The sequence below is a fragment of the Dendrobates tinctorius genome, unplaced genomic scaffold, assembly GCF_039654945.1.
Source record: "Dendrobates tinctorius isolate UK_male_01 unplaced genomic scaffold, ASM3965494v1 ptg000079l, whole genome shotgun sequence".
Classification (NCBI taxonomy): domain Eukaryota; kingdom Metazoa; phylum Chordata; class Amphibia; order Anura; family Dendrobatidae; genus Dendrobates; species Dendrobates tinctorius.
Window position 1 is genome coordinate 12,675,942 of NW_027361747.1, and position 1,153,433 is coordinate 13,829,374.

A 1,153,433-nucleotide genomic window follows, 5' to 3' on the forward strand; every position below is an offset into this window, starting at 1 on the left:
TAAGTCTGGATGTCATATGAGCCCTTTTGTTGCTTCTGAGTGGCCTATGGATCTCGGCAAGAAACAAGCTTGCCGAAAAGTTTTTCTACAGAAGGGAAAAATCGGTGTTTCTAGTGCAAGAACGTTTAGGGCAGGAATCAGAAAATGAAATTTAGCTGCAGAACCAACAATATATCGCAGGCTCACACAAGGCTTAGCCCCATTTAAAGTAACCACAGAGGTGATCAAAACTACTCAACCTCCATTTTAAATGAATTATTAGCAAAAGGTACAAACTATCTGCTGCTTGCAATAAAGCAATAAGAACAATTTAAATAGATCAACACAACTAGCAAATAACAAGTTGGTGTGCCACTTTTTCTATCTTTGGAAGCATCTATTACAATTGTCTTCCATCAAGTTGAGCACCACAAGATCCATGTAGCCACATGGTATATGTTCTAAAAGTCGTATTTGAGGGCATCCGATTGCGCCTAATCACCTGATGGATGTTTTATATTTTGGAGTAGAAGTCAATGGGAAGATTCAAAAGAAGCCCGGACACGCTCATGCATTATTTTTTTTTTTTTGAGTCTTTTGCCAGCGTTTTTGCATGCAGAACTGGTAGAGGTTCCTTTATTGTTGAACATTTGGAAAACGGTAGTAAAATCATTAAAAAAAAAAACTCAAGTGACAAAAAATGTAATTAAAAAAAAGTGCTCAGCAAATGATCAAAAAGTAATTAAAAAAAAACAACCCAGGAAAAAAAAAACACCAGCATTTCCTGAGGTGTCTGAAAGAGACATTGTGTGCACATACCCTTGGTGCCAGGCATACTTTTGTCTGTCTTGGTTTGATGACTATTGCTTGTCTACTACATCTTGGTAAAAAAAAAATACATAGAATGATGCTCTTGTCCCTGTATTTTCAGCAGAGCATGGAATACATTAGATAACGCACGCCACGCGTCATTCCTTCATGTTGTCATATATTGTTGCTATTGACTTGCACACCAGCCTGTAAATAAAACAAGAAGAATCCCAAGAATTCCAAAGAAATAAATAGAAATGTTTCCGTCTTCTCTTTATCTGCTTAGGAAAATATAACAGAATTCATCACGGTGAGACATATCGAATGCAAATAGTGAAATATGCAGATTGAGGATGACCGCTCAAAAATGAGGTCAACGCCATCATCCAGGAATTAAGACTGGGCGGTGTGTAAAGAATGACTCTTACTCTAGGACAGCAGTACCAGATAAAACTAGGTACACCCATCATAACTAAATGGATCAACAATTATTAAATCATCTCTAAGCAGCTATGAGGGTACAGCAGTGGAGGTCTAGTTTAGGCTAGGTTCAGACGCCGTATTTCATGGTCTGTATATGGACACCAATGCATGGATCGATTGCAGGTCTTCTACCCTAAATTATCAGCCTCATAGACATGCATGAAAGTGGGGTCAGGAGACCCGCGGTCAGTCCGGGCACTTGCTGCGTCCAATCTATTTTGAAGAGAATGCAGATAGCGGACATATTACTTATGTCAGGAGTGGAGTCTGGCTCTTTCTAATATCAGGATGACATTATGGTCCAGTGGTGGTCCAGGTGTCATTTAAGGTAACGTTTAGCAATATGTGGAAATTCCTTAGCCATAATTACCGTTATTGATTTTTGCTGCTGTTCTTTTCGCATAAAAATAACTAATAGTCATAGGGGGCATAGAGAGTAGAATTTCAATATTTGCAGATGACACTAAACTCTGCAGGGTAATCAATACAGAGGAGGACAATTTTATATTACAGGAGGATTTATGTAAAGTAGAAGCTTGGGCTGATAAATGGCAAATGAGCTTTAATGGGGATTAATGTAAGGTCATGCACTTGGGTAGAACAAATAAGATGTATAATTATGTGCTTAATTGTAAAACACCGGGCAAAACTGTCACTGAAAAAGACCTGGGTGTATGGGTGGACGACAAACTCACATTTAGTGGCCAGTGTCAGGCAGCTGCTGCAAACGCAAATAAAATAATGGGATGCATTAAAAGAGGCATAGATGCTCATGAGGAGAACATAATTTTACCTCTATATAAGTCACTAGTGCAACCACACTTAGAATACTGTGTACAGTTCTGGTCTCCGGTGTATAAGAAAGACATAGCTGAACTGGAGCGGGTGCAGAGAAGAGCGACCAAGGTTATTAGGGAACTAGGGGGTCTGCAATACCAAGTCAGGTTATTACACTTGGGGTTATTTAGTTTGGAGAATCGAAGGCTTAGGGGTGATCTTATTGCAATGTATAAATATATGCGGGGACAGTACAAAGACCTTTCTAATGATCTTTTTACTCTTAGGCCTCTTTCACACATCAGGTTTTCGCCGTCAGGCGCGATCCGGCGCTTTTGACAAAACCCGGATCCGGCGAAATGCAATGCCGGATCCGGTTTCCCCCCCATTGACTTGCATTTGCGCCGGATCGCCCCGGATGGCCATGTGTTTCATCCGGTTTTCGCCAGATCCAGCAATGTGTCGCGATCCGGCGTCTGGAAAAAACGGCTACTGTAACGTTTTTTGTCTCCGGCGAAAAAGCCGGACACGGTGTGTCCGGCTTTTTCAAACAATGAAAGCCTATGAGCGCCGCAATGCGCCGGATCCGGTGGCCGGATCCGTTTTTTTTCGTCTGAGCATGCTCAGTAGCTCTGCCCACAAGACACATATATAAAAGCATGACAGTGGGACCCTCAGCCACACCCAACATGCCACCCAAGACAGCAACCAGGCGCAGGAGAAGGCAGGAGACCACTGCAGCAGCACCATCAGCACCACCACCACCCCAAATAGAGCAGCATGCTGAACAACGGGAGGGGAGTCCAGCAGCAGATGAGAGACCGTAATTATCAAATCCCCCATTCCTCCAAACTAGGGCCATGGAATATCAAGATATTCATTGCCCCTTTGTTTCTCTTTATTCAACAGCCGCCCAAGAGATGCAGCAGCAGCAACAGTGGCAGCACTGGAAGCACTGGCAGCAGCAACAGCACCACCCACAGCCATGGAGTCTGGCCAGCAGGAAGACAGCACATCTTCTTCTGGGAGCCCTCCCTCGCATCGTCAGCGTTTGACGGTAAGTTTTTATTTCCAAAATCCATCATCTCTGTAATATATGTCTATTCATTGCCTTTTATTTCAAAACAGGAATCACAAGATGAAGAGGAGCTCCCAGAAGAAGAAGGAAGGGGTGGACAGACACCTGGAGTGGGCTCACAATTGGTAAGTTTTTTGCATCAAACGCAGAAACACAACATCACACTACACACAACACATAGAAAACAATGTTCTGCAGACCACACACAGCAAACAAATGCCTACATCCAAAGACATAACATTTTTTGTTTTCTTCTCTAGTCTTCCCAATCTGGTGCTCGGCCAAGAGGTCCTCGCAGTGCCTCCCAGGGTCGTCGGCGACAGCAACGCGGCGGTCACCAGCGTGTAAGTATAAATATTTTTGCTTTGTTTTTTTGCACTTTTTATTTCATTTCTTTTGTGGAGGCAAATTATGTTATTTTTGTCTTTTTCTTTAACAGCCTTCACAGCGTGCTCCCGACTCTGACGGTGAGGATGGAGGGATTGATGTGGACCACCTCATCGATCTCGTCAGAGAAAGGGAGCCGCTATGGAATATGGCTGACCGCCGCCATGCTGACCTGATTGGTACCCGACGACTCTGGGAGGAAATCTGTTCGCTCCTTGTGGACCGCTGGGAGGACCTCGATGCTCGGGCCCAGATTAAAGAGCGTAAGTATATACAGTACCGGTTGCTTGATGTAAACCAGTGTTTCCCGAACTCCAGTCCTCGTGCTCCCAACGGATCAAGTGTTCAGGATTTCCATTTACTATGGAAATCCTGAAAACATGACCCCTGGGGACCATGAGGACTGGAGTTTGGGAAACACTGATGTTGTATACTAACCACTCCTTTCTCGTTTCAGGGGACAGAATTGTGAAGCGGTGGCGGTCTGTGAGGGATCGTTTCAAGAAGGAGTTCAATAAAGAGATGCGGGCCCCGAGTGGATCTGGAGGACGCAGGAGCAAGTACAAGTACGCACAAGCCCTGTCGTTCCTCCGGGAAACAATGGTCACCAGAAGGTAAATATTACACACCACATGTGAAAAAAAATGTTTAGATGTAACTTTTTTTTTTTCAGCCAGGGCCATACCATGTCACTATTTTAATTGTTTTTTTTTCTCTTTATTCCACAGCACGGTGAGCAGCACTCGAGAGCCTGCACGATTGGACCCTTCTGAGGCGATCCCTGAGGAGACCGGCACCGAGGGACACTTCGACCGCCCCGGTACATCTGCACCTTCCCAGCCTTCCCACACATTCGACCCATCTGTCCCATCCACCAGCACAGGAGCATCGTGGCCGCCTACATTACATGAAGCTGCTGGTGAGGAGATCGATTTCCCTTTACCCCACCCTTCTGCCCCTGCCACCTCTAGTACACCTGCGGGTACTGGGCGGCAGCGGCAGAGGGGTCAGGAAAAGACTTATGCGCCAGAGTTCTTGCATCTGAATGCATCATTCCAGAACTGTCTAAAAGTCTTGTCAGAGCAAATCTCCGCAGGCTTTCAGCAGATCAACTCCAGCATTCTGGAGGTGAAGACACTTCTGCAAACCATGCATTCAGAAGCAAGATCTTCGCCAAACCACACCTTTTTCAGGTCTGTTGTGGAGCGCATGGAAACGCTCTCTCCTACCCAGCAGATGCATGTAATGCATTCATGCCACGGTGCACTCCAGCACGTTACCTCCCAACCTCCTCCTCCCACCACAGTAGTTCCTCCACCTGCACCCCCTCCAGCCACTTTCCATCCTCCCCCTCCTATTACATGCCATCCACCTCCCCAGCACCAGCCACCTCCCCAGTACCAGCAACCTCCCCAGTACCAGCAACCTCCCCAGTACCAGCAGCCTCCTCAGTACCAGACATCTCCCCACTTCCAGCAACCTGCCCCGTACCAAACTCCTTCCCCGTTCCAAACTCCTTCCCCATACAACTTGCCATCAACATCATCTGCTCCTACAGTCCCTGCCCAACCCTCCACTCCACCGCTCACCACCTCTTCTGCCTCCCACATGTCCACCCATTCTGTAGCTTTTTCCACACCTTCACCTCTAACTGTTCCTTCCCCACCACGATCCCAGTCCTCTCTCCACACTCCCAGTGTCGAAGTGTCCCGCAGCCCCTCCAGCACTATTTCCACCCCACACTACACCGAGTTATAATGTTTTTTGTTGTAATAAAAATGCCCATTTGGTTGGTTTCAAACATTTATTAACAAAGTTTTTTAAACTTTAAAAACATTTTACAAAAAAAAAATATTTTAAATAAAAGTTAAATTATCGTTTTACAATGGTTGTCTGTCATTTCTTTCTGCGGCGAACTATATTTAAAAAAAAGGTTAAATACAGGGTATTTCAAAGGTAAAAAGGTATTCAAAACCAGGTATATAACTGTGGGTAAATTTTACCTTTTTGCCACAGTTGTGTTCCTGGTTGTGTTTGAAGCAAAGTATTTCACCTAAAAAGTTGTGTTTATTGTTGGTGATTTCCTAACAATGTACACAACTTTTGTTACAAGGTGAACTACTTTGCATAAAACACAACCAGGTACACACCTGTGGCCTAAAGGTAAAAATAGTAAGACCATGACAAGATGGCCAACTTTGGTTGGCAAAGGTATATACTGTTGGTACAGAAGGTACACAAGTTTGGTTAAGGGCACAAATCTTTCACACTCTGTCATCCTGCCAGTGTACTCTTCCTTGAGGTGACATAAAGTATAGTGCAAAATTGTCCCTCATTACTGAAACCGTCACAGAACTTCTAGTGGTAATGTCATGGTAATCTTGCAAGGTGGTTTCTTCAGAGGTGTCCTCAATGGAAATGGGTTCCTTGCAGCTAACAAAATTGTGGAGTACCACGCAAGCTTTGATCACCTCGTCCACAGTTTCTGTCTTGAGGTTGATCGCAGTCAATAGGACCCGCCATTTGGCTGTCAGAATACCAAAGGTACATTCAACCATTCTTCTTGCTCTTGTGAGGCGGTAATTAAAAATGCGTTTTGTTCTTGTCAATCCTCTGCTAGAGTACGGTTTCAAAAGGTGTTCTGACAGCTGGAAGGCTTCATCCCCTACACAGACAAATGGCATAGGTGGACCAGATGTTTGCGGCAGCGGTCTAGGGGGTGGGAACTGGAAGGTGTTTCCATACAGTTTACGCCCCATGGCAGACAGTTTGAAAACTTGAGAGTCATTGGAGTGGCCATAGGCCCCAATATCAACAGCAATAAATTTGTATTCCGCGTCAGCGATGGCCATGAGGACAATTGAAAAATATTTCTTGTAATTTAAATATTCCGATCCGGCTGGCTTTACAATGCGGATATGTTTCCCGTCCACAGCGCCCAAGCAGTTCGGAAACTGACATATCTGTAGAAACTTTTCTGAAATTTCAATCCACCTCTCTGTTGTGGGCTCTGGTAAAAACTCTTCAGCTAAGGAGTCCCACAGTGCACGGCATGTGTACTTCACTATTCCAGATATGGTGGAAATCCCGAGTCTGTACTGGAAATGCAGTGACGAAAGGGATTCTCCAGTTGCAAGAAATCTGTGGGGAATTAAAAAACAATCAATTAGTTTTAAATCACAGCATTACATACCAAAACTCAGCTATAACACTTGGAGATACAAACTACCACCAACAAGATTGCAGTGAAAGTGTGCTCTGATGCGAGCACATCCAATAAATGTGGCTTACCTTAAAGTCACCATCAGACGCTCTGCGGGTGAAACAGAGAAGCGGCAATAGGTGTCCGCTTTTCTTATGAGGTGTGCAATGCGCTCCACCAAGTAATCAAAATTCTCCATTTTCATCAGAACATATCCAAAAAATGTATCCGGGTTTCGTCTAAGGTCCATGCAGAGTGTAGAATAGACTCCACGCGTCATTCTCTTGGCTGTGATGGGGTGGATTCACAAACGTCGTCTACGATGCCTGATGCGCTGCTGCCTCGCTCTCTCCTTCTCCAGAACAATCACCCTCAAACGATTCGCTTCCGCTGTAAAATCCGCCAAATTCTTCAAAATATTTCCAATCACAACATCCATCTTCGCCAGTAACTTGCTCTTCTCTCCAACCTGCACTTTCTCCTCTACAACCTGTCAAAGAAGGGCTGTAGGAACACGCTATATATAGTTTTTCAGTAGCCAATCCCGTTCGGAAGGCCACAAGGGTCAATTTTAAAAACCGGATCCGGCGTAATCCGTCAAAAAACGGAACAAAAACCGGATTAACCGGATGAGACGGATCCGGTTTTGTCTGTCAAGAACAAGACGGTTCCGGCAGAAAAACGGATCCATCACATCCGGTTTTACGAAATATTTGCCGGATCCAGCACTCCGGCACGACGCCGGATCGCGCCTGACGCCGAAAACCTGATGTGTGAAAGTAGCCTAAGACCTGTGACGGGGACAAGGGGGCATCCTCTACGTCTGGAGGAAAGAAGGTTTAAGCATACTCACAGACGCGGATTCTTTACTGTAAGAGCAGTGAGACTATGGAACTCTCTGCCATATGATGTTGTAATGAGTGATTCCCTACTAAAATTTAAGAAGGGACTGGATGCCTTTCTTGAAAAGTATAATATTAAAGGGGATATACACTAGTTTCCTTAATATTGCGTTGATCCAGGGAGCTAGTCTGATTGCCGTATGTGGAGTCGGGAAGGAATTTTTTTCCCCAATGTGAAGCTTACTGTTTGCCACATGGGTTTTTTTTGCCTTCCTCTGGATCAACAAGTTAGGGCAGGTTAGGACAGGATATGGGTTGAACTAGATGGACTTAAAGTCTCCCTTCAACCTTAATAACTATGTTACTCACCGGTTAACGGTATTTTTTGGAGTCCATGACAGCACCACCTGAGAGAGGGGATATGCCCTCCAGGAACAGGAAATCCTACAGATACATAAGGGCGGCACCTCTCCCACGCATCAGTTGGTTTACAGAGCACAAGAGGACCACAAAGGTTAATAGCATAATTTATATACAATACTCTTACACGACTATTAATTACCCGTGTACATATAAGAGGAAGAAGTGCACACCCAAATTAAACTAAAGGGAGGGAATATACGGGTGCTGTCATGAACTCCGAAAAATACCGTTAACCGGTGAGCAACTACGACTTTATTCGGTCGTCCATGACAGCACCACCTGAGGGAATTACAGAGAGTAATAATTACTTTAGGTAGGGACTACAGCCTGCAGAACCCTGACACCAAAGGAGAGGTCTGAGGAAGCACCCAGGTCTAGTCTATAATGGTTGTAGAAGGTGCTCGGAGAGGACCAAGTAGCTGCCTTACATATCTGGTCGATCGAGACCTCCGATCTCTCTGTCCAAGAGGTTGCCATGGCCCTGGTGGAATGCGCCCTCAGCTTGCCAGGGGCTGATTTGCCTTTTGAGGTGTATGCTAATGAAATGGCTTCCCTAATCCATCTTGCTAGCGAGCTTTTTGAAGCCCTAAGGCCCTTTCTAGAGCCCTGATAGGAGATAAACAAGGCATTATCTTTTCTCCAGGGGTCGGTATCTGCCCGGTACTCTAGGAGACATCTCCTAACGTCTAGCGTGTGTAATTTCCTTTCCTTATCGTTCGTGGGATTAGGGAGGAAGGATGGAAGAACTATCTCCTGAGTTCTATGGAAACTGGAGGCTACTTTAGGCAGGTATGCTGGATCAGGTGTAAGAATTACCCTGTCGTCCCTGAATTGTATGTAAGGAGGAAGTCTAGACAGCGCCTGGATGTCACTAACTCTCCGGGCTGATGTCAACGCTACCAGGAGAGCCACTTTAAGGAACAGGTTTTCTTTGGAAGCTGATGAGATAGGCTCAAACGGGGCCTCTGTCATGGCCGTAAGGACTAGGTTTAGATCCCATAGCATAAATTTATTTCTCACTACCGGTCTGGACCTGCCTGTTGCTTTAATAAACCTATTGATCCAATAGTTACTGGCGATGTTGCAGTTGAAAAGCACCCCTAGAGCCAACACCTGTACCTTAAGGGTGCTGGTGGAGAGTCCCATGTCCAGACCTCTTTGTAAGAACTCTAAGATCTGTGCTATGGGAGTGGACTGCCCAGCTACTACCCCTGAGCCTTGAAGTAATCTTTTCCAGATCCTAACGTAGATTTTGGTTGTAATCGGTTTTCTGCTTTTAAGCAGGGTGTTAATTAGGGCCGGGGAGAAACCTTTCTCCTTTAGTAGTGCCCGTTCAAAATCCACGCCGTCAGATGTAGGCCAGCTATCTGAGGATGGTAAACTGGGCCCTGGGATAGGAGGTCTGGGATGTTTGGTAGGACCCACGGGTCGGACACCGACATGGTCCTGAGGCATGAGAACCATGCCCTCCTGGGCCAAAACGGGGTGATCACTATAATCTGTTACAATGCTGGATACGAGAGCAAGAGTGGACCCACTGGACCGTGACGCCGAACTCTCCCCGAGCGAGTGCACCAGGTGGACCGACCCCTATACAGGGACCGTTTGGGAGCAGGCTCAAGAAGTTCAAACGTCACGGCGGCCAGGACCAGGGGTCGGCTCGAGAGGATGATCAGCAGAGGAGAGGTGGAGAACCCAACGAGAGATCCGGGGTAACCAGGGTCCACGGAATGGAGATTGTTGCTGGCGGGTGAAGGAGGGAAGTGGGAACCAGACGGAAGCAGGGTACAGGGAACTGCAAAAGGAAGACACAGGAGGGATAGCAGGGAGACATAGGCGAGAGCAGACACGGGAGCCGGGAGAGCGAGCTGGAGCTAGGGACTAGCAGGAGCAAGCAGGGCCTGGACGCAGCGAGGAGAACTCGATAGTCAGGCGCCTCCCCTAAGGGAGGGTGGCCTGAAATACCTGATGGTAGCCCGATTGGCCAGGCGGTGGGTCCGGGTCAGGTCAGCTAGCGGGCGTCCATACAGCAGGGAAGCGCGGTCTGGCACCCCGGCGCGTGCGCAGAGGCACAGTGCGTGCGGCCGAGGGTAGAGGAGGAGTGGCGCCGGGAAGCCGCCCGCCGGAACGGAGGAAGACTGGAGGTGCGCGCTGGGACCGAGAGGCAGGAGGAACCCAGGCCGGAGGCAGAAGCAGCAGCGGAGCCAGCGGTGAGTATGGAGACGGCAGGGACAGCGGAACCAGTCGCGGCGGTGCTGACAGTACCCCCTCCCTTACACCCCCCTCTACTGTGTCTGGATAGGAACCTCTTAAGGATGCGTGGAGCATTGATGTTCTCGGGTGGTTCCCAAGATCTCTCCTCGGGACCGAAACCCTTCCAATCGATGAGAAAAAATGTTTTACCCATTACCCTCTTTGAGGCCAAAATATCTCTCACCTCAAAAACATCATCAGAGCTGACTGGTGGAGGAGAAGAGTTCGGAGCCAGGTGGAACCGATTCAGGACAACTGGTTTAAGGAGAGAGACATGTAAGGCGTTGCCAAGCTTCTAAGACGGGAGCTTTAGCCTAATATACTTGGCCGAAAGCCAAAATTGTTGTCTCTTCATGCGCTCCCCGGACTTCTTGAGAGCTTCTTTAGTCTCAGACCAGACTTTGGAGAACTCTATGGCCAGGGAATCCGCTGCAGGCACACCGGAGGCAGTGGATATCGGCAGCGGAATACCGGGATGCATCCCAAACACCACAAAAAATGGAGACTTGGCTGAGGACTCGCTGGAATGATTTTTGTAGGAGAATTCTGCCCAGGGGAGGAGATGGACCCAGTTATCCTGGTGCGCATTCGAGAACAGGCGTAAATATGATGCTAGCACCTGATTGCAACTTTCCACTTGCCCGTTGGACTGAGGGTGGTAGGCGGAAGAAAAGTCCAATCTGACCTCCAGAAGTTTGCATAAGGCTCTCCAAAATCAAGAGGTGAATTGTTCACCACGATCCGAGACAATATGCTGCGGGAAGCCGTGAAGGCGGAAGACATGCTGGATAAAAATCTTCGCCAACTCTGGAGCAGAGGGCAGTGCTGGAAGAGGAACAAAATGGGCCATCTTAGAGAAGCGATGGACTGCCACCAGGATAGTCGTACATCCGGATGAGTTAGGCAAATCGGTGACGAAATCCAACGCTATATGTTGCCATGGAACCGAGGGGATCGGCAGAGGAAGCAGAAGACCGGAGGGTGGCCGTCTAGGAACTTTGACCTTGGCACACGAGGAACAAGACGCCGTGAAGTCAATCACATCCTGACGAAGTGAAGGCCACCAATAAAAACGAGCAATGAGATCCAGTGTCTTCTTGACTCCGACATGCCTGGAAAGTTTAGAGGAATGTCCCCAATGCAGCACCTCTTTCCTGTCTGCCTCAGAAACATAGGTCTTGCCTGGAGGAGTGATCAGACTCACAGGGGCCACTGTGATGATCTTGGCCGGATCGATGATGTGAGTCGGTTCCTCCATCAAATCAGGAGACTGCAGAGAGCGGGACAATGCATCAGCCTTGACGTTTTTAGGTCCGGGACAAAAACGCAGCTCAAATTCGAACCGGCCAAAATAGAGAGACCATCGGGCTTGTCGGGGATTCAGTCTGTGGGCTGACTGGAGGTATGCCAAATTCTTGTGATCGGTAAAGATGGTAATCGGATGGACTGCTCCCTCAAGAAGATAGCGCCACTCCTCCAATGCCAATTTTATGGCTAACAATTCGCGGTCCCCGATGGAGTAATTACACTCGGCAGGGGAGAAGGCCTTCGAGAAGAACCCACAGGAAACCAGTCGTCCAGATGAGGATTTCTGAGAGAGAACTGCACCCGCTCTTGTGGATGAGGCATCTACCTCCAAAACGAATGGCTTGTTGGCCTCGGGTCGGTGGAGCACAGGGGCTGTCGAAAAGGCTTGTTTTAACCTGGAAAAGGCCTCTTCAGCCTCGGAAGGCGAGAACGAGGAGTTGGTGCCCTTGCGAGTAAGACTGGAAATAGGTTTGATGAGAGATGAAAAGTGTGGCACAAATTGACGATAGTAATTGGCGAAGCCGAGGAACCGTTGAATCGCCTTGACCCCTACCGGACGGGGCCATTGAAGAATTGCTGACAATTTTTCAGGATCCATCTCCAGCCCAGAATCCGAAACAATGTAGCCTAAGAAGGGCAACGACGATTGCTCAAAGAGACACTTCTCAAGCTTCGTGTAGAGGTGATTCTCCCGCAGGCGCTGCAGTACCTGACGAACACTCCTCCTGTGGGATGCCAGATCCGGGGAAAAAATAAGGATGTCATCTAGATACACGACCACGCAGGAGTACAGCAGATCTCGGAAGATGTCATTAACGAACTCCTGAAACACCGCGGGAGCATTGCAGAGGCCGAAGGGCATAACAAGATATTCATAATGCCCGTCTAGGGTGTTAAAGGCCGTTTTCCATTCGTCGCCGGAGCGGATGCGGACGAGATTGTAGGCTCCGCGTAGATCCAACTTCGAGAAGACACGGGCTCCACATAAGCGGTCGAAGAGTTCAGGAATGAGAGGCAAGGGGTATTTATTCTTTATCGTAATGTTTAATCCTCAGAAATCGATGCACGGACGGAGCGAACCGTCCTTCTTTTTCACAAAGAAGAATCCGGCACCAGCAGGAGAAGACGACTTCCGTATGAACCCTCTGGCAAGGTTATCACGAATGTACTCGGACATGGCAGTAGTCTCAGCTGGAGACAGAGGATAAATTCGACCCCTGGGCGGAGTGGTCCCGGGTCGTAGATCAATAGGACAATCATACGGGCGATGCGGGGGAAGTGTCTCTGCCTCTTTCTTATCGAAGACGTCCGAAAACGACCAGTATGCGGCAGGCAAGCCTGCAGGACCCGAGGGAACTGGACGAGGAGTGACAGGAAGAACGGAAGCTAGGCACCTCTCTTGGCAAGGATGCCCCCAGCGGAGGACTTCACCGGAACGCCAATCCAATACAGGTTCATGTGTCCTAAGCCAGGGAAGGCCAAGTAGCAGAGCGTGGGACAGGTTGGGTAGGACATAGAACGAGATCAGCTCCTGGTGCAATGCCCCGACGTGCATATGCACCTCTTTCATAACCAGGGATACCAACACTTGTAAAGGTCTCCCATCAACAGAGGCGATAACCCGTGGAGTCCTCAGAGTAATAACGGGAATCTGGTACTTCTTCACCTCCTTCAACCGGATGAAGTTCCCCGCCACGTCCGAGTCCACATAGGCCACCTCCGAACCACGTCTCTGACCAAAAAACAGCTGCACAGAAAGAGTAACAGGATGAGAGGAGTGAGACACACCTAGGACAGCCTCTCTTACCTGGCCTAGGTGGAGTAGTTTCCCGGCCTCTCAGGACAAGAACGCAGGAAGTGAGACGCGCTGCCACAATACAGACACAAGCCCTCCGTCAATCTCTCTCTCCGGCGCTGTTCTGCCAACTTGACCCGATCTACTTGCATCAGCTCTGGCGCCGGACTGGAGGACAACCCAAGGGAACGTGGACTGGATGGCCTGTGGAGGGAAGCAGAAGATCTAAGCGGTCTCCTCTCCCTAGCGGCCTCACGGGCGCGAGGGAGAGGAACCGGAGGTCAATCTGTGTAGCCAAGGAAATGAGATCCTCTAAGGTAGCCGGGGTATCTCGTCCCGCCAGTTCGTCCTTAATTTTGCCCGACAGACCACGCCAGAAGGCCCCAACCAAAGCCTCATTATTCCACCCCAACTCAGAGGCCAAGGTGCGGAACCGGATGGCGTATTGTTTGACCGTAAGAGAACCCTGAGTGAGGCAGAAAAGGGACTCGGTTGCGGAAGACAACCGGCCGGGCTCATCAAAAACTTTACGAAAAGTGTCCGTGAAGGTCTGGAGACTAGAGACTATGGGATCGTCCCGCTCCCACAAGGGATTCACCCAGGAGAGGGCCTCTCCCTCCAAATGGGACACAATGAAGGCCACCTTAGCCCGGTCAGTGGGATACTGCTGAGGCAGGAGTTCAAAGTGCAACCTGCACTGATTCAAAAAACCCCTGCACAACTTTGGGTCACCGCCATACCGCGGCGGTTTTCCAAGCCTAGGGGACGGGGCAGGTACAGGATCTAGACTGCGAGACGGGTCTCGTGTGGCTGCAGACTGAAGGGAGAGCAGCCGATCGTCGACCGAAGCCATATAGGACAGAATATGGGCCTGGGTATCTCGCTGTTGACCCAGCTCCTGCTGGAGACTGGCCAATTGGGAGGCGTTGCTGGGATCTGCGGCCTGCAAGGCCGAGAGGCAAGAGTCCATAGTCTTCATAAAAGACATTATATGGGTTTGGTTCTCGCGTAGGAACACTAGCTCCTTTTGGGCGGCGGCCCCGGCGGGGTCCATGGCCTGACTATTCTGTTACAATGCTGGATACGAGAGCAAGAGTGGACCCACTGGACCGTGACGCCGAACTCTCCCCGAGCGAGCGCACCAGGTGGACCGACCACTATACAGGGACCGTTTGGGAGCAGGCTCAAGAAGTTCAAACGTCACGGCGGCCAGGACCAGGGGTCGGCTCGAGAGGATGATCAGCAGAGGAGAGGTGGAGAACCCAACGAGAGATCTGGGGTAACCAGGGTCCAGGGAATGGAGATTGTTGCTGGCGGGTGAAGGAGGGCAGCGGGAACCAGACGGAAGCAGGGTACAGGGAACTGCAAAAGGAAGACACAGGAGGGTTAGCAGGGAGACATACACGGGACACAGGAGCCCGGAGAGTGAGCTGGAGCTAGGGACTAGCAGGAGCAAGCAGGGCCTGGACGCAGCGAGGAGAACTCGATAGGCGCCTCCCCTAAGGGAGGGCGGCCTGAAATACCTGACGGTAGCCCCTGATTGGCCAGGCGGTGCGTCAGGGTCAGGTCAGGCTAGCGGGCATCCATACAGCAGGAAGCCGCCCGCCAGAATGGAGGAAGACTGGAGGTGTGCGCTGGGACCGAGAGGCAGGAGGAACCCAGGCCGGAGGCAGAAGCAGCGGCGGAGCCAGTGGTGAGTATGGGGACAGCGGGACCAGTCGCGGCGGTGCTGACATAATCCTTGTTTTGTCCTTCCTGACCTTCCTCATCACCAGGGGTAGTAGAGACAGGGGAGGGAAGGTGTATGCTAGCCCGAAGTCCCAATTGATTAGAAGAGCAGCTACTGCCAGAGGGTTCTCCCTGGGATTTAGAGAGCAGAACCGAGGCACCTTCCTGTTCTCTCTGGTGGCAAAGAGGTCCACTTCTGGCTGCCCCCATTTTTGTACAATTCGGTCGAAGATGGACGTTTTTAAGGACCATTCCCCCTGCTTTAGAAGGTTGCGCCTTAGGAAGTCTGCTGTGTTTTCTTTTCCTTTTATGTGCAGAGCTGTTAAAGACAGGAGATGTTGCTCTGCCCATTGGAACAGCCGATCTGCTACCTCCATCAGGGGCCTGAAACAAGTCCCACCTTGGTGGTTGATGTAAGCCACGGTGACCTGATTGTCGGAGAATATTCGAACATGGTGACCCTGTAGATACACAAAAAGGTTTTTGACTGCCTGCTCTACGGCTGTTAGCTCTTTCAGGTTGGAGGACATTTCCAACTGATGGCATTCCCACAGGTCCTGGATCAAGATTTCCCCCATGTGGGCCCCCCAACCCGTAGGGCTTGCATCTGTGATGACTACCCAGGTTACGTTATATTCCCAGGGCACCCCTCTGGCTAGATTGTTCTCGTCTAGCCACCACTCAAGGGATCTCAAGGTATGTTGGGACAGAGTCAACTGGCCTTCTAGAAAACCGCCCAGGATCTTTTGATGGCGTAAAACCTCGCCCTGTAGCACCCTTGTATGGAACTGGGCCCATCGGACCGCAGGGATGCAGGATGAGGGAGAACCCAGGAGGGACATTGCTTTCCTGAGAAATATGGTAGGGCTATTGGAGGCGTTCAAGACCTGCTGATGTAGGCAAACTAATTTTTCGGGTGGAAGATGACACTCCTGATTCTGCGAGTCTAGGGTTAAGACCAAGAACTGCTGGACTTTCATGGGCTGTAGGCGGGACTTCTTAATGTTTAATAGCCACCCTAACTGCACCAGAGCTGATTTTGCTTTTTGCAATTGATCCAGACAATGGACTGCTGTTTTGCCTACAATAAGGAAGTCATCCAGGTAAGGGATTACTAGGATGTTTGCTTCCCGCAGATGGGCCATAACCTCCGCTATAACTTTAGTGAACACCCGGGGGGCGACTGCTATACCAAAGGGAAGTGCGACATATTGGAAATGCTGTAACGACCCCTGTAAATGAACTGCCACTAAGGAAACGCTGATGAGACGCATAGATGGGTATATGGTAATAAGCGTCTTTTAAATCCAACCCCACCATAAAACAATTTTCAAAAAGTAATTTTATTGTGGAACTGATCGTTTCCATTTTGAAAGGTCGAATGACCAGGTATCTGTTGAGTGCCTTCAGATTGATTATGGTCCTGTAAGAATTATCTGGTTTACGGACCAAAAATAGGGGGGAGTAGAAGCCTTCGCCCTTCTCCGCCTCTGGTACCTTTATCAGTACTCCTTTCTGACATAGGTCAACAACTTCGGTTTCTAGGGCAGTCTGTTCCGCCAGGGAAGACCTGAGCGGGGTGACCCTAAAACTGTTCTGGGGGACACAGGCAAATTCTAGCTTTAGGCCTGAGGCTACCAACCCCAGGATCCAGTTACTGTTTGAGATCCGCGACCAGGCTTGGCAGAAGGCCGATAGTCTACCTCCCACCGGGGCCTCTAGTCATTGGGGAGGTTTCTTGGTCTCACGGGATGCTTCCTGGCGTCCCCCTCCAAACATAAACCCGGTACCTTTTTTCTTTTTATCTTCCCATCTGCCCCGGTCCCTGGATGACCTCCTCCGAAAAAATCTCTTCCTAGCAAAGGGACGTCTATAGGAAGGGGTGGGAAGGGAAGGGTATTTCTTTTTATTGTCGCCAGCCTTCTCCAGGAGTTCATCTAGGACTGGTCCGAATAGATATTCCCCCTCACACGGGAAGGAGCAAAGCCAGGATCTGGCCTGGATATCCCCGGGCCAGCATTTCAGCCATATAGCCCGTCGGGCTGCATTTGATAGCCCTGCGGCCTTGGCCGCCATTCTTGCGGAATCTGCCGAAGCGTCGGCTAAAAAGGCTGCCGCATCCTGGATGGTAGGTAGGGTTTTCAAGATAGATTCCCTCGAGGCTCTGTCCTCTAACTGCGTTTCCAGCTGGTCCAGCCAGAACATCAAAGATCTGGCTGTGCAAGTAGCTGCTACTGCCGGTCTCAGGACACCAGCTGACATTTCCCATGTGCCTTTCAAGTAGGAGTCCGCCTTTTTATCCAGCGGATCCTTTAAAGAGACCATGTCAAAGGGGATAGCGGGTTTTTTGGACGCCTTAGCCACTGCTGCATATAATTTCGGGGCTTTGTCCCATTTATTTACCACGGGGTCCTCAAAGGGATATCGCCGTTTAAAAGCTGTTGGTAGGGAGCTTCCTAGATGACTCCCCCTGGGGTACGGATTTTAGGGCTTTAACCTCCATCCTGATAATTTCCCTTAGACTTGTAGCGAAGTCAGGGGTTTCTTCCGCCACCTACAGGAGGGGGGACAGAGTAAGGAAGTATCCCTGGTAATTTTTTGGGACCACGCTCCCCCCCTTTTTTTTTTTTTTTTTTTTACAGTATGCATGACTGGCACAGCCTTTTAGGGTAGGCATCTGGCAAGGGGCATTTGCAAAGGGCGCATTCCCTGTTTTTTGCCTTGTCAGCGCATTTCTTCCCCTATAGGAGAAAAACATAAGGGGAACACTGTATCAGGGCACATTCATGAAGATCTCTTACCCTGAGCAGAAGGCGTAGGTACCGGATCACGGGGGGGCGAGCTGGATCCTTCGGTCTGGAGGAACTTCTATGGCCGGATTGTCCAGTTTGTTTTTTCTTTTGCTGGGAGCTGGTTTGGGACCTCTCTGAGGTACGTTCCTGCTCTCGGTCCAGCTGGGCCACGGGAGCTTCCGGCTCATCCATTCCTGCACCTGAGCTGAAGCCGCTCTGCAGTGTTTCTGTGCCCTTTTCTTCCCCCAGGCAATCCGGGTTCACAGGTGTCATGGCCAGGGGCTAATTCTCACCCCCCCTTTCCCTCCAACGTCCATGGGTACTTCCTCCGTGCACCGCCCCCCACCCCTGCCGCTCTATCGGCGCCCGCGCCACTGTGCCCGGCGACGCACGGGGAGGAAAAGCCGGCCGGCATCCGACTTCCGGTCTGGGGCCACTGGCCCCGCCCCCTGCCGACCGCGTCACTTCCGATCTGAGCGAACGCGCGGGGACGCGCTGGCCACCAGCGCCATGGTGGTGCCCGACCCCGCACAGCACTCCCCGCATGCCTCCGAGGCACAGCCGCATGCCACCGACCGCGGCCTGGACGAAGGGTGACCGCACTAGCAGGGCCGAGGACCGGGGTCCGGGGAGAGGATCCATACTTACCCGACAGCGCCGGCCCAGGAGACGGGCATCCACCGGACCCCGCTCCCACCTGCCCCGCACACTGACGTGGAACCCTACCCGGGCCACCGTGGTGCTTCCAGGGGACTCCGCACTGCCCGAGGTAGTAGACCCCCCTCGCTACCTGAGTCGGACAGCTGGCCTGGGAATTCCTTCGTCCATGATGGCATGATCTGTAGGGAATCCTGTCCTCCAGGAACAGGAAACCAACTGCTGCGTGGGAGAGGTGCCGCCCTTATGTATCTGTAGGATTTCCTGTTCCTGGAGGGCGTATACCCTCTCTCAGGTGGTGCTGTCATGGACGACCGAATAAAGTAAAGCTAATACTATAAAATGTTCTTGGTGCCTTAGGCATCATTCAGACGTCAGTTTTTCACGTATGGTGTTTGCACCTACAGGTGCTTCTCACAAAATTAGAATATCATCAGAAAGTTAATTTATTTCAGTTCTTCAATATAAAAAGTGAAACTCATATATTATATAGAGTCATTACAAACAGAGTGATCTATTTCACATGTTTATTTTTGTTAATGTTGAGTATGGCTTACAGCCAATGAAAACCCAAAAGTCATTATCTCAGTAAATTAGAATACTTTATAATACCAGCTTGACAAATTATTGTAAAATCCGAAATGTTAGCCTACTGAAATGTATGTTCAGTAAATGCACTCAATACATGGTCGAGGCTCCTTTTGCATCAATTACTGCATCAATGCGGCGTGGCATGGAGGCGATCAGCCTGTGGCACTGCTGAGGTGTTATGGAAGCCTAGGTTGCTTTGATAGCAGCCTTCAGCTCATCTACATTGTTGGATCTGGTGTCTCTCATCTTCCTCTTGACAATACCTCATAGATTCTCTATAGGGTTAAGGTCAGGCGAGTTTGCTGGACTATCAAGCCCAGTGATAGTGTTGTTTTTAAACCAGGTATTGATACTTTTGGAAGTGGACAGGTGCAAAGTCCTGCTGGAGAACGAAATTTCCAGCTCCAAAAAGCTTGTCGGCAGAGGCAAGCATGAAGTGCTCTAAAATTTCCTGGTAGACGGCTGCGCTGACTTTGGTTTCGATAAAACACAGTGGACCTACACCATCAGATGACATGGCTCCCCAAACCATCACTGATTGTGGAAACTTCACACTAGACCTCAAGCAGCTTGGATTGTCTGTCTCTCCACTCTTCCTCCAGACTCTGGGACCTTGATTTCCAAATGAAATGTAAAATGTATTTTCATCTGAAAACAACACCTTGGACCACTGAGCAACAGTCCAGTACATTTTCTCCTTGGCCCAGGTAAGACGTTTCTGGTGTTGTCTATTGGTCACGAGTGGCTTGACACAAGGAATGCGACACTTGTAGCCCATGTCCTGGATACGTCTGTGTGTGGTGGCTCTTGAAGCAATGAAGCAGTCCACTCCTTGTGAATCTCCAACAAACTTTTCAATGGTCTTTTCTTAACAATCCTTTCAAGGCTGCGGTTATCCCATTTGCTTGTGCACCTTTTTCTACCACTTTTTCCCTCCACTCAACTTTCCATTAATATGTTTGACTACAGCACTCCGTGAACAGCCAACTACTGTACTTTAGCAATGACCTTTTGTGGCTTACCCTCCTTGTGGAGTGTGTCAATGACTGCATTTTGGACATCTATTAGGTCAGCAGTCTTCCCCATGATTGTGGAGCCTACTGAAACTGACTAAGGGACCTTTTTAAACACTTAGGAAGACTTTGCAAGTGATTTTTGTTAATTATTCTAATTTACTGAGATAATAACTTTTGGGTTTTCATTGGCTGTAAGCCATAATCATCAACATTAACAGTAGAGTTGAGCGGCTTTAGTCGGATCGGGTTTCATGAAACAAAAATTGTTTCAGATGAAATTGGTCCGACTAGGGCAAAAAAAAGTCGGAGTTTCGTCCGAAACCCGACCCCAATGCAAGTCAATGGGGAATAAAAGTCGGCATTGAGTGGATGAATGTTTCATGAAACCCGATCCAACTAAAGTCGCTCAACTCTAATTAACAGAAATAAACACTTGAAATACGTCACTGTTTGTAATGACTCTATATAATATATGTTTCGCTTTTTGTATTGAAGAGCTGAAAGAAATTAACTTTTTGATGATATTCTAATTTTAAGAGACACACCTGTATGTATGACAGTCTATGCGCCTGTTCACATGGCCGATTTTTTTCCTCAAACTAAGTGGTCCTTGCAATATGTCGGGACATGACAGATATTGATCTGAGTGTTGGCTCAAAATCACCCATGCAAATCTATGGGTCTGTGAAAAAATTGCAAAGTACTCACATCCCATCCGTGTGCTGAACACTTTTCACTGACTGATAGAAGGTGGAGAAACGTTTTATTTTTTCCCATCACTCAAAAAATTTGATGAAATGCTGTCTAAAATCACTGATGCTATCGGTCTGTTTTTCCCATATGTTAAAAAAACTGATGTAGCCGTATTGTTAGGCTATGTGCACACGCTGCAGATTCACCTGCGTTTTTTTCCGCGCGGATCCGCAGGTAAAACCGCAGGTCAAGTGACCTGCGGTTTATCTGCGGATTATCCTGCGGTTTTGCACTGCGGTTTCACACCTCTACTATGGTAAAGGTGTGAAACCGCTGCGGAAACCGCCCAAATAATTGACATGCTGCGGTTTGTAAACCGCAGCAAAACCGTGCGGAAAAAACCGCAGCGTGAGCACAGCGTTTTTGAAAACCCATAGGCTTTCATTGTACTGTACCTTGTCAGCGGAACTGCTGCGTTTCCGCAGGGCCAAAACCGCTGCAGAAACGCAGCAGAATCCGCACCGTGTGAACACAGCCTTAGGCTATGTGCAGATGGAGTTTTTGAGGATGTCAATAATGACCCGTTTTCTTGTGGAAACTGCTTTTTTGTGGAGTTTTTATTTTCCTGAATTAGTTTTGAAGAATTTTCGAAATGTTTTGAATGGGTTTTTTTCCTGAAGACATTTTTTTACAGCCTTTTGACTGGATTATGCCCAGTTTTGAGTATTTTCCATCAAGAGCCGCATCAGGTAAGTGACAAGAACATTTTATTCCCCAACCATGCGCAAATTAATTTCAGGTGCTTTATTGTAGTGGACTCACTTCAAATACCTGCCAAAAAATGTCTGTATGCACACTGCCTTACATAACCTTCTGATTAATCATGAAGAGGTGTACGCCCGCTATACAGAACAGGTCTAATGCCAGCGCCGATACCCACTTATATAAAGAAATTAATGAAGTACACCCAGAAGATGTTCCTCTCCTGTGGCCAGCTGTGCATTGTTGCATTTACGTTCCAGATTAAGCCAATCCCATGAATGTCCTTGCCCGGGAGCGAAGACTAGAACATTGCTCACTATTATGTAACATGATTAATCTCCCTACAGACAGGTGTTTATCGCCCCATTAAGGCAGTCAAGGTATATTAGCCAAGTTTTATTATTGTCAGAACTTGAACAATGATAATGAGCAATGTGTTAAAGCAGATGAGGGAGGGAAAGCCCGACGAGAGCTGCAGAATCCCTACAAGACATGAGGATAAAGCTTTTCCCGACAATTATCTTCTCAGAGACATATTTTAATGAATAGAAAAACAAACAAACTGGATAGAAATCTTCAGGCTCTTCAGCCTTGTATACACGTTAGACGAGCGGAGCCCATCTTGTTGTGATTGTAACCCTGGATCGTCACTCATCTGGTGGAGAACACAGTCAGATGCCGGTGTCTGGGTGCAGACGGTCTGTTGCAAACAGCAAATCAGGAATGTCGAGCGGTTTCAGAAGTCTTGTGGACAGAACAACCACCTAAAATTAGAACAAAAACAAACTATAAAACACAAATTCTATGTTGCAGGCTGTGGAAGCCACAATTCTAGGAAGCAAAGGCAATGTATAATATAGTAAATGGCCTTGGACACAATGTTGTATTTTTATTTGTTTTTATACGTTTAGGCCCGTTCACAATATCAGTATTTGGTCAGTATTTTACATCAGTATTTGTAAGCCAAAATCAGGAGAGGAACAATCAGAGGAAAAGTATAATAGAAACAGGTCACTATTTCTGTATTATGACCCACTGCTGGTTTTGAGAATATGGAAAACGGTCTTAGGAGCGCAGGAAAGAGACTCAGACAAGAGATGGGGTTAAACCACAACGGGTTTCAACGGAGGAACCGTTTTCATCAGGTTCCTCCGTCGAAACGCATTGTGGTTTAACCCCATCTTTTGTCTGAGTCTCTTTCCTGCGCTCCTAAGACCGTTTTCCATATTCTCATTGCTCCTATCCTCCATTGGAGGTTTTCGGCTGGAGTTGTGGTGGAGACTTGACATCCTGTCTGCCCCTGGGTTGCTTCCTAAGCGCTCCTCTATGACCGCTCATTACAGACTCTGATCCACTGCTGGTTTTGACTTACTTAGTGTTGTAAAATACTGAATGTGGCGGTGAGCCCTGGAGGAGTTTTTGCGTCAAAAACGGGGCTTCTTACAATTCCAACAAAATTGATGGGATTTATAGAAATCTATTGCCCACTGTGAAAAACTGACCTGTGGTTCATGCTTCAAATCAGCAACATGACCATTTCTCTTCTGTGTATGTGCAGATTTTCACCGTAAACTTGCATCAGATGTGGAAAATCCGCAGGCAAAAAGCGCACGTTTCCACGTTGGAAATGCATAAGGCTGTGTGATTCCGCAATGCTGTGCTAATGATGTTGATTTTTCCACAGCGGAATTGCATCGCGGAAAAATACGCAGCATGCTCATTAATTTTGCGGAATCGTGGCGATTCCGCCCACATAGGAATGCATTGTTCTGCTTACTTTCCGCATGTGGCTGTGCACACCATGCAAAAAGTAAGCAGAATATTTGCGGATGGTACCCAGGGGGTGGAGGAGAGGAGACTGTCCTCCAGGCTGTGGGTACCATATCCCTGTAAAAAAAAGAATAACAAATAAAAAATCGGGTTATATTCACCTTCTGGCATCCTGCGCAGCCTTACCGAGGCTCCCACCAACTCCTGTTCCCAGTAATGCCTTGCGGCAAGGACCTGTGATGACGTAGCGGTCTCGCGAGACCGCTACACTTTCGCGAGACCGCTATGTCATCAAAGGTCTCACAAGGCATCGCTGAGAACGGGAGCTTCGCGATGATCTGGAACACTGCGTGGGATGCCGGAAGGTGATAAAGACACCATTCTTTAATTTTTTTTAGTATTTTTAACATTCTGTCTTTTACTACTGATGCTGCATAGGCGGCCTCAATAGTAAAAAATTGGTCACACTTGTCAAACATTGTGTTTGACGAGTGTGACCAACCTGTCAATCAGTTTGCCAAGCGATGCTCCAGATCGCTTGGAAAACGCTAGCATTCTGCAAGCTAATTACGCTTGCAAATCGCTAGTTTTTCCGCGGGAAATAGGCGGAAATAAAAATGCGATTTGCTCGCATCTTTCCCGTGGAATGGAATTCAGGAATTCCCACGGAAATTTCCGCGGGAATTCTGCAACGTGTGCACATAGCCTAAAAGATACATGTAATCCACACATGATTATCATTAAATTTTTGTCAAACCAAACACCAGGAAGTATAAACAACAAAACAGCTTCATTTACAGCATGACACACGAAAAAGATACAAAAAAATAGAGCGTCAAAACTGCAATGAAACAACTCAACCCAATTTAAGTAATAGGTGCAAAACTCGTGCCAAAAATCAGCAACATCAAAAACAACAGAAGTTCTTCGTGGGAATTTAGTCTAAGGGTATGTGTACATGACATCTTTTAAATGCCGGCGTACACGCATTGCTTTTGAAACAGAAGATGGTTAGGGTAAAAAATGCCAGCGTTGTTCTCTCCAAAGCTTCATTTCTGGCATCTCTTTGGATGGTCTTTGCAATGGCGTATTTTTCTATTTACATATATATATAATAATGGAAGAAGGACTCTAAAGATGGTTGATCAATATCAAATTGAGGCAGCACTTTCACTGACCAGCTGATAGCAGCAGGACGTAAACAATGAACGGAATCGGAACGGTGCATGAGAGATAAGGTGCAGTGCCCAAGAGTGGCCACTAAACAATGGACAGAACCCAAACTGTGCATGAGATAGAAGGTGCAGTACCCAAGAGTGGTCACTAAACAATGGATGGAATCGGAACTGTGCATGAGAGATAAGGTGCATTACCCAAGAGTGGTCACTAAACAATGGATGGAATCGGAACTGTGCATGAGAGATAAGGTGCATTACCCAAGAGTGGTCACTAAACAATGGACAGAACCAGAACTGTGCATGAGAGTTATGGAGCAGTACCCAAGAGTGGCTACTAAACAATGGATGGAACCGGAACTGTGCATGAGAGATACGATGCATTACCCAAGAGTGGTCACTAAACAATGGACAGAACCAGAACTGTGCATGAGAGTTATGGAGCAGTACCCAAGAGTGGCTACTAAACAATGGATGGAACCGGAACTGTGCGTGAGAGATGAGGCAGTAGCCAAGAGTGGTCACTAAACAATGGACAGAACCAGAACTGTGCATGAGAGTTACGGAGCAGTACCCAAGAGTGGCTACTAAACAATGGATGGAACCGGAACGGTGCATGAGAGATAAGGTGCAGTACCCAAGAGTTGCTAATAAACAATGGATGGAACCAAAACTGTGCATGAGAGATAAGGTGCAATACCTAAGAGTGGCCACTAAACAATGGACAGAACCAGAACTGAGCATGAGAGATAAGGTGCAGTACCCGAGAGTGGTCACTAAACAATGGACAGAACCAGAACTGTGCATGAGAAATAAGGTGCAGTACCTAAGAGTGGCCACTAAAGAATCTACGCAACTGTGCTGTTCTTGCTCTGTACACTGATTACACCAACTGAGCAGATATCAGCTGCTTGGTGAGGTTCGGGGTCAATGTAGGACCCCAACAATCTGATATTTATGACTTATCTTATCTCTTTGAAAGAACATCCATATCTTAGCCCTGGAAACCCCATAAAGCCCAGTGTTGGCAATGTGCTACAAACAGTAACACTGTCACCATGAATAAGTATTATGCCAATTAAACTTGCAGGGCAACCTGACAGTGAATATTGGTGAAGTGTGTCACGACATCTGATATGTAGCCGATAATACAGAGTAAGGAGCACTTATGGCACCATTACTGAGATCAAGCCGCCGGTTGCTGCTGACCTGCAACAGGCTCGACTCAGGAAGCAGGAAACAGAAATAAATTGCTATAATTTACACTATTATAGACAGACGTGAGATTGGAAGTGTGATGCAAAACTAACAACCTGGTAGAAGCATAAAGCATTCCACGTGTTATTACATGAGGACCAACCATTAACTATGACCTTGTATTACCCTACATTACAATGCATCACTATATACTGTACATTCATGTATTGTAGCTCTAGATCGTGTCTCACGGTATATTCTTTCATATGGAGATATATATATATATATATATATATATATATATATACACACACACAGACACACACACACACAAACACACACAGCTCTGGCAAAAATTAAGAAACCACTACAAAATGTTCAGTTTGTCTGATTTTTCTCTTTATAGGTATATTTTTGAGTAAAATATAAATTGCTCTTTTATTCTATAAACTACTGACAACATGTCTCCGAATTTCCAAGCACTAAATTTTGTTTTTATCTGTAGAAAATGAGAAATGGTCAAAAATCTCAGAAAGAGTTCAGAAATCAATATTTTGTGGAATAACCATGATTTTTTTATCACAGCTTTTATGCGTCTTGGCATGCTTTCCACCAGTCTTTCACACTGCTTTGGGTCACCTTATACCACTCCTGATACAAAAATTTAAGCAGTTCTTCTTTGTTTGATGGCTTGTGACTATCCAACTTCCTCTTGATTACATTCCAGAGGTTTTCAATGGGGTTCAGGTCTGGAGATTGGGCTGGCCATGACAGGGATTTGATGTGGTAGTCCTTCATCCACACATTGATTGACCTAGCTGTATGGCATGGCGCATTGTCCTGCTGGAAAAAACAGTCTTCAGAGTTTGGGAACATTGCCTGAGCAGAAGGAATCAACTGTTTTTCCAGGATAACCTTGTATGCGGCTTGATTCATACGTTCTTCGCAAAGATTAACTTGCCCAATTACAGCCTTATTGAAGCATCCCCAGATCATCACCAATCCTCCACCAAATTTCACAGTGGGTACAAGACACTGTGGCTTGTACGCCTCTCGAGGTCTCAGTCTAACCATCAGATGACTAGGTGTTGGTCAAAGCTGAAATTTAGATTCATCAGAGAAGATTATCTTACTCTAATCCTCTATGGTCCAATCCTTATGGTCTTTGGCAAACTTCAGCCTGGCTCTCCCATTTGCTTATCATTGATGAAAGGCTATTTCTAGCTTTACATGACTTTAGCCCTGCCTCTAGAAGCCTGTTACAAACTGTTCTTGCCGTGCACTTCACTCCAGCTGCCATTTGCCATTCTTTTTGTAGATCACTTGATGTCATCCTGCGGTTGCTGAGTAACATTCGAATAAGATGACAGTCATCCCGGTCAGTGGAGAGTCATTTTCGCCCTCTGCCGGTCTGTAGCTTTGTTGTCCCCAGTGTCTGCTGCTTGACCTTGTTTTAATGGACAGCCGTCTTAGAAATTTTAAGGATGGAGGCAACATGATGCTCACTGTATCCCTATGCTAGTAAGTGAGAATTGAGCCCTTCTTTTCAACTCCTTTGGCATAGTTAAAAGTTATTTTTTCATTCCTATTACTTTTGGGATATTACTAGCACTTGTTTTGCCATCCAGCTTGTCCTATTGCAAGAGGATTTGTAACACCCGGGCCCCGTTCTGGCTCTGCGCCCCAGTCTGCCGCTGCCTCCCATTCAGGCCACTCACCTCGTGCCTTGCACGTTGTCCCTGTGCAGCAGCAGGCTCCCTGTGTGTCCCATGCTGCTTCTCAGCGTTTTGCTCTCTACCCCTCCTCCAGCTCCTGGCGTCCGGCCAGCAGCTCTCCAAGCAAAGCTATTAGAGCATGCGCGCGTGTTCCCCTGGCTTCTTAAAGAAACAGTGTGCATTTTTCAAAATCTGATAATTATCCAATGGCAGCACACTGGCTGCTGTTTCTGGCCTCTCCTCCATAGGGAGAGTGCCAGAGCAAGGAGTATCAACCATTGCTACATCCGGTTCTGTTGCTAACCTGTCTGCGCTCCGTTTGCAGTCTCTGTGCATTCTCTCATGCTATCTGTCTCCACAGATTATCTGTATCCTGATAACCCTGGCTATCTCTGCAATCATCTGTGCAAAAGCCATCCCATTCCGCCAACAGCCATCAGAGTCCGAGGACTGTGACAAGGTTACTGGAGCCTGCTATCTACCAACTACCCGGATCCAGGACCCTCCTCATTACGGACTTTGGTATTGTTTCTGTTATCCCTTTTGGTCCCGCTGGGACAACTGCCACGTGTCCGGGGTCTAACTGGAGGTAGTACCTGTGTCCTCCGGGTATTCCATTCTGTTCCTGTCTGAGGGACTTTGCTACAGGTACCCGGGACTCACTAGTTACGCCCCCTTCGGAGCCCCCCGGACCATGGTCCCGAGGTTCCACTTTAAAAATAAAAAACGAATGTGAACTTCACCATCTCTGCCTCCGCTTCCATTCGTTACAGGATTGTGAACATCACAGCAGGGGTTTTTTTTATACTTTCCTTTGTTAAATAAGAATTTGGTTTAGCTGATCACCTAATCAGAAGCACATTAAGTAGAATGAGGTGTACTCTGGTTGGAATTCAACTGACACTGGAATGGAATGGCTGTCAGACATGTAGAGAAGCTGATTGTTATAAAACTGTGCAGTGGTCTCTTATTTTTTGCAAGAGCTGTGTATATATATATATATGTGGGGTACTCAGTACCGGGCCGGTATCAGTGGGATGTGTCACAGCAGCGGTGACCCGGACCGTGGCCCTGGGCGCCCAAGTAATAGGTAGATGTGAATGGTGGAATGTAGTTAGATGAATAGTTCATGACGCCACCTGTGGTGCTCGGCAAGGGAGGTGTTAAGCCGACGCTGCGTGCAGATCCGCTGGGACTGATGGTATGGTGCAGCAAATATGTAAAAGCTCCCCACAGGTGAAGCTATAGTCCCAGGGCAGTGTAGATGTGGTTAGCACGGGGATGTAGCAGTGCCGGAAGGGTAGGAAACAGACAAGACACAGCGGGGTGCAATTTCTGTACCTTTACTTGATAAATGCAGTCCATGGTCCTGATTACAGATGTTATTGGAGCAGGCTAGCCTGGAAGCAATTCAGGGATTATCTCTCAGTAGATGGGCTGTGCAGTCTCCTTACTAGCGCCTTTTAATGTGAAGATCTCCTAGTACCGAGTTACACTGGAGTTCCTCCTGTCAGATGTTCTCAAGAACCTCACTTGCACGGCAGACAGCTGTAGCCTATCTCGGGGACTCCTCTCTCCTGAATCCTGGCTCTCTATCCAAGCTGCTGTTGTGCCCTCAAGTCTTATATGGGAGTAGGGCATTTACAGCCTCCTACTCCTCTGGTATCTGTTACAGGACCGTTAGTATCTGTACAACCGTGGAGACCAGGCTCCAGTTCATGCGCTCTCTCCAGAGATGAGCTCGTCCTCTCCGCTCTATCTCAGCGCTTCTTCCACACGTCTGCCACTTCACCCTCCGCAGACTAACTGACCACCCCTTCCTCTTGGCCCTCAGAGAGCACTCCTCCCCTTAATACCGATTCAGAGATCCCCCTGCTGGCCTGGAGTGGAACTGTGTTGCATGCATACAGTTGTGGCCAAAAGTATTGACACCCCTGCAATTCTGTCAGATAATACTCAGTTTCTTCCTGAAAATGATTGCAAACACAAATTCTTTGGTATTATTATCTTTATTTAATTTGTCTTAAATGAAAAAACACAAAAGAGAATGAAGCAAAAAGCAAAACATTGATCATTTCACACAAAACTCCAAAAATGGGTCAGACAAAAGTATTGGCACCCTCAGCCTAATACTTGGTTGCACAATCTTTAGCCAAAATAACTGCGACCAACCGCTTCCGGTAACCATCAATGAGTTTCTTACTCATTGATTCATACACTTCTGGAATTTTAGACCATTCTTCTTTGGCAAACTGCTCCAGGTCCCTGATATTTGAAGGGTGCCTTCTCCAAACTGCCATTTTTAGATCTCTCCACAGGTGTTCTATGGGATTCAGGTCTGGACTCATTGCTGGCCACCTTAGCAGTCTCCAGTGCTTTCTCTCAAACCATTTTCTAGTGCTTTTTGAAGTGTGTTTTGGGTCATTGTCCTGCTGGAAGACCCATGACCTCTGAGGGAGACCCAGCTTTCTCACACTGGGCCCTACATTATGCTGCAAAATTTGTTGGTAGTCTTCTGACTTCATAATGCCATGCACACGGTCAAGCAGTCCAGTGCCAGAGGCAGCAAAGCAACCCCAAAACATTAGGGAACCTCCGCCATGTTTGACTGTAGGGACCGTGTTCTTTTCTTTGAATGCCTCTTTTTTTCTCCTGTAAACTCTATGTTGATGCCTTTGCCCAAAAAGCTCTACTTTTGTCTCATCTGACCAGAGAACATTCTTCTAAAACGTTTTAGGCTTTTTCAGGTAAGTTTTGGCAAACTCCAGCCTGGCTTTTTTTTATGTCTCGAGGTAAGAAGTGGGGACTTCCTGGGTCTCCTACCATACAGTCCCTTTTCATTCAGACGCCGACGGATAGTACAGGTTGACGCTGTTGTACCCTCGGACTGCAGGGCAGCTTGAACTTGTTTGGATGTTAGTCTAGGTTCTTCATCCAACATCCGCACAATCTTGCATTGAAATCTCTTGTCAATTTTTCTTTTCCGTCCACATCTAGGGAGGTTAGCCACAGTGCCATGGGCTTTAAACTTCTTGATGACACTGCGCACGGTAGACACAGGAACATTCAGGTCTTTGGAGATGGACTTGTAGGCTTGAGATTGCTCATGCTTCCTCACAATTTGGTTTCTCAAGTCCTCAGACAGTTCTTTGGTCTTCTTTCTTTTCTCCATGCTCAATGTGGTACACACAAGGACACAGGACAGAGGTTGAGTCAACTTTAATCCATGTCAACTGGCTGCAAGTGTGATTTAGTTATTGCCAACACCTGTTAGGTGCCGCAGGTAAGTTACAGGTGCTGTTAATTACACAAATTAGAGAAGCATCACATGATTTTTCGAACAGTGCCAATACTTTTGTCCACCCTCTTTTTTATGTTTGGTGTGGAATTATATCCAATTTGGCTTTAGGACAATTCTTTTTGTGTTTTTTCATTTAAGACAAATTAAATGAAGATAATACCAAAGAATTTGTGTTTACAATCATTTTCAGGAAGAAACTGAGTATTATCTGACAGAATTGTAGGGGTGTCAATACTTCTGGCCACAACTGTAGATTGACTGCGAGAGAGACCCATCATTGCCTCCAAGCCTGGCATTACCCTCCCCTGGAGGAAGGCAAAGCCACTGTGGTGACCATACTCCTGGGGGCGCCACATATACATATATAAATACATACTAGATGTTGGCCCGATTCTAACGCATCGGGTATTCTAGAATATGGCCAGCGGGAGACTGACGTTCAAAAGATGGTCCAGTACGATCCACCATGATCGGCGATCTCACAGCGGGGGCCTGATCGGTGCTGCGTGTCACACTGAGGCTAAGTACCCACGTTGCTTGACATGTGATTGACAGGTTGGTCACACTTGTCAAGCATAGTATTTGACAATTGTGATCAACTTTTTACTATTGATGATGCCTATGCAGCATCAATAGTAAAAGATAGAATGTAAAAAATAATTAAAAAATTAAAAAAAAAAGGTTATTCTCACCTTCCGACGGCCCCCGATCTCCTCTCCAAGCTCCCGGCATCTTCGGGTCCCAGTAATACTTAACGCGAAGGACCGGAGATGACGTCACTCTCGCGAGAGTGCGACGTCATCAGTGTTCTTTCACGCAAAGCATTACTGGGACCGGAAGATGCCGGGTGCGTGGAGAGAGGAGGAAAAGAGTCCGGGGGCCGTTGGAAGGTGAGTATATCACAATTTTTTATTTTAATTCTATTTTTTACAGGTTTATGGTACCCAGGGCCTGGAGGAAAGTCTCCTCCGGACCCTGGGTACCATCCGCACATTGAGCGCTGCGCCGGTCATCTTCCGGCTGCGTCGCCGCTGACCTCAGTGCGGCAGGAGATGACCCGCGGCAACCGTCGGGAGATCAGCGGCTAGCGCCACAGATCTCCCAAGGGTAGCGGTGGTGTGCATCGTTCGAATGCAGCGCAAATTCGCGGCCGGACTGTGCCTGTCGCTGATTGGTCGCGGCCGGCCCGGGAGCGACCAATCAGCGACGCGGGATTTCTTTTACAGACAGACAGAATTAGACGATTATATAGTAGATATATGTGTGTATATATATATATATATATATATATATATATATATATATATATTTTTTTTTTTTTAACTATGAAAAAACGGGAACAAGGGAATGTTTTTGGTGCAGGATGCCCTTGTACTAGTAAAATGGATAATATAATGGAGGTAATATTCCTGCAACCAAGAGACTAGACATGGGTGTAACACATGGACAGTCGAAGATACACTGAAGGGAGAAGAGGGGGAGAGGCCCAGGGCCGGCGTAAGCACCCAGACAAGTGCTGGAGCCCTCAGCAGGTGGGGGGGCAACTCGTCATCAGGTCGCCAGGGACACCGGCGTACTATCGGGGCCCTGATATCTGTGCCAGTGCTGGTACCCGTGAGTGGGCCCCTCCGCCGGCTCCGAGCCTCTACACTTGTGATACTAACCTCTCCCTACTCCACGGTTACGGTGTCTTCCACATCCTCTGAAGTGGCGTTTCAGGTCAGAGGGTGCAATGACATCAGGTCTCTGAGATCTCTGCCTGAAGATGCCGACTCTGAGGAGTCCGGAGCAGAGCCATGGGGACCATCATCACTGGTGCTTCTTATATGGTCCTTCATTCACTGGAGCATCATACACTGGAGAATCATATAGGGGGCCCATCATACACTGGAGAATCATTATGGGGTCCATCATACACTGGAGAAATATATATGGGACCTTCTCTTTGCTGTGGAATCCTAGCTGCTTTTGTATTTGAGCATTGCCTTGTTATTATCTCCACCATGTTGCTTTGGAGTTTGGACTAATTAGTGTTTCTGTTAATCCTCAATAAGCAATATGTGCATTTATATTAAATACATTCAAAGGGTTAACCCATTCAGACAAGTGTGACCTGTAACCCAAGTCAAGCTGATGCCCAGCATACGCCAGCTGCGGTGTCACTGCCGTCAATGCGCCCAAGACTGCCCGCCAACATTCCCGCAGCATACTTCTGAAACATCTTTCTTATTAATGATGTGCTGATCGTTGGGCTCTTAATTATGGCCTCGTTGAGGCGTCCGCACGAGCCTGTCTATCAGTACGGAACAATTGAATCACCGCTGAAGCTGGAGAAAGGATTTCTACTGCTCTATTGGAAAGCGATGAATGAGACGTGCAATGGGGAGAAGAATTTGTTTGGAATCGGGAGCACCAAAAAGACGTCTTTCACTTAACAGAACCATTGATGGAGCACAGTGCTTAACTGAGCGCTAAATTGAGCAGAAAAAGTCGGCCTTAACACTTTCATTCCTACACGTAAAAGCCTCTTATCGAGACCAGAAAAACACCCAGGAATTGCTGTCAATACTCATGTGCTGGACAGAAAGACATTTTTTTAACTAATTTATGGTCAATAAATATTTTTCATCTTTCGCTGTTTTTTTTGGCGCAGAGAGGATCATTGTCCACCTGCACACCAACCTTTACTACCTTCGTACTGTATGTGCAATATCACTAACTCCATACACAGGGGAAATATCGGCAATTTTGACCAAATTTTACCACTGAATGTTACTTGTACGCTCTGAAAATTTCACCCTCCATTAATCTCCAACCGTTCAGCTGCTACTGAACATGCAGATGGAAATTGCATCTACACTCAGCAGCTTCCCGCATGGCCGCTAGCAATTTTGAAGCTTCGTATGGGATCATTTCGATCTTGAAGACGCTTCGCTGCTCATCCAGGTATCTTCCTCAATTTAACAAAGTGCTGAGGAAATTTGACAGCGTACTCCCTATGTGGTAAATTCATTCACCATCTGTGACTCTCACTGCCATAATAGCTTGTCAGGGGTCTTAGACAAAGCCACAGGTGGAAGTGTCTGCTATAGAACTACTGAGGGAGAAAATGAGAAAACCATGTTAGCACAGGACATTACTCCGCGGCTAATCCAGAAAAATATTCATCACTTTGGGATTTTGCACTAAACCCATAATAAGGAAAAATAAATCCTTAATCACAGCAAAATAGTAATAGTAAAAACATACTCTTACGGTGCTCTCACAGACCAACATAGAAAACAAAAAAGTACCCCAAAGCATTGCGAGAGAAGATCTGTGCACCCTCAGGATAGTAAGTTCATATTTAGGAAAATAGAGATCTTTATATGTTACCATACCAGTGTGTGACTTGTAGGGGCAGCCCGGTAGTTCTGTGGACAACACTGTTATAGAGGACCTTTACCTGGATTTTTTCTGATTCTGGAACAGTTTTCCTTTTTCTTCTATGCCTCTCTGTTCCAAAGTTTTGCCCCACCCACCCAAAATAAAGGGGGGAATTTTCTCAACAACTAACTGGACTTATTCACCCAAACTTCCATGTGGGTGTCTGCTTTTTCCTGTTTATGCTGGCCAACCAAAATACTGGCCAAATGTAGATGTTCGGAGGCATATGCCCAGTTTTTTTTTTAAAGAAAATTTGCCCTGTGTACCATGAGTGTAGTCAATGTTTTTCCGGTATGGATAAAGAAAGAAAGAAAATACAAAGCTTCTCCTATACATTGCAATGTTGAACGCGGACAGCACACAGACTGTACACTGATGCCATCCGTGTGCCGTACTTATTTTTTTAGTGACCCATAATAGACTTGTATTGGCCCTTGTCATCCGTGCAGCCGGTAAAAAGTGGACATGTCTCCTTGCAGTTTGCATGGAATCATGGTCCATGTAAAAACATGGTCACTTCAGCCACCCTACTGGTTATAATGGGTACGTGTGGGATCCACGAAAATAAAAGATGCTACAAGTGTTGGAAACACAGACGTGTGTACGAGGCCTCACAGGGATTCAAGGCAGAAATTGTTCCCTGCAGACCTGTCCATCTACAACAATTGAGGGCAGTAGAAGACTATAGACTACAGTCCAACAGTCATAGAAGGCTGCAGTGTGTGTACATAAATGCATATATATATATATATATATATAGTGTAAGGTAGCGCTTGTCGTTAAGGTAGGGGATACTCGCTAGGCAGCTGATAAATCAGATCCAGCACAGGTTTCTCAACATAACTCAGTCCATTTGGTTTATTATGCAGCATAAACCATCAACAGCAAAAGAAAGTTCATATCAAACAGCATAACGTCCATGACAGAGCTCCACTCTGTTAACCCTGTGGTCACACAGGCTTTGTTATCTCCGGTACACTCTCTAGCCTCACAGTTATTTCCCCTGTCCGGGTTACCTCACAGCTGCTTCTCAGTCCTGACGTTCATTCCCTCTCCTGGGAACTCTCAGACATGTGCATCCATGATACACAGTGTCCCCACGTGCACTCAGGAAGGCAGACACATCTTCCTGCAGTCGGTCTGACGAGACCTTCCATACGGACCAACGTGGTCCAAGCATTCACTCATGTGACCTACCCTGGCCACCTTATATGGTCCATAGCCACGCCCAACGGATCACATGGCTATCACCTCATCGTAGGTCCTACAACCATTCACACACCTACACTTTACTATGGCGTTCTAGACACATGCCCCTGGGTGGGTTTGTAGGTGATTGATTCCACCCGTCTCACCAATCACCTGAAGGCTTCTCCCTAACACATTGTACCAGAAACATCAGCAGTACCTCTGCTGATCAGCACATAGTCAAGCCTTCATTCCAAGGCCAGCCACCTTGGGATACATAATGGTCATTTAGGACCCTACTCCTGTTACCACCCTGGATGTGCCTGTACACCCGTCCTGGGACACCCACACAGCGCCCCATAGTGGACACAGTGGTCACTACACCACTATATATATATATTGTGACAAGGCAACTGACACTGTATGTGAGGGAAGATATGTATCACAAAAATTGTTTTCTTCTGTGATCTAGAAACCCGAGGATTCCTACAAGGAATCTGACCCTCTTAGACTAGCATTTCTTCTGCAGTGTTGCTATCAGTGTGCCAAGAGTGGGAGAAGAGGGTGGCATTGACAATCCAACACAATGGGCAGCACTTTGAACACATTTTATAAGTGGTCCATAAACTTGTAAATAACTCATGAAAGAATAAAGCTAGTCAAACCCAAGCACACCATTGTTTTTCTTGAAAAATTCTCAGTAAGTCTGATGTGTCACATGACCCATTGAAAAAAATAAAGTTTGATCCAAAATGGCCACCATGGTCACCACCCATCTTGAAAAGTTTCTCCCCCCCATATACTAATGTGACACAAACATGAACTTGATATCACCAACCATTCCCATCTTATTTAGGTGTATCCACATAAATAACTCACCCTGTGTATATATACATATATATATATATATATATATATATATATATATATATATATATATATATATATATATATATATATATATACACACACACACATACAGTTCTGGTACAGTTCTGGCAAATCTTAAGAGACCACTGCACAGTTTTAGAAAAATCAGCTTCTCTACATGTCTGACAGCCATTCCATTCCAGTGTCAGTTCAATTCCAACCAGAGTACACCTCATTCTACTTAATGTCCTTCTGATTAGATGATCACCTGAACCAAACCTTATTTAACAAAGGAAAGTATAAAAAAATCCCTGCTGTGGAGTTCACAATCCTCTTGCAATAGGACAAGCTGGTTGGCAAAACAAGTGCTAGTAACATCCCAAAAGTAATAGAAATGAAAAAATAACTTTTAACCAGGCCAAAAAAGTTGAAAAGAATAGTCTTGAGTGAGGAAAAGAAGGGCCCAATTCTGGCTTTACTAGCAGAGGGATCCAATGAGCGTCATGTTGCTTACATCATTAAAATTTCTAAGAGGGTAGTCCATTACAATAAGGTCAAGCAGCAGACATTGGGGACAACAAAGCTACAGACTGGGCGAAAATGACTCTTCACTGACCAGGATGACCGTCATCTTATTCGAATGTCACTCAGCAACCGCAGAATGACATCAAGTGCCCTACAAAAGGAATGGCAAATGGCAGCTCGGGTGAAGTGCACTGCAAGTTTGCCAAAGAACATAAGAATTGGACCATATAGGACTGGAGTAAGGTAATCTTCTCTGATAAGTCTAATTTTCAGCTTTGCCCAACACCTGGTCGACTAATGGTTAGACGGAGACATAGAGAGGCGTACAAGAAAATTTTTGGAGAATCAGTGATGATCTCGGGATGCTTCAGCAAGGCTGAAATTGGGAAGCTTAATCTTTGTGAAGGACATATGAATGAAGCTGCATACAAGGTTATCCAGGAAAAACAGTTGATTCCTTCTGCTCAGGCAATGTTCCCCAACTCTGAGGACTGTTTTTTCCAGCAGGACAATGCTAGGTCAATCAATGTGTGGATGAAGGACCACTACAACAAATCCCTGTCATGGCCAGGCCAATCATGGAACCAGGGATTGAAGCTTGAGGAAGAAAATTTGCATATTCCAGGTGCCTTCTGGGAAAAGTGAAGAGTCTCCCTAAGCAAGAGGATCGTTGGATACAGCCGGGACCAGCTGTTTGGAAAGCATCGCCCAACCAGGGATTGAAGCTTGAGGAAGATAATTTGCATATTCCAGGTGCCTTCTGAGAAAAGCGAAGAGTCTCCCTAAGCAAGAGGATCGTTGGATACAGCCGGGACCAGCTGCTTGGAAAGCATCACCGAACCGTGCGTCGGAATTTTTGCCTCTAGGACATTATTGCAAGAAAGCTTGCCTGATTGAGTAGATTACACAAGAAGGAAGACACGCAGCAAGTCAGCAGGATCTAGGAGCAACATGGCAGATGTGACAACCTACATGGTGAGCTGCAATATGTGCTACACGTTCACAGATCGACCAGAAGAAGAATCCAACTTCACCTGCCAGAAGTGTAGATTAGTGGCCCTTTTAGAAGAAAAGGTGCGTGGTCTGGAGAAAAGAATTGCAACTTTGAAACTCATCAAAGAAAATGAAGACTTCCTAGACAGAACAGAAGCATCTCTACTGGTCACAGAAGGTGAAGAAAGTGTCAGAGAACCTCCAAAAGCAGATGAGTGGAAGCATGTGACCAAAAGATGCAAGAAGACCATAGAGACATCACCAACCACACAACTGACAAACCGATACCAAGGCCTTGCGGAGGATGATGATGGTACACCTAAGGATGAGGCACAACCAGCAAGCAAAGAAGAAAAGGGCACACAGCAGCACCCAGAAGTGACAACAAAAAGTACAGCCAAGAAGCGAAGAAGAGTGGTAGTGGTGGGAGACTCATTACTGAGAGGCACAGAAGCAGCCATCTGCAGACCGGACATAATCGCAAGAGAAGTATGCTGCCTCCCAGGTGCGAAGATCAAGGATGTGACTGATAGTATACCAAAGCTCATCAGTTCCAAGGACGTCCACGCATTTCTTCTGATACATGACACGGCAAGGAAGGACCTACCGACAATCTGCAAGGGCTTTGAAGAGTTGGGGAAGAAAGTAAAGGAATTGGATGCACAGGTAGTTTTTTCTTCTATCCTTCCAGTAGACTGGCATGGCACCAGGAGATGGAACAGGATCCTTGATACGAACAACTGGCTAAGACGATGGTGCAGACAACAAGGATTCAGATTCCTGGACCACGGTGTGAATTACCTGTACGATGGACTCCTCGTCAGAGACAGACTACACCTCAACAAACCTGGGAAACACACATTCGCCAGAAGACTCGCTACACTCATCAGGAGAGCATTAAACTAGAAGAAGAGGGGGTGGGAAGAAAAATGTTAGACACGAACATGAAACCAGATATTATACTGATGAATGATATAAGGTGTGGCAAAGAAGATCCAAGACAACATACTCAGAAGGGAGGTAAGAAAATTTCTAAAACAATCAACAGGGAGGAGATTGGAACAAAGCAAAATTCTCTAAAATGCATGCTCGCAAACGCCAGAAGCCTGACAAACAAGATGGAAGAACTAGAAGCAGAAATATCTACAGGTAACTATGACATAGAGGGAATAACTGAGACATAGTTAGATGAAAGCTATGACTGGGCAGTTAACTTACAGGGTTACAGTCTGTTTAGAAAGGATCGTAAAAATCGGAGTGGAGGAGGGGTTTGTCTTTATGTAAAGTCTTGTGTAAAGTCCACTTTAAGGGAAGATATTAGTGAAGGGAATGAGGATGTCGAGTCCATATGGGTCGAAATACATGGAGGAAAAAATAGTAACAAAATTCTCTTTGGGGTCTGTTACAAACCCCCAAATATAACAGAAATCATGGAAAGTTTACTACTAAGGCAGATAGATGAAGCTGCAACCCATAACGAGGTCATTGCTATGGGGGACTTTAACTACCCGGATATTAACTGGGAAACAGAGACCTGCGAAACCCATAAAGGCAACAGGTTTCTGCTAATAGCCAAAAATAATTATCTTTCACAATTGGTGCCGAATAAAAACCAGAGGAGCAGCAGTTTTAGACCTAATGCTATCTAACAGACCTGACAGAATAACAAATCTGCAGGTTGTTGGGCATCTAGGAAATAGCGACCACAATATTGTACAGTTTACCTTGTCTTTCGCTAGGGGGACATGTCAGGGAGTCACAAAAACACTGAACTTTAGGAAGGCAAAGTTTGACCATCTTAGAGATGCCCTTAATATGGTTGACTGGGACAATGTCCTCAGAAATAAGAATACCGAAAATAAATGGGAAATGTTTAACCCCTTCATTACCAAGGGTGGTTTGCACGTTAACTCCCGGGCCAATTTTTACAATTCTGACCACTGTCCCTTTATGAGGTAATAACTCTGAAACGCTTCCATGGATCCAGGTGATTCTGACATTGTTTTCTCGTGACATATTGTACTTCATGGTAGTGGTAAAATTTCATTCAAATAACTTGCGTTTATTTGTGAAAAAAATGGAAATTTGATGAAAATTTTTAAAATTTCGCAATTTTCCAACTTTGAATTTTTATGCCCTTAAATCACAGAGATACAGCACACAAAAAACTTGATAAGTAACATTTCCCACATGTTTACTTTACATCAGCACTATTTTGGAGCCAAAATTTTTTTTGTTAGGATGTTATAAGGGTTAAAAATTGACCAGCGATTTCTCATTTTTTCAACACCATTTTCTTTTTACAGACCACATCACATTTGAAGCCACTTTGTGGGGTCTCTATGATAGAAAATACCGAAAAGTGACACCATTCGAAAACTGCACCCCTTAAGGTGCTCAAAACCACATTCAAGAAGTTTATTAACCCTTTAGGTGCGTCACAGGAATTTTTAGAATATTAAAAAAAAAATGAACATTTAACTTTTTTTCACAAAAAAAATATTTCAGGTTCAATTTTTTTTATTTTACCAAGGGTAACAGGAGAAATTGGACTGCAAAAGTTATTGTGCAATTTGTCCTGAGTAGCCTGATACCTGATATGTGGGGGGAACCTCTGTTTCAGCGCATGGCAGAGCTCAGAAGGGAAGGAGCGCCGTTTGACTTATTCAATGCAAAATTGGCTGGAATTCAGATCGGACGCCATGTCGCGTTTGGAGAGCTCCTGATGTACCTAAACAGTGGAAACCCCCCACAAGTGACCCCATTTTGGAAACTAGACCCCCCAAGGAACTTCTTTAGATATGTGGTGAGAACTTTGAACCCACAAGGGCTTTACAGAGGTTTATAACGTACAGCGGTACAATTAAAAAATCATATTTTTTCCACAAAAATGATCTTTTCACCCCCAATTCTTATTTTTCCAAGGGTAACAGGACCCTAAAAGTTATTGTGCAATTTGTCCTGAGTACGCTGATACTCCACATGTGGGGGTAAACCACTATTTGGGTGCATGGCAGAGCTCGAAAGGCAAGCAGCGCCATTTGACGTTTTTGGCTGGAATTGAGATCGGACACCATATCGCGTTTGGAAAGCCCCTGATGTACCAAAACAGTGGAAACCCCCACAAATGACACCATTTTGGAAACTAGACCCCCCAAGGAACTTATCTAGATGTGTGGTGAGAATTTTGAACCCCCCCAGTGCTTCACAGAAGTTTATAATGCCTGGGCGTGAAAATAAAAAAAAATCACATTTTTTCCACAAACATGATCTTTTAGTCACCAATTTTTTTATTTTCCCAATGGTAACAGGAGAAATTGGACCCCAAAAGTTGTTGTCCAATTTGTCCTGAGTACGCTGATACACCTCATATGTGGGAGAAAACTACTGTATGGGCACACGTCGGGGCTCGGAAGGGAAGTAGTGACGTTTTGGAATGCACACTTTGATGGAATGGTCTGCGGGTGTCATGTGCGTTTGGAGAGCCCCTGATGTACCTAAACTATTGAAACTCCCCACAAGTGACCCCATTTTGGAAACTAGACCCCCCACGGAACTTATCTAGATGTGTGGTGAGCACTTTGAACCCCCAAGGGCTTCACAGAATTTTATAATGCCCAGGAATGAAAATAAAAAAATCGTATTTTTTCCACAAACATGATCAATTAGTCTCCAATTTTTTTATTTTCCCAAGTGTAACAGGAGAAATTGGACCCCAAAAGTTGTTGTCCAATTTGTCCTGAGTACGCTGATACCTCATATGTGGGAGAAAACTACTGTATGGGCACACGTCGGGGCTCGGAAGGGAAGTAGTGACGTTTTAGAATGCACACTTTGATGGAATGGTCTGCGGGTGTCATGTGCGTTTGGAGAGCCCCTGATGTACCTAAACTATTGAAACTCCCCACAAGTGACCCCATTTTGGAAACTAGACCCCCCACGGAACTTATCTAGATGTGTGGTGAGCACTTTGAACCACCAAGTGATTCACAGAAGTTTATAATGCCCGGGCGTGAAAATAAAAATATCATTTTTTTCCACAAAAATGATATTTTTGCCCCCAATTTTTTATTTTCCTAAGGGTAACAGGAAAAATTGGACCACAAAAGTTGTTTTGCAATTTGTCCTGAGTAGGCTGATACCCTATATGTGGGGGTAAAACACTGTTTGGGCACATGGCAGAGCTTGGAAGGAGCACCATTTGACTTTTTCAACGCAGAATTGGCCGGAATTGAGATCCGACGCCATGTTGCATTTGGAGAGCACCTGATATGCCCAAACAGTGGAAACCCCCAAATCTAACTCCAACCCTAACCCCAACACACCCCTAACCCTAATCTCAGCCCTAACCCTAGCCCTAACCCTAATGGGAAAATGGAAATAAATACATTTTCTTTTAATTTTATTATTTTTCCCTAACTAAGGGGGTGATAATGGGGGGTTTGATTTACTATTTATCGCGGTTTTTATATTTGGCAGCTGTCACACGCTAAAAGACGCTTTTTATTGTAAAAATAGTTTTTGCATCACCACATATTGAGAGCTATAACTTTTCCGTATTTTGACCCACTGAGTCATGTGAGGTCTTATTTAATGCGGGACGAGTTGATGTTTTTATTGGTATCATTTTCTGGCACGTGACATTTTTTGATCGCTTTTTATTCTGATTTTTGGGACGCAGAATGAACAAAAACCAGCGTTTCATGAATTTCTTTTGGGGGGTGCGTTTACACCGTTCCGCGTGCGGTAAAATTGATAAAGAGTTTTTATTCCTCGGGTCGGTACGGTTACAGCGATACCTCATTTATGTTTTTTTATGTTTTGGCGGTTTTATGCAATGAAAACTATTTTACATAAAAAATAATTATTTTTGCATCGCTTTATTCTTCGAGCTATAACTTTTTTATTTTTTGCTGATGATGCTGTATGGCGGCTCGTTTTTTGCGGGACAAGATGACGTTTTCAGCGGTTCCATTGATATTTATATGTGTCTTTTTGATCGCGCATTATTGCACTTTTTGTTTGGCGGTATGATAATAAATCATTACTTTTTGCTTCGTTTTTTATTTTTAATTTTTAAGGGGTTCGCTAAAGGGGTTAACTAATGGGACAGTTTTATAGGGCAGGTCGTTACGGACGCGGAGATACCAAATATGTGTACTTTTATTGTTTTTTTTTATTTCCAAAAAATGAATTTATTTGGTAATATTTTTTTTTTCTAATTTATTTAGCGAATTTTTTTAAATTATTTTTACACTTTTTTTTATTTTTTTAACTTTATTAGGTTGTCCCGGGGGGACATCACTGTCCTGTGACAGATCGCTGATCTGTCACATCACAGATCACTGTGACAGATCAGCAATCTGTCACAGGCATGGACACAGATTCCTCATGCCTGCGCTTTGCAGGCACTGAGGAAGTCAGCTCCCTACAGGCCCCCGAAGGTCCCCATCGCCATCTTGGATCCGGGGACCTGCAGGGAAAGAGACACCCGCAGCAGTGCTGCACATTGCGCTGCTGTGGGGGGTTCAGGGAAGCACGGAGGGAGCCCCCTCCCTGCCGATGCTTCCCTTTAACCCCCGGTACACCGCGATCGTGTTTGATCGCGGTGTGCAAGGGGTTAACGTGTCGGGGGCGGTCCGTGACCGCCCCTGACACATTGTGCCGGGTGTCAGCTGTGATAATCAGCTGACACTCGGCCGTGATCAGCGGCGCTCACCACGTGGGCGCTTCTGACCGCATTAGACGTAATATTCCATCCATTAGACTTAGGGCCCAGGTCACATGGACGGAATATTATGTCCAATGTAGGAAAGGGGTTAAGAACATCCTTAATAGGCACTGTAAGCGGTTTATACCTTGTGGGAATAAAAGGACAGGAAATAGGAAAAACCCAATGTGGCTAAACAAAGAAGTAAGAGGGGCAATTAACAGTAAAAAGAAAGCATTTAAACTACTAAAGCAGGATGGCACCGTTGAAGCTCTAAAAAACTATAAGGAGAAAAATTCTTTATCTAAAAAAATAGTTAAAGCTGCCAAAAAGGAAACAGAGAAGCACATTGCTAAAGGAGAGTAAAACTAATTCCAAGCTGTTCTTCAACTATATCAATAGTAAAAGAATCAAAAGTGAAAGTGTAGGCCCATTAAAAAATTGTGAGGAAAGTATGGTTGTAGATGAAGAGGAAAAAGCTAATATATTAAACACCTTCTTCTCCACGGTATTCACGGTGGAAAATGAAATGCTAGGTGAAATGCCGAGAGACAAAGAAAACCCTATATTAAGGGTCACCAATAGAGTTGAGCGATACCGTCCGATACTTCAAAGTATCGGATCGGAATGGATCGGCCGATCTTTAAAAAAAGTATCGGTATCGCCGATTCCGATACCGGAAGTCCCATTCAAGTCTATGGGACTTCCGGTATCGGAATAAGAAAAACCCTGTTTTTGCCTTGTACAGCCTCTCTGGGGTCTGTACGGGCCTTTCGGGGGGCTGTGCCGGCCTGCCAGGGGGTCTGTGCAGGCTCCGGTGGTCTGTGCCGGCCTGCCGGGGGGCTGTGCCGGCCTGCCGGTGGTCTGTGCAGGCTCCGGTGGGCTGTGCCGGCCTGCCGGGGGGCTGTGCCGGCCTGCCGGGGGGCTGTGCCGGCCTGCCGGTGGTCTGTGCAGGCTCCGGGGGGCTGTGCCGGCCTGCCGGGGGGCTGTGCCGGCCTGCCGGTGGTCTGTGCAGGCATCGTCCGATGGGACTACAAGTCCCATTGGGCGATGCCTGCTACCATGACAGTGATTGACACATTAGCCAATGATGGGACAGTAGTAGTCCCATCATCCGGCTAATGTGTTAAATGTTAAAAAAAAAAAAAAAAAAAAATACTACATACATACTACATGCATGCTACATACATACTACATGCTACATACATACTACATGCTACATACATACTACATGCTACATACATACTACATGCATGCTACATGCATGCTACATACATACTGCATGCTACATACATACTACATACATACTACATGCATGCTACATGCATGCTACATACATGCTACATACATACTACATGCTACATACATACCACATACATACTACATACATACTACATGCATGCTACATACATACTACATACATACTACATACATACTACATACATACTACATGCATGCTACATGCATGCTACATACATACTACATGCTACATACATACCACATACATACTACATACATACTACATACATACTACATGCTACATACATACTACATATATACTACATGCATGCTACATACATACTACATGCTACATACATACCACATACATACTACATACATGCTACATGCTACATACATACTACATATATACTACATGCATGCTACATACATACTGCATGCTACATGCATACTACATACATACTACATGCTACATACATACCACATATATACTACATACATACAATACATTCATACAATACATACATAGACATACAGTACATATAACATAGAGTAACATACTTACCAAATACTTGTCACATTGTTCCCCGAAGCCATTGTCTTTTCCGGAATAAATATTAACATAACAAACCACAAAAATACTCACCCACGATCCGAAGCAGTCCACGAGTGTGTCCCACGACGATCTTGGGTAGAGAACTGCAGCATCAGCTGTTGCTGCCGTTCTCTACGGGCTGCAGGAATCCAATGACGGAAGGTAGGTATCCTTCCGCACTGTATTCCTCCGCCACTTAAAAAAAAAAAGTCCCTAGTCTCACTTTATGCCATTGCTGTGTGGGAAATTCCATACAGTTTTGGGCACCGGTGCTCAGGAAGGAAATAATGGAACTAGAGCGGGTACAAAGGAGGGCAACAAAATTAATAAAGGGGATGGGGGAACTACAATACCCAGAGAGATTAGCAAAATTAGGATTATTTAGTCTAGAAAAAAGACGACTGAGGGGCGATCTAATAACCATGTATAAGTATATAAGGGGACAATACAAATATCTCTCCGAGGATCTGTTTATACCAAGGAAGGTGATGGTCACAAGGGGGCATTCTCTGCGTCTGGAGGAGAAAAGGTTTTTCCACCAACATAGAAGAGGATTCTTTACTGTTAGGGCAGTGAGAATCTGGAATTCCCTGCCTGAGAAGATGGTGATGGCAAACTCAGTCGAAGGGTTCAAGAGAGGCCTGGATGTCTTCCTGGAGCGTAACTGTGGCGCCCCCAGGGGTATGGTCGCCACACTGGCTTTGCCTTCCTCCAGGGGAGGGTAATGCCAGGCTTGGAAGCAGTGATGGGTCTCTCCAGCAGTTAACCTAATGCATGCAACACAGTTCCACTCCGGGCCAGCAGGGGGAACTCTGAATCAGGATTCTGGAGAGGAGTGTCCTCTGAGGGTCAGGAGGAAGAAGGATCAGATAGTCTGCGGAGGGTGAAGTGTGCAGATGGGAGGAACGAAGCTGAGAGGTTGAGCTGCAGAAGGCGAGCTCCCTCAGCTTGATAGCGCACAGAACTGGAGTCTGGTCTCCACAGTGGTACGGATACTGACTGTCCTGCCACAGATACCAGAGGAGTAGGAGGCTGTAAATGCTGCTCCCAGCAAAGACTTGGGACACCACAGCAATTGAATAGAGAGCCAGGACTCAGGAGAGGAGTCCCCGAGAGAGGCTACAGCTGTCTGTCATACAAGTATAGTTCTAGGAACATCTGAAGAGAGGCATTTCAGAGTAATTAAGTACTGGAGTGCTTCACACTACAAGCGCTAGGAAGGAGACTGCACAGCCCTTCTGCTGAGAGAGAATCCTGATCTGCTTCCAGGCTAACCTGCTCCAATACCATCTGTAATCACTCTGGACTGCATATACTCAGTAAAGGTACAGAAACTACAACCGCTGTGTCTTGTCTGTTCCCTACGCTTTCGGCACTGATACATCCCCGTGCCAGCTACATCTACACTGCCCTGGGACTACAGCTCCACCTGTGGGGAGCTTTACCATCTAAGCTGCACATACCATCAGTCCCAACGGATATGTATGCAGTGTTGGCCTAACACCATATTTGCCAAACACCACGGGTGGCGTCATGAACTATTCTACCATTAACTACATCTCCCCATTGCTTGGGCGCCCAGGGCCACGGACTGGGTCACCGCTGCTGTGACAGATCCCCCTGACACCGGCCCAGTACCGAGTACCCCACAGCCCTGGGAGGGCGACCCATAACAATATTGTATCTTACAGTTATTGTTAGGTTCTTTAGAAGGACGTAGATCTGGGGATTTATTCTGACAGAATTTTATAGGCTGAACTGGCTGGACTAATGTCTTTTTTCGGCCTTACTATGTTACTATCTCCAGACCTGAACCCCATTGAAAACCTCTGGAATGTAATCAAGAGGAAGATGGACAGTCACAAGCCATCAAATAAAGAACTACTTAAATTTTTGTATCAAGAGTGGCATAAGGTCACCCAAAAGCAGCGTGAAAGACTGGTGGAAAGCATGCCAAGATGCACGAAAGCTGTGAGTAAAAATCATGGTTATTCCACAAAATATTGATTTCTGAACTCTTCCTGAGTTAAAACATTAGTATTGTTGTTTCTAAATGATTATGAACTTGTTTTCTTAGCATTATTTGAGGTCTACAAGCACTGCATTTTTTGGTTATTTTGACCATTTCTCATTTTCTGCAAATAAATATAAAATTTAGTGCTTGGAAACGCGAAGACATGTTGTCAGTAGTTTATAGAATAAAAGAGCAATTTACATTTTACTCAAAAATATACCTATAAAGAGAAAAATCAAACAAACTGAAAAATTTGTAGTGGTCTCTTAATTTTTGCCGGAGCTGTATATGTGTGTGTGTGTGTTATCTACCCCAATTTGCAGAAATCTGTTTTTTTTTATCTTAATTCTTAGGTTGAATATGAAGTCAAGATAACACTGGTCTTCTAATCATAAGTACCTTGTGTACATATAGATGCATACTATTATGTTTGTGTGGCCATATACAGTATCTTAGATAGTTAGATGCCGAATTAACGCTTTTTTTTTTTCCATATATACACACTGTTCTGCCTGGGATACATGTGTTCTCATTGGGGTGAGGCGGTGACCTGCTGTCAGACACCTCTGGCAGTGACTTATTTTTGTTGACAACACAAGAATTGGGCATGTTGACATCCCATATGACTGATCCTGTCTTTCCCTAATATCTACTTTTAACCCCTTACCTACAATTGACGTAATATTCCGTCCATATGACCCTGGACCTAATTACCATGGACGGAATATTACGTCACCGTGGTGAGCACCGCTGATCGCGGCCGAGTGTCAGCTAATTATCATAGCTGACACCTGGCACAATGTGTCAGGGGCGGTCACGGACCGCCCCCGACACGTTAACCCCTTGCACACCGCGATCAAACACGATCGCGGTGTACCGGGGGTTAAAGGGAAGCATCGGCAGGGAGGGGGCTCCCTCCTTGCTTCCCTGAGCCCCCCACGGCAGCGCAATGTGCAGCGCTGCTGCGGGGGACTCCTTTCCTGCAGGTCCCCGGATCCAATATGGCGACGGGGACCTCCGGGGGCCTGCAAGAAGCTGGCTTCCTCAGTGCCTGCAAAGCGCAGGCATGAGGAAGCCTGTGCAGTGCCTGTGACAGATCGCTGATCTGTCACAGTGATCTGTGATGTGACACATCAGCGATCTGTCACAGGACAGTTATGTCCCCCCTGGGACATTGTAATAAAGTAAAAAAAAAAAAAAGTGTAAAAATAATTTTAAAAAAATCGCTAAATAAATTAAAAAAAAAAAAAAAATATTCCCCAGTAAATTCATTTTTTGGAAATAAAAAAAAAACACAATAAAAGTACACATATTTGGTATCGTCACGTCCGTAACGACCCGCCCTATAAAACTGTCCCAATAGTTAACCCCTTAAGGGAACCCCTTAAAAAATAAAAATAAAAAACGAAGCAAAAAATAATGATTTATTATCATACCGCCGAACAAAAAGTGCAATAACGCGCGATCAAAAAGACGCATATAAATATCCATGGTACCGCTGAAAACGTCATCTTGTCCCGCAAAAAACGAGCCACCATACAGCATCATCAGCGAAAAATAAAAGTTATAGCTCGCAGAATAAAGTGATGCAAAAATAATTATTTTTTATATAAAATTATTTTCATTGCATAAAAGCGCCAAAACATAAAAAAAGACCTAAATGAGGTATCGCTGTAACCGTACTGACCCAAAGAATAAAACCGCCTTATAAATTTTACCGCACCCGGAACGGCGTAAACGCACCACCCAAAAGAAATTCATGAAACGCTGCTTGTTGTAAATTCTGCGTCCCAAAAAACGAAATAAAAATCGATCAAAAAACATGCCCGAACATGATACCAATAAAAGCGTCAACTCGTCCCGCAAAAAATAAGACCTCACATGACTCGGTGGGTCAAAATATGGAAAAATTATAGCTCTCAATATGTGGTGATGCAAAAACTATTTTTACAATAAAAAGCGTCTTTTAGCGTGCGACAGCCGCCAAACATAAAAACCGCCATAAACAGTAAATCAAACCCCCCGTTATCACCCCCTTAGTTAGGGAAAAATAATAAAATTAAAAGAAAATGTATTTATTTCCATTTTCCCATTAGGGTTAGGGCTAGGGTTAGGGTTAGGGCTAGGGTTAGGGTTAGGGCTAGGGTTAGGGTTAGAATTGGGGGGTTTCCACTATTTGCGCACATCAGGTGCTCTCCAAACGCAACATGGCGTCTGATCTCAATTCCTGCCAATTCTGCGTTGAAAAAGTCAAATGGTGCTCCTTCCCTTCCAAGCTCTGCCATGCACCCAAACAGTGTTTTACCCCCTCATGTGGGGTATCAGCCTACTCAGGAAAATTTGCAAAACAACTTTTGGGGTCCTATTTCTCCTGTTGCCCTTAGGAAAATAAAAATTTGGGGGCAAAAATATCATTTTTGTGGAAAAAAAATATTTTTTTATTTTCACGCCTGGGTGTTATAAACTTCTGTGAAGCACTTGGGGGTTCAAAGTTCTCACCACACATCTAGATAAGTTCCTTGGGGGGTCTAGTTTCCAAAATGGTGTCATTTGTGGGGGTTTCCACTGTTTTGGTACATCAGGGGCTTTCCAAACGCGATATGGTGTCCGATCTCAATTCCAGCCAAAAACGTCAAATGGCGCTGCTTGCCTTCCGAGCTCTGCCATGCGCCCAAATAGTGGTTTACCCCCACATGTGGGGTATCAGCGTACTCAGGACAAATTGCACAATAACTTTTAGGGTCCTGTTACCCTTGGGAAAATAAAAATTGGGGTGAAGAGATCATTTTTGTGGAAAAAATATGATTTTTTAATTGTACCGCTGTACGTTATAAACTTCTGTAAAGCCCTTGTGGGTTCAAAGTTCTCACCACATATCTAGATAAGTTCCTTGGGGGGTCTAGTTTCCAAAATGGGGTCACTTGTAGGGGGTTTCCACTGTTTAGGTACATCAGGGACTCTCCAAACGTGACATGGCGTCCGATCTGAATTCCAGCCAATTTTACATTGAAAAAGTCAAACGGCGCTCCTTCCATTCTGAGCTCTGCCATGCGCCGAAACAGTCGTTCCCCCCCACATATCAGGTATCAGGCTACTCAGGACAAATTGCACAATAACTTTTGCAGTCCAATTTCTCCTGTTACCCTTGGTAAAATAAAAAAAATTGAACCTGAAGTATTTTTTTTGTGAAAAAAAGTTAGATGTTCATTTTTTTTAAATATTCAAAAAAATTCCTGTGATGCACCTAAAGGGTTAACAAACTTCTTGAATGTGGTTTTGAGCACCTTAAGGGGTGCAGTTTTTAGAATGGTGTCACTTTTGGGTATTTTCTATCATATAGACCCCTCAAAGTGGCTTCAAATGTGATGTGGTCCTAAAAATAAAATGGTGTTGTAAAAATGAGAAATCGCTGGTCAACTTTTAACCCTTATAACTTCCTAACAAAAAAAAATTTTGGTTCCAAAATTGTGCTGATGTAAAGTAAACATGTGGGAAATGTTAGTTATCAAGTTTTTTGTGTGCCGTATCTCTGTGATTTAAGAACATAAAAATTCAAAGTTGGAAAATTGCGAAATTTTCGCCAAATTTCCGTTTTTCTCACAAATAAACGCAAGTTATTTGAATGAAATTTTACAACTAACATGAAGTACAATATGTCACGAGAAAACAATGTCAGAATCACCGGGATCCATGGAAGCGTTTCAGAGTTATTACCTCATAAAGGGACAGTGGTCAGAATTGTAAAAATTGGCCCGGGAGTTAACGTGCAAACCACCCTTGGTAGTGAAGGGGTTAAGGAGAAAATTTGGATACCGCCATACACATTATTATTCTGCAGTGTAATGAGTATGGCCATCTTAAGCTCGGGGAATAACCATGAAATCCAACCACAGAACTTTTAAAACAACTGAAAAAATTCAAATAGATGTGGTTAAATACCAGATTTAATATGGCATAGCTTTAACATTCAATTGTTGGGTAAAGCCGTGAAATCCGCCCAGAGGGCACATGAATTACCAGATTAGATCAGGAGTACAGTACATGCATTCTTACTATGGAAATACAACCTGGCCTGACCCGGTGATGCACAGACTTTCCTCTTCATATTCAGAATGTAGATCAGTAATAATAGGGTAAAACCACACTGTACTTCTGGTCAGTGTTCAGTATATGGGGGGTGGGATCTGCATATGTTCACATCTAACTCCTCCATATAAACGCCAAACTTCGGCCAGAATACTGCTCCATCAGTAGTCAACAGCCTTTGAAAAGTCCTCAGCAATCAGTGCTGTGTTATAAACGGACACAATGACACTAGTGTGAACAGGACATAGCGCGAATCCAAAATCAATGAATGTCAAGAAGCTCAACTGCACAAGAAGTCACAACTGACATAAGAGTCTGTAGTGCGAGAAGTTTCTCAGTAAGGGTTACACACTTGGGTGTTTTCATTTTTCGGATCATGGTGGATTCCTTATTTCTGCTTAGGTAAATCAGCAATGATCTTTTTTTCATTCTTAATAAATGGAAATGGGTTGTATGACGTCCATATGTCATTAGATTTCCTATCAGTAACAAAGCATAAAAAAGGCAATTCAAAAATGAAAATAAGACTCAGCCTTTACCCAGCTATATACATAGAATGTATCCAAATTCACATATTTCAGTGATTTAAAATAATGAACTTATGTAATTGTGGAGCTCCTGACTGTACCCCAATAGGCAGATATTGGGGGCAGGAGGGATCAGGTACAGTATGCTGCATTTTCACTATGGCTGGCGTGTGTGTTGGATAGTGCCCAGCACAGCACCTTCTGTTCCCTCAGTTCCCTTCCCATGTTATAAAGAATTAACCATACTATACATTGCCTAATAATGTAGTGGTCAAGTAATATTTCAATCCATTGCCTAAAGCTGACCATTAACTTCTAATAGCTGTTAACCAATGCGTAACTCAGTTTGATCGAGTGGCTGAGTGTTGTCAATGGGGAGAGGGGAGTAAGCCCATGTATAACAACTCTTAAAACAAATACCGTAATAAAGGAAGAATTGGGTATATTCCAATTCAACATGCCCAACTATTTTTTTCCCTCAGATGTAGGCCATGAACATCAGTCATCTTGTCCTGCCTAAATCAGGGGGCTTCTCTGATCTAAAATCTATCGAGTATGGCAAAGTTAGGTGCCAGACAGGTAACATCCTTCAAGGGAATCTGTGAGCAGATTTTTGCTTTGTAATTTGAGAGCACCATAATATAGAAGTAGAGACCCTGACTACAGTGATGTGCTACTTACTGAGCTGTGTTTTGCTTTTTCAATACAATCAGTATTTTATCAGCAGGTGATTATCACAATAGGCCAAGTGTCCTTATACATCCTGGTCCAACCACACTCCCAGCACTGATCAGCTATTTGTCACTATACAATGTACATTTAAAGATTTGGGGTGGACGGGGTTATACACAGCTCAACAACTGAGCTCTGCTACTGTACATCTGCAATGATAAAACTGTGACTATCACAACTGCTGCACCCAAAGTGATACATGATTGGAATCAGGATCGCTGTTCTTATCTCATGGTGCTATGTAATATAAGAGCAGCATGATTTAGGGGTTGAGACCCTGATTTCAGGGATGTGTCGCTCACTGGTCTGCATGCTGTCATCTATACAATCACTGTTTTATCTGCTGCAGATCTAGCAGAGCTCGGGAATACTGAGCCCTGTATAACCCCATCCACACTCCTGATTGGCAGGTTACAGTGTACATTGTATATTTACAGATAGCTGCTGATCAGTGCTGGGGGCGTGGCTGGACCAGGAGGCACGTGACACCTAGTCCTGTAGTGATCATCTCCTGCTTATAAAACACTGATTTTATTGAAACAACAAAACACAGCCCAGTAAGTGACACATCTCTGGAAACAGGTTCTCAGCCCCTACATCTTGCTGCTCTCAGATTACATAACAAAAACCTGCTGACATATTCCCTTTAAGGCTAGATTTAATTTCAAAGGGCCTATCGTATGATCCCACAGTGATCAATCATTATATATTATAGCATGAGCACTTTATAGTAGAGCTGCGAGATACTTGTGTATGGCCAACCTTCATGATTCTAAACTTTTACATGGAAGTGTATGTCTCGTTAATTCCTTGGTGGCCTGAAACCTTACAAGGGGTAGAATTAGGCTATAATAAAAGGGATCATTTCTGCAAGAACAGGCAAGTATTACATGTATTAGGCAGATCTGAGATAAGAGGAGCAAAGTGAATGCAAGAAAACCTGCACAAAGCGTTAAGCATTAGGTTGCCGCGCCATCTTGTCTGAGCCGCACTTAGCACAATCTGCAGCAGCGACAGGTCTCAGCCCCACGTAATTTGCAGACATAATATGGACCTGTAAGATAATCAGTAAACCACCTTCTATGTAAAGACAGACTTATCGAGATGTCCTCCTGCATCTTACATGGGGAGAAGCGGCGGAATTCATGATAATACTAATGGGTTTTCATATCTTGACACGGAATAAGAGCATTAATGCATATCTAGATAATTCCATTAAACCATCAGGGGAATTACGGACTAAGCCCATAGGCAGGAATAATGACTAACATAAGCCGCACTCTTCAGTCACAGACCGAGACGACCATTTCTTGACACCACGGGCAGAGGTGCGAGAGTCACAGGCAGAGACGTCAGATAAAGCAACATCTTAGTATTTCCAGGCTTTCTATTTTTGGTCCATTATGGCAATCCTTAAATTAGTAGCTTCCATACAGACATACATTTGTCACAAATGTCTTCTATGGAATTCATAAAACAGAAATAAATGTTTCCAGCGTCTAATCCCATCAGAGATGTGAGGAGGAAACCTCCCCCCGGAGCACAGGTCCATCTTAGCGATTAACATAGTCAAGGGGATTACGCACTACTTCTCCAGGGAACGTGACTGGTGAACTTATACAGAACAGACACCAAGTCAAAAGGTCCAATCTTCACCCATGAGCTGATCAGATCCCTTACAAATGTGTGATGGACTGTAACCATCCCTTCCCTGGAGAACCAGCAGCTCCGGGGAGCATCCATTGTTTTTATTCTAAGCAGGGACCTGCATAGATTAAGCTGGGGTTGTCCACCAGAAGACAACCAAACTACAATAAACATTGTAGACAGCATATCTCTCCATTAATATACATTAGCTAAACTTTTTTTAAAAATAGTTTTGTCCAGCACAGAAAGTTATGAAACCTTGCAAATCACGTTTGAGGGGATTTGTCTTCATTCCTGTAAAAAAAATTTATGTAAGTGGCTTCCATACCCCAACTTTTCCCCAATCAATCTGACTGCCATCAGCTGCATTGACATCACAGCGCACTCATTTAGAGTACAGATGATGCCAATGAAAGCGTTAGCTCTGTACCGTCGTCTCACAAAGGCTAGCGGCAAACAACCCAACGCGTGTTTCACCCTAGCTTCATCCGGGGGAATTTCCTGAGCAAGCTATGGAGAAACACGCAATGGGGCACCAGGTCCATACTGCAATTATCCTTTATCTTCATCACAAGATGTAAGTGTTGCCTTCAGCATAAACTGTATGTTGTTTTTGTATTATCCACAGGGACTTATTTTATAGGCACTGGAACATACACTATATAATTTACAACTTTCATTACTTTTACTACATATGGCGTTGTGTGGTCCTCCATTAGGTTACTCTGCCCTTTATTGGCTTTTATTCTATTTAATTTAATAAAATATTTAATATTTTGAGACTGGTATTATTTATCCTGTAGATTTGATCAGCATTTTCAATAAATGTATGTTCTGGTTTGGCGTTACACACATTAGTTCTGAATTATTGACAACAGAGATTTGGATGTGATCTTATGTTAGTACCTGAACGCCAGGCTTGAGAGTTGATACAAGGTCTTTAACCATTCGCACTTCTGAAACAGTGACTCCACCGATCACAAACAGGATCAAGAGGGAAGAGTCTCCAGGATGCGGCCGGCTCACCTGGATATGGAACAGAAACGAGAAGGTTATCTGCACAGACACTCCCCAGCACAACAGCTCTTAACAGCACTCATGTTACCAAAAAAATGGCTGTCAGTATATGAACCCATTGCCAAGCCAACCACCTCTAATTTTATTCAGACTCTCCTAATGTACATTTATCACCTTTCCATAGAATAGGTTATATGTGCCATATTTCAGAGGATCTCACTGCTAGGACACCCACAATCTTTGGGTGGAAGAGATTAACCACATACACTACTGCTGTACTCAATGTCTATATAGCTGAAGAAAACAGCAAAGTGCCGTGTGTCTATAAAGTGCTGCAGAGCGGTAGTCGCGACCAACTTGCTGTCTGGTTGCACTTTACAGACAAGTGGTGTCCCAGTCCTAATGTGCTGTAGGGTGCATCTTGCTCACTTGCAAGTTGCACGTCTGACTCCGGGCTTCCGTTCTCAGGAGCCGCCGCACACAGTGCATGGGACACCAGGCTCTTTGGAACGGTCAAACTTTCTAAACAGTCCAAATTCATCAGGCGGGTACAAGTGACATAGGGCACAGCAATGTAGACCTCCTTCCTCCTTACCACAACTCCTCTTCTGTTCTGCCACACGTTCATTCTTGAATTTCCAAAGCGAGCTGGCTCTATCAGCCATAGGGATACGTTGTCCACTCTGGCAGTGCACCCGGGTCCGGCCATCTGCTCCTCACGTAACTCCATGTCCACCGACCTCGTGATGTCGGAAGACCAGGCCCGATCCATGGTACCTGGCAAGAGCCCTAGGCTCCAGACTCTCTTGGAGTGTCCATCAGGGATCTCCATTTGGCCGCCCACTGCCCTGAACGTTTGGCTTACACTGACCCTAGCTACCCACCATACCTGAACTTGAACTCTCCTCCACACTTCATTGACTGATACTGAACACTGTGGGAAAACCTCTTTATAAAAACCATTTCAAGACATTTAGAGATTATTAGATGCTAGAAACAGAACCAAATGGAAAACTTTAACCGTGTGTTCCCACACTGAGTATTTGCAGAACAAATTTCTGCAGCAAAAACTTATCTCGTGGCAGGAAAAATGCTGAGTAAAATATGCATGATGCATTTTTCTCCTCATTCATTTATATGGGTGAAAAACGCTGTAAAAATGCTAAAAAAAAAAAGTGACACGCTGCAGACGTGAAATTGCTTCAAATCTGGAAGGAAAAAAATAAGCCGAGTGTGCAGGAGGCGTCAGAAATCTCATTCATTTTGCTGGTACTATAAAATGATGTATTTTTTTGGAGCAGAAATTTCCACTGCAAATACACAATGTTTGCACATACCCTAATTCTGCTAACGTAATTCTCATCCCCTTTCACATCAGCAGCTTGTCACTTTATGCTGAGGACAATTCAGGATTAACATTTTGCAGAGCAAAGGGTGAAGTCTGTGGTAAATTCCCAAATTTGCGCAGCGGAAAGTTTTATCACAATTAAGTGTGGGAAATTTCAGCTAGCACAACAACCACGTCCCATCAATTATTGGCCAATTTTATACGATCGGTGGTGTCCCCTACCGACCAGCTAAAAGAACGATGCTCGGGTGTCGCGGCACCTTCATTCCATGTTTAGGTACACAAGTGGTCAAAATTGTTGGTACCCCTAGTTTGACAGATAACCCACAATGGTCACAGAAATAACTTGAATCTAACAAAATAATCAAAAATCTATGAAAATGAACAAATGAAAGTCAGACATTGCTTTTCAACCATGCTTCCACAGAATTTAAAAAAAAAAAATAAACCTCATGAAATAGGCCTGGACAGAAATGATGGTATCCCTGAAAATAATGTGACAAAGGGACATGTTAAATCAAGGTTTGCCCACTAGTGATGAGCGAGTATACTCGTTGCTCGGGTTTTCCCAAGCATGCCCGGGTGTCCTCCGAGTATTTAGTTTTCCTCCTCATCTAATCTGCATGATTTGCGACTTGTAGACAGGCTGAATACATGTGGGAATTCCCTAACAAACAGGCATTCCACACATGTATTCAAGCTGTCTAGCAGTCGCAAACCATGCAGATGAGACGACGAAAACTAAATCTCCGAGCACGCCAAAATACTCAGAGGACACCCGAGCATGCTTGGGAAAACCCGAGCAATGAGTATACTTGCTCATCACTAGTGTCCACTAATTAGCATCACAGGTGTCTACAGTCTTGGAATCAGTGAGTGGACCTGTATAGAGGGCTACAGATACTCACTGTGCTGTTTGGTGACATGGTGTATATCACACTCAACATGGACCAGAGGAAGCGAAGGAAAGAGTTTCTCAGGAGATTAGAAAAAAATTATAGACAAACTTGTTAAAGGTAAAACATATAAGACCACCTCCAAGCAGCTTGACGTTCTTGTGACTACAGTTGCACAAGTTATTCAGAAATTTAAGCTCCATACTGTAGCAAACCTCCCTGGACATGGCCGCAGGAGGAAAATTGATGACAAATCAAAGAAACGGATAATACGAATGGTAACAAAAGAGCCCAGAAAAACTTCTAAACAGATTAAAGGTGAACTTCAAGCTCAAGGAACATCAGTGTCAGATAGCACCATCCGTCATTGTATGAGTCAAAGTGGACTTCATGGGAGACAAGCAAGGAAGATGCCATTGCTGAAAAAAAAACCATAAAAAAGCCAGACTGGAATTTGCCAAACTACATGCTGACAAGCCACAAAGCTTCTGGGAGAATGTGCTTTGGATAGATGAGACAAAAATGGAACTTTTTTGGCAAGGCACATCAGCTCTATGTTCACAGATGGAAAAATATAGCATATCAAGAAAAGAACACTGTCCCTACTGTGAAACATGGAGGAGGCTCTGTTATGTTCTGGAGCTGTTTTGCTACATCTGTCACAGGGTGTCTAGAATTAGTGCAGGGTACAATGAAATCTCAATACTATCAAGGGATTTTAGAGAGAAATGTGCTGCCCAGTGTCAGAAAGTTTGGTCTCAGTTCCAGGCCATGGGTCTTGCAACAGGATAATGACCCAAAACACACAGCTAAAAAACACCCAAGAATGGCTGAGAGGAAAACATTGGACTATTCTGAAGTGGCCTTCTATGAGTGAGCCCTGACCTAAATCCTATTGAGCATCTTTGGAAAGAGCTAAAACATGCCATCTGGAAAAGGCAACCTTCAAACATGAGAAAATTGGAGCGGTTTGCTCTTGAGGAGTGGGCCAAAATACCTGTCGAGAGGTGCAGAAGTCTCATTGACAGTTGCAGGAATCATTTGATTGCAGTGATTGCCTCAAAAGGTTGTGCAACAAAATATTAAGTTACGGGTACCATCATTCTGAGTTTTATTTTTTTTTAAATTCTGTGGAAGCATGGTTGAAAACCAATGTCTGACTTTCATTTGTTCATTTTCATAGATTTTTTATTTACTATTACTTTTGTCAGATTCAAGTTATTTCTGTGACCATTGTGGGTTCTTGTTTTCTGTCATTAAATGAGGGGTACCAACAATTTTGACGTGTGTACATCGTCAATTTTCACAGGTATGCCTTTAGTCGGTTGATCCCTTAAGTCAATGGTCACAACAAGAAAATCACTACCAATATCAATGTCATCCCCTATAATTTGTTGCCATCACTATAGGCACCGAGCAGAGCTGAGCACCAGTGGTGGAAGCCACACATTATCACATTAGGAGTATTTCCATATAATGATCAGCCAATTATTCTGATCCGATCTCCACATAGGAAATCACACAAGAAACGCTCGGGTATCCTAATCCTCAGCATGGCCATGCAGGCGCTCAGTAATGGGAGCAGGTGATATCTTTATTCTTCTGCTTCCAGCTCGGTATTTGTTGTGACTGGCCGGGAGCGTGCCTATTATGTCCTCGCACGTTGTGGATACTTAGAGACACTTTCCACTCAATTTATACAGAAGAAGGTCCATTGATTTCTTACAGGCAGCTGCTCCTGGAAGAGTTTCGATTATTTCATAGGTAACCAGGACATAAAACCTGATGCGGATTGCATTTAGAGTCTATCAGCAGATTTAACCTGTGGATGGAAAAAAAAAACGTGACTGCTCTTCTGGTAGACTAAAGATAGATGCAGTTTCATTGGTTTTGTCATGTTGATTGGTGACGTAGTCCAGTTGGGCAAACTTTTGTCACTGTTTTCATACTGCACCAGGATTAATCATACCATCCTGCGCATTGATGTAAACATGAAGGACAATGCTCTCATCTCAGGCGAAGAGTGGGGGATGCCGAACAATGGATAAATTCATGTGCCATTATGAGACATATCAAGAGGGTTGCCCAAAGCAGAAATATAAAAAGCTTCCAAAGGTATAAAACATGAGATAAAATGTGTAAATGCATGGAGTGCTCATACATTGCAATCAAAAGGTTGTGTGGTGCTAACATATTGATGACCCATCCATAGCAGCCCCACCGATCAGCTGATGGCTGCTCTGATGGTTGCGGGTTGTAAGCAATGTACAGATTGGGACGATACAGCGCCATACGTTGTTCAGTGGCCGCACCTGAGTACTGCATCTCATCTCCTAATCAATGGAAGACATTGGGCAGCACATGGAAGTGTGGCGTCCCTGAGGGTCCATTCGCCACAGAGGTACTGCACCTCAACCAGAGGTGTGGTATCCCACCTTTCAGGTAAGATGGAGACACCTGACCTGGCTCTGACGCAACACTGCATCCACCACACACTATAGCAACAGGTGCATCACTATCCCTGCTGGCTAGGAAAGGGTGTAGTGGGTGGAGCTAGAGAGTGAGAGCGGGAGAATAGAAGGAAAGTTAGGAGTCTTCCCATAGGGGAAGAAGGGGAAAGACGTGCATAGGCAACCTTCCCGTAGGGGAAGGAGGGAAGAGATAGAATTGTACAGTAGACCCCTGGTCTGAGGGGCTGCTGGTACGGACTGAAGGAAGCTCCCTGAAGTGGGAAAGGGATTCCCAGAGGCACGGATGAGTGAGTGCTACCTGTGGGACTCGTTCCACGCTGACGGACATCAGGTGGAGGAAATCCAGGTCGCAGAAGGGTCTCGGCCCCTTAGCATAGTGGAGTGGACAACAGGACTCAGCTAGCAAGCCGACAGCTGTGGCAACTTTAGGGGCCACAGCCAACTACCACAGTTATTTTCTCTGGAAAGGCAGCCAGAAAGGAGCAAGGAAACGCAATGGGCACTTTATCCAACAGGGTCCGCGGCTGCTGGCCTGGGACACTGATTGTGAGGTGCTGGACAGGAAGAGGAGAGGAAACCAGCACTGTGAGACGGCCAAGGAAGGCACATGCTGACATACTGACAGGGAGTTCTGGAAAGGTGTTCTCTATCTGCCTAGAGGTTGGCTGGATCCCTTACCTGAATGACGTGGCACCAAGCGGGCATCTGTTCGCACCAGAGCTGTGAGTAAAGCCTTGGAACTGCATTCAGATGTGTCTCCTGCATTCTTCCTGCGTCACCTACTCAGCACTGCTACAACCCTGGCTTCATACTACATCACAATCTCCCTCAACTTCTACTATAACTGCCCTGGGACTAAGCTTTGCCTGTGGAGAGCTATTCCAACTCTGCTGCATCCCACCATTTGTCCCAGAGGATCCGCACTGGAGTGCTGGTCAGCTCTGAACAGATACCACAGGTGGCGTCACAAACTCTTATCACAAAAACTCTTTATTTTTCATCCCTTGTAAATATCCCCCTTTTTATTGGACGCCCAGGGTGCTCCAGAAGCAGCTACTAAGGAATGTACGGAGCCACAAGGTACCTTACATTATTTATATGTGTCCACCTCCAGAGCTGATCATTGGGGGTGCCAAGTGTCAGACGGACCCCCACTCATCGGACACTGATGACATATTCTACGGATTTTTCCACATGAATTTGTAAGAAAAACACTGTGGTATATTTTATTGTGAAGGCGTTTCCATAAGGGAACATTGCTTCTAAGCACCCTATAAATAGGGTGCTTACAGATCGGTAATATAGAATTGTAAGCGTGCTGCTGCTTGGGCTCCATGCTCACACGTTGCAAACTGATACCTAGAGTGAGATCTTGAAGACTACAGCTATTTGGAGGCGATACTAGATTGCATCAACATGTCCACAGGATAGTACTGATATATACTAATCATCCCGACATGCTTAGCAGGTCATTCTCCGCAAGGAGAAATGATACTTTTTGGATATCGGTCAGACGCCTCTCTCACAGCTAAACCAGATCTAACACTTTGCACTGACGAGGGGCAGTACCCTGAAACACAGTGTCTGCAAATTGAGATTCTGGCTTGGCTTTTATCCAAAGTCATGTAACAAGGCTCGTTAAAGGGTCGACAATGACTTTTAGGATTCTACCTCCAATAGGTGGCACTAGAGTTCTAGTCCTCTTCCTCTCTGAAGATACAATTTGCATAAGTAGGATATATACTAATACACGTAGAAACTGCAACACCAAGAAGGAAAAGTCATGGGATTTTGGATAGTCATGGAACAGATACATAGGTTACTAATGTGAAAATAGTGAAAAAGATGGAAACAAAATTTTTAAAACATCTTGATTTATTCAGTATCAAGTACAGAAAAAAACGCACTTAGTCACCTTGGCTGCTATCAATGAGATTATTAATGGTTGTCTGAGGAATATCTTGCCACATTATTATTTATTACTAGCTGAAGAGCCCGGTGCTGCCCGGGCATAGTAACTAACTGTGGTTAGTTATAGCAAATTATAATTATCCTACATCCCATAGTCCCGTGCCCATATACCCATCATACATATCCACAATCCCATAGGCCCGCGCCCATATACCCATCATACATATCCTACATCCCATAGTCGAGTGCCCATATACCCATCACACATCCTCCATCCCATAGTCCCATGCCCATATACCCATCATACATCCTCCATCCCATAGTCCCATGCCCTTATACCCATCATACATATTCACCATCCCATAGTCAAGTGCCCATATACCCATCACACATCCTTCATCTCATAGTCCCATGCCCTATACCCATCATACATATCCGCCATCCCATAGTCCCGTGCCCATATACCCGTCATACATATCCTCCATCCCATAGTCTAGCGCCCATATACCCATCACACATCCTCCATCCCATAGTCCCGTGCCCATATACCTGTCATACATATCCTCCATCCCATAGTCCAGTGCCCATATACCCATCACACATCCTCCATCCCATAGGCAACCATTATGACATGATAATGAGCAGCAGGGCTTGCAACCTATGATGACATCAGCGTCGCCACAGCAACCATTATGACATCATAATGAGGGGCGGGGCTTGATACACACACTTTTTCCCCATTATGTAGATAGGGGCAAAATTGTTTGGTGAATTGGAACGCGTGGGGTTAAAATTTCGCCTCACAACATAGCCGAGGACACTCTCGGGGTCCAGACGTGTGACTGTGTCAAATTTTGTGGCTGTAGCTGCGACGGTGCCGATGCCAATCCCGGACATACACACACATACATACGCACACTTGAGCTTTATATATTAGATTATTGCACCATTTATTCCATGGCGCTTTACATGTGAGGAGGGGTATACATAATACATACAAGTACAGTAATCTTAAACAATACAAGTCACGACTGGTACAGGATGAGAGAGGACCCTGCCCGCAAGGGCTCACAATCTACAGGGGATGGGTGAGGATACAGTAGGCGAGGGTAGAGCTGGTCGTGCAGCAGTTTGGTGGATCGGTGGTTACTGCTGGTTGTAGGCTTGTCGGAAGAGGTGAGTCTTCAGGTTCTTTTTGAAGGTTTCCATGGTAGTCGAGAGTCTGATATGTTGTGGTAGAGAGTTCCAGAGTAGGGGGGATGCGTGGGAGAAATCTTGTATGCGATTGTGGGAAGAGGACATAAGAGGGGAGTACAGGAGGAGATCTTGTGAGGATCGGAGGTTTCGTGCAGGTAAGTACCGGGAGACGAGGTCACAGATGTAAGGAGGACTCAGGTTGTGCATGGCTTTGTATGTCATGGTTAGGGTTTGGAACTGGAATCTTTGGGTAATGGGGAGCCAGTGCAGGGACTGACAGAGGGGAGAGGCTGGGGAATTGCGGGGGGGACAGGTGGATTAGTCGGGCAGCAGTTTAGAATAGCTTGGAGGGGTGCGAGAGTGTTAGAGGGGAGGCCACATAGCAGGAGGTTGCAGTAGTCAAGGCGGGAGATGATGAGGGCATGGACTAGGGGTTTTGCAGATTCTTGGTTGAGGAATGTACGGATCCGTGAAATATTTTTGAGTTGAAGTCGGCAGGAAGTGGAAAGGGCTTGGATATGTGGTTTGAAAGAGAGATCAGTGTCAAGGATAACCCCGATGAGAAAATGGAAAACGGTCTTAGGAGCACAGGATAGATACACAGACGAGAAATGGGTTTAAACAACAACGCGTTTAGACAGAGGATCCGTCTTCATCAGATGGAACTCCACCTGATGAAGACGGATCCTCCGTCAAAACGCGTTGTGGTTTAAACCCATCTCTTGTCTGAGTCTCTATCCTGCGCTCCTAAGACCGTTTTCCATTTTCTCATTGCTACTATCCTCCATTGCAGGTTTTCGGTAGGAGCTGCGGTGGAGAACTGACATCCTTGTTTGCCCCTGGGTTGCTTCCTAAGCGCTCCTTTATGACCGCTTATCACTGACTCTTAAGGATAACCCGAGGCAGCGATCTTGTGGGACTGGAGAGAGTGGGCATCCATTTACTTTAATGGATAGGTCCGTTGGGGGGTCACGTTAGATGGGGGAAAGATGATTAATTGTTTTGTCCATATTAAATTTTAGAAATCTAGCGGAGAAGAAGGATGAAATAGCAGACAGACATTGAGGGATTCTGTTTAGTAGGGAGGTGTTATCTGGTCCAGAGATGTAGATCTGTGTGTCATCAGCATAGAGGTGATACTGAAAGCCATGAGATTCTATGAGCTGTCCGAGGCCAAAGGTGTAAATGGAGAAGAGCAGGGGCCCTAGAACTGAACCTTGTGGGACTCCGACGGATAGGGGGCGCAGTGAAGAGGTGGTGTGCGAGTGGGAGACACTGAATGTCTGGTCTGTTAGGTATGATGCAATCCAAGATAGGGCCAAGTCTGTGATACCAAGAGATGAGAGGGTCTGTAGTAAAAGGGAATGGTCCACTGTGTCAAAGGCAGAGGACAGGTCCAGGAGGAGGAGGACAGAGTAGTGTCGCTTGGCCTTGGCGGCTAGTAGGTCATTGGTGACCTTAGTTAGGGCAGTTTCAGTGGAGTGATGTGGCTGGAAGCCTGATTGTAATCGGTCAAGGAGGGAGCAAGAAGAGAGGTGAGAGGACAGTTCAAGATGGACGTGTTGTCCCAGTAGTTTTGAGGCATAGAGGAGAAGTGATATAGGGCGATAGCTAGATACAGAGGATGGGTCAAGAGAGGGCTTTTTGAGGATAGGTGTGATTGAGGCACATTTAAAGCTTGAGAGGAAAACACCAGTTGTTAGTGATAGTGAGGTGGATTAGGGTTGGGATGAAGACTGTGGTGAGGTTTGGGATGAAGTGGGATGAGATCGGGTCAAGTGCACAGGTAGTGAGATGTGATCTTGAGAGTAGAGTGGAGAGTCGATCTTCTGTAATGGTGGAGAAGTTGGCTTTGGAGGAGGAGGGCAGGGCAGTTAGGAGGAAGGGCACTGGGGGTTGTTGACCAAAACTGTCTCTGATGTTATCAATCTTCTCCTTGAAAAATGAGGCAAAGTCTTCAGTTGAGATGAGTGGGGAGGGAGGAGGTGCTGGGGGGCGGAGGAGAGAATTGAAGGTGTTGAATAACTGTTTAGGCTTGTGTTTTGCTGCAGCGAGTGTGTCCTTGAAAGTAGAGAGGGACTGTTTGAATGCGATGAAGTCCTCATTGGAGTGGGATCTTTTCCATCTCCGCTCAGCAGCCCTGGAAGCCCATCTCAGTTCTTTGGTCAGACTGGTGTGCCAGGGTTGTCTGTTGATTTTGCGAGCTTTGGTATGTTTGAGAGGGGCAACTGATTCCAAAGATACAGCTATTGTGGTGTTATATAGAGCGGCGGCGGCATCCGCATTGTGTAGGGAATTTATTTCTGTAAGAGGGAGGAGGGATTCAGACAATGAGTGTAGATCGAGTTGTTGAAGATTTCTGCGAGGGTGTGCAAGTTTTTGAGGTGGGATTGTGGACCTGAGGAGGAGAGGGAAGAGAATGTAAGTAGGTTGTGGTCAGAGAGAGGAAGAGGTGAGTTAGAGAAGCTGGATAGGGAGCAGAGGAGGGTGAAGATGAGGTCTAGTGTGTGGCCATCTTTGTGAGTGGCTGCAGAAGACCATTGAGTGAGGCCGAAGGAGGAAGTGAGAGATAGAAGTTTAGTGGCAGCTGAGAGGGAAGTGTCAATGGGGATGTTGAAGTCGCCCAAGATGATAGTGGGGATATCAACGGAAAGGAAATGAAGTAGCCAGGTGGTGAAGTGGTCAAAGAAGGTGGTGGCTGGCCCTGGAGGGCGGTATATGACAGCAAGTTGGAGGTTGGAGGGGGAGTAGATGCGCACAGACTGCACCTCAAAGGAAGGGAGGGTAACAGAGGGTGGCAGTGGGATTGGGGTGAAGGAGCAGTTATCTGACAGGAGAAAACCAACTCCTCCACCATGCTTGCTGCTGGGGCGGGGAGTGTGGGAAAGGTGGAATCCACCATACGAGAGTGCAGCAGGAGAGGCTGTGTCAGAGGGGGTGAGCCAGGTTTCGGTGATGCGAGGAAGGAAAGTTTGTTAGTAATAAAAAGATCATGGATCATTGTTGCAGATAGAACGAGCGTTCCACAGAGCTCCTGTTAGTGGAACTGGGGACGCTGGGGCTGGGCGAATGTGTATAAGGTTGGAGTGGTTACGGAAAGTTGTGATTGGGCATGGATGGGAGGCCGAAATGACTGTGGGAATGTGGTGAGGAGGACCAGAATTTGGAGAGATATCGCCGGCAGTGAGGAGGAGCAGAGAGAGTGTTAGCAGGTGGGAGCAGGAGAGGGCATGAGGGGGCTGTCTGTGTTTGGAGACAGAGGATTGTATGTTGAGGAACAGATCTGAGCAAGAGGAGAGATGGACTGGAAGGATTGAAGAAGAGATGAACAGTTCTTTACTTGGTGTAGGGATTAGTGGGGTTATCAGAAAGTGAAGGATTATAGGAGTCAGAGTGAAAACAAACAGAATCATTGTTTGCAGTGACTCTTTCCAGTTACCTTCTGTTCCCTTCTGGTTCAATTCTGGATTAATTCATATCCACATTGAGTGCATTTGGGCACACAAATCATCAAGATCTGATGTCCCAGATGGGAGACAAGTCCGGAGAAGCTGCAGACCATTTTAGCATATTTAGGACATGCAGACTGCTCACTGTATCACAAGCAACATGTGGTCTGGCGTTATAGAGTTGAAAAACAGCTCTGGAGAAACCACTGAGCTGTTATTGTACCAGGAATAAAAACTAATGGGTCCGGTTACCATACGTTATGCCACCCGTTACCATAATCCTGGGAATAGGAACAATGTGACGTTATTTTATGAAGGCCTCTTCATGGTGTTGCCTACATACTTCAGCATTCAATGCATACAAGGCAAAGTGGGACTCATTTCTGAAGAGGACAGACCTCCATTTCAGTCTTCATTGCTCCATTTGATGCTCTGGTCTCTTTCTGGAAACCACATAGGCAATGCCTTGAAGAGGTTTTCACAAAAAGCCTTTACTAGAAAATGTCACATTGGTCCTTTTCCCAAGATTATGGTGTGAGGTGCATAATGAACAGTAGCTTTACCCCTCTAGACTTCATTCCATGTACACTAACAGCTCGGCGTTACATTGATTTGGTTGTGGAACCAGTGGTATGACCATTCCTCCAAAGTGTCCCAGGAACCGTGTGTCAACCAGATTTCATGTTGCTTATGCTACGATGAGCCAGCCTGTGAGACCTAAACGTGCCATCATGGCCTGCAGCTTCTCCAGACTTGTCCAGACAAGCACATCTGGGATGTCACTGATCAGCATGGAAGAGTGCATGTATGTGTAGTTCCACTTAAATTAATACCCTGGAAATTTTAAGAAACAGACAAGGAAGCATTTGTACAGCTGGCAAGGTGCTCTCTCTTCTAAATTCCAGCACTTCCTTCAAACTGGGATTAGAGGAATATCAGCCAGGACTGTACAATAATAAAATCTGGGTGTCAATGTTCCGTCTGTGACTGTTCTTTGCTGATTTTTGGCTTTTTAGCAGATGTAAGTACATGACTCACCCACACATAACTCACATTGCTAAATCAATGTTTGTTACATAATGAACACAGACTGTTCCTTGTCCAACCTCAGCTTGTGGGCAATGGTATACATAGCTAGTGAAACACATGTACGGGTAATGAACGTGTCTGTTATGCTCCAGGAAAGAAATGATGGCTTTTACTCTTAATACAGTTGCTTTCATTTCTGGGGACAAACATAGTGAAAGATGCATACTTCATATAAAACGTGCCACCACCTCTATTAGAATGCCAGGTTTTTGTCATGCAAAAAAAATCATACCAAGAAGAATCATTTCAGAACTTTTTCCACCTTTAGGCTAAGTGCACACATAGCTTTTCCTCCTGCGGATCTTTCCGCGCAGATTTAAAGAAATCCGCAGGTTAAATGACCTGCATTTTTCCTGCGGATTTCTTCCTGTTTTTTGCGGTTTTCCACTGCGGTTTTCCCCCTGCGGATTTGGAGAATGGAGCAGGTGGAAAACCGCACAAAACAAGTGACATGCTGCTTTTTTTGGTACCGCACAAAAACCGCACGGAAAAAACCGCAGCGTCTGCACAGCGGTTTTTTTTCCATTGATTTACATGCTACTGTAAATCACACTGCGGATCTGCAGCATTTCTGCGCGGTAAAATCCGCTACGGATCCGCTGGAAAAATGCATCGTGTGCACATGGCCTTAATGTCATCCATTCAGTTCAAAAATAAACTCAATTTTGTTCTGTACCCTATTCCCCTTCCCTCAAAAAAATTCTAAAATTAATAAAAAATATTGAAACACAAAAATAAACTCAAATCTTTTCTGGTGGAAAAATAGAAATAAAAAACTAAAATAATGTGGAATTTGCAATCTCTGCCCATTATTCCTTGCAGTAAGTGCTCCAAACCTTTCAGATTGCGAGGGCATCTCCAATGTGCAGGTCAACCCACATATTTTCAATTGGATTCAGGTTTGGGATCTGGCTGGGCTACTCCAGAACTTTGATTCTCTTCTGGATTACCATTCTTTTGTTGATTTGGTGGTGGCCGCACGGATGAAACGTGCGGCCATCCGTCACAATCCGTCGCTAATAGAAGTCTATGAGAAAAAAAACGGATCCGTCGCTGGATCCTTTTTTTAAAAAAACGACGGATTGTGAGACTGGTGGCAAAAAACTGATGTGTGAAAGAGGCCTTACCTACACTACAGACCAGACATTTGCAAAAGTACGGGAGATTGTTATCACGTGCAGTACACCACCAGTACTTACTAGAAATCCCTGCAGCTCTTTCATTGTTGCTGTAGACCTCTTGGCAACCTCCTGGACCAATTTTCTTCTTATATTTTCATCAATTTTTAAGGAAATCCAATTCTAGGTAATATTACTGTTGTAGCAAATTTAACCCACTTCTTGATGACCGCCTTTACAATATTCTATGGTTTATCTTATGCTTTGGATTTCTTTTTATACCCTCCTCCAGACTGATAGCTTTAAATACTGAGATCCCTTTGCTGTGTTGTAAACTGTTTACGTACCATTGCTTTTGCTGTAAAATGCAGGAAAATCTCAGGAAAATCCTACTAGAATAGCTAAACTTTATATGGGGTTAATCAGAATCACTGTAAATGATGGCAGCTGTGTACTGATTACTATTTAATATGAGTTTAAATGTGATCAGCTAATTCATAACACAACCATATCCCCAGTTCACACTTATGCAACCACATTATTTTAGCTTTGTTATTTTTATTATCCCCCTCCAAAATTATTTCACTTTGTTTTTTCAATGGATTTGTACAGATTATGGATGACCTCAAAAGTGGAATTACTCTGAAATGATTCTTCTAGGTATGATTACTTCTTTTTTACATTACATAAACCTGGCATTCTGTAGACTTCTTATGTCACTGAAATTCTCATCTACACTATTGTATAACGTGGATATGTTATATAATTGTATTTATTAAATATTTAATGTTTGTATCATGCGTGTGCCTCGCCGAGGTCCTTGTTTCATCACCGATGAAGGACATCTACATGTATCTTGTCAATGTACTGCTGCTTCCTATGACATTGACCCTGTTCTGAGTGTGAATTTCTATCTAAGATGTTTGTAACAATGTGCCTAAATAAGTAATGGTGATTTTCATAACCTGCCAATAATTTTCAATATGACAGTGACAAACAGCGAGTTGGTCTGGGATCAGTATTCCCGGTACGTTCTGTGCTGACACAATGTGTGAGCGCTGACACTGATGCTTCCAGTTCTTTATATCCAAGTTACAAATCTCGGAGCAGAACAGAACACGTAAACAAAACTGGAAAAGACTGAATGAATGAATAAGTTTTGTTTTTATTTCTTGAAGTACAGTAAAAGAAGATGTAAACAGCCATAAAAAAGAAAAGCATGCAACGCGATTCATACTCCCCTAGAGAACACAGTGTACAGTATGCGACATAAGGCTAGAGTCACACTAATACAGCGCTCTTCACTGAGCACGACGTCGGGGTTTCTGTCACAATTCCTGAAAAAGTGGATTCCAAAAAGAACCCCGATGAAGTTATTCATAGACTACGTTTTTGTACGTGTGTTAAAAAAGACAAACACTGTCGGAACGGGGTCAGATAGTTTCCACAGCAATTTTGTCGGCTTCTTTGAAATGAATGGCTCAGTTGGGGTTCCCATCAAAAACTAGTTTTTCATGGATTTCAACAGAGATCCCTACTACTTAGTGCTCAGCAGAGAGCACAGTATTAGTGTGACCCTAACTTGAGATGGAGAAACATGGCAGCCCAAAACGTAACATTTACAATCACTGTACTTCAGGAAACAGTATTGGTACCATGTTGGGACCTATGCTTATAACACAGCGTACACAAAAAAGTTGACATTTTACAAGTAGTGACGTAGCATGGGTTTTCAGCACCCGGGGCAAGGTTAGTATTTTACGCTCCTAATCAATGGGCTGTTAGCACTCCATGAGTCCCTTCTGACAGTCCAGTGTTGATACTTTTATTCCCCAATTCAAGAAATATTTGGGTAGTCAAATATGCATCAGAAGGTGGAGATTGGTCTAATTCAGGGTTCCCCAACTCCAGTCCTCAATGCCCACCAACAGGTCATGTTTTCAGGATTTTCTTTGTATTGCACAGGTGAAGCAAATATCACCTGAGCAATACTAAGGAAATCCTGAAAACATGATCTGTTGGTGGGCCTTGAGGACTGGAGTTGGGGAACCCTGGTCTAATTAACCAGCAGAATGAAGGACAATGTTACTAATACATAATGCTGTGGCTATGGATGGTACCAAGCTGAGGTATCAGACACAGTCACCTGTATGTACAGTATATGCCAGTGTAAAATGGCAAAAATATTTGACTCCCAAAAAAATAAAATCTATACAGTGGTGTGAAAGTGTTTGCCCCCTTCCTGATTTCCTATTCTTTTCCATGTTTGTCACACTTAAATCTTTCAGATCACCAAACACATGTAAATATTAGACAATGATAACACAAGTAATCACAAAATGCAGGTTTTAAAATGAAGGTCTTTATTAAGGGAAAAAGAAATCCAAACCTACATGGCTGTGTGTGAAAAAGTGATTGTCCCTTAAACCTAATACAGTGAAGGAAATAATTATTTGATCCCTTGCTGGTTTTGTAAGTTTGCCCACTGACAAAGACATGAACAGTCTATAATTTTAAGGGTTGGTTAATTTTAACATTGAGTGATAGAATATCAAAACTAAAATCCAGAAAATCACATAGTATAAATTATATACATTTATTTGCATTTTGCAGTGAGAAATAAGTATTTGATTCCTCTGGCAAACAAGACTTAATACTTGGTGGCAAAACCCTTGTTGGCAAAGAAGACGGCACAGCAACAAAACGTGCGTAGGGGACCTGGCAGCACATTTCCCGTAAAATAATGCTCTGCTGATATTCCTTGATACTCTTTAGAGATGCACCTTATCCTTAGTATTAGCACATGAGCTATTAACATAGTCACATCAACCTTTTGCACTGTTTGCACTTTACATTTAACTTCATTTGTTCACACAGCCTTTGCTGCATTATATGTGTACTTGGAATTGTTTTTTTTGCAGGGCTCTGGAGTCGGAGCTTATTTTGGTGGAGTCGGTATAAAATGGACCGACTCCGACTCCTAAAATATATAATAAATTGGGTACAGTAGTTCAATGCAGAATGTGCTGAATATTTTTTCATAGGAATTTGGGAAAGTTATGAAATGTCCTATAAATGGCTGTTATATTCCTGATCTAAGGCTACATTCACACACAGCGTTTTTGCTGTGTTTTTTGAGGATACGTTTTTCAGCTGCAAAAGCAGATCAGCTTTTTAAAAAACCGCATCACCTGAAAGGTTTTTGCGCTCATAGATAATGTTTTCAATAGCAAAAGCAGATTAGAAAAACACCACACAAACTGACATGCTCATGCAGCCCAAAAAGGGATCCTCACAAAACAATGTGTCTGAATGTCATACTTTGAAACCCATTGACTTTGCTGGGATGCCCAGAGTCAATGCAAAAAACGGATCCGCAAAAGCGCTGCGTGTGAATCATGGCCGTAGCCAGCAAGAGGCAGGGAGGGCAGCTGCCCCCCCCTATTAGCAGGGGCACGCACCGATCAAAACTCACTTGTATGCTGCAGTGCTCCTGTCCTGCACCGGCTCCAGACTGCAGGGGGCAATCTCCCCTCCTCTGTCCTGTCTTCTGCCGTCTTCACCAGAGAGAGGAGGGGGAGGGGTGACTGCCCTGCACAAGATCTGATTCCTGGGCCCCGAGCTGCAGCTGGCAATAAGAGATAGTCTGCAAGAGGGACATGCTGGAAATCTGATTGGAAAAGTGAGGAAATTGGTTATTGCCGCCAGAACCCCTAAAATTGATTCGATCTTGAATAGATGTGCTGGGAAAGGGGCAATTGTCAATCAAGCCACTCGGTAGGGCAGCACTTATTTAATGATTGAGCGATTGCTTGAACTAAAACAGTTTCTTAGATATGGCGAACCCTCAGGTAACCCTAAATGAAGGTCAATGGACACAGGTGGCTGAATTGAAGGAATTGCTTAATCACCCATTTACCGTGACTAAAAATTTACAAGCTGAGGATTTAATTCCTGGCATTTTCATAAGGGAGTGGAAGAACTTGCTATTTTGCCTGTCCCAAAGAGGAGGTTTAATAGCAGATGGCATTTCTGCTTCAATGAAACGGAGAGAGACACAGTTATTGGAAAATAAAAATTTTCTGGCAGCTGCTTATGTGGACCCAAGTCATCGTATACTGCTTGATGATCAACAGCTTACTAAAGGAAAAGAAGCTTTGACTGAGGTAGCAGTTAGGATGAGTGGCCTACAGGAGGACTGCCAGGCGCAAGGGGACTTGGGTCCTGACAGTGCTGCTGCTGCCATATCTTCATCCTCATCAGATGAGGAGTTTGATTTTGACAAGTATTTGGATGACATGGAGCAGGCAAAGCGTTGCCGCAAGGAAAAAGATTTCACTCTGTCTCCTATAGCAAGCAGATTGACCATATTTCAGCAAAATGTTTCACTTGCTCTCAAAGAAATAGAAAAATTCAACCGTTCATCAAAACTGACTGTGCATGAGGCAATTCCTTTATACCCGGAAATTGTTAGAGATGTTGCCCATGTGGTTACAGCTTTACCACCAACCCAAGTTAGTGTAGAGAGGTTGTTCTCTGGCCATAAAATTATTAGGTCAGATTTGAGGTCATTTATGAAGGAGGATCTGATGGAGGCAATTCTATTTCTTAGAACAAATTTATAGACTGCACAAATGTTATTTAGTATGTTTTTGTTGAAAACTGTTTTTTTGCCACTTAAATAGTTTATAACATAGTGTTATATATATATATATATATATATATATATATATATACATACAATATATATATGTAATCGATATTACATAGTGTATTACATATTTACAATTTATTACAGTTTTTTGTGTTCTAAAATTGTATTCCAATAAATATCTTGATTATTGGATCATAATGATTAAATGTCTGAAGTTCACATTGTACTACAATAAATGTTTCACTTAAATATAAGCAATATGTGTGGGAGTTGGAGTCGTGGAGTCAGACTCGGAGTTGGAGTCTGAGTCGGTGTAAGGGAAATTGAGGAGTCGGAGTCGCAGGTTTGGCTTACCGACTCCACAGCCCTGTTTTTTTGCACACATTTTTTACACATATTTTTTCAGTTATCTTATACATATTATTTAAATTAATTTTCACTGCTATTTGATTATCATTTTTTTTACATACCTTTTATACTCATGTATAAGCAGAGATTTTCAGCACATTTTTTTGTGCTGAAAACGCTCCTTTCAGCTAACACATGAGTCATTGCCGACGGGGGAGGGGGGATGGGGGAGCCGAAGACATCATACTCACTCTCCTGGCGTCATATCTGCATATCAGTCCATGCATCTCAGTCCTGGCGCCGGCATCTCTCTTCCTGTCTTCTTCCTTCCAGTGTTGAGCGGTCATGTGGTACCGCTCATTAAAGTGATGAACATGCACGCGTCTCCACTCCCATAGGCGTGGAGCGCATATTCATTACTTTAATGAGCGGTACCACGTGACCGCTCAGCACTGGAAGGAAGACAGGAAGAGAGATGCCGGTGCCAGTCCCGGACTGAGATGTAGCAGCGATAGGAGGGTGAGTAGGACTGGGGGAGGGAGAGCCATGCAATATTCACCTGTCCCCATTCCACTGCCACGCTGTGCTGTCTTCCTCGTCCTCTGGCTGTGACATTCAGGTTAGAGGCCACAATGACGTGTTTAGTGCGCGCCCTCTGCCTGAACAATCACTGCAGAGAGACGGAAGACACAGCGGCACGCAACGGTGGAACGGCGACAGGTGAATATCGCAAGTGCCAGGGGTCTGAGCCAGCAGCAATAATGGCACCTGGCCCCCCATAGCGCGCCAGTGTCCCCACCTGCACAGGACACTGGCACCTGGCCCCCAGCAACGAGAGGTGAGTATGTCATTTTTTTTTATCGCCGCAGCATACCTCACATGTTATGAGCACCAACCTCCGGGCGGTGCTCACAGCAATCCTGCAGTGACAACCATACAGGTCTCCAGGTGACTTCTGGTTGTCATGCCAATCCATCGATGACTCGTGATCACGTGACGGGGGTCACCGATGGCCAGATTTCCGGCGCGATTGCCGGAAATGCATGTTAAATGTTGCTGTCAGCATTTGACAGTGGCACTTAACAGGTTAACAGCTGCGGGAGGATAGCGATTCCTCCCGCAGCTGTTACCAGCACATGTCAGCTGATCAGATCAGTTTGTTTCCTTGAGTAATTCGACTATTGTTCTTTTTTAATCCACCGTACGGTACCAGAGATATGGACTTATGTAATGAGTCCCATATGCAAATTGTATGGTCTTTACCAATGTGGCATTGCTCACAGGGTAATTATGCAGAGAAGCATAAAGACACACCCCCTGATGATCCCAAAACACCCCTTTGGAAAAGACTATAAAAATTAGCCAAACAAGATAAAAAAAAATATTTTTGAAATCATATAATGGATTAAAAAAATTGTTTACTTACATCAGAAGCGAAAAAAATCTAAGAGCAGAATATGGCCTCTTTTCACCTTGTGACAGGTCCTAGTTAAACTCCTGTACTACTGTAGGGTGTCTTGGTGGAGAGGACCCTACTTGTTTTGCAATGAAGCCTCATTATTATCCGTGTTTATAGTTATGATATTTCTAAATAACTTTAAAAAAAGCTTGAGCTTAAAGGGAACCTGTCACCTGAATAAATGCCATTAACTTTCAGATATGGGGTTAATCTTCAGGTTAATAGCATTTTGTACCTCTCCTGTGCTGGCACTTACAGTAGATCCCCCTTTCAGAAGGAAATTAGCTTTACTGCCCCGAGCAGCATGCAGGTTTCAATCACAGGGGTGGCATCGGTGCGAGTTCAGTCACCGCTCTGTGTATAAAGAATGGCAGCTCTAACCGCGCCCCTGGCCCTGACTGACAGTTGACCTTAATGCTGATCCACTGTCAATCAGTGTCAGGGCGTGGTTGCAGAGACCGGGCTCTATACACAGAGCAGTGACTGAACCAGGATAAGTTCAAAACATTACTAACCTGCAGATTAACCCCATACCTGAAGGTTAGTAGCATTTTTTCAAGTGACAGGTTCCCTTTAAGTACAGGACATCTTATGTGTTTTTATAGATTAGCATAAAAAATGACAATGGTGTCACATTTCTGCCTTATATGCTTTTTGCTTTTAAGCGTAAATTCAAACTACCATCAAAAGAAAAGTGTCGGTGGCATGGCATTAAATACCTACAATCTGTGCATGCAGAAACTCAGAATGAATTGCTCATCTTGATATTACCTGTTCCTGTAGAAAAATGCTTAGATGTCAAGAAAATGTCACTTGCGCAATTTTCAATTATGATAAAACAAGTGGGTGAGCGACTGTCTGAAATATATCCACAGTGAAGGAAAAACAATCCAAGTAATAAAATATTAAATCAATAATGTTTTTTTTTTCCTTCCCAACTAAATGTATTTTCTTGTATTATTAAAGGGGTTCCTAAATCCCATTGTCAAGGATTTTCCGCAACAGAGAGGAGTCATAAGACTGCGCTGTCTGATTTCTCCTACTCCTGCACGTCCTAGAAGCACTTATTCATATTAAATGGTAAACTTCTAGCAATGCAGGGGTTAATCTGCTCAATTGAGACCTCCTGGAAGCTTACTTGCATTAAGGCTCTCAGCTGTTCACTGTTGGCCACTCCCCTCTCCTATATAAACTGGACTCTGTCAAGAAGGCATTGCCAGAGCTAGCTTCATTGCTGCATGGCTCAGAAGTTGGTGGAGAGTTGTTGTATGCAAAGGAGTTTTGCAAATTTATCTAAGACTGCTGTTTGGTTTTGTTGTGTGCAAATCCTCCACTTCTCCTACTTTGAATTACCCCCCATCTTCCACTACCCAGTGTTTTACTTTGTTGCTTGTGTGTGCATAGTTGCATGAATGGTATTTTCCTTTATACCTTGTTTGTATTACATTGTTAGTCTGGTTGCTGCATTGCCATATAAGACTACTCCTCTCTTCCCTGGGTGGAGGGAGGGAACAGACTGAGGGTGGATTCAGGAGCTCAGCAAGACACGTGGCTCCGGCGACATCACCATTATAAATAATCCTGGAAACAGGGATAGCAAGGGCACCCCATAGCATTAGGGACAGGGAAGGAGCCCCATGTCCTGCGATACCCGACAACAGTTGTGATAATGATAACCATATTCCCCAGTGAAAAATATAAATAACAGTTTTTCACCTCCCGCACTGGCACCGCTCCAGCAATGGTAGCGAGAGGTCTCTTGGGACATTGTTAGGCCAAGTGAGTAATGCAGCCAATCAACGGTTGCCGATGGGCTGCTTTGCTCACAGTTCCTTTTGGCATCTAAGGTTCATGTAAAGAAAGTGAGAGTGAAGCAGCCCATTGGCAACTGCCAATTGGCCGCAATGCTGAGGTGGCATAACAATGCCCCTGGAGACTTAAAGTGACCTGTCAGTAGGATTGTGCTCAGTAACCTACAGACAGTGTCAGGTTGCCGCCGTTATATTGATAATACTTGGGGTAAAGAAATCCAGTCTGTGGTTTTTGTTTAATCTTTATTTGCAGTTTTTAATTAAAGAGATTCTCATGCTTTGGGGCGGCCTGTGTGGGGGGTCTTTATGTGGTGCTCGGCTTAGGTATTCATGCTTATGGCTTATGACAGGTCATTGATCCTGATCCCTCAGTAACCTGCCTCCTATTTTACATACTGCATAGAATTAAAAAAAAAAAAAATTCACATTCATCAGGCAGGCTGCGCCTGCACTGTAGCATATGGTGGATGATATGGCTGTTTTCATGTTATTTAGAAATATAGTTTTGTTGTAAAAAAAAAATATATATATAAAAATTCTAATCAAAATGGTGCCGACAGTCGCAGCTGCACAGTAGCATCTATTGTGTTAGGATAGATGCGCCAGCACCATTGTGCTAGAGAAAAAAATTAGGCTCCATCAAGATGGCACCGCTGGCACCTGTGCAGTAGCATTATCGGAACACCATAGATGCTACTGCGCAGGCGCCGCCGGAGCCATTTTGGTAGAGAAAAAAAATTAGCCTCCATTAAGACCAGCAGTGCCTGCGCAGTAACATCTATCTGAAAGATGCTACTGTGTAGGCACCGCTGGCAAACATCTTGATGGAGCCTAATTTTTTTTTTTCTCTAGCAAAATGGTGCCAGCGTAGTAGCATTTATCAGAATGCGAGAGATGTTACTGCGCCAATGCCATTTTAATTAAGATTTTTTTTCTTTTACAACAAAACTATATATTTAAATAACATGAAAACAACCATATCATCCACCTTATCATGCTACACTGCCAGCGCCTGCCTGATGAATGTGAATTTAAAAAAAAACAAAAACATAACTCTATGCAGTATGTAACATAGGGAGGAAGTCACTGAGGGATCATCTATCTATATATCTAATCAGAGCACCACATAAAGACCTCCCACAGACAGCCCCGGAGCACAAGAATCTCACTAACTGAAAACTACAAATAAAGATTAAACAACAACCACAAAATGGATTTCATTAACCCAGGTATTATCTTAATCAGTATAACAGCGCCAACCTGACAGTGTCTGTAGTTCACTGAGCAAAATCCTGCTGACAGGTTCACTTTAATGGATGAAGTATTTGTACAAGAAATGTGAATGTTGTTACTTCTAACTGCCTCCTGGCACAGATCAAACACATCACTCTCTATGAGGAGAAGGCTATCACCCATTGCATTATAAAGGCGAATGCACGTTACATATATGCAGCGGATCTTCCATTTTCGATTTACATGCAGAAAATCTACAATGTAACACAATAACAGTTAAAGGTGTAGTTTTAAGATCTTCTGCAGGAGTATTTCCGCTGCACTGCCTCTAGCTTCCTGCAGGGTGGCGCACATCTGCTTGATTGACAGCTTGGATCTTGTTGCACTCCTGACCCGAACTGTATACTTCTATTATACTGCAAAGGACAAGCAGTATCAGAGGAGCACTGCAACAGTGAAGCTGGTCGGGATCTAAAACTAACAGTGCACTCCAGCGATCCCAGTCAACTTCAGAGCAGCACTTACAAGCTCTATTGGAAAACGCTTGTGAACACTGCGCGTGTTCAGACACCACTGATAGACTGCAGTGGAGGCTGGTGATATTGGAAATTAATCATAAGCAATACACTTAAAAAATCTATCTGTTCTATAATAACAAGTACATTGGAAAAGATGCTTGTATTTATATGCGCTTTGCCATGTCTCCTTTGTTAAACTTGAGGTTAATCCTTCAATTATTGAAATTTTTAAAGATGTGGAAAAGTAGTGTCATGGGGATACTGCGATAGAGAGGAGCCAGAAGACCAAGGCGCCTGATTTCATGTACCCCTGAACTGGTTAGAAGTACTTCATCATCTCATTAAACAATGTAGAGTTTTTTCTTGCTGGCAGTGCAAGGGCTAATCTGTCCAGTTGAAGCTCCTGGAGATTTCCTACCTGGTTTGTCTTAGCGGTTCAATGTTGGCAACTCCCCTCTGCTACATATGCTCGCATCTGACACTCTGGAATTGCTAGTGTTAGTTCTTACTGCCTGGTTTGGAGTTGGCGGTGTAGTTCCTGGTTGGAGTTGGCATTTGGAGATTTGTTCAGGATGTTGCTTAGAGTTTGTGTGCACATCTTCATCCTCTCCTATTTGGTTTCTCCTTCCTTAACTCCCCTATGTATATATGCATGCCTCTGGTACTTTGGAATTGCTAGTGTTAGGTCTTACTGCCTGGTTTGGAGTTGGAGGTGTAGTTCCTGGTTGGAGTTGGCATTTGGAGATTTGTTCACGTCGTTGCTTAGAGTTTGTTTTTGTGCACATCCTCATCCTCTCCTATTTGGTTTCTCCCTCCTTAACTCCCCTGTGTTCCACTCTGTTGTTTAGTGAGTGTATTTTGTTTGATTGCAAATTTAATTTATCCCTGTCCATCTTCCCTGGTTTGTCTGAATAGTGTTAACCTATACACTTAGGCTTCCCACCTCCCGGGAAGGGGGGGCAAATAAAAGTTGATATAGGAGCATAGCAAGGCACGGCAACCCGGCGTATCCAACCTTCAGGAGTAATCCGGGGGACAGGGATAGACTAGGGCACCCCTAGTTCTAGGGTCCTGGTTAGTTTCAAGGCATTGTATGATAGCTAAGAATTATAATTCATGCAATAACCAATGCTTCTGAATGTATGTCACCTTAATATATGCAAATGAATGATAATCATGCAAATGATCCTACAAGTGTATATACAAGGTGTGCAGCAGACCAAGCAAATGGAGATATCCAGCTGTTTGGAAATAAAACTTCCTCAATTTATTAGTACAGCTTTAAAGCTTCCAGGTACATTCAAAATATTGTATCAAGGCAAAATGGACGCATTTCAGATATGAACCTGTCGTTAGTCATGGTACAGCAGACTAGTCTGAAAATAGAGTACAGTCACAAAGTGAAGTGGGCAATCAGCAATATACTAGGAGTCCAGTAACAATGAACGCTATTGTATGTGTCCTATACAAAACCATCACTACAGATAGATGCACACCAGAGTAACAATGTATACAAGGAGATTGCATCTCACCTGGACCCACATAAACAATGGGTTTGCCAGCGGCTTAAAATACAGGGGACAACCATCCACATCTGACACGTTTCACCATGCCATCTTCACTGAAGGTGTATTAGTATGGTGGAACAATAATGATGCCATGGATCACCCATCATTTGGTTCTGGTTCTATTTGCTAAACAAATGGAATGATTTCCTTTACAAAAAAAAAGGAAAAGACTGTAAAAAAAATGAAAAGAAAAGGTAGAGACCAAAGAGCTTTCAGGTTTAATTATATGAGCATAGTCATGTGTATACTACATTATATGTCAACCATTTTTGGACATTGCTTTAGAAGAAAAGTTGTGTTCACATTTATGTAGGTTACATCCAGAAAATATAGTTCAACGATCCTGCAGTGTTTTTTTTTTCACGAGTACAAGAAGTAGAAGCCCTAATTACCCCTTCAGTCAAAACAAGTCCGCGTGAAAAAAGGGAATCTGCAAGACATGCCTTCATCGCATACAGGTCAAATTCCAAACCACAAATTACAATACCACTCCTTCACAACGTCTCTTCTTATGTCGATGTATTTTATATGAAATTACTGGTTCAATGGAAATGTTCTGGAGACATGCGATCTGCTACTAGATGGAGAGTTTGGAAAAACCTCTTGTTCTAAGGATCTGTCCATGTAAGAGACTATGGAGCCCGCCAGGAACCTTATTATATTTGGTATTTCCATTAATGTTTTTGCTGCCTAAAACTTTCCTTGAAATAAACTTAATGAGAAAAATACAGTGTATGTTGGCTAAGACTGTAGGGACACACCCTACATATGCTGTTCTAAGGTGTGCCTTTAAGTGGAGTACAGTGGGACACATTTTCTATGTAAGGAAACAGATATAACAAAAAAAGTAAATACAATACCAACATGATGAGGCACCTACACTATATGGACAGAAATATTGAGCTCCCACCACATTACAACTACATGACCTTTTGTGTCCTCCCCATTCTACATCCTTAGGCATTATTACGGAGTTGGTTACTTTGCCATAACAGCTCACACTCTACTGGGAATTTCTTTCTACGAGATTTTGGTGTGTGTAAGTGTGAACTTTTATCCATTCATCTAAGAGAGGATTTGTGAGGTCAGACACCGATATTGGGCTAGGGCGCCAGGCTCACAATCTCCATTCTAGTTCACTCTAAAGGTGTTCGATAGAGTTGAGGTCCGGTCTCTGTGCAGGCCAGTAGCCAACACCATACTAAATAAACTATGCATTTTGCTTCACACACTAGGGTACAGTTATGCTAAAATCAGAAAAAGGACTTCCCAAAACTCTTCCCACAAGGTTAGAAGTATACAGTATCAAAAATGTGTTGGTGTGCCGAAGGAATAGTTCACTGGAAGTAAAGGGCCTAGGCCAATTCCTAAAAAATATGAAAAATAACCCTCTAGTGTTATCACCACTCCTCCATCAAACTTTACAGTTGACACAGTATAGTCAGGCAGGTAAGATTCTTCTGGCATCGCCAAACCCAGACTTGTCCATCAGATGACAGATAGAGAAGCATCATTCCTCACTTGCATACGGCTGCTCAGCTATGAAAGCCCATGCCATGAAGGTCCCTGGCACAGTTTGGGGCTGATGTTGATGCCAGAGAAGGTTTGGACTCTGCAGTTATCGAGTCAGTAGAGCTTTGTAACCTTTTATGCAATATTTGCCTCAGTCTTTGGGGACCCCATAACTTTACATGGTCTCCACTTTGTGGCTAAGTTACTGTGGTTCCTAAACGCTTCCACCTTTAAATAATACCACTCAAAGTTGATCGTGGAATAATTAGGAGGGAAGAAATGTGGCTCCTTATTAGGATCTCGGATGCATCCCATGCCATATCTTATTTCAAGCAGCAATCTTGAAAACTTAGAAATACAAAGTAATTCTACAGAACTTCAATTTTTAATTACTTGTCTAATATGGAATCCTATCAGAGTCTGTTACATCATCCCGAAGACACAAAGCAAGCGTTGGCTTGGACCACCCTACAACTATTACCTAGAGCGAAGCTGGATCTGCTCCAAAGCGTAGTCCACAAGGCTCATCCAGCGTTCCCAGTTATTTGCCATCCAGGCTTTAATGTAAGAAGATTGTCGTCATACAACAGCTCCCTTAAATTCTAGCAATTTCTATGGATAATTATTATACAGATGGTTCACCATGCTCTATAGACCATAGAGGTCACTTTGCCCCATAAAAACAGCAGACATGCCAATGATGTGGATAAATACATTTTTGCAAACTATCTTCATTGTCTATCCTTCCTTATCGTAAGGACAGAATGGATGATGCTAATGGCGATATCAACAATGGATTACAATTTTCTAGTCTAATTCAAATAAAAACTATTAAATTCTATCAAGCTCTTCACCAATTCCAGTTTAAGAGAATGAGGCGTACACTGAAGAAGTACTCATTTTTGTGTTAATAGGAGCCTTGCTTTGTGCCCTGCGGACTCACGTGGACGGGCTTCAGACAGACACGAAAAAACCTTCACGTGTACAAAAGCAAGACTATTATTATTTAGATGGAGTCAGAATGAACAAATACTCTCCTCCTACGTCGATAAGTCATGATAACGGTCGAGTCCACTAAACACATCCCCTGCACTTCCTCAGCTGCGGCGCCTGTCACAACACTGTGCCTTCTCCAACTCGGAGAATGAGATTTAAGAATGGCTAATCAGAGCGGCTTCTGTGGTGTGGCACATGCAGAGACATGTGCTGGAGAGCCAGAGACTCACACGGCTGACTCAACGGCTGGCTAGAGAACCGGATAACACCACAATTACAAGAAAAAATATATTGGATGACTATAAATATATTACTGAACACTAAAATCTCATCCTGAATAACCTGCATTAACCCTTTAATGCCTAGTCACTTTTTTTGTTTTAGTTTTTGCCTCTCCACATTCCACCTGTATCGCTGGATGAGATCCTGCTTTACCTGCATTATTTTTTAACACCGTTTAGGGGAACATGATACAAAGATAATATTGTTAGATTGAATAGATTGAATTGCCCAAACATCACAGAAGTTGAAATTATGGCTAATCAGTCTATAAATTAATCTTTGCACAAACCTGCATGAAAAACAATTCACCCATAATTGGACAGATAAATAATATCCATATTCCCAATACTGAGTGGGTTTGTAGAAATGCACTTGCAAAACAACTAAACGAGTGCCCCCACGATCTGATAGGAGAATACTACACATCAAATGACATGCATTTCCCATAAAACAGTATTAGCCTAGGACACAAAGTAATCACTCGCGGGGACTAAAGCTGCAATAACAACCTCAAGCATAGTCATCCATACGATCCATCAGAAAATCAACGAAGGCTCGGCTGAGCAGTATAGAGGGATATTGGGTCTGTCTTATGGCTTCTGTTATACCATCACCAGGTAGGGGTTTAGTGTGCATCAATGGGGGACTTGTGATAAAGGGATCAGCTCCTATCTCTATTATAGTCCTAATCAAATGCCCATTCTTATCCCTTATTGTATAATATCCTGTCCCAACATGAAGTCATGCCCACCTGGACTAGTCCTACCTAATTAGCATAAAATGATGGCATTGTGAGCGGTCAGTGATTTTTCATGGACCTATAGACTTGTATAAGAAAAACAGAAAAGCCAACTTATGTGGCAAAAATCCATAGATGCTTATTGAAGATATTATTATACAAACATAGTTAGGTCCATATACATTTGGACAGAGACAACATTTTTCTAATTTTGGTTCTAGACATTACCACAATGAATTTTAAACAAAACAATTCAGATGCAGTTGAAGTTCAGACTTTCAGCTTTCATTTGAGGGTATCCACATTAAAATTGGATGAAGGGTTTAGGAGTTTCAGCTCCTTAACATGTGCCACCCTGTTTTTAAAGGGACCAAAAGTAATTGGACAGATTAAATAATTGTAAATAAACTGTTCATTTCTACTAGTACTTGGTTGAAAACCCTTTGTTGGCAATGACTGCCTGAAGTCTAGAACTCATGGACATCACCAGACGCTGTGTTTCCTCCTTTTTGATGCTCTGCCAGGCCTTCACTGCGGTGGTTTTCAGTTGCTGTTTGTTTGTGGGCCTTTCTGTCAGAAGTTTAGTCTTTAACAAGTGAAATGCATGCTCAATTGGGTTGAGATCAGGTGACTGACTTGGCCATTCAAGAATATTCCACTTCTTTGCTTTAATAAACTCCTGGGTTGCTTTGACTTTATGTTTTGGGTCATTGTCCATCTGTAGTATGAAACGACGACCAATCAGTTTGGCTACATTTGGCTGGATCTGAGCACACAGTATGGCTCTGAATACCTCAGAATTCATTCAGCTGCTTCTGTCCTGTGTCACATCATCAATAAACACTAGTGACCCAGTGCCACTGGCAGCCATGCATGCCCAAGCCATCACACTGCCTCCGCCGTGTTTCACAGATGATGTGGTATGCTTTGGATCATGAGCTGTACCACGCCTTTGCTATACTTTTCTCTTTCCATAATTCTGGTAGAGGTTGATCTTGGTTTCATCTGTCCAAAGAACGTTCTTCCAGAACTGTGCTGGCTTTTTTAGATGTTTTCTAGCAAAGTCCAGTCTAGCCTTTTGATTCTTGATGCCTATGAATGGCTTGCACTGTGCAATGAACCCTCTGTATTTACTTTCATGCAGTCTTCTCTTTATGGTAGATTTGGATATTGATACGCCTACCTCCTGGAGAGTGTTGTTCACTTGGTTGGCTGTTGTGAAGGGGTTTCTCTTCACCAAGGTGATTATTCTGCGATCATCCACCACTGTTGTCTTCCGTGGGCGCCCAGGTCTTTTTGCAATGATGAGTTCACCAGTGCTTTCTTTCTTTCTTTCTTTCTCAGGATGTACCAAACTGTAGATTTTGCCACTTCTAATGTTGTAACAATTTCTCGGATGGGTTTTTTTCTGTTTTTGCAGCTTAAGGATGGTTTGTTTCACCTGCATGGAGAGCTCCTTTGACCGCATGTTTCCTTCACAGCAAAACCTTCCAAATGCAAGTACCACACCTCAAATCAACTCCAGGCCTTTTATCTGCTTAATTGAGAATGACATAACGAATGGATTGCCCACACCTGTCCATGAAATAGCCTTGGAGTCAATTGTCCAATTACTTTTGGTCCCTTTAAAAACAGGGTGGCACATGTTAAGAAGCTGAAACTCCTAAACCCTTCATCCAATTTTAATGTGGATACCCTCAAATGAAAGCTGAAAGTCTGAACTTCAACTGCATCTGAATTGTTTTGTTTAAAATGCATTGTTGTAATGTCTAGAACCGAAATTAGAAAAATGTTCTCTGTCCAAATATATATGGACCTAACTGTACATTATTCAAGACAGGAGTGAACTTTGCTGTGCATTCTGGAAATACAGGGTGAGCACACAATTTTTTTTTTCTCCATAGACTTGTATAGCATATTCTGATCCATGATTCAGATCAAAAATGGACGTTTCCATGTCTATTTGTGAACGACTTTTTGTGGATCAGAGATATGTGTACAGCACCAAAGACTATAATGGGTACGTGTTCTATCCATGAAAAACACTGACAGATTACACACAAGTGCTTCTCACTAAACTAGAATATCATCAAAAAGTTAATTTCTTTCAATTCTTCATTGCAAAAAGTGAAACTCATATTATATAGAGTTATTACAAACAGAGCGATCTATTTCAAGTGTTTATTTCTGTTAATGTTGATGATTATGGCTTACAGCCAATGAAAACCCAAAAGTCATTATCTCAGTAAATTAGAATACTTTATAACACCAGCTTAAAAAATTATTTAAAATCCGAAATGTTGGCCTACTGAAATGTATGCTCAGTAAATGCACCCAATACTTGGTCGAGGCTCCTTTTGCATCAATTACTGCATCAATGCAGCGTGGCATGGAGGCGATCAGCCTGTGGCACTGCTGAGGTGTTATGGAAGCCCAGGTTGCTTTGACAGCAGCCTTCAGCTCGTCTGCATTGTTGGGTCTGGTGTCTCTCATCTTCTTCTTGACAATACCCCATAGATTCTCTATGGGGTTAAGGTCAGGTGAGTTTGCTGGCCAGTGTGAACAGGTGCCAAGTCCAGCTGGAGAATGAAATTTCCATCTCCAAAAAGCTTGTCGGCAGAGGGAAGCATGAAGTGCTCTGAAATTTCCTGGTAGACGGCTGCACTGACTTTGGTCTTGATAAAACACAAAGGACCTACACCAGCAGATGACATGGCTCCCGAAACTATCACTGATTGTGGAAACTTCACACTAGACTTCCAGCATCTTGGATAGTGGCCTCTCCACTCTTCCTCCAGGCTCTGGGACCTTGACTTCCAAATGAAATGCAAAATTTACTTTAATTTGAAAACAACACCTTGAACCACTGAGCAACAGTCCAGTTATTTTTCTCCTTGGCCCAGGTAAGACGCTTCTGGTGTTGTCTATTGGTCATGAGTGGCTTAACACAAGGAACGTGACACTTGTAGCCCATGTCCTGGATACATCTGTGGGGTGGCTCTTGAAGCAATGACTCCAGCAGCAGTCCACTCCTTGTGAATCTCCCCCAAATTTTGAATTGCCTTTTCTGAACAATCCTTTCAAGGCTGCGGTTATCCAGGCTGCTTGTGCACCTTTCTCTACCACACTTTTTCCATTAATATGCTTGGATATAGCACTCTGTGAACAGCCAGCTTCTTTAGCAATGACCTTTTGTGGCTTATCCTCCTTGTGGAGTGTGTCAATGACTGCCTTCTGGACATTGGTCATGTAAGCAGTCTTCCCCATGATTGTGGAGCCTACTGAAACAGACTAAGGGACGTTTTTTAAACGCTTAGGAAGCCTTTGCAGGTGTTTTTTGTTAATTATTCTAATTTACTGAGATAATGACTTTTGGGTTTTCATTGGCTGTAAGCCATACTCAACATTAACAGAAATAAACACTTGAAATACAGTTGTGGCCGAAAGTATTGACACCCCTGCAATTCTGTCAGATAATACTCAGTTTCTTCCTGAAAATGATTGCAAACACAAATTCTTTGGTATTATTATCTTCATTTAATTTGTCTTAAATGAAAAACCACAAAAGAGAATGAAGCAAAAAGCAAAACATTGATCATTTCACCCAAAACTCCAAAAATGGGCCAGACAAAAGTATTGGCACCCTCAACCTAATACTTGGTTGCACAACCTTTAGCCAAAATAACTGCAACCAACCGCTTTCGGTAACCATCAATGAGTTTCTTACAATGCTCTGCTGGAATTTTAGACCATTCTTCTTTGGCAAACTGCTCCAGGTCGGTCCCTGATATTAGAAGGGTGCCTTCTCCAAACTGCCATTTTTAGATCTCTCCACACGTGTTCTATGGGATTCAGGTCTGGACTCATTGCTGGCCACCTTAGAAGTCTCCAGTGCTTTCTCTCAAACCATTTTCTAGTGCTTTTTGAAGTGTGTTTTGGGTCATTGTCCTGCTGGAAGACCCAGCTTTCTCACACTGGGCCCTACATTATGCTGCAAAATTTGTTGGTAGTCTTCAGACTTCATAATGCCATGCACACAGTCAAGCAGTCCAGTGCCAGAGGCAGCAAAGCAACCCCAAAACATCAGGGAACCTCCGCCATGTTTGACTGTAGGGACCGTGTTTTTTTTCTTTGAATGCCTCTTTTTTTCTCCTGTAAACTCTATGTTGATGCCTTTGCCCAAAAAGCTCTACTTTTTTCTCATCTGACCAGAGAACATTCTTCCAAAAAGTTTTAGGCTTTTTCAGGTAAGTTTTGGCAAACTCCAGCCTGGCTTTTTTATGTCTCAGGGTAAGAAGTGGGGTCTTCCTTGGTCTCCTACCATACAGTCCTTTTTTATTCAGACGCCGACGGATAGTACGGGTTGACACTGTTGTACCCTCGGACTGAAGGGCAGCTTGAACTTGTTTGGATGTTAGTCGAGGTTCTTTATCCAACATCCGCACAATCTTGCGCTGAAATCTCTTGTCAATTTTTCTTTTCCGTCCACATCTAGGGAGGTTAGCCACAGTGCCATGGGCTTTAAACTTCTTGATGACACTGCACATGGTAGACACAGGAACATTCAGGTCTTTGGAGATGGACTTGTAACCTTGAGATTGCTCATGCTTCCTCACAATTTGGTTTCTCAAGTCCTCAGACAGTTCTTTGGTCTTCGTTCTTTTCTCCATGTTCAATGTGGCACACACAAGGACACAGGACAGAGGTTGAGTCAACTTTAATCCATGTCAACTGGCTGCAAGTGTGATTTAGTTATTGCCAACAACTGTTAGGTGCCACAGGTAAGTTACAGGTGCTGTTAATTACACAAATTAGAGAAGCATCACATGATTTTTCGAACAGTGCCAATACTTTTGTTCACCCTCTTTTTTATGTTTGGTGTGGAATTATATCCAATTTGGCTTTAGGACAATTCTTTTTGTGTTTTTTCATTTAAGACAAATTAAATGAAGATAATAATACCAAAGAATTTGTGTTTGCAATCATTTTCAGGAAGAAACTGAGTATTATCTGACAAAATTGCAGGGGTGTCAATACTTTTGGCCACAACTGTAGATCACTCTGTTTGTAATGACTCTATATAATATATGAGTTTCACTTTTTGTATTGAAGCACTGAAACAAATTAACATTTTGATGATATTCTAATTTTTTGAGAAACACTTGTATGTGACTCAAGGATGTCTGAATGAGGCAGAAAAATACAAGAAAAAACAAAAGTCAGAAAGTCCTCCAGTAAAAAAAAAAAAAAGACAAGACGCAAAAATGATTTAACGCCATAGATCAGTGGTCCTCAACATTACTGACCTTGAGAGCCACATTCAGCTCTCAGAGATGGTCGCGAGCCGCATCCAGCTCCCACCATCTTCACAGTAGAGACAACCAGAGCCCCCATTTCCAGTATAATGACAACCAAAGCTTTTCCACTGAAGCACCAAGCCAACATACCAAGATCCAGGGGTTTCCATAATACTTCCAATCAGTATTCTAGAATGAAGCACTCCCACTACACTGTGGCATCCAGCTTCAACAACCTCCTTTGACAGGTAGTATCATCAGGTCTTCATCTTACCAAACCTAAATTATCTCTAAGCCCCCAAGTCCAGTATATTTGCATCCATATATGCTCTTCTGTGTGGGGCTACTCATAAAAGTTATTATCTGGAGATGTGTTCTTCACTCTTTGCTAGACGTGGTGCTAATGCACCAAACAGGCAGACAGCAGTGAGCCACACATCTTGGACTCCTGAGCCACAGGTTGGGGATCTCTGCCATAGGTGAATTGGGGTTATTGTGATTTACAGCAAATAAAACATTTAAGCTGTTACACCAACCTTCATAAACATGCTGAATCCTGTCTTAAGGAGATCAGTGAGACCAGAAGACATATGCTCGATATCTGCGGGTTCCGTATGATCAGGATGAAAAATTTCTTCCACAACCTGCTTCAGTAAAGGTTTGTACGAGGCCTGTGAAGAATAGGTTAAAATTTTTAAGAAAAAAATAATGCTAGATAATGATTAATATCGAATCATCTTCTACTTTAGCAAAGTGCAGACTTTAGTGGAGTCAATGTGACTATTAATGATCAATTGATTGCATAGCTGGAACCCAGTAAACAAAAAACAGGAGGAGCGATGGAGAAGTGGTGCTGGAATTTTAAAGGCTAACCGACTGTTGACCAATTTATCCTCAAAGGCAATAACCCCTTTACCAGAGAATAGTGGACAAAATGACAAGGTGCATCAAGGTGTACCCAGTTGGGGTTATATACTGTATTCACAACTCAATGTTTAGAAAAATCAAAAACAGTGTTTGCTAAGTAACCTACATTATGTACAGTATATGCACTATTGCTTTTCACCTACTTACAGTAGGGTAGATGTTCACTCTGTTTCTGTCTTAGGTTTTGTCAATATAATTAGATAATTATATGAGACTAGACCTTCAACAACACATGACAACACTATGCTGCACAACGTGATAGCACACTCTACAGACATCATGCGATTTTGTGGTTGGACCATATCAAATAATCATTGAATCACAGTATTTTTGTTACTCCATTAGTCTTGTTACGTGAGAATGTACATTATGTGTTGACATGAACCACTACTTTGACAATGCGTGACAGACATAAGATTTCTATACACCTACACCCCTAGAAGTACAATTTAAGAAAATATGTTCTTCCTACTTAATATAAATCACATCACCTGTACAGATGTACAAGGAAAGTCACATTCCACTCATCCCATCAGTCTAGGACATGACACCTACGTTGGGAGGAAGTCTAAATATGGTTAGAATTGCTCCTGGGTGTTTGCTTTAGAGCCAATTTTACTAAGAAAAATACAATTTACAGGTCTGATACATGATAATACATGCTACAACAACTGCTAGATTTACGGTTTATTTCTTATCACTGTCTGTCACCTAGGAGTGTGCATGTACTGAGGCCTATTACTCCTCAGACAAGATACATAGCAAAGATGCCTACTCCTGTCCGATCAGCATATGGATAATTTACCATGACCACTATTATATGTGATAAGTATCTGCATGTGTTCTCATAGCGCTCCACACATTTTCTTCTAATTCTTCAGCTTTTGGATTTTTCATTGACTCCTGAACACTATACTGCACCTCTGTCCATATCTCTAAGGCCTCATTCACACGTCAATGAGTAAACAAGTACATGAAAAATAGCTCTGGTATCATCAGGATTTTAGATCAGTGTGCCATCAGTGTGTCCGTTTTTACCATCAGTGTTTTCCACAGATGGATAAATAAATTATACAGCTTCTCCTATTCATTGTAATGCTAAATGTTCAGAGCAAGCAGATGGCAAACATCTGCCATCTGTGGGACTTTCACAGACCCGTAGACCCCTTTTCATTTGCAGTATCCCAAAAAAACGGACATATCTCCACAGACACACTTTCCGTGATAAAACATTCATCTCTGTATAGGGCTGTGGAATTAATGGCGCTATATAAATGAGTAAAATATATAAATAAAATGTGAACAGCTCCATAAACTGTACATGTTGTATCCGTGAAAAATGCGTATAGAACACATATGGGCAACACAGACGTCTGAGGCCTTAACTTGTCTCTGGATATAAAACATTGCACCTAGACCTTTGGTTTATAGAATATCTTCACCCAACAAAAGGTCTATTCATATAATATTCCGCAGAGCTGAGCCTGACCACAAATAGAGCAATTGACCATAGTCCGATTTCCAACAGTACCCATAAAATAAACTTGGCATCTAATGCGCATGCTATGACAAATGACATAGGAAGGCAGTGAATCTAAATTGTGGTTTTGGGGTGAAAGAGGGATCTGAAATACCCAAAGGAAAACAAACACAAGGGGAACATACGATCTCATGGTCTGATAGGAGCCTAGGACTCCAGACTGGTAAAGCAACAACACTAACCATTACGCCACTAGGTACGAAAATACTACAACATTTTTACATAGAGAAGATAGCAAATGAAGACAAAGACCTTAATCTCGACAAACATTAGATGGCTATTTTCCAAACAGCTTTGTGGTCCATGACAGATGCTGTTGCGGATGACAACTCTATATTTTAAAAGTGTTGCCCGGTGAAAACAAGCTGTCACCTATCAATAGGGAAGGTGATAACTCATTGATCAGTGGGGTCCAACCGCTGTGACTCACATTGATTGACAGAATGGAGAACTTGTATCCTTGTTAGAGTGGAGAGGCAGTGCGTAAACTCGACGGCTGCTCCATTTATTTCTCGAGAGTTGCCCTTGACTTTTTCTGGCAGCCCTGTGGAGAATGAATGAAGTGTAGATGAGGCATCCAAGCCGCCACTCTACTTTGTAAAGGGTATATAAGCTCTCCATTTTGCCAATCAATGTGGGGGGTGGGGGTGAAGCAGTTGGACACTAACCGAATAGCAAGTTCACGTATCAGATCAATGGGAATCTGATCCTACTAATAGCTGATCGTCAGATGTACCCAGAATCAGATCCTCAATGATCTAATAACTATATCTTACGCAATGGGATGGGCCATCAATATTGATCTAATAACTATATCCTACGCTAAGGATGGGCCATCAATATTCTAAACCCCAAAAAAACTTTAGCATTCCCAACATTTGTAATCAAAACAAATATGATACTTCATAGTAAGTGTAGAAAAGCTTAGCTTAGTTCATCAACATGCAGAAAGTGACGAGACCGTGGTGCTACGGTAGAGAATCAAGAACAATACTAACATCATAAGCCTAAAAATTATCCGCTATGTAGGGTAATTAAATTTCTTTGTCTTAATGACAAACAAGGTTGAAAGCGGCATCCCACATCCTGACAAATGTTTACAGCAATCTTTTCTGCTTGTGACGTAAAAAAATAATAGACTATTCAAATCTTATGTGCAAGTAAAGAGGCTACATAGGAAAAGCAAATATAATTGTCCTCTTGAATATTGTATGTGAATGTCTCATGAATAAAATAATATGCTGAGAAATAGGTGGGAAATGAGGCTCATCAATGTAAGAAGGGCCAGACTTGTATTCAGTACTGCAGAGACTTCATCCAGGTGACTAAGGGATAACATCATGTTAACAAAAGGATCCAAGAATTTTCATTCACGCATTTTAAATGAATCACTGTAGTTTTTGCACCCACTTTCTCCTACCAGTAAGGATCTAGCTACATGTGAACACTGTCTATATACTCACTCTGTGCTACTGACAAAGACAATGCTGCGTTGCAAGTAGTAGCAAACATAAAATATGTACCTCGGAGGAATTATTATTTCTAGGAATACACTATCTGTTGCCAAGAATAGCAAAGCCCAGAAAGGAGACAGAAGTGGTTTCTGGGGAGCTGAAAGTGAAAATCAACTAATTCACACCAGAGCACCTCAAGAGAGAAAGGGTCTGAATTATTAGAATGTTTACACCAGTAAAATACTTTGAAAAGTTGTAAACTTTTTGTGCAACGTGAAATTGTGCAGAAATTTTTTACAAGTACAACCTATACCGTTTTCACACCAGTTCCTGACAGCTCTGCCAACAAGACGGATCATGGGCATTGTAGAGTGTCACGGTGACGGTCAAATTCATCAAAACTTACACCACTCTGCTGGCATAACTTACTGGAATACCATTTCTAGCAAGGGGCATGCCACTGAGAAAATGCCTTTATATCATTAAGTAACATGTGACTCTTAATGAATTTGGTGCATCTTATCCCACGCCACCATGCCACTTCATTAAGACACATAGGGTTACATGAGCAGGGCCCTCTTTCCTCTTGGTATTTGTTATAATCTACTGTATGTGATTATTGTTATGCTGTAATGTCTATTGTCTGTACAAATCCCCTCTGAAATGTAAAGTGCTGCGGAATATGTCGGCGCTACAAAAATAAAATTTTATTATTATTATTACATGATAACATTTTGGCTGTACACAGTCAACGCAAGATACTGTTTTAGTATTGACTTCCGTTTATAAACAGTCTTACCAAACTTGCATAGTTTGGGTGGTTGTTTTTTTTCTTGTTTTATTTTAGATGTCACCACTTTCTGAGACCCATAACTTTTTACTTTTCTTTCCAAGTAGCTGAGTGAGGATTTGTTATTTAGCATGGCAAGCTGTAGTTTTTATTGTTGAAACGAGACATACGGTTTGTTGTTTTGAACACTTTTTACTTTTTTTTTGGGGGGGGATAGGTGTGGTAGATAGATGAAAAATGGCAATTCTGGTGTTTTTATTTTGATTTTCTTTACAGCCTTTACCACACTGGTTAACACATTTTATATTTATACCAAATATCTTTTCTTTCTTTTTATATTATATTTATTTTTAAATGAGGGAACGGGGCAGGATTTGAATTCTTTTATGTGTTGGGGCTTTTTATTTGTCACTTTTCACTCTATTTTTTTTTTCGTTCTTATAGGAGAATTAAACCCAAGATTGTTTGAGCACTTGTTCCATGTACTGCAGTACATAGTGGAACGATGATCTCCTATGAAGATGGTAACTCATCGTGACCAACAGAGGTTCACGTTACTTAAAGGGGTTTCCTCATGAACAAAAGTTCATTTTAATCAATAGAGCTTTGAATAATAATAATTTCCACAATTAGATGTGTTGAAATAAAATGTTCTTGTGTTGAGATAATCTTATAAATTTGCCCCTGATGTGTACTGTGTAATGGCTATGTCAAAACAGTACATCTTATGTTGTGAATGGGTTAAAATCCTTAATATGCTCCTTACCAGTTAACAGTTATTGTATACTCCACCTCCTGGTTTGTTTCTTACCTGGCTAGTTTCTGACAACTCCTTGGATTGACCCCTGCACAGCTCGATCGCTTACTCTGCCTATTGTTTCTGCTTGACCTTTTGGACTTCCCTGAACTACGCATTGGGTTCCAAATTTGATCTTGGCTCTGTCTCTTTGGTATTGACCTGGTGTTATGCTCCTGGATTCGAACCCCTGAGCTTGTGTTTTGTGGTCAGCTTCTTTTTCCGCCGAGGCACAACAGACACACCTTTTCTCTGGGTGTTTGGGTTCTGCTATTCTGGCTACAGTCCATTTAGCATAATACAGGTGTTTTCATTTGTCTGCCCTATCACCTCTCGGGTGCAACTTTCTGCTGGCATTTCCTGCTGGTGATTGTCTGATCATCCAATTAAACTTTCTGTTGTGGTTTAAAACCAGTCACTGAAATTCCAGCTAAGGTTTTTCCTTTTGCAGTTTCTGTACTTTATTCTGCACAAGTCTTCTGTTTCTTTTTAGGAAGCAGGCAGCGTCTTATATAACAGTATGTACTTTATATTTTATTCTGTATTTTGTGGTTTATTTCGCTCACTCTCGGATGTTTCCTTTGTTCAGCACACTTTCCTTTTGTAGATAGTTCACACTCGGCTCTGCCCTCCGTTTTTTAAGAGGAATGTGTAGCACTCAATGGCGTTTCAGGCAGTATAGCTCTGAGCTGCCATTTTCTAGCCTGTGTTTAGAGCTATCTCTGCTCAGGCAAGAACCACTAGGGACTGTGGGGTCAGGATATCTAGTCTGTACAGGAATCAAACGGGTCAGTTGCAGCACTTTGCCTATTTTCCTGAGTGAGTTTATATACTAGCAGACCTAGACTGTGCTACACCTGGCACATTTGCTTTTCTCTAAATTTGACCAGCAGCTACTCTGTGGATGCAATCTGGCCTCCCGTGCAATGTATACCATATCATAACCAGGGTGCTGCTCTGCTAGGAAGACCAATTAGTGCAAAGTATGTCTGTTAGAACTCTTGAGCGATGAGCTTTATCAGAAATGCTGTATAGTATACAGTGGTGTGAAAAAATATTTGCCCCCTTTCTGATTTCCTATTCTTTTTTAATGTTTGTCAAACTTAAATATTTCGGAAAAACAAATTTAAATATTAGACAAAGCTAACACAAAATGCAGTTTTTAAACGAAGGTCTTTATTATTAAGGTAAACAGAAATCCAATCCTACAGAGCCCTGTGTGAAAAAGTGATTGCCCCCTAAACCTAATAACTGGTTGGGCCACCCTTCGCAGCAACAACTGCAATCAAGCATTTGTCATAACTGGCAATGAGTCTTTTACAATGCTCTATAGGAATTTTGTCCCACTCATCTTTGCAGAACATTTTGTAATTCAGCCATATTGGAGGGTTTCTGAGCATGAACCGCCTTCTCAAGGTCATGTGCCACAGCATCTCCATCGGATTAAGGTCAGGCCTTGGCACGGCCACAACAAAGTCTTAATTTTGTTTTTCTTAAGCCATTCAGAGGTGAATTTGCTGGTGTGTTTTAGATCATTGTCCTGCTGCATAACCCAAGTGTGCTTCAGCTTGAGGTCACGAACAAATGGCCAGATGTTGTCCTTCAGGATTTTTTGGTAGACAGCAGAATTTATGGTTCCATTTACCACAGCAAGTCTTCCAGGTCCTGAAGCAGCAAAACAGCCCCAGACCACCACACTACCACCATCATATTTAACTGTTGGTATAATGTTCCTTTTCTGAAATGCTGTTACTTCTATGCCAGATGTAATGGGACATATACCTTCCAAAAAGTTCATTTTTTGTCTCGTCAGTCACAGAATTTTCTCTCAAACGTCTTGGGGATCATCAAGATGTTTTCTCGCAAATCTGAGATGTATGTTCTTATTGCTCAGAAGTGGTTTCCTTCTTGGAACGGTGCCCTGCAGGTCATTTTTGCCCAGTCTGTTTCCTATAGTTGAGTCATGAACACTGACCTTAACTGAGGCAACTTAAGCCTGCAGTTCTTTGGATGTTGTTGTGGGATCTTTTGTGACCTATTTGATGAGTCGTCGTTGAGCTTTTGGGATAATTTTGGTCAGCTGGCCACTCCTGGGAAGGGTTACCACTCATCCATGTTTTCCATTTGTGGTTAATGGCTTTCAAGGTGGTTTTTTGGAGTCCCAAAGCTTTGAAAATGGCTTTATAACCTTTTCCAGACTGATATGTATCAATTACTTTGTTTATAAATTCTTCCAGACTTTCCTCAGATCGTGGCATGATATCTAGATTTTGAGAATCTTTTGGACTATTTCATGTTGTCAGGAAGGTCCTATTTAAGTGATTTCCTAATTGATAACAGGTGTGGCAATAATCAGGCCTGGGTGTTGTTAGGGAATTTGTATAATATTTAAATTTGTTTGGTGATCTGAAACATTTAAGTGTGACAAACATGCAAAAGAATAGGAAATCAGGAAGGAGCAAACACTTTTTCACACCACTGTATGTCACCAAGATATAGCTGAATGGGTTATATTAAAACACGATAGAAGAGGACGAATGAGTTTGATAATATCCTTATAGACCAGGTAACACGTCAGACAGCTATCTCTCCCGAATACCCCATGCATTTGATGCGTGGCTTGACCATTGTACAGATGCTTCTCACAAAATTAGAATATCATAAAAAAGTTAATTTATTTCAGTTCTTCAATACAAAAGTGAAACACATATTATATAGAGTAATTACAGAGTGATCTGTTTCAAGTGTATATTTGTATTAATGTTTACAGCCAATGAAAACCCAAAAGTCGTTATCTCAGTAAATTAGAATAATTAACAAAAACATCTGCAAAGGCTTCCTAAGCATTTAAAAAGGTCCCTTAGTGTTAGGGTTGTCAGAACGCACCAAATGAAATATGATAAGGTGCGTTTGCAACCCGGGGTCCACCGTGCAGAGATGGAACCTGCTGCTAAGTAATGGCAGAACAAGATGGCGGTTGAACACCGAAAGCACGTGGGTTAAATGTCACCCGGTGTGAACAGCGGCAAACTCTGTTGCTCCACAGAGCTGCAGCAACAACGTAATAGAACGCTGTTCCCTATTAAACGTTACAGGGCTCAGCAGATATGGCACGAGTGAGGGCTCTAGGCTCAGCACCTAGAACGCGGGGACTCGAGTCTGACCAGACCCACAATGCGCACGGCGTTGCACAAGCGACACCACTACTTGGTGCTGACGCTAGGCACTGACTCTGCCTACTACCTCCACTATCAGCCAAGGCACTAGCTGGCAGGGCTGAGAAACTTATGCCTACCAACGGTAGGGGATCATAATGAGTCAGTCACCAGAGACAAGCATACGTGCATACAGCACACACCACATGGTCTACACTAGAGCATGGCCGTGCGGCTGTGAGATCCCTTTATAGATCCCAGTCTGCCAGGACCTTGCAAGTGGACCAATCCGGGCTCGCTTGAGGACCTGAGCAGCTGACCGCCGACCACCAATGAGAGGTTGTCACCTCACGAGCATGCTCAGTAGGGCGAAACCCAGACTTAGTCTCAGGAACGACTGCTCGCTGCTGTTTGCTGTTGGTTGCTATAGCTGAACCTGGGGAGGCAGCAGCAATCAATCGCACAGCACGGGTCTGAGCAATACGCTGAGACCGACGTCTCTGCTGAGCAGGATCCGCTGTGGCCGAGCCTGGATGGGAGACTGCAGGAGAAGACATGGCTTGGGATTCCTCCTGTGCAGAGGAAGAATCCTGGCGCCTAACACTTAGTCTGTTTCAGTAGGCTCCACAATCATGGGGAAGACTGCTGACTTGACAGATGACCAGAAGGCAGTCACTGACACACTCCACAAGGAGGGTAAGCCACAAAAGGTCATTACTAAAGAAGCTGGCTGTTCACAGAGTGCTGTATCCAAGCATGTGAATAGAAAGTTGAGTGGAAGGAAAAAGTGTGGTAGAAAAAGGTGCACAAGCAGCCGGGATAACAGCAGCTTTGAAAGGATTGTTAAGAAAAGGCCATTAAAAATGTGAGGGAGATTCACAAGGAGTGGACTGCTGCTGGAGTCATTGCTTCAAGAGCCACCACACACAGACGTATCCAGGACATGGGCTACAAGTGTCGCATTCCTTGTGTCAAGCCACTCATGACCAATAGACATCGCCAGAAGCGTCTTACCTGGGCCAAGTAGAAAAAGAACTGGACTGTTGCTCAGTGGTCCTAGGTGTTGCTTTCAGATAAAAGTTAATTTTACATTTAATTTGGAAATCAAGGTCCAAGAGTCTGGAGGAAGAGTGGAGAGGAACACAATCCAAGCTGTTTGAGGTCTAGTGTGAAGTTTGCACAATCAGTGATGGTTTGGGGAGCCATGTCTTCTGTTGAAGGAGACTTAATAGCTGTCTACAAATATCTAAAGGGCTGTCACATTGTAGAAGGATCAACTTTATTCTCATTTGCACAAGGAAAGACTAGAAGCAATGGGATGAAACTGAATGGGAGGAGACAGATTAGATATTAGAAAAAACTTTTTGACAGTTAGAGTGATCAATGAGTGGAACAAGCTGCCACGAGAAGTGGTGAGTTCTCCTTCAATGGAAGTCTTCAAACACAGGCTGGACAGACATCTGACTGGGATGATTTAGCGAATCCTGCTTTGAGCAGGGGGTTGGACCAGATGGCCCAGGAGGTCCCTTCCAACTCTACGATTCTATGATTCTATGATTAAGTTCTATGGTGTAGGTCCACTATGTTTTATCAAGACCAAAGTCAGTGCAGCGGTCTACAAGGAAATTTTAGAGCACTTCATGCTTCCCTCTGCCGACAAGCTTTTTTGGAGATGGAAATTTAATTCTCCAGCAGGACTTGGCACCTGTCCACATGGCCATAAGTACCAATGCTTAGTTTAAAAACAACAGTATTACTGTGCTTGATTGGCCAGAAAACTCATCTGACTTTAACCAGATAGAGAATCTATGTGATATTGTCAAGAGGAAGATGAGAAACACCAGACCCAACAATGCAGGTGAGCTGAAGGCTGCTCTCAAAGCATCCTGGGCTTCCATAACACCTCAGCAGTGCCACAGGCAGATCGCCTACATGCCACACCGCATTGATGCAGTAATTGATGCCAAAGAAGCCTCGACCAAGTATTGAGTGCATTTACTGAACATATATTTCAGTAGGCCAACATTTTGGATTTTAAAATCATTTTTCAAGCTGGTGTTATAAAATATTCTAATTTACTAAGATAATGACTTTTGGGTTTTCATTGGCTGTAAACCAGAATCATCAACATTAACAAAAATAAACACATGAAATAGATCACTCTATTTGTAATGACTCTATATAATATATGAGTTTCACTTTTTCTATTGAAGAACTGAAATAAAATAATTTTTTGATGATATTCTAATTTTGTGAGAAGCACCCGTATATGGGTTTTTTTCTATGTGGAGATTGCAGTAAGAATCATCTGGCTACAGTTTGTTTATCTACCTGCAGAACTAAACGATAGGGCGAAATTACTTCAAATTGCTCGATTGCCATTTTCCCCTGACATGACCTGTTGGGAGACCTGTTGGGAGACAGTCGGAAGAACCTATATAAACGAGATGAACAGCCAATCCCAACAAAATTGGCAGATTTTTAGCTATTGTGTATGGAAGCCTTGGGTTGTCCAATCACAAAATACTGATGATCTATCCACTGGATAGGTCTTTTACATCATATTGGTGGGTGTCTGACATCCTTTAAACATGCTGATTAGCTCCAATCAAAATAATAGCTATTCTGCAGCACCTAGCAGAGATCGCTACACATTGCAGCTCCAATCAATCTGTTTATATCTGGATCTCACTTGGGTTTGGAACAGATGAAGATACTCAGAACCCTTCTATCTGATATTAGTAACCTAGCCCATAGATAGGACATCAATATGTTGTGACCAGACAACCCATTTAAACCAATAGATCTTCCATTGAAACTTGATGTTTTGTTCTTCTAGCCACCGCCGCCATCTTCATGTACACAGTATGTTATGTTCTATTCTTAGACAGAAAAAAATAATCTATTTCTTAGTGCGTGACAGATATGTAGCTGTTTGCTTAACAGGCTTAGGATAAAAGCCACCCATTCACATAACAATACAATCTTTAATGCCGCTCCCTGTATATATTCTGTTCTCCCTAGATTTCCATGTGAATAACAAGCCCCCCCCCCCCGACTAAATGATATAATTGGTGCACGTATACCGGTACAGTATGGGACAGCTGACAGCATATCATCATGTATAAAATCAATGCCTCCAGCCGTAGAGACCATTGTGTATAAACATATGTTGTCCACAGTGGTGAGACGAGGAGCTTTTGTGAATAGTGTTTATTAGCACAATGCAAAAAGGCTGCATGGAAGATGAATGGCTTCCTAGGGTTATTTAGTCTAAAGAAGATATGGATTATTGCAAAGTCAGGTTCTTGCAAGCTCAACAGCTGCTTCAGCATCTTAAACCAAGCAGAACCCAGGAATTTATATTAATTTATATAGATTATATATAAAATCTGTTCAGAGACAGTGGTCATAAATATAGAACACTAGCTGAAGAGCCCGGCGCTGCCCGAACCCAGGAATTTATATTAATTTATATATATTATATATAAAATCTGTTCAGAGACAGTGGCCATAAATATAGAATACTAGCTGAAGAGCCCGGCGCTGCCCGAACCCAGGAATTTATATTAATTTATATAGATTATATATATATACGGTAACATCTGTTCAGAGACAGTGGCCATAAATATAGAATACTAGCTGAAGAGCCCGGCAGTGCCCGAACCCAGGAATTTATATTAATTTATATAGATTATATATAAAATCTGTTCAGAGACAGTGCCATCAATATAGAATACTAGCTGAAGAGCCCGGCGCTGCCCGGGCATAATAACTAACTACGGTTAGTTATAACAAATTATAATGATTATATCTATTGTGGTGCAGTGTCCGCTGTGACAGCTAGGAGGCGCTGTATGGGTCATGCACACAGGCATATCCTTTGTGGTAATGGAGGTAGGATGAGCGCCAGGATGGTAAATGACCGTTATGTATCCCAGGGTGGGTGGCCCTGGGATGGAAGCTTGAACATGTGCTAATCAGTAGAGGTACGGCTGAGGTTTTGTTACAGTGTAAAAAGGAGAGCTTCCAGGTGGCTGGTGAGACGGATGGGACCAGTCACCTACAAACCCACCCAGGGGCATGTGTCTAAACGCCCATAGTAAGCCTGTATATATCTGTACATGGCTGGGTGTCTGAGATAAGACCTGCAAGGAGGTCATAGCCATGCGTTCCGGTGGGCATGGCTACGGACCATATAAGGTGACCAGGGTAGGTCACATGGAGAGAGTACCTGGATCTGATTGGTCCGTGTGGAAGGTCCCAGAAGGTCGACGTGCTGGAAAGTGTGCTGCCTTCCTGCAGAGCACGTGCAGAGGCCGCTGACCGGGTGAGGCCTGTGTATAATGGCCTGAGTGTAGTGGACAGTCCCTGGGAAGAGGGAATGGACGTCCGGAATGAGAAGCAACTAAGAGTTAACCCCGGACAGGGGGAACTAACTGAGAGACTGTAGAGCCTGATTGGTGGACAAAGCCCACCCTGTGTGAACACAGGGCTAAGGGAGCGGAGCTCCATTACGAACATTCGTTTTGGTCTGCTGTAAGACTGTTACCGTTTTCTGCATGCTGCTATGGTTTATGCCGTGTACAATAAATCGTATGGACTATGTTATGCGAAAAGCCTATGCCGGACCTGGTTTATCTGCAGCCAAGTGAATGTCCCCCAATACACTCAGTGAGCGCTACCTTACACTATATATATATATATATATATATATATATATATAGCATAGCCACATTTAGTATAATATCCCACATCATCCCGTCAGCCAGAGCTACCGGACTACTATCCCTAATATCCCACATCGTCCCGTCAGCCAGAGCCCAACGTCCACAGATGGGGGTTGTGCTCGCAGCCCAGCACCGTGCAGGACGCTTGGCATTTGCCACAGAACACCAGGATTGGCAAATTCGCCACAGGCGCCCTGTGCTCTTCACAGATGAAAGCAGGTTCACAATGAGCACATGTGACAGATGTGACAGAGTCTGGAGACGCCGTGGAGAGCGATCTGCTGCCTGCAACATCCTTTAGCATGACCGGCTTGGCAGTGGGTCAGTAATGGTGTGGGGTGGCATTTCTTTCGAAGGCCGCATGGTGTTGGGCTGTGAGCACAACCCCCATCTGTGGACAACGGGCCCTCAGACCATCCTCATGGAGTCGGTTTCTAACCATTTGTGCAGACACATGCACATTTGTGGCCTGCTGGAGGTCATTCTGCAGGGCTCTGGCAGTGCTCCACCTGTTCCTCCTTGCACAAAGGGACATTTGGACATTTTGCATATCTCACTCTGTTACTATTGAAGCCATTTGCACAACAGGCTTACTTATTGGTGCTACTTCTTATTAGACATTGGACATTTATGTATATTCCATTCTGCTACTATGTCTGTTATCCATAAGGGATCTGGTTTTAATGGAGCCATTTCAATTATTTACATAGGGAACTGTGTTTGGAAATTAGTATTTAGAAATTTTTTGCTACATAAAAACAGATTCTATACGGATGTCAAAAATAGACAATGTGAAAAATTATGTTTGTTTTCTGTATGAAGAATGGACAGTTTTTCAAACGCTCATGTGAATGTTGTCCAAGACAGTGAAAAGTGATTAGCACTAGTAAGCAGTCCGGGAGTCGTCCATCCATTCGATGGGCAAGTTACATCAGTAAATTGGATCAAAAACAGAAAAGTCTCTACTTTTTGTTTTGTTGTGGCCTGTTGGTCCAAGAAAACAAAAAACTGATGTGAACAGCCACATAAGCTATAATTGGGTGCATTACCTATTCAAGGAAAACACATAGAGAACACATGTGATAAGGAAAGTCTAATCAATGAGGCCCAACACGGCCTGTAACATTGTTAAAGGGAACCTGTACGGAGGTTTTTGCTATAATATATATATATATATATATATAATACTATATATAATAATATAGAGCACGAGACCTTGATTATATGGATGTATCACTTACTAGGCTGGGTGATGTAGTTTCAATACAATCAGTATTTTATCAGCAGGAGATTATCACTGGAGGACCAGATCTAAATGCAGACCTGTCAGGCTAATCTGTGTAACCCCGCCCCACCACTGATTGGTAGTTTATTGTGTATACTGTGAATTGTTAGTAAGCTACCAATCAGTGGTGTGTGGGGGGATTATAAACAGCTCAGAATTAAAAGAACTGCTACATCTACAGCAGAGAAAACAGGGATTCTATCAAAATTACACCAAGTAGTACAAAAAGTGATACATTGCCGGAATCAGGGTCTCTGCCCCTTCATCATGCTGCTCTCAGATTGCATAGCAATAGCATTTGCATAGCTGAATGCCTTTGGAGAAAAACCCGCACACCAGAAGACTCCATCCACTTCAAATTTATGTTAAGAACCTATAATGCTGCCCTTCATCTCGCCAAACAGACCTACTTCACCACCCTGATCTCCTCACAAGCCAACAACCCCAAGAAACGTTTCAACACTTTTCACTCCCTCCTCAGGCCAAAAGCACAAGCCCCTATCACAGACATTTGACATCTGATTGACAGAGACTTGCCACCTGATAATGAGGAAGACGATTAGAGATCTGGGGTTTCTGATTGGGATTTAAGACAGCTGACTGTTGTGAAATCAATTTCTGGTTTACCTCTGGCTTCTGGTGAGGGTGGTGGAGCTGGCTGTGTTGACAGAGGAGTCGTGAGTTCTCCATCCGGGCTCCCTCTAGTGGTGACAGTAGGTAATGAAGCTGATCTAAATGGCAGAGACCTGCCACCTGAGGAGGAGGACTGTGAGTGGACATCAGGAGTCTCTGACTGGATTTAAGACAGCCGACTCCCTAATTTTGTGCTGGTGATTTTCCTGCCCTGAGGTTCTGGTTTCCAGTTCTGTTCCTGCCTTCTCAAGCTAAGTGTGCTCTGCTATTTTTTCACATGAGATTTGGTCTGGTTTACTCAGTTTTTGTGGTCAGCCAGCCCCTGCTGGGGCTGTGCTGAATTTCCATTCTTATGTCTCTGTTTATGCCAGTTTGCTTTTTGTCCCTGATCAGATTGGTCTCTTTTTGCTCTGTCTTCAGAATATACCAGAGTGCTGATATAGGGAATTGAAGTCTAGCGACTTCAGGGTTTTTGCTATCAGAAAGTGTTGGACATTTTTTGGCAGGGTTTTGTGCGTGATTGCAGACAGCATCTTTCCTTTCCTGTCCTTTCTAGTTAGTTTGGGCCCCATCGTTTGCTCAGCCCATTTTTCTATCTGTGTTTGTGTTTTCATCTTGTCTCACCGACAATACATGTTGGGGGCTGTCTATTGCTTTGGGGTCTGCTCTGGGGCAGTTTAGATTTCCCCTTTTCTTGCTTTAGGCTTAGTTAGCGCTCCGGCTGTGCCGAGGCGTCTAAGATCATCGTAGGTACGCTCCACGGCTACTGCTAGTTGTGTGGATGCATCAGGGGTCTGCATCTGCTTAGTCACCAACCTCTTTGGTTTTCTGTGGCTTAGCCTGGCCTGCTATCCTCCTCGGTGACTCATTCATAACAGACCCCATTCCCTCACATCTCCTCCAGTCTCTCTCTCCAGTCGTCACAACTCACCTAGCTGCAATCTTTAATCTCTCCCTCTCCTCGGGCATTTTCCCATCCTCCTTCAAACACGCCATCGTTACTCCATTACTAAAGAAACCCACTCTCGACCCATCCCACACAAACAACTACAGATCAGTCTCCAATCTCCCCTTTATCTCTAAACTTTTGGATCGCCTAGTTTACTCCCGCCTTACCCGTTACCTCTCCACTCACTCCCTTCTAGAAACTTCACAGTCCGGCTTCCGCCCCCTATATTTGACTGAAATTGCACTCATCAAAGTGACCAATGACCTTCTGACAGCAAAACGTAATGGTGACCACTCTCTGCTCATTCTTCTTGACCTATCTGCAGCTTTTAACACTGTTAACCATCATCTCCTACTCTCTAGGCTTCAGTCACTAGGCATTAAGGACACTGCTCTCTCCTGGTTCTATTCCTATCTTTCTGACCGCTCCTTCAGTGTTTTGTTCTCTGGCTCCACGTCATCTCCTCTTCCTCTCGCTGTCGGGGTACCTCAGGGATCAGTCCCTAGCCCCCTTCTCTTCTCTCGCTACACGGCCCCAATTGGACAGACCATCAGCAGATTTGGCTTTCAGTACCATCTTTATGCTAATGACAACACTCAACTATACACGTCATTCCCTCACCTTACCCCCGCTGTACTACAGAATGCCAGTGACTGTCTGTCCACAGTCTCCAACATCATGTGCGCTCTCTATCTGAAACTCAACCTCTCCAAAACTGAACTTCTTCTGCTCCCGCCGTCTCCTAACCTCCCTAAATCAGACATTTCCCTCTCCGTAGGTGGCAGCACAATAACACCCCAGCAGCAGGCGCGCTGTCTTGGTATTATGTTTGACACCAATCTCTCCTTCACATCCCATATACAATCTCTTGCCGCTTACACCTAAAGAACATCTCTAGAATCTGCCCTTTTCTCACCATGGAATCAACAAAAACCCTCACTGTAGCATTGATCCACTCCCGCCTGGATTACTGCAACACTCTATTAACTGGCCTCCCTGTTACTCGACTATCTCCTCTCCAGTCCATACTTAATGCAGCAGCCAGGGTCATCTATCTGGCTAATCGGTACTCGGACGCGTCCGCTCTTTGCCAGTCCTTACACTGGCTGCCCATTCATTATAGGATCCAATTCAAAGTACTTGTTCTCACCCCCAAAGCTCTCCACAGTGCAGCACCCCCCTACATCTCCTCACCCATTTCTGTCTATCAGCCAAACAGACCGCTGCGCTCTGCAAACGACTTTCGACTAACCTCTGCACTAATCCATACCTCCCACTCCCAACTCCAGGACTTCTCCCGTGCTGCGCCAATCCTCTGGAATGCTCTACCCCAAGAAATTAGGATTATCCACAATTTGCATAGTTTTAGGCGCTCCCTCAAAACACATTTGTTCAGAGCGGCCTTTCACGTTCACTAATCAAAATCATTCTATGTATAAGTGTGCATGTGTAGCCCATTCACTATCTCCATCCATCCCTTACTCCCTAAAGATGGCTGGACCATCATTGTAAATACATCACTGTAAATACACACCTGTACTTTGTATCTCCCCCACCTCATTGTAGATTGTAAGCTCTCACGAGCAGGGTCGTCTTATCTTGCTTTCATTATTGTATTGTTAAAGTTGTTACTTATGACTTGTGTTTTGAAACTGTTAAACTGTAAAGCACTGCAGAATATGTTGGCGCCATATAAATAAAGATTATTATTATTATAGCTAAAACTTGCTGGCAAAAACTTGCTGACAGATTCCCTTTCATGTAGAGTAAGACATGAAAAAAAACCTCCACTATGGATCTCACTGTTATGTAAGGGAAAAAAAATTCCCCCAACTCCAAATATAACAGAACGAATGTACGCAAGATGTGAAGTGTATTTATTGCGTGACTGATCCCACGAGATACGCTGTTATCATTGGCGCTACAGTAGGAACACAATGCCTGCAGCTTCACACACTGGAGCTTATGGAAACCCAGTGACCTTCTCGCTTGGACAGTGCTGCGTTTTCCTAGAAGGGATCGGTGCAGGAATCACTTTGTACTTGATTTCTGAAGGGAAACATTTGCCGCTTCAGGACTTGCTTTTGATTTGAGCGGACAGGCTGATTTTCCTCCAGATTGCTGTTTTGATTGTTAGTTATTTACAGATGCGCCCGGGTCGGGGGATAAGAGCCGGGCAGAGGAGTTCTGAGTTATGGGTGGTTTCTCCTGAAACCGCAGGAATACGGATTATACAGTGTGGGTTACAGATCAGTAATGTCACAGTCATTTATGTGTTGGTCACAGTAAATGTGCCTGTACTAATATGTTTTCTTCTCTTAACGGGCGCATTATTAAGCCACTGTGCTGTCATTGTAAATCTGAGACCGATTGTCATATAAAATGCATGCATGTCATTACACGGCATAAATGAGATGAGTGAAGGGGGCAAAGATCACTTGGGTATGTATTTGGTTTTGTATTTTAATATTTTACAATAAACAGCTTAATAAGGAGGTCCTGCCTCCTCTCCTGACATGTCTATATCACTAGATGTTTGACAACTGGGTGTTACCAGATGGGGGTGTGTCCACAGTCTGACATTGTCACATCAGGGCTAATAGTACCAGGTTGTAAGGACAACGCCCACTTGTCCATTTGTTCACATATTTTTTAGGAGTAATAACAGAGGCATGGAACAGTGAGGAGTTATAAGAAAAGATGCTCCAAAAATGTGATTTCATAAACACCATGAAAATAGAGAGCATGGCACTCACCATCCCACATAAGTGGCCTTTTATTTTGTATCCATGTATAAAACAGAGGCAGGGAGGCTTACAAGTGGATAGTGCACCAGACGACGGCCGGGTCCCATAGAAGAGCAATTTAGGGTGAAACAGCCGTCGTCTGGTGCCCTATCCACTTGTAAGCCTCCCTACCTCTGTTTTATACATGGATACAAAATAAAAGGACACTTATGTTGGACGGTGAGTGCCATGCTCTCTTTTTTCATGGTGAATTTGGACATATGCTTTGCTTCTGCTGATTGGCACCCGTGTCCCTGGAGTTCTGATTAGCCTCGTGTTCCAGGATTTGTACAGCTTTGCCGCTTATTTCTTTTCTCTTGTTCCTTGCATTTATTAAAGGGAACCTGTCAGCAGGATTGTGCACAGCAACCTACAGACAGTGTCAGGTCGGCGCCGTTATACTGATTACAATGACACCTGCTGATGAAATCCATCTTGTGGTTGTTGTGTAATTTTTATTTTCAGTTTTGAGTTAATGATATGATCGTGCCCCGGGGCGGCCTTCATGTGGTGCTCTGATTAGGTATTCACCAGTATGGCTTCTGACAGGTCACTGATCCCTCACTGACCTACCCCCTAGTTTACATAATGAGGATTTATATATATATTGCAATCATGCTTCAGCAGGCAGGCGCTGTAGCATGATCGCATCTATAATGTGCATTTAATTCTTTTCTTTGATGCTATAAATAAAGAAATTAAAAAAAAGTGTCACAAAATGGCGCCGGCTGTGCCTGCACAGTAGCAGCTATCAGCGATCCGATAGATGCTACTGTGCAGGCGGAGCCATCTTGCTAGAGAAAAAAAAATTGCCACCTCCAAGATGGCGCTGGTGGCGCCTGCACATTAGCAGCTATCGGCAATCCCCGATACATGCTACTGCACCAAGATGGCGCTGGCCGCTTCTGCGCAGCAGCATCTATAGGCAATTGCTGATAGCCGCTACTGCGCAGGCGCGGCTGGCACCATTTTGAGACATTTCAATTTTTTTTTAATTAATTTATAGCATCAAACAAAATAATTAAATGCACATTATAAAAGCGATCAAGTTGCAGCGCAGGTGCCGCAGGTGAGTTTTTTTTCAATATATTTAAATACTCATTATGTGAAATAGGGGTCAGGTCAGTGACAGATCAGTTACCTGTCAGAAGACATACTGGAGAAAACTAATCAGAGAACCACAAGGCGGCCGCCCCGGAGCACAAGCATATCAATAACTCAAAACTGCAAATACAGATTACACAACAACCACAAGATGGATTTCATCACTAGGTGTCATTGTAATCAGTATAACAGCGCCAGCCTGACACTGTGTGTAGGTTACTATGCACAATCCTGCTGACAGGTTCCCTTTAAGACATATCAGGAGCGGAGATAAAACCTCTCATCAAGGTTCTACCACATTTTTTTTTGTTAAGTGCAATAACTTGTACTGTAACTTAATACAATACTAATCTTTCATTACATATTTAGATTACTTTGCTTATGAAAACATATGTAAACCCAAATTAAAAGGAACGTTTGTACTAGAAGACACTTGCAGCTGACAAAGGCCAACACAGGATAGAGGGCCCCCACCTACTAAATATTATACTGGTACCATCTTAAGTGGTAGAGAAGCGTTTAGCGCTAGGGACTGGATACAACGGCTACCTCTTCTTTATCAATAGCTGCAACCCTACATACAGGACAAATTGCGCAAGAAATTGGATCATGCGATTTCTCCTGTTACCCTGATGAAATTTGCAAAATTTGGGGCTAAAAAACATTTTTGTGGGAAAAATTTGACCTTTTTTTTATTTTCACGGCACGGGAATACCACAGGTCTTCCCAATGCCATCTGGGGGAGATAGATAAAATTTATTATTACGAAAGGAAGCAGAACTAATTCTAAGATTGGAAGCTTTGGCATCATTAGCCTTAAATTCTAGAAATGATCTCAGTCACTTTCTAAAAAAGACATGAAAACATTTGAATTCTGATACATTTGTGATTTGTGATGGAATAGTGGCGTGTTTCCTCCTAGCATGTGGTAGAATGGGGTTCGATCCCCTGACAGGGAGCTTATTTAATTATGCAAATTGTGTTACTATGTAATTGTTTTTCTATGTCTCCACCCATCTGGCAAAACAGGATACAATGGGGGTTGGGTGACACGGAAAACAGAGCCTGGTGAAGCGCTTGGCAGCGTGAAACGGCCGTCGTTCTCTCCTTCCTATTCACTTACATAAAACAACGCTCTTGGCAAGAAAAGCAGACAAAGTACTGTATATTAGAAGACAGATTAATTTTTCATTACATAAAAAATACGCCTTATTTATGTTAAATAATACATTAATTCAGCAGTAAAGACAGAATAGAAATGTTCTGGCCTGCTAGATCTGTGTATTTATAGAGATATCAAGTAAATTGACACAGAATAAAGTGAACCCCAATAAAAAACTAAAAATAAAAAAAAAGTTAGTAAAAAAATCATGGCCAAATGGTCTGATAGGGGTTAATAAATATAACAAAACAAAGAGGCCTTTGAAAAAAGATGCAAACTACCAGAAATATAAACTGACAGAGGAAAGCGTATTTTGTGTACATTTTGCCATTCTTTGAAGTTGACTGAAGGTCGTCCTCGCACATGTGCTTAGCATCCAGCGAACACAAGGCGACGGCATGGGAGTTTGTGTAATGGAGCATTCCACGGCCGCTCTCATATCCAGTCACGCAATATTTAAGAGCCTGAACCTTGCTTTCCTAGCCTCAAATTTAGAATTCAAGCACCATCTGTTTAATATCCCCACCCTGCCAGGGATCAATATAACTAGAGCCGAGAGGTAGCGAGTATATAGTGACAGTGACTTGTAGTCCCCCAGCATCCAGCTGCATACTTCTATGCTTCAGCTCACCCACACAATACCTGTGTACTCTTCAGGAAGGGAAGAGCCATACATGGAATGGGAGCATTTCTTTGGATACAGGAAATATCAGGATGTGTTTGCCTTTCATTGGGCTGCAGGTGTTTCATACAGTACTCACCTACTGATCGCGGTGAGCAATGACACATTTCACAATCAAGAAGCCCAAATCTTTCAGCGCGACATCCATCCCCACCTTACCGTAGAGAAGACCGGGGCTCTTGTACAAAAGGACAGAGGTGGGGGCTAGAAATGCTTCTGTCTGTACCATACTGTGCTCAATTAAGTGTTTAATGGTCAACTCGGCAGAGATGAAACGTTTGGAACCACCTTGGAATGTCTTTGTTTTTGAAGAATGAAGCATTATTAATCAACGTTTATTCCCCATCTTACTACTTATTATCTTTTTATATCTGTTTGATTAAAATCTGCTACCTGCACTTTGTTTCTGAAGGTATTCCGGGAAATTTGAGAGATAAGACACCTTTATTTGGAGGGTCCGCCAACTATTATCTCCTGAGAAAAGAAATGGACCTTTATCATAAGTGTGCAGGATCCATTCTTCACCTATTTTTGGTCCCTGTGTCCGATTTTACCATTAGTGTAGAATCTGTTTTGCTTGTATGCAAGAAAACAAAAATCAAAGCTTCTCCTACCCATTAAACAGTAAAAATTGGACAGCACTTGGGTGACACAAGAATGGCATCCAAGTAAATGAAAAAGTCTTTTACAGCTCACCTGTCCACTTTGTGCATGGCTGTCATCCCAGGAAAATCTAAGAAGGAGTAAAAAATCCAGCACCAAGAGGCTGCACTCCAACAAACTTTATTCCAAAATCTTCATATAAAAGCATAGACAACCGACAATAGAAAAATGGCAGCGACAGCAGAGGTCCCAGACACCGGTTTACGCGTTTCAGGGCCAAATATACCTCTTAGTCATAACTGATTAGTGGGACAGCCCATTTTGAGATTAATTTTCTCACATTTGAAACTCAAAAACCCCTAAAAGGGATTATTCAGCATCATACCAGTCCATAAAGATATGAAAAACAAGAAAATATGCAGACCTCAGAAACAAAGTAAAAGTAAAGCATCATAAAAACTGGGTAAGTTCAAGTATGACTGCCTTCTCATTATAGAGGGGAGAATATACACATTGACTTCCCCCTTACACGCCAGTCAATAGGTTGTATCAGGTGTTGCAGCTCTGGAACACCACGGACAACCCATGGACAAGAGTTGTGCTGATTTTGGGAGAATACAGCAATACTTTCAAAATCCTGGACAACCTCTTTAAAAAAAGGATTCATTCAGCTTTTATTTAATCAATCAATGCAGTATGAATGCATAATAATTAATCTATATTTAATAAATGATTACTGCAGTTTTATAAAAAAAAAAAACCAGTCCTTTTGGAAGTGCATTGAGCAGCAGGGTGGTTTGCTCGTAAAAAGGGAAAAAAATCTCTTAAATCTTCTGCCTGAGTGAGCGTGAACGAGCTGAGTGTGACTTGGGTGTAAGTGCGAACTGTGGTAAGTGTGTGACTTGTGATTCAGTGACTTTGGATTCAGGGAGTTTCCAAGGGAGTAATAACTGAATTGCTGTTATATTTTATTAATACTTTTTATTTATTTTTACTTATCTTTTTGTCTGGTGCAATCCCCATTAGGATTTGCTACACTATTGCCAATGCCATCCAGTGCACGTCTTGCCGCATGTATGAAATCCATGAACTGCCGGTCGAGGGTGCATACTGCTGTGCAAGATGTGAGTATGTTGTGCTTTTGGAAGCCCAGATACTGGATCTAAATGTGCAGCTGGCAACACTGAGATCCATAGACAATATGGAAAGGAGTTCACTTTTTCTATTGAAGAACTGAAATAAATTAACTTTTGTAACTGCTGCCGTCTGCAGGTTCCATCTTTGATAATAGCTGTATAGCAAAGCTTACAGAACACTAATACATTTGGAAGACATGGCGATAAGTGAGTAATAAACATAATAAAACAGGACAGAACAAGAACATTATGAGCACCATGATAGAACAACGTCTTTAGGCAGATGTTAATAATAATAACTTCTCTGGGAGTTCCTGTACAATCTTCACAATCCTATCTCTGTCCTGTATCTAAATATTATTACTCTTCTGCACCTGTGTCCCTTTCTAATTCTACATTTTCTTTGATTCTTTTCTGTCTCTCATCTTCTATTAGATAAACGCATGGTGGTTCCTGGGAAGGCAGAGGAGATTATAGTAACATCATCCATGGGAAACGGGATATTCTTTATTTTGCAAGCCTTGGAATAAAAGGTGATGATCATCATCTTACTCTGCCCATGATCTTGTTTTCATATAAAGAGGCCACACAGAATTAACGCACCAATCCAGCTCTTTTTTTATTACAGCGCTGGAGTGGTGCAATTAATCTACGGTCCCTACACATAGTCTTATACTGATCCGCTGCCATCTCCATCTTTCATCCACGTCGCACCGGTCAGTCTCCAGCAGTTTGTGACCTGCCGGATCTTTCCAGTGTTTGCAGGAAGTCAATTTTCAATGCAAGTCTATGAGTAACTGGTTATGGTTCATAGACATACATTGAGCACTTGTGATCATTACCTCTGACCACTACAGAGCTGGTAAAAAAAAAAAAAAAGGGAAAAAGCTGGAATTGTGCTAAAACACCTCCCCGACTGAGCATTTTCCCATTGTTACTTTTCTTGTGTTTTCCTACCCTTTTGCCAAGAGCTATAACTTTTCTTTATTTCCCCATGAACATAGGCGTTTGATTTTTTGCAGGACGAGCTGTAGTTGTCAATAACACAATCCATTTAACCATTCAATGTACCTAAAAACTGACAAATTCCAAGTGTGGCAAAATTGCAAAAAAACAAAAAAAAAAACTTGCCATTCATTAAACATTAAAAAGAATGAACATATGCACAGCAAAATCAAAATCATTGTACATATTTTCACTCTTTTGTAACTATTTTTAACCGCTTCAGGATATGAAAGCCATGAAGAAACTAAAAGAAGTGACTGGTCCATTCTTCCGGCGGCTTGAATTTGGAAGCCTCTCACTACTTTATATATATAACTAACATTAAAAAAAAAATCGCTGGCGGTAAAAATGACACAAACACAAAAATAAGATGACAAAGAAGACGCTGAACGAAGTTTAGAAAACGTTGCTCTTCCTTGGTGACCATTTTCACAATATTGATTGTCTTATATGAAGGCGGATATGCTCTGGGAGTCCGGCTGTGTGGCTGTATGCCCCCGACTGCTGTGGTGTTTGCAGGTACGCAGGATGCAGTGATGAGTCGCGAGACAATTTGGTGCATTTCTATAATAACGTTTATAAGACTAGAGGGAACTTTCCTCAGTCACAGCCTGATCACCAAAAGGGGTAACACGGATTGCCCTCGCAGGGGCTCTATACAAGCAAACACAAACGGGTAGAACATGACTACTTCCGGAAATAGCCGGTCACTATAGGGCCGCGGTATGGCCGACTACGGGTCCTTAAATATATAGTCAACTTAGCCGTCCGGACGTCCCTCGCCATTCGGGATGGTGGTCTTTCGGCGTAGTAGTTGCTGGGCCCAGTTGCTGAGGCGTTGACGAAATCTTCGCGCGCTCCGGCGCGCTGATGACACTGGAGCCCCACAGGCCCCGGCGGAGTCCATGGATGGATGGGCCGCAGCCCCCAGACTGGGGCAAGTGGCAGCGATGTGTGGTGGCGAATGACAGGCCACCTGCACAGCTAACGGCTGCGACGGGGAGTCCGCGGTCAGCAGAGGCCCGGCCCCTGCTGCGGACCGGAGCGGGACAGTGGTGGCCGCCGACGGCACTGTGCTTGCCGCGACCATGGGTGAGGGCAGAGTGGCTGCGGGAGACAGGCTGCAGCTGTGGGTTGGAGGAGGCGGCAGCGGCCGCTAGTGTCCGCGGGCAGGCCGCAGTCGCGGGCAGGAGCGAGGCAGCCGGCCGCTGGTGTCCGCGGGCAGGAGTGAGGCGGCAACAGCCACTGGTGGCCGCGGGCAGGCCGCAGCCGCGGGCAGGAGCGAGGCGGCAACGGCAGCTGGTCGACGTGGGGCAGCGGTTCTCGGACGGTCGTCTCGGCGCCGTCCCACTGATGTCCAGGGGAAGTATCTCTCCCGTCTCTGGCCTCCTTCCTGGCTCTGGTGAGTCGCTCTGGCTCTCAGTCACTCCCACGATCTCCTGCTCCTTCTGCTGACTCATCGTCCCGGGAATTCCCTGCCTCCTTTATACTGGTCCCTCCTCCAGCCCATCTGTCTGACACAACGGTCCGTCCCCGAACTCTGTCCCCCGGAAACAGTTTCCCCCGGAACCCAGGTGACGGTCCCCTTGGTTCCGACCTGGACACTCGACGGGGACCCTCTCTCCCACACTGCCATGCCCTGTTATGAAGGGCGAAGATTTTCCGTCCCATGTAAGATCCGCCACTTCCTGTGCTGTTTAGCCAATGATGCCTGGATAATCAGAAGCTGACTGCACACATACAAGCTCCTCCTATGTCTTACACCAATGGATTATTAGTGAACTAGGAGCGTATTTCAGGAACATACAATGATACTGGAACCCAACTGTCCAGTGTTAGCAGGCGTACCATATGGCCATCAGTATCATGAAAACATTTTGCCGTTTGTAAAAAATATGGTCGATAATATGAAACCAATAGAAAAACAAAAGGATCAGACACTGTCAAAATAATCGAAAATCCCAGATTAGTCTGTGATATGAAACATAATCAATAGAAAGTTGGTCATCCTCACTGCTTACATTGTAACATGCTACTTACTGTAAAATATGTGCCCCCAGCGAGACCCCAACACTTGTATCATTATATGACAGAAATGTTTATACTGAAAATACAAATATTAAAATTATGTGTATATTTAATCACATGTGAAGAAGGCTCCAATCCCACATAAAGATCCATTTATTTGCAGAGGATATTATGGCTGCAAAGTTAGCGGGAAATTTCTGGCTGAATATGTGGGTGAAAATAATAATAATAAAAAGAAAGGCTTTGCTATTTGCATGTATTGGGCAGAAAAATAACCTAGTCACTACCCAACTTACTAAATGCTCCAATAGCATGGGGGTGACCAAACATTAAGATCTGCCCTCTTATGTGTACGATCAGTAAGAAGTTTAACGAAAACCTCTAATACATGTTCTATAGTAATTGATAATCCTAGAAAACGCTGTAATGCTTTAAAAGTCACGAGGCTGAACCTAATGAATTATAGCCTGCACCTTCCCAGGATCCATCTTAAACCCTTCAGCAGGTACAATGAACCCAAGGAATGAAATTTCTTGAACAGAAAAAAAAACTTTTCTGCAGTTTAGCAAAATTTTTTCCCTTAGCTTTTGTAAGACCAAGTCAACATGTTCATAGGTATATCACAATAAACCTTCCAATAATATCAGAAAATACGTCATTCATAAAGTTTTAAAAGACTGATGGTGTTTTGGTGCATAGGGACTCCACAAAAACAATATCCTTCTGACACCAATCGATAACATGATTGTGAATCCGCAGCCATGGGAACCCCAACACCAACCCACACATTAACATTTCCCAGATCATACATATAGCCGGCAGCTTTTGTTCTGGCCAAAAGAATTTTAAGCCGCCACCACCACAAGGTAGACTCTTCTGGATGAGCTCTACTCTACTGTAACTTATTAATCATTTGTTAAAATACCCAATACTCTGTTAGGTATATTTTTCTTTTTCTTTAAGGAAATGCGTCACAGACTTTTTTTTTAAAATAATTGAAACCAGATTGTGACTTTTTTTATAATCTGTATTTCTGATTGCAGATTATTGTATTGTTTTCTGTACATGTATGAAGCTGTCGGTGGATATCGATCTGCGCTCGGACCGCAGTGCATGGACGGGCCGCGGGTCTCCTGACTAGAGCTCAGCAGCCTCACAGCATGTATGAGGATGCAGGCCAGGAGATCAGCGCCCAGTCCATGCACCACAATTCCCCAAATAAAGATGTTTCCCAGTCATATATACCCACTTTGTATTTTTCCATTAATATGGCCGTGTGAGGGCTTGTTTTTTGCAGGACGAGTTGTGCTTTTGAATGACATGACTAGCTTTATCAAATAGCGTACTGGAAAATGGGAAAAAAATTCAAAGTGTGGTGAAATTGAAAAGGAATTCTAGAATTTTTTTGGTCGTTTCAGCAGCCTCCCATCTCCTCACCTCAGCAGCCTCCCATCTCCTCACCTCAGCAGCCTCCCATCTCCACACATCAGCAGCCTCCCATCTCCACACCTCAGTAGCCTCCCATCTCCACACCTCAGCAGCCTCCCATCTCCACACCTCAGCAGCCTCCCATCTCCTCACCTCAGGAGCCTCCCATCTCCACACCTCAGCAGCCTCCCATCTCCTCACCTCAGCAGCCTCCCATCTCCTCACCTCAGCAGCCTCCCATCTCCACACCTCAGCAGCCTCCCATCTCCACACCTCAGCAGCCTCCCATCTCCTCTCCTCAGCAGCCTCCCATCTCCACACCTCAGCAGCCTCCCATCTCCTCACCAGCCTCCCATCTCCACTCCTCAGCAGCCTCCCATCTCCTCTCCTCAGCAGCCTCCCATCTCCTCTCCTCAGCAGCCTCCCATCTCCCCACCTCAGCAGCCTCCCATCTCCTCACCAGCCTCCCATCTCCACTCCTCAGCAGCCTCCCATCTCCTCTCCTCAGCAACCTCCCATCTCCTCTCCTCAGCAGCCTCCCATCTCCTCTCCTCAGCGGCCTCCCATCTCCCCACCTCAGCAGCCTCCCATCTCCTCAGCAGCCTCTCATCTCCTCAGCAGCCTCCCATCTCCACACCTCAGCAGCCTCCCATCTCCTCAGCAGCCTCCCATCTCCTCACCTCAGCAGCCTCCCATCTCCTCAGCAGCCTCCCATCTCCTCTCCTCAGCAGCCTCCCATCTCCTCAGCAGCCTCCCATCTCCACACCTCAGCAGCCTCCCATCTCCTCTCCTCAGCAGCCTCCCATCTCCTCTCCTCAGCAGCCTCCCATCTCCTCAGAAGCCTCCCATCTCCTCAGCAGCCTCCCATCTCCCCACCTCAGCAGCCTCCCATCACCTCAGCAGCCTCCCATCTCCTCAGCAACCTCTCATCACCTCAACAGCCTCTCATCTCCTCACCTCAGCAGCCTCCCATCTCCACACCTCAGCAGCCTCCCATCTCCACACCTCAGCAGCCTCCCATCTCCACACCTCAGCAGCCTCCCATCTCCACACCTCAGCAGCCTCCCATCTCCACACCTCAGCAGCCTCCCATCTCCTCATCTCAGCAGCCTCCCATCTCCTCACCTCAGCAGCCTCCCATCTCCACACCTCAGCAGCCTCCCATCTCCACACCTCAGCAGCCTCCCATCTCCTCTCCTCAGCAGCCTCCCATCTCCTCTCCTCAGCAGCCTCCCATCTCCACACCTCAGCAGCCTCCCATCTCCTTAGCAGCCTCCCATCTCCTCAGCAGCCTCCCATCTCCTCAGCAGCCTCCCATCTCCACACCTCAGCAGCCTCCCATCTCCTCTCCTCAGCAGCCTCCCATCTCCACACCTCAGCAGCCTCCCATCTCCTTAGCAGCCTCCCATCTCCTCAGCAGCCTCCCATCTCCTCAGCAGCCTCCCATCTCCACACCTCAGCAGCCTCCCATCTCCTCTCCTCAGCAGCCTCCCATCTCCACACCTCAGCAGCCTCCCATCTCCTCATCTCAGCAGCCTCCCATCTCCTCACCTCAGCAGCCTCCCATCTCCACACCTCAGCAGCCTCCCATCTCCACACCTCAGCAGCTTCCCATCTCCTCTCCTCAGCAGCCTCCCATCTCCTCTCCTCAGCAGCCTCCCATCTCCACACCTCAGCAGCCTCCCATCTCCTTAGCAGCCTCCCATCTCCTCAGCAGCCTCCCATCTCCTCAGCAGCCTCCCATCTCCTCAGCAGCCTCCCATCTCCTCACCTCAGCAGCCTCCCATCTCCTCACCTCAGCAGCCTCCCATCTCATCAGCAGCCTCCCATCTCCTCACCTCAGCAGCCTCCCATCTCCACACCTCAGCAGCCTCCCATCTCCACACCTCAGCAGCCTCCCATCTCCACACCTCAGCAGCCTCCCATCTCCTCAGCAGCCTCCCATCTCCTCAGCAGCCTCCCATCTCCTCAGCAGCCTCCCAGCTCCTCAGCAGCCTCCCAGCTCCTCACCTCACTCCCCTCTGCAACTTCCTCCAAGTCCTCACACACTGCCCGCCTCCTCGGCCTCATCGCCGATTTCAGCATCTTCTGTCTCCCAGAAACGTTACATGTTGCTGCTCTGCTGGAGAATGAAGAAGAGTGCGCAGTGTGTCACCTGACCAGGATCCGGACCATGATGCACTTGGTCCTGCTGCTGCTGCAAAGGTACAGCACCGATTTCTGGCCACTGCATTCACTAACAACACTGTAGGTGTATCTGTAAATCACCGCAGTGTTGTTATGTATCTGGCTTGCAGCGGCCATGAACTATTGCACCTGTAGCCCAAACAGCAGTATGAAGAGAGGAGGGCCCGGGCTGCCAGCGCATCCGGGCCCCTCTTTTTGCTACTCTTCATGGGGCCCCATACAGTAGTAAGGGCAGTAATGCCCTGATGGCGGCCCTGCCTAGGATTATAAAACCCCTTCCTTTGTCCAACACTGACAGGAAACGGTGCTCAGCAGGAAGACCACATTCTGAAAGCCTTGAGGAGAAAGCTGGCACTTAGCCCAGAAGGGGGGACCAAGCCTCAAAGGCTGTGACAGGTCTCACACCTTGACCAGCTCAGATCAGGACAAATGCTTGCTTGCAATATAAAGTCCTGCTGAAGCTGTAGCCACTTTCTAGAACATTCCATAAACATAATGCCATAAGGAGTTATGGATATATTATACGTCCTCGTCGTGCATCGTTCCGAGATACCCAGAACATGACAAATGAGTCTCGACCCGTTTTAGCAGTCAAGGGTATGGAATCACAAACAACAGCTATCAGAAACCAGATCGCAAAGCTGTGTTTGGTGTTATCGAGTAGCAGGGGCCCAGCCGGCTTCCATGGCACCAAAACCGCCTCCTTAGGACTGTCAATTAAGGAGTTATGATACATTTCAGATTGTGGAATTTTTAGTTGCTAGAGGCAAGGGCAGGGGATTTAGGTTTAGCCCAGATGGCAGGACGGAGTGACACAAAGGGGGTAAATGCTCCTGTAAAGCATGGCCTTATGTTTCCCAAGAGGGTTTGAAACGTCACATTGGTGAAAGTGGGGAGGCTCCAGTATGTGATCCATCTGACATAATAGTGATGTCAGGCGGGGTGGCGAGGGGAGGGTTCATCACAATGCAGAAGTCTGAGGGCCTTCTTTCAGTAGTGACATGTTTATTCTCACCCACTGGGAGTCATCCCCTGAAGAACGGTGTCACAAGGTAAAAAAAACAGCCTACAGCTCTCAGTGAACACCCAGTATTGATCTTTCTCCCCTGAAAATTTATCAGGGAGAGCAACTACTGGATTGGGAGAGATCAACTGAACATCAGAAGGTACAGCCGTCATAGCTACTGTCTGCAACAAAGGGATCTGAGTAACACCCAACGCTTCTAATTTCTGGTGCCTCCTGGCCAGATCCTGTAGCACCTGAGATAAGCCCCCGTTACACACTGCGATATTGCTAGCAATATCGCTGTAAAGTCACCGATTTTGTGACGTAGCAGCGATATTTCTAGCGATATCGCTACATGTGATACTTACCTCAGACCGTCTCCCACGCTGGTTATCGCTGGTTGCGCGAGAAAGTCCTGGACCATTTCTCGTCGTCAGCTTCCTGCTGGGCTTCCTGCTGTGACGACGAGCGACGCGTGGACGCGGGCGGGAGGACGTCAGGATCGCAGCGTCTGACAGGTAAGTAGCGACCCCCGACCCCTGCGATGTCGCTGGTGAGATCTGCCTGTGTGGCAGCTCACTAGCGACCACTTAGCAATGCACCAGCGATCCATATCGTTGTCGGGATCGCTGGTGCATCGCTATGTGTAACGGTACCCTTAGATTTGTCACCTGAATGCAAAGTGTGCAAATTAGTTCCATACTAGTGCGAGAAAAAAACAAGTATTTGGGCCGATTGTAATGTGAAACTAGTCACTACTCATGTGACCCTAGTCACAACTCAAGGACTTTCCGTGAGGCAGCATAGTCAAGAGGTCCGGGGTCAATACCAAGAGGGCTCATAATAGACAAAAAGTCAGGTCACAGTCTGAGGTCAGAGTATCAGGACGATAGCGGATCAAGACAAAGGGGTAAGTCAAACAGATGGTCAGAGGTGAATCCAAGGTTGGCAATGGAGATCAGAATACAACTCAGAGCACAGAGCAAACACATGCACCACTTGAGCAAAGCTACAATTGGCAATGGTCTAACCATTGACACAGTGCTAAATAGCCCTGCAATCACTCAGAACAAATGGCACCTGGAGGAGATGCCAGAGACCCAGCCAGATAGGATGGCTGAGCTGTCATTCACTATACTTACACCTCTGCTTCAGATTGGCAGTTGAGCTGTCACTCACAATTCTGACAGCTCAGCAAGCCCTCGATCACATACAGTTGCAGAGCTGTCATTCACTGCATCCTTTGTGCACTGTGAGTGGTGGAATCGAGACAATGAGCGAAGAGCTTGTCACAGCTAAGATAAGTAATCTTCCCTCTAATTTATGTATGAAGGCAAATATTCACTGCCCAGTTAGGATGCTTGTAGAAAAATACACTTCTAGGATTTGTCCAGATATAGACATATCCAATTTTGTACATAGTGTAGTTCTATGTAGGTTTGATAAAATGTGGACAACCAATAAAGACATCTACACTCCTCAACAATGAAATTATAAACACCAAGCAGGAAAAGTTGTGGAATTATGAAAATCACAGAATGGATAGAAATGTTAATGATATGCATAGCATTAAGCCACATTCACACTTTTAGTATTTAGTCAGTATTTGTAAGCCAAAACCAGGAGTGGGTGATAAAAACAGAAGTGGTGACAGGTTTCTATTATACTTTCCCTCTGATTGTTCCTCTCCTGATTTTGGCTTATAAATACTGATGTAAAATACTGATCAAATACTGATAGTATGGGGTCAGGACTGACTGTTGGGGCTCGTGCTCGCTTGCGGGGGACTCGCACGGTTCTTGTGCGGGTCTCTCGCGTGGGGGCCGGGTGCGGCCACTGGCGCTTGGACCGGAGCATGCGGCTGCATGTATTTCTGTGCGGCCGCACACTCCGGTCCCGGCAGCGGTGCCGGGTCTCTTGCGGGTGGGTGTGGGCCCTTATACTGAATAACCCTGCCTTCTTTAGAATCTTTCAAGCTACTCTTTTTGGATATTGTTATGTCCTTCTTTGTCTTTATATGCTATGTATGATACTGATTTTTATCTTGTTTGCAGATGGTTATAAATATTTAAAGAAAAAAAACCTGATAGTATGAACGAGGCCTAAATGATATTGATAACAGCTAAGACATATAATACAGAGATTTCTACATGTGAACCTTTGACTATATTCTGAATAAATCGGGATGTTTGTTTACATTTTTCACCATTTGCATATCAGTAATATGTCTAACTATCCTGTGAGTTACCTTTATGGTGTTGCAATTTCCTCGTTGAGCAGTATATGTCAGCAGGTATGGGGGTCTCTACCAAGGAGCCACTCTACACCAAGTGAGGAGTGCAACTATCCCAGGGGCACAGCATCATTTAGATTCTGAATAGATGCTTACAGGAGTCTGTGCTCCATGACACTAGTTTCTTGAACATCAATAAGCAGCACGGCTGACTCGTTGGGTCCGATCCAGGACTGAAAGCTCTGATGTTCTGTGAAGAGTCTACTGCATTACAACATCCTAATGCTGAATGATTTCTGGACCTTGAGTGAGACTACTCTAAGAAATAAAGAGGTTTGAATAAGGTGATTGGGATCTGGCCTGAGGTCACAATATTTTTTTATGGTCTGACCTGGAGTATGATTTGATTAACCCCTTCACCCCCAAGGGTGGTTTGCACGTTCATGACCAGGCCAATTTTTACAATTCTGACCACTGTACCTTTATGAGGTCATAACTCTGGAACGCTTCCATGGATCCCGGTGATTCTGACATTGTTTTCTCGTGACATATTGTACTTCATGTTAGTGGTAAAATTTCATTCAAATAACTTGCGTTTATTTGTGAGAAAAACGAAAATTTGGCGAAAATTTTGAAAATTTTGCAACTTTGAATTTTTATGCCCTTAAATCACAGAGATACGACACACAAAAAACTTGATAACTAACATTTCCCACATGTTTACTTTACATCAGCACAATTTTGGAACCAAAATTTTATTTTGTTAGGAAGTTATAAGGGTTAAAAGTTGACCAGCGATTTCTCATTTTTACAACACCATTTTATTTTTAGGACCACATCACATTTGAAGCCACTTTGAGGGGTCTATATGATAGAAAATACCCAAAAGTGACACCAATCTAAAAACTGCACCCCTTAAGGTGCTCAAAACCACATTCAAGAAGTTTATTAACCCTTTAGGTGCGTCACAGGAATTTTTGTGAATATTTAAAAAAAAAAATGAACATCTAACTTTTTCACAAAAAAAATACTTCAGGTTCAATTTTTTTTATTTTACCAAGGGTAACAGGAGAAATTGGACTGCAAAAGTTATTGTGCAATTTGTCCTGAGTACGCTGATAATTGATATGTGGGGGGGAACGACTGTTCCGGCGCATGGCAGAGCTCAGAATGGAAGGAGCGCCGTTTGACTTTTTCAATGCAAAATTGGCTGGAATTCAGATCGGACGCCATGTCACGTTTGGAGAGTCCCTGATGTACCTAAACAGTGGAAACCCCCTACAAGTGACCCCATTTTGGAAACTAGACCCCCCAATGAACTAATCTAGATATGTGGTGAGAACTTTGAACCCACAAGGGCTTTACAGAAGTTTATAACGTACAGCGGTACAATTAAAAAATCATATTTTTTCCACAAAAATGATCTTTTCACCCCAATTGTTATTTTCCCAAGGGTAACAGGACCCTAAAAGTTATTGTGCAATTTGTCCTGAGTACGTTGATACCCCACATGTGGGGGTAAACCACTATTTGGGCGCATGGCAGAGCTCGGAAGGGAAGCAGCGCCATTTGACGTTTTTGGCTAGAATTGAGATCGGACATCATGTGGCGATTGGAAAACCCCTGATGTACCAAAACAGTGGAAACCCCCCACAAATGACACCATTTTGGAAACTAGACCCACTAGGGAACTTATCTAGATGTGTGGTGAGAACTTTGAACCCCCAAGGGCTTCACAGAAGTTTATAACATACAGCCGTACAATTAAAAAATCATATTTTTTCCACAAAAATGATCTTTTCACACTCAATTCTTATTTTTCCAAGGGTAACAGGACCCTAAAAGTTATTGTGCAATTTGTCCTGAGTACGCTGATACCCCACATGTGGGGGTAAACCACTATTTGGGAGCATGGCAGAGCTCGGAAGGGAAGCAGCGCCATTTGACGTTTTTGGCTGGAATTGAGATAGGACACCATGTCGCGATTGGAAAACCCCTGATGTACCTAAACAGTGGAAACCCCCGACAAATGACACTATTTTGTAAACTAGACCCCCCAAGGAACTTATCTAGATGTGTGGTGAGCACTTAGAACCCCCCAGTGCTTCACAGAAGTTTATAACGCCCGGGCGTGAAAATAAAAAATTCGTATTTTTTTCCACAAACATGATCTTTTAGTTACCATTTTTTTATTTTCCCAAGGGTACCAGGAGAAATTGGACCCCAAAAGTTGTTGTCCAATTTGTCCTGAGTATGTTGATACCCCATATGTGGGAGAAAACTACTGTATGGGCACACGTCGGGGCTCGGAAGGGAAGTAGTGACGTTTTGGAATGCAGACTTTGATGGAATGGTCTGCGGGTGTCATGTTGCCTTTGGAGAGCCCCTAATGTACCTAAACAGTGGAAACCCCCCACAAATGACCCCATTTTGAAAACTAGACCCCCTATGGAACTTATCTAGATGTGAGGTGAGCACTTTGAACCCCCAAAGGCTTCACAGAAGTTTATAATGCCAGGGCATGAAAATAAAAAAATCGTATTTTTTCCACAAACATGATCAATTAGTCCCCAATTTTTTTATTTTCCCAAGGGTAACAGGAGAAATTGAACCCCAAAAGTTGTTGTCCAATTTGTCCTGAGTACGCTGACGCCCCATATGTGGGAGAAAACTACTGTATGGACACACGTCGGGGCTCGGAAGGGAAGTAGTGACGTTTTGGAATGCAGACTTTGAGGGAATGTTCTGCGGGTGTCATGTTGCCTTTGGAGAGCCCCTAATGTACCTAAACAGTGGAAACCCCCCACAAATGACCCCATTTTGGAAACGAGACCCCCTAAGGAACTTATCTAGATGTGTGGTGAGCACTTTGAACCCCCAAGTGCTTCACAGAAGTTTATAACGCTCGGACGTGAAAATAAAAAAATCATTTTTTTCCACAAAAATGATATTTTTGCCCCCAATTTTTTATTTTCCTAAGGGTAACAGGAGAAATTGGACCCCAAAAATTGTTTTGCAATTTGACCTGAGTAGGCTGATACCCTATATGTGGGGGTAAAACACTGTTTGGGCGCATGGCAGAGCTTGGAAGGGAAGGAGCACCATTTGACTTTTTCAACTCAGAATTGGCTGGAATTGAGATCAGACGCCATGTTGCATTTGGAGAGCCCCTGATGTGCCCAAACAATGGGAACCCCCAATTCTAACTCCAACCCGAACCCCAACACACCTCTAACCCTAATCTCAGCCCTAACCCTAGCCCTAACCCTAATGGAAAAGTGGAAATAAATACATTTTTTTTATTTTATTATTTTTCCCTAACTATGGGGGTGATAATGGGGGTTTGATTTACTATTTATGGCGGTTTTTATATTTGGCAGCTGTCGCACGCTAAAAGACGCTTTTTATTGTAAAAATAGTTTTTGCATCACCACATATTGAGAGCTATAATTTTTCCGTATTTTGACCCACCGAGTCATGTGAGGTCTTATTTTTTGCGGGACGAGTTGACGTTTTTATTGGTACCATTTTTGGGCACGTGACATTTTTTGATCGCTTTTTATTCCGATTTTTGTGACGCAGAATGAACAAAAACCAGCGTTTCATGAATTTCTTTTGGGGGGGTGCGTTTACACCGTTCCGCGTGCGATAAAATTGATAAAGCGGTTTTATTCTTCGGGTCAGTACGGTTACAGCGATACCTCATTTAGGTCTTTTTTTATGTTTTGTCGGTTTTATGCAATGAAAACTATTTTATATAAAAAATAATTATTTTTGCATCGCTTTATTCTGCGAGCTATAATTTTTTTATTTTTTCGCTGATGATGCTGTGTTGCGGCTTGTTTTTTGCGGGACAAGATGACATTTTCAGCGGTACCATGGATATTTATATGCATCTTTTTGATCGCGCGTTATTACACTTTTTGTTTGGCGGTATGATAATAAATCATTATTTTTTGCTTCGTTTTTTTATTTTTATTTTTTAAGGGGTTTGCTAAAGGGGTTAACTAATGGGACAGTTTTATAGGGCGGGTCGTTACGGACGCGGCGATACCTAATATGTGTACTTTTATTGTTTTTTTTTTATTTCCAAAAAATGGATTTATTTGGGGGAATATTTTTTTTTTTAATTTATTTTAACACTTTTTTTTATTTTTTTTTTAACTTTATTAAATAGTCCCAGGTGGGATATCACTGGCCTGTGACAGATCGCTGATCTGTCACATCACAGATCACTGTGACAGATCAGCGATCTGTCACAGGCACTGCAGAAGGCTTCCTCATGCCTGTGCTTTGCAGGCACTGAGGAAGCCAGCTTCCTGCAGGCCCCCGAAGGCCCCCGTCGCCATCTTGGATTCGGGGGCCTGCAGGAAAGGAGCCCCCTGCAGCAGCGCAGCACATTGCGCTGCCGTGGGGGCTCAGGGAAGCACAGAGGGAGCCCCCTCCCTGCCGATGCTTCCCTTTAACCCCCGGTACACCGCGATCATGTTTGATGGGTGGACCTTTACTCCTGCAGCTTTTTTGGTATAGTGGTGTAGATTTTAAGCAAGAGTGATGTTGCTTTCAGAGTAAGAAGCACAGTATGTATGTGCCTGGGGGGTTACTGTGAGGAGGGTGGGGCTTATATAGAACAGGAAATCTGTGTCTCTCCCTCTTTCTTACACAGGATGAACAGGAGGAAGCATGTCTGCAGTGTCAGGGAGTATAATACTGGGGTTATCACCTCACATGACAGATGATAGGAGCACATTCACCTCAGACATCATGTACCAGTGTAGTATCAGCTCCTACATTATGTATCGGATCAATATTACCTCAGAAATTCATGGAGCTGCCATGTCCCTCATGTGCATGCTATATTTTCCTCACAGACTGTGAGACAACTTCTGTGTGACCTCCCTGCAGACATGTTTGATATACTCCTCTGCGTTCACCTCAGACATTGTGTAGTGTGTACTAGGGTGGTATCAGCTCCTACATCATATCTGGGATCAAGATTACCTCAGAAATTCATGTAGCTGCCATGTTCCCTCACTTATTGCAGAGGCATCTTTTGTGTGACCTCCCAGCAGACATTTCTGATATACCACATTACTGCTGTATTATACAGAGTCTTCATGAGTTCTGGGTTTATGTATGATAGGACAGAGCAGGGACACATGTATTAGAGACACTGGTGAGAGGAGCAGTCGGGGGATGGTATATGTATGATGATAAGAGGCTGCACTTCATGTCAGTGCACTGTAGACTGACCCTGCTGTGTGCTGATTATCGCCCCTTCCCAGTTATGGAGTCTGATGATCTGTATGTGACCTCATCTCTGTTATATACTTTGATGCTGGGTGTACAGATCCTGTGTAACCAGGTTACTCACTATATGTGGTATATGTGTAAAGGCTCTATTCCTGTGCTGTATACTTAACCTGTACCACAGGTCTGTATACATGATATCACTCCTCACTCTGCTATATGCGGATCATGCTGGGTATAGACATCCTGTGTCTCCAGGTCATTTTCCTGGCTGTACATATAATCTGGACATGGCTTCCAGCTTAGGGCTTAATTTCTGTAGCTATTGCTGCCTTTAGTCCTCTTATGTTACATGCTGTCCTGCCGGATATATCCATCCTGTTTCTGTATATTGTCTCCCTCATATGTTGCATGATCAGAGTATACCCACCAAGAGCTTATTTTATATTAACTAAGATGGTGGATAGCACAGGCCTGAATGGATTATGTTTTATCATGTGTAAAATAAATAATCGGGGAGTAACTCGGCACATTTGAGTGGGCACTAATAACTCAGCACAAGGCGGGCAGTGAGTGGGCACTCCTAGTGTGAGGCTGCACATTGCTCTGGAGGACACATCATGGGCCCAGTTTTAGCCCTGTCTCTCGGCTATTGTAATTGTAAGTAGTAGAGTGACTGGCTGGGATACAGAACTTGCAGTTTTCTGCTCACACACCTATGGCTGCAGGCAGCTTATATTAGACCTACATATTTCTTACCATTTATGCGCAGCTGGTGATTAGAGTCTGTCTGTAACTGCTGTAGAGGAGCAGGCGGCTTCTCATTTATTGTTACAGCATATAACACAGCATTGCCCATCTCTGTCTATTTCTGGACCTTACGATGGGATATTTTCCACTATTAATCTGATGTATACCTTAGTTGTAAACCTGCATGGTTTTCACCCTCACTTATCCCACATCTTGTGCGGATGGAGGGGTCCTTGAAGTTGGTTAACCCCTTAAGCCCCAAGGGTGGTTTGCACGTTAACTACCGGGCCAATTTTTACAATTGTGACCACTGTCCCTTTATGAGGTAATAACTCTGAAACGCTTCCATGGATCCCAGTGATTCTGACATTGTTTTCTCGTGACATATTGTACTTCATGTTAGTGGTAAAATTTCATTCAAATAACTTGCGTTTATTTGTGAAAAAAACGGAAAATTGGCGAAAATTTTGAAAATTTCGCAATTTTCCAACTTTGAATTTTTATGCCCTTAAATCACAGAGATACGGCACACAAAAAACTTGATAAGTAACATTTCCCACATGTTTACTTTACATCAGCACAATTTTGGAACCAAAATTTTTTTTTGTTAGGAAGTTATAAGGGTTAAAAATTGACCAGCAATTTCTCATTTTTGCAACACCATTTTATTTTTATGGACCACATCACATTTGAAGCCACTTTGAGGGGTCTATATGATAGAAAATACCCAAAAGTGACACCATTCTAAAAACTGCACCCCTCAAAGTGCTCAAAACCACATTCAAGAAGTTTATTAACCCTTTAGGTGCGTCACAGGAATTTTTTGAATATTTAAAAAAAAAAATGAACATTTAACTTTTTTTCACTAAAAAAATACTTCAGGTTCAATTTTTTTTATTTTACCAAGGGTAACAGGAGAAATTGGACTGCAAAAGTTATTGTGCAATTTGTCCTGAGTACGCTGATACCTGATCTGTGGGGGGCAACCACTGTTTCAGCGCATGGCAGAGCTCAGAATGGAAGGAGCGCCGTTTGACTTTTTCAATGCAAAATTGGCTGGAATTCAGATCGGACACCATGTCGCGTTTGGAGAGCCCCTGATGTACCAAAACAGTGGAAACCCCCACAAATGACACCATTTTGGAAACAAGACCCACCAAGGAACTTATCTAGATGTGTGGTGAGAACTTTGAACCCCCAAGGGCTTCACAGAAGTTTATAACATACAGCTGTACAATTAAAAAATCATATTTTTTCCACAAAAATGATCTTTTCACCCTCAATTCTTATTTTTCCAAGGGTAACAGGACCCTAAAAGATATTGTGCAATTTGTCCTGAGTGCGCTGATACCCCACTTGTGGGGGTAAACCACTATTTGGGCGCATGGCAGAGCTCGGAAGGGAAGCAGCGCCATTTGATGTTTTTGGCTGGAATTGAGATTGGACACCATGTCGCGTTTGGAAAGCCCCTGATGTACCAAAACAGTAGAAACCCCCACAAATCACACCATTTTGGAAACTAGACCCCCCAAGGAACTTATCTAGATGTGTGGTGAGCACTTTGAAACCCCCAGTGCTTCACAGAAGTTTATAACGCCCGGGCGTGAAAATAAAAAAATCGTATTTTTTCCACAAACATGATCTTTTAGTCACCAATTTTTTCATTTTCCCAAGGGTACAAGGAGAAATTGGACCCCAAAAGTTGTTGTACAATTTGTCCTGAGTACGCTGATACCTCATATGTGGGAGAAAACTACTGTATGGGCACACGTCGGGGCTCGGAAGGGAAGTAGTGACGTTTTGGAATGCAGACTTTGATGGAATGGTCTGCGGGTGTCATGTGCGTTTGGAGAGCCCCTGATGTACGTAAACTATTGAAACTCCCCACAAGTGACCCCATTTTGGAAACTAGACCCCCCATGGAACCTATCTAGATGTGTGGTGAGCACTTTGAACCCCCAAGTGCTTCACAGACGTTTATAACGCCTGGGCGTGAAAATAAAAAAAATCATATTTTTGCCCCAATTTTTTATTTTCCTAAGGGTAACAGGAGAAGTTGGACCGCAAAAGTTGTTTTGCAATTTGTCCTGAGTATGCTGATACCCTATATGTGGGGGTAAAACACTGTTTGGGCGCATGGCAGAGCTTGGAAGGGAAGGAGCACCATTTGACTTTTTCAACGCAGAATTGGCTGGAATTGAGATCAGACGCCATGTTGCATTTGGAGAGCACCTGATGTGCCCAAACAGTGGAAACCCCCCAATTCTAACTCCAACCCTAACCCCAACACACCCCTAACCCTAATCTGAGCCCTAACCCTAACGGGAAAATGGAAATAAATACATTTTTTTAATTTTATTATTTCTCCCTAACTAAGGGGGTGATAACGGGGGGTTTGATTTACTATTTATGGCGGTTTTTATGTTTGGCGGCTGTCGCACGCTAAAAGACGCTTTTTATTGTAAAAATAGTTTTTGCATCACCACATATTGAGAGCTATAATTTTTCCGTATTTTGACCCACCGAGTCATGTGAGGTCTTATTCTTTGCGGGACGAGTTGACGTTTTTATTGGTACCATTTTCGGGCACGTGACATTTTTGATCACTTTTTATTCCGATTTTTGGGACGCAGAAAGAACAAAAACCAGTGTTTCATGAATTTCTTTTGGGGGGGTGCGTTTACACCGTTCCGCCTGCGGTAAAATTGATAAAGTGGTTTTATTCTTCGGGTCAGTACGGATACAGCGATACCTCATTTATGTAATTTTTTTAATGTTTTGTCGGTTTTTTGCAGTGAAAACAATTTTATATAAAAAATAATTATTTTTGCATCGCTTTATTCTGCGAGCTATAACTTTTTATTTTTTTTGCGGATGACGCTGTATGGCAGCTCGTTTTCTGCGAGACAAGATGACGTTTTCAGCGGTACCATGGATATTTATATGCGTCTTTTTGATCGCACGTTATTGCACTTTTTGTTCGGTTGTATGATAATAAATCATTATTTTTTGCTTCGTTTTTTATTTTTTAAGGGGTTCACTAAAGGGGTTAACTAATGGGACAGTTTTATAGGGCGGGTCGCTACGGACGCGGCGATACCAAATATGTGTACTTTTATTGTTTGGTTTTTTTTATTTTCAAAAAATGAATTTATTGGGGAATATTTTTTTTTTTTTACTAATTAGCGATTTTTTTAAAATTATTTTTACACTTTTTTTTTCTTTTTTTTTACTTTATCACATAGTCCCAGGTGGGACATCACTGACCTGTGACAGATCGCGATCTGTCACATCACAGATCACTGTGACAGATCAGCAATCTGTTACAGGCAGTTCTGCAGACTTCCTCATGCCTGCGCTTTGCAGGCAGTGAGGAAGTCAGCTCCCTACAGGCCCCCGAAGGCCCCCGTCGCCATCTTGGATCCGGGGGCCTGTAGGGAAGGAGTCCCCCCGCAGCAGCGCTGCACATTGCGCTGTCGTGGGGGGCTCAGGGAAGCATGGAGGGAGCCCCCTCCCTTCGGATGCTTCCCTTTAACCCCCGGTACACCGCGATCATGTTTGATCGCGGTGTACAAGGGGTTAACGTGTCAGGGGCGGTCCGTGACCGCCCCTGACACATTGTGCCGGGTGTCAGCTGTGATAATCGCATTAGACGTACTATCCCGTCCTTGGGAATTAAGTCCCAGGGCACATGGACGGGATAGTATGTCTCATGGCAGAAAGGGGTTAAATATGGTCTGGGGGATCCATTGGGATATGGTTTCCTCCTATTGGAGTTTAATATGGTTCTGGATCTGGTGAAAGGTGGAGGGGAGTTTCGGCAAGGGTTTGTCGGATCCCCAGGAAATTCAAGTGAACATTGGAACCCTTGTGGCTATGGTGCTCCCGAGCTAGTGGGGGTAACGGCTGGGAGTAATTGTTGGTACATTTTATGTTCACTTTATGTTTGGTGATCACCAGATTTTGGGAGCTTCAAGGACTCCTTACCAGCGTGTTACTATTATTTATGCTTAGATGTTTTATTGTATGCTTGTTTTAATAAAGGCGTGAATAATAATAATAACTAAAAAAAAAAAAGGGATCGGTGTATACCCACCAGGTGCTTATTTTATATTACTTAAGATGGCGGATAGCACAGGCCTGAGTACATTACCTGGAGCCTGGTGGTTGGGGGGGTCCTTGAAGTTGGTTAGAAATTGGTCTGGGGGATCCATTGGGATATGGTTTCCTCCTTTTGGAAGTTAATATGGTTCTGGACCTGGTGAAATGTGGAGGGGAGTTTCGGCAAGGGTTTGTCGAATCCCCAGGAAATTCAAGTGAACATTGGAACCCTTGTGGCTATGGTGCTCCGGAGCTAGTGGGGTAACGGCTGGGAGTAATTGTTGGTACATTTTATATTTGGTAATCACCAGATTTGGGAGCTTCAAGGACTCCCCCCAGCGTGTTAATGTTATTTATGCTTTGATGTTTATTTTAATAAGAACATGAATTAAAAATTCAAAAAACAAACAAAAAAAAATCAGTTATTTGTTTTCCTTTTAGTGGGTCCTTGAAGTTATTTATAAATTGGTCAGTAGGGGTAACCATATCAAGTATGGACCTCTGGTTTGGGGGGGTATTCATCATAGTATGACCCCCCCCGGGTTTGGAAGGGTAACCATTTCAGGTATGGCACCCTGGATTTGAGGGCTAATCATCTCAGGTATGGCCCCCTGGTGTGGAGGGGGTAACCATCTCGGGTATGGCCCCCCTGGTATGGAGGGGTAATCATTACGGTACGGCCCCCTGGTCTCCAGAAGCATTTATATTTTACTAGATGGTGGCCTGATTCTAACGCATCGGGTATTCTAGAATATGTATGCAGTTTATTTTTGAAGATTTAATAATAATGCAATAATGCACCCCCCAATCCTGATATGTATGGTTCTCTCACCCCCAATCCTGATATGTATGGTTCTCTCACCCCCAATCCTGATATGCATGCTACCCTGACCCCCCAATCCTGGAATGCATGGTCCTCTCACCTCTCTTTCGGGGTATGCATGGTCCCCTCACCCCCCAATCCTGGAATGCATGGTCCTCTCACCCCCCAATCCTGGTATGCATGATCCTCTCACCCCTCTCTCCTGGTATGCATGGCCCTCTTACCCCCCTTTCAGGGTATGCATGGTCCCATCACCCCCCAATCCTGGTATGCATGGTCTTCTCACCCCCCAATCCTGGTATGCATGGTCCCCTCACCCCCCTATCCTGGTATGCATGGTCTCCTCACCCCCCTTTCTTGGTATGCATGGTCCCCTCACCCCCTTTGCTGGTATGCATGGACCTCTCACACCCCAATCCTGGTATGTTTGCTCACTGTCACCCCCCTTTCCTGGTATGCATGGTCCCCTCACCCCTCAATCCTGGTATGCATGGTATCCTCAACCCCCTTTCCTGGTATGCATGGTCTCCTCAACCCCTATCCTGGTATGCATGGCCCCCTCACCCCCCTTTCCTGATATGCATGGTCCCCTCACCCCCCAATCCTGGTATGTATGGTCCTCTTACCCCCCTTTCAGGGTATGCATGGTCCCCTCACCCCCCAGTCCTGGTATGCATGGTCCTCTCACCCCCCAATCCTGGTATGCATGGTCCCCTAACCCCCCTTTCTTGGTATGCATGGTCTCCTCACCCCCCTTTGCTGGTATGCATGGTCCTCTTACACCCCAATCCTGGTATGTATGCTCGCCATCACCCCCCTTTCCTAGTATGCATGGTCCTCTCACCCCCCAATCCTGATATGCATGATCCCGTCACCACCCTTTCCTGGTATGCATGGTCCCCTCACCCCCCCCCTTTCCTGGTATGCATGGTCCCCTCACCCCCCAATCCTGGCATGCATGGTCCCCTCACCCCCCAATCCTGGTACGAATGGTCCCCTCACCCCCCTTTCCTGGTATGCATGGTCCCCTCACCCCCCAATCCTGGTATGCATGATCCTCTCAACCCTCTTTCCTGGTATACATGGTCCTCTTACCCCCCCTTTTGGGGTATGCATGGTCCCCTCACCCCCCAATCCTGGTATGCATGGTCCCCTCACCCCCCTATCCTGGTATGCATGGTCTCCTCACCCCCCTTTCTTGGTATGCATGGTTCCCTCACCCCCTTTGCTGGTTTGCATGGTCCACTCACACCCCAATCCTGGTATGTATGCTCACCGTCACCCCCCTTTCCTGGTATGCATGGTCCCCTCACCCCCCAATCCTGGTATGCATGGTCTCCTCACCCCCCTATCCTGGTATGCATGGTCCCCTCACCCCCCTTTCCTGATATGCATGGTCCTCTCACCCCCCCAATCCTGGTATGCATGGTCCCCTAACCCCCCTTTCTTGGTATGCATGGTCTCCTCACCCCCCTTTGCTGGTATGCATGGTCCTCTTACACCCCAATCCTGGTATGTATGCTCGCCATCACGCCCCTTTCCTAGTATGCATGGTCCTCTCACCCCCCTATCCTGGTATGCATGGTCCCGTCACCACACTTTCCTGGTATGCATGGTCCCCTCACCCCCTTTCCTGGTATGCATGGTCCCCTCACCCCCGAATCCTGGTATGCATGGTCCCCTCACCCCCCAATCCTGGTATGCATGATCCTCTCACCCCTCTTTCCTGGTATGCATGGTCCTCTTACCCCCCTTTTGGGGTATGCATGGTCCCCTCACCCCCCAATCCTGGTATGCATGGTCTTCTCACCCCCCAATCCTGGTATGCATGGTCCCCTCACCCCCCTATCCTGGTATGCATGGTCTCCTCACCCCCCTTTCTTGGCATGCATGGTTCCCTCACCCCCCTTTGCTGGTATGCATGGACCTCTCACACCCCAATCCTGGTATGTTTGCTCACTGTCACGCCCCTTTCCTGGTATGCATGGTCCCCTCACCCCCCAATCCTGGTATGCACGGTATCCTCACCCCCCTTTCCTGGTATGCATGGTCTCCTCACCCCCTATCCTGGTATGCATGGCCCCCTCACCCCCCTTTCCTGATATGCATGGTCCCCTCACCCCCCCAATCCTGGTATGCATGGTCCTCTTACCCCCCTTTCGGGGTATGCATGGTCCCCTCACCCCCCAGTCCTGGTATGCATGGTCCTCTCACCCCCCCAATCCTGGTATGCATGGTCCCCTCACCCCCCTTTCCTGGTATGCATGGTCCCCTCACCCCCCAATCCTGGTATGCATGGTCCCCTCACCCCCCAATCCTGGTATGAATGGTCCCCACACCCCCCTTTCCTGGTATGCATGGTCCCCTCACCCCCCAATCCTGGTATGCATGATCCTCTCAACCCTCTTTCCTGGTATGCATGGTCCTCTTACCCCCCTTTTGGGGTATGCATGGTCCCCTCACCCCCCAATCCTGGTATGCATGGTCTTCTCACCCCCCAATCCTGGTATGCATGGTCCCCTCACCCCCCTATCCTGGTATGCATGGTCTCCTCACCCCCCTTTCTTGATATGCATGGTTCCCTCACCCCCCTTTGCTGGTATGCATGGTCCACTCACACCCCAATCCTGGTATGTATGCTCACCGTCACCCCCCTTTCCTGGTATGCATGGTCCCCTCACCCCCCAATCCTGGTATGCATGGTATCCTCACCCCCCTTTCCTGGTATGTATGGTCTCCTCACCCCCCTATCCTGGTATGCATGGTCCCCTCACCCCCCTTTCCTGATATGCATGGTCCTCTCACCCCCCAATCCTGGTATGCATGGTCCCCTAACCCCCCTTTCTTGGTATGCATGGTCTCCTCACCCCCCTTTGCTGGTATGCATGGTCCTCTTACACCCCAATACTGGTATGTATGCTCGCCATCACCCCCCTTTCCTAGTATGCATGGTCCCCTCACCCCCCAATCCTGGTATGCATGGTCTTCTCACCCCCCAATCCTGGTATGCATGGTCCCCTCACCCCCCTATCCTGGTATGCATGGTCTCCTCACCCCCCTTTCTTGGTATGCATGGTTCCCTCACCCCCCTTTGCTGGTATGCATGGTCCACTCACACCCCAATCCTGGTATGTATGCTCACCGTCACCCCCCTTTCCTGGTATGCATGGTCCCCTCACCCTCCAATCCTGGTATGCATGGTATCCTCACCCCCCTTTCCTGGTATGCATGGTCCCCTCACCCCCCCTCTTTCCTGGTATGCATGGTCCCCTCACCCCCCAATCCTGGTATGCATGGTCCCCTCACCCCCCAATCCTGGTATGAATGGTCCCCTCACCCCCCTTTCCTGGTATGCATGGTCCCCTCACCCCCCAATCCTGGTATGCATGATCCTCTCAACCCTCTTTCCTGGTATGCATGGTCCTCTTACCCCCCTTTTGGGGTATGCATGGTCCCCTCACCCCCCAATCCTGGTATGCATGGTCCCCTCACCCCCCTATCCTGGTATGCATGGTCTCCTCACCCCCCTTTCTTGGCATGCATGGTTCCCTCACCCCCCTTTGCTGGTATGCATGGTCCACTCACACCCCAATCCTGGTATGTATGCTCGCCATCACCCCCCTTTCCTAGTATGCATGGTCCTCTCACCCCCCAATCCTGGTATGCATGGTCCCGTCACCACCCTTTCCTGGTATGCATGGTCCCCTCACCCCCTTTCCTGGTATGCATGGTCCCCTCACCCCCCAATCCTGGTATGCATGGTCCCCTCACCCCCCAATCCTGGTATGCATGATCCTCTCACCCCTCTTTCCTGGTATGCATGGTCCTCTTACCCCCCTTTTGGGGTATGCATGGTCCCCTCACCCCCCAATCCTGGTATGCATGGTCTTCTCACCCCCCAATCCTGGTATGCATGGTCCCCTCACCCCCCTATCCTGGTATGCATGGTCTCCTCACCCCCCTTTCTTGGTATGCATGGTTCCCTCACCCCCCTTTGCTGGTATGCATGGACCTCTCACACCCCAATCCTGGTATGTTTGCTCACTGTCACGCCCCTTTCCTGGTATGCATGGTCCCCTCACCCCCCAATCCTGGTATGCATGGTATCCTCACCCCCCTTTCCTGGTATGCATGGTCTCCTCACCCCCTATCCTGGTATGCATGGCCCCCTCACCCCCCTTTCCTGATATGCATGGTCCCCTCACCCCCCTTTCCTGATATGCATGGTCCCCTCACTCCCCAATCCTGGTATGCATGGTCTTCTTACCCCCTTTCGGGGTATGCATGGTCCCCTCACCCCCCAGTCCTGGTATGCATGGTCCTCTCATCCCCCAATCCTGGTATGCACGGTCCCCTAACCCCCCTTTCTTGGTATGCATGGTCCCCTCACCCCCCTTTGCTGGTATGCATGGTCCTCTTACACCCCAATCCTGGTATGTATACTCGCCATCACCCCCTTTCCTGGTATGCATGGTCCTCTCACACCCCAATCCTGGCATGCATGGTCCTCTCACCCCCCAATCCTGGTATGCATGGTCCCCTCACCCCCCCTTTCCTGGTATTCATGGTCCCCTCACCCCCCTTTCCTGGTATGCATGGTCCCCTCACCCCCCAATCCTGGTATGCAAGGTCCCCTCACCCCCCAATCCTGTTATGCATGGTCCCTTCACCCCCCAATTCTGGTATGCATGGTCCCCTCACCCCCCTTTCCTGGTATGCATCGTCCCCTCACCCCCCTTTCCTGGTATGCATGGTCCCCTCACCCCCCAATCCTGGTGTGCATGGTCCCCTCACCCCCAATACTGGTATGCATGGTCCGCTCACCCCCCTTTCCAGGTATGCATGGTATCCTCACCCCCCTTTCCTGGTATGCATGGTCCCCTCACCCCCCTTTCCTGGTATGCATGGTCCCCTCACCCCCCAATCCTGGGATGCATGGTCCCCTCACCCCCCAATCCTGGTAGGCATGGTCCCCTCACCCCCCTTTCCTGGTATGCATGGTCCCCTCACCCCCCTTTCCTGGTATGCATGGTCCCCTCACCCCCCTTTCCTGGTATGCATGATCCCCTCACCCCCCAATCCTGGTATACATGGCCCCCTCACCCCCCAATCCTGGGATGCATGGTCCCCTCACCCCCCAATCCTGGTAGGCATGGTCCCCTCACCCCCCTTTCCTGGTATGCATGGTCCCCTCACCCCCCTTTCCTGGTATGCATGGTCCCCTCACCCCCCTTTCCTGGTATGCATGGTCCCCTCACCCCCCAATCCTGGTATACATGGCCCCCTCACCTCCCTTTCCTGGTATGCATGGTCCCCTCACCCCCCTTTCAGCGTAGCCGCGACCAATTAGCGTTGCGGCCCTCTGTCCGCGACCAATCAGCAATGCGGCCCTGTAGCCGTGAGCAATCACTGCCGCGGCCCTCTAGCATGTAAAAAAATAATATTAAAAAATAAAAAAAAGTTATTCTCACCTTCCGACGGCCTCCTGTCTTCTTTCCACGTGCCCGGCCTCACGTTCCCAGTAATGCTTTGCGGCTTAGACCGCTGATGACGTCGGTCTTCTTTCTCGCTCTCGCGAGAGTGACGTCATCAGCGGTCTAAGCCGCAAAGCATTACTGGGAACGCGAGGCCGGGAGAATGGAAAGAAGACAGGAGGCTGTCAGAAGGTGAGAATAACCTTTTTTTATTTTAATTCTCTTTTTTTACAGATTAAGGCCTGCGCCCGATTGAGCTCTGCGCCCGACTGCGCCTGCCGCTGACCAATCAGCGACTCGCGATTACAGACGGACATGATAAGGCGTTTATATAGATAGGACCCTGTTAGGGTAAAGTCCCTGGGGTCATGGCAATCATATTTTGCATGCCTACAGAATAAATTGTCTCCTCTGAGCCAGGAACAGCGGCTGGAGGGGAGAAGAGAACAAGGTAGGCATGCTTTTCAATACAATCTATAGCTTCAAGGACCCTCTCTTTTTTTCATGTGACTTGGGAATGCCGAGGCATGGTTTTTGACTGTTTATATTGACCAAACCATGTTTCTTTCAAGGTTGTCGTCTGGACAATGCAGTTATCTAGTGCATGAAACTGAAGAGCAATGTACCTAATCTGTGTGCCCTTGAGTCAGTGGGAGTGACTAAGGGTAAAGTAATCAAGTGCATTAACATGAAGGGCAATATGCCTATTCCTGATGCCCTTGAGCTGGTGGGAGCGGCTAAGGGTATAATCTAGTGCATTAACACAAAGGGCAGTATGCCTATTCCTGATGCCCTTGAGCCAATGGGAGCAGCTAAGGGTATAATCAAGTGCATTAACACAAAGGGCAGTATGCCTACTCCCGATGCCCTTGAGCCAGTGGGAGCGGCTAAGGGTAAAGTAATCAAGTGCATTAACACGAAGGGCAATATGCCTATTCCCAATGCCTTTGACCCAGTTGGAGAGGTCAACAGTAAATGTTATCAAGCGCATGAAAAACAATTAACACCGGCGTGGCAGGGTTATTAATAATGCCTTTGTAGACTTTTTCTGCTTTAGGTTTATTTAAATTACTACTTCCAGATATTCTGAACGTTATTTTATGGTCGGTTATAATGTTGATGTTATATTGTGTATAGTTTTTAATTGCTCCCTATTTATAATATTGATATGTTCATCACTTTTCGGGTAGTGATAGTAAGTGGGTTTAAGAAATTTTACTGCACAGCTACTGTAAATAATGGTGGTTTCTAGAACTAAAATCTGTGAATTGGTGAATTATTAGAGCTGGCTACAATACATGCGGTATAATAGTTTTTTGAGGCATGACAGATTTGATTATACAGGTATTCAGATTGTGGCTACAACCTTAATTATGGTTTACTTTCCACATTCCCCATTATGGGATCCTCATTGCAGGATGTTTAGCAACTCTTATTTTGCTGTAGTTACCGTATTATCGATCATAACTTGGTAGCATGGCATTGATAAAATTAATCTGTCGGAGCTCTGGAATTTTAATTTTTATTACTTGTGTGCACAGTCTTTCCATAGCATGTAGAAATGGTTGATGGCTTTGTTAGGCATGGTTGATGGGGGTCGAGTCCATTTAAGGTGTCAAATAGCCTCTCTGGTGGCGGTTTAGGAGTCAGGTGGAAGTTGCAGGCAAGTTAAGGTGGACTCATTTTAACTAATAGAGGATGTAAAACCTCATGGTGGTGAACAGGCTCGGCTTTGGTGGCCAGCCTCAAGGACGTTGTAATGGTAACGTCAGTCTGGGGCGGGCACAGTGGTTAAGCACAGGAGTGAGGATAATAGGGTCATGGTGCCCTGAAAGTTTACTGGCTCTGCTTGAATGGCAAGCAAGTGTGTGCCGCCCCTTTATGGCTGTCTGGCCTGGTTCTGTATGTCAGACAGCTGGGGATATCACAGTTCTTGTGAATCCCAATGTACTAGCACTTCACCTGACTCCTACTGTGATTGTTTTAATCCTGTGATTTAAATAAAGCTGTGGCCATTTTGACAACCAAAATAATGTGTTGTGTATTTATTCTAGTGCCTAGGTTTACTGTAGTTATGGTGGCTTTAAGATGGAGTGGGGGTCCGTCCCATATCCATAAGTCATGAGTTATATTGGAGTCAGGTCCGAGTACAGCTGTTTTACAATCGTACGTGGTGAGTGCCAATTTACTTTCTGACACGTAACACCTTTATTTTGCTTTTCTTTACTGGGGAAGACGGGCTACTATTGAGTTAAAGACTAAACATCTAATGGTAATCTCTGCAATTTACTAACTGGATGATGCACGAATAACTACAAATAAGTAAATAATTTCTGAACTAACTTTTTAGGCTACGTTCCCACAATGAAAGTCTGTGATTTATTAATATTACATGTTTTCTGTAGCATTTCTGCACTTATGAAGATTAGGTTATTTGTGTTTTTTCCAATGCATTTTTTAGTGTGCTTTTTCACTTATGTTTCATTGCGTTTTTGACGTTGCTTTTTTCCTCGCTTGTTAGTATGTTATGTCTTAAATAAAGCTGCATTGTTCTGATACTTCCTGGTATTTGGCTTTGACAAAACTTTCTTGATATAGTCATGTGCTGATTACATGCATTTCCATCCTAGAAAGGCAATAAAGACGCATGTGTGTTTTTTACCTGCAGATTTTCTGCACCTAATGCAAGTGTAAGGCCTCATACTCACTGGTGCAAAAATCGGATGAGTGCAATCTGATTAAAAATCGATTGCACTCTGACCAATGTTAGGCAATGTGTGACATCTCATTTGCGATTTTTTTTTCTCAGCCGAAATCAGACTGAGAAAAAAATCACAGCATGCTGCAATATGCAAGTCAATGGGTGCGATAAAATATCTGACAGCACTCGCACCATGAGAGTGCTGTCCAAATTATAGGCACCGGGGTCCTTTGAAAAAAGCCGACAATTCATATGCGACTACTGTACAATCACACTGATAATGTTAGAATAGAATAGATAGTATAGATATATACACACAGAATACACAGATATATATGTGTCTGTCACTGACATGTATATATCTGTGTATTCTATGTGTATATATCTATTCTTTTTTGAGCTGTCAGTGTGATTATAGCCGCATATGAATTGCAGGCTTATCTATCTATCTAATACAAATTCATATATATGTGTGTGTGTGTGTGTGTGTGTGTGTGTGTGTCACTGACATGTATATATGTATTTATATTAGATAGATAGATATAGATATATATATAGATAGATAGATAGATAGATAGATAGGAGAAAAGCCAACAATTCTTATGCGATGTACAGTAACATCATAATAATAATAATAAATTTTATTTTTTAATAATAATAATAAATTTTATTTTTATAGCGCCGACATATTCCGCAGCACTTTACATTTCAGAGGGGATTTGTACAGACAATAGACATTACAGCATAACAATAATCACCTACAGTAGATTATAACAATTAACAAGAGGAGTGAGGGCCCTGCTCGCAAGCTTACAGTCTATGAGGAAAGAGGTAGACACGAAAGGTGGGTGGTAACAGTTGCTCTGATTGTATGGACCAGCCAAAATGTTAAGTGTGTAACAGTACAGACACAGAGGGCTAATGGATGCATAAAGCATGTGGGAACATGATGCTGGGAACCTGGTTATGGTAAAACTTTTGGCTCTGCCACACAGGGATAGGTTAGGTTAATGTGTTGAGGCGATAGGCCAGTCTGAATAAATGCGTTTTCAGGACACGCTTAAAATTGTGGGGATTGGGGACTAATCGTATTGACCTGGGAAGTGCATTCCAAAGAATTGGCGCGGCACGTGTAAAGTCTTGGAGACGGGAGTGGGAGGTTCTGACTATTGAGGATACTAACCTCAGGTCATCAGCAGAACGGAGGGCGCGGGTAGGGTGGTATACATCACACTGACAGCTCAGAAAAGAATAGATATATACACATAGAATACACAGATACATACATGTCAGTGACACCAACACATATATCTGTATTTATAAATTTAAAATAACCAATAAATTTCATTCAACTTCACAATTGTGTCCCACTTGTTGATTCTTCACCAAAAATTTACATTTAGTATCTTTATGTTTGAAGCATGATATGTGGGAAAAGGTTGAAAAGTTCCAGGGAGCCGAATACTTTCGCAACGCACTGTATATATATATTTGGAAAATCACAATGACAGCTCACAAAACACTAGATATAAACACATAGAATACATATATATATATATATATATATATACACACACACGTCAGTGACACACACATGTGTATATATATAAATATATATATATATACACTCACTGGCCACTTTATTAGGTACACCTGTCCAACTGTGTGTTAAGACTTAATTTCTAATCAGCCAATCACATGGCGGCAACTCAGTGCATTTAGGCATGTAGACATGGTCAAGACAATCTCCTGCAGTTCAAACCGAGCATCAGTATGGGGAAGAAAGGTGATTTGAGTGCCTTTGAACGTGGCATGATTGTTGGTGCCAGAAGGGCTGGTCTGAGAATTTCAGAAACTGCTGATCTACTGGGATTTTCACGCACAACCATCTCTAGGGTTTACAGAGAATGGTCCGAAAAAGAAAAAAAATCCAGTGAGCGGCAGTTCTGTGGCCGGAAATGCCATGTTGATGCCAGAGGTCAGAGGAGAATGGGCAGACTGGTTCGAGCTGATAGAAAGGCAACAGTGACTCAAATTGCCACCCGTTACAACCAAGGTAGGCAGAAGAGCATCTCTGAACGCACAGTGCGTCGAACTTTGAGGCAGATGGGCTACAACAGCAGAAGACCACACTGGGTACCACTCCTCTCAGCTAAGAACAGGAAACTGAGGCTACAATTTGCACAAGCTCATCGAAATTGGACAGTAGAAGATTGGAAAAACGTTGCCTGGTCTGATGAGTCTCGATTTCTGCTGCGACATTCGGATGGTAGGGTCAGAATTTGGCGTAAACAACATGAAAGCATGGATCCATCCTGCCTTGTATCAACGGTTCAGGCTGGTGGTGGTGGTGTCATGGTGTGGGGAATTTTTTCTTGGCACTCTTTGGGCCCCTTGGTACCAATTGAGCATCGTTGCAACGCCACAGCCTACCTGAGTATTGTTGCTGACCATGTCCATCCCTTTATGACCACAATGTACCCAACATCTGATGGCTACTTTCAGCAGGATAATGCGCCATGTCATAAAGCTCGAATCATCTCAGATTGGTTTCTTGAACATGACAATGAGTTTACTGTACTCAAATGGCCTCCTCAGTCACCAGATCTCAATCCAATAGAGCATCTTTGGGATGTGGTGGAACGGGAGATTCGCATCAGGGATGTGCAGCCGACAAATCTGCGCCAACTGTGTGATTCCATCATGTCAATATGGTCCAAAATCTCTGAGGAATGCTTCCAGCACCTTGTTGAATCTCTGCCACGAAGAATTGAGGCAGTTCTGAAGGCAAAAGGGGGTCCAACCCCTTACTAGCATGGTGTACCTAATAAAGTGGCCAGTGAGTGTATATATATATATATATATATATATATATATACTAGCTGAAGAGCCCGGCGCTGCACGGGCATAGTAACTAACTGTGGTTAGTTATAACAAATTATAATTATCCTCCATCCCATAGTCCCGTGCCCATATACCCATCATACATATCCACGATCCCATAAGCCCGTGCCCATATACCCATCATACATATCCTCCATCCCATAGTCGAGTGCCCATATACCCATCACACATCCTCCATCCCATAGTCGAGTGCCCATATACCCATCACACATCCTCCATCCCATAGTCCCGTGCCCATATACCCATCATATATATCGTCCATCCCATAGTCCCGTGCCCATATACCCATCATACATATCCGCCATCCCATAGTCGAGTGCCCATATACCCATCACACATCCTCCATCCCATAGTCCCGTGCCCATATACCCATCATATATATCGTCCATCCCATAGTCCCGTGCCCATATACCCATCATACATATCCGCCATCCCATAGTCGAGTGCCCATATACCCATCACACATCCTCCATCCCATAGTCCCGTGCCCATATACCGATCATATATATCGTCCATCCCATAGTCCCGTGCCCATATACCCATCATACATATCCGCCATCCCATAGTCCCATGCCCATATACCTGTCATACATATCCTCCATCCCATAGTCCAGTGCCCATATACCCATTACACATCCTCCATCAACCATTATGACATCATAATGAGCAGCGGGGCTTGCAACCTATGATGATAGGGGCATTATGACATCATAATGAGGGGCGGGGCTTGACGCGTACACACTTTTCCCCCAGTATGTAGATAGGGGCAAAATTGTTTGGTGAATTGGAACGCGCGGAGTTAAAATTTCGCCCTATCTACATAATGGGGAAAAAGTGTGTATCAAGCCCCGCCCCTCATTATGATGTCATAATGGTTGCCATGGCGATGCTGATGTCATCATAGGTTGCAAGCCCCGCCGCTCATTATGATGTCATAATGGTTGACTATGGGATGGAGGATGTGTGATGGGTATATGGGCACGGGACTATGGGATGGCGGATATGTATGATGGGTATATGGGCATGGGACTATGGGATGGCGGAAATGTATGATGGGTATATGGGCACGGGACTATGGGATGGGGGATGTGTGATGGGTATATGGGTACTGGACTATGGGATGGAGGATATGTATGAGGGGTATATGGGCACGGGACTATGGGATGGCGGATATGTATGATGGGTATATGGGCACGGGACTATGGGATGGAGGATATGTATGATGGGTATATGGGCATGGGACTATGAGATGAAGGATGTGTGATGGGTATATGGGCATGGGACTATGGGATGGAGGATGTGTGATGGGTATATGGGCACCGGACTATGGGATGAAGGATGTGTGATGGGTTTATGGGCACGGGACTATGGGATGAAGGATGTGTGATGGGTATATGGGCACGGGCGTATGGGATCGTGGATATGTATGATGGGTATATGGGCACGGGCGTATGGGATCGTGGATATGTATGATGGGTATATGGGCACGGGACTATGGGATGGAGGATATGTATGATGGGCAAATGCTTTGCTTTGATTATATATATATATGTGTGTGTGTGTGTGTGTGTGTATGTACTCTGTGTATATATGTACATATAAAAAAACTAAATGAAATAAAATGGCTTACTGTATGTAAACCATGTCTCATATCCTGTCGGCTTTTGCAATTATTTTATAAAAGCCAACAAATGAATTGACAGCTATTCTGCTATCTTTCTCTTATATATACAGTGGGGCAAAAAAGTATTTAGTCAGTCAGCAATAGTGCAAGTTCCACCACTTAAAAAGATGAGAGGCGTCTGTAATTTACATCATAGGTAGACCTCAACTATGGGAGACAAACTGAGAAAAAAAAATCCAGAAAATCACATTGTCTGTTTTTTTTTTCATTTTATTTGCATATTATGGTGGAAAATAAGTATTTGGTCAGAAACAAAATTTCATCTCAATACTTTGTGATATATCCTTTGTTGGCAATGACAGAGGTCAACCGTTTTCTGTAAGTCTTCACAAGGTTGCCACACACTGTTGTTGGTATGTTGGCCCATTCCTCCATGCAGATCTCCTCTAGAGCAGTGATGTTTTTGGCTTTTCGCTTGGCAACACGGACTTTCAACTCCCTCCAAAGGTTTTCTATAGGGTTGAGATCTGGAGACTGGCTAGGCCACTCCAGGACCTTGAAATGCTTCTTACGAAGCCACTCCTTCGTTGCCCTGGCGGTGTGCTTTGGATCATTGTCATGTTGAAAGACCCAGCCACGTTTCATCTTCAATGCCCTTGCTGATGGAAGGAGGTTTGCACTCAAAATCTCACGATACATGGCCCCATTCATTCTTTCATGTACCCGGATCAGTCGTCCTGGCCCATTTGCAGAGAAACAGCCCCAAAGCATGATGTTTCCACCACCATGCTTTACAGTAGGTATGGTGTTTGATGGATGCAACTCAGTATTCTTTTTCCTCCAAACACGACAAGTTGTGTTTCTACCAAACAGTTCCAGTTTGGTTTCATCAGACCATAGGACATTCTCCCAAAACTCCTCTGGATTATCCAAATGCTCTCTAGCAAACTTCAGACGGGCCCGGACATGTACAGGCTTAAGCAGTGGGACACGTCTGGCACTGCAGGATCTGAGTCCATGGTGGTGTAGTGTGTTACTTATGGTAGGCCTTGTTACATTGGTCCCAGCTCTCTGCAGTTCATTCACTAGGTCCCCCTGCGTGGTTCTGGGATTTTTGCTCACCGTTCTTGTGATCATTCTGACCCCACGGGGTGGGATTTTGCGTGGAGCACCAGATCGAGGGAGATTATCAGTGGTCTTGTATGTCTTCCATTTTCTAATTATTGCTCCCACAGTTGATTTCTTCACTCCAAGCTGGTTGGCTATTGCAGATTCAGTCTTCCCAGCCTGGTGCAGGGCTACAATTTTGTTTCTGGTGTCCTTTGACAGCTCTTTGGTCTTCACCATAGTGGAGTTTGGAGTCAGACTGTTTGAGGGTGTGCACAGGTGTCTTTTTATACTGATAACAAGTTTAAACAGGTGCCATTACTACAGGTAATGAGTGGAGGAAAGAGGAGACTCTTAAAGAAGAAGTTACAGGTCTGTGAGAGCCAGAAATCTTGATTGCTTGTTTCTGACCAAATACTTATTTTCCACCATAATATGCAAATAAAATGAAAAAAAAACAGACAATGTGATTTTCTGGATTTTTTTTTCTCAGTTTGTCTCCCATAGTTGAGGTCTACCTATGATGTAAATTACTGACGCCTCTCATCTTTTTAAGTGGTGGAACTTGCACTATTGCTGACTGACTAAATACTTTTTTTCCCCACTGTGTATATATATATATATATATATATATATATATATATATATATATATATATATATGTGTGTGTGTCTTCAAGGTTTTTTTTTTTAAACGATGTGTACAGTGTTAGTTTACAATGCTGTTTTAACATGAGTTTTTGCATGGAGAGAGCTGCTCTATGTAAAAGCTCATGTTAAAATCGCATTGCATACGGATGTCATACTCATGTCATATTGAAAAATCACACTGACACTCGCATGAGAATTGCATAGAATCGGTCCGCTTTTTTCATCCAGAAAACGGACCGTTTTTTTCTCGCAAATGGGGATGAGCCCTAAAGGAACAATCTGCACATAAAACTCAGCGTACCTGCAAGAAAAATTTACATGCTGCAGATCTGAAACACGCACTACAGGCCAGTTTACTCCGAGTAAAAAAACAGCACAAAAGGAACAGTATGAGGTCTCTATAAATCCCATCCACTTTGCTGAAACTGTAAGACGCTGCATTTTTGATGCAGCAAAAATATCAAAACTTGCAAAAAACTTATTATGGGCGCACAGTCTTAGGCTCTGATTCTTCAAAGCAATTACACCTGAATTCTGGCGTAAATCGCTCTGAAAAGTCACAAAAATGTTTGTACAAGAACTTTGTAACTTTTAGCAATTTCACACAGTTCCGGGAAAACAGGCAAACCTGTGGCTTGATGTGGGCGTCTAATTGATGACAAGCTGTGGCATTCCTTACGCCAGAAATCTTACTCTGACTGGTGAAGGGAGGTGCACGCCACTTGTTCCTCATTCATCAAGAAGCGTAATGCCAACACCCCCCCTCATGAATACTGGTGTGACCATTGCTGGTCTTGATGGATAAGGGGCATTGAGTATATGCACACAGGTCATGTCATAGCCACCGTAAAATCCTTATCGACAAGAATCACCTGGATTATGTTGCAGAAATGAGGCGGATTAGATGCACATTTTATCCTTTGCGTTGCAAATGGAGGAATCCGTAGAGGCCTTCACAGTATACCTAAACAGACTGATCATTTCTTTCTTAAAATCCCATTCACAACACTGCCATTGTAACGGGTAGTGCATTTTGCTGCATATACACCCACAAACCCATAGTGCCGCAATCACCTGCTGAATATTGCTGCCAGGTACATGAACAGAACTGAACAGCTTCAAGTGTGAACGAATCCAGGTAAGATCCCTCAAAGATGCAAACACTTTATCCACCGCTGCTGTAGATTCCTCCAAGGTCAGCTCAGATGAAGATTCACATCCTGTAAGAAAACAAAATTATGTTATTCCCACTTCCGTCCAATCACTGGTTGGCACTTTTTAGAAAATATAGCAGTTGGGTCAGATTGATTACATTGAGTTGGCTAAACATAGGAAAAGATTAGTTTGTCCCCGATCTCCTTGAGATTCTGCCTCCAGAGCTTAATTTAAATGAAAGAGGTCATTGTCTGTGTGAGACATGTAATCACTGACAGGCTTCTCTCCTGTTCTACATGTCTCACACTGGTAACACCTCCTTTCAAGCAAAATTAGCTCACGGATTCTCAGGGAGATCTATGTCCTGCCCATAGATCTTAACAGCACATTTACATATAAGAAAAACATGCATTTCTCTGGAATAAGACATAGGATCACAGATATCCAGGTATCATTTTATACAACTTTCTATGACTTATAGTCACGGCTGAGAGTGTTGGCACCCTTGAAATTGTTCCATAAAATTAAGTATTTCACACAGAAAATTATTGCAATTACACATGTTTTGAAATACACATGTTTATTTCCTTTGTGTGTATTGGTGCAACACAGAGAAAACAGACAAAAAAGGCCAATTGGACATAATTTCACAAAACAAAAACAAAAATGGTCCGGACAAAATTGTTGGCACCTTTCCAAAATTGTGGGTATACAACTTTGCTTCAAGCATGTGATGCTCGTTCAATCTCACCAGTGGCAAGGAATAGGAGTGGGCAATATGGGACTGTCTGGGAGAACCTGAGTGAGAGTAGTGGAGCGACAGTGGATTCATTAAGTCATTAATAATTGTATTGGTATTTCAGAACATTTACTGTCGCAGGGCTGTCCAAAGCACCACATTTTTTTGGGAGCCCATCCTTTCTGTACTGTTGTTGTGGCCAGTCATAGCTGTCACTTTATGACAGTTCAATGGCTGACACGGCTATAGCAGCAGCGTGGAGGTCAATGAATTAGTGCTCCTGTAGATGCCAACTAAAGTAACACTCCGATCAATTTTCTATGTCATGTGGTATATGGAGCAATAGTCCCTCATACCTTCCATTGTGGTTTTCTGCTGCCAATCATGTGGCCCTCACCACTAGCGGGTGCTGTGCCGGTAGACATAAAGAGGCCTGTGGCTGTCACTATCTTCTTATCCTTCTGGCAAGGATCTATGTAACAAGCTCTAGAAACTGTAGACAGAACTTTCTTCATTCACATGTTGGTGATAATTATAAATGATCGCTAAGCAGAGAATTTCTATGAGTGCTGCCTCTAGTGCTGCAGCTGTCATCACAGCAGGCTCCCGTAAACTGACTCTCAGACTGTCTTGTAAATCACCAGGGACGGCAGTGCTTAGGATTTTTGTAGTTTTGCTCCAGCGAGATGTTGTGCTACAATATCAACAAGACTGGACTTCCACACCTTGTCCTATGCCAGAATTGTGCCCGTCTTTCTCTCTCGCATGCCACTTACAACTTACTGAGGCCACTTACATACATTAAAACAAGCGGCATACACTAAAGGGTAATCTCCTACTGACAGCAAGGTCATTTCAGCATAATTACACCATCTCTAATTCACCTCAAATTTATTCACCACAATCTGACGTTTTGGGAAAAATTCACTGATCCTGACACATTGGAATTTCAAAGGGTTCAATCGTCTCTAATGAAAAGTTATTAGTTGTTACATTTTTAATTTTTATGCTTATAATACATTTGTGAGTGTTTTTTTTGTCCTAACTTTAGTCCTAACCCTAGTAAGAACTTTAGTCCTAACCCTTACCTTAGTCCTAACTTTATTCCTAATCCTAACTTTAGTCCTAACCCTTACCCTAGGCCTAACTTTATTCCTAATCCTAACTTTAGGCCTAACTTTATTCCTAAACCTAGTTCTAACTTTTGTCCTTTTACCCAAGGCCTAACTTTATTCCTAACCCTAGTCCTAACTTTAGTCCTAACCCAAACCCTAGGCCTAACTTTATTCCTTACCCGAGTCCTAACAATAGCATTAAAAACTTAGAGTTTAATATTATATTAGTGCTTTTTCCATTTTTTTATTTTTTTTACAGGGAATGTTTTTTTTTCAATTTGGAATGGCCCAGCAAGTCCACGCTCTATCTCTCCTCTCCCAAAATTACAAGTGAAAGGTGAGATGGGGAGCTATGAGAAAGCTCAGTGCTTCCTTTGTCATCTCAGTCACTGCCTACGCAGAGCACAGGAGTCGAGATGAGCTGGTCATCGGCTGCTGCACTCGGCAGAGGAAGCAACAGAGATGACAAAGCTGAGGTTTTGTAATCTTCTGGCTGCCTAAGGAGAGTGCAGCAGACGTGATGAGTTTGTCATCGGTTGCAGTCCTCTGCATAGGCAGCGACCAAGATGACAAAATGAAACATACTGACATACCTGAAACATACTGCAAGCTTTGCCGTCTGAGTTATTGCCTATGCAGAGTGAAACCGCTTGTGACTAACTCTTCTTGACAGTTGCGCTCTGGAGAGGAGCCTGCGGCGCAGCATCGCTGACTGAGATTTCAGTCTTATCTAGCTCGCTGGCCCAACGCTCACTGCCACCTGCACTGCTCCAAAAGAAGCGGCGCAGGGACACAGCGAGTGCGCCCCCAGAGAATGTGCCAGCTATTTCACCTGTGGCCCACTCTCCCACCATCTGAGTTCTCATGTCTGTCAGTCCATCTACAGTAAATGTGCGTAGAGCATATTCTGCTTAATCACGGTGAATGTGGCTGTTACTGATGAAGGATTGGAAATAAAGAACAATTACAACCACAACGGAACATTTCACGTGGCCACCTGGGCCTTATAAATCCTGTCCAGTGTGAGAATGGTCTGGACGGTACATCAGCCGCCGGCACGTGGACACATGAAAGCTAAGTACAGAATGTACAGTCTGGATGTCACACTGGTGAAGAATCCAAATTAAACCCATACTGTGGCTGTAACGAGGCAGGAAGACGTGTCTGCAGGAATCTCGTGTAGTGCCCCGAGATGTAATAAAGCACGAGAGGGAAAACCAATACTGGAATCATTATTTTGAAGTCTGAGTTGTTGCAATATCGGCTCCTGGCCCAGACCTGGCTTTATGAAATCCCACTACAAATCCTCAGCTGAATTTCAGCTTCTAAAGAAATCAAAAGCCTCAAGTTAAAAGCCACAAGGTGATGAAAGACTGCCACACCCTGTTAGACATGTCTCTTTCCAGACTATCTGGCACTGGAAGCAAGAAAAACTGAAAATGTGTTACCGCAAGCCAGTAATGGGTCTTATAGGATTCCTACTGAAACACTGAATTCCCAAGACTGGAGGAGGGTCGCGTGAGACAGACTTGGCTTGATTGAATCCTTGCCAAAACACACACCGTGGTAGCCGGGCCGGGTAGCGTGACCTGCAGAGGCATACAGGCATTGGATTACGCTGCAGCCTATGCATGTGGAGCCAGGTGTGGGCTTTACACAATGAAACGACTGCTCAAGAATGCTGCGAGCCCCCATTAAGACACGCTGCCTTAATGCACAATGTCAATACGCTTTGATAACGCACTACTAGAGCACTCGATGAAGACTTTCCTCCGCACCCAATGTAAAAACCTTCATCTGCATCAGAATGACACATTTATGTTGTGCTGAGTGGTTGCCTTCCACCAAATATCAGCTACATGAGGTTTCTAGGAGGACACGGGCAGCGCAATAATCTCCAGCAGTTCTAATGGAAATCAGGACACGTCGCTGTTTACACAGATGCAGAGTTGTTTGGGTGCATTATATTTTCGTATATATCTTACGAGCTGCAGAAATAAACTGACTGTGTTAGTAGCGGAAATTTCAGGACATATTTTAATGGGAAAGCATGTGTTGGATGACAGTGTAAAATAATCTGCGGGTGACTTATTTACAGAAATCGGTCACTTACTGTAAGCTGTTCAAGTGTGCATGGAAGTAATAAATCGCAATCACCATCTATCATGGGCCACAGGGAAGCCTGGTTTAACTTAAACCTTCCCATCTGCACCCCATCCAATCCACTGCAGGGCCATAGGCTGGCACCACCCCCCAGACTGCAATCATAGGTTAATGTTGCCGTTGTAGGACAGAGAGGCATCTCTTCTTACACGTTGCAGTGTGGTTTATTCTTGCTCCCTATAAGGGCCCCCCCTTGAACATATGCGTTGTGATATAATGCATTGCGCTGTTTAAATTTTATTTTATCTGTTTGACACTAAAATAAGTGGGGAATAGACAGAATTAATAGTTGGAACCAGCCCAGATTGATAGGGGCTATGTTGGAAGACAGAAGATGACTTCCTGATAGTGAGTCAGATAGAGCCCAGTGTCTAGCAGAGACAGACCTAAGGTCTGGAATTTGACATGTTTCAGTGTGCTGTGTTCGAAGAGGGAGGACGACAGGACATCAGGAGATAATACATCTTAACGACCAAAGGAATGTAACAAAACATTGGAAGCCACCTAACCAGTACGGAACTTAACCTAAGGGAAAGTAGAAGGCCCACTTTAAAGGGGAATGAAATCAGAGAAGGAATTGTATCGGAATGATGTTAGTGAATAGCTACATATGGTGAAAGGAATCTCAATTGTGTATATTGGAAGGAAGCAATGGACACCATATTGGGACTTAAATTCTCTTACGGAGAACGGTGGACTTTCGAGATTTTAGAGAGGAGTCACACTGACGTACCTCAAGCAGTGGAGTCCTCATTATTCAGTTGGGAACTGAGAGTAGCTGCGAGCGGCCATAGTGTTGCACCTTGTCCTGTGCGGCCCTCACAAGGGAAGATGAAGTCTCCCATAATTGTTTGCTGGTTTGTCATGAGGTGCAAGAGTATGAAGTGCAAGGAAAACGAAGTGTCATTAAATGTATCCGAGAAGTATCCATGTCTTCTTAATGCAAGGGAAAGAATTGTGTTTACTGCCTGATGTACAGTACGTACTTCTTATCGAGTACATGTTTAGTAAAAAGCAGTTTATTGTTGGACTTTGGTCTCCCTCACTCATCCTTGTAATATCTGGTCCTGGCGTGCCCAGTACATCAGCACCATGCAGTCTGCAGAGGCATATCGCACAGCTAAGATGAGCACACACCTAACCAGGACTCACATTTTCATGATATGTGCGGGGGCGTGAAATACAAGTACCTCGCCCATGGCTATCAGCCAGTGCCACACTACAACAAACAGTGTCAGGTCCAGGACCGTGTTGCGCTGCCTTCATCTATTTTGAGGCCTGCTGGGACAAAGCACGTTGAGTTACTAGCAAAAGGGACCATCCTGATTGGATACACCTTGTCACGGTGGGATGGCTGTAACTCTCTTTTGATCAAAATAATGTTATCTAAGTACCCTATGATTTTTACATTTTTACAAGAGGAAACCCAAACAGTGTCTTCTAGACCGGTTGTCAGAGACACCGCACTACACTTGCTCATAGAGCCAGTGCACGTGTCCTGAGTACAGAAGCAGTGCTAAGAGTTACCTGGGGAGCAGGGCAGCAGAGGTGACAAAGCGTGCTTCAACTAATAGTGTCAGAGAAGCCAGAGAACTCAGATTATGGCAAAGCAGAAGTCATGCACGGTACAGACCAGCGAGGTACAGGAGGGATAAACAGACGGGAGGTCAGACAAAGCCAAAGGTCATACACAAGATATCAGTACAGTACCAGGGAGGAGACAGAGTGGATAATCAGGGCCAAGCAGAGATCAAAACCAAACAGACATAGGAGGTACCAGGCAGAATCCAAAGCGATATCCAGGGAACAGACCGAGTCATACACAGAGAATCAAGCAACCAGAACACAGCACTAACACACTCAGGGGTCACCACACAATGCCAAGGGCAAGAGTATAACTGATAGGGATGGGAGCGTCCTGAGGCTATAAGAAGCCTCCCCCAGAACCAGGGAGAGGCCACAATCATAACCCCAGGTATGCAGGTAAGCCTGCATCGGGATCACAACCTTTAACCCCAGAAATGCCAGTCATCAGCACTGGTTCCAAACATTAACCCCACGTGTGCGAGTCAAACCCGCACTGAGATCATGACAGTACCCCCCTCTCAACGGGGGGGCCTCTGGACCCCCAGGCTTGCCCGGGTACTTAGCATGGAAAGCCCGTACCAGGCGATCAGCATGCATCAACCGGGCCGGTACCAAGGACCTGTCCTCCGGTCCATACCCCTTCCAATGAACCAGGTACTCTACCGACCGCCGTACCAACCTGGAATCTACGATATGACCGACCTCGTACTCCACCTGCCCCTCGACCAAAACAGGAGGAGCAGCAGACTCGGAGTCTCCCCGGACTGCTTCAAAAGGTTTCAGTAGAGATTTGTGGAAGACGTTAGGGATCTTGAAAGAGGGTGGAAGGCACAGCCTATACGCCACTGGATTGATTTTTTCCACAATCTTGTACGGGTCAATGAATTTGGGTCCTAACTTGGCTGATGGAATCTTTAACTTAATGTTTCGCGTGGAGAGCCAAACTTTCTCTCCCACCCGAAACATGGGACCAGGTGTTCGTTTCCTGTCCGCGAAAAACGTATACCTGCCTTGAGACCTGGATATACGCCGCTGGACTTCTGCCCATGTATCTTTTAACCGCTGAACAGAGTCCTCAGCCCCGGGGCACCCCGAATCCAGACGAGAAAACTCACCAAAATGAGGACTGAATCCATAGTTAATCAAGAAAGGGGACCTACCAGTGGATTGACTCATCCGACTATTGAAGGCAAATTCAGCCAACGGCAGTGCATCGCACCAGTCACTCTGTCTAGCAGAGGTTAGACACCTGAGGATCTGTTCCAGGGACTGGTTAGTGCGCTCCGTCTGCCCATTGCTCTCAGGATGGTATGCAGACAAAAAGGACAAAGACATACCTAATTTTTTGCAGAAAGCACGCCAAAACTTAGCCACAAACTGCACACCACGATCAGACACCACATTCAGGGGTACCCCATGCAACCGGATCACATGCTGCACAAACAACCTGGACAACGTCTCAGCTGACGGTAGTGCGGACAGGGGTACGAAATGAGCCTGCTTAGAAAACCTGTCCACCACTACCCATACCACTGTATTACCCTTAGATGGAGGGAGATTGGTAACAAAATCCATGGATAAGTGAGTCCATGGCCTTTCGGGCACTGCCAAGGGTATCAGCTCCCCTGCCGGCCGGCTATGAGAGCTTTTAGAACGAGCGCAGACCCCACAACCAGCAATGAATTTTTTTATGTCCGAACCAAGGGTAGGCCACCAAAAGATCCTAGCCACCACCAGACGTGTGGCTGAAATACCAGGGTGAGCACTCAACTTGGAATCATGGAACTCCTGCAAGAGTTTCAGGCGAAGTTGCTCTGCTACAAACAACTTCCCCTCCGGCTTGGCCGCCGAGGCCTGCGACTGTGCCCCCTGAATCTCCCGTTCCAATTAAGATGAGACCTCTGCTATCACAACCCCAGGGTGAAGAATGGAGGACGGTGGCTCAGGGGGCGACACCGGCTGAAAACTGCATGATAAGGCGTCAGCCTTGACATTCTTAGACCCTGGACGAAATGTAATTGCAAACTGAAAACGGGAAAAAAAAAGTGACCAGAAATGGCAGCGGCAGTGGCTTTTATAGTGTATCATGACATCATTTCAGCAGCCAATCACAGCCATGCCAATAGTTAACATGCCTACATGCCTAACAGGATGTGCCCACACTTCTGAGGATTCCCATTGGCTGAATCAAAGCGAGCGGGCTCATAGCATTATGGGAACTTCCGATTCCTGTTGTCAGAGACGCCGCACTACACTTGCTCATAGAGCCAGTGCACGTGTCCTGAGTACAGAAGCAGTGCTAAGAGTTACCTGGGGAGCAGGGCAGCAGAGGTGACAAAGCGTGCTTCAACTAATAGTGTCAGAGAATCCAGAGAACTCAGATTATGGCAAAGCAGAAGTCATGCACGGTACAGACCAGCGAGGTACAGGAGGGATAAACAGACGGGAGGTCAGACAAAGCCAAAGGTCATACACAAGATATCAGTACAGTACCAGGGAGGAGACAGAGCGGATAATCAGGGCCAAGCAGAGATCAAAACCAAACAGACATAGGAGGTACCAGGCAGAATCCAAAGCGATATCCAGGGAACAGACCGAGTCATACACAGAGAATCAAGCAACCAGAACACAGCACTAACACACTCAGGGGTCACCACACAATGCCAAGGGCAAGAGTATAACTGACAGGGATGGGAGCGTCCTGAGGCTATAAGAAGCCTCCCCCAGAACCAGGGAGAGGCCACAATCATAGCCCCAGGTGTGCAGGTAAGCCTGCATCGGGATCACAACCTTTAACCCCAGAAATGCCAGTCATCAGCACTGGTTCCAAACATTAATCCCACGTGTGCAAGTCAAACCCGCACTGAGATCATGACACCGGTAATATCGGAGGTGTATTGCAAGTGAGTTGCAGTAAAACGGCCAGGATTGCCTCTTGCAACGGTTGTAAAGTGGCCAATGACTTTCTTTGCCATTATGGAAACACTGTGGCTGCATCACGGTAATGGGGCTATTTCACAATGATTCGCATACAAATGTTGCCATATAGCCTCATTATCATTCTTCAGATAACCCATTGACTAAAGGGGGCTTTACACATAGCGATATCGCTAGCAATATCGCTAAAGCGTCACCGATTTTGTGACGCAGCAGCGATATTGCTAGTGATATCGCTACATGTGACACTTAGCTCCGACCGGCTCCCCCGCTGGCTATCGCTGATCGCGCGAGATCGGCCTGGTCCATTTCTCATCAGCGGCTTCCTGCTGGCACCGACGAACGACGAGTGGATGCGGGCGGAGGACGTCATCATCGCTGCGTCTGAAAGGTAAGTAACGACCGCTGCTGCATCGCTGTGAGGTCTGCCTGTTTGGCAGCTCACTAGGGACCATTTAGCGATGCACCAGCGATCCTGACCGGGTCATATCGTGGTCGGGATCGCTGGTGCATCGCTAATTATAACGGAGCCCTTATGCAATGGTAAGTTATCTTAATTAAAATTAATCTTTTGTGACACGTTATTAACGTTAAAGTGTTATGAGTCATAATAACTTTTTGCTACATCTGTACAATCGTGCCCAAAAGTTTTTGAGACCGCCACAAAAATTTCAGTTTTCACAAAGTTTGCTGCTTCAGTGTTTTTAGATCTTTCAGTTACCATTAGGCTGTGTGCCCACGTAGCGATTTTTAAGCGTTTTTGCCGCGATCCTATGGCATTCCGCACATGCTGTGCTAATGCTGCGCTTTTTTCCGCGGCGGAATCGCATCGCGGAAAAAATCGCAGCATGCTCATTCTTTTGTGCGGAATCGCAAAGAATTGCCGCGATTCCGCACCCATAGGAATGCATGAGAATCGCTTACTTCCCGCATGTGGCTATGCCCACCATGCGGGAAGTTAAGCGTCTCATGTGCGGTTGGTACCCACGGTGTGGAGGAGAGGAGACTGTCCTCCAGGCCCTGGGTACCATACCCCTGTAAAAAAAGAATAAAAAATAAAAAAATCGGGGTATATTTACCTTCCGATGTCCCGCGCTGCATTCCCGGCCTAAGCGTTCCCAGTAATTGAAATATGCACCGCAGGTCAGTTAACCCTTTAATAACCCCAGCGATGATTAGATCGCCTATATGTAGCAGAATTACAGCATTGCTATGAGCACCGACCACAGGTTGGTGCTCATAGCAATCCGGCATCAAGAACCATAGAGGTCTCAAGGAGACCTCTGTTTGTTATGCCAATGCATCACTGACCCCCCCGATCATGTGACGGGGGTCAGCGATGCACGTATTTCCGGCCTGGCGGCCGGATGCGCTTGTTAAATGCTGCTGTCAGAGTTTGACAGCGGCATTTAGTAGTTAATAGGCGCGGGTAGATTGCGATTCCATTCGCACCTATTGCGGGCACATGTCAGCTGTTCAAAACAGCTGACATGTCTCGGCTTTGAAGCGGGCTCACCGCCGCAGCCCTCATCAAAGCGGGGGATCTGATCTTGGATGTACTATCACGTTCAAGGTCAGAAAGGAGTTAATGCTGAGCAAAAAAAGAAGCACAGTGGGCATGAGATTTCTATAAACCCCATCCACTTAGCTGGAACTGAAAGACGCTGCGCTTTTGATGCAGTGAAAATAAGCAGTATCAAAAACTCACCAAAAGCTTATTGTGTCCACACAGGATTACAGACAAATATATCAACGTTTATAGAAACACTTAACGTTTACTCCCAAGAGAGGGGGCACATTCACAATTTTGCCTAATAACATTGCCATGTATAAAGACTGATCTAAACATCCTCCAAGAACTTGTAACAATCCAGGGGAATTTTGGTGATGAACAATGCTTGTTCCAGCATGGTGGAGACCATGTCACAAGGAAAAAAAAAGTTTAAAAAAGTTATGACATACTCACAATTGTACTGTAGTAACCATAAACACATTCGCCTAAGGGTATGTACACACGTAGTAGTTTTGTCACAAAACCTGGGAATTTCCTAGTGCCAGCAAAATGAATAAGATTCCTGAAGTCTCATGCACACAATGCTTATTTTTTCCTTGCAAATTTACAGCAGATTTAATTCTGGAGCATGTCAATTCCTTCAGCGTTTTTGCTGTTTTCACCCATGCTAATGAATGTATGCATTTTATGCTACGGTTTCCTGCCAACACATCAGTATTTGCAGCAAATTTGTGGTGTTCATTAGTGATGAGCGAGTATTCTCGTTGCTCGGGTTTTCCTGAGCACACTCGTGCGTCCGAGTATTTTGGCGTGCTCGGAGATTTAGTAGTTTTCGTCTCTCAGCTGCATGATTTACAACTTGTAGACAGGCTGAAAACATGTGGCGATTCCCTAACAAACAGGCATTCCTCACATGTATTCATCCTGTCTACAAGTCGCAAATCATGCAGATGAGACGACGAAAACTAAATCTCCGAGCACACCAAAATACTCAGAGATCACTCGAGCAACAAGTATACTCGCTCATCACTAGTGTTCGTGAATTTTGCACAGAGTCAAAAATGCTGTAATGGTCTTTTTTGTGCCTTAAACCACTTTTGTAACTTTTTAGAGCAAAGTCTCATGTTTTGCAAAATGGTGCAAAGCACCAAAGTAGATGGAGAACATATAATCACATTTGAGACAAATTTTGCAACTTTTCGATTGAAAATTTTTAAATAATGAATCAAGTAAAAACATCCAGAAACCGTAAACCTCACCCACATTAGTGAACATTTAGAAAACTGGCAAAAAAAAAAAAAAATACAGGCAAACATATAAAATAGACAAAAAAAAGGAGTATATTAAAAGAAGGGACAAATGATAATAGGCGAAAAACACAAAAAAATATTAAAAAATAGCAAGTGCAATAATGAACTTGGCCATATAAATTTAATGGAGAAGGGCAAAGCTTGTCTAACATTCCAGAAAGTCATTACCATTTCAGAATATACAATCAGGGAACATTACATATTAAATAACAGATAATAGCTGCTCAATTCTGTCCAGAAATTTCATGCTGGAGATTGTCCCTGGAAATGAACATTAAATGACATAATTAAGCTGTGTACTCACATGCAACATCGCCCCTAATCATAATTTACTGTACTTTACAAAAGTGTTTCCTATAACTCTACAAGATATGGAATAACAACCAGAAACTGCGGCATCCACTTACGACACATGCTGACATTGTACAGCAGCGCTCAATCGGCTCTGCTTTAAAGGAGCCTTTGTCTGGATTTTGTCCGCCTCATTTTGCGACTGATTTTTCCCTATTTCTTTTAAACTATTAAGAACTGGCTCGGAAAACAAGACCGCTCATTAGAGACCGAGGTTGCATAGGTCATAAATTAAAATCTCTATATATAAGGCTGAGTTCACACGTGGCGTTTTTTTCGCGTTTCCGCAGCGGTTTTAACCACGCGATTTTGCCGCGAAAACGCGAACAATAAGCATCCAATGCATTCCTATGGGATTCCGCAATGCTGTGCTAATGCTGCGGTTTTTACCGCGGCGGAATCGCTTCGCGGTAAAAAACGCAGCATGCTCATTAATTTCGCGGAATCGCGGCGATCCCGCACCGATAGGAATGCATTGTTCTGCTTACTTTCCGCATGTGGCTGTGCACACCATGCGAAAAGTAAGCAGAACATTTGCGGATGGTACTCACGGTCCGGAGGAGAGGAGACTGTCCTCCGGGCTTTGAGTACCATATCCCTGTAAAAACTAGAATTTAAAATAAAAAATATTGTTATTCTCACCTTCCAACGTCCCGGGCTGCCTTCCCGCCTCTCTCCACGCTCCCGGGCCCAGTAAGCCTTTGCGAGCGATGACGTCCGTTCTCGCGGGATCGCGAAGTCTCGTGGTCATTCGCGTGACGTCATCGCGAATGACCGCGAGACGTCGCGATCCCGCGAGAACGGACGTCATCGCGGTAATTGTCGCAAAGGATTACTGGGACCGGGAGCGTGGAGAGAGGCGGGAAGGCTGCGCGGGACGTCGGAAGGTGAGAATAACAATATTTTTTTATTATTATTATTTTTTACATTCTATCTTTTACTATTGAGGCTGCATAGGTAGCCTCAATAGTAAAAAGTTGGTCACACTCGTCAAATACTATGCTTGACGAGTGTGACCAACCTGTCAATCAGTTCTCCAAGCGATGCTACAGATCGCTTGGAAAACGCTAGCAATTCTGCAAGCTAATTACGCTTGCAAAATGCTAGTTTTTCCGCGGGAAAATCGCTGGAATTTAAAATGCGATTTTCCCGCGGAATGGAATTCCGGAATTCTCGCGGTAATTTCCGCAAGAGTTCCGCTATGTGAACCCAGCCTAAATCTGAATGTGTGTGTGTGTATCACCAACCAATCACGAAGCAGCAGAGTGGGACACCAACCAATCCCGAAGCAGCAGAGTGGGACGCGGTTGGAGAGCAGGGCAGAGGAAGGATACAGCAGGACAGTGCATGGAGAACGGGGTAGTGAGGAAGAAAGTCTTCAGGACAGGGGCCGAATAGTGCCGACACCCTACCAGCCCTGTCCCGGCTCAGTCGTCGCTCCCCCTCTCCCCTGCAGCTTCCCGGTCTAAATTTAGTCCCCGGCTTCTACTGCGGCCTACTACAGCGCTAGGCCATGCCCCCTACAGGCCGCCCAATCACACGCACTGCAGCTCTGCTCTAGCTCCACCCACTCCGGCCGAACGAACAATTTGCGCACCTCTCCTGCGTCACCGCGTGTGGTGCATGGAGAGCGGGGCTGTGGAGGAAGCCAGACAGCGGGGCTGTAGAGCAGGGGTCTCAAACACGTGGCCCCTGAGGCAGGCATCTGCGGCCCGCGGTGCACTATATGTCTCACTCCCTGAAGCCGGGGGAAGGCATGCATTCAGGAGCGGCAATGGCACTGGCTGTTCTGTGTGCACACACTGCACAGGACCTGTGATGAGGTCACAGGAGGGGGAGGAGTCAGTGGTCACATGATCAGGGACCTCAGTGTGTGCAGGACGGATGCTGCTGTCTGTGTGCTGGTTGTCATGGTACTGGATGAAGGTAAGTTTATGCATGGGGTCAGGAGGGGTTTACAGGGTGGATGGAGCAGAGCCCTGTGTGTACGAGGTGTATGCAGCGGAGCCGTGTGTATACGAGGTGTACGGAGCCCTGTGTGTATGAGGTGTACGGAGCGGATCCCTGTGTGTACGAGGTGTATGGAGCAGAGCCGTGTGTGTACGAGGTGTATGGAGCAGAGCCGTGTGTGTACGAGGTGTACGGAGCCCTGTGTGTATGAGGTGTACGGAGCAGAGCCCTGTGTGTACGAGGTGTACGGAGCGGATCCCTGTGTGTACAAGGTGTAAGGAGCCCTGTGTGTACGAGGTGTATGGAGCGGAGCCCTGTGTGTACGAGGTGTACAGAGCTTTGTGTGTATGAGGTGTATGGAGCGGAGCCCTGTGTGTATGAGGTGTATGGAGTGGAGCCGTGTGTGTACGAGGTGTACGGAGCCCTGTGTGTATGGGGTGTACGGAGCGGAGCCCTGTGTGTTCGAGCTGTACGGAGCTGAGCCCTGTGTGTACGAGGTGTATGGAGCGGAGCCCTGTGTGTACGAGGTGTACGGAGCGGAGCCCTGTGTGTACGAGGTGTACGGAGCAGAGCCGCGCGTGTACGAGGTGTATTAAGTTTGAAAGGAATGCGGCCCCCAGCTCAAATTTTTTTTTTATGTGCGGCCCATTTACTCTGCCGAGTTTGAGACCCCTGCTGTAGAGGGAGAGAGCGGGAGAGCAGGGCTGTGAAGGAAGAGAACGGGGCTGTGGATGGAGAGAGCGGGAGAGCAGGGCTGTGAAGGAAGAGAACGGGGCTGTGGACTGGGAGAGCAGGGCTGTGAAGGAAGAGAACGGGGCTGTGAAGGAACAGAACGGGGCTGTGAACAGAGAGAGCAGGAGAGCAGGGCTGTGAAGGAAGAGAACGGGGCTGTGGAAGGGGAAAGCAGGGCTGTGATGAAAGAGAACAGGGCTGTGGACGAAGAGACCGGGGCTGTGGAGTGACACCGGGACATGGATGTAGAGCGCGGCTGTGGAGGGATAGAACGGGACGGCAGGTGGAGAGCGGGGATGTTAAGGAATACAGCGGGACCCACAGTTAGGTACTATGCCCGGGCAACGCCGGGCTCTTCAGCTAGTAAAACATAAATGTCAAATTATCATGCACACAATAAAATCATCACAACTATCAGATAAAAAGAAAAAAATAATTATTTAGTGCACACAAGTTCTTGATTGATAGAAAGAAAAGGACCGTTGAAATATATTGCGGCAGTGAACAGTGCAAGGAGTAAGAAATAAAAGGTTGAGAAATGATGAATACATTTTTTTAGTTTGTTATTGCCATATGTATTTGTAGGTGTAGGGACTTCATGTTTGCTGTTGCAGAGAGTTTGTATATACTGTGCAAAAGTTTTAGGCAGGTGTGGGAAAAAATAATAAGAATGTTTTCAAAAATAGAAGTGTCAATAGTTTATTTTTATAAATTAACAAAATGCAAAGTGATTGACCAAAAGAGAAATATAAAACAAATCAATATCTAGATAACGTCACCACCCTTTGCCTTCAACACAGCATTAAGATATCAGTTCTCCTAGGTTCACTTGCATATAGCTTTTGAAATAACTCTGCAGGGAAGTTGTTCCAAAGAACTTGGAGAACTGAACATAGATCTTCTGTGGTTGAAGGCTTGTGCTAGTTCTTCTGTCTCCTCGTGTGATCCCAAAAGGACTCAATGATGTTGAGATCAGGGCTCTGTGGGGGCCATATCATCAATTCAGGACTCCTTGTTCTTTATGCTGAAGATAATTGTTAATGACATAAGTGTATGCTTGTGGTCATGGTACTATGCATAATAAATTTGCATCAGATGACTCCTTGATGTATGATGGCTAAGTATCTGCCTGTATTTCTCAACCTTGAGGACACCATTTATCTTGACCTAAGTCCTAACTCAATTTACTGAAATGTTTCCCCAAACATGGAATGATCCTCCACCATGCTTCATTATTGCCTGCAGACAATTGTACTGCTTATTGTACTGCTCTCCTGCCCTTTGCTGAACATAAAGCCTTAGACAGAAGTTTCACATTTTTCTCTTCAATCCAGAGGACCTGCTACCATTTCCTACACCGAGTTACTATTTTTCTGTGTATAGTTGAGATACTTGGCCTTGTTTCCATGTTGAAGGTATGGCTGTTTGGTAGCAGTTCTTCCATGAAGCCCACTTCTGGCCAGGTTTCGCCGAACAGTAGATGAGTGTAGCTGGGTCCCACTAGTTGATGTGAGTTCTGAGTTGATGGCAATGCTGGACATCTTCAGATTTCAAATTAAGTAAGCATGATGTGTCATTCAACTGCTGCACTAAATTTCCACTGCATCTACAGTCATTGACACTGCCCATTGCTTTGTGTCCTCAAGTCTCAGAAATACAGGCAAATACTTATCCATCATACATTACTATCAGTGTGGTGTCTGATTGGCAACAAATTTATTCTGCAGCAGGACAACATCCCCAAACAGCCACTGTCATAAAGGATTATCTTCAGTGTAAACAAGAGCAAGAAATCCTGGAAGTAATGATATGGCCCCACAGAGCCCTGATCTCAACGCCATTGAGTGTACGTGGGATTACATGAAGAGATAGGGTTTGAGCAAGCCTACATCCACAGTTCTGCTGATAATTATCCAAGATGTTTGGAACAACCTCCCTGCCAAGTGTCTTTAAAAACCTTGAGAAAGTCTACCTTGAAGAACTGATGCCATTTTGAAGGCAATTTGTGGTCAGACCAAATATTGATTTAGATTTCTCTTTTGATCACTCACTTTGCATTTTATTAATTTGACAAAATAAACTATTAAAGGGAATCTTTCACCTCATTTTTCCGACATGAGATGCGGCCACAGCCATCAGGGGCTTATCTACAGCATTCTGTAATGCTGTAGATAAGCCCCTGATGTAACCTGAAAGATAAGAAAAACGAGTTAATTATACTCACCCGGGGGTCGCGGTCCGGCACCTCCCATCTTCTAGCGATGACGTCCTCCTCTTTACTTCTGCCGCGGTTCCTGCACAGGTGTACTATATCTGCACTGTTGAGGGCAGAGCCGAGTACTGCAGTGCGCAGGCGCCGGGAAAGGTCAGAGAGGTCCAGTGCCTGCGCACTGCAGTACTTTACTCTGCCCTCAACAGAAGTAAGGAGGAGGACTTCTTTCCCGGCGCCTGCGCACTGCAGTACTTTACTCTGCCCTCAACAGGGCAGATAAAGTACACCTGCGCAGGAGCCGCGGCAGAAATTAGAAGGAGGACGTCAGCGCTAGAAGATGGGTGGCGCCGGACCGCGAAACCCATCGGACCGGACCCCCGGGTGAGTATAATATAACTCGTTTTTCTTATCTTTCAGAATGCTGTAGATAAGCCCCTGATGGCGGTGGCCGCAACTCATAGGGCAAAAACGAGGTGACAGATTCCCTTTAAAGGGGTTCTCCACTATTTGGGCAACCTATTCTCAGTCTTTATGTTTCCGCCCAGTAAAATAACAACATCTATATTCACTTCTGGTACAATTGATTATGTGACATTGTTACATTCCCTGTTACCAATCAGTGCTGGCTTCATTCTTCTCACCGGGATCACGTAACATTATGAGCTAGTGCTGACACTGTGGAACGGTGTCGGCACCGGAGGTGAGCATAGGTATTAATATTTTATTCGGTGGAAACATATGGATTCAAGAGGGGTTGTTCGAGTAGTGGACAACCATTTTAACACGCCTATTTTTTAAAGCAGTCTTACCCGGCAGCATTCTTCCATACCTGCCAAAAAATGTTCACAGTGCTGTACTTTTGTACTGAAACAAAAGCATACATTCACCTGAGTATTAACTTTATACTATAAGTAGAGCTGGCGGATTTCTACATTGTTTGCATTGTGCAATCGGGGGTTGAGGCCTTGCACCCTATCAATCCATTTTTCCAGGCTGTTTTTCAATAGAGCAACATACTGTATTGCTGCATCCTATTATTCCATGGTCATTTGAGTCTAACTATAGACATGGAGAGGTAAGTTTGTAGAGGAAGGCTGAGAAGAGCGTACTTTATCGGTCAAAGATGGGCTAATGCAATGTTGATTAAAACTGTAAACTAAATACCTTAAGTTTTTATGTGTGTAGCTGTAGTTGAATTCATTTTTTCTTTATTCCTTGGATGTTTTTCTTAGTATTTTTGTATATATATATATATATATATATATATATATATATATATATATATATATATATTTGTATATCAGCCACAGTGTACGTGCGCCTGCATGTTATTAAAGGATCAATATTAATACTGCACGATACATCTCACCTTGTACTGATGGAGTGCATGGTTATATACAATATGCCAACTCTGCCACTGCCCCTGAGGAGCTGAACTGCTGCCTTCTTGACATGCAGACCAATGTATATAAAACACTTGTGTAAGTGCCTCCATTATTGTTATTAGTGTACGCCTGGAGCCATTTGTTTCTGAATCAGTAGCGCCATTTTTCCTTTCCTATAAGGGTATGTTCACATTGCATTTTTTTCAGGAGTTTTTTTTTTTGGTACAAACTCTCGAGAAACCATGAGAAGTTCCAAACCCACAAGTTTTGATTGGGGATTTGGAAAGTTTATGCTCCAAAAACTCCTGAAAAAAAAACAACTTAGTTTGACCCAAATCAAACAAACCAGTAAAACAGTGTGATCCAAGTCTTAGAGCCGAAAATGTATTAGAGAAAGTAAAACAGGCAATTCTCACTTAGTCAGTCCCCGTTGCCCAACTGTTTCCACCAATCTTACAGTGATGATATCCAGTCAATCATGCACATGACCACTGCAGCCAATCAATGGCTTCAGAAGTGAGGTTAGATACTGCCATGTTAGTGAAGTGATGTCAATGTCTCGCGATTGGTGGCAAATTAGTATGCCCGTATTGCTTATTTTTGTATTTTAACACATTTACTGGTTATATCTTATATGGGGGTTTTTTTAATCCTTCAAGACAGATAACAAAAACCTAAAAAAAAAATAAAGGCAGCGCTCAGAGGATATTCAAGTGAAAAATGCTGACATGATGAACTCACCATTTTTCACTGGAATATCCCGGAGTGATGCCTTTAAGTTTTTTAAATTTTTGATGGACTGAAGGAATTTCACTGGGAATTTTTCTTGAAGGAGTTTTACACCATAAGTGATGTAACTTTTCATGAATTAGGCAGGTGAGTGTTGCCCATCCTGGCCCACCTTAATCAATTAGGCCCTTGGAGTTTCTACTCCAAAAAGACTCAGTGTGAACTTGCCTTAAATTTTTATTTATTACACCCCCCAGGGTTCACTTTTGTAAATTATCTACATTCTTGTCGAGCACCATATGCAAATGATCATGAATAGTTGCAGTGGGATTGCCTTTGACCATTGTCGGTGCCTCAATCAAGTGTCAGAATCCAACCCCCTTGCTTCTGGGTGATGTCAGTGATGTAATTTTAGGAGACATGTTTACATCTACTTTCCTTTGTACTGTGCAATAATTGCTTCCCTATCTTTGTAGTGGAGTTTCCCAGGGGACAGGTTATCAGTGGGAAAGTTTCAATGTGTCACTGCACTTATCTCATTATTAGCTCCGACTTGCTTATAATTAGAGGTACTGTTTGAGGCCATGTTATCATGGGGTAGAAAGTAAAATAAAAAAAATACACAACGGCATACTGCATACGGAACTCCCAAACCCTATTTTTTTCCCACTGTATTGTATCATTAGCTACGTTTTCCATTCTACTTACTGGAAATAATTTTTTATTTTTTCTGATGTGTTTTCCTAGTTTTCTGCTTGGCTAAACATAAAAGGCTTGAAACTATTGTTGTGTATGAAGGAAATCTAGACATAGGAAACTATGGAGAGATCATAGACAAACCCTGTCTGTAGGACCTATTCTGTGACATTCGTGGTGTTACAGGTTGGGAATGGCTGTAATCAACTGGAGGCCACTGATGAAGGAAGGGGATGTCAAATGTCTCTGAAAGTGGAAATAAGAGAAAGATGGTAAACATGACAAAGTAAATCAGTCACCAAGATTTTGATACCTAATCTGAGAGCAGCATAATGTAGAGACAGACCCTGATTCCAGGGATGTGGCAGCTATTGGACTGCCAATAAGTGTAGTTTTCATAAAATCACTTTTATCAGCAAGAGATTATCACTAGGACTAGTAAACTTGCTGCATGGTAGTCCTCCATATTCATGAGCTCTTTATAACCCTGCCCCCACCACTGATTGGTAGTTTTCTGTGTACACTATACATGGACAGATAGCTGCTGTCACCAATTCCGATGCGGCGGCCGCTCCGGGGGTCCCGTCAGGTGCGCACGCGCACCTTTCGTACCTAGTCCATTGGCTGAGCAGTGTTCTTGGTGCGCACGTGTTCTCTTCTCAGCTCTGTCTCCAGTCTTGTCCTCTCTATGGTCCTGGAGGACCTGACCCGGAAGTCCAAGTGCTCATGTGCTATATCAGGCTACCTCTTCCTATGGAGGTGCCTGATTATTGTTTTGCTTCCTGGCTTGGTCTGTTTGGTTCTTGCTTGGCTGCGCGCTGTACTCGGGTCCTCTGCCTTGTGCTCCGTGCCTGTACTCTGTTTTGCCGTGCTTCCTAGCACATGCTCCGTTCCTGTACTCTGCTTTGTGCTCTGTGCCTATACTCTGCCTTGTGCTCCGCTCCTGTACTTTGCCTTATCGTGCCTCCTAGGACATGCTCTGTTCCTACACTCTGCTCTGTGCCATGTCGTGCTTCTTGGCACACCTCCTGCATTGCCTAACACTCTCGCGTGCATTCCAGCACGCGCTCTGCCTAACCCTGTGCTTTAGCGTGCTCCCTTGCACACGCCCTGCTTTGCCTGCTCCCGTGCATGCTCGCCATACGTGCTCCCGTGTATTCGCCTTGCACTATCCAGTATCTAGCGCACTCCCGTGTACACGCCTTGTATTGTCCTGAACTCTCCATACTTCCGCACACTTGCCCTGTATTGTTCTGTACCCTGCGTACTCCTATGTCCACCCTTTGCATACTCCTGTTTCCGGCAACACTCCTAGTTGCATCCTGCAGACACACTTATTTGCATCTCCTGTGAGCTGGCCACCTGGTTCCTTACCCCCTTGGGCTTGCCCCTGACACTCTGTATAGGGGGTGGTCCTCTCTAGGTCAGCTCGCCCTAGGTGGGTTGGTGCCACGACCCAGGGGGTCCACTCCAGGAACAGTCACAGCTGCCAATCAGTGGTGGGGGCAGGTGTAACAGAGAGTCACCCCCCAGCCTGTACACATAGACCATACTGTAATCAGGCTTACATTAGCAGTCTTTGCCCTGTATCTGGTGGGGGGCATGCTTGTCTTTTTCCACTCTGCAGGGGGCATCTCCAATACACAAACCTGTACAGAGACTGCAGACAGGGTTTCTGGAATGTTCTTAGTCCTTGGAGCTATGTTTCAGGGGCTGGGTGTTGGGATCAGCTCCTTTGTTGGGCAAAGATACTAAGAGTGGTAGGACAATAAGCCACATGGTCAGTTAGTTGATGCTGTGTGCTTTGAAGGACAGGGATCTGCAGCTGTGGCTGGATCCTGGTATCACGTATGGAGATTGGAGATTATTTTGCCACATGGAATTGTGATGTCTCACTACCCTATTGGGTTTGAGGACTGAATCTAAAGACTGTTGTTGTGTGGTTACGTGTGAAGGGCTGGGATCTTATGCTGAGGCAAGAGCCCAGTGACATTAAATTCACCCAAGGACTATTTCTATATTCTAGCGTCGGATTGCCGGGTGGCGCCCCCGGGTCTGCTCTCTTTATGTGCACTCATTGTGGACTAATTATGGACACTGCAGAATTACTTTCATTTGTGTTGTCCCAGTTCCCTGTTCCAATAAATCTTGTTGGATTGTTTATTGGTCTGGTGTCTCTTCCTGCTCTGTCACATACCCGTCACAACAGGGTTATTCACAGCTTAGCATTCTGAGAACTGCTAGATCTACAGCAGAGAAAACAGGGATTGTATCGAAATGACAGCAAGCAGCCAAGTAAGTGACAAATTGCTTAGATAAGGTAGCAAAAACCTGATTAAAGTTGCCCTTTTAAGAGTTATTCCTAATATCTTTGGTTAAGGGATTAATTTACTGCTTGCTGGGGGCCCGACCACTGGGTCTTCCAGTGATTTTGTGAACAGAGCTATGAAACTAGTCTCTGTAGAGCCCATCCTGAATAGAGTGGAGGTGTGTAGCTCAGCCTCCACTTCATTCATTGTCTATGGGACTGCTGGACAAAGAAAAGTACATCTCTCAGTTATTTCCAGCAGTCTCAATGACAATGAATAGAACGGAGGTCAAACATGCAAACCTCCTCTTTTCTCTGCAGAGTCCAGTTCCTGGCTTAAATTCTAAGTGGACCTTAGCAATGGGGTCAGATGGAGGCTTGTAGAAGGCTATATAGGAGCCTAGCACATAAGTGGCATGCTTAAGATACCATCAGAGTCATTAAGGGGTAACACAGTTTGCTGACCCATAGTGATTGGTGGATCAGTTGGCCCAAGCTCAACAAAAAAAAGTAGCCAGCCTGCTATAAACATTCAATCCTAAAGTATAAAAGCCATGAAACTATCGGGCCATGTTGAAAATAACGACACCAGATAATAAAGGTAAAGTCAACATCATCAGATTATACAGTATCAGCAATGTGCCCTCCCAGCAGAAATCTTTCCTTCAGACTTCCAATTCTACGAGTAATGTGCATGCATTTACAGAGACAATGCAGACATTGAATATTTAATATCCCACCCCTGGGTTAAGTGTCGGGGCTAGCTTATATAAAGAATGACTTTATATCACTTCAGCATTCCTACTTAACTAAATGGGTTTGGACCTAACAAGTAAAATAAATAGGAATCCAGCAGTGTCTGTGTTCTGAGCCAAGAAAGGAAGTCGGGTGTTTCATTTCTTGGTGTGTTTGTGTTAAGGCGAGTTACTGTAGATCGGCTGCTGTATATGTATTATAATATGGGCCCTCCATGCTGTGTGCCTGCTGCGTGGATTATAAAACACACATATATTCCAAGCATATTTCGGAAGTATATACCACAGCGGAAGAAACATGGTTTGGGAGAGTTTCTCTTAATTCATCGCCAACTCCGCTGCTTGGTTTCCTTACAGACGTAGTAAAAGCAAAAAAAAAAAAAAAAAAAAGAAAATAATGGATAGCTAAACAAACAGTTTATCCATTAATAAAACTTGCTTGCAGAATATCAGTTAAAAATGCTTTTTAATTATTGTACACTAGATTAAGGCCCGATGCTATCGCATCGAGAGGATAGTGACACACCTCTTGCCATGTTAACCCTCAATACACACACACCTCCTCAACACACACTCCTCTCACCTTTCACCATCTCCACTCACATCCACTCACTCTTTCACTCCACATACGACCCTTTCTCTCACTCCGTCTCTCATACTCACACTGTCATCGTCGCTGCTCCATGATCCCCGACATCTTCTTCCGCCGGCGCCATCCTGGATCCCGACGTTGTCCACGCCTGGCGACATGTTTTTGCGGCCATGCCATCTTGAGTATTCTGAAATCCTGCGAGTGGACATTAGTGGAGATAGTGAAAGGTGAGAGGAGTGTGTGTTGAGGGTTAACATGGCAAGAGGTGTGCTGTGACGTCACCAGTTACAACTGGACGGAAGTTGTTACAACCCGGAAGCTGCTTAGCGCATTTATTATAGTAGATTAAGGCCCGATGCTATCGCATCGAGAGGATAGTGACACACCTCTTGCCATGTTAACCCTCAATACACACACACCTCCTCAACACACCACACCGCCTCAACACACACTCCTCTCACCTTTCACCATCTCCACTCACGTCCATTCACTCTTTCACTCCACATACGACCCTTTCTCTCACTCCGTCTCTCATACTCACACCGTCATCGTCGCTGCTCCACGATCCCCGACATCTTCCGCCGGCGCCATCCTGGATCCCGACATTGTCCACGCCGGCGACATGTTCTTGCGGCCATGCCATCTTGAGTATTCTGAAATCCTGCGAGTGGACATTAGTGGCTCACCATTGTCATTTTGAAACACGACTGCTACTTCACTGACAGTGGGATTATTGTAGCGTCGAGGGTCTTGAGTACGATCTTGTTTAATAGCCATAGTGATGTCGTTTTGTAGAGATTTAATTTTTTCTTGTTCTTCCACATCACGTAACATTTGATAAGCTTCCACAAAAGGATTAATAGTTTGGATTTGAAGGGCAATAATGTTCATCAATGTAGGATGACATTTTTGATTTTCTTTACATCGTAAGCGTTGTTCGTTTGCGGTAGTGGTATCGAGAATGTAAAGCTGGGCAAATGCGCGTTGCTGGTCATCTGAGGGATGTAGTGTTTCAGTTCTATGATAGATCTGGCCTTGTATGCGGAAACAGTATGGGCCATATCCAGGAGGTGGTGAAATATTTGCACCCATGGAGGCAAAAGCAAAGGAACTGTTAATACTTCGAATATTATCCATGAAATTTCACTTTGCCCTTTCAGCAAACGTGTAAAGACTTCAGGATATTGTAGTATGGGTACATGGACTTTACCCTTCTGACAGCAGAGCGTAAAGTTGTTATCAGAAGGTATCTCTGCTACAAAATGCAAAGCTTCGCAATGCTCACATACATGGGTCATGTCACCACAGCTGTGTTCGGTAATACTATTTTCATCATTAGTGAAAATGTGAGGTTGTAGTAGAAGTGCATGTCCAACCGATGGGGTGCGCCTAGTTTTGAGACCAACGTATATTTGTCTTGGTTGCACTTTCTGCGGGCTAACTGCAGCTTGTATGTGAAGAAACTGTGCGTTGGTATTGACTAATGGTGATATTGATAGGGCAGAAACAGATTGCTGATTAGTTATGTCAGTGAACGGCATATAGGATGAAGTGTGGTAGTAACTTGTTCCACATGCTGATGTGGAAGCATCCTGTTGTGAGTCTACTAATAATGATGAGGAAGAAGCCGTCTGTTGTTGGCGGTGATGGCGTGTAGAGGCTTCTTCAGCCAATGTAATAGATTTAGAGTTAGGGGATTCGTGTGTGAGACGACGGCGTTTATAAGCCTTAATCTTGTCAAGTCGATGCTGTTTTTCCTCAGGAGTCTCATTAGCACGGCGTTGTTTTTGTCGTAGTGCTAAAGCTGCTTTCCTTTCACTGGCATTGGCATACTTTTTGTTATGACTCATGTTGGCACAGGTAAAGGAGTCTATTTGGCAGTTATCTGGCAGTGAAGAAGGCGTCCTGGAGTATTGTAGAGTAAACAGATACTAATTGACCCTGTAATTGCCCAGCAGTAGTTATGAAGTGGTAGTGGCAAATTGGCCCTGTAATTAGACACCGGCAGAGGAGCAAGGCAGCAGTAGTTATGGAGGTAGAGGCAAATTGGCCCTGTAATTAGACACCGGCAGTGAACAGTCAGAGAAGCAAGGCAGCAGTACTTATGGCGGTAGAGGCAAATTGGCCCTGTAATTAGACACCGGCAGAGGAGCAAGGCAGCAGTAGTTATGGCGGTATTGGCAAATTGGCCCTGTAATTAGACACCAGCAGAGGAGCAATGCAGCAGTAGTTATGGCGGTAGAGGCAAATTGATCCTGTAATTAGACACCGGCAGAGGAGCAAGGCAGCAGTAGTTATGGCGGTAGAGGCAAATTGGCCCTGTAATTAGACACCAGCAGAGAAGCAATGCAGCAGTAGTTATGGCGGTAGAGGCAAATTGATCCTGTAATTAGACACCGGCAGAGGAGCAAGGCAGCAGTAGTTATGGCGGTAGAGGCAAATTGGCCCTGTAATTAGACACCGGCAGAGGAGCAAGGCAGCAGTAGTTATGGCGGTAGAGGCAAATTAGCCCTGTAATTAGACACCGGCAGAGGAGCAAGGCAGCAGTAGTTATGGCGGTAGAGGCAAATTGGCCTTGTAATTAGACACCGGCAGTAAACAGGCAGATGACCAAAGCAGCAGTAGTTATGGCGATAGAGGCAAATTGGCCCTGTAATTAGACACTGGCAGAGGACAAAGGCAGCAGTAGTTATGGCAGTATAGGCAAATTGGCCCTGTAATTAGACACCGGCAGAGGACAAAGGCAGTAGTTATGGCGGTATAGGCAAATTGGCCCTGTAATTAGACACCGGCAGAGGAGCAAGGCAGCAGTAGTTATGGCGGTAAAGGCAAATTGGTCCTGTAATTAGACACCGGCAGAGGAGCAAGGCAGCAGTAGTTATGGCGGTAGAGGCAAATTAGCCCTGTAATTAGACACCGGCAGAGTAGCAAGGTAGCAATAGTTATGGCAGTACAGGCAAATTGGTCCAGTAATTAGACACCGGCAGTAAACAGGCATAGGACCAAGGCAGCAGTAGTTATGGTGGTACAGGCAATGCCAAGCGTCCGCACAGCAAGTCGGCGTGAGGTAAATGACGCAATTTCACGAATGCAAGATGGCGTCGGCGAAATCTCGCGAGATTTCACCGACGTCGTTAACACCTCTTACCATGTTAACCCTCAACACACCACACCGCCTCAACACACACTCCTCTCACCTTTCACCTCCACTCATGTCCACTCACTCTTTCACTCCACATACGTTCCTTTCTCTCACTCCGTTTCTCATACTCACACCGTCATCGTCGCTGCCCCGACATCTTCCTCCGCCGCGATCCAGGATCCAGACGTTCTCCAGGCCGCCGACATGTTCTTGCGGGACGCCATCTTGGATTTCGTGAAATCCCGCGATATTCAAGATGGCGTCGCCGCAACAACATGTCGCTGGCGTGGACGACATCGGGATCCAAAAAGATGGCGTCGGCGAAATCTCGCGAGATTACGCCGACGCCATTTTGGATCCCGATGTCGCCCACGCCAGCGACATGTTCTTGCGGGACGCCATCTTGGATTTCGTGAAGTCCCGCGATATTTAAGATGGCGTCGCCGCAACAACATGTCGCTGGCATGGGCGACATCGGAATCCAAAATGGCGTCGGTGTAATCTCGCGAGATTTCGCTGACGCCATCTTTTTGGATCCCGATGTCGTCCACGCCAGCGACATGTTGTTGCGGCGACGCAATCTATCTATAATAATAAATGCCCTAACCAGCTTCCGGTTGTAACAACTTCCGTCCAGTTGTAACCGGTGACGTCACCACACACACGCACATGTTAACCCTCAACACACCACACCGCCTCAACACACACTCCTCTCACCTTTCACCTCCACTCATGTCCACTCACTCTTTCACTCCACATACGTTCCTTTCTCTCACTCCATTTCTCATACTCACACCGTCATCGTAGCTGCCCCGACATCTTCCTCCGCCGCCGCGATCCAGGATCCAGACGTTCTCCAGGCCGCCGACATGTTCTTGCGGGACGCCATCTTGGATTTCGTGAAATCACGCGATATTCAAGATTGCGTCGCCGCAACAACATGTCGCTGGCGTGGACGACATCGGGATCCAAAAAGATGGCGTCGGCGAAATCTCGCGAGATTACGCCGATGCCATTTTGGATCCCGATGTCGTCCACGCCAGCGACATGTTGTTGCGGCGACGCAATCTTGAATATCGCGGGATTTCACGAAATCCAAGATGGCGTCCCGCAAGAACATGTCGGCGGCCTGGAGAACGTCTGGATCCTGGATCGCGGCGGCGGAGGAAGATGTCGGGGCAGCGACGATGACGGTGTGAGTATGAGAAACGGAGTGAGAGAAAGGAATGTATGTGGAGTGAAAGAGTGAGTGGACATGAGTAGAGGTGAAAGGTGAGAGGAGTGTGTGTTGAGGCGGTGTGGTGTGTTGAGGGTTAACATGTGCGTGTGTGTGGTGACGTCACCGGTTACAACTGGACGGAAGTTGTTACAACCGGAAGCTGGTTAGGGCATTTATTATTATAGATGGCGTCATCCCATAAACAGTCACCCGAACAAGCTACTAGCCTACTGTACAGTTTATTGAAGGTTAAAAGGAAACTTCTAACTTACCCCAAAACCACCTGACCTTCTTATAAACTTGACCTTTTCTGGGACCACAAAAAACTGCTGAAGTTTCTAGTTACCTTGTCCAAGAAAAAGTACCAAAACACATTTTACTACCACAGTATATACTATGCAGCAGTCACCGCAACGCCCTACTCGGGTCACATCAGACAATAGGTCAGGAGACTGATCACCACTGTATGCCTCTGCAGCATCGGAGGAGCACGGATGACTGAAGATGACCGGGATCATGTACTACAAGTGTGCGCCAGCGTTCCCGGCCAGGTGCAGATCAGCGTTTACAAGCGGTATTGCAAAGAGTGTGTAAGCATAGCTCATGTTTGGCTATCGTTAAACTGCTACGGTGGTCGATAACCTAGACAATTGTTTATAAACAAGAAATTCAAAAAGCATACACAGCTCGAGAACAGGGTAACATTTTAAAAATGAGTAAATTTCAAAGATACTTGTTTTTACAAGTACTGTACTTTGCAATTTTACCAATTTAAGAAGATCGTAATAACCCTTTTTGAAGATAACTGATCATGTATGTGTTGTAATTTGCAAGGTAGGGTCTCCATAGATGTTTTGTTTTATTTCCAGAACATCTCATAAATACTCAAGAATATTCTGGAGAATTTGGAGGCATTGTCAATAACTTGAACTCTCTTTCAATAAATAATTTCTGAATAATTTAACAGTGGTGCAGGGGTACATACAGTATTCTGCAAAAAAAGGACACCTCTACCAATAGATAAAGCTGCTGCAATAAAGTGATGGTCTTAGACTACAAAAACATGTATGTTGTTATTACGCCTAACAGTGGAGCACCTGGAATTGTGGATCCACTGTGCCACAGGCTCAGGCCTGCCCAGGAAGGGGTGACGCTAAGTGGCTATCAGGTGTTCACTGATGCTCCTAATGGGGAGACGGACTAGGCTGCAGGTAGACACCAGGTGCCAATCCAGGGCAGATCCCAGTACTGCAGCTGCTGACCTCAGGAGACAGGTTTATTGACACCCATTAAGGCTATGTTCAGACACACAGGTCTAGGATGCTGGATCAAGGAATTGCCACACACGGACTGGGGGACAATGCTCAGGAACTGGATGCACTGGGACCAGGGAACTTTGGGAACAGGACGGCCACTCCAGGACCAGGGGACAACATTCAGCCACTGGCCCCCCAGGATCAGGGAACTTAGGAACAGGACTGTCCGCATCAGCACCAGGGGACTTCGGATTCAGTACGGAACACTCCAGGACCAGGGACAACGTCCAGGCACTGGACCCCCCCAGGATCAAGGAACTTCAGGAACAGGACTGTCTGCATCAGGACCAGGAGACTTCGAATTCAGGACTGGACACTCCAGGACTAGGGGGCTACGTTCAGGCACTGGTCTCATTGGGACCAGGGCTTTGGGTTCAAGACAATGGCCGCATCGGAACCAGGGATTTTGGTTCAGGAAACTGGCCGCACTGGAACCAGGGGACCTCAACTGCACTGGTAGAACACCAACTACCTAATGACTCAACTTGTTGCTTGGAGACACCCTAAGGGAGAGGGAGTCTTATATACAGGATAACTCTCAGCTGTTCATAGCGCTACAGTCGTATTATGCAAGTCGTATATCTAATATATAAAGCTCAAAGTATGTATGTATGTAAGTGTGTGTGTGTGTGTGTGTGTGTGTGTGTGTATGTCCGGGATAGGCATCCGCACCGTCGCAGCTACAGCCACAAAATTTGGCACAGTCGCACGTCTGGACCCCGAGAGCGTCCTAAGCTATGTTGTGAGGCGAAACTTTAACCCCGCGCGTTCCAATTCACCAAACAATTTTGCCCCTATCTACATACTGGGGAAAAAGTGTGTGTGCGACAAGCCCCGCCCCACATTATGATGTCATAATGCCCCTATCTACATACTGGGGAAACAGTGTGTGCGTATCAAGCCCCGCCCCTCATTATGATGTCACAATGGTTGCCATGGCGACGCTGATGTCATCATAGGTTGCAAGCCCCGCCACTCATTATGATGTCATGATGGTTGACTATGGGATGGAGGATGTGTGATGGGTATATGGGCACTGGACTATGGGATGGAGGATATGCATGACGGGTATATGGGCATGGGCCTATGGGATGGTGGATATGTATGATGGGTATATGGGCACGGGACTATGGGATGGAGGATGTGTGATGGGTATATGGGCACGGGACTATGGGATGGAGGATAATTATAATTTGTTATAACTAACCACAGTTAGTTACTATGCCCGGGCAGCGCTGGGCTCTTCAGCTAGGGTATATGGGCACTCGACTATGGGATGGAGGATATGTATGACGGGTATATGGGCACGGGCCTATGGGATGGCGAATATGTATGATGGGTATATGGGCACGGGACTATGGGATGGAGGATATGTATGATGGGTATATGGGCATGGGACTATGAGATGAAGGACGTGTGATGGGTATATGGGCATGTGACTATGGGACGGAGAATATGTATGATGGGTATATGGGCATGGGACTATGGGATGGAGGATATGTATGATGGGTATATGGGCACGGGCCTATGGGATGGTGGATATGTATGATGGGTATATGGGCACGGGACTATGGGATGTAGGATATTTATAATTTGTTATAACTAACCACAGTTAGTTACTATGCCCGGGCAGCGCCGGGCTCTTCAGCTAGTTTCAAATACAAGTCAATGTACCATCCACATGAATGAACGGTTTTCAGGTAGAACATTGTCCAAAACATTACACTGCCTCTGGTCTGCTTTACTTTCTTCCCACAGTGCATCCTGGTGCCATATGTTCCTAAGCCAGGCAAGGTATTTGCACTCATCCATCCACATGATGCTGAAGAAAACGTGATTCATCAGACCAGAAAACTCTTTTTTCATTGCTCCATGGTCTAATTCTCATGCTCACATGCCTATTGAAGTCACTTTTGGTGGTGGATCGGGGTCACAGCAAGGGCAGAATGACCGGATGGCATTTTTCGAAGGCAAGCTGTAATGTACAACATCATAGTCCACATTAACGGTTTCAACAATTTGTGCAATAGTATTTTTGGATAGGCTGGACTTCCCTTCCTAAGTGCATCAACGAGCCTTGGGCACCTATGAACCTGTCTCCGTTTCACCAGTTGTCCTACATCGGAGCATTCCTTATCAATAATAACCAGTGCCAAGAAGGAAAACCAACAAGACCTGCTGTACTGGAGATACTCTGACCCAGAGATCTGACTATCAAAATTTGGTACTAGTCACTGATGACTCCAGTTTCTATAAATAATTGTTCACTTTTCGGTCTAATAAATTCCACCACTCGAAAGGTCCCCTTATCCTCGGATGATCAATGTAATTCACTTCACCTGTTCTTGATTTTATTATTATCATGGCTGATCAGTTTATACACAGTCTTTTGTGTAGTTTTTTGTTTTTAAGACTAATTACTTTTAAGCACAGGGGTTAGAAAACGTCATCACCATCTAATTGTAAGTCCATGATTACAATGATCATGAGTTTCTAGCTGTAATTTCAAGGTTTATTTTTCATCACGTTTCAGTCTAGCTGTGAATTGGGTTAATCCTCGTTAACAGAGCTTGTAAATCCAAAATAAGAGAATCTCATGGCATGCTGAACGGCTGGCTTCATGCCATGCGGCTCTTAAACTAATAGCAAAGTATGCTGTCAGGGGTAGCTCAACTGGTTGAACATTTCAAACTTCCCAGCATACCACCAAACCATTTTTAGATCTGTTCTGCAGTTCTTGGTACTTGTCAGGATACTTATGTCTCTACTACCCAGCTAAAACAGAAGAGAATTTTGACAGGGGCCAATTGATATAGGACTTTGTAGATGGGAACAGTCAAGTTTGGTATTATAAGTGTGAATGACAGTTGAGGCCATTCTCTAACAGGCCTTCTTTCTGTCTGGACGACTTTGACTTGTTTATATGAACGTGACTCATATAGTAGGAATACATAAGGGTTATACTCATCTCTGGCCCCATCCGTTGTGTATACTTTTGCTGTGCACCAGACAGCTTGCCAAGAAATGGACAGACACATCCATAGGTGCAAAATGTTTTTACTGAAACCCTGTAGAAATAAATACAGAAAACAGCCTAAACGACGATGGAATCTGGTCAGCAGGAGGAAGGATCAATTATAAGTTTTGCTTCTGTAAACATCCTACTTCAAAAGAAAAGAAAGCCTACTAGTGTCCTATCCATACTAAGACCTTTGTAAAGTTTGTGAACCCTACAGAACTTTCCATATATCTGCATAAATTTGGCCTAAAACTATATCAGATTTTCACACGAATTCCTAAAGGGGTTGTCCGGCATTTAGCTACAAGTCTGCAGTCACTCTATGGGATTGCTGACGTTTGAACCCTCACAGCATACTGTGAGACAGTGACCGGTGTCACATATACGGGTCGCTCTGGGTTCCCCCAGATGGCGCACAAAGGTGTATTGAGGCCATGGGAGTGCATTGCAGTCACAGGCATAGCTGTGATTGCAATGCAAAATAAAAGTAAAAAGTGAATGTTGATCTTGAGCAAGCTATGTGCTCAAGGCCAATTTAAGTAAAACCTGCTCTGGGCCTTTTGTTTTTTAAACGGACTACAGGGGTAGTAATGCAGTCCATTTCATTCCCAGCCCGGGTTTTACATTTGGCCCACGGCCACAGATTCCAGTTAAAAACTTGCGGTAAAGGGTTTGGGTGTGTCAGGGTCAGTGTCAGTTTTGTTTTTGCAAGAGTGCAGAGCAGAAGGCTCTGCAGAGCTCCACATGTGTGAGGCAACACAGGCAAGCGGAGCCAAACAGCCAAGGTAGCTGAAAGGCCTTGCACCCTCAAGAGTAAAAAGTGGTGCAGTCACCCACATTAACGGGTCTCAAAGGTGGACTGGCAAGTTTATTTGGCTGCAATCTGACGGACTATCTGGTTTCCCGGCTGCGATCTGGAGGATATCCTTTTGTTTGTCTACTTTGTGGGTACTCTGAACATTAAAGAGACTTTTGTTTTGGAACTTTACTGTAGTCACTGCCTGTCTATCATACTGCACCAACCCCGCTGCACTACAGTATTCAATGGGCGCAGCGGGAGCGTGACCGCAATTATGTGATTTGCATACAAGTGTAATGAGCGAGGCGGCACACGTTTAGTTGGAATGCGGCTGGAAGTATCCAGGAGTAGAGAATCCTGAAAGTGCACGGTGTGTGTGACCCGCTATGTAGACCAATTTGTATGCTTTGGTCGTTTTCTTGTTGGAAGACCTAAATTCTCTTGAGATTCATTTCAGAGACAGATGTCCTGACGTTTTCCTTTAGAATTTGGTAAAAAAAATAATCAGAATTCATTGTTTCATCCATGATGACAAGCCATTCTGGCCCATATGCAGCAAAGAAGCCTAAACAATGATATCACCTCCATGGTGTCACACTTAAAGGTATGAGGTCTTTATGCTGTAATGCAGTGTTTTTCTTTCTCCAAACATATGCTTCTCATTTAAACCTAAAAGCACTCTTTTGGTCTCTCTGTTCACAAACCACTGTTCCAGTAGCCTTGTGGCTTGTCCAGGAGATCTTTAGCAAAATGTAGACAGGCAACAATGTTCTTTTTGGAGATCAGTGACCATGCTCTCCATTTCTGTTCAGTGTTCTCCTGATGGTGGACTCATGAACAATGTGAAAGAGGTCCTTAGTTGCATAGAGGTTACCTTGGGTTCTTTTGTGACGTCATGGACTATTATTCTCCTTACTCTTGAAGTGCTCTTTGTTAGTCTGCTACTCTTGAGGAGGGTAATAATTGTCTTGAATTTCCTCCATTTGTAAACAATCTACCTGAATGTGAATTGGTGGAGTCCAAACTCTTTAGAGATGGTTTAGTAACCTTTTCCAACCTGAAGTGTATCAAAAACATTTCTTCTGAGGGTCTCAGAAATCTCCTTTGTTCCTGACATTATACACTTCCATGGACATATGATGTGAAGATCAGACTTTGATAAATCCCTGTTCTTTAAATAAAAAAGGTCACCCACTCACACCAGTCATCCCACTGGCTGAAAACATCAGTAGCAATCCCAGTCCAGGGCTTGCGTTCCTACTATCAGCCAAAAAGGCATATCCCCCCCCCACCCATTCTTCTAAGTGTTATCCAGCTACCTACTTCTGGGTCCTGATGTTCCCCCACCTCCACTCTTCTCCATATCACTGGCCCCAGCCACTGCATGCTCAGTGAGCTCTAAACTCCTCTCCAAAGTGTTGAAAGCTGCATATTTAGATCAATTAGCTGGGCTCCCAAGCATGTAACATCGAGTGCAGATATATTCACCCTTGAACAGCTGCTCAAGGCATGCATACATCCCATAAAATACACACCAGGTAGGTTTGTCCATAGAGCACATATTAAATGGAGATAACCAGTAGAGATAAAAACTGAAAAACAATGGAAAACACCATACTATGTTCTTGTGTTAAACTGTGACTTATCTGCAGACCCCGTACTTTAAATGCAGCCCTAGCTCAGCTCAACACCCTCATTATAGTCTTTGGAACTTCTAGTCCAGCAAAGCACATAGAGTTTTGCATTTAGCCCAAAAAGTTCTACTTTGGACTCATCTGACTACAGCCCCTTCTTCCACATGCTAGTTATGCCCCTGTAAGGAGGTTACAGTAGCCGTCCTAAACCCCTGAGCATGTCCCCCGGTCTAGAGTGTAAATACTGTATATGTATAGTTATATTTCATTCCTCTGTATGTGTAAATGTGTTGTAATACATGTATCATACAGGAAAAGTGTACTAAGTGTTAGACCACTAGATGTAGATAGGGAGCATAATGTAGGCTTGATTAGAGTGTAAATTGTTAACTGTAGGAGGGGTTACTGTGGTCAGAGGAATGGAGCTTCCAGAATAGAGGGAGAATGGAGAGGATGCCCATAGAGCTTGGGTGGGCTAATAGCAAGGGCAACTTAGATACCCCGTAACGTTGTGTTCAAGCAAGAGCCCAGACATCCAGAGGGAGTGGGACAGTAAAGTCACAGCTGCAGGAGCCTCAAGTGTGTAAGTTACAGGAGGAGACAAGGCAGGAAAGGCGGCCGGGTCGCTCACCATGTGGCAGGTCATAGTCTGGGCTGATGCCCTCAGATCTGGGGCGAAATGGCTGAGGGAACACCCGGTGACAGTGAGTCTGGACAGGGAGGAAGCAGAGAAAACGTATAATAGGGTACGGCCCGATCTCGAGCCGTGTGACAAGAAGAGAAATAAAGGGAAAGCTGGAGTGATGCGTAATGTGGAACCTGCTGTGGATGCTGTATTGAACCTGGATGTGCTGCGAAGACTTGAGAGTAAAACTTTGCGTTTTGAGTTATAACTGGACTGTGTCTCTGTTATTTTACAAACGGCCAAAGGTGACTTTAGAAAGCAAAGGAAGAACCCTGACGGCGCAGGGAACGGAGAGGCAAATAAGCTGAAAGTGAAATGTGATTTTTATGAAAAGGGAGGTCAGGGCCAGCAAAGCCCAATAAGCTCAGCCATGACTACTGCCCTGGCCGACCTTTACACCCCCTATATACCTTTTTGCCAACTGCAATTGGGACTTCTTATGGCTTGCTTAGAAAAATGGCTTTTTTTTCTTGCCATTCTTCCATAAAGGACAAATTTGTGCAGTATATGACCAATAGATGTCCTGTGGACAGATTTTCCCACCTGAGCTGTGGATCTCTGCAGCTCCCCCAGAGAGACCATAGGCATATCGGCTGCTTTTCTAAATAGTGCTCTCCTTGCTAGGGATATCAATTTAGGTGGACAGCCATGTCTTGATTAGTTTGCAGTTGTGCCATATGCTTTCCATTTTTGGATGATGGATTGAACAATGTGTAAAATGCTCAGAACTAAAGCTGGAGTCACACATAGCGACTTACCAGCGATCCCGACAACGATATCAACGTGTCAGGATCGCTGGTAAGTCGCTATGTGATCGCTGGTGAGCTGTCAAACAGACAGCTTCACCAGCGATTAGCACAGCGACGCCGTGCGCGCGGCATCGCTGTGTTCGTTACCGCTGATGCCATATTCATGTCAAAAATAGAATTAAAATAAAAAATATTGTTATTCTCACCTTCCGACGTCCCGCGCACTCTTCCCGCCTCTCTCCACGCTCCGGTCCCAGTAATACTTTGCGAGAATTACCGCGATGATGTCTGTTCTCGCGGGATCGCGAAGTCTTGCGGTCATTCTTGCAAAGGATTACTGGGACCAGGAGCGTGGAGAGAGGCGGGAAGACTGCGCGGGACGCCGGAAGGTGAGAATAACAATATTTTTTTTTATAATTATTTTATAGCTGATCGCGACGAAAAAAATGTCCAGAGGTTTCTTGCAGCGATCAGCGATACCGGCAGGGGGGGCGGTCGCTGATCGCTGTCACACACAGCGATCTCACTGGTGAGATCGCTGTTGTGTCACAAAAGTTGTGACTCAGCAGTGATCTCGCTAGCGAGATTGCTATGTGTGACGGGGCCCTTAGACTAGTTTCTTTATAACGTAACCCTGCTTTACTCTTCACCACAGCTTTATCCCTGACCTGTCTGGTGTGTTCCTTGGATTTCACAATGCTGTTTGATCCCTAATGTTCACAAACAAACCTCTGAGGACTTCACAGAACAGCTGTAGTTATACTGAGATTAAATTATATACAGTTGGACTCATTTGCTAATCATGTGACTTCTGGAGGCAATTAGTCACTTAAGATTTTATTTAGGGGTATCAGACTACAGGAGGCTGAATACAAATGTAGATCACAATTTTCAGATGTATATTTTAAAAATATTTAGAAAACCATGTATCATTTACTTTGCAATTATGTGCTTCTATGTGTTAGCATATCACAAAAAATCCAATTAAAATACATTTAAGTTTGTCGGTGTAACATGAAAAAATGTGGAAAAGTTCACTGGGCCTGAATACTTTTTCTAGTCACTTTAATTGAGTACTACAAGATGATGTGTTAAATTGCTGAACCCACCACTCTTCTTCCACCCGTCTTAGGTTTGACTTTTGCGGTTTAATCATATTTTATTGTAACAATCAAAATTTTATTTTCCTTTAGGCCATTACATTTTTCAGTTGCAAAAGTTTTTCCTATTTTTTTTCTATTGTTTTGAAAAAAAAAAAAACAGATGTAAAGCCTAAATGGACCTTGATAATTGAAAGGTGATTGAGCCCTCTTTTTTTGGATCCATTTGTTACTTTGACTACAGGAAGTACTTTGAATTGTTATTAAACATCTCTAAAAATAGTGATTTTAATGTGTGTAGTAAGTTACCTGCGCTCATTTCAACAACCATCTAACATACAGTACTACGCAAAGTAAGAATGCTTTAAGAAATGGTAGTTCATTGATAAGAATAAACTATTAACCTTTTCAACACTTTGCGATTTTCAATTTTTGCGCTTTTGTTTTTTTCTCCCCAGAGCCATAGCTTTTTATATTTGTGTCAGTATGACCGTATGAGGGCTTGTTTTTTGAGGGACGAATTGTACTTTGGAATGATACCATTTATTTGTACTGGAAAATGGGGAAAAAAATCCCAAGTGCCGTGAAATTACAAAAAATATTGCAATTCCACAATGATTTTTGGGTTTTTTTAATTTAGCATGTTAACTAAATACAAAACCTGTTCTGCCAATATGATTCTCCAGGTCATTAAGAGCACATAGACACCAAACATGTATAGGTTCTTTTTTACTTAAGTGGTGAAAAAAATAAAAAACTTGTAACAAAAAAATGTAATTTTCCATGACCTGTAGAGTCTCCATTTTTCAGGATCTGGGGCTGGGTGAGGGCTTATTTTTTGCGCCCTGAGCTGAAATTTTTATTCATACCATTTTGAAGTAGACATGATGTTTTGATCACTTGTTATTGTAATGTTGCGGTGGCCAAAAGAAACGTATTTCTGGCATTTCGATTTTTTTTGTTATGCCATTTACCGATCAGATTAATTTACTTTATATTTTGATAGATGGGACATTTCTCAATGCAGTGACATCAAATATGTGTATTTTTTTTCAATTGCTTTATCTTGAATGGTGCAAAAGGGGGTTGATTTGAACTTATGTTATTTTAATTTTTAAAATATTTTCAAAAACTTTATTTACCTTTTTACATGCTTCAGTAGTTGCCTTTGAAGATTTGAAACTGCGATCATCCGATTGCCTGTGCTATACATTGCAGGGCTTCATTAGGCGTCTGTTGAGGCCATATAATCACTTCCAGGACTCCTAATTCTTCTTCCAGGTCACAGGTCATACAGCTTGGCAAGGCTGAGCACAGCAACAAGACACCAGGTAGTTTTACTGCAGTAGCAAGGTTTTTTCCATGGCAAAGATTTCACAGCAGACTGCTGTGCAATCTTTTGAAAAAGGACCAAGAAATGGATGGAAACTTAGTGCAGCAGATAATAGACACATCATGCTAACATCCATCTGAAATTGGAAAATGTCAAGCAGTGCCAATAGCTCAGAACTGACAGAAACCAGTGGGACCTAATTACACCCATCTACTGTTAGCAGAAGTCTGGCAAGAAGTGGTCTTCAGAATTGCAGCCAAAAAGCCACACCTTCAGATTGGAAACAAGGCCAAATGACTCAACTATGCATGAAAACATAGTAATTGTGGTCCTGAAAATTGGCAACACAGCAGGTGCTCTGGACTAATGAATAAAAATTTTAAATGCTTGGTGTGAGGGATGAGGGAGACTACATTTTGATTTATTAATTTCAGGCCCAATATATTATCCAGAGATCTCCCTCTGCTCCCGAAGCTGTGAACCCCACCCATGGAATATACACATAAATTCGCCAAAAGAACAGGAACGTGCTATATGGCCAGAGAATTAGAGGCCCCTTGTCAATTAATGCAAGGAGGAACAGAGCTGGGACCCCTGCTATCTTTTGTGCTGGGCTGTAAGCAAACACTGGAAGCCCTAGACGGAGCGGCACTGAGACATAGAGATGAATTATGAGAGTACAGTGAATCTCAGGGTTAAGTCCAATATACCACCAGAATCCTGGGAGCCCTCCGAACGCACACCTGTGTCTCGTCATTCTCTAGCTGTCCCAAATACTGAGCTATTAAGACTGGCTCTCCAGAACCACTTAGCCGACCCAAGTTTGGATTCTCCACATCGGTCAAGCTCCAATGAACCCGTTGAGATGTCAGTCGTGCAGTTTGGACCTCAAACTAGGAAGTTATGACCTATCCTAGATATTGGGAATTATTTTATCTAGGAGGTCAGGGGAGGAGATTTCAATTTGGCCCAGAGGGGAGGTGGCAAATATGGGAGGGGGAGAGCTAAGGGTTAAAAACTAGCCACACACCTTTAAGGTACTGTCATACTTAGCGATGTACCAGCGATCCCGACTAGTGATATGACGCTGTCAGGATCGCTGGTACATCGCTAAGTGGTCGCTAGTGAGCTGCCACACAGGCAGATCTCACCAGCGACATCGCTGGGGCCAGGGGTCGCTACTTACCTGTCACACTAGGCAATCCTGCGTCCTCCCGCCCGGCTCCACATGTCGCTCGTCATCACAGCAGGAAGCGCCACAGGAAGCTGACGACGAGAAACAGTCCAGCCTGTTCTCGCGCGATCAGCGATAACCAGGGGGGGAGCGGTCGGAGGTAAGTATCACACACAGCGATATCGCTAGCAATATCGCTATAACGTCACAAGTTATAGCGATATTGCTAGCGATATCTCTTAGTGTGACATGCCCTTTAGCCAGTGTCATTGTTCTACTATGGAAGCCACATCTTGTCACATGTGGCGATAGACCAGAAACTAAGAAAGTACCTGTGGATTTGAGTGCTTCCCTGGGCCCACATGCTATAAGGAACGGTAAGGTGACACATACAGCTAACCGCAATCCCATACCTGTACCCTATATTTATCTGTACTTCTGGCTGTAATATCTGTATATTACTCTGTGTATATTTATATTATCTAGTGTGCCTATCAGCAATTAAAATATCAAAGCACAGTTGTTAACAATTCCGAAAAGAGGGAAGAATAGGAAGCATTTAAGGAAACCAGGATGGATGAACACAGAACTTAAGCATATGCTAAAAAGGAAGAAAAAAATGTTTATAAAATGGAAAGAGGGAGGCATATCTAAAGAAGAATATAATGCTGTCTGCAGAACCTGCAGGGCACAAATCAGATTATCTAAAGCTGAAAATGAATTGAGGCTTGCAAGAGATGTCAAAAGCAATAATAAAGGATTTTGGGGATATGTCAAAAGTAAAAGAAAAGTCAAAGATGCTAAAGGATTTTTACAGGATGAAAATGATGAAATGGTAAGACAGGATGTTGAGAAGGCTGAACTTTTAAATTCCTATTTTGCATCTGTTTTCTCTCAGAAAGGAAATGTAACATCAACTGTTCTTCACTGTTCTATTAAGGGAATAGAAGAATCCAGGATATCTATAAACAGAAAGATAGTGAGGAAACACTTAGCTAACCTAAATGAATTCAAGTCTCCAGGTCCAGATGAATTACACCCCAGAGTACTGAAGGAGATAGCAGAAGAAAAAACCCCTCTCCATAATCTTTGAAAATTCTTGGAGAATAGGAGAAGTGCCAGAAGACTGGAGAAGAGCAAATGTTGTTCCTATCTTCAAAAAGGGGAAGAAGGTGGACCCAGGCAACTATAGGCCGGTGAGTCTGACTTCTATACCAGGAAAGATCTTTGAACAAATTATTAAACAACATGTATGTCAGTACATGGATAAGAATGAAGTGATTAAACAGAGTCAGCATGGGTTTGTAACTAATAAGTCATGTCAGACTAACTTAATTTCCTTCTATGACGGAATCACTGATTGGGTGGATCAAGGAAATGCTGTAGATATAGTATATCTTGACTTCAGCAAAGCATTTGACAAAGTCTCTCATACAATCCTTATTGAAAAAATGACTAAGTATGGAATCGACAAGGCAACGGTTAGGTGGATTCATAACTGGCTTAGTGATCGAACCCAAAGAGTGGTCGTAAATGGCTGCACATCCAGTTGGAAGAATGTCTCAAGTGGGGTACCACAGGGCTCTGTCCTGGGCCCTGTATTGTTCAACATCTTTATCAACGATTTAGATGAAGGAATTGAGGGTAAACTGATTAAATTTGCTGATGACACAAAGCTAGGAGGGATAGCTAATACTAGAGAAGAGAGAGAGAGGATTCAAAAAGATATAAATAAACTGGAGAAGTGGGCAGCAACTAACAGAATGGTTTTTAACAGAAAGAAATGCAAAGTACTACATCTGGGCAATAAAAATGAAAAAAGCATATATAGAATGGGAGGAATAGGGCTAAGCAACAGCACATGTGAAAAAGACTTGGGTATACTAAGAGATCACAGGCTGAATATGAGTCAACAGTGTGATGCAGCAGCAAAAAAGGCAAATGCAATTCTAGGATGTATTAACAGAAGCATACAGTCTAGATCACGCGAAGTCATTATTTCCCTCTACTCCTCTTTGGTCAGACCTCATCTGGAATATTGTGTCCAGTTTTGGGCACCACATTTTAAAAAAGACATCAACAAACTGGAGCAAGTTCAGAAAAGAGCGACCAGAATGGTGACCGGTCTGCAAACCCTGTCTTATGAGGAAAGGTTGCAGGATTTGGGAATGTTTAGTTTGCAAAAGAGAAGACTGAGAGGAGACTTAATAGCTGTCTACAAATATCTAAAGGGCTGTCACATTGTAGAAGGATCAACTTTATTCTCATTTGCACAAGGAAAGACTAGAAGCAATTGGATGAAACTGAATGGGAGGAGATACATTAGATATTAGAAAACATTTTTTGACAGTTAGAGTGATCAATGAGTGGAACAGGCTGCCACGAGAAGTGGTGAGTTCTCCTTCAATGGAAGTCTTCAAACAGAGGCTGGACAGACATCTGACTGGGATGATTTAGCGAATCCTGCTTTGAGCAGGGGGTTGGACCAGATGGCCCAGGAGGTCCCTTCCAACTCTACGATTCTATGATTCAATTAATTTTGGGCTGCTCTTTTACCTCGAATCCCGATTTTCCATGTCTGTGAGTTGGGCTAGTACTTATACGTTACCTGGGGTTGGTTAACGGACCAGGCTTATATCTAATGAGGAACTGGTGGCAGCATACCGTTCTGGTGTTATTGGGGGATCCTGGCAGTGACAGACTGGAGGTTTATGTGTATATATATATATATATATATATATATATATATATATATATTCCTGGCCTGGGACTGGGGATATATATATATCGCCCGCACAGCAGAGTGCCTCGATAACCAGTAAGGAACTGGGCAGCCTCTCCGGCGACTACTTAACATAGTTGCAGTTCCCTCATTGACCTGAGGATAAGGGAGCACCAGAGAGCTGTGACTGTGTAAGCACTGTCACAGATTGGTGACGGCGGGGGGATATCTGTATTCCCCCGGCTCTCGTTTCGTCAAACTTGATTGTAACTGAAGGCAGCTTGTTTGCCGAAGGGTTGGAGAGCGGTACAATAATGAGTGTCTGTAGGCCACATGATACATGGAGGGTCTTTTCAAGTTTGGGGCTTCATTTAAGAAAAAAGATGTGGGGATTTGGTCAGGATTAATGAAGTCCTCAATGTTGAGAAATACAGGCAGAGACTTATCCATAATGCAACACCATCAGTGAGGCATCTGATTGGCTCCAAATTCATTGAGCAACAGGACAATAATCCAAAACATATAACCAATGTCATTATGAACTATCTCTGGTGAAAAGGACACTGATATTGGACGTGTGTGGACTTGTTTTGCTTTTACTGCTTTTATCCACCAGGTGTTTGATAGGGTTGAGGTCAGCGCTCTATAATGACCACTCAGTTCTTCCAAACTCATCCAAATATGACTTCAAAGGCCTTGCTTTGTGCACAGGGGCTCTGTCATGTTGGAATACAAAAAGCCCTCCTTAAAGGGGGTTTCCAGCACTAGGACAACCCCTTTTTAAACTAAATGTTCAGCCCCAAAAAGTAATAAAGCCTATACTCACCTCCCGTGTCGGCTCCATTCCAGCGGCGCCAGCACTCGTGGTCCCAGGGCTGTGATACGGTGGAATGACATGATGCCCGGCACCCAATCAGCGCTGACGTCACTGTTTCTGCTTTTGGACAAACTGAACATGAAGAGGAAGTCAGGGATCAGCTTTATCCCTGGCTTCCTATTCATGTTCAGTTCGTACGAAGGTGGAGACAGTGACGCCAGCCCTGATTAGATGCCGGGCTTATGTGTCACACAACACCGCATCACAGCCCTGGGGAGAGCGAGAGCCGACACTGTGGGAATGGAGCCAGCACGGGAGGTAAGTGTAGGCTTTATTATTTTATTGGGGTATAACATTTAGTTTAAGAAGGCGTTATCCTAGTGGTGGACAAACCCTTTAAATGTACTCACAAAATGTCTTGGTACAAGTATGTTTAAGCATTAAAATTTCCCTTTATTTTTATTTTATTGGTGTCCTAGGCCAACCCCTGATAAATACAGTTGCACAAATGCAGATTTGTTCACCAGACTGCCAGATAAAGCAATGTCATTCACCACTTTACAGAATACATTTCCACTGTTCAAGAGTCCAGTGCAACATGATTTGCACTACTTCATCCAATGCTTGGCATTGTGCTTGGTAATGTAAGAATTGCATGCAACTGCTTGGCCATGTAAACCCATCAATGACCTTAAGCTCAGTTTTCCTGCTTACGTTAAAGGAGGTTTGGACTCTGCAGAGTGTTGGCGAGGTTTACGGACTATAGGCTATATAACATGATTTGTACTTACAGCAGGCTTACATGAGCAGATTTCTGTGCATGTAGAGTGTTAATCAACGATATAACAAGTATTTTTTATACATGTTTTAATGTACTTTTAGATGACCCAATGAAAACTGTTTGGGAACGAATCAAATATTCTTATCAACACTGGGTCCAGACAATTACTGGTCTGTGTAAGCGGTTTTCACATTTGTGTCTGTGCGCGCAGCGTTTGATCCGCATGCGTCATGCGTACATATATTTAACATGGTGTACGCAGGGACATGCGTTCGCATGCTTTTGAACGCGTTCGAACGTGTTCAAATGCATGCGCATAAACAACGCAAACACATGCAAAAACGCATACAAACGCAGCACAAGCAGTGTTTTTTTCCCGTCATGCGTAAGATGATGTGCATAAAAAACGCTGTGTAAACATGTGTTTTGCATGCGTATGTGATGATACGCTGAGGACTCAAACGCTAATGTGAACCTAGCCTAAAAGGACTTTAGAAATTACTTTTATAAGTGGTGGATTCTGCTATGGATTTTTTTTGCTAGAATAACAACTAAATGAAAGTTACCTCTAGAATGACCACATCTTAACTTTTGCCAAGTGAAAGCGAGTCCTGGTTGGAGAAAGCAATGAATGCCAACCTGAGCACAAAGCAGAAGATCGCATTCACTCTCGCAGGCCTGGCAGATGGATCAGAAAGCTGCTTTTCATCACTGTGCAACCTGAAGTCATTCGTTCCGCTGCTCCATGCAACTATTTCAATTTCATTGTGTTAACAGCCGCATTGTGTGGAAGGGATCCCAAACTGTCATAAAGAATATGGTGGTGAAAAGCATTTATCTCCGGGTTGTGGCTGGGTTTTTTTAATCAAGCAAAAAGCCCATTTTTTCTTTCATTTGGCATTACTTTCCAGGATGCCTAAGCATTTATGCCTGGAATATAGTAAATGCCACCTGCTAGACCTCACGATGCAGAATAACTAAAGGAAATCCAAGAGGGTTCTGGCATGGACACAATAGGGCATTAAAATCTTATATCAGATGGTAAGAAAATATTAAGTTTGTCAACAGCAAATGCAAAGGTATGGGATTTTATTGTCATTAAAGGGCTAAAATACTTCATGTATACTCTTGCCGAGGGCACAAAATTGAAACAAACGGATTGGAACCAATGTAATCCAATTTTTTTTTTTTATATGAGTTTAAAATAAGCTCTTCGATGAGCTGAACAAGAATCTTTATGGGTAAATTGAGGCAAATACCTGTTAACTATTGGTTCATTCAGTCAAAACAGTCGTACTAGGAATCCATTTCACATGGAGCCATAAGAAAATCCACCTATAGTATACATCGAGTGGAAAATACTGGGGTATTCTCTGGTCACAAAGACTGGGCCAACCCAAATCCATAAGTGTAGCATAAAAAAGACAATATTGCATTTCTCTGCCAGGTTCACAAGACGTTTACAAGCCTGAAGTTCCTCTACTAGACCCTCATAACATTTCTTGCCCTTTCTATGCTCTAGCTTTATTCAGTCCGCATCAATGTACACATCCTAAATGGAACCTGTCACCAGGTTTGGCTGACATAAGACGCGGCCGCTGCCTTTCAGGGCTTATATACAGCATTCTATAATACTGTAGATAAGCCCCCGATCCGACCTGAAAGATAAGAAAAATAAGTTTTATTATACTCACCTGGGGAGCGGTCCAGTCCGATGGGTGTCGCAGGTCCGGGTCCGGTGCCGCCCATCTTCTTGCGATGCTGCCTTCCTTGTTGCTTCATGGCTCCCCAGCATCGCTCTCCTGCACAGGCGTACTTATCTGCCCTGTTGATGGAAGAGGAAATTCCTGCATTACGCAGGCACTGGGCCACTCTGACCTTTCCCGGCGCCTGCGTACTGAAGTACTTTGCTCTGACCTTGTAGGAGAGAGTGTCTCGGAATAAAGGCACGCTGTGTAGCCGCGTTGGAACTAGGGGGCTGTCACTCAGGTTCCCAGGGGGTATGTTTCCGGGGAAAGTAGTTACAGGCCGGGACCAACAGTCATCCAGAAAAGGTGGGGGCGGGGCGACTATGAAAGGAGCGCAGGAGACCAGCGGAGGGGACTCGGCGAGAGAGATGAGAGACAGGAAGGAGGAGTCTAGGTGGCGCTGGGGAGCAAGAGTGAGTCAGTGCCTTCCAGACAGACAGGACGGGAGCTCGCCTGATCGGAGAGGACGGTGCCGAGCAGCGTGAGGAGGAAATACGCCAAGACACGTGGCCGCCACTGCCCCGCTCCATGCCGCGGCTGCGGCCTGTACACCGAGACCCGCAGCCGCCACTGCCACACTCCATACCGCGGCTGCGGCCTGTGCATCGAGACCCGCGGCCGCCACTGCCCCGCTCTATACTGCAGTTGCGGCCTGTACGCCGAGACCTGCGGCCGCCACTGCCCCGCTCCAGACAACGGCTGCGGCTTGTACACTGAGGCCTGCGGCCGCCACGGCCTCGCCTCCCAAAGGGACAGCTCCAACGACGGGGAACCAGCCTGGGGCCTACGTCGCCCCCTCAGCAACCGGGCGGGAGACCGCCGAAACCTACGACAACTCTTCTTCAGCTGGGCCCAGTGGCTGAGACGTCGAACAGACATCTCCCGGACAGCGCTTCTGCAGGACGTAAGAGATGGATAAGTGACACTTCGTTAATTATAGTCCAAGGACCCGTAGTCGGCCATATCGCGGCCATACATTTACCGGCACATGCCGTACTGGTTGATATCATTTTATTTGTGTATCTGTGTCTAGCTTCCCTGCGTGAAAAACTATTGTCAGGTTTACCGTTTAACCATATAATCTACATATAAAGGTTGAGTTTGCTCTTACTCCATCTCCGACTTCACTGCATCCTTCGTACCTGCGATCCTACTCCTTCAACAGGGCAGATAAGTAAGCCTGCGCAGGAGCGCGATGCCGGGGAGAGATGAAGCAAGTGGGAGGGCGGCACCCGACCCGGGGCACCCATCGGACCGGAAAGCCCCCCAATTCCCCCGGAGAGTATAATAAAACTTATTTTTCTTATCTTTCAGGTCAGATCGGGGGCTTACCTACAGTATTATAGAATGCTGTAGATAAGCCGTGAAAGGCAGAGGCTGTATCTTATAGTGGTCAAAACTACTGACAGGTGCACTTTAACAAATAATTACTACTATATGTAGCAATGGAGCTCAACATCTCTGTACATTCACTACACCAATGCCTCCAACCTGTACTATTCACCGCATTCATACAGAGTACAATGTAAACTTATCACTTTCATCCATCATCTCCTGCCTCATCCCTATATATCACCCTACAACTCCTGCTTCATATCTATAGACCACCATACTCCTCCTGCCTCATCTCTATACACCACCCTATACCACTTTTTTGCCACTTTTTTAAAAAAAAAATCCAAGGCCCTAATTAATTAAAACTTGTGTTTTGTATATACATTATGCTTCCTAATGATTTTAGTGCATCTTACAACTGGTGTGTGCCTCTGCCAGAAATGGTACTCCAGCCAGGGACTACTGTACATATCTGGCATAATTCACACTTTGCAGTTTGAATTATGATAAATTTGCCAGGCAGGTTTTCCCATACCAATAAATATAAAATACCTAACGGCGCTAAGCGCAAGACCTTAGAGTGCACAGCAGCAAGTAATAGGACAAAAACCACTCAATTTGTCCAGAAACATATAAAATAAAAATATATAGGGTTAACTTGCGCTAAAGTGTACACAGGTTATATGCAAAATATCCAGCTAAAACAAGTACAATGATCCCATACCCTCACCAAATTTTGCACACGTTGGCATAAAAATTGCAAAAATTTGGGTAACAATTCATAGACAAATGGGGGCTTAAATTCATAAACTGGGCATAAGCCTATTTGCTTATCTAACCATACGAACTGTTCAACCCATATTGAAAAAGAGGTGAAAACAGTGTAAAAAATGTGAAAATTTTGCAAAATTTTTGCATAACAATGCTGTGTGTCAAAATTTGAACTTTTTAACATCGGAAAACTGGCACAAAAGTCTTCACGAGGTCCCACCAATATGTTTGTTGATACAGTGGTGTTTGCGCTAACAAGTGATCTTACATATACAGTCTACATTGGATCTGTCACCAGATTTCACATTAAAAACTGTATACATCATTATGTAGTTCTTGCAGACCTGATGAGGGAGGTGTACTTACTTTGCTAATCCATGCCAGAATGACTGCATAATCCTGAAATTGGGAGTAAACTTTCAAAAAAAAGCATTACAGAGCGATGTTGATATTGATTTTCAAATTACGTACAACACCCTCATCAGGTCTAAGGCTGGTTTCACACTTGCGTTTTATTGCGCAGCACGTTGTGCGCTATCGGTCGCACGCGCAATTGTCCCCTATCTTTAAATTGGCAGGCGCAGTGTCCAGCGATTGCACGCGGGCCTCAGCGTTTGCGTGCGCTGCACATTTTCCAGGTGTGCGACCAGACGCGCCGGACGCTACATGTTGCATTTTTGTTCCGCCCAACGTCGTTAGAAAATCGCATGCGCGCGTCAGCGCACGCAATGCGCAAAAAAATAGTACTAAAGTCTATGGTGTCGCTGACGTGCGCTGTGAAGTGCGCATGTCAGCGCTTTGTGAGCGTGCGCGATTTCAGAGTAAACAATGTCTAGACACTTGTTTAATACACCCCCTAAACAAGCAACATTGTTTTGGAGGAGGGTAGATAAAAGAAGGGGTCTGTAGTGCCAGATCATTACTCTCCAAACAGACTGCAAGACAAAGAAGACAAGACAACACCCACCCAGCCAGAGACAATCCACTACTTTGGAGAACACAGCAGCTATAATGTGAGTATTCTAAAATCAATTTATGTGAGCCCATCCTTTAAAATATATTATGTACTAATGTGTTTGTTTTTTTCCAGCATGTCTTCTGGATCCCAATACAGTCCTTCCAGGGAATAATTGGCAGACACAGAGTGTGAGGTGAGTATTTTGTTGCCTTTGTGTAAGTATACCTCCCTCTACAAATGGATAGTTATTTCTGTTCTTTTACAGACCTCAGCATCGGACCAGCCAAGTGAGCCGGAACAGCCGGAGCAGCGTACACAAGTCCCGGCGGGGAGGAGACGCAATGTAAGTATCCATTATTTAAAGTTACCTTTTATTTTAAATTCTGTTTTCTATTCCTGTTTTTATGTCCTGTTTTTCATGTACTGTACTATTTTTTTTTTCTCTATACCATTCTCCACAATTTCCACGATTCTAATGTATTTCTTTTCTAGGTTCCACAACGGGATGAAGACCTGTACATTGACAACGAGCAACTGATCATCCTTGTCCACGAGCGTGTCCCATTGTGGGACAGCCGTGACCAGCAGTACAAGGACATTGTGGTGACCCGGCAGCTCTGGAATGAAGTGGCCGCAGCGTTTATGGAGGGCTGGGACAGCGCCTCTGCAACTTTAAAAAAGGCGATTAGTAAGTATTTCCCTGTTGTGTGATGCCGCATTGAATCTTGGTCCTGAGGATACTGTTTTGTTTCCTGATAGATAGATTCTATCAGGGGCCATAACAGTGTCCTCAGGATCAACATTGAATGCATTGTGAATTGTAATGCTGTATTGTTCATGCTTTATCTCTTGCACCTGATGATACTTGTGTGTTTAGTGCAAGATATATTCTTGCAGTGAACACACAAGTGTCCTCAGGTTCAACAGTCAATGCATCGTGAATTGTTATGTTGTATTATTCATGCTTTATCCAGGGGTGAACCTAGCCTCTCTGGCGCCTGAGGCAAGCGGCAAAATGGCGCCCCCCCCCCATAGTAGATTTTTAAAATCGGTAGAAATTAATCTGGTTCATATAGATTTATATCTATCCTGTAAAAATTTGTACCATAGTGGACATTTTAATTTAGAGAAATAGAAAAAAGATGTCTGAACACAAGGATGTCAGCTCCATCACTGCACATACAAGAACCACACAAGAGTCATTAATGGCAATGGCAGGCTTTACACAAGCATATAGGCACACAATGATGGCTGCAGAGCGGTGGCTGACACAGTCCTGCATCCTTATAGCACAGGAGGCAGCACTGATTGATAACCTATTATCTCTGGCACACGCTTACAAAACTCTGGACAGCTCCAATGTGGCGGCTGCCTGGCACTGACTATTCAGACATGTCCACCATGCAGCATCGTCCACACACCACATACAACAACCTACAGTCTGAGCATCAACAAGCAGCCACTGCACTAAGCTGGTAAAAAGGCACATCTTCCTCAACAGACCACGCCTCCTTCTCCTGAAACGCTTAGCCAATCACCGACCAACCGCCAATCAGGAGAAACATGGCTGGATGCCTGTATGTACTGAGGGGCGGCATTGGATGTGATGTGTAACTTATGACCAATCAGTCCTGCAGCAGAGGCGAATGTGAAGGGGACAATGCATCCTGCACCAAGGGCATACATAGAAATCATGGGGCCCCATAGCAGAAGTTCTTATTGGGCTCCCCCCCAAAAAAATATATATTTGGCTGGGTCACATAGGTACATATCTCACAACTCTGCAACTCTTACAAAGTAATTCTCCTCCCACTGAAGCCCCTACATTCCTTCTTCATTGCCCCCATGAAGTATAATGCCAACAAAAGTGCCCCACAAGCACTGTATAATCCCCCACAGTGAATTATTCCACGGATAAGGGGACAATACAAATATCTCTCCGAGGATCTGTTTGTACCAAGGAAGGTGACGGTCACAAGGGGGTATTCTCTGCGTCTGGAGGAGAGAAGGTTTTTCCACCAACATAGAAGAGGATTCTTTACTGTTAGGGCAATGAGAATCTGGAATTCCTTGTCTGAGGAGGTGGTGATGGCAAACTCAGTCGAAGGGTTCAAGAGAGGCCTGGATGTCTTCCTGCAGCGTAACATTATTGTATCTTACAGTTCTTGTTAGGTTCTTTAGAAGGACGTAGATCTGGGGATTTATTCTGACAGAATTTTATAGGCTGAACTGGATGGACTAATGTCTTTTTTCGGCCTTACTAACTATGTTACTATGTTACCCTCCACAAACACTGTATAATGAACCTACTGTACCGCCTCAACTACTCCGGCACAGTATTATCCCCAACTGTGATCCCCCACACAGCCCTCCATGTAGTATAATGGACCTACATACAGTATAATGTCCCCTACACCTGTTCAGACTGTATAATGGCCCCCAACACAGCCATCAAATAGCCTTCTATAAATTATAAAGGCTGCCTCATAGCCGTCCAAGTATTATCATGGCTGCCATATAGTATAATTGGCTACATATATTATAATGCACCATCCATAGTCCTCCACATAGAATAATGCACCCCACAGTCCTCTTTATAGTATATTGCACCCCTCATAGTCCTTCATATAGTATATTGCACCTCACAGTCCTCTGTATAGTATAATGCACCCCCATTGTCCTCCATATATTATAATGCACCCCATAGTCTCCCATATAGTATAAAGCACCCCCATAGTCCAACAAATAGTATAATGCACTCCATAGTCCCCCATATAGTATAATGCACCACATAGTCCCCCCATATAGTATACTGCACCCCCTGTAATCCTCCATATAGTATAATGCACCCGCATAGTCCCCATATAGTATAATGCACCCCCCATAGCCCTCCATATACTATAATGCACCCCCATAGGCCTCCATATATTATAATGCAACCCCATAGTTCTCCATATAGAATGCACCCCCATAGTCTACCATATAGTATAATGCATCCCATAGTTTTTAATATAGTCCTCCATATATTATCATGCCCATCCCAATAGTCTTCCATCAGCATACTCACGGATTTTTCCCAAAAAAGTAAATATGGTACGCACCTCTCTCCTTGCTGCTACGGTCTCCTCAGCGATGGGTCTGCCACTCTGCAATGCTCAGTACAGGGGTGCTCAGTGATGACATCATTACTTCCCATCGTGCTGAGCTGCAGAGGTTAGACAGAGGTGTCCAGCACCTGGAAGAATTCATTCAAACTATAGAAGCGGGAGTGGCATCCATGGGGGCCCGTGCTACCAATAGGCCCCCTGCGGATGCCGCCCTCTGTTTACCAGCAAGGTGAAGCCGCCTGAGGCAACCAATTCAGGTCGCCTCTTGATAGGTGCGCCCCTGTCTCCCAGATGCCTAGAGATTAGCAAATCCCACTGAAACCTGCTGGGGGGTCCATGTCTATGTCCAAAGCAGGAGGAATTGTGCATTAAGATGAGTTATTGGGCTCTAAAGACCCCTTATAATGTTCTTGCATAGGGATCACTTCTGTCTGTGTCCGCTCCTGAAAAGGGGTGTTTCTATGGGTAACATTTTTGGTGGTGAAATTGAAGACACAATCTCTTACCTATTAGGATGGTTTCACACTTGCATATTTTTCTATGCGTTTGAATCCATCACAAACTGGATGCACATGGATCAGTTTTCAGCCCCATTGACTTTCAATGGGGATGGAAACACTTGTGTGTGCATCCAGGTGTCACCGTTTTGCCCTGGTCTGTGTGGATCTGTGGCAAAATGTATTTTTGCAGAGACGAAATCTGCATCGAAATGCATTTTTGGTCTCCGTGAAAAATAACACGATGCCGTGGATCAACATGGATCCGTAGCACCATGTGAAAATTTACAATGGGTGTCTCTGGGCACGGAAACACCTGGACAGTACAAACCCCGGTGGATCTGTACTTCTGGGCTATGACGCATGAACTGTGCATGCAAAGGGATGCAGCTCTAAATGACAGGCCACTGGGGGGGGTATTATGGATCCTACAGATCCATGAAAGATATGCTGCTGCTGCATCCAGTTTGTTTAGTGTGTGGGAATCTGTGAGCATACAGAGTTTTCTTGTATGCCCATGGATTAAAAAATATGCCAGTGTGAAACCAGCCTTAGGCTACTTTCACACATCAGTTTTTTGCCGTCAGGCAGGATCCGGCTTTTTTTTAGAAAAAACGGATCCGGCATAAATTTTGGAGAACTGTAGAAACGGATCCGTTTTTTTGCTGGATCCGTCTCTGTTCCTGGCGGCTGGCCAATTGGATCTGAGCATGCGCAGACTTAAAAAAACCGGATCCGGTTGCTGGATCCGTCTTTTTCTGGATCCGGCGCATTCCGGCGCCCATAGACTTTCATTGTAGCAAAAAGCTGGAAGCGCCGGATCCGGCGCTTCCGGCTTTTTCGCCGGAGACAAAAAACGTTACAGTAGACGTTTTTTCAAGACGCCGGAATGAGACAAGTTGCCGGATCCGGCAAAAAACGGATGAAACGCAATGCCATCCGGCGCGATCCGGCGCTAATGCAAGTCAATGGGGAAAAAACGGATCCGGCATTGCATTTTGCCGGATCCGTTTTTTCCAAAAAAAAGCCGGATCGCGCCTGAAGGCAAAAAACTGATGTGTGAAAGAGGCCTTAGTTGTTTGATCTAAAAAGTTGTTAAGTGTGGGTTGGAAAAGTTACTATAAAAGTACAAATGTCCATACCTCCACAAAACCTGCACTTGCAATATCTGTTTATAAAGATGGTTTGCTGGAAACTTCTCACCATTCTTCTCCGATCCATTCAGAGTGGACATTTGGATAAAATGACCCCTGGGATTCTACTGCAGGGACTTATGGTAATCACACACAAATCAATGGTATACACTGTATACTACCCACACTGCACTGTATCCTACATAAAGCAGCCAGTATGAGCTGAGAAGTTACCTGAAGTTGCACTGAGGGCAGGAGCTGGTGTTGTGCTTGATCACCATGTCCTGTGAGGCTGAGCAGTCTGTCCCTTCACAAAGCTGCCAGTGCAGACAGTTGAGGGCATGGGGTGTAAGGTAATACAATCATGAGGACTCATCACTACAGAGGAGAGCCCTGTGCCGCCCCTGGAGAATAGAAGAGGGAACATTTATCTTCTGAAGGTCAGGTATGTGATGAACACAGTCACTTGCTTCAGAGGGTAGATGGCCGATCACACTTTCAGGGCTGGAGGGGGGTGGGGCAGGCAGAGCCAACTGCAGTTTATATTAAAAGTGAAAGTAGTCCGGCAGATTCCTCCCCCGTCCTCCCTCCGGAGTCCTGCAGCTCTTCTCTGTTATCTTCTCACACAGTGACTCACACTGACAAATAGACTTGCCGGATCCATGTTATCTGACTGCAGGGCGGCTGCCGCTCTCTGTCTCCCTGCCGCCTGAGCCAAATACTCAACTGGCCTCATTATATGTGCGGCCCTGGCTTTATCTCTTGCACCTGATACTTGTGTGTTTAGAGCAAGATATATTCTTGCAGTGAACACACAAGTGTCCTCAGGTTCAACAGTCAATGCATTGTGTGTTGAATTCTTTTTGGATGCCGCATTGACTGTTTGACAAGGTAAATCAGGTGTGCGTGATGATACAAGATGTTGCCAGCTGTGCATTGTATAATGTTTATTTTATTAATTTTTTCAATAGTGAACAAAGTCCGCACACGTTGGCGCTCGATGAAGGACCGCTTCAACAGTGATGTTCGTGCTGAGGGACAGGTTCGCAGTGGCTCATCTGCAAGGAGCAGAACCAAGTACCGATATCATCGCGCTTTGGAATTCCTGCGACCGGTCCTTGCCACCAGAGCGTAAGTATAATTTTCTTTTTTTTGGTTTTCATTGAACATAATCGGTGATTTTATATTCCACAGATGATCCTTCTTGTAAATGCATGATACTAATTTTTTACTTTTGTTTCCACAGCTCCTGGAGCAGCACTCTGCAACTGCAACCTGTCCCTGGAACAGTTCTTCATCGATCGACCTCGGACACGTCCCAACCATCCGACAACCAGGAAGCAAGTTGCAGGTCAGCAACACAGGCAGCTGGTGACCAGGAAGCTGGTCAATCAGGTGTTCCCCTGTCCCAGGTCTCTGCCACTGGTTATGCGCGCAGCACCCGCCAGCAGCAGAGGGCCTTGGACAGGCCTGTCTTGCCCGAGTTCATGCACTTAATAATAATAATAATAATAATAAATTTTATTTTTATAGCGCCGACATATTCCGCAGCACTTTACATTTCAGAGGGGATTTGTACAGACAATAGACATTACAGCATAACAATAATCACATACAGTAGATTATAACAAATACCAAGAGGAGTGAGGGCCCTGCTCGCAAGCTTACAGTCTATGAGGAAAGAGGTAGACATGAAAGGTGGGTGGTAACAGTTGCCCTGATTGTATGGACCAGCCATAATGTTAAGTGTGTAACAGTACAGACACAGAGGGCTAATGGATGCATAAAGCATGTGGGAACATGATGCTGGGAACCTGGTTATGGTAAAACTTTTGGCTCTGCCACACAGGGATAGGTTAGGTTAATGTGTTGAGGCGATAGGCCAGTCTGAATAAATGCGTTTTCAGGACACGCTTAAAATTGTGGGGATTGGGGACTAATCGTATTGACCTGGGAAGTGCATTCCAAAGAATTGGCGCGGCACGTGTAAAGTCTTGGAGACGGGAGTGGGAGGTTCTGACTATTGAGGATACTAACCTCAGGTCATCAACAGAACGGAGGGCGCGGGTAGGGTGGTATACTGAAACAAGGGAGGAGATGTAAGGTGGTGCTGAGCCATGGAGGGCTTTGTGGGTGAGGGTAATAAGTTTATACTGAATTCTGGAGTGGATGGGTAGCCAGTGTAATGACTGGCACAAGGTAGAGGCATCGGTGTAACGATTGGTGAGGAATATGATCCTGGCTGCAGCATTCAAGACAGATTGGAGAGGGGAGAGTTTTGTAAGAGGGAGACCGATTAGAAGAGAGTTACAATAGTCGAGACGAGAATGAATAAGAGAAACAGTAAGAGTTTTTGCAGAGTCAAAAGTAAGAAAAGGTCGAATTCTAGAAATGTTTTTGAGGTGCAGATGACAAGAGCGAGCCAGTGATCGAATGTGGGGGGCAAAGGAAAGCTCGGAATCAAGTATGACCCCAAGACAGCGGGCATGTTGCTGGGGAGTAATAGTGGAACCACAGACGGAAATGGCAATGTCGGGTGTAGGTACATTAGTAGCGGGAGGAAACACAAGGAGTTCAGTCTTTGACAGGTTCAGTTTCAGATATAGTGAGGACATGATATTAGACACAGCGTTTAGACAATCGCCAGTGTTTTCTAGAAAGGCTGGCGTGATGTCAGGAGAAGAAGCGTATAATTGGGTGTCATCAGCATAGAGATGGTACTGGAAACCAAATCTACTGATTGTTTGACCAATAGGGGCAGTGTACAAGGAGAAGAGGAGGGGGCCTAGAACCGATCCTTGAGGAACCCCAACAGTAAGGGGAAGGTGAGAGGAGGAGGAACCAGCAAAAGAAACAGTAAAGGAGCGGTCGGAGAGATAGGAGGAGAACCAGGAGAGAACGGTGTCCTTGAGGCCAATGGAATGGAGCATAGTGAGGAGGAGCTGATGATCCACAGTGTCGAATGCTGCAGAGAGATCCAAGAGAATTAGCATGGAGTAATGACCATTTGATTTAGCTGTTAGCAGATCATTAGAGACTTTAGTGAGGGCAGTTTCAGTGGAGTGTAAAGAGCGGAAACCGGATTGGAGAGGGTCGAGAACAGAGTTTTCTGAGAGATAGCGGATAAGACGGGAGTGGACCAGGCGTTCCAGGAGTTTAGAGATGAAGGGAAGATTAGAGACAGGTCTATAGTTAGCGGCACAGTTTTGGTCGAGGGATGGTTTTTTAAGTAGTGGATGTATGATGGCATGCTTAAATGAGGAGGGAAAAATACCAGAAGAGAGAGAGAGGTTAAATATTTTAGTTAGGTGAGGGGTGACAGCAGGGGAAAGGGACTGGAGGAGATGTGACAGAAATGGGTCACTGGTGCAAGTAGTTGGGCGAGAAGATGCAAGGAGCCTGCTTACTTCTGGTTCAAAATAAGAGAGTGAGTTAGATGCAGTGGGGGAGGGAGGACAGTGCATGGTATGAGGGGATTTGGAGATAATTTCCTGTCGGATCTGGTCAATTTTTTCTTTGAAGTAATTGGCCAGATCGTCAGCTCGGAGCTCCGTGGTTGGGGCCTGTACTCTTGGATTGAGTAGAGAATGAAAAGTGTCAAAGAGACGTTTCGGGTTATTGGACAGTGAGATGATGAGGGTGTTGAAATAGGTTTGTTTGGAGAGGTGAAGGGCAGTGTTGTATGTTCTAAGCATAAACTTAAAATGGATGAAATCTTCGTGTAGATTGGATTTTCTCCACAGACGTTCGGCGCACCTGGAGCACCGCTGCAGGAAACGTGTTTGCACCGTGTGCCAGGGTTGTCGCCGTCTGCGTTGTGGTGTTCTATTTATAGGGGGTGCAAATTCATCCAGGGCAGTTTGAAGTGTTTCATTGTAATGCTTCAATGCAGAATCAGGACATGAGAGGGAGGAGATAGGGGCCAATGAAGACTGCAAGTTCTTCAGAAGTTTCTGGGTGTTAATGGCCTGTGTGTTTCTATAAGTCTGGACAGTGGGGGTGACCTGAGCAGCCTGGCAGTTCTTTATAGAGAATGAAAGAAGATTGTGGTCAGAGAGCGGGAGAGGGGAGTTTGCAAAATCATCCACTGCACAAAGCCGAGAGAAGACCAAGTCGAGGGAGTTTCCGTCTTCATGCGTTGGAGAATTAGTAAGCTGCGAAAGGCCAAATGAGGAGGTTAGAGATAAAAGGTGAGTAGCAGATGGGGAGAGGGGAAGAGCAATGGGGATGTTGAAATCTCCCATGATGAGGGTAGGGATGTCACAGGAGAGAAAATGTGAAAGCCAAGTGGCAAAATGATCCAGGAACTGATGGGAGGGGCCGGGAGGACGATACACCACCGCCACTCGCATGGAGAAGGGGGTGTAGAGTCTGACGGCATGGACCTCAAAAGAAGGGAAGACAAGTGAGGGTACTTGAGGGATAACCTGAAAGGTACATTTTGGTGATAGGAGCAGACCAACGCCTCCACCAGCTCTATTGTCTGATCTTGGGGTATGAGAGAAGTGTAGCCCCCCGTATGAAAGAGCAGCAGCAGCGGTAGTATCTGACTGCTGGATCCAGGTTTCAGTAAGAGCCAGAAGGTTAAGTGAATTAGAAAGGAAGAAGTCATGAATGAAGGAGAGTTTGTTACACACTGAGCGAGAATTCCAAAGTGCACAATTAAGAGAGACAGATGGCATGCAGGGAATATTAATAAGATTAGAGGGGTTTCTGAGTGTTGCAGTGGGGGGGTTTGACTTTCTATAACATGGGGGACCAGGGTTGGGAGCAATGTCTCCTGCAACTAGGAGAAGGAGGATAGAAAGAGTGAGCAGATGGTTAAGTGATTTGTGAGAGCGTCTCTGGTGTTGAATGGTGGGACTGGCTGGATCTGTGCAATTTAACAATGTGAAAAGAGCATGAGTGCTATACATAGGAGAGGAAAGGAGCGAGGGGCCAATATGGATGGAGTGTGGAGAGTTAATGCCAGGGCGGTGGATGTGTGTGAATGCAGCGGCCAGGATAAAAATTACACAAATGCATATGGTATATATTTGTTGTACTCCAAATGTACAGAGAGTAGATGTATATAAATGTCTTACCTGTCTCCTGCCCAACTGCCATGTTATAACTGCCAGAAGTACTTTGATACATGTACTTCGATTACATGTGCATAAATGCCACCCCTGCATAAATGCTCCCCCTAGCTAGGTCTGAATATATAGGAGGTTAAGGCTAAGTTTTTTTTTTTTTTGTTTTGTGGCTCTCTGCTCGTTAATCAATCACACTAAATTGAGACACCAGGACCCAATAAAATGTTGTGGTCAAATAAACACATGTCCAGCACTACATGGATCATAAAGCACTTTGAAAAGTTTCTTGACCTCACAACATAAGGGGACAAACAGAGTAAGTTGAAAAAACTATATACCAGATATAAGCTTGCAGAGTTGAAAACACATAGATAGCATTCAGGATTAACTGCTTGCTGACATTGAATGGAGACACAGGAGTGGATTCAGAGCAGAGATTGGAAAAGCTGGTTACCAGATATAAGCTTGCAGAGTTGAAAACACATAGATAGCATTCAGGATTAACTGCTTGCTGACATTGAATGGAGACACAGGAGTGGATTCAGAGCAGAGATTGGAAAAGCTGGTTACCAGATATAAGCTTGCAGAGTTGAAAACACATAGATAGCATTCAGGATTAACTGCTTGCTGACATTGAATGGAGACACAGGAGTGGATTCAGAGCAGAGATTGGAAAAGCTGGTTACCAGATATAAGCTTGCAGAGTTGAAAACACATAGATAGCATTCAGGATTAACTGCTTGCTGACATTGAATGGAGACACAGGAGTGGATTCAGAGCAGAGATTGGAAAAGCTGGTTACCAGATATAAGCTTGCAGAGTTGAAAACACATAGATAGCATTCAGGATTAACTGCTTGCTGACTTGAGCACTTGAGCGAAGCCTTTCATGCCAGCCTCAAGACGCTGTCCGAAAGAGTGGAAAGTGGTTTTTCACTAATGGAACGTGGTTTTAACCACATGGAACACCTCATCCACTCTTCCGACCAGCACCTTGAATAGCTGGAGGCCGACCTCAATAGACCAGCGCACCATTTCTTTAGTAAAATTGAACGGGGCATGGCGGATCACCTTAGTCCTGAGCAACAGCTGAATGTATTACACGCCTGCAACACTGCTTTCTTGCAGGCTATGCAGCAGAATCAGTACGTGCAGCAGTCAGTGGTGTCATTCCCACCTGTGCCACCACTGACTTGCTTCACCACAGTACCAACTTCTGCTGCATACTACTGCCCGGCCACCTGCATTCCTAGCCAAGCCGGACACCACTACACCACACCAATGCCGAGTGCTGCTGGACACTCCACCCCCACCAACCCCATGTCAAGCACTGCTCCTATCTGGAGCACCAGTACTGCCACCGTTACCACATCTTGGTGCACCTCCAGCGCAAAATCTGCTTGCGACACCACCACCTCTTCTCCTGTTTGGACCACAGAGACTCCATCATCTCCGGATCAGAGCACCGCCACTTCGCAGCATCAGCATGGGAGCACAGCCACAACTCCTCATTATTCCAGGAGCACCTCCACCACTCATCATCAGAGGAGCACCGCCACCTCTTCTCATCGTACCACCGTCACCACCCCTCTTCAGAGGAGCACCGCCACCACATCTCCTCATAGGAGCACCGCCACCACTCCTCTACAGAGGAGCACCGTCACCGCTTCACCTACTCGGAGCACCGCCACCACTCCTCTTCAGAGGAGCACCGCCACCACTCCTCATCACAGGAGCACCGCCACCGCTTCGCCTGATAGGAGCACCGCCACCTATTCTCCCACCAGAAGCACCGCGCACACTTCTCCTTCAATGAGCACCGACACCACATGTTCTCCTGCAAGGAGCACCGCCAGCGCCTCCACCGAACAGCCTAGGGGAGACCCACCTTCCATATTTTATTCTTCACAAACACGGTCCAACATCTCTAGGCGGTCAACAAATGTAAGGCGGTCACAAGGTGGTAGTCGGTACAGGCAGGTGACTCCTGCCCCAAAGAAGAAGAAACAAAAGACTTTGTTAGTCAGTCCCCCCTCTCTTTCCAACATTTCTCAACCTGCCTCCAGTTCCATGCCTGAGCTCCCTTCCCCACTACTTTAGTAGCCTCTTCACCTAGAACCCCTTCCTCAATTTCCAGCTGTTCCTCGTCTCTCCACACACCCCCAAAGTATCCCACTCTTGCCCCAAACGTCCTTCAAAAGAAAAATAATCTTTTAAAAAAAATAAATAAATAAATGTGCAGTTTTTCTTGTTCAAAAAAAGTTTGGTTTAATGTGTCTTTCGCCTCCAACACACACTGCGCCATACATTTTTCTTTTTTGTCAACACATAGCTCCATTAATGACACGTTACGCATGTCAATCTTGGAGATATGTGCAGTCAAAACAGAAATCTATATGACTTGTATTTTCCACATCAGTCTCTTCAGTCAGGTAATAAAACAGACTGAATAGAGGATGGTGTTGAGTGCAAGGCCTATCTATTGTTACCTTGCCTTGTATCAAAAACAGTAACTTGTCTATGGTGTGTTTTAACATCATTTAACTTTTTGTGATACAATCCAAGGTTATTATAGATAGACCTTGTAATTAACCTCATCCTCTATTCAGTGTGTGTTGATAAACTGAGCAGATGATGTGGAAAATACCTACCATATGTACAATACTCTGGCCTTGTATCATAACGATCACACCTGGGCAGGTGAATACACATGAGTTGTAACCAGCAGCATCACTTAAGTCTGCATATATATAACTCAGACTGTAGCGCTGCTGCAGTTAACCTCTTATGTGTATTCTCCTGACAATGTGTGATAAGCGTCTGAAGTGTGGATGTGTTAAGTTTTGCCGTTCTCACTTCAGCATGACACCAGGCCTGGATACTGTAGAAGTTGTATCAACTTTATTATGTATACAGTCTTGAGTTATAAACTGGCCACAGTGATGCTAATACAACTAATATCGATAGTCACAGTGTTAGGTCTCATAGTTAGGGATGCTCCTGCATTCCAAAATCAATAATTGTAACATCATGACAGGTGACACAAATATTAGTTGTATTATCTCCACTGTCGCATCACACTGAATTCAAAGTGTAAAGATAATAAAGATCATACAAGTTGTGTGTATGTATAGTCACCTGGTCTTGAGTACTATTAAATGAAGGATGCACAAAACACAGCATCATGAATTCAATTGTACACCTGGCCAGTTGATTATTATATTTAAGTGTAAAAAGACAGAGTGCACTCGGTACAGGTATCAACACAGGTTTTTTATCAACATACACACAAAAGTAAACTTTGTTACACCATTTGGTCTTGCCAGGCCACCCGTCCTAGATCTGAGTTGAAGTAGGCCGCAAATTGGTCCCTCATTGGGCCAACTTCAACGGATGACCTGAGAGGGTGCTGATTAAATTCAGGCAAGGGGTTAGGAGCGGCATCATCAAGTTCAAAGTTCGGGTGCTCTCTAACCATGACAAAATTGTGTAGAACCACACAGGCCTTCACCACCTCATCCACTGTTTCCAGTTTCAGATTAATGGCTGTGCTGAGAATGGGCCATCTGGAGACAAGTATACCAAGGGCACACTCTACAGTTCTTGTCCTGGTCAGCCTGTAATTAAAAATTCTTTTGGTGTGGTCCAAGTCCCAGCTGGAGTAGGGTTTGAGGAGGTTTTGGCACATCAGGAATGCCTCATCCCCAACCATTACAAAGGGCTGTGGTGGATCTTCGGTGTTGGGAAGAGGACGTAGCATGGGGAAATTGAACTGGTTGCCATACAACCTCCGACCCATGTCAGAGTTCTTAAGAGCCATGGAGTCATTCCCACGCCCAAATGCACCAATGTCCACTGCAACAAACTTACAGTCTGTATCAGAAATGGCCATGAGTACTGTAGAAAAGTACTTTTTGTAATTATAGTACCCTGATCCAGTTCTTTTTGTTTTTTTAATCCGGATGTGTTTCCCATCCACCGCACCCTAACAGTTCGGGAAATTGCAGCCTGTCCAGAATCTTTCTGCATTTTCAATCCACTTTTCCACGGTGGGTAGAGGCAGAAATTCGGGACAGAGAACATCCCACAAAGCCCAGCAGGTGTCCGCAACTATTCCCGACAAGGTGGAGATTCCAAGCCGGTACTGGAAGTGCAGTGAAGAGAGGGTCTCTCCAGTAGCCAGGAATCTGGGAAACAGAGAAACAACAAAAATTAATATTTGTGTATCTGGATTTTTACAACACCAAAAAATAAAATTACAAAGAAAAAAAAGGCATAGAAATAAATATGCAGCCTTTTCTTTACTACATGGCATAAAAATAATGCTGCAGCCTTTGGTTAAGTACATGGCAGAACAATAATTCTGCCAGCTTTTAGGAATAGTATGTCTGCGAACAAATAAAATTATGCAGGCATTGTTTTTGAAATACGTACCGTAATGTGACCAGGAGCCGTTCCTCGGGAGGAATCGCACGACGGAGCTGTGTGTCCTGTCTCCGGATGGCATCTTGGACACCACCAAGCAAATACATGAAGCTTTGTTGGGACATCCGTGTATAGTCCATAAATTTCTTGGGGTTTGCCTGGAGCTCGCTGTAGAGGGTGTGGTACGCTCCACGGCTCTCCCGGAGTTCAACAATCGGATATATCCACAAACGCCGCTGCTGCCATCTTCGCTGTCTCTCTCTCTCCCTTTGTTGATGGCAAGCAACTGCATAAGCCTGAGCCATCCTGATGTCCAGATCCAAGTTGAAGTGAAAACTCTTCCACCGCAGATCCATGTTGTCAAGAGAAAATCCAAGGAAATGTGAAGAATTCAGTTGTAAACTGGGTCTATATAAAGAATTTCCATAACACAAGCCCACTGCTGTCCCATTGGCGATGTCTGTTGCAAGAATTTTTTTAGAATTTTCCTCCTGTGATTGTGACACCATGCGCATAAAAAACACATACGCATGGAAAACGCTTGAAACCGCATACAAACGCTGCATTTTTTTCGCTTAACACACACGATAATGCGACAAAAAAAGCAGCGTTTACAAGCGTTTTTATGCGTTTTTGTCACGCGTTTGATGTGCGCACCAAACGCAGGGCAGAAAACGCTAGTGTGAAACTAGCCTAAGAGGCTTAATTAACGCATGCAGTTTCTATTGTTAAATGTGGTGACAGGTCTGCTTTAATGATAATCATTAGCCTGAAGAAAATAATTAGGTTGGTAAAACAAACTTTAGTAAATTGTGACTATAGCTTTATGTACGGTGTCCTCGGTGTGGTTTCCAATAGGGATCTAGGTGACCATCCCAAAGGGTAAAATAGATCTAACGTAAGTTCTAATCCAAGTTAGTGTAAACGTTCCTTCACAGTGTTGTTGGGTCTTATGGCTATATGATTTGACCTTGGTTCCTTACACAGGTACTATAGGTATGTAAATCATGGTTTCCCTGAGAACAATGACCTTAGACTGAAACTGAATTCCAGGCTCATCATACCTCAGGGAAACACAGTAAAATAACACTGCACATTTGTTCACCTTCCCATTTACAAGCTCTGAAATGTGAGGAATGTAGCTATTATCAGGCAATCTCCATTGGCTGCCGTTTCCTCCAATACTATTCTACTGGATTATTTGCAGCTGATAGCAGTAGCGTGGCTGGATATGTATGGTTTGTTCTGGAGTAACGCCAAGACATGGGGCTTTATAGGTATTTTCCCAACATAAAGTATAAAGAAACAAGGAAACAATAAGGAAAATGTTTAATTCTAGTCGAAACCTCCCCAGTAGTCTAAGGCAGGGTTCCCCAACTCCAGTCCTCAAGGCCCACTAACAGATCATGTTTTCAGGATTTCCTTTGTATTGGACAGGTGAAGCAATTATCACTTGAGCAATACAAAGGAAATCCTGAAAACATGATCTGTTGGTGGGCCTTGAGGACTGGAGTCGGGGAACCCTGGTGTAAGGAAGCGGAAGGAAGGTGGTCACTAGCTTTGGTGGTCTACGGTAGAGAAGAAGGTTCATATTTTATTCCCTCGTGGCCTAGAGTAGACGAAGAATTAATATTAAGTGTTCTACTATAAATGTGAGGGTTCGTACCTGGTAATCTGGGGAATATCAAGGTCTAAACTATTGTTCTCTTGTGGTCAAGTATGAAATGTAGGTTTACAACTGGTGGTTCCCTTAACTCTTCCAGATGTATCCATGCTGTCATTAGTCTCGGATTTGGGAGATATTAATTTTTTTTGCAAAAATGATAGGTCGTGTTTGTTGCCATGTTTGAATTAGGTTCCTGAAAAATTATGGTAAAACTGTCATTTTTGTCCACAGTAATAAACTTGGGTGGAAATTCAGTTTATAAGATACAAAAGTGATCAATGGAAACCTGACAGTTGATACACTCTTCCTGATCCATGGGCTGCATGTATCCAGCACTGGCTGTATGATTTCACCCAGGTATGTGTGACTCTGAAACACTACGGTGTTCCAGATATGAACATACATAAAAAGCCACATGGGAAACTAGTAAGACAGGTGGAACCCCACTTCTGCCTGACATTTTCTCTGGATTGATCGTATCCTACCCATATATATATATAAAAGAGAGTCCTGTCACTCCAGGGGAGCATGTGGGTAGAAGCTGCCCAGGACTTGCCTGTCCGACTAGTTTCACCGACACCTTTAAAATATGTTTTTCTCTAAAGCGCCTGCCGCAGTGCTTCAGACCTGGCTGAGATCATACAGCGAATGCCTGATATCTGCTGCACCATGTCAGGTTCTCTTTGAATGATTCCCTTTAAATGATGTGTTGGGCATTTATGTGGCTAGCACCAGTAGGTAGCACAGTTATATTGGTTTTACTAAAATGTGACTTTTACTAAGTCATTTTCTTCCTAATTCAGTCTCTTTATGAATACAAACTAGCAATAGAACAATCCAACTAGATGTTCATATGCTGAATTCATAGCAGACCATTGACACCTGCGTCACAACTAAAGAGAAGGCTGACCTTTATCTTTACAGCAACTCCCTCACTTGTATCTGTTAGCCCCAAACTTCAACCTTCAGGGCAAAGCCTGACAATGGGGCTATGCCGCAGTTCCATCATTTTGTAGGGAAACAAAAAGCCGAGTAGTTGAGTGGAACAGCTGCAAAATGAAGTGATTGTTCAACAAGCAATTGAAAAAACACAGTGGTGAGCAATGCGGCAGCAACAAGGACCCTGGCAAGTGTGAGCGTACGGCTAATGGGCAGCGTAGGTGACAGCCAGCTAATAGCAGCTAAAGAAGCAACACTCCCCTGCAGATGGGTGAGTCAGTGATAACACAAAGTCATAGTCCAAGGGCTTAAAAGTAGAGATGAACCAACTGATTTGACGCAAATGGAAGTCGAGTCAAATTTTATGAAATTTTCAGGCGACGGTGATTTTGAACAATATGCAAATCATTACAAAAAAATGCCTTCCGCCTTTTCACACATTGCGGAAGATTGTTTCAGCCACAGAAGGCTCACGTGAGCTCAGGCTCCGTCACACGGGCTTCTCCATAATGCTTTGCAGCTAACATATCATGTATAGAGTAGCCACCCAGGTGGGATTATCGTAGCCTGCATAAAAGCCTAGGCAGGGAACACAGCAACCATTTTAGGGTGATTTAGTATGAGAGTATGACAGAGCTTACAGCTGAGAAACATAGGAAGAGAGAGTTCTGAAACAATGAACAAATACTCCAGACAGTAATGTCCAGTACAACTTCCTCAGGGAAGGAAATTAGTGTAGGAGGCGAGAGAGATCAGAGAAGTGCTAATAGTAGCAGCAGACTCAGTGCGATTGATCAGTAATATGGCATAGCTGACATTTGTTCTACTGCATTTGTGTCACATCATCTGCTCCTGCGACTTCTGCTTCTGTCACCAGGCGCTACTGTAGTCACTCTGTGGGTAGCGCTGATGATAGATGAGTAGTCAGAACCAGAAGCTCTGGATGGCAGGCTCTGTCCAGTCACTAAGGTTAGAGTGGCTGGGATCTGCAGTGCTGTCCAGTCTGACACTCTGGATGTGTCTGCTGTCCAGTTGAAGTTATCATCTCTCTGCTCCAGCCAACACTGCACCCCACTAAAACTTCCAGCTTACTACTGGAAGTTGTCAGATAAAGATTTGTGCCTTCCAGCTTAGGTGTGTGCCTTCTGCTACTGTTTTGGTTTTAGTGCTTCCCTATTTTGACCTTGGCTTATGTCTCTATTTTTACAGATCCTGATTTTGACGTAGGGCCGGGGTCACACTAACCGACGCAAAATACGGTCAGTATTTTACATGCGTAATACGGATGAATGGCCCCTAAACAGTGCTCCGTATGTCATCCGTAATCAAGGTGTGGTCGCGTATTTTGCACATGTAAGCATCCGTATGTAATCCGTATGGCGAGATTTTCTCGCAGGCTTGCAAAATGGACATATAATGGAGCCCTATGACAGGGTTTCTAACAGAAACCAAAGAATAGATATAGACACATAGAATGCATATATATATATTGGTCCGTGTCTAATGCGTGCTTTTAGCGCCTCTCACTCGGCCGTATTCCTCGCCAGTGTGACCCCGGCTTAACCTCTCGGCTCTAACCATGCTTGGCAACCATTCCTACCTCTGGACGGCAGCACTTTCATGGTAGCTTTCCACTGGATCCTGTTGTAAAGCCAGATCCCTGAACAGATGTTAATTTGTATTGGGATTTCCCTGGAGTCTGCCAGATGGAATGGCCTGTAGCAAGATTGTCCAAGGTAGCCTTTTGAGCCTGTGGCCTCAGATAGGCATTACAATTTGAACTACAATGACATATTCTTTTCTTCATTCTTAATGCAACAAAAGCAGCAGCAAGGCAACACAATTTTTTAACAGGAAAAACAAATCAGTGTTAGAGATTTTGTGCTTGTTTGTCAAAATTAACTGTACTAAGTTTTTGCATTTCTTGCGCAATCCTTTTTGTGGGGAGAGTGTTTCATTAAAAATACTAAAGAAAATTCTCAAAAATTCAGTTATTTAAAGGGAATCTCTCACCCCCGGGACTTATATGACCTATTAATATGGGAATACAGGTAATAAAAATGTTAAACTAGTCTTACCTGTATGCCTCATATTAATGGTCTTGTTGCTGAGAAATCTTGTTTTATTTCCTTATGCTAAATATTTCTTCCAGGCTCCAGGGTGTGCAGTGTCTCGAAGTAATCCCTGCCTTCTGTCTTCATTGTAATACTACCCCCCTCCTATGCAAGTCAGTCATGGCCCCGTCGGGGGCCAGTGCATGGCGCAGGTGCAGGATTCTGATGCCACTTTAATTCAGAGTTTCGCAAAGAATTGTCTACCTGATCACAAATATTATTATTATTTATTATTATAACGCCATTTATTCCATGGCGCTTTACATGTGAGGAGGGGTATACATACAGTGGCATTTAAAAGTTTGGGCAAAATTACTGTTATTGTGACCAGTTAAGCAAGTTGAAGATGGAATGATCTCTAAAAGGGCTAAAGTTAAAGATGACACATTTTCTCTGTATTTTAGGCCAAAAAAATTATATATTGTCATTTTTTACATTTTAAAAATTACAATAAGGAAAATAGGCCAATGCAAAAGTTTGGGCACCCTGCATAGTTAGTACCTAGTAGCACTCCCTTTTAAAATATCACAGCTTGTAAACGCTTTTAGTAGCCAGCTAAGAGTCTTTCAATTCTTGTTTGATGGATTTTCATCCATTCTTCCTTGGAAAATTCTTCCATTTCTGTGAGATTCCTGGGTCGCCTTGCATGCACTGCTATTTTGAGGACTAGCCACAGATTTTCAATGATGATCGAATCGGGGGACTGTGAGGGCCATTGAAAAACCTCTAGCTATCGCCTTTTGAGGTAGTCTATTGTGGATTTGGATGTGTGTGATCATTATCCATTTGTAGACGCCATCCTGTTTTCAAATTCAGCTTTTTTACACATGGTGTTATGTTTGCATCAAGAATTTGATGAAATTTCATTGACTCCATTCTTCCCTCTACCTGTGAAATGTTCCCTGTGCCATTGTCTGCAACACAACTCCAAAGCATGATTGATCCATCCCCATGCTTAATGGTTGGAGAGATGTTGTTTTCCTGAAATTCTATGCAATTTTTTCTCTGCACATACCTTTGATCATTGCGACCAAAGAGTTTTATTTTAACTTCAACAATTCACAGGACTTGTTTCTAAAATGCATTGGGCTTGTTTAGATGTTCTTTTGCATACCTCTGATGCTAAATTTTATGGTGAGGGTGCAGGAGAGGTTTTCTTCTGATGACTCTTCCATGAAGGCCATATTTGATAAGGTGTCTCTTAACAGTAGGACAATTACCACAACTCCAGAATCTGCTAAATCTTTCTGAAGTTCTTTTGCAGTCAAGTTGGGGTTCTGATATCCCTTTCTAGCAATCCTACAAGCAGCTCTCTCTGAAATTTTGCTTGGCCTTCCAGACCTTATCTTGACCTCCACTGTTCCTGTAAACTGCTATTTCTGAATTACATATTGAACTGAGGAAAGGACAGCTTGAAAACACTTTGCTATCTTCTTATAGCTTTCTCCTGCTTTGTGAGCCTCCACCATTTTCATTTTCAGAGTGCTAGGCAGCTGCTTAAAAGAACCCATGGTGGCTGTTTTTTCGCACAAGGTTAGAGGAGGCTATGTGTTTCTAAACCTGTGGAATCTGCATCAGCTGGCCTTTACTAACATTGAGGGTGAACAAGCCATATCCCTTACAGGCTAATTAAGGTCTGAAACCTTGGTCAAAGTTATCTGAGCACACAAATTTCCAGAGGTGTCCAAACTTTAGCATCTGACCATTTTTCTTTTTGTAATTTTTAAAATGTGAAAAAAATGACAATGTGTATTACTTTTTAGCCTAAAATACAAAACAAATGTGTCATCTTTAACTTTAGGCCTTTTAGAGATCATTTTATCTTCAACTTGCTTAACTGTTCACAATAACAGTAATTTTGACCAGGGGTGCCTAAACTTTTGCATGCCACTGTAATACATACAAGTACAGTAATCTTAAACAATACAAGTCATGACTGGTACAGGATGAGAGAGGACCCTGCCCGCGAGGGCTCACAATCTACAAAGGGATGGGTGAGGATACAGTAGGCGAGGGTAGAGCTGGTCGTGCAGCGGTTTGGTGGATCGGTGGTTACTGCAAGCTGTAGGCTTGTCGGAAGAGGTAGGTCAAATATATAAAAGAGATAATTTTTGGACTTTTTTTTAATTCTAACAAATATGAAAAGTGCACTTCTACTGTCTGTTCCTTTGGTGAGTCAATTTGACATTAAAGAAGGCTGTATTTGTGTTATAGAGCTTGGTGTCTAAGGGGGTAAAGTTTCTCCTTGTGAAGAGTGACATGTCATGCCTGGCATGTCAGAGTGAAGAGACTTAAAAGCCATGCGTGCTCCTCTGGGAAATTAAATATGCAAATTTTCTCTTCAGATGGAAAGAGGCCTTGAACTCTGGCACCACCTATTGGAAGCAATCATCCCAAAAGTCAATATTGACCCTTCAATAAGCCTTGCAATATGCCTGTCATGTTGCAACGCTCATTGAAGGGTCGATATTGACTTAGAATCAATGCTGCCAATAGGTGGCGCTAGCGTTAAAGCGCTTGAAAGGAATTGGATACAGTCCCTGGAGACCTCAGAGTTTTACCCAAGTCTTTTCAAGACAATTGGAGGCTTTACAGTATTGCAATTTGTGGCAAAATCAATTCACTGTGAATCAAATTTTTAGCAAACAGTCGTTGAACCTGGCAAATACATACAGTATCCTTACAGTATACAGTGTTGTTTCTTTCTCTCTCTGTACTTTCTTCCTTTCTTTCCCCTCTTTCTTTCCACTCTTTCTTTCTCTCTTTCTCTTTCATTCTTTCTCTCTCTCTCTGTTCTTTCTTCTTTCTCTGTTCTTTCTTTCTCTCTCCCTGTTTTCTTTCCCCTCTTTCTTGCTCTCTCTCTGTTCTTTCTTTCCCCTCCTTCTTTCTTTCTCTATTCTTTCTTTCCTCTCTCTCTGTTCTTTCTTCCTTTCTTCCCCTCTTTCTCTCTGTTTTCTTTCGCTCTCTCTGTTCTTTCAATCTTTCCCCTCTTTCTTTCTCTCTCTGTTCTTTCTTTCCTTCTCTTTTTCTCTCTCTGTTCTTTCTTTCCCCTCTCTTTCTCTCTCTGTTCTTTCTTTCCCCTCTCTTTCTCGCTCTGTTCTTTCTTTCTCTCTTTCTGTTCTTTCTCTCTCTCTGTTCTTTCTTTTTTCTCTCTCACTCTGTTCTTTCTTTTCCTCAGTACCAGCCACTGTGCATTCAGTACCAGTCAGTGTGATCAGCAGTGCTAAATGGGTGTGGTTGGGGCGTGGATATGGGTGTGACTAGTTGTGAAACGGGTGTGGTCAGGGCGGTGCCTAAAAGTTGCTGCGCGCCCGACCATGGCTTGCCCCCCCTAGTTTTGATCCTGGGTACGCCCATGACAGCATGTGACTTAAATTGTGATATTTCAGCTTTTCTTTTTTAATAAATTTGCAAAAAAATTTCTACATTTCTGTTTTTTCAGTCAAGATGGGGTGCAGAATGTACATTAATGAGAAAAAAAAAATATTTTTTGAATTTACCAAATGGCTGCAATGAAACAAAGAGTGAAAAATTTAAAGGGGTCTGAATTCTTTCCATACCTACTGTATTTCAAAAGATTTAATCACTTCTACTAAGTACGATAGGTCTTCAAAACAAGTTATAAGCAATGGTGATCAACCAGCCTCGTTATTTCTTTTTCAGAATGAAATTAATTTATAGACTTTGTATAGAGAAGGTTAAAGTGAGTTTGTTAGCAGAAAATGGTGCTTAGCGTGGCCAAGAAGTTCAGTTCACCTTCCCACTTACTTGTTTTGTATCTGCCTCTGCCCTCCTAGATTGACAGCGCTGGCTTTACAGGAGCAAAAGGAAGGTGGAGATAGATGAAAAACAAGTAAGTAGGAAGGTGAACTGAACTGTTTGACGATGACAAAAGTGCAAAGAGCGCCTGTGCTCGCTTTGAAGGACAGTAGATGATAAGGGTGAGGCTGAGTTCACACGTCTTGGTTTTTTCGCGTTTTTGTGGCTGTTTTAAACGCGCGATTTTGCCGCGAAAACGCAAAAAATAAGCATTCCATGCAATCCTATGGGATTCCGCAATGCTGTGCTAATGCTGAGGTTTTTTCCGCGGCGGAATCGTTTTGCGGTAAAAAACGCAGCATGCTCATTAATTTAGCGGAATCTCGGTGATTCTGCCCACATAGGATTGCACTGTTCTGCTTACTTTCTGCATGTGGCTGTGCCCACCATGCGAAAAGTAAGCAGAACATTTGCGGATGATACCCACGGTCTGGAGGAGAGGAGACTCTCCTCCGGGCTTTGGGTACCATATCCCTGTAAAAAATAGAATTAAAATAAAAAATATTGTTATTCTCACCTTCTGGCGTCCCGCTCAGCCTTCCCGCCTCTCTCCACGCTCCCAGTAATCCTTTGCGAGAATGACCGCGATGACGTCGCGATCTAGCGGGAGCACGATGTCTCGCGGTTATTTGCGATAACTTCGAGGGAGCGCGACGTCTCATGGTCATTCGCGCAAAGGATTACTGGGAGCGGGAGCGTGGAGAGAGGCGGGAAGGCTGCGCGGGACGCCAGAAGGTGAGAATAACAATATTTTTTGTTTTTTTTTAAATTATTTTTTACATTTTATCTTTTACTACTGATGCTGCATAGGCAACATCAGTAGTAAAAAGTTGGTCACACTTGTCAAACACTATGTTTGACGAGTGTGACCAACCTGTCAATCGGTTCTCCAAGCGATGCTCCAGATCGCTTGGAAAACGCTAGCATTCTGCAAGCTAATTACGCTTGCAAATCGCTAGTTTTTCCGCGGGAAAATCGCGGGAATTTAAAATGCGACTTTCCCGCTGAATGGAATTCCGGAATTCTCGCGGTAACTTTCGCGAGAATTCTGCTACGTGTGCACATAGCCTGAAGGATAGACAGTGATGTGCTGTTAGTGGGAGATGCAGGAGAGCAGTGTTCTAGCTCGAAAGTGTAATTAGAGAAATATCATTGCATTTCAGGGTTGCAACAACCTCTTTGTCAGGTGTAATATCCTGACTAATAAGGGATCGGTAAGACCCTGAAGTGCGATAATATATCATAAATAAAGCTTTCAAGTAAGAACACTGCTCTCCTGCATCTCCTACTAGTAGCCCATCACTGTCTAACCTACTGTTCTTCTTATACAAACCATTTTGACCCTGCAGAAGGTCACCAGCAGCTCCATTATTTATTATGCTTTGCTTATTCTGCAATGCTTTACATACATTATGATGTATGCACCCCTAGCAACCATGCTTGTTTCCCCATGAACTGCTCTTGTTTTTCCCTAGGTCTACATTCTCCATCTGCTTGGCTGACAGTCTCCCTTTAAAAAAAAGCCAAGTTTTGTATGGTTATGGAGACGGATGTGTCCCTATATATGGAATTTTAGGAAGTAGTAGGAGCCGGTGTTACTACAGATAAGATTAATGTGGTTGTAGTAGTCAGTGGAGCAAGAAGTGCAGAAGATATGCAGACTCATTACATGCATTTTATGGGACAAATTATCAAAATGAAAGCAACAATATGAAGCACAAAGACTGCAGCTGTAGATTACAGAGGACACTCACTTCCTAATGAAATGTAAAAACTATGAAAGGGGAAAACTATTGCTATTATTCCTTTCAATGGATAAATATATGTTCTTCTCAAACTAATTTCATATTTTAAATTCCATAGATATTATTAGAGCATTTAGGTGTCAGAGCAACAAAAATACCCTTGCTCTGTTGGACTGCAGCCCGTCGTGTGTCACTTATAATATTCCTGTTAGTGTCATAGCGTGTTCTTAATTGTATAGATATATGGATAACATACAACATGATAATCTTTAGGCTCTGTAAGAACTACCGTAATGCCTACTGCAGTTGCCACAAATCATTAAGGGATTCGTGGCAGCTCTGGGTCTGCTAGAATTTAAATGTAGTTTTTTTTCCTTTGGTCCAGCAAGAGTTAATGTCAGTCTCTTGCTGGCAGCTTCTTTTAGGCTGGTCAGCTGATGTTGGTTGGTAATCACTCCCACCTCCCTTTAAATAGTCACATGACCCATCAGCTTATGGTCGGTTATAGAGTTACTTCTATGCAGACCAGTAGTGGTGCGGAGCTCTCCTGGGACTGTGGTATTGCCGCTGTTGGAGTCCTATTTACCTGGTGCCATTTACTTTGCTGCTGTGGAGCGTAGCAGCAGATTCTAAGTTATATTCTTTCTGTCAGTGCCTTGCTTGTCTCTTTCCCTGTGTAATATTACCTGCAATGGCAAATCTAGCGTCCTTGCCGGCCACTGCACTAGCCAGGGTTAGTAGATGTGACAGCGGCGGGGGGTAAGGTCTCCCATAGGACATTAGAGGAGTTTAGGGACAGACACAGGTTTGTGTCAAGACGTGTCCCATCCCCCTCTCCCTACCGTTAGGGCCCTCCTCTCCCTTTATTCGTAAATGTTGTGTCATCCTCTGGACATACCCGTGTCTGTTCGTGACAGCAGAACATTAGTATTATGACCTGGTGTTTGTAGTTAAGGCTGCCTTTTTTGTGATTTTTTTTTATTTCTTCATTCACGGAGTTGCTATTAATTTTAGTGTAAGGACTCACAAGACAATGAAGACCCTTGACGTGGGTTGTGAGATGGCGTAATTTTACCAAAATATAAACCAATACCTCAAGCAGTTTCTACATCTTTTACCCGTTTCACATTTTTTTGATCTTTTGCAGGGTGCACCCAGGTCCCGTAGTGTTAGCTGGGGAAAGTGACATTAGGGGGTCTGTCCCTATGTAACAATTGTGTCCAAACCATGACAACCACTTGGCAAAGAAGCATATCAATACTAGTGCACCTCCAAGACATCACAATGACTTTTTTTTTGTCTTACAACCTAAAATGCATCTTGTTAGGGTTAATGGTCTCCAGGTCTATGGTAGGGAAAAGAGACAGTGAGCTCCATTGGAGAAAGAGGTCACTAATAATATTGGCAATCCACCTGCCTGGCATCTCTCTCCTAACTCCAGGCTACTTATTGTAGACTGAGAAAATCCATTCATTTTCACTTGTGCTAAGGAGATAAAAACCATGTATGAGATGTCAATGTAACAAGTGCAAACTTTCAGAACCCCGCCATATAATAATGGCTGCTGTAATGATAATTATCATCATTGTTCTTCTTTCCTGCTTTCTTGAGCTGTGAAGACTAATTATATATGTGATGTTCGAGACACGGATTGCAGCTCTTCTTCTCTGTAGCTATAAATCCAATGCCCAGACACATGCATCCGCATGTGACTATGTATTATCTAAGGCTGACAACACTATTTTTTTTTATAGAATAATGCCAACTACTTATACAGAATACATGAAAGTTACAGCCCTTTTGTTGCTTCAGGTAAGACAGAAAGCAGCAGCGATTCTGACATGATTGTTCACGCTGTTCTATTTCTCCTCTGATATTTTTCCATTTCCGTCGCTCCCCAGTTTTCGCTATTTATAATTCCATTTGAAGATCATCATCTGTGCATGTCAGACATGTGCAGAGCAAACCTCCCGCTATAACCCTCACAACACGGCCGCCTTTCACAGCTCAATTCTGATAGAAGCTGGCCCGTGTGGCGTAGAGTTCTGCTGCTGGAAGAGTTTCTTAACAAGTTGGTTCCAGATTCTCATTAACTTGCATTCATGGCCTTGTTTGCTAAAGAATAAACTTACAAAATTAAACTATGTCTGATAGCAGCCTTATACTGCGCTAAAATGGAATATAACGGAATATTACATCTCCGGGAAAGTGCTCATGGGTATACTAGGTGTTATGAATGGGTCACCGACGAGGATGGCAGGAACAGGCTAAGCCACCAGAAGACCAGAGAGGTTGGTAACTAAGCGGACTGCAGACCCCTGATCCTATTCACACAACTAGTAGTTGCCATGGAGCGTTCCTAAGATGCCCTAGACGCTTCGTCACAGCCGGAGGACTAACTAAGCCTAAAGACAGAAAGATGAACTCTGAACTGCCCCAGAGCAGATCCCCAAAGGAATAGACAGCCCCCAAACATATATTGTCGGTGAGACAAGATGAGACAAACAAAGGAAGAGAAAAGACTGAGCAAACGTTGGGGCCCAAGCTGTCTAGACAGGACAGGACAGAAAAGATACTGTCTGCAATCATGCACAAAACCCTGAAAAAGTCCAACAATTCTGATATACAAAAAACCTGAGGTCATATGACCTCACCCCCGCTAGATCAGCACTCTGGTATAAACTGGAAGCAAAGCAAAAAGATACTAAGATAACAGGGGACTGAACAAGCTGTAACATATGAAGCAGGGCCCAGCGCTGCCCCAGCAGAGAGCACGCTGAACCCTAGCAACAAAGTAGAAAGCAAAAAAAAGGCACAACCAGATTAGATGCAAAGGATTAGCAAAAGAATCACTTAGCATGACCATGCAGATCAGGCAGAGGACAAAAGAACTCCAAATGCACAAGGAGGAAATCACCAGCAACCTTCAAGAGCAGTCAGCTCAATTGTAGGCTCCCGGCCAGTAATCCCAGGTTCCCAATTAATGGCGTCAGGTGGAGAGCATCCATCCACCTGGCCAGCTCCACTACTCTCAGTAATCACCAGAGGGAGCTTCGGCTCAGAACTTTGAGCAAGGAAATTCACAACAACTAGGGTATACTTACACAGAAGGATATGAAAGAAGAGTTAAAAGGTTACAGAAAAACAAAGAGAAAAACATTAAAATTTGTGACAAATACAAAGTGTACCTGTGGATTCATGTGATTTTTTCAGAAAGCATGTGTCACGGGTTTACTGAGACAGAGTGGAGCCAGAGGACCGCAGCGTCTGATTTCTCCTACTCCTGCACTGATTAGAAGCACTTCACCTTCATATAAAATTTATTTTAGTAGTGCAGGGGTTAATCTGCTCAGCTGTCCACTATTAGCCACTCCCATCTCCTATATAATCTGGTACCTGGCTAGTACTCATTGTCAGAGGCTAGCTTATGCTGCATGGCTGGAGGTGGTTGGTGGTTAATATTTGAGAAGGCATTAAAGGATATGTAAGAATAAGTTTAACTAAGAACCCATCTGTCTTTTATGGAGCTCATTTGAGCTGATTTAAAGGGAATCTGTCACCCTATTTTTCGCCTATGAGCTGCCGTCACCGCCATCAGGGCTTATCTACAGCATTCTGTAATGCTGTAGATAAGCCCCCAATGTAACCTGAAAGAGAAGAAAAAGGAGTTAGATTATACTCACCCAGGGGCGCTCCGGGTCCGGTTCGGGTCCGGAGGGAGTCGCGGTCCGGTGCCTCCCATGTTGCAGCGATGATGTCCTCTTCATTCCTGCCCGTCGCGCCTGCGCACTGCAGTACTCTGTTGAGCCCTCAACAGGGCAGAGCAGTGCGCCTGCGCCAGAGCCATGACAGGCAGGAATGAAGAGGACGTCATCGCTGCAAGATGGGAGGCGCAGGATCGGACCGCGACTCCCTCTGGACCCGGAACGCCCCTGGGGGAGTATAATCTAACTCCTTTTTCTTCTCTTTCAGGTTACATCGGGGGCTCATCTACAGCATTACAGAATGCTGTAGATAAGCCCCTGATGGAGGTGGCCGCAGCTGATAGGTGAAAAATAGGGTGAAAGATTCCCTTTAAGGCCACAAACCTGATCAGAGTAACCATCAAGTAACCATAAAGCAACTGGGAGAAATTCAGTAAAACAAAAAACCCCACAGATAAAATAGTTATACTCTCTGCCAGAAAGAGCTTACTGACAAATGCTCAGTTAACCAATTCTGCAGTGAGTTATAGACCATGCAACAAAGGCTAAAGAAGGCACAGTGCAACATTTTTGATAAAACCCAACAGCAAATATTCTTTTAATCCCAAAATACACAAATTTAAGTAAAAAAAAATAAAACACTTCCCTGATGGTGTCCAAACTCTTTATGATTAGCTTTCTGTGACATTTCCAGATTACCTCAAAGGCTAATTCACATTTATCCTATGCTCTATGCCAGTGTTCCCCAACTTTAGTCCTCAAAAGCAACCATCAGCTCATGGAATAATCACCTGGGAGACAATAAGGAAATCAAAAGACATGACCTGTTAGTAGCTTTTGAGGACTGGAGTTGGGGAACACTGTTCTATTTTGTGCACTTGAACCTGAATTTCCATCTAAAGCACCCAACAAACAGGATTAAGATGGGACACCCATATAGAGCCAGTCATCATAATGGGGCAAAGTCAAATTGGACTTCTTGACTTCTGCTCTGGCAATGTCCGTCTATTTTCGTAAAAAAGTACTGAATCGATATGCTGGTGGTTCAGTCTGAATCCCATTTTTGGGGATTTTGACTGAAATTCTAACCCAGTGCCACTGTATAAATGGGAACCTAGCCTGCCTGGCACCAGGAAGCACTCCATGGTGAAAGTCACTCATAGCACTTCCCCAGTTCTTTGGCGTTAACATCCAAACCATCTTGATACTCTCTGGATGCTTCTGTGCATTAAAGAGGTGGTCCGAAATTCAAATTAACATTCAGCCTAAATCTCTATCTATTTTATGCCATAATCTAGACTATTTTCTAATATACATCTTCTTCCCTAATTACACTATCTACCTAACCGCTTTTCTTTTTTTATTCCTACTTCCTTTGTGATGATGCCTGGTTTAAGAATCCCTGTGAATGCTGGGCTACTCAAGCGAATAATCATCAGAGGGAAGAAGCTGCGGTCCCTGCTGCAGCCCCTGCTCTCTCTTTGAAACAAAGGGTCATCAGCAACATCATTTGCCGAGGCGGAGCTGGTTTCTGCATTCTGAGTATTCAGACAATGCGCACTGACAGTGCACTCTGTTGCCGGCGTGTCACTGCTGATCTGAGTCATTGAGAGAGAGCCGTCATTGTGCACATGGCACAGTGAGCAGAGACTAGCCCAGCCCCTGAACCAAAGGTGACTGATATCAGTCACCACCACAGACTCTTACCCCTGATGACGCTTTGTTTTACTATACCAGCATGCACTGGGATTCTAAAACAATGCGCCATCAAAAAGGAAGTAGGGAAATGATTAGTTGTTCATAGATTTGCATTAAAAAAAAAAAAAACAAGACAACCGTTTAGGGTTTTGCGCTCTGTGTAGATAGGGGCATGGTCTCACTTTTCTTTAAGCTGGACAACAACTTTAAAAAGCTCCCCACTGCTGGATGTCCATTAGTTACGGCCACAGCCCTTATTCACACTTACATCATTAGAAACATGGTAAGGTTTTAAAACTAGAGTTTGGGACCGTCTGGAATAGGGTCACCGTGACGCGGTGGGATGTCTTTTACGTTTTTTATTTATCAAAATTATGTTAACCAAGTACCCTATATTTCCATGCACTATTGCTATTTACTTACTGCAAGGTATTTACTATTGCTTTTGTCTTGGATTTTGTCTGTTTAGTAGCCAGTGTGAACATGCGCCTACACGCTGCAGGCACTCCAACTTATATTCCAGTTCATTGCTTTTGGTTCCCCCTCTAGGTTTTGCATTAAGCAGATATTATAAATGTTCACGCGTGTTATTTCTTAGTCTTGTCTAGCTCACATAGTGGAAAACTGTCATTAACAATATCTTGACTATGAAAGTTAATCTCACTTCACTTCCTGTCAATTTGCCGGCAGACACATACCACTAAGTGGGAAGTAATACATTACATGAGCAAACAAGAGGAGACGATCTGCTGGCAGGACTCTACTACCTCAGGGCAACCCCATTTCTCAATCCTGGGAACATCACTGACGAACGTCTGTTCTGTTTAGCTACATCTAAAGTTACGGAGATATTAATTATGACATGAATTAAATTAATCTCAGCAAGATGGGGTCCATGTAAGAAATATTTGTAAATGTTCTTGGAAGTAGAGGTGTAAAAAGAGAGGTAGCATAGCGCTTATATCACTTGTCATACTAAAGTAGGTATTGTATTATGCTTTATATAATGTTATGTCTGCCAGTGACAAGACGCCAAACTAAATCATTGGCTATGACAAAAAACAACCACCAAGGATTCTGGAACATCAATCACACACAATCTTTCAAGTTGTATTTGTCCCTCTTTTCCAGAAGATTTAGGGGAACATTACTTATGTATGCTTGCAGTAATCCGGTTAAGAACAGCTTACAGCACGCTCCGGGTTCACAACATTTTCTTTTGACGAATGGCCAAAGTAAGCTTGAGGCAGCACAAGCCTTAGGAAAGTCCGGGAAAAAAATAATAATCCACTATGTTTGTTCATCTTCCTCGTGCAAAGAGAAAGTCATATTTTTTATGCTCGGGTCAAAAAATGCTAAACATCTCTCAAGCGTTCTAAAACGATTAGACAACAGCAGCGGTACCCAATAGTATGACAGAGGCGCCCAAAAAAAGCTGTCAGTCATTTATGGCCACAACTGTTTCTCCTCTTCCCATACAGATAGTTCTGCTTCACGTCACTTGTCTTATCTATTTCATTATTCCTGTGTCCCATTGTGTATAAATATGTGATTCTTCAGATCTTGGATTAGTCGATGCCTGATGAAGAGACCCAAGTAGTCTGGAAAGCTTCATTTTGTTACCATCTTTATTAAAAGGTATCAACCACTGAGGACCCTCAAATTGTAAAAGTCAAGAGAAATCAATAAATAGGTTGTTATCTGCCGATCTGTGACAAATTCTACAAGTTCTGTTTCTGGGAGAGAACCGATATAACCTCTCCGACACCTTTCAAACTCTGAACATGAGGAGTTTTCACTGTAGACATCTAGCAGGTGTACGACGACTTACAGGTAACCATGAGAAAGAAAAGTGAGGAAATGAGACTTTCTAAATAATGAAGAAACCTATTTGAAAGTGATCTTCCTTCTGAAAGGGAGCTAGTTTGTATGACATCTGCTAAGTCTTGCAGCTACATATCCCTCCTCCCCCCACTACTGCATTACTCCTTTATTAGAAAGCCTATCTACCTTTATACAATGTTTAAACACGAAATCTGCTTATCTTGGCGGATCCATTTTTTTCCCTATTGACTTTCATTATCGGCGGATTTTGACTGAGGATCGTCCGTTGTATCCGTATTTCTGCGGATGCGCAAACATTTTGGCGTCCGCTGAGATCACCGAACGGACAATGCAACTTTTTTTGTTGTCCGGATCCGTATTTTCCTCTTTTGCGCTCTCTCTCTCTCCTCCACTCACCGCCTCATCGCCTGTGATCTTGTCTCATAGCCCGAGATCTCGCCTCCACTCACCGCGACATCGCCTCCTCTGACCGCTACATCGCCGGTAGTCATTTTTTTCTTTTCAGCTGCGGTTCCTTTAAAATTCCGAAATAGGCGGATCCTGGCGCACCAACGGTCTGGTGGCTCCTGTTGGTGTTTCATCGCCCACGGATCCGTTATCCACCATTTTAGCGGCTGCCAACGCACAGGAAAAACGTAAGTGTGAAACAGGACTTAGACATAATCAGTAATATGCATCTCCTGCTAGAGCGGCGCTGTTAACAAAATGGGTGACATTTCCCCACCAAAAAAATATACATTTTCGTCTGCTGCGTACCTGCACAGAGACCTTGTTAGATATCTATGGGAGAGGATGTTAACAAAAATAAGCAAATATAAAGCAAATCATGGAGGCAGACATCTATAGAAAGATGCTTTGCTACTTGATTTCATGCTACACGTTTTGGCGCTAAACAGGTTCGTTCATCAGATACAAAACTGCCAGTTTGGGGTTGAAGTGCACAGCATGAAATAAAGCACCTTTGTAAGCATAAAGGGGTACTTTGGCCTTATAACATTGATAACCACTGATCAGATGGGTGGAGGTCGGTCACCAATCAGCTGTATTCAAATCAACGCAGGGTGTCAGACCCCCACTAATCTGATAGAGACTATCTTCAATATGATAAGGCCCAACAACGCCTTAAAGGGAACTTGTCACCAGGTTGTTCCTACTCCGTGTGAGAACAGCATAATGTAGAGACAAAGAATCTGATTCCAAAAATGTATCATTTACTGAGCATTTTTTAAATAGAATAACGGGTTTCTCTGCTCAGATTTAGCAGTTGTCTGAATGTTGATCTCTGTATAACGCTGCTCACACCACTGATTGGCAGCTATCTGACTATGTACAGTGCACACAGAAAGCTGTCAATCAGCGGTGTGCATGTGGGTGGTCTACCTAGTAGCAGGTTTACTAGACCTCTAATAATACTCTCCAGCTGATAAAACAATGATTTTATCAAAACTACACTAAGCAGCCCAGTAAGTGATACATCGCTAGAATCAGGGTCTCTGTCTCTACATTGTAGTACTTTCAGATTAGGTGACAAAAGCCAAGTGACTGATTCCCTTTAAATAATATCCATCAGTGCCTGACAAACCTGCATTATTTTCTTGTTCTACACTTGGTTTGGAGGACAAACACACCGTGGTCCTGGTTAGCATGCTGTGTAGCAGTGCACTCTTTGGCCTGAATTCATCAAGGCCGACGATTTTCATGCCAGTGTTGAAGGGAGTCAGACACTCCTGATTCACTCAGAGATGCCTGCATGCTTTTGAATTAGGAGCAACTGACAAGCGGCATGCTCCTCCTTTTGCCTCAACACAAATCTTACTCCAGTCACTGACTGGAATAACATTTCTGGAGTAAGGAATGCCACAGCTCGTGTGTCAAGCTGTAGAGCCACGTGCCCATCCCGCAGAGCTGGGCAAATCAGGCAACAAAATGTCAAAAGTTGCAAAATAACATTGCAATTTTTCAAAGCTTTTTATCTTAGTTCTCTGATATAAAAGCTTTTATGAATCAGGCCTTTGTTCTTGCACATTTACAGCGGCATTATTCTTGCTAGATGATTATTTTAGAGCCAAAGTGTTCTGTTCATAAGGGTTATATGGGTCCAATTTCCACAGGATTAAATTATTACATTGCTATTCTATACACCACGAGGCTAAGTGGACTGTTTACATGACAGAGGAAGATCGAGGTCAGATATGAATTGTCGATTCATAATTTTACAGAAAAATGCATTTTAATTTGCTTCTAATACAATTTCAAATATTTGTAATCATGCAAAAAAAAAAAAAAAAAAGTTTTGCTGAGATTTTCAAGGCTCAGAGTTAATAGTTTTTTTCCCCTGCAGCTTACAGGCATCATAACAAGGTATTTGCTACCCAGCCACTCTTCCTTTACAAAAGCTAATGAACTGTTTTATGGAAACGACCTTCACATTGGGATCCAGAGTGCGTCATGTGCAGAAATTCTTTGTTACCTTCTCTGTTCAGGGAGAATGACAATATTGCTGGGGAAGAATGTAGAGGAATGAAACGTGTATATTTAGTAACAGCCACGGACTGAATGCCGCTCCGAGTCTCAGGTCGTAGCGATAAAAACTTACCAGCTCCAAATTTATGAAAGTTCCATATTGTAAGTGGAAATAAGGCAACCTTCCCTGTACACAAAAGTGCTTTACATCTGTATGGAGCAGTTAACATTTTTCACTCTTTGTTTCATTGCAGCCATTTGGTAAATTCAAAAAAGTTCATTTTTTCTCATTAATGTACACTCTGCACCCCATCTTGACTGAAAAAAACAAATGTAGAAATTTTTGCAAATTTATTAAAAAAGAAAATATCACATGGCCATAAGTATTCAGACCCTTTTCTCAGATACTCATATTTAACTCACATGCTGTCCATTTCCTTGTGAGCCTCCTTGAGATGGTTCTACTCCTTCATTGGAGTCCAGCTGTGTTTAATTAAACTGAAACAAAGAGTGAAAAATGTAAAGGGGTCTGAATACGTTCCATACTCACTGTATCTATAACCCTATTCCCAATTGGTCTCATAAATATTTGATGCACTAACTGATTACAGAGCGTGCTCACCACCAGCACAACTGGTCGTATGCGACCATACATCATGCTCAAAGAGAAATTAAACTATGTGAACATAGAGGAGGACAAGTGCTGACCAGCACTGCCATCATCTGTACTCCAAATGAGTATGTTCTGATATCAACACAGCTGAAGGCAGGCAAATAGGCTAGGGAAAAACAGAAAACAGAGGTTTGCAAGCTATTTTTTTATTTTTCCTGTTCTGGCACCCAAACTTTTTTTTTTTTTTTTAACTGTTCAGCCGAACCCGCCATACCCAAACATCCAGGGGTCCGCCTATCTGTAATTATAATGGGATACTTCGAGAACTACTTCTACTACAACCACTACTTAGACAACCCCCTCTGAATCTGTATGTTTCCCCCAGTAAAATAATAACACTTATACACACCACTGGTGCCGGAGCAGTTCCAGTGGTGTCGGCACTGTTTTTTTTCTTTTTTCCATTATGTCCTTCAGACATATCAAGACATTCGTAGGAAGTTAGAGTTGCCCTGTCACTACCTCCAGATGTCAATTATATCCGTAGGAGAGGAGATGAAGCCAGCACTGATTGGCCGCAGGCATCGCATGACGTAACTGAATGGCACTGGAGGTGATTATAAGTGTTATTATTTTACTGCGGGCAAACATAAGGATTCAGAAGAGGTTGTCTGGGTAGTGGACGTGGACAACCCCTTTAACCTCTATACTTACTACTATTTCTGCCTGTGATATCTCAATTTTAAAAGATATTCTTGCTTCAACATCCCGAATGCAAACACTTCTGACTACAGTAAAATTGAAATAAGGGTGCTTTCACTTTGAGTTCCGGCACCCATTTGGTGACCCTGTCAAGGCTCATGTCTACATGTCTGACCCCACCGCAAAACGGGATTCAGACTTATGTGTTGATGGGGCCATAGCCTACTATGGTGCTAGCAGAGCGAATGTACGATCTGTCGTGCATCATTTTCAGGTGTGTACACCTACTGGAGCCAGACACTCAGACACAGTCTACTATGTCTGAGTGTCCGCCTCCAGTAGGTGTACACGCCTGAAAATTATGCACGGCAGAGTGCATGCTTACTCTATCGGCGCATAAGTCTGAATCCTGTTTTGAGGAGGTTTCGGACATAAGCCTCGATGGGGCCATGGAACGGGTGCCTAAATGCAATGTGAAAGCACCCTTACGTTTTTACATGGTCCTATGAAGCTCCGAGGAGCATGAATTGCATCAAAAAGTGAAGCACTGCATCGGTAGTGTAGGGTATTTGCATTATTTGTGTTGCCTGGGAATGATAACCCCCATGTTACATTCTTAATGTAGCACAACAGTGATCATGCTCGATGGTTCTCCGATGTGTAAAATATACTTTCTGCGTGAATTTCTTTACACTCTGGGATCCCATTCTTGGCTTATGATTAGCCATTCTAGTTAGACGTCACCGATGCGCCACATGCCACACAGAGGACATCACACCAGCCTGGTGAATCAAATGCCAAGCCAGGCCAGGGAAACCGGAAGCTCAGCAAATTTGTCTAACTCCAGTCAATGGCCAAAGAACACTGACCTGGACTATGGATGGGGTTGCACAAAGGGATGTGCTCATCTCTAGCATATTGATAACTGAGACATTTATAGCTTATGGAAGATATATGACACTGTCTGATACGTGGGAGACTTGGCAGAGCCCCCGGCACCTAACAGGAGACTGGAGGTCCCTTTCTTTTTGTATACCAGAAAGGAAGAGACCATGACTCTTTTACACGTTGTATACTCTACAATGAAAAAATCCATATGCATGTATGGCCACGTCTCCACCTTTGCTCCTGTCTGAAGTGCCATACTGGGGTCAGTAGACCACCATAATATATGGCAGTTCTGCTCTTGCTCTTCCCACACATTGCACCATTAGTACTTATTAGTGCATTCTCCTGCCTATGTAGCACAACACTTCCGACACGGAAAATATCCAGACACAGACTAGCATGTCCATGGCCAGATGGTTGGGGGCCACACAGAATGGCACTGTGGGCCCCATATGGCCCCGGTTGTGTATCTCTGTTCTCCAGCTTTAAGTACTCAGTGAACATTCTTGTCTTTATAATACTAGGATATGATCCATAAAGAAGATGGTTTGAGAGGTTTATACCGATAAATAATAAATTACCTGCAGAACCGATAGTAATTAATGTCACTATGCCGGAACTTTAACAACGTCTTTGGAAAAACAACTGGCTCCCTGACATGATAAATCTACTCTATGTAAACAGCAGATAAAGCGATGCCATTTCTGAGGAGCAGCGAACATTCCCTATTCCGACAGATATGCCCGTTTATATATCTACGGTATGTCTTCCTCATTTTCTAAGTGACCTTTAAATGATCCCTTTAAAAAAGCTCCTATTCAGAGATTTCAAGAAAAAAAGCCCTATTTTTTATACGTACTAAATGCCTCTCTCTTAGGAGCAATGCCAACTATTCGCTAATTAATTTCTTTTTCCAGGTTGTATATTTCCCCTGAGAAGCCTGAGGCTCATTCCAAAGAAACATTACCTAATCAGCGTAAAACCCCCCCACAGAACCAAGCGGTATTTTATATCTACATTTCCATGCAAATGTGAGGACCATTCATTCTTTACAAAGCGTGGAATGGCGAAAGAGAAGGAAGAGTTCAAGTGCGGGAAATGGAGAATTCCAGTAGTGGTTGGAGTAAAAGCCGCAGGAATGGGGATGTATGAAACGTTACGATACGCGCCATCACGTGCTGAGTGATTAGCAGTAATGACCCCAGTCAAACAAAACTGGAAAGAATATAATAATGAGAGGTAATTTTCTGAAACTTGATATGTACAATGTGCTTTGGGGCCTATAATTCCTGCATAATGGTAATAGTGTCTAGCCGGCAGTTATGGCAGTGCTGGATGACGGCGGAGATGACAGTCATGGGCTACGTTCTATGAATATCTATATGTTAATTGCTTTCACATATCTCACGCCGGAGCTAAAGCCACTTGTACAATGTCTTCTGTACAGAATTCATTCCATCTGAATCACACCATCGCACCTACTGCCCTTCTTTTGGCAGAAATCAGTAGCACATACGTGAAAAGTGGTAATAGATCCTTATGTGACAAGTCTCATTTCCCAGCAGTGTGTACTTTCCTTTTTCCTTTATATGTTCAAAAAGCTACAGTAAGGGTATGTTCACACTGCGTCTTCTGGTGTGTTTTTTTTTAACAGATTCGCTCAGAAAAAAATGGTGGAGAAAGCGCTAACCAAAATTGGCCCTATTAACGTGTGAGGGACGATGACTCGCTGTTCATAAGTTCAGGCTTTTTAATGTTTTTTAGACGCTTCATGCTTTCAAAGATGCCAAGTGGTTAATAGAAGTGCCGTAAATTCTCCGCGCGATATCTTACAAAGACGCCAATGGGAAAATTCAAAAGATGCAAGAGAGTTTTGGGTTTTTTAAGCGTTTTTGCAGGAAGTTGTTGGGAAGAAAAAACCTAGTATTTTCTTAATCATTTAATGGATTTAAACAATGACCAGGAAATACGGTACCAAGCCTCAAAAAAGAATGCTAAAAAAAACACCGGTAAAAAAATATTGAAAACATTGAACCTATTGAAAATATTGAAAAATTGTTCCCAAAATGCTTCAGGTTTACAAAACGCTAGAGAAAAGGAGAGGTTTCTGAAGCACCTTCTGATTGAAAAACAGACAATATTGACCACCGGAAAAAGATGCAGTGTGAACGTACCCTAATATTGTGCACATAGGAGGGGTGTGAAGCTGCAGCTTGCTCCTCTCTTCCCCAGTGTGTGTATGTGATCAAAGGAAAGAGACTAAGGTCCCGATTCCTCACAACTGGCGATGTTCTCGCTGATCTTGATGAGGGAGCTTGGTGGAGTCAAACGCTGTAACCTGATGAAGAGGTGCACGCTCTTCGTGAATCAGGTGCGTCTGACCAGAGGTATACAACTTGTGAGCCTCCCCAGAAATCTCACCTCGGTCAAGGACTGGGGTGAGATTTCTGGGAAAGGAACGCCTCAGGTCATTATGATGTAGATGAGCTGTAACATCATCCCGCCCCATCCTAGCTCCACCCATTTCAGTGGAGAGGAGAGAAACTGGCGAGAAAACGCCAAAAGTCATAACATTTTTGGACTTTTCAAAGCTTTTATGCCCGTTTTTGGGTGTAAAAGCTTTGATCAATGGGCGCCTTACACTACATTCCCATAATGAGTATTTGGAGAGTTCTTAATGTTGCAGATTTTCTGCACCTATTAGGGTGTGTGCACACGCTGCGGATTCTACTGCGGATTGATCTGCGCAGATTTTGGAAAATCCGCAGGTAAATCCGCAGGTCAAAAGACCTGTGGTTTATGTGCGGATTAGCCTGCGGTTTACTATCTCTACAATGGAGGAGATGGTAAACCGCTGCGGAATCCGCAGAAAGAATTGACATGTCAATTCTTTCTGCGGTTTAGAAACCGCAGCAAATCCGAGTGGAAAAATCCGCACCGTCTGCACTGCGGTTTTTGATTCCCATAGGTTATAATGGTACTGTACACCAGAATCCACAGCGTGTGCACACACATATAGGTTACTTGGATTTTTTTTTATAGTTTTTGATGCAGCGGTATTTGTTTCTTTTAACTTTGTAGTGTTTTAAATAAAGCTGCTTTATTTTTGATACTTCCCAGTATTTGGCTTCGACCAAACTTTAGTGATAAGTGTCATGTATGGATCAAATGCGATCCAAAAAGAGAAATTGTCGCATTGTGGACTTGAAAAACACGCTATAGATCAGTTTATGCCGTGTAAAAAAAAAGAAGCAAAGTGGGCGTAAGATTTCCATAAGGGGGTATTCAGTAAACTTAAGCTGAGCTCACTGATTGGCTGCTGCGCTGTTGACGTGATGTCAGCTTCGCCGTCAATGCCAGACACTGGGAGCAGCAGTGGAGACTCGATAGTGGACCTGGGGATGGTGAGTACTGCAGGGATTGTTATCTGCTAGGGGCCAAACAACATCTGAAAGGGAATAAATCCTTTAAGGCAATTTTATAACATTTTTTAAGAATGGGACCGTCTATCCAACAGTCTGCAGAAATAAATCCAGCCATAAACTGCTCAGAATTTATCGAAAGCCACAAATGATGAAGTCGATTCTTCTGGCATTATGTAATGTTGATGCTGTCTGCTAACACTCCAACACCTCCTGATTATTGTATAGTGATGGACAATAATGGCTGCCTTCCTGGCTTTAGGGCACCGGCATTCAGAACATCACAGCTGGACAAATCAATGGCTTCTCTGTACTGGGAACAAAAACAATACACAAAAGTCATCACCAAGGAAGAGTCGCTTTTCCTTCCATCTTTATACTATTATATAACCGCAATACAGAAAGGCATTTTTTGATTACAAGGTTGTTTCTATTGTTCAGCTACATTTTATTGTGGTGGAAAATATAATTGTGATAAACAACAAAAAAATATATATACGGTATATATTTTTGACTATAATTCATTATGTTTGAAACACTAGGGGGCAAAATAATCAAGCCCCTTTTGCAGACTTTTGCTGTGGCCCCTTTTGCAGACTTTTGCAGCATTAATGCCAGATCCCCTTGCATAGTGGACAGAGCTTAGAAGAAGGGGCTTGGCTATAAATCACCATAATGTGCACCAGGAAGGGGGCAATAAATAATAAGGAACGCAGTTAATGACATCAGCGGATAAATAGGAAAAAAAACATGAATTATAAGGGCGAAAAAGGCAGTGATGTCCCCCCACACAGAGACAGGACCCACATAATAATAAAGAAGGAAATTATATGTAATAGAATAATGGATCAGTGAAGTCCAAGTAGAGACACAGAAAATATAAAAAAAAATCTATATATATTTTTTTTTTTTATAAAGTCTAAGGCTTCATTCGGACATCTGTGTTGCACATACGTGATAGAGCCATCTTTTTCACGGATACAACACGTACCCATTATATTCTATGCCGCTGCTCACATGTCTGCACAGTCCGTACATCAGAGCAAAACACATGGAGACACGTCCGTGTGCATGAGACTTCAAGAACCTCATTCACTTTGCCTGTTCTAGGAAATCCTTCATGTGCCAAAACTGAGCAGAGAAAAAAGTGACAAAATCGTAATGTGTGCACAGACCTATAAATGGGTAGTCTTATGTTTGTTATGTAAGTTATCCCTTATCTATGGGATAGGGTACAACTTTCCGATCATCGGGGTCCAACTGGTCTCAAGAACCAGTGTTCTTCCCGTGTGAATGGGTGGTGGTAGATTTTGCGCATTGCGACTAAATTCATTCTTATGGGATTGCTGAAGCTCAGCCGAGCAAAGTGCTCACCTAACTCCAGCCATCTCATAAAGAATGATAGTAGCAACAACGCACATAATCGACCAAAGCTCTATTAACACGCAGCTCTCCAAGGTCAGAACCCCACCGATTGGGAAGTCATCCTCTATTCCAAGGAATACTTCCTAATTTTACAATACCCTTTTACACACCGTCCATGTACCCAACATATCTACTAAGCCATGATGGGGCCTCCCTAGGTGGCCAGAGTAATAACCCTCATCCAATAACAGAAGTTTTCACTCTGCATTATTACTAAGAGATAAGTATTTAGACCACGGTCACGAATCAGCTTTTTTGGTCCAGGTGCTACCTGTTATTTTTGCGAATAATTTGCAGACCTATTACAACGAATGTTCCTTTTTCACATGTCCATTCATTTTTTCACCAAAAAAAGGAAAACAAAACCTGAGACATGGTCTACTTTGATTCATGTTGTGGATCAAACTTGCCAATTCAGGTCACTGAGCCTGTGACAAAAAAAAGATGTCCGCTGAGTGCCGTCCTTAGCTTACTTTATAATGGATAAGAGAGTTTCTTCATAACAAGAAAAAAACGAAGATTGTAGGAACAGACACATGGACCAAAAGTGGATTCAGCATAGTGAAAGAATACGGACAGTTGTTCATAAAAAAAAAAATGTGTGAAATTGGCCGTACTTTACATGTTATGTCTAAAGAGAGACATCGACCTGTAACAACATTTCTGTTTTGGGAATTAATATTATTCGTAATCTATCTATATACAGTATATAAAAAGCTGAGTGCATGTATATGCGTGTGTGTATACCAAGCCACGCCTACTCCACATAGCCCCGCCCACTGGTGACTGGAGAGCAGGTTTGCAGAGGGAATGTGTGGAGAGCGGAGCTGAGAGGGAGAGAGCAGGGCTGTGGAGGGATAGAGCGGGACAGTGCATGGAGAGCGGGGCTGTGGATGGAGAGAGCAGGGCTGTGGAGGGATAGAGCGGGACAGTGCATGGAGAGCGGGGCTGTGGATGGAGAGAGCGGGGCTGTGGATGGAGAGAGCGGGGCTGTGGAGGGAGAGAGCGGGGCTGCGGAGGGAAAGCGGGATATGGATGGAGAGCAGGGCTGCAGAGGGATAGAGTGGGACGGCACATGGAGAGCGAGGCTGTGGAGGGAGAGAGCGGGGCTGTGGAGAGAGAGAACGGGATGGCGCATGGAGAGCGGGATGGCGAGTGGAGGGGTTGCGGAAGGAGAGAGCGTGATAGCAGGTGGAGAGCGGGGCTGTTAAGGGAGAGAGCAGGACCCACAGTTAGTTACTATGCCCGGGCAGCGCCGGGCTCTTCAGCTAGTGATATATAAATTCTGAAGCACTTCTTTGGGAACTCCCTGCTTTACTGTTCCTCTCTTAATCCTCCTAAAAAGTTCTGACTACAGTGACCACTGAGTATTACGATTCCATGTGAAAATATATAAATATATAGCACTCATTGCTGATTGGACAGTCAGAGTGATCAGTAACACCCTGTTGTCTATTGTCGGCCGGAACTGCTCAGTTGCAGAATTGCACAGCTCTGTCAACAGAATCGTGGTGGGTGCCGGGGTACTGCTCATCCACTCCCTAATGATTCGAATAGAGGGCAGATGTGCAGTACCCAGCTGTGGCCACTACACTGTTAAGGGAGCTATCCCACTCTGCAACTGAGCAGTTCCGCCTTCCGCCAGCACTGGGAACTGCAGATAGGCGGGGGGTGCCAAGTGTCACACCCTCACCAAACAGACATTGATGACCTATCCTGAGGATAGACCATCAATGGTAAAGTCCCGGACAACTCCTTTAGGATAAATGTACACTTTCCTTTTATGGCAGGATAATGTGTATCTTTGTGAATTGCCGGAAACTACATTTTCCAGCATGTATTGTGACATTTGCAGCTACCGTCTGACTGGAGAACCGCCTCACTGCCAGACTGCTGGATTAACTGTGCCCTGTGAGGTCGGTCACTTACCAGCTGCCTGTAGGACAAGCGGTCTGTTAGCTACGCAGAGCTAGTAACTGGAGGAACCCAACACATGCCTGGAATCTCACACTATAACCACGGATAAACAGCCGTAGAATCACAGTTTTCTTCTGCTGCAGATCTAGCAGTTCTCAGAATGCTGAGCTCTGTATAACCCCGCCCAGACCACTGATTGGCAGATTTCTGTATATAAAGTATATTGATACACAGCTGCTAATCACTGGTGGAGGCAGCTTGTCCTGTAATGATGATCTCCTGCTGATAAAATTATGATTGTATTAAAAAAGCAATACAAAGCCCAGTAGTGGACACATCGCTGCAATCAGGCTCTCTTCTCCTACACCATGCTGCTCTCAGGTTACACAGCAAAAGTCAGCTGACAGATTCCTTTAAAAGCCACCAAGGTGCCATAGATTTGAAAATGGCTGTACCTGGTATTGCAGATTAGTTCCATTCACTTGGAAGGGAGTGAGCTATAGAGCACAAAATATTAAGTACAACGACGGAAAAGTGCATGATGCTGTGCCTGGAAAACAATAAAGAGGCTGTAGTGCATGCTGGTACACCGTGGCACGCTAATTGTTTGTTTAATACGTTCATATTGGTTACTTTTCAGAGGGGCTTTTGATTACACCATTTCCTTGCCAAATTCTATTGTTTTTTATTAGATTATAAAAATGGTTCAATAAGGTCTTCTTTTTAGTGTTTTTTTTTCTGTTTGCTTTTTTTACATAATTGTCCTCCTGAATGAATTTATTCTTAATTAATGCTACCTTGTGGCCCCCTTGAGCAGCTGGTTAGTGGGTGTGTCAGGAGTCAGTCCACGAACGATCTGATATTGAAAACCTATCTTAAGTATAGTTAAAAGGAACATGTTAAGTGAAAAAGCGCTATTCAGCTTCAGATATGGGGTTAGTCTGCAGGCATAGCATTCTGAAGCCATGTGGCCCACATACTGAAGGCTCGGGTGTCAGGCGGAATTGACCTTTATTCCTCTCAGCAGCCTCCGGCTTTCAGTCACTGAGGAATGGCTTACAGTCACTGAGGCACAGCTTTCAGTCACTGCTCAGTACATAGTGAGCGTCGGCTGCAACTACATACCTGACACTGACTGATAGCCAGCTCAGCATGGATGCACCACTAGGTTGACTGTCAGTCAGTGTCGGGGCGTAGTCACAGCCGCCGCTCACTATGTACTCAGCGGTGACAGAAGTCGGATATCTGTGACTGAAAGCCGGAGGCCGCCAGGAGAAATAAAGTTAATTTCATCCCAGTTGCCAGGTTTTGGGTGAAGCAGCAATAAAGCTTCAGAGCACTATTAATCTGCAGAATAACCCCATATCTGCATCTTTTCACATGACAGGTTTGCCTTAAAATCACTCATTTACCAGCGCTCCTTGTTCACAAAGCTGCAAGGAAAATGTGGAACTCTGCAATACAAAGAATAAAAAAAATAGATGTGTATTACTACTGGATTTCTTCTATTCCCCAGGTTTTCACAAGACTATTAAATTGTAGTCCAAGGCATTCTCAGCTAGAAAGCTTAAATTATCCGAGGGAGCGCTCCGGTCAGTAGCTCTTCCAAGTAATTGAACTAAGCACATTCAGTGCTGCACGGTGACGTCACTGATCCGTATGGAAACACCAGAGGATCATACAAAAAATCCTACGCGTTTTGTAAAAATGATGCTTTTCATCGACAAAGACTTTTGATTTATGGTACAATTTTTACCCCACGTGTTTAATTTCTGTAGTGCATGCATTTTTATAGCACTGGTTCTTGGTTGTAATAGGTTCAGATAAGCGCAGAAGTGTAGTAATAGGCATCGCTTGGCTTTATTTTATAAACTGTAATTGAAAGAGAAACATACATATGACATCTTTAGACTTGAACTCTAGCTTCACAAATTAACAAACTGACCAGCAATATTATGACTTCTAAGAAAATATGTCCCAATGCTATTTAGTAATGCTTAAAGGGGCATTCCCATCTCCAAGATCCTATCCCCAATAAGGTATAATAATGATAATATCAAATACCTCCAATTAGAAACGTAGTATAGTTCTTCTGATAAGCTATGTCGCTTATCCCATGTGCAGGCATTGCAGTTGTCAGAAGAACTATACTAAATTTCTAATTAGCGGTAATTGCTAATATTATTATTATTATTACACCTACTACATATTGGGATAGGATCTTGATGATGGCAATGCCCTTTTAATGTTAGTAAAATCAATAATTCTTGCAACATTAATCAATACATCGATAGCATGCCCAAACTATAAAGCTCTCCATGTAGGGTATGAGAGGGTGTTGTAAAGCCGTCCTTGCCAATGTCAGGCTGCACTGCTCTAACAGGTGGTAATGACTGGGGAATACTGAACTGAATACTGATCCTCTGACCACTGCGATCCAACACTGAGACATGTAAAGCATTCCTTGTACCGCTAGTTCTGCCAAGTATCCGCCTTCATGTTTTCTGGTCTGGCACAATAGCTCTGTATTTACTGTGCAGAACCCAAAAAAGCTGTACAAACACTGCCTGGATCATCCAGATAAGAATAAGAAGGGTCATTTTACAAAAAGCACACAAAATCTATTAGTGATTAGTGCAAACAATAGCAGAACAAACACTGGAGGTAATAAAGAGGAAGGCGACACAGAAGAATAATGTACTTGTAAAAACAGATGTGTCCACACTTACCTTTTGTGTAACTTGAGTGAAGGGGTTCTCCATAACTTTTATACTGATGACTTATCCTTAATAAATATCAGAATGGTGGGGGTGCAATACCCGCCACTGCCAATAACCAGCCGCTAGTATCACCTCTGGTTGTAAACAGTGTTTGGACCAGAACAGTACAACTTCATACTCTGTGTAGTGGTCGCCCCAAGGTACTGCAGATCAGATCAATTCACTTCAGTAAGAGCTGAGCTGCAGTACCTGGCAGTGGCCACAAACAGTGTGTGGAGCAGTGCTGTTCTACTCCATGTAGCGTTCATATGCAGCCGCCACTAGAAGTGATAACATTTGATCGGTGGGTTTAGGCCTCTTTCACACATCAGTTTTTCGCCGTCAGGCGCGATCCGGCTATTTTTACTAAAACCGGATCCGGCGAAATGCAATGTCGGATCCGGTTTTCCCACATTGACTTGCATTAGCACCGTATCGCGCCGGATGGCCATGCAGTTCGTCCGGTTTTGACTGGATCCGGCAATATGTCTCAATCCGGCATCTGGAAAAAACGGCAACTGTAACGTTTTTTGTCTCCGGCCAAAAAGCCGGACCTACCAGATCCGGCGCTTCCGGCTTTTTCACACAATGAAAGTATATGAGCGCCGCAATGCGCCGGATCCGGTGGCCGGATCCGTTTTTTTTTGGTCTGAGCATAACCATGACAGTGGGACCCTCAGCCACAGCCAACATGCCAGCCAAAAGAGGAGCCAGCCGCAGGAGAAGGCAGGAGACAGCACCACCCCAAATGGAGCCAAGCGACCATGCCGAACAAGCGGAGGGGAGTCCACCAGCAGATGACAGACGGTAATTGTCACATCCCCCATTCCTCCAAACTAGAGCCATTGAATATCAATATATTCATTGGCCATTTGTTTCTCTTTATTCACCAGCAGTAGCCGCCCTACAGAAGCAGCAGCAGCACCAGCAGCAACAGGAGTGGAGTCTGGCCAGCAGCAGGACACCACATCTTCTTCTGGGAGCCCTCCCTCGCATCGTTAGCGTTTAACGGTAAGTTTTTATTTCCAAAATCCATCATCTCTGGAATATATGTCTATTAATTGGCTTTTATGTCAAAACAGGAATCACAAGCTGAAGAGTATCTCCAAGAAGAACGAAGGGGTGGACAGATACCTGGAGTCGGCTCGCAATTGGTAAGCTTCCTGCATCAAATGCAGAAATACAACATCACAACACACAACACATAGAAATCAATGTAGCGCAGACATCACACAGCAAACAACACATATGCCTACATCCAAGCACATAATTTTATTTTTTCTTTTCTAGTCTTCCCAATCTGGTGCTCGGCCAAGAGGTCCTCGCAGTGCCTCCCAGGGTCGTCAGCGACAGCGACGGTCACCAGCGTGTAAGTATAATATTTTTGCTTAGGGTTTTTTTTCCCTTTTTATTTCATTTCTTAAGTGTGGAGGCTAATTTTTTTTTTTCTCTTTTTCTTTAACAGCCTTCACAGCGTGCTCCCGACTCTGACTGTGAGGAGGGGGGATTGATGTGGACCACCTCATCGATCTGGTCAGAGAAAGGGAGCCGCTATGGAATATGGCCGACCGCCACCATGCTGATCTTATTATTACCCGACGGCTCTGAGAGGAAATCTGTTCGCTCCTCGTGGACCGCTGGGAGGACCTCGATACTCGGGCCCAGATTCAAGAGCGTAAGTATATACAGTTCAGGTTGCTTGATGTAAACCAGGGTTTCCCGAACTCCAGTCCTCGTGGTCCCCATGGGTCATGTTTTCAGGATTTCCTTTTGAGCAACACTATGGAAATCCTGAAAACATGACCCGTGGGGGGCATGAGCACTGGATTTTGGGAAACACTGATGTTGTATACCAACCACTTTGTGCTTATTCGTTTCAGGTGAGAGAATTGTGAAGGGGTGGCAGTCTGTGAGAGATCGTTTCAAGAAGGAGTTCAATAAAGAGATGCGGGCCCCGAGTGGATCTGGAGGACACAGGAGCAAGTACAAGTACGCACGAGCCCTGTCGTTCCTCCGGGCAACAATGGTCACCAGAAGGTAAATATGAAACATCCCATGTAAAAAAAAAAATGTTGACATGTGTAATTTTTCTTTCAGCCAGGGCCAATGCCATGTCACTATATTAATTGTATTTGTTTCTCTTTATTCCACAGCATGGTGACCAGCACTCGGAAGCTTGCACCGTTGGACCCTTCTGAGGCGATCCCTGAGGAGACCGCCACCGAGGGACACTTCGACCACCCCGGCCCATCAGCACCTTCCCAGCCTTCCCTCACATTCGATCCATCTCTCCCATCCACCAGCGCAGGAGCATCGTGGCCACCTACATTACATGAATCGACTGGTGAGGAGATCGCTTTCCCTTTACCCCACCCTTCTGCCGCTGCCACCTCTAGTACACCTGTGGGTACTGGGCGGCAGCGGCAGAGGGGTCAGGAAAAGAGCTATGCGCCAGAGTTCTTGCATCTGAATGCATCTTTCCAGAACTGTCTCAAAGTCTTGTCAGAGCAAATCTCCGCAGGCTTTCAGCAGATCAACTCCACCTATCTGAAGTTGAAGACACTTCTGCAAACCATGCATTCAGAAGCAAGATCTTCGCCCAACCACACCTTTTTCAGGTCTGTTGTGGAGCGCATGGAAACGCTCTCTCCTAGTCAGCAGATGCATGTAATGCATTCGTGCCACGGTGCTCTACTGCAGGTTACCTCCCAACCTCCTCCTCCCACCACAGTAGTTCCTCCACCTGCACCACCTCCAGCTACTGTCCCTCCTCCCCCTCCTATTACATACCAGCCACCTCCCCAGTACCAGCAACCTTCCCCGTACCAAACACCTTCCACGTACCAAACTCCTTCACCGTACCACTACTCCAGTCCCTGCTCAACCCTCCACTCCACCACCCACCACCTGTTCTGCCTCCCACATGTCCACCCATTCTATTGTTTTTTCCACACCTTCACCTCTAACTGTTCCTTCCCCACCACGATCCCAGTCCTCTCTCCACACTCCCAGTGTCGAAGTGTCCCGCAGCCCCTCCAGAAGTATTTCCACCCCACTACACAAATTTATAAATGTGTGTCTTAAAATAAAAAAGACCAATTTTCTGGTTTGAAAGCTTTATTAAAAAAGTTTATTGAAATTTCCAAACAGTTTATGGAAAAAAAACATTTTCAATAAAAGTTAAATTATTGTTTTACACTGGTTGTCTGTCATTTTTTTCTGCGGTGAAATATGGTATAACAAAAGGTAAAATACAGGGTAGAGAAAAGGTAAAAAGGTATACAAAACCAGGTACATAACTGTGGGTAAAAAGTTAAGAAATTTTACCTTTTGGCCACAGTTGTGTACTTGGTTGTGTTTTAGGCAAAGTATTAAAGCTTTTGCAAAAAGTTGTGTATCTTGTTGGTGATTTCCTAACAATGTACACAACTTTTGTGAAAAGGTGAAATACTTTGCCTAAAACACAACCAGGTACACAACTGTGGACAAAAGTAAAAATTGTTAAACCACGACAAGATAGACAACTTTTGGTTGGCAAAGGTATACTGTTGGTACAGAAGGTACACAACTTTGGTTAAGGGCAGAAATTTATCAAACTTTGTCATCCTGCCAGTCTATTCTTCCTTGAGGTGACAAAGTATTGTGCAAAACTGTCCCTCATTCGTGAAACCGTCACAGAACTTCTATTGGTAATGTTCTGGTAATCTTGCAAGGTGGTTTCTTCAGAGGTGTCCTCAATGGAAATGGGTTCCTTGCACATAACAAAATTGTGCAGGACCACGCAAGCTTTGATCACCTCGTCCACAGTTTCATTCTTGAGGTTGATCGCAGTCAATAGGACACACCATTTGGCTGTCAGAATACCAAAGGCGCATTCCACCAATCTTCTTGCTCTTGTGAGGCGGTAATTAAAAATGCGTTTTGTTCTGGTCAATCCTCTGCTACAGTACGGTTTCAAAAGGTGTTCTGACAGCTGGAAGGCTTCATTCCCTACACAAACAAAAGGCATAGGTGGGCCAGATGTTTGCGGCAGCGGTCTAGGGGGTGGAAACTGGAAGGTGTTTCCATAAAGTCTACGCCCCATGGCTGACAGTTTGAAAACTTGAGAGTCATTAGAGCGGCCATAGGCCCCTATATCAACAGCAATAAATTTGTATTCCGCATCAGCGATGGCCATGAGGACAATGGAAAAATATTTCTTGTAATTGAAATATTCCGATCTCGATCCTGCTGGCTTTACAATGCGGATATGTTTCCCGTCCACAGCGCCCAAGCAATTCGGAAACTGACATATCTGTAGAAACTTTTCAGCAATTTCAATCCACCTCACTGTTGTGGGCTCTGGTAAAAACTCATCATCTAAAGAGTCCCACAGTGCACGGCATGTGTACTTCACAATTCCAGATATGGTGGAAATCCCAAGTCTGTACTGAAAATGGAGTGACGAAAGGGATTCTCCAGTTGCAAGAAATCTGGGGGGAATTAAAAAAAAAATTAGTTGAAAATCAGAGCATTACATACCAAAAGTCAGTTCTAACTTGGAGATACATACTACCACCAACAAGATTCCAGTGAAAGTGTGCTCTGATGCGAGCACATCCAATAAATGTGTCTTACCTTAAAGTCACCATCAGACGCTCTGCGGGTGAAACGGAGAAGCGGCAATAGGTGTCCGATCTTCTTAGGAGGTGTGCAATGCGCTCCACCAAGTAATCAAAATTCTCCATTTTCATCCGAACATATCCAAAAAATTTCTCTGGGTTTCGTCTAAGGTCCATGCACAGTGTAGAATAGACCCCACGGGTTATTCTCTTGGCTGTGATGGGGTGGATCCACAAACGGCGTCGACGTCGCTGATGCATGATGTGCTGCTGTCTCCCTCTCTCCTCCAGAACAATCACCCTCAAACTATTCGCCTCCGCTGTAAAATACACCAAATTCTTCAAAATATTTCCAATCACAACATCCATCTTCGCCAGTCACTTGCTCTTCTCTCCAACCTGCACTTTCTCCTCTACAACCTGTCAAAGATGGGCTGTAGGAACACGGTATATATAGGTTTTCAGTAGCCAATCCCGTTTGGAAGCCCACAAGGGGAGTTTTTAAAAACCAGATCCGTCGTAATCTGTCGAAAAACAGATGGAAAAACGGATGAGACGGATCCGGTTTTTGGTCGGATGCGCAAGACGGATCAGTCACAAAACCGGATCCGTCACATCCGGTTTTACATAACATTTGCCGGATCCGGCGCACCGGCGCGACACCGGATCGCGCCTGACGGCGAAAAACTGATGTGTGAAAGTAGCCTTACCGGGAGTCGGATCCCCACCGATCTGACATTGATGACCTGCCCTATGAATAGATAATCAATATAGAAATAGTGCACAGCATCACATAAAATCATGTTTTTTAAAAGCTGGTTATTTCTCAAGGCTTATTTTGCAATAGTAGAGGTGTAGTTAGGGGATTAGCTCGGGTGGAGGGAAAACATCTGAGTGAGCCCCTAACCAGGTAACCCTGAACACAACTATGGCCGCACACTCTAATTGTGGATATAGGAAAACCTAAATAGATGACCGTGCAGTTATGAAAAAAAATCTCTACCCAAAGACCAATATTGTCATTACTGCCATATGGTGACCATGTAGTGGTAGATATCAGTTCTGCAGAACATATAGGAGACTACAGTACAGTTACAGATGGTGACTTACAGCTGACGTTCTTTCTGATGGAATCGTTCACTTTTCCCATCTTTTCCACAGATTACAACAAAGACACATTTTACTTCTCACATTTCCTGCATCGTCACCATCTATCCCCAACCTGCACAGACTAGACTCCTCATCCTACTGTCACCCCTATGCTGAGCCTCCGCTGCTGTATAAGTCTCCATTAAAGCACTTGCTGTGTGGTACAAAAACAGTGCTCCTCTTACCGCCACACATAGTAATGCCACCATTGTGCCCCTTACATAGTAAAATGTCTCCTTTGTGCCCTCTAGATCATAAAACTGCCCCTAGAAAATATTAATCTTCTGTGCAAGTACCCTAGAAAACAGTGTCCACATTTTACCCATGGAAAGTAATATTACCCCATGTGCATTTTTGATACCCTGAGTGCCCCTTTGATAATAATGGTTCTTAAGTGTCCACTTAAAAGTTAATGTCCCCTGAGTCCCCCCATAGACAGTATGATGGTACCACAGCTCCCCTATACATAGTATGATGGGCCCACAGCTTCCCTATAGACAGTATGATGCTCCTACACCTCCCCTATACAAGTATGATGGACCCACAGATCCCCCAAAACACAGCAAAATGGTCCACCCACTGTATCATTTACCCCACATTGTATGATAGCCCCCACAGTAGCACCCACTTGTATAATAGCCCCCACTGTAGTGTCCAGACTGCTTAATGGTCCCCACAGTAGCCTCCAAACTGTATAAAGGCCCTCACTCTATCTCCCACACTGTATAATGGCCCCCGCATTAGCTAGTACGCTGTATAATGATCCCCACAGTAGTCCGCACATAATAATAATAATAATAATAATCTTTATTTATATAGCGCCAACATATTCCGCAGCGCTTTACAGTTGAACAGTTTCAAACACAACAGTCATAAGTAACAACGTTAACAATACAATAATTAAAGCGAAATAAGACGACCCTGCTCGTGGAGCTTACAATCTACAATGAGGTGGGGGGGATACAAAGCACAGGTTTGTATTTACAATGATGTATTTACAATGACGGTCCAGCCATCTTCAGGGGGTGGGGGTTAGATGGAGATAGTGAATGGGCTACACACACACAAACATGACTTTGATTACTGAATGTGATAGGCCGCTCTGAACAAATGTGTTTTGAGCGAGCGCCTAAAACTATGCAAATTGTGGATGGTCCTAATATTTTGGGGTAGAGCATTCCAGAGGATTGGCGCAGCACGGGAGAAGTCTTGGAGTCGGGAGTGGGAGGTACGGATTAGGGCAGAGGTTAGTCGAAAGTCATTTGCAGAGCGCAGCGGTCGGTTAGGCCGATAGACAGAAATGAGGGAGGAGATGTAAGGGGGTGCCGCACTGTGGAGAGCTTTGTGGGTGAGAACAAGTACTTTGAATTGTACCCTGTAATGAATTGGCAGCCAGTGTAACGACTGGCGAAGAGCGGACGCGTCTGAGAAACGATTAGCCAGATGGACAACCCTGGCTGCAGCATTAAGGATAGACTGGAGAGGGGAGAGTCGAGTGAGAGGGAGGCCAATTAATAGAGCATTACAGTAGTCTAGGCGGGAGTGGATCAGGGCGACAGTGAGAGTTTTTGTTGTTTCCATGGTGAGAAAAGGGCGGATTCTAGAGATGTTCTTTAGGTGTAAGCGGCATGAGCGGGCAAGAGATTGTATATGGGAGGTGAAGGAGAGATCGGAGTCGAACATAACACCCAGACAGCGCACCTGCTGTCGGGGTGTTATTATGGTGCCACCCACAGAGAGGGAAATGTCAGATTTAGGGAGGTTAGTAGATGGTGGGAGCAGAAGAAGTTCAGTTTTGGAGAGGTTGAGTTTCAGATAGAGAGCAGACATGATGTTGGAGACTGCAGACAGACAGTCAGTGGCGTTCTGTAGTACAGCGGAGGTAAGGTCAGGGGATGATGTGTACAGTTGTGTGTCATCAGCATAAAGATGGTACTGAAAGCCAAATCTGCTGATGGTCTGTCCAATTGGGGCTGTATAGAGAGAGAAGAGAAGGGGGCCAAGGACTAAGCCCTGAGGTACCCCAACAGTGAGAGGAAGAGGAGATGAAGTGGAGCCAGAAAACAGAACACTGAAGGAGCGGTCGGAAAGATAGGAGGAGAACCAGGAAAGAGCAGTGTCCTTAATGCCTAGTGACTGGAGCCTAGAGAGTAGGAGAGGATGGTCAACAGTGTCGAAAGCTGCAGAAAGGTCGAGAAGAATGAGCAGAGAATGGTCACCATTACGCTTTGCTGTCAGAAGGTCATTGGTCACTTTGATGAGTGCAGTTTCTGTCGAATGTAGGGGGCGGAAACCGGACTGTGAAGGGTCTAGGAGGGAGTGAGTGGAGAGGTAACGGGTAAGGCGTGAGTATATCAGGCGCTCCAAGAGTTTAGAGATGAAGGGGAGATTGGAGACTGGTCTGTAGTTGTTTGTGCAGGATGGGTCAAGGGTGGGTTTCTTTAGTAATGGAGTAATGATAGAGTGTTTGAAGGAGGAGGGGAAAATGCCAGAGGAGAGGGAGAGATTAAAGATTGTAGTTAGGTGAGTTGTGACGACTGGGGAGAGAGACTGGAGGAGATGTGAGGGAATGGGGTCGGTTGTGCATGTAGTTGTGTATGTGACGAACAGCCCACCGCCGTTCGTCCACTTACGGGCGACACTAACGGGAGTCCCGCTGCCACCAAAACGCGACGGACAGCGGACCCTGTGTCACCACTATGTCACAGTCCCACCACTGACACGGGTGTATCAGCGGACGGAGGGGCGTGACACAATGCCGGCACACGGCTATCACAGGCGCAGTGGGGCTTATCTTAGTTATCCCAACACTGGCACCATGTGACCAAAAATATCCAGCAAGCTAATCTCGCTCTACAATTTGCCGCAGGGGGAGTTTAATTTGGATGCCCCACCACTGCTATCAATCTTCCAAGTACTGTGGGGATTTATGTATATCCCACTTTCTCAGTTCCACTTTGGAACTCGCAGCTCTCCGGCGCCCCCCTTACCCTCAGGTCAGTCAGGGAACTGCACCTAGGATAATTAGTCGCCGGACGGGCTGCCTGTTGTGAACCGGCAATTAGGCTTCTGCAGTAAGGGAATTATCAATGCTGTGGCTGAAGCCCCTTACTCAGCAATATAAGACCCTTCTAGACTGCCAGCAAGCCGTAATAGCCGTACACAACGCGCTGCCACCAGTCACGGTTACTTAATTCACAGTGTTAAATTAAGAGGGTCCGTGGCAAACCCCTTGAATTAGTAGTGATTATCTATCAAAGGCGTATAGTTCGAGTCTTAGAGCATAGAGACAGATCTAAATAATTATTTCATTTATTTTCCGAAAGAGGACAGTGATTACAGATAAAAGTTGCTATAAAATTGAGACATAAAATATGTACAGTACAGGTATAAAATAAAAGTGGAGAAAACAAAGAGATTACACTCACAGTTCCATATTGTTCCTTAGGCAGACCATGCGGCTAAGGTGGGTGGAGGCGGAGCTGCACTTCTCCGCTCATCCGCGCACATCATATGATTGCCCTCAAGATAGGCCCCAAACTGTATAATGGCCTCCGCATTACCTCGCACGCTTAAAGTGGCCCCTATAGTAGTCCCCACATAATATAATGATGGCCAACGAGGTAGGCCTCAAACTGTATAATGGACTTCGCATTAGGTCCCATACTGTATAATGGCCCCCGAATTAGCTCCCACACTGTTTAATGGCCCCACATTAGTTCCCAAACTGTATAATGGCCCCCGCATTAGCTCCCCAAACTGAATAACAGCCCCTATATGCTCCCATGCTGTATAACAGCCCCCACATTAGCTCCCATGCGGTATAATGGCCCCGCATTAGCTCCCACGCTATAAAAGGGCCTCCCAGAGTAGCCCCTACAATGTATGAAGGGACCTACCACACTGTACCAAAGTCCCCCTACTATATGATGCCCTCACAGTCCCACCACACATTTTAAATTAAATAAAAAACATACTATACTCTCCTAATCCAGGATCTTGATGAGTCCACCCCGCAAAGGCGGATCAAAGCGCTGTCATCACTTATACAGGATATCAGAGTTCTGTTGCAGTGCAATGACATCACCGACCAAGCTGGGACTCCTGTGTCCCGTGTGGAAGTCCTGTGTGCTTACACTATTGCATCACCTGCTGTTTTGTAGACCACAGGCTTAAAGCAACCTGCGGTCTACAGAAGAGAGAGTGGTAGTGAAGAGAGAACATGTCTCCCTGCACTACAGCACAGCATAACTATATTGGCGTGCTGTGATATACAGTGGGGAAAAAAGTATTTAGTCAGCCACCAATTGTGAAAGTTCTCTCACTTAAAAGATGAGAGTCCTGTAATTGACGTCATAGGTAGACCACAACTATGAGAATCAAAATGAGAAAACAAATCCAGAAAATCACCTTGTCTGTTTTGGCAAGATTTTTCAAATTATGGAGGAAAATAAGTATTTGGCCACCTAAAAACATGCAAGTTTTCTGCTCTCACAGACCTGTAACTTCTTCTTTAAGAGGCTGCTCTGTCCGCCACTCATTACCTGTAGTAATGGCACCTTTTTGAACTTGTAAGGCTAGTTTCACACTAGTGTTTATGAGCGCAGCGACGGCCTGCGCACGGCCGCCGCTAAGCCCCGCCCCCTGCCGCGCCTCCGCCGGTAGCTCCGCCCACCGGCGCATGACGGTGCATGCGCCCTGCGTCCCCTATCTTTATCACTGGGGGCGCAGGCCGTGCGCAGTATGCGTTTGGCGGCGCATGCGTCCTTTTGACGGTGCGCCGACGCAACCAAACTGCAGCAGGTTGCGTTTGGCGCAGGTCGGCGCACCGTCAAAAGGACGCATGCGCCGCCAAACGCATACTGCGCACGGCCTGCGCCCCCAGTGATAGATAGGGGACGCAGGGCGCATGCAGCGTCATGCGCCGGTGGGCGGAGCTACCGGCGGAGGCGCGGCAGGGGCGGGGCTTAGTGGCGGCCGTGCGCAGGCCGTCGCTGCGCTCATAAACGCTAGTGTGAAACTAGCCTTATCTGTATAAAAGACGCCTGTCCACAACCTCAAACAGTCACACTCCAAACTCCACTATGGTGAAGACCAAAGAGCTGTCAAAGGACACCAGAAACAAAATTGTAGCCCTGCACCAGGTTGTGAAGATTGAATCTGCAGTAGGCAAGCAGCTTGGTGTGATAAAATCAACTATGGGAGCAATAATAAGAAGATGGAAGACATACAAGACCACTGATAATCTCCGTCGATCTGGGGCTCCACGCAACATCTTACTTTTTGGGGTCAAAAGGATCCCAAGAACGGTGAGCAAAAATCCCAGAACCACATGGGGGGACCTAGTGAATGACCTGCACAGAGCTGAGACCACTGTAATAAAGGCCACCATCAGTAACACACTGCACCACCAGGGACTCAGATCCTGCAGTGTCAGACTTTGCCCCTGCTTAAGCCAGTACATGTTTCAGCCCATCTGAAGTTTGCTAGAGAGCATTTGGATTATCCAGAAGAGTACTGGGAGAATGTCATATGGTCTGATGAAGCCAGAGTAGAACTGTTTGGTAGAAACAAAACTTGTTGTGTTTGGAGAAGACAGAATGCTGAGTTGCATCAAATCAACACCATACCTACTGTGAAACATGGGGGTTGCAACATCATGCTTCAGGGCTGTTTCTCTGCAAAGGGACCAGGACAACTGATCCATGTACATGAAAGAATGAATGGGGCCATGTATCGTGAGATTTTGAGAGCAAACCTCCTTTCATCAGCAAGGGCACTTAAGATGAAGCATGGATGGCTTTTTCAGCATGATAATGATCTCAAGCACAGGGTAACAAAGGAGTGGCTTCGTAAAAAGCATATGAAGATCCTCGAGTGGCCTAGCCAGTCTCCATATCTCAACCCCATAGAAAACCTTTGGAGGGATTTGAAAATCCATGTTGCCCAGCGAAAGGCCCAAAACATCACTGCTCTAGAGGAGAGCTGCATGGAGGAATGGCACCAACAGTGTGTGCCAACCTTGTGAAGACTTACAGAAAACGTGTGACCTCTGTCATTGCCAACAAAGGCATATACTGTATTTTTTAGACTATAAGACACACCAGACCATAAGACGCACACCAAATTTTCAGAAGGAAAATAGGGAAAAATGTGTTAAAAGGGGGTCCGTCTTACAGTCAGAATTCAGCTTACCCGGGAAGGGATCGGCACAAGTGGAGGAGTGGTCACAGGGGTCATTCGGTGTTCCAGGCAGGTGCGGTGGCCTCCAGGAAATCCCTTCCCAGGCTGGTGCGGTGACGGTGCTTTGTGCAGTGGCGGTGCTCTGTGGGATGGCATTGCTCTGTGGGGTGGCTTGGGCTCTGTGGGGCAGCAGCACTCTGTCCTTGGACAGCAGCGGCTCTCTGTGCTGCGTGGGTGATTCCACCGGCATTTCATCAAAGCCCGGAAGCCCCGCAGCTCTCTTGTTGCCATGCAGAGGCCGCCGGAAAGATGGCCGCCGGGGCCTCCGGAAAGGTGGCTGCTGGGGCAGGGCATGCTCAGATTCAAATCTCAGCTATAAGATCTCATCCCGAGATCTCGGGACAAGATCTCATTGCAGAGATCTGAACCTGAGCATGCGCCGCCCCCGGCGGCCATCTGTCCAAAGGACACCATGTCGCAGCAACGTAGCTGCGGGGGTTTCCGGCTTTGATGAAATACCAGCAGAGCCCTCCACGCAGCACAGAGCCCCGCTGCCACCACACCACAGAGCCCTGGCACCATCGCACTACAAAGCACAGCCACCGCCCCACCATATCCATGCCAGCCTGTGAAGTGAGGCTGCATCGGGACCGCTACCACCGACAGGTGAGTATAAGACTAGGTGCAGGGACCTTGCATTAGAAGCACCACTCCAGTGCTAGAGTGGCACTTTACACAAAATCTCTACTGGCAGTCATTGAATAGATATGTCCATGTCTACGATAGTATGAAAACCATCATCAAATAAAACAGTAAGTCACCAAAGTTGCCATATTTTGAAAGTTAATTCTACTGATTCACCTATTATCATTTTACTGGGGAGAATGGAATAAACTACTGGAACCTCTTCACTGCAGCGAAGGATCAGACATGCATGGTCCTCTGATCCTTCCATAATCGGTGAATGCACCAGAGTTTGCTGTAATGTCTATGATACCTTGCCCCATGATATGAATAATAGAACAAGAGAAACAAAGTGAGATGTACAGTAAAGCTTGGTTGCTCAGTTAGTCCAATGTAGTCAACAGAGATTATCTTCTATGCCATACAGCCTTTCGTAACCTTCTAATTGTAGCCTTTTCTATTATCTTCTGATGCTGAAGATCCCAAGGTTTACAGTTGTTTGTTTGACGCATACATGAAACTTTACACTTTACACAAGAAGTGGTCTTAATGGAAAGATTCAGCCATAATCTATTAAATCTTCCTAATCAAGTCCAGAAATTATACCACGGAAATAGAAGTCCTTGACCTTAAATTCTAACATATATTCCTTAATAGTAATGATTGTAACCTCAGCAGTTAGGAGACAACTGTCATGAAAAGATAGAAACCAGCAGATAAAGAGTCGGAAATTGGTAATGAAAGGAGAACAAGTAAACCTTCTTTTAATTTCCTCAAATAATAACTCATGGCTGAGGTCAGTGGATGGCATATATTATGAGAGAGCAATCAATGTGGTACTCATATTGAGATAGTACTAATATGACATCTGGTCTTCTACCTATAGACAGTGTAACTATGGCCACAAAGCCAGATTTCCATAAGGAAATAACCAGGGATAAATGCAAATTTCATTTACTAAGTGCTTATAAGTATCCAGTATCTGTTAGCTGAACTTTTTGGGAAGATGTCATAAAGGACATTAAAAGGACAAATAACAAAAATTCTAAAATATAGACATAGTGTTTAGTTATGAACATGGAGAAACTGCATGATTCACAGTAAAGCGAGGTGTCATCCAGTCACTATTTATCTACCATTTATATTCAGAAGCTATTTTCAGGGAAGGTGGACTTGCTGAAAAAGTAAAAGGAATCAAAATTGCTGGATGAATCATCAACAATCTTAAATATGCAGCTGATACAACAATGACAGCAAGAAGCGTAGATGGAATGAAGGACTTACTGTATTAAGGAGTGTCAAAATGGAAAACTCGAACATGGGAGTGCTGCTCAACACAAAGAAGACAAAGATATTGACTACTGCCAGATATGACCGGGACACATTTGGGATGGACGTAGACGAACTCAAGGTTATAAAGGACTTCAACCTATATGGATCAATGCTCACACTAGATGCATCGATGACACCAGAAGTCAATAGGAGAATAGCTATGGACAAATCAACAATGAAGTCACTGGACAAGTCTTTAAATCAAAGAACATGTCCACTGGTGACAAAGACACGGCTCGTACATAGTTTGGTCTTTTCTGTGGTAACATACGGTTGCAAACGTGAATGATAATGAAATAAGACAGATGAAGAATTGGCCTATAAGAGTGAATAATCACAGAGCACATCATTTGTCAGTACTTCAAGCGATATTTTGGACGACACAAACCATTGCCAAGAGGAGTTGAACAGATCAGTTGGTTGTACATGCATCCTGCCTCTATGGCAGTGATGAGGATAGCTGGGCATAGCTGCACTAAGATATCTTCAGTGCCAGAGACTCAGAGTGAAGAAGCAAGGCTCTAAGCATTACCAGGTGCACCATTCACCTTCTCTTGGAGGAAGGAGAGAAGATATGACACAATTCCCTCATTCTAAAGTGATCACCAGTTGTCTCCTGACATAACAATTATTTAAAGTTGGATAGGTCATAATTTAGGCAGTCAACATACCAGATTCCGCAAAGCCACCAGACTATTATTAATATCATAAAGAGCTGTATTCCTACGTTCTATTTAAGGACGTCGTGAGGCAAAACTCAGCTGTTACGACCACGAAAAACATTTTTGTTTCACCACTCATGATATGCTAAATAGCCCGGACTAGTCTGTAAGGGCATCTGTTCCCCCAGACTACTCCTGGCCTTTGGTGGTGTAATCACGATCACTAGGTGTGATTGACATCTTCTTCATTCTGTCTGCCCAGTCATGGAACAACGTCCTGTACTGAAGCTATGATTTGACACAGTGAAGCAGTGGGCATGATTATAGCAATGAGGCTATGAAAAGTTTTATGCAAAAGACATGATTAGGGCTCTTTATGATAATGGTGGTTGTTTGGAGGCTATGGGGAATCGGACAGGTTCCCTTTAAATACTCTCCACTGATGGTCTAGACACAAGGAGCTTTCACCGCCATTCTTAGTTTATTGAACAACATTATTTAGGCAATAGTATTGTTCGGGCACCAAACCACCATATTAAAGCATTTGGGCCTGGTATGGATATTTGTAGAACAAATCATTGCATAATTTAGACACTACATGAGTGAGGGTCAATAAAAAGTACTACACAGGGAAACATGTCACCTCAGACCAGCAGCACTGATTTATTTCCTATAGAGTGAGATATGATATTCACCTAACTGAACCATTCATTTTGAAATTCAGCCTTAAACAGTATAGTAAAGGGGCTGCCATGATGTACTGATTGCCTTTATCATAGCCCCTTCCTAATTTTCCATCAATTACAGTCCTGCTAATCATTATTGGTACCCATGAAATTTAAGTACATAATGTGAAATACTGTATATACTCGTGTGTAAGCTGACCCATGTATAAGCCCCCCCCCCCCAATTTTGCCACAAAAAACTGGGAAAACTTATTGACTAGTGTATAAGCCTAGGGTGGAAAATGCAGCAGCTGCTGGTAAATTTCAAAAATAAAAATAGATACCAATAAAAGTAAAATTAATTGAGACATCAGTAGGCTAAATGTTTTGGAATATCCATATTGAATCAGGAGCCCCATATAATGCTCCATACAGTTCATGATGGGCCCCATAAGATGCTCCATACAAAGTACACCCCATATAATGCTGCACAAAGGTTAATAATGCCCCCATAAGATGCTCCATAGAATAATATGCCCCATATGCTGCTCCATAAAGGTTATGGACCCATAAGATGCTCCATAGATTATGCCCCCATAAAATGCTCCAGAGATTATTCCCCTGTTATGAATGAGTCACCGTAGGAGGCAAAAACAGAAATACTAGCTAAGTCCAGAAAACCAGAGAAGTTGGCAGCTATCGGATTGCAGACCCCTGAACCTAACAACAACAACTAGCAGTAGCCGTGGGGGGTTCCTACGGAGCCCTAGACCCCTCGATCACAGCCAGAGAACTACATAGCCTAAAGACAGAAAGGGAAATCTAAACTGCCCCAGAGCAGACCCCAAAGCAATAGGCAGCCCCCAACATATAATGACGGTGAAGCAAGATGAAAAAAACACTCACACAGATAGAAAGATAGGCTGAGCAAATGATGGGGCCCAAGCTAACTAAATAGGACAGAACAGAAAAGCTGCTGTCTGCAATCCGCCAAAACCCTCTCAAAAACAAGAGCCAACAGACTGATAGGGAAAAAAGCCCTGAAGACGCTAGGCTTCAAAAAGACTATATCAGTACTCAGGTATTATCTGAAGACAGAGCTAAAGGAATTCAGCTCACCCAGCAGGGAAAGGCAGAAATCCAGAGAAACAAGGCAAAACAAAACCAAAACACAAATGCAAAAAGTAGAGCAGAAAACTTAGCTTTTGAGGAGCAGGAATCAGACTGGTCTCCAAGAATCCCTCAGAGTAATCACCCGCAAGACAGAAGGGCATCGGTTGCCTTATATCCAGTCCGCAATCCCAGTCACCCAGTCATCATCATTCTGCTCAGGTGCTTTGTAATCAGCCTCACTACCTTCCTTCACCAGAAGAGGGAGTTCATCAGACCTCAATGGTGAAGGGGAAAATGAACTCACAACATTCCCCCATAAAATGCTCCATAGATTATGCCCCCATAAAATGCTCCGTAGATTATGCCCCAATAAGATGCTCCATAGATTTTGCCCCCATAAAATGCTCCATAGAATATGCCCCATATGATGCTCCATAGATTATGCCCTCATATGCTGCTCCATAGAATATGTCCCTATATGCTGCTCCATAGAATATGCCCCTATATGCTGCTCCATAGATTATACCCCATATGCTGCCCCATAGAATATGCCCCCATATGCTGCTCCATAGCATATGCCCCCATATGCTGCCCCATAGACTATGCCCCCATATGCTGCCCCATAGACTATGCCCCCATATGCTGCTCCATAGACTATGCCCCCATATGCTGCCCCATAGACTTTGCCCCCATATATTGCCCCACAGACTATGCCCCCATATGCTGCCCCAGACTATGCCCCCATATGCTGCCCCATACACTATGCTCCCATATACTGCCCCATAGACTATGCCCCCATATGCTGCCCCATAGACTTTGCCCCCATATATTGCCCCACAGACTATGCCCCCATATGCTGCCCCAGACTATGCCCCCATATGCTGCCCCATACACTATGCTCCCATATACTGCCCCATAGACTATGCCCCCATATGCTGCCCCATAGGATATGCCCCCATATGCTGCCCCATAGTCTATGCCCCCATATGATGCTCCACATATTATGCCCCCATATGCTGCTGAAAAAAAAAATGCCATACTCACCTCCCCTGCTCAGGACCTGGCACCTGAGATATTCACCTGTCCGGGGTCCATCGCTGCTCACCGCTGTCTGCCGCTTCCAGTGACTGTTCAGCCAGTAGAGGGCGCAGCGCGCACTAACCACGTCACCGCGCCCTTTGCTGCCTAAACGTCACAGACAGAGGACGCAGCAGACAGCGGTGAGCAGCAATGGACCCCGGGACAGGTGAGTATCGCTATACTTACTCCCTCCTGGTGCGGTCTCTGCAGCCCCGCTTCTCCACGGTCTGCCTTCAGCGGTCATGTGATACCGCTCATTACACTCATGAATAGGTGCACATTCATGAGTTTAATGAGCGGTACCACGTGACCGCTGAAGGGAGACCGCGGAGAAGCGGGGGGGGCTGCCGAGAACGCACCAGGAGGTGATAAGTATGATCTCTGACACCCCGGCTCCCCCTCCCACGCCAACCCCCAGGTATATGACTCGTGTATAAGCCGAGAGGGGGACTTTCAGCCCCAAAAATGGACTGAAAATCTCGGCTTATACACGAGTACATACAGTATCTCCTCAAAAATGAATCACGTGAAAGTTTTTTTGTATAGAGCACTTGTGTTAAATACAAAAGAGCAACTGATAAACAATAATTTAAAACAAAAAAACAATGGGAGGGTAAAATAGAAAAACCAAAAGTTTCATATGACACCCTTTACATTAAAATAGTATGGAAACACATTTTGACTCGCCTGTGGTAAATCATAAATGTGAATCACCTGTGATTAATTGTCAGTGCCCATGTGACATGAATTAGCCAATGAATGATGACTTCATTGTTTTAAAAAGTCACATGGTAGGCCCTGTTCCTTTGTCACAATGGTGACAACAAAGGAGTTGTCGGAGGACATCAGAACTGCTATTATTGGCAAACACAAGACTTCCAAAGGGTATAACGCCATCTCCAAAGACCTTGGTATCCCAGCTTTAAGGACGAAGGAAGAATCCATTGCTGAAGGAAAGACATAAAATGGAACAACTGAGCTTTGCCAAACAGTACTTTTAGAAACCACAATTCTTCAGGGAAAATGTTCTGTGGATGGATGAATCAAAAATAGAGCTTTTTGGCAATGCATAGCAACAGTTTGTTTACAGACGGCCCGATGAAGCTTATAAGGAAAATAACACCCTACCAACAGATAAGCATGGTGGAGGATCCCTATTGCTGTGGGGTTGTTTTGCTGCATCTGGTACTGGAGGCCTTGACCGTATTATGGGAATTATTAAATCAGAGATTTTAGAATGAAATGTCCTACCCAATGTAAGAAAAAAAACTGTCCTCCAGAAAGACAATGACTCAAAGCACACATCCAAAAGTACATAGGAATGGTTGAAAATCAAAAATGGACTGTTTTAAAATGGCCGGCAATGAGTCCTAACATCAATCCCATTGAAAATCTTTGGGGTGACCTGAAATCTGTCATTGGGAAAAAGAACCCTGCAAACATTCAAGAGTGTGAATGAACTGCAAAGGAAGAGTGGGAGAAAATACCAACTGAGAAGTGCAAGTATTATGTTGCACTCCAGCCAGCATGTCCCGTCCCCAGGGTTCTGGGTGATCAGATTCCACATGCCCACAGGTTTTCCTTTGCCCCACGCAGCCTTCCATACCCTGTTCGTACTCTCACGGTGTCTCCCCCAGCTACGGCGTTGTCCTGGCATGTCTCCTTCGCTGCTTCACTTCCTGGTCTAGGGGGAGCACGTATAGGGTGCACGAGCACTGCTGCTAAATGATTTAAAGGGCCAGCACACCTTTTTTCCTGTGACCGTCTCTCAGCCAATCACGGAGAGATCTGCATATATTTAAGGTCCTCACTTCCTCTGGGAGGTGCCTGGGAATTTTGTGCTTTATTCTGAGTTGCCATTCTCAGGTCCCAGACCAGTGCTTTCTTGTTCAGTCTCATTTTTCCTGGTGTTAATACTCGGTGTTTTTCTTCCAGTACCATTGTTCTACCAGCCTACATCCTGCCTGCCGATCCCAGTGGTACTCTCTGGACCATCTGGTTGCCTTTCTCTGGTTTCCTGGACCTCCCGTTCCTTTCCCATATTTGTTTCTGGTTTTTTTCTCCTGGGTCGGTCCATCTGGTCTTGGAACCATTTCACTAGAGCCTCCCGGGCTGTGCTGGGACAATCCCTGTTATAGGGGTCCGCTCACTGGCACTCTCTTGGAGGTATTTGGTGTTTTGGTCCAGGGGGCTCTTCCCAGTAGGTTATCCTGCTTGTATTTCAAATAAACCTCACAATTTATCTCATGACCTTGTCTGGCCAGCAACTTGGGTTCAGCTTCCACAGGGTTCTCTGTGGTCTAGTGGGTTCACTAACCTTCCGCCTGCCATGGCGTGACAGATTAATTAGTGGTGCCTTTATTGCTGCACATGCTGTTTATTCTGTTTCTTCTTTGAAATTGCAACATGTAAGTTGAAAAACAATGTTTTATTGCTGTTTTACTTTGGAACACTAATTAAAAAAACCTGAGGATATAACTTTGGTACATTTCCACTTATTTCTGAAGATATTGTACAGTCTAAGAAAAACATGAGAGGGGGCCAATAATGGTGAGCAGGACTGTATGGTGCTGAGGGCTACTTCAACAACAGAATGAACCATCAATTTGTTAATTGGAATTTATCATGAACATTTTGTATACACTACTTCACTAAAAAGCTGTAAGACCGGCAAATAACCATCAAAGTTTTGCAATCGTTAAATTTAACCTCAAACTTTTTGTCATTGCAAATGAAAATATGATCCAAACTCAAGTTTCCTTGCACAAAACTCTGTCATAAGTTAAACACAGGAGTCCATGAAAAGAATACAAACCATACAACAACCCCACTGTTCTCTGTGGCACTGAAAGGGTGCAATATATTTTTATAGTTCTAGGAAGTCAATTGAGTTGGCAGTGGAATCGATGTTGGCACCTGGATCTTCCGTGAATAGCTTAAAGGCCTGTTGATTAATCACGTTAGCACCTTTTGCAAGAAACCAAGAGACGTGACACAGAGAGATGCGTTTAATACCGCCGTACCGGTGCCTATACAACCTCCTTTGTTAACGAGCTTGTGGCTTGCTTTCTACCATCCTTAGTTAATTGGATAAAGAAAATTGTTACATAACCTAAAGAATAAAAACAAGAATCAAGAAATGGAAATATCTATGTGTAGGTGCACAATTATGCCATATACTGTTATCTGGTGATTTATTACACTGTGTACACAGGTTGAATGATGCTTTTATTTTTCTTTTTACCCATCAATTTCCTCAATTTCTACAAAAATGTAAGACTGTTGTGGTACACAAGGGCAAGACAATATGTTTGAGGGTTAAGGCTCTTTCACATGAACCGACAGGCGGCATCACCCGATCACAGATTGGTAAATATTTTACGATTGGTGGTTATTTAATAGCATGTTTACACAGCCAGACCATGCTAAACAAGGCGCAATCAATGATCTGTAATAGAGAGCGAGTCCTGCTTACACAGGACAATGTGCAGCAGAGAATGATGAACGCTTGAGCAGCACAAAAGATCATGTCACCCATCAAAGGAGAGTTCTGCTCGTTCATCTGGTGATCGGCAGCTTATATACACTGCAAGATTATCATGCAACAAGTGTTCCTACGAAGGCTCGTTCACAATAGTCTTGCGGTGTAAACAGATCTTTTTTTCGCATCTCTGTCTTTCATGCCTGTGATAGAAGATAGTTTTAATTGGACAACCACTTTACGCTTTAGTAGAGTGGGGTGTAGGGGAGACAGAATTTTTGCCCCGTGTATGAAAAGTTTAGCTACGACTCTGTACAGGAATATCATACAACCAAAATGGACAACTAAGAGATGTGAAAACTAAACTGATAAATTACACAGGAAAATAGTGCGCCTCCAATGTTAAAAAAAACAATGGTACGTTTTGTCACAATGATACTAATTCAGAGTCGAAAAGCTTTGAAATATTGTTTTCCAGGGTCATGTCCTATGTAATCTAACCAGTCATTCTCATATTTTCATGGCCATTTTGGTACTGCTGAGCTGAGACTAGAGAATGGGGATAAGGAGACGTTGCAATACTAAAAACCTCAGTCCCAAGACCACATCATATCAGATTGGTGGAGGTGTCCTGTTTTTTAGCTTTGTTTTTTTTTTTAAATATATTTATAATGAAAGTCAACGGTAACAATATGTCTGCAATTTATATGCAAAAAAACAGAACGTTCAACAGGAATGACAGAATGTGATTTAAAAAAGAAAAAGAAGCCATGGTCAGACATGAAAAATGTTCTGATCTCATTCAGAAAGACAGTTGTCATCTGCGTGCTGTGTGTGTGTGTTGGTGGGACATCCATTTTTATTTATGCAAAAAAAATTGAAGCGACTCCTGATGGAATTTGTGCCAAACTAGGCATTATTTAATCAAAAGGCAGCAAAATACCCATAAAAAAAACTTACAAAAGGCTTCAAAAACTCTTAAAAAACTTCATTGAAAAACAAAAAACTTCCAAAAACTGCAAAGAAACAGAGTTTTCTGAACAGTACCAATAGAAAATGTTGCACTTCTGATTGTCTCAACAAACTCCATGTAGAAATGATGTTGGGAATCTTTAGCATAAGGATTTGGAATACAATATATCTCAAGCTCATCCCTCCCCTCTCCCTCCATTATAAACGCAGTAGGGTCTGCTCACTCCAGCAGCACCTAAAGTTTTAGCTCCACCAACCTTCAGCCAAATTCACACAGGGGGATTTCATGGACTGTATTCGGAACACAATGCCCGTATTGAACTGAGGTCTTCTGTAGAGATGAGCGAATTTGTTTGTCTCCCTCTTTATTAGGCAAGCTATAGCGCTTACCGAATAAGCTGCAGCGGGAACCTGGATACCTGGATCGCCCCGGCTGAACAGCTGATCGCCGCCGCAGCTGCATGTGTCGTGGCTGTGTGACGGTCACGGCACATGCATGGAGAGCCCAACACACAGGCTGTCCATATATGTACTGTGACTGTCACACAGCCGCGAAACATGCAGCTGCGGCGCCGATCAGTTGATTATCGGGAGCGCGCCAGGTATCAAAGTTCCCACTTCAGCTTATTTGGTAAGCGCTATAACTTGCCGAATAAGGAGGGACTCAAAGATATTCGCTCATCTCGTCTCCTAGACACAAACATGTAGCCTCAAAGACACAAATGAGATTGCATGGTCACGTCTGTATACCAGCTGTCAGTCCTGGTATTCTGGTCTGAACTGGCTGTAACCGCACCCCCTTCACTGGCTGACAGCAGCTCAGCATTAGGGTTGGCTGTCAGTCAGGGCCGGAGCACAGTTACAGCTGCCATTCTTTATCCACAGAGTGGTGACTAAACCCGCGCCGGTGCCGCCCCGTGACTGAAACCGGAACGCTGTGGGGGGAATAAAGTTCTTTTCCTCCAGGCAGTGGGGGTGTGTCATCACCGGAAAGGTTTACAACGCTATTAACTTGTAGATTAACCCCATATTTGCAGGCTAATGGCGTTTTTTCACGAAACAGGTTCCCTTTAAATTTCTGAACCACCAGTATCCACACTTAAAATCCCAAATATTCTGCCTTAAAAATGTTGAAAAAAAATTATTGCGCATTAGCTAAAGAATTTAAATACATGTTCAAATAAAGATATATAATAAGGTAGAATGAGGTCATGCACATTGTAGTCATTGTTTTTCTCCAATAAAACTGATGTTTCAAGGTCCACATATGGATAATGGCAGGATACTGTACATTCCTAAGACAACTACTGTTTCATGCCCAGGTATTTAGAAGACAAGAAGAATAAGCTACAGCAGATGGCTGACACCCAAACCACACACACTTGGCCTCTGTGACTGTATTGTTAGCGGAAACATTTTTTTTTAGTGGGGGGGTCTTCGACAACAGATTCAGTGAAGACACACTTTAACGTGAATATCTACTGATGAATATTATCTCTGGGGTAATTATTCTTTGGGGTGGCTCACATGTCTAATTTTTGGGGGAAGACGATGTTTCTGAAAAAAAATATAAGGAGACATGTCTAATTTTGATGAAAGTCACAAACGTAGATCACACATTCATATCTATGGTTAAAAATGCATACACCACATGGATATAGATGCCATATACAGTACAGACCAAAAGTTTGGACACACCTTCTCATTCAAAGAGTTTTCTTTAATTTCATGACTATGAAACTTGTAGATTCACTCTGAAGGCATCAAAACTATGAATTAACACATGTGGAATTATATAATTAACAAAAAAGTGTGAAACAACTGAAAATATGTCTTATACTCTAGGTTCTTCAAAGTAGCCACCTTTTGCTTTGATTACTGCTTTGCACACTCTTGATATTCTCTTGATGAGCTTCAAGAGGTAGTCATCGGAAATGGTCTTCATTTCACATCCTCCACCTAGAAATCTCGACATTTAGAAACGCGAAGATATTTTGCAGCAGAAGAAACTGCATATTCACTGACAGACGGCTGCTCCTCGGTAAGGAAGAATATGGAAAACGAATCTTCACAGATGAGCTATACTCCTTGGAACAAAGACGCAGCAGAAGATTCTCCGCCTTTGCCATCTAAGCACATCAGTAGAACTGTCATCTGAGGTCACTGACATCTAGATAACCAAGGAGAACAGTGTAGGAATAGGTAAGAGTATTATTCTCTGACCGGTGAGGAAACATTTGGAAACATGCACCTATAATTTGCTGCTAATGTCCTCTCGATGCAATGACAATGCAACTGTTGGACGTTTCTTGCAGTGCCAAAATGACTCATTCCATATCGGAACCTCGTGTAGACCTTTATAAAGACTCCAACTGCTTTATTATAGTAAAAAATAAAGCTGAAACCTGTCACCAGGATGTGCCATGTCTTCCAGAAACATGGGACAGCATGTGCTATACACATACAGCGCGTGAAATAAGTAAATATATTTCTAAAAGTGCTATTGGCACGACATTTTCACCAGATGTTGGTAACAAACCATCCAGTCCACACAGGTAAAGAAATCAAACCATAGAGGTCCATAAATTATGTGTAATAATGAAAAAATGATGTAGGGAAAAAGTATTGAACACTCTTACTAAAATGGATTTAATACTTCGTACAAAAGCCTTTGGCAATGACAGCTTCAAGATGCCTCCAGTACTGAGAAACTAGTCGCACTCATTGCTCAGCTGTGATTTTGGGCCATTCCTTCACACAAAGACTTCAAATCCTGAAGGTTCTATGGGCTCCTTCTATGAACTCTGAGCTTTAGCTCCATCTATACATTTTTTATAGGATTAAGGTCAAGTGATTGGCTGGGCCATTCTAGCAGCTTTATTTTCTTTTTCTGAAACCAATTGAGTTTCCTTGACTGTGAGGTTTTGTCTTGCTAAAATGTCCACCCTCATTTCATTTTTCATACTCATCACAGCAGATTTTTACCAAGAATGTCTCAGTACATTTGTCTATTCATCCTTACTTCAATTATATGAAGCTTGCCAGTGCTACCTTCACTGTTGGTATGGTGTTTTGGGGGTTATACAGTTTCATGTAAAAGTTTGGGCACCCCTGGTCAAAATTACTGTTATTGCAACTTGAAGCTGAAATGATCTCAAAAAGGCCTAAAGTTTGTATTTTAGGAAACAAAACATATTTATTTTCATCTTTTACATTTTAAAAATTACAAAAAAAGGTTAGAGGAGGATGGGTTTTTATAAAGCTGTGAAATTTACATCACCTGACCATTCCAAACGACAATAGTGTACAAACCATAGCCCTAAAAGGCTAATTAAGGTATGAAACTGTGGTCAGTTATCTGAGCACACAAATCTCCAAGGGAGTCCAAACTTTTGTATCTACCCGGTTTCCTTTTTTGTAACTTTTAAACTGTAAAAGATGGAAATATATAAAATTAAGGTCTTTGTTCCTGTGAGTTGCCTATCTGTTCACAATAACTGTAATTTTGACCAGGTTGGACAAACCTTTACATGCAACTGTGTATATACCAGGATAGGCCCCAGGAAACTACAGACCTCAAGAAACTTATTTAAAGGTGTGGTTAGCACCTTGAACCCGCTGGTGCTTCAGCCCTAAATTTTTAATTTTCAGAAAGGTAACTGAAGAAAAAGGAACATACAATTTGTTGAGCAATTTTTCCTGAGTGTGGCGGTACCCAATATGTGGTAAAAAAATCCTGTTTTGGCACAAAGCTTGGCTTGAATTCTGGAACGCAATTTTAGTTGGAATAGATTATTGACACCATGTTACATTTGATAAGTCCATGACATGCCTAAACAGAAGAACCCCCTCCCCCCCAAGTGACCCAGTTTTGGAAACTACAGCTCTTGAGAAATTCATTTAGATGTGTAGAGAGCATTTTTAACCCTCAGGCGAGTCCACAATGGTAAAACATTGGGCTGAGTCAATGGAAAATTACCATTTTTTTCCGCTAAAATTTTGCTTTGGCCCCAAATTTTCAATTTTCAAATGGGATAATAAGAGAAACTGAACTGTACAATATCTCCTGAGTACGTCAATACCCCATATGTGGTCAAAAACTACTTTTGAGGCACAGCGCAAAGCTCAAAAGGGAAAAAGAACCATATTGGAGGTCAAATTTTGCTAGAATCGTTTGAGGGTGCCATGTCACATTGGCAGAGTCTCTGAGGTGCCAAAACAGCAGAACCTCTCCATAAGTGACAGCATTTTACAGACTATACCGCTCAATGAAGTCATCTAGGGGTGCAGTAATCATATTGACCTCAAATAATTTTATACCACTGGATAATGAAGATAAAAATAAGTAAATTCTTACCGCAAAATTTTTGCTTTAGCCTCAGATTTTATATTTTCAGGTGGGAAAATGGCACCAAAATTTGTCACACATATGTGCCTGTACAGTACTGCGAGACTTGGTTGGAAAAAGCACTATTTGACTCTTGGAGAACAAATTATCATAGAACAGCTTGCAGACTTAATATACAGAGCCCTTATGTTCCAGGAGAGCAGAATTCCTCCTTAAGTGACCCATTTAGGAAATTACACCCCTATGGGAACTTATTTTTAGGTGAAGTCAAAATTTTGACTCCATGGGTATTTTCCTGAAAAAGCATTGGATGTTCCTGAATGAAAATTGCAAATCTGCCAGTGTAGTGCCCATACATTGTAGTGCCCAGTACATTGTGGTGCCCCTACACTGTAGTGCTCAGTACTTTGCAGTGCTCATACTTTGTGCCCAGCTCGTGCTTCTTGAAACATGGACAGTGAAAATTAGGCAGGCACTCATCGCTATAGAAATGCCAAACGTGAATGCGAAATGTGGTTTAGACACATTGTGGGGTTCAAAAGGGAGGGGGTATTTTTATCTGGGAGGGCAGAATACGCTGGATTTCCTTTGGAGGGGGGGGCGAGTAGCCATAGCGCTTTTACAGAGCATTGTTGCTACCAGTAATGTGGAAGCCCTCTATATTTCCATTGACAGATGGCGGACTAGGAACTTTCTTTTTTTGTGGATTAAGTTGAAACTTTTGTTGAGAACACTTTACATAACAATTTGCATCACATTTATCCTGTGCTCTATGCTGAGCACTTACATTGGGGTTGCCATCTAACTCTCCAAATGACGTGATTCAGATGAAACCCCCAAGAGATATATTCACTTATAATGAGGCAGCAGATTTACTCTGGACTCTGTCTGCCCTCTGTTCAGCATTGCCATTCTTTTCAGAGGTTCACAAAACAGTGTCCGACTGCACTTTTTGCATGCTTAAAAAGACGGACACCGCTGGATCATAGGCCAGACAGTGTCCACAGTGCCTCTATCTGCCTCATTATAGGGAATCTTGAGCTGGAGGTTTTGTCTAAATCATGTACTGTATTTTAGAGATTTACACAGAAACTCCGGTGTAAGCGTTCAGTGTAGAGCACAGGATAAATGTGACTCAAGCTTTACAATGATCTGTGGGAGGCAGAATGAACATATCAATAATAGGTCAATAATAGTTTTTATTTACTTTTTCGCAGTTCCTCATGCGGTATAAGTACTTAGATGACTTTTATTCTAAAATTGATAAGACAGCTTTATTCTTTGGGTCAGTACGATTATAGTGATACCACATTTATGTCATTTTTTTTGTTTTACCACTTTTATACAATAAAAACAGTTTTGGATTGCTCTATTCTGAGAGCATTAGCTTTTTTATTTCTCCACTGACTGTTGTCTGGCAGTTTATTTTTTGGGAGACATTTTCAGAGATACCATTTTTATTTACATTTGACTTTCTGGTCATATTTTATTCCACTTTTTTTCAGCGGTAGGATGAAAAAAAACATAGCAAAAACTATGCTTTATTTATTCTTTTTCGGTGTTCACTGAAGGGGTTACTAGTGTGATAGATTTATAGGTTGGATTTTTCCGGATGTAACGATTTTCAATATCTGTTCCTTGTTTATTTTTGCTTTTACATAAATATATGTATTTATTGGTATAATATAATACTTTTTCTTTTCTTCATTTTATGATTTATTTTTAATTACCATATTTTTACAATTTAACACTTTTTTTTTTCTTACCTTTTCCCAGTATGGGACATCAACTTTCTCTGCCCTGATTGATGATCTAATATTCCGCAATGTTTTTGCATTGCAGAATATTAGACCAGTGCATTTCACACACGCAGGAGGCATGTCAACTTTCGGCCTGGGGTCACCATGAAGACCATCGGCACAATGCGAATCACTCTGTGCTGATCATAGCACAGAGGGAGCTCCCTCCCTTGGCTATGTCGATCGAGGTTCCTGTCACTATCAACAGTGGTTTAAGAGAGGTTAAACACAGGGTGTCAGCTATCATATAGTGCTGATACCCGCTGATTATCATGCTGGGAGTGAGTCTGCATGATCATCATGCCGTACATGTACAGTGGATGTTGCGAAGGGGTTAAGTGCACTTGAACATGCTTTTTATTCAGCAATGGGGTCTTGCGTAGTCAGCGTGCATACAGGCCATGGAGGTTGAGTGCAGTACTTATAGTTTTCTTTGAAACAATTTTACCTGCTGATTCCAGATCTTTTTGCAACTCTTCACTGGTGATCCTTGGTTCTTGGACAACTCTTCTGAAAATTCTTTCCACTCTTCTGAAATCTTGTAGTGAACACCTGATCGTGGCTGATTTATAAAGAAATTATGATCTTTCCACTTCTGGATTATGATTCCCAACAGTGCTCACTGCAACCATCAGTAAGTGAAAAATTCTGTAACCAATGCCATCAGTATGTTTTGCAACAAAAAGGTTGCAAAGGTCTTGAGACAGCTCATGGGTTTTACACATTATGAGATGTTTCTTGTGTGACATCTTGGTAATGAGACACCTTTTTAGAGGCCATCAGTTGAACAAGCTGATATTATTTTTCACTAAGTGACAGGATTACTTTATAATTACTGATAGATTTCAGGTGGTGTCATGATTTTCAATTGCTTTTTGCACCTCTCTTTCTTCATGTGTTCAATACTTTTTCCCTGTGTCATTTCTTTTTATCACATATACTGTATTTTTTGGATTATAAGATGCACTTTTTTCCCCCCAAATTTGGGGGGAAGATGGGGATGCGTCTTATAATTCGAATATACCTTACCAGCCACGGTGGAGCAGGGTCCCAGGGTTGCTGCTGGAGGAGGAAAGAGTGGCGCGTTGCTGCAGACCACAGGCTGGGATGAGGTGCGATACTGTGGGTGTTTGGTGGTGCAGAGACTCCTCTGACATTTTCTGTCGCGCGAGAAACCATTTGACTGCGCAGGCGCGATATCTCACAGCGATCGGCATAATCCATGTCAAGGACTGCGTGCAGCAGCAGAGGAGAGGGATGGCCATGGCTTCACTCACTCCATCGGACCAGACGGACCCTACTAGCATACATCATAGGAGAAATATAAAAGGTTTTTAAGGGTAATACATGGGGAGTCAAGGGGTTACATAAGTATTTAGGGAATGTATAGCTAACACTGAATAAATTATTTTAGCTGGTAGGACAGAAACGTGATGACAGGTTCCCTTTAACAGTTTACATTTTTTTGTTGGGATGACACATTCCCTTTAACTCCCTATACCCATGAGGATTGTTTGAATGTAAAAAAAAGTTACAATCCCTCACACTTCTGTTTCAGCTCTAAGAAAAATCATATAGTGAGCAAACTAGATGGACAAAGAGGCTTGGATTTGTCATTGAGGACACGATTAATCCTGATCAAATCCCAACTTTGTTTGAAGAAATGCACCCCCAAACTTGCATGGATCCTTCACCAAGTTTCATGGTTTTCTGCAGACACTCATTACTGTAACGGTTGCCAGCCCTTTAGCAAGCCTTCTGTTTGACTCATCAGTCCAGGGGTCCTGCTCCCATTTTATTTCATCCCAGTTCCTTTTTTCTTGCATAGTTGAGTTGAGTTTACCTTGTTTCCATGTTGAAGCTATGGTTTTTGGTTGCAATTTTTCCATGGAGACCACTTCTGGAAAGATATCTTTGAACAGTCCCAATGGTTGCTGTCACTTGCCAGTTAATGGCACTTCTGGACATTTTTTGATTTCAAAGGGAAATACTTATGATGTCTTTTTATCTGCTGCACCAAGTTTCATTGGCTGACCACAGAGTCTAGAGACCTCAACAATGCCTATTTCTTGATTCCCTCAATGCTGAGAAACACAGGTCATCAGGGACGTGACTGATTAGCTCAAATTTTTTTCTGCGGCAGGCCATCCACCCCTAACATACAGTCAATACCCTTACGAACTATCATTATGGTAAAGAACAAGGAGTCCTGGAAGTGATGATATGGCCTTCACAGAGCTATGATCTCAACATAATTTCGGCGGTCTGCAATTATATTAAGTGATAGAAGAACCTATGAAAGCCTCCATCCACAGAATACCTGTGGTTAATTCTCCAAGATGATTTGAACAACCTCCCAGCCCAGTTTCTTAAAAAACTGCAAGCAAGTATATCTAGAAAAATGTATGCTGTTTTGAAGACAAAGGATGGCCACACCATTCTTTTGACCATTCACTTTGACTTTTAGCAATTGATAAATGTAAAATATTAAGTTTCTAGTTTTTAAAACATTCTTACTATGCAGCATTTTTTCCACATCTGCCTAAAACTTTTGCATTGTACTGTATATTGAGTCAAAACCCCTCACAGGGGGCCAAAAAGTATGTGTTACAGAATCTAATTACAGGGGTTGTCACATCTCCTTTCTTTAGGAGCGCATCACTCCACAGCCTCCCAGCCTCCTCCTTGCTGGATGCAGTGAGCACCAGATGATTATCAGTTCGGACCAGCATGGTCGTGCTGCTGGCTGGTGTTGTCTGCTCTCCGATGCTGTAAGCAGAGGACAATTTGCCTCTGTGGAATCAGAGGAGCGAAGGGGCAACAAAGCTGGCAGGACCCAGTTATCTGGCCAACTTCAGAGCAGCTCTGGCTGGCTCTAAATAAAGCAACTCTATTGCAAGCACTCTCTCCTAGGCAATAACTAGTACACTACAGAATTAAAAATCACTCGATTTGTGAGAATTAATAGGATTTTATTTAAAATTAAATTGCAACGTTGTTTATTTTTACAAGCACTTTACACTTTTACCAATTTTACAAGAAATCAAGAAACAGATTTATCAAATCCAGAAAAAGGTGCATCAAGAAATTAAACTCACTGACCAATATGATTTATCCAGAGCTGCCAGATCCGAGTGAAAACCTCCATATTATCGCTTCTAATCTCCATTAACTTTTGACTCAGCGATATTTGTCTTACTCTGTTCTTAACCAAACTGAAAAAGAAAACATTCGTCTTCCAGTTGGTCGTAATATGGTTTCCTGCTGCCATGTGTATATGCAGAGCTATGTTACGAGCCTGGTTTCCGAGTATAGAAGGTTTATCTGCAATAATAGTGACAACTGCTGTGAATGACCGAATCTCCAAAGGGCACGTCCACCATACATGAAGATGAGTGCCTCAAAACAGATTTTCCTTAAAACCCAAGGGAGGAGACATAGGATATAATAAGTTTATCTATGAAGCTCTGGGCATAATTTTGACATTTCTCCATTAGATTAACAGTCTAATCTCCTTACGACATAGTGATGCAGCGGTGGTGCCATCTATCTATGGGCACATGAACTCCGAAGGTACCAGGTAGACATTTCAGTCTTCGTTTTGCTCTATGACTCTATGCAGCGCTGTGTGGGGTAAAGTCCTGTCCTCCAGATTTGTTCCAGGAGCATGGTTATACATTATGAGAATCAATCGAGGACCAATGGACAGTGCTGCAAAGGTGACACATTTATCACGCGGCTGACATTTTAAAGCCATACATCTCCTGCAAGAATTCGCTTATCTTTCTTGCGCTATCAGCATGATCCCCCGGCTTTCTATGATCCAAGAAAGATGTGCTGGTGTTAAAGATTGAGAAAACACTTTGTGATTAAATATTACATTAGTCCAACGCGATGACCTCTTAGTGAAAGGCCATACGTTTACGCACAGGCGGGCTAACACTCTCCCCATTATCAGGCATCCGGAGCTATGTGGACACTCTTGCTTTAATGCTTTAGCAGTCAGAGACTGTATAAATTGCCTGCTATTTCCTCGGAAATGACTAATGGCGCATTGATTAAATGCATATTTTATTGTAAATGACAAATGGTTTACTTGTGGTCATTTATCGCACTTTGATTATTGATAAATTACGTCTTGAGGAATGACACCTCCTGCTATGGTATTATTTCATCTTGCAGAACCGTGATGATAGATAAGTGCACTAATCGAGCAGCTTGCACTTATCAGCTTGCGGACAGCTTCACTAATGCAAAAGATGAATAACTAAAAAGAACAGGACCAAGTATGGTATGGATACAGAGAGCAAGAAAAACACACGTGTATTTCAACACAGTATTCCAGTGTACCGACCTATTGGTAGTGGAGCGCTCGGCAAACACTGACTCGGCACAAACCACTAGATAACATCTACAAGAGGTAACAAAAACAATAAACTTATTGAAAGAGTAAAACTTGAAAAACCTGATATCCCATCATCCTTGGAGTCCGTGATCAAAAAGTTTATAGACCAAAGGAAGCCATATTATAAGATAGGGCCCTCTCCTTGCTGGTTCATGCACATCACACATTTAGACTACGTGCACACAAGATTTTCTGCAGCAGATTGGCATGAAGAAAATTACACAAGGTAGAATAAAAAAATCTGGATTGTAAACTGTCGGGCAGCGTGGATTTAAAAGTTTCTTTGCAGCAAACATTGAGCGGGTCTGCAGCAAAACTGAAATCTGCATCAATTTCACTTCTAAGAAAACATCCATACTGTTTATCGCCATGGTGGATTTCGTGAAGCAGATCAGTCCCCTGAGGATGAGTACAAGGGCTGAAAAGGAAAAACTCTATACTCTACACACTGGTTGCATTTCGTTTTAGGCCATTAGCCCCATTAAATGTTCTGCATTTTCATTGTGTCGTTGTCATAATGACAATCTATCTGTTGGGAGTATAAACGCTTGAAAGCATTTAAGTCACAACTATTGGGAAGTGTGCATGAACGGCACTTGGCTGCGTGGCTCTGGGAAGTATTCCCGGTGAGTCCGTAGGGGACTCATCCTAAATAGTACCCATGGGGAACCAACTGATTGGTGCCGAGTGTGCAATGTGCTTGAGATGGGCAAAGCTGTGTCATGGGAACAAATTAAAGCACACTCAGTGTGTCAGAGGATACAAAGGCCTCTGATTCCCAACACTCTGGGTCAGTGGCAGTGCCATACAAACCTGTATGATCCACATGGATGGAGTAGTGGATGGTTGGTGGATGGCCACCATGTCCCAACAAGGCTGCAACGTCAGCAAGGATGTGGCAATCATGTTTCAGGTTGTAAAGATGGGGAGAGGGCTGGTCAGCCCCTTTACAGTCCCTGAAGGTGTGACTATGACCTCAGCAAAGTTTCTAACTGACAACTTTCTTTCATTGTACAAAAAGAAGAACCGTACCATCCATCACTTTCATACATGACAAAGCACCATCTCATACTGTAAAGAATACCTCTGAGTTACTGGCTGCTATGGGCATACAAGGAGAGAAACTCATGGTGTGGCCACCATCCTCCCTTGACGTCAACTCTTTTGAGAACCTTTGGAGTATCCTCAACAAAAGATCTATGAGGGTGGATGGCAGTTCACATCAATACAGCAGCTCTGGGAGGCTATTGTGACATCCTGCAAAGAAATTCCATCAGAAACTATCCAAAAACTCAAGTTCAGTGGATGCAAAAATTGTGAAGGTGATATCCAAGAAGTAGCAAATGTGACCTCTTAATGCTGCAAATTCAAAATATGACCATTTTCACTTCTCTACAAACTGTAAAACTTGGCTGTGCATAATAATTTGGAACACAAAAATACTGTTATCATTGGGAGGGTTGTCCAATAAAATGTGATTTATCAGCTAACATTTAACTATTTGAACACTATACGGACTCCTTTGCACAACCATTTAGGAAAAACAGATAAAAATAGTATTTGCATAATAACTTAGAATACGGAGTATATACATAGGAAAGAGGGATAAAACTGGTCCAAGCTGGCTCCACTTACAATCTTTTTCATAGTGGTTGACTCTACAGAATACATGTCCTAGGGTATCACCGAAAACCAGGCAATCCGGAAATTGGGAACAGAAAATGAACCCAAACAGTAGGACCCCAACTGAAATGAGAGTCAATGCAGATTACGTTCCAGTCCCCGGAGAGATGGTTGACATCACCATCCCTGCATGCCAACATCGCTGGTCCTCACCCATGGATTCAAGCTCTGTCCATCCAGTCTTGTGCAGTACTTTTTACAAGTATTCCACAGATAACAGATATGGGACAGCAGGGTGATTAGTCAGGCATTTTAATGGCTAAGATAAAGATATAGAACTTCCTAGTTTATTCAGTAAGACAATACTTTCCATGGCAATATACACTTTCCCTAAAAATAGGCACAAAAATAACATTAGAGTCTATAAATAATCCAATGCATTCCTGGAGACAGAATGTAGGTCATGTATTAAAAAAGACATTTCACACTGAAGATTGCACAGAAAGATAAAAATGGAAAAATGATAACTTGCTAAAACCACACAATACTTTTTATAGGTTCTATTTTTAGAGTTTGTTATTCGCTTGAAAGGAAAGATCTCAAAAAAGCTATATGCACTATAAGAAAATAGTATGCAAAAACAGCCAGGACTGTCCAAAGTGCACCCAATGGGGCTTGGGTAGCAAAGGTGGTACAGTGGTATTCCCAGATCATATCCATAACTGATGAGCACATGGCCGTGATCAGCAACCATCAATGTGGGTAACTGCTGGAGACGATTTAGCCCAGATTTCCATTGGCAACATTACCCATTCCTGTACTACTGAGAAAGTGTGCACTGTATCTATGGAGCAGGCTCAGGAGCAAAGCCTGCACCATACAGCATGGGTGCTGGCAGTGTCTAACAGATACCAGGGGAAGAGTCTTGAGGAGATCATTTGCATATTCCCAGTGCCTTCTGGGATAAGTGAAGAGTCTCCGCGAGCTCAACGATCACTGGGTTTTGGCCGTTGCAGCTGAAAAGAGGAAATCGGAAAAACCGTGCGCCGATATTTTGGCTCATCTTTCATCGTTTTTAAGAAATCTCAAGATGGAAGAGGCCAGGAGCCATTTGGTGAGCTGCATTTCTTGCTACATGTTCACAGATTTACCAGTGGAAAAGCCAAACTTCACATGCCACAAATGCAAGCTTGTGTCCCTGTTGGAGGAAAAGTTGCAAAATCTCGAAGAGAGGTTAGCTACGTTGAAGATCATTATGGAAGGTGAAGAGTTCTTGGACAGAGCAGAATTATCTCTTCATGTTACAGAAAGAGAAGAAATTCGAAGTGCACCTGAAGAAACAGAGGAATGGAGACATGTGACCCAGAGAAGCAGGAGGATCAGGAGGCAGTCAGCACCCATACTTCTCAGGAACCAGTACCAGGCTCTCACGCAGGAAAACGATGAAGAAATACATCAGGATAAGACTTTGCCAACAAACAGCAACCTTGTACGCCTTCAGAGTCCTCCTGGATGGAGAAAGAAAAATGTTGTGAAGAAGAAACGGAGAGTGGTGGTCATGGGGGATTCCCTGTTGAGAGGAACAGAGGCCGCTATCTGCAGACCGGATATAACTTCAAGAGAAATGTGCTGTCTTCCAGGTGCAAAAATTAAACATGTGTCTGACAGGATATCAGGACTCTTCAGACCTACAGATGACTACCCATTCCTGCTACTACATGTGGGGACAAATGACACCGCAAGAAACGACCTGGAAACCATCAGCAGAGACTTTGAAGACTTAGGCAAGAAAGTGAAAGAACTGGGAGCGCAGGTGGTCTTCTCTTCCATCCTCCCAGTGCATGGCCATGGAACAAGGAGGTGGAATAAGATTCTGCAGGTGAACAACTGGCTACGTCGATGGTGCCGTCAGCAACGTTTTGGATTTCTGGATCACGGAGTGAATTACTTATACGATGGACTACTTGCTAGAGATGGGGTGCATCTTACGAAGACTGGAAAGCATGTATTTGGAAGTCGCCTTGCTACACTTGTAAGGAGAGCTTTAAACTAGAACAACATGGGAAGGGAAGCAAAAGACCAGAAAAAGCCATACACCTGACAAATGCTATTGAGAACTCTGCTATTAGAAGTGGAAAGGAAGAACAAAGACGAAAGAATCTAATTAATAAAAATATTGGAGAAAGAGAAACCAATCACAAACTAAAATGTTTCTATACTAATGCACAAAGCATGGGCAACAAACAAGGAGAATTGGAACTACTAACACAGGAAAATAAATATGATGTCATTGGAATCACTGAAACTTGGTGGGACAATACACATGATTGGAGTACAAGACTAGAAGGATACAACTTATTTGCAAGAAACAGACTTGATAAACGAGGAGGGGGTGTCGCATTGTATGTTAGAAACGCGTATATCTGCACAGAGATTGAAGCTTCAGAGACTGGGAGTTCTGTGGAAACTGTTTGGGTAAGAATACAAGGACAGAACAATGTAAAGGACACCATTGTAGGCATTTACTACAGGCCGCCTGTGCAAGCTGAAGATATGGATGAACTCTTTATGCATCAAATGGCCAAGTTCTCCAAAAAATATGACATAGTTGTCATGGGAGATTTCAACTATCCAGACATTTGTTGGGAATCTCTCTCAGGCAAAACTAACAGGTCAAGGAAATTCTTATCCTCTCTTGCTGACAACTTTATCTTCCAAAAGGTAAGGGAGAAAACAAGGGGAACTGCTACCTTGGATCTAATCCTTATAAACAGGGAGGAAATGGTTGAGGAGGTAAAAGTGGCTGGGACCCTAGGAGGTAGCGACCATGCTATTTTAGAATTTTGGATAACTAGAGGCGGAAGACCTGTGAAGACTCAGACGTCAAGGTTAGATTTCAGAAAGGCAGATTTTAAGGGATTCAGAAAGAGAATTGGAGGGATCCAATGGCTGGATATCCTTAAAGACAAAAATGTCCAGGAAGGATGGGAAATCTTGAAAAATGAAATTCTCAAAGCACAGTTGTTAACAATTCCGAAAAGAGGGAAGAATAGGAAGCATTTAAGGAAACCAGGATGGATGAACACAGAACTTAAGCACATGCTAAAAAGGAAGAAAAAAATGTTTATAAAATGGAAAGAGGGAGGCATATCTAAAGAAGAATATAATGCTGTCTGCAGAACCTGCAGGGCACAAATCATATTATCTAAAGCTGAAAATGAATTGAGGCTTGCAAGAGATGTCAAAAGCAATAATAAAGGATTTTGGGGATATGTCAAAAGTAAAAGAAAAGTCAAAGATGCTATAGGATTTTTACAGGATGAAAATGATGAAATGGTAAGACAGGATGTTGAGAAGGCTGAACTTTTAAATTCCTATTTTGCATCTGTTTTCTCTCAGAAAGGAAATGTAACATCAACTGTTATTCACTGTCCTATTAAGGGAATAGAAGAATCCAGGATATCTATAAACAGAAAGATAGTGAGGAAACACTTAGCTAACCTAAATGAATTCAAGTCTCCAGGTCCAGATGAATTACACCCCAGAGTACTGAAGGAGATAGCAGAAGAAATTTTTTAACCCCTCTCCATAATCTTTGAAAATTCTTGGAGAAGAGCAAATGTTGTCCCGATCTTCAAAAAGGGGAAGAAGGTGGACCCAGGTAACTATAGGCCGGTGAGTCTGACTTCTATACCAGGAAAGATCTTTGAACAAATTATTAAACAACATGTATGTCAATACCTGGATAAGAATGAAGTGATTAAACAGAGTCAGCATGGGTTTGTAACTAATAAGTCATGTCAGACTAACTTATTTCCTTCTATGATGGTATCACTGATTGGGTGGATCAAGGAAATGCTGTAGATATAGTATATCTTGACTTCAGCAAAGCATTTGACAAAGTCTCTCATACAATCCTTATTGAAAAAATGACTAAGTATGGAATGGACAAGGCAACTATTAGGTGGATTCATAACTGGCTTAGTGATCGGACCCAAAGAGTGGTCGTAAATGGCTGCACATCCAGTTGTAAGAATGTCTCAAGTGGGGTACCACAGGGCTCTGTCCTGGGCCCTGTATTGTTCAACATCTTTATCAACGATTTAGATGAAGGAATTGAGGGTAAACTGATTAAATTTGCTGATGACACAAAGCTAGGAGGGATAGCTAATAGTAGAGAAGAGAGAGAGAGGATTCAAAAAGATTTAAATAAACTGGAGAAGTGGGCAGCAACTAACAGAATGGTTTTTAACAGGGAGAAATGCAAAGTACTACATCTGGGCAATAAAAATGAAAAAAGCATATATAGAATGGGAGGAATAGGGCTAAGTGACAGCACATGTGAAAAAGACTTGGGTATACTAATAGATCACAGACTGAATATGAGTCAACAGTGTGATGCAGCAGCAAAAAAGGCAAATGCAATTCTAGGATGTATTAACAGAAGCATACAGTCTAGATCACGTGAAGTCATTATTTCCCTCTACTCCTCTTTGGTCAGACCTCATCTGGAATATTGTGTCCAGTTTTGGGCACCACATTTTAAAAAAGACATCAACAAACTGGAGCAAGTTCAGAAAAGAGCGACCAGAATGGTGACCGGTCTGCAAACCCTGTCTTATGAGGAAAGGTTGCAGGATTTGGGAATGTTTAGTTTGCAAAAGAGAAGACTGAGAGGAGACTTAATAGCTGTCTACAAATATCTAAAGGGCTGTCACATTGTAGAAGGATCAACTTTATTCTCATTTGCACAAGGAAAGACTAGAAGTAATGGGATGAAACTGAATGGGAGGAGACACAGATTAGATATTAGAAAAAACTTTTTGACAGTTAGAGTGATCAATGAGTGGAGCAGGCTGCCACGAGAAGTGGTGAGTTCTCCTTCAATGGAAGTCTTCAAACAGAGGCTGGACAGACATCTGACTGGGATGATTTAGCGAATCCTGCTTTGAGCAGGGGGTTGGACCAGATGGCCCAGGAGGTCCCTTCCAACTCTACGATTCTGTGATTCTATGATTCTAATTCAGCTAGCTCAGATTGTAGCAGTTTCACCCTTTAGATGCTTATTTTAAATGAAGGGGGGAGTTACCATTATACTGTAAGACATGTAATGACTGACAGTCTGCTCTCCTGATCTACATGTCTTACACTGGTAACGCCTCCTTTCATTTACAATAGTCTTTGGAGGCAAATTTTCAAGTGGTTCTATGTCCGGCCCACAGATCTTAATAGCTCATTTACATATAAGAAAAACATGGCTTTCTCTGGAATAAGACATCGGATAACAGATATGTGATCTGGAATACTGTGTCCAGTTCTGGGCACCATAATTTGAAAAAGACATCAGAAACCTGGAGCAAGTTTAGAGAAGAGCTAACAGGATGGTGAGCGGACTGCAAACCATGTCCTACGAGGAGGTTAATGGAGCTGGGAATGTTAAGCTCGCAAAAAAGAAGGCTAAGAGGAGACTTAATAATGGTCTACAAATATCTGAAGGGCTGTCACAACGTAGGAAGGATCAGCTTTATTCTCATTTGCACATGGAAACATGAGAAGCAATGTGATGAAGCTGAAAGGGAGAAAATATATATTAGATATTAGAAAAAGCTATTTTGACGGTGAGGGTGATCAATGAGTGGAACAGGCTGCCACGAGAGGTGGTGAGTTCTCCTTCAATGGAAGTCTTCAAACAGAGGCTGGACAGACATCTGTCTGAGATGGTTTCGTGAATCCTGCATTGAACAGGGGGTTGGATAAGATGACCCTAGAGGAACCTTCCAACAGTAGCATTCTATGATATCAAGGCATCGTTTTATTCAGATTTTTATCACCTACATGCCCATATAGACGGCTTTGGTGGGTTGATTCTACTGACAGGCTCCCTTTAAGATGTTCAGACTCCATAGCAGCAGGCTAAATAATTTTGTGGCAGGTAGCCATTTCTCACGCTATGCTATTCCATCCTCATGCATGCTCAGATTGCCAAGTAGACATATGCTTTAAATATGAAGGTTGGCGTGAGCTGCTGACAGTCTCCTCCAGCAATGGTTTATTGCTGTGAAAACAAATGGATTGGGTGTAACAATTCAACATGCCCAATCCTTCTCGCACCAGACATCATCTGTCAGGAAATCAGGAGGTCCCTATATACCCTGAAGAGTTAGCTGATTTTATTCTGTTTTGTAGGGTGGTCTTTTATCTGTAAGGATCAGCGATCAGTCTAATCTTCCGCACTGAATCACTGACTTCAGTGCCCAACTTTGCGAGAACAGTACCATGTATACATAGAGGATACAGGAACGGCAGCTCTTGAACATATATTTATTCTGAAAGCGGTATCCACACCTAAGGAATGGTGATTATTTCCCTGCTGCAGATTCCCGCACTTGACACCAGTGAGCTGAGGATGTGATTTTCAGAAGCTGTAATTTCATGTAAATGAGAAGTCACATTGCAGCTACAAAGTGCGGCTGCCTCGTTACATAACCTTGAGAGACGCTCATGGGAAGTCATTATATAATTTCTACCTTTATCAGAAAAGATCTATATCTATAGAGACCTTCACCTGCGGCCATCTCATCCTTCACCCTGATAAATGCTTTATCATACTCTAATCTATTGTCACATCACACATTTATTTTATTAAGTAAATAAATGTAATTTCTACAAACGTGATTTATATACCGAGATAACCAGAGCGAATGTTCATTAGTACATGGTGATTTTAGGGAAACAAGAGAATATGAACAGAAGGCGGTATTTATACGGTATGTGCTCCAGGGGGACATCACTAGTATACTGTTATGATTGGGTCACTGAGGAGGAAAACAAAACCAAGCTAAGTCACAGAAAACCAGAAAGGTTGGTAACTACGCGGATTGCAGAACCCTGATCCTAACCACATAGCTAAGGGTGGTTTCACATTAGCGTTTAAGGCCGCGTCGGCTTCCGCACGGCCGCCGCTAAGCCCCGCCCACTGCCGCACCTCCGCCGGTAGCTCCGCCTACGGGCGCATGACGCTGCATGCGTCCCCTATCTTTAGCACTGGGGACGCAGGCCATGCACAGGTATGCATTTGGCGGCGCATGCGTCTTTTTGACGAGTGCGCTGACCAGCGCCAATGCAACCTGTTGCAATTTGGTGCTCTCGGCGCACCGTCAAAAGGACGCATGCACCGCCAAACGCATACCTGCGCACGGCCTGCGTCCCCAGTGATAAAGATAGGGGACGCAGGACGCATGCAGCGTCATGCGCCCGTAGGCAGAGCTACCAGCGGAGGCACGGCAGGGGGCGGAGCTTAGTGGCAGCCGTGCGCAGGCCGATGCTGTGGCCTTAAACGCTAATGTGAAACCACCCTAACAGCAGCCGTGGAGCCTACCTACGATGATTCTAGACACCTCGTCACAGCCGGAGGACTAAATAAGCCTAAAGCAAGAAAAGGGGATATCTAAACTGCCCCAGAGCACACCCCAAAGGAATAGACAGCCCCCACACATGGACTGATGGTGAAACAAGATGAAAGCACAAACACAGGTAGGAAAATAGGCTGAGCAAACGATGGGGCCCACACTAACTAGAAAGGACAGGAAAAGAAAAATACTGTCTGCAACCACGCCAAAAAACCCTGCAAAAATGTCCAACACTTCTGATAGCAAAAAAACCCTGAAGTCACTAAACTTCACCCACTATATCAGCACTCAGGCATATTCTGAGAACAGAGCAAAAAGAGGCCAATCTAATAAGGGACAAAAAGCAAACTGGCACATACAGTAACATAAGAGTGGAAATTCAGCACAGACCCAGCCGGCTGACCACACAAAAAACTGAATAGACCAAACAAAATCAAATGTGAACATTAGCAGAGACAACTTAGCTTGAGAAGGCAGGATCTGAGCCGGAAACAAAGACCTCAGGAGGCAGGAAGAAATCACCAGCATGGGAATAGGGAGTCAGCTGTCTTAAATCCAGTCTGAGATTCCAGATGTCCAATCCTCATCCTCATTATCAGGTGGTAGGTCTGTTAATTAGATCAGCTTCATTACCTCCTGCCACCACCAGAGGGAGCCAGGAAAGAGAACTCACAACTCCTCTGTCAGCACAAACAGTTCCCTCGCCAGAAACCAAAGGCAGACCAGAAAATGAGTTCACAACAGTATACACTGCGTACAGAAATATTAACAAGTGACTATTTGACCATATCGTCATTTTTATGCAGATTTTCCATCTCTGAGTGGTATAAACGTGAATGCTGATTGAATGAAGCAGATCAGGTGATGTGCACTGATGTAATGAGGGAGGTGCAGCCTAAGGATACAACACCCTTTATTAGACGTACATTCAGCTGAAGTGTATTGCAGTGCACAGGCTCATCGGCTCTGTGCATGGGAAAACACGCTGCTGGAAAACAAAAGGCCAGCAGCTGACCTCAGCATGCACTAGACTTGGGGCACAGGGCAGTGACGTCACGCATTCCCGTCGCTTGCACGCTGAAGTCAGCTGCCATCTTCAGAAGAAGCTTGTGGAAGGAGATCCCAAACGTGTGACCTAAGTCATTCAGTTTAAGGGCAATGGTACCAAATACTAATGTAATGTGTTGTGGTAGAGCGGCTCACTCGGCTACACACGGCGGTAGACACGGGTACACTGCGGCTTTAAGACCTTCCTTGGGTTTATTGTAGGCAGCATAAACCAAGGTGTAGTAAAGAAAATACAGCCCTATGGGCAAAACAGGAAAACAAAATGGTGGCAGAACAAACAGTCCTTCTGTGAGTGGGGTTCCTCCCGCTTACGGCTGGCAGAACACACACTGTTCAGCTTCACAAGCTCAAGCAACACTTTCCTGGAGCGCTCCTTCTACAGGCCCACACTGAAAGCTCTTTCCTTCAGCCATTTAAGCCCAGACCATGTGACTCCTCCACCACGTGACTGATCACATGACTGTGACTTCCTTTCAGCACACAGTGGTGCTAGCTCTGTAGGTGGAGATATGGGGGACACTCTCCCACCCGCTCTATGAATGTCCCCTTAAAAACCATCCCATAACATAACTTAACCCTGTGCTGGAGGAAATAAAACTCTGGATTTTATATCACTGATGCCATTAGGTGTAGTGAAACATACCTCCCCTCTATTACATTACTAATGACAAGTGAATATTACAACCCCATTTCTATTATAAAACAACCAGCTAGAGTCAATGCAAGGCTACATGTTAGTGGAAACTTTTTTTGTTATAGTAGCCAGACACCTCCGTGATATTATGTTCAGGTAGCGCCTCTTAGTGGCTATATAGAGAATTGCAATGAATAGTTGCATGTTGCAATGCTGCCCTCTGCTGGAAGCTGTCACTAAATGTAATAAGCAGCAGCTTTATTTTATTACACAGGGGTTTTGTTTTTAACATCCACGTATTTTACAAATTGATATGAAAGACACATTAGACGTGTATCATCTATTGTGAAGGTGATGACGCACGTGAGGCTCCTTGAATAAAGTGAGCAATAAGCTTGTATCTTAATTGCTTAAGGAATTTTTGTGATGACTGTTTCCTTTACAGGGGAAGAGCGACCTCTGCTGTATAATTTTAGAAATGCAATAAAGATCAACAATTTTTAGCACAGTGAGCCCCATCAGGGACAGTGATGATGTCTGTAAAGCGCTGCGGAAATTAATGGTGCTTTATAAGTAGGATAATAAGGATCTGCAATTAGATATTTAAGAAGAAATATCAGTCACAATATTAATTTTTTGCTGTACTTGCAAAATTTATTTTTATTTACTTTATTAAATAACATTTATTATTTAATTTATTAATGTACTTAATTTATTTTTTATTTCATTTATTATGTAATTTTGGACTGTACTTGTAATTTAGAAGACTACTATAATATGTGATTAATCTAATTTCATGTCTCGCTCTTTTCCAAATTCAAGGGCTCAGACTGAGCGCAAGGTTTGTGCTTAGTGTGAGACTGCACGGTGTCCTACTACGTGATTTATGGTGGCGTCCGTCATCATAATAGCAGGTTTATGTACACGATACACATGCAATGCAAAGTTAGGAAAGTGTTGAGATCTTTTCTGAAGCCTTTATAGATCGAAGTATTTTATGGTTCTTCTGTACCATTAAACATATTATTAATGTGTGACTGTTAAAAATACTTCGCACAGCCTGACAACTACAAGCCACAACCAGTAATAGACAATGACAGTACAATAGAGGAGGACTGCGACTACCATAGACCCCTAAGCTTGTGGCCATATAACATACACATGACCATATGCCATAGGAGACCCCTGTGCACTTTATACGACATGCAACACACAGGTATGATACCGCATCACTAATAGTAACTAAGAACAAAAAATTGTTGTTGAAGCAGAAGATGCCTCCACAAAAATAATAATTCATTTTAGCCATCTCCCAGCTTTCCAAGCCTGAAGTGGTGAAAAGACGCTACTAACAATGGAACATATGCACCGCAAGTCGATTTGTTGGTGCACTTTCAGCACTTTTTCCGGCGGGGTCCACCTGGATAAGATGTCATGCGCACATACCCTTACACACAATGTATAAAAAAGATTGTGCATTAAAGGGAACCTTTCACCACCCCAGGGTGTTTTTCAGTTAAAGAGCCACCTTCAGCAGCACTAAGGCTGCATTCTGTGAAGGTGGCTCTTCTTTTTCTGACCCTTAGTAAAGCTGAAATATCTACTTTTATAAATAGCTCCTCATACCTGTAATGTGTCCCATAGGTATGGTGTGTCCCCCCTGTATCAGCCACCTACCATCCGTCCATCATGCCTCTGTCCTGTGCGTGGGCGCCGCCCACCATCTGTCCATCATGATGCCCTTGTGCGTCGCTGCCTCCTCCTGTTTTGAATTCCGGCGCCTGCGCTGTGACGAGAGTTCTCGAGAAGGCGCAGTGCGCTCTGCCCGAGAACCGACATCAGGCTATTGCGCCTGCGTGTTGCAGAGGCCCCAGCCCCGCAGTGTGAATACATCATAACCAGTGGCGTAGCAACTGTTTGTGGCGCCCGGGGCGGTCGAAAAATTTGCCGCCCCTTTGGTCAATGATAATGCGGATTCCGGAAGCATCCGAAGAGCCCACACTACACTCAAAGATATAATTTTTAGTCTGCTACTAAAGGTACAGTCACACTTAGCGATCTACCAGTGATATGACGCGGTCAGGATCGCTGGTACATCGCTAAGTGGTCGCTAGTGAGCTGCCACACAGGCAGACGTGGCGATCCTACGTCCTCCCACCCGGCTCCACGCTCGTCGCTCGTCTCGCCGCAGGAAGCTGACGACAAGAAACAGTCCTGGACGTTCTCGCGCGATCAGCGATAATCAGCGGGGGAGCGGGTCGTAGGTAAGTATCACACACAGCGATGTCGCTAGCAATATCGCTATATCGTCACAAGTTATAGCGATATTGCTAGCGATATCACTTAGTGTGACACTACCTTTACTCTGCTGTTATTATTTCTAAATTTCTAGACTTTCATCTTCTTGCAGTTCTCTATATATACACGGGTATAGGATGTGTATGAAATCCAGCAGACCTGTGTATGCGGTCATACATGATGAGAGGAACCCCGGCCCCTGCACTCGGCTGGGGGCCACCGTACGGCTGTGTACTTAAGGAGCATCCCCAGAATGACAACCGATGGCGGCGGTGTGACATCACATCACTACGACCATTAGACAGGACGGCTAGATGAGGTCTCCACCATCATCATCTACGACGCAGGACAGAACACTGCAGATGATTGGTGGCATTGGACTGGCTGCAGCGGTCACGCGACACCCCTTCCAGACATTGATGACCATAGATTGCCCAAGACTCTGCTGTGAGCGTGATGAGCGGCGCTGATCCAGGGGGCAAGAATAGGATTTGGGGGTCTCGGCTTAATTATTCCACCTTGGACCCAACAATAAGTGATGGAAATCCCCTTAAACTGTGGTGTAGAGATGAGGAGACCACCCAGCACCGGCCTCACTATCAGGGGGCGCAGAGAATTGCCCCATTTATATCACATCAGGACTACAACCCCCAGAAGACACCCCCACAGTAATGTGCCTGCCCCACACCCCAGGACGCAAGTAATGAGGGGCAGAGAACTGGTGACAGTACAGACCCCAAGGAGCCCTTGTGGGGTCCCAGACGAGGACTGTGGGCTGCCAGTGTGTGTGCCCACCTCCACCTGCCCTGCTGTACTGGGCACAGGAATGGCGCTGGTGTCGGGCACTCACACACCACCGGAGACCTCTCACCTTGTCAGACGGCGGCTCCGCCATGAATGAATGGGGCCTCGGCCCATCCTCCCGGGAAGGCTGCCAGCGTCCCCACTTCCTCCACAGCCCCCAGCGCCGAAGCCGCCTCAGTACCGAGGAGCAAAGGCTGGAGGGGGCGGGACGCTGCTGAACGACGTCACAGCCCGCCCCTTTTATCGATGGCGAACAGGCCGCTCTGCTCAGCCTCATGTGCCCGCACACAGGCCGGCCCGATGCTGCTGCACTGTGCCTCCGCGCTTCTCCCACAAAGGAGATGAATTGCTGCTGCTGCCGCGCCGCCCCCACACACGTGCCGCCTGGGGCGGACCGCCCCCCCACGCTACGCCACTGATCATAACACACTGTGGGGCGGGATCTGGGGTCTCCACAACGCGCAGGCGCAATAGCCTGATGTCGGTTCTCGGGCAGAGCGCACTGCGCATGTATAATTCCCCTGTGTCTGTGACCCTACTACCCACCCAAATTACAACTCGCTCCTCACCTGGAGCCACTCTGCAGGATTCTCCCCACTGGGCAGTGATGGAAAGAGCACGTCACAATACTGCGCGCACCTCTGAAGAATTAAAGGGCCTGCAGCCAAAAAACGGGCAAAGTGGCTGCGGGCCGCACAAGATCCCCACCCCTGCCATAGAGCAAAGAGCTTGTAAGTGCTGTACTTCTTGCCTGGTAGACAGGCCACCGCTGAAAGACGAAACCTAGGATAGAAACAAAATGGGCATATACCCTGCTGTAAGTAGGAAGCAATAATACTTATAAATTACACTGGGTACTTAGTAAACACTTCTTGATTAAAAAAAAAAAAAGCGTAAACGTCATCCCTCCAGTGCTAAGGTGTACCCAATCGGGACAGTCCTATAATCTAGTATTAAAACCTTACTATGTGTCACAAATAACCTCAATGTGAATAAGGGCTGAGCAGGATTGGGGCCCCACTGTGGTCACCCAGAAATGGGAAGCTAAATAAATGTAATGTCCAGCTCATAGAAAGGGAGGTCACACACTTACAGTTGTGGCCAAAAGTATTGACACCCCTGCAATTCTGTCAGATAATACTCAGTTTCTTCCTGAAAATGATTGCAAACACAAATTCTTTGGTATTATCTTCATTTAATTTGTCTTAAATGAAAAAATACAAAAGAGAATGAAGCAAAAAGCAAAACATTGATCATTTCACACAAAACTCCAAAAATGGGCCAGACAAAAGTATTAGCACCCTCAGCCTAATACTTGGTTGCACAACCTTTAGCCAAAATAACTGCGACCAACCACTTCCGGTAACCATCAATGAGTTTCTTACAATGCTCTGCTGGAATTTTAGACCATTCTTCTTTGGCAAACTGCTCCAGGTCCCTGATATTCGAAGGTTGCCATCTCCAAACTGCCATTTTTAGATTTCTCCACAGGTGTTCTATGGGATTCAGGTCTGGGACTCATTGCTGGCCACCTTAGAAGTCTCCAGTGCTTTCTCTCAAACCATTTTCTAGTGCTTTTTGAAGTGTGTTTTGGGTCCTTGTCCTGCTGGAAGACCCATGACCTCTGAGGGAGACCCAGCTTTCTCACACTGGGCCCTACATTATGCTGCAAAATTTGTTGGTAGTCTTCAGACTTCATAATGCCATGCACACGGTCAAGCAGTCCAGTGCAAGAGGCAGCAAAGCAACCCCAAAACATCAGGGAACCTCCGCCATGTTTGACTGTAGGGACCGTGTTCTTTTCTTTGAATGCCTTCTTTTTTCTCCTGTAAACTCTACGTTGATGCCTTTGCCCAAAAAGCTCTACTTTTGTCTCATCTGACCAGAGAACATTCTTCCAAAACGTTTTAGGCTTTTTCAGGTAAGTTTTGGCAAACTCCAGCCTGGCTTTTTTATGTCTCAGGGTAAGAAGTGGGGTCTTCCTGGGTCTCCTACCATACAGTCCCTTTTCATTCAGACGCCGACGGATAGTACGGGTTGACATTGTTGTACCCTCGGACTGCAGGGCAGCTTGAAATTGTTTGGATGTTAGTCGAGGTTCTTTATCCAACATCCGCACAATCTTGCGTTGAAATTTTCTTGTCAATTTTTCATTTCCATCCACATCTAGGGAGGTTAGCCACAGTGCAATGGGCTTTAAACTTCTTGATGACACTGCGCATGGTAGACACAGGAGCATTCAGGTCTTTGGACATGCACTTGTAGTCTTGAGAATGCTCATGCTTCCTCACAATTTGGTTTCTCAAGTCCTCAGACAGTTCTTTGGTCTTCTTTCTTTTCTCCATGCTCAATGTGGTACACACAAGGACACAGGACAGAGGTTGAGTCAACTTTAATCCATGTCAACTGGCTGCAAGTGTGATTTAGTTATTGCCAACACCTGTTAGGTGCCGCAGGTAAGTTACAGGTGCTGTTAATTACACAAATTAGAGAAGCATCACATGATTTTTCGAACAGTGCCAATACTTTTGTCCACCCTCTTTTTTATGTTTGGTGTGGAATTATATCCAATTTGGCTTTAGGACAATTCTTTTTGTGTTTTTTCATTTAAGACAAATTAAATGAAGATAATAATACCAAAGAATTTGTGTTTGCAATCATTTTCAGGAAGAAACTGAGTATTATCTGACAGAATTGCAGGGGTGTCAATACTTTTGGCCACAACTGTATGTCCATTTTACAATGTTAAAAATTTAAGAAGATGAGACCATCACATTAAATGACAAAACAACTAGAAAATCAGGGAGTGGCTTCAGAAATGGCAGCAAAAATCTGAAAGATAGAATAGATTACAGTTTTCTGCACAATTCGGTTCATATATGGAGGCACTGCAGAACAGAACAAGTGGATGAGATTATACAAAACTCAATCATATGCTACAGACATTCCCTACATGGAAAAAAGATCGCACTACAGATGCCCAAATAGTGCACATTTTCTCTGATGATTTAATTACTATAAGACCGCATTCACACAGTCAGTATTTGGTCAGTATCTTACCTCAGTATTTATAAGCCAAAACCAGGAGAGGAACAATCAGAGGGAAAGTATAATAGAAACACGTCACCACTTCTACTTTATATTTATCACCCACTCCTGGTTTTGGCTTACAAATACTGATCAAATACTGAACGTGTGAACGTGGCTTTGGGGTAACTTTCCACAAAACTATTCCACTACAGAATTTCCATTGTAGGAATTTAAAAAACAACAACAACAAAAAAAACTATTAAATCAGCAGTAAAACTGTAGATTATCTTCTGGAAAAGGAGCAGATTTGTCACACAAATCACCCTTTGTGTTATCCAATGCCCATAACAGTCAAATCCTTAACGTTTATGTTTATTTTTCTGTCGGCTTGTATTTTGCATGGCGAGCTGACATTTTTATCTGCACCATTTTGGGGCTAAAATAGCTTTTTGATTTCTTGAAAAATTATAGATGTGGCATTTTGATTTTTTCTTTCTTTCTGGCACTATAACTTGATAGAATAGAGTTTTACAGTTGTAGCAACACAAGTTTTTTATTATTTCTTTATTATTAAAGTATCGTATATACTCGTGTATAAGCCGAGTTTTTCAGCACATTTTTTTTTTTTTACTGAAAACGTCCCCCTCGCCTTATTGACGAGCTATTTGTCCCAGAAAGGTGGCGGGGGAGGGGGAGCGGCGGAGCAGCAGTTCACAGAGGCAGGAGCTGGCGGCTGTGGCTAAAGCCTGTGCCGCTGCTAAAGAGAAATGAATATTCACTTCTATGTAATAGCGAAAAGTGACAGCCGCCGGCTTCCAGCACACATCCTACTTACCTTCCTGCATCTTGTTCATTCCGGCGCCACCAGCTCTTCCGGCCGAGCGATCACGTGGCCCCGCTCATTAAGGTTATGAATATTCACACTTCTCCACTCCCATAGGCGTGGAGTGAATATTCATTACCTTAATGAGCGGGGACAAGTGATCGCTCCGCAGGAAAAGCTGCTGGCGCCCGAACGAGATGCAGTGAAGGCACACAGGAAGGTAAGTAGGATGTTTTTGATTTTTATTTTAAGAGCCATGCATAAAAGGATAGGGAATAAGGAGCCGTGCATACAAGGATAGGGAATAAGGAGACATGCATACAAGGAGAGGGATGGGGGAGCCATGCATACCAGGATAGAGATGATGCATACCCGGCTTATACTTGAGTCAATAAGTTTACCCAGCTTTTCATGGCAAAATTAGGTGCCTCGGCTTATACTCGAGTGTATTCGGTATACAGGGAAGTATTTTTTTATATTTGGGCATGCGCATCAGTAAAGTAGATAACATCAGTTATGATCAATTTCTCCTAGACTTTAATGTTAAAAAATAGATTCCTCTGCCATCTGTTTAATTTTTGGACAGTCGAAAAAAAAAAATACAGCAGAGCTGATAGAGAAGCAAAAATGTGTTTGCAAGAAGACAAATTTCATGTCTCCTGTTCTGTGTTAGTTACTTGTCTCACACTGGTAACGCTCCTTCATGTAAAATAAGCTCTGGGGGCAGAGTTATCTTCCATGCATCTTCCTCACCAGGGCCTGGAAGAGGTCATTTATATAAAGTGATAAAAGATGATTTCTCAGCAACAACACAGCTGATATGAGACACACAGGGAGGACTGTTTTCAGCAGTCTATAATCTGTATGCCCATATTAACAGTTTCAATAGGTCAAATGTGGTGACAGATTCCCTTTAAGTTCACCAGAATACAGACATGTCTACAGTGATAGACAGTGACACATCCCGTGCTGTGGGGTGACAGTCATGAGACTATACTGGGACTGTTAGGCCGGAGTCACACTACTGAACAACACGGCCGAGTACTATGCGATAAAACATCACGCATCACTCGGCCCAGTGCTACTCTTTGGGGCGATTCAGATCTCCGATTATTTTCTCATGCTGAGTCGGCATGTGAGAACAATTGTAGGATGCTGCAATTGGAAGCGAAACATGGCTCACTCCACCCATACGGCGATATGCGCCGATGCCGGCAGCAGGGGAGATGGAGAAATTATTTTCCCGGTCTCCACTGCAGCTGTGCTCTGATCCTCTCTATGCTAGATGATTGGAGCACAGAGCACTGACTCTTGGCTCTCGCTCACAGCAGAGCAGGAGCTGAGGGTCATTAGCATATCACATCGGATACCCTCGCATGAGAGAATCATCAGATGCCGTACACCGGTGTAACTCCAGCCTCACACTAAATTACGGTAACTATGTAAAAAATACTAAATGCAAAAGTAAATCTCGAAATAACAACAGAAGCAGCATAAAGACAGGTTTAGTAAATTCCACACGGGGAAACATTTGTCCTTCATCTTTATAAAAATCATTACATGAACTTCTTCTTAGGTCACACAATTATCCGACATATAAACAGCGGTGAGATGTATTCTCACTATATAGCTTCTATACGGCAAGGCTTGATGTAATGTAATACTCTCGTCACTTAGTAGTCTTCATCTGCTTTACCATTATTTCATATTATTCCCTTTGACAATTGGTATAATTAGATTTCTTTTCATAGCGCAGTATTGTTGTGGATCATACTGGCAATAAAACTGTCACGGCACATCAATGTACACCTGATGAATTACACTATTGCCTTTCTATAAAAATATGAGCAAATGGTTCCAACTTTCCACAGCTGCGGATCTGCGCTCTGCCGAGGGATTTCTCCCGCGCGATTCTCGCATCCAATCCAAACAGTGATATAAGAGATGCAGATTTATATGGATCAGCCATGAAAAAAGTACCTAAACGTATCCCGCAAAGACTTGTAACAATACCTATATGGATATAGTACAGCAATCCTCAGTGGGTGACGCAGCCAGCCTACACGTGGACAGGTGCCAATGCAATTCACATTAGACATAGGAGAGTTTTTGGGCAACGGTTCACACTAGTCTCTCATAAAATATCCTATAAAGATTTATTGAGTTCTATAAAGTCTTGCTTAGAGACGTGGGAGGGGGGTCTATAGAGATAATTAAGAACCAACTTAATCCTTTAATGGAGAACCATATATAATAAATTAGATAAAAAAAATTAATTGTGTCAGCTCTCTGTTGTTTTTAGTTGAAGTCCTGGCCATACTGTCATAGAGTGACTGACCAGTGTGACATGACCCAACGATTAGTCGGTCACCAAACGGCACAACAACACAATGTCAATGGAATAGAGGAGAGGAAGGGCCTGACAATAGGGAATCAGGGACGGTCACCTCCTGAGCTCCACCCTGAGCCTGTCCCTGTTCTCACCTAACACCCTATGCAGGTCCTTCCCCCTGCTGATGTCAGGATACCTCATCCCTATTTGTCACCTAGATCTTCCCTGGCTAGTGCACTGTCCGGCAAGGAGCTCTAGCTTCACCTCTGCAGATATAACACACAGGGGGAAGTGACAGACACCAAAGGGACAAGGTAACAAAAAATACAACACTTAGCTTGTGCACACCGCTGCTTAACTCCACACCACAGATAGCACAGCAACAGTTCTCCAAACACCAGACTTGGCTGACACCAGCGAGCAGCTTCTGCAAAGGTTGGTCTCCAAAGAGGAACTGTATCACCAACAGTCAGCTGATGCATCAGGTGACCTTTCAAAGGATGTGGGAGTGGTCCCCAGCAACATGAGCAAACCCAGCAGCACTGCAGTAACACCAGCATGCCAGCGGTGGAAAAACTGCATTTAACCCCCGCTGGCCTGAAAAGAAAAAAGTTTCAATGTGAGAAGCAAGATCTGCCATAGATCCAAAAATGCATCGTGACACATACTGTATGTAGGTTCTTAATGGTATAAATGGAAGGGATATGGGGTTATTTAAGAGTAACTCCAGCACACCTCATAAATAAACCCTTACAGTCAGATGGAATTATCGATGCATCAATAACTAAAAATATCAGAAGAACTATTTTCTAGGAACAGCCCCACTTTAATCAATGGGCTGTATCCAACATTGCAGATACTGCCTATTTATATTAATACGGCTCGAGCTGAAATTCCAGACAAGGTCCATGGACCAGTGAGATGGTGTCTCCGGTGAACAAAGAGCAACAAACAGAAAAAAGATTGATCCCCTGGATCATGATTGTAATGCAAAGTCTGAACAATTTGGGTAATCGCACACATAACGGAAATGGCACAATTGTTTTTTTGTAGATTCGTGCAGCACAATCTGCAGTAGGTTACAGTATCAGGCCATGATGGCCAATTTTTCTGCACTGAAACTGTCAAGCGGAGCAGATTTTTTTTAATAATTTTTGTTGCTGATTTTCACTGTGGATTTCATCCCTTACAAAGTAGGGCATCTTCCCTTTCTCATAGATTTTCCTGCAAATCTGCAAGCAAAATAGACTGGTGGCTTTGGATTTTTCAAACACAATAAGGGCTCGCTCACACTTGCGATGAAATCAAACAAGTGCAATCTGATAAATCGGATTGCACTCGGCCCCTTGTTATATTATAGGACAGCTCACGCTTGCGGTTATTTTCTCATGCCGATTCGGCATGCAAAAACCATGGTAGCATGCTGCAATTGCACCCAAGAATCGGAACACACGCACCTATATAAGTCTATGGGTGTGTGGGTGGGTCGCCCTCCCAGGTACCGGGCCGGTGTCAGGGGAATGTGTCACGGCGGCCGTGACCCGGTCCGTGGCCCTGGGCACCCCAGTAATGGAAGCATATGTAGTTAATGAAATGGAATAGTTCGTGACGCCACCTGTGGTGCTCGGCAAGGGAGGTGTTAAGCCGACGATGCAGACAGATCCTCTGGGACAGATGGTATGATGCAGCAGTGATGGTATAGCCCTCCATAGGCAGGGCTGATGTCCCAGGGCAGTGTAGTTGTAATAGTTTTGGAAAGGCGCAGGCAGTGTAAAGGATGGTACCCAGATGTAGTGGTGCTGAGCGGGTTGGCGCAAGAATGAATGGAGGACACCGAGGCTTGCAGTTCCAAAGCTTTACTTACAGTCTGCGGTACACAAGGGTGCCTGCCTCTGGGCCGTGTCCTCCGGGTCAGAGACTCAGCCAACCTCCAGGCCAGATGGAAAGCTCCTCTCCAACACTCCGCCAACATGTACCTTTCCTGAACGACTCATCTATTGCGCCTTAAAGTGTGAAGATCTCCAGTACCATGGTACCCTGGAGTTCCTCCTGTCAGATGTTCCTAACACTTCTACTCATATGGCAGACAGCTGTAGCCTGCTTCGGGGACTCCTCTCTCCTGAGCCCCGGCTCTCTAATCAATTGCTGTTGTGCCCCAAGTCTTAGATGGGAGTAGTGCATTTACAGCCAACTACTCCACCGGTGTCTGCTGCAGAACCATAAGCGTCCATACAACCTCGGGGACCGGGCCCCGGCCTTGCGCTGAGAACCTATAGGCAGGGTTCCTCTTCCAACCCACGTCCTCTCTGTTCTCCTACTCCTTCGTTCCATATTTGTCTCTCTCTCTTATGGAAGCTTAGGTTTCAGTTCTACGCCTTTCTCCTTCTGTTCCTTTCCTGTGCCAGCTGGCTCAGATCACTGAGGCAGCTGCAGCACTCCTTCCTCCATCCCTTCTTCCAGGGATCCTCACTCCTGTCTGAGTGACTTCTTACCCGCCTGACCTTCTGCCAGACTGAACCTCACATCCTATATTTTCCCACTCTTTTATGTATCTTAACTCCACCCACCTCCCAACACATCCAGTGTTCCAAGCAGGGAACCACCAGAGGTGCTCTGCTACTCTCTAAGCACTGAGCCGCAATGTGGTTGTGCAGAACTACCCTGTTGTGTGGGGTGCGAGTGTTGGAGCGTGGAAAGGAGTTCCCACCTTACCTGGATGGTGGGGCACTACACCTTAGGAGAAGGTGCAGTACCTCTGTGGCGACTGAGCCTCAGGGGCGCCACATGTGAAACTGCACTTGGATAACACTCGAATGCAGTGCGATTCCTGTGGAAATCGGCAATTGAGGAGATGGAGAAATTACTTTCTCCGTCTCCTCCACAGCTGTGCTGTGATTCCCTCATACGAGAGGATCGGAGCACTGATCACTGACCCTTGACTCCCGCTCGCAGCAGAGCAAAAGTCGAGGGTCATTAGCATATCACATCCACTGTCATACGCTAGTGTGACTTTGGCCAATGGTTGACTTTTGGAATGAGCCACAATTGGCTTGTATAAACACATCAGCAATGAACTGATGAATGAATGAGCAATTAAAACTATTTTTATCGGCTTTAAACAGGACATGTGCTGCCGAGAGCGATGATATTCCATGCACACAGAATGACGATGTTAATGATCATTCTTTAAGACCGGAATTCTGCCTGACCTTTGTACACAACCCATTAGATGACCACCTGCTGGGCTGTATGTAGCCGATCAGCCGTCAATCAATGGTTGTGGTCAGTCTGTCTAAATAGGCCCTTATTCTTATAAGACTGTTGCCTTTAACGCATTGCCTTTAAAAATGCGGTGCTGTTAAAAGTAGAGTTCCACTTTTGGTCTTAGTCTGTGTTATTACGTCATACATTTAGTCCACGAATTTGCAGCCGCCTCCTTGAAGGCAGTAATGGTGCATATAAACGTGCGCTTGTGTTCTTTGGAAAATAAGAGTGCATGTGAAGCCGTTTGCACCACGCTCACTCCCCGCACTTCTGTGTTTGTCCTCAGCACGTCATCGCTCTCTGGAGACATAGTTGTGGCGAGCCTGCTCTGTCTTCACTTACATCCAGCGTTGGTCGGACACACGTTGGGAGACTTCTTGGGAGACAAAGTTCAAAACTGAAATGTATTCATAGAGTTAATGGTCGGCTTAATAATGTAACTGTGACAGATTCTGGGAGAAAAATGTAATGAAAACCATGTTTATCTGCTCAGAGGCACAGAGGAAACGCATTACTCCAAGGAATCGTCCACTCCACAAGTAAAACGAAGGCAAGCTTATTTATGGCAGGAAGAGGACTGCTCCGCACACAACTGTAACACAATCACACTGATATTTCATGAAACATCGACAAACAACTCTGAGTGAAAACATCCGAAGGTGTAGTAACATTCCCTGCGACAAGTGAGGGAAAAGGAGGCTAAGGTGTCGTTTTTTGAACTAGTCAAGTATAAGCACACATACATTCAACATTATTCAAGAATTCTTACATGTAACATCCTCTATAGCATCCTGGTAACAGTAACCTAAAACTCCATAGATTAATGCCAGAGACAGTCCCTCTACAGTGGTGCCAGGGACAGTCCCTCTACAGTGGTGCCATGGACAGTCCCTCTACAGTGGTGCCAGGGACAGTGCCTCTACAGTGGTGCCAGGGACAGTCCCTCTACAGTGGTGCCAGGGACAGTCCCTCTACAGTGGTGCCAGGGACAGTGCCTCTACAGTGGTGCCAGGGACAGTGCCTCTACAGTGGTGCCAAGGACAGTCCCTCTACAGTGGTGCCAGGGACAGTCCCTCTACAGTGGTGCCAGGGACAGTCCCTCTACAGTGGTGCCAGGGACAGTCCCTCTACAGTGGTGCCAGGGACAGTCCCTCTACTGTAGTGCCAGGGACAGTCCCTCTACAGTGGTGCCAGGGACAGTCCCTCTACAGTGGTGCCAGGGACAGTCCCTCTACAGTGGTGCCAGGGACAGTCCCTCTACAGTGGTGCCAGGGACAGTCCCTCTACAGTGGTGCCAGGGACAGTCCCTCTACAGTGGTGCCAGGGACAGTCCCTCTACTGTAGTGCCAAGGACAGTCCCTCTACAGTGGTGCCAAGGACAGTCCCTCTACAATGGTGCCAGGGACAGTCCCTCTACAGTGGTGCCATGGACAGTCCCTCTACTGTAGTGCCAAGGACAGTCCCTCTACAGTGGTGCCAAAGACAGTCCCTCTACAGTGGTGCCATGGACAGTCCCTCTACAGTGGTGCCAGGGACAGTCCCTCTACAGTGGTGTCAGGGACAGTCCCCCTACAGTGGTGCCAGGGACAGTCCCTCTACAGTGGTGCCAGGGACAGTCCCTCTACAGTGGTGCCAGGGACAGTCCCTCTACAGTGGTGCCAGGGACAGTCCCTCTACAGTGGTGCCAGGGACAGTCCCTCTACAGTGGTGCCAGGGACAGTCCCTCTACAGTGGTGCCAGGGACAGTCCCTCTACTGTAGTGCCAAGGACAGTCCCTCTACAGTGGTGCCAAGGACAGTCCCTCTACAATGGTGCCAGGGACAGTCCCTCTACAGTGGTGCCATGGACAGTCCCTCTACTGTAGTGCCAAGGACAGTCCCTCTACAGTGGTGCCAAAGACAGTCCCTCTACAGTGGTGCCATGGACAGTCCCTCTACAGTGGTGCCATGGACAGTCCCTCTACAGTGGTGCCATGGACAGTCCCTCTACAGTGGTGCCAGGGACAGTCCCTCTACAGTGGTGTCAGGGACAGTCCCTCTACAGTGGTGCCAGGGACAGTCCCTCTACAGTGGTGCCAGGGACAGTCCCTCTACAGTGGTGCCAAGGACAGTCCCTCTACAGTGGTGCCAAGGACAGTCCCTCTACAGTGGTGCCAAGGACAGTCCCTCTACAGTGGTGCCAGGGACAGTCCCTCTACAGTGGTGCCATGGACAGTCCCTCTACTGTAGTGCCAAAGACAGTCCCTCTACAGTGGTGCCAAAGACAGTCCCTCTACAGTGGTGCCAAAGACAGTCCCTCTACAGTGGTGCCAAAGACAGTCCCTCTACAGTGGTGCCAGGGACAGTCCCTCTACAGTGGCGCCAAGGACAGTCCCTCTACAGTGGTGCCAGGGACAGTCCCTCTACAGTGGTGCCAGGGACAGTCCCTCTACAGCGGTGCCAGGGACAGTCCCTCTACAGTGGTGCCAGGGACAGTCTCGCTGCAGGGGTGCCAGGGACAGTCCCTCTACAGTGGTGCCAGGGACAGTTTCTCCACAGTGGTGTCAGGCACGCAGTAGTCTCTAGGGTAGTATCAGGCACAATCCCTCTAGGACGGTGACAGGCACAATACCTCCAAAGTATTGACAGGCACAGTTCTTCCAGAGTAGTGATAGGCATAGTCCTTCTAGAGTGGTGCTAAGCACAGTTCCTCTAGAGTGGTACTAGATACAGTCCCTCGAGTGGTGACAGGCACAGTTTCTCTAGTATGCGAACAAACACTATCCCTCTGGAGTGGTGACAGGCACATTCCCTGTAGAGTGGTGTTGGACACAGTACCTCTAGGTTGATGCCAAGCGCAGTCCCTCTAGAGTGGTGCCAGTCATAGTCATTTTATAGAGGTACAAGGGAGTCCCTCTAGAGTAGTGTGGGACACAGTTTCTCCAGAGTGAGAGTAGACATTCTTTCTAGAGTGGTGCCAAGCATAGTCTTTCTATGGCGCAGCAAGGTATTTGTCATCCAGGATAGTGCCAGATACAGTTCCTCTGCAGCACTGCCATGTACATTTAACATAATATTGAGTGGTACCAACTTCAGTCCCCATACAGTAGTGGCAGTCGAAATCCCACTAGAATAGTGCCAGGCTAATCTACCTAGAGTAATGCCAGTCAAAGTTTACACAGAGTAGTTCAAAATAAAGTCTATCTAGAATAGTGCCAGATAAGGATCACCTTTAGTAGTGTTAGGTAACTTCCCACTAGAGTTGTGGCAGGCACATTCCCTGTGAGCTGCTCCTATACTGTCTTAGGTGACATGGCTACAGTGAGGACTATGGAAGATGACCGCTGCAGCCAATCACGGGGCTCAGTGGAATTGTGCTTATTACCTCTGGATCACTGCGGAGCTCAGTGATTCGCTAAAGTGGTCATGTGCTGTAACCACTGCAGTCATGCCAATAAAAACAGCTAGGTGCAGTGCAGGGGCAGTGCTGGAGCAGCGCAACTAAGTAATGATGATTTTGCTGAATAGCCCTTTAAGCTGAGGATGATACAACTGTAGCATAGAATTAGCATGTGTTGTCAGTTTCTGGATGTAAACTTGAATGTTCTGTTTACTAAAAGCAAGAATATATGTATTGTCAAAATAAATGCAAAAGTATACAAATTGAGATTCATTTGTTTTGATCTATCTATCATGAGTATTTAATATATAGGGGTATGTCTACTGTATATACAACATATTTAGTAGTTCTGTCAGTTTTATCTATGATGACTGCAATATATTACACACATAGAGAAGAGGAAACCCTGCTTCCTATCACTCTGTAGCACACCCTCAAAAGCAGCAGAATGGAGGATATTTTACAACACTACTGGGCAGTGTAGCTGTGAATCCAGCACTGGGGTGAGATAAAACACCCCAGTAAGCCAAATATGTATGTCTTTCTGCCTTTCTCCCTCCTCCTTTAGACTTACACGGGCAGCTACAACTGCTGATTGCTGATGCATCAGCTTTATCTCAGTGAAGGTGGTCACCTGTCTTCATCGTTTTGTCAGTGAATTAAGAGTAAATGCAGGCGGCAGAGGGAAGGAATCTGATAAGTGAAAGAAAAGTAATTTTCCTAAAATAGGAAATATTACCCTTCTTCAGCTGATTTATAGGAAAAAAAAAGAAAAACAGTACAAAAAAACTATGATGAAAATATGGGAATTGAAGCTCTATCAGAAAAAGAGCTCTAGGCTCTCAAATATGTTTTTAAATTAATCAGCACAGAACTTTGGTCCGACTTTAGTCTAGAAAACAAAAATACAACTTAATTTTATTTCAAATTATGGAAAGAAACATGAATACACGGATAATAACTGTACGGCCACGGATAGAACATTCATATGTCAAGTTACCTTGTGAAAGGTAGGAAGCCTTAAGGGTGCTTTACAACAATTATTTTTTAACCCCTGTGTATTGCCAACTGTTCAGCAATAAAGGTTCGGATACAGCTTTAAAGAACGCTACTACTTGGATAACACAAATTTATTATACAATGATTAATTTAATTGATAAAACACCAAATTAATGGAATGGCAGATATATTACCCTGTCTTGTTAATTAATTTCATGTGAATCATACAATTATTATGAATTATAGTACATAGAGAAATAAGCATCCATACTATACATTACCAAGCATTGTAACATCACTTCTCCACTGGAGGGACCACAGTGTCAGCGAGAAGGAAATACTCTGGTCTTGTCATCACAGAAACCGTGCACCCACGATACCTTCTGGAAATGTCCCTCCCTCACTGACACAGGGTCCACCTTTTTATACACAACACTCCCACATTACAACTGTGCAGTATGTTTAGTCTGCATCAGAATCTTGAATCTGCACAGTACGTTGTTGTCTTGATAACAGCACAAGACTTCAAGGTCTGTTTGTTGTAGACTACTACAATCTTAGTTTGTTTCCACCAACCAGAGATTCATTTGCCATTAGGATGTCTCTTAACAATAGCACAATGCATCAGGGTTGTTTTGCTACTGATTATAACCCAGGCTCTGTTTGCCTCTGGTCAACTTGTCAAAGTTGTCTATCACTGTTCAAAGTTCAACATATGTTGCTTGTTACAAAGTTAACTCTTCATGCTCAGCATAACGCTCTAAGATGGTAACATATGGGCAGCATGACTTCCATAATCACCTATTCTGAAAACTGGATACCTATCGTAACCCAGGCACACACGCATACATGTCTCATGGGTATCACAATCGGTCCTCGATTATTGATGTCATGCATGACCATTGCTAAATGAGACCATGACATTTTGGTCTCTCTTGTCTTTGAGAATCATACTATTATTGAGCACAAGACTTCCTTGTTCAAGCAGCATAAATATTAATTATCTATACAGTTGTTATTCCTATTGTCCTAGCACATATGTAAGAATACACCACACAGAATTAGTTGGAAAGCTCCTTCCCATCAACCACCCCCCAAGTGAAAGTATTCAGTATCTATCACTGTTTGTCAACAGGGGTCACTTGCGTGCAAATCAGGATAATGAATCTTTGAAACACAGAGCTTCAAAGACCACAGAACAATTCCTTGTCTTATGGTATTGACACAGAGCAAACGCTTTGTGTCTCAGTATCAAAGTTCAGCATTAATGATATTACACCATAGTATATTGCAATATAGTGTTTGGATTCAAACAACCATATTTCATATTTGCCATACTTTCCACCCTTGGTCGTCTAATGACCACACTATATCAAAGCATATAAACAATCTATTACAATATGTAGGCTATAAGATATCCTTTTTTTTTATTAGCACCACACCCTGTAAGCATCAACTGTTTTAAAATTAAGGGTCAGATTTCAGGCTGATAAAGGGGTGGTCCGGTTAAAATCAATAATTCTGAAGTCACTCTGTGTAACTGCAGACTTATGAATCCCCTCCGGGGCACGCACTGTGAGCTGCGAGGATTCGCCAGTATCAGACCCGGTACGGGAGGGTATGTGTGAGGTGTACATACTCCCAGCCTGTGAGCGCGGCCTCGCTCTCCATACACTTGTATTGAGCTGATACCGCGCCCTGTCTAGTGACACGGATGTCTAGTGGGCGTGTTTGACTAGAGGGCACGGCCTCGCTCCATACAAGTGTATGGAGAGCGACGCTGCGCTCAATGGCCAGGGTATGTATAACTCATACTGTACATACCCTTGTCCCGGGTCTGCAGACTTATCTGTTTTGACCGAACAACCCCTTTAATGAGTATCAGTCAACAACATACAATTTACTTCCCTGTTTACAAAGGCCAATGAAAACTGATGGGAACACTATGGTCGTTAATACGACTGTTCTCCCCCATACGGCATCATATTGTTGGCAGCGCATTCCCTGGTTACACTGAGCGATGTGCTGGTGAGAACGATGACATTTATGCCGGAATAAACGCTCTGATCACCCGACATTGACCTGACATTCTTACAATCATTCCTCATCGACTGGAATCATCACTTACCTCCCCTTGCTCCAGCGCTGGTCCTCTGCTGCCGTGTTTACTGACAGGCCGCAGCTGTGACCAGAGCACACGTCACTGCTGCAGACAATCACCGAGCTCAGCAACCTCCTCCTGACTACCCCAGCATCACCGCTCAGTGATTGATTGTATTGGTCATGTATCATCAGGGACAGCGGCGTGGAGGCAGTGTTGCAGTAGATAAGTGAATTGTTTATTTTTACAACTGAAGTTTATAAGGTTTGCATTGTGATTCCTATAAGTGTGTTCTAGAAGTGTGAAGATTAATTTAAGAATTAAAACCAGAAGGATGTATACAGACTGTGCCCTGCTACCTGCCACCATCGCACTCTAACAAGCATCTCTATTCTTCCGACAGGTATGTCCATCCACCCAGCTCTCCTGCTCTCCTGCTGTCTGTCTATGAAGGGCACACAGTGCATCACCCAGCTTTGCACATAGACTTGCCTCTGCACCTAGCATTCACATGGTATGTCCATCCACCCAGCTCTCCTGCTCTCCTGCTGTCTGTCTATGAAGGGCACACAGTGCATCACCCAGCTTTGCACATAGACTTGCCTCTGCACCTAGCATTCACATGGTATGTCCATCCTCCCAGCTCTCCTGCTGTCTGTCTATGAAGGGCACACAGTGCATCACCCAGCTTTGCACATAGACTTGCCTCTGCACCTAGCATTCACATGGTATGTCCATCCACCCAGCTCTCCTGCTGTCTGTCTATGAAGGGCACACAGTGCATCACCCAGCTTTGCACATAGACTTGCCTCTGCACCTAGCATTCACATGGTATGCCTTTCAGCTAACCCCAGCTTACCCCAGTGTTATTTATGACCTTGTTTACTCTGGCTTGATCATATGCATCTGGTCCACTCTTAATTGTCTGACCAAGAAGAGCAGAGACCACTCCTCTCTGCTTCACACCTGACTGCACTTAGTTGTACATATATTGCAGAGCACAAGTCTGCATAGTGATTCCTATAAGTGTGTTCTAGAAGTGTGAAGATTAATTTAAGAATTAAAACCAGAAGGATGTATACAGACTGTGCCCTGCTACCTGCCACCATCGCACTCTAACAAGCATCTCTATTCTTCCGACAGGTATGTCCATCCACCCAGCTCTCCTGCTGTCTGTCTATGAAGGGCACACAGTGCATCACCCAGCTTTGCACATAGACTTGCCTCTGCACCTAGCATTCACATGGTATGTCCATCCACCCAGCTCTCCTGCTGTCTGTCTATGAAGGGCACACAGTGCATCACCCAGCTTTGCACATGGACTTGCCTCTGCACCTAGCATTCACATGGTATGTCCATCCACCCAGCTCTCCTGCTCTCTGTCTATGAAGGGCACACAGTGCATCACCCAGCTTTGCACATAGACTTGCCTCTGCACCTAGCATTCACATGGTATGCCTTTCAGCTAACCCCAGCTTACCCCAGTGTTATTTATGACCTTGTTTACTCTGGCTTGATCATATGCATCTGGTCCACTCTTAATTGTCTGACCAAGAAGAGCAGAGACCACTCCTCTCTGCTTCACACCTGACTGCACTTAGTTGTACATATATTGCAGAGCACAAGTCTGCATAGACTTCAGTCTGCATTGTGATTCCTATAAGTGTGTTCTAGAAGTGTGAAGATTAATTTAATTAAAACCAGAATTGGAACTGAAGGTAACTGGACACAGTCACTGTAAACAATGTTTCTGTTTGTTTTCACTTTCACACCAATAATCCTTCACTTTCTGCTAATTCCCCTAATCCCTACTCCTAGTAAGGAACTGTTCATCTCTTCTTCAATCCTCCCCATCCACCTCACCTCCGCCTCAAAACTGTTCCTTAACATACAATCCTCTGTCTCCAAACACAGACAGGCCCCTCATGCCCTCTCCTGCTCCCACCTGCTAACACTTTCTCTGCTCCTTCTCACTGCTGGTGATATCTCTCCAAATCCTGGTCCTCCTCACCACATTCCCACAGTCATTCCTACCTCCCATCCACGCTCTATCACAACCTTCCGTAACCTCTCCAACCTTATACCCATTCACCCAGCCCCCGCTTCCCCAGTCCCACTAACAGGAGCTCTGTGGAACGCTCGCTCTGTCTGCAACAAGCTTTCCTACATCCATGATCTTTTTGTTACTACCAAACTTTCCTTCCTCGCCATCACCGAAACCTGGCTCACCCCTTCTGACACAGCCTCTCCTGCTGCACTTTCGTATGGCGGCTTCCACCTTTCTCACACCCCCCGCCCCAGCAGCAAACATGGCGGAGGAGTTGGTTTTCTCCTGTCAGATACCTGCTCCTTCACCCCAATCCCACTGCCACCCTCTGTTACCCTCCCTTCCTTTGAGGTGCACTCTGTGCGCATCTACTCCCCCTCCAACTGGCTGTCATCTACTGCCCCCCAGGGCCAGCCACCACCTTCTTTGACCACTTCACCACCTGGTTACTTCATTTCCTTTCCGCGGACATCCCTACTATCATCATGGGCGACTTCAACATCCCCATTGACACTTCCCTCTCAGCTGCCACTAAACTTCTATCTCTCACTTCCTCCTTCGGCCTCACTCAATGGTCTTGTACAGCCACCCACAAAGATGGCCACACACTTGACCTCATCTTCACCCGCCTCTGCTCCCTATCTAACCTCTCTAACTCACCTCTTCCTCTCTCTGACCACAACCTGCTCACATTCTCTTCCCTCTTCACTCCATGTCTACAATCCCCACCCCACAAATTTTCACACCCTCGCAGGAATCTTAAACACCTTGACCTACACTCATTCTCTGAATCCCTCCTCCCTCTTACAGATATAAGTTCCTTACACAATGCGGATGACGCTGCCGCTCTATATAACACCACAATAGCTGTAGCTTTGGAATCCGCTGCCCCACTTACACATACCAAAACTCGCAAAATCAACAGACAGCCCTGGCACACCAGCCTGACCAAAGAGCTGAGGCGAGCTTCCAGGGCTGCTGAGCGCAGATGGAAAAGATCCCACTCCAACGAGCACTTCATCGCATTCAAACAGTCCCTCACTACTTTCAAGACCACACTCGCCACAGCTAAACAAACCTACTTCTCATCTCTCATATCCTCCCTGTCTCACAACCCTAAACAGTTATTCAACACCTTCAATTCTCTCCTCCGCCCCCCAGCACCTCCTCCCTCCCCACTCATCTCAGCTGAAGACTTTGCCTCATTTTTCAAGCAGAAAATTGATAACATCAGGGACAGTTTTGGTCAACAACCCCCAGAGCCCTTCCTCCCGACTTCCCAGCCCTCCACCTTCAAAACCAACTTCTCCACCATTACAGAAGATCGACTCTCCACTCTACTCTCAAGATCACATCTCACCACCTGTGCACTCGACCCGATCCCATCCCACTTCATCCCAAACCTCACCACAGTCTTCATCCCAACCCTAACCCATCTCTTCAACCTATCACTAACAACTGGTGTTTTCCCCTCAAGCTTTAAACATGCCTCCATCACACCTATCCTCAAAAAGCCCTCTCTTGACCCATCCTCTGTATCTAGCTATCGCCCTATATCACTTCTCCCATACGCCTCCAAGCTACTGGAACAACACGTCTACCTTGAACTGTCCTCCCATCTCTCTTCTTGCTCCCTCTTCGACCGCTTACAATCTGGCTTCCGGTCACACCACTCCACTGAAACTGCCCTTACTAAGGTCACCAATGACCTCTTAACTGCCAAGAGCAAGCGACACTACTCTGTCCTCCTCCTCCTGGAACTGTCGGCTGCCTTTGACACAGTGGACCATTCCCTATTATTACAGACCCTCTCATCCCTCGGCATCACAGACTTGGCCCTCTCCTGGATCTCATCATACCTAACAGACCGGACATTCAGCGTCTCCCACTCACACACCACCTCCTCACCTCGCCCCCTATCTGTCGGAGTCCCACAAGGTTCAGTCCTTGGGCCCCTGCTGTTCTCTATTTACACCTTTGGCCTGGGACAGCTCATAGAATCTCATGACTTTCAGTATCATCTTTATGCTGATGACACACAGATCTACATCTCTGGACCAGATATCACCTCCCTACTAACCAGAATCCCTCAATGTCTGTCCACTATTTCATCCTTCTTCTCCGCTAGATTTCTGAAACTCAACATGGACAAAACAGAATTCATCATCTTTCCCCCATCTCACGTGACCCCCCCTACGAACCTGTCAATTACAGTAAATGACTGCCCACTCTCCCCAGTCCCACAAGCTCGCTGCCTCGGAGTAATCCTTGACGCTGATCTCTCCTTCAAACCACATATCCAAACCCTTTCCACTTCCTGCCGACTTCAACTCAAAAATATTTCACAAATCCGTTCATTCCTCACGCAAGAATCTGCAAAAACCCTAGTCCATGCCCTCATCATCTCTCGCCTTGACTACTGCAACCTCATGCTCTGTGGCCTCCCCTCAAACACTCTCGCACCCCTCCAATCTATTCTAAACTCTGCTGCCCGACTAATCCACCTGTCCCCCCGCTATTCCCCAGCTTCTCCCCTCTGTCAATCCCTTCACTGGCTCCCAATTGCCCAGAGACTCCATTACAAAACCCTAACCATGACATACAAAGCCATCCACAACTTGTCTCCTCCATACATCTGTGACCTCGTCTCCCGGTACTTTCCCGCACGCAACCTCCGATCCTCACAAGATCTCCTTCTCTACTCCCCTCTTATCTCCTCTTCCCACAATCGCATACAAGATTTCTCTCGCGCATCACCCCTACTCTGGAACTCTCTACCACAACATATCAGACTATCACCTACCATCGAAACCTTCAAAAAGAGCCTGAAGACCCACCTCTTCCGACAAGCCTATAACCTGCAGTAACCACCGATCGACCAAACCGCTGCACGACCAGCTCTACCCTCGCCTACTGTATTATCACCCATCCCTTGAAGATTGTGAGCCCTCGCGGGCAGGGTCCTCTCTCCTCCTGTACCAGTTATGACTTGTATTGTTTAAGATTATTGTACTTGTTTTTATGTATACCGCTCCTCACATGTAAAGCGCCATGGAATAAATGGCGCTATAACAATTAATAATAATAATAATAATAAGGTCAAACATTTAATTCTTCGAATTTCCCTTTAAAGCCTCTCTACCTTTTAATTGATAAAATAACAACCATAAAAAAAAAATAACAGATGGGAGTCAGTGGTTGCACTAATAACCAAGTAGCATCTCAAGACTTTTTTTTTTTTTTAATGGTTTGGAGTTGTAGGGTAGTGACCTATAGGTGGCACTAGAGAGACAGTTTTCTGAATTTAAACTAGTGATAACAACAGTAACAAACTTCGACCACTAGGTGGCAGTCCATAACCGTGGAACCACAAGACTGTGCCGCACTGAAAGGCCTCATTATATTCGCATTGTACACAGTGTACTTTTCCAAAACTAAATGGGACAGCTGCTTTGTTATGATGCAGATGTTTGTCTAAGAGGCAGGTTGACCACTGCAGCAATACGACAAGCTCACAGCAGAAGACTCTGCCATATCGGACATCCTGGCTGTATACCTACACTTGTACTCGGGTCAGAATTGGACAAAAAAAATCCTGCATCAGATATAATTAGAAACACTTGGAAGTCTTCATTTACATTCTGAGCGGCCACAAAACTGCTAATTACATCCATTTATTGTTTGTGTGTGCGCAGGACCATACAATATGCCATGACTCCATCCGAAATTTAATATACATCTTAAATCTCACACATATGCTTTCCGCTACGGAGCAAGAATGATGATTTTATCTTCACAAGAAAAAAATAAACACAAGAAATGTAATGTACATTATATATATACACACACATAAATATATAAACCCAGGAAAAATTGAAGGCAGCACACCAAAAATAAGAAAAACGTGCAGTTTATTGGCCCATATGCAACGTTTCGCTTGAGAAAGGTCCACACTTGGGACCGAAACGTTGCATATGGGCCAATAAACTGCACGTTTTTCTTATTTTTGGTGTGCTGCCTTCAATTTTTCCTGGGTTTATTGTCAAGGTTTGGTACATGCCTAGAAGTCTTTTGCACCCTTCTTGTAATTTTGTGATGCTTTTTGTTTTTTATTTTCACATAAATATATATACATATAAATATATATACACACATACATACATACATATATATATAGGACACTACAATGGCAGGCAGGAGGCGCTGGGTCTGCTTTGTCCTTTTTAAAGTGTGGGCAATCATTGGGTAGGAAATGCCGACATCCCGGAGGTCACTGACCTGTATGGAGAGCAGATGAGGGCTGACAGTGAATGACCTCTTGGATGCTAGCAATTCCTGGTTGATGGTTTTCTGTCCCTGCCCCTATAACTAGTAACACAGAATACACTGAATAATGGGAATGTTCTGCCATTCACTCTTATGAAATCTAAGCCTATTCTTGCAGAGTGTATAGGTAAATCGAGCGCTCGCCTCGGCTGCACATTGATCACAATGTTGTCATGATGACAGTGCGCTCGCTTTGTGCTCTTTCCGTTCACATCTGGAATTCTGTTCTTTTTACACTTGGAGTTTTGGCCAACAGAAAGTGACAGGAGCGCTGAAGATGCCGGTCATCTCCATTCACTTCTCAGAATTGTGCCATAAGATTGCGTAAGGCTCTCAGCAGTGATCTCAGTGCTGGCTCTTATATAACAGCAGTTTCCCGATGATCCGGGCTTCTCTACGTCTTTAAAGCTCAGTGCAAAGCGAATATGGATAGTGCAGTTTGAATCTAATTACAGGGAACCTGTCGGAACGTTTCTACACCCTAAGCTAATGTCATCTATGTAATTTTACCTTTGCTTTCAAAATCCTTATTTCTGTTTTTGCCACAAATGCAGTCGGGTCAGTTCTGCACTTAGGGCATGTGCACACGTTAAGTATTTGCAGCAGATTTTTCTGCAGGAGGAACCAGAGTGTTGGCTGGTTAAAAAAAAACCCCGCTGTATAATATAAGCACTTTTCTGATACATTTTTACTTAATTTTTTCCCCATTCATTTGAATTGGTGAAAAACTCTACAAAAACACTAAAACAAGTGACGCACTGCAGATAAGTAAAAAAAAAAACATAAAACGCTTCGACAGTTCAAATCTGCATGGAAGAAGAAGCGGCAGGTGAATGAGATTTCACAAATCTTATTCACTATAAAACTCTGCATATTTTCCACCCAAAAAATAAAACACTACAAAAATGCATGGTGTGAACTTAACATTTGGAAATCAAACCCTTGAAATCTGTGGACGCTAACAGCAGGAAGATGAATCTGAAGAAATAGATGAGCAAAAAGATTTGAATCACCCTGGTCCGACATCTTATTGGATCCTTCATGGCAGCCAGGCCGGGGCAGACATCACTATGGTGCAGGCATCCTCCATGGCAGCCAGGCTGGGGCAGTGATCACTATGGTGCAGGCATCCTCCATGGCAGCCAGGCCGGGGCAGTGATCACTATGGTGCAGGCATCCTCCATGGCAGCCAGGCCGGGGCAGTGATCACTATGGTGCAGGCATCCTCCATGGCAGCCAGGCCGGGGCAGAGATCACTATGGTGCAGGCATCCTCCATGGCAGCCAGGCCGGGGCAGTGATCACTATGGTGCAGGCATCCTCCATGGCAGCCAGGCCGGGGCAGTGATCACTATGGTGCAGGCATCCTCCATGGCAGCCAGGCCGGGGCAGAGATCACTATGGTGCAGGCATCCTCCATGGCAGCCAGGCCGGGGCAGAGATCACTATGGTGCAGGCATCCTCCATGGCAGCCAGGCCGGGGCAGAGATCACTATGGTGCACGCATCCTCCATGGCAGCCAGGCCGGGGCAGAGATCACTATGGTGCAGGTATCCTCCATGGCAGCCAGGCCGGGGCAGAGATCATTATGGTGCAGGAATCCTTCATGGCAGCCAGGCCGGGGCAGTGTTCACTATGGTGCAGGCATCCTCCATGGCAGCCAGGCCGGGGCAGTGATCACTATGGTGCAGGCATCCTCCATGGCAGCCAGGCCGGGGCAGTATTCACTATGGTGCAGGTATCCTCCACGGCAGCCAGGCGGGGGCAGTGATCACTATGGTGCAGGCATCCTCCATGGCAGCCAGGCCGGGGCAGTGATCACTATGGTGCAGGCATCCTCCATGGCAGCCAGGCCGGGGCAGAGATCACTATGGTGCAGGTATCCTCCATGGCAGCCTGGCCAGGGCAGTGTTCACTATGGTGCAGGTATCCTCCACGGCAGCCAGGCCGGGGCAGTGATCACTATGGTGCAGGCATCCTCCATGGCAGCCAGGCCGGGGCAGTGATCACTATGGTGCAGGCATCCTCCATGGCAGCAAGGCGGGGGCAGTGATCACTATGGTGCAGGCATCTTTCATTGCAGCCAGGCTGGGGCAGTGATCACTATGGTGCAGGCATCCTCCATGACAGCCAGGCTGGGGCAGTGATCACTATGATGCAGGCATCCTCCATGGCAGCAAGGCGGGGGCAGTGATCACTATGGTGCAGGCATCTTTCATTGCAGCCAGGCCGGGGCAGTGATCACTAGGGTGCAGGCATCCTCCATGGCAGCCAGGCCGGGGCAGTGATCACTATGGTGCAGGTATCCTCCATGGCAGCCAGGCCGGGGCAGTGATCACTATGGTGCAAGTATCCTTCTTGGCAGGCAGGCCGGGACAGTGATCACTATGGTGCAGGCATCCTCCATGGCAGCCAGGCCGGGGCAGTAATCACTATGGTGCAGGTATCCTTCATGGCAGCCAGGCCAGGGCAGTGATCACTATGGTGCAGGTATCCTCCATTGCAGCCAAGCCGGGGCAGTGATCACTACGGTGCAGGTAATCCCCTGCCTGGCGCCTCTTTACCCTCAGCTGTAACCATCTTCCTTTTAGACTTTATAGCTATAGTCTCAGACTGGCCCATAGGGTAATAGAGGAATTCTCCGGTGGGCCCCTGTGCAGATCTGGGCCCCTAATCCCACTGTATGGGCAATACTTGGCATAATTCACTTGATTCACTCTATTCAGGAAAAAAGCAGCATTTCATCATTCAATAACCAAACTACCCAGTATATTATTACATAGCGATATAGGTAAATTTGTGAACGAGGTTTGTGTAATATTTCAATGCAGGTGAAAAGTGGGCCCCCAAAAGTCAACTGGTGGGCTCATGCACCTCAGTCAGACACTGGGCATAGTAGACCACCCCCCTATAGTTTTATTTTCCCTGCAGGGATGCAGAAGGGGTTAAATAAGCTGCGATGTGGAGCCTTTGGTCATCTTTGCTTCAAGTGCTACAGAGTTTAATTAAGCAAGTGGAACAGGCCCCCGAGCTGGGTTGTGGGTTTTAACTTGTGTTGCTGCCGAAGAAAATGTTTCCGAGCGAATCAGCCATGTCCAACTCCTTGTAAGTGTAATTAGTAAAAGCCTCTCTGAAGTATACAGCACTACTGAGCGGCCTCACATACAGTATATACCAGCGGTCACGCAATTACTAATTAATATGTGAAACAGATTCCACTGCAGGCAATGGGCGCAGGAGGTTTCCAGTGAGCGCTATCAAGCTACTTAGATCCGACAACATCAATGAGACATCTCTAAAGAAGCACTCCTCCTCCTATCACAATTTTTAGCCTCTTAATATATTGCAGTCATCATATTATACAGCACTGTGTGCTTACAATTGCTCATTTTGCTTTTCTACCCAGCTAATTCTTCTCTTTTCCATTAGGTCTATGATATCACATGACTAAAAACAGACTAGCTGAATCATGCTAAGCTAAATTAGAAACAGGAGGTCAATATTCCCTGTATGAGTCAAGAGTCCCTGCAAAAGTCCCTGGCAGGGGGGAGGGAGCAGGGTCAGGAGCTGAAGAGGGGAATGATAAATGCAGGGACAAGAGACTTCCTGTTTCTACATAGGGCAGAGAAAAGAGAAGAATTAGCTGGGTAGAAAGGTAAAATGAGCAATTGGAAGTACAGAGTGATATATCATATAATGATTGCAATATATCAAGAGGATGAGAACTGTGAGGGGAGGAGGAGGAGCGTTTCTTTAAAGAGTTTCCATCATTTTATTTACTTTTATATTTGTTACATAAATCAATTGTACACATGAAAATAAGAAAAGTAATATCATCTGCATCTTTCTTGTTTTGGACTGATCATTCATTCTCAAAAATCTCAATTCACAGGTAAAATTTCTCTGCAGTGAAGACAGATAATCCAACTACTGAGATAGGAGATGGCAGTTTGTGCTCATAAACTTCTATGTAGAACTGTAACTGCCCTTTCAGGAGAACTTGCAGTAGAATGTCTGTGTCTGCCTCTACCTCCTTCCTTCTCCTCTGCATAGAATATTATTAGCACCAACTGTCAACTCCTATGTCAGTTATGGGAATATCTCCACTGAATACAGAGCTTACCTTTTACCTATGAGAGTAAAAAATCAATCCAGAAGGAGAAGGAAGGAGATTTCTCTGATAAGATATATTACAAAGTTGCTCTCTTTCATGTGTACTATTGATTTATGAAACAAAATGTAAAAGACGGTTACTCTTTACAGCTGTAGTAGATCCACTCATACCCAGCAAGTGGGACATTGTCATCCTACATCCATTGTATGACAGACTGAAATTGTGACAGACAGATATTGACTTTTTATGGGGTCTATCTGGCTCAGTCGAGGTTTCCATCAGTGCAGAATGCTGGGCTATTCTTCATGTAAGCCAAGGGCTTTACTGCAACGTCGCATCTAATGAATGTCAGTGTGGTTCAGTTGAGGCAGACGACATAATGTGACCATGATGTTTGCGACTGTCACTGAACCTGCTGGATTTTTGGTTGCAAGTTGCATGTGACTTTCATAGACAAGTTACATGTGATCTGAATAATTTGCTTGTGATCGGTCTTATTTAACTCTTTTACAGCCAATTCACAACTCTAAAATAGTCACACGTCAGCAAGTCGCAGACGGATCACAAGGACGTGTTAGATTGATGTCGTGCGAACAATATTTCCATGTAGCTCTACTCTGAAAAATGATGGAAACATAAGCAGAACCCGAAACAGAGACTCAGGGCTCAAGTACGAACATACTAAAGTCACAATGCTCCTAGGTGTCCGGTCTTGAGCAATGAAAGACTCCATATCATGCTCCTTAGGACCGATCATGCTCATTTGGGGTGAATGCAAGTCATTTCCTATTTATGAAATTCTCAAATACTGGATTACTACTAAAATGTACTTCCCCTTTTAAATATACAGTACTGTGCAAAGCTTTTAGGCAGGTGTGGAAAAAGAAGTGTTAATAATTTATTTTTTATCAATTAACAAAATGAAAAATGAATGAATTAAAGACAAACAGCCTCAATTCTTCTAGGTACCCTTGTTCTCATACATTGCAAATCGGCGGGTATGTTGTTCCAAACATCTTGGAGAACTAACCACGCATCAATGTTGCTGGAAGACAGTCATTGCACTGCTCTACAGAGCCTTGGCCATAAACTGTCTTCTGTTACATCCAAATACTTAAAATTTTAACTCCTCAACCCAGAGTACCTTCTGCCATATTTCTGTACGGCAGTTCCTGTTTTTGTGCATAGTTGAGTCGCTCGGCCTTGTTCAATGTGGAAGATGTCATGATCCGGCGTGGATCTGACAGATTAAATGGATAAGTGAACTTTTTTCCCTTTGGCTAAGTGCCAAAGGGATGTGACTGCCCCCGGTGGCCATTAGAATTATTACATGTGGTGTCGTTCATTCTAAGTTGCCCCGGTGGTGGTGAGTGGTAGTGCACTTTAGTTTCTTTGGCTTAGTGCACGTAATTATAATTCAGGTGTGAATCTCTATAAAAGAGAGCCAGGTGGGTTCAATCACTGTTGGTGATATTGTGTTTGTCATTGGAGAAGCAAGCCTGGGTGAGGAAGGAGCTGAACATGAGTCCTGCGCAGCACAGCCAGAGGGGACGAGTGGCAGCTAGGTGGTCTGCAAGAAGGGCTGGCATGGCGTGGTGGAGTCACAGTTAATGGTGTCGGCAGGAAGTGCTTGCATGGCTTGGTGGAGTGACGACTATGGAGAGAGTTGCACTCAGCATGCGGGACTTGGTTGCTGAGAGCTGGACTCAAGCATGCTTGACTTTTTGGGCAGCAGCTGAACTCATCTTTGGGACTCTGTTACTGGACTTCTGCAATTGGTGGTGGACTCTGCTCCAAGGCTGCACTATGGTGAAGGATCCAGTTATGGTGATGGATCCGGGTGGAGGTGAAGATGCAAACAGGTGGTGGGCTCTGTTGCTAAGAGCATACGCAACAGAGCAAAGCTAAGTGGTGTTACCCCTGTATTGTCATTTTCCCTCATGTGTGTTTAGTGCAGTGGTGGGATTAGTTTCCGCACTGACCAATTCCCTAGTGAGGGTTTAGGGTCAGGGCAAGCTAGGGTTTTTAGGTTCCTGTGCGTCGCCCGGTGCGGAACCGGCATAGGGAACGTTAGGAGTGCAGGGACACTGGCTCAGGCGAGTACAGGTGGTCTCCACTTCCCTATTCCCTATTGCAGGGCCCACCATTGTTAATGTTACCCAGGTTCCCCTTTATTATTTAAATTCGCCTCACTGGAGGTGGGGTTTCCAGACTACTTTATATATACGTGTATTATCTAAATTCGCCAGTTGGAGGCGGCGTATCCAGCTGCACATTTTATTATTTAAATTCGCCCCACTGGAGGTGCTGTATCCAGGGTCATGGGTGTCTTATGGGTACGCCTTGCGGTACTTGCTACGTCCAGACACACGTGACCGTGACAGAAGATATGGCTTTTTGGCTGCAATTCTTCCATGAAGACCACTTCTGGCCAAACAATAGGTCAGTGTAATGGGTCCCACTAGTTGCTGACAGTTCTGACTTGATGGCACTGCTGAACATTCTTCGATTTCAAAAGGAAGCGTGATGTATCTTTCATCTGCTGCACTAAGTATTCTTGGCTGACCACTACATCTACGGTCCTCAATACTGTCATTTTTTATGTCCTCAATGCTGAGAAAAGCTAGCAGACACTTAATCATCATATAGTATTATTGAGTAGCAATCTGATTGGATCCAGATTTATTTTTCAGCAGGAATGCGACCCTAAACATTCAGCATAAAACAAGAACAAGGTCGCCAGAGAGCCCTGATCTCAACATCATTGAGTCTGTCTGGGATTACATGAAGACACAGAAGGATCTGTGGTTAGTTCTCCAAGATGTTTTTAACAACGTTCCTGCCGAGTTGTTTAAAAAACTATGCGTACAAGTGCACCTAGAAGAACTGATTTTTTTTTAATGCGGATTTGAAGGAAAGGGCGGTGACAAAAAACACTGATTTGTTTTAGATTTCTCTTTTTGTTCATTCACTTTGTATTCTATTAATGGATTAAAATAAACTATTAACATTTCTATTTTTAAAAGCACTTTGCAGAATTTTTTTTTTTACAACTGCCTAAAACTTTTGCACAGCACTGGATGTGATGTTGTTGAGTATTGAGGTTTCTGCAGTGATATTTAGGAGCTTTACCTAGAACATTTGGCCAGACTGCAGTACTGGTCACATCTGAACGTATTTAGTTCTGTTTAAAAGAGTGCTCCAGATTATGAAACAGCTTCGCTTTTGGAAATGTTATTTGAGACGGAGCGCCTTGCCGTGCCTGACGTTTTTCACGAAGTTTCTGTAACTCGAGGAGGCCGGAATCATAATTTTAAATCTCCCTGTCTAATTTATGAAGCAGCAGTTCTTAGGCGGGTTTTCAATCTGCGGCCAACTACAGCAGGCGGGGTATCAGTTACCAGTGTGGAGTAGGGCAGCCATTTATCATCTGGTTAACATTTAGCTAAATGGATTCAACCGAAATTTCTCTATAATAAAGAAATCTGATTGATGTCAACTAGCTCAGCCGTTTCAAGTGTCAAAAACATTTGCATGGAGGAGCGACCTACACGTTTAGCTTTGTAGTGATTGCGCCAAGCATGTGGGCAAGTGCCACAGGGCAAACACTTCCAGAGAACGGAATATTTCTGGGAGATCACTACACTGTTTTGCATTGAACCGTCATTAGCCTCAGTGCCGTATTGCCAGGCCTTTATGACTAAAGCTGGGAATTATTAAAATGTCAAAGATCCCAGGGCACATTGTATAAATAACCATCATGTTAGGGGGGAACTGCTGTATAACGCGAGAAACATAACAGAAAATGCCTCAAACTATGTGCTGATTCCCATAATTCTACGGAGGCCGCTCAGAGGCATGCCAACCTATAGGGAGCATCTCCAAAGAAATTTAATTAGAGACTGGTAATATGAGTTACATCTTCTACAGCTCGCTCCTCTCTCCGAACATCGTGTAGCACGAGACAACATGATTACATGATTCCAAATGGATATTACCACTAAATTAAAATAATAATAAAAATAAACTCTCTCTCTCTCTCTCTCTATATATATATATATAAACTGTGTTCCAAATTATTATGCAAAAAGAGTTTAGGAGTGATAAGGTTAGAATTTTTTTGTTTGTCATTTAAACTCATTGATGGTGATGTGTGTCAGGGCTCTTTATATCACTGAAAGCAATTGCAGATACCTGTGCAAATTAGTTTGGAGTTCAAGAAGTATGTAGCGGATTCCCAGCACACACGTGTGCGTGCTGATAAGGAAAAATTGAGGACTCTTTCCAACAGGCAATTGCGTCAGGTTAAAAGAGCAGCTGCAAAAATGCCTTGTCATAGCAGCAGACAAGTTTTTGAAGCTGCTGGTGCCTCCAACGTCCCCCGAACAACAAGATGCAGGGTCCTTCAGAGGTTTGCAGCTGTGCGTAAGCCATCCTGTCGACCACCTCTATCCACTGCACACAAGCAGAAACGGCTCCAGTGGGCCAAACGATACATGAAGACTGACATCCAAACTGTTTTGTTCACCGATGAGTGCCGTGCAACGCTCGATGGTCCAGATGGATGGAGTGGAGGATGGCTGGTTGATGGACACCCCATGAAAACACGGCTAAGGCGCCAACAAGGAGGAGGTGGAGTAATGTTTTGGGCTGGAATCATGGGGAGAGAGATTGTCGGCCCCTTTAGGATCCCTGAAGGGGTAAAGATGAACTCCATAATCTATGTGAGGTTTCTAAAACAGCACTTCCTGCCATGGTTCAAGAGGAAGAACCGTGCTTTCCGCAGCAAGATCATTTTCATGCATGATAATGCACCGTCTCATGCTGCAAATAACACATCTGCATCTCTGGCTGCTATGGGCATAAAAGAGGACAAACTTATGGTGTGGCCACCATCTTCCCCTGACCTCAACCCCATTGAGAACCTCTGGAGCATCATCAAAAGGAATGTCTATGATGGCGGGAGGCAGTTCACATCTAAGCAACAGCTCTGGGAGGGTATTCTGTCCACATGCAAAACAATTGAAGCACAAACCATCCAAAAACTGACAAATTCAATGGACGAGAGAGTTCAGAAGCTTCTTTCCAACAAGGGATCCTATGTGCAAATGTAACATCACCTAGAATAAAGTTTTGACTTGAAAACTGTTTGATTTCATTTTGTAATAAGCTGATAATGCTTATCATTTCACAATTGACCATTTTTTTGTTCAAATTAAAAATAAAAAGGTTGAAAACTCTGCTGTCCATGATAATTTGGAACATGCATTTTGAGTGTTTCTTATTTTTAAAAATATACTGTTTTCATAGACAGTTTGTTCAAAAACATTGCAATTATATTAGAATATTAGATGACTGGAAAATAACAATGACTGCAATTCATATAGGTAATTTAGAGAAAATACGAGGAAATATTTTTTGCATAATAATTTGGAACACAGTGTATATATATATATATATATATATATATATATACTGTACATATGTGTATTTTTTATTTTTTCATTTAAAATGCTTTAAATATTAACAGGTTTGCTCTATTGTCATGCATACACATGCATTACATCTTTTCCAAACATGAATGCCTGCTTTATTCAGTCTTGAAATTAATTTTTCAATGCCTCCATGATTCCATACTAATAGTCCCCTGCGGTGGAAATATTCTGTGTCTGTGCACTTTTGTTAGCTTAAAATATACGCCAGCAGCTTTTTCCTAAATATATTTTAACGTTCCCATAGGCAATCATTCACCAGACGAAGGTCAAACGTGCGTCCGTTCGTCTGGCACGTAAGCGTATGCATACGGCTTACTTTAATGGTTTGTCCGGCCTTAGGCCTGTTTCACACATCAGTTTTTTCCCATCAGTCAAGATCTGCCAATTTTTGGAAAAAACGGATCCGTCAAAAAAGGGGCGGATCCATTTTTTACACCCATAGACTTACATTATTGGCGGATCCTGACTGACGGTCGTCCGTCACACCCGTTATAGTACGGATCCGTCAAGATTTTAACGGCTCCCAGGCGGATGGGACAGACCCTGCAACGTTTTTTGCAGTGACGATCTGCTATTTTCACTCCGGGAGGCATTTTAACCCTTGACTACCATCCCGGGAGCCGCTAAAATATTCTCTCTCGCCGGGATCCCGCGATGTCCTCTACTACATCAGCGATTTTTCACCTTTAACTTTACCAGATCAGCGGATCCCAACGCTTCAACGGACCGCTGGCTCCGTTGGTTTTTCGACGCCTACGGATCCGTTCTCCTTCATTTTGGCAGATTTCAACTGACAACAAAAACGTAAGTGTGAAACAGGCCTTAGGCTACAAGTCTGCAGTCACTCAATGTGAGTACAGACTTGTGAGTCCTCACATCGTATGCGCTGTGAAGATTCTCTGATGTCAACGTCAGGGGCACGTGGTCATGTGACCAAACGTAAGCGATTTGCATACTTTCAGATACATTCCGACAAGTCATGTCCAGCCTCACTCAATACAGTTACACTGTGAGGCCGCAGACATCTATTCGGCACATTACTTAATGTATACAAATCACATACTTACGGTCCTATTGTCCATTCATTCCACAGGCAGACAAATACCTCTTTAGCATATACAGCTGACAGTGACAAAGTGTTCACCACACTGAGCTGATGGATATACAGTTATGCTCAAAAGTTTACATACCCCGGCAGATTTTTTGCTTTCATGGCCTTTTTTCAGAGATTATGAATGATAACACCAAAACTTTTTCTCCACTCATGGTCAGTGGTTGGGTGAAGCCATTTATTGTCAAATTACTGTGTTTTCTCTTTTTAAATCTTTATAACAACCCAAAACATCCAAATGACCCTGATCAAAAGTTCACATACCCCATTTCTTAATACCGTGTATTGCCCCCTCTAACATCAATGACAGCGTGAAGTCTTTTGTGTTAGTTGTGGATGAGGTTCTTTATTTTCTCAGATGGTAAAGCTGCCCACTCTTCTTGGCAAAAAGCCTCCAGTTCCTGTAAATTACTGGGCTATCTCACTTGAACTGCGCGCTTGAGATCTCCCCAGAGCAGCTGGGGTATGTAAACTTTTTAGCACAACTGTACATCAAAATGGTATCAATAAAAATGTCAGCTCGGAGCACAAAAAATAAGCCCTCACCCCACCCAGCCCCAGATCCAGAAAAATGGAAACACTACAGGAATTGGAATTTGGGGAAAAAAAATTTTCCTTGCAAACTTTAGATTTTTTTGCACCACTTACCGTAAATAAAAAAGAACCTACACATTTTATGTATCTGCGAACTCATAATGACCCGGAGAATCATAATGGCAGGTCAGTTTTACCATATAGTGAACATGGAAAATAAAAAACCCAAACTATAATTGTGGAACTGCAGTTTTTTTTGCAATTTAACAACAGTTGGAATTGTTTCCTTGTTTTCCAGTACACTATATGGTAAAATCAATGATGCCGTTCAAAAGTACAACTCATCCCGCAGAAAAAAAGTCCTAGGGTTGAATCTAGTAGTCAGGATCATTTCTCCCCCACTTTTCCACTGCTTTGTCCTTCTCGGGGCAGAGAAAGGCAGGGGAGACATAGTTCAAACAATGCTCCAAGACTTTGCAGCAGTGACTTTGGATATGAAGAGAAAGGGGCACCAATTGCAAATACAGAAGGAGCATTAGAAATCTATAGTCACATGTACTATGCTGAATAAAAGGTTTTTACAAGTGAAAAATAAAAAAAAGTATGGTAATTTATTTTGTCGGCAACTTCAAAGAATAAATCATTCAATTTATAAAATTTTGCTCCAAATCTCAACGGGCCTTACATATCTTGTATCCACTAAGTTAAATGTATCATAAGCTAGGTCTGTATGGATCAGCGGGGGGAACATTACAACTTTACCCCACTACTTCCTACCAATAACAACCAACGACAGCAAGAAGATCTAATCCAGCCTATGTCAATAATATTTCTATTCCCTGAACTGCTCTGCAGCTATTTCCTGTGAATTTGTATCTGCAAAATCTGTTCTCTAGATCGTAAATAAACCTCACAAGGAATGTACAGAAAATCGAGGCATAACATGGTGCGCAAGTCATGACACCACTGCGCAGAAACATGAAATGTTCCAGTAATGGGAACAGACTGATTCACAGTTGTAAGTGAAAGGGATGAAGATTTTCTACTTCATCTTCATTAGAAAGTATAGGCATAACTAAAAAGATAGCAGACAGAGCAGATGGTGTGGACCCCAGCAACTAATGAGCCCACTGCATGCTGGGAAACTCAAAAGAGTCATCATCAGGCTGCCACAGTCTCTGCCCCGACCCTGGCATGAAGCATCATCTGTGACGTTCGTTTCAGGGCCTGGGCTAGTCCCTGCTCTACTGAGCGTGAGTCGGTTGTCAATTCCTATGGATGCTCAGTAGCAGCTGTGAATGTCGCACAGTGACAATGCACTCCTTTAATGGCTCTGATGAGAAGTAACGAGCCAGCAAGAGAAAGAACTGTCAGTGAGCATTGTAAGGACGAGTGAGCAGAGACCAGTGCCGCCCCCCCACAAGGGATATAACTTACGGGGGCGGTGCTGGTCTCTGCTCCCTTGTTCTCTCCTTACAATGTGCCCTGGCCATGCGCTCTCTTGCCCGCTCAGTACAGAATGCTGTAGATAAGCCCCTGATGGCAGTGCCTGCAGTTGATTGTCGAAAAATGGGGTGACAGATTCCCTTTAAAATAAATGTTAGTTTTGGTCCAATATTTTGTGCCCACTTATTCCCCAACTGATTTGCAGCCATTGCTGTAGAGCCAGGACACCAGTGGGGAACATCAGCAGCAGTATGGGTCCAGCAGGTGAACATGTTGTTTGTTTTTTTTGTTAGGGCTACCACAAGCCCATTTTTAAACTAAATATAAGATATTAGATATATACAATATAAGATATTATATATATAGAAAAAGGAATTCGGTATCACAGTGAAGTGTAAGTCATTAATATTAAACATCTTTTCGGTTTGGGGTATGTCACATTCTTGACAGTAAATACTGTACATGTCACATTTCAATTCCTATAAGTTTTCCTTTTGCAGGGGAAATGTAGTATTTCATGGCTGCCTATGTAATACAATATACAGATAAGACATACAGAAAGTACCTTTCTTCAGGAAACAATAAGGCTGAGTGCCCACGTTGCGTTTCTTAAGCGTTTCAGCCGCGTTTTTGCAGCTGCAGAAACGCTTAAAAAATGCATTCTCATGCAATCCTATGGGATTCTGCAGTTGCTGTGCCCATGCTGTGGATTTTACCGCTGCGGAATCTCATAGCGGTAAAATCCGCAGCATGTCCATTATTTCTGCGCAATCGCGGTGAATCCGCAACCAAAGGATAGCATTGAAACGCTCACTTTACGCATGTGGCTATGCCCACCATGCGTGAAGTGAGCGCTTCATGTGCGGATGGTACCCAGGGTGTGGAGGAGAGGAGACTGGGTACCATATGTCCTGCAGACAGTTTCGCAGCATTTCTACAACGTGGGCACATAGCCTAACAAATATCTTTATTCATATAATAGCAAGACTTAAAGGGAGTCTGTCACCCCCAAAAATGAAAGTGAACTTAGCCCATATAAAAATCATACTGGCACTGTAGCTGTATACGGTAATTTTGTTTTTTTTATCAAAATAGGTTTTATTAGATATGTAAATGATGGCGCTCGGGTGCACCCTTGGCATGGCCAAGGGCTATTTGCATTGTTCCATCCCGTCAATTGCCAAACTTCTCTGCTCCCCTAAGGGTATGTTCCCACGCTGCGTACTTGCAGCGCTTTGGACGCAGTGGAAACCCCGCTCCGCCCAACGCTCCACCCCCTGTTATACGCGTGGTGATGCCACATGTGCTCATTGAACACATGCGGAATCACCGCATCCTATCTATAGACTGGGTAGTTTATAGATAGACATGTTGCGGTCTGGAAAGACGCGCCGCATGTCCGTAATTTCAGGTGTGTCACCCGCGTCTTTGTACGTATAGTGGAGATGGGATTTCATAAAAGCCCCTCCACTATGCTGTAACATCTGGACGCTGCGGATTTAATGCTGCGGCTGTATGCAGCGTTCAATCCGCAGCAAATCCTGAAAACATACGCTACGTGAAAATATACCCTTATGGTGACTGACCATGTTCAGTTTGGATCTAAATTTCTAGCCCTTCACACACTGACACTTCAGGTGCCGAGAGCACACAGTGTCAGTGGGTGCAGGTACATTCTCATTTCTCTCCCCTGTATGCAGCAGCTGCTCATGGCACACAGGATAGCAAAGCGGCAGGTGGCCGATGCAGTATATATCAGTGTGTGCACGCTCTCATCTTTCTCATGTATAAGCAGTCGCTCGCTGCACACAGGCTCACACAGTAACACGGGGGCTCAAACATACATAAGGGGGAGGAGAAGGGTCGCAATGTGAGAGTGTGTGCTCTCACATTCCTCTCCTATCAGCATCTGCCTCTCACTGCTTTGTGATCCTGTGTGCAGCAAGCGGCCACTAAACACAGGAGAGGGATGAGAACATGTACACACCGACATTGTGTTTTTCTCATCTCCCTCCTGTCTGCTTCTTTGTGATCTGGTGTGTAATGAGGGGCTGATGCAGACTTAAGTGCAGGGCTGGGGATTTAGACCAGGCAGCACTCCAAAGACAGCACTGTTAATCGCGTATTTTCGCTGCGTCCAAAACACTGCTTCTCCTGATCGTGGGCACGTGCCCTTAACAAGTCCTGTTTTGCACAATGGTCCAGTGATCTTTTAAAAAATATAAATAAAGGTAGTATATATACAATGTCAGCATCTGTGTATCCACAGATATAAAATGCATTTGGATGCAAGGAATATGGGGGGTTACTCTTAAATGAAGGGATCTTGTTCTATGGAATAATGTACAAGGGGGAACAAATAAAGAAGAGTTAGATTAAGAATTGTGCTAAACCACTAAACCAAAATAACAAAATGTGTTTCAGGGCACATCAAAAACTGTGAATGCTGATAAACAATCCAGGGTAGCGCATTCCAAAGAACTGGTCCAGCACAAGAAAAGTTTTAGAGATGAGAATGAGGATTCAGATTATCCATTTAACTAGCTATTATGTTGATAATGTACATATGCATTTTACATGTTTATTAGTCTAGCCATAGCATGTCATCTGATAAGAAAAAAGTGTCTTTTGTAGAAACTAATGTGCAATAATATGGATGCTGCAAAGTGTATTCCCTGGTTCCACTTCTGTTTGCACTCAACAGTTTTGTAATAACAAATATCAGATTTATTAACACAGAAAACACCTCTGTGGGTAAATGGGCCCTAGAACAACAGCTGTTTTGCTGTGGTGTTTATAGAGGACATATTGAAGTGTTGACTGGTGCTCCTTGGAACATGTAATTAGTCTTCAGTGTACACATCGAGGTCTAGCTCCACGCAGCTGCATGCTCATTTAGGGCATATATCTGGCTGTGGTTTATTAACATCTGCCTCGGACATTAGGAGACTAAGAACGTGCTGCCGTGGCCTCAGAACAGACATTTCTGTACTGGCTTGTAAATAATACTCATGCTGATGGGGTTTCAAAACGTTAGGATGTTTTCCATGGTAGTTCTAAAAAATCATTAGGATCACTTTCACCAATCCGTTTCCGTCCTGTAGACCATTTTCTTCAATCTCAAAGCCACAGGTTGCAATAAACCATGTAGAATACAAGTGTAACATATTTATAAACTGTAATAGATACATTCACTGCTGGGAATTATGTCCTAATAAGTGATTTCTTTGTAATAACCTACGATTGTGAAGTGATCATTGGGTATCAGGAACTAACCGCTAGTTTTACCGGATCTAACACCAATTAATGGATCAAGTGTGGATGACAAGAACAGATCGGGTGCCCAACGTGTCAACAGGAACACGACTCCTGTCCTCATCACAATCTTCTAATTGAGATATCAAAAATTGAAAGATTTCCAAATGAGTCCCTTAGAGCCAAACACTATGTAACTGGATTCATGAATGTTTCAAGATGGATGAAGTCTTTAATCGCTAGTTTATCCGTGCACCTACAGTGAGCCCTTGACACTGCACATGCAGTCCATTCTGAAGGCACCATGACATAGACCTGGAGAAGCTGAGCAGAATGTTACATAGTTTTGTATGAAAAGTTTCTATATAACCCGAGTTTTAATCATTCACATCCCTGCTGAATCTGGGTTTTTCAGTCAAGTGGGCAGTCCTTGAACTTTCAATGAATAAAACACTTGTTACACTTTTGCCACAAAACTATATATCTATCTGCTCAGCTTCTTGTGCTCTATGACATGATGACCACAGATTACAATTTATTTTCAGAGTGACAGGTTCCCTTTAACATTTCTTTAACTGTATTTGATGGTGAATAAAGGGGTTTTCCACCTTTAGAAAATCAGACCCCAGAGTTTCTTGCCACATAAAATAGCAAAATCAGATAGTACTCACCTTCCTTACTCACCCAACCCCCAACTCACCCCTCTCCCAGCCGTGTCCGGCACCAGCTCTCCGTCGCTGCTTCAGTCTCGTTGTTTTGACTGCAGCAGTGAGTTCACATGAGCAGCTCACATCACCGCTTCAGCCAATCACTGAGAGGAGTTGATCGGCTGCAGCAGTGATGCAAATGGTCAATGTTTCAACGCTGCTGCAGTCAAAACACTGAGATCGGAGCAGAGGCCGAGAGCCAATGCTGGACCTTGGAGAGGAACTATTCAACTTACTTATTATACATGACAATAAAATGTTCGGCGTCCACTTTTAAATTAACGTGACGTTTAGGACACATCAGCCCTTCATCAATCATTAATTGTATAAAAATGGGGCGTAGGTGGTGCACGGCAAATCGGTCACAGATTGTCCAGCTGCTCCCCGGGGAAAATGTAGAGCTTTGGATTGAGAGTGATCACACAATGTCACCGGAGGAAGGTCTTCCATAGGATTAAAGGAAAAGTAAACTTAGAAAACAATATGAAAAGTAATGGGCAATCCCCTCCTCGACCCTCATGCCCCCATGAAACATGTGTCTGCATATGAAATTTCTTCTTTGACTTTTTATCCTATGTGACAAGATCCTTTCAAGGGACAATATTTTAGGATTGCTACTTCCAATAGGTGGCACTAAAGTTCAAGGCCCCTTCCTCTTAAGAGGCAATTTATATTTCCAAAGGAGCACTGGTGCTCTCCACAAGGCTAAACTTAAGTTCTTAGACTCTTGTCACAAGCCTCTCACCCAGCAAAATCACACCTCCTGCTTTGCACCGACGAGGGGTAAAAACCCCAAAAAGCATTGACTTGTAGGATTGCTACATCCAACACATGGCACTAAAGTTCCAGTCTTCTTTCTCTGTAAAGAGAATATTTGCATAATTGTATATGGAATAATGTATTGAAAAGGTTTTTTTTTTGTATTTTCCATATTTTTCCATATTCGCTGTATCTTTTATTTTTAATATTTGTATCTGGTAAAGTTGAGTAAAACGACTGGTAGCTCTCTGGTCCAGCAGCCAAGATGGTAGTCTGTGGACCTCCTCTTCTTACCTGCCGGCCGGCATCTCGCCACCATGTCGTAATGAAAACACCACGCAAGGCTTCCTTATCATAAGAGGAGATGGTGAAGCAAGCAGGTAGGAAAAGATCTGTAGGGCTCTGGACTACCAAAGTGGCCTTGAACCCAAGTCCTGTAAACCTTTTTGCTGAAGTCTAGTAACTTGTCAATACAGGTCACAATAAAATTGGATTCAAATGTACAAAGCACTTTTAGTACAGTTGAAACCAGATGTTTACATAGACTATATAAAAAGACACATATAAATGTTTTTCTCAAAATCTGACATGAAATCAGAATAAACCTTTCCTGCTTTAGGTCAGTTAGGATTACCATAATTATTAATATTTGCTGAATGCCAGAATAATGAGAGAGAAGGTTTTAAGGCATTTATATTACTTACTTAAAAGTCAAAAGTATACATACACTAAGATCACTATGCCTTTAAACAATTCTGGACTGCCCAAATGATGATGTCAATGATGTCATGTGTTTAGAAGCTTATGTTTCTTTGGTAACATCTGAGTTAATAAGAGACACACCTGTGGATGTATTTCAATGCACACCTGAAACACACACCTTCTTTGTGTAGCATCATGGGAATGTCTATAGAAATCGGCCAAAATATCAGGAAGAGAATTGTGGACTTGCACAAATCTGGCTCATTCTTGGGTACAATTTCAAAATACCTGAAGGTGCCTCGTTCATCTGAACAAACAATTATATGCAAGTACAAACAAGATGGGAATGTCCAGTCGTCATACCGCTCAGGAAGGAGACGGGTTCTGTGTCCCAGAGATGAATGTGCATTGGTCTGACGTGCATATCAAGGACAAAAGCAAAAGACCTTGGTGAAGATGATGGCGGAAGCTGGTGAGGTTGTATCAATATCCACAGTGAAACAAGTACTGTATCAACATGGGCTGAAAGACCACTGTGCCAGGAAAAAAACATTATTCCAAAAGAATGTTTGCAAATGCACACAGGAACAAAGACCTTAATTACTGGAGACATGTCCTGTGCTCTGATGAAACTAAAATTTAACTTTTTAGGCATAATGACCATCTTTACATTTGGAGGAAAAAGGGAGAAGCTTGGAAGCCTAAGAACACCATCCCAACTGTGAAACACAGTGGTGCAGCATCATGTTTTGGGGTTGTTTTGCTTCAGGAGGGATTGTTGCACTTCACAAAATAGATGGCATCAGTTGAAAATAAGATTATGTGGCAATACTGAAGCAACATCTCAAGACATCAGTCAGGAAGTTAAAGCTTGGGCGGAAATGGGTCTTTCAAATGGACAATGACCTGAAGCATACTGCCAAAATGGTAACAAAGTGGCTTAAGGATAACAAAGTCAATGTTTTGGAGTGGACATCACAAAGCCCTGATCTCAATCCTATTGAAAATATATGTGCAAAGCTGAAAAGGCCGGTGCGAGCAAGGCGACCTACAAACCTGGAACAGTTACCCCAGTTTTGTCACGAGGATTGGGCCCAAAATTCCGACCAAATATTGTGAGAAGCTTTTGGAAGGACATCCCAAACGTCTGACCCAAGTCATTCAGATTAATGGCAATAAAATACTAATGAAATGTATGTAAACTTTTGACTTTGCAATAAGTAATAAAATGCCTTAAAACATTCTCTCTCTCATTATTCTGGCATTTGGCAAATATTAATAATTATAGTAATCCTAATTGACCTAAAACGGGAAAGGTTTATTTTGATTTCATGTCAGATATTGAGAAAAACATGCAGATGTGACTTTTTATATAGTGGATGTAAACTTCAGGATTCAACTGTATATGCAGAAAATCACCCATTGTGAAAAAAAACCAAACAGTGTGAGTGGGCTTTACTAGCAAAAAATAAACAGTAACAACATGTGGAAGACATATCCCAGCTTTTCGAAAAAAGTTTTTTCTCCTAGTTATGGCAAAGCAATTGATAAAGAAATCAAGAGCCTCCTGAACCAGCGCAGAACGAAGTCAACATATGGGAAACATTATGAGGACAATTTCGCCTAAACAAATGGACGCCAGGACTGTAAGGAGAGAACATCGGAAGATTAAGGTTAAACCGTGATGGGATAAGCAAGCAATCATCAACCAGTTACACCATACATGAAAGTTTCACCCACAGGTAAAAGATTATATACTTTTGCACGTAGTGTGACGGAACCAGTGGAGAACTGTGGCATCCATTAAAACCATAGAAGAGTGCAGATCATTCCTTTACAGCTGCACAGCCCTCTCCATCCCCTGCCTGCACTTGTCTGCGTGATAAGGCCAAAAGTATCTAAATGGAATGTACCTGACAACACTCGGACCCCAATTCATCATTGCCTTTGTGCATGATTTTTCTCCTAGTTTTGTGCGTTTTGCGCCTTTTCTTTTGCTTGCAGCCAATTCTTTATTTTATTTGAGCTTTTTTCTAAGTCTGTTTTATATGTGTTCGCTCGTTTTCTTTTACTTTCTGGGCATAGATTTACGTTTCCAGATGCTTTTACCTGATTCATGAATAGCAACTTTTCAAAAAGTCACAAAATTTGGCATAACTCCATGCCGGTCCCCACCCCCCCTTGGTGTATTTTGATGCAATTTTTGGACCATTCTGTGCAAAATCCAACATTTTATACTAAAAAGGTGCAACAAAAGTTCAAGACAGGAAAAAAAGACCTTTTTTGAGAAATTCATGAATCACCTGCGTCATTTTGAAGAATTTGGCACAAAAAAAGCCAACTAATGCCACAAGACAAAGATGAAAAGTGACTTAAAAAGCCCCGCAAATGATGAATCAGAGCTTCAGTCTCACAGTTGACCTGCACTAGGGAGGAGAAGAACCTGTCAGACATCAGGATCAAATCATTGGTTGTGCTTTAACATTTTCTAAGTGTCAGTGAACACAACTTTTCTAAAGTTTTCAACCTATTTTCATGATGCAGCATAGGGTTTTATTGACAGATGTTTTCCTAACTCTCTCCACAATTTTTCCCGTGATGCCTTCTTTTTATTGTCCTTGTCTAGTGGTCTATGTTCGTTTTCCTCTTTCTTCGCCCTGAAGAACCACAACAAAAATTAGCTTTAACAAAGTGTGGAGCAGGCAGGAAATGGTGAAAATGTTGGACTAGTTTTGATAAAGGTAGCCCCTTTAAAAATCAAATGTGTTAACTGCTATAATGAAAAAGAACTGTTGTGGCGGTTTCTTTTTTTAAATCCCTGTCCCAAACAACCGTGATCCAGCATTGAACGGTAGTGATATTTTTTAGCATAAATGACAATGAAGGTTTAAGAAAAAGCACACTGGTTATATAAGACTAGAAGGTAAGATATTGGAGAACACTACCAGAAGAGGACCATCCAGTCACATACTTACTTATTGGGAAAGTCTCTTTAACATAAAATATACTTTTTCAGTGAGTTACACTTTCTTGAGGTTGTTTTGTCTTCTGGCTGACACGTTATGAAATCAGGTCTTTTTTCACTTAAAGATAATGATGCATGTGTCATTATGTCCAACCCATGCTGAACATCTGGCCTTCATCTCCAAACTGTGTAGGAAGGTTCGTGTAGAGCGATGTACAAGACCAGAGCCTATAATGAGTCTAATGATGCAAGAAAGCAGCGTCCACATGAAACTAGATGTGCTACATGTCCCACACATGCAGTAATTGTCTCCAGTTGGGAAACACTTCTGCCTCGCAGGGCTGGATGCATGGACTAGATACTGGTCGGGGCAAAATCTGCCAGGTCTCATATGTTCTCAGTAGATTGGAGGGTACAGTGAATGTTCACCCTTAGTACTGTAAAGTGAATATATTTCATTAGAATAGGGAAAGGCATATAAAGCATTGAGGGGCGGCCATAGGGGCTGTGCAACCTGTGCAGGCAACAGCTGCTCCTGCTTAAAGGGAACCTGTCAGCAGGATTGTGCACAGTAACCTACACACAGTGTCAGGTCAGCGCCGTTATACTGATTACAATGATACTTGGGTCGATGAAATCCATCATGTGATTGTTGTTTAATCTGTATTTGCAGTTTTGAGTTACTGATATGCTCATGCTCCGGGGCGGCCTGTGGGGGGCTTCATGTGGTGCTCGGATTAGGTATTCATAATGCAGACTGCTGACAGGTCACTGATCCCTCACTGACCTGCCCCCTAGTTTACATATTGAATAAATGTACATACAGAAAAAAAACCTTCTGCAGGCAGGAGCCAGCTGTTTCACCTGCACAGCAGCATAATCGCATGTTTAATGTCCCAATAATAAATGTGGCTGAGGATATCCTGATAGTATAAAAAAAATATCAATTTTAAAATGGCGCCCGCAGCGCCTGTGCAGTAGCAGTTATCGGTGTATATAGAGGTGATCCAAAATCTGCTATTGTGCATGCGCCAGCGGCGCCATTTTGGAGGAGGAATTTTTTTTCTTTTTTCTTCTTCTGTAGCAAGATTGTGCCGCAGGCACAGTAGCAGCTATCGGATCACCTCTACACACACTGATAGCTTCTACTGTGCAGGCGCCATTTTAAATTTGTTTTTTATACTATCAGGATAACCTCAAGCACATTTATTATTAACACAGTATTCATGCGACTATGGTGCAGTGCAGGTGACACAGCTGGCACCTGCCTGCAGAAGAGCTTTTTGTTTTTTCTGTATGTACATTTCTTCATTAAGTAAACTACGGGGCCGGTCAGTGAGGGATCAGTCTGCATTATGAATATGTAATCCGAGCACCACATGAAGACCCCACACAGGCCGCCCCGGAGCATGAGCATATCAGTAACTGAAAACTGAAAATAAAGATTACACAACAACCACAAGACGGATTTCCTGAACCAAGGTATCATTGTAATCAGTATAACGGCGCCAACCTGACACTGTGTGCAGGTTACTGTGCACAATCCTGCTGACAGGTTCTCTTTAAAAAGCAAGTGTATAAGATATGCAACAAGTAAGTGGGGCTAAGTTCACGTGGAGCGGAGAGACAGCGGGCTTTTCTGATGTGCATTTGCTTGCGGACAATCTTCACTTTGTAAAGTGGATCCGTTAAGCCTCTTGTCCAGGGGGCATACGGGTTCCGAGCATTGGTGCAGCTTCCCAGAGAACCTGTGAAATCAAGGACTTGGTCTATCTTAAATCTCAGGAGCGGTCAGACAGATGGAGAGGAACTCAGAAGGAATTGATGCAAGTTGAAAACACAGCAAGAACAGATGATGGGGCAAACCAGACATGGAACACTAGAGTCTCAATCCCAAGACACAAGTGTGTGTGTCAATGGAGAAGATATTATTAACTCATGCTGGCAAACTCAACATGCACAACAGAGGGCAAAGGACCCAGGACAAGGGAATGGAGCCTGGGATACCAAAAACAAGAGTGTAACAACTACGTTTTACATGTTAGCGTAGTGCAGGAGATTTTAAGAAATCTTATGCACATTCTGCAAACTAATAGCTGGAGCATAAATTGAGAAGAGCTGTGGGTTTGAGATTTCACAGCAGGTCAATTTATGCTGTGGATAGAGGTGCAAGTTTCACCTTTAGCATTGCAAAGGATGAAATGTGCGGTTTCACCATATATTTTTCACAATCACAACCGCTGCAGATATCACTGCGGGACCTCCGCTGCCGGCGGATGCGGGGTCTAAAAACCCAACTCTCTGCAGGAGTCAATGATTAAACAACTGATAATTGCTTTACTAGCGATGAGGACAGCAGTCATTTAATCAGAGTCTCAAGATCTACTGATCATCTGACCAGGAAGTACAAAGACTTTTCTATATTATTAAGGTTTTGAAAAATATTGTTTTTGTTTCTGGAGGAACGGAACCATTTTTCAGATAAATCACAGCAATTTTTGCTGATTGGTTAGCTAAGGTTGGACCTAACTGTGGCAGAACTCAGCTACAAAGTTGGGTACATGTGCCAACATGATTACGGTAGGTGTTTTAGGCATATTTTATGTATATCTCGAATGCTATGAATTGTGTGTACAGAAGGTTTTAAGGTTAACATTAGCCAAAAAAGTATTAATAGACACGATCATCTGTTCGTACAAATTATTATTTGAAAATCTACTCCAGCCACGAGGTATTGTAAGAAAAGGAAAAGTGAGTGCACAGCATATTCTGCCATAACCAGCACATGTGCCTCTCCTAGCACAACGTTTCCCCAATGTTGGACAATGTGCGGGCAGTCGTGACATCATTACACATAACCACAAGTGAGGCCTGTCTGAGGAAACAGATTTTTGGCAATGGGATAATTTCAATTCCAAAGACAGCAATTATGTTAAATAGAAAATGATCTTCTTAGGTAATCTGCGCACTCATTACACATCATCGGCCTGAATTGGTTGTCCTTGGCCATATGATTGTGCAGGCAGTTAGGGGCAGATTCTTGACATTCAAGCTCAATTAAACTTGGTAGCTCAGGAGAAAGAAAAAACACCTAAATTCCTTTTTGGGCAGCAAAGTATAAAATTACCCGGCCTCAACTTTGCTAAAAGAACATTCAGCGTCTTTAGGGGAAATACAATTAGAAAAATATTATTTTATGTAGATGGTGAGGTTGGGCAAAGTACAGCTCTGCTCTTCCAGTCTAGGACCATACATACATGGGAGGGCACTTACAAGCAACATTAGGCCCCGACGGTTCACCTGTCACTTTTAGTGCTTGAAGACGAGGACTGGACCAATCTTTCTGCAGACTATTAGTCTACTGACACTATTCTGACCGCTGACTCTTATTCATTGAGCATACATGTGTAAGTGTGTGCCTCCACCCACAAACAGAAGAATTCTCCTTTTCAGATCTACGATTAAATAATGAACCTGAAATTATACTTGTGATGCATTGCCTTTAATCAGGGAGCATTATTATTATTAATATTAGGCATTTTGATTACTTCTTTAATGATATTAATACAGTAGATAAAAAGACAACCCAAAGTTTAATAGACACCCTGATGTTCAGATGCTGTTTTCTAACTGACAATATCCACTTGATACAAATACCAAATATGCATTATAAAGGGAACCTGTCATCAGTTTTCGTCATATATCAGCTAAAATGATCACCTTACTCAGCACCTGCTCTGCATTCCATAAATGGATATATAACCCCCTGATTCCCCCTGTATACCACCTAAAATCTTTTTAAGTTTGCATGTTAAGCCTGTCGGTCTGGTCCGATGGGCTTCCATCCTATGTCATCCATCCCTCCTCCTGGCTGATGCTCGCCGTCCTCCTGCCTTGAGTGACGTGGATGACGCCCTCCTGCAATATCCACAATGCTGGGTGAAATCTTGCGCCTGTGCAGAGAAATCGTGATTGCGCCTGTGAGCAATGCTTTGTGTTATTGTGGGCAGAGCTGAAAACATAAGTGCGCATGTGCGCAGTCGGGTAAAGCAAAGTGCGCAGGCGCGATTCCTCAGCGCAGTTGCCAGATTTCGCCCGGAAATGTAGATAACGCAGGAGGCATCTTCCACATCAATCAAGGCAGGAGGACGGTGACCAGCAGCCAGGAGGATAGATAGCACAGAATGGACGCCCATCTGACCGGACCGACAGGATTAAAGTACAGCGCATGGGAACTGCAGAAGGTTTTTGGGGGTATACAAGGGGAGTCAGGGGGTTAGATATCACTTTATGGGATGCAGCACTGAATAAGGTGATAGTTTTAGTTGATATATGACAAAACTGGTGACAGGTTCCCTTTAAAGCTTAGCTGTTCCACCTCTTTCTTTTTTCAGAACCTTGATACTGTTGGATAATGTAAAAACAAATAGTTTTGCAATTTGCTACTTATTAAAACTTAAGATTTGCATCTGTTCTCAAGAAGGGAGTCAGTTACCCCCAAACTGTATTTTAAAAGGGTTATAGGGTGTTGTACGGGACTTAGTCCTTATAAAAACCATAACTGTACCTGTCTGATACTGGTACGGTGCTTGAGAAAATAACCTTTAATCTGTCTTCAAATGAGGGGCTACAGTGCACACTTGGCCAAGAGTTTAGTATACCATATACCTCCTCATTTGCATATTTGGGGCCTTTAGCTGCTTCCGATTGTTCGCTTCCCAGAGCACTGTCTGAATGCTGCCGAAATGTGAGTGATTGTGTATTGACATTGCCTGTCTCCAGCCACACACATAATGGCCGGGCACGCTCGCTTCCCTGTTTCTCTCTGCTATTGCCACGCGCTGCAGTGATACACCTGGAAATGTAGGGAGCGGCTTCAGGGAGGAGCTCTCCGGGGAATATATGACAAAATTAATTTATGAAGATAGGAGGAATGGCCCTCTACCCACTCGAGCATGGAATCAATGAATTTTACTATGTGATGGATTGCTGGCCTGCAGGGCAAGAATGAAATCCCTGGAGAGCAAGCTTCTGTGCCCATCATCTCCCTGCATCTCAGAAGTAGGTTAGATTAAGGGATTCATGTCAGGTAACTTACTGGATCATGGATTCTCCTGGAAGCGGTGTAGGATCCTCACTCATCTAACAATTATCATCTATCCTTGAACAGGAAATCATTTCTGTTGACCAGAATACCTGTTTGAATTGTTATTCCCAAAATAACAAATTATTCCTTATCCACAGGTTAGGGAACAACCTGCTTATAACTTGTGGTCTGACTGCTATGACCCCAGCAATCCAGAGATTTGAGATTTACAGGTCAACTTAAATGGACTTGCTTGGCCTTCAGCCACTAGCAATGGGTCTGCTAAAATCAGCTGAGCACAGCGCTTGTTTTTCTCCACCAGTCCCATAGACAATGAATAGAGAGAACGTTGAGCATTTAAGCCGCCGCTCTATTCAATATGGCGCTTTGTAAAGCCCTATTCGTGACTTCCAGAGCCCTGGTCTTGCAATGGGTCCCAGCGGTCAGGCCACCAGTAATCAGCAGGTTGTCCCCTATCTTGTAGATAGGGAATAATTTGTAAGTATCTGCTAAGGGGAATGGCCCAATAACACTGTGTTACCAAGGTTTTGTCCCTCAGACAATTTTGAGTGTTCCTGACAGAGTTTTTCATGCTGATTTCAGAAATTACTTCAGATGTTTCCCATCACGTAAGGTTTTTGAGAAATGATACAAAACATTATAATATTCTGTTATAATTCTAAAAACTCATATATGAACTTTTTCTGAAACAGTATATTCTGAATTTTCCACTGAAATAGCATAAATCACTGATCTACACATATGCAAGCACTTATTATGCGAATTACGAGCAGGCGCAGTGAATCATTCGACTGACCGTATACGGAGCATACCACATCTCCTGGGCAGGGGAGGAATCAAAAGACAATACTGACATACTTAGAGCATGGCTGAATGGATCACGACCTTCAACGTCATTCGCTGTCCCAATGATATGGAGAGACCACAGAGATCATGTAACAGATTGATACTTCTGCCTTACAAATGTAATGTAACAGGATATTCAGCAAAGAACAAGAAATCAATAGAATATCATAATCTTCCTTCAGCCATAAGACCAGTGCCATATGATGAAAGTTTTCGTGTTCCAAAGCCACCCAAAGTATGGACAATGGAGGATGATGAAGATGAACTAACAATGTCAGTGGAAAATGAAACTGCTGCAGACCCAGACTTTGAACCTTCTACATCTAATCCACATCTGTTCAGTCAAGGTGATCTGAGTGACTTGGTCAGAGATTTGAAATTGTCAAAGAGGCAGGCAGAATTATTGGGATCAAGGCTACAAGAACAGAATCTATTACCAGGAACAAGAGTTTCTGTGTTTCGTAGTCGTCAAGAAGACCTTAATCAATTTTTCAACCATGTCGACAGTTTAACCTTTTGCAACAACGTCTAGGGGTTGTTTGGTGCTCTTGGATGCGAACATGACCCAAAGGAATGGTGACTGTTGATTGTCTCGTCAGTTTTAAGTCTGAAGTCTGTTTTACTACACAGCGGAAATATCTATCCGTTTTATTGTCCTACAGATCAGAGATATAGTGAATGACAGTAGCTTTGATGGTCTTTTGCAAGGTGCTGAACAAGTGGCATGGAGAGCCTTTAAAGATGTGACCTTCAACTTCCTTGGCAACAGCAGGGCACCGAACTTTGAACAACTCGTGGACAACATGCTCACAGCACATCATTTGATGAAATGCAATATGTCACTGAAAAAGCCTTTTCTACATTCTCACTTGGACTTTTTTCCAGCCAATCTTGGTGACATCAGTGATGAACACGGTGAAAGATTTCACCAAGACATTGCGCTGATGGAGAAAAGGTATCAGGGAAAGTGGAGTACGTCAATGCTGGCTGACTATTGCTGCAATCTGATTCGAGAAGCATCTGACACGGATTATAAACGAAAGTCATCTACAAAACACTTTTGAACAATTGCTTTTGCTGCTGACATCAATGCACATGTAGGTAGTATTCTCGGACGTCATAATGTAAACTGTTGTTTCTTAACCCCTTACTGCCAGCTGACGGAATAGTACGTCAGCAGTTGGTATCCCACGCTTTGAGGTGGGCTCCGACGGTGAGCCCACCTCAAAGCCGTGACATATCAGCTATTTTTAACAGCTGACATGTGCCTGCAATAGGCACGAGTGGAATTGTGATCCACCCGTGCCTATTAAGTAGTTAAATGCTGCTGTCAAACTCTGACAGCGGGCATTTAAATGCACTTCCGGACACCGGTCCGGAAATACACGCAGCGACAACCCCCCGTCACGTGAGCGGGGATCATCGCTGCGTTGCCATCACAACCAGAGGTCTCCTCGAGACCTCTATAGTTGTTGATGGCAGATTGCTATGAGCACCACCCTGTGGTCAGCGATCATGGCAAGCCTGTAATTCTGCTGCATAGAGGTGATCTGAGCATCACCTCTATGAAGCAGAGGCGATCGCGCTAAGGCAGCATGCCAAAAGTAAAAAAAAAAGTGTTTAAAAATATAAAAAAAATTAAAAAAAAACATAAAAGTTCAACTCACCCCCCTTTCGCCCCAATCAAAATAAAACAATAAAAAAAAAATCAAACCTACACATATTTGGTTTCGACGCGTTCAGAATAGCCCGATCTATCAATAAAAAAAAGAATTAACCTGATGGCTAAATGGCTTAGCGATAAAAAAATCAAAACACCATATAGAAACCGAGTGACACATTTAGGTTAAAAGCCGACATAGATCAAGACAAGCTTCCACGCCTCAGTGGCTATTCAATAGCTACCAGCCTTTTGTAGAAAACTAATTCTACTATCAAAGGAAGACTAACATTTCCACGTAAAAGCTGTGTCAGTGTACCAGAGGCAGATCATTCCTTGGGACAAATTATGTCTACGCACCATCTCCCGTCTGAACTTCGCCAGCTGCACCACAGACTAGGCTAAATTAACTATTTTTAAATGCTAAGATTTTCCCAGAAAGGTACAGATAACTTCCAGATGTCCAGCTACAAAATCTAAATTGGATTTCCTAGAATAAAAGAGGAAAAAAAACCTTCTGAACTGAGTCATGTTCACAGTATGAAAAATAGTCATATCTGAAGCAAATCAGCTCCAAACATTGAGGAGTGTCTGAAACGATTGAGAAACATGAGGCCGTTTTACATGTGGTATTGGACGTAGAGTGTTTACCAGTACCGCGTAGAATGAGCCATTGAGAGCAGGCGTCCAGCGCTGCGAGCAGTGATATGAGCTGTAAATATGCAAAACGCGTTACATAGCAATGAATCAAGCGTTACACAGAGCCCAGATGTGGTTTCACAAGGCTAAGAATACAGATGTGTCTAATAACTGCATACGTTCAGCTTTGGGTCATGAATTACTATTCCTAATAGAAGACAAAATCTAGAATAGTCATTTCTAATTAATAATAATATTTATACAAATTTTCATTTTCAAAGGTTTTAGGACAAATCCACAAGATTCACTATGCTCATAACAAGTATACTTTAAGGGGAGTCTGTAACCCCTAAAATGCCAACATAGCCACTTATACAGGAATGTAGGTTAGTTGGCATAAAAAAAACTACATCTTGTGCAAATGAGGAGGCTTTGGTGCACCGTTGGAGTGGCCAAGAGCTCAGTTCACGACTACACACCTCTTCACTTTGCGTGCGGAGCACTGAGTTCTGCAGTCGTGCCTAGATAGTGTTATTGCCGGCTCTTTGGCTCCTGTCTGCAGTGTAGGACAAAGTGGCGCCCGCAGACAGGAGCCAGCAGTAAGAGCTGGCAATGACACGGTGTAAGCGTGGCTGCAGTGTCTGTGCGCAGATGCAAAGATGCGGTTTGTCATACCTTGATTGACAGCACTGGACTTACAAAAAGCAAGTTTTGCTGTGTTTTTGCTTTGGTTTTATTGATATGTTTTTGTTGCCTCTTGTGCAAGCTGACAAAGTTTGGTGGCCCCCAAAAAAGCATGATTTAACTTCCTTAGGTTTTTGCACCAAAAATGCAGCAAAAACTGATACTTGCGATTTTTTGCTGTGTTTTTGCACTTACCCATCACTTCCTATGGGTGAAAAAAAAGCTGCAAATACGCTGAAAGAAATGACATACTGCGGTTTGGAAAAACGCAGCAGTTTTCCAAATTAGTCGGCAAAATAAACCAATGTGGGTACATGAGGTTTATGAAATCTCATAGGATTTGCTGCTGCTGCTGCTATAAAACGCAGCTTAAAATTTGCATAAAAAATTGCAGCAAATTCACACCATGTGAACATAGCCTAAGCGTGACTTTTCCATTCATAAACCTAAAAGACTGCCCTGCTCCTGATACAGAACCAGAGGCTAAAAACAATGCATGCAATGATGTCACAGAACTGTATAAATGTGATGTCACTGCACCCATAATATTTACATAAGGAAAAGGATTGGGGCTAAGTTACTACTAAACTGAAAAACTATGGCCCATGACTTCAAAATTAAAAAAATAAAAAAAAAAAACATTTCTCACTTGTGATATACTCTGCCGTTCTAGCACCGGTGGTCCCCCACGGTCTGTATTTATTTTTCTAGATCATTGATGTGATAGCTGCAGCCAATCGTTAAGCCCCCTTCACACATAGCGAAATTGCTAAAGCGTCACCGATTTTGTGACGCAACAGTGATATCGCTAGCGATCTCGCTACATGTGACACCTCCGACCCGTTCCCCCACTGGATATCGCTGGTCGCGCGAGAACGTCCTGGGCCATTTCTCATCGTCGGCTTCCTGCTGGCGCCGACGAGCGACTCATAGACGCGGGAGGAAGTCGTCATCAGAGCTGCCGTCTGACAGGTAAGAACGACCGCCGACCGCTGCTGCGTCGCTGGTGAGATCTCCCTGTGTGGCAGCTCACCAGCAACCATATAGCGATGCACCAGTGATCCTGACCGGGTCGTATCGTTGTCGGGATCGCTGGTGCATCGCTAAATGTAGCGTGAACACAGTGTGAACACAGCCTTATACTTTTCCTCTGATTGTTCCTCTCCTGGTTATGGCTTAAAAATAATGATGGAAAATACTGAACAAATACTGAGAACATGGTCAAAGGCACGTTATCAGGCCAGGAAAATAAAGACCGCTGGGCAAATCAGTAGGATATGACACGTTCTGCTGCTAACCCATTTCTGAAACGCAGGGGCTGTACATCGCCACCATGTTTAGCACCTCTCTGACACTCTCATTACTGGGACAGCCCATAGAGTTGATTAGTGCCTAATACTGCTGCAAAGAGAAAACAGGTCAACCAAGCGTCTTCGTCTCTTGTTATTACCGATCCCAGGGACCATATAAAAGCAGGAAAGAAAGCGCAACATGAGAACATCAACCAAAACCACCAATGATAAAGGATAATCAATGGCTCACCCTCGGGTATGTGCACACGTTGCAGATTTGCTCTTGTAAAAATCTGCGCAGATTCTTCCTCTCTTCGCAGAAAATGCAGTTGAAAATCCGCACGTTTTTGATGCGGAATTTCATGCGGTTTTCTCTGCGGATTTGCAAGCTAAATAAAGATATTTACCAAAAAAAAAAAAAATTGTGATGTAATTTCCTTGTCCAACCTCTTCTTTTACATTCTCCATTGAAGACCATAATGTCATTACTTACCATATTCAAATATAATGTTTACACACACAAAAAAATATAAGTGAAGATAATATATATATATATATATATATATATATATATATATATATATATATATATACATACACAGTGCCTACAAGTAGTATTCAACCCCCTGCAGATTTAGCAGGTTTGATAAGATGCAAATAAGTTAGAGCCTTCAAACTTCACACAAGAGCAGGATTTATTAACAGATGCATAAATCTTACAAACCAAAAAGTTATGTTGCTCAGTTAAATTTTAATAAATTTTAAACATACAAGTGTGGGTCAATTATTATTCAACCCCTAGGTTTAATATTTTGTGGAATAACCCTTGTTTGCAATTACAGCTAATAATCGTCTTTTATAAGACCTAATCAGGCCGGCACAGGTCTCTGGAGTTATCTTGGCCCACTCCTCCATGCAGATCTTCTCCAAGTTACCTAGGTTCTTTGGGTGTCTCATGTGGACTTTAATCTTGAGCTCCTTCCACAAGTTTTCAATTGGGTTAAGGTCAGGAGACTGACTAGGCCACTCCAACACCTTGATTTTTTGCCTCTTGAACCAGGCCTTGGTTTTCTTGGCTGTGTGCTTTGGGTCGTTGTCTTGTTGGAAGATGAAATGACGACCCATCTTAAGATCCTTGATGGAGGAGCGGAGGTTCATGGCCAAAATCTCCAGGTAGGCCGTGCTATCCATCTTCCCATGGATGCGGACCAGACGGCCAGGCCCCTTGGCTGAGAAACAGCCCCACAGCATGATGCTGCCACCACCATGCTTGACTGTAGGGATGGTATTCTTGGGGTCGTATGCAGTGCCATCCAGTCTCCAAACGTCACGTGTGTGGTTGGCACCAAAGATCTCGATCTTGGTCTCATCAGACCAGAGAACCTTGAACCAGTCTTTCTCAGAGTCCTCCAAGTGATCATGAGCAAACTGTAGACGAGCCTTGACATGACGCTTTGAAAGTAAAGGTACCTTACGGGCTCGTCTGGAAGGAAGACCATTGTGGTGGAGTACATTACTTATGGTATTGACTGAAACCAATGTCCCCACTGCCATGAGATCTTCCCGGAGCTCCTTCCTTGTTGTCCTTGGGTTAGCCTTGACTCTTCGGACAAGCCTGGCCTCGGCACGGGAGGAAACTTTCAAAGGCTGTCCAGGCCGTGGAAGGCTAACAGTAGTTCCATAAGCCTTCCACTTCCGGATGATGCTCCCAACAGTGGAGACAGGTAGGCCCAACTCCTTGGAAAGGGTTTTGAACCCCTTGCCAGCCTTGTGACCCTCCACGATCTTGTCTCTGATGGCCTTGGAATGCTCCTTTGTCTTTCCCATTTTGACCATGTATGAGTGCTGTTCACAAGTTTGGGGAGGGTCTTAAATAGTCAGAAAAGGCTGGAAAAAGAGATAATTAATCCAAACATGTGAAGCTCATTGTTCTTTGTGCCTGAAATACTTCTTAATACTTTAGGGGAACCAAACAGAATTCTGGTGGTTTGAGGGGTTGAATAATAAATGACCCTCTGAATAAACTTTTCACAATTTAAAAAAAAAATTAAACAAAGAAATAACATTCTTTTTTGCTGCAGTGCATTTCACACTTCCAGGCTGATCTACAGTCCAAATGTCACAATGCCAAGTTAATTCCGAATGTGTAAACCTGCTAAATCTGCAGGGGGTTGAATACTACTTGTAGGCACTGTATATAACCTCTACATTTGCTATACCACCATATCCGCATATACTGCCATATAGTGCTCACATACTGCCACATAGTGCTTATATTCTGTCATATAGAGCGTATATACTGCCATATTGTGCTCATATATTGCCATACAGTGAACACATAAATCCATACAGTGCTCATATACTGCCACATAGTGCTCACATACAGTTAGGTCCATATATATTTGGACAGAGACAACATTTTTCTAATTTTGGTTCTAGACATTACCACAATGAATTTTAAACAAAACAATTCAGATGCAGTTGAAGTTCAGACTTTCAGCTTTCATTTGAGGGTATCCACATTAAAATTGGATGAAGGGTTTAGGAGTTTCAGCTCCTTCACACGTGTGCCACCCTGTTTTTAAAGGGACCAAAAGTAATCGGACAATTGACTCCAAGGCTATTTCATGGACAGGTGTGGGCAATGCCTTCGTTATGTCATTCTCAATTAAGCAGATAAAAGGCCTGGAGTTGATTTGAGGTGTGGTGCTTGCATTTGGAAGGTTTTGCTGTGAAGGAAACATGCGGTCAAAGGAGCTGTCCATGCAGGTGAAACAAGCCATCCTTAAGCTGCAAAAACAGAAAAAACCCATCCGAGAAATTGCTACAACATTAGGAGTGGCAAAATCTACAGTCTGGTACATCCTGAGAAAGAAAGAAAGAAAGAAAGCACTGGTGAACTCATCAATACAAAAAGACCTGGGCGCCCACGGAAGACAACAGTGGTGGACGATCGCAGAATAATCTCCATGGTGAAGAGAAACCCCTTCACAACAGCCAACCAAGTGAACACCACTCTCCAGGAGGTAGGCGTATCAATATCCAAATCTACCATAAAGAGAAGACTGCATGAAAGTAAATACAGAGGGTTCACTGCACGGTGCAAGCCACTCATAAGCATCAAGAATAAAAAGGCTAGACTGGACTTTGCTAAAAAACATCTAAAAAAGCCAGCACAGTTCTGGAAGAACATTCTTTGGACAGATGAAACCAAGATCAACCTCTACCAGAATGATGGAAAGAGAAAAGTATGGCGAAGGCGTGATACAGCTCATGATCCAAAGCATACCACATCATCTGTAAAACACGGCGGAGGCAGTGTGATGGCTTGGGCATGCATGGCTGCCAGTGGCACTGGGTCACTAGTGTTTATTGATGATGTGACACAGGACAGAAGCAGCCGAATGAATTCTGAGGTGTTCAGAGCCATACTGTGTGCTCAGATCCAGCCAAACTGATTGGTCGTCGTTTCATACTACAGATGGACAATGACCCAAAACATAAAGCCAAAGCAACCCAGGAGTTTAATAAAGCAAAGAAGTGGAATATTCTTGAATGGCCGAGTCAGTCACCTGATCTCAACCCAATTGAGCATGCATTTCACTTGTTAAAGACTAAACTTCAGACAGAAAGGCCCACAAACAAACACTAACTGAAAACCACCGCAGTGAAGGCCTGGCAGAGCATCAAAAAGGAGAAAACACAGCGTCTGGTGATGTCCATGAGTTCAAGACTTCAGGCAGTCATTGCCAACAAAGGGTTTTCAACCAAGTACTAGAAATGAACATTTTATTTAGAATTATTTAATCTGTCCAATTACTTTGGGTCCCTTTAAAAACAGGGTGGCACATGTTAAGAAGCTGAAACTCCTAAACCCTTCATCCAATTTTAATGTGGATACCCTCAAATGAAAGCTGAAAGTCTGAACTTCAACTGCATCTGAATTGTTTTGTTTAAAATTCATTGTGGTAATGTCTAGAACCAAAATTATAAAAATGTTGTCTCTGTCCAAATATATATGGACCTAACTGTACCATCTTATAGCGCTCACATACCACATTTTAATGCAATATCTGTTTATTAAAAAAAAAAAATTGCGTGGGCTCCCTCGTAATTTTCATTATCAACAGAGGGAAAGCCGACGGCTAAGGGCTGATGTTAATATTTTGGGAAGGTGCCAATAGCCATAAAGGTTCCCATGCTATTACTATCATCTCACAGATGTTTGCTTAGCCTTTACTGGCTAGTTTACAGGGGAACCCCAGAAAAATAATTGACATGGGGTCCCCCTATAAAATCGAACCAGCAAAGGCTAGGCAGACAGCTGCGGGCTGATATTAGTGGCTTGGGAAGGGGCTATGGATATTGGCACCTTTCCAGGCTAAAAACATCAGCTCTCAGCCGCCCCAGAAATGGAGCATTTTTTCGTTGCACCAATTCTGGTACTTAGCCTCGCTCTTTCCACTTTCCCGGTAGCGGTGGCAAGTGGGGTTCATATTTGTGGGGTTGATGTCACCTTTGTATTGTCCGATGACATCAAGCCCACTAATTAGTAATGGAGAAGCGTCAATAAGACACCTATCCATTACTAATCCTATAGTTATATGGTAAATAAAGACAGCTAGAATAGTCCTTTATTAATCTTAATTAACCATACTTATTGCATCGCCTAATCCCCTATGCCCTCATTCTCCTGCAACAAAAATAAAATAATAAACCAACATAAATACTCCCTGCCCGATGTAATCCATTTAATAACGAGTGTCTCTGATGATCTCCCATGTAGAACAGTCACATCAGGAGATGTGACCGTTCTACAGGACCTCCGGTGATACACTGACAGGAGGTGATCCTACTGCAGTGCATCACTGAGAGTTCAATGGAGTCCGTGCTCTCACTTGACGGCACTGCTGCATGACAGCATGAACTCCGGTGAACTCTCTCATGGCGGCGGAGTGATACACTGCGGGAGGATACCTCCTGTCAGTGTGTCACCGGAGGCCCGATGTGACCGTTCTACAAGTGAGATCATCGTGGGACACTTTTTATTAAATGGACTACAGCGGAAAGGTAAGTACATTATTATTTTATTTTTGTTGCAGGAGAACGAGGGTGTCAGGGACTAGGTGTTTGGTGAGTATGAACATTGTATGTGAATATGTAAATGTTGTATTTTTTTTTTTTTACAATTGAACACAGTCACCGGATGATGGGACTACTGTCCCATCATCGGCTCATGCTGTCCACTGTTATAAGTGACAGCAGACATAGCCGGATGAGAGCAGTAATCCCATCAGATGATGCCTGGCTACACACACACAGACACCTGCAAATAAAACACCCGCAGACACCCACACAGACCCGCACACACCCGCAGACAGACACGCACATATTCTCCATCCACACACTCTTCCATCTTCCTTTCCGTAGCGTTTTTAGCACCCAATTCCGCAGCAAATCCGCAAACCTTTTTACACCTACGGTTTTGCTGCAGATTTGACTGACTCAATGGAAGTTAATGGGTGCAGAAACGCTGCAGATCCGCAGAAAGAATTGACATGCTGTGGAAATAAAACGCTGAGAATCTGTGCAGAATTTTCCACAGCATGTGCACACCAATTCTGGATTCCCATTGATTAACATTGCTTGGGCACTACATTGCGGATTTGGTGCAATTCCGCGCGGAAAAACCGATGCGGATCCACAATAAAATCTGCAACGTGTGCACATTAGTGGTTGTGCATCCCCTGTGATAAACATGTGAATCAATAGTCCACCTCCCTCTTCGATCTCAGGGACAGATTTCCATCAATCACATCAAGTCCATGAACTAAAACTCTTATAATCTATTTTTGAGCTTTTCAAGGACAATATATTTTCGGTGATTTTCTTATATTTATACAAAGAGATGAAAAAAATGATTAAAGATCCTTGGTGAATTACTGAATGAGAGGGCACAGAAATACAGAAACTTAACTGATGAGATTAACAATGGATAAGATTGCTGAATTCCTTAACTGCTTACTGGTAGAGACATCTAGTGATATATGGTATCTCACCGGTACAACAGGCATATGTGACATTAGTAATCTCACTATTTCTGAAAGCACACCAGTTTCCCAGCAGACGGCCCAAGGTCCTGTACCTGGAGCATTTTCGGGAATTTCTGCATTTCATTAAGTTTGTTTACTCCCATAGTTATATAACCCTGACCTTTCTTAGCATAATATATTTACGGTATTTAGTTTAGCATGAAACAACTGCGCACATAAAAGAATGATATTGATGACTCACAATGCGCTCACAAAGCACAACAAAAAAAATTAAGACATAGTCTTTAACCCCTTCACCCCCAAGGGTGGTTTGCAGGTTCATGACCGGGCCAATTTTTACAATTCTGACCACTGTACCTTTATGAGGTCATAACTCTGGAACACTTCCATTGATCCCAGTGATTCTGACATTGTTTTCTCGTGACATATTGTACTTCATGTTAGTGGTAAAATTTCATTCAAATAACTTGCGTTTATTTGTGAAAAAAATGGAGATTTGGCAAAAATTTTGAAAATTTCGCAATTTTCCAACTTTGAATTTTTATGCCCTTAAATCACAGAGATACGGCACACAAAAAACTTGATAAGTAACATTTCCCACATGTTTACTTTACATCAGCACAATTTTGGAACCAAAATTTTTTTTTCTTAGGAAGTTATAAGGGTTAAAAGTTGACCAGCGATTTCTCATTTTTACAACACCATTTTATTTTTAGGACCACATCACATTTGAAGCCACTTTGAGGGGTCTATATGATAGAAAATACCCAAAAGTGACACCATTCTAAAAACTGAACCCCTTAAGGTGCTCAAAACCACATTCAAGAAGTTTATTAACCCTTTAGGTGCGTCACAGGAATTTTTTTGAATATTTAAAAAGAAATGAACATCTAACTTTTTTTCACAAAAAAAATACTTCAGGTTCAATTTTTTTTATTTTACCAAGGGTAACAGGAGAAATTAGACTGCAAAAGTTATTGTGCAATTTGTCCTGAGTACGCTGATACCTGATTTGTGGGGGGGAACGACTGTTTCGGCGCATGGCAGAGCTCAGAATGGAAGGAGCGCCGTTTGACTTTTTCAATGCAAAATTGGCTGGAATTCAGATCGGACGCCATGTCACGTTTGGAGAGTCCCTGATGTACCTAAACAGTGGAAACCCCCTACAAGTGACCCCATTTTGGAAACTAGACCCCCCAAGGAACTTATCTAGATATGTGGTGAGAACTTTGAACCCACAAGGGCTTTACAGAAGTTTATAACGTACAGCGGTACAATTAAAAAATCATATTTTTTCCACAAAAATGATCTTTTCACCCCAATTTTTATTTTCCCAAGGGTAACAGGACCCTAAAAGTTATTGTGCAATTTGTCCTGAGTACGCTGATACCCCACATGTGGGGGTAAACCACTATTTGGGCGCATGGCAGAGCTCGGAAGGGAAGCAATGCCATTTGACGTTTTTGGCTGGAATTGAGATCGGACACCATGTCGCGTTTGGAAAACCCCTGATGTACCAAAACAGTGGAAACCCCCCACAAATGACACCATTTTGGAAACTAGACCCCCTAAGGAACTTATCTAGATGTGTGGTGAGAACTTTGAACCCCCATGGGCTTCACAGAAGTTTATAACATACAGCCATACAATTAAAAAATCATATTTTTTCCACAAAAATGATCTTTTCACCCTCAATTCTTATTTTTCCAAGGGTAACAGGACCCTAAAAGTTATTGTGCAATTTGTCCTGAGTACGCTGATACCCCACATGTGGGGGTAAACCACTATTTGGGCGCATGGCAGAGCTCGGAAGGGAAGCAATGCCATTTGACGTTTTTGGCTGGAATTGAGATCGGACACCATGTCGCGTTTGGAAAACCCCTGATGTACCAAAACAGTGGAAACCCCCCACAAATGACACCATTTTGGAAACTAGACCCCCTAAGGAACTTATCTAGATGTGTGGTGAGAACTTTGAACCCCCACGGGCTTCACAGAAGTTTATAACATACAGCCATACAATTAAAAAATCATATTTTTTCCACAAAAATGATCTTTTCACCCTCAATTCTTATTTTTCCAAGGGTAACAGGACCCTAAAAGTTATTGTGCAATTTGTCCTGAGTACGCTGATACCCCACATGTGGGGGTAAACCACTATTTGGGCGCATGGCAGAGCTCGGAAGGGAAGCAGCGCCATTTGACGTTTTTGGCTGGAATTGAGATCGGACACCATGTCGCATTTGGAAAACCCCTGATGTACCAAAACAGTGGAAATCCCCCACAAATGACACCATTTTGGAAACTAGACCCCCTAAGGAACTTATCTAGATGTGTGGTGAGAACTTTGAACCCCCATGGGCTTCACAGAAGTTTATAACATAAAGCCATACAGTTAAAAAATCATATTTTTTCCACAAAAATGATCTTTTCACCCTCAATTCTTATTTTTCCAAGGGTAACAGGACCATAAAAGTTATTGTGCAATTTGTTCTGAGTACGCTGATACCCCACATGTGGGGGTAAACCACTATTTGGGCGCATGGCAGAGCTCGGAAGGGAAGCAGCGCCATTTGACGTTTTTGGCTGGAATTGAGATCGGACACCATGTCGCGTTTGGAAAACTCCTGATGTACCAAAACAGTGGAAACCCCCCACAAATGACACCATTTTGTAAACTAGACCCCCCAAGGAACTTATCTAGATGTGTGGTGAGAACTTTGAACCCCCCAGTGCTTCACAGAAGTTTATAATGCCCGGGCGTGAAAATAAATAATTCGTATTTTTTCCACAAACATGATCTTTTAGTCACCATTTTTTTATTTTCCCAAGGGTACCAGGAGAAATTGGACCCCAAAAGTTGTTGTCCAATTTGTCCTGAGTATGCTGATACCCCATATGTGGGAGAAAACTACTGTATGGGCACACGTCGGGGCTCGGAAGGGAAGTAGTGACGTTTTGGAATGCAGACTTTGATGGAATGGTCTGCGGGTGTCATGTTGCCTTTGGAGAGCCCCTAATGTACCTAAACAGTGGAAACCCCCCACAAATGACACCATTTTGTAAACTAGACCCCCCAAGGAACTTATCTAGATGTGTGGTGAGCACTTTGACCCCCCCAGTGCTTCACAGAAGTTTATAACGCTCGGGCGTGAAAATAAAAAATTCGTATTTTTTCCACAAACATGATCTTTTAGTCACCATTTTTTTATTTTCCCAAGGGTACCAGGAGAAATTGAACCCCAAAAGTTGTTGTCCAATTTGTCCTGAGTATGCTGATACCCCATATGTGGGTGAAAACTACTGTATGGGCACACGTCGGGGATCAGAAGGGAAGTAGTGACGTTTTGGTATGCAGACTTTGATGGAATGGTCTGCGGGTGTCATGTTGCCTTTGGAGAGCCCCTAATGTACCTAAACAGTGGAAACCCCCCACAAATGACCCCATTTTGAAAACTAGACCCACTAAGGAACTTATCTAGATGTGAGGTGAGCACTTTGAACCCCCAAGGTCTTCACAGAAGTTTATAATGCCAGGGCATGAAAATAAAAAAATCGTATTTTTTCCAGAAACATGATCAATTAGTCCCCAATTTTTTCATTTTCCCAAGGGTAACAGGAGAAATTGGACCCCCAAAAGTTGTTGTCCAATTTGTCCTGAGTACGCTGACACCCCATATGTGGGAGAAAACTACTGTATGGACACACGTCGGGGCTCGGAAGGGAAGCAGTGACGTTTTGGAATGCAGACTTTGATGGAATGGTCTGCGGGTGTCATGTGCGTTTGGAGAGCCCCTGATGTACCTAAACTATTGAAACTCCCCACAAGTGACCCCATTTTGGACACTAGACCCCCCACGGAACTTATCTAGATGTTTGGTGAGCACTTTGAACCCCCAAGTGCTTCACAGAAGTTTATAACACTCGGACGTGAAAATAAAAAAATAATTTTTTTCCACAAAAATGATATTTTTGCCCCCAATTTTTTATTTTCCTAAGGGTAACAGGAGAAATTGGACCCCAAAAATTGTTTTGCAATTTGTCCTGAGTAGGCTGATACCCTACATGTGGGGGTAAAACACTGTTTGGGCGCATGGCAGAGCTTGGAAGGGAAGGAGCACCATTTGACTTTTTCAACTCAGAATTGGCTGGAATTGAGATCAGACGCCATGTTGCATTTGGAGAGCCCCTGATGTGCCCAAACAGTGGAAACCCCCAATTATAACTCCAACCCTAACCCCAACACACCCCTAACCCTAATCTTAGCCCTAACCCTAACCCTAGCCCTAACCCTAGCCCTAACCCTAAGGCTGTGTGCACACGCTGCGGATTTTGCTGCGGTTCCGCAGCGGTTTTGGCTGCTGCGGACCCCAGTACCATGATTCCCTATGGGAATCAAAAACCGCAGTGCAGACGGTGCGGAATTTTCCGCGCGGATTATCTGCGGTTGTCAATTCTTTCTGCGGATTCTCCTGCGGTTTGCCATCTCCTCTATTGAGGAGATGAAAAACCGCAGGACAAAACCGCAGAGCAATCTGCAGGTAAAACCGCAGGTCTTTTGACCTGCGGTTTCACCTGCGGATTTTACAAAATCCGCGCGGATGAATCCGCACCTAATCCGCAGCGTGTGCACACAACCTTACCCTAACGGGAAAATGGAGATAAATACTTTTTTTTAGTTTTATTATTTTTCCCTAACTAAGGGGGTGATAACGGGGGGTTGATTTACTATTTATGGCGGTTTTTATTTTTGGCGGCTGTCACACGCTAAAAGACGCTTTTTATTGTAAAAATAGTTTTTGCATCACCACATTTTGAGAGCTATAATTTTTCCGTATTTTGACCCACTGAGTCATGTGAGGTCTTATTTTTTGAGTTGACGTTTTTATTGGTACCATTTTCGGGCACGTGACATTTTTTGATCGCTTTTTATTCCTATTTTTGGGACGCAGAATGAACAAAAACCAGCGTTTCATGAATTTCTTTTGGGGGGGTGCGTTTACACCGTTCCGCGTGCGGTAAAATTGATAAGGCGGTTTTATTCTTCGGGTCAGTACGGTTACAGCGATACCTCATTTAGGTCTTTTTTTATGTTTTTGTCGGTTTTATGCAATGAAAACTATTTTATATAAAAAATAATTATTTTTGCATCGCTTTATTCTGTGAGCTATAACTTTTTTATTTTTTCGCTGATGATGCTGTGTGGTGGCTCGTTTTTTGCGGGACAAGATGACGTTTTCAGCGGTACCATGGATATTTATATGCGTCTTTTTGATCGCGCGTTATTACACTTTTTGTTTGGCGGTATGATAATAAATCATTATTTTTTGCTTCGTTTTTTATTTTTATTTTTTAAGGGGTTCGCTAAAAGGGTTAACTAATGGGACAGTTTTATAGGGCGGGTCATTACGGACGCGGCGATACCTAATATGTGTACTTTTATTGGGTTTTTTTTTATTATTTTCAAAAAATGAATTTATTGGGGAATATTTTTTTTTTTTTTTACTAATTTATTTGGCGATTTTTTTAAATTTATTTTTACATTTTTTTTTAATTTTTTTTTTTACTTTATTACATAGTCCCAGGTGGGACATCACTGTCCTGTGACAGATCGCTGATCTGTCACATCACAGATCACTGTGACAGATCAGCAATCTGTCACAGGCATTGAAGCAGACTTCCTCTTGCCTGCGCTTTGCAGGCACTGAGGAAGCCAGCTTCCTCAGGTCCCCAAAGGCCCCCGTCGCCATCTTGGATTCGGGGGCCTGGAGGATAGGAGCCCCCCGCAGCAGCGCTGCACATTGCGCTGCCGTGGGGGGCTCAGGGAAGCATGGAGGGAGCCCCCTCCCTGCCGATGCTTCCCTTTAACTCCCGGTACACCGCGATCATGTTTGATCGCGGTGTGCAAGGGGTTAACGTGTCGGGGGCGGTCCGTGACCGCCCCTGACACATAGTGCCGGGTGTCAGCTGTGATAATCAGCTGACACCCGGCCGCGATCAGCGGCGCTCACCACGTGGGCGCCGCTGATCGCGGTAGACGTACTATCCCGTCCACGGTCATACGGGCCCGGGTACCGTGGACGGGATAGTACGTCGGATGTCAGGAAGGGGTTAAAAAAGGGACAAAGTAGATGAAAGGTGATTAAGATAGAGGAAACAACGCAAAGAAGAATGGTAAACAAAAGAGGAAAGGAAAGGAAAGGAAAGAAAGAAAGAAAGAAAGAAAGAAAGAAAGAAAGAAAGAAAGAAAGAAAGAAAGAAAGAAAGAAAGAAAGAGAAAAAAGAAAGAAAGTGATGAAGGAAAGAAGAAATACTTGTGAAAGTTGCTGATAGGGAACAATATTAATACACTTACACTAAATTACTCACAAGTTTACACAGGTTTAGCTACTAAAAAAAAAATCAATGGGAGTGCCTCTAAGTATTGTAGTATAAAGTACAAGAAATCAAAAAATTGCGGGTTCACGTTCCCTATAAAGGCTTAATAATAAGTAACACAATTTTTTATGCATATTAAAAAAAAAATTGACTTGTCCCCCTAACCATTTGTGACTGAGCCAATTTTTACCTTAAAGGCATTTTTCCACAAACAAAAGTTAATTTTAATCAATACTTCTTGGAATAATAATAATTTCCACAATTGGATGTTGTTTAAAAAAAAATGTTCCTGTGCTGAGATAATCTTATAAATGCTTCTGGCCAGCTGAGGTGGGGGGACAAAAAAAAAAAAAAAAAAAAAAGAGTATACAGATAGCATATCATAAAATCACAGATGATTCTTTTTGTGAGGTAAAACATTTCACTGCCTGTTTTTAAACAATATTATACTTCAAAGAAAGAATCATACTAATCCCATGCTGTAATGTCTGTATAGTTTTTTTCTCCCCCCTTGCCACAAGATTTGGTATGATCAGACCATGTTCCCTGTACGGTCAGACACGGCCATTACACAGTACACAGCAGGGGCACATTTATAAGATTATCTCAGCACAGGAACATTTTTAATAAACACATCCAAATGTGGAAATTACAATTATTCCAAGATGGATTGATCAAAATGAACTTTTGTTCGTGAGAAAACTCCTTTAATGGCCAGGCCACATTTTTTAAATCTGACCAGTTTCACTTTATGTGATAATAACTCTGGAAAGCTCCAAGGGATCCCACTGATTCTAAAACTGGTTTTTTTTTCGTGACACATTGCACTTCATGTTAGTGGTACATTTTAGTCGATATGATATGCATTTATTTGCACAAATATCAGAATTTGGCGACAATTGAAAAATGTTTGCAATTTTCAAACTTTTCATTCTTATGCCCTTAAATCAGAAAGTTATGTCACACAAAATAGTTAATAAATAACATTTCCCACATGTCTGCATCATTTTTTAAACATTTTTTTTTTTGTTAGAAAGTTAGAATTTACTATGTGTGGGGGAGATTTAGTGTAACGGGGCTAAGGGAGATTTACGGTGTGGGTGAGATTTAGTGTAACGGACTGGGTGATATTTAGTGTAACAGACTGGGGGAGATTTAGTGTAATTGGGGATTATTTGAGGATACAAGTTTGGGGAGCAAGGAGACACAGTTGGTGCAGACACAGTATGGTGAGTGGGGGAAGGGTGTTGACACAGTAGGAGCGAGGGTTATGGGATGGTACGGGGAGTCGGGGGGATGTGTGAGGAGGCAGTATGGAAAGTGAGAGGGCAAATGTACTAGGAGAGAGGGGGAAACATGTGAGGAGACTATTGAGGGAAATAGTGCAAGGAAACAGTATGGGTGGGAGAAAAGTGTGAGTGAGCACAGAATAAAGACTGAGTAGTGTATGTGTGAGGGGTAGCATGGGTGGACAGTATAAAGACGCAGCCAGGAAGCCAAGGAGGGTGAAAGTGGTGAGGTGGCACAGTATAGAGACTAGGCCCTAAAGGGGGGACACAGTGTGAAGAGGGGGCTCAGTATGGAAAAGAGGGGGCAGTGTGAAGAGCATGGACTTAACATAAGAGGGAAAGTGTGGGGGTAATATTTTGTGCAGGGAATGTAGTGAGGGGCAATTATTCATTCAGGGTCACAGCATAGGGCAGATATTTTTATTCAGGAGCATTATAATAACACTGCTATCTTTAAGGGCATCGTGTGAGGATGTGCTGCCGAAGACTGGAGAAGATAGAAGTCTGCAGAGATGGGCTGTGAGTGAGAAAAGTCATCATGGTGGCTAGACAAGATGAATAAGGAAAGAAAGAGAAGTCTCCAATTAGAGACATCATCTATAAGTTACCTGGATGTAAATGTTTCTTTCTGATATTGACTAATTCTCATATTTTTATGTTAGGAGCATTAAAGTGTTGTCCAAGCTTGTGATGAATCTGCAGTTATCCTATGTGACTGTAGACTTCTCAAGTCTCACAGTGCGCGTTGCACGCTGTCAGGATTTTCTCGTGCCCGCGATTTGCATACATGCGGTCACTGCTGACTGGACATGTGTAGCCTCACTTAATGAAAATGAAATAATCGAATCCAGACAAGTCTAGTCGTAATATGCCCAGAAGTATGCAAATCACATACATGTGCAAGGGGGAATCCTAAAAGTGAGTAGTGCATGTGCTGGAGGAATTCAGAACTCTACAGTCAACTAGAGTGACTGAAGACTATCATCTCAAATCTGGATAATCCCTTTAATTATAAAATTAAACCCTGCAGCATGCTAATCCTAACAGCGTGTAATGTATTCACTGTCAAGATTCAGCTCTGCTTGCTGCTTCCAGAAGTCATCACATGGCCACTTCACAGATGCGATTTTCATACTTACGGTCAAGCTTTTCTTCCTACTTCTCTCAGTTTTTCACTGAACATTGAAAGAATTAGGAAGCATAGCATGTGACTTTACCTATGCAAGTTGAATATGTGCTGGGGGGGTGCCAAACTGAATTCTTGCCCCGGTTGCCAGAAGACCTAGATACATCTATGGATTCTACCATTACGCCCCAGCAACATGACAACTGTCTTGGGGCCACTAATTTCTAGAATTCAACCATTTCTTACTTTTGACTCTGCAAAAACTCTTACTGTTTCTCTTATTCATCCTTGCCTGGACTATTAATAATAATAATAATAATAAATTTTATTTTTATAGCGCCGACATATTCCGCAGCACTTTACATTTCAGAGGGGATTTGTACAGACAATAGACATTACAGCATAACAATAATCACATACAGTAGATTATAACAAATACCAAGAGGAGTGAGGGCCCTGCTCGCAAGCTTACAGTCTATGAGGAAAGAGGTAGACACGAAAGGTGGGTGGTAACAGTTGCCCTGATTGTATGGACCAGCCATAATGTTAAGTGTGTAACAGTACAGACACAGAGGGCTAATGGATGCATAAAGCATGTGGGAACATGATGCTGGGAACCTGGTTATGGTAAAACTTTTGGCTCTGCCACACAGGGATAGGTTAGGTTAATGTGTTGAGGCGATAGGCCAGTCTGAATAAATGCGTTTTCAACTATTGCAACTATTGCAAGACTATTGCAACTCTCTACTAATTGGTCTCCCTTTCACTAAACTCTCCCCTCTCCAATCTGTTCTAAATTGCAGCAGCCAGGATTGTATTCCTTTCCAACTGCTACACCGATGCCTCTAGCCTGTGCCAGTCATTGCACTGGTTGCCCATCCATTAGAAAATTCAATATAAACCTATCACTCTCACCCACAACGCTCTCAACGGTTCACCCTACATCTCAGCCCTCGACTCAGTCTACCACCCTACCCAAAAAAAAGACATTTAAAAAATGATGCTGATGTAAATTAGACGTGTTAAATGTTATATATTAATTATTTTGTGAGGTACGACTATTTATTGGAAGTGCATAAAAATGGAGTTGAAGTTAAAAATGTTGTCCACTACTTTAATATTGATGGCTTACCCTTAGGATAGACAGAAGTATGCAAAGTGGGATCACCTAAACTAATTAATATTTATTGTACATGAAACCTAAGGCAATATTAAAAAAGCCAAATGACTGTATCACCACTAGAAACGTGGCTTCATCAGGGGCAAGGATGAAATGCAAATGACTCATGTAATCCTATATATATACATATATATATTTTAGTTATTCTACTCGCTTAGGTGCGACGGGAGACAACCAGGAAGCACATTCCTTTTAAAAGTTCACAGGGTTTATTGCTTCATAACCCATAAAGCAGCACATAACACAAGGAATAGACTTTAGCTCAGGCGAAAGCAAGCATAAGTGTCCATTATTTCAGGATCAGTCCTGGAGCCTCAGCAAAACACAGGAGGCTTATCCCTCCTCACATACAGCCAATATACATAGGCCTCCCCGGGTCAGCAGCCTCAGCACGTGGTCTTCAGGAAGGTAGCACACCTTCTTCCATCTAGGCCTGCCGGGACCTTCCACATGGCTCAATCAGATCCATGGGCTCTCCCTCATGTGACCGGACCTCAGGTACCTTATATGGTCCATAACCACACCCACAGGTGATCACATGGTTATGACCTCATTAAAGGTCCTATTACACACAGCCACACATATACTTTATTATGACACTCTTAAACACACCCCTGGGTGGGTTTATAGGTAACCAGGCCAGCCCATCTCTCTAGTTACCTGGAGACTTCTCCCTTATACATTGAAGCAACACCTCAGCAACATCATTGCTGAACAACACATAAGTCTCCATCCAAAAGCCACCCACTTTGGGATACATAACGGCCATTCCGTATTCTGCCATTCATCCTTTCTCCTGGGACATCCACACAGCACCACCTAGTGGACTCAGTGGTTACTACACCACAATGTGTATATATATATATATATATATATATATAAGATACCAGCCATGGTGACTTGCGATCACCTACACTAGCCGCACAAGCGCAGATGTGGCTATGATGGGGAAGTGAACAGCAGGGTGTATGATGATGCTGAGATTACTTACAATTTGAGCAATCAGCGATCACATCGCTGCTGACATATAGTCCAATAAGGCTATCACATTTGCATCTATAGCAAGTGGATTAGCTCTTTATAATTAGTTTAGACAAAATATGTTTATATCTCCAGAGTTTATAAAAAGATGAGACACATATAGTTCAATATCAGAGATCAATGCTCTCCGAACTTGAATATCGTCAGTATATATATATATATATATATATATACACCCTTTATTAGCAAACCAAAAATCAGGAACAGCACACCGTTTCTTGTGAAGAAGAGAGCTATTTTATTTAGCCCATAATGGTGACATTTTGTTCCTAACAGCACGGACCTTTCTCAAGCCACCCTTTGTTATATATTGCCATAGTCCATCATGTCCTCATCACGAAGAACATCTATTAAAATCTATAGGCATAGAGATGGTTTACAGTGACAAATTGCTTCTAGGCTCATCAATTCATTCTAACTACAATTTAATAACCTGACATATAATTTATTATGGACAAGAGTCAGGGAACACTGAATTTTCTTTGATCTCAACATATCTTGCACCTCAAATCATCGGGAATTAGTGGATCCCAGTGCATATACTACAATAGAAGAACTATGATCCAATATACATCCCCATTGGATGTATGTAAAGATTCTTTAAAGGGAACCTGTCATCAGTTTTGGCCGATATAAGTTACAGCCATCACCTTTCAGGGCTGATATACAGCATTCTATAATGCTGAACGACAGTCCCTGATCTGAAAGATAAGAAAAATAACTTATTATACTCACCTGCGGGGCGATCCGGTCTGAGGGATGTCGCTCTTCTTGGACCGGCGCCTCTCATCTTCATGTGATGCCATCATCCTACTTGCTTCATGTCACGCTCCTGCGCAGGTGTACTTCTCTGCACTGTTGAGGGAAGAGCAAAGTGCTGCAGTACACAGGCGCCAGGAAAGGTCAGAGAGGCCCAGCGCCTGCGCACTGCAGTACTTTGCTCTAAACTCATCAGTGCAGAGAAGTCCACCTGCGCAGGTGCGTGAGGCCGAGGAGCCTGTGTGGATGATGCAGGGAAGCGTCATCCACAAGAAGCAAGCAAGAAGACGGCATAAAGTTGAAAGGCGTCGGACCAAGACCAGTGACACCTCTCAGACCGGACCACCCCACAGGTGAGTATAATAAAAGTTATTTTTCTTCTCTTTCAGGTTGGGTTGGGGGCTGATAGGCAGAATGCTGTATATCAGCTCTGAAAGACGATGGCCGTAACTTATATCGGCCAAAACTTGTGACAGGTTCCCTTTAAGCTTTTAATTTTAATTATATAAATAATAAAAGTTATATTTTATCACACATTATTTTCCTATTCTTCTACCCCTTTTCCCATGAGCTATGATTACTGGTGGTGTACATCAATGTGCATTCTGTGCAATGAGATCTGACAACAATAATATTAAGGACCATGGGGAGAGCATTATAATTTATGGAGAGCCATGGGGAGAGCATTATATTGTATGGATGACCATGGGGAGCATTATATTGCATGGCAGACCATGGGGAGAGCATTATATTGCATGGAGGACCATGGGGGTGCATTATATTGTATGGAGGACCATGGGGAGCATTATATTGCATGGCAGACCATGGGGAGAGCATTATATTGTATGGAGCCATACCTCATCAGGAAAGGCATTGAAAATGTAGAAAACACGAGGAGCAGCTCATGAAATACAGTTTTTGCCGGACATAACTACAGAATTCTGTCCCATTTAGCTGATAAATCTCTCCCAGTGACGTCTCATTAATAGTTAGATTTGTATTGAACATAAATCCACAATCTTCGGACTATTACATACATTACCAGCCTGCTTTATACACATTTAAGAGTAGCACAAGTTATTTTACCCCAAAAAATATCTCTGCAGCTCCCCCAAATAACTGTATGAAGAAAAGACATATCAGTGTGTGCCCACAAATTATCTGTACAGGTCCATATATTAGCCACTATTATGTGAAATATGTAACAAAATACACCATACTACAATATTAGTGTTTTGTCCCTTTAAATCTGCACATACTTCTGTCACCGTGGTAACGGCATTATTAAACCACCAATAGGATTGCTCAGTTTGAATTTGAAAGGAAAAAAAATCCTGTGTTGCCAGTTTATTACATCTCATCTGAGAGCGAAGACAGACACCAGAGATAAGCGAGAGATTCTATAACACTGATATCATATAACGGACGGAGCCCGCATCCCACCACACGCACTCAGCGATCACAACTGGCAGCAATGATCACATGGATCAGAAAATACTTCATTATTTCCCCAACACATGATACACTGACACACCATTGGGGGGACAACACTCGTTAGTTACATCTCCCAACTGGATGGATCCAGTGACGAGATCCCGATATTTACCCCCAGCTCCGCTCCTCCATGGGGAATGGCCCCGGTGTATTGCTAGAGCTCCCATCCTCCATATACACTACATAATAACGGGGGGTTCCATTGGGACACGTTATCACCTATTTATCATCATAGTCCGACCACTGGGAACCGCACCAATCACCAGGGTAGTATTAGTAGTGACAGGGAAGAAGAAGAATAGTGTAATAAGAGAGGGAGATATTAATAATAAGGACAATATAAAATAGTTATATATATATATATTCTCTATGTGCGCTAAGAACCTCATATTTACTCGTAAATAAAATACAGCAGAAATACCATTTAGAATATATACACACAGTATAGTATACATATTCCTTAGTGAGGAAATGGTAGGGGAGGAGGGAAACGGATGGCGGAGCTTACCACGTTGTAGATCAATAACCAGAGTTTCCAACTGGAGTTCCTCCTGACGGTGCTGCACCCACTGGTGATCGCAGACGAAATGGTAGAGAAAAGGGAAGTTCAACGGCAAAACTGTCCAGGATATAGCAAAAATTATTTATTTATTGAAAAAAACTGACAAAACATTTAAAATAGAAACCTCAGGACCTAATCCTTTTTTTTCAATAAAGAAATAACTTTTCCTATATCCTGGATGGTAGTGCCGAGGAACTTCCCTTTTCTCTACCATACTCCTCAGCGCTCACAGATTTCTATTGTAGTTTTTGTTATATTTTGTTGTGCTGCACCAAAAGCAGCAGCTATGAGAAGCTTCCAGCTAGTAATGGTGTGACAGTGCTGGCCATACTGCCAGTGCAGGGGGGCTAATAATGAGGGCAATCTGGCCTGTTTCTCAGAGCCCAAGGCTCCGGAGGGCCCTCATGTGCGGTGAGCAATCTCTGCAGCGCTGCTGCCTGCAGGAGAATGTGTCAGCGGAGCTGCAGGAATCCGTCCTCAGCTTTCCCTCTGACACATGCATGTGTGGCTGGATGACATCAGGAAGCAGCACGCGCCTTTGCCAGAGAGAAAGTTGATGGTGACGACAATGCCGCTGGGGAACGAACGGAGAGGTGAGTAAAGGACAATGATGGGGTGGGGGAGAGGAAAATGAGGGGGTGGGGAGATAAAGTGGATTGTAGAGGAGATGGCAATGGAAGATGTATGGGAGAAAACAATGAGGGAGGTGGGGAAGAGGACAGTGAGGAATGTGGGGGAAAGGACAGTGAGGGGGATATATTAGGATGGGCATAAGGGGGACTTATAATGGACTTATGAACAGGGAAGAGGGAGGAGGACATTAGCTATGGATGTTGTAGTGTCGTGATGTCGGCGATAAAGAATTCAGAGACGTACACTGATGTGCTAGTGCTTGGCTGCCAGGCCGTGCTTTTCTTTATTCCTTACTTCTTCCCTCCTCTCCACGTCCCTCCCCCGACTCCTCCTCTCCCCTACATCACTGTTACTAGGCAAAGAATGCAAACAAGGGCAACAGCCCACAAACAACAGGAGATGTGACAACATCACACCTCTTCTTTTCTCACAAAAAAAAAACTGAAACATTTGAAGAATATTGTCGTTCAAACATTAAGTCTCACTGCAGAACATAGTCTGTAAGGTGGGCAGGTGGTCTTCGATAGGTCCTAGTCGGATAGCGGTGAGACAGCCCATCACCAGATGAGCCCTGAGTATCCCCGGAGACATCCCCTGTTAGGCTTACGGCATCTCCAGTCTCTGGCAGGGAGTCGTCGCTCTCCGCTTCCTCAATAGGCGTGGTTTTTGGGACGTGGCCCCGGAGCTTTTTAAAGTGGGACACATTCCGTGTGACCTGACGACTTTGATTCCGGGCAGTAACCATGGTGCCCTTAACGTCTATAACTTGAAAGGGTTCCGGATAGTACGGTGACACAAACTTGCTAGTCGCTTTTAACCTTTGTGCCAGGACCCAATCGCCCACCTGTATTGCCGGCTGTCCGCCTCGATGGTTGCGCTTATCTGCATACCTTTTCATCTTTTCCTTTGATATGGAGTCATTAATAGAAATCGGGGTCTGGACGGAGATTGCTGGAATGCTTGGAAGTTTGACCCGTAAGGGCCTGTTGAACAGTGCCGTTGCATGTGGTATTCCCGTTGTAGAGTGGGGTGTAGCCCTGTACTGTCTGAGGAATGCGTTCAACTCTTGCTGTAAGTCCTTGTGCTCCATGGTAGCAATCCTTAGGGTCTTGTTGAGCGATTGCATGAATCGTTCGACTTCACCGTTGGCCTGAGGCCAGCAAGGAGTTATTTTCTGGTGTGTGAAACCCAGGTAGGTTGCGAAGGACTGAAAGTCTGTGCTATTAAAAGGCGGTCCATTGTCAGATTTCACGATCTCAGGTATGCCATATGCCGAGAAGATCTTGTCTAATTTTGGTAAAACAGCCTTGGCCGAGGTTGTAGAAACATGTTCGATGACTGGAAACCTTGAAAAGTCATCCATGATCACCAGCAGATAGGAGCTATCTGGTAGACTGCAGAAATCGATGCTAACAGCTATCCATGGGCCGGCTGGCAGGGGTGTCATGTGTAATGGTGCACGTCTATGGGCAACTGTAGTGGCTTGGCACGGTATGCATGTTTCAACGAGTGCCTCTACCTTTTTGTCAAGTCCGGGAAACCACACTTTCTCCCAAAGTAGCTGCTTCGTTTTCACGACCCCTTGATGAGCTTCATGCGCCAGATCCAGTACCCTGCTCTGAAGTTTCTGAGGTATCACCAGGCGATTATCTCTTAAGAGCATATTTGAGTCTGATACTGATAGTGAATGTCTCGCATTAAAGAAAACCTCCAGGTACCCAGCCTGATCAGGAGGGTGAAGGCGGGCCTCAGCGAGAAAACTGCTCCAGTTCTTGGACCGAACCGTCTCTATCACAAATTGAAGTTGGTGATCGGCATCCAGCGCTTGCTTAATTTCCTGTATGGTCATAGCTTTCGGTACCGAATGGGCGACGACAAAGTTGACATGCTCCTCCGCCAGAATCGTTGCGGGGATGTCGTCTGTGGTGGGCTGTGGTGCTGGGTGTCTCGAGAAATAGTCTGCGGGATTTCCAGCTCCCGCCTCGTATCTCAACTGGAGATGATAGTTCTGTAAGCGGAGCAACCAGCGTTCAAGACGCGGGGGAGGCTTTGACGAGGGCTTATTGAAAATTGGAACGAGTGGCTTGTGGTCAGTTATCACTGTGAATTGATGTCCAAAAAGGTATAAATGGAAATGAAGGCACCCCCACACAACTGCCAGGGCTTCTCTCAGTTTGTGAATATCGCTGCTCTGTATCCGTTAGTGTCTTGCTGGCATATGAGATTGTGGATATGTCGCCTGCGCTAGACACTTGTGTGAGAATTGCCCCTAGGCCTACTGGACTAGCATCCACCAGTAGCTGTGTGGGTTTTGACGGGTCAAAATAGGCCATGACAGTGTCGCTGGTTAGGTTGGTTTTCAATGCGTCAAAAGCTGCTTGCTGCTCAGTACCCCATGTCCACGGAGAGTCTTTCTTTGTGAGCTTTCGCAGAGGTTCAGAAACAGTGGCTAGGTCAGGTATAAATCGCCCACAGTATGTGACCAGTCCTAGGAAGCTGCGAACATCTGACACATTTTGCGGTGGGCTAGCCGATTTTATGGTAGCCACTTTCTGTGGGTCAGCTGAAACTCCTTGTTCAGAAAAGATGTATCCAAAAAAAGTTAATGATTTTTTGTTAAATACACATTTTGACGGATTGACAGTGAGATTGCAGGCTTGGAGTCTTTGAAACACTTGTTCTAGGCGATTGTCATGTTCCTCTTGGGTTGTGCCATAAATGAGAATGTCATCACTGACGTTGAGGACTCCTGCAATGCCAGACAGAACCTGGCTGACGATATTCTGAAAAATTTCTGCGGCCGATGAGATGCCAAAGTTCAATCTCTTAAATCTGCGCAGGCCCAAATGCGTGCTAAAAGTTGTAATGTACCTGGAGTCTGGATGCAATTCAAGTTGATGATAGCCTTGTAGACTGTTCATGGGACTGAAATACCTGTGGCTGATGAATGAACGCTTCCTCGTCGCCAGTTGTAGTGTCGTGATGTCGGCGATAAATAATTCAGAGACGTACACTGATGTGCTAGTGCTTGGCTGCCAGGCCGTGCTTTTCTTTATTCCATACTTCCTCCCTCCTCTCCACGTCCCTCCCCCGACTCCTCCTCTCCCCTACATCACTGTTACTAGGCAAAGAATGCAAACAAGGGCAACAGCCCACAAACAACAGGAGATGTGACAACATCACAGATGTAAATTGAATTGGGATGGTGGAGACATTGTAAAGGTACCGTTACACCTAGAGATGCACCAGCGATCCCGACTAGCGATATGACGCGGTCAGGATCGCTGGTGCATCGCTAGGTGGTCGCTAGTGAGCTGCCACACAGGCAGATCTCACCAGCGACATCGCAGGGGACGGGGGTCGCTACTTACCTGTCAGACGCGGCGATCCTGCGTCCTCCAGCCCGGCTCCACGCGTCGCGAATGGTCCAGGAGCTTCTCGCGCGATCAGCGATAACCAGCGGGGGAGCCGGTCGGAGGTAAGTATCACATGCAGCGATATCGCCAGTAATATCGCTGCAACGTCACAAAATCAGTGACTTTACAGCGATATTGCTAGCAATATCGCAGTAACAGGGGCTTTAGGCTATGTGCACACGTTGCGGATTCCGCTGCGGGTTTTTCTGCGCGGAAACGCAGGTAAAACCGCAGGTAAAGTGACCTGCGGTTTTGTCTGCGGATTTGCCCTGCGGTTTCACACCTCTACTATGGTAAAGGTATGAAACCGCTGCGGAATTCGCACAAACAATTGACATGCTGCGGTTTGTAAACTGCAGCAAAACCGTGCGGAAAAATCCGCACCGTCAGCACAGCGTTTTTGAAACCCCATAGGGTTTCATTGTACTGTACATGGTCAGCGGAATTGCTGCGCTTCCGCAGGGCCAAAACCGCTGCGGAAACTCAGCAGAATCCGCAACGTGTGCACACAGCCTAAGTCCCTGAAGGAATCCACCCCATGTCACAATTCAGTATGACACTATCAGGGACTTAATATGTATTGGGGAGTGGGAGAGGAGGGGCTAAGGTGCATAGGACACTTTATAATGAATTGAAAGGTGGGAGAAGATGCTGTCAGGGACTTGTAATGAATTGGAAGGTGGCGGAGGATGCTCAGTACCTGATGGCGTCTTCTCCCATCATAAATTCATTATGATGCTATCAAGGACTTATAATGAATGGGGGACACAGGACAGGGACTAAGGCTATGTGCACAGTTGAGGATTTGCAGAACATTCTGCTGCATGTGCTGATGTGTTGGTGGAAGAAAGCTGCGTAAAATACTTTTTTTCACACATTTTTTACATACTGTTGTTGCATATTTCCCCCACTCATTAGTATGGGTGAAATACGCTGCAAGAATTGACATAAGGCTATGGCCACAGTATTTGGTCAGGATTTTACTTCATTAGTTGTAATCCAAAATCAGGAGAGAGAGGAAAAGTATAATAGAAACTCGTCACCACGTCTGTATTATCACCCACTCCTGGTTTTGGCTTACAGATACTGATAGTGTGGCCATAGCCTTATGAAGATTTTAATCTGCTGCAAATCAGCAAGGAAAAAGTTAAATAACATGTGGATGAGACTTCAGGGATCTCATTCACTTTGCTTGTACTTTAAAACCTATTTTATTTTTTTTGCAAAAGAAAAACAGACGTCACTAACAACGCGACGTACGCTCCCCTAATGCACTAGCTGAAAATTTACTTGACGCAGACAATTCTTATTTTTTTGTAAAAGAAAGTCGCCGTCACTAACACTGAGACGTCCGCTACTCTAACACGCTGCCTATAAAGCTACCGGGAGTTCCCGAGATGTCCGCCACTCTAACTAGCTAAACAAAGATAAAGTTCCTTGGTGCAGTCTCTGATCATCAGCGATACTGACCAGAGCACTGCGGCCACGGGAAGAGCACGAAAACTCAGCGCAGGACGCCGCGCAGATGAAAAAAGGGCAAAAAAAGTGTGCAACATATACAGTCATGGCCAAAAGTATTGACACCCCTGCAATTCTGTCAGATAATATTCAGTTTCTTCCTGAAAATGATTGCAAACACAAATTCTTTGGTATTATTATCTTCATTTAATTTGTCTTAAATGAAAAAACACAAAAGAGAATGAAGCAAAAAGCAAAACATTGATCATTTCACACAAAACTCCAAAAATGGGCCGGACAAAAGTATTGGCACCCTCAGCCTAATACTTGATTGCACAACCTTTAGCCAAAATAACTGCGACCAACCGCTTCTGGTAACCATCAATGAGTTTCTTACAATGCTCTGCTGGAATTTTAGATCATTCTTCTTTGGTAAACTACTCCAGGTCCCTGATATTTGAAGGGTGCCTTCTCCAAACTGCCATTTTTAGATCTCTTCACAGGTGTTCTATGGGATTCAGGTGTGGACTCATTGCTGGCCACCTTAGAAGTCTCCAGTGCTTTCTCACAAACCATCTTCTAGTGCTTTTTGAAGTGTGTTTTGGGTTATTGTCCTGCTGGAAGACCCATGACCTCTGAGGGAGACCCAGCTTTCTCACACTGGGCTCTAAATTATGCTGCAAAATTTGTTAGTAGTCTTCTGACTTCATAATGCCATGCACACGGTCAAGCAGTCCAGTGCCAGAGGCAGCAAAGCAACCCCAAAACATCAGGGAACCTCCGCCATGTTTGACTGTAGGGACCGTGTACTTTTCTTTGAATGCCTCTTTTTTCTCCTGTAAACTCTATGTTGATGCTTTTGCCCTAAAAGCTCTACTTTTGTCTCATCTGGCCAGAGAACATTCTTCCAAAATGTTTTAGGCTTTTTCAGGAAAGTTTTGGCAAACTCCAGCCTGGCTTTTTTATGTCTCGGGGTAAGAAGTGAAGTCTTCCTGGGTCTCCTACCATACAGTCCCTTTTCATTCAGATGCCGACGGATAGTATGGGATGACACCGTTGTACCCTCGGACTGCAGGGCAGCTTGAACTTGTTTGGATGTTAGTGGAGGTTCTTTATCCAACATCCGCACAATCTTGCGTTGAAATCTCTTGTCAATTTTTCTTTTCCGGCCACATCTAGGGAGGTTAGCCACAGTGCCATGGGCTTTAAACTTCTTGATGACACTGCGCACGGTAGACACAGGAACATTCAGGTCTTTGGAGATGGACTTGTAGCCTTGAGATTGCTCATGCTTCCTCACAATTTGGTTTCTCAAGTCCTCAGACAGTTCTTTGGTCTTCTTTCTTTTCTCCATGCTCAATGTGGTACACACAAGGACACAGGACAGAGGTTGAGTCAACTTTAATCCATGTCAACTGGCTGCAAGTGTGATTTAGTTATTGCCAACACCTGTTAGGTGCCACAGGTAAGTTACAGGTGCTGTTAATTACACAAATTAGAGAAGCATCACATGATTTTTCGAACAGTGCCAATACTTTTGTCCACCCTCTTTGTTATGTTTGGTGTGGAATTATATCCAATTTGGCTTTAGGACAATTCTTTTTGTGTTTTTTCATTTAAGACAAATTAAATGAAAATAATAATACCAAAGAATTTGTGTTTGCAATCATTTTCAGGAAGAAACTGAGTATTATCTGACAGAATTGCAGGGGTGTCAATACTTTTGGACATGACTGTATAATGGGGAGTGGAGGGATTGGGGAACTGCAGCTGCGGTGATCACAGATCAGACACACAGCACAGGAGATCGCAGCAGATACGGATCGCAGCAAGACCGCACTGGCCACCAATGATTTTTCTCTCTCATGTACGATACAACCACTCTGCACCACAACTCTGAGGTAAAGATGGCATGAAGAGTGGGGATGGCTATCTTAGATTAACCCCCTTTGGCGCTGATTGCTCAAGGACAATTGTTCACCTAATCAGTGCCAAAGGGGTCAATCAGGAGAGGTGACGTCGCGATCACCCCACCCACTGGGTCTGCTGTGATCGGTGATGTGTCAGGCAGGACCGATCACAACATTTCACTTGCTTGCTGTTTTTTAAAATAACTTTATTGTCACATGTCAGAACTGATCAGCCAATCACAGCGATCGCCAACATAGGGGGTGGTACAGACCCCCAGGGTGACACGTAGGGATTGCAGCCATCTTAACTTGTAGCACTGCTTTGCATAAAGCAGCTCCTACTGCGCCGTATATATGGTGCATGTCGGGAAGGGGTTAAAGGGTATATGTCAGCAGACTTTTGCTAAGTAATCTGACAGCAGCATGATGCAGGAGAAAAACCCCTAATTCCAGCGATATACCACTTAGTTTACTGAGTGCAGCAGTTTTGGTAGAATCGCAGCTTTCTCTGCAGTAGATCTATCAGAGCTCAGAATGGCGGAGCTGTGAGTTACCCCATCTACACCACAGACTGGCAGCTTTCCATGTATTGAAAGGAAGCTGCTAATCAGTACAGGTTGTGGGGTTGGACTAGAAGTCACGAGACCAGTTGTTCTATAGTGATAATCTCCTGCTGATAAAACACTGATTGTATTGAAACAACAAAACACATCATTGTAATCAGGCTCCCCTACATCAGGGTGCTCTTACATTACATAGCGAAACCTGCTGACAGATTCCCTTTCAGCCTCCGCTTGCATATCCCTTTTCACTAGCAGCATGCCCACCCGAGCACAAAAGAAATAACAGTCAACCGATAACAGACAAGATGTAAAATTCAGCAATAATCAGTAGCAATACTCAGCCTTTAAGACATGGTTGAAAAATGACAGGATTATAAATATTTCAAGTAGAATAATGTTCTTCCTTCATTTTAAGAACAAATTGTAAATCAGACACCCTAAAGTTTGACCTCTGGCCCTTGCACATATTTACATGCCGCGGTCTTGTTCCCAGCTCCAGTATTTGTCAAGTGAATGACAATGAAGAGACATATTCCAGCTGCACGCTTACCAAGAGAGACCCTCCAAGTCCTTGGACTTACTCTGAGCATTACAATGAGCTTACATTGCGCACACTTCACTGCTATTTGTTACTTATTTCTAGCCTAAAACTTAATGGTATTCTGCTTTATGACATAGATTTATTTATACAGAGATCCTCGAGGAAAGCATGCCCCAAATACAACTAATGCGCTTTAGTCTTCTTACAACCTGTGCTATTCCCAAATATCTTCTATAAATCCTAAAATGCAAGAGACTATAGAGGGGAGGAAATGTTGGAGCAGTCAGATGACAACCTTGGCAATACTAAAAATGGCTTCCACCATTTGGCAGGAGGGGTTGTTTCTGTTGCGTGGTTGGCAGTGCCCAACGGCCGCACCAATCCTATCGTTAATAATGCTTCCACTCAGGTCTGAAACATCATTGTGGTTTGGTCCTGATGGAGATGTTTGGAAAGCTCGAAACACGTTGACAACCTTCGCGTGTGATCGTATGTTTGAACCGTTGACAGCGCGGACTCTGAACCACCATATTGCTCATTTATTGCAAGGTATCTCTTTGGTGGTCCTGCTGTGGCCTTTACATGCTTCTATAGGAGCTGTGACTGTCAGGTGAGTGTACCTGGAATATTTGACACCACTTGGTGATCAGATAAAACCCTACTTGCACTTTTTGTTTCTCCTGTTTCACCATTTTATTTGCTGTATTATCCAAACACCATTAGGCTGGTTTCACATTAGCGCATTTTCAGCGCGCGCACGGCCGGGGGTAGCCCCGCCCCCGAGCCGGCTCTCTGCCCGGCGTGCCCGCCCCTTGCTTGTAGCGCCGCCTACTAGCGGACAGCGGCGCCTGCGATCGGCGCACCCTATCTTTAGCATAGGGTGCGCAGATCGTGCGCAGGTCGTGCGCTAGTTGCGCTTTGACCTGCGCTGCGCACTTTTGACGGTGCGCCGTGCGCGCCAAAATCAAACTTTTCGGATTTTGGCGCGCACGGCGCACCGTCAAAAGTGCGCAGCCCAGGTCAAAGCGCAACTAGCGCACGGCCTGCGCACGATCTGCGCACCCTATGCTAAAGATAGGGTGCGCCGATCGCAGGCGCCGCTGTCCGCTAGTAGGCGGCGCTACAAGCAAGGGGCGGGCACGCCGGGCAGAGAGCTGGCTCGGGGGCGGAGCTACCCCCGGCCGTGCGCGCGCTGAAAATGCGCTAATGTGAAACCAGCCTTAGAGGCCTCCATTAAAAAACACCATGCTCCGTGTTTTACAAAGGATTTCTCCAGTCTCCTGCCCCTCAATCATTAACCGCAATTAGGACCAAAGCACTGTGTAGTCTATGAAGAAGACCGTACTGGACAAGGCGGCAGCTATTAATGAAGGAGAATAATGGTGATGTGCCAATAAGTGGCTTATATTGATGATTACAGCACATTTGTGAAATCTAATATATAAAGCTCAATGTGGGTGTGTGTGTGTTTGTATGTGTGTGTGTGTGTGTGTTTATGTATGTACTAGATTATGGCCCGTGGATGCGATAGCATCACACCTCTTGCCATGTTAACCCTCAACACACACACTCCTCAACACACACTCCTCTCACCTTTCACCATCTCCACTCACTCTTTCACTCCACATACGACCCCTTCTCTCACTCCGTCTCTCATACTCACGCCGTCATCGCCGCTGCTCCACGATCCCCGACATCTTCTTCCGCCGGCGCCATCCTGGATCCAGACGTTGTCCACGCCGGCGACATGTTCTTGCGGCGACACCATCTTGAGTATCGTGAAATCCCGCGATAGTCAAGATAGCGTCGCCGGAAGAACATGTCGCCGGCGTGGACGACGTCGGGATCCAAAATGGCGTCGGCTAAATCTCGCGAGTTTTCGCCGACGCCATTTTGGATCCCGACGTCGTCCTCGCCGGCGACATGTTCTTGCGGCGACGCCATCTTGACTATCGTGGGATTTCGCCAATCCAAAATGGCGTCGCCGCAAGAACATGTCGCCGGCGTGGACGACATCGGGATCCAAAATGGCGTCGGCGTAATCTCGCGAGATTTCGCCGACGCCATCTTTTTGGATCCCGAGTCGTCCACGCCAGCGACATGTTCTTGCGGCGACGCCATCTTGAATCTCGCGGTATTTCACGAAATCCAAGATGGCGTCGCCGCAAGAACATGTCGGCGGCCTGGAGAACGTCTGGATCCAGGATCGCGGCGGCGGAGGAAGATGTCGGGGCAGCGACGATGACGGTGTGAGTATGAGAAACGGAGTGAGAGAAAGGAACGTATGTGGAGTGAAAGAGTGAGTGGACGTGAGTGGAGGTGAAAGGTGAGAGGAGTGTGTGTTGAGGCGGTGTGGTGTGTTGAGGGTTAACATGTGCGTGTGTGTGGTGACGTCACCGGTTACAACTGGACGGAAGTTGTTACAACCGGAAGCTGCTTAGGGCATTTATTATGTATGTATGTATGTATGTGTGTATGTATGTGTGTATGTCCGGGATTGGCATCCGCACCATCGCAGCTACAGCCACAAAATTTGGCACAGTCACACGTCTGGACCGCGAGAGTGTCCTAGGCTATGTTGTGAGGCGAAATTTTAACCCTGCGCGTTCCAATTCACCAAACAATTTTGCCCCTATCTACATAATAGGGAAAAAGTGTGTGTATCAAGCCCCGCCCCTCATTATTATGCCTTAATGGTTGCCATGGCGACGCTGATGTCATCATAGGTTGTAAGCCCCGACGCTCATTATGATGTCATAATGGTTGACTATGGGATGGAGGATGTGTGATGGGTATATGGGCACTGGACTATGGGATGGAGGATATGTATGACGGGTATATGGGCACGGGACTATGGGATGGAGGATGTGTGATGGGTATATGGGCACTGGACTATGGGATGGAGGATATGTATGACGGGTACATGGGCACGGGACTATAGGATGGCGGATATGTATGATGGGTATATGGGCACTGGACTATGGGATGGAGGATATGTATGATGGGTATATGGGCACAGGACTATGGGATGGCGGATATGTATGATGGGTATATGGGCACGGGACTATGGGATGGAGGATATGTATGACGGGTACATGGGCACGGGACTATGGGATGGCGGATATGTATGATGGGTATATGGGCACTGGACTATGGGATGGAGGATATGTATGATGGGTATATGGGCATGGGACTATGAGATGGCGGATAAGTATGATGGGTATATGGGAACGGGACTATGGGATGGAGGATATGTATGATGGGTATATGGGCATGGGACTATGAGATGAAGGATGTATGATGGGTATATGGGCACGGGACTATGGGATGGAGGATAATTATAATTTGCTATAACTAACCACAGTTAGTTACTATGCCCGGGCAGCGCCGGGCTCTTCAGCTAGTCTAATATATAAAGCTCAAGTGTGTGTGTGTATGTATGTATGTATGTATGTATGTATGTATGTATGTGTGTATGTGTATGTCCGGGATTGGCATCTGCACCGTCGCAGCTACAGCTACAAAATTTTGCACAGTCACACGTCTGGACCCCGAGAGCGTCATAGGCTATGTTGTGAGGCAAAATTTTAACCCCGCACGTTCCAATTCACCAAACAATTTGGCCTATTATTCTTATCATTTCTATGGTGTTATCGTCCTTCTGTAAAGCTGGAAATAACACAATTTATTACAGTGCCAACACTGGCCACACTCTGACACAGACTGCAGGGGGAGCCCAGTATCACACAAGATAGGATTAGATACTGTCAGAAACACCGCACTGAAATTGCTCACTGAGTAAAGCGAACTGTGCTCAAAGATACCTGTGGAGCGGGCAGCAGCCGAGTACATGCGTACTTCAGAGCCGCAGGACCTGAAACACGTGACTGCTAGGGGCGTGGCCTAAACTCCAGAGAGCTAGGAGCTGCAAGAGAACTCCTAGCAGGGTAACTGTGAGACAAAGTTACCAAGGGGCATAGACAGGGAGAATAGTCAGTACATATACAATGAGTCATACACAGAGATAGCTGCAAGGTACCAAAGGGGGCGAGCAGAGAGTAGTCAGGTCACAGGCAATGAGTCATACACGGAGAGGATAGGACAGTACAGAATCAACAGGTAAACCCACAATGGGGAACAGAACCGGGTCAGAACCATAGAAACAAGCTATAACAACGAACAGGCACAGGTACACAGAGGTCAGCACACTCGGCCAAAGGCAAAAGTATAACTGGCAGGGATTGGAGCTTCCCAGGGGTTTAAGAAGCTCTCCCAGAACCATAGAGAGGCCACAATCATTAACCCCAGGTGTGCAGGTCAAAACCTGCACTGAGCTCCAGACATTAACCCCTGACATGCAGCTCAAAAACCTGCACTGGGATCATGACAGATACACAGCTCAGCAGTCAGTATCACACAGGATAGCATTAGATACACAGCTCAGCAGACAGTATCACACAGAATAGTATTAGATACACGGCTCAGAAGACAGTATCACACAGGATAGTATTAGATACACGGCTCAGAAGACAGTATCACACGGAATAGGAATAGATACACGGCTCAGCAGACAGTATCACACAGGATAGGATTAGATACACGGCTCAGCAGTCAGTATCACACAGGATAGGATTAGATACACGGCTCAGAAGACAGTATCACACAGAATAGGAATAGATACACGGCTCAGCAGACAGTATCACACAGGATAGGATTAGATACATGGCTCAGCACACAGTATTACACAGAATAGTATTAGATACACGGCTCAGAAGACAGTATCACACAGAATAGGAATAGATACACGGCTCAGCAGACAGTATCACACAGGATAGGATTAGATACACGGCTCAGCAGTCAGTATGACACAGGATAGGATTAGATACAAGGCTCAGCAGTCAGCATCACACAGGATAGGATTAGATACACGGCTGAGCAGTCAGTAACACAGGATAGGGTTAGATATACGGCTCAGCAGATGGTATCACACAGGATAGGATTAGATACACGGCTCAGCAGTCAGTATCACACAGGAGAGGATTAGACACATGGCTCTGCAGTCAGTATCACACAGGATAGGGTTAGGTACACGGCTCAGCAGATGGTATCACACAGGATAGGATTAGATACACGGCTCAGCAGTCAGTATCACACAGGAGAGGATTAGATACACAGCTCAGCAGTCAGTATCACACAGGATAGGATTAGATACACGGCTGAGCAGTCAGTAACACACGATAGGATTAGGTACACGGCTCAGCAGGTAGTATCACAAAGGATAGGGTTAGATACACGGCTCAGCAGATGGTATCACACAGGATAGGATTAGATACACTGCTTAGCAGAAAGTATCACACAGGAGAGGATTAGGTACACAGCTCAGCAGACATTATCACACAGGATAAGGTTAGATACACAGCTCAGAAACAGGATGTGCCAAAGGAGAGGACATTTTTATTCCAAGAATTCCACTCATTCCATCTGATTTGTTTTTTGATTTTAAACGCCTCCAGTTTCCAGTTCAACTGCTATTTGCAATGTCCATTAACAATGCTCAGGGACAGTCCTTGAAAGTAGTAGGGATCGATTTGCAATCTCCATGCTTTTCTCATGGTCAACTTTACGTGGTCTGTTCAAGAGTTGGAAGTACCAAAAATCTGTTCATCTTTGCACCGATAGGAAAAAACAAAAATCTTGAATGAGTTGAAAATAAAATACTATCAATACTTGGGTAATCGTTTAGTTAATTTGTGTTGCAAATCTGTAGTGTTGAATATATGATGTGAAATGTTTTTATGTGCAATATAATCATTATAATTTGTTATAACTAACCACAGTTGGTTACTATGCCCAGGCAATGCTGGGCTCTTCAGCTAGTTCATTATAAATTGCAAATCCTTTCAAAGGGAACCTGCCATTGGCAACAGAAGCACAATGCACATGTGTGCACTGCTGCTGACCTGGATTCTTGGAATCCTTTCCAGTAATTTATAGCGAATGTTTTTACCTAGTGCCGAAAAGGCCCATCTCTTGTAGACTAAAGGGGTATTCTCAAGTTTGTAACACCCCATCCTGAAGATAGACAATAACTTCTCGATCGCTGAGCCCCCAATGATTCTGACATGTCAGCCTCTGAAGAGCCCCGTGTGAATGGAGCAGTGGTCGATCATGATCACTGCTGCTCCATTCATTATTCGGTAGAACGCCAAGCACTGTGGCTCATCTTTGGCATTCACAAAACAAAGAATAGAGCATTAAGGCATATGAATGATTGACCTGGGGCTCTTGAGAGCCCAAGTTCTCAGGAACAGCAGGGGTCCCAGCAGTACCTATAAGGCAGGCATAGGGGTTGGGGGAATCTACAGATCTGGGATAACTTGCAAAGTTGAGACTATCCATTTAACATATTAGACAGAATATACCTGGGACGTTGCATAAAATTTATTTAGGAATGTATTGAGTGACAACTCAGCCTAGCCCGATGTATTCACAGAATGTCCTTAAGGCCGTCTCCAGCTTCTTGTAGATGATGTAAGCCCCTTACCAACCAGACATTTTCACAATTCCTATAGCGGGACGGAGTTTACACCCTGCTTATATGCTGCTGCATAGGGCACAGCCTGTAGCCACAGCTCCCTATGTGATTACCTGAGCAAAACATCATCTTACATACACTTACAAAAGTGACCGTGGGCAAACAGATATTTCTACAACTAACATGGTAGAGCGAGAGCTGGACTACTCTTTTATAAAATGTGAGATATTCTATTTAGGTATACAGAAGAATGTTATAAAATGGGCCAGAGAGCGGCTGAAATTATTTCATTTGCCCACTGCTGCGGTCTCCAACCTGTGGCTCTCGGTCCCATGATGTGTGGCTCCCGGCTGTCTGGCAGCTATGAGGAGCAGGTGTCAAGATGGTGACTTTTCTGTGTAACCTTGCACAGAAGAGCAGATCTGGATGCATATAGACCGGCCATGGGAGGTGGAGAGATAAATATGGTAAGATAGAGATAGGATGATACGGCAACATATAGGGGTGCTATAAGCTGGGTACGGTAGAATAGCGGAGGGCGCGATGCAAGAATACCAAATCGGGGTAAGAAATTGGGTGCAGGAGCGTATCAAAAATATATCAACAATCTTTATTAAAATAATTCATAAAAACATAACAAATAAAAAGCAAAACATTGTTATTACAATGGGGGAAAAAAGCAACGCCAAAGTGCCACGTCCATACAGGGGGGACGAAGTCCATGGGATGAAAAATAGAATGCAATGGAGAGAAACCGGGGAAGACAAAGAAGGATGTAAGAATTATACAGTAATATTCCCAAAGTGGATACCTAGTAATGCAAAACAATTGACAAGTATATATGTATAGATCCTGTGGAGCAGTATAAAGTGCTTGTGCATCCGAATAATCAAAATAAAATAATTAGTATATTAAAAGAAGTATAAAGTGCCAAGTATAGATTGAGCCCAGTCCATGAAATATACACTAACCATACAGTCAATAAGTATTGGTAGCTATAACAGCCAACATATATAGGGATCCCAAGTTTCTAGTATGATAGAAGAATAAGAATCCCAGTGACCAACCTGATGGATGAGGTAGATGGAAGCACTTACAATTGCTCATTTTGCATTTTATATCCAGCTAATTCTTCTCTTTTCCGTTAGATCTATGACATCAGGTGGTTAAAAACTGACTAGCTGAATCCTTCTAAGCTCTACATAAAAACAGGAGATCAATTTTCCCTGTATGAGTCATGAGTCACTACAAAAATCAATGGCAGGAGTTGAAGAGAGAAATAATTTCTGCAGGGACAAGAGATTTCCTGCTTCTACACAGAGCAGAGGAAAGAGAAGAATTAGCTGAATAGAAGGGCAAAATGAGTAACTAAGTACACAGTGCTATATACTATGATGATTGCAATATATTAAGAGGATGCAAATGTTGATGGGAGGAGGAGGGCTTCTTTGAGAAAAGTTGGGAACTACTGATCTACTGGAGTTTGTTTTAAAGTGAAGAAGTCTTTAATATTTGATATAATACTGTAGAGAAGCCCCTGATTCTGTATACAGCTCCATAACACAACCTACATTTACAATAAATAGTTATTTCCAAGTAGTGATCTTTTACCTTTTTCTGTAACATTTCAGCAGGAATAGTACACAGATTAACATGACGGAAAAAAAAAGCATTTACGAGAATTAACATAACTTAAATGAAAGAATCCTGTTTCACACAATTAGAAGCCGAAAGTTGTCCTCCTACAGTCTCTCTAACCCTAGCAAGGGGGAAATTAACAGCCCCCACAGCTCAGGCACTAACAACTTTCAGTAAAACAGAACCATGTGGAAGCATGTGATGCCCCAACGTGACCTCTTCCGGCAATGCATCTAACAATGCCTGGGGAATTCTAAATATCAGGTGGCCGGCCATTCACAATGCCAGCCGTGTCACAACAGTCTATCACCAGGACCAGGAAATGGAGAAGACGAAGGCTACACACATAATTCTTAGACCCTATGCCTCAATGGATGCAAAGCTATACACCAGGTGGGTTCTGCAGAGCTGGGCAGACTCATTTTAACGGATCTGTTTAAGAATGAGCGGACATTAATGGGTTCTCAAATAAGTAGATTATTCACAGGGCTACAGCAGACAAAGAGGCACTGATTCGCGGCTCCAGTTCCTGACTAGCTGACCCGACAGACGGCAGCGGGCACATGCAAATGAATATTCTAATTACCGAGAGCGACTCATAAACAGATCTTTTCTGTCATTTGTTGTGGAAAACATGGTCCTTCTCAAAGTGCAAATTCATCCCTAGCAAAAGGATTAGTCTGACAGCAACTGAAAACCGCTTCGATCTCACAAGGATCTTTGTATATAATGAGCAGATATTTGTTTCAACAAGTGAAAATTTGGATTCCACAGAAGCCACAAATGTAACATGATAACATTCAGATATTTTACTGCATGCATAAGCCAATATATGGCAGATCTACTGCTAGTTCTTGCTTTCATGATCATTGTGTTAGATGGTCTTGGCTGGGTGTTAGGTCAACAAAGAAAGCAATATAGACACAACAGACTACAATGTCTTTAGATGGTGAAGAAAGCGTATCATTTTCAGGTATTTCCTTCTTTTGCTTACATCTATTGGTATAAAGGATCATTCACATGTCAGGGATCTTCTTGTACAATAAAATCTTATTTTTTTTTAGCAGAGTGTGATCAGAGTTTGGATATTGTGTCAGTTTTTAGCTGGGTCAGATTCCAGATCTTCTGTCCTGCAGAAAGCCTATTGTAGCCAGTCTCACTCCAATGTGTATTTTCTTGTTTGCGGCTAGGAGACTGATAGTTGCCTTTCTGGTAGTCAGAGTAATCAGATTGGGTTGGCTTGTTGACAAAATACTCTGTCTCCGACTATGGGTCTGGGTCATCGTCCGAATAGGAATGTTGATGAACGTACTCTGAAGTGCGTTACAGTGGATCGTGAGGGACTTGGTGTAGGCCTAGCACACTGCTGCAGGGCTGTAGAGTCGGTAAGACAAACCTCCAACTCCTTAATTTCCATGACACCAACTCCACCTAACTGGACTCCGACTCCACAGCCCTGCACTGCTGCCTCGTCTGTATTCACTATCTGGAGATATGGCTGTCTCTTAGCCTTCTGATTCCGCTATGGCAGCTGCTGCTTCTTTTTCAATAGTAAGGCTGTGTGCCCACGTAGCGATTTTTAAGCATTTTTGCCGCGATTTTCGTCGTGAAAACGTTTAAAAATCGTGTACAGAACGCCCCCCATGCATTCCTATGGCATTCCGCACATGCTGTGCTTTTTTCCGCGGTGGAATCGCATCACGGAAAAAATCGCAGCATGTTCATTCTTTTGTGCGGAATCGCAAAGAATTGCTGCGATTCCGCACCCATAGGAATGCATGAGAATCGCTTACTTCCCGCATGTGGCTATGCCCACCATGCGGGAAGTTAAGTGTCTCATGTGCGGTTGGTACCCACGGTGTGGAGGAGAGGAGACTGTCCTCCAGGCCCTGGGTACCATACCCCTGTAAAAAAAGAATAAAAAGTAAAAAATCGGGGTATATTTACCTTCCGGCGTCCCGCGCTGCATTCCCGGCCACAGCGTTCCCAGTAATACCTTGCGGCACGGTCCAGTGATGACGTGGTCTCGCGAGATCGCTATAGCAACGCGAGACTACGTCATCACAGGTCTCGCAAGGCATTACTGGGAACGCTGTTGTCCGGGAATGCAGCGCGGGACGCCGGAAGGTATATATACACCGATTTTTTTATTTTTTTGTAGCATTTTAACATTCTATCTTTTACTATTGAGGCCTCATAGGTGGCCTCAATAGTAAAAACCTGATCACACTTGTCAAACACTATCTTTGACGAGTGTGACCAACCTGTCAATCACTTTCCAAGCAATGATTCAAATCGCTTGGAAAGTGCTTGAATATCGCACACGAAAATCGAGGCAAAATCGCGATCATAATCGTGGAAAAAAACGTGCGATTTCTGGGAAGGAGTCCGGTTTTTGGTGTGCGTTTTAACACACACCGTGGGCACATAGCCTAATCTTCTCTGATGTCCCTTCTTGATGCACCTTTTCTGCTTCTAGGTGTCCTATATCTGTGTCCAGAGATGCTTTGAGGAGTGACTTTTCTGCTTCTAGGCATCCCTTTTCTGTATGCATGGATGCTTTTAAGCATGTTTTTTCTGCATCCAGGGATGATTACTGTAGTTTCCGTTGTATCTCTTGTTCAGCAAAGGTGACTCGTGCTTTTGATGCTTCAGCTATTGAAGATGGCGGATGATGTCCTTGAGACATGATGCGACTGTTAGAAGCCTGCTGAGCTATCCATATGCATAGATAATGATGGGCTCCTTATAGTACGACAATTCAGTGCAACCATTAGGAGGCTGTGGTGATATCCGCATACGGGATCTATGTGGATAATGGTGAGCTCCGTATAGTCTGAACTTCTGAACTTGTTCTCAGCACTATACTGTCCTCATACACGTTAGCAGGGTGTGTAGTAAGACATGTTGCTAAACCCCATCTTATTGTAATCTTTTTAAGAGGAGATTGTGACAGGAAAGGGTGAAAGTATAGCATGCAATAACAGGAGTATTTCAGAATATACAATTGTGTGAAAAAGTGTTTGCCCACTTCCTGATTTCCTATACTTTTTCACATTTGTCACACTTAAATGTTTAAATATTAAACAAAGATAACACAAGTAAATAGAAAATGTAATTTTTAAATGAAAATCTTTATTATTAAGGAAAAAGAAAGTCAAAGTGTTTAACCCCTCACCCCACTTAAAACATAAATTAACTGTGGTGTATCACATCTTTGGGCAGCTGAGTTCAAATTCCCTAGTCACACCCAGGCCTGACTACTGCTATACCTGTTTTCAATCAAGAAATCACTTAAATAGGACTTGCCTGACAAAGTGAAGTAGACCAAAGGTTCCTCAAAAGCTAAACATCATGCCGCAATCCAAGCAAATTATGGAACAAATGAGAAAAAGTAATTGAAATCTATCAGTCTAGAAAAGGCTATAAAGCCATTTCTAAAGCTTAGGGATTCCAGCAAACCATAGTGAGAGCCATTATCCACAAATGGTGAAAATATGGAACAGTAGTGAACCTTTCCAGAAGTGGCCGGCCAACCAAAGTTACCCCAAGAGCGCAGTGGTAACTCAACAAGGAGGTCACAAAGACCCCACAACAACATCCAAAGACCTGCAGGCCTCATTTGCCTCAGTTAAGGTCAGTGTTTATGACTTCACCATAAGAAAGAGACTGAGCAAAAATGGCCTACAAGGCAGAGTTCCAAGACGAAAACTACTACTGAGCAACAAGAACATAAAGGCTCCTCTCAGTTTTGCCAGAAAACATCTTGATTCCCAAGACTTTTTGGAGAATACCCTGTTGAACTTTTTGGAAGGTGTATGCCCTATTACACAACATTTCAGAAATGGAACATCATACCAACAGTAAAATGTGGTGGTGATAGTGTGATGGTCTGGGACTGTTTTCTTGCTTCAGAACCTGGAAGACTTGCTGTGGTAAATGGAACCATGAATTCTGCTGTCTACCAAAAATGCTGAAGAAGAATGTCCGGCCATCTGTTCATGACCTCAAGCTTAAGCGCACTTGGATTATGCAGCAGGACAATGATCCAAAACACACCAGCAAGTCCACCTCTGAATGGCTTAAGAAAAACAAAATTAAGACTTTGGAGTGGCCTAGTCAAAGTTCTAACCTTAATCTGATTGAGATGCTGTGGCATGACCCTAAAAGGTGGTTCATGCTAGGAAACCCTCCAATGTGTCTGAATTACAATTCTGCAACGATGAGTGGGTTAAAAATTACTCCTGAGAGTTGTAAAAGACTCATTGGCAGTTATTACAAACACTTAATTGCAGCTGTTGCTGCTAAGGGTGGCCCAACCAGTTATTAGATTTAGGGGGCAATCACACAGTTTCACACAGGGCTCTGCAGGTTTGCATTTATTATTCCCTTATTTATAAAGACCTTAATGTCAAAACTGAATTTTCTGTTTCTTTGTGTTATCTTTATCTGATATTTAAATTTGTTTGATGATCAGAAACATTCAAGTTTGACAAACATGCAAAAGAATAGGAAATCAGGAAGAGGCAAACACTTTTTCATACAACTGTATTATGCCCCCCATTACACACTGCGATATCGCTAGCAATATCGCTGTAAAGTCACCGATTTTGTGATGTTGCAGCGATATTGCTAGCGATATCGCTGCATGTGATACTTACCTCCGACCGGCTCCCCCGCTGGTTATCGCTGATTGCGCGAGAAGCTCCTGGACCATTCCTCGTCGGTCACTTCCTGCGGCGCTTCCTGTGGCGCCGATGAGCGACGCATGGAGCCGGACGGGAGGATGCAGGATCGCCGCGTCTGACAGGTAAGTAGCGACCCCCATCCCCAGCGATGTCGCTGGTGAGATCTGCCTGTGTGGCAGCTCACTAGCGACCACCTAGCGATGCACCAGCGATCCTGACCGCGTCATATCGCTGGTCGGGATTGCTGGTGCATCGCTAGGTGTAACGGTACCCTAACTGTACTGCGCATAGATACAGAAAGTATAACATGAGGTAATATATACAAGTCGAGTATTATCTAATACAGTAAACAAACTTATGAAACATAGCACTGTAACACATACATAGTGTGCTTGGCAACTACACTTGGAGCAGGCTGTCTGCAAGGAGCACAAGGTACAAAAACCAAGTGGTAAGGTGGCTTGTCAACCAGATATGTAGAGGAAAAGATGGCTTCTGTCTTTACTGTGACTGGAACAAGACCACGATGCATCAGGACTGTCCCACAATGCTCTAGGAACTTCCCATAATACATAGCAAACCGATAGTGAATACATAAAATCGCCAGCAGATGGTGCTGTTACCAAACAATATAAAAATAGACAGAAAACAGACGGTCGTAACCGTGGTAGACATAACATGACTGAACTCCTTTGGTAGCTGATTTCACTGCCTTGGACAGAACATCATATTCTTACTTATATATTTCTTTTTTTTTTACCATTGGTCTATGTACTGTATACAGCAATTTCATCCTATTATGTCATGGTTTACTTGTTGAATCATGATGTAGTTTACTTATTGCATTTATGCATCCAACTATATGTGTATACTGTATAGAGTTCTCTTTGTCACTTGCATAGTTAATTATGTGGCTGGTAAGAGGATTACATTGTACAAGAACATTTCTAATCCAAGGATTTTACAACAAAATCTAAAAACATTTACAATTTCAGCAAAAATGACAGGTCTCTGCCAGGCCCAATGTGTTCGACAGTCTCTGTCGTAGATTTCATCAGATTTATCTGGGATCTTGTAAAAGAAAAAAAAATAATATAGTAAGTTTTTCTACTTTACCGATTTGTTTTGCAAATACTAATGCCAAGTCAAAAGTGAGACACAAAATGGATGGGAGATTTCTCGAAAATTCAGTTGGGAAAATTACAGCATCAGTTCAAAATAACTTCTATGGTAACGTCCTCGTGCCAACAGGGTGGCTACTAAGTGGAAACATTAGCCTCACTAGTTACTTCACCATCCTAGACTTGACGATGATACATTTCTATAGGAATGTTTGATATAAACTCAAAGTATTCTTCAGTTACAAAGTACAGTATACCACAAGTAACGTTTCCGCTATTTCTACTGACATCATCATAAGTCTCAAAAAACACATTGATAATGACCTTTATTTTCTGGTTTTGACAATATGTGTTATGAGTTAGATAAAGATAGGATTTGGGTTACAGATTATTCTGTGATGACATACATCAGTGTTAACCCCTAGACCCCCAGGCCATTTTCCTGTTATTTTCATTTTTTTCTCCCCTTCTTCCCAGAGCAATAACTTTATTTTTCCGTCACTATGGCCATGTGAGCGCTTGTTTTTTGAGACACAAGTTGTGCTTTTGAACGACATTGATTTTACCATATTGTGTACTGGAAAATGGGGAAAAATTTCCAAGTGCGGTGAAATTGCAAAAACAGTGCGATTCCACAATTGTTTTTTGGGATTTTTTTTTTACCATGTTCACTAAATGCTATAACTGACCTGCCATTATAATTCTCCAGGTCATTACGAGTTCACAGATACCACACATGTATAACTTCTTTTTTTATTTAAGTGAAAAAAATATCCAAAGTTTCTTAAAAAAAAAAAATATAACGCCAATTTCTGATGCCCGTAGCGTCTCCATTTTTCAGGATTTGGGTGAGGGCTAATGTTTTTACAGATACCACTTTGGGGTAGATACAATCTTTTGAACACAGTGATATCAAATATGTGTATTTTTTATTATTCTTTTAATTTGAATGAGGCAAAAGGAGGGTGAATTTGAACTTTTAGATTTTTTTTAATTTTTACAACTTTTTTTTTTTTTTTACACTTTTTCCTTGCTTCAATTAGGGTTGTCCTGTAGACCCTAGGTTGTCATGACAACCTATCGGTGCCCCGTGATCATGTGATAGGTGCGCCAATGGGTGGAGCAAGTGACGCACATCCAGCACGATCATGTTAAATGCCGCTGTCAGAGACTGTCCGCAGCATTTAACATGTTAACAGCAGCGAATGGATCACGATTCCACCCGCGGCTGTTAGGGGCACATGTCTGCTGATGAAATCAGCTGTCATGTGTTGAAAAAGATGTGAGCTCAGCGCTGGATGTATGAAGGTACTGATGGTGGTTTTGGTGATGTATTCAAGTAAATACCCCTGTAAAAAATGTTGTGGCCCTTGGGATTGGTTCACTATGGCAATGTGGCCCTTGGACCAAAAAATGTTGTGCATCCCTATTCTAGAGCAACTTTACAAGTCTTGTAAGGTGACTGAAGCCATCAGACGTGGACTACAAAAGATGTTTTCAAAACTTGACACTAAAGTATATAATGTCCAATATGTATATGTATTACCATATACAGGTATGAATATTAGTACCGTTGTAAACCTCTTGGTAACAGCCATTTATGGTGGCAACTTTTCTTTCATTCCCATCTTCCAAAAGTCATAACATTCTTATTTTTGGGTGGTCACAGCTGCATGAGGGGTAGTTTCTTTCAAGCCAATTTCATTTTAATGGCACAAATTAAACAACTGTCCCATATAATTGATTAAAAAAATAAACTTGGGGGGAATGGAGAAAAAAAACAGCAACTACGCAGCATGATTTCTTGGATTTCGATTTTTGGGCTAAATGTGCAGCAAAAATGATATGTTAACTTTATTCTGTGGATCGGTACAGTTATATTGATAAATGGAATCGTTCCTAAAATAAACTAATACAATATATATAGATATTTTTTTTTTCTTTAGTTGTTTTGTATCATTTAGCCATAAGTTAATTACTTCTCTGAGATAAAGTAGTATGACGATGTGGGTTTAATAGTAGCGTTTTGAGGTAAATATGCAATTTTGATCAATTTATATTCCATTTTTTTTGGAAAAGAGATGATTAAAATACAGTATTTCTGGTGTAGGAAAAATTATGTGCTGTATACAGTAGGGACTACAGAATGTAAGCAGTCACCTCTGTCACTCTATTTGCCCATTAATTGATCATAAAAACAAAGGTAATTAGATATAGCTAAAGTTAGATCAGTCAATATCTTAGACTAACATGGAATTACAAGTCAATGTGTTTTTAGACTAAACTTGTTAGTGTGTAAAGTTTTGTGATTACAGCAGCCTCGGCAATGATTCAGGCAGGTAATCTCTCCCTGCAGTGTGAGATTGGGTAACCACAGGACTACAGGACAGTATGAACATGGCAAGAGTGGCAAATAATGCAAGCTAGAAGTCTTGTAGGGATAGCATGCTTGACCAGGATGCAGATCCATGGTATCCCATGACAAGCAATTTTCTGTTAGTAAATTGAGAAAAACAGGTTTTCAACACAAATGGCTTTAAATGTAAAGGTCATCCGCTACTTGATCTAAGAGCTCTGTGAATTTTTTAATTTTCAGTGAAAAAGTGTATTACATAAAACAAAGTCAGTCTATATTCATATCTTTGTCAGGAGCTCTATTAGGAATCTTCATCACAGATTTTATAGATTTTGATGGGGGAAAACAGCACTGGTTGCAACGTTGTTATACCTGTCAAAATTAAAAACTTTGATGGAACCCAAAAGCCCCTTTTATAAGTCATTTTGTCTGTTATGCACTTCTGAGATCTGTTTTATGACAGACTTGGCAAAGCTTTGTGGCTTTCATTATATACAAAAGACACAACAAAAATAACATTCTAAAATATATAGTAATTTTAATTTTTTTTAATGTCAAAATTTTTGTTCAGAGAATACTGAACAATTATACTATACTAGCAGATAAATTATCTCATGAAGGTGGTTGTAATAGACCACGCATTTTAACGGGATGGATGATGGAACCACTGTATTGGAGACCAAAGAAAGCCTGGAGGCGCATGACTAGGAGCCTCACCCAATCTGACCTAAAATAAGCAGCTGCATACGATACCAAGATCTGAGGAGAGACAAGTGAGGTGGTCCAGGTGCTACTACAGGAATGACATTGGTTAGATGGCAGCTGACCCCTAGGAATGGGTAGCTGGGATGGCCCGAAGGAATGTCCAATAGGTGCAAACAGGACCGGATGGTGTGAAGATGGGCACAGGCAGGTTCAGGCTGGACCGGTTGATAGACAGGCTGCCGGACATGGCTGATATACAGGACGGCTGGCACAGCTGAAAGACAAGCTGGTGGGCACGGCTGATAGACTGGCAAGTATATGAGGATATGCGCACTGGGACCTGAGAACTAACAAGAGTGTTAGGAAACAAACTTACAACATTGCACAAGCACCCCCCATCTGGTAGAGGTGCCTTAATAATAAGTCCTCCCCAGCCATTGCCTGGAGACACTTCAAGATGGTGCGAACTGTCCCTTTAAGAAGCCGGGATGGCGTGCCCTAAACACTGTGCCCGGGTGTTTGTGAGCAATGCACAGACCCTGGGCAGCCGCAGGAGGCCGAGGACAGGGTGTGGGACTGCAGTGGTGAGTGTGTTGGCATCTCTGAAGAGGGATGGAGTCAGCAAGCAGAGGTGCCGGAAATATGGCAGAGGTGGCAGGAGAAACAGAGGGAGATGCGGGGCTGCGCCGGGTAGTGCGTCGGTGTCTCTGACAGGGAATGGGATGCAAAGACATTGGCATTGCAAGCATCCACTTAAAAGCAGTTTTCTTATCCCAGGACAACAATTGCTATCTATCTACTGTATCTATATACAGTTCAGTCCAAAAATATTTGGACACTGACCATATCTTGGTGATTTGGACTCTGCATGTCACTATTTTTTATTTAAAATAAAACAACTGAGATGCAATTGAAGTGTAGACTTCCAGGTTTATTTAAACAGATTGAACAAAAATATCCTGTTAAGTAATTACAACAATTTTTCTACAAAGCCTCCTCGTTTCAGGGGTATAAAAAGTGATTGGACACATTAACGTTAACATAAATAAATTGTTAATTTTTAATACTTTGCAGAAAATCCTTTGCAGGCAATGACTATCTGAAGTCTGGAAGACGTGGATGCTACCAATCACTAGGTTTCTTCCTTTGTGATTCTTTGTTGGCCTTTACAGCAGTTGACTTCAGTCGTTGCTTGTTGGTGGGTCTTTCTGCCTGAAGTTTTCTCTTAAGCATGAGAAATGCTGCTCGATGGGGTTGAGATCTGGTGATTGACTTGGCCATTGCAGAATATTCCACTTCTTTACCTTAAAAAATTCCTGCTTTGCTCTCAGTATTTTTTGGATCACTGTCTATCTGTACTGTGAAGCGTCATCTAATCAACCTTGCTGCATTGGGTTAAATCTGAGCAGAAAGTATCACCCTGTACACTTAAGAGTTCATCTGGCCACTTCTGTCTTCAGTCACATCATGAATAATGACTAGTGACTAAGTGAAAAGTAATATGCAAATTGCCTCTTCAGAGAGAAAGAGGACTTTTACTCTACAGCGCCACCTATTGGTAGTAGCGATCCTACAAGTCACAAACAACCCTTTAACGAGTGTTGTAATATGACTTACGATAACAGCCAAATCAGATTCTCAATTTGCAGACACGGTGTTTCGGGCTATTGGCTCTCGTCAGTGCAAAGTATGAGATCTGATTTGGCTAGGTGCGAGGCTCTGGACTGAGTTCTAAGAGGTAAGGTTTCTCCTTGTGGAGAGTGACATACCAGCTCTGGCTTGTCAAGGTAAGGAGGCTTATTCGCTGTGCAATGCTCCTCTGGGAAATTTAATATGCAAATTACCTCTTCAGAGAGAAAGAGGACATACCAGAGCTGGTATGTTACTCTCCACAAGGAGAAACCTTACCCCTTAGACCTCTGTCCAGAGCCTCTCACCTAGCCAAATCAGATCTCATACTTTGCACTGACGAGGGCCAATAGCCCCAAACACCGTGTCTGCAAACTGAGATTCTGATTTGGCTTTTATCCTAAGTCATATTACAAGACTCGTTAAAGGGTTGATTGAGACTTGTAGGATCGCTACTACCAATAGGTGGCGCTGTAGAGTAAAAGTCCTCTTTCTCTCTGAAGAGGCAATTTGCATATTAAATTTCCCAGAGGAGCATTGCACGGCGAATAAACCTCCTTACCTTGATAAGCCAGAGCTGGTATTTCACTCTCCACAAGGAGAAACCTTACCCCTTAGACCTCAGTCAAGTGAAAAGTGGAAGCCATGCATGCTCGCACCATCATACTGCCTCCACCATGTTTTACAGAGGACATGGTGTGCTTTGGACCATGAGCTGTTCCAAGCCTTCTCCATATTTTCTTCTTCCCATCATTCTGGTACAGGTTGATCTTAGTTTCAATTGTGCAAAAATTGCTTTTACAGAACTGGGCTGACAGCTTCAGATGTTTTTTGGCAAAGTCTAATCTGATCTTTTTGATTTTTAAGGATGATTAAAGTCTTCCCTTTATGGAATATGAAATCATCTAATACTGCTGTCTTTCGTGGATGTCCAGGACTTCTTGAATTCCCAAGCTCACCAGTGTGCTTTTTTTGCAGCATGTACCAAACTGTTGGTTAAACCACTCCTAACATTTCTGCTCTCTCTCTCTAATGGATTTCTTTTTTTTTCAGCCCAATGATAGTCTGTTTCTTTCCATTGAGAGCTCCTTTGAACGCATGTTGTGTGTTCACAGCAACAGTTTCCAAATGCAAATGCCACACCTGGAATCAGCTCCTGACCTTTTGCCTGCTTAATTGATGATGGATAACAAGGGAATAGCCCATGCAGCCCATTAAAGAGCTTTTGCGATAATTGTCCAATTGCTTCTGGTCCCTTTAAAAAGAGGTAGCTAAATATTAAAGAGCAGTAATTCCTAAACCTTTACTCCAATTAGGATGTGAAGACCTTCAAATTAAAGCTCAAAGTCTGTACTTTAAGACCATATTGATTTTATAACTGCATGTTGAATATGTTTTGGTAAACAGCTAAAATGCCAAAACTTGTGTCACTGTTCAAATATTTCTGGACCTAACTGTATATCGATGCTCAAAGAATATTTACTGGAATTGGGAATAATAGCTGAAATGCAAAGGAATCGGCTATTTTGAATATGCAAAATTCGCAGGACAAACCAATGTGGAGGTCTTGCTTGCTCCCACTTCACACTGTACATTCCTGTACAGCGCTCTGATGTGGGAGCTGAAAGTAGCAGGAACTGGTGCACACAGAAGGTGGTGAGCACTTTCCTACATGGATTGGTATTGCCCACATCACTTGTACATCCCTGTACAACATTTTGATGTCAGCAATGAAAGCAGCAGGAGCATCCGGCTGTAGGTTAATGAAACAGGAGCAGCTGAGCAAAACGTTCAGATTGTAGTGGAAGCTGCTCTCCACTACACTGTTGAGTGCAGGGCAAAGTAAGTTTCTAAGTACTTATGGAGTGAAGTAAGTTTGGATAAGATGGCTCACGTCAACCCATGCTTGGTATCGCCGACATCACCCTGTACATTCCTGTAAATCGATTCAATGTGGGCATTCTGCTAAAATGGTGAGGTGGTGTTTTCAGATGAAAGTAAATTTTTCCTTTCATTTGGAAATCAGGGTTCCAGAGACTGGAAAAAGAGTGGAGAGACAGACAATCCAAGCTGCTTGAGGTCTAGTGTGAAGTTTCCACAATCAGTGATGGTTTGGGGAGCCATGTCGTCTGCTGGTGTAGGTCTAGTGTTTTATCAAGACCAAAGTCAGTGCAGCCATTTACCAAGAAATTTTACAGCACTTCATGCTTCCCTCTGCAGACAAGCTTTTTGGAGATGGAAATTTCATTCTCCATCAGGACTTGGCACCTGTCCCCACTGCCAAAAGTACCAATTCCTGGTTTAAAAACAACAGTATCACTGTGCTTGATTGGCCAGCAATCTCTCCTGACCTTAACCCCATTGAGAATCTGTGAGGTATTGTCAAGAGGAAGATGAGAGACACCAGACCCAACAATGCAGACGAGCTGAAGGCTGCTATCAAAGCAACCTGGGCTTCCATAACACCTCAGCAGTGCCACATTGATGCAGTAATTGATGCCAAAGGAGCCCCGACCAAGTATTGAGTGCATTTACTGAACATACATTTCAGTAAGCCAACATTTCGGATTTTAAAATAATTTTTCAAGCTGGTGTTATAAAGTATTCTAATTTACTGAGATAATGACTTTTGGGTTTTCATTGGCTGTAAGCCAGAATCAACATTAACCCCTTAGTGACAGAGCCAATTCTGTCCTTAATGACCATGCCTGTTTTTACAATTCTGACCACAATCACCTTTATGAGGTTATACAGTAGCTCTGGAATGCTTCAACGGATCCCATTGACTGTTTTTTCGTGACATATTGTACTTCATGTTAGTGGTAACATTTCTTCGATATTACTTGCTTTAATTATGAAAAAAAACTAAACATTTTGAAGATTTGCAATTTTCAGACTTTAAAGCTGTGTGCCCACGATGCGATTTTTAAGCGTTTTTGCCGCGATTTTCGGCGCGAAAACGTTTAAAAAAACTCGTACAGAACGCACCCCATGCATTCCTATGGCATTCCGCACAGGCTGTGCTAATGCTGCGCTTTTTTCCGCGGCGGAATCGCATTGCGGAAAAAAACGCAGCATGCTCATTCTTTTTTGCGGAATTGCCGCGATTCGGCACCCATAGGAATGCATGAGAATCGCTTACTTCCCGCATGTGACTATGCCCACCATGCGGGAAGTTAAGCGTCTCATGTGCGGTTGGTACCCACGGTGTGGAGGAGAGGAGACTGTCCTCCAGGCCCTGGGTACCATACCCCTGTAAAGAAAAGAATAAAAAATAAAAAAATCGGGGTATATTTACCTTCCGGTGTCACGCGCAGCATTCCCGGGCCTCAGCATTCCCAGTAATGCCTTGCGGCAAGGACCTGTGATGACGTAGTCTCGCGTTACTCTAGCGGTCTCGTGAGATCGCTATAGCAACGCGAGACCAACGTCATCACAGGTCTCGCAAGGCATCGCTGGGAACGGGAGCGTCGCTGAGACTGCGCGGGACGTCGGAAGGTAAATATACCCCAATTTTTTATTTTTTTATCATTTTTAACATTCTATCTTTTACTAATGAAGCTGCATAGGCGGCCTCAATAGTAAAAAGCTGGTCACACTTGTCAAACACTATGTTTGACGAGTGTGACCAACCTGTCAATCACTTTCCAAGCGATGTTTCAAATCACTTGGAAAGTGCTTGAATATCGCACGTAAAAATCGCGGTAAAATCGTGCGGGAAAAAAAACCGCGCGATTTCTGGGAAGGAGTCCGGTTTTGAGTGTCCGGATTAAAACGCAACGTGGGCACATAGCCTTAATTTCTGTGCTGTTAAATCAGAGTTAAGTCACACAAAATAGTCAATAAATAACATTTCCCACATGTCTTACATAATCACAATTTTGGAAACATAATTTTATTGTTAGGAAGCTATAAAGGTTAAAAGTTGACCAGTGATTTCTCATTTTTCCAACAAAATTTACAAAACCATTTTTTTAGGAACCACCTCACATTTGAAGTAACTTTGAGGGGCCTATAACAGAAAATAACCAAAAGTGACACCATACTAAAAACTGCACCCTTTCAGGTGCTGAAAACCACATTCAAGAAGTTTAATGAGAACTAAAACAATGTGGAAGGAAAAATGAACATTTTACTTTTTTCACAAAAAATATTAATATAGACCCAAACTTTTTTATTTTCATAAGGGTAGCAGGAGAAAATGGACCACAAAAATTTGTTGTGCAATTTCTCCAGAGTTTGCCGATACCCCGTATGTGGAGGAAAGCCACTGTTTGGGTGCATGTCAGGGCTCAGAAGGGAGGGAGCACCATTTGACTTTTTTAACGCAAAATTGGCTGGAATCACCATGTCGCATTTGGAGACCCCCTGATGTACCTAAAAAGTGGAAACCCCACAATTATAACTCCAACCCTTACACAGCCCTACCCCTGACCCTAATCCCAACCCCAAACATAACACCAACACAACCCTAACCCCAACATCACAATCGTAACCTCAACACCATAACTGTAATTCTAACACCACAACCGTAATCCTAACCTCAACATAACCCTAACCCTAGCCCCAACCCTAACACTAGCTCTAACCCTAGCCCCAGCCCTACCCCTAGCTCCATCCCTAACCCTAGCCCCAACCCTAATGGAAAAAATACAGTCCTTTTTTTAATTTTACTATTTTTACCTAACTAAGGGGGTGATAAAGGGGGGTTTGATTTACAATTTTTTTTATATTTTGATCACTGTGATAGGGTCTATCACAGTGATCAAAATGAACCAATAGGTTGTTGCCGGGTGCTGGCAGATTTTGGTGGGCACACTACACATGCGCAAGCCATTTTCTTCCGGGAAGATGACGTGGAGGGCCAGGGAAGGCGAAGGTACCGGGGTGGGCTCGGGGGACCCCATCTCTCTTTCTTCTGGTATGCTAGATCATATGAGAGGAGAGAGAAATGAATGGAAAATTTGACTTTTTTTGCGATCGGTCTTTATTCAGTGGATAACAGAGATTACAAGACTGGGGACGGTAAAAACTGACCCAAATCATGTTCTCCGGGGTCTCAGCTACCCCCGGTAGCCGAAACTCCGGAGATTTTCCAAAAGCTGGGGGGCTCTATAGCCTTACAGTATTTCGCAACGCCGATAAAAAGTGGCGCTGAGGAATAAGTACCCTTAACTGCCGCCGTTAAAAGGCGTATCGGCGGTCATTAAGGGATTAACAGAAACAAACACGTGAAATAGATCACTCTGTGTGTAATGACTCTATATAATATACAAGTTTCACTTTTTGTATTGAAGAACTGAACTAAATTAACTTTTTGATGATATTCTAATTTAGTGAGAAGCACTTGTATATTAGATGGTCTTCATCAGCCATATATGCAAAAGTGATATTGCTTTAATAACTGTCAAGAACTAAAATCATGTTCAAACATTTTTTTAAGATGGAAGGTAAATTAAAAAAAACTATAGAAATGGCATGGGGATGGGAAAGGAAATAAATAATATTTATTTTTGCATGCTCAAATAAAAATTACTGTATAAAAAATATCTTCATTGGAATCATAAGAGCGCTCTCTTTTTAATGATTCTCTAGGACCAAATGAGTTAAATGTCTGAAGGCTGACATGCAGCCATATGATGTGTCAGATGAAAATGTATATTACCGAAATGATTCCGGATGCAGAGGGCCCACGCCTGATCCATAACCATGAAATCACTGTTTGCTTATCCATAGGGGCTCATCAGGGGGATCACGTTTACTGCCGAAGGGTCACTTGGGGGGCATTTACTGATCCAGTTCTTTTGTTAGCAGCACATATTTCTATTCATTTTATGCATCATTTAATAACTGCAGTTTGGAAAATCTCTAGCTTTAAATTTCACAAATATAAAACTAATGAAAAAATGGGTGCAAAGCAAATACGAAGTCTCCTTACACAGACTCGCACAGCAGATTTTCATTTTTATCACATATGCACCAAATTATATTATTTACTACTGTCTGAATACTTTGTAAATTACGGAGGGCTGATAGTATAGTCCATTTGCTATTTTGTGTTTGTGTAGAAGTCACTTTCTGGTTGCATAAAAATGAACATCAGTAGACATGACATTCACTTATCAAATGCCAAGATAGCAGATAAAAACATATAAAAAAATGGTTGATGTACTTATCAGGTCTTCCTAATTCCTGGCATGTGGTCCAGCTCCTGACACAAAGAGTGAGGAATGCAAGTAATCTGATCTATATTGCCTGTGACTGTCACAGGGTACCATATTTTCATTTATTAACCAAAAGTAGCTCAACTTCAGATCATATCTGTATAAACTGGAGTGTAAATTGGTTTTGAAAGCTGGACATACACTTTAATGGTTAAAGTGGAAAATACTGACCAAATACTGAACTTGTCCTAAGAGCAACTACCGGAAGTATGCAGACGGGCCTGCTCTCCAATTAGGCTGAGAATTTGGCTAATATGAACAAAGAATATATATGGAAAAATGGAGACCATTCTATAGTGCAGCGCACCAGGATGAAGAACAGGGAAAGATCATCAATATGTTTTATTTCTTTCAGGCTTTGGTCACCCAATCGTTTTTCTCTCATCTGAGAAAATTGATCCAGTTATGTTAATCCCACTCTGATCAGAGTTTGAGCACAGGATGATCAGATTGTGATTTGATTTTCTTGTATGTGGAGAAAAAAAAAAGTTTCTTCACCTCCATTCAGTCTGTCCATGAAAATCGTATCGCACTCGGATATCCCCCCCAAGTGTGGTCCAATGTTTTGCATGGACCCATAGACTTGAATGGCAGAGTGCGATCAGAATGGGAGGCTAATCCCTTGGTCCAAGGAAAACAATCGGACATGTGCACGGCCTTACTGAATAACATGGGACAAGTGCTATCCATCAAAACGACAGGTGACATTCGACCAATTGACACGCCTGCATTATTGTGCCATTAACCAAATCAATTGAGACATGGTTACAGGGTATACACTCTTTCCTCAGACAATCTGAACTCTATATTCACACTATCACAGTAGGGAATTCACCTGCATCCTTGGGAAGAGCAGAGCGGCTCAGACAGGGAAAGTCCAGCACGGTGTTTAAATGCCGTAGACGGATCGCGCTGAGCAGCAGTTCCAGCACTGCGGCATCGGGTTTGGGAGAGAACAAAATAAAATACGGTAATTAAGTATATGTTGGTGGGATGGCTGTTACGCTTTTTTGATCGAGAACAGTGTTTACTAAATACCCTAGGTTATTTAAATGCACTCCTGCTTTTACTTATTTACTTACTTTCTGTCTTAGGTTTTGTCTGTTTCATGGCCAGTGTGATCATGCTCCTATATTTTGCATGCATACCAAGTTATGCTCCAGTTCATTTTTTCCGTTTAAGTCACCAAATAGAATAGGGCTGACTAAAACAACACATATAATCTCAGATAACTGATTACAACTAGATGTTCAAGGATGGAATTAGATTATTTGGCAAGTGAAAAGATGCAACAGTAAGACAATGAGACATGGTGAGTTATATTTTATTACAGTATGAACAGCACGAAAAGAGCAATTTCTGTAAAATCAAATATCATTAAAATGTGAGTCTTGATTCCCCGAGCCATCTTGATGTAATTACCAAAGCTGAACTGGAAATGCTCTCCTTACTATGTTGGATAACAGCTAGAAGCCCACTTAGAGGGAGCTTACGTATCTGTACTTCAAGGTCACTCACAGGATTCTGCTATTTATAAAAGAGGCGCCTACCATGTCCATCTCATTTAGAAGAGATGTAGTACTGTATACAGTAAAAAAAAAAAAGTGTTTTTTGTAACCATTCTAACATACTAGTTTTGTATCGCCTTTGGTTGAATTTATTTATTTTTTTTAAATTCTTTATTTTCAAATTTAAACCACACCATAAGACACAACACCATTTTACAAGTACAATTGGCGAAGTATTGCTTAGGAGTTGGTCCAAGGTGAAAGGGAGGGAAAGGGGGGAGGGAAAAGTGGGTGGGCAAAAGGAAAAAGAAAGAAGGGAAGGGTAAAGAAGGATACATAGTATTGAACAATAACAATAACATCAACAAAAAGTAGTCGTCGGCATGAACACTAGCAGTTGATGGGTGTATTTATGAAAATAGAGTAGATGGGCTGTTCTTATAAGCAATCGTGGGACCAGATACCCTAGTATAAAGGCCATCAGGTCCAAGTAAGACTTCATGTGGTATTAGATTTCTCACCCAGAGGATCTTCCCCCAGATATCCAGTCCACGGGGCCCAGGTCGACACATAAGATTTATGGTTAAAGATCTCCCAGCTAGACAGCTCCTCCAGGCGAGAAATCTGATTTATCTTAACATGCCACTCCTCCAATGTGGGGGGGGCAGCATCTTTCCAGTGTACAGCTATCAGCTGTTTTGCAGCACTTAGCATCAGTGAGAGTAGACCATGCTTTTTTGGTAAGAAATCCTTTGACGGGCACGAAAGGAGAACTTCCGTAGCCCTGAGATTAGACTTTATTAGTTGCAATTTCTTAAGAACTAGCTCAACACCGTCCCAAAAATGTCTCAGTTTGGGACAATCCCAGAATATGTGTGTGTGATGTCCTCCAGAGTTGAGGTATCTCCAACAAGCATCATTATCAGCAAGACCCATCTGAAAGAGCTTCGCTGGAGTCCAATGCCACATGGTCAATATTTTATAAGAATTTTCCTGCAAAAGTACACACTTAGAGAATCCCCGTGCACTAGACAGCATTCTAGATACTTGTTTCTCTGTGAACGTAGTGTTAAGTTCCATTTCCCAGGAGTAAATAAATGAGGGCTTAAAATGTACTCCCGGAGAGATCAGGTGTGAATAAATACGAGATAAGATTTTTAGCCGTGGAAGCGGAAGTTTGACCATAATATCTAGCCAGGACCAATTGGATTTGGTCGGGAATTTCTTCCTAAACTGCAGAAGCGTACGTCGAATGTGTTGGCTCTGAAGAAAATTAGTTGGTTGAATAATTGCACTTGGTGGCCAAACTCCTCCCTGTAATATTTTATTACCATAAAAGCTATTCAGTGTATCTCTAGGGAGGGTAGACCATGCCTCCGCATGCGTCGTTTTGACAGTGCGGCGACCTGCGCCGAACGCAGCGTGTTGCATTTTGGTGCGGTTGCCGCACCGTCAAAACGACGCATGCGGAGGCATCCACATACATCGGCACGGCCTGCATACCAAATGCTAAAGATAGGATACGCACGCCGCATGCCAAGGTAGGTAGAGCTGACCGGAGGAGGTATATATCATGCCTATCATTTTGTATGCTATGAATATGGTACCGATTCAGATACCCCTGACCTTTTTCGGGTCATTAAAGTCTCTAATAGGAAAATGTATCTGGAAATCTAAACCGGCTAGGTTGCCTTATAGGCTTCTTACTTATCCAGTCTCCTCTGGTGGATTGGGAGTCCCAGACCCCCTTTTATATTATAAAGCAATCCACCTTAGCAGATGGTTAAAGGTGGTGTCTTGCGCTGAGGGTGGGGAGGGAACTTGTGTCGACCTGGCTTTACTGGGCCCGAGGGGTTTGCCTTATCTCTAGACTGGGGCTAAACCACCGGTCGCTCTTAGACTAGACGAGATAACTTCTACTACATTACGTATCAAAAGATTGATGTTGGGGGAACTACCGGAGGACACTTTTCCCTCGACGTTAACGCCGATTGGCTCAATACCTTATTTAATAGATTTTGATTTTCAAGATCCTTATAATCTATGGTCTACCCTCCCTAGAGATACACTGAATAGCTTTTATGGTAATAAAATATTACAGGGAGGAGTTTGGCCACCAAGTGCAATTATTCAACCAACTAATTTTCTTCAGAGCCAACACATTCGACATACGCTTCTGCAGTTTAGGAAGAAATTTCCGACCAAATCCAATTGGTCCTGGCTAGATATTATGGTCAAACTTCCGCTTCCACGGCTAAAAATCTTATCTCGTATTTATTCACACCTGATCTCTCCGGGAGTACATTTTAAGCCCTCATTTATTTACTCCTGGGAAATGGAACTTAACACTACGTTCACAGAGAAACAAGTATCTAGAATGCTGTCTAGTGCACGGGGATTCTCTAAGTGTGTACTTTTGCAGGAAAATTCTTATAAAATATTGACCATGTGGCATTGGACTCCAGCGAAGCTCTTTCAGATGGGTCTTGCTGATAATGATGCTTGTTGGAGATACCTCAACTCTGGAGGACATCACACACACATATTCTGGGATTGTCCCAAACTGAGACATTTTTGGGACGGTGTTGAGCTAGTTCTTAAGAAATTGCAACTATTAAAGTCTAATCTCAGGGCTACGGAAGTTCTCCTTTCGTGCCCGTCAAAGGATTTCTTACCAAAAAAGCATGGTCTACTCTCACTGATGCTAAGTGCTGCAAAACAGCTGATAGCTGTACACTGGAAAGTTGCTGCCCCCCCCCACATTGGAGGAGTGGCATGTTAAGATAAATCAGATTTCTCGCCTGGAGGAGCTGTCTAGCTGGGAGATCTTTAACCATAAATCTTATGTGTCGACCTGGGCTCCGTGGACTGGATATCTGGGGGAAGATCCTCTGGGTGAGAAATCTAATACCACATGAAGTCTTACTTGGACCTGATGGCCTTTATACTAGGGTATCTGGTCCCACGGTTGCTTATAAGAACAGCCCATCTACTCTATTTTCATAAATACACCCATCAACTGCTAGTGTTCATGCCGACGACTACTTTTTGTTGATGTTATTGTTCAATACTATGTATCCTTCTTTACCCTTCCCTTCTTTCTTTTTCCTTTTGCCCACCCACTTTTCCCTCCCCCCTTTCCCTCCCTTTCACCTTGGACCGACTCCTAAGCAATACTTCGCCAATTGTACTTGTAAAATGGTGTTGTGTCTTATGGTGTGGTTTAAATTTGAAAATAAAGAATTTAAAAAAAATAAATAAATTCAACCAAAGGCGATACAAAACTAAAATTCTCCTGCACTTGAGAGAGCTGTCCTCCTCACAAACTGTACCAGCACCCTTTTCTGGAAATTGGCTGCTGATGGAGGAACATAAGACCAGCCCTGTCCATCAGAATCCTTGAATTGAAAAACAATTCACATGGGAAAGTTGATGTTTAATTGAAGGAAGCTGAAAAACAAGCTTTACCCTGTGGTCTATTCCTATGTGTGAACAGAAAACAGAGTAGGCACCTTGACAAGGATATATATTAGTTTCAGACTCTGCTTAAATTCATTGGCCTTTTCTGTTATCCCCTTCCCCAACCTATCCCCCTAGGTCTCTTCTTTCCCCTGTGTCTGACTCTAGTACTTGTCACTATTGACTTTGATGATTATCTATGCAGTACTTTAAGCGGTTGTCCGGGCTTTTCTCATAATCTCAGTGCATATCTGGGCTGCAGAATGCTGACAATAAGTAATTTACCTTCTGTGGCCAGTCTGCACGGTTTCCAAGACATCATCTCTTGCTTGCAAGAAAAACGTCCGGGGGGGTGTGTTCTGGCATTGAAATGAGAACTGGTCGTTTCCTCCTACTGTACTAAAAACATGCCCTCTATAGCAACAACCCCACCCTCCATAGCAACAGGCCCTCCCCGACCGCATGAACAAGCCCTCCTCCACAGTAACAAATCCTCCCCCTCTAGCAGCCTCAGTGCAGAGAGCAGCTGCTCCTCCCCCAGACACACGCTGAACAGTGATCTATGGAAAGTGAAACTATTGAGGAGGAAACGACCAGTTCTCATTTCAATGCCAGAACACACCCCCCCTGGACGTTTTTCTTACAAGCAAGAGATGATATCTAGCAAACCCTGCAAACTGGCCACAGAAGGTAAATTACTTACTGTCAACATTCTGCAGCCCAGATATGCACTGAGATTATGTGAAATGCCCGGACAACCCCTTTAATTTATCACTTGGTGCGTTACTTAAGATATTTGCATGTGATTGTTACATAATGCACTTGGTTCCTGCCATTAACAATAGATTTCTGGCTTTGGCCACCACAGTTTTTGTGTCTATGTATCCTTTATAATTATGTTAATTTTTAAGATCTTTTTTCATTGTGTAAATAAAGGGTACACTTTTATTTTTTGTATTTGTCCTACATGTTGGAGTGTTTTATAGTATTAAGTATAAAGGGATCAACTGCCAAATTATTGTGACTGGGGAGGATTCACTGCTGAGAAAGGTGTCAATCTCTGTACAGTGCTATGTATGGAACAGGCAGTACTATATACACATGTGGTCAAAATTGTTGGTACCCCTCGTTTAATAACAGAAAAACCCACAATGGTCACAGAAATAACTTGAATCTGACAAAAGTAATAAATCAATAATCATTGAAAATGAGCAAATGAAAGTCAGACATTGCTTTTCAACCATGCATCCACAGAATTTGAAAAAAAAAAATAAAACTCCTGAAATAGGCCTGGACAGAAATGATGATACCACTGAAAATAATGTGACAAAAGTGACATGTTAAATCAAGGTGTGTCCACTGAGGCCTCTTTCACACTTCAGTCTTTTGATGTCAGTTCCAAACTCGTCAAAGTGTGAAAAAACTAATCCGTTTCTGCTTTGCAAAAAACGGATGCACCAGACACGTTTTTTTTGGCGGGAGAGGAAAATAGAGTGAGAGAGGGAGAGAGATTTTTTGTCTTCGACTGTGCCAGAGCGGCGTTTAGGGTTAAATTACATGAATAGAAGCTTTTCCGGGTATGCGCACTTTAAAAAAGCGGGTCCGCCACAGAGAAAAAACGATACTATGTCCGTCTACTTCGCATGGTGGACGCTGAAATACCAACAGATCCGTCAAATAACGGATGCAACAGATGACCATCCGTCACAATCCGCCACTAATGCAAGTCTATAAGAAAAAAAACAGATTCCGCCAAAAAAAACAAATGGATCCGTTTATTTCAAAAAAGGGCAAATTTCGACTGCAAAAAACTGAAGTGTGAAAGAGGCCTAATTAGCATCACAATCACAGGTGTCTACAATCTTGGAATCAGTGAGTGGCCTGTAGAGAGGGCTACAGATACTCACTGTGCTGTTTGGTGACATGGTGTGTATTACACTCAACATGGACCAGAGGAAACGAAGGGAAGAGTTGTCTCAGGAGATTAGAAGGTTACTACATACAGCAAGAGATGGGAATCGTGGGTACACTTTGCTTCCGGACTTGGTCTATATATATGCTTTTTGAATCTTGGTCTGACTCTCTTGGCTACATGTCTTTACAATTATATGAAAAATTTTAACCTCTAACCGCACTATAATAATGTGTCATAATACTGTTAAGTTTTTATATATATTTTTGTTATCCTTTGTGTTTTATTGAGATGTAACATTACTGTTACATTTCCCCTACCCTTCTCCCCCTTTTCCTTTGTTTTTCCCTTTGTTTATTTCCCTAATAAAGCAATAACTACTCTTTTTCCCTGATGGTAACCCCCTCCCCCTCCTCCTTTTACCTTTGTAATGTAAAATTTTAATAAAGTTATTTTGAAAAGGAGATTAGAAGGAAAATTATAGACAAACATGTTAAAGGTAAAAGTTATAAGACCATCGCCAAGCAGCTTGATGTTCCTGTGACTACAGCTGCACATATTATTCAGAAATTTAAGCTCCATGGGACTGTAGCCAACCTCCCTGGACGTGGCCGCAGGAGGAAAATTGATGACATATCAAAGAGACGGATAATACAACTGGTAACAAAACAGCCCAGAAAAACTTCTAAACAGACTAAAGCTGAACTTCAAGCTCAAGGAACCTCAGTGTCAGATCGCACCATATGTCATTGTATGAGCCAAAGTGGACTTCATAGGAGACAACCAAGGAGGACACCATTGTTGAAAAAAAAAATCATAAAAAGCCAGACTGGAGTTTACCAAACTAAATGTTGACAAGCCACAAAGCTTCTGGGAGAATGTTCTATGGACAGATGAGACAAAAATTGAACTTTTTGGCAAGGCACATCAGCTCTATGTTCACAGACGGAAAAATGAAGCATATCAAGAAAAGAACACTGTCCCTACTGTGAAACACGGAGGCTCTGTTATGTTGTGGGGCTGCTTTGCTGCATCTGGCACAGGGTGTCTAGAATCTGTGCAGGGTACAATGAAATCTCCAGACTATCAAGGGAATCTAGAGAAAAATGTGCTGCCCAGTGTCAGAAAGCTTGGTCTCAGTCGCAGGTCATTGGTCTTGCAAAAGGATAACGACCCAAAACGCCCAAGAATGGATAAGAGGAAAACTTTGGACTATTCTGAAGTGGCCTTCTATGACCTTCCTGACCTAAATCCTATTGAGCATCTTTGGAAAGAGCTGAAACATGCCATCTGGAAAAGGCAACCTTCAAACACGAGACAACTGGAGCAGTTTGATCTTGAGGAGTTGGCCAAAATACCTGTCGAAAGGTGCAGAAGTCTCATTGACAGTTACAGGCATCGTTTGATTGCAGTGATTGCCGCAAAAGGTTGTGCAACAAAATATTAAGTTAAGGGTACCATCATTTCTGTCCAGGCCTACAGTATTTCATGAGTTTTATTTTTTTTTATTCTGTGGAAGCATGGTTGAAAAGCAATGTCTGACTTTCATTTGTTCATTTTCATAGATTTTTGATTTATTATTACTCTTGTCAGATTCAAGTTATTTCTGTGACGATTGAGGGTTTTTCTGTCATTAAATGAGTGGTACTGCAGTGAAATATGTATATGTATGGATGTATGACCGGCAGTAAATTAACATCTGTCCTTAGACTGCAGCTCTCACAAAGGTCATGACCTATGTTATCCTGAGAAGGCAGTCTCCTGGTCTCCAGTCACCCCAGGGGGGTGATTTCATGAGAACACACAAAGTGGAAACATTTCACACCTTCTGACTCTATTGAACAGAGATGCCAATTGCAGCATGACACTATGTACTATGAGAGAGGTCACACAAATAGTGTTATTCATTGGTGAAATAGCCAGGATCCAGTCACAAACCTAAAATTAGAATATCAACATGAGAGGCTGGTCTAGAAATCTGATCTCCAGTTTAAATCTATAAATTAGGCTTTTACACATAGAAACCTGTTCACAGTGAGGGCAGCCAAGCTGGTGTGTTCATTTTCATATTTCTCCCTCCCTCAGGGAGAGAATACCAGAATGCAAAGTTCGATATTTCTGTAAGTTTTCTCCCTTTTATTTTATCACTGTTTTTGCATATTTGTATGTCACTTTTTATTTCCATTTTTAGATCCTTTTTATTGTAAGCACTGTACCTTTTTATTAACGCTTAAAACTTTAATAAGTTTGAACCTTGTATGCTCTAAAGAATCCATAGCCTTAAAGTGTGTGATCCTAGTGATTGGCAGACAGTAGTAGAAATATTTCCGGGGCTCATTGCCCGTGTGTTCGGTGAGTGGTGGCAGCGTGTATGAAAAGGGGTGTGTGGTCTGTGTCGGATTGTGAGTTAGGCTCCCATTGCAGCATAAGACAGAGGTCGACTGCTGGACTGAGTGAGAGGAGATAGAATAACCCTTGCAGGCGTAACCCCAAGTCACGTGCTAGAAGCAGGTACATGACAGGTACCAACAATTTTGACCATGTGTGTAAGCATCCAGAATAATTAGATTAGCCAATCTCCTCCCTGAACGACTCTAAAGCCTTCACTTGTTAGACTAATTTGCGTGTAGTCAACCTGATTGATCTATGCCTACTAGTGATGGGCGAACATGCTCTGATAATGTCTTATCCGATCATGCTCCGGCGTTATCCAAGTATCTTGGGCGTGTTCATATATCATATATTATGTCCCTGTTGCTGCATAATTTGAGGTTGTTAGACAGCCTCAATACATGTGGGGATTGCCTGCTTGTTAGTGAATCCCCACGTGTTCAGGATGTCTAACAGCCGCAAATCATACAGCCGCGGGGACTCAAATATATGAGCACAAGACGTTATCAGAGCTCATTCGCCCATCACTAATGCCTACACAATTAAAATTTTCAGAAAAAAATTATACTCAACAGGGTTACTTAAAAGTAGATGTTCAACTAACCATGTCCAAAATAATAAATGATACAGTATTATTGATTATAATTAAAGTGGGCCAGACTATTACATTTTCAATGCGTGTGCACAGCCATCCTTGAAGCGATGCAAAGAGTGAAGGCGCTATCTGACCAGCATGGTGGTAAGGGCAGAGGAGTAAGACTGTATAAAGAATCAGACAATTTTCCAAGTGTCTAAGAAATATTTTTGCTTTGGATTGTAACAAGTAGCCATACAGCAGTTTTGTGTGTTTGCTTTCATCGGGGATTAAGAAAATGTGAATTTAGACATTTGTAAAGAGAAGGGAAACATGGCCGAGCACTGGTACTACAAAGAATGCCAGTCATATCCTCAATAATTACATCTCTATGCTAACGCCAGAAAAGAGAACTGGAAGGAAGCTAGTCATACACTGCTCAAAATGTTCCTTGTGGCCTAGAAAACAGATTCCTGTCACTCAAGTAAAAGACTTGTAAGAACATCATGTTTGTGGTAATCTCTTAATCACTGCCGAACAAGGTAACTATTACGGTTTTTGGCAGCTCGGGGACACGATCTCCACTTGAATCAATGAACAGAAAGTGTCAGGAGAGGGGAGAAATAAACAGTAGCTACATCCACAGTAAAAGTGTATCACTTGTATGGGTACACTGGTTTATTTGTCGGCGTTTTGGGGGATTTTATGTGAGATACCAGACACCAAGGCCTTCAGAGTACCATACTGAAATGCATTTAATTGCCCTAGGGACTATTCTTCTATAGGACTCTGTTCCCGAGCAATGTTGGTGGTGAGGATTGGAGCCCAATTAGCAGATGGAATAATAAAAGACTTTTTTGCTTGCATGTTGTACATTTATAACAATTTGTACAGTTGAATGATATGCAGTTGAATGACTTATGAGTAAAAATGAGCAAATAATTCAATATTCAGATTACGATCGCTGTATTTGCACTATTCACTGAATATAGACAAACGCCATTGGAGTCAATGAGAGTACAGATGAGCGAATACATATGGAAACGATAGTCAAACATAAATTCGGCACAAATATGGTACAAATATGGCAAATTCAGTTTCGGCGATCGTTTTCCGAACATATTCGCTCATCTCTACTAATGATGTATCCAGCTATTCAGACTTGTGGTTCTCCAAGTGTTATCGAGCCTGGCATTGAGGAGGAGCACAGAACAGCGATAATGAAGGTATATATCAGCTACAAAATGATGAAGGCATAATGAGCAATTCTGATTGTATTATTGGATATTTGATTTGTGACAACTTTTTAAAATTGTGATAGTTGCTTAAAAATTATAGGGAACCTATTGGAAGATTTGATCGCTATAGTAATAACATTTCTGTCACTTATTAGGACCACCAGACAGATATTAATAAACGCCATGGGTATAAAAGCAGGGAATGGACGCGTATGTCAGGGATCATTCTGTCCTTGGTGCCCCGATTGCCTCATTTAGATAAACATTGAAGGTTAATCCATTAGTGGCTATGAAGGTAAATGCTGGCGCTTGTCTTCTGCAACTCCACACAATAATGTCATTCATTTGCTGACCCTAACGGTCCCATACAAATTGGAAGAAAGTTGTTTTAACCTGCAGATTTTGGTGGACTTAGATGTCCTTCTAACGTATATGGCGGTTTCCCAACTCTCCCCGACAGATACATTTAATATAATCACCTGATCCTTCTGATCTGCATGGTGATAATCCACTGCTGGAGAAGTCAGGTAAAGCTATTCCCTCCCATAGAGAACATATAAACGCTCAACTGAACAGATGTATTGACGTGTCAGGAGAAGCAGCTGTTAGCCAAACCAGCTATGGGGACATTACGGCCCCTAACAGATTCCCTTTAATGAGCGGCTACAAAGAGTCATCCATTCATTTAGATCAGCGGTATCACTACATTTTTTGACCAAATGCAGCATCCCTCAGCAGTTGATCTTCAGGGATCTTGTTTCTAAAAAGGAATTGTCCAACCAGAACAATCCCTCTAACGGCAATGTCCGAATGTGGAAAAAAAGCATCAGGAAATCTTTATGGGCCAATTATCGCACCCCATAAATACCTATGGCTTTCATCTCAGTGAAGAAAGTTACCAACAACCATAAAGTCAAATGCTTTATCTTTATCAATGGAGAACAAACAGATTTTATAGGGAAGCAAACAAAATGATCCAGCCCACCAAACCATTTATATGGTCATGTTGTTCTCTGGAAGATAATATCATCCACATCTTTACTTAGCGTATGCAATCTGCTGCTCCCTGACTGAAAATAGATGTCTTATCCAAATGAGGCTGACGTGCTCTAGGTGTGTAAAAGCACTTCCCATGTCTCTTCTTCTTGAGCTCTTTTTTTTGCCTAGCCCGACTTTCCTCTGCTTGACTGACAGCTTACTGTTTTGTCTACACATCCAGCGAGAAATCAGTCAAGTAGAGGAAGGTGGGTGTTGGCAGTGAACCGAGCCAGTGGCTTGGGATATGTTCTGATCCCGCCCACAGCACTTAAGCCTCATTTACATAATATTTAAAAAAGGGAACTTCAGTCAAGAAGGAACATGATATTATCTTTCAGAGAACAAAATGAAGTGTAAATACTAAAGAGGTTGTCCACTAGGATAGCGCATCAATCTCTGATCGGTCAGGGTCTGACACCCCTGACGATCAGCTGTTCTCAGTGTCAATGGCGGCGCCCGCCAGCGAAGAGTAATGCTCAGTTGCAGAGTTGCTCCGTCTTTAGATAGTGGCCAAGGCCGGGTAATGCACATCCACCTCCTATTGATTTGAATATCAGAAGGCGGCGCAGCTCCACAAGTGAGCATTTCCGGATGGCTGCTGTGCTGGGTGTCGGACCCTGACCTAATAATAAAGTATTGGACAACCTTTTTAATACTTACACTTCATTTTTATTCCACTCCCAGTATATATTGTGCCTACTGTGTGTTTTGGAAGCACGTAGGGATCATTTAGTGCATCCTTTGCATAGGGACAGCTGTGGACTACCCTTGTTAGAGCAGGAGCCTTGGGGTAGCCAGGCCCTTAAAAGACATAACAGGGCCTAATAGGGTCATTTCCAGATTACTGCTCTGCTGGCGACATGACTCAATGAAGCCAGGACTAATATGCAAGGACTCCTCTGGACAGACAGACGGATGAGATTGTTTCTTTTTTATCTCCTTATATCCACCAGTACTCTATGGATAACTGTTGTGGGTGCTTTGTATTTGCAGACCACCCTTGTAAAACTGACCACTGTCCGTTCTGTTTGTTATCCATAGACTGTATACCACTGGTAATGACTTTGATTGCTGTGTCTGAATCCACTATTGTGGACATTGCACTTTTCTGTCTTTTTTCCAGTATCGGTTGGTCGGGTTTATAATGTGGGATTTTTGTATGGCTTGCGGCTGCAGATATATTTTATATAACATTATTTAAAATATTGTGTCTACTCCCATTATCTAATTTCTTGAACACTGCTTAGACGTCTTATAGGACTAACTTCAGGCTTTTTACCCCTTCACAGAATTTTTCTGCACAATGACCACATGCCAGGAACTGCAGCACAACCCCATTCAATGCTTTAAGCCATTGCAGAGGCTGAAGGTGAAACCTCTTCACAAAATCTTGATATAGTGGACAAAGACCTTTAAAAATTACTTGGAAAATTAAGAAAAGAGCAATTTTGTTTCATAGGAAAACTACATACTAAAAGAGGCAACCAAAGAGAGACATCCTCCAGTAAATTGGAGGCTTTCCTAATTTCTCAGTTCATTTACAGATATCAGTTAAAAGCATATTAATAATGATATAAATAACATAACTTGTATATCGAATGACAAAGAATTCCATTAAATGAAAGAATACTGACCAAGTTAATTCCATTTGTATTTTTCTACAATTTATTTGAAGGGAATCTGTCTGCAGGTTTTTACTATGTAATCTGAAGGCAACTGTCAAGCTGCAGCACTGCAGGTAAATGAAGAGTAACGCAAACTCCACTAGATGGCAGCAAAGTGGAGAGAGGGCTGGACTCCTGCTCAGAGCAGACCAACAGCACCGCAGCGAGACTACCACCAGGTGGCAGCAGAATAGTCAGACAAGCCGGGTTGATACCAGAGAGAAGCGTAGTACCAAGGGGAATCCCATACAGTGTCAGAGGAGCGCAAAAAGGTCAATAATGGTCCATAGCAGAAGTACCAGAAGGAAGGGACAGAATCAGGTCAGAGCCAAAGCAGAGTTGAGTACCGGGGAGTCCAAACACACAGGGACACACAGAGTCGGGACAGGTAGGAGAGGGTTACACAAACACAGGCAAAGTCAGCTAAATGCAGCAGGACAAATCAGCGTCTTACCAGAGCCAGCTACACACGCCATAGGCAGGAAATATAACTGGCACTACCTGCAGGATGCAGCGCAGACAAATAGCAGACCTGACACCGGAACGAGCCAGAGAAAGTTAACCCCTAAATGACCAGACCGGGAACGGAGAGACAAGACCCAAAACCCGGTCTAGATCATGACAGCAGCATCATGTAGGGGCTGAGAGACTTATTCTAGTGATGTGTCACTTACTGGGCTGTGTGTTGCTGTTTCAATAAATATGGTAAAGGTTTTATCAGTAGCAGATTATCCCTACATGACTCCATGTTATGTGCCTCCTAGTCCAACCACACTCCTAGCATTGTCACAGAAAGGTGCCAATCAGTACTGTTGGCAAGGATATACAGAGGTCAGCACTTAGAGAGAGCACTGCTAGATCTGCACACAGAAAAGTGTTTTATCTATTTATTTTACTCAGTTACACAGCATCATTAATTCCACAGCAGTACAGACATTATTATCACTGTCCCCATTGGGGCTCACAATCTAAATTCCCTATCAGTACGCCTTTGGAGTGTGGGAGGAAACTGAAGAACCCGTAGGAAACCCACGCAAACATGGGGAGAACATACAAACTCCTTACTGATGTTGCCCTTGCTGGTATTTGAATCCAGAACTGCAAGGCTGCAGTGCTAACCACTGAGCTGCCATTCTCAAAATGCTAGCATTCAGACCAGTAAGAGCCACATCACTGGAATCCATGCCCCTATATTACGCTGCCGCAAAAAAACACGTAATAGATTCCCTGTAACTTTACATATGACCCCCAGTGTAAGAAAAATCTCCTATCCTGTTCGAACATGGTCGGCATGTGGCTGCTGCAGCCAATCAGTGGTCTCAGTGTTTGGCTGCAGCCGTCAAGCGCAGACCTCAGCTGAAAAAAAGGAACACAGATTGATGGGGGGTGCAGCTAGCGGGACGGGTGAAAGGAGGGGAACAGCATTTGCGTATATGCCATTTCTTTTTTATCCACACAGTGACCATATATAAAGAATGGAAAAAAAAAAACCCTTTACAGAAACAATTCTTTAAATTACGGTAAATAATGAGAATTTTTCTTTCTTCTTTCAGAACGGCTCAGTGCTCAGCCAAGAGAACTCTTTAAGCACAAGAGGTAAAAAAAAAAAAAAAAAAAAGTGGCACATGATATCAGCTCTCCACCCCAGGAGTGGAAAAAATGTACCTGTGTATAACATTTTCCAGATTATTTTTCCACAGATCAAACATTATCTGATTAATTCTTAAGGAACAACTGTGGTCCAATTATACGTACGGGTATTTACAGACCCCAAGGACCAGCTTTTCTGCACATTCATTTATCTTACTGCAATATAATACGACTAATTAATTATACGAGTTTTACTGTATTTAATTATACGAGTTTTACTGTATGTCATCAACTATATTCACAGAGCAACACATATTAACTTCTGATGAATGAAATGCATGAGTGGGTCCTTATTTACGTGTTGTTCTCCACTGTATGGTATGTTTCTCTTTTGATATATACAGTTTATTCAGTTGTATATTTATAACACTACTTGTTCTTACAAAGTTACCATACACTTGTCTGCCAGATCTTATATAATTTACATAAAGAACACAACACTGCTATTTTTATGATACCCCTTTTCTGATATGTTTGTTGTGAACTTTCTCTCTTTATCGCTCCCCACTATGTTAATACATACTTTTATTTTTTTTTGTATGAGATAAAATTATATATTTCATGATATACTTATTTTCTTTTGTGGTTATTTACCCCTTTACTTTATGAGTAGTATACTATGTTCATAATGTGAATACCTACCTCAATTCATGACATTAATTATATCATGGAGTCTTTCTAGACATTTGAAAGTCGCAAAAACGGTTAAACACAGATAAAAGCGCATTTTTCACTTTGATTTTTGTGTAAATTTCAAGAAACGTGAGCTATTTTGATGAAACTGGCGCAAAAAAAGTCAATGAATACAAAACTAAAAAGAAAAGTGACAAACAAAGAAAACAAAAATGAGCAACGGGGCCCAAACGATTTAAGAAGAATCTGTCGCCAGATTTCACAATACAAACTGCATATATTAAACAAATCCCGTAGACCAGATTGCACTGGTGTATTTCCTTTGAAAATCTACACCAAAAAAATGAATAAGACTGAAATAAAAATGACAAACTTGTAAGTCCAGTTTGAGAGTATTTTAAAATGCTTTAAAAAAAAAATTATACAGTAAGAGATTGATTTTCATCTGGTCTAAGATATCTACTTAATAATATAATGAATGCAGTAAGTACTGTATTGTGAATTCTGGTGACAGGTCATCTACACTACCGTTCAAAAGTTTGGGGTCACCCAGACAATTTTGTGTTTTCCATGAAAACTCATACTTTTATTAATCAAATGAGTTGCCGAATTAATTTAAAATCTAGTCCAGACATTGACAAGGTTCAAAAAAAAGATTTTAATTTGAAATAATATTTTTCTCCTTCAAACTTTGCTTTTGTCAAAGAATGCTCCCTTTGCAGCAATTACAGCATTGCAGACCTTTGGAATTCTAGCAGCTAATTTGCTGAGGTAATCTGGGGAAAATTCACCCCATGCTTCCAGAAGCCCCTCCCACAAGTTGGTTTGGCTTGATGGGCACTTTTTGTGTACCATACGGTCAAGCTGCTCCCACAACAGCTCAATGGGGTTGAGATCTGGTGACTGCGCTGGCCACTCCATTACAGATAGAATACCAGCTGCCTGCTTCTTCCCTAAATAGTTCTTGCATAATTTGGAGGTGTGCTTTGGGTCATTGTCCTGTTGTAGGATGAAATTGGCTCCAATCAAGCGCTGTACACAGGGTATGGCATGGCGTTACAAAATGGAGTGATAGCCTTCCTTTTTCAAAATCCCTTTTACCTTGTACAAATCTCCCACTTTACTAGCACCAAAGCAACCCCAGACCATCACATTACCTCCACATGCTTGACAGATGGCGTCAGGCACTCTTCCAGCTTCTTTTCAGTTGTTCTGCGTCTCACAAATGTTCTTCTGTGTGATCCAAACACCTCAAACTTGGATTCGTCTGTCCATGACACTTTTTTCCAATCTTCCTCTGTCCAATGTCTGTGTTCTTTTGCCCACATTAATCTTTTCCTTTCATTAGCCAGTCTCAGATATGGCTGTTTCTTTGCCACTCTGCCCTGAAGGCCGGTATCCCGGAGTCGACTCTTCACTGTAGACGTTGGCACTGGCGTTTTGCATGTACTAATTAAAGAAGCTGCCAGTTGAGGACCTGAAAGGGGTCGATTTCTGAAACTACAGACTAATGTACTTGTCTTGTTGCTTAGTTGTGCAGTGGGGCTCCCACTTCTCTTTCTACTCTAGTTAGAGCCTGTTTGTGCTATCCTCTGAAGGGAGTAGAACACACCATTGTAGGAAATCTTTAGTTTCTTGGCAATTTCTCCCATGGAATAGCCTTCATTTCTAAGAACAAGAATAGACTGTCGAGTTTCACATGAAAGTTCTTTTTTTTCTGGCCATTTTGAGAGTTTAATGGAACCAACAAATGTAATGCTCCAGATTCTCAACTAGCTCAAAGGAAGGTCAGGTTTATAGCTTCAAGGGTATTCTAACTATCCATTAGCCTTATTACACAGTTAGAAAACACAAAGTACCATAAGAACACTGGAGTGATGGTTGTTGGAAATGGGCCTCTATACACCTATGAAGCTATTGCATTACAAACCAGACGTTTGCAGCTAGAATAGTCATTTACCACATTAATGTATAGAGTGTATTTCTGAATCATTTAATGTTAGCTTCATTGGAAAAATACTGTGGTTTTCTTTCAAAAATAAGGACATTTCTAAATGACCCTAAACTTTTACATGGTAGTGTACATAAAAGAATATAATAAAATAATAGATGTCAACAGCAGCTCATGGATGGCTTTACACGGCCGGGTTTCATTCTGCTCTAGATCATAACTTAGTTAAAAATAGTAATAATAAAAAAAACTGTCTAAAAAGGTGCAGTTATACATAATAGATAATACAAACTGACTAAAAAGGTGCAGTTATACACCACAGATAATACAAAGATGAAACCTTGCCCACAGAGTGTCGATATTTCAGGGCTAGTATCGGGTTCTAGGAGGCTTCACTTCTGCATATGCTTTGACACTGCAGGGAGGCCCCTGCCCCATCCCTAAGGATGGTTTCACATTAGCATTTCCAGCAGCAGCGTCGGCCTGTGCACGGCCACCACTAAGCCCCGCCCCCTGCTGCGCCTCCTCCAGTAGCTCTGCCTAGGGGCGCATGACGCTGCATACGACCTGCGTCCCCTATCTTTAGCACTGGGGATGCAGGCCGTGCGCAGGTATGCGTTTGGCGGCGCATGTGTCCTTTTGACGGTGCGCCGACCAGCGCCAAACGCAACCTGTTGCAATTTGGTGCGCTCGGCGTACTGTCAAAAGGATGCATGCGCCGCCAAACGCATACCTGCGCACGGCCTGCATCCCCAGTGCTAAAGATAGGGGACGCAGGTCGCATGCAGCATCATGCGCCTCTAGGCGGAGCTACCGGAGGAGGTGCGGCAGGGGCCGACGCTGCTGCTGGAAACCCTAATGTGAAACCACACTAATAGAGCTGCCTGTTGTTAGAGATGTTTTGGGGCTACATGATTGCAGATGACAATAAAATAAAAGAAATCTGCAAGTTACATAAACTCAAACTGATACGGAAAACATTGCCCATATTTTTGGGTCACACATTTTAAGCCCTTAAAGTCATTCTGTGTATAGGACGTCTGCATACTGATCGGCCATTCGTTTACTTTCTAGATACTAAACAGAGATGTTGCACTGATTGCTGCATGTGTCTGGCAGATGTCAGTGGTGGGAATTCTGCTGTGATATTTTCTAGTGCCGGTTTGGACTCTTGTCGACACTTCGCACACTTTAATATCTACAGGGATCATTCATTTTAAAACTACAGATAATCCATTGTCATCTCTACTGAGAATCACACGAACACTATTTATTTGGTGAATAGAAGTAAAGATGATTTATATAATCATCCACTCAACAGAAATATACAACAAAGGCTATCATTCAAAGACGTTCTTGTGGCAATAACGGCAGATGTGCCCGACATATTTAACAGATTAAAATAAATGAATTATTAAAAAACAAGAAAAAAAATAAGTCCTTGGTTTGAATGCATGCAAATAAAAAAGCATATATATCTTTCAATATAAACATCAGCCTAAAGGCTGGGCTGCTTCAGATGTTCATGCAAATCGGTGTGGGCACGGACCACAATGCACGGACTGACCGTGACTTTCCCGACCCCAGCGCCAAAGCCTGAGATATTGATGAAGCGGTCACGCTCAGGTTGGGACACCTGTGGCCCGTCTGTGCATTGAGGTCCGTGCATTGAGGTCCGTGCTGGAACCTCTGAAGCAGCCCTTAGGCTCAAGCTAAACATGAAAATTGGTTGCCTCTTACGATTCTCAATAAAGGCTGCATTGCAACCAACAAACAAAGCAACATGACCATTGCAAATAAATCCAAACCAGTGGATATTTTGGCATAGGTCACAAGTTGCAAATGACCATGATGCATTGTGACGCACAAATGATTTTAGTTACACAAGTTGTAAGAATGGTAAGCACTGAGGCCCCCACACATATTAGGTGTAATGATATAAGGGAATGGTAAGCACTGAGGCCCCCACACATATTAGGTGTAATGATATGAGTGAATGGTAAGCACTGAGGCCCCCACACATATTAGGTTAATGATATGAGCGAATGGTAAGCACTGAGGCCCCCACACATATTAGGTGTAATGATATAATGGAATGGTAAGCACTGAGGCCCCCACACATATTAGGTGTAATGATATAATGGAATGGTAAGCACTGAGGCCCCCACACATATTAGGTGTAATGATATAAGGGAATGGTAAGCACTGAGGCCCCCACACATATTAGATGTAATGATATAAGGGAATGGTAAGCACTGAGGCACCCACACATATTAGGTTAATGATATGAGCGAATGGTAAGCACTGAGGCTCCCACACATATTAGGTGTAATGATATAATGGAATGGTAAGCACTGAGGCCCCCACACATATTAGGTGTAATGATATAATGGAATGGTAAGCACTGGGGCCCCCACACATATTAGGTGTAATGATATAATGGAATGGTAAGCACTGAGGCCCCTACACATATTAGGTGTAATGATATGAGTGAATGGTAAGCACTGAGGCCCCAACACATATTTGGTGTAATGATATAATGGAATGGTAAGCACTGAGGCCCCCACACATATTAGGTGTAATGATATGAGTGAATGGTAAGCACTGAGGCCCCAACACATATTAGGTGTAATGATATAATGGAATGGTAAGCACTGAGGCCCCCACACATATTAGGTGTAATGATATGAGTGAATGGTAAGCACTGAGGCCCCAACACATATTAGGTGTAATGATACGAGCGAATGGTAAGCACTGAGGCCCCCACACATATTAGGTGTAATGATATGAGTGAATGGTAAGCACTGAGACCCCCACACATATTAGGTGTAATGATATAATGGAATGGTAAGCACTGAGGCCCCCACACATATTAGGTGTAATGATAAAATGGAATGGTAAGCACTGAGGCCCCCACACATATTAGGTGTAATGATACGAGCGAATGGTAAGCACTGAGGCCCCCACACATATTAGGTGTAATGATATGAGTGAATGGTAAGCACTGAGGCCCCACACATATTAGGTGTAATGATATAATGTGATATAATGGAATGGTATACACTGAGGCCCCCACACATATTAGGTGTAATGATATAAGGGAATGGTAAGCACTGAGGCTCCCACACATATTAGGTGTAATGATATAATGGAATGCTAAGCACTGAGGCCCCCACACATATTAGGTGTAATGATATGAGAGAATGGTAAGCACTGAGGCCCCAACACATATTAGGTGTAATGATATAATGGAATGGTAAGCACTGAGGCCCCCACACATATTAGGTGTAATGATATGAGTGAATGGTAAGCACTGAGGCCCCAACACATATTAGGTGTAATGATACGAGCGAATGGTAAGCACTGAGGCCCCCACACATATTAGGTGTAATGATATGAGTGAATGGTAAGCACTGAGACCCCCACACATATTAGGTGTAATGATATAATGGAATGGTAAGCACTGAGGCCCCCACACATATTAGGTGTAATGATAAAATGGAATGGTAAGCACTGAGGCCCCCACACATATTAGGTGTAATGATACGAGCGAATGGTAAGCACTGAGGCCCCCACACATATTAGGTGTAATGATATGAGTGAATGGTAAGCACTGAGGCCCCACACATATTAGGTGTAATGATATAATGGAATGGTATACACTGAGGCCCCCACACATATTAGGTGTAATGATATAAGGGAATGGTAAGCACTGAGGCTCCCACACATATTAGGTGTAATGATATAATGGAATGCTAAGCACTGAGGCCCCCACACATATTAGGTGTAATGATATGAGAGAATGGTAAGCACTGAGGCCCCAACACATATTAGGTGTAATGATATAAGGAAATGGTAAGCACTGAGGCCCCCACACATATTAGGTGTAATGATATAAGGGAACGGTAAGCACTGAGGCCCCCACACATATTAGGTTAATGATATGAGCGAATGGTAAGCACTGAGGCTCCCACACATATTAGGTGTAATGATATAATGGAATGGTAAGCACTGAGGCCCCCACACATATTAGGTGTAATAATATGAGTGAATGGTAAGCACTGAGGCCCCAACACATATTAGGTGTAATGATATAATAGAATGGTAAGCACTGAGGCCCCCACACATATTAGGTATAATGATATAAGGGAACGGTAAGCACTGAGGCCCCCACACATATTAGGTGTAATGATATAAGGGAACGGTAAGCACTGAGGCCCCCACACACATTAGGTGTAATGATATAAGGGAATGGTAAGCACTGAGGCCCCCACACATATTAGGTTAATGATATGAGCGAATGGTAAGCACTGAGGCTCCCACACATATTAGGTGTAATGATATAATGTAATGGTGAGCACTGAGGCCCCCACACATATTAGGTGTAATGATATGAGTGAATGGTAAGCACTGAGGCCCCAACACATATTAGATGTAATGATATAATGGAATGGTAAGCACTGAGGCCCCCACACATATTAGGTGTAATGATACGAGCGAATGGTAAGCACTGAGGCCCCCACACATATTAGGTGTAATGATATAAGGAAATGGTAAGCACTGAGGCTCCCACACATATTAGGTTAATGATATGAGCGAATGGTAAGCACTGAGGCCCCCACACATATTAGGTTAATGATACAAGGGAATGGTAAGCACTGAGGCCCCCACACATATTAGGTGTAATGATATAAAGGAATGGTAAGCACTGAGGCCCCCACACTTATTAGGTGTAATGATATAAGGGAATGGTAAGCACTAAGGCCCCAACACATATTAGGTGTAATGATATAATGAAATGGTAAGCACTGAGGCCCCCACACTTATTAGGTGTAATGATATAAGGGAATGGGAATGGTAAGCACTGAGGCCCCCACACTTATTAGGTGTAATGATATAAGGGCATGGTAAGCACTAAGGCCCCCACACATATTAGGTGTAATGTTAAATTATAATATGGGGGGTGAGATGGATCTGTCATGTTGAATGTGAACAGCCGCTGTGTCACAGAGAACGCAGGAGTATATGGCAGGAGAGATAGCTGTCGGCCAGATTTAGACTAGCCATTCTCTGCAGTGGCCACTATTACTATCATTCAGAAAAGTAAATCAATTCAAGAAAGGATGTCAGGGCTGACTAAACCTCTACACGAGTGACAATAAAATCTACTTGTTTTTAGTAGTATATATGTATTTTGCTAACAGTATTGAATTGGAGAGAAAAGAGAAACATGACTTAATTTCTCACAATGGCTTCACACTTTTACCCAAATTATTACATAGTACAGTAACATAGTAACATAGTTTTGAAGGCTGAAGGAAGACCTTATGTCCATCTAGTTCAGCCTATTTTTAGTGCAGCTGTTCTGCATTGTTGATCCTGGGGAAGGCAAAAAACCCACAGAGTAGAAGCCAATTTTCTCCATAGGGAAAAAAGTTCCTTCCCCTAGCTGGGTCAACCATCTACCTATAATATTCTGTTATTCGTAACCTTCTATACTGTTACTCACAAGAAAAGCATCAAGTATATCTTGACTTCAGCAAAGCATTTGACAAAGTATCTCATACAATCCTTATGGAAAAAATGACTAAGTATGGAATGGACAAGGCAACTGTTAGGTGGATTCATAACTGGCTTAGTGATCGGACCCAAAGAGTGGTCGTAAATGGCTGCACATCCAGTTGGAAGAATGTCTCAAGTGGGGTACCACAGGGCTCTGTCCTGGGCCCTGTATTGTTCAACATCTTTATCAACAATTTAGATGAAGGAATTGAGGGTAAACTGATTAAATTTGCTGATGACACAAAGCTAGGAGGGATAGCTAATACTAGAGAAGAGAGAGAGAGGATTCAAAAAGATTTAAATAAACTGGAGAAGTGGGCAGCAACTAACAGAATGGTTTTTAACAGGGAGAAATGCAAAGTACTACATCTGGGCAATAAAAATGAAAAAAGCATATATAGAATGGGAGGAATAGGGCTAAGTGACAGCACATGTGAAAAAGACTTGGGTATACTAATAGATCACAGACTGAATATGAGTCAACAGTGTGATGCAGCAGCAAAAAAGGCAAATGCAATTCTAGGATGTATTAACAGAAGGATACAGTCTCGATCACGTGAAGTCATTATTTCCCTCTACTCCTCTTTGGTCAGACCTCATCTGGAATATTGTGTCCAGTTTTGGGCACCACATTTTAAAAAAGACATCAACAAACTGGAGCAAGTTCAGAAAAGAGCGACCAGAATGGTGACCGGTCTGCAAACCCTGTCTTATGAGGAAAGGTTGCAGGATTTGGGAATGTTTAGTTTGCAAAAGAGAAGACTGAGAGGAGACTTAATAGCTGTCTACAAATATCTAAAGGGCTGTCACATTGTAGAAGGATCAACTTTATTCTCATTTGCACAAGGAAAGACTAGAAGCAATGGGATGAAACTGAATGGGAGGAGACACAGATTAGATATTAGAAAAAACTTTTTGACAGTTAGAGTGATCAATGAGTGGAACAGGCTGCCACGATTAGTGGTGAGTTCTCCTTCAATGGAAGTCTTCAAACAGAGGCTGGACAGACATCTGACTGGGATGATTTAGCGAATCCTGCTTTGAGCAGGGGGTTGGACCAGATGGCCCAGGAGGTCCCTTCCAACTCTACGATTCTATGATTCATTCCTTTCTTAAATTCATTCAGTGAGTTAGCCATCACCACTTCCTCAGGAAGAGAATTCCAGAGCCTCACTGCTCTTACCGTGAAGAACCCTCTTCTATGCTGGTGCAGAAATTGTCTTTCCTCCAAACGAAGAGAATGCCCCCTTGTTCTTGTCACAGTCCTTGGTACAAACAGTTCATTGTAGAGATCTCTGTATTGCCCTCTGATATACTTGTACATATATATTAAGTCTCCCCTAAGTCTTCTCTTTTCTAGCGTAAATAGACCTAATTTTGATAACCTTTCTGGGTATTGTAGTGAACCAACTCCATTTATCATTTTCGTAGCCCGCCTTTGAACCCTTTCAAGTTCAGTAATGTCTTTCTTGAGCACCGGCGTCCAAAATTGCACACAATACTCCAAGTGTGGTCTGACGAATGATTTGTACAGAGGGAGAATTATGTTTTCATCTTGTGTCCCCAGATCTCTTCTAATGCATCCCATGACCCTCATAATTAGATCAATTTGCAATTTGAAATTCTGTTGCTTATTCCATTGTGACTATTTCTCTAGGACAACTTACAGATTGCTGGTGGTCTGACAGCTGGGACCCTCACCAATCCAAAGAACAAAGGCTTATAAAAAGTCTTGTCTAAATGAAGCAAACTTCGAACATGTGCACCTCCACTCCATTCAGTATCTATGGGGCTGCTAGAGATGACATTCACTTACTGATCACTGGGTAGCCAACCACTGGACCCTCCGCGAACTCAAGGGTAGTATTACGAGAACAGGGTTTTGCAGTGTCCTTTCTTGATTGGAGAAGACAAGTGCATGCTCCACCTGCGCTCCATTCTTTGACCATGGGACTGCTGGAAAAACCCAAGTACAGTAATTTGCTATTTCTAGAAGTTCTGTAGACACAGAATGGAGAAAAGGTGCCCAAACTTGACCTCTGCTACATTCAGATGGCTTTGCAGAGCTCTATTTTGTGGTCAGTAAGGCCTCTTTCACACATCAGTTTTTTTCCCCTCAGTCACAATCCGTCAAAGTGTGAAAAAACGGATCCTGAGCAGATTGTCAAAAAACTGATGCACCAAATCCATTTTTTTGATGGATCAGTCAAAGCAGGAGCTGTAGGAATTTAAAGGAATAGGATTCCAGAGAGAGAATGAGAATTTTTTATGTGCCAGAATAGAAAAAGCAGCTGTACGGGTTAAATTAAAGGACTAAACTTTTTCCGGGCATGCTCAATTTCAAAAAACGGAATCAGTCGCCGGAATCCGTCTTTTGACAGACAGTGACGGATCTTGCGCCCATAGGCTTCCATTATAGCCAACGACGGATGGCGCTGGATACGTTGCTGTCCGACTTTTTGATGTCCACAAAAAATGTTCCTTTGTACGTCGTCTCTGCCCGACGGACAAAGATTTTCCGAGGGATCCTTCGGACGACGGATGTAACATACAGCCATCTGTTACAATCCGTCACTAATACAAGTCTATGGGGAAAAACCGGATCCAGCGCTAGATCCGTTTTTTTCAAAAAACGACGGATTGTGACTGATGGCAAAAAACTGATGTGTGAAAGAGGCCTAAGAGATCCAGGTGGTGTACCCAGAGCAATCAGCAAATTATCCCCTGTCCTATAAATAAGGAATAATTTGAAAACTTGGCACAAATTCTTTATAATGTAACTAAACTTGCAGCGTTTTTTCATATTTGGCAAGTACTTTAATTTCCTGCATATTGGTTGAGGTCTAGTTCCTGAGCCCTCCATCAAGCTGCTCCACACAGAGCGGGGTACGGATTTAATAGAGAGTATAAGTTTCATTTCCCTGTGGACCTATATTTAAGACATAGGCGCCGATTAATCAAAGTGCAGAAATCTGGCGTAAAGCACTTTGAAAAATCTCAACATTTTGCAACTTTTGGCGTTCTCATGCCAGCTTCGACCAGCTCTGCCAAAGGATTTACACCAACAGGCAATCCCTTCTCTATGTCTACCTGGTAGTAATACCCTCCATTTTGCACTTTATTTGCAAAAGCACTTTTGGCTTTATTCTTCATCCCTAACCTTCTTGTATTGTCTCATTGTCATCTGCTCCTATCATATTATTTGAATAGTTGTTGATACAAGTTATATTGATCTGCGTTTAATTTTTAGATATGTACTGATCGATCACTGTTTATCCAGGGGGACTTGCCTGTCTTAATCCTGTTGCGTACTATTTGGGGGTTTATTTTGGACTAGTAGAATACCCGCGGCTCTGCTCACGGAAAATATGTTAAATTGTTGGTTATGGTAGCTAAAGCAAAATTTTCAGTGTCACCCTGAAATTGACATTTTCAGAGTACTACAGTAATTTTTTTTCCCACTTTAAAATTTTATTATTTTGGCATCATAGGTAGACCACAACTATGAAAGTCAAAATGAGAAAACAAGTCCAGAAAATCACCTTGTCTGACTTGGCAAGATTTATTTTGCAAATTATGGTGGAAAATAAGTACTTGGTCATTAAAAATTTATCTCAATATTTTGTTATATATCCTGGCAATGACAGAGGTCAAGTGGGACAACTTGCACAATTGGTGGCTGACTAAATACTTTTTTTCCCCACTGTATTTTTTTAACTATTTTTTTTATCAAAAACATTTACACCCAATTAACAACATAGTGCAAACCTTCCCCCTCCCTCCAGTGTAATCTATAAGTAGTTTACGGACAAAGGAGTAAAATTGGTTTACAGTTAAACAACTATCTATTGTAGTGCTTTCTGGTAAACAATGTTTCTGGGTTTACTTTCAGGTGCATATATGAAAGGATTTTTGGGGTTACCCACTCTACAGCAAGCAACGTACAACTGTCCATGTGAAAAACACGGGCTCTCCAAATTAATGCCGGCTACTTTAAGTGATTGACCTTGTGCTTGGTTTATAGTCATACCCATAGGGGGTTGGACCAGATGGCCCAGGAGGTCCCTTCCAAGTCTATGATTCTAGTCATAGCAAATGCAAGTCGGATTGGGAACAGCAGCTGCTTAAAATTGAAGGGCATGTCGCTTGGTAGCAAAGGAATACTCGGAATGAAAACATTTGCTCCCTTAGAGTTTCCCATAAGAATAAAGGCTTCAATAACATTGGGCATGAGACTCTTAAAGCACAATCTTGTGCCGTTAACACATTTTTGGTGGGTCAAGGTTCCGAATCAAAATTACTGTGGCTCCTATTTTTAAAGTGAGCTTTTTCGGTGGCATTCCAGGAGGCTCCAAAGAATTCAGGAACTCCAATGGATACATTACGGCTTGTTTACTCTCCGTGACTGAATCAATCAATAGACATGTATGTGGTCGCTAGACCAAGCAGCCTTCCCTGAATTATTAGATTTATGGAGCTGACACTATCATTTTTAGGCACTAGGATTGCACGTTCACAAAGCCACTGATGGTTGTTAAAAAATTGTTACAAATATCAGGGAAAACTTGGTCAATAAGTTCCATTACCGGAGATTTCATTTTACAAAAATCTTCCGGAAAGGAAATGAGACCAGTAGTGGAATCAGTAGGGAACCTCTTATTTCTACGGCATAGTAGCTGTTGTGTAAATTTGTCCTCAGTTGTATTTCCCATCGAATGAACCCACATATTAGTAGTAAGAGTTTGCTTCTGAACATGTATCCACAGATAAGAAGATTTTAGACAGGCATTCAGCTCATCCACTGGTGTTGCTCCCTTAAGAACAGGTAATGTCTGGCAGAAATCACTTACAAAAATTACAACAATTCTCTCCATTAAACGATCAGTTCCCTGCAGATCTTTCAAGGGCCTCGACCGCTTTCTTATGCGCCATGGTACATTCATCCCAAACAACTACTTTGCAAGTTTCAGCCTGCCTTATCTGATTCTTGTGAAGACGACATTCCCATTGCTCTCATGTCTCAGCTGCCTTACATTTAGCCTGTCTCATCCGTTTCTTTTCAAGCCGCGAGTCACGTTGTTCACTTGTATCAGCTCTTTGCTTTCTTAGCTTTTGGATGAACTTGCCCAATAGATGGTCGCTTTTTGGGCAGCATTTTAAAAACCAGTAATTAGTATTATGACCCTTTAGTATTCACCTGACACTGATAAGAGATGTAATAGGATGAATGGCAAATACAGAGCAGCCCTCACACAGTATTACTATGACCTGAAAGAGCTCACATCTCAGTAATGAAAACCACCTCACAGGCAGACTTGTCTAGTTGCCCATAGCAACCAATCAGAGCTTAGATTTCACTTTACCTCAGCAGCTTCATTGATGAAAGCTCCTTGTATGGTAAGCAATAATGACAATCTTACTATGAGGCATTTTTCGCCTGACCAATATTGCTGCTCAGTAATGTTCGTCCATGTGTGTAGGGTGCATTCATCTGAGAGTGTTTGCAAGGTTTGTGTGGTCCTTGCGCGTGTGTGTGTGTGTGTGTGTGTGGTGTGCATGTGGCATTTATGGCGTGGGGTGGTATTTGTGGGGTGGTGTTTGTGTTGTGTGTGTCTAGAGTGGTCTGGTGCTTGTGTGGTGTGTTGTGACATTTGTGTGGTGTTGTGCTTGTGGGTTGGTGTATGTGTGCTGTCTGTGTGATATTTGTATGGTGTTTGTGAAATGTTTGGGTGTTCTGTGTGGTGGTGCTGCCCCTTTAGCAGCGACTCTTTAGCGCCGTTGCTATAATCTGTCCCTGTCAGTCACAACTGTTGTTTTCCCCTCAGCACTTTTACTTTCACCTTCACAAGGAAAGACTAGAAGCAATGGGATGAAACTGAATGGGAGGAGACACAGATTAGATATTAGAAAAAACTTTTTGACAGTTAGAGTGATCAATGAGTGGAACAAGCTGCCACGAGAAGTGGTGAGTTCTCCTTCAATGGAAGTCTTCAAACAGAGGCTGGACAGACATCTGACTGGGATGATTTAGCGAATCCTGCTTTGAGCAGGGGGTTGGACCAGATGGCCCAGGAGGTCCCTTCCAACTCTACCATTCTATGATTCTATGATTTCTCTATTATATGTATAGGGCCTAACTTCAGCGGCCCCAATCTCATGACGGGGGGACACTAGCGAGATTTATTGTGCACAGTATTCGGCTCCTGTGGGTGGAGAGGGGGGCGTGCCAAATTTCACCCAAATTGGGTGAGAACTGTGGATTTGTATAGAGCGGGCTACTACAGATTTGGGGTTTTATATATATACAGTGGGGCAAAAAAGTATTTAGTCAGTCAGCAATAGTGCAAGTTCCACCACTTAAAAAGATGAGAGGCGTCTGTAATTTACATCATAGGTAGACCTCAACTATGGGAGACAAACTGAGAAAAAAAAATCCAGAAAATCACATTGTCTGTTTTTTTTTCATTTTATTTGCATATTATGGTGGAAAATAAGTATTTGGTCAGAAACAAAATTTCATCTCAATACTTTGTGATATATCCTTTGTTGGCAATGACAGAGGTCAAACGTTTCCTGTAAGTCTTCACAAGGTTGCCACACACTGTTGTTGGTATGTTGGCCCATTCCTCCATGCAGATCTCCTTTAGAGCAGTGATGTTTTTGGCTTTTCGCTTGGCAACACGGACTTTCAACTCCCTCCAAAGGTTTTCTATAGGGTTGAGATCTGGAGACTGGCTAGGCCACTCCAGGACCTTGAAATGCTTCTTACGAAGCCACTCCTTCGTTGCCCTGGCGGTGTGCTTTGGATCATTGTCATGTTGAAAGACCCAGCCACGTCAATGCCCTTGCTGATGGAAGGAGGTTTGCACTCAAAATCTCACGATACATGGCCCCATTCATTCTTTCATGTACCCGGATCAGTCGTCCTGGCCCCTTTGCAGAGAAACAGCCCCAAAGCATGATGTTTCCACCACCATGCTTTACAGTAGGTATGGTGTTTGATGGATGCAACTCAGTATTCTTTTTCCTCCAAACACGACAAGTTGTGTTTCTACCAAACAGTTCCAGTTTGGTTTCATCAGACCATAGGACATTCTCCCAAAACTCCTCTGGATCATCCAAATGCTCTCTAGCAAACTTCAGACGGGCCCGGACATGTACAGGCTTAAGCAGTGGGACACGTCTGGCACTGCAGGATCTGAGTCCATGGTGGCGTAGTGTGTTACTTATGGTAGGCCTTGTTACATTGGTCCCAGCTCTCTGCAGTTCATTCACTAGGTCCCCCCGCGTGGTTCTGGGATTTTTGCTCACCGTTCTTGTGATCATTCTGACCCCACGGGGTGGGATTTTGCGTGGAGCACCAGATCGAGGGATATTATCAGTGGTCTTGTATGTCTTCCATTTTCTAATTATTGCTCCCACAGTTGATTTCTTCACTCCAAGCTGGTTGGCTATTGCAGATTCAGTCTTCCCAGCCTGGTGCAGGGCTACAATTTTGTTTCTGGTGTCCTTTGACAGCTCTTTGGTCTTCACCATAGTGGAGTTTGGAGTCAGACTGTTTGAGGGTGTGCACAGGTGTCTTTTTATACTGATAACAAGTTTAAACAGGTGCCATTACTACAGGTAATGAGTGGAGGAAAGAGGAGACTCTTAAAGAAGAAGTTACAGGTCTGTGAGAGCCAGAAATCTTGATTGCTTGTTTCTGACCAAATACTTATTTTCCACCATAATATGCAAATAAAATGAAAAAAAAACAGACAATGTGATTTTCTGGATTTTTTTTTCTCAGTTTGTCTCCCATAGTTGAGGTCTACCTATGATGTAAATTACAGACGCCTCTCATCTTTTTAAGTGGTGGAACTTGCACTATTGCTGACTGACTAAATACTTTTTTACCCCACTGTATATAATTTTTTTCTACCCTTATTTTTTGTGTTTTTTAAGATTTGTGGGGAGGAACACACCACTCCTAAGATGCTCCTGATTAAGAGGGGTGCTTCTCCTAACGAATCAAGCGCCTCTGACTCCAATACACCCCCTCATCATGGCTGGCGTTTCCAGCGCTGCGCCATAATGCTGACTCTTGGGAGAAGGATCTACCATTTAACTATTTTTGTGCTACCTGCAAGGCATAACATAAATTAAATAGAGCTTACAGGTTAATTTTAAATAATATAACATGGCACCCTAGTCACATTTAGACATGGCGTATATATAAAAAAAGCAAAATAAAACCATACTGGAGAAAAAAAATGTTGCTACAAGATCAAAAAGCGCTAAAAGGAAACTATTAAAAGATAACATTTAAAACCTATAAGTGCAGACGCTATTACTTTTGAGGCCCACATGTCCTCACCGATATGATAAAGAACATGACTCCACTCCTCTGAAGCCCATTAGTGCAGTGCGGGGGTTTTGTCTCTGTCACTGGGCAGCGCCTCCAGATCACGGAGTAGACAGAATAACATTAGTGCAGTGTTATCTCCACTAACAAGAAGGCTGTTGTGGCCCGAGCTGCAGCTGTGCTTGTTCCTTTCACTCGGGCGGATCAATGCTGGACATTGTATGTGTAATTTGTATGTGGGAGATGGGTCTTCCTGAGGAAACAGATGCTTTGTGAACATCCATTATGGAACCTACTAATTAATAAGATTGGAATAAAACTTGTCTTGAGGAGTGAATTAATGGATGAGGTACAGGAGATGCTAATGTGTGGGAAGTGAAAAGGTGATCCAAAAAGATAGACAGACTAGAAAGAGGCGACTGAGTTCCACGTGCAGGGTCCATACAACCAGGCAGACACCACAGCTGTGCGGGGTTTGGCCAGCCCCATAAGCTACAGGCACAATAAGGACAATTCATGTAGGTAGCCCTAAATACACCCTCTGTTGTGCCTGCAAACCCTCATCCTAACACATATATTGCTCTGGGAAAGGTTTTGAATTACGAAGGATCCAACAAGAATTCTTAATAAATGATTTTAAGTTAAGGCTCCCAAAAAATAACATTTGTAGTAAAACTTCATATAATAGGGACTCATAACTAGAGATGAGCAAATATTTCAATATTCAGTTCATATTATAATCGTTGAATTTGCAATATTCACTGATTAATATTTGCCGAACATAACCGACCATTCAGGTCAAAGGGAGGCAAAAACAAACGCATACACAACACCTTATAACGGCCCCAAATGCTGCCAAAACACATCAAATGAGGGACAGACACCAAGAAAGTGGCCTCAAGTCACCCACAGTACAAATTTTAGCATGGAACTGCAGCAATCAGCCAAGCATGAGGTATCCGGGTCTGCGACAGTATTTACAGCTTTCAATTGAACGTCACAGTAAGAGGAGGTGGGTGAGGAATCGGTGTAAGACCCCTTAGCTGGGAGTCCTGATACCACATGCAACACCTCTACCTGCTTTCATGCTGAGCCACAGTCAGGTGGCACAAATATCAGTTTTGTAGACTACCATTCTCAGAAAATTTAAGGATAGCAACACGGGTAGTTGAGTCCAAGGAGATGGAGACCTGAAAGTCTCGGAGGCCTAATGCTACAGGCAACACGCACGAAGGAGACCCAACCAGGAGTGTTCACATTTCAAATAATTATTGGCAGACACCATCAAAGTGGCATCAATTTCACCACAGTAGAAACAAGTATAATAGGGAGAGATAGGTCTTCCAGTAAACCCAATCAAGCAGATGGACACCCAACCAGGAGGGTTCATATTTAAATAAATGAGGGCCTTACATTATAGAAGTGGCATCAATTTCACGAGGGTAGAAATAGTATAATAGGGACTGACAGGTCTTCCACTACACACAATACTCCATATGGACACCCAACCAGGAGTGTTCACATGTTACAAAATGAGGGCCTGACACCACCGAAGTGGAATAACTGTCACGAGAATAGAAATAGTATAATTGGACTGAGATGTCTTCCATACAGCTAACACAGTAGATGTAGACCAACCATGACTGTTGACATTTCCACAAATTTGTGTTAACATCAGCAGAAGCAGCCACAGCAGGCAGGGAAGCCACATTAAAAATATCACAGAGTCCAGTTACGTGACATTAATGCACCACACTAAAAAACGCAATATCACCTAGTCTGTAGAGTCTGCGATTGGGGTGCAAAAGTCCTTGGAGATCCATGACTTGTTCAACTTGATGAAAGTTAGGCGGTCTACACTTTCAGGGGACAGCCGGCTGCGGTTATCTGTCACGACACCACCAGCATCACTGAAGACACGACCTGAAAGAACGCTGGCTGCCGGGCACGATAAAATCTCCATGGGGTGTGAGGCAAGCTCAGGCCACTCATCCATTTTGGAAGACTAATATGTGAAAGGGTCCAAACCCTCCCTGATGGTATTTATATTCAGTTCTAGATATTCCTGCACCATCCTCTCCATTCGTTCACCACATGTAAGACTTAGACTCAATTGTGCTGGTGCATGAGCTGGTCTAAAGAAAAGTGTCAAAGGACTCACACAAATCGCTTCTTCCACTTACACCACTGCTGCTGCTAAAGTTTTGGCATTGACGAATTGACATGCCGGAGGTTGGAAGTCTAGAGCTGCGATGCGAACTGTGTGCTTCACTGCTGTCTTGGGGAAAAGCTGTCTTAAGGTTGTGTAAAAGCATCTTTAGATACTGCAGCATTCACGGGTCCCTTTCTAGGGCGGAAATCATCTGGCAAAATTTGGTTTTATAACGTGGATCTAATAAAGTGGCAACCCAATAGTCAGTAGTCAGCATTATTCCTAATCATTACTATATGGGGATCATGTTGCAGCAAGAATGCACTCATACGTCGGGCTCTACCATGAGGTCCAAGCCCATACTGTGTTGGTGGCTGGGTAACAATGAGGCTCAGATAATATTTTGATGACTAGTTACAAATCATTTTCACCTGGTACATGACAGAGCCAAATTTTTAAAATGTGACCTGTGTCACTTTATGTGGTAATAACTCAAGAACAAACAGTCATACCACGTAAAATAGTCATTAAATAACATTTACCTCACGCCGGCGTTACATCAGCACCATTTTTAAAATATTTTATTTTTATTTTGTTAGGAAGTCAGAGGGTTTAAAATTGTGGCAGTAATTTTTCATCTTTTCAAGGAAATTTACAAAACTACTGGTAACTTTTTAGGGACCTATTCAGTTTTGAAGTGCCTTTGTGGTAACAGATAAGCTGCCTAGAGACTACACCAAAGAACCGCCCGCTGCCACGGTCTGCGAGCGTTCCCATGGCTTGTGTTCGGCTCCATTTCTGGGGAATCCTCACAACGGACTGTTTCCACGTTCCAGCGCACTCAAGTCAAGCAAGACCGGATCCATCAGCACCGTCGGAAGACAGTGCTTCTCGTTCCTCCGTAGCAGAGCCAGAGACTTTGTCCGTGATTTGCGACACCACCAGGAGATTTTCCAGCCATTCCCCTGCAAGAACTGCAAGAGATTAATTACCTTGTTTTTGTATATCTTATTCTCGAGCATTGTGTTTGTATGCCATTCCTGTCGCTGCCGTACTAACCTTGCCTCCCTGCGTGGAGTATTGCTAGTTAATTTCCTGTTCAGTAAATCCTGTTAACCCTTCTCTGGGTCAGGCACCTCACTGCATCCTACGAACCTCTCTCCTTTACACTAGCAGCATGATCTTATATGCAGTATGTCTATATTAATGGAATTGTCTGGGCATAATAAAACTGCCCAGGGGATAAGAATCCAGCGCAAGTCGCTCTCTGGTCTGTGTAGAGACAAAAATACATAATGTCACAGTTCCTCCAGCCACTGGACCCCTGTGGCCTGGATATGGCTGTAGGTACAGTATCAGGTGACATTGAGAAGCGCGTCATCATAGAGCATCCGATAATGTGCTTCCAAAGTCTTCTGACCACTGCAGCCAATCACAGGCACAAACATCCTGCTGCCACTGCTATCACTGTGTAATCACAAAGCCACGGCCCGGCCTGGACTACGCCCAGGTGAGTATGACTTAGTTATATACACAAAACAATGTTATATGTGATAGTTATCCAGGCACAAGTCTCTTTGAAGAGCATGGCGGCTCTCCTAACCTGTGGTTGTATAATGAAGGAAATCCATATTTGATTAGACGCCCATCAGCTCAGTAATAAGGAAACACTGGTGATGAAGTGCTTCCTGTAGTGACTGGGACTCTTGCTTCTGGCATAAAAAAATGATAAAAAAATTTGTATAACATCCTGTAGTAAGCAAAGGAAATACCTAAAGTAGTAATCATATATGAAAGGGGCTGAATGTTTTTTTTTCAATAGCTGAATACACACAGCAGCTATCACTGAACAGTACGGGCAGCATGGCAAAAAAATCATTATGGGTCAATGCAGCATCGCAGCGCAATACCAGTGAATGGGGGTCGGCAGGGTCATTTTGAAAAGTAAATGGAAAAATGTTTAACTTTCACTTAATATATAATCTATGTTCTGATGTGCATAAAATATGACTACAAGAAATTTCTAAATCATTGCATTCTTGTTTTCTTTACATTTCACATCCAACTTTTTGGAATTGAGACTGTATTAAATTCTAGGCACAATGCCCCCACTCCTCACCTATCTGAGGGTACCTACTGAGTCATAACGACTGGAGGTCAAGTAATGGTGTCATGTCACCCACCACATCGGCAACACAGACAAAATCACCACAATTCTTTAGGCAGTCAGACAAGTAAGTGTACCAGCTGTTCATCACTGGCCTAAAGTCATGTGGATGTTATAGTGTTTTTCCATCTTTAAATACCATATGCACTGCACATACAAATGACAATGAACAGTGGTCGATATTCACATGCTTTTTATGGGAGTCTGACAGCAGTTTTGACCCAGCAAAACTTCTATCAGAACTTAGTAGATGAGCAGGAAATCAGCTGAAACACACATGTGGTTGTTCTTAAAGGGATTCCATCATTTGGATCTCTGTTATGAATGGGTCACCGAGGAGAAAAAAGCAAAACAAGCTAAGTCACAGAAAACCAGAGAGGTTGGTAACTATGCAGATTGCAGATCCCTGATCCTACCACACAACTAGCAGCAGCCGTGGAGCGTACCTACGATGTTCCTAGACGCTTCGTCACAGCCGGAGGACTAAATAAGCCTGAAGCATGAAAAGGGGAAAACTAACTGCCCCAGAGCAGACCCCAAAGGAATAGATAGCCCCCACACATGTATTGACGGTGAAACAAGATGAAAGCACAAACACAGGCAGGAAAATAGGATGTGCAAACAATGGGGCCCAAACTAACTAGAAAGGAAAGGAAAGACAATGTCTGCAACCTGCAAAAAACCCTACAAAAATAATGTCCAACACTTCTGATAGCAAAATTAACCCTGAAGTCACTAGACTTCTCCCACTATATCAGCACTCTGAAATATTCTGAGACAGAGCAAAAAGAGACCAAACTAGTAAGGGACAAAAAGCAAATTGGCAAAATACTGATAAATAAGAGTGGAAATTCAGCACAGCCCCCAGCAGGGGGCTGGCTGACCACATAAAAAACTGAATAGACCAACAAAATCAAGTGTGAACATTAGCAGAAAAACTTAGCTTTAGATGACTGGAACAGAGCTGAAAACCAAGAGCTGACAAGCAAGAAGGAATCACCAGCAACTGAATAGGGCGTCGGCTGTCTTAAATCCAATCTGAGACTCCTGAGGTCCAATCGTCATCCTCATTCTCAGGTGGCAGATCTCCACCGATCAAATCAGCCTCACTACCTCCTGTCACCACCAGAAGGAGTATGGAAGAGAACTCACAACTGGTGAACCAGAAAATGAACTCACAACAGATCTCCCCTCCTAAACCGTCTACATGGGGATATAGGTCATGGGAACATGAATAAAATGATACCTCGATATCTGTGATCCGATGTCTTATTCCTGAGAAATCCACACTTTTCTATATATATAAATGAGCTGTCAAGATCTATGGGCCGGACATAGATCTCCCTGAGAATCTGCCCAAAGATTATTATAGTGCTTTGAAGAAAGCACTATCATGTAATCCGAACGCTGCTAACTTCTTCTTATTATTATTATACAGTTGACTTACGCAATTAACGCGTCCTGAACCGCTACACGCACAGACTCCGTTGAGGCGTTGTTTTGAAGCCAGCGTCCACGAGTGGTGTGCTAAATATTTTTCATGTCGATCGGATTTGTAGTTTTTGCGCAATTTGCGTTTGAAAAAACATTTTCCCGTCATTGGAATGCTTTGTCTCAATGCATTTCAATGGGAAAATTTTACCGTAGGGAAAACATGGGGCTGTCGTGAGGTGGCAGTTAAGCTCATTGATATGCGCAGGCACACCCAGTTACTATGCCAACGCCTACGAACTTTACATGACCCCAGCAGGACAGAGTTTCTGACAGATAATATCAGCTCTAAAAGTGAAACCCAAAGCACAAATGCAAATCTGATCGACCCTGGCCTACAAATCAGAGGCTGAGCCACCCAGGCCTCCAAATCAGACCCAGAGTGACCCGCCCACCAAATTAGACCCTGGGGGACCCCGCCCACCAAATTGGACCCTGAGGGGCCCCGCCCACCAAATCGGACCCAGAGTGGCCCCGCCCACCAAATCGGACCCAGAGGGGCCCCGCCCGCCAAATCAGACCCTAAGAGCCCCACCCACAAAATCAGACCCTGAGGGGCTCCGGCCACAAAATCGGACCCTGAGGGGCCCCACCCACCAAATCGGACCCAAAGTGGCCCCGCCCACCAAATTGGACCAAGAGTGGCCCGGCCCACAAAATTGGACCCTGAGTGGCCCCGCCCACCAAATCGGACCCTGAGGGGACCCACCCACAAAATCGGACTAAGAGGCCCTGCCCACCAAATTGTACCCAGAGGGGCTCCACCCACAAAATCAGACCCTAAGGGGCCCCACCCACAAAATTGGACCCTGAGGGGCCCCGGCCATAAAATCAAACCCTGAGGGATCCCATCCACCAATTCAAGCCCTGAGGAGCCCAGGCCACCGAATCAGATCCTGAGGGGCCCCACCCACCAAATCAGACCCTCAGGGGCCCCACAGGCCAAAGTGGCCCCTGAGAGGCACCCACAGTTAAAACGGATCCTGAGTTGAAAGTCTTGCAGGGGAAGCAGGCAAGTCTCTCTTAAAGGGGCAGCCACCATTTCAAAGCACTATCTGTACTTCCTTCAGGAAATACACATCTATTACTATTCAGTTGATTTCCGCAATTAATGCGGCCCGAACCGCTACACGCACAGACTCCGTTGAGGCGTCGTTTCAAAGCCAGCATCCATGAGTGGTGTGCTAAGTGTTTTTCGTGTCGATCGGATTTGTAGTTTTTGCGCAATTTGTGCTTGAAATTTTTTTTCCAGTCATTGGAATGCATTATCTCAATGCATTTCAATGGGAAAATTTTGCCATAGGAATACATGGGGCAGTCGTGAGGCGATTCAAATTTGAGGACCAGTTGCGGCAGTTAAGCTCATTGATATGCGCAGGCAGACCCAGTTACTATGCCAACTCCTACGAACTTTACATGACCCCACCAGGACACAGTTTCTGCCAGATAATATCAGCTCTTAAGGCGAAACCCAAAGCACAAATGCAAATCTAGCTTCATCACATGACGCACGCCCCTGAGAGAGAATGTGCGCCAAAGTGGATTTAGAAGCCCAGTGCGCCAAACTGGCTCTTAAAGGGCCGACGCATCAAAGTTATTCTTAAAGGGCCGGCGCACCAAAATGAATCTTAAAGGGCCGGCGTGCCAAATCGAAAGCTGAGTGACCCCAGGCTCCAAATCAGAGGCTGATTGACCCCGGCCTCCAAATCGGAGGCTGAGCCACCCCGGCCTCCAAATCGGAGGCTGATCGACCCTGGCCTACAAATCGGAGGCTGAGCCACCCCGGCCTCTAAATCGGAGGCTGAGCCACCCCGGCCTCCAAATCGAAGGCTGAGCCACCCCAGCCTCCAAATCGAAGGCTGAGCCACCCCGGCTTCCAAATCGAAGGCTGAGCCACCCCGGCCTCCAAATCGGAGGCTGATCGACCCCGACCTCCAAATCGGAGGCTGATCGACTGCGGCCTCAAATCGGAGGCTGAGCCACCCCAGCCTCCAAAACGGATCCTGAGTTGAAAGTCTTGCAGGGGCAGCAGGCAAGTCTCTCTTAAAGGGGCAGCCCAGGCACCATTTCAAAGCACTATCTGTACTTCCTTCAGGAAATGCACATCTAGTTCTTATTATTATTCAGTTGATTTCTGCAATTTATGCGGCCTAAACCGCTACACGCACAGACTCCGTTGAGGCGTCGTTTCGAAGCCAGCGTCCACGAGTGGTGTGCTAAGTATTTTTCGCATCGATCGGATTTGTAGTTTTTGCGCAATTTGAGTTTGAAAATTTTTTTTCTCGTCATTGGAATGCATTGTCTCAATCCATTTCAATGGGAAAATTTTGCCATAGGAATACATGGGGCAGTCGTGAGGCGATTCAAATTTGAGGACCAGTTGTGGCAGTTAAGTTCATTGATATGTGCAGGCAGACCCAGTTACTATGCCAACGCCTACGAACTTTACATGACCCCACCAGAACACAGTTTCTGCCAGATAATATCAGCTCTTAAAGGGAAACCCAAAGCACAAATGCAAATCTAGCTTCATCACATGACGCATGCCTCTGAGAGAGAATGTGCGCCAAATTGGATTTAGAAGCCCAGTGTGCCAATCTGGCTCTTAAAGGGCCGACGCGCCAAAGTGATTCTTAACCCCTTCACTACCAAGGGTGGTTTGCACGTTAACTCCCGGGCCAATTTTTACAATTCTGACCACTGTCCCTTTATGAGGTAATAACTCTGAAACGCTTCCATGGATCTCGGTGATTCTGACATTTTCTCGTGACATATTGTACTTCATGTTAGTGGTAAAATTTCAATCATATAACTTGTGTTTATTTGTGAAAAAAACAGAAACTTGGCGAAAATTTTGAAAATTTCGCAATTTTCAAACTTTGAATTTTTATGCTCTTAAATCACAGAGATACGGCACACAAAAAACTTACCGTATTTTTCGGACCATAAGACGCACTTTTTTCCCCCAAAATTTTGGGGGAAAGTGGGGGGTGCGTCTTATGGTCGCAATGCACGGTACCTGGTGCGCTGGTGGCAGCGGGCGAGGCTCTGCGGTGCGGTGGTGGCAGCGGGCGGCGCTCTGCGGTGCGGTGGTGGCAGCGGGCTGTGCTCCGGTGCAGGGGCGGCGGCTCCGCCGGCGTTTCTTCGCAGCCCGGAGGCCCCCGCACACCCCTTGCTGGGCGCCGCCATGTTGCGGTGGCCTCTGGGAGCAGGGACGCCGGCAAGATGGCCGCCTGTTGTGAGTTCATTTTCCCCTTCATTACAGAGGCCCGAGGAACTCCCTCTTCTGGTAAAGAAAGGTAGTGAGCCTGATTATCAAACACCTGAGGCTGATGATGATGACTGGCTGAGTTGAGTTACTGACTGGATATAAGGCTGCCGACGCCCTTCTGCCCTGCGGGTGATTTCTCTGTGGGATCCTTGGAGACCAGTCTGAATTCCTGCTCCTCTAAAGCTAAGGTTGCTGCTCGGCCTTTTGCTTTGGTGCTTTGACTTTGTTTTGCTTTGCTTTGTTTTTCTGGATTTCTGCCATTCCCTGCTGGGGTGTGCTGAATTCATTTAGCTCTGTCTTCTGAAAATACCTGAGTGCTGATTTAGTTTTTGAAGCCTAGCTGCTTCAGGGCCTTTTTCATATCAGCTTGTTGGCTTATGTCTTTGATAGGGTTTTGGCAGATTGCAGACAGCAGCCTTCCTGTCCTTTCCTATCTAGGAAGTTTTGGGCCCCGTCTTTGCTCAGTCTATCTTTCTGTCTGTGTTAGTATTTTCATCTTGCTTCACCGTCATTATATGTTGGGGGCTGCCTAATGCTTTGTGGTCTGCTCTGGGGCAGTTTAGATTTCCCCTTTCTTTCTTTAGGCCTATGTATTTCTCCGGCTGTGATCGAGGGGTCTAGGGCATCGTAGGAACCCCCACGGCTACTGCTAGTTGTGTTGATAGGTTCAGGGGTCTGCAATCTGATAGTTGCCAACTTCTCTGGTTTTCTGGACTTAGCTTGTATTTCTGCTTTTGCCTCCTACGGTGACTCATTCATAACAGCCGCCGGTCCGGGGACGGCGCATGCGCAGCTTCAGATCTCGTGCCGAGATCTCGGGGGGCGAGATTCAAATCTCGGCAACGAGATCTCGTCCCCCGAGATCTCGGCACGAGATCTGAAGCTGCGCATGCGCCGTCCCCGGACCGGCGGCCATCTTGCCGGCGTCCATGCTCCCGGAGGCCACCGCAACATGGCAGCGCCTAGCAAGGGGTGTGCGGGGGCCTCCGGGCTGCGAAGAAACGCCGGCGGAGCCGCCGCCCCTGCACCGGAGCACAGCCCGCTGCCAGCACCGCACCGCAGAGCGCCGCCCGCTGCCACCACCGCAGAGCCCACCTGTCCCTGCCACAGCTGTCCCCTGCCCACCTGCCCCTGCCACAGCTGCCCCTGCCACAGCACAGCTGCCCCTGCCACAGTTGCCCCTGCCCCAGCACAGCTGCCCCTGCCACAGCTGCCCCTGCCCACCTGCCCCTGCCACAGCTGCCCCTGCCCACCTGCCCCAGCACAGCTGCCCCTGCCACAGCTGCCCCTGCCCACCTGTCCCAGCACAGCTGCCCCTGCCCCAGCACAGCAGCCCCTGCCACAGCTGCCCCTGCCACAGCACAGCTGCCCCTGCCACAGCACAGCTGCCCCTGCACAGCCCACCCGCCCCAGCCCCAGTGCAGCTGCCCAAGCACAGAGCCGCCGCCACCGCACGAGCCTGGACCACTGAATGACCCCTGTGACTACTTCTCCACCTGTGCCGGATCCCTTCCCAGGTAAGCTGAATTCGGACTGTAAGACGGACCTCCATTTGACACATTTTTTTCCCTATTTTCCTTCTGAAAATAGGGGTGCGTCTTATGGTCCGGTGCGTCTTATAGTCCGAAAAATACGGTAATATGTAACATTTCCCACATATTTACTTTACATCAGCACAATTTTGGAACCAAAATTTTTTTTTTTTGTTAGGAAGTTATAAGGGTTAAAGTTGACCAGCGATTTCTCATTTTTGCAACACCATTTTATTTTTACGGACCACATCACATTTGAAGCCACTTTGAGGGGTCTATATGATAGAAAATACACAAAAGTGACACCATTATAAAAACTGCACCCCTCAAGGTGCTCAAAACCATATTCAAGAAGTTTATTATCCCCTTCAGGTGCGTCACAGGAATTTTTTGAATATTTAAAAAAAATGAACATTTAACTTTTTTTCACAAAAAAAATAATTCAGGTTCAATTTTTTTATTTTACCAAGGGTAACAGGAGAAATTGGACTGCTAAAGTTATTGTGCAATTTTTTCTGAGTACGCTGATACCTGATATGTGGGGGGGAACCACTGTTTCGGTGCATGGCAGAGCACAGAAGGGAAGGAGCGCCGTTTGAGATTTTCAATGCAAAATTGGCTGGAATTCAGATCGGACGCCATGTCACGTTTGGAGAGCCCCTGATGTACCTAAACAGTGGAAACCCCCCACAAGTGACCCCATTTTGGAAACTAGACCCCCCAAGGAACTTATTTAGATGTGTGGTGAGAACTTTGAACCCCCAAGGGTATTGCCCCTCATCAGTGTGGAGTAGGGGCAACATTCATCCTCATCTTCACAGTCTTTTACTAGGCATTGCTCCTACCAACCAGTTTCCTACTCCACACTGATGAGGGGCAATACCCCGAAACAGCTGTCTGTGGATGGATACCATGTTTTGGCATAGGTGGTTTCCTTCATTGGAGACTGCCCTTCCCGTGGTTGTTCCTTCCCGGGGAAAGACCTGGCTGGTCATTGCTTGCGTTGAGAAACATGTGATGGTGTCTCCGCGGCTTCTGTTTTGCATGTTTTGCATATTTCCCATAAGGGATGGGGGCAGTGCTCTAGAATCACTGCGTTGAGAAACACGTGATGGTGTCTCCGCAGTGTTGGATGTTGATCTCCATGAGTTCATTCATCCTCATCTTCAACATCCACCAAGCGGACCCAGAGTGGACCCTGCCCACTAAATCAGACCCAGAGTAGCCCCACCCACCAAATCGGACACTATGGGGCCCTGCCCAACAAATCGGACCTAGTGGCCCCGCCCACCAAATTGGACTCTGTGGGGCCCCGCCCACCAAATCGGACCCAGAGTGGCCCTGCCCATCAAATCGGATTCAGAGTGGCCCCACCCACGAAATCGGACTCTGAGGGGCCCTGCCCACCAAACTGGACCCTGAGGGACCCGCCCACCAAATCTGACCCAGAGGGGCCCCGCCCACCAAAATGGACCCAGAGGGGCTCCGCCCACACAATCAGACCCTAAGGGGCCCCACCCACAAAATCGGACCCTGAGGGGCCCCGGCCACAAAATCAGACCCTGAGGGATTCCGTCCACCAATTCAAGCCCTGAGGAGCCCAGGCCACCGAACCGGATCCTGAGGGGCCCCACCCACCAAATCAGACCCTGAGGGGCCCCACAGGCCAAAGTGGCCCCTGAGAGGCACCCACAGTTAAAACGGATCCTGAGTTGAAAGTCTTGCAGGGGCAGCAGGCAAGGCTCTCTTAAAGGGGCAGCCTGGGCACCATTTCAAAGCACTATTTGTACTTCCTTCAGGAAATACACATCTAGTTGTAAATGATATAGGCGTTACCGATGTGAAACATGTCCCACACTGGTAATGTCCCCTTTCATTTAAAATAACCTTTGGAGGCATATGAAAGATTAAAACTTCTTTTTCTAAGAACATCTACATAGGTTTTATTAAACTACAGTGTAGGCAAAAAAATCTAAGTTTCACAAAACAACAAAATCTTAAAATTCAACCAGCGTGCAGCTTTCATTTTACCAGCACAATGTGAGAAGTGAAACCTGAGCTTTGTTTGGTTGCTATGGGCAACTAAGCTTGTTTTTCTATTAGGCCTGCTTCACACATCCATTTTGAATGTCTGCATGCGGATCGTTTTTTAAGGACCGCAAATACGGACATACGCACACCCACTGTATTCAATGATGGTTCGCACATTTCAGGTTTTTCACACGGACCATCAGGTTTTTCTTACACAGCACGGACAAAATGCGTGTTGCACACTGATGACCTAAGGATGACATCCGTTTGTCATCGGCGTGACACGTACCAGCGCCTGGGAACAAATGGTACAGTTCACGCTGTTCACATTGCAATGAAATCATCACGAACACCGTAAGAAAACTCAGAGTGAAGGGTGGGAACACAGCTACAATGACAGACGGTCGCAACACCTCATTGTATCTGCTCTTCAGCCTGGACGGTTGCATCTTGGCATCGTTCAAGTTGTAAAGCAGTTATCGCTGAGATGGATCATGGAGTGGGAGAGTTTGTCGGACACGTGAGGGATATGGTGGTTTATTTTTATTTTTTTACAGGAGAGAAGGGCTTCAATGGAATGGGCGTATGGCGAGTATATGGTTGTTTATTGTTTTCTGTGTTTTTACAAGGGAGGAGGGCTTTAATTGAATAGGTGAAGGGGAAATATAACTTTGTTTTTTATGTTTAAATAAATGTGTTAAACAGGGTGTTTTGCATTATTTCAAATAAATGACTTTATTCTTGCTGTGTGTTTGTTTACAATATGACTATGGGGTTAGTAATGGATAGGCGTCTTATAGATGTCACCTGACAATACAAAGGTGACAGTGTATTATTGGATAACCTTTTTAATCTTTATGTTGTTAATTTGTGGAATTTGTGGACAATGAAAGCGCAAGCATTCTTTATATTACCTATGATATCATAAAATTTCACCTAAATCATTACACATAACCCAGGCTTAAAAACAATTACAAATGTAAAACTTGCGTATTGCAACAGAACTGCACCCTCTCTGGATGTCTGGGGTGATTGTCAAGAAACAGACAGTCTGACATGAAGCCAATGTCAATAAATATGGTTTACGTGACCTCTTTTTGTCCGACAATACCGTAAGCTGGCGTCTGAGGCAAGATTCTTTAGGGAGTGAAGTGTTAGAGGCTCGTAAGAGAATTTCAAGATCATTACTACAGACAACTATAATTTCTTAAAATCATATAAGCCTTGAGAAGTTTTAAACTCCTGGTAAAAAAATCCTTGAGATATTTACATGTTGGAGAAAAGAAAGAAAATAATAACACTGGGCTAATGAATGTAGCAGTATATTGATTTCCTGCTCTACTTGGCTGACTTGTAAAGTTGGCCAAAGTACAGGGGGCCTGCACAGCTCCAGGCGTATGTCTCATGTTAAGAACGACTGCATGTTATAAACACTTCAATGAAAATTACCATTCAGTATGAGGCCAATTCAGACCAGGTGCTGAATGAAGAATAAATAGGTAACATATGAACTCGGAAAGAAAGGAGGAAAACGAGAGAGGAGATTATATAGATATTATTCCTGATGCTGAATCGAGAACTCATTTGAAAAGCTGCATCATGTCGTCCAAATCCAGCAGACCAAGCCTGGACGGCGTCCAAGGAACGAACACGGAAAGCAGAATGAATCCATCACCCTATTAAACACACGCGAGTCTGCAACTTGTTTCTCCACAGTTTCAAAATGAGTGTAAGAAAAATACTCAAAAACGGATATTAATTACCAAAACCCACTAGAAAACCATTTATTGCAAAGAACTCTGCCCTCTCCTGGCAATGTCACTTCACACTATTCCCTAGGGGCTCGAAAGCTATAGGTTATTCTAAATCATACTAATGACAAATGGGAGAATTGGCTCAGCAAAGGGTAATGATCCCATGAGCTATTAGTACGTTTAATAGAAGAGCAGATGTCGGCACAAGGCCAAGAACGTCAGAGAGGGATTTAAAGAAAAGTCTCCCATCTTTAATTAAAAGGAGATTTACAAGGTCGCAATGTAAGTTATGCTCGTTTTAAAAGAACGCTATGTGGAAAAAAACAAATCTCCCTAAGCCGCAAACTGCAGGAGTCATATATATTAAGCAGGTAAAGATGGAGGAAGAAGAATACTGCAATCTACTAGGAAACGTGCCAAGGGTTTCTCCTCTTCAGGGGCCTCAAAGGCTAAAACTGGAGTGGACAATGGACATACAAGATAGCTGACTGAGACGAAAAGGAGCGAGGTATTACTGCTTCACATAAAAATGCGGTTTCGTGCCGTTAACATTTATTCTGCTTTGTCCTTAAAATCCACTCTACGTATTTACTTTGGAATGAAAATATGGCGAAGAGCAGAACACTGAGAAAGACAAAGCCTTGATTTATGTCTGACTTATAGAAGGAGGAAAAAAATAAGGAAAGGAACTCTTCCAGCGTCAAAAAAAGTTTACCCCTTACGTGCACTCAGAGGTGGCGATTTCCTGGGCCGAACCATATTATGCTCAGTACATAGAAATATTATGGTAAGAGGAAAGTGGGGGCTATACACAGAATGCGCAAAGTCCAGTGCGCAAGGCGCAACCTTGAGAGAAGAAGAAAATGGACAGAAAGCGAACACCCGGCGTTATCCTGGTACAGGCGCTTTTCAATTGTGGTATTTGCTCACCTGATTATGTTGTGAGAAGCACAATTCTCAAAAAGGCTGAAAGGGGTTGTTAACTGCAGACTTGTAAATCCTTACAATTCACACACTGAGCGCTGTGAGGATTCTCTGGAGCCGCCACTGGGAGGTGAACAGTCATGTGACCACAAATATACAAGTTGCATACTTCCAGCTACATTCTGACTAGACATGCCCAGCCTTGCATTCAGTGCACGAATTCTTGCGGTCACAGGTCCGCTGCTCGCTGTGTCGGCACTGGAGAATCTTTACAGTGCGTAGTGACATAGAGTGAACCACAGGTTCTCCTGAGGAAGAAGTCAGCACAACTTTGAAACACATTGAGAATAAACCACCATACTATCTGAACACCAAGGATCTCATATTTCTTTATTTTCACAGGAATCGAAGCATCACCAAGGTGCAATTTTGGCCTGGACAAGCAGATCAGTGCTTGTCCCCACTTGTTTTCCATCCATCTCTGCCCTTTTTTCCTTGACTGCCAGTTCTAGCTTTAAAGGAGAGAGAGAGAGGATGAGGTAAATGGAAAACAAGAAGCTTGACACTGACCCAACCCAATGGAGCACTGAGTGCCGTGGTTGATTGGGGATCCCTGATTTACCCCAAAAATTGGCATAAATGACAGCAGAAATCTACACCACGTCTTACACAGGGCCGCCAACAGGACATGACTGCCCGTCCTGCTGTATGGAGCCCGGTGAAGAGCACTACAGAAGGGGGCCCGCTCCTGTGCTTCTAGTCATCGGGCCCCAAGTGCTGTGCGCTGTGGCCGGGCCTGCAGTGCGCTACGCACACATCAGCAGAGCCACAACAGCGGCCGACATCAGAAGAGAGCTGCAGAAGTGGAATAAGTGAAGGACCTGTGACGTCACCATTATGACAGGTCTTCACCATTGATCAGCTCTGCCCCCTGGTCACATGACGATGATGTCACCACAGGTCCTTCAGCTCACACAGGTTCAGCAGCTGCATCTTCGCCGCAGGAGTGCGGGCAGGTAAAAAGAAAGTGTTTTTTAAATTTTAATTATTGAAAGCGGCCAATATGTTTTCCCGGCAGGATGGAGACACATGGACCATGTGTCTCCATCCTGCCAGGGAAGAATGGAGGCATACGGGCAGATTGGAGAGTGACACGGGGGATAGGATAGAGATGGGCAGGATTGGAGACACTGGGGGCAAGATGGAGACGGGGCATGATTGGAGATACAGGGGGCAGAATGGAGATACAGGGCATGATTGGAGGCACAGGGGGCAGAATGAAGATATGGGGCATGACTGGTGACATTGTGGGCAGAATGGAGATACGGGGCATGATTGGAGACACAGGGGGCAGAATGGAGATATGGGGCATGATTGGAGACATGGGGCAGAATGGAGATATGGGGCATGATTGGAGACATGGGGCAGAATGGAGATACGTGGCATGATTGGAGACACAGGGCAGAATGGAGATACAGGGCATGATTGGAGACACTGGGAGAAGAATGGAGATACGGGGCATGATTGGAGACATGGGGCAGAATGAAGATACGGTGCATGATTGGAGACACAGGGCAGAATGGAGATACATGGCATGATTGGAGACACTGGGGGAAGAATGGAGATACGTGGCATGATTGGAGACACAGGGGGCAGAATGGAGATACGTGGCATGATTGGAGACACAGGGGGCAGAATGGAGATACGTGGCATGATTGGAGACACGGGGGAAGAATGGAGATACGGGGCATGATTGGAGACACAGGGGGCAGAATGGAGATATGGGGCATGATTGGAGACATGGGGCAGGATGAAAGACATGGGGGCATGATTGGAGACACAGGGGGCAGGATGAAAGACATGGGGGCAGGATTGGAGACACTGGGGGCAGAATTGGAGACACTGGGGGCAGGATTGGAGACAGATGGGGCAGGATTAGAGACAGATGGGACAGGGTTGGAGACAGATCGTGCAGGATCATGGGGCAGGATGGATACGATGGAGACAGATGGGGCAGGATGGGGAGATCATATGGGGCAGGATGGGGAGATCATATGGGGCAGAATGGATACTCATGAGGGCAGGATGAGAGAACATATGGCTGAAGCCAGGAATGAGACACACGGGGTTCAGGATGGGGGATATTATTACCATAGGGGCTAATTAAAAGATATTATTACTGCAGTGAAGTATTTATTTTACTTTTTAAGTATATGTTTTAAATGAGGGGGCAGTCCTGTTACTGTGCAGAGTGATACTATGCCCCCTTTTTACTTCAAGTGGTGTAATGTAGAAGATGGGAAAAAAATAAGTAATGTGTTCTGCAAGTGGAGCTCTAGGTAACTGTTATTTCCTGCAGAGATGAGCCCTGGCTGGAAGTGATGGCTGTCTGTGCTGGATGAAAGATGAAAAGCAAAGATGAAAGACTTCACCTAGAGATGTCACTGGTGAGTCAGTGTGTTACCTGTACACTGACACTATGCACTGCATACTATATACAGCGGTCCGGTGTATAATGTCACCAGTGATCACTGTATTACTTATACATTATATACAGAGCTCCTGTGTTTAATGTCATTGAACACTGTATTACCTGTACACAAACACTGCATACTAAGTACAGATCTCCTGTGTATAATGGCACTTATGGTGATGGTATTGTTTTTTTTTTATTACTGACCAGTATTGTAGTATTCATTCACTATGTGGTGGTAATATGTGGTCTGGACATGGTGTGGCGGTATTTGCTCCTTGTATGCGGTATTGTTGGTCACCATGTGGTGGTAATATGGAGTCTGGTCATGGTGCGATGGTATCTGTTCCTTGTATGTGATATTATTGGTTATTTTAAAAATTGAAAAATAAAAATATACCTAAATTATATTGCATATTTTAACAAATATTTAATAGATTACAGTAGAGTAGGGCTCGCCCAAAAGTGTCTACCTTGTTCTGGTGGCAGCTTAAAAATTTTTTTGGCCAAAACAAAAGCTGCAGGTTATATGTGTGATCTGGTGATGGGAACTGTTATGTGTGACTGGTGAGAAGTGGCGTTTTTCCAAGAGAGACTGTGGACAGTTCGAGGGGTGGAGGCGGGGCTGGGGTGGAGCCTGGGCAGAGTCTCAAATTTTGCCACTATGGGGCCCCGAAATTCCTAGTGGCAGCCCTGGTCCCACACTACAAAATGATTGGGTTGTGCATGTTAATAGCCATACCTAATGTTAGCATGGAAGACGTTCTAAAGAGGCTGTGATGGATGAGCTTTTCATATGGCAAGATATGGCAGAGAAAAAAGGTGAAAGATGTAGCATTATGGAGATAGCGGAGTATGGTGCTCTGCTATTCCAGCAGCCCTGCAGAGAAAAAGTGATGGCGTGCATTGTAGAGCCGTGTTCTCACAACTGGAGGTGGTAACGTTTCATGATGGGAATAACCCTTTACTTTTTAACTGTTTGCTAGAAGCAGACTAGCAAAATAAGCTATAAAAAGCAGGGGCAACTTGAGAATAATTTAGTTTGGACTTTATTCACATGGTGCGGAAATACCAACTGCAATATGACTTAGCCAACCGTATCAAGTTCTTATATTTTACATGGTTTTGCCATCTTTTGCCTTATGCAATGAACACACCAGGTGTTATATTTTGCTTTCAAACCAAGGTAATAGCTATTGGCATCAAAATATGAAAGGAATAAAAATATATATTTACAGCCAAATTTGGCTGGCTTTGGGGAGGAGTTCTGCAGTCATTTTGCGCACACTGTGTACTATGAAAATTCTCTGGTGACGCTCAGGGCGGTTGTGACAGCAAGCATGCAATTTGTACACTTCTGGCCACATTCAGACCAGACTTCATCTGGTCTCGCTTAATACACTTGAATTAAATGACTCTGGATACAGTCTAGTTGGCACATGATCGCTTGTATGCAAATCACATACTTAAAGGGGTTGTCCAGTCTAAATTGATAGGTCTGCAGTCACTCTCCCATGCCTCCTCTGGATCATCCAGATAGTCATTGGTGAACTTCAAATTGTCCAGGCCATGTGCTGGCGTGAGCAGGGGGACCTTGAGTGCCCTGCAGGATTTTAATCGGATGGAGTTGTGTGTTACTAACGGTAATGTTTGAGACTGTGGTCCAAGCTCTCTTCAGGTCATTGACCAGGTCCTCCCATGTGGTTCTGGGCTGACTGCTGACCTTTCTCAGAATCATCATTACCCCACAAGCCGAGATCTTGCATGGAGCACCAGACTGAGGAAAATTGACAGTCATCTTGTGCTTTTTTCTCTTTTCTAATAATTGTGTCAATAGTTGTTGCTTTCTCACCAAGCTGCTTCCCTATTATCCTGTAGAACCTCCCAGCCTTGTACAGGTCTACAATTTTGTCCCTGGTGTCCTTAACCAGCTCTTTGGTCTTGGCCATGGTGGAGAGGTTGGAGTGTGATTGATTGAGTGTGCGGACAGGCATCTTTTATACAGGTAACGAGTTCAAACAGGTGCAATTAATATAGGTAATGAGTGCAGAGTAGGAGGGCTTCTGAAAGAAAAACTAATAGGTCTATGAGAGCCAGAATTCTTACTGGTTGGTAGGTGAACAAATACTTATTTCATGCAATAAAATGCAATGTAATTATTTAAAAATCATACAATGTCATTCTGTTTTTTTATTTTTAGATTCTGTCTCTCACAGTTGAAGTGTACCTATGATAAAAAATTACAGCCCTCTCCATTCTTTGTAGGTGGGAAAACTTTCAAAATCGTCAGTGTATCAAATACTTATTTTCCCCACTATATACGAGGGGCTGCTGATAAGTCTTTGTGATTTTTTTTTGTTTCTATGGTAACGAATGTTACATCACATGAAAGCCTTATGTGTCTAATATATGTTTTCAGAATTTTGTGCTTTTAGCTTATGGGAACAGTGTTCTATGCACACGGGAAAACAAAATGGCGGAGTCTAATGCGATATTCATAGCAAATGAGAGCAGATGAGTGATAAAATTCTTGTTTCCGCAAGGAAAGTCCGCAAAGGATATTCATGGTGATATGTCGCAGACATTGGGGGATCAATGCCCTTCATATTCTACAGTTAAGAACTGGGTTGCCAAAATTAAAACAGGCAACAGCACCAACGATGAGGAATGTCGAGAGTGGGTGTTGTTCCGGAGATCGTCGACGCTCTGCAGAACCTCATACTGGAGAATTGGGGATTTTCAGCTAAAGCAATAGCAGACATAATGGGGATTTTCCGTGAACGTGTTTGTGTAAGTTTCCTTGAAAATTTGGACATGAAGAAGCTATCTGGAAAGTGAGTCCCTAAATGTTTGACAACAGCAACAGATGAGAAAAGCATGCGAGTGAAAACTTCCCGGTCCATTTGTCAGCATTTTCAGGCTGATAAGAACTTCCTGGATCGACTGGCCACTATGGACAAGACCTGGATTTATTTGTATGACTCTGAAAGCAAGGAGCAGTCAAAAGAGTGGAGGCACAATGGTTCTCCTCATCCAAAAGAGTTCAGGGTGCAAAAATCAGCCACTATGGTGATGGCGTCTGTGTTCAGGGATAAGGCGGGCGTGCAGCTAGTGGACTACCTTCAAAAGGGTTCCACCATCAATGCAAGGCATTACATTGAACTTTTGGACCAATTGAAGGCAGCTCTGAAGGCCAAAAGGCGCGGCAAGCTGTCCAAAGAAATCTTGTTCGTGCAAGACAACGCCTCCACTCACACTGCACAAGCGACCAAGGCAGTGGCGTAACTACAAATTTATGGGCCCCGGTGCAAACTTTCAAATGGGACCCCCCACCCTGGGCTGCCACTAGGAATTTCAGGGTCCCATACTGGCAAAATTTTTGGGGCCCCCTTGAAACCAGCCCAGGCTCCATCCCTCGAACTGTCCACAGCCCCACCGCTCCCATTACTTCATCCCCCAGGTGTCTGACTTGCTACACCATAGAATATAATGTCGCCCCCCATATTATATAACACAGCCTCCCCCATAGAGTATAATGTAGCCCCCATGGTATATAACACAGCCGCATAGTATATAGCACAGCACCACATGGTATATAGAACAGCACCACATGATATACAGCAGAGCACCGCATGGTATGCAGCACAGCCCCGCATGGTATACAGCACAGCAACCCCCATGGTATACACCCCCCCATGGTATACAGTACAGCACCCCCCATGGTATACAGCACAGCACCTCCCCATGGTATAAAGCACCATGGTATACAGTACAGCACCATGGTATACAGCCCCCCCATGAATGGCCCCACAGTCCTGGCCGTACTCACTGTTGCATAAAAAAAACCTCTCCTCACCTTCTCCTCGTGCCCGCACTGCTCCCGACTCCTGTCTCCTGCTCTGACTGATGACATCATCGCGCACCCGCCTTGTCAGAGGCAGAGCAGGGAATGATGGGAGAGGGAGCGTCAGCTGACGCTCTCTCCTCCATCATTGCTTTGAACTGTGCCGGCGTCATAGATGCCGGTATAGTTCAATGTGGCGACGGGGGAGTTGGCGCTGACATGGTGCGTCTCTGACCCCCCCCAGCCGCTGGGGCCCGATGTGGGCCCCCTCTACTCATAAGGGCTCCATACGCCAGTCACGGCATTAATGCCCTGACTGGCGGCCCTGGGGCCCGGGCCCCTAAGCGCTCAGGGGCCCCGTCGCAGCTGCAACCGCTGCGACCGGGGATTTTACACCCCTGGACCAAGGCAAAACTGGTGACCACCCACCTTATTCACCAGATCTAGCTCCCTCCAACTATCATGTGTTTCCAAAACTGAAGAAACACCTCAAAGGTACCAAATTTCACCCCATTTCTGATGCCATGGCTGTTTCGGATGCCTGGTTTGAGACACAACCAAAACCTTCTTTTTGCAAGGCTCACAGAACCTGGAATAATGATGTAAGAAGTGTGTTCACACCAGTGGAGACTATGTGGAAAAAATGGAAATTTCCATCTTCCAATCTCGTTTCTTTCTGGGTAAAGCCAAAGACTTATCAGCAGCCATATATACAGTGCTGTGCAAATTAATTGGGACAAAGCATTTTTTTTAAGTAAAATCGTAGGTTGGTTACCAGTCAGTGATTCAAACCAGTTTTAACTGCTTTGAACAGGTGTGAGTGCCTGTTCAAAGCAGTTAAAGACTGGTTTGAATCACCGACTGGTAACCAACTTACGATTTTACTTAAAAAAATGCTTTGTCCCAATTAATTTGCACAGCACTGTATATATACATATATATATATATATATATATGTGTGGTAATTGAAGCACTATGGTAAGGTTATTAGGACACAATGACTCAATGATATATTGACCATACTGACAAGTAATCGTGGAAACTGATCCTTATCAACCATACGATCTGGTAATTAAAGTTTGCTATTAAGGAAGTGGTAGCTGCAAAGCGATGTGACAGGTTGTGACATCTACAGCCCGACGTGTGCAGAATTCAGGAAGCGTAATGCTCATATATTGCTGATTTGTGTAGTTAATGACCTCTTAAGGGCATGTGACAGAGGTGATTGCTCAATATAAAAAAACCCTGATCTACCTGCAACATTTTATACAAGGTCATGGAGTTTTATCGATCAACTGAAAAACAACTACAGCCATGGTGGTCATTTAGTATTTAGCATAAATCTTCGTCCAGATGGGGTCACATGGAGAACAGTTCAGCTACTATACTAATAGACATTATACTTTCTAACACCCCAGCATGAAAGTAAAACCAAAGACCATAACTATTCTTTAATTATATTTCTGACTGAAATATTGTACAGAAAATTTCTCACATTGTTCGATTTTCTTTTTAGGCATCAAGAAGGAGATTTTCGGGAATTCTGATGTCTGCAGCACAACTGATCCTGAGTAACTTCAGTAATAGATCCCGATGTTAAAAATAATCTCTGAAGTTTAGAGCCCTTTCAGAATGTGTTTTTTTCCCTACACTCACTGGCTCGGTCTTCGCTTTCATTGAAACACCACCACCTTCCCCGGCAAAATTCTGCAGTATGCGCCAACGGAGCCATTGGCTGTAATGATGCAGAGGGAGTCACCATGTATTCTGACATGTATCACTTTCAGCCATAAACTACTATTTTTGATGCTGTTCACCTCCAATAGGCGTATATGGCTGAAAATGATACAATACAGAGTGCACGGCGACTCCCTCCGCATCATTACAGTGAATGGCCCCATAGGCGCATACTCCAGAATTCTGTTTCAGGAGGTTTCAGGGGTAAATCTGGATAGGGCCACTGAACATTGGAAAAAATTCAATCTGAAATGGTCCTTACAACTTTCTAACCTTTCTAAATTTGCTGACAAGTGTTATAAACCAGCAAGTTATCACATGTTCCTAAAACAAAAATTAACTGATCTATCCATGGAAAGCTTTTAATCTAGGATTAAAAGTGGTAACAAATAAAGTAGAAGAAAAAAATATTATATATATATACAGCTCTGGCAAAACTTAAGAGACCATCGCACAGTTTTAAAAAAATCAGCTTCTCTACATGTCTGACAGCCATTCCATTCCAGTGTCAGTTGAATTCCAACCGGAGTACACTTCATTCTACTTAATGTGCTTCTGATTAGGTGATCACCTGAACCAAATTTTATTTAACGAAGGAAAGTCTAAAAACCCTGTTGTGGTGTTCACAATCCTCTTGCAATAGGACAAGCTGGATGGCAAATCAAGTGCTGGTAATATCGCAAAAGTAATAGGAATGAAAAAATAACTTTTAACCATGCCAAAAGTGTTGAAAAGAAAAGTCTTGAGTGAGGAAAAGAAGGGCTCAATTCTGGTTTTACTAGCGTCATGTTGCCTCCATCCATAAAATTTCTAAGACAGCTGTCCATTACAACAAGGTCAAGCAGCAGACATTGAAGACAACAAAGCTACGGACCGGCAGAGGATGAAAACGACTCTCTCCACTGACCGGAATGACCATCATCTTATTCAAAGGTCACTCAGCAACCGCAGGATGACATCAAGTGACCTAAAAAAGGAATGGCAAATGGCAGCTGGGGTGAAGTGCACGGCAAAAGCAGTTCACAACAGGCTCCTAGAGGCAGGGCTCAAGTCATGTAAAGCTAGAAAAAAGCCTTTCATCAATAAGAAGCAAAGGAGAGCCAAGTTGAAGTTTGCCAAAGACCATAAGGATTGGACCATATAGGACTGGAGTAAGGTAGTCTTCTCTGATGAGTCTAATTTTCAGCTTTGCCCAACACCTGGTCATCTAATGGTTAGACGGAGACCTGGAGAGGCGTACAAACCACACAGTGTCTTGCAACCACTGTAAAATTTTTGGAGGATCAGTGATGTTCTGGGGATACTTCAGCAAGGCTGGAATTGGGCAGGTTATTATTTACAAAGGACGTATGAATCAAGCTGCATACAAGGTTATCCTGGAAAAACAGTTGATTCCTTCTGCTCAGGCAATGTTCCCCAACTATGAGGACTGTTTTTTTACAGCAGGACAATGCGCCATGCCACACAGCTAGGTCAATCAGTGTGTGGATGAAGGACCACCACATCAAATCACTGTCATGGCCAGCCCAATCTCCAGACCTGAACGCCACTGAAAACCTCTGGAATGTAATCAAGAGGAAAATGGATAGTCACAAGCCATCAAACAAAGAAGAACTGTTTAAATTTTTGTATCAGGAGTGGCATAAGGTCACCCAAAAGCAGTGTGAAAAACTGGTGGAAAGCATGCCAAGACGCATGAAAGCTGTGATTAAAAATCATGGTTATTCTACAAAATATTGATTTCTGAACTCTTCCTGAGTTAAAACATTAGTATTATTGATTCTAAATGATTATGAACTTGTTTTCTTAATCAATTGTTTTCTTTGAGGTCTGCAAGCACTGCATTTTTTTGTTATTTTGACCATTTCTCATTTTCTGAAAATAAATACAAAATTTAGTGCTTGAAAATTTGAAGACGTGTTGTCCGAAGTTTATAGAATAAAAGAGCAATTTACATTTTACTCAAAAATATACCTATAAAGAGAAAAATCAGACAAACTGAAAATTTTGCAGTGGTCTCTTAATTTTTGCCAGAGCTCTATATACACACACACACACACACACACACACACACAAGTTACATCTAAAAAAGGAGAACAAATGCTTTTTGGGACAAAACACCAAGCTTTGAGTTAAAGTCTACCCTAGAGATCCATAAGGCAGGAATAATAGTATTAATCATGAGAAAGTTTAAGTACAATTCCAGATGCATCGGAACATATGTATCAACTTATACAAAACTTGTCAGGTATAAAATCCATCACATTGGTCCCAATGGGATTTACATCATGCACCCAACTATTTGTAAGAAATAACATCAGAACACATAAAAACAGATTTGCATACTATAACTTGGAGGCATCATTATAACTTGGATGTGTCATGCAGAAAATAATAATGAGGATGATGTATAATACCATACACTGACTGACAGGTAATAAATGAGATGTCATAAAATGATACTTCCATATTCACATGAGTGAGATAGCAGGGAAGTACAATGGGGTGTTACCGTACAATGGCTGACACAATATTGCCATAGATTTTCTATAATGAAATAAATTTTTACATTTTAAGCAATGTTTGCATTTGTCTTATATTAAGCGATTATTATTCAACATGTGCCCCAATCACTTTATTGAGATCAGAGTTACATTATCTTTATTTTTAGAATTCTAATTAAATAATGACAGCTAAGAAGTTTAATGTAAAATATCTCCCAATCAAGTTATAAAAAGAAACTAAGGTCTCTCTGTGCCAAACCTGTAAAAATATTACAAGGCACTCCCCATACCTTCCCAACTACCTGCAAAGGCCGGACCATTAGCAACAACAAAAATTGGACAGGAGTCTATGGTAATGCACTCTAGCGCATGTGCCACTGTGAAATGGTGCACCTCATTTCTGTTCCTCGTATTAAAGGGTTATTCCCAAGACAATAAGTTATCCTTTATCCAAGGAAAGCTGTGCTCTGTGGCGCTCCACCATTTCCATCAATCCCATAGACTACGAATGGAGAGTAGGTCCAAAACTCACATTAGCTCCATTCCTTATAAGCCATGCAGATCCTAGTTCCCCGATTCCAAATCTAGGAATTACTAAGGGTCTCACTGGTTGGACCCCAAGCAATCGTTAAGTCAGCCCTTATCTTATGGGTAGGTTGGGGGAAAACTTTTATCTTGGGATAAACTCTTTAAAGGGAATCTGTCACCCCTTTTTTGAGATATCATGTAATGATATCATTCAATTGTGTGTCACATAAGGATTCTCTTGGCACTTTTGCTTCCCTCTGACCCCGCACCTTTCATGCATAAATACCTTTTTTATATCGGTTCAGATGTATGTAAACTGCCGCTGTCCGGTCGGCGGGGCTTATTCACCTGCTCCCCCCTCCCTGTCTTGCTCTACGCATTTCTTCTTGTGTAGAGCAAGACAGGGGGAGGGGAGCCGTTGAATAAGCCCCGCCCATCGGACCGGACAGCGGCAGTTTACATACATCTGAACCGATATAAAAAAGGTATTTATAGATGAAAGGTGCGGGGGGTCAGGGGGAAGCAAAAGTACTAAGAGAATCCTTATGTGACACACAATTGAATGATATCATTATATGATATCTCAAAAAAGGGGTGACAGATTCCCTTTAAGTACCTACATCTTGTAGGTGGCAGACCACCGCCTGATATCTCTCGTCAGCAGAAATAGGGACAAGCTGGATCTCATCTCATGAGTTCTTTTTTTTTTTCAGGTTTTTCCTGGCTCCCACCAAAGACAAAACATACATGTTTGGGATACATGAACTGTTATCATCATGGCAAAGTGAGTGGAGACAGGGTCCAGTGAATGGATTGTTCAACCGACGGTTGTCCTACATCAAGTGTGAATTTTAGAAGTAACTTTATAAAACTTCTCCAAACCAAAGTATTCAAAATAACCATTTCCTTGTCTCCTCTGTACTGTTATTTAGGGCTACATTCACATAATGGTTTACAAATTTAAATTCGAGTAGAACTGACAGATTCCCTCTTATGTATCATCTGTATTGTCTCCGTGTTTTCTCATCTGTTTTTAAAACCTGAAGGACACCGACTGTTTGAACTTTATTTTATCCACGGACTTTTAGCAATTGAATAATAAAAAAAGGAAGAAAGACAAATGGAAAACGAAAGAACAAAGTATGTCTTCCATTTTTCACCTGTTCTGAAACACATCTTACAGACTTTAAGGGCCGAATCTGATTCCCAATGTGGATCAAATATTAGGATGTGAACGGAGTCTCATAGATGTGAGTATGGATCGATGAAAAATTATAGGTCCGTGTGCTGCCCGTTTACAAAAGGCATACGGATGTGCACATCATTTGTGTGAATACAACCTAAATTGTGACACTGATTTTATAAAAGCTGATCTGTCACTCTGAGTAAGATACAATATCAAGGTTGACATCTAACAGGGGTTAATGAAGAAGCCTTTGTCAAAGTCAAAATTCTTTTTTTTTCTTCTTCTCATAGGTGATAGGTACTACAGTATATGTCAAATACATTTCTTCCCTTCAGTAAATATATTGGAAATTCTAGCAAAATTGAGCGTAATAAGAGCAAACAATTGCATATCTTTTATGTATCACAGTAAACAAACAAGTATACAGACCTGTTATCTTTTGTAGTAGAGGACTCAGGTCCGGCTCATCACACAGGCATTGTATAAGAACTTTTCTTACTTGGCCTTCAGCGACTTCTAGTTCATTATTGATCATGACTTCTCCAGTCACAGAGTACAAATAAACCAATAACACAAGCACGTCTTCAAAATTGTAGTCATCCTCCCGTCTTTCATTATGTGACTTAATCCTGGGGTACAGCTGATTGAGGACTGCAGGCAGCTCTGATCTCCCAGTGTTCTACAATGAGAAATACAAGAACTTCAGACGTCTTTAGATTTTCACATAATGTTAGAAAAAAGTAGGTATCCTCAAGGGATCTAGGGCAACAGGCTAAAACTCTGGTTCCCAGATATCTGAGGGTCCACTTAGGATTGGGAGCCTTTTGCAAGTGCCTAGTTGCACCCCTCTCCCATATATAACATCAGCACTAATTGTCAACATAAGGTATAATGCTATACCAAACACGCTGCATTTAGTACGCCTCTAAATCCAGTGTTAGTTTCTTGTACCTTGTACATAAAGGGGCATGGCTCCCATTTTTCAGGCTGCCCATCTTGTCTATATAGCTTTCAAGGGGCATGTGCAAAACAATCAAGTCTGAGTCCTGCTCTGCCCCACCTATTTTGAGGCATGCTGACACATAGTGATATGAACTACAAGAGTTAGGGTCCATCCAAAGTGAATACACTTTGTCGTGGTGGGATGACTCTTTTGATCAAAATTATTTACAAGAACTATTACAATTTACTTACTGCAGGGTATTTGCTCAAAGGGGTGTAACAACTGCGGACACAGAGGTTGTGATAGCGACCTGGCCAGTGAGGGTGAGGGGTCCGCCGATGCCCACACAAACATCAACTAGATGTTCATCATCGGACGCACATTCAGCTGAAGTGTATTGTGGCACAGAGACCCATCGGCAATACACGCTGCCGGCCAATACGAGGCCAGTAGCTGACATTGATATGTATGTGACAGGGGGGCACATGTAAGTGACGTCATGCGCTTCCGTTGTTTGCATGCTGAAGTCAGCTGCCAGTGTGAGAAGAGGACACCGCGTGGCGGGGGAGTGGAGGCACGGGGAGTATAATCTTTATATATAAAGCTGATTGTTTGTAGGTGTGTGTATGTATCAAGCCACGCTAACTCCGCATCGCCACAGGGAAAGAGCCCCTGGTCAAGGGACACCCAACAACAGTTGTGACACACAGCTTGGCTTCACATACATTGCACACATTCTGCTGCAGGGACCCTCTGATCCCATGTATACGGGGTTACCATACTTCCCCCAGTGATGTGATATGAGACCCTGCTCTGTGACACGAGCTGATACTTCTACTCCAGCACCAGCACAGCCCTGCGTCTGACTCCTTGTCCCAAACACGTGACTGGTCACATGGTCGTGACATCATCACAGGTCCTTTAGCCACCCAGAATTACGCATATATTAATATTAATACACGGGGTCTCACACTGCAAGGAAAGGGGTGCTCACAATACACAGGGCATTTTACACTGCAAGGGGAGGGGTGCTCACACTGCAAGGGGAGGGGCGATCACAATACAAAGGGAGGTCTCACAATACACAGGGGGTCTCAAAATACACAGGGGGGGTTGCTCACAATACACAGGGTCTCACACAGGGTGTCTATTCCCGGGCAACGCCGGGTTCTTCAGCTTGTTGTTTATATTTTTCTATGCATTAAAGGACAGCAACAGAACGGGGTATACCATGGTAAGGGACAAATAGGGGTCAAGATAAGGGACAAGGGACAAATATACCAGCAAGAGGGATATGAATACCAGGATGGGGAAAATACAGTTAGGTCCATATATATTTGGACAGAGACAACATTTTTCTAATTTTGGTTCCAGACATTGCCACAATGAATTTTAAACAAAACAATTCAGATGCAGTTGAAGTTCAGACTTTCAGCTTTCATTTGAGGGTATCCACATTAAAATTGAATGAAGAGTTTAGGAGTTTCAGCTCCTTAACATGTGCCACCCTGTTTTTAAAAGGAACCAAAAGTAATTGGACAATTGACTCCAAGGCTATTTCATGGACAGGTGTGGGCAATCCCTTCGTTATGTCATTCTTAATTAAGCCGAAAAAAGGCCTGGAGTTGATTTGAGGTGTGGTGCTTGCATTTGGAAGGTTTTGCTGTGAAGGAAACATGCGGTCAAAGGAGCTCTCCATGCAGGTGAAACAAGCCATCCTTAAGCTGCAAAAACAGAAAAAACCCATCCGAGAAATTGCTACAATATTTGGAGTGGCCAATTCTACAGTTTGGTACATCCTGAGAAAGAAAGCACTGGTGAACTCATCAATGCAAAAAGACCTGGGCGCCCACGGAAGACAACAGTGGTGGATGATCGCAGAATAATCTCCATGGTGAAGAGAAACCCCTTCACAACAGCCAACCAAGTGAACAACACTCTCCAGGAGGTAGGCGTATCAATATCCAAATCTATCATAAAGAAAAGACTGCATGAAAGTACTGTAAATACACAGGGTTCACTGCACGGTGCAAGCCACTCACAAGCATCAAGAATAAAAAGGCTAGACTGGACTTTGCTAAAAAACATCTAAAAAAGCCAGCACAGTTCTGGAAGAACATTCTTTGGACAGATGAAACCAAGATCAACCTCTACCAGAATGATGGAAGGAGAAAAGTATGGTGAAGGTGTGGTACAGCTCATGATCCAAAGCATACCAAATCATCTGTAAAACACGGCGGAGGCAGTGTGATGGCTTGGGCATGCATGCCAGTGGCACTGGGTCACTAGTGTTTATTGATGATGTGACACAGGACAGAAGCAGCCGAATGAATTCTGAGGTATTCAGAGACATACTGTGTGCTCAGATCCAGCCAAATGCAGCCAAACTGATTGGTCGACGTTTCATACTACAGATGGACAATGACCCAAAACATAAAGCCAAAGCAACCCAGGAGTGTATTAAAGCAAACAAGTGGAATATTCTTGAATGGCCAAGTCAGTCACCTGATCTCAACCCAATTGAGCATGCATTTCACTTGTTAAAGACTAAACTTCAGACAGAAAGGCCCACAAACAAACAGCAACGGAAAACCAATTTTAATGTGGATACTCTCAAATGAAAGCTGAAAGTCTGAACTTCAACTGCATCTGAATTGTTTTGTTTAAAATTCACTGTGGTAATGTCTAGAACCAAAATTAGAAAAATGTTGTCTCTGTTCAAATATATATGGGCCTAACTGTATAAAAACCCAGGATGGGTCCATGATAGGGGGACATATATAGACCAGGATGGGGGATATATACCACAATGGAGGCCAGGATAAGTGATATATATACGGTACTAGGATGGACGATATATATATATATATATATACCAAGATGGGGCCAGTAAGGGGAACATACAGTGCCTTGCGAAAGTATTCGGCTCCCTTGAACTTTTAAACCTTTTCCCACATATCATGCTTCAAACTTAAAGATACCAAATGTAAATTTTTGGTGAAGAATCAACAACAAGTGGAACACAATTGTGAAGTTGAACGAAATTTATTGGTTATTTTAAATTTTTGTGGAAATTTAAACACTGAAAAGTAGGGCGTGCAATATTATTCGGCCCCTTTAACTTAATACTTTGTTGCACCACCTTTTGCTGTAATTACAGCTGTAAGTCGCTTGAGGTAAGTCTCTATCAGTTTTGTACATCGAGAGACTGAAATTCTTGCCCATTCTTCCTTGGCAAACAGCTTGAGCTCACTGAGGTTTGATGGAGATTGTTTGTGAACAGCAGTTTTCAGCTCTTTCCACAGATTCTCAATTGGATTCAGGTCTGAACTTTGACTTGGCCGTTCTAACACCTGGATACGTTTATTTGTGAACCAATCAATTGTAGATTTTGCTTTATGTTTGGGATCATTGTCTTGTTGGAAGACAAATCTCCATCCAAGTCTCAGGTCTTTTGCAGACTCCAACAGGTTTTCTTCAAGAATGGTCCAGTATTTGGCTCCATCCATCTTCCCATGAATTTTAACCATCTTCCCTGTCCCTGCTGAAGAAAAACAGGTCCAAACCATGATGTTGCCACCACCATGTTTGACAGTGGGGATGGTGTATTCAGGGGGATGAGCTGTGTTGCCTTTACGCCAAACATATCGTTTGGCATTTGTTGTGAGTTCATTTTCCCCTTCATTACTGAGGCCCGAGGAACTCCCTCTTCTGGTAAAGAAAGGTAGTGAGCCTGATTATCAAACACCTGAGGCTGATGATGATGACTGGCCGAGTGGAGTTACGGACTGGATATAAGGCTGCTGACGCCCTTCTGCCCTGCGGGTGATTTCTCTGTGGGATCCTTGGAGACCAGTCTGAATTCCTGCTCCTCTAAAGCTAAGTTTGCTGCTCGGCCTTTTGCTTTTGTGCTTTGACTTTGTTTTGCTTTGTTTTTCTGGATTTCTGCCATTCCCTGCTGGGGTGTGCTGAATTCATTTAGCTCTGTCTTCTGAAAATACCTGAGTGCTGATTTAAAACAATGTAGGATAGATCTTCAGCTCACCTGGTTCAGCCTACCCAGTCCTCCTTTCCATAATCTCGGTGCACGGAGTGGATCCATCCCCATCTGGGAGAAATGCTGAATGAAAAAAAGTTTTTTATAGTTCCAGCACACGATGTGAAAAAATTAAGAAAAGCCTTTATTTAATCCATAATTAAAAAATGCAATTCCAGTGATGATAAAAGCATGTGTAGGCTTACGCGTTTCGGATCATATTTGACCCTTAATCATAGCATAAAATACTGAATAAATGTTGCACTTATCAAGGAAAAGCAACCAGAGAAGGCTGCCTTGGGTAACACCCACCAAAATCAGCTGTGAAACTGACATCACTAATTCAAAGTTAACAATAGTACCTCACTGGTTTAACCCTATGATGCATTCATCTTATACAAACATATTACAATGTGAATTCTCACTTAATAATAATCTGATGATTAAACCAAAAACAAAAACAAACAAACTTCAGCCTCCCTAGTAGCTGGGATTAAAGGCACATACCACCGCACCCGGCAAAAGAGAAAAAAAAAAAAAACTCCAAAAAGAAAAAACTCCAAAAAAAATACAAACTCCAAAATGACATCAATAATATTACTACCCGTAGTCTTTCGGGGGCTTCTAAACATTTTTTGCATGAACATAAGGGAGAATTGAATAGCCTGCGAGTAAGTGCTTTGGAATTTGTCCCTGCTCCTCGGCGTGGTGGCGATAGAATTAAATTACTCCAGATGATTGAAGCTCGATGGATACTAAAACTTAATACTAGATATCCAGCAGGATTAAATTTGAAGCATGAATTGATGTATCTATATTAATATGTTTTTTTTTTTTTTTCTTTTGCAGGGTGCGGTGGTATGTGCCTTTAATCCCAGCTACTAGGGAGGCTGAAGTTTGTTTGTTTTTGGTTTAATCATCAGATTATTATTAAGTGAGAATTCACATTGTAATATGTTTGTATAAGATGAATGCATCATAGGGTTAAACCAGTGAGGTACTATTGTTAACTTTGAATTAGTGATGTCAGTTTCACAGCTGATTTTGGTGGGTGTTACCCAAGGCAGCCTTCTCTGGTTGCTTTTCCTTGATAAGTGCAACATTTATTCAGTATTTTATGCTATGATTAAGGGTCAAATATGATCCGAAACGCGTAAGCCTACACATGCTTTTATCATCACTGGAATTGCATTTTTTAATTATGGATTAAATAAAGGCTTTTCTTAATTTTTTCACATCGTGTGCTGGAACTATAAAAAACTTTTTTTCACTGAGTGCTGATTTAGTTTTTGAAGCCTAGCTGCTTCAGGGCCTTTTTCATATCAGCTTGTTGGCTTATGTCTTTGATAGGGCTTTGGCAGATTGCAGACAGCAGCCTTCCTGTCCTTTCCTATCTAGATAGTTGCGGGCCCCGTCTTTGCTCAGTCTATCTTTCTGTCTGTGTTAGTATTTTCATCTTGCTTCACCGTCATTATATGTTGGGGGCTGCCTATTGCTTTGGGGTCTGCTCTGGGGCAGTTTAGATTTCCCCTTTCTTTCTTTAGGCCTATGTAATTCTCCGGCTGTGATCGAGGGGTCTAGGGCTTCGTAGGAACCCCCCACGGCTACTGCTAGTTGTGTTGATAGGTTCAGGGGTCTGCAATCTGATAGTTGCCAACTTCTCTGGTTTTCTGGACTTAGCTTGTATTTCTGCTTTTGCCTCCTACGGTGACTCATTCATAACAGAATCACCCGCCATACCGCAGATTCTAGGGTACTCAATAGCAGGAAAGAATTGTAAAACAAAAAAAAAAAAAAAGTGTATATTTTTTCCTCTATATCTCTGAGGCCCTAGGGGGAATTTTTTTTTCTCTCAATGGAGATAAAGCAACTGTCTGATCGTGTGGAGCAGCTCGCTGCGGAAGTGCGGGGAATTTCCGCCTACCTTGCTCATTCACATGCTGCTGAACCAAAGATTCCTACACCTGATGTATTTTTTGGGGATCGGTCTAAATTTTTGAATTTCAAAAATAATTGTAAATTATTTTTTGCCTTGAAGCCTAACTCTTCAGGGAGCTCCGCGCAGCAGGTTAAAATTGTCATCTCTTTGCTGCGTGGCGATCCCCAGGATTGGGCGTTTTCTTTGAAACCAGATGATCCTATTCTGACTAATGTGAACGCATTCTTTCAAGCTTTGGGGTTGTTGTATGACGAACCTAATGCCATTGATCAGGCTGAAAAGACCCTGCTGGCATTGAGCCAGGGTCGTGATTCTGCTGAATTGTACTGTCAAAAATTCCGAAAGTGGGCAGTACTTACTACCTGGAATGATAATGCCTTGGCTGCTCTCTTTCGGAAGGGGTTGTCAGAAGCCGTAAAAGATACTATGGTGGGATTTCCTGTTCCCTCTGGTCTTGACAATTCTATGTCACTAGCCATTCAGGTTGATCGGCGTTTGCGCAAACGCAAAGCTGCACGAAAGGTGTTGCCACCTGTTGAACAAATGTCTGAACCTATGCAATGTGAGTTTTTTCCAGAGAGCATCGTCAGGAGTTCAGAAGGCGTAATAAGTTGTGTTTTTTCTGTGGCGATGCCTCGCATATTATTTCTGTATGTCCTAAACGAGAGAAACGCTTTGCACACACGTTTTCTGTTGGGGGTGTTCAACCTAAGTTTCTTCTGGCTATTACTCTGATCTGCTCCCTGTCCACATTTTCCGCCAAGGCTTTTGTGGATTCGGGAGCAGCCCTAAACCTAATGGACTTGGATTTTGCTAAACGTTGTGGATTTCCGATGACACCTCTGCAGACGCCTATCCCTTTGAGGGGGATTGATGCTACTCCTTTGGCTAAAAATAAACCCCAGTTTTGGACCCAGTGGGTAATGCGGGTCGCCCCAGACCATCAAGAAAATTGCAGATTTTTGGTGTTGCATAATCTGCATGATACTATTGTTCTGGGGTTTCCCTGGTTACAGATTCATAATCCAGTTTTGGATTGGAAATCTGTGTCTGTGGTGAGTTGGGGTTGTCGGTGTGCCTTTAGTGAGGCTCCGGTGTTTTCCACCTCTCCTCAGTCGCATGATGTTCCTGATTATTTGGCAGACTTTTATGATGTATTTAGTGAGAATGAGTCTGCGTCTCTGCCTCCTCATAGGAGTTATGACTGTGCAATTGAACTGAGCCCGGGGTGTAAATTTCCCAAGGGTCGGCTCTTCAATTTATCTGTACCCGAGCACGAGGCTATGCGATCCTATATTAAGGAGGCGTTGGAGAAGGGTCATATTAGACCATCCTCGTCACCCTTAGGTGCCGGTTTTTTTTTTGTAGCCAAAAAGGATGGATCATTAAGACCTTGTATTGATTATCGTGCCCTCAACAAAATTACTGTTAAATATCAGTATCCGTTACCCCTGATTTCTGATCTATTCTCCAGAGTTAAAGGTGCTTGCTGGTTTACCAAGCTTGACCTCAGGGGGGCGTATAATCTTATTCGCATTAAGCATGGGGATGAATGGAAGACGGCGTTTAATACTCCGGAGAGACATTTTGAGTGCCTGGTGATGCCTTTTGGGCTCACTAATGCCCCTTCTGTCTTCCAGTGCTTCATGAACGATATTTTCCGAGATTTTGTCGATAAATTTTTGATTATCTATCTGGATGATATTTTGATCTTCTCCAAGGATTGGGATTCTCATGTGGAACATATTCGGACTGTGTTCCGGATCTTGAGGGAGAATTCCCTGTATGTCAAAGGATCTAAATGCCTTTTTGGAGTACAGAGGATTTCTTTTTTGGGATTTATTTTGTCCCCGTCAACTATTGAAATGGACCCGGCCAAGGTACAGGCCATTCACGATTGGGTTCAGCCCACTTCTTTGAAGGCCCTCCAGAAGTTTTTGGGTTTTGCTAATTTTTATCGGAAATTTATAGCAAAATTTTCTAGTATTGCCAAGCCATTGACCGATTTGACTAAAAAGGGTGCTGATGTGTTAAATTGGTCTCCGGAGGCTGTTTCTTCCTTTCAGGAGCTGAAGCGAAGATTCACCTCCGCCCCGGTTTTGCGGCAGCCTGATGTCTCACTTCCTTTCCAGGTAGAGGTGGATGCTTCTGAGATTGGTGCAGGAGCTGTTTTGTCCCAAAAGGATCCTGTAACATCTAAAATGAATCCCTGTGCTTTCTTTTCCCGAAAGTTCTCTCCATCTGAACGTAACTATGATGTGGGGAATAGGGAACTGTTGGCCATGAAATGGGCATTTGAGGAGTGGAGACATTGGTTAGAGGGAGCTAAGCATCAAGTCGTGGTCCTCACTGACCACAAGAATTTGATTTACCTAGAGTCGGCTAAGCGCTTGAACCCTAGACAGGCTAGGTGGGCCTTCTTTTTTACACGTTTTGATTTTGTGGTTTCTTTTCTTCCTGGAACAAAGAATGTCAAGGCAGACGCCCTCTCTAGGAGCTTCTTTGCTGATTCTCCTGTGGTGACCAAGCCTGCTACCATCTTAGGCGAAGGGGTAGTTCTTTCTGCCATCTCGCCCGATTTGAGACGTGCTCTGGAAGAGTTCTAGGAGGACAAACCTGAGCGTTGTCCCAGTGGAAAGTTGCATGTTCCTGACCAGTGGAAGAAGAGAGTGATGTCTGAAGTTCATTGCTCTGCTTTGGCTGGTCATCCAGGTATTTTTGGTACTAGAGATCTGATGAGTCGGTTTTTTTGGTGGCCCTCCTTGTCTCGTGATGTCAGGAATTTTGTGCAGTCCTGTGGGACGTGCTCCCGGTCTAAATCGTGTTCTCGCTCTAGTGGGTTGTTGATGCCTTTGCCTGTCCCCAAGAGGCCATGGACCCATATTTCAATGGATTTCATCTCTGATATGCCTGTCTCTCAGAGGATGACTGTTATTTGGGTGATTTGTGATAGGTTCTCTAAGATGGTTCATCTTGTACCACTCCCTAAGTTGCCGTCTTCCTCTGAGTTGGTGCCCCTGTTTTTACAACAGGTGGTTCGTTTGCACGGGATTCCTGAGAACATTGTATCTGACAGAGGAGTCCAGTTTGTGTCTAGATTTTGGAGAACTTTCTGTTCCAGGCTGGGAATTCAGTTGTCCTTCTCTTCTGCTTTTCACCCACAGACCAATGGGCAGACAGACAGAACAAACCAGACCTTGGAGTCATATTTGAGATGTTTTATTTCTGCTGATCAGGATGATTGGGTTTCATTTTTGCCCTTGGCCGAATTTGCTTTAAATAATAGAGCTAGTTCTGCCACTTTGATGTCACCTTTTTTTTGTAACTTTGGGTTTCATCCTCGATTTTCTTCAGGGCAGGTGGAGCCCTCTGCCTGCCCAGGTGTTGACACTGTGGTGGAGAGAATGCACCAGATCTGGGACCAAGTGGTGGATAAGTTATCTCTCTCCCAGGAAAAGGCCCAGCGGTTTTCCAATCGACATAGGACCATTGGTCCCCAGTTTAAGGTTGGTGATATGGTGTGGTTATCATCAAAAAATATTGCTATGAAGGTGGCTTCTCCTAAGTTTAAGCCTAGATTTATTGGACCTTAAAAGATTGTGGAGATTATTAATCCGGTCTCTTTTCGTTTGGCTCTGCCTGTCACATTTAAAATCCATAATGTGTTCCATAAATCTTTGTTGAAGAGGTTTGTTGAACCTGTTGTTCCGGGGGTGGCACCTCCAGACCCTATATTGGTTGAAGGTAACATGGAATGTGAGGTAGAGAAAGTACTGGATTCCCGTCTGGCTAGACGGAGACTCCAGTATTTGGTTAAGTGGAAGGGTTATGGTCAGGAGGATAATTCCTGGGTCTCTGCCTCTGATATTCATGCCAAAAGATTGGTGCGTGCCTTTCATTGGGCTCACCCTGATCGCCCTGGTGGCGTAGTTGAGGGTTCGGTGACCCCTCCTCAAGGGGGAGGTACTGTTGTGAGTTCATTTTCCCCTTCATTACTGATGCCCGAGGAACTCCCTCTTCTGGTAAAGAAAGGTAGTGAGCCTGATTATCAAACACCTGAGGCTGATGATGATGACTGGCTGAGTGGAGTTACGGACTGGATATAAGGCTGCCGACGCCCTTCTGCCCTGCGGGTGATTTCTCTGTGGGATCCTTGGAGACCAGTCTGAATTCCTGCTCCTCTAAAGCTAAGTTTGCTGCTCGGCCTTTTGCTTTTGTGCTTTGACTTTGTTTTGCTTTGTTTTTCTGGATTTCTGCCATTCCCTGCTGGGGTGTGCTGAATTCATTTAGCTCTGTCTTCTGAAAATACCTGAGTGCTGATTTAGTTTTTGAAGCCTAGCTGCTTCAGGGCCTTTTTCATATCAGCTTGTTGGCTTATGTCTTTGATAGGGTTTTGGCAGATTGCAGACAGCAGCCTTCCTGTCCTTTCCTATCTAGACAGTTGCGGGCCCCGTCTTTGCTCAGTCTATCTTTCTGTCTGTGTTAGTATTTTCATCTTGCTTCACCGTCATTATATGTTGGGGGCTGCCTATTGCTTTGTGGTCTGCTCTGGGGCAGTTTAGATTTCCCCTTTCTTTCTTTAGGCCTATGTAATTCTCCGGCTGTGATCGAGGGGTCTAGGGCTTCGTAGGAACCCCCCACGGCTACTGCTAGTTGTGTTGATAGGTTCAGGGGTCTGCAATCTGATAGTTGCCAACTTCTCTGGTTTTCTGGACTTAGCTTGTATTTCTGCTTTTGCCTCCTACGGTGACTCATTCATAACAGGCATTGTTGCCAAAAAGTTCGATTTTGGCTTTCTCTGACCAGAGCACCTTCTTCCACATGTTTGGTGTGTCTCCCAGGTGGCTTGTTGCAAACTTTAAACAACACTTTTTATGGATATCTTTGAGAAATGGCTTTCTTCTTGCCACTCTTCCATAAAGGCCAGATTTGTGCTGTTTATGTCTGATTGTTGTCCTATGGACAGACTGTCTCACCTAAGTTGTAGATCTCTGCAGTTCATCCAGAGTGATCATGGGCCTCTTACCTGCATCTCTGATCAGTATTCTCCTTGTTTGAGATGAAAGTTTAGAGGGACAGCCGGGTCTTGGTAGTTTTGCAGTTGTATGATACTCCTTCCATTTCAATATGATCACTTGCACAGTGCTCCTTGGGATGTTTAAAGTTTTGGAAATCATTTTGTATCCAAATCAGTCTTTAAACCTCTCCACAACAGTATCACGGACCTGCCTGTTGTGTTCCTTGGCCTTCATGATGCTCTCTGCGCTTCAAACAGAACCCTGAGACTATCACAGAGCAGGTGCATTTATACAGAGACTTGATTACACACAGGTGGATTATATTTATCATCATTAGTCATTTAGGACAACATTGGATCATTCAGATATCCACAATGAACTTCTGGAGTGAGTCTGCTGCACTGAAAGTAAAGGGGCCGATTAATATTGCACGCCCCACTTTTCAGCTTTTGAATTTCCACAAAAACTTAAAATAAGCTATTAATTTCGTTCAACGTCACAATTGTGTCAAACTTGTTGTTGATTCTTCACTATAAATTTATATTTGGTATCTTTATGTTTGAAGCATGATATGTGGGAAAAGGTTGAAAAGTTCCAGGGAGCCAAATACTTTCGCAAGGCACTGTATATAATAGAATGGAGGGCGTAAATATATACCGTGATGGGGCCAGGATGAGGGACATAGATATATATATATATATATATATCATATATATATATATCTATCAGGATGGGGGGCCCTGGTATACATTACATTGAATGCATTCCACATGATTTCGCTTTTATCATCGGTAGTGTATGCAACACACACAGCAAAATATTGAAAATATAATAATCCTCTCAAATCAGTATTAAAAATTTGTTGATGAGAAAAACTGAGAATATTTTGAACATTGTAGGTTGGGATAAAGTTGTAGCTTAAACTAGTCGACCAGAATTATGTGCGCATAGATTATTTACACTTGACGACTTGCTGCCGAGAACAATGCTTTTTAGAATGAGTATTTTACTCTTTCACTGGGTGATTAGTGAACTGTTTATACTGGCAAACATTTGAAAAATAAGCGTTCTTAGGAAAGTACATTCCCAATTATTGGCCTGTCTAAGTGAGCCTTTGGTTTTCAGGATATAAATCTAATTTTGTGTTTGATGTCATAAACCACACCTTTTGTCACAATTCTGCATGCTTTGAACAAGTCTGATCTTGTATCTGACTGCAATGTTCATAAACTGTGTTCATGAGAAAAAAATAAAACAGAAACACAATCACTAAAAAACATCAACCCAATTACTAAACAGAAAACATTTCTGAAACAGGATTGTTACATACGTCAATTTCTGACTTCATCTACCTATTCAAATTTTTCTAAAAATATATTATAGAATGGACTGCCGATTTTAAACTATTTTTTTTAATGGCTTTCCCTATTACCAGCGTTAGCATACGATACAAAAAAAAAAGAAAAAAAAAATCAATAAAACTTTAGTACTTAGAAAACTGCATTTTATTTTTATAATCTACGTCTCCGCATTGTGAAGTTTTAATTTATGAGATTGGGGCCCAGCATATAAACAGCAATCAATGCACCCCTTATGTTGGCATAGCTTACGCTTTGCCTGGTGCACACATGCTGCAATGATTTTCTAATAGCTAAAAGGAAGTTCAGCAAACAGGATGGGAGATGACAGGCAGCTGAAAAGTCCCAAATGCAGCAACACATGTATTATTGATAGCATTGTGTGGAAACCCACATCATAAATAATAAGCCCTTTTGTTAAAGAGGGGAGCTGTTTTTTTATCTCAAACCAGCACTGCTGGGAATAATAATGCCAAAAATTTCATCAGCGAATTCATAAATTGACGTCTTGCCATCTCCAGGGGGTAAGTTTTAGAAAAGAAGCAGCAAAGAGTAATTACCGTACTTTATTTACACTTGTTTGTCTTATATATACTTATCATTTACTACTTTGATTACTGAGCAAAATATTTACAAGATCAGAGACATTCTACATCTACCGGGAAAATAACAGATAGTATGTAAACTTTGAACTAGAAGCCAATAACTTATAACATATACTAAGGATGCTCTTATAGACAGCACATTAGAATCTGGACAAAACTGATCATATAACTCATTGACAGCATAACGCATTGGGAAAGCTAGACATCAGGGTGTGATCATACTAACGCCTAAATATTAACCATCTAAACACTAAGTGAATATGGTTGTACAACTATTGACAGTACCTAATTACCTACTACTTGCCTTTCAATACCAATAACTATTAGATTTTGTGTTGACATAGTCGTATGAGCAATGGCGTAAATAGCGTCCTATGGGCCCCGATGCAAAATTTTTATACATAGGACCCCACCGGCATGTTCGTCATGTTCGCTCCCCTGTAGCAATGTCCTCCACCCTGACCCATATCCTATAATAATGTTTCACATCCTTTTCTTTAATAATTCTCCCCATCCTGGGCTGTATCCTGAAATAATGTTCCCTGTCCTGGCTCTCGTGCTGTAAGAATGTCCTGATCTTGTAATAATGTCACTCGCCTGGCCCCCATGCTGTAATAATGTCCTCCGTCCTAGCCCTCATACTATAATAATGTCTCCCATCCTGTAATAATGCCACTCGTCCTGCCCCATTCCTATAATAATATCCCCCATCCTAACTTCTTTCTTTAATAATATCCCCCATCCTGTAATAATGCCACTCGTCCTGCCCCATTCCTATAATAATATCCCCCATCCTAACTTCTTTCTTTAATAATATCCCCCATCCAGTAATAATGCCCCCTGTCCTGTCCCTTTCCTATAATAATGTCCCACATTCTGACCCTTTCTTAAATAATGTCCCCCATTTTGTAATAATGTCTCCCATTCTGTCCACATTTTGCAATAATGCTCTCCGTCTCTGTGCTATTTTCTAACACATAAAAAACCCTATTTTTACCTTTCCCTGCTCACACGGTGAGCAGCGCCCTCTTCTTCCTTCATAGCAGGCTCGCAGGTGCAAAGGGGCTGGTGGAACATGGCCCATGATGAGCACCCTGACCTCAGCTGCCAGCCACCTATTGGATTGAATTGTTTCTGATCTTTTTCGATTTCATTTTTTAGGAGGCAATGTGATAAAAAAAAACAGCGATTCTGCCATTTAATTTATTTTCCCTTTTCTGCAGTCACTGTATCAGATACATATTATGATATTTTATTAGTTAGGGTTATTAAGCAAGTGGTGATACAAAATAATAATTTTTATATTTTTTACATTTCACTATTTACTCTTGTGAGAAAAATTGTGATTTAAACTTTTGTATTTTATTTTTTTCCATGTTTAATTAGTTCCCTGAGAAGACTTGAACTTGTGATCACTTAAATTGCTTTCACAGTGGTACTGCACTGTATTGTAAGACAAACAATCTTTTAGGAAGCCCAGTTACAGGCAACAGGAATGGCATCATAGGAATACAAACATGGCAGACAGAGGCTTCTGGCTGCTATGGCAAACCATCGGCACCCCACAAATGTGTTGCACGAAAGGTGTTGCCTCTAAAAGTACTTTTCCATGTAAATATATTTAAAGGGAACCTGACAGCTGATACATACTGCCTGATCGACGGATGTGTAATCGTACAGCGTTATGCAGTTTCTCTATGTAATGTAAATAGTGATGTTCACCTTTCATATTGTATGATGGCAATGTACAGTGTATTAGAACGGAAGGTGTTAATGTATAATGTGCATAGTGCATAGTCCAGGGTAAGCACAGCGCTACACCCGAGATAGTATAAGTACTGTTCGTATAGTAACTGGCTTAGCAACAGCATAGGACATAAGATAAGGACAATAGGTTTAGTCTATAGGATATAAAAATATAGCATATAGTTAATGTAGACAGGAGATAAAGAAGTGTAGTAACAAGTCCAAGCTCAAGTCCAGTGGGCTGCTAGGGTCAGCATGTGTCTAGCATTCAAGGCAGTGGGACGCTATACTAGAATACCAAGTGCACTCTCCTGACACACCCTGAGCCCAAGTTTAGGCATAGGGGCTGCCGAGCACATCGTGTCCATCGGAGCATAGGGAATGATGGACAAGGACCTGCCAAGAGAGAAGGTAATGGATCCCGGGTGAACTGCTGAACAGGGAGGGAGATCCCTGAGGCTAACAGAGCCAGTGGGCAAAAGGATGCTCAAGGAGGAACAAATGGTAGGGCTGAAGATATCTTTGTGCTAAGAAAATCTAACTACTACAACCCTGTTGAACTTGAACTGATTAGTAAACGTTTGCTTGTTGCAAAGAACTTTGTGTGCGGCGGCTTCTGAAGATGGAGGCCTGGAAACAGCAGAGGCCAGCGGATTACAAGTGACACTGACTGCAAGATGGCAGTGAGTAGCATGAAATGGGAAGATGGACCGGCCCATGGTGTGCATAAGAGAAGTGAAAGAGCTCAAAAACACATCCAGGCTGACAAGTGGCTTGTCCGGAGAAGCCAGCCTGTAGTGAGTGGTGTCCACCTCCAACGGGAAGGGAGGAAAAAAAAGAAAACCTGCCAGTTGAGGCAAGTAAGTCAATGGAGAATAGGCAGAGACTCCCAAGAAATGGGCAGTGGAGCAGGAAGAAGCACCACCCCGGAAGATGTGGAACCATGATGGGTCTCAGAATCTGGAAAAGACAACACTATTCGTGGGTAACATTTCGGTGAAGGCGCAGCAAGGTGAGACAATGGCAGAGTTGGAAGAGGCCACCGAGGGTGTGATCGAAGGAATGTCGGAGCAGGTTGATGCAGGCACAGTGAAAGCAGGAGCTTGCGGACCATAGCCTGGGCAGGCAAGGCCCGAAGCGAGGACATGGCCTTCATCTCCAGAGTTCCTGAGAACAAAGGACAGAAGAGCCAGGATTCAACAACGGGTGAGTGATAAAAGGGGCCTGAGCTAATTAGAAGAGAGGAGGCGGGCCAAGACCAGGGCTAGGATAGTGGGCCCGCTAGCCACAAGGTACAGAGAGTTGCCATTCCAGGGGTAGATTGTCATCTATGACCCTCAGAGTAAACTGGGGATCGTGGAAGAGTTTGGAACCTGTCAGCACATTCTGTTTAACCGAAGGGCAGTAGTCTAAACAGAACACTTACCCCAAAGGCTGCAGGAACTGAAGAACACAGTATCCAAAATGGTAACCTTGAGTGAAAAGACAGCCCTGCAAGCTCAGTTGTACTTGTTGCACGAAGAGATCCACTAAAGGACTGTTCTATGTTCCAGAGGGTAAAAGGCCCTGAATGTACTGGATGTTAGCCAGAACAGCTGAAGCTTGTGTCTTCCCCCAAAGTTGTTTTACACACATTTGTGTATTTCCCTTCTGGATTGAGTGACTTTGAATCCTTTAAGGGTCTCAAACCCTTTTCTGTCCATGTGGACATGTTACCCAATTGACTCTGTCCCATCTCCCAATAAGTGCTGCCTCCTGCTTTTCCATGAACTTTGCTCTGAGTGACTGCGAGCCTGATACCAGGGCAGCAATGTGCAATTTAAAGGGGCTGTTTTTCACAAAGAGGGGAAGAGAGGAAATGGATGTCCCGGAGATTCAAGCTGGGTCATGACTGTGTGAACTGTACCCTTGTCTTAAAGGACTGATGGGCCTTTATGGACTGTGCTGCTGGAGCTATTAATGTGTTGACGAATGGGCCTTTAGTTTTAAAGAACTTGGACAAGCTGTGTCAGGGTCTCCAAACTAGTGAGACTTGGGTAATGCAGACCCATGGAGACAAATGGACTACCCGATGTCTCTACCGGGTTGAAGAAACTGGACTCTTGACTGTCACGACTCTGTTGTCAGGTGTTCCAGGACCAGAGGCTCCTTCCCTGTCCCAGAAGACTGGAGAAGAGCAAATGTTGTTCCTATCTTCAAAAAGGGGAAGAAGGTGGACCCAGGCAACTATAGGCCGGTGAGTCTGACTTCTATACCAGGAAAGATCTTTGAACAAATTATTAAACAACATGTATGTAAGTACCTGGATAAGAATGAAGTGATTAAACAGAGTCAGCATGGGTTTGTAACTAATATGTCATGTCAGACTAATTTAATTTCCTTCTATGACAGAATCACTGATTGGGTGGATCAGGGTAATGCTGTAGATATAGTATATCTTGACTTCAGCAAAGCATTTGACAAAGTATCTCACACAATCCTTATTGAAAAAATGGCTAAGTATGGAATGGACAAGGCAACTGTTAGGTGGATTCATAACTGGCTTAGTGATCGGACCCAAAGAGTGGTCGTAAATGGCTGCACATCCAGTTGGAAGAATGTCTCAAGTGGGGTACCACAGGGCTCTGTCCTGGGCCCTGTATTTTTCAACATCTTTATCAACAACTTAGATGAAGGAATTGAGGGTAAACTGATTAAATTTGCTGATGACACAAAGTTTGGAGGGATAGCTAATACTAGACAAGAGAGAGAGGATTCAAAAAGATATAAATAAACTGGAGCAGTGGGCAGCAACTAACAGAATGGTTTTTAACAGGGAAAAATGCAAAGTACTACATCTGGGCAATAAAAATGAAAAAAGCATATACAGAATGGGAGGAATAGGGCTAAGCAACAGCACGTGTGAAAAAGACTTGGGTATACTAATAGATCACAGACTGAATTTGAGTCAACAGTGTGATGCAGCAGCAAAAAAGGCAAATGCAATTCTAGGATGTATTAACAGAAGCATACAGTCTAGATCACATGAAGTCATTATTTCCCTCTACTCCTCTTTGGTCAGACCTCATCTGGAATACTGTGTCCAGTTTTGGGCGCCACATTTTAAAAAAGACATCAACAAACTGGAGCAAGTTCAGAAAAGAGCGACCAGAATGGTGACTGGTCTGCAAACCTTGTCTTATGAGGAAAGGATGATTTAGCAAATCCTGCTTTGAGCAGGGGGTTGGACCAGTTGGCCCAGGAGGTTCCTTCCAACTCTACGATTCTATGATTCTATGATTCCTGGAGCAGATCAACCCTGTGGTCTACCGTCTGGCCCTTCCACCACACTTGGCTATCACTGACACCTTCCACAAGGCCCTCTAAGCCTGTCCACATGTCCCAGTTCTCCGAGTCATCTGTCGTCCCCCTCCCGAATGCGAATCAGGTTGTAAGCCAGATCGAGTTTAGTAAACACTCTTGCTCCCCATAGCCTATCAAACAGCTCTGATATCAGGGGCAGAGGGTACTTATTCTTAACGGTGATGGCATTAAGACTCCTGTAATCGATGCAGGGACGCAGTTCTCCGTTCTTCTGGACGAAGAAGAATCCCAGTTGGTGACACAGACTTCCTAATGAATACTCTTGCCAGATTCTCCCTGGTGTATTGAGATATGGCCTCTGTCTCCTCTGTTTCCGGGAGTGAAAAGGGGTAGACTCAACCCCGAGGAGGCTCAGCACCAGGCAAGAGGTCAATAGGACAGTCATAGGGGCGATGGGGCGGAAGGGTCTCTGCCGCCCTCTTGGAGAACACGTCTGCATACTGTTGGGGAGAGAGGAAAGATCTGCGGGGACTTCGGTGGAAGCAACCTGAACGCACTCCCTCTGACATCTACCCTCACAGGCTTTACCCCAACCGAGAATCCTCCCTGAGGACCACTCTATATGGGGAGAGTGGAACTGAAACCAGGGAACCCCTAAAAGGACCTGATTGATACCCTTGGGCAAGATGAGGGATATTGTCTCCTGATGATACGGAGACACCGAGATTATCAACGGGGCGGTCTGGTGGGTAATTTGAGAGGGTAGAGTCGCTCCATTCACCACTCTGATGGTGAATGGCTGGGGTAGTAAAACTAGAGGAATTGCGTGCCGTTGGGCGAAGGTAGATGACATGAAATTACCCTCAGCCCCGGAGTCCACGCAAACCTCCACCGCCAGAGTGGAGTAGCCAAACTCAAGCGACCCCTCAAAGGTCAGCTTGGAGGAAAACGTTGCAGCATCTAGTAGGCCTCTTCCAACAGCCACTAGATACTAGTGTTTTCCTAGCCGCTGTGGGCACCTGTTGGCTGGGTGACCAGACTGCTGGCAACTGTGACAGACCCCGGGTACTCGCGCGGACCGGGACCTGGATCCCGCGCGAGAATCCCCCATGGCCTCTTGGAGCTCGGACGCCCAATCGGGAGGTTACAGAGGTTTAACAAAACTGGGTGCCAACCTAAACCTCTGCCTACAGCTCCTCTAGTGTGGCGGGAATCTCCCTGGTGGCCAGAGCGTCTTTTACATGGCCAGCCAGACCTCTCCAGAACACCGGAATGAGGGTCTTATCTGACCACTCCAGTTCTGAAGCCAGTGTCCGGAACTGGATGGCATAATGGCCGACCAGAGACGAGCCCTGCGATAATGCCAGCAGCTGGAGCGCGGTCCCAAGAAGACCTGCTTCAGAGTGCCCAAGAACTGCGAAGCACTCTGCACCACATGATAACCACGCTCCCACAGCAGTGTGGCCCACTCCAGAGCCCTGCCTGACAGGAGGGAAATAACAAATCCCACTTTAGCCCGCTCGGAGGGTAATCGTGCAGCCAAGAGCTCTAGCTGTATGGTACATTGGCTGATGAATCCCCTACAAGATGCACTCTTGCCCGAGAACTTTTTGGGCAGTGGGAGGTGGCATAAAGTCAAGGCAGGGATGGCAGTGGACACACGGGAGGACAGCTTCCATGGCTGCCTGAACAGCGACTGCGGAAAGATCCACAGCTGAGTATGAGCGCTCGAGAGCCGCCAACCTGCCCTCCAGATGCTGGATGTACCGCTACAGTCGCTTTTCATCAACCATTACTAGTCAGACCCTGGCGATAGTATAATGTTAGTGTTGCGGATCATACTAAATATAAAATATAAGAAAGTGCGATCGCAACCCGGGGTCCACCGTGCAGAGATTGAAAACTGCTGCTCAGTAATGGCGGAGTACCAACAAAACACCGGCGGGTTAACCGCTGACCCGATGTATACGGGAGCGAACTCTGTTACTTCACAGAGCCGCTGTAACCAATGCCGGAGCCTGTTAACGTCACAGGACTCGGCGGAGTGAGCGCTAGTGTTAGAGTCCTTCTAGACCACTAGCACTCAGCACCGCAACTGCGGTGCCAGGTAGAAGCTCAACTAACAGAAACCGCACTGAAGTGCATAAGGTGCCGTACTGGCGGACGCCACACACCAGCTCAGACTCAGGGCTGGAAAGCGCACTCTAATGGCACAGAAGTGCGCACGGCGCCGCTCTGACAGGCGCTGCAGTAGATGCGGTACAGTGGTGCCTGATAGCCTGGCGCACACTGGTGCTAGCGTGTGTGAGGAGCAGGGAGCACTGCGGCGCTAGGCAGTCACAACTCGGCGCTGACTATAAACTCTAACCCTACTAACATGCGTATCAAAGCGAAGGGGTTTCATAATAAGTCAGTCAACATTTCACAAGCATCCATCAACACACACACCTCGACCAAATACAGTGTATACAAGAGCTTGGCCGAGCGGCCATGCGAACCTTTTATAGCAGCGTCCTTCCTAGACCTTCCTGATGGTCCAATCCGAGCTGGAGAACGGCCTGAGCATGTGACCTCCGATCTCCAATGAGAGATTGTCCCACGGGCATGCTCATGATATATTAGTCTTTGCTTCATCAGGCAAAGACTAATACAACATCTGAAGAATCACATATTTATGCACAAACCAGCACAGAAATAAGATAAGACGAGACATTAGTAGTCTCGATAGCTTGCAATCTGTTACCATCTTTTCAGTTAGCTATTACAAGGTATCAACCACTAAGGACTCTCAATTATAAATATTTTTGTATCTAATGGCTAACACGGTACAAAGATATATATCTTTCCTGTATCTATATCTGTCTGGAAATTCCCTTTAACTGTTTCATTTTTGCTCTCATTTGTTATGATATGTATATTGGCAATTTTTTTTTAATCTTTGGATTTCTGAAGCTGTGAGAACAAGTGAACCATAGATTATAGCGTCACTTTATTGCACCTCAACTCATGATGCCTATGGATCTTCAGCATTGACTATATGCAGAATTTTCAGGTATGCATACACCATCCCTTCTGATTTCTGTTGAACGCATTCTGACTGCAATGAAAGGGTTGATTTGGTTCACTGCTTTAAACAAGAGGCTGGAATATTACAAGTGTGAGCGAGTCCTCTGTTTCCAGATGTACCTTAGCACCTTTGAAATACATTAACCATATGGGATGTCTATAGGCAGCCCCATAAATTACACAAGGTTATTGCTATTCCCAGAATAACATACAGAAAACCTTGTATTATTGAAGCTATTTTCAAAGCCTTTTTTCCACCTCGAACAAGTTTTACAAATGTTAACTTAGATCAAAACACACATAGAAAAGGTCACAATGTAGCAAAACTAATAGTTATTTAGTATAAGGATACAACTTTTCATAAAAAAAATATTTAATATGTAGACTGTCCAGTATTTGTATAGCATAGTATTATCTCATACATGAATAATAGGAAGGAATCATATTATTCGGATTCTAGTATTACCAGCTACCGTATTTTTCAGATTATAAGGCTAGTTTCCTCCAGTCAGCTCCGCCTAAGGGCGCATGACGCTGCATGCGACCTGCGTACCCTATCTTTAGCATTGGGTACGCAGGCTGTGCACAGGTATGCTTTTGCCGGCGCATGCGTCCTTTTGAAGGTGCGCTGACCTGCGCCAAACGCACAGTGTTGCATTTTGGTGCTAAAGATAGGGTATGCAGGTCGCATGCAGCGTCATGCGCCCATAGGCGGAGCTGACCAAAGGAGGCGCAGCAGGGGGCGGAGCTTCACGGCGAGCGTCCGCTGCGCCTCAAAACGCTAGTGTGAAACTAGCCTTAATGCACTTTTTTTCCCCAAAATTTGGGGGCGAAATGGGGTTGCGTCTTATAATGCATATATACCTTACAGGTACCGTTGCTGCAGGCCACAGACTGGGATGAGGGGGTGTCCGGCGGTGCTGCGGGGGTGTCCGGCAGTGCTGATAGGAGTGTCCGACGCTGCTGCGGGTGTCTCCGGTGCTGCGGGGGGCTCTGCTGACATTTTGTGAAAGGCTAGAGCCCCCGCAGTTCCATGATTTCATATGTGGTAGACTCTGGGAAAATGGCCACTGGGGGCGGCGCATGCAGAGATGGAGATCTTGGTAAAAAGATCTTGGGAGATGAGATTTCAGCATGTCAGGAGGAATTTTGGTCCAGTACTCTTTGCAGATCATCTCTAAATCATTAAGATTTTGAGGCTGTCGCTTGGCAACTCGGAGCTTCAACTCCCTCCATAAGTTTTCTATGGGATTAAGGTCTGGAGACTGGCTAGGCCACTTGCCATGACCTTAATGTGCTTCTTTTGAGCCACTCTTTTGGTGCCTTGGCTGCATGTTTTGGGCATTGTCTTGCTGGAAGACCCAGTCACGACCTATTTTTAATGTCCTGGATGAGGGAAGTAGGTTGCCACTCTGTATTCTACGGTACATGGCTCCATCCATTCTCCCAGTGATGCGGTGAAGTAGTCCTGTACCCTTAGAAGAGAAACACCCCCAAAACAATGTTTCTACCTCTATGCTTGACAGTGGGGACGGTGTTCTTTGAGTCATAGGCAGCATTTCGCTTCCTCCAAACATGGCGAGTTGCCACCAAGTAAAACTGAGAAAAGCTCAGGGGGGAGCTTTTTTCGGTTTTGCATTTCGTTCCCCTTCTTCCTAGAGCCATAACTTTTTAATTTTCTGTCAATATGGCGATGTGAGGTCTTGTTTTTTGCGGGACGAGTTGTACTTTTGAACGACATCATTGGTTTTACCATGTAGTGTACTAGAAAACGGGAAAAAAATTCCAAGTGCGGTGAAATTGCAAAAAAAAGTGCAATCCCACACTTGTTTTTTGTTTGGCTTTTTTTACGAGGTTCACTAAATGCTAAAACTGACCTGCCATTATGATTCTCCAGGTCATTACGAGTTCATAGACTCTAAACATGTCCAAGTTCTTTTTTATCTAAGTGGTGAAAAAAAATTCCAAATTTTGTTAAAAAAATAGTTGACCATTTTCCGATACCCGTAGCGTCTCCATTTTTCATGATCTCAGGTTGGGTGAGGGCTTATTTTTTTGCATGCTGAGCTGGCGTTTTTATTGATACATTTTGGTGCAGATAGTGTTTTGATCGCCCGTTATTTCATTTTAATACAATATCGCGGCAACCAAAAAAAACCTTAATTCTGGCGTTTTGACTTTCTTTCTAGCTACGCCGTATATTGATCAGGTTAATCCTTTTTTTATTGATAGATCAAGCAATTCTGAAAGCGGCGATACCAAATATATTTTAGTTTGATTTTATTTTTGTTTTATTTTCAATGGGGCGTAACGGGGGTGATTTGAACTTTTTTTTTATACTTTTAAAAACATTTTCCATGGGAGACTAGAAGCTGCAGAGCAGATTTACTCACTTGCTATGAGCGCCGACCACTGGGTGGCGCTCACAGCAAGCCGGCACTGACAATCATAGAAGTCTCCAGGAGACCTCAGGTTGTCATGCCAACACACCGGTGACCCGTGACGGGGGTCAACAGTGTGTGTATTTCCAGCGCGATTGCCGGAAGCGCTTGTTAAATGCCGCTGTAGTCTCCCGGCATCGCACTCCTGAGCAGGCGTACTTCTCTGCCCTTCCGAGAACAGAGCAAAATACTGCAGTGCGCAGGCACCGGTGCTTTCGTATCTTTTTTCGGCGCCTGCGCACTGCAGTACCTTGCTCTGCCCTCAAAAGGGCAGAGAAGTACAACTGTGAAGGAGCGCTGTGCCCAGTCCACATGCAGCAAGTAGGAGGCCGGTATCACAAGAAGGACAAGGGAGGCCCCGGACCAAGAAGAGCAACACCCCTCGGACCAGACCGCTCTGCAGATGAGTATAATAAAAGTTATTTTTCTTCTCTCAGGTTGGGTTGGGGGCTTATATACAACATTATAGAATGCTGTATATCAGCCCTAAAAGGTGGTGGCTGTAAATTATATTGGCCAAACCTGGTGACAGCTTCGCTTTAACATATTTATTACTAGGGGCATAACAATGAAACAGAAGGCCACAGAAAAAATAAGGAAAAACTGTTGCAGAGACATTGGAACAGCGGCAATTGTAGGAGGAACTCGGTTAAATAAAGAAAAAATCCAGTGAAGGGTCCTCAAAGTCCTTTCTTAGCGAACTTAGCTCATTTTTTCTATCCTAGGTAAGCAAAAAATAGACCCAGTAAGACAAATGATTCAAAGTGATGAGCAAAAATGCTCGGATATAGCGTTATCCGATTATGCGCTGGTGTTACCAGAGCACCATTGGGGCTTGAGTAATATGTTCAAGTCCCTGCGGCTTCATGATTCGCGGCTGGGAGACAACTGCAACACATGCGGGAATTACCTGTTTGTTAGACAATCCCCAAATGTGTTGCAGTTGTCTAACAGCCGCAAATCATGCAGCTGCGGAAACTAGAACATTTGAGCCCCTGTGAAACTGGAATAACACTCAAGCATTTTCGAATAACGCTATATCCAAGCACCCTCACTTATCACTACTGAGACAAACTATCATTATCTTTTTAAAGGACGAATAGAAACCACTGCACCTGAACACCGCATTCCAAATTATTATGCAAATTGACTTTAAATGTCATAGATTTAATTTTTTATTTTTCAAATAAACTCATGGATGGTACTGTGTCTCAGGGATCTTTGGATCACAGAAATCAATCTCAAACAGGTAGTTTGCTTGGGGAGCCAAATTAAAGGTAAAATACTTAAGGACTATCCACAATATAAAAAAAAAAAATATTTAACATTTGCGCTTAGAGTAATGTCTGAGTATATAATAGAGTCAAACACGGAGAGAACGCCCAGATGGCGATGTCCTATTGCAATTCAGGAGGTGAGCAGCCAGTTTCAGAAAAAGCAATGATGCTAGGGATATTGGACGCTGTCCCGGCCGGAGACAGACGTCCTGCCTGCAGTGTGCCAACCTTAGCTAGTAAGCTGTGAAGGTGCCACGTGCAGGCTGTAGCCGGCAAAGTGCAGTGAAGCTCCAGGACCTTGTGTGACATCACGGTCACGAGTTACTCACGTGACTGGCTAAGGAAAGCGAGGAAGCTCACAAAACTGTCCAACACAGACATTACTCTAAGCGCAAATATTAAATATTTTTATGTTTAACATTGTATCTGGACACATTGGGTGGTATTGTCCTAATATTTTGCTGCTGAGTAATCTGGTCTATAAGCGCTAGCGCCCTTGGTCATTTTTTCTATTATCCACAATATTAAGCAGGTCACGCGTTTCAAGCAATATCGGAAAGAAAAAGGATCTCCCTGTGGACAAAAAGCGTCAAATAGTGCAGTGACTTAAACAAGGTATGGAAACATTAGATATTTAGACAAAACTTAAGCATGATGGTTGTACTGTGAAGAGATTTGTGGCTGATATAGAGCACAGGTGCGTCCGTGCAGATAATGGTATAATGAGGGAGGTTTCTGCCAGACAATTCATTATATTAAGAGAGCAGCTTCTAAAATACCATTACAAAGCAGCAAACAGGCATTTGAAGCTGCTGGCGCTTCCAGAGTCCTGTGAACCTCAAGGTGTAGGATCCTCCAGAGGTTTGTAGTTATGCATAAACTTACTATATGGTCACCCCTAAACAGTGCTCACAAGTATAAATGGCTGCAGTGGGCCCAGAAAGACATGAAGTCTTCTTTACTGATGAGTGTTATGCAACCCTGGATGGTGCAGATGAATACAGAAGTGGATAGTAGATGGGTGGCCATCATGTTCTAACAAGGCTGCATCAGAAATGAGGCGACGAGTCACGCATTGGGCTGGAAAACTGGAGAGAGAGCTGGTTGGCCCCTTTAGGTTTCTGACTGACCAGTTTCTTCAATAGTACAAAAAGAACGATGCCATACGTAGCAAAATCATCTTCATGCAGGAAATGCACCATCTCATGCTGCAAAGAATACAGTAAATATATATAATGCAGCATTAAAGTATTTTCCTTTTGTAGAAACCCCGCACCCCTGGCACAATTTGTTTTAATAAACAAACTGCTTCAACTTCCCGGGTCTAGACCTGCTTCCGATGTCTGTTATCTTCTGCAGTGCAGATGGCACAATGACAGAGTTGCAACCAATCAGTGAGTTTAGAGGTTTTATCTGGTACATACTGTCTACTCGGGCAGAGCCACTGAGTTTACTTGTTTCCTGCAGCGCTGCGAGGTGAAAAAGGCGCTGCAGACAATAATGGACATTGGTTGAATTGGGAGAGACTGAGGGAGTACAGCAAACTATGTTAGGTCAGGGGTTTTCTGGAAAAGGAAGACGTCTTTAGAGGATTACTCCAGGAAAAAAAAACCCAATACTGATATGATCAATGCAGGGTTTAAAGGGGGAAGGGATTTTAATATTTGGTGTTTGTTGAATAAGTTTCCCTATTCCGACTTTGCAATCTCCAGAAGAAGCTTTTCCCGTCAATTCTCCATCAAAACCTCTCACCAAGTCAACCTGTATTCTACTTTACAATAACGAGGGGAAAAGAACCCTGAAACAGTGGTCTAAGAATAGAATTATCTTCCTTTTGGCGAACATTCAAGGTTGCCTTTACATGCCAAGCCATGTGTCAAGATTCTTTAAAGGTTCAATATTGACATTGAGGACTGCTATATTCACTAGGCACCAGTTATCTTCCTCTCTGGAGAAGCTATGTGCATCAATTTTTCCAAGGAGCATCGCCTCGCTTATAAATCTCTCTACACCAACTTGGCATTTTACTCAAAAAGAAACTTTATCCCCTCCCCCGACCATGACTCACAACTCACACACCACCCCATAGGTCTATACCAGGCGTAACAAAATACATAGCTTTACTTAAAGTATTCTTCTATGGTGCATAGAGGGTCATTACTCTATTTTCTTCTCCAACATATTCTGCGGTTCCTTAGGATATTATTTTGAGGTTCTCAGTATTCTGAAAAAGTCTAATACTTTAATACTTTGAGTCCCATAAAACAGGATTATTTTGTTCCTTGGTTGTAAGGTAAAATAATGTGAGAATCACAAGAAGAGTCAACTCGCTTCACTATGGGTGGCTTGTCATCATTTAATAATCACTAATGGTTTACAAAACTCTCTAGGACGCAATATTATCAAACTGTACGTCTGTTTTGTGTCCTGACTTTACAACTAGTTCAGCTTACCACACGTTTCCTGCTGCGTGTGACATCTGCTGGATAGAATATTGTTTATCTATTGTCAAATACGTCTAATAAACGAAAAATGGACTGGAAGGGACTATAAGGCTTGGAACTAATTTCCACTCTGTGGAAACCTGTGCCAGCAAAAAACTTTGCGACCCAGATGTTCTCCATTTTCAGTGTTGTGTTTAGACATTGTCTTACGTTGAGTTGTGACAGAACAATTAGCTATTTCTTAGGGGAAGAATAAAACGCAGCACCAAGCCCCACTTGTGGAAGTGAACACAATTAGCATTTACAGTGTCATTTACAAGGATTCCTGCACGTTCAATTGGGAGGTTTGGACAGAAAAATAACATGCTAACTTGCAGTCAATGGCAAGACGTACACAACATTATAATCAGTCCAAGAAAGACAACCACTGTCCATCCGGACAATTAGGCCAAATATGCGTTATACAAGGAAGGACCCCACTTCACCAATAAGAACCAGAACAGACATCTCTTTCTGGTGTACCTTTCAATGGCTAACATACTGCAGCAAAGAGGGTTAGGGGTTGTCTCCATAACTAGGGTTCCCTAAAACGTAATCATGGTTTACCCAAAACTTTGCGTTAGCAATACCTCTCTCACAGCAGACATGGCAAACTGATTTCAATGTTGCCCAGCAACAGCCCCAAAACCAGAAAGATCTGGAGAAGATCTGGAGGAGGGAGCCAAAATCCCTGCTGCAGTGTGCGCAAACTTGGTCAAGAGCTACAGGAAACGTCTGACCTCTGTAACTGCAAAGAAAGGTTTCTGTACCAAATACGGTAATAAGTTGTTTTTCTGCTGTATCAAATACTTATTTCATACAATAAAACGCAAATTAATTATGCAAAAATCATACAATGTGATTTTCTGTTATTTCATTTTTAGATTTTGTCTCTCACAGGTGAAGTGTAGCTATGCTAAAAATTACAGACCTCTTCATCTCCATTCTTTGTAGGTGGGAAAACTTGCAAAATTGGAAGTGTAGCAAATACTTATTTTCCAATTGTAAATCAATGACCTGCTGGCTGGCTAACTGCTGGGGCTGGTCAGAGAATCAATGACATTACGGGATGGGCAGCACGGTCCACCAAGGACAACATCTGCAAGGAGTTTGTATGTTCTCCCCGTGTTTGCGTGGGTTTCCTCCGGGCACTCCGATTTCCTCCCACACTCCAAAGACATACTGATAGGGAATTTAGCTTGTGAGCCCCATCGGGGATAGCGACGATAATGTGTGCCAACTGTAAAGCGCTGTGGAATATGTTAGCGTTATATAAAAATAAAGATTATTATTATTATTAGGACTGTCCAGCCATTGGGACGTATAACGCCCTGGTTAAATCTCTAAGATTTTCCCCAGCACGTGTCAGCTACTGTCTTGTATATGTAAGAGTGGTGGACTGTACCAACGCTTTCCTACCCCTGAAGTCGTGTCATGTATATAGTGTAAGGCGTCTTTTGCATATCTTGTGTAATGTATTATGATGTGACAATGTATAGAGCATGTAGTGGTTATACATAAGCGTAACAGGTCAATACACTGTGTGGTCGTGTACAGCATACAGTTGTGGCCAAAAGTATTGACACCCCTGCAATTCTGTCAGATAATACTCAGTTTCTTCCTGAAAATGATTGCAAACACAAATTCTTTGGTATTATTATCTTCATTTAATTTGTCTTAAATGAAAAAACACAAAAGAGAATGAAGCAAAAAGCAAAACATTGATCATTTCACATAAAACTCCAAAAATGGGCCAGACAAAAGTATTGGCACCCTCAGCCTAATACTTGGTTGCACAACCTTTAGCCAAAATAACTGCGACCAACCAATTCTGGTAACCATCAATGAGTTTCTTACAATGCTCTGCTGGAATTTTAGACCATTCTTCTTTGGCAAACTGCTCCAGGTCCCTGATATTTGAAGGGTGCCTTCTCCAAACTGCCATTTTTAGATCTCTCCACAGGTGTTCTATGGGATTCAGGTCTGGACTCATTGCTGGCCACCTTAGAAGTCTTCAGTGCTTTCTCTCAAACCATTTTCTAGTGCTTTTTGAAGTTTGTTTTGGGTCATTGTCCTGCTGGAAGACCCATGACCTATGAAGGAGACCCAGCTTTCTCACACTGGGCCCTACATTATGCTGCAAAATTTGTTGGTAGTCTTCTGACTTCATAAGCCATGCACATGGTCAAGCAGTCCAATGCAAGAGGCAGCAAAGCAACCCCAAAGCATCAGGGAACCTCACCATGTTTGACTGTAGGGACCGTGTTCTTTTCTTTGAATGCCTCTTTTTTTCTCCTGTAAACTCAATGTTGATGCCTTTGCCCAAAAAGCTCTACTTTTGTCTCATCTAACCAGAGAACATTCTTCCAAAACGTTTTAGGCTTTTTCAGGTAAGTTTTGGCAAACTCCAGCCTGGCTTTTTTATGTCTCGGGGTAAGAAGTGGGGTCTTCCTGGGTCTCCTACCATACAGTCCCTTATCATTCAGACGCCGACGGATAGTACGGGTTGACACTGTTGTACCCTCGGACTGCAGGGCAGCTTGAACTTGTTTGGATGTTAGTCGAGGTTCTTTATCCAACATCCGCACAATCTTGCACTGAAATCTCTTGTCAATTTTTCTTTTCCGTCCACATCTAGGGAGGTTAGCCACAGTGCCATGGGCTTTAAACTTCTTGATGACACTGCGCACTAGCGTGACCGGATCTCATATGGGGGGGAAAAATGTCAGAATCTTGTTCGTCTGGACCCCACAAAACGATTCCCCTTTCCAGATATTGAGAGAGCCAAAATTTGAGCTCGATCAAACGACGTTAACCCGTGCCGCTCGTCGCTCAAAGTTTGAAAAAATCCAAATTGAGGTATTTTAAGATTTAGGTATTTTGCATAGTCTGTTAGACTATAAAGAATGTGACAACAACATTGCAGAAATAGCCCTGACCAAATTTTCAAACCATTTGTGGTATTTGAATGCAGAGTTGGTGGGATTATCGTTTTTTAATCCCACCATTACAGACAATGAAAAGTTGTTAATGGCTAATAAATTGCTCAGTAGCACAGATGAACCATCAGAGCACGCTAACCTACATGAGTTGATAATTTTACATAGTTATCTAATCTATTCTAGAGCTTTTGTTAAAGTAGTTTTTGAAACGTCAGAATATAATGCTCGGCATTTGCTTACAACTTGCAGGACATATTGCTTTTGTTCTTCATCTTTTGTCAGAAGGTCGTTAAAGTCGGTTACTTCCTACCTCTTTTAATTTTTCTTTCCTAACTGTTGGATTTACAACCCTAGCGTGCTCTGATGGTTCATCTGTGCTACTGAGCAATTTATTAGCCATTAACAACTTTTCATTGTCTGTAATGGTGGGATCAAAAAACGATAATCCCACCAACTCTGCATTCAAATACCACAAATGGTTCGAAAATTTGGTCAGGGCTATTTCTGCAATGTTGTTATCACATTCTTTATAGTCTAACAGACTATGCAAAATACCTAAATCTTAAAATACCTCAATTTGGATTTTTTCAAACTTTGAGCGACAAGCGGCACAGGTTAACGTCATTTGATCGAGCTCAAATTTTGGCTATCTCAATATCTGGAAAGGGGAATCGTTTTGTGGGGTCCAGACGGACAAAATTCCGACATCGATTTTTTGCGGTCACCCTACTGCGCACGGTAGACACAGGAACATTCAGGTCTTTGGAGATGGACTTGTAGCTTTGAGATTGCTCATGCTTCCTCACAATTTGGTTTCTCAAGTCCTCAGACAGTTCTTTGGTCTTCTTTCTTTTCTCCATGCTCAATGTGGTACACGCAAGGACACAGGACAGAGGTTGAGTCAACTTTAATCCATGTCAACTGGCTGCAAGTGTGATTAAGTTATTGCCAACACCTGTTAGGTGCCACAGGTAAGTTACAGGTGCTGTTAATTACACGAATTAGAGAAGCATCACATGATTTTTCGAACAGTGCCAATACTTTTGTCCACCCTCTTTTTTATGTTTGGTGTGGAATTATATCCAATTTGGCTTTAGGACAATTCTTTTTGGGCTTTTTCATTTAAGACAAATTAAATGAAGATAATACCAAAGAATTTGTGTTTGCAATCATTTTCAGGAAGAAACTGAGTATTTTCTGACAGAATTGCAGGGGTGTTAATACTTTTGGCCACAACTGTAAGGTAAGATATAGATTAGGACATAAGAGAAAGACAATAGGCTTAGCACATACTGGTATAAGTTAGTATAGATAGCTGGCTGGGGACATATGATAAGGCACAGTTAATATTTGGGACTAGCCCACAATGCAATGGGGCTAATGCTAGTGTAAAGCCGACTACTTCAAGATATTTAGTCAGATAGGGAAGTATAGTTACCAAAGTCAAGTTCAAGCGCAGTGGGCTTCTGGTGGCGGCGAGGTGCCATCGTTCATGGCAGTGTTAGGCCTTACCAGAATCCCTTGTGGACCTCCCTGCAACATCCGGAGCTTATGGCTCAGCATAGTGCCTTATCCTCTATAGAACAGGGATGATGGACGTGGAACCGCGAGAAGAGAAAGTAAAGGATCCAGTGTGTACTGCAGGACTGGACAGGAAATCCCTGAGGCAGACAGGAATAGCCAACATAGGGATAGTACAGGAGGAACGGATAGTAATGCTGGAAACGAACTTGGTAATGGAAACCTACTGTGTCCAGGAAACAAGGAACAAGAAGTTGTGCCCGATACTGTGTGCTACAATCTGAGGAACTTGAACTGACCAGTAAAGTTTTGTTGGTGAATACAAACTGCGTGTCCTCTGAGTTATGTGCAGCAGCTCCGGAAGATGGAGGCCTGAAGGCAGCGGAGGTCTGTTGTCTACACGCGAGTGTGATGCACCCCACACTGGACAGAACATTGGGATTGTGACACGATTTTTTATTAAGTGCCAAGATGTAATGAGAAAGCAAACTCTGTCATGGCTACAGCTCTTGATCACTTTACATATATTCCTTGTTTAATCTACTGTTCAATCCTTAGATGTCCCCCTAGATTTCACTTTTGGACTGTCTGATAAACATCTCTGTAGACATGAACTCTGTTATACCCTGCAAACAATTTCTATCCTGATTTTGTCACTGTCTGCACCTTTCTGGTTCAGCGCAATCTAGCTGACATCTCTCTCCTCAATTGCTCCACCAGCCAGAGGCTCCTCTATAGATGTAACCCAGGAGTCTCTACAGGACAGCTCAGATTTGCAAGCAGTAGCACAGTGGTAGCATTTTTATTTATTGAAAAGTAGCTTTTTTAAAAAAATTTACTTCAAAAGTCAAAAATGCACATGAAAATAAGAAACTTTGTAAGATATCTTATCAGAGAAATCTGCTAGTTTCTCCTCCTGGGCTGATTTTTCAGTTTCAAAATTTTCAATTCATGGGAAAAATCTGTATGACGCAAAGACAAAATGTTCATGTGTGATTCTATGTAGACATGAGGGGGGAGAATGATGGAGGAGCTCTGACGGTAGCTCCTCCCTCTCCTATCTACATAGAATCTTATCAGAACTAACTGTCATCTTCTATCTCAAATTCTGTCTTCACCGAATACAGATTATACCCATGAATTGACAATATTCTCAACTATTCTCCCTATACAGTTAAGGCACTTTTACATTTAGCGATGCACCAGCGATCCAACCAGCGATCCGACCCGGTCAGGATCGCTGGTGCATCGCTAAATGATCGCTAGTGAGCTTTCATACAGACACACCTCACAGCGATGCAGCAGCGACGCAGCGCACGATACTTACCATTCACACACAGCGATCCTGCGTCCTCCCGCCCGCCTCCACGCGTCGCTGGACGTCACAGCAGGAAGCCCAGCAGGAAGCAGACGACGAGAAATGGAGCCGGACATTCTCGCGCGATCAGCGATGGACAGCGGGGGAGCCGGTCGCTGGTAAGTATCACACATAGCGATATCACTAGCAATATCGCTATAACGTCACAAAACCAGTGACGTTTTAGCGATATTGCTAGCGATATTGCTTAGTGTAAAACCCCCTTTAATCCCAATATCTGTGATATTTTTCTTTACTTGCTGTGATGATCCATTTGCAGTTTCAAGTCATTATGGGGTCGGCACTATGGTCCCTTACCACAGCTTTTGTACCCACCGTTCCCTGATGATGTCCCATTTCAGGAGTATGGTAAATGATGGAAGAGTAGCCGAAACTACAGTGGCCATTGCCACACTTCTGTCCCCGCCTGGCATATTCAATGGCCACTGCCCTAGTCCTGACTTCACAAAAATGAGATATCGTCGGGGGGGGGGGGGGGGGGGGTGTAGATAGAGGCAGCTTGAGTGACACCAGTAACTGGTATAGACACAGAAAAAAAAAAAAAGTGGGACATGAGCAAAACCCTTAAATATCTTGCAATGGTTTAAATATAGTTTGGGGGTGTTTTTACTAAAAGGAACTAAACACGAAAGTAAGAAGGCAAAATCTGAAATTGGTTGGGGAAAATATCAAAAGAAACTTCAGAAAAAATATCAGAAGCAGATGTTTGGAACAACCTTTCAGCAGATGTGGACAGAAAACCCAAAGTAAGTGAATGTAAACCTCCCTGGAATAAACTGAAAAAAAAGATATTATAAGGACAGACTAGAAAGACCATGCGTTCGTTTTTTGCAGCAAATATTCTATCTGGCCGATTCATCAAAGCTTTTATGCCACAAAAGTGGTATAAAAGCTTTGAAGAGTCACAAAAAAAGTTTGACACAGCATTTAATATTAGATTATTATTTAGCTTTGATGAGCAGGACACTATCATATTGCAATCGTTCACACGGCTAGTTTATACCATATTTTACACCACCACAAAATGCTAAACATTTACAGGTAACACCCTGATAGCAAACAAATAAAGAAAGTGTCATAGCAGAACACAAAAGAGCTAAACACAATGTAAGAGATAAACATTAGGAAGGCGATGGCGTAATTGAAGTCGGATTGGTGGTGGTCTGCCTGAAATAAGTCCATTAGATTTTATAGTTTTAGCGTTGAAAGAAGACACAAGTCCATTGACTTCAGCCTATATTATAGTAACATAGTTAGCAAGGCCAAAAAAAGACATTTGTCCATCCAGTTCAGCCTATAATCCGTCAGAATAAATCCCCAGATCTACATCCTTCTAAAGAATCTAATAACTGTAAGATACAATATTGTTATGCTCCAGGAAGACATCCAGGCCTCTTTTGAACCCCTCGACTGAGTTCGCCATCACCACTTCCCCAGACAAGGAATTCCAGATTCTCATTGCCCTAACAGTAAAGAATCCTCTTCTATGTTGGTGGAAAAACCTTCTCTCCTCCAGACGCAGAGAATACCCCCTTGTGACCGTCACCTTCCTTTGTATAAACAGATCCTCGGAGAGATATTTGTATTGTCCCCTTATATACTTATATATCCTAATCCTAATGTGTTGATCCAGAAAAAGGCAAAAAAAAAAACCTTGAAGCAGATGTTATTTGCACTGTTTTAGGTTAAAAATTCCCTCTTGCAACTCTACATACGGCAATCAGACTAGTTCCCTGGATCAATGCCCCTCCACAACTAGGCCCTTAAACTCGTTTAGTTAATCGATCATTTCAACATAATGTGGCAAAGATTTCCATTATCTCACTGCTCGTACAGTAAAGAATCTTCTTCTGTAATGATTAAATCTTCTTTCCTCTAAACTTAGCGGATGCGCTCTTGCCATCATTGCAGGTATAGGTATAAAAAGATCATTAGAGAGATCTCTGGGCTGTCCTCGCATATACAGGTGCTTTTCACAAAATTACAATATCATCAAAAAGTTAATTTATTTCAGTTCTTCAATACAAAAAGTGAAACTCCTATATAGTCATTACAAACAGAGTGATCTATTTCACGTGTTTATTTATGTTAATGCTGATGATTCTGGCTTACAGCCAATGAAAACCCAAAAGTCATTATCTCAGTAGATTAGAATACTTTATAACACCAGCTTGAAAATTATTTTAAATCCGAAATGTTGGCCTACTGAAATGTAATGTATGTTCAGTAAATGCACCCAATATTTGATCAGGGCTCCTTTTGCTTGTGCACCTTTTTCTACCACACTTTTTCTTTCCTCTCAACTTTCCATTAATATGCTTGGATACAGCACTCTGTGAACAGCCAGCTGCTTTAGCAATTACCTTTTGTGGCTTACCCTACTTGCGGAATGTGTCAATAACTGACTTCTGGACATCTGTCAAGTCAGCAGTCTTCCCCATGATTGTGGCGCCTACTGAAACAGACTAAGGGACCATTAATAAACGCTTATGAAGCCTTTGCAGGTGTTTTTTGTTAATTATTCTCATTTACTGAGAAAATTACTTTTGGGTTTTCATTGACTGTAAGCCATAACTATGAACATTAACAGAAATAAACACTTGAAATAGATCACTCTGTTTGTAATGACTCTATAATGAGTTTCACTTTTTGTATTGAAGAACTGAAATAAATTAACTTTTTGATGATATTCTAATTTTGTGAGAAGCACCTGTATATATACTGTACATTGAAGTAAGCCTTCGTTTTTCCACACTGAATAATCCAACCTGTCTTGGTACTGCAGTCCTCCCATTCCCTTAATAACCTTGGTCGCTCTTCTCTGCACCAGCTCCCGTTGAGCTCTGTCTTTCTTATACATTGCAGCCCAAAAATGTACACAGTATTCTAATTGTGGCCGCACTAGTGACTTGTATAGAGGCAAAATTATGTTCTTGTCATGAGCATCTATGTCTATGTTTTAAAGGGGTGTTTTTAAGTTCTTTAATTGCTTTAATTAGTAAGCTTGAAAATAAGAATGTTAGCAATTGACTTGCTTTTTCTACCTTTTGTTATTCTCCTGCAATGAGAGATTTTATCTTTCATACTGCAAACTATTTTTTAATGGAGCCCTGCCTACACTCTAGAATAGCAGTGAACTCTTAAAGTGAACCGTCACCAGGTTTTTCCTATATGAGGTAAGGCCAGTACCGGTACACCCTCATAACCTGTATTCTAATATGCTGTATATAGGCCCCCAATACGGCCTGCAAGACAAGAAAAAGAGCTTTTATTATACTCGTCTTCAGGGCGGTCTGCTCTGATGGGCATCACTGGTCTGGTTCTGGCGCCGCCTCTCTTCTAGCGATGCTATTCTTCTCTGCTTCGGGTGGATGATGTCTCCTATGTCATCCACACAGTGTCCAGCATTGTGCACCTGCGCAAGCATACTTCTCTGTCCTGTCAAGGGAAGAGTAAAATACAGCAGTGCGCATGTGTGGATGCTCTGCAAACTTTTTTGGAGCATGCACACTGCAGTACTTTGCTCTGCCCTCGACAGGTTAGAGAGAAGTACACCTGCGCAAGAGTGAGATTTTGAATACTGTGTGGATGACATAGGACGCTGTGGAGACACAAAGGGGTCAGCTGGTGCCCAGGTCCGCTAGCCGAAACCGCGTGGACCAGGAATCGTCCCGCGTAACACCCGCTGCTCTTCCTTTAGCCTGGGCATAACGCTACTCAGACAACACAGGATGAGGGTAACAACAATGTGGCACTGCTTTTGAACAAAAAAACAGGCAGATAACACGTAGAACAGTCGCAGCAAATTGCCCCAAGATGGTACACATTACAGAGTCTCACTCTTCCGCTGACTCGCCGGGATGACAGCTGTTACTTCAGAGCTCCCAGGGTCGGCTACCTCACCTGTGGCACACACACACAGAGGAGGTAACGCCAAGCGTAGGAAGATGACAGTCCTTTCAGGTACAAGGCCAGTTGACCCGAGTATCACAACCCTCTGAACATCTGCATGGAGCCAGGTGACCAGCGGGTCCCAATCCTGGTTTTCTCCCAACATATCCATGGTTTAGAGATTGCCAATGGAGCAGATCTGTATTCTTCCAACCTGTCAAATAATGAACCTGTGTCCCTTGTGATGGAGCCATGATGTATTGGTTGCGGTCCTGTCTATTGTCCTTTGGATGTCTGGATATCTTGGCAGAATCACTGGCTGTCTCTCTAGAGGCATATAACCTCTTTTTATACTTAACAAGTGCTCTTCATTCAGTATCGACATAAAGGGTAAGGATGGAGATGAGATTAAGTAGCATTACATGATTATTTAATCTATTTGCATAGGTTTTCCTCCTTTGTTTTCAAAGTCACCAAACTATCTCGCCTACACACTGCATAATTAGTATATCACTAAACATCACTAGTCATCAAGGATAGGAGCACAATATGTTATATGAAATGTCAGTATTACAGGCTTACACAAGCAAAAGTCTGTTTTCTTGACCAACACATAAATTCAAAAGCCAGCAAACAGATAGTCTGTTCTTCTTGGTTTGCTAAAAGTAGACGTTTGGTTAATTAAGATACAATGTCTTCACAGACGCGTCATCTACACAAAGCAAGAAGGAGGACGACATTGCAAGAAGAGAGGGGGGCTCTGGAAAAAGACCAGCGATGCCCACAGCACCATACCGCTGAAAAGGTGAGTATTATAAAAGCTCTTTTTCTTGTCTTGCAGGCCGGATTGGGGGCAAACATACAGCATATTAGAATGCTGTATATGAGGGCTTACAGGTACTTACCTCATATGAGAAAATCCTGGTGACAGGTTTCCTTTAACATACAAGCTACCTCTTTCCAGCCCATTGATTATTGTCTAGAGCTGTGTGCATGTTCAAATACCTTGTTACTTCTATGTGTAAATATAACTGAGCTAATCATTGGTAACTGAATGTGTTAAAACAGACATTGTGCTGAGCTTTCTAGTTTTACTCTTCACCATATCGGTCACTCAAGGAGGAAAGTCCACTTTGCCAGAAACTAAGAAAACTGTAAGAAAATGCTCAAATCTTTGTCACAGCACCCTATCCTTGCACGTTAGTGCACATCTCCAGCACTGCATTCAGTCTCCTTATGAACCCTCTGCTCAGGTGTACCTCATCTCTTCTTGTCCTCAAGAGCTGAAGAGAATTTCTGATGAAGGCCTGGTTCTGGCCGAAACGTCAACATATTTCAAAAAACAGTGGATGTACCCATATTAATAAAAATCATTTCGTTTTTTTCTGCATCTACATTGGGTTGCATAATATTGGAGTAGTATCCTATTCGTGTACCCCTGAACATTGGAGTGCCGCGCAGTCTTATTTTGTAAGAAAACTAGGAAAACACCCAAATCTTGGTCACAGTTCTACCCAGGGTTTTACTATTTAGTACATAACTGTACATTTTGTTTTCTATGCCCAAGTGTATGATCATACATTTATCTACTCTAAATGTCAATACCCCTTACTCAGCCCTAACCTTCAGCTTCTTCAAAGCCCTCTATAGTATCAAATTATCCTTCTCTAAGTTGATTACCTTGCAGAGTTTAGCATAATCTGGAAATATTGAAATTCCACTCTGCATGCCCTCTACAAGGTCATTAATTAAAAAAAAGAGTGCCAAATGCTGACCCCTGTGGCAACCAACATTCTAACTTTTACCTAATCAATATCTTTAATATTGAAGAATTCCATTAGGTTAGCAATATGAACTTATAATAATAATAATAATAATCTTTATTTTTATATAGCGCTAACATATTCCGCAGCGCTTTACACACATCATCATCACTGTCCCCGATGGGGCTCACAATCTAAATTCCCTATTAGTATGAACTTATATTATACAATTCTAGGATGTGTTAACAGAAGCATACAGTCTAGATCACGTGAAGTCATTATCCCCCTCTACTCCTCAGTGGTCAGACCTCATCTGGAATATTGTGTCCAGTTTTGGGAGCCACATTTTAAAAAAGACATCAACAAACTGGAGCAAGTTCAGAGAAGAGCGACCAGAATGGTGACCGGTCTGCAAATCCTGTCTTATGGGGAAAGGTTGCAGGATTTGGGAATGTTTAGCTTGCAGAAGAGAAGACTGAGAGGAGACTTAATAGCTGTCTACAAATATCTCAAGGGCTGTCACATTGTAGAAGGATCATCTTTATTCTCATTTGCACAAGGAAAGACTAGAAGCAATGGGATGAAACTGAAAGGGAGAAGACACAGATTAGATATTAGAAAAAACGTCTTGACAGTTAGGGTGATCAATGAGCGGAACAGGCTGCCACGAGAGGTGGTGAGTTCTCCTTCAATAGAAGTCTTCAAACAGAGGCTGGACAGACATCTGTCTGGGATGATTTAGTGAATCCTGCTTTGAGCAGGGGGTTGGACCAGATGACTCAGTAGGTCCCTTCCAACTCTACCATTCTATGATTCTATTACTTTAATATCAAAATGCTCCATTATTTTGGCAACACAATTTTTTTTCAATCCAGGGCAACCCCTCTCGTGATGCACTTCCTCATGTCCCTGTATATTTTCTTAGGGGCATCCAGTACCTCGTAGATTCCCGATTATTCCGATATTACATAAACAAAACACGTTGAGGCGGTAAAATGGACTAAAAGTAGACATGCATCTCTTTCCTTCTATGAGGATAGATGATGGAAATAGTACGTGGATTTCCAGGGTGCCAGGTCCCATATCGGAGTGTGGCGCCCAGGGAAATCCACCCACTACTCCCATCATCTCTCCTCTGACACGGCTCCTGTGTTACACACCAGAGGAGAGCGGAAGGTGTTGCAGCCCTCCAGGACTCCCGGCTTCCAATGTCTGTTCACAGTGTTGTGCCTCGTCTGCACAACCATCGGAGGAGAGTATTACCTCTCTCCTCTCTTAACTGATCTGGGGTGTCCTTCACATGGAGTGCTCTCTCTCTCTCTTTTGCTTCCTTCTATGAGGCTGTAATATAAAAACTTTTTACTTAAATCCAAATCTAATAACTGAATGGTGTCAAAGTTTCCATAAGCTATGGAAACTTTGTTATGAATGATGAAGTGTACTTTCTTATTGATACTTCTGTTTGTGTTTGACTGTCAGAAATGATGGCTGTAATTGTAAGAAACTTGGAGACAAAGTGAGCGTTCATGATTTATAGGATATAAGTTGATACTTGGTTAACTGTGCTTTTTTCATTTCACATTCCAAGTAGTGTTAACTTACGGTCATATAAGTGAAATAAACATTTATGAAGAATAACAGCATGGAGCATTCTGCAGCAGAATTCTAACAGGATTTTCAAGGGATTGGACGGAGGAAAGAGACCTGATCTGGATAGGATTCATTCCACCCAATGAAATCTGATGCATATGTGGCAGAAAGCCTAAAAAAACCCTATTTATCTTTAATGTTATATGAAGCGAGTGCCTCAGGGTAAATACGGCCAAGCTTGAGCTATATTAATGTTTATTTATGTGAAATGTGTCCTTTTGAAAAAGGATAAACTTGTGTAAGGAATGAATCTGCATATTTAATAAACACATGTATTGTCATGAAGTTACCACAATAGAGAGGAGCCAGAAGGCGGCAGTGTCTGAGTTCTCTTACTCCTGCGCTAAATAGAAGCACTTCACGTTCTTATTAAACGGTGATAATTTCTTCTGGCAGTGCAGGGATTAATGTGCTCTGTTGAGAGCTCCAGGAGCATTAAGGCTCTCATCTGTGCACTGTTAGCCTCTATCTCCTATATTAATCTGGATCTTGACTAACACACATTGTCAGAAATAGCTTATGCTGCATTGTTGGAGGAAAGTTGTTAATGGTTATTTGAGAAGGCATTTGCTGGATTTATGTGTGACTCTAAGCTTGGTTTTTGTGAGTTTGATAATTCCCTTCCTTCTCCTACTTTGGTTGAACCCCACCCTCCACTCCCAGGTGCAAACCTCTGTTATGTGTGATTTTATATTTGTATGTTTGGTATTTTTCATTAGCGCTGTTCTTATTACCTTGTAAGTCTGGTTGGTGTACTAAGGGAGCACTACTACTACCATCTCCTCTGGGTGGGGGAAGGGTACAGAATTAAGGTGATTCAGGAGCTAAGGCAAGGTACATGGCCCCGGCATCTTGACCTTCAGAAGTAACCCGGGAAACAGGGCAAGCTAGGGCATCCCTAGCGTTGGGGGCATCGAAGAAGCCCATGGTCCTGGGACACCTGACAACAGAGTCGTTACATGTATGCTTTCTGTGTCATTTTGAAATTCAGAATTTGATAGACTAGGATTACTTAGAAATAACGGAAAAGATCAAAACATGTAATAGGTGAGCTTACAAGTATATTGCCTCAATATATATAGTACTGTGCAGGTTTAGGTAGATGTGGAGAAAAAACTTTAACAAAAGAATGCTAAAACAAATAGAAGTGTTAATAGTCTATTTTTATTGATCATCAAAATGCAAAGTGAATGAGCAAAAAAGAAATCTAAATCAAGTCAGTATACTGTATGGTTTGACCACTCTTTGCAAAACAGCATCCAATCATCAATTCATCAATTCTCCTAGGTACAGTTGCACACATATTTGTAAAAACTCGACAGAGAAGTTGCTTCAAACATCTTTGAGAACTAACCACAGATCTTCTCTGGATGTAGGCTTGTGCAAATTGTCTGTCTATTCATACAGACAGATTAGAGATCAGGATCCGTGTAGGCTATATCATCACTTCCAGGACTTAGTGTTCTTTTTCCTGTAGTTAATAATGACATTGGTTGCATGTTTGAGGTTGCTATTCTCCTGTAGAACAAATACGGAATCAATAAGACACACCACTGATGGTGTTGCATGATGGAAAAGTATCTTCCTGTATTTCTCAGCATTGATGACACCATTAATGATGACCAAATCAACAACTCCATTTGCTGGAATGGAACACACAAACTGGCAAGGGCCCTTCCACATGCTTCACTGTAGCCAGCAGACACTTATGATTGCAGCTATCCAGCACTTTGCAATCAAACTGCCTTCAGTTACAGTCAAATATTTAATAATAATCTTTATATTTGCGCTAACATATTCCGCAGCGCTTTACAGTTTGCACACATTATCATCGTTGTCCCTCATGAGGCTCACAATCTAAATTCCCTATCAGTATGTCTTTGGAATGTGGGATGAAACCGGAGTACTTGGCGGAAACCTACACAAACACAGGGAGAACATACAAAGTCCTCCAGATGTACTTGGTGGGATTTGAACCCAGGACTCCAGCGCTGCAAGACTGTAGGAAAAACCACTGAGGCACCGTGCTGCCCAAATATTTCAATTTTTGACTCATCATCAATCCAGAGCACCTGCTGCCTTTTTTCTACAACCCATTTCCTGTGTTTCTGTGCATTTCTGAGTTACTCTGCCTTTTTTCGAATTTTAAGGTATTGTGTTTTTTTGCCATAATCCTTTCATTGGAGAAGTCTAGCTAGACTTCTCCAAACAGTAGAGCGTATGGCACTGGTGGACATCTTCCAATTTCGAAGAGAAGCCAACAAGATATGTTTTTCATCTGACACACTACGGTCCTTAATATTGACAATTTTTTGTGGTCATAATGCTGTGAAAAAAGACAGATACAGTACTTATCCATTATGAAATACCATCAGGGAGGCATCTGATTGGCTCCAAATTTATTCTGCTGCAAGACAACAACTTCAAATCCTTATGTCTTTAAGAACTATCTTTGGTGTAAAGAAGAACAAGGAGTCCTGGAAGTGATGATACGGCCCCCACAAAGCTTTGATCTCAACATCAAGTCTGTCTAGAATTACATGAAGAGACAGAAGGATTTATGCATGCCTACATCAGTAGAAATCAAGTAGTTAGTCCTCCAAGATGTTTGGAACAACCTCTTTGCGGAGTTCCTTCAAAAGCTATGTGAAAGTCTACCTAGAAGAATTGATACTTTCATGATGTTTTGAAGGCAAGGGGCAGTCGCACCCAATATTACCGTACTTAATATTTGTCTTTTGCTCATTCACTTTGCATTTTGGGTAAAGCCTCCTCCTACCTAAAACAAGCTCTGGATGCATAATTTCATACAGATAAGTGTTCGACCCATAGCCTGGAACAGCTTATTGACACATACAAAAATGTGGATTTCTCTGGAATAAGACAGCAGATATCAAGGTATAATTTCAATCACCATCAATAGGTACTAAAATACTAAATACCATGACATTATTTACAGTGAAGAAAATACTGTCCATTGATCTGTGAGTAAGATATACTCAGGGGTCTTTCCAGACCTTGATTATGGCTCCTTATCAGCAGTGAGGTGGGATAATTAGCAGAATGAAGTGGGATACTTAGTATAGAGGAAGCCAGTACATGCCTCTCCACTGAGCCTCCATCACACTACTCCTAATGGGCCATGATCAAGGTCTGGGAAGACCAAAACGTTGGCCGTCTTGTAAAGTGTGGTACCCCCGAACATGACATGTCGACAGATCAATAAATAGTAATTTCTGCAGCTAAAATACAGCTATACCCATCTTGCCACTAAGCTCCACCATCTACCCAGACTGCCCGTCATAAACTTTCTACATCATAAAGTGCTGGCTTAAATTTAATTTTGAAATTATGACTGGACACTTACAATGTCATTATTTTAAACTAGCTGAAGAGCACGGCGATGCCCGGGCCTAGTAACTAACTATGGTTAGTTATAGCAAATTATAATGATATCTATATATATATATATACATACATATATATATATATATAAAGCTGAGTGTAGAGCCCCGTCCATTCCGCATAGCCACATCCACTATAATATCCCACATCATCCCGTCAGCCAGAGCTATCGGACTACTACACATACTATCCCACATCATCCCATCAGCCAGAGCCACCGGACTACTACCCCTAATACCCCACATCATCCCGTCAGCCAGAGCCACCGGACTACTACCCCTAATATCCCACATCGTCCCGTCAGCAAGAGCTACCGGACTACTACCCCTAATATCCCACATCGTCCCGTCAAAGCCACTGGACTACTACCAGTAATATCCCACATCATCCCGTCAACCAGAGCCACGGGACTACTACCCCTAATATCCCACATCATCCCGTCAGCCTGGGGTCAGAACCAGAGCGCTGAGTGGAACGGTCCTAACTTCCATACCGGGGATCCCTTTAAGAGAGCCCTGGCGTCAGAACCAGAGCGCTGAGTGGATCTGCCCTGACTTCCATACCAATGATCAATTTAATTGGAGCCTGGTGTGAGAATCAGAGCACTGAGGGATTTACCCTAACTTCCATACCGGAGATCCCTTTAAGAGAGGCCTGGGGTCAGTACCAAAGCGTAAAGTAGATTTTCCCTCACTTCCGTACCGAGGATCCCTTTAAGAGGGGACTTGGGTCATAACCAGAGCGCTGAGTGGATTTGCCCTAACTTCCATACAGGAGATCCCTTTAAGAGAGCCTGGGGTCAGTACCAGAGCGCTGAGTGGATTTGCCCTGACTTGCATACCAATGATCCCTTTAATAGAACCCTGGGGTCAGAATCAGAGTGTTGAGGGATTTGCCCTAACTTCCATACAGGAGATCCCTTTAAGAGAGCCTGGGGTCAGTACCAGAGCATTTGAAAGCAATTGCCCTGACTTCCATACCGGGGATCCCTTTAAGAGAGGCCTGGGGTCAGAATTAAAGCACTGGATGGATTTGCCCTGATTTCCATAAGGCCTGAGGACAGTACCAAAGCGCAGAGTGGATTTGCCCTAACTTCCATACCAATGATCCCTTTAAGAGACCCTGTGCTCAGAACCACAGAGCTGAGTGGAACTGTCCTAACTTCCATACCGGGGTTCCCTTTAAGAGAGGCCTGGGGTCAAAACCAAAGCCCTGGATGGATTTGCTCTGACTTCCATACCAATGATCCCTTTAAGAGGGAAGATGTGCCTATGGGGTGGAGGATGTGTGATGGGGATATGGGCAGGGAGGGGGGATTCATTTCTGTCATGTGTGTTCTGCTCCTTTCAGGGGGGCAGACAATGGCTGGGAGCTTATGTTTCCAGCGATACTAGATTTCTCCCACCATGTCAGTGTCTGCTGAGGTGTTGTCAAGCGGGAAAACTGTTGGCCATAGCAACCAATCACAGCTCACTTTCTTTTGAACAGCACTGGTGAAATGAAAGATGCTTCGTGATTGGTTGGTGATACACACATACACACACATTCAGTTTTATATATAGAGATAGCTGATGGCAAAATACAGAGAATACTACAATATCTACTGTAGATGTTAAAATTTTAATAAAAAATGTTACTAAACCACAGCACTATATTAGTAAACAACAGATAATCACTCGGTGATACTGTGTGTAGCTACAAAATCATCCAATTCTGCGTTGACTAAGCACAACATTGACTAAGCACTATGCATCTACATGAATGACATTGTTGGACTTTTTAACACATTTCCAAGTTTTCCAATCTAAGATCTGGCAACTTTTTGGAACAGGTTTCTGTTTTCAACTGGCAAAATGATAACACTGATTAGTGTCTGAATAGTGTGATCTGACACTTAACAATGAATCAGAGTAAAGGGGGCTTAACACAGTGATATCGCTAGCAATATCGCTAAAGCATCACCGATTTTGTGACGCAGCAGCGATATTGCTAGCGATATCGCTACATGTGACACTTACGTCCGACCGGCTCCCCCGCTGGTTATTGGTGATCGCGCGAGATCGGCCTGGTCCATTTCTCGTCGGCGGCTTCCTGCTGGCGCCGACGAGCGACGCGTGGACACGGGTGGAGGACGTCATCATCGCCGTGTCTGACAGCTAAGTAACGACCGCTGCTGCGTCGCTGCTGAGGTCTGCCTGTTTGGCAGTTCACTAGAGACCATTTAGCGATGCACCAGCGATCCTGACCGCGTCATATCGTGGTCGGGATCGCTGGTGCATCGCCAAATGTAACGGGGCCCTAATAGGACCGCAACATTAGTTTCAAGTCAATGGATGATAATACTGTATATATATGTCATTATATTCTGTGATGGGAAATCTTTAGGATCCCCTTTTGAAGCAGACTATGGATATTTACAATTGCATATACCTAAAGCAGAATAAAATGGAACAAATGGAAAAACAAAACTAATACACTGAAGGCAAAAAGTCCCAACATGTGAGAGAATTATAAAAGGACTCATTTTTGCAATTAAAGGGGTTTTCCAAAATAATCCCCAAAATGTGATCTGAGACAGGGATGTGACCATCAGGGCTGTGGAGGCGTTAAGCCAAACCACAGATTCCAACTCCACAGCCCTGGTGACCATGTACTGTCTCACCTGGGTCACATATAAAAACATCTTTTTTACAGTGGGGGAAATAAGTATTTGATCCCTTGATGATTTAGTAAATTTGCCCATTGACAAAGATATGAACAGTCTATATAATTTTAAGGGTAGGTTAATTTTAACATTGAGAGATAGAATATCAAAAATAAAATTCAGAAAATCACTTTGTATATATTATATAAATTTATTTGCATTTTGCAGTGAGAAATAAGTATTGGATCCCTCTGGCAAACAAGACTTAATATTTGGTGTCAAAACCCTTGTTGGCAAGCACAGCCGTCAGACGTTATTTGTAGTTGATCATGAGGTTTGCACACGTCAGGAGGAATTTTGGTCCACTCCTCTTTGCAGATCATCTCTAAATCATTAAGATTTTAAGGCTGTCACTTGGCAACTCAGAGCTTCAACTCCCTCCATAAGTTTTCTATGGGATTAAGGTCTGAAGACTGGCTAGGCAACTCCATGACCTTAATGTGCTTCTTTTTGAGCCACTCCTTTGTTGCCTTGGCTGTTTGTTTTGGGTTATTGTCTTGCTGGGAGACCTAGCCACGACCCATTTTTAATGTCCTGGAGGAAGGAAGGAAGTTGTCACTCAGGATTTTACGGTAAATGGCTCCATCCATTCTCCCATTGATACGGTGAAGTAGTACTATGCCCTTAGCAGAGAAACACTCCCAAAACATAATGTTTCCACCTCCATGCTTGACAGTGGGGACAGTGTTCTTTGGGTCATAGGCAGCATTTCTCTTCCTTCAAATACGGCGAGTTGAGTTAATGCCAAAGACATCAATTTTTGTCTCATCTGACCACAGCAACTTCTCCCACTCAAAGAATCATAATGATGTTCATTGGCCAACTTCAGATGTGCCTGCACATGTGTCTTCTTGAGCAGGGGGACCTTGCGGGCACTTGCAGGATTTTAAACCTTTACAGCGTAATGTGTTACCAATGGTTTTCTTGGTGACTGTGGTCCCAGCTGCCTTGAGATCATTAACAAGTTTCCCCCATGTAGTTTTAGGCTGATCTCTCACCTTCCTTATGATCAAGGAAACCCCACGAGGTGAAATTTTTCATGGTGCCCCAGATCGATATTGATTGACAGTCATGTAAGTAATTGACAGAAATGCTAATAAATTTCTATATTTTATACACTGTGATGTTCTGGATTTTATTTTTTATATTCTATCTCTCAATGTTAAAATTAACCTACCCTTAAAATTATAGACTATTCACGTCTTTGTCAGTGGGCAAACTTATAAAATCAGCAAGGGCTCAAATACTTATTTCCCCCACTGTACAGTAAATATCTCTCCATTTTGCAATACGAGGGTGGTGATGACATCGGATATACTGGAGGTTTTCTTAAAAGGAGACAATTGGCATAGAATGTTCAAACAAGCACAGGCACTCGATGCACCCTTAGCATGGACAAACAGCTCAGTGCACTTTGTCACCTACTTGTTTTCCAACAAGCCAGATCTGTCCATCAAGGAAAAAGGGGTTATAGATGGATGTTAAACAAATAAGTTAGAAGGTGCACTGAACTGCTTGGCCAGTCTTAAGCCCCCCGTTACACACTGCGATATCGCTAGCAATATCGCTGTAAAGTCACCGATTTTGTGACGTTGCAGCGATATTGCTAGCGATATCGCTGCATGTGATACTTGCCTCCGACCGCTCCCCCGCTGGTTATCGCTGATCGCGCGAGAAGCTGCTGGACCATTCCTCGTCGGCCACTTCCTGCTGGGGCTCCCTGTGGCGCCGACAAGCGACGCGTGGAGCCGGGCGGGAGGACGCAGGATCGCCGCGTCTGACAGGTAAGTAGCGATCCCCGTCCCCAGCGATGTCGCTGGTGAGATCTGCCTGTGTGACAGCTCACTAGCGACCACCTAGCGATGCACCAGCGATCCTGACCGCGTCATAGCGCTGGTCGGGATCGCTGGTGCATCGCTAGGTGTAACGGTACCCTAAGACTGCACAAAGTGAATGAGCTTGGTTTGAACAGTCATTTTACTTTGCTAATCTCCTTTTAATAATTAGTGAATTTTCTCTGTTTAGTGTAAAAACTCTTTCAGATGTCAGTGAAACACAGTCTGAGTACGGATCACAAGGCACGGACTGGCCACGGTTTCCTGACCCGAACTTTACAGCCTCATACAAGAGTTTAATTAAGACTATCAAGTTCTGATGGGGTGAGAAACGCGGCCAGTCATAGCATCACGGTCCGTGCTTGTAAGTTATTTTAGTTACATGCACATTACTAGTTATACAGCACAAAAAGCACACAAGCCGTTCTGGCTGCACAGCTCTCTGCAATTTTGTGGACTTGGTATGACAATTGGACAGAAAGTCTCATTCAATTCTGGGCAAATTACATTTCACATTTATCATAAATTCCCTGAGTGTAGACACAATTTAAAATGTTGCAGAAAACAAAAAAGCACAGCAATTATTATTAACTCTATCTTCTTACTAGTAAATTATTTGGGAATGTGATCAATGTGCAGACAAGAGGATTACACTGTATGTGACCTGATAATTGATTCCAGAGCAAATGTTTTGGTAGAGAGGACACGTTCCTCACATAATACAAGCTGCTGGCATGATGGATACAGAAAATCACGGAATCGTCTACTCTGTACAAGGACGATCTGCTTATAAAAACATTACAGCTAGCATGCTGCATAATCACGCCTGCCGTGAGACTAGCAAGTGTAAGATGAATTATGGTAATGGCTGCGGGATGGTCATTACTGACGTGTAGGAAAACAGCTTTAATTTGAAAGCCAAAACTTGCAAGGAAAATATGATATTTTATAAATGGCTTTAACATTTCCAGCAGAGGCTAGACTACATTTGCCATGATCCTATGCATGCAGAATTATAAGGAATAAGGCAATTAAAGTGAGTGAAATGTTTCTTCCTTTGTGAGCATTAAAGGGGTGTTCTCAAGTTCTTAAATTGCATTAATTAGTTAAACAGCATGAAAATAAGCAAGTTTGCAACAGACTTGCTTCTTCTGTCTGTTGTCATTCTCCTGCAATGAGAGCTTTTATCTTTTATAGTGTAGAGCTGGTTTCTATAGAGCCCGACCTCTAGTGCCCGGCCAAGAGTGAGCAGTTGCTACACGCCAGAAAAGAGGTTAACTCTTAACATCCCAGTCAGCTCTCTTCAGTTCCTACACAGCAGTTAGCTACTCACCTCCCTCTCATCTTCTGAAGAGATACATTTATAAATCAGCAGCCTGGCAGCTTTTTCATGGTGATCTATGTCCAGCCCATAAATCTTAACAGATAGGGCCCCCTTCACACATCCGTATAATGCCGATACTGTAAAAAGCTGTACCGGTGTCATCAGTGTGCCATCCGTTTTTTCCCAGTATGGCTTAAGAAAAATCAATTCCAAAGCTTCTCCTCTACTTTGCAATGCTAAACACGTACAGCACACAGATGGCACATGGATGCCATCCATGTGCTGTAGGTGTTTCACATGGGCCCACAGACTTATATTGGTCCTTATCGGTGCTGCTGGTAAAAAACGGACATATTTCCGTGTGGGTCACACAATCTATGTGAGAATACGGACATGTAAATATCAGCATAGGTTTTAATGGGTAAATTCTCCTACAAGTGTCAAAACGGATGCCACACGTATCGAAAACACGGACATGTGAATGAGTGCCAATAAAAATGTGGATTTCTCTGTAATAAAATATTGGATCACTGATAAGTATCATTTATCCAACTTCCTATGACCTACATGCTCATATAAATAGCTTAGGAGGGTTGATTTCCTTTTAGCGCTAACCACTTTTATAATTTGCATTATTATAAAATTCCCTACTGTTTCCTTAATGTGCTTTTCATCTGAGAGGAGTCCGAAATGGATTATCACAGGAGGAAGGGCCTGTAGTCACTTTCCGACAGCTTCTGTCACCCAGTTGAAAGAGGACATCATCAGGCGGTGGAGCTTGCATCACGTACAACATCTTCTGCTACTGCCATTCCTTTATGATGTCCTGTTTCAGTATTGGTGATTGAGAAGTGACCACTGTATTATGTTGCTGTACTTCTGTTGCTGCCGTCCGGCATCTACGGCCCCTGCCGCCACACTGCTTCTGTCCTTGATGCCTCGTTTACTGAAACCAGATGTGATCAGGGGCGGGGTGAGTGACAGCAGCGCAGCTCCACCGCTTCTGCCCCATTCTCAAACAAAAAGTCATCAGGTGGAAGTATTCACCCCAACAGCACCATCTTATCATGTCTTTGAGCGTGGTGGTGGGGACAAAAGCTATGGGGCAGCTAAGAACAGAATTGAGTGTAAGCAATAATTGAAAGTAAGTGTCCACAGCACCACTCTGATAACATTCCTGATTTAGGGCGAAATGATAAAATCTGCAGGACCATCCTCCAGTGATGTCCCATTTAAGACTCCTCTCAAATGAACCGCGACAGCAAGTAAAAAAAAAAAAAAATGATATAGAGATTAGCTGTATGGGGAGAATGATAGCACAATACGAAGTAGCACATTATAAAATAAAGCAAATCACAGAAGTGGTTAGGGCTTAAAAATAGATATTTATATGGAATAACATTTATCGAACATCCACTTTAAAACATGTCATTGGTCATGGCTAGTCTGTTTTAGTACTACTAGTATTCCTCCAATAAAGACATGTAACAGATTTGGGTCCACTATCAGGGACTGGCTGTCATCTTCAGAATGAGTCCTCTGCTTGCATCATTGTGAATGTAATTACACGCCACTAACATCTATGAGAAGTACATCGTGTTACAAAAGTATTCACTCCCTTGGCTTTTTCACCTATTTTGTTACACTGCAACTTGTGTTTAAATATTTTTGGAATCCGATTTGTGCGTGATGCATCAGCATTAAACAATCTAAGTTGGTGAAGTGAAAAAAATATAAGAATAAATTAAATTTATCGGCTCAAATAACTAAAAATTGACATGTGCATATGTATTCACCCATTTTGCTATGACGCCCCTAAAAATTGCTGGTGCAAACAATCACCTTCATAACTCACATGTTTAGTGAAGGGAATTCCACCTGTGGACAATGTACATGTCACAAGTATGTCAGTATATACACACCTTTTCTGAAAGACCACAGAGGCTGCAACATCATTACATAAGAGGCATCACTAACCAAACATCATGAAGACAAAGGAGATCTCCAAACTCAGGGACAAAGTTGTTGAGTCCAAGTCAGGGTTGGGTTATAAAAAAAAAAAAAATCCTTATCGCTGATGATCCCCCAAAGCACCATGAAATCAATTATAGTTAAATGGAAACAACATGGTACCACAACAAACCTGCCAAGAAAGGGTCGCCTATCAAAACTCTCAGCTCAGGCAAGGATAGCATTAACCAGAGAGGTAGCACAGAGACCAAAGGTAACCCTGAAGGAGTTGCAGATTTCCCAAGAAAAGTCTACAATAAGCCGTATACTCCACAGAGGAGGCCTTTATGTTAAAGAGGGCAGAAAAATGCATTTACTTACATGCAAAAATGCTCGTTTTGAGTATGCCAGAAGACATGTGAGAGACTCCCCAAATGTGTGTAGGAAGGTGCTGCGGTCAGATCAGACCAAAATTGAACTTTTGGTCACCAAGTTAAATGCTATGTCTGGCACCAAACCAGTATAGCTCATCTCCCCAAGAACACCATCCCCACAGTGAAGCGTGGTGATGGCAGCATCATGATGTGGGGATGATTTTCGGCAGCAGGGACAATGGAAAATGGTCTGAGTCAAGGGGAAGATGGACGGGCGAAATACATAGATATTCTTGAGCAAAGCTGCTTCAGTTTGTCAGTGATTTAAGATTAGGAAGAAGGTTCACCTTCCAACAAGACAATAACCCAAAGCATACTGCTATAGCAGTAGCATAGCCACCGGAGGGGCAGAGGGGGGCAGTCGCCATGGGCCCCGCACTCTGAGGGGCCAACCTAGAGCTATGCTATTAACTGTATCAGCATGCACAGGGCACCCATACAGGTAAACCCTGCTGCAGAGCAGGGAGAGTCCCTGCACTGCCACCCGGCCGCTATGGGTATAGTATACATATACTATATAGAGGCCTATGGGCAGTGCATTATATTATATAGAGGCCTATGGGGAGTGTATTATACTATATATAAACCATGGAGAGTGCATTAAACTATATAGAGGTAAATAGGGAATGAATCATACTATATGGCGGCCTATGGGAAGAGCATTATACTATGTGGCGGCCTATGGGGAGTGCATTATAGTATAAGGAGGCTATTTAGGGGACATCATACAGTGTGGGTATTACAGTGAGGGGTCCATGATATGATGTGGGTGCTAATGTGAGGTCTTTGTGCTGGGGGCCATCATACAGTGTTGGAGCTATCCAACAGTTTGGGGCCTATTAAGAGGTCAGTATACTGTGTGGGGGGTACTATACAGTGAGGGGGCATTATACTGTGTGTAGGAGAGCATCATACTGTGTAGAGGAAAGCTGTATAGGGGGAGACATTATTAAATGTTAAGTGGACCCTTATTGTTATAGGGGAACTCAATTTATTGTGACTGTCAAAGAGGCACAAAGAGGGCATTATTACTTTCTGGGGTCAAAATGTGGGCATTGTTTTGTAGGACACTTGCACAAGGCAATAATATAATCTAGAGGTTTGTTTTATTATCTAGAGGTCACACCGTGCCACAAAGCAGATGCAGCATAGGGACACATACGGAAGCAGCGGCTCGGCATTGGGGCATTAGTAGGATGAGGAGTTTGTACAGGTTGGGGATAGATAGCCTGGAAATGTAAGACGTCAAATGGCTGGAAGAAGTTGGAAAAGGCAGGAAAAGTTAACAATTCCATCAGAAAGAACGTCCTCTGTAAGTTTAACTGTTCTGTAATCTCGAACAGTTGTAATAAGTAATAAAAATGCCTTAAAACATTCTCTCTCTCTCAATGTTCTGGCATTCGGCAAATATTAATAATTATGGTAATCTTAATTTACCTAAAATGCGAAAGGTTTATTCTAATTTCATGGCAGATATTGAGAAAAACATGCATATGTATCTTTTTATATAGTTTATGTAAACTTCTGGTTTCAACTGTATATGTTCTGCAGCACTGGTATCTACCACTATATAGTCACCATATGACAGTAATATCAGTATTGGTCTTTGTATAACAGCCCGGTCATCTGCTGAGGTTCTCCTACATCCACTATCAGGTTGTGCCACCATAGATGTAAATCAGGGTTACCTGCTAAGGGTCCCAACAGAGGTTTTGCTGCCCCTGAATCAAAACCCTAGCTACGCCTCTGTGCTAATGCAACACTTGAGTGGTTTAATGGGAAATGTTTAAATGTTTTGGGGTGACCTAGTCAAAGCCCAGACCTTAATCCAACTGAGAATCTGTGGTCAGACTTGAAGATTGCTGTTCACCAGAGGAAACCATAAACCATCTAACTTCAAGGAGCTGGAGCAGTTTTGCCTTGAGGAATGGGCAAAAATCCCAGTAGACCTGAAAAGCTCATAGAGACTTTTCCAAAGCAATTTGCAGCTGTACTTGCTGCAAAAGGAGGCTCTACAAAGTACTAACTTTAGGAAAGTGAATAGTTATGCACACTGAAGTTTTCAGATATTTTGTCTTATTTATTGTTTGCTTCACAATAAAAAGAAAACCAAATGTTCACAGTTGTAGGTATGTTCTTTACATGAACTGATAGAAACTGTGAAAAAAACTGAAGCTACAGATTGCGAGGTAGCAAAACACAAAAAATGCCAAGGGTGGTGAATACTGTCACAAGACATTGTATATAGCTGTGATGCTAACTCATATATTTTGGTTACTCTATTAAAAGTCAACAGAGGACGCATCTGCGGCAACCACTCCATTCACAGAGGCTCAAAGAAGGGGCCCCACAGCTGCAGGTCTCAGAGCAGGGACCGGAGTCTATCAGACAATAATGACATTTCCTGTGAATATGGCAAAACACCTTAAAGCTATATGTGGATAGGTATCTTTATAGTTTCCCTACAAATGTGCAGAGTCACTTTAGGACAATGGTGGCAAAAATAAAAATAGCAGGGAGAGCTGTATACGCCGCAAAATCTGCATCCAATAAAGAAAAGTGAAACCAGACACGGCATGGAAAAAACAAGCATATGGATCGACAGCAGAGAAAAACAAGAGACAATATTAAACAGATTTTCTTTACTAAACAAAAGTCTGAATACATCATAGAAAATGTTTCAATGGGTATAATGGAAAAAGAGAGGAACCCACTACAAAGAGTTGTTAGTTGTAAACTAGAGGAACCTAGAGCTACTATTCTGCGTATTTCTGACTTTCATTATTCTGCACATTTATTTGAAAGTGTTCTTAAATATTTACGAAAAAATCTGAGATTCCTAGCTATAAGGCTGTGTGCCCACGTAGCGTTTTTTAAGCGTTTCTGCAGCGCTTTTTGACAAGTGATTCTGCTGCAGAAACGCTTAAGAAAAGCATCCAATTGATTTTTAATGAAAACCGCAAATGTTGTGCCAATGGTGAGTTTTTAACCGCTGCGGAAACGCTTAGCGATTAAAAACGCAGCATGCTCATTAATTTTGCGGAATCGCATGCGATTCCGCATACCATCAATTATATGGGCAAAAACGCATAGGAAAACGCATGCAAAAACGCTTAACGCTTACAAAAGCGCGTAAAAAAGCATGCGTTTTCCTGGGAGCAGGGTGTGCGATTCTGCTCACGTTTATTCTGCTTCAGAATCGTTACGTGGGCACATAGCCTAATTCAGAATAGTCACCTGAACAGATCTTATGAATTTACAGCATACCAGTGGCTCGGGCACAGATATTTAGTGTATACAATCCAATACTAACTATTATCAGCACTAAAAGGATGAAGAACTGTACAGGGTATTTATAGTGGCAGGAGAGAAAATGCTGGCATACAGTATCGTACAAATATCTATCACTACAGTATTTGGTCATTAGTTTCCCAATGTATATGTTCACTAAAAGAGAAGTTTAAAGGAGATGTGTCCCCAATACTTGTTAGCTGATACATGCTGCCCAAACCAAATATAAAGTCCTATTATATAAATTTAATCAGTAATGCATGATACTAACATACAGTATGTGATGTGTGACAGATGCCCCCATCTTCAGTAAAAAGCTTCTAAACCCTCGGTCTTGGCGGGTTTTCTGAATTTTGGCAGTCATAGGGCATAAATAGAACTATTTCTATGAGTGATTTGGATGCCTTATCGTTGCAATAGCTAAGCCAGTCCCCTTCTATGTCTACAAAATGGCTACAACAAAGAAGGGGGTGGCTTAGCTATTGAAAAAAAACAGTCAATCACCCACACAGCTCTATAAAGAAACAGTTCCAGTCACAAGTTGACACAATACACTTTTTCCAACATTTACTAGAACATGACTTGTCAAACCCGGAATGTAAGAAGTCCAGTGTCCTTGGGATGGTTCAGACACGAGACATCAGACATAGACCTTGCATACTGTGAACAAAAGGTCTTCCAGAATTTGGTATATATCACGGAGGTCACAGGTTTCCAACTTTTCAAGATTGTAGATAAGACTGAGTCAGAAAGATCTCAAGATCAAGGCTGACAGTTGCAGAAACTCCACATCATGATGGTATATCGCCCCCTGAAGCAGAAAATCATATTTTCATGGTAAGAAGACGGAACTCTCCAGAACCAGTTGTCCTAGCAGAGAGAACCAACTTCTTCTTGACCAAAATGGAACTATTAGAATTACTTTCACCTGGTTACTTTCTTCCTGAATCTTCCTTAGTACACCCTGAATAAGGGAAAATGGTGGGAAGGCGTACACCAGGTCCATGTTCCACTTCTGGGATAGGGTATATATTCCAGCAGGGATCTCCCTTTGATTTAAGGAAAAAAACCTCTGTACTTTTGCATTCTTCCTTGAGGTGAATAGATCCACCTGAGGAATAACCCAGTGCTGTGTCAACAGGTGAAAAACTCTCATGCCTGCACCTTTTCTCTGCTGAGAATGTCAACAACTTGATACAGTGATCTCTTCAAATGTACTTCCTTTGTCTTCTCAGCCCAAAGGAAAATTTTCGAGGCTAAAGACTGAAGATGGCGATGTTTCACGCCCCCTTGGTGATAGAGAAAGGACACGGTTGTGACGTTGTCCGATAAAACCCTGACATGTTGGTTCTTTAGATAGACCTGACATCTTTGTAATGTCTCCTACACAGTTTGGAATTCTCTGTAGTTTGAAGATCTAAGATGAACATAAGATGGCCAAGTGTAATGCAGGTACCGACCTTGTATGTGAGCTCCCCATCCACTGAGGCTTGTGTCGGTAGTGCCTGTCATGAATGCGGATAGAATCCATGGATTATCTTTCTGATAATAAACCAAGGAGGTTTCTAGAGACTTCTTTACACTTGTTGATAATATGATCTTCTTGTTCAAACTGCCCAGCAGTTGTAAATCCTTTGTTTGGAACTGACTCCACTGGACACATGGTATAGGAGTTGTCATCAGGTTTAGGATTCTAATTGCCTCTCTGATAGACATTCATGTTTTCCTCTGAAAGGCCAGAACTTTGGCCCTGATCTCTTCTTGCTTCCGTTCTGGAAGGAACGATGACTGGTGTTCTGAGTCCTTTCTGTTTTCCTGGTTTGAGATCTGATTTCCTCCAGTTTAATCCCTCCTAGATTTTTAGCACTGCGATGGTAGAAGCTAGATGGCCACATAGCTCTTGTGGTGACGGTCATTCAGATATTAGATGATGAGTATATATTTTTTCCTTAGAAAGCCATAACCTCTGCATTATGCTTGGTAAAGATGTGGGGAGCTGAACAAAGTACAAAGAGAAGACACCAGAACTGGAAATGTTGAATCACATCCCGTTCTATTACTGTGAACATCAGGTACTTTTAATGGTGAAGAGAAGAACAAGAACAACATCCACAGCAATAAAAAGAATCACATAACACAGGGAGACAGCAACATTTTGACCTCACAAGATCAAGCCATATCAAAACAGAGTACAGATCCACATATTTGTATAATTGTTTGGCAATTAAAAACATTATTTGATCAGCCAACTGAAAATGGCAGTAACGAAAACGCAGATTTTTAAAAAAAATGCAAAATACTCTTATAGAATAATGAACATAAATATACATCATGATATATTTACCGTATATACTCGAGTATAAGCCGAGGCCCCTAATTTTGCCACGGAAAACTGGGTAAGCTTATTGACTCGAGTATAAGCCGGGTATACATTGCCCCCTCATCCCTGTCCTGCTCTGTGTGGCTCTCCCCCCTCCCAGTATGCATGGCTTGGCTCCCCAGTACCATCCTTCTATGTACGGCTCAGCTCCCTGTCCTCCCCCATGCTCCCCCGTCCTCCTCAGTGCTCACCCCCGTCCTGCTCCGTGCTCCTCTGTACTCCCCAATCCTGCTCTGTGCTCTCCCCGTCCTGCTCCGTGCTCCTCTGTGCTCCCCAATCCTGCTCCGTGCTCCTCTGTGCTCCCTCCCGTCCTGCTCCGTGCTCCCCCCGTCCATACTCACGTTCATATTCATGACCTTAATGAGCGGTACCTAGTGACCACTCAATGCAGGAAGAAGCTGTCAGCCCTAGAACAACTGAGGATGCAGAAGACGTTCAGCGATTGCACAGGAGGGTGAGTATGATGTCCCAGCCACCTGCTCCTGCCGCCGCTCCCCCTCCCCCGCTGGTTTTGGCACAATGACTTGTGTATAAGTCGAGGGGGCATTTTCAGCATTAAAAAAAGTGCTGAAAATCTCGGCATATACACGAGTATATACGGTAAGTGCATTTTGCATTTTTTCAGGCTACAAGCAATCACAATACATGTCAATTAATCATATACCAAACAACTGAATACCCGATGGAAAAACTCACACACCCAGCCCAACCTGAATGTTATACAAATGTTATAGCCACTAAATCGGTACACAATATTGCAAATACAAATAGAAGAAATACACCAATACCCTTCATCAATATATACATATACATGAAAAAATACATATGAATAAATATGTGTAAACCACATATCTTTATTACATTTATACATGAAAACATCATTTAATAAAAATACATTAGATCTGTTTTATAATTCATTCCTTTGGGGGAAACAAATGTCTAATTTTAAGATCCATGCTGCCTCTCTGACTCGCAAAGTAGACACTGTATCCCCCCCTCTCACTGCCCTCTTTACTTGTTCAATGGCAGCTAAGTGCCCGTTACACACAGCGATATCGCTAGCAATATCGCTGTAACGTCACCGATTTTGTGACATTATAGCGATATTGCTAGCGATATCGCTATGTATGATACTTACCTCCGACCGGCTCCCCGCTGGTTATCGCTGATCGTGCGAGAACGTCCTGGATCATTTCTCGTCGGGCACTTCCTGCTGGGCTTCCTGTGGCGCTGACGAGCCACGAGTGGACGCAAAGGGAGGACATCAGGATCGCCGCGTCTGACAGGTAAGTAACGACCCCTGACCCCTGCTATGTCGCTGGTGAGATCTGCCTGTGTGGCACTAGCGACCACTTAGCGATGCACCAGCGATCCATATCATTGTCGGGATCGCTGGTGCATCGCTAAGTGTAACGGTACCCTTACTCTCATAGAAGTCATATTACCGGCATGAACCTCCTTAAAGTGTCTGGACACACTTGACAAAGAATGTTTATTGTTGATATTTTCCCATAGTAGCTCCTGATACATGTTCTTTAATTCTCTGCTTTAATTTGCGTGTGGTCGATCCCACATATTGCACATTACATGCCTGGCAAGAAACCAAATGTATTAAAGATCTGGAATTGCAATTAGCAAAAAATTTGTATATTCATGCTGTGCATCTTTTGCTCTAAATTTAGTGGTCTTTTGCATATATTGACAAATCCACATCTAGTCATGCCACCTTTGTAGTTACCCATACTTTCTAACCAGGAATAAGTTCTTTTTTCTAAATTATTTGATCCCACATATAAACTGGGTGACAACACGTTGGCAAAAGTTCTGGATTTTTTTGGCTACAAAACGCAAGGCACTCCATTATCTAAAATACCGAATTTTCCGACGTACAAGACGACTTTTTGATCCCTGAAAATCTTCTTAAAAGTCGGGGGTCGTCTTATACGCCAGGTGTCTCAGGAGACGAGATCTCGGGAGATGAGATCTGAAACTGAGCTCGCGCAGGCTCCAGCGGCCATTTTCCCGGAGGCCACCGCATCGCAGCAATGGAGCTGCCGGGGGCCTCCGGGCTTTGGGCATATGCCGGCGGAGCCCCGACGCAGGACATAGAGCCACCGCCGACCCCCAACATAGAGCCTCCATGCTACACAAGAGGAGCCGCCCCCGCTGCCGACCTCCAGTACAGAGCCGCAGATCGCACCGCTGCCACCAATGAGGTAAAAGGGGATGATAACTCTAGTTACATCTTTCCTGTGAGATGCCCCCTCCCTTGGTCATCGGGACCACTCCCCCATTATATGCAGATGGCTCCGCACCCGGCGTATAAAATGACACACGGCGTATAAGGCCTCTTTCACACTTCAGTTTTTTACAATCAGTCACAATCCGCCAGGTTTTGAAAAAAACGGATCCTCAATTTTCTTTTGAGGATCCGTTTTTTTTCCCCATTGACTTGCATTAATGGCGGATTGTGACGGATTGCTGTCCGTTGCATCCGTTTTTTTTGAGGATCCGCCAAAAGTTGCTGTCCGTCACCATCCTCAAAGATTTCAAAACGGAGCTTGCAACGTTTTTTTCTCTGGCGGATCCTCCAGACATATATATCTCTCTCTCTCTTTCTCTCTCTCTCTCTCTCTCCTTCCCGGCCAGCAGTTCCATTATATTTCCTCATTTTCAGGATCCGTCTGAAAACGGATCCTGTGCCATCCGTTCGCATCAGTTGACAACGGATCCGCTTGTCTGACTTTTTGGCGGATTTGAACTGATGCTAAAAAACTGAAGTGTGAAAGAGGCCTAAGACGACCCCCCGACTTTTAAGAAGATTTTCTATTTTCATTGGAAAAGTTGGGGGGTCATCTTATACGCCGGAAAATACGGTAGTGTTAATTTTTTTATCCTGCCTCAAAACTGCCGGCGTCGGTGCAGCAGCTGATACTCACCCTGCATCCCTGTCGGCGCGGCGGCTTCATCCAGCTCTGAGCGCCATAGGCGTGGCGCCCATATTCATGGACCTCGATAAGATAAGATAATCCTTTAATCGTCCCACCATGGGGAAATTCAGAGCATTACAGCAGCAAGGCAGTAACAAGTACAGATACAGATGCATAAAGGCATTACATTGACAGTAGGTAGGTACATATACGAAAAAAAAAAAAAAAGATATAACCGGACTATCACAACTTTGGATCTATCAGTTCACTGTTTGGGTCGTTCTCCGTTTTGGACAGTGCTGGTTATACAGCCTAACTGCAGCAGGAAGGAAGGACTTTCGATAGCGCTCCCTCTCACATTTAGGATGAAGTAGCCGGTCACTGACAGTACTGCACATCTTTGTCACGGTCTCATGCATGGGATGGTAGGTAATGAGCGGTAGCACGTGACCGCTCCGCACAGGAAGAAGCTGAAGAGCCGTGAGATGCAGGGAGGGAAGATCAGCGACGGGAAGGAAGTTCAGCGACGTGAGGGTAAGTATGATGGGGGAGGATGGGGGAGCCCAGCCATACATACACGGGTGGGAGCGGAGCCATATATACAAGGAAGGGAGAGTGGGAGCGGAGCCATAAATACAAGGGAGGGAGAGTGGGAGCGGAGCCATAAATACAAGGGAGGGAGAGTGGGAGCGGAGCCATAAATACAAGGGAGGGAGAGTGGGAGCGGAGCCATATATACAAGGGAAGGGAGAGAGGGAGCGGAGCCATATATACAAGGGAAGGAGAGTGGGAGCGGAGCCATATATACAAGGGAGGGAGAGTGGAAGCAGAGCCATATATACAAGGGAGGGAGGGTGGGAGCGTAGCCATGCATACAGGATGGGACAGGGGAGCCATGTATACAGGATGGGAGGGTGCGAGCAGAGCTATGTATACAGGATGGGAGGGTGGGAGCAGAGCCATGTATACAGGATGGGAGGGTGGGAGCACAGCCATGTATACAGGTTGGGAGGGTGGGAGCGGAGCCATGTATACAGGATGGGAGGGTGGGAGCAGAGCCATGTATACAGGATGGGAGAGTAGGAGCAGAGCCATGTATACAGGATGGGAGAGTGGGAGCGGAGCCATGTATACAGGATGGGAGAGTTGGAGCGGAGCCATTTATACAGGATGGGAGAGTGGGAGCGGAGCCATGTATACAGGATGGGAGAGTGGGAGCAGAGCCATGTATACAGGATGGGAGAGTGGAAGCAGAGCCATGTATACAGGATGAGAGAGTGGGAGCAGAGCCATGTATACAGGATGGGAGAGTGGAAGCAGAGCCATGTATACAGGATGGAACAGGGGAGCCATGTATACAGGATGGGACAGGGGAGCCATGTATACAGGATGGGACAGGGGAGCCATGTATACAGGATGGAACAGGGGAGCCATGTATACAGGATGGGAGAGTGGGAGCGTAGCCATGTATACAGGATGGGACAGGGGAGCCATTTATACAGGATGGGAGAGTGGGAGCAGAGCCATGCATACAGGATGGGAGAGTGGGAGCAGAGCCATGTATACAGGATGGGAGAGTGGGAGCAGAGCCATGTATACAGGATGGGAGGGTGGGAGCGGAGCCACGTATACAAGGATGGGAGAATGGGAGCAGAGCCAGGTATACAAGGATGGGACAGGGGAGCCATGCATACAACAGGGGAAGCCACACAGAGCTGGACAGGACAGGGGGACCACACATACATTTTCTGATGATTAGAAAATAATCAGCATGTACAGTACTCCAGTACAACTTTTCTTAAGTGCTCAATGCTCCATTTCCTTGTAGGTTCCAATCATCATTAGCAGTGACGGTCATCAGTAGACGTAGCCCAGTGCTCCCACTGAAACAGAGAAACAAGCCAGGTGCTCCCACTCATTCAAAACCTATGGTGAGTTGAGTCACATTCTAAATGTTATAATTAAATGATAAGTATGCACTGCTAAACTACAACCGCGTCCATAGCCCCGCCCCTTATGACCAAAGCCCCGCCCCTGTCACACCTCTATCCCCGTCCTGCCGGGCCATGGAAGAATGGTCTTGCTTGAAGTCGGTCCCTGGTGCAAAAAAGGTTGGGGACCACTGATCTATAGTATGTAGCATCCTATCCACACAATCCTGTCATAATATGGATTAGACGTTGAAAACAAATAATCATATTCCCAACATATCATGTAAATATTTGCCAAAGAAGGGGAGCATTTGCCCCCTATTGGGCAAACTTTGACCTCTTTATAGTATTTTTTATTGAATAAAAAATAGCTATGTGATAGTAAAAAGGACACCACATTGACAATCTTGGCTATAATCCATTCTGGCATCGTGGTGTATATTTTCATGACCCTGAATACAGCCGATAAAGTCTCCCGATGCGCCATGAATGAATAAAGAGAAAGCACATCACTAGTAACCCATCCTTATTCTCTTATCCATTTTATTTCTTTAATAATATTCTAAAAAGCTTTTGTATCTTTAATATATGTGGGGGTATATGATACCAAAGGTTGTATAAAACAATCTACCCAGGCAGATAATCTCTCAGAGAAAGACCCATTGCCAGAAGTTATAGGACTCAACTTAGGAGGAAAGATTTCTTTATGTGTTTCAGGAATGCAATGAAATATTGGTATTTTTGGATTATGTACCCACACATATTCTTTTTCTTTGACCGACATGACATTGGATTCCACCAAATCTGACAACAGACTTTTCAATTCAACCTGATATTTTGCAGTTGGATCACCACTCAATATTTGATATGTATCATCTGAAGTCAACATTGCAGTAACCTCACGTTCATATAAGGCACTATCCAATACCACTATTTTACTATCCCTATCTGACTGACGAATTTTAATATGCTCATTGGCTTCAAGAGATTTTAATGCCAAAAATTCATCATATTTCATATTATGCTTTTGATTTTTCCCATAGGTTTTTTTTGCATCTAACAGCTCTTTAATTTCTTCTATTACCTGTTTTTGGAATATATCCATACCTTTGGACCTAGATTGAACGATGCATTCGGAATATTTTTTGATGTAAACTACCAATATCAAAAATATTGTCATTGTCACTAAACCGTGATGATTCAGAATGCAATTCCTCCAGTGCAACCATTGAAACAATTTCATCCATAGAATTCCCTTTGTTGAACTCAACGTTTTTGTAAACTGAACGTAAATCATAATCATTATGCATATTCAGATCGTTGGAACAATCAATATCATGTGCAAAATGTCTCTTCACGGTATTCCCTCTTACAAATTTGTTTATATCGCACATTGTAGTGAATAGATCTGCATGTGTGGCCGGGGCAAAATTGAGACCCCGGCTTAATAGTTGTCAGGAAGCAGAAAGCCCTCCATAAAGAGAAGAATCTGAAAACAGAAGCTATCTAGCTCAACTGGAAAGGTTGAGGGACCTCTACCCAGAAAGATGTTGGCCCCGGACCATACAGCAAGAGGAAGGAAAGGGACGAACCCTTCTGAACCTCCTGAGTCTGCCAAGATGCAGTAAGTCTTCTGTGCACAGAGCGCACCTCTCAGGCATCTGTCTCTGACAGGAACAGGAAAAACACTGGTGGGTGGTTGGGGAGGGGCTATTTAACCTCTCGTGTGTTCCTACCCCTATCAAGTATATGAAGGACTACCTCATGGTGGTGCTGTCAGAAGGGACATCCTGGAAAAAGTAGTTTCATTACCAAGGTGACACACAAGAAACATCTCATGAAGAATAAAACCAGGGACCTGTCTAGACATCTACGCGATCTTATTTTTGCAAAAGATATTGATGGCATTGGTTACAGAATAATTTCTAAACAACTGAAGGTTCCAGTGAGCACTACTGTGACCTTAATCCGGAAGTGGAAAGAACATCATTTCACCATAAACCGGCCACAACCAGGTCCTTCCTCCAAGATTTCAGACAGAGGAGTGAAAAGAAATATCAGAAGAGTTGTCCAAGAGTCAAGGACCACCTCTGGAGAACTACAGAAAGACCTGGAATCAGCAGGTACAATTATTTCAAAGAAATCTGTAAGTAATGCCCTCAACTTCCATTGCTGTATACATGTTCATCACGCGAGACTCCATTACTGAACAAAAAACATGGTTCAAACACGTTTAAAGTTTGCTCAACAACAACAACATTTGCTCAACAACATTTAGACAAGCCTGTGAAATACTGGGAGAATATAGTCTGGTCAGATGAGCCAAAATTGAACTCTTTGAAGGCCATAATACACACGTCTGAAGGTCAAAAAGCACTGCATATCACCCCATAAACACCATACCAACAGTGAAGTTTGGAGGTGGGAACATCATGATGTGGGGCTGTTTTTCAGCATACGGCACTGGCAAACTTAATGTAATTGAAGGAAGGATGAATGGACAAATGTACAGAGACATTCTTGATAAAAATCTGCTGCGCATTTACCAGGATGATGAAGATGAAATGAGGGTCGACATTTCAGCAAGACAATGATCCCAAACACACAGCCAAGGAAACTGTCAATTGCTTTCAGAGAAACAATATAAATCTGCTAGTGAATATATGGAAGGAACTAAAGCTCAGAGTTCATAGAAAGAGCCCATGGAACTTTCAGGATTTGAAGGGTATTTATGTGGAAGAATGGGACAAAATCACACATGAGCAATGCGTGCGACTAGTTTCTCCATTCAGGAGGCGTTAACAACAAAGGCTTTTGTATTAAATACATTTCATTAAGAGCGTGTTCAAGACTTTTTCCCTGTGCCATTTCTCATCATTACACATAACAATTTATGGACAACTATGGTTTGATTTCTTTGTCTGTGTGGATTGGATGGGTTGTTACAGACATCTGGTGAGAATTTCATGTCAATAGCATCATTAGAAATCCATTTACTTAAAAAAAATGGTGACATGTTCAATACTTATTTAATTTGCTGTATACACAGCTATGGTGGCAGTTTAGGAGGAGTTGGGGAGCTGACAGGTTCCTTTTAAGAAGGGTATAGGTTTAAGTCTTTGGAGATAATGAACATTTTAAATGAGATTACCAACTAAAGACGTGTATATACGAAAGGACTGTCATTTTCAAACTGCATTTATATCTAAAACTTATGTTGTAAACCAAGGGTGTGAAATCTTTTTTCTGCCAAGGGCCATTTGGATATTCATATCATCCTTTGGGGGCCGTATAAATTGCTCCCTTTCGCTGCTCATAAAGTATGTTCTGACGCTGGCACTGGTGTCAGGACGTAATCTTTCATTGCATGGGCCAGCAGATACCAAAATATAGTTATTGGCCCAAGTACTGAGATCCCCAGGAATCTGACCTTAAAAGGTCATCGACGGCTGTAAACAGCCCGCGGGCCTAAGGTTCCCCACCCCAAACGATCTATGCACCAGGCCCACCAAATTGAATATTTACTCCTCAGGGCGTTACAATAAAATAGTGTAATGTTATATATTATATTAGAGACTATTATAAAAGTCTGCTCTTGCTAATACTCCGCACTTCTTCAGATCATGTATTACAGCTCTGTATTATAAGACTGCTGGTTTTGCTATTATCTATGTGGCTGGCTGAGAGTTTTACTCTGAATTACAAAATGGTGAAAAAAAAGGTTGAGGTCGTGTGGTAGAGAAGACGAGGAGACACACTGCTTGTTATTTCATGACTATAACAGACATCACTCATACTTGGAGGGAGAAAAACAATGTTAACATTTCCATCATCTTGCACTAAACACAAGCCAAAACATGCCTAAGCCAAACCTCACGATCCCCAGGGAGAGAAATATCTTCATATCTGTGGCTTCCCGGATTTCTATGCGTTGGTCAATACACAATTTAATATCACACTCCATGTACAATCGGGATTTACTCACGAAATGAATGACAACTAAATAGCTTCCTATGAATTTGGGTCTTTTAATTCTGTCAAAAATAGTAAAACGGGAAAGACAAGTCTCAAATAATGTGTGTTCTCCAATAAACAAGCCGTAAACAGACCTCAAAGTGGAATCAAATTTTAGACTCAGATCAAAGCAAAGTCATTAAAGGGGTTGTGCGGTCTAAAATGAATAGTCTGCAAGAGTATGGAGCGAGGTCGCGGCCGTCCAGTTGGTGCGGCCATCTAGTGGGTGCGTCCTCGCTTTATACACTTGCATGGCGCGTGGCTGCACCAACTATACGGCTTCTGCTCAGGACTATGCATATCACCTCTGTTCCAGGCTCAGAAACCAACGATTTCTCGCAGCTATGTGCACTAGGGGGATTCAGAAGTCTGCAGTCACACGGAGACTTCTTCGTTTTAAATCGGACAACCCGTTTAAGACAATTTCTTCCTCGAAAAGTTCCTTGGTAACAGTCAAATCACAAGCTGTAATGACAGCAAATGCTCAACATCCTAGCAGCACCAGCACAGGTAAAATTAAATAAAAAGGCTGTCTGGGTAATTCAGAATGGTACGAGTCCTCCAGAGCAAGATTATTCATTTGAGGGTATTCTCAAGTGATCTCTTACGCAGCTCACAACTCTGCAGTCTCCTTACTTCTTTGTTTCTAGCAGAGCAAGCTCTCCACTGTAGGGAAGGTTCTGCTGCTCAGCACAAGTTCTGCTATAACACATTCAGCTACCAGTGGTTTGTTCTGGAGTCTACACTGTTATCAGTAAATTTACACATAGAAATAACAAGGTATTTGAACAAGCACGTGGCTCAGTGGGAGTCATGATTAAAAGACCAGTTCTGGGAGAAACTGATGATTTTGCAAGATTTCTAGCTGCAGCTTGTCAGAAGCTGACAAGGAGGTGGAGGGAGGGGAGCAACTACTATTACATAGAAAACAATTGGCTGGAGAGATGTGGTTGGTATGTTAATAACTCCTCTGCTTGAATGTAACAACTGTTCAAACTCGGGTAGGGGCTAGACCGGCGCTAATGACTGAGCTATATGGAAATCAGCTGTACACTATGAAAGATAAAAGCTATTATTGCAGGAGAAGAAAAGTAGAAAGAAAAAGCAAGTCATATTCAAACTTGTTTATTGTTATTCTAACTAAAGCAATTTAATAACTGCCACTTTCCGACTAGATGTGAGCGGACAGTGAATTGAGAAAGACTGCAAACGTTTAGTTGGAATGTGGCAAGAAGTAAGCATATCACATTCTTGCAGTCACATGACTGCCCAGCCTTGCTGCCAGCACCTGAGAATCCTGACAGTGCGGGCTGCGTACACTGCAAGGATTCATAAGTCTGCAGTCACATAGAGTAACTGCAGATTATCGTGCCAAACCTGGACAACCCCTTTACAAATCCCCCTACAAGTTATTAATTGTGTTTAAAGACTTCATTAATTTAAACATAAATAAATATTCTTGGGAGTTCCATTCGAAAGAAAATTTTGTACTGAAAAAAATAATTTTCTTTTAATAAGAAAATCATTACAAAAATAATAATAAAATTCAACAGACCGCACCCTGATGGCCGAGGGAGCTAACAGGAAGCTGGGAACTACTGACCAGACATAAATATCCAAGACTTACAAGGTCCCAGCCAACAGCACTCCACCCTGAAGTCATGAACAGCACAGAGTATAACATAGGGGACTTGTAAGGATTTGCTAGTGATATAGTTGGACTGACAAATTTTGGAGCGGAAATATTTATTTTAAAATTCAGAGAACATAAAAGAAAATATTGAGAGGTGAAAAGGTAAAACTAAAGGGCAATTAACAAAGGATGGTGCAATATGATAGCCTCAGTATTCATAACCAAGGGGACTGAGCACAAACGTATTAACATGAAAAGACAAGGTTTATGTTTACATTACAAATGTTCAAAGTGATTTCCATTGTGACATGACCGATATCTGGTCCAGTTCTGTCCAGATGCTGCAGCGTATCCTCAGATATGGATCCCACTGTTTCAGTGATGCATTGACTCAGGTCGATTCACCAATTTTGTGCTGGCTTATATGATCACCAGATCTAATACCCCGCGACTTCTTCTTGTGGGGCTACATCAAGAACCCGGCGTGTCTGCCCCGTGTCTGAACAACCTGAAACAATGCAATCGTGAGATAGAGGCGTCCATACCTGGCTAGCATCTGGAACAGAGCTGGATACCGCCGAGATATCTGCCTTGTCACCAATGGAAATCATTTTGCAGATTTATAGTATATAGATAAGAAATGAATAGATAGTGTGTCTTCATGTTAATATATTGGTGTTTTGCTCTCTTGGTTATGAATACCAAGGATATCATAGAATCAGAATAGAATAGAAAATATATCACACAAGTAAACTAATGTCATTTTAGGAAAAAGGAAACTACTAAAACAAATAACACTGTTTTAAACTTCTCCAAGTGATGCTGCTGAAAAGAAATGGCTCCTAAAGGGTTTTAGGCACCAAACTGTACAATTACACCATCAAGTCTGTGTGTAATGGATCCCATAGACTTTGATGGCCAAGTTTCATCCACAACACGGATGAGAATAGGACCTGTTCCCAGTCTCATGGAGCGGTCACATGCATCGGTTTTTGTTTTTAAAACGGATGTGTGTTTGGATCAATGAAATACTGTAAATGTAGCCTAAATGAAAGTGCACACAGTCAGGAATAGGCAGCGCATGTCCGCTGCGTCCAAAGCGCTGCTGGCTATTCAACGCAGGGGAATCCATACATTGAATGGGTGAAACATATCTTGCGGAGACTAGCACCTCACCAGAGAAATAGGCATGGTGTGGTCTGGAGAGAAGCGCCGCATTTCCGCCTCCGAGGGTGAGTCACGGGCATCTCTGGACACAAAGTGGGAATGGGATTTCTTGAAATCCCATCCACTATGCTGTAACATCTGGACGCTGCACAAGTACACAGCGTCCAACCCGCAGCGTTTACTGATCGTGGAAACATACCCTTAGGCTTGGACCACAAAAGCTTCATGAGAACTGTTTATCTGTTCAGTTAGTGCTCATGCAGAATTCTGTGTAAATCAGTCAGAGCACAGACCGGCTGCAGCTCTTCTGACCCAAGCGGGATAGCTTTATAAGAATACATGAAGTTGTCACGCTCAGGACAGCAGAGCCGTGGCCAGTCCGTGCATTGTGGTCTGAGATCTGGCCGAAATCCATGGACATCTGCATGAGCTCTTAGGGGGTGCGCACATGCTGCGGATTCTGCTACGGATCCGCAGCGGTTTTGGTCCTGCTTGGTCCAGTTTCTGCTGCGGTGTACAGTACCATTAAAATCAATGGAAAATAAAAACCGCAGTGCAGACGGTGCAGATTTTTCCGCGCGGATTTGCTGCGGTTTCAAAACCGCAGCATGTCAATTTTTTGTGCGGATTCCGCTGCGGTTTGGCACTTGCTCCATGGCAGGTGTCAAACCGCAGGGGAAAACCGCAGGGTAAACCGCAGAAAAACTGCAGATAAACCGCAAGTCTTTTGACCTGCAGATTTACCTGCAGTTTTTAACAAATCCGCACGGAAAAATCCGCAGGACAATCCGCAGCGTGTGCCTTATAAGAGAAGAAAAGCAGAAGCCATGCTGGAAACAAATCTGTCACCTAATGGACACATATAGAGCCCTAGTGAGCTCACTGACCATAATGGAGTCCAATCGATTCTTTGCCACTTTTACGCTTTTTCTTTTAGTTGAAATGAAGGAACCTGTGAAGGTTCACACGGGTCTGAACGCAGCCTTATGTGGACAGAAGATTTACACGGTAAAATATTCACCAGCGAGACGCAGCAATGTCAGCACAGAAACTAAAAAAATACCCTAATTCTTAAAAGCCAAATTTAGCCTGGTACCTAACGGGTTTAAACATGTCAACAAAACACGTAAGTAACTTTAGAGGATACCCAAGAGTTGGGTCCAATATTATATGACTGGAAGTATACAGCTGCAGTTATAGCTATTAAAGATGTAAAGAATAGTAGGTTTTACAGTGAACAGCTCTGTTATCTTATTCTGTCCCAAACTCGTTTAATTAAAAAAAAATTAATTCAGACACATTGGCTTAAATAAGTTAGTCAAAATTTAAAACAGGAAATGTAAAAAACTACCATTAATCACCTGTTAAAATACGGTATCACTATGGCCAGATTCATATAGTGCTCTTGCAAGTGCTAAAGCTAAATATACAGTATTTGAAGCAATTTGCTTTTACAAACTGTACATAATGGCAAGCAACGAGGCCAGGTCCTAATATCTATTCATTTGGTTTTCAATTAGCATAGTAGATGCTGTGAAAAAAACAAAGTTCATCTTCTTAATTACATCTCTTAAAGGAAATCTGTCACCTATTTTTAACCCTATCAGCTGCCGACACCGACATCAGGGGCTTATCTACAGCATTCTGTAATGCTGTAGATAAGCCCCCGATGTAACCTGAAAGATAAGAAAAACGAGTTAGATTATACTTACCGGGGGGCGCGGTCGGGTGCCTCCCATCTTCATACGATGCCGTCCTCCTTCTTACTTCTGCCACGGCTCCGGTGCAGGCGTACTTTATCTACCCTGTTGAGGGCAGAGTAAAGTAATTCAGTGCGCAGGCGCTGGGAAAGGTCAGAGAGCTCCGGCGCCTGCGCACTGCAGTGCTTTACTCTGCTCTCAACAGGGCAAATAAAGTATGCCTGCGCAGGAGCGCAGCAGAAGAAAGGAGGAGGACGGCATCGCTAGAAGATGGGAGGCGCCGGACCGGATCGCGACACCCATCGGACCGGACCCCCAGGTGAGTATAACTTAGCTCGTTTTTCTTATCTTTCAGGTTACATCAGGGGCTTATCTACAGCATTACAGAATGCTGTAGATAAGCCCCTGATGGCAGTGAGGGCAGCTAATAGGGTTAAAAATAGGTGACAGATTCCCTTTAAAATACCGTATGGTATGAACTCGTGGACAGTGTTAGAAATTCAAAACAAAATCAAACTAAAATGTACTTTTCTCTGTTTTGTATTTTTCTTTTCCATTATATCTAGGTAGAGAATTCCTTCAAAGTTCACCTGTTAAGAGGAAATAGCTTCTACAAGTAACTGAACTTTAAGAATAGTTGGGAAGTTGAGCCTGTATGCTACTTCTAGGCCGACTAGCTTAATGCTTAAAGGGACTAATTAAGATCCCTTAAGGCAGGGGTCTCAAACTCGGCAGCGTAAATGGGCTGCACATAAAAAAGAAAATTTGAGCTGGCGGGCCGCATTCCTTTCAGACTTAGTCCACCTCGTACACGCGCGACTCCGCTCCGTACACACACGGCTCTGCTACATCCACCCTGTAAACCCCTCCTGACCCCACACAAAAACTTACCTTCATCCAGCACCATGACAACCAGCACAGACAGCAGCGTCCTGCATAGCCATACATGGAGGCCACTGATCATGTGACCCCTGACTCCTCCCCTCCTGTGACCTCATCACAGGTCCTGTGCACACAGAACAGCCATGGCAAGCTCCTAAATGCGTGCCTTCCCCTTTCCACCTGCCTCAGGGAGTGAGACATGTGGTGCACCGCGGGCCGCAGATGCCTGCCTCAGGGCCGCGGGCCACGTGTTTGAGACCTCTGCCTTAAGGCATTGGTTTTTCAAGTAGGGATTCTGTTCATACCAATAACTGACTGGAATTGCTGTTTATTAATTTAGTTAAAAAAGATTGAGTACCTTTTTAGTCTTAAAAAGACAATTGCTGTTCCTTTCTAATTATATATTGTAAGGGACAGCTCTCAGGTAGACGCTGGTGCAAACATAGGGTCCGATTCATTGGTTTAAAAAAGGGCTGTGGAGTAAGTCCATTTTGGTGGAGTCGGTATAAAATGGACCAACTGACTCTTAAAATATATAATACATTGGGAACAGTAGTACAATGCAGGACGTTATACATATGTTTTAAGAATAATTTGGAAAAGTTATGAAATGTCCTATAAAGGTCTGTTCTGTTCCTGATCTAAGGATCTCGGCTTTTCGCTGAGATGAGTCTGTGCTGCACTTTATGCACATGCTCAGTAGTGAACAGTGCTGTGCTCTTGTAGTTGAGATGAATCTGTGCTGCACTTTATGTACATGTTCAGTAGTGACCAGTGCTGTGGAGTCATAGATTAGATGAATCTGTGCTGCACTTTATGTACATGCTCAGTAGTGACCAGTGCTGTGGAGTCGTAGTTGAGATGAATCTGTGCTGCACTTTATGTACATGCTCAGTAGTGACCAGTGCTGTGGAGTTGTAGATGAGATGAATCTGTGCTGTACTTTATGTACATGCTCAGTAGTGACCAGTGCTGTGGAGTCGTAGATAAGATGAATCTGTGCTGCACTTTATGTACAGTGTTATGAATGAGTCACCGTAGGAGGCAAAAGCAGAAATACAAGCTAAGTCCAGAAAACCAGAGAAGTTGGCAACTATCAGATTGCAGACCCCTGAACCTATCAACACAACTAGCAGTAGCCGTGGGGGGTTCCTACGAAGCCCTAGATCCCTCGATCACAGCCGGAGAATTACATAGGCCTAAAGAAAGAAAGGGGAAATATAAACTGCCCCAGAGCAGACCCCAAAGCAATAGGCAGCCCCCAACATATAATGACGGTGAAGCAAGATGAAAAATACTAACACAGACAGAAAGATAGACTGAGCAAAGACGGGGCCCGCAACTATCTAGATAGGAAAGGACAGGAAGGCTGCTGTCTGCAATCTGCCAAAACCCTATCAAAAACATAAGCCAACAAGCTGATATGAAAAAGGCCCTGAAGCAGCTAGGCTTCAAAAACTAAATCAGCACTCAGGTATTTTCAGAAGACAGAGCTAAATGAATTCAGCACACCCCAGCAGGGAATGGCAGAAATCCAGAAAAACAAAGCAAAACAAAGTCAAAGCACAAAAGCAAAAGGCCGAGCAGCAAACTTAGCTTTAGAGGAGCAGGAATTCAGATTGGTCTCCAAGGATCCCACAGAGAGATCACCCGCAGGGCAGAAGGGCGTCGGCAGCCTTATATCCAGTCCGTAACTCCACTCAGCCAGTCATCATCATCAGCCTCAGGTGTTTGATAATCAGGCTCACTACCTTTCTTTACCAGAAGAGGGAGTTCCTCGGGCCTCAGTAATGAAGGGGAAAATGAACTCAGAACAGTACCTCCCCCTTGAGGAGGGGTCACCGAACCCTCAACTACGCCACCAGGGCGATCAGGGTGAGCCCGATGAAAGGCACGCACCAATCTTTTGGCATGAATATCAGAGGCAGAGACCCAGGAATTATCCTCCTGACCATAGCCCTTCCACTTAACCAAATACTGGAGTCTCCGTCTAGCCAGACGGGAATCCAGTACTTTCTCTACCTCATATTCCATGTTACCTTCAACCAATACAGGGTCTGGAGGTGCCACCCCCGGAACAACAGGTTCAACAAACCTCTTCAACAAAGATATATGGAACACATTATGGATTTTAAATGTGACAGGAAGAGCCAAACGAAAAGAGACCGGATTAATAATCTCCACAATCTTGTAAGGTCCAATAAATCTAGGCTTAAACTTAGGAGAAGCCACCTTCATAGCAATATTTTTTGATGATAACCACACCATATCACCAACCTTAAACTGGGGACCAATGGTCCTATGTCGGTTGGAAAACCGCTGGGCCTTTTCCTGGGAGAGAGATAACTTATCCACCACTTGGTCCCAGATCTGGTGCATTCTCTCCACCACAGTGTCAACACCTGGGCAGGCAGAGGGCTCCACCTGCCCTGAAGAAAATCGAGGATGAAACCCAAAGTTACAAAAAAAAGGTGACATCAAAGTGGCAGAACTAGCTCTATTATTTAAAGCAAATTCGGCCAAGGGCAAAAATGAAACCCAATCATCCTGATCAGCAGAAATAAAACATCTCAAATATGACTCCAAGGTCTGGTTTGTTCTCTCTGTCTGCCCATTGGTCTGAGGGTGAAAAGCAGAGGAGAAGGACAACTGAATTCCCAACCTGGAACAGAAAGTTCTCCAAAATCTAGACACAAACTGGACTCCTCTGTCAGATACAATGTTCTCAGGAATCCCGTGCAAACGAACCACCTGTTGTGAAAACAGGGGCACCAACTCAGAGGAAGACGGCAACTTAGGGAGTGGTACAAGATGAACCATCTTAGAGAACCTATCACAAATCACCCAAATAACAGTCATCCTCTGAGAGACAGGCATATCAGAGATGAAATCCATTGAAATATGGGTCCATAGCCTCTTGGGGACAGGCAAAGGCATCAACAACCCACTAGAGCGAGAACACGATTTAGACCGGGAGCACGTCCCACAGGACTGCACAAAATTCCTGACATCACGAGACAAGGAGGGCCACCAAAAAAACCGACTCACCAGATCTCTAGTACCAAAAATACCTGGATGACCAGCCAAAGCAGAGCAATGAACTTCAGACATCACTCTCTTCTTCCACTGGTCAGGAACATACAACTTTCCACTGGGACAACGCTCAGGTTTGTCCTCCTGGAACTCTTCCAGAGCACGTCTCAAATCGGGCGAGATGGCATAAAGAACTACCCCTTCGCCTAAGATGGTAGCAGGCTTGGTCACCACAGGGGAATCAGCAAAGAAGCTCCTAGAGAGGGCGTCTGCCTTGACATTCTTTGTTCCAGGAAGAAAAGAAACCACAAAATCAAAACGTGTAAAAAACAAGGCCCACCTAGCCTGTCTAGGGTTCAAGCGCTTAGCCGACTCTAGGTAAATCAAATTCTTGTGGTCAGTGAGGACCACGACTTGATGCTTAGCTCCCTCCAACCAATGTCTCCACTCCTCAAATGCCCATTTCATGGCCAACAGTTCCCTATTCCCCACATCATAGTTACGTTCAGATGGAGAGAACTTTCGGGAAAAGAAAGCACAGGGATTCATTTTAGATGTTACAGGATCCTTTTGGGACAAAACAGCTCCTGCACCAATCTCAGAAGCATCCACCTCTACCTGGAATGGAAGTGAGACATCAGGTTGCCGCAAAACCGGGGTGGAGGTGAATCTTCGCTTCAGCTCCTAAAAGGAAGAAAAAGCCTCCAGAGACCAATTTAACACATCAGCACCCTTTTTAGTCAAATCAGTCAATGGCTTGGCAATACTAGAAAATTTTGCTATAAATTTCCGATAAAAATTAGCAAAACCCAAAACTTCTGGAGGGCCTTCAAAGAAGTGGGCTGAACCCAATCGTGAATGGCCTGTACCTTGGCCGGGTCCATTTCAATAGTTGACGGGGACAAAATAAATCCCAAAAAAGAAATCCTCTGTACTCCAAAAAGGCATTTAGATCCTTTGACATACAGGGAATTCTCCCTCAAGATCCGGAACACAGTCCGAATATGTTCCACATGAGAATCCCAATCCTTGGAGAAGATCAAAATATCATCCAGATAGATAATCAAAAATTTATCGACAAAATCTCGGAAAATATCGTTCATGAAGCACTGGAAGACAGAAGGGGCATTAGTGAGCCCAAAAGGCATCACCAGGTACTCAAAATGTCCCTCCGGAGTATTAAACGCCGTCTTCCATTCATCCCCATGCTTAATGCGAATAAGATTATACGCCCCCTGAGGTCAAGCTTGGTAAACCAGCAAGCACCTTTAACTCTGGAGAATAGATCAGAAATCAGGGGTAACGGATACTGATATTTAACAGTAATTTTGTTGAGGGCACGATAATCAATACAAGGTCTTAATGATCCATCCTTTTTGGCTACAAAAAAAACCCGGCACCTAAGGGTGACGAGGATGGTATAATATGACCCTTCTCCAACGCCTCCTTAATATAGGATCGCATAGCCTCGTGCTCGGGTACAGATAAATTGAAGAGCCGACCCTTGGGAAATTTACACCCCGGGCTCAGTTCAATTGCACAGTCTTAACTCCTATGAGGAGGCAGAGACACAGACTCATTCTCACTAAATACATCATAAAAGTCCGCCAAATAATCAGGAACATCATGCGACTGAGGAGAGGTGGAAAACACCAGAGCCTCACTAAAGGCACACCGACAACCCCAACTCACCACAGACACAGATTTCCAATCCAAAACTGGATTATGAATCTGCAATTTTCTTGATGGTCTGGGGCGACCCGCATTACCACCTGGGTCCAAAACTGGGGTTTATTTTTAGCCAAAGGAGTAGCATCAATCCCCCTCAAAGGGATAGGCGTCTGCAGAGGTGTCATCGGAAATCCACAACGTTTAGCAAAATACAAGTCCATTAGGTTTAGGGCTGCTCCCGAATCCACAAAAGCCTTGGCGGAAAATGTGGACAGGGAGCAGATCAGAGTAATAGCCAGAAGAAACTTAGGTTGAACACCCCCAACAGAAAACGTGTGTGCAAAGCGTTTCTCTCGTTTAGGACAGACAGAAACAATATGCGAGGCATCTCCACAGAAAAAACACAACTTATTACGCCTTCTGAACTCCTGACGCTGCTCTCTGGAAAAAACTCTATCACATTGCATAGGTTCAGACATTTGTTCAACAGGTGGCAACACCTTTCGTGCAGCTTTGCGTTCGCGCAAACGCCGATCAACCTGAATGGCTAGTGACAGAGTCGTCAAGACCAGAGGGAACAGGAAATCCCACCATAGTATCTTTTACGGCTTCTGACAACCCCTTCTGAAAGAGAGCAGCTAAGGCATTATCATTCCAGGTAGTAAGTACTGCCCACTTTCGGAATTTTTGACAGTACAATTCTGCAGAATCACGACCCTGGCTCAATGCCAGCAGGGTCTTTTCAGCCTGATCAATGGCATTAGGTTCGTCATACAACAACCCCAAAGCTTGAAAGAATGCGTTCACATTAGTCAGAATAGGATCATCTGGTTTCAAAGAAAACACCCAATCCTGGGGATTGCCACGCAGCAAAGAGATGACAATTTTAACCTGCTGCGCGGAGCTCCCTGACGAGTTAGGCTTCAAGGCAAAAAATAATTTACAATTATTTTTGAAATTCAAAAATTTAGACCGATCCCCAAAAAATACATCAGGTGTAGGAATCTTTGGTTCAGCCGCATGTGAATGAGCAAGGTAGGCGGATATTCCCTGCACTTCCGCAGCGAGCTGCTCCACACGATCAGACAATTGCTTTATCTCCATTGAGAGAAAAAAAAATTCCCCCTAGGGCCTCAGAGATATAGAGGAAAAAATATACACTTTTTTTTTTTTTTTTTTTTTTACAATTCTTTCCTGCTATTGAGTACCCTAGAATCTGCGGTATGGCGGGTGATTCTGTTATGAATGAGTCACCGTATGAGGCAAAAGCAGAAATACAAGCTAAGTCCAGAAAACCAGAGAAGTTGGCAACTATCAGATTGCAGACCCCTGAACCTATCAACACAACTAGCAGTAGCCGTGGGGGGTTCCTACGAAGCCCTAGACCCCTCGATCACAGCCGGAGAATTACATAGGCCTAAAGAAAGAAAGGGGAAATCTAAACTGCCCCAGAGCAGACCCCAAAGCAATAGGCAGCCCCCAACATATAATGACGGTGAAGCAAGATGAAAAATACTAACACAGACAGAAAGATAGACTGAGCAAAGACGGGGCCCGCAACTATCTAGATAGGAAAGGACAGGAAGGCTGCTGTCTGCAATCTGCCAAAACCCTATCAAAAACATAAGCCAACAAGCTGATATGAAAAAGGCCCTGAAGCAGCTAGGCTTCAAAAACTAAATCAGCACTCAGGTATTTTCAGAAGACAGAGCTAAATGAATTCAGCACACCCCAGCAGGGAATGGCAGAAATCCAGAAAAACAAAGCAAAACAAAGTCAAAGCACAAAAGCAAAAGGCCGAGCAGCAAACTTAGCTTTAGAGGAGCAGGAATTCAGACTGGTCTCCAAGGATCCCACAGAGAGATCACCCGCAGGGCAGAAGGGCGTCGGCAGCCTTATATCCAGTCCGTAACTCCACTCAGCCAGTCATCATCATCAGCCTCAGGTGTTTGATAATCAGGCTCACTACCTTTCTTTACCAGAAGAGGGAGTTCCTCGGGCCTCAGTAATGAAGGGGAAAATGAACTTACAACAGTACAGGCTCAGTAGTGACCAGTGCTGTGTGGTCGTAGTTGAGATGAATCTGTGCTGCACTTTATGTACATGCTGAGTAGTGACCGATGCTGTGAAGTCGTAGATGAGATGAATCTGTGCTGCACTTTATGTATATGCTCAGTAGTGACCAGTGCTGTGGAGTCGTAGATGAGATGAATCTGTGCTGCACTTTATGTACATGCTCAGTAGTGACCAGTGGTGTGGAGTATGGGTGGAGATGAATCTGTGCTGCACTTTATGTACATGCTGAGTAGTGACCGGTGCTGTGAAGTCGTAGCTGAGAGGAATCTGTGCTGCACTTTATGTACATGCTCAGTAGTGACCAGTGCTGTGGAGTCATAGAGGAGATGAATCTGTGCTGCACTTTATATACTTGCTCAGTAATGACCAGTGCTGGGGGAGTCGGGAGTCAGGGAAATTGAGGAGTTGGAGGTTTGGCTTACTGACTACACATCTCGGGTTCAAAACAAACATGCAGTATATTAAATGTCCATAAATCATCCAGGCTAACAAACAAAACAGCCTCTTCTGGGTAAAAAATGTATAACAGCAACAAGAAATGAAAAATACACAGTCCGTATATAGCACGGGGTCACCCGTTTAAATGTCAGACCTTCACTCTGCCTGTAGCAGAGACTGAGTCACACAAGTAAGGTCTTCCGCCTTGCACACACATCATCCTCATGATACAGTTGGACTTCCTTACATCTGCCATATCAACCCCCGGGGTGGGGATATATGAGCAGCCAGTCCCATACATCTCTTTGATTGTTTGTAAACCCAGCCCCTATTAACTCTCTCAGCACTATACGTGCTGGAGCATGCTTTTTTGGGTTTACATCACTGAGGCTATCAACCGCGATGATACATATCTCCCCTCAAGCACCTGACCGGTGGCCAACTTAAAGTATATATTAATATATATCTTTGCTTTTTTATTTAAAGTATTAAGTGATAGTGAAGCTATAGAAAGTGGTCAATGTAGATGAACAAGCAAAATCAATGCCCAGCAGTAAGCACCTACTTAACAATCCACAAGCTTACAATACCTAAGCAGTTCAAGTACAGTAGAAGCTGTGCTCACATGCAGAATTTTTTTTTTGCTGCAATTGTTTCTTTCTGAAAAAAATAGAAGCTATGTTTACAGTACCAGCAAAAGCTATGAGATTTTGAAAGTCTCATGCACATTGCAGCATTTTTTCAAACACAGAAAGCAATGAGAAAGTGTAAAAAAGCAGAAAACGGGTTTTGCTACGTTTCTGGTGAATAAAGCTAACGTTATTAAACATGTAGATAAATCACATGTAATGTGGACCAAAAAAAAAAAAACAGGAAAATTGCAGCAAAAAAGGCAGGAAAAATGCAACAGGATTTGACTGCAGAAAAAAAATGCTGCAAAAACGCTGCATGTGAATATAGCCTAAATAATGGATGGAGAAAAAAATTATGTAAACACAAACTATCATAAAAAATAACAGTAAACAGAAAATAATACTCTATCTACAAAATATAATGATGCAAAACCTGACCTCTCTATAGTCACAAGGCACCGACGAAAAACTGAATTGTGATTTTGTTTTAGCGGTTATTGCTCAACATTGCTATGGGGACAGTGTAAATTAACAGCTGTAGTTTATCTCTTCTAATAGGTTGACCCCAATAGCAACAGGATGTTTAAAAATAAGAGAACACAGTCTGGATTCTAATACAAAAAGAAACAAATACGCTCGCCTAAATCTCTGCATAACTGTAGGAAGTGAATCACCTGTTAAAATAGTTGATTCAGGTCTAAAAGCCAATTTGGTCTGTCTCAAACCTTAAAGTTTACAGGTTGTTGGTGGTTAGGAACACACGTACTCAGAAAAGTAATACAATCCTCAGCAGTGTGTGCACACGCTCCACAGTTACTAGATCCAATAAACGAAGTTTTAGGCACATAAAGCCAGTTGTCTTAAGAAACCGTTTTCCTTTTGCTGACATTTTGGTTTTTCAAATGGTTGTCTGATGCCAAGATGTAAAGACCACAGTGTGGGCGCACGGTGGAGTTGAGAGATTGGCTAATTTATAAATTAATGCAAAGGAGAACTCTGTATTTATTTTTTCATCTATGGAGGTAAAATCGAATTGTGCTGTTATACACAATATCAAGTGATGTCAAATTACACCAGTTATCACATTCTATCTTTTCACATACATGTCACTGTCCCAGGCTGCCCCTCGACCGTCCCCGGTCTGCCCCTCGACCGTCCCTAAGAATGAAGTACTCCTAGTACTGAGTTACACTGGAGTTCCTCCTGTCAGATGTTCCTATGAACTCTACTTGTACGGCAGACAGCTGTAGCCTGCTTAGGGGACTCCTTGCTACTCAGTCCCGCCTCACTAATATGTTGCTTTTGTGCCCCCAAGTCTTGTGTGGGAATAAAGTGGTCACTACTTCTATTCCTCCGGTGTCTGCTGCAGGACCATTAGTATCCGTACAACCTCGGGGACCAGACCCCGGCCTTGCGCTTAGAACTTGAAAAGGGTTCTCCTCTAACCCTGGTCCTTGTTCTCTTATTCTCCTCACGTTCCGTGCTAATCCTTCTTCCCAATGGAGAATCAAGCTTCCTTTCTCTGTCTCTTTCCTGTGCCAGCAGACCCAGATCACTGTGGCCTGCTGCAGCACTTCCCTCTTCCATCCCTCTCAAGGGGATCTTCTCTGTCTCACACTCTGTCCGTCTACATCCTCATTCTCTGACTGAGTGAAAGGACTGACTGCCTGAACTCAACTCTTCCCGCTCTTTTAGGTGAACTAAACTCCACCCACCTCCCAGCACGTTTCGTGTTCCAAGCAGGGAGCCACCAAGGGGTGCTATGCTACACTCCAAGCAGGGAGCCGCCGAAGGTGCTTTGCTACACTACTTTGTGGTGTGGGGTGCAGGTGTTGGAGCATGATCAGGTGTCTCCACCTTACCTGGATGGTGGGGTACCACACCTCAGGAGGAGGTGCAGTACCTCTGTGGTGACTGAACCCTCAGGGGTGCCACAAGAAAGTACTGGTATATGATAGCTAGAATCTGCAGATCGGTATATCTGCTTCTCACTCTGCTTTGCTCCTCTCTACAGACTTCTACATGCTGTGTAACCTGATACCTCACTGTACTGGCAATCCATGTTGTCTACCCTAGATGGATTAAGTTGTTCTTTTTTTTCCAAAGTGGATAATAAGTTCAGGAGGCAGGGGAGAGAGAAGCAGTGGCTAGGAAGTGGAGAAAGAAGCAGATTTTTCTGAAAATTTTACAAAGTTTATTTTATTTACTTGTAATATTTATTATGCTAAATTTGTTAAAAGTACAGTTCCTATTAAAAGAGTTTTTTGGTACTATTTTTTATTTTACTATGGACCTAAGACCAGGCAGGTAGTTGCTAACTACCTGCCTGTTCAGCCAGGCACCCGCTCAGAGCGGTCAAGAACCGCTCCAGCCGGCAATCCTGCTGCTCACGTCAACACAGCAGTTCTTCCTCTTCTGGGCTGCTCTATTGACGAGTTGTGATCCCCAGCATTATACTGATTGACAGTCGTCTTCCCGCAATTAGGCAGCGGAAAGCCGGATATCAGTCAGCATGAAATCTACACCCCATTCAACAGGGCAGAAGAGAAGCAGCTGCTCTGGTGCCGCAATATCAGCGGATGCCGTAGAATCGCCAGTAGGAGCCGTCTGTGACCATTCTCAGTTGGCACAGATTGGCGGTGGGCAGGACAGGAAGGTAGTTAGCAACTAAATACCTTTTAGTTCTTAGGCTGTGAGCACACATTGCTTTTTTTTGTGTTTTCGCTGCATTTTTTTACTCGCGGAATCGCCGCGAAAATGCAAAAAACCCGCATCTCATGCAATCCTATGGGATTCCGCACATGCTGTGCTAATGCTGTGGATTTTTCAGCTGCAGAATCACATAGTGGAAAAATCCGCAGCATGCTCATTCTTTTTGTGGAATCGCAGCGACTGCGCACCCATAGGATTGCATTGAAATGCTCATTTTACACATGTGGCTATGCCCACCATGCGTGAAGTGAGCGCTTCATGTGCGGATGGTACCCAGAGTCTGGAGGAGGCGAGACTCTCCTCCAAGCCCTAGGTACCATATACCTTTAAAAAAATAGAATAAAAATAAAAAATATTGTTATTTTCACCTTCCGACGGCCACCGGAGTCCTTCCCGCCTCTCACCACACTCCCGGCAACTTCCGGTCCCAGTAATGCTTTGCGCGAATGACCGCTGATGACGTCGGTGGCGTACTGCAGAAGAGTATTCTGCAACCTTAGGGACAGACCCTGCAAAAAATGACTCCTAAGGGCAGGGTCATTCCACCGCGTGTCAGTGGCCCACCTCCTGAACTCTGAGCAGTACTCCTCAGCCGGCACCCCTGATTCATCTTAAGGAGTCGGGATTCCTCCAGGGAGACGCCATCAGGATCCCCATACACAAGCGCCAATGCCGCGAAAAACTTGTCCATTGACCGTAGAGATGGTGAATCGGCCGGCAGGGAGAAGGCCCATGATTGGGAATCACCGTTAAGAAGGGATATGATGATTCCCACCCATTGTTCCTCACTCCCTACTGAACGAGGGTGGAGGTTAAAGTACAACTTGCAGGCCTCCTGAAAAAAAAAAAAAAAGATCTCTTCCTCCAGAAAACCTGTCAGGGAGAGATATCTTGGGTTTTGGTTGAGCCTGCACCTGAGCCGAGGCCCAGAACCCCACCAACTGCTGCACCACCTCACCACGCAGCACCTTAAGCTCATCGGTGAGGGTCTGAAGCAGTTGGGCAAAGGCCTGCATTTGGGCCATGGGTCATCAGAAAAAAAAAAGTGTTGTTTGGTTATAACGTCATGAAGTGACTGTCCTAGCGTGACACAACCCACCAATTGGTCGGTTACTAAATGGTAGAACAAAAAACACACTACGAAACACTAGGGACACAATAACAGTGGTAGACCCTGTCGATAGGGAACAGGGGAATGGACACCTCCTGCACTCACCTAAGGATTTGCCCTGATCTCCCTATCCTCCCTAAATGGGCTCTTTCACCCCGTCGCCGACCGGGATACCTAAACCCTCACTTGCCCTGCTCCTATCCCTAAGTAGGGAATTGGCAAGTGAGAACACTGGTCCCAACGCTGCACTAAGCCAACACAAGGTAAGATAAGACAGACACCAAAAGGGAATGGGGAACAAAAATACAACACTTAGCTTTCTCTGCTGCAATGCATCGCACAGCAGAGTAAGGCACCAGATCACAACATTCAGCTGAAGCACCACTGCACCAGAAAGTTCCTGTCTTCAGCTCAGTTGATCTCCACAAGGACCTGTATAACCAAAAGTCAGCTGATGCATCAAGTGACCTTTTAAGGATGGTGGGATTGGTCACCACCCACATAAGCAGAACTAGCAGCAATGCAATCACACCAGCAGGCCAGTGGGGGGGAACTGACATTAACCCCCAATGGCCTGAAAGGAAAAAAGTTTTAATCTGCCACAGATCCAAAAATGGATCGTGACATGTCTTGTACGAGCATGCTCAGGTGTTATCTGAGTATTTTGGAAGCGCTCGTACATTATTTTCTAGTCCCCGCGGCTGCATGATTTGCGGCTGTTAGACAGCCTCCACAAATGTGGGGACTGCCTGTTTGTTAGACAGCCTCAACACATGGAGGGATTACCTATTTGTTAGACAGCTTCCACACATGTGGGGATTACCTGTTTGTTACACAGCCTCAACATATGTGGGGATTGCCTGTTTGTTACACAGCCTCAACACATGTGGGGATTGCCTGTTTGTTAGACAATGCATGCAGTTCCAGGGACTAGAACATAATGTACGAGCACCCACAAGATACTTGAATAACATCCGCTATCCAAAAACATTCGTTCATCGCTAAAGTCTACGTGTCTGTGAAAAAATGGTGCAGCAATTAGATGCCATCCGTGTGCTGTCTGTTTTTCGTGGACTCTCTGATAAATGAAGCTGGTAATATTTTCAACAGGTTTTTTTCCATCTGAGAAAACTGATGAAACTCTGATGGCAAAAACGGACATTGAACAAACTCTGATGAAACTTGGTCTATTTTTTGCATACTAGTAAAAGCCTGGCACCTGAATGAGGCTGAAGCGCAGAGCTATATCCACGGACAGTATAAGCAGGGTTCACTGAATGCCTCTACCCAATAGGTCGCATTCAGACGTCCGTACAAATCAGTTCAAGATCGGACTGCAAAGCTCAGACTGTCCGTAGGTCTCCTGACCAGAGCGTGACAACCTCACAGTAATATATGAACATGCTTAAATAGGGAGACTCGCAGCCAGTCCGAGCAATGCGGTCTGACCTCGGACCGATCAGTACAGACTTCTGAATGCGCCCTTAATCTGAGTGATCAATGTGAAATTTAGGACCTGGACATCCACGGATCAAAACTACTTGCTAGGGGCTGCAACATATAAAAAATGTTTACGATTAATGACCCTTTAGAGGGGATCGTCATCAGAAATTGTTATTTTTAAAATTTTACATATCACTATATTAAAAAAAAAAAAAAAAATAATAATAATGAAAAAAATCAGAAACCGTGCAGTGTCCAAAAGGCCACTGAGACAAACACTACATTGGTCCTTCCTCTACTGCAGCAGCCACAATGCTGTAGGCAGCACCACAGACTGGCTCTGACTCTTTGTCCTCCAGAAGAGTTTTCTATACAGTCTCTAATCTGGGCAAAGGTCACAATGAAGGTAGAAGGAGCAGGCGAGTTGTGACCATCACCTACTGTTAGTGGTAGATTCTGTGTTATGTACTATATATAGAGGTGTTATTTTGCTTTGTAATCCCGTCTTTGATAATGACTATTGAAAAGTCATCAGTAGAGAATAGGAAGTATGAATTTTGTGTGAGGACCAGTCAACTGGTTATTATAAAAATTGCAAAAAATTTTTTTAAATAGGATGATTAAAAAAATACTACAAAAAAACACTATTTAAAGAAATCTGACACCGGATGTTTGCTATGTATTCTGAGAGCAATGAACATAGAAAAAACTCAAAAAAACCACACATATGAAATGAAAAGTAGACTCACTAAACCCTGACTAATGCACTAGCAGGATGCAGCAGACCTCCATTGATAAAGGCTAGGGCAGCACAGGTGCATCCCACTGAAGAAGACAGCCAGTCAATCAACTAGGACATCAGTCACACAGATAAGTGTGGTGCAAAGTGTCTGCACAGCCTATTAATAACACTCATAATATTTAGCAGGCGGGCCGTTCAGCACTATATATATATATATGTATCACACAGGAAAAATGGAGGAGTTGGCTGCCTAGTGGGAAAACACACAAAAATAGGGCTTGCAAACCAAGCCAACATAAAGAGGCCTAGCTGCATCCTGCAAAAATGATAAAAAGTGCAAAAATAATGAAAAAATATGGGGTATTAGTTACTATTTTGGTAAAAGCAGATAAGCTGTATAACTCCGCCCACGCCACTGATTGGCAGTATGGCACCCCAGGAGTCCAGTTGCCACAGTGACATTGCCTCCCTCACAGGGGGTGATGTCATGCCTGGAAGCAAGGAGGGTTTCCCTAGCCAGATAACACCAGCATACAACACCTTTCCTCACTCCAGACCAGAAGGGGGAGCTCAAAACCTGGTTTCAGGAAAGCTTCCTTATTAGTTCTGGCCTGGAGGTGGGGTTAGTCTGTGAGAGTACAGGGGACAGGAGCTATGAGGAACTCGTCCCAAGAGCAGAGTGAAGAGAGAGAAAAGTGGAAGTTTAGGAAAGCCTGGAGATTGAAGCTGTGACCAAGCTCACCCCAGGGAAAAGCGCTTGACACTGGACGCCGGAGTCCGTGGCTGCATGTTACAACAGTCCCAGCAGCCAAATCCGGAGGGCGGGAGACTGCAGGACTCCTGGTCCCATCACACACCTGAAGGCACAGCGGCATACCAGAGCCGGAGCCACCATGAAGGAGTGACACCGGTAAAAGACTCAAACTGCCTGCCATACAGGCAAGGACTAAAGAACAGTAAGGAACAGAGGACTGAGCATAGCTTTAGGCAGCAAGGACCTCATAGGACAGCGCAGAAAGGAGGCCTCCAACCCATCTGGCTTAGTGGATCCTAAGTTGCCTCCGGGCTGACTGGATCTCCATTACCATCTGTACTCAGTGCCCAGGTCTGCATCTCAAACTGTGAGTAAAAGTGTGAAGACTGTACCCCGCTGTGTCCTCCTGTTTATTTGTTGCGTCACCTCAGCCCTGCATTACATCCATCATCACCATCTTTTATAATATAATTGCCCTGGGACTAAGTTCTACCTGTGGAGAGCTGTACCAACTCTGCTGCATCACCATCAGCCCCAGCGGTCTCCTCAAGCAGTGTCAGCCACCACCTTATTGCCGAGTACCACAGGTGGCATCACAAATTAACCCCTTATAAACTTTATTTCCCCTTTTATAATCATTTTCATTGGACACCCAGGGACACAGACTGGGTCACTGCTGCCGTGACACATCCCCTTATGAACCGGCCAGGTACCGAGTATCCCCACGGCCCTGGCGGGTGCTCCAGCATCTTTCTGTGTGCACTGCATAGGCAGAAAGCTGCCAATACATTAAGGAATTGCGGTTATACAGAGCTCATACTATGGAGGATGACTACATGGCAGAAGATTTATTAGCTCTCTAGTGATAATCTGCTGATGAAAATGCCGGATACAGAAAGAAAATGAACTTTTTTCCTCCCGGCAGCCTCCTGATTTCAGTCATGGAGGTGCGGCTTTGGTCACTGCTTATTAAATAGCGGTTGTAACCACACTCCGGCACTGACTGACATCTGGCTCAATACAGATGTCAGTGCCAGGGTGTGGTTACAGCCATCGTTCACATGTACTGAGTGCTGACCGCGCCTATGACTAAAAGCCAGAGGCTTCTAAGAGGAATAAAGTTCCTTTCCTCTAGGCATCCAGGCTTTCAGTCTGGCGTCGGGGCTGCTTTGGAACGCTTCAGATTAACCCCATACCTGCAGGTTAATAGTGTTTTTGGATGTGACAGGCTGCCTCTAAGGCGTTATCTCAGATAAGGGAGCTGCTTATTAGGCGTTTTCCCAATAATAGTGCAGTGTAAACAGTTTGCAAGTCAGCCGACAAACAAGCATAACGCTCATTCATTAAGGGAAACGATGATATAAAGAGGCTCACAAGATCAACGTTCTGGGCAGGACTTCATTGTGTGTAAACAGGTGACGAGAAGCGGAGAACAATGATATATCATATTAATGATCAATCTGTGGACAAGAAAGTGAGGTCTATACAGGCTATTAAATGACCACCGATGGGCTGACATGGCTCTGATCAGCGGCTGTTTAATGACCACGATTATGTAGTGTAAAGGCGCCGTAAATCGGCTCATTAGAGAGCCCCATAGAAGGACGGTCTGTCTTGAGTGGGAGTTTTTCTTCCCATCTCTAGCAAAATTCATCCTAAATATCACTTTTTGTTTTTCTAGGTGAATTCGCCATTTCAACCGCTGATTTTCTTTTTCCTGAAGGTCTACAGACTCCAACACGTCAAAATAAGTTTAGAACTTAATTTCGCGCACACATTTTTTTTTTTTTACTATTATCCCCTCCCCCACAACCTTCACATAATAAACTCTTCAGTGTATAAGAAATGAACCGTCTCCTTCTGTTACTAATTCTGAACCTATGAGCACAGTTAATGGTTAGGATTACTGCCGACTAGCCCGCTGATTCATGTGTTAAGTGGGTTTTGATTTGTTTTCTTAGACAGACGTAAAGACCAGTAACCCCCAGTCCACCTTGTTACACAAGCTCGGCATCGCACGCCTACCAGTCCGGCCATGACAGCACATGCGCCGCACAAATCAGGATCACATAGGAATATAATGGAGTCTCCAGCATTTCAGGCACCGCCTTGCGATGGGCCCACAATAATGGCTTTCGTCAGTAATGCTACTTGCAGTAAGAAATTGGATAATATTTTCCTTCTCGTTTCTACGATCCTGCAGTTGTGTTGTGAAAGCCAGGAAATGGCCAATTACAGGACAGTGATTCACGTGCAGAGGTTAATTGTTATTTTACCCCCTGACTATTTAATCTGCTTTTATTCCGGAATTAATGGCAGTATGTATTATTGCTGGATGACAGGGACGCAGGCAGTGAATAGCAGAAGTGGTAGTCACTAAGCTCTAATTAGCTGCATCCTGCAAACCAGAATTAAGAGACATGGCTCAACTGCTCGTCATAAAAGCCAAAATAAGACCCCATAATGCTTCACCGGGGAATGAACAGCTCTCGGAAATGTTTATTTGTGAGCCCTTTTCAAAAACTGCACCGAGACAAAAGTCAGTTCCGGAATAAAATATGAAGAACTCAACAGGAAAACAGAATACAAAGGGCTGAGACGCAATGTGCCGCAAGATCCGAGTGACCAAACGAAGTTATAGTCATGACATTCATGTAGTGGAAGGTATGGATCGAGTCACAACAAATCTTAAGAAAGTGGGCTAATTGTGCCTCATTATTCCACGTTTCAATTGACATTTTAAAAAAAAAACATAAAACATAGATCCAGCGCCTTGTTTCCATTCACCTGCACCGGTCCCTGACATTTTTATAGGAAGCCAACTATCCAATCTGGAGTCAGATGCTCCCGATTCATAAAGATGGCATGTGTCTCTAAGGGAATCAGGAGCGCTTGGACGAGTGGCGTGCACCTCTGTGTGCATCTCGCCACAAATCCTACTCCAGCTCCGGCTGGAGTAAGACGCGTGGCGTGGTGTAACCTCACTGCTCGTCATAAATTTGATACGTGGTGGTCGCTACAACCCAGACCCGCCTCAGCTCTGCCCACTTTGTTAGAACTGGGGAAAAACGGTGCAAATGTGCCAAAAATAGCATGACTTTAGTGCAGCCGCCAGTTGCGCCAAAATTATGCGACTTTTCATTGTTTTGCTCAAAAGAGAAAACTGGTATAAAAGCTTTGATGAATCAGGCAAATTGTACTTTAGTCTAAAAAGAATATTGAATGTAAAAACAAGGATTACATTTCCTTAGCCAAAGTCAGTTGGAAATACAGTCAAATACAAGAGAAGATTAATTTGCAAAAAATTCAGTATAGGTTTTAAATTATGCTGCAGATTTTTAAATCCTAATACCAAGCCCCTATATGTTGCGGATTTCTTGCAGATCTTGTACATGAAATGTGAGATAATAGGGTTCCTTCACTTAAGAAGCAGCTCAGGCTTTAGCAAAAAGAAAACATAGCTTGAGCTGTTTTCCAAGGAAGAATGGGCAAGAATTTCAGTCTCTCGATGTACAAAACTGATAGCGACATGCCCCAAGCAACTTGCAGCTTTAATTGCAGCAAAAGGTGGAGCAACAAAGTGTTAAGTTAAAGGGGCCGAATAATATTGCACGCCCCACTTTTCAGTTTTTGACTTTCCACAAAAATTTAAAATAACCAATAAATTTCGTTCAACTTCACAATTGTGTTCCACTTGTTGTTGATTCTTCACCAAAAATTTACATTTGGTATCTTTATGTTTGAAGCATGATACGTGGGAAAAGGTTGAACCAGGGAGCCGAATACTTTCGCAAGGCACTGTATATTAAATACTTCACCCAAATCACCTATCAGCCAGCCTGACTGTAAAGAGTAATTGTCGTCACAATTTTTATTTCATAATAAATACTATTAGAAATGTGAGACATCTGCTATGTTTTCTCCTTCTCCAATCTCAATTATTGAGTAAAAGCTATAAAATCTGCACTGAGTGAAGACAACAATTTGCATTACAGAGATGATAGATGACAGTTGGTGCTCATAAATCTCTATGGAGTGAGCTGGAGGAGGAGCTGGAGGCAGACACAGATATTTTATATGACAGTTACACCTTAAAATACCAAAATATAATGCTTCACCCCTTCCCGATGCAGTTATTTTTGACAACCCCTTTTATTTATTTAATTTTCACTTCTGTTTCAAAAGATCATAGAATGTTAGAGTTGGAAGGGACTTCCGGGATCATTGTGTCCAACTCCCTGCTCAATGCTGGATTCACTAAACCATCTCAGACAGATGTCTGTCCAGCCTCTGTTTGAAGACTTCCAGTGAAGGAGAACTCACCACCTCTCCTGGCAGCCTGTTGTACTCATTGATCACTTTCCCGCTTGTTTTTTATTCCTGTCTAATAAGAGCCATAACTTTTTAATTTTTCCATCACTATTAGTTGAGGAGGCCCCCGCTGCCATACAGACCAAGGAGGGGGCAATGGGGAAAGAGATGGGTCCCTCTCTATCTCATTTGACCAACGTGAGGCAGTGATCCCTGTTACAGCTAGGGGGAGCTGTATGTTCTCCTCAGGATACGCACAAAGGCGTATTGAGGCCATGGGAGTGCTTGGCAGTCGCAGGAGTATTTTGTGATAGTGAGACAGTGACTGGCATCATTGTGAATGGCCTGTATGTGTTGCAGAGACGGATGATGTCCTCGCGCTGTAAGCCCAAAATGTTGTTGTTCTGGGACCTGTAGTCCCACAAGTGTTTGTTTAGTTTTAAGGGGGGCTTACAGGGCTAGTCGGTGAGCTGGGCGGGACTGGCTAACCATACACACCTCCCCCTATGGGGGTGGTTACAGTGATATAATGTAACTGAGGTCTGGTCACATGGTCGGTCTGTAAGTCCCTGGATGGCCTGTGTGTTGGAAGGTCCTGGGAGTAGGACCAGATTCCTGAATAGCACATGGAGAGGCCATGGACCTGAAGGCCTGTGTGTTGAAAGGTCCTAGGTATGGACGGACATCCTCAAGCACACATGGAGAGGTCGTGTATGTGCAGAGTCTGAGACGGCACTGTGTCGGGGAAGCTACCGTCCTTCTGAGGGTGTGGAACTGTCGGTTTGCCTGGTGAGCAAGGCATTTTCCGTGACGGTGATCCCAGTTAGGCAGCTTCCCTGAGAACCTGAACTGACGAGTAGTCAGCATGTGGAGCAGAACCTCCTGTAAGGTAACTCCAGACAAGGGGGTTATGGGCAGACAAGTAACTGCCAATGGAACAGACTGTTGGTGCTTGTTATGTTCCATAACAATGCTAATGAACTGTCCGGTCACCCAAGGTAACTGGACGAAGTGAGGTCTGGCGTGTTTAGTGACTGCGTATTAAAGTCGTGTACTAAGTAGTGTTATGGACTATGTGTTAAGCCTGGGATATAAAACATGGCCTCAAGTCAGGTATGGACTGGGACTGAAATTCAGCCCTGGCATTTGAAATCATACAGGCCCATGCTGTCCCGGTCCCCAAGCACCAGATGGGAAATTTTATTAATATTACCCCGGATGGAGGAAAGCAAGATTTACTGCAAGACCAATATTTCTAATGATACCCATGGCCTGTTGGGTTAAGTGACGGAGTCAGTACTTTATGCTCCGTCACAACTCTTAACAGTATGGGTGTCTTGAGAACATCGATTCTGTTAACAACACAGCAGACAAGGCAGCCCACGACCAGACAGGCCCTTCTGGCATTTGCCAGAATTGCCAGATGGCAGGTCCGGCCCTGCCTCAAGTGCTTTATGATGTCTAAATAAACCAAACAGACTGTTCTTGTAAGAAAAACGTGCCTGTGTGCCTTCATCCCGCTGCCAAGCGAGTGTCCCCCAACACACACAGTAAGCACTGCCTTACACCAAATAGATGCTGCGGTTACTTTGACTGACATATAAGGGGTTAAACTGCCACGGATGGAGCAACCTCTTAGGCTGTGTGCACACGCTGCGGATTATGTGCGGATTCATCCGCGCGGATTTTGTAAAATCCGCAGGTGAAACCGCAGGTCAAAAGACCTGCGGTTTTACCTGCGGATTGCTCTGCGGTTTTGCCCTGCGGTTTTTCATCTCCTCAATGGAGGAGATGGCAAACCGCAGGAGAATCCACAGAAAGAATTGACATGTCAATTCTTTCTGCGGATTGAAAACCGCAGATAATCCGCGCGGAAAATTCCGCACCGTCTGCACTGCGGTTTTTGATTCCCATAGGGAATCATGGTACTGTACACCGCAGCAAAAACTGCTGCGGGTCCGCAGCGGCCAAAACCGCTGCGGAACCGCAGCAAAATCCGCAGCGTGTGCACACAGCCTTAGCATGGTATTTAGAGTCTGGAGTCATCTGTATAATACAGCTGGCACCCGCCAGTTATGGAGTGTACTCACCTCCTGAACTCGGCCCATAAGTGGACACCTGACGTCTGCCATAAATATACAACAGATCTCAGGAACGAATGAAAAAACAAAACCAGGGAATATACAACATCATAAGGTCATTATTTCTGCTACCATGTTATTCTCAATGTAATTACATTCAAAACTAGGATGAAGGTCAAATTTGACCAAGAAAAAAAAACAGGTAACATTTTAGTGAAAAATAATAAAGATTAAATATGTAAAGAGAGTTTACCAGCACATATCTGTATAGGGTTCACATATCCCACGGTGCTGTACAGGACTGATATCACCTCCATCAGACCCTGCCATTTGCATAGGAAACCAATTATCCAATCAGTTGGTTTCTAGAGCGGGGAAGAAAGCAGGAAAGTGCGCAAGCATCTGGATTACATACAAGCAATAAGCAGATGCTGCCAATGCATGGGTTTGAACTTAGGACCACCGTGCTGAGAGGCCACTGTGAGCCCCACAGCTTCCCTTACTGTACAAACTGCCATGTGTACAAGAGAATGAGTGATAATAATAATAATAACCTTTATATAGCGCCAACATATTCCGCAGCGCTTTACAGTTTGACAGTTTCAAAACACAAGTCATAAGTAACAATGTTAACAATACAGTAATTAAAGCAAAATAAGACGACCCTGCTCGTGAGAGCTTACAATCTACAATGAGGTGGGGAGATACAAAGTACAGGTGTGTATTTACAATGATGGTCCAGCCATCTTGAGAGAGTGAGGGATGGAGATAGCCCGTTCACTACTCATGCACACTTACACATAGAATGACTTTGATTAGTGAACGTGATAGGCCGCTCTGAACAAATGTGTTTTGACGGAGCGCCTGAAACTATGCAAATTATGGATAGTCCTAATTTCTTAGGGCAGAGCATTCCAGAGGATTGGCGCAGCTCGGGAGAAGTCTTGGAGTCGGGAGTGGGAGGTACGGATTAGTGTAGAGGTTAGTCGAAAGTTGTTTGCAGAGCGCAGCGGTCAGTTAGGCCGATAGACAGAAATGAGGGAGGAGATGTAAGGGGGTTCTGCACTGAGTGAAGCCAATATACAACACTTCACCGATACAGCCTCCATGTGATTTATTACTGTAACCGATTCAGAATCTCAGAGGCTACAGTCAGGTTCACACTTAAGTTTCAGCCTAACTACTCAGCCCTCCTCTTTCAAAACCAGCTTCTCCACCATTATAGAAGACCAACTTTCCACCACCTGTGAACTTGACCCGATCCCATCCCACTTCATCCCAAACCTCACCACAGTCTTCATCCCTAACCAATCTCTTCAACCTATCAAACAACTGGTGTTTTCCCCTCATGCTTAAAACATGCCTCAATCACACCCATCCTCAAAAAGCCCTCTCTTGACTCATCCTCTGTATCTAGCTATCGCCCCATATCACTTCTCCCCTTTGCATCAAAACTACCGGAACAACATATCCATTTTGAACTGTCCTCCCACATCTCTTCCTGCTCCCTCTTTGACTGCTTACAATCTGGCTCCCGACCACATCACTCCACTGAAACTGCCCTAACTTAAGTCACCAATGACCGATTAACCGCCAAACTCAAGTGACACTACTCTGTCCTCCTTCTACTGGATCTGTCCTCTGCCTTTAACACAATGGAACACTCACTATTACTACAGACCCTTGCATCTCTTGGCATCACAGACTTAGCCCTATCTTGGATCGCGTGATACCTAACAAACCGGACATTCAGTGTCTCCCACTCGCACACCACCTCCTCACCACGCCCCCTGTCTGTCGGAATCCCGGAAGGTTCAGTCCTAGGGCCCCTGCTCTTCTCCATTTACACCTTCAGCCTGGGACAACTCATAGAATCTCACGGCTTGTAGTATCACCTCTATGCTGATGACACACAGATCTACCTCTCTGGACCCGAAGTCACCTCCCTACTAACCAAAATCCTACAATGTATGTCGGCTATTTCATCCTTCTTTCCCACCAGATTTCTAAAATTTAACATTAACATGGACAAAACAGAATTCATCATCTTTCCCACATCTATAATAATAATAATAATAATAATAATAATAAAAATAAATTGTATTTCTATAGCGCTGACATATTCCACAGCACTTTACATTTCAGAGGGGACTTGTACAGACGATAGACATTACAGCATAACAATAATCACAAAGATTATAACAGATACCAAAAGGAATGAGGGCCCTGCTCGCAAGCTTACAATCTCACTCGATTCCACCAGCAAAGCTATCCATTAAAGTAAATGGCTGCTCACTCTCCCCAGTCCCACAAGCTCGCTGCCTCCTTGACTCTGATTTGTCCTTCAAACCACATATCCAAAGCTCTTTCCACTTCCTGCCAACTTCAACTCAAACATATTTCCCGGATCCGTACATTCCTCAACCTAGAATCTGCAGAAACTCTAGTCCAACAAATGCACCTAACCCCCCCGCTATTCCCCGGCCTCTCCTCTCTGTCAATCCCTTCACTGGCTCCCCATTAACCAGAGACTCCAGTTCAAAACCCTAACCATGGCATATAAATCCATCAACAACCTGTCTCCTCCATACATCTGTGACCTCATGTCCTGGTACCTACCAGCACGCAACCGCCGATCCTCATAGTCCATGAGCCAAGAGCCAATTTTGACGATACCGGTACCACCCGGAGTGACTAATTCTCTTTGGTGTTTTTAGGTAGATGCATGTCTGTAGTTTATGTTTTGATATGATAGCCCTTGCACATCAGTAGCTTAACCCCTTCAGGCCTATTTGTACCCAAATGCCTAGGCTATTTTTTGTAAATCTGACCTGTCACTTCATGCGGTAATAACTTTGGGACACTATCACCTACCCACGCCATTCTGAGACTGTTTTCTCGTGACATATTGTACTTCATGGTAGTGCTAATTGTGAGTCAATAGATTTTACCTTTCTGCATAAAAAATTACAAAATACACGAAAATTTGGGAAATAAGGCTCATAGTTTTATACGCAATTTTTAAAGTTTACGACTAAATTTCCAAAACCCATTTTTCCAAGGACCAAGTCAGTTCGGACGTCACTTTATAGGTCTTGTATAACAGAACCCACCCATACATTACCCCATTTTGCAAACTACACCCCTCAAGGTGTCCAAAACGGATTTTCAAAACTTTGTTAACCCCTTAGGTGTTGCACAGGAATTCAAGCAAAATGACAGTGAAATATCAAAATTTCAATTTTTTGGCAGATATTCCATTGTAATCCAATTTTACCTGCAACCCAGCAAGGGTTAACAGCAAACCCAAACCCAAAATTGGTTACCCCAATTCCGCAGTTTATAGAAACACCCCACATGTACACGTAAACTAAATTATGGGCGCGCAAGAGGGCTCAGCACAGAAGGAGAGCTAGGCGGTTTTTGGGATAATAGATTACACTGGAAGAAATCCAGTGGGCCATGTCGTATTGGAGAGACACTGAGGTACCCCCAGAGTGGAAACCCCCAAAAGGTTACCGCATTTTGGAAACTACACCCCCTAAGGAATGTTTTAGGGGGTATAGTAACCACTTTGACCCAACAAGCACTCCATTGGAGTTTCATGCACTTGGTTGAGGAAATTGAAAAGTACGTTTTTTTACCGGAAAAAGTCACTTTAGTCCAACATTTTTCATTTTGAAAAGGCGGACCAGGAAAAAGTACACCCCACTTTTTATTCCCCATTGTCTCCCGAACACGGCAATACCACAAGTGTTGTCTAAAACCACAGTATTGGCGCATATGGGAGGGGGAGGGGGGGGATGTGTAGTGTAGTGTTTTTGCTTTTTTTAACTTTCTTTTACACTTTTTGCCTGCCTGCCCAGACTTGCTGGGACTTGTGGTACCACAAGTTCCAGCGAGTGCAGGCAGGTCCGGCCAGCCGGCACAGTGCAGCGATCATCCCTGTATTAGACCCTGTGCTGACAGGATCTCATACAGGCAGAGGCGACACTGTGTCGGCCCTGCTACATCGCTGCTATGGCTAGAACGATGTTCTAGCCAATCGCAGCACAGGGGGAGGAGATCAGACACTGACATCCTCCCCCTGGCCTGTGGAGTGACTGGTAAATGCACCAATCGCTCCACAGGCACGAACCCCTACAGCGAATCACGCCATGTTTTACAAGGCATGCTGCGATTCACTGGGCTATATAGCCCAGCGAATCACAGTGATTCTAGCTGCAGGGGGTCGGCGCGATGGCCACACACGGCGAGGGGACAAGCCCTGCTGCCAGTAAGTGCGGCCATCTACCCCCGATCCCCGCACGATTAGCGGCGGGGACGCTAAAGGGGTTGTGCCGTACTAGTACTGCTCTTGTCCTTTGGTCCAGGACGAGAGAGCAGTACTCGTACGGCGCTCGGTGCCAAGGGTTTTAATGTTTTTCTTTGTGTTTGTAGGTGTTTACTGACATATATAATGGCATGATGGAAGTACCAGCGAGGAAGAAATCACGGATCGACTGTATCATACACTGCTCTAATGATGACAGTGATGATCTGGCGTCCCTACAGGATTTGGACTCCTGGAAAACATTGCTTAGGGCTGCAGAGATCAGACAGCATGAATCCGTCCTGGAAGCAGCTAAGGGCCTTGAAGAACGAGAAATACCACACATACAATATCACCGTAAATGTTGTAGTCTCTTTACAATGAAGTCGTCACTGGATTCTATCCTTGCCAAGGGTGTCAATGTCGAAACAGCAAGCGAAATCCCCAGGAGGAGGCTACCGAGGGGTACCCCCAGTGATAGCAGGGTGTATGCCAAAAGTATGTATATTCTGCGAGAAGTCAAGCAAGTATCTCAAAGGAGAAAAAACAAGGGAGCCAATCGTCCAGTGTGTTGAGCTACGAACAGATGAGACGATCCGCAGAGCAGCGATAAGGAAAGGCACACAGAGAATCCTTGGATTACTTAGCAGAGACCTTGTTGCTTCAGAGGGGAACTACCACAAGTCGTGCTACAAACTATTCACAAAAGATGATTCCCAAGTGGCCTGTAGGTCTGGTGCAGCAGAAAATCAGGAAGAACGCAAGGAAGTACGCTACGGAGAGGCAGAGAGAGAAGCCCTTGAGAAAGTCTTCTTGTATATAAGGACTGAATTGTTCCCAAACCCAGAAGTACTGCCTATGATAAACCTCACATTTAGGCTTCAGAGATGCATGATGTCCCGTGGTATCATCAAACTGAAACCATCGACAAAGAAACATGTTCGCCGAAAACTTGAAACAGAGTTTGGTGAATCACTCCGCTTTCTCTCCGATGAGAAAGGTAAGCTTCTAGTCTATCCATATAGCCTATCAATGGACGACCTTGCCCGGCAAGCACACAGCATGACAAAAGATCTGCAAGAAGCAAGAGCCGCTAACTCTGAAGATGTCGTAACCAAAGCAGCAATGCAGCTGAGGAATGAGATCAAGAAGCAAGATGTGAGTCAGCCATGGCCTCCCGATACAGATCAGAATGTCGTTCCTGCATTAGTCACTCAATTCCTGCAAACCCTGCTTACAGGAGATTGTGAGTGCCAAACTCCCTCTGAAAGAGCTCAACGTCTTGCCACATCCTTCAGCAGTGACTTGGTTTTTGCTGTTACCAATGGAAAGACAAAGCCACCCAAGCACGTACTGCTGTCCTTTGCAATTAAGTCTTTGACCGGCAATACAGAACTGGTTCGAACTCTGAATCGTCTTGGCCACTGTGTGTCATATTCAACGGCTGATGAGATCGATACCGCCCTTTGTATCCAGAAGTTGGAATGTTCAACGGATGACATCCCAATGCCAGCAAATATCTACCCTGATGTGTTCACAACCTTGGCCTGGGATAACATTGACAGACTTGAGGAGACACTAAGTGGAGCAGGTACATCTCATAGAGTCAATGGCATCGCTGTTCAGTCCAATGTTGTATGCTCTGTGACAAAAGTCCTGCCAGATGTAACCAAGTCGAAGAAAAGAAGCATAATTCCGACAGAATTAATGCTACCAATATACAATGTTGGGCGGCGGGGAGGGCCACCCAGGATTGAGACTGCGAATGTTAACACTACCGAGGAGGTCCAGGATTCAAAAACCAAGAACCATATCTGGCTTCTGGCTAGAATGTCAGACCATGAGGATCAGACCATTAGCAGTTGGACTGGGTTCAACATCCAAATCCGCAGCGACATTGTAGTGGCCCAGGACACTGTAAGCTACCTGCCCACTATCAATGCTCCTGCAACAGCCATGTCCACTGTGAATGAAGTCTTGGAGCAAACACATGCCATCATGCAGACCCTGAAGCTTAACAGAATTGTGTGCGTGTCTGATCAAGCACTCTATGCCAAAGCTGCCGAGGTTATCTGGAAACAGGAGAAGTTCAAGAACATTATAATTAGAATGGGTGTCTTCCACACAATCTGTAATCTCCTCTCCAACATAGGTAAGAGATTTCAGGATGCAGGCCTTAGAGATCTGTGTGTTGAATCCGGTGTCATCGCTGAAGGATCAGTGTCTGGAGTGATGGACGGCCAGAGGTACAACAGAGCAGTGAGACTACACAAGCTGGTCTATGAAGCACTTATGAGGCTTGCATGGAAAAACTTCCTTCCATGGCTAGAAGAAAACCATTCAAGGGACCTTCACCATCTGGATGAAACACTGAAGAACATCACAAACTTTCGCATCAGTGTGTCGCAGGGATCCTTCGAAAAGTTCTTGGATAATGAATCTTGCACACTTACCCTGAAGCTCTTTCAAGTTTATCTTGAGACCTTCAGAAATGAACAACTCTCAGCATTGTGGATGTCATACTTGGACATGGTCGAGACCATGCTGGCCCTGGTTCGAGCTTCAAGAGAAGGCAACTGGATGCTTCACCTAGGAGCAATCCGACAGATGATACCGTGGTGTTTTGCCTATGACAAGGTCAACTATGCCAGATACCTAACCTATTACTATGCTACGATGTCTCGGCTACCCATAGACCACCCAGAGGTCCATGAATACTTCATGAAAGGTGGCTTTTCGGTCCAGATCGGTAGCAAGAATCCTTTTGGACGGATTCCTATAGACCAGACCATCGAAGAAACAATCAACAAAGACACCCAGACACCAGGGGGCACAAAAGGCTTCAGCCTCAAAGTTGGAGCTGTCGCCAGATTCTACCTGACATCGGAGTACCGCAGCATGTACTTGAGGCAGCTGAGGGCCCTAGTAGGCCAACAATATACTGACTTCAGTCATTCAGACCTACAGGTGTCCAGGATTAGAAGAGATGAAGCCGATGTCCGATCTTTTGTTGAATTGCTGGAGACTGGTTGGTTGAACCCCTTCAACAAAGAGCATAATGGTGAACTTATCAGTTTATCAACAGCGACTGCAGCACCACCAGATGTATCCAAAGACCTTCTAGGGGCATACAGTATAGGAGAGGATGCATATCACACATTCAAGGATGAGCGTTTGGGTACCGATACGCCAACTACACTGTTTCATGACAAGATGACGAAGAACAATCTTAAAACGTTCTCTAACATCAGAATGAAGACACACAGACAAGGCCTTGGCAAGGAGGTAATTTTGAAGGCTGACAGGAACCTATTTGGCCAGATGATACTTGTAGCTGAGAACAGAAAGCTACAAATGAGTGATGTCTTGACTCCTCCCCTGGGGCCATTGCCATTGGCACTTGCCAACGGTGATGGGTCTATCCGCAAGACCAACAAGGCTGCCCTAGCAAGGGAGTTGGAGAGGAATGCTCCTCCTGCAGAGGTGATCCCTGAGCCCTCTGCAACCATCATTGATGGGATGAGCCTGGTTCAGAAACTGAAGGGAAACGATGCAACATTTGCCCAGCTAGCAGGAACAGCAATGAGTCGCGCTATCCATGAGGGTGCTAAGAGCAAGCGCATTGATATTGTCTTTGACGTCTACAAGGAGACATCCATCAAAGATACAGAAAGAGTCAACAGATATGAAGGCACAGGGATCCATTTCAAGAACATTCAACATGGGCACAATATCCAGCAGTGGAGAAAGCTACTAAGTAATTCCTCCAACAAGGCAAGTCTCAAAGTTTCTGGTAGAAGAACGGAAGGCGAAACACCACAGGGAGAAGCTTGAGGAGAAGGAGATGTATGTCACATGTGAGCAGCTCTGTTTAAGATCACCAAAGAACAGTGGGAAGAGGCTGCTGACCTTAAGTCAAGTCAAGAAGAAGCATACACACGCCTCCTTCTCCATGCTCTTCATGCAGCAGAATCTGGTTACAAGTCTGTCATCATCACTTCAGAGGATACTGATGTCATGGTCCTGTGTCTGGGCATGTGCCACAAAATCCCATCCCACCTGTTCCAGAAATGCGGTACACAGAACCGGACAAGATTCCTGGATATCACCACTCTGAGCAGAACATTGGGAGGCAGCGTGTGTGATTCATTGATTGGTATGCATGCATTTACAGGCTGTGACACAGTCAGTGCATTCGCTGGCCGTGGGAAGATGACGACACTCAAGCAGTTGAAGATGAACAAGACATACCAGGATGCCTTTCAGGAAGTTGGTCGTTCATGGGAAGTGTCTCCCGAACTCTTTGAGAAGTTACAGGAAATCACCTGCCACATGTACCTGCCAACTACCCAAACAACTGAGGTAAACAGGCTCCGGTATCAGCTGTTCTGTGCCAGACGTGGAGTGGTAGAGTCAAGTCAACTCCCTCCTTGCCAAGACTGCCTTTTCATGCATGCACTGCGTGCAAACAACCAGGCTGCGATCTGGAGGAGAAGTCTGCAGAGCCAGCCATTTGTTGCGAACCCAACAGACTGCGGTTGGATGATAGATAATGACGGAAAGCTTGTTGTTAAGTGGATGCGAGGGGCACCAGCACCAGAAGCTATTATCCAGCTACTGTCCTGCAAGTGTGTGCGGTCATGCGAACTTCCTCAGTGTACTTGCCTCAGCAATGGCCTGAAGTGCACGGACATGTGCAGGTTACAGACATGCCAGAACAAGGGCATTGAAGACGAGCCAGTAGAACAACAGTCAGATTCAGAGTCTGATGTTGAAGATATTATGGAGTAACGTTATATAATTATACATACACACACACAATAAATATATATATATATATATATATATATATATATATATACACACACATCAGTATGGACAAGCCCATGACATGTTCAGTGTGTATTTACATAACTTGGATTAAATTTTGTTACAAATACTACATGCATTGTATTGACATTTTGGCATTTCCCCTAAATCGACCTTTAATCATTATTTTTTGGAAATATAGGTAGGATCTATTCAAAAGGTGAAAAATACCATTAACCCCTTCGCGCCGGCCGCCGTAGCGGTACGGCGAATCGTACCCGGATCATATGCCGGGCGATCTCCGCGGGTCGGGAGCCGGTTCCCGGTGCAAAGTGGTTACTGTACCTCCTAAAACATTCCTTAGGGGGTGTAGTTTCAAAAATGGGGTCACTTTTTTGGGGTTTCCACTGTGCGGGACCTCAGTGTGTCTCCAAATGTGACATGGCCCCATAGATTTCTTACAGTGAATTTTGCCGCAGCTTCGCTTACGAAGCCTGCCGTGCGCCAATACTGTGGTTTTAGACAACACTTGTGGTATTGCCGTGTTCGGGAGACAATGGGGAATAAAAAGTGGGGTGTACTTTTTCCTGGTCCCCCTTTTCAAAATGAAAAATGTGGGCCTAAAGCGACATTTTTCGGTAAAAAACGTACTTTTCAATTTCCTCAACCAAGTGCATGAAACTCCAATGGAGTGCTTGTTGGGTCAAAGTGGTTACTATACCCCCTAAAACATTCCTTAGGGGGTGTAGTTTCCAAAATGCGGTAACCTTTTGGGGGTTTCCACTCTGGGGGTACCTCAGGGTCTCTCCAATACGACATGGCCCACTGGATTTCTTCCAGTGTAATCTATTATCCGAAAAACCGCCTAGCTCTCCCCTTCTGTGCTGAGCCCTCTTGCGCGCCCATAATTTAGTTTACGTGTACATGTGGGGTGTTTCTATAAACTGCGGAATTGGGGTAACCAATTTTGGGTTTGGGTTTGCTGTTAACCCTTGCTGGGTTGCAGGTAAAATTGGATTACAATGGAATATCTGCCAAAAAATTGAAATTTTGATATTTCACTGTCATTTTGCTTGAATTCCTGTGCAACACCTAAGGGGTTAACAAAGTTTTGAAAATCCGTTTTGGACACCTTGAGGGGTGTAGTTTGCAAAATGGGGTAATGTATGGGTAGGTTCTGTTATACAAGACCCATAAAGTGACGTCAGAACTGACTTGATCCTTGGAAAAATGGGTTTTGGAAATTTAGTCGTAAACTTTAAAAATTGCGTATAAAACTATGAGCCTTATCACATCCGAAAAATATAAAATTTCATTTCCAAAATGATGCCAATGTGAAGTAGACATATGGAGAATGTAAACTAATAACTGTTATGGGGGGTATCAGCATTTTTGTAAAAAGTAGAGAATTTCAAAGTTCAAAAATAGCGAATTTTTCCCAAATTTTCGTGTATTTTGTAATTTTTTATGCAGAAAGGTAAAATCTATTGACTCACAATTAGCACTACCATGAAGTACAATATGTCACGAGAAAACAGTCTCAGAATGGCGTGGGTAGGTGATAGTGTCCCAAAGTAATTACCGCATGAAGTGACAGGTCAGATTTACAAAAAATGGCCTAGGCATTTGGGTACAAATAGGCCTGAAGGGGTTAAGCTACTGATGTGCAAAGGCTATCATATCAAAACATAAACTACAGACAGGCATCTACCTAAAAACACCAAAGAGAATTAGTCACTCCGGGTAGTACCGATATCTGGCCCGGCTCATGGACTATCACAAGATCTCCTTCTCTACTCTCCTCTTATCTCCTCTTCCCACAATCGCATACAATCTTTCTCCCGCGCATCCCTCCTACCCTGGAACTCTCTACCACAACATATCAGACTCTCGCCTACCGTGGAATCCTTCAGAAGGAACCTAAAGACCCACCTCTTCCGACAAGCCTACAACCTGCAGCAACCACTGATCCACAAAACCGCTGCATGACGAGCTCTGCCCTCAACTATTGTATCCTCACTTATCCCTTGTAGATGGAAAATCCTCGCGGGCAGGGTCCTCTCTACTCCTGTACCAGTCATGACTTGTATTGATTAGGATTTTTGTACTTGTTTTTATTATGTATGCTGCTCCTCACATGTAAAGCGCCATGGAATAAATGGCTCTATAATAATAAATAATAATAACCTTCATTCTTCGCCTTTACAGCAAGTTCCTTTATCTTTACCAGAAAAAGCACACAATTCTAAACTACTGTACTTTGTTTCTAGTTAGAATGACAGACATCCTTCCAGCTAGAAAATGGAACCCAATATAATCAGTCTGGCGCCTGAGTGTCGATTTCCTTCATGAGTTCTGTTTTCCTGTTCCTATAAAGTGGCCGAGATGATTGTACTGAGAAGATGGGAGACGTTTGTCGGTGCTCAGCCCACGACAACATTCTTCTGTTGCAGCAGTAATTGTAGTCCGGTGAAATACAACGGGTTTCAAAGAAAAATTGTCTTTTTCATCAGAGAACTCCAATTACCAAATGAAATAGATGGTTGCTCTTCTAAATGGGTTACCGTATATTGCACCGGAATAAAATTACCGCGCCACCAGAAGACTGTAGTTGTTTACTAAGTAACAACCAACTACTCCCATTTTCTCAGTAATGTTATCTTGGCTATCACCGAACCCAACGACCTGATCTCGGTGGACAGAGGTCTGACTGCCGCCGTACTCCTTGTATTCCCTCGTGGATGTTTTATGAGGGAACTATATAAGTATGCCAGTTGACAGCTTTTAAATGGGTTGTCCACTACTGAGTGAGTGTAAGCTTTTTTATAATAAGAGCGGCAAGCGTTCAGAGTGAGAAGGGGCTGTCTTAGTAGTGGACAACCCCTTTAACTCTGTTTCCTTTCAACTTTAATTTGACAGTGGTGCCCTTGATGCGCATTCTCTTTTTCTTCTTTTGTATACATTGATCTGCTCCTATAAAGGAACAACTAAACATCACTGTACACTAGTGTGATCCGAGCCTAACTTACTTCCATTCTCTTATGATAAGTATAATCAGGAGCACTGAGAATACCATGAATTACAAAGTGCATTGTGTGTGTTTTTTGGCCTGAATAGTCTAAAAGTCAACAAAATAAGCATTTATTGGCTTAGTCTGGCCGCTGCTGCAGTTGCCTTTGTTCGCTCTCGGTACTGCTGCCTTCTCAACCCTGCGACGAGGTAAAATGATTCAGCTTAGTCTTGTGGCCCAGCTTTTGCCAAGGTCAACAACACACGCAGAGAAGAAGTTTCTCGGAATCTGGCTGGAAGTGAAGAGCTGTACGGCTTCATCAACACAAAAGCACTTTCTGTTCAATTCCTACAAGTTTCCAAGCAAAGAAACATATATGTTCAGGGCAGAACGCTGTAGGGTTCCAGTACGTCTCCTCTGAAAATCCTTCACTTGTCACTGAATAACCAATCAAGTGCATCTTTCTACCCACTGGAGCAATCATGCCCTACTGGTTAACTGGGCTACTTGAGGACAGATGACTCCGCGTCATCCCTGGAGCACGGAAAACATCAGTGTCTCTATCTGGTCTTACGTGCTGGAATAACGTGCCCTTTACTTTTACAAATCTATTTTTTATATAATATTTTCTATTTTTTATAAAACAGCAATAATACAGCAAACAATAAACAATATAACCGTTTAGCACAAAAAATATGCTTTGCCTGAAGGATGATCTTTCTTAAAAAAAAAAAAAAGGCTCTTTTCCTAACCTAAGTAACAAAGGCGAGGGGGTGGACTAATCACTGATCCAAATTTTCCACTTTTTCTTCGTTCTATCTTCATTGTGGACCGCGCGCTACCATTAAACTTTCCAATAGGTGGCAGTGTTGCACTAGTTTGAGTAAATGAATAACAATGAACTAAAAAACAGAATCCCTCCCTGAAAGATTTCAGTGCTTTTTACGCACAGAAGAAACGTGGCATGATTTTTTGGAAGTTACAATGTAAGCAATTAAGATAACTTAGAAGTCATTCACAGGGGAAGCTACAGGATGCTCCTGATGTCAAATCATAGGACAAGATGCAGAAGCACTTTATCTCACCGCTATAATGAGTCTGTAATTAAGACGAAGGAGGAGAAACAAACAACATCTTCAGATGTCATTTTAAAGCACTTATTATCTTTAAAAAGCACTGAAAGTTCCAGTTAGGTACAGGATAAACATTAGTGATGGGCGAAAGTGATCAGATCAGGCGCCTGATCCGATCACTTTCACTCATCACTAACAAACATTATTAATTTGCAATAAAAAAGGTAAAATATATGTTTGATGATGCAATCAATAAAAAAAGAGACATGACGAGTGGGAAAATACCTTTTTCTTTTTACGCCGATCTTCTCTTATAGTTTTAGAGTGATCTAATAAATATATGGGGCAATATGGGCCATTTAGACTTGGGTCACCTTACAGTTAAAGTGGGTTTCTAATGATTAATTGAAAAAAGGGCTGAAAAAGAATAAAAATCCGTTATACCTGCCTTACTTCCTCATAATAACTTAGACTGTTGAGGTTAAGTGAAAAGCCGCCGGGGATTCACCTGTCTGACTACCGTAGTTGCCGAGCCTCTCGTTCCCGGGGTTTTAGTGTAAAAGCCGCAGCGCTTCAGAGTCACGGATCTGGCTGAAATCACACAGCCAATGCCAGATATCTGCAGCCCGTGGATCGAGCAGAATGAGTCCGCTGACAGGTTCGCCTTAAAAGGTAAATTTAAAGCTTTGAACACAACTATTCTTGGGAAAAGTAATCAGATACTTATTCTGAAAAAGTAGCTAAATACATATTTCCAGCTCACTCGTCTTAATGTGTCGGAATGATTTAGTATGTTGTCTAAGTTTAAGCAGTGGAATAATATTTTTGATGTGACACAAGGGTTGGAAGAATATCAGTTCCACTATGTACATTTTAACTGGGGAGAAGTTTTCCTAAAGAGTGCTAATAGGATCTGCTTGTGTCCAGCCAGGTCATAGACCTGATGTTTGTCCTCAGTGCAGTCCGCATGTGACAACTTAGACAAACTGGAGAAAAGTGGCAAATATAATTTTCATATTCTTACATGTTTGGCATTTTCTTAACAATTTAGAGGAAATCTGTCAATAGGATCATAGAATGGTAGAGTTGGAAGGGACCTCCTGGGCCATCTGGTCCAACCCCCTGCTCAAAGCAGGATTCGCTAAATCATCCCAGACAGATGTCTGTCCAGCCTCTGTTTGAAGACTTCTATTGAAGGAGAACTCACCGCCTCTCGTGGCAGCCTGTTCCACTCATTGATCACTCTAACTGTCAAAAAGTTTTTTCTAATATCTAATCTGTCTCCTCCCATTCAGTTTCATCCCATTGCTTCTAGTCTTTCCTTGTGCAAATGAGAATAAAGATGATCCTTCTACAATGTGACAGCCCTTGAGATATTTGTAGACATCTATTAAGTCCCCTCTCAGTCTTCTCTTCTGCAAACTAAACATTCCCAAATCCTGCAACCTTTCCTCATAAGACAGGGTTTGCAGACCGGTCACCATTCTGGTCGCTCTTTTCTGAACTTGCTCCAGTTTGTTGATGTCTTTTTTAAAATGTGGCGCCCAAAACTGGACACAGTATTCCAGATGAGGCTGAACACAACGTGTTGCAGTTTGTTGCGGTCACCGCACCGTCAAAAAAACCAATGCGAGGCATCCGCATACATCGGCATGGCCTGCGTATCCAATGCTAAAGATAGGATATGCAGGCCGCATGCCGAGGTAGGCAGAGCTCAACGGAGGAGGTGCGGCAGTGGGCGGAGCTTCACGGAGGAAGTCCGCATCCCTCCACAGCTCTGCCATAGGCTAGTGTGAAACTAGCCTCACATTGGTAACTCCTCATTTCATGTAAAATAATCTCTGGAGGCAGATTCTCATGGAGATCTATGTCTGGCCCATAGATCTTAACAGCTCCTTTACATATTAAGAAAAAAGGAGATTTCTCTGTAATAAAACATGTACCGTATATTGCAGACTATAAGATGCACCGGACCATAAAACACAACCCAAATTTTGGGGAGGAAAATAGGAAAGAAAATTTTTTAATAAAATGGTGGTGCGTTGTATAGTCTGCTTTTAGGTTAGCTTATTGGGGTGCTGTTGGGATGGAGCAGGGGTCCCAGGAAGCAGGGTTGCAGGAGTACGGCAATGCTGTAGGCAAGGAGAAAGGGGTGTTCGGCGCAATGCGTCTTATAATCCGAAAAATACGGTATGTAGCTATGGATGGCTTAGGAAGTTGATCCTACTTAAAGAATACATTTAAAGGGGTTGTCCATTACTATGATATGACTTTAAGTGAACTATCGCCATTTACCTGCAGGGTTAATCTGCAGGTAAAAAGCATAACAATACTGCCTCAACACTCTACTAAAACTGTGGCTACATGAGAATAAGAACTTATGTCCTGCTGGAACTGCCAGCTTCAGTCATGGGGGCATGCACAGACCAGCCATAGTCACTGCTCACCATCCCGAGAGCGGTGGAAGGAAGTATGCACCGACTCTTTGATTGACAGCCGGCTCTGCAGTGCATCTGTGGAAAATACGCTGTCAATCAAAGATATATAGTGTGGATGGAAAAAAGACATGTCCATCCAGTTCAGTCAAGAGATGGGAGAGGATATAATGAAGGCGAATAGGAATGAGCAGATTTTTCCCTCCTGATCCAGAGTGTCAATCAACTGGATCAACACTATCCATCTCTGGAGATGTAAACTGTACCATTATTACAGTTTTTAGGAACTTTTCAATAATGAAAATATGATGTAGATTATTAGTAAGACAGTAATTAGTTTTTGGTTTTCAGTAAAGCCTGAATATATTCTCTCTCTAAAAAAGAAATATGCCATAGCACCAAGATTCTGAATATTCTAGTGGTAGTTTATACAGACAGGTGATTTTACAGCCAAGTGCTATGTGATCCTTTACCGGATATGGCCCAATCTGATACTACTGTATCAAAAGAAATACCCCAGCAATGATTAGGTACAGTAAGTGGATAAAACTTCACGTTTATTCGTGCATTAAACCATATGGCGGTTCCTCCATACACATCGCAAACCTACGTGTTTCAGGTGATACACAGCCCTACTCATGGTATGAATATAAAACCCTAACCATGACATACAAAGCCATCCACAACCTGTGTCCTCCATACATCTGTGACCTCGTCTCCCGGTACTTTCCTGCACGCAACCTCCGATCCTCACAAGATCTCCTCCTGTACTCCCCTCTTATCTCCTCTTCCCACAATCGCATACAAGATTTCTCTCGCGCATCACCCCTACTCTGGAACGCTCTACCACAACATCAGACTCTCGCCTACCATTGAAACCTTCAAAAAGAGCCTGAAGACCTACCTCTTCCGACAAGCCTATAACCTGCAGTAACCACCGATCCACCAAACCGCTGCATGACCAGCTCTACCCTCACCTACTGTATCCTCACCCATCCCTTGTAGATTGTGAGCCCTCGCGGTCAGGGTCCTCTCTCCTCCTGTACCAGTTATGACTTGTATTGTTTAACATTATTGTTTTTATGTATACCCCCCCTTACATGTAAAGCGCCATGGAATAAATGGTGCTATAACAATAAATAATAATATGTTCTAAAAAAGCCTTTCATAGATCCCATGTCAGAACAACAGCCGGTCAGCATAAGGAGCAATATTGAATCAATACTGTAGTATATGAATGAAAGCGAGTTCATTTGTGCACGTGATTACAAGAAATGCATGTAGCGCTTCCCCATTTGTAAAAACCCCTCAGATTTGATCACAAATATGTAGAATGTTTGGTTTCCCTTTAAAAAAAAAAAAGGCTAGGGGATAATATAGAGCCTAAGGTTGGCACTTTTTTTTGGCTACAATCTGTATATTTGCATTATTAACAATATTAACCCATTTCGGATCTTAGCTCAAAATCTGCAAATATTTTTTGATTATGGATATTATCTCATGCGGACTGAATTGGGTGGAAAAGGTGATAGGTGGTTTTACTGGAAGCCGTGTTATTTCCATTAAAGAAACGTTTTGTTTTTTTCTGGAATTTCCCTTAATGCCTCCCAAAAGATGTTGTCTATCAATATCAGAAACTATTGTGTGTGCACGATCTAAAGTGTTTTTTGCATAGCCTCTGTCTCTCAGTCTAGTTAGGCATTTGTGAGACATCACCTGAAAGTCCTCAGGTCTGGGACAATTCCGACTGGTACGTGTAAGTTTCCCTACAGGAATATTCCTGATAATGTGAGGAGGGCGACACGAGTGTGCTTGTAATAGTGAGCTGCTATCAGTGGGTTTTTCATACGTTAAGGTAATAATGGCATTATTACAGATATCCCCAACAAGGTAACATCCAAATACCGGTAATTAATTTTTGTTTTAACAAAAAAAAAGTGTAAGTTTCAGATGGAAAGTATTATTGTTGAGGTAAGATACAAAATCTTGGATGTCATCCTTTGTACCCTTCCAGATAAACAGGAGGTCGTCTATAAAACGGCGGTACCACTGTATCCTGTTCTGGCAGGGATTCATGTCACCAAAAAGATAATGCTCCTCCCATACCGCCATTACAAAATTTGCCAACGATGGGGAGAACTTGTCCCCCATACTTACCCCTTGTTTCTGTAGAAAAAAATATTTTATGAACTAAAACAAGTTGTGAGTAGAGATGAGCGAATTTGTTCGGATTCGGTTCTGAATACGACCGGAACTGAATATTGTTTTTACAATATTCGTCGAACACAGCCGAACGTCATTAGAGTCAACGGGAGTAGAAATTACCGAATATGTTCGGAACTGATCATAAGACATACATTCGGCTCGAATATGTCAAAGTCAGATTTGGGGACAAAATCCGAACAAATTCACTCATCTCTAGGTTTTTTTTTTTAAATGTAAGACTATCCACAGCAATCTGATTGGGCTTTATCCATCTATATCCTATAAAGGTGAGCCAAATGTAACTGGACTGCCAGTAGACGGTGTGAAATGTTGATACAATGGCTTTTGTATCTCTGATGTAATCTGGGATATTTTGGACAAGCGGTTGTAGGTGGTGATCAACACACAGTCTCTGACTTAATGCCCCTATCCCTGAGATGATTGGTCTAAAGGGAGGGGAGGAAGATTTCTTTGTGTATTTTGGGTAAAGTGTGATATGTTTGTGTCACTAAATGATCCACATAGAAATATTCTGATAGTTTTTTGCTTAAAACACCAGTGGTAATACAGTCTTCTAATAATTTAAACAATTCTTTCTGAAAAATACTAGTGGGGTTTGATGGCAATTTAGTATAGACAACAGTGATATCTTTTAAAATATGCAGATTTAATTTATGATATAACGTAGAACTAATTATGACTATAGACCCCCCCGCCTTGCCTGGGGGACAAATCTAAACATTCTCATTATTTTTAAGATCTTCAAGTTCTGCTATCTCCTCTGTAGACACATTGCTGCATATGCTTATTCCTATCAAATAGTACTAAATCCTTTTTAATCAGTTCCAGGAGCTGGTCCAGTATAGATGGTGGAGACTGTAAGGGATAGAAATAAGGGTTGTTAATCATAAAAGAGTCATTGAGAGAAGTAGTAGGAGTCAGGGATTCAGATTGCAACGATCTTAGATTTGACAGATTTCTAAGTTCCTAAAAAGAAAATTCAGTGGAAGAAGGGCGGGGTACATTAGAATTACTCCTTGTAATGCGAGTTTGCGCGAAGTAATTAGCCCGGTCGTCAACATGCCACGCAGTCTGCTGGGCCGTTTCTACAATGGCTCGGATGGGCTACCTCATACACCAGTAATGCCCTGATGGCGGGGAGAATAAGCCAATAACTAAACATCAAAATGCCGTGGCCACATCCGATATATCTCTTATTATTGATAAGAGAGGTGTATGTTGCTTACAGAGAGCTTGGCTGAGGGTATGTTGCACACAAAGAATGCAGGAAAAGATCCAGAGAAAAAAACACTATCAAATATGTGTCAAGGAGAATCGGAAGTGGGATATCATCCTGGATTTATTTCTGGCTACAGAGAACAGACACAAGGTGCGCACCATTGCACATTCCATCAAGATGTTCTTCACATGATCATTTTGATGAGTGACCATGAGCAAACCTTGTCTATTTTCAGAATAATGTGATCAACCTAATAGGACAAAATTATGAACATTTTAAATGGAATCTATCAGCAGAATTTCACACCCCAAGCTCTTTATATGTGCATGTAGTCCTTTCACAGACAAGTCCAGCAAAACATTCACATGGCAACTCCATTCCTCTGTTACTGAGAAATCAGTATTTGAGTTAATATGTAAGTGAGGCTGGGCCGCTACTGAAGATCTGAAACCTCTGTCACTCCAGCTCTACTCCCTGCCAAGGACAGTCTCCTCCTGCTGACGGACGACTCCTTTGTCTGAATTCACCCAGCATAGAGGTCGTCAGTCAAGTAGGAGGCAGCACTGGGCAGTGAACAGAGCTGGAGTGACAGAGTCTTGAGATCTACCATGGTTCTTTAGTCTCATTTTCATATAAATTCATGCACTGATTTCTCAGTAATGGAGGGAGGGGCTGACCACATAAAGGTATTGCTGGACATATAATTAATTTGGGGGTGAAACCTTGCTGACAGATTCCCCTTAACAATAGTATGTTACAGTAAATATAGGCCCCTTATTAATAAATGCAGACTGTATGTATAAGCCAACACTGATGACAGTAATGGGAGCTAGTGTTTTATGTCATCAAAGAATAAGCTTCCATTAGAAGGGACATTGCGGTTACCGTATATATTTTATTGTCCCGGTATTCACAGTCCAACCACAAGGTTTTCTAGCAGGGATATTAAAATACCAATACACCATTATACTCGCTAATTAAAAATAAGAAGAGGGAACGCAGGGCACCAACTTACACCTGACTCCCTTAAAAAGGCAATAGCAGGACTAAACTTTTTTAAATCGAGACTTTAAATATTCCTGGCGGCGGTCCTTTGGAAGACTCTATTACAGGTCTTTCATCAACTATTAAAGGGGTTACCAAACTGTATGAAATTTCCTAGGGAAACTTGTTGGAACACACACTCCTTGGTCCCCTTTGAGTCCTTTCCTATAATTCTCTAAGTTCGGGTCTTTGCCAACCTTCGGTAACACCTTTTTTTACTGGCAAGCCATCGCTAAAGAAATGCCATCAGTGCCACAGAGAACGGATGGAGAGTTGGAGTACAGGATCCATTCTGAATGGGCATTTCAGAGATCAGATTCGAACTGATCAGCTAACCTACAAATCGGCGATGACTTTTAATGTTGGGTATAACCATTTAAGCATATTTAGACCATAGAAAAGAACAGGACAGAACGTAAACCAAGGATCAAGTACCGTACTTAATGGAACTACTGGAATTAAAGAATCTACTACCAGACTACTTTCCAATCGGGCAGTAGCCATGTTATTTCACTTATTTTGTGATCTTTTTATGTCCCTCCTTTGCCACAGTAACGAACAATGTGACTACTAGACAAAATGTACTATTTCATGTTTATTTCAGCTCCCTCTTATCGGTGACTCTCTCTTCCTTACAATATCTTTTTTGTGTGATTATTTTCAAGTCATGCAAAGTGAAGTCAGCAATATAACTTATGTACTTCTACATGAAAGATAGAGGCTTCCTGGCATGTACAAGGAGGTGAATAATCAGGCAAAAGGTTTACAGTGAGCAAATAGATTCAGTGTTATAACGTGTGCGTTTCATTGTTCTGCCTTACACGGAATATTGGAATATTTGTCTGCAGAGAATAAAAAAACTATTCTATAAAATAAAAACCCAAATGAACCTTTAAAGTTTGTGCACACAATCAGTATTTGCAGCAGAAAAGTCTGCTGCGGTCAATACTGGAGTGTTTGCAGGAAAAACGTTGTCTTCACATTCATTTGAATGGGTAAAATCTGCTGCAAAAACGCTGGAAGTACTGTCATGGCGCATGAAACAGCTTCAAATCCGCAGTGAAAAAATAAGCAGTGAGTACGAGCGATTTCAATTTACAGGTGCAGCAAAAGCATGCAGAAAAAACACAACAAAAACGCAGCAAAAATGCAACATGTTATCATATGCTTTTGCATACTAAAGCGCCGTGGGGGACATGCATGATGGATCTTGTGCACATATTTTGGTACAAATCTATGACTTTTGGCTTCCTTTCCACTGGATACTACATTTGCCTTTAACAAAAAAACATTTATGGCAAATGAAGATTAAAAAATTTACTACAGCTTATGCCAACAAATTAGAAGTGTCATCATGGTCGTAACTCGCACATATTCCCGACACCGTACTACTCACTGTGTTCGCCGCTCTGCTTATCCTCATGCAGCACTTCCAACTGTGCCGCGTATCCCTGATGTCTCCATATTGCTAGGAGGGTGCAGCCAGATCCTGCAGGAATTTATCCCTGCTGTGTCTTGCAGGGTTTGCATTCCCCAGCCAGTTACCAAACAATAGGTGCTATATGCGGCAGCGCCATCCTCCATACCTTACCTGAGCTTGGGTTCTAGTGTCTTGTCTGTTCTCATCTCTTCGGTTCCTCACCCCGGCTTTGTAAACCTGTGCCGCCTTCCTCGACTCCTTACCATCTGAGTACTCTTCTGTCTCGATGCTGTTTCTCGCACACCTGCTAAGACTCATGGATCAACTCCTGCAGGTCCAGACACTGCTGGAGTGGCACCTGGTGGCTATCCTGCAGCCTAAGCATATCCTCACCATTAGAGGTGCTAGTGAAGACCAGGTACCTACCTAGATTATCACTAGAAAACTAGTAAACCTGCTGTCATGTCATCCTCCAAATTCATGAGCTCTCTATACCCCACCCCCAAAACATTTATTGGCGGCTTTCTGCCTATGCACAGTGTACATAGAAAGCTGCCAATCAGTGGTCTTCAGGTAGGTTACAGAGAGCTCAGTATTCAGAGAACTGGAAGTTCAAAAGCATATAAAACAGGGATTTTATCAAACTTGCAGTAATTAGCCCAGTAAGTGACACGTTGCTAGAATCAGGGTCTCTATCCCTACATCATGCTGCTCTCAGAAGTGGTAGCAAAAACCTAATGACAGATTCCCTGTAAATTGAGTAATGAGAACTAGAAGAGCTTCTGAAGGCCCAAAAGAGCAAGATCATTGATGACTAGAATTGAATTCTGCTCAAACTTTACAAAAATTTAAATTCGCCAAAACGTTTATTATTTATAATTCGCTTCTCCCCGGATTCAGCAAAATGGTGGCTTGCTGGCATCTTTTGATTTTCTGCCACTCATGCTAGAATCCCCAAGCGTCTCTCACTGAACTGGGACTTCCGTCTCTGATGATGCCCGGGACGGTTCAGCATATGCGGGTGGAAGGTCATGGTGCATGTTATGATGTCATGATGCCGTGACCTTCTGCACACTTGGGTGTTATGATTGAGTCACCGTAGGAGGCAAAAACAGAAATGCTAGCTAAGTCCAGAAAACCAGAGAAGTTGGCAGCTATTGGATTGCAGACCCCTGAACCTATCAAAACAACTAGCAGTAGCCGTGGGGGGTTCCTACGATGCCCTAGACCCCTCGATCATAGCCGGAGAAATAACTAGGCCTAAAGAAAGAAAGGGGAAAACTTAACTGCCCCAGAGCAGACCCCAAAGCAATAGGCAGCCCCCAACATATAATGACGGTGAAGCAAGATGAAAACACCAACACAGGCAGAAAGATAGACTGAGCAAAGACGGGGCCCAATCTAGCTAGATAGAAAAGGACAGGAAGGCTGCTGTCTGCAATCCGTGAAAAACCCTATGAAAATAAGAGCCAACAGACTGACAGTGAAAAAGGCCCTGAAGACGCTAGGCTTCAAAAAAGCTATGTTAGTACTCAGGAATATTCTGAAGACAGAGCTACAGGCAAAAGGAGATTCAGCTCACCCCAGCAGGGAATGGCAGAATCCAGAAAAGCAAGGAAAACAAAAACTAAACACTAATACAAACAGGCAAAGCAGAAAAACTTAGCTTAGAGGAGCAGGAATCAGACTGATGTCCTAGAAGTCCACAGAGAAATCACCCGCAGGGCAGAAGGGCGTCGGCAGCCTTATATCCAGTCCGTGACTCCACTCAGCCAGTCATCCTCATCAGGCTCAGGTGCCTGATAATCAGGCTCATTACCTTCCTTCACGAGAATAGGGAGTTCACCAGACCTCAGTGACAAAGGGGAAAATGAACTCACAACACTTGGGGACTCCAACATGACCAGCTGGGGATCAGAAGATACAGGGGGGATCTGACTGGTAGATGTGAGTATCAGAGGGGCTGCAGTGGTCAGCAGTAAGGCGAGTATAAAGATTAGTACCGGATATTTTTTTTACTATTGTGTTTATTGCTTTCTGGAGAGATCCAGAGCAGAAAATAACTTCTCTGTGCATCAAATTTCCCAAGAAAAACAGGGGAATGGGAATTTTTTCCTGGTCTGCATATCTCTACAGTAGTGTCCTTAATTGTACAGGTTCTCCTAGCTTAGCATCCAGAACAGAGTACTGGGCCTTGTTACAATGGGCACGTATACAAGGGAGCTGAGGGGTTTTAGGAGATTTGGTTCTGCACTTCTATGTATAGGAAACGTAAGGACCTAGGGTAAATAATAATCGATTCAATATCTCTGCCGTATATTTGCAAACACAGCTCACTACACTGTTGAAAGCAAGAATTCAGCTAATTGCAAAATGTACCCAAATTAACGTCTGTCACCCCATAAAAATAACATTCGCCGCTGAGGAGATCGGGGGCCGCCAGGTGAGAACATCCATATTTTTAACATTCTATCTTTGTACTATTGATGCCGCATAGGCAGCCTCAATAGTAAAAAGTTGGTCACACTTGTCAAGCACTATGCTTGTGTGTGACCAACCTGTCAATCACTTTTCCAAGTGATGCTTAAAATCGCTTGGAAAAGCGCAAGCATTCTGCAAGCTAAAAGCGCTTGTGTTTTGCGGGAAAACGCATGCAAATTCCGCATGCGTTTTACCCGCGGCGGGGCGTTGCGGAAATGCTGCAGACAAATTTGCAGTATTTCTGCAATGTGGGCACATAGCCTTAATGGTCCGTAGGAGATCAAATACTTATTTCTCACTGCAAAATGCAAATAAATTTATATAATATATACAATGTGATTTTCTGGATCTTATTTTTGATATTCTATCTCTCAATGTTAAAATTAGCCTACCATTAAAATTATAGACTGTTCATGTCTTTGTCAGTGAGCAAACTTACAAAATCAGCAGGGGATCAAATAATTATTTCCATCACTGTGCATATATATATATATATATATATATATATATATATATATATATATATAGTGGTGTAGTGACCACTGTGTCCGCTAAGGGGCGCTGTGTGGGTGTCCCAGGACAGGCGTGTAAGCATTTCCAGTGTCCTGATAGGAGTAGGATTAGGATTTTATTTTTGATATTCTATCTCTCAATGTTAAAATTAGCCTACCATTAAAATTACAGACTTTTCATGTCTTTGTCAGTGGGCAAACTTACAAAATCAGCAGGGGCTCAAATACTTATTTCCATCACTGTGTATATATGTATATATATATATATATATATATATATATATATATATATATATATATATAGTGGTGCAGTGACCACTGTGTCCGCTAAGGGGCGCTGTGTGGGTGTCCCAGGACAGGCGTATAAGCATTTCCAGTGTCCTGATAGGAGTAGGATTAGGATTTTATTTTTGATATTCTATCTCTCAATGTTAAAATTAGCCTACCATTAAAATTACAGACTTTTCATGTCTTTGTCAGTGGGCAAACTTACAAAATCAGCAGGGGATCAAATACTTATTTCCATCACTGTGCACATATATATATATATATATATATATATATAGTGGTGTAGTGACCACTGTGTCCGCTAGGGGGCGCTGTGTGGGTGTCCCAGGACAGGCATATAAGCATTTCCAGTGTCCTGATAGGAGTAGGATGCTCAATGATCATAATGTATCTCAAGGTGGGTGGCCTCGGGATGAAGGCTTGATTATGTGCTGATCAGCAGAGCTGATCGTTCGTGCCAATGTGTTAGGGAGAGCTACCTATAAATCCACCTAGGGGTGTGTTTGAAACCGCCATAGTAAAGAATGTATGAATGCTTGTAGGACCTGTGATGAGGTCATGGCCATGTGACCCGGTGGGCGTGGCTACGGACCATATAAGGTGGCCATGGTAGTTCACATGAGTGAATGCTGGGACCCGGTTGGTCCGTATGAAAGGTCTCGTCTGGGCTGACGTGAGACCGACTGAAGGAAGATGGGTCTGCCTTCCTGTACACGTGAGACGTGTGTGTGAGAGTTCCCTGGAGGGAATGAATGTCTGCACTAAGAAGCAGCCATGAGGTAAACCTGGACAGGGGATATAACTGTGAGGCTAGAGAGCCTGTGTACTGGACATTGCACAACCTGTGTGACCACGGGATAAACGGAGTGAAGCTGTCATGGACGCTATGCTGTTTATATGAACTGTTCTTGGTTTATGATGCCTAATAAACCGCATTTTGATACAGGAAAGATGTATATCTTTGTACCGTGTTAGCCAGCAGATAGAAAAATATTCAGGATTGAGAGTCCTCAGTAGCTGATACCTTTTAATGGCTAACTGAAAAGATGGTAACACATTGCAAGCTTTCCAGACTACTCAGGTCTAGCCTGATGAAGAGACCTGAGTAGTCTCGAAAGCTTGCAATGTGTTACCATCTTTTCAGTTAGCCATTAAAAGGTATCAACTACTGAGGACTCTCAATCCTGAATATTTTAATAAACCGCATGGACTGTTGGAGTTAAGAAACCTGTGCCGGATGTGATTTATTGGTTGCCAAGCGAGTATCCCCTACTTGAATGACAGCGCTACTGTACAATATATATATATATATATATATATATATATATACAGTGGGGCAAAAAAGTATTTAGTCAGTCAGCAATAGTGCAAATTCCACCACTTAAAAAGATGAGAGGCGTCTGTAATTTACATCATAGGTAGATCTCAACTATGGGAGACAAACTGAGAAAAAAAAATCCAGAAAATCACATTGTCTGTTTTTTTTTCATTTTATTTGCATATTATGGTGGAAAATAAGTATTTGGTCAGAAACAAAATTTCATCTCAATACTTTGTGATATATCCTTTGTTGGCAATGACAGAGGTCAAACGTTTTCTGTAAGTCTTCACAAGGTTGCCACACACTGTTGTTGGTATGTTGGCCCATTCCTCCATGCAGATCTCCTCTAGAGCAGTGATGTTTTTGGCTTTTCGCTTGGCAACACGGACTTTCAACTCCCTCCAAAGGTTTTCTATAGGGTTGAGATCTGGAGACTGGCTAGGCCACTCCAGGACCTTGAAATGCTTCTTACGAAGCCACTCCTTCGTTGCCCTGGCGGTGTGCTTTGGATCATTGTCATGTTGAAAGACCCAGCCACGTTTCATCATCAATGCCCTTGCTGATGGAAGGAGGTTTGCACTCAAAATCTCACGATACATGGCCCCATTCATTCTTTCATGTACCCGGATCAGTCGTCCTGGCCCCTTTGCAGAGAAACAGCCCCAAAGCATGATGTTTCCACCACCATGCTTTACAGTAGGTATGGTGTTTGATGGATGCAACTCAGTATTCTTTTTCCTCCAAACACGACAAGTTGTGTTTCTACCAAACAGTTCCAGTTTGGTTTCATCAGACCATAGGACATTCTCCCAAAACTCCTCTGGATCATCCAAATGCTCTCTAGCAAACTTCAGACGGGCCCGGACATGTACAGGCTTAAGCAGTGGGACTCGTCTGGCACTGCAGGATCTGAGTCCATGGTGGCGTAGTGTGTTACTTATGGTAGGCCTTGTTACATTGGTCCCAGCTCTCTGCAGTTCATTCACTAGGTCCCCCCGCGTGGTTCTGGGATTTTTGCTCACCGTTCTTGTGATCATTCTGACCCCACGGGGTGGGATTTTGTGTGGAGCACCAGATCGAGGGAGATTATCAGTGGTCTTGTATGTCTTCCATTTTCTAATTATTGCTCCCACAGTTGATTTCTTCACTCCAAGCTGGTTGGCTATTGCAGATTCAGTCTTCCCAGCCTGGTGCAGGGCTACAATTTTGTTTCTGGTGTCCTTTGACAGCTCTTTGGTCTTCACCATAGTGGAGTTTGGAGTCAGACTGTTTGAGGGTGTGCGCAGGTGTCTTTTTATACTGATAACAAGTTTAAACAGGTGCCATTACTACAGGTAATGAGTGGAGGAAAGAGGAGACTCTTAAAGAAGAAGTTACAGGTCTGTGAGAGCCAGAAATCTTGATTGCTTGTTTCTGACCAAATACTTATTTTCCACCATAATATGCAAATAAAATGAAAAAAAAAACAGACAATGTGATTTTCTGGATTTTTTTTTCTCAGTTTGTCTCCCATAGTTGAGGTCTACATATGATGTAAATTACAGACGCCTCTCATCTTTTTAAGTGGTGGAACTTGCACTATTGCTGACTGACTAAATACTTTTTTGCCCCACTGTGTATATATATATATATATATATATATATATATATATATATATATATATATACAGTGGGGCAAAAAAGTATTTAGTCAGTCAGCAATAGTGCAAGTTCCACCACTTAAACAGATGAGAGGCGTCTGTAATTTACATCATAGGTAGACCTCAACTATGGGAGACAAACTGAGAAAAAAAAATCTAGAAAATCACATTGTCTGTTTTTTTTTCATTTATTTGCATATTATGGTGGAAAATAAGTATTTGGTCAGAAACAAGCAATCAAGATTTCTGGCTCTCACAGACCTGTAACTTCTTCTTTAAGAGTCTCCGCTTTCCTCCACTCATTACCTGTAGTAATGGCACCTGTTTAAACTTGTTATCAGTATAAAAAGACACCTGTGCACACCCTCAAACAGTCTGACTCCAAACTCCACTATGGTGAAGACCAAAGAGCTGTCAAAGGACACCAGAAACAAAATTGTAGCCCTGCACCAGGCTGGGAAGACTGAATCTGCAATAGCCAACCAGCTTGGAGTGAAGAAATCAACTGTGGGAGCAATAATTAGAAAATGGAAGACATACAAGACCACTGATAATCTCCCTCGATCTGGTGCTCCACGCAAAATCCCACCCCGTGGGGTCAGAATGATGACAAGAACGGTGAGCAAAAATCCCAGAACCACGCCGGGGGACCTAGTGAATGAACTGCAGAGAGCTGGGACCAATGTAACAAGGCCTACCATAAGTAACACACTACGCCACCATGGACTCAGATCCTGCAGTGCCAGACGTGTCCCACTGCTTAAGCCTGTACATGTCCGGGCCCGTCTGAAGTTTGCTAGAGAGCATTTGGATGATCCAGAGGAGTTTTGGGAGAATGTCCTATGGTCTGATGAAACCAAACTGGAACTGTTTGGTAGAAACACAACTTGTCGTGTTTGGAGGAAAAAGAATACTGAGTTGCATCCATCAAACACCATACCTACTGTAAAGCATGGTGGTGGAAACATCATGCTTTGGGGCTGTTTCTCTGCAAAGGGGCCAGGACGACTGATCCGGGTACATGAAAGAATGAATGGGGCCATGTATCGTGAGATTTTGAGTGCAAACCTCCTTCCATCAGCAAGGGCATTGATGATGAAACGTGGCTGGGTCTTTCAACATGACAATGATCCAAAGCACACCGCCAGGGCGACGAAGGAGTGGCTTCGTAAGAAGCATTTCAAGGTCCTGGAGTGGCCTAGCCAGTCTCCAGATCTCAACCCTATAGAAAACCTTTGGAGGGAGTTGAAAGTCCGTGTTGCCAAGCGAAAAGCCAAAAACATCACTGCTCTAGAGGAGATCTGCATGGAGGAATGGGCCAACATACCAACAACAGTGTGTGGCAACCTTGTGAAGACTTACAGAAAACGTTTGACCTCTGTCATTGCCAACAAAGGATATATCACAAAGTATTGAGATGAAATTTTGTTTCTGACCAAATACTTATTTTCCACCATAATATGCAAATAAAATGAAAAAAAAAACAGACAATGCGATTTTCTAGATTTTTTTTTCTCAGTTTGTCTCCCATAGTTGAGGTCTACCTATGATGTAAATTACAGACGCCTCATCTTTTTAAGTGGTGGAACTTGCACTATTGCTGACTGACTAAATACTTTTTTGCCCCACTGTATATATATATATATTGCAGCTGTTGTCCTGGACAAGAAGTCTGCCGTGAAGTGGATGCATTTTCTATTACAGTCACCATCCTGGGTCAGGTTATCTACTACTGTAATACTTCATTATAAGCTCCATTTGTGACACAGATGAAAAGGCACAAGATTACAGTGGGAGTCCTATGCACCTTATGTCTATCCCATTCTATATTTCCACACGTGTTCAAAAAGCAGAACATATGAGTCGCAGTTATGCAATGTGGCTTGTTTTTCTGAAGGAATGAACCCCCTGCATAATGACACATTTATCAAACCTGAATATGGACTCAATCTCGGAATATACCCGGTGGAAGAATAAATCCCAGATGTAATACACAGACTCGCAGATAAACATTTTCTTCTGTATTGTAATTTAACTTTGGGGTCTCTTTTTGAAACAACTATTTGGTGTGAATGATGAGCCCATAAATGACAAAAAGGACAAAAAGGTAGGAAGAGAGGGATCACAAACAAAAACTTTAGGTCCTCTTTGAACAATTCCCCCCTAATTGGTGGTGGTAACTGTAATGTAGACCTTTTAAAGCCCTACAGAAACGTAGGGTTAAATAACCTAAAGCAAACCTATGCACGGAAAAAGTAATTATTGGAGAATATCAATTATACAGATTGTAGTTTGCTATTGGCAGGCACTTCTCTCTTTTGCCTGACTGTTTTTTCATTTTCCTTTATTACTTGTCATTTGACTTTAACATACTTAATGGGGCATTCCCATCTCCAAGATCCTATCCCAATCTGTAGTATATGTAATAATAATAATAATAATATTAGCAGATACCTCCAATCAGAAAAGTGGCATAGCGCTTCTGATTCACTATGTTGCTTACCCCATGTGCAGGGCATTGTAGTAGCTCAGCCATCCTTGGTTACATCCACTCATACAACCACTATATACTGACAATTAGGTATTTAGTTGTTAGTGGTTATAACCATAGATACCCAAGCTACTGCAATGCCCTACACATAGAGTCAGTGACATAGTCAATCAGAAGAACTATACTACATTTCTAATTAGAAGTATTTGATAATATTATTACACCTACTAAATATTGGTATAGGATCTTGGGTATAGGAATACAACTTTAACTCTCACCTCCCTAATTGTAAAGTTTGGCAGGCACTGTGTCAAAATTATTATTTATGCTTCTGTTTGATTTATTTTTTTTATAAAAAATATATAGCGGTAAGAGGGTGGGTAGAGAGCCATGAAAGGGGTTCTCCACTGTGGGGAAACCTTGCAGCAAATGTTCATTTTCTATGTAGCACTATTAGGCATTACAGTGACTTTTAAAATTAGTGGGTTGTTAGTCCAATGAACTGAACTTTTCCCTATGGTACAAGCTCTCCGCTCCAGCCAAGAGATAAGGATTGTGAGCAGATTAACTATCACCTATGAATAGGGGTTTTTGGATCACAGCAGTAAACTGGTGGGGAGTGTACCATCAAGAATCCTAAAATGGTGTAATATACACACAGTTAGGATTCTGTTCTGCTTGACAATTCAAGTGGTTTGCACATGACAGTTTCTATACTATCTGCTGACCACCATCTCTTCCTGCAACTCTCAATGCTCCATTCAGATTACCAGTAAGGGAAGCTAATCGCCACCGGACCACAAGTATGCAAGGGGCATATGAGTGATGAATACATGAACTGTCAAAAGGGCAGAATCCTAACTGTGTGCATATTAGGATTAGCAATGGTACACTTCCCACAAGTTTTCTGCATTGCTTAGAAAATCTCTTTAAAGGGAGTCTGTCAGCACAAAATGACTATTCAAACCAAGCCCAGGGGATTAGTACAGTTTTGCACCGCCACCTACTTGTTTCTAATCAGTTACTACTCTTCTGTGCCTCCTGTAAAGTCGTGGCAGTCACTCAAGTAAGAGGCGGTAGAGACGGATGGAAGGCCTGTAAGAGGGAAGGTGCACTGGACTGTTGGACGACGCCAAGAACCAGGATTTGGTTTTAACAGTAATTTTGTGATGACTGACTCCATTTATTTCTAAATTCCCTGACGGAGGTAAATGAAAATGGGTTTTTAAAAATGGACAAACCTTTTAAAAGGAACAGAAATCATTTGTGTACTGTAAATCATCAGTGATCTTGCAAACTTGTTAGATCAGCATATGCAATCAATCAACGTCGTACGTCTTTGATATACCACTATCTGTGGGGAACAATTACTGACATGTGTAGACTCCTTGTGAGGTCACACACTTGTTTGCGGTAGTTTCAAGATGATAAAACAGATTGAGCATGTGTTCAGCAGACGAGCCTCGGATTCCTATTGACGGACTGTGCACCACACTGGAGCAGGACCATGCTAAGCGCCATACACACAAGCGTCATCCCTGATGCCCCAGATCAGGGGTCTCCTCTGATATTCTTACAAACTAAAGGTCTCTCCTATCCCTAAGATAAATGGATGCATGGGAGTTTAAAGGGAGGCCGTTACCCAAGATATATCTGGATATTGGGGTCTTAGACCCTATAAATATCAGACAAACACTGTACCTCTTACTAGTACAGTGCCTGAGAAAATAACTTAATATGCAGGTAAATGAGGCTTTGGTGGATCTTTGGTGAAGTCAAGACCCCAATGCACTGTTAAGCCTCCTCACTATGAATGCTGACTGATTACTCCGCTTCGAAAAAGAACAAAGCAGGAACAGTAATTTTTATAGGGGCGACGTCCCTTATATCACAAATGGCTCCATTAAAATGGATGTGACACGTTTACCTATAGGAAGTGGAAACGATGGCCAAAGGTCTCTGGACCATAGGGTGGGATGAGTGCTACAAATAGAAGGTAACATTGAGGGGTTCGGATACAGATTTTGTACTTAAAGGGAATCTGTCACCCTTTTTCTGCAGACTCCTGCAGTGCGCAGGCTCCGGGAGAGGTCTGGAGCCTGCGCACTGCAGGATTCTGCGCTGCCCTCAACAGGGCAGAGCAGTGCGCCTGCGCCGGAGCCACGACAGGAAGGGAAGAGGACGGCATCGTATGAAGATGGGAGGCGCCGGACCGGACCGCGACACCCATCGGACCGGACCTCCCCCTCCGGTGAGTATAATCTAACGTGTTTTTCTTCTGTTTCAGGTTACATCGGGGGCTTATCTACAGCATTACAGAATGCTGTAGATAAGCCCCTGATGTCAATGCCGGCAGCTGATAGTAAAAAAAAAAAAGGGTAACAGATTCCCTTTAAATAGTTCCAGAACTGCTCATATCTAAAATAACTAATACTTCCATTTTAAATATTGCCATAGACGTCAGATAGACACATGGGTCCAGGTGGTCAGGAATAAAGGAGACCTGCTCACAATGGTCCCTATAGATATCACCTTTGTACCCACTTGCATTGAAAGGGTTAAAGCTGTAAAGCTGGAGATTCTTTAAAGGGAAATAGCCAGCAGGTTTTTGCTATGTAATCTTAGAGCAGAAGGATGTAGGGATAGATAAATGGATTCCAGTGATGGGTCACTTACTGGGCTGCTTTCTGTAGTTTCAATAAAAAATAGTCTGTTGTCAGCAGGAGATCTCAGGGGTAACTTTTCTCCTTGTGGAGGGGGACAAGCGAGGCCATGTCAGAGCTAGGAGACTTATATACGCCATGCGTCATCCTCTAGGAAATTAAATATGCAAATTGCCTCTTCCAAGAGGAGGAGTACTAGAACTCTAGCGCTACTTCCAAGAGGTTACACTGGAGTTCTAGCCCTCTTCCACTCTGAAGAAGCAATCTGCATATCAGCAGGAGATTATCGCCAGAAGACTAGGTGTCTTGTGCCATCTAGTCCCTCCACTGACTGGCAGTTATGCACAGTGTACATAAAAAGTTGCGAATCAGTGGTGTGGAAGGAGTTAAACAGAGCTCAGCATTCAGAGAAAACAGTGATTTTATCAAAATGACAGCATGTAGCCCAGTAAGTGACAAGTCGCTAGAATCAGGGTCTTTGCCCGTACAGCATGCTGCTCTCAAATTACATATCAAAAACCTGCTGACAGTCCCTTTAACCCCTTAATGACAGGAGCTTTTTTCTATTTTGTTTTTCGCTCCCCTTCTTTCCAGAGCCATAACTTTTTTATTTTTCCATCAATATAGCCATGTGAGTGCTTATTTTTAGCAGGATGAGTTGTACTTTTGAACGACACCATTGGTTTTACCATGTAGTGTACTCAAAAACGTGAAAAAAATTCCAAGTGAGGTGATATTGCAAAAAAAGTGCAATCCCACACTTGTTTTTTGTTTGGCTTTTTTGCTAGGCTCACTAAATACTAAAACTGACCTACCATTATGATTCTCCAGGTCATTACAAGTTCATAGACACCAAACATGTCTAGGTTCTCTTTTATCTAAGTGGTGAAAAAAAATTCCAAAATTTGCTAACAAAAAAAAAATGGGCCAATTTCTCGAGACCCGTAGCGTCTCCGTTTTTCATGATCTTGGGCTGGTTGGGGGCTTATTTTTTGCGTGTCAAGCTGACATTTTTAATGCTAACCACTTCTGTGCAGATACGTTCTTTCGATCAACCGTTATTGCATTTTAACGCAATGTCGCGACGGCCCAAAAAACGTAATTCTGGCGTTTTGATTTTTTTTCTCGCTACGCCGTTTAGCGATCGGGTTGATCCTTTTTTTATTGATAGATCGGGCGAATTCTGAACGCGGCGATACCAAATATGTGTAGGTTTGATTTTTTTATTGTTTTATTTTGATTGGGGCGAAAGAGGAGTGATTTAAACTTTTATTTTTTATTTTATTTAGAACTTCCCACCAACTTGGCTCCTGAATGTGTTCAGAGCTTTCCACCACCACGGCCCCTATAAGGCTACTTTCACACTTCAGGTTTTCTGCGTCAGGCGCGATCCGGCGTCGTGCCGGAACGCCGGATCCGGCAAATGTTTAGTAAAACCGGATGTGACGGATCCGGTTTTCTGCCGGATCCGTCTTTTTCTTGACAGACAAAACCGGATCCGTCTCATCCGGTTCATCCGTTTTTCGACGGATTACGCCGGATCCGGTTTTTAAAATTGACCCTTGTGGCCTTCCGAACGGGATTGGCTACTGGAAAACTATATATAGCATGTTCCTACAGCCCTTCTTTGACAGGTTGTAGAGGAGAAAGTGCAGGTTGGAGAGAAGAGCAAGTTACTGGCGAAGATGGATGTTGTCATTGGAAATATTTTGAAGAATTTGGCGGATTTTATAGCGGAGGCGAATCGTTTGAGGGTGATTGTTCTGGAGAAGGAGAGAGCGAGACAGCAGCGCATCAGGCATCGTAGACGACGTTTGTGGATCCACCCCATCACAGCCAAGAGAATGACGCGTGGGGTCTATTCTACACTCTGCATGGACCTTCGACGAAACCCAGATACATTTTTTGGATATGTTCGGATGAAAATGGAGAATTTTGATTACTTGGTGGAGCGCATTGCACACCTCATAAGAAAAGCGGACACCTATTGCCGCTTCTCTGTTTCACCCGCAGAGCGTCTGATGGTGACTTTAAGGTAAGCCACATTTATTGGATATGATCGCATCAGAGCACACTTTCACTGCAATCTTGTTGGTGGTAGTTTGTATCTCCAAGTGTTAGGTCAGTTTTGGTATGTAATGCTGTGATTTAAAACTAATTTATTGTTTTTTAATTCCCCACAGATTTCTTGCAACTGGAGAATCCCTTTCGTCACTGCATTTCCAGTACAGACTCGGGATTTCCACCATATCTGGAATAGTGAAGTACACATGCCGTGCACTGTGGGACTCCTTAGCTGAAGAGTTTTTACCAGAGCCCACAACAGAGAGGTGGATTGAAATTGCTGACAAGTTTCAACAGATATGTCAGTTTCCCAACTGCTTGGGCGCTGTGGACGGGAAACATATCCGCATTGTAAAGCCAGCTGGATCGGGATCGGAATATTTCAATTACAAGAAATATTTTTCAATTGTCCTCATGGCCATCGCTGACGCGGAATACAAATTTATTGCGGTTGATATTGGGGCCTATGGCCGCTCCAATGACTCTCAAGTTTTCAAACTGTCTGCCATGGGGTGTAAACTGTATGGAAACACCTTCCAGTTCCCACCCCCTAGACCGCTGCCGCAAACATCTGGTCCACCTATGCCATTTGTCTGTGTAGGGGATGAAGCCTTCCAGCTGTCAGAACACCTTTTGAAACCGTACTCTAGCAGAGGATTGACAAGACCAAAACGCATTTTTAATTACCGCCTCACAAGAGCAAGAAGAATGGTTGAATGTACCTTTGGTATTCTGACAGCCAAATGGCGGGTCCTATTGACTGCGATCAACCTCAAGACAGAAACTGTGGACGAGGTGATCAAAGCGTGCGTGGTACTCCACAATTTTGTTATCTGCAAGGAACCCATTTCCATTGAGGACACCTCTGAAGAAACCACCTTGCAAGATTACCATGACATTACCACTAGAAGTTCTGTGACGGTTTCAGTAATGAGGGACAATTTTGCACTATACTTTATGTCACCTCAAGGCAGAGTACACTGGCAGGATGACAGAGTGTGAAAGATTTGTGCCCAACCAAACTTGTGTACCTTCTGTACCAACAGTATATACCTTTGCCAACCAAAGTTGGCTATCTTGTCATGGTCTCTATTTTTAGCTTTAGGCCACAGGTGTGTACCTGGTTGTGTTTTATGCAAAGTATTTCACCTTTTAACAAAAGTTGTGTACATTGTTATGAAATCACCAACAATAAACACAACTTTTTAGGTGAAATACTTTGCTTCAAACACAACCAGGAACACAACTGAGGCAAAAAGCTAAAATTTACCCACAGTTATATACCTAGTTTTGAATACCATTTCACCTTTTAAATACCCTGTATTTAACCTTTTTCGCCGCAGAAAGAAATGACAGACAACCAGTGTAAAATAATTTAACTTTTATTGAAAAATGTTTTTTTTAGTAAACTTTTTTAAAATTTTAATAAACTTGTTTAATAAAGCTTTGAAACCATAAAACTGGTCATTTTTATTTAAATACACACATTATAAATCTGTGTAGTGTGTGGTGGAAATACTGCTGTAGGGGCTGCGGGACACTTCGACACTGGGAGTGTGGAGAGAGGACTGGGATCGTGGTGGGGAAGGAACAGTTAGAGGTGAAGGTGTGGAAAAAACTACAGAATGGGTGGACATGTGGGAAGCAGAAGAGGTGGTGGGTGGTGGAGTGGAGGGTTGGGCAGGGACTGTAGGAGCAGATGATGTTGATGGCAAGTTGTATGGGGAAGGAGTTTGGTACGGGGCAGGTTGCTGGAAGTGGGGAGATGTTTGGTACGGGGCAGGTTGCTGGAAGTGGGGAGATGTCTGGTACGGGGCAGGTTGCTGGAAGTGGGGAGATGTCTGGTACGGGGCAGGTTGCTGGAAGTGGGGAGATGTCTGGTACGGGGCAGGTTGCTGGAAGTGGGGAGATGTCTGGTACTGGGGAGGTTGCTGGTACTGGGGAGGTTGCTGGTACTGGGGAGGTTGCTGGTACTGGGGAGGTTGCTGGTACTGGGGAGGTTGCTGGTACTGGGGAGGTTGCTGGTGCTGGGGAGGTTGCTGGTGCTGGGGAGGTTGCTGGTGCTGGGGAGGTGGATGGTGCTGGGGAGGTGGATGGTGCTGGGGAGGTGGATGGTATGTAATAGGAGGGGGAGGATGGAAAGTGGCTGGAGGGGGTGTAGATGTAATAGGAGGGGGAGGATGGAAAGTGGCTGGAGGGGGTGTAGATGTAATAGGAGGGGGAGGATGGAAAGTGGCTGGAGGGGGTGCAGGTGGAGGAACTACTGTGGTGGGAGGAGGAGGTTGGGAGGTAACTTGCTGGAGAGCAGCGTGGCATGAATGCATTACATGCATCTGCTGGGCAGGAGAGAGCGTTTCCATGCGCTCCACAACAGACCTGAAAAAGGTGTGGTTTGGCGAAGATCTTGCTTCTGAATGCATGGTTTGCAGAAGTGTCTTCACCTCCAGAATGCTGGAGTTGATCTGCTGATAGCCTGCGGAGATTTGCTCTGACAAGACTTTTAGACAGTTCTGGAAAGATGCATTCAGATGCAAGAACTCTGGCGCATAAGTCTTTTCCTGACCCCTCTGCCGCTGCCGCCCAGTACCCGCAGGTGTACTAGAGGTGGCAGGGGCAGAAGGGTGGGGTAAAGGGAAAGCGATCTCCTCACCAGCAGCTTCATGTAATGTAGGCGGCCACGATGCTCCTGTGCTGGTGGATGGGACAGATGGGTCGAATGTGTGGGAAGGCTGGGAAGGTGCAGATGTACCGGGGCGGTCGAAGTGTCCCTCGGTGCCGATCTCCTCAGGGATCGCCTCAGAAGGGTCCAATCGTGCAGGCTCCCGAGTGCTGCTCACCGTGCTGTGGAATAAAGAGAAAAAAAAACAATTAAAATAGTGACATGGTATGGCCCTGGCTGAAAAAAAAAAGTTACATCTAAACATTTTTTTGTCACATGTGGTGTGTAATATTTACCATCTGGTGAGCATTGTCTCCCGGAGGAACGACAGGGCTCGTGCGTACTTGTACTTGCTCCTGCGTCGTCCAGATCCACTCGGGGCCCGCATCTCTTTATTGAACTCCTTCTTGAAACGATCCCTCACAGACCGCCACCGCTTCACAATTCTCTCCCCTGAAACGAGAAAGGACAAAGTGGTTAGTATACAACATCAGTGTTTCCCAAACTCCAGTCCTCATGGTCCCCAGGGGTCATGTTTTCAGGATTTCCAAAGTAAATAGAAATCCTGAACACATGATCCGTGGGGACCACGAGGACTGGAGTTCGGGAAACACTGGTTTAAATCAAGCAACCGATACTGTATATACTTACGCTCTTTAATCTGGGCCCGAGCTTCGAGGTCCTCCCAGCGGTCCACAAGGAGCGAACAGATTTTCTCCCAGAGTCGTCGGGTAACGATCAGGTCAGCGTGGCGTCGGTCAGCCATATTCCAGAGCGGCTCCCTTTCTCTGACGAGATCGATGAGGCGGTCCACATCAATCCCTCCATCCTCACCGTCAGAGTCGGGAGCACGCTGTGAAGGCTGTTAAAGAAAAAGACAAAAATAACATAATTAGCCTCCACAAAAGAAATGAAATAAAAAGTGCAAAAAAAACAAAGCAAAAATATTTATACTTACACGCTGGTGACCGCCGCGTTGCTGTCGCCGACGACCCTGGGAGGCACTGCGAGGACCTCTTGGCCGAGCACCAGATTGGGAAGACTAGAGAAGAAAACAAAAAATGTTATGTCTTTGGATGTAGGCATTTGTTTGCTGTGTGTGGTCTGCAGAACATTGTTTTCTATGTGTTGTGTGTAGTGTGATGTTGTGTTTCTGCGTTTGATGCAAAAAACTTACCAATTGTGAGCCCACTCCAAGTGTCTGTCCACCCCTTCCTTCTTCTTCTGGGAGCTCCTCTTCATCTTGTGATTCCTGTTTTGAAATAAAAGGCAATGAATACACATATATTACAGAGATGATGGATTTTGGAAATAAAAACTTACCGTCAAACGCTGACGATGCGAGGGAGGGCTCCCAGAAGATGTGCGGTCTTCCTCATGGCCAGACTCCATGGCTGTGGGTGGTGTTTCTGCTGCTGCCATTGCTGCTGCTGCTGCATCTATTGGGCGGCTGTTGAAAAAAGAGAAACAAAGGGCCAATGAATATCTTGATATTCCATAGCCCTAGTTTGGAGGAATGGGGGATTTGATAATTACCGTCTCTCATCTGCTGCTGGACTCCCCTCCCGTTGTTCAGCATGCTGCTCCATTTGGGGTGGTGCTGATGGTGCTGCTGCTGCAGATGTCTGCTGCCTTCTCCTGCTCCTGGTTCTTGGCTTGGGTGGCATGTTGGGTGTGGCTGAGGGTCCCATTGTCTTGCTTTTATATATGTCCTGTGGGCAGAGCTACTGAGCATGCTCAGACCAAAGAAACCGGATCCGGCCGCCGGATCCGGCTTTTTCGACGGATACAAAAAACGTTACAGTCACCGTTTTTTCCAGAAGCCGGATTGCGTCACATTGCCGGATCCGGCGAAAATCGGATGAAACGCATGGCCATCCGGCTCGATCCGGCTCTAATGCAAGTCAATGGGGGGGAAACCGGATCCGGCATTGCATTTCGACGGATCCGGTTTTAGTCAAAAGCGCCGGATCGCGCCTGAAGCAGAAAACCTGATGTGTGAAAGAGGCCTAAATGGGCCAGCTTCCCACCACCATCGCCCCTGTATGTGATCAGAGCTTCCTACCACCATGGCCCCTGTATGTGTTCAGAGCTTCCCACTGCCACAGCCCATTTATATGTTAATAATAATATAATAATAAATTTTATTTCTATAGCGCTGACATATTCCGCAGCACTTTACATTTCAGAAGGGACTTGTACAGACAATATACATTACAGCATAACAATAATCACATAGATCATAACAGATACCAAGAGGAATGAGGGCCCTGCTCGCAAGCTTACAATCTATGAGGAAAAAAGGGGAGACACAAAAGGTGGGTGGTAACAGTTGCCCTGATTGTATGGACCAGCCATAATGTTAAGTGTGTAACAGTACGGATGCAGAGGGCTAATGGATGCATAAAGCATGTGGGAACATGATGCGGGGAACCTGGTTATGGTAAAAAAACTTTTGGCTGTGCCACATAGGGATAGATTAGGTTAATGTGTTGAGGCGGTAGGCCAGTCTGAATAAATGCGTTTTCAGGGCATGCTTAAAATTGTGGGGATTGGGGACTAATCGTATTGACCTGGGAAGTGCATTCAAAGAATTGGCGCAGCACGTGTATAGTCTTGGAGACGGGAGTGGGAGGTTCTGATTATTGAGGATGCTAACCTCAGGTCATCAGCAGAATGGAGGGCGCGGGTAGGATGGTAGACTGAAACAAGGGAGGAGATGTAGGGTGGTGCTGAGCAATGAAGAGCTTTGTGGGTGAGGGTAATAAGTTTGTACTGGATTCTGGAGTGGATGGGTAGCCAGTGTAGTGACTGGCACAAGGTAGAGGCATCGGTGTAACGATTGGCGAGGAATATGATCCTGGCAGCTGCATTCAAGACAGATTGGAGGGGGGAGAGTGTGGTAAGAGGGAGACCGATTAGAAGGAAGTTACAATAGTCGAGACGAGAATGAATAAGAGAAACAGTCAGAGTTTTTGCAGAGTCAAAAGTCAGAAAAGGTTGAATTCTAGAAATGTTTTTGAGGTGCAGATAACAAGAGCGAGCCAGTGATCGGATGTGGGGGACAAAGGAAAGCTCGGAGTCAAGTATGACCCCAAGACAGCGGGCATGTTGCTGGGGAGTAATAGTAGAACCACACTACACTTGAAATGGCAATGTCAGGTATAGGTACATTAGTAGCGGGAGGAAACACAAGGCGTTCAGTCTTTGACAGGTTCAGTTTCAGATATAGTGAGGACATGATGTTAGACACAGCGTTTAGACAATTGCCGGTGTTTTCTAGAAAGGCTGGCGTGATGTCAGGAGAAGAAGCGTATAATTGGGTGTCGTCAGCATAGAGATGGTACTGGAAACCAAATCTACTGATTGTTTGACCAATAGGGGCAGTATACAAATAGAAGAGGAGGGGGCCTAGGACTGATCCTTGAGGAACCCCAACAGTAAGGGGAAGATGAGAGGAGGAGGAGCCAGCAAGAGATACAGTAAAGGAGCGGTCAGAAAGATAGGAGGAGAATCAGGAGAGAATGGTGTCCTTGAGGCCAATGGAATGGAGCATAGTGAGGAGGAGCTGATGATCCACAGTGTCGAATGCTGCAGAGCGATCCAAGAGAATTAGCATGGAGTAATGACCATTTGATTTAGCTGTTAGTAGATCATTAGAGACTTTAGTGAGGGCAGTTTCAGTAGAATGTAAAGAGCGGAAACTGGATTGGAGAGGGTCGTGAAGAGAGTTTTCTGAGAGATAGCGAATAAGACGGGAGTGGACCAGGCGTTCCAGGCGTTTAGAGATGAAGGGAAGATTAGAAACAGGTCTATAGTTAGCGGCACAGTTTTGGTCGAGGGATGGTTTTTTAAGTAGTGGATGTATGATGGCATGCTTCAATGAGGAGGGAAAGATACCAGAAGAGAGAGAGATGTTAAATATATTAGTTAGGCGAGGGGTAACAGCAGGGGAAAGGGTTTGGAGTAGATGTGACGGAAAAGGGTCACTGGTGCAAGTGGTTGGGCGGGAAGATGCAAGGAGCCTGCTTACTTCTTCTGTGACTGGTTCAAAGTCAGAGAGTGAGCTAGATGCAGTGGGGGACGGAGGACAGTGCATGGTATGAGATGATTGGGAGATAATTTCCTGTCGGATCTGGTCAATTTTTTCTTTGAAGTAATTGGCCAGATCGTCAGCTCGGAGCTCCGTGGTTGGGGCCTGTACTCTTGGGTTGAGTAGAGAATGAAAAGTGTCAAAGAGACGTTTAGGGTTATTGGACAGTGAAGTAATGAGGGTGTTGAAATAGGTATGTTTTGAGAGGTGAAGGGCAGTGTTGTATGTTCGAAGCATAAACTTATAATGGATGAAATCTTCGGGTAGGTTGGATTTTCTCCACAGACGTTCGGCGCACCTGGAGCACAGCTGCAGGAAACGTGTTTGCAGGGTGTGCCAGGGTGGTCACCGTCTGTGTTGTGGTGTTCTATGTATAGGAGGAGCAAATTCATCCAGGGCACTTTGAAGTGTTTCATTGTAATGCTTCAATGCAGAATCAGGACATGAAAGGGAGGAGATAGGGGCCAATGAAGACTGCAAGTTCTTCATAAGTTTCTGGGTGTTAATGGCCTGTATGTTTCTATAAATATGGACAGTGGGGGTGACCTGAGCAGCCTGGCAGTTCTTGATAGAGAATGAAAGAAGGTTGTGGTCAGAGAGCGGGAGAGGGGAGTTTGCAAAATCATCCACTGCACAAAGCCGAGAGAAGACCAAGTCGAGGGAGTTCCCGTCTTCACGCGTTGGAGAATTAGTAAGCTGCAAAAGGCCAAACGAGGAGGTTAGAGATAAAAGGTGAGTAGCAGATGGTGAGAGGGGAAGAGCAATGGGGATGTTGAAATCTCCCATGATGAGGGTAGGGATGTCACAGGAGAGAAAATGTGGAAGCCAAGTGGCAAAATGATCCAGGAACTGATAGGAAGGGCCGGGAGGACGATATACCACCGCCACTCGCATGGAGAAGGGGGTGTAGAGTCTGACAGCATGGACCTCAAAATAAGGAAAGACAAGTGAGGCTACTTGAGGGATAACCTGAAAGGTACATTTTGGTGATAGGAGCAGACCAACGCCTCCACCTGCTCTATTGTCTGATCTTGGGGTATGAGAGAAGTGTAGTCCCCCGTATGAAAGAGCAGCAGCAGCAGTAGTGTCTGACTGCTGGATCCAGGTTTCAGTAAGAGCCAGGAGGTTAAGAGAATTAGAAAGGAAAAAGTCATGAGTGAAGGAGAGTTTGTTACACACTGAGCGAGAATTCCAAAGTGCACAATTAAGAGAGACAGATGGCATGCAGGGAATATTAATAAGATTAGAGGGGTTTCTGAGTGTAGCAGTTGGGGGGTTTGACTTTCTATAACATGGGGGACCAGGGTTGGGAGCAATGTCTCCTGCGACTAGGAGGAGGATAAAAAGAGTGAGCAGATGGTTAAGTGATTTGTGAGAGCGTCTCTGATGTTGAATGGTGGGACTGAATGGATCTGTGCAATTTAGCAATGTGAAAAGAGCGTGAGTGCTACACATAGGAGAGTAAAGGAGTGAGGGGCCAATATAGACGGAGTGTAGAGAGTCAATACCAGGGCGGTGGATGTGTGTAAATGCAGCAGCCAGGATATAAGTTATACAAATGCATATGGTAAATATTTGTGGTAGTCCAAATGTACAGGGAATAGATTCCTATAAGTGTGTCCTAGAAGTGTGAAGATAAATTTTAGAATTAAAACCAGAATTGAACCAGAAGGGAACTGAAGGTAACTGTACACAGTCATTGTAAACAATGTTTCTGTTTGTTTTCACTTTCACCCCAATAATCCTTCACTTTCTGCTAATTCCCCTAATCCCTACTCCTAGTAAGGAACTGTTCATCTCTTCTTCCATCCTCCCCATCCACCTCGCCTCCTCCTCAAAACTGTTCCTTAACATACAATCCTCTGTCTCCAAACACAGACAGCCCCCTCATTCACTCTCCTGCTCCCACCTGCTAACACTTTCTCTGCTGGTGATATCTCTCCAAATCCTGGTCCTCCTCACCACATTCCCACAGTCATTTCTACCTCCCATCCACGCTCTATCACAACCTTCCGTAACCACTCCAACCTTATACCCATTCACCCAGCCCCCGCTTCCCCAGTCCCACTAACAGGAGCTCTGTGGAACGCTCGCTCTGTCTGCAACAAGCTTTCCTACATCCATGATCTTTTTGTTACTACCAAACTTTCCTTCCTCGCCATCACCGAAACCTGGCTCACCCCTTCTGACACAGCCTCTCCTGCTGCACTTTCATATGGTGGCTTCCACCTTTCTCACACTCCCCGCCCCACCAGCAAACATGGCGGAGGAGTTGGTCTTCTCCTGTCAGATACCTGCTCCTTCACCCCAATCCCACTGCCACCCTCTGTTACCCTCCCTCCCTTTGAGATGCACTCTGTGCGTATCTACTCCCCCTCCAACCTCCAACTGGCTGTCATCTACCGGCCCCCAGGGCCTGCCACCACCTTCTTTGACCACTTCACCACCTGGCTACTCCATTTCCTTTCCGCGGCCATCCCTACTATCATCATGGGCGACTTCAACATCCCCATTGACACTTCCCTCTCAGCTTCCACTAAACTTCTATCTCTCACTTCCTCCTTCGGCCTCACTCAATGATCTTCTACAGCCACCCACAAAGATGGCCACACACTGGACCTCATCTTCACCCGCCTCTGCTCCCTATCTAACCTCTCTAACTCACCTCTTCCTCTGTCTGACCACAACCTTCTCACATTCTCTTCCCTCTCCACTCCATGTCTACAATCCCCACCCCACAAACTTTCACACCCTCGCAGAAATCTTAAACACCTTGACCTACACTCATTCTCTGAATCCCTCCTCCCTCTCACAGATATAAGTTCCTTACACAATGCGGATGATGCTGCTGCTCTATATAACACCACAATAGCTGTAGCTTTGGAATCTGCTGCCCCACTTACACATACCAAAGCTCGCAAAATCAACAGACAGCCCTGGCACACCAGCCTGACCAAAGAACTGAGGCGAGCTTCCAGGGCTGCTGAGCGCAGATGGAAAAGATCCCACTCCAATGAGCACTTCATCGCATTCAAACAGTCTCTCACTACTTTCAAGACCACACTCGCCACAGCTAAACAAACCTATTTCTCATCTCTCATATCCTCCCTGTCTCACAACCCTAAACAGTTATTCAACACCTTCAATTCTCTCCTCTGTCCCCCAGCACCTCCTCCCTCCCCACTCATCTCAGCTGAAGACTTTGCCTCATTTTTCAAGCAGAAGATTGATAACATCAGAGACAGTTTTGGTCAACAACCCCCAGAGCCCCTTCTCCCGTCTTCCCAGCCCTCCACTTCCAAAACCAACTTCTCCACCATTACAGAAGATCGACTCTCCACTCTACTCTCAAGATCACATCTCACCACTTGTGCACTTGACCCGATCCCTTCCCACTTCATCCCAAACCTCACCGCAGTCTTCATCCCAACCCTAACCCATCTCTTCAACCTATCACTAACAACTGGTGTTTTCCCCTCAAGCTTTAAACATGCCTCAATCACACCTATCCTCAAAAAGCCCTCTCTTGACCCATCCTCTGTATCTAGCTATCGCCCTATATCACTTCTCCCCTATGCCTCCAAGCTACTGGAACAACACGTCTACCTTGAACTGTCCTCCCATCTCTCTTCTTGCTCCCTCTTCGACCGCTTACAATCTGGCTTCCGGTCACACCACTCCACCGAAACTGCCCTTACTAAGGTCACCAATGACCTCTTAACCGCCAAGAGAAAGCGACACTACTCTGTCCTCCTCCTCCTGGACCTGTCGGCTGCCTTTGACACAGTGGACCATTCCCTACTATTACAGACCCTCTCATGCCTTGGCATCACAGACTTGGCCTTGTCCTGGATCTCATCATACCTAACAGACCGGACATTCAGCGTCTCCCACTCACACACCACCTCCTCACCTCACCCCCTATCTGTCGGAGTCCCACAAGGTTCAGTCCTAGGACCCCTGCTCTTCTCCATTTACACCTTTGGCCTGGGACAGCTTATAGAATCTCATGGCTTTCAGTATCATCTCTATGCTGATGACACACAGATCTACATCTCTGGACCAGATATCACCTCCCTGCTAACCAGAATCCCTCAATGTCTGTCCACTATTTCATCCTTCTTTTCTACCAGATTTCTGAAACTTAACATGGACAAAACAGAATTCATCATCTTTCCCCCATCTCACGCGACCACCCCAACGAACCTATCCATTACAGTAAATGGCTGCCCACTCTCCCCAGTCCCACAAGCTCGCTGCCTCGGGGTAATCCTTGATGCTGATCTCTCCTTCAAACCACATATCCAAGCCCTTTCCACTTCCTGCCGACTTCAACTCAAAAATATTTCACGAATCCGTTCATTCCTCAACCAAGAATCTGCAAAAACCCTAGTCCATGCCCTCATCATCTCTCGCCTTGACTACTGCAACCTCCTGCTCAGTGGCCTCCCCTCGAACACTCTCGCACCCCTCCAATCTATTCTAAACTCCGCTGCCCGACTAATACACCTGTCCCCCTGCTATTCCCCAGCTTCTCCCCTCTGTCAATCCCTTCACTGGCTCCCCATTGCCCAGAGACTCCAGTACAAAACCCTAACCATGACATACAAAGCCATCCACAACCTGTCTCCTCCATACATCTGTGACCTTGTCTCCTGGTACTTCCCTGCACGCAACCTCTGATCCTCACAAGATCTCCTTCTCTACTCCCCTCTTATCTCCTCTTCCCACAATCGCATACAAGATTTCTCTCGTGCATCACCCCTACTCTGGAACTCTCTACCACAACATATCAGACTCTCACCTACCATCGCAACCTTCAAAAAGAGCCTGAAGACCCACCTCTTCCGACAAGCCTATAACCTGCAGTAACCACCGATCGACCAAACCGCTGCGTGACCAGCTCTACCCTCGCCTACTGTATTTTCACCCATCCCTTGTAGATTGTGAGCCTTCGCGGGCAGGGTCCTCTCTCCTCCTGTACCAGTTATGACTTGTATTGTTCAACATTATTGTACTTGTTTTTTGTATACCCCTCCCTACATGTAAAGCGCCATGGAATAAATGGCGCTATAACAATAAATAATAATAATAATAATTTATTTGTCTTACCTGTCTCCTGCCCTGTTATAACTGCCAGCGTACTTAGATACATGTACTTTGATTACATGTACATAAATGCCACCCCTGCATAAATGCCTTCCCCAGGCTATCTCTGAATTTATAGAAGGCCACTTCTAAGATCTTCCCTTTTTTTTTTTTCTCTCCTTACTCGTTAGCAACCAATCAAATTAAGTTAGGACAGCAGGACACAATAAATGTATTTAGCAGATAAACAAGTGTCCAGGCCTACATGGATCATAAACCACTTTGAAAAGTTACTTGACCTCAATAGCATAAGGGGACAAGCAGGGTGAGTTGAAATAACTATATACCATTATACAGTCATATGTAAAAGTTTGGGCACCCCTATTAATGTTAACCTTTTTCCTTTATAACAATTTTGGTTTTTGCAACAGCTATTTCAGTTTCATATATCTAATAACTGATGTACTCAGTTATAAATCTGGATTCAAATGAGGTTTATTGTACTAACTGAAAATGTGCAATCTGCATTTAAACAAAATTTAAACCGGTGCAAAAGTATGGGCACCCTTATCATTTTCTTGATTTGAACACTCCTAACTACTTTTTACTGACTTCCTGAAGCACTAAATTGGTTTTGTAACCTCATTGAGCTTTGAACTTCACAGCCAGGTGTATCAAATCATGAGAAAAGGTATTTAAGGTGGCCACTTGCAAGTAGTTCTCCTATTTGATTCTCCTATGAAGAGTGGCATCATGGGCTCCTCAAAACAACTCTCAAATGATCTGAAAACAAAGATTATTCAACATAGCTTTTCAGAGGAAGGATACAAAAAGTTGTCTCAGAGATTTAACCTGTCAGTTTCCACTGTGAGGAACATAGTAAGGAAATGGAAGAACACAGGTACAGTTCTTGTTAAGCCCAGAAGTGGCACGCCAAGAAAAATATCAGAAAGGCAGAGAAGAAGAATGGTGAGAACAGTCAAGGACAATCCACAGACCACCTCCAAAGACCTGCAGCATCATCTTGCTGCAGATGGTGTCACTGTGCATCAGTCAACAATACAGCGCACTTTGCACAAGGAGAAGCTGTATGGGAGAGTGATGCGAAAGAAGCCGTTTCTGCAAGCACGCCACAAACAGAGTCGCCTGAGGTATGAAAAAGCACATTTGGACAAGCCAGTTACATTTTGGAAGAAGGTCCTGTGGACTGATGAAACAAAGATTGAGTTGTTTGGTCATACAAAAAGGCGTTATGCATGGGGGCTAAAAAACACAGCATTCCAAGAAAAACACTTGCTATCCACAGTAAAATTTGGTGGAGGTTCCATCATGCTTTGGGGCTGTGTGGCCAATGCCGGCACCGGGAATCTTGTTAAAGTTGAGGGTCGCATGGATTCAACTCAGTATCAGCAGATTCTTGACAATAATGTGCAAGAATCAGTGACGAAGTTGAAGTTACGCAGGGGATGGATATTTCAGCAAGACAATGATCCAAAACACCGCTCCAAATCTACTCAGGCATTCATGCAGAGGAACAATTACAATGTTCTGGAATGGCCATCCCAGTCCCCAGACCTGAATATCATTGAACATCTGTGGGATGATTTGAAGCGGGCTGTCCATGCTCGGCGACCATCAAACTTAACTGAACTGGAATTGTTTTGTAAACAGGAATGGTCATAAACACCTTCATCCAGGATCCAGGAACTCATTAATAGCTACAGGAAGCGACTAGAGGCTGTTATTTTTGCAAAAGGAGGATCTACGAAATATTAATGTCACTTTTATGTTGAGGTGCCCATACTTTTGCACCGGTCAAATTTTATTAAAATGCAGATTGCCCATTTTCAGTTAGTACAATAAACCTCATTTGAATCCAGAAATATAACTGAGTCCATCAGTTATTAGATATATGAAACAAAAATAGCTGTTGCAAAAACTAAAATTGTTATAAAGAAAAAAGGTTAACATTAATAGGGGTGCCCAAACTTTTACATATGACTGTATATGCTGCAAAGATGAATGATAGAGGTTGAACACATGCAGGATTCAGTGAAGTTGCTGGAAAGAGTTAAATACCATTATATACAGTGGGGCAAAAAAGTATTTAGTCAGTCAGCAATAGTGCAAGTTCCACCACTTAAAAAGATGAGAGGCGTCTGTAATTTACATCATAGGTAGACCTCAACTATGGGAGACAAACTGAGAAAAAAAAATCTAGAAAATCGCATTGTCTGTTTTTTTTTTCATTTTATTTGCATATTATGGTGGAAAATAAGTATTTGGTCAGAAACAAAATTTCATCTCAATACTTTGTGATATATCCTTTGTTGGCAATGACAGAGGTCAAACGTTTTCTGTAAGTCTTCACAAGGTTGCCACACACTGTTGTTGGTATGTTGGCCCATTCCTCCATGTAGATCTCCTCTAGAGCAGTGATGTTTTTGGCTTTTCGCTTGGCAACACGGACTTTCAACTCCCTCCAAAGGTTTTCTATAGGGTTGAGATCTGGAGACTGGCTAGGCCACTCCAGGACCTTGAAATGCTTCTTACGAAGCCACTCCTTCGTTGCCCTGGCGGTGTGCTTTGGATCATTGTCATGTTGAAAGACCCAGCCACGTTTCATCTGCAATGCCCTTGCTGATGGAAGGAGGTTTGCACTCAAAATCTCACGATACATGGCCCCATTCATTCTTTCATGTACCCGGATCAGTCGTCCTGGCCCCTTTGCAGAGAAACAGCCCCAAAGCATGATGTTTCCACCACCATGCTTTACAGTAGGTATGGTGTTTGATGGATGCAACTCAGTATTCTTTTTCCTCCAAACACGACAAGTTGTGTTTCTACCAAACAGTTCCAGTTTGGTTTCATCAGACCATAGGACATTCTCCCAAAACTCCTCTGGATCATCCAAATGCTCTCTAGCAAACTTCAGACGGGCCCGGACATGTACAGGCTTAAGCAGTGGGACACGTCTAGCACTGCAGGATCTGAGTCCATGGTGGCGTAGTGTGTTACTTATGGTAGGCCTTGTTACATTGGTCCCAGCTCTCTGCAGTTCATTCACTAGGTCCCGCCGCGTGGTTCTGGGATTTTTGCTCACCGTTCTTGTGATCATTCTGACCCCACGGGGTGAGATTTTGCGTGGAGCACCAGATCGAGGGAGATTATCAGTGGTCTTGTATGTCTTCAATTTTCTAATTATTGCTCCCACAGTTGATTTCTTCACTCCAAGCTGGTTGGCTATTGCAGATTCAGTCTTCCCAGCCTGGTGCAGGGCTACAATTTTGTTTCTGGTGTCCTTTGACAGCTCTTTGGTCTTCACCATAGTGGAGTTTGGAGTCAGACTGTTTGAGGGTGTGCACAGGTGTCTTTTTATACTGATAACAAGTTTAAACAGGTGCCATTACTACAGGTAATGAGTGGAGGAAAGAGGAGACTCTTAAAGAAGAAGTTACAGGTCTGTGAGAGCCAGAAATCTTGTTTGCTTGTTTCTGACCAAATACTTATTTTCCACCATAATATGCAAATAAAATGAAAAAAAAAACAGACAATGTGATTTTCTGGATTTTTTTTTCTCAGTTTGTCTCCCATAGTTGAGGTCTACCTATGATGTAAATTACAGATGCCTCTCATCTTTTTAAGTGGTGGAACTTGCACTATTGCTGACTGACTAAATACTTTTTTGCCCCACTGTATGCTGCAAAGATGAATGATAGAGGTTGAACACATGCAGGATTCAGTGAAGTTGCTGGAAAGAGTTAAATACCATTATATATGCTGCATATGTTCAGAGCTTCCCACTGCCATGGTCCATTTATATGTTCAGAGCTTCCCACCACCACGGCCCCTGTATGTTTTCAGAGATTACCACCACCACAACCCATTTATATGTTTCAGCGCTTCCGACCGCCATGACCCCTGTATGCATTCAGAGCTTCCCACGGCGACGGCCCCTGTATGCGTTCAGAGCTTCCCACCACCACAGCCCCTGTATTTGGTCAGAGCTTCCCACCACCACGGCCCATTTATATGTTCAGAACTTCCCAACACCATGGCCCCTGTATGTCTTGAGAGCTTCCCACCACCACGGCCCCTGTATGTGTTCAGAGCTTCCCACCGCTATGGCCCTGTATGTGTTCAGAGCTTCCCACCGCCATGGCCCATTTATATGTTCAGAGCTTCCTACCACCATGGCCCATATATATTTTCAGAGCTTCCCACCACAATGGCCCCTGTATGTGTTCAGAGCTTCCCACCACCATGGCCCCTGTATGTGTTCAGAGCTTCCCACCACCACCGTCCCTGTATGTGTTCAGAGCTTCTCACCGCCATGGCCCCCGTATGTGTTCAGAGCTTCCCAAAGCCACAGCACCTGTATATGTTCAGAGCTTCTTACAGCCATGGACCCTGCATGTATTCACAGCTTCCCACCGCCACAGCACCTGTATATGTTGAGCTTCTTACCGCCATGGACACTGTATGTGTTCAGAGCTTCTCACCACTATGGCCCCTATATGTTTTCAGAGCTTTCCACTGCCACGTCCCCTGTATGTGTTCTGTGCGCCCCACCGCCACGGCCCCTGTATGTGTTCTGTGCTTCCCACCGCCACGGCCCCTGTATGTGTTCAAATCTTCCTCCCGCCACCGCCCCTGAATGTGTTCAGAACTTCCCACCGCCACAGCCCCTGTATGTGTTCAGAGCTTCCCACCGCCACACCCCCTGTATGTGTTCAGAGCTTCCCACCGACATGGCCCCTGTATATGTTCAGCGCTTCCCACCGACATGACCCCTCTAGGTGTTCAGAGCTGCCCACTGTCAAGGCTCCCTTGTCGGCAGCTACTACAGAAGTCTTAAGTCTGCAGCAGGATAATAAGTTTGAAATAACTTATTTTACTTGTATTATATGCGTCTAGGTTTTCGGTTCCTTTAAAAGTTACGGATTTTCCAGTAATGGTGACTGGCTTACTTACTGTCTTACTTGGGATCAGCATATTTTCCGATGTGTCTCAGGAAGCTTTTTATGTCTGTACTTATAACCACACTGGCCACACAGTGTCATTTTCCGTGAGTTAAATTTTAGACTCCAAAACTTACAAATGCTGAAAATACCTAATGTCTAAGGTACACATAACCCAAACTAAAGCATCATTACAGGGTAATTTAGTAAAACAATTCTTGTGAGCTTTATTTTTAAAAATTCAATGTTTTTTCGCGACAATTTACATTTCTTTTTTAAACCCTGGCAGAGATAAATTGCTTGCATCCATTTCAGTGTCCGTAAGGAATTGAGCTGTGCTTGTTTTTACTTTAAATGTGGGAACCACACCCTGATGTTTCCAGTCTCTCCCAAATGAAGTCATTATCTGCTGTTTTGTTTCATTCACAAGCTGAAAAATTAAAGAATGCAAAAAGAAAATGTACAATACCATACAAGGTTCAAAAGGGCATACGAGAAACCAAACAAGGTTCAAAAGGGCATACGAGAAATCTTTCATCAACATCAACACAAAGTAGACTCTTCCTAAGGTCACTATTTCAAATATTTTTGCATTTTATTGTCTTAACTAAAAATTGTCTACCAATTTGTGCCTAGATTCTGTGATATAACTATACACTCACTGGCCACTTTATTAGGTACACCATGCTAGTAACGGGTTGGACCCCCTTTTGCCTTCAGAACTGCCTCAATTCTTCGTGGCAGAGATTCAACAAGGTGCTGGAAGCATTCCTCAGAGATTTTGGACCATATTGACATGATGGCATCACACAGTTGGCGCAGATTTGTCGGCTGCACATCCCTGATGCGAATCTCCCATTCCACCACATCCCAAAGATGCTCTATTGGATTGAGATCTGGTGACTGAGGAGGCCATTTGAGTACAGTGAACTCATTGTCATGTTCAAGAAACCAATCTGAGATGATTCGAGCTTTATGACATGGCGCATTATCCTGCTGAAAGTAGCCATCAGATGCCTGTTCTTAGCTGAGAGGAGTGGTACCCAGTGTGGTCTTCTGCTGCTGTAGCCCATCTGCCTCAAAGTTCGACGCACTGTGCGTTCAGAGATGCTCTTCTGCCTACCTTGGTTGTAACGGGTGGCAATTTGAGTCACTGTTGCCTTTCTATCAGCTCGAACCAGTATGCCCATTCTCCTCTGACCTCTGGCATCAACAAGGCATTTCCGGCCACAGAACTGCCGCTCACTGGATTTTTTTTCTTTTTCGGACCATTCTCTGTAAACCCTAGAGATGGTTGTGCGTGAAAATCCCAGTAGATCAGCAGTTTCTGAAATACTCAGACCAGCCCTTCTGGCACCAACAATCTTGCCACGTTCAAAGGCACTCAAATCACCTTTCTTCCCCATACTGATGCTCGGTTTGAACTGCAGGAGATTGTCTTGACCATGTCTACATGCCTAAATGCACTGAGTTGCCGCCATGTGATTGGCTGATTAGAAATTAAGTCTTAACACACAGTTGGACAGGTGTACCTAATAAAGTGGCCAGTGAGTGTATATCCCCATGATTACAGACTACAAAGAAACAGTGAGAGTTGCCTAGAGATGAGCAAATCTGACGAGATTTGATTCTGCAACATTGCTTAGATTTTACCGGGAAATTGGATTTGGAGCAATATTTTTTCCCATGCGTGAGGGTGGTGAAGATGGCGTTCTACTCCTCTGAGAACTCATGTTTTTTAAATGTATTTTATATGTACTGTATTGTACTGAATTCTGTTGTTATCCTTCTGTGGCTGCAGTTCCTATTTGGTTGGATATCACAGGGTCAACTGTAAGGCCGGACCATAGTGGGGAGGAAGATTGAGAATCTCAGGGTTAGTTTCAGCAAAAGGAAGTTAGATGAGTATTAGCAAGAAAAGAAGTAGGACACCCTCTAGTCAAGGTGATCTTCACCTGGGTGTGTGTATGTGGAAGACAACAGAGGAGAAGACTAACAGATGGGGAACATTATTATTATTATGCATTTATATAGCGCCATTTATTCCATGGCGCTTTACATGTGAAAAGGGGAAATATAGACAAGTATAATAAACATGTTTAAGACAAGGGACACACAAGTACATAAGGAGAGGGGACCCTGCCTGCGAGGGCTCACAGTCTACAGGGATGGGCGAGGATACAGTAGGAGAGGGTAGAGCAGGTCATGCGGTGGTTCAGTAGACTGAGGATCATTGCAGGCTGTAGGCTTGTGGGAACAGGTGGGTCAGAACATCAGAGAAGAATTCCATTGAGAAAGGGGACGAATGTCCAGCAACTTCCCTAATGTCCCTAAGGATCTCTGGGGAACTGAAAAGTGTCAGCCAGGTGTTGGAGGCTGAGGGTCCGAGAAGAATCAGTGAGGCTTGGGGCACACTCAGTAAGGTGGCAGCCACAGGTGTTTTGTTTACATAACTCCCGAAAAGTGGGCAGAAAGATAATAATCACCAAAAAGCTCAGCTAAAGTGTTGTTATAGCTAGGAAGACTGGATATCCTTGACTTGTTCTGCAAGCTTCACCAATTATGCTACTGAAGATGTTTGTTGAAGTCATGTCACTACACTGTAAAGTCCCATCACACTAAGCCAGATCGCTAGCGAGATTGCTGCTGAGTCACAAGTTTTGTGATGTAACAGCGACCTCAGCCGCGATCTCGCTGTGTGTGACACCTAATAGCGACCGCCCCACCCCCCCCCGCCGGGTATCGCTGATCGTGCAGGAATGTCCTGGGCCTTTTTTTGATCGTTGGTCTCCTGCTGGCCAGCACGTATCGCTGCGTATGGCAGCGGGAGACCATCGATCAGCGAGCTCCCAGCGCTGTAAGCAGACGCTGGGAGCTGGTATCCAAGGTAAACAACGGGTAACTAAGCGCCGCGCGCGCTTAGTTACCCGCGTCCTCGCTGGTCCTGATCTCTGGTGAGTCTGCCTGTTTGACAGCTCACCAGCGATCATGTAGCGACACACCAGCGATCCTTATCAGGTCATATCGTGACATAATGTACTTCATGTTAGTGGTAAAATTTCATTCAAATAACTTGCGTTTATTTGTGAAAAAAATGGAAAATTGGCGAAAATTTCGCAATTTTCCAACTTTGAATTTTTATGCCCTTAAATCACAGAGATACGGCACACAAAAAACTTGATAAGTAACATTTCCCACATGTTTACTTTACATCAGCACAATTTTGGAACCAACATTTTTTTTTGTTAGGAAGTTATAAGGGTTAAAAATTGACCAGCAATTTCTCATTTTTGCAACACCATTTTATTTTTATGGACCACATCACATTTGAAGCCACTTTGAGGGGTCTATATGATAGAAAATACCCAAAAGTAACACCATTCTAAAAACTGCACCCCTCAAGGTGCTCAAAACCACATTCAAGAAGTTTATTAACCCTTTAGGTGCGTCACAGGAATCTCTTGAATATTTAAAAAAAAAAAAATTAACATTTAACTTTTTTTCACTAAAAAAATACTTCAGGTTCAATTTTTTTTATTTTACCAAGGGTAACAGGAGAAATTGGACTGCAAAAGTTATTGTGCAATTTGTCCTGAGTACGCTAATACCTGATATGTGGGGGGGAACCACTGTTTCGGCGCATGGCAGACCTCAGCATGGAGGAGCGCCGTTTGACTTTTTCAGTGCAAAATTGGCTGGAATTCAGATCGGATGCCATGTCGCGTTTGGAGAGCCCCTGATGTACCCAACAGTGGAAACCCCCCCCAAGTGACCCCATTTTGGAAACTAGACCCCCCAAGGAACTTATCTAGATATGTGGTGAGAACTTTGAACCCACAAGGGCTTCACAGAAGTTTATAACGTACAGCGGTACAATTAAAAAATCATATTTTTTCCACAAAAATGATCTTTTCACCCCCAATTTTTATTTTTCCAAGGGTAACAGGACCCTAAAAGTTATTGTGCAATTTGTCCTGAGTACGCTGATACCCCATATGTGGGTGTAAATGACTATTTGGGCGCATGGCAGAGCTCGGAAGGGAAGCAGCGCCATTTGACGTTTTTGGCTGGAATTGAGATCGGACACCATGTCGCAATTGGAAAACCCCTGATGTACCAAAACAGTGGAAACCCCCCACAAATGACACCATTTTGGAAACTAGACCCCCCAAGGAACTTATCTAGATGTGTGGTGAGAACTTTGAACCCCCAAGGGCTTCACAGAAGTTTATAATGCCCAGGAATGAAAATAAAAAAATCGTATTTTTTCCACAAACATGATCAATTAGTCTCCAATTTTTTTTATTTTCCCAAGGGTAACAGGAGAAATTGGACCCCAAAAGTTGTTGTCCAATTTGTCCTGAGTACGCTGATACCTCATATGTGGGAGAAAACTACTGTATGGGCACACGTCGGGGCTCGGAAGGGAAGTAGTGACGTTTTGGAATGCAGACTTTGATGGAATGGTCTGCGGGTGTCATGTGCGTTTGGAGAGCCCCTGATGTACGTAAACTATTGAAACTCCCCACAAGTGACCCCATTTTGGAAACTAGACCCCCCATGGAACCTATCTAGATGTGTGGTGAGCACTTTGAACCCCCAAGTGCTTCACAGACGTTTATAACGCCTGGGCGTGAAAATAAAAAAAATCATTTTTTTCCACAAAAATGATATTTTTGCCCCCCAATTTTATATTTTCCTAAGGGTAACAGGAGAAATTGGACCCCAAAAGTTGTTTTGCAATTTGTCCTGAGTATGCTGATACCCTATATGTGGGGGTAAAACACTGTTTGGGCGCATGGCAGAGCTTGGAAGGGAAGGAGCACCATTTGACTTTTTCAACGCAGAATTGGCTGGAATTGAGATCAGATGCCATGTTGCATTTGGAGAGCACCTGATGTGCCCAAACAGTGGAAACCCCCAAATTATAACTCCAACCCTAACCCCAACACACCCCTAACCCTAGCCCTAATGGGAAAATTGAAATAAATACTTTTTTTTTATTTTATTATTTTTCCCTAACTAAGGGGGTGATAAAGGGGGGTTTGGTTTACTATTTATGGCGGTTTTTATGTTTGGCGGCTGTCGCACGCTAAAAGACGCTTTTTATTGTAAAAATAGTTTTTGAATCACCACATATTGAGAGCTATAATTTTTCCGTATTTTGACCCACCGAGTCATGTGAGGTCTTATTCTTTGCGGGACGAGTTGACGTTTTTATTGATACCATTTTCGGGCACGTGACATTTTTTGATCGCTTTTTATTCCGATCTTTGGGACGCAGAATGAACAAAAACCAGCGTTTCATGAATTTCTTTTGGGGGGGTGCGTTTACACCGTTCCGCGTGTGGTAAAATTGATAAAGCGGTTTTATTCTTCGGATCGGTACGGTTAAAGCAATACCTCATTTAGGTCTTTTTTTATGTTTTGTCGGTTTTTTGCAATGAAAACAATTTTATATAAAAAATAATTATTTTTGCATCGCTTTATTCTGCGAGCTATAACTTTTTTATTTTTCCGCTGATGATGCTGTATGGTGGCTCATTTTTTGCGGGACAAGATGACGTTTTCAGCGGTACCATGGATATTTATATGCGTCTTTTTGATCGCGCGTTATTGCACTTTTTGTTCGGTGGTATGATAATAAATTATTATTTTTTGCTTTGTTTTTTATTTTTATTTTTTAAGGGGTTCGCTAAAGTGGTTAACTAATGGGACAGTTTTATAGGGCGGTTCGCTACGGACGCGGCGATATCAAATATGTGTACTTTTATTGTTTTGTTTTTTTTATTTTCAAAAAATGAATTTATTGGGGAATATTTTTTTTTTGTTACTAATTTATTTAGCGATTTTTTTTAAAATTATTTTTACACTTTTTTTTTTTTTTTTTACTTTATTACATAGTCCCAGGTGGGCCATCACTGTCCTGTGACAGATCGCTGTTTGACAGATCAGCAATCTGTCACAGGCAGTTCTGCAGACTTCCTCATGCCTGCGCTTTGCAGGCACAGAGGAAGTCCGCTCCCTACAGGCCCCCGAAGGCCCCCGTCTCCATCTTGGATCCGGGGGCCAGTAGGGAAGGAGTCCCCTGCAGCAGCGCTGCACATTGCGCTGCCGTGGGGAGCTCAGGGAAGCACGGAGGGAGCCCCCTCCCTGCCGATGCTTCCCTTTAATCCCCGGTACACCGCGATCGTGTTTGATCGCGGTGTACAAGGGGTTAACGTGTCAGGGGTGGTTCGTGACCGCCCCTGACACATTGTGCCGGGTGTCAGCTGTGATAATCAGCTGACACCCGGCCGCGATCAGCGGCGCTCACCACGTGGGCGCCGCTGATCGCGTTAGACGTACTATCCCGTCCATGGGCATAGGGGCCCGAGTCCCATGGACGGGATAGTACGTCTGATGTCAGAAAGGGGTTAAACCAGTCACACAATAAAGTTACTAAATAACATTTCTCACATGTCTACTTTACAGCTGCACATTTTTGAAACATAATTTTTTTTTTTATTAGGCACTTAGAAAGGACACCATTGTAGGCATTTACTACAGGCCGCCTGTGCAAGCTGAAGATATGGATGAACTCTTTATGCATCAAATGGCCAAGTTCTCCAAAAAATATGACATAGTTGTCATGGGAGATTTCATCTATCCAGACATTTGTTGGGAATCTCTCTCAGGCAAAACTAACAGGTCAAGGAAATTCTTATCCTCTCTTGCTGACAACTTTATCTTCCAAAAGGTAGGGGAGAAAACAAGGGGAACTGCTACCTTGGATCTAATCCTTATAAACAGGGAGGAAATGGTTGAGGAGGTAAAAGTGGCTGGGACCCTAGGAGGTAGCGACCATGCTATTTTAGAATTTTGGATAACTAGAGGAGGAAGACCTGTGAAGACTCAGACGTTAAGGTTAGATTTCAGAAAGGCAGATTTTAAGGGACTCAGAAAGAGAATTGGAGGGATCAAATGGCTGGATATCCTTAAGGACAAAAATGTCCAGGAAGGATGGGAAATCTTGAAAAATGAAATTCTCAAAGCACAATTGTTAACAATTCCGAAAAGCGGGACGAATAGGAAGCACTTAAGGAAACTAGGATGGATGAACACAGAACTTAAGTACATGCTAAAAAGGAAGAAAGAAAAGTTTATAAAATGGAAAGAGGGAGGCATATCTAAAGAAGAATATAATGCTGTCTACAGAACCTGCAGGGCACGAATCAGATTATCTAGAGCTGACAATGAATTGAGGCTTGCAAGAGACGTCAAAAGCAATAATAAAGGATTTTGGGGATATGTCAAAAGTAAAAGAAAAGTCAAAGATGTTATAAGATTTTTACAGGATGAAAATTATGAAATGGTAAGACAGCATGTTGAGAAGGCCGAACTTTTAAATTCCTATTTTGCATCTGTTTTCTCTCAGAATGGAAATGTAACATCAACTGTTCTTCACTGTCCTATTACGGGAATAGAAGAATCCAGGATATCTATAAACAGAAAGATAGTGAGGAAACACTTGCTAACCTAAATGAATCCAAGTCTCCAGGTCCAGATGAATTACACCCCAGAGTACTGAAGGAGATAGAAGAAGAAATTTTTGAACCCCTCTCCATAATCTTTGAAAATTCTTGGAGAACAGGAGAAGTCCCAGAAGACTGGAGAAGAGCAAATGTTGTTCCTATCTTCAAAATGGAAAAGAAGGTGGACCCAGGAAACTATAGGCTGGTGAGTCTGACTTCTATACCAGGAAAGATCTTTGAACAAATTATTAAACAACATGTATGTAAGTAACTGGATAAGAAAGAAGTGATTAAACAGAGTCAGCATAGGTTTGTAACTAATAAGTCATGTCAGACTTACTTAATTTCCTAATATGAGAGAATCACTGATTGGGTAGATCAGGGAAATGCTGTAGATATAGTATATCTTGACTTCAGCAAAGCATTTGACAAAGTATCTCACACAATCCTTATTGAAATAAATGGCTAAATATGGAATGGACAAGGCAACTGATAGGTGGATTCATAACTGGCTTAGTGATCGGACCCAAAGAGTGATAGTAAATGGCTGCACATCCAGTTGGAAGAATGTCTCAAGTGGGGTACCACAGGGCTCTGTCCTGGGCCCTGTATTGTTCAACATCTTTATCAACGATTTAGATGAAAGAATTGAGGGTAAACTGATTAAATTTGCTGATGACACAAAGCTAGGAGGGATAGCTAATACTAGAGAAGAGAGAGAGGATTCAAAAAGATATAAATAAACTGGAGCAGTGGGCAGCAACTAACAGAATGGTTTTTAACAGGGAAAAATGCAAAGTACTACATCTGGGCATTTAAAATGAAAAAAGCATATACAGAATGGGAGGAATAGGGCTAAGCAACAGCACATGTGAAAAAGATGGGTATACTAATAGAACACAGACTGAATATGAGTTAACAGTGTGATGCAGCAGCAAAAAAGGCAAATGCAATTCTAGGATGTAGTAACAGAAGCATACAGTCTAGATCACGTGAAGTCATTATTTCCCTCTACTCCTCTTTGGTTAGACCTCATCTGGAATACTGTGTCCAGTTTTGGGTGCCACATTTTAAAAAAGGCATCAACAAACTGGAGCAAGTTCAGAAAAGAGCGACCAGAATGGTGACCGGTCTGCAAACCCTGTCTTATGAGGAAAGGTTGCAGGATTTGGGAATGTTTAGCTTGCAGAAGAGAAGACTGAGAGGAGACTTAATAGCTGTCTACAAATATCTCAAGGGCTGTCACATTGTAGAAGGATCATCTTTATTCTCACTTGCACAAGGAAAGACTAGAAGCAATAGGATGAAACTGAATGGGAGGAGACACAGATTAGATAGTAGAAAAAACTTTTTGACAGTTAGGCTACGTTCACACGCAGCGGAACTCTCAAAGAAATTACCGCGAGAATTCCGAATTCCATTCCGCGGGAAAATCGCATTTTAAATTCCCGCGATTTTCCGGCGGAAAAACTAGCATTTTGCAAGAGTAATTAGCTTGCAGAATGCTAGCGTTTTACAAGTGATCTGTAGCAGCGCTTGGAGAACTGATTGACAGGTTAGTCACACTCGTCAAACATTGTGTTTGACGAGTGTGAGCAACTTTTTATTATTGAGGCTGCATATGCGGCATCAATAGTAAAAGATAGGATGTAAAAAATAATAAAAAAAAATTGTTATTCTCACCTTCCGGCGTCCCGCGCAGCCTTCCTGCCTCTCTCCACGCTCCCGGTCCCAGTAATCCTTTGCGAGAATGACCACAATGACGTGCGTGTTTGAAGTGACCTTGAAGGGGACCCTTCTAAAAACTGCATCCCCTCAAACTGCTCAAAACCTAATTCAAGAAGTTTACTAAGGCTACTTTCACACATCAGTTTTTGTGCATCAGGCGCGATGCGGCGCCGTGCCGCATTGCCGGATCCGGCATAACATGTGAAAAAACTGATGCACCGGTTCCGGTTTTTTACCGGATCCGGTCAACGGATTATGCCGGATCCGGCAAAAAAACGGAATCGGTGCATCAGTTTTTATCAGTTTTTCCATCCGTTTTGTCCGTTTTTTTGCCGGATCCGGTTTTTAAAAAAACGCCCAAAAGCCACCATTGGCTACTGGCATTTACAGAAAATCCTATATATACCTTGGTATACACCCTGTTGAGAGGTTGTTGTTTTGGAGCAAGATGGAAGCCATTATTGGGAACATCGCTCAGGCTTACATTGATTTCACTTTTGAGGCCAATTCTTTGGCAGCAATTGTCATGGCGAAGGAGCGACAAAGGCAGCGTATCATGCGTCTGCGCCGTTTCTGGATTCACCCTATAACTGCACAGAGGCTCACACTGGGAGTGTTTGCAACGTTATATCTGTCGTTGCGAGGAAATCCAGAGAAGTTTTTTCAGTATACGAGGATGAAAGTGGAAACTTTTGATTTTTTGCTGGACAGGGTTGGAGAACTGATCCGGAGACGTGACACCTACTGCCGCTTCTCCATCTCACCACCGGAGCGTTTGATGGTCACTTTCCGGTAAGCAATTGTTATTCTTTGTCCTTCAAAGCAGACTTCAGTATACTGGAAATGTGTCTCCTCCTGTTGTTGCAGTTATTTTGCATTAATTATTTTTTTAACTTTTCCCACAGATTCCTTGCAACAGGCGAATCGCTTTCGTCGCTACAGTACCAGTATAGGATAGGGATTTCAACATTATCAGGTATCATCAAGTACACATGCCGCGCATTGTGGGACAGTCTACATGAAGAGTTTATCCCACAGCCCACAACAGAGAGGTGGCTCGAAATATCTGACCAATTTTACAGCATCTGTCAGTTTCCGAATTGCCTGGGTGCAGTTGATGGCAAGCACATCAGGATCACTAAACCAGCAGGATCGGGATCTGAGTTTTTTAATTATAAAAAATATTTCTCAATAGTCCTGATGGCGATTGCAGACGCCAAGTACAAATTCATTGCGGTGGATATTGGGGCCTATGGACGCTCCAATGACTCACAAGTTTTTTCTGAGTACACCAATACCCCACATGTCATCGGAAAGGCAACACATGTATATATAAAAAAAAAAAAAGCTCTCAAAAGTTATTGCTCTTGGAAAGTAGATTGCAAAAATTAAAAAAAAAGAAAAATGGCTTAGGCACAAAGAGGTTTAATGCTCAACAGCTAGAAAAGCTGCACCTGATCAGACTTATGTGTACAAGATGGGTAAAATACGACCAGAACCTAATCACAATCAAGTTAGAAAAACATGTGCATCGACTTATGAATTCAATGTACGGTATTTATTTCACAAGCTACTGCCAGAAAAGTGGTTTCCCGATGTTCCTGTGATCAGTGGTAGGTGATCTGATTTTTTTGAGCTGATTAAAGAGCGTCTATGATTACATGCAACATTATTCTTTCAACGGTTCAAAGATCTGGAGATGATAAATGACTTTAGGCGCAAAAAGAAAAAAAACAACTTATCCAGCTACACTAAAGGACCCGCAGCACAATAAAGTATGGTATATCGAACTTTAATTAGTCTTTGTATAATTAAGTTATTCACCTGAATAGCGGATTCCTCTGGGCAATGCACATATACAGATGTTCTACACAATAGTGTCAGCCTGATATTAATCAGTTGTACAAGATTGGTAAGACAAGGCTGCTTTCTACTAGAAACAGCGCACAACTTGGCCATGGATTATACCTGGTATTGCGGTAAACATGGTTAAGCTGTAATACCAAACTGCCTGTAGACAGGTGTGGCGCTGATGTTCTCTAAACATACACAACCCCTTGGAAAACAGCATTTGGCTGGTAAAGAGTGAAAGACTTTATAATATATGTTTCTTATATTTTATATCTGTTATTAGCCTGTCAGGTATACAATTACACAGACCATGTCTGAGAATTACCCATATCAGTATTCCTCCATCCCTAATGTACTGCCCAATGTTGTCAGTGGCTTTTCCAAACATTTCTCTTGTGCTACGTATTCACATCTGCTTTCCTGTGTTTCTTCCACTTTCTACATGTCCAGTTTAATCAGTTTGCGCGTCCAGAGTTCTCCGTCATATATCTAGTAAGAGTTAAAGGGCTTATTCATAAAGTAAATCCCTGCTCTCATGTTCCATAAGGCAATACAAACACTACATGGAAAGCTCCGGTGAAGACAGGACCTTCATACAGTTCCCCTGTAATGGTCCCTATGAGGAAAACATATAGCAGGACATGGCTGGAGTTGCCAGGTGCTAGAAATGGTGAAGTCCGCTTCTATTTAAAATGGTAAGATATTTTTTGGAAGAATCTATGTTACCTATATCTAAGAGTGCAGTGACGAGACCATGCAATCAGGGTTAAAAGTTTTGAGACAGACACAAATTTAGGTTTTCTCAGTTTGGTGCTTTCATTTTTATAGTAGCAATAGAATGCAATGAAGAGCAATCAGATGAATTGCAAAGTCATTCATTCCCATGAAAATGAATGTCATAAAAAAAACATTCAAAGAAAGAGGTTCAGTTGGTGTGAAGAAGGCTTCAAGGCACCCAAGAATGTCGAGATAGTGCCAGGACATCTCCTAAAGAGGATTCAGCGACAAGATTGGTAGTGCAGAGCTTGCTCAGGAATGGCACCAGGCAGGTGTCAGAACATTTGCAAGCACAGTTAGGAGGTTTTTGGAGGCTGGCCTAGTTTCAAGAAAGTCATTAAACATTAAACAAAGACTTAACTTTTGCAGAAAGTACAGAGAATTTACTACAGAGGACTGTGGTAAAGTTAATTTCTCTGATGAAGCCCCTTCAGACTATTTGGGGCATCTGGAATAATATTGTCAGGAGGAAAAAAGATGAGCGATACCATGAGACCTGTGTCACACCAACAGTGACCAATCATGTGTAGGGTTGCTATTCATCCATGCAGGGGGCTCAGTCACAATTTTACTTAACAATACTGCTATAAAGAATAAGATCTAAATATCTTCTAAGAGTAACTTCTCCCAATGACCCATGAGCAATTTGGTGATGAACAATGCTTTCTCCAGCATGATAGCGCACAGTGTCACAATGCAAAATTGATAGCCAAGTGGCTCGGTGAACAAAACATTGGAGTCCATGGCCAGGAAAGTCCCCACCTCTCAATCGCATTGAGAACCTATGGTCATTGCTCAAAAGATGGGTGGACAAACAACGATGATTAACCTCAAGCACTAATTGGATAAGAATAAGTTTGTCATAAGCCTGGTTTTGGCCCAGAAGGTGACATCCAGCTGTCAAAACGAAAGGCAGAAGTCTTGAAAAATAATGGTCAACCTAAGGGCAAACGGCGTGTGAAACAGTGCAGTTTTTTGTCGCACACTTTAAATGTTATTGTCAGAAATTGACATTTGCATTTAAGAGCTAAGCCTAAACATTTTCAGAGGCAGATGATGGCGGAATAACACATCCATCTTCTGCTGGGAACAGGACGGGCTCAGCTCCTGAGCCCACTCCATACACCCCCATACCACTTGCTTCATACATGTAAGGTGCTCATCGCCAAGGTATTAAAGGTGTATTCCAATCACAGTAAGTGAAGGCGTACTGCTACAAGGCTGAACAACACTTAATATGTTGGAGGATCAACAGATCAAAAAAAGATAAATAAAGAGGAAGCACAGCTCCTCCAGAGTTGCATCCCTTTGTCCGTTTTTTCCACACATAGTGGAGGCCGTAGCCACTTGGCTGTGCACGACAGGTGGCCATAGACGCATTGGTGCAGATAAAAAATGTCTGAAAAGGAGGCAGTGATGCAGATTATTCATTCTTAGAATTGATGGGAAATCTGAAGGCCAGAAAGCAGAGGATCATTAACTGACTGTAGAATAGAACGATGATATGCCTTCACTTACTGGGATGGAAACAATACTTTAAAGGTGTGGTCCACTGCTTGAATAACCTCTTCTTAAATGTTATATCCCCCGTGTAAAATAAAACCATAAATTAACCTCGAATACTGACAGCGTTCCTGCAATCTCAGCAATAATATGACATTGTTATTACACATGAGTGCTGCAGCTAATCAGTGGCCGCTGCAGGGCTCACAATTCCCTAAGACAATGGAAGTGTGAGCAAAGAAGCAACTGATTGGCTGCAACATAGCAATGTCACATGAGTAGTTCTGGCGTTAACATTGCTGGAAAGGAACAAGTGCAGGAGGTGGATATAAGTTTTTCTTATTTTACTAGGTGGACTACAATATTTAAGAGAATGTTGTCTGAACAGATGATCACCTCTTTACCTGCTGATTGACAAATTCTCCTAGTTTTGCAGTGAATAACCCCCTACTCCAACATCACAGGAATCTGTTGTAAGTGCTAAAAAAATTGGCCATATAAATAAGTGCAGCTCACTGAATTAGAATATCATCTAAAAGTCAATTTATTTCAGTTCTTCAATACAAGAAGTGAAACTCATATTTTATAGCGTCATTACAAACAGAGTGATCAATTTCACGTGTTTATTTCTGTTAATGCTGGTGATTATGGCTTACAGCCAATGAAAACCCAAAGTCATTATCTCAGTAAATTAGAATAATTTACAAAACACACCTGCAAAGGCTTCCGAAGCGTCTAAAAAGGTGACAGTCTGTTTCAGTAGGCTCCACAATCATGGGGAAGACTGCTGACTTGACAGATATCCAGAAGGCAATAATTGACACACTCCACAAGGAGGGTAAGCCACAAATAGTCATTGCTAAAGAAGCTGGCTGTTCACAGAGTGCTGTATACAAGCATATTAATGGAAGGAAAAAGGGTTGTAGAAAAAGGTGCACAAGGATTGTTAAGAAAAGGCCATTCAAAAATTTGGGGAGATTCACAAGGAGTGGACTGCTGCTGGAGTCATTGCTTCAAGAGCCACCACACACAGACGTATCCAGGACATGGACTACAAGTGTCCCACTCCTTGTGTCAAGCCACTCATGACCAACAGACAATGCCAGAAGCATCTTACCTGAGCCAAGGAGAAAAAGAACTGGACTGTTGTCAGTGGTCCAATGTGTTGTTTTCAGATTAAAGTAAATTTTGCATTTCATTTGGAAATCAAGGTCCCAGAGTCTGGATGAAGAGTGGTGAGGCCACAATCCAAGCTGCTGGAGGTCTAGTGTGAAGTTTGCACAATAAGTGATGGTTTGGGGAGCCATGTCATCTGCTGGTGTAGGTCCACTGTGTTTTATCGAGACCAAAGTCAGCGCAGCTGTCTACCAGGAAATTTTAGAGCACTTCATGCTTCCCTCTGCCGACAAGCTTTTTGGAGATGGAAATTTCATTCTCCAGCAGGACTTGGCACCTGTCCACACTGCCAACCAATACCTGGTTTAAAGACAACAGTATCATTGTGCTTTATTGGCAGCAAACTCACCTGACCTTAACCCTATAGAGAATCTATGGTGTATTGTCAAGAGGGAGATGAGAGACACCAGACCCAACAATGCAGACGAGCTGAAGGCTGCTATCAAAGCAACCTGGGCTTCCATAACACCTCAGCAGTGCCACAGGCTGATCGCCTCCATGCCACGCCGCATTGATGCAGTAATTGATGCAAAAGGACTAAGTCACCTTTTTAGACGCTTAGGAAGCCTTTGCAGGAGTTTTTTTTGTAAAGTATTCTAATTTCCTGAGATAATGACTTTTGGGTTTTCATTGGCTGTAAGCCATAATCATCAACATTAACAGAAATAAACACGTGAAATAGATCACTCTATATCATATATGGGTTTCACCTTTTGTATTGAAGAACTGAAATAAATTAACTTTTTGATGATATTCTAATTTAGTAAGAAGCACTTGTAGCTTTCAGTGAGAAAACTAAGAAAAATCTCAAAAGAATGAACTTGACTGACAACTGGGACTCATTCATTACCGCAAAAACTGACTGTGAAGTAAAGAGCAGCCAATCACATCGCTTTTCTGTCAGACAGTGCAGATAACTGAAGCCACATGATACTTTTTTCTCTTTTTTTAAATTAAAATGAGAAATGTGAACTAACCCTTGGAATACATGTTGCCGGCCAGCCCTCTCCAAGTGAGATCACCTATACTAGAGCAGCTTAGCTCAGTGCTTACTAGAAAAACCGCACGGTTCACAGCCCCGACTGTCCTGAACCTTTGCATCTTACACATCTAGTACAAAGAAACTAATGATAAAAGGACTTAATGAAACGCTCTTAATGGTTATTTCTGGGAAGCCGTCCAGCACACAGAACACATCTGCTTGATAAATCCCTGTATTCTCTGTCATTATTATATAAAATAATCCTTAAAAGATGATATGTCCCACACTGCACCGTGGGCAGAGCGCCCGCCTCCACAATAACAACATTCAGGGAGAGACATAAAGGTAAAAAAAGTAATACAGGAAATGAAGCGTCATACGTGAGCGATGCCCTGGGAGTTAGATAAACACCATTTATTTTACTTTAGAGAAAAAGTCTTTACGGCTTGTTTTATTAGTCTTATGCTTTCAATCCGATTCAGACGTCAGATACAATCGGAGGGGATGGACCCGTCCACATTTTCTTTGTAACTTGCCACCATACCATTTTACAGCAAATAATCAGAAGAGTGTTGTACTTTTACTTTTTTATTCTTATAATAGCCAATAGATTTAAATGGTTATTGTGGTTTCAATAAGGGTAAAGGGGTGGAAAAGAGTTATCACTTATCCACAGGACAGGTGATGATTTGCCAATTGGTCAGTGTCCCTTGGCCGAGACCTGCACTGATCAGCAGATTGGGCAACTTATATCGCCACTACAAAATGGCGTGACAGGTAGGACACTTAACTCTCGCTCCGTTCATCATCTATGGGGATGCTGAGAGCAGAGCTTGGCAGCCCCATAGGGAAATGATTGGAGCGCGGGTCAGTCCAAAAGCTAACCTGCAGTCGCATCTTCTTAAAAGAATTGCTTTATTGATCCAGGACTATAAAAGCACAACAAATGGTTGAACACAACAGGACAAAAATTAAAAAGCAGAAACTAAATATCCGCTGCGCTCCCAGGCAACATGTTTCAGACCTGCACGGTCCTTTGTCAGGCATGTGTACTGCAACTCCATTTTAACAGGGTTGAAGAGGCCTTTTCTGTTAGGCTACTTTCACACATCCGTTTTCTGGAATCCGGCACGATGCGGCGAAAATGTAAAAAACCTGATCCGGCACCGGATCCGTTTTTTTCCTCATTGACTGTCATTATCGCTGCATCGTGCCGGATGGGCATGCGGCGTGTCAGGTTTCTGCCGGAGACGGCAAAAATGCGCCATCCGGCGTCTGCAAAAAACGTTCCCTGTAACGTTTTTTGACAGCGCCGGAACGGTTTTCAGAACAGCGCATGCCCGGACACTTTGTGTTTTAACCCCATAAGTGACTGCCATCTATAGCTAAAATCTCTCTCTTTCTGTCTATCTCTCATGTCTCTCTCTCGTCTCTCTCTCTCGTCCCCCTGATCATCATACCTGTCTGCTCGCCCTCTTTGCGCTCTGGCTCCTTTAAATGTTCACGACACCGTATCCAGCCGTACACATACATCCGGCGTCTGCGCTCCACGCCGCATCCGGCAGTACGGCTTTTCACCGCAAGGCGCCGGAACACTAAAGACGGATGTCTGAAAGAAGCCTTAATCGGTTGGACAACATCCAATCAACAACATAACAACCATCCTATAGATAGGTGATAACTTTCTTTCACTAGAAAACCCCATATTTTTTGATGCCCAAAGCAATAAACAAACTAGCTAAGAAAACTTTTATTTAATAAAAAAAATGAGAGCTTGAGACCAAAATAAACCACAGTAAAGTGCTTCCTTCAGTCTAACGTGCTGCTCACTGCCTGCTGTAAAGTGTAATCCGTCTTTAGCAACAGAGATGGCGAGACGGATTACAGGAAGCTTGGCAGAGGCTTCGCCTCTGCTGTCACATCTGTCGAACTGCATATAAGCATAAGGAGGTGGGCGAGAGTTCAGTGCAGGCATAATGGGAAATGAAGGAAAGAAAGTACCAGCTTCTATATTGCTGGCAGAATACTGATGGAGAGGAACTGACAACTGAAAAACATGGATTTTTGTGATAACTCACTGTAAAATCCTTTTCTCCAAGATGCTCATTGGGGGACACAGATACTGTGGTGTATGCTTCTGCCGCTAGGAGGCTGACACTAAGTGAAAAAAAGAGGTTAGCTCCTCCTCCGCCATATACACCCTCGACGGAAATCAGTTTGGTGCCAAAGCAGTAGGAGGACAACAAAATCAGCCTTAATACAGGTACAACATGTCCAAAACACCACCCTTATATCAAATTAGCAAATGCATATAAAAATAAAACGAGCCAACTGGCTAATAGGGTGGGTGCTGTGTCCCCCAATGAGCGTCTCGGAGAAAAGGATTTTACGGTGAGTTATCACAAAAATCCATGTTTCTCCTTCGCCTCATTGGGGGACACAGATACTGTGGGACGTCCTAAAGCAGTCCCTGGGTGGGAGATTGACTCACCGATCCAAGCTACATGCACCTCTTGTTTAAAGGTGCGCCACCGCTGCTTGGAGAATCCTTCTACCCAGGCTCGCATCCGCCGAGGCCTGGGCATGAATATTATAATGTTTGGCAAATGTGTGCAGGCTGGACCAGGTTGCTGCCTTGCAAACCTGTTCCGTCGAAGCCTGGTGCCGAAGCGCCCAAGAAGCGCCCACTGCCCGAGTATAGTGCGCCCTGATCCCTGGCTGGAATTGGTGTGCCTCTAATGCGGTAGGACTCCTGAATAGTCAAACGAATCCATCTGGGTATGGTCGATTTTGAGGCGAGTCCCTTCCTGCGCCCTTCGGGAAGCACGAACAGCGTGTCAGTCTGACGAAAGGGTGCCGTCCTCGACACGTACCTCCGGAGTGCTGTTACCAGGTCTAACGTGTGAAGAGCCTTTTCCACACGGTGCACCGGTGCTGGACAAAATGAAGGCAAGACAACATCTTCATTAATGTGAAAAGAGGACACGACTTTCAGCAGAAAAGGAGGGGCTGGTCTGAGCACCACCTTATCCTTATGGAAAGTGAGGAACGGGGCTTGGCAGGATAGGGCTGCCAGTTCTGAAACCCGCCTGATAGAAGTGATGGCCACTAGGAACACCACTTTCCACGAAAGGTACCTCAAGGAGATATCCTGAAGCGGTTCAAATGGAGCTTTCTGCAGAACACTTAGGACCAGGTTAAGGTCCCAAGCGTCCATAGGCGCCTTATAGGGAGGTACCAAGTGGGAGACTCCCTGGATGAAAGTCTTCACCTGCAGATTGGTAGCAATTCTGCACTGGAACAGGATGGATAAGGGCGATATTTGTCTCCTGAGGGAACTTGGGGCTAAGCCCGAGTCTAGGCCTAACTGGAGAAAAGTCAAGATGTTGGGGATCGAGAATCTCAGCGGAGAAACACTGCGGCCTCGACATCAAACAAAGAACACCTTCCAGGTGTGGTGGAAGACTCGTGCTGAAGCAGGCTTCCGGGCGCTAATCATTGTAGCGACCACATTGCTCCCGAACCCTGCCTGGGTTAAAATCCAAAATTCAACGGCCATGCCGCCAAACACAGGGCCCCTGAGTTCGGGTGGCAAATCAGCCCTTGAGAAAGTAGATCTGGGCGCTCTGGCAGGCGCCAAGGAACTTCGGCTAGCAGCTGCATTAGATATGCATACCACGCTCGACGGGGCCAGAATTGCCGGGATCCCTTCAATCTTGATCTTCTTGATGACCCTCGGAAGTAGTGGCAGCGGGGGAAATAGATTTGGGAGGTGAAACTGGTTCCATGGCAGAACCAACGTGTACACAGCGATTGCCTGCGGGTCCCTGGCCCGAGCAACATATGTGGGCACCTTGGCGTTCACTCTAGACGCCATCAGGTCCACATCCTTAGTTCCCCACAGCTGACAAATCCGCCGGAAGGCTTCGGGATGTAGAGCCCTCTCTCCGGAACGCAAGAACCTGCCGGCTGAGAAAGTCTGCCGCCCAATTTTCCACGCCCGGGATGTCGACAGCTGAAATCACCTAGTGGTTTGCTTCGGCCCACTGCAGAACTTGCCCCACATCGCGCATGGTTGCTCTGCTGCGGGTGCCCCCTTGGTGATTTATGTAAGACACCGCCGTGACGTTGTCCGACTGAATCCGGACAGGGCGGCCTGCTAGAAAGTGATGAAACTTTTGCAGAGCCAGCCGAATTGCTCGTATCTCCAATAAGTTGATCGGGAGGCGTGCCTCCTGTGGCGACCACCGTCCCTGGGTCGTGTGGTGGCAAAACACCGCTCCCCAGCCGAGGAGACTGGAGTCGATTGTCATCACCAACCAATGGTCTGGGGGGAAAGGTTTCCCCTGGGTCAGAGAGGAACTGGTTAATTACCATCCGAGGGACTGCCTAACTTGAAAAGACAGTCGGCACTGCCGATCGAGCGTGAAGGGATTCTTGTCCCAAGCTGCCAAAAGGGCGTGCTGCAGGGGGCGAAGATGGAACTGCACGAACGGTACCGCTTCCATTGCTACCACCATTTTCCCTAGACTCCTCATCCCGGATCGGATGGTATGAGGGACTGGTTGCCGAAGTGTCCAGACTCCCTGCCGGAGCGCTCGTACCTTTTCCTGAGGGAGAATTACCAACCCTCGGCGAGTGTTGAGAATCATTCCTAGGAAGGAGATCCTTTGAGCTGGCACAAGGGATGATTTCTTTGCATTGACCAACCACCCTACGCGGGCAAGAGTATCTAGCGTGATGTTGACATTTTCCTCGCATGCCTGTATTATTGAAGGGGCTTTGACCAAGAGGTCGTCCAGATAAGGCAAGACGACTATGCCTCGAGAATGCAGTATGGCCATGACAACTGCCATAACCTTTGTGAACACTCTGGGGCCGTGGCTAGCCCGAATGGTAGTGCTACGAACTGAAAACGTAGATCACTGATGGTGAAGCGTAGAAACCTCTGATGAGGAGGAAAAATGGGAATATGCAGATATGCGTCCTGGATATCTATTGAGGCCAAGTATTCTCCCTGCTCCATGGCCGATATGACTGACCGGAGACTCCATCCGGAAATGTCTGACCCTGATGAATTTGTTCAGAATCTTCAGGTCCAAAACAGGCATGACAAACCCGTCCTTTTTGGGAACCGAAAAAAGGTTGGAATAGAACCCCTGATTTTTTTTGTGTTCTGGCACTGGAACAATGACTCCGTTGTGCTGGAGCGATTTGATGGCTCCCAATAGAGCCCTTGCCTGGGCATCCACTCTGGGAAGCCGGGAAAGACAAAACCGTCTTGGCGGGTATCTGACAAATTCTATTTTGTAACCAGAGGCCACTAATTCCTTTACCCATGCGTTGTGAGCGACATTGGCCCAGACGTGGAAAAACCAGAGTAGGCGGCCGCCCACCTTGCCGGTGTCGCCTGGTAAAGGCCTCGAGTCATTTGGCCAACGATCTTTGGGATCTGAATCCCTTCGATCTGGGCTGCTGAGTACGCCATCTCCCCAATGGGTTGACTTTATATGAGACCTGCCGCTCCCTATCCTGGTTGGGGCGGCCTGAGGCGGCGGAATTGGCCGCTGTAGTCCACCCGGTATTGCAAAAGGCCCGAAAACGTGCCTGAAACGGGTGACGAAAAAGCGGTTTGACCCTTTGTTGAGGGAGAAACCCGCTCCTTCCTCCTGTGGAGTCAGAGAAAAGTTGATCCAACTTCTCCCACAAATAGAAGAATTGGCTTGCCATGTCCTTAACCATAAGGCTCTTCTGATTGAAATTGCATTAGTGGCAGCAAGTGCGGAGCAATTGGACGCCCAAAGACGCATTGATTACATAGTCTCCGGCCATCGCCATCTGACCTGCGACCTCCGAAATCTCTGCAGGTAGATCCTGCTCCTGCGCGACCTTGTTTAATGTTTCTGAATATGATATCATAGCCTTGGCTACCCAAGTTGCTGCGAACGAGGGAGCGAGTGCTGACCCTGACGCCTCATATACTGAGCGACCTAAGCTCTGTAATAAGGCGATCCGTGTGATCCTTAATCGAGGAAACACTAGGGACGGATAGCAGGGTCTTAGTGGCTAGGCGCGAAACCGGAAGATCCACCATCGGGAATTCCATCCATCTTTTACGGAGGTCCAGAGCAAACGGATACCTTGTTTCGAGTGCCTTTTGACCCGAGAAACAACTGTCTAGACGTTCTCTGTGCTGCTGCACTATGTCCTCAAACTCCGGGTGAGAGGAAAAAATTCTGTGCGGGCGCTTCACTCGCTTAAATGCCACTTTATGCCTCGTAGTCGCCGTGGGATCATCCTCAATCCCCAGGGTCTGATTGACGACTTCTATGAGGCTGTCCACTGTTCCACGTGACCCTGGAGTGTCCAGGTCAAGGGGCTCGTCTGGGTCGCAATCTGAGGTCTGCTCGCTATCAACCACTGGTGATGGGGAGCGAGAAGCAGAGCTTACGGATGCCAAGGCACCGGATGGACTGGGCGACACCGTGTGGATTCGTTTCCTCCGTGCCTGCCTGGAGTGAGAGCGGCCCCTGCAGTCCAGAGGCTTTTGTGAGGTGGAGGTTCCCTCTAAGGCCGGCGAGCCATCGTACTCTATTGCTCTCATAAGCGACGCCATGGACTGTGACAGTGATCGGGCCCACTACGGGGGATTTGACACATTGGTCGCGGTCGCAGGGGAGGGCTCCTGGCAGCTTTCGGATTCGCAGGCTTCACATAATCACTTGCTCTGTGCCCACGGAAACGCAGCCCGACAAGAGATGCAGGCAGCGTAAAAGAACGTGTGCGTCTTTGCCTTTTCGGACATACTTTATCTGTCCGCTGCTGGAGATGTGGGGAGGACGTAGCACCTCATTTTCCCTGTAGCGTGGCCTCTCGGGCAGCACTTACCCCAGTCCTGCGCCCCCCGTCCTTGCTGCTTCCTTCAAATCGCGCGCCACCAGCTGTGGGAGTGATCCAGCATGTAAAACCGCTCTAGGAGCGGTGCTTCCGTTCTGCGGCCTAGCTGCGCTCCGAAGCCGGGGCCTAAATTTCTTCGCCGCCGCCCAGTGCGGGGCGGGCCACCGGAAGTGACGAGCGGCTCCAGGGGCTGGACTTCCGGCCGCAGCCTAGCTCCGGCTGCAGCTGCGGCCTCAATTTTTCCCCTACCCGACCAAGGGGGGGCGCGGTACACGAAAAACATGGCGCCACTAATTGCGCGGCGCCGCCTGACGGGTCCAGCCACCCTCAGCCTTGTATGGCCGGTGGCTTCCGTCGGCTAAGGGCTCCAGCCCAGAGATATTCGCAGGAGCCCTCCCAGACCCTCTCCTCACCGATGATCCTCTTCAGCCTGAGCGCAGGTATGTGAGGGGGTCTTGATAAAATAGGACTGTGCAGGCACCCTAGCTCCATCCAACCCCTTCAGGGGGTGAGGAGAGCAACCGTCTGCCACCTTGCAACACCGCAGTCTAAGCATTGGTGGAGCAGTGGGGGCCGCACGGACTAGTCTTGTGCCTCTCTACAGCCCATGGTTTCAATACCTAGGGGTGGTCAGAGCTAAGTCCGGCATTGTGTCCCACGACGCGGGAGAGGATACGTGGAGGGACACTCGCACGTGCTCGCCCGTTGTTGGTTTGGGGGAAATCGGACCCTTTCAATAGGATCCGTTGCCCCTGTCACATCTTCATGGAAAAAGACGAAAAAGGTCTGGAGAAAAAAACAGACGTGTGCCTCCATGGACACTAAGCAAAAAAACTGATTTCCGCCGCGCAATAGGGTCGAGGGTGTATACGGAGGAGGAGCTCAGCTAACCTCTTTTTTTCACTTAGTGTCAGCCTCCTAGCAGCAGAAGCATACACCACAGTATCTGTGTCCCCCAATGAGGCGAAGGAGAATTAGCAGATATCAAATTGTAGAGTACAGTAGAGTACAAGGACAGTTCTAACTGGTCAGGAATCACAGCAGGACCAGTTTTTTACTTAGTTTTTGGGGACATGATTATTATGTATTAACTGCTCTAAACTGAAACAGATTTTGTAGGATGAAGGGTAATTTTATCCTAATGTAAAGTGAGTAGAAAAGTTACATTTATTGTATTTTCAGAAAGTCCCATTATCTAGTCATCATGTAACATGCTAGCAGTGCCCTCCTTAGGTAGGTGACCGGCAACTGCGTGACCACAGGGCGCCCTGCTGCTTAGGTACTTTATAATTAAAAAACCCTCAGTTAATGAGAATGGAGAGGATTTATAAGGGCTAATGAGGTTGAAATTATGTAATAAGGCTCTGGAAACATGCCAATATTAGAGATGAACAAATCTCCTAAAATGTCCTCATATTACGTCATGGAATTTGATTTGTAATTCTAATTTATTTGATGTGAATCGAAAGTGTCCCGATTGTCGTCTGAAGACAATTATTATTCCCTGAGGTTTCCCCAGACCCCAAAGCATAATATATAGTGGGCAGAGAAGGGGTTAAAAAATAATAGCACAAGATTCTAAACTGGTCCCTCATCTGTTCCTGCAGCTCCGTGACTTGTGGCCACAAGAACAAGAAGCGACCTTCATCATATAGACATTAATGATGTGCAGCATGTGGCTTAATAAAGGCGGGACGTGCCGAAAGCCTAGGAGTCCGTTCCAGTAGACCCCAAAGGAGTTTCATCAGGAGGACGTAAGTGGGGTGGGGAGAGTATGGGATTGTATTAGTTATTATTTCAGCACACTGTACTTCTTTATATAGGAAAGTAAACAGACTAAACTGTTCCATACAGAGGCATCCAGGAGAATAATGTTTACTGTATGGATAACTTTTCTTAACAATTGTGGCCCATGGCCGGCTGTATAACGACTCCAAATGGTTATCATATAAAACCCACTGTGAACACTGCATGGACTCCTGGACTTGCTGGAAGGTTGTTTGCTAAGTAATTACTTCAGCCAGTCCCAGGGTAAATTAATCTGCAGATGCCAGTGATGGAGACTCATCAGTGCGTGGAATGAAGAGGTGATGAAAGCAGATTTCACTAATGGAAGGCAATCTATAATACATACTGTTACATAACGGGCAGCGATGCACCAGGTGTGCCGCTATCATTAGTGTGAAAGTGCCAGACTTACAACATATTACAGAGGAATATTAGTTATATCATGGTAAAATGAATAGCCATATAGTTCTACAGACTCGGCGAGACGTATTGCATGTGAGCGAAGAACAACCAGCGAGCATTATGCAACCCAACAACCCATACACTGCAGCAGTGAGGACGGTCACCGGAGAAAACATGAGGTTTTGTTTATAAAGTGTCTTTATTGTGGTTTACAAGAGTTACAAAACAACATTGCGATATATTATTTCACTTGAGTCGGAAATAACCACATTATTATTATCAATGGACTATCAAAGGTAACAAACAGCACAGACCCTCCATTATCATCAGACAGATCATGGCAGCTTGGCCATTAGATTCACGGTGCCCGAACCACAGACAGCATGAATCAGACACCGGTTTCACAACTGGAGTCAGGTATGTTTTACTCTTATACTGCAGAGTTTCAGAAAAAAAACATATGTGTGCACAGTTAGCAAGAAATTTGTATTTTTAATATTTAATTGTATTACTCAAAAGTTAACAAACCTGAACATTTAAGAAAGGTAAAAGTGAGATTTTGTCTTTCTTAGGAGAATGTGTGCAGAATTATTAGGCAACTAAATGAGAAACGGAAAATTTTCCATGTCAATCGATTATTTTCTTCTGTTAAAGGGAACCGGTTACCAGGTTTTTCTCATATAAAGTAGGGGTAGCACCTATAAGCCCACATATACAGTATACTAGAATGCTGTATATATGTCCCCTAAGCTCTCTCTATAAAATAAAAAAGACCTTTTATTATGCTCACCTACCGTGCAGTCTGGTCCACATGGGCATTGCTAGCCTTGATCCGGTGCCTCCTCTCTTCCCTGCTTCATTTGGACACGTCCTATTTCATCCATGTAGTGTCCATGGCATGGCGCAACTGCGCAGGTGCACTTCTCTCCGTACTGCCAAGTATTGTGGTACAAATGTGCCAGTGCTCTTAGCCTTTTCCTCGCAAATTCACACTACAATACTTTGCTGTGCCCTTAGCAGGACAGACAGAAGTGCGCCTGCGTAGGAGCGCCATGCCATGGACACTGCATTGATGACGTAGGATGAGTCATACACTTGAAGCAGGGAAGGTGGACGGCAATCAGAAGAAAAGAGGAGGCGCCGGACCAAGACCAGTGACACCCATGGGACCAGACCATGTCGTATGTGAGGATAATAAATGCTATTTTTTACATTATGCAGAGCAGATTGGGGACACATATATAGCATTCTAGTATACTGTGTATGAGGTCTTACAGGTGCTGGTCCTAATTTAAATGATAAATACCTGGTGACAGGTTCCCTTTAAAGTGAGAATACTAACCAAACAACTCAACATGGACAAAATAGATTTCTGACAAAAAAAACATCAGTGGTCAATATAGCGGCCTTCTGTTCAATAACAGTCATAAATCTATGGAGTCTGTCAGCTTCTTAATCTGTTGACGATCAACTTTTTGGGCAGCACTACCCACAGTCCACAGATACTGCTCAGAGAGTTGACTGTTTTCCTTCACCATACATCTCCCATTTAAGAAAGGCCCACGTTTTCTTAACAGGACTTAGGTCAGGTGAGGAAGGGGTCATGTCATTATTCTTCCATCTTTAAGGCCTTTCCTGTCCGCCAAGCCATGGAGGACTTTAATGCATGCAATTAGGCATCATCCTGCATAAAAATCATGGTTTTCTTGAAAGATGCAGACTTTTTACCATGTCACTGCTTGAAGACAGTGTCTTCTAAGAACTGACAGTAGGTTTGGGAGTTGATTTTGAGACCATGTTCAAGTCAAAAATGTGAAACTAGCTCTTATTTAATAATACCAGTCCATAGCAATGGAATCAGAAAACCACTACAAAGTTTCTGTTTCTTTTCACTTTCACCTCCATACTACTTTCTTACGATCTCCTGTATTCCCTCCACCTAGTAAGGTGTCATTTCTACCTCCATAATCCCCAGTCATCTCACCTCCTCCTCAGAACTGTTCCTCCACAAACAATCCTTTTTCTCCAGACACACACGGCCACATTATGTCCTATCCTGCTCCCACCTTCTAACGCTCTGTACGCTAAAACTCATTGCTGCCAACGTATCCCCAAATCCTGGTCTTCCGCAACACATCCCCACACTCATTACTAACACCCTGCCATGAAACCTGGCTCACCCCCTCTGACTCAGCCTCTCCAGCTACACTTTCTTATGGCGGAAACAATCTCTCTCACACCCCTCGCCCCAGCAACAAACATGGTGGAGGAGTTGGTTTGCTCCTGTCCGATACCTGCTCTTTTACCCCCACTTCCGCTACCACCTTCCGCTACTCTTCCCTCGTTTGAGGTGCGCTCAGTCCGCATCTATTCCCCCTCCATCATCCAGCTGGCTGTCATCTACCACCCTCCAGAACTAGCCATCTCCACATTCTCAACCACTTCACCACCTGGCTACTTCATGTCCTTTCTGCTGACATCCCCTCTATCATCATGGGTGACTTCAACATCCCCAATGACACTTCCACCTCAGCTGCCTCTAAACTTTTATCGCTGACTGCCTCATTCAGCCTCACTCAATGGTCCGCCGCGGCCACTCAAAGATGGCCACACGCTGGACCTTATCTTCACCCGCCTGTTCCCTTACTAATCTCACTAACTCACCCCTCCCCCTGTCTGACCACAACCTACTGACATTTTCTTCCCTCTCCTCTCAGAGTGCACAACCCTCACTCCACAAACTCACTCACCCTTGCAGAAATCTCAAACACCTCAATTTACCCTCAACCTCTGAGTCCCTTCTCCCTCTTACAGACATAGCTTCCTCAGATGACACAGATGCTGATTGTGATGGTTACGTGTGACTGGACATACCACCTCCAGCAGGGCGAATTTCTCTGAAACACGTGACCCTGGATACACCGCCTCCAGTAGGGCAAATTTAAATAATATAAGGTGTAGCCGGATACACCGCCTCCAGCAGGCGAATTTCAGAATTACACGTGTATCTGGATACACCGCCTCCAGCAGGGCGAATTTAAATAATAAAGGTTAACACCAGGGAAACCGATACAATGGAGGGCCCTGCGATAGGGAACGGGGACGTGCAGACCTTACCTAAAAACCCTAGATCGCCCTGCACCTATCCCTTTCTAGTGAAATGGACGGTGCAGAAACTAATCCCACCACTGCACTGAAACACACAAAAGGAAAGGGACAAACAGGGACAACACCACTTAGCTTTGCTCTGTTGCTCTTGTTCCCAGCAACAGAGTCCAGCACCAGAATGCAGCTTCCCTCCTCAATAGCTGCTACTTCTCCAAGCTTTGTCAGAGCTGCAAGGAACACCTCTCTGTAATTCCATCCTTCACCAGACTTTACACTAGAGCACTCCTGAGCTGCAAGGAACTCCTCTCTGTAGTTCCTTCCTTCACCAGTCTTGGTTGGAAATGAGCAATATCACCAATAGTGATTGCAACACCTGACACTCTTTTATAGGCCAGAGCAAGAGCAATCACACCTGCTTTATAATCACATGCACTAAACTAAAGTAACCAGTGTGCAATGACCCTAATGGCCACCGGGGGCAAAACTAACTTTAAGCACACAGCTTAAGGAAAAAAAAAAAAGGTTACTTGTGCATTTATCTGTCATAATCCAACCTGGATCATGACAGTACCGTCCCTTAATGAGGGGCTTCAGGACCCTCAAGACCGCTCCTCATCAGGGAACCACCTACAGCAGGGACGCCCCGGTCCAGAGTTCACCCCAGCAACTACCTGCACTTCAGGTTTATGACACAACAAGCACCGCTGGTATTGGCAAAGTATGTTCTGGAGGCACCACACATCTCCAAAGCGCCGACCTGGGGAGCGAGTTGTGTATGTGCATGTTTGGGGGTATCTGCAGCTGGTAAGTCTCCGGGCCCTGGATAGCCAACACCAGATACAGCCCGATCACCTGAGAATTCCAGACCCCCGCAACACACTTCCACTGGATGTTTTTGGTGGCCACCCATACATGCTCGTTCACACACAGGTCCGGACCTGAACTTTTATTGCCACACATTCGTTTGTCACAATACGGTGAACTCTTTCTGGAACTGACAACAGAGGCGTCCCCCTGTGTCACCACACTCACACCACCGCAATTCACCAAGGGGTACACCACCATCCAACCCCTCCTACTACGAGGTCTGCGCCTCTCAGGGTTGGCTAATGGCGAGGATTGAGCCTTGCCCCTACTCTCCTGCAGCACCTCAGCTACCACTGGAGAGGAAGGGAACGTTTGTAGAGAGACGGCAGAGACAGTAGCCTCCAGGCAGCAGCCCTCACACGACTACTCCTAGCTGACTACTTCCATAGTCTGCCAATCTAAGACTGGGTTGTGTTTTTTAGACCAAGGGGGGCCCACAACGATAGGTGCTCAATTTCCCTCTATGCTATGCAGCTCAATGTCTTCTACGACTTGGTTTAACCCTCCCTGGCTCAGTGGGACAGAGTTAATGGCCTGGACGCTTATGGGTTTGTTCAGCGTCTTACACCTCAGACTATGAGTCTGGACAACCTGAGCATCCACCAGACTGACTTCTGCTCCACTGTCCACAAGCACTGGTATGCCCTCAGGTACCTCGTCAACCATCACCTCTGTTGTCATAGTACCTTCTGAGGGTGAGGAGGAAATATACACTCCCAGGTAGTCTTCCTCCACACGACCAGGGGGACACGGCTTCTCTGACAGTACAGAAGTTTCGACGTCAGTGCCAAGGACTAAATCATTAGTCTGCTCACTACAGGGACGTACCCCTTCACCTTGGGGAACACCAGGCAGCACCATGGGGACACCGACTCCACTCACCTGCCTGGGTACGTCCACCTGTAAAAGCAAGTGACATGCCAGCCATGACCGTTATGCCTGTCATGTCCGTTATACCTGTCATGCCCGCCATGTCTGTTATGCCGCATGACTCCTGGAGCGGTGTGCACGTGCACTGAATTCTCATGCCCGTTATGTCTCGTGCTGCAAGATGCCTGGAGCAGTGTGCACGCGTGCCTTACCTCATGGCTACACGCTGTTGCTGGGTAACCATCCGTCTCTGTCTGACTCTACAATCCGCTGTACTCCTGGAACCCCTGATCATGTCACCTTTCCTATGTTGCAGCCCTGCTCTGGTTCTGCAATCTGCTGTATTCCTTGAAACCCCTGATCATGTCACCTTTCCTATGTTCCAGCCCTGCTCTGGTTCTGCAATCCGCTGTAATCCTGGAACTCCTGATCATGTGACCAGCTCTATGGTTCTACCCAGTCTGTTCTAGTGATGCTCTCTATGATCCTGGAGGATCTGAACCCAAAGTCCCTCCCTGGTCTTGACCCGGAAGTACTCGTGCTATATCAGACCGCCCCTCCCTATGGTCAGAGCCTGAGTATCGTGTTGCTTCTCTGCATGGCTGCTTGATCTGCTCGGTCGCGCCCTGTATTCTGTGCCCCTGCACTCTGCCCTGTCGTACGTCTCTGCACACGCTCTGTGCTTGTACTCTGCCTCTTGTCTCGTGTTATGTCTTGTGTTGTCTCTCGTGCCATGTTTGTCCTTGCCTTGCTTTGCCTTGTAGTACTTCCGCTGCTCTCTGCCTTTGCCTGTTTCGCCATGTCTGGTCTTTGCTCTTCTGAGCCTTGTAGTACTTCTCTTGTTTCTTGTCTCTGCCTGGTTTTCCGCACTCTGCCCTTTGGTGCTCTCTTGCACATTTCCATGTCTAGTCTTGACCCGGCTCTGGGCTTCGGCCTACTCTCCGCTGCTAGACTCTGTCCTATCGTGCTCTCTTGCACATTTCCACGCTAGTCTCAAGGTTCTCCCTTGACCTAGCTCTGGGCTTCGGCCTACACTCCGCTGCTGGCTCTGGTCTCGCTCCGCGTTTCTGCCTAGGTTCCGCTCCGTGTTCCGTACCTAGCCTTTCCTTGTTTCTCGCCTAGCCTTGCCTTGTTTCTTCTTGTGCCTTTTGCATGCGCCTGGCCTTCCTAGCCTCCTGCTTGTGCCTCAGCCGTGCCCGCCTGCTTGTGCCTCACACGTGCTCGTCGGTCAATGACAGCTGTGTCACCTGCTATGCCCCAGTCGGGTTCGCTGGAGTCTTACCCGTCTGTTTGTGCTGCAGCCCGTCCAGCTAGCCAGTGCCCCAGCCGTGCTCTCTGTGCTTCCTTGCACTCATGCTGTCTCTGCACTGTGCTCTCCGTGCTTCTCTTAGCACACGCAGGCCCTCGCCTGCCCCATGGCATACCTCCCCGTGCTTCAGTAAAAGTACGCGCAGGCCTTGCCATGTCCCAGTTGTGCCCTCTCACACGCACAGGTCCTTGCCTGTACTCTGTCCCTGGCGTGTCTCTCTGCACGCGCAGGACTCTGCCTTGACCCTGACCCTGGCGTGTCTCTCTGCACGCGCAGGACTCTGCCTTGAACCCTGGCGTGCCCTCTGCACGCGCAGGACTCTGCCTTGAACTTGACCCTGGCGTGTCTCTCTGCACGCGCAGGACTCTGCCTTGTGCCTTGGCGTGTCTTTACACACGCACCCTGTCTTGCTTGTTGAATTTTGAACCCTGGCGTGTCCCCTACACACGCACCTTGCCTTGAACTCTGGCATGTCCCCTACACACGCACCCTGCCCTGCACCTTGCCCTGGACCCTGGTGTTCCCCTAGCACGCACCCTGCCTGGAATCCTGCCTTGGACCTCGGCGTGTTCCCTAACACGCACCATGCCTGGAGATCTGTCATGCCTCCTTGCCTGAACCCTAGTATGCCTGCCGGATTCCCGGAACCTGACGAACGCTGCCAAAGATCGTAAGCCTGATGACTGCGGCCTGATGTCCGGAGCTGATGTCCGCAGCCTGATGCCTTGATCATGTCGATCGTTGCCAGCTGTCCGGAGTCCAATACCATTGTGCCTTTGCCTGTACCCTGGCGTGCCACCTGGCATGTACCATGCTATGGACCTTGCCGTGCCCACGCACGCACCTTGCCGTGTTTGCTTGTTCTCACGTTTTTGCACTGCATGTTATCCTGAAGTTGTCTTAATGAAGATACCTTGAACTTACGTCTTGTCTTGCTTCCTGCTCGTCCTTGTCGCCAGACACTCGTATCTAGTGTCTACTTGAGCCGGCCGTCTTGTGCCAGCAGTCGTGGTGGCTCACCCCCTTGGTCTTGCCCCTGACACTCCCTGTATAGGGGGTGGTTCCTCATAAGGTCAGCTCGCCCTAGGTGGGTGGGTGCCACGACCCAGAGGGTCCACTCTAAAGAAAAACTACTCAGCCTAAGCTGACCTCGTCACATCAAGTCCTGCTCCCCAGCAGGGACTCCACGGCACATCCTCACCAAAGCCGTACATGGACCCTCTAGTTGAGGCAGAGGATAGGCCTCAGACCCATAGTTTCACTGCAAGTGCTGCTGAAACACATCATTTAGCTCCTCACTAATCTCAGTGAGGGCCAGCAGCAACTGCTCACCGGTCTGCACTTGGCCCATGGCTCAACAGAGAAAAATTTTACGGTTGGTGATAATGTGATGGTCACGTGTGACTGGACACACCGCCTCCAGCAGGGCGAATTTCTGACACACGTGACCCTGGATACACTGCCTCCAGTAGGGCGAGTTTAAATAATATAACGTGTAGCCAGATACACCACCTCCAGCAGGAGAATTTCAGAATTACACATGAATCTGGATACACCGCCTCCAGCAGGGCGAATTTAAATAATAAAGGGAAACACCAGGGAAACCGATACAATGGAGGGCCCTGCGATAGGGAACGGGGACATGGAGACCTCCTGCACTCCCCTGAGTCAGTGTCTCTACACTCCTAACAGTCCCTATGCAGGTTCTGCACCTGGCGCCGATCAGGATACCTAAAAACCCTAGATCGCCCTGCACCTATCCCTTTCTAGTTAAATGGACGGTGCAGAAACTAATCCCACCACTGCACTGAAACACACAAAAGGAAAGGGACGAACAAGGACATCACCACTTAGCTTTGCTCTGTTGCTCTTGCTCCCAGCAACAGAGTCCAGCACCAGAATGCAGCTTTCCTCCAGAATAGCTGCTACTTCTCCAAGCTTTGTCAGAGCTGCAAGGAACACCTCTCTGTAATTCCATCCTTCACCAGACTTTACACTAGAGCACTCCTGAGCTGCAAGGAACTCCTCTCTGTAGTTCCTTCCTTCACCAGTCTTGGTTGGAAATGAGCAATATCACCAACAGTGATTGCAACACCTGACACTCTTTTATAGGTCAGAGCAAGCGCAATCACACCTGCTTTATAATCACGTGCACTAAACTAAAGTAACCAGTGTGCAATGACCCTAACGGCCACCGGGGGCAAAACTAGAACTGCAACCACCACACTGCAATGACCCTAATGGCCACCGGGGGCAAAAATAACCTTAAGTACACAGCTTAAGGAGAAAAAAAAGGTTACTTGTGCATTTATCTGTCATAATCCAACCTGGATCATGACACTGATGCCATTTTATAAAACACCACAATAACAGCAACACCCAATTCGGCCGACCTCCTCATGCACAGCAAAACATGTACAACAACAGGCAACCCTGGCAGACCAGCCTGACCAAAGAACTGAGGGGGGCTTCCAGGATCGCCTAGCGGAGATGGAAGAGATCCCATTCTGCTAAGCACTTTATCGCATACAAGCAGTCCGTTGCCAGCATCCAGTCCATGCTCACTGCCGCAAAACAAACTTACTTCTCATCTCTCATGTCCTCCCTGTCTCACAACCCTAAACAGCTTTTCAACACTTTCAATTTTCTACTCCGTCCTCCAGCACCTCCTCCCTCTCATTTCTGCTGAAGACTTTGCCTCTTTCTTAAAGCAGAAGATCGATAACATCAGAGAAGGCTTTGGCCCACAGAACCCATTGCTCAGCTCTGTTCTTCCAAAACCAGCTTCTCCGCCATGACAGAAAATCAGTTCTCCACCCTTCTGTCAAGATCACATCTCACTACTTGCACGCTTGACCCGCTCCTGTCCCACCTCATCCCTTAGCTTGCCACAGTCTTCATCCCAACCCTAACACATCTCTTCAACCTTTCACTTGCAAATGGTGTCTTCCCCTCATCCTTCAAACATGCGTCAATCACACCTATCCTCAAAAACCCCTCCCTCGACCCATCCTCTGTGTCTAGCTATCACCCAATATCACTTCTCCCTTATGCCTCAAAACTACTGGAACAGCATGTCCATCTTGAACTGTCCTCCCATCTTTCCTCCTGCTTCCTCTTTAACCGATTACAATCTGACATACGACCACATCACTCAACTGAAACTGCCCTAACTAAAGTCATCAATGCCCTACTAACCGCCAAGAGAAAGCGACACTACTCTGTCCTCCTTATCCTGGACCTGTCTTCTGCATTTGACAATGTGGACCATTCCCTCCTGTTACAGATTCTCTCATCTCTTGGCATCACAGACTTGGCCTCATCCTGGATCTTGTAATATCTAACAGACTGAACATTCAGTGTTTCCCTCTCCCACACCACCTCCTCATCTCATCCCCTGTTGGTGCTCCCCAAGGCTCAGTCCTAGGACCCCTACTCTTCTCCAACTACACCTTTGGCCTGGGACAGCTCATAGAATCCCACAGTTTGCAGTATCATCTCTACGCCGATGACACACAGATCTACCTATCTGGACCTGACATCACCTCCTTACTGACCAAAATCCCACAATGTCTGTCCCTTATTTCATCTTTCATTTCTGCTCACTTTCTAAAACTGAACATGGACAAAGCAGAATTCATCATCTTTCACCCATCTCATTCTATCCTTCCACCCAACCTAGTCATCAATGTCAATGGCTGCTCACTTTCCCCAGTCCCACACGCTCGGTGCCTCGGGGTGATCCTCGACTCTGCCCTCTCTTTCAAGCCACATATCCAAGCCCTTGCCTCCTTCTGTCAACTCCAACTCAAAAACATTTCCCGGATCCGTACATTCCTTGACCAAGAAACTTCAAAAACGCTTGTGCGCGCCCTCATCATATCCCGCCTCGACTATTGCAACCACCTATCCTATGGCCATCCCTCTAGCACCACTCCAGTCTATCCTAAACTCTGCTGCCTGACTAATCCACCTGTTTCCCCATTATTCCCCAGCCTCTCCTCTCTGTCAGACCCTTCACTGGCTTCCTATTGTCCATAGGCTCCAGTTCAAAACCCTAACTATGACATACAAAGCCATCCACAACCTATCTCCTCTATACATTTGTGAGATGGTCTCCCGGTACTTACCTACACGCAACCTTCGATCCTCTCAAGATCTCCTTCTCTACTTTTCTCTTATCTCTTCTTCCCACAACCGCATTCAAGACTCCCCCCCCTGCTTCCCCCATACTCTGGAACTCTCTACCCCAACACATCAGACTTTCGCCTACCACGGAAACCTTCAAAAGGAACCTGAAGACCCACCTCTTCCGACAAGCCTACAACCTGTAGTGATCCTCAGTCTACTGAACTGCCACACAACGAGCTCTACCCTCTCCTAATGTATCCTCACCCATCTCCTGGGGACTGTGAGCCATCGTGGGCAGCGTCTCTCGCCTTCTGTACTTGTGTGTACCTTGTATTGCTCATGTTTATTGTACTTGTCTATGTATGCCCCTTTTTCATATGTAAAGCGCCATGGAATAATTGGCGTTATAAAAATGAGTAATAATAATAGTGGCACTCCACCTCCACTCTGCTGGGGTTTGAGTTGAAGTGAAGGTCTGTGCTGGTTACTGATGCAGCCCCGGGCACATCCATGTAGTCCGTCAAGAGTGACTCATCTCATCAGTCCATAAAACATTGGAAAAATGTGTCTTCAGATATTTCTTGGCCCAGTCTTGACATTTCTCATTCTGTGCCATGTTCAGTGGTGGTCTTGCTCTCCTCGGCCACGTCTCTGGGCACTGAACACCTTCTATTTCTGGGCCTCCAGGGAGGTTACAGTTCTTCTTCTTAAAACTTTAGCAGCCAATGTAAGTCTTTTTTTTAATTTTTTTTCACACACCTGCTGACTATTTTAAACAAAAATTTTGATGGTTCTGTGATCACACTCCAAAATCATAGCAATTTCATTTTCAATTTTCTTGCATCCCTTGTAACAATTTTTGACTTCATAGACGGGTAAATCTCTTTTTTGGCCCATTTTGCCTTAGGAAAACAAGCTACCTAATAATTTTGCACACTTTGATAAAAGGTGTTTGTATCCTTAGGCCTCACCCCCCTCCTCATTACACCAGTACACATCGCCTGATCTACTTCATCCAATCGGAATCCACATTCATACAGCTCGGAGGTGGAAAATACCGTATTTTAAGCTTTATAAGACGCACTTTTGTTCCCCAAAATTTTGGGGGAAAGTAGGGGGTGCGTCTTATAATCCAAATATACGGGGGGGGGGGTGTATATATATATATATATACTGCAGGGTCCAGGGGAGGTGGGGGCAGCTTTGGAGCGGTGTTGTGAGCTGGTAAAAGCTGCCGGAGGGAGCCTTTGATCTCCTGCTCCCGCTCATATAATATGCACTGCCGCTGCCCATCACCATGGTGCTGAAACCGCACCACGGTGACTGGCTGGGGGAGCCGCGCATATTATAGCTGCCTGCGCCCTCCTTTGATCGCACATGATCCCCTGTGTTAGATATCGCCCCCATGCTGCTGCCCATAGTAAAATAAAAAACTCTTTCCTTACCTCCTCCAGCGCTGATCTCCCAGTGTCTCGGCTGCCGCTGTCATCAGGCACGCAGAGATGATATCACTCTGCTGTGCTGATCACATGACCGGCACTGAGAACCAGGAAGTGGAGGAGGAGCTCAACCACACTGAGGGAGACACGAGGAGGGACAGCGCTGAGAAGGTAAGGAAAGAGTTTATTTTACTAAAAGCAGCAGCATGGAGGCGATATCTAACACAGGGGGCCGTGTGTCAGCCACAGGGGGCCGTGTGTCAGCCACAGGGGGCCAGTGTGTCAGCCACAGGGGGCCAGTGTGCCAGCCACAGGGGGCCGTGTGTCAGCCACAGGGGGCCAGTGTGCCAGCCACAGGGGGCCAGTGTGCCAGCCACAGGGGGCCAGTGTGCCAGCCACAGGGGGCCAGTGTGCCAGCCACAGGGGGCCAGTGTGCCAGCCACAGGGGGCCAGTGTGCCAGCCACAGGGGGCCAGTGTGTCAGCCACAGGGGGCCGTGTTTCAGCCACAGGGGGCCGTGTTTCAGCCACAGGGGGCCGAGTGCCAGCCACAGGGGGCCAGTGTGCCAGCCACAGGGGGCCAGTGTGCCAGCCACAGGGGGCCGTGTGTCAGCCACAGGGGGCCCGTGTGCCAGCACAAGGGGCTATATTCAATATAAGGTGGCCATATCCAGATTAAGGGGGCTAATTTTAGGATGGGGGGGCTATGAGGGACATATACCCTATATGATTTGTTAGACGGACACTGGCATTATAAGACGGACCCCATTTATTAAAAAATTCTCTATTCCTTCACCACATTTGGGGGTGCGTCTTATAATCAGGTGCGTCTTATAAAGCGAAAAATACGGTATACAGAAAAATAATGACATAGTCAAAATGCTCACCTAATAATTATCCACACAGCAGTCTGGGGACTATGGGTACGATTTCTTAAAGTGCTTATGCCCCTCAAAAAGTCACAAATTGTTTGAGCAACTCAGAAGTTGAACAAAAATTTTGCGATTTTTTTAGTTTTTCTTTAAGTCCCAGCCAGCTTTGTGAAAACGGGAGAAGTACGGGCAGGATAGTGCATGACCACACTCACCCGTCTAAGTTTTAAAAAGTTAAGACGTTAGCCAGCCTTGTTTTTATATGTTCCCCACACATACAGGGGGATGAAGCTCTCTCCTGTGGTGTGTACAAAAGTTACAGCTAAATACACTTCTCACAGCCAAAACCAAGAGCAATACATTAATGCCATCTTTATGCACTTTTTGTATGCAGAGGGCTCTTTCACATTTCATTTACCTTTTACACATTCATCTTCTGCCGACCCTTATAAAGTGATGCCAACCTGGACTTGCATTACTTGAGCTCGTCTCATTATCGATAACATGACTGTGTGTCCTTCTATCACATACAACACTGTATAATCACTACTTGTATTAGCTGCTGCTGCCGCCTGGGTTACTTTTGTGAGACACTAACAGTGTGATGAGGATGGATTGCTCCTTTGTATGTTTCCATACTTTTGCAATCCCATCCTCAACCCTCCCACATACAGACAAGAATAGCAATTAGAAATAAGTGATTTTAGCAAATGGCAGCAACATGAATTATATGCAGGCATTGGCATACAGTAATGCAATGTTGGCAGATAGTAACAGCTAGCATGAAGTATTTTAGGTTCTGGTACAGAAATTGGCATTAAGGGGAAAATGTAATCAGTTACACCCTTCCCTAAACGCGGGCAACATAAAATCCTGACCGGGTCCTCCGTATAATAAACTTGATTTTACTCTGAAATACTACAATGAATACCATCTTGTCCACAAGGTGGTTCCCCTCCATCTTCCTCCTGCCCGGCATGGCTTGATTGACAGGTTTCTCTCCATACAAAAATATGGAAAAGTCGAGCAAGAATACAGAAGCCAGAGGGGAGCTACTCAGCAGACATTTACAAGGGATGGCCCCACGAACACTAAATTTTCATCAATAGTTCTTGGAATAATAGTAAGTTCCACAAATGGATGTGCTAAAGCATCACTCCAGCAATTTTTTTCTGCACTAGAGTGGTGACAGGTAAGTATGAGAGTAGGGTCAATGACCTTATATTAGAAGAGCCACTCCAGAGGTAAAATAAAAATGCTGTAGTGGTGCTTTAAGAAAATGTTCCTGTTTTTAAGTACGCTTAATAAATGTGCCCCTGTTTGGTGTGTCCAACCATGCAGAATTGCTAGAGCTGCAGGCTTTCTGAGGTAACATTTCTCTGCCTGTTTTATCACAGGAGCATGTGATTGTGTTGCATTTGCGGCCCTCTGAGCACATCATAAATCAAGTCAGTGACACAGGAGCTCTAGCATCTACTGATCTTGTACAGTGTGTCACTGACTTGATTTATGATGCGCTCACAGGACTGCTGATTTGGCAGAAACACTCAATCCTGTGATAAAACAGGCATGGAAATGCATTACCTCTGAAAGCAGCAGCTGCGAGCCACTGCTATTTAGTCTGTATACTCCCTTATCATAAGTGACTTATGCTTACCCTGGCAATGTGCTATGTGCTGACCAAGAATTGGAGCAGATCTGTATGGTCAGGCAAAGTCATTATACCATTCGTGGCCACACATGAACTTTGTTAGTGGTACAATTCCATTTTATCTGCAGTTTTATTGTGGCTGAAAAATCAGCATACATATATGGAATTTACCTGCAAGACAAGCCTTTCAAATGCAAGTAAGGTGTCCCACTTGGAGCATTCAGGATGTTTTAATGCCTGGACTGCAGCCAATGCCAGCTGAAGCAGACCACAATGGTTTTCTAGAGCTTGTTTGCTTTGTTTGAAGACCAGGGCATGAGATTTGAGTTGTTCAGGAGTCACTCTACCTGTAAATAACAAACAAAGCCAACATAAGAAAATATTACATGTAGACATAGAATTTCAACATAAAAAATAGTAAAGTAACCCAATAAAAAAACATTGATGCATTCTTTTTTAATTATTTTTTGACAGTTAGAATCAGGCTCTTCTTATGCCTCTACATCCCAGCTACAGAAAAGACAAAAAGAAGTGCCAGCTGACACGACTTCTGAGCATATGTATCACAAAAGGATCAATGTCATTTCACTTACTTCGCAGGGGGAGAGGATTCATCCTTGCCCCCATTCACCCAATCCAGTTAATTCTTCTCTTTTCCATTTATGGCATTACGTGATTATAGACATACTAGATGAATCGTTCTAAACTCTATGTAAAACAGGGAGTTTATTTTCTCTGCATGAGTCATCATTAGAACTGCATTTCTACACCACTGCAAAGTGCCTGGCAACCCAGCACCACCTCATCTTCAACTTATGACCAAGATGCAGCGCTCCTCCCCCCCCCTCCGCCAGGAAACTTTGCAATGTTGTAGAATTGTAGTTCTAATGATGACTCATGCATGGAAAAAGAGACTTCCTGTTTCTATATAAAGCTTGGAAGGATTCAGCTAGTCAATTTAAAATCGCATGATGTCATAGACCTAATGGAAAAGAGAAAAATGAACTGGGTCGAAGGGCAAGATGACGAATTCTAAGTAGACAGTGCTTTATAATATGATAATTGCTATATATTAAGAGAATACAAACTTTGACAAGAGGAGGAGTGCTTCATTAACAATGTTCTTCAGTGTAAAGAGGAACAAGCAGTTCTGGCAGTGATGATATGGCCCCTACAGATCCCTCATCTCAACATCTTCCAGTCTGTATGGGATTAGATGAAGAGACAGAAGGATTTACAGAAGTCTCTATGCAGAGAAGATCTGTAGTTACTTCTCCAACCTCTCTGTCACGTTCCTTCAAAATTGTTTACATAGAATTGTGCTGTTTTGAAAGCAAAAGGTGGTCACACCAAATATTGCTATCTATATATAAAAAGGAGTGTGTGTATCGAGCCACGCCCACTCCACATATCCCGCCCACTCAACATTGCCCCACCCACTTTGCATTGCCCCGACCACTCCACAGCTCTGCCCCTTCTGGTCAATCCTGCTCCTGCTCCTTTATTGTGATGTCACAGTAGAATGTTAGCTTAATGCTCCACTCCCTCCAGTTAGCCCCTCCCCTTTGATGGGTATATGGGCACGAGACTATGGGATGGAGAACGTATGATGGGTATATGGGCATGGGACTATGGGATGGAGGATATGTATGGTATGAATATGGGCATGGGATTATGGGATGGAGGATGTGTATGATGGGTATATGGGCATGGGACTTTGGGATGGAGGATGTGAGATGGGTATATGGGCCCTGGACTATGGGATGGAGGATGTGTGATGGGTATATGGTATAATCACATACATCATAACAGATACCAAGAGGAATGAGGGCCCTGCTCGCAAGCTTACAATCTATGAGTCTAAAAGGTAGACACGAAAGGTGGGTGGTAACAGTTGCCCTGATTGTATGGACCAGCCATAATGTTAAGTGTGCAACAGTACAGACACAGAGGGCTAATAGATGCATAAAGCATGTGGGAAACATGATGCGGCGAACCTGGTTATGGTAAAACTTTTGACTGTGCCACACGGGATAGTTAGGTTAATGTGTTGAGGTGGTAGGCCAGTCTGAATAAATGCGTTTTTAGGGAACGCTTAAAATTGAAGGGATTGGGTACTAGTCATATTGACTTGGGAAGTGCATTCCAAAGAACTGGCGCAGTACATGTAGTCTTGGAGACGGGAGTGGGAGGTTCTGATTATTGAGGATGCTAACCTCAGGTCATCAGCAGAACGGAGGGCATGAGTAGGGTGGTAGACTGAGACGAGGGAGGAGATGTAGGGTGGTGCTGAGCCGTGGAGTGCTTTGTGGGTGAGGGTAATAAGTTTGCACTGAATTCTGGAGTGGATGGGTAACCAGTGTAAGGACTGGTACAAGGTAGAGGCGTCGGTGTAACGATTGGCGAGGAATATGATCCTGGATGCAGCATTCAAGACAGATTGGAGGGGGGAGAGTTTGGTTAGAGGGAGACCGATTAGTAGAGAGTTACAATAGTCCAGACGAGAATGAATAAGAGGAACAGTAAGAGTTTTTGCGGAGTCAAAGGTAAGAAAAGGTCGAATTCTAGAATGTTTTTGAGGTGCAGATAACAAGAGCGAGCCAGTGATCGGATGTGGGGGTGAATGAAAGCTCGGAGTCAAGTATGACCCCAAGACAGCGGGCATGTTGCTGGGGAGTAATAGTGGAACCACAAACAGAAATGGCAATGTCGGTCATAGGTACATTACTAGAGGGAGGAAACACAAGGCGTTCAGTCTTTGACAGGTTCAGGAGTTTATGTATGATGGGTATATGGGCACTGGACTATGGAATGAAGGATAATCATTATAATTTGTTATAACTAACCACAGTTAGTTACTATGCCCGGGCAATGCCAGACTCTTCAGCTAGTGCTTTATATTTCTGTTTTGTCTATTTTTTATGCTCACCTGCCTAAAACTTTTGCACAGTGCTGTAGTTTATATTTGTAGGTCTAGAAAGTGCATTAAGCAATGCAATTGTTACTTCCTCTGCTTTAGGAACGTCTACTACTGGATATTGTGTCTCAATAACCTGGCTCTACGGCTTGAGAATGAAAATTATATAAAAATTCTGTGCTGGACTATCAGACTTTTTGAAACGGAACACTAAACACAAAAATAAATCTGTATCTGTCCACAATGTTTACTAGTTTCTGCAATTTCAGAATCAAGGAGTAAATACTGCAGGAAACACAGGGGTTACTTTCCTACAAATCAGTTTGTCTTTCAACTGGTGACTGACTGAAAGCTTAAAGGGGAAGGGGGCTTAACCATCTTTGTATCCTACTGTAGACAGGCAAGAGGGGAGAGGCTTCTGCTGCAGCAAGTTGTCTTACAGCCAGACACAAAGAAGTGAGGAAAAGAAAGGGAGAAATTGATGATCGCCTGGCGAACACAAAGAAGATTTCTTCACATATTTTTCAGTTTTAATTGCACATGAGACAAACCAGTTTCAAAGAAAAAAAATTGAGATTAAGGAGTATTCTCTTTGTTTAGAGCTCCTCTAACAGAATCTGATCCTGGTTTATATTTGTGGCTTGGAACAATATTCACTGTTGCAAAATAGGTATTTGTAACCAACCATGGAAAAATCTTACATTAATGTACCACAAAGCATCGTGTCATTTCATTTTTCTCTTTTTCTACGCATTTTAGCTTAAAGAAAATAAAAGTGCAAGATAAAAGGAGAGCTGATTGTGGTCTGTCCAACAGCTTTCTTCAAAAGTGCTTTAGATTAATCTGTCAAACTGCAGTGCACAAAAGAAGAAAAAAAAACTGTATTTCTTTAAACTAAACATGAATCAACACCTGAAATAACATGTTGCATGCAACATCAGTACAACCGAGGCTGAGGCTGAGGCCAGCCAAAACACGGAGACCTCCGCAAAACTGGGAGCTTGGAGCAGGAGGGTTAACAAAGCAAAGGGCACGGATTGAATCATTGAGAGCCATGTTTCAATAAGATGGGCTTCAAATTTTATGCAACCCCCCCAAAAACCTCCCTGGGAAATAGACAGTGTGGTTCTTCTACTGGAGCTTACCGGGATCATTTGCAGAGCTACATAATAGAGGTCTTATAATTATGACAAAAACTTCATATATAAACAAGCTATTACAAAATTAGCTAAAAAAAAAAAGAAGGGAAATTCTACAACATAAGCAGCCTTTGCCATGCTGACAACACTGAATGAAATCCTTGGGCAGATCAGCATCTGGTTTTCATTTCCATTGTGAAATATAAACAAACCTGACATTTGTAAGATATACGCATGGTGCAGCAGAGTGACTGTAGAGGGCGCTGTTCACCAAGACAAGGCTAATACCAGACATTGTGTTTATTTCATGAAGTATATGCCATTAGGCAGAAAAGTCTGCAACACTTAAAAACTTGTGTTAAAAGTACTTAACATTCCATAAATCTTCATTTCAGAAAGTCTACTTTCATAAGACTGCAGAAAAATGGAACTTTTGTATTTTGCTGAAGTTTTAATATATTGTTTGGGGTTTTTCCGCTCATGGTCACTTCTGCCATCTTATCTTTGGCGACATTCTGAGTCATCTCCCAGGGGACTGCATTATGCCGCCACCCTGGAGTAGGACTCGCCCGGTTCTCTGAACCAGTTTTGAGCATTGGCAGAAGGTCAGTTCCCTGTTATTTACATTTAATCGGATTTGTACCTTTGAGACACGATTAAAGAAATGAGTGTTGGCACTCGGGCAGAGAAGAGCTCATCTCCCCACCTTGATGAGCAGCGGCGTGATGAAACAGCCTCATCACACTGCTGACATCACTGCTGTGCAGCGGAGACGGAGACACTTGGTCAAGAATGACTTACACTCCATTCATCCAGGACTCTTCAAAGCCATGCTTCACGGGATCGGTGGAGGACATGGCGGTCGGACCCCCCAGCGATCGGAAGATTAGTCCCCTATCTCGTGACTAAGGGATAATTTTTAAACTTGAACCCACGCCGTTAAGGATGGTCATGTCTAACCCTGCCGTCACTGTCAACCTGCAGCTTCACTATAGTAATATTTTTATTAAATCTTTCCTAATTCCAGAAGTGGGATAAAAAGGGAAGGTTATGTCACAGGAGAGCACAAAGTCCGAGAGATCTTCTGCAGATCCATCCAGCGTCAATGTACTATCTCACAATCTATTGCCCCAAACCTGTAATCTTATATCTATAAAGAAAGGCATCCAGACCCTTCTTGTACCGTTATAGTGAATCAACAATTACAACCTTATGTCATAGTCTCACCGCTCTTCCAGTAAAGAATCAACAAAGAATCGCTGTCTGTGATTAAACCTTCTGATGTAGTAAATGCCCCCTTATCATCTCGGAAGGCCTAGGTGTAAAAACATCATTAGAACGATCTCCGTACTGTCCCTTAATATATTTGTACTACTGCAGTTTTAAAATGCATCTGAAAGCGGTTTCATAGCTACAGGAGCTGTATATCTTTGGTTACAATATTTTCACACTTGGGTTTTACTATACTTTTTGCATTGTTTGCCTTCTATAGTTTCTTTGCTGCAATGCCTATTGTTGGTTGCAGAATGAGTTAACGGAGGATGCTTTGATTGCTTTGATAGCAGCCTTCAGCTTGTCTGCATTGCTGTGTCTGGAGTCTCTCATCTTCCTCTTCACAATACCCCATAGATTCTCTATGGGGTTATGGTCAGGCGAGTTTGCTGGCCAATCAAGCACAGTGATACTGTTGTTTGTAAACCAGGTATTGGTACTTTTGGCAGTGTGGACAGGTGCCAAGTCCTGCTAGAGAATGACATTTCCATCTCCAAAAAGCTTGTTGGTAGAGGGGAAGCATGAAGTGCTCTAAAATGTCCTGGTAGACGGCTGCGCTGACTTTGGTCTTGATAAAACACAGTGGACTTACACCAGCAGATGACATGGCTCCCCAAACCATCACTGATTGTGGAAACTTCACACTAGACCTCCAGCAGCTTGGATTGTCGCCTCTCCACTCTTCCTCCAGACTCTGGGACCTTGATTTCCAAATGAAATGCAAAATTTACTTTCATCTGAAAACAACACCTTGGACCACTGACAACAGTCCAGTTCTTTTTCTTCTTGGCCCAGGTAAGAGGCTTCTGGCGTTGTCTATTGGTCATGAGTGGCTTAACACAAGGAGTGGGACACTTGCAGCCCATGTCCTGGATACGTCTGAGTGTGGTGGTTCTTGAAGCAATGACTCCAGCAGCAGTCCACTCCTTGTGAATCTCCCCCAAATTTATGAATGGCCTTTTCTTAATAATCCTTTCAAGGCTGCGGTTATCCTGGTTGCTTGTGCACCTTTTTTTGCAACCCTTTTTCCTTCCACTCAACTTTCCATTAATATGCTTGGATACAGCACTCTGTGAACAGCCAGATTCTTTAGCAACGACCTTTTGTGGCTTACCCTCCTTGTGGAGTGTGTCAATGACTGCCTTCTGGACATCTGCCAAGTCAGAGACTACTGAAACAGACTAAGGTACATTTTTAAATGCTTTGCTAATTATTCTAATTTACTGAGATAAATGACTTTTGGGTTTTCATAATCATGAACGTAAACAGAAAAAAATGTTATTTCTTACATTTTAAAAATTCTTCTAAGGTTCTTCTAAGCAGCTGTCTAACACTCTGAAAATTAAAATGGAGGAAGCCCGCAAAGAAAGAGCAGGTTATAAGAAGACAGCAAAAATTGTTTTTAAAGTTGCCCTTTCCTCACTTCAAAATGTAATTAAAAAATGCCAATTAAGAGTAACAGTGGAGGACAAGATAAGGTCTGGAAGACAAGCAAAATTTCAGTGAGAGTGGCTTGTAGGATTGAAGAGAGGAAAATCAGAATCCACGCTTAACTGCTAAAGATCTTCAGAAAGATTTAGTAGACTTTGGAGTTGTGCTTCATTGTTCTACTGTTCAGAGACACCGGCACAAATAAAGCCTTCATGGAATTGTCATCAGAAGAAAATCTCTCCTACGTCCTCACCATAAAATTCAGAGTCAAAAGTATGGAAAAGAACATCTAAACAAGCCTGATGCATTTTAGAAACAAGTCCTGTGGACAGATTAGGTTAAAATAGAACTCTTTTGCAACAATGATCAAAGGTATGAGTGGAGAAAAAAAAGCACAGAATTTCAGCAAAAGAACATCTCACCAAAACCAATAAGCATGGGGGTGGATCATTCATACTTTGGGGTTGTGTTCCAGTCAATGGCACGAGGAACATTTCACGGGTGAAGAGAAGAAAGGATTCAGTGACATTTCAACAAATTCTTGATGCAAACATAACAGCATCTGTAAAAAGCTGAAGGTGAAAAGAGAATAGTTTCTTCAAATGGATAATGACCTTAAACACAACATAGTAACATAGTTATTAAGGTTGAAGGAAGACTTTAAGACAATCTAGTTCAAACCATATCCTATCCTAACATACCCTAACATGTTGATCCAGAGGAAGGCAAATCAAAAACCCCAGTAAGCTTCACATTGGGGAAAAAAAATTCCTTCCCGACTCCACATACGGCAATCAGACTAGCTCCCTGGATCAACGCAATATTAAGGAAACTAGTGTATATACCCTGTAATATTATACTTTTCAAGAAAGGCATCCAGTCCCTTCTCAAATTTTAGTAGTGAGTCACTCATTACAACATCATATGGCAGAGAGTTCCATAGTCTCACTGCTCTTACAGAAAAGAATCCGCGTCTGTGAGTATGCTTAAACCTTCTTTCCTCCAGACGTAGAGGATGCCCCCTTGTCCCCGTCACAGGTCTAAGAGTAAAAGATCATTAGAAAGGTCTTGGTATTGTCCCCGCATATATTTATACATTGTAATAAGATCACCCCTAAGCCTTCGATTCTCCAAACTAAATAACCCCAAGTGTAATAACCTGTCTTGGTATTGCAGACCCCCTAGTTCCCTAATAACCTTGGTCGCTCTTCTCTGCTCCAGTTCAGCTATGTCTTTCTTATACACCGGAGACCAGAACTGTACACAGTATTCTAAGTGTGGTCGCATTAGTGACTTATATAGAGGTAAAATTATGTTCTCCTCATGAGCATCTATGCCTCTTTTAACCCCTTAATGTCCAATGACAGACACAGTCAGTCATCAGACATCTCCCCTGCTTTGATGAGGGCTCCGGCGCTGAGCCCGCAACAAAGCCGGGACATGTCAGCTGTTATGAACAGCTGACATGTGCCCGCAATAGGCGCGAGTGGAATCGCCGTCCGCCCGCGCCTATTAACTAGTTAAATCCCGCTGTCAAAGCTGACAGTGGGCATTTAAATAGCATCTCCGGCCGCCGGGCCGGAAATGACCTCATCGCCGACCCCCGTCACGTGATTGGGGGTCGGCGTCATGTTGCCTGGACAACCAGAGGTCTCTATGAGACCTCAATGGCTGTTCCAGGCATATGGCTTTCAGCGCCACCTGGTGGACAGCGCTGAAAGCACAGCAGTAAATCTGCTACATATGGGCGATCTGCTCATCGCCCATATCTAGCAGAGCCGATCGGGTTGCGCATGCTTCTAGCCTCCTATGGAGGCTATTGAAGCATGCCAAAAGTAAAAAAAAAAAAAGTTTAAAAATAAAAGAAAATTAAAACCTAAAAGTTCAAATCACCCCCCTTTCGCCTCACTCAAAATAAAACAGTAAAAAAAAAATCCCACATACACGTTAGGTATCGCCGCGTTCAGAATCGCCCGATCTATCAATAAAAAAAAAGCATTAACCCAATCGCTAAAAAACGTAGCGAGAAAAAAATTCAAAACGCCAGAATTATGTTTTTTTGGTCGCCAAGACATTGCATTAAAATGCAATAACGGGCGATCAAAAGAACGTATCTGCACAAATGTGGTATCATTAAAAACGTCAGCCCGGCACGGAAAAAATAAGCCCTCACCTGACCCCAGATCATGAAAAATTGAGACGCTACGGGTCTCGGAAAATTGTGCAAATTTTTTTTTTTTTTTAGCAAACTTTGGAATTTTTTTCACCACTTAGATAAAAGAGGACATAGACATGTTTGGTGTCTATGAACTCGTAATGACCTCGAGAATCATAATGGCAGGTCAGATTTAGCATGTAGTGAACCTAGCAAAAAAGCCAAGCCAAAATCAAGTGAGGGATTGTACTTTTTCGCAATTTCACCGCACTTGGAATTTGTTTCCCGTTTTTGAGTACACGATATGGTAAAACCAATGGTGTCATTTAAAAGTACAACTCCTCCCGCAAAAAATAAGCCCTCACATGGCCATATAGACGGAAAAATAAAAAAGTTATGGCTCTGGAAAGAAGGTGAGGGAAAAATGAAAATGCAAAACCAAAAATACCCCTGGTCGTTAAGGGGTTAATGCATCCCATTATTTTATTTGCCTTTGCAGCAGCTGCCTGACACTGGCCACTAAATGTGAGTTTGTCGTCCACCTATACACCCAGGTCTTTTTCAGTGACAGTTTTGCCCAGTGTTTTACAATTAAGCACATAATTATACATCTTGTTCGTTCTACCCAAGTGCATGACCTTACATTTATCCCCATTAAAGCTCATTTGCCATTTATCAGCCCAAGCAGAGTTTGACAGCATTTAACATGTTAACAGCCGTAGGTAGATCGTGATTCCAACAGCGGCTGTTAGGGGAACATGTCAGCTGATCAGATCAGCTATAATGTGCCGGAAAAGATGCGAGATCATCTCCGGAGCCCGCACCAAACAGGGGGAGGCGTCGAATGTCAGATATATCCGTCATTGGATGTTAAGGGGTTAAATATGGAATATATGTAAATAATAAGGCAATGTAGGGTAGCGGTAGCAGTTATGCAGTGATGAGGCAGTGACCCAGCAAAGTTCAAAGCAAAATGTAATGTTCAACTCAGCAAAACACAGCACACGATATCCTCCGGATCGCAGCTGGGAAACATATCCTCTGGATTACAGTCACTAAACACGCCAGTCCTCCTGTGACCAGTTGCCATGGGAGACTGCACCGCTGTGTTAATGTGCTACTCACAGCTTTACACAGTACATAACATCCTTCAGTTTAAAGTCACTAAAAACGCCAGTCCTCCTCTTGAGACCAGTTGCCATGGGCGACTGCACCACTGTGTTAATGTTATACTCACAGCATTACACAATATCCTCCGAATCGTAGCCGGAAACCATATCCTCCAGTTTACAGTTACTAAACATGCCAGTCCTCCTTCGGGCACAGGACAGTCTACCTCTAGTTCACTGCCGGGCACAACATAGTCCACCTCCAAGATGAGTTGTTGAGGGTGACTGCACCACTGTGTACACTGTGGGGTGCCAGCCTATTCAGCTGCCTTGGCTGTTTGGCTCCGCTGGCCTGTGTGGCCTCACACAGGTGGAGCTGTGCAAAGCCGACTGCTCTGCACTCGAACAAGCACCAACTGACTCTGGCCCTGACACCCCCAAACCCTATACTGCAGGGTTTTTAACTAGAATCTATGGCCATGGTTCACATGGAAAACCCAGGCTGGGAATGAAACTGACTGTACCAATAACATCCTGCAGTCTGTTTAAAAACACCAAAACCCAGAGGTTTTCCCTAAATCTGCCTTGGACAACAAGCATGTTCCAAGACCTATACTTACTTTAGTCTGCATTGCAACTGCAGCTATGCCTGTGACTGCAATGCCCTGTCATGGCCTCAATACTCCTCCATGCGCATCCTGGGGGAACATACAGTGACCCCCTACAGGTAACACCAGTCACTACCTCACAGCATGAACACATATTCCATATAAGCTGATGTATATTATATTCTCCGTGCTTGTTATGTGGGGAATGAACATGAAATATATGTAGCTTACAGGAATATGAACACATATTCCACATAACACTATATACTATATTCTCTGTGTTTGTTAGGTGGGGAAAGAACATGGAATATACAGTTAGGTCCATATATATATTTGAACAGACAACATTTTTCTAATTTTGGTTCTAGACATTACCGCAATGAATGTTAAACAAAACAATTCAGATGCAGTTGAAGTTCAGACGTTCAGCTTTCATTTGAGGGTATCCACATTAAAATTGGATGAAGGGTTTAGGAGTTGCAGCTCCTTAACATGTGCCACCCTGTTTTTAAAGGGAACAAAAGTAATTGGACAGATTAAACAATTGTAAATAAAATGTTCATTTCCAGTACTTGGCTGAAAACCCTTTGTTGGCAATGACTGCCTGATGTCTTGAACTCATGGACATCACCAGACGCTGTGTTTCCTCCTTTTTGATGCTCTGCCAGGCCTTCACTGCGGTGGTTTTCAGTTGCTGTTTGTTTGTGGGCCTTTCTGTCTGAAGTTTAGTCTTTAACAAGTGAAATGCATGCTCAATTGGGTTGAGATCAGGTGACTGACTTGGCCATTCAAGAATACTCCACTTCTTTGTTTTAATAAACTCCTGGGTTGCTTTGGCTTTATGTTTTGGGTCATTGTCCATCTGTAGTGTGAAACGACGACCAATCAGTTTGGCTGCATTTGGCTGGATCTGAGCACACAGTATGGCTCTGAATACCTCAGAATTCATTCGGCTGCTTCTGTCCTGTGTCACATCATCAATAAACACTAGTGACCCAGTGCCACTGGCAGCCATGCATGCCCAAGCCATCACACTGCCTCTGCCGTGTTTTACAGATGATGTGGTATGCTTTGGATCATGAGCTGTACCACGCCTTCGCCATACTTTTCTCTTTCCATCATTCTGGTAGAGGTTGATCTTGGTTTCATCTGTCCAAAGAATCATAGAATCATAGAATCGTAGAGTTGGAAGGGACCTCCTGGGCCATCTGGTCCAACCCCCTGCTCAAAGCAGGATTCGCTAAATCATCCCAGTTAGATGTCTGTCCAGCCTCTGTTTGAAGACTTCCATTGAAGGAGAACTCACCACTTCTCGTGGCAGCCTGTTCCACTCATTGATCACTCTAACTGTCAAAAAGTTTTTTCTAATATCTAATCTGTGTCTCCTCCCATTCAGCTTCATCCCATTGCTTCTAGTCTTTCCTTGTGCAAATGAGAATAAAGTTGATCCTTCTACAATGTGACAGCCCTTTAGATATTTGTAGACAGCTATTAAGTCTCCTCTCAGTCTTCTCTTTTGCAAACTAAACATTCCCAAATCCTGCAACCTTTCCTCATAAGACAGGGTTTGCAGACCGGTCACCATTCTGGTCGCTCTTTTCTGAACTTGCTCCAGTTTGTTGATGTCTTTTTTAAAATGTGGTGCCCAAAATTGGACACAATATTCCAGATGAGGTCTGACCAAAGAGGAGTAGAGGGAAATAATGACTTCACGTGATCTAGACTGTATGCTTCTGTTAATACATCCTAGAATTGCATTTGCCTTTTTTGCTGCTGCATCACACTGTTGACTCATATTCAGTCTGTGATCTATTAGTATACCCAAGTCTTTTTCACATGTGCTGTTGCTTAGGCCTATTCCTCCCATTCTATATATGCTTTTTTCATTTTTATTGCCCAGATGTAGTACTTTGCATTTCTCCCTGTTAAAAACCATTCTGTTAGTTGCTGCCCACTTCTCCAGTTTATTTAAATCTTTTTGAATCCTCTCTCTCTCTTCTCTAGTATTAGCTATCCCTCCTAGCTTTGTGTCATCAGCAAATTTAATCAGTTTACCCTCAATTCCTTCATCTAAATCGTTGATAAAGATGTTGAACAATACAGGGCCCAGGACAGAGCCCTGTGGTACCCCACTTGAGATATTCTTCCAACTGGATGTGCAGCCATTTACGACCACTCTTTGGGTCCGATCACTAAGCCAGTTATGAATCCACCTAACAGTTGCCTTGTCCATTCCATACTTAGTCATTTTTTCAATAAGGATTGTATGAGAGACTTTGTCAAATGCTTTGCTGAAGTCAAGATATACTATATCTACAGCATTTCCTTGATCCACCCAATCAGTAATACCATCATAGAAGGAAATTAAATTAGTCTGACATGACTTATTAGTTACAAACCCATGCTGACTCTGTTTAATCACTTCATTCTTATCCAGGTATTGACATACATGTTGTTTAATAATTTGTTCAAAGATCTTTCCTGGTATAGAAGTCAGACTCACCGGCCTATAGTTGCCTGGGTCCACCTTCTTCCCCTTTTTGAAGATAGGAACAACATTTGCTCTTCTCCAGTCTTCTGGCACTTCTCCTGTTCTCCAAGAATTTTCAAAGATTATGGAGAGGGGTTCAAAAATTTCTTCTGCTATCTCCTTCAGTACTCTGGGGTGTAATTCATCTGGACCTGGAGACTTGAATACATTTAGGTTAGCTAAGTGTTTCCTCACTATCTTTCTGTTTATAGATATCCTGGATTCTTCTATTCCCTTAATAGGACAGTGAATAACAGTTGATGTTACATTTCCTTTCTGAGAGAAAACAGATGCAAAATAGGAATTTAAAAGTTCAGCCTTCTCAACATCCTGTCTTACCATTTCATCATTTTCATCCTGTAAAAATCCTATAGCATCTTTGACTTTTCTTTTACTTTTGACATATCCCCAAAATCCTTTATTATTGCTTTTGACATCTCTTGCAAGCCTCAATTCATTTTCAGCTTTAGATAATCTGATTTGTGCCTTGCAGGTTCTGCAGACAGCATTATATTCTTCTTTAGATATGCCTCCTTCTTTCCATTTTATAAACATTTTTTGCTTCCTTTTTAGCATGTGCTTAAGTTCTGTGTTCATCCATCCTGGTTTCCTTAAATGCTTCCTATTCTTCCCTCTTTTCGGAATTGTTAACAACTGTGCTTTGAGAATTTCATTTTTCAAGATTTCCCATCCTTCCTGGACATTTTTGTCTTTAAGGATATCCAGCCATTGGATCCCTCCAATTCTCTTTCTGAAATCTAACCTTGACGTCTGAGTCTTCACAGGTCTTCCGCCTCTAGTTATCCAAAATTCTAAAATAGCATGGTCGCTACCTCCTAGGGTCCCAGCCACTTTTACCTCCTCAACCATTTCCTCCCTGTTTATAAAAATTAGATCCAAGGTAGCAGTTCCCCTTGTTTTCTCCTTTTTGTTCGGTGGTGCAGGGGCTCTGCTGACATTTTATGAAGGCCCGGAGCCCCCGCATTTCCATGGTTTACATTGTGGTGGACTCCTGGAAAATGGTCACCAGGGTTAGCGCATGTGCAGATGGAGATCTCAGCAAAGAGATCTCGTCTCGCAAAAAAATAAAATAAATTGCTAGTTTTTGTTCATTCTGCCTCCCAAAATGCAGACTACAAAGCGATCAAAAAATGTCATGTGTCCGAAAATGGTACCAATCAAAACATCAACTCGTCCCGACAAATACAAGCCCTCTGTCACGATCGTGGTTTGTGGAACCTCTGGAAAGGTGACTAAGTGATCACCTGACTTCACTAGAGCCTATGATGGTGAGGTTAGACTTGGCTCCCAATGAACGCCAGGTACAACTCCAGGGCAGACCAACAGTCGCGCAGTAGCTGGACCTGAAGAACAGACTGTATGGAGAAGCAGGCAGAGCTTGTATCAGAGTGCAGCTGATAAAAGGTTGTATCAGAGTGCAGCAGACAGAGTTTGTGTAAGAGTGCAGCTAGCAGGATTTGCTTCAGAGTGCAGCATGGAGGATTTGCTTCAGAGTGCATCAAGCGGGATTTGCTTTGGAGTACAACAGGCAGGATTTGTACTTGGAGTACAGCAGGCAGGAATTGCACTGGTATGCGAACTTTTACAACATGGACTAAAACAGGAAGGTTGCTCAGGCACTTCTCCAGTGGAGAGGAAGCAATATATACATAATGCCTCAAAACCATTGGCTGGGGAGGAAATAGCAAGTGCACGCACTGGCCCTTTAAGAGGGCGGGAGCGTGCGCATGCCCTTGGAACATGGCCAGAGGCCCGGCTGGAAGTGCTGCTGGGAGCATGTGTTAGGAGTGGCGGAAGGCACTAAATAAAAATTATGAATAAAGTGCCTTCGCCGCTCGGGGTCCACTGTGCGGAGGATGGAAAACCGCAGCTAGTAGATGCAGAGCACTATGGCGGTAATGTGCACAGGGTTTAACTGCACCCAATGTGCACTGAAGCAAGCTCTGTTACACTCACAGAGCTGCAGGCAAAGAGCATACACAAAACGTTGAGTCTGTTCAGGGTCACAGAGCCTCAGCGATGCAGACACGGTATTCAGAGTCACAGGAGAAGCCTTAGACAACAGGACTACTTCGTCTAGACCTACCGTTAAATAAGGTGCATGGCGCCGCAACAGCGGACGCAGAGACAAGCTGCAACTGCAGCGCGGCAAGAACTGAGCCGCTGGTAAGGAGCTGCAATAACGCTGGCGCAATGCAGACGCTAAGCTGCTGAGCAAGATGGAGCTAGGCGCGCTGGCGCTACTACTGGCAGGAACCAATCACTCACACAAACGTATTATCAGAGGGAAGGGGTTTCTTAATAAGTCAGTCACCAGTCCAAGCATCCATCGCCATACATACAGCAGCAAGTATGAAAAATACTAGCGCATGGAAGAACAGCCATGCGCGCTTTTTATACCAAACGGGACCTTCCGGAAATCTCCAAGGCTCCAAGAGGAGCCAATAGGATTCGACACAGGACCTGAGCACCTGACTCCCGAACTCCAATGGAAGTTCGTCCCATGAGCATGCTCAGTTAAGGGAACAAAGGACTTAGCCTCTGGAGAGAGCTGCCGCAAGGCACTCTCCTCCACAATCTCCTCTGCAGCAGATGAAGCGCAGGAGACTGCAGGATATAAGGGTCTAGATTTCAACATAGGAGAGGCAGAAATCTGACTCCTAACATTATGAAGAGCATGAGGAAGAGAGGAACCAACTGCAGCGCGGGTGAGTGAACCAGCGTGGTGCTAACACCCACACATGACTGTCGGCCAAAATATAGAAAAATTATAGGTCTCAAAATATAGTGACCGGAGGGATTTTCTAAAAAAAAAAGGCATCTTAGTATGTGACAGCAGCCAAACATAAAAACCCGATATACACTCACTGGCCACTTTATTAGGTACACCTGTCCAACTGTGTGTTAAGACTTAATTTCTAATCAGCCAATCACATGGCGGCAACTCAGTGCATTTAGGCATGTAGACATGGTCAAGACAATCTCCTGCAGTTCAAACCGAGCATCAGTATGTGGAAGAAAGGTGATTTGAGTGCCTTTGAACGTGGCATGATTGTTGGTGCCAGAAGGGCTGGTCTGAGAATTTCAGAAACTGCTGATCTACTGGGATTTTCACGCACAACCATCTCTAGGGTTTACAGAGAATGGTCCGAAAAAGAAAAAAAATCCAGTGAGCGGCAGTTCTGTGGCCGGAAATGCCATGTTGATGCCAGAGGTCAGAGGAGAATGGGCAGACTGGTTCGAGCTGATAGAAAGGCAACAGTGACTCAAATTGCCACCCGTTACAACCAAGGTAGGCAGAAGAGCATCTCTGAACGCACAGTGCGTCGAACTTTGAGGCAGATGGGCTACAGCAGCAGAAGACCACACTGGGTACCACTCCTCTCAGCTAAGAACAGGAAACTGAGGCTACAATTTGCACAAGCTCACCGAAATTGGACAGTAGAAGATTGGAAAAACGTTGCCTGGTCTGATGAGTCTCGATTTCTGCTGCGACATTCGGATGGTAAGGTCAGAATTTGGCGTAAACAACATGAAAGCATGGATCCATCCTGCCTTGTATCAACGGTTCAGGCTGGTGGTGGTGGTGTCATGGTGTGGGGAATTTTTTCTGGGCACTCTTTGGGCCCCTTGGTACCAATTGAGCATCGTTGCAACGCCACAGCCTACCTGAGTATTGTTGCTGACCATGTCCATCCCTTTATGACCACAATGTACCCAACATCTGATGGCTACTTTCAGCAGGATAATGCGCCATGTCATAAAGCTCGAATCATCTCAGATTGGTTTCTTGAACATGACAATGAGTTTACTGTACTCAAATGGCCTCCTCAGTCACCAGATCTCAATCCAATAGAGCATCTTTGGGATGTGGTGGAACGGGAGATTCGCATCAGGGATGTGCAGCCGACAAATCTGCGCCAACTGTGTGATGCCATCATGTCAATATGGTCCAAAATCTCTGAGGAATGCTTCCAGCACCTTGTTGAATCTCTGCCACGAAGAATTGAGGCAGTTCTGAAGGCAAAAGGGGGTCCAACCCCTTACTAGCATGGTGTACCTAATAAAGTGGCCAGTGAGTGTAAGTCTTGTATCGCTGTAATCGCACCGACCCGAAGAATAAAGTCGTCTAATCACTTATACCACACGAGGAAGGTAATCTTGACACAACTGCTATGTTCCAGCAGCATCCGATAACTTCCGCCACAGCTGATCTGCAAGGGTGTCGGGTGTTGCACACGCACTGATCATATAGTGATGGTCTATTGAAATGACAGGCCATCAACAAAATAGTGACTAAAGCCTTTAATTTTTCACAAACCCTTTTAAGCCCCAAACCATCTGTGTCCTTAAGGGCAAGAGGTGAACTTTACTTTTAGTCCAGTATAGAAGTAGTATCACTAACAAGAAAATAACCTGAGTGGGAAAATATTACACAATATATTATATCATTTAGATACTTGCACTGAATGGAAGAAAAGTGAAGAATAACATCACTTATAACCCACATCCAGATACTAAAATAAAAATGAAAACCGCTGCACTAAAAGCCTGTTACATTCAGCATGTCGGCAAGAAATATACGGTGACAAGAAAAAGCTAAGTCCTACATTTCTGCTGAGGTGCGATGTAAAATCCCACATCTGAGCTTTACTCTTATGTAACACGAGAGCTGTGCTGTCCCAAAATTCAGCATTTTCTATTCCTGTGTGGCCATCGTGCATGAGGAAAGAAAAAAATGAGGTCTTTTAAGATAGATTGTTACTATGAGCCAGTAACCACTTACTGCAGGCCCGGGTCAGCGTGCCACACATCCAAGGAAACTCTAGAAGGTGGGCCTATGGAATACTGACAGGCTTCACTTCACAGATGGAGGGGCGCGTGTGATGCTGAGGATATGGGAAACAGATCCCTTCACTATACAAAGTAACAGTCGGCAGCTCACCTTGTCTCGGGAAGAAATGGGCCACTTTGTGTGAAATTACCCTAGTGAGGCCAGAAATAATGAGATCAGATCTAGAACTGACATTACAGAAGATCACACTGGGACAGTGAAAAAGCGCAATAAAAGGGAATACCTTACACCAGGAGTGGGAATTAATTTTCTTAAAAGGCCACATGAGACTGTTGTGAAGGGCTGAACCGATAGGCTGAAATTAATTCTGCTCAATATTAACATATTAAGTTATAATTTTACATTATATTAATATTGAATAAAATTTAGTATGCTGACACCCCCTATATACAGTATAAAACCATACAGTCCCACTAAACACAGTATGATACCACACAGCCCCTCTATAAACAGTATAATCCCAAACTTATATTCAGCATGAGCACCCCTACAGCACACCTTATACACAGTATAAGCCCCACACAGCCCCTATACACAGTATGAGCCCCACACAGCCCCTATATACAGTATGAACCCTACATATTCCCCTTTACATAGTATGAGCCCCCACATATTGCCCCTATATACAGTATGAACCCCACATATTCCCCTTTACATAGTATGAGCCCCCACATATTCCCCCTATATACAGTATTCACCCCTAGTTACACACACTGAATGGTGGAAGAAGGAGCTATTGGCTCCCTCCTCCACCATTATATACACCACTATTTGCATATTGCGGATGCAGAGACCGGTGAAATCAGGACATCAGGTGTGGGGAGGAAGCTCCATGGTACAGGTTGTGGGCAAGTGTTTTCTGCCCTTTGGCTGTATCGGTCTGAGGGAACAGCAGGAGAGCTGGATGAGGCCGGCGGACCGCGCTTTGCCCAGGTTTGTCTAACACCAATTATAGAAATATTCATTTTTTTAAATAGTTTTTTAATTTTGCATCCAATTTTCTGTACATGATTATGTTGGTGGCCATCCTGCCTAAATGGCTGTTAACCCCTTCACGACCTATGACGTGTATATACATCATAGGTTGTGTCCCTGCACTCCATGCAGGCTCTGGCGATCAACCCGCATGTTTTCCGGTACATCAGCCGATTTCATCAGCTGACATGCGCCCTTAACAGCTGCAGGTGGAATTAAGATACACTCACAGATGTTAACATGTTAAATGCCGCTGCCAACCTCTGACAGCAGCATTTAACATGGACGGGCCTAAAGCACATGACCAATCCTGCCCATCGGCACCTATGTCACATGACCGCGGGTAGCTGATTGGTTATCATGACAACTCGGGATCTGCAGGAGACCCCTGTGGTTGTCATTCTCGGATTGCTACGAGTGCAGCCTCATGGCCAGCGCTCATAGCAGTGATCATTTTAGATACACATAGAAGGTTAAAGCTCTGCTATGTGCATAACAAATGGTCAAATGATCGCAAATGAAGCTAGTAAAAAATAATGTTTTTAAAAATATTTTAAAAATCTAAGTTCAAATCACCCCCCTTTCGCCCCATTAAAAATAAAACAATGAAAAAAATTTCAAATATACACATATTTGGTATAGTTCAGAAACACCTGATCGATCAAAATAGAAAAATAATTAATCAGATCAGCAAGAAAAAAAAATTCAAAAAGCCAGAATTACGTTTTTTTTGGTAATAGCAATAACATGTGGTAAAATAAAATGCACTAACAGGCTATCACAAGATTGTATCTACACCAAAATGGTATCAATAAAAACGTCAGCTCTGCACTATGCGCACACAAACGCCTGCGGCTCACCTGCAGAGACGGACATGTGGCACTTCTTTTCAGACCGCAGCATGTCTATTTTTCTTGCGGAGACGCGAGCCTCTGCAAGATAAATTTCACCCATACAATGTATTGGACGCGGTGAATAAGCATGGTTCAATGAACACATGCAGATTCACATGAATTCAATAGCCGGCAGCGGACATATGCTGCGTCCAAAGCGCTGCCAATTACAATTACCGGGAAATAAGCGTTGAATGACTTCAATATGTTTGATCATGCTCGTTTGCTCGTTTAGCAGCCTGAACTTAGCGCTTGTAAATACATCAGAAATGTTTCTATGTAATATGTGAGCATTTGGGGCCTTACTTTAAACTTCTGCCCAGGGTCCACTTTGTTTAAAACGCTAAAACCAGCCCTGCTTGTAGGTTGAATATTTACCTCTAATATTATCTCCTACAGTTTATTTTCTGTTATTTTTGCAAAACAGTAATGCATGGCTCTGAACAATGATGTTTGCGGATATGCTAATTATGAATTAAGTTATGGAGCCAGTTTGTTGATTTTGAAAGTAGAGAGGGAAAAACTATAAAACTATATTAAATAATCAAGTAATTCTACTTGGTCTCATCACCATTCTTCCCCTTATCTATGATGCTGGACTGAAGGACAGTTGTTAAATCTAAAAATAGGTTACATGCCTCTGTATAAAGACTCAGAGAGAGAAACAGCCGAAGATTCTGCCAAGACAGCCATACATCCTATGGACCGAAGACATGATAGCAGCCAATATCAAGGCTCCACCATGAGGGACATGGATCTATCATTCTACAGGAAAGAATTTACAGGATTTCGGCTCCGGTTGGAAGAATACAGATCTGCTCCATTGATGATTGTTGAACCATGGATACGTTTGGAGAAAGCTAGAATTGGGACCCGCTGGTCGCCTGGCTCCATGGACATGTACAGAGAAGCCAGATTGTGACTCTTGGGTCAACTGGTCTTGTACCTCAATGGACTGTCACCTCCCTATGCTTGTTGTTACCTCCTCTCTGTGTGCATGCCACAGGTGGGGTAGCCGACTCTGGGGGCTCTGAAGTAACAGCTGCCGTTATCCCGGAAAGTCAGCGGAAGGGTTGGACTCTGTAATGGGCACCATCTTGGTGTATTTTGCTGGGATTGTTCTATGTGTTTTCTGCCTGTTTTGAGGTTCAATAAAGCATTGCCACACTGTTTTACCCTCACCCTGTGTTGTCTGAGTAGCGTTACGCCCATGTTAAAGGGAGAGCGGGTGTTCGGCGGGACAATCCCTGGTCCATGTGGTACGGCTAGCGGACCGGGGTGCCTGCTGACCCCCTATGTCTCTACACACTTTCTGCATTGGTGACCTGTGTTTATGCGACTGTGGTTGAAGCAATGCTGAACATTGGCAGGCTAAAAAACGCAGCAAAACCTGCTTTTGGGAGCAGCCTCTTTACTGTCAAGAAAGCAGGTTTTGCCTATGGAAAAAAAAAAACACAGCAAAAACTCAACATGTGAACATAGCCTTACTCTGTACTCAGATGTATCTCTATGTTCTCCTCTGTGGAGCCAGGTTCTCTACCTGCTCAGCTCATCTCCTGCAGTGGACCTTTCAGGAGCTCTCCTGCTGACCCACAACACAGAAAATTCTTCCCCCTGACACTTCCATAGGTTTCATATACTTTGATCATATGCTCCTCTAACAGCTCAACAAGTATAGGATTGAGAACTGTTGAACTTCTAGTCCACACTTTAAAGGAGACAAACAAATGATTAAATCCATTGAGCTGTTTAATGGAAGGAGATTAAAAAATGTTACCAAGTCCTAAATTATTAAATATTTTTTTTTTAGTCTCAGGAAAACCTTTTATAGTGGCCTTGAGTTAATCTTTTCATTTCAATAAAATAAAGCCAGTGGTTTCTATCGGCATGAGTTATTAATATCAATGACTCGTATTTTCTTCAACAGGCAAATATTTTAGCGAACCGTTGATGGGATCAGATCAATCTGTATATTTCAGTCTAAATCCATTCAACTGTTCTGTTCTCAAATTTCAATTGATTGTTGATTATTTTACTTACATGACTAATAATTTAGTATAAGTTACATCTAACATTTAAGAGGTCAAGTAAACAACAGAAAAGAAGAATATAGTACGAAATCAGCAGGCAAAGGCAAGGTCAGGAGGTAGCAAGGGTCAAAGTTCACTAGCGACAATGAAATCTACAAAGCCAAGGGTAAGGGTCAGCACATTGAAAAATAGCAGAAAAAACGAAAATACTACAACATTGGAGTAATGTAAGACAATAATTAATGCCAATGTTAAAGGTTTGTATATTCAACAATTTGATTCAGCATGACAAACTATATGAGACAAAAAAATAAGACAAAAACAAAGCAAACATACCCTGCCGTAAGTGATAGTGTATATAAATAACATTGGGTACTTATTAAATATTGTTTTTGATTAAAAAAAAAAGCGTAAAACCCATCCTGCCAGAATCAAGGTGTACCCAAATTGGGATGGTCCTAACCTCTATTATTAAAACTTTACCAAGCGTCATCGTCATAGTGAGATCAATGTGAATAAGGGCCAAGCGGGACCGGGTCCCGAATATGGTTACATAGGAGATGGGAAGCTATATAAACGCTATATCCAGCTCAAAGGAAGGGAGGCTACATACTTACCTGCACTAAATACAGAAACCTGAAACTTAACTGAAAAAAATGAACTGGAGTATAAGTTGGTATTCATCCAAAACAGAAGCATGTTCACTCTGGCCATTAAACAGACAAAACCCAAGACAGAAACAAAATGAACATATATCCTGCTGTAAATAAATAAGTGAAAGCGATAGTGTACTTAGTAAACACACAGACAATAAAAAAGCTAGTGGGATGGCTTTTACGCTTTTTTTTTTTAAATAAAAAACGGTGTTTACTAAATACCTAGTGGTTAGCGCTGCAGCCTTGCAGCGCTGGGGTCCTGGGTTCGAATCCCACCAAGGACAACATCTGCAAGGAGTTTATATGTTCTCCCCGTGTTTGTGTGGGTTTCCTCCCAAATTCTAAACACATACTGATAGGGAATCTAGATTGTGAGCCCCATCGGGGACAGTGATGATAATGTGTGCAAACTGTAAAGCGCTGCGGAATATGTTAGCGCTATATAAAAATAAAGATTATTATTATTACCTAATGTTATTTACCGTATATGCACTACTGCTTTCACTTATTTACTTAAAGCAGGGTATACAATCAGCTGCTATATATCCATATTCGGGACTCGCTCCTGCTCAGCTCTTTTTCACATTGCTTTGACACATGGTAAGGTTTTAATATTAAAGGTTAGGACCATCCCGATTTCAGTACACTTTGACGCTGGTGTGGTGGGATGGCTTTTATGCTTTTTTGATCAAAAACGGTGTTTACTAAGTACCATACATTATTTATACGCACTGTTACTTCCACTTATTTACTTACAGTAGGGTACAGTGGGCACGGAAAGTATTCAGACCCCTTTACATTTTTCCTTCTTTGTTTCATTGAAGCCATTTGTTAAATTCAAAAAAGTTCATTTTTTGGACAGACGTCCTGCTCTGTTGATGAGGAAAGCCGCACTAACAAGAGAAAGCGGCTGAACAAAATTGAGAATCCATCAGTGAGCTTGTCAGAAAACAAAGCCTGTAATACCCCAATTGCAAAAATGATTTTCTTAAGCCAAAAATGCATGCAATTAAAGAGAACCTTTCACATGAAAAAACGCTATTAACCTGCAGATATGAGGTTACTCTGCAGGCTAATGGTGTTCTGAACCTGCTGGGCGCCGGTACTTAGACCCCTGCTGCTGGGAGAAAATTACGTTTATTGCTCCTGGTAATGTTCATGTTTCAGTTATGGGGGCGGCACTGGTGCTGGTTCATAAAATCATAGAATGGTAGAGTTGGAAGGGACCTCCTGGGTCATCGTGTTCAACCCCCTGCTCAAAGCAGGATTCAGTAAACTATCTCAGACATATGTCCATCCGGCCTCTCTTTGAAGACTTCCATTGAAGGAGAACTCATCACCTCTCCTGGCAGACTGTTCCACTCGTTGATCACCCTAACCATCAAAAAGGTTTTTTCTAATATCTAAGGCATGTTTCACACTTCAGTTTTTTGTGTCAGTTAAAATCCGCCAAAATGGCGGAAAGTGGATCCGTAGCGAAACTGATGTGAACGGATGCCACCGGACTGTTATTTTGACGGATCCGATGAATGAAGAATTTTAAAGGAACCATAGCCCGGGGAGAGAGAGACAGAGACAGAGAGACAGAGACAGAGAGAATTTTTCTGACCGCCGGAGATGATTTCAGGGTTAAATTTCCGGCTGACTTCTTTCCTCCGGGCATGCGCACTATAAAATACGGATCCTGCAGCACAAAAAAACGTTGTATGGTCCATCCGGGCATGTCGGCGGACGCAAAAAATTTGGCGGATCCGCAAAAAAGCGGATCCAACGGATGGCCATCCGTCAAGATCCGCCGGTAATGCAACTTAATGGGAAAAAAACCGGATTCACAAAACAAAATGGTGGATCCGTTTTTTTTGCAAAACGGCGGATTTTGACTGATGGTCACAAATGGAAGTGTGAAACAGGCCTAATCTGTATCTTCTCCCTTTCAATTTCATTCTATTGCTTCACGTGTTTCCACGTAAACCGGATCTGCTGTCAGTGTCGGGGTGCAGTAAGGCCAGTCTCACTAGCGTATAGCATTGGATGCGATCTGCTAATGACACGGGTGACAATCGAGTGCAGTGTTATGTTTCACAGTCACCCAAAGACTTGTATGGGTGCGTGCGTTCCGATTATCGCAGCATGCTGATATTGTTTTCGCATGCCGAATCAGCATGAGAAAATAAGTGCAGATATGCACTGCCCCATATAATAAACACTGGTCCAAGTGCGAGCCAATTTTTTTGATTGGATTGCACTTGTTTGATTTATTTGCTCGTGAGAGCGAGACCCTACAGCCGCTCTCTATATACAGAGCTATGGCTGCACCCGCACGAGGCAGGTTCAGAATGCTATTAACCTACAGATTATCCCCAGTGTTTTCTTCACGTAACAAGATCCCTTTAAGTAAAAAAAAAAAAATAACGTCCCCAAAGATGGCCAGCCCCGTTAATCTCACATGAGTTGGGGATAATTCCAACTGAGGTGTTCACCTTTAACATAATGTTTTAAATATAAATTATAAACTACTCAGAATAAGATGAGGCCAATAAAATAAGACCTGAATAAATACTGTAACTAAAAAAAAATAAATATATATATTGTGGTGTAGTAACCACTGTGTCCGCTAGGGGTGCTGTGTGGATGTCCCAAGAGAAAGGATGAATGACAGAATACGGAATGGTCGCTATGTATCCCAAAGTGGGTGGCTTTGGGATGGAGACTTATGTGTTGTTCAGCAATGATATTGCTGAGGTGTTGTTTCAAGGTGTAACGGAGAAGTCTCCAGGTAACTAGAGAGATGGGCGGGCCTGGTTACCTACAAACCCACCCAGGGGGTGTGTTTAAAGCACTGTTGGAAAGAGTGAGTAAATGCTTGAAGGACCTGTGATGAGGTCAGAGTCATGTGACCCGATGGGCATGGCCATGAACCATATAATGTGGCCAGGGTAGGTCACAGGTGGTGAATGCTGGGACCCGACTGGTCCAGTGTGTAAGGTCCCGCTGAGATGGAGCTTCCTGGCTAACAGCCTGTGAAGTGGCTGTGGTGAATGGCTTCACGTGTCTGAGAGTTCCCAGGGGAAGGAATGAACAACTGCAGTAAGCTGAAGCAGCCATGAGGAAACCCGGACGTGGGTGAGATAAGTGAGGCTAAGAGAGCCTGTATGCTGTGAAACTCTGCCATGGACGCTCTGCTGTTAATATGAAGTTTTGTTGCTGCTGTGGGTTTATGATGTTGAATAAATCGCATGGACTATGCTTGCTTTATGGAAAATCTGTGCCGGATCTGATTTTGTGGCTGCTGAGCGAGTATCCCCTACCCGAATAACAGCGCTACCTCAGAAAAAAAATAAAAAATAATTATATATTTTATATATATATATATATATATATATATATATATATATATATATACACACACACTCTAACATTCAAAAGTATGGGGTCACACAATTTTGCGTTTTCCATGAAAACTCATACTTTTATTAATCAAATGAGTTGCCAAATGAATTTAAAATCTAGTCCAGACATTGACAAGGTTCAGAAAAAGCTTTTTATTTGAAATAATAATTTTCTCTTTCAAACTTTGCTATTGTCAAAGAATGCTCCCTTTGCAGCAATTACAGCATTGCAGACCTTTGGCATTCTAGCAGTTAATTTGCTGAGGTAATCTGGAGACATTTCTCCCTATACTTCCAGAAGCTCCTCCCACAAGTTGGTTTGGCTTGATGGGCACTTGTTGCGTACCATACGGTCAAGCTGCTCCCACAACAGCTCAATGGGGTTGAGATCTGGTGACTGCGCTGGCCACTCCATTACAGATAGAATACCCACTACCTGCCTCTTCCCTAAATAGTTCTTGCATAATTTGGAGGTGTGCTTTGGGTCATTGTCCTGTTGTAGGATGAAATTGGCTCCAATCAAGCGCTGTCCACAGGGTATGGCATAGAGTTACAAAATGGAGTGACAGCCTTCCTTATTCAAAATCCCTTTTACCTTGTACGAATCTCCCACTTTACCAGCACCAAAGCAACCCCAGACCATCACATTACCTCCACCATGCTTGACAGATGGCATCAGGCACTCTTCCAGCATCTTTTCAGTCGTTCTGCGTCTCACAAATGTTCTTCTGTGTGATCCAAACAAACTTGGATTCGTCTGTCCTTAACACTTTAATCCAATCTTCCTCTACCCAATGTCTGTGTTTTTTTGCCCACATTAATCTTTTCATTTTATTAGCCAGTCTCAGATATGGCTTTTTATTTGCCACTCTGAAGGCCAGTATCCCGGAGTCACCTCTTCACTGTAGACGTTGGCACTGGCGTTTTGCGTGTACTATTTAATGAAGCTGCCAGTTGAGGACCTGTGAGGCGTCGATTTCTCAAACTACAGACTCTAATGTACTTGTCTTGTTGCTCAGTTGTGCAGTGGGGCCTCACACTTCTCTTTCTACTCTGGTTAGAGTCTGTTTGTGTTCTCCTCTGAAGGGAGTAGTACACACCGTTGTAGGAAATCTTCGGTTTCTTGGCAATTTCTCGCATGGAATAGCCTTCATTTCTAAGAACAAGAATAGAATGTCGAGTTTCACATGAAAGTTCTTTTTTTTCAGGCCATTTTGAGAGTTTAATGGAACCAACAAATGTAATGCTCCAGATTCTCAACTAGTTCAAAGGAAGGTCAGGTTTATAGCTTCTCTAGTCAGCCAAACTGTTTTCAGCTGTGCTAACATATTTGCACAAGGGTTTTCAAGGGTATTCCAACCATCCATTACCCTTCTTACACAGTTAGCAAACACAAAATACCATAAGAACACTGTAGTGATGGTTGTTGGAAATGGGCCTCTATACACCTATGAAGCTATTGCATTACAAACCAGACGTTTGCAGCCAAAATAGTCATTTACCACATTTACAATGTATAGAGTGCATTTCTGAATCATTTAATGTTAGCTTCATCGGAAAAGACTTTTGTTTATATATATATATATATATATATATATATATATATATATATATATATACACACACACACCGACACACCAACTTGTAGAGACTGGCTTTATGGAAGGCACAAAAGTTTTACATGCAAACTGATGTGGCAAAACAACTTTTAACAGACACCCTTGGGGACAGGATAAAGCAAGTTCTCATTTTTTTGCCAGACCCTTCAAAAGGATCTATAAAACAAGATAAAGTGCACACTTCCATTTGTTTCCATTTTGACATCTGTATCAGATTTTTCCTTTTTTTTAGAATTTTATTTAGCTTCTGAGCATGTGCAGTTGAGTTTAACAGATCGGCAAGACAGTAAATGATGTAATGATGATATGTCTGGGATGATTTAGTGAATCTTGCTTTGAGCAGGGGGTTGGACCAGATGACCGAGGAGCAGGGCCGGACTGGGACTAAAATTCAGCCCTGGCATTTGAAGTTACACAGGCCCACTAGTCACATGGTGACTATATAATATCTTTGTACACTTGTAGGTTACAAGAAGTGAGAGGAGATTAACACGACTATATAACGTGTAATTAGAGCTGTGCCCAGTATTTCAGCTCAGTCCTATTTATTGCTTTTAGGTACAGTACTCCTCCCAAAGCTCTGTCCCCTTTTGTAGGCACAGTGACAGAATTCCTGGCAGAACTGCTATCCATTGGGCAACCAGACCCCCTGGTCATAGCCGCCCCTATCGTACCTCCCAACTTTTGAAGAAGGGAAAGATGGAGAAAGACTGCGGCGCGCGCAGCTGCAAATTTTGGCCACGCCCAGCCACACCCATTTCACAACTAGTCACACCCATGTCCACACCTAATCGCACCCATTTAGCACTGCTGATCACACTGACTGGTACTGAGGGCACAGTGGCTGGCATTATGGGCACACTGACTGGCACTAAGGAAGAGAGAAAACAGAGAGAGAGAAAAAAGAAAACAGAGAGAGCGAGAAAGAAAGGGGAAAGAAAGAACAGTGAGAGACAAAGAAAGAACAGTGAGAGACAGAGAAAGAACAGAGAGAGAAAGAAAGGGGAAAGAAAGAACAGAGAGAGAGAAAAGAACAGAGAGAGAAAGAAAGAAGTAAAGAAAAGAAAGAAAGAAGAGAGAGAAAGAGAGGAAAGAAAAAGAAAGAAAGAGGGGAAGAAAGAACAGAGAGAGAAAAAAGAAAGATTAGAGAGAGAAAGAAAATGAGGGAAAGACAGAACAGAGAATGAAAGAACAGAGAAAGAGAGAAAGAAATAAAGAAAGATTCAATAAAGATACTATAGCAGCCCGGCTCCCATTGTAGTGCCTACCTGAGCCTCCCGTTGCAGGACCTATCATGATCCGCTCACATGGCCGGCATCCCCGATTCCAAGGCGATCCTGCTGTCTGCGCTGTCGGAGGAGAACACGGTGATGGATCTTAAGAATTCCTGGTTCCGTCACAATCTCCTCAAGAAATTATCTCATTTCCGGTCAGCTTCCAGCACGTCACTTCAGGTGGAACGTCATGTGTGTGTTTTAAAATGCTCCTCGGGGCTCTGCCGTGTACTCCTGTGTCCGTGGGAAAAGCCCGCTTTGTACACACTTGGCTCCGCTCCGTACATCCCGTACACATATGGCTCCACTCCATACACACACGGCTCTGCTCCGTCCACCTCGTACATGCGCGGCTCCGCTCCGTACACCTCGTACACACACACGGCTCCGCTCCGTACATCTCGTACACACGGCTCCTCTCCGTACACCTCGTACACGCGCGGCTCCTCTCCGTCCACCTCGTACACGCGCGGCTCCTCTCCGTCCACCTCGTACACGCGCGGCTCCTCTCCGTCCACCTCGTACACGCGCGGCTCCTCTCCGTCCACCTCGTACACACACACGGCTCCGCTCCGTACACGCGGCTCCGCTCCGTACACCTCGTACACACGCGGCTCCGCTCCGTACACCTCGTACACACGCGGCTCCGCTCCGTACACCTCGTACACACGCGGCTCCGCTCCGTACACCTCATACACACTGCTCCTCTCCGTACACCTCATACACACTGCTCCTCTCCGTACACCTCGTACACACACGGCTCCGCTCCGTACACCTCGTACACACACGGCTCTGCTACATCCACACTGTAAATCCTGACCCCACACATACTTACCTCAACCAGCACCATGGCAACAGCAAAGCAGAGTCTTGCAGACGGTAGAGACAAGGCTGAGCGCACAGGACCTGTGATGAGGTCACAGGAGGGGCGGAGTCAGGGGTGACATGTCGGGGGTCTGGACAAAGGCTCCTGATCATGTGACCCCCTGACTCCTCCCCTCCTGTGACCTCATCACAGGTCCTGCGAACAGAGCGAGCAGGCAAGCGAGTGCGACGCTGTGAGTGGCTGCGGGGGGGAGGGGGGGAGGGGGGGGAGGGGGGGAGGGGGGTCTCATGCTAAGGCGAGGATGGGGGGCGTGGCGGCTTATCTCCCTGCAGTGCGGGAGCAACAGTGGCCGCAGCAGCTGGCAAGCGGCCAGATGATTGGGCGCTGCCGCCCGCGGCCCACATGACAGCGGCCCAGCGGGAAAATGCCCGGTTGGTTATATTGCCAATCCGGGCCTGCCGAGGAGGTCCCTTCCAACTCTACCATTCTATGATTCTATGTAAACAAAGTCAGAAATGTGGCTACAATTGCTTCGCTACAAATTGTTTAAAGGGAACCTGACAGCTGATAAATGCTGCTGAACCATCCACACACATAGGGAGAGAGACCTGTGACTTAAGGAGAGCAGAGAGGGGAGAAGCTGTTGGGGATAAATACTACATTACATATTTTTCTGCAAAAAGACAAAACAAAACTGAGGAAAACAAAGGCAAACCAAAAGACAACTGAGATTTAAAAATGCACAGTCAAATAAATGGATCCTTTAACCCCTTCCCACTTTTCGTTTTTACGCTTTTGTTTTTTCCTCTCCTGCTTTCAAGAGCCAGAACTTTTTATTTTACATTGGTGAATAATAGCTTTATTTTTGAATGAGGAGTTTTAATCTTGAATTACCATACATACTTCACTCATTCATTAAAAATGTGCTGGAAAACAGTAAAAAGTTCAAAGTGGGAAGAAATGGTGAAAAAAATAATTCAAAACTCCACCATTGTTTTCATGGTTTCCACAGTGTTTCAAAAATGACCTGGCAACGCGATTCTACTGGCCAGCACAATTACAGCAATAACAATCTTGTACAGTCTTTGTTCATTTTTCGATTGGCCAGTAAGATTTTACTGATACGATTCAGAGCTACACACATCTTTTTGGTAAAATGATTAAAATTGTACTGAATGTTTTGGTTATTTTTTGTTTGTTTTTAAGTATTTGTAAAAACGTTTTTATTTTTTCATTTTATTCTTGTCAGGGTCTTGTCAGCGCCGGCGTGCAGCCTCCGCAGAGCAGGGACTCACCCGCACTGTAGGAGGGCCCGGGGTCAGGTACGGCCGGGAAGCTCAGACAAACAGGACCTGGGGACGCTGAAGTTTAGCAAGCAGTGAAGGACCTACGGTCATGTGACTGCAAAGGGCGGGGCTTAGCGTCCTGCTGCCAGAGATCGGCAGGACACAACTACAGGAATGCTCAAAGTCAGGCAAATGGGGGTCATACACAGAGATAGCAGTAAAGTACCAGGGATGAGACAGAACGGATAGTCAGGGTGAAGCAGACATAGAAGGTACCAAGCAGAATCCAACAAGCAGTATCCAGAGAACAGACTGAGTCAAAACCAAAGTATCAGGCAACCAGAACACAGCACAAACACACTCAGGGGTCAACACACTCTGCCAAGGGCGAAAGAATAACTGACGGGGATTGGAGCTTCCTGAGGCTATAAGAAGCCTTCCCAGAACCAAGGAGAGGCCACAATAATAAGCCCCAGGTGTGCAGGTTAGAGTCTGCACTAAGATCATAACATTAACCCCAGAAGTGCATGTCCACCAGCACTGGTTCCAGACATTAACCCCAAGAGTGCAGGTCCAACCCGCACTGGAATCATGACAGTTTTTAACCCCCTTAGGGACCTTGAACCTGTGATCTACTTCACTGCAGTATGTAGACAAAATGATGTTGTCACTGGATGGGCTTCACAGGTGGACAAAGACGGTAGCCATAAAAGCAAGCTTCCAGCCACATCAGCACCCAGGGTCATGTGATTTAGAGGTCATTGTCAGTGATTGACAGCAGAATATAAATGCCTAAATAATGTTTAACTCCAGTCTCTGCTGTTACAGGAAAAAGCCTTCTGCAGGGTATGGTGCAGAAGCCTGACATAGGACGTCCTATTTAATGCATTAGCTATCATTTTTCCATTCCTCTATACAAAAAAGTGGAAAACACAGACAGAGACATGAACTCCACCTTAATGTTTTTCTTGTCACCATTCACATTCAAATATCTATTTTATTTCCCTGCAGTATTTAGGAAGCCTTTGTCCGGGTTTGAGCCAAATTTGGTCCCTTATACCCCCCTCCCCCCCCCAGGAGTCCCATATTTTTTCAGTTTCGGTGCTGTATAAATTTCATTGATCATAACTGGATGCATAATCTGGTAATATATCAAAACTATTATTTATTATTCAATTTCAAAAGTTATGTCTGTGGCCGCAAATCTTCCATCACCATCATTATGTACCTGCTGGTTCTGTTGAAAAGCAAACAAGCAAAAATGCTCGTGGTCTGTGCCTAAAATAGCAAAACCTCACCAAAATGATAATGCAGAAATCCTGAAAATTTCCAGGCTTGTTCGGTGAACAAAGCAGTCTTTGTTGCAGACTGGTTTTCCGCAGACAAGTACGGAAATATTTGAAATGAGATTAAAAGAAAGAGGTTTCCACATGAAACGCTTTCCATGCTGGGCTCGGAAAGCTTCGGCTTTCTGGAGGAGAACGTGGCCTGCTGCAGACATAATCAGATGCTGGTCCAGGGAGCAACAGAAAATGGAAATCCGTAATCTATTAAGGACAGAATATTTCAGGGGCATATACTGTATGTCTGAAAAAAGCGTTCCACTACACATAAAGCCTGATTACTGTAGGATATAATGGCCGATGATGGGAATATATAACATTCAGGCCACTAAACTAACAGGAAGTGCCAATGCCACCACATAAACTCGGATAATGGAGCCACTGAACCAATATGGATGACTACGATACCGAGCACCATGAAGTTGCAGCCATTTATACCACAGAACAGCCTATTATTTTTCCTTTCATATGTCCAAATTAAATCTTTGTACACTATAATATTACGTTGAGCGATTAACCAATTATTCTGTTTTCATAAACATGAAGGTGCCTAGTTACCACTTCCACATATTCTAAGACTTCATTCATACTTCCGATCACTGTAGGAAATGCTACATGATCGCTAATCAAATCACGATAACGTTCAGATACAGAGGTAAAGGACTCTGGACTCTGTGGTTAACGTGGTGGGAACAGTCCATTTTATAACCAATGATGAACAGGTGGTTGGCCAAAAGGACATTTGACAATCAGGTTATGACATCAACTGGGATTGCCAAATTCACTGTACAATCAGGAAATGAAAAAAACCATGGACCAAAGCCGATCAGGATACTGAACGGTGTACACGAGCAGCAGAGCATTTTGGCTATTTATGGTACTAAAATGACCATTAAACTGACACCTCACCACCACCGGAGCCATCATCCTGTAGTAAGCCCACAAGGGCAAGGTCCTCTTCCCTCTGTACCAGGTTGTCAACGTAAGATTGTTCACAGTATTTTATATTTGTATTTTGCATGTAACCCCTTCTAATGTACAGCACCATGGAATCAATGCTGCTCTAAAAATAAATAATAAAATTCCTATTCATGTAGATTATATCTATGATATACTTTAAACTGATGATCATGGGTCAACCTACCCCAAAACATTTCTTAGCCATTTAAGTTAAAAAACACTCATACCACAAGATATGGCCTTCCCAAACCCTGTCTGATGAACAAATGCACATGTAGCAGGATGCAGCCGGCCTCCACTAATAAAGGCAAGGAGCAGCACAGGTACAATCCACTGATAAAACAACCACCCCACACCTACCAGACCATGGAGGGGTTAGCTGCCTAGTGGAAAAAATGCACATAGACAAAGGCTTGCTTTGGACGCCAGTCACACAGGCAAGTGTGATGCAGAGTGTCTGGCTTGCAACCTATTAATGACGCCCATAGTATTATCATGCGGGCTGCTCCAGCACTATAGTATGCAAAACATAGTGACAGACGCCCCAGACGAAGCCATAGTGATCCAAACAGTATAATGGCACCATATAGCCCTCCATACAGTATAATGGGCTTCATATAATCCTCCATACTGTATAATGGGTTCCACATTGCTTTCCATACAGTATAATGGCACTGCATAGCCCTCTGTACAGTAGAATGGCCCCACATAGCCATCCAAACAGAATTATGGGCCCAACATAGTCCTCCGTACAGTATAATGGCCCCACATACTTTTCCATACAGTATAATGGGCCCCACATGGTCCTCCATACAGTATAATGGGCCCCACATAGTCCTTTATACAGTATAATGAACCCCACATAGTCCTCTATACAGAATAATGGCCACACAAAGCTCTCCATACAGCATAATAACCCCACATAGCCCTCCATAGTGTTTAATGGGCCCCACATTGCTGTCCATAGAGTATAATTGTATAATGGCCCCACATAGTGCTCCATAAAATATAATGGCCTCCATATAGTCCTTCATACCATATAATAGGCCCCACATTGCTTTCCAGTATAATGGCTCTGCATAGCCTTTGTAGTGCAGCGGGGTTGGTGCAGTGTGACAGTTCTCCTTACAGTATAATGCACCCCAAATTAAAAAAAAATAATAATTACCTCTCCCCAGTCTCAGCAGTGAGTGGTCTGAAGCTCTTCACTGCTCGACACAGCGGGCATGAAATAGTGATGTCATCACACCCGCTGTGCTGAGACATTAGACGCAGAGGGAGAACGACAGGTTAGGGATCAGACGGCTTCCCTCCTTCATCATTGTTAACTACTGTATCTGCATCCAGGATGCCAATACATTTGAATGTGTGATGCCGAGGGGGAGAGTGGTCAGTCAGAAACTCTACATAGTTTGCCAATGCCATTTTCACACCTTCAGGGACTTAACAACTCTCTCCTCATAATTCCGAACAAAAAAATAAGTCCGCCACCTCCTTACTGATGATACAGCCTTGTTAGGACATGGTGACCATCCACCAAACATCCACTACTGCATCTGTCTGGACCATCCAGGGTTGCACAGCTCATCAGAATCTAGACGGTTTTAAAATTAGTTCTGTAAGTAGGTCGCCTGGGAGCTCTAAAATGGTTTGTATCCATGGAATAAACTGCTGTTCAGTGGTGCAGGCTGGCAGAAATGGTCAGGTAGCTGGGACACAACGAAGCGAGCAGGAAAAGTATAAAATCAGAATCCGTGTCATGATTACTCCTAGCGGTGTGTCTGGACGCAGTGAGTGACAGTTAAGCCATCCAATCTGGGGCAGGAGTGTGCTAAGATGTCAGTATGGTGTTGGGACAGCTCAGCCATCCCATCGGTGTTTGAAGCGTGCTTAACTGTCAGTGTGGTTGAGTGACAGCCTATATACCCAATCAGGGCGAGGGCATAAGAGGGTTTTCACCACATGTCTCCTGTTCTGAGTGATAACCTGGCTAGGTAGCGCTCTGCCTCCAATTACTGCCAGTTGTAGCTTGAAGCTCAGTGGTTTCTAAGTGCCTTGTATTCCTGCACTCAGTCTCACATCTGTTTATATCCGACCTTTGACCTTGCTTCTGACCATCTGTTTGCCTAGCCTTTTTATCTTGATCCCCTAACCTTCCTGGAATACTGACCTCGGACTATGACCTGACTACAGGTTTCTCATACCCCTTTGTTTAAGAAAAACTCTCTTGGTGTCTGGCCACTTATTACCAAGCCACACGGTTTGTCCATGAGAAAGGACTAGCGAAACAATCCGTAAGAATAGTCAGAAACACAAGCCAAGGTCAAAACAAGGAACAATGATTTAAAGGCTTCCCCTGACTGGTGTCCACTGGTTGGGACCCGGTCCTTTTGTCTGCCCTTATTCGCACAGAGGTCAACTTTGACACATGGTAAGGTTTTTAATATTAGACGGTATAGGACCACCCCGATCAGAGTCACCTTGTCGACGGTGGGAAGGCTTTTATGTTATATTTGATCAAATACAGTATTACTAAGGACACTGAATAATTTAAATGCACTTTTGCTTTTTATCTATTTAGTTACAGCAGGGTTTTTCTCATTTTGTCTTTTGTAGGTTTTGCTTCCTGGAATATTGACCTCGGACTGTGACCTGACTACACCTTTGTCATACCCGTTTGTTTATGAAAAACTCTCTTGGTGTCTGGCCACTTATTACCTAGCCACACGGTTTGTCCATGAGAAATGACTAGCGTAATAATCTGTAAGAATAGTCAGAAACACAAGCCAAGGTCAAAACAAGGAACAATGATACCACAACAACCACAGATTACGATGTAGTGGGCATTACTAAAACCTGACTGGACAAAAGTCATGACTGGGTGACAAACACCAAGGGTTAGACTACATTAAGTAAGGATAGGAAAGAGAAAAAGGGTGAGGAGGGAGTATTTTCATTTAACCTCTTAACCCCCACAGCCAGTTTTCACGGTCATGACAAGCCAAATTTTACAATTCTGACCAGTGTCAATTTATGTGGTAATAATTCTTGAATGGTTCAATGGATTCCAGTGATTCGGAGACTGTTTTCTCTTGACGTATTGTACTTCAAGATGGTGGTAAAATTTGCTCAATATGATGGGTACACGGCAGAGCTCGGAAAAGAAGGCCATCTATTCGACTTTTTTGAAAGGAAAAGTGTCTGGAATAATTAGTCGATGCCATGTCACATTTGGAAGGCCCCTGATGTGACTAAACAGTGGAAACTTCCCACAAGTGACCCCATTTTGGAAACTACACCCATCAAGGAACTTAAATAGATGTGTAGTGAACACTTTGAACCCCCAGGAGATACAGATAATTTTATAACGCTGAACTGTGAAAATGAAAAAATAAATTTTTCACGCAAAAATATTTGTTTTGCCCCCAAATTTTTTATTTTCACAAAGGTAACAGGAGAAAATGGATCATACAATTTGTTGTGCAATTTCTCCTGATTACACTGATATCCCATATGTGGACGAACACTACTTTTGAGGAACAATGCAAAGCTCAGAAGGGAAGAAGTGCCATATTGGAGTTCAGATTTTGTTGGAATGGTTTGAGTGTGCCATGGCACATTAGCAGAGTCCCTGTGGTGCCAGTACAGCAGAAACCCCACATAAGTAATGTGATTTTACAAACTACATCCGCAAATAAATTCATCTAGGGGTGCAGTGAGCATGCTGACACCTCATGTGCCTCACATAAATTTATAACATTGTGTGGTGAAGAAAGAATAATTACATTTTTACCACAAAAATGTTGCTTAGTTCCAATTTTTTATTTTTAGAAGGTCTAATAGGAAAAATTGGACGTATAAATTTTCTGCGCATTGTCTGCTGAGTGCACCAATACCCTACATGTAATCTGGAACTACTTTTGAGGCACAGTGAAAAGCTCAGAAGGGAAGGTGCATGTTATAGTGCAGACTTTGCTGTTAATGTTTGCGGGTGCCATGACTGGGAGAGCCCCTGAGGTGCCAGAAGAGCAGAACCCCCCAGCAGTGAACCCAATTTAGAAACTAGACCTCCCAATTAGTGATGAGCGAATATGTTTGGAAAATGATCACCAAACATAAATTCGGCACGAATATGGCACATTCGGATTCGTGATCGGTAAGGCTGGTTTCACATTCGCGCTTTTTAAGCGCACGCACGGCCGGGGGTAGCTCCGCCCCCGAGCCGGCTCTCTGCCCGGCGTGCCCGCCCCTTCCTTGTAGCGCCGCCTCCTAGCGCACAGCGGCGCCTGCGATCGGCGCACCCTATCTTTAGCATAGGGTGCGCAGATCGTGCGCAGGCCGTGCGCTAGTTGCGCTTTGACCTGCGCTGCGCACTTTTGACGGTGCGCCGTGCGCGCCAAAATCCGAAAAGTTTGATTTTGGCGCGCACGGCGCACCGTCAAAAGTGCGCAGCGCAGGTCAAAGCGCAACTAGCGCACGGCCTGCGCACGATCTGCGCACCCTATGCTAAAGATAGGGTGCGCCGATCGCAGGCGCCGCTGTGCGCTAGGAGGCGGCGCTACAAGGAAGGGGCGGGAACGCCGGGCAGAGAGCCGGCTCGGGGGCGGAGCTACCCCCGGCCGTGCGTGCGCTTAAAAAGCGCGAATGTGAAACCAGCCTCACACGAGCATTGTTCTTAAAATCGAATAATTCGGTAAAAGATAGAATAAAAAGCTGGTAATTCATGTGCCGTGTTCAGTAAATCACACGTGCTAGAATAGACATATACACATAGAATACAGTATATATAGAGAGAGACAGAGAGAGAGAGAGAGATGTCAGTGACACACACACACATGTATGTATATATATTACATAGATAGAAAGAAGAAATGCCGACAATTTAGCAGATGTGGTAGTGTGAAATCACAGTAGGAGCCGACAGGATAGAAGAGATGGATTACATACAGTAAATACATATAGAATAGATAGATCTATAGATGTCTCTGACAAATACATACTGTACATGTATATAAAAAAAGATTTTTTTTCTGAAAAAAATGGCGTGGGCTCCCACGCAATTTTCGTAACCAGCAGAGGGAAAGCCGATGGCTGGGAGCCAATGTTTATAGCCTGGGAAGGGGTTAATACCCATGGAGCTTCCCAGGCTATTAATATCAGCTCACAGCTGAATACTTAAGGCCCGGTTACACATAACGATGTCCCAGCGATCCCACCAACGATCTGACATGGATGGGATCGCTGGGACATCGTTAGACAGCTCCTCCAGCGATCGGGACCAGCAAGCAGCTGGTTTCTAATGTAAACATCGGGTATCCAGGAGACACGGCTCTTGGATGCCTGCTCTTTACCTTGGAAACCGGCGTACACGCTGGTTTCCAGGGTAAACTTCGGGTATCTAAGAGCCGCACGGCTGTTTACATTAGAAACCAGCATCCAGCGTCGCTGATCTCTCGCTGCCACATGCGTGCTGGACAGCGGGAGACCAGCAATCAAAAAATGGCCCAGGCCGATCGAGCACGATTAGCAATACCCGACAGGGGGGTACGTCGCTGATCCCCGTCACACACAGCGATCTCGCTGGAGAGATCGCTGATACGTCACAAAATCAGCGATCTCGCTAGCGAGATCGCTGTGTGTGACGGGACCTTTATCCTTTACTGGCTATTAAAATGGTGGACCCTAAAAAAAAAATAATGCAGGGTCCCCCTATAATTAACAACCAACAAAGGTTATGCAGACAGCTGAGTGCTGATATTAATAGCCAACAAAGGGGCCATGGATACTGCCCCCCTAGGCTAAAAACATCAGCTCTCAGCCGCCCCAGAAAAAGCGCATCTCAAAGATGAAGCAATTTTGGCACTCAACCTCGCTCTTCCCACTTGCCCTGTAGCGGTGGCAAGTGGTGTAATAGTTGGGGAGGTTGATGTCACCTTTGTATTGTAAGGTGACATCAGGCCCCGAGGTTAGTAATGGAGAGGCGTCACTAAGACGCCTCCATTAATAACCCCATAGTCAAATAGGTCCTTTAACTGAAAGAAACAGACTCCTTTAATAAACTTAATTAAACCATACTTACAACCTCGCCTAATTCCACCAAAGCCTTTGTTCTCCTGTAATAAACCAAAAATAATAAAACAACAATATACCATACCCGTCGTCCTGTCCCACGCCATAATCCATGTCTGGGGGAGAAATAGTTTTCAACCTGGTCGGTGCCAAGATGCGACCACCGCCCAAACTGAAAACCACTGGTGCTAGCGGGGATCTCACCGAGGTCATCACAGTTCAGCCCCGCTGGGAACGCAGCCTCAGTGACGTCACCGCTCCAAAATTTTCCCCTTCTGCCCATTGATGTTCAGTCGGTGAGCTTCAGGAAAATGTCCAACAGAGGCGGTGCGTGGTGCGCAGATTGAGATCTCAGCTCGTCATTGAGCCGAGATCTTAATTTTCACATGCGCCACCTTCAACGCCCATTTTCCTTAGGGTCTGTGCACACGGTGTGGTTTCTACTGCGGATCCGCAGCAGAACTGCAGGTGATGTACAGTACCATTATAGCCTATGTAAAAAAAAAAACACTGTGCACATGCTACGGATTTTTCCGTGCGGATTTCGTGCGGAATAAAAAAAAGCAGCATGTCACTTCTTTGTGCGGTTTTGCTGCAGTTTTCCACCTGCTCCATTCTACAAATCCGCAGGTCGAAAACCGCAGTGGAAAACTGCACAAAACCGGCATAAAAAACGCAAAAAAAAAGGAAGAAATCCGCAGGAAAAATGCAGGTCATTTGACCTGCGGATTTAGTAAAATCCGCGCGGAAAAATCCGCGGGATGATCCACACCGTGTGCACATAGCCTACAGCCCACTGCAGGGAAATCAATGGGCAGCGCAGGGACTCTGCTCCTGCCTTACCACCATCTTCTTTCTTGTTGAAGTCCAGAAACCGCAGCCTTGCACCACCATAACAACCCCTCTCCTCCCAGCCCGGGGCCCGCAGCATCAACTTACTCAAGCAGATGGCTACCCTGGCCTCCCGTGACCCCGCTCCATCGATGCTTCACCCGGGAAGCTACATTCGGACTATAAGACGCATCACCACTTTCCTCTCAAATTTTTTTTGGGAAAAAGTGTGGCTTATAGTAAGAAAAGAAACAACAGTAATTTAACACAAGAAGAATTACGGCTGCGTCTGATACTCGGATACTGAGGGAATTAAGCTCAGTAATTGACAGAAGGCTGTATCTCATATTCTTAGACTCTCTTGTATTGGGTGTGGTACCACAGGTTTGGAGGATGGCTGACATGCTACCGTTATTTAAGAAAGGTAAGAAGGTGGATCCAGGCAACTACCGTCCGGTACGCCTGACATCTGTAGTGTGCAAAGTTTTTGAGGGCATTAGGCGAGAAGACCTGCAGAGCTATATTGTAGATAATATAAAACCTGACAACCAGCATGGATTCATGCAGAGTAAGTTGTGCCTAACCAACATGTTAGGTTTCTATGAAGTTTTAATTGCAAATCTGGATGTTTGTAATGCGGCTTATGTGATTTAGGTGGACTTTGCAAAGGCATTTGATATTGTTGTACCCCACATAACAGCCTTATACTGAAGCCCCAGACGCAAAGACTGGGGGAAACTATACGCGGATGGGTAAGGAATTGGCTAAACGACAGGAAACAAAGTCGTCATAAAAGGTACGTTCTCTAAATGGGATATAGTCAGCAGTGGTGACCGTAGGGATCTGTGCTAGGACCTATTCTTTTTAACCTCTTTATTAATGAACTTGTGGATGGGATTGAGAGTAAAGCGTCAGTATTTGCTGATGACACCAAACTATGTAGGATATTAAAATGTGACCTTGACATTACAATACTGCAAAATGATCTGGATAAGATGTCAAAATGGGCAAACACTTGGTACATGAGGTCTCACAAATGTAGAGTGATGCACCTAGGACAGAGTAATCCTATTCCTGAAAATACATTAAATGGGAATATACTTCGGAATACAGAACAGGAGAAGGACTTAAATATTCTGGTTACAAGTAAGCTGAGCAGCAGTGCTCAATGTCAAGTAGCAGCCACAAAAGCAAACAAGATTTTAGGGTGTATAAAACGAAAGATAACTTGTAAGCCACATCTAGAATACGGGATCCAGATTTGGGCTCCACATTTTGAAAAGGATGTTTGGAAGACAGTCAGTTCAATGGTGGGCAACTAGATTATTACAAGGGATGAAAGACCTCTCGTATGATGGGAGGTTGGAAAATTTGGCTTGCTTAGCTTAGGAAAAAAACGCCTCAGAGGGGATCTCATTCATATGTAGAAATACTGTACATGTGTGGTCAGTACAAAGCACTGACACATGACTTATTCCTTCCAAAGACCTGACAAAGGACCAGGGGCACTCACTACAGGTGGAAGAAAAGCAATTCCAGAAGCTAAATAGGAAAGTGTTCTTTACAGTTAGACTGTAGAAAGCCCGACCACAAGGAGTAGTAATGGCAGACACTATAACAGTTTTTCAAAAAGGGCTGGATGATTTCCTCAGCAGAAATTGCATTGTGGGATATAGATAATTTAGGGACAAAGAATATATAACTGGTGGAAAAAGTTTGAACTTGATGAACGTATGTCTTTTGTCAACCTATGTAACAAGGAGCTAAACAGAAAGGACTGAACCAGAGAAGAACAAGACTGTATTTGGCACTTTCAGCAGTAAGCTTAAATAGTATGTGGTGCTCTTCAATTGACTGGAGCAGTGAGGAGATAACTCCAGCTGGACAGTGCACACATCCATACTGTCAGACTGGATGGCACTGTAGGTCCCAGGCATCCCAACTTAAATGGCTGGACAGAGTCCACTCTGTCCAGAAATTCTGGTTGTAACATCCACTTAAACTGACATTGAAGCACTTAGAGAAGCAGCGAAGAGGCCCATGGTCACTCTCGAGGAGCTGCAGAGATCCACAGCTCAGGTGGAAGAATCTGTACACATGATAACTATTAGTTGTATACTACACAAATCTGGCTTTTAAGGAAGAGTGGCAAGAAGAAAGCCATTTTTGAAGGCAACCCATAAGAGGTAACATTGCAGTTAGCAAAAAGCCATATGGGGACACAGCTAGCATGAGGAAGAAGATGCTCTGGTCAGATGAGACCAAAGTAGAACTTTTTGAGCTACATGAAAAACGCAATATGTGGCGGAAAACTAATACTGCACATCACTCTGAAAACACCATCCCCACCATCAAACATGGTGGTAGCAGCTTCGTGCTCTGGGGAGGCTTTTTTTCAGGGACAAGGAAGCTGGTCAGAATTGATAGGAAGATGGATAGAGCTAAATACATGGCAATTATAGAGGAAAAAATGTTAGAGGCTGCAGGACAACAACCCTAAACATACTGTGAGAGCTACAATGGATGGTTTAGATCAAATGATATTCATGTGTGTGAATATTCTAGTCACAGTCCAGACCTAAATCCCATTGAGAATCTGTGGCAAGACTTGGAAATTGCTGATCACAGACTTCCATCCACTCTCACTCAGCTAGAGCGAGTGTGCAAAGAAGAATGGGAAAGATTTCAGCCTTTAGGTGTGCAACTCTGCTAGAGATATACCCGTTCCAGCAGTAAATGCAACGAAAGGTGGTCCTACAAAGTATTGGATCAGGGGGGCTGAATACAAATGTACGTCACAGTTTTTCAGATTTATAGTTTTCAAATATTTTGAAAAACATGCATCATTTCCTTTACACTTTGTGTAGGTATATCACATACAATCCCAATAAAATACATAGTAGTTTGTGGGTGTAGCAAGGAAAAAATGTGGAAAAAGTCACAGAGTATGAATAATTTTTCAAGGTATATATCTATCAAACAGAAGCATCAAAAATATAAAATGCTCCACACACAAAAGGAAGTTGACAAAAACGAACAGAACTATAAATTATACAACAGTAGGGATAACATATACATACGTTACATATGTAACAGAGTAATGATTGTGCTATAAACCTTTGATCTGCAGAGAATCGACTTTCCACAGCCCTCACTTTCTTGAAAGGAATGTAGAAAGCACTTTAATCCAGGTGGCACAATAAAAATGTATACTTCAGTCCGGAGAATAAGGAAAGCTCCATGCTGAGACAAGGAAAGATCATAAGAAAAGGGAAAAAGAGAGAGGTCTTCCCCAGAGCCACGTGTGCCCAGAGGATTCTTAGGTTTCTGCCACTTCCCGCACAATCCGCTGACTCTTCACAGCGCACACTGTGTGACCAGAAGAATGGACAATGATTTAAGAAAACACATTTATACTGTTTTCACAATGTGTGCTCTGCATCGAAAGGGCAAAACATTTCTTCCAGACTCAAGGAAAGTTGTTATCCAACTTTAAAAGATGTTTAAAAGAAAAAAAAAGGATCCCAAGCGACCACGTCCTCCCCGGACAGTCCAGTGCTGACCCCGAGACTGTGCTTACATATCAGGCACATGGACGGAGCAGCCAATTAGTGGCCGTAGTAGTCACCTGCAGTATTATAAGCATCACCACCCAGCAATGAGGGTCATGATGGCATTAATAGGTCACGTGACCACTGATTGGCGGCAGGGGTCATGGTTGACGGAATATAAAGAAAGACTGGGAGAACTCTGCAGTAGATCATCATGGCAAGATATCGGTGAGTGATGCTGTTTTTATTTTTTAGAAAAATATGTTGGCTAACTCCTTTAATACTTCTCGTGGTAGCACACTACACTGTAAGTTCTCTTCCAGTACCTTTCTGCCATTGATCAGAGACTCTCCACCGTGTGCTGATGATACCTGGTCTGGCGCACATTTCGTGGAATGAGTTGTTGCTGTGCCAATTCTTTCTATTAACCTTGCAGATATCCAGGTAAGAAAACGAGACCAACAATGAAATTGAAACAGCTCAAGAAAACCAGGCTACCTTCAGAAGATTAAAACTACACAGGTAAATACCATACACACCACCGCCATGGAGTACCTGGTGATGCATCACAGACACCCCATAACACAGTAGTTGCACTGGTGATGAGCTATTTGCTGTGGCTCTTACTTTAGGCGAAACAGCTTCAAATGAGGCCACTTAAAGGGAATCTGTCACCTATATTTAGTGATATCATGTAAAGATATCACTAAATTGTGCGTCCCATAAGGATTCTAGTCGGGCCTTTGACTCCCCCCGACCCCGCACCTTTGAGGCATAAATACCTTTTTTAGCTTGTTGTGGGTGCATGCAAATCACCGCGGTGCGGTCCGATGGGCGTGGCTTAGGAGTTTTCTCCCCCCCACCTCCTCGGCTTGCTTCACGTAATCTTCGTCTGTGAATACCAAAGACACCGTTGGCTTCCGCACTTGCGCAATGTAAAGGCCCCCGACGCCTGCGCAGTATGCTTTGCCCAACTGTGGGTGAAGCATATAATCGGTACTGTGCAAGCGCCGGTATTTTCCAGCGTGGTCTATGCCCCGGAAGTGTGTCCTGCATGTGAAGACTTCCGGGGCATAGACCACGCTGGAAAATACCGGCGCTTGCGCAGTAGCGATTATATGCTTCGCCCACAGTCGGGCAAAGCATACTGCGCAGGCGCCGGGGGCCTTTACATTGCACAAGCGCGGAAACAAACGGTGTCTGTGGTATTCACAGACGAAGATTACGTGAAGCAAGCCGAGGAGGGGGGGGGGGGAGACTCCTAAGCCACGCCCATCGGACCGGACCACGGCGATTTGCATGCACCCACAACAAGCCAGAAAAGGTATTTATGCCTCAAAGGCGCGGGGTCGGGGGGAGTCAAAGGCCTGACTAGAATCCTTATGGGACGCACACTTTAGTGATATCTTTACATGATATCACTAAATATAGGTGACAGATTCCCTTTAAATGAATGGCTGTCCACTTAAAGGGAATCTGTTGTTGAGCTTTTGACACCTAATTTGAGAGCAGTAAAATGTAGAGGCAGAGACCCCGATTCCAGCGATGTGTCACTTAACGGGCTTCTTGCTGGGGTTTTGCTAAAATCACTGTTGTATTAGCAGGAGATTAGTAAACTTGCTGCAATATAGTCCTTCATAATCTTGAGCTGTGTATAACCACACCCCCACCACTGACTGGCAGCGTTCTGCCTATGCACAGTGTACACAGAAAGCTCCCAATCAGTGGTGTGGGCGGAGTTATAATAATAATAATAATAATTTTACTTCTATCGCGCCGACATATTCCACAGCACTTTAGGGTTATACACAGCTCAGCATTCAGAGAACTGCTACATCTGCAGCAGATAAAATTGGGATTTTATCAAAAGTACAGCAAGCAGTCCTGCAATATATCACTGGAATCAGGGTCTCTGCTTCTACATCATGCTGCTCTCAGATAGTAAAAATTGACTGAGCTTAGGGACCCTCATTAATCCCATCCAAGGTAAATTCCACAGCTACAAGACTGCAACTAGGAGGAACGTGGAATGGAGAGGAGAGCGACCATACGCTCTCCTCGGTTGCTTCATTTAAGGTTTATGGCACTAAAGACTTACATCAAGATTGCTGGACATAGAATCATAGAATCATAGAATCGTAGAGTTGGAAGGGACCTCCTGGGCCATCTGGTCCAACCCCCTGCTCAAAGCAGGATTCGCTAAATCATCCCAGTCAGATGTCTGTCCAGACTCTGTTTGAAGACTTCCATTGAAGGAGAACTCACCACTTCTCGTGGCAGCCTGTTCCACTCATTGATCACTCTAACTGTCAAAAAGTTTTTTCTAATATCTAATCTGTGTCTCCTCCCATTCAGTTTCATCCCATTGCTTCTAGTCTTTCCTTGTGCAAAAGAGAATAAAGTTGATCCTTCTACAATGTGACAGCCCTTTAGATATTTGTAGACAGCTATTAAGTCTCCTCTCAGTCTTCTCTTTTGCAAACTAAACATTCCCAAATCCTGCAACCTTTCCTCATAAGACAGGGTTTGCAGACCGGTCACCATTCTGGTCGCTCTTTTCTGAACTTGCTCCAGTTTGTTGATGTCTTTTTTAAAATGTGGTGCCCAAAACTGGACACAATATTCCAGATGAGGTCTGACCAAAGAGGAGTAGAGGGAAATAATGACTTCACGTGATCTAGACTGTATGCTTCTGTTAATACATCCTAGAATTGCATTTGCCTTTTTTGCTGCTGCATCACACTGTTGACTCATATTCAGTCTGTGATCTATTAGTATACCCAAGTCTTTTTCACATGTGCTGTCACTTAGCCTTATTCCTCCCATTCTATATATGCTTTTTTCATTTTTATTGCCCAGATGTAGTACTTTGCACTTCTCCCTGTTAAAAACCATTCTGTTAGTTGCTGCCCACTTCTCCAGTTTATTTAAATCTTTTTGAATCCTCTCTCTCTCTTCTCTAGTATTAGCTATCCCTCCTAGCTTTGTGTCATCAGCAAATTTAATCAGTTTACCCTCAATTCCTTCATATAAATCGTTGATAAAGATGTTGAACAATACAGGGCCCAGGACAGAGCCCTGTGGTACCCCACTTGAGACATTCTTCCAACTGGATGTGCAGCCATTTACTACCACTCTTTGGGTCCGATCACTAAGCCAGTTATGAATCCACCTAACAGTTGCCTTGTCCATTCCATACTTAGTCATTTTTTCAATAAGGATTGTATGATAGACTTTGTCAAATGCTTTGCTGAAGTCAAGATATACTATATCTGCAGCATTTCCTTGATCCACCCAATCAGTGATACCGTCATAGAAGGAAATTAAGTTAGTCTGACATGACTTATTAGTTACAAACCCATGCGGACTCTGTTTAATCACTTCATTCTTATCCAGGTATTGACATACATGTTGTTTAATAATTTGTTCAAAGATCTTTCCTGGTATAGAAGTCAGACTCACCAGCCTATAGTTGCCTGGGTCCACCTTCTTCCCCTTTTTGAAGATAGGAACAACATTTGCTCTTCTCCAGTCTTCTGGCACTTCTCCTGTTCTCCAAGAATTTTCAAAGATTATGGAGAGGGGTTCAAAAATTTCTTCTGCTATCTCCTTCAGTACTCTGGGGTGTAATTCATCTGGACCTGGAGACTTGAATACATTTAGGTTAGCTAAGTGTTTCCTCACTATCTTTCTGTTTATAGATATCCTGGATTCTTCTATTCCCTTAATAGGACAGTGAATAACAGTTGATGTTACATTTCCTTTCTGAGAGAAAACAGATGCAAAATAGGAATTTAAAAGTTCAGCCTTCTCAACATCCTGTCTTACCATTTCATCATTTTCATCCTGTAAAAATCCTATAGCATCTTTGACTTTTCTTTTACTTTTGACATATCCCCAAAATCCTTTATTATTGCTTTTGACATCTCTTGCAAGCCTCAATTCATTTTCAGCTTTAGATAATCTGATTTGTGCCCTGCAGGTTCTGCAGACAGCATTATATTCTTCTTTAGATATGCCTCCCTCTTTCCATTTTATAAACATTTTTTTCTTCCTTTTTATCATGTGCTTAAGTTCTGTGTTCATCCATCCTGGTTTGACATAATTGTAGCGAGCTTCCAAGTTGCTAAATTCTATTCCACATATTGGACCAAAAGCCTCATACGCCCGTTCCGTTACATGAGGTCATGTGAGGATCACAATCTGTATGAATCACAGGTTTTGTGTCCACATTCCGACAATCAGAATAACATGGTAATCTTCTGCTCCTTTGCAGAGAAATCTAAAAATTACCTGACACATTCCCAAGTTCCCAGATTAGTAATGCACAGCCCCTGAATGAGGAGTCACCTAGACAAAAACAATTCCAAAAATGATAATAAAAACATCCAGTAGAAGACAACTGGTCATACTGCCGGCAGCCCAAGTCACGGAGCGGAGCTTAAAGGAAAGGTGCTTCTTCGCAATCAATAATTGTACCTCCCCCCAAAAAGAGGGAAAACAAGTAGCACTAGAATGTGAAACTAATGGGAATTTTGTGATAAATAATTTCTTATTCACTACTAGGTCATTGGAAGACAGGGAGGCTGCAAACATTAATGCCTGAGCTACGTCAGCTGGGAACCTCGCACACTGGTCACCTTTGCAGTGGAATTTTTTTATCAGGATTTTCCGGAAATCTCATCGATAAGCTGCATCTGCAACATGGCAACTTATGCTCCAGATTCTTAGGGAGTATTTCACCCTTTGCATTGCAGCATTTCCATAGCCGAATTCACGGAGATCTCTGCAGGATCTGGCACGGGATTTCGATGCTGCAGAGAATCCTCAGCTATTAAGTCCAGTGTGGACATACTCTTAATGGGGCATTTATTAAAAGGGTATTCCCATCTCGAAGATCCTATCCCAATATATAGCAGGTGTAATAATAACAATATTAGCAAATATCTCCAGTAGGAAATATAGTATAGTTCTTCAGATAAGCCATGTCGCTTACCCCGTGTGCAGGCATTGCAGCAGCAGCTTAGGTATCAATAGTTACGGCCACTAGCAACTAACTATATGAATGGTTGTAACCATGGATACCTAAGCTTCTGCACTGCCCTGCACATGGGGTACGCAACATAGCGAATCAGAAGAACTATACTTCAATTCTAATGTAATTGTGAATATTAATATTACTACACCTACTACATACTGGGATAAGATTTCGGAAATGGGAATAACCCTTTAAGTGCTTTGCGTCAGGTTTCCAGTAAAGAAAAAAGCCAGAAATTGGTGTAAAATATAGTGCAAATGGTTTCAATTTATGGTACAACGACATAACCAAAATGTACCGGATTTATGAAGGTAGGCTTATGCAATTCACCCTGTTTCCTGCTTAGTAATTCTCAATAATTACCCATGCTCATCTTAATGGGCAGTTTCTCCCTGCTTGCCGCATCTACTAGGTGTCTTCTTACTTCCATCACCGCTTCCTTCTGTTTCATGGTTAGCATGGACTCCCACAAAGACTTGGCAGCAATGTCACTAGAAACCAAGAAAGAAAAAAGTAAAAAAACAAAAACAAAACAACCCCCATTGTAGTCAGCTAACATTTTACTTGAGCATTAATCTCACTCATATGCTGAAAATAATAACTGGATTTTACGCTACACAATCATCTGGCCTACAGCTGGGGAATAAGCCATAAAATTAATCAAGTTACTAAAAATAAATAACTTACCCTGAAACCACACCGTCACAAATGCGCGAGTATATAGGATATTTTGGCAAGAAAAAAAAAAAAAAATAGAATAATAAAACAATGCAACAAAAGCTTGTAAAAACAATACAATGGTGGGAGGCTCTGCAGATGACACTCCGTTCTTTTTGCCGCTTCCAATGGGGTTCAATGGAATACCACATTAAACATCAATAACACATTTCTATACACAGCTGTCCATCTATTGGGCTTAGCACATGGATTATTATGACATAGATAATATTTCACAGATCTTGGAATAACCAAGTGAACGCTTTCTCTTCATGAAAAAGGCGGCTTTTGTTATACATTATTGCAAATGAAAATACTTAAAAGGATAATATACTAGATTGTGTCGTATTATTATTGTGCTTGCGAAGGCCTCCTTCACATGTCCGTTTTTAAAAAACCTCAAATACGGACACATATATCCCTATTGTATTCAATAGTGGTGTGCACATGTCAGGTTCTTCACACGAGCCGTGTGTCCGTGTGAAAACCCCCCGCAGATATGACCTTTTTTTAAGGCAGCACAAAATGTGTGCTGCACACATGCGCACTGATGACACGCGGATGACATCCATGTGTCATCAGTGTCACACCTAACAGAGCCTGGGAAAAGAAGTACAGTTCACGCTGTTCCCAGATGCCTGGAGCTGAATCCTACTGTCAACATTGTCACCAGGTCTCGACCTGTGATCAGTGAGACTAGGTGTGTCTGACGATAGTTGTAGTAAGCACACACCGTCTGTGTCTAGCACTAACTACAACTGTCATCTAAATAAATAATTATAAATTTAAAAAAAAAAAAAAACGGCATGGGGTCCCCGTAATTTTCATAACGAGATGAGGGAAAGCCAACAGCTGGGAGCTGATGTTAATATTCTGGAAGGGGCCAATAGCTATAGAGATTTTCAGGCTATTAATATCAGCTCACAGATATTTGCTTAGCCTTTACTGATTATTATAGGTGAGATGCCCCTTCCCCAAGAAAAGAAAATGTGAGGTCCCCCCTATATTTACTAACCAGAGGCTATGTGGGCTGATATTAATAGTCTAGGAAGGGACCATGGATATTGGCCCTCTCCCAGACTAAGAATATCAAGCCTCAGTCTCCCAGAAATGGCATCAAATCTGGCGATAAGCATCCCCTCCTCCCACCTGCCCTTGCTTGTATGGTGGCAAGTGGGTAATAGTTGTGGGGTTGATGTCAGCTATTTTATGGCTGCTGACATCAAGCCCATGGGTTAGTAATGGAGAGGCATCTATAAAGACACCCCCATTACTAACCCCATAGTCAAATGTTAAAAAGTCAGAGACTGAATACAGTCCTTTAAATTTATTTATTTATTTTATTTATACAGCGCCATTAATTCCACAGTGCTTAACAGACATTATTGGCACTGTCCCTGATGGGGCTCACAATCTAGATTCCCTATCAGTATGTCTTTGGAATGTGGGAGGAAACCGGAGTACCCGGAGGAAACCCACACAAACACAGGGAGAACATACAAACTCCTTGCAGATGTTGTCCTTGGTGGGATTGAACCCAAGACCCCATCGCTGCAATGATGCAGTGCTAACGACTGAGCCTTACAGCGCTGGGGTGAAATGGAATTAAATGAAATAAAAAAACAAAGTCCTTTATTTAAAATAAAAGCTCCATGACCCTCTTTTACCCATTTATTCCACAAAAAAAATTAGAGCCAGCCACGCTTTAAAGACATTGTCCCCACTGTTGCAATGAGGGCTCAAAACCTAAATTCCCTATCAATCAAATCAAATCAATCAAATCAAATTTATTATCGCCAAGTACATATTACATATATACAAGGAATTCTTTGTGGCAAAGAGGCAACATAATATATAACAACAGATACAACAAGTAACATCTAACAAGACAGATACAGTATATAGTCTACACATGACGATTTAATTGTTGAACAGAGAGTGGATAGAAGCTGTTCATATGGCGGTTGGTGCTGCATTTGGGGACTCTGAAGCGACGTCCTGAAGGGAGTAGTTGGAATGAGGAGTATCCCAGGTGAGAGGGATCGGATGAAATTTTCAATGCGTGGGATCGAATACTCTTATCATAAAGATCCTGGATTTTAGGCAGGGGGGAACCTATAATTCTCTCTGCTGTTCTGAAAGTCCTTTGTAAGCAGAGTTTGTCATGCGCAGTGGCTCCCCCATACCAGACTATCAGAGAGGAACAAATCACAGATCTGATGACAGCATTAAAGAATAAGATCAGCAGATTCTTAGACAAACCATATCTTTTCAGCTGACGCAGGAAGAACATCCTCTGTTGTGCTTTTCTTATAACAGCATCCACGTTTTTCCCCCATTTAAGATCATGAGAGATGATAACACCAAGGAATTTGGTCTCTGTGACCCTAAGAACCACTTCGTCATGGATGTAGATTGGAAGTATCTCATGTTGATCTTTCCTAAAATCCACAACCATCTCAGCAGTTTTTTTAGTGTTGAGTACAAGATTATTGGCTTTACACCAGTCACATATTCTTTCCACCTCACTCCGATACAAGTCTTCAGCATTTCCCCTGATGAGACCAATCAGTGTCATATCATCGGCAAATTTCAAGATTTTTACTGAGTCTGCTGAAGAGATGCAATCATTCGTATAGAGAGAAAACAGTAACGGGGACAAAACACACCCCTGAGGTGCCCCGATGTTTGTGACCAAGGTGTCCGAAGTGAATGGTCCAACTTTTACACTCTGTATCCTGGCTGTCAGGAAGTTATAAATCCACAAGCATAAGTTAAGAGGGACTCCAAGAGCTACCATTTTCTTATGAAGTAAATTCGGATCAATGGTATTGAACGCTGAGCTAAAGTCCATGAAAAGAATCCGGACATATGAGTGCAGTTCATCTGTATGATCCAAAATGTACTTCAGTGCCAGATTGACAGTGTCGTTTGCCGAACGATTCTCCTTATAGGCAAACTGAAGCGGGTCCCATAGCTTCTGCGTGAATTTTATCAGGTGGGACATCATAATTCTTTCGAAGACTTTCATAGCTACAGATGTGAGTGCTACTGGTCTATAGTCGTTCAACTCAGAGGATCCCACTTTCTTGGGGACAGGGATAATTGTGGAATTTTTCCAACACTGAGGTACAACGCACTCTTTCAGTGACACATTGTATATATTTGTCAGTATAGGGGCAAGCTGGGTAGCACATACTTTCAGACACATTGGAGATACACCATCAGGGCCAGGTGCCTTTTTGACCTTAAGTCCCTTTAGGATGCGTATCACCTCTGCCTCGGAGATCACTACTTGGGTGTTGCACAATGAATGATCTTTATATGAACAGACTGAGGAGCTTAGAGATGAATAGCCACTGTGTGTAGAGCTTGCCTCAAATCTGCAGTAGAATTCATTTAACTCTGCTGCCAGACTTCTGCTGGGGTTCACTATAGTGGGGTGGCTTTTATAATTGGTGACCTCTCTTAATCCTCTCCATGCAGATCTATTATCTTTTGATGAGAACCTTTCCTCCAGAATCTTTGCATACTCGTGTTTGGCTAACTTGATCTCTTTAGATAGCGAGTTCCTAAGTTTCTTGAATTCAGTAATATCGCCTGCTTTATAAGCCTCCTCTTTTCTCTTACGGATCAACCTGACTTTATTTGTAAACCACGGCTTGTTGTTTCCCCGAAAGTGGACAGATTTGGATGGAATAAACGTGTCTTCACAAAAACGGATATATGAGGACACATTCTAAATCAAATGAATAAACTAAAAATATATAGAACATTAATTTAACAAATGTTGGGATGTTGTGTAAAATGCAAAGAAAGGAAGATTGCAGATTTTATTCAGAACATAGAACACAGATCAGAAGGTGAACACTGGACATGTTTCCATTTCATTTAAAAAATTAAACTAATTTAAAAACTGATGACAGCAACAAATCTCAAAAAGAAGGGATAGGCCATCTCTACCATTGTGTGGCATATAACTTCTTTTTGCAAAGATCTGTAAACTTCTCCATTCTTGTCTGATTTAGGATTCACACTGCTCCACAATACTGGATCTTCTTTGCAGGCTTTTATATTTTGTAGTGCGCCCAATAGTTGTGAAAGCGTAAGGAGGTGGCAGGGTCCCTCATGTACCTTTTCTCTCCTTAATGCTATTCACCTGTGTCACATGCGGCACCCTGATGTTTTATTAATGTTTTTTTATTGTGTAATGTAATCTATTTGCCATGTAATGTTATGTACAGTTGTGGCCAAAAGTATTGACACCCCTGCAATTCTGTCAGATAATACTCAGTTTCTTCCTGAAAATGATTGCAAACACAAATTCTTTGGTATTATTATCTTCATTTAATTTGTCTTAAATGAAAAAACACAAAAACAATTGTCCTAAAGCCAAATTGGATATAATTCCACACCAAACATAAAAAAGAGGGTGGACAAAACTATTGGCACTGTTCGAAAAATCATGTGATGCGTCTCTAATTTGTGAAATTAACAGCACCTGTAACTTACCTGTGGCACCTAACAGGTGTTGGCAATAACTAAATCACACTTGTAGCCAGTTAACATGGATTACAGTTGACTCAACCTCTGTCCTGTGTCCTTGTGTGTACCACATTGAGCATGGAAAAAAGAAAGAAGACCAAAGAACTATCTGAGGACTTGAGAAACCAAATTGTGAGGAAGCATGAGCAATCACAAGGCTACAAGTCCATCTCCAAAGACCTGAATGTTCCTGTGTCTACCGTGCGCAGTGTCATCACAGAGTTTAAAGCCCATGGCACTGTGGCTAACCTCCCTAGATGTGGACGGAAAAGAAAAATTGACAAGAGATTTCAACGCAAGATTGTGCAGATGTTGGATAAAGAACCTCGACTAACATCCAAACAAGTCCAAGCTACCCTGCAGTCTGAAGCTACAACAGTGTCAACCCGTACTATCCGTTGGCGTCTGAATGAAAAGGGACTGTATGGTAGGAGACCCAGGAAACGTTTTGGAAGAATGTTCTCTGGTCAGATGAGACAAAAGTAGAGCTTTTTGTGCAAAGGCGTCAACACAGAGTTTACAGGAGAAAAAAAGAGGCATTCAAAGAAAAGAACACGGTCCCTACAGTCAAACATGGCGGAGGTTCCCTGATGTTTTGGGGTTGCTTTGCTGCCTCTGGCACTGGACTGCTTGACCGTGTGCATGGCATTATGAAGTCTGAAGACTACCAACAAATTTTGCAGCATAATGTAGGGCCCAGTGTGAGAAAGCTGGGTCTCCCTCAGAGGTCATGGGTCTTCCAGCAGGACAATGACAGAAAACACACTTCAAAAAGCACTAGAAAATGGTTTGGGAGAAAGCACTGGAGACTTCTAAGGTGGCCAGCAATGAGTCCAGACCTGAATCCCATAGAACACCTGTGGAGAGATCTAAAAATGGCAGTTTGGAGAAGGCACCCTTCAAATATCAGGGACCTGGAGCAGTTTGCCAAAGAAGAATGGTCTAAAATTCTAGCAGAGCATTGTAAGAAACCCATTGATGGTTACCGGAAGCGGTTGGTCGCAGTTATTTTGGCTAAAGGTTGTGCAACCAAGTATTAGGCTGAGGGTGCCAATACTTTTGTCTGGCCCATTTTTGGAGTTTTGTGTGAAATGATCAATGTTTTGCTTTTTGCTTCATTCTCTTTTGTGTTTTTTCATTTAAGACAAATTCAATGAAGATAATAATAACAAAGAATTTGTGTTTGCAATCATTTTCAGGAAGAAACTGAGTATTATCTGACAGAATTGCAGGGGTGTCAATACTTTTGGCCACAACTGTATTGTGGTTTAGTTTACGGATAGATTAGTAAGTAGTGCAGGACCATAGGGGGATTAGAACAGAGGGTGTTAAGTAGTGATAGAGCAATAAGATAGATAAGATTGTTAGTTAGATACAGGCAGCAAGGGGTTATTTAGTGGAGACGAGTGAGAGCAGAGCAGCACAGAGCAGGGGGGTATAGGACAGATACTTCCTGGTTCTGTCAGACCCCCCCTGCACCTTGTCCAAGGGCAGGACGTGTAAGCAGAGTATTACAGGCTGTGGGGATAAAGCTGTTTCAGTAAGGGGCCCGGGCTGAGAATCGTGCAGCTGGTCACCAGCTTATAGAGAACCATTCCAAGAAAGGATCCGAAGCTAGTGGCTGGAATTAGGAGGCAGCTGAGTCGCAAGTCCGTTACCCTATAACTCGCAGCCGGACCAGGGAAACGTCAGGAAGCTGGTGGGCCTGGAGCATGAGTGGGACAGAGATTGTCCAGAAGAGGGAAAGAGATAGTCCAAGGAAACAGTTGCTGTCTAGTAACGTTAAGCTGTTGGTAAAAGACCTCATCTCTGAAGTGATTTGCGGAGCCAACATGGCTGCAGCTGAGGGGAATATGGCACTGCCTGTGAGTGTGCTGTGGTGCATGTTGCACATGCAGTACAAGGGACTTTATATTTTCATGTACAAGGTGCTGGGTTGCTCACTGACTGTTGCTTAGTGAACTTGCCCCTGACTACCACCCCGTGCCACCTTGTTACAGAAGGTCTGGACTGCAGGCGGACGGTTCATCACCAGAATGCTTCTCTGTGAAGTCATACTGCTGTGATGGATGCAGTGTAGTATGTGATTTAGAAATGTCTTGCTGAAATATAGAAGGCCTGAAATAGACATTGCCTGGATGGGTGCTAATGTTGTTCCAAAACCTCTATATAATGCTCAGCATTGATAGATCCTTCCAAGATGTACAAGCTGCCCATGTCACACCACTAATACAGTCCCATGTCATCAAAGAGGACGGAATTGTGAGCTGATAACAACCTGGATGGTCCTGCTTCTCTTTAGTCCACCTGACAATGTATTGGTGGTTTCCATAAAGATTTCCAATTTTGATTTATAGGATCACAGAACTCTTTTCATTTTTCTATTTCGCCTCAGTGCATTTTAAATAAGCTTTGGCCCAGAGAAGTAGGCAGCATTTCTGGATTGTGTTACTATATGGCTTGTTCTTTCCATGATACAGCTTCACTGTGACTATATATACTGGCTACAAGTCACTTTCATACAAGAGTTGACTCCACAAACTGCACTTGTGAACGTTTCATTTATGAAGAGACTACAGTAAATACAAATAACCCGATTGTCCAAATCCCAGCTCACAAGATGTTTGTTGCTGTTGGCCAGCAGGAAACGCTAACTGCAGGAATGTGATGGAAAGTGCAGAGCTTGTAGAATATTCGGCAAGTCCTGAATGAATGAGCCGGGCTCAGGACAGGACATATTTCTAACACTATGTTTATAGGTTGGAAAACTTTCAACCACTGGAGCAATCAACAATGGTGAAAAAAATCCTGAATTTTATAATGAGTTAGATAACATTAAAGGGTAATTACATTTGATCATCTTACACCCAACAGATGGAAATCATCAATGGACAATCAGGGGAGATTTCTACGGAATGAGAAACAGTAACAAAGTGAATACTGAAAAAGACCCAAACTACTGCCGGATGGATAATTGCCTAACTGCTTTAGATAAAACACATCCAGTATGGTCAATGCTGCAACTAAGAGAAATATTGGCTGCAGAAGAAAAAATGATGAGCAACAACCAGAACCGTCATGTGACATTTACATGACTGATTACCCTTTTTTCAAAACTGTAACGGACCATTCCAGAGTTGTTCTTTATTTCAGAACTGGAGTGGTGCCACTAATGTACGGTCCGATTCTAGCCTTATGCTTCTCAGCCGCCAATTTCAGCTCTTTCCGGGCCCAATCCGCCATCTTGCGTCTGTAACTTCTGACTTACTGGAAGTCAGAGGTACCAGCCACAAGCTCTCTATACAGTCTATGAGACTCTCGCTCTGGATCTCATAGACTTACATTGAGTTGTGACTTCTGGCTCATCCAGCAAACAGTGGAGAGATCTGGCAGGGCAGAAGAGACCGACAGGAGCGGCGCTGATAACAGATGGAGATGGCGGCTGGTAAGGTTATGACTGGGGCAGAGAACTTAGATTAGTGGCACCAATCTAAAAAACGCTGGAGTGGTGCTTTAAAGTGATCATCCTGCATTTTACATTTATTGTAAAAGTCTTATTGTGAACCAGTTTTACTTGAAGACTTTGAACACCTTTGTTTTGATATTTTTATTGGTCATTTTTCTTTTTAAATGTGGAATTAAACTGTTACAATTGATCAGTTGGGGTCCAGGTCCTGAGACCCCCACAAATTTAAATCACCAAATACACAGTGGAATATGAGCTTATACAGAGCCCAGAACTCTTAGCTCTGCTACATCTACATCAGACAAAACAGGGATTCTATTACTACTACAACAAATAGCCCAACAAGTGACACAACTGCAATCAGGTCTCTCTGTCCCTACATCACGCTGCTATCAGATTCCACAGCAAAAACCTGACTGATGCCCTAGGGTCTCTGTCAGCACAGAATGATTGTTCAAACCAAGTACAAGCGCTCGGTGCTTCACGGGAGGGCCTGTCATTTATATGCACCTTCCCACCGGCTTGCTTCCCTCTATCTCCTCCCTTCTCTGACTCTATGAAGCCGGAGATGTCGATCAAAAAATACAGAGGTTGAGATTGAGGGAAACAAGCAGGTGGGAAGGTGAATATAAATGTTTGGCCCTGCCGTGAAGCACCGAGCGCCTGTGCTTGGTTTGAGCAGTCATTCTGTGCTAACAGTCCCTTGAAGTCCCTATATCCAAGAAGTATCATTTCTCCTTGCGGAGAATGACATGCTAAGGCCTCTTTCACACTTCCGTTTTTGACAATCAGTCAAGATCCGCCAAATTTGAAAAAAAACGGATCAGCCATTTTTCTTTGCGGATCCGTTTTTTTCCCCATTGACTTTCATTATTGGCGGATCCTGACTGATTGCCGTCCGTTGCATCCGTTTTTGTGAGGATCCGCCACAATGTTAGTGTCAGTCAACATCCTCAAAGATTTCTCTCTCTCTCTCTCTCTATCCCCCTTCCCGGCCAGCGGTTCCTTTAAATTTCCTCATTTTCAGGATCCGTCTAAAAACGGATCCTGTGGCATCCGTTCACATCAGTTGAGAACGGATCCGCTTGTCTGCCTTTTTGGCGGATTATAACTGATGCAAATAACTGAAGTGTGAAAGAGGCCTAAGCATGTCGAGGTGAGGAGACTTAAAGCCGCAATGCTCCTCTGGGAAATATGCTAATTATGCAAATTGTCTCTTCAGAGAGAAAGAGGACTAGAACTCTAGTGCCACCTATTGGAGGTAGCAATCCTAAAAGTCAATGTTGACCCTTTAAGGAGCCTAGTTACATGACTTAGGATAAAAGCCAAGGCAGAATCTCCATTTGCAGACACTGTGTTTCGGGGTACTGCCCCTATCACGGCTCTATACACGAAGAAAGAAGACAGCTACGTTTTACATTAGACACAGATTAGTTAGGAAATGGAAAGCTTTTCCGCAGGCTGCACAATGTGTAAACTGTACGAGTATGTATTGGAAAAGAATGATGTTTGGCATAAACAAAAGTCTGCAGGCCATAAAGATAACCTCATCCCAAACATGAAGTGTGGACGTGGGAGTACAGCGCCAAGGATGAGCGAGCCAAACCCCTGCTGGCTTCAGACTAACGGCACAAGATAACATCATATAATGGCGCTGGAATGGGGTCGCGCAGCAATAAATACAAACGTACAACTGAGGACGGCTGGATTTGTGCCTTCCTGACCATTTACCTCCATGACTCTCCTTCATGGGATTCTAATTGGAAACATGTTTGAAAACCAGGTCTGACTCCCAGGGCTCCGGGTTCCTAGCACCCCATACGGTCCCTTGTTCTTCTCATGCTGCATATAATCCAAGTGCAATTACAGCAACAGCTTTGGTTTCATCGGGTCCGGTAAAACCCCAGATCCTTTATCCATGTGCTCCGAGCTGTCTTTCCTCCGGCACTTGCGCTCATTTTCATGCTGGCCCTGAATAATTAGCTTCTTTTCTCCGGCAATTCTCCATCCCGGTGATATTCTCCTGACTGCTGATAATGGGAACAGCAGATTAATAACGAAAGCCACCATACTTCCCTTCCACACGGCGATGTCTTCCATTCTTGTAGCACAATGAACCCTTGCCCTGTACACTCATATGCTTTGGCCATACATCCTCGTGCTGGCAGCAGCTACATGTGGCAGCCAATGCCCAGCTGCAGCAGTTCTCTATCACCACATCGATGGAGGTCACCTTACGTAAAGAGACTAAGCCTATCCAAGACGTTCAGGCAAAAAAGAAAAAAAAAATATCTATCTATCTATCTATGTATATACAGCATATCTGGACTTGGAAAAAGCCACCTGCAGCTTTGGATGCTTCCGTGTATAGATGTAGAGTATGCGACAAAGAACATGTACTGTATATCTGTATGAGCAGAAGACAAAATGCAGCTGTCAAAAATAAAAACTGCACACTCACCGACGACTGCAGTTACCCAGATGCATTTCACATAATAAATGAAGAAACCTAGAACTTACCACCACGTGTTCTGCACATAACTGCAGGATTATAAAGCCCTTTATACATGTCACCCTGGTGGAGATCGAACCCATGGCCTCAGCACTGGGGAATTTGGACTGAAGCCATTGTAGTACTTTAACACATACTTAACCATGTTGAAAACAAAGAAATTAGGACATTTAAATGGAATCTATCAGCAGGGTTTTGCTATGTAATCTGAGAGTAGAATGATGTAGGGGCAGAGAGGCCGATTCCAGCGATGTGTCACTTACTGGGCTACTCAGGGAAGTTTTGATAGAATCCCTGTTTTATCTGTTCTAGATGCATCAGTGCTCACAATGCTGAGACCTGTATAACCCCGCCCACACCCCTGATGGGCAGATTCCTGTGTACACTGTAGGTTGACAGCAAACTAATAAGCAGGGGTGGGGGCGGGGTTATGCCGATTAGCCGGACTGGCCTGCAGGAGAGATGTAGTCGTCTAGTGATAATCTCCTGCTAATAAAACACGGATTGTGTTGAAACTACAGCTCACAGCCTAATAAATGACACATCACTGGAATCAGGCTCTCAGCCCCTACATTATGCTGCTCTCAGATTAAAAAGCAAAAAAACTGGTGACAGAGTACCTTCAAGACCAATCCCCAGGATTCCCTGAAAATGTTCAGGAATGTCCCTAAACTGCTCACTTTGGCTTGCTGTTTTCACCAATCTTCACCAGTTTCTCAGACCAGTCCTGCAGTCCGACCAGGGCTCTTAGTAAGCATGTGAACACACTGATGAAGCGGCTACGGTGGTAGGTTATATTCAGAATTAGCCCTATGCACGGGATTATTTTCGGCTATCTTTCTTTGTTTTGTGGAAAAAGCAGTAAATAAGCCACGCTCGGCTCAACTCTGACGCCCCACCGGGGTGCAAGCTGACAAATACATGGAAAATGTTACCCAAACCAGAAAAATCTCATTAGGCGGTGGTTTTCTTGCTTACTTTGGCTGTGACAAGCATCCCGGTGCTATTACACCCTCATTTTCACCATCTATTCGCAAGTCTGTGAGCTCCTCCATGTCGATCATTACATCATTTTTCTGCCCAGGAAGGGAAGGAAGAACAGAGAGAATCTTCTCTACTAGACTGTCTCCATGATGTCCAATGGCTCCTGGAACAAAGAGGAGTGAAGAGGAGGGTCAATAGGTTTTGGAGGAAATAAAGCCCATAAACATTGGTTTATACATTTTTTGCTATTCACAGCAGATTTCGCATGACGCTTTTTTTACTGCCCGCATGTCATCAATATACAGTGAACACCACGCTATGCTGAATGCTGAAGTTTGGGTGGACTTTCATTATAGGAATCCCACCCTGTTACCTGAACCGATGGTTCCCGCTGGGTTCACTCTGCCACAGTAAGACCACGGTATACTCAGAGGTTATAAGGATTTGGGAGCAGATTCTGGTATAAAATGCACTTTTAAAAATGCTTCAAATACTCTAGGAAAAAAAACTTCCCATAGGGAAAATTGCCTACAGTGCTCACAGTGCTGTTTTCTTTTCATGAGTTTTTTTTTTTTCAAATTTCCCTTAGGCTGTGTGCCCACGTATGCAGAACATTTCTGCTTCAAAACCGGACTCCTTCCCAGAAAACGCGCGGTTTATTTCTGCGTGTTTTCTGACTCATAGAAAATAGCAAAAACGCAGACTTTTCCGCAAAATTAATGAGCATGCTACGTTTTTTACCGCTAAGCGTTTTTTGCACAGAAAGAAACGCATCAATGTGCACAAAAAGTGCGGAATTCATTTAAAATGAATGGGATGCTGCTTTTCAGCCTTAAAAACAATATTCAAAGCAAATTTCAATGATTTCGATGTGAATTTAGGAGCAGAATCCGCTTTAAAATCCTTGTCAAAAAGCTAATTGTGAAGTGTCTAACTTCATCTCAGTTTATTTCCTTCCTTGTTTCTTTTACACATAGGAGTCCAGGAATACATGGAAAGCCACGTTCACACATTCAGTATTTGTTCAGTATTTCACATCAGTATTTGTGAGGCTCTGTGCCCACGGATGCAGAAAATTTCTGCATGAAAACCAGACTCCTTCCCAGAAAACGTGCGTTTTTATGCGTTTTTTCTGCGAGTCCCCAGTCTCATAGAAAATAGCTAAAAACACAGACTTTCTTATGAGCATGCTGCATTTTTTACCGCAATGCGTTTTTTTTCTCGGAAAAAAGCATCAATATGCACAAAAAGTGGTGAACGCATTAAAATGAATGGGAAGCTTCCTTTAAGCGTTTTTGCCAGTAAAAACGCTTAAAAACGCAAATAAAACGCTTACGTGGGTACACAGCCTCAGCCAAGACCACGAGAGGGTGATGAATCCAGAAGTGGTGACGGGTTTCTATTATACTTTCCCTCTGATTGTTCCTCTCCTGGTTTTGGCTTCTAAATACTGAGGTAAAATACTGACTGTGTGAATGTGCCCCAATACTAGAGGTCAGGGGGATCCTTCAATGGGCAGCACATGACATCGAGCCCGGTCTCGTTCGCGCTCAGGTAACTATTTTGCTCTGCTATATTTCCGCAGGACTCATTTTTTCTATATTTTCTTTGGCTACAAGCAGGTTGGACAAGTGAAAACAAACTTTCTGCTCTTGGGAAAACAGATCCATTTTATCACAGTATACAGATTGTAGCAAAAACCTCTTCTTTTGGACTCAGGTCCACCAGAGCTGCGCTAGTGGTCTTTTTCTGTCGAGGAGTATCTGACAGTAGCGAGAAGACCCCCCACTGGAGTGACGGACCCCACAATAAAACTCTGGCTTGCAACTCTGCTACAATGCGGCCTTTAGAGTTGTTCTGCCCATCATACACACCATCCAGTAAGTTGCGCTCGTAATCAGATGTTTCGGTTTCCCCAAACCCTGTCCTTCAAGCTCCACTAAGGCCTCTTTCACACTTCAGTCTTTTGACGTCAGTCAAAATCCACCCTTTTTTGAAAAAAAAACAGATCCGTCGTTTTGTTTTTTTTCGAGGAATCTGCTTTTTTCTCATAGACTTGCATTAGCAGCGGATTGCAACGGATGGTCATCCGTTGCATCCGTTTTTTGACGAATTCGCAGGAATTTCAGCGTCCGCCATCTGGAGTAGACGGACTTTGTAACATTTTTTGTCTGCGTTGAAAAGACGGATTGCAATTTTTTAAACTAAGCATTCTCTCTCTCTCCCTTTTCCAGAGTTCTGTTCCTTTAAATTTCATACACTGGCTGCTGCGACGGATCTGTGTATCAGTTTTTTTGCAAATCTGCAACGGTTTGGAACTGATGTCAAAAGACTGAAGTGTGAAAGAGGCCTAAGATAGCACCGCAGTCTTTTCCCTCGCTTCCTCCCGGTTTACATGGCATCGATTCCATTACATGCCAAAAATCTGACCTTGCTTTTGAAAATATACATACGGAAGGAACACAGTAGAAGGATATAAAAAAACAATATCTGATTCATGCACGTAAAATGTAAGTGCAGACACACGCACATTACATTTTGGAAATAGGAAAGCTACCATAGTGCCCAAAACACCAGAGAAAACAGAAAAGCTCTTCTGTCCTTTATGGTTCGGACCCGTACTCAGAAGCATTGTGCCTGATTATCCTGGGGAATTGCCCTGCCTCTGGGGAACGGGGGTCTCATATTAGAGGCACATCTTTCACCCATTTTTCCCCTTCTGATTTGCTATAGAGAAGGAAACGCTCTCTCCTACCCAGCAGATGCATGTAATGCATTCATGCCACGGTGCTCTCCAGCACGTTACCTCCCAACCTCCTCCTCCCACCACAGTAGTTCCTCCACCTGCACCCCCTCCAGCCACTTTCCATCCTCCCCCTCCTATTACATACCATCCACCTCCCCAGCAACAGCCACCTCCCCAGTACCAGCAACCTCCCCAGTACCAGCAACCTGCCCCGTACCAAACTCCTTCCCCATACAACTTGCCATCAACATCATCTGCTCCTACAGTCCCTGCCCAACCCTCCACTCCACCGCCCACCACCTCTTCTGCCTCCCACATGTCCACCCATTCTGTAGCTTTTTCCACACCTTCACCTCTAACTGTTCCTTCCCCACCACGATCCCAGTCCTCTCTCCACACTCCCAGTGTCGAAGTGTCCCGCAGCCCCTCCAGCACTATTTCCACCCCACACTACACCGAGTTATAATGTTTTTTGTTGTAATAAAAATGCCCATTTGGTTGGTTTCAAACATTTATTAAAAAAGTTTTTTAAACTTTAAAAACATTTTACAAAAAAAAAATATTTTAAATAAAAGTTAAATTATCGTTTTACAATGGTTGTCTGTCATTTCTTTCTGCGGCGAACTATGTTTAAAAAAAAAGGTTAAATACAGGGTATTTCAAAGGTAAAAAGGTATTCAAAACCAGGTATATAACTGTGGGTAAATTTTACCTTTTTGCCACAGTTGTGTTCCTGGTTGTGTTTGAAGCAAAGTATTTCACCTAAGAAGTTGTGTTTATTGTTGGTGATTTCCTAACAATGTACACAACTTTTGTTACAAGGTGAAATACTTTGCATAAAACACAACCAGGTACACACCTGTGGCCTAAAGGTAAAAATAGTAAGACCATGACAAGATAGCCAAAGGTATACAGTGGGGCAAAAAAGTATTTAGTCAGTCAGCAATAGTGCAAGTTCCACCACTTAAAAAGATGAGAGGCGTCTGTAATTTACATCATAGGTAGACCTCAACTATGGGAGACAAACTGAGAAAAAAAAATCCAGAAAATCACATTGTCTGTTTTTTTATCATTTTATTTGCATATTATGGTGGAAAATAAGTATTTGGTCAGAAACAAAATTTCATCTCAATACTTTGTGATATATCCTTTGTTGGCAATGACAGAGGTCAAACGTTTTCTGTAAGTCTTCACAAGGTTGCCACACACTGTTGTTGGTATGTTGGCCCATTCTTCCATGCAGATCTCCTCTAGAGCAGTGATGTTTTTGGCTTTTCGCTTGGCAACACGGACTTTCAACTCCCTCCAAAGGTTTTCTATAGGGTTGAGATCTGGAGACTGGCTAGGCCACTCCAGGACCTTGAAATGCTTCTTACGAAGCCACTCCTTCGTTGCCCTGGCGGTGTGCTTTGGATCATTGTCATGTCGAAAGACCCAGCCACGTTTCATCATCAATGCCCTTGCTGATGGAAGGAGGTTTGCACTCAAAATCTCACTATACATGGCCCCATTCATTCTTTCATGTACCCGGATCAGTCGTCCTGGCCCCTTTGCAGAGAAACAGCCCCAAAGCATGATGTTTCCACCACCATGCTTTACAGTAGGTATGGTGTTTGATGGATGCAACTCAGTATTCTTTTTCCTCCAAACACGACAAGTTGTGTTTCTACCAAACAGTTCCAGTTTGGTTTCATCAGACCATAGGACATTCTCCCAAAACTCCTCTGGATCATCCAAATGCTCTCTAGCAAACTTCAGACGGGCCCGGACATGTACAGGCTTAAGCAGTGGGACACGTCTGGCACTGCAGGATCTGAGTCCATGGTGGCGTAGTGTGTTACTTATGGTAGGCCTTGTTAGATTGGTCCCAGCTCTCTGCAGTTCATTCACTAGGTCCCCCCGCGTGGTTCTGGGATTTTTGCTCACCGTTCTTGTGATCATTCTGACCCCACGGGGTGGGATTTTGCGTGGAGCACCAGATCGAGGGAGATTATCAGTGGTCTTGTATGTCTTCCATTTTCTAATTATTGCTCCCACAGTTGATTTCTTCACTCCAAGCTGGTTGGCTATTGCAGATTCAGTCTTCCCAGCCTGGTGCAGGGCTACAATTTTGTTTCTGGTGTCCTTTGACAGCTCTTTGGTCTTCACCATAGTGGAGTTTGGAGTCAGACTGTTTGAGGGTGTGCACAGGTGTCTTTTTATACTGATAACAAGTTTAAACAGGTGCCATTACTACAGGTAATGAGTGGAGGAAAGAGGAGACTCTTAAAGAAGAAGTTACAGGTCTGTGAGAGCCAGAAATCTTGATTGCTTGTTTCTGACCAAATACTTATTTTCCACCATAATATGCAAATAAAATGAAAAAAAAACAGACAATGTGATTTTCTGGATTTTTTTTTCTCAGTTTGTCTCCCATAGTTGAGGTCTACCTATGATGTAAATTACAGACGCCTCTCATCTTTTTAAGTGGTGGAACTTGCACTATTGCTGACTGACTAAATACTTTTTTGCCCCACTGTATACTGTTGGTACAGAAGGTACACAAGTTTGGTTAAGGGCACAAATCTTTCACACTCTGTCATCCTGCCAGTGTACTCTGCCTTGAGGTGACAAAGTATAGTGCAAAATTGTCCCTCATTACTGAAACCGTCACAGAACTTCTAGTGGTAATGTCATGGTAATCTTGCAAGGTGGTTTCTTCAGAGGTGTCCTCAATGGAAATGGGTTCCTTGCAGCTAACAAAATTGTGGAGTACCACGCAAGCTTTGATCACCTCGTTCACAGTTTCTGAGGTTGATCGCAGTCAATAGGACCCGCCATTTGGCTGTCAGAATACCAAAGGTACATTCAACCATTCTTCTTGCTCTTGTGAGGCGGTAATTAAAAATGCGTTTTGTTCTCGTCAATCCTCTGCTAGAGTACGGTTTCAAAAGGTGTTCTGACAGCTGGAAGGCTTCATCCCCTACACAGACAAATGGCATAGGTGGACCAGATGTTTGCGGCAGCAGTCTAGGGGGTGGGAACTGGAAGGTGTTTCCTTACAGTTTACGCCCCATGGCAGACAGTTTGAAAACTTGAGAGTCATTGGAGCGGCCATAGGCCCCAATATCAACAGCAATAAATTTGTATTCCGCGTCAGCGATGGCCATGAGGACAATTGAAAAATATTTCTTGTAATTGAAATATTCCGATCCCGATCCGGCTGGCTTTACAATGCGGATATGTTTCCCGTCCACAGCGCCCAAGCAGTTCGGAAACTGACATATCTGTAGAAACTTTTCTGAAATTTCAATCCACCTCTCTGTTGTGGGCTCTGGTAAAAACTCTTCAGCTAAGGAGTCCCACAGTGCACGGCATGTGTACTTCACTATTCCAGATATGGTGGAAATCCTGAGTCTGTACTGGAAATGCAGTGACGAAAGGGATTCTCCAGTTGCAAGAAATCTGTGGGGAATTAAAAAACAATCAATTAGTTTTAAATCACAGCATTACATACCAAAACTCAGCTATAACACTTGGAGATACAAACTACCACCAACAAGATTGCAGTGAAAGTGTGCTCTGATGCGAGCACATCCAATAAAGGTGGCTTACCTTAAAGTCACCATCAGACGCTCTGCGGGTGAAACAGAGAAGCGGCAATAGGTGTCCGCTTTTCTTATGAGGTGTGCAATGCGCTCCACCAAGTAATCAAAATTCTCCATTTTCATCCGAACATATCCAAAAAAAATTATCCGGGTTTCGTCTAAGGTCCATGCAGAGTGTAGAATAGACCCCACGCGTCATTCTCTTGGCTGTGATGGGGTGGATCCAACAAACAAACGTCGTCTACGATGCCTGATGCGCTGCTGTCTCGCTCTCTCCTTCTCCAGAACAATCACCCTCAAACGATTCGCCTCCGCTGTAAAATCCACCAAATTCTTCAAAATATTTCCAATCACAACATCCATCTTCGCCAGTAACTTGCTCTTCTCTCCAACCTGCACTTTCTCCTCTACAACCTGTCAAAGAAGGGCTGTAGGAACACGCTATATATAGTTTTTCAGTAGCCAATCCCGTTCGGAAGGCCACAAGGGTCAATTTTAAAAACCGGATCCGGCGTAATCCGTCAAAAAACGGAACAAAAACCGGATTAACCGGATGAGACGGATCCGGTTTTGTCTGTCAAGAACAAGACGGATCCGGCAGAGAAACTGATCCGTCACATCCGGTTTTACGAAATATTTGCCGGATCCGGCGCTCCTGCACGACGCCGGATCGCGCCTGACGCCGAAAACGTGATGTGTGAAAGTAGCCTAACAGGTCAGTTTGTGAAATTTCTTCCCTCCTAATCTGTGACTGGCATTAATGAAAAGCGGGAACTTCTAGTAAACACATCAACTCAGCCACAAAGTGCGGGGTCACCGAGAATGGAAAAGTTGGAAACATTCAACTGACTCAACGACTGCACAGCTGAAAACATTAAAAAAAAAAAGCGTATAAAATGTGCGCTGGGACCTTAATTGCATGGCTGAGCAGCTGCATGCAAGCCTTACACCACCAAGCACAATGCCGACCATCAGATGTAGCGGTGTAAAGCTGCCACCACTGCACCCTGGAGCAATAGAAACGGGTTATGTGCAGTGACGAATAGCGCTTCTATATTTGGCAGCAGATGAAAGGGTCTGGGTTTTGTGAATGCCATGAGCGCGTTACTTGACTTACTGCAATGCACCAACTGTAAATTTTGGTGGAGAAGAGATAATGCACAATGGGGTTGCTTTTTGGGTAATGGCCTAGGGACTTAGTCGCAGTGGAGTGAAATATGAATTCTTCAGTATATCAAGTCATTTTGGCCAATTGTATGCATCCACCTTTGCCGGAACCGTTTTGGGACTGTGTCCCAGCGCACAAAGCAAGGTCTATAAAGGCATGGATGGGAGAAATTGATGTGAAGAAGTTGACATAGAGCCCTGATCACAAGCCTAGCCAACGCTTTTGAAACAAACTAGAATTAGATCCTGATCCTAAGATCCAAGAATTAAAAATGAGCTGTCATAAAAGCTCCTGTAGGTGTAATGAGAAGGCGACCCAATACTTCTGTCCATATAATGTATATGACTCTATGGCTATACATTTTTGACAAAGCCCAAATGCAAGTTGGAAAATATACTTTATGTATACCTCCAAGGACAGGCTGATATTCCCCTTGATAGATATAAGGAGGTAAATGCAGCAGTGTGCAGTGTTGAGCCAATTCAGGTTTATATATTCCTACACTCACAATTCACAGTAGGAAATGCAAGTCTAAGACCAATCTTCACCATAGCAAGAAGAACATCAACACTGGGCATGCGGACAAACTGGACACTCCATTCGAACCCAAGTCTGCAAAGTTATATCTCATTTAGATATATGGCATGTAACACAAGTTCATTTTAGCATTTTATTTATGGCTGCAGGTCCCCGTGCCTGACCGGAGGTTTTATGACCCAAACTGACAGGATGAGATCCATGATGATGTTAATTCAGGTCAATAGACTTACAATCCCACTCATTAGGTGCTTCTTCTCTCTGTGCACTAATCACCCTCTCTTAAAATGTCTCAAATATGACTAAAGTTATGTTTTCACTAAGAAATCTGGATAAACTGCTGCCTATAAAAGTCTATGGAGAGTGAAAAAATACAAGGGAGTACACAAATAGCTGCCCTATCTTCCAGTGCGCAAAGCATGTAAATAGAAATAACATGTGTAAGTCATATGAAGGCCAGATAAAGTGTTATTCCTCATGCATGCACAAACAAATAGTACACTTTAAAGCATTTATTGCTCAGCATATAGTGGACATTAAAAAAAATTGAGAATCATAAAATGATCTCTATCCAAGACAAGTAAAACTTATACCAGCCACAGCCCCTGGACCAGAGGAACGTAACTGGAACTTGTCACAGTGTACAAGTAGTCTGATCTGTGGACAGCATGATATAGAGAAGTTGAGCAGAGTGATGTACAGGTGGGAAAAGATTAAGTATAACTTCTAATTTATTCATTGAATTTCCTGGGGATTGTATACATAAGAGTCCAGTAGGCGGACCTACTAGTGATTAACAGGTGTCACTGCATGCACAGTCATTAGAGGAACACTGTCAAACACTGAGTAGAAGCGCCTACCGGACTGCTATGCAAATGCACACAAAGGACTTCAATTTACTTTTCCTACAAAAATGTCTTTCAATCTGATCAGCTCCTCCTGCTCTATAACATCCTATCTTTTAATGGCTGCACATTCCCACACTGCTTGATTCAGGCCTTGACAAAAGTCCAGAGATGGATAGAAACCTCTGCAATTTATGTCTCGTGCTGCTCTCCCAATAAAAATACATTTAATTTGCATCGTTCCGATTGCTGAGGTTTGCTATTCTATCACTCTGGATTCACCTGAATCCTTCTACTGAGCATCTGCCAGTATTCTGGAGCGACAACCATATTTGCTTCTTGGATTACCATTTTCAACTTGACAGGTTCCCGTTAAGGCTGGGACTACATGATGACCTAAATTACATGATCAAAAACATTTCAGCGACTTTTTCAGCTAAAAATGTTGCTGTAAATAATTATATAAATTTATAATAAATTGGTTTATTCATTAAGGGGGTTGTCCATTTTGAAAAAAAATAGATGTGAAAGACTCAGAATGGGCTATAAAATTAAAAGAAGCAATACTCTCCTCACTAATCTCTGATGCTTCCAGGTCCCCTGTTAATATCAAATTCCTGCTGCAGCAATGAGACCTGGCACAGGAACTTGTAGCTGCAGCTAATCAATAGCTGTCGTAGCCATTGTTTGGCTTTGCAGGCTGTGGCACAACGGACCAAGGAGTAGAGGACAGTGGGTAGGTATTGGAACAGAAGGGGAGACGAATTGGGAATTTTTTTATTCAAGCCTTTTTTCATGATGTGGTCAACTCATAATTTGTAACCACTGAAGACTGATGGTCATACTGGTGTTTTTTGGTTTTGGGATGTTGGAGTAATACAATTCTTTATTCTTTCTGTATATATACAGTACAGACCAAAAGTTTGGACACACCTTCTCATTCCAAGAGTTTTCTTTATTTTCATGACTATGAAAATTGTAGATTCACTCTGAAGGCATCAAAACTATGAATTAACACATGTGGAATTATATAATTAACAAAAAGTGTGAAACAACTGAAAATATGTCTTATATTCTAGGTTCTTCAAAGTAGCCACCTTTTGCTTTGATTACTGCTTTGCACACTTTTGGCATTCTCTTGATGAGCTTCAAGAGGTAGTCACCGGAAATAGTCTTCCAACAGTCTTGAAGGAGTTCCCAGAGATGCTTAGCAATTGTTGGCCCTTTTGCCTTCACTCTGCGGTCCAGCTCACCCCAAACCATCTCAATTGGGTTGAGGTCTGGTGACTGTGGAGGCCAGGTCATCTGACGTAGCACCCCATCACTCTCCTTTGTCAAATAGCCCTTACACAGCCTGGAGGTGTGTTTGGGGTCATTGTCCTGTTGAAAAATAAGTGATGGTCCAACTAAACACAAACCAGATGGAATAGCATACCGCTGCAAGATGCTATGGTAGCCATGCTGTTTCAGTATGCCTTCAATTTTGAATAAATCCCCAACAGTGTCACCAAAGCACCACCACACCATCACACCTCCTCCTCCATGCTTCACGGTGGGAACCAGGCATGTAGAGTCCATCCGTTCACCTTTTCTGAGTCACACAAAGACACGGTGGTTGGAACCAAAGATCTCAAATTTGGACTCATCAGACCAAAGCACAGATTTCCACTGGTCTAATGTCCATTCCTTGTGTTCTTTAGCCCAAACAAGTCTCTTCTGCTTGTTGCCTGTCCTTAGCAGTGGTTTCCTAGCAGCTATTTTACCATGAAGGCCTGCTGCACAAAGTCTTCTCTTAACAGTTGTTGTAGAGATGTGACTGCTGCTAGAACTCTGTGTGGCATTGACCTGGTCTCTAATCTGAGCTGCTTTTTAACCTGCGATTTCTGAGGCTGGTGACTCGGATGAACTTATCCTCTGCAGCAGAGGTGACTCTTGGTCTTCCTTTCTTGGGGCGGTCCTCATGTGAGCCAGTTTCTTTGTAGCACTTGATGGTTTTTGCCACTGTACTTGGGGACACTTTCAAAGCTTTCCCAAATTTTCGGACTGACTGACCTTCATTTCTTAAAGTAATGATGGCCACTCGCTTTTCTTAGAATTTGTATTATGGTAAGAAAAAAGCAGCTAACAGTCTATTCAGACTATCAGCTGTGTATCCACCAGACTTCTGCACAACACAACTGATGGTCCCAACCCCATTTATAAGGCAAGGAATCCCACTTATTAAAACCTGACAGGGCACACCTGTGAAGTGAAAACCATTTTCAGTGACTACCTCTTGAAGCTCATCAAGAGAATGCCAAGAGTGTGCAAAGCAGTAATCACAGCAAAAGGTGGCTACTTTGAAGAACCTAGAAGACATATTTTTTGTTTCACACTTTTTTGCTAATTATATAATTCCACATGTGTTAATTCATAGTTTTGATGCCTCCAGAGTGAATCTACAATTTTCATAGTCATGACAATAAAGAAAACTCTTTGAATGAGAAGGTGTGTAAAATCTTTTGGTCTGTACTCTGTGTGTATATATACATACACATACACACATACACACACACACACACACACAGTATATATATATATATTTTTTTTTTTTTTTTTTTTTACACAATTGTGCCCGATACTTTATGAAACTTTTGAACTTTAATTTAGTGGACAGTGAAGAGGGATTAATGGCCTTCTATAGTCCGACAGAAGCTCCGTATATCTTGGAGATACTGTGGGGCACACTTCATGCCATATTGTGACATTAGTAAATCTTCCTCTTGTTTCTAAGGGAGAGCAAGGCAGCTTATGAAGGAACCATGACACAGAGACTTGAACGCTGCCAGGAGATCCTTCTGCCACCATCCTTGATGCAGTTATACACCAGGGAGATATTTGTTTGCTCCCTGAATGCTTCATTGGTGCCCTCTGCACAGTAATATCAGAGAACAGTCAGCAGAGCGCTCATTACACCAAATGCAGCGTGACGTCACCACAGATCAGAACATAATGTCATCTGTGATCACGGTCTGAAAACTTGAACCTACATCTCTGGGGAATTATGTGGTAAGAAGGTCCTCATACCAGTAATGTCCAGTGTCCTGTCTATGAAGACCAGTGACGCCTTGCTCTGGGCTGCCTTCCTGCGATTTTTCGCCTGGGGGTGGTTGGCCAGTTCTCCTGCAATGATCCTGCTCAGACACCCCACAGAGAAGCACTCCTCCCGCAAGCCGATGCCTTCCATTATGTTATTGAGTCCGGACACCAGGTTCTTGATGTGAGCCTGCAGCTCCTGAGGAAGTGATGGGAAGTCCACGTCCCCCAGACCTGGAAACCTCTTCTTGTCTGGGCGGCTGCGGTTCAGGGTCTGGAGGTCTTGTCCTGGCAGGAGGGGGAAGAGGGTATGGAAGGCTGGGGCCAGGAGCAGCCATGGGCTGAGGGGGGCCAGCATGATGGGGGCCCATAAGACCTCTGCAGTGTAGCCCATGTTCCCCATCCACTCACACAGCTTCTCCTCCAGCTGCTCGCACACGAGCCTGCCCTCGGCCTCTCCGGGGCTGACAGCGGTCACCACTATGCAGTACTGGAAGGAGCTCTGGCTCACCACGTCCCTGATCACGTCCAGCGCCTGGCCCCGCGCCGGGCTGCTCACCACGAACACTGCTTTGGGCTCCCCAGGGCCCCCGGATTCGAAGCTGGAGAACTCCTTGATATTTAGAGCTCCGGCAGCCAGGAACAGCTCAAACCCGCCGCACCAGTGCAGGACCTCCGCGCAGGGCTCGTCCATAAACACAACAGCTCGCCGGGACTTGGCCAACACCGGCTCCCAGACTTTCTGAGAGAAAGCCGTCAGTCCTGCTCCGCTCGCCATAGTGACAGCACGCGGGATCCACTCTGACAGCTGTCTGCTGATGACGTATCACAACACAGAGGGCGCACATAATACACGTCATCACCAGCACTGTCATGTGACAGGTGAAAACGTGATGTGTGAAGGTTACTCCTAGCAACCAGTCAGAATTCCGCTTCTGTAACAGCTAGCTGAGAACTGAAATGTGATTGGTTGCTGTCATGAAGTGATATAGAGGTTAGTCCTAGCAACCAATCAGAATTCTGCTTTCTTAACAGCTAGCTGAGAACTGAAATGTGATTGGCTGTTATCAAATATTCTACCGTTAATTGCTTTTTTTACACAGCTTTATTTACACTATTATTTTTTACAATTACAAATTACTGTACATATAGATATAAGTACTGTTACACCAGCTTTACAGTAGAAAAAGTGAAACCAGCTCACCTGTTGTGGCGTGTGGTCAGCATGGACCGCAAGAGGACCACTTGGAGGCAATGGAAAAAAGAGACAAAACGGTCCAGCTGATACTAAGGGCTATTTATTGAAGATTCAGAATAAAATCAGCATCCCGCATCCCGTCTCTTTTTTACACCAGCTTTAGGCTATGTGCACACGCTGCAGATTCACCCGCGGATTTGTATCTGTGGATCCGCAGGTAAAACCGCAGCTAAAATGACCTGTGGTTTTACCTGCGGATTGCCACCTGGACAATGGAATAGGTGGCAAACTGCAGCAGAATCCGCAGAAAGAATTGACATGTCATTTCTTTCTGTGGATTCAAAACTGCAGCTTTTCCGCAGTTGAAATACCGCAGCATGTGCACAGCGGATTGTAAGTCACATAGACTTACATTGTACTGTACACTGTCTGCAGAACTGCTGCGGATCCGCAGCGGCCAAATCCGCAGCAGAATCCGCAGCGTGTGCACATAGCCTTACACTGACAAGAATTGAGCTCGGCATGAAGGCAAATTGGTTTCAATTTGTAGGCCAAGTGCAGATAGGAATAGTTCACGGCCATATAAAGGAACCACAATGCCCAGGCTGGCTGCGGTCTCCCTATCGGCACTTACAGCCCATATGTGTCTATGAAGTTGTAAGCTCCGGTTCGGGTATTATGGCCTGTGAATGTTCCAGTCAGAGCCAGGCCTTACTTGGGCAAAGTGTACAGGGCTGTAATGTCAATATATTGTTGCCCAGGTTGTCCAGGTTTAGGTATCGTCCCTGCAAGTGGCGATATCACAGTACAGAAGTAAAAAACAATGCATGTACCCTGCACGACGCAGTCTAAACTAGAATGATCAATGGACATTTCTCAGTGCACAAATAATAGACAGTATTAACCCCTTCACCCCCAAGGGTGGTTTGCACGTTCATGACCGGGCCAATTTTTACAATTCTGACCACTGTACCTTTATGAGGTCATAACTCTGGAACGCTTCCATGGATCCCGGTGATTCTGACATTGTTTTCTCGTGACATATTGTACTTCATGTTAGTGGTAAAATTTCATTCAAATAACTTGCGTTTATTTGTGAGAAAAACGGAAATTTGGCGAAAATTTTGAAAATTTTGCAATTTTCCAACTTTGAATTTTTATGCCCTTAAATCACAGAGATACGGCACTCAAAAAACTTGATAACTAACATTTCCCACATGTTTACTTTACATCAGCACAATTTTGGAACCAAAATTTTTTTTTGTTAGGAAGTTATAAGGGTTAAAAGTTGACCAGCGATTTCTCATTTTTACAACACCATTTTATTTTTAGGACCACATCACATTTGAAGTCACTTTGAGGGGTCTATATGATAGAAAATACCCAAAAGTGACACCATTCTAAAAACTGCACCCCTTAAAGTGCTCAAAACCACATTCAAGAAGTTTATTAACCCTTTAGGTGCGTCACAGGAATTTTTTTGAATATTTAAAAAAAAATGAACATCTAACTTTTTTTCATAAAAAAAATACTTCAGGTTCAATTTTTTTTATTTTACCAAGGGTAACAGGAGAAATTGGACTGCAAAAGTTATTGTGCAATTTGTCCTGAGTACGCAGATACCTGATATGTGGGGGGGAACCACTGTTTCGGTGCATGGCAGAGCTCAGAATGGAAGGAGCGCCGTTTGACTTTTTCAATGCAAAATTGTCTGGAATTCAGATTGGACGCCATGTCACGTTTGGAGAGTCCCTGATGTACCTAAACAGTGGAAACCCCCTACAAGTGACCCCATTTTGGAAACTAGACCCCCAAGGAACTTATCTAGATATGTGGTGAGAAGTTTGAACCCACAAGGGCTTTACAGAAGTTTATAACGTACAGCGGTACAATTAAAAAATCATATTTTTCCAACAAAAATGATCTTTTCATCCCAATTTTTATTTTCCCAAGGGTAACAGGACCCTAGAAGTTATTGTGCAATTTGTCCTGAGTACGCTGATACCCCACATGTGGGGGTAAACCACTATTTGGGCGCATGGCAGAGCTCGGAAGGGAAGCAGCGCCATTTGACGTTTTTGGCTGGAATTGAGATCGGACACCATGTCGCGTTTGGAAAACCCCTGATGTACCAAAACAGAGGAAACCCCCCACAAATGACACCATTTTGGAAACTAGACCCCCTAAGGAACTTATCTAGATGTGTGGTGAGAACTTTGAACCCCCATGGGCTTCACAGAAGTTTATAACATAAAGCCATACAATTAAAAAATCATATTTTTTCCACAAAAATGATCTTTTCACCCTCAATTCTTATTTTTCCAAGGGTAACAGGACACTAAAAGTTATTGTGCAATTTGTCCTGAGTACGCTGATACCCCACATGTGGGGGTAAACCACTATTTGGGTGCATGGCAGAGTTCGGAAGGGAAGCAGCGCCATTTGACGTTTTTGGCTGGAATTGAGATCGGACACCATGTCGCGTTTGGAAAACCCCTGATGTACCAAAACAGTGGAAACCCCCCACAAATGACACCATTTTGGAAACTAGACCCCCTAAGGAACTTATCTAGATGTGTGGTGAGAACTTTGAACCCCCATGGGCTTCACAGAAGTTTATAGCATAAAGCCATACAATTAAAAAATCATATTTTTTCCACAAAAATGATCTTTTCACCCTCAATTCTTATTTTTCCAAGGGTAACAGGACCGTAAAAGTTATTGTGCAATTTGTCCTGAGTACGCTGATACCCCACATGTGGGGGTAAACCACTATTTGGGTGCATGGCAGAGCTCGGAAGGGAAGCAGCGCCATTTGACGTTTTTGGCTGGAATTGAGATCGGACACCATGTCGCGTTTGGAAAACTCCTGATGTACCAAAACAGTGGAAACCCCCCACAAATGACACCATTTTGGAAACTAGACCCCCTAAGGAACTTATCTAGATGAGTTGTGAGCACTTTGAACCCCCCAGTGCTTCACAGAAGTTTATAACGCCCGGGCGTGAAAATAAAAAATTCGTATTTTTTCCACAAACATGATCTTTTAGTCACCATTTTTTTATTTTCCCAAGGGTACCAGGAGAAATTGGACCCCAAAAGTTGTTGTCCAATTTGTCCTGAGTATGCCGATACCCCATATGTGGGAGAAAACTACTGTATGGGCACACGTCGGGGCTCGGAAGGGAAGTAGTGACGTTTTGGAATGCAGACTTTGATGGAATGGTCTGTGGGTGTCATGTTGCCTTTGGAGAGCCCCTAATGTACCTAAACAGTGGAAACCCCCCACAAATGACACCATTTTGGAAACTAGACCCCCTAAGGAACTTATCTAGATGTGTGGTGAGCACTTTGAACCCCCAAGGGCTTCACAGAAGTTTATAATGCCAGGGCATGAAAATAAAAAAATCGTATTTTTTCCACAAACATGATCAATTAGTCCCCAATTTTTTCATTTTCCCAAGGGTAACAGGACAAATTGGACCCCAAAAGTTGTTGTCCAATTTGTCCTGAGTACGCTGACACCCCATATGTGGGAGAAAACTACTGTATGGACACACGTCGGGGCTCGGAAGGGAAGCAGTGCCATTTTGGAATGCAGACTTTGATGGAATGGTCTGCGGGTGTCATGTGTGTTTGGAGAGCCCCTGATGTACCTAAACTATTGAAACTCCCAACAGGTGACCCCATTTTGGACACTAGACCCCCCCACGGAACTTATCTAGATGTGTGGTGAGCACTTTGAACCCCCAAGTGCTTCACAGAAGTTTATAACGCTCGGACGTGAAAATAAAAAAATCATTTTTTTCCACAAAAATGATATTTTTGCCCCCAATTTTTTATTTTCCTAAGGGTAACAGGAGAAATTGGACCCCAAAAGTTGTTTTGCAATTTGTCCTGAGTAGGCTGATACCCTACATGTGGGGGTAAAACACTGTTTGGGCGCATGGCAGAGCTTGGAAGGGAAGGAGCACCATATGACTTTTTCAACTCAGAATTGGCTGGAATTGAGATCAGACGCAATGTTGCATTTGGAGAGCCCCTGATGTGCCCAAACAGTGGAAAGCCCCAATTCTAACTCCAACCCGAACCCCAACACACCCCTAACCCTAATCTCAGCCCTAACCCAAGCCCTAACCCTAGCCCTAACCCTAGCCCTAACCCTAGCCCTAATGGAAAAATGGAAATAAATACATTTTTTTTATTTTATTATTTTTCCCTAACTAAGGGGGTGATAACGGGGGGTTTGATTTACTATTTATGGCGGTTTTTATTTTTGGCAGCTGTCGCACGCTAAAAGACGCTTTTTATTGTAAAAATAGTTTTTGCATCACCACATATTGAGAGCTATAATTTTTCCGTATTTTGACCCACCGAGTCATGTGAGGTCTTATTTTTTGCGGGACGAGTTGACGTTTTTATTGGTAACATTTTCGGGCACGTGACATTTTTTGATCGCTTTTTATTCCGATTTTTGGGACGCAGAATGAACAAAAACCAGCGTTTCATGAATTTCTTTTGGGGGAGTGAGTTTACACCGTTCCGCGTGCGGTAAAATTGATAAAGCGGTTTTATTCTTCGGGTCAGTACGGTTACAGCGATACCTCATTTAGGTCGTTTTTTATGTTTTGTCGGTTTTATGCAATGAAAACTATTTTATATAAAAAATAATTATTTTTGCATCGCTTTATTCTGCGAGCTATAACTTTTTTATTTTTTCGCTGATGATGCTGTGTGGTGGCTCGTTTTTTGCGGGACAAGATGACGTTTTCAGCGGTACCATGGATATTTATATGCGTCTTTTTGATCGCGTGTTATTACACTTTTTGTTTGGCGGTATGATAATAAATCATTATTTTTTGCTTCGTTTTTTATTTTTATTTTTTAAGGGGTTCACTAAAGGGGTTAACTAATGGGACAGTTTTATAGGGCGGGTCGTTACGGACGCGGCGATACCTAATTTGTGTACTTTTATTGTTTTGGGGTTTTTTTATTTTCAAAAAATGAATTTATTGGGGAATATTTTTTTTTTTTTTACTAATTTATTTGGCGATTTTTTTAAAATTATTTTTACGTTTTTTTTTTAATTTTTTTTTACTTTATTACATCAGCAATCTGTCACAGGCAGTGCACAAGGCTTCCTCATGCCTGCGCTTTGCAGGCACTGAGGAAGCCAGCTTCCTCCAGGCCCCCGAAGGCCCCCGTCGCCATCTTGGATCCGGGGGCCTGGAGGAAAGGAGTCACCCGCAGCAGCACTGCACATTGCGCTGCCGTGGGGGGCTCAGGGAAGCACGGAGGGAGCCCCCTCCCTGCCGATGCTTCCCTTTAACTCCCGGTACACCGCGATCATGTTTGATCGCGGTGTGCAAGGGGTTAACGTGTCGGGGGCGGTCCGTGACCGCCCCTGACACATAGTGCCGGGTGTCAGCTGTGATAATCAGCTGACACCCGGCCGCGATCAGCGGCGCTCACCACGTGGGCGCCGCTGATCGCGCTAGACGTACTATCCCGTCCATGGGCATAGGGGCCCGGCTCCCATGGACGGGATAGTACGTCTGATGTCAGGAAGGGGTTAAAGAAAATCTGTCAGCAGGTTTTTGTTTAATCTCAGAGGTGCAAAATATAGGGGCAGAGACACTGAATTCAGCGATGTGTCACTTATTGGGCTGTGTTAGGGTACTGTTTCACTAAGCGACACACCAGCGATCCCGACAACTATACGACCTGGTAAGGATCACTGGTACATCGCTACATGGTCGCTAGTAAGCTGTCAGGCAGATCTACTCAACGACGCAGAAACGATCCGGCGATCCGTATAACGACCTCGGCAGTCGTTGAGACCTTGTCACACAGCGGCTATCCTGACGACTCCCGCCTGCGTCCCTGAGTTCTGTGTCGCCAACGAGGTCGCTCGTAGGCATCAAACACAGCGACGCATGCTGGCCAGCGGGACGCCAGCGATCAAAAAATGGCCCAGGACATTCGAGCGCGATCAGCGATATCCAGCGGGGGGGGGGGGGGGGGGCGGTCGCCACTACATGGAGCAAGATCGCTGGTGTGTCACAAAATCTGTAACGGTTTAGCGATCTCGCTATGTGAGACGGGGCCTTTAGAAACGTAGTCCAATATTAGCAATGCTGGGTCAGATGTAGCAGCACTAACTCAGAGAAGCAGAGCTGAGATAGGAATATACCCTATATAACAGTGCAATGTCACCAGTAGCAGCAATTTGCCAGCTGCCTGAATACTTAGGTGATGTGCTGCTGTCTGAGCTAGGCTATATGATCCAGGAGAACTGTGCTCTTTCTATGACTGCTATATAAGGGAGCATCACCAGAAGTTCATGGGTATGGGAGAGACAGGAGACAGAGCCATTGACTAAATGATGGCATGGCTAAGGCTACTTTCACACATCGGGTTTTCGGCGTCAGGCGCGATCCGGCGTCGTGCCGGAATGCCGGATCCGGCAAATGTTTTGTAAAACCTGATGTGCCGGATCCGGTTTTCTGCCGGATCCGTCTTGTTCTTGACAGACAAAACCGGATGCGTCTCATCCGGTTCATCCGTTTTTCTATCCGTTTTTCGACGGATTACGCCGGATCTGGTTTTTAAAATTGACCCTTGTGGCCTTCCGAACGGGATTGGCTACTGGAAAACTATATATAGCATGTTCCTAGTTCCTACAGCCCTTCTTTGACAGGTTGTAGAGGAGAAAGTGCAGGTTGGAGAGAAGAGCAAGTTACTGGCGAAGATGGATGTTGTCATTGGAAATATTACCACTAGAAGTTCTGTGACGGTTTCAGTAATGAGGGACAATTTTGCACTATACTTTATGTCACCTCAAGGCAGAGTACACTGGCAGGATGACAGAGTGTGAAAGATTTGTGCCCAACCAAACTTGTGTACCTTCTGGACCAACAGTATATACCTTTGCCAACCAAAGTTGGCTATCTTGTCATTCTCTTACTATTTTTAGCTTTAGGCCACAGGTGTGTACCTGGTTGTGTTTTATGCAAAGTATTTCACCTTGTAACAAAAGTTGTGTACATTGTTAGGAAATCACCAACAATAAACACAACTTTTCAGGTGAAATACTTTGCTTCAAACACAACCAGGAACACAACTGTGGCAAAAAGCTAAAATTTACCCACAGTTATATACCTGGTTTTGAATACCTTTTTACCTTTTAAATACCCTGTATTTAACCTTTTTTTTAAACATATTTCGCCGCAGAAAGAAATGACAGACAACCAGTGTAAACAATAATTTAACTTTTATTTAAAATATTTTTTTTTGTGTAAACTGTTTTTAAAGTTAAAAAAACTTTTTTAATAAAGGTTTGAAACCAACCAAATGGGCATTTTTATTACAAAAAAAACATTATAACTCGGTGTAGTGTGGGGTGGAAATACTGCTGGAGGGGCTGCGGGACACTTCGACAATGGGAGTGTGGAGAGAGGACTGGGATCGTGGTGGGGAAGGAACAGTTAGAGGTGATGGTGTGGAAAAAGCTACAGAATGGGTGGACATGTGGGAGGCAGAAGAGGTGGTGGGCGGTGGAGTGGAGGGTTGGGCAGGGACTGTAGGAGCAGATGATGTTGATGAAAAGTTGTATGGGGAAGGAGTTTGGTACGGGGAAGGAGTTTGGTACGGGGAAGGAGTTTGGTACGGGGCAGGTTGCTGGAAGTGGGGAGATGTCTGGTACTGGGGAGGTTGCTGGTACTCGGAAGGTTGCTGGTACTGGTGAGGTTGCTGGTATGTAATAGGAGGGGGAGGATGGAAAGTGGCTGGAGGGGGTGCAGATGTAATAGGAGGGGGAGGATGGAAAGTGGCTGGAGGGGGTGCAGATGTAATAGGAGGGGGAGGATGGAAAGTGGCTGGAGGGGGTGCAGGTGGAGGAACTACAGTGGTGGGAGGTGGAGGTTGGGAGGTAACCTGCTGTAGAGCACCGTGGCACGAATGCATTACATGCATCTGCTGGGTAGGAGATAGTGTTGCCATGCGCTCCACAACAGACCTGAAAAAGGTGTGGTTTGGCGAAGATCTTGCTTCTGAATGCATGGTTTGCAGAAGTGTCTTCACCTCCAGAATGCTGGAGTTGATCTGCTGAAAGCCTGCGGAGATTTGCTCTGACAAGACTTTTAGACAGTTCTGGAAAGATGCATTCAGATGCAAGAACTCTGGCGCATAACTCTTTTCCTGACCCCTCTGCCGCTGCCGCCCAGTACCCGCAGGTGTACTAGAGGTGGCAGGGGCAGAAGGGTGGGGTAAAGGGAAAGCGATCTCCTCACCAGCAGCTTCAGGTAATGTAGGCAGCCACGATGCTCCTGTGCTGGTGGATGGGACAGATGGGTCGAATGTGTGGGAAGGCTGGGAAGGTGCAGATGTACCGGGGCGGTCGAAGTGTCCCTCGGTGCCGGTCTCCTCAGGGATCGCCTCAGAAGGGTCCAAGCTATATATGACAAGCCTATAACCTGCAGTAACCACCGATCGACCAAACCGCTGCACGACCAGCTCTACCCTCGCCTACTGTATTACCACCCATCCCTTGAAGATTGTGAGCCCTCGCGGGCAGGGTCCTCTCTCCTCCTGTACCAGTTATGACTTGTATTGTTTAAGATTATTGTACTTGTTTTTATGTATACCCCTCCTCACATGTAAAGCGCCATGGAATAAATGGCGCTATAACAATAAATAATAATAATAATAATAATAATAATAATAATAATCGTGCAGGCTCCCGAGTGCTGCTCACCGTGCTGTGGAATAAAGAGAAAAAAAAACAATTAAAATACTGACATGGTATGGCCCTGGTTGAAAAAAAAAAGTTACATCTAACATTTTTTTTCACATGTGGTGTGTAATATTTACCTTCTAGTGACCATTGTTTCCCGGAGGAACGACAGGGCTTGTGCGTACTTGTACTTGCTCCTGCGTCTTCCAGATCCAATCGGGGCCCGCATCTCTTTATTGAACTCCTTCTTGAAACGATCCCTCACAGACCGCCACCGATTCACAATTCTGTTCCCTGAAACGAGAAAGGAGTGGTTAGTATACAACATCAGTGTTTCACAAACTCCAGTCCTCATGGTCCCCAGGGGTCATGTTTTCAGGATTTCCAAAGTAAATAGAAATCCTGAACACATGATCCGTGGGGACCACGAGGACTGGAGTTCGGGAAACACTGGTTTACATCAAGCAACCGGTACTGTATATACTTACGCTCTTTAATCTGGGCCCGAACATCGAGGTCCTCCCAGCGGCCCACAAGGAGCGAACAGATTTCCTCCCAGAGTCGTCGGGTAACGATCAGGTCAGCGTGGCGGCGGTCAGCCATATTCCAGAGCGGCTCCCTTTCTTTGACGAGATCGATGAGGCGGTCCACATCAATCCCTCCATCCTCACCGTCAGAGTCGGGAGCACGCTGTGAAGGCTGTTAAAGAAAAAGACAAAAATAACATAATTAGCCTCCACAAAAGAAATGAAATAAAAAGTGCAAAAAAACAAAGCAAAAATATTTATACTTACACGCTGGTGACCGCCGCGTTGCTGTCGCCGACGACCCTGGGAGGCACTGCGAGGACCTCTTGGCCGAGCACCAGATTTGGAAGACTAGAGAAGAAAACAAAAAATGTTATGTCTTTGGATGTAGGCATTTGTTTGCTGTGTGTGGTCTGCAGAACATTGTTTTCTATGTGTTGTGTGTAGTGTGATGTTGTGTTTCTGCGTTTGATGCAAAAAACTTACCAATTGTGAGCCCACTCCAGGTGTCTGTCCACCCCTTCCTTCTTCTTCAGGGAGCTCCTCTTCATCTTGTGAATCCTGTTTTGAAATAAAAGGCCATGAATAGACATATATTACAGAGATGATGGATTTTGGAAATAAAAACTTACCGTCAAACGCTGACGATGCGAGGGAGGGCTCCCAGAAGATGATGTGCTGTCTTCCTGGTGGCCACACTCCATGCCTGTGGGTGGTGTTCCAGCTGCTGCCATTGCTGCTGCTGCTGCTGCTGCATCTATTGGGCGGCTGTTGAATAAAGAGAAACAAAGGGCCAATGAATATCTTGATATTCAATAGCCCTAGTTTGGAGGAATGGGGGATTTGATAATTACCGTCTCTCATCTGCTGCTGGCCTCCCCTCCTCAGCATGTTCCATTTGCTGCTCCATTTGGGGTGGTGGTGGTGCTGATGGTGCTGCAGTGGTCTCCTGCCTTCTCCTGCTGCGCTTGGTTGCTTTCTTGGGTGGCATGTTGGGTGTGGCTGTGGGTCCCACTGTCTTGCTTTTATATATGTCTTGTGGGCAGAGCTACTGAGCATGCTCAGACCAAAAAAACCGGATCCGGCCACCGGATCTGGCTTTCGCCGGATCAGGCGCATTGCGGCGCTCATAGGCTTTCATTGTGTGAAAAAGCCGGACGCGCCGGATCCGGCGTGTCCGGCTTTTTCGCCGGAGACAAAAAACGTTACAGTAGCCGTTTTTTCCAGACGCCAGATCGCGACACATTGCCGGATCCGGCGAAAACCGGATGAAACGCATGGCCATCCGGCGCGATCCGGCGCAAATGCAAGTCAATGGGGGGGAAACCGGATCCGGCATTGCATTTCGCCGGATCCGGTTTCTGTCAAAAGCGCCGGATCGCGCCTGACGGCGAAAACCTGATGTGTGAAAGAGGCCTAACAGGATTTAGCTCAAAAATTGTTCTAAAAAGTACATAAGATGTGTAATCCATGATGACCCAGTAGTAAGATGTGACTACTGCATGTAAACAAAGACCGGCGGCACCACTGGAGGCCTAACACTGAATCACGGTGGAATGACTGAGTATTGCATCTATTACACTGGTAACTCTTTTTTTAATATATGTTGGATAACTTTTTTAAAGCACCACTGCAGAATTTTGGAGTGGTGCCACTAATCTCTGTGACCTGCCCCCAGTATTGTACTCACCCGCCGCCATCATCTGCTATCAGTGCCACTCCGGTCATCTTCTGCAGGCTGTGACCTGCCGGATGGCTCAGTATTTGCTGGATGATCCGAAGGTCACTATTCAATGGAAGTCTATGAGAGGCAGAACGAGGATCTCCTAGACTTACACTGAGCGCTTGTGACCGTTCACTCTGATTTCCATTGCTGATAGACTGCACGGGTGGTCAGTCTCTTTAGTCAGCATCCTACACTGCATCAGTGGTCAGTCTCTTCAGTTGGCAACCTACACTGCATCGGTGGTCAGTCTCCTCAGCATCCTATACTGCACCGGTGGTCAGTCTCCTCGGCATCTTACTCTGCATCGGTGGTCAGTCTCCTCGGCATCCTACACTGCATCGGTGGCTAGTCTCCTCGGCATCCTACACTGCACCGGTGGTCAGTCTCCTCGGCATCCTACACTGCATCGGTGGTCAGTCTCCTCGGCATCCTACACTGCACCGGTGGTCAGTCTCCTTGACATCCTATACTGCATCGGTGGTCAGTCTCCTCGGCATCCTACACTGCACCGGTGATCAGTCTCTGACATCCTACACTGCATCGGTGGTCAGTCTCCTCGGCATCTTACTCTGCATCGGTGGTCAGTCTCCTCGGCATCCTACACTGCACCGGTGGTCAGTCTCTTTGACATCCTATACTGCATCGGTGGCCAGTCTCCTCGGCATCCTACACTGCATCGGTGGCCAGTCTCCTCGGCATCTTACTCTGCATCGGTGGTCAGTCTCCTCGGCATCCTACACTGCACACTGCATCCGTGGCCAGTCTCCTCCGCATCTTACTCTGCATCGGTGGTCAGTCTCCTCGGCATCCTACACTGCATCGGTTGCCAGTCTCCTCGGCATCTTACTCTGCATCGGTGGCCAGTCTCCTCGGCATCCTACACTGCATCGGTGGTCAGTCTCCTCGGCATCCTACACTGCATCGGTGGTCAGTCTCCTCGGCATCCTACACTGCATCGGTTGCCAGTCTCCTCGGCATCTTACTCTGCATCGGTGGTCAGTCTCCTCGGCATCCTACACTGCATCGGTTGCCAGTCTCCTCGGCATCCTACACTGCATCGGTGGCCAGTCTCCTCGGCATCCTACACTGCATCGGTGGTCAGTCTCCTCGGCATCCTACACTGCATCGGTGGTCAGTCTCCTCGGCATCCTATACTGCATCGGTGGCCAGTCTCCTCGGCATCTTACTCTGCATCGGTGGTCAGTCTCCTCGGCATCCTACACTGCATCGGTGGCCAGTCTCCTCGGCATCCTACACTGCATCGGTGGTCAGTCTCCTCGGCATCCTACACTGCATCGGTTGCCAGTCTCCTCGGCATCCTACACTGCATCGGTGGTCAGTCTCCTCGGCATCCTACACTGCATCGGTGGCTAGTCTCCTCGGCATCCTACACTGCACCGGTGGTCAGTCTCCTCGGCATCCTACACTGCATCGGTGGTCAGTCTCCTCGGCATCCTACACTGCACCGGTGGTCAGTCTCCTTGACATCCTATACTGCATCGGTGGTCAGTCTCCTCGGCATCCTACACTGCACCGGTGATCAGTCTCTGACATCCTACACTGCATCGGTGGTCAGTCTCCTCGGCATCTTACTCTGCATCGGTGGTCAGTCTCCTCGGCATCCTACACTGCACCGGTGGTCAGTCTCTTTGACATCCTATACTGCATCGGTGGCCAGTCTCCTCGGCATCCTACACTGCATCGGTGGCCAGTCTCCTCGGCATCTTACTCTGCATCGGTGGTCAGTCTCCTCGGCATCCTACACTGCACACTGCATCCGTGGCCAGTCTCCTCGGCATCTTACTCTGCATCGGTGGTCAGTCTCCTCGGCATCCTACACTGCATCGGTTGCCAGTCTCCTCGGCATCTTACTCTGCATCGGTGGCCAGTCTCCTCGGCATCCTACACTGCATCGGTGGTCAGTCTCCTCGGCATCCTACACTGCATCGGTGGTCAGTCTCCTCGGCATCCTACACTGCATCGGTTGCCAGTCTCCTCGGCATCTTACTCTGCATCGGTGGTCAGTCTCCTCGGCATCCTACACTGCATCGGTTGCCAGTCTCCTCGGCATCCTACACTGCATCGGTGGCCAGTCTCCTTGGCATCCTACACTGCATCGGTGGTCAGTCTCCTCGGCATCCTACACTGCATCGGTGGTCAGTCTCCTCGGCATCCTACACTGCATCGGTGGCCAGTCTCCTCGGCATCCTACACTGCATCGGTGGTCAGTCTCCTCGGCATCCTACACTGCATCGGTTGCCAGTCTCCTCGGCATCCTACACTGCACCGGTGGTCAGTCTCCTTGACATCCTATACTGCATCGGTGGTCAGTCTCCTCGGCATCCTACACTGCACCGGTGATCAGTCTCTGACATCCTACACTGCATCGGTGGTCAGTCTCCTCGGCATCTTACTCTGCATCGGTGGTCAGTCTCCTCGGCATCCTACACTGCACCGGTGGTCAGTCTCTTTGACATCCTATACTGCATCGGTGGCCAGTCTCCTCGGCATCCTACACTGCATCGGTGGCCAGTCTCCTCGGCATCTTACTCTGCATCGGTGGTCAGTCTCCTCGGCATCCTACACTGCACACTGCATCCGTGGCCAGTCTCCTCGGCATCTTACTCTGCATCGGTGGTCAGTCTCCTCGGCATCCTACACTGCATCGGTTGCCAGTCTCCTCGGCATCTTACTCTGCATCGGTGGCCAGTCTCCTCGGCATCCTACACTGCATCGGTGGTCAGTCTCCTCGGCATCCTACACTGCATCGGTGGTCAGTCTCCTCGGCATCCTACACTGCATCGGTTGCCAGTCTCCTCGGCATCTTACTCTGCATCGGTGGTCAGTCTCCTCGGCATCCTACACTGCATCGGTTGCCAGTCTCCTCGGCATCCTACACTGCATCGGTGGCCAGTCTCCTTGGCATCCTACACTGCATCGGTGGTCAGTCTCCTCGGCATCCTACACTGCATCGGTGGTCAGTCTCCTCGGCATCCTACACTGCATCGGTGGCCAGTCTCCTCGGCATCCTACACTGCATCGGTGGTCAGTCTCCTCGGCATCCTACACTGCATCGGTTGCCAGTCTCCTCGGCATCCTACACTGCACCGGTGGTCAGTCTCCTTGACATCCTATACTGCATCGGTGGTCAGTCTCCTCGGCATCCTACACTGCACCGGTGATCAGTCTCTGACATCCTACACTGCATCGGTGGTCAGTCTCCTCGGCATCTTACTCTGCATCGGTGGTCAGTCTCCTCGGCATCCTACACTGCACCGGTGGTCAGTCTCTTTGACATCCTATACTGCATCGGTGGCCAGTCTCCTCGGCATCCTACACTGCATCGGTGGCCAGTCTCCTCGGCATCTTACTCTGCATCGGTGGTCAGTCTCCTCGGCATCCTACACTGCACACTGCATCCGTGGCCAGTCTCCTCGGCATCTTACTCTGCATCGGTGGTCAGTCTCCTCGGCATCCTACACTGCATCGGTTGCCAGTCTCCTCGGCATCTTACTCTGCATCGGTGGCCAGTCTCCTCGGCATCCTACACTGCATCGGTGGTCAGTCTCCTCGGCATCCTACACTGCATCGGTGGTCAGTCTCCTGGGCATCCTACACTGCATCGGTTGCCAGTCTCCTCGGCATCTTACTCTGCATCGGTGGTCAGTCTCCTCGGCATCCTACACTGCATCGGTGGCCAGTCTCCTCGGCATCCTACACTGCATCGGTGGCCAGTCTCCTTGGCATCCTACACTGCATCGGTGGTCAGTCTCCTCGGCATCCTACACTGCATCGGTGGTCAGTCTCCTCGGCATCCTATACTGCATCGGTGGCCAGTCTCCTCGGCATCTTACTCTGCATCGGTGGTCAGTCTCCTCGGCATCCTACACTGCATCGGTGGCCAGTCTCCTCGGCATCCTACACTGCATCGGTGGTCAGTCTCCTCGGCATCCTACACTGCATCGGTTGCCAGTCTCCTCGTCATCCTACACTGCATCGGTGGTCAGTCTCCTCGGCATCCTACACTGCATCGGTGGTCAGTCTCCTCGGCATCCTACACTGCATCGGTGGTCAGTCTCCTCGGCATCCTACAGTAAACAATATAAAAAATTCTTCTGTTATCAAGAACGGATAGGATCGCTAATAACAAGTAAATCGCAGTCACTTGTTCATACAGCCACTTTGCCCTTTTTATCATATAAGATAATGGGAATAGCTCTCTATGTCAGATCTCCCACCTTTGTGAGGATTTCTTCAAAAAAATCGTGACCGTTCTGGAAAATTGAGAACTGTCATCCGCTAGACGCTCGTGATGTATCGGAATCATATCACCTACTACATCCTGAATATTGTAAGGATGGAAATCATGTGAACAGTGAGACCTACTAAAATCCAATTCAATGTTTTTGTTTCCGGTACTGTAGACATTATTACACAGTGTCATACTGATATCTGCAGCAGCTTTGAGCAATGATTGACACAATATAATACAAATATTCATAAAGTCAGAAATATGTTAAATTAGTCATTAAATGGCCGGGATCTGAATGAAAGAACCTAATAAACGTATCACACTGCCGCCTTCATTGCTTGGATAAGCAGGAAGGCTCAGCTTTACTACTGGCAAACTAAGCCTGAATCAAATATGGCCGCAGAATACAGTCACGTGTCCTGAATACCTGCTCTCCATTGGCTGTGAATGGTTCCGGGGCATGTTCGTGCTGGAGGCCGCAGGTTCTCGCGATAGCTTCTTTTCCCTCTCTCCCCAGGAAAGATGTCCGCCACCGGCGGAGAGGCGCAGGAGCGGATGGTGGTTACGCCGGAGATTAGCGGCTCCAGCTCGCCCGCTGCTCCGACGTCATCCTCCTCCCCGACAGTGGAGAGCACAGCCACAGCTACCACCGTGACTGCGGGCGGAGGAGGCGGGGACGAGGAGGAAGAGTGGCTGTATGGGGGTACGCTGCGTGCTGAGTGCGGCCTGCACCGAGGAGCGCCGTGTCTGCCTGTGTGCGGGCCCCATGGCGGTGCTGCGTGGCACGGCCTCCTCCCTCAGCTGCTGCCTCAGAGCATTGTAGAGTTGCAGCCTATTCTCTGTTATCGGCCATCGCAGTAGTTTTCCTCACTGGCTGCACTCTCAGAAAGTTTATAGTGTCTGTGCCGTCGCCCCCTCCGCCTTGGTCCCGTCGCCCCCTCCGCCTTGGTCCCGTCGCCCCCTCCGCCTTGGTCCCGTCGCCCCCTCCGCCTTGGTCCCGTCGCCCCCTCCGCCTTGGTCCCGTCGCCCCCTCCGCCTTGGTCCCGTCGCCCCCTCCGCCTTGGTCCCGTCGCCCCCTCCGCCTTGGTCCCGTCGCCCCCTCCGCCTTGGTCCCGTCGCCCCCTCCGCCTTGGTCCCGTCGCCCCCTCCGCCTTGGTCCCGTCGCCCCCTCCGCCTTGGTCCCGTCGCCCCCTCCGCCTTGGTCCCGTCGCCCCCTCCGCCTTGGTCCCGTCTCAGAAAACTGTCACCGAGCTGCGATTTGTTTTCCAAAAATGCCTGTTTTCCTCACCTCCTCTGGGAGTCCTGGTACCTGACATTGTCTGAGAAGACGGTGCAGTCGCTGAGCTTGCTGATTAGCTGCAGCACTGTCGAGGTGACGGCATCATTGCAGACATTAAAAAACACCAGGAACAGCGGCGGAGACGCCGTGCAGGAAGTGTGAAGGGCAGTTTGCTTTTTTATTTTTAAACTGCAGTTGGGGGGACTGGTTGTCTGAAACCAGAAAATCCCTTTAAGGCTATGTACCCAGGTATGCAGAAAATTCCTGACTGAAAACCGGACTCCTTCTGAGAAAACATGCGTTTTTTTGCGCTTTTTTTTATGCTTTTTTTCCGGAGCGTCCCCAGTCTCATACAAAATAGTTAGAAATGCAGATTTTTCCATGAAATTAATGAGCATGCTGCGTTTTTTACCGCAATGCATTTTTTTTCGCAGAAAAAAGTGCATCAATATGCACAAAGTGCAGAATTCATTCAAATGGATGGGATGCTTCTTGTAAGCGGTTAAGTGTTTTTGCCGGTAAAAACGCTTGTGTGCACAGCCTAAAGGGAACATGTCACCCCCCCCTGGTGTTTTTAAGTAAAAGAGCCACCTTCAGCAGCACTAAGGCTGCATTCTGTGAAGGGGGCTCTTGTGTTTCTGACCCCTAGTAACGAAGAAATATTGATTTTTATAAATGGGTCCTCATACCTGTATTGCGTCCCATAGGTATGGTGTGTCCCCCTGTATCAGCCGCGCCTCAGCCATCCATTATGCCCCTGTCTTGCATCTGGGCGCTGCCTCCCATCTGTGTTAAAAGTGTGTTATGATGTATTCACACTGCGGGGTGGGATCTGGGGCCTCCAAAACACACAGGCGCGATAGCCTAATGTCGGTTCTCGGGCAGCGCGCACTGCGCATGCCTGAGAACTGTTGTCACAGCTCAGGCGCCGGCATACTGCACAGGTGCATGATGGACAGATGGGAGACGGCTCCCAGATGCAAGACGGGCATGATGGACGGATGGGAGGCGGCACCCAGACTCAAAACAGGGGCATGATGGATGGCTTGGAGGCGGCGCACAGATGCAAGACAGGGACATGATGGATGACTGATAGGTGGCTCAGACACAACAGGGGCATGATGGACAGCTGGGAGGTGGCTGATACAGGGGGACACACCATACCTATGGGACGCAATACAGGTATGGGGACCTATTTATAAAAGTCAATATTTCGGCGTTACTAGGGGTCAGAACCAGAAGAGCCACCTTCACAGAATGCATCCTTGCTGGTGAAGGTGACTCTTTTACTTAAAAACGCCCTGGGGGGTGACAGGTTCCCTTTAAAGGGTTTATTACACGTAATGTAACACCTAACATATGGGCCAAGACCCTGATTCCAGTGATGTCACTCACTCGCCTGCTTGCAATTGGTTCAATAAAAATCAGTGTTGTATCAGCAGGAGATTATCACAAGAAGACTAGTAAACCTGCTGCCAGGTAGTCTTCCTTATTCATGAGCTATGTGTTGCGCCGCCTCTCACCACTGATGGCAGCTTTCTGCCTATGCACAGAGTACACAGAAAGCCACCAATCAATGATGTGGTCAGGTTATGCAGGGCTCTGAGAACTGATAGATCTGCAGCTGATATAATAGGGATTTTATTAGAACTGCAGCAAGCAACCCAGTAACCAGGGCTGTGGAGTCAGGAAGCCAAATCTCCGTCTCCTCAACTCTTGAGGCCACATCCCTGCCTCACTATGGAGAACATACATAAAGTGCAGCACTGATTCATCTCAGCTAACAGCCCAGATCCTTGGATCAGGAACAGAACAGACATTTATAGGACATTTCAGAACTTTCCCAAACTCTTATGAAAACATTTACAGCATGTCCTGTATTGTACTACTGTATCCAATGTATTATATATTTTAGGAGTCTGTCCATTTTATACCGACTACACAGCACTGCCAGTAAGTGACATATCGCTGAAATCAGGGTCTCTGCTCCTATATTATGCTGCTCTCTGATGGGATAGCAAAATCCTGGTGACAGATTTCAGCTAAAGTTGTTTACCCACAATGTGCACTCCTCCATTTAATGTCTATAGAATGTGTACATGTGAGCACTGTACACGAGCCTCTGCCCCGTTCTGCATATCAGACTTTTATCACCTATTCTATAAATACATGATTAATGTCCATTGTGTGAAAAACCCCTTTAAAGCCGGGCTCATACATTACTTCATGGCCTGCAGACAGATTGTAGTGTCCGGACTGATCACTGATATCCTGACCCACATTTAAGGGAACCTGTCATCAGGATTTTACTAAGTAAACTACAGACATTTTCATGTTGTTACACTGATTAAAATGATACCTGGGGTGAAGAAATCAGTCTTGTGAAGAACCACAAGAACGTGTAATCAGTGTAAGAAGTTTTCAGTTCTAGTTTCACATTTGCGCATGGAGGATCTGTGGAGGGCTGTGGATGTCCTCCGTGAAGCTCCGCTCACTGCCACACCTCCTCCGGTCACCTCCGCATACTTCTGCATGTGGCTTGCGTACCCTATCTTTAATATTAGGTATGCAGGTTGAGCGGATGCCTCCACATGCGTCGTTTTGACGATGCGGCAACCGCATCAAATTCCTATATATTTCGTTCGACGCGGATCACCGCATCGTCAAAACGACGCATTCGGAGGCATCCGCATGACCTGTGTACCCAATGTTAGAGAGAGGGTACGCAGGCCGCATGCAGAAGTATGCAGATGTAGGCGGAGTTGCCTGGAGGAGGTGCTGCAGTGGGCGGAGCTTCAGAGGAAATCCGCAGCTGCACCATGCGCAAATGTGAAACTGGCCTTAACGAGATGCCTGTGCTCCGGGGTGAGACTGTAGGCTGAGTCTTCCACAAGATGGATTTCTTCACGCCAGGTATCATTTTAATCGGTGTAACAGTGGTAACCTGACAGTGCTTGTGGTTTACTTAGCAAAATCCTGCTGACACTTTCGCTTTAAAGCCTCATACATGCCTATAAGGATGTAAGTTCTTGTCATAAGCCCCATGGTCACTCCGGGAATGACGGTCTGTATATGGACTGCAATATACTAGGGGTTGTATCAAGGCTGCAAGTTCTCCATTAGGCCCTGGATCGCTGGAACCACCACACAAGATTGAGGTCCTGAAGTTCCTGCACACACAGCCCGCTCCATCCATTAGTTATGGAAGGTGACAAGTACAGCGCAGCATCCTCAGTGGTCCAACTGGCAGTACAGTCATGGCCAAAAGTTTTGAGAATGACACAAATATTATATTTTCATATGATCTGCTGCCCTCTGGTTTTTATGTGTGTTTGTCAGATGTTTATATCACATACAGAAATATAATTGCAATCATATATTGAGTAACAAAAGGTTATATTGACAGTTAGAATGAGTTAATGCAGCAAGTCAATATTTGCAGTGTTGACCCTTCTTCTTCAGGACCTCAGCAATTCTCCCTGGCATGCTCTCAATCAACTTCTGGATCAAATCCTGACTGATAGCAGTCCATTCTTGCAAAATCAATGCTTTTATTTTGTCGGAATTTGAAGGTTTTTGTTTGTCCACCCGTCTCTTGATGATGGACCACAAGTTCTCAATGGGATTAAGATCTGGGGAGTTTCCAGGCCATGGTCCCAAAATCTCTGTTTTGTTCCCTGAGCCATTTAGTTATCACCTTTGCTTTATGGCAAGGTGCTCCATCATGTTGAAAAAGGCATTATTGATCGCCAAACTGCTCTTGGACGGTTGGGAGAAGTTGCTCTTGGAGGACATTCTGGTACCATTCTTTATTCATGGCTGTGTTTTTAGGCAAGACTGAGAGAGAGCCCATTCCCTTGGCTGAGAAGCAACCCCACACATGAATGGTTTCAGGATGCTTGACAGTTGGCATGAGACAAGACTGGTGGTAGCGCTCACCTGGTCTTCTCCGAATAAGCCATTTTCCAGATGTCCCAAACAATCGAAAAGGGGATTCATCAGAGAAAATGACTATACCCCAGTCCTCAGCAGTCCACTCCCTGTACCTCTTGCAGAATATCAGTCTGTCCATGATGTTTTTTCTGGAGAGAAGTGGCTTCTTTGCTGCCCTCCTTGAGACCAGGCCTTGCTCCAAGAGTCTCCGCCTCACAGTGCGTGCAGATGCACTCACACCTTTCTGCTGCCATTCCTGAGCAAGCTCTGCACTGCTGGTAGCCCGATCCTGCAGCTGAAACTCTTTTAAGAGACGGTCCTGGCGCTTGCTGGTCTTTCTTGGGCGCCCTGGAGCCTTTTTGGGAACAAGGGAACCTCTCTCCTTGAAGATCTTGATGATGCGATAGATTGTTGACTGAGGTGCAATCTTTCTAGCTGCAATACTCTTCCCTGTTAGGCCATTTTTGTGCAGTGCAATGATGACTGCACGTGTTTCTTTAGAGATAACCATGGTTAACAGAAGAGAAACAATGATGCCAAACACCAGCCTCCTTTTAAAGTGTCCAGTGGTGTCATTCTTACTTAATCATGACAGATTGATCTCCAGCCCTGTCCTCATCAACACCGACACTTGTGTTAATGGCGCAATCACTGAAACGATGTTAGCTGGTCCTTTTAAGGCAGGGCTGCAATGATGTTGAAATGTGTTTTGGGGGATAAAGTTAATTTTCTAGGCAAATATTGACTTTGCAAGTAATTGCTGTTAAGCTGATCACTCTTTATAACATTCTGGAGTATATGCAAATTGCCATTAGAAAAAATGAAGCAGTAGACTTTGTAAAAATTAATATTTGTGTCATTCTCAAAACTTTTGGCCATGACTGTATAGCAGCAGTGCAGGGGCCGGACTTTTCCTTCATTCAGAACTGCGTTCTTGCAAAAAGTGGTCCCAGCAGTTGACAAGTTGTCACCTATTGTCTTTAGTCTGTCCTTTACGTTTTTGAGTAAGTGTATTACTGGAGATTGCCTTCAAGACAGCACTAATAAGGTGAGAGTCTAGGGCTGTAGATGGGGAGTTCTCCCCTGTTACAGCACTGCCAATCTCTTAGACTTGCTCATACAGCCAGATGTACACATTATGGCAGCCATTTACTGCAGCAGAGAAATGTCAGCGTCTGGGAGGCTTGATTTACATAGATTTGTATAATTTCTAACCAGTCAGAAATTGGTTTGTAAGTGGCTCATCAATGGGACAAAATTTGTCTTGTGTCACAAAACAGATAATTGTCGATCACGAGAGAGATGGTGAGAATCGATTCTCAGGACCTGATCGATCAGTCACGTCAGTAGTCCGTGGTCACTGGACTCCCAGGTGCTGTCTCCTCTCTTTTGATAAGCCGGCCTGTCATGGTGTCCTAGTTGCAGTGTCATGAACTTCGCGCCAGGCTTTCTAATCAAAAGAAGCGCTGTAGGAGGCTGCTGGGCAGCGGCCACAAATCACTGACTTGACTAATACTGTGGCTGGTACATCGGTTTGAACTAGGTTTAATTACAGTTGTAGGGTGTGATGAGACCTCGCTACCGTGAAAGTGCATGTCTGAAAATGGCCAACTCTTATCCCTATCCAAAGCTTGTCTGTGTTTTCCTTCCCTTTAAATCTTGGGAAAGCCCCTTTACAGATTACTAACTAATCACGGGGGCACGTCGCTGGGACCCCTCTCCCATTCAGCAATCTGGAGAATGAAAGCTCATTCATGGGAACCTCTGTGTTCAATTCGTTGTCTATGGGGCTTGTGGAGAAAGCAAAGTATCCGGCTAGGCTATCTGCATAGCGCTGTTCTCAGTTTTGCTGATTAGTACATTATCTCTTACCCTGTGGATAGCAGATAACTTAATGTTGGTAAAACCCCTTTAAGGACTTTACTGTATTTTGGTGTCATGACTCCAAATTGGCAAATTTCAGCGTAATTAAGGATCAGCATGTTGTTTTTTACAGTGACTGGTCCTGTGTTCCTACAGGAAATGGTAGACCTCTCTGGCAAGGGTTTATTGTCCTCTTCTTTAAAACTGCATGCTCACTTGTTGACGTGTGTTTAGATCATTAGGGAGGAGTATTTTTTGCCCAAACATTACAAGCTAATATACTGTACATCTGTATTGTAATTGGTAATCTTTTATTAGAGGTTTCTGCTCAGGTTAATAGTGAAGGTCCAAAGAATAGGACCCTCTAATGCACGCGTGTTTTGTTGAACATAGTGGGCAGCCTCTTCCATAGCTAGCATAGCCCTGAGCTGGTCTCTGCTGCTTTGGCTCCTGAGACCCCCAGCAAAGATTTGATTTTACCATGACCAGAACTTCATGTCTACCACACGATACATGGACAGCCTGAGTCTGCCAGAGAGGAGCTTCTACTTGGCTTATGGAGCGGTGGCCCCAGTAGGATCCCTCCTCAATGATGTACTTGAGTCATTTTCCTGATGGGAAAGACCTTTTAAGGATTACACTGGTCAGATCTGTCTGACAGGCTGTCATGGTGTCTGTCGAAAGGAGATACATCCTACTGTGATATGTTGCATGTCCTTTGTGTCTTTATGCAGAGGAAAATGAAGCTGCTGGGCCAGATGACGAAGAAGAGGATATAACGAGGTGAGGCTTTTCTTGCTTTTTTTTCCCTTTCAGTTTGTCTTTATTGATGTTGAGTTTTTAAGTTCAAAACTGGATGATCTTTTTTTTTTTTTTTTTTTTTTGGGCAGAAATTTCTATTTGCTAAATTCCAGTTCGATATATCTGAATAAAAACTATTTCTGCATATTGTATGGTTAAGAGTCAAAGCAAAATGACATTGTAAAGTATTTACAGCTACATGTTAGGCAGTTTGTCCAGTGAAAAAACATTCCTTTTGTTCCAAATTTCCAGGTCTACATTTGATGAAAATGTCTTTCCAATTTGGTGCTTTGTCCAGGACACCTGTGTCCGGAGCACCTCTCGACAATCAGTCAGACTGGCCAGACTTGGCCCCCTTTGTCTTTTAAGGCCCTTTTACATTTAGCGATGCACCAGCGATCCAACCAGCGATCCGACCCGGTCAGGATCGCTGGTGCATCGCTAAATGATCGCTAGTGAGCTTTCATACAGAAAGATCTCACAGCGATGCAGCAGCGACGCAGCGCACGATACTTACCATTCACACACACCGATCCTGCGTCCTCCCGCCCACCTCCACGCATCGCTGGACGTCACAGCAGGAAGCCCAGCAGGAAGCAGACGACGAGAAATGGAGCCGGACATTCTCGCGCGATCAGCGATGAGCAGCGTGGGAGCCGGTCGCTGGTAAGTATCACACATAGCGATATCACTAGCAATATCGCTATAACGTCACAAAACCAGTGACGTTTTAGCGATATTGCTAGCGATATTGCTTAGTGTAAAACCCCCTTTACAGTGCTGACTTTTCCTAGCCGGTGAAGTCTCTGCTAATATCTGATCTTTGCACAGAACACTCTCCTGGAGCTGTCAGTTTCCTTGTTCTGCACATTCTGTTTGCTGCTGTACAGCGCTGTCACATAGAGGCTTAGGGCAGTGATGGACATCCTGATGGAGCTCCGGACTCTGTGGTCCCTTCCACTGAGCACCTAAATAGCATAATATATTAAACAATGGCTTCCTTTAATAGATTCTGGCACATGTTCTTGTTCATGTCAGTTTTAAAAATAATTTATATATATATATTTGTCCAAATTTGTTCTGATCTCTTGACCTAACTTGCCCAGTTAAGTGAATGGATCAGTGAAAAAAGCAAATGTGGCACACTAATGGAATGTATTATTCACACCTTCCCAGGGACTGCTTCTCTAATTCAGCCTGGTCTCTGAATTGTTTGTTCCTGATGGTCGTGTGGCCAGTAACTTTACACCGTCTTTGCTGGTGTGGGGTTTTGTTTTTGTTTTTAAAAACAATTTTTGGGGTATGTTCTTATGAACCAATGTATTTGCTGCAGAGTTTTTGTGTGTGGCATTGCCAGCCATCGTCTTTTATTTTCTCATACGCTTTATTCCACAGCTCGCATCCCTTGCCAGTTGTTGAAGCAGAGACTACAGAGAATGGTGTCTCCAAAAAGGTAACTTTTGCAAAAAGTTCACATATTACTATGTTTCATAAATGGGATTTGTGTGTATGAGCACACTTAAGCTTTTGCATGACATTTTTTTCTTCCTGTATAAGGTTTCAGTAGCTGAAGATGACAGTGATAGCGACAGTGATGATGATGACGATGACGTCCATGTCACTATAGGGGATATTAAAACCGGCGCTCCTCAGTACGGGTATGTAGATACTGCATTTAATGAGAACCTGTCACTTCCAGAAACACAATTTACCTGCAGATATGTGTGTTCTGCAGATAAAGAGCATTTAAATGGTATCTAGCCAGCTCACTGGAGCCACGGCTACTGGGAAAAAATGAAGATTGGAAGCGAGCAGCTGCAGGGGGAATAGAACTTCATTTTCTCTTTGTAGCCACTGCTTTATCAAGCAGAGTCCACACGCTATTTACCTGCAGATTACCCCTGCATATACAGGTAAATAGCTTTTCTACAGGATCCATTTAAAACTACGTAAGATTTGTGAACAATTCATTTTCTTAATATGTGTATATTTAATATTTTAGGAGCTACGGCACCACCCCTGTTAACCTGAACATTAAAACTGGAGGTAGAATATACGGATCTGCTGGTAAGCCATGTCTTCTTCACCTCGCCATGACACTACAGTAGCAGGCTGTGCAGTTGTAATGCTTGTATTTATCCCTTCACAAAGTTTGCTGTCACTTTCCAGTGCAAATACTGTAATGTTTAGAGAAAAATACCGCAATACTATATTATCTAGTAAAAAAAAATCCCCTTGCCCTCAAATATCTTATCAAAACTGTTAAAACAAACAAAAAAACCCTGTTGATTAGTCAGCCATGTTATTGTCAGGGTGATGCTTCATTAGGGCCTCTAAAAAAAAATTTGAGTAGATGGGTAGCTGAAGGCAACTGTTTACAGATTTTGGTAAATCTCTTCCTAAATTTGCGCTGTTTTGCGGAGGAGGCAGGAATATTTCACATATTATGGTCTTGCCTGCAATTATATACCTTTTGGATTGTGGTTCTTAACCTTATGGAACTATAAATGTACACTGCCTAAAGACCCCCTGATTTGTATCCTGGGATACATTGGTGAGCTGCATGTGGAAGAAATGGGTAAAATTGCTATTGCACCCGTGCTGTTCCCCACCAGGAAGCTAATTGCTAAAAATTGAATCTCTTAGAGATCTCCATCCCTCAGGGAATGCATCAAGTATGTGAACTCTCATCTCTTTGTTGAAAAAGTGGTTTATGCCAAAAGGAAAAGTGCATATTTTGACAAACTTTGTTCTCCTTGTTTAATGTTGTGCTAAAGAGCCTTATAAGATACTCTATGTCTGGACTGCATGTTGGCTAGCTGGTCCTGACAAAAATGTGAAAAAAAAACATGTAGATGTTTTGGACTTTATATTCCTATGTGCGCTGTAATTTGTGTTCTGGTTGAATACACCCGATGCTTGAAATGGGGGGTTGGTTGTTGGCGGTGAAGAGATGGAGTTCAAATGGTCTGATCTGGATATCCGGTTTTTCCTTCCTGTAAAATGTTTTAAAATGAATAAAAAGAGACTCGATCACAATTATGTAGAGTGAATGTGTGCACACAGATTTTGGCTTGAGGATTGCATTTCATGTGTTTTGAAAATGATAAAATAAAAAAAATGCTTTAAGATGCCTTAGATCGTTTTTAGATGATCTGTACACTTTATGTATAAGCTTATTGAATTAAAAGGAAATAAAATCCAAGTGTCTTACTAATTGACATTCTTACTATCGCAGGAGGAAAAGTTAAGGGGGTGGATTTGGATGCCCCAGGCAGTATTAATGGAGTTCCTCTGGTTGAGGTGGACTTGGATTCATTTGAAGACAAACCTTGGAGAAAGCCAGGTAATTTTCTGGGCCATGTTGCTGTTGACCTTACAACAACAGTAAAAGTGTGCTTGATAACAAGGGGTTTCTTAGACCCCAAATGAAACTGGCTGCAGACAATGGCAATATTTAGTTCAAATTCTAGCACTAATATTTTTACCACCTATGACAATGATTGTATTTATGAACATTTTTTTTTTCATCTTTTAAACATGTAGGTGCTGATCTCTCGGACTATTTCAATTATGGATTCAATGAAGATACCTGGAAAGCCTACTGTGAGAAACAGAAGAGGCTTCGGATGGGCTTGGAAGCACTTCCCGTCTCATCGATATCAAACAAAATTACGGTACATTGAGAGTTTTACAGTTCTATAAATTATTAAAGGGGCATTCCAGCAACAAACATTTTATGGCATTTATCCCTATGACTGGTACCCCAGCCAATAAGCAGTATCAGGGAACCATATCCTCTTGCTTTCTGCTTCCCTGAAATTGGACTAAATTTGGAAAAGCATGTCTACATTTCCACTTATGTAGCAAATGTCCTCTTTACTGCTTGCCTGCTATGCTATTTACATAGTGTGGCATTTGACTAGCAAGTGCATAGGGGACGACATTTGAGCACACTATTGGGATTAAAGCCTGAGTGACAAGCTTGGGAAGTGCTTCCTGCATCAAAAGCACTTAAACCTCATTTCCATATCAATTTAAATGTAGATTTCTCAGTAGCGGAGGAAAGGACTGTCTGTAGCTGCATGTGCATATAAATATTTTAGGGGATGAAATCCTGCTGCAGATTCCCTTGAAGCCAATTATATACATTACTCAGCATAAAATAAACGAAGGCCATCTATTTCCTTTGTTCATACTTTGAGAATGCAGTTCTTATGGACATTGTATTGGTTATAGGTCAGTGCTGTTGGTCCATTTTGCTGCCTTGCACAGTTTTGCCTAATGTGGATAGTGTAGATCTTCAGGTGCAGGAAATGAGTATTATGTTCCCAAGCAATGTAACCCCCTTTCCTGTGTCGTACTGCCCTGTGTTACATTTCTGCACAGCTAAGGAATCTTTGTGTATATTGCTCAGTAGAATTTGTTTTACTTATTGTTTTATCAAAAGGTACAGCAGGGCAGAACTGGCAATCCCGAAAAAGATTCCATCATACAGACCACCAAACCAGAGTTCACATCACCAACATCTTTATTTAAGTCTGGTGCTCCACCTCCAAGGTAAGATATTTATAAAGGCATGAAGACAGCCCCCACCTAAAACTTAGAGAGATGTTTTGTTTATTTGCCTTTAGGTTGACTTGAAAAAGTAAAAAATCCGCAATTGAACTTTGAGTTCCAGTAAAATCCAATACTTTGGGCCCAAACCCCTTTAGCATCTCAGTGCCTGCTATCACTGTGACCTCACATATTAGATCATATGTTATTGGATTTCTCTATAAATTTGCAAAATCTAATTATTACTGGTATTCTGGTGATTGGGGGAATTAATTTGACATTGTTTGTATTGCTGGACCTTTTAGTCAGGGATGTTCTGATATTTGGGATAGTGTTATATACTGAATACTTTTTTAAAACCCAATTGTTATCCTAATTTTTACAGTAGGAAGCTCTCAGGCACAATTGATGTCATCGGACAAACCACCACAATCACTCGTGTTGAAGGCCGTCGACGAGGCGCTAATGAAAGCAATATTCAGGTATAGTGTTTGTGGTTTATCACACTTAGCTGGGTCCATATGTATTTGGACAGAGACAACATTTTTCTAATTTTGGTTCTAGACATTACCGCAATGAATTTTAAACAAAACAATTCAGATGCAGTTGAAGTTCAGACTTTCATCTTTCATTTGAGGGTATCCACATTAAAATTGGATGAAGGGTTTAGGAGTTTCAGCTCCTTAACATGTGCCACCCTGTTTTTAAAGGGACCAAAAGTAATTGGACATTTGACTCCAAGGCTATTTCATGGACAGGTGTGGGCAATCCCTTCGTTATGTCATTCTCAATTAAGCAGATAAGAGGCCTGGAGTTGATTTGAGGTGTGGTGCTTGCATTTGGAAGGTTTTGCTGTGAAGGAAACCTTCGGTCAAAGGAGCTCTCCATGCAGGTGAAACAAGCCATCCTTAAGCTGCAAAAACAGAAAAAACCCATCCGAGAAATTGCTACAACATTAGGAGTTGGAAAATCTACAGTTTGGTACATCCTGAGAAAGAAAGCACTGGTGAACTCATCAATGCAAAAAGACCTGGGCGCCCACGGAAGACAATAGTGATGCATGATCGCAGAATAATCTCCATGGTGAAGAGAATCCCCTTCACAACAGCCAACCAAGTGAACAACACTCTCCAGGAGGTAGGCGTATCAATATCCAAATCTACCATAAAGAGAAGACTGTATGAAAGTAAACACAGAGGGTTCACTTCACGGTGCAAGCCAATCATAAGCATCAAGAATAAAAAGGCTAGACTGGACTTTGCTAAAAAAAAACATCTAAAAAAGCCAGCACAGTTCTGGAAGAACATTCTTGGGACAGATGAAACCAAGATCAACCTCTACCAGAATGATGGAAAGAGAAAAGTATGGCGAAGGCGTGGTACAGTTCATGATCCAAAGCATACCACATCATCTGTAAAACACGGCGGAGGCAGTGTGATGGCTTGGGCATGCATGGCTGCCAGTGGCACTGGGTCACTAGTGTTTATTGATGATGTGACACAGGACAGAAGCAGCCAAATGAATTCTGAGGTATTCAGAGCCATACTGTGTGCTCAGATCCAGCCAAATGCAGCCAAACTGATTGGTCGTCGTTTCATACTACAGATGGACAATGACCCAAAACATAAAGCCAAAGCAACCCAGGCGTTTATTAAAGCAAGGAAGTGGAATATTCTTGAATGGCCAAGTCAGTCACCTGATCTCAACCCAATTGAGCATGCATTTCACTTGTTAAAGACTAAACTTCAGACAGGCCCACAAACAAACAGCAACTGAAAACCACTGCAGTGAAGGCCTGGCAGAGCATCAAAAAGGAGGAAACACAGCGTCTGGTGATGTCCATGAGTTCAAGACTTCAGGCAGTCATTGCCAACAAAGGGTTTTCAACCAAGTACTAGAAATGAACATTTTATTTACAATAAATTACTCTGACCAGTTACTTTTGGTCCCTTTAAAAGCAGGGTGGCACATGTTTCAGCTCATTAACTCCTAAACCCTTCATACAATTTTAATGTGTATACCCTCAAATGAAAGCTGAAAGTCTGAGCTTCATCTGCATATGAATTGTTTTGTTTAAAATTCATTGTGGTAATGTCTAGAACCAAAATTAGAAAAATGTCTCTGTCCAAATATATATGGACCTAACTGTACGTACAGCAATTCAATGGCCATGAATTTGGACATCCATTAGGCCGGGTGCACACAGTCAGTAATTGGCAGCGCTTTGGACACAGCACATGTCACGTCCAAAGCGCTGCTGGCTTTTGAACTCAGGTGAATCCTTTGTTCATTGAACCGTGTGGAATCACTGCATCCAATACATTGTATGGGTGAAATTTATCTTGCGGAGACTCGCATCTCCTCAAGATAAATTGACATGCTGCGGTCTGGAAAGATGCACGACATGTTCCTCTCCGCCGGTGAGCTACAGGCATCGATGCACGCATAGTGAACATAGGATTTCCTGAAATCCCTCCACTATGCTGTAACATCTGGTTGCTGTGGGTTGGACACAGCATTCTACCCGCAGCGTTTACAGACCGTGGGACCGTACCCTTACAATCAATAATTCTCATATTTGTGTAACTAAAATGTTTTCAAGAATGCAAATTTGTCCCTTTTTTATATACATTTTTGAGGTTTTCACACCGAAGATTTTTATCTACTATCCATAGGATATGTGATGGTGGTCTCATCAGAGAGGGACACACATAATCGGTAGAATCAGGGTTGAGATTTATGGGAGCAAGTGACCCTGCTGCTTCATTTTCTGCCTGATGGAGAAAACGTTGTGCAAAAAGAAATAACTGGTTATTACAGGCTGATTTTTGTATTCAATGCAATTTCCTGCGAAGAACTTTCATAACTCAACTACTTCCCACTGTCTGAGAAATTCCATTTCTATAAATGTGGTACAGTTAATACCTTTTAGAGAGGGAAAAAAAAAGAACTGCTTGCATTTGTGAATTTTGATACCACAGCAATGTTTCTTCTTGCAAGTTTCCAGCTTTTGCTCATTAGTTTCAAGTGAACTGACCTTTTTCTTTATAGAGTTACACCACATTTGCTGTTAGAAGTACAAGGGCCGGTGTGTGCTTTGTGCTGGCTTCTAATGACAAAGCAAATTCCACTGGCACCGTGGCCAGTAGTATTCAGATCAGAAGTTGACTCGTGAGCATTGTGTGTGCATTCTTACATTAATGAATAGGCCTACAAAATAAAAAGGGATGCCTTCACTATAATTCATTCGTGCAATATTTATTTACCTTTCCTTAGTAAATAAAAAGATAAGGGTATGTGCACACTTTGCGGTTTCTGCTGCGTTTCCGGCTCTGCAGAAACGCAGCAGATTCTGCTGCGTTGTACAGTACCTTTTATTTCCTATGGAAATAAAAAAAAGCTGTGCACTTGCTGCGTTTTTTTCCGCACGGTTTTGCTGCGGTTTTCAAAACGCAGCTTGTCAATTGTTTGGTGCAGAAACGCTGCAGTTTTACACCTCATCCATTATGAGGTATAAAACCGCAGAAAAAACGCAGATAAACCGCAGCACTTTGTCCTGCGGATTTCCTGCAGTTTTCTCTACAAAATCCGCAGAGACAAAAAACTATGTGTGCACATACCCTAAAATTTGTTCTCTTTACGTATACAGCGGAGGAACACTCAGATGTTGCGTAAACATTTAAGGGTTTGTCTGGTCCTCTGATATTAGTCTGTAGACTTCTGAATCCTTACTATGTGCAGATTACATACCATCGGGATTCTCTAGTGTTGAGAATGGGCTGTCACTTGATTGCAAGTTTGCAATTTGCATACTTCTACCACATTTCAATTAGCCTCGCTCAGCACAAGTAAATTGAGCAGAACCAAACACTTCTAGTCAGAATGTGATGGAAGCATACAAATTGCATAATTGTGCTCATGTGACCGCCCACTCTAAGCAGCAACATTGGAGAATCCTGACCGCATGGAATGTGCACGCTGTAAGGATTCAAAGTCTGCAGACTTTTATCCGATGACCTGACAAACCCCTTTGACTTGAATTTTTCTGTTGGCCCATACATAGTGAGCAGATCCTGATGCCATGTATTTAGCTTCCACATGTATTGTGGAGAGAACCCAACATGTTACAAGTCTGGGTGTATACATTCCTCTTAGGCACCGAGTGATAAACTATTTCTAGACAAATCAAGTAAATTTTAAAGACCAGACTCAATGACATAAAATTATCATTGTCATTCATCAAAATTTTGTTTAAAGCTTTTTGTATATTGACTTTATATTTTAGGTAGTCAGTGAACAGTCTCCTTCAGAGGTGGATAATAATTTTATCAAGCCGCCACCGCCATTTTTTCCTCCTGGAGCACCCCCAACACACCTCCCACCACCTCCGTTATTTCCACCACCTCCAAATGTCAGCACCGCCCCTCCTCTTATACCCCCACCAGGTAAGCCTGGAAGGCATTATTTATGTTTTTGTTCAGCTTGCTCCTTTTTGTGCTGTATATTTGTAAAATGACTATAGTGCAGGTCCCTAGGAAGTTGGATATTGGCCATAGGCCAGTTTCTCACATTTTATGTTTTATGGTCTCTTGGACCATGATGTATGGACTGGCCGTGGGTCTCCTGGCAAAAATTTGACAGCCTTGCATATGCTTATGAGGCTTTCTAGTTCAGGCTAGGAGACAAATGGCCAGCTCATGCATTGCAAAATATGAATGTTTGAATCTGCTTTAAAGAAATTGAATATTTTTGTGAAATCTTAAATCCTGGCTGAAGTTTCTTCCTTTGTAATATTCTTTTCTTTTAAACTTTTCCTTCCTCTCACAATACTGGGTTCCTGTTGCTTTTGTGTTGTGGCTGAAACTACATTTCCCTCACATCATGTCTCATGGCTGCGAATTAGAATAGTCATTGATAGTTTTCTCTTAAGGCATTTTCATGTGGTAGAATTTTATTAAAAAAAATTCTGAGACTGAAAGATATATTAGCAGGTTTTATAAAAATAAAATTTTGCATAAATTACCTGTTTTTTTGGGTGGGGTTATTTTTGGACTGCTTCAAGACTTTAAAGGTCCGGACGGTCCACACTTTACTCTGCACTGACACTTTGAAACGTCAATGCAGTGTAATCATCATGGACAAGATTGTGCAGCTGTGGGGGTGGGGACCTTTATGTCAAGGAAGTTTAACATGGGTTATTACCAGGTTTACCTTTTTAATCGCTGTAAATTCAACGCTGATCAGCGCTTGTATATACCAATTAGAATGCTCTGACAGTGCTTCCTCCTCCGTACCCAGTGGTCATGTGAACGCTGAGTACAGGGAGAGAGCAGAAGCTGCTGGGTCCTAGGAAACTGTCAGCTCTGCTAAACAGCTTAGAAGCTGAAATTTACCAAGGGAAATCGGCAATAAAAAGAATGCAGTATTACGCTAAAATTTCGCCCCCACCAGTCACCACCCCCCCTCCAAGGTCTTTTACAACTTTATGGTAGGCACAGTGTGTAAAATGCATTTAAAAATCAAACAAAACTGAAAAAATAGCGACCACTAGTCCGAATCACAGTTTCTAACTGATCTAGACAGAAAAAATATTTAATATGTAAAAAAAAAGAAAAGCCATTTAAAATGTGTTTAGCTGATGGGCCTTTGTGTTCTTTTTTTAAAGGGGGAGAGTGATTAGAAAACATGAAAATTAAAACTTTCTATAGTGAAAGAAAGGGGGAAAATGTATTTGAATAGCCAAATGGGAACATTTTTAGAGCCGTACACAGCACTAGTACATTAACACCCAAATATGTGCCTAGTCAGGAGCAGGGGAAATAAAATGGCCTGGTCCTGAACTCGATAATGGAGTTTTCCCTGGAGTGAAGCCCCTTCTTGAATTCATTTCCAACTAGAACATTTCTATAGGAAGAGGGGCTAGGTAAGCCCAGAATTTTAGCGGATGAAAATCGAATCTCAGGACCAGGTCCAGTGGCCTGTTGCTGATGTGGGATCAGAGCCCTGAGATCCGCCTCCTTCTTGCCGGCATTTGTGGCTTTTCTTTTTACATGCTCGTCACACTGCATTGATGCCATTGTGATAGGCCAGCTAATCAGAAGAGCTGCGTATACCTTGGGGGTAGCTATCTGGTTTCGTTTGACAGCCACAGATAACAGAAGTGTCCGCTGGACCAGGTCCTTCCAATAGATTCTCACCAATTATCCAACTTATCTGGCCACTTTCTGTATAAATGCGTCTGGCCAGACGTGTGAATAGCTGTGCATGTAAAGTGTGGATGGTCCGGAGCTGCCATAGAGGGATCTTCCTACAGAGCAGCGCTCTGCTTCAACTCATGGAAGGGTCGGGATCCCTTGATGAAGAAACAGAGAACTTGCATTGTCATCCGATCTTCATATATACCTTTTTCACCTGTTACTGATGTCTGTGATTTCACTTTTTCAAGACTATAAAATAACCCCAGTCTAATTCTGCTGTCATATTCTGTCTTTGCTCCCTAGTTCTTGCAGAGTGGATGTTAGGGAGGGTATGTTGGTACGCTTCATGTTTGGTGCAGAAATCTCCAACTGAATTTTCATTTATTTGTGGTTGTTTCTGTTGATTTCTTCAATGGCATTAAGATAAATTAGACCTTCACAGATATTTCTGCAAATAATCTGCTGGTTTGCACAAGTACCATAAGTTGTGCAAAAAAGTCAGACTTTAGTGTGTCAGTTAGCATGGCGTGGCCTAGGAGCTGTATTTACAAAATGATGATTCTTTTGGATGCAGACTATTGCAGTGTTACAGGCATGGGAGCAAGAAAACAAAATTATTTGCCAAGGTGGAGAAAGACTTTAGGCTGAATAATCGCACAGTTTCTGGTGCTGATGGAAGGTACTTTTTATTCCTTCTTTTAGGCAAAGGTCACTTCTGGCTGCACCAGATCCTCCAAGTGTGATTCCAGGATTAATAGTGAAGCTTTCCAGTGATCTACAAAGCTTGCGCTCATATAATGTCTGCTCCATAAGCAAGTTTCTCATCTTTTTTTTTCTTAACCGTGTAAATCAATACTTGCTGTACATCTGCAGCAAACCATGCAGGCCTGTGGCTTTGGCTCCCAATAGGCCCCTCTGTTATTTGTGCTGTATCCAGCATTTTATCTTCAAAGCTGTTACAAAAATAGCATTTTGCCTTACCCCCTGGTTCAGATGAGAAGGGGAACAGGGTCCAGTTGTTGCCTCACATTCACTAGGAGAGTTGGCCAAAATATTAAGAATTGCAAATATAAAACATCCTGTGGAAGCTCTTCGGAGAGCAGAAGCCACTTTGAAGTTGGCGCCGTAGACTGTATTCTCTTCATTGCAAGAATAGCATGGCTTGATTTACTCGGGAGTAGGTGACCTGACTTCTCTTTAACGCCTTCACTGCTGTATACAGCTGTAGATGATGGGGGTGAGTAGTCAGCAGATCTTGGATCACACTAATACCAGCGTAGAATACAGGTCTAGGTTAGTAATGTGTGGATGTGTTCACCATTGCCTAGATGAAGGTTCACAGGCTACATTGTCTTCTCTAATTGTTTTAAAATGGTTCCAGATGTGGCATCTGTTCAGGAATGTAATTGCTTCTTAATAACTTGGTCGTCATTTTCTTCTCATCAAACCATGTCCTCTGCGTCGCAGCATACCAGTCCCGTATGGGCACATCCAGTATGCATCGATTTCAGTCTTCCAATACTCATAGCTTTGTTATCTTGTCGACAATTATTGCAAATGACCGCTTCTGTATAAATCATACCATTATTTCCCCTTCTTCTAGGATCTGGATTGCAGTTATCTTTCTCCATGCAAAAACCATCTAGATATGGTATAGTGGCTTTCCTACTACTCGTGATTTCTAGATTGTTTTGCTTTGAGACAGGCACATCTATGGATGCTGCTGATCTATTTGTAAGGAGTACTGGTGTTTGTGCTGTTTTGTGAGTATGTGTGTTGTGGATGTTTCTGCCAATCAAGATTCCAAGTATCATTAGTTTACCTTAACCTGAGTTTTTACTTTTACCTCCCACCCTCAAAAAAGAAAACCCTCTCTTCTCATCTGTAGTGTAGTATCCGTCACTGGCATGTCATGCTCTCAAAAAAAAATAATCTAGGGGGCACGCTAGGGTGGACCTTATTTACATACCAGGAAAGGTAATACTTATATTTAGCTAACTATCTTTGTTGTTACTATCACATACTTTGTATACCACGCCTGGTTGTTTTACTGTGAGTAGGGATATTGTAATATATTCTTGAATTATGTGACTATGCTATGTTAAAATCATTTTATAACCCTTTGGTCCTCATACCCGTTGTGTGCCCCATTTTGGTCATGTGCTTGTTGTGGTCATTTGACCTTTACCCCACCTCTCCCTTATCCCTGATAAATTATAATAAAATTACAATTTTGGATTTTCATATCTAATAGTATTGGACTTTTTTTGATCACCTCTCTGTCTCCTTTTATATATACATGAATTTTTGTGATTGTCCTGCTATGTCCACTTATAGACCCATTATATAGCATTTTATTAGAATGCATTTTTTCATCTTTCACTAATTTTTGGATGGTTATTGCTTCCATGAAACTTACAGGGATAAAGTTGTAGAGAAGATTGAGGCAGGGTTAGTTTAGCACTTTTCAATCCATCCTCTAAAAATGGAAGGAATATGGCACAATTACAAACCTGCCAAGATATGGCCACCCACCTTAACTGACATCCCAAGCAAGGAGAACACTAATTAGACACACAGCCAAGAGGCCCATGGTTACTGTAGATGAGCTGCAGAGATCCACAGCTCAGATGAGAGAATCTGTCCACAGAACAACTATTAGTTGTATACTCCACAAATCTGGCCTTATTGTTAGTGACAAGAAGAAAAACATTTTTGAAAGCAAGCCATAAAAAGTCCTGCTTGCAAATAGCTATATGTAAGGGACACAACTAACTTGGAAGAAGGTTCTGTGTTCAGATGCGACCAAAATATAACTTTTGGGACTAAATAATCTTTATTTTTATATTGCGCTAACATATTCCGCAACGCTTTACAGTTTGCACAGATATCACTTTCCCCGATAGGGAATTTAGATTGTGAGCCCCATCAGTATGTCTTTGAAATGTGGGAGGAAACCCATGCAAACACGGGGAGAACATACAAACTCCTTGCAGATGTTGTCCTTGGTGGGATTCGAACCCAAGACTGCAAGGCCGCCGTGCTGCTTTTTTGCTAAATGCGAAAAACGAACGCTGCACATCTCCCTGACCCCCACCGTCAAACGTGGTGATGCTTTCCTTCAGCAGCTACAGGGAGGCTGGTCAGAGTTGATGGGAAGATGACTGAACCTAAATACAGAGCAATCCTTGAGGAAACCTTGTTAGAGGCTGCATAAGACTTGAGACTGGGGCGTAGTTTCACCTTCAAGCAAGACAACGACCCTAAATATACTGCCAGAGCTACAATGGAGGACTTAGATCAAACCATATGTATGTGTTTGGCCCAAAGTTAGACTTGAATCCCATTTAGAATTTGTGATAAGACTTGAAAATTGCTGTTCACAGACGCCTCCGTCCAGTCTCACTGAGCTAGAAATAGTTTTCAAAGAAGAATGGGAAAACCTTTGTCTCTAGATGTGCAAAGCTGGTAGAGACATACCCCAAAAGAGTTGCAGCCGTAATTGCAGTGAAACGTGGTCTTACAAAATATGGAACAATATGTGACGAACAGCCCACCGCTGTTCGCCACTTACGGCTACTAACAGGGGTCCCGCTGCCACCAAAACGTGACGGACAGCGGACCCTGTGTCACCACTATGTCACAATCCCACCACTGACACCGGTGTATCAGCGGACGGAGGGATGCGACACACTGCCAGCACACGGCTATCACAGGCGCCGTGGGGGCTTATCTTAGTTATCCCACCACTGGCACCATGTGACCAAAAATATCCAGCAAGCTAATCTCGCTCTAACAATTTGCCGCAGGGGGTTTAATTTGGATGCCCCACCACTGCTATCCATCTTCTAAGTACTGTGGGGATTTATGTATATCCCACTTCCTCAGTTCCCCTTTGGAACTCGCAGCTCTCCGGAGCCCCCCTTACCCTCAGGTCAGTCAGGGAACTGCACCTAGGATAATTAGTCGCCGGACGGGCTGCTTGTTGTGAACCGGCGATTAGGCTTTTGCAGTGAGGGAATTATCAATGCTGTGGCCGCAGCCCCTCATTCAGCAATATAAGACCCTTCTGGACTGCCAGCAAGCCGCAATAACCGTACACAACGCGCTGCCACCAGCTCCTGGTTTCTCCGCTTAAGTTATAGACTCAAGGGAGGGGTTCGAAGCCAACCCGACAAAGTAGTAGCGATTATCTAACAAAGGCGTATAGTTCGATTCTTAGAGCATGGAGGCAGACTAAATAGTAAATCATTTATTCCCCGAAAAGGTAGGGCAGTGATTACAGATAAAAGTTGCTATAAAATTGAGACATAAGATATGTACATTAGACAAGTATAAAACAAAGTGGATGAACGAAGAAAGTACACTCACATGTGGTCATTTGGTGTTAGGCATCCCATGTGGCTTTAAGGGGGGTGGAGGCGGAGCTGTACGTCTCTTCTCATCTGCAGGTCTCTCTAGCACGAGGACTTGAGCTGCTAGGGCAGCACGGTGGCTCAGTGGTTAGGACAACATCTGCAAGGAGTTTGTATGTTCTCCCCGTGTTTGCGTGGGTTTCCTCCCACACTCCAAAGACATACTGATAGGGAATTTAGATTGTGAGCCCCATCGGGGACAGTGATGAAATGTGTGCAAACTGTAAAGCGCTGCGGAATATGTTAGCGCTATATAAAAATAAAGATTATTATTAATAAAGATTATTATGGACTCAAGCCGAATACAAATGAATGTCCCAATTTTAAATTTTATATTTTTTAAAAATATTTAGAAAAACATGTATCATTTCCTTAAGGCTATGTGCCCACGTAGCGTTTTAAAACGCACACTAAAAACCGGACTCCTTCCCAGAAATTGCGCGTTTTTTTTCCGCGCGATTTCACTGCGATTCTGATCGCGATTTTGCCGCGATTTTCTCAAGCGCTTTCCAAGCGATTTGAAGCATCGCTTGGAAAGTGATTGACAGGTTGGTCACACTCATCAAACAGTGTTTGACAAGTGTGAGCAGCTCTTTACTATTGAGGCCGCCTATGCGGCCTCAATAGTAAAAGATAAAATGTTAAAAATGATATAAAAAAAATCGGGGTATATTTACCTTCCGACGTCCCGCGCTGCCATCCCGGGCAACAGCGTTCCCAGTAATGCCTTGTGAGACCTGTGATGACGTTGGTCTCGCATTACTATAGCGATCTCATGAGACTACGTCATCACAGGACCTTGCCGCAAGGCATTACTGGGAACGCTTAGGCAGGGAATGCAGCTCGGGACGTCGGAAGGTAAATATACCCCGATTTTTTTATTTTTTATTCTTTTTTTACAGGGGTATGGTACCCAGGGCCTGGAGGACAGTCTCCTCTCCTCCACACCATGGGTACCAACCGCACATGAGACGCTTAACTTCCCGCATGGTGGGCATAGCCACATGCAGGAAGTAAGCGATTCTCATGCATTCCTATGGGTGCGGAATCGCGGCAATTCTTTGCGATTCCGCACAAAAGAATGAGCATGCTGCGATTTTTTTTCCGCGATGCGTTTCCGCCGCGGAAAAAAGCGCAGCATTAGCACAGCATGTGCGGAATGCCATAGGAATGCATGGGGTGCGTCATGTACACTATTTTTAAACGTTTTTGCGCCGAAAATCGCGGCAAAAACGCTTAAAAATCGCAACGTGGGCACATAGCCTTACACTTAACAAATACTGGCTACTTTGTGTTAGTATATCACATAAACTCTCAATTTAAAACATTTAAGTTTGTAGGTGTAGCATGAAAAGATGTGAAAAGGTTCATGGGGTTTAAGTACTTTTTCTAGACACTGTATATTTATATTGGAACACCTCTATACTTTGTTTTTTTTTTCTGACTCTTTTGTTGATTGTAATCACCAAGTGGCAGTGATGGCGAGACCTTCTAATGTGTATAGGGGTCTCCTAGCTCTACTGACCGCAATCTGAGATGTCCTTTAGAGTGTTATCCTTATGCAAGCAGGATTACAGTTTGTCCCCATTAGTATCATCCACCAAACCAGCCATGTAGGATGGAACTGACGCTTTTTGAAGATGACATTAAAGAGGTTGTCTGGTGTAGAACGAAAATTCTGCAGAATTGTGAATTCTCCCAATGCATGCAATGTGCGCTGCAAGGACTTGCCAGTGTCTGCGCCAGGAATGGCAGTCAAATATGCGATATGCACACTTCAGGCCAGGATCTGTCTGTTGGGAGAAGCATCACTCAATACAAGTGGAACACACACTGGCGAAACCTGCCCAGTGCATACTCTAGGAAAATGTACAAGTCAGCAGTCGCACAGAATGAATGCATACTTTTCATTATAGGCCAGATAACCCCATTAAGGTACGTTATTCCATAAAAACTCCTGGACCCTGGTAATCACTCCAGTGTAACACCTATACACAGACTAAAGGTAGCTTAATCTGCCAATATCAGTGGGATTGTCCGATGAGATAATCTGTATGGGGGGGCCTCCCGATTCTGTCCCTGACAGCTGATGCCAGGAGAGAGCGAGAAGGATCCGGCCTATTGGATTTCCAACGCCTGATCCTTTTGTTCTCTGCAAGTTAAATTTCTGCCTGGTATCTGGCCGAGACTGATGGGGTACACAGGAACACTCGGCTGAGCATTGCTTTGTATGGGTAAGTTAATGAAGATAGCTGTCTGCGGACACTTGTTCATTTGCCTACTTCTACTTTAGCTGTATGGTGTCTGCAAATCTGTCAGCTTCTAGGTTTTACAGCTCTTTTTCCCCATCTCTTCTCTGTTAGGTCTCTTGAAACTCTTTCCAAGCGGACCACAATGCATAAGACTGTCCATGGGTCTCCTGACTTGAACTAAACAGCCTTATAGACATATATGAAGTTATCACGTTCAGGTTGAGAGACCCATGGTCAGTTCATGCATTGCGGTCAATGCTCAGACTGGGTTTCATGGACGTCTGAATGAGTTTTAAGAGGTAGCAGCCAGGAGGGCATTGTTAACAGATCTCCATAAGACTGAGAGAGTAGAAAGTATCTACAGTGTCAGTGATGTCTGAGAAAACAGACTGCAAATAAGGAACCGACACAGATGAAAAGGAAAAGTGCAGGATAGCAGATGTGCTGACATGAGCAATGCAGACCGCAGCACCTTGAATACACAGACCTTTCATCCAGCCTGTATTACTGGGAGACACACTCCCACAACGGTGGGATCAGACTGCAACTTGCATATAAAGGTGTGTTTCCACGTAGGGTATGCTTTCAGGATTTGCTGCGGATTGAACACTGTGTACAGCAGCAGCGTCCAAATGTTACAGCATAGTGGAGGGAATTTTATGAAATCCCATCTCCACTATGCGTGCAGGGACGCGGGTAACACACCTGAAATTACAGACATGCGGTGCGTCTTTCCAGACCGCAGCATGTCTATTTATCTTGCGGAGACGCTCCGTCTCCACAAGATAAATAACTCAGTCTATGGATACGATACGATGATTCTGCATGTGTTCAATGAGCACATGAGGTTTCACCGCGCGTACAACGGGGCGGTGCTTTGGGCGAAGCGGGGTTTCCGCTGCATCCAAAGCGCTGCAAGTACGCAACGTGGGAACATACCCTTAGGGGTCTGAAAATGAATGAGCTTTGTAGACTGAATCTTGTCATCAGTTGTAGCAACTAAAGGTAACCACTAACATGTAAAAATCCTTTTTCCTTAACTAAGGTATCCTTAGCCTTTTAATAAGTTTTTTTTTTTTTGTAAGGAATTGACTTTTCAGTGCTGTATTTTTTTTGTTTTTGTTTTGTTTGAGCGCCTTTATGTCTTTTGTAATAGTGGCCAACCTTGTGAAAATGTTGCTTTGCACGGTCTGGAAGGATTTCTCCTGGACTGTCCCTTGTGCAGGCCACATAACATCTTTACTTTTCTGTTCCGGTCTTAGGCATTTATGGCTCAGCTAGGCTTTTTTTTCATAAAAGTTGATAAAGATCACCAGTGGAGAGGTGAAGACATTGCCTATTCAGCGAACATCGAAAGATTTCTTGATCTGAGTCAGAAAACCTACATTAGATCAATAAAGTAATGACATCTTGCTTTGTAATGTTTCAGCAGAATCTATTGTTAGGCTTAAAGGGGTGTGCTGTCTGTTAGAAAGTTATCATAGGCTTTGTTGGCTATTAAATTAAATAGAGCATTACTTTCCCTCCTCAGGTCCATTTCTGAGCCTCCACCATAGCACTGATGTCACATTGCCAGCGCTGCAGCCAATCAGTCAGCTCGCTGCTGTGGCCGTGTTGACTCCACGAGCAGCTCAGAGCTATTGGGCTCACTGGCTGCAACTTGGTGGACATGACATCAACACACACAAAGCGCTTGAACCGTTATGGTTTGGTTTTGTTTTTTTATAATATAGCTTCTGCAGCCTACGAAAAACATTTTGCGAAACGTGGAACACTTTTTTTTTTTTAAAGCAGTTTTCCATAATGCGGTTTGCTCTGATCTAATCCAGTCTCTTTCACAACCTTTTTACTGCATGCCCCACACTGCACAATTATTGTGAATGTTTGTGAGTGCTTCTAAGAACACTTTCCCAATAATCATTGCAGTTAATGAGCAAAACACTTGTTTGTCGATTGAAATGGTCCTTGTGTTTGCTTTAAGTAGACTGGAAGTAGTTTAATGGGGTGGTCAAGTCCTTTTATATTGCAGGCAGGTGTGTGCAGTACCCGCTAATGGCCACTATATAGTTGGAGTTTGTGCTCTTCCGCTCCGCAACTAATCACATCTGACCGCCACCAGGAACAGCTGATCGGCGAGTGTGCCGGGTATCACACCCCATGATCTGATATTGATGACCTATCCTAATGATAGCCCGTCGATATAAAAGTACTTGACAACCTTTTCAGAATGCTGTTTAGACAAGTAGACTGCATTTAGTGCAAAGAACAATTAGTAATAGATGGTATTGTGCACATATGCTGTTTTTGTTCTCAGCAGCACAGATCCTCTTAACACACCAAAAGGTCATTTCACCGGATGAACAAATGTTTTACCTGTTCATTGGAGGACAGTGTGCTTGAAAAACCCGGAGAGAGACTCCTTTTTAATGTTGTGCTTCAGATGGGGCAGATGCACCCTTCATGGCAGGGACCTTGCTGCTGCTTCACCCTTCTTTGGCTTGTGAGAACTATTTTATTCTAGACTAATTATTCTTGTGAATAAGATCGGGGTTTTTTGGGTTGTCTCATGAGAACCGCTTCTGTCTATCGTCCTGTTAGGGACAACAAAGAACCAGGGGTCTCCTGCTCTCCCACCCCTCTATGAGCCAGAACCGAGCGCTGCTCTACTGTTCTATTCTGGCCCACTCGGGCATCTATGAAAGGCTGCATGTAATGCTACATTTGCCTTCCAGGGGGCAGACAAATAAGCTGTTTGCCCAGCAGCAGGAACCACGTGAATCACCTGATCACCACCGTGGCCACATTTACCGTACTAGTAATTATCGCTAATGACTCACTGTACACTTTGTAATATCCAGGACGTTTTATCAAGAGCTTACAAATCTGCGAGTGCTGAAAAGCTTCAGCTAAAACTGTGGTAAACTCATGTTGCTTGGAAACCAATTTTAATTTTAAATGATTTTACCTAATGAAACAAGAATGATTACACATTGATTCTGGATAATTTCAGTGTGTGGCATGTGCATGGCCTGTAGACTCAAAGCAGTAGGAAAATGGAGACTGAAAGTCTTATCAAGTGTGTAGTTGTTACCATTTATAAAGCTTATGTTGTATCGGCACTCTTGGTGTTCCTTAAACATTTCCTTCCCTTTGCTGGTCAGATCAACACAGTCATTATTGAACATTCCAGTTTCCAAGGGCATCACAGGAAATGGTTAGAGGACCTGTCACCAGGTCAACGTGGCCACTGTTCCACTGAGCAAGCTAATAATATTATTACTGTGTTTCTCAGAAAATAAGATGGGGTCTTAAGTTGTTTTTTGCTCCAAAAGATGGGTTAGGGCTTATTTTCAGGGGATGCACACAGTGAGCATAGACATGAAAATGCACACACGGCACATGCGCATGAAAATTGCATACGGTACATACCTGTCACCAAAAAAACTGCTATTAGGTTTCCGATATGGGGTTAATCTTCAGGTTAATAGCGTTACTAACCTGTCCGCACTTAGCTAAGTATACAGAGTGGCGACTGTAAGGGTACCGTTACACATAACGATGTCCCAGCGATCCCACCCACAATCCGACGTGGATGGGATCGCTGGGACATTGCTAGCTGATCGCTGGTGAGCTGTCACATAGACAGCCCCTCCAGGGATCAGGACCAGTGAGCAAGCTGGTTACCAATGTAAACATCGTGTTTCTAAGGGCTGCGGGGCCCTTAGGAACCCGATGTTTACCCTAGATACCAGCGTGCACTGCAGGCAGGGCGGAAGGTGGAGGCAGAGCGGCGCACAGACAGACCGGCGTAGCTCTGCTATCTGCTATTCCGGTCTGTGCGCCGCTCTGCCTCCACCTCCCGCCCTGCCTGCATTGCACGCTGGTATCTAGGGTAAACATCGGGTTCCTAAGGGCCCCGCAGCCCTTAGAAACACGATGTTTACATTGGTAACCAGCCTGCAGCGTCGCTCATCGCTGGCTCCCGCTGCCACACGCAGCGATGCGCGCTGGCCAGTGGGAGACCAGCGATGGAAAAAATGGCCCAGCACGATCAGCAATAACCCCGCAGGGGGGGCCGATCGCTGCTGGATGTCACACACAGCGATCTCGCTGGAGAGATCGCTGATGTGTCACAAAATCAGCGAGATCGCTGTGTGTAACGGGCCCTTAACCGTGCCCCTGGCTCTGACTGACTCTGGCTCAGCATTGGGACTGGCTGACAGTCCGGGCCAGGAGTGTGGTAACTGAAGCGGGGCAGTAACTGAAGCGGTGCTGCCCCCGTCACTGAAACTCGAATGCTGCCAAGGAGAAGAAAATCTATTTACTCCCTGCAGCGTTCGGCTAAGCGCAGGTGCCGGGCAGGTTAGTAATGCTATTAACCTGCAGGTTAAGCCCATGTCTGCAGATTAATTGCGTTTATTCAAGTGACTGGTTCCCTTTAAAAGATCTTTGGTAATATAATGGTCACATGACTATGATGTCACCACAGGTCGTCAAGCAATCTTAACCTCAGAAGAGAAATGCTGAGGGCCCCCAAGAGTTTGGTCCTTGAGAAATTGCCCAGTTTTATCCCCTAATGCTGGCCCTGCAAACCAGCCTATCTCCTCTTCACTTCCTCTAGACTCCTGCAGTGAAAGGACTTTTTGTCACCAAAGGTCCTTAAGCAGTTTTAACCTCTGAATGTAAGTGGTGGGGGTTCCTATTATTGCCGGTATTGGGCAATTGATTAGTTTACTCCGCCCCCACCCCTCCCCCCAAGCATTAGTCCTATAACTAGGGCTTATTTTTTTAGTAGGGCTTATATTTCAAGCATACTGTAAAATCCTGTGAAATCATGTTAAAGTGAACCTATTAGCACTTTTGGCTGCTATAAGATACGGCCGCTGCCTTTCAGGGCTGATATACAGCATTCTATAATGCTGTAGATAAGCCCCCGATCCGACCTGAAAGAGTAGAAAAATAAGTTTTATTATGCTCACCTGTGGGGGCAGTCCGGTCCAATGGGTGTCGCAGGGCCGGGTCCGGCGCCTCTCATCTTCTTGTGATGCTGCCCTCCTGCTTGGTTCATGGCTCCCCGGCATCGCGCTCCTGTGCAGGCGTACTTATCTGCCCTGTTGAGGGCACAGCAAAGTACTGCAGTGCACAGGCTCCAGACCTCTGCAGTACTTTCCTCTGCCCTCAACAGAGCAGAAAAGTACGCCTGCACAGGACCGCGATGCCAGGGAGTGATAACGCAAGCAGGAGGGCAGCATCACAAGAAGATGGGAGGTGCCAGACCCGCGACACCCATCGAACCGGACTTCACCGGACCGCCCCACAGGTGAATATAATAAAACTTATTTTTCTTCTCTTTCAGGTCGGACTGGGGGCTTATCTACAACATTATAGAATGCTGCAGATTAAGCCCTGAAAGGCAGCGGCTGCATCTTATATTGGCCAAAAGTGCTGACAGGTTCCCTTTAAGGCTTATTTTCGGGGTAGGTCTTATTTTTGAGAAAACACAGTATTATTTTGATCTGCCGTATCGTTCCAGAGGTACATGCTTTTTTATTTACTTTTTGTTGAATAATTGTCTTTGCCATGGGAGCTTGGCTCACATATTCTCTAAAACATATCTTTAGGCTGCTTAGCATAATTACCCTGTGATCTAGCCCCCCCTTCATAGTAAAGACTAGACCATTAGCACCAAATAAGCCTTCCTGAAACTATATGGCGGATGTAAAAAAAGAACCCTGAACATTCGGGGTATCAGGAATAAAATAAAGAGCAACAAACACTACACCCCCACCCGGTGACAGGACCTCATTTGATGCAGTTTTTTGAACCAAAGGCTGAAATGGATCAAGAGAAGGAGCGAAATGACCGGCAGACAGATACATTTCCTCTTTTGTATCCACTCCTGTGTTTGGCTTGAAAAAACACATGAAAGACTGAAGGATGGAATTCTAAAAGATAATTAACTGCTTGTATTGGTGCAGAATTAATGATTGTGTTTGTTCTTTCCCTAGGTATACCCATCACCGTGCCACCTCCAGGTAAGCATGTTCCTGTGGACGGATGGTCTGTGATACCAGCCTGTTTCCTCCACTTGTTGCACAGTGAGCGGCTATGAGGCTGTGTTCACACATTTTGGTTATAAGGTTGAGGTATAAGTTGTGTTAAACTGGCAAATGTGGGATTTAAGGTCACATTTTGCCTTCATTAAGAGGGGTCCTTAACACTTTACTTTGCAGGAACTTTTTACAATACGATTGTGGTGTGCTCTTAGAGCTGGGATCATGGATACCTCTGATCCTTGCCATTAAACCCTTCAGATGCTGCTGATTTCAGCATGTAAGTGGTTAGACAGGGGAGGCACCCTCTGTCATCCTCCTCTTTTCTTCCACCATGCGATCACTAGATGCTCATAGGTCGCTATCGTCTTATAGGGAACCTGTCAGCAGGATTGTGCTCAGTATCCTACAGACAGTGTCAGGTCGGTGCTGTTATATTGATTACAATGATAACTTGGTTGATGAAATCAGTCTTGAGGTTGTTTAATTTTTATTTTCAGTTTTAGTTAATGATATGCTTGTGTTGCAGGGTGGGCCTGGAGGAGGGTTCTTTATGTGGGTCTCTGCTTAGGTATTCTTAATGCAGACTGCTGACAGGTCACTGACCCCCTCATTGACCAGCCCTCTAGTTTGCATAATGAATACCTAAGCGGTGCCATCTTGCTGGAAAAGAGAAAAAATTCCTCTTCCAAGGTGGCGCCACCTTCGCAGTAGAATGCCTAGAGCTGCTTCTGCGCAGGCGCCGCCATCTTGATGGAGGACACTTTTTTTTCTACAGCAAGATGGTGCTCCTGGCACCTGCACAAAAGCAGCTATCAGATCTCTATACACACCTATAGCTGCTACTGCGCGGGCGCCATTTTCAAATTGATTTTTTTCTTAACATCAAGAACAGTTATTACTAGGATACTAAACATATGATTATGCTGCAGCGCAGGTGCCATGGCTGGCGCCCGCCTGCAGAAAGTTTTTTTTTTTTTTTTCTTCAGTATGTACAGGTATTCATTATGTGCACTGGGGGGCAAGTCAGTGAGGGATCAGTGACCTGTCAGTAGCCATCAGTATGAATACCTAAGCAGAGCACCACATGAAGCCCACCCACAGGCCGCCCCGGAGCACGAGCATATCAGTAACTCAAAACTGAAAATAAGGATTAAACAACAACCACAAGACGGATTTCATTAACCAATGTATCATTGTAATCAGTATAATGGTGCCGACCTGACACTGTAGGCTACTGTGCACAATTCTGCTGACAGGTTACCTTTAACACTGGCAGGGTGTTATCTTGGACTGTTACTTTTACACTAACTTCCTAGTTATAATAACTTGGTGTATTTTAATTTCAGGTTTCCCTCCTCCACATGGCGGACCACCACCTTCTCTTATACCTACAATAGAAAGGTATATTATTTGTTTTACTGCCTCAGACATTAGTTTTTTGCTGGTCACTGTCACCAATACTCTGGGTTTCTAGATTCCTGCCTAATACCCACAGACTGGACAATGTAGAATTTCCTTTTTCATCTCGTTTTTCTGGAAATGTGCGGTACTGAATGTTGCTCCGATGTTCGCACAGGAGTTATTCTTGCTATTGAGGAAATTTAGATAAGTAATAGTATGGCAAGCAGTTATATTGGGTCTATGGGATTGGAACACCTTGGTGTAAGAGATGCCTCCATGACTTTAATGCTTAGTTCTTGGTGTAGACTGTGACATGTTGCTTCTCATGGTGATCTCTTCAGGGTAACTATGTAGCCAATGGTATAAAACCATTCCCAATACTATGCTTCTCTTCATTAACCTCTTCCCAAAAGTGGACATACAGTTAACTACAATGTGGGGTTCCCCACCACCACCGCAGCGCAATCATAGTAGGGTGCCAATGGGCTGCAATGGCAACCGGAGCCTGCTAACAGCCCAGTTTGCAGGCCATGATGGTCCTCCTGTGAAGCCCTGCCTGGTTTTCTTTTGTCTCTGTGTATTATGTCCAGAAATGACCCGATCTCTTTTTCTGTTACCGGTGGTTTAGTCGTCTGAATTTAATGTATGAGATGTGAGCGCTCCATGCACTGAGCTGCTGGGGAGCCTGTGGCGGATCTGGGTTTACATAAAAAGAGACAGCGCTGCAGGGGGAGGGGCAAAAACCCAACCTGGACCAATGATACCACAGGGGGCGTGGCTAAGACCACAGCTCAATCCCTGTAGGTAAAGCCGCAGCTGTGTCCTGATGGCGGTCTGAGGAGGATACATCGCCGGTAATCAACAGCTGTAGATGCTGACTTAAAGCGTAACCAGCGGTTTTATTTTGATTTCATAAATCAATACTACACATAAGATATTCTATCAACTTGCTTATTTTTATGAGAAAAAAATAGCTATTTGTGCCTGAATTGCGCGGTTATTATCAAAATTCTGAGGTAAAAGAGGTAGATAGGGAGGCGCTCCGCCTCTAGCTCCTGCCATCTACATAGAACGTAATCAGTAGCAGCCGCCATCTCCTATATCAGTAATGGGAAAGTCTTCACTGAATGCAGATTTTACCTCAGAATTGAGAATTTTGACAGTAAATGATCAATTCTAGTAGAGAAAAAAGCAGATTTATTTGCCAAAATCTATCACAATTTTCTTATTTTCACGCGTATTATTAATTTATGAAATAAAAGTTAGAATGACTGTGTGTACCTAAGTTTCATTTGTATCTCCTGACTGGATTGTCACTTAAAGGGAACCTGTCACCATAAAAAATGTTGCTAATTTGCAAATATGGGGTTAATCTGCAGGTTAATAGCAATTTTTCTGTTGAACGGTTCCTTTTATCATGAAATATGTGCTGCCCATACCACAGGCAGCATGAACCAGAACCTGGCTGCACCATTACACTATGAAAATCCAGCTATTCCCAGCGTCGCTACAGCTGTCAGTTGTCTGTTTACAGTGCCTTGTGAAAGTACTCGGCCCCCTGGAACTTTTCATCCTTTTCCCACATATCATGCTTCAAACATAAAGATACCAAATGTAAATTTTTGGTGAAGAATCAACAAGTGGGACACAATTGTGAAGTTGAACGAAATTTATTGGTTATTTTAAATTTTTGTGAAAATTCAAAAACTGAAAAGTGGGGCATGCAATATTATTCGGCCCCTTTACTTTCAGTGCAGCAAACTCACTCCAGAAGTTCATTGTGGATCTCTGAATGATCCAATGTTGTCCTAAATGACTAATGATGATAAATATAATCCACCTGTGTGTAATCAAGTCTCCGTATATATGCACCTGCTCTGTGATAGTCTCAGGGTTCTGTTTGAAGCACAGAAAGCATCATGACGACCAAGGAACACAACAGGCAGGTCCATGATACTGTTGTGGAGAAGTGTAAAGCTGGATTTGGATACAAAATGATTTCCAAAACTTTAAACATCCCAAGGAGCACTGTGCAAGGGATCATATTTTAATGGAAGGAGTATCATACCACTGCAAATCTACCAAGACCCGGCCGTCCCTTAAATTTTCATCTCAGACAAGGAGAAGACTGATCAGAGATGCAGCCAAGAGGCCCATGATCACTCTGGATGAACTGCAGAGGTCTACAGCTTGGGTGGGATAGTCTGTCCATAGGACAGCAATCAGTCGTACACTGCACACATCTGGCCATTATGGAAGAGTGGCAAGAAGAAAGCCATTTCTCAAAGATATCCATAAAAAGTGTTGTTGAAAGTTTGCAACAAGCCACCTGGGAGACACACCAAACATGTGGAAGAAGGTGCTCTGGTCAGATGAAACCAAAATCGAACTTTTTGGCCACAATGCCAAACGATATGTTTGGCGTAAAAAGGCAACCACAGCTCATCACCCTGAAAACACCATCCCCACTGTCAAACATGGTGGCAGCATCATGGTTTGGGGCTGCTTTTCTTCAGCAGGGACAGGGAAGATGGTTAAAATTGATGGGATGATGGATGGAGCCAAATACAGGACCATTCTTGAAGAAAACCTGTTGGAGTCTGCAAAAGACCTGAGACTTGGATGGAGATTTGTCTTCCAACAAGACAATGATCCCAAACATAAAGCAAAATCTGCAATGGTATGGTTCACAAATAAATGTATCCAGGTGTTAGAATGGCCAAGTCAAAGTCTAGACCTGAATCCAATGGAGAATCTGTGGAAAGAGCTGAAAACTGCTGTTCACAAACGATCTCCATCAAACCTCACTGAGCTTGAGCTGTTAGTCAAGGAAGAATGGGCAAGAATTTCAGTCTCTCGATGTACAAAACTGATAGAGACATACCCCAAGCGCCTTACATCTGTAATCGCATCAAAAGGTGGCGCAACAGAGTACTAAGTTGAAGGGGCCGAATAATATTGCACGCCCCACTTTTCAGTTTTTGAATTTCCACTAAAAATTTAAAATAACCAATAAATTTCGTTCAACTTCACAATTGTGTCCCACTTGTTGATTCTTCACCAAAAATTTACATTTGGTATCTTTATGTTTGAAGCATGATATGTGGGAAAAGGTTGAAAAGTTCCAGGGGGCCGAAAACTTTTGCAAGGCACTGTGCCTGTGACTGGGTAGAAGCCGATCAGGGACGTGTGACCTAGTTGTGTATCTCCCTGTAGTCACTGACCAGCTTTTCAAACTACTTTACTTTGAAAGGCCCCAGGATTTCTCAGAAAATGTACCTGGCTGCAATTGCTCAGCCAGGCTCTGATCCATGGTGCCTCTACTTTTGGCAGCATGACTAATGATGGGTTCCCATAAAGTAAGGGCCATACAGAGATCTGTGCTGGCAGAGAATGGTGGAAGGAGTGTTATCGCTGCTGTGTGTGATGGTGACGTGCCAGGCGCTGGAGTGTGTGATGAAAGCACTGCAGTTGTTGCAGTTTTTATGTACATGAAACACATTGAGAAAAGACGTTTTATCGATTTTGTTATTATCTTGAATCACACTTGGCAGCAGCTGGTGTAAGCCATGTGCAGGATCTACTCCCTCCAGTACTCCCTAATGCTTTTGTTTAACAGGTTTTCCAGGAACTGTTAAGTAAAAGTTGTGCTTTACTGAATCTCACAGCTCACCAGCATAAATGTAAAATATTACTGCTGTGTGTTCAGGAACTTGTCATAGTAAGGCTTAATCCATAGCACCAGTGATTGTGTAGAGCGCTTTCATTATCTGGTGCTTGCTCCGTGGACTCAGTTATGAAGGATAATGCTTCACTGCAGCCATATTGTGTTCATATAGCAGCACTTTTACCAGGCTGGGGGGCAGGACCGCATATCTAACTACTCATACAAGTGCTTCTCACTAAATTAGAATATCATCAAAAAGTTAATTTATTTCAGTTCTTCAATACAAAAGGTGAATCTTATATATATAGTCATTACAAACAGAGTGATCTATTTCAAGTGTTTTATTTCTGCTAATGTTGATGACTATGGCTTACAGCCAATGAAAACCAAAAAGTCATTATCTCAGTAAATTAGAATACTTTATAACACCAGCTTGAAAAATTATTTTAAAATCCGAAATGTTGGCCTACTGAAATGTATGTTCAGTAAATGCACTCAATACTTGGTCGGGGCTCCTTTTGCATCAATTACTGCATCAGTGCAGCGTGGCATGGAGGTGATCTGCCTGTGGCACTGCTGAGGTGTTATGGAAGCCCAGGTTGCTTTGATAGCAGCCTTCAGCTCGTCTGCATTGTGGCCACGGTCTGGTGTGTCTCATTTTCCTCTTGACAATACACCATAGATTCTCTATGGAGTTAAGGTCAGATGAGTTTGCTGCCAATCAAGCACAGTGATACTGTTGTTTGCAAACCACGTATTGGTACTTTTGGCAGTGTGGACAGGTGCCAAGTCCTGCTGGAGAATAACATTTCCATCTCCAAAAAAGCTTGTTGGTAGAGGGGAAGCATGAAGTGCTTTAAAATTTCCTGGTAGACGGCTGCGCTGACTTTGGTCTTGCTAAAACACAGTGGACCTACACCAGCAGATGACATGGCTCCCCAAACTCTCACTGATTGTGGAAGCTTCACACTAGACCTCCAGCAGCTTGGATTGTCGCCTCCCCTCTTCCTCCAGACTCTGGGACCTTGATTTCCAAATGAAATGCAAAATTTATTTTCATCTGAAAACAGCATCTTGGACCGCTGAGCAACAGTCCAGTTCTTTTTCTCCTTGGCCCAGGTAAGACGCTTCTGGCGTTGTCTATTGGTCATGAGTGGCTTGTCAAAAGGTGTGCGACACTTGTAGCCCATGTCCTTGGTAAGTCTGTGTGTGGTGGCTCTTGAAGCAATGACTCCAGCAGCAGTCCACTCCTTGTGAATTTCCCCTTAATTTTTGAATGGCCTTTTCTTAACAATCCTTTAAGGGATGCGGTTATCCCGGTTGCTTGTGCACCTTTTTCTACCACAGTTTATCCCACCACTCAAGTTTCCATTAATATGCTTGGATATAGCACTCTGTGACCAGCCAGCTTCTTTAGCAGTGACCGTTTGTGGCTTACCCTCCTTGTGGAGTGTGTCAATGACTGCCTTCTGGACATCAGTCAAGTCTTCCCCATGATTGTGGAGCCTACTGAAACAGACTAAGGGACCTTTTTAAATGCTCAGGAAGCCTTTGCAGGTGTTTTTTTGTTAATTTAATTTGCTGAGATAACGACTTTTGGGTTTTCATTGGCTGTAAGCCATAATCATCAACATTAACAGAAATAAACACTTGAAATAGATCACTCTGTCTGTAATGACTCTATATAATGAGTTTCACTTTTTGTATTGAAGAACGGAAATAAATGAACCTTTTGATGATCTAATTTAGTGAGAAGCACTTGTACATTGGTCTAATGTAACTATACACAAATGGGTGAGCTTTGTATTTATGGGACCCCATTCCCAGGGAAACCTTTTAATCTTGCACTAAATCTTGTGACATGTAGTAGTAGTAGTAGTAGTAGTAGTAGTAGTAGTAGTAGTAGTAGTATATAGTCACTTATATTCTCTGCTTCTAGTGGGCATTCTTCTGCATATGACGGACGCTCCACGCCAGCATTCCCATATGGTAGTGGTAAGTGGACATTTTTTATTTAACAATGTTAAAAATGTCTCAACTCCTTAAAGTATTATGGCTACTCAAAATCCTATTTTGCCTAAATTCTTATATGCTTGATGTGTAAACAACAATAGGGTGCTCCTTCACCAGAGCATTTTTAGCGTAAATGTCCAGCTGGAGAAAATGCTGTCAGCTTTGGCTGCTGATTTCTGTATGTAAAAAACTTCAACTCATTATAGTGCTGGATAAGTGGATAGTTTCCCTTGAAAATCGACACCAGATATGATTTTCCAAGTGAAATCGATCTTAGGAGTCATGGTTTTTATACTCTGGAGAGAAGTGTCTGGTATAGTATCTAGAAACAGGTCACTTTAATCCTTTCATGACATTTGACATAGCTATATGTCATGGTCATACAGGGGTTTCGAACCGATGACCTATAGGTACGTCACGGCGATTGTTTGTGGCACAGAGGCAACTTGTACAGTAACTGTGTGATCACGAATCCAAACCGTGTTACGTATACTGTCAGGATTCAGCTCTGCTTGCCTGTTCGACTGATGTTCACTTGAATGCTAATAGTAATTGATCACAAGCATGCACATCACTACTAGAGAAAGTAGAACAAGATGCTAATTTAGACATGACCAGAATTATCGAAATCACAAATGAGCGGTCATGTAATGACCATTTGAACTGGCAAGCAAAGCAAAATCCTAACTGTGTGTCTTAGTTTTTACGGAACCTGCTGCATGTCACTGAAATCCCCCATAAGCAGCTTTTTCTTACTAATATTTATCACCAATTGATGGAATTATAGGTCTTTGAAAACTAACTATTAACTCATCTCAACCTATAACTTACATTTTTGTCATAGTTTGAACGTATGAAACAGGCTCAAAAGCTAATTCTTCCTCATGCCAGGCAGATTTTATTATCATCCATTGATTGTAGAGCGCGATCATATTCCACAGCGCTTAATCTGCATGTAACCGCAGCTTCTGTCACTCTCACAGCAGCATTTAAATGTCAGGGTCAGCGTGCGATGGGTTATTATGGCAGTCGGGGTCTGCTGAAGGACTCTTAATTGCCATATTGGTCCTCCTGGGGAGCTTGGCCACTTAGGAGCTCCATAGTAGAACCATGATGCCCCTCTATACTGCAGCCAAAAATGCATAATTAAAACCAATCATAAATATACGCCGTCACTTATAAGCAAGGAATTCCTCCAAAAATAACCGCATATATCGATGTGTATCAATAGTTAATAACAGCAAAACAAAATGTATGTACCACAATTGGTCAATTCTATCAGAGCAACCATAATAAAAAATATTGTGTTCCCATAACTAAATGTTATATATTTGTATGAACTTGTAGACAAATATATAAATTGCAATTGCCTTAAAAAAAAAAAAAAAAAAAAATATATATATATATATATATATATATATATATATATATATTTTTTTTTTTTTTTTTTTTTTTTTTCGTGAAACCCGAATGAAACAAAATACGTTTCAGATGAAACTCGTCCGACTAGAGCAAAAAAAGTCGGAGTTTCGTCCGACTTTTATTTCCCATTGACTTGCATTGGGGTCGGGTTTCGGACGAAACGCCGACTTTGTTTTGCTCTAGTCGGACCAGTTTCATCTGAAACGTATTTTGTTTCATTCGGGTTTCACGAAACCCGATCCGACCAAAGTCGCTCAACTCTAGTGCCCACGTAGCGTTTTTCATGCAGAATATTCCCTCTTCCCGGGAAAACGCATGCGTTTTATGACGCGCTTTTGTAAGCGTTTTTGACGCTTTTGTTAAGCGTTTTAGCATGCGTTTTCCTAAGCGTTTTTGCAATACAATTGTATGTATGCGGAAACGCGTGTGTTTACGCAAAATTAATAAACATGCTACGTTTTTTTCCGCTTGGCGTTTCCGCAGCGGAAAAAAACGCACCATTAGCACAACATGTGCGGATTCCATTATGTTTCCAATGGATGCTTTTCTTAAGCGTTTCCGCAGCAGAAACGCTTGACTAAAAGCGCTGCGGAAACGCTTAAAAAAGCAACGTGGGCACACAGCCTAAATAAAAATTTGAATTGCTGCTTTTTTCCATTAAATTTTTTTTTTTTTTTAAATGTTTAACCCCTTACCTACAATTGACGTAATATTCCGTCCATGTGACCATGGACCTAATTACCATGGATGGAATATTACGTCATCGCGATCAGCGGCGCCCACGTGGTGAGCGCCGCTGATCGCGGCCGGGTGTCAGCTGATTATCACAGCTGACACCCGGCACAATGTGTCAGGGGCGGTCACGGACCGCCCCCGACACGTTAACCCCTTGCACACCGCGATCAAACGCGATCGCGGTGTACCTGGGGTTAAAGGGAAGCATCGGCAGGGAGGGGGCTCCCTCCGTGCTTCCCTGAGCCCCCCACGGCAGCGCAATGTGCAGCGCTGCTGCGGGGGGCTCTTTCCCTACAGGCCCCCGGATCCAAGATGGCGACGGGGGCCTTCGGGGGCCTGAGGAAGCTGGCTTCCTCAGTGCCTGCAAAGCGCAGGCATGAGGAAGTCTGCAGCAGTGCCTGTGACAGATCGCTGATCTGTCACAGTGATCTGTGATGTGACAGATCAGCGATCTGTCACAGGACAGCGATGTCCCACCTGGGACAAGGTAATAAAGTAAAAAAAAAAAAAAGTGTTAAAAATAATTTAAAAAAAATCGCTAAATAAATCAGTAAAAAAAAAAAAAAAATATTCCCCAATAAATCCATTTTTTCAAAATAAAAAAAACCAAAAACAATAAAAGTACACATATTTGGTATCGCCGCGTCCGTAATGACCTGCCCTATAAAACTGTCCCATTAGTTAACCCCTTTAGCGAACCCCTTAAAAAATAAAAATAAAAAACGAAGCAAAAAATAATGATTTATTATCATACCACCGAACAAAAAGTGCAATAACGTGCGATCAAAAAGACGCATATAAATATGCATGGTACCGCTGAAAACGTCATCTTGTCCCGCAAAAAACGATCCACCATACAGCATCATCCGCAAAAAAATAAAAAAGTTATAGCTCGCAGAATAAAGCGATACAAAAATAATTATTTTTTATATAAAATAGTTTTCATTGCAAAAAACCGACAAAACATAAAAAAACGACCTAAATGAGGTATCGCTGTAACCGTACTGACCTGAAGAATAAAACCGCTTTATCAATTTTACCGCACGCGGAACGGTGTAAACGCACCCCCCCCAAAAGAAATTCATGTCACGTGCCCGAAAATGGTACCAATAAAAACGTCAACTCGTCCCGCAAAAAATAAGACCTCACATGACTCGGTGGGTCAAAATACGGAAAAATTATAGCTCACAATATGTGGTGATGCAAAAACTATTTTTACAATAAAAAGCGTCTTTTAGCGTGCGACAGCCGCCAAACATAAAAACCGCCATAAATCGTAAATCAAACCCCCCGTTATCACCCCCTTAGTTAGGGAAAAATAATAAAACTAAAAGAAAATGTATTTATTTCCATTTTCCCGCTAGGGTTAGGGTTAGGGCTAGGGTTAGGGTTAGGGCTAGGGTTAGGGCTAGGGCTCAGATTAGGGTTAGGGGTGTGTTGAGGTTCGGGTTGGAGTTATAATTGGGGGTTTCCACTGTTTGGGCACATCAGGTGCTCTCCAAAGGCAACATGGCGTCTGATCTCAATTCCAGCCAATTCTGCGTTGAAAAAGTCAAATGGTGCTCCTTCCCTTCCAAGCTCTGCCATGTGCCCAAACAGTGTTTTACCCCCACATGTAGGGTATCAGCCTACTCAGGACAAATTACAAAACAACTTTTGGGGTCCAATTTCTCCTGTTACCCTTAGGAAAATAAAAAATTGGGGGCAAAAATATAATTTTGCGGAAAAAAATGTTTTTTTTATTTTCACGCCCAGGCGTTATATAAACTTCTGTGAAGCACTTGGGGGTTCAAAGTGCTCTCCACACATCTAGATAAGCTCGGTGGGGGGTCTAGTTTCCAAAATGGGGTCACTTGTGGGGAGTTTCAATAGTTTAGGTACATTAGGGGCTCTCCAAACGCATATGACACCCGCATACCAATCCATCAAAGTCTGCATTCCAAAACGTCACTACTTCCCTTCCGAGCCCCGACGTGTGCCCATACAGTAGTTTTCTCCCACATATGAGGTATCAGCGTACTCAGGACAAATTGGACAACAACTTTTGGGGTCCAATTTCTCCTGTTACCCTTGGGAAAATAAAAAAAAATGGGGACTAAAAGATGATGTTTGTTGAAAAAATACGATATTTTTATTTTCACGCCCGGTCGTTATAAACTTCTGTGAAGCACTGGGGGGTTCAAAGTGCTCACCACACATCTAGATAAGTTCATTAGGGGGTCTAGTTTCCAAAATGGGGTCACTTGTGGGGGGTTTCCACTGTTTAGGTACATCAGGGGCTCTCCAAACGCAACATGACACCCGCAGACCATTCCATCAAAGTCTGCATTCCAAAACGTCACTACTTCCCTTCCGAGCCCCGACGTGTGCCCATACAGTAGTTTTCTCCCACATATGAGGTATCAGTGTACTCAGGACAAATTGGACAACAACTTTTGGGGTCCAATTTCTCCTGTTACCCTTGGGAAAATAAAAAAATGGGGACTAAAAGATGATGTTTGTTGAAAAAATACGATATTTTTATTTTCACGCCTGGTCGTTATAAACTTCTGTGAAGCACTGGGGGGTTCAAAGTGCTCACCACACATCTAGATAAGTTCATTAGGGGGTCTAGTTTCCAAAATGGGGTCACTTGTGGGGGGTTTCCACTGTTTAGGTACATCAGGGGCTCTCCAAACGCAACATGACACCCGCAGACCATTCCATCAAAGTCTGCATTCCAAAACGTCACTACTTCCCTTCCGAGCCCCGACGTGTGCCCATACAGTAGTTTTCTCCCACATATGAGGTATCAGTGTACTCAGGACAAATTGGACAACAACTTTTGGGGTCCAATTTCTCCTGTTACCCTTGGGAAAATAAAAAAATGGGGACTAAAAGATGATGTTTGTTGAAAAAATACGATATTTTTATTTTCACGCCCGGTCGTTATAAACTTCTGTGAAGCACTGGGGGGTTCAAAGTGCTCACCACACATCTAGATAAGTTCATTAGGGGGTCTAGTTTCCAAAATGGGGTCACTTGTGGGGGGTTTCCACTATTTAGGTACATCAGGGGCTCTCCAAACGCAACATGACACCCGCAGACCATTCCATCAAAGTCTGTATTCCAAAACGTCACTACTTCCCTTCCGAGCCCCGACGTGTGCCCATACAGTAATTTTCTCCCACATATGAGGTAACAGCGTACTCAGGACAAATTGGACAACAACTTTTGGGGTCCAATTTCTCCTGTTACCCTTGGGAAAATAAAAAAATGGGGACTAAAAGATCATGTTTGTGGAAAAAATACGATTTTTTTATTTTCACGCCCGGACGTTATAAACTTCTGTGAAGCCCTTGGGGGTTCAAATTTCTCACCACACATCTAGATAAGTTCCTTGGGGGGTCTAGATTCCAAAATGGTGTCATTTGTGGGGGGTTTCCACTGTTTTGGTACATCAGGGGTTTTCCAATCGCGACATGGTGTCCGATCTCAATTCTAGCCAAAAACGTCAAATGGCGCTGCTTCCCTTCCGAGCTCTGCTATGCGCCCAAATAGTCATTTACACCCACATATGGGGTATCAGCGTACTCAGGACAAATTGCACAATAACTTTTAGGGTCCTGTTACCCTTGGAAAAATAAAAATTGGGGGTGAAAAGATCATTTTTGTGGAAAAAATATGATTTTTTAATTGTACCGCTGTACGTTATAAACTTCTGTGAAGCCCTTGTGGGTTCAAAGTTCTCACCACATATCTAGATAAGTTCCTTGGGGGGTCTAGTTTCCAAAATGGGGTCACTTGGGGGGGTTTCCACTGTTTAGGTACATCAGGGGCTCGCCAAACGTGACATGGCGTCCGATCTGAATTCCAGCCAATTTTACATTGAAAAAGTCAAACGGCGCTCCTTCCATTCTGAGCTCTGCCATGCGCCGAAACAGTGGTTCCCCCCCACATATCAGGTATCAGCGTACTCAGGACAAATTGCACAATAAGTCTTGCAGTCCAATTTCTCCTGTTACCCTTGGTAAAATAAAGAAAATTGAACCTGAAGTATTTTTTTTGTGAAAAAAAGTTAAATGTTCATTTTTTTTTTAATATTCAAAAAATTCCTGTGACGCACCTAAAGGGTTAATAAACTTCTTGAATGTGGTTTTAAGCACCTTAAGGGGTGCAGTTTTTAGAATGGTGTCACTTTTGGGTATTTTCTATCATATAGACCCCTCAAAGTGGCTTCAAATGTGAAGTGGTCCCTAAAAATAAAATGGTGTTGCAAAAATGAGAAATCGCTGGTCAATTTTTAACCCTTATAACTTCCTAACAAAAAAAAATTTTGGTTCCAAAACTGTGCTGATGTAAAGTAAACATGTGGGAAATGTTATGTATTAAGTTTTTTGTGTGCCGTATCGCTGTGATTTAAGGGCATAAAAATTCAAAGTTGGAAAATCGCAAAATTTTCGCCAAATTTCCGTTTTTTTCACAAATAAACGCAAGTTATTTGAATGCAATTTTACCACTAACATGAAGTACAATATGTCACGAGAAAACAATGTCAGAATCACCGGGATCAATAGAAGCGTTCCAGAGTTATGACCTCATAAAGGTACAGTGGTCAGAATTGTAAAAATTGGCCCGGTAGTTAACGTGCAAACCACCCTTGGTAGTGAAGGGGTTAATATTGTCTTGTCCATGCTCTCATGTGGCTCGTTTGACGGAGAGATAAAGGTTATGGCTCTTGGAAGGGGAGTAAAAAAGCAAAACATTCCCGTGTCGTTAAGAGGTTAAGCCACCAACAAGAAAATTAAGATTCATGTAATTGTCCCAAACGTAATGAAGCAAATCGTCCCCACTTCCACGTCTGAGTTTTGCATGCATGTTTTATGCTTGTGTATCCAGACCAGTATCACATATGTGAATGGACGGGTCCATGGTGCGACTGGACAGCGCACAAATCACATCTATGTGCTGTCTGTAAAAAAAAAAAAAAAAAAAGAAACATGGATATGTGAATTTGGCTTTAGTCTTGATAACCGAAAGTCTGGCCAATTTCACTGCACAGATGTCAGCAGGATTAGGCCCGGGGTTTAGCATTTTACGGTCTTTGTGGAGCAGGTAGTTCTCACTTTTCTACACAAATAATCTATTTTTTAAAAGGAGTCCTCTTCCTGTTTCCTTTGATATAGTTTGTCCTAATACCTAATTACTGGTACATGCCTAAAATAATTGGCGTTCCTCTACCCACCAGACCCTGTGTGTAATACCTATTATAGCGCACCAACAATGTACCCTGGGTAATGGGGTCCATAGCACCCGTTCTTTAATATATAAGCAGGCTCCTAAGTTGATTCATATATATACAATTGCATTTTACTTGTAAATCCCCAAAAGACGCCACACATCTTGTTGACATCATGACAAGGGAAGGAAATTAGTGGCCAGCAAATCCAGCTGCTGCTTGCTATTCCTGGCTGCTTTCCCTGTTTGGGGAATTTGCCTATTGGCAGATGTACACATATAGGATATTAAACTTCTCCCCATTAACTCTATGGTCACTGCTTCTTTTACCATTCACTCGTACCGCATTGTTTCTGCACTTACAAAGGATAATATAACAAATATCAGGACGCCCCAGAAGAAGGAAATACTAAAACACCAGCCCCCTCCCCATCCTCCGAGAATGGGACTATGAGGTGAAACCTAAAATCTGCTCTGGAAACGTCCACCGCAGCATTCAGTATGGCAGCCCGGACAGCCAAATGCTCAGATTTGCTCACAGCATGTGTTGAATTAGCAAATCTGTTAAATTCTGCTTTATGGACATTGCTGCTTTGGAAATTAGGAGGACTTCTCGGTTACTCATGACCAGGCCCAGTTCTTTATGGGCGCTGGGCTAACAGTGGCACAGTGGGCCCCTTGTCTGGCTTCCTTGGATTGTCAAGAGTTTATTGTTTTTGACCCGCTGGCACTAGTATGTGTCTAAGGCCGGGGTCACACTGGCGAGGAATACGGGAGAGTGAGAGGCGCAAAAAGCACGCATTAGACACGGACAAATGATTTTCTATGGGGTCACTCGCACCAGCCGTATATTTCTCATCCGTATTCTACGGTCCGTGCCAATCGCAGCATGCTGCGATTGTCAGCATACCACGCCCGTAGTACGCCAATGCAAGTCTATGGTTGCGCAAAAAATACGGATTACACACGGACCACACGTGTGACTTGCGAGAAATACGCACCAGGTGTCTTTTAGCAAAGCCGGAAATTCAGTGCGCGATACAGTAAACTCACACTGACAGTTTTAATAAAGAAATGAAAGAATAGATATAGACACATAGAATGCATATATATATATATATATATATATGCATTCTATGTGTTTATATCTATTCTTTCATTTCTTTATTAAAACTGTCATAGGGCTCCATTATATGTCCATTTTGCAAGCCTGCGAGAAAATCTCACCATACGGATGCCATACGGATTACATACGGATGCTGACATGCGCAAAATACGCGACCACACCTTGATTACGGATGACATACGGAGCACTGTTTAGGTGTCTGTCATCCGTATTACGCATGTAAAATACTGACTGTATTTTGCGCAGGTTAGTATGACTCCAGCCTAATTTGCCTGCACTGATGCCAGCCATATTTTTCTATTCATTTGCGACAGTCCCTACAGTGATGTGGTCCTTGGGGGGTACCAGAGGTTGGACCCCCAATAATGTCAAACAGCAGCGAGACATGCAGCCGCAGCGTCTCAAGCATATTTTTCAAACACAGAAAATACTCGATTAGCACACGAGCATGTTCTGATAACACCTTGCACGCTCTCTTATCACTAGTAGAAATGCAATTCCTATTTTGGCTGCAGCACACTCTTCTTCTACCCCCCACTGGTTAAAGTTCTTGTTGAGGGCATATTTTTTCTTTTCTAGATTGTGATAAAAATAGTTATTGCATTTGAGTCCTATTTTACATTTTGCAGCATTTGCCTTCTACATCCTGTATTGCCCTGCTTATTGCTGGATGCAGAATGGGTTAACTGAGGATCCATCAGTGAGCTTGTTCAGACTGGAGATTTCGTTACCTTTTAGCTGTGTTTTTCTCAGGGCTGTGGAGTCGGAGTCGTGGAGTCGGAGTCGGTGCTCATTTTGGTGGAGTCGGAGTTGGTATAAAATAGACCGACTCCGACTCCTAAAATATATAATAAATTGGGTACAGTAATTCAATGCAGGATGTGCTGAATATTTTTTCATAGGAGTTTGGGAAAGTTATGAAATGTCCTATAAATGGCTGTTCTATTCCTGATCTAAGGCTACATTCACACACAGCGTTTTTCCTGTATTTTTTGAGGATACGTTTTTCAGCTGCAAAAGCAGATCATCTTTTTAAAAAACTGTATCACCTGAAAGGTTTTTGAGCTCATAGATAATGTTTTCAATAGCAAAAGCAGATTAGAAATCTGTTCTATCTATCCATTTATCCATATCTGTCTATCCATATCGTATCTGTACCAAAAAGAATGAAAACCGGGTAGTAGACCAATATATATTCTGTTCTATCTAAACATCTTGATTATTGGATCATAAAAATGATTAAATGTCTGAGGTTCACATTGTACTACAATACATTTTTCACTTAAATATAAGCAATATGTGTCGGAGTCGGTGTAAGGGAAATTGAGGAGTCGGAGTCGCAGGTTTGGCTTACCGACTCCACAGCCCTGGTTTTTCTGAGCTACTCTCATTTAACTTATGACCACAGAACACAAGAAAGTTGAATGTGCAGGAAAATGGATTGTAAAAGCCAAACAGGGCAAAGGTTCTAATGAAACAAAAATGTTATTTAACATGAAAAATGCATATGTGTTAATAAAAATCACCTTTTTAAGGGTAAGATCTGTGCTTGCTGGACCCATGAGAATGATGGTATGGCAGTAATGTGACCTGACGGTCAGCTCATCCTATGGGGTGTATGAAATCTAGTCCTGCTAGTGATGGGTAGACGAGTTATTGTGGGTGCGGGTATGGAAACTGTCGGGGAGGATACACCGAGCGGCTCCAATCTCTGCTGATGTTGAATATAAACTGTAAGATCTCCTGTTTAGTTTTATGGGTCTGTTCTGTTCACACTTCTTATTACACTGGATCCTTGCTGTCACATCGGATCATCTGGTAGTTGTGAGTGTGAATACAATAGATACCATCTAATGGTCGGGACGTGTAAAGGATTAATATCCCTGGATGACACCGCGCATAGATCTGACACATCACACGCTACATGGAAGGACAGGTTTGGATAGTTTCCCGGCCCCCGCTCAGCGCTACTTCTCTTGACCGAAACCCAGCTCCGAATCTCGTAGACTGGTGATAGCGTATGTGGCAGTGATAGCTGTTTTTTGTTTTTTTTGACTTGTTAACACATAAAGAGAAACTGTCAGCACAATTTTGCATGTTACAGTAAAGGTATGGCCACAATGACGCTGTTATACAGGCTAAATCGATTCCTGTAGGGAAGAAATCCGCTTTGTGGTTATTTTGAAATTTTCAGGTAATTATCTTTACGTGCGCAGGGGCTTGACTGGCAGTGCGGTTTTCGGAACCTGCCTCTGGTGTCTGTATTACAGGTCACTGCTTTGATCTGTCTCCTGCTTGAAAGTTTGCGCCGGCGCCGACCTCTCCACAGGCAGCGCTTGCGCGGATGGATCTCCAAATGATCTTCATTATAAAGTCACTGTTCACGCACATGCGCAGACTAACCTCCTGGCTGTTTACAGCAAAATGGCGCAGGTGATGGTGCATGTGCCGATCGAGAGCTTAGTTCAATGATGGCCTTTAGAAATGTAATTGAGCCAAAATCTCCGTCTGCGCTTCTGCTGCCACTGGTGCCATTTTGCTGAAGATCATCTGGATATCAATCTACGCAAGCACGAACCGCAGCAAGGACGGCGTCAGCGCGAGCTTTCAAACAGGTGGCGGGCCACTGTCATACAGAGGCAGGTGTAGGGGCTTGGGCAGAAACCGAAAACCCTGCACACAGTCCTACCCTTATGCACCTTAAGCTTATTACACCAAAACTTAAAAGTAAAGAACCACTGCCATGCAGATTTCTGGACTAAAGGTATCTATTTGATCTGTATCACAGCATCATTTTGCCATGTCTTTACTTTAAAGGGAAGCTGTCACCAGTTTTGTCATATATCACGTAAAACTTCTTATTCGGCACCTGTGCTTAATTTCATAAATGGTTATATAGCCCCCTGACTCCCCCCTGTATACCCGCCAAAAACCTTTTGAAGTTCTCCCGTTCTGTAATGCTCTCTCCAGTCCGATGGGTTTGGCTTCTGGCCTCACCATCCCTACTCCCGGTTGCTGCTTCCGTCCTCCTTCTTTAATTCACTTGGATGACGCCTCCTGCGTCTTCCACATTGCTGGGCGAAATCTTGCACCTGCGCAAAGAAATCACAGCTTACGCCTGTGCGCTATGCTTTGCCCTAGTGCGAGCAGAGCTGAAAACATAAGTGCACATGCGCCAGCGTATGCACTCTTATGCTTTCGGCTCTGCATGCAGTAGGTCAAAGCACAGTGCGCAGACGTGAGCGGTGATTTCTCTGCGCAGGTGCAAGATTTCGCCCGGCAATGTGGAAGATTCAAGAGGATTCATCCACGTCATTCAGAGAAGGAGGATGGTGAGCAGGAGGGAGGGATGGCGAGGCCAGAAGCCATGCTTATCGGACCAGACTGAGAGGATTAACATACAGCGCGGGAGAACTTCAAAAGGTTTTCGGCGGGTATACAGGGGGAGGTGGTTTTTATAAGCATTTTTGGAATGCGGCACAGGCACTGAATAAGGTAATGGTTTTAGATGATACAGTGAAGGAAATAATCATTTGCTCCATTCCTGATTTTGTAAGTTTGCCCACTGACAAAGACATGAACAGTCTATAATTTTAATGGTAGGTTAATTTTAGCATTGAGAGATAGAACATCAAAAATAAAATCCTGAAAATCACATTGTAGAGGGGAAATTCAGCATCAGAACTTTTTGTGCTTCTTCTATCTCTGGACTAATTCACAAAAAAATAGTTGTCTTTTCTGTGACCCCAATGAGAAGGTAAAGCTAATCTTGTCCTTTTTGTGTTTTGCTACAGTATCATTTCCACATATGCCTGGCTCTGGAGGCCCATGGTCCGCGTTGGTAGAGACTTCCAAACCATGGGACTACTATCCTCGAAGAGAGAAGGACAGAGATCGTGAAAGGGACAGGGACCGTGAGAGAGAGCGGGACAGGGACAGAGAACGTGAACGTCCGAGAGAGCGCGAGAGAGATCGAGAAAGAGAGAGAGAGCGTGATCACAGTCCCAGCGTGGGAGCTTACAACAGGTGAGAAAAGCTTGTATTCCATGAGGGCAAATGTAGATTTGTTTTTCATACACTTTAAAGGGGGTCTGTCAGACCACACTGACAGTGTGCACTAAGCACGGGGACTTGTAGGGGGATACAGCCCCTATAAAAAAAAAAATCTCACTTTTAGTGTTGTAACCACTGCCTCTGTTCCGCAGAAGTTTAAGGAAATACACCCTGGGTGTGGCCAAGAGGTTCAGCGCACTGCTCCACCCACTAGTTTTGCATATCTCCACGTCCTTCACTGGTGATTGACAGAGCTGGCTTACCTGAGCTTTCTTTGCAGGCAGTGCTAGCTTCAGGCAAACCAGTAATATCTGCAAATCACTTGTAAGAGAGACAAGTGCATGCGAAATCAGTGGGTGAAATGGTGCACTGACCCTCTTCTCTTGACCTCTCCAAGAATCCCCCAATTGCCTTAAAGAAACTTTCCCATGAAGATAATTTTTTATAAATCTGTGTATATACAGTGGCATGCAAAAGTTTAGGCACCCCTGGTCAAAATTACTGTTATTGTGAACAGTTAAGCAAGTTGAAGATAAAATGATCTCTAAAAGGCCTAAAGTTAACGGTAACTTTGCTCCTGAGGAAGTGTACAGTGTGTACACGAAACGCGTAGAGTTTATGGAATAAAAAGAAAGTTATAATCACTGCTTGGTCCTTGGATTAACTCCTTGTGAACTTTGGACTGGAACAGCGCGATCCTGAAAGCCGGACTTCTCTCCTTCCTATATATAAAGTTAAAGATGACACATTTGTTTTGTATTTTAGGCTAAAAAGTAATACACATTGTCATTTTTTCACATTTTAAAAATTACAGAAAGAAAAATGGTCCGATGCTAAAGTTAGGGCACCTTTGGAGATTTGTGTGCTCACATAACTTTGACCAAGGTTTCAGACCTTAATTATCCTGTAAGGGATATGGCTTGTTCACCCTCAATGTTAGGAAAGGCCAGCTGATGCAGATTCCACAGGTTTAGAAACACATAGCCTCCTCTAACCTTGTGTGAAAAAACAGCCACCATGGGTTCTTTTAAGCAGCTGCCTAACACTCTGAAAATGGTGGAGGCCCACAAAGCAGGAGAAGGCTATAAGAAGATAGCAAAGCGTTTTCAAGTTGTCCTTTCCTCAGTTCAATATGTAATTCAGAAATAGCAGTTTACAGCAACAGTGGAGGTCAAGATAAGGTCTGGAAGGTCAAGCAAAATTTCAGAGAGAGCTGCTTGTAGGATTGTTAGAAAGGCATATCAGAACCCCCACTTGTCCGCAAAAGACCTTCAGAAAGATTTAGCAGATTCTGGAATTGTGGTAATTGTTCTACTGTTCAGAGACACCTTATCAAATATGGCCTTCATGGAAGAGTAATCAGAAGAAAACCTCTCCTGTACCCTCACCATAAAATTTAGCATCAGAGGTATGCAAAAAAAAAAATAAACAAGCCCAATGCATTTTAGAAACAAGTCCTGTGAATCGTTGAAGTTAAAATAAAACTCTTTTGCCGCAGTGATCAAAGGTATGTGCAGAGAAAAAATTGCATAGAATTTCAGGAAAAGAACATCTCTCCAACCATTAAGCATGGGGATGGATCAATCATGCTTTGGAGTTGTGTTGCAGACAATGGCACAGGGAACATTTCACAGGTAGAGGGAAGAATGGAGTCAATGAAATTTCAACAAATACTTGATGCAAACATAACACCATGTGTAAAAAAGCTGAATTTGAAAACAGGATGGCTTCTACAAATGGATAATGATCACACACATCAAAATCCACAATAGACTACCTCAAAAGGCGATAGCTAGAGGTTTTTCAATGGCCCTCACAGTCCCCGATTTGATCATCATTGAAAATCTGTGGCTAGTCCTCAAAATAGCAGTGCATGCAAGACGACCCAGGAAACTCACAGAAATGGAAGAATTTTCCAAGGAAGAATGGCTGAAAATCCATCAAACAAGAATTGAAAGACTTTTGGCTGGCTACTAAAAGCGTTTACAAGCTGTGATATTTTAAAAGGGAGTGCTACTAGGTACTAACTATGCAGGGTGCCTAAACTTTTGCATTGACTATTTTCCTTATTATAATTTCTAAAATGTAAAAAATGACAATATATAATTTTTTTTGGCCTAAAATACAGAGAAAATGTGTCATCTTTAACTTTAGCCCTTTTAGAGATCATTCCATCTTCAACTTGCTTAACTGGTCACAATAACAGTAATTTTGACCAGGGGTGCCCAAACTTTTAAATGCCACTGTATGTTTTACTGTGTATTGTGTGTAAATATGCTCATCTATCGCCGTCTTCTCCGGTGTCCAGCGCAGTTCTGCTCCTTTTCTCAGTGACGTCGCCACTCTTCCGACTCTCTGAATTCTCTTTCACAATGTAATCCCATGGAGCCTGGTTCTGACACTCTATAGACTTACATTGTAAAAGCCACTTCTGGGTGTCACAAAGTGCTGTGTGTCCCCAGAGAGTCTGCAGAGCGCTGATGTCACTGAGAAAAGGAGCAGAACTGTGCTAGATCCTGGAGATCTTGTTTCTAACAGCCGAGGCTGGAGATGAGCTTCGATCACTGCTGTTAACCATTTAAATGCTATTGTAACCAATATTAGCACCCACCAGCTTCCATTAGGGTTTCTCCTGCAACACAATTGAGGGGCATCCATGGGTTACCCTCGCAGTCTGGGGACCTTCTGAAGGCCCCCCATTACTGCCATCTTGAACCCCTTTGGAGATCAAACCATTTTTGTGAAGATCAACCTGTGGAGATTGAATTGATCGCAGGTTCATTCAACACAGGGTACTGCAAGGAGACTAAAAAAAATAAATATAAAAAAATAACATTTTGAATCCTCCCCTTTCGAACTTTAAAAGTAGACCTGAAAAAGAAATCATTCGGTTTCGCTGCATCCTTGAAAGTGCTGATTACTAACATATAAAATTAATCAGAACCATATGATAAACACCATATAGAGAAAAAGAAAAATCATTACCCAAAGATTACTGTTTGGTCACAACTGCCAAAAAGTGATCAAAATGTGTGTACACACAATCAATTCGCCATGTGAAAAAATCAAGTCCTCATATGGCCTCATCGACAGAAAACTGGAAACGTTACAGGTCTTTGAAAACAACACAAAAAAAAATTAGGAGGACTACATGGCATGAGACTCCTAGTCTAGTAGTGATAATCTCCTGCTGATAAAACACTAATTTTTTTTTAAAAATTTAAACCGCAGCACACAGCCTAGTAAGCGACACATCCCTCGTATCAGGACCTCTGCCCCCACATTATGCTGCTGTACATAGAAAAAACATGCTGACAGATTTAACCATATATAAAAAAATATTTCTATCCGTTGTGCAGCTACAACTAATAGATGGTACTCAGAATGCCCTTTATGGCTCCTAAGACGCCACATGACAGTATACATGGTTCCTATTGTGTGACGGAGTAATAAAGCAATGGTGGTATTTGGGCTGAGAGGCTCACATGGTTGGTAACCCCTTTGGGGGTTGTCGTGGTGCACGTTACATGTACTTAAGTATATGTAGCCTTCTTTAAATTGGTTTTTCAACTTTTCTCCCCGTACTGTAAAAAAAACCCTGAGTATCCTCCACTTCATATGTAACTTTATTTTTTTTGTAATGTTCTGTTTACATAAAGATATACCAGAACAGGACAGCAAAATAAAGGGTATGGTAAGGAATAGATCTAAAAAATAGATCTGTAAAATCTAAGCTGCCCCTCTCCCCTTGTTCTGGCTTTTGGAGGCATTCACATGGCAGTCATTGCCCTGACCCTGCCAGCACATTGCACTATGAGTCAGTGTTGCCTTTGATAGATGTTGGGTAGCTTACAGTGTTTATTTCGGCTGAGTATTTCCCCTCCCCCTGCGCTGACCCCATAGTTTGCGGTGTCCGGTAAATACGGAGGATATAAGTGCAGAATAGGCACCAGCGATTAGAACGTTCTTGTTTTTCTCCGCAGTCGCTGTGTTCTGGTCCTGTAAATGGCGTGTGTCTTGTGTTACAAATTACAGGGGGAATGTTTTGGAGTTTGGGAGTCTTGTCCACATATGTTGAACAGAAACCTTGATTCTGTTCCAAAACATAAAGGAGCATTTTTGCTTAACCCATTCAGGGCGCTCGCTTCTACTCCCTACTCCTAGATCTCAAGGAGTTAACCCTAACAGACTTAATAGTTTCCAGACAAAGCCAAGTCTCTCTGCTCCCGCCAGCTATGAAAACACTGAGGCTGCTAACGGGAGGCCTCCGCTTTTTTTTTTTTGTTTTGTTTTCCCCCTTTCGCTGTGTGTAAATGGTTCTCTCTCCTACCACCGCCATATGGTTCTTCCTGAGTGAACCAGGCCTTGCCATGATTAAAGACAGCCATGTGGGCAGGAGACCTTCATCTTTGTCTTACTCACGGTTAGGCTGTATGCTAGTTTCTTCTAATGCATACATGGATTTTCCACATCAATGACTTTATTTGCAGTGCAGAATTAAGGTTCTGTAATAAAGGTCAGCTGCCGCATGGTATTTTTAGTGTTGGGCGTATAGATGTGCTGGTTATGCCGCTTTCATTTGCAGTGGCTTTTGGGTTAAAGTCAAGAACTCCAACATATACCTCTAACAGATGCCACAGTATAGGCACTCATGGCATTCACCGGCCCATAGTCTATTTATAAAGATTTTCACATATATGTACACATACACAGACCCTTTAAAGAGCCTTGCCACATGATCCTAGCTATAACGCCAAGCCGTAGTCTTCTCTAAAAGGATAGGCCTCAATTTTCATTCAGCTGTTTCAGGCTTCTTCGCCCTTGTCCATGCAATGTAGGGGACTGGTTGGCTGGGTTTCTGGCTTTCAGAAGAAGGTCTTAAGGGGTGGAGGGTCTATTTAACTTGAAGCTGTCACTTGATAAATGCTACCCAAACCATGGGATTCTGGCTACATGATTGCAGCCAAGTATATTTTTCGCTGAAACTCAGGGATCGGAGGCTACAGGGAAATGCCTTCCTGGCCAGATTCTCCCCATCCCTCTACTGATGATTGACAGGTCTTACATGTGTAGGTAGGGAGAGACCTGTCATCACCTGGAGCCGGGATGGGGTGAATGGACTGACGTGGGTGCAGGACTAGTCTTGTCTCTGCCCATGGTTCCTGATCGCCGTCTCAAACTGTTTTCTTTGACATGCCATGGCATATCAGGGAAAAATATAATTGGCTGGTATCATGTTGCCTGTAGAATCAAGTGACAGGTTACATTGAAGGTGGCCGCCAAGAGGCAGTTACATGCCCATTTGCCAGAGATCATTGCATGGTTTGTCTCCATCAGTCAAATCGGGGTCTCTGATACATTTCACGTATGCACTAATGTTCTTAGCACATACGGTAAGCATACACGGCAAATGGGAAGCTACCCTTAGGCTATGTACACACGCTGCGGATTCACCTGCAAATTTTTCTCTGCAGATCCGCAGGTAAAATGACCTGCGGATTGGCCAGCGGTTTTCCCCTGCGGTTTGACACTTGGACAATGGAATAGGTGGCAAACCGCAGCAGAATCTGCAGCTTTACCGCAGTGAAAAAACCGCAGCATGTGCACTGCGGATTGTAAATCACATAGACTTATATTGTACTGTACACTGCAGAACTGCTGCGGATCCGCAGAGGCCAAATCCGCAGCTGATCCGCAGCAGAATCCACAGTGTGTGCACATACCCTTAGGGTGTTTTCACGTGCAGCCTTTTTTTTTTTTTTTTTTTATTAGCTTTTTCACCTGCATTAAAAAGGCTGGCTATGGACAGAAGACTGCATAGAAAATTATGCTCGTTTTAGGTGTCTTTTTTATGCTTCTCTATAGGCAATTTGGTGCTATGCCATTTTGATCTAAGTGGGGAAAAACTACAGTAAAAATGCTGAAACAATTGACTTGCTGCATTTAAAACATAAATCTCCACAAGTCAAAAAATGCATGGGGTAAAAAAAACCATGTGAAGGATAAATCTTAATTTTGCTGGCACTGGTAAAAAAAGGATTAAAACTTCACTTGTGAACAAGCCCTTGCTGTTTCAGATGCACTTCCGTTTATAGATGGCGGTTATATTATTTTGCATTTGCCTGGTGTTCCGTATGCTGCTTTTTTTTTTTTTTTTTTTTTATATATATATGAACCCTCGATTAGCTGGGGTTAAGGGACATCTATTGCACAGGTGTCAGCCCTGAAAAAGAGGGGTATAAGAATAAATGCCTATGACTTCTATAAAAAAAAGAATTGAGTGAGTTTCGCTTGATGTGTTCAGCATAACTTTTCTGCTTTGTGTGAGACGCAGAGCACTTGTTAAACACCATGTTGTGGTGCTGTGCGCTCCGCAGACGTGGCTAGCCCGCACATGTGGCCTGTGCCAGAGCCTTCTGATGTAGCCAGACAGCATTACGTCGTTCACAGAGTCGTATCGAGAGCCAGATCTGCAGGAGTCACTATACAGCAAGAATTTCACTCTGCATCTCCCAGTCTGTATGGCTGTGACATGTATCTTCCCTGTAGGCAGTAAGGCAGCTTCCAGGATGTGACAGCTTAGGAAGGCTCGGCACACAATGCTCATCGTTGGCTGTCTGCAGACTCTGGTCAGTATGGACAAAGAAAGCCCGGAGGTTTCATGCCTAATTACCCTCGTCGTAGCAGATGAGGAGGCGTCTGATCATTTTATCATTACTCTAGCACTACACTTCTCTTCCATAGTTTAATGTTTTCTGAAGAACCTTGAGTCTTATTTTCACATATAGTGTAAGAACTTGGCTGAGTTGGCGTTTAGGGGCTCTACCTCCTCCCTTATACTCTTATACTTCATCACAGGGAGCTGCCAGGTTTCCCCTACATCCTTGTGTATTCCTCTCCTGAAGTACGCCCTATTAAATGGTGGTCTTCATACAACCCATGATGACCGTGTGTGGAGAAGCCTTACTTATAGCATACATACCGCATGGTGGCTCACTTACCGCCATCGTTGCTCTGCAGTTCTCTACAGATCCGTCCACGGGCAACATGTGCATAGCGTTTGCATGTTGTGTTTGTATCTTCCTCATTTTTCCCATGCTCCAGGATGAGGAATACAGCTATTGAGCACCAATATTAGCATGTTTTGTTCTCTAGCAGTCACATTTGTTAAAATTAACCACAGTAAACACAGTACAGTCATGAGGATTTCTGTCCTTGAATTAGCTGATCAGAAACTGATAATTGGTCATTTTATCAGCATGTTCAAGCTATTATCCCAGTTTTATTACTTTTTATGCCACTCATTCAAAGGTGACTACCAATATGGCTGCACTTCGTACCGAGCAGGTCGAAATCTCCAGGTAAATGGGACTATAGATAGACAGAGGTTGACACTTCCCCAACACACTGGCATATCTGACCATGTAAGGCAGGATTTTTGTCAGGTTTTTATAATTTATTAATTCTTATTTTTCCAGTAAGATCTAGAGCGATTATCTCTTCCTGAACTCTTTTTGCACAATTTAAGACTCTTTATCTATAATGATTAGAACATCAGTACATCAAGGGATAGCTTCTGGGGAAGCAAAACACCCTCACAGATCACATCTGGTCCTCATCTCTTGTGATAGCATCTTGCTGTATGTCTCATTCGTCAATGTGATCCATATTGAAACCATTCAGTCCTATGTTTGCAAGGGAACAGAGCATTTAGAGGGTGTGGTGTCCCTTTTCAGAAAGCTTTCCCATAGCTACAGTTTCTATAAAGGGAAGAAAAAGTATTACTTACTGTCCCCCTGTCTAGCGCCAACTCTTCGCCACTGCCTGGTCTCTGTTTGCAGACAATCTGAGTTCAGCAGATAGTGCGGTCTGCACCGGCAGGGTCTCACACCTTACTGATTGGCTGCAGCAAGGTTGACGTGTTTTTGACAAGCGGCAGAGATGCAACGCTGGAATGGGGGAGCATAAGTAATTGTTGTCACAATGGTTGAGGAAAACAATGAAAAAAAAAAAAAAAGGCCCCCATACACGTTAGATGGCTGTCGGCTGAATAATCACTCTGTCTCCCATACAGAGGAGCACCTTGCTGTGTTCTGTACAAGAGCCTCTAGCACAGGGTTCCCCAACTCCAGTCCTCAAGGCCCACCAACAGATCATGTTTTCAGGATTTCCTTAGTAATTTGCTCATGTGGTGATTGCTTCACCTGTGCAATACAAAGGAAATCCTAAAAACATGACCTGTTAGTGGGCCTTGAGGACTGGAGTTGGGGAACCCTGCTCTAGCACGTTCCTCTGGCAGCGGCGTATCTCTCGGAATCAAAACTATCAGCTGCAGAAATTCCTCTCCCCTGACACCACCTGTCGCTTGAATGTCTGGATTCCCCCTCATACATATCAGCCTATACCGCCAACTTTTAATGTTTTGGGTCCTTAACCAATTTCTTCTGGACCATCATTTTGTGCATAATTTTCATTAAGTACAACAAACATTAAAATTTCTGTGGTCTTGAGTAACTATCTGTCATTGTGTTAATGTGACACGGACTCCAGCACTGTGAGTTTTTTTTTGTTTTGTTTTTTTTCTTTACAGTGAGGAAGAGCGATACAGGTACAAAGAGTACAACGAGAGAAGCGAGAGGAACTATGAGCGCCACAGGGAGAGAATTAGCAGAGAGAAGGAGGAGCGACACAGAGAGAGGCGGCATCGGGAAAAAGAAGAGTCCTCACGGCATAAATCATCAAGAAGGTAATATCAATTTAATTTTCTAAAACTACAAAATGCTCAGTAAGGACAAGATCAATTCTTTTCTTGTCCAAGGCAGGTTTTCAACGACTTAATGTAATGCAATGAGGTAGTTTCTATACTTTCTAAAACAGTCTGAGTGGATGATTGTTGAGGCAGGATTTAAAAGCATAAAAACCTTGAGTTTTTATTGTCATTAAAGGGGTTGTCTGGTGCTGCTCACTTCCATATCATTAGAATAGGACACATGCACGTGTCCTGTCAGGTATGTGTGTAATGTCAAAAGTGTCGCTCACCTCCTGACAACCACCTTTAAGAACTTTGTGATGCAGGAGTATAGCTTTTTAAAGGGAATCTGTCAGTAAGATAAACCCTCCTAAGCTGTCTGTATAGGCATGTAGGGCATAGGAAGCTGAATAGAATGATACCTTGCTATTAAAAATCCAATGTCTTTTTTCAGAGAATGCCACAGTTTTCCTTTTTGTAATTGAGCTGTCAAGAATGGGCTGGACACAGAGCCCCCTGAGAATTTTCCTCAAGAGCTTATTTTAAATGAAGAGTAATGTTACCAGTGTGATTGGCACTTTGCTCTCCTGATATCACTGCACAGCTGTGTGTGATTTTTAACTAACACATTTTCAGCATTTGTCCTCTCATAGTGCTTCAGCGTCCGTCTCACACAGCCAATGTGGAGGGAAGTGCAGTGCAACAGCGCTAACAGTACTGTGAGGAGAGCTGCTAGAAGTGTTTGTAATGAAGCAAGGTTCAGCTCTGTTGTACTGTTAGTTATAATCAGAACCAGCTCTGCAGCAGAGCTGCCAGCACTATGGCACGCAACTGCTGCAAATGTGTCTGGTCTGTAATGAGACATACTTCAGCTCTGTTAATACTGTGTTGGGTATAATCACACACAGCTCTGCAGTGAGATCAGGAGAGCAGACTATCAGTTGATTGTCTCACGTATTTTAAATATTCTCTGGAGGCAGATTCTCAGGGAGATCTATGTCCGGTCCGTAGATCTAGCAGTTCATTAGCATATAAAAAAAAAACCTGGATTTCTCTGGAATAAGATATCAGATTGCAGATCTCAAGGTATCATTTTATTCAGCTTTCTATGCCCATGCCCATATAGATGGCTTAAAAGGCTGATGCTACGTAGAGATTTCCTTTTAAAGTTTTTTTTTTTTTTAAGTGAATTTGTTTTTCTACATTATTTTTTTTATCCTAATTATGTGACTAATTTTCAGCACTGAAAATGCACTTGCATTCTTTAAAATGTTGACAGTCCTCCAAACAAATTGTCCCGGGTGAATGTTGGCTGTACTGGTTTGATTTCAGCGGCCCTGGTATCCATTACGTGTTGATGCCAGTTTCTCATCACTATTTTGTTATCACTTCCAGCAATTCTCCCAGATAGGTTTGTTTTTTTGTTTTATTACCGTAAGTAGAATTGTTTGATTCTTTGCAAATTAGAAGAACACTTCAATTTCTCCTCTTTTTTGTGCGGCCCGGTGCACAGGATACTCTGTAATGTCTCAGCAGGCGCTTATGTCTCTCTACAGTAAGTTTCTTCCACCTGGTGTTTATGCTCAGAATGGTTTCAGTATGTTCCCAGTCAGCTTTTGATTAATGGCTTGGGTTCTTTATAAAAGTCCTTGCTGGTATAATAAACATTAAAAATTGTGCTTTTTATAAAATGCTACATGATTTCTTCCTTACCAAAAGGCATTTTCTTTGATGTTTCCTGTTTAGTTGCATGATAAAATGATTGTAATCAGTAAAGAAAATTGTTCTTCCTTTTGTATTTTATACTGGTTTTCTTTGTCATTTTTGTTTTCTCATCCTTTCTAGATAAAAACATATAAAGCACAAGGCTTAATTTTCAAGCCTTTACGTTTTTAGTTAATTACATGGATGTGATTTTTCACAAAGTCCACACTTTGTATTCTACTAGTTGTGTATTCCTAGAAAGCAGACTTTTCCAAAAACTTCTGCTACTGTACTAATCATAAGTGGAGCTTGCCAATATCCATGAACATGTATGTAGCTGATTTCTTGCTTGCAGATATCTGTTGAATGTGAAAATACCCTAAATGTGGCAGAACATATTCTCACATGATGCAGAGACAACCGATGCACCCATCCTTCAAAGTGAATGTACAAGCAGTCCGATCTGTGGGCAGCATGGTATAGAGAAAGGAGCCGAGCAGAATTAGTTTTCTGGAAAATTTTAATATAACTGCTCATTTTGATGTTGGTGACCGTTCTTGTACACAAAAAAGGTCTGTTTCATCAGTGTTTTTGATCAGTTTGTGTTAGGTTTACCATAAGTTTCATCAGGTTTTCTTGGATAAAAAAAAGACTGCGGTTTCTAAAGCATATTTCTTATTGGGGGACACAGATTACCATGGGTGTATGCTGCTGCTGCTAGGAGGCTGACACTATGCAAAAACAAGAAAATTGGCTCCTCCCCGGCAGTATACACCCACCGACAGATACCAAGTACCTCAGTTTGGGCTTAGTGTCTGTAGGAGGCGGACCGGGATCTCCCCAGATCTGCAGTTAACTTTTGTTCCCTTAGGTTTTCTAATAGAACATTTTAATTCTCTGTCTTTTATTTTTCAGATTCAAGTCGGGAAACAGGGTGTAAGTTTCACCCTGCTTTCCCATATCAGGCGGCTGAGCGAGCAGTGTGGCGTACCCCACATCGCAACTCTCAGTACCGCTGGCAGGACTTTTTCCCTATCACCTTCTGGTGCTATGGGTTGTGGTCAGGTGGCTGGTCCTTGCCAAATTCCCCTCCTCACCCCTCTCTCGGGACAGGGCTGAGAGGAAGACGGCGATCGCAAGTAGTGCATCCTCCTCATCCAACAAGAGGTTAACGCCGTCTTCTGCAGGATGCGGGTACAGAGGACATTTCCCAGCGGCTTGCCTTATGCTCGTTGGGCCCCTGTGATCATCCTCTTCAGGGACGTCAGGTAAGATTCTGAACGATCCCTTTAGCCCCGCATGTCTCAGGAAGCAGAAATTGATTTTTTTTTTTTAATTTCCCGCCCCTCCTCCTCCACTAGTTGCACACCTCACAATCTCAGCCGCGCTCCTTTGATACAGGGGCAGGAGCTGATGGTCAGTCACCGGGGGTCTACCTAGGCATAAGGGGGGGCCTTTTTTTATAGCGGGGTAGCGCAGACTCACTTTTAATCAGCGGCGCCGCTGGCATCAGTATACAAGTTTGGGCACGGAGGGAGACCGCTTCACTTTCACTTTCGTTTTCAGTTGCGCTCCCTCCTTCCCTCTCTGAACGCGCTCTTTTTCTCACTGGGCGCGCTTTTTCACACGCCCATTTCAGCCTATCACGGGATGTCTCTCTTTTTAGGGAAGGCAACCCCCTTTTTTTTTTTTACCGCGCCCCTTCGCTGCCATTGCCCAATCACGTCCCGGCGCCAGGCCCCGCCCACCGAGTTCTCTGCCAGCTTCCTCCTGCAATTTCACTGGCTTCCTGCGCTGCTTGGGGGAGCACTCTCAGGGTCCTGCTGCTCGTCTGAATTTCGGTAGGCTCGACGCTTAATGGCAAATTGGCTCCCCTCTGCAGTCCCTGTCTGTTTGCTGCGGCCATAAGGCTTAACACAGATTAGATATTAGAAAAAACTTTGACAGAGTGATCAATGAATGGAACAGGCTGCCACGAGAAGTGGTGAGTTCTCCTTCAATGGAAGTCTTCAAACAGAGGCTGGACAGACATCTGACTGGGATGATTTAGCGAATCCTGCTTTGAGCAGGGGGTTGGACCAGATGGCCCAGGAGGTCCCTTCCAACTCTACGATTCTATGATTCTATTCTCAACCCTTCAACGGCGCTTTCCTTCAAGCCTACCGTTACCCACTACGCCTGTGCACGCTGTAAAAAGAAGTGGACGTCGGGTCAGTCGTCTCCCCTCTGTCCATCCTGCAGTCCTTCAACTATGTCGGCCTCTCAGGAGCACACCGATGCCCGGGATGAGGGTACTTCTCCTCTCTGAGTGGGCTGTGGCAATGTCTCAGTCGGTCTCTGATCTGACTAAAGTCTCTCAGTCCCTAGTCCAGGTCCTAGAACGTTTGCCTCAGCTATCTCCAGCCACCTGTGCACCGACCGCCTCACATGGTGAGTCGTCCGCACCTGACCGCGACCTTCAGAGGGACAGGCTGAGTAGGATTTCTAGGAAGCGCGTTCTGTCTGGCTCATCTTCCAGTTCGCTAGGCCCTTCTGCTTCTCCCAGGTGTCCTTCTCCTTCTTCAGAGGACGACCCTAGGTCAGACGACGAACTCCAATCGGGATCTAGTTCAGAAGCAGATAACATATCTAAAACACGGGATATGGTCGATAGTCTCCTCTCTATCTTCCAAACCCTGGAAATTAAGCAGGACAAGCCCCCGCCTCAGGAATGTTCAGTTCCATTTAAACGAGCTAGGCCTCCATCCTGAACCTTTCCAAACCACAAAGAGTTTGATACTACACTAACCAAACATTGGGAGCACCCTGAGCAACGCTTCTCAGGCCGCAGGTACTTAGATGTCCTGTACCCCTTTGATGTAGATTTACTCACAAAATGGACCAAAGCCCCTGAAAGTGGATCCTCCCGTCTCTCGCATAGCCTCTAAGACGGTTCTATCCCTCCCGGATGGGGCATCACTTAAGGTTCCAACAGACAGGCAAATAGAATCTCTAGCTAAATCAATTTTTGAGGCATCTGGCGAATCCCTCTGTCCGATTTTCGCCTCTGCCTGGGTGGCAAAAGTCATCTCGGCTTGGGCAAAAATTCTTCGCAGGGGCATCTTAGCGGCAGCTCCTCAGGATTAGTTGGCAGATATCGCAGATCAAATTAATCATGCGGGTAAATACCTTTTGGCCGCCTCCTTGGATGCGGCAGGGTGCGTAGCAAGGGCTAACAGCAACATAGTAGCCGTACACTGAGTCCTTTGGCTAAAGTCATGGAATGCGGATACCACCTCTAAAAAGTCACTTACCAATCTGCCTTTCCATGGCTCTAGGCTCTTTGGAGCCAAGCTGGATCAATTAATATCCGATGCTACTGGTGGTAAAAGCACTTCCCTTCCCCAGTCTCGACCAAAACGCTTTTTCAACAGAAAAGGTTTCCGGCCTTTTCGTCCCTTCTCATCCACAGACAGATCTGCCCAGCAAGATCGTCCTTCCGCCTCTAGGGAACGAGAGCAGTAAAAACCCGCTCCCCACTGGAGATCTAGAGGTCAATACCCCAGGTCTTCAGGCGCCCGTTCCGGTAGGTTTTCCTCCCAGTGACGGGTCGCCCCCACCTGGAAGTTCTTTCAGAGTTGGAGGCAGGCTTTCCTTTTTCGTGGACGCTTTGCTGTCCGTTGTCGACGACACTTGGGTCAGGGAAATCATTGCATCCGGATACAAGATCGAATTTGCTTCCCCCACCAAACAGACGCTTTTTCCTGTCTCGACCTCCAAGACAGCGGTCTCACATTCCAGGTTTCTTTCAAGCCGTTTCCTCCCTTCTTTCCGCCGGAGTGATTGTTCCCGTTCCCCCAAACGAACGGTTTTCAGGGTTCTACTCAAATCTCTTCGAAGTTCCGAAGAAAGACGGTACCTTTCGGCCGATCCTGGACCTCAAATTGCTCAACAGCCACGTGAAGGTTCTCCACTTCAAAATGGAGTCTCTTCGGTCGGTGATAGCCTCATTGGAGCCTGGAGAATTTCTCTGCTCTGTGGACATACGGGATGCCTATCTTCACATCCCTGTTTGTTTACAGCATCAGAAATATCTTCGTTTTGCGATCCAGGAAAATCACTACCAGTTCACGGCTCTTCCCTTCGGCCTGGGTTCCGCCCCCCGTGTTATCACGAAGGTGATGGCGACAGTCATGGCCATCCTTCGCTCCAGGGGGATCCTCATCATCCCTTATCTGGACGATCTCTTGATCAAGGGCTCGTCCAGCCTAGACTGTCTTCACATAACCTTGGAAACTCTTTGCCGTCTCGGATGGATAGTCAACAAGGAGAAGTCCATTTTGAGCCCCACTCAGTGTCTGACCTTTCTGGGCATGGAATTCGACACGAATCTAGCCCGTGTGTTTCTTCAGAGGGAAAAATATGCGGCTCTTTCCAAGGGAATTTGAACTCTAAAACATCCAACGCCCGTTCCCCTTCGTTCCTGCATGAAGGTCCTGGGGAAGATGGTAGCGTCCATGGAAGCAGTGCCCTTCGCACAATTTCATCTTCGCCCCCTCCAGCTGGCTCTTCTCTCAGCCTGGGACAAGACCACGCGGTCTTTGGATCGTCCCATTCTCCTCCGTCTCAGGGTGAGGCAATCCCTGACTTGGTGGGCAATGCCACAGTCAGTCCTTAAAGGGAGATCTTTTCTCCTGCTTCAGTGGCAAGTCATCACCACCGATGCCAGCCTTCTGGGATGGGGAGCCGTGTTCCATCAGAAAACGGCCCAAGGCCGCTGGAACCCACAGGAGGCTCTTCTCCCTATCAATCTTTTGGAAATCAGAGCCATTTTCCTGGCACTTCTTCGCTGGCAGCCTCTCCTCTTCGGCAAGCCGGTCCGCATTCAGTCGGACAACGCCACGGCTGTGGCATACATAAACCATCAGGGGGGCACACGCAGCAAGCAAGTAATGGCAGAAGTGGCCAAGATACTGCGCTGGGCAGAACGTTACGTTCCGGCAATCTCCGCCATTCACATTCCAGGGGTGGAGAATTGGGCAGCCGACTTTGAGTCATCAAGGCCTAGCATCAGGCGAATGGGCCCTTCATCCCTCAGTCTTCGATCAGATATGCCACCGCTGGGGCTCCGGATGTCGATCTCATGGCATTGCGGATGAATCACAAAGTTCCGTGCTTCGTAGCCAGGTCCAGGGACCCTCTAGCCGTCGCTTGCGACGCTCTAGTAATTCCGTGGGCCCAGTTCCAACTTCCTTACCTGTTCCCGCCTCTTTCCTTGATCGCTAGAGTGGTCAAGAAGATCAAATCGGAAGGCGAACCAGTGATTCTTGTGGCTCCAGACTGGCCAAGACGGCCTTGGTACGCGGAGCTGGTGAACATGCTCGCGGACGATCCCTGGAGGCTTCCAGACCGTCCAGATCTTCACTGCAAGGCCCCCTTTACCACGAGAATTCTCAGTCTCTGAGTTTAACGGCATGGCCATTGAGGCCGCGATCCTAAGAGAATCAGGCTTGTCCGACCAGGTCATTCAAACTATGATCAAAGCCAGAAAACCGGCCTCTTCCCGCATGTACCATAGGTACTGGAAGGCTTTTTTCCGTTGGTGCGACAATAAAAAAGTTTTTCCGATGGCTTTTTCTAATCCATCCATACTTGGTTTTCTCCAGTCCGGATTAGATACGGATCTGTCCCTCAGTACTCTCAAGGACCAGGTTTCCGCCTTGTCTATCTTCCAAAAAGAGCTCGCTTCCTTAGTGCAGGTTAAGACCTTTCTCCAAGGGGTCGCCCATGTGGCTCCGCCTTATCATTCGTCAATAGATCCATGGGATCTTAATCTCGTCCTTAGCGCTCTCCAAAAGGCGCCGTTCGAGCCTATCCAGGACATTCCTTTATCCATTCTCTCATGGAAGGTAACCTTTTTGATTGCCATTACATCTATCAGAAGAGTTTCTGATTTGGCAGCCTTGTCATGTTGTTCCCCTTACCTGGTTCTCCATCAGGATAAGGTCGTCCTCAGGCCCGTTCCTTTTCTTCCTAAAGTGGTATCCTCTTTCCATATCAATGAGGATATCGTTCTCCCATCTTTTTGTCCTGCTCCTTCTCACCCTCTTGAGAAGTCCCTCCACAAATTGGATGTAGTCAGAGCCTTGCGTGTCTATCTCGACAGGACCGCTTCATTGCGTCAATCTGATTCCTTGCTGGTCATCTCTGAAGGTCGCCGGAAAGGGCTTCCGGCGTCCAAATCCACTATCGCTCGCTGGATTCGTTCGTTCTACCATTCTGGAAGCGTACCGACTTCAGGAAAAACGGTCCCCTCCAGGAGTGAGAGCTCACTCCACCCGGGCTGTGGCTGCTTCGTGGGCCGCTCGTCACCAGGCTTCGGCTTTACAAATTTGCAGTGCCGCGACCTGGTCGACCTTACACACTTTTGCAAGGTTCTACAGGGTTCATACCCAGGCCTCGTCTGATGCAGTTGTTGGTGGGAAGGTTCTGCAGGCGGCGGTGGCGCACAGACCAACCTAAGCCCTTCCTGTTCTTTCGTTCCTTATTGCTGTTCCTGCTCTTGGGACTGCTTTGGAATGTCCCATGGTAATCTGTGTCCCCCAATAAGGCGATAAAGAAAGATAGATTTTTGGTTCTTACCGTAAAATCTCTTTCTTGGAGCCTTCATTGGGGGACACAGCACCCTCCCTGTTTAAGTTGTACCGTGTTGGGCTTTGAGCCCCTTGTTGGGTTGGTACATATGTTGTTAAAGTTCCGTGGCTTCTCCTACTGCTTTCTCACTAACTGAGGTACTTGGTATCTGTCGGTGGGTGTATACTGCCGGGGAGGAGCCAATTTTCTTGTTTTTGCATAGTGTCAACCTCCTAGCAGCATCAGCATACACCCATGGTAATCTGTGTCCCCCAATGAAGGCTCCAAGATAGAGATTTTACGGTAAGAACCAAAAATCTATCTTTTTGATACACGGATGGCATCTGGGTGCTGTTAGATTTTTCAGTTTTTCTTCATGGACTCATAGACTTGCATTGATGCGTTTGGTCCAAAACTCTGATCAGTATCCGGCAAGACTCTATGCTTCTGTGTTGACCACTTGGTCCTAGGAAAAAAATCTGAATTGCCCCATAGATGGAAAAAAAAAACATGGATCGCATTCGTCCAAGAAAAACTGACACCTGAATGAGCACTAATATCATTTATTCATTGACAACCCTGGTGTTTGCTTGCAGATAAGTAAAGTGGGTGGTACTAATTGGTGATTGATAGCTACCTCTGCATTAAGTTTTACAGTGAAGACTCAGTCACTGAATTGGACCGCTCTATGGACTCGTATACGTACAAAAAACAAGGGATTTAAATGAATGAAATGCAAGTTTTAGTGAAACTTTTTCACAAAGATGTGTATCAATCTCATCAGCTCCTTTTGCTATATAACATTGTTTCCTCAGATCATATTCCATTTTCAACATGAGCAGTTCGTTTAAATGACTGAAGGAGCAAAAGACATCTCTGGTCAAAAAAAGACAGTATTAAAGCCAATGGCCTGGGCAGCTAAAAAGATCTATGCTACAAACTTCTAGCAATGCTGGATTCACAGTTGCACTGCTCAGTAGCATAAAGCCCTCAATGCTCCTACTTCTAAAAATGTGCTACATAGATGTGAGATTGAATCCCTCACATCTGTGTGTTTGTGCTGTATATGGGAGACATCATGGCATCTAGTCTCTACCCGCTAGATTAGAAACCATTGAAATTTAGAGAGGTAAAAAGCAGGATACCATATCATATTACTAGAATGGTTCTTCTCCTCTTGTGCGCTTATATTGCAGCCTATAGTGAAGTTACCTAAAATGACTAGTGCACTTTCAGATTGTTGTGCAGGTAACTATTGAGCCTTGAATCTTATAACCACCGTGTACCTGTGTGCTTCTTTCCCTAGCAGCAGCAGGCGCCGCCATGATAGTGAAGAAGGTGACAGTCATAGAAGACACAAACACAAAAAATCCAAACGGAGCAAAGAAGGTAAAGACACAGGGGGCGACCCTGCCCCAGAGCCAGAGAGCGTTGTGACAACTGCTGACTAAACCTGCGAAACAGACAACCAGTGCAGAAACTACTACTCATTTTACCAGATTCACGGGACAGGATGCCGTTGTTAGAAATACAAGTATTTTCTACAGGGTATTAAAAATCTTAACATTTGTTGGCATGATGTTTGTTCACAATTTTTTTTTGTATTTTTCTGGTTTCTGGGGAAAATAAATAGATTTTTTTTTTCATGTTTTGTTTATTATTAGTTATGTGATTGTGTGTGCGCATACATATACACTGATTAACCACAGCATCAAAACCATTAACGAGGAAGTGAATAGTATTGGTTATCTTGTGACAATCAGTCACAAGTCAGTTCTCATAGTTGATGTGTTTCACAGCAGCAAGATATGAGCGACCATGACATACGACTGGGTCATCATATCTCCTGGTCTTGTGGGGGGTGTCATCGGTACCAGAAGTGCGTCAGAGAAAGACAACTAGTACTGTAATCCTGCGATAGTGTCATGGACTCCCTAAGGCAGCCATGTTATCTATATTAGTTCAATGTGAAATCACTGCACTGCACTGATTGGTGGCGCAGTGGTGGGAGCAGGCACCACCGTGCCTCTGCAGTGAATAATCCCTGTATTGCCATCCTTGTGGTTTATCAGCGTTTGTTCCGGTCATGTGACCGGAAATGTGGGACTCTGGAATATGCACAGTCGGATGCTACTAGTGTCGCCCAAATAGGAGGAACCACCAAAAAAATGGCACTGGATAACAGCGCCTGCGCAGTATAGTATAGTGTGTGTGTATATATATATATATATATATATATATATATATATATATATATATATATATATATATATATATATATATATATATATATATATATATTATAGTGTCGCCCAGAGGAGGGAGATAGCGCGGGGTATTCGCGCCTGCGCAGTGAAGTGCAGAGTCCTGTATCAATTCTAAAGGCAGTCAGCAGTGTCAGATCGGGGAGCTCATAATGCCTAGATGGAGGCAAGGGATAAAAACGCCAGGTGGTGATCGATGTATAGAGGTAGCAGGTTCTATTGACACTTATGAGCATGGATTAGTTATAAAGAAATCTGAATAACAATACAATGCAAAGCAAAATGGTCAAGTAAAAACAGACATAGCGTTTTGATAATATGCACAACAAAAGAATAAGCAGAGTAGTACATTGTAGGAGTCCAAACTGAGTCCAAAGGCTACACAAGGTGATACATTGTTGGATTCAGGGTCTCTTTGCCTACATCGGGCTGCTGTCAGATCAGTTTGAAAAACCTGCTGACAGATTTCCTTTACAGTAATGATTGCTGGGGCTGTGATTGCGCTCCATACTCATCCCCAGAAAGGTGCTTTGCAGAGCTCCATCTGAATGAGCATATGCACCTATGTCCCATTCAATCTTTACTTTTTTCATCCTCGGCGGTCTCTTAGAGATTGAATAGAGCAGAGGCATGCAATCTCAACCTCCACCCCATTCACATGGAGGCTAATCTCGGGGTAGTAAAGAATTTTGTCTTTTGTTTGTGCAGATAGAACAAGTTTTCCATCTGTGTAATGTGCCTTCAGGGGGTTGACCTAACATGGACCACTGTGCCCCCATAATTACCTTTTACAATGTTCAAATGTAATATTCTGACAAAATCGATACTACTGTATTATATTCCATCTCGTCCAATTTGTTGCATGCCAACAGGATATGTCATAAACGTCCCAGAAGGGAATAACCTTTTAGTTTAGTATAAATTATTTCCTTAAAGGGAATCTGTCAGTACAAAATGACTGTTCAAACCAGTCGGTGCATCTTTCCATCTACTTGTTTTGCATCTCTCTCTGCCCTTGTCTTGGCTCATGTAAAATCAGATCTGGGAAATCAAAGCAGTTGGTGATGGATTAAATACCATTAGATGAGATGGTGATCTGAACTGATTGACCATGTTTGTGCTTACGGTAGTTTGAACAGTCATTTGTGCTGACAGTCTCCCTTTAAAGGGAACCTATCAATAATGCTATATACATGTAAATATGGGGTTCAATCTTTAGTTACATAAAAGTACAATCCTACCCGGCTGCCTTACTTGAAAGCTAAACTACCAGCAGAAAATAAAAGTACAGTGGGAGAAATAAGTATTTGATCTGTTGCTGATTTTGTAAGTTTGCCCACTGACAAAGGCATGAACAGTCTGTAATTTTAAGGTACGTTAATTTTAACATTGAGAGAGAGAACATCAAAAATAAAATCCAGAAAATCACATTGTATAAATTATATAAATTTATTTGCATTTTGCAGTGAGAAGTATTTGATCCCCTACCAACCATTAACCCCTTTCTGACATATGACGTACTATCCTGTACAGGTGCCCTGGGACTGATAGTACGTCATACGCGATAAGCCGTGCTCACGGGGGGATAGGGAAGCATCGCGCAGGGAGGGGGCTCCCTGCGTGCTTCCCTGAGACCCTCAGAACAATGCGATGTGATCGCCTTGTTCTGAGGGCCTCCTCCCTGCAGGACCCCGGATCCAAGATGGCCACGGGGTCCTGCAGGGAGGTGGCTTTTCAGTGCCTGTTGAGAGCAGGCACTGGCAAGCCTCCCGCACTGCCTGTCAGATCACTGATCTGAGACAGTGCTCTGCAAAGTGTCAGATCAGCGATCTGATAAAATACAGTTATGTCCCACCCTGGGAAAAAGTAAAAATATTTTTTTTTTTTTTTAAAAAAAACCTAAGTAAAGAAAAAAAATATTCCCCAATAAATATTTCTTTATGTAAAAAAAAAAAAAAAAATAAGTACACATTTAGTATCACCGCGTCCATAACGACCCTCGCTATAAAACTGTCCCACCAGTTAACCGCTTTAGTGAATCCCTTAAAAAAAGGCAAAAAAAAACTGCTTTATCATCATAACGCCGAACAAGAAGTGGAATAACACGCTATCAAAAAGACGGATATAAATAAACATGGTACCGCTGAAAACATCATCTTGTCCCGCATCAAACGAGCTGCCATACAGCATAATCGGCGAAAAAATAAAGCTATAGCTCGCAGAATAAAGCAATGCAAAAATTATTTTTTATATAAAATTGTTTTTATTGCATAAAAGCGCCAAAGCATAACATGATATAAATGAGGTATCGCTATAATCGTACTGACCCGAAGAATAAAACCGTCTTATCAATTTTACCACATGCAAAATGGTAAAAACGCCCCCCAAAGGAAATTAATTAATTGCTGAGTTTTGTTCATTCTGCCTCCCAAAAATCATAATAAAAAGCGATCAAAAATGTCACGTGCCCGAAAATGGTACCAATAAAAACGTCAATTTGTCCCGCAAAAAATAAGACTTCACATGACTCTGGGCCAAAATATGGAATAATTATAGCTCTCGAAATGTAGTGATGCAAAAACTATTTTTTTGCAATAAAAAGCGTCTTTTAGCGTGTGTCAGCTGCCAAACTTAAAAACCCGCCATAAATAGTAAATCAAACCCCCCTTTATCACCTCCTTAGGGAAAAATACTAAAATTAATAAAAGTATTTCCATTTTCCCATTAGGGTTGGGGCTAAAGTTAGGGTTAGGGGTGTGGCTAGGGTTGGGGTTAGGGGTGTGTTGTGGTTAGGGTTGGAGTTAGAATTGGGAGGTTTCCACTGTTTAGGCACATCAAGGGCTCTCCATACGTGACATGGCGTCTGATCTCAAGTCCAGCCAATTCTGCGTTGAAAAGGTCAAACGGTGCTCCTTCTCTTCCAAGCTCTGCCATGCCCCACATATGGGGTATCAATGTATTTAGGACAAATTGCACAATAACTCTTGGTGTCCAATTTCTTCTGTTACCCTTTGGAAAATAAAAAATTGGGGGCGAAAATATCATTTTTTGTGGAAAATTTTTTTTCATTTTTATGACTCTACGTTATAAACGTCTGTGAAGCACTTGGGGTTCAAAGTTCTCACCACACATCTAGATAAGTTCCTTAGAAGGTCTAGTTTCCAAAATGGGGTCACTTGTGGGGGTTTCAACTGTTTAGGCACATCTCCAAACGCGACATGACGCCCGCAAACCATTCCATCAAAGTCTGCATTGCAAAACGTCACTACTTCCCTTCTGAGTCCTGACGTGTTCCCATACAGTAGTTTTCTCCCACATATGAGGTATCAACGTACTCAGTACAAATTGGACAACAACCTTTGGGGTCCAATTTCTTCTGTTACCCTTGGAAAAATAAAAAATTGGGGATTAAAAGATCATGTTTGTGCGGGAAAAATGATTTTTTTTTTATTTTCACGCTCTGGCGTTATAAACTTTAATGAAACACCTGGCGCCTCAAAGTTCTCACCACACATCTAGACAAGTTCCTTGGGGGATCTAGTTTCCAAAATGGGGTCATTTGTGGGAGGTTTCCACTATTCAGGCACATCAGGGGCTCTCTAAATGTGACATGGCGTCCGATCTCAATTCCAGACAATTTTGCGTTGAAAAAGTCAATCGGTGCTCCTTCCGAGCTCTACCATGCGCCCAAACAGTGGTTTACCGCCACATACGGGATATCAGCGTACTCAAGATAAATTGCACAATAGCTTTTGGGGCCTTGTTACCCTTGGGAAAATAAAAATTGGGGCTGAAAAGATCATTTTTGTGGAAAAAATATAATTTTTTAATTTTACGGCTCTACGTTATAAATTTCTGTGACGCCGTTGGGGGTTCAAAGTGGTCACCACACATCTAGATAAGTTCCTTGGGGGGGTCTAGTTTCTAAAATGGTGTCATTTGTGGGGATTTCCACTGTTTAGGCACATCAGGGGTTCTCCAAATGCGACATGGCGTGTGATTTCAATTTCAGCTAATTTTGCATTGAAAAGTCAAACTGCGCTCCTTCCTTTCTGTGCTCTGCCATGCGCCGAAGCAGTGGTTCCCCCCCAACATATGGAGTATCAGCGTACTCGGGACAAATTGCACAATAACTTTTGGGGTCCAATTTCTCCTATTACCCTTGGGAAAATAAAAAAGATTGGACCTGAAGTAATTTTTTAGTGAAAAAAAGTTAAATGTTCATTTATTTTTTTAAACATTCAAAAAATTCCTTTGAAGTACCTGAAGGGTTAATAAACTTCTTGAATGTGGATTTGAGCACCTTGAGGGGTGCAATTTTTGGATAGGTGGCACGTTTAGGTATTTTCTATCATATAGACCCCTCAAAGTGACTTCAAATGTGATGTGGTCCCCCCAAAAATAGTGTTGTAAAAATGAGAAATCGCTGGTTAACTTTTAACTCATAACTTCCTAACAAAAAAAAAATTTTGGTTCCAAAATTGTGTTGATGTAAAGTAAACATGTGGGAAATGTTACTTAAGTATTTTGTGTGCCACGTCTCAATTTTATCATATCTCATTTTCAAAATTTTCGCCATATTTCTGTTTTTTTCACAAACGCAAGTTATATCAAGCAAATTTTACCGCTATCATGAAGTACAATATGTCACAAGAAAACAATGTCAGAATCGCCTAGATCCATGGAAGCGTTCCAGAGTTATTACCTCAAAGGGACTGGTCAGAATTGTAATAATTGGCCTGGTCATTAACATGCAAACCACCCTTGAGGGTAAAGGGGTTAAGTGTTCTGGCTCCTACAGACCAATTATAGACGCTCCTAATCAACTCATTACCTGCATTGCATTAAGACAGCTGTCTTATAGTCACCTTTTATAAAAGACTCCTGTCCACAGACTCAATCAGTCAGCCTCTAATCTCTACAATATGGGCAAGGCCAAACAGCTTTATAAGGATGTCAGGAACAAGATCATAGACCTGCACAAAGCTGGAATGTACTACAAAACCATAAGTAAGATGCTGGGTGAGAAGAAGACAACTGTTAGTGCAATAGTAAGAAAATGGAAGAAATATAAAATGACCTCGTGGGGTATCCGTGATCATGAGGAAGGTGAGAGATCAGCCTGAAACTACACGGGGAGAACTTGTTAATCTCACGGCAGCTAGGACCACAGTCCCCAATAAAACCATTGGTAACACATTACGCCGTGAAGGTTTAAAATCCTGCAGTGCCCACAAGGTCCCCCTGCTCAAGAAAGCCCATGTGCAGGTCCGTCTGATGTTTGCCAATGAACTCCTGGATGATTCTGTGAGTGATTGGGAAAAGGTGCTGTGGTCAGGTGAGACAAAAATTGAGCTCTTTGGCATTAACTCAACTCGCCATATTTGGAGGAAGAGAAATGCAGCCTATGACCCAAAGCACACCGTCCCCACTGCCAAGCATGGAGGTGGAAACATTATTTTTTGAGGATGTTTCTCTGCTAAGGGCACAGGACTACTTCACCGTATCTATGGGAGAATGGATGGAGCCATGTACCGTAAAATCCTGAGTGACAACCTCCTTCCCTCCACCTGGAAAAATGGGTCGTGGCTGGGTCTTCCAGCAAGACAATGACCCAAAACACAGCCAAGTCAACAAAGGAGTGGCTCAAAAAGAAGCACATTAAGGTCATGGAGTGGCCTAGCCAGTCTTCAGACCTTAATCTCATAGAAAACTTATGGAGACAGTTGAAGCTCCCAGATGCCAAGCGACAGCCTCAAAATCTTAATGATTTAGAGATGATCTGCAAAGAGGAGTGGACCAAACTTCCTCCTAACATGTGTGCAAACCTCATCATCAACTACAAAAAAAGTCTGACTTCTGTGCTTGCCAACAAGGGTTTTGCCACCAAGTATTAAGTCTTGTTTGCCAGAGGGATCAAATACTTATTTCCTCCACTGTATTTCTTCCCGGGAGTTGCTGTCTGTCATAGAGGTGTGCATGGCTGTAATTAAACATTGGCACTTTTGATTGACAGCTGGCTCTGCAGCACATCTGTGATCTGTCAAAGCATCGTAGCGTGCTTACAGCCACAATATATTGAACGGTGACTTTAGCCGCTTCCGGGAGGGAATAAAGCTTTATTTCTCCCAGTACTCGCACTTTCAGTAAGGCGGTTGGGCAGCATTGTAACGATATTTATGTGCAGAGTAACCCTATATCTGTAAAGACCATTTCCCATGATGACAGGATCGCGTTATGAAAACTAGTGTCCATTCTGGGAGTCTCCTGCTGTTACTTTACCGGTCAGGAAATTGAAGTTTTCCAATAGCTGCTCATACCTGGGTTGAACATCACTGCTTGAGAGAGACCCAACAAACAAAAATGGACTCTTAAGGTTGTAGAATATAAATGAAATCGACTTTTATTGACAGCAAATATAATCTGTATTCACTTTTACACATTTTAAGAAACAATACTTTTACAAAAAAATAATTTCATTGACACATGAGAAAAAATATTCAACAGTTACATTTGTAGAAACCCATTATCTAGATTAGAAAAATAGTTTAAATGGTTTGACATGCAAGTACCAGTCAAAAAAGATCACTTTGTTTAAAATTTACACTTCACAAATACAAAACAGCTCATCTGTAAATAGTAATGTTACAGACTGACCCTTAGAAATACGACAGCAAAGACAGAAGTGTTAGAAAGAAGACGGGGAGGAGTTCCTTTGAGATCTGTATTGAAAATAGTATTGTCAGGCACATCTTGTGATACAAGGATGTCTAGAGTAGTCCTATGTGGATTATGGCCGTGAGCCGCGATGGGGGTCATTATGATATTTGGCTCACTTGCTGCTGTTGAATTTTTTTTTGTTTGCGGACTTTCACGCTAAAGCATGTGAACCAGCCCTGTGGTCCAGACAGATACATTAGTAACAGCACACGAGTGAAACAAGGTGTACACTAAGGCTATGTTCACACTGGAGATTCTAGTGGGTTCTTTTTTTTGGTGATAGGTGACTTCTAACTTGGGAAAACAAGCAAGTGGGAAGGTGTATATAAATGATTGGCGCCTGTGCTTGGTGTGAACAGTCATTCGGTGCTGACAGTCCCTTTAAAATGTAGAGCCTTTGCAGAACGATTTTGAGCTATCGTACTAGCCATCCTGATGTGTTGGCAGGCTCATGACGTGTAATGATATAGAAAATCCGAAAAACATTACCTGTTTGAGGACAAGAGTTGAAGAATATCTCCGCAGCCTTTATTCAGTTTAACAAAGCAAAAAAGAAGAATGCACATGCTTTAGGATCACCATATAAGAATATAATCTGTATTACGAACAGCAAAAAATAGAGAACCAATGTGATATGTGGATTAATAATTGCACAGTACAATTCCATGGACGTGACCACTGCCAAATACAACATTATACTGTGCAATTGTTAGTCCAGTACTTTTCAGATATCACGTTGGTCTATAATGTGTTATTTTTTTGCTGAGCATGTATGTTATTGTATGCAACACTGTGAATTCATAGCGGGCATATGAGGTCAGGCGGTGGTCGTATTATGGACACGCCTTGTTAGTTTATTTACAACTTAGTGGGGTTTTTGTTTTTACATGCTTTTGTGTGTTCCTTGCTCCTCTTTTTTGCTGTTCGTAATAAACATACTTTTTATATGGTGATTCTAAAGCATTTGCATACTTCTTTCCTGTTTTGTTTGCTTACTGATAAGTATGTGCTCGTCTGGTCCCTACTTATTTAGTGGTGCCCCCAGTTTCTAAATTTGTTTCATTCACTTTGTTGGAATACATCCATCAGTTAACAGCATCATGTTGTGAGCTGCTGTTGGGCAATCCCTGCATGTGTTGTGGCTGTTGAATGGCTGCGGGACATGCAGTTGCGGGCACTCGAACACATTATTCGAGCATGTTGAAGTCACTCCGTTAGCACCCGGGCATGCTCATATCCGCACTTTCGCTCATCACTATTAAGCAGCAGTTGGTTTTAAAAACAAACTGGCTTTGCTCACCCTCCCTGGGTCCATCACTGAGTCTCAGCTGCTGCTTCTGGTGTCTGATACTGTCTGCAGTTCTGATATTACTTTGACAGCGCTGCAGCCAATTACTTAGCTGAATGTCTTGTGCCATCTGCTTTGGCAGATCCGCTGAGCTCAATGTTTGGCTGCAGCACTGTTATTGCGACATCACACTACAGACGATAAGGGTATGTGCACACGCTGCGGATTCGGCTGCTGCGGACCCGCAGCAGTTTTTGCTGCAGTGTACAATAGCATTATACCCTATGGGGAAAAAAAACGCCGTGCAGACGCTGCAGAATTTTTCGTGCGGATTTGCTGCGGTTTCAAAACCGCAGAAAGAATTGACATGTCAATTCTTTCTGCGGATTCTGCTGCGGTTTGCCATCTCCTCCATTGTGGAGATGAAAAACCGCAGGCCAATCCGCAGGACTTTTGACATGCGGATTTTATAAAATCCGCAAGTCCAAATCCACAGAGCATTCCGCAGCGTGTGCACGTGCCCTAACAGTTACCCAGAGCATCTGCAGAGACTTAATGCTGGACCTGGGGATGATGAGAAAAATGCATTTATTTTTTTTATATAATGCAAACTGTGCCTAAGGACAGGATATTTCTGAAACTGGAGAACCCTTTAAAGGGAATCTGTCAGCAGGTTTTTGCTGTATAAGCTGAAGACATCATGAGGTAGGGGTTAACACACAGATTTCAGCAATGCCTTTCATAAAGTGCTGTGGTTTTGCTTGCCTGCAATGATTGTTTTAGCACCAGGAGCTTATCATTGCTGGGAAAGAACAGTGTGTGTGCGCATTCTAGTCTGACACGCCCCTCCTGTGATGGGCACCTCACTGTCTATAGACATTGTATATACAGAGCCTGGTGTGGGCGGGGCTAGCTTCTTCAACTCTGCTGTATTGCTAAATCTAAAAACACTGATTCTGTCAGAACGGCTGTACCCAGTAATCTAAGTGATACATCGTTGGATTCAGCTTCTCTTTGCCTACATCTGGCTGCTTTCAGGTGAGGTAGCAAAAACCTGCTGATGGATTCCCTTTAAAGCTATTAGCCCTGGGGTTGGGCTAAAATGTAGCCATATTATAGCCATCTAGATAACTAAAAACTGTGCCTCCTGGAAAATATAATAAAAGCCAAGGTTGAGAATGCTTTATGTGGCAGATTTCATGCTGGCAGTGTCTGTATAGCAGGGCTGCTTTGTTTTTGGCTTTTCATACTTTCATCATGAAGACATTTTCACGGGATTCTCTGCTGAGTTCTTGGTCTGATGCTTTTTACAGGACACAGACATTTTCACAAATACCTTTCTGTATTTGGACTTTACTATAAAGTATTTATATCAAATGTTATTCCAGTATTAAACACAAGCATCGCAGGTTTATGAGAAGGATGGCGCGGCGTCATGGCAGATGAGTATGATACGGGTGGGGCACAGCCTGGTTTGGGAAAGTAGCGCTATAATTCGTCCTAATTTCCAAGTGAGAAGGTTGGCAGCGATCTAAAACTAACATGAACCCCTTCACTGACAAACTCACTGAAAGTCAATATTTTACTTGTGGATGCAGCCCATGGAATAATAATGTCAGAGCAGCAGTCCAATGTAAACTGGAGGATGAGCTGTAGGTTTGTGTCTTTAGCGTTACTGTTGAATAGGGAGCTCGTTATTAATCTAATAAATAATCTTTATTTAGGTTCATCACCATACCCATTCTGTATAAACAAATCTAACTGGCACCAGTTTCACTCCTAACCCAACTAGTTACTAAACCAGCATTGCTTTGTGTCACTCTATTAAGAGAGCCACAAGTTATTTTTCGGGCAGTGGCGCTGTATTTATACCATTTTGGGATAGACACAACTTTCTGACCGCTTTCCTAAACACAGCAATTCTGCCATTTTGGATATATTTTATTTTAGCATTCACCCTATGGGATAAATTATATTTTCTCAGTTTGCACAATGTGAGGCCAAATATGTCACTTTATTTTTCTTCTTGGGCAAAGTTCTGTATAGCTATATAATACTTTTGGAATTTTTTTTTAATGATTATTTTAGTTTAGACTTCTGCTCTATACTGTAAGTCCCTTATCTGACTCTAATTAGGTGTTACTGTATTGCGTATAGTGTTTAGAGTTACGACGTGAATATCTTATTGCCGTACCGTGCAGATTCACCTGCGTAGGCCTAATAGTCTAATTCAAGCACAACCTCATCACTGATAGTCACTACTACACCGGCGTCCGCTATCACTACGAGTCACCTAATACACTGCGTATCTCTAGTCACATTACCATTACATATTCCTCACACTGTACATTTACTCTATATTTGGCTTTATGGCAGCAGTCGCCATATACAGGTTTGATTTTTTTGCTCAAAGCATCAAGGAAAGTAACGTATATAGCTGTACTGTGACACCAATTCAATGAATATTGTACTAAAAACATCACAAAATTGTTTTTTAATATATTATTAGACCATACCAGTGATAGAGAGCGCCCAATACCTACAATCTCTTCCCGACCTTTCACTGGAGAGTAGCGAGATTCCACTCATTCGGGCGAAACCGCGTCCATTTATATATTGGCAGTAATTTGTCTAGATTGTCCTACAGGCCACGCAATGTCAGAGGTGTGTAGCGGTGACATGTTCTCTCGTCTGTGGTCTCTGATTTCCTTCAACAGCAAAAACTGGTAAAAAAAAAAATCTGCACAAAAGTGAAAGTACGGTGCGGAGCAGAAATCTGCAGCGGGCTCAGTATTAGGCGGAATTTCTTAGTACATGGAGCAGGGAGAAATCCACAGCTAAATACGCATGCGTTATTGCAGACTTATTGCGTATCTGTAATCAAATCCGCAGAGGAGTTTTTCCGCAAAGTGTGAACTTAGAGCTGGTTGGGTGTGTTTGGTGGGTTAACCCCTTTCATCTTGGCAGCCAGGATATATACTATGACATTTTTATATTGATTGATTCATTACGTCAGTACATGCTCCCCCGGCACGCCATTCTTATGTCATTGTGCACATCTCATTATGAACTGATTACATTTTAACCTTCGTACCGTCCTTGGATTATTACTTCCAGGGGTTCTTTTCCCTTTGGTTCATCCACCTACACACGTCCATCATGTCCTCAGTGTTGGGAAAATTACCATTAATAACTTTTTTGTCTTTTAATTTTTTTCTGCAACAAAAGTTATTTATTATTTTTTTATTAATTTTTCGCTGCCCTGAACGTCATTATTATTGGTCTCTGCTTTATGTCAGTGCTATTTGGGACTCACTACCCCTCTCTGGGTTATAGTTTCCATTTATATATAATGGGTGAACGTAGCCTAACGCAATATCAAAAAGGATCTGCCATTATGTGACTTTAAGGCTGTGTGCACACTCAGCGTTTTTTTCGCGGATTTGCCAATAAAAACGCTAAAAATAAGCTTCCCATTCATTTCTATGCATTTTGCAATTTCTGTGCATATTGATGCGTTTTTTTTACTGCGGAAAAAAGCGCGTTTTTTGCGTGGAAAACGCGCAGAAAAAACCCCGTGGTTTCTGGGAAGGGAGTCAGGTTTTTAAACAGAAATTTTCTGCTACGTGTGCACATAGCCTTAGTCAAAGCAGTTTTATCAAAACCGATGTATATGCATGTGTGTTTGAATATATACCAGGAGAATTAAGCTGTAAAGTGATACATCATATATTATTTACATAAACTGATAAAATATATATAACTTTTTTCTAGATCACCAACATATTCCACAGCACTTAGCGCATATATATATATATATATATATATATACATACACACACAGTATATAATAGTAGATACATTTTGATAGTGTGTCAGGCTAAGTTCACCCATTATGTGTGTGTGTGTGTGTGTGTGTGTGTGTGTGTGTGTGTGTGTGTGTGTGTGTGTATATATATATATTTGTAGCTTTGCTCGGTTTCTGTCCGGAATTCAGACTAGTCAATGCTATAATGTCAGATGCACACACAGTGCTTAGCAGGGATATAGTGTAATTCTGCAGTGGGTTTGGCGCTCCATGTAGGTTTGTTGTGTATAATTATTGTTCATTACTTTGGTCACTGTAATTATCCTACAAAAAAATCTAAAACTAAAAGAAAACAAGTGTCTGCTGGTGTCCTCCACATGTAACCGTATTGGTTATGGGAATGACGGGCTGTAAGAAAACATCCGCAGGACATGTAATCTCCATTGCCCGGGATGGTTAGTCACCTTTTGGTCCAATATAAATCCCTGAAAGTTAAAGTGGTTTTTACCAAGGAATGTTTCTTATTTGTTTGAGTCTTGTGATACTGAATGAAGATGATACGCAGCACCCGATAGTAGTAGATTCTGAAGGATCACAATGGCAGGACTTTGCTGTAAGCTGTAAAGTGCAATGTTGTCCTCCTGGATTTTCAGTCATTTTCAGCACTGTTAGGCCGGGGTCACACTGGCGAGGAATACGGGAGAGTGAGAGGCGCAAAAAGCACGCATTAGACACGGACAAATGATTCTCTATGGGGTCCCTCGCACCAGCCGTATATTTCTCATCCGTATCCTACGCTCCGTGCCACTCGCAGCATGCTGCGATTGTCAGCGTACTACGCCCGTAGTACGCCAATGCAAGTCTATGGGTGCGCAAAAAATACGGATTACACACGGACCACACATGTGACCTGCGAGAAATACGCACCCGGTGTCTTTTAGCAAAGCTGGCAATTCAGTGCGCTATACAGTAAACTCACACTGACAGGTTTAATAAAGAAATGAAAGAATAGACATAGACACATAGAATATATATATATATATATATATATATATATATTCTATGTATGTGTGCATTCTATGTGTCTATATCTATTCTTTCATTTCTTTATTAAAACTGTCATAGGGCTCCATTATATGTCCATTTTGCAAGCCTGCGAGAACATCTCACCATACGGATGCCATACGGATTACATACGGATGCTGACATGCGCTAAATACGCGACCACACCTTGATTACGGATGACATACGGAGCACTGTTTAGGGGTCTGTCATCCGTATTACGCATGTAAAATACTGACCGTATTTTGCGCAGGTTAGTGTGACCCCGGCCTAAGTCTCCGACTGTGACGCCGGAGTGTTTGGAGCCATTTATGATGCAGGAGTACATGAGGGTGATGAAGCGGCCGTATTACCGCATTCTGCGGAATTGGGATTAGATGAGACACATTATGATGTGGTTACACATAGCAGGAGATGATTGGGAGAGGATCAATATGTCATTTAGAACTTATTAGTGGAGATATTTCGATAACGACAGGTCAGCATACACGATACCATGCCATATGTAAACCATTTTTTGCCATAAATGAACATCCCAGTTTACACTAATTTACCGAATACGGGGATCCCTGCTCTGTGTCTGAGATACAGAAATAAATGATACAATTACCGATTTGTTCAATACAAACATTTCTATAGCACAAGGCTGCCACCAGGGGGAGTAAACTAATAACTGCTTCATACAGGTGACACTGAATATAATAAGACTGCGGAGCTGCTGAAATTGCAAATACTGATAGTAAATGCACTTATGATGAAAAATCCAGCAGGTTTTTATTTCTACTGTCCTGTTTGGGTCAAAAGGGAAGCTCTCAGCAAGTTTTTGCTGAGGACAGCATGAGGTAGGGGCTGAGACACCGATTTCAGGGATGTGTCACTTGTTAGGCTGGGTGATGTAGTTTCCATACAATTAATTTTTTATCAACATGAGATTATCACTGCTGGACTACAGCTCTCCTAAGTATTAGTCTGACCACACCCCTCCTGTGATGAGCAGCACACTGTCAATATACAATGTACACAAGCTGTGGTGTGAGCAGAGGCAGCATTTAAGCTCCGCTACATCAAAGAACTCTTGATAGTTTAACAGGTGCAGCAGCTGTGACACAAAGTATCACATTGCTGGAATCAGGGTCTCTTTTCCTACATCATACTGTTCTCCGATGAGGTAGCAAAAACCTGCTGATAGATTCCCTTTAAATACATGAGCAAGGTTCTGTGTATCCTTAGCCTTGAATTAATCCATCTTTAGTTTGCTCCCTTAAGGAAATGATTTTTTTTAATTTGATAAAAAGTGTAATCATCGTGATCCTCGAACACATTTAATGGTTTGGGAAGTGGTGAGAGGCACGAGCTGGAGGAATCTTCACCGATTCCGTAATTTCCACCATGATAAATAGAACTGCGCTATGAATGTGACAGATACCAGTTAAACCCCCTTATATTAAATAGGTGTCTGGAGTGCCGCTGGTGTCCGACATGCAGGGGTCCAGCACTGCTGCCATTTCCATTAATAGAACAGAAATAGCAGCAGCGCTTATGATGTCTGAAATGACAAATAAATATACTTCTTATCCAATACTATAAACATCTCCATGAGAATACTTCACTAATGAGTCAAGAAGCATTGTGTCTTGAAGGAGTTGTTCAAGATTGTAAAAGAAAAAGCTTATATTTTCCAAAGACAGCACCTCTATATGGTCTGTGCAGCTTATCGCTATTATTAAATTATTAGCGCCACTGTTTAAAGAATTAAAATCCTGAGCAAAACCTTTTATCGTGAATGACTGAATCCAGAATTGTAAAAAAATGTTGGATTTTTGTGACACAGTTAATAAAATTATGGTTCGTTTGCTTGTAAAAAAAAAAAAAAACACCAAAAACAAGTACGGTAAATTATATATTATATTTGCAATATTGATAAGCTCCCAAAATGTGTAACTGTACCGTGTACCGATGCAAACAAGAGGTGGACAGGCACATCCAATGAGAACGCTTTATTCCAAATACATATCTTTCAAAATCCCATACCAGGATGATGTGGTGCAGGAACCGCCCTGACGCACCCTTCGCCATAGATGCTCTAAGGCTAAGCTTGCAAATTTCTTATTATTGGATGTGCCTGTCCACCTATTTTTTGTATTGGATATTTTGGTCGGTCCGCAGCATTGGTATGGCACTTCGGAAAATAAGAAAAGTGCTTCCTAAAATGTCCTTATGATGGAAATTTTTCTCTTCCATTTTTATCATTTACCATGTACTCCTTCATTATAAATAGCGTCCAAACACTAGAGATGTATCACCCAGAGCTGAGAAAGTCAAAGACACCGTTAGAGTGCGCCTATAAAGCTGAGCTACTTGGGAAACGTCACCATCTTCATTAACGTCTTCTTTCAAAATGGCATCTACCGTTTAATGCGTGTTCAACGTTGGCCCAAACTGGTTAGATCCGGTGATTTGGCAAATAGACAAAGAAGGGTATAACACAGAGGCAACAAACAGGTCAACGCGGTCATTAGTTTTGGTTTTGACATGGCGGCCGATCGGTTTGGTAACAACGACTTTGGAAGCTGAAGGAAACAATGTAGCAACTTTGCGTTACCTTCCAGCTACGAGACGTCAATGGCGAATTACAGTATAACAAATGCATGACGGATCTAGTAAGATTGGACGTGTGTCCTCGATGTGTGGCCACATCCGCAGAGGGGAAAGAATGATGTATACAGTATGTTAATGTAACACACAGATACCGGGAGTAACACACAGTAACATCTGTCACATAACTGACAACAAACATCTACACAGTTATATTCCTCTTCAGGAAGGTGTGAAAGTGCTTGATCTCTGGAGTTTTAAGAACACATTTTGTTTTTTTGTATTTTTTTTTTTTGCATGCATGAAAAACACATCTGTGGTCATTTACACCCAAAACTGACAAACAAGTGTTTAGAAAAATCTAATACCGGTAATAAGAACACGTGAGAAGCAGAACGTGGTGTGGAATGTGAGATAACTAAGTGACAGTGACGCACTGTCTACAAGAATGACCCCGGCCAGGACACAACGGTCAGCACCACTCTTCCCTTCAGTTCCTTTAGCATCCTTACTAGATGGTTGTAGGGTATCCCAGACGTGCATCTGCCATTTACAGCCAAGAGAATATCACCGCACCTGCAGAAAGACAACACAAAGCGGTCACTCAAGTCCCGGAGACTTACTGTATAAGATCCATCTTCTGTCCACCCCACAATCAGATCATCGGACAAAGAAACTGCAAAATGTATGGAGCAAAGCCGGTAACGCAATCACTAGCCAAGCCCCTGCAATTGGCTAAGGAGCCGGGAATCAGCCGCCACCGACCCGACATCGGGGAAGGACATCAATATTAAAGTCAACGAAAATCACGCAAACCCAAATTGACTTTGCCGTTCATCGTCTGCCAATGAGTGATACATAATTACTGGGTGATTCATCTGACCATTAATATTACGAACAGCTAGTTCCATAACTTTAGTCCGAACGCTTGATTTCTCTAAGAACAGGATGATATATTCTCCTTTGTCATGGAAATTTTATAATTGTTATCAAATGCTTCTAATTAGCTAATATTAAGCGGAGTTACTTTTTATACAAATGACAATTTCAGTTTTGATTCCTGTAACCAGAAAACTAGTGTAATGTAGAATGGGGACATGAAGTTCTGTATTATAAGTGAGTCCCAGTAAACTTTGCAGGTTTTCTCCGTACACTGGGAAAGGATCTAGAGCAGACATATTTCCATTCCGTACAAGACTAAGATTGTACGACTGTGACACGATGCCGCCTAGAAGTATTGCGAAAATTGCAATCAAGATGATATTTCAGTGTTTCCCTATGGGGAAAAGGTAAGGGCGTCCTTGTAACTGGTGCATCATTTATGCCATAATGGATTTTCTGTGAAGGCTGCAAAGTTGCATGTGATTCTGTCTCCCAAGAAGAAACATGAAAGTTGTAAAGTATTTGCAATTCACAGAGAACGTGTGGCTTCATGCAGCCCTTTATGTTTGTTGGTAAAGTTTTTCTACTAATTTGCAAATCTGGAAAGCCACTCGAAATTTCCTAATAATCCCCCAAAAGGTAAACCACATTCATTATATATGGAAGATATGAAGATGGAACCATCACTATCTGCTCTCTCTTTTTTCCCCATCCCTTCTATAACTCTCGGATTGCCGACTTACATCTTTTCTCCTGACTCCATGATACTTATAATTCCTCGCTCCTTCATTTTGTTTCTTGACTTTTTATGCACATACTTTATTAAAGGGAATATGTCACCAGGAGTTCTCACCCCAAACTATATTTGTATGAAGGGTCAGCGTCAGCACCAGGGCAAGTGCCAGGGCCCACTCACCGTCAGGGACACAGAGTCAGAATCCATTTTTCAGTTCAGGGCCGAGCTGTGCCGAGGGGCAGGGGGCTCGGGCAGCAACCCCACCAGCTGTGCAAGGCCTCCTGTTTCTTCTTCAGCACTCCTTGATGGTGGTCACTTTAACAGACATGGCTGTGCACTGCCCTGGGGCTACAGCTCCACCTGTGGGGAGCTTCACCATCTTGGCTGCAACACACCACCAGCCCCGGAGGATCTGCATGCAGCATCGGCCTAACATCTCACTTGCCGAACACCACAGGTGGTGTCACAAACTATTCCATTCACTACATTCTACCATTCAATTTCCCCCATTAATTGGGCGCCCAGGGCCACGGACCGGGTCACCGCTGCTGTGACACATCCCGAAGACACTGGCCCGGTACCGAGTACCCCACAGCCCTGGGAGGGCGACCCAACTGCGTTCTGTATGTGTGTGCATGCCTGCGTACTGTATGTGTGTGCATGTCTGCGTACTGTGTGTGCATGCCTGTGTACTGTATGTGTGTGCATGCCTGCGTACTGTATGTGTGTGCATGCCTGCGCACTGTATGTGTGTGCATGTCTGTGTACTGTATGTGTGTGCATGTCTGCGTACTGTATGTGTGTGCAGGTCTGCATACTGTATGTGTGTGCATGTCTGCGCACTGTATGTGTGTGCAGGTCTGCGTACTGTATGTGTGTGCATGCCTGCGCACTGTATGTGTGTGCATGTCTGCGTACTGTATGTGTGTGCATGTCTGCGTACTGTATGTGTGTGCATGTCTGCGTACTGTATGTGTGTGCATGTCTGCGTACAGTATGTGTGTGTGCATGTCTGCGTACTGTATGTGTGTGTGCATGTCTGCGTACTGTATGTGTGTGTGCATGTCTGCATACTGCATGTGTGTGCATGTCTGCATACTGCATGTGTGTGCATGTCTGCGCACTGTATGTGTGTGCAGGTCTGCATACTGTATGTGTGTGCAGGTCTGCGTACTGTATGTGTGTGCATGTCTGCGTACTGTATGTGTGTGCATGTCTGCATACTGCATGTGTGTGCATGTCTGCGTACTGTATGTGTGTGCAGGTCTGCATACTGTATGTGTGTGCAGGTCTGCGTACTGTATGTGTGTGCATGCCTGCGTACTGTATGTGTGTGCATGTCTGCGTACTGTATGTGTGTGCATGTCTGCGTACTGTATGTGTGTGCATGTCTGCGTACTGTATGTGTGTGTGCATGTCTGCGTACTGTATGTGTGTGTGCATGTCTGCGTACTGCATGTGTGTGCATGTCTGCGTACTGTATATGTGTGCATGTCTGCGTACTGTATGTGTGTGCAGGTCTGCGTACTGTATGTGTGTGCAGGTCTGCATACTGTATGTGTGTGCAGGTCTGCGTACTGTATGTGTGTGCATGTCTGCGCATTGTATGTGCACATATCTGCCTATAGTGTCTGTGTGCATATTTGTATACTGTGTCTGTGTGCATGTGTGTACATATGTGAAAGATGATGGGGAAGGCTGGGCCCTGTGTTGTATACCTATATTTCTCTGCCGTATCTGCGCATCATGAATCATGGTAAGTGTTAAGGGGCCCACTAAGGCTCTTTGGTCTGGGGCACGTGAAGACATAAAGCGAGCCCTGTCTGTATGTAGTTCTTTTAATGACAAGTCCAGCAATACCTGTAAGTGTCCAGTCTATTCCTCCGTTATTGAGAAATCAGCATTTGAGTTGGTATGTGAGGCTGTAGATTTGAAACCTCTGTCACTCCAGCTCTATTCTCCTCCCAGGACTCCTTTGGCCTGACTGAAAGCCTTTATGCTGTGTGATTTCAGGCAAAGCACCCATCACTCAAGCAGGATGAGGCGGTGCTGGGCAGGGAATAGAGCTGGAATGACAGAGGCATCAGATTTTCAGCCTCATTTGTATATCAATTCAAAAGCTGATTTCTCAGTAACGGAGGAACAGAGCGGTCATGTACAGGTTTTGCTGGACTTGTCTTTGAAAGAGCCCGATGTGCAGGTGTGCATATAAATGGTTTGTGGTCATGATATCCTGCTGACAGATTCACTTTAAGAACCTTTCTCTATCCCACAAATATAGCGCGTATATTCATAACCTAAACTGAAATAACACGTATATTTGCCGCCTTCACGCCACATAATATGTTCAGCCTCATTGTGTAACTGTTAAACTGTTTTCCTAACTCAAACATCAATATCCAGAGAAGGTGACAATGTTCCCTTATCTGATCTCACGCTCAATGAATAAAAAGATGAATTACCTTATTCTTCCGTCATTGTAAGCCGGGGTGCCCTCTAGGATGGATTTAATAAAAAATGGTTTGTTCCGGTTGCAATCCTCCGACCCTCCTACAAAGCTAAAGCCCAGGCTCCCCGCTGTATTCCTCCTCAGCACAATTTCTCTGCAGCTGTACAAATACCTAAAAACAGACAAGTGGAAGTGTTTATTCATCTCTTAATCGCCAAGAACCCTTGTTCAATTGTCTTCTTGTTTGCTTTGGATCACACATGTCTTAATATGAAGTGTATTCACTCGCTGAATGTCTTCCTCTATTACACATCAGCTCCGCTGTCAGTACACATTTGCCTACAGAAGCACTCCCATCCACACTGTCATAGGGTCAACCTGTAGGAGTGTATATGTAGCATAGAGTAGGTGTAATAATATACTCTCCGATCGACATCTAAGTCACGTGACTGAAGTTCCAACTCTCCGGATCGCACTTGGGTCTATACAACCGGAAGTCTTTGGCACAATGTAAGTCTATGGAGCGTCAGAATAAAGGTTTATAGACTCACATTATATTAACGACTTCCGGCGCACAGTATGATCCGGCTGGTATGGATTGCCATCACACGACTCAGAAAAAGACCGGAGGGGTGCTAGGAACCGGCTGAAAACAGTGATTGGAGGATATATTAATACACCTGCACTGCATGACATATACATTCACACTGGTAGAGCCCGTAAAAACTATAATGAGAGGCTTCTTTAAAAGAGTTAAATCCCTAAACCGCCTCTAATAAACTTAAATGTCAATGTTATAGACTTGAACACAAAAATAATCCCTGGAGTAGATACTTAAAGGGGTTATCCAGGACTTTTTGATTTTTTTTTTTTTACTATGGGCCTAACAGCTAATATTAGATCATTGCTAACTACCTGTCTGTTCTGCCTGGCACCAATCTCTGCCAGCTCAAAGCATCCACGGACCGCTCCTGATGGTGATTCTGCTGCTTCCTCTGCCGTTACATCAACAGAGCAACAGCTGTTGACGAGGCTTAATGGCCAATGTCATGCTGATTGGTAGCCAGTTCCCCACTGCCTTAAGGGGGTTTTACACATAGCGATATTGCTAGCGATATCGCTATGTGTGATACTTACCTCCGACCGGCTCCCCCGCTGTCCATCGCTGATCGCGCGAGAATGTCCGGCTCTATTTCTCGTCGTCAGCTTCCTGCTGGGGCTTCCTGCTGTGACGATGAGCTGTTGTGAGTTCATTTTCCCCTTCATTACTGAGGCCCGAGGAACTCCCTCTTCTGGTAAAGAAAGGTAGTGAGCCTGATTGTCAAACACCTGAGGCTGATGATTGTGACTGGCTGAGTGGAGTTACGGACTGGATATAATGCTGCTGACGCCCTTCTGCCCTGCGGGTGATTTCTCTGTGGGATCCTTGGAGACCAGTCTGAATTCCTGCTCCTCCAAAGCTAAGTTTGCTGCTCGGCCTTTTGCTTTTGTGCTTTGACTTTGTTTTTGCTTTGTTTTTCTGGATTTCTGCCATTCCCTGCTGGGGTGTGCTGAATTCATTTAGCTCTGTCTTCTGAAAATACCTGAGTGCTGATTCAGTTTTTGAAGCCTAGCTGCTTCAGGGCCTTTTTCATATCAGCTGGTTGGCTTATGTCTTTGATAGGGTTTTGGCAGATTGCAGACAGCAGCCTTTCTGTCCTTTCCTATCTAGGTAGTTTTGGGGCCCCGTCTTTGCTCAGTCTATCTTTCTGTCTGTGTTAGTATTTTCATCTTGCTTCACCGTCATTATATGTTGGGGGCTGCCTATTGCTTTGGGGTCTGCTCTGGGGCAATTTAGATTTCCCCTTTCTTTCTTTAGGCCTATGTATTTCTCCGGCTGTGATCGTGGGGTCTAGGGCATCGTAGGAACCCCCCACGGCTACTGCTAGTTGTGTTGATAGGTTCATGGGTCTGCAATCTGATAGTTGCCAACTTCTCTGGTTTTCTGGACTTAGCTTGTATTTCTGCTTTTGCCTCCTACGGTGACTCTTTCATAACAGAATCACCCGCCTTACCGCAGATTCTAGGGTACTCAATAGCAGGAAAGAATTGTAAAAAAAAAAAAAAAAAGTGTGTATATTTTTTCCTCTATATCTCTGAGGCCGTAGGGGGAATTTTTTTTTCTCTCAATGGAGATAAAGCAATTGTCTGATCGTGTGGAGCAGCTCGCTGCGGAAGTGCGGGGAATTTCCGCCTACCTTGCTCATTCACATGCTGCTGAACCAAAGATTCCTACACCTGATGTATTTTTTGGGGATCGGTCTAAATTTTTGAATTTCAAAAATAATTGTAAATTATTTTTTGCCTTGAAGCCTAACTCGTCAGGGAGCTCCGCGCAGCAGGTTAAAATTGTCATCTCTTTGCTGTGTGGCGATCCCCAGGATTGGGCGTTTTCTTTGAAACCAGATGATCCTATTCTGACTAATGTGAACGCATTCTTTCAAGCTTTGGGGTTGTTGTATGACGAACCTAATGCCATTGATCAGGCTGAAAAGACCCTGCTGGCATTGAGCCAGGGTCGTGATTCTGCAGAATTGTACTGTCAAAAATTCCGAAAGTGGGCAGTACTTACTACCTGGAATGATAATGCCTTGGCTGCTCTCTTTCGGAAGGGGTTGTCAGAAGCCGTAAAAGATACTATGGTGGGATTTCCTGTTCCCTCTGGTCTTGACGATTCTATGTCATTAGCCATTCAGGTTGATCGGCGTTTGCGCGAACGCAAAGCTGCACGAGAGGTGTTGCCACCTGTTGAACAAATGTCTGAACCTATGCAATGTGATAGAGTTTATTCCAGAGAGCAGCGTCAGGAGTTCAGAAGGCGTAATAAGTTGTGTTTTTTCTGTGGAGATGCCTCGCATATTATTTCTGTCTGTCCCAAACGAGAGAAACGCTTTGCACACACGTTTTCTGTTGGGGGTGTTCAACCTAAGTTTCTTCTGGCTATTACACTGATCTGCTCCCTGTCCACATTTTCCGCCAAGGCGTTTGTGGATTCGGGAGCAGCCCTAAACCTAATGGACTTGGATTTTGCTAAACGTTGTGGATTTCCGATGACACCTCTGCAGATGCCTATCCCTTTGAGGGGAATTGATGCTACTCCTTTGGCTAAAAATAAACCCCAGTTTTGGACCCAGGTGGTAATGCGGGTCGCCCCAGACCATCAAGAAAATTGCAGATTTCTGGTGTTGCATAATCTGCATGATACTGTTGTTCTGGGGTTTCCCTGGTTACAGATTCATAATCCAGTTTTGGATTGGAAATCTGTGTCTGTGGTGAGTTGGGGTTGTCGGTGTGCCTTTAGTGAGGCTCCGGTGATTTCCACCTCTCCTCAGTCGCATGATGTTCCTGATTATTTGGCGGACTTTTATGATGTATTTAGTGAGAATGAGTCTGCGTCTCTGCCTCCTCATAGGAGTTATGACTGTGCAATTGAACTGAGCCCGGGGTGTAAATTTCCCAAGGGTCGGCTCTTCAATTTATCTGTACCCGAGCACGAGGCTATGCGATCCTATATTAAGGAGGCGTTGGAGAAGGGTCATATTAGACCATCCTCGTCACCCTTAGGTGCCGTTTTTTTTTTTTGTAGCCAAAAAGGATGGATCATTAAGACCTTGTATTGATTATCGTGCCCTCAACAAAATTACTGTTAAATCTCAGTATCCGTTACCCCTGATTTCTGATCTATTCTCCAGAGTTAAAGGTGCTTGCTGGTTTACCAAGCTTGACCTCAGGGGAGCGTATAATCTTATCCGCATTAAGCATGGGGATGAATGGAAGACGGCGTTTAATACTCCGGAGGGACATTTTGAGTACCTGGTGATGCCTTTTGGGCTCACTAATGCCCCTTCTGTCTTCCAGTGCTTCATGAACGATATTTTCCGAGATTTTGTCGATAAATTTCTGATTATCTATCTGGATGATATTTTGATCTTCTCCAAGGATTGGGATTCTCATGTGGAACATATTCGGACTGTGTTCCGGATCTTGAGGGAGAATTCCCTGTATGTCAAGGGATCTAAATGCCTTTTTGGAGTACAGAGGATTTCTTTTTTGGGATTTATTTTGTTCCCGTCAACTATTGAAATGGACCCGGCCAAGGTACAGGCCATTCACGATTGGGTTCAGCCCACTTCTTTGAAGGCCCTCCAGAAGTTTTTGGGTTTTGCTAATTTTTATCGGAAATTTATAGCAAAATTTTCTAGTATTGCCAAGCCATTGACTGATTTGACTAAAAGGGGTGCTGATGTGTTAAATTGGTCTCCGGAGGCTGTTTCTTCCTTTCAGGAGTTGAAGCGAAGATTCACCTCCTCCCCGGTTTTGCGGCAACCTGATGTCTCACTTCCATTCCAGGTAGAGGTGGATGCTTCTGAGATTGGTGCAGGAGCTGTTTTGTCCCAAAAGGATCCTGTAACATCTAAAATGAATCCCTGTGCTTTCTTTTCCCGAAAGTTCTCTCCATCTGAACGTTACTATGATGTGGGGAATAGGGAACTGTTGGCCATGAAATGGGCATTTGAGGAGTGGAGACATTGGTTGGAGGGAGCTAAGCATCAAGTCGTGGTCCTCACTGACCACAAGAATTTGATTTACCTAGAGTCGGCTAAGCACTTGAACCCTAGACAGGCTAGGTGGGCCTTGTTTTTTACACGTTTTGATTTTGTGGTTTCTTTTCTTCCTGGAACAAAGAATGTCAAGGCAGACGCCCTCTCTAGGAGCTTCCTTGCTGATTCTCCTGTGGTGACCAAGCCTGCTACCATTTTAGGCGAAGGGGTAGTTCTTTCTGCCATCTCGCCTGATTTGAGACATGCTCTGGAAGAGTTCCAGGAGGACAAACCTGAGCGTTGTCCCAGTGGAAAGTTGTATGTTCCTGACCAGTGGAAGAAGAGAGTGATGTCTGAAGTTCATTGCTCTGCTTTGGCTGGTCATCCAGGTATTTTTGGTACTAGAGATCTGGTGAGTCGTTTTTTTTGGTGCCCCTCCTTGTCTCGTGATGTCAGGAATTTTGTGCAGTCCTGTGGGACGTGCTCCCGGTCTAAATCGTGTTCTCGCTCTAGTGGGTTGTTGATGCCTTTGCCTGTCCCCAAGAGGCCATGGACTCATATTTCAATGGATTTCATCTCTGATATGCCTGTCTCTCAGAGGATGACTGTTATTTGGGTGATTTGTGATAGGTTCTCTAAGATGGTTCATCTTGAACCACTCCCTAAGTTGCCGTCTTCCTCTGAGTTGGTGCCCCTGTTTTTACAACAGGTGGTTCATTTGCACGGGATTCCTGAGAACATTGTATCTGACAGAGGAGTGCAGTTTGTGTCTAGATTTTGGAGAACTTTCTGTTCCAGGCTGGGAATTCAGTTGTCCTTCTCCTCTGCTTTTCACCCTCAGACCAATGGGCAGACAGAGAGAACAAACCTGACCTTGGAGTCATATTTGAGATGTTTTATTTCTGCTGATCAGGATGATTGGGTTTCATTTTTGCCCTTGGCCGAATTTGCTTTGAATAATAGAGCTAGTTCTGCCACTTTGATGTCACCTTTTTTTTGTAACTTTGGGTTTCATCCTCGATTTTCTTCAGGGCAGGTGGAGCCCTCTGCCTGCCCAGGTGTTGACACTGTGGTGGAGAGAATGCACCAGATCTGTGACCAAGTGGTGGATAAGTTATCTCTCTCCCAGGAGAAGGCCCAGCGGTTTTCCAACCAACATAGGACCATTGGTCCCCAGTTTAAGGTTGGTGATATGGTGTAGTTATCATCAAAAAATATTGCTATGAAGGTGGCTTCTCCTAAGTTTAAGCCTAGATTTATTGGACCTTACAAGATTGTGGAGATTATTAATCCGGTCTCTTTTCGTTTGGCTCTTCCTGTCACATTTAAAATCCATAATGTGTTCCATAAATCTTTGTTGAAGAGGTTTTTTGAACCTGTTGTTCCAGGGGTGGCACCTCCAGACCCTGTATTGGTTGAAGGTAACATGGAGTATGAGGTAGAGAAAGTACTGGATTCCCGTCTGGCTAGACGGAGACTCCAGTATTTGGTTAAGTGGAAGGGTTATGGTCAGGGGGATAGTTCCTGGGTCTCCGCCTCTGATATTCATCCCAAACGATTGGTGCGTGCCTTTCATCGGGCTCACCCTGATCGCCCTGGTGGCATAGTTGAGGGTTCCATGACCCCTCCTCAAGGGGGAGGTACTGTTGTGAGTTCATTTTCCCCTTCATTACTGAGGCCCGAGGAACTCCCTCTTCTGGTAAAGAAAGGTAGTGAGCCTGATTGTCAAACACCTGAGGCTGATGATTGTGACTGGCTGAGTGGAGTTACGGAATGGATATAATACTGCCGATGCCCTTCTGCCCTGCGGGTGATTTCTCTGTGGGATCCTTGGAGACCAGTCTGAATTCCTGCTCCTCCAAAGCTAAGCTTGCTGCTCGGCCTTTTGCTTTTGTGCTTTGACTTTGTTTTTGCTTTGTTTTTCTGGATTTCTGCCATTCCCTGCTGGGGTGTGCTAAATTCATTTAGCTCTGTCTTCTGAAAATACCTGAGTGCTGATTCAGTTTTTGAAGCCTAGCTGCTTCAGGGCCTTTTTCATATCAGCTGGTTGGCTTATGTCTTTGATAGGGTTTTGGCAGATTGCAGACAGCAGCCTTCCTGTCCTTTCCTATCTAGGTAGTTTTGGGGCCCCGTTTGCTCAGTCTATCTTTCTGTCTGTGTTAGTATTTTCATCTTGCTTCACCGTCATTATATGTTGGGGGCTGCCTATTGCTTTGGGGACTGCTCTGGGGCAATTTAGATTTCCCCTTTCTTTCTTTAGGCCTATGTATTTCTCCGGCTGTGATCGAGGGGTCTAGGGCATCGTAGGAACCCCCCACGGCTACTGCTAGTTGTGTTGATAGGTTCAGGGGTCTGCAATCTGATAGTTGCCAACTTCTCTGGTTTTCTGGACTTGTATTTCTGCTTTTGCCTCCTACGGTGACTCATTCATAACAACGAGCGACGCGTGGAGGCGGGCGGGAGAACGCTAGGATCGCTGCGTGTGAAAGGTGAGTATCGTGCGCTGCGTGGCTGCTGCATCGCTGTGAGGTCTGCCTGTGTGACAGCTCACTAGCGATCATTTAGCGATGCACCAGCGATCCTGACCGGGTCAGGTCGCTGGTCGGATCGCTGGTGCATCGCTAAATGTAAAAGGGCCTTTACTGCAGGGATCCAGCTGTCAATCAGCATGACATCGGCAGTCAAGCCGTGTCGACCCAACAGCTCAAAAAAGGAAGCGTTGCACTGTTGATGTGAATCAGCATAATTTCTGGCAGGAGCGATCCATTAGCAACTATCTACCTGTTGGTTCTTAGCCCTAGAGTACAAAAATTAAATATTCCAGGTAACCTCCTTAAAGGAATATCTGATTTTCCATCCTTCTGATCCTGGAACATCACAGTAATTTTACTTGTAAGAGGCTGTCCACATTTCTATACTGCATACTGAATGCTTTCAAAAATAGAAGTGTTAATAGTTTATTTTCATCTATTAACAAAATACAAAGTGAATGGACAAAAGAGAAATCTAAACTAAATCAATATTTGCCCACACTACTTCTTCAGAACAGCACCAGTACTTGTAGATGCATTAACACAATTATGCCAAACAGGTGATAATGATCATTATTTTCATATGTAGGCTGAAACAGTCATTAAAGGAAATCGGTCATGTAAAACAAATGCCATTAAGCTACAGATATGCGGTCAATCTGCAGATTAATAGTGTTCTTAAGCCATGTGGCTGCCACACTGAAAGTCCAGCTATTGGAAGGATATTAACTCTATTGAGTCATTGTTGAGTACATAGTAGTAAGCGGCGGCTGTAACCACGACTCGCTAGTGACTGACAGCCGGCTGTGCAGTGTATCAGTGCTGAGCCACTGGCCGCACCTCTATGACTGAAAGCCAGAGGCTTACGGGAGGAATAATGTTCATTTCCCAGTAGCTGGGCGTTCAGTGCAGCGGCCGCATGGTTCCAAAACAATATTACCCTGCACAGTTTCGGAAACAGACAGTAGAGGTCCCTGTGCAAGAACAGTATATGGGCCCTTTTCAGTCCAAAAGCTCCTCATAATGCACAATTCCACCTGTTTTGGAGGTGGAAATTGCCCCTTACCTCTTGGGCTCCTGTGTGGCTGTACAGGTTGCACCAATGGTATGTCCGCTCCTGAACCTACTGATTATCCCTATATCTATAGGTCAATAACGTTTTTGACATGACAGGTTCCCTTCAACTAAAACAGAGACAGCTGTGTAGGCGAGAGGGGGACAGTTAAACTCTGAAAGAATGTTGAGGTAGTGGAAGACAACTTCATGTCACAGGTGGTGCAGCAACAAGACACATGGATGTTATGCTGCATCGGCAAGGTGTCTCCCCTGCAAAGATTTTTATTTTTCAAGCTCTTTTGAAGAAGCACAAATAAATGAACAACTTTAAGGGCCACAGTCATCAGTGTTCAGCCAAGGAAATTTAGCACAACAGATGAAAGACACATCATGCTTACTTCCCTTTGAAATTAGAAGATGTCCAGCAGTACCATCACCTCAGAACTATCAGTAACCAGTGGGACCAAGTTAAACCTGTCTACTGTTTGATGAAGTCTGGTCAGAAATGGTCTTCATGGAAGAATTGTGTCCAAAAAGCCATACCTTCCTGGAAATAAGGCCAAATGACCCAACTCTACACAAAAACATATAAACTGGGGTGCAGAAAAATGGCAGCAGGTCCTCTGGACTGCTAAATCAAAGTTTGAAATATTTGTCTGTAACACAATGAAGTTTTTTTTCAAAAGGACTGGAAAGCTACACAATAATGAGTTTTTGAACACAATAGTAAAGCATAGTGGAGGTTATTTGCAAATTTGGGGCTACATTTCCGCTAATGGTTTTTGCAATTTGGTCAGTATTAATGGTGCACTTAATTGTAAGAAATACAGGCAGATATTTATCCATCATCATAACAATAACATAAAGGAAACTTTCAATTCGACTCCAAATTTATTCTGTAGCAACAAAAAGACCTCAAACATAAAGCCAATGTCCTTCATGACTATCTTCAGTGTAAAAAAGAATAAGGAGTCATGGAAATTGTGATATGACCCCAACAGAGCTCCATTACATGAAAAGACAGAAGGATTTGTACAAATCACATCCCCGAAAGATATGTCAAGCTGTTCAAAAACTGTGCGCAGTGAACCTATAGAAATGAATGCTGTTTTGAAGGTAAAGGTGATCACACCAAATATTGATTTTACGTAGATACTTGTATTAGCAAAGCTGCCCCTAACTACAAATATCAGCATCAGTTTTGGACTCACCAGCCCCACGTTTAGCTTGCATTACATACCTCAGAGAGCTTCTTGTGTTTCCACGTGATATGTGCTGTGTGTGAAGGAGGCTGGCAGATTTTAAAGGGAATCTGTCAGATGTTTCTTACCATTTAATCAGAGAGCAGCATAATAAAGGGAAAGTGAGCCCGATTCCAAAGATGTGTCACTCATTAAGCTGTGTATTGCATTTTCAATACAATTAGTGTTTTATCAGCAGGAGATTATCACTGCAGGACTAGGACTCATGTGCACATCAGTCAGGCTAATCTGTATAACCCCGCCCTCACCACTGATTCACAACTTGCTGACAGTGTACACAGGAAGCAGCCAATCAGGGGTGTGGGCGGGGTTATACAGGGCTCAGCATTATGACCACTGCTTTATCACAGCAGAGAAAACAGGGATTCTATCAAAACTGCACCATGCAGTCCAGTAGATTCAGGCTCTCTTATTATACTGCTCTTAGCGTACATAGCAAAAACCCGCTGACCGATTACCTTTTCCAGCTTAGCCAACCCTTGTCTTTGTCACAGCTAAAGAATAGATAGACTGGCTTTGCTATAGAAAGGAGACATTCTCCTGTGTTGGAAACAAGATGAAAGTAGAGCTGCCAGAATTTGGAGTTGATGCAGAATTAATGGAGGTTTTGATGCACTTTTCTGGGCAATTTTTTTTCTGCTGTGTCTTAAGATAAATAGAGGAATGAATATAGAAGTGAACAGAAGTATCAGTATTTTTTACTTTACTTCTGGATTAATTTTTGTTTTTAGATAATTGAAAAATTATCATACTAAAATTCACCCTAAAAATAATAATTCACATAATATTGTCACGATCAGTCATTCTTTTTCTTATTATTATATATTCTACATATCATTCAGGTCATCAGTGAAGGGATCAGATCAGAGACAACATAGTAAACCAAGATGCAGAACTAGATGGCAGACTTGAGCCATTCCACCACCGAGGACACGGACTCCCTGCAAATTTGGAAATTATTTTCGAAAATGAGCTCATTATGCAATAAATGTTCATTCACCTAATGATTATTAAGAAAGACTTCACAGAACCAGCTCCACTGAAAACAGTTATTCATAGAAAGGCGACGATATGTAAAGCGAAAATGTTAAGACCCAGCTGTCTGCCGTTCGGACCAGAAAGTACTTGCTCTCTTTTAAGTAGATTTTATGAAATATTTTGACCCCCAATAACAAAATTGTACAAGCTGCAGTTTTATGAATATTAGACATCCTTTTCATGTTCCTGCTGTTTGCTGCATTTTATTATCGGCTTACTATGCATTTTACATGTGCTCTGTGTTAAGGCATAACAAGGGGCTTGACCTCCAACCTCATACCCCTGTGGTCTTATAGAAAAAGTGGTACTAAACTAACACACGCAGCACTCTCACATTACATGGATGGTGGCACACCTACTGCTTCTCGGAACCATTAATGGAAAGTTATAGGGGGCATCACTCAACTGAAAGAACAGAGATGCCATAGTAAAAGCTGGGTGAGACACATGTGTGAAGCACGCTCTTTATTCCCATATAGGTTTCATTAAAAGTTACATAACTTTTTCATAAATATTTTCCTGGCAGCTCTCTACTGTCCCTAATAAAAGGGAATCCTAAGAAGGACCCCACTATGATGTCCAAATATGGGACAGAAATGGTGATGGGACAGCCTCATTAAAATTCTTAAATTTATACAAATTCAACATTTCTGCGCAAATTGAAAATATGGGTAGTATGTTTCTATGACGTATGTAGGGAGCATCATCTCAAAGCCGGTAATGACATGAACAGTACACTACTCAAAATAGCTTGTGTTAGGTCTTGCCTTATCTTTCTGATCACGTCACATTCAAAGAATAACCCACGGTAAGTGTAGAACAGAAGGCCGGAGCAGACACAGACAGGAGACGGCCCTGTGCAAGAACAATATATGGGCACTTAGCAGTCCAATAGCTCGTCATAATGCACAATTCCACCTGAATTGGAGGTAGAAGTTGCCCCCTTATCTGCACAGATTGCAGCAATGGTCTGTGATCCCCTACGAGTAAGGCCTCATTCACATTTCCCTTTTTTTGGCATATGAGAAAAAGTAGACTATTTTTCATCTGTTTGTTTGATCTAATGGTTTTCATCCTTTTTTATCATTAGTTTTTACATGTTTTTATTATATGCAAAAAAAAAAAAAGTCAAGTTAAACAGTAAAAGAAAACATCCAGCAGTTGGATGACACATACATGGCAGTTTTCAAGTGTTATCTGTTTTATTATGGACCCCATTCACTTGTATGGGCAAGATTAATCTGAAAATCAGATCAAAAACTGACAAGCCTGTGTTTTATCTTTGCAGGCAATAGGTTCGTAAAAAAAAAAAGACATATAAACAGCCCTTTGGACACGTGGGTTGAAAGTGGACTTTTCAATGTGGCTTAAGAGACAAATGCAGGTACTTTGCTTTATTTAGAGTTCATTATAAATCCAGCCCAAACAACAGCCTCTTTTATAGGCTGGGGTCACACTCATGCGAGAGAATTGGGCAGATTATGGTAATGTCACTGGGATCAAACTCTGTCAGAGTCTGAGCCAAGCGTCATCTGTGTGTGATCTGATTCTCTTGCATTAGAAAATCACAGCACAGGTGCGAAAAAGATGGAGAGCTTAATTTCTCCATCTTCTTCATTGTTCTAAATCCGATGATGTCAGACTGCATCCAAATGCAGTCCAATGTTTCACGTGAAAATACAAAGGAAATGTGTCATCTTGATCTTTCTAGACCTTTTAGAGATCATTTCATCTTCAACTTACGTAACTGTTCGCAATAACAGTCATTTTGACCAGGGGTGCCCAAACTTTTACACGCCACTGTATATGGATACATTTCTTCTAAAGGCAAAGTGAGTCTGATAAATTACACCACACTTGTTACAGTATATTAGAAGAAAATAAACTATATGCTTCCATATGAATCCAGAGTCAGACGGAGGTACAGCATTGCACTTACGCGCCATATAAACTGTGCGCTCTGCGCTTGAACTCAAAACGTCAAATATTCAAATATGGTAAAATAATCCAAAAATGTAGATTGGTTGATACCAAAGCAAATCTACGAAAGGTTACAAATCCAAAGATGAATGTTGTCTTTGAATGACCCAAGCCCAATCTATATAGATTTTATTATGAACGGGAATGATTCTAGTGCCAATTTCTGGGGCAATTTTCCTTTCGGAAGGAGATAGTTCCAAAGCTGTAGATGGTTTTTTTTTTTGTATTCCTGCCTCAAAATAGATAATGCATTTTTTAGGCAGAGAGTGTTCTTTCTTCAGGTTAAAGAGGACTGCAAGGTACAATGGAAAACAAACACCAGGCACCAGGACCAGCCCCTCGGGGCAGAACCACTGCTCCCATTGCTCCCATGACATTATGATAAATTATGTTAAAAGGCAATATAAATTCATAAAGTTAGAAGTGACACAGGCCATTTATATCATTGGTATGAGTAAATACATACACACATAAGAATGGATACATCAATAAATAAAAGAATAAAGCAAATGTAAATAAACAGATGCAGATGACAAAATAAATACAAAGCACCGAGCAAGCAGTGCACGATCTGCATGTATGCGTGGCGAATACCATGGAAATCTCATTTACAGTGTGTGTAACTATTGAACACAAGCGATAATGACTCCTGACTGCTTGGGGCCACTAGAAGGGAACGTTATTCTATCCATGGACTCTTGAGATATGAAACAGTGCAGGAGATGAATATTAATAGCAAAGTGAGGTCTGACTTCAGGCAAAGGCACCTTACAATCAAACCTCTTGTCGGCTCTGCATGTGAATCAGTTTCAGGAAAGATGGCGCATGGTATGAAGATATCATTGCAATTACAGGAAGGCAAAACAACCATGAAGTCAATTTTCTTCATCTCAGATAGAGAAAAATAAATTCCTTGACTCCTTGATTCCTTTGTAGGACAAACCACATTCCAATAACGTTTGGCTCCTTCTAAAACCAATTCTGGCATGTGTGCGAGAAAGGGAAATTATGCGCACAACTGTCTCACAGACCCATGTGACATATTCATAGTCCGACATCCATAGTAATGTATGGGCCCATACTGTGCCTCTGCATGCAGAAGGGGGAATTGTCTCAGCTTCAGAAAAAAAATGAAAGATAAAAAACTGTAGCATGATCTGTTGCTTGCTGTATTACGGAGAAATGATTCTAGGGTGCAAAATTGAAAACAGCAAAATCAAAGAAATGACTCTGAGCACAAGTTAGTATACGTGCTTATTAGGCTTTTTTTCTTGGGTTTCATCTGGGAAATGGCCACGGTTTTAGCATGCTCTTACATATTGCTTGTATACCAACTTAAGCTCCAGCTCATTTCTGCAGTTTCTTGTACTTTGCATAAACAGGGGTGTAGACCCCCTTTCTGAGCTCGGCATTTCATCTATATAGTTTCCCATTGACAGGTGGTTGAACAATCGACCCTTGTCCTGCTTTTTTTTTCTTGGGTTTTGTCTGTAAAATGACCACGGTATGAATGTGCTCTTACACCTTGCACATATACCAACTTATGCTCCGGTGTTGTGAGTTCATTTTTCCCTTCTCCATTGAGGTCTGATGAACTCCCCCCTCTGGTGAAGGAAGGTAGTGAGGCTGATTACCAAACACCTGGGCAGCTAGATGATGACTGGGTGGCTGGAATTGAGGACTGGATATAAGGCTGCCGACGCCCTTCTTCCTGGCTGGTGATTTTCCTGCTGGATTCTTGGAGACCAGTCTGATTCCTGCATCTCAAAGCTAAGTTTTTCTGCTCTTCTTTGTACTCTTCAGTTTTGTTTTTGTTTTGCCTTGTTTTTTGGGAGTTCTGCCATCCCCGGCCAGGGGTGAGCTGAACTCCATTTTTGTCTCTGATCTGTTGATCTTTTGTTCTGTCTTCAGAATATACCTGAGTGCTGATATAGTCTTTTGAAGCCTAGCGACTTCAGGGCCTGTTTTTCCTATCAGTCGGTTGGCTCATTTTGATAGGGTTTTTGCGGATGGCAGACAGCAGCTTTCCTATCCTGTCCTATGTAGTTAGCTTGGGCCCCATCATTTGCTCAACCTATCTTTCTATCTGTGTTAGTGTTTTCATCTTGCTTCACCGTCGTTATATGTTGGGGGCTGCCTATTGCTTTGGGGTCTGCTCTGGGGCAGTTTAGTTTTTCCACTTTCTGTCTTTAGGCTATATAGTTCTCCGGCTGTGATCGAGGGGTCTAGGGCACCGTAGGAACCCCCCACGGCTACTGCTAGTTGTTGTGGATAGGTTCAGGGGTCTGCAATCCGATAGCTGCCAACCTCTCTGGTTTTTCTGGACTTAGCTGGTATTTTGTTTTTTCCTCCTTCGGTGACTCATCATAACACTCCGGCTCATTTCCTTGGTTTTTCTGTAGTTTCTTGTACCTTGGACAAACATTGGCGTAGCCCCCCTTTCTGAGCTAGGCATTTCATCTATATAGCTTCTCATTGACAGGTGGCCGAACATTCGGGCCTGGGACCTGCTCTGCCCTTATTCACATTGAATTGGGCTGACAAGGTATGGTTTTGATGCCAAGAGACAGGTTAGGACCGTCCCGTCTTCGTACAGCTTGTTGCAATGGGATGACTTTCATTTTTTGGTTTTGAGATATGGCATATCAGTAAGATAGTCTATATGGGACAACCCCTTTAACAAGAACACTCATTGCCCATACCTGTGAAACTGTATTTGTCTGATATAAATATTAATTAAATATTAATATTTTTTCATTTTGGCGTCACATTTTTAGAGACTTTTTTTGAAAGTAAATCTGGAAAAAGTGAAACATTTCAATGGTAATAATTAGGGACTGATACACAATAAAAAGTTTTATGTTACCTACTTAATGCATAACCTCTTTTCCAGGAGAAGCTGGCTCAGGCTGCCAGAAACAATAATGAGCACCGAGGTGAACGGCCCTAGGACATCCCTGTAGTAAAAGGCTCTTCTATATGTTATGGCGCACAGAGGGACTAAGCCATTATTTATCCAAGTAGCAAGACAAGCAATGTACGGGTAATAAATGTATCACGTGGGTCAAAATCAGTCCAGCAAAAACAACTTCTAACTTTCCTCCCTTATAAATTTAGGACACTATATTTACAGCCTGGAAGCCTTAGTAGGAGGCCCCTAAAGGATGTATGCAAAATGGGGGGTGGGGGGAGAGATGAGTTAGGGCTGTGGAGAACTTACTTGCTTTCAGTCTGTAATGTGCATCTTGGCAGGAACATTGAAAGGAATTCCAGATGTGGAATCTGAGGCCTGCAAGGTCACATGAGTTAACACTCAAGGTCACCAGGCACCAGAATGAGTCAGGAACATTTGGCGATGATAAAATCAAAATGATGACAACAATTCAAACAGTCTAAGATTTGTATTAGTTAATTAGGCTTGAGCACTGCGCTTCCATGATCACTTCATATCATCTACTTTCAGAAACTAACACCATTTAAGACACAAAACAACATGGCAACATCTAGTCAATAGGTATAGCAGAAAAAAATGGGACTTAGATCCATCCTGTGATAAACACAAGCAGTGACAGATGGACCCCATTGACTATAATTAGGTTTGGCTTCCACTAGGGTGTCAGTTATTTTAATGGAAAATGTGCTATGCTTTTTCATCCTCCAAAATTCCCGAAGCTTGTGAGGGATCATTCTAACAAAGCTTTAAAGATGAATATTTGTACATATGTAGTTATCTAATATCTATTCTTTTCATAGCACAACATTGTCTGCAGGAATTGTCATCACTCACAATCTATATTCCCTACCAGTGTGTCTTTGTGTGGGTTTTCTCAGACACAGCAACAGTGGTAATCACAGAGGTGCCAAGCTGCTCAATGTCATCACAAAACGACCTATAAGGACCTGTTACCCACAACGTCAACTTTTCACCTGTCCATATGGAGGTCCCTCAGAGGGGGACCTTACGCCACAGCTGCTTGTACATCCACCACTCAATTCAATCTAGGGACCACACCCTGTTCTCACAATTCGTGGGGTCCCAGTAATGGAACCCCCAATGATCAGGCACTCATCACCTATCCTGTTTTATTTTTGGACTCTCGGCATGCCATGCATGTTTTCTTAGAGTTTTCAGGGGGTAGAACTGAAGACCCCACTCAGTAGCTGTTGACTGAGCGGCTGTTCAACCAATAGCTTTCCCTCCTGACTCCCCTCATACTCCGGATGTTCCTATGTTCAATATGAAAAAGCCATGCTTATTACATGGCTGTCCGATCCCACCAAAATTCTCTTTCTGTATTTGATGTATGTTCAATTTTTCCTTTCAGAAAGTTACTCTAATATCTATTAAGCTTTTCTTTCATAGTGCCACCATATTCCTCAGCTTTATAGACTTGGTCATCACTCTCCCCATTGGGGCTCACGATCTACATTCCCTATCACTATATCTTTGACGTGTGGGAAGAATCCCACCGCAAACATACATCCTGGCTCTGGTAAGCACTTTACAAGTTAAGGACTTGTTGCTTGGGTCTGTGTTCACACCTTCAGAATTTGATAAGAATTTGAAGCCTAACTTTTCATCAATTTTGCCCACATTCCACATCCAGTGTAAGTGAGTGGTGTATAAGATATCTTTTTCCAAATCCAGTTTAAAGAAATCTGCAGAATGCTTCATATTATGCATGGAATCTACACAGATTAGTTCCATTGAATTACCACAGGGCTAATTTTCTGGCAAATCCACCACATCTGCTAAATCCTCATTATGATCCTCCTGTGAAAGCCGGCTTGTGGCCGATGTTCATAGGAGATTGTGATTTTTTTCTATACATAGCAGAGCTGAAACCCTGCTATGTGTAGCAAAGGTGATCAAACGATCCCAGCTTCAAGTCTCCTAAGGGACTATTAATTACATTAAAAAGTGAAAAATATTAGTTTTTAAAAATATGAAAAAAATAAAAACAAAACAAAAGTCCATATCACTTCACTTTTGCCCTATTGAAAATAAAACAATAATAATTAAAAATACACATATTTGGTATCGCTGCGTTCAGAAATAGCCAATCTGTCAAAATGTAAAGTAAATTAATCAGGTCGGGAAAACGGCGTAACAAAAAAAACAACGAAACACCATAATAACATTGTATCTACCCCAAAATGGTATAAATAAAAACGTCAGCTCAGGGTGCAAAAAATAAGCCCACACCCAGAACCAGATCATAGTAACATAGTAACATAGTTATTAAGGTTGAAGGAAGACTTTAAGTCCATCTAGTTCAACCCATATCCTATACTAACTTGCCCTAACATGTTGATCCAGAGGAAGGCAAAAAAAACCCATGTGGCAAGCAGTAAGCTTCACATTGGGGAAAAAAATTCCTTCCCGACTCCACATACGGCAATCAGACTAGTTCCCTGGATCAACGCAATATTAAGGAAACTAGTGTATATACCCTGTAATATTATACTTTTCAAGAAAGGCATCCAGTCCCTTCTTAAATTTTAGTAGGGAATCACTCATTACAACATCATATGGCAGAGAGTTCCATAGTCTCACTGCTCTTACAGTAAAGAATCCTCGTCTGTGAGTATGCTTAAACCTTCTTTCCTCCAGACGTAGAGGATGCCCCCTTGTCCCCATCACAGGTCTAAGAGTAAAAAGATCATTAGAAAGGTCTTTGTATTGTCCCCGCATATACAGTGGGGCAAAAAAGTATTTAGTCAGTCAGCAATAGTGCAAGTTCCACCACTTAAAAAGATGAGAGGCGTCTGTAATTTACATCATAGGTAGACCTCAACTATGGGAGACAAACTGAGAAAAAAAAATCCAGAAAATCACATTGTCTGTTTTTTTTCATTTTATTTGCATATTATGGTGGAAAATAAGTATTTGGTCAGAAACAAGCAATCAAGATTTCTGGCTCTCACAGACCTGTAACTTCTTCTTTAAGAGTCTCCTCTTTCCTCCACTCATTACCTGTAGTAATGGCACCTGTTTAAACTTGTTATCAGTATAAAAAGACACCTGTGCACACCCTCAAACAGTCTGACTCCAAACTCCACTATGGTGAAGACCAAAGAGCTGTCAAAGGACACCAGAAACAAAATTGTAGCCCTGCACCAAGCTGGGAAGACTGAATCTGCAATAGCCAACCAGCTTGGAGTGAAGAAATCAACTGTGGGAGCAATAATTAGAAAATGGAAGACATACAAGACCACTGATAATCTCCCTCGATCTGGTGCTCCACGCAAAATCCCACCCCGTGGGGTCAGAATGATCACAAGAACGGTGAGCAAAAATCCCAGAACCACGCGGGGGGACCTAGTGAATGAACTGCAGAGAGCTGGGACCAATGTAACAAGGCCTACCATAAGTAACACACTACGCCACCATGGACTCAGATCCTGCAGTGCCAGACGTGTCCCACTGCTTAAGCCTGTACATGTCCGGGCCCGTCTGAAGTTTGCTAGAGAGCATTTGGATGATCCAGAGGAGTTTTGGGAGAATGTCCTATGGTCTGATGAAACCAAACTGGAACTGTTTGGTAGAAACACAACTTGTCGTGTTTGGAGGAAAAAGAATACTGAGTTGCATCCATCAAACACCATACCTACTGTAAAGCATGGTGGTGGAAACATCATGCTTTGGGGCTGTTTCTCTGCAAAGGGGCCAGGACGACTGATCCAGGTACATGAAAGAATGAATGGGGCCATGTATCGTGAGATTTTGAGTGCAAACCTCCTTCCATCAGCAAGGGCATTGAAGATGAAACGTGGCTGGGTCTTTCAACATGACAATGATCCAAAGCACACCGCCAGGGCAACGAAGGAGTGGCTTCATAAGAAGCATTTCAAGGTCCTGGAGTGGCCTAGCCAGTCTCCAGATCTCAACCCTATAGAAAACCTTTGGAGGGAGTTGAAAGTCCGTGTTGCCAAGCGAAAAGCCAAAAACATCACTGCTCTAGAGGAGATCTGCATGGAGGAATGGGCCAACATACCAACAACAGTGTGTGGCAACCTTGTGAAGACTTACAGAAAACGTTTGACCTCTGTCATTGCCAACAAAGGATATATCACAAAGTATTGAGATGAAATTTTGTTTCTGAACAAATACTTATTTTCCACCATAATATGCAAATAAAATGAAAAAAAAAACAGACAATGTGATTTTCTGGATTTTTTTTTCTCAGTTTGTCTCCCATAGTTGAGGTCTACCTATGATGTAAATTACAGACGCCTCTCATCTTTTTAAGTGGTGGAACTTGCACTATTGCTGACTGACTAAATACTTTTTTGCCCCACTTTATTTATACATTGTAATAAGATCACCCCTAAGCCTTCGATTTTCCAAACTAAATAACCCCAAGTATAATAACCTGTCTTGGTATTGCAGACCCCCTAGTTCCCTAATAACCTTGGTCGCTCTTCTCTGCACCCGCTCCAGTTCAGCTATGTCTTTTTTATACACCGGAGACCAGAACTGTACACAGTATTCTAAGTGTGGTCGCACTAGTGACTTATATAGAGGTAAAATTATGTTCTCTTCATGTGCATCTATGCCTCTTTTAATGCATCCCATTAATTTATTTGCCTTTGCAGCAGCTGCCTGACACTGGCCACTAAATGTGAGTTTGTCGTCCATCCATACACCCAGGTCTTTTTCAGTGACAGTTTTGCCCAGTGTTTTACAATTAAGCACATAATTATACATCTTGTTCGTTCTACCCAAGTGCATGACCTTACATTTATCCCCATTAAAGCTAATTTGCCATTTATCAGCCCAAGCTTCTAGTTTACATAAATCCTCCTGTAATATAAAATTGTCCTCCTCTGTATTGATTACCCTGCAGAGTTTCGTGTCATCTGCAAATATTGAAATTCTACTCTCTATGCCCCCTACAAGCTCATTAATAAATATGTTAAAAAGAAGCTGGCCCAAAACTGACCCCTGTGGTACCCCACTGCTAACCGTGACCCAGTCCAAGTGTGCTACATTAATAACCACCCTTTGTTTCCTATCCCTGAGCCAGCTCTTAACCCACTTACACATATTTTCCCCTATCCCCATTGTTCTCATTTTATGTATCAACCTTTTGTGTGGCACCGTATCAAAAGCTTTTGAAAAGTCCATGTACACCACGTCCACTGCATTCCCTTGGTCCAGTCCTGAACTTAACTCTTCATAAAAGCTTATCAGATTAGTCTGACAGGAACGGTTCTTTGTAAACCCATGTTGATACTGGGTCATGAGGTTATTCTTCTCCAGATACTCCAGTATAGTATCTCTTAGAAAACCCTCCAGGATTTTACCCACAGTTGAGGTTAAACTTACTGGCCTATAATTTCCAAGTTCAGTTTTTGTCCCCTTTTTGAATATTAGCACCACATTTGCTATACGCCAGTTCTGTGGTACAGACCCTGTTATTGACTCTTTAAAGATTAAAAATAATGGTCTATCTATGACTGTAATTAATTCCTGCAGTACTCGGGGGTGTATCCCATCCCATCCCATCATGAAAATTATAAACGCTATGGGTCTCTGGAAATGATGACAAACTTAAAACTTTTTTTCATACAAATTTTGGATTTTTTTTCACTACTTAAATAAAAAAAAAAACTAGACATGTTTGGTATCTGTGTAATCGTAGTGACCAAGGGAATCATATTGACAGGTCAGTTTCACAATATGGTGAACATGGTAAGTAAAAAGAAAAACAAAAAAATGTGCAATAGCACTTTTTTTTTTTGCAATTTCACAATACTTGGAATTTTTTCCCGTTTTCCTGTACAGTATATGGTAAAATCAATGGTGTCATTCAAAAGTACAACTTGTCCTGAAAAACACAAGCCCTCATGCGGCTACATTGACAGAAACATAAAAAAGTCATGGCTCTTGGAAGAAGGCGTGGAAAAAACAAACACTAAAAAATGGAAAATGGCCATGGCGTGTAGAGGTTAAACATTGTCATGGCAGATTCCCCATCCAGTGGTCCATTGTATCCCAGCCGGAATGACTGATAACTTAAAATTATAGTTTGCACTTCTGTAGAAAAGAAAAGCTGATTAATATATTGTAATTTTTGGCTTTACTTAATTTGGAGGAATTAATAAAATTATTTATGGGAACTCAAATCTCAGAAAGTACAATAAATCCAATTGGGATTTTTTTGAATTATGAGATGAAAAATTAAATACCGTATTTTGCAGAAACAAAGAGACAAATGGTCATAATGGGACCGAGAGCTTTGGAAAGAATGAAGAATAAGGATAAGTACACACGTTGCGGATTCGTCTGCAGATTTTTCCGTGCGGAATCTGCAGAATCCGCAGGTCAAAACGCCTGTCTTTTCCCTGCGGATTTACGGCGTATTTCCTGCGGATTTAGTGCGGATTTCGCCTGCATTTTACACCTGCGGATTCCTATAATGGAATAGGTGTAAAAACGCTGCGGATTCCGCATAAAGAATTGACATGCTGCGGAAAATAAACCGCTGAATTTCCGCGCGGATTTTTCTGCAGCATGTGCACAGCGGTTTTTGTTTTCCATAGGATAACATGGTACTGTACACCACAATCCGCAATGTGTGCACATACCCTAATAAGTAGAAACAATGAATAAAATGAAAAATGTATGGTATAAAGAACTAAAAGTTACCATGCAGTTATAAAAATAGCGGCAGAAAATGAGACATGATTCCAAGTTCCATTTCAGTTCAAGATCTAGAATTAGCCTGTCACGAACCATAAATCTGTAGTTAGTGCTCCCAACAATACTACATCAATGTGAACCCTTAGCCTGAGATCACACAAGTGTATATAAACACAAATGTATAGAAGAGTGTCCATTTTATGTCGAGAAAAAATATTTTTTAATTTGTACTTTCATTTGCATGCCATCCTTGTGTGATGTCGCTGATGGCCCTGCTCCTCTTTCCGTCACAATGACCTTTCAACAGCTCATTAGATGCTTCAATACAAAAGATAGGGTCAGGATCTGACCACTGTGGCTATGTACAGGTGTTGTTTCCTGAAACAATAGGAGGTTATATAAGATCGCCATTGTTCAGAGTGAAAATTGCAAGACTTCTATTTTTTTATTTTTAAAACAGATCGTAGTATGTAAAAAGAACAACAAAAATGGGCAAAATGTTTTTTTTTACAAATACATTTAATACAATAACTAATTTAAACAATAGGTTATTTTCTGATTGTAGCTTAATTTTAAAGAGGATTTCCACCTCTGGTTACTCCTGAGAGGCATTAGACTACTTTTGACCAATAGAAGCCAGTAACTGCAATGCTCATGTGTCCCTCTGTCCAGACCTAGAAGCCAGATCTGAACTTCGTATTTAGGCTTGACAAATGTCACCTAGGCAGTGGAGCAGCAGGGGATTGGTAAGATGAGTATACTTAATTTTATTATTTTTTTTATTACAATTCTTTAAAAAAAGAAAAGTTTCAGGTGTGGACATCCCCTCTAGGTGGATACATATAAATCCACCAGCTAAGGTTTATTAGGTCATCTAAAAGATGTTCTAGTTTGATGGGGTCTGGGATAGATTATGTTCAGCTCTATTAATAATGGCAAAAAAAAAAACAAATATAGGTAACATCCATCATGGATGATGCAAAACAGAAGTCATGATGGATGTAACATCCTTTTTTATTCCATCGTTACCCTTCCCCCCCATTTGCATTGACTGATAATTCGTATATCAGGTTTATCAGGTTTATCTTGACGCTGTACTTCTTTACAGCAAGACATTGCTCAAATAGTGTCATAGATTCAAATGTAAAGACTTGTCAGTGTCAGGGGAGGCTGAACACATCTTCCGCAATTTTTCAGAATTTTAAGTAAAAGGTCTCTTCTTATAGAAAATATAACTTATAAAACTTATAAAAATGGCATTGACAATAGTGGAGGAGAGGAAGGGTGGAAGAAAAGGAGGAGAGTTTTTTAGCCACATGAGTCTAAAGTGCTCAGGTTTCAGCAACTTCAATGGTGGTTAATAAATTAATCCCATTGGAAGCTATGGGGGCTTAAAAGAACAAGCGCCGTATTCACTGAGCCAGCTCACCTCACTGAGTGAAACATGATTTCGTAATTGGATTAATGGGCAAATTTCTAAGTAGTACTCCTTTGTTTCAGAGCTGCTACTAGTGTTACCCAACCTCAGTGCCGTCGTAATGTCATCAGGGCTGCATTTAAGGAAACATAAAAAGACGATTAACAGCAGGGGCCATCAATGCTTTAATGCTTTGCACATATTACATGAATATTTTAGTTAGGGACTGGGATTTTGGTACTAGATGGTTACCATAAATGACAATTATTTGACCCTTCAGGGGGCAAGATCATATGTCCCATAGTAGCAGATCATGCCACTGTTATAAAGGGCATGGAGAGGAGGATTCTTCTTCATCACCATGATTCTCTCCCTCACTATAGGTGCCGCACAACTAGCAAACAAGAGGAAGAGGTTTTTTTTAGATGCTCAAAAACTTTGACATTTTCAAGTGGAAGCTGCCTCATAAAAAGCTTTTTTGGGGGAAGTTTTTGTAGGATTGTTTTTGAAGCTTCTCCTAATGTAATTTACTCCAAACTACACATTGTGAAATCCAAAGGCTGCAAAAATTGCATCGGGATAAAAAACTATTCTTCCAAAACTTCTTCAGTTGAAGAAAAACGTTTCCAAAAACGTCTAGAAAAACGAGCACTTCTGAATGCAGTTTCCGCTTGAAAAACTTGCCTTTTTTGAACGCCTCAAAATCTACATTTCAACAGAGTCTTAGGATCAAAATAGTGATCCCCTATTCTATAGGTGTGCCCTTTTAGGGATGTCCACACACTATATCAGAGAATCATAAGGCATGTTATAATTATTTCTGCCAGGATAAATAAATTGCTCCTAGCTAAAAATGTTTTTTTTTTATCTAAAAAATGTGGTTTTATCAAAATCAGATCATAGGTTTAAACCTTGATAATTTTCCTTAGTATATTCAAAATTTCTCTTACAAATATTCTGTAAACTTGCAAATAAGGTTGCTCTGCCACATGTGATTCAGATTCTGCAAGCTCAACTCAGATGAATGGGTCATATGCAGAAATCCCTGCCATAAATCTGCTGTGTATGAATATACGCGAAGGGGCTCAAAAGTCTAATCCGAGATTATCTGAGGAAATAAACATGGGTATAACAAAACATGTGTAATTGCAATAATTTTGGGGGATAAATACTTCATTTTCTAGTATTTTCCAAGTTACACCTCTAACAGAAGGCAGCAACATATGACATATACTTCTGGTAAACCATAACTGTTATACTCTATTTAGTACAGTTGGTTAAATCCATTTGAAGGACCCAATCAAGCGACCAAGTCAGTAATCTTGGCTCATTGATGCGAGTCTTGGGAGCCACCTCCTACCTCATGGTGGAGTAAGACACTTGTGAGTTGATGGGTCATCTATCAAGAGACGAGCCGCAGATGCCATCAGGCGAGAGGTATCTGTCACCTAGCCAAATGAGACCTCCTGCTTTGCACTGAGGAGGGGCAAAACCCCAAAACATGTGTCTGCAAATTAAGTTTGTGGTTTGGCTTATTATCCGAATTCAAGTGGCAAGGCGTTTTAAAAGGTCGGTATTGATTTTTAGGATTCCTACATCCAATAGGTAGCAGGTAAAGTCCTCTTAATTCTGATCCAGTGCTGATTGGCAGGAGAATCTTTGGAAGAAATCCAACCAGCGTTGCCAACGTGTTTTTTTTATTTTTTTCTGCTCAGCTTATGAAAAAATTACGAACAGCCAACAGTTTTAATTACGATTCTAAGAGCTACAAGTCTACAATCCGAAATTCTGATACAAAAACATTTGCTGCTTTCACTGTGAATTAACTGGAAAATGATGATAATTGTAGTAATAATAATCTGTACAGGTTTCTCCAGCTTTGAAAAAAAAACATAGATTAGGCTATTTTTTTCTATAGACAGTACAGTTCAATCCTTTTAAGGACCTTAATCATAATCTGTCTACAGAAATCTGCAATCTACCGCCAATCCAACAAGTTGCTTGTTTGCAGGGCTGGCCCGAACGTATAGGCGAACTAGGCGGCCGCCTAGGGTGCCGACCCAAAGGGGGCGCCAGAGAAAAAATAGAAAAAATTATAAAAAATCTTTTCAAAAGGCAAAAAGTTTTAGGGATGGAAAGAAAAGTGTACATATTTAAGGGCAAATATGACGCAAGAGAGGTTGGTTGGGTTGGCAACAATTTCAATAGAATCTGAAGTTGCTAAACAAATTAATCTCGGTGACTTAGTGTCATCCTTTTAAAAAAAAGGCAAGGAAACAAAAATTTTAATTACCTATGGTCATTTTTGTTTTATGTTATTGATTACTTTGTATATATTTGTCCTATACAACTTCTCAGAAGATTAAAGAGTTAGGAGAGAGTTAATTAATCATTGTTGTTGTGGTTTATTTTGCTCCTAAATTTATATTCCAAGTTTTCATCTACTGCCAAGAATAGTAGGGGCGCAACAAAATAGTTTCGCCTAGGGCGCCGTAATCTCTCGGGCCGGACCTGCTTGTTTGATGGCTGATTGGATCACTAATGTGGACCCAACATAATTGTTCTTGGCAGTGCATCTCCCTGTAAACAGGGTACATGTACATTTGACAATCACATGATTGTATTATGTCCAGTCAATGGCTGACTAATAATGGTGGGTGCTGGGTTTTGCCCAAATTTTCTATTTTACGACTATAAAACCTCAGTTATACCACGTAACAACATCAAAATGACTTTGATGGAGGTAATTGGGAATAGCTCTTTTCATAGGTCTTTGACAAATAAACATTTGCTATTCTGGAAGAATGCTGCATGGACAGTCACAAGTAATATAAGCTCTAGTGACATGACAGAAGAGGGTAACCCTGGCCATAATGTGTATGAAAGCGAGGCAGGGCCATTTCCTTCTAAAAACATGTAAGGAGGACTGATGTAGGTCAGTGGGGGGATCCTCTGCTCCCCACTGCTATGAACATGAGAAGAGTGAAAGCTGTAACAATATTTGTCTCCAGCATCATTTCTACCTTTCCCTTTCAATCATCTTTAACGTGTCAATAAACACTTTCTTGGATGACGGGATGACTACTTGTTTCTTGTGTTGTTCTGGCAGTGACACAGTCTGAAAACAACGTCCAAACTAAAGAATATGGTTGATTCTGGTCCTCTTTCTCCATATATAATTTATCCTCACTAGTTTCTCTTCTTTGCTTTGTTGGAGCCTGATTTTTCACTTTCTCTATATTAACCTTTGTTGGTCTAAATTTTGGAGTTCCACATTTTACTACATTTTAATTTAAAGGCATTGTTCTTGTTATAGTAAAATGTACCACTTTATAACACTAGTGTCACTGTGCCCATAGTTAATCTAAGTTCTCCACTAGAAGACCCCTTACTGCCCAAGGATGTGACTTGTAATTATGTGGATAGCAGGTGGCCCCTTCCTCCACAGGCAGTGAAATGGTCATGGTTATATGAGGTTCCCAATGATTGCGTCTCTGGTCCTTTGAATGTCCGTTATTGTGCAGGCACTGAATGGCTCCATTGCCTACACACAGACAACCAGCAGAATCTCTTGTATCTTCGCATGAAGTGACCCTGTTCATGACCTGTGGAGAATGGTGCAAAGCAAGAAAAAGCCAAGAAAGTAGTCATGCAGGTATATCACATGGCTGCCTCTGTTTTACTTTCTTTGAATGCAGAGACCATTTCTGCCCATGGGCATGACATTGAAGCAATAGACAGTGACGGTTCCTGGGATCTTCTTGGCTTCATCATAGTAAGGCACAAATACAGGTGATTCTACAGCCGGTCTATGTGCACATGGGTCGCCCTCCCAGGGCTGTGGGGTACTCGGTTCCGGGCCGGTATCTCAGAGGGGAAGGTCACAGCAGCAGTGACCCGGTCCGTGGCCCTGGGTGCCCATGTAAAAGGGGCTAAGTGATGGAATAAAGTTTATGAATGATTCGTGATGCCACCTGTGGTGTTCGGCAAGGGAGGTGTTGAGCCGGCGCTGCAGACAAATCCTCTGGGACAGATGGTGCGGTGCAGCAGTGATGTTGTAACCCTCCACAGGTAGGGCTGTAGTCCCAGGGCAGAGTAGATGAAGAGGATAGGTGTTGAGGAAGAGGGTGTAGTGTCTGGCACAGTGATGCAGCAGTGCTGAAGAAGTTGCAGGAAGAAGGCAAGGACACAGCAGAGTGCAGTTTCTTTACCTTTACTTGGTAAGTGCAGTCCAGGGTCCAGATTACAGATGGCACAGGAGATGATTAGCCTGGAAGCAACTTAGGAATCTCTCTATCAGATGGGTTGTATAGTCTCCTCTCTAGCGCTTACTTGAGGTACATGCAGTACTGTGTTACACTGACGTTCCTCCGTCTTCTTCCCTTTTGGATCTACATCGTATGGCAGACAGCTGTAGCCTTCTATCTCCTTTGGCTCACACGTCGCTGTTGTGCCTCCGAGTCTTAGATGGGAATAGAGCATTTACAGCTTCCTATTCCTCTGGTTTCTGTTGCAGGACCGTCAGTATCCATACAACCTTGGAGACCAGGCTCCAGATCATGTGCTCTAGCTGGGAATGAGCCTCAACTCTCTGCTCAATCCCCCAGCTTCTCTCTCCACGTCCACACACTTCGCCCTCCTCACAGAACTGACTCCCTCCCCTTCCTGGCCCCCAGAGAATAGCTCTTCCCCTACTTTTGGTTCAGAGCTCCCTCTGATGGCCTGGAGTGGGAACTGTGTTGTATGTAGAGATTAACTGCTAGAGAGACCCTTCATTGCTTCCAGGATTGACATCACACTCCCTAGGAGGAAGGTAATGCCATTGTGGCGACCATACTCCTGGGGGGCCACACACATGTTGGACCAGTACAGTGCTATAAGAGAGGAAATGAAGGAAAGACAGGAAAGTGATTATGTAGGTAATGCCATTTTACTTTGGTTGCATGGGGTTACCCATGTCCACTGTTTCAATGTCATATGCATGGACAGTAGGGACCCTTCCAGTTGAGCATCTACACCATAAGAAAGGAAACTAATGAAACAACAGAAAGTGATCATGAAGGTAACGTCATTTTACTTTGGTTGTAGGGGGTCACCCATGTCCAATGTCATATCCATGGCCAGTAGGGACCCTTCCAGTTGAGCATCTACACCATAAGAGAGGAAACTAATGAAACACAGGAAAGTGATCATATAGGTAACGTCATTTTACTTTGGTTGTAGGGGGTCACCCATGTCCAATATTTCCATGTCATATCTATGGCCAGTAGGGACCCTTCTACCCTGCACTCCTCAGGGTAGTTATTCAATAACTAGCATTGTTTATTTCCAGTGGATAGAAAATCTGTCCGTGGTTACAGTACAGCTGTCACATAACCAGGATTACCTATTCCATTACAGCAAAAAAAAGATTCAGGAAGAATAACCTGTTTTTTACTGAGATTGTAATACCTCTTTAAATCTACGTAGAATGTTGTGTAAGTAGTAAGTGCACATTGTGGTGGTTGCCCATGGAAACAGTTTAATTCTACTTTGTCTTAGACACATCAGAAAAAGCTTTGTACTGCGTTGGCTGAACGCCCACAGAGTTCCCTATTAATGGAAACCATCAGAATGGTGGATCTACCTATGGGTGTGATTGCTGTAGAATATGTGGCGTTACTCAATACATACAAAATATGTAAAATTCCTCAACATCCTATACTAATTTCCCGTATGACATGTTGTCCAACTGTTTTCAAATGTTCTTCGCACAGTAGGCTTATTACTCATATACTTTCAAGTCCAACATTAAAAAACAATGTGCACGTCACATTCAGAGAATTTGATGGACAAATCACATAGGGCAGATTTATCATTGATTTCTTGGAAATTTTGTACCTATATAACGATAACAGTAAAAAATGGCGTCAAGTGGTTTTACTCCCATCCCAGTCAATCCATGTAGTCACTGCTTGGTTTTACAATACACTGGAGTGGGATCTGACTTACAAACACACAGCTGTTTCCTGAGCAAAAAAAATATATATACAGTGAGAGGAGTAAAAAGCAATGGTTCTAAGAACACAGAAAGTTCTTTACTGGAATCCTCCTGGAACATCTGGGCTCTTTCAGGCAATTACTAGAAAACCCTTTGTGTGCTGGATTCACGGGGCCTTCGTGCATAGACTAGGGTGTTTTTTTGAGCATTAGGTGTCATATAATGAACTTTCAGAGCATTGCATGAAGTCCTGGAGAAAAAAAGCTGTACCCATATAACTAACAATGACATCATCTAAATGTGATGACATCACTCGTGCCATACAGACTCTATAAAGACTAAGAAATACTAATTTGTTTAGTGATTCAGTAATATCTCTAGAGCACATTCCCTCTAGTCATCTGTCAAATGTCTCTAACCCAGCCAACCAATACCCTGCTTTGCACTGAAAAGGGGCAAGAACCCCGAAACAGCTGACTACAGATGGATGTCCCTACCTTTCACAGTAGACTCTGGTTTGATTAAATAGCCTAATTCATGGAGTAAAGCTTTTTAAAGAAGTACTCCAATCAAAGGTTTTATCCTCTTAATATATTGCAATCACCATATTAGACAGCACAGAGTACTTAAAAGTGCTCATCTTAGCTTTCTACCCAGTTAATTCTTCTGTTTCCCCATTAGGTCTATGACATCACATAATTAAAACCAGACTAGCTGAATCCTTCTAAGCTCTAGAAACAGGAAGTATATTTTCCCTGCATGACTCATCATTAGAACTACAATTCTATTATAAGACGCATCGGATTACAAGACGCACCCCAAATTTTGAGGAGAAAAAGAGGAAAAAAACTTTTTTAATAAAATGGTGGTGGCTTCTTACAATACAGGCTTACCGGGGTGGTTGCTGCAGTGAAGCAGGGTCCCAGGGTCGCTGTTGGTGGAGGCAGGAGTGGGGAAATGCTGCGGACCTCACACTGGGAGAAATGGGTGTTCAGGTTTGTGACACTGCGGGTGTTTGGTGTTGCAGGCCGCAGTGGACCAAGGTCCCAGGGTCGCTGCTGGAGGAGGCAACAGTGGAGCTGCAGGTGTTCATTGGTGCGGGGGCTCTCCCAACATATTGTGAAAGCCCAGCGCCCCCGCACTGTTTACTATGCAGTGGATTCTGGGAAAATGGCTGCCGGGGCGGCGCATATGCAGATGGAGATCTTGGCACCGAGATCTCATCTCCCACGATCTTGGTGCTGAGATCTCCATCTGCGCCTGCACAGCATCTCACTGACTGGTACTGAGGGCTCAGTTGCTGTCATTATGGGCACAGTGGCTGGCATTTTAGGCACAGTGGCTGGTACTGAGGAAAAGACAGAAAGAAAGAACAGAGAGAGAGGAAAAAGAAAACAGAGAGAGAGAAAAAGAAAACAGAGAGAGAAAGAAAGAACAGAGAGAGAGAGAAAGAAAGAATGAACAGAGAAAGAAAGAACACACAGAGAGAAAGGAAGAACAGAGAGAGAAAGAAAGAAAGAAAGGAAGGAAAGAGAAAGGAAGAAAGAGCAGAGAGATAAAGGAAGAAAGAAAGAACATAGAGATAAAGAAAGAACAAACAGAGAGAGAAAGAAAGTAGAGAGAGAAAGGAAGAGCAGAGAGAGAGAAAGAAAGAGGGGAAGAAAGAACAGAGAGTGAAAGAAAGAACAGAGAGAGAGAAAGAGGGGAAAGAAAGAAAGAACAGAGAGAGAAAGAAACAAAGAAAGAAAGGACAGAGAGTGAAAGAAAGACCAGAGAGAGAGAAAGGGGAAGAAAGAAAGAACAGAGAGAGAAAGAAAGAAGAGAGAGAGAGAAAGAAAGAGGGGAAAGAAAAAGAACAGAGAGAGAAAGAAAGAAGAGAGAGAGAAAGAAAGAGGGGAAGAAAGAAAGAACGGAGAGAGAAAGAAAGAAGAGAGAGAGAGAAAGAAAGAGGGGAAAGAAAAAGAACAGAGAGAGAAAGAAAGAAAGAAAGAAAGAAAGAAAGAGGGGAAAGAAAGAACAGAAAGAGAGAAAGAAAGAAAGAAAGAAAGAAAGAACAGAAAGAGAGAAAGAAAGAAAGAAAGAAAGAAAGAAAGAAAGAAAAAAAGAACAGAGAGTGAAAGAGGAGACAGAAAAAAAGAACAGAGATAGAGAAAGAAAGAGAAATAAAGAGGGGAAAGAAAGAAAGAACAGAGAGAGAGAAAGAAAGAGGGTAAAGAAAGAACAGAGAGAGAAAGAAAGAGAAAGAAAGAACAGAGAGGGAGAGAGAAAGAAAGAACAGAGATAAGAGAGCAAAAGAGAAAGAAAAAAAAGAACAGAGAGAGAAAGAAAGAGGGGACAGAAAAAAGAACAGAAAGAAAGAAAGAACAGAGAGAAAGAAAGAGGGGAAAGAAAGAACAGAGAGGGAGAGAGAAAGAACAGAGAAAGAAAGAAAGAAAGAAAGAAAGAGGGGAAAGAAAAAGAACAGAGAGAGAAAGAAAGACAGAAAGAACAGAGAGAGACAAAGAAAAAGGGGAAGAAAGAAAGAGGGGAAAGAAAGAACAGAGAGAAAAGAACAGAAAGAAAGAACAGAGAAAGAAAGAACAGAGAGAAAGAAAGAACAGAGAGAAAGAAAGAACAGAGAGAGAAAGGAGGAACAGAGAGAGAGAAAGAAAGAGAGGAAAGAAAGAAAGAAAGGAAAGAAGGAACAGAGAGAAAGAAAGAACAGAGAAAAAGAAAGAAAGAACACAGAGAAATAAAGATCAAAGAGTGAGAGAAAGAAAAAAAGAGAGAGAAAGAAAGAGGGGAAAGAGAGAAAGAACAGAGAGAAAGAAAGAGGGGAAAGAAAGAACAGAGAGAAAGAAAGAATGAATAGAGAGAGAAGAAAAAGGGGACAGAAAAAAGAACAGAGAGAAAGAAAGAAAGAAAGGGGAAGGAAAGAAAGAAAGAACAGAGAGGGAAAGAGAAAGAAAGGGAAAAGAAAGAACAGGAGAGAGAAAGAAAGAAAGAGGTGAAAGAAAGAACAGAGAAAGAAAGAAAGAGGGGAAAGAAAGAACACAGAGATAGAGAGAAAGAAAGAAGGGAAAGAAAGTAAGAACAGAGAGAGAAAGAAAGAGAAAGAAAGAAAGAACAGAGAGAGAAAGAAAGAACAGAGAGAGAGAAAGAAAGAAAGATGGGAAAGAAAGAGAACAGAGAAAGAAAGAGGGGTAAAAAAGAACAGAGAGAAAGAAAGAACAGAGAGAGAAGGAAAGAACAGAGAGAGAAAGAAAGATTAGAGAGGGAAAGAAAGAAGAGAGAGAGAAAGAAACAGAGAGAGAAACAAAGAAATGGAGAGAGAAAGAAAGAAAGAACAGAGAAAGAAATAGAGAAAGAAAGAAAGATTAGAGAGGGAAAGAAAGCACAGAGAGAGAAAGAAACAGAGAGAGAAACAAAGAAATGGAGAGAGAAAGAAAGAACAGAGAAAGAAAGAAACAGAGAAAGAAAGATTAGAGAGGGAAAGAAAGAACAGAGAGAGAGAAAGAAAGATTCTATAAAGATATTATAGCAGCCCGACTCCCATTGTAGTGCCCACCTGAGGCTCCCGATGCAGGACATTATTATGATCTGCTCACATTGCCGGCATCCCCAATTTCAAGGCGATCCCGCTGTCTGCGCTGTCCGTGGAGGACACGGTGATGGATCTGAAGCATTCCCTGAAGTGCCTCCATGGTTCTGTCACAATATCCTCCCGAAATTACCTAATTTCCGGTCAACTTCCAGCACAACACTTCCAGTGGAACGTCACGTGCGAGTTTTAAAGTTCTCCTCGGGGCTCCGCCGTGTACTCCTGTGTCCGTGGGAAAAGTAAGCTCCTGGCCGGGACAGCGGGGCAGACTCTCAAAATCAGGACTGTCCCGCTGGATCCAGTTGGGATGTATGAATGCTCCCCACCATACACCTTGTACACGCACAGCTCCGCACACCTTATACACTCATGGTTCTGCTTTGTATGCCTCGCACACACACAGCTCTGCCCCGTACACATCGCACACACGGCTCCACTCTGTAAACCTTGTACACACGCGGCTCTGCTCCGCTCACACACACGGCTCAGCTCTGTACACTTCGTACACAAAGGGCTCTGTTTTGTACACCTCGTATGGACGCTGCTCCGCTCCATACACCCCCTACACACACATGGCTCCATACACTTCATACACACAGGGCTCCATTCCATACACCTCGTACACACGGTTACGCTCCATGCACTACACCTCGTACACACATAGTTCCGCTCCGTGCACCTCGTACAAACATGGCTCCGCTCCGTACACCAAGTACACACACGGCTCCGCTCCGTATACTTGTACACACATGACTCCACTCCGCACACCCCATACACATGCGGCTCCACTCCGCACACCTTGTACACACACAGCTCTGATACATCCACCCTGTAAACCCCTCCTGACCCCACACAAACTTTCCCTCATCCAGCACCATGATAACCAGCACATCAGTGTCCTGCATACACTGAGGCCCCTGATCATGTGACCCCCTGACTCCTCCCCTCCTGTGACCTCATCACAGGTCCTGTGCGCACAGAACAGCCCAGCAACATCATTGCTGGGATTTATTAGCAGTGAGGGGCTGCAGTGGGTCTCTCTGGGAGGGCGAGGAATGGATGGGGTCGGTGCATGGTGCCATTATCAATACTGTCGAAGTGCACATCAGCCATTATCAATACTGTCGAAATGTGCATCAGCCATAATCAAAACTGTCGAAATGTGCATCAGCCATTATCAATACTGTCGAAATGCGCATCAACCATTATCAATACTGCTGAAGTGCGCATCAGCCATTATCAATACTGTCGAAATGTGCATCAGCCATTATCAATACTGCTGAAGTGCGCATCAGCCATTATTAATACTGTCGAAGTGCGCATCAGCCATTATCAATACTATCGAAGAGCGCATCAGCTATTATCAATACTGTCGAAGTGCGCATCAGCCATTATCAATACTGTTGAAGTGTGCATCAGCCATTATCAAAACTATCGAAGTGTGCATCAGCCATTATCAATACTATCGAAGTGTGCATCAGCCATTATCAATACTGTTGAAGTGTGCATCAGCCATTATCAATACTGTTGAAGTGTGCATCAGCCATTATCAATACTGTCGAAATGTGCATCAGCCATTATCAATACTGCTGAAGTGCGCATCAGCCATTATCAATACTGTCAAAATGTGCACCAGCCATTATCAATACTGTTGAAGTGTGCATCAGCCATTATCAATACTGTCGAAGTGTGCATCAGTCATTATCAATGCTGTCGAAGAACCCATCAGCTATTATCAACACTGTCGAAGTGTGCATCAGCCATTATCAATACTATCGAAGTGTGCATCAGTCATTATCAATACTGTCGAAGAACGCATCAGCTATTATCAATACTGCTGAAGTGCGCATCAGCCATTATCAATACTGTCAAAATGTGCACCAGCCATTATCAATACTGTCGAAGTGCGCATCAGCCATTATCAATACTGTTGAAGTGTGCATCAGTCATTATCAATACTGTCGAAGAACGCATCAGCTATTATCAACACTGTCGAAGTGTGCATCAGCCATTATCAATACTATCGAAGTGTGCATCAGTCATTATCAATACTGTCGAAGAACGCATCAGCTATTATCAATACTGTCGAAGTGCGCATCAGCCATTATCAATACTATCGAAGTGTGCATCAGTCATTATCAATACTGTTGAAGTGTGCATCAGTCATTATCAATACTGTCGAAGAACGCATCAGCTATTATCAATACTGTCGAAGTGCGCATCAGCCATTATCAATACTATCGAAGTGTGCATCAGTCATTATCAATACTGTCGAAGAACGCATCAGCTATTATCAATACTGTCGAAGTGCGCATCAGCCATTATCAATACTATCGAAGTGTGCATCAGCCATTATCAACACTGTTGAAGTGTGCATCAGCCATTATCAATACTATCGAAGTGCGCATCAGCCATTATCAATACTGTCGAAGTGTGCATCAGTCATTATCAATACTGTCGAAGAACGCATCAGCTATTATCAATACTGTCGAAGTGCGCATCAGCCATTATCAATACTATCGAAGTGTGCATCAGTCATTATCAATACTGTCGAAGAACGCATCAGCTATTATCAATACTGTCGAAGTGCGCATCAGCCATTATCAATACTATCGAAGTGTGCATCAATCATTATCAATACTGTCGAAGTGCGCATCAGCCATTATCAATACTATCGAAGAGCGCATCAGCCATTATCAATACTGTCGAAGTGCGCATCAGCCATTATCAATACTGTCGAAGTGCACATCAGCCATTATGAATACTATCGAAGTGTGCATCAGTCATTATCAATACTGTCGAAGAACGCATCAGCTATTATCAATACTGTCGAAGTGCGCATCAGCCATTATCAATACTGTCGAAGTGTGCATCAGTCATTATCAATACTGTCAAAGAACGCATCAGCCATTATCAATACTGTCGAAATGCACATCAGCCATTATCAGCTCCGTCATAGCATCTGTTATAATCTATTGTTTTTAGATTATTGATCCGTTTTCTAATTGTCTTTCTGAGTGCCAGTATATTCTGCGTGATCCATGTACAGGAAATACATCTAACCACAATAATAACACTCTATTGGCAGGTTATTAACTAGGATTTTTGTCTTTGCTGCAGGCATATCTAGATCGATTGACGACTGCACAGCCACAGAGGAATGGCAACGGAATATGAGAAAGACCTCGCAAATGAGAGCATTGTTTCATGGTGCTTCCTGTGCATTGTCTTCACTACAGCCCTACACACATCCAATTAGAAAAAGAAAACATACAGCTATGCAAAGATTGAAAGCCAAATCTGGCATTAATTAGGAAACATCACCATAGTGAATAATAAGCCCAGAGGAGGGAGCAGCCCAAGAAACACTATTCTTTCCACCCACTCTCTGTAAGAGATGAGATGTCAGAACTCACCGAGGCAGCTTCAGCCACATGACCCACACTGGTGACCATTCTCGGTTTTCAATGCCATCCTGGACTGGCTCCATGAGCGGGGAGTTACTGCTGATGTCTTCCTCTGGCTCATATTCTTTTGTTTCCAGGGCTCTCAGAACCACACAAGAGGAGGAAGCGTTTTTTAGCAGTGACACGGCTTCGCTACGGCTGACTCCTGTTAGGTCTACACCATTGACATTCAGTAAAATGTCACCTGTATAACAACGAAAAAAGAATATGTCTTAGCATAAACCACACTGACATGTTACATCGAATACATCATTAGAAAATGACACGTTATTTAAAAGATTAACCTTGGTGTTTTTTTTTTCCATAAATCAATAGTAAAATAAACATTTTTGTTACAGTGTATTCTGTACTTTATTTGAGAAATACGCTTCTTTCTCCTGTTGGAATGATCATTTCTTCTCCTAATTCTCAATTCACTGGCAAATGCTGCATTCAGTGAATACAGATCTTCCCATTAGGAGATTGGTGCTTATAAAGTTTTATGGAGAACAGCAACTGTCAGGACTCAGGAGAACTTACAGTAGAATGTCTGTGTCTACATCTAGATCTTCACTTCTACTCCCCCTTGTCCCCTCTCAATAGAATTTTAAAGACAATAAGTCAGCTATTTTTTCCTATTTAGGCCATGTTCATATGCTCAGTATTTGGTCAGTATTTTACCTAAGTATTTATGAGCCAAAACCAGAAGTGGGTGATAATCCAGAAGTGGTGACGTGTTTCTATTATACTTTTCCTCTGATTGTTCCTCCTCTGGTTTTGCCTTACAAATACTGATATAAAATACTTACCAAATACTGAATGTCTGTATGTGACATTAATCTAAGAGCAGCATAACATAGAGCAAGAGAGCCTGATTCCAGGGATGTGTCACTTACTAGGCTGTGTGTTTTATCAGCAGGAGATTATCATTGCCTGACTGGATCTCATGTGCAGTCCAGTCAGGCTAATCCATGCAACCCCACCCTAACCACTGATGGCCAGCCTCCTGACAATGTACAGGCTAAAGAGACAATCTGCATTTTCAATTTCCCAAATGAGCATGCATGGCTTATGAGTCTCCTAACTCTGACATGCCAGGCTTGCCTTGTTACTCTTCACAAGGAGAAATGTTACCCCATTAGACTACAATGGCAAAAGAAATGCATGTTGGATAATGAGGAAAAGGAAGTTCCAGCTCTGATAGTTCTGGCTGAATGCTTTTGAAAGGGAACAACCACCCATTCAAATAAAAGGTAATGGTAAATTACAGAGCATGACAATGGGATCGTTTTGAAAGACTGATTAGATTGATATGTGCTCTAAATATCTTTTTAACTTGTTGTGGGAGGAAGAAGACATCAAGATGGTGCTGTTCCAGGTGTTATCAAATGCATTGCTCACCATCCCAGCAGCCTGATCTCCATCTTAGGTCAGTAACCCATTCTTCAACTCAAAATCTGATTTATTGCTGTCCATAATTCCCATTATATATATATATATATTTCTACACACACACATTCTTTCCGGACATGTAGGTGTTGGAACGTGTGACCTTGCGCTATGACAGCAGGACGCCAGCTCTGTGCAGCATGTCAACATTCCACTACGACCACAAGTCAAACATCCTCCCCCACTCATTCCAGGAGCAGCACACGAGGAGAAAGCAGCATCAAAGTAGTCACTGCTGAGTCTCCCTGACCTTCCAGTAACAGAAAAAATCATGTCACTTGTGTGATGATACATCTTGTTTGACAGAGTTTACAGGAAAGTGGGAGACTGCACTCAGAAGCGGGGCCGTCGTGGGAAATGTGGAATGTGCACACAACTTAGATAAGTGACTCAGGACCCGCACACATTCTTTCACCCTGCAATGTTCTGCTCACTGATGGAAGCCAGCAGCCACTAAGACATAAGAGCTTGACAATGATTCTAATTGAAACCCAAATGTCGAAAAGAGAGCTCATAAATGAGAACTCAGGAAAGACAAACTTTTCATCACTTTTATTTCCCTGTGTTCATATATATCTACACTATAAAACTTCTACCAGCAGATCGAACTATGGTCAGACACTTTATAGGGAATGTGTGAACAGAAAACGAGCCACTGTTGGAATTAAGTTTCTATATTAGACGTATTATTAAGGCTTTTTGGTGATGTGTTTTGCGGTTTTCCATGTCACTATCTACGGCTGAGTTATAAGTTTTGTTATAAGGGTGCTATGCAAAGGATTAAAGGGAACCTGTCATGTCCCCAAACGCTATTACCTTGCAGTTATGGGGTTAATGTAAAGGTTAATAGCATTCTAAAGCCTTATGACTGCCGCAATGAGAGCCCTGAAACCCGGCTACTGGGGGGAAATGAACCTTATTCCTCCCAGCAACCTCCAGCTAAGGCCGGGGTCACACGAGAGTATGTCCTCTCCTCTGAGAGAATTGGGTCGATTATGCTAATCACACTCGTCTCAAACTCTGATCCAAGTATAATGTTAGTGTGAATCGATTTTCTTGCATGCAAGAATCGGAGCACAGGTCTGGAGAAGATGGAGAACTTAACTTCTCCATCTTCTCCATTGCCTGAATGCGCAGATATTGGACTGCATTTCACAATTCCGCTCAGTGAGTGATTGCTATACTGTCTGTCCGGCCTCTGTTTGAAGACTTCCACTGAAGGAGAACTCACCACCTCTTGTGGCAGCCTGTTCCACTCATTGCTCACCCTGTCAAAAAGTTTTTTCTAATATCTAATCTGTATCTTCTCCCTTTCAGTTTCATTCCATTGTTTCTCATGTTTCCATGTGCAAATGAGAATAATGATGATGATCCCTTTACACTGTGACATATTTGTGACAGGTCTTAAGACATATGGCTTGACAAAGAAGATTACCTGTTTTTATTCTCCCATCTCTCCCAATGACTCCGTCGGGGTCTACACTTAAGACAAAAATAGGCAGGTCCCACTCCCAGTTTGATGCTCCGCCTGCCACTGTCATGCCGAGCGACTCTGAATGGTCCTTAACAATGTTCACAACCTTCTCCACGCACAGTACTGTCCGATTAGCATTCTGGCAACAAAATGATGAAGATATAATAATGAGATATAGAATATAGGTGTGTAAATGTTATATACATTATTAAATTGTTATAGAATGACGATACAAATGTTTATGTCATCAAGTCAACACTAATTGTGAAGTAAGATTACTAATAAAATCAACATAAGCTGTGAGACAATTGTAATGACTATGAAAAATATACTGAATTCATGTCAAATCAGTTTATATTGTGCGACTGTCCAATATTACTGCTTTATTGCACAGAAATACAATAGGTACTCTTATAAAATTATGGCTTGAAAAGTAAGGGAATGTCCAGACAAAACAATCTTGCATAATCTGGATAGCACCAGATAGTGCCATTAAGACCGACTTGTGAGAAAATCCCTATAATTATGTGGTAGACCAGTACGGGTTATTTTATCGATTGTTGGCTTCGAATAGGCTACCACAAACCAATACACACAAGCTTTCTCACTACTATATACAGCACTACACAATATAGTCTTAAGAAAAAATTGAGTTAAAATTAAGTTCTGAGTCCAACTATGTAAAAATACAAGTTAGACATTTATACTGACCCTGAAGGGCAAGTCCATCCATGTCAAACAAGGATGTGTAAAGCTGTATACAGGGATTAGCAGCTGTGACACAGTGAAAACACCAAAAAGTAATGCAAATATGAAGCATCAAAAATCAAAAAAGAATCTGTCACCAGATGACAACAGTATAATGTGGAGAAAAAGGTGCTGAATCCAATGATATATCACTTAGATTATTGGTTGTGCAGTTGTGATACATTTAGGGCTTTCAGATGTAGTGTGTTGCAGCGCTCAGAAAGCTAACTCCACCTACAACCCTGATTAGCAGCTTTCTGTGTACATTATATATTGACAGTAAGCTGCCAGTCAATGCTGGGGTCGTGGTTCGACCAGGATGTAGGCGATCAGAAGTGATAATCTCCAACTGATAAAACACTCATTGTATTGAAACAACAGCACACAGCCTAATAAGTGACACATCCCTGAACTCTGTGTCTCAACTCCTACCTCAAGCAGACACCTGCTGACATATTCCCTTTAAGAACTTTTACTATGGCATATCCAATTGTTGATGTGGCTTTGACCGTTGGGGCACGCAACAATCCCAAGAACAGAGATGCCTTCTTGGCAGAAACAAAAGTAGATATCGGAGTTTCAGCTCACCACATCCATATTGACAGGACAGCATTAATTCACACTGAGTACTTTGGATAGTGGAAAATGGAAAACGGAAAACTTCACAAAGAAGTGGTAAAGAACGCATTTTTAATATACTTGTTCAGGTTCTTAGTTTTATGCCATGACTAAAAGTAAAGGAGTGGATAAGAGACCTACTGCACTGGGATGTTTTATCTGTTTTTACATTTCTGCTAGTAGAACAACGTATCGTGTTTTTAACCGTTTTCGGATAAGCGCTGGATTCCTACTTTTTTTGTGAAGCTTTCCAGGCAAAAACTGCCTATCGGGACCAAACGAGTAACTATGCTCAGTTGTTTGGGTACATCCCATTAACTGTAAGACAGAGTGGATGAACATGTGGATCCACTTTATTATGGGCAAATGGGTCTGTAAATCACCCACTCTCAAGGTTGCACCCATGGAATATGCTATAAAACCCTCTTTAAATATTGAATATATGGAAACATTCGATGTCCAGAAATGGTGGTGCCATCTTCAGCCTTCTGACCCCTAAAACAAACTATACTGTCCAATAATTCCCAAATTCTTAAATGCATAGAGAAGAATAAAACAAATATATAGGGCCACCAACCTGTAGTAACCCTACACTGCATCAAGTATGATTATAAAAACTCCACTTTTATAACTATTTTTGACTGCTCCAATACATCCATAATAAAAATGAAGGAACTTTACACATTTCTTGGAATAAACATCTGCTGTTCTGCACTTACCTATGCAATGTGTTTCCATCGTTACACACTACACATAAGCATGAGGCTTTTTTGCACAGGCCAATAATTATTACAATATTGGCCAAATGCACATCGATTGCTGATATAGAAAGTCGATTTTCACATCTGGCAATCATGGCAAATGTACAAACTGTATGCAGCTGTTTCCATTAGTGCCACTTAGTTTTTCAAATTTTTGTTAACCCTGACCCAACTTTTTTGAGATGTGTTGATGCCATCGATTTCTAAGTGACTACATTTTTCCAAATGAAATGGAAAAATGTATAATTGTAAAAATGTAAATGTATAATGTGCTCTAATTTTTATTGTTTCACTGTAAATTAAAAATTGTATGTTTTATGTTTACAGCTCCTATGCAATTTCAGAAAAATGTTAATGTAAAATCACAAAGACTTTAAATATCCCAACATCTCTACAGTACATAATGTCATCATATCATCAAAAGATTTAGAAATTCTGAACAAATCAATGCGCACAAGGCACACAGTCGCCGGTCAATATCGGAATAGTAGATGGTCGTATTCTACGGCCCGCAGGCAGCACTGCATTAAAGGGAATCTGTCACCCCTTTTTTGAGATATCATATAATGATATCATTCAATTGTGTGTCACATAAGGATTCTCTTAGCACTTTTGCTTCCCCCTGACCCCGCACCTTTCATGCGTAAATACCTTGTTTATATTGGTTCAGATATATGTAAACTGCCGCTGTCCGGTCCGCTGGGCGGAGCTTAATCACCTGCTCCCCCCCTCCCTGTCTTGCTCTATGCATTTCTTCTTGTGTAGAGCAAGACGGGGGGGAGCAGTTGAATAAGCCCCGCCCATCGGACCGGACCGTGGCAGTTTACATACATCTGAACCGATATAAAAAAGGTATTTATGCATGAAAGGTGCGGGGTCAGTGGGAAGCAAAAGTGCTAAGAGAATCCTTATGTGACACACAATTGAATGATATCATTATATGATATCTCAAAAAAGGGGTGACAGATTCCCTTTAAGAACAGGCATAATTTGATTGTGCAAATCACGGCATGGGCTCGAGAATACTTCCAGAAATCGTTGTCTGTTATCACAATTTGATGTGCAATCCATGAATGCAAGTGAGAGCTCTATCATGGAAAGAACAAGCCATGTATCAACACAATCCAGAAACGCTGTTTTCTTCTCTGGGCCAAAGCTCCTTTAAAATGAACTGAGGCAAAATGGAAAACTGTTCTGCGGTCACATAAATTAAAATGTGAAATTCTTTATGGAAACCACGGATATTGTGTCCTGTGGACTCAAGAGGAGCAGGACAAACCAGCTTATTATCAGCACACAATTCTTGCATCCTTGATGGTATGGGGTTACATTAGTGGATATGGCAGCTACACATCTTGAAAGTACTATCAATGCTGAGAATTGTATACATATTTTTTGTTTCATCTTTTACATTTTAAAAAAGTACTAAAAGGCAGATGCAAAAGTTTGGGCAACCTGCATGGTTAGTAACTAGTAACATCCCAATTTGGAAGTACCACAGCTTGTAAACACTTTTTATAGACAGCCAAGATTCTTTCAATTCTTGTTTGAGGGATTTTCAGCCATTCTTCCTTGGAAACTTGAAAAATTCTTCCAATTCAGTGAGATTCTTAGGCCATCTTGCATGCACTGGTATTTTGAGGTCTAGCCACAGATTTTCAATGATGTTCAGATCAGAGGACTGTGAGGCCCATCGTAAAACCTTCAGCTTGCCCCTTTTGAGGTAGTCTGTTGTGGGTTTTGACATGTGTTTAGGATCATTATCCATTTGTAGAGGCCATCCTCTTTTCAACTTCAGCTTTTTTACAGATGGTCTTATGTTTGGATCAAGAATTTGTTGAAATTTCACTGAATCCATTCTGCCCTCTACCAATAAAATGTTCCCTGTTCCATTAATAATAATAATAATAATAATAATAATAATCTTTATTTTTATATAGCGCTAACATATTCCGCAGCGCTTTACAGTTTGCACACATCATCATCACTGTCCCCGATGGGGCTCACAATCTAAATTCCCTATCAGTATGTCTTTGGAATGTGGGAGGAAACCGCAGTGCCCGGAGGAAACCCACGCAAACACGGGGAGAACATACAAACTCCTTGCAGATGTTGTCCTTGGTGGGATGCAGCGCTAACCACTGAGCCACCGTGCCGCCCTACAGCAGCACAACCCCAAAGCATGATTGATCCACTGCCATGCTTAATGGCTGTCGAGATGTTCTTTTCCTGAAATTCTGTGCCCTTTTTTCTCCACACATACCTTTGAACATTGTAGCCAAAGAGTTCAATTTTAACCTCAGTCCACAGAACTTGTTTCCAAAATGCATCAGGCTTGTTTAGATGTTCTTTTGCATAATTCTGATCCTGAATTTTATGGTGAGGACGCAGGAGAGGTTTTCTTCTGATGACTCTTCCATGAAGGCCATATTTGTGCAGGTGTCGCTGAACAGTAGAACAATGTACCACAACTCCAGAGTCTGCTAAATCTTTCTGAAGGTCAAGTGGTGGTTATGATTTGCCTGTCTAGCTTTCCTGCAAGCAGCTCTCACTGAACTTATGCTTGGACTTCCAGACCTTGACTTGACCTTCACTGTTCCTGTTAATTGCCATTTATTAATTCAATTTTGAACTGAGGAAAGGACAAATTGAAAATGCTTTGCTATTTTTTTACAGCCTTCTCTTGCTTTGTGGCCTCTGTCATTTTCAGAGTGCTAGGCAGCTGCTTAGAAGAACCCATGGCTACAGTTTTTATATATTTTATTTTTTTTACCTAAAATACAAAGGAAGTGTATCATCTTAAACTTTATCTCTTTTGGAGATCATTTCATCTTCAACTTGCTTAACTGTTCACAATAGCAGCAATTTTGACCAGGGGTGCCCAAACTTTTACATGACACTGAGGAGGTTTTAGAATAACATAAGCTTCTATCCAGACAATGTCTATTTCAGTGAAGGCCCTGTATATTTCAGCAAGACAATCCAAAACCACATACTGCATTCATCACAGGAGCATAGCTTCACAGAAGAAGCCACCTGCAGTCCAGACCTTTCACCAATAAGAAACATTTGGCGCATTATAAAATAGAGATTCCGATAAACAAGCCCCAAGACTGTTAGTAGCGGGAATCCAAAATCAGACAAGAATGGGAAAACATTCCTCTCCCCAAACTCAGGGAAATTGTCTCCTCAATTTTCAGCCATTTACAGTAGAGTAGATGCTACACAATGGTAGACATGGTCCTGTACCAACTTTGTTGAGATGTTTTGCTGTCATCAATTTCTAAATTAGCTAATTTTCTTCAAATTAAATGGAAGAATATCCAACGTTCACCTTCTGATCTGTGTCTTATGTTCTGTTGAGAACAAAATACGTCTATAAGAGATTAACAAATCATGGCATTCTTGTTTTCTTTATATGTTACACAGTGCCCTAACATTTTTGGAATTGGGGTTGTACAATCATACTGTCACAGGGCATTAGTGGGAAAACAGAATATGAGGAACCTGGGCCCCTGAATTGCCCCTCAGGTTAAGGCGGTGCCCTGACTTTCCTTAACTTGGGGGTACCCTTGATGGTAGTGAGGCCCAATTCCCCGACTTGTCCCTATCTCCTGTTAAGCCCTGAGCTAAACCTCCAACCCCCTCCCCAGGAGGTGTGACAGGGAATAAAGTGAACTGCACCGCAAACCAAAGGAAAGATAAACCAGACACCACTGGGTTAAAGCAACCAAAAACCAAAACTTAGCTTTATCTGCTGCCAATGCTCCAAGCAGCAGAGTAATGCACCCGATCAGCATCCAGCAGCAACAACACTGCTCCAGATAAGCTGAACCCCCCTCTGTACTAGGTAGGTCCAGTCTTCACCAAGGTTGGTAAGAAAATTACCAGTATTACCAACAGTGATCTGCAGCACCAGGTGGGCTTATAAAGGGAAGAGGGAGTGGCACCCACCTGCATAGATAATTAATCACCATGCAGTAACACCAGCAGCCACCGGGGGAAAAAAACCCATCAGCAAACCAACTATAGTTGTAGTAACACCAGCGGCCATGGGGACAAAACTGACATTAACCCCCGATGGCCTGAAAGAGAAAAAGTTTATAAAAGAGAATCCCGAATCTGTCAGATCCAAAAATGCATCGTGACACATACATACGTATACATACAGTATATGATACATAGCTTCTTTACTTTAGCACATCTTTAAACACATGAGAGACTTAGAAAATACAAACCACCACAAGTGACACATCATCTGCGATATAAACTTTTGCAGGTATTATTATCACCTAACATTTTGGCTATGTCTACACTGCAGCTTAGCTTCCAAAATGACCCATTCAAGCCATGACATGCAACGATACTGCCTGTGCCTACATTCCATGCAAGATAAATGTTTATATCAGAGAATCCCATATTGGAAGTGGTAACATGTCTCACACACAGGCCACAGCTGCATGTGCACAGAAAGCAGATCGAACCGCTCCCTACAGCTGCCGAGCTGACACAACACAAGAGAGTCATTGAACATAGTACAGCGCCGGACTTCATCTCCCTCGCTTATTCCATTCAGCAAATCACAAGGATTTGGTATAAGATCCAAAACTGAATAGTCATTACTGATAGATGCAGCTGACCTACTTCTGTCATACCCATATAATGAGCTTTTAGCAATGCATTACTGTTTGAATACAGTCATTATTAGAGCTCATTTCTGCCTTTTTTCCCCTCTATAGTCTCTCATTAAACATTAGGATCTTCTCCAATTTTTTATTCTCTGGTTAAATCAAATTTCTGCGTCCATCAAAGATTTAGAAATCTATGACCCAAGTCTTGAAGGAACATACCCCTTCTCAGATCTGTACCGAATTACTTGGACCACGATGATACTATTCTTAGCACAAGCTGCATAAGTTAGCCTGTTCAGTTGTTTTGGGATATGCCATTAATTTCAATATAGAGCGGCCGAACATGTGCATCCACTTCATTAAATAAGAGAGTGTGATCCAGCTCACCCACGTTGAAGTAGCCAGAGAATCCTCAACTTGGGTGTAACACCATTTCTGCTTGGTAGTGGCAATAGGAAAAGGTAGGGATATCCTGACGTTTTTTGGATAAAGAATTTAAAAAAAATTTATTAGTGAAATGAAAAAAAAAACCCACAACATTCCCAGTGTTATAGGAATAAATAAATGTGAGAGTTTTTCCTACATACTGAATCTCAGTCCTTACTCATTGAACATTCAAAGGTCTGAGATTCGGACGAAACATATAGGAAAAGCTTTCACATTAAAATCTGACAAAGGCCACCAGAACCAGAGCTGATCGGGTACCTGGGAAACAAGTGGAGTACTGATGGGGAGCTGCAAAAGCAAGGAAAGTTGTGTGGCATATTGACTTTGATTTTTTAAAACTATTTTTAACCTTTTCCGGTCCATATAAATCCATCAAAATAGTACCTGCCTGGCCGCCATTTTGCTGTATTTCTGCAATATGAATTCACAAAAATTTTGATTAGTTAGAACCTGTAAATTTGGGGAAATTCTAAGCTAATTTGATTTATTTAGAATCTATTTTCTCAGCCTTACTGTTTTGCTATTGGAGGAGACTGCGTTGGTCATTTTTTTCCATGTGCAAGTGTAAGGGGTGTACCGGCAGCATGTGATTCTCCACTACCTTTCCTCATATTAATATTGTACTGCTTATATATAATGTTTCAGATGCTGCTATATATTTATATGTACATATGTTGTGTGGATAGGGAAAGTGCAGTACCTCAAGGTGGACACTAGATGGGATACAATAGTGTACATTGTTTTACATAGGAGGAGCCAACCGCAGCTAAGATAGAGGGTTTTCCTGTTTCTGGGGAGTAGGGGCCAGGGAGCCCATAGAGTCCTGTCAGGCTTTAGAGCACGGGACAGCACAGCGTCTCTACAATGCTTGAAGCTAAAAGCCCAGCCGTCCATGGCCATTGGGCCAAAAGTGCAGCAGTACTGACAAGCAGGTCACTCTAAGATGTGGCAGCTTACTACTTGGGCAGATGCCCTCATGTCTGGGGCGAAATGGACAAGGGAACTCCTGAACATAGTGAAGTTGAACTGGGAGGCTGCTGCGGTACCGGTCGAGATGGGACGACCCAGGTACAAACTGAAGGACATAGGGAAGAGCACAGGGAAAGTGAAGGATGTGAACTGTGCAGAACTCTGTGTTGATGGTGTAACTGATGTGGAAGTGCTGCGATTGAAAACAAGTAAAGTTTTACTTTTAAAGTTGGAATTGGACTCTGTCTCTTTCTGTGCCAGTTCAAAGGAAGGAGTGTCTCTGCATCTAAGGGAGGCCTCCGGGAACCAGGCAAATGAGACAGTGGGACTTTATATATGTGATGCGGGTAGTCAGGGAGCGCTAAAGCAGATACAATAACGTGCAGGAGGGATATATGTCACCACGGAGCAGGCAGACCAACAGAAAAAGGGGAGGTTTATTTACAGGGAGTAATACTGGTAAACATACAGTATAACAGAGAAAAATGCTGTAAAAGGTTATATCAGGAACTGTAGAAGTATAAGGGGTGCAAACAACAGAAGTTATTTTCTTATGGGGGAAGTAACTTATCAGTTCTCGGAGATCTTGATTGCAGAGATCACTCTTCTCCCACGTAGGCACCGAGGCACAAGCGGTGCTTGATGTCCTCTGTCTCTGGAGTCCTGGGTATAGTCCAACTGTAGTATGGGGGGTTAACGTGGGAGCCCAAGGGGTCTGCGGATGGCGGTATCCCCCTGTACTCAATGTCCTTCCATCTGCTACGACAGCGGCATTCAGGGGCTCTGCCTGGGACAGTCTCTCCTGGCAGGTCAGTGTCACGTTATGGTACATCCCTTGGTCACAGGGAAGCGTCTCAGGGTAAGGCAGGGTCTCCTCAAGGAGGGGAGTCAGCAGCCTTCCTGGCGGTGCAGTGACAGGCCTCACATACTCACTTCACAACGCCTGTGTCCACGGTCTCTCAGTCTCCAGCCGCTGCACCTGTCTGCTCTCTGCTCCTGTGTCAGCATCCTCCTCCTCCTCTCTGCGCTGCTCTGCTGAAAGCGCGTGCAGTTCTCCCACGCCCAGTCCTGACCTCTTCCTGTTCCTGGTTACTGTCCAGTCCCCTAAAGCATCCCCGGGGATCCTAACGCCCTGCTCGATGGTTCCAGGCATGAAGCCAGGAAGGCAACTCCCCCTTGACTCCTACGGTGCTTCACCCCCTTACATTCCCTCTCTCTGTGAGCTCTCCATTTCACGGGCGAGAGTTTTTGGAGTTCTTGTCGACAATCGTCCAGACCTCGTACAATTTGTTGCCGGATGAATTCGTCCTGATTGTAGCATCTGGGGGGCACACCTGCCGTTGATCGTTCAGAACGTCTCAGATCAGTGGAGGTTGTGGGATCAGCCACCGGAAAAATGGAAGTTCGAGTCTCCTCGGTTACTTCCGGTGTCTCAGGCACCAGCCCTGTTTCCGGGTTTCCCTGAAGTAGTAGAGAGCCTCCCTCTTCGTGGTCTTCAGCAACGAGCACGGGTTCAGCCACCGGGGCAGATGGCACCACTGAAGGATCTCCAGACAAACAGGGACGCAGCATATTCCGATGTATTGTGCGAGTGGGCAGTTCTTCACCTATTTCAGGTTGAACTTCATAGACGGGTCCCCGTTTACTGAGCCTTTGCTTCACCCTATACAGGGTCTTCTCCCACCGACACTCAAATTTGCTGTTAGGGCGCTTCTCCCTGACTAAGACTCGGTCCCCCGGTCGTAGAGCTGTCCCCTTCTGGGAAGGGACCTGTGGGTGTTCCAACACACACAGCCAATTCAGCACCAATCATTGAATGGTCCGTAGCCGGCGACGATGTTCTCGAACCCAGGAGTATACCCCCATCCACGGGTAGTCCTCCTCGGGCTCTAACGCCAATTCAGTCAGTGCCTTCCCGGGTCGGCCGAAGAACAGTGAATAGGGCGTGAATCCTGTGGTGCCGTGTTTACGGTTATTGTATGCCCACACCAATTCAGGGACGGACTCAGTCCAGTGCGCTTTCCGATCTTCTTCAAGTGTCCTCAGCATCTGGACCAGGGTGTGGTTGAATCTCTCACAAGCTCCGTTCCCCTGTGGATGGTAAGGGGTGGTCCAAGACTTATCAATTTTGTACAGCTGATGCAACTCCTCCATCACCTTTCCCAGGAAGCAGGCTCCTTGATCCGAATGGATTCGCTTGGGACACCCGTACACTTGAATGAAATGTTTACAGCTAGCATAAGCCGCAGATTCTGCAGTCTGTTCCCAACTAGGTGTGACCACAGCAAATTTGGAAAAGTGGATGATCATCACAAGGCAATGTTCATAGCCCTGATGTGCTGGGCCAATCGTCAAGTAGTCTATGGCCAGTAATTCCATGGGTGTGGAGGACCTCACCGCTTCTATAGGGGCTTGCTGTTCCGGCGGCTTAACTAGTTCACAATTTCGGCACTGCTGACATACTTCCTCCACGACGGTCCTCATGTGGGGATGGTAGAACAACCGTTGCAGCCACTGGAATATTTTTTCTGTCCCAAAGTGTGCTCCCTTTTTGTGTGCTTCCTTAGCCACCTGTTCTACCAGGGGATGATCGTTTGCCAAATGAAACTCGGTTCAGATTGTAGGTACAATTTCCTGTACAAGATGCCATCCCGTAACTGTAGCCGCTCCCACTGGCGCAACATTTGTAACATCTCAGGGGACATAGCTGCCCTTTCACTGTGGCCGGGCACCCGTTCGGCTACGAGCCACCGTCTCAGCTGAGCTATCTCTCGATCTTCCTGTTGTATTCGAACCCACTCATCTCGGGGTTGTTCCAACAAATTCTCGGGTATACTTTCTTGAACTGTTTCCCGCATCGCTGCCACGGTCCTGGCAGTCCCTCCGAACTCTGGAACCTCTATAGCCTCCAACCCTTTATGCCGACTGGGCGCTGGAGGGCGGTAATCTACTCGGGAAAGGGCATCCGCATGAGTATTCTCCACTCCTCTCCTGTAGGAGATCCTGTACCGTAATTTTGCCATTTATGCTACTCAGCGTTGTTCTAAGGCCCCTAGCTTTGCTGTTTCGAGGTCGGCCAATGGATTGTTATCCGTACGCACGTGGACTTCCGAGCAGGCCAAATTCTCTGCAAACTTTTCAGTCATCACCCATACCAGCGCCAACAAGTCCAGCTTGAATGAGCTGTAATTAACCAGATTTCTTTCTGAGTCATATAAGGAGCAACTGGCGTATGCGATGACACGCTCCTTCCCATTCTGCATCTGTGAGAGTACTGCGCCCGAGTCCTTGTAGACTTCCGTCAGTGTGCAAGATGAACGGCTGCGTGAAGTCAGCGTAGGCCAACACCGGGGCCTCAGTCAGGGCCTTCTTCAGGGCTTGGAATGCTTTCTCTTGTGGCTCTCCCCAGTGTACGTTCCTGTTCTTCGCACATGAGGGTACTCCTTTCAGCAATTCCAGGAGAGGGTTTGTGATGCGGGTGAAATCCTTCACAAAGCGCCGGAAGTATCCCGTGAGTCCCAGGAATGCTCGTACATCCTTCACAGTTTTTGGGGTCGGCCATTCCTGCACCACACCGATCTTCTCCTGCGAGGGCTTCACTCCCTCGGCAGAGACCACATGTCCCAGATAGTCAATTTGTGTTCGGAAGAGGTGGCACTTCTGGGGTTTCACCTTCAAGCCATATTTTTGTAGCCGACTCAGAACTTGCTCCAGTCTCCGGAGATGTTCTTCAACGGTGGAAGCAAAGATGATTATATCATCAAGGTAAATCATTGTGGCTTCGAAGTTCAGGTCTCCCAGACACTGCTCCATGAGCTGCTGAAATGTTCTCGGAGCGTTGGCTAACCCGAAGGGCATGCGGTCTAACTCAAATAGTCCCATCGGAAGAATGAAGGCTGTCTTGGCTCGGTCTTGTTCAGACATGGGTACTTGCCAGTAGCCGCTGGCCAGATCCAGTGTGGAAAAATAGCTGGCGTTTCCCAGTGCTGACAGGGACTCCTCTATCCGTGGTAGTGGATATGAATCTCACACTGTGCAAGCGTTGAGCCGGCAGTAATCCACACAGAAACGCAAAGTTCCATCTTTTTTTCGCACCAAGATGATGGGGGCAGCCCACGGGCTCTGGCTTTCACGGATCACTCCCTTCTTCAGCATCTGTGACAGCATCCCTTTGACCTGCTGATACATTTGTGGGGGTATCTGGCGATATCTCTCCCGTATCGGTGCCGCGTCCCCAGTGGGTATCTCATGAGTGATGGCCGTCGTGCTCCCAAAATCATCTTTATCCTTTGCGAACACCTCTTGGTACTTCCCCAGCAAGCATTTGCTCAAGTATCCGTCGGCCTTCTTGTAACACCCTGGGATACGTGGCGACCTCCGCTTTTACAGTCACCAACCAGGGATCTTCTGCTTTGGCAGTCAGCTGGACTGTTTCGGAGGGCACCAACTCATCTTGTACACCTAGAATGTGGGCCAATTCTGCTCTGGGAGCCAGGGTCACGTCAGTCTCTCCCAAGTTAACACAGCGCACGAGGACGTTGCCGTTTCGCACAGTGGCCAAGGTCCGTGCGACCAGTATCCCGGACGGCAATTGATCAGCTGGGCTAGGCTCCACCTGTACCTCCTCTCCTTCTATTGGGACTCCTGCTCGCACTGTTTGTGCGGGGGTTTGTCCAGGGGGTAACACTCGGTTCAAAGAAGCAGGGACGATGACTTTGCCTAGTTCTTTTCCGCTGCTGCATATTTCCCTGACCTGTGCTGCCCGAATCAGTTGTTGAAAGACCTTCTTCTGTGGAGTCTGGTCACTCCACTGTCGTAAGAATTGATCTGGGGTTTCGTTGAGCAGTAGGCTTCCGAGGTCTTTAAGCACGTTCTTGCCCAGGGTTACAGTATGATCCCGAGCGGCTTCTCCATCTACCAATACTATGCCTTTTCTCTCCACATCCTTTCCACAGACTTCTATTTTTAGCCACACCACCCCTCCGACCGGGATGGGTAGGTGATTGGCCGCTGTAAGTTTAATGACTGGACCCCTCTCAGGCCACAGCGCCTCTGTGAAGTGTCTACGAAAAAATTTTTCGGGCATGGTGGTCACTTGCGAACCGGTGTCTACCAGGCATCGCACAGCTCTCCCATTGATTTTGGCCCAGACCAAGGGGCACATGGAAACAAGGCTGGTGGGACTATTTTCACTCCTCCTCTGCTCTTCACACTCCGGGCAGTGTCCATCATGCTTGGAGCCCTTTAGTTTAACGGGAGCCGTGGGGATGGTCGGCTCCGCTGGGGACACGACCGGGCGATATGACCGGGCTCTCCACAAGTATAGCATGTGGGGGGACGTCTTCTTGGGGTAGCTGCAGCTTCTTTTCGGGGAACAGCTCCTCTTCCCCACATCCGTGGCGCAAGCCCCTCTGCCTGGGTCCTCCTGGAAGTCGCCATTTCTTCTCGGAACTGAATGATCTCCATCCTCAGGTCTTCCACCCATCGGGGGAGCTTTGTCTTCTAGGGAAGCTGCCTCCCCACTCCGCACCTTTCCCACCGAGCCCGTCACACCCTGCTCTTGCTCGCGTGTGCGCGCCTCACTACCTACTTCGGAAAAGGTCATACCTGGCTTCACCCGCAGGTGCTCTTGCATAGCCTGCTTTATCATTCCGTCGCGTAACTCCGTCACCATCTGGTCTCTGAGCACCACGTCTACTGACCCTTCACCTACCCCATCCTTTTAACAGCAGTGTGAAGCTCTTGTAGGGCATTCATAAACTGGGTCACGGTCTCCCCCTCTTTTTGCACCTGATGGAACAGTCGCATACGTAGTTCCCCTACATCAGTGGGGTCCCCATGTGTCTCCTCTAGAATACGTAGCACCTTTTCCAAAGTATTCCTTTCTTGGGGGGGGTCTATGCATGACAGAGTCCCGGGCCTCCCCCTCCAAGGCCATTAATGCTATTCCTGCCTTTAGTGCTGGGGCCAAGGCATGCATCCGCAGTAACCCCTGAAATCTCTCAGTCCAGTTCCATAACATCACATTGTTCCCCGTAAACCTCAGTAGATTATTCAACATGGCTCCCAGGGAGATGTCAGTCTTGGGGCCTCCCCTGACTGCTTGGTCCGCTCCGTCCGTGCCTTCGTGTGACATCCTGCCGACTACACCAAGTGTAATAACGTGCAGGAGGGATATATGTCACCAACAGACCAACAGTAAAAGGGGAGGTTTATTTACAGGGAGTAATACTGGTAAACATACAGTATAACAGAGAAAAATGCTGTAAAAGGTTATATCAGGAACTGTAGAAGTATAAGGGGTGCAAGCAACAGAAGTTATTTTCCTATGGGGGAAGAAACTTATCAGCTCTCGGAGATGTTGATTGCAGAGATCACTCTTCTCCCACGTTGGCACCGAGGCACAAGCGGTGCTTGATGTCCTCTGTCTCTGGAGTCCTGGGTATAGTCCAACTGTAGTATGGGGGGTTAACGTGGGAGCCCAAGGGGTCTGCGGATGGCGGTATCCCCCTGTACTCAGGGTCCTTCCCTCTGCTGCGACAGCGGCGTTCAGGGGCTCTGCCTGGGACAGTCTCTCCTGGCAGGTCAGTGTCACTTTATGGTACATCCCTTGGTCACAGGGAAGCGTCTCAGGGTAAGGCAAGGTATCCTCAAGGAGGGGAGTCAGCAGCCTACCTGGCGGTGCAGTGACAGGCCTCACGTACTCACTGAACACCGCCTGTGTCCGCGGTCTCTCAGTCTCCAGCCGCTGCACCCGTCTGCTCTCTGCTCCTGTGTCAGCGTCCTCCTCCTTCTCCTCTCTGCGCTGCTCTACTGAAAGCGCATGCAGTTCTCCAGCTCCCAGTCCTGACCTGTTCCTGGTTACCGTCCAGTCCCCTAAAGCATCCCTTCGGGGAACCTAACGCCCTGCTCGATGGTTCCGGGCACGGAGCCAGGAAAGCAACTCCCTCTTGACTACTACGGTGCTTCACCCCCTTACACAGACACCGATGTGGGCCATGACTACGGCCCTGGCTGCCGCTCACACAGCCATTTGTGGGCATGAGAGTTGTGCAGTCTGACAATAAGAAGTGCAGGAGGAGAACCTGTAATACTTATACAGTTGTGGCTGAAAGTTTTGGCACCCTTGAAAATGTTCCATAAAATGAAGTATTTCTCCCAGAAAATTATATATTAGTAAGTGCCATTTGTTAAAATAGAGATCATGTGAACTATGCTTTTAAACTAGGATCCACCCAGGCATGCACCATATCATTAGGGCAATAGAGTGATACCGGAGGGTCCGACAGCTCATTACCTAAAAATGCACCGCTGAAAACCTCTGCTGACCCACTAGACTGCATCATAAAATAGCTGTAAGCTATGGTGAGTTTTGCTTTTTTTTCTATATGGATATCTTGTGTCAAGTCGACCACTGGGAGAAAATGCCACATGACATGACATTCCTAATTAATTTTTTTTAAATAGCAAAAATAACAAAATAGAAAACCTGTTTGTTGATGGTACAGAGTCCAAAAAATTCTTATTCCGAGCCTATACTATACCAAATACGGTAAATGTTTATATCAGTGACATTCGCTCTATGAAATTGATCTAATTTACAGTATAATCATCCAACTTCACAGATTTTAGTGATTTTACAACATGCATATATGAAATTAATGATTGCGCTCCTTGAAATCTGTTGAACACAGCCCTGTATATTATGTTGTATTTTATTTTCTGTAGGTTTAATCCCTATGTCGACTTCAATGTTTGTCAGTCTAAAGTATTGTATACAGTGTTGTTATTTTCTTAAAACCAAATAAAAAGATATTGTTACAAAAAACAACAACACATATATACAAAAACGATGGACTGCAGGTATGAAAGAAGGACCTGGAAGCATTGTCCCCATGACACGCTGCTGTCTAAATGTTCAGTACAAGCTGATTCTAGTAGTAGGTGAATCTTAAGAGTTTCTTCCGTTTCTACCATAACATGTGTGAAGAAGTTTATATGTTCTAAGTTTAGAAACTCTCTGACAGTGACCATAGGACTGAGCCACAACAAAATCAAACATGAAATCCAGATCTTTTTATATGGATGGTAAAACAATATATGGAATAAAATTCCTCCAAACAGCTAAATATAATCTCTGCCATTTTTTTGCAGAGTGGAGTTAATATGTGGACAATCGGTGATGTGTATATTTTTATACGGTATTATCCATACCTTTACTTATTGTAACTTTGGGCTTGTTTCCGCGTAGCATTTTGAAGTGTTTTTACCGCCCCCCGGGTGAGTAATCTAACGTGTTTTTCTTATCTTTCAGGTTACATCGGGGGCTTATCTACAGCATTACAGAATGCTGTAGATAAGCCCCTGATGGCGGTGGCCGCAGCTTATAGGCCAAAAATGGGGTGACAGATTCCTTTAAGGGCGGTGCTAGAAGCTCTGGGGCAGCTTCACATTTCGAAGCAGCAGCGCTTGGGATAGAAGCAGAGAGCCAGCACTGCACTCACATCCCCCACAGATGCGATCACCATGACCGTGGATCCAGGGCATCTTCAGAGGGTGGCAATCCAAGAAACTGTAGCAAGTAATGGCAGCGCCGCCCCCTGATGATGTCTTGTTCCATCAGGAGCAACAAATGCTGCAGGGAAGTGAATGCAGCCCCAGCCTCCTGTGACAGCTTAGTAAGACTCCTCTAAAACGTCACAGAAAGTGTAGTGAAATAACACATTCAGTGATTAACAATAAAACTAATTACAAAAGTGTTTATGGAGAGAGGGAGATTTAGAAAGGACATTTTAGGTATCGGACCTCCAGTTTACGTCTTTACACCTTAGGTCCTCATTCAGACTCTTGTGTTTCACTTACGAGTGTTCTGTAATTCTCATGGTTAGAACATTTACCCATTATAGACTATGGGACTGTTTATTTGTCTGTGTTTCATTAGCGTCACGGATTAGAAAGTCGTAATACAAGTCTGTGCAATCCGTGTGCTGTCTGTGAATAAGATTATAAAATGTAGAAGTTTTGTAAATTATTTATCGATATGTGAAAAACACTGATGGCACACTGATCTGATGAAAATCAGATGCAAAACACTGATGACACTACTACCAATTTTTTTTTGCATACGTGAAGTATCCCGGACAGATTAATGAAGCCAAAAGCATCTTTTAGACATCCTTTTTTCCAGGCTGGATCCAATTCTCATTCATTTTTGGATCATGTGCCCATTTTTACCATCAGTGTGCCATCCATTTTTCACATATGCAAACAAATAATCCTTCTCCTAACCATTAAACATTAGAAACAGTCAGCAGTTCAATGCTGTTCATTTTTTTTAATGAAACTGTTGATTTGATGGGTGAGTTTGATAGATGACTCAGATAAAAAAAAAATGGACATGTCTCCTTTTTTCTCTTTGGGGACACTCAGTCTGCGAAAAAAAGGGACGTGTGAACAGCCCCATACACAATAATGGGCAAGTGTTCAATCCATGAGAAATAGAAAATGTCTGTGAGGCACGGATGTCTGATTGAGGTCTAAAACACAACTGTTTCATTAAGTTATTCTTTTATAGCCCCAATATTATAGCTACTGTTGGGCATCTCGTGCTTTTTAACCTTTTATTTTGTTTTTTATTGTTTTCTTGCAGTGAATCGTCTAGCCCTCTTCCCTTTTAAACCTATCCTGTTTATATCTCCATTACCACAATGATTACATGGTTGCTTTATTAAGGTCAGTTTAATACAATTTTAACATTCGCTTCTATTAACAATTTGCCCAGATGTATCTTTGTTTAAAGAGTGGCGGCTCAAACACGTCATTAGCCTCCTCCTGTCCCGGACAGATTGGTGACCCAGCGGCGCACTCCATATCCCAGCATGCAAATCACTGCTGCGCACTAACATTCATTTCTACAACAACCAATCGTCTTCAATGTAAAGATGAAGGATGGTTACAGGAGTCAGTGTGCTATGAACCAGATGCTGAGACGTGGTCACAGGGTTGCTGATCTACGCTTTAATCCAGACACAGCAAAGAAGTTAAGCCTCTGACAGCTGTTATCATAACATGTTACATTTTGCAATAAGAGATACGTCTGTGTATATAGCTTGAGTCATATATAAAAGACCTAAGAAGGAGGCAAAGACATAGTTCACGAGGTCCCGTAAGGAACATCTATGTTTATTGCACCCCATAATACCGGGCACTCCATCGTCCCTCACTAATGCTATCTGTGCAATTACTGACGGGAGACATCTGGATTGTTGTTTCAGACTTTAAGAAAGCTTCTCATGATGTGGAATTAGGAGATTACACTACACTATACTAGTAATCCTTAGCTTTGAATGTAGGCTATTCATTGAGATAAAGAGTCACTTTATATACAGCGGTGCTTGAATGTTTGTGAACCTTTCACAATTTTCCATATTTCTGCATACACATAAGGGTGGTAAAAGAGAACTGAATCAAGCAACAAATCAAAAATATAAAACTAGGAAAATGATCCAATATCACGTGTGTAAGGGGCAAAAGTATGTAAACTTATAATTTAAGTATCTGGTGTGATGCATCAATAACTATCTAAATGTTTCGGTAATTGGAGATTCATCATGGAAATCGGCTTAGAGAAATTTTATCCTATTCCTCCCTGCAAACAGTTTCGACTCTGCTATGTTGGCGGGATTTCTCCCATGAGCTGTTCCCTTCAAGTCTTTACACAATATTTCTATAGGATTAAGGTGAAGATTTTAACTTGCCCATTCCAAACTTTACATTTATTCTTCTTTATTGTTGTCTTGCTTCATGGCTCACGCTCTCTTGAGATTTAGCTCATGGACATGCCCTAACATTTTCCATTACAATTTGCTTGTATAATTCAGAATTCAATGTTCCATCAATGATGGCAAGTCGTCCTGACCAACATGCAGCAAAACAGGTTCAAACATTTATATTACCACCACTGTGTTTCACAGATGGTATGAGGTCTTTATGCTGTAATGCAGTGTTCTTCTTTCTTCAAACATAATATTTTTCAAAAAACACTATCTTTTAGTCTGATCTATCCACAAAACATTCTTCCAATAGCTTTCTGGCCTGTCCAGGTGATGTTAAACAAACTTTAGACGGGCAACACTGTTCTTCTTGGAATGTAGTGGCTTTCTCCTTGCAATTCTTCCATGCACACCAGTGTTGTTCAGTGTCCTCTTATTGATGAACTCATAAATATTAACATTATCGAAGGAGAGAAAGGCCTTTAGTTGCTTAGAAGTTACCTTGTGTTCCTTTGTGATGTTGCAGACTATTATACTACTATAATCTTTGCTCTTAGAGTGATTGTTGTTGCTCTCCCACTTCTGGGGAGAGTAATAATGATTTTGAATTTCCCCCATTTGTACACAATCTGTCTGATGGTGTATTTGTAGAGTACAAACTATATAGAGATGGTTTGTAACCTTTTCCAGCCAGATGAACATTAGCAAGTCTTCTTATGAGGTCCTCAAAAATCCTCTTAGTGCCATGGCACACGTCCACAAACGTGTTGTGAAGATCAGACTTTGATAGATCCCCGTTCTTTAAATAAAACAGGTCACAAACTCAAATCTGATTGTCATCCTTGTCACGCTTACCGCCGCTGCCTCCACCGCGGTCACAGCTCCTGCCTCTGCCTCCATTCATGGGTCCACGCTGCCCGTGACCCCCTGGCGTGCCCGCCGCTCCTGGCACACTCCCGCAGCAGGCGCGCGCCCGCCTGCTCTTCTGCTTCCTGCCCCGCGGTCAGCCTCAGTGCTCGGTCCGGTGCGCATGCGCACCTCGCACCATAGATTACAGCACAGTCTGGACTGCTCTATCTCACCGCCCCCGTAACCCTGGAGGACCCTGACCCGGAAGTCCTGCTCCACTTCCTATATAAGGTATCTTCGCCTCCTGATCGCTGCCTGATTATCAATTGTGTCCCACGACTGATTCTCGGGTCCACCTTCTCCTGCATATCCCCTGCCTAGCGCCCTGCTTTGTGCCTGTAGCCTGTCTTGTCTCTCCAGCTGACCTCCTTTGTCTTTCCTTCCAGAGCCCGCCGTTTCCAGTTCGTTCCTGCCAGCTCCTGTGTCTCCTGCCCTCTCCTCCTTCCTATTCTGCAGCAGTCCCTCCTGTGATCGCCAGTCTTCCCTGTCCGCCTTCCAGCCCTGTGTCCGTCTAAATACTCCTCCAGCTGTCCCCAGGTATCAGCTTCCGCGGCGATAGTCTCCTCCAGGCCTGCCCCTAGCGCTCTCTGTATAGGGGGTGGTACACCTGGCCCGCTCGCCCGGGGCAGGTTCGTCGTCGCAGTCCTGTGTGTTCACCCTTGGAGTCTACCTAGCCTCACAGAATAATCAGGCCATGGACCCCGCTGGTACCCCGACCCAAAAGGAACTTTTGTTCCTACGGGAAAATCAGACGAGGATAATGTCTTTCCTCAAATCCATGGAGTCCCATCTGTCGTCCTTGCAGGCCTCTGATCCTGTGAGTGCCTCCCAGATAGCCGGCCTCCAACAGGAGCTCGCCCAGCAGCGCGACACTCAGGCCCACATTTTGAATTACATGGCCTCGGTGGATAACCGCCTGCCAGCTCTCCAGACCGCATCCTCTGCCCCGGCTCAGGCTGCGGCCCTGCACCCACCACCTCGTTTGGCGAAGCCCCCGCAATATAGTGGCGACCCCAAATGGTGTAGAGGGTTCTTAAATCAATGCCAGCTACACTTTGAGTTGCTGCCACAACAGTATCCCACCGACCGAGTCAAGGTGGCCTTTATCGTGTCCCATTTAGAGGGGGAGGTTCTAGCTTGGGTTAACCCTCTTTGGGAGCGAGATGACCCCTTAGTCGCCCAACTCTCCTTTTTCCTGGACACCTTCCGTAAGGTGTTTGATGAACTGGGCCACCTGGCCTCTACCACCGAATCACTGTTTAATCTTCATCAGGGCATGCTCTCGGTAGGCCAGTACGCCATTCGGTTTCGCACCCTGTTCTCAGAGTTGGGTTGGAACAATGAGGCCTTGGTGGGAGCCTTTTGGCGGGGTCTCTCTGGTCGAATCAAGGATGAGTTGGCGGGTCGAGATACTCCAACCTCCCTGGAGGATCTGATCTCTTTGGCCACCCGCATCGACCTACGCTTTCAGGAGCAATTCCGAGAGGTAGCTGGAGAGAAGACCTTCTCGTTTTCTTCCAGCCGCTCATAGTCCGCCCTGGTCCCGCCCAGTGTCGGATTCTGCGGTCCCGGTACCGGAACCCATGCAAGTGGATCGTCTCAAGCAGGTGGAGGAGCGACGGAGAGAGAGGGTCGAACAGAGGCTCTGCTTCTATTGTGGGAGTGCATCCCACTTCCTTCATTCCTGTCCTATACGCCTGGGAAACGCCTCCGCCTAGGACAGGTAAGAGAGTCCTCCCTAGGTAATTGTGACTCCTCTCTACCCTTGAGTCTTTCCGTCCTTTTGCACCTAGGTTCTAAACGTTTTTCATAGTGGGCCTATGTAGATTCTGGGGCGGCTGGATACTTTATTCAACTCGAGGAGGTTAGGAGACTTTGGATTCCTGTCAGATCCCTGGAGACCCCTGGGCAGATTGTGTCGGTCGACGACCAACCCCTGCGGGAGTCCATTACTCAGGTCACCGAAGAGGTGGAACTTCAGATTGGAGCCTTACACCAGGAGAAGATAGTATTCTACGTGCTGCCTTCATTATCCCATACCATCCTTTTGGGCCTGCCTTGGCTAAGAACACACGAGCCTACCCTAGACTGGCGCTCCGGTGACATTCTGCTTTGGGGCCAGCCTTGCCAAAATAAGTGTCTGCTCACCGACCAGCCTCAGAATTCCTCACGTTCAACGTTAACGTCAACAGAGTTACCTTCCGCTTATTGGGCCTTTTTGGACATCTTTGCCAAGAAGGAAGCAGAGAGCCTACCTCCACATCGCCCATATGATTGCCCCATCGACCTTGTCTCCGGCTCCACTCCGCCCCGAGATCGGATCTATCCGCTGTCGCACTCCGAGACCCAGGCCATGACCGAATATGTTCAAGAGAATCTGGCCAGAGGCTTTATTCGCAAGTCATCCTCACCCACAGGGGTCGGGTTCTTTTTTGTCAAGAAGAAGGATGGGTCCCTTCGTCCCTGTATTGACTACCGAGGTCTCAATGATATCACCATTAAAAACAAATATCCCCTTCCTCTCATTCCGGAGCTATTTGACCGTCTACGGGGAGCACGGATCTTCACAAAATTAGATCCTCGGGGGGTCTATAATCTGGTCTGTATCTGCTCTGGTGATGAATGGAAGACCGCTTTCAACACCCGTGACAGCCACTATCAGTACCTGGTTATGCCCTTCGGCTTGTGCAATGCCCCCGCAGTATTCCAGGAGTTTGTCAATGACATATTCTGAGATCTACTCTACTCCTGCGTGGTGGTATACTTGGATGACATCCTGGTGTTTTCCCCAGATCTGCCTACGCACAGAAAAGACATCCGCCAAGTCTTACTTCGTCTGAGAAAACATCGTCTTTATGCCAAGCTTGAAAAATGTGCCTTCGAACAGTCGTCCCTGCCGTTCTTGGGTTATATCATTTCCGATTCTGGCTTGCGCATGGACCCGGGAAAAGTGTCCGCCATACTCAACTGGCCGCGTCCCCAGGGAATTAAGGAAATCCAGCAGTTCCTGGGATTCGCCAATTATTACCGGCAGTTTATTCCACACTTTTCCTCTTTGACTGCTCCTATCTCCGCTTTGATCCGCAAGGGAGCCAACCCTCACGTCTGGTCTCCTGAAGCAGAGAATGCCTTCCGAACCCTGAGGCAAGCCTTTTCCACAGGTCCCGTACTTCACCGTCCAGAAGCTAACAAGCCATTCACCCTTGAGGTGGACGCCTCTGCCACCGGAGCCGCTGCAGTCCTTTCTCAGAGATCCTCCTCCAGACGGCTGGTCACCTGCGGTTTCTTCTCTAAAACGTTCTCCCCCTCGGAGAGAAACTATACCATCAGAGACAGAGAGCTGCTCGCCATCAAACTAGCCTTGGAGGAGTGGCGGTATCTTCTGGAAGGAGCTGTACATCCGCTCCAGATCTACACCGACCGCAAGAACCTAGCATATATCCAGTCAGCACAAAGGCTTAACCCCCGGCAAGCCAGGTGGTCACTGTTCTTCGGTTTTGAGCTTCATTTCCATCCTGGTGATAAGAAACTCAAAGCGGATGCCTTATCCCGGTCCTTTCTGGTCACCGATAACGAGGAGGAACCATCGCACATAGTGGAGCCTAGCAAGGTCATCGTGATCGCTCCTGTTAACCTGACTTCCTTACTCCCCCAGTAAGACTTTTGTTCGAGACAACGACAGGAAGCGAGTTCTACACTGGGGTCATGCCTTTAAGCTGGCAGGCCATGTTGGCCTCAAGAAAACTCTTTCCCTCGTCTCTCGTTTTTATTTGTGGCCCTCTCTCCCTCAAGATGTCCGAAGCTTTATCGCCTCCTGCCCAAAAGTCCTTTGGCACCAACCCTCTGGTCTCTTGCACCCGCTTCCGGTTCCCTCGGCCCCGTGGCAGCATATTTTTATTATGGATCTGCCTCGGTCTTCGGGTCACAGAGTATTTTTGGTGGTCATGGATTGCTTCTCCAAGATGGACCATTTCATCTCGCTACCCGGATTACCTTCTGCCCCCAAGCTGGCGAGAATTTTCATCTCTCATGTCTTTCGGATTCATGGCTTCCCCAAGCACATTGTCTTGGACAGAGGGGTTCAGTTCACCTCGCGATTCTGGAGGGCCCCATGCAAGCTGATGGAAGTAACGTTGGACTTTTCCTCCGCCTATCATACTCTAACTAACGGTCAAGTGGAACGTACAAATCAAATTCTCGTAACGTATCCCCGACATTTTTCCAACGCCCACCAGAATGATTGGTCCAGCTTGCTCCCTTGGGCCGAATTGGCCTACAACAACCATATCAGCGAATCCTCCACCAAGTCACCCTTCTTTATTGTCTACGGGCAACATCCTGGTGTACCTCTGCCGGTACCCCCGCCTTGGGTGTGTCAACGGCCGATGTTCTGACCGAGGAGTTCTCCAGGGTTTGGCAGGAGACCAAATCCGCACTTGAACGAGCACGTGACAGGTTCAAGAGACATGCCGATAAGAGACGCCTGGATTCCCCATTGTACCACCCTGGGGATAAAGTATGGCTATCCTCAAAATTTGTCCGTCTCAAGGTCCCCTCGTATAAATTGGGCCCCCGGTACATCGGACCTTTTGAGATCTTAGCTCATATAAATGATGTTGCCTACAAGTTAAAACTCCCCGCCTCGCTAAGGATTCCTAGTTCCTTCCACGTTTCCCTCTTGAAACTGGTTGTACTTAACCAGTTCCACGCTTCTGCTGGCCGCTCTCCTTCACCTGTTTCCGCACAAGATGTCTTTGAGGTTAAGGACATTCTTGCCATGGAAAGATCTAGAGGTAAAACCCTTTTCTTAATTGATTGGAAAGGTTTTGGCCCAGAGGAGAGATCTTGGGAACCCCGGGAGAACATTCAAGCCCCTCAGATTCTAGCAAAGTTCCTTTCCGGTCTTAAGAGGAGGGGGCGTAAGAAGGGGGGTACTGTCACGCTTACCGCCGCGGGCCCCGCTCCCGCTGGTCTTGTTCCCGCTGCCTCCACCGTGGTCACGGTCCCTGCCTCTGCCTCTGTTCATGGGTCCGCACTGCCCGCGACCCCCTGGTGCGCCCGCCGCTCCCGGCGCGCTCCCGTAGCAGGCGCGTGCCCGCCTGCTCTTCTGCTTCCTGCCCCGCAGTCAGCCTCAGTGCTCCGTCCGGTGCGCATGCGCACCTCGCACCATAGATTACAGCACAGGCTGGACCGCTCTATCTCACCTCCCCCGTGACCCTGGAGGACCCTGACCCGGAAGTCCTGCTCCACTTCCTATATAAGGTAGCTTTGCCTCCTGATTGCTGCCTGATTATCAATTGTGTCCCACGACTGATTCTCGGGTCCACCTTCTTCTGCGTATCCCCTGCCTAGCGCCCTGCTTTGTGCCTGTAGCCTGTCTTGACTCTCCAGCTCACCTCCTTTGTCTTTCCTTCCAGAGTCCGCCATTTCCAGTCCGTTCCTGCCTGCTCCTGTGTCTCCTGCCCTCTCCTCCTTCCTATTCTACAGCAGTCCCTCCTGTGATCGCCAGTCTTCCCTGTCCGCCTTCCAGCCTGGTGTCCGTCTAACTACTCCTCCAGCTGTCCCCAGGTATCAGCTTCAGCGGCGATAGTCTCCTCCGGGGCTGCCCCTAACGCTCCCTGTATAGGGGGTGGTACACCTGGCCCGCTCGCCCGGGGGCAGGTTCGTCGTCGCGGTCCTGTGGGTTCACCCTTGGAGTCTACCTAGCTTCACAATCCTTTTCATTGAAAACATCAGAGTCTAATTTAATCTTCAAATTAACTGATAATTCTAAAGGTTCTTAAACTTTTGTCACTCACAGACGTGATATTTTCATTTTCCTTATTTAAAAAAATGACAAATTCTAATATTTCTTGACTCAATTATTTTATTTGGTTCCTTATCTACTTTTAAGGGTTGTGTGACAATCTGATATAGTTTTAGGTTAAATTTATGAAAAAGTATGGAACATTCTACATAATTCCTAAACTTTAAAGCACCACGGTAGAATAAGAAGTTTATCTGTGAAGTACACATTTTACGATTTAGTAGTTTCTGATTGTTCAAAGGTAACTTGGTGTAAATGTGGAAAATAGGCAATGGTATGTATAATATATAGAAATTATCATTGTCAAAATTGGATTGTACATCAATGATTTCAGAGATATGAAGTGTAAATGGTATTGATACCATGTGGTATTTTATTAGCAAACATTTTTTTTATAAAGCTGCTCTAATTATATTCAGCAATAAATCAAAAATCTTAAAAAAATTCTACTTGGAAATATACTTTTAAAATAAAAGAAATCTAGTAGACCTAATAAAAGAAACATTGCAAGTACTGTACAAAGCAAGATATGTACACATGGGATTGATACACTGTAAATTTCTGTGCCTAATTTTCCAATGGAAAGAAATGAAAAAAAAAAGTGTAAAAAAAAAATCTGCAATGCAATTTAACTTGTGGAGCTGGTTTAAAGATCTTCCTGTATTCACCCAATGAAAGGGGCAGCAAATCCGCAGCATTTTTACAATAGCGTGCACAAACAAATATCACTATTATTAATTACTAGCTGAAGAGCCCGGCGCTGCCCATGCATACTAACTAACTACGGTTAGTTATAACAAATTATAATGATTATATCTATATATAAAGCTGAGTGTAGAGCCCCGCCCACTCTGCATAGCCACATTCACTATAATATCCCACATCAACCCGTCAGCCAGAGCCATCGGACAACTACCACTAATATCCCACATCATCCCGTCACAGCCGCTGGGCTACTACCCCTAATATCCCACATCATCCCGTCAGCCAGAGCCACCGGACTACTACCCCCTAATATCCCACATCATCCCATCAGCCAGAGCCACCGGACTACTGCCCCTAATATCCCACTTCATCTCATCAGCCAGAGCCACCGGACAACTACCCCTAATATCCCACATCATCCCATCAGCCTAGGGTTAGAACCAGAGCGCTGAGTGGAACAGTCCTAACTTCCATACCGGGGATCCCTTTAAGAGAGGCCTGGCGTCAGAACCAGAGCACTGAGTGGATTTGCCCTGACTTCCATACCAATGATCCCTTTAATAGAAGCCTGGTGTGAGAACCAGAGCGCTGAGGGATTTACCCTAGCTTTCATACCGGAGATCCCTTTAAGAGAGGATGGAGTCAGTACCAAAGCGCAGAGTGGATTTGCCCTAACTTCCATACCAATGATCCCTTTAAGAGGGGCCTTGGGTCAGAACCAGAGCACTGAGTGGATTTGCTCTGACTTGCATACCCATGATCCCTTTAACAGAACCCTTGGGTCAGAATCAAAGTGCTGAGGGATTTTCCCTCACTTTCATGCAGGAGATCCCTTTAAGAGAGCCTGGGGTCAGTACCAGAGCATTTGAAGGCAATTGCCCTGACTTCCATACCGGGGGATCCCTTTAAGAGAGCCTGGGGTCAGTACCAAAGCGCAGAGTGGATTTGCCCTAACTTCCATACCAATGCTTTAAGAGACCTTGGGGTCAGAACCACAGAGTTGAGTGGAACGGTCCTAACTTCCATACCGGGGATCCCTTTAAGAGAGGCCTGGGGTCAAAACCAAAGCGCTGGATGGATTTGCTCTGACTTCCATACCAATGATCCCTTTAAGAGGGAAGATGTGTCTATAGGATGGTGGATGTGTGATGTGTATATGGGCACGGGAGGGGGGATTCATTTCTGTCATGTGCTCTCTGCTCCTTTTTGGGGGGCAGACAATGGCTGGGAGCTTATGTTCCCAGGGATGCTAGATTTCTCCCACCATGTCAGTGTCTGCTGAGGTGTTGTCAAGTAGGAAAACTTGCTCATAGCAACCAATCACAGTTCAGCTTCTTTTAACCAGCTCTGGTGAAATGAGAGATGCTTAGTGATTGGTTGCAAGGAAAACTGTTGCTCATAGCAACCAATCACAGCTCAGCTTCTTTTGAACAGCTCTGGTGAAATGAAAGATGCTTCGTGATTGGTTGGTGATACACACATACATACATTCAGTTTCATATATATAGATTACTATTTATTCGTGGTTGATTTGTTGCATTTTTTCCATTGCATTATTCACTGCAGATTTCCCACTATAGAAAACCTGCAGAGTACCAGACCTTTGTGGATATACGGTACTTTAAATGGACATTGGGGAATTGTTCTGTGTTTGGCATTGAACATTATATATGAATATGATCACTTTTAACATTAGTCATAGAGCACATAAACCCTGTTTGGTGCTTAGTTAGCCCTAGTGACTAATAAAGCACCTTTCCAGCATTTATTTTTATTTCACCACTGGAGTGGTGCAACTAATCTACATTCCATGCTCCTAGTATTATATTTACCAGCTGCTGTCTTGAGCTGTAGCTGGTGCCAATCCGGTTCCGAACTGCCATCTTGCGGGACAATTTCTAATTGACCGGAAGTCAGAGGTAATTGTCTTAGGCTCTCACTGTAAGTCTATGAGGGCTTCGTTCTGGCCTTGTTCTGCCTCTCATAGACTCAAATTAAGTAGTAACTTCCGGTTTGCCCAGCAAATACTGGAGCCATCTAGGAAATCACAACTTGGAGAAGACCAACAAGAGTGGAGCCGAAAGCAGAAGACGACAGTGGCCGGGAAATATATTACTGGGGGCAGGGAACTTAGATTAGTTGCATCAATCTAGCGTGGCAATAAAAAGAAATTCCTGGAGTAATGCTTTAAAAAGAATGTCTGAAATCCTTGTGCTACTACTTGGTTCTCATGCCTGTATAGCATGTTGGAGCCAGTCAATGCTTCCAGGGAGCATAGCTCCATGATAAGGTATTTAATAGAGCATATCTATATGTAGATATCTGCAATCCTGCATGAAATTGGAGACTTATAGACACCCCATACAGCTTCTGTATAAGTGCGCCATATTACAGCTCCATACAAGCAGGTTCTGGTAATGATCTCTTAAAATCAACATTGGTTTAAGTTATTGATTTTCAAGGTTAATTTTTTTTGGCCATCAACCATATAAAACATAGAGTATGATACAACAAGATATCAGAAATGTTGCTTTACCATCAAGACTCCAAATGAGAAATTCCGAAAAAATGACACACAGCTAACTAGATACATTTTGTCTTTCAACAAGGCAGAATAAAGAGTCCAATATGGGCAAACATGATGTAACGTGCTCCCTCAGTGCTCCGTGATGTTAAAACCACAACGAAAGAAACATACATACTGTAGGCAGCAGCACAGAACAATCCACTATGGTGTTTCCCCATTTCTTGAACACAACAACGAAACAAGAACACTTCTCCGATCAACTAATAAGAGATGGGTAATGCTAAAAAAAACAAATAAAACCCCCTCTCATCTACCCAATTCATCCAGTATCCACCTTGTATTTGCTGACCAGGCAGATCTTAGGCATGGAACTGTAACAGAGAATATATATATATATATATATATATATATATATATATATATATATATTTATTTCTATTTCAACAATAAGGACGTTTTCCCCAAACTCCACAATAAAATATACCGTATAGCAAACAACCATCGGCACCATGAAGTATCTGCAGTCTACTTAGTCTTGACACATGAGAAAATATTGTTACCGAGTTGTGCTAAAATAATAGAACCATAATAACATCACTATAACTTATGCGTTTATGCCGATAGGCTAATGTACAATGCAAGTTATCAGAGCTACACTTTGGGACATCGCCAAGCATAATAGTTCAGAGAGTACAAGCATCCATCACGCAAGAAATGGAAAGAGTGTAGGACTGCATACTCACCAAGAAGAAGAAGAGTCTAGAAAGAAATGTTAGTGACGAAATATACAGACATAAGACTTGTGTTAGTTCTATTCACAGACATTGTTATCATGCAGCATAAGACAATACATACATTTCATTTGAAAGTGCGTATTTTTAACATGGCACTGTCATATGATGCCACCTTTGGAGTAGTGGAGAGTTACATTATAGTGAAATAGAACATTCTAGATTTGGCAAATGTTACCTGCCAACTAGGTTTGGTGGGAGAGAAATACTGGTCAGGAGTCTTTTTTCTGGCCAAGACTGGGGTCCTTGCTTCCATTTGAGAAAATCTTAAAGAAGCTCTCCTCCCATCAAAGTTATTATATTCTTAGTACATTGCACTCATCATATTAAGTAGTACTGTGCACTTACAATTGCTCATTTTTCCCTTCTACTCAGTTAATTTGTCTGTTTTCCATTAGATCTATGACATCACGTGATGAAAAACTGACTAACTAAATCATTCCAAGCTCTATGTAAAAACATGAAGTCTCTTTTCCTATGTGAGTCATCAATAGAGCTACAATTCTACATCACTGAAAACTTCCTGGCAGACCAGTTCACTTTCTTTTTAACTCCTGACCCAGCTGATCCACTCCTCCCCGCCAGAGACTTTGCAGTGATGTAGAATTGTAGTTCTGATGATGATTCATACAGTGAAAAGATACTTCCTGTTTCTACATATAGCTTAGAAGGATATTGCAGACAAGGTCGTAAATCAGACTGATAGGTCATACAGGGCATAGAAATTTATTATGGGAATGCAACCAATACTGTAACATGGATATGTGGAAACCCTTTATTAGGAAAGTTCATTTTTCCGTTCCCTAATATATCCACTGCTTCAGACTTTAATAATTTATGAAACCGATAATAAATATATGCTAATAAAAATATATATTTTTTTGCTTTCACATTTAATAAATTATAAAAATTAGAAGACTGAAGCGCTTTCTGACATCTGCTTGAAGTCAGTGCTCATCTAAAACAAGGTGGGTTTTATATACCCAAGGTTACTTTTCCATAAAAAAAATCATAGATAATATTCTGATATGTATTAAAGGAGTAGCAAAAGATTAGAAAGAGGCTGAGTTGCAATACCAGATACAGCCTGTACACAAGAGTGGCGCTAATTTTGAAAATTCAAGTTTTTTTTTTCTAATCTTTTCAAACCCCTTTATCTCAATATCGTTTTTGGGGACACATCACCATGCCGGGAACACATACTTTCCTTTGGGAAACAGAAATAACATTTGATGGATAAATTCTCGTAAGTAGGAAGAAAATACCTTGTTAAAATGGTTTCTCTCACTGGGGCATGATGGAGGGCTGCTGTTGTTATGCCATCCAGCCTCCTGTAAGATATCAGGGGTCTGATGTCTGGTCTGTCGTGAAACAACAAAGTAAACCCCTTCCTCGCTGGCCTGTGTGATGAAAGACAGATGTCAGTGCTGTTATGCTGCCCAGACAGCACCGTCCTCAGAGAAGTTATCATCTGGCTTTGTAGTAGGAAAAGGTCGTCTATTCTTCATTCTTCGGCACACAGGCGTTCTACTACAAGGGGTTAACTTATTAATGATCATATGCTCAAAGTCTTACCGAAAAAACGACATTGCCATGGCAACTAGTGATCATTAACGCTAATGGAGAACATCTTAATATTAACCCTTGCCTTTCCTTTCATTTATTATTATTATTTATTTATTTATATAGCGCCATTGGTTCCATGGTGCTGTACAGGAGACGGGGTTACATGCAAAGTACAGGTATCACTTACAGTAAACAAACTAGCAATCACAGACTGATATAGAGGGGAGCGAGGACCCTGCCCTTTCGGGCTTACATTCTACAGGATGGTGGGGAAGGAAACTTTCATTTCTGGACACTTCCAGATCACAAAGACTGTGCTGATCACAGAGGGAAAGTTGACCCACATATTCTGGTATGATGGATAGCTGCTTCCATTCTTCTTGGCCAAACTACAGATCGGGGCTTTATTAAGCTGAAAAGGGCAAAACTTCCAGTTGATCTATTAATAATAGTATTACCTTTGACTGTGATATCCCTGAATTACAGTGTCCTCGACTATAATCGACCCCCTTTCAGGTCTCAAAAATATTATCTTGTCTTTACAATTTTGAGGATTGTAAAATATCCTAATATATGAAATACAATGGGACATGTTTACTTTATAAATTGAGCCAGTGATCTGTCATCAGAAATTGTGTAATTTTCACTCTGACCACTAGGCTGAATACTAGACTCACACTACCTGCTGTGCTGTACAGATGACTTTTCAGTAGTCTCATTATCATCACAGACAGGATTACAATGAAAGGTAACACCTTTATACAGTAGGTAACACAGGATCCACCAGTCATAGAATCATAGAATGGTAGAGTTGGAAGGGACCTCCTGGGCCATCTGGTCCAACCCCCTGCTCAAAGCAGGATTCGCTAAATCATCCCAGACAGAAGTCTGTCCAGCCTCTGTTTGAAGACTTCTATTGAAGGAGAACTCACCACCTCATAAGAGGGCATGTCACAGCTCACGTCCCCCACCTCCCTTTACAATGATCTTTGCCTGTATTGGAGCATGTTCAAATTAGAAGCTCAGAAGACTCCTATTCAAAAGATTAAGTGTTGCTAATGCTTATGACAATAGAACTAGATGACTTAAATTAGGCGTAGTGTGAAAGTTGCAAGATTATTTCTTTTCATTTTAAATAAAGGTAGTACTTTAAAAATTATAATAAAAAAACTATTTAACATAAAAAATCAGATCTAAACAATAGGTCATTTTCTGATGTCACATTCCCTTTAAGTGTTCTAGACCCTACACTAAGCCATAAGTCATGGCTTAATGGTAAAATAGGTGTTTTTTTTTAAATAAAGGGCAAGGCTTCCATGGCACTAAAATGTGCCAAAAATGTAGGCAAAAAATTGATCTAAAAGTTTGGCAACTAAGGAGAGGTATAAAGTTTGAAAAGTGTTTATTGTCATAGTTTTGGCACATTTCTGACTGGTGTCTATGTTTGTCCTGTCTGTCTATTAGATTAAGTTAGTAAATCTGCCCCAATATGTGTTTTCTATATTTTAAAGATTCTTTTACGTCAGGAGACATGGCACATCTGCAGCGGCTCCAGAAAATTTGCTTTAGAAAATTTACACCGATAACTAATAGTAGTTTGCATGTAGTAGCAACAGATTAAGATAAGATACATTAATGCCCTACATAGAATGGATGCATAATGCAATGGAAACATGTGCAACTGAGGAGGGGGACAATGCCAAAAAGCCACTTTGCCTTGGTCAGTGTATTTGGATTCATGGCTGAGGGCAGGAAAGGCTATAGAAGGCCTAGCTGAGCCTCTGCATACGTGGCTTGGGCATCATACTTCTGCATATGGCCTCATAGCTCTACTACATTATTGACTATGCAACTGAATAGGGTTTGGACAGTCCAATTATAGTAATTCTATATATTTTTTCTGATGCACGTTATTGGTGTCTTTTTATAATCACATCCACATTGCATCATGGGGTGTTGGCTATGGCACCACTAACACTGATATCATTGGCTTATCTGTTAGCCCTGAAATGGAGAATGCTTAGAGGGGTTTCCACTTTCAGGAAATTACAACCTAAGTGCTCTAAAGTGCCTAGAATATCAACTGGAGCAGAACGGACATACACAGAAATTACTGGCCTTACTCTTTGGATTGAAGTTATTTCTTTTATTGCTATTAGAAGTGGAAAGGAAGAACAAAGACGAAAGAATCTAATTAATAAAAATATTGGAGAAAGAGAAACCAATCACAAACTAAAATGTTTCTATACTAATGCACAAAGCATGGGCAACAAACAAGGAGAATTGGAACTACTAACACAGGAAAAGAAATATGATGTCATTGGAATCACTGAAACTTGGTGGGACAATACACATGATTGGAATACAAGACTAGAAGGATACAACTTATTTGCAAGAAACAGACTTGATAAACGAGGAGGGGGTGTTGCATTGTATGTTAGAAACGCGTATATCTGCACAGAGATTGAAGCTTCAGAGACTGGGAGTTCTGTGGAAACTGTTTGGGTAAGATTACAAGGACAGAACAATGGAAAGGACACCATTGTAGGCATTTACTACAGGCCGCCTGTGCAAGCTGAAGATATGGATGAACTCTTTATGCATCAAATGGCCAAGTTCTCCAAAAAATATGACATAGTTGTCATGGGAGATTTCAACTATCCAGACATTTGTTGGGAATCTCTCTCAGGCAAAACTAACAGGTCAAGGAAATTCTTATCCTCTCTAGCTGACAACTTTATCTTCCAAAAGGTAGGGGAGAAAACAAGGGGAACTGCTACCTTGGATCTAATCCTTATAAACAGGGAGGAAATGGTTGAGGAGGTAAAAGTGGCTGGAACCCTAGGAGGTAGCGACCATGCTATTTTAGAATTTTGGATAACTAGAGGCGGAAGACCTGTGAAGACTCAGACGTCAAGGTTAGATTTCAGAAAGGCAGATTTTAAGGGATTCAGAAAGATAATTGGAGGGATCCAATGGCTGGATATCCTTAAAGACAAAAATGTCCAGGAAGGATGGGAAATCTTGAAAAATGAAATTCTCAAAGCACAGTTGTTAACAATTCCGAAAAGAGGGAAGAATAGGAAGCATTTAAGGAAACCAGGATGGGTGAACACAGAACTTAAGCACATGCTAAAAAGGAAGAAAAAAATGTTTATAAAATGGAAAGAGGGAGGCATATCTAAAGAAGAATATAATGCTGTCTGCAGAACCTGCAGGGCACAAATCAGATTAGCTAAAGCTGAAAATGAATTGAGGCTTGCAAGAGATGTCAAAAGCAATAATAAAGGATTTTGGGGATATGTCAAAAGTAAAAGAAAAGTCAAAGATGCTATAGGATTTTTACAGGATGAAAATGATGAAATGGTAAGACAGGATGTTGAGAAGGCTGAACTTTTAAATTCCTATTTTGCATCTGTTTTCTCTCAGAAAGGAAATGTAACACCAACTGTTATTCACTGTCCTATTAAGGGAATAGAAGAATCCAGGATAGCTATAAACAGAAAGATAGTGAGGAAACACTTAGCTAACCTAAATGAATTCAAGTCTCCAGGTCCAGATGAATTACACCCCAGAGTACTGAAGGAGATAGCAGAAGAAATTTTTGAACCCCTCTCCATAATCTTTGAAAATTCTTGGAGAACAGGAGAAGTGCCAGAAGACTGGAGAAGAGCAAATGTTGTTCCTATCTTCAAAAAGGGGAAGAAGGTGGACCCAGGCAACTATAGGCCGGTGAGTCTGACTTCTATACCAGGAAAGATCTTTGAACAAATTATTAAACAACATGTATGTCAATACCTGGATAAGAATGAAGTGATCAAACAGAGTCAGCATGGGTTTGTAACTAATAAGTCATGTCAGACTAACTTAATTTCCTTCTATGACGGTATCACTGATTGGGTGGATCAAGGAAATGCTGTAGATATAGTATATCTTGACTTCAGCAAAGCATTTGATAAAGTCTCTCATACAATCCTTATTGAAAAAATGACTAAGTATGGAATGGACAAGGCAACTGTTAGGTGGATTCATAACTGGCTTAGTGATCGGACCCAAAGAGTGGTCGTAAATGGCTGCACATCCAGTTGGAAGAATGTCTCAAGTGGGGTACCACAGGGCTCTGTCCTGGGCCCTGTATTGTTCAACATCTTTATCAACGATTTAGATGAAGGAATTGAGGGTAAACTGATTAAATTTGCTGATGACACAAAGCTAGGAGGGATAGCTAATACTAGAGAAGAGAGAGAGAGAGGATTCAAAAAGATTTAAATAAACTGGAGAAGTGGGCAGCAACTAACAGAATGGTTTTTAACAGGGAGAAATGCAAAGTACTACATCTGGGCAATAAAAATGAAAAAAGCATATATAGAATGGGAGGAATAGGGCTAAGTGACAGCACATGTGAAAAAGACTTGGGTATACTAATAGATCACAGACTGAATATGAGTCAACAGTGTGATGCAGCAGCAAAAAAGGCAAATGCAATTCTAGGATGTATTAACAGAAGCATACAGTCTAGATCACGTGAAGTCATTATTTCCCTCTACTCCTCTTTGGTCAGACCTCATCTGGAATATTGTGTCCAGTTTTGGGCACCACATTTTAAAAAAGACATCAACAAACTGGAGCAAGTTCAGAAAAGAGCGACCAGAATGGTGACCGGTCTGCAAACCCTGTCTTATGAGGAAAGGTTGCAGGATTTGGAAATGTTTAGTTTGCAAAAGAGAAGACTGAGAGGAGACTTAATAGCTGTCTACAAATATCTAAAGGGCTGTCACATTGTAGAAGGATCAACTTTATTCTCATTTGCACAAGGAAAGACTAGAAGCAATGGGATGAAACTGAATGGGAGGAGACACAGATTAGATATTAGAAAAAACTTTTTGACAGTTAGAGTGATCAATGAGTGGAACAGACTGCCACGAGAAGTGGTGAGTTCTCCTTCAATGGAAGCCTTCAAACAGAGGCTGGACAGACATCTGACTGGGATGATTTAGCGAATCCTGCTTTGAGCAGGGGGTTGGACCAGATGGCCCAGGAGGTCCCTTCCAACTCTACGATTCTATGATTCTATGATTCTTCAGCATTTATTATAGTTTATATATGCTTATTTTGACTATTTTTCGTTTTCATACATAGTAAGTAAAGGGCCCCAACATATGGACCCATTCCAGTCCACTAACTCATCATCATGCACAATTCCTCATGTTTTGGAGGTCAAAATGAGCCCCCCTTAACTCTGCACCAATGATATGCCCGCCCCTGCAGAGCAGGGATTCACGCTCCTGGGTCCAGAGTTGCCTCCCTGCCGATGCTCAGATCTCCTTGTTTTGGCTGGGTTGGCCGAGTGCATCACCGCTGTAGCCAATCACTGAGCTCAGCGGCTGAGCCAAGGTAGACAGCACAAGCGGCAGAACTGTGGCAAACTCCGCCGCAGCCAAAACACCTAGATCCGAGCAGCGGCAGGAAGCAAGACAAAGAGCAGTACCTGCTCTGCTATTTTAGGTACTTCACGACATAGGGGTCCAGTTTTCAAAGAGTGGAATATTCTCGTAATTTATAAGGGTCTGATGAGTCTGTTTGACTTCATTCAGTTTTATTTATTAACTCTGGCACAGATTGTATGAAACAGCAGTAAAGCAAGGGTTAACTAAATGCTGCTTTATAAAGGAGCTATCTAATTGCATCCATGTAAACACGGCCTGCGTTAGCATGATGGAGCATACGTTATGTTATTTAGTTGCCATGACGACATATACAGTAAGTGCCTCATTCCTTTGGCGGATCTACATCAAGGTAAATACACTTCCACATTCATTAGTAAGCAAAACAAAGCGTGATTCATACCGGAAACCGGAGCTAAAAGAAAACAATCCATTAGATCTTTAATTCATGTTCCCGGCAAAATCAGCATAGCCTTTTATGATTGTGTTTTTCTACAAAAATACTTTGGCTGCTCAGAGTCACATAGAAGTTAGGATACATTAAGTCTATTAAACACTATGCTAAAAATGCTGCACTTTGCAATTTGCATTTCTGTGACTCTCACATCACGGTTGTATCAAACTGTGATTCGTGTTCCATAAAACCAATGTTGTAGTGTAGCTGTAGCCTTAAATAAGCACTCCTCTCCTCCTCCTCCCATCAAAGTTTTTATCCTCTTAATATATTGCAGTCATCATATTATAAAGCACTGTGTATGTACAATTGCTAATTTTACCTTTCTACCCAGCTAATTCTTCTCTTTCCTATGCTCTATGTAGAAACAAGAAGTCCCTTGTCCCTGCATGAATCATCCCCATCTACAACTCTTGACCCAGCTGCTCCCTCATCGCCTTGCCACTGACTTTTGCAGTGATTTATGACTGATGCAGGAATAACTGATTTCCTGTTTCTACATAGAGCAGAAAAAAAAAGAAAAGAATTAGCTGGGTAGAAAGGCAAAATGAGCAATTGTAAGAACACAGTGCTGTATAATATGATGACTGCAATATTTTAAGAGGATAAAAATTTTGATGGGATGAGGAGCAGGGCTTCTTTAAACCATGACGAGAATCCTTTGATTGGAAAATTATGTTTTTTTTCCTTCCTGTGTCTGCAGTTGGCATTCATAACTCTGTTTTAGAAAATGAGCCAGATTGGAGGTGACCAGTTACAGTAAAGACAGATCTCCTGACACATCTTCTACACTTACGGAAAATTATCGATATGGGTAAACTTTGTTTCGGCCAGTAATTTTAAAGTACGATTTATACGATTCATTTAGAAATGTCAGAAAAAAAATTCAAAATGGACTTTACCTATATATTGGACAATTGTTTCCCCATATAGCATATCTATTAATGTATTTATATCAGAAAACTGTCATACATTGATAAATGTACTCCATAAAATTTCTAAGTGATCGAAGATTTATTTGAGCATTATGCAACATATATAAACAGTATATATAGGAATATAGATTGTAATGAATGGAAAAGTAACAATGAGCTTAATTTCATTGAAGAGGATTACAGACTTTAAAGGGGAAATCCAGGACCTAAAAAAAAGAAAAAAAAATGGACCCAAGAACAGGCAGGTAGTTTTCCGCTGGCACAGAGCGGCAACAAACTCCTGCTGATGTCAAATCAACAGAGTGAAAGATTCTATTCCTGTTGACTGGTGTCATGCTGAACGACAGCACTCACTGTCTAATTGGGGGAAACCAGCTGTCAATCAGCATGACACCAGCTGAATCTCCAGCAGGAGCAGTCAATGACTGGTCCAGGGTACAGACCTCCATTAGCAACTACATGCCTATTCGTGCTAAGGCACACTTTTTTTTTTAAATCCAGGATATCCCCTCTAAGGGGTTTTCCGGCCATAGTAAACTATTGTCCCCAGCCACAATACAATGTAAAACAAAACAACAAAACTTTGATTTACTTACCCACCTCAGATTTAGTGCTGTGCTGTTTGACTGCAACACTGCCATCACATCGGTGGCACTGCAGTCGATCACTGAGCTCAGCAACTCTACCTATGTAGATGTCACATGCTGCTGAGCTTAGTGACTGGCTGGTGCACAGGTCACGTGATGGTTAGAGTTGAGCGAATATCTTTGGTTCCCCACTTATTCGGCAAGCTATAGCGCTTGCTGAAAAAGCTACAACGGGAACCCGGCTTCTTGGATCGGGCGGGCTGATCAGCTGATCGCCGCCGAAGCTGCATGTGTCGTAGCTGTGTCACTGTGCAGAGACCAACACACAGGCTCTCCATGCATGTACTGTGACAGAGACACAGCCACAACATATGCAGCTGCGGCGGCAATCAGCTGATCAGCCTGCCCGATCCAAGAAGTTGGGTTCCCGCTGTAGCTTATTCGGTAAGAGCTATATCTTGCCGAATAAGCGGGGAAACGAATATATTCTCTCAACTCTAGTGATGGAAGCACTGCATTAAAAAAGCATACTCCAAGGCAGACACAAGTAGGAGAGTAAGTAAAGCATACTTCCTTTTAACACTGAACTGTGCCTGGGGACAGTAGCTTACTGAACTTGACAACCTGACAACCCTTGAAATGGTTCCAGGTAGAAAAAATATGACAAGACACTTACATAACTAATTAAAGACAAACAACCTGATACATCATTTGGGAATATTTTGAAGTCACTTTTTTTGTCTTGTGGTATTCGTTGAAGTTTTTTCTTCAAATTCATCAAAATGGAGCATATGGATCATGAATTTTTCAGAAAGTCAAAAATGGTGTATTTTTCTCTTCTGTTATGAAAAATGTTGCAGAAAAATTGTGCAGCAATTTCTGGTGTATATAGAATCACTCCAGAGGGGACTGGGGCACATTTAAGACTAAATGTGCGAGTTTCTGAAAAGTCACAAATGATGAATCAAGCGAAAACACCTGGAAACTCCAAACTGTGCCCACAATGACAAATAAAAATAATAAGAAAAAAGTGAACACTTATAAATAGACTTAAGGCACAAATGGAAAGATGAAATAGACAAGAACAAAAAAAAGTGCAAAACGCAAAAACTTGGAAAAAACAAACGAAAGTGCAACAATTAATCGGGCACCAAAACCTTACAACTATGGCAACAAAAACAGCAACAAGAGCAAATGACTATATACAGTATATGATCAATAATCCCAAAGTACACAAAGATTGCGAGGGAAATAGCTAAGGGTGAGGGAAAAGATGCCAAAAAAAGGAAAAAACAAGATGCAAAAAAAAGGATGAAAATGAAGAAAGAAGAGTAGCAGGATGAGAAAAAGAAAATAACGCAAAGAAAGAAAGATAAGATAGAGAAGGCAGTGAAGAAGAAAATTTAGTAGGAAAGAAGATCCAGTGGAGAAAAAATACAGAAAACGATACACATCTGTAGAGAATCGAGATAGGGCTACTACTACCCGAGAGTCCGGTGGCTTCTGGGTGACTCATGACATTGACATGTGCGGCCGTATGACTGAGCAGCATGAATTGGGCTATTCCAAAATTCCAGCAATACGAAGAAATGTGCTAATAATAAAATGAAGATATTTTTTACCTACTCCAAGACACTCTGCACTAAAGTTTGAGAACTTAAGTAAACTCAAAGATTTGTGCATCTAAACCAATGTTTATCTACGTGCATATATATCCAAACTTGAATGTAGAAGCAGTGGATGTGATGTCACTACTGTATCGGCAATAACCTGGTGAAGACTGAAAGTATTTATTTGTCTTCTGTCTGCTAGTTGACACTTTACAATTCCTGTGATATAATCAGCCACATCTGACTAGAGTGTGCCCAGTCCTAATGCACTAATGCACTCCGGCATAAGCAAAGTGATGTGAATGTAAGCAATCTATCATGAGCTGACCCTAAAAGTTTAGACAAACAAGCAAATTCAAAGGCAATCTGTGTCTCAGCTCAGTGGTGGACTTTAAGGTGCACTGCCCCGTAGCAGAGTTTATATTTTTAGTCATTTTTTTCAATCATCTAACCTATAATTTAAGATGTCTCCTGAGGACCATGTAAAGGGAGAAGAACAGCCTATGAGCCAAAAAACAACAATTTAATAAGTTTAGTCTGACTTAAAATGAGTTCAATTTCATTTTATCTAATTTCAGAAATGAAATGTTTTGCCAAGAAACTAAAACCAAACTGCTGGTCGGTAAACTAAATTGACAGAAGAAAAAGTTCAGTGGAACATTACTTTGCATGGATGACTAGTCATTCTGTATAATTTTTAGATATTTAGATTTTTTTAATGCAGAATTGTTCTAACAGACTAAAAATCCAAGGCACCAAAGATCCTTCTTCACAAAAACTTTACTGACCCCAGTGTATACATAAGAGAAAAATCATGCAGAAAAAAACATGCAACGTTTCGGCCACGCAGGCCCTTTATCAAGTCATTAAAAAGTTGTACATCATTTCAATGACGTGATAAAGGCCCTAGGTGGCCGAAACATCGTGTGTTTTATATGCATGATTTTTCTCTTAATGGTACACTGGGGCAATAAAGTTTTTGTGAAGGAGGATCTTCGTTGCCTTAGATTTTTGGAATTGACTGCAGCTTTACAAGCTTGTGGGCGGTTGTACCAAGTCGTGAACTGTGGAGTGGTGTACGGAATATATCTCGATAAATGTATGTTTTAACAGACAATTATACAGCTAGAAAATTACGACATCAGTGTGGGAGTTGTGCAGTGAAAATACAAGCATGTCAAAACTTCTAAAGAGGATGGGCTCAAACATTTGCACGGGCGAGAAAATAGTTGTAATGGAGATAACAGCCACTTGTGTACAAAGGGATATACATTATATGGAGAAAAATTGGACGTACCTCTTAATTATTGAATCCAAAACCTAGCCATGCAGTCTGCTGTTAGAAACATTTCTATTAAAATTTGAGAGTCCTCAGTGGTGGATACCTTTTATTTGCTAACGGAAAAGATGGTAATAAATAGCAAGCTTTCGAGAAGACACACATTTCTTCATCATGCTTGATAAAACCTGAGTAGTCTTCAAATCTTGCTATTTATTACCATCTTTTCAGTTAGCCATTAAAAGGTAACCACTGAGGACTCTCAAATTTTAATATTTTTCTATCTACTGGCTAATACGGTACAAAGATAAATTTTTCCTGTATAAACATTTTTGCAATGGGTCGTTTTACAGAGATTACTCAAATTGAGTGTGTACTGTAATAGGATGTCACTATTTCAACAAGCCAGTTCGTGGGATTTCTTTCCTCCTAAATATTTTACAATCAATTATGAGTGGTATTATTGAACCACAGCAACACAGCCTAGACCATGTATAGTCGCAGAGTAGGGTCGCTGTATACTAAGGCAAATAGTACTTAAAAGTCATCAGTGCTATTCTAACTCAATAACTGCAAAATCCAAACCTCCTCTGGCATTAACACCACAAAGCTGTGCACCTGGATCTTCAGGACATGGGTTTACATGGCCAAACAGCTGCATTCAAGCCATACATCACCAAGCACAATGCCAAGAGTCAGAGAGTGGTGTAAAGTTGCCAAAACTGGACTCCGAAATATCAAAAACGTGTTCTGTAGAGTAGTAAATAATGATTATCTATTTGGCAGTCCAATGGATAAGTTTAGGTTTGGCGATTGCCAGATTGCCTTTACCATCTGATTGCATTGTGCCAATTGTAATATTTGATGGAGGAGGGATAATGCCATTAGGTTGCTTTTACTGGTTGTTCTAGGCCAGGGGTGGGGGACCTAAAGCACGCGGGCCGTTTATGGCCCTCGATGACCTTTTATCCAGCAAGATCAGATTCCTGGGGACCGCTGTACTTGGGTTGGCAGCTGTATTTTGATATCCGCTGGCCCATTAACACGCAGACTTCAGTCTTGAATGCAATGAACAATTATGTCCTGACACCAGTGCCAGAGTCAGTACGTACTTTGTGGGCTGAGTTAGTGCACAATTTGTATGGCCACTGAAGGATGGTATAAATATCCAAATTATCCTTGGCAGAAAAAAACATTCCCCACCCCTGTTCGAAGCCCCTTAGTTACAGTGAAAGGAAAGATAAATGCTTCAGCGTACAAGACATTTTGTACAATTGTATGCTTCCAACTTTATTTGAATAGCTTCTGTTCTAGCATGACTATGCCCTAGTCCATAAAGCCACGTCCATAAAAACGTGGATGAGTTTTGGGTGGAAGAACTTAAATGCCCACACAGAGCCCTAACCTCATCCACCTCAAACATCTTTGGGATGAACTTGTATGAGAATCCAGCCCTCTCATCCAACATCAGTTTCTGACTTCACAAATTCTATTCTAGATGAATTGTCAAAAATTTCCAAAAGAAAACTCCAAAGTCTTTTAGAAATCCTTGCTAGAAGAGCGAAAGCTGTTACTTATAACTGCAAATGGGCGACCAACTCCATAATATTATCTATAAATTTAGAATGCATTGTTGTAAGAGTTGCTGCAGGTATGATGTATAGGTGTCTCAATAATTTTGTCCATAAAATATGTGTCAAAAGAAAAAAAATATTGGTGCCATGTAAAACACTTTTTGATAAGTAATTTTATTTTTTTTTATCAGGACAATGGCTTTAATATAGTAAGATTTTGCCAAATAGCAATAACCAAAATATTGGTCCTACATTTTAGACTAGAGATTGCTAAATCTTTTAAAACTCAAATTTGGCATTTGCCTTGGCAAATCACAGGCATTTCAATAGTGATAGAAACAGATCATAACACAGTAGTAACAAACAGCATATTTAATAACATAGTGCGCTAAAAGATATTTCATGTCTATAAAATTAAAAAGGTCCTGTGATAAAACACTCCGGGATCGCCTTTGCTGGGGTCAAAGGTCACGTGCGTTCAGCATGAAACTCAGGCGCAGGGCTGGGATTCGGGTATAACTGACACTGGGTCAGGTTTATTAATGGTGAAAGCAATGCATAAAGAAATAAATCATAAAACAAATCCTTGCCTGTCCGGCACTAACTAAACAAAGTACAACCTAACTACCAACTGGCGGGCTTCTCCCGTCCAGCCAAACCACAGTTGCAGTGGGCACTGCTCTCGCTCACGTGTGTCTCTCACACAGACAGGCTCTCTGTGTTCCCAGGCTGAGACCCTCACACAACCACCTGGCATCCTTTTATATCCACCTCCCATTATTCATTAGCAAGCAGGTGCGATACTGACCAGACTAGGCCACATAGGAAAGGAATCTGGGCGAGATATACCTGCCCTCATCCACTATTCCCACATGATTCTCACATATCCCCCCCTCTGCTCAGACCTCTCCGGTCGAGCAATGACACCCGCCAAACAGTGCACTCGGGACAGGGCATCTGCATTTCCCATCTGTACCCCTGGGCGGTGCTCCACCATAAAAGTGTAGGCCTGCAGGGCAAGGAACCACCGGGTCACCCGGCTATTCCGTTCCTTGTTCAAGTGCATCCACTTGAGAGGGGCATGGTCCGTGATCAGCCTGAACTTTCGGCCCACCAGGTAATATTTGAGGGCCTCTAGAGCCCACTTAATGGCGAGGCACTCTTTTTCTACGACTGCATACCTTTGCTCGTGTTTATTCAGCTTCCTGCTGAGATAGAGGACTGGGTGTTCCACTCCGTCCCTCACTTGTGAGAGTACTGCCCCAATACCGGTATCAGAGGCATCCGTTTGTACCACAAACTCGCTGCGGAAGTCCGAGTCACCAGTACGGGCTGAGAGCAAAGTGCCCGTTTTAGGCTATGGAAGGCTTCTTCAGCCGCTAAACTCCATTTAATCATGACGGAGTCTTTCCCTTTTGTAAGATCTGTCATGTCAGGGGGGTAGCAATGTCTGCAAAATTGGGTATGAACCGGCGATAATAGCCGGCGATCCCCAGGAAGGCTTGCACCTGCTTCTTGTTGACAGGTTGTGGCCAGTCCTGAACCGCCTGAATCTTATCAACCTGGGGTTTAACAACACCCCTCCCAATTACATACCCCAAATACCGGGCTTCTTCTAGCCCGATGTGACATTTCTTGGGGTTCGCTGTTAGACCTGCCTCCCACAGGTCGTCAATCACAGCTTGTACTTTCTGGAGATGAGTCTCCCAGTCCAAGCTGTAAATGACAATGTCGTCCAAATAGGCCAAAGCGTACTGCCTATGTGGCCTCAGGACTCGATCCATCAGTCTCTGGAAGGTCGCCGGTGCTCCGTGCAGTCCAAACGGCCTATACACATACTGAAATAGACCTTCTGGGGTAGCAAATGCCATCTTTTCTCTGGCAGCCTCCGCCAGAGGGATCTGCCAATACCCCTTTGTTAGGTCTAGGGTCGTAATATACCGGGCTTTTCCTAACCGATCTATTAACTCGTCGACCCGGGGCATAGGGTAGGCATCAAATTTTGAGACCGCATTCAGTTTCCTGAAGTCATTGCAGAACCAGATGGTGCCGTCCGGTTTAGGAATTAGCACAATCGGGCTGGACCAAGCACTGTGACACCTCAATGACACCTAACTCTAACATTGCCTTCACTTCTCGGGAAACGGCTTCACGGCGCGCTTCCGGGATTCGGTAGGGCTTTACGTGAACTGTGACACCAGGTTCTGTTACGATGTCATGTTTCATTAGCGTAGTCTGCCCGGGTTTTTCTGAGAAAAACTTTTGGTTGTGAAGTAGAAACTGCCTGACCTCAGTCTTTTGCCGCTCCGAGAGAGTCTCTGCAACCCGTACCTCCGGTACGGTATGCGAGCAGACGGGACGGGCCAGCTCCGCTGACAAGGCAGACCGATCTTTCCAGGGTTTTATCAGATTTACATGATAAATCTGTTCAGGTTTCCGCTTACCTGCCTGGTATACTTTGTAGTTTACTTCACCAACTCTTTCCTTAATCTGAAAGGGGCCCTGCCACTTTGCCAGGAACTTACTGTCCACCGTGGGGACCAGGATCAACACCCTATCTCCGGGTGCAAACGTGCGGATCTTGGCGCCCCTATCATAGATTCTTTTTTGGGCTCCTTGAGCCTGCATCATGTGTTCTTTGACTATAGGCATAACAGCCGCAATACGGTCCTGCATTTGTGTGACGTGATCTATCACCGTTTTAAACGGAGTGACCTGACCCTCCCAGGTTTCTTTTGCAATGTCTAACAGTCCGCGAGGACGTCGGGCGTACAATAACTCGAAAGGCGAGAATCCCGTGGAAGACTGGGGTACTTCCCTGATGGCAAAAAGCAAATATGGAAGTAAATAGTCCCAGTTCTTCCCATCCTTGTCTATCACCTTTCTCAGCATCTGCTTCAGAGTTTTATTGAACCGTTCGACCAACCCGTCTGTTTGAGGATGATACACGGATGTGCGTAACGGTTCGATTTGTAACAATCGGCAGAGCTCCTTCATTATCCTGGACATAAAGGGGGTCCCCTGGTCGGTGAGTATCTGTTTTGGTATACCGACCCGACTAAACACATGCACCAGTTCCTTGGCAATCGTCTTGGTGGCCGTGTTACGCAAAGGGATGGCCTCCGGGTAACGAGTGGCATATTCCAAGATGACCAGGATATGTTGGTGTCCACGTGCAGACCGTGGAAGGGGTCCAACTAAATCCATCCCAATCCTCTCAAACGGGACTTCAATAATAGGTAGGGGTACCAAAGGGCTACAGAACCGGGGCTTAGGTGCAGAGGCTTGGCAGTCAGGACAAGACTCACAATATACACGAATATCGTGATGCATGCCTGGCCAAACAAAACAGTGTAATATCCTTTCGGTGATTTTCTGGACTCCCAGGTGACCTCCCATCACATGTCCGTGGGCCAGGTCCAGCACCTGCCGCCGGTAGGGTTTTGGCACGACTAATAGTTGCACCGTACCTTCCCCCTTTTTCTCTATCTGATAGAGTAAATCATTCTCCAGAACCATGTAAGGATATGCCAGCCTAGAGCCAGGTTCTACGGGTACCCCGTTTATCACTTTTACATTTGTCCTAGCCTGAGAAAGGGTAGGATCCTTTATTTGCTCGCTTTGGAAGTCATCTTTCTGAACTTCTAAATCCGGCAAACGGGGAGGTGGACGGCTGTCGGCCTCCTCCTCTTCCCCGGTCTCCTCTGTATCACCCGCCATGACTGAAAACGGGAACTGCAGGTCATTTCCCGCAGACTCTTCCCCCGAGTCTTCCGGGGAGACCTCTTCCAGGGGTTCGGGACCCCCACGCGCCCTGGGAGAAGAATCATGTACACGATTACCCGAGGGCATCAACTGATTCTCCCACAATTGCCAGAAGTGGGGAAAATCCCGGCCCAGGATAACATCATGCAATAACGCCGGGACGAGTCCCATTTTATGTTGCACAGACCCATAGGAAGTAGTAATGCATATGACCGCGGTGAGGTACGAACAGGTGTCTCCATGCACACACGTTACAGAAAATTTGTCTGATGGTCCAGTCGGGGCTGACACCAGACTGGCCTTCACCAGAGTCACCACACTTCCCGAGTCTAACAATGCCACCACATTTTTGCCATCAACAGTTAAATCACACAAGTGTTTTTCCACATCCTTTTGACCGGCATTCACACTCACTACCCGTGCAACCATAGACATGCGGTTTTTAGAGTCTGTGACGTCGCACTGCATGGGTTCAGTAGTGACCGGACAGTTCGCAGCAATATGTCCCATCTCTTGGCAGCGGAAACACCTAACGGGCCCCTTGCTTAGACCATAGTTCGTTACTCTCGGCCTCGCAGTGCGGGCAGTCCCATTTTCCTCCCCCACTGTCTTAGGGATTTTTCCATCTCCCCTACTCCCTGGAACAGTCTTACCGGTTCCACGTGCAGATGATGAAGAACGAGGTGGGGTAACGTCGTCTCGGAGTCCTTCCGCCACGGAGTAACGTTCAACCAGATCCACCAGTTGATCTGCCGTCGTAGGATTTCCATGGCTTACCCACTTCCTCAGGGCTGGCGGTAGAGCTCTCAGGTACTTGTCCATGACGACTCTCTGGATTATCTCTGGCGCTGTCAGCACCTCGGGTTGTAGCCACTTCTTCGTCACGTGGATCAGGTCGAACATCTGTGACCGTGGTGGTTTATCCGGCTGATAAGTCCATTGATGCACTCTCTGTGCACGGACAGCGGTCGTCACTCCCAGCCGGGCCAAGATCTCGGCTTTCAGTTTGTCAAAGTCCTGCGCAGCTTCAGGCTCTAAGTCATAATAAGTCTTTTGGGCCTCACCGGAAAGAAACGGGGCAATCAGGCCGGCCCATCGTGCCTTCGGCCATTTTTCTCGTACCGCCGTCCGTTCAAACGTGGTCAGGTATGCCTCGACGTCATCTTCGGTCGTCATCTTCTGCCAGTACCGACTCACGTGAATCACTCTCGACTCGGCTTCCAGGTTAACCTCATGTAGGCTTGCCAGGTGCTGCGCCACCTGCTGGAGAAGCGAACGATCGGTAGCTGTCATGTCCACCAACTCCTTCAGCTGGGCCATCATCACCCGATTAGCTTCTTGCTGGACGGCGGTGGACTGTACCAGCGCTTTCACCACGTCCTCCATGCTCATGCTTGCAACGTGATGCCCGCGTTCTCCACCACAATGTGATAAAACACTCCGGAATCGCCTTTGCTGGGGTCAAAGGTCACGTGCGTTCAGCATGAAACTCAGGCGCAGAGCTGGGATTCGGGTATAACTGACACTGGGTCAGGTTTATTAATGGTGAAAGCAATGCATAAAGAAATAAAACATAAAACAAATCCTTGCCTGTCCGGCACTAACTAAACAAAGTACAACCTAACTACCAACTGGCGGGCTTCTCCCGTCCAGCCAAACCACAGTTGCAGTGGGCACTGCTCTCGCTCACGTGTGTCTCTCACACAGACAGGCTCTCTGTGTTCCCAGGCTGAGACCCTCACACAACCACCTGGCATCCTTTTATATCCACCTCCCATTATTCATTAGCAAGCAGGTGCGATACTGACCAGACTAGGCCACATAGGAAAGGAATCTGGGCGAGATATACCTGCCCTCATCCACTATTCCCACATGATTCTCACAGTCCAAAAATTATCCCTCTTAGTAATTAGTAATCAGACTGACCTTTCTGTGCAAAAAGCTGAGAAAATGACAGCATCGTTGTTAAAGGTAACATCATCCTGCAGTGATTAAATTGAGTGATGTGCCATTTATTCCATAACACCCTTCATTTCTTCCCCACTAACACACTTATTTATCCAAGGTTTTAGGACTTTGTTTTCTTATCTCCAATGCTAATCTTTGAGCTCTGACACCCTGTCACTATACTAAAATCACCCAAAAATAGCTGTTACATTCCATGAATAGATTTTTATGCAAGTTATGATAGTCCCTTCCGATTGGTAGCTATGATTTAGGTCATGGCATCCTCCTGTAGAAAGGTGGCAAGCATTTTTTGAGGGATTTGCACAACTGAAGGAACTTTTCTAATTCGCTATTACCTGTGAAATTCATAAAATTTGATTTCCACTCAATTCATATCGAACCAATTCGATCTATATCGAACTCTATTATTGACAAAAAAAATATCATTGCCACATTACTGTATATAGACTACTACTCATGGAAAGATAAATGGAAAAAGATCTCCAGGAGGTGAAGTATAAGGCTTCATGTTCCCACGATGAGTATTTGATGCTGCAGATTTTCTGCAGCATTTCTGCACTCTGATAAATTAGGATACTGGTGCTTTTTCATGGTGTTTTTGAGGGGTTTTTAATCTCATTTTTAAGCTACGGTTTTTGTCTCCTTTTACTAGGTTATATTTTACATAAAGCTGCTTTGTTTTGGAAACAGACTACTTACCTGTAGCAAAACCTTAGTAATAAAGTCATGCGTTTTTAATGTTTTTCCACTGTGGAAACAGAATACAAACACAAATGCGTTTTTTTTTATCTGCAAATTTTCCTCTTCTCATTCAAGGAAAAAGTCTGCAAATAAGATTTAAATTTTCCGCAACAGATATTGACATGCTGCAGATTTCCAAATCGCACCGCAGGTCAGTTTCTGAAGCCTAAAAATAACCAGCACCAGTGAGCATGAGATTTATATAAATACTATATTTTTTTTCTGGAACTGCTGCAACACTGCAGTTTCAGCACAACAATAACAAATAGGCAGCTGAAAAAATACACCATATACTCATTGTGGGAACTAAGCCTTACATTTTTATATGAGCAGGAAATTAAAAAGCATGAAGATAACAGCCACTAGCTGCTATAATGAGGAAACCTTACTGTCACAATCAAGCAAACAGATACACGTAAAACATTATAGGGTACTTGGGTTTCTTTAGTGGCAGTGGAGGGGTCTTCTGTCTTTAAATAATTTAAAAAAAAAATCAAAAGTAAAAATTCAACTCTATTCTTAGTCCATGGTCCAGGCTGTGAATTGTTAACCGAGTATGGTGACACTGGCAGAAGGTGATTAATCTGTCTATTTTGTGTCTGCCGTTACTGAGGTTCTCCATAGTGTTGGGGAACTTTAACCTATCGGCGATTAAGAGCTGCTCTGACTCAACTACTTGGAGACGTTTCATGTTACATATCTCCTGCCAGACTCTACCCTAGTAAAAATACATAATGCTTCAAGGAAATCATCAAGTTGTAATTTAATACGGTAGGAGCGGCTGGAGATTTCCAGAGCACCTGGTTGACCACAGTGACAGCCCATGTTTCATATAGAAAATGACAAAAGGTAAAAGGGTGGAAACTGGTTTTGAACAGTATAACCAGTACCCTGGTCATTGTGCGGTAACATAGGTATAGGAGATAATAATGAAGGATATTATTTGCTAGCAATATAATACTACATGAAATTAATATTAAACATTCCAAAAAGTAGCAAAAAAATAGAGAAAATCTTTATTAAATTACAAATAGGTCATAGACAAAGCAGGGATTAAAAGTGCCAGACCAAACCAACACTCACAATGAGGGCTGATGGAACCACATAGAAATTCTGAAATACACATACCAAGTAACTACAATCCAGACCTCAGGTGGTCCCCTGCCCACCCCGACGCGCGTTTCTGAGAAAATTCCTTCATCAGGGGGCATGGAAACACACGTCAGGGTGGGCAGGGGACAAGGGACCACGTGAGATCTGGATTCTACTTACTTGGTATGTGTATTCCATCACTTCATCTCCATCTCCATTATTTTTATTCATTCTTTATATATGAGCAACATTATGAATCTATTTACATTGTTGAATGAGTCTATAGTATTTCATTTTCCATATGCATATCATGGGCACAGTATTTGATGTACTCCAGAATTTCTATGTGGTTCCATCAGCCCTCATTGTGAGTGTTGGTTTAGTCTGGCACTTTTAATCCCTGCTTTGTCTATGACCTATTTGTAATTTATTAAAGATTTTCTCTATTTTTTGCTACTTTTTGAACTGTTTACTGCTCCTTTTGGTGGCTTTTTTCTTGGTGAGGTTTGCAGTGTCCAGTTGCTTGAGCTATGGGTGATATTTAGTACAGTGAATTTAAATTACTGATATGATAACCTCTATTTTCACTCCATGAGCATATTATGTGTTCCATTTATTGTTTATATGTAATTAATATTGATATGACTCAAGGTCAAATGCAATTACACAGTGAATTATAGTTAAATCTATTTTTTTTAATTTATGGACTATTTCAAAACTGTTCAGGCGTAAACATGATTTGACTGCAGTAATTTCCTTCTGAAGCTACTATATAATACTGATTACATTCCACTTTCACTTACAAATGGTGTTTCTCCCTCACCCTTCAAACATGCCTTAATCACACCCATCCTCAAAAAGCCCTCCCTCGACCCATCCTCTGTATCTAACTATCGCCCGATATCTCTTCTCTCTTACGCCTCAAAACTACTGGAACAGCTATATTGAACTGTCCTCCGACCTCTCCTCCTGTTCCCTCTTTGACCGGTTGCAATCTGGCTTCCGACCTCATCACTTAACTGAAATTGCCCTAACTAAAGTGACTAATGACCTACTTAACTGCCAAGAGCAAGTGACACTACTCTGTCCTCCTTCTCCTGGACCTGTCTTTTGCCTTCGACACCATGGACCATTCCCTCCTGCTACAGATTCTCTCATCTCTTGGCATCACAGACTTGGTCCTATTATGGATCTCATCATACCTAACAGACTGAACATTTAGTGTCTCCCTCTCACACACTACCTCCTCACCTGTCTTTCGGTGTTCTTCAAGGCTCAGTCCTAGGACCCCTACTCTTCTCCATCTACACCTTTGGCCTGGAACAGCTCATAGAATCCCACGGTTTGCAGTATCACCTCTACGCCGATGACACGCAGATCTACCTATCTGGACCTGACATCACCTCCCTAATGACCAAAATCCCACAATGTCTGTCTGCTAGCTCAGCCTTCTTTTCTGCTGGCTTTCTCAAACTGAACATGGACAAATGAGAATTCATCATCTTTCTCCCATCTCACTCTACCCCTCCACCAGACCTATCCATCAATGTCAATGGCTGCTCGCTTTCCCCAGTCCCGCACGCTCGGTGCCTTGGGGTGATCCTCGACTCTGTCCTCTCTTTCAAACCACATATCCAAGCCCTTGCCTCCTCCTGCCGCCTCAAACTCAAAAATATTTCCCGGATCCGCGCATTCCTCAACTATGAAACCACAAAAACACTAGTGCACGCCTTTATCTCCCGTCTCGCCTACTGCAACCTCCTACTCTCTGGCCTCCCCTCTAGCACTCTGGCACCACTCCAGTCCATCCTACACACTGCTGCCCGACTAAACCACCTGTCTCCCCGCTATTCCCCAGCCTCCCCCCTATACTAGACCCTTCACTGGCTTCCTATTGCCCAGAGGCTCCAATTCAAAACCCTAACCATGACATACAAAGCCCTCCACAACCTGTCTCCTCCATACATCTGTGACATGGACTCCCGGTACCTACCCGCATGCAACCTTCGATCCTCTCAAGATCTCCTTCTCTGCTCCCCCCTTATCTCTTCTTCCCACAACCGCATAGAAGACTTCTCCAGCGCTTACCCCATACTCTAGAACTTTCTAACCCCAACATATCAGACTCTAACCAACAACGGAAACCTTCAAGAAGAACTTGAAGACCCACCTGTTCAGACAAGCCTACAGCCTGCAATGATCCTCAGTCTACTGAACCACCGCACAACCAGCTCTACCATCTCCTAGTGTATCCTCATCCATCCCCTGTAGACTGTGAGCCCTCGCGGGTAGGGTCCTCTCTCCTTCTATACTTGTGTGTCCCTTGTCTTACACATGTTTATTGTACTTGTCTATATTTCCCCTTTTCTCATGTAAAGCACCATGGAATAAATGGCGCTATATAAATGTATAATAATAATAATTACATGTTAATAGAGCTTGTATTTCACTAATGACTACCTGAAAACAACGTAAAAATAAGTAAAAGCTGTATATTAAAGAAACACCCCTCCTCCACCTATCAAAATTTTTATCCTTTTAATATATATTGCAGTCATCATATTACATAACACTGTACACTTACAACTGCACATTTTGCCTTTCTACTCAGCTAATTCTTTTCTTTTCCATTAAGTCTATGGCACCACGTGACAAATAACTGTCTAGCTAAATCCTTCTAAGCTTTATGTAGAAACAGGAGGTCAATTTTTCCTGTATGAGTCATGAGCCACTGCAAAAGTCCCTGCCTGGGAGAGTAGGGAGCAGTAATTGAAGAGGAGAATGATAAATGCACGGACAAGAAACTTACTGTTTCCACATAGACCAGATAAAAGAGAAGAATAAATCTGGTAGAAGGTAGAAAATGAGCAATTGAAAGTGCACAAGACTATATAATATAATGATTGCAATATATTAGGAGGATAAAACTTTGATGGGAATGCTTCTTTAAAGGACACAGGACACATTATCGTTCTACCTGCAGCAGGACCTCTAGAATCAATGATTGGCAGCAGCGGTCAGGAGACTTGTGCGCTGCCCAAGTCACCAGACCGCTTCTGTTAATCACATGTCACTGTGTTACTGCAGCTGGTGGAATGGTGACATTTCCTCTTCCTATGTCAGCACAGACCACAGAGAGAACAGTACAGGATTCAGATTTGTGGCAGTACATGAATATAACTTAGTTTGCTATTTTTTTACAGTTCTAAGCCCCTGGGGAACTTTTTTGGTCTTGACAACCAATCACTGTCAATCAACTGAGGTGATGGAGAAAGAAAACAATAGCACAGACTGAGCCCTAATTCTATCTAAGACTAGATATTAGTCTTAGTAGTACAGTACAGCTCCATAACTGTGAATAGCTATGATTAATTACTTGCTAAATAAAAGGCTTTTGTTTTTCTTCCAGGACAAGCAATATGGAAGTATGTTCGAAGTGTCCTAATTCATTGTGTCTCTCCTTGACTTTTAAAGTGTAACTGTCACTTTAATATTTATTTAATAAATCAATAGCACACATGAAAATAAGAAAATTTGTATTATATCTTTTTAGAAAAAAATGTGTTTTTTTTCTTTCAGGATTTCTCTTTTAATCTCCCTTCATACGTGAAATATGTAAAATTCTGTGAATAAAGATAGGAAGAATTAGAGGCATATATAGACATTTTGCAGCAAGTTCACCCAAGAAGACAGTTACACTTTAAATCTATGGTAAAACAAAGAAAAAGTTAAAGGGAATCTGTCTGGAGGATCAGCGCAAGAGATGGGCGGACCCCTGGATGTTCCGACCCGGCGAGTTTTGGCGAGCAGTTAAAAATTCGATTGAATGGGGGGCCTGAACATCCAGTGTTTGCCACTCTGTAAAGTGCATGACAGTGCAACAAACACTGCTTCTGATCAGCTGTAAAATCTTTACTGGTCAGGTAGCCGCGGTTCTCACGTTGTCAATTGACAGCGTGAGCACGTAGCTGTGATCGGAGGTAAAAAATATATCTCTGGTCACTGGCATCAGCTGATGGGACTACTGCTCCCATCAGCTGATGCCTGCTCCCACTAATAACAGCGAGAGCAGGCGGAAGCTGATGGGAGTATTCATCAGCTAGTGCCTGCACTTTAAATGATTAATTTAAAATAAAAACCCAGTGTGGGTTCCCCTGCGTTTTTGATAACCAGCCAGCCAAAACTGACAGCAGGAGGTTGCAACCCTCAGCTGCCAGCTTTAGCAAGATTGGTTACCAAAAGTAGAGGGTCTTCACACTGTTCAATTATTTAAATAAATAATTTAAAAAAAGGCATAAGGTCTCCCTCATTTTTGACAACTAGCCTTGCAAAAGCAGATAGCTGGTGGTTGGTATTGTCAGGCTGGTAAGGAGACATGGATAGTGACCCCCCAGCCTAACAATAGCAACTCGCAGCCACCAAGAAAATACATCTATTAGATGCACCAATCCTGATGCTTTACCTGCCTCTTCCCACTTGCCCTGTAGGGGTAGTAAATGGGTTAACATTTGTGTGGTTGATGTCACCTTTGTATTGTCGGGTGACATCAAGCCCATGGCTTAGTAATGTAGAGGTGTCTATAAGACATCCATCCACTACTAATCCTATAGTTATATTGTAAATAAACACAGCAAGAATAACATTTTTTATTTGAGATAAAAACAAAACACACATTTCCTTTTTTTATTTAAAAATAACAAACACAGTTATACTCACCTAATGCCCATTTCATTGAATCCCTCATCTCCTGTAACAAAACAAAAATAAAAAACAACCATATCCCTCACCTGTTCATTGTTCTGTCCCACGCTGTAATCCATATCTGGGGAATAATAATTCTAAACCTGGACAGTGCCAAGATGTGACCGTCCAGGCTGAGAACCACTGATGAATGAGCTGCGGTGATCTCATCAATGCAGGTCAATGACGCTGTGTTCCCAGCAAGGCCTCTGAATTGCAGTGACCTCCCTTCAGCAAGATCACCGCTAGCACAGTGAGAAAATGTCTCACAGTGCAGAGGCCAGTTTGTTCAAATTCACCGTAATGAAATTCAACAGGTGAACTCACCTCTGCACCATGAGACTTTCTCTCATGGTGCTGAGGTCACCGCAGTTCAGGTGCCTGGCTGGGAATGCAGCCTCAGTGACAGGCTGTAACCTCAATGACATCATTGCTCGTCACTCGCAGCAGCTCATTCTCAGCCTGGATGGTCGCATCTTGGCACTGTCCAGGTTGAAAATTATTAATCTCCAGACATGGATTACAGCGTGGAACAGAATGTCAAACAGGTGAGGGATATTATTGTTTTTTATTTTTGCATTATTACAGGTGATGAGGACGTCAACAAAGTGAGCGTTAGGTGAGCATAACTGTGTTTGTTATTTGTAAATAAAAAAAAGTCTGTTTTGCTTTTATTTCAAATAAAGGACTTTAGGGTATGTGCAGACGCTGCGGATTCCGCTGCGTTTCCGCAGCAGTTTTGGCCGCTGCGGACCCGCAGCAGTTTTAGCTGCGGTGTACAGTACCATTCAAATGAATGGTAAAAAAAAAACGCTGTGTAGACGTTGCGGAAAAATCTGCGCGGATTTGCTGCGGTTTTGAAACCGCAGAAAGAATTGACATGTCAATTCTTTCTGCGGAATCCGCAGCGGGTTCCTATCTACACCATTGTGGAGATGGTGAATCCGCAGGACCAAACCGCAGGCAAAACCGCAGATAATCCGCAGGTCTTTTGACCTGCGGTTTATCTGCGGTTTTTGCAAAATCCGTGCGGATTAATCTGCAGCGGATTCCGCAGCGTCTGCACACACCCTTATTCTGGCTGTGTGTTTATTTACAATATAACTATAGGATGAGTAATGGACAGGTGTTTTACAGACACCGCTCAAATAACTAACCGGTGAGCTTGATGTCACTAGACAATGCAAAGGTGACATCAACCCCACAAATATGAACTCCACTTGTCACCGCTACAGGGCAAGTGGGAAGAGCCGGGCAAATAATAGATGTGCCTTTTTGGGGCGGCTGCGGGCTGCTGTTTTTAGGCTGGGTGAGCCAACATCCATGGCCCTTTACTAGCCTGAGAATACCAGCCCCCAGCTGTCTGCTTCAGGAAGGCTTGTTCTGTTATGTGTTTCCTGTCATGGATCAAACTCCTTTGATATCTCCAGACTTTTTATTACATGAGACTTGTGATGCATTCCTCCATTACAAGATGTCTGCTAACAACAACTAACCAACAAGTTCTTAAACTCTATATTACACACATCAACTTAGTAAGACCCCTAGAGGCCACATCACATATAACATATTGCTACAAGGCTGGTTGTCAAAAATGAGGGTGAGCCCACTCCGTTTTCCTTAGTTATTTGATTAAATAATTTAAAAAAACAGTATAGGGACCCCTCTATTCTTCATAACCAACCTAGCTAATGCTGACATCTGAGGGTTGCAGCACCCAGCTGTGAATTTTGCCTCACTGGTTGTCAAAAATACAGTGGAACCCAAGCCTTTTTTTTATTTATTTAGAACGCAGGCACCAGCTGATGAATACTCCCATCAGCCATGCCTGCTCTCGCTGTTATTAGTGGCCCATCTGCCGACACCAATGACTGGAGGTAAATTTTTTGACAGTGTGGGAACCACGGCTGTCTGACCGGTGTTAATGATTTTACTGTCAATCAGAAGCAGTGTTTGCCGCACTGTCGACAACACCACAAACACCCGGTGTTAGGGGGCCGAACCTGAAGAGTAACACGGACTTCCTGGTGAAGTCCGTGTTCGGTGTCCGTGCCCGAACAGTAGGTGCTCGGTAGAGATGCTGAACTTTTATTGTTCGGGTTCGCCCATCTCTAATCAGCACTCCTAAGTTGTCTGTATGGACATGCAGGTCATAGAAAGCTGAATAAAATGATACCTTGATATCTGTCATCCGACGTCTTATTCCAAAGAAATTCATGTTTTTCTTAATATGTAAATGAGTTGTTAAGATCTATGGGTCGGACATAGATCTTCCTGGGAATCTGCCTCCAGAATTTACTATAAAAGAAAGGGGGCAATACCAGTGTGAGTAATAACTGACTGTTTACTCTCATAATCATACACAGCTCTACAGTGAGATCAGAACTAGCAAAGTACAGCAGAGCTAACACAGTTCAGCAAAGTGAACTTTATCTCAATGCAAATATTTGCAGCAGCAGTTGTATTATCACAGTGTTCTCATGTCTACTGCAGAGCTGTGACTGATTGTAACCAACACATCATAATTGAACCTTATCTCATTGCAGACACATCTGCAGTTATGTCAGCTCTGCTGTACTGCCCCTCCAAAACACTGGTTGCAGTGTGGTGTAAGCTGAAACACAATGAGAGGACACTTGCAGTGGAAAAGTGTTAGTACATCAGAAGTGAACTTTGCCTCATAATATTGTTAGCTCTGATGAGCTGTGTTTGCTCGGCTGTGCTGTGTTAGCTCTGCTGTGCTGTGTTAGCTCTGGTGTCACTGTAGAGCTACCAGTCATTATATGTCTTACCCTGGTAATGCCACCTTTCATTTATAATAAGTTTTGGAGGCAAATTCTCAGGAAGATCTATGTTCTGACAATAGATCTTAACAGCTCATATGCATATAAGAAAAAATGTAGTTTTCTCTGGAATAAGATATTGGATCGCAGATATCAAGGCATTTTATTCAGCTTCCTAAGACCTACATCCCCATATAGATGGCTTAGGAGTGTTGATTCTACTGACTAACGCCCATTAAAGTGTAACTGTAATTTCAGAAGAACTTGCAGCAGAATGTCAGTGTCCTCCCCCCTCCACCTCCACTCACCATAGAATCTTATAAACTGCAAGACGCTGGGCAATTTTCATATTTGCTGCATTTATTATATGCTTGTGGCGAAAATAGCAGTGATTTATTACATGCTTACCATGTCGAATCATATAGTTAATAAATGTGTGGCTATACTGAGTGGTAAAATGTGCCACATTTATTGGGGTGTGGGGGCTAAATGTTATCGGCAAAATAATGGTTTAAAATTAACATAAGAGGTGGCAAGAAAAAGGGAAATGTGTTTCAGGCAATGTTCACACCTTTGTTAAGGGTATTTTGATTTTCTGCTTTGTTTTCTGAACTGAAAAAGTGAAGTCTTATCCAAAACTGATTTGTTTTACAAGTGATGCAAACGGATGCAGAAGGGCCCCATTCAGATTTGTAAAACTGATTTTCCATTGCAGAAAGTTTTGCAGCAAGTTTCCTGGTTATGAATTTTTTTACTCTTTTCTGCTCCCTAATTTCAGTACTTGGAATTACTCTAGATTATGGATGTTGCTTATAACACACCCTCAATTGATTGTTAATGATGTCGGGTGTTGTCAGATACTAAAAAGCCATCATGGTATCAGATTTGTTATGTCTCTTTTCTGTTTATATTTTCTACAGTGGGGACTTTAATTGATAGTTTAACCTGCTGAAAAACTGAGCTCTGAAATATTGTATTCTCTTCCTAAGCTGCTGAGGGAGTTACATTACTATTGTGATTAATCTCTACTATAGAGACAGCTGTATCCAATAGACCTAGCCCTGCATGATGTATCACCTGATAAAGAAAACTCTCCAAACCCAATATTATTGATTGATCTGTGGGTCAAAAACACTTCCACCTCCCTCGAAAAAGAGTCCACAGGAATTCTTAGTTAAAGAGGTTTCAACTACTATGATACAGATGCCCTAACCCGAGGATAAGTCATTATCATCAATATCATATAGGTGGGGGTCCGACATCTGGCAACCCTACTGATCAGCTGGACAGACTGGAATAGCACAGCTTTGTCGCACTGAAGGCTGTTGCAGATTTGAGCTTTCACCAGAATTATCAGACATTTGTGGGAGAACGAACTGTCTGACTTATTACATGCTGTAACTGGTATCTTCATAATCAAAGATTGGAGAAGTACAAGAGAAACTGACCCAAACAAACCAAAGACGTCATACAGTACTGTATATTAACAAATTGCCATAATTAACACAGTGCTTTCAGTCATGTAGGCATGGCCGGTGCAGCTTCGGTCACCACTCAGAGCAGAGAAAGCAGTTGCTGTAACCACAACACTTACTGACCGCCGGCTAAGGACTGATGCATTGCAGAGCTGACAGTCAGTGCCGGGGTCGTGGGTACTGCTGCCGATCACTATGTACTGAGCAATGACTGAAGCCCTGCCTCCATGACTGAAAGCAGATGGCTGCCAAGAGGAATAAAGTTCATTTTTTCCTGACAGTGGGGCTCTCAGTACGGTGCCAGGCTGCTTCTGAATACAATTAACCTGCAGATTAACGTCATTTTTTCACATGACCGTTTCCCTTGAAAGCCTGCTGCCGGGTACTATACATGAGCTTCTAATCTTTTCTGGTGTTACATTCAATCTTCATTCAACCTTTGACAAAGCTGGTATCATCTGACTGGTGGGGATGCTGGGTGTCAACACAAACTAATAAGGATCGGCCACTCAATTATTCCTAAACTACTATAATACAATGACCCCTCATTGTTTATATAGTTTATATATTTTTGTGATCCTTCCATATAATTGTGAAAATCCAGAAATTGATACAGGTTGAGAATAGGGATGATCAATCCCTTGGATGTTTGGGTTTGTAGGGTACGACCTAACTTTAGTCCAAAGTTCAGTTCGGGTACCAGAACTCTACCCGAACTTCAACCAAAACCTGTACCCCATAGAAGTCCATGCGGACCAGAACTTTGGTAAAATGGCCTTAGTGAGGGCTAGGGGGCTGCCAAAGCAAGCAGAATCTCTCAGCATCCAAACTCCGAACACTAAAACAGACTTTCGGGAGAAGTCATTGTTTGGAATTCAGCATTGAGTACGAACTCCGAACTTTACAGATCGAGTTCGCTCATCTGTAGTTATGAAGACCAAGGTGAAGTTCTTATGCAAGATAAAATTTGGATTTGTAGGTGAAAATAATACATATTGGAAAATTTAGCTTGTCAAAGAGATGAAGATACAGTGGGGAAAAAAAGTATTTGGTCAGCAACCAATTGTGCAAGTTCTTCCATTTAAAAAGATGAGAGAGACCTGTAATTGACATCATCGGTAGAACACAACTATGAGAGTCAAAATGAGAAAACAAATGCAGAAAATCACCTTTTTGATTTGGCAAGATTTATTTAGCAAATTATGGTGGAAAATAAGTGTTTGGTCATCTAAAAACATGCAAGATTTCTGGCTCTCGCAGAACTGTAACTTCTTCTTTAAGAGGCTCCTCTGTCCTCCACTCATTACCTGTAGTAATGGCACCTGTTTGAACTTGTTATCAGTATAAAAGAAACCTGTCCACTACCTCAGTCACACTCCAAACTCCACTATGGTGAAGATCAATGAGCTGTCGATGGATATCAGAAACAAAATTGTAGCCCTGTACCAGGCTGGGAAGACTGAATCTGCAATAGACAAGTAGCTTGGTGTGATGCAATCAACTGTGGGAGCAATAATAAGAAAATGGAAGACATACAAGACCTCTAATAATTTCCCTCGATCTGGGGCTCCACGCAAGATCTCACCCTGTGGGGTCAAAATGATCACAAGAGCGGTGAGCAAAAATCCCAGAACCATACGGGGAGACCTAGTGAATGACCCGCATAGAGTTGGGACCACCATAACAAAGACTACCATCAGTAACACACTATGCCGCCAGGGACTCAGATCCTGCAGTGCCAGACGTGTCCCCCTGCTTAAGCCAGTACATGTCCAGGCCCATCAGAAGTTTGCTGGAGAGCATTTGGATTATCCAGAAGAGTATTAGGAGAATGTCATATGATCTGATGAAACCAAAGTAGATCTGTTTGGTAGAAACAAAATCGTCGTGTTTGGAGGAGACAGAAAGCTGTGATGCCTCCTAAGAACACCATACCTACTGTGAAGCATAGGGGTGGCAACATCATGCTTTTGTGCTGTTTTTCTGCAAAGGAACCAGGACGACTGATCCGTATACATGAAAGAATGAATGGGGCCATGTATCGTGAGATTTTGAGTGCAAACCGCCTTCCATCACCAAGGGCATTGAAAATGAAATGTGGATGGGTTTTTCAGCATGATTATGATCTCACGCACACCGCCAGGGCAACAAAGGAGTGGCTTCGTAAGAAGCATATGAAGGTCCTGGAGTGGCCTAGCCAGACTCCAGATCTCAACCCCATAGAAAACCTTGGTAGGTAGGGAGTTGAAAGTCTGTGTTGCCCAGCGACAGGCCTAAAACATCACTGCTCTAGAGGAGATCTGCATGGAGGAATGGGCCAACATACCACCAACAGTGTGTGCCAACCTTGTGAAGACTTACCGAAAACGTTTTACCTCTGTCATTGCCAACAAAGGATATATAACAAAATATTGAGATGAACTTTTGTTAATGATCAAATACTTATTTTCCACAATATTTAGCAAAAAAATCTTGCAAAATCAGACAAGGTGATTTTCTGGATTTGCTTTCTTATTTTGACTCTCATAGTTGTGGTCTACCTATGATGTCAATTACAGGCCTCTCTCATCTTTTTAAGTGGGAGAACGTGCACAATTTTACCCCACTGTATGAGAATAAGGCTATATGTCTTCAGTGTGCGTATTTGTGTATGAACCCCATGGATGCCAAAAGTATTTGGCAAGATTTAAAGCTATATTGGTAGACCCGGGGAACACCTAGCAGCTTTGATGCTTGTCTGTGGGGTTTTATTTAAATATGTCATCTCCAGTACGGAGAGTCACTCCGAAGTTATAAAGTAAGTTTATCTGAGGCATAAGAAGGCATCTGGAAACACGATATGCCGTGAGTGTTACCCGAGAGAATTCCACCCTTCTAAGAAAGAAGTTTCAACAAAAGAATCATCACATTTTACAATGAAATCTCTTTTATTTTTTTTAAAGGGAAGTTTATATTTCCTCAAATATATTGAAAATAAAAAAAATTCTAATTTCAGGATAAATTTTATTTTATTTTTAGTTACTGGGTTTTCTCAATGTACCCTCCATAACCTCGGTGACTCTGCAAGGAGGCACCACATACAGCCTCTATAATCACTTTCAGGTGTTGCGCTCAACAAATTACACATACCTTCTTGGCAACTTGTCAGAGATTGCAGGAGTCAGTAGTGAGCAAAATGAATGGCTGTGATGGCAGTGATAGATATTACCAGAGAGCCCCACTGGCCCTGCTTTATGTCACTGGCTCTGGAAAGCTTTCATGAGAAAAGGAATTTTATAATTACATTGCTGAGTATGTGTCAGAAGACCAGATCCCAATGGTTTTCCAGCTTTCATTTCTCTCCTGTCCTTGGCAGAAGTAAAGCTTTAAGCATCCTGCATTAAACAAGAAGTCTGGAGCCCCGAGCTTGGATAACAGTGAGATTAGCGTTTGTTATGTAGAAAGAGATGCGGGAAAAAGACACAGCTGTTCGACCGCAGTCATGCCATATTATAATTAATATACTAAAGAAAAGAAAACAACACACACAAAGTATTCACTAAAGCAAATACAATGGAATGAAATACAATGGCCCGGATTCATCAATGTGTAACGCCACAAATCTGGAGTAACTTTGAAAAGTTGTGACATTTTTATGCAACGCATTGTTGTGCAAAAACTTTGTGAATTTTTGTAATTTTCAAGCCATTATGGCTAGCTCTGGAAAAACAGGGAGGAGCTGGGATGAGATGGGGGCGCTACAGGGCATGGCTAAGCCTGCTCATCTCATTCATGATGAGTTATGGCATACCTTACACCAAAAATCTTATTCCAGTGCCCAGCTGGAGTAAGATTAGTCCCGGGGCATATATGCCCCTTTAAGACACACTTGATTCACTAAGGTGTGTACACTTATTGATGAATCAGGCACCCAAGACTCCACCATGCCGTCTCATCCATACTTGATTGAACAACGCCACATCACAAAGTAACTTACCATACAGCACAAAATCCCCAATACAAAATAAACTACAATATAACACAAAATCCACAACATAGACTTAACACATAGATCAGAACACAAACTAAACTACCGTTCGACACACAATCCCCCATACAGTCTAAACTAACATATATCACAAAATAAGCATCAGTACAACACAAAATAAACAACCCTATGACACAAAATCGACATAACATGCTAAACTACCATACGACACAAAATCCACATAACATAATAAACTACCCTACGACACAGAATCCACATCACAGACTAAACTACCATACAACACAAAGTTCAAATCACAAAATAAACAACAATACAACACAAAATCCACAACACAAAATAAACTACTAGAAAACACAAAATCCACATCACAAACTAAAATACCATACGACACAAAATCCACATCACAAAGCCCAAATAGCAAACAGGATACAACTGGCAGAAACACAAATGGCAGCCATTATAATCCAGTGAATTGGGAGAAAAATCAAAGTGTGTCTTGATAATGGAGCACTTGCTGGAGGAGTTCTAGAGATGACCAGATGATTACATCACAAAGACAATGATTTGCTACAGATTTTTTAACACTGAGGAGATAACATAAGAGATCTGTGATACATTAACACAACAAAACATGAAGCTTTGTACAATGTACAGATTTTGGCTTCATATGTTTTAAGTAGAGGGTTCAACTTTCATCCTCTAGCAATACATATGATATCCTTATGACATGTCAGCATTTATTAACTGGATACATTGCTTATTGCATTTACAGAGATTGAATAAAAATAAGCAAATAAACCGTTGCTCAGTGCTACAGGCTCGTTATGGAGTAATTAAAGTGGACCTGTCAGCTCTTTTTACATGTCTAATAATGTAATTCACCTCGAAATAATAATACAAGAGCATCTTTTCTTATCACTGAACATTGTGCATTTTCTGTGTTAGTTCTCCTAGAAGTTGACAAATAAATTGACAAGTGGGTGTTACCAGTTGTGGGAGTGTAATTGCACACACTGACACTGACCAATCAGTTCTCAGTGAGTTAGACTGTGAGTTAGACATGAGTCTCTTGTGATTTATATGACCCCAGCCACTACTGTGATATATATGCCCCATAGTTTCCTGTGATTTATATGTCCCCTGTGTCTCCTGTCATGTATATGCCCCAATAACCTCCTATGGTGTATATATCCCATGTGTCCTGTGTCTCCTGTGGTATATGTTCCCAGCCCCTCCTGTGATGTATACGCCCCAGAGTCTCCTGTGGTATATGTTCCCAGCCCCTCCTGTGATGTATACGCTCCAGAGTCTCCTGTGGTATATGTTCCCAGCCCCTCCTGTGATGTATACACCCCAGAGCCTCCTGTGGTATATGTTCCCAGCCCCTCCTGTGATGTATACACCCAGAGCCTCCTGTGGTATATGTTCCCTGCCCCTCCTGTGATGTATACGCTCCAGAGTCTCCTGTGGTATATGTTCCCAGCCCCTCCTGTGATGTATACGCCCCAGAGTCTCCTGTGGTATATGTTCCCAGCCCCTCCTGTGATGTATACGCTCCAGAGTCTCCTGTGGTATATGTTCCCAGCCCCTCCTGTGATGTATACACCCCAGAGCCTCCTGTGGTATATGTTCCCAGCCCCTCCTGTGATGTATACACCCCAGAGCCTCCTGTGGTATATGTTCCCAGCCCATTCTGTGATGTATATGCCCCAGAGTCTCTTGTGATGTATCTGTCCCTAATCTTCCTGTGATGTATATGCCCTGAGCTCTATAAATGTAACGTGAGCAGCGATTACCCCCTGTGAGGAGACCTGCAGTGTAATATATCTGTGTTCAGAACTTACTGTGGCAAGTTCTTTTCAAAATTCATAGCGTGTATCAAGAGTCAACTGTGCTCAAAACCGATGTAAATTTGGAAAAGTAGTTGCGAGTAGCAACATTATCAATACGACCTAACATCGTCGCACCTCGGAGAAGCAGCTCCTGCCTTCACATTAGGGGTGAGTTGATTAAATGTTTTATGAAATCTAGTAGAATAAATTTCAAGTTGATAATTTTGCACAGCCCCGAGTGATGGAATAAATATCCAATTGGTCCCTGGCAGAAAAAAGGTTCCCCACCCCTGCTATAGCAGCATCAGGAATGAAAGGGGACATACTGATTCTAGAATATGGACTGACTGTTTCTCCAGTAAAGATTTACCATTGTGTATGTTTGGATGCAAACTACATTCAATGCATTTTCTTGGTCACCAAGATAATGTTATTTTTTGTTTCTCTAACTTTGATCATGGTATTTCATACAATACCTGTATAAGTTGAGCTGCAATTTCTGGGGTCCCATTTCGGACATCGTGGCCATTGATTGCCAAAACACGATCGTTTTCCTGCAAATAACCGTCTCGAGCTGCTACTCCTCCTTCCAGTAGATTAAAGATATATATTCCAGGCTCATCTCGTTTGCGGACGAGCTTTATCCCAAGCTGAACATCTTGGCTGCTTTTACTTAGCACAACATGTATGCTGTCATCCCGAGGGGACTGTGAGTCTGTGGTGACACCATTGCTCCTACATTTGTACCTCTGTTCCCTGAGAACTGTAAGCTTCAGCACCTGGCAGGGCTGTCGGAGGATGGAAAGTGCATAGGAGTGAGGCACATTGCTGATGTCGATGCCATTTACCTGCAAGATTTCAAGATATCATACATTTAGTACTCACAAAACCATAGAAATAAAATCATAGAGCTTAGTGTTTTCCCCTACTATCTGCAGAACTTCATGGAACATCAGATTTGCTCACTAACATACAAGACCATCCGAGTCAAACCAAGTTCTGACACAATTATAAAGGCCCAAAGCTTCGAGAGAGGATAATTAATCTTGACCGTAGCTGACAATGAGACTTGTTATTTTACATGACAGTGTAGTTCTTTTGGCTTGGTTCACATTTAGTCTTTTAGACCTTAGTAATGATATGACCTACATGTAACAACGGTGTATGATGCAATGAAAAGGTGCTGTATTCTGTATAGAGTGAGGTTGGGACCTCAAAATCATTTTCTTTAAGAGACCTCAAATCCCCACTCCAACAATGTCTACATAGAGTTCCTTTTTCCAGGTTCTTTCTTTGTGCAGATGAATTTGTTTGGGGTACTGTGTTTTTGTGTATTCTTCAAACAGATTGTCTCTGACAATGATCAAAAGGCTTGGATATGTTTAAAGGTTTAAACAAGAGCTCCCATCAAAGTTTTTCTCCTCTTAATATATTGCAGCCATCATATTGTATAGCACTGTGTATTTACAATTGCTCATTTTGCCATTCTACCCAGTTAATTCTTTTTTCTCTGTGCTATGTTGAAACAGGAAGTCTCTTTTTCCTGCATGAGTCATCTCCCTCTTTAACTCCTGACACAGCTGCTCCTCCTCCGCCTTCCAGGGACTTTTGCACAATTACTCATGCAGGGAAAAGAGACTTCCTGTTTCTACATACAGCTTAGAAGGATTCAGCTAGTCTAGATTTCATAGACCTAATGGAAAAGAGAAGAATAAGCTGGATAGGAGGACAAAATAAGCAATTCTAAGTACACAGTGTTATACAGGGTGATTCACTCACTACCCAGAAAAACTGCTGTAACTTCTAAAGGAGAGTGTCGGCTGTACTGAAATTTGGACTGTACATACCTTGGTTCATGAGAAGTGAGAGTCCAATGAACCTCAGCATCAGTGATCAGAAACACCCTTTCACCGAGGGTCTCGCTGACTTGTCACTCTGTAGGTCGTTTCTACTATGATGTAGACTTGCTGCACGCCTTTCTGCATACAATTCGGTAGTTTGTGTGTGGTGCTTGCATTTCACTCCTGTTGATTTCCTTCTGCATTTTTTTAGCAATGTACAGATACAGTTTGAAGGAGCGTTTTTTCATAGTGAAAACTTATTGGAACACTAAGTCCTTAAACAGGTGCCAAAGTGAGTTTATAAAGAAGTTTATAAGTCGAAATCTGCCATTCAAGCAGTGTATACTGTCATTGGTGAATAAGCTGGAATGTACAGGAACATTACTGCATAGGCATGATGGAGGATGTTTCCTTTGGTGCCATTTGAAGAGTCAGGTGTACAGTAACAAGCCACGAATATTACAAGCACTCGACAACATACAGCGAGAAATTCAGGCTACGACCCCAGACTTCCTGCTGAAGACATTCATCAATATGGAACAGCACGTACAGGTGTGCTTGGATGCGAATGGTGGACATTTTCAACACCTACTTTAAATCATCATTGTTTCATGAGCCAAGGTACTGTATGTCCAGTCTAAATTTCAGTATGACAGATCGTCTCTTTTAGAAGTTGCATCAATTTTTCTGGGTAAAGTAGCGAGTGAATCACCCTGAACAATATGATGACTGCAATATATTAAGGGGATAAAAATTTTGATGAGAGTGCTTCTTTAAGATAGAAAACTTAGGTCTAATTCAGACATTTGTTTACACAGTGTGGCATTCATTTTTGTCATATGCAAAAGATAAATTCCAAGCTTCTCACAAGCATTAAAAAGTAAAAAAAAAGTGCACGGATGAAACACAGATGTGTTGTCTGTTTTTATCAATGTCCCATTCACTTGTATTGGCGAATTTGATCTGTAACTCAAAACAAAATTGAAAAAAAATGTCTTTGTTTTTGTGTGGACACTCTGCAAAAATTGGGGGACTTTTAAATATCCCCAAAGACTATAATAGGTACATGTTCTATTTATGAAAAACACGAATAGAAGACGTACATAAAAAGTGGATGTCTGGCTCAACTTGAAGACTGATTTTGGCATTTACATTTTTTTAAAATGTGGTTTCTATTTTTTTTAAATAAATGTCCTATCTTTAGGGTAGGTGATGATTGTCAGAGCAATGGGGGTTTAACTTTGTTTAAAAGGACTGATGCGTATGCTCCCCTTCATTGATTACACAGCGCCATACTGAGTAGCAGCCATGCTCAATATCACCCCTCCCTCTATTTGAATAATACAAACCTGTAATGCCAGTCGAAATTACTGCTAAATGTACATTGTTTTGTCTGGTATACATTAAAGGGCACTCAGCTGATCAGACTCCACCAGTTTGACATTGATCGCCTACTTTTGGGAACATGTTTAATAGGATCTTAATTACTGGCAAGGTATAAACTTCATCATGGAGCAGGTTTAGATGTATTGTGCAGGCTCAGAAGCTGAGCCTGCTCCACTCATGACAGTTGTCTGCTATATTATATAGCTGCCCATGACTTTACATGCAGCCAATGAAGCACACTTGGTATCATTGCATCTGTAAAAATCTGTTCTATTAAAATACAGAATAATTTAACACCGTCAAGAAAAAAGAAATGAAAATGCCATTTTTGTTTTCTGCACCTCCCACAAAAAAATGCAATACAATCAGATCCAAATGTCATATACAGTATACTTCAAAAATAGCACCTACAAATACTGCAGTTTGATATGCAAAAACAAGCCCACATACAGCTCCATTGGTGGAAAAATTGAAAGAAGTAATGTGTCTCAGAAAATTGGGACACAAATGATTTTTTAATAAAGTTATTAAAGCCACTAAAATAATCATAATAACTATAAAAAAAATGCAAGTTTAGTATAACTGTAATAATACTGACCTGAAGAATCACGTCACCCCATCATTTTTACTGTATAATGAACCTTGTAAAATGAAACCCGTAAAACAGATTTTTTTTCTCACCATTTCACCTCACTTTGAACTTTTTCCCAGTATTTCAGTACATTAAATGTTAAAAATAAACTCTGTCATTCCGAAGTTCATCTTGGCCAGCAAAAAACAAGTCTTCATAAGTCCATATTAACCAAAAAATAAAAATGTCATGGATCTTGGAAGAAGGGTGTGGAAAAAACAAAAAAAAGTGGAAAAAGTGAAAATTGGCCACACTGAACCAGAGCAGAAATTAAATTTGAGCTTTGATAGGTTACTAGGGACAATGAATTTTGTAAATAAAATAACATAGCTACATTGTATATCTATCAGATCACATTGTTTAGTAGTATACAATATATAGCTAGATAGATCTATAAAGGTTATCAAAGACGGCATGATTGGTGACTGCAGAGACACCTAGGTATTAAGGGTTGGCCTACGATAATGTATTCCTATGCTGTTGGCCATTCTGTAGTAGAGAATTCCTTTCACAGTCAGTTTTGTTTGACACTAACCAGTTAAACTTTACTCTCGCTGATGTCACTCCTACCTGCTCAATGCTGTCATACTTTCCATATATATTCAGTCATCTTTTAGATTAGCTAGGTCATTTATATCTGACTACATACTGAAAAATCTGAGCAGTCAGCGAATTTTGTAAAGATACAAAGCCACTCATGTCTGACATACTAGAATGATTAGACAGGTTTTATAAGGGCTTTAAATCCCCCGGAAGAAGTGATGAAGTATCTTAAAACATGAAATGTTTCAGAAACTCCACATGAAATTCATTTTAATTTCCAGTGAAGTTTTGTCATATATGGATCCTGTGCCAAGATTTTACTTCAAATATTTTGTATGAGAAATCAGTTTTGCCTATAATAAAATGCATGGAGTGGATCCCCAGATGTTTCAGGATTGAGGTCTGACCTGAAATCACAAAAAATTACTTCCTAGCAGTGTTGAATATTTTTTTTGTAAAAGCCTGATACTCATGTCTTGTGGTTGAAGAAAGATAACATGGAATATTTCTTGACCTATTCTTGGTTCCTACCTTCTTCAGATATCTTCTGTCATGATCCAGGTTGGATTATGACAGATAAAAGCAGGAGTAACCTTTTTTTTTTCCTTAAGCTGTGTGCTTAACCCCTTAATGTCCAATGACGGACACAGTCCGTCATCAGACATTTCCCCTGCTTTGATGAGGGCTCCGGCGCTGAGCCCACATCAAAGCCGGGACATGTCAGCTGTTATGAACAGCTGACATGTGCCCGCAATAGGCGCGAGCGGAATCGCCGTCCGCCGGCGCCTATTAACTAGCTAAATGCCACTGTCAAAGCTGACAGCGGGCATTTAAATAGAATTTCCGGCCGCCGGGCCGGAAATGACGTCATCGCCGACCCCGTCACGTGATCGGGGGTCGGCGTCACGTTGCCTGGACAACCAGAGGTCTCTATGAGACCTCTATGGTTGTTCCAGGCATAAGGCTTTCAGCGCCACCCGGTGGTCGGCGCTGAAAGCACAGCAGTAAATCTGTTACATATGGGCGATCTGCTCATCGCCCATATGTAGCAGAGTCAATCGGGTTGCGCATGCTTCTAGCCTCCTATGGAGGCTATTGAAGCATGCCAAAAGTAAAAAAAAAATGTTTAAAAATAAAAAAAATTAAAAAAACCCTAAAAGTTCAAATCACCCCCCTTTCGCCCCAATCAAAATAAAACAGTAAAAAAAAAATCCCACATACACATATTAGGTATCGCCGCGTTCAGAATCGCCCGATCTATCAATAAAAAAAAAGCATTAACCCGATCGCTAAACGGCGTAGCGAGAAAAAAATTCAAAACGCCAGAATTACGTTTTTTTGGTCACCAAGACATTGCATTAAAATGCAATAACAGGCGATCAAAAGAATGTATCTGCACAAAAGTGGTGTCATTAAAAATGTCAGTCCGGCACGGAAAAAATAAGCCCTCACCCGACCCCAGATCATGAAAAATGGAGACGCTACGGGTCTCAGAAAATTGCGCAAATTTTTTTTTTTTTTTTTAGCAAACTTTGGATTTTTTTTTCACCACTTAGATAAAAGAGGACATAGACTTGTTTGGTGTCTATGAACTCGTAATGACCTGGAGAATCATAATGGTAGGTCAGATTTAGCATCTAGTGAACCTAACAAAAAAGCCAAGCAAAAAACAAGTGTGGGATTGCACTTTTTTTGCAATTTCACCGCACTTGGAATTTTTTTCCTGTTTTCGAGTACACGATATGGTAAAACCAATGATGTCATTTAAAAGTACAACTCGTCCCGCAAAAAATAAGCCCTCACATGGCCATATAAATGGAAAATTAAAAAAGTTATGGCTCTGGAAAGAAGGGGAGGGAAAAATGAAAATGTAAAACCAAAAATACCCCTGGTCGTTAAGGGGTTAAGGTTAGTTTTTCCCCCGGTGGCCATTAGGGTCATTGCACTGTGGTGGTTTCAGTTCTAGTTTTGCCCCCGGTGGCCGTTAGGGTTATTGCACTCTGGTTACTTTAGTTTAGTGCACGTGATTATAAAGCAGGTGTGATTGCTCTTACTCTGACCTATAAAAGAGTGTCAGGTGTTGCAATCACTGTTGGTGATATTGCTCATTTCCAACCAAGTCTGGTGGAGGAAGGAACTACAGAGAGGAGATCCTGGCAGCTCAGGGGAGCTCTGGTGTTATAGCTTCAGGTGGAAGCTGAATTCAGGTGTCGAGCTTCAATGGTGAAGCTGAACTTTGGTGTTGTGCTCTGTTGCTTGGAGCAATAGCAACAAAGCAAAGCTAAGTGGTGTTTTCACTGTTTTTGACTTCCCTTATGTGTGTTTTAGTGCAGTGGTGGGATTAGTTTCTGCACCGTCCATTTCACTAGAAAGGGCTAGGTGCAGGGCGAGCTAGGGATTTTTAGGTATCCTGGTCGGCGCCAGGTGAGGAACCTGTATAGGGATCGTTAGGAATTTAGGGACACTGCCTCAGGGGAGTGCAGGAGGTCGCCACGTCCCCATTCCCTATTGCAGGGCCCACCACTGTAACTGTTCCCTGGTGTTTCCCTTTGTTATTTAAATTCACCCTGCTGGAGGCGGCGTATCCAGATACATGTGTAATTCTAAAATTCGCCTGCTGGAGGCGGTGTATCCGGCTGCACGTTATATTATTTAAATTCACCCTACTGGAGGCGGTGTATCCAGGGTCACATGTGTCAGAGAAATTTGCCCTGCTGAAGGCAGTGTGTCCAGTCACACGTAACCATCACATCTTCATGTTTTCAATGTCTAAAGTTAGCCATTTATTGTCTAGTTTCTGAAGGATTATTCATTTAATGGAGTAACAATTGTATTGTGGATATGTGATCGGTAATTTAAATGGTCACTGTCGTTTCAACAAAGTTATTATGAATCAATAGGGGTAATGTAAGGGGATGAAAACTGTGATGGGACTTCATGGAGGAGAAAAGTCTGAGGTGAGAAATGTGTAAAGGGACAGTATGAGGGGAAGTATGGGAACAGCAGAGGGGAATATGTGTGAGATCGTTATAGGGGGTGAAATATGTGAAGGGACAGTATGGGGAGAGAACTGTGTGAGGAAACAGCATGGGGGATAAATGTGTGAGGGGAGAGTCTTAGGGAGAAATGTATGAGGGTACAGTGTAGTGGGAGAGGAGTTGGATGAGACACTATGGGGAAAAATGTGTGAGGGGACAATATAGTGTGAGAAATGTGTGTTGGGACAGTATGAGGGGAGAAATGAGTGAATGGTCACAATATGGGGGAAAAATGTAAAGAGTCACAGTATGGGGGTTAGTGTGAGAGGTCACAGTATAGAAACTGGGCAGTGTACAAAGGGGGTAGAATGTGGAGACAGTGTGGGGGCATAGCAAAATGGAGAAAGTATGCAGTGAGGAGAGGGCACAGTATAGAGACTGGGAATTATAGAGGGGACACACTATGAGTGGACAGTGTGAAGAGTGAGCCCAGCATGGGAAGGGAACAGCAAGGTAGGGAACACTAAGATAAGGACAACGTGGTGGTTATAGAAATATAAGAGCTGACAGTGGTGGTTATAGTTCATAAGAGCAGACAGTGTACAGTCAATATTTTATAGGAGAGGACAGTGTGGAGGCCATGTACTGTGAGAGGGGCTGTGTGAGTAACATATTTTGTTCAAGGAGCCCAGTAAAGGGCAATTACTTATTCAGGGGCAGATTTTTTTTTATTCAGGTACATTATAATGGCATTGTTATTATTGAAGGCCAACTTGTTGGGATGAGCTGCAAAAGACCAGAGAACAGGGAAGTCTGCAGAAACAAGTTTTGGATGCCCACACTCATCATGACTTCTGGACCACTTGAAGAAGAAAAGAAAAAGAATGACTTATATCAGAGAACAAGTCACCTACAAGGTAACTGCATGTAAATACCTATTTACGTCTCATCAGTGCTGTGGTTCCTGTATGGTTTGCAGTCTGATGATGTCTGGTAACAACATCGCCCAGCATCTCCTTATCATTCTTAAGGACATACTGGGAGTTGTAGGTTCTTCTGGTACAATTGTATATTGGGTTGACCTGACATTGATCACTGTATTATGTTTGGTGCTGTATTCATGTATAAATAATGGTTCTGATCATGTATTCTTGTACTAATAATGGTTATTGTGATGTATTCATGTAATGAAGATGGTTCTGGTGATGCATTTCTGTACTGATAATGGTTCTGGTGATGTATTCCTGTGCTGATAATCATTTAGGTGATCTACTAACTGTGGTTCTGGTTATGTATTCATGTACTGACAGAAGTTAAGGTGATGTATTTCTATACTGTTGGTGGTTTTGGTGCTGTATTCATATATTATTATTGGTTCTGAATCTGTGCACATGTAGCAATCCAAAACTTGTCAGATGTGATACATGTTAAAAAGGTATTGTGCCATTTTGCAAGTTAAGGGTTATTATATTTGTACTTATGCTAACAGCATTATTTATAAAATTAGGTACTCTAGCATGCCAAATCCTAACAGCATGTAATATACTCACGGTCAAAATTCAGCTTTGCTTGTCAGTTCCAGCAGTCATCACATGACCACTCCTTAGCAATTTTCTTACTTACGGTCAGTTGACAAATAACTTTTCTTCCTGCGTCTCTCAATGAAGCAGGGACTGTAGTTTTTCACTGTATATTGAGAGTATTAGGAAGACCAGCTAATCGACACGTGACTGTAAGTGTGCAAATTGCATGTGATTGGTCACATGACAACTACTAAAAGTGCTTAAGCACCATACTAAATTTATGCCAAGGGTGCTGTGACACCCCAGAGTCTGGCTGCCATAGTGACATTGCCTCCCTCTAAGAGGTGGTGTCATGTCTGGAGGCAGGAGGGGGTCCCCCATGCCATGTAACACAGGGTACATGACAATTCCTGCTGCAGGTCAGAAAGGGTAAGCTTCCTTATAAATTCTGGCCAGCAGGTGGGGTTAGTGAGTCAGTAAGAAGTCAGCGGAGAGAGTAAAAAAGGGAGTTGTCATGGAAACGGGAGCAGCTGAGGCTCATGACAAGACAGTTAGAGACTGTTGGAGTTGGTCTGTGAAGAGGGAAGGGACAGGAGCAGAGACAAGAGGCTCTAGGGGGAACTAAAATTGCGTATAGCAGACCCCAGAGTGAAGCGTTGATATTAAAAGGGACGCCAGAGTCCTTGGCTGGGTAGGAGCTGTACACCCTGACAGCCGAATCTGGAGTACAGGGGACTGCAAGTTCCTTGGCGATACTGAACACCTGAAGGCACGGCAGCAGATCAAGAGTCCGGGGCTGACAGTGAAAAGGCTAGTACCCGTGATATAGGCTCATGCTGTGAGTCATACAGGTTAGAAACCATCACGCAAGAGAGGGTGGCAGCTTAGCAACAAGCAGCAGGGACCCGAAAACAGAGCACAGAAGCAAGGTCCCCAACCCCACCTGGCAGGGTGGATCCCCTGAATGCCACCAGGTGAGCTGGACTCAATCCATCATCTGTATGTGGTACCCCAGATTGCAACTACTTTCAAGTAAAAGGTAAAGAAAACTGCACCTCTCTGTGTCCTTCACTTATTCTCTGCACCCCAATGTTCACCACCATCTGAACTAGCAAATATATTTGCCCTGGGACCCAGCTCTACCCGTGGGGAGCTGAACCATCTTTGCTGCGTCACCATTAGCCCCAGAGGACCAAAACTGCAGCGTCGGCCACCCATTGCCGAACACCACGGGTGGCGTCACGATTAAAGACCACACAACTTTCCTCTATTTGACTGCTGCACGTCCATGGCCACAGACGGGGTCACTGCCACCGTGACATCCCTTTTTAAGAGCCTGACCGACCCGGTACCGAGTAACCCATGGCCCTGTGGGGGCGCTCCAGTGCAGCAAAAGCTCAATTTGCCTCTGGCAACAGTAATGCTCCCTGCCTTCAGTTATAATAAAAAAAAGTTTATAAAATGGAAAGAGGGAGGCATATCTAAAGAAGAATATAATGCTGTCTGCAGAACCTGCAGGGCACAAATCAGATTACTAAAGCTGACAATGAATTGAGGCTTGCAAGAGATGTCAAAAGCAATAATAAAGGATTTTGGGGATATGTCAAAAGTAAAAGAAAAGTCAAAGATGCTATAGGATTTTTACAGGATGAAAATGATGAAATGGTAAGACAGGATGTTGAGAAGGCCGAACTTTTAAATTCCTATTTTGCATCTGTTTTCTCTCAGAAAGGAAATGTAACATCAACTGTTCTTCACTGTCCTATTAAGGGAATAGAAGAATCCAGGATATCTATAAACAGAAAGATAGTGAGGAAACACTTAGCTAACCTAAATGAATTCAAGTCTCCAGGTCCAGATGAATTACACCCCAGAGTACTGAAGGAGATAGAAGAAGAAATTTTTGAACCCCTCTCCATAATCTTTGAAAATTCTTGGAGAACAGGAGAAGTCCCAGAAGACTGGAGAAGAGCAAATGTTCCTATCTTCAAAAAGGGGAAGAAGGTGGACCCAGGCAACTATAGGACGGTGAGTCTGACTTCTATACCAGGAAAGATCTTTGAACAAATTATTAAATAACATGTATGTCAGTACCTGGATAAGAATGAAGTGATTAAACAGAGTCAGCATGGGTTTGTAACTAATAAGTCATGTCAGACTAACTTAATTTCCTTCTATGACGGAATCACTGATTGGGTGGATCAAGGAAATGCTGTAGATATAGTATATCTTGACTTCAGCAAAGCATTTGACAAAGTATCTCATACAATCCTTATTGAAAAAATGACTAAGTATGGAATGGACAAGGCAACTGTTAGGTGGATTCATAACTGGCTTATTGATCGGACCCAAAGAGTGGTCGTAAATGGCTGCACATCCAGTTGGAAGAATGTCTCAAGTGGGGTACCACAGGGCTCTGTCCTGGGCCCTGTATTGTTCAACATCTTTATCAACGATTTAGATGAAGGAATTGAGGGTAAACTGATTAAATTTGCTGATGACACAAAGCTAGGAGGGATAGCTAATACTAGAGAAGAGAGAGAGGATTCAAACAGATATAAATAAACTGGAGAAGTGGGCAGCAACTAACAGAATGGTTTTTAACAGGGAAAAATGCAAAGTACTACATCTGGGCAATAAAAATGAAAAAAGCATATACAGAATGGGAGGAATAGGGCTAAGCAACAGCACATGTGAAAAAGACTTGGGTATACTAATAGATCACAGACTGAATATGAGTCAACAGTGTGATGCAGCAGCAAAAAAGGCAAATGCAATTCTAGGATGTATTAACAGAAGCATACAGTCTAGATCACGTGAAGTCATTATTTCCCTCTACTCCTCTTTGGTCAGACCTCATCTGGAATATTGTGTCCAGTTTTGGGCAACACATTTTAAAAAAGACATCAACAAACTGGAGCAAGTTCAGAAAAGAGCAACCAGAATGGTGACCGGTCTGCAAACCCTGTCTTATGAGGAAAGGTTGCAGGATTTGGGATTGTTTAGTTTGCAAAAGAGAAGACTGAGAGGAGACTTAATAGCTGTCTACAAATATCTAAAGGGCTGTCACATTGTAGAAGGATCAACTTTATTCTCATTTGCACAAGGAAAGACTAGAAGCAATGGGATGAAACTGAATGGGAGGAGACACAGGTTAGATATTAGAAAAAACTTTTTGACAGTTAGAGTGATCAATGAGTGGAACAGGCTGCCACGAGAAGTGGTGAGTTCTCCTTCAATGGAAGTCTTCAAACAGAGGCTGGACAGACATCTGACTGGGATGATTTAGCGAATCCTGCTTTGAGCAGGGGGTTGGACCAGATGGCCCAGGAGGTCCCTTCCAACTCTACGATTCTATAATTATAACAATGGAAATGTTCAGTTTCTCAACAATCTTTTTTCAAACCACAAATTGTTCATGGTGATATTTACAAATTTCTATGTGTAAAAAAAAACATATTTGCACATGGGAAAGAATTACTTGAAAGAAAACTTTTAGACCTACCTACCTCCAGCAGTAAATCAAATTTACATATTTTTCCTTCTCAGCATTTAAAGTTATATGTCGACAAGTAGTAGCAGTGTATTACAAGAAAGAAATGTCTTTTTTAGTAATACATTAAACCAAAATGGCGTGTGATTTTCATTTAAATCTAATCTTTATGAAAGTTTAGTTTGTGAATGGTGAATGTGTCAGAAAATCCTGAACGCTACGGTTCACAAGAGGAAAAATGAAAACAGATCCTGGGATCAGAACAATATGTGGAGAAAAGCATCTTGTTGGGAAGAGTGTCTGGATATAATAATCATTCAAATATTGATGTAATTTAAGCTGTGCCTTCATTAATGAGGACTTTGCTTTTATCAAATCCTTTAAACAACCAAATATACTGTGTAAAAAAACAGTACACCATGTACCACGGGCCAGGAACGATGTAAGGATTCTATGTCATCATCCCACTGTTCTCCCTATATACCTCTGCTGATCCTCATCCACTGTCATTTGCAGATTCTTCACATTTGCAGATAACATGTCATGTTCAAAATGAAAAGTCAACTTAAAAGAATCAAGTATATTATGACAAAAAAAAAAGTGCAACAAGGTGATCATAATAAGTGTTCAAGAGAGACAAATTGCTCATCATCTTCAGTAGACAGGAGAAGACAATGCCTGCATAGTATACAAGATTGAGATCAACATGATCAGCACATCCTAAATACATTACAGCTTGAAACTTGGTCTGGAATGAAAACTCAACAGAAACATGTATAGAACATGGTATCAAGTCAGCTGAACACATCAGGTTGCTAGGAATGCTCGGACTGTATCTGATTATTGGCCGGTGATATGGGCTCTTGGACTAAACTAAAGATGCACTAGATTTATAATACAGCCTCAACCACTTTGATAAATTAAAAATATATTAAAACTGTCCAGTCTAACTTTGGACTGTCTTAGGCTAGGTTCACATTAGCGTTTCTGTGCGCAGCGTATCATCTGCATGCACAAACGCATGCAAAAACACATGAAATCGTATGTTTGCTCAGTGGTTTTTATCCGCATCTTATGCATGTCCTAAAAAACTGCTGTGTGTGCATGTGTTAGTATGCGTTTTTGCATGCGTTTGCGTTGTTTATGCGCATGCATTTGATATTTCCAATGCTTTTCCAGTAGAATTTTCTCGACACCAGACACCCAATGGGCCTGTCTCATGGGATTTCTATATATATATATATATATATATATATATATATATATATATAGACACACTGCAATGAAGTAATCCTTGTCTTTTGCTGCTGTTTCCAGCTGCAAGACGGATCTTAGCGTGGAGAGCTTCATACTCAATCTTGATTTGTCATTGAAATTGACTGTTGCCTTTGCTGTGGCTTGTGAAGAAGAAAGAAGAAGAGAAAGACGGAGAAGACGTCGTTGCTATTGGAAACACCCCATCGTTGAAGTCCGAGAACCTTGGAGCCTACCACTCATTGTACACATAGCTGTGTGAAAACCCTGAGAAATTTTTCGAGTACACGAGAATGTCGGAACACTGCTTCGATGACTTGCTGCTACGTGTCCGAGGATCCATCACCAGGCAGGACACACATCTACGTCGAGCAATTCCTGCTGAGGGACGTCTGTTGGTGACCCTGAGGTACGCAATTTTTGAAAAAGAAACACCTGTCATTAATATGATTGTTCTGATGTACAATAATAAATTATATTGTGGTACCGTGTTAGCCAGAAAAATCAATGTGAATACTTTTCCGTCCAATGATGAGATCATTGGGCGGAAACGTATTCACATAGGATTGTTCTAAAAGCCAGGTACTGATTTTTTTTTGTCCCATTTTCTGTTCGGCAGATTCCTGGCTACCAGAGAGACCTTATCATCTCTACATTTTCAATTCCGGATGGGAGTGTCCACACTTTCTGGGATTGTTGGAGACACCTGCGGTGCTTTATGTGATGTTCTGCATGAAGAATTCCTCCCCCAACTCACAACTGAACTCTGCCTGGAAAATGCTGCAAAATTCCAGGACATTTGTAATGTTTCAAACTGTTTGGGGGCTGTGGACGGCAAACACATTCGGATTATGCTGGAAGTGGATCCGAGTATTTCAATTACAAAAAATACTTTTCGATTGTTCTCATAGCGATTGCAGGTGCTGACTGTCGATTTGTCACCTTGGATGTTAGCTCATTTGGACGAGGAAATGATTCACTGGCTTTCAAAAACTCTGACATGGGCCAATGTTTGTATGGGAATAATTTCAATTTTCCACAGCCATGACTTTTTCCGAACCCTGAAGGACCGCCAATGCCGTTTGTTGTGTTTGAGGATGAGGCGTTTCAAATGTGTGCCAACCTCATAAAACCGTAATCAAGTCGGGACTTGAATCACACCAAAAGAATTTACAACTACTGACTGACAAGGGCACAAAGAACTGTCGTCACAAGTATTGTGACGCAACAGCGATCTCACCAGCGAGATCGCTTCTTGTGACACATATCAGTGACCGGCCCCCCTGCCGGGTATCGCTGATCATGCTCGAATGGCCTGCGTGTGGCAGGCGGGAGACCAGCGATCAGCGAGCTGGAGCTGGTAACCAAGGTAAACATCGCGACGCTTAGAAACCCAATGTTTACCTTGGTTACCAGCTCCCTGCACCAGTGTGCTGGTATCTTAACGTACACTGCGGGTAACTAAGCGACGTGCGTCGCTTGTTACCCGCATGTCACTAGTACTGATCGCTGGTGAAGCTGCCTGTTTGGCAGCTCACTAGCGATCATGTAGTGACTCACCAGCGATCCTGACAAGTTCATATCGTTGTCAGGATCGCTGGTGCGTCGCTATGTGTGACGGGGCCCTTACCTCTTGGATCCCAGTCACAAACCAAATCAGATATCATGCTTTGCATTGATGAGGGACAACAGAGAACAAAGGAGAAATGGTACTCCATAGATTGCTCAATTTACAAACTGTATTTCAGCAGGTCAGGGGCAAATTCCAATACAAAATAATCTCTCAATCACATAATAATTTTCATTGGGGACAAGAGTTTTGTGCCCAAGAGCTGTCATTTCGATGAGCTTTTATTATTTCTGGAATACAGCAAATTCAAGCATAGATTACCTTCAAGATCATGTCGCCTGGAAGAAGTCTCCCATCTCGAGCAATGAGCCCATCTTGGTAGATGTGTTGTATGATGATCTGGGTTAGGGGAGTCTCATTCCCACCCACAATCCTGATGCCAAGACATTCACTTGGATCTGAGCGATTGATTTTAATACAAGTAATTTCTCCATCTGGAATAAGGTGGGTCAGACTTGGCAGTACTGGGAAAATACATAGAAATGAGGAATAATATATTATTAATGAAGACACGTGTGATCCATGGTAAGTTAGTCTTGTGTTTCTGTCAACTATTGAAAAAAGGACAGAGACTATCTCCTGAAGTATCATATCAATAAAACAACAGTTCTGGAAATTTCCCATGAAGTACTGAGCAGAATACATTACACACAATAAAGTAACGTCATGAACATAATAATTGTCATCAAAACGGTAGACATGTTAAAGGAACCATATAAAAACTGAATGCAGTTATTTAAATCCACCTTTCAGTTCACACTACGATCGTGGTGTAGAGAAATAGTCATGGTGAAGGGTCGAGTCCATACACGTGAGATTCAAATGGCAACTTAGGGACACCATTGATTATAATGAGGTCCATCAGAATTACTATTGATGTCTCCATAGTTGTGATGGAAAACATGACAGTAGATGAACTATTTTACTGTCGAAGCTACAGAACCCCACAGTGCAGATGTGAGTATATACATGTGCTCAGAACTGTTATCTGGTAGTATCTATACACTATGATTTAGATCAGTGGTGACTATTTGTGGTCCAGTTGACATTTTCTTCTGGTAGCAGAAGGACAGCACTTCATGGCTGCCATAGCTGTGGCTATAGAGCTGGGATTCACCCGGTCACCCAGGGAACTTGACATTATTTTTTTCTATGCATACACACTTTTCTGTTCTCTCTTCCCTTATCTCTGTTAATCTTCAACTTGTCTCATGCTCCACTTTTTATATTGAGTAGTCAAGCTGCTATTAACTGTCCCATTAACATCAACACTCCGGATTAAGGAGATAAAAAAGGCCCCATAAACTAAATGGAGTGTGTGATATATGCCATCCTGGAAGTAAAGGTGTAAAAGACAAATTGAATGCCTTTGTCATCTGATTCAAAATAAGAGAGAGGAGGGGGCGCTCCTGGTGTGATACCCGGTGGTCAAATAGAGCAGGTTAGGAACAATGAGCAGGTTAGGAACAAAGTACACTAACCTACCGTGGTTATGCTGCTGGCATAACCACGTTTGCAGAACCTGCAGTGCTTATCGTGCACCATTCGTTATCCTGGCTTCCAGGTTCCAAGGTTAGCTGGGCACAAGGGGCGCCATGTGATGCTGATGTCACCACAGGTCCTCCGTCTTTCAGGTCTTGCAGGATGGTTGGAAGCCTGCTGGGTCCGTGCTGCACCAAGCTGCTCACCCAGAAGGGTATAAAATACAAGGAAAGAGAAGTACAGCTTCTTCATCAGGTGAAAACCTGATGAAGGCGATTCACCGCTGAAAAGCTTTGTGAGGACATAATGACCAAGTAAAGAAGTTTCTTTTCCATCCAAAACAAGTGTCTGTCTTGGTCTGAGCGCCCTAATCAGCCGTACTTCTCTTTCTTTGTCATCTGATTGAAAACCTTAGAGCTCTAATTTGTGGTCTGAGAGATCCAGCACTTATCATATGTAGATCCAACGTTCATATTGATGAGATTACATTTCTTTTACAGGAATTGTTCCTCACGTATTACTGTGTCCCTTCATTTAACTTTATATCATTTATAAAATAAACTAAACCCATAGGTGGTTCACATGATATAACATGATTAGACAAATTCCAGATGGTTGGATTCAATGAGTATGTCCTAGAGAGGACACTGAAAGTCCACACCAAACATCCAGTACATCCAGATAAGTTGTTGAAAATAGAAATTCATATTATTACACTGCAAATATATTATTTTGCTCCAAATACTGCATGAAATTTTCACCTTATATACTTAGCATTATTAAACCTGTCTCCTTAAAGTTATTAGCTAAATAAACAACCTTCATTCAACAATCTGACCGCCTGTGGACATTTCAATCTCCTCTCCCCACTTACATCTAAGCAAGACATACATTTATTTATATTACTCACTTATATAGTGTCAACATATTCCACAGGGCTTTACAAGCATTATTATCACTGCCCCCATTGGGGCTCAACTTCTAAATTCCCTATCAGTATATCTTTGGAGTGTAGGGGGGAAACTAGAGAACCCAGAGGAAACCCACGCAAACACGGGTAAAACATACAAACTCCTTGCAGATGTTGGCTTTGGTGGAATTTGTGCTTATGATCCCAGTGCTGCTGCTAACCACTGAGCCACACAATACCTATTGATGTTCAAAAATAAGACCCGTTCTCTTGAGAAATATGAACCTCGTGTGGCTATGTCATCACAAATATTTGTTTCTGCCTGTCGACAAATATGAACTTTATCCTTCAAAAGAATATGACAGCAGCCATTAATAGTATAGAATATGGGGTCTAAGTTTATAAATCTAGCACTGACATGTTTAGCAGATGTGTAATTGTAGCCTATATTGCTGCAAGATTTCATCTGAACATGTCAGATGTATTAGAATAGCAACTTCATAAATCAGGATGTTCTAACACAGTCACAGACTTAATTCTAGGTCAGAAAACCAGATAGTAGAGCAGAACACAAAGATACAAGCAGCCAATTGGAATGGCTGTGCTCATTTGGGGGTGATACAGCTGTTTTTGTGTAAAACCACACCGGCACCATGTGCTGTGGTTTTCTGTTGCATCGTAGTTGTGTCAGTGCCACCAAATTTGACTTTTCCATATGTCACAACAAAGAATTTTTCATTTTTTTGGATACAATAGTGGTCTCAAGTATCAGAAAAATAAGTCGACATTCAGTTTGTAATTACTCTATGAATTGTAAAGTGCTGAGGAATATGTTGGTACTATATAAATTCTTATTATCATTATTTGTGGGTTTTGATAATTGGTTGGTAACAGCCATGCAATTTTGTGGGTAGACTGCAGTGGCAACGGCCATGGGATTAATCATCTACCATAGTAATCAATGAAATCCTTAACTTTTTTCGATCAGATTGTATAGTTTGTGACAGACAGAAGGTGCACTGTTGATTTAGAATCATCTAGCAACTATAGAGGTTAAAATGGTTATAGCAGACAGGGAGTTTATAGCTCAGCCCCAGAGGATACTGGGAAAGTTGTTATTGTGACCTGGACATCCAAGAGTAAGAAGTGTGCTAGACAGTCTCCTGTCAGACTCAAATTTGACAAGCTGTATAGATCAGTTCTTCCTGGGAAGCGATTGCTATAATCATATAAGCAGTCAAGACAGTCAGGGGCATCTTTATTACCTCAAGATAGAAGTTAGAGAGCTACAGCACTGGACTCATCACCCCCCACCTTACTGCATGAGCAAGGTACAATTCTGCTTAGGTTAAGACACTGTCTGTGAAGAGAAGTTATTGGTGAAGAATCTGTGAAGACTTTCATATATGTTGATGAAGCATTGTGTGAAGAGAAGTGATTCTGTGTGATGAAAAGAAGATTGAATAACACCCCTGTGATCAACTCCAGCTCAGAACTGTGTCATAAACCGTTACCTCCCCTCTACTGTGAAGAATTATAATTAATGGTCTCTGTGAGTAAGATTTCCCCAGGATTCCAAAAAATTCATGTTTGCTTTAGATTTCCTTCATAAATTAGACATTCACAGACTCTCAGACTCTCTTTTACCTATGTCCTCCATATCTTCACTCCACAACATGGACAGTGCCACCGCTTTCTACAACGCCACCCTCACATCAGCCATAGACTCAGTCGCCCCTCTCATGCATGGCAAAGTGCGACAAACCAATAGGCAACCCTGGCACAACAACCTCACCAAAAAACTTCGACAAGCATCCAGGGTCGCAGAGCGGCGTTGGAAGAAAACACGCTTGCCAGATGACTTCACTGCTTTTAAACAAGCTACACTTGCCTAAACAGACCTATTTCACAAACCTTGTATCTTCACTATTCCACAACCCAAAACAACTGTTCAGCACATTCAACTCTCTCCTCCGCCCATCACTATCACCTCCAACTCCCCTCATCTCTGCTGAGGACTTTGCCACCTACTTCAAAAACAAGATTGACCAAACAAGGCAAACCTTTACAGTTCCACCACCCCAACTGCTCCACATACCAGACCTCTGCCCTTCCCTAATAACCTCCCTCTCCAACATCACTGAAAGAGCGCTTACTTATCTCCTTTCCAAATCACGCCTCACCACCTGTGCACTTGACCCCATCCCTTCCCACCTGCTCCCCAACCTCACTAACATGATCATTCCAGCCCTAACCCATCTCTTCAACCTATCCCTAACTTCTGGTACCTTCCCCTCTGCCTTCAAACATGCCACCATAACACCCATCCTCAAAAAAAATCAAACCTTGACCCCTACTGGTCTGCCCAGCTATCGCCCCATATCACTGCTCCCGTTTGTTTCCAAACTCCTTGAACAGCATGTCCATGCTCAACTTTCCTCCCACCTCTCATCTAACTCCCTCCTTGACATCATGCCATCTGGCTTCCGCCCCCACCACTCCACTGAAACTGCCCTGACCAAAATGCACAAAAAGATGCCCAGCCTTCCCATTAACTTGTATTTGCAAAGTAGAAAACGCCTGAAGAATGGTCCGGACACTTCTTTTAACCGCTAGGTGAAATGTAAAACCTGAAGCAATTAAAGGAAGCTCAAAGGCCAGAACATATAAACAGCAAATTGTTAGTACATAGAAAAGCAAATGTTCATTCTTTTGAGAGGTTCCTGAGTGCTTCAGGTGGGTTTTGAGGTTAACTCACCTGAAAAAGACATACATTCCCTTACAAGATTTTTATTTCCTCAACCTTTTTTAGTCTTTTCATTGGGCAATGTTTAATTTGTAATGAATTCTATCAGGATCTGTTTCAAAGAAGTAACATGCACTTTTTTTCCCCCTAGGTGTTCTTGATGTTCACGTCGGTCTTGATAAATGGTACTCTTTATGAACACATCCTCAGGCTCTGTTGTGTAGTAACTATACACTATGGCCTCGATTCATCAAGACTGGCATTTTGCTCTCCACTTGATGAGCAGTGCTCTGAAATAAGATGTGTCAAGTTTAACTTAATGAATTTGACTCTTCTTTCAGCTGCCATATGCTACTCCAGAGATAAGAACTCCAATCAGTCCAGTCATAATTTACGCCATTTTTGTAGCGTAAATTACAGTATTTTTTGGACTATAAGACGCAGTTTTCTCCAAAAATTTTTTGGGGAAAATGGGGGGTGCGTCTTATAGTCGGAATATGCTTACAAATGCTGTGGCAGTGGTGCTCTATGCAGTGGCGCAGCTCTATGCTGTGAGCCGCCACTGCCCCAGCACAGAGAGCCACCACCACCCCAGCACAGAGCATTGCTGCCCTAACACAGAGCACCACCGCCGCAGCATAGAGCACCACTGCCGCACCAGCCTGGGATGGGATTTACCGGAGGCCACTGCACCAGCCTGGACCACCGAACAATCCCTATGAGCACTCCTGCACCTGTACCGATATCCCCCGGTAAGCTGAATTCAGACTGTAAGTCGGACCCCCATTTGACAGATTATTTTTTTTTCCTATTTTCTTTTTGAAAATTTGGGGTGCGTTTTATGGTCCGGTGCGTCTTATAGTCCAAAAAATATGGTATGATGAATTTGCTGTTTGTGTCTGACCATGCACCCTCTGATCACAGCTCCACTCATTTTTCAAAAAGTTGATGGAACTCGCCAGGATTGGAATAAAAATGGCAACAATTGCAAAATGTATGTGCAACTACAAGCTGCGTTAAAAAATTTGGGGCATTTCAAGCAGTTTTAAACCAGTAAATGTTTGAATACTGCTTAATGAGTCATGGTTATATGAGTTGAAGCCTTTTTCTTTGCTTCAGTCAAATCAAAAGGGAAACAAATGTGGTGAACATGCCAAACACCACAGCGGAACCACATAAGGCCATTGTAAGTCAATGAGGTCTGTTGGACTCCATGGAAGCCCAAATGTAAATATCATTGGGCCATTGGTCATCATATACACGTTATGTTTTACGTTACAGTCATAATTTGTCAATAACAGCAGTAATCTGTGCACAGAGACCAACCTATACAATCTTCTGTGACATTTGCATTTTGCAGGATCCCTCGCTCCCTGTCAGCAGAATGCATAACGGCGCTCCCGCTCTTTGTTCTTCGCAGTACGCTGAGAGCTCGGTTCAGCTTCTTAAATGACAGGCTCCTGACAGTGGAACGCTCAAAGTTACGACCTGCAAAGGGAAAAAATGCTTTACTTTCATGATGACTAATTGTGAACATTCTACAATAGCCTTCTCTGCCTTTAATAGGTTATAGTGTATAAGGCTTAAGGCATAGTTACAAATGCTCTTAACATACTGGAGATTTTATAATAAGCCTGTGACTCTGGGTCACTTATTTCCAGCTAATATTACCTACCGTAATACAGAACTGAAATGTCACAAAGAGGATAATGTGTTTCCACTTTATCCATGTTTGATATACTTTTGTATGGGCTTATATCTATAAAAATACGTATTAATTCACCTGTAAGATTTTTTGGGGAAAGCTTTAGAATACGCGCACATGGCGTCTTTTTCAGGTGGATTCCTCCTGAAAAAGCACAGCTAAAGTGCTGCATAAAAAGAAGATAATGAACAGCAATGTCAAACCGACATTGCTGTGCACATGTTGCGTCTTATGTCACTTCTTTTCACTGCTTCATGCTTTGGAAACCCTAAAGCAGTTAAAAGAAGTGACATGCTGATTCTTTGGACATTATCCACTGTGAAGTATAGAAAAAAAGACCATGATGGCAAAGCAGCTGAAAGTGTAAGGAGATGGACATACTGCCCATGTTCCCCCTTGAAGACAAGTGTATTGTTATGATGCACTTGAATATATAATGATGATTGTGACATGAGTTACTGGTGACAGTGTTGTGTTCTGCCCGACAGTAGGGAGAGTTACAGTTAATAGCTGGCACTAGCCCAAAGTGGGAAGGGCTAAAGTGAAGGGACAGAGACAGTTTCCTGTCAGATAGGGCTCAGCCTGTGTTAGAAGGAGACCTACGGTCTAATAAGAGATCAGAGCTGCGTTATGTGGGTGTCCCTGACAAGAGTGGAGGCCAAGGCAGTGGACTGCAAGATCTGGAATAAAGATGAGGAAAAGCGACAGAAATGGGTCGCCCTCCCAGGGAAGTGGGGTACTCGTTACCAGGCCCGTTGATCTCTATGGGGAATGTCACGGCAGCTGTGACCCGGCCCGTGGCCCTGGGCTCCATTGTAAAAGAGTCAAAGTCTATTAATGATTCATGACGCCACCTGTGGTGTTCGGCAAGGGAGGTGTTAAGCCGACGCTGCATGCAGATCCTCTGGGACTGATGGTGTGGTGCAGCAAAGATGTTGTAGCCCTCCACAGGCAGGGCTATAGTCCCAGGGCAGTGTAGTGATTGAGGAGACGGGGGATAGGTGCAGACAGTGTAGTGGATGGCACCGAGATGTAGCCGTGCTGAATATGCTGGTGCAGGAATAAATGGAGGACACCAGGGCATGTAGTTCCAAATCTTTACTCACAGTCTGCTGTACAAACGGGTGCCTGCCTCCGTGCCATCTCCTCCGGGTCAGGGACTCAGTCAACCTCCAGGCCAGATGGAATCCTCCTTTCCAACACTCCACCAACATGTGCCTTCTCTGATCGTCTCCTCTTATAGCGCCTAAGGATGAAGTACTCTCAGTACTGAGTTACACTGGAGTGCCTCCTGTCAGATGTTCCTCTACTTATATGGCAGACAGCTGTAGCCTGCTTCGGGGACTCCTTGCTACTAAGTCCCGGCTCACTATTAAGTTGCTGCTGTGCCCCCAAGTCTTGTGTGGGAATAAAGCGGTCACTACTTCTATTCCTCCGGTGTCTGCTGCAGGACCATTAGTATCCATACAACCTCGGGGACCGGGCCCCGGCCTTCCGCTTAGAACTTCTAGGAAGGGTTCTCCTCTAACCCAAGTCCTCTGTTCTCTTTTCTCCTCACGTTCCGAACTATTCTTTCCTTCTTATGGAGAATTAGGCTTCTCAGTCTTTGTCGCTCTCTCACTCTTCCTTTCCTGTGCCAGCAGACCCAGGTCACTGGGAACTGCTGCAGCACTCCCATCCATCCATCCCTTTCTCTAGGGATCTACTCAGCCGCGCTCGCCGGCTGACTCCTCACTCTCTGACTCAGACTACTCCAAAGACCCTAAAAACTTCCCGCTCTTCCAATATATACTAACTCCACCCGCCTCCCAGCACGTTTCGTGTTCCAAGCAGGGAGCCACCAATGGGTGCTTTGCTATTCTCCAAGCAGGAAGCTGCCGAAGGTGCTTTGCTACACTACTTTGTGATGTGGGGGTGCAGGTGTTGGAGTGTGGTCAGGAGTCTCCACCTTACCTGGATGGTGGGGTACCACACCTCAGCAGGAGATGCAGTACCTCTGTGGCGACTGAAGCCTCAGGGGCGCCACAGAAAGACATAGTAATGCACTGGAGATGGGTCCTGGGACAGAATGCCAAACAGTAGAGCCCCGGGTTTATAACTCAGAGCGGTAATGTGCCAGGACAGAACAGTGAATGTGAGATGAAGAGAATGCCCGGGGCGATAGTTACAAGGTGTCAGAAAACAGAGAGGCTAAGTAAGTGGGTTGAAGTATAGGACTCTCACTTACTGGAATGTGGTACTGTGCTGGGTTGTGGTGAAGGTAGAGATATTTAGGGACAGAAGCAAGTAAGCCTGAAGAGGTAGAGAGAGACTGTGTATGAGTACCTCGCCCATGGCTACCACCTCATGCCACATTACAAAAGGACATCAGCAAAACTGCCGGCCAAGGAAAAAGATCATTGGCATATAACGATTTTATTTATTATGTTAGGAACTTATTTAATAAGTTATCTACAGTTGTGGCCAAAAGTATTGACACCCCTGCAATTCTGTCAGATAATACTCAGTTGCTTCCTGAAAAGGATTGCAAACCCAAATTCTTTGGTATTATTATCTTCATTTAATTTGTCTTAAATGAAAAAACACAAAAGAGAAGGAAGCAAAAAGCAAAACATTGATCATTTCACACAAAACTCCAAAAATGGGCCAGACAAAAGTATTGGCACCCTCAGCCTAATACTTGGTTGCACAACCTTTAGCCAAAATAACTGCGACCGACCGCTTCCGGTAACCATCAATGAGTTCCTTACAATGCTCTGCTGGAATTTTAGACCATTCTTCTTTGGCAAACTGCTCCAGGTCCCTGATATTTGAAGGGTGCCTTCTCCAAACTGCCATTTTTAGATCTCTCCACAGGTGTTCTATGGGATTCAGGTCTGGACTCATTGCTGGCCCCCTTTAGAAGTCTCCAGTGCTTTCTCTCAAACCATTTTCAGGTGCTTTTTGAAGTGTGTTTTGGGTCATTGTCCTGCTGGAAGACCCATGACCTCTGAGGGAGACCCAGCTTTCTCACACTGGGCCCTTCATTATGCTGCAAAATTTGTTGGTAGTGTTCAGACTTCATAATGCCATGCACACGGTCAAGCAGTCCAGTGCCAGAGGCAACAAAGCAACCCCAAAACATCAGGGAACCTCCGCCATTTTTGACTGTATGGACCGTGTTCTTTTCTTTGAATGCCTCTTTTTTTCTCCTGCAAACTCTATGTTGATGCCTTTGCCCAAAAAGCTCTACTTTTGCCTCATTTCATCAGAGAACATTCTTCCAAAACGTTTTAGGCTTTTTCAGGTAAGTTTTGGCAAACTCCAGCCTGGCTTTTTTATGTCTCGGGGTAAGAAGTGGGGTCTTCCTGGGTCTCCTACCATACAGTCCCTTTTCATTCAGATGCCAACGGATAGTACACTGTTGTACCCTCGGACTGCAGGGCAGCTTGAACTTGTTTGGATGTTAGTTGAGGTTCTTTATCCAACATCCACACAATCTTGCGTTGAAATCTCTTGTCAATTTTTCTTTTCCGTCCACATCTAGGGAGGTTAGCCACAGTGCCATGGGCTTTAAACTTCTTGATGACACTGCGCACGGTAGACACAGGAACATTCTGGTCTTTGAAGATGGACTTGTAGCCTTGAGATTGCTCATGCTTCCTCACAATTTGGTTTCTCAAGTCCTCAGACAGTTCTTTGGTCTTCTTTCTTTTCTCCATGCTCAATGTGGTACACACAAGGACACAGGACAGAGGTTGAGTCAACTTTAATCCATGTCAACTGGCTGCAAGTGTGATTTAGTTATTGCCAACACCTGTTAGGTGCCACAGGTAAGTTACAGGTGCTGTTAATTACACAAATTAGAGAAGCATCACATGATTTTTCGAACAGTGCCAATACTTTTGTCCACCCTCTTTTTTATGTTTGGTGTGGAATTATATCCAATTTGGCTTTAGGACAATTCTTTTTGTGTTTTTTCATTTAAGACAAATTAAATGAAGATAATAATACCAAAGTTTTTGTGTTTGCAATCATTTTCAGGAAGAAACTGAGTATTATCTGACGGAATTGCAGGGGTGTCAATACTTTTGGCCACAACTGTATGTACACAGAATTTATCTAGTCATATTAGTCCTTTGGACTTTCCTATTAAGTTCCCTGCTTTGATCACACAAGGAGATGATGCTGTGTTTTTGCAGTGATTTTTCTGAAATCTTGGAAAAAGCACATCATATTCCAGTGAGTCTAAAAGATCATCGCATAACGAGGCAATGTTGACGAAATTTTGGAAAATCACAGCAAAAAAAGTAGCATGATTGCTTTTTGTGAACATGTCTTAAAGGGAATCTTCCATTAGATTAATTCTGCAAAATCCTAGGGCAGCATGAATCAGGCAATGGCTGTGCGATTGTTATTGCATAATGTTTAGTATGTTTTACTGGTAAACATGTCAATCGTGCCTAAAACAAGATGTAAGTTGAGGCTTACGCTAATTTCACAAGTATGCATTTCATATACAGGTGCTACTCACAGAATTAGAATATCATCAAAAAGTTAATTTATTTCAGTTGTTCAATACAAAAAGTGAAACTCATATTATATAGTCATTACAAACAGTGATCTATTTCAAGTGTTTATTTTTGTTAATGTTGATGATTATGGCTTACAGCCAATGAAAACCCAAATGTCATTATCTCAGGGAATTAGCATAATTAGCAAAAAAAACACCTGCAAATGCTTCCTAAGTGTTTAAAAAGGTCCCTTAGTCTGTTTCAGTAGGCTCCACAATCAAGACTGCTGACTAGACAGATGTACAGAAGACAGTCATTGACACACTCAACAAGGAGGGTAAGCCACAAAAGTCAATGCTAGCTGGCTGTTCATAGAGTGCTGTATCCAAGCGTATTAATGGAAAGTTGAGTGGAAGGAAAAAGTGTGGTAGAAAAAGGTGCACAAGAAACCGGGATAATAATAATAATAATAATAATAATAATAATAATAATAATAAATTTTATTTTTATAGCGCCGACATATTCCGCAGCACTTTACATTTTTATTTGGATTTGTACAGACAATAGACATTACAGCATAACAATAATCACATACAGTAGATTATAACAAATACCAAGAGGAGTGAGGGCCCTGCTCGCAAGCTTACAGTCTATGAGGAAAGAGGTAGACACGAAAGGTGGGTGGTAACAGTTGCTCTGATTGTATGGACCAGCCATAATGTTAAGTGTGTAACAGTACAGACACAGAGGGCTAATGGATGCATAAAGCATGTGGGAACATGATGCTGGGAACCTGGTTATGGTAAAACTTTTGGCTCTGCCACACAGGGATAGGTTAGGTTAATGTGTTGAGGCGATAGGCCAGTCTGAATAAATGCGTTTTCAGGACACGCTTAAAATTGTGGGGATTGGGGACTAATCGTATTGACCTGGGAAGTGCATTCCAAAGAATTGGCGCGGCACGTGTAAAGTCTTGGAGATGGGAGTGGGAGGTTCTGACTATTGAGGATACTAACCTCAGGTCATCAGCAGAACGGAGGGCGCGGGTAGGGTGGTATACTGAAACAAGGGAGGAGATGTAGGGTGGTGCTGAGCCATGGAGGGCTTTGTGGGTGAGGGTAATAAGTTTATACTGAATTCTGGAGTGGATGGGTAGCCAGTGTAATGACTGGCACAAGGTAGAGGCATCGGTGTAAAGATTGGTGAGGAATATGATCCTGGCAGCAGCATTCAAGACAGATTGGAGAGGGGAGAGTTTGGTAAGAGGGAGACCGATTAGAAGAGAGTTACAATAGTCGAGACGAGAATGAATAAGAGAAACAGTAAGAGTTTTTGCAGAGTCAAAAGTAAGAAAAGGTCGAATTTTAGAAATGTTTTTGAGGTGCAGATGACAAGAGCGAGCCAGTGATCGAATGTGGGGGGCAAAGGAAAGCTCGGAATCAAGTATGACCCCAAGACAGCCGGCATGTTGCTGGGGAGTAATAGTGGAACCACACACAGAAATAGCAATGTCGGGTATAGGTACATTATTAGCGGGAGGAAACACCAGGAGTTCAGTCTTTGACAGGTTCAGTTTCAGATATAGTGAGGACATGATATTAGACACAGCGTTTAGACAATCGCCAGTGTTTTCTAGAAAGGCTGGCGTGATGTCAGGAGAAGAAGCGTATAATTGGGTGTCATCAGCATAGAGATGGTACTGGAAACCAAATCTACTGATTGTTTGACCAATAGGGGCAGTGTACAAGGAGAAGAGGAGGGGGCCTAGAACCGATCCTTGAGGAACCCCAACAGTAAGGGGAAGGTGAGAAGAGGAGGAACCGGCAAAAGAAACAGTAAAGGAGCGGTCGGAGAGATAGGAGGAGAATCAGGAGAGAACGGTGTCCTTGAGGCCAATGGAATGGAGCATAGTGAGGAGGAGCTGATGATCCACAGTGTTGAATGCTGCAGAGAGATCCAAGAGAATTAGCATGGAGTAATGACCATTTGATTTAGCTGTTAGTAGATCATTAGAGACTTTAGTGAGGGCAGTTTCAGTGGAGTGTAAAGAGCGGAAACCGGATTGGAGAGGGTCGAGAACAGAGTTTTCTGAGAGATAGCGGATAAGACGGGAGTGGACCAGGCGTTCCAGGAGTTTAGAGATGAAGGGAAGATTAGAGACAGGTCTATAGTTAGCGGCACAGTTTTGGTCGAGGGATGGTTTTTTAAGTAGTGGATGTATGATGGCATGCTTAAATGAGGAGGGAAAAATACCAAAAGAGAGAGAGAGGTTAAATATTTTAGTTAGGTGAGGGGTGACAGCAGGGGAAAGGGACTGGAGGAGATGTGACGGAAATGGGTCACTGGTGCAAGTAGTTGGGCGAGAAGATGCAAGGAGCCTGCTTACTTCTTCTTCTGTGACTGGTTCAAAATCAGAGAGTGAGTTAGATGCAGTGGGGGAGGGAGGACAGTGCATGGTATGAGGGGATTTGGAGATAATTTCCTGTCGGATCTGGTCAATTTTTTCTTTGAAGTAATTGGCCAGATCGTCAGCTCGGAGCTCCTTGGTTGGGGCCTGTACTCTTGGATTGAGTAGAGAATGAAAAGTGTCAAAGAGACGTTTAGGATTATTGGACAGTGAGGTGATGAGGGTGTTGAAATAGGTTTGTTTTGAGAGGTGAAGGGCAGTGTTGTATGTTCTAAGCATAAACTTAAAATGGATGAAATCTTCGTGTAGATTGGATTTTCTCCACAGACGTTCGGCGCACCTGGAGCACAGCTGCAGGAAACGTGTTTGCACCGTGTGCCAGGGTTGTCGCCGTCTGTGTTGTGGTGTTCTATTTATAGGGGGTGAAAATTCATCCAGGGCACTTTGAAGTGTTTCATTGTAATGCTTCAATGCAGAATCAGGACATGAGAGGGATGGGATAGGGGCCAATGAAGACTGCAAGTTCTTCAGAAGTTTCTGGGTGTTAATGGCCTGTATGTTTCTATAAGTCTGGACAGTGGGGGTGACCTGAGCAGCCTGGCAGTTCTTTATAGAGAATGAAAGAAGATTGTGGTCAGAGAGCGGGAGAGGGGAGTTTGCAAAATCATCCACTGCACAAAGCCGAGAGAAGACCAAGTCGAGGGAGTTTCCGTCTTCATGCGTTGGAGAATTAGTAAGCTGCGAAAGGCCAAATGAGGAGGTTAGAGACAAAAAGGTGAGTAGCAGATGGGGAGAGGGGAAGAGCAATGGGGATGTTGAAATCTCCCATGATGAGGGTAGGGATGTCACAGGAGAGAAAATGTGGAAGCCAAGTGGCAAAATGATCCAGGAACTGATGGGAGGGGCCGGGAGGACGATACACCACCGCCACTTGCATGGAGAAGGGGGTGTAGAGTCTGACGGCATGGACCTCAAAAGAAGGGAAGACAAGTGAGGGTACTTGAGGGATAACCTGAAAGGTACATTTTGGTGATAGGAGCAGACCAACGCCTCCACCAGCTCTATTGTCTGATCTTGGGGTATGAGAGAAGTGTAGCCCCCCGTATGAAAGAGCAGCAGCGGTAGTATCTGACTGCTGGATCCAGGTTTCAGTAAGAGCCAGGAGGTTAAGAGAATTAGAAAGGAAGAAGTCATGAATGAAGGAGAGTTTGTTACACACTGAGCGAGAATTCCAAAGTGCACAATTAAGAGAGACAGATGGCATGCAGGGAATATTAATAAGATTAGAGGGGTTTCTGAGTGTAGCAGTGGGGGGGTTTGACTTTCTATAACATGGGGGACCAGGGTTGGGAGCAATGTCTCCTGCGAGTAGGAGAAGGAGGATAGAAAGAGTGAGCAGATGGTTAAGTGATTTGTGAGAGCGTCTCTGGTGTTGAATGGTGGGACTGCCTGGATCTGTGCAATTTAACAATGTGAAAAGAGCGTGAGTGCTATACATAGGAGAGGAAAGAAGCGAGGGGCCAATATGGATGGAGTGTAGAGAGTTAATGCCAGGGCGGTGGATGTGTGTGAATGCTGCGGCCAGGATATAAATTACACAAATGCATATGGTATATATTTGTTGTACTCCAAATGTACAGGGAGTAGATGTATATAAATGTCTTACCTGTCTCCGGCCCTGTCTAACTGCCATGTTATAACTGCCAGAAGTACTTTGATACATGTACTTCGATTACATGTGCATAAATGCCACCCCTGCATAAATGCTCCCCCTAGCTATGTCTGAATATATAGGAGGTTAAGGCTAAGTTTTTTTTTTTTTTTTTGTTGGCTCTCTCTTCTCATTAATATCTCGGGATAACCACAGCCTTGAAAGGATTGTTAAGAAAATGCCATTCAAAATCTAGGGGAGATTCACAAGGAGTGGACTGTTGCTGGTGTAATTGCTTCAAGAGCCACCACACACAGATTTATCCAGGACATGGGCTACAAGTATTGCATTTCTTGTGTCGAGCCACTAGACCAATAGACAATGCAAGAAGCGTCTTACCTGGGCCAAGGAGAAAAAGAACTGGACTGTTGCTTACTGGTCCAAGGTGTTCTTTTCAGATGAAAGTAAATTTTGCATTTAATTTGGATGTCAAGGTCCCAGAGTCTGGAGGAAGAGTGGAGAGACAGACAATCCAAGCTGTTTGAGGTCTAGTGTGAAGTTTCCACAATCAGTGATGGTTTGGGGAGCCATGTCATCTGCTGGTGTAGGTCCTTTGTATTTATCAAGACCAAAGTCAGCACAGCCGTCTACCAGGAAATTTTAGAGCACTTCATGCTTCCCTTTGCCGACAAGCTTTTTGGAGATGGAAATTTCTATCTCCAGCAGGATTTGGCACCTGTCCACACTGCCAAAAGTACCAATACCTGGTGTAAAAACAACAGTATCACTGTGCTTGATTGGCCAGCAAACTCACCTGACCTTAACCCCACAGAAAATATATGCGGTATGGTCAAGAGGAAGATGAGAGATACCAGACCTAACAATGCAGACAAGCTGAAGACTGTTATCAAAGCAACCTGGGCTTCCATAACACCTCAGCAGTGCCACAGGCTGATCGCCTCCATGCCACGCCACATTGATGCAGTAATTAATGCAAAAGGAGCCCCGACCAAGTATTGAGTGCATTTACTGAACACACATTTCAGTAGGCCAACATTTCGGATTTTAAAATCATTTTTCAAGCTGATGTTATAAATTATTCTAATTTACTGAGATAATGACTTTTGGGTTTTCATTGGCTGTAAGCCATAATTATCAACATTAACAGAAATAAACACTTGAAATAGATCGCTCTGTTTGTAATGACTCTATATAATATGAGCTTCACTTTTTGTATTGAAGAGCTGAAATAAATTAACTTTTTGATGATATTCTAATTTTGTGAGAAGCACTTGTATGTGTTCTATCTGTACCATTTTTTAGCCTATGAGCATTTTTAGAAAAAGCCTAGAGGGACATGACTGATTTGGTCTAATTTGCAGACCACGCTTGGCCACTAAAGTGAAAAAGTCAGAAAAAAAGGACAAGATATGGATGCCATCAGTCTATATGTTGTCCATTTTTCACAGATTTAGGCCTCATCTGTGCCTAGATCTCAAAAAAGCAGTGCAGGCAAGACAACCAAGTAATCTCATAGAACTGAAAGAATGATCCAAGAATGGAAGAAAATCCCTGAAACAAAAATTGAAAGACTCTTGTCTGGCTACAAAAAGCGTTTACAGGCTGTGATACTTGCAAAACGGGGTGTTGCTAGGTACTTACCATGCAGGGTGCTCAAACTTTTGAATTGGCCCACTTTCCTTTTTGCAATTTTTTTTAAAATGTAAAAAATAATAATAAAAAATACAGATATATTTGCCTAACATACAAAGGAAATGTGTCATCTTTAATCTAAGGCCTTTTAGAGATCATTTCATCTTCAATTTGCTTAACTGTTCACAATAAAATAATTTTGACCAGGGGTGCCCAAACTTTTACATGCCACTGTATGTTAAACATGGACGTCTGCGGCCTAATGCTAAGGGAAGCTTTGGAAACCTGCATTATGTTTGTCTGGTACACAGTGGGTATAAAAAGAAACCAAAAACAGATACAAATCAGATCCATCCCACTGATGAAAAGTGTTTCTTTTATTTCGCGCAAGGGCAGGTGCAGATTACTGTATTTTTGGTCCGAGTGCCATCCAACAAAACATCGGACCATTGTTATTCTATGGAGCCGTGCACATGTCTGACTGGGTCCATCCACCAGACTGTGCTTGAAGACATCCGAGTGCAGTCCGATCTCCGAGAACTAAGAGAACGGAGGAGATGGAGAATTTTTTTCCTCCATCTTCTCCTCAACCGAGAGAATCAGATAACACTATGATTCCTCTATGATTAAACCTTGATCAGAATTTGATCAGAGTGTCATTTGCATAATCGACCAGATTCGATCAGATGCGAGAATCTACGGCAGTCTGCATTTGTCCTTAATGTCAAAAAACTAACTTTCAGCCTAACAATGACAAGTATGTCTCAATGTTCATCAAAGGTGAAGCCTACAAAGCTTCTTATGTCACCATGGTTCTGCCATTGACACTAAGCGAGTCTGAACTGAGCATTATTCACAGCCTAGTAAATTGCTTTTAATGTGAAATGACTGCAGCGCAGGCATGAATAATAAACGACAGCAATAAAGCCGAGGCTGACTTACTCCTGTTCCGATTAATTCTGCAGTGTTCTTCAGATCCACTTCCCAAATGGCTGTCTCCTGTGGGTGAGCTGTACACAGGGTTATCCTGACCCGTTTCATCAGACACTAAGGCTGTAGCTGAGGCAGCTGATAATTCAGATGACACTGCTGCTATGGTTAAGTCTAGAGATGAGCTGCAGTCCGGGGAGCCGTCCTGTGAACGTCTTTTGCGCTCTTTATTAAGGCCATAGTGTGATGCACCTTTACACCTGTGAAATGGAAACATACGTCAGGATAGAGAAAAATTTCTAAAACACAAAACAATGATGAAGTTGATGGTAAAATAAACAAATTAAAATTGTAAGAACATTATTCATGAAAAAAATGGAATACTCAATAGGGAAAACTTTTCGTAGGATGATATACACAATCTAAGGGCTCACTCACACTAGCGTACAGCAACTGTTCTCATGGGAGAGAATCGGATGTTACATGCAAATAACCCTCAGCTTAAACTCTGCTGCGAGCATGAGCAGAATGTTATTTTACTGTGATCCAATTCTTTGGGAAGACAGCAAATCATAGTGAGAGCCATTATCCACAAATGGCGAAAACATGGAACAGTGGTGAACCTTTCCAGGAGTGGCTGGCTGACCAAAATTACCCCAATACTGCAGCGACGACTATATGTACATATATTCATTATGTAAACTAGGGGACAGGTCAGTGGGGGATCAGTGACCTGTCAGCAGTCTGCATTATGAATACCTAATCAGAGCACCACATGAAGCCCCCCCACAGGCCGCCCCGGAGCACGAGTGTATCATTAACTCAAAACTGAAAATAAAGATTAAACAGCAACCACAAGACGGATTTCATCACCAAGTATCATTGTAATCAGTATAACGACGCCGACCTGACTCTGTGGGTAGGTTGCTCAGCACAATCCTGCTGACAGGTTCCCTTTAAATTTGTTTAGTCATCTGAAACATTTAAGTGTGACAAACACGCAAAACAATAGGAAATCAGGAGGGGGCAACACTTTCACACAACTGTATGTAATAAGTAAAAAAATATATGTGGTGTCCCATGTATGTGTTGGTAGATGCTTCATGCTGCTGATTAATACCTGCCTTTTGTCCAGCATGGGTTCTTTATATACTTTTGTTATACTCTTGCTGCACATGTTCTTAAAATATCCGTCTTTAGAGCCGTGCGGTGCCTTTATTCATGACAGTGTAGTGAAGCATTTGATGCCCATTTATTAGCCCTGAGGTGTTCGGATCACTTAGAGAGAATGTGCCTGCTCAGTACATGTGATGGCGTTGCGTCTACTAGGCTTAGGGCTCTGCTCCATCCCTGACACACGCATTTCACTTTTATGAACACTCAAGCATGCGCAAATGACACCAAGAGACATCAGTATAGGTATTAAGATATTTTAGAGTTATTGTATTATTTACTACAGATATAGTATACTATTAATAATAATAATAATAATACATTTTATTTCTACAGCGCCGACATATTCCACAGCACTTTACATTTCAGAGGGGACTTGTACAGACAATAGACATTACAGCATAACAATAATCACATAGATCATAACAGATACCAAGAGGAGTGAGGGCCCTGCTCGCAAACTTACAATCTATGAGGAAAAAGGGAGACACGAAAGGTGGGTAGTAACAGTTGCCCTGATTGTATGGACCAGCCATAATGTTAAGTGTGTAACAGTACAGATACAGAGGGCTAATGGATGTATAAAGCATGTGGGAACATGATGCGGGGAATCTGGTTATGGTAAAAACTTTTGGCTGTGCCACACAGGCATAGATTAGGTTAATGTGTTGAGGCAGTAGGCCAGTCTGAATAAATGAGTTTTCAGGGCACGCTTAAAATTGTCGGGATTGAGGACTAATTGCATTGACCTGGGAAGTGCATTCCAAAGAATTGGTGCAGCACGTGTATAATCTTGGAGACGGGAGTGGGAAGTTCTGATTATTGTGGATGCTAACCTCAGGTCATCAGCAGAACGGAGGGCGCGGGTAGGATGGTATACTGAAACAAAGAAGGAGATGTAGGGTGGTGCTGAGCCATGGAGAGCTTTGTGGGTGAGGGTAATAAGTTTGTACTGGATTCTGGAGTGGATGGGTAGCCAGTGTAATGACTGGCACAAGGTAGAGGCATCGGTGTAACGATTGGCGAGGAATATGATCCTGGCAGCAGCATTCAAGACAGATTGGAGGGGGGGAGAGTTTGGTAAGAGGGAGACCAATTAGAAGGGAGTTACAATAGTCGAGACGAGAATGAATAGGAGAAACAGTAAGAGTTTTTTCAGAGTCAAAAGTAAGAAAAGGTTGAATTCTAGAAATATTTTTGAGGTGTAGATATCAAGAGAGAGCCAGTGATCGTATGTGGGGGACAAAGGAAAGCTCGGAGTCAAGTATGACCCCAAGACAATGGGCATGTTGCTGGGGAGTAATAGTGGAACCACACACGGAAATGGCAATGTCGGGTATAGGTACATTAGTAGCGGGAGGAAACACCAGGAGTTCAGTCTTTGACAGGTACAGTTTCAGATATAGTGAGGACATGATGTTAGACGCAGCGTTTAGACAATCGCCGGTGTTTTCTAGAATGGCAGGCGTGATGTCAGAAGAAGCAGCGTATAATTGGGTGTCATCAGCATAGAGATGGTACTGGAAACCAAATCTACTGATTGTTTGACCAATAGGGGCAGTGTACAAAGAGAAGAGGAGGGGGCCTAGGACTGATCCTTGAGGAACCCCAACAGTAAGGGGAAGATGAGAGGAGGAAGAGTCAGCAAAAGATACAGTAAAGGAGCAATCAGAGAGATAGGAGGAGAACCAGGAGAGAACGGTGTCCTTGAGGTCAATGGAACGGAGCATAGTGAGGAGGAGCTGATGATCCACAGTGTCGAATGCTGCAGAGAGATCAAAGAGAAATAGCATGGAGTAATGACTAGAGTTGAGCGAAATGGGTCGAAAAATTTCAAAAGTCGCCGACTTTTGGCAAAGTCAGGTTTCATGAAACGAAACCCGACCCTAGGATGAGGTCGGCCACGAGGTCGGCGACTTACGTGCCAAAGTTGCGTTTCAAAAGTTTGTTTTGCGCTCTTTTTCAGCCAATCAGGATCCACGGACACTGTGGGCAACGTGATGACATAGACAGGGGTCACCACCATCTTTCAGAAGGGCATGCAAGTGATTGGCTTGCTTTGGTGGGCGTCACAGGGGTTATAAAAGGGCGTGCACGCCGACCGCCATCTTACTTCTGCCGATCTTAGCATAGGGAGAGGTTGCTGATTCTGTAGGGAGAGCGTTAGGCAGGGAAGAAGAAAAAAAAACTGCTTCTGCTGCTAGCGATTTTGCCTGTACAACACACCAGTCACTGTGTGTGCAGTGCAAGGAGAGGCTATATTGTGGTGGATCAGCGGTGTTGGTTGTTAGGCTGCCTTCTAAGGCTTCCTGACAGCTGCATTGCTGTTTACCCACTGCTCTGCAAACTGCTTTTTTAAAAGCAATCCCAATTTTTTTTTTGTCCTGCTGAGGTACTGAGCGTGCATTTTTTCACACCATACAGCGTCAGTGGGCCTCACACAATCCAAAAGTGTCCAGTGTCCACTAGTGTCTGCAGAAATTCAAAATCTCCCTTATCCTGTAGTCCCTTTTTTCACACCTGTGCCATCGAGCCTGTGACATAGCGCTCTGATATTCAGTGGGCCTCACACAATCCAAAAGTGTCCAGTGTCCACTGGTGTCTGCAGAAATTCAAAATCTCGCTTATCCTGTAGTCACTTTTTTCACACCTGTGCCATCGAGCCTGTGACATAGCGCTCTGATAATCAGTGGGCCTCACACAATCCAAAAGTGTCCAGTGTCCACTAGTGTCTGCAGAAATTCAAAATCTCCCTTATCCTGTAGTCACTTTTTTCACACCTGTGCCATCGAGCCTGTGACATAGCGCTCTGATATTCAGTGGGCCTCACACAATCCAAAAGTGTCCAGTGTCCACTAGTGTCTGCAGAAATTCAAAATCTCCATTATCCTGTAGTCCCTTTTTTCACACCTGTGCCATCGAGCCTGTGACATAGCGCTCTGATATTCAGTGGGCCTCACACAATCCAAAAGTGTCCAGTGTCCACTAGTGTCTGCAGAAATTCAAAATCTCCCTTATCCTGTAGTCACTTTTTTCACACCTGTGCCATCGAGCCTGTGACATAGCGCTCTGATATTCAGTGGGCCTCACACAATCCAAAAGTGTCCAGTGTCCACTAGTGTCTGCAGAAATTCAAAATCTCCCTTATCCTGTAGTCCCTTATTTCACACCTGTGCCATCGAGCCTGTGACATAGCGCTCTGATATTCAGTGGGCCTCACACAATCCAAAAGTGTCCAGTGTCCACTAGTGTCTGCAGAAATTCAAAATCTCCCTTATCCTGTAGTCCCTTTTTTCACACCTGTGCCATCGAGCCTGTGACATAGCGCTCTGATATTCAGTGGGCCTCACACAATCCAAAAGTGTCCAGTGTCCACAAGTGTCTGCAGAAATTCAAAATCTCCCCTGTCCTATAGACACCTTGTACCTTGTTTTACATTACTATATAGTTTGTTGCATTTTGTCTACATTTCTACCAAAAATGAGGAAGGCTGGTGGAAGAGGCCGTGGAATTGGGCGGGGGTTGGCAGCTGGTAATGATGGTGTTGGTGGTGGATCTGATGCTAGTGGCAAAAGCAAAATAGGACCGAATGCAGGAGGTGTTGAGCCTGCATCATCGTCTGGCTCCACAAGGCCTCGAAGGCTTAGTTTTCTAGGAGTTGGCAAACCGCTTTTAAAGCCAGAGCTTCAGGAAAAAGTTTTGTCTTACATTGCTGACTCAGCCTCCAGCTCTATCGCCTCCTCTTCTGAAGTTGTAAAAAATAAAAGCACTGAGTCGTCATTGGAGGCTCATGTTCATGAACCACACCTTTCCTTGTGTCCTTCACCCCAACCAAGATTGAAGGATGACGCAGGCCATACTACTGATTACTCCATGGAGCTGTTTTCACATACCATGCCTGGATTATCAAGTGAAATGGTGAATTACCCAGGCCAAGATGAATCTGACATGGAGTGCACTGATGCACAGCCGCTGATAGATGATTCTGCTGGTACATTCACTCAGAGCACTACATTGTCCTCGAAGTGTACAGAGCCAGATTCTGACCCTGATGAGACTCAGGTGCCCCTTCCCGCACACTATACCACCATACACGGTGACACAGAGGAAGGTGCACATGACATTGAAGAGGAGGTGATGGATGACCCAGTTGTTGACCCAGATTGGCATCCATTGGGGGAAGAGGGTGCTGCTTCCAATAGCTCAGATGAGGAGGAGCATCCACAGCAGACATCGACATCGCAACAGCTGTTATCTGGCAGGCCCGGAGCACTCCAAAGACAGGTTCCAAAAATCAAAAGAGTTGCTGGACAGCTTGTCCAGACGGTCAAAAGATCACAGCGTGCTAGGCCGCAAAATGTCTGCCAAAGTAGGAAGAGTGCAGTGTGGCACTTTTTTGAACAAAATCCTCATGATCAGGCCAAGGTTATCTGTAAGAAGTGCGCAAAGACCTTTAGCCGAGGGAAAAATCTGAAAAATTTGAATACCAGTTGCATGCTTAGACATTTAACCAGCATGCACTTGCAAGCGTGGACACAACACCAAACCTCAAGTGCCACATGTGCAACTGATCACAAAGAAGGTAGTCAACAACGCTACATTGTTTCCCCCACTGTAAGCCCACCGGTTAGCACAGCAGCAAATGTTGAGGTGTCGTTGCAAGGCCACAGCAGTCAGGGAATCCCACTGTTATATCAACGAAATACTGAATCTAGGCCATCAGAAAGAACACCAACTCCATCACCATCATCAACCCTCTCTCAGTCCACCCTGTCCACCGCTACTTCCACCATATGCAGCTCTCAAGTCCAGCTCACCCTCCCAGACACTATGAGTAGGTCAAGAAAGTACTCAGTCTCTCATCCGCGTACACTGGGTTTGAACGCCCACATTGCCAAACTAATCTCGTTTGAGATGATGCCCTATCGGTTGGTGGAAAGCGCAGCTTTCCGCGAACTCATGGCCTATGCAGTACCACGCTATGACCTACCCAGTCGCCACTTCTTCTCTCGCAAAGCCATCCCAGCCCTCTACCATCATGTAAAAGACCGCATTGTCCATGCACTCAAGCAGTCAGTGAGTGGAAAGGTGCACCTCACAACTGATGCATGGTCCAGTCAGCATGGCCAGGGCCGTTACGTGTCCATCACTGCACACTGGGTTAATGTGGTGGATGCAGGGTCCACAGGGGACAGCGGTGGTGGGACAGTGCTGCCTAGCCCACGGTTTAGGAAACAGTTGGCTCTAGGCGTTCGACCCTCCTCCTCCTCCTCCTCCAGAAGCGAAAGCTCGTCCACAGAGCGCAGTCGTACGAGCACTCCATCTGCAGCTGCCACTGTTGCACATGAGGTGTCCCCCTATCGAGCAGCTAGTGGAAAGCGTCAGCAGGCTGTGTTGCAGATGATGTGTTTGGGCGACAGACACACCGCCGAGGTGCTGGCCGAGTACTTGAAGCGACAAACTGAGTCATGGCTGGGCAGTGTACATCTTGAGGCAGGCAAGGTAGTTAGTGATAACGGCCGTAATTTTGTGGCAGCCATAGCCCTTTCAAAACTCAGCCACATACCTTGCTTGGCTCACACCTTGAACCTGGTGGTACAGTGCTTCCTCAAAAATTATCCGGAGTTAACAGCCCTGCTCCAGAAGGTGCGAAGACTGTGCGCGCACATCCGCCGGTCGCCTGTACACTCCGTTCGTATGCAGAAGCTGCAGCGATTGCTCCGCCTTCCCTACCACCGCCTCATTATCGACATTGCAACAAGGTGGAACTCCACCCTGCACATGGTGGAGCGGCTGTGCGAGCAGAGGCAGGCCATAATGCATTTGTGGGAGGATACACGGCCAGGCACTTTGAGAGCAGTCATGGAGTTGACAGGTGTGCAGTGGTCGAAGCTGAAAGAACTCTGTAAAGTCCTTCAGTGTTTTGAGGAATGCACACGGCTGGTAAGCGCAGACGACGCCATCCTAAGCATGAGCATCCCACTTATGCGTCTGCTCATGCAAACTTTGACACACCTTAAGGAGCAGGCGTCTGCAGCCAATGTTGATGAGGAGGAAGAGGAGGAGGGAATCCTTGATGACATTCAGCCATTGTCTGCTCAGGGACCTCTCCTGGACGAGTTGGAGGAAGAAGAGGAGGAGGAGGATGATGATGGGGATGATTACTTAGGGGAGGAGGATGCATCTCGTGGGGCAAGTGAAAATGTTGGCGTGGCAAGGTCTGGTACAGGGTTTATGCGTGACTGGAGGGATGTGGATTTGCCAGAAAGTGCTCCTCCACCCAGCACTCGCAGTGCATCATTGACACCGGGAACATTGGCCCACATGTCAGATTATGCCTTGCAGATCCTAAAAAGGGACCCCTGCATTGCCAAAATGATGAACGATGACGACTACTGGTTGGCCAGCATCCTGGATCCATGCTATAAAGGCAAATTACAAAACATCATGCCACAGGAGAACCTTGACCTAATATTGGCTAATAAACAAGCAACTCTGGTAAATCGGTTGCTTGAGGCATTCCCAGCACACAGCAGCGGTGATGGTTCTCACACGAGCCGTACGGGCCGGGGGCAGCTTGGCAGAGGTGTTCATGGTGCACACAGCAGAAGTGGCGTTGGAGACAGGGGTTTCATGACAATGTTGTGGACTGATTTTTCAAGTACCGCTCACACAACTGGTAATACTGCATCGATGGAAAGTGACAGGAGACAGCAGTTGTCAACTATGGTTACAAACTACTTTTCCTCCCATATCGATGTTCTCCCACACAGTTCATTCCCCTTTGACTATTGGGCCGCTAAACTGGACACCTGGCCTGAATTGGCACAATATGCCTTACAGGAGCTCGCTTGCCCAGCTGCAAGTGTGCTATCGGAAAGAGTCTTCAGTGCAGCTGGATCAATCCTGACAGAAAAAAGGACCCGTATGTCAACCCAAAATGTGGATGATCTAACCTTCATTAAAATGAACCATGCATGGGTTTCCAAGGATTTTGTCCCACCTTCCCCTGATGACACATAGGGTGACAGAAAAATGGCTTGCTTTGGTCCACCTCTTCCTGGGACTTGACCTATTTCGCCTTTTGCATCAGCTGAATGTCCAACATCAACATATGCCACTTTCTAAAACTCCCTAACTGTGCTGCCCCCCCCCCCATGGCCAGGGTCACCACCTAGCGCATGACACCGTGCGAGTGCCGTTGCCCTGGACAGGTGGGTAGGCCGACTCTTGGGCGTGGGCACTGGCACAGGGTCCCTCATAGTGCAATCAAGTGTCTCTGACGGTGGGGGTGCACACCCGCCGTCAGACACACCGCCGTACTATGAGGGGCCCAGTGCCAGTACCGACGCCCACGAGTGGGCCCCCCTTGCTTGGGCAGGGCCCCAGCATTTGCAATCTTTACCTCTCCCTGCTCCTCCGCTGTGTAGTCTGGGCCGTCAAATCCATACTGTGCCTGACACCGTCTGAGCCTGCCTCCTGATGTATAGACATATATTTTGAATGTGTACGCTATCCATACATGTTATCCAGGGATACGGTACCCTTTCTCACCTTTGTGCAATCACGTGCAAGCCATACTGGGCCTAACACCGTCTGAGCCTGCCTCCTGATGTATAGACATATATTTTGAATGTGTATGCTATCCATACATGTTATCCTGGGATACGGTACCCTTTCTCACCTTTGTGCAATCACGGGCAAGCCATACTGGGCCTAACACCGTCTGAGCCTGCCTCCTGATGTATAGACATATATTTTGAATGTGTACGCTATCCATACATGTTATCCTGGGATACGGTACCCATTCTCACCTTTGTGCAATCACGTGCAAGCCATACTGGGCCTAACACCGTCTGAGCCTGCCTCCTGATGTATAGACATATATTTTGAATGTGTACGCTATCCATACATGTTATCCTGGGATACGGTACCCTTTCTCACCTTTGTGCAATCACGTGTAATCCATACTGGGCGTGAGAATGGCTGGCGAGCTGTTAAGCAAGCTACAGCACCTGTGGTTTGCACACGTAAGTTTTTCATTTTTTCAGGAATGACGGTTAGGCCTAATTCCGGAACTGCGGTTAACCTGCACTTACTGGGAAATCATCGTTCGCGGGTAATAATTGTAATCAGTAATCCCCATCACTAACGTTGTTCAGCGGGTTATCTGCACCTGTAAGCGACAAACGCTGGCCTTTTCAGTGTAGCGCACATGCAGCCACAGACATGTAAGGGCATGACACACCAGTTATTGGCCAATCTCATGTGCCAGAGCCTCACGTGTCCCTCTAGTAAGCCGGACTCGGACCGCGGGGCATGACGGAGTCTCGTTCGTTAACGGAATTAAGCTTGCAATGTGTGCATCTGTTCTGTAGCTGGCATGGTTGAGGTTTCCCAGGTGGAGTCGAATTTAACCATAGGCTCCACTCCTGGTGGTGCCCTTCTGGACATTCCTTTAAGGTTCAGCTTTGCAACCATACTGCCCACGTAAAACAAACACTTTGCCTTCATGAACGCTGTTTGGAGGGTCATGACTCGTGGGAATAACGCCGCCCAATCAGTTAACCTGCTAGAGAGATCCTTCATTGCTCCCAAGCATGACATCACACTCCCTAGGAGGAAGGTAATGCCACTGTGGCGACCGTACTCCTGGGGGCGACACAAGTGCACTGATGCCCAGCCACTGCTCGATGAATCTGCTGGTACATTGACCCAGACCACTACATTCCCCTCGCACGCTACACGGCCTGAATCTGACCCTGATGAAACTCAGGTTACCCTTCCCATATACAGTTCCATCTTACACGGTGACAAAGAGGAAGCTGCAGATGAAAGTGCAGGTTCGGCCCACCCGCCATCAGACACACCACCGTACTATCAGGGGCCCTGTGCCAGTGCCGTCGCCAATGAGTGGGCCCCCCCTGCTTGCTCAGGATCACAGCACTTGCAAGGTTGAAATACTGTGCAGTGAGATGGAAGATGGGGACGACGAGGAGTCCAGACTAGTACAGGGATTCCCAAGCGAGGAGACTCATTTGATTGTTTTCAATGTTGGGACAGCAATTTTTGGGGAGCACTATACTCTGGAGAATGATAGATGGGGCCCACCATACACTGGAACATTCCAAAGGTGGACATGAGACAGTGGAGCAGCATTTACAGGGCCCATTATACACTAGAGCATTAGAAATGGGGCCCATAATGTTTGGAGCATTATTTGGGCCCATAAGACAGTGGAACTTCATCCATGGGGACCAACATATACTGTAGCATTATGTGGAGCTCATCATATACTGTTTCAAACATTATATGGGACCAATGATTCTGTATGGAGAAATAGATGGGCCTCGTCATGAGATGTAAAAAGTGAGGTATTTTTCATTGTACTATACCGCTATTTCTCTGCCGTATCGGAGCATGATGAGTTGTGGTATGTGTTAAAGGGGCGCTCTTTCGCCCAGGGCACATGAAAACCTGGAGCCAGCCTTACCCCCCACAACTTTAGCCAAATAACCCCCATTTTTCAGTGCGTAACTTGTATTATGAAGTTAATTAAGGTTGACAAGCTTAAGTAAGAAGAATTGATGCTTTTGGCATTCAAATGGGCACTGTAGGTGTGTTTCCTGTCCTCCTCTCACTGCCGACTTTTATTCCCCATTGACTTACAATGGGTTTCGTGTTTCGGGACGACCCCGACTTTTCCCTATAATCGGCCGATCTTGCTCGACCCGACTTTTGGAAAAGTCGGGTTTCACGAAACGAAACTCGACCCTAAAAAAACAAAAGTCGCTCAACTCTAATAATCACATAGATCATAACCGATACCAAGAGGAAAGAGGGCCCTGCTCGCAAGCTTACAATCTATGAGGAAAGAGGTAGACACGAAAGGTGGATGGTAACAATTGCCCTGAATGTTCTGGAGCATGGCTTATAGTGCATGTTATCTGCAATTTACAGTAACTGCATTTGTGCAAAAAATGTGATGTTTGAAGCTTGTCGATGGCAGTAATTGGTTATTAAGAGATAATTAGACACACAACCTAAGCAATATTTAGAAATATGGGAGGCGAGCTGTCATAAGTACTGTCACAGTATCGCAATCTATACTAAATCAGTACTCGCCGTGAGTTGTCCTATTACTATGATGTTTTTTTGGCATATTGTTTCTTTTGCTTCTTGATTGAAGCATTTTTATGATCTGTTCTATGTTCTCATCATATTCTGAACAATACTTCTTATTATGAGAAAGTTTATCACTATGGCTCCCAGTCAGATAAAGCTGGGATATCAGGCAATGCATACGTCTGGGCAGAATACAAAGCACATCAGGCGTGTTTTCTCATGGAGCATCCTGCCAAGTTATGATTCATTGTGTTTGCTTTATCACACAGCTAATGTGATTAACGTAAGAAAATCAAATCAGATGAAAACTTTGGTGAAGAGCAATGGTTTTATCTGAAATGCTTATTGGGGAGACTTACAAATCTGACAACATGTGTGGATTGGAAGAGCGTAAAAGTGATATTCTCATGGTAAAAATGCGTTAAAGGGAACCTGTCATGTCAGAAAACGCTATTAACTTGCAGATATAGGGTTAATCTGGAAGAGTTTGTCTCACAAATACTGAAGCAAAAAACTCACCCAGTAGCCCTAAGGCTAGGTTCACATTAGCGTTTGAGTCCGCAGCGTATCATCCGAAATCTCAAACACATGCAAAAATGCATGATTAAGCCATGTTTACGCAGTGTTTTTTTTATGCGCATCATCATGCATGATGCAAAAAAAAAGCTGCATGCACATGTGTTTGTATGCGTTTGCGTTGTTTATGCGCATGCGTCCGATATGACATCAGACAAAAATGGGCGTGTCTCATGGGATTTCTATTTACATTTTTAAAAATGCATGTGTATTGAATGTATGCTGTGAGGTAGCGCTGTAATTCGGATAGGGGATTCTCGCTTGGCAGCCCAATAATCACATCCGGCACAGGTTTTCCATAAAACCATATCAGTCCCTGCGGTTTATTATGCAGCATAAACCGTGACCAATAACATACAGTTTATATCACCAGCATAGCGTCCATTACAAAGCTTCCTTCTGTTAAGCCTGTGGTCACACAGGGTCTCAATGTCCAGTACTCAGGCTCTTCAGCCTCACAGACTTCTCACCCCGTCAGGGTTTACCTCATGGCTGCTACAGCTCGCTGCAGACGTTCCTTCCCTCCAACCAGGTCCCTACATTCACCCCATGTGACCTACCCTGGCCACCATATATGATCCTGTAGCCATGCCCACCGGGTCACATGGCTATGACCTCATCTCAGGTCTTTCACACACTCACAGTCTTTTACTATAGTGTACTAAGCACACCCCCTGGGTGGGTTTGTAGGTAACCAAGCCCGTCCGTCTCCCTAGTTACCTGGAGACTTCTCCCTGACACAATAACACAGCACTGCAGCAGTAGCACTGCTGCGCAACACCTGCATCAGTCTCCATCTTAAGGCCACCCACCTTGAGATACACAACGGTCCTTCCATATTCCGCCACTCATCCTCTCTCTTGGAACATCCACACAGCGCCCCCTAGCGGACACAGTGGTCATTACACCACATAGCGTAGCATGTCCTTGTGTACCAATGCGTTCCCATAGACAGTAATGCGTTTTCTTGATGTACTCATCTGCATGCGCATGCCTGCACATATTTGACGGATTTTTGACGCCTGAAAAAATGCAACATGATGCGTTCTCTGCGCCCCTCTGCACACCACGAAACGCATGCATACGCAAAAAATGTCCCTGCGTACACCATGTTAAATATATGTAGTAATGACACATGCGGCTCTATGCGGATCAAACGCTGCACACATACGCAAATGTGAAACTAGCCTAACAACCCCTTTTATCTGGGCGCCATCACCTCGAACCTAAGCAAAAATCTGATTTGGTTGGGTAAATCGTGGCCATTGAATCCTTCTACTGCTTCCCTGCACAATCACCTAAGCGAACAGGGAAACAGCTATTTCACCTGTAAGACCGCACGGCCGATCATCCTTGAGTTAGGGATTTTACAATATTTGGTATTTTTGATTGCATGACTAAAGGCTACTGCTTCTCAGTGGCCATAAGAAGACACACAGGCTAATCATAGTCAATGTCTCCTGGGAAAACGGAATGCAAATTTTAATTTGTGTGTCACGTACACCCTCCTCAGGGCACGGACTCGGTATAATGCTGTGTATCAGTGGTTTTTTTTCTGTTGTTTCCCCTTTTGGCATGCCCCCTCTATTATGATGATTAGGTACACTCTGATGTTCAATGGTTCTGCATATTTTTGCTTAGGTATTTGCTCCTTTTGTTTTTATCTTGTTTTCTCTGTTAAATCCCCACAGTTTGAACGTGCCCCTACACATTACACTTATACCAACATATGTTCCAGCTCATTTCTTTGGTTTTGCTTTAGTTTTTTGTACATTGTATAAACAAGGGCATGGCTCCCCCTTTTTGAGCTGGACATTTTGTCTATATAGCTTTCCATGGGCAGGGGTCGGAACAGTCGGGCCTGGGTCGTACTCAGCCCCTCTATATACAGTGGGGAAAAAAAGTATTTAGTCAGTCAGCAATAGTGCAAGTTCCACCACTTAAAAAGATGAGAGGCGTCTGTAATTTACATCATAGGTAGACCTCAACTATGGGAGACAAACTGAGAAAAAAAAATCCAGAAAATCACATTGTCTGTTTTTTTTTTCATTTTATTTGCATATTATGGTGGAAAATAAGTATTTGGTCAGAAACAAAATTTCATCTCAATACTTTGTGATATATCCTTTGTTGGCAATGACAGAGGTCAAACGTTTTATGTAAGTCTTCACAAGGTTGCCACACACTGTTGTTGGTATGTTGGCCCATTCCTCCATGCAGATCTCCTCTAGAGCAGTGATGTTTTTGGCTTTTCGCTTGGCAACACGGACTTTCAACTCCCTCCAAAGGTTTTCTATAGGGTTGAGATCTGGAGACTGGCTAGGCCACTCCAGGACCTTGAAATGCTTCTTACGAAGCCACTCCTTCGTTGCCCTGGCGGTGTGCTTTGGATCATTGTCATGTTGAAAGACCCAGCCACATTTCATCTTCAATGCCCTTGCTGATGGAAGGAGGTTTGCACTCAAAATCTCACGATACATGGCCCCATTCATTCTTTCATGTACCCGGATCAGTCGTCCTGGCCCCTTTGCAGAGAAACAGCCCCAAAGCATGATGTTTCCACCACCATGCTTTACAGTAGGTATGGTGTTTGATGGATGCAACTCAGTATTCTTTTTCCTCCAAACACGACAAGTTGTGTTTCTACCAAACAGTTCCAGTTTGGTTTCATCAGACCATAGGACATTCTCCAAAAACTCCTCTGGATCATCCAAATGCTCTCTAGCAAACTTCAGACGGGCCCGGACATGTACAGGCTTAAGCAGTGGGACACGTCTGGCACTGCAGGATCTGAGTCCATGGTGGCGTAGTGTGTTACTTATGGTAGGCCTTGTTACATTGGTCCCAGCTCTCTGCAGTTCATTCACTAGGTCCCCCCGCGTGGTTCTGGGATTTTTGCTCACCGTTCTTGTGATCATTCTGACCCCACGGGGTGGGATTTTGCGTGGAGCACCAGATCGAGGGAGATTATCAGTGGTCTTGTATGTCTTCCATTTTCTAATTATTGCTCCCACAGTTGATTTCTTCACTCCAAGCTGGTTGGCTATTGCAGATTCAGTCTTCCCAGCCTGGTGCAGGGCTACAATTTTGTTTCTGTTCTGGTGTCCTTTGACAGCTCTTTGGTCTTCACCATAGTGGAGTTTGGAGTCAGACTGTTTGAGGGTGTGCACAGGTGTCTTTTTATACTGATAACAAGTTTAAACAGGTGCCATTACTACAGGTAATGAGTGGAGGAAAGAGGAGACTCTTAAAGAAGAAGTTACAGGTCTGTGAGAGCCAGAAATCTTGATTGCTTGTTTCTGACCAAATACTTATTTTCCACCATAATATGCAAATAAAATGAAAAAAAAACACAATGTGATTTTCTGGATTTTTTTTTCTCAGTTTGTCTCCCATAGTTGAGGTCTACCTATGATGTAAATTACAGACGCCTCTCATCTTTTTAAGTGGTGGAACTTGCACTATTGCTGACTGACTAAACACTTTTTTTCCCCACTGTATACACAAGGTCTGCTGACACATGGAGAGGTTTAATACTAGAGATAGGACCATCCTGATTGGGTCACCTTGTCGCAGTAGGATGGCTTTTATACTTTTGAGATCAAAATATCGTTAACTAAGTCGCCTATGTTATTTACATGTACTATTACTATTTATTTACTTAGTACAGAGGATTTTCTCATTTTCTTTTTCTCTTAGGTTTTGTCTGTTACATGGACACAGTGTGAATATGCACCTACACATTGCACTTATACCATCATATATTCCAGCTCATTTCTTTGGTTTTATATTTTTTCTGAGTGTAGACAGATGAAAATGCATTCAAAATGACTTGTATTAAAACGCAGCATCCTGCTAAAATGCATCGCTCTAAAAACAACGTTCAGGAAAATCTGGCAACGTCAACTACAATGGATATAAAAAATACCATTATGTGCTGTGTTCTTTCGCGATCAGGTAAATTCCATAATGGAGCATTGTGCAGAGTAAAGCAGCCTCCTATAGGAGTGTTAACCACTAATAACAAACAGAGCTGGTTACTGTCAGATGATTGATTACGCATCATCCAAGGGATCCTGTTACAGTTAACACATGTTCACCAGTTGCGAACTATCAAAGCAGCAGCTATTAGCCTTGAATTCACCACTTATTTATATCACATTTTAAGATGTATGTCAAAGCCCAGCCTCAATATGCAAGGATTAGATTTTTTTTAGCTCCCTAGACTTGTTAGATATATGGCTAATTCTTCCAGTCTGTACTGCCTCACATTGCATAGAACAGGCTGTTATGACAATACTCATTTCTATATAAGGTAGGATCAGTCGTTTTCTGAAAATAAAAGACATGTCAAGAGAGCAAGCGACTGTCATGGAGGCAAAAATGGGATTTCTGGAAGAAGCAGCGCAACAAAATTTGTAATTATGGCCGTGCGGACTTTGATCATTGCTTTTGTTTTACAAATCTCTAGTCTTTGACACATCATTTGTAATCATGTATTAAATAGAGCTGAAGGGTATTATTATAATAGGACCAGGCAGTCACAACCAGCTGTAAAGTTTCCTGCTACCCATTGTCGGCACATTGCAGAGAACTAGGACAGACAGATTTGTATTACATCATGGGTTTGCTCCTTAGTGACATTTATAGAAACATTTCAAGTATTAAAAGTCTTCTACTTTCATTTGGTCCTGGGTGTCTTTATATAAAAATCTTTTTCTTTAGTGACTTTATATAAAGGTCTGCCCCACGATTCTCCACCTGGATCTGATCTACTTTTTCCATCGCTTTACACTTTGTTTGAATAGGTACTCTGGGAGATAAACATTTTCATAAAGTCTCTGCCCTCAAACTATAAAGATGAGATGCCCAATGCACTTCTAATACCTTTACAACACTTGTAATTCAGTGTGACAGGAGCTGCTCCTCACTGCTCCCCTCTCCCATCTGGGACAATACGTCACACAGTAGTGTGCAGCTCACCCCTGTGAGCAACAGCTACTCCAAGAAACTGCAGAAAAACAGCTATTATCAAGAGACTGGCTGATAGTAACAGCATGGAGCTGAACGCCAGCCCGCTGATAAGGTCTCCTTGCCTGCGGTCATAGGTGAGGTGGCCTGGCCTGCAGTGAAGGTGACATTATCAGGGGGCTATGGTTACTAGAGGGTGCGAGTTGAGGGGTGGTGACAGGCCACACCCTGCCACGCTATCTCATCTCATGTTGCAGTGAAGGAGACATTATCAAGAGGCTGTCATGCTGTGATTGGAGAAAGGGACCCTGAACCGTCCCTAGGACTGGGGCCCTAGCTATCCCTGCTTCCAAAGATACCTCTAAAAGGTGAGGTGGTTTGGGCCACCAGCCTAACTGTTCTCCTGTTATTCCCTAAGGCCTGTTTCACACTTCCGTTTGTCAGTATCCGTCAAAATCCGCCGTTTTGCAAAGAAAAACGGATCCGCCATTTTGCTTGGCGGATCCGTTTTTTCCCCCATTGAGTTGCATTACCGGCGGATCTTGACGGATGGCCATCCGTTGGATCCGTTATTTTGCGGATCCGCCAAATTTTTGCCGTCCGCCGACATGCCCGGACGGAGCATGCAACGTTTTTTCTGCTGCAGGATCTGCATTTTATAGTGCGCATGCCCGGGGGAAAGAAGTCAGCCGTAAATTTAACCCTGAAATAATTTCTGGTGGCTGCAAAAATTCTCTCTCTCTCCTTTCCCGGGCTACGGTTCCTTTAAAATTCTTCCTACATCGGATCCGCTAAAAAACCAGTCCGGTAGCATCCGTTGTCATCAGTACAGCAACGGATCCGCTTTCCGCCATTTTGGCGGATTTTAACTGATGCTAAAAACTGAAGTGTGAAACCGGCCTAAGCTGTACCCTCCCCCTTGCCCAGGAGGCCTGGGACATAAATGCTAGTGTATCAACACATAACACAGACAGAAAAAGAAAAAGGAAAAAAACGACTAAGAAGTCCAGGATAAAAATATTATTTATTAATTACTTGTTAAAAAATCAGGAAAATAATGCAGGATATAATAAGTATACATAAAAACAATTAATATAGAAAAAGGCCACACAACTCCACTGGTTTGGTAAAATTATATATATATATATATATATATATATATATATATATATATATATATATATATATATATATATATATATATATATATATATATATCAGATTGAAGTTGCTATGCCCAAAATAAACATTGATGAAATATAATGATGCAAATGCAACTATTTAAAAACTTAGTATACAAATATAATAAATATAATGCACAAGTTGCAATTTAATCAACAAAAAAATGTGCATAGTGCTAATAATATTAAAAAAATAGTGAAAAATAAACTTTAGTGCAAAAAAATAAAAATAAAACACCAGTGCACATAGTGTGTATACACTTTGGGAAAAACAACCACAGTATATGAATATATCAAACCAAGAATTATGAAGGAAATGGAGAAGGGGGACAGCCTAAAATGTAGAGACACAATCGGAATGTAATCAAAAAAGGTAAAAAAAAGTGTACTTACAAGATATAATGCATTCTCGCTCTCTAGAGGTGGCGTGCCTCCCCAACGCGCATTTCGGCTCGTTTGCCTGACTATTTTTTAAATATTATTATACTCCCTGCTAGTAGCCCTACAGTGAAAGAGACATTATCAGGGGGCTGGCTGCTGCCACTAGAAGTCGGGGGGGGGGGGGGGTGCAGGACACGCCTCTTCACCTCAGACTCCAGGCGGAGACATTTTCAGGGGGCTGATGTGGCATGAGCTGCTCATCACTGCTCACCCCTCCGTCTGGGACATTACAGCAGTGTGCAGCTCCTCATTGTTATCAGTCTCCTGATAATAGCTGTTACTCTGGAAAAGCTTTTATTATCATCATACCTGTAATAGGAGCTTTGGTTGCCACTACTGTGAGGAGGGTGGGAGCTGGATGTGGCTCGTGATCCTCTCTCAAAGCTGAATGTGGCTCTCAAGGTCAGAAATGTTGGGACCACTGGCCTGGTGAATAGTCCATCAATACTGGAGAAATCTGGTCACATAGTCCTGTAAAAGGACTGTACTGTTCATCTGAATAAATGATTCATCCACTGGGCCACCCTCCCCATTGACAATGGTCCCCAGTCCACAAGATTGAAAATAAGGTCCAGTAGATTCTTTTTTCACACCTTTTATGGCTGGATGCTGAGTCTAATTTACTCTCGTCAGGTTATATCTGGGCTGAACCCTGTATAAATGAGTCTATGTGCAATTTATTTAGTGTGCCTTGATTTTTTACCATTTGTATATTTATTTAGCCAGCTGACAATAACAAGATGTAGGCCGAACACACAACATCTTATAAATTCAATCAGGCAATCTGGGAGCTACAAGCTGTCCGTGTCATGCAATCTGGCAAAGCTACAATAATAAAATACCAGATTAAACAAGGCTCTTTGGTCTTTGACTCATTTTAAGAGGTTTCTGTAAACAAATGGGGGAGCAGGCTTAAAGGAAGACCAAAAACAGGTCGGTCTGCTTAGTAGTATATGTTTTCTAAATGAAGTGTGAAATGCAGCAAGCCTCACTACAGTGCTTTAATGTGATGGTTGTGTGTGGTTTTTAGCAAAGATACAAATTAGAACAAACAAACTGGCAAAACAATATATATATATATTTTTTTAAAAAAAAGTGAAAAATATCCACTAAAATCAGATCTATACAGAGCTGTTTTTGATGCAAAGCAAAAAAACAAACAAAAAAAGGCTACTTTCACACTTGCGTTTTTTTGCGCTGCGTGCGCAGTGCAAACGTGCATAAAAAATGACCATGCGCACGTCAGCGCTCCCATAGACTTTAATAGGTTTTTGGGTGAATTTTGTGCGCATTGCGTGCGCATGCGCTTTTTTGAGACAGGTCGGAGGCACAAAAAATGCAACAGGATGCATTTTGTGCGCCCGGGTGCACACTACAAAAAAACGCATGTGCATACAAACGCGTACAAACGCATGACAATGCGCACCCATGTTAAGTATAGGAAAAAAACGCATGCACATTTATGCGCAAAACCACAGCGCAAAAAAACGCAAGTGTGAAACCAGCTAAATAACACTAAAAACTTGAAAACAATATAAATATAACTAAAGACAAAGAAAATAGATAATGATTTTTTTCTTTTATTTAGTTCCTTTTTTTTAGGACTCAATCCAGGGATTAACTTAAAAAAACTGTCAAAAACCAATGCAAATTTTCCTGCGTGAGTACGGTAATTATAGCTATCCTAAAATAAATGAAAAAGAAAACTTAGATAAAAGTCTACAATATTTAGGATATTTTTAGCAATACTTACAAAAAGGCATTTCTCTGTGTGGATAAAGTAAAACTTAAACAAAACTTGGCAGATTAGCTGGCAGACACAAATCTGCTCATTGATATTCAAGCTCTACCTGGTTGAGCAATATTCATTTATCTTATTATATCCTAAAATGTCCCTGCAGGAACAACCGCTCCGCGATATTCTTATGTAAATGGTGCCACAATAAAATGCCATCCTATAATCCAAGAAAACAGCCGAAAGGAAGAATATATGAAAGTGTAGCATAATTCTTTCCACTCTTTTCCAAGAACAGATTTCTTGCATATTGCACTACAGAATGAATAGAGTTCATAAAAAGTATTGCGCAAAAGTTTTAGGCAGGTGTGGAAAAAAGTCTGCATATTAAGAATGCTTTAAAAAATAAAAATAAAAAATAAAAATGCTGAAAGCTTCTGGTTGATTGCTAAAAAATAAATTAAGTGAATAAACAAACGAGAAATCTAAATCAAATCAATATTTGGTGTTACCATTACCACTCTTAGCTGTAAAAACAGCATCAATAGCGTTTTTGAAGGAACTTAGCAAGGAGGTTGCTCTCAACACCTTGGAGAACTAGCCAGCTTATGCGGATGTAGGCTTGTAAATCCTATCTCTACATGGGACCATATCATCACTTCCAGGACTCCTTAATCTTCTTTATGCAGAAGATAGTTCTTAGTGACAAATTCCCAACTCAACTGGCTGAAATGCAGCCCTAAACTTGCAAGGACTCTCCACCATGCTTCACTGTTGCCTGCAGACACTCATTATTGCACCACTATCAGAGGCATAATGATCGCAGACGCATAGGATGCAACTGATATCAAGCAAGAACGGGAGGGGGGTCCGCAGATGCCAATTTCATGTCCTCGCACATTCAGGTGAAATATATTGCGGCACAGAGACCTGCCGGTTCCCTGCACTGAAATACAATGCCGGACAATCAAAGGGCAACAACTGACGTCTGGCTGCCAGTGACCCGTGGTTCATGGCAGTGCTTGTCTGTAATGGAACGATGAAGTCAGCTGCTGGCTACAGAAGAGGGTGCCGCATGACGTGGGAGCGATGGAAGGTAAGAATAATCGTTTGTTTCTTTTTAAAATATGCTGGAGAAGAATGGAAGGGGTCCAGGATGGCTGGAAATTATACCAGGAAGGGGGGCACTATAGCGGGATATTATACCAGAATGGTGGACATTATACAAGCAAGGGGACCTGGATGGGAGAAAATGTTATAGCATGGGGCCCAGGATGGGGGACCTCACTATATGAGGGGCGAATACGTATGTTTTTATAGGCTATGGCAGGTTACAAAGGAGCATACATCTGATCAACATGCAGTTAGGGCCCAAGTCCAAATTTTGCACCAGGGACCATCAGACATTAGTTAGGCCACAGACCCCATTCAGTCCATCAGGGAACAAAGTTCCTTCTGTTACAGCCAAATATTTCACATTTTTACTCCAGTGCAATCCAGACCACATGCTGACATTTTTCTGCACACCAGTTCCTATTGTTTTCATGCATATTGAGTGACTTGATCTTGTTTCCATGTAGAAACTGTGACTTTTAGCTGCAATTTTTCAATGAAGACTGGGTCGCCAGGGCTGTGGGGTACTCGGTACCGGGCCGGTGTCAGGGGATGTGTCACTGCAGCGGTGACCCGGTCCGTGGCCCTGGGCGCCCAAGTATTGGGGGGATGTAATGTAGTTTATGTGGAATGGAATAGTTCGTGACGCCATCTGTGGTGCTCGGCAAGGGAGGTGTTAAGCCGACGCTGCAGACAGATCCTCTGGGACAGATGGAAGGATGCAGCAGTGATGGTATAGCCCTCCACAGGCAGGGCTGATGTCCCAGGGCAGTGTAGTGGTAATAGGTGTGGAAAGGCGCAGGCAGTGTAAAAGATGGTACCCAGATGTAGCGGTGCTGAGTGGGTTGGCGCGAGAATGAATGGAGGACACCGAGGCTTGCAGTCCCAAAGCTTTACTCACAGTCTGCGGTACACAAGGGTGCCTGCCTCCGGCCCGTGTCCTCCGGGTCAGAGACTCAGTCAACCTCCAGGCCAGATGGGAAGCTCCTCTCCAACACTCCACCAACATGTACCTTTCCTGAATGACTCCTTTATTGCGCCTTAAGGTGTGAAAATCTCCAGTACCGTGGTACTCTGGAGTTCCTCTTGTCAGATGTTCCGAAGAACTCTACTCGTATGGCAGACAGCTGTAGCCTGCTTTGGGGACTCTCTACTCCTGAGTCCCAGCTCTCTATCTGTGTTGCTGTTGTGCCCCAAGTCTTAGATGGGAGTAGTGCATTTACAGCCAACTACTCCACCAGTGTCTGCTGCAGAACCATAATTGTCCATACAACCTCGGGGACCGAGCCCCGGCCTTGCGCTGAGAACCTATAGGCAGGGTTCCTCTTCCAACCCACGTCTCCTCTCTGTTCTCCTACTCCTTCGTTCCGTACTGATCCTTCTCTCGCTTATAGAAGCTTAGGTTGCAGTTCTACGTCTTTCTCCTTCTTTCCCTTTCCCGTGCCAGCTGGCTCAGATCACTGAGGCAGCTGCAGCACTCCTTCCTCCATCCCTTCTTCCAGGGATCCTCACTCCCGTCTGAGTGACTTCCTTCCCGCCCGACCTTCTGTCAGACTGAACCTCCTGCCAGACTGAACCTCCTGTCAGACTGAACCCGTAATCCTATACTTTCCCACTCTTTTATATATCTCAACTCCACCCACCTCCCAGCACATCCAGTGTTCCAAGCACGGAACCACCAAAGGTGCTCTGCTACTCTCTAAGCACTGAGCCGCAATGTGGTTGTGCAGAACTACCCTGTTGTGTGGGGTGCGAGTGTTGGAGCATGGAAAGGAGTTCCCACCTTACCTGGATGGTGGGGCACTACACCTTAGGAGAAGGTGCAGTACCTCTGTGGCGACTGAGCCTCAGGGGCGCCACAAGACTACTTATGGCCAAATTTTTCCTAACAGCAAATGAGTACAACAGTATCCCATTCGTTGCTGCCAGTTCTGTGCTGATGGCACTGCTGGACATGTTACAAATTTGAGGGATGTAAGCAAGATGTGTCTTTCATCTTTTACCACTAAGTTTCCCTGACCGACTGCTGAGACTATAGTCCTTAACAATGCCCATTTCTTGGTATCTTCAATGCTGAGAAATACAGGCAGATATCAATACATCATGCAGAACCATCAAAGAGGCATCTGATTGGCTTCAAAATTATTCTGCAGCAGAACAACATCCCCAAACATACAGTCAATGTCATTAAGTACTATATTCAGTATAAAGAAAAACAAGGAGTCCTGGAAGTGAGTGACGATATGGCCCCATAGAGCCCTGATCTTAACATTATTTATCAATAGGGTAGGTGGCAGACCCTCAATAGACGGTATGAATTTGTATAGTGCGCTTTGCCTTTGGAACCAAAGTATAGAAATAATGTAACATTTTGAATAAAAACCCTTCATCAGATGTAGCTGTTGTGGTAAATGCCCTCAAAATTAGAAAGGTTCGGGATTTGGGGTGTGCTTTCCCAGAGCAAAAATGCAAACCAGGACCAAGTATTGTGTAAAGTGAACGGTGTGCCGCACACTGAAAACAGACATATGTTGTGCAGTTACTCAACCTCATTGTGTCTGTGTGGAATTACTCGTAGAGACAGAAATATTACAAGCCTACATCCACAGAAGATCTATGGTTTCTTCTCTTAGATGTTTGGAATAACCTCCCTGTCGAGTCCTTTCAAGAACTCTGTGCAAGTACAAGTGTACCTAGTGTACCTAGAAGAATTGATATTTTGATACTGTTTTAAAGGCAAAAGTTGTTCTTATCGAATACTGATTTAATTTAGATTTCTCTTTATTGTTTATTCACTTAGCTTATTTTTATCAATTAACAAAAAGCGATCAGCATTTCGATTTTTGATAGCATTGTTAATTTGCAGCATTTTTTTCCACACCTGCCTTAAACATTTCCATAACACTTCATATTATATCAAGTACGTGCAGAGCTTACAATTATACATTCCTTAAGGTGCACATGGTGCAAACTTCAAGCATGATGTCAGAATGTAATAGAAAACACAAGTCAGATATAACAAAAACAGTGCTATACACAATATAGTTCATATACAGTATGCTTTGGAAACTCAAACTCAGGAGACAGGGTAGCTCATAACAAAGATTTAGTGAGAGCAAAGAAACAGAAGACCAGGCTATAACTATAAGTCGCTTCCACTCAGACGCATCGAGGATCCAGAGGGATGGATGGATGGAAATTTTTAATTTAAAAAAACCTAGCAAAGGGTATCTAGATGACTTATGACAAATTTAAAAAACTTAACAAAAACAACGAGTTTCGGCTGACTAGCCTTCATCAGATACATGTAATGAAGGCTAGACAGCCAAAATTCCTCACAGCCTACTTTGATGTCACACTTTTAATATTATGCTTAGATTGTGCTCCCTCTTTTTCCCCTCATTCTTCCTAGAACTTTTTATTAACAAAGATTTATTGAGCACCTCTTAATACTGAAGGGTTCTCCACATGGGACAAAGAAGGTTCAGGGTTGATCATCCCTCCACACCTTTTCCATAACTCTATTGCCAATTCCTAGAACGCTTGGATTATACAACAACAGTTTAGATCCCCAATCCCGACAGCTTTATGGAGACTATTTAGCAACTACCATAATATATATATATATATATATATATATATATATATATATATATACATACAATCATGGCCGGACTGGCCATCTGGCAAATGCCAGAAGGGGCTGTCTGGTCGTGGGCCGCCTTGTCTACTACGTTGTTAACAGAATCATTGATCTGAAGACACCCATACTGTTAACAGTTGAGACGGAGCACAAAGTCGTTGACTCCGTCATTTACCCCAGCAGGTCACGAGTGTCATTAATATTGGTCGTAAATCTTGCTTTTCTCCATCCAGGGTAATATTAGTAATATATTCCATCTGGTGCTTGGGGATAGGGACACCATGCGCCTGTGTGATTTCTAATGCCGGGGCTGAATTTCAGCCCTAGTCCGTACCTGTATACAATACTTCGCCAAAGTAAAATTTTGTAACATGAATTCTGCTGACGTCTGACATTTCATACATTTTATATTAACAACATTAACAAGAAATGCATTCTTTCTTATTCCATCTCTGCTTTAATTACAGAGGCAGTGAAAGGCTTTATTTTAGTGCAGCAGAGGTCACACACTGCTGCACACACTATTCATCTTCTAGTGTTGCATGCAGAATTTTGGCAGTTTTGTTCCCTTGTGTACAGATCTGGGAACATGAACCTTGGATATAATTTATCAGGACACGTTCCTCTCTAGCACTAGAGTAGGCCGTGTCTTATTGTGCTATATTTCTCATTCAATAAAATTCGGTGTTTCTCAAGACCTCAGCACAAATCCTACTGTTTGTGTAGATGTAGGCGGTTAGTGAATTGCTTTTGTGGGATCGTCACCTCAATGGGAAACAGTCATCGATAAATTTTGCTGAGAGGCGCATATGTGGTGGGTTAGTTAAGTGGTCAAATATAGTATCTAGAAATAGGTCTAAGATGCTTATCTGAGCAGTAAATCACAGGAGAGGTGAAATGTGGGACACAAGTTGTAATTGTGGAAATTTTCAGTAAAATAATCATGGAGCCTCATGCACTAACATGAGATCTCTGTAATGCACCGTATGGCGAACATATTCCATCCTAAAATCAAGGTTTTAAAGGAGTGTGAAAATATAATTAGAAAAATATGGATGGCCCCAGAAATGTCTTGTAGATACAATGGAATAAAGAAGGAAGACATAAACGCAAAAAAAGTATTACTCAATCAAATAATGCAAAATTTCAGCTACAGTCTTTTTTCAAGCACACTGAAAAATCAGATGAAAACACTCTGAAATCTGAAAGAGCAGCAAACACATCATGTGAACTCTGCCATACATGGGTGTAACGATCGAGGTTTCAGAGGGTATGACTGAGACCATACGCGTGGACTCAAGGGGCACACCGACGCTAGCACTGTTTTCAGCTGAATATGCATCCTTGCAGATCAGAGAACCACAATAGCTATACAGCCCACAGGACACTCAGAGATCGACCACTTATGTAGGCATGCCCATCACGGGCGGTGCATTTTGGTCACTGCCATATGCTGAACATGTCTTGCGCCGACTTTTGAGGATGAAAAGGACACTGCTCACTGCGTGAGCGTGAACAGGTGAGAAGAATCATTTATTACTTTTTTTATGTGTTTTAGAGGAGCGCCAGAGCAGGGGACATTACATAAAGATCCCAGAACGGGGGACATTATAAACTAAAGGGCCCAGGACGGAGGACATTATAAACTAAAGGGCCCAGGACAGAGGACATTATAAACTAAAGGGCCCAGGACTGAGAGCATTATAAACTAAAGGGCCCAGGACACAGGACATTATAAACAAAAGGGCCAAGGACGGAGGACATTATAAACTAAAGGGCCCAGGATGGAGGTCATTATAAACTAAAGGGACCAGAACAGAGGACATTATAAACTAAAGGGCCCAGAACAGAGGACATTATAAACTAAAGGGCCCAGGACACAGGACATTATAAACTAAAGGGCCCAGAACAGAGGACATTATAAACTAAAGGGCCCAGAACAGAGGACATTATAAACTAAAGGGCCCAGGACAGAGGACATTATAAACAAAAGGGCCCATGACAGAGGACATTATAAACTAAAGGGCCCAGAACAGAGGACATTATAAACTAAAGGGCCCAGAACAGAGGACATTATAAACTAAAGGGTCCAGAACAGAGGACATTATAAACTAAAGGGTCCAGAACAGAGGACATTATAAACTAAAGGGTCCAGAACAGAGGACATTATAAACTAAAGGGTCCAGAACAGAGGACATTATAAACTAAAGGGCCCAGGATGGAGGTCATTATAAACTAAAGGGACCAGAACAGAGGACATTATAAACTAAAGGGCCCAGGACAGAGGACATTTTAAACAAAAGGGCCCAGAATGGAGGTCATTATAAACTAAAGGGACCAGAACAGAGGACATTATAAACTAAAGGGTCCAGAACAGAGGACATTATAAACTAAAGGGCCCAGGACAGAGGACATTATAAACAAAAGGGCCCAGGATGGAGGTCATTATAAACTAAAGAGCCCCGGACGGAGAGCATTATAAACTAATTAGCACAGGTCGGAGAGCATTATAAACTAAAGGGCCCAGGACGGAGGACATTATAAACTACATTAAAGGGCCTAGGACAGAGGACATTATAAACAAAAGGGCCCAGGATGGAGAGCATTATAAACAAAAGAGCCCAGGAAGGAGGACATGATAAACAAAAGGGTTCAGTTCAGAGGACATTACAAACTAAATTGCCCAGGTTGGGGGACATTATAAACTAAGGGTCCCTTTTCACATAGCGACGCACCAGCGATTCTGACAACGATACAACCTGGCAGGGATCGCTGGTGTGTCGCTACATGGTCGCTAGTAAACTGCCAAACAGGTAGATCTCTTCAACGACGCAACAGCGATCCTGACAACGATATGACCTGGTAAGGATCACTGGTGCGTTGTCACACAGCAGCTATTCTGAACGATTCCAGCCTGCGTCCTGAGTTCTGCGTCGCCAACGAGGTTGCTCGTCGGCATCAAACACAGCAATGCATGCTGGCCAGCGGGACGCCGACAATGAAAAAATGGCCCAGGACATTCGAGCACGATCAGCGATATCCAGCGGGGGGGCGGTCGCTGCTATGTGTCACATGTAGCGAGATCGCTGGCGAGATTGCTGTTGCGTCACATAATCGGTGACACATCAGTGATCTCGCTTTGTGAGACGGGGCCTTAAAGGGCCCAGGATGGAGAGTATTACAAACAAAAGGGTCCAGGACGGAGGACATTATAAACTAAACAGCCCAGGATGGTGACATAATTTAATAAAGGGTCCAGGACAGGGTACATTATAAAATAAAGGACGGCGCAGGACGGGGGCCATTATTACAGAATGGGGCCAGTATTGGTGACATTATTACAGGAAGTCACCAGAACAGAGGAAATTATTAGAGGATAGAGGAAATTGCTACAGGATGAGGCCAATATATGGGATATTATTATAGCATGAGGGCCAAGAGATGGAAAATCCTTACAGGAAGAGGCTAGAATGGGAGACATCATTACAGAATGGAGAACATTATTACATTATAGGTGCCAACATGGAGGACATGATTACAGGGGCTCGTACATCTGACCAACATGTTGATGGGGGCTCCAGTCCAAGTTTTGCACCGGGGCCAATAGGACTCAATTTACACCACTTCTGCTATACCTTTTGTTTCCTTGCACTTCCTCCTTAGCGAACATTTATTAATGGTGAAGCCGGTATATAATGATGATATCATCATTACTACATCATAATGTAGCATAACTTTAAAAAAACAAAACACCCCAAAAACCTTCTGTGGATCATTACACTTACAAGTTACTTGCGCTTTTGCAGTTTTACAGAGTCTTATTTTATTATTATTTTTGTTGTTCTTTCCCTTTCTGTAAGAATCTCTGATAATGAGCACATTTATAAAGTAATGTTGTGTTTTGTCACGTGTTTTCTCCTGTACACAATCCACTAATGAACTGCAGACCGCAAGCTACCAGAACCCAACCAAGCATCAAGTGGTCGGGCATTGGACGGCTTCTTAGAGAATTATAGACTCTCGGGGGATACAGCTCTTGGCTGCTTAAGGTTGTCACAATGATTTTCCTGATTGGCTTTTGCTGTGTAGCTGAGAATTTTATAAATGCTGTATCTGCATTGTAAATCTTCCATGTCGCTCTCAGCCGATCCCTCTGTAATGGGTATCAACATCTGGCACATTACTAACTAGGAAAAATGATCCACATGTAGAAATTCTACAGACAGCTCTAATGGGAATTACAATCAATTATGGGGGTAAAGGAGAAAAGGCAAATCGTCATACAAAGGAAAAGAACAAAGTAGATTGCAACTTATAACAGTACAATAAGTTGTCATTTACAATATTATCAGAGTGCAAATAATTGTTCTGAATATGATTTATTACTATTTCAGATAAATGTTTATCGGACCTTGATATTTATTCTAATCTCTAAATTTACTGCATCCAAAAAAGTATTATATACTGGGAATCTAATATGATAGTTGATGTGCATTATGCACAGAGAAGACTGGAAACTAAGTATATTATCATAACCATAGACAGAAGAAGGGCCCTTGGGCAAGAATATTATACGGCCCTTTTGCTGTCCAATAGCTCATCATAATGCACAATTCCTCCTGCTTTGGAGATGGTGGTGGCCCCCTTACCTCTTCTGCCCCTGTGCAGCTGCACAGGTTGGACCAATGATATGTCACCCTCTGATCATAGCAGACTATATGGTCAAAGAACAAATATAGTTCCTGGCACTCTGCCTTGCTTAGGTGTTGACCACTACGGGGCAACCCTTTATTAATTGCCCCAGGCACAAATTAAAAGAAAAAAAACCTCAAGACTTAAACAACGTCACATTACCACTGCAACTAATCAGCAGATGTTGATTGGTTGCAGCCTTTGTAAGAATACATCCAGGTTGCAATCAGGTCAGCACAATCCATACTCACTGTGCTGTCAGCTGCTTCTTCCCTGCTGTGTTCCCCATTCTTCCATTCACTTAAAGGACAGGAGGTAGAGTCCAAAGCAACTTGAAACATAACGGATTTATTCTCTTCAGGACACAGCTCATCCATAACACTTCCAGCACACTTGTCACAGTACCAGCAATGCATTATTCTTCGTCTTTCCCTTACTTCTTCTACTTCACTGGAATAGGCCACAAAGTTACAACGGGATGAGGAGCCCGGAGAAAACGGCACTTCAACCTATCTCCCTGGAACCAACTTCAGTCAAGACATACTGTAGACATAATCATCTACTAGGTCGTCCACCCCGTTTTGGTAATCCTGCCAGCGCACTTGCTGGTGGCCCATTCTACTACTTCAGCACCCAAACTTCTTCAGTAACCTCTTCACTATGTTGCTGCAGATACCATGCACTGCACTCTTCTCTTCTTCCTTATTACTTCCACTCCTTTCTATGGATGGCTGGGCTTCTCTGCTTGGGAACGTTGTGTAATAGCTAAGCAGCTCAGGCCCCAAGGCCACCTGAGCACACTAGGGGTCTACCCTCTTCTGACTATGTCCAGGAAGTCTGTCTCAATTATTCCCCAGCTACAACTCCTACAATTAACCTCTAAAGCCCCCTTCACACATAGCGAGATCGCTAGCGATATCGCTAAAGCGTCACCGATTTTGTGACGCAACAGCGATCTCGTTAGCGATCTCGCTACATGTGACACCTCCGACCCGGCCTCCCGCTAGATATCGTTGATCGCGCGAGATCGTCCTGGTCCATTTCTCGTCGTCGGCTTCCTGCTGGCGCCGACGAGCGACTCCATGGACGCGGGAGGAAGTTGTCACCAGAGCTGCTGTCTGACAGGTAAGTAACAACCGCTGCTGCATCGCTGGTGATATCTGCCTGTTTGGCAGCTCACTAGAGACCATTTAGCGATACACCAGCGATCCTGACCGGGTCGTATCGTTGTCGGGATCGCTGGTGCATCGCTAAATGTAATGGGACCTTAAGTGTCCTACAACTATGCTTTCCTATGCAGTGTACTCATTGCCCCCATATAGTGGCCTTTTCCCTAACTGCACTATCCCTAGCTTACATATAGCAACAAAACATGTATAAAAGGCTTACATATAATACAAAGACACGTAAATACAATACATTCAAATATGGCAATTATGTACATGTTAATAGTAGCATGAACATTTAAAGGACTAGGCCCTGACCCCCTTACACCTCCACAATTTCATCTGAGCAGAAGATTGTTGTTTCATGCTCGTGGACATGAATGACTGTAACACGTGTCTGACATTGCTTATGGCAGAGGAAAAATGGGGGACACAGAGCTGAGAGTGGAGCACCATCTTTGGTCCAGGACATTAGTTTTTATGTTTTTTTTTTATTTATACAGCACAGCACCCTGAAGCCATTAATAAGGGATGTCCTGTATTTGATAGCTGTCTTAGCACCTGTTGGTAAAACCAAAAAACTCCACCTAGTGAAGAAAAGAACTAAAGAGAGCATTATAATTTTAGTTTATATGATTTTATAAAAGGGGGGTCCAGTTTATATCCCTTTCCATGGAGATGATTGAAGTCAAAGGACCATCCGTGGAACATCCAAACATGCTGAGATCTCCAGAAATGCTCATTTTAGACGTTCTCCACTTCTTGCTACTTGATGGAAATTTCAAGTGAATTTGTATATATCTAAGATGTCTTTAAAAATCCCAGATGTGAGGGGGTGACAAGGCAGGATCCTCACGCAGGTAAGAATCTAATTATGTAACTAGGCCTCTTTGCTCTCACAAACACATTATTCATTTTATGTGAAGGTGAAGGCTTCATGGAGGAGGGTAGATGGGGATCATGTGTCGTTATCTTTCCAAGACTCATCTGGAATGGAGTATTAATGACAGTAGTTGGGTATCTCCTGGCTGACAAACGTTCAGTAGCTGGATGGACTCTGTTCTCCACATTTTAGTGTCCGTGTCCTGCTGAGAGCTATATATTTCCACAGTTTATGTGCTTTTGGTCAGGTAACGAACCATGTGTTTTGTAATAAATTCTTTATATTTAATTTAAAAGCCGAGAAAGTAAAATAAAGGTGAAAAGAGGACATGAGTACAGCTGGCCATGTGAACGTGCGCTTAGTTTATTACACTTCTAACAAGGCAAGAAACGTCATATTGTAAAAAAAGCAAAACCCATAAAAGTGCTAGTAGAGCCATATATCTTTTTTTCTTTAATTAAACCTTTATTATTACGTCTATAGTTTTACGCCTTTATGGGATACAGTTTGTATGTTGGATATTAGTTATTAGCCGTCCTTTGCAATTGTTGTTGTTCTTGCTTCAAAAGACATTTCTTGTCCGAATGCCCTTGGTATATGGACAGCATAGAAGAGGGTCTCATATTCAAGCTCCCACCCTCCCTCCTTATCAGAATATAGGACTGCTGAGAAGTAGTGCGTCTAGCTCGCATGTTCACATCAGTGTCTATAAAATAGTCTTATTTTTATTCGGAAAAATAGGGCAATTTTCATCTCGATTGTCATCCACACGTCATCCATATTAATACCGAAGCAGTTATTAATAGTTATAAGACCAAATATAGCTTCCTAAGTTAGAGAACTGCAATGTATCCGTATCCAGTTGATGTGTATGGAAGCCACATGATTTTGCACATCCATGCACTGAATACACAAGTTTCATCTGATATTCAGGAAGAAACTAGTGAACGCGGTAATTTTTTTTTTCACATGCAGATTCGGTCCATGCAAAAAAAAATAAAAAATCACCCCTCTGAATAACATTGGTCGGAGTGCTGTCAATTTTTTTCATGAACAGTACTTGGACCAGAAATAAGGTTTTGTAAGGTTAGCAGTACCTGGCCAGCCATTTATATGAACAGACTCCATGTCATATTTTATCTCACCTGTAGAGACCACAGCAGGAAGATATCTGACTGCAAATTCCTCAGGCAAACTCTTCTCCAATATTAAAGGGTTGGTTTGTGACCCTTTCTTGTAAATTTTGTGTATTGTGACGCAGTATGGTGCTGGATGGGAGATATATTCCTTCCATAAAGTGCCTTTCGCACTGGTAAACAGCAGGGAAGGAGGACAAGACCTGGTCTGGACATTCGCTGCTCTTCCGGGCTTTTGGGGCAATTCCCGGATTGCACATCTGCAAGTCGCAGCCCAGCAATAATAGACAGACAGAACTCCTCAGTGTTGTTGGTGGATGGGAAAGAGCTGAGGGGTGTGTTGTGGGAACATCAGAACTGAACGGGCTCGCATGTCCGGGCCCTAACCTTGGTGTGGAAACAAGCTGGACTTTTGCTTTGTCTGATGTAAGACTGTGTTTTTCTCTGCTGCTAGTGTGAATAATACACTGAGCGTGGACTGAAAACTTGTGTGTGCCTCTATACCAGTGATGGCAAACCTATGGCACGTATGCCAGAGATGGCACGTAGAGCCCTCTCAGCTGGCACGCGGCCTTGCCTCACTGCTCTAGAGCTGCAGCTTCCTCTCACTTCCTCTAACTTATTGAACGGCACGGCCGCGGAGCTGAATGATGATGTCATCCAGCCGCGGCCGCACCACTCGATGTGTGAGAGGAAGTGAGAGGAAGGAAGCTGCCAGCGCGCGGAGAAGTGAGTGTGGCCGCTTGTGTGTGTGTGGCCGCGTGTGTGTGTTTGGCCGCTGGTGTGTTTGTGTGTATGGCCGCTGGTGTGTGTGATAGGGATAGGGCCAATGATGGGAGTGATGGGGAGAGGGGAATGATGGGGAGAGGGCTAATGATGGGAGTGATGGGGAGAGGGGAATGATGGGGAGAGGGGAGTGATGGGGAGAGGGGAGTGATGGAGAGAGGGGAATGATGGGAGTGATGGGGAGAGGGCTAATGATGGGAGTGATGGGGAGAGGGTCAGTGATGGGGAGAAGGCAATGATGGGAGTGATGGGAAGAGGGCAATGATGGGAGTGATGGGGAGAGGGAAATGATGGGGTGATGGGGAGGAGGAAATGATGGAATGGGCATATTTTTGCATGAAGGGGATCATGATGGGGCATTTCTACATGAAGGGGATCATGATGGGGCATATTACTACATGAAGGGGATCATGATGGGGCATATTACTACATGAAGGGGATCATGATGGGGCATATTACTACATGAAGGGGATCATGATGGGGCATATTACTACAAAAAGGAGATCATGATGGGGCATTTGGCACGTGTTGGCACTTCGTCATAAGTAATTGCGTTTTAGGTTGCAGTTTGGGCACTTGGTCTCAGAAAGGTTCGCCATCATTGCTCTATACTGCGTTCCTTCTTTATTTTTGCATATTTAAGAATTGTGGTGAAATATAATACATTTTTTAATTACACGACATTTTTTACTGAAATCACCCATCTTAAAGGAGTTGCCAGGCTTGGGACAGTAGCCTGCAGCATCCTGGAGACTGCAAGCATTTGGCTTTTCTCCATAGGACATTGAGATAAGCAAGATGAGTCTAGTCAGGCTATGACCATAAAGTATCCAAGTAGCATATGTGACTGCCTGTTTGGGCTGGCATCACTGGTGAAGCGTGACATCAGTGACTGCAGACTTTTGTCCCAAGCCTGGCAACCACTTCAAAGGAAGACTTATCACCTGCCATAAATTTGTAATTATTTTATCAGGTCTATATGTTGCTGTCACCAGTGGCGTAATTAGAGTCCTATGGCACCCTGTTCAAAATTTGAACTAAAATCCCCACCAGCACCAGCTTAGGTCCTATAATAATGTATTAGACTTGTGTCCCACACTAAGGAGACCTGTAATAATGGTCCCTTATCCTTTGCCCCATCCTGTAATAATGTCCCTATCTTGGCCCCATTTTGTAATAATGTCTCACATCCTGTAATAATGTCATCCACCCTGGCTTCTTCCTGTAACAATGCCCCCTCTCTTGTTATAATGTCACATTGTTGCTCCCATTCTGTAATAATGTCCCCCATAATTGCCACCACACTGCAATAATTCCCTCCATTATAGCCCCTTCATGTAATACAAGTAGTGTCCCATTATGGCCCCCATCCTGTAATAATGTCCTCCATACTGGCTACCACACTGTAATATAGTCCTCCATCATGTAATAATGTCCCCCATCCTAGCGCCTTCCTGTAATAATGTCCCATCCTGGCACCCATCCTGCAATAATGGACTACATCCTGGCCCCAGCATGTAATTATATCCTTCATCCTGGGCTCCTTCCAGTGATAATGCCCCCTGTACTGGCCCCTATTCTATAATAATGTCCCCTCCTGGCCTAAGCCTGTAATATTATCCCCATTCTGACCCATTCCTGTAATAATGTCCCCTCCTGTAATAATGGACTTTATCCTGGCCCCAGCATGTAATTATACTCTCCATCTTGGGCTCCTTCCTGTAATAATGTCCCCATGTACTGGCCCCCATTCCATAATAATGTCCCCCTCCTGGCCTAATCCTGTAGTATCCCCATTCTGACCCCTTCCTATAATAATGTCCATCATCTTGGCTCCTTCCTGTTATAATGTCCCCCTCTACTGGCCCCCATTCTATAATAATGTCCCCCTCCTGCACCAATCCTGTAATATTATCCCCATTTTGAACCCTTCCTGTAATAATGTCCTTCATCTTGGCTCTTTCCTGTAAAAATGTCCCCCTGTTCTGGCTGCCATTCTATAACAATGTCCCCCTCCTGGCTTAATCCTGTAATATTATCCCCAAGCTGACCCCTTCCTGTAATAATGTCCCATTCCGTAATAATGGACTCCACCCTGTCCCCAGGAAGTAATTATGTTTTCCACCCTGGGCTCCTTCCTGTAATAATGTCCCTGTGTACTGGCCTCCATTCTATAATAATATCCCCCTCCTGGCCTAATCCTGTAATATCCCCATTCTGACCCCTTCCTATAATAATGTCCTTCATCTTGGCTCCTTCCTGTTATAATGTCCCCCTGTACTGGGCCCCTTCCTGTGATAAACTCCCTTTTCCTGTCTGCTTACTCTAATTTTTGTCCCCTATACTGGCTCCTTTCTGTAATACTGTCCATTTTCCTGGACCCTTTTTGTAGTAATGTCCCCCACACTGGGCTCTTTTGTTTATAATGTCCCTCATCCTGGACCCTTACTGTTATAATGTCCTTCATCCTGACCTCTCACTATAACAATGTCCCCCATCATGGGGGATTTATTTAATACTACCCCTGGATCTAACCCTTTCCTGTAATCATTTTTCCTACAAGCTGGCCTTTTACTGTAATAATGTCCCCTGTCCTGGTCCCTTTAGTTTATAATGTCCCCTATTGTGGGCCTTTAGTTTATAATGTCCCCCACTCTCTCACTCTTCTAAAACACATTTAAAAGTAAAAAAAGCACGGGTAGCATTAGTACAAGAAAAACTGATAAGCTATAATTTCCTCTCTTGTTAAACTGAAACTGTAAGATCCCTTAAGCCTTAGAAACTGGCGACCATACAATTTAGAATGGGAATCCAGCTTCCAAATATTGTCTTCCATGATAACAGCCATAGTGTAAAGCTGAACGGCTTTCAGTGAAGAAACGTCCCTACACCTCCTGGACTAGTCAGATCTATATGCACATGCTGATGAATAAACGTTTAGCTTTACAATTATAATGTCATGATCCAGACTGGGTTTTGAGTCCTGTCCTCCCCTTTTTCCGCTCTGATCATGCCAGGGGTTAACTTTCTCAGCCTGGCCTCCGTTTTGCCATTTATCTCCGCTGCATCCTGCAGACCAAGTCAGCTATAGTTTCTGCCTACGGCGTGTGTAGCTGACTCCGTTTACTCGGAGTTGTCCTGCTGCTTGCTTACAGAACCCGTGTATGTTTATCCACTCTTCCCTTCCCAACTCAGTGTTTCCCTTTTGTGTATTGACTCCCTGGTTTTGACTTGGCTTGGACTTGTTGTTTTGTCTTTTGTCTTTGGCATATCTGCTCCTGATCGGTACTGACCCATTTGGCTTGTTTGTGACTCTGTGTTTGCTTATTCCTTGTGTACTGCGCTTCAGTCTTATATCGACTCTGCTTGTTTGACTATTTTTTGATTGCCTTGCCGCTGCATTGCAGGTCTGGCCTTCCTATGTGCAGTCCTGCCTCCACTTTATTGCCATCTAGTGGAGCTTGCATTTGCATGCATTGCAGGGACTTCAGGAACCTGACAGCTTTCCTTAAAATGAATAATATGGGCAATAATATAAAGTTTATGATACTAGTATTGCAAAATTTTTCATTTTTTCCTGAAGGAAAGAAGAGCCCTGGGGAGCAATAGGGCACCCCTTTATCTAAATCACTCCCAGACATCTGCTTTCCCTCTGCATCCATTGAGGCTGATGCTTAGTAAATCACTGCAGGGGTCTCTATTGAATTGTCCTCCATGCGTTGAAGCCATTGTACCTGTGAAATATCACTACATGCTGATAAAATACAGATTACACTTTCATGAAATTAGTTATGAGATGATCTTGGAACGCTGCCAGAAGAGATTTTAAGTAGTCTTTTTTTTCTATCCACTTAAGATATACGTTTGCCTTTCGTCAAGAGTATTAGAAAAGCAGTCGATGTTTGGATCCCTACACAGATTAAGATGCTATGAAAATCCTGCCATTTTCCATATGTCCATAATTGTTTCTGATAGATGCTGGACACATTCTCTATTCTGCTCCATGATGTTAGATGAAGACAAAGCACAAGGTCTAAGCTTTAGTGGATCTATATCTGTCACGTAGCAATAGGCTTCCCAGAGTTTCTTACTGTAACTGGGTCACTACACACGGAGGGCAGATTTATAATTGGCAAAATGGAAATACAATTGGGGTAAAAAGCCATTGTTAGTTTTATTTCCTATCCATATCCCACATGAAATGTTTTAGTTATATGGAATAAAATGTACAATGGCTTTTTATCTCTATTGCTGGATCAAGCTTTTGCTTTACGAGGCTGTGGCACCCTTTTAGAGTGAGATCCTTGCATGGGGACTAGAAACCAAGCTAGTTAGTGAGCTATTATTTTAAATGTAAAAGACTGGACTAAATTGAAAAATAAAGTTGCAGCTGATCCAATGCGTCAAAAAACATCCAACACATCCATAAAATGTTCATGATGAGTCCAGTTTTCCTCCATGGGAGTGGGAGGTACTCAGGGTACTAATTAGGAAAATCAAGAGAACATTTTTACCTAGACAAGCCATACCTTCTTTATTGATAAATCAGAGTTTGTATGGATATGTAAATTAGGCTGAAGTGCTATACATAGATCTCAAGCCTCTGTCACTCCAGCTCTATTCTTCATCCAGCACTGCCTTTTCCTGCTTGACTGATGGCTCTTTTGCCTGAAGTCACACACCATAGAAGCTGTCAGTCAAGCTGGAGGAGAGAATAGAGCTGGAGTGGAAGAGAACGAACTGGCAATGTAAAGTTGTTAAACCTCTTTAATCCTAAAGATAAGCCACCATTGCTCCACACGTCATATATGATGAGTTTGGTGGAACATATTCTTATGTTATTGGAGCAATTTTAGTGACTGATGTACTCTAATGGTTTTGAATTGTGGGAACAAAGTGCAAAAGTCACCTTGTGCTTTTTCTGGATTTTTATTGACATTCATTATGTGTATATGAGATGTTTCTTCATAGTCAGTAACTTTTTTTTTTTAGAACTCTATAAGAAAAGTTGCCAATAGTAAACTGTTTCAATGATTTTAGGTGTAAACTAAACAGATCGTGAGCTTATTGGACATTATGAAACTTTACAAAAGGGACTTTTAAACAGAAACTATAGCAATCACACCTACATTGATTCCACTGCTTCTGTCTATATGTACCTGGCAATTCTCACTTCTCTGCATTCATTGTCTGTCATGTGTTCAGGTTTTGTTTCACAGCCAGAGATCTACGTGGGCTGAAACTAACTCACGACTGGTAATTAGCGTTCAGTTATACATTCATTCCTGCATGCTTCACAAAGAGATTGGAACATGAAACTGTAAGATGTAATTATAAATTATGTTCCATCTGTCACTAAAATGGTCTCTCTCTCTGTTTTGATTCAAATCACTTTAGAATGATGTAATACATACAATATATTCCCAAGGAATTTTAAGGTTATTTTCTTCATACAACATAATCTGGACGAGATGCTCCTGAATTACACGTGAATTCAAACAAAAATGTTTATTTTTTAATATCTTTCAAGCTTTTTGCATTTGTCCAATCTTATAATATACTAGCTGAAGAGCCCGGCGTTGCCCAAGCATAGTAACTAACTTCTGTCCAGCTCTCTCCCTCCAAAGCCCAGCTCTCCACCCGCCATCCCGCATTCTCCCTCAGCAGCCCCGCTCTCAGTCTCCACCACTATCCCGCTCTCTCCCTCCACAGCCCCTGCCTCCACTGGCCGTCCCGCTCTCTCCCTCAGCAGCCCCGCTGTCTTACTCTACAGCCCAGCTCTCCATCCACCATCATGCTCTCTCTCCACAGCCCCACTCCCTCCCTCAGCAGGCCCTGTCTCCACTGGCCATCCTGCTCTCTCCCTCCATAGCCCCGCTCTCCACTGGCCATCCCGCTCTCTCCCTCTGCAGCCCCGCTCTCCACTCACCGTCCCACTCTCCACTCGCCCTCCTGCTCTCTCCCTCCATAGCCCCTGTCTCCACTGGCTGTCCTGCTCTCTCTCAGCAGCCCAGCTCTCCACCCGCATCCCGCTCTCTCCCTTAACAGCCAAACTCTCCACTCGCCATCACGCTCTCCATGCGTTGTCCCGTTCTATCCCTCTGCAGCCCCGCTCTCCATCCGTGTCCCGCTCTCCCTCTACAGGCCTGCCCTCTCCCTCCACAGCCCCGCTCTCCATGTGCCGTCTTGCTCTATCCTACAGCAGCCCCGCTCTCCATCCGTGTCTTGCTCTATCCCTCGCAGCTTCGATCTCCACCCACATCCAGCACTTTCCCTCTGCAACCCTGCTCTCCACCTGCCAGTGGGCGGAGCTATGTGGAGTGGGCGCGGCTTGATACATACAATCAGCTTTCTATACTACAGAGACCTTCCTAAACATTAATTAAAAAACTAGAAGTTCTTCTTAAACATTAAGTCTTTCGGTTAGATATAATAAAACCCCTTTAGACCCTCAATTCTTAGATACATGAAATACAGTTCAACAAAAAACTTAAAGGGGTAGCACTTGACTCATGAAATTGAGAGACCTGATTAGGAGAACTTCTCTGGAAACTTCAAACTCTGGTTGTAGGAGAGTTGTGATTTTTCAGAACTGATAAGATACCTGTCAGTAGTTGAGAATGACTAGGAGAAAAGTGCGCAGCTAACTGTTGCAGAGAAATCAATGGGATGTAGGGAGATGACTGGTCATTAGAAGATAATTCCTCTCCTGGATTACTGCACACAAATGGCCATGGTCTGGTGACCAAGCTCCCAGGAAACAAGCTGTACACTAGGTAAGATAAAAACACTCACAGCAGGAGAATAATAGCATATTGAAAAAGCTAGTCAGTTGCAAACTTGCTTATTTTCATGGAGTAAAACTAACTATCGCACTTTAATAACATGAGAATACATGTCACCCCCATAAAAATGTATTTTAATATACCACTGACTGCAACTAAAACTTTGTGGTATAGAAAAGAGAATTTCTGAACTTATTTATATAAGGAGAGGAGACAATATGAGATAATGATGTATATTACAAAATTCACAACTTTTCCAATTCTTAGGAAAAATTAACTAAACTAGTTTTGTTATATGTAAAGCAGATTTGTGTAGTACATACATTTTAAAGGGAAGCTTTCACAAGATTGGTTTGGGAGCATGATTGCAGCCAGAGACGATTTACTTTGAAATGCCATGATACTTCAGAGAAAACATAGCTTAAAAAGCCGGTTGGGAATTATAGAAGGTCTGACTAGCCTGCTGGGCCTCCTGCTGGCTTTTCCCCATCCCACTACAATTGATTGACAGGCGAGACATGGCAGAGTAGACAGAGCAGGAATCTAGCGGCATTTTTGTGTAAAACATACCTGGCTGCAGTCATGAAGCCAGGCTCTGACCTATGCTGCTAATGGTTGAGGCAGCATGAATCTAGTGACAGGTTGCCTTTATGTTCAGTAATTGTCCAAATGCCTCTTTATTTTAAAATCATATACCTTATTGCATAAGTACTATTCTGAAAAGTAATTTTATAGCACTTTATTCTCTTTCCAATGTCTTTCTTATTTGGACAATTGCTGTAATTATCATCATATTGAAAACAAAAGGTTGTAATTATCACAGCAATGATGAAAAGAAAAGTGTTAGTTTGTAAGAAAGGCGTTTATTAGAATGGTTTTATTTTAGCAAGCACAATAATCTTAAAATGAATGTTATCCTGTGTTATTATAAATGCAATCTTGGTACAACTTATCGTATTATTTATGGACAATTTTATCCCAAAAAGCTTTTCATTTTCAATGTCCTTGAATTAATAAAAAGAAAAAAAAAACAGTGGAGCCCATGAGTTATAGAGCTCTAATAGTTATTCTAAACAGCTGTTAAAAAAATAATAATGGAGATATATCGGAATAGACATTAAAACAGGAAGCGCTAAGTTCTAGACCACTATGTATATGTAAGGATGTGGTGGGGATCCTCGATTGCCTTCTCTCCCCTGAACAATGGGCACCTGTGTTACATGCAGTTTCCTAATATTTTATGAATGTAATGTGCGGTTTTCTAATGTTCTTGCATTGTGTCACATGCGGTATTATAATGTGATGTTCTCTTAAGGTCTTATTACTGTAAATGTAAATGTATTCTTTAGCTTAGGGATAGAGTACTAAGGGTTAAACTGTTGGGAAGAATTAAAAGGGAGATGGTGCAAAGCCTGTGAACTTAGGGAACAGATTTCCTGCTCTTAGGGCAAGACCTGTGCCACAGTGCGGGCAGAGGATTCCCCAGTAAAGGGGATAAAAGCTAGCTTGATGGGCAGCGTGGATGGACACTGGCTCTGCGGGACCATCCCCAGGAGAACTACAGGGTTTGGGACTAGGATGGGAGCTGGTGGCACGCAACATACAGAGGCTGCAGGGAAATTAAAGGAAACGTCTTATTTGCACTATGTTCAGTAAGGTTTACCGTTGGAGAAGAAACATGGCTTGTGGTGTTTCCTGAGACCTCGCCCCCTGCAACTGAAATGAATGTGTGCTGGAGGTAGCTGAATGTACCTCAGGACTGGGACTTCACTTGTCTTTTCATGTGCAAGGTGCCGGGGTGCTCACTGACTGACTTAGTAAACTCACCCATGACTACCACCCCGTGCCACCTTGTTACATATAAATATATATATATATATATATATATATATATATATATAGCCAGGGATCCCTAGCCTGAGGGTCAGTATAAGTGCGCATCTATTATCCCACAGTCACATCGAAACAGCTGTTCTTCTATCATATCACAAGTGGGGCAACCACGAATGAATTGACTTTACATGTTAAAACATACACATCACTGACTGAGGAGATAGCGACCTCATACAGAGAGCTATGATAAGACAGTGCGGCTGACACAAGGTTTTATATCAACATAGAAAAGCATAGACGATTTTTGAACTACTATTGTGTTGGTCAGAATAATAGAGATGTTGAATTTTGTGTTCTATTCCTCATATTTATATTATATTTTTTTACACAAAAATCTATCTATCTAGATAGATATAGATACAGTTGTGTGGAAAAGTGTTTGCCCCTTTCGGATTTCCTATTCTTTTGCATGTTTGTCACACTTAAAGGTTTCAGATCACCCAACAAATTTAAATATTAGACAAAGATAACACAAGTAAACAGAAAATGAGATTTTTAAATGAAGGTCTTTATTATTAAGGGAAAAAGAAATCCAAACCTATAGAGCCCTGTGTGAAAAAGTAATTGCCCCCTAAACCTAATAACTGGTTGGACCACCCTTAGCAGCAACAGCTGCAATCAAGCGTTTGCGATAACTAGCAGGAATGGCGAAAAAAACTCTTTTTCCACACAACTGTATATAGTTAGCATATGTGTGTAAACTTTGCACAAATCAGAGCACAAGCCTCTCCGATAGAAGTCAATGAAAATCTCCAGTGACTTGTAAAATATATCTAAATGCTGTTAAAAAAGGCCCAGTCAAGATTGACACCAAAATTAGAAAATAGAACGGAGTATCTTCAATTAGAAAGTTATGAAAAGAAGTATATGCATCAGTAATTAATGTACATCTATGACATATACTAGTTTCTATTACCTCTATAAAACTGCACTTATTAAAATTTAGCTGTCTGACTCACAGAGTTATAGCAGACATTCACTCTGTATGGAGAGTTCATTCATTTTCACATTTTCCAGCCTGTTGAAAGCCACTTTTGAAAGAAATCAGAAGATATTCACTATTTGTCACTTACATCCCTGTATGCCAATTATATAAGCACCGAGAAAGGGAAGGCTGCACTTTAGAGGTCTGACCCAGAAAAGATTTTATTCTGGGTACATACTGTATCTCCATGTCACAAGGCCAAAGCGTAACTGTTGCTTAAATTTTTATTTAATAAAATACAGACTTTCCCATTACTGAGATAGGAGATGACCATTAATACTGATGAGAGTTTATGTAGATGGTAGGGGGAGGGGCTAGAAACAGAGCTCCTCCCCTCCTATCTACATAGAGCGTAATCAGTAGCAGCCGCCATCTCCTATCTCGGTAATGGGAAAGGCTTCACTGAATACAGATTTTATCTCAGAATTGAGAAATTTGACAATGACCGATCAATTCTGGAGGAGAAAGAAGCAAGTTTCTCTGATAAGATGTATTACACAGTCAATGAGACATGTCAGGACTTGTCAAAGCCTTTATACCACTTGATTGTACTCATCAACAATTTTCTGAAAGTGCAGTTACACACTAAATATAATTACCCCTTGATTTTTTTTATAAAATAAAGAAAATTTGCATTTTACAAGACTAGATTTAAAGACTCTGTTTTTATTTGCACAGACAATTTTACAAATGAAGCAAATGAACAATAAAATAAAGAACCATTCTAAATAGTCTTCATAAAAAAAATTCTACTGCTTTATTGCTGTAGGGTCTGTAAGTCCATTTTCTAGTCATTTGCAAACATTTTTCCAAATCATCACAGATCTTGCTAACGATTGGCATCTGCTTCCCGTCCCTTCTTTCAGTGTTAAGGCCCCATCACACTAAACGATGCACCAGTGATCCCGACAACGATACGACCTTGTCAGGATCGCTGGTGCCTCCCTACATGATTGCTGGTGAGCTGCCAAACAGGCAGACACCAGCGATCAGGAACAGCTAGGACTCTGGTATCTGGTATATTGGGTAACTAAGCGTGCGCGCCACTTAGTTACCTGCTGTGTACCTTGGATACCAACTCCCAGCACGAGCACGCAGATATCTAAGGTACACAGCAGGTAACTAAGTGACGCACGCTTAGTTACCCGATATTTACCTTAGATACCAGCTCCCAGCATCTGCTTACAGCGCTGGGAGCTCACTGATCGTCGGTCTCCCACTGCCACACACAGTGATGCGCGTTGGCCAGCGGGAGACGAAAGATCAAAAAATGGCCCAGGACATTGCTGCACGATCAGCGATACTTGGTGGGGGGCGGTCGCTGATGCGTGCCACACACAGCGAGATCGCTGGCGAGATCGCTGTTGCGTCACAAAATCAGCGATCTTGCTAGCGATCTCACTGTGTGTGACGGGGCCTTTAGAGATAGCTGCAGGAGATCAGAGGGAGTTGTTCACAGATCTTTTCAGTGTGGACAGGGACAAAGCATAAACAGTCTCAGGGAGGGCAGAGTAACCAGGCTATAGAGGAGTAAAACACGTGAAGAGGAAATAATTATAGGATAGAAGCTGTGCTGTGGTAATGAAGGCAGAAGCAGCCTGGATACACAGGGACACCCAGCCACTATTATGGGGGGGACCCTACCACATTTTACAATTGAATTAAACTGCAAACTGAATATGAAATGGTCCGAAAATAATTTTTTTTTTTTGCTTGTCAAAGGGTCTTTTTGATATATTTCAGTGTGACTGACTCAGACCTTCCAGACTAAACTGCAAGACACATAAAATTAAACATCTCGTACAAGTACTACGTCATGAAACACCAACCCTACAAAAGGCAAATAGCATGCCAAAACACTTCACGTCTCTGTTTTTCTCCTTCTTCAAAACTATTAACAGTATTTGTATACTCTGAAGAAATCATGTACATCATCTAAGGAGCCATTGGTGACCTGAGGTCATTGGTAGTAAACATTATGGGGTCTAGAGGGACTTTGGTGCTTGTGTCCTGCATGTTGCAACAAATAGATATTACTCAATGTGCTGACAGGATGAATGCAGACATACTGACAACCAATCCAGTTCACTCGCTGTCAGTATGACGGGAACAGCATGCCTTTGCAGATGTCTAATCCAGTTAAACTGGCCGGCTTTCCAAAATGCAATATTCTTACAGCTACAGTAGGAAATTCCTTTCATTCTAGGATTGAAACAACTACTTAAAATGAAAGATTTAAGACGGGATGTTTTTAGCCACAAGAGACAGACTAAACAGCGTGATTAAGACGTGTATCACAATATTGCAATTATACCTCCAATTATATGGAAACATGATTAAATTGCAGAAGTGTGCAGAATAAACATTTTTAGAAATACATCGTATAGCAGATTCTAAACTTAATGAAGACCATTTATAACTATACGCTGGGAAGCCGAGGGGGAGCGTTATCATGAGGGGAGTTTTTGAAGTCAGCTTTTCTGGATTCTATATTTGCCTTTATTTTTCTCAAATTTATTAAATTGTTTCCTGATGTTTGATAAATGTAATGCATCTTTAAAGCAACAATCCAGCATTTTTTTAAATTAAATTTTACCGCTGGAGTGGTGCCATTAATCTAAGTACCCTGCTCCAGTATTATACTTACTAACTTCTGTTATTGGCACCACTCCGGTCGGTCTCCAGCAACTTGTGACCTGCTGGATCACTCCACTGTTTGCTGGGCAAACCGGAAGTCACAATTCAATGTAAGTGTATGAGAGCCAGAACAAGTCTCATAGACTTACACTGAAAGCTTGCGACTGTTACCTCTGACTTCCCATCCATCATAAGTTGCGGTCACAAGATGGCCGATCAGGATCAAAGTAGCACTGGGAAGAACTGAAGACAGCGGCAGGTGTGTATAATACTAAGGGCAGGAAACTTGCATTAGTGGTACCACTCTAGCATTGAAATAAAAAAAATAAATGCTGGAGTGGTGCATATTTATCACGAACCTGTCAGCAGGATTTTGCTCAGTGAACTACAGACAGTGTCAAGTTGGCGCCGTTATACTGATTAAAATGATGCCTGGGTGATGAAATCCATCTTGTGGATGTTGTTTAATATTTATTTGTAGTTTTCAGTTAATTATATGCTCATGCTCCTTTGCGGTCTCTATGTGGTGCTCTGCATTCATATGCATCTGTATGGGCTTATGACAGGTCACAGATCCTTCAGTGAAATGCCATCTATTTTCATACTGCATAGAATATTGCGTGGTTGCAAAAAAAAATTACATTAATCATAATGGCGATTGCCCCTGTGCTGTAGCATAATACATGCCAAATATGCATTTATAGTTTAGTCCTAAACTACTGTGGTAAAAAGAGTCATCAAAATGGCACCGACATTAACATCCATCACATTTCAATAGATGCTACTGTGCAGGTGACGGCGCCATTTTGTTGGAGAAAAAAAAATTGGATCCGTCAGAATGGCGCAGGCTCTGCCGCCAGTGCCTTTATGATGGATCCAATTTGATGTCAGCGCCTGCACATTAGCATCTATCGCGTTCTGATAAATTATGCACTGAAAACTGAAAATAGAATAAAACAAAAACATGAATGTTTCTTAGTATCTTGTTTTAAAGACAGCCTGTAATTAGGTGAAAAGTGACTAGTTTCTGCTCCTCTGCTATTCCTACTGCTCCGCTGATATTCACTTTTTTCACTTTTTTTTTTTAAATCTGCCATACGGGTCCAGACTGATATGGACCTTTTTATTTAGTGTTATTTTTTATGATATTTCCAAGCAGGTGTATCTCACAGATCCTCTGGGGTGTATATTTAGGCTGCGCTGCATTACCTCCCTGTGAGCAGTGCTCCCTTGATAAAGGCCATAATAATAATAATAATAATAATAATAATAATATATTCCATAAGTCATTGTTAATAGAAATGCAATTCTATTGTCCAACTGGTGAGAATATTGGTCAAAGATAAAGGACAACTATAGCTAAATTATTAAGTTCAGGGTTGGGTATTCTTCACTGCTGGTGCAAAAACCAGTCAAATCTTATTCTTCCGATTTAGAAATTGTGACCTGATTGCCTTCCAATATCTAAAGAAACAGATTGGATTACTATTGGATTCAATATCTTGGGAAATAAATGCTTCTGTAGACCTTTGTCTTAGGGGGTTGATATACTGATTCCCAGGAGCAAGGACAATTGCTCAAATGGGAAAAGAAGTCACGTCTTGTAGGATACCTCAATGTTTTATAGTCTTTGTTGCCCTTCCTTGTCTTGTTAAAGGTGATTCATTTCCATACTCTATTTTATCCCACTGTTTTTTGGCTTCATCATATCTGATTTATGGACATTCCTATAAAAACACAGTTGAAAATAATGGTGCATTTGAACTCCAAGCAATTCCCTAACTTAGATGAACTAGGAAGATAATAGGCTTTATCCAGTGGTTGTTTTATAGGGAAATATGTGCAGGATCTCTCCCACAGACTAAGGATAAAAGTGCAGGAAATCTTCTATATTTAATATGGTGACATCAAAACAAGATCCTGGAACATATTCTCAGACCGATCCTGTACTTGTAGACTAATCAATGTATGAGACATGACAAAATATCAACCTGAAAAGAAGTCTACCCACGCAATTAGAAGGAGAGGATGTACAATTTTCACAAATGAAGTCTACGTGCCACAACAATAACAGCTGGAAACTCTTCCTAACTTAAAAGTCATGAGATTCACTTATGCTTCTAGAAAAATAAAGGCAAAGGGTTTAAAATACAAAATTTTTAGATGTCAAAATATTAGATTATCTTTTCCAAGATGTTAGTTGAAGTTTTACAGCCAAGCGTGTTACTACGACGTCTAAGAAAAAAAAAATCATTCACCACTGACGACTATGGCTTAACCAATTTTTCTTTTTTATGAGACAAAAAAACATTTTAAATTCATTTTCCACATATTTAACATATTTAGGTCATGGTTCAGGGTGGCTAGGCCCACCAGCCAAGTTACCACTGTTTAGGGGTTGATTTGACTGTAAAGCAATATTCAAGACTCACTCACACCTACCTAAGGCAAGGTTAGACAGCCATAGATACTCTCACCCTAGAGAATCCGGCCGGTGATGCAATTGACACTCTGATCAAACTCTGATGGAAACGACAGCGTAATATGATCAGATTGTCTCGCATGAGCGAATGAGAGCATACCGTAAGGAGAAGATGGAGAAAGCAAAATCTATATCTTCTCCATTATGTCAGTGCACGGAAATTGGACTGAACTCAGATGTCATCAGAGTACATTCCGCTGATATTCACACGCTCGTTGATTTGAATGCCCGAGTGTGATCTGATTATTGGATCACACTCTATATGCGGCGACTTTTTTCCTTAGACCAGCCCTGCCTAAGGAAAAAAAGCTGATATGTGCATGGCCCCATACAGTCCGATGAGGTGTAGGATCGCGCTCGGACAGAAATTACGGTGGTTTGAATGAGCCCTAATGATGCTAAACTATAGCTAAATTAGTGAAGCCCACCACTGGAAATCTTAAAGGGAATTGTTAATCAGAAATTGACCTACTGTTTAAATATAGTTTTTATGTTAACCTTATTTTTTAAAACATTTTGCCAATTTTTTTTATACACATTTCACATCAGTATAAAAAAAAAGTAGAAATCATGCCATTTTTACACTGATCATTGTGCCAATTCTAGATTCATGCTTTCTATGCAGATCTCTTGAAAGAATAGAATGAAAGTCCGCAAGGACAGGGTCCTCTCCCCTCTGTACCAGTCTGTCATTGTAAATTTGTTTACTGTTAACAATATCTATAGCTTTGTATGTAACCCCCCCTTCTCATCTACAGCACCATGGAATTAATGGTGCTATAATAATAATAATAATCATTATTTATATGGCGCCAACATATTCCGCAGCGCTTTACAGTTTAACAGTTTCAAAACACAAGTCATAAGTAACAACGTTAACAATACAATAATTAAAGCAAAATATGACGAAATAAGACGACCCTGCTCGTGAGAGCTTACAATCTACAATGAGGTGGGGGAGATACAAAGTACAGGTGTGTATTTACAATGATGGTCCAGCCATCCTGAGGGAGTGAAGGATGGATGGAGATAGTGAATGGGCTACACACGCACCCTTACACATAGAATGACTTTGATTAGTGAACGTGATAAGCCGCTCTGAACAAATGTGTTTTGAGGGAGCGCCTAAAACTGTGCAAATTGTGGTTAGTCCTAATTTCTTGGGGTAGAGCATTCCAGAGGATAGGAGCATTACGGGAGAAGTCTTGGAGTCTGGAGTGGGAGGTACGGATTAGTGCAGAGGTTAGTCGAAAGTCGTTTACAGAGCGCAACGATCGGCTAGGCCGATAGACAGAAATGAAGGAGGAGATGTAGGGGGGTGCCGCACCGTGGAGAGCTTTGTGGGTGAGAACAAGTACTTTTAATTGGATCCTATAATGAATGGGCAGCTAATGTAAGGACTGGCGAAGAGCGGACGCGTCCGAGTACCGATTAGCCAGATGGACGACCCTGGCTGCTGCATTAAGTATGGACTGGAGAGGGGATAGTCGAGTGACGGGGAGGCCAATTAATAGAGCGTTGCAGTAATTCAGGTGGGAGTGGATCAATGCTACAGTGAGGGTTTTTGTTGTTTCCATGGTGAGAAAGGGGCAGATTCTAGAGATATTCTTTAGGTGTAAGCGGCAAGAGCGGGCAAGAGATTGTATATGGGATGTGAAGGCGAGATTGGTGTCAAACATAACACCCAGACAGCGCGCCTGCTGCCGGGGTGTTATTGTGGTACCACCCACGGAGAGGGAAATGTCAGATTTTTGAGGTTAGTAGACGGCGGGAGCCGAAGAAGTTCAGTTTTGGAGAGGTTGAGTTTCATATAGAGAGTGGACATGATATTGGAGACTGCGGACAGACAGTCACTGGCATTCTGTAGTACAGAGGGGGTAAGGTCGGGGGAAGACGTATATAGTTGTGTGTCATCAGCATAAAGATGGTACCGTAAGCCAAATCTGCTGATGGTCTGTCCAATTGGGGCTGTGTAGAGAGAGAAGAGAAGGGGACCAAGGACTGAGCCCTGAGGTACCCCGACAGCAAGAGAAAGAGGAGATGAAGTGGAGCCAGAGAACAAAACACTGAAGGAGCGGTCAGAGAGATAGGAAGAGAACCAAGAGAGAGCAGTGTCCTTAATGCCTAGTGACTGGAGCCTAGAGAGTAGGAGATGGTGGTCAACAGTATTGAAAGCTGCAGATAGGTCAAGAAGAATGAGCAGAGAGTGGTCACCGTTACGTTTTGCTGTCAGAAGGTCATTGGTCACTTTGATGAGTGCAGTTTCAGTCGAATGTAGGGGGCGGAAGCCGGACTGTGAAGGGTCTAGAAGGGAGTGAGTGGAGAGGTAACAGGTAAACTAGGCACTCCAAAAGTTTAGAGATGAAGGGGAGATTGGAGACTGGTCTGTAGTTGTTTGTGCAGGGTGGGTCGAGAGCGGGTTTCTTTAGTAATGGAGTAACGATGGCGTGTTTGAAGGAGGATGGGAAAATGCCCGAGGAGAGGGAGAGATTAATGATTGTAGTTAGGTGGGTTGTGACAACTGGAGAGAGAGACTGGAGGAGATGTGAGGGAATGGGGTCGGTAGTGCATGTAGTCAACGAGAAGAAGAGAGGAGTCTGGAGACTTCTTCTTCTGTGATGGGATCAAATGTTGAAAGTGAGCCAGGGGAGATGCAGGAAGGGATGGGAGTCACAGCACTTGGTGGTTGGGAGCAGATTTTCTGAGGGATATTATCTATTTTTTCTGTAAAGTGGGAGGCCAGGTCATCAGCACAAATGTCTGTGATAGGGGCTTGTGCTTTTGGCCTGAGGAGGGAGTGAAAAGTGTCAAAAAGTTTCTTGGGGTTGTTGGCTATTGAGAAGATCAGGGTGGTGAAATAGGTCTGTTTGGCAAGGTGAAGGGCAGTGTTATAGGTTCTTAACATAAATTTGAAGTGGATGAAGTCTTCTGGTGTGCGGGTTTTTCTCCATAGGCGTTCAGCACTCCTATAGCATCGCTGGAGAAGTTGAGTTTGCGATGTGAGCCAGGGCTGTTTTACTCTGTGTTTGGAAGTTCTGAGGGTGAGGGGAGCTACTTGGTCTAGGGTGCTTCTAAGAGTGTCATTGTAGTGATGAACAGCCAGATTAGGACAGGAAAAAGAGGATATTGGGGACAGTGATGAGTGTAGGGAATCTGAAAGTGTCTGAGGGTTAATGGCTTGTAGATTTCTGACTGTGTGGTAGGTAGGAGTGAGCTGGGGTGGGCGAGGATTTGTGAGCATGAAGGAGAGAATGTTGTGGTCAGAGAGCTATATAAATAAATAATGATGGATATTATCAGCAGCTGACTGACTCAAATCTTAGGCTATGTACCCACGTATGCAGAAAATTCCTGACTGGAAACCGGACTCCTTCCCAGAAAACGCGCTTTTTTTCCCCGCGCGTTTTTTATGCGTTTTTTTCTGGAGCGTCCCCAGTCTCATAGAAAATAGTTAGAAATGCGGATTTTTCCGTGAAATTAATGAGCATGCTGCGTTTTATACCGCATCAATATGCACAAAAAATGCAGAATTCATTAAAATGAATGGGATGCTTCTTGTAAGCACTTTCTAAGCATTTTTGCCAGTAAAAACGCTTAAAAAACGTGGAATAAAATGCTTACGTGGGCACACAGCCTTACTATTTTGTATAGAATACCTGTCTGTGTAATCCTGATAGCCTTACATTGATTATAATGAGACTTCTAAAAAATCTTTTTTTGGCCAGGGTCACACGAGTGTATAAATCGGAAGAGTGCTATCCATTTTTTTATCCGACAGCACTCGGACCACTGTTATCTAATGGGTCAGTGCTGATGAATGAGTTTTTTCACAGACAAAATCTGACTGTGAAAAAATTCTCAGCATGTAGTGATTTCACTGTGAAATTGGTAGACACTCACCCATTCGGGTCTATGGGTGCGATGACATCTGAGTGCAGTACGATCTCCACGGACTCACACAATGGAGAAGATGGAGAAATTCTATTCTCCATCTTCTCTTCACCTGAGAGAATCAGATCACACTAAACTTGCACTCTGACTAAACTGATCAGAATGTGATGGGAGTGTCAATACCACAATCGGCCCGATTCTATCAGAGGAGAGAATCTACGGTACTGTGACCCTGGCCTTAAAGGTGGTGTCCACTAATCAGGCAACCACTTCTCAATTACAATATTCCCTTATGTAAAATAAAAACCTTCTACTCACCTCCTACACCAGTGCCGCTCTGTTGTTATGTCACATGAGCCCTGCAGACTATCAGCGACCACTAATGGGCTGCTTCACTCTCACTTCCTTCAGATGTAACTCACAATTCTGACTTCCTTATGATGTCACTCTCCTCCAAGTAAAATGAGAATGATGTGGTCCATTAGCAGGTGCTGATTGGCTGCTGAGCTCATGTGACATAACATTACGCGATACCTGGGAAACTGTCTGCTGAGGTCACTGGAACAGCACCGAAGAGGAGAATAAGGCGATTATTTTATTTAGGGGACTGTAATTGAGAAGGGGGTGTTGGATTAGTGGCCAACTCCATTATAGGGAATCTGCCAGTAGGATCATCCTTCCTAAGCGGTCTACATAGGCATGCAGGTCATAGGACGTTGAATAAAATGATACCGTGACATGTCTACATGTCTCACAATGGTAACGCTTCCTTTCATTTACAATAATCTCTGGAGGCAGATTCTTAGGGAAATCTGTGTCCGGCTCATAGATCTTAGCAGCTCATTTACATATTAAGAAAAATATGGGAATCTTTGGAATAAGACATCTAGTCGCAGATATCTAGATACTATATTATTCAGCTTCCTATGACCTGCATGCCCATATAGACAGCTTAGGAGGGATGATCATTACTGACAGATTCCCTATAAAAAGCAGGAATTTAAAGTTTATGTCATGATCTCAGTGCGGGTTTGACTCGCACACGTGGGGTTAATGTCTGGAACCAGTACTGATGACTGGCATTTCTGGGGTTAAAGGTTCTGATCCCAGTGCAGGCTTACCTGCACACCTGGGGCTAGGATTGTGGCCTCTCCCTGGTTCTGGGAGAGGTTTCTTATAGCCTCAGGACGCTCCCATCCCCGTCAGTTATATTTTCACCCTTGGCATTGTGTGGTGACCCCTGAGTGTGTTTGTGCTGTGTTCTGGTTGCTTGATTCTCTGTGTATGACTTGGTCTGTTCTCTGGATATTGCTTTGGATTCTGCTTGGCCCTGACTATCCGTTCTGTCTCATCCCTGGTACTTTACTGATATCTCTGTGTATGACCTCCGTTTTGCAAGTATTTCTGTATAGTGTCCTGCCATCTCTGAAAGCAGGACACTAAGCCTCGCCCCCTTGCAGTCACATGACCGTAGGTCCTGTGACTGCTTGCTAAACTTCAGCGTCCACACATCCTGTGTATCTGTACTTTCCGGCTCTACCTGACCCCGGGCCCCCCTACAGTGCGGGTGAGTCCCTGCTCAGTGGAGGCTGCACGCCGGCGCTGACAGGATCCTGACATTATAACTGACCGTTAAGTTTTTGGTTTTTTTTTTCTTTCTCTGCTGAGAATTATGGATCCTATACAATCTCTTGCTGAGCAAATGAAAAATCTGAGTCAGATGTTTCAGGGTTTATCTCTGGAGCAGCAAGTTCTGGCTCGTTCTCAGCAGCAGGTTTCTGAGACAGTGCGGGGGGCTTTAGCTGCTGGGTCTCTGGGGGCTGGTGCGAGTGATGTTGTTTTGGTGTCCCCAGAACCACCTGTTAAACTGCCTGATTTCTTTTCTGGGAACAAAAAGGAGTTCAGGGTCTTCATGGAGGGGTGCAAACTCTTCTTTAGTTTGAGGCCACGTTCCTCTGGGGATGAAAGTCAGAAGGTTGGGGTCATTATGTCTCTGTTAAGAGGGTCCCCACAAGCTTGGGCTTTCTCCCTTCCTCCCACTGCCCCTGAGAGAGTGTCTGTGAATGCGTTTTTTGAGGCCCTCGGGCACATATATGATGAGCCGGACCGAGTGCAATTGGCAGAGGACATGGTGATGAGTGTCTGTTAGGGGAAACACTCGGCTGATTGGTTTTGTACAGAATTCTGCCGCTGGGCCGCAGAGGTCTCTTGCGATGACGCCGCACTCCAAGGACTCTTTCACAGAGGCTTGTCCGAGCGGTTACAGAATGCCTTGGCATTACATCCCCCACCTAACTCACTCGTGGACGCATTACCCCAGGCCGTCCGGATGGACCGCAGGCTGCGGGCCAGGGGGGTAATGCAGGCGGAGACTCCATTGTTCCCTAGTGGAAAAGAGACTGTTTCTGTGCCCATGGACGTAGGGGCTCTCTCCCTGAAGGAAAAGGAGAGACAACGCCGGAGAGAAAAGTAGTTATGCTTCTACTGTGGTAAAACGAGACATTGGAAAAGGGAGTGTCCTGATTGTCCATCCTCAACCCGGTTGATGGGAAACGACTAGGTCTGGGTAGTCAGCGGTGAGACTACTCAGACCCTCAGGTACCCTTTTCCTCGTTTTCTAAGGTGTTGCTTCATGTGGAACTGTTAGTGGACGAATGTTGTTTTCCCTCTACAGCTTTCGTGGACTGCGGATCATCCATCAATCTCATTGACTCCCAATTGGTCACATGCTGTAAGATAGGGACAGTTAGACTTAAGGTTCCGATCAAAGTGGTGGCCATTGACTCCTCCCCCCTCACTAAAGAGGGAATTCTCTTTATGTTTGAATTGTTTTCACTCAAAGTGGGTGCTACCCATGTGGAAAAATTAAGTTGTTTGGTTCTGGACAATCTACCAGCAGGATTGGTGTTGGGTATGCCTTGGTTACAACGCCATAACCCAGTCATTAACTGGAAAACGGGGGAGATTGTTCAGTGGGGGTTTAATGAGTCGATGTTATGTGATAATTCTGCACTATTGGTTGAACCTGTTAAATCTTTATCTGTGTCATCTGTCGAGCTGGAAGGTATTCCGGCGTACCTGAAGGAATTCGAAGATGTGTTCTCTGAAAGCGAGGCCGAGACGTTACCGCCACATAGACCCCTTTGACTGCGCTATCGAGTTAGTCTCCGGGGCTAAATTGCCTAAAGCCCGTCTGTTTAATTTATCTGGCCCTGAGCGCTTGGCCATGAAAGATTACATTGCTGAGAGTCTTCGCAAAGGACACATACGTCCCTCAGTCTCACCTGTGGCGGCAGGGTTTTTTTTTGTAAAGAAAAAAGATGGTGGTTTACGTCCCTGCCTCGATTTTTGTGAGCTCAACAAGATTACTGTACGAAATACGTACCGCCTTCCGTTGATTCCCGATTTGTGTACCCAACTTTCAGGGGCAAAATTGTTCTCCAAACTGGATCTTCGGGGGGCATATAATTTGATAAGGGTCCGGGAGGGGGATGAATGGAAAACCACGTTCCTCACGACCGAGGGACTGTTTGAAAATTTAGTCATGCTGTTTGGTCTTACCAATGCCCCAGCCATATTTCAGAATTTCATCAACGTGGTATTCTCGGGTCTCATTGGACGTTTTGTTGTCATTTACTTAGACAATATTCGGATATACTCTCCCGACAGTCAATCTCATCTGAATGATGTACGAACCGTTCTCCAAAGACTGAGGGAAAATCATCTGTATGCCAAATTGGAGAAATGTGTGTTTTTTGTTCAAGAATTGTCTTTTTTGGGATTAATTGTGTCCTGTGAGGGTTTTCACATGGACCCCAAGAAGGTGCAGGCCATTGCGGATTGGGTGCAACCCCGAGACCTTAAGGGTCTTCAGCGCTTCTTGGGGTTCGCCAATTATTGCCGCAAACTTATTCGGGGGTTTTCACAGGTGGTCAAACCACTCACAGATCTTACTTGTAAAGGTGCGGATGTGAGAAACTGGTCCTCGCTCGCAAAAGAGGCCTTTGCGACCCTGAAAAGAAGCTTTATGTCTGCTCCCGTGTTAGTACATCCAGATCCGTCCAAACCATTTGTCTTGAAAGTGGACGCCTCTGAGGTGGGGGTGGGGGCAGTGTTGTCCCAAGGGCCTGCCACTCTAACCAACCTCAGGCCATGTGCTTTCTTTTCCAAGAAGTTCTCTGCTGCGGAAAGAAATTACGACGTAGGCAATAGAGAGCTTCTTGCGGTCAAATTGGCGTTTGAAGAATTGAGGCACTTTTTGGAGGGGGCCAGTCACCCGGTTACGGTGATCACGGATCACAAAAATTTGTCATACATTGAGTCTGCTAAAAGACTAACGCCCAGACAGGCCCGTTGGTCACTTTTTTTTCCTGTGTTCAGTTTACGATTACATTTCGTCCAGTGTCTAAGAATATCAAGGCTGACGCCTTATTGCGCAGTTTTCAGCCGGTGACGCCCCCTGAACCACCGTCCTCCATTCTTCACCCTGGGGTTGTGATAGCAGAGGTCTCGTCTGAATTGGAACGGGAGATTCAGGGGGCCCAGTCGCGTGTCCCGGCGGCCAAGCCGGAGGGGAAGTTGTCCCAGAGCAACTTCGCCTGAAACACTTGCAGGAGTTCCATGAATCCAAGCTGAGTGCTCACCCTGGTATTTCAGCCACGCGTCTGGCGGTGGCTAGGATCTTTTGGTGGCCTACCCTTGGTTCGGACATAAAAAAATTCATTGCTGGTTGTGGGGTCTGCGCTCGTTCTAAAAGCTCTCATAGCAGGCCGGCAGGGGAGCTGATGCCCTTGGCAGTGCCCAAAAGACCATGGACTCACTTATTCACGGATTTTGTTACCAATCTCCCTCCATCTAAGGGTAATACAGTGGTATGGGTAGTGGTGGACAGGTTTTCGAAGCAGGCTCATTTTGTACCCCTGTCCACACTACCGTCAGCTGAGACGTTGTCCAGGTTGTTTGTGCAGCATGTGATCCGGTTGCATGGGGTACCCCTGAATGTGGTGTCTGATCGTGGTGTGCAGTTTGTGGCTAAGTTTTGGCATGCTTTCTGCAAAAAAATTAGGGATGTCTCTGTCCTTTTCGTCTGCATACCATCCTGAGAGCAATGGTCAGATGGAGCGCACTAACCAGTCCCTGGAACAGATCCTCAGGTGTCTAACCTCTGCTAGACAGAATGACTGGTGCGATGCACTGCCGTTGGCTGAATTTGCCTTCAATAGTCAGGTGAGTCAATCCACGGGTATGACTCCTTTTTTGATCAATTATGGGTTCCGTCCTCATTTTGGTGAGTTTTCTCGTCTGGACTCGGGGTGTCCCGGGGCTGAGGGCTCTGTTCAGCGATTACAGAATACGTGGGCAGAAGTTCAGCGGAGTATATCTAGGTCTCAGGGCAGGTATAAGTTTTTCGCGGACAGGAAATGACCACCAGGGCCCACGTTTCAGGTTGGAGGCAAGGTTTGGCTCTCCACGCGAAACATTAAGTTGAAGATTCCTTCAGCCAAGTTGGGGCCCAAATTCATTGGCCCATACAAGATTGTGGAAAAAATCAATCCAGTGGCGTATAGTCTGTGCCTTCCACCCTCTTTCAAGATCCCTAACGTCTTCCACAAATCTCTACTGAAACCTTTTGAAGCAGTCCGGGGAGACTCCGAGTCCGCTGCTCCTCCTGTTTTGGTCGAGGGGCAGGTGGAGTACGAGGTTGGTCATATCGTAGATTCCAGGTTGGTACGGCGGTCGGTACAGTACCTGGTTCATTGGAAGGGGTATGGACCGGAGGACAGGTCCTGGGTACCGGCCCGGTTGATGCATGCTGATCGCCTGGTGCAGGCTTTCCATGCTAAGTACCTGGACAAGCCTGGGGGTCCAGAGGCCCCCCGTTGAGAGGGGGGTACTGTCATGATCTCAGTGCAGGTTTGACTCGCACACGTAGGGTTAAAGTCGAACCAGTGCTGATGACTGGCATTTCTAGGGTTAAAGGTTGTGATCCCAATGCAGGCTTACCTGCACACCTGAGGCTATGATTGTGGCCTCTCCCTGGTTCTGGGAGAGGCTTCTTATAGCCTCAGGACGCTCCCATCCCTGTCAGTTATACTTTCGCCCTTGGCATTGTGTGGTGACCCCTGAGTGTGTTTGTGCTGTGTTCTGGTTGCTTGATTCACTGTGTACAACTCGGTCTGTTCTCTGGATATTGCTTTGAATTCTGCTTGGTACCTTCTATGTCTGTTTGGTTTTCACTTCTGCTTGGCCCTGACTATCCGTTCTGTCTCATCCCTGGTACTTTACTGATATCTCTGTGTATGACCTCCATTTTGCCTGACCGTAGGTCCTGTGACTGCTTGCTAAACTTCAGCGTCCACAGGTCCTGTGTATCTGTACTTTCCGGCTGTACCTGACCCCAGGACCCCCTACAGTGCAGGTGAGTCCCTGCTCAGCGGAGGCTGCATGCTGGCACTGACAGGATCCTGACAGTTTAAAGTTAGCCCCAGTGGCCTGTAAAAGAATTGCAAGATTTCATTTATTTTTAATACAGATTTTAAAACATTCTTAACCCTCCAGATTGTTCTTTTTTCTGGGATTAGTCTTCCGATTTTGACTTTTGATGAATATATCTGTTAGCTTGATTGGTAAGTGGTAACATCTGCCTCAAAATACTGTTTGTTCCTTTTCCAATATGTTGGACGATCATTTCAATAGACAACAAATATTTTGATTGTATGCCTTTTCTATATTTATGATACTTTAGAGCTGGATCACATATGTCTGGCCCGCCAGTGCATTACAGAAACTCTGGATATAAGCTGAAGACACAACTGATAGATCCCTACTGGGTTATTTTTTTTGTCAGATGGCATCAATTTTGCTGATAAACGTCTTTCTCAGGCCTGCAGAAACTGAAGTCAGGTACACAAAGTGAATAGCTTTTACCCGTGCCTGGCTTAGGCAAAAAAAAACAAACAAAAGAAACAAACCTGTTTGGATACAACTGTCATATGTGAATTGGTACTTATCCTTCTCTTTAATCCCCAATATCCATTGTCAAGTCAGAGAATACTGCTCTATCTTGATGGTGGGGTCCAACTTGATTCCATCAAAGAATTCAGAATGAAAGAAGTCCTAGGTGTCAGCAATACAAATATGAACAATTTTATTACAGATCACATAAATTGTGATTGATCTATAGGTCTTGTGTGTTTTAATGCAGAGAGGAAGATAACTCTTACTAGACAAACCCAAATAGTCAACGATCTTATAATGTTGCCCCAAATAGTGATTTTTTTTTCTCAAGTCATATCAGGAAAACAATTTTACACTCAAAATATACAGTAAAAAACAAAAACCACTAGAATGTCCAGATGTCCAAGAGGCAACTGTCTTAATATTCATTCTTCAGGTTGCTTCCAAGTGAAGAACGTTTTACATCCATAGGACACTAAGACATTTTATGTAGGATAGGTAATAATTGGATAAGCTTGTATTGCATTGTCTTCCAAGCGTAAAATCAAAGTCCATTAAAGATTTGATCTTAAGAATTCATGAAAAATGTATATTTATAAAATCAAAGCAAATTGACTTTTGTTTCCAAATCCGAGCCTTCGTCAGGCTGTGAAAGCACCGGCTTCTACTTCCAATAGTAGCTGACAACAGAAATGTGAATAAAGGATTGGGATCCACCATTCTAATAACTGGTATGGGTTCTAGCATTCTCATCACCTTCAATCAAACATGTTTTGGTGGTAATAATTGTTTACTTACATTCAGATGTTTTCTTTCATATCTAGTGACATTATATTGCAAGTGGGTAACACTTTTCAACACATTTGCTTGACTAAAGGGATTCAAGAGCTGTCAAATGATTGTTCAGCTGACAGATATCGCCTATTAATGTGCATGTTTAGTTTTTATCTCTAATCCACCTGAAGACATAAACGACGGTTAGACACGCCGAGCACCACTTATCCTTCTAAATGGCAGCCATCATAAGTCTATCAGTCATTCAGACTCGAATTCTGATTAGATCCTTTGCAATAGTGAAAAAAAAGCCATTCCTTGCCCATATAGGTTGTATGAAACATCAATTAGTAGCAGTGAGGCACATAGCACATATTGAGGTACAGTGTAATCATATAATATAGTACAAATGTAAAAAGCAATAACCAGCTGCAGTGTTTCTACAAAAAATGTCACTTAGGCTGGTTTCACATTAGCGGACGGAGGGCTGCGTACTTCCTCCATGAAGCCACGCCCCCTGCCGCACCTCCTCCGGTTAGCCCCACCCATTTCTGCATGTGGCTTCATGCGGCCTGCGTACCCTATCTTTAACATTGGGTATGCAGGCCGTGCTGCAGTATGCGGATGCCACCGCATGCGTCGCTTTGACGGTGCGGTGACCCGCGTAAAACGCATCATGTTGGAATTTTATGTGGGCGCCACATGGTCAAAACAACACATGCGGCGGCATCCGCATACTGCGGCATGGCCTGCATACCCAATGTTAAAGATAGGGTATGCAGGCCACATGAAGCTGCATGCAGAAATGGATGGAGCTAACCGGAGGAGGTGCGGCGGGGACGGGGCTTCACGGAGGAAGTACGCATCCCTCCATTCGCAAATGTGAAACTAGTGTAAATAACAAAAATACACCGGCGCTCCCTATTGTAACTGATGGTGGATATATGCAATACAGCCGCTGCTGGCGAATATCCTGGGTCTGTGCACACCCAGGAAAAACAGTGATAATAAATAACAAATTATATTACACCTGCGCTGGCTGACTATATCCCGTGGTGACACCTGATTGAGTCATGAACAAGTACTTACTTCCTATGAACTGTGGGGCTGCGGGTGGATCCAGCGTGCGCCACGTGTGGAGGTGAATGTACCACGGTGTAACAGGAGACACAGCACCAAGGAGGCGTCCCTCCTGTGGGCAGTGGTGCGGAAGCGTCTCTGAAGCTGACAGCCGCTGGGCGCGCTGAATGATGGCGGCGCACTCCGGCCGAGAGGCGCCGCCGGCGTGCAGCGGCTGAGAGGGAGGAGATCAGGTGACGTCACCGAAAAAGGGGGAAGGAAGGCCAAACTAGAAGCCAACGCGTTTCTAAGGTCTACGGACCTTCTTCATCAGGGCTGTCAGACCCTGCTGCGCCCATCCCTATATGTGGCATAAGCCACACCTCACTCCAATCAGCATAAAGGGCATGCTGGATTGCAGTGAATAATCCACCCACTACCAATTAAAGAGTAATACAAGAAAATGTAGCGGAATAAATATCATACAATTTTGAGGAATAATTAAGAACCAAATGTTTAATATAATTCAATTAAAATATATACCATGTACAAATAGATGCACATGTTTACTAAAACAAAACATTCCCTAAAAAGTACATACATTGAGTGCATACATTCAAGATCACTCTATGAGTAAAAAATAGAATGAACATAAAATTAAAATTAAAATAGCCCCAACAGCATAAATTTTGCATAAAACAAAAGAATATGAGTTAATAAAACATTAGGATATATTAATCTTATGGCTCATCAAAAAAAGGCATACAGCTCCACCTCATGATTGAGGCCCCTAGGGGCCAAACAATCCAGGGTAAAAATCCACTGCGACTCAACACGAGACATTTGCCTTAAATAATCACCACCTCTCATAGTTTTGTATAGCTGTTGGATACCAAAAAACGATATTCCCGTGGTTGATTTATTATGACAATCCTTAAAGTGTCTAGAGAGGGGATGACCACTATAACCTTTCTCTATATTATTAAAATGTTCCTTCACTCGATCTATAAGTCTGCGTTTGGTACGGCCAACATATATTTTTTCACAAGGGCACCTGATTAAGTAAATAACTCCAGGTGTCACCACGGGATATAGTCAGCCAGCGCAGGTGTAATATAATTTGCAAATGTGAAACTAGTCTTATCCATATTCTTTTTAAATCATAATTGATTTTCACAATTTTGTTTTTAAAATGTTGTAATTGTTTTTTTTATATAACGATTTGTATTTTTTTATAAGAAAAAACTAATTACGGTAGTTAGTAATATTGCAATTTTCATAATGCCAAACTGGGGATTTTTCAGGAATAGGTTTCATCCAGGTCCTTATCAGAGGTAGAATAATAATGACAGGCGTCTGTACACAGATCCACTAATCTCAATAGCTGATGTCACAGCTGACCTGCTCCCCCTTTCTTCACAATGACCTTTGCACGCGTTCATTAGATGCTACATTGCAAAAGATAGGGTAAAAGACATTTCATTGGTGTTAGAGTACATGTGGATAGCCCGAAAAAAAAGTAAGTAAGAGTCTAAAAAATTTTGAAATTTTTCACGCTTGCCACTACAGATTTTTTTTCCCCTCTCGTGCTCTCTCTCTCTGTCTATCTATCTAATATATATTAGTAATAAACATTGGGATACAGAAAAAAATATTGCCTAAATTTAATTAGAAATACATTTAGCAGAAAAACCTCATTTTAATGATGACATCTTGGATCTCGTAGGGATGAATTTTAATTTTGTGCCTAGGGGCACAATATACAGTTGTGTCTCACAAACTTAGAATATGATCAAAAAGTTAATTTATTTTAGTTCTTCAATACAAAAAGTGAATCTCATATATTATACAGCGTCATTACAGAGTGATCTATTTCAAGTGTTTATTTCTGTTAATGTTGATGATGATTATGGCTTACAGCCAATGAAATCCAAAAGTCATTATCTCAGTAACTTAGAATACTTTATAACACCAGCTTGAAAAATGATTTTAAAGTCCGAAATGTTGGTCTACTGAAATGTATGTTCAGTAAATGCCCTCAATACTTGGTCGGGGCTCCTTTTGCATTACTTACTGCATCAATGCGGCGTGGCATGGAGACGATCAGCCTGTGGCACTGCTGAGGTGTTATGGAAGCCCAGGTTGCTTTGATAGCAGCCTTCAGCTCGTCTGCATTGTTCAGTTTGGTGTCTCTCATTTTCCTCTTGACAATACCCCATAGATTCTCTATAGGGTTAAGGTCAGGCGAGTTTGCTTGCCAATCAAGCACAGTGATACTGTTGTTTTTAAACCAGGTATTGGTACTTTTGGCAGTGTGGACAGGTGCCAAGTCCTGCTGGAGAATGAAATTTCCATCTCCAAAAAGCTTGTTGGGAGAGAGAAGCATGAAGTGCTCTAAAATTTCCTGGTAGACGGCTGCGCTAACTTTGGTCTTGATAAAACACAGTGGACCTACACCAGCAGATGATATAGCTCCCCAAACCATCACTGATTGTGGAAACGTCACACTAGACCTCCAGCAGCTTGGATTGTGGCCTCTTCACTCTTCCTCCAGACTCTGGGACCTTGATTTCCAAATGAAATGCAAAATTTACTTTCATCTGAAAACATCTGAGCAACAGTCCAGTTCTTTTTCTCCTTGCCTAGGTAAGACGCTTCTGGTGTTGTCCATTGGTCATAAGTGACTTGACACAAAGAATGCGACACTTGGAGCCCATGTCCTGGATACGTCTGTGTGCGGCGGCTCTTGAAGCAATGACTCCAGGAGCAGGCCACTCCTTGTGAATCTCCCCCAAATTTTTGAATGGCCTTTTCTTAATCCTTTCATGGCTGTGGTTATCCCGGTTGCTTGTGCACCTTTTTCTACCACATCTTTTCCTTCCACTCAACTTTCCATTAATATGCTTGGATACAGCATTCTGTGATCAGCCAGCTTTTTTTAGCAATGACCTTTTGTGGCTTACCCTCCTTGTGGAGTGTGTCAGTGACTGCCTTCTGGACATCTGTCAAGTCAGCAGTCTTCCCCATGATTCCCCTTGATTGTGAAGCCTACTGAAACAGACTAAGAGACCATTTTAAATGTTTAGGAAGCCTTTGCAGGTGTTTTTTGTTAATTATTCTAATTTACTGAGATAATGACTTTTGGGTTTTCATTGGCTGTAAGCCATAATTATCAACATTAACAGAAATAAACACTTGAAATAGATCACTCTGTTTGTAATGACTCTATATAATATATGAGATTCAATTTTTGTATTGAAGAACTGAAATAGAATATCAACAAAAAGTTAATTTAATTTTGTGAGATGCACCTGTAGCAAAGGAGGCTAAAAATTGAACGTGTTCCAAAATTTGCTGCATTTTCCTCCACAATTCTGGTGCATAGGTCCCCCTAAGTGACTTTATTTTATCTATATTGAAATCAGCATTGTTTTCCACCATACTACTCTTCCATAAGCCCCACATTGTGGCCGGTCTCTGAGGGTGGTTTCACATTAGCGCTTTTTAAGCGCACGCACGGCCGGGGGTAGCTCCGCCCCCGAGCCGGCTCTCTGCCCGGCGTGCCCGCCCCTTGCTTGTAGCACCGCCTCCTAGCGCACAGCGGCGCCTGCGATCGGCGCACCCTATCTTTAGCATAGGGTGCGCAGATCGTGCGCAGGCCGTGCGCTAGTTGCGCTTTGACCTGCGCTGCGCACTTTTGACGGTGCGCCGTGCGTGCCAAAATCAAACTTTTCAGATTTTGGCGCGCACGGCGCACCGTCAACAGTGCGCAGCGCAGGTCAAAGCGCAACTAGCGCACGGCCTGCGCACGATCTGCGCACCCTATGCTAAAGATAGGGTGCGCCGATCGCAGGCGCCGCTGTGCGCTAGGAGGCGGCGCTACAAGCAAGGGGCGGGCACGCTGGGCAGAGAGCCAGCTCGGGGGCGGAGCTACCCCCGGCCGTGCGTGCGCTTAAAAAGCGCTAATGTGAAACCACCCTTACTCATCGTGGAAATACAATCATAGTGATTACACTCCTGTAGTTTTGTGAGTTTGAGGTGCTGGTGGATACCTTGTAGAAATCTTCGCAATTTAATTACTTCTGAGATTTATAACTTTTTAAGATCATCTCTTGACCTTGACCTAAACAACAGTGAGTAATAATTATAGAAAGCATTTATAGTTACTGATTGTGATACATTATTAATGGGGTTGTCCAGTCTTCTGATAAAAGTCTGCAGTTACCGAGTGACTACAGACTTCTGAATTCCTATAAAGTGCGGTGTCAGGATTCACCAGTTTTGCCGGTTAGTGCGGGAACTCACTTTACCACAAGTATATGATTTCCATACTTACGGTCATATTCCAACTAGTTGTGCTAAGCTTCTCTCAATAGAAGTGAATTGTATAATTGCGGTTACGTGACCACTCACTCTCACTGGCATAATGTAGGGGTAGAGACCCTGATTCCAGTGATGTATAACTTAGTTTACTGGGTGCAGCAGTTCTGACAGAGTTTTTAGAACTAGCTTTTAGCAGAGTGCAGAAATCTATCCCTGCCCACGCCACAGCTTTCTGTGTACATTATATATTGACATTGAGCTGCTAATCAATGCTGGGGATGTGGTTGGACCATGTCTCACATGGGCACAAGTCTGGCAATGATAATCTCCTGCGGATAAAACACTCATTGTACTGAAACAGCACGCAGCCTAATAAGTGACACATCCCTGAAATCAGTGTCTCAGCTCCTACCTCATGCTGCCCTCAGATTACATAGCTAAAAGCTGCTGACATATTCACTTTAAAGAAGAGAAACAGGATGGTGAGAAATAATTAAAAGTAACGGGACCAATTTCTGAGGACATGATTCAGGGATATTCTCGATGTCTGGCATGGTGACATTTTGTCTATAGTTATGTAAGGTCCAGTGTAATTGGGCATACTAGTTATGTGATCTTACATAATTCTGTACAATACTTCTTTGTGCCTGATGTAAACATCAGTGCATTGAAGTTTAAAACTCATAACAGACCTTCCATAATACATATTTAAGAAAATGTATTTTTTTGGTGCAACCCAGAGAGTAACCTCATAAACCGTGTCAGGCACAATGTTTCATAGTTTCCAGTCCAAAAGTGACCCCATTAACAGCGCCAACAAAGAGGTTAAATAACAAAAAAGACATGCAGTTCTAATGAAGCAGAGAGTGAGCTGAGAGCCTCCAACAAGTGCAGACCTATTGAATCCCTCCTAAAATGTTAATCTTTTTAACTTGAGAAATACATTTGCATTAATACATTTACTATTGCTTCATCCTCCATTTCCCCTCCCATACCACTCATCTCAACACATACAATAGTCCCATATATCAAATATAACAACATCATAGCTTAAACCCACAAACCTCACAGCTAGGGTTGAACAAACCCAAACAGTAAAGTTTTGTGTTCGTACCAGATACCTCATGTCCAGTGCCGATCTCCGAACACAGACTTCTTACTGTACATCTGTGTTACTGTTCGGGTTCGGCAGCCTAATAAAGCTTGTTGAAAGGCTGCAGCGCAGCCAATCAACAAGCTTTAATTTACTTCCGACCCCATCACAACCATGCCAAGTAATGCATCATTAAGGTTCCCTCAATTCATAAGCACCAGGTCTCACAAGGGCAGCACGAAAGCCAGATTGAGGAGTGGTGACGTCACCACTCATCATTTGGCAGCTGTGAACTAAGATAACCTTAAAGACGTCACCTCAGTTCACAATGGACGGGTCTTGCGAAGTGCAGCATGAGACCTGGCAGCGGCTGCTTTTCCAGTCTATGGAGCTTCGTTCACTGAATAAGGTTTCATACACTGGATGAAGAAACTGGGATTGTTGTGGAACCTCCATTTGAATTACGGCAGACCAGTGTGGATTTTTTTTCTTTCAATAAATGTGTGAAGGAGGGACATTGTAGGTGAAAGATTTTTTCAACCCATCAATTCCATTACCTCAATTGCCAACACACCAGGGCAATCAAGAAAAGTCAAAGCTAAGTGCCAGAATTGGCACATATAATGGACAGATGCACCATTTTTTTTTAATTATATGTTATTTTATGTCATTTTCCTATCCACATTTGTTTGCAGGGTAATTGTTCTGCCCTAACCCTCATTTTGCAGCCTCCTAGTCTTTATTACAACCATTTTACAGTCATTCTGAAGCACCAAAGATATGGTCCCCATTAACTTATATGGGGTTCGGGTCCGGGGTCAAGTTTGGGTCAAATTTTGGTACCCGAACCAAACTTTGGACTCAAATTTGGTTGAACCCGACAACTACTACAGGTTTTCTCATTCCTACTCACAAGCCCTCTACACGCAGGCTGGAAAGGCCCACAGGCTAACAGGGGAATCCCCTGGTGGGCCCCTGTGCAGATCTGGGCCCCCAACCCCACTGTATGGGCAGGACTTGGCATAATTCACTTGATTCAATCTGTACATAAAAAAGCCGCATCTCATCATTCATTAACCAAACTACCCAGTTTATTATTATATAGTGGTAGAGGTAAATTTGTGAACGAGGATAATGGAATATGTGTATGCAGGTGAAAAGTAGGTCCCCTAAAGTCAATGTTACTGCTGGGCCCTTGGCACCCCAGTCCGACACTGTCTACACATCTGCCCGATCATTAACTAGCTTCTCCAGATTATGGATGAAAAGCTTCTCTCCGTGCTCTAAAAATCACACCTCACCACCTGTGCACTTGACTATCCCATTCCATCTTGCTATATTGTTTTCCCTAACCCATCTCTTCCACCTGTCTTTAACCATTGGCATACTAGCTTTTCCTTTAAGCAAATACTGTATTACACTAATTCTTCAAAGTCCATCCCTCAATCCATGATCTACCTTGTAAACTTGTTGAACAACATGTCTGCCTTAAAATGTCCTCCAGCCTGGCATCCAACTTGCTTTTTAACCAGCTACAGTCTGACTTCAGACCTCACCATTCTATTAAAATGGCTATAACCAAAGTCACAATTGATTTGCTATTTGCCAGTAACACAATATTACTCATTGCTTTGTGTCTTTTAGACCTTATCCTCTGCATTCAATGCAGTTGATCACTAAATCGTGTTACAAACTCTTTCATCCACTGGCATCACAGCCATTGGCACGCTACTGGATCACTTTGTACCTTAACAAACAAATATCTCCAGTTCGCACATCACGTCTTGTCTTGTCTTTCCTCTAATGGTGTTCTCAATGCTCTTGTCCTCGGACCACTACTCTCTTCTAGCTATAACATTTACGTAGGTCAACTCATGTGATCCCATGGCTTTCAGTAGCACTTTTACACTGATAGTTACAATTACGTCTCTGACACAGATGTCAAGTCTTACTTCCAAAAGTACAACATGGAGAAAACTGAAGTCATTATCTTTTAAACTCCCATGAGATCTATCAACCTCTTTCAATTGTTCCTCACTCTTCCCAGTTTCTTTTCCAAAGATTTTATTTGGATTTTAAAATAACAGGCAAGAATAGGGAGTAAGGGCAGGAGAGGAAGGAGGGGGGGGGGGGGGAGAGGATAGGGATGGGGAGGGGAAGACACTCTTCCCAGTTTCATCGCCGCAAGTCTCTCCTCCTTTGACTCTTCCTACACATCTGAACCCTAACCATCTTCTGCTCCTTTCAACTCAAAAACGTTCCTCGAATCTGCTACTTTTTCAACCAGAAAAATCTAGTAACATTCTGTAAAATTTGTCTCTGTGGCCTCCCATCTAAACTCTTGTACCCACCTACCTACCTACCTTACTCCTTTCTTTTTCTCCCAATTCCATCATAGGCTACACAGTGCCCTGAAAATTTTGTTGAAAACACTATGAATCACTCAGCTGTCATTTCCATGCATCTCTCCCCTAATCTCCCTTTTGCTTCCTACATGTAATCTCCAATCCTCACAAAACCTCCTTCTTTGCTCTCCTCTTGTCAACTCCTTACACAACTGTATTACCAGATTTCACCTGTGCATCCATTACTTTGGAACTCACTATCTCAACAGATTAAATTCTCACTTCTTCAGAAAAGCTGACAACCTAGAATAACCCTGCTGCCAGTACTCTGCCATATAAGCCGCTTCTACCCTCACCTCCTGTCTCCTTCTCTTGCAGATTGTAAAGTCCTGTGGACAGTGTAGACCTATGTACCGGTCCGTGAGTGTTTTCTACCTCATATTGCATAGTGCTATGTATTTGTGATGTACTCTAAAGCCTTTTTCATATGTACAATGCCTTGTAGTGCCCTGGAATTAAGGGTAATAGGAAATTAACCACCAATAGGAATGTATTGCTCTAAAAAGAACTAGTGCGGTTCTAAATTGCAACCTTTTGTATTTTATAATTTGATCCTCATCTACTGTTCATCTGAAAGGAGTGTTCCCTCTCCAGCCAAGATTTTACAGCAGCAGTTACACACAACTAGAAGTGTTGTGCCTTCACAAAACACTGCCAGGTGAGGGTACACAATGTCCCCCCTTGTGCTCCTGCGCAGGCTCACTTCTCTGAGGGCAGAGCAAAATACTGCAGCACGCATGCCTTTCTTGGTGCATGCACACTACCATGTTTTGCTCTGAGGGCAGAGAGAAGTGAGCCTGCGATAGGGACACCATGTGGATAACATAGGACGCGTCATCACACAAAGCAGAGAAGGAGGAGAGCGATTGCAAGAAGAGAGGAGGCACCGGATCAAGTCCAGAGACGCCCATCGAACCGGATCGCTCCAGCTCTACGTATAATAAAAGCTATTTTTTGTGCCTTACGGAGTGGATTTGGGACATACATACGGCATTCTTCTATACTGTAACAGGGGGCCTACAGGTGCTGACCCTATTTTATATGGCGAAAACCTGGTAACAGGTTAACTTTAAAAGATATCAGCCTCTGAGGATTCTCTTTTTTTATATATTTTTCTATCTGCAGGCTCACACAGTACAAATATATATTTTTCCTATAAACATGTGTGAATAAAATAGATCTTTCACACAATGACCCAGAAATATCGCTCTTTCACCAACCAACCGTCAACTTGGAAGTTTTATTCCAGTAGCTACTTATATATCCTTCCCCTGCAGGAGCAGATCACCTGCAGAAAACATTTTGGTTTACTCCTGGCTAATCCCATTGGGCTATGGCTAATATAGTACTTAAAGATCCCATTTCTTTATTGGGGATATCTCCAGTGCTGAGAACCTCAGGAAACATTTACCTAGATAGGTGTGAACTTTAGCACTTCTTCCTATGAGCAGCACCTTTGCATTCTATATATTCTAGATTTAGTATTTCTTCTGACAGTTCTGCAGCAGCTCTCCTTACAGGATAATCATTTCCTAATCTGTTAGCATCTACTGTGCGCTAGCTAATCGTTAATCTGTGTCTGTGATGTCAGATTATTAAAACGGTTACACCTATATGTTCCTGCTCCTCACACTATCAACAATGTGAATCACTTGATGTAAACATAGAGCACGACACGTGACGAAATATATCTGTTGATTCAGACTTTGCGGAGAGCTAATTACAGAGGAGATATAACTCGTCCCTCGTCATTGACAGTCATGCCACCAGCAATTACTGAACTATTAATTAATGATTAACCATGTGGACAGGGGGAATTCTACAACAGGCTCATTGTCAGGACTGTTTCGTCAGGGCCAAGCGCGCTCGCTTAACTTGTGATCTGGGCTACAAGTGTTCTGCAATGATATTTTAACCCAGTCATTGCAGTCACCGGGACTAATCCATCATGCCGGCGATGCTTAGTCACCAGTTGTAAGTTTATTACAATTGTGGCCTGTATTATTGATGCTTTTTAAAGCAATCACAGTCAATGGAGAAAAGAATTTAATATAAAGGCATTTCACACATGAAAATCCCAGATATTCAACAGTTCATCCACGTTAATCTCAAAAGGAATGGATAGCCTTCCTGCCAGCAAACAGATGATATTTTTTTTGTCATTGCTAATTCATGAGCGAATGCAAAGATTCTGCTATGGAAGGACGCTAATTAGGACTCCCAAGAATACAAATGAGGGATCTTAAAGGGACAGACATGTATTTTTTTAAAAATAAATAATAGGAAAAAATAAAAGAAATAAAAAGTGAACAGTAATACAAATACTGTGCTACTGCTTAAGGGGGGCACAAGTGACTAGCCTACAAGTGAAGTGCTCTTCCAAATATATAGATGCATAGAAGTAGGACCAAAGAATCCTCACTCATCTGTATGACTTCTGCACGTCTAATACTAACATACTCCCAATAGTTTTAACCCCCCGTTAGCCATTTACAAGTACAAAACACCAACGATCACAACAAAAGATTTTATTGCAAGGGTTTTTTTCCCCTTTAATAGAAGAAAGTCTTAAATTTGTGACCGACAGACAGAGTATATAGGCACTTTACCATAAATATTCCATCACGTTTGGACACATAGGTGGACAGCACACACAGACACACATATAGGTTCACTGTGAGTACTCACAGTTCGGAATAGAGGAAATGTAGATTGCCCATATTGTCTATATAGTTGGCAGGGCTTAGCCAAGGTAGAACCAATAACAGAAGAGCCTTCATTTTGAGCACAGCGTGGATATGGCTTCCTCCTCACCAATTTCTTTGCTGCTATTACAAGAAAGGCTTCCAGCTTCTATGATAGATAACTGTTTTTTTTTTTTGTTTGTTTTGCAGATGGTTCGCTGCTTGGTTAAATCAGATGTAGGACATCATGAATCTGGTTGAGATTTCATACTAAGAAAGGCTGGAGAAAAAAAATCATTGACCTGTAAGAGGATTAGTTCATTTGCATGTCAGATTGGTAGAGATGTGGAGGTTTTAGAGACAATGCAGCCAGCATGGATGGCGAGACAGTGACTTATGCTGGGAAGCAGGCTGATGTAAGGTAGAGGGACCAGCCTCCTGCGCTACACAGAGTGGCTCTCTACAAACAGCTGGTACATTTACATCACTGGCTCCAAGCAGATGGGTTGTGAGAGCTTAGGAAGCCAAAGAGGTTTGCCTCTCTGATGATGCTGTGCAATGCCTATACTTTCATTTACATATATTGCTCTCAGAATAAAATCCCTTTAAAGAAAAAAAAAAAAAGAAAAAAAGAGGGTTGTGAAAAACGTAAATAAAAATTTGTCTGCAGTGTTATAGGCTTAGGACATGAAATGGCTAATCCACTATGCTAAAAAAACAAAAAAAAAAAAAGAGCTTGCAGTCACACACACACACAAAAAAAAAGAATAACTATGTGATCTGGAATATGCAATAAATAATACACACTATGTGGCTTTTATATTTTGCCATCACTGTTGATCTGTATGAACAGCTAGACGTGACCATGCGTGAAACATCTCACTCTAACGTGTCTCCGTATATTCATTTAATATAGTAAGAATAGAACAAGGCGGTCTATACTCCCTGCAATATGGCACAAACGAGGCCGCTCAGACCTCACTGGGCACAGATTGGACTTCTTACGAACATCCTGTTCAGATGTTGATAAGGACATGTGGACCACACATGATGTACATGGTCATCGTCCAAATGTCATTGCGTAGAGTCTGGACCACAATGTACTACTTGAAGAGACTGATGAGCGAGGGAGATAGGAAAGGGATCAGCAGGGACCTGAGCTAAGCCAAAATGATTCTTAGGGGGTCCACAATCTAGGAGATGAACATAACGGTTTTTAATGAGTAGGGACAGGAGACCATGAACTATGCTTTATAAAACGCTAATGTTTAAATGTCCTCTCCTTAAGAGATCTTTCTTAAGGCTCAAATAAAAATGCAATGTACACCTTCTTCATGGCGGGACAGTCGTGAGGAAGGAGGTCTCAGTATCACACACACTTTAATGGCATGCAAAGCCAAACAGACAAAGGCAAGAGTAAAGTTGAAGGCAACCTGTAATGTAAAAGAACGCTATTAACCTGCAAGTATGGGTTGATCTTGGTTTAATAGTATTCTGACACCGGTACAGAGAGACCCACTGCTGGGAAGTAATGTACTTTATTTCTCCCAGCAGGCTTGCTCTTTCGGTCAAAGGGGCGGCACTGGCATGCATTCAGTCAATGCTCTGTGTATAGGGAGCAGTGGATGTAACCGCACCTCCCACACTGACTGACAGCAGCTCAGCAATACAGCTCATTAGGGCCGGCTGTCAGTCAGTGTCGGAGGTGCGGCTACATCTGCTGGTCTCTATACAGAGAGTGGTGACTAATGGCAAGCGGGCACCGCCCGCATGACTAAAGTGAGTCCTGCCAGGGGAATAAAGTTCACTTCCTCCAAGCAGCGGGCACGGTGTCAGAAGGCTATTAACCTGCAGATTAACCTCAAACCTGAAGATTAATAGCATTATTTTACATGACATATTGTGAGATTGTCAGTGGAGGTTACTGTAGTGGGCAGGATTCATCACCAAGTTTCTCAGTGTCTGAAACATTGGGATCTATGGGTAACATCAATAGTCTAATTATTAATTTGCTAATTAAATGCAGAATGTACCATTTTTTTTCTAAAATATATTGATCACATTCATACTATCCAGGATCCTGTAGCTAATGGGGATGGTTCTGTGAAAACAAGTTATCATCACCTAACCACATAATAGGAGAAACCATTTTGATCAGTAGGTGTCCGATCGCTGGAACCCGCACTATTTGGAAGAACTTTTATCCATGTTATAAATGAACAGCAGTGCACATGCTCAACCTCCTCTTCATTCATTCTATAGGTGCCCCAGGTGCTGTACTTGGCTTTTCCTGTCAGTCCTATAAATTATGAATGAAGCATTGGTCTGACTTTTCCATTTTGTAACAGAGATAAAGGAGCCTTGTTGGAGGAAAAATTTCCAATTTTGCAGGTCTCATTGGGTTGGACCCCCATAGATCAATAAGTTGTCATCCACTATATCCTGTGGATAAGTTTTAGCTTATTTTCACAGGACAAAGCCTTTAATTCTATATATAAAAGCAAATACACACAAAACATAAAAAATATTACATGCAAAGCATAGGCTTGCCAATAAATGAATCGGAATATTATAGTACGGAGGTGGACATATCATCAATGCAACCTAAGAGGTAAGGGGGCCACTTCCTCCAATCCTAATACTATAGTATGGAGGTGGACATATCAGGGCAGCCTAAGAGGTAAGGGGGCCACTTCCTCCAATATGAATACTATACTACGGGGGTGGACATATCATTAGTGCAGCCTAAGAAGTAAGGGGGCCACTTCTTCCAATATGAATACTATAGTACGGGGGTTGACATATCATCAGTGCAGCCTAAGAGGTAAGGGGGCCACTTCCTCCAATCCGAATACTATAGTACGGGGGTGGACATATCATCAGTGCAGCCTAAGAGGTAAGAGGGCCTCTTTCTCCAATCTGAATACTATAGTATGGGGTGGACATATCATTAGAGCAGCCTAAGAGGTAAGGGGGCCACTTCCACCAATCCGAATACTATAGTGCATTGGTGGACATTTCATCAGGCAGCCTAAGAGGTAAGAGGGCCACTTCCTCCAATCTGAATACTATAGTACAGTGGTGGACATATCATCAGTGCAGCCTAAGAGGTAACGGGGCCACTTCCTCCAATCCGAATACTATAGTACGGGGGTGGGCATATCATCAGTGGAGCCTAAGAGGTCCTCTTTCTCCAATCCAAATGCTATAGTACGGGGTGGACATATCATCAGTGCAGCCTAAGAGGTAAGGGGGCCACTTCCTCCAATCCGAATACTATAGAATGGGGGTGGACATATCATCAGTGCAGCCTAAGAGGTAAGAGGGCCTCTTTCTCCAATCCGAATACTATAGTACAGAGGTGGACATATCAGGGCAGCCTAAGAGGTAAGGGGGCCACTTCCTCCAATACAAATACTATAGTATGGGGATGAACATATCCATTAGTGCAGCCTAAGCGGTAAGGGGGCCACTTGCTCCTATACGAATACTATAATACAGGGGTGGACATATCATTAGTGCAGCCTAAGAGGTAAGGGGGCCACTTCCTCCTCCAAAGGCAGAGCTATTGGACTGTAAAGGGCCCATATACTGTTTTTGCACAAGGGCCCTTTTATGTTTGTGTCGGCTATTGCTATAGTATATCACATGATGCACTGACGGACACAAACAGGAGATGGCTCCTGTGCAAAAACAGCATTTAGGTTCTTTGAAGTCCAACAGTTCATCATAAAGCTCAATTCCATCTGCTTTGGAGGTAGAAGTGGCCCTTTTACCTCTTTGGCTCCTGTGCAGCTCTACCAATGGTATGTCCTCTCCTGGCACAATGCACAAAACACAAACAATACTCCAAAGTAACAGAATGCAGGTTCAATAAATTGCATAGAAAGGAATATAGGCAAGAAGACAGAGGTAATCCAAGAGGGAATTATTCATTGAAACATAACAATTTGTGTAACCAAAAAGGTTACAGTCAAACTCAATTTACTCATCGAGTGGCACCCATGATCAAAATGTAATGATTTATTTATATTTGCATTTATTTCTATTATATTCACTTGCTGTAATATAAATATCTCTACTTAGTGACATCCACATATAGTGTAATTAGAACGGCACCAATTCCTGCCACCGCTGGCCAGCAGAAGCCGCGGATTACAGTAATTGGTCATGCTATTCCATAAACAGCAGTTACAGAGACGACTGGCAACCGTGCACTGTAGTACTATGCTGTTCTAAATAGGCCATGACATCAGCAGCATCCAGTGAGGGTCTACACACATCACTAAACAAGAAAAGACGGGCATCAGCTCCTTCATAACCAGTAATGTAACAGACGTATAAGCACATTATGTAAGCGCACATTGCATTCCTCATTGGGCACATGAACACATTATATAAGCTCACATATCATGTGCATTATTATAGCCATCTTTCTTTTTTTTTATACCTTATGCAAAAGAAAAAAGAATGCAAAAAAAAGAAGAGAGAACCCAAATGTGCATCAACAGTTCACATTAACATACAAGGACGTGATACTAGTCAAGATTCCTTTATCTTCAAGGAAAACACATCCAGCCACATTGACTCAGGAATGACCTCAACGCTTCTCTTTGGGGAACGTCCTTTCAAATATTAAGAAGCCTAAGCCATCCTTCCCAACCTAAGCCTTTAACAAACAGACACCGGTGGTCCTAAGGAGCTGGTAATATATACTGGATTCTCTTGTTCCTCAAAATAGAATCAATGTGGAAGAATGGAAAAACATAAGAAATATTGTACACTAGCACATACTTTGGGTGTGATATGTGTAATAGAGGACACCGTTTCCTGTAACATGCTGCCCATCTGTCCCGTCAGGCTTGAACTGGCCCATAGGAGGAGAACAGGAGACTCTTTCGGTGGGCCCCTGTGCAAGAGAGAACCACCACCATCTTATATGAACAGTATTTGGCACAACGTACTTGAATCACTATGTACAGACAAAGGCGGCATGTTATTCATTTAACGATCTACCCAGTTCATTGTTGTATACATTTGTGATTGAGGATAATGTCACATTTGCATGTAGTTGAAAAGCGGGCCCCTAGCATTGGTTACTGGTGGGCCCTTGGCACCCCAGTCCGACACGGTGTCCCGTAATTACATTTTGCAGGACTGGCTTTGTGTATCTTGAAGCAGAAGCTAACACTTGTAAGAATAATCAGGCTATGTTAGAGAGCAACTAAATGTTCTCCGGTTAGAGAATGGACTTCATACATAGACAGTAATTAATCGTCATGTGTCATATCTTTAAGCTGGAAGATATTTTTTCAATTGCAGAGTCGCACGTGTTACTGGTGTCAGCTTAGATCTTCTGTTATTGCTCATTAGGATTGGCATACCATGACCACATGATAAACATTTCTAAATGATAAGGTTTACATGATACATGACAAACAATGGCCCTGTAATCTCAGCAGGATACTCCTATTATTTGCATTCTATTGTCTCCTTTAGGGCTCACTCACACGTATAAGCGTATAACAAGGCCCAGGGCTATCCAATGTTTTATCAGATACCAATCGGACCAATGTTATTCTATGGGGCAGTGTATATCTGTGACTTTTGTTTCTACAGACAGGTCTGTAGAAAAAATCATAGTATGTTGAGAAAGGCTCTGCAATTTGGATGACACGCACCCATTAAAGTTTATGAGTGAGTGTGAAACATTGGACCCAGACAATGGAGAAGATCGAGATATTAAGTTCTCCATGCCTGTGCTCCGATTCTTGCATGCAAGAGAATCAGATCAATTTCACACTCCGCTCAAACTTGGATCAGAGTTTGAGCCGTCTGACCGTAACCTGCTTACATTCTCTTCCATCTCCTTTCCAAATGCACAATCCCCACTTCACAAACTTGCACACCCTGACAGAAATCTCAAACACCTTGATTTACACTCGCTTTCTGAATACCTTCTCTCTGGCACACATAGGTTCCTATGCTGCTGCCACTTCTTATAACACCACAATAACTGCATCTCTCTAATCTGTCTCGTCGCCCTCACATATAACAAATCTTGCACAATCAACAGGCAACCAGGGCACACCAGCCTGACTAAAGAACTGAGGTGGGCTTCCAAGTTTGCTGAGCAGAGAAGGAAAAGATTCCATGCCAACAAGCATTTCATCACATACAAACAGTCCCTTACCAATTTCAAGTCCACACTAACTGCTACAAAACAAACCTACTTCTGATCTCTCATATCCTCCCTGTCTCACAACCCTAAACAGTTATTCAACACTTTCAAGTCTTTCCTTCATCTTCCAGCACCTTCTCCCTCTCCTCCCACCTTTTCCTCAGTCTTCAAGCAGAAGATGGACAACATCAGAGAAAGCTTTGGCCTACAGTCCTCACAACCCCTTCACATAACTATTCTTCCCACTTCCTCCAAAATTAGCTTTTCCTCAGAATAAAACCTTACCTCTCTACTCTTCAGATCTCATTTTATCACCTGTGCATTTGACCCGATCAACTCCCACCTCATTCCAAACGTCACCACAGTCTTCTTCCCAACACTAACCAATCTTTTCAACCTATTATTAACAACTGGTGTCTTCCCCTCATGCTTCAAACATGCCTCCATCACACCCATCCTCAAAAAGTCCGCCCTTGATCCTTCCTTTGTGTCTAGCTATCGCCCCATATTACTTCTCCCCTATGTCTCAAAACTACTGGAACAGCTTTATCCACCTTGAACTGTCCTAACATCTCTCCTCCTGCTCCCTCTTTGACCGCTTACAATCTGGCTTCCGACCACATAATTCAACAGAAACTGTCCTAGTTAAAGTCATCCATGACCTTCTAACCGCCAAAGCCAAATGACACTACTCTGTCCTCCTCCTCCTGGACCTGTCCTCTCTGTCTTCGACACAGTGAACAATTTCCTCTTAATACAGATTCTCTCATCTCTTGGCATCACAGACTTGGCCATTTATTGGCTTTCCACATACCTAACAAACTGTATATTCAGTGTTTCCCACTCAAACACCACCTCCTCATCCCGCAACCTATCCATTGGTGTCCCCCAAGGTGAAGTTCTAGGACCCCTGCTCTTCTCCGCTTACACCTTTGGCCTGGGACAGCTCATAGAGCTTTGAATATCATCTCTATGCTGATGACACACAGATCTACCTCTCTGGACCAGATATTACCATCCTACTAACCAGAATTCCACAATGTCTGTCCCCTATTTCATCCTTCTTCTCTGCTCAATTTCTAAAACTAAACATGGACATAACAGAGTTCATCATCTTTCTCTGAGTAAACCTTGACTCTTTTCTCTCCTACAAACCACATATCCAAGTCCTTTCCACCTGCTGCCAACTCCAACTCAACTATATTTCCCGGATCCGAACATTCCTTAACCAAGAATCTGCAAAAACACTAGTGTCTACCATGGAAACCTTCAAAAGACCTACCTCTTCCGACAAGTCTACAAACTGCAGTTAGCCTCGCTCCACTATACTGCTGCACAACCATCTCTTCTCTCACCTATTGTATCCTCACCCATGCCTTGTAGACTGTGAGCCCTCATGGCAAAGGTAATCTCTCCTCCTGTACCAGTCAGTGACTTGTAGTGGTCTTGATTATTGTACTTGTTTTTTTATTAGGTATATTCCTTTCACATGTAAAGCACCATGGAATAAATGGTGATTTAATAATGATAAATACTAGTAATATACCTCTTATTTTATGGTATGCACAAAATGCCATAGAAAAAACACGATCACAGAGACATCCTGAAGAAGAAAGTGTACAGCACAGTAAATTTTGTTTAACAAGCATAATTCATAGAGCGACATAAATCAAAGCCTTAAGTTAGAAAATCTATATCAATATACTTGGCTTTCTTCAGCAGTCACATAGATAATAAATGTAGTGGTGAACATCATGTGGACTGCCGCTACATTCATTTGTGGGACTAAAGTGTCCCATACTGCTGTCTCAGTTAAACCACCATTTATCTAGAAGTTATCTCTTCTTGACCTTTCCTTTAATACCCCCTGCAGTGAATAGAGGATGGGTATTTATTGTACCGTTCATTGTGATAGTTGAGGTAATTGTTCTGTCTTTTTAAGGCTAGGTTCACATTATGTTACGCAGCCCGTTCAATGCATAGCGTTGAAGGGCTGCGTTAACGGTATAGCATAACGCGATCGCGTTATGCTATACCCGCTAGCGCAGATGAATCATCTGTGCTAGCATAGATGATTCATCTGCGCTAGCGGTGACGGAGCCTCAGACGCTGCAGGCCGCGTCCGAGGCTCCGTCACTGAATGACGCGTGCTGCTTTATGGCATGCGTTGCGCCCGACAATGGGGCTCAATGGCAGCGTTAACGGACTGTGTTACACCGCATTATACCGCGGTATAACGCAGTCCGTCTAACGGACTGCCTAAAAGCAGTGTGACCCAGGCCTAACTTTTAAATTTATTCCAAAGGTTTATTGCTGAGTTGATAGCATAAAATGCCAACTCTGGGGATTACAGTTGGTTCACAGTAATGCCACAAAGAAACCCAGGGAATCCAAAAGCTTTTTAGCCGTCATGCCATGCTAACTGCCATCTGACATACATCTCTCCTCTTCAGTTAATGAAATAGTGAATATCTGATCATGCAACACAGAGAGTGGACTGCAGAAATATTGGTAAAGCAGCAGTATGCTGTTATGATAGTGTAGCAACTCACTTGGGAAAATAGGTAACACGCTAAAAACTGCACCAGACCCTGGTGGTTCCTGTACATACTAAGGATCTTGACTCCACAGTCCCTACTGGGTCCTGCGTGATAGCCTTAACCACAGACTAGACAATGGCAACTCAGACCTATATTGCCTGAAAGGCCATCGAGCGCTTCATGTTCCTCCAAAGGAAATGGAGGTCAGAGCAGGGTGAAAATTACCTACAGAAGGGAAATGTTCTGAAATAGAAAGAGATCCCAGTGAATAAAGTAAACCACAAAATACAAAATAAAGTATTAAGTAAGTACTGTTGAAACAGAGGATAGGTGCAGGGTAAAGAACATAAACAGCAGAGAGATAAACATTAGCTGATCTTTCACTGACTGGCTTTAACTTCATTAAAAGGAAAACCAATGGATTTGGAGGGTATTATAAGCCCGGCAGGGATGAGTAAAAATTACCACTAAATAAAATATAGGTTAAAAAAATATATTTTATTGGAACATAACACAAAAATAATCATACATGTGCATAATGACAAGCAAAAAACCGCGACAAAAATAAATTAATGAGTAAATGGGACACCAAAAAATTTTTAAATTTATAATATAGTATTCAATTTTAATAAATATAAGGTAACCCAGACAGATATAATGCAGGCTAATTTAATAAAACACGTAAAAAACAATATCCACAATATACCTCATGAATGTGAAAATATAATATAAAGAGTATGCTAAAAAAATTAATTAAATTTAAAAAAAAAAATGTATATATAATTCACAATAATAAAGTGCAATGACTATATGGTCTGGTGACTCTATATTATATATGACCATACAAACATCAAGTGACCAAATGGCTCATTAATAAATTTATGGTCATAAAGTGCAAAAAATGCAATATACCACACTCAATATATAACAAATGAAAGTGATAAAAAATACAATATGAGTGTAGAAATTGATAAAAAAGGTGCGCAACTAATTAACGACCATAGTCTAGACAATTTGTGCATATAAGCATTAAAAAGTGTGCTAAACTGAACAAAAGACCATGGTGTATAAAACAAACATGTGTGTAGAAAATACACAGTGCCAAAGTCAGTAGCTAGATAGCCACAATAAAAGAGTATGAGCTGTGGAATATAAAATACTAATACCTTTTAGCCAAAGTGAACGCAGTATGCCTGTAAAAACATGCCCCGACGCGCGTTTCGGAGTAAAAATCCTTTGTCTGGGAAAGACAATGGGAGACCGCAGAATGTGAGGCTCTGGATTCTTGTTGAACCGCTGGAGGAACCAGACACCTAACATTACCCCCCAGGGCCCCCTCCCTCCTGAGCCTTCTAATCCACCAAATAAAGTTTTTTGCTACGTACCACCTTGTGTCCCACAGAGGCATAGGCCTCAGGCTCGTCCGAAGACAAGTCTGATGTCCCGGCAGATGACTCGGAAAATCGGGACATGTGAACAGGTTTGAGAAGGGACACGTGGAAGGCGTCAGGGATGGCTAAGTCGCCAGGAGCAGAAGTTGGAGCGGGGCGCCGATGTGTGTCAGCGGGCATCTTCACTCTCACTTTAGAGGATAGAGTGACATGCGGGGTGTGACCCAGACTGTCGCGAACCTCCATTACCCGGTCTGCCACTGGCAAGGGATACAGTAACCCAGCCGGCCTCTGTTTAGAGGAGCTGCTCCGAGCACAATAGGCGCATGTGTGAATGTATTTTTTAGTGTCCTGAGCCCTGTGCGGCCACCAATAAGAGCTTGCCAGGAGTTTTGTGGTCTGCTTGTAGCCAAAGTGACCATCCACCCTGGAAGCGTGTGCCCACGCGAGAACAAAGGTCTTGCCTGGCGGCACTGACTCGAGGACGACCGGAGCCACGGTCTTTAGATTCCCAGTAGGGGGCGCGGAAAGATCCGCAGGCACCTCCGCAGAGGCTACTTGGACGCCTCCCCCCATGCACCTTCCCACACAGTCTTTGCTCCATCCCAGTATTCTCCCCGAGGACCACTCTATATGAGGGGAATGGCAACGGAGCCAGGGAACCCCGAGGAGCACCTGATCGATGCCCTCTGGCATAATGAGCAGGGAAAGCGTCTCCTGGTGAGACGGTGAAATTGAGAGCCTAAGGGGTGCTGTTTGGTGGGTAATCTGGGATGATACGGTCGCCCCGTTGACCACCCTGATGGGCACTGGGTGAGGAAGTGGTACCAACGGGATAGCGTGCTGTTGGGCGAAGGACGAAGACATAAAAGTTCCCTTCTGCCCCGGAGTCCACAGTGACCTGTACCTCCAGGAGGAAGCACCGCTATCTATTGTCCCTTGGAGCGCCGGTTTGGGGGAGGTCTCCATAGCGACTAGACCCCCACCAATTACCAGTGGACGCGATCGTTTTTTCAGCTGCTGCGGACACCTGTTAGCCAGGTGACCAGACTGTCGACACTGGTAACAGCGTGTGGAGCTTTGTGCCGAACGCGTCTTGAGACCGGCGCGGGACACCTCCATGGGCTCTGGAGGTAAACTCTCCGGCTCGGGTGGTTCTAGAGGTTCAAAGAGGTTGGGAGCCAAGCTAACCTTCCGCCGGGATGGAGCACGCTCCAGCCCACGCTCCGAAAAACGGAGATCGATGCGGGTGGAAATGGTAATCAGCTCCTCCAGACTTACGGGAACCTCCCTCGTAGATAGAGCATCCTTAACATGCTTCGCAAAACCTCTCCAGAACACAGGGATGAGGGTTTTATCAGGCCATTCCAGCTCGGAAGCCAGTGTCCGGAAAAGGACGGCGTACTGGCTGACCGAGAGGGATCCCTGTGTTAATGCTAGTAGCTGGAGAGAGGTGTCATGAGTGACTCGTGGCCCCAAAAAGACCTGCTTCAGAGATGTTAGGAACTGAGCAGCGGTCCGAACCACAGGGTCACCACGCTCCCACAGTGGCATGGCCCACTCCAATGTCCTGCCCGATAGAAGGGAAGCGATAAACCCCACCTTAGCCCGCTCTGTAGGGAATCGCGCGGCCAGTAACTCAAGCTGGATAGAGCACTGGCTCACGAAACACCTACAGGAGGCGCTGACACCAGAAAATTTATCGGGCAATGGGAGGCGGGATACTGTCGGCACAGGCGTGGACGTGGACACACGTGAGACAGCCTCTGCGACTGCCTGCGCAGCAGCCTCAGTAACCTTCGTAGCTGAGGCGGAACTCTCGAGAGTCACCAACCTGCCCTCCAGCTGGCGAATGTACTGCAATAGCTGCTGCTGGTCCGCATTTACTAGCCAGACCCTGGCGCTAGTATAATGTTAGGGAAGGCGGAACGCACTAAATATAAAATAACGTAAAATGCGTTCGCCGCCCGGGGTCCACCGTGCAGAAGGTGTTAACACTGCTGCTAGCTAATGGCGGATTTACAATATGGTGGTATTATGCACGCGGGTTGAACGTCACCCAGGTGCGCTGAGCGATCTCTGTTTACTCACAGAGATGCCTTAAGTGAAAAACACAAAAAGGCTGAGCCTGTTAGCGTCACAGGTCACAGGTCTCAGAGAAGTGCACGCACGGTATATGGTCACAGGAGCTGGGCCCTATGCAGAGGGTCTGCGTCTGTCTAGACCTACCGTGCATGCGGCATCGCAACTGCGGACGCCAAGAGGAGCTGCAGACTGCAGCAAGCCGACAGACACTGCCGCTAGTCGACAATGCCCAGAAGCAGGCGCACTGTCGGACGCTAGCACGGTGGAGGATGCTGTAGTGGCTTGTAGCTTGCAACTGGCAGGCGCTGACTCTATAGCTAAGTCCCTATACATACTCGTAATATGAGAGGGAGGGGATCTTAATTAGTCATTCGCAGGTTCATGCATCCATCACCATTCACACAGTAGCAACTGTGCCACGCGAACCTTTTATAGCCAGGACCTTCCGGAAGCTTCCAGATCCCTGAGATGGACCAATCAGATCTGGAGAAGGACCTGGACATGTGGCTCCTGATCTCCAATGGGAGATCGTCTCGTGAGCATGCTCAGTGGAGCGACAGAAGGACTTAGCCTCTGGAGCGATTTGCTGCTGAGCAGTCTGCATTGCCATTGCTGACCCAAAGGTGGCAGCAATAGCCAGCCCCACAGAGCAGGTCTTGGCAGAGCATCTGGGAAGCCGGGATTGCTGAGCAATCTCCTCTGCAGTCGAAAGACAATGGGAGACCGCAGAATTTGAGGCTCTGGATTCCTGTTGAACCGCTGCAGGAACCCGACACCTAACAGTCAATGAATCAGGAGTAATCTGTAAGTTCGGAAGCTGGGGAGTACTGCGCTTCGAAAAGAGTTCATATTTGTTAGCGGGTTCATCCTGTCTTCACCTTTAAACTTCTTCCTACAATTCCTCAGTCTTTGTACATATAAAACTGAAAAGCCTTTTGTAATTTAGACAGTATAAAAGCAGAAATAAAGAAAAATAACTTTGATCGTATCGTATCTTACATCAACCCTACATGTCAACTTAAGGAGTCAGTAATATGTTGGATCCCTGACGATGCCGCTGACATTCATGTAACCATGCGGTGAGTATAATATAACTTCCAATTTCATCCAACGCGTTTCGAAGTAGATTTTACTCATCCCTCAGCATAACAAGAAAGGAATCCTCCCTTATAAAGGAGATGGAGGTGACATTATGTCTCGGTGTATGTATAGACTTTTTATTCAATTATATATATGTATATATGCATATATAGATTATTTAAATGTATTTTTTTATTTCTATAATTGTTCGTAATCTAAACGAGTTGTTAAGTGATAGCATGTATTTTAAATGTCACCTTTTGTTCTGTTCTCACTAATTGAAGCAGACTTCATGTAGCTTATACAGGCAGCTAAACCGCTATACTGGGGTCCAATAAGGAGACTGTAGGTTGAATCTGTGTTTTATTGAACGTGGTGGTATATTGGCGTGGTGAAACTACAAACGAAAACATATATATATACACTGAGTCAATACAGGGTACATCAGGGATACATATCATACATAATACATTAAGAATAAACATCTGCACTACTAGCTGAGGAGGGGAAAACTAACTGAGCAGGTTGACCTGAGGCAGAAATTAGATACAGGAAGCGTGATTACATACCAGTGATGCTGTCACAAAGGGAGAAAAGAAATGAGATGATTCCAGGATGCAGGCTGAGAGAAAATGGAGAACTGGAGGGAAAATGGGGGCTGGACTAACCAAAATCCTTTGCAAAGCTTACCAGGGTGCCTTGCAACCTTCCCAGAATACATTGTGAATGGAGGGAAAAAGATTCAGGAAATAAAACACACAATAACACTGCGGTTATGACTCTGGTCACTAGATGGAGCCAGAAACAATGAAAACATTAAAATCTATGGAAGAAACTGAACATTCTGGATATTCACTAGTAATATTATCAGATAGACAATCAAAGATTATGAATTAAATGTCGGAGACAGAACACCTTTGATCCCTTTATATGAGAGGTAGAGATCCCTTTCTTGTTATGCCTGAGGAATGAGTAGAATCTACTCCGAAGCACATTGCAAAAAATTGGATGATACTAAAATGATACATGGAGTTGGTTCACTACAATACCCAGAAAGGTTATCAAAATTAGGTCTATTTACTCTAGAAAAGAGAAGACTTAGGGGAGACCTAATATATATGTACAAGTATATCAGAGGGCAATACAGAGATCTCTCCAATGAACTGTTTGCACCAAGGACTGTGACAAGAACAAGGGGGCATTCTCTTCGTTTGGAGGAAAGAATTTCTGCACCAGCATAGAAGAGGGTTCTTCACGGTAAGAGCAGTGAGTCTCTGGAATTCTCTTCCTGAGGAAGTGGTGATGGCCAACTCACTGAATGAATTTAAGAAAGGAATGGATGCTTTTTTTGTGAGTAACAGTATAGAAGGCTACGAATAGCATAATATTATAGGTAGATGGTTAATCCAGCTTAGGGGAAGGAATTTTTTTCCCTATGTAGAAAATTGGCTTCTACTCTGTGGGTTTTTTTGCCTTCCCCAGGATCAACAATGCACAACAGCTGCACTAAAAATAGGCTGATCTAGATGGACATAAGGTCTTCCTTCAGCCTTCAAAACTATGTTACTATGTTATATTCACTGCCTGGAATCTCCTATGTCAGCAACAGCGCCCGGGATCCTGAACACTCCTCTCTTCTTAATTTTTCATGTTCTCTAAACAATCGATGCAAGTACATTGGCCAGAGATGGAGTGACATTTAGATTATACATCAGTCTTTCTCAGAGTTGCGGTGTGCACAGCCTGTTCAGGTGAGCGACCGACCCTCCATCCCACCTCCACCTGTTGCCCACGGTATTACACAAGGAGCGCCTCTAGTCCTGTATCTCTCTTAATGTCACCTTAGGACAGGAAAGTTGATTTTTACCTTTGTTGACTCGAACCCTTTCTTCATATCCTAACATGTGTGTGCCAGGACGCAGCTGTGTTTTTAAATTTTCTTTGCTGAAAATACAGAATGTTGTTTTTGGTGCAGACGGGAGAGCTGTTATGTCCTAATTGATTTGATGTGTTTCCTTTCTTCTTTCCGAATTGGCCATAATCTGTAACATTTTCTTACAGATGTAATATACGTTAATTCACAGATTCTGATCTAGCATCTTTTCATTATAGGAAATGTGTTTCTTGTGCTATATGAATATAAATGTCACAAAAGTAATAGAAATGAAATGATACTCAGGCGGCACACATAGCGCCCAAGTTACCCCCACCTGCTCATATGGTGATATTACAAGAGGATGTCCTCTTATACCATACATTGGTTGTGCAATCATGTGGAAAACCTTTTAAGCAGTGGTGGAGCATAGTGTTGATTATATATAGATTATATAGTCTGTGTAATTCTGATACCCACTAGAGCCTGGAAATAATATGAGTCTATAATAATGTATATGTAAACGATAATAGTAATACAATGTATCCAAAAGCATGCCAATAGCTTGATACCATGACAATTCTGCATTACAAAGCTCTATAACCCTAACATACACATGTAAACAAGCAAAACAATTAGTGCTATGTGCTCACAATATACTGATGTTATCTGTGACGTTGCGGCCTGAATCAAAAATAAGGAAATGGCCATTAGACTGATTTCAGATTTGTCATCAGACATTTTTGGCTGACCCCAGATCCCGGGTAAATGTGTTAGTGGGATGTATGATATTGGAAAAAAAGGTAAAGCTATAAAGAGTTTCTTTTTTTTTTTTTTTTTTTAAATGTAACATACACACAGACAATACGACAACTTTTATGTTCATTGAAATTCTGTCGCAGCAACGAATCACAAGATGTCTTCAGTTTTTAGTCAATTTTTTTGTCCCCCAAAATGTTTTTTTCTTTTTATTGTTTAGAATTGCTATATTATTTGTTCTTAAAATGTTACAGGCAAGCATAAGAGCAAAGGCAGCTTGGCGAAAAGGAATCATTGGACACAGTTCAACTTTTGAGAAGATTTACTAGTCACAAGCAATGGAGGAACAAGGTCAACATTTCTCCAGCAAAGTGACCCATTAAGTCTTCAATAATAACAATGTCAAACTAGTAACTTGTGTATAGCAATATTAGATTTCATATATTCATTATTTGCAGTGTGATGACATGTATTATATGTATCAACTAGTATTGGGGACTGTGACCTCCTCAATATTTTGCTCACCAGCCCTGGGAAATATCTACAGTAGGTGACATCTAAAACTAATGTTGCCCCGTGGCACCTTAACTTTCTCTTCCTCTCTTTTAGAGGATTGTTAAACCCGGTCCCAGTGAGAAGGTAGCAATAAACTTTAGACCTTGGACAGGTTATCCTTCATTGCAAAGCAGACCTATTCAACTCATTAATTTTGTGGCTCAGACTCATGCAAAGCACTTCTCCCACTACACATCTGCACAACATCTCTAGCATTGGAAACTCATGTCCATTTATTCAGCACAGGTCACATGGACATAAAGTACTACCGATGTGCCAAAATGCCATGCTTTTAGGGTCTAACTCTGCACAACAACTAACTAAAACATAAACATGTCTTTATGGAACAAGAACGTTACTCAATATGTCACCAATACTGGAAAGCAACCGAAAAACAAAGTATTCAACATTAAAACCCGGAGAGATTAGTCACCCACAACCTTACAGGTCTACCAGACTACCAGAGGACCCTTCAGTGGCCCAAATTCTCACACAGAAATAGGCTTTGAAAATCTATCAGAAGACAACACCATAAAAAGCCTACTTTGACAAAAATCTTTTCTCACTAGGCTCCATTTTTTAGAAGTTAATTCACCAATACCCTCTTAGACTTTACCAATGTTATATCTCGTGCATACATAGTTTACAAGGAGATTAAAAGTGGATGTGCAGATGTTCTATATAGCTGGAGGGTAGGCCCTCAAGATAATTTCCTCTGAAAGGCCCAAGGACCCAAGACCAACTTTGCTCTCCAGTCTGGGTGTCCTACTAATAAACTCTCAAGCTGTCTACCTGTGAGTGTAGCATGGAGGAGAGGCATTAATATGAAGTTGATTCTCTTAGTTTCAGTTCACACATTCTACACTCTTTTGTTCAGGCTTTCTACAAGATTATGGAGTGTGTCTAAGATTTTTTGCCCATTAATTCAATAGTGCATTTGTGAGGTCAGACACCGTTGTTGGAAAAGAGGGTCTGACTTGCAATCTCCATTTTAGTTCATCTTAAAGGTGTTCAGTGGGTTAGGACTCACGGCAGTCAAATTCTTCCACACCAAACTCATCCAATCATGCATTTATGGACCTTGCTCTGTGCACTGTGGCACAGTCAGGGAACAGAAAAGGGTCTTCTCCAAACTGTTCGCACAAAGTTAGAATCATACAAATGTCTATAATGTTTTAATATGCTGAAGGATTAAGATTTCCCTTCACTGGCAATAAAAGGTCTAATCAGACACCTAAAAAGCAAGTCCATAGCATGATCTCTACACAATGCAGTTAGGAAAATAATGTTCTGAATGGTCAATCCCAGACTTGTCCATCGGACTGCCAGGTACAGAAGTGAGAGTTGTCACTCTACAAAGCATTTTTCCATTGGTCCAAAATGCAGTGCTGGCAGCTTTACATCACTCCATCCAACAATTGTCATTCAGCTTAGTGACCTCCACAGTTATGGAGTCACCAGAACACTGGTGACTTTTATGCACTAAGCACCATAACACTGGGTAACCATTCTCTGTAACCTATAACCAGGAAAATGCAGCCTAATCTGCAGGCACCATGTGATGGAGCAGGGAGAGCGAAGTAGATTCATGTATAGTTTTGTGAGAAAAGATTTATTATACCTGTGCTTTTCTGAGGGGTGTCAGGGCCATGGTCATGGCTGACATAGCTTGCTCAATCAACCCCTAGTCCCCCGCCACATGCATACAATGTCCCCTTTGCAGCGTACCTTCTTTAACGCCCTTTGCACCATCAGGGTCCCCTCTGATCTGCTGTGGGGTCACTCCTGTTGGTTTCACACAAAGAGAGACAGAGTCCAGTTTCAACTTGTAACAAACAATTTTACTTGAATCCATTCACAGTACGTCCAACTCAGTTACAGCAGCTTCACAGGGAACATCACAGTACACATCCTTGTCTATTCCTGCACTTTTTCCCACTTCTTCTAGAATACTCCCGGGACGTATCGATTTGTCCGGTACTGCAGTGTTCCTTCTGTCCAGCATAACTACTTTCAGGAGTTCCCCTGTCTGTTTCACCCCAGACATTAGGGCATCTGTCCACGTAGTCAGCTGCCACATCTTGGTCCTGCCCTGCATTCCTCTGCTACTATGTCCTTTGGTTCCCAAAACCTGGACGACTGGGCTCCTAGCTTGAACGTTATGGGGTCCATAGTGTTACCCGGGATCTAAGGCTCTACTGGACTGTCTGGGCTCCCTGGCCCTACTGACTAAAATGCTGGGAACTCGCTGGCTTACCCACAGTTGGCCCCTCCTAAGTTAACTGTTACCTATCCAAATCTAAGTGTGCTAAAATGCCCCCCATCTAGTGGGCTAAGTAGATTACTATGCTTTCCCTGAACTATAATATACAATTAGCAGCATAAAGTACATAGCATTATTTACAAAGTAAGACATTCAGAACCGGGGTGTGTTAGGGCATCAAACCGTTTCTGTGACCTCTTACAGTTTAATCATTTACACCAGTGCTCTTTCTGGGATTTTTGGTCAAGTGGGTGGTCCTATCAGTGACTGTGAAAAATGAGGATGAATGAACTCATGGAGATCAACATCCAACACTGCGGAGACACCATCACAGGTATTTCAACCCAGTAATTCTAGGGCAATGACCCCATCACATGTTCCTCAACGCAAGCAATGGCTAGCCAGGTCTTTCCCCAGGAAGGAACAACCACGGGAAGGGCAATCTCCAATGAAGGAAACCACCTATGCCAAAACATGGTATCCATCCACAGACAGCTGTTTCGGGGTATTGTCCCTCATCAGTGTGGAGTAGGAAACTGGCTAGTAGGAGCAATGCCTAGTAAAAGACTGTGAAAAATGAGGATGAATGAACTCATGGAGATCAACATCCAACACTGCGGAGACACCATCACATGTTTCTCAGCGCAGTGATTCTAGAGCAATGCCCCCATCCCTTATGGGAAATATGCAAAAACATACAAAACATACAAAACACAAGCAGCGGAGACACCATCACATGTTTCTCAACGCAAGCAATGACTAGCCAGGTCTTTCCCCGGGAAGGAACAACCACGGGAAGGGCAGTCTCCAATGAAGGAAACCACCTATGCCAAAACATGGTATCCATCCACAGACAGCTGTTTCGGGGTATTGCCTCTCATCAGTGTGGAGTAGGAAACTGGCTAGTAGGAGCAATGCCTAGCCAGTTTCCCGTGGTTGCTCCTACCCGGGGAAAGACCTGGCTAGTCATTGCTTGCGTTGAGAAACATGTGATGGTGTCTCCGCGGCTTGTGTTTTGTATGTCCTATCAGTGACTGACATCTCACTCTGTATGCACACTTATACAAAGAAAGCTGTCAGTCACTAATAGGACCGCCCACTCGACCGAAAATCCCCAAAATGGCAGACGTTTAAAAGATGAAAACACCGGTTAAACTGAATCTTTCCTCCCAAAGCTATATATCAGTCTGCTCAGCTCTCCCTGCTCCGTCACATAGTGCCTGCAGATTAGACTGCTCTTTCATGGTGACAGGTTCTCATTAATGTGGTCTCCATGCACGTCATGGCTAAGTTGCTGTGATTTCTTATCGCTTCCACTTTTCAATAATATCACTCACTCACAGATGATCGTTGAATATTTTAGAGAGCACAAATGTCATGAACTGACATGTTACACGAGTGACGTCCGGTTACAGGACCACGTTGATGTCAGTGAGTTTTACAGAATGAGCTATGCTTTCACAGATGTTAGCAAAGGCAGACTGTGTGGTGAGGAGCTAGATTTCGTACACCTATCCGGACTGAATGAACAAACAGAATTTAATGATTAATAGTTGTGTCCCAAGACTTTTGTCCATATACAGTTGTGGCCAAAAGTATTGACACCCCTGCAATTCTATCAGATAATATTCAGTTTCTTCTTGAAAATGATTGCAAACACAAATTCTTTTGTATTATTATCTTCATTTAATTTGTCTTAAATGAAAAAACACAAAAGAGAATGAAGCAAAAAGCAAAACATTGATCATTTCACACAAAACTCCAAAAATGGGCCAGACAAAAGTATTGGCACCTTCAGCCTAATACTTGGTTGCACAACCTTTAGCCAAAATAACTGCGACCAACCGCTTCCGGTAACCATCAATGAGTTTCTTACAATGCTCTGCTGGAATTTTAGACCATTCTTCGTTGGCAAACTGCTCCAGGTCCCTAATATTTGAAGGGTGCCTTCTCCAAACTGCCATTTTTAGAACTCTCCACAGGTGTTCTATGGGATTCAGGTCTGGACTCATTGCTGGTCACCTTAGAAGTCTCCAGTGCTTTCTCTCAAACCATTTTCTAGTGCTTTTTGAAGTGTGTTTTGGGTCATTGTCCTGATGGAAGACCCATGACCTCTGAGGGAGACCCAGCTTTCTCACACTGGCCCCTACATTATGCTGCAAAATTTGTTGGTAGTCTTCAGACTTCATAATGCCATGCACACGGTCAAGCAGTCCAGTGCCAGAGGCAGCAAAGCAACCCCAAAACATCAGGGAACCTCCGCCATGTTTGACTGTAGGGACCGTGTTCTTTTCTTTGAATGCCTCTTTTTTCTCCTGTAAACTCTATGTTGATGCCTTTGCCCAAAAAGGTCTACTTTTGTCTTCTCTGACCAGAGAACATTCTTCCAAAATGTTTTAGGCATTTCAGGTAAGTTTTGGCAAACTCCAGCCTGGCTTTTTTATGTCTCGGGGTAAGAAGTGGGGTCTTCCTGGGTTTCCTACCATACAGTCCCTTTTCATTCAGGTGCCGACGGATAGTATGGGTTGACACTGTTGTACCCTCGGACTACAGGGCAGCTTGAACTTGTTTGGATGTTAGTTCGAGGTTCTTTATCCAACATCCGCACAATCTTGCGTTGAAATCTCTTGTCAATTTTTCTTTTCCGTCCACATCTAGGTAGGTTAGCCACAGTGCCATGGGCTTTAAACTTCTTGATGACACTGCTCATGGTAGACACAGGAACATTCAGGTCTTTGGAGATGGACTTGTAGCCTTGAGATTGTTCATGCTTCCTCACAATTTGGTTTCTCAAGTCCTCAGACAGTTCTTTGGTCTTCTTTCTTTTCTCCATGCTCAATGTGGTACACACAAGGACACAGGACAGAGGTTGAGTCAACTTTAATCCATGTCAACTGGCTGCAAGTGTGATTTAGTCATTGCCAACACCTGTTAGGTGCCACAGGTAAGTTACAGGTGCTGTTAATTACACAAATTAGAGGAGCATCACATGATTTTTCGAACAGTGCCAATACTTTTGTCCACCCTCTTTTTTATGTTTGGTGTGGAATTATATCCAGTTTGGCTTTAGGACAATTCTTTTTGTGTTTTTTCATTTAAGACAAATTAAATGAAGATAATAATAACAAAGAATTTGTAATTGCAATCATTTTCAGGAAGAAACTGAGTATTATCTGACAGAATTGCAGGGGTGTCAATACTTTTGGCCACAACTGTATTGTAGATTCTAAAAAAATATTTTTTTTTACTTTATTTGGTTTCTATAAATCAATGAAGCATCTATAAACTTTACATCATCCTTGGGTAGCGTCAGCAGCACAGATTTGAAAGATCAAGATGCTATACATCTGTATAAAGATTGCACAAAACTGAGCACATGGTGACATTTTTGAACTTTCCAGATCTAAAATACACGATCTGCTGTGTACCTAACGTAAAGCAGGTGCTGCTCTGCACGCAAAGGTAACCACATGCAAACCACATACAAATCCTTCTATAGTTCAAAGAATTAGTGCAAACCGATCTTTAACTTCTCAAGTGATCCTAAGTACTGTTATGTTTCTTCAAAGTGCAGAATAAACACCTACATGACATCTTAAAAGCATTTCATGGTTACCAGCCTACATGCCAAACAACACAGAAGTGGAATCCTGCTCATGAGGCAATCGCTATATTTCCAGTCCTCGGCATTTCATATATACAGATTAGCACATGAAACCTTCAGGAGGAATGTGAAAATATGTATTTTACCAATGCATTGATGATAGAATGATAGATTTATCATTTTAAGTTCTACCTTGGTTATATGTAGATCAGATCTTTACTGGTGATCCATGTCGAGAAAAAACACAAGATATAGAGAAGACTATGTTTATACTAATGTCAATCTGCTGCGCACAGCTGTCAAAATAATGTAGTATACAGTATTTACAGGATTTACATGATATTGGCTGTAAGGAAAAGCAATCCCACCTACACTTCATAACAATATATTAATATGATCATAAAACTTTCAGAACACTATGACAAGCCTCAAAAAAGCCATGAAAAATTCATTTCTGACACTACAAAGCAGTTCTTTATACAACTGTACATATAACCAAAAACATAAAGGAATGTGATCCTTCCAATACTGGTGTGGGAATGGTTATTCAGATAGTCATTTTTTGATTCTGGACAGTCTATCAGCCATATCCTTCCTGTCCTCTCACTTCCTAAAACGCAATGTGGACAAAACTGAACTCATCATCTTTCCTCCATCTCACCTAACCCCCCTACCCAATCTATCACAATTAACAACACCATACTTTCTGCAGTTGCCTTGGAGTAACTGTCCACACTGTCCTGTCCTTCAAACCGCACATCCAAGCTCTTGCCACCACCTGCCACTTCCAACTCAAAAATATTTACGGACTCCGTCCTTTCCTCAACCCTGAATATACTAATTTGTTAATGCATACCCTCATCATCTCCCGCCTCATCTACTGCAATATCCTCCTCTGCGGCTTCCCTGCTAACACTCTTGCAACTCTCCAGTCTGTCATTAACTATGCTGCTCGACTAATCCAGCTCTCTCCACACTTCTCCGCTACAAATCCCTTCATGGACTCCGAATTCCCCAATGTATCCAGTTCAAACTACTAACACTGACCTCCAAAGGCATCCTTAATCCTCCTCCATATATCTGTAAGAGGATGAGCCGAGGCAGAGTCAGCGGTTTCTGGTGCCCTTTAGTGCCGGAACTATCTGGTCTGTCACCACTGTTGCTGGGCGAGGGTTCTTCTGGGAGGGAAGGACCTTCACGCTGGACAGCAGGGGGCGTGGGGAGTATAAAGAGGACTGAGCGAGGGAACGGGTCAGGCTTGGGGGGTGAAAGCGACTGCAGAAGGTTGACACCATCTCCGATGCTTCAGCTGACAACTCCTCGCCACCCTTCCCACAGAGTGCTGACCCCAGAATTGACTTTATACTATTGAGTTATCGTCTGACCCTGTTCTTGTGGACAGTCCAGTCCTGCCTGTGGTGACTGATAAGCTGAGTTGCTGGGTTCCTGCGTTCCTTGAGACTATCCCAGAGGGCTGTCCACTACCGTGGTCTGTGAGTGAGCACACGGCTCGCGTTCGGCGTCATCACTGAGGAATCCACACAAAGGGCTTTTTCCACAACCCAGCGTACTCAAGCCAGCCAGGACCGGATCCATCCACAGCGTTGGAAGACAATGCTTCTCGCTCCTCCGTAATAGAGCCAGAGACTTTGTTCACGATTTGCAACAACTTTGGGAGATTTTCCAGCCTTTCCCGTGCAAGTGATAAGTTACCCCATTTTTTACATATCTTTCTATCGTGCATTGTGGCTGTGCTTGATAACCGTAGTTCATGTTGTTAATTTTGTCTCCCTGCGTGGAGTATTCCTTGTCTAACCTCCTGTACAGTAAACCTTTGCTAACCCCTTCTCTGCCTCCAGCTCTCCACTGCATTCAACGAACTCTCTCTCCTTACATATCTACAAACTAATCTCCCAAGATCTTCCAACACGTAACCTCTGGTCCTCTGAAGACCTTCGTCACTCCTCCAAACTCATATGTTCCTCACCCAATTGCCTCCAAGATTTTCCCTAAGTATCCCCATACTCTGGAATTCTGTGCATCAACACATCCAATTAAACCACACTTGAAAAATTTTCATACACAACTTGAAAACCCACCTTTTCAAGAAGCTTTACAGCCTGCATTGACCCCGAAGCCACGTCAACACCACCGGAGCTACTGCAGCCCCCTACCTACTGTCTCCTTCCCCATTATCCTGCAGACTGGAAGGCCACAAGGGCAGGGTCCTCTCCCCTCTGTACCAGTATTTTATATTTGTATTTTGTGTGTAATCCCTTTCTAATGCGCAGCACCATGGAATCAATGGTGCTATAAAAAATAGATAACAATATAACCTTTAAATCAAGGTCTCTGTCTAATTGCCAAAGATAGAAATTAAATGGAATCGGTCACCAAGTTTTTGCCACCTAATCTGAGAGCAGAATAATGTAGAGACAGAAACCCTGATGCCAGTGATGTGTCACTTGCTGGACTGTTTGCTGCAGTTTTGATAAAATCACTGTTTTATCAGCAGGAGATTATCACAAGAGGGTTAGTAATCCGGCTGCCATGTAGTCCTCCATATTCATGAGCTCTGTATAACCCCGCCCCATCACTGATTGGCAGCGTTCTGCCTATGAACATTGTACACAGAAAGCTGCCAATCAGTGGTGTGCGAAGATTTATACAGAGTGCAGCATTCAGAGAACTGCTAGATTTGTAGCAGAGAAAACGCTGATTTTATTAAAACTGCAGCAGGCAGCCCAGTAAGAAAAACATCACTGGAATCAGGGACTCTGTTGCCACATCATGCTTCTCTTAGATGCAGTAGCAAAAACCTGCGGACAGATTCCCTTTAAGACATTTTGGTAACATTAGCTATGCTTTAAAAGGATTTTAAGATTTATTAAATTGTTAAATGTAATTGAAATATAACCCATTGAATATACATCAATTGATATTGAAGAGGCTTGTCAAATCACAATTGGGTTATCTCTTTTTTTTTAATAACTTAATAGGGATTTCTTGTTAACAGCAGCGACTTTTCCATTAGCTAAAGAGTGTCTCTAACTTTGAGGACTTGGCATGTTCATTCATTATATGGATGCCCTGCTGAATTCAACGTGAAATGAATTTCTGGAATGTTTAAATTATGTATTGCATTTCCGTGACATTGCAAGAATGAATATTCCTCAGTACAAGACAAATTCATTAACTAGGACAATTAATGAATTTCCAGCAAATGGCTTTCATGCAAATTGAATTTCCCTGTAAAATCCGCTTGATTTGGCCAATTTGAATTTTGGCGTATTTGATCATCTCTAATTATGACTGTAGTTTGTTGCACACTGACAATAAATCTGCACCCGCTCTCCATGGTAATCCATTACTTACCTGTTTAGGAGGTGATCTTCAAGGTCACATCGTTGAAGAACATCTTGACATTGCTCATTGAGCGGACAGATCACCATAAGTTTATCCAGCAAGTTCTTTACCAACACAGTGGACTTTTTGCAGGATTGCAGCATGATATGTTTTCGATCCATAGGACAAAAATTCTCATGAAGGAGGAAGTTAGTGAGACAGAGAGTACAATACGTGTGACCACATGGAGTGTCCAATGGTTCAAGCAGAGCATGTAGACAAATGTGGCAAATCAAGTCATCATCCACTTCTTCAGTGTATGTGTAAAAGTGGTTTTCTTCTGAAGAATGCTGCTGTCCACACACAGCACATAAAGCCGGAGGAACGTCGGTGACCAACATCTCAATCTCATTACTGTAATCCATGATAAGGTTCCAAATGTCTGTTTCATCCAAGATGATCGTGAACTCGGCCAATTACCCTGGACATAAACATAACAGACAAATATTACAATCCAACTGATTAAGGCTTTTACATTGACAAGCTATAGCACAATTAAAGCATTCCAATAGCTAACACATTCTGAAGTGGAGGACATTTGTGAGACGTTGGGTGATAACCAGTAAGTAAGTAAAAAGGGTATATCACCTCACTATGGCACTGAAAGAAATGCAGAAAATTCTCCTTCAGGATGATGCTTGGAATCCTCCACCCCGCTATCCTCAAGAAGTTGGGTAATAACCAGTATGGCCATAACTACAATCTCATATGGACTCTTGGTCATACAAGAGTCAAGTTGATACAAGATAGAGGATGTACCACTGCCATTCAAGATAGAAAACTGTGTGATGAGCTTTGTGGGAGACCTAGTGGGACATAACCTAGTGCCAAGAGACTAAATAGAAGCTAAACAGCCTGTACTTGTTGATAGTTCATTCATTTAAAAGCTGTGAACCTTTGTAACCATTGTTCTATTGCTCCAATACACCAAAAATAAAAAATAAAGCAACTTTTCAAATTATTTTTTTTTAAAACAATTGTTTTGATTGCTATGGCTTTCAGTCTACAGCTCTGTTTATGGCCATTAGAAGCACTTAACAAAACCAGGCAAGTGTCGCGGATACTGCGCACTCAGGGATCAACTTGCAATATCCTCCGTACATGAACATTAGATGTGTAGATTGCATGTATAGAGTGGGCTCAGGAGATTAGCTCTAAAAAGCTTCAACACATTGCAGGTTTCTAATCTTTATCAAAAGAATCTCATGCCGAAAATGGAGCCAGCTCCAATGGCAACCATTTAATGTCTTACATCGCACTGTCAATCGTGGCATTTAAGAAATTGATAATTGTCTCTTTGAATACATATCGACCATCCGCAGCATGATCGGCTTCCTAATCTGCCACATACTTGTATTTTACCTTTCCACCCAGTAAATTCTTCTTTTCTCTGCTCTGTGTAGAAACAGGAAGCCTCTTGTCCCCATATTTATTATTCCCCTCTTCAACTCCAAACCCAGCTGTTTCCTCCTCCACCTGTCAGGCATGACTCAAGAAATGACCTCCTGTTTCTACATAGAGCTTAGAAGGATTCAGCTCGTCAGTTATTAATCACGTGATGTCAAAGACCTAATGGAAAAGGGAAAAATCAGCTGGATGGAAAGGTAAAATGAGTCGTAAGTACACAGTGCTATATAATATGATGATTGGTATATATTAAGAGGATAAAAACTTTGATGGGAGGAGTGCTTCTTTAATAAACCTGAAAACTGAATATTTCAAAAAGTAAAAGTGGGGTTTTGTCTTTCTAATTAGGAGAACATTAATGTGTGCAGAATTATTATGTAACTATAGGAAAAACATTTTTTCCAATATCAAATGTTTTGTCTGGTAAAGTTAAAATTATAATCCAAAAATTAAAATATGTAAAAAAAAAAAATTCTGAACTGGTGCACTGCTTTCCTTGACCATAAATCTACCGTTTTAAAAAGGTTCACAAGTTCTCAATAGGGTTTAGGTCGGGTGAGGAAGGGGCCGTGTCATTATTCTTCCATTCTTTCAACCTGTCAGTAGGATCAACCCTCTTAGGCCATCTATATGGGCAAGCAGATTATGGAAAGTTTTTATTCAATTTTTATGCCTTAATATCTGCAATCTGATGCCATTTTACAGTGACACGCTTTTCTGTAACATGTAAATAAGCTGTTGAAATCTATTGGTCGGACACAGATCTCGCTGAAAATCTGCCTCCAGAGCTTACTTTAAAGGGGCGTTACTAGTCTAAGACATGCAATGACTCAGTTTGCTCTCCTGATCTATAGGTCTCAGACAGGTAACTTCCCCTTTCATTTAAAACAATCCCTGGAGGCAGACTCTCAGGGAGATTTATGTCCGGCCATTCTATCTTAACAGCTCATTTACATATTATTAAGTAAAAAGTGGACTTCACTGTAAAAAGACATGTAACATTGTCCATGCATAAAAATATATGGTTTTCTTGAAACACTTTTTCCTGTATCACTGCTTCAAGAAATTGTCATGTAAAAACTGAAAGTAGGTTTGGGTGTTAATTTTGAGTCCATCTTCAACCCAAAAAGGTCCAACTAGCTCATCTTTAAAGGGAATCTGTCAGAAGTTTTGGCTGAAATAAGATACAGCCACCACCTTTCAGGGCTGATATACAGCATTCTATAATGCTGTAGATAAACCTCCGATCTGACCTGTAAGAGAAGAAAAATAACTTTTATTATACTCATCTGCGGTCCGGTCCGATGGGCATTGCTCGCCTTGGTCTAGCGCCTCTCATCTTATGATCGCCGCCCTCCTGCTTGTTTTGTGTGGATGACGCGTCCCTGCATCATCCACAAAGGCTCCCTGGCATCGCGCTCCTGCGCCGGTGTACTCATCTGCCCCGTTGAGAGCAGAGCAAAGTACTGCAGTACGCAGCTCCGGAAAAGGTCAGACAGGCCCAGCGCCTGCGAACTAGAGTACTTTGTTCTGCCCTCATTAGGGCAGAGAAGCACGCCTGCGCAGGAGCATAAAGCTGGGGAGCATGTGTGCATGATGCAGGTACACGTCATCTACACGAAGCAAAAAGGAGGGCGGCATTGCATGAAGATGGGGAGGCACTGGACCAGGACCTTCGACACCCATCAAACCGGACCACCCCGCAGGTGAGTATAATAAAAGTTAAAAGTTATTTTTCTTCTATAACAGGTAAGGTCGGGAGTTTATCTACAGCATTATAGAATGCTGTAGCTAAGCCCTCAAAGGCAGTGGCCGCATCTTATATCAGCCAAAACTGCTGACAAGTTCCTTTTAATAATCCCAGCCCATAGCAGTACCCCACCTCCATCCTTACTGGCGTCTGAGTCGAAGTGGAGGTTTTTGACTGTTACTGATTCAGCCCTGGGCACATCGACCTGGTCCATCAAGAGACACTCCAATGTCATCAGTCTATAAAACCTTTGGACAACCTGTCTTCAGATATTTCTTCACCCAGTCTTGACGTTTCCCCTTCTGGGTTTTGCTTAGAGGTGATCGGTTTCAGCCTCCTTTACCTCGGCCATGTCTCTGAACACTGAACACCTTGTATTTCTGGGCCTCCAGCGAGGTTGCAGTTCTGGAATATGAGAGCACTGGAGGATAATGGCTTCCTGGTGGCTTCACATTTGATTTTTCTCAAATCTTTGGCAGCTAAAGTGCATTTTTTTTCACAACATGGTTTTTGTGACACTTATGATTATTTGCAACAATTCATTTGATGGTTCTGAGATCATGTCCCAATATCTTAGCAATTTCAAGAGTACTGCTGTAAGACTTAACAGTTTTTGACTTTTCAGAGTCAGTAAAATCTCTTTTTGGCCCATTTTGCCTGAGGAAAACTAGCTGCCTAATAATAATGCTCACCTTGATAACGGATGTTGTATCCTTAGGCCGTGTACTCCTCATTATACCCATACACATCACCTGATCTGCTTCATCCAATCAGCATTCACATTTATAGAGCTCAGAGGTGAAAAATCTCCATAAAAATGATGGTATGGTGAACATACTCACTTGCCTAATTATTGTGCGGATATTGCGGTCTACATAACTATCCAAATAAATAAAATATCATAATTTTTATCCTAAATGGTGAATATTGCAATGAAAAAAATGGCAGAATTAGTGTTTTTTTTTATTTTCTGTCCCCCCACTGCCACCTAGATCATTTTCGTTTTCAGTACGTGATGCATCTGTTTTTTTTCATGTACCCATTATAATCTATGGTGCTATTCACATGTCCATGTTTTTATACAGACCGTGAGCCCGTGCAAAACTTTTAGGGTACGTGCACACGTTGCGGATTCGTGTGCGGATCTGCAGCGGATCTAGCCCTGCGGATCTGCTGCAGATTTGCTAGTGATGTACAGTACTATGTTATCCTATGGAAAAGAAAAATGTTGTGCACATGCTGCGGAAAAATCCGCACGGAAACGCAACGGTTTATTTTCCGCAGCATGTCAATTCTTTGTGCAGATTCCGCAGCGTTTTTACACCCATTCCATTATAGGAATTCGCAGGTGTAAAAACACAGGCGAAATTCGCACAAAATCCACAGTAAAAACGCAGTCAAAATCTGCACTAAATCCACACTAAATCTGCAAGTAAAAACGCGGGTATTTTGACCTGCAGATTCTGCAGATTATGAGCGGAAAAATCCGCACACGAATCCGCAACATGTGCATATCCCCTTAAACATCAATACCATAGACCATACACTGATGGGAAAAGTGGACACAGGGACTGTACACTGATGGGAAAAACGGACACATGGGCCGTACACTGATGGGAAAAACGGACACATGGACCGTACACTGATGGGAAAAACGGACACACGGACCGTACACTGATGGGAAAAACGGACACAAGGACCGTACACTGATGGGAAAAACGGACACATGGACCGTACACTGATGGGAAAAACGGACACAAGGACCGTACACTGATGGGAAAAACGGACACATGGACCGTACACTGATGGGAAAAACGGACACATGGACCGTACACTGATGGGAAAAACGGACACAAGGACCGTACACTGATGGGAAAAACGGACACATGGGCCGTACACTGATGGGAAAAACGGACACATGGACCGTACACTGATGGGAAAAACGGACACACGGACCGTACACTGATGGGAAAAACGGACACACGGACCGTACACTGATGGGAAAAACGGACACATGGACCGTACACTGATGGGAAAAACGGACACAAGGACCGTACACTGATGGGAAAAACGGACACATGGACCGTACACTGATGGGAAAAATGGAGACACGGACCATACACTGTTGGAAAAACGGACACACGGACCGTACACCGATGGGAAAAATGGGCACACGGACCGTACACCGATGGGAAAAACGAACACATGGACCGTACATCGATGGGAAAAATAGACACAAGGACCGTACACTGATGGGAAAAACTTTCACACGGACCATACACCGATGGGAAAAACGGACACACGGACCGTACACTGATGGGAAAAACGGACACAAGGACTGTATACTGATGGGAAAACGGACACAAGGACTGTACACTGATGGGAAAAATGGACACACGGACCATACAGTGATGGGAAAACGGACACACGGACCGTACACTGATGGGAAAAATGGACACACGGACCATACAGTGATGGGAAAAATGGACACAAGGACCATACAGTGATGGGAAAAACGTACACACTGTTGACACCTGTACCATTTTTTCACATACGTGTTTAGACACAGATGTCAGAATGAGGGCTTAGGTAATGTTCACACATTCAGTGTTTGGTCAGTATTTTACCTCAGTATTTGTTAGCCAAAATCTGGAGTGCAACAATCAGAGCAAAAGTATAATAGAAACATGTCACCACTTCTGTATTTATCACCCACTCCTGGTTTTGTCTTACAAATACTGATGTGAAATACTGACCAAATACTGAAGGTGTGAACATGGCCTAAGGCCAGGGTCACACTAGAGAGGAATACGGACGAGTGAGAGGCGTTAAAAGCACGCATTACACACGGACCAATGATTCTCTATGGGTTTGCTCCCAACAGCCGTATATTTCTCGTCCATATTCTACGGTCCGTGCCAATCGCAGCATGCTGCGATTGTCAGCATACTACGCCCGTAGTACGCCAATGCAAGTCTATGGATGCGCAAAAAATACGGATTACACACGGACCACACGTATGACTTGCGAGAAATACGCAGGTCTTTTGGCAGGTGACAGGAAATGGGCCAATCCATCATCAGGAAGTTTAGACATGCAAATGAGCTCAAAAAGCGCTCCAGACATACAGGAAGTCAGCCTCCACGGAGTACAGCATCATGGCACCCTGCCATAATCTCAATGTGGAGCTGCTAATTGTTCTTGTGCATGATCGCCCGGAATTATGGGACCAACGGGATGCACATTATGCTGACTGGTCAAGAAAGGAGTCTGCATAGAGGCGCATATGTCGCAATATGTTCCCTGATTTTGGTGATCGGCCACGTGAGGAGCAGCAGCACATAAGTACGTGCACATAAATTATGTATGTCAAATTACCTGCCATCCAAAAAAAATGTTATAAGTAGGCCCCCCCCACATCCTGTGCTTCTGATATTGGGCTCTTGTGTCTTGTAAATTATTTATGGACCCACTGTTTGACCCTGAGAGAATGTTATCCTGTCCCCAAGCTCCTCATAATGCCTAGCAAAAACAGTTTAAAGAGTGGCTAATTGCCACATGAGCTACTGTACTGTGACCCTGTGCATCTGGCCTGGTTGCAGCAATGCTATATGCCACCCTGGGTAGAACTCACACCCTAGTAGGCCACATGACTTTGATACTAGTTCAAAAACTTGTTTTAGGCAAGTTGTAAGTTTTTATTCTTTTATGTCACATTGCAGTCGATGATGTGATGAGACGCTGGCGCAGCATCCGTGACCAGTATCGCCGTGAGCGCCAGCAGCGGGCAAGAAGTGGATCAGGGGCCCACACAAAGCGGAAATATGTTTATTTCGACCGCCTCTCGTTCCTCGCTCTAATTATGGATCTCAGACCGTAAGTATAACAAAAACACCACATAACACAAATGCTTTATAGGCCCCGATCAAAAATCTCCTTTTTCTACATTTTATATTTAATCACAGAATTCACTCTAACATCACTGAAAGGGAGACAGGGTCTGAATCAGAGGCCATCGATCCTGTAGGTGGAGGGGTAGAGCTGTCTTGACCATCTTGTGAGCTTCCAAGGAGCCAGGCCCAAGTCACTTCTCCAACTCAACCTGATCCTGCCCTAGAACCTGGGCCGCCACCAGAAACACCACCACCAGGAGCAGAGCCACAACAAGGACCGTCAGCTGCATCACCACCCGACATCCATGATGAACAGGGCAACACCAGCAGCCCAACTGTTTGCCTAGAGGGCTCCCCCCAGCCTGCTGTGCCATCCAGGCGACGCAGATGAAGGTGCCATATCCCTGCCACTGATACCACGACCAATGTGGATACAGGGGCCCAAAATTCCCATAACAGAGTTGCCACTGATGATGGGGAGGAGGAGTACTCACGCAGCCTTGCCCATTATCTATGTTCCCTTCCCCGTGAGGTGCGGCTACATGTGCGAGGATCCATTCAGATCCTAATTGATGCAAGCACACCCCCCAATACCCCTTATGAGCTGTTTGAGTTTCTGGAGAGGTGGCAGCTGTCACCCAGGAATCTCATGCGTCTTAACCCACTCCCCCAAGTGCTTGCTCAATCAGGGTCTGAGGATCCTCCTACACGTGGGCCTACACCTCACCCCCTTCCCCCCCTTCCCAACATTAGCAACATCATTCCCAAATGTCAGGGTATAACCCAGCACACCAATATGGCCACTTGTTGCCAGCCAATGTTGGAGGCTGGTCCCAATCTGGTTGGGGACGACATGGCCATTTTGCTGGTTTAGACTCACAGCCCTACTAGCCTCAACAGGAGAGTCGTCACCAATATAGTGCCCAGTATCCACCTCAAGCCCATGAGCCGGCCCACTACCTCCATCATGGGCAAGAGTATGCCCCCACACAGGCCGAGGGCCAAGGTGGCCACACTAGCCATCAGGCAACACAGGCTGGGCTGCCGCCTTCTCCACCCCCTACATACTACAATTTATAACTTTGTGTGTGTTTTTGTGGTTAAATGCTGTATTTTAACATTCAAAAAATTTGTTTGTGTTCTAAGGCCAATTCTGGCCATTTTGCTAAATAACATAAGGCTTCACAAGGCCTTTAAAAAAAGGATACATAAAAAGTTTGCACTTTCAGTTGTTGTTGTCTTTATCAATGATGCACTTACATCACGACATGCTGCCATATGCTTACACATTGATTTCTAAACAGAGAAAAGACATAAGGGGTTGTAATATATATAGTTTCCCAAAGGCCAAAAAGAAACATTTACAACATAGACACAGCATGCTCTGGCCAAGAAGTTTCCCCCACAGGTGACATAAAGTAATTTGTGAAAATATCAGGCACTTTGAGCCCAGAGAGCGTTCTACATTGAGGGTTGATAGGTGGTCTCACCCTACGTACATTGTCTGACCCACGCACAACACCAGCAGAGGAGGAACAATCATGTGACTCATCCTGGTGAAGTTATGGGCAACGCCACATGCTTTAATTACTTCATTTACATTTTGTTCACTCAGCTGAATGGCAGATTGGAGGACCCACCATTCTGGACAATAAATGCCAAAGGAACACTCCACCAGTCGCCGAGCACGTGATAGGCGCAAGTTAAAAATTCTGCGCCGGTGGTCCAGGTTGCGCCGGGGATATGGCCTCATGACATTGCACGTTAACTGAAAAGTCTCATCTGCCACAAGGACATAAGGAACTGATTCTTGAGTGGATCCTGGTAGCTGGCGTGGTGGTGGTAGATCCATCTGGTTGTTGGGTTGTTGCGTAGCCGCCGACCCATAATGGAAGTATTGAAGACTCTAGAGTCTCCCGTCCTTCCATAGGCCCCAATGTCAACAATTATAAACTTGTATTGAGAGTCGGCCAGAGCCAACAATACAACAGAAAATTAGTGTTTCTAATTGAAGAATTGTGAGCCAGAGTTCGCCAGCTTACGCACCCGGATATGTTTGCCATCAAGGGCCCCAATCCAATTAGGAAACTGGCATTCCTCCTCAAAGTCCCTTGATATCCTCAATCAGTCTTCCATCCTGGGCTGGGGCATGACGAGTTGATGTAGTGTTGACCATATTTGACTACATGTTGACCTGACTATGCCAGAAATGGTAGATCTTCCAATGAGAAAATCATGGTGGAGGGCGGCAGAAGACAGGCCAGTGGACAGGAAGCTGAAGAACAACAGAAATGGAACATTTTAGAATGCACAAATTAACCAAATTCCAGGTACATACATACCAAACTTGTTAGTAATTCTGATCTACTAACACACATATATTTTGTCGCACAAGGACTAAGTGATATTCAGTACATATTACACATAACATTCTGGTGTGTAAGCTTAAACATATCTGGAATAAGATGAGGGCATTAAACTTAGTCCAAGAAGCCAAAAATACATACTTTGGGCAACACATCATGAACATAGAGAATGTGGTTGTGTAGTACATACCGTAATGTGAGTAGAAGTCGCTCCTCTGCAGATATAGCTTTGCGCATCCTTGTGTCCTGAAAGGTTATCCCAGGGCGCATTGTCTCCAAGAGTAGATCAAATGTTGCAAGGCTCATGTGACAGTATTGGTAGAATTTTTCAGGATGCTCCCGCAGAGAAGAATAGAGGCGGTGAAAATGACCTCTTGTGAGTCGTTGCCTCAAAAGTGGATGGACCCACATGCGTCTCCTCCTCCGCGGATCCACTATCCGTGGGTATGGTTGACCAAAGCGGCGTGACAAAAGCCAGTTGAAGAGAACCTGCTCAGTTGTGTTGAAAGTCAGACTGCCTGCCATGTTGCACATACAACAGCAACACATCTAGTCAAGGCAAGGTCACACATGGACAGAATGGAGGCAGCCACCTGTTCCTGAGCCAATAAATAGGGTGCAGGCTAATGATTTAAATAGTTAGTAGGCCTCAAAACCGTTAAATGTCCATTTTGCAAGCCTGCGAGAAAATATCGCCATACGGATGCGATACAGATTTCATACGGATGCTGACATGCGCAAAATACGCAACCACACCTTGCTTACGGATGACATATGGAGCACTATTTAGGGGTCATTCATCCGTATTACGCATGTAAAAAACGGACTGTATTTTGCGTTGGTTAGTGTGACCCCGGCCTACAAGAAAATACTGAGATGGAAATCTGAAGATTGCAGTATGAAACTACGCAAACTTTGACACCAAACACATCAGTCTATGTAGGTGCTGCATGCAGTAAACTGCAGGATATTTTTTAATGAAGACTTTGAAAAGTTGCTTATTTAGTATTTTAGAGCCACAGTTGCAATGGTGGAAATGCCCTGAAATGTTGTGTTCCATGTAATGGTTTTTTTTAACTAAAATAAATTGCTTTGAGCACCAATAACACCAGTGATAACTTGAGGCTGCAGAGATCATAGTATTCAACAAAGTTGAATGGAGGGGTTGTCATATCTCTCAAACTTAAAAAAAAAAATCAAGGCTTAATTATATGTCAATTTTCAGTGTATAATAGAAGACGACAGTCATTGTACCCAGTGACATTACTTGTAGCTATTGAAGTATTTGGCTTTTAGAAATTTCATATGTAGCTAAGCAAAAGCTACAAGGACAGCAGATGTATTTTTCATTCAATGTAAGATTTACCCTTTGTGTCATATCAAACAGTGAGAATAATGGATGGCTCCCATTTCTGCAGTAATGTGCTACTGTAAAGGACGGTAATGATAACCACGGGGATTTGTGCTGCAGACGGAAAACATCTTTATGCTTCAACTATGCAAAAAAATCAATCTGGGGCAAAATAGACAAATAAAAATCTCTCTTTGAATATTTCTGATGTCCTGAAATCAAAACAGTTTTTTTTTTCCAGAAGGCAGCACAACTATGTTATAAGGAGAAAGGGCAATCCTGGAAAGGTCATTGTTGTTATTGACAGGAGACTGAAATGCTGGATTGGAGTTAAATATATCCTGACATTTGTCCTGGTCTATCACTCTGTGACTGGTGTGGTGACAATCATTGTTTTCTCTCTGGGGTAACTTCTAGACTGAGGTCAACTTTCAGTTTATTCTAAAACATGCCATATTTCACATATAAGACATGCAATGCGCAAACTGCGTGATCAGGTTTTTCTGCCACCATGAGACTGAATTAATTATGGGATCATTGCGATATACAGCTATTTTGAGAGTATGCTGTAGGGCACATATGTCAAACTCTGACCTGTGGACCATATCTGAACCATAGATTGAGTATATTTGGCCCGTGACGCCAGGTGTGTCTCCCGAGTGCATTTGGCTCGTGATGCTGGGCATGTCCCCTGCCCACTAGCTCGCTTTCCACTATATAGGCATCCTCGATGGTGATACAGTTGAAAGCAATGATTGAGGAGAGAGCATCAGCTGACGCTCCAGCTCCCTTATTTCCCCCTCTGTATCTGACATCTCAGCACAGCAGGCTTGAAGACGTCACTACAATGCACCCCCTGTACTGAGATGTGCAGAGGATATGAAGACACCATGAAGAGACAGGAGCAACGGTGGAATGAGCAGAGGTGAGTATTTTTTTTTTATGTGAGGCCATTATACTGTATGGAGCACTATGTGGGGCTATTATACTGTATGGAGAACCTTTTGTTGCCATTATACCTTATTGAAGGCAATGCAGGGCCCCATTATACTTTATGGAGGACTACCAGGTTATGGCCCCATAAGATGTTCCATAGATTATGCCCCATATGCTGCCCCATAAAATGTTCCATAGAATAGAACCCATAAGATGCTCCATAGAATAGGCCCCATATGCTACCCCCATAAGATGCTCCATAGATTATGCCCCTTATTCATGAGTGTAATGAGCGGTACCATGTGACCGCTGAAGGAAGGAAGGGAGATCGCGGATAAGCTGGGGGCTGCAGAGACCGTGCCAGGATGGGTAAGTATGACCCTACACTCCCGTCCCCCCTCTCCTTCCGACCCCCTGGGGTATGACTCGAATATAGTCGAGAGAGGGACTTTCAGCCCAAAAAAATGGGCTGAAAATCTCGGCTTATATTCGAGTATATACGGTATGTGGGGCCAATTATACTGTATGGAGCACTATGTTGGACCCTTTATACTGTATGGAGCACTATGTGGGACCCTTTATACTGTATGGAGCACTATGTGGGACCCTTTATACTGTATGGAGCACAAGTTGGGGCCTATTATACTGTATGCAGCACTATGTGGAGAATTATACAGTGTGGAGCACTATGTGGGGCCATTATAGGTCGAATTCTCAAAAACATTTCTAGAATTTGCCCTTTTCTTACTTTTGACTTTGCAAAAACTCTTACTGTTTCTCTTATTCATTCTCGTCTGGACTATTGTAACTCTACTAATCGATCTCCCTCTTACCAAACTCTCCCTTCTCCAATCTGTCCTGAATTCTGCAGCCAGGATCACATTCCTCACCAAAGATTATACTGATGCTTCTACGTTGTGCCAGTCCTTACACTGGTTACCCATTCACTCCAAAATTCAATATAAACTTATTACCCTCACCCACAAAGCGCTCCACGGCTCAGCACCACCCTACATCTCCTCCCTCGTCTCAGCCTACCACCCTACTCATGCCCTCTGTTCTGCTAATGACCTGATGTTAACATCCTCAATAATCAGAACCTCCCACTTTCGTCTCCAAGACTTTTCACGTGCTGTCCCAATTCTTTGGAATGTACTACCCATGTTAATACGATTAATCTCCACAGCTTTAATTGTGCCCTAAAGACGCATTTGTTCAGACTGGCCTACCACCTCAACGCATTAACCTAAATATCCCTGTGTGGCTCATTCAAAATTTATCCCATAACTTGGTTCCTTGCATCATGTTGTCACATGCTTTATGCATTTAATAGCCCTCTATGTCTGTTCTGTTACATATTTAGACTGTTAACTGGTTCATGCAGCATTACAGGAACACCCGATTCTTACACTATGGCTGGTCTGAACAATGAAAGCAATTGCTACCATCCACCTTTCGTGTCTCTCATTTTTCCGCATAGATTGTAAGCTTGCTAGCAGGGCCCTTATTCCTCTTGGTATCTTTTGATCTATATGTTTATTTGTATGCTGTAATGTCTATTGTCTGTACAAGTCCCCTCTATAATGTAAAGTGCTGCGAAATAACTCTCGCCTACCATGGAAACCTTCAAAGATAACCTGAAGACCTACCTCTTCTGACAAGCCTACAACCTGCAGTAACCACTGATCCACCAAACCACTGCACGACCAGCTCTACCCTCGCCTACTGTATCCTCACCCACCCCTTGTAGATTGTGAGCCCTCGAGGGCAGGGTCCTCTCTCATCCTGTACCAGTCGTGACTTGTATTGTTTAAGATTACTGTACTTGTATATATTATTTATACCCCTCCTCACATATAAAGCGCCATGGAATAAATGGCACTATAATAATAATAATAATGTTGGCGTTATAGAAATAAAATTATTATTATATTATTTATTATACTGTATGGAGCACTGTGTGAGGTTGTTATACTGTATGGAGCAATTTTTGTGGCCATTATACTGTGTGGAGGGCTGTGTGAAGGTTACAGTTGGAGAATCATATTGTGGGGTCACCATACTTTTCATGTGGGGGTATCATACTGTGTTTGAGAGAACTTTGTTTGCATCTTACTTTATTATCTGTATTATTCAAGGTTTTTTTTTAATCTTTTATTACATATTTAAATTAGGCCATTGGGCCTTACTGCTCTTGCATAAAATATTATATTATTCCAATATTTAATTTTAAGATCTATTAATTAAAATGTACTTTGTTTGTGGGACAACCCTTTGTTTCCATGTGAAAAAGTTCAGCGTTATATTTCGTGATAAGGAAACACTTGCTCAATTGTAGACTTTTATTTAATATATATTGAGATTGGCACTTTGCCAAAGCTCCTGGTTCAGATGAATTACATCCTAGGATATTGAAAGGGATAGCAGAGGAAACTGCAGAATCACTAGCCCAAATCTTTGAAAAATCCTCGAGAACAGGAGAAGATCCAAAAGATTGTAGAAGGGCAAATGTTGTCCCTATGTTCAAAAAAGGAAAGAAGATGGAGCCGCCAGGAAATTACAGGCCAGTGAGCCCTACTTCTATACCAGGAAAGATCTTTAAACAAATTATTAAAACAACATGTATGCAAGTACTTGGATAAGAATGCAGTAATTAACCAAAGCCAGCATGGATTTTGTAGCAAATAAGTCATGCCAGACTAATCTAATTTTTTTCTATGATGGAATCACTGACTGGGTGGATCAGGGAAATGTGATATACTACATCTATCTCGACTTCAGCAAAGCATTTGATAAAGTATCTCATACTATCCTTACTGAAAAAAATGACCAAGTATGTGATTGATAATGTAATATATGGTTGCACATCCAATTAGAAGAGTGTTTCAAGTGGGGTACCACAAGGCTCTGTCTTGGCCCCAGTATTGTTCAACATTTTTATAAATACCCTAGATAAGGAACTGAAACTGATCAAATTTGCAAAGCTAGGAGGGATAGCTAACACTAGAGAAGAAGAGAAAGATTCAGAAGGACCTAGATAAGTTTGAACAATGGGCAGCAACTAATAGAATGGTATTTATCAGGAAGTAATGCAAGATTCTTCATCTTGGCAAGAAAAACAAAAATTACATCTACAGAATGGAAGGAATACAAGTAAGCAACAGCACGTGTGAAAAATACCTAATAGATCACAGACTGCACATGAGTTAACAGTGTAATGCAGCAGCAAAAAAGGCAAACACTGTTCTAGGATGTATTAAAAGAAGCATAGAGTCTAGATCACTTGAAGTAATTATCCCTCTCTACTCCTCCTTGGTCAGGCCTCATCTGGAATACTGTGTCCAGTTTTGAGCACCACATTTTGAAAGGATCTGGGAATGTTTAGCTATCTACAAATATCTGAAGGGATGTCACAGTACAGAGGGATCATCCTTGTTCTCAGTTGCACATTTGCATGGAAACATGTTGTGAGTTCATTTTTCCCTTCACCGATGAGGTCTGATGAACTCCCTCCTCTGGTGAAGGAAGGTAGTGAGGCTGATTACCAAACACCTGCGCAGCTAGATGATGACTGGGTGGCTGGAATTGAGGACTGGATATAAGGCAGCCGACACCCTTCTGCCTTGCTGGTGATCCTGCTGGATTCTTGGAGACCAGTCTGATTCCTGCGTCTCAAAGCTAAGTTTTGATTCTGTTATGATGAGTCACCGAAGGAGGAAAAAACAAAATACTAGCTAAGTCCAGAAAAACCAGAGAGGTTGGCAGCTATCGGATTGCAGACCCCTGAACCTATCCACAACAACTAGCAGTAGCCGTGGGGGGTTCCTACGGTGCCCTAGACCCCTCGATCACAGCCGGAGAACTACATAGCCTAAAGACAGAAAGGGGAAAAACTAAACTGCCCCAGAGCAGACCCCAAAGCAATAGGCAGCCCCCAACATATAATGACGGTGAAGCAAGATGAAAACACTAACACAGATAGAAAGATAGGTTGAGCAAATGATGGGGCCCAAGCTAACTAAATAGGACAGGATAGGAAAGCCGCTGTCTGCCATCTGCAAAAACCCTATCCAAAATGTGCCAACCGACTGATAGGAAAAACAGGCTCTGAAGTCGCTAGGCTTCAAAAGACTATATCAGCACTCAGGTATATTCTGAAGACAGAGCAAAAGATCAACAGATCAGAGACAAAAATGGAATTCAGCTCACCCCCGGTCGGGGATGGCAGAACTCCCAAAAAACAAGGCAAAACAAAAACAAAACTGAAGTGTACAAAGCAGAGCAGAAAAACTTAGCTCTGAGACGCAGGAATCAGACTGTTCTCCAAGAATCCAGCGAGATCACCAGCAAGGCAGAAGGGCGTCGGCTGCCTTATATCCAGTCCTCAATTCCAGCCACCCAGTCATCATCTAGCTGCCCAGGTGTTTGGTAATCAGCCTCACTACCTTCCTTCACCAGAGGAGGGAGTTCATCAGACCTCAACGGTGAAGGGAAAAATGAACTCACAACAGAAACACGAGAAGAAATGGTATGAAACTGAAAGGGAAAAGATACAGATTAGATATTAAAAAAAAGCTTTTTGACAGTGAGGGCGATCAATGAGTGGAACAGGCTGCCATGAGAGGTGGGGAGTTCTCCTTCAATGGACATTGTCACGAAGTGACTGACCCTGCGTGATGCGACCCGACGATCGGTCGGTCACAAAACCAACAAAGACAAACAAGGGGACACAATTACAACGGTGGGCCCTGCAATAGGGACCGGAGAAATGGACACCTCCTGCACTTTCCTAAGTAAGTGCCCTGAACTCTCCTAATGTTCCCTATACAGGTTCTTTCAACCTGTCGCCGAACAGGATACCTTGGTCCCACACTTACCCTGCATCTATCCCTTACTAGGGAACTGGCAAGTGCGGACACTGGTCCCACCGCTGTACTAATAAAACACCAAGGAAAGATAACAGACAGGGAAAAACAAACAACACTTAGCTTCCTCTGCTGTCATGCTCGGACCGCAGAGTAAGGCACCCGAACACCGCTTTCAGCTGTATGGCCACTGCACCAGACAAGCTGCTAACACCACTGCTCCAGATAACGCCTCTCTTTAGAACAGTTGGTTTCCAAAGGACCTGTATTACCAACAGTCAGCTGGTGTTCCAGTTAACTTTATGGTGGGAGTGGCCTCCACCAGCTGACTAACTAAACATGTAGTAACACCAGCGGCCACTGGGGGGGGGGGACCCACCAGCAGACTAATTAAACTTGTAGTAACACCAGCGGCCGCCGGAGAGAAAGACTAATATTTACCCCCGATGGCCTGAAAGGAAAAAAGTTTATATAAGAGAACCCAGATTCTGACACAGATCCAAAAATGGATTGTCACAGACATCTTCAAACAGAGGTTGGACACACATCTGTCTATGATGGTTTAGTGAATCATGCATTGAGCAGGGGGTCTGACACGATGACTCTTGAGATCCCTTCCAACTCTAACATTCTATGATTCTATGAAAACTTTTAATTTTGGCCCTCTGTCTATTTGAGTTAGAGATCTCTGATGTAGAGGATGAATGTCTGCAAAAATTTTGGGCCATATGAGAATTTTGGTTCAGTAGTCCAAGAAAAAATTAAAAGTAAGTTGACAATAGAAATCAAATTTCCTGAAATTCAGTATCACACGAATGCAAACATTTTGAGCTCCAATTTGCGGTTTACCAAAAAAAAACTTGCTTGGCACCATTTCCCAATTGCTGAAGCATCAGAGAGCAGGCTAACGTAATTTTTCATGGCCTCCTCATAATTCTACGCAGCTATAACAGCAGAGCAGTAGCTTAGGGTCATTAGCATATCGCATCCGATGTTCTTGCATCAGATGCCATACACTGGTGTGACTCTAGCCTAAGGCTACTTTTACACATGCCTGTTTTTTTGCAGCCTGTTTTTACGGGCTGTTTTGCTGTGATTTTTACTGTCTCCCGCAAAAACGGGCCACAAAAAACCTTCTCGGATCGCCGTTTTTCCCTGTTATAACAAATTGCAGGGAAAAAAACAGCGATCCGCAAATACGGTGTACTGCAAAAATAAGCTACCGTTGCTCTTGCAGTACCATTTATTTAAACGGAGGCCGTGCCCGTGAGTCGTGAAAAATATTGAACAAGCGCGATATTTTTTTAACGGCCGTATATTCGGCCCTCATGGCCATACGGCAAACGGCACTCTGATGTATTTTTGCAGGCCGTTTTTGCGGCCCAACAGAAATCTTTTGGGGCCGGAAAAACTGCTCGCAAAAATACGGCAAGTGTAAAAGCAGCCTAAATCTCTCTTCTGTAGAGCGTAGGCTGTTATGTTGAGTGGGGTCCTCTCTCTCTTCTGTAGTGTGTAAATGTTTATGATCACCAGGTTCTCTCTCTTTGTCTCTTTCTTTCTTCTGTAGAGGCTACGTTCTAAAGATCAGTGAGTTCCTCTCTCCCTCACCTGTAAAGTGTAAGCTCTTACAGTCATTGGGGTCCATTCTCTCTCTCCTCTATAGAGTGTAAGCTCTAATGGTCAGTGTGGTTGGTCCTCTCTCTCTCCCCCCTATAGAGTGTAAACTAATGGTCAGCGTGGTCCTTTCTCTCTCTCCCCTCTAGAGTGTAAGCTCTTATTGTCAGTGGAGTCCTTTCGCTCTCTCTCTCCCCTATAGAGTGTAAGCGCTAATGGTCAGCAGGGTTCTCTCTATCTATTCTCCCCAATGGAGTGTAAGCTCTTATGGTCAGCGGGTTCCTCTCTCCCCTATATAGTGTAAGCTATAATGGTCAGTGGGGTCCTCTCTCTCTGCCCTGTAGAGTGTAAGCTCCTATGGTCAGCGGAGTCCTCTCTCTCACCTGTAAGGTGTAAACTGTTATGAGCAGTGAACTTCTTTCTATCTCCTCTACTTCACATATATTTTATGAGCAATTACCAGCCTTCCAGTATTCAGATCTGCAGAAATGTATTCGCTGCAAATCAAATCGTTGGGGAAAATTCAGCCAAGCTGGACAATTTGAGATTCAAAAGATCCACTCCTCTCTAGTTGGCTAACCTAGAAATGCTTTCGATACACCTGTGCCTGCCTTAAATTTATGGCATGTCCAACCCATACATTTTTATTTATTCATTTTATTAGGATTTGATGATGATATGTTACCAGTTCCAAAGGGAAAAATATAACCCTTTCAGCAATTCAACTGGACAATTTGTTTTTTCTAAACAGATCAACTCAATTGCTTACACCACCTTGGTGGCGAAGGCTTGTGCTTACTTCACTGTAGCATAAATATGATGCATGTAAGGAAATTTAGGGTAAAATAGTAACCACTAAAGAATACTAAATATTTATTTGCATTCAGTCCTTTCCTAATGAGCATCACAAAAGAGAAATAAAGGACGTTCTTGAAAAAAAAACAAAAACACAAAATCGTCCTGGGTAGCTTTAGTTACAGTCTCTTCTCCTGAGCTGAAATCAGCATACAAACCTCTTTGCATGCATTGTGCTGCTGGAGATGTTGATATCTGAGAACATTAGCTGTGGTAGCCCTAAGGGATTTATATATTCAGAAGAAAAATTCCAGTTCTTTCAACCAAAATAAGCCGAGGAAGAAAGCAGAAAATTCTAAAGCTTTGTTTACTCATGAGTCAGTGGAAACTAACTTGCATGCTACATGTACTGTGACAAAACTTGTACAAAATAAGTTTCCATGAACCATTATATATAAATATATAAAATAAAAAACTCTCCATGTTTAAAGTGGCAAACATGGAGTCTTAGTTGACTTTTTTCTATTATTGGCTTTCAGTGGCCTTGCGCGCAACAGCTGTACAAGAACAGAGCTTAAAGGGAACCTATCACCTTCGCTTTGCCGCTATAAGATGCATCCACTGCCTTTTGGGGCTTATCTACAGCATTCTATAATGCTGTAGATAAGCCCCCGGTCCCACCTGAAAGAGAGAAAAAACAAGTTTTATTGTACTCACCTGGGGGCGTTCTGGTCCGATGGGTGTCTCAAGTCCCGGATCCGGCGCCTCCCATCTTCACACGATGTCGTCATCATGCTTGCTTCATGAAGCGCTCTTGCGCAGGCGTACTTATTTGCCCTGTTTAGGGCAGAGCAAAGTACAGCAGTGCACAGGTGCTGAGCCTCTCTGACCTTTCCTGGCGCCTGTGCACTGCAGTACTTTGGTCTGCCCTTAACAGGGCAGAGAAGTACGCCTGCGCAAGAGCGTGGCACGAAGCAAGCAGGATGACGACATCACATGAAGATGGGAGGTGCCGGACCCGGGACCTACGACACCCATTGGACCGGACCACCCCTGAGTGAGTATAATAAAACTTGCTTTTCTTATCTGTCAGGTTATATCAGGGGCTTATCTACATCATTACAGAACGCTCACCTGCGCTGCGTCCAAAAGGCTGCATTTTAGGTTACATGCAAAGTCGATGGGATTTATAGAAATCCCATGCCCAGTGTGCTTCTATTTGACAATGCGTAAACACACTCGTGGCGTGGGTTGACGAGCTGTGGCATGTCAATTATCAGCAGCAGTGAGGCTAGTCTCTGCTGCGTAGCCTCACCCAGAGCTGTCCATTAGATGCGGAAATCCGCATGGTTCAATGAACACACGCGGATTTACCTGTGTGATCAGAATGCAGTATTGTGGATGCAGCAAAGATACTCAGCGTCCCAAACGCTGCCATTTCCTGATCGTGGGATCGTAGCCATATTTTTGCATAAATGCTCCTTTGGTGCTTTTTAAAGAATAATTATTTTTTACACTTTTATTTTACAAATCAAAAATCCACATATAAAATGTGCATATTTATAATATATCTCTTTTAGGGAAATGTGCATTTTTCACCTCTTGAAATGATCATTCACTCTTCTATCATGGTAAAATCTACAGTATATTCAGTGAAGACATAATTCCAAATACCGAGATAGAAGATGGCAGTTGGTGCTTTTAAAATTCTGGGGACAGCGATGATAAAGTCTATAAAGCACTGTGGAATATGGTGGCGCTATATAAATATGTAAGCATAATAAATAATAATTATCATGACATCCGCTTGGATATTTCATCCCTCTATACAATATTTCCTGTTCTTTGGATTATCTTTTGGATACTGCTTGAATAAAATAAAAACTTGTTAAATCTGTCACCTGCGCCATTACTCCAGAAACCTTAAATATAGAGAAGCAGCAAACTGTAGAGGTTTTAGCCAAGAAGCTGTAATCTATATAACTGATGTGTTATCGGTGGGGCCGTGCCACTTTCCAAAACATATGAAGACACATTTCTTCTTTCAGGTATAAATATGTATCGTAGATAATCGCTGAACATGTTGTGGCCGATACGTCCTGCTTCACATTTTTAGACAAGCCTCTGCAGGCTCAGGTTTCTTTTCAACATCTTTACGCAATGTGTGAGAAGATGGCCTGAAGCCCCAGAGTTTCGGTCGTTGCCATGTATATCAATTTCCTTAGTATACAAAATAAGCTATATTTATATTTCACAGAAAAAGGTGCCTTTATAATATTACATTTGACATTTATTCTCACTCAATTAATCAAAACGTGAATACTTTCACTACACAATGGCAGACATAATGTGAGTCGAGACATACTGTATGTGACTAAGTAACCTAAAACATAACTGAATAGCAGCATCATGGGTTGAAGAATGCACACACGACATAATGGTCACTTTTAGGCCATGTTCACACTATCTGTATTTGGGCAGTATTTTACGTCAGTATGTGTAAGCCAAAAGCACGAGTGATAAATACAGAAGTGGTGACTAGAAATGAGCGACTTTGCCTTTTTTAGGGTCGAGTCGGGTTTCATGAAACCCGACTTTCTCAAAAGTCGAGTCGAACGAAATCGGCCGACTATCTGGAAAAGTCGGTGTCCGACTAAAACACGAAACCCAATGCAAGTCAATGGGGAAGCAAAGTCGCCATGGAGTGGAGGACAGTAAACACACCTACAGTGCCCATTTCAATGCCAACGACATCAATTCTCATTACTTAAGCTTGTCAACCTTAATTTACTTTATAATAATAGTTACGCATTGAAAACTGGGGGTTATTTGTCTAAAGTTGTGGGGGGGTAGGGCTGGCTCCAGGTTTTCGTGTGTCCCAGGCGAAAGAGTGTCAGTGGGCCCCTTTAACGCATACCACAATTCATGATGCTCAGGTACGGCAGAGAAATATTGGTATAGTGCAATGACAAATACTTCACTTCTTACATTACATGACTGATATCTATTTTAAATTCTACAATAGCTCAAAAACTGGACAGTATATTCCTCCATACAGTATTATGGCCACCACATACTGTAGTACGCCATACAGAATAATGAGCCCCATATATTGCTCCACACAGAATAATTGGTCCCATATAATTTTCTATACAGTATATGATGAGCCCCACATAATGCTACAGTATATGATGGTCCTCATATAATGTGCCATACAGTATAGGACGGTCCCCATAGAATAGAATGAGCCCCACATATTGCTCCATACAGTATAATGAGTCGCATATAAAGCTCCATACAGTATATGATGGGCCCCATATATTGCTCCATACAGAATGGGCTCCATATAATGCTCCATACAGAATAGGCCCCATATGTGCTCCATACTCTATATGATGCCACATAAATAATCAACCCCATATGATGCTCCATTATATGATGGGCCCCATGGATGATGAACCATTGCATGATGGGCCTATATAATGCTCCATATATAATGGGCCCCATATGATGCAGCAGTACATGATGGGCCCCATGGATGATGCTCCAGTGTATGATGGGCCTATACACTTTGTGCATAATTATAAGGCAAATTAGTATTTTGATCACATCATCCTTTTCATACATGTTGTCCTACTCCAAGCTGTATAGGCTTGAAAGCCAATTATGTAAATTAGGTGATTTGCATCTCTGTAATGAGGAGGGGTGTGGTCTAATGACATCAACACCCTATATAAGGTGTGCTTAATTATTAGGTAACCTCCTTTCCTTTGGCAAAATGGAGCAGAAGAGAGATTTGACAGACTCTGAAAAGTCAAAAATTGTGAGATGTGTTGCAGAGGGATGCAGCAGTCTTGAAATTGCCAAACTTTTGAAGCGTGATCACTGAACAATCAAGCGTTTCATGGCAAATAGCCAACAGGGTCGCAAGAAGCGTGTTGATAAAAAAAGGCTCAAAATAACTGCCCATGAATTGAGAAAATTCAAGCAGGAAGCTGCCAAGATGCCATTTGCCACCAGTTTTGCCATATTTCAGAGCTGCAACGTTACTGGAGTATCAAAAAGCACATGGTGTGCCATACTCAGGGACATGGCCAAGGTAAGGAAGGCTGGAAAGCGACCACCTTTGAACAATAAACATAAGATAAAAGGTCAAGACTGGGCCAAGAAATATGTTAAGACAGATTTTTGTAAGGTTTTATGGACTGATGAAATGAGAGTGACTCTTGATGGGCCAGATGGATGGGCTCGAGGCTCAATCAGTAAAGGCCAGAGAGCTCCACTCTGACTCAGACGCCAGCAAGGTGGAGGTGGGGTACTAGTATGGGCTGGTATCATCAAAGATGAACTTGTGGGACCTTTTCAGGTTGAGGATGGAGTGAAGCTCAACTCCCAGACCTACTGCCAGTTTCTGGAAGACACCTTCTTCAACCAGTGGTACAGGAAGAAGTCGGTATCGTTCAAGAAAAGCATGATTTTCATGCAGGACAATGCTCCATCACATGCATCCAAATAATCCACAGCGTGGCTGCCCAGTAAAGGTCTAAAAGAAGAAAAAATAATGACATGGCCCTCTTGTTCACCTGATCTGAACTCCATAGAGAACCTGTGGTCCCTCATAAAATGTGAGATCTACAGGGAGTCAAAACATTACATCTCTGGGAACAGTGTCAGGGAGGCTGTGGTGGCTGCTGCACGCAATGTTGATCGTAAACAGATCAAGCAACTGACAGAATGTATGGTTGAAGGCTTTTGAGTGTCATCGTAAAGAAAGGTGGCTATGTTGGTCCCTTTTTTTTTGGTTTTGAATGTCAGAAATGTTTATTTCTACATTTTGTGTTATATTGGTTTACCTGGTGAAAACAAACAAGTGAGATGGGTATATATTTGTTTTTTTATTAAGTTGCCTAATAATTCTGCACAGTAATAGTTACCTGCACAAACAGATATCCTCCTAAGATAGCCAAATCTAAAAAACCCCACTCCAACTTCCAAAAATATTAAGCTTTGATATTTATGAGTCTTTTCAGTTGATTGAAAACATACACTGGGTGCAGAATTATTAGGCAAATGAGTATTTTGATCACATCATCCTTTTTATACATGTTGTCCTACTGCAAGCTGTATAGGCTTGAAAGCCAACTGCCAATTATGTAAATCAGGTGATTTGCATCTCTGTAATGAGGAGGGGTGTGGTCTAATGACATCAACACCTTATATAAGGTGTACTTAATTATTAGGCAACTTCCTTTCCTTTGGCAAAATGGAGCAGAAGAGAGATTTGACGGACACTGAAAAGTCAAAAATTGTGAGATGTCATGCAGAGGGATGCAGCAGTGTTGAAATTGCCAAACTTTTGAAGCGTGATCACCGAACAATCAAGCGTTTCATGGCAAATAGCCAACAGGGTCGCAAGAAGTGTGTTGATAAAAAAGGTGCAAAATAACTGCCCATGAATTGAGGAAAATCAAGCGTGAAGCTGCCAACATGCCATTTGCCACCAGTTTTGCCATATTTCAGAGCTGCAATGTTACTGGAGTATCAAAAAGCACAAGGTGTGCCATACTCAGGGACATGGCCAAGGTAAGGAAGGCTGAAAAGCAACCACCTTTCAACAAGAAACCATAAGATAAAACATCAAGACTGAGCAAAGTAATATCTTAAGACTGATTTCTCTAAGGTTTTATGGACTGATGAAATGAGAGTGACTCTTATGGGCCAGATGGATGGGCCTGAGGCTGGATCAGTAAAGGGCAGAGAGCTCCACTCCAACTCAGACGCCAGCAAGGTGGAGGTGGGGTACTGGTATGGGCTGGTATCAAAGATGAACTTGTGGGACCTTTTCGAGTTGAGGATGGAGTGGATGGAGACCTACTGGCAGTTTCTGGAAGACACCTTCTTCAAGCAGTGGTACAGGAAGAAGTCAGTATCGTTCAAGAAAAACATGATTTTCATGCAGAACAATGCTCCATCATATGCATCCAAATACTCCACAGCGTGGCTGCCCAGTAAAGGTCTAAAAGAAGAAAAAATAATGTCATGGCCCTCTTGGTCACCTGATCTGAACCCCATAGAGAACCTGTGGTCCCTCATAAAATGTGAGATCTACAGGGAGGGAAAACAGTACACCTCTCCGAACAGTGTCTGGGAGGCTGTGGTGGCTGCTACACACAATGTTGATCGTAAACAGATCAAGCAACTGACAGAATCCATGGATGGAAGGCTTTTGAGTGTCATCGTAAAGAAAGGTGGCTATATTGGTCACTAATTTTTTTTAGTTTTGTTTTTGAATGTCAGAAATGTTTATTTCTAAATTTTGCGTTGCTCTATTGGTTTACCTGGTGAAAATAAACAAGTGAGATGGGTATATATTTGGTTTTTGTTAAGTTGCCTAATAATTCTGCACAGTAATCGTTATCCACCTAAGATAGCCAAATCTAAAAAAAACCCACTCCAACTTCCAAAAATATTAAGCTTTGATACCTATGAGTCTTTTGGGTTGATTGAAAACATAGTTGTTATTTAATAATAAAAAGAATCCTCTCAAATACACTTGCCTAATAATTCTGCACACGGTGTAGTTGTTGTTCAATAAAAAAAAAATCATCTCAAACACAACTTGCCTAATAATAATTATGCAAACAGTGTATAAAGCTCCATATATAATGGTCCCCATTAATAATGCTCCAGTGTATAATGGGCCCCGTATATGATGGTCCAGTGTATGATGGGCCACATTTATAATGCTCCAGTGTATGATGGGCCCCATTTATAATGCTCCAGTGTATGATGGGCCCCCATTTATAATGCGCAGGTGTATGATGGGCCCCATGGATGATGCTCCAGTATATGATGGGCCCCATTTATAATGCTCTAGTGTATGATGGGCCCATATAATGCTCCATATATAATGGGCCCCACATGATGCTCCAGTGTATAATGGGCCCTATCTATGATGCTCAAGTGTATGATGGCCCCATATATAATTCGACAGTGTATAATGCTCCCCATATATTGCTCCAAACATTAAAAAAATTAAATACCTCTCCTCGCTGGGCACTGCTCTGCTCTAGACTCCTTAGTGTCGCCATCTTCCAGCTCTCTGCACTTGGACTGTTCAGGCAGAGGGCGTACAGACGTGACATCATCGCGCTCTCTGATATGAATGTCACTGTCAGGAAACGCGGAAGAGGTCACAGTGGTGTAGCAGGGAGAGGTAAGTATTGCAAGTGCTGGTGCCCTGAACAAGCAGGGGGGCCCACTCGTGGGCGACATCAGTGGCACAGGGCCCCTAATAGTACGACGGTGTCTGTGATGGCGAGTGGGCCCCCCACCGTCAAAGACTTTTGCGTACTGTGAGGGACCCAGTGCCATCGCCCACGAGTGGGCCCCCCCACCTGCTCAGGGCCCCGGCACTTAGCCGGGTGCGCCAGGTACTGACGCCGCCCCTGGGGGGGGGGACAGTTAGGGAGGTGGAAAAACTGGTATATGTTGAGGTGTAGGCTGGACGTTCAGCAGCTGCAAGTGGAGGAATTGCAGAAGTCGGAGGAAGAGGAGGACATAGCGAGCCATTTTGCTGGCAACCTATGTGTCAGCAGGGGAAGGTGGTACAAAATCCTTTGAAACCCAGGCATGGTTCATTTTAATGAAGGTGAGATCACCAACATTTTGGGTCGACAGCCGGGTCCTTCTTTCTGTCAGGATTAATCCAGCAGCACTGAAATCTCTTTCTGATAGCACACTACCAGCAGGGCAAGTGAGCTCCTGAAAGGCATATTGTGCCAATTCAGGCCAGGTGTCCAGTTTAGAGGCCCAGTAGTCAAAGGGGAATAAACTGTGAGGGAGAACATTGATAGGGGAGGAGAGGTAATTTTGAACCATAGTTGACAACTGCTGTCTCCTGCCTGTTGGAATCGATTCAGTATTTACAGTAGTGTGAGCGTTCCTCGAGAAATCAGTCCACAACATGGTCATGAAACCCCTGTCTCCAACGCCAGTTCGGCTGTGTGCACCACGAACACCTCTTCCATTTGGCCCAGTACGGCTCGTGGTAGAACCTGCACCGCTGCTGTGTGCTGGGAATGCCTCTAACAAACAGTTTACCAGAGTTGCTTGTTTATTCGCCAATATTAGCTCTAGGTTTTCCTGTGGCATGATGTTCTGTAATTTGCCTTTATAGCGTGGATCGAGGATGCTGGCCAACCAGTAGTCGTCATCCTTCATAATTTTGACAATGCGGGGGTCCCTTATCCGCAAAAGATAATCACACATGTGGGCCAATGTTCCAGGTGTCAATGATGCACTGACAGTGGTGGGTGGAGGAGCACTTTCTGCAAAATCCACATCCCTCCAGTCACACACAAACCCTGTACCTGACCTTGGCAAGCCAACATTTTCTCTTGCCCCCCGAGAAGCATCCTCCTCCCCAAAATAATCATCCCCCTCCTCCTCCTCTTCTTCCTCCTCCACCTCGTCCAGGACAGTTCCCTGAGCAGACAATGGCTGACTGTCATCATGGCTTCCCTCCTCCCCCTCCTCCTCTGCTGCAGACGCCTGATCCTTAATGTGCGTCAAACTTTGCATGATCAGACGCATAAGTGGGATGCTCATGCTCATGATGGCATCATCTGCGCTTACCAGCCATGTGCATTTCTCAAAACACTGAAGGACTTTACAGAAGTCTTTCAGCTTTGACGACTACACACCCGACAACTCCATGTCTGCCCTCAAACTGCCTGCCCGTGTATCCTCCCACAAATGCATTACAGCCTGCCTCTGTTCGCACAGCTTCTCAACCATGTACATGGTGGAGTATCACCTTGTTGCAACGTCTATGATTAGGCGGTGCTTGGGAAGGTGGAGCGATCGCTGCAGCCTCTGCATATGACTGGAGTCTATGGGCGAGCTACGGATGTGCGAGCACAGTCTTCGCACCTTATGGAGCAGGGCTGTTAACTCCGGATAATTTTTGAGGAAGCACTGCACCACCAGGTTCAAGGTGTGAGCCAGGCAAGGTATGTGTCTGAGTTTTGCAAGGGCTATGGCCACCACAAAATTATGGCCGTTATCACTGACTACCTTGCCTAGCTCAAAAAGTAGACTGCCCAGCCATGACTCAGTTTCTCGCTGCATGTAGTCGGCCAGTACCTCCGCAGTGTGACTGTTGTAGCCCAAAGACATCATCTTTAAAACAACCTGCTGACTCTTACCACTAGCTGTTTGATAGTGGGACACCTCGTGTGCTACACTGGCAGCTGCGGATGGAGTGCTCGTGCGACTGTGCTTTGTCGACGAGCTTTTGCTTCTGGAGGAGGAGGAGGGTCGAACGCCTACAGCCAACTGTTTCCTATACCGTGGGCTAGGCAGCACTGTCCCACCATTGCTGTCCCCTGTGGACCCTGCATCCACCACATTAACCCAGTGCGCAGCGATGGACAAGTAACGGCCCTGGCCATGCCTACTGGCCATTGCATCTGTTGTGAGGTGCACCTTTCCACTCACTGATTGTTTGAGTGCATGGACAATGCGGTCTTTCACATGAAGGTGGAGGGCAGGGATGGCTTTTCTAGAAAAGAAGTGCCAATTGGGTAGGTCATAGCGTGGGACAGCGTAGGCCACGAGCTCTCGGAACACTTTGCTTTCAACCAAACGGAAGGGCATCATCTCTAATGAGATCAGTTTGGCAATGTAGGCGTTCAAAGCCAGTGTACGCGGTTGAGAGGATAAGTACTTACTTTTCCTACTCAGAGTGTTTGGTAGGGTGAGCTGGACTTGAGAGCTGCATAGGGGGGAACTAGCGGTGGACCTGACGGACTGACAGGGGGTTGGTCATGGTGGTGGTGATGGCAAAGATTCAGTCTTTGTTACAAAAACATTGTGATTCTCTGACTGCTTTGGCCTTGCGACGACACCTCAACATTTCTTGCTGGTGTTGTGCTTACCGGTGGGCTTACAGTGGGGGAAGCGATGGAGCTTTGCTGGCTACCTTCAGTCAGAGCAGGTGCACATGTGCTACCTGAGGCTTTGTAGTCCATCCACGCTTGCAAGTGCATGGTGGTTAAATGTCTAAGCATGCAACTGGTATTCAAATTTGGGAGATTTTTCCCTCAGCTAAAGGTCCTTCCGCACTTTTTACAGATAACCTTTGCCTCATCAATAGGATTTTGGTCAAAAAAGTGCTACACTGCACTCTTCCTACTTTGGTATAAATTTTTAGGGCTCGCACGCTGTGCTAATTTGACCGTCTGGCCAAGCTGTCCTGCAACTCCTTTGTTTTTTACCACGTTTTTGGACAGCTACGGGCCTGCCAGATAACCGCTGCTGTGATGACGATGCCTGCTGCGGATCCTTCTCCTCTTCTGAGCTATTGCTAGCGGCACTCTCTTCCCCCAATGGATGCCAATCCGGGTCAACAACTGGGTCATCCATCACCTCCTCTTCAATTTCATCTGCACCTTCCTCTGTGTCACTGTGTAAGGTGGTATAGTATGCGGGAAGGGGCACCTGAGTTTCATCAGGCTCAGATTCTGGCTCAGTAGACTGCGAGGGCAATATAGTGCTCTGGGTCAATGTACCAGCAGAATCATCTAGCAGTGGCTGTGCATCAGTGCACTCCATGTCAGATTCATCTTGGACTGGGGAATTCATGATTTGACTTGATAACCCAGGCATGGTATGTGAAAAGAGTTCCATGGAGTAATCTGAAGTGTGGCCTGCCGCATCCTTCACTTTTGGTGGGGGTGAAGGACACAAGGAAAGGTGTTGTTCATGACCAGAAGCCTGCACTGACGACTCAGTGCTTGCAGTTTTTGAAACTTCAGAAGAGGAGGCGATAGAGCTGGAGGCTGTTTCGGCAATGTAAGCCAAAAACCTGTTCCTGATGCTCCAGCTTTAAAAGCGGTTTACCTACTCCCAGAAAAGGGAACCTTACAGGCCTTTTTGAGCCAGACGATGACGCAGGCTCAACATCTCCTGCCTTAGCTGCTATTGTGCTTTTGGCATAACCAGCAGATGCACCACCACCACCATCAGTAACAGCTGCCCCCCGCCCACGTCCACGGCCTCTTCCACCATACTTCCTCATGTTTGGGAAAATGTACCAAAAATACCAGCAGATATATGGTACTATATGAGGAGCGTACAGCTGTATAAGGTGTAGTGAAAAATTTAAATCTCCGTATATATTTCCTTAGTCACAGACGCTCCCCCAGTATGTATTTGACCGTAATCCAACCAGCAGATATACGCTACTGTATCAGAAGCAGACAGCTCTATACGGTGTATGGAAAAATGTAAATCTCTGTATATTTATTTCCGGAGTCACACACACATGCTGTCTCAGTATGGATTTGACCATGATCCAAACAGCAGATATACGGTACTGTATCAGAAGCGGCAGCTGAATACGGTGTAGGGGGAAATGTAAATCTCCGTATATTTATTTCCAGAGTGACACACACACGCTCTCTCAGTATGGATTTGACCGTAATCCAAACAGCAGATATACGGTACTGTATCAGAAGCGGACAGCTGAATACGGTGTAGGAGGAATTGTAAATCTCCGTATATTTATTTTCGGAGTCACACACAGATAGCATGTGTTTGTCCATGATACTAGCCGGTACACGGCAGTGTGAGGAGCATACAGCTCTAGACGGTGTGGGGAAAAATGAGCGCTCGGTAACTGTGCAGAAAAAACAAGAATAAAAGTATGAGTGCTGTGTAAAAAGCAGTCTGCACAGCAGTGTGCACACAGCAATGCAGCTATCAGGCAGCCTAATAACCAGCGCTGCTGCACACAAAAAAATCCTCCCCTGTCACTGCACACTAACTGTGCAGCACAATTGCTATCAGCAGAAGCACAGAATGTTTTTTTCTTTCCTGCCTGTTTTCTTTCCTGCCTAACACTCTCCCTATTGAGAAACAGAGGCAGCAACCTCTCCCTATGCTAACGTCGGCAGAAGTAAAATGGCGGTCGGCGGTCAGGGCTTTTATAGCCAGTGTGATGCCACACAAAGCAAGCCAATCACTGCAATGCCCTTCTCTAAGATGGTGGTGGCCGCTGCCCATGTCATCGCATTGCCCACAGTGTGCGTCCTTGCTCATTGGCAGAGAAAAGGCGCCTGAAGGCATTATGGGAAACGCGACTTTGGCGCTCGGGTCGGCGACCACATCGCCGACCTCACGCTATGGTCGGGTTTCGCTCGGCGAAACCCGACTTTGGCGAAAGTCGGCGACTTTTGAATCTAACCGACCTGTTACGCTCAACTCTAGTGGTGGCGTGATTCTATTATACTTTTCTTCTGATTGTTCCACTCCTGGTTTTGGCTTATAAATACTGATGTAAATTACTGACCAAATACTGAACGTGTGAATCTGGCCTTGGAGTTAAGAACAAATAGATTCACAAAACCCTGGTCCAGCAGCCGTTTGGTACTCCATGGCCACCAGAGCAGAGCCTAATGAACGTCTTCTGGTCTACCACTTCTGATTAGTATTCCCAGTGTGGTGTCATCATGTAGGCCTATCAATCAGAAGAGGTGGTGGGGATAGCACCTGGTAGAAGGCGGTACACATGACTCTGGTCCGCAGGATAGAGGACAACTTAATGATCTCTGTGTGTAACTGCTTGGATCCCCAGCGATCGCAAGATTGGTGTTCTTGAAACCAAGAACTGCTTGAAATAGCCAAGCGCCGTACTCAGTTTTCTCTGGCAGTCCAATAGATATCAAATGGAATAAAGGTTTATCTCGGGATCCAAAACATAATTGTCAGGAATGCTGGGGGGTCCCAGCAGATGGACCTCCAATAATCAGTAAGTTATCCCCTATCACATGCATAGGGATTAGTCTTCAATTTAGGTAAAACTAATTTAATGAATAGTAATGTAAAAATGGGACCTCAGCTAGTATTTATAATAGGCATGGCTAGAATAAGGCTGGGGAATTGCATGGGAAATAAAAGCAGTGATCTTCATTTAATTAGTAAATGATCAAAACACAAGGATACATTATTGTGGCTCTAGACTACTCAAGTCAAGCCAGTTGATCTACTGTAGATTTTCTGTCCAAGTGTCTGCACTGACCCCCACAGCATGAACTCCAAAAGTACTGTATGCAAATAGAGGTCTTCACATGTTAGGCCGCGGTCACACTAACCGACGCAAAATACGGTCAGTATTTTACATGCGTAATACGGATGAATGGCCCCTAAACAGTGCTCCGTATGTCATCCGTAATCAAGGTGTGGTCGCGTATTTTGCGCATGTCAGCATCCGTATGTAATCCGTATGGCGTCCGTATGGTGAGATTTTCTCGCAGGCTTGCAAAATGGACATATAATGGAGTCCTATGACAGGTTTAATAAAGAAACCAAAGAATAGATATAGACACATAGAATGCATATATATATATACACATATATGTATTCTATGTGTCTATATCTATTCTTTGGTTTCTTTATTAAACCTGTCATTATGAGTTTACTGTATAGCGTACTGAATTGCCGGCTTTGCTAAAAGACACCGGGTGCGTATTTCTCGCAAGTCACATGTGTGGTCCGTGTGTAATCCATATTTTTTGCGCACCCATAGACTTGCATTGGCGTACTACAGCCGTAGTACGCTGACAATCGCAGCATGCTGCGATTGGCACGGAGCCTAGAATACGGATGAGAAATATACGGCTGGTGCGAGGGACCCCATAGAGAATCATTGGTCCGTGTCTAATGCGTGCTTTTAGCGCATCTCACTTGGCCGTATTCCTCGCCAGTGTGACCCCGGCCTTAGAGAAGTTTCTGGTTTGGCTTTATATTCAAAACCACATGGAAAGGTTCCTTAAAGGGTTGATACTAACTTTTAGGGTTACTCCTAGTAGGTTACGCTGGAGGCCCGGTTCTCTTCCTCTGTGAAGAGACTATTTGCATAACCTATACGTTTCTCTATGCCAGGTTCATGGTCTATTTTAGCTCTAGTTTGCAATGAAGAGAGGCAAGAACCTGAAACTGCAGTGCACAAATTACATTCTTTTCATTTTGGAGATAGTTATCTTACCTAAGGCTATGTTCACACGTTGCTTTTTGCTGCTTTTTATTTTTGCTGCCAAAATCTGACCTCTTGGCAGTAAAAAAAAAAAAAACTGCAGCGAAAACAAAGGTTTTGCTGGCGTCTTTGCTTCTTTTCATGCCTCTTTTTCTTTTGCTGCGTTTTCAGGATCTCAAAGTCCAGCTCTGCTTCCCCCATGCAGGCATGAACAATACAAAGTGTTAGGCCACCAATGCAAAACATATGTGACACCATAAACATTTTTGGAAAAAAGGGCAATTTGATCATATTGTTTAGTGGAAAGAGTTTTTATGTCTCGAACAATAGTGACAATTCTGAACAAAAAAGTTCATGAAAAAATACACAATTGCAAATGTAAAAAACAGCGGGGGGAGTTGAATTGGTCAGGCATTATTTACCTAATACACTGGTATCCTCTAGGTCGGGCATAGGTTACTTTTACACATATCACTAATTTAATTAAACTGTACTGATACTACAAGTTGTGCTCAAGTTTGGATACCAAGACACTATGGTTTTAGCTTAGCAAAATCCCAAAAATGATATCCCGCTGTACCTGTGTTTTTCACTAAAAACGCTGTAAAGGCTGATGGCAACATTTTTGTTGCTTTATTTGCACTTACTCATTGCTTTCTATGGTTGCAAAAACTCTGTAAAAATGCTTAAAAATTTAACAAGCTACAGTTTAAAAAAAACACAGCAGTTTTCTAATTCAGCTAGAAAAAAATAATGAAGTGTGTGCCTGCGATTTCTGAAATCTCATACCTTTTGCTGGTACTGTAAAAAGCAACTTTCAACCTGCATTAAAAAGCATCAAATATGCAATGTGTGAACATAGCCTTAGAGTATGTTCACAGACAGTTTTTTTTTACGTGCATTTTTTCTAGTTAAAAAATCCATGTGGAAAAAAATAAAAAAAATACATTTTTGATGCTTCATTCGTGTATGTGAATTTTTTTTGCTTCAGTTAATAAGCAGAAGTGCCTCAATAATTGACATGTTGCTTTTTTCCATGTAGAACAAAACAATACTATGTGCACTACAGATATATTTTAGCTCATTCAGGGCAGTTTCACACGTCCAGATAATTCTGGACAGAGACAGACACGAGCTATAATAATAATAATAATAATAAATTTTATTTTTATAGCGCCGACATATTCCGCAGCACTTTACATTTCAGAGGGGATTTGTACAGACAATAGACATTACAGCATAACAATAATCACATACAGTAGATTATAACAAATACCAAGAGGAAAGAGGGCCCTGCTCGCAAGCTTACAGTCTATGAGGAAAGAGGTAGACACGAAAGGTGGGTGGTAACAGTTGCCCTGATTGTATGGACCAGCCATAATGTTAGGTGTGTGACAGCACGGACACAGAGGGCTAATGGATGCATAAAGCATGTGGGAGAATGGTGCGGGGAACCTGGTTATGGTAAAACTTTTGGCTCTGCCACACAGGGATAGATTAGGTTAATGTGTTGAGGCGGTAGGCCAGTCTGAATAAATGCGTTTTCAGGACACGCTTAAAATTGTGGGGATTGGGGACTAATCGTATTGACCTGGGAAGTGCATTCCAAAGAATTGGCGCGGCACGTGTAAAGTCTTGGAGACGGGAGTGGGAGGTTCTGACTATTGAGGATGCTAGCCTCAGGTCATCAGCAGAACGGAGGGCTCGGGTAGGGTGGTATACTGAAACAAGCGAGGAGATGTAGGGTGGTGCTGAGCCATGGAGGGCTTTGTGAGTGAGGGTAATAAGTTTATACTGAATTCTGGAGTGGATGGGTAGCCAGTGTAATGACTGGCACAAGGTAGAGGCATCGGTGTAACGATTGGTGAGGAATATGATCCTGGCTGCAGCATTCAAGACAGATTGGAGAGGGGAGAGTTTGGTAAGAGGGAGACCGATTAGAAGAGAGTTACAATAGTCGAGACGAGAATGAATAAGAGAAACAGTAAGAGTTTTTGCAGAGTCAAAGGTAAGAAAAGGTCGAATTCTAGAAATGTTTTTGAGGTGCAGATGACAAGAGCGAACCAGTGATCGAATGTGGGGGGCAAAGGAAAGCTCGGAATCAAGTATGACCCCAAGACAGCGGACCTGTTGCTGGGGAGTAATAGTGGAACCACACACAGAAATGGCAATGTCGGGTATAGGTACATTAGTAGAGGGAGGAAACACCAGGAGTTCAGTCTTTGACAGGTTCAGCTATCCATGTCCTTGTACATACGGAGGTCATCCGTGTGACATCCGTGTGCTATCCTTATGTCCGTGTGTACCATCCGTGTGCCGTCCGTGTGCTGTCCGTGTCCGTGTTTTTGAAAAGTTATTTTTAATGTTAACCCTTTGACTTTTAAAAACGCACACGGATCGCACACGGACAGCATCCGTGTGCGGTACGTGTTTACACGGACCCATTGACTTGTATGGGTCCGTGTGATCCGTGCTGTTGCACAAAAACGGACATGTCTGCGTGTTTTGCACACGGACACACAGTCCATGAAAACACACTGACATCTGCATAGACACATTCATGAGAATGTGTCTACGTGTGTCAGTGTCTCCGGTACGTGAGAAAACTGTCACTACACGTAGCGGAGACACTGATGTGTGAAACTGCCCTTACAGGGTATTTCAAACTGATTGTCATTGGATTTTGAAGCACAATCTGCTGCCAAATCCACATAAAAAAACCTGTGTGTGAGCCTACATTTACCCAGGTGGCAAAGCTCGATAAAGGGTCATCATTTATTTATAGGATGGCTGCTTCCAATAGGCGACACAAGAGACCCTGTTCTCTTCCTCTGTAAAGACGCTGTTCATATCTTTCCCATATGCAAATAAACCTCTTCAGAGAGGAAGAGGACTAGAACTCTACAGTGCCACCTTTGGAAGCAGCAATCCTACAAGTCACAATCAACCCTTTAACAAGTATTTTGTGGCGCCCCTGAGGCTCAGTCACCACAGAGGTACTGCACCTTCTCCTACAGTGTAGTGCCCCACCGTCCAGGTAAGGTGGGAAATCCTTTCCTCATTCCAACACTCGCACCCCACACAACAGGGTAGTTCTGCACAACCACATTGCGGCACAGTGCTTAGAGAGTAGCAGAGCACCTTTGGTGGTTCCCTGGTTTGAACACTGGATGTGCTGGGAGGTGGGTGGAGTTAAGATACATAAAAGAGTGGGAAAGTGTAGGATGACAGGTCAGTCTGACAGAAGGTCAGTCGGGTAGGAAGTGACTCAGACAGGAGTGAGGATCCCTGGAAGAAGGGATGGAGGAAGGAGTGCTGCAGCTGTCTCAGTGATCTGAGCCAGCTGGCACGGGAAGGGAAAGGAAGGAGAAAGACGTAGAACTGAAACCTAAGCTTCCATAAGAGAGAGAAAGACAAGTACGGAACGAAGGAGTAAGGAGACCAGAGAGGACGTGGGTTGGAAGAGGAACCCTGCCTATAGGATCTCAGTGCAAGGCAGGGGCCCAGTCCCCGAGGTTGTATGGACACTTATGGTTCTGCAGCAGACACCGGTGGAGTAGTTGTCTGTAAATGTTGTGGCACAACAGCAACTGGATAGAGAGCTGGGAATCAGGAGAAGGGAGTCCCCAAAGCAGGCTACAGCTGTCTGACGTACAAGTAGAGTTCTTGGGAACATCAGTCAGGAGGAACTCCAGTGTAACTCAGTACTAGGAAATCTTCACACTTTAAGGCGCTATAGAGGAGTCGTTCAGAAAGGTACATGTTGGCGGAGTGTTGGAGGGGAGCGTTCCATCTTGCCTGGGGGTTGACTGAGTCTCTGACCCAGAGGACACGGCCCGGAGGTAGGCACCCTTGTGTACCGCAGACTGAGTAATGCTTTGGAACTGCAAGCCCAGGTGTCCTCCATTCATTCTTGCGCCAACCCGCTCAGCACTGCTACATCGGGGTACGATCCTTACACCGCCTGTGCCTCTCCTCATCCATTGCAACTCCACGGCCATGGGGCTACAGCTTCTCCTGTGGGGAGCTACACCATCTATGCTGCAACACACCACCAGCCCCAGAGGATCCGCATGCAGCGTCAGCCTAACATCTCACTTGCCGAACACCACAGGTGGCGTCACAAACTATTCCACTTTAACTACATTACAAACTCCCATTGATTTTTGGGCGCCCAGGGCCACGGATCGGGTCACCGCTGCTGTGACACATTCCCCTGACACCGGCCCGGTACAGAGTACCTCATGGCCCTGGGAGAGCGCACCCAATTGCAATATGACTTAGGAAGAAGAACATTGCACGGCGAATAAGCCTCCTTACATTAGCATACCAGAGCCGGTATGTCTCTCCTCAAGGAAAAACGTTATCCCTTAGACCTCACTCAGTCCAGAGCCTCTCACCTAGTCAAATTAGTTCTCATGCTATAGAGTTCAAGTCCTCTTCCTCTCTGAAGAGGCAATTTGCATATTAAATTTCCCAGAGGAGCATTACACAGGGAATAAGCCTCCTTACCTTGGCATGTCATAGCTGGTATGTCACTCTCCACAAGGAGAAATGCTACCCCATTTGTTTCCCCGAGAGATGGAGATATTGATAGAGACAGATTGAAATCGAGTGAGTTATAACAAAAAGTGTAGAGACACAATCTAGTGTGAACGCTGCCATCAGTGATTTCAGTGTCTAGTGTAATTGCTTTGTGAAAAATCACAGCACAGAAAGTGACAAGCGAATAAGCCCTGGGGTAGGTTTTTAAATGGCGCAAAAGCGATTCTGCTCCATACTAGTAGCTAATGTGGCCCTGATCCTCAGCTCCTAGGTATCACACGTTATCCTGCAACGTACGATGTCAAGAATGCTCCGGCATCAGTATATTTCATAATGTGAGTACAGTTCAGTGCTGAAATACCAACAGATAAATGTGTGTAAGGAAGAAGATGCTTTCTCTGCACCACAATGTGCACAGCCGCTCATGTGTGACATCTAATAACGCTGAAGATTACCTGCTCAAACAGCATGAAGCAAATCCCACTGCAGCTAGTGCAGACCTCATATGGCGGATGTCTCCGCAGCACAATCATGTGAGGAAACATTTTACATGTTGTACTTAAATATTCTAAAATCTACATGTCTAATTGTGTGAATCCTTCATTGCTCAGCAGCAGTCTACAAAGACCAAAGAAAACTGGTTGGGGATAGTAGTACTGCTCAGGAACTGAGACTCGTAGGCTAGAGACACGCCAACGCCTTCTCTCCATTCGAGAAAAAAATGGTCCAATTATAATCAGTATTTGATGAGTATTATACCTCAGTATTTGTAAGCCAAAACCAGGAGAGGCACAGTCAGAGGACAAGTATAATAGAAACACATCACCACTTCTGGATTTATGACCCACTGCTGGTTTTACAAATACTGAGGTAATATATTGGCCAAATACTGATAGTGTGAACATGGTCTTATTATCAGACTCTGATCAGAGTGGGATCTGATTTTCTTGAAGACGGAGAGAAAAAGAAAAACGATTTTCTCCACCTTTTCCATTATGTGAAAATCGTGACGTGAATGGGCGCGTGTCATCCAATTCTCGGATGGTAATCATGCACGCTGCAGTTTTTTCCTCAGACCACTCGGTCAGAGGGAAAAATCAGCCCCATAGAACAACATAAGTACCAGTCCTATGCGTCAAAACAATGGATAGCCCTCAACTGATTTAAACGGTTGTGTGCATGAGTCCTTAGAAGAAGACCGTGAATCCCTAAGGCAGTGTTCACATGTAGCGAGCATGTTGCGTCCAGCAGCCATGTCCCGATGCGGTCTTTCCGTTGTTTCCCTGCGCGATTACATAATCTTATAGGGAAACAGCTGTGTCACTTGTACTGTGCGGCCATATTGCAAGTAAAACAGCAAAGGCTTTGGTGCAAAATTAATTTACTGTGCACGAAAAAAGTAAATTTAAAGCCGCAGCATGACAACTGCATATGAATGCAATCTATTATGCTCACATGGAGGGATTGTTAATGTAGATTTTAAAGACGATTTTGCTCTAAAATCCATGTCAAAAACCACTTCAAAAACTCTTTAAATAAGCTTCCTCTTGGATTTTAATGCGAAAACACTTTGTGCAAGAAACAATTACTTAATAGAGCTGTTGCACTTGCACACTGCACAGACATTATGACCTGCCGCGCAGTCTTGCATGTGAAAGGCTGGAGTCACACTAACCTGCGCAAAATACGGTCAGTATTTTACATGCGTAATACGGATGACAGACCCCTAAACAGTGCTCCGTATGTCATCCGTAATCAAAGTGTGGTCGCGTATTTTGCGCATGTCAGCATCCGTATGTAATCCGTATGGCGAGATGTTCTCGCAGGCTTGCAAAATGGACATATAATGGAGCCCTATGACAGTTTTAATAAAGAAATGAAAGAATAGATATAGACACATAGAATGCATATATATATATATATATATGCATTCTATGTGTCTATATCTATTCTTTCATTTCTTTATTAAAACTGTCAGTGTGAGTTTACTGTATCGTGCACTGAATTGACGGCTTTGCTAAAAGACACCGGGTGCGTATTTCTCGCAGGTCACACGTGTGTTCCGTGTGTAATCCGTATTTTTTGCGCACCCATAGACTTGCATTGGCGTACTACGGGCGTAGTACGCTGACAATCGCAGCATGCTGCGAGTGGCACGGAGCGTAGGATACTGATGAGAAATATACGCCTGGTGCGAGTGACCCCATAGAAAATCATTGGTCCGTGTCTAATGCGTGCTTTTTGCGCCTCTCACACGCCCGTATTCCTCGCCAGTGTGACCCCGGCCAAATAGTTCTTTCTCTGCAAACTTATGCGACTACAGGAATACATTGGAAAGACCGCTGTGGCCCAGAACTGCAAGCTGCTACACGACTGCTATGTGTGAATGCAGTTTGTTCTCGTTTTCTGATGTGGATTTCGAAGAAGATTCTGCCTTTGAATTGACTAATGAGTTTAATGAGAAAATACACCTACTGTGCACATGTTGTTATTTTTCCACATTTTTTTTTCAGTGCATAAAGAATGATTAATGAAAAAAAAAAAAAAAAAAAAAAAAAAAAAAAAAAAAATCGATAGAAGCAAGAAAAAAAAAATTCCAAAACTTTTAATGAGGTCTTTGGATGTGGAGTTTTAGCCAGAAAAACTCCATGTATAAAAAAAAAATTAGTGCAAACCTACCCTGAGGATCACACGAGCATGTAAAAAAGTCATTCCCAGTTTCGTCCAGAGAAGTGGGACAATTTTTTTCTCACCTGGCTGTCACCCATACGCAATCAGTTTTTTTTTACAGCACCAGCTATTAAGCAGTTACAGGACCAGTTACAATTTCCTATGTTACAGAATTGCAATGTATCCATAAAAATTGTATGCTATATACTGTTACTCCGTATGGCTTTCGATTTTTTTTTTTTTCCACACCTGCAGACCTGAATGGGTGAGGCTCATCCAACTTATGGAATAAACTAGAGCACACGGAGATTATTTTTCAAACACAGATTTGGTCAGTGAAAAATAATCGCTCATCTGCACTGACCCATTGGATAATATTGGTCCAAGTCCTGTTCTTTTCTTTTCCCACGCAGCACTCGGACCGAAAATACGGTTGTGAGAATGAGCCCTTACTTGAAGTTCCTCAGCTCTCTGTCATTGACTTTCCTGCAAATCTGCACTGTATTTTCCCTTCTCAGAGAGACATGTGAATCTAGACTATTTAGGTGGCAAATCTAGAACCACCTCGGGCATCCAATATAGGGGCACTACCTCTACACCCCCAATAGCTATTGCACCAAGCAGCAGTTCTGCCATGCCATTTCCATTCTTAGGTCGGGTTCACACTTGCGAGTGCAATGCGAGAAACTCGCATCAATACCCGGCACTGCTGCCAGCACTCGGGACCGGAGTGTGCAGCTGCATGTATTTCTATTGATGCGCGAGTTTCTCGTATTGCACTCGCAAGTGTGACCCCGGCCTTAGGCTGAAGTCAGACTAGCATATGGCATCCGATGTGAGCGCATCGGATGCGATATGCTAATGACCCTCGGCTCCTGCTCTGCTGCGAGCGGGAGCCAAGAGTCATGCTACTGTGCTCCGAATCTCTCACCCAGAGAGGATCAGAGCACACCTGCGGAGGAGGTGCGGAAATTAATTTCTCCACCACCTCTGCTGCCGGCGTTGGCGTATATCACACCGCACTCGGGTGATATCTGAGTAATGTGCACTGTGTCATTCGCACCCATAGACTTATATGGGTGCGAGTGAGCCGAGTCTCGGCTGAGTCTCGGTGCCAATCGCAGCTTGCTGCGATTGTTCAAGCATGCCAGTTCGGCATAAGAAAATAATCGCAGATGTGAGCCACGCCATAGACTAACAATGGGCCGAGTGCTATGCGATGTTTTATCGCATAGCACTTCGCAGTATTCTACGGTAGTGTGACCCCGGCCTTAGCCTTTGCTTCATATAACAAATAGAAAAATGCTGTTCAAGGTATTTGTGTTTTACGAAATATGAAGTATAGATTTCTGAGGCCTCATCATTGTTTTTTTATTTGAGTTTAGCTCACATGGTAGATGCTATTATATACTCTCTCTGGAAATATGACAAGACAATACTAAAAGGCTAAGAATATATTAAATCTCCAATATTAAATGACCACCAATCATGTGCCGCTTTTAGACAGGCCAACCATACTTCCAATGTAACAGAACGATCAGCAATAAATCATTCTGTGCATATATTCATAGTCATTTTCTCGGCAGCACATGGTTAGACAGGACAATGTTCTGCTGAGAATGATGATCATTCGGAAAGCTTAAAAATAATTTCACCTGACCAACAAGCGTTTCGCTTGCTCATCGTGTGATCGACAGCCTGTTTACACTGGCCAACTTTCAGGAAATCCTAGGAAAGCGCACATGGTGCTTCACACGACTGTGGTGTTACATAGGAAGCTATTTCTGCACAGATGAGTGAGTTATGCAGTGCTAGATTTCTACTGTCAATCAGGTTCATCTGGGTGTTAGTCATCTAATTAATATTTCTAAAGAGCCCATTTCTGAACACATAACTATAGCTTATGTTTATTTATTTACTTTGTGTCTCCTCTTATGTTTTGGTGCCATTTCTGTGGGTAAAGCTGATCTCGGCTCCCCAGATCTCAAAAGTAATCTGTATAAAAGGGGTCAATTACAATGTAGGGTCTCAACCACTTAAGGATAATTGTGATATATTGAGGAACCTGTCACGTTAACCTTTCAAGCAGTGATCAGGTAGAAAACGTGCGTAGTAGAACATCATTGTCAAGATAGCCCCTTGTTCCGACGACCAAAAAATGTCTCATTCTCAACCGTCAAATCTGCTCAAGTTACTGTATGTATCATATTTCTAGCAGTAAATCCTAGACTGTCCATTAGCCTCCCCACCATAGGTTTGTTCTACACTCGTGATTAGAGACGGCCACATAGTAATTGATTTGTCATCATATGTTGGTTTAGAAATGTTGGCACTTTGAACTTCGAAAATTCACTGTCTATGCACAGATGTCAGGTCAAGACACTGTAGCAGGGCTGTTTGTAATTTTCCAATTATGCCAATGACTACACCCAACAGTGGCAGAAAAAAATCAACACCTTCAGATGGACATTTTCCCTTTTCCTCCACAATGGTGTTTGTCCCCACAACCCCTTTCTATAAAGACCTTCCAAACTGTAGGGAAAGTGGTTAAAGTAAACTTTCATTGCCACCTAAAATCAATAGTGCATGAACTACTTTAGGATACAAAATTGGCCAAAAAACATGTCCCCACATTCTTCATCACAATATTTTTAGCAGAGGTTTCCATGTAATAACCCTTAGGGTATGTGCACACGTTGCAGATTTACCTGCAGAGTTTTCTGCACGGAATCAGCATCTCTTGGCAGAAAACACAGGTAAAAATCTGCATGGTTTTTTTGCGGATTTTGTGCAGATTCTTTGCGGATTGGCATGCGTTTTTAGCCCTGCTGATTTCATCAATTCAATTGGTATATAACGCATGCGGATCCGCAAAAAGAATTGACATGCTGAGGAAAATAAACCGCTGTGGATTCCGTTTGGAATTTTCCACAGCATGTGCACAGCTTTTTTTTTTTCCTATTGAATAACATTGGTTGGTTACACACTTGTGAATCCGCGTGGAAAATCCACTGCGGATCCACAGCAAATCTGCAACGTGTGCACATACCCTTAGGGTAAGTGCACACGTTGCGGATTGTGCTGCGGATTTTGCAAAATCCGCAGGTAAATCCGCAGGTCAAAAGAACTGCGGTTTATCTGTGGATTAGCCTGTGGTTTTGCCCTGCGGTTTGACACCTGTACAATGGTACAGGTGTAAAACCGCTGCGGAATCCGCCCAAAGAATTAACATGCTGCGGATTAGAAACTGCAGCAAATCCACACGGAAAAATCCACAGCATGTGCACAGCGGTTTTTGTTTTTCATGGTACTGTACAACGTAGCAGAAACTGCTGCGGATCCGCAGGGCCAAAACCGCTGCGGATCCGCATTTTTGATGCATTTTTTACTTATTTCATGAATGCGTTTTTTCCCCATTCGTTAGAATACAGTAGGTGAAAAACTTTGCAAAAAAGCTGACAGACAGCATGTCAAATCTATTTGAAACTGCTTCAAATCTGCAAGGAATAATAAGCATCGTGTGCATAAGACAGAAATCTCATTCACGTTTCTGGTACTAAGAAATCCTTCAGTTTTTTATGACAAACCTGCATGGAAAAAAAACATGGCACAAACGCAGCAAATATGTAACATGTGCACATACCGTAGTTCAGAAACAGGCCAGCTAAAAGGCAGAGTTCAGGGCATATTTGAGCCCGTTTCTAACTCCATTGGAGGTTTTTGTCTTAACCCCCAAAATGAGATTCAGATGTGCCCATGACAGGGCCACCAGAGTTATCCAATCTTAGTCAAAACATGGAATTTTCAATTCTGTTTTAACTATTTTTTGAATGCGCCTGTCTGTTACAAGAGTGCGTAACCTGATTGCACATCTAAAAGGTGTGTTCTACTACTTTATATTGCTGAATTATATCTAGGATAGGTCATCAAGATCAGATTGGTGGCAATCCGATACCCCCACTCCAACCTATCAGCTGGTGAGGTGGTCGTATGTAAACAGTGGCTGTTAAGGCCCCATCTCACATAGTGAGATCGCTAACAAGATCGCTGATGCGTCACCGATTTTGTGACACAACAGCGATCTCGCAACATGTGACACATAGTGGCGACGGGCCCCACCTGCTGGATATCGCTGATCATGCTCGAATGTCCTGGGCCATTTTTTCATCGTCGGCGTCCCACTGGCCAGCATGCATCGCTGTGTTTGAGCGACCTCATTGGCGACGCAGAACTCAGGGACGCAGGCTGGAATCGTTCACAATAGCTGCTGTGTGACAACGCACCAGCGATCCTTACCAGGTCGTATCGTTGTCGGGATCGCTGGTGAGTGGTTGAGTAGAGCTGCCTGTTTGGCAGCTTACTAGCGACCATGTAGCGATGCACCAGCGATCCCTACCAGGTCGTACCATTGTCAAAATCGCTGGTGCATCTCTATGTGAAATGGGACCCTAAGTAAACTGCTGCCAGGCTGACCAGCGCAGCTGTGAGCTGTTTAATGGCTGCTGCTGGGCAGGGCAGATCAGATCTTATTAAAATAAATAGGTGATCTGCAGTACCCGGCCAATAAACAGATGATAAAGCTGCTCAGCTACCCAACTGTTCATGTCTAATCACCACTGGAACTGTGGACATCCGATTGAGGGGGTGCTGAGTGTTGGATCCCCATGAATCGTCAAATTCCACCAAGGACAACATCTGCAAGGAATTGTTTGTATGGTCTCCCCATGTTTGTGTGGGTTTCCTCCAGGTTCTCCGGTTTCCTCCCACAATCCAAAGACATACTAATAGGGAAATTTCCCCTTTAACCTGTTTTTCAGGTGTTCAGATCTAAATCCACTTATAGTCAGGACCGGTGGTTCAGAACGCTAAGGTGCGAACATTACAAACCAGCCTATACAAACCCACACAATATTGTGACCTTATTGTAGTATTGTGAATGTTACGGATAACTTTTGCTTTTTGCTGTATTCGTAGATTTTTGCAGAATTACAACTATTTTTAATCCTGTCTGTTTCGCACAAGTCGCTGTGACCTTACCACCATCTGTCACTGCTGCGGTTAAGATACGCTCAGGTATGTGCTGCTTTACACAAATGAATCTGAATTTCTTTCAGCCAATATGACTGCTAATGAGGTCTCCAGTATACAGATAATATATCTCTCAGGCAGTCCCATGGGTACGGCCAGGCGCGCTGGGACTGACAGCGGCATCCTGTCTCCATCATAACTATCATCCATAGGATTGAGTATTAGATGGTAAATGTCTATCTGGCAGGATCCTCAATACTTTTGTGTAGACTTTTTTTAATAAATATTTGTACACTGTTTGTCCTTACAGTAGTTCTACATAAATAACATTCTCCTTACTAGTTATCTTATTGTCTATGGATTCTAAGCAAATGCCACACAAGTTTACCTTACCACAACCCCAATCTGTCTTTTCATATCCACCCAACCTTCCATAGACGCAGTGTAGCTATCCCCCAGCACTTACAGCCTTATAATATGTGATATATATCTTTAATGTGCTCTATGTTACCTTCATGGACAGTAGCCGGGGCTGGGGTCCATTAGGATTAGTGCAGCCATAGTTCTCGGTGTAAGTTTCATAGAATAAAGTTGTTCTTTCCAGTCACAAGGTGAAAACTCTTCCTGTAAAAGGAATTAGGTGGTTATTCACACGCAACAATCAGTGACGTCAAAGTCCCTCCCTGGCTGACAGGTAAAGCCTTGCTGCAGTTTGCTATTCATATGTAGAGCAGGTCCTGGGAATACACTGGGTTCTGTGACATAAGGGCTAGCTGAAAGTAAAACCATTATCAATAGATTTGTTTCGCCTCTGTAGAAAGCAAACAATGTTCTGACATTTCCTTATTTTTTGTATCTGCTACAGGTCTTGCTGGAAGCAATAATATCAGAAACTTCGCTGTGATCACTTCTAGCAATAGTCACCGCCGCCAGTTAGGTCCTGAGACGGTTATCAATTGACAATAATTATTTCATAGTAATTAATCTGATGTGAAGTTTGTTATACGACTATCAGTGTTTTATAGGTCATTAAAAAAAATTGAATTCTGCAAATATTTTTTACAAGTATCCTTAATCAATTTTTTTTGCTTTTCAGCCACATAATGTTGATTTCACACGTCAGGTTCTTTTTTTGCATACAAGGTAAAACAGACCAATTTTCATGAAAGTGGTGAATCCGAATTTTCTTTCATCCTTAAGGCCCTGCTACACGCAGCGATCCCATCAACGATCCGATGTGGATGGGATCGCTGAGACAAAGTTAGCTGATCGCTGGTGAGCTGTCACATAGACACTCCAACTAGCAATCAGGACCAGCGAGGAAGCTGGTATCCAATGTAAACAGCAGGTATCTAAGAGCCGCGCGGCTCTTAGTTACCCGCTGTTTACGTTGGATAGGAGCTCCCAGCGTTGCTGATCGCTGCCCTCCCACTGACACACGCAGGGATGCGTGCTGGCCAGCAGGAGACCAACGATCAAAAAACGACCCCGAACAATCCTGCACGATCAGCGATACCCGGCGGGGGGGCCGGTTGCTGATGCGTGCCACACACAGCGAGATCACTGGCGAGATCACTGTGGCATCACATAATCAGCGATCTCGCTGTGTGTGACGGGGCCTTTAGTGTGTTTTTACCATTAGGGTATGTGTACACAGTCACTGGTGTACCTGCCTAGTTATTGAAGCAGAAGACACTTCAGGAAAATGCAGGAGGTATTTTCCCTGAAGCGTCTTCTTTGTGCCGTTTTTCACTATTTTTTTTTACTGCTTTTTTTTCATCCTAAGTATAAAATAATTGCAGCTTTCAAGTGGGAGCAGCCCGAATAAAGATCAAGTCATTTAATTTGGCCACTTGACGGTTTTCGATGTCTGAAGCAGTTAAAAGAAGTTAAAAAAGATGGGACATGTGCACAGCAGTTTTGACAGAGAACATTACCTTTAATGTTTATAAAAGAGAACTTGTCGGCACAATTTTGTAATTTAAAGTAAAGACATTGCTGTAATAGTACTAAAATGCTGAATACATGGATACTTTTGGTGAAGAAATCCCCTTTGTTGTTCTACTTTAATCACCATTTGAAACTTCCTGCTAATTAGATTTTGGTGTACAGGGGCTGAATGTGTACTGGGTCTTCTCCTCCCTATCTGTGATTCCCCAGCCCCTCCAGCTGCCTCCAGGCTTTGAACTACCTGTCTCCTCTGTTTGAAATCTCAGCAAAAACCTGCCAAACAAAGACCGGAGGCCGGAAATCGAGACAGGGAGGAGAAGACCCAGTGCACAGTCCAGCCCCTGTACACCAAAATGTAATCAGCAGAAAACTGCCAATGATGATTAAAGAAGAACAACAAAGTGGATTACTTCACCAAAGGTATGAATATAATCTGTATTACAGCCCCATTACAACCCTGTCTTTGCTTTACATTACAAAAATCATGCTGACAGGTTCTCTTTAAGCACTTTTTCAGGTGGATTCCAGGTGAAATCCGGCTGAAAAAGATATTGTGTGCATGACCTTAGTATTGCATCGGTTTTCTCATATGCAAAACAGATAAAGGTCTCCAAACTTATCCATTAAGGAGAGAGATTTGTGGAGGACTGGCTGCAGTGTTATGCATTCATCATTAGTTGATTGAAAGCAGAAAAAATTGTAATCTTACCCCATAGATACCAATCAGATGCTTATTATCCTCCCAAATCAGACATCTTGCTTTGTACTGATGAGGAGCAAATACCCCGAAACGTGTCTGGAAATAAGATGTCTGGTTTGGCTTTTATTCTAAGTCATGCTGGCAAGGCTCGATAAAGGGTCGATATTGGCTAAAGATTGCTACTTGCAATAGGTGGCTCTAGAATTCAAATCCTCTTTCTTTCTGTAGAGGCAATTTCTATATTTAATTTTTTAGAGGCGCATTGCATGGCCTATAAGTCTCTGCACATGGAGAGAAATTACCCCTTGGATGCTTCTTTCTTCATAAGGTATCTTGGACCATGCAGGCTTGTAAATATCTGTAATGCTAATGGTCCACAGGTCAGACATGCAGTCAGTGATGTACGTGATGTGGAATTCTAGCACTGGTCAATAAGTAACGCCATGTTTATTCAGCCTATGTGGTAAGGAGCATAGATTAGAGATGGAGATTAGGCCTGAAATGTCATGTTTTTGTTCAGTATTTAATTTGGAATTTATTAGCAGGTCATCATTACTCTTTAGCATTTCCTGAAAGATTTAGGCCTGTGAGCCCCAGATGGAAAACAAACAGGAGGGAAATGCGGTTTGTTATTTCTAAGTTTCTTGCAAGCAGTATTTTCTCACTATGTAAACACATATATTCTGCTTGTACTAAATATTGGTTTTCTCTAAAAACACTAGTATGTTTATAGTAGGATAAATCAATGCGTGCATCTGTTCATCGATAAACTACATGTTCCAGGTTCAAGTTATTACACTGACGTGATTATTGTGAATTACTGCATAATATGTCACTTAAGGTTTGTGCATAAATCAAAGTTTACTAATACAAATGGATGGTGCAAACTCTGGTCTTCCGTGTAAGTTTTCTTTCAATAAAGAAGCACTTATTTACTCTTTCAGCATGAAAAATATTGAGGCTTAAAAGGGTTTCTCCATGGACCAAAATCTCTACCCTCCACTCGAGTGTGTCCATATCTATTACAAGTTGACCACTTTAAGATTGATTGACCCTTGTAACGTCCACAATCAAGCTCAAACCCATCACAAGCTAAAGTAGTGTGACATATTGTCTTAACTGAACAGTTTAATATCAATGCAATCTACATCAAAGAAGCCAAATTTTGCAATAAGTATATCACTGGCGCTTTCCTATCCCTGACTTAACCCCTTAAAGAAACACTCATCCTAATAAGTCCATATTTCCTTTTAGAAATCTTGTTGTAGAAGAAAATTGCTCCAGATGATAAGGAGGGACATTCATCCATTCTTCAGTGGGTCATCGTTCAGTGAAATGGTTGTCTTAACGGGACAACCATTTCAAGCTGTTGACATGTGGTTGGCATCTTTTCTCAACAAGTCATAAACCTTCATGTTTGGATCTGCTTATTTATTTCAGTGGAGTGAACGAGACAAGCCACTGCTAGACCCAACTGGTAGCGTTTATTCTAAGGCCCAACAAACCATTGGAGAAGCCTGTGCAGTTCTACCTGGGCCCAATATTAAGGCAGCCATTTCCACCTCCAAAGTAGCAAACAGCCACAGACACATGCATGGGATAATTTTGATGAGTTATTGGATTGCAAAGAGCCCATATATATTGTTCTTACTCATGTGACTGTGTCTACCCCTGGTTTATTACCCAGGGAACAAAGGACTGGGCAGGTGAAAACCCAACATACCCTAACCTTCTTTCTCCTGATGTCTGTCCACCATTTGTGCATGGTATTTAGCTGACCACATGCATGTTAATGGAACTGAACTGCAATGCTAGAAACAATCTATCAACAGCGTGGTAAAGGAAGCAGGAATGTTTTTCTAGTTTTTGAGAGCTCATTTCACTTGGCTTCATATTCCGAAGTTACGTACAGATAAGTTCTGGTCAATAGAGTGTTGACCAGTTACATTTTTGCTACACTTTACTGCATTCTGGAAAAAAAATTTCTCCAGTTTTTGTACCATCAAGGGTGTTAAAATTACATTTTCGGCATTATAAATCATCACTGCAAACTCTGCATTGCTTATGAAGAAGCAGGGAACTCTATCTAGGTGAGAAAAGAGATCCTGTAAATCTGGGCATCCGTTTAGCTGTGATATACATAGAAAACAAGGCACTCCTTGATGCACAGGTAGGATCGCACCTCTTATATCAGGTAATGAAGAACTTGGCACACGTTGCAAGAAAAATATCAACATGATTTAAATAAATCAATGTGGAATACCCAGAAAATGCATAACTTTTCGGTCATATTGACCTTCTTCAGATGAAAATATTGTTAAATGGGAGTCCTCTGGCAAAGTGCTAATGTATAGCGGTAACCTGCTGTGTGAATAACACCAGTGATGAGCTGATTCTCATTTTTTCCATTACAATGTGTGCATCTGAAGAAGGATAGTGTGACTGAAAGATTATGGGTTTTCTGTGAGATTCCATTTTTAAATAAATCATCTTGATATTTTTATTTTAATGAATACACTTAGCTGTTGGCTAAACATCTATTGATCACAAGCCCCCACATGCTTGGTCTGTTTGTCTGGCCGATTGGAATACATATTGACCCCACATACTTGATCTGTCAGACTGGAGTATACTTACCCCACGTACTTGGTCTGGCTGACTGGAGTACATACTTTCCCCACATACTTGGTCTGGCTGATTGGAGTACATACTGACCCCATGTACTTGGTCTGGCAGACCAGTACATACTTACCCCACATACTTGGTCTGGCTGATTGGAGTACATACTGACCTCACGTACTTGGTCTGGCAGACTGGAGTACATACTTACCCCACATACTGACCCCACATACTTGGTCTGGCCGATTAGAGTACATACTTAACCCACTTACTTGGTTTGGCTGACTGGAGTACATACTTACCCCAAATACTTGTTCTGGAGACTTGATCTGGCAGTGCATACATGTGTTCTCAGTGAGGCGAGAGGATTAAGCAACAAAGAGACCTCTGGCAACAGCTTATGTTCCCAAAAAATTAAAGGATCAAGGCTGTTAAAATCTATCTGCCCCATCCATTTTCCACCAACATCTAAATGATGAGTCTTAGTACATCACTATACACATTGGATGGTTGTTCGAGCCTACTGAAATTTGTGGGTTAAGTGAATATTGATCCATTGTTCATATCCTCTTTAACTCAGGGTCAAAATAAGAAACTTATGCAAAGTTGAGAGGTCACTGAACTTTTTCTGTAGGAACATGTACTTCCATTGACTACTGGTCAGTTTCCTCCAAACATAACTAAATATAGCATAGATTATCCAACTTTAACCAGCCATAAAGTGTAGTTTTTTCTGATTCCCCTGGAACAAAATATTCTGTCAGTTGCTTTCATGAGTAATGGGGACTCACGCGAATCACTGGCAAGTCCAGATCGTGTTTATTTAAATGAGAGAAGAACATTTAAACTTTCTTATGAATGGCTGAATGAAGCTTTCTCTTCCCACCTTGCTGGCAATGACAGCCCAAACAAACAGAGTGCCCCTGAAAAGAAATATTAGTGATATTTGTGATATCGTTTATCACTATATGGGAGGTCTGTGTGTATACAAGGGAAGGACACAAGTCGATAAATGGCTGATTCTATTCAATCTTAGTTTGAAGAGCCAAATCCACTCATCAATGGCTCTATAAGAGAGTACAGTTAACCCGTTCACCCCAATGACTGTTTTCACCTTCTTTATTTTTATATTGCACTAACATATTCCACAGCGTTTTACAGGTTGCACACACATTATCATCACTGTACCCAATGGGGCTCACAATCTAAATTCCCTATTTGTATGTCTTTAGAATGTGGGAGGAAACCTACGCAAACACAGGGAGAACATACAAACTTGGTGGGATTCGAACCCAGGACCCCCAGCGCTTCAAGGCTGCAGCGGTAACACTTGAGCCACCGTGCCGCCACTTTCCTGACCAAGCCTATTTTTACTATTATGACCACTGTCAGTTATAGCTCTGGAATGCTTCAACGGATCCCACTGATTCTGAGATTGTTTTTTCATGACATTGTACTTCATGTTTGTGGTAAAATATCTTTGATATGACTTGCGTTTATATATGAAAAAAATGAAATTTGTCAAACACTTTGAAAATTTTGCAATTTTCAAAATTTCATTTTTTGTGCCCTTAAATCATAGAGTCATGTTCCACAAAATAGTTGTCATGGTCACGCGTGGCTGGACACAGCGCCTCCAGCAGGGCGGATTTAGATGACACGCGTGACCCTGGATATACCGCCTCCTGTTCGGCGAATTTAATAATAAAACGTGCAGCTGGATACGCCGCCTCAACAGGCGAATTTCGGAAATACACGTATGTCTGGAAACCCCGCCTCCAGTAAGGCGAATTTAAACAATAAAAGGGAAAACCTGGGTAACAATAACAATGGTGGCCCTGCGATAGGGAATGGGGACATGGAGACCTCCTGCACTCCCCTGAGTCAGTGTCTCTACACTCCTAACGTTCCCTAGGCCGGTTCCACACCGGGCACCGATCAGGAACTTAAAAACCCTGACTTGCCCTGCACCTAAACCCTCACTAGTGAAGTGGACTGTGCGGAAACTAATCCCACCACTGCACTAAAACACACATAAGGAAAAGAGACAAAACAGGGAAACACCACTTAGCTTTGCTCTGTTGCTTACGCTCCCAGCAACAGAGTCCACCACCTGCATGCATCTTTTCCTCTGACCGGATCCAACACCATAGTGCAGCCTTGGAGCAAACAGAGTCCACCACCTGCGTGCAGCTGTCCAGAAACAGAGTCCAGCATCTTGAGTTCAGCTTTCCAGCAACCGAGTCCAGCATCATGAGTGCAGCTCTACACCATAGCTGCCACTCCACCAAGCCATGCAAGAACTCCTTGCTGACACCATAGCTGCAACTCCACCAAGCCATGCCAGCCCTCCTTGCAGACACCATAGCTGCCACTCCAGGACTCTCACTGAGCTGCCCGGGACTCTCCTTCAGCTCCATCCTTCACCCAGGCTTGCTTGTAGCTGAGGACTATCACCAACAGTGATTACCACACCTGACACTCTATTATAGAGCAATCACACCTGTTTTTTAATTACGTACACAGAACAAAAGTAACCAAAGTGCAATGACCCTAATGGCCACCGGGGGGAAACTAGAACTGAAACTAAACTTTAGCATACAGCTAAAGGAAAAAAAAGGTTGCTTGTGCATTTTCTCTGTCATATCCAACCTGGATCATGACAATAGTTAATAAACAACATTTCTCACATTTACTTTACATCAGCACAATTTTGGAAACATAATTTTTTTTTGTTAAGATGTTATAAGGGTTAAAAGTAGGGATGAGCGATATTGCCCGATATTGTATCAGAATTCCGATTTCCGATATTGAAAAATATCGGATACCGGAATTTCCGATTTCCGATATCAGTACAAGTCACTGGGAGAAAAAAATTGGAATGACAAAATGACCACAACAGTGCTATATAATGGATAAAATGGAGGGGAAACACCTCAGGATAATGGGGAAGGAGTTTGCAGAGGCAGAGGAGCAAAAAAATCGCTAGAAAAATGCACAGAGCGAAAGCTGTAGCAGGAGAACTGGTCGCCATCTTCTTAACAGCGGTGTTTTTTCTTTGGGTTAGGATTAGTTGGGGTAGGGTTAGGGTTTATGGTTAGTAGGGTAAGGGTTAGGGTAAGGGTTAGGGGTTAGGGTTAGTAGGGTTAGGGGTTAGGATTAGTTAGGGTTATGGTTAGGGTTAGTAAGGTTAGGGTAAGGGTTAGGGTTAGTTAGGGTTATGCTTATGGTTAGTAGGGTTAGGGTAAGTGTTTTGGTTATGGTTAGGGGTTAGGGTTAGTAGGGTTAGGGTTAGGGGTTAGGATTAGTAGGGCTATGGTAGGGGTTAGGGTTTAGGGTTAGGGCTAGTAGGGTTAGGGCAAGGGTTAGGGGTTAGGGTTAGTTAGGGTTAGTAGAGTCAGGGTTTACAGTTAGGGTTATGCTTATAGTTAGTAGGGTTAGGGGTTAGGGTTTAGGGTTATACTTATGGTTAGTAGGGTTAGGGTTATGCTTATGGATAGCAGGGTTAGGAGTTTGGGTTAGGGTTTAGGGTTAGTAGGGTTAGGGTAAGGGTTAGGGGTTAGGGTTAGTGGTTAGGGTTAGTTAGGGATAGGGTTAGTTAGGGATAGGGTTAGTGGTAAGGGTTAAGGGTTAAAGGTTAGGGGTTAGGGATAGTTAGGGTTAGTGATTTTACATTATTAAATTAAAACTGCCGGTGGTGGTGTCAATATGCCCTTTGACTGACATGTGTCCGCGTTCAGCTCCCCTTGCTTTGCAGGGAGTTTCCAGGATCACCACGTGGAGGAACGGATACACTCCCTTTAGTCTTCTTCTGCTGATTATATTACTGTTATTCAGTAATTCTGCATATTGATATTCTGCTTTTGGTTCATGTACATCTGCTCCTACTGCTTCCTAAACCTCCGTCTATGGTTATTCTGCTATTGGCTAGTCGCAGAATGTCCCAAACCCAGAGGAAATATGCAGAAGTAACAGTAGGCACAGGAACTTGAGAGAACCAGCTGGTGAGTCTGGAACCCGTATAGGCAGCAGAAATCAGCATAAGAGCCAATGGAACTAACGGGCACCAGCTGACGTTACCGGAGCCCGTTAACTAAGCAGGAGGTACCTGTGCCAGAATGCACTACCAAGGACCAATAGACATTACTGGAACTTGGATACCACAAAGGAGGGACCTAAGCCATTGAGTCTACTGAGAACCAGCAGACGTTACTGGAACCCAGATAAGCAGCAGAAGGTAAAAGTGCCAGTGGCTGTACTGGGCAACAGCTGACATTACTGTAGCCCGGATACCACAATGTAGTAGTGACATAAGCCAAAAGCACTGCCGAGAAGCACAAAAACCCCCCACAAAGACGCAAGTTCAAGAGCAAAAAGACAGGAGTCCGGGGACATCTCCATCTGTCTTCTTGTCTTGGGTCTTCTGCATCTGTCTTCCTGTCTTGGGTCTTCTGCATCTGTCTTCCTGTCTTGGGTCTTCTACCGGAGTAATGTCTTCTCGGCAGAAGGTGCAAGAGCCACATTTGCCCCCGCAACCCGGACACAGTCTTCTTTACTCCGCAGTCGCTGCAGGGGAGGAGCAGGGCCTACTGGCACTGTCGAGACCAGCCTTGAGCGCCAGGTCCCAGAGTACACTACCTCTTCTTCAGCTGCAGGAATACTGTCTGGCTGGCACACAGATTCCAAGCCAACAGATTCTTAGAAGAGGATTAAGGTTGGCTCCTGGCCCTCTGAATGTCTGGACAATTTAGTGGGCGGTGAAGAAGCAGATGGGTGCTGCTCTTCAGTGGCCTGACCCGATGTGGTGGAGAGGTCCTGGGAGGATGCTGCGCTCATTGAGGTGGATGCCTCAGCTGCTATCCAACCAACAACGGTTTCTACTTGATCCTCTCTTATCAGCCTATGGCCCTGCGCTCCTAACAAGCTGCGCATAAATGACTGCTGCCGGGTGAAAGTAGGTGCTGAATGACTTGGGCCTGCTGCTTGCTCTGGATGTGCACCATGTCTAGCTGCTGATGCACCTCTTCCGCGGCCACTGCGGGGACGTCCCTTACTCCCTGCCTTCTTCATCTCTATTGATGGATTCAGAACGGCAAGAAAGTAATTATTAGGGATTAGTGTGCTTATTCCTGTAGGACTACAAAAAGGTATAAGAAACACTAATGGCACTGTATGATGGTGTGTCTGCTACACTTTATTTGAATCTAGTGTGGCCTACACAAAGAGTAACGGGTGTTTGTGGTGTTGGTGTACACGTTACGGTCAGATGTCACAGCGCAGTAAATGACACTGCTGTGATACCAAAGAAAAGGATTCTCCGGGACTGGGCAAGGTGCTGTGTGGCACTAGCCACAAAGGTTGTTTGGGCCCTCACAGTACAATCCCTATATAGTGTTTAACTTTAACCTCAATAGATGCTGTGAGGTAAAGTAACACTTATAGGGGCACTGAGAGTGAATTTACTGGTGAAAAATTTGGGGGTGTGCGATAGAACAGGCCGCACTAGGGGTCCTGCAGTCTGATGTGACTACAAAGACTGACCTAGTGGGTGCTGCACTCCCCAAAAAAAAGCACATAGGCGGTCTGGGCAGCGGAGGTGACTAAACTGTGCAAAGCGCACCCGAGCACCAGGAAAATTGAGGGATAAATGGGGGAAGGGATTGGGGTGGGGAGTTTCAGGGGGGAACCCCTCACTGAAAAATCCCTATATAGCGTTCATGAAAATGTACTGGATGGTGAAGCTACACTTTTAGGAAAAAATAGGGGAAGGGGATTTAAGGGATGAAAAGAAAAGGCTGTGAAAAGGCAGTGAGACACACACCACACAGTGCTGCAGCAAGAGGAGCTGCAGCAGCTGCAGTGAATTTGCGCTGCACTGTCTCACTATGCACCTCACTGAGAGCCTGCACAGCACAAAAAATGAAACTGAGCGGGGTCAGTGAGGAAAAAGACTGCTTCTGTAACACACAGGGGCTGCTACAGTCACTGAAAAACAATTTCTATCGCTATTAGATCCGAGATCTCTCCCTATCTCCAACAGCAACCGATCGCTATCTGCTTTCACAGTAGAGTGAGGCTAAAATGGCAGGTGCAGCCTTTTATACTGCCTGATCACACTATCCAGCCAACTGTCATGGTTTATTCAGGATTCTGGACAGGTGGTGCAGGGGTTAATAGGGAGAGCCTCTCTTTGGGCCAGGGAGGGTTTTTATAGCTTCAGGTGAGCACCCCTCCCTGTTGTTTATACTCCTAGTGTGAGTTTGCCCGACCCTGCTCCGTTTGTGCCTCTTGCCTGTTCCTGTACGTTTGCCTGGTGTATGACCTGTTTTGGACTCGGTTTACGTCTCTTAGGATTCTGACTTTGTACCTATCTGCCCGACCCGTTTATGACCCCCTGGCTTTATCTTGACCACTCCCCTGATGTGCGGTCACATGGTAGGAAGGTCCTGCGGGCACTGAGAGCTTCTCTGCCGCTCCTCCCCTCCCGCAGGTCCTGGAGCAGGATTTCTCACCTGACGCTGTTCTCCTGCCCGGCTTTTGTGACTACCGCGCCTCCGGTGCACTATCTATCTGAACAGGGATCTCTGCCACCTGACAGGCACGCCACTCCTGACTGCTATCACGGTAAGCGTGACATTATAAACGACCATACCGTTCTTTTCCTTCTCTCCTCTTGTTGCACTCTGACCAGACGAGTGTGTGTGTGGGGGTTTTCTGCTACTATCATGGATCCTATGCAGGCACTATTTGAGCAAGTTAAGCAGCTCTAACAAATGTTCCAAAAAATGAACGTGGAACAACGCAGTCTGGCCCACACCCAGCAACAGCTGGTCAATACTGTGCAAGGGGCTATGGCTCCCGAGAGTAGGGAAGTGTCTATTACGTCTCCAGAATCTCCGGTTAAATTACCCGATTTCTTTTCCGGAGACAAAAAGGAGTTCAGGGCTTTTCAGGAGGGATGCAAATTATTCTTCTCCCTGAGGCCCCGTTCGTCTGGGGGAAAATTTCAAAGGGTGGGGGTAGTTATTTCTCTGCTGCGGGGTGCCTCACAAGCCTGGGCATTTTCGTTAGCACATACTGCACCCGAATGTATGACTGTAGATGCGTTCTTTGAGGCCTTGGGCCGTATTTATGATGAGCCTGACAGAGTACGCCTGGCGGAGGACATGGTGATGAGTGCACGTCAGGGTCGGCACTCTACGGAGTGGTTTTGTTCGAAGTTTCGGCGGTGGTCAGCCAAAGTCACTTGGGATGATGCTGCACTCCGAGGACTGTTTCGTAGAGGCCTGTCGGAACGCCTTCAGGACGCTTTGGCCCTGCACCCGCCCCCCGATACCCTGGACGAAGCCAATACCCAGGCGGTGCGGATGGATCGCCGGCTGAGAGCCAGAGGAGTGATGCACTCCGAAACATCTCTGTTTTCTGGAAGCAAGGAGGTGGAGGCCGGTTCTATACCCATGGAAATTGGCGCCACCTCGATCAGAGAAAAGGAGAGGAGACTCCGGCGTGATAAACAACTATGTTTCTACTGCGGGGAATCAGGACACTGGAGGAAAGACTGCCCCTCTTGTCTGGCATCTGCAAAGCCGTCGGGAAACTACTAGGTCTGGGTAGTGGTCAAGGAGGCTGCCCAGACCCTCAGGTACTTTTTTTCTCATGCCCTAAATATTTGCTTAATGTCGAGCTGGTGGTAGACAATACTCGTTTTATTTCTACAGCCTTGGTGGACTGCGGTTCATCCCTGAACTTGGTCAGTTCCAGCACCGTCTCCAGAGTCAAGATAGGGACAGTCAGGTTGGAGACCCCCCTGAAAATCGTGGCCATTGACTCTTCCCCTCTCACCCGTTCGGGTATTCATTGGGTTACCAATAATTTTGTTTTACAGGTTGGTTCCTCCCATGTTGAGGAGATGAAATGTTTTGTTATGGACAATTTGCCCGAAGGGCTGGTGTTGGGTATGCCGTGGCTTCAATGGCACAACCCAGTCATTGATTGGGAGAGAAGAGTGATTGTTTAATGGGGCCCAAAATGTATTGACTGTTCCTATAAAGCTGTGTGCTGTGTTTCCTCTGCAAATCTTGTCTTTGAGTCTTCTGTTTGCCTGGAGGGTATTCCGGAATACCTTAAGGACTTTAAGGACGTGTTCTCCGAAAGCAGGCCATACGACTGCACCATCGACCTGATTCCAGGGGCCAAATTACCCAAAGCCCGGTTGTTTAATTTGTCTGGACCGGAGCTTGTCGCTATGAAAGAATATATAATGGAAAGTCTCCGTAAAGGGCATATCAGACCTTCGATTTCCCCGATAGTAGCGGGGTTCTTTTTTGTCAAAAAGAAAGAGGGTGGCCTGCGTCCCTGCCTCGACTTTCGGGAGCTCAATAAAATTACCATCAAGAATGCATACCCCTTACCCCTGATTCCAGATCTGTGCAACCAACTTTTGGGGGCAAAATGGTTCTCCAAATTAGATCTTAGGGGGGCTTAGAATTTGATAAGAATAAAAGAGGGGGATGAATGGAAAACTGCTTTTCTCACCACTGAGGGGTTATTTGAGAACCTTGTAATGCCATTTGGTCTTGCTAATGCTCCAGCAGTTTTTCAAAACTTCATCAATGTAATATTTGCGGACCTAATTGGCCGCTTTGTTGTCATTTATTTAGGCAATATTTTGATTTATTCAACTGACGAGCACTCTCATTTATCACATGTAAAAACTGTTCTTCAGAGACTCAGGTAGAATCAATTGTTTGTCAAATTGGAAAAGTGTACATTTTTTGTCCAGGAGCTGACCTTTTTAGGGCTTATAATTTCTCCACAGGGGTTTCGGATGGATCCCAAAAAAGTGCAGGCCATTGCTGAGTGGGTTCAACTCCAGGACCAGAAGAGTCTTCAGCACCTTTTGGGATTCACAAATTATTATCGGCGATTTATTAAGGGCTTTTCCCAGATAGTGAAACCCCTCACCGATCTCACATGTAAAGGGGCCGATATCAAAAATTGGTCTCTCCCGGCCAAACAATCTTTTTTGATTCTGAAGAATTGTTTAATGTCTGCTCCGATTCTGGTACAGCCTTATCCATCCCTGCCATCTGTTGTGGAGGTAGATGCTTCCGAGGTGGGAGTGGGGGCTGTTTTTTCTCCAAAAAATTCTCTCCGGCGGAGAGAAATTACGATGTGGGGAATAGGGAGCTCCTGGCAATAAGGTTAGCGGTTGAAGAATGGAGACATTTTTTGGAGGGGCAGAGCATCCAATTACGGTCATCACTGACCACAAAAATCTGTAGCACATTAAAACAGCGAAAAGATTGACTCCCAGACAGGCCCGGTGGTCACTTTTTTTTTCTCGGCTTCAGTTCTCTATCACTTTCCGGCCTGGATCTAAGAACATGAAGGCGGATGCATTGTCACGAAGTTTTGAACCATTGTCTGCCCCCGAGCCACCGTCATCCATTCTTCAACCCGGGCTGGTTATAGCTGAACTTTCGTCAGAATTGTAGCGGGAGATTGTGGGGGCTCAATCTTTAGCTCCAAGGGCCAAGCCTCCTCAGAGATTGTTTGTACCTCAGCATTTGCGTTCTGAGCTGTTACGGGTGTTTCATGACTCTAAATTGGGTACTCACCCAGGTATTGCGGCCAAATGTGAGGCAGTAAAAAGAGTATTTTGGTGGCCATCTATGTCTGCAGAAATTAAGACAGGATAAAACTAAGGAAAGAAAAAGCGCAATAGGGTCTTATCTGGGTAAAAAATGAAATAAATTCAGATGGAATCTACTCACCTTCCCCAGAATGAATAGAAGCATATAAGTCAAAGTCAGCCTGCTGCACGCCCGAGGTTCACAACCGTGACCATCAATATAGTTCCTTTTGGATAAATAATTTTAGGCTTACTGTGCGCTGCTGAGATCAGGATAAAGTCACCACATGAGAGACTTTTAAATTCTTTATTCCCTTTTTTTTTTTTCTTTTTTTTAAAGAGAAAAAAAGAAAAAAAGAGTAAAAATGGAACGAACCCATTGAAAAATTATATGTATATATCTCATGGTCCAGAGCCTATACCATTCGGACAGAGCGGAATTCGTTTGAAAAAGGAGGCTGCAAACGTCAGATGAGGGAAAAAAATGAAGAAATATTAAAACTGTGTATATAATAAAATATCTTTTAATAAAAATGTAAATGTGTTTAAAATATGTATAAAAATTATGTGTAATAAAATTGCGTTGGATCGATAATTGTTTAAAAGAATTTCTTTCTGTATTAGTTTAGAAATACATTTTTAGTGAAAATGTCAAAATGATTGATAGGTACATGACACAAGGAGCGGACCTACAAAAAAGAACTCAAGAGTTACCATACGAGAACGGGTTCGTATCCTGGAAGGGAAACACACTTGAGACAACATAATTTCTTTAAAAGAAAAATGAGAATAATTAAAATTAGATTAATAAATTAGTAAAAGCGCTCTACCAGAAGAAAAAACAATTATGCGTAAAATTCTCTCTCAATGTATTCCAAAAATTTGTTAAAAGAAATAAATATTTTAAAAAGAGAAGGCTAAAGGAAAACTTCTGTGATTTCGTTAAGACCATTTGGCTTCAATGTATTTAGTCTATAGATCCAAAAAATCTCCTTACGATTCAGTTGTCCCATTCTGTCAGGGTGATCGCTGGGTATATGTTCAATGGGACTTATTTTTAACCCATTATAGTTTTTCCCATGCTTCAGTGCAAAATGCCTGGACAAGCCATGTTGCATAAAGCCTATTTTAATATTATGTCTGTGGGAATTAACCCTTCGGTGTAAAGGCTGGGTTGTTCTTCCCACATATTGTTTTTGGCAATCACATTCTATTACATATATCACGAATTCTGTAGTACAATTTAAAAAACTTCTAATGGGAAAGCATTCTTTAGTAAAAGTGGATTCAAAGGATTTTACTTTATGGGAAATGATACCGCAACATAAGCAATTCCTTTTACCACATTTATATATCCCTATTACTGAATTTAAGGGAGAGGAAAATGGTTTTATTCTGATACGGCTTGGAGCAATTACTGTATATTTTTGATGGTCGGTGCTCTACGAAAGGTGATGCCAGGAATCTTCGGGAGAATTTTACATAAAATTGGATCATTTAAAAGAACATGCCAATTGCGTGTCAGAATTTCTCTAATTGGGAATAAAGAATTTAAAAGTCTCTCATGTGGTGACTTTATCCTGATCTCAGCAGCGCACAGTAAGCCTAAAATTATTTATCCAAAAGGAACTGCAGAAATTAAGAAGCATGTCACAGCCTGTGGGGTTTGCACCCTTTCAAAGAGCTCTCATTTCCGGCCGGCCAGGGAATTGGTACCCTTGCCAATTCCGAGAAGACCATGGACTCATCTGTCCATGGACTTCATCACCAATCTCCCTCCATCCCGGGGTAACGCTGTGATCTGGGTAGTCGTAGATAGATTTTCAAAGATGGCACATTTTGTACCCATGGCCAAATTACCCTCAGCCGAGGTTCTTTCAAAGCATTTTTTTTCCCAAATCATTCGTCTCCATGGGCTACCGACTAATATTGTATCCGATAGGGGGACACAATTTATAGCAAAATTTTGGCAAGCTTTTTGTAGGAAGTTGGGGATTTCTCTGTCTTTCTCCTCAGCCTACCACCCGGAGAGCAATGGACAAATGGAGCGCACCGATCAGTCATTGGAACAAATCCTCCGGTGTTTGACATCAACATTGCAAGATGACTGGTGTGACGCATTGCCCTTGGCAGAGTTCGCTTTTAATAACTGGATTAATCAATCCACTGGTAGGTCACCTTTTTCATTAATCTGGGATTAAATCCTCATTTTGGTGAGTTTTCACGTTTGGATTCAAACTGTCCGGGGGTCGAAGATTCGGTCAGACAGATTAGTGATCTGTGGGCAAAGGTTCGAGCAAGTATTGGGAAGGCGCAGGAAAAATATAAACAATTCGCTGATAACAAAAGGGATCCGGGTCAGACTCTACACTGTGGAGATAAGGTATGGCTCTCGACACGAAACATAACGTTAAAACTGCCTTCCGCGAAGTTGGACTCCAAATTTATTGGGCCTTATGTGATAACGGAAGTGATTAACCTGGTGGCTTATCGCTTGCTCCTTCCGTCCCCCTTTGAAATTGCATAATGTTTTTCATAGATCCTTACTCAAACCTGTAGGTTCGGTGCAGGAGGAACCCACACCCTTACCGCCCCCCGCTATCGGTGAACGGTCATATGGAATTCGAGGTACAAAACATCGTGCAGTCTCGATGGGTTCATGGTTCTCTACAGTATCTTGTCCATTGGAAGGGATATGGTCCGGAGGATCGATCATGGGCACCGGCCAGGTCAGTGCACGCAGATCATCTGGTCAGGGCGTATCATGCGCGGTACCGGGGGAGACCTGGGGGTCCGGAGGCCCCCCGTTGAAGGAGGGGGTACTGTCATGGTTTATTCAGGATCCTGGATAGGTGGTGCAGGGGTTAATAGGGAGAGCCTCTCTTTGGGTCCAGGGAGGGTTTTTATAGCTTCAGGTGAGCACCCCTACCTGTCGTGTATACTCCTAGTGTGAGTGTGCCCGACCCTGCTCCGTTTGTGCCTCTTGCCTGTTCCTGTACGTTTGCCTGGTGTATGACCTGTTTTGGACTTGGTTTACGTCTCTTAGGATTCTGACTTTGTACCTATCTGCCCGACCCGTGTATGACCCCCTGGCTTTATCTTGACCTCTCTACGTTTGCTCCTCTGGTACCTCTGCTGCTATCTCGTGTGCTGACCCTCTGCTTCTCCTGACTACCCTCTGATTCTCTCTCCTGTACTACTTTGCCTGACCCGTGTATGACCCCTTGGCTCGTCTGATTACGGTTATTGATTAATCTCTGTAGCGCTGATTCCTCTGACCAGCGCTGCTGCATCTCGGAGGTGAGCTCCGCCCACTCCCCTGACGTGCGGTCACATGGTAGGAAGGTCTAGCGGGCACTGAGAACTTCTCTGCCGCTCCTCCCCTCCTGCAGGTCCTGGAGCAGGATTTCTCACCTGACGCTGTTCTCCTGCCCGGCTTATGTGACTACCGCGCCTCCGGTGCACTATCTATCTGAACAGGGATCTCTGCCACCTGACAGGCACGCCACTCCTGACTGCGGTCACGGTAAGCATGACACCAGCCAAACGCAGCGCAGCCCCTAGCTAGCAAGTTTGGATGCCTCCTACCAAGCTTAGGGGAGTTACACAAAGTTGTCAGCAATTCTTCAGCTCCTGATTGGCTCCACGGAGCGCTCAGAGGCTGAAGGATTATAAGATTTCTGATTTCCGATGTGACAAAAATATTGGAATCGGAAATCAGAATTCCGATATCGCAAATATCGGGCCGATTTCCAATATTTCAATATCGGAAAGCTCATCCCTAGTTAAAAGTTGACCAGCAATTTCTCATTTTTCCAACAAATTCTGCAAAACTAATTTTTTAGGGAACACTTCACATTTGAAGTCAGTTTGGGGGGTGTATATGACAGAAAATACCCCAAAGTGACACCATTCTAAAAACTTCACCCCTCAGGGTGCGCAAAACCACATTCAAGAAGTTTATTAACACTTCAGGTGCTTCAAGAGAAGGCAATGTGGAAGGAAAAAATGAACATTTTATATTTTTTCACAAAAAAATTACTTTAGACCCAAACTTTTTTATTTTCAGAAGGGTAACAAGAGAAAATGGACCACAAAATTTGTCGCGCAATACGCCGATACCCCGTTTGGGTGCATGGCAGGGCATTTGACTTTTTGAACCCAAAATTGGCTGGAAACATGTCGTGCTTGAAGACCCTCCTGATGTACCTAAACACTGGAAACCCCCCAATTCTAACTCCAACTCTAACACAGCCCTACCACGGACCCTAATCCCAACCCTAACTCTAATCCCAACACAATCCACAACCCTAACCTCAACACCACCCTAACCTAACCTCAACACCCCAACCGTAACCCAACACAACAGTATCTCTAACACAACCCTAACCCCATCACAGCCTTAATGACCACACCACAACCGTAACCCCCACACCTCAACCGTCGCCCCAACCCTAACCCTAACCCCAACCTTAACCTCAACCCCAACTCTAGCCCTAGCCCCAACTCTAACCCCAGCCCCAAACTTAACCCTAGCTATAAGCTCAACCCCTAATGGAAAAGTGGAAATAAGTAGATTTTTATATTGTATTATTTTTACCTAACTAAGGGGGTGATAAAGGGGGGTTTGATTTCCTTTTTTGTATTTTGATCACTGTGACAGGGTCTATCACAGTGATCAAAATTAATCAATAGGAAATATCTCCTATTGTTGCCGGGTGCCTGCCATTTTCTTCCCGGAAGAAGACTCTAGAGGACAGAGCCGGGACACCGGAGGTACCGTGGGATCATATCAGAGGAGAGAGAAATTAATAGGAAACCAGACTTTTTTTTGCTATCGCCATTGTTCCATGAATAATGGTGATCACAAGACTGGGGATGGTAAAAACCGACCCGAATCATGTTCTCGGGGGTCTCGGCTACTCCTGATAGCCGAGACCCCAGAGATTTTCCGACTCTGGAGGGCACTATAACCTTATTTCCTAGCACCGTTAAAAAGTGGCGCTGAGGTATACTGTAAGTAACCTTAACTGCAGCCGTTAAAAAGCATATTGGCGGTCGTTTAGGGGATAAACTCAGTTTTTTCAATGAGTCCCATTAGCACAGGTGAATAAAATCCAAGCTCCTCAGCATGCCGTCTGCCTTTGCCCCAACATTTGTGAAAAACAGCTCATTTTTGGCACTACATCATCCACACAGTCTCTCCGGCATTGCACTCTTGAACAGGCATACTTCTCTGCCCCGTTGAAGGCAGAGCAAAGTACTGCAGAGAGTATGCGCTGGGAAACGTCAAAGAGCCTCGGCGCTTGTGAACTGCAGTACTTTACTTTGATCTGGTCAGGGCAGAGAAATACGCCTGTGCAGGAGCGCAATTCCGGGAAGACTGTGTGGATGACATAGAGATGTGTCATTCACACAACGCAAGAAGAAGGAAGGCGCCAAACCAAGAAAATAGACTGGAGACAGAGATGAAAAGTGGGGGAAATAAGTGTGTGATCCTTTGCTGATTTTGTAAGTTTGCCCACTGACAAAGACATGAACAGTCTATGATTTTAAGGGTAGGTTAATTTTAACATTGAGAGATAGAATATCAAGAATAAAATCCAAAGAATCACATTGTATAAATTATATAAATTTGTATTTTGCAGTATAAATATTTGATCCCCTAGCAACCATTAAGAGTTCTGGCTCCTACAGACCAGTTCATTGTGGATCTCTGAATGATCCAATGTTGTCCTAAATGACTAATGGTGATAAATATAACCCACCTGTGTGTAATCAAGTCTCTGTATAAATTCACCTGCTCTGTGATAGTCTCAGGGTTCTGTTTGAAGCACAGAGAGCATCATGAAGACCAAGGAACACAGCAGGCAGGTCTGTGATAATGTTGTGGAGAAATTTAAAGCCGGATTTGGATACAAAATGGTTTCCTAAACTTTAAACATCCCAAGGAGCACTGTGCAAGCGATCGTATTGAAATGGAAGGAGTATCATACCACTGCAAAGCTACCAAGACCCGGCCGTCCCTCTAAACTTTAATCTCAAACAAGGATAAGACTGATCAGAGATGCAGCCAAGAGGCCCATGATGACTCTGGATGAACTGCAGAGATCTACAGCTGAGGTGGGACAGTCTGTCCATAGGACAACAATCAGTCGTACACTGCACGAATCTGGCCTTTATGGAAGAGTGGCAAGAAGAAAGCCATTTCTCAAAGATATCCATAAAAAGTGTAATTTAAGGTTTGCAACAAGCCAACTGGGAGATACACCAAACATGTGGAAGAAGGTGCTCTGGTCAGATGAAACCAAAATCAAACTTTTTGGCAACAATGCCAAATGATATGTTTGGTATTAAGGCAACACAGCTCATCATCCTGAACACACCATCCCCACTGTGTGGTGGCAGCATCATGGTTTGGGCCTACTTTTCTTCAGCAGGGACAGGGAAGATGGATAAAATTGATGGGAAGATGGATGGAGCCAAATGCAGGACCATTCTTGAAGAAAACCTGTTGGAGTCTGCAAAAGACCTGAGACTGGGACGGAGATTTGTCTTCCAACAAGACAATGATCCCAAACATAAAGCAAAATCTACAATGGAATGGCTCACAAATAAACATATCCATGTGTTAGAATGGCCAAGTCAAAGTCCAGACCTGAATCCAATCGAGAATCTGTGGAAAGAGCTGAAACCTGCTGTTCACAAACGATCTCCATCAAACCTCACTGAGCTCGAGCTGTTTGCCAAGGAAGAATGGGCAAGAATTTCGATCTCTTGATGTAGAAAACTGATAGAGACATACCCCAAGCGACTTGCAGCTGTAATCGCAGCAAAAGGTGGCGCAGCAAAGTATTAAGTTAAAGGGGCCGAATAATATTGCACGCCCCACTTTTCAGTTTTTGACTTTCCACTAAAGTTTAAAATAACCAATAAATTTTGTTCAGCGTCACAATTGTGTTCCACTTGTTGATTCTTCACCAAAATTTTACAGTTGGTATCTTTATGTTTGGAGCATGATATGTGGGAAAAGGTTGAAAAGTTTCAGGGAGCCGAATACTTTCGCAAGGCACTGTAGTCACCTTTAGAAAAGACTCCTGTCCATAGACTCAGTTAATCAGTCAGACTCTAACCGCTACAACATGGGCAAGACCAAAGAACTTTCTAAAGATGTCAGGGACAAGATCATAGTTCATAGCTGGGATGGGCTACAAAACCATACGTAAGACACTGGGTGAGAAGGAGACAACTGTTGATGCAAAATTAAGAAAACGGAAGAAATACAAAATGACTGTCAACCGACATTGATTTGGGGCACCATGCAAAATCTAATTTCCTTGATCATGAGGAAGGTGAGAGATCAGCCTAAAACTACACAGGGGAAACTTATTCATGATCTCAAGGCAGCTGAGACTATAGTCACCAAGAATAACAATGGGAACACATTACAACGTAAAGGTTTAAAATCCTGCAGTGCCCGCAAAGTCCACCTGCTCAAGAAGGCACATCTGCAGGCCCGTCTGAAGTTTACCAATGAACATCATGATGATTCTGTGAGTGAATGTGAGAAGGTGCTGTGGTCAGATGAGACAAATATTGAAGTCTTTGGCATTAACTCAACTGGAGGAAGAGAAATGCTGCTTATGACTCAAAGAACATTGTCCTCGCTGTCAAGCATGGAGGTGGAAACATTATGTTTTGGGGTTGTTTCTCTGCTAAGGGCACAGGACTACTTCACCGCATCAATGGAAGAAAGGATGGAGACATGTACTGTAAAATCCTGAGTGACAACCGCCTTCCCTCCGGCAGGACATTAAAAATGGTTCGTGGCTGGGTTTTCCAGCAAGACTATGACCCAAAACATACAGCCTATGCAACAAAGGAGTGGCTCAAAAAGAAGCACATTAAAGTCAAGAAGTGGCCAAGCCAGTCTCCATACCTTAAACCCATTTAAAACTTATGGAGGGAGTTGAAGCTCTGAGTTGCCAAGCGACAGCCTCAAAATCTTAATGATTTAGAGATGATCTGCAAAGAGGAGTGGACAAAAATTCCTCCTGACATGTGCGCAAAACTCATCATCAACTACAAAAATGTCTGACTGCTGTGTTTGCCAACAAGGGTTTTGCCGCCAAGTATTAAGTCTTGTTTGCCAGAGGAATCAAATACTTATTTCTCACTGCAAAATGCAAATACATTTACACAATTTAAACAATATGATTTTCTGGATTTTATTTTTGATATTCAAATCTCTATAAAACATAACGAACACGTTCATAGTGCGAATACAGATCAGATGAAATGATTAGAATGTCATCAAGGTATACCACAATAAACCTTCCAATGATGTCATTCATAAAATTCTGAAAGGCAGCAGGTGCATTGGTTAAACCAAAAGGCATGACCAGATTCTCAAATAAACCTTCGGATGGTAAAAACGCTGTCTTCCACTCACCACCCTCCTGGATCCATATCAGATTATATGCCCCTCTAAGATCAAGCTTAGAAAACCATTTGGCCCCAGTAAGGCCTCTTTCACACTTCAGCTGTTTGATGTCAGTCAAAATCTGCAGTTTTTAGAAAAAAGCGGATCCGCCATTTTTTTGGCGGATCCGTTTTTTTCCCATGCACTTGCTTTAACGGCAGATTATGATGGATGATCGTCCGTTGCATCCGTTTTTTGATGGATCCGTTTGAATTTTAGCATCCGCCGTCTGGAGCAGATGGACAAGGGAACATTTTTTTGAGCAGCGGAACTGCTATTTTACAATGTGCATGCCTGGAAGATCTTTCCTCTCATGCATTTTAACCCTATCCGCCCTTCTGGCAGCGATGACAAATCTCTCTCTCTCCTTTTCCAGACCTCTGTTCCTTTAAATTTCATGCACTTAGCGGCTGCAGTGGATCCGTCCAAGAAACGGATCCGGTGGCATCCGTTTGTTGCAAAACGGAAATGGATACGTTTTTTCACACTTTGGCGGTTTGCAACTGATGTCTAACAACTGAAGTGTGAAACAGGCCTAAGCTGATTTATATAGGTCGGCGATGAGTGGAAGTGGGTAAGTATTTCTAACTGTAAATTTGTTCAGTTCACGGAAATCGAGGCAAGGACGGAGCCCCCATCTTTCTTGTCTTCACAAAGAAGAATCCAGCCACTACAGGAGAGGAGGAGGGGCGCATATGACCCTTCCGTAAACTTTCCTTGACATATTCTTTCATAGCAGACTGTTCCGGTCCTGACAAGTTGTACAGGTGAGCTTTAGGCAATTTGGCATTAGGAATAAGATCAATAATGCAATCATAAGGACAATAGGGAGGAAGTATCTCTGCCTCCTTTTCTGAGGACACATCTTCAAAGTCCTTCAGGTTTGTCAGTAGACCCTCCAGACTAGCGGAGTAAATTTGCACAAATTGAAAACGCTTTTTATGACAGTTGGGGACCCACTTAACAATATCCTTTTGCCACCAATCAACTACAGGATTAGGAATATGCAGCCAAGGAAACCCCAACACCAACCCAGCAGGGAAATTATCCAAGACATAACAGGAATTGGACTCAGAGTGTAATGTTCCCACTTTTAGTGTGAATTCCACCGTTACCAGCTGGACAACATTCTGGGGTAACGGTGTTTTGTCAATAGCAACAATCTGAATAGGTCTTTCCAATCTAACTGTCCCTAATCCTAATTTAAGAACCAGTCCAGAATTAATAAAATTTGCTGCAGACCCACAGTCAATGAAAGCAAGTGCAGATAACCACAGGTTTTGAAAACATAGTTCCACGTTCAACAGCACTTTATCTGAGGAGTAAAAGGGTACCTGGAAGTCTTGGTGACCTCATCGAATATCACCCAGACTTAGGCATTTTCCCAACGGCTTGTTTGCTTGAGGGCGAACTGAGAAATCCTTGAGAAAATTTCCAGCGCGTCCACAGTAGACACAGAGTCCCAGATCATGCCGATGTCTCCTCTCCACAACTTGAGAGCTGGTGGTTCCAACCTCCATAGGCACCATCTCGGGTAAGGAAACCGACTCGGGAAGGATGACTGAAACCCCTTGTCGCTCATCCCTTCTCTCCCAAATTCTGCGATCCATACGAATGGCCTGAATCATGGCCTCACCCAAAGAACAGGGTGGACAATGCAAAGCCAGAGCATCCTTAAGGGCATCCATAAGGCCACGGTGAAACTGACACCTGAGAACAGCATCATTCCATAGAACCTCAGATGACAATTGCCGGAATTCTGAACTAGAATCGTCAGCAGTGCGGCCCCTCTGTGTCAGGTTCATGATTTTACAGTCTGGGACCTGGACTATATCAGGTTTGTCATAAATCATCCCTAAAGCATCAAAAAAGGCATCAACAAAAGAGCGTTCTGGGGCTAGTGGGGACAAAGAATGCCAAAGTCTGCGGACCCCCCCGCAATAGAGACATTATTATACCCACCCACTGGGACTCATCCCCAGAAGACCAGGGTCGTAGCATAAAGAATAATTTACAGCTCTCCTTAAATACCCTAAATTGATCCTTTCCCCCAAAAAGGAAGGAAGTGCCACAACTGGTTTGGGAAAGGTCAACTGTACGTCAGAGAGTCCAGGTGACATAAATACTGTTGATAGCGGAGCGCTTTGGGATACACCCAGAGTACTAATGTGATCCTGAAGCTGGGACGGTGCTGATTCTAGCCTCTGGTGATCCCTAGCAAGATCGTGAACCATCTTGGCCAGATTCGTCACCTGATCACAGAGTGCATGAACTGGGTCCATTGTTCAGGAAAAAAAAGTGTATGGCCAGACGTAATGTGACGGTAGTCACTACTCATGGAGAGGCCGTGAGGCAAAATAGTCAGATGTTCTGGGGTCAATACCGAGAGAGTACGTAGATAAGCAAGGGAAAAGACAAAGGCGTAAGTCAGGTAACAGTTCAGGGTCAATAACAAGAGATAGTAGAGCAAAAGCCGAAGGACAAGACAAAGGGGTATTCAGAACAGGGTCCAAAGGGTAAGGCAGCAGAAGATCAGAACTCTGAGCAACAGAATCAGCCTAACACTCACCAGTAAGCACAAACTACGTCTGGCATGGATCAGGGGCAGACAGCTCAGTTAAAAAGCTATGCGATTACCAGAACACTGAACACCTGCAGAAAATCCCTCACACCCCAGTCACAGATTGGACAGCAGAGCTGTCAATCAAAGCACCAAAAGCCCAGCAAGCCCCTCTCAGTATTGGACAACCAAACTGTCAATCAAGACACAGACAGCTAAGCAAGACAGTTTCCATGGAACAGCATAGCAATCATTCACTGAGTGGAGGAGTCGTGACAGGCATGTAGACATTGAATACTACATTAGTGCAGATTTGTGGCAACTGCTCCGTTCAAATAAGAAATGCAGGATTCCCAGTCGCATTGGGACCTCCAAAGATCATATATTTATGATCACTATGCATAAGTGATATTTGTTGGTCATGGGCCAACGCCTTTGAATCTAAACATTTAATTTGCAAAGCTAAAAAGGTAAGTACATGAAATTTAATACAGTTTCTACCTTTCTAACCTACATTCACAATCTTCCAACCCACTAATTACTATGCTGTGTTGCTAAGTTCATGCAAAATGGCCAAACCTGAAATTCCTGAAAGACCAGATAAAATACAGAGAGCACCGCACTACATGCTGTGATGTGGTTCTGTCCCTGTGTCAGTGATTAGTGTGACTCATGTGATCAAAAACATTGAAAACCTAAGATGCACACCATACACTACATCCCTACTATAGTAAAGCTCCTCCCGTAGCTCAATGTCACATTCCTATATGGTTTCCTATCCACCCACCAATCATGGCATGCACCCAAGTTCCAGACACGTTTCTATACTTACAGAGCCACCAGGTCACTTCAGATCCCATTCAACTTTAGTACTAAGAAATATGTGAGTGTTCATTAACTTTTATAGTAGGTGCCTAAGTATATTTTATGGGTATAATGAATAAAAAAGCGCAGACAAAATGCATTTATTTTACTCATTTACAGTATATAACACCATTGATGGCAAGAAGAACAAATAAATCAATTTTTTAATAAATCAAGCCAGACATGTTACTCGAAGCAAGGATCACCTCTCTACGACTTGCCTGCTTTGGACACATCGTACGAAGAGAGCAATCACTGGAGAAAGACATCATGGTTGGAAGAATAGAAGAAACAAGGTGAAGCGGAAGACCAACAACCTGATGGCTTTAAACTATTAAGATAACAGCAGAGAGGTCCCTGGTGGACCTATCTAGGTTGTCACAAGATCGATCTATCTACAGAGCGTTCATCCATCAGTCGCCATGGCTTGAGATTGAGCCGAAGGCCATTAAAAAAAATAAAAAAACATCAATTAATGGTGAAGATAATGTATAAAAAGGTTTCTCTGTCTCCTTTTGTTTCTTACGTTGATTTCGTAATTTCCATTTTTTTAATTCAACTGTTTTCACTATGGATAGCAAATAAAGTGCACAATGTTTCAATGTTTTCATAAGTTGTGTCAGACAAAAAATTCCCCAGACACAACTGATTTTAAAATATAGGAATCAGCTCTTACTCTTTCATAGTTCCAGTCTTAAAAAGAAACTGCAGGGATTCCATGAGCCGCCGTTCCATGCTTCTCTGGTTGACATACAAAGCTATTTTCCCTTAGGGGAAGAATAGCTACGTAGATGTATCATGAAGCATGCCACCATTATTTATTAAAGGGCCTGCAACACTTTTAAAACAAAAAACTGTGACAAATCTAAAATAAGATCTGATTCTGTTCTGAATTGCAGTGGATAGACATACTACAAATGCTGCTAAGGGGTCCATGGGGTGGGGTGGGGGAGCAGCTGTTTTGTGCTGTACCAACTGGATTCAACTATACAGATCTGGCAAAAATTTTCAGTTTGTCTTATTTTTGTCTTTATAGGTATATTTTTGAGTAAAATGTAAATTGCTCTTTTATTCTATAAACTACTGACAACATGTCTTCGAATTTCCAAGCACAAAATTTTGTATTTATTTTCAGAAAATGAGAAATGGTCAAAATAGCAAAAAAAATGTAGTGCTTGCAGACCTCAGATAATGCTAAGAAAACAAGTTCATAATCATTTAGAACAACAATACTAGTGTTTTAACTCAGGAAGAGTTCAGAAATCAATATTTTGTGGAATAACCATGATTTTTAATCACAGCTTTCATGCGTCTTGGCATGCTTTCCACCAGTCTTTCACACTGCTTTTGGGTGACCTTATGCCACTCCTGATACAAAAGTTTAAGCAGTTCTTCTTTGTTTGATGGCTTGTGACTATCCATCTTCCTCTTGATTACATTCCAGAGGTTATCAATGGGGTTCACTTTTCGAGATTGGGCTGGCAATGACAGGGATTTGATGTGGTGGTCCTTCATCCACACATTGATTGACCTAGATATGTGGCATGGTGCATTGTCCTGCTGGAAAAATCAGTCCTCAGAGTTAGGGAACATAGCCTGAGCAGAAGGAATCAACTGTCTTTTCAGGATAGCCTTGTATGCGGCTTAATTCATACGTCCTTCTCAAAGATTAACCTGCCCAATTCCAGCCTTGCTGATGCATCCCCAGATCATCACCGGTCCTCCACCAAATTTCAGAGTGAGTGAAAGACACTGTGGCTTGTACGCCTCTCCAGGTCTCTGTCTAAGCACTAGACGATCAGGTGTTGGGCAAAGCTGAAAATTAGACTCATCAGTGAAGATTACCTTACTCCAGTCATCTATGGTCCAATCCTTATGGTCTTTGGCAAACTTCAGCCTGGCTCTCATTTGCTTCTCATTGATGAAAGGCTTTTTTCTAGTTTTACATGACTTGAGCCCTCCTTCTAGGAGCCTGTTACTAACTGTTCTTGCCGTGCACTTCACTCCAGCTGCCATTTGCCATTCCTTTTGCACATCACTTGATGTCATTCTGCGGATGCTGAGTGACATTCGAATAAGATGACAGTCATCCCGGTCAGTGGAGAGTCGTTTTCACCCTCTGCTGGTCTGTCGCTTTGTTGTCCCCAATATCTGCTGCTTGACCTTGTTGTAATGGACTGCCGTCTTAGAAATTTTAAGGATGGAGGCAACATGACGCTCACTGTATCCCTCTGCTAGTAAAGCCATAATTTAACCCTTCTTTTCCTTAATCAAGACTTTTCTTTTCAACTCCTTTGGAATGTTAAAAGTTATTTTTTCATTCCTATTACTTTTGGGATATTACTAGCACTTGTTTTGCTATCCAGCTTGTCCTATTGCAAGTGGATTTTGAAGACCACAGCAGGGGTTTTTATACTTTCCTTCGATAAATAAGGTTTAGTGATCACCTAATCAGAAGCACATTAAGTAGAATGAGGTGTAATCTGGTTGGAATTCAACTGACACTGAAAGGAATGGCTCTCAGACATGTAGAGAAGCTGATTGTTATAAAACTGTGCAGTGGTCTCTTATTTTTTGCCAGAGCTGTATATCGCCTCAAAGCAAACACATTTCACTCTCCTCTCTGGTGAGTGTCTTCCATCATCTATCCCTGACAATAAAGGGCAGGGGCCCTCCTCCTTGTATCTAATTGTGCTCAGTAGATGCCTTTATACAGTATGTTTAATGTAAAGGGTTTTGCAAGTTTGGGACTCAGGTTTGCAGTCATTCTATAGTATATGACTGCAGACCTGTGAATTCTCACAATGTGCACAGTGCATCAATTTTCTCCAATGCCAGCACTGGGAATGAGCGGTCATGTAATCACAAGTATGCAATTTGCCACATTCCCACTAGACGTGCTTGGCCTCGCTCAATTCACTTGTATTGAGCTTGGCTGTACACATCTATTTGGCACATGATCGTGTGCATGCAAATCGCATACTTAGTCACACACCTGTCTGCTCTCGGCATTGGCACCGGAAAATCCTGACAGCGCACACAAGTTGTAATGTTAGATATGAGAATTTTCTCTACCAAAAGTTCCAAATTCTGTTCTTTTTCTGCAGAATTATTGTACTGGTAGATGGAGATACTGTACCTTTCTATGTCAGTACATAATTGATTAAAAACGGTTGAAAAATAAAAGCCAGAGGTTCCTTTCCATAAAATTACTAGAAAAGATTATACAACATATTTGTTCTACATTTTTAAATAAATGTCACAAACAAGTACCGTAAATGACACTAACATATTTAGAATCCCTGTACTTGTAACAACCTGTGCAATACAATGTACACATTATTTATGGTTATTGGTAAATGGTGTTGAAAAAATTAGCACCATTTTTTTTCTCACTTTAATCCATAACATAAAAATTTATTTAAGAGGTAAACCTTGCATATGTGTTTGGCAAAATAATTCCTAAAAACTACAGCTTGCCTTTCAAAAACAATAACTTATAGAGTGAAGTTTAGATAAAAATAAAATGTTATAGCTCTGATAGCTATGTCCTTGAGAAGGTGAAAACAAATAAAATCTTTTGCACTCTTGCATGTGCTAAAGGGATTGTCGGATACCTACAATGTCCTTTACAAATATTTATTTTTTCCTTTCCTTTCTGTGATGTTTCATTTAAGCAGGGTCTTAACCAGAATGTCATTATGATGATGGCCACGCAGTCACTTCTCCGGGGCTTCTATCACTCCCCCTGAAAGACGATGTCATCAGTAGGCACAGCTAAGGTCTCTTTCACACATCAGTTTTTTGCCATCAGTCACAATCCGTCGTTTTTAGAAAAAAAACGGATCCAGCGACTGATGCCGCTGGATCAGTTTTTTTCTCACAGACTTGTATTATCGACGGATTGCGACGGATGGCCGCACGTTTCATCCATTTTTCGACGGATTCGATGAAAATTCCTTGTCCGTCGGACAGAGACGGATCCAATAACGTTTTTTGTGTACGTCGAAAAATCGGACAGCGACGGATCCAGCTCCATTCGTCGTTGGCTATAATGGAAGCCTATGGGCGGAGGATCCGTCGCTGTCCATCAAAAGATGGAATCCGGCGACGGATTAGATTTTTTAAAACTGAACATGTCCGGAATAATATCTTTTCCTTTAATTTAACCCCTACAGCTGCATTTTCCATTCTGGTACATAAATCTCTCTCTCTCCAGAATACTATTCCTTTAATTCCTATAGCTGCTGGCTGCGATGGATCGGTCAAAAAAACGGATCCGGTGCATCCGTTTTTTACAATCTACGCAGGATCCGTTTTTTGCAAACTTTGACGGATTGCGACTGATTCTAAAACACTGATGTGTAAATGAGGCCTAAGATTATTTACCACAGCTTCTGGCATCGCCTTCCACTAATAATGTCCTGTTGCAGATTCAGTGATGGAGAAGTCACCGTAGCTTCTATCCCAGCTGCCTGCATCTTCAGATGCCACAATCTTTGCTTCTGATACCATCACCTCTTTTCCTGAAAAAAACTGTTATCAGGTGATGGTGATAGAAGCAGGGTGAGTGACAGCAGTATCATCCCTTATGGCAATTTGTTTCAAGGCACTAACTGTTGTGAGTTCATTTTCCCCTTCGTCACTGAGGTCTGGTGAACTCCCTATTCTGGTAAAGGAAGGTAATGAGCCTGATTATCAGGCACCTGAGTCTAATGAGGATGACTGGCTGAGTGGAGTCACGGACTGGATATAAGGCTGCTGATGCCCTTCTGCCCTGCGGGTGATTTCTCTGTGGACTTCTAGGACACCAGTCTGATTCCTGCTCCTCTAAAGCTAAGTTTTCTGTTTTGCTTGTTAGCATTTTTGTCTTGTTTTTTGTTTTCCTTGCTTCTCTGTATTCTGCCATTCCCTGCTGGGGTGAGCTGAATCTCCTTTTGCCTGTAGCTCTGTCTTCAGAATATTCCTGAGTACTGACATAGCTTTTTTGAAGCCTAGCGTCTTCAGGGCCTTTTTCACTGTCAGTCTGTTGGCTCTTATTTTCATAGGGTTTTTCACGGATTGCAGACAGCAGCCTTCCTGTCCTTTTCTATCTAGTTAGCTTGGGCCCCATCTTTGCTCAGTCTATCTTTCTTTCTGTGTTAGTATTTTCATCTTGCTTCACCGTCATTATATGTTGGGGGCTGCCTATTGCTTTGGGGTCTGCTCTGGGGCAGTTTAGATTTCCCCTTTCTTTCTTTAGGCCTATTTAATTCTCCGGCTGTGATCGAGGGGTCTAGGACATCGTAGGAACCCCCCACGGCTACTGCTAGTTGTGTTGATAGGTTTAGGGGTCTGCAATCCGATAGCTGCCAACTTCTCTGGTTTTCTGGACTTAGCTAGCATTTCTGTTTTTGCCTCCTACGGTGACTCAATCATAACAGAATCACCCGCCATACCGCAGTTCCTAGGGTACTCAATAGCAGGAAAGAATGGTGTTTAAAAAAAAAAAAAAAGTGTGTGTATATTCTTTCCTCTATATCTCTGAGGCCATAGGGGGAATTTTTTTTTTCTCTCTCAATGGAGATAAAGCAATTGTCTGATCGTGTGGAGCAGCTCGCTGCGGAAGTGCGGGGAATTTCCGCCTACCTTGCTCGTTCGCATGCTGTTGAACCAAAGAGCCCTACACCTGATGTATTTTTTGGGGATCGATCTAAATTTTTGAGTTTCAAAAGTAATTGTAAATTATTTTTTGCCTTGAAGCCTAACTCTTCAGGGAGCTCCGCGCAGCAGGTTAAAATTGTCATCTCTTTGCTGCGTGGCGATCCCCAGGATTGGGCATTTTCTTTGAAACCAGATGATCCTATTCTGACTAATGTGAACGCATTCTTTCAAGCTTTGGGGTTGTTGTATGACGAACCTAATGCTATTGATCAGGCTGAAAAGACCCTGTTGGCATTGAACCAGGGTCGAGATTCTGCAGAGTTGTACTGTCAAAAGTTCCGAAAGTGGGCGGTCCTTACTACCTGGAATGATAATGCCTTGGCTGCTCTCTTTCGGAAGGGTTTGTCAGAAGCCGTAAAAGATACTATGGTGGGATTTCCTGTTCCCTCTGGTCTGGACGATTCTATGTCATTAGCCATTCAGGTTGATCGGCGTTTACGTGAACGCAGGATTGCACGAGAGGTGTTGCCACCGGTTGAACAGACGTCTGAACCTATGCAATGTGATAGAGTTTTGTCTAAGGCGCAACGTCAGGAGTTCAGAAGGCGTAATAAGCTGTGTTTTTTCTGTGGAGATGCCTCGCATATTATTTCTGTTTGTCCTAAACGAGAGAAACGCTTTGCACACACGTTTTCTGTTGGTGGTGTTCAACCTAAGTTTCTTCTGGCAATTACTCTGATCTGCTCCCTGTCCACATTTTCCGCCAAGGCTTTTGTGGATTCGGGAGCAGCGCTAAACCTAATGGACTTGGATTTTGCTAAACGTTATGGATTTCCGATGACACCTCTGCAGACGCCTATCCCTTTGAGGGGGATTGATGCTACTCCTTTGGCTAAAAATAAACCTCAGTTTTGGACCCAGGTGGTCATGCGGGTCGCCCCAGACCATCAAGAAAATTGCAGATTTTTGGTATTGCATGGTCTGCATGATGCCGTTGTTCTGGGGTTTCCCTGATTGCAAATTCATAATCCAGTTTTGGATTGGAAATCTGTGTCTGTGGTGAGTTGGGGTTGTCGGTGTGCCTTTAGTGAGGCTCCGATTTTTTCCACCTCTCCTCAGTCTCATGATGTTCCTGACTATTTGGCGGACTTTTATGATGTATTTAGTGAGAATGAGTCTGCGTCCTTGCCTCCTCATAGGAGTTATGACTGTGCAATTGAACTAAGGCTGGTTTCACATTTGTGTTTTTTTTCGCGGTATTTTAGCGCTAAATAGCGCATGCGTTTTTTTTCCTATACTTTGCATGGGATGCGCTTATGTGCGCATACACATGCGTTTGTACGCGTTTTACCGCGCATGCGTTTTTTTGCGGTATGCGCTCGGGCGCACAAAATGCAACCTGTTGCATTTTTTGAGCGTCCGACTTGCCACAAAAAAACGCATGCGCGCGCAATGCGTTTTTTTACAGCAAGACACCCATTATTAGTCTATGGTGAGCATATGTGTGCATTGGCATGCTTATGTATGCGTTTTTTTGCACATGCGTTTTTTTTTTACCATTAGTTTAGACAATGGAATTTAGGGGTTTGGGTTAGAGTTAGGGTTAGTTAAGGGGGTTTAGGGTTAGGGTTAGGGTTAGGGTCAGGGTCAGGGTTAGGGTTAGGATCAGGGTATGGTTTGGTTAAGGGTTAGGGTTAGGGTCAGGGTCAGGGTTAGGGTTAGGATCAGGGTATGGTTTGGTTAAGGGTTAGGGTTAGGGTTAGGATCAGGGTATGGTTTGGTTAAGGGTTAGGGTTAGGGTCAGGGTCAGGGTTAGGGTTAGGGTTAGGGTTAGGGTCAGGGTTAGGGTTAGGGTTAGGGTTAGGGTCAGGGTCAGGGTTAGGGTTAGGGTTAGGGTCAGGGTTAGGGTTAGGGTTAGGGTCAGGGTTAGGGTTAGGGTCAGGGTTAGGGTTAGGGTTAGGGTTAGTAAAGTCATGGTTTGGGTTAGTGTGAGGGGCCACCTAATGTTGGAAAAAAATGCAAACGCGGTAAAAACGCACTAAAAACGCATACAAACGCATAAAAACGCTGCATTTTTTTCATGCATGCTCATAAAAATGCTTGAAAAAAACGCAGCATCTGTATGCGTTTGTATGCGTTTTTTCAATGCGTTTTTTTGCGGGAAAAACGCGCTGCAAAAAAAAGCAAGTGTGAAACTAGCCTAAGCCCGGAGTGTAAATTTCCCAAGGGTCGGCTCTTCAATTTATCTGTACCCGAGCACGAGGCTATGCGGTCCTATATTAAGGAGGCGTTGGAGAAGGGTCATATTAGACCATCCTCTTCACCCTTAGGTGCCGGTTTTTTTTTTGTGGCCAAAAAGGATGGTTCTTTAAGGCCTTATATTGATTATCGTGCCCTCAATAAAATTACTATTAAATATCAGTATCCGTTACCCCTGATTTCGGATCTATTCTCTAGAGTTAGAGGTGCTTGCTGGTTTACCAAGCTTGACCTCAGGGGGGCGTATAATCTTATCCGCATTAAGCAGGGGGATGAATGGAAGACGGCGTTTAATACTCCGGAGGGACATTTTGAGTACCTGGCGATGCCTTTTGGGCTCACTAATGCCCCTTCTGTCTTCCAGTGCTTCATGAACGATATTTTCCGAGACTTTGTCGATAAATTTTTGATTATCTATCTGGATGATATTTTGATCTTCTCCAAGGATTGGGATTCTCATGTGGAACATATTTGGACTGTGTTCCGGATCTTGAGGGAGAATTCCCTGTATGTCAAAGGATCGAAATGCCTTTTTGGAGTACATAGGATTTCATTTTTGGGATTTATTTTGTCTCCGTCAACTATTGAAATGGACCCGGCCAAGGTACAGGCCATTTATGATTGGGTTCAGCCCACTTCTTTGAAGGCCCTCCAGAAGTTTTTGGGTTTTGCTAATTTTTATCGGAAATTTATAGCAACATTTTCTAGTATTGCCAAGCCATTGACTGATCTGACTAAGAAGGGTGCTGATGTGTTGAATTGGTCTCCTGAGGCTGTTGCTTCCTTTCAGGAGCTGAAGCGAAGATTTACCTCCGCCCCGGTTTTGCGGCAACCTGATGTCTCACTCCCGTTCCAGGTAGAGGTGGATGCTTCTGAGATTGGTGCAGGAGCTGTTTTGTCCCAAAAGGATCCTGTAACATCTAAAATGAATCCCTGTGCTTTCTTTTCCCGAAAGTTCTCTCCATCTGAACGTAACTATGATGTGCGGAATCGGGAACTGTTCGCCATGAAATGGGCATTTGAGGAGTGGAGACATTGGTTGGAGGGAGCTAAACATCAAGTTGTGGTCCTCACTGACCACAAGAATTTGATTTACCTAGAGTCGGCTAAACGCTTGAACCCTAGACAGGCTAGATGGGCCTTGTTTCTTACACGTTTTGATTTTGTGGTCTCTTTTCTTCCTCGAACTAAGAATGTCAAGGCAGACGCCCTGTCTAGGAGTTTCTTTGCTGATTCTCCTGTTGTGACCAAGCCTGCTACCATCTTAGGCGCAGGGGTAGTTCTTTCTGCCATCTCGCCCGATTTGAGACTTGCTCTGCAAGAGTTCCAGGAGGACAAACCTGAGCGTTGTCCCAGTGGAAAGTTGTATGTTCCTGACCAGTGGAAGAAGAGAGTGATGTCTGAAGTTCATTGCTCTGCATTGGCTGGTCATCCAGGTATTTTTGGTACTAGAGATCTGGTGAGTCGCTCTTTTTGGTGGCCCACCTTGTCTCATGATGCCAGGAATTTTGTGCAGTCCTGTTGGACTTGCTCCCGGTCTAAATCTTGTTCTCACTCTAGTGGGTTGTTGATGCCTTTGCCGGTCCCCAGGAGGCCATGGACCCATATTTCAATGGATTTCATCTATGATATGTCGGTCTCTCAAAGAATGACTGTTATTTGGGTGATTTGTGATAGGTTCTCTCAGATGGTTCATCTTGTACCACTCCCTAAGTTGCCATCTTCCTCTGAGTTGGTGCCCCTGTTTTTGCAACAGGTGGTTCGCTTACACGGGATTCCTGAGAACATTGTATCTGACAGAGGAGTTCAGTTTGTGTCTAGATTTTGGAGGACTTTCTTTTCCAAGCTGGGAATTCAGTTGTCCTTCTCCTCTGCTTTTCACCCTCAGACCAATGGACAGACAGAGAGAACAAACCAGACCTTGGAGTCGTATTTGAGATGTTTTATTTCCGCTGATCAGGATGATTGGGTTTCATTTTTGCCCTTGGCCGAATTTGCTTTAAATAATAGAGCTAGTTATTATTATTATTATTTATTATTATTATTTATTGTTATAGCGCCATTTATTCCATGGCGCTTTACATGTGAGGAGGGGTATACATAAAAACAAGTACAATAATCTTAAACAATACAAGTCATAACTGGTACAGGAGGAGAGAGGACCCTGCCCGCGAGGGCTCACAATCTTCAAGGGATGGGTGATAATACAGTAGGCGAGGGTAGAGCTGGTCGTGCAGCGGTTTGGTCGATCGGTGGTTACTGCAGGTTATAGGCTTGTCGGAAGAGGTGGGTCTTCAGGCTCTTTTCGAAGGTTTCGATGGTAGGTGAGAGTCTGATATGTTGTGGTAGAGAGTTCCAGAGTAGGGGTGATGCGCGAGAGAAATCTTGTATGCGATTGTGGGAAGAGGAGATAAGAGGGGAGTAAAGAAGGAGATCTTGTGAGGATCGGAGGTTGCGTGCAGGAAAGTACCGGGAGACGAGGTCACAGATGTATGGAGGAGACAAGTTGTGGATGGCTTTGTATGTCATGGTTAGGGTTTTGTAATGGAGTCTCTGGGCAATTGGGAGCCAGTGAAGGGATTGACAGAGGGGAGAAGCTGGGGAATAGCGGGGGACAGGTGGATTAGTCGGGCAGCAGAGTTTAGAATAGATTGGAGGGGTGCGAGAGTGTTTGAGGGGAGGCCACAGAGCATGAGGTTGCAGTAGTCAAGGCGAGAGATGATGAGGGCATGGACTAGGGTTTTTGCAGATTCTTGGGTGAGGAATGAACGGATGCATGAAATATTTTTGAGTTGAAGTCGGCAGGAAGTGGAAAGGGTTTGGATATGTGGTTTGAAGGAGAGATCAGCGTCAAGGATTACTCCGAGGCAGCGAGCTTGTGGGACTGGGGAGAGTGGGCAGTCATTTACTGTAATTGATAGGTTCGTAGGGGGGGTCACGTGGGATGGGGGAAAGATGATGAATTCTGTTTTGTCCATGTTGAGTTTCAGATATCTAGTGGAGAAGAAGGATGAAATAGTGGACAGACATTGAGGGATTCTGGTTAGCAGGGAGGTGATATCTGGTCCAGAGATGTAGATCTGTGTGTCATCAGCATAAAGATGATACTGAAAGCCATGAGATTCTATGAGCTGTCCCAGGCCAAAGGTGTAAATAGAGAACAGCAGGGGCCCAAGGACTGAACCTTGTGGGACTCCGACAGATAGGGGGCGAGGTGAGGAGGTGGTGTGTGAGTGGGAGACGCTGAATGTCCGGTCTGTTAGGTATGATGAGATCCAGGAGAGGGCTAAGTCTGTGATGCCGAGGGATGAGAGGGTCTGTAATAATAGGGAATGGTCCACTGTGTCAAAGGCAGCCGACAGGTCCAGGAGGAGGAGGACAGAGTAGTGTCGCTTGCTCTTGGCAGTTAAGAGGTCATTGGTGACCTTAGTAAGGGCAGTTTCAGTGGAGTGGTGTGACCGGAAGCCAGATTGTAAGCGGTCGAAGAGGGAGCAAGAAGAGAGATGGGAGGACAGTTCAAGGTAGACGTGTTGTTCCAGTAGCTTGGAGGCGTATGGGAGAAGTGATATAGGGCGATAGCTAGATACAGAGGATGGGTCAAGAGAGGGCTTTTTGAGGATAGGTGTGATGGAGGCATGTTTAAAGCTTGAGGGGAAAACACCAGTTGTTAGTGATAGGTTGAAGAGATGGGTTAGGGTTGGGATGAAGACTGTGGTGAGGTTTGGGATGAAGTGGGATGGGATCGGGTCGAGTGCACAGGTGGTGAGATGTGATCTTGAGAGTAGAGTGGAGAGTCGATCTTCTGTAATGGTGGAGAAGTTGGTTTTGAAGGTGGAGGGCTGGGAAGTCGGGAGGAAGGGCTCTGGGGGTTGTTGACCAAAACTGTCCCTGATGTTATCAATTTTCTGCTTGAAAAATGAGGCAAAGTCTTCAGCTGAGATGAGTGGGGAGGGAGGAGGTGCTGGGGGGCGGAGGAGAGAATTGAAGGTGTTGAATAACTGTTTAGGGTTGTGAGACAGGGAGGATATGAGAGATGAGAAGTAGGTTTGTTTAGCTGTGGCGAGTGTGGTCTTGAAAGTAGTGAGGGACTGTTTGAATGCGATGAAGTGCTCGTTGGAGTGGGATCTTTTCCATCTGCGCTCAGCAGCCCTGGAAGCTCGCCTCAGCTCTTTGGTCAGGCTGGTGTGCCAGGGCTGTCTGTTGATTTTGCGAGTTTTGGTATGTGTAAGTGGGGCAGCGGATTCCAAAGCTACAGCTATTGTGGTGTTATATAGAGCGGCAGCGTCATCCGCATTGTGTAAGGAACTTATATCTGTAAGAGGAAGGAGGGATTCAGAGAATGAGTGTAGGTCAAGGTGTTTAAGATTCCTGCGAGGGTGTGAAAGTTTGTGGGGTGGGGATTGTAGACATGGAGTGAAGAGGGAAGAGAATGTGAGCAGGTTGTGGTCAGAGAGAGGAAGAGGTGAGTTAGAGAGGTTAGATAGGGAGCAGAGGCGGGTGAAGATGAGGTCCAGTGTGTGGCCATCTTTGTGGGTGGCTGTAGAAGACCATTGAGTGAGGCCGAAGGAGGAAGTGAGAGATAGAAGTTTAGTGGCAGCTGAGAGGGAAGTGTCAATGGGGATGTTGAAGTCGCCCATGATGATAGTAGGGATGTCCGCGGAAAGGAAATGAAGTAACCAGGTGGTGAAGTGGTCAAAGAAGGTGGTGGCTGGCCCTGGGGGGCGGTAGATGACAGCCAGTTGGAGGTTGGAGGGGGAGTAGATGTGCACAGAGTGCACCTCAAAGGAAGGGAGGGTAACAGAGGGTGGCAGTGGGATTGGGGTGAAGGAGCAGGTATCTGACAGGAGAAAACCAACTCCTCCACCATGTTTGCTGCTGGGGCGGGGGGTGTGAGAAAGGTGGAAGCCGCCATACGAAAGTGCAGCAGGAGAGGCTGTGTCAGAAGGGGTGAGCCAGGTTTCGGTGATGGCGAGGAAGGAGAGTTTGGTAGTAACAAAAAGATCATGGATGTAGGAAAGCTTGTTGCAGACAGAGCGAGCGTTCCACAGAGCTCCTGTTAGTGGGACTGGGGAAGCGGGGGGCTGGGTGAATGGGTATAAGGTTGGAGAGGTTACGGAAGGTTGTGATAGAGTGTGGATGGGAGGTAGAAATGACTGTGGGAATGTGGTGAGGAGGACCAGGATTTGGAGAGATATCACCAGCAGTGAGAAGGAGCAGAGAAAGTGTTAGCAGGTGGGAGCAGGAGAGGGCATGAGGGGGCTGTCTGTGTTTGGAGACAGAGGATTGTATGTTAAGGAACAGTTTTGAGGCGGAGGTGAGGTGGATGGGGAGGATTGAAGAAGAGATGAACAGTTCCTTACTAGGAGTAGGGATTAGGGGAATTAGCAGAAAGTGAAGGATTATTGGGGTGAAAGTGAAAACAAACAGAAACATTGTTTACAGTGACTGTGTCCAGTTACCTTCAGTTCCCTTCTGGTTCAATTCTGGTTTTAATTCTTAAATTAATCTTCACACTTCTAGCACACACTTATAGCAATCACAATGCAGTTCTGCCACTTTGATGTCACCTTTTTTTTGTAACTTTGGGTTTCATCCTCGATTTTCTTCAGGGCAGGTGGAGCCTTCTGCCTGCCCAGGTGTTGACACTGTGGTGGAGAGAATGCACCAGATCTGGGACCAAGTGGTGGATAAGTTATCTCTCTCCCAGGAAAAGACCCAGCGGTTTTCCAATCGACATAGGACCATTGGTCCCCATTTTAAGATTGGTGATATGGTGTGGTTATCATCAAAAAATATTGCTATGAAGGTGGCTTCTCCTAAGTTTAAGCCTAGATTTATTGGACCTTACAAGATTTTGGAGATTATTAATCCGGTCTCTTTTCGTTTGGCTCTTCCTGTCACATTTAAAATCCATAATGTGTTCCATAAGTCCTTGTTGAAGAGGTTTGATGAACCAGTTGTTCCTGGGGTGGCACCTCCAGACCCTGTATTGGTTGAAGGTAACATGGAATATGAGGTAGAGAAAATACTGGATTCCTGTCTGGCTAGACGGAGACTCTAGTATTTGGTTAAGTGGAAGGGTTATGGTCAGGAGGATAATTCCTGGGTCTCTGCCTCTGATATTCATGTCAAAAGATTGGTGCGTGCATTTCATCGGGCTCACCCTGATCGCCCTGGTGGCGTGGTTGAGGGTTCGGTGACCCCTCCTCAAGGGGGAGGTACTGTTGTGAGTTCATTTTCCCCTTCGTCACTGAGGTCTGGTGAACTCCCTATTCTGGTAAAGGAAGGTAATGAGCCTGATTATCAGGCACCTGAGTCTAATGAGGATGACTGGCTGAGTGGAGTCACGGACTGGATATAAGGCTGCCGACGCCCTTCTGCCCTGCGGGTGATTTCTCTGTGGACTTCTAGGACACCAGTCTGATTCCTGCTCCTCTAAAGCTAAGTTTTCTGTTTTGCTTGTTAGCATTTTTGTTTTATTTTTTGTTTTCCTTGCTTTTCTGTATTCTGCCATTCCCTGCTGGGGTGAGCTGAATCTCCTTTTGCCTGTAGCTCTGTCTTCAGAATATTCCTGAGTACTGACATAGCTTTTTTGAAGCCTAGCGTCTTCAGGGCCTTTTTCACTGTCAGTCTGTTGGCTCTTATTTTCATAGGGTTTTTCACGGATTGCAGACAGCAGCCTTCCTGTCCTTTTCTATCTAGTTAGCTTGGGCCCCGTCTTTGCTCTATCTATCTATCTTTCTGTGTTAGTATTTTCATCTTGCTTCACCGTCATTATATGTTGGGGGCTGCCTATTGCTTTGGGGTCTGCTCTGGGGCAGTTTAGATTTCCCCTTTCTTTCTTTAGGCCTATTTAATTCTCCGGCTGTGATCGAGGGGTCTAGGGCATCGTAGGAACCCCCCACGGCTACTGCTAGTTGTGTTGATAGGTTCAGGGGTCTGCAATCCGATAGCTGCCAACTTCTCTGGTTTTCTGGACTTAGCTAGCATTTCTGTTTTTGCCTCCTACGGTGACTCAATCATAACAACTAACATAAACTGTTGATGGTGCTGGTGTTATTCACACTGCTTCTATCACAGCCCCCTGATGACAATTTGTTTCAGAGAAAGAGTTGGTGGTGTTAAGGCCCCGTCACACACAGCGAGATCGCCAGCGAGATCGCTGATTTTTTTGACGCCACAGCGATCTAGCCAGCGATATCGCTGTGTGTGCATGGATCAGCGACCGCCCCCCCCTGCCGGGTATCGCTGATCTCGCTGGAATGTCCTTGGCCATTTTTGGATCATTGGTCTCCCGCTGGCCAGCGCGCATTGTTGTGTGTGGCAGCGAGAGACCAGCGAACAGCGACGCTGGGAGCTGGTTTCCAATGTAAACAGCGGGTATCTAAGAGCCTCGTGGCTTTTAGATACCCACTGTTTACATTGGAAACCAGCTTGCTCGCTGGTCCTGATCGCTGGTGGGTCTGTCTATGTGACAGCTCACCAGCGATCAGCTATGTCCCAGCGATCCCATCCACGTCGGATCGTTGGTGGGATTGCTGGGACATTGATACGTGTAGCGGGGCCCTTAGAAACAGTGTGAACTGAAGATGATGGGAGGCAGGGATAGAAGCTATTGTAACTTCTCCATTACCCCACTGGAAACAGGATGTCATCATGGGACAGCAGGGACAAAGCTGTGATGACTGTCCTCAGCGCTATACCTGGAGGTGTGGTAGATGCTGCAGGGAAGAGATTGCAAGGCCATCCTACTGAGATGTCACATTTGAGACTCCCTTCAAAGGAAACATCACAGGAAATAAAGAAAAAAGCACATATAGAGATGAGCTGTAACGTGAGAATCATAGGAAATGTTATAATAAAGCTAATTTAAAAAGTTGTTAGGGCTTAAAGGGGAGCTATCACCATCTTAAATTGCTTTAATTTGTTACACAGCATGAAAATAAACCAATTTGCAATTGACTTGCTCTTCTGACATTCTCAATGAGAGATCTTATCCTTTATAGCGTACAGCTGGTTTCTATGTAGCTTCTAATGCCTTGGCCAAGTGCAAGCAGTAGTTAGTCCAGGAGATGGGTTAATTTTTTAGCCTCCCAGTCAGCGATCTTCAGTTCATTGATTTCTATACAGCAGTCTGCATCTCACCTTCCTCCCTCCTCCCTCCTCTCCCTTTCATCTTCTAAAGAGTTAAGCCTCCTTCACACATAGCGAAATCGCTAGCGATATCGCTAAAAAGTCACCGATTTTGTGACGCAACAGCGATATCGGTAGCGATCTCGCTACATGTGACCCTTACCTCCGACCCGGCTCCCCGCTGGATATCGCTGATCGCGCAAGAATGGGATGGTCCATTTCTCGTCGTCGGCTTCCTGCTGGCGCCGACGAATGACTCCATGGACGCGGGCGGAAGACGTCTCCCTGCTGTGTGTGACAGGTAAGTATCGACCGCTGACCGCTGCTGCGTCGCTGGTGAGATCTGCCTGTTTGGCAGCTCACCAGCGACCATTTAGCGATGCACCAGCGATCCTGACTGGGTCGTATCATTGTCGGGATCGCTGGTGCATCGCTAAGTGTAACGGGACCTTTACAGTTCTAAATCACAAGCCCTGCAGCAGGTCTCCTAATCAGGGCTCTCTGCTCTGTCCAGAGCTGTGTGTTTGTTCAAATTCTTTGTTGTCTCTGTGTAAATACAGGGATTACAATGTAGACTCAGAACATTGTGTTACAGCAGAACTTGTGCTGAGCTTTATAGTTCTACTAATGCTATAGGTCTATTCACCAGAGCTGTCACTCAAGGAAAAGATCCCGCCCTGCTAGAAATCAGGAAATAAGGAACTCTAATGAGACTGTATAGTTTAGAACTCAAAAGACAACTTGAGAATACCTCTTTATAGATAAATACTTGTAATAAGTGTATGTACATATGTTATAATGCTAGTGTGCCTATGTGTACTGCGTATATGTGTGTATATGTGTGAGTGGAATGTATTAACCTATGCACATCCGTGTATGAGCTGGTAGAACATGAAGGGGAAAGAGGGGGGCCAGACACACCTTGTACAGCTTGTACCAATGCCCTTCCCTGTCAGTGTTCACCCTTGTTGAGTTACTTACTGCAGCTGCACTGGCTTCATAAGATTTCACATTTCTCTTTGGCGTCACTTTTACACAAACACGTCTGAGTTATAAGCAGAGCTGTATGGTGCCATTGTACTGCATCGCTTTCCTGAGATTGTCTCCACAATACACAATTCAACATTCTAGGATATTAACTCCTACAATGCAGCAAATACATGTTCCAGGTATACAATACTTTGTTTTGCCAACTCTGTGTGAAGGAACAATTTACATAAATACCGCTATGTTCTATATATGAAGAGGGGCACAAATATTGCTCTGTGTGCCGGAACGGAGTACTCTTCACCCTTATTCTGCCTTCATGCACGCTGACACAATGTGCAATCCAGCATACAGCATAAACCACAGCTCTGTCTTCCAAATTAAGCAGACTGTTCTCTGTAGTCTAACTTGTTTATTTGTGAAGAGTATAGAACATGCACGGTAAAACTACAAGGAATACAAATAACATGCATAAGTGTACATTGAGATGCAAACATTACGTAGGAATACATTAGTTTATGATTACATTTACTGAGAACTGGCAACTAAAGGGTTAATGACATCTCTTGGCTGCTAGACAGTAAATAACACCTCTCTGAATCACTGCATTGCAAGAAAGATTAAGCTTACCAGATATGCTTTAAGCCGGGTAGTGACTCAAGTAGAGAAGTTGCAGGAAAAACAAAGGTTACACAGGAGGAAAAATTAACATTTGCACCCTATGAGATCCACAGAAGCAAAATGGCCCTTCTTCATCCCAGAATACATTGCTTCCTTCCCACAAAGCACTGCTTTAATCCCAAAGTGCATTGCTTCTGTTAAAGTCACAGGCTTTATAATGCTATTGAAGACACTGCTATATATTCAGCCACCACTAGATGGTGCTATAATTAACCCAGCAATAATAAAACATTATTTGCCCTATTAAGAGGGCAGAACACTCCCGCTTGGCATTAACTAATGCCATTTACAGGCTCTTTAGGCAAAAGAAATAGAATTAGCTCTGGAACTGGTCTGAGGAATAGTTTACTTTCCCCAGCCTTCCACACTTTGACCTCGACCTTGCACACCTTCTCATCTTTGCTTGGGAACACCTTGGTGATGAGGCCCAGAGGCCACTCATTTCGATGTGACTGACTGTCCTTCATGAGCACAATATCACCGGGTTTGATGTTCAGCTTGTCAATCTGCCACTACTTCCTAGGCTGTAAGGTGGAGAGGTATTGCTTTCTCCATCTGTCCCAGAAAGTATTGGAGAGACTTTGAACCCCATTGACGTCTGTAGAGGTCCTTGTTGCTGAATTCTCCCAGTGGAGCGCTAGGAGTGTCGGTTTTCTGAGTGAGTAACATGGCGGGAGTGAGAATGGTTGGATCTTCAGCATCACTGGAGAGTGCAGTTAATGGTCTGGCATTTATGATGGCCGAAACTTTTGCCAAGAATGTAGTCAAACCTTCGTGTGTGAGTCTTGTGCTTCCTTCTTGCAAGAAGATAGAGTCTAAGATTCTGCATGCTATTCCTATCATCCTCTCCCAAGCACCTCCCATGTGAGAAGAGTGTGGTAAATTGAATGTCCAGGTACATCCCTGTTCACTCAGGTATCTTTCCACACTGGTAATGTCTAGGTTGGAAGGAATTTGGAGTTCTCTCACTGCTCCTACGAAATTTGTGCCTCTGTCAGAGCGAATGTGTTGCATGGTGCCTCTGATGGCAATGAAGCGTCGGAGTGCATTTATGAAACTTGATGTGTCCATGGATTCAATCACTTCGATGTGGACAGCTGTGATGGACATGCAGATAAACATAACTGCCCAGCGTTTTGCGTTTGCTTGGGCTCTTCTGGTGTGCCATGCAACCACAGACCACAGCCCGAATACATCCAGTCCAACGTTGGTAAAGGGAGAATCCATACTATGTCTGTCTGATGGGAGATTGGCCATCATTGGGCTTTGAGTCGCGCTGCGGAGTTTGCGACAAGTCACACAGTTGAAGATGAATTTACTCACACATCTCTTTGCTCTGACTATTCATAGTCCAGCAGTTCGTAGATTCCCTTCGGTAAACAATCGGCCCTGATGTTTCACCAAAACATGATGGTGCTGTACGAGCAGAGTAGTCACATGGTGATGACCAGGAATTATTACAGGGTGTTTTTCCACGAATTCCACCTTGGCTTCCTGAAGATGACCTCCAATTCTTATCAGCCCATTTTGGTCAACTATTCGATCAAGCTTTTACAAGACACTGTCTCTAGAAATGGGGTGACCTTTGTTAAGGTTGTCTACTTCTTTGGCGTAACACTTGCGTTGTATAGTACGAATTATCGTGTTTTTGGCATTTTCCAGGTTAGTAGCGGTAAATGCGTGTTTGCAATGATGCCAACCTTTACTAGACTTCTGACTGGTGGGTGAAGTTGTCCTGTAAGACTGAGCCACATGAATTAAACAAGCAATTGCACGAACAAGCGAGGTTCAGGTTGAAAACCTGCTGAAATGGTGGGATTTGAGGTGATTGTCTGAAGTCACCGTACTTAGAGCGGATACCTGAGGGTGGATTTCTTCATCTGCATCTGGATTTACCAGTTAAAAGGTGTCTGATTCGTCACTGTGAGGTTTTGAACGGCATAAGAATGCAGGGCCGTAAACCAGGTTGTGTCCTTAAGGTGTCCAGATCCAACAGATCTAGTTGCGTGGTCCGCAGGGTTGTGGTGTGTGGACACATAGTGCCACTGTTTAGGACAAGTGGATCTCCTGATCCTTAGCACCCGATTGCTGACATAAACATAAAAGCGTCGAGTTTCATTGCAAATGTACCCAAGCACTACCTTGCTGTCTGAGTAGAACTCAACGTCCTTGATTTCCAGGTCAATTTCTGTTGAGATAAGTTCAGCTAACTCTACTGCTAGCACAGCCGCACAGAGTTCCAGTCCGGGTATTGTATGCTCCTGGACTGGTGCTAGTTTTGTCCGACTCATAACAAGCCTTACATGGCATTTATCCCTGATGTCAGTAGTTTTTAGATATGCTACTGCTGCAATTGCTTTGATTGAGGCATCGCAGAAGATACAGAGCTTTCGAGTCTTGACTTCTGTTGATGGCACTGAAGCGTATGGTCGTGCCACGTAAAGATTCGACAAGGCTTCTAAAGATTTCTTCCATCTTACCCACAGATCTCTCTTCTCCATGGGAAGCGGATCATCCCATTCAGATATCTCTTGGGTGAAGTCTCTCAACATCATTTTACCTTGGATAGTTACAGGGGTTACAAATCCTAGAGGATCGTACAGGCTGTTTATCACGGATAGGATGCCTCTACGTGTGAAAGGTTTTTTCTTTTCGTTGATCCGAAAGGTAAATGCATCTCTCTTCAAATCCCAGAGCAAACCATGGCTCCGTTGCATGGGAGGGGAGTCCGTATCCAAATCCAAGCCTTTTAGATCATTTGAGTAATCTTGAGAGGGAAAAGCTGCCATCATTCCTTAGCTGTTGGAAGCAATTTTGTGCAGCTTCAAGTTTGACAAAGCAAGCATTTCTTGTGTCCTCTTTCGGAGACTGACTGCCGATTCATCTGTGGGTGTGGATTTTAAGCAGTCGTCCACGTAGAAGTCCTTTTCTACAAACGATCTAACATCCTACCCGTACTTTGCTTTGCCCTCTCTGGCTGAATGTCTAAGACCGTAGATTGCGACAGCAGGGGAAGGATCGTTCCTGAAGATGTGTACTCTCATCCGATACTCCACAATGTGCTTATAGGGGTCATTATCGTGGTACCAGAAAAACCTCAAATAGTTTCTATGTTCTTTTTTGACAAGGAAGCAATGAAACATCTGTTATATGTCAGCCATGAATGCCACTGCATCTTTGCGGAAGCAAGGAAGTACTCCTAGAAGTCGGTTGTTGAGGTATGGGCAAGACAAAAAGACATTGTTTAGTGACACACCTTCATATCTGGCGCTTGAGTCAAATACTACTCTTATCTGACCAAGTTTCTTAGGATGATACACGCAATTTCTGCATGGCCATTCTGAAGTATTTTCTCCATGAAGGCAAAGAAATGCTCTCTCATTTCAGGTTCATTCTGAAATTTGCGTTTGAGGGAGACAAATCGACCGTAGACAGGTTCCCTGTTGTTGGGTAAGCGTTGCCTCTGGGGTTTAAATGGTAGAGGGGCCATCCAACTCTTTGACTCATCTCTTACCATCTCTCGATCCATGATGTCCAAAAACAATCTGTCTTCTATGGACATTGCTACCTTGTTGTCCTCTCTTGTTCTGTGGAAAACTTTGCACCCTATGTGATCTTGGTCACCATCACATGAGTGGTCTTCACAGGAAGGATCAGCTAATGGACAAGGTAGAGGAGCATTGTGTGGCAACTCTTTTACCAGGAAGCAACTCTTACACATCTGGAAGAGAGACAGACCTCCATTTTCAAGAGTATTGGTAAGCATGATGTCAACTAAGGCTGGCTTGTGTGCTCCTCCTAGGCAGACGTCTCCTATGATGACCCATCCATGGTCGAGCCTCTGTGCGTACGGAGCATTCCTGGAGCCATTTATTCATTCTCCAGCCTTGTGGACGTGTAGAATATCTCTCCCCAGAAGTAGAGCTATTGGGGTTCCTGGATCTAGTTCAGGTATCATGTGGGGCTATACGCTTTAGATGGGGGTGATATGTTGCCACCTCCCATGAAGGTATTTCTGACCTGTTGTCAGGAATCTGGTTGTACTCCAGGATGGTCGGTAGTGATAGGCAGGTCTAGCCATCTATGGACTCCACTTTCCGGTTGCTTTTCTCCCCACCGTATCAACGGTACCTGAACACATCCTCAGGGTGTAGGGAGAACCAGGGCCTACGATGCTGAAGTTTTCAAAGATGGACCTGGCTAGAGACCTGTTACTTTGATAATCCAGGATTGCATAAATCTTGAAGGCTTTGTCCTTGCGGCCTGCAGGATAGACTCGGACAAGGCAGATTTTTGAACAGGACCTTCCTCCTGTGAGTCCTCTACAGATCTCAGTACATTTAGAGCTGACATCAGGGGTGTCTTCGTCAGTGTCCTTCTGCTTTCCATCGTGCTCCTCTGCTTGCGACAACACTCATGGAGGTGATCCAGGGTGCAAGGCTGTATTGTGATCCGTGCTGCTGCATTCTGCACATTTCACGCTAGCTTTACAGTTCCTGGCGAAGTGAGAGGTTGCGGCACAGCATTTGAAGCAGATGTTGTTCTCCTTGAGGAAACTTTTACGATCCTCTAAACACTTCTCCCTGAAGGCTCTGTATTTTAGTAGAGGATGTGGTTTCTTATGTAGAGGACAATATTTACTGACATCCGGAGGTTTTTTCTTCTCTGGAGGGGTTTTATTCACCTTGTGAGGAGGGCCTGTGGAATCAATGTTAGTTTTGTGGACAGCCACGGATGTCTTACCGGGTTTGACACCAGTGGCAGTGGAACACGACAGAGTAAAGTCAAAACTAGGGTCATTTCTAATCCTAGATTGTTTGGTGACAAAATCAACAAATACATTGAAAGGAGGAAATGATACATTATGATTGTGTTTATACTCTGAACCACATGTAATCCACTTTTCTTGTAGGTTGTAAGGAAGTTTCTGTACTATCAGATTGACACCCCTAGCGGTATATAAGAATACCAATCCGGGCAAGTCTCCTTCCTGCTGAGCAACCTGCAACTCATTCAACAAATCTTTCAGTTCTCTAAGCTTTAGATAACCTTTAGATACTATCTTAGGAAAACCCTCAATTCTTTTATATAAAGCATTCCCTATGACTTCTACTGCCCCATAGCATTCATCGAGTCTTTCCCACACCTTATGTAGGGCTGTGCGAGGATGCTTTACATTAATGTCTCTCAGTCTTTTGGCATGCTCGACTGACTCACTTCCGAGCCACTTTACCAGAAGATCTAACTCCTCACCACAAGAAAGGTCCAGACCATGAATGGCGTTCCGGAACGAGGCTCGCCATGACCAATAGTTCTCAGGTTTGTCAGTGAACTTTACAAGTCCCTTTGTAACCAGATCTTGGCGGGCAAGGAACTTTGCAAGGTCCTTGATGGCTCCGTCAGTGCTGGCATGAGCCAGTGTGTGATAGTCATGTCTAATGTGTGGTGCATCACCATACCTGTAAGACGCTTGTGACTCGATATAGTCCGTTCTGGTACCTTGTTGGTGAAGAAGGTGTCTCTTTAAGGTGGGATGGGAGCTGTGCCTTCTTTTCAATGGAACGGTAGCTGTGGTCGACATCTCTGTGCTCGACGTCTCCTCGCCTATGGTAGTGAAGCTTGGGGTTGGATCGCTGGTAATCGGCATGGGCTGATCGATATGATGTGCCAAGGCTGTCATCTACACCGGAATGTTGACGGACGTACTCTGTGACGCGTTGCGCTGGATCTTGATGATCTAGATCTTGCCCGAGAATGCTGCTGTGTCTCTCAGAATCAGGATTCTTCATAGCTTCCAAGCACTCTGCTTTAGCTATTGCAGCTGCTGTCTCTTTGTCTGCCGCAAGTTTTTATAGACTTGCAGTTTCCGCTTCTCTCTCTGCCTGCAAATGTACGGTTTCGGCTTGCAGGCGTGCAGCTTCCGCCTCTCTCTCTGCCTGCAGACGTGCGGTTTCGGCTTGCAGGCGTGCGGTTTCTGTATCTTGATCTGCATGTCTCAGCTTTAGATGCATCTCTCTTTCGGCGAAGGAGGATCTCGCTTTGGCTGCTCCGGCCTCGGTGCGAGCGACAGCAGCTAGCTCTGCTAAGGACGACCTGCTGGAGCTTGCCCGTGACCTTGTTTTGAGTGAGGATGTACTTTTCTGAGACATAGTGCGTTTAGCTGAGTGCTGCTTAGTATATTGGCGGGAAACAGTCTATGTATGGCAGCTTCCGCGTGGCGGGGAAAATGTAGCACTGCTGGCGGGCTGCGGTAGCGTTCTGCGGCAGTATGGCGGCTGTTGTGATACCCGTATGCGGAGCAGTGTGGGTGTTAGCGGTCCCGTACAGTCAGCGTCGGACTGGAACACCTTGGGCCCACCAGAGAAAATCATTCTTGGGGCCCACTATGTAGCTGCATAGAGTTAAATACCAGACCACCAATTATGCGGTAAAACACGCTAATATCTGGGTATAATATAAGGTTGTACATGTCTTAATTATGTAGCAGGAGTTGGGGTAGCCCCCTCATAGAATATAAAGCAGCCCCCTCACATAGTATAATGCAGCCATCTCATAGAATATAATGCAGCCATCTCATAGAATATAATACTGCCCCCCTCATAGGGTATAATACTGCCCCCCTCATAGGGTATAATGCACCCCCTCATAGGGTATAATGCACCCCCTCATAGGGTATAATGCTGCCCTCCTCATAGGGTATAATGCTGCCTCCTCATAGGGTATAATGCTGCCCCCTCATAGGGTATAATACTGCCCCCCTCATAGGAAATAATGCACCCCCTCATAGGGTATAATGCTGCCTCCTCATAGGGTATAATACTGCCCCCCTCATAGGGTATAACGCTGCCCCCTCATAGGGTATAATGCTGCCCCCTCATAGGGTATAATACTGCCCCCCCATAGGGAATAATGCTGCCCCCCTCATAGGGTATAATACTGCCTCCTCATAGGGTATAATACTGCCCCCCTCATAGGGAATAATGCATCCCCTCATAGGGTATAATGCACCCCCTCATAGGGTATAATACTGCCCCCCTCATAGGGTATAATACTGCCCCCCTCATAGGGAATAATGCACCCCCTCATAGGGTATAATGCTGCCTCCTCATAGGGTATAATACTGCCCCCCTCATAGGGAATAATGCATCCCCTCATAGGGAATAATGCTGCCCCCTCATAGGGTATAATGCTGCCCCCCTCATAGGATATAATACTGCCCCCCCTCATAGGGTATAATACTGCCCCCCTCATAGGGAATAATGCATCCCCTCATAGGGAATAATGCTGCCCTCCTCATAGGGTATAATGCTGCCTCCTCATAGGGTATAATGCTGCCTCCTCATAGGGTATAATGCTGCCCCCTCATAGGGAATAATGCACCCCCTCATAGGGTATAATGCTATATAGATATATAGATATAGAGTTAGATAGAAATAGATAGAAAGATAGATGTAGAAATAGATAGATATAGAGATAGATAGTAGATAATGGATAGAAAGTAGATAATGGATAGATATAGATAGAAAGATTCATAGAGATAGATATAAAGATAGATATAGAAAGAAATATAGATAGATCGATAGGTAGATAGATATAGAGATAGATAGAAAATAGATAATGGATAGATAGATAGATAGATATAGAGATAGATAGCTATAGATAGAAAGATATAGAGATAGATATATAGATAGAGAAAGATAATAGATAGAGATAGATAATAGATAGAGATATACAGATATAATAATAATAATAATAATAATAATAATATAGACATATAGATAGATATAGAGATAAATATATATAGATAGATGGCTATAAATAAAAAT

At 43.7% G+C, this 1,153,433-nt stretch overlaps 3 protein-coding genes and 1 long non-coding RNA gene across 17 annotated transcripts; 2 read left to right on the plus strand and 2 right to left on the minus strand.

Moving 5' to 3' along the window:
- Positions 1–21,959: 21,959 nt before the first annotated feature.
- On the minus strand, positions 21,960–714,870 carry SCFD2 (sec1 family domain containing 2). Of its 5 annotated transcripts, XM_073583529.1 has the most exons (9): positions 713,997–714,863; positions 702,042–702,210; positions 690,187–690,314; positions 641,218–641,393; positions 456,860–457,109; positions 149,277–149,422; positions 89,736–89,870; positions 55,193–55,312; positions 21,960–22,340 (listed from the first exon to the last, which is right to left on the minus strand). In XM_073583529.1, the coding sequence occupies exons 1-9, from the start codon at positions 714,781–714,783 to the stop codon at positions 22,248–22,250; spliced, it is 2,004 nt and encodes a 667-aa protein (XP_073439630.1). In that variant the 5' UTR covers positions 714,784–714,863; the 3' UTR covers positions 21,960–22,247. The 5 variants fall into 5 exon arrangements, with proteins under 5 accessions (XP_073439630.1, XP_073439631.1, XP_073439632.1 ...); XM_073583530.1 differs by lacking the exon at positions 55,193–55,312 and having other exon boundaries at positions 713,997–714,865; XM_073583531.1 differs by lacking the exons at positions 21,960–22,340; positions 55,193–55,312; positions 89,736–89,870; positions 149,277–149,422 and adding an exon at positions 274,837–275,081 and having other exon boundaries at positions 713,997–714,870.
- Positions 714,871–730,894: 16,024 nt separating this feature from the next.
- Positions 730,895–800,140, plus strand: FIP1L1 (factor interacting with PAPOLA and CPSF1). 3 transcript variants are annotated; one of them, XM_073583535.1, is made up of 17 exons: positions 730,896–731,145; positions 738,252–738,300; positions 739,714–739,771; positions 739,876–739,976; positions 740,321–740,385; positions 741,557–741,664; positions 741,865–741,995; positions 742,769–742,878; positions 743,261–743,357; positions 747,161–747,320; positions 750,676–750,723; positions 761,748–761,774; positions 763,142–763,196; positions 768,803–768,858; positions 781,171–781,402; positions 790,020–790,175; positions 799,801–800,140. In XM_073583535.1, exons 1-17 carry the CDS (start codon positions 730,965–730,967, stop codon positions 799,943–799,945), a joined length of 1,779 nt encoding a protein of 592 aa, XP_073439636.1. In that variant the 5' UTR covers positions 730,896–730,964; the 3' UTR covers positions 799,946–800,140. The 3 variants fall into 3 exon arrangements, with proteins under 3 accessions (XP_073439638.1, XP_073439636.1, XP_073439637.1); XM_073583536.1 differs by having other exon boundaries at positions 730,897–731,145; positions 799,804–800,140; XM_073583537.1 differs by lacking the exon at positions 750,676–750,723 and having other exon boundaries at positions 730,895–731,145.
- Positions 800,141–807,135: 6,995 nt separating this feature from the next.
- Positions 807,136–1,101,745, minus strand: LNX1 (ligand of numb-protein X 1). 8 transcript variants are annotated; one of them, XM_073583540.1, is made up of 11 exons: positions 1,101,607–1,101,745; positions 1,055,808–1,056,258; positions 958,525–958,772; positions 947,000–947,161; positions 940,797–940,999; positions 925,733–926,104; positions 890,689–890,823; positions 859,702–859,879; positions 856,788–857,022; positions 820,312–820,470; positions 807,136–816,807 (listed from the first exon to the last, which is right to left on the minus strand). In XM_073583540.1, the coding sequence occupies exons 2-11, from the start codon at positions 1,056,200–1,056,202 to the stop codon at positions 816,672–816,674; spliced, it is 2,223 nt and encodes a 740-aa protein (XP_073439641.1). In that variant the 5' UTR covers positions 1,056,203–1,056,258; positions 1,101,607–1,101,745; the 3' UTR covers positions 807,136–816,671. The 8 variants fall into 8 exon arrangements, with proteins under 8 accessions (XP_073439641.1, XP_073439644.1, XP_073439646.1 ...); XM_073583543.1 differs by lacking the exon at positions 1,101,607–1,101,745 and adding an exon at positions 1,100,682–1,100,780; XM_073583545.1 differs by lacking the exon at positions 1,101,607–1,101,745 and adding an exon at positions 1,100,665–1,100,683.
- Positions 1,100,643–1,103,378, plus strand: LOC141096760 (uncharacterized). Its single transcript, XR_012233770.1, has 4 exons — positions 1,100,643–1,100,778; positions 1,100,885–1,100,937; positions 1,101,042–1,101,140; positions 1,101,961–1,103,378. It is a non-coding gene; the product is annotated as an uncharacterized lncRNA (long non-coding RNA).
- Positions 1,103,379–1,153,433: the final 50,055 nt, after the last annotated feature.

What these genes read in the sequence shown, in the direction of transcription:
- SCFD2 (XM_073583529.1), bottom strand. Translation starts at nt 714,783, where the DNA reads ATGGCGAGCGGAGCAGGACTGACGGCTTTCTCTCAGAAAGTCTGGGAG. An exon ending in CAGGACACTGGACATTACTG is followed by an intron (nt 702,211 to 713,996) that starts GTATGAGGACCT and finishes TCTTTGTTCCAG; the next exon opens with GAGCCATTGGACATCATGGA. An exon ending in TTGAAAGGCTTGTCTTGCAG is followed by an intron (nt 457,110 to 641,217) that starts GTAAATTCCATA and finishes TTCTCATTGTAG; the next exon opens with AACACTGGGAGATCAGAGCT.
- FIP1L1 (XM_073583535.1), top strand. Translation starts at nt 730,965, where the DNA reads ATGTCCGCCACCGGCGGAGAGGCGCAGGAGCGGATGGTGGTTACGCCG. An exon ending in ACCGGCGCTCCTCAGTACGG is followed by an intron (nt 739,977 to 740,320) that starts GTATGTAGATAC and finishes TTAATATTTTAG; the next exon opens with GAGCTACGGCACCACCCCTG. An exon ending in CGATATCAAACAAAATTACG is followed by an intron (nt 741,996 to 742,768) that starts GTACATTGAGAG and finishes TTTTATCAAAAG; the next exon opens with GTACAGCAGGGCAGAACTGG.
- LNX1 (XM_073583540.1), bottom strand. Translation starts at nt 1,056,202, where the DNA reads ATGGATTACAGTAATGAGATTGAGATGTTGGTCACCGACGTTCCTCCG. An exon ending in TGTCACAGAAGATTGTATAG is followed by an intron (nt 941,000 to 946,999) that starts GTTGGTCTCTGT and finishes GTATTTTCCCAG; the next exon opens with TACTGCCAAGTCTGACCCAC. An exon ending in CAGGCGACATGATCTTGAAG is followed by an intron (nt 926,105 to 940,796) that starts GTAATCTATGCT and finishes GAAATCTTGCAG; the next exon opens with GTAAATGGCATCGACATCAG.